General features: G+C 33.5%; 28 protein-coding genes and 2 long non-coding RNA genes across 48 annotated transcripts; 11 read left to right on the top strand and 19 right to left on the bottom strand.

Annotated features, from left to right (window-relative positions):
* Positions 1-6582: 6582 nt before the first annotated feature.
* Positions 6583-20143, top strand: LOC111413388 (xanthine dehydrogenase rosy). Its single transcript, XM_023044346.2, has 7 exons — positions 6583-6711; positions 11459-11516; positions 11589-11685; positions 11761-14215; positions 14273-15415; positions 19708-19878; positions 19935-20143. Exons 1-7 carry the CDS (start codon positions 6664-6666, stop codon positions 19983-19985), a joined length of 4023 nt encoding a protein of 1340 aa, XP_022900114.2. The 5' UTR covers positions 6583-6663; the 3' UTR covers positions 19986-20143.
* Positions 20127-31168, bottom strand: LOC111413387 (titin homolog). Its single transcript, XM_023044345.2, has 4 exons — positions 21118-31168; positions 20839-21060; positions 20548-20785; positions 20127-20494 (listed from the first exon to the last, which is right to left on the bottom strand). The coding sequence occupies exons 1-4, from the start codon at positions 30952-30954 to the stop codon at positions 20220-20222; spliced, it is 10572 nt and encodes a 3523-aa protein (XP_022900113.2). The 5' UTR covers positions 30955-31168; the 3' UTR covers positions 20127-20219.
* A 6565-nt stretch (positions 31169-37733) lies between these two features.
* On the bottom strand, positions 37734-47488 carry LOC111413375 (transport and golgi organization 1). Of its 2 annotated transcripts, XR_011639766.1 has the most exons (8): positions 47311-47488; positions 45209-47236; positions 38986-40162; positions 38836-38937; positions 38567-38778; positions 38284-38510; positions 38022-38227; positions 37734-37951 (listed from the first exon to the last, which is right to left on the bottom strand). XR_011639766.1 is itself a non-coding variant. In XM_023044324.2 (7 exons), exons 1-7 carry the CDS (start codon positions 47414-47416, stop codon positions 37875-37877), a joined length of 4191 nt encoding a protein of 1396 aa, XP_022900092.2. In that variant the 5' UTR covers positions 47417-47488; the 3' UTR covers positions 37734-37874. The 2 variants fall into 2 exon arrangements, 1 of the variants encoding a protein (XP_022900092.2); XM_023044324.2 differs by having other exon boundaries at positions 38022-38510.
* Positions 47489-55248: 7760 nt separating this feature from the next.
* On the bottom strand, positions 55249-56619 carry LOC111413384 (uncharacterized). 2 transcript variants are annotated; one of them, XM_023044340.2, is made up of 3 exons: positions 56285-56615; positions 55605-56224; positions 55249-55555 (listed from the first exon to the last, which is right to left on the bottom strand). In XM_023044340.2, the coding sequence occupies exons 1-3, from the start codon at positions 56477-56479 to the stop codon at positions 55468-55470; spliced, it is 903 nt and encodes a 300-aa protein (XP_022900108.2). In that variant the 5' UTR covers positions 56480-56615; the 3' UTR covers positions 55249-55467. The 2 variants fall into 2 exon arrangements, with proteins under 2 accessions (XP_022900108.2, XP_022900109.2); XM_023044341.2 differs by having other exon boundaries at positions 55478-55555; positions 55601-56224; positions 56285-56619.
* A 416-nt stretch (positions 56620-57035) lies between these two features.
* LOC111413386 (uncharacterized) lies at positions 57036-57912 on the top strand. The gene has a single exon (XM_023044344.2). The coding sequence runs from the start codon at positions 57143-57145 to the stop codon at positions 57779-57781; it is 639 nt and encodes a 212-aa protein (XP_022900112.1). The 5' UTR covers positions 57036-57142; the 3' UTR covers positions 57782-57912.
* Positions 57913-63349: 5437 nt separating this feature from the next.
* Positions 63350-132007, bottom strand: LOC111413376 (rab11 family-interacting protein nuf). 5 transcript variants are annotated; one of them, XM_023044325.2, is made up of 12 exons: positions 131778-132007; positions 131346-131469; positions 98526-98769; positions 97946-98020; positions 87017-87061; positions 83579-83617; positions 82241-82358; positions 70357-70521; positions 69900-70156; positions 69546-69846; positions 69313-69348; positions 63350-64147 (listed from the first exon to the last, which is right to left on the bottom strand). In XM_023044325.2, the coding sequence occupies exons 1-12, from the start codon at positions 131910-131912 to the stop codon at positions 64019-64021; spliced, it is 1668 nt and encodes a 555-aa protein (XP_022900093.1). In that variant the 5' UTR covers positions 131913-132007; the 3' UTR covers positions 63350-64018. The 5 variants fall into 5 exon arrangements, with proteins under 5 accessions (XP_022900093.1, XP_022900094.1, XP_022900096.1 ...); XM_023044326.2 differs by lacking the exon at positions 69313-69348; XM_023044328.2 differs by lacking the exons at positions 131346-131469; positions 131778-132007 and adding an exon at positions 117618-117816.
* Positions 132008-132566: 559 nt separating this feature from the next.
* Positions 132567-134354, top strand: LOC111413392 (uncharacterized). The gene is made up of 4 exons (XM_023044350.2): positions 132567-132639; positions 132696-133613; positions 133663-133881; positions 133933-134354. Exons 1-4 carry the CDS (start codon positions 132586-132588, stop codon positions 134296-134298), a joined length of 1557 nt encoding a protein of 518 aa, XP_022900118.2. The 5' UTR covers positions 132567-132585; the 3' UTR covers positions 134299-134354.
* Positions 134355-139891: 5537 nt separating this feature from the next.
* On the bottom strand, positions 139892-151184 carry LOC111413393 (Trimethylguanosine synthase 1). The gene is made up of 6 exons (XM_023044351.2): positions 150964-151184; positions 148625-148787; positions 141421-142607; positions 140832-141358; positions 140338-140768; positions 139892-140284 (listed from the first exon to the last, which is right to left on the bottom strand). The coding sequence occupies exons 1-6, from the start codon at positions 151059-151061 to the stop codon at positions 140174-140176; spliced, it is 2517 nt and encodes an 838-aa protein (XP_022900119.2). The 5' UTR covers positions 151062-151184; the 3' UTR covers positions 139892-140173.
* Positions 149109-150928, bottom strand: LOC111413394 (serine/threonine-protein kinase greatwall). Its single transcript, XM_023044352.2, has one exon. The coding sequence runs from the start codon at positions 150803-150805 to the stop codon at positions 149189-149191; it is 1617 nt and encodes a 538-aa protein (XP_022900120.2). The 5' UTR covers positions 150806-150928; the 3' UTR covers positions 149109-149188.
* Positions 151185-156489: 5305 nt separating the features above from the next.
* Positions 156490-157854, bottom strand: LOC111422315 (uncharacterized protein DDB_G0283697-like). The gene is made up of 3 exons (XM_023055522.2): positions 157379-157854; positions 156743-157260; positions 156490-156693 (listed from the first exon to the last, which is right to left on the bottom strand). Exons 1-3 carry the CDS (start codon positions 157751-157753, stop codon positions 156669-156671), a joined length of 918 nt encoding a protein of 305 aa, XP_022911290.2. The 5' UTR covers positions 157754-157854; the 3' UTR covers positions 156490-156668.
* A 185-nt stretch (positions 157855-158039) lies between these two features.
* Positions 158040-159800, bottom strand: LOC139429062 (uncharacterized). The gene is made up of 2 exons (XR_011639765.1): positions 159704-159800; positions 158040-158279 (listed from the first exon to the last, which is right to left on the bottom strand). It is a non-coding gene; the product is annotated as an uncharacterized lncRNA (long non-coding RNA).
* Positions 159801-163781: 3981 nt separating this feature from the next.
* On the bottom strand, positions 163782-184992 carry LOC111413420 (putative leucine-rich repeat-containing protein DDB_G0290503). Of its 2 annotated transcripts, XM_023044381.2 has the most exons (22): positions 184845-184992; positions 182175-182438; positions 181966-182117; positions 181762-181898; positions 180871-181104; positions 180658-180819; positions 180419-180606; positions 177880-177983; positions 177395-177824; positions 173471-173657; positions 173251-173393; positions 172910-173179; positions 166549-166884; positions 166392-166493; positions 166175-166334; positions 166008-166120; positions 165859-165947; positions 165628-165798; positions 165149-165563; positions 164252-164338; positions 164084-164196; positions 163782-164036 (listed from the first exon to the last, which is right to left on the bottom strand). In XM_023044381.2, the coding sequence occupies exons 1-22, from the start codon at positions 184893-184895 to the stop codon at positions 163853-163855; spliced, it is 4092 nt and encodes a 1363-aa protein (XP_022900149.2). In that variant the 5' UTR covers positions 184896-184992; the 3' UTR covers positions 163782-163852. The 2 variants fall into 2 exon arrangements, with proteins under 2 accessions (XP_022900149.2, XP_071050609.1); XM_071194508.1 differs by lacking the exon at positions 182175-182438.
* LOC111413421 (dynein regulatory complex protein 9-like) lies at positions 178064-179395 on the top strand. The gene is made up of 2 exons (XM_023044383.2): positions 178064-178941; positions 179002-179395. Exons 1-2 carry the CDS (start codon positions 178153-178155, stop codon positions 179344-179346), a joined length of 1134 nt encoding a protein of 377 aa, XP_022900151.1. The 5' UTR covers positions 178064-178152; the 3' UTR covers positions 179347-179395.
* A 6008-nt stretch (positions 184993-191000) lies between the features above and the next one.
* LOC111413372 (neuromusculin) lies at positions 191001-599692 on the bottom strand. Of its 9 annotated transcripts, none has more exons than XM_023044314.2 (24): positions 599046-599692; positions 356069-356249; positions 299023-299177; positions 252053-252214; positions 221597-221758; positions 221364-221536; positions 215561-215711; positions 215395-215506; positions 215162-215340; positions 214996-215111; positions 214703-214934; positions 214376-214642; positions 214083-214306; positions 213892-214021; positions 213581-213838; positions 213190-213444; positions 207767-207907; positions 207656-207689; positions 205773-206050; positions 205518-205619; positions 204916-205058; positions 203472-204839; positions 202526-203255; positions 192323-192411 (listed from the first exon to the last, which is right to left on the bottom strand). In XM_023044314.2, exons 1-23 carry the CDS (start codon positions 599122-599124, stop codon positions 202590-202592), a joined length of 5568 nt encoding a protein of 1855 aa, XP_022900082.2. In that variant the 5' UTR covers positions 599125-599692; the 3' UTR covers positions 192323-192411; positions 202526-202589. The 9 variants fall into 9 exon arrangements, with proteins under 9 accessions (XP_022900090.2, XP_022900082.2, XP_022900084.2 ...); XM_023044316.2 differs by having other exon boundaries at positions 356069-356246; XM_023044317.2 differs by lacking the exon at positions 599046-599692 and adding an exon at positions 357299-357495.
* On the bottom strand, positions 364257-366121 carry LOC111413374 (uncharacterized). Its single transcript, XM_023044323.2, has 2 exons — positions 366050-366121; positions 364257-365997 (listed from the first exon to the last, which is right to left on the bottom strand). Exon 2 carries the CDS (start codon positions 365958-365960, stop codon positions 364470-364472), a length of 1491 nt encoding a protein of 496 aa, XP_022900091.1. The 5' UTR covers positions 365961-365997; positions 366050-366121; the 3' UTR covers positions 364257-364469.
* A 447-nt stretch (positions 599693-600139) lies between the features above and the next one.
* Positions 600140-616650, bottom strand: LOC111413396 (Secretory 24CD). The gene is made up of 9 exons (XM_023044354.2): positions 616495-616650; positions 615974-616303; positions 614727-615925; positions 614475-614639; positions 608005-609030; positions 607760-607928; positions 607292-607699; positions 606835-607229; positions 600140-600743 (listed from the first exon to the last, which is right to left on the bottom strand). The coding sequence occupies exons 2-9, from the start codon at positions 616290-616292 to the stop codon at positions 600603-600605; spliced, it is 3822 nt and encodes a 1273-aa protein (XP_022900122.2). The 5' UTR covers positions 616293-616303; positions 616495-616650; the 3' UTR covers positions 600140-600602.
* Positions 616651-617049: 399 nt separating this feature from the next.
* Positions 617050-618349, top strand: LOC111413377 (beta1,4-N-acetylgalactosaminyltransferase B). Of its 2 annotated transcripts, none has more exons than XM_023044331.2 (5): positions 617050-617349; positions 617403-617739; positions 617789-617914; positions 617971-618060; positions 618120-618349. In XM_023044331.2, the coding sequence occupies exons 1-5, from the start codon at positions 617085-617087 to the stop codon at positions 618247-618249; spliced, it is 948 nt and encodes a 315-aa protein (XP_022900099.2). In that variant the 5' UTR covers positions 617050-617084; the 3' UTR covers positions 618250-618349. The 2 variants fall into 2 exon arrangements, with proteins under 2 accessions (XP_022900099.2, XP_022900100.2); XM_023044332.2 differs by having other exon boundaries at positions 617254-617339.
* On the bottom strand, positions 618340-672645 carry LOC111413378 (chaoptin-like). Of its 2 annotated transcripts, none has more exons than XM_071194505.1 (7): positions 672403-672645; positions 642693-642758; positions 630655-630834; positions 630437-630581; positions 625969-626079; positions 622943-625914; positions 618340-618735 (listed from the first exon to the last, which is right to left on the bottom strand). In XM_071194505.1, exons 1-7 carry the CDS (start codon positions 672425-672427, stop codon positions 618398-618400), a joined length of 3837 nt encoding a protein of 1278 aa, XP_071050606.1. In that variant the 5' UTR covers positions 672428-672645; the 3' UTR covers positions 618340-618397. The 2 variants fall into 2 exon arrangements, with proteins under 2 accessions (XP_071050606.1, XP_071050607.1); XM_071194506.1 differs by lacking the exon at positions 672403-672645 and adding an exon at positions 643160-643282.
* Positions 659099-660125, top strand: LOC111413379 (chymotrypsin-2-like). The gene is made up of 3 exons (XM_071194504.1): positions 659099-659161; positions 659257-659437; positions 659494-660125. The coding sequence occupies exons 1-3, from the start codon at positions 659116-659118 to the stop codon at positions 660026-660028; spliced, it is 762 nt and encodes a 253-aa protein (XP_071050605.1). The 5' UTR covers positions 659099-659115; the 3' UTR covers positions 660029-660125.
* LOC111413412 (chymotrypsin-2-like) lies at positions 667401-668423 on the top strand. Its single transcript, XM_023044375.2, has 3 exons — positions 667401-667518; positions 667581-667761; positions 667818-668423. Exons 1-3 carry the CDS (start codon positions 667473-667475, stop codon positions 668350-668352), a joined length of 762 nt encoding a protein of 253 aa, XP_022900143.1. The 5' UTR covers positions 667401-667472; the 3' UTR covers positions 668353-668423.
* A 4569-nt stretch (positions 672646-677214) lies between the features above and the next one.
* On the bottom strand, positions 677215-678171 carry LOC111413413 (chymotrypsin-2-like). The gene is made up of 3 exons (XM_023044376.2): positions 678074-678171; positions 677834-678014; positions 677215-677776 (listed from the first exon to the last, which is right to left on the bottom strand). Exons 1-3 carry the CDS (start codon positions 678117-678119, stop codon positions 677248-677250), a joined length of 756 nt encoding a protein of 251 aa, XP_022900144.2. The 5' UTR covers positions 678120-678171; the 3' UTR covers positions 677215-677247.
* A 5086-nt stretch (positions 678172-683257) lies between these two features.
* On the bottom strand, positions 683258-702366 carry LOC111413404 (Hermansky-Pudlak syndrome 4 protein). Its single transcript, XM_023044360.2, has 8 exons — positions 702249-702366; positions 701958-702192; positions 701670-701903; positions 701524-701618; positions 701250-701460; positions 689802-690887; positions 689506-689741; positions 683258-683946 (listed from the first exon to the last, which is right to left on the bottom strand). Exons 1-8 carry the CDS (start codon positions 702254-702256, stop codon positions 683778-683780), a joined length of 2274 nt encoding a protein of 757 aa, XP_022900128.2. The 5' UTR covers positions 702257-702366; the 3' UTR covers positions 683258-683777.
* A 257-nt stretch (positions 702367-702623) lies between these two features.
* Positions 702624-703705, top strand: LOC111413380 (putative ankyrin repeat protein RBE_0347). The gene is made up of 6 exons (XM_023044335.2): positions 702624-702691; positions 702749-702939; positions 703002-703094; positions 703156-703207; positions 703268-703537; positions 703598-703705. The coding sequence occupies exons 1-6, from the start codon at positions 702655-702657 to the stop codon at positions 703681-703683; spliced, it is 729 nt and encodes a 242-aa protein (XP_022900103.2). The 5' UTR covers positions 702624-702654; the 3' UTR covers positions 703684-703705.
* Positions 703706-712484: 8779 nt separating this feature from the next.
* On the bottom strand, positions 712485-718862 carry LOC111413398 (Multi drug resistance 50). The gene is made up of 13 exons (XM_023044356.2): positions 718677-718862; positions 718517-718598; positions 718076-718452; positions 717845-718016; positions 717458-717784; positions 717169-717393; positions 716985-717110; positions 716004-716651; positions 714477-714743; positions 713808-714415; positions 713592-713751; positions 713131-713529; positions 712485-713079 (listed from the first exon to the last, which is right to left on the bottom strand). Exons 1-13 carry the CDS (start codon positions 718739-718741, stop codon positions 712732-712734), a joined length of 3804 nt encoding a protein of 1267 aa, XP_022900124.1. The 5' UTR covers positions 718742-718862; the 3' UTR covers positions 712485-712731.
* A 31308-nt stretch (positions 718863-750170) lies between these two features.
* LOC139429061 (uncharacterized) lies at positions 750171-753548 on the top strand. The gene is made up of 2 exons (XM_071194503.1): positions 750171-752164; positions 752241-753548. The coding sequence occupies exons 1-2, from the start codon at positions 751000-751002 to the stop codon at positions 752327-752329; spliced, it is 1254 nt and encodes a 417-aa protein (XP_071050604.1). The 5' UTR covers positions 750171-750999; the 3' UTR covers positions 752330-753548.
* Positions 753549-785206: 31658 nt separating this feature from the next.
* Positions 785207-800260, bottom strand: LOC111413411 (uncharacterized). The gene is made up of 6 exons (XM_023044374.2): positions 799968-800260; positions 798943-799157; positions 786516-786651; positions 786121-786254; positions 785729-785954; positions 785207-785576 (listed from the first exon to the last, which is right to left on the bottom strand). The coding sequence occupies exons 1-6, from the start codon at positions 800038-800040 to the stop codon at positions 785497-785499; spliced, it is 864 nt and encodes a 287-aa protein (XP_022900142.1). The 5' UTR covers positions 800041-800260; the 3' UTR covers positions 785207-785496.
* Positions 800261-855966: 55706 nt separating this feature from the next.
* LOC111413402 (ubiquitin specific protease 5) lies at positions 855967-863287 on the bottom strand. Its single transcript, XM_023044359.2, has 8 exons — positions 863095-863287; positions 862903-863028; positions 862666-862848; positions 861912-862612; positions 857137-857473; positions 856909-857084; positions 856279-856856; positions 855967-856221 (listed from the first exon to the last, which is right to left on the bottom strand). Exons 1-8 carry the CDS (start codon positions 863188-863190, stop codon positions 856049-856051), a joined length of 2370 nt encoding a protein of 789 aa, XP_022900127.2. The 5' UTR covers positions 863191-863287; the 3' UTR covers positions 855967-856048.
* LOC139429060 (uncharacterized) lies at positions 859733-861905 on the bottom strand. Its single transcript, XR_011639764.1, has 2 exons — positions 860532-861905; positions 859733-860453 (listed from the first exon to the last, which is right to left on the bottom strand). It is a non-coding gene; the product is annotated as an uncharacterized lncRNA (long non-coding RNA).
* A 328-nt stretch (positions 863288-863615) lies between the features above and the next one.
* On the top strand, positions 863616-865187 carry LOC111413408 (F-box protein pallbearer). The gene is made up of 2 exons (XM_023044370.2): positions 863616-864281; positions 864335-865187. Exons 1-2 carry the CDS (start codon positions 863771-863773, stop codon positions 865102-865104), a joined length of 1281 nt encoding a protein of 426 aa, XP_022900138.2. The 5' UTR covers positions 863616-863770; the 3' UTR covers positions 865105-865187.
* An 11208-nt stretch (positions 865188-876395) lies between these two features.
* LOC111413415 (uncharacterized) lies at positions 876396-885716 on the top strand. Of its 2 annotated transcripts, XM_023044378.2 has the most exons (4): positions 876396-876500; positions 876801-876960; positions 878520-878708; positions 885297-885716. In XM_023044378.2, the coding sequence occupies exons 2-4, from the start codon at positions 876892-876894 to the stop codon at positions 885411-885413; spliced, it is 375 nt and encodes a 124-aa protein (XP_022900146.1). In that variant the 5' UTR covers positions 876396-876500; positions 876801-876891; the 3' UTR covers positions 885414-885716. The 2 variants fall into 2 exon arrangements, with proteins under 2 accessions (XP_022900146.1, XP_022900147.1); XM_023044379.2 differs by lacking the exons at positions 876396-876500; positions 876801-876960 and adding an exon at positions 877165-877323.
* The last annotated feature ends 82034 nt before the right edge of the window (positions 885717-967750 follow it).

Raw genomic sequence — 967750 nt, 5'->3', positions numbered from 1 at the left:
GGTAGGTCGGCAATTTCTTGTTCTCTCAAACTTTTCATTCACTTTTACTATGTGTGGATTAGTGCGGTCCACTAACAGATTAATGACAATCTCAGTACAAAATAAAGTCCATGTCTGAAATACACTTTTTGGATCTTCTCTTATTACACCAGGGTTTTATCTCAACGTGTTTTCGAAGTATTGGATGCTTTCTTTATCTATTGTGTGCTGTCTTTCCCTATTTATATAGGTTTATCGTTTAGATACAGGGGTGACCATTATAAAAATTCAGAACTTACCCAAAAAGAATTATCGGGTTCATCCTAATACAGTATATTTCAGCATTGAACAGACCCGATGTAGCTGTTTAAACCCCAACCACGTCAAAGGTTTAAATACGTTTTTCTTAAAACTATATTTTAAAACGGTGACCACGATATCTCGAAATCTATCGAACGCTTTCTTTTGAATTTGAACGACTTATTCAGCACTCGTGTAGGCACTTTGCAAACTAGGATAATTCAAATTCGGCAGGCGTTTTCTTTTTCGTGGCGAGGAAGTTGTAAAAATACATCAGAATTCAAGAAAAAATGTTCAACGCAATGCCAAAACTTTACCTTCCAGTATTTTTTTAATGATCCTAGTTCAAAAGCTAGTTCATACTTTACAAATTACAATGCCGGTTGATTTTTTTATTTTTGAAATTAATTGCATTTTTATGAAAATAATCTTGAAAACGCATTTATTTTTGTTCATTTAAATGTATCTCCCCCCTAAAAAGGTAGTTCCGTGTGAAAGCTTTTCTTGCGCTATTTTTGCATTTTTTTGCAGGTCCACAATAAATAAACAAGACAGGTTTGAAATTAAAATGTGATACTTCTGTACTTTTAACTGGTCGTTTATTAAGTTTTATTTATCTGACTAGTTTCGGTTTAAAAAACCATCTTACTAAATAGATATCCAACTCAAGTATACATGAAAATGACCACAATGGTTTCCAGTAACAAATAATGAAATCATGGCGTATTTTCCGTTATGCACCATAATGCCTCAGATAGAAAAATTTAAAATAAATCTATATTGGACAAAACGCAAAATATTAGAAATGCAATATTATTCGCAAATAATGCTTCGTAGACTTTTTTATAACGCGATTTTTTCACTTTGTGAAAAATGAAATTAGTTCTGAAGAAGATAAAATACGAAAGATTCGGCCTGTACTCGATTGCTTAAAACCAATGGAATGTGCAAGCCAGCAGTTCTACATCCGTGGAGTGTGAGGTGTCGATAGGTAAGACTACTACTTTCCAATGTATCATCTAAAACAGGACTTTGTCTCGCTGATATGTTAATACTAACAGCGGCAAGAAGAAAGAACATGATGTACCAAATACACCTTACAATTATCAAACTTTAAGCCTTTGTGTTGCCGTTATAAAACGGAATAATAAATACTTTGCACTATCTAAATATGGGTTGTACTATCTAAATATCTATCGATGTTGGCCAAAAAACACTAGTTAGTAGGCAGGTTGATGTTTAGTAATACAATCGTCATAACAGTAACAATCATATTTTACATATTCTGCTTTTGTATCGGGGCATAACAAAAATTGATTACGTTTTTAAAATCATTTCTTTCTGCAGAAGTAAATGGTGCGTTTTTGCAGCGTATTAAAACACTTTTGAGGTAATAAAATTGTATATGATGCGGACAAAATTTTGAGACCATATAAAATTGTTAGGAAACTTTGTACTCTCTACAACAATATATAAATAATAAAAGATAATGCTTTGTTGGCGTCGTACGGGTACTACATTTGAAATAGAAAATAAAATAAAATCACAAATACAAGACTTAAAAGTTCATAAAGTTAAAGCTACATAATTAGATAACATCATAAAAAACTAAATAATAATAAATTTCATAACGTACTGTTTCGATCTGCAACAGGTTCAGAATTTACCAAAATTGGTTATCTAAGAAACCTTTTATTCACTTCACGTTGCATTTTACTGTTATGTGTGCACGGAAGATAGATTGATTCACCTTTTTTGTCATGGACATAGGCGGGTAAATTAAAAATGGTCATATTCTACGTCTCTTGATATTTGGTTGAGTAAAAAGGCGCCGGACTATATATGTGATATTATCATTCATACCCTGTGTGGGGAAATTCGTATTTACCTGCATTATCCTTCCAAATGGCAATATTAAAATTTACTAGCAATTTGCAGCTGTGCATAAATTAGGGAATGATTGGAGCGTATTCGACCGGAAACGTTTGCTTCTTGTTATTAAAAAATACGCCGTCACTATTAAAAAAGACAACAGAAAGAAGGAAATAATAGTGAATCAGGTCTAACCAAAACAAGTCAAACCTTGCGACCAAACAGGTCGCAAACTTTGTTTCAACGAGAAACAACTTTAAAAAATATAGTCCTTAACGAGATTGTCGAATAACCCAAATTAACGATTGATAAAAGCAAGGTACTTAATAAATTTTTTATAACTGCATTCGGATAGGAAAAAGCTATAGATACAAACTTAAAATAGTATTAGATGGAGATCAGCTTATTGGCTATGGTGGGAGTCGACAATTACAATATCGTAACTCAAGAACCAATTGAAATGTAATGACGAAACTAACCGCATTTTTATCAAAATTAAAGCTAGATTCCAACTGGCATAATTATTTTCTATAAGCATAGTTGTTATTTTTAACCCCTTAACGTACATTGCCTTTGTCAAAAGTTGGTAGCTAAATATATCATTTTCCTTTATTGCTGATAATTAATCCTTAATAAATCTTGAAACCATACACACATTTTTTGAGCAAGAGTTATACAAATATACAGTAAATAAAACTGTATACTACTATCCGTGTAAAAAGTCAAGGCCCCTCACTTTAGAGATCGATATCTGCGTAACCGCTCTATGGAAAAAATTACAGTAAAGTTTATTGTAATCAGTGAACATTTCTGGGTATCATATGTTAATTTGGAAATTTTTGGGTCTGCGGTTTTTCTTTTATCGCGAGTTAAGTGAAAAAAGTACCTGATTTTTGAGAGTGCCAGTAACTTTGTCTAATTTGCGATTTTTTTTTTCCAAAACTATATGACGAAAAAATTTCAAATTTGAACTGGTGGTAAACCGATGTGTTCTTAATGTGATACATATTTTATTTTTTTGATATTCCATATAGTTTCGTGGAAAATCGCGGTTTGGTAGGATGCGGTTATTTCGAAAACGACCTGGCGGACTTCAACGCGGTTTTTAGCAAAATATGTCAAATAATGTCGGTTGTCGGATTCCGTTATGAATTTTCCAAAATTAGGGCTCTCTAATTTTTTAAGAGCGATTTAATGGAATTACAAATTAAAGAGAAACAGAAATAAGCCAAGCGGGTGAGGAGGGTTCCGTCCAATCGGAACAGATGGTGTGTCCCAGACAGTACGTCGCGCCTTTATCTTACCTACATAAAGAAATAAGGCGCGACGTCCTGTCTGGGACGCGCCATCTGTTCCGATTGGACGGAACCCCCGTCACCCCGCAGAGCTTATTTCTGTTTTTCTTCTACTTCAAAATTAAAATTTTTTCGTACGATAGTTAAAAAAATAAATCGCAAAATTGACAAAGTTGCCGGTACCGTAAAAAATCGGGTACTTCTTTCATTTAACTCGCGATAAAAAGAATACCGTGGATTCGAAAATTTTCAAATTGACATATGTTACGTAGAAATGTGCAGTGATTACAACAAACTTTGTCGCAATTTTTTTTATAGAACGGTTGCGAAGATATCGATCTCTAAAGGCCTTGACTTGTTGCACAGATAGTAGTCCGAATAACTGTATCCGGCCTATCCGGTCATTTTTTCAAAGCCGGCCGGATATCGGATAGTTAAAGCCGAATATTAAAAACCTATTACTTAGTACTCTACCATTCACAGGAATTAGTATCTCTTTTAGGTTTTGGACACTGCAGATAATAATCAAGTTCAACCCCAATAGGACTTTTTTCATTGAATAGGTACAACTTTATTTATATCAGGTGTGTCATTAGCAACCTCATTCATTACTAACAAAACTGTCGCTCTTATCACTTTCGATTATTAATTAAAGTATCCTCTTTTTAATACAAGCCGTTTTGAAAAATCACTTTCAGTTCTTGATAAATAAATTTTTGAAATGATCAAAAAATTTTTCGGATCCATTTCTTGGAATATGAATATGAAAATATCCCAAAGTGTCCTCTTTCCAATGAACCAACACGTTTTGAAAAATAGCTTTTAGTTTTTGAGAAAACAATATTTGAAGTTTTGATAAAATTTTCGATGTTGCAATTTTCATCGATAATTTTCAAAATTCGCTATAAAATTAATTTCTTGAAAGATCCTTGTGGAAATATCATCAATTATTAATTAAAGTATCTTCTTTTGATGCAACAAGCCGTTTTGAAAAATCGCTTTTAGTTTTTGAGAAATAAATTTTTGAAGTGATCGACAATTTTTACGAATTTTGAAATTTTCGCCGATTAAGTTTTAAAGATTCATATAAAATCGATTTCTTGGAATATGAGTATGAACATTTCCCAAAGTGTTAATAAAAGTGTCCTCTTTCCAATGAACTCTTCCCGTTTTGAAAAATAACTTGTAGTTTTTGAGAAAACAATGTTTGAAGTTTTGATAAAATTTGCGATGTTGGAAGTTTCATCGATAACTTTCAAAAATCGCTATAAAATTTATTTCTTGAAGGATCGTTGTGGAAATATCGCCAATTATTAATTAAAGTATCCTCTTTTTAGAGTTGCTTCGTTAGTTAAATCAGCATCAAAAATGTTCATTTCGTATGGTATCCGGCTTTCCGCAAAATCACTATCCGTTCCATTACTACTGTATACTGTATACTGCCCGAGTGAGACTCGGGCTTGCGCAAATTCGCCATTTTTGGTTGTCCGAGTCATCGGGCTTGCGCGTTAAGGGGTTAAAATTCAACTTGGAATATTTAATTTTTTTTGATTTTAAGAATAGTATTTAAAACATTGTACCTCAAGAATGAATTGAGACATAGCGATGAAATAAAACATTTTAAAGCAAATTTAATGAAGATTAAATTAAGATTTAGTAGTACAATTGATTTCTTATCTTTCATGAACTACATTGTTACAATTTTTTGGATCCAACTTAAAACATATGATTGTTTCAGATTTTAGGAATTCAAAGAATCTTATCTCAAGAACGAATTGAGATTTAAGGATGAAATAGAAGACGTTTTAAAGCAAATTTAATAAATTCTTCAGATTCAACGTGGCATTTTTTAAACCCAACTCGGTAGATTTCATTATTCCAAACTTTAAGAACTAACTTAATACTAAAGAAATTTTATCTCAAAAACTAATTGAGATATCAATATGAAATAAAAAGCAATTTAAAGCAAATTTATTTAGTATTTATTATTTTAAAGATGGTTTCTTGAAATATTCAAATTTCGGAGTTAGGATTTTTTAAATGCAACTCTGCATAACTGTATTCATAATTGTTGGGATTATAGTAATTAATCATTACGTATCTCAAAACCTAATTGACAGATTTATGAATTTTTGAATATACCGTTATAGAATAAAAAGCAGTTACAAGCAAATTTTATGAAAATTTAATGCACTATATATAATTTCTTATTTTACATATACATCGTTGTTATAATTTTTTAAATCCAAGTCTCCATGTTTGATACTAAATCTTACCAGTTCACCTGTTTCACTTCAAAAATTTACTGTCGCACTCTTTCCGCACTAACTGACCGGCCAAGATAGATATACTAAACTGTACTTTACTTAAGTATATTATTTGTTATTTAATTCTTATCTATTAACGCATGTATTGTTCCTTTTTCCATAATAATACCGTTTTTTAACTAAAATACGCATTCAATTTTATCTCTGAAGTAACTGATTTACGGACCTTGTTTTTTTTTCTTTGCTCTGACGATTGTTAGGTGGGTAAAATATCCGACTACTGATAAACAGACTAATTACAATTACAAATTAAATTTCCCATCGATAGATTATTGCATGATATTTTGCATATATTACCAGTCTAATTGCATCTTATAAAAATATGACAAAATTAAGACTAAACCACGCCAATTAATAGCTTCTTTCTTTACTTTAAAGTATATAAATACAAAATATTTTATTTGTATATAACTCAATCTGGAGATTTGGTGAATACGTTTTATCCATTTTTAGCATTAATACATCTTGGCGTAAACATGATAACCAAAACGTAATTAGATAAATTATAAAATTAAATTATATGTTAATATAAAAAACTATTACTTATAATAGTTTTAGTCGTGTCTTGTAATCGCAATTGTTAAAAAATACTTCTTTAGATTTAAATTTTTATCGATAGATGCATATTTTATTGATATTGTTAGTTTATTAGGGCCAAATAATAATAAAATTTGAGTGTAATACACTCCCGATTTTAAATAGTATTATTTATTTGAACTGTTTCTATGTGAAATGTTTTTATAAAAATTCCGTAACTGCACATGACTTGAAAAAGTATTGGTGGGGTTAATATTAAGGCGAGTCGATGACAATGTTTGCGTCTAGTTTATCAGCAGCGTGTCAGTAGCTTAACCGCATGCGATTAGTGAGAGTGTTTGTGAAACTTTAAGATGACTTCGAAAACATCGACATTAGTGTTTTTTGTTAATGGAAAAAAAGTAAGTAATGATAATAAACCATTATCTTATCAACAACTCATATTAATGTATTGTTTAATATTTTAATTATGTAATTATGCGTGAATATTTAAAACTGTCTTTTTTGGTAAACGTATTTTTCCTTTATTATTTATAAAAATGTATGTAAAATAAAGAAACATGCGATTTGCGTCAATTGAGATAAATAGGTTTTCTTATGAAACTAATCGTCTCTTTCGTAACCGACTATTGCACCAATTAGTATTTAGAGCAAATCGTTTAAGATTAAACTTTTTAAATGAAAATATTAAAAAATGAACTTGATTAAATGTAGGTATATGAAAAAACAATTGTTTATTTTGCAATATCAAAAAAAATGATACTTCAATATTTTAGATATAAAATAAATTATTTTCTCGATTCAATTGACCTTCACACGTTATTATTTGTTTGCCGATTTATCTCAATATCTATATATATGTATATCTCACCAATCATTTCAAAATGTGCATGCTACAAGAATGAAGGTGGCACATGTATTAAAAACCAAGAATTCTTAAAAACATCTTTTTTTTTATTATTTTTTGCGCTAAAAAGACATTATATATATTTTGAGGAAACAATGTTTTACGTGTTTCTCACCGATTTTAATGAAATTTGGCATAGTGTGGGCCAAATTAAAGTTGTTAAAACAAATTAAATTAACAAATTAAAAAAAACCGTGCGACGATAGCAAACCTCTCAGCAACAAACTTTTACCCGTAATTTCCTATCTACTTTCTTAGCTGATATCTTCCTTGTTATTAGAGATACCGAAAAGCTAAATGCACCACTTGAAAGCTTCAATCTGTCTTTATCTAAAACCGTTTTGAACCGATAAATTGATATTAAGATCAATAAAAAATGAAGAACACCGCTCTGTACTTAAAATAGCTAAAAATTACCAAACTTCAAGGTCTTGTGCAATTGTTATAAAACCGAATTTCAAAAACTGTTATAACAGTCAGAAATAGCGCTCCTTCAACTATCTTAATCCGGATTTTCGTCGGTCAATATCTATCGGCGTCATGCTTAAATCACTCTTAATATCCATCAATACACGCAGAAACGCTTAAATACTCTTCCTCTAAACAACTTTCTTATATGACCAGGAGAAAACTCTAGAACTATATCTATCTTATCGAAAATTTTCTGCTCTTTCTAGTGGTGTATAACACATGTTTTGCGCCAAAAACTACTAACGTTGTGGATTTTTCTGTTTTTAGTTAAGTGCCATTTGTGACAGGGATTATGGAAAAATCACCAAAACACAATCTTTGGTGTAGATTTCAAATTTTGTCCGCCATTTTTAACCCTTTAACGGTTAGTGGCTTTTATAGAGACCACTTGTCAATAAGGTCAAATAGCTACATTACCACGACTAAATCGTTTCTTAAAACGAAAAAATAATTTACCCGTTAAAGGGTTAAGAAATAATTTGCCCGTTAAATGGTTTAACGAGTTTTCGATATTTTTTTCCAATGGCAATTCCCCATTTTTAGTGCGGAATATGAAAGAAATTTTTTTTCTGAATCTAGTACATTCAATATTAATATTGGTTACATAAGAAAATTTTCGAGAAATATTACTTTAAAGTTTAATTACTGCAAATTTATATAAATGATAAAAATTGCAGTAGCCATGAGTAACTATGGTAACCAATTATTTGACCAATTATTATTTTACCAATTGGCGCACCATCTTGGAATAACTGCCGTTAGAACTGAGTTGGGTCAACATTAGCGGGATGGAAGGAATGACATAGTTTTTAAAGAATTTAAACATCTTTTTCCATTTAAGGTTTCCTCAAATCTTTTGCGGATATTGGGTGTGCAACTTTAACGTTTGAGTGGGTAAACCTTTAACGTAATTTTTTTCGAACATTTTCTTATGTAACGAATATTAATATTGACTACTGTACTACAAAAAATCCTCTTTCATATTCCTTAATAAAAAAAACATTTAAAGTCTACTAGTATATCTACTAGTAACTCTACTAGTATGGGATGTAATCACAGTCTCCTGATTTTTCAGCATATAATACGCTGGTGAGGGAAAAAAGTGGGGTTGCCATTTAAAAAAATTTACTTTTCGAGATACGGAAATTTGACGCACATTTCTGACCATTCTGTATAACTTAAAACAAAATTTTCAAAGATTACACAAGTATACACGGTTTTGGACCTGAGCAACCAAAAGCTGTTTATAAGGTAAATTGGGGTTTGCTGAATCCAAATCAGCAACCCGTTTATTAAAATTGGTTCTAGTTTTCCAAATATTCAATAAATTCATTATTGCTATTTTTGAGCATTAACGGCCATTTATTGAATTAAATAGTAAAATCAGAAATGAACAGAGGTTGCACTGAGTCTTTTATACTGTTTGGGATTTGTTTCACGCATTAGGGTCCAACAGTAGTCGCTCATCATGCCTTCGTCTCAAAATCCTTGGTATCGCCTTTTGATTTTCGCTATATCTTGGTGTAGCCGCTCTCCTTGCTCGTCGCTCGTGTCGCCCAAGTTTTGTGGGAAAAAATCAAGATGTCCACAATCAATGTTGTGGTAATTTTGCAAAAAATTGTCGATTACTTGCTTGTAATCAGGTGATTTGTGGTTATCGAGAAAGTTACGAACAACACTTTGAAACGATGCCCATGCTGCTGCTTCATCAGGCGTTAAACATTTTGTAAACTTAGATTCTTTGATTTTTGCGTATGACTGCTTTGGAAACAACTTGATTAAGTACTGGAAAGCCGCTCCTTTCTCACATAATGATGATCAACTGCACGGTTGTCCCACAGACACAAAAAACAGCAAAATTTTGTGAATCCAGATTGCATCCCAACCAATAGACCAATAACCTTTAATGAATATGTAAATCGATTAATATATATTTCGAAATTAAGTACAATTAATTTATTTCTCAACCTTTAGATCGCTACAAATTTTCCATTGATGCTTATTGTATTTGATTTTGGCCAAAATTGTACGCATTGTGTCGTAGCATTCTCGAGTTTGTACTGCGTGAGCAATCAGAATGGATGGTTTTTTATTTCCAATGTGGAGTAGAGCCGCCTCCAAACTGTACTTAGAACCATCTAAGTACTTTCTGACTGTGATAAGTTTTTTAAAATTCGGTTTTATAACAATTACACAAGGCCTTAAAGTTTGGTAATTTTGAGCTGTCCGTCCAGAAATAAGTGTCCGATATCGATTTTTTTTTTGTCCAAAAATAAGTGTCCGATTTACTTAAAAATTAATTTATTGAAACTTAACTACAAATATCGTTTCTAAGAAACTTTTGACGGTCATATAAGTATTTAAACTAGAACTTTTTTCATTGTATACAACTTTATTTATGTCAGGTTTGTCATTAGCACCCTCATTGTAACAATACCAATACGATATATAAAATCTCGTTGCAGTTTCGTCTAGTTTTCTTCTCTTCCCTTGTAATTCATCATCACATTCATTACTAACAGAACTGTCGCTGTTATCACTTTTGATTATTAATTAAAGTATCCTCTTTCTAATGCAAAAAGCCGTTTTGAATCATCACTTTCAGTTCTTGAGAAATAAATTTTTGAAATGATCGACAATGATCAACAATTCGTATAAAATCCATTTCTTGGAACATGAGTTTGAAAATTTCCCAAAGTGTTAATAAGAGTCTCTTTCCAATGAACCGGAATAATAATGGCCGCATAGATATGCCGGATAACTTGATATCCGGCCGAAGAGGATGCCGAATATCCGGTATCCGGCTTTTCGTAAAATCGTTGCTGCAAAAGGAAAACCTTATCCAAAGTATCTGAACTCAAATCGGAAAAGGCTTTTTCAACTGCAAGAATTAATTCGTTTATAGTTTAGCAAGCCGATTTTTACTGTAATAACTGAATTGCATTAAAAAAGCCTAAATCTAAGACGTTTGTATCGGGACTTGGGTTGCTGACATTTGAACCCAGTTCTATTTGAATCTTCATTAAACTCATTGTCACCAGGAAGAATGTGTGGTTTAGCGTTGTCTTGCTGGATCCAAATTGTTTGGCGATGACCGGATCTTGGCCATTTTGCTTGAATTTCAGGCAACAATTTTCCAATAATCATGTTAGATTGGAAACTACTTTCGTTTCAATGGTCCGATTTTTACTGCTCCGTTTAGCAGGTTCCAAAAACACAAAAGGCCAAATACCAAGATTTCCATCGAAGTTCTTGTTTTCAGAATGATTTCAACGTGGACTACCTACACTGGCTAAGAACATTACTTTTGTGTGAAAACGTTTACTTTTACAGGTCCTGTGCGGTTCTTCTTCGCCTTCAACTAGGTAATACGACTCAGCTGTTTTTGTGAGGTAAAACCATTTCGTCTACATGAATTCAATCATACATATCGATGAATTTGGGAGCTTTAAAAATAACATTTTCTATACAACTGCATTTTATTTCTTTTTGAGTCACCTGTTGTAGAGCGACTAATCTATGGAATAGTTAAATGTGCAAAACTCACGTTCTCCAGTTGTTAATTTCATAAGTAACATTCTCCAGGGAGAATGTGACTTCTGCAGCTAGACCTTTAATTTAAAGCTTTACAATAACACTTCGTTTTTGAGATATAAGCGATATAACTTTCAAATAATACATGTGCCACATTTCTTCCTAATCGACTTGTCGTTTAGACACCTTTGATACTACTCTTGTAAGTAAATGAACTAAAATTTTTACATTCTTAGGTTACAGATAACGCAGTTGATCCAGAATGGACATTATTAAACTATCTTAGAAATAAATGTATCCTTTACGCATTTCTTTAGGCTTCTTTTTCTAATAAGAGAAAAATAAATATCCTTAATAATTATTTAGTAAAATTATGTGGAACAAAACTTGGTTGTGCAGAAGGAGGATGTGGAGCTTGCACAGTTATGGTATCCAAATACGATAGAGATGCAGATAAAATAACGTATCCTTTTTTAAAAGCATTCTTTAAGTCATCAATTTGATGAAATAGTTTTAATTTCCTTATAAAACAATTTAGTCATATACCTGTTAATGCATGTTTGGCTCCAATATGCAGCGTTCACGGTCAAGCTGTGACAACAGTCGAGGGAATAGGATCGACAAGGTCTCGTCTACATCCCGTTCAAGAAAGAATAGCAAAAGCACACGGTTCTCAATGCGGATTTTGTACACCCGGAATTGTTATGTCAATGTACACTTTATTGAGGAATTCGCCAAAACCTAATTTTAAAGAATTAGAAGTTGCCTTTCAAGGAAATCTTTGTAGATGCACCGGATATCGGCCAATTTTAGAAGGTTATAAGACTTTCTTAGAAGATTGGGAGGTCTTACAGAACGGAAATAAGATTCCAAACGGAAATGGACTAAAAAATGGTGACGCCTGTGGAATGGGAAAAGATTGTTGTAAATTAAAATCACCGGGAGATGAAGAAATTTTGTTTGATAAAAGCGAATTTGTGCCGTATGATTCATCTCAAGAGCCGATTTTTCCACCCGAATTAAAAGTAAACGATGTATACGATAAACAAGAACTGTTTTTTAAAGGAAAAAATGTTGAGTGGCATCGGCCTAAATCTTTGAATTCTTTATTAGAGTTAAAAGAAAAATACCCCGACGCTAAAATAATTGTGGGAAACACCGAAGTAGGAGTTGAGGTTAAATTTAAACATTGCGAATACCCCGTTTTAATACAACCAACCAAAATTGAAGAGTTAACCAATGTTAAAATCGAACAATCTGGTGTAAAAATAGGAGCGGCGGTTACGTTACAAGAAATGGAAACCGTTTTTAAACAACAAATCGAATTAAATCAAAACAAAACGAAAATTTTAAAATCCATAGTTGAAATGTTAAATTGGTTTGCTGGAAAACAAATAAGAAGTGTTGCCGCTGTCGGTGGTAACATTATGACAGGATCGCCGATTTCCGATTTGAATCCAATATTTCTCGCTGCAAATGCAGTTTTAGAAGTTGCTAGTAAAAAAAATGGGGTTAGAAAAATAATTATGAACGAGAAGTTCTTTACGGGGTACCGAAGAAATGTTATCAAACCCGATGAGATTTTAGTTTCAATCTCGATACCATTTAACCTCCCCAACCAGCATTTTTACGCTTATAAACAAGCTAGGAGACGAGACGACGATATTGCAATAGTAAACGCGGCTTTTAACGTTTTCTTCGAAGAAAATACCAAGAAAATCAAAGATATTTATATGGCTTTTGGTGGTATGGCACCAACTACAGTTTTAGCTACGAAAACGCGAGAAAATTTAATCGGAAAAGAATGGAATAATGATTTTGTTGAAACGGGATTTAATAACCTCATCGAAGATCTACCTCTATCTCATGGAGCACCTGGTGGGATGATTCAATTTAGAAGATCATTAACATTGAGTTTCTTTTTTAGAATGTACCTTCAAATTTCACACGATTTACAACTCCCAGTTGATCCGAAGGATATGAGCGCCTTAAAAACTTTCCATACAAAACAAATAAAATCATCTCAATACTTCCAAATTATTCCAAGCACCCAAGAAAAAATCGACAGCGTTGGAAGACCAATCGTTCATGCCTCAGCTTTTAAACAAGCGTGTGGCGAAGCTACTTATTGCGATGATATTCCACACTTTGAAAATGAACTTTACTTAGCCTATGTTTACAGCACTAAAGCATATGCAGAGATAGTTTCAATTGATCCAACGGAAGCGTTAAGTATGGATGGAGTCCACCATTTCTTCTCTTCAAATGATATGGTGGGGCTTCATAATAAAATGGGTCCCGTGATACATGATGAGGAAGTTTTTGTTAGTAAAACGGTGACCGCCCACGGACAAATTATTGCAGCAGTTCTTGCTGATGATCAAATGATTGCTCAAGCGGCAGCACGAAAAGTTAAAGTTGAATACAAAGAATTACAACCAGTACTTATAAGCATTGAGGATGCGATTAAACATAAATCGTATTATAATGAAACTCCTATTATGATAACATCTGGTGATATCGAAAAAGGTTTTAAAGAGGCTAAACATATTGTTGAAGGTGATTGTAGAACTGGAGGGCAAGAACATTTTTATTTTGAAACTCAAGCCGTTATCGCTTTACCAAAGAAAGAAGACAACGAAATGGAAATTTATTGTTCCACTCAACATCCAACAGAACTATGTGCAACATTATCTGAGGTACTAAATATTCCACAAAACAAATTGACGTGTAAAGTAAAACGTATCGGGGGTGGTTTCGGTGGAAAAGAATCCAAAGCATGTAACATAGCGATACCAGTTTGCGTTGCAGCTTATAAAACTCAAAAACCGGTTCGTTTAATGCTGGATAGAGATGAAGATATGGTCAGTACAGCTGGACGACATCCATTCTACATGAAATATAAAGTTGGATTTGACGATAACGGAAAATTAATCGCAGCGGAATTCGAGTGTTATAGTAACGCGGGATGTTCTGCTGATTTATCAAGAGCGGTAAGATAATAATTAATTTTGAAAATACAATTAATAAATTTCATTATCTTTATATAGGTAATGGAACGAGCTGTTTTACACATCGAAAATTCATACAAAATACCAAACCTTAAAGTATCCGGATACTGCTGCAAAACCAATATTCACTCAAACACCGCATTTCGTGGATTCGGTGGACCACAAGGCATGTTCTGCACAGAAACGATGATTAGGGCCGTTGCTGAATATTTAAATAAAGATGTCATTGAAGTAGCGGAATTAAATCTTTTCAATGATGGCGATTTGACTCATTTCAACTACAAGTTAGATAATTGTACTGTGCGTAGATGTTGGAAGGAATGTTTAGAAAATTCGAATTATAATCAAAGAGCAATCGATGTTAAAACGTTTAACAAAGAGAATCGTTACAAAAAACGTGGAATAAGCGTTGTTCCAACGATGTTCGGGATAGCTTTCACTATTCCGTTTTTAAATCAAGGTGGGGCTCTTGTTAATATTTACACTGATGGTTCGGTCCTGATCACTCATGGAGGGATTGAAATGGGGCAAGGTCTTCATACGAAAATGTTACAAGTTGCATCTAGAGTTTTGGGTATTCCTGTTTCTAAGATACACATCACCGAAACTAGTACGGATAAAGTACCAAATACATCACCAACCGCTGCTAGTACAGGATCTGACATCAATGGAATGGCAGTTATGAGAGCTTGTGAAACTCTAATGGAACGGTTAAAACCAATCATCGCTGCTAACCCAAAAGATACTTGGGAAGAGTGGATCAAAAAGGCTTATTTATCTAGAATCAGTTTATCGAGTACAGGATTTTATGGGACTGATGGGATTGGTTATGATTGGAATACGAATTCTGGAAATATATTTAATTATGTCACTACGGGAGTTTGTTGTACCGAGGTCGAAGTTGATTGCTTAACCGGAGACCATCAAGTGTTACGTTCTGATATTGTTATGGATTTGGGTGAAAGTTTAAATCCTGCTATAGATATTGGACAAATTGAAGGAGCGTTTATGCAAGGTTATGGATTATTTGTTTTGGAGGAAGTTGTTTATTTATCAAATGGGGCACCGTTCACCAGAGGACCTGGAGCTTATAAGATACCAGGATTTGGTGATATTCCGGCAGAGTTTAATGTAGCACTACTTAAGGGAGCTTCAAATCCGAGAGCTGTATATTCATCAAAGGTAATTATATCTATTTAATCAATATCTTCAATATATGATTCCAGATTAACTCTAGTTATACTTAACCCTTTATTAATAATTCTTATTAAAATTGCTCAAATCTATAGAATTTGAACAACTAACAAGATGTTCTCAAAAAATATTTATTTATTATCCAAGTCCAAAAAAAAAGTAGACAGTTGAAAATAATAACAATTATATTTGAAATTGTTGTACTTAGAAACTGAAATGCTAAAATTTAACTTGTTCATGATTCTAACATTTACGTTTGGGGCAGTCGCACACTTTCCCAGAATAATAATCATTTTTGCCCCGGAAATTAACGATACCTACATAAATTAAAATCTTACATCCTTCTGTTTTGACACCGCGATAAGTTCATTGCGCTAGGTAATGCGAATTAGGCAAAAAAACACCTCGCCATCATCTATGGTTTAATTTTAAAGTTTTCATACACATCATTTATTTTTTTAAACACTATTTGGATTTTTGCTATAGTATATCACATAGTACTTTTTCTTCTATTGCTTCCAGTATATCAAAATTCGTTTAGTAGTGTAGAGTATTTGTTGCTGTACGCAGAGATTTTGTTTTCTCAAAATACACCGCTGTCACTCACTAGATAAGTCCAAACGGCTTTGTCTATTTTAATCTTCTTTGGAGATTTCCATGTTCAAGAAGATGAGACATACCCTGGTTAATGTTGATTCATATTTTTGTGCAAAGCACATTATTTATGTTGCTAACATACCATGGCATTCGTATAACCATACGGATTTAAGAATATGCTTGAATGATATCGGTTGATTTGATTGTCTACCAATTAGCTATATTGCCTGTATCTTATTTGCAGATCTTCCACTTTTATCTTTATATGTACCGTATTATTGATTGTTATTTGTGGTCTATCAACTAATATTTTCTTTGTAATATAATATAAAGGGGCTTGCCTTCATTAATTTACAGTTTGTGGTCTAATGAATATTATCATCCACAGCCATATATCTCTGGTAAGTCTTCTTCTTCTTCTTTCTTTTGGACCTGTTGATCTGTTAATTTTAAAATTATTTTTGGAGGCCCCCTGGAAGATAGATTGCCACCTGTCCTGCCATTGTTTGGTAGTCTTCCCGTCGTAAACATAAGCCATAGATAACAGATAATATTAAGTTGCTGTTTAAACTGAGGAAGAAGGCATATTCTAAATATAGATCCCAGTCAAATGATAGCAATTTTAATTACTAAAACAATTGCGTAATTATGCAAATGGTGCCATTAGGAGGGAGAAAAGGGCATCCGTTGATCACTTCTTTCAGGACAGGCGTGCGCGAGAGTTGTGGAGTACTTTTGTTACTGTCAACCCAAACATTTCATCATGGCAATCCAGATATGATTTCCAATCTTTACTCTAACGTCATAGCACAAGTAAGCGAATGTTTTCAGATTTCTTTTACAAATGAGAAAGAAATATGGAAGATCTTGAACGATATTCAAAGCAATGCTATTGGTGCCCATGGGATCAGTCTTAAAATGTTACGTTTGTGCTGTCCTGTGATCTTGCCCTTTCTGTGTCATATCATTAATTGGTGTATTGAATTTTCGGTATTTCCTGAGCAGTGGAAGCTAGCTGTGGTTGCGCCGGTTGCGAAATCCAACAACCCCAAGGAGCTGAATGATTTAAGACCCATAAACATTTTTCCAAATTTATTAAAGATTTTTGAAAAGATTGTTGCTGTTGGTGTGGGGTCATTTTTGCAGTAATTCAATATCTTGCCTCAACGGCAGTCAGGTTTTACTTGCACTACAGCATTATTGGATGTTGTGGATGACATTATACGGGCACGTGATGATAGGTATGCTGCTGCTCTCGTATTGTTGGACTTTTCTAAAGCCTTCGATACATTACAACATGCGACCTTACTTGCTTTGTTGCACCATATTGGCTTCTCCGATGCTGCTGTGGGTCTGTTTAGATCTTACCTGCTAGGTCGCGCACAAGTAGTCAGGTTTAACAATTTCGAATTTGAAAAACTTCAGATTCTCTCCGGGTTCAGTTTTGGGTCCGATTCTTTAATTTACACTTACTGTCTTTGCATAGTTTTCAAATTAATTCTATTAATTCTGCACAACAACAGTTTACCAACCCAAAAAAATCAGTTGTTCTATTGTTTGGTAATGATAACGTTATTGAATCAGTTGGAGATGATTTTAGTGTCGTCATTGATGGAAATAAGCTTAATGTTGTTAAGGAGGGACGTAACTTGGGCATTATCTTGGATAACAGTTTGAGGTTTAGAAGGCATGTCAGTTTGTTATTGCAACGAGCTTATTCTACTCTTAGATTGTTATATAGTAACAGGCATCTGTTCAGTAGACAGATCAGAATTCATCTTTGTGAGACCATTGTGTTGTCCCTATTTAATTTCGGTGATGTGTTCTATCATCCTTGTCTGGATGGTGTGGATGTTTCTAGAATTCAAAGGGCGCAAAATGCGTGTGTGCGGTTCATTATTTATGGTTTGCGCAGGCTCAGTATCAATATTATATTGTATTGCTAATTTGGTTAATAAATATGTAGACGTGATGATTGATACTGGTGGAATGAGCGCTTTTACTTTTAAGAAGAGTTTAAAACATTTGCTACTTCTACAACAGAGGGAGTTCAGCTGAGGCGATCCAATTGAAACTTATATAAATTTAAATTGTTAGGTATACAATTTTATTGTCTCAAATGTTGTACTACATTTGTTTTTTTATATATCATGTTATTATATCAAGTACCTGCGTCCTGTTTCTCTTATGTATTATTATTATTTTTCTTGCATTTTTTCTTGTTTATTTTTTTCTTGGTTTTCAAAATTTTCAAGGGTCGATGAAAAGCTTTTCAAGTTACGTTTATTTTTTATTTTATTGTATTTCCTTTATTTTGTGAGTTGTAATCTCTGTACGAGTTGTCAATAATAGTTATTTATATTACAAGTGGGCTAGAAACATAATTACAGTACGAGTGTGGAGAATTGCACGACGAGGTCGTAGACCAAGTCGTGTAATCACACGAGTACTGTAATTATGCTCTAGCCCACGTGTGATATACAGCATTTTATCTACGACTGCTAAAAATTACTAAAAAATCAATTTCTTTAGAAAAGTCTATTTGACATTTATAAAAATATTTTGAAATGATTGACAATTTTGAATTGTCAGTTTCAACAACATGTTTACTCATCTGGAATAAGTGTTTTGAAATGTAAAAACATAACAATTAATGTTTATAATAAATAGTATTGTTTCTCTGTAAGTAGATAGCACTTTTTCTTTTGTATTGTTGCTCGTTTCAATAAATTAAGTCTGTTCTGATTAGGCTAAAAATGCGTTACGTAATGAAACCAGTGCGGTAATGAACTTCATTACGTAACTCAAATCACCTCAAATGAGTGCGGTAATGATGACTTATCCAAGCAGTCGTAGATAATAGTATATTATTATATGAGCATATAATAGCTCATTATATGCGAGTAGAATACTATACTTTGTCCACGACTATTGAAATTGATTCCATAAATTTATTTTTTAAATAAAGGTTAAACGTCAATGTGACACAAATTCAATGTTAGTAACTGTAACCAACTTCACAACAATTTGTCAAAATTAAATGTCAGTTTTATAAAACGTCGTTTTCTTTAGGAAAATTAATTAATTTATGCTTAAATCATACGAAAAAAGGAATTTGTTTAGGTTTTTTTAATGTCAAACATTTAGAAACTCCTAAAAAATTGAATTAAATTCACGTTTTTTGAACTTTTAACGTTTCAAATAATTATTATTAGTCTGGTCAAGATGGCTACCCGTGGATAATGATTATTATTCACCGCTATTATTCACTCCGTGAAAAATGACTACCATTTTGTTTTAGAAAACTCATTCATAAGGTATATATTATAAGGTAGTCGTGGACAAATATTATTATTATTTTCTAACTGACTCTGTGGAACTCTGTAATATCTTATCAACAACACCATGAATCGATTATATTACACAAAGTAATCCGGTTTAGTAACTTTTTTTATGTACTTTCTCACCTGTATGTACCATATGAGAAATGTGACAAATTCTAAGTAAGTTTCACAACATTCTTTAAACCAGTTAGGCATTTATAGTAAATTCTTACGATAAATTCTTACTTGATAGAAATTAAATATAGGACTTGTACACGACCAGCTGTTTGCAAATAAATTCTAATAACACATATAAAAATATTGTAACAATAGTAACTATAACATGTTAATATACTTTAGGCTGTTGGAGAACCACCACTGTTCTTAGCAAGTTCAGCTTTATTTGCCGCACGAGAAGCCATTAAAGATGCAAGAAGAGATGCCGGTTGTTCAACAATACCTTTTAAATTAGACGCACCAGCTACAGCGGCAAAACTTCGTATGGCATGTCAAGACACAATAACAGCTAAGGTATATTTTATAAATAAATCAATCATAAATTTTTAATTTATTTTATACGTAATTAGTTCCAAGAACCCGTTGAAGGAACCTACACGCCATGGAATATTATTCCGTAATCAATAAATACTAAATTTTGGGTAAGTTTGTTTATTAGTTTTAATAAACGAATTAAAACTAAAAAAAATCAAACACTTTTTATAAGACGTTTCTACAAAATATATTTTTATAATGTACGTACGTTAACAATAAACGCATAATTAGCCGTAAACAAGAATTTAATTTATTTTAAACAAACCTAATCATGCTTAAACACCACCATATCTTCCTTTCCTCTTCAAATAGACTTGATATTAACCTATTATTTGAGCCTTTTTACCTTTATCACCTCTACGAAGAGGGATATAATCTTCTTCGATTTCATCCATTCCAGTATCTTCTGGCGGACCCGATTGTTGCACCTGATTCTGGTTATCATCTGTATGTTTGCTTTCAAAGAAATCTTCCATAATCGCTTCAGATTGTTTTGTTTGTTTCTTCTTTTTCTCGCATTTAATATCACAATAAGCTTCAAATTCTTTCAGTTTTACTTCAGCCGTATCCAAACGAGATAAGAAAATCATTGCAGCTGAAATTAATTTATTTTAATTAATTAAGGTTCGAATAAATAATTTTTATTACCTTCTAATTGAGTTTCTGTGTTTAAAAGATCTTGTCCAATATATCGAGCAATTAATTCCAAGTGGGGGTGTAACCCGGCTCTGTATTTCGCTGCTAAAATTCGCAACAAAACGATCGCTTGTTGACTAAGTTCGTTACCTTTTTGTAGCGCTTCTTTTTCGGCAATTTTATAAACGGTTACGAAGAGTTGTCTTAATTGTTTCTTAACGATCTTTTCTTCGTTTTCTTCATCTTCAAACTAAATTTTAAATCAATTAAATTTGAATAAAATTATTAAATTTTTAATAACACCTTATCAGCTCCCAAAATATTTATCATTTGGATTTCACCTTCTTCAACTTTTTCTAAAACCCTTAAAAAGCCATCTAATTTAATTGCGTTATTAATTCTTTTATTTATGATAGCTTCCACTAATTGTAAGAAATATCTCATAGTTTTTGGGCGTGATTTATATGCGACAAGGTATAGAAGAGTTCCTTGAGTTGTTGTTATCTTATTGATCCACACCCTAGCCTAAAAAATTAATAATGTTGCAAATATTGAATTGAGAAATTAAAAGAATAAGCTCACCTCTGTTATAGCAGCTAATAATCTACTCCTAATATCATCATCCTTTAAAGCATTACTTGCTTCATCAACCATAAATCCTAACGCTAATAAATAATCTAAAGGGGTTTCTCTTTCTGAGAAATCAATAATTGATTCTTCGTTGGTAAGCATCCCTTTGGTAAATTTAATTTTGTCCTGTTTATTCAAATTAAAACAAGCATCTCCGGATAAAGCGATATTATCCGGTCGAAATCCTCTCGCAAAACACGTTCCAATATCATCGGTTTTCACCGGATTATCTTCTTTGGCTCTCATCGCTTTCATTTTTTCCTCCCAAAAATGCGTTGAGCGATGTTTATCGGTTAAATCATCTGCGTATATGTTATCATGTTCGTCGACCTTTTCCACCACTTGATCCTGCAATGATTCGTCGCTATCTCTCCTGAGTATTTGGATCTGTTCTTGAAAAAACGTTTCGTCCTTCGAAAGACGAACGGCGATTTCATCTTCTTTTTCGAACGACGTTAACAACTTATTAAAAACTTCTTTATCGGTTAATCCTTTATGAAGGTCTTCAGATACTTGTTTCTCCGCAGTGCTATCCTCTAAATCTTGAACATGATGACTTTGCGTTTCTTCAAAATTGTTTTGTTGTTCACCGATCGCTAACAACTCAGCATCGTTAAGAGTGATGTCATCTTCTATTGTTTCAACGTATTTTATTCTTGTTAAATATTTGTCATGAGCATTGTTAACAATTTCATTCATTATTGTGTCAATGAACGAAGCACACGAATGGACGGATAAGGTCTCTACAGGAAAGATATCCGAACGAACGTGAACCACTGGTATTGTCGAAATATTAACAGATCTCGGCCTCATTTCATGTGATAGCGAAATAGCGCTTTCTTCCTTTGCAACACCATACGATTTATGAAGAACAGTTAATGAATCAACAACATGAGTAACCGGCTTGGTTTCTTCTTGATTCTTTAGTTCCTCAGGAAAAGGTGCTAATTTTATACTTGACGTATCATGCTGTATCAACTCTTCTTGGATTTGAGTATTTTCATAATTACTCGATTTTAGAATCGATGTTATCGGTTTTTCTTCAATTTTTTCGGATTCAACTGCCGTTAATGTTTCAAGTTTTGAATCGCTTATTGCAATATTTCTCGGCGGTAATAGTTCTATGATATCACTCTCTTTGTTGGGTTCGTGAGGTTTCGCTTCATACGCTGCTTTATACATCGACTCTAAAACTGGATCTTGCTTGATTTGTGTGTGTACTGTTCGCGATGGTTTGGATTTGACGTTATGTTGTAGTATCTCTGAAGAATCTCGATGCACCACTTTTTCAGGATGATTATTAACTTTTTTTATTGATAAATCTTTTTCCGATTCAACACTTTTAATTGATTGGTAATCATCTCGTTCGCGTGGGTATACTTTTTTAAACGTAGATGGAGTTTGAGTTTTTCTGTTATCCATTGAACTTCCTTCTTTAGATGTTGATGGGGCTGTTGAGGAAGAGATTGCTGGAGTGAAGGTTTTAGTTACCGGTAAGTTTTTATTCGTGGATAAATTTTTACTTCCTTTCTTGGTTGGTAAAGAATATAAATGAGAACTTGTTCCCATTGAATCCTCCCCACGAATTTTAAGAGGTGTTTTATGGGGTGTCACAATTCTTCGTCTTCCTAAAGACGAAGCCCGTTTCGTTTTGGGCTGTATCGGTAATGATACTGTATCTTCAACAGGAATACTATCATTACTTGATTGATCAATGTTTGGTTTTGATGCTTGAACTTTGCCATCATGGGAAGTTTGGGATCGCTTTTCAAAATGTTTAATTTTTGGATGTTGTGGTAATGATGTATCTTCAAAAGATGGGGATGTACTACCACTACTCGATCGCCCATCGACGTTTCGTTTAGATGGTGATTCTGATTTAACTCGACTCTCACGGATGACATGGGATTGCTTTTTAAAGGGATGTCTTTTTCGACTATGTCTTCCTAAAGACATTGAACGTTTAGTTTTGGGGTGTAATGATGAATGTTGATCTTTCAATATATTTTCTTTTGATTCTGAATGTTGATCATCACTTATAGAGTCATACTTCTTTTTATCACGTCTTCCTAAAGACATTAAACGTTTAGTTTTTGGGTGTAATGATGAATCTTCAATAGGTTGTTGATCCGTTAATATGTTTTCTGCATCTTGATCATCACATATACATTCATACTTTCTTTTATCACGTCTTCCTAAAGAGAATGATCGTTTAGCTTTAGCAGGGTGCATTGAATCATTTACATCCACAATTTGTGTTTCTCCCCGTCGTTTTTTAATTCTTTCCTTTGACATAGGCCCAGTTCCTTTTGTTTTATGGAAAGGTTTGACGTCCATGTACGTCTCTTTGGTGCGTTTCCTAGCTTCGATTTCTTTTTGAATTTCTTCGACGGGTTCCGTTCCTCTATTTCGATAAGATCCATGTTCTATTTGCGTTTCCGCTACTTTTTTCTTTTTAAAACAAGGTATTTTCAAAAATGGTTCTATCCCTCTACAATTTACATCCATCCTAGCATTTTTATTATTCTTCTTCGTCATCTTCTGATTTGGCACAGATTCCTCATCGCTAAATTGATTTTCAGTGATATCATCTTCAGTTTGAAACCCATCCTCAGGACTTGATTTGTACGATTCTATGCCATGGGTAGTAATGGTACTGGAATTAGGCAAATCATAATCATCATCATCGCAGTGACATCCTAACACAGGCGAATGTTTCCTTCTAAACGAATTTTCTTTAATCGAAATCAGTTTTTTGCAAGCGACCTTTTTATCGCCACTTCTTTTTCGACTATCCCTCCCTTCATCATCATCATCATCATCATGATAATTTTGAGATTTCTTCATTCTGAATTTACATACATCATGGCAAGATCCCCTTTGATTTAATCGTTTTGCTTGGACAGATTTTGTTGGAGACTTTTCATTTTTCATTCTTGTTTTTGAAGATTGAAAAACGATCTTATCGTCAACAAAGGTGACAAATGGTTGCATATCTTGTAAAATATGATCTGATTCGTAATAAGGGTACCTTGGTGTTTCAGGATTACTACTAGATTTTTGGGAAGTAATCGAATTCATCTGGATGATTGTTGGTGATCCCTTTCTGTTGTAAGAAAAAGGAACTTTCCTCCCAATAAGGAGCTCAAGGGGGATCTCCTCAAAATCTTTATAATCTTTTTGATAACCATCCTTTTTCATTTGAGATTCCTGCACAACTTTTTCGGCGTATTCGTGACACGCACACATTTGTTTCTCGTAGAGTCTCGCGGAACATTTTTTATTGACCGTAGTTGTTGTGCTTTTATCGGTGGTGTTTTCTTGTGAGGATTGAATTGGCCCCAAAAATGTTGTTTTGATTTTCGGGGATTGCTTATTTTTTGCAAAGGTGGACCAAAATATTTTTGTATTTGAAGTTGTTGTGGTGTCGTCATCTTGCGAAGATGAAGCTAATGAGACATCTTGATTTTCATGGTTTTTTGAATACAAAGTTGAGAAACTTATTAGGTTTGTATTGCTACATTTTTCTTTGATCGTTCCTGGGTTGGGGGAAGAATTTTTTAATTTTGTTGTGTTGCGAAAAATATCTAACAAACTACCACCTTTCTTAAAAAAATTCTTAATTGAAGCAGCCGGTTTGGCTCTATTACTGGTTTCATAGCCACTTTCGGAGATTAAAGTATTTGAGCCATCATCGTTAGAACTACTTTGCGGTTTACTACTAGAAATCGTTTCTATTTTTAAATGAATTTGATCTGGTTTTTCAGATTTACGATTTGGACTCTTTCTTTTAGGAGAACTTGATTTGCTGTAAGTACTTTTATGGCTATTTCTGCTGCTTGATCTTCTTGGTAACATTTTATTTTGGGATTTAAGTGGATTCGAATCATAGTTCACTCTGCTCGTATAAACAAAAAAGTTTTGTTTGGGCGCAAGTAAATTACTGTGGAGCAGTTCCATCGTATAATTCAAAGCTTCGTCTGCAGGAGAACAAGCTGATTCTAAACTATCCGCACTAAAATTTCCCAAATCTTCCTCCACTTCCTTTTTATTTCTTTGTTGCTCAATTGAGTCCAAAAAATCGAATTCGGAACTACTCGATTGACGATTATGTATATAAAATGGACGATTAACTATGTTATTACCTCTCGCTACATTTATATTTCCTCCCGGAAATAGCAAATCGTAACAATTAGTTTCGTTAATTTTCATTTTTGGGTTATTTTGTTCTCCAATATAATTTTGTTGTAAATTTTGTTCGACTCTTGTGTAAAGTTTTGAAGATGGATTGGATGACATAACTGAATCTAGCGAAAGAACGAAAACTTGTTGCGTTCCGAGTCGAAAACTTTTTCCTTTTCCACCTTTTATTAAATCGTTTTTTAACTTTTGAATAATCGCCCTCCGATTCATAGTTTTATTGGAAGATAACTCCACCAAAGATTTCGACGTGGATAATTGAGTGGTTAAAACTTGAGTCGTAGTTAAACTCTTCGATTTCGTTTTAAACATAAACTCGTTTTTTGAAGCAGATAAGGACGGAGTGCTTATTGAGTAAAGCGGGCTTCCAATGCTCCAGTTATCTCGAATATCATCAGAACGTAAATTGTGAAAATTAAAATTACTTCTTCGATGCCTCCTCCCTTTTAAGTTCCATTTTGGAGGTAGTGGTTTTCGATCCTTTTTATGTTGTAATTCCATAAATTTTTCAACTTTAGAAGAGCTAGAACTAGTATCTGTATAAGGATAAGGAGTTGAAGGCTCAAAAAACTCAACATTTCTCGAACTACTCCTCCCAGACGAAGCAAATAAACTATATCTACTCCTATTTCTTCGTTCACCTTCTCTTTTAGGAAACTTGAAGTGGTTCTCATAAAGATATTTATTCATTGGAAACTTCATGTTTCGATATCTTTGGGATGATCGCGTCACAACATTATTATTGTCTGTTTCCATTACGTTATATTCAGTTATTGTGTCAACTGTTGTTGCTAAAGTGTCTTGAGATGCATAATATGTTTTATTACGACACTTTTCCTGCGACATCTTGGGCCGGGGATTACGTTGGTCCATATGAGCCCTTATAGCTTTACAAACTGTGGGGTATAAGCCGAGAACTTGCTCTAAATGCCGCTCAAGTCTTAATAGGTTAACATAATCAACTTCTACAGATTTATTATTACGTTTTGAAAAATCTTTGTTATTCCGAAAATATTTCGTGCTCATTTTAGAACCCGACAAAGAATCACAACTTCTTCTCCGATGATGATGTCGCGGGCAACTATGGCTGAAAAAAGTATGCGAAGAAACCTTTGGGGTAACATTATTGCAAAAAGTGTTTTTATTTTCAACATTTTTAGGAATTCCCGCGCTGGTTTGTAACGATTTATTTTCAACCACCTTTTTATTCAAACATTCGTTTTCTTTATCATTCTTATTTAACTCTTCTGTTTCACTTTTGCAGTTACCATCATCCGTTAATGTGCACTGAATCGATTTTTCCTCAATCATTTTTTTTGGGATATCATCGTCTCCATACAAAGCTGCTTCTTCCCTTAATTTCACCTTCTCAGTTTCGCAAAGAGAGACAATTAAACTTGAAAAATCTGATATTGAAGTACTCGATTTGATTTCTGGTTTATGATCCGTTGAGATGCCTTTATCGATCTTTTCCGGGGCTGCGTTATGTATACTTTTTGAGGCTCTTAAGTTGCACAAAAAATCTCTTGTTGGTGAATTAGATTGATAAATTTGATATGGCCGAATATGTTCAGCCGAAAATGTTCTTTTTTGTTGTGATACTTGTTTAGATTTTAAAACACCAGATCCATTAGAAATCAAAGCACAAGTATCGCAAGAAGTTGATGGTGAGTACTCAGCAATTTTTGTCGATGAAGAATTTACATCGTGTTTAGATGATAACTTTTTTAAAGTGTTAAATTTAGGTTTAACATTTTTAACCATGTTCTTGAATTGTTCGCAACAACTCGAAGTTTCCGTACTTGATACATTATCATTTTTAATTTCTAAGTTAGTGACGATATCGCGAGGGTCTTGAAGGCAATCAACAACATTCTTGCGAGCTTCTTTGCGTTTATCAAACGCTTCATAAAAGAAATTAATAACTTCCTTCATTCTTTCTAAATCGCTGATGACTAATTCGGTTTGAGTTTGTTTGATGTCGGTTAAAGAAACTTTTTCTTTCTTCTCCGTTTTTTGTACCGAGCTATCGGTTGATTGACTTTCTTCTTTAATAATTTGCAAAGACGATTCCATCATTTTTACCGCGCTGTTAATTCGGCTCAAACTTCTGATATCTTGAAGTCTTGAAGTCGCAACCGTTTTTGTTTTTGGTTGAGTTTTTTTAACAGGTTCAATAATGGCTTTAACTATATTCTTGTGGGGTGGTTTATCCGCAGAAGAACTAGCATCTAAGAATAGGTTACTTAAAGATTTTCCGATTTGGTTGAAACTTTCGGATTTCTTGAATAATTTAGCATCGCATATTTTCCTAACTGTTTTGCTTTTCTTTTTTATTGATTCAAAAGGGATCAATTTTTTCTTAGTTTTAACCTGAATTGGATTTTTCGATGCGTTCCCATTCTTCTTTGATTTTTCTAATGAATCAGCTGTTATGGTACTTTCAGATTGCTCCGGAGACTTTGGTAATTCTTTTGTAACTTCTTCCGGGTGACCAAAGACTCCTTTGGGATGTATTTCTAAGTTGATAATTTGGGTGGGTGGGAAAAATATTGCGCGCAATTTATTCGTGATTGTGTTCTTCACCGTTTTTGTTTTAACGTATTTTAACTTTTTTGGCGGTTCTACTCCCGAAACAATGTAACCTTCAATAACATTTCCATAATTATCGATAACTTTATTACATATTTCGGTAATTTTTTCACCAAGGATCATATGAACACATTGAAGTTTCTTGTTCTCAGTTTCAGTTTGCTCCGACATCATATCCGAGTAAATAGTAGATCTTGAAATATTTCTTGCTTCGCTTCTTGAGGTTACGTTATATACCTCAATTTTAGGTGATTTATAAAATTCCCTTGAAGGCATAACATTTAATTGCGATAAACTAACTTCTCTTCTTGGAGAAATTTTCTTGATAAATCTCGTTCCCTCCTCTGGATGACATGGAGCATCTTCAGGAAATACCGAAGCACGAGAACGTAATCTCTTAAAAGCTGGATTTAATTTTATCCCCCCGGAAATATCACTGCTGGTTATAGTAGTTGACGAAACAGTATCATTTTGAAAAATAGGCAACTTCAAAATGGCTTCTTGCTCCTCTTTCGATGGTAATCGAGGTTTTAATCGATTATTGCCAGTTACTCCTTTAATTGGTTCATTTTTTAAATTCCGTTTTCGAAAATCGTTTTGTTGGATCATGTGAAGTTTAATTAATTCTTGCTGAAGGTGTTCTCTTGACTCAATCGTCGCTAAGGTAGTTTTGTCAATTTCGCTTGGAGGTTCTTCTTTAGTTACCACCGATTTAGATCTTTTTTTATTTGGGCTAGGTATGTTAAGTTGGGTTTCAGATGTTATTCTGCTACTTAAAAAGGGTGATTTTTCTGTTGGTCCCATAAAATCTTCTTCAATTCCAGTTACATACTTTGATGGCACGCAAGATTTGGAGCGTTTCTTTAATGGTTTTAAACGTTCTGGTATCACAGAATGCGGGGTGGTATTTTTTCTGGAAAATCTTTCGGCAACTTGCGGAGGAAGAAAATATCCCATATAAGGACTACTAACTCCAACATATTGAGTCGTGGTTGATATTAATGGTTGAAGAGATGTTTGCACTGAAACCGTATTCTCCTGAAATTGTGTTGCATTTGAATATTTTGGCGCTTCAATTTCAGCATATCTTTTAACTTGATCAATTGATGATTTAGTTCTTTTCTTGTTAACATCCTTCTTAGGTGTTTTGGTAGTAACAGAATCATTTGATTCAATCACAATCAAATTAGGATTATTATAAAGCAAATTAGGAAAATGGTTGATTTCACCTTCTTCGATATACGCCTCTGACAAAAATATATCATTGTTATCTTGTAATGTTTCTGCCGATTCTTTTGCAAATTTTTTCGAAGAAGATAACTCACTAAATTGTACTTTTTGTTCTACATTCGATTTTTTGTTGCGTTCACGACTTTGATGCGAATATGAAAAGTTTTTTGAATCCTTCGTGATTTCTTTGCGAGTAGCTTTACTTTTTTTGTCCTTTTCAAGTAATTCTTTTTTATGATTAGAAAGCGACCCCGTTCTACTCGTACTTTTTTCAATGTTACCATTACTTTGATCGTAATTTTTGGAGTAAAGTGGTGATGATTTTCGGCTTTTGTGATAGGGGTCTTTCTTCTTTAAGTTTTTTGAATTCGTTTCAGGTTTTTCGTTCAATTTGATTTGATCGGAAGTAGTGCATTCTGTTTTGGCACATTTCGATTTTTTTTCGTCTTTTTTATCTCTCTCCTTCTTACTTTTGTCTTTTACCACAGCTTTTTCGATTTTTTCCGGTGATTTACTTCTATGTTTGTTCGACTTTTTATCACTGTCTTTCTTCTTCTCAGACTTTTTCTTGTACAACACTTCCACCTTCTCAGTATCTTTTAATTTTTCTTCTTTGCACGGCACAAAATCGCAATTCAAATTGATTGCTTCTTGTCGCATTTGAGTCGCAGCTACATTTTCAACAAAATCAGATTTATGCTTCTTCTTATGTTTTCCTTTTGTTTTAGACTCTTTTTCAATTTTCGATATTATCGATGGTTCCTCAGGTTGTGGAGAATTATCATGTCTTTTCTCTTTTCTTTTGATGGTACCCAAGGAACCAAAAGATCCTTCTGGTTTCAACTTTATAGGAATAGAACTCTCAGTGTCTTCTAAACTAGACATAGTTGGGTATTCCCCTTCGATTTTATTAACAAAAATATGTCCCAGTCTTGCATCTTGCTTCTCAAAAACAATCGTGGCATTTTCTTTCGGTCTTTTATTTTTTTTCTTCTTTTTTGCTGCCTCAGAATTTTTTGGTAAATCAACAAAATACATTGTTCTTGCTTGGACGATATCCACAAATTTCAAAGGCACCTGCTCTAAGGTAGTGTTGATTGGATTAGTTACTGATGATTCTGGAATTGACGATTCAGGTTGATTACGTCCAATTTCTTCGGATGATGACGATTTTTGTTTTCGCTCGATAGATTTTGTTGTGGGAGATCGACCTTTAGACCGTCTTTTACGAGAAACGCTTCGACTCTTTTTAACATTAACCGTTTGATTGTTCATTTCTTGTTGTCTCAATTTAAAAAAATCATCCAATTGTTTCTGCCTTGGATCTTTAGAATCCCCAATAAAAACAGGTGATTTAGGTCTATCTTCTCTAGTTCTCGTTATGATCGGTTTGCAATAATCTTCATCGACTCCTTTTACAAGAGTTGCCAAATACAACACACCACTTTTATTGTGTTCGTTTCCGCTTAATGTTTTACGAAAAACACCAGTTTTCGGTGACGAATCTCTCGTTTCCGCCAAGGTGGAAATCGTTGACTTTTCTTTTTCCCTTCTAGAAACAATATCTAACTCGCAAAAGTTTTGTGATGTTTTCGACGATTCTTCGCCTCCGGTTGGCGATTGTTGCCCGATAACCGCACTAGTAATTTGAACTGACGATTCGCTCGATTTAAAAACGTTACTATTATGCGCGTGATAAAGTGTTGTTACTGTGCTGGGCAGCTTCCCGATGAGGGAGGTAGAATCCCTCTCGAAATTACCTTCCATAGATTAGTGCACATCTGACGGCTGCTACGGACCGTTTCAATCTCGAAACTTTTCTATTTATCGACGAGTTTTATGCCCCAATTACATTAATTTACTTTCTCTTTACAGAAATTTCACATAAAAATTATGCTAAGTGGAACTTTTCATACTGCCATTTCACGTTAGTATTGTTTGTTAAATTTGAAGTATGTCAAAGTCAAGGATATTTAGATTGATAGCTCCGTCATAAACAAAATTTAATGATATAGTAATGTATACAGTTTGCTTTGGATATTAGTGTTGTTGATTCCTAACTTATCCATGCCTATGATGGTACACGGAATGCCAAAAATTATGAAATTGCGGAAGCATTTAATTAGTACATGCTGCTAAAATTGTACTTCAAACCCGATGAACACTGTTCGAGTTTATAAGATATTTTTTCTTTGTAAAGTTTGGAACATTCTTCTATTGTGGGACATTTTCTTTCTTGATTAAAATAAAGTTTTCAGAAACAACTATTTTACAATGACAACCATTAAAGATCTTTCCATTACTCGAGCTTTAGAAAACATCTGGAAGCTTGCAATTCCTAAACGCACCAGCGGCAACTTGAAAATATATTTGTAGAAATTAGCTGCTATTTGGCGCAATTTCTGAAAACTCATTCTCAGCGAACTACTTACCGCGTTCAAAACACTAACACAGTACTTTTAATGAACAGTCTATTTACGGTAGTATTTTGGTGTTCTTGACTTTATTGTCACCTTCTGCGAATATGTCTTCCTACATTCGACGGATTGTACGCGAATTAAGTTCGTTTCGTTATTATGATTTACAACAATCCCGATCTCTTCGATGTCAAGAAGTTTTGCTATCTAAAAATGAGTATAGTGAGGCTTAGCTGGTAAGAGCTTTTGATCATATGATAAACATATAATAAAATATATAACATATAATAATAGCCGATTTTTCCACTGACTTCAATCGTTTAGTAGCGAAAGAAACAGGGAACTCTGGAGTCGTTGGGTGGTTCATGGAACTATGAATGACATTCTTGCGACTTTTTGGTGACTCTATTTGGACTCTTGAGAATAAACATTATAACAAGCTTAATAACTAGTATTAATCCGAAATTACGAAACTTTATCTGTAAAACTCGAAACACATCTCTACCAACTACTTTCATTCAGGTACTTTCTTCTCACGTAAAATTATTATTATTGCGTGCGTTAACAGATCAGGATTCGGAGGTATCACTTATCAGTGAGGATTTGTTTTGCTTAAACTGTTTTTCTGTTTCTAACACCATCTTCCGACGCAACAGCAAGTATTATAGCTAAACAGCCTGCTTTATCAGATTACACATGTTTGTATAAAATTGTGTATAGTGTATAGATAACCTTGTTTGCACAATAATCTGTTGTGCAACATCAATTTGCCAATTTGTTTGCAGGTGTATGGGGCCTATAACTCTCAACAACGCCAAAAATTGTACAAGCTTTTCGATTTCCTTCCTTTTACGCCAACTTAATAACAACACATTTAAATTTCGCTGTATAGAAGAATATCTTCGATTTTCGCTGCCTTTTTTCCATAATTACGCTGTTATATATATGTATAATTAACCACACATCACGTTTGAACTACTACAACCTGAATTTCTGTTAGGCATTAATTATACCGTCTACTCTACAGCCTCTATAGGTCGTACACTGGTATCGTTAAGTCCATCGGCGCCAGTTGGTAAGAAAAAATATATTTGTGGTTAACATCGGGCATCGCGTTGTTTAGGTGCCGTCGGATTGTATAAAAAAAGATGCGGATTACATTCGTAAACTAACATTTTTACCACCATGCATTCTTAAAATTAGGGCGTAGATTAGTTTCGAGAAAATACGGTATGTATAATACAAGCACATGACAAACATAATGAACTCAACAAGTGAGCATGGCACTTAGGATAAGGCAGTATAAAAAAGAATTTACAAGGCCTTTTAGATTCTACTATCCTTAGTTTCGCCATAAAACCACCCATTTATCTATAAAAAAAAGTCAAAGGATTTTTCCAGATGGTTCCAGTTAGTGATGGAACGGATAGTGATTTTGCGAAAAGCCGGATACCGGATATTCGGCATCCCCTTCGGCCGGATATCCGGCATATCTATCCGGCCAATATTGTTATAATTTCTGGTGCATTTCTGAAGTGATACCCTATATTACCACATTATTGCGATATTTGAATAAAAATGAAATTAATAATAAAGTTGATAAAATATGTCAATTTATTTGGATCCAAGATACAAAATGAACTTTTTTGATACTAATTGAACTAACGAAGCAACTCTAAAAAAGAATACTTTAATTAATAATTGGCGATATTTCCACAACTATCCTTCAAGAAATGAATTTTATAGCGAATTTTGAAAGTTATCGATGAAAATTGCAACAGCAAAAATGTTATCAAAACTTCAAATATTGAACTGGATTTTATACGAGTTTTTAAAACTTAATCGGCGAAAATTGCAAAATTCGAAATAATTGTCGATTATTTCAAAAATTTATTTATCAAGAACTAAAAGCAATTTTTCAAAACGGTTTGTAGCATTACAAAGAGGATACTTTAATTAATAATTAGTAATATTTCCACAAGGATCCTTCAAGAAATGGATTTTATAGCGAATTTTGAAAGTTATCGATGAAAATTGCAACATCGAAAATTTTATCAAAACTTCAAATATTGTTTTTTAATAATAATAAACTTTATTGTGCACCATAAGACTCTACATATTTAAGAAAAAAAAAATACATGTATTAAAAACAAAAGGGCACAAAAGGCGGGTTCCAGACTTTAGTCTGTTCTAACCAACCTATAATCAAAAAAAAGAAAAAAAAACAAAACAAACAAAAAAAATAATATACTGAAAAAAGTAAAAAATAAAGTAGTATATACGCAAAGAAAAAAAAAAAGAAATGAAAACAATATAAAAGTAATAATAATACAAGCAAAATACAAATAATAATATAAAAAAAAACATAACCAACGGCGACAACAGGATGCACACCAAATGCAAGATCATAAACAAAAAAAAATATTAAAAAAAAAAAAAGACAGCACTGTAAAGGGGACAAATTTAAGTAGCCTGCAAACCTACCAGTCTTTCACCTATCCGCCTTTTGAAACCTGTCGCACTTAACTGTCGAACCGACAATGGCAGGCTTCCGTAAGATTTGTAGACATGATAGGTGAAAGAGCGCTGGAACAATGATGTTCTGTACTTTGGTGGCACGATTGCAAGAGCTAACCTGGTTGGATATCTCCCATCTTCTGACTTAAAAGTTATTTTATCATAGAGGTACCGCGGCGTCCGAGTTTTAACGATCTTGTGAAAAAGCATCAAGCTAAGCAGTTCGCGCCTAGAGCTCATTTTCAACCAGTTTGCATCTTTGAGTCTGTGCGATACTCGGTCGTACTTCCTAATGCCGTAAATATATCGGAGACAACAATTCTGTATTTTTTGTATATGGTAAGACGTATCCATGTCGATTGCAGCGTGATAGATAGGTGTCATATAATTAAAGTGTGATAAGACATATGTATCACATAATTGCTTTTTAACATTATGTGATAAATAAGACTGATGAGGATATAGCTTCCTTAGACATAAATATGCCTTTTTGATATATTCATTGATCTGTCCACGATACCTAAAACTAGGGTCGAGCGTTAAGCCTAAGCACTTCACACTATCCACGTGCTGCAAACGTGTATCCCCCAATTTGATATCAATATCAACCTGCCCAATCCCCAGAGTAGTTCCAAAACAAATCCACATTGATGTCTCAGGGTTAATTTTTAATTGATGATAATTAGCAAACTTCTGAATATCCCGTAAGTCCTTATTTAAGCTTAGCTCTACATCATGACTCCTGCAACAAGGAAACGACTGATACACCTGAATGTCATCGGCGTACATATTAATTTTGGAAGAAGTCAACAAGGAGGCAAATCTTGACGTGTAAAGAGCAAACAGATGTGGCCCCAAGACCGAGCCCTGCGGAACACCCGAACGTACACCAACCTCCCGCGACACTTGATCTCCAACTTTAACTTTTTGTGTCCTACCCGTCAAACAGTTTTCTATTAATGACACGGCACTTCGTCCCAGTCCCAAAAATCCTAAAATACGACAAAGTAATGTATGACTAATGGTATCGAAGGCCTTAGAAAAGTCCAAGAGTACCACCGCAGTCAGCATGCCCTTATCGGACGCACTCAAAACATCATCCGTGAGCCCCAACATGGCTGTAGTACAACTATGATTTGCACGAAAGCCAGATTGCTGGACAGGTAACAAGCTGTTCTGTTCAACATAAGAAACTAACTGTTTTTTCATGATTTTCTCTAAAATCTTAGACATAGTTGGTAGGATACTGATCGGACGTAGATCTCTATAATCAACTGGGTTCTGTTTCTTTGATAAAGGAAGTATGACAGCTCGCTTCCACTGGTCAGGAAAGATATTTTCAACCAAGCAAGAGTTCAATATGTGCGCCAAATACGGTAGTATTGTGGGGCAACACATCCGCAACATATGAATACCAACCGAGTCCGCTCCTATCGATGGAGAATCTATCTCCGAAATAACTTGCAATAGCTCAGACTCGGCAACCGTTTGAAATGTAAACACATTAGAAGTGATAGCAGGAAACTCTCCATAAAAATCATCAAAACTTCAAATATTGTTTTCTCAAAAACTAAAAGCTATTTTTCAAAACGGGTTGGTTCATTGGAAAGAGGACATTTTTATTAACACTTTGGGAAATTTTCATACTCATATTCCAAGAACTGGATTTAATACGAATTTTTAAAACTTAATCGGTGAAAATTGCAAAATTCGAAAAAATTGTCGATCATTTCAAAAATTTATTTCTCAAGAACTAAAAGCGATTTTTCAAAACGGTTTTTTGCATTAAAAAGAGGATACTTTAATCAATAATTGAAAGTGATAACAGCGACAGTTCTGTTAATAATGAATGTGATGATGAATTATAAGCGAAGAGAAGAAAGCTAGACGAAACTGCAACAAGAGATTTTATATATCGTATTGGGATTGTTACAAAGAGATAATACAATCTGACGTTTTCAAAATTATTAAAATACGAAAGTTTAATTTTTGTTCTAAGAAAAGGTTAGATTGTATAATGAAAGAAATAAACTGGCGTAAAACTTTCTTTCTTTACTATAAAAGTAAATAATAATAATAAACTAGTTATTTTTGATACAAGATAGCGAAATGACATTTTTGGATTCGAGAACGAAAGTTAATATTATCTTGCTGTTCCATAAAATTTAAGAGTTTCAGCACCTGCTAGTGCTTCCTTGCAGCTGACTTTGGATCTAAGATGTCATCGTCACTACATTCTTGGAGTGAACTCGATTTAGAGATTGGTTTGGTAACACCATCTACTAGATCATCGTCGTTCATATGTTCACAGTCCAAAATATTCCAGTCAATATTTAACCATTCCAGAATGCTTTCATCATCCAATTCTTCACAGCCCTGAACATTTTTTAACGACTGAAACACATCTAAAGGTTCATCACTATCAATTTCATGTCCTTCAGCTGATTCATGGCATAAAATATTGTTAAAACATTTTTCAATTGTGGTAGCTTTCACATTTTCCCAGGCATACGATATGTTGTATACAGCATGTATGTGTTGTTTGTTTTTTTGTCATTTTTTCAGTTACGCCCCGATCTATGGGTTGAATTAGGACGATCACATTTGGTGGAAGATACAAAACTGTGATATTCTCGTTCTCAGCTGACAACGCTTCAACTAACGGATGAGATGGCGCATTATCAAGAAGCAATACTGCTTTTTGATGGAGGCCTTTGCCGTCTATACATTTTTTTACGTGTAAAACAAATTTATTTTTAAACCACATATCAAAAATGTCTAGTTCGAAAAGAAATTAGGCGTCGGGAAGTACGTATAAAATTTCCGCCCAAAGCCGGATATTTGGTACCTATCCGGTATCCGGCCGGAATGTAAAAAGTGGCCGAATAGTTGCCGGATATCCGCTCCACCACTAGTATGTATGCGCATGACATACAATACAACGACAGCTGACTGAGCATGGCACTTAGTATGAGGCAGTATAACAAAGAATTTACAAGCCGTTTTAAATTCTATCTTTAGTTTCGCCATAAAATCACCCATTTATCTATAGATAAGTCACAGGATTTTTCCAGATGGTTCCAGTTAACTTATTCTTCAAAATAGCAAGCAAAGTTCACAATTGGACAAAATTAGTACCATATTTAAGACACATTCTCTCCCAAACATGTATTTTTTGGAACAATAACATCAACCCATAAATTAGAAACTGATTTTTTCAAAATATAAAAACTTGGTTTGGAGATGTCAAAAATATAAACATCGTTAAAAAGTATATTAGGAAGAGAAACAGGATTTGAATATTGATGGTAATTAAAATGAATGATTTGTAATTCGTAAATATTATATAATTACAAACTTTTATACATGTTTAGGTGTATAAACATAAATAACACTAACCAAATGAAAAAAGAAATGACCTAATTGTAATTAGAATCATTTAAAAATCTATAAGGGAATATGTTGGAGTAAAGAATTAGCTTGGCAAAGATTAGAGCGCTGAAAAACCAGAAGAATTATATACATATTTATATGCAAGGATTTATACAGATTCTTTTTGAAGGAAAAAAATGCGGCCATTTTTATTACGATTATATACAAAAAAACGGGAGATAAAAAAATAATATTTGGATTAATATTAGGCACCTACTAAATAATTAAATAATACATACATATTATGAAGAATAAACAACTAATAGTTTCTATGACGACAAACGTATTTTCAAATCAGTAGTAGAAGCAACAGGATAAGTGCTAGATCTTAGTGTGATGCCTGTTTGTTCTATCTATTGTTTCACTATTTGAATTCTCTGATCCCGAACTAGCATCCCCTGAAGTAAAAAATATAAAATAAAATAAAAAATTAATTACAAATATTTCGTCTTTAAAAAAAAACAATACCTTTATTTCTACCATTAATTCTTCCACCACCCACACTTGGTCTTTTATACTCCCTCCTATCGTTTCTATATGGGCTGTATGGTCTACCGTGTCTGGGGGGTGGTGAAACTGGTCCATAACGATCGTCTTCGTCGTACGGGGGTGGACTCGGACTGTTGTTCCTGTCGTCGTACCGATCGCTGTATCTCGAAGAGTCTGGTGAGTACCTAGAATTAAGCGGAGGGGATGACATGCGACCCAACGGAGGTGGTCTATGGTCTACTGGGAACATGGATGGTGGCGGCGGCATAAAACCAGGTACACCGGGGATTGGAGGTGGCATAAATGGTGGTACGCCGGGTGGTGGTGGAGGCAGGAACGGCGGTAAACCGGGAGGCAGTGGACCAGGAGATGTCGTAAGATGGTGGTCATGGGGGGTCGTATAAAGCAGAGGGGGGGAAGCTGGAGACTCAATAATTTCGCCGTTTTGTTCTAAAGGAGATTGGACACCTAAAATCACAAAATAAAATAATAGAACAATAAATTATGACATGGAGTTTTCTTACGATGTTGTCCTTTATCTTCGGTAAAACTGCGTTCTTTTAATGTAAGTCTATTTCGTAGCTGCGCCGCTTCTTGTTTAGCATCTTCAAGTCTTCGTTCAGCCTGTCGAGCTGAAAGCCAGCTTTCATGAGCTTTCTTTTCCAAAACGGAAATTTGACTCTTCAACTCGACCTCCTGAGAAACGATTTCTTGTTTCAGCAATTCGTTTTGACTCCTATAACAAAATAAACAATACATTAAATAGAATCAATTTTTGTTTAAAAAAACTTACTTATAATTTTGTAATTCTTCTTTGATATATCGTATTCGTTCAGTCGAAGATGTGGCCTCACCCTGTTTCTCTTGCCAAAGAGCTTCTTGTTTTGCTAATTCCCTATAAATAAAAGATTAATTTCGTTCTAAATTAAAATGAAATATTTACTTTTGCAATTCTGCTTCTCTTTCTTTAAAATAATTTCCTAAAACTTCCAATTTAGTTTGGGCTTCCAATTTTTCTTTGTCCACTTCGTCGTATTTTTCTTTACAAACATTCATTTCCTTTAATATATCTTGGGCGCGTTCCTCCAATGAAACTTTAATTTGCCTTTCCTGAACCAATAATTGGTTTAGATTGTTATTTTCTTTTTGTAACTCGGCAAGTTCAGCTTTAGAGGTAACTGATTGTAATAAATCTTTCATTACTTCTTGGTTATTTTTAATGGATTTGATTTGATTGAAATTTTCTTTTAAAATATTATATTCACTCGATTTTAAATCGAAAGATTTTTGTAATTCTCCTAAACGTTTTTTATAACTATTTATTTCTTCGGTTAATTTGTTTTTATTTCCACCAAAAGATATTTTTGTATTATTTAATTCTTCTTTCATTTTTTGGAGTTCAATTTCAAGCTTCGACTGCATTTGATCTTTTTCTTCTTCAACTTTCAATAAACTCAAAGCCATTTTATCTAATTCAGCTTGCAAATCGATTACTTTTTTATTTTTTATTTCCAATTCTAATTGTAACTCATGATTTTCGGTATCCTTTAGGTTTAAAGTCGCGTTAATTGAATTAATCGTTCCTTGTTGCTCGACCAATTGTCTCTGTAAATTTTCGATATTCGCAACTAACATATCACTCCCGCTTTGCGATTTTAATATCTCCGATAACATTCTATTTAATTCAAATCCAACTTCCGTTGAATTTTCCAATTCTTTTTCCAAACTTTGCACCTGATCTTCAAGTATTGTCTTAGCAGCCATCAATTGTCGATTACAATCTTCTAATTCCGTATAAATTTTCGATGTAACCACATCTTGTTCTTTAGATTCACTTTCAGATTCCGCTACCTGTTCCTTTAAAATCTGATTTTCTTTTGTAGAAATGAGAAGCGCTTTTTCTAGTTTGTTAATTTTAGCCACCAACGGTGTTTCCCGGCGGCTTTTATCAATAGCAATGTAACCAAGTAAAAATATCACGATACTTATTCCAGTTATTCCTAATACTGTAATCAAGTTTAAGATATCGGAGAAATTTATACTGCTAAAATCCATATCTAATTGATTTTGAATGGTACCCAAAAAGTTTGAACAATCATCCGCGTTAGTAGAACAAGAATCTGTAAAGTGAAAACGGAAAATAAACAACACCTGCTGGTTTATAAGGTGAGTTAAACTGCACTGTAACTGTGTGAAATGATAAAGAGGGAGAGAAATATAATTAAAACGGTGTTTAACACTTAATGGGTATGCAACCAAAAAAATGAGTTAGTGTGTTTTTGTATGCATATTAGAAGAGAGTGTTGGGAAATTAATGAAAAAATGTGCCAGTTGGATGCGTTCAATACTGAAAATGTATATTAATAGATAGAAAGTAATTGTTGGATAAACAAAGCAATTGTACTTTTGCCAAAATATAATTATTGATTTTTTGTTGTTTCATTCGAATGCTTTTCATAAACATTTATTTTATATATTTATGTAAGTATTGTCTTTTATTGAATATCATTTAATTATATTTATCTTTATTCAATATTTTAGTAATATATTCTTATAAGTGTTATATAGATATTTTATATGTAATACGACAGCATTAACATTAAATCGATTTGATATTCCGATAGTTCTCGAAAAATTCTGCTAAAGTTTGTGGATGAGATTCGAAGATAATAAATATAGTTTATTCAGAGTTTATGGATGACTTCCGGTACCCGATATATTCTTAACCTGCATGAAATGCATGAAATCTGAGTGTAAGTTATCAAAGTTCTTTCAATAGTACGACTACCTGGACAGTCAAATGGCATAGTGAATGTTAACATATGGATCGTTTATTTTGAAAGTGGTGTAAGTCCATTTTTGAAAAAAAATTAGATATTACGTAATGTAAATTTTTTGTGTATAACTAGTCCTTGTTTAATTTCTTAAAAAATTCTCCTGTTTTGTACAATTTAAAATTGGTCGGTAAATGAAGTATCATAATCATCGATTATGAAAGTGGTGTAAGTCCAATTGACAGAGGTAAGTGGCTTAGTTGATGATTGTCGATCAGTAGCCCGTTATTTTTTTGCATTTGTTTTATATTATGTGTCATATTACGTGTCAAGAGCGTCAAGAGTTAGTAGTTTAGGTTACTTATTGTATTTTTTTTCCTAAAATGGATAACTTCAGAGATTAACATCAGATAGTGATATAGGTAAGAACAAATGGTAAATCAATATTATTTTGACAATTGAAAATATTTATTTTATTTAATTTTAAATAAATTCACACAGAAATAAAGCCCAAGAATATAAATAGAAGAATAATCTTAGATTCAGAGGATGAAGATAATTCCGCTATGAACATCAAATTAACGAATCTTAAAAAGAGAAGAAGAATAATAGAGGTAGAATCTTCATCAGATGAGGATGTTGTTATATACTGAGAATTTAGATTCTGAAGAACAAAATAAAGGAAAATATATGCGAAGAAATACTGGACATAAGTACTATACAAAAAGAGGAAAACTCATTCCAGCAAAAAAATTCGAATCCAAAAATTGTAATTGTTCGAAGAAATGTATAGAACGTATTAATGAAACAACGTATACATATTTTTGATAAGTTCTGGAATGTAGGGGATTTTAATAAGCAAAATGTATTTTTCTATTGTAATGTTCAATGTGAAACTGTCAATAGAAGAAGGCCTAAAAATAATTCGGGCACTATGAGGGCATATGGTTTTAAATTTTACCTGAAACATTTTAGTATGTGAGAAATTTTTCATTGATACTTTCCAAATATCTACTGGACGAATTGATCGTATCCTAAAAGCGCATGAGAATATTCCGAAAGACATGCGTGGAAAAATGGATGGCTCTAGCAGAAGAACTAGTGAGCTAGTGACGAATACGGTGACAGAACACATAAAAAGCTTTCCGGCATTTGAAAGTCACTATACTTGATCCCAAAATCCAGAACGGATGCTTTTAAATTCTGAATTAAACATAAGAAAAATGAAAGGAAAATAACTTGTGTTCACTTAATGAATGGACATACAGGAAAATCTTTAAACGAGATTTCAAGTTACAGCTGATGACAAAGAAAAAACAATTCTTGTACAAAGACATGATGTTCACTTGCAAGATGCTGAATTAGCAAGAAAAGCATTACAAGAAGATAAAATTCTGGCATCAAAATATCCTGATAAATACTTTGCATTCTCTTTTAACTTACAAAAAGCCTTACTTTACCACAAATTATCTATCTCAATCGCATATTATAAGCGAAATATGTATGTTTTAAACGAGGCTTTTCACAATTTTCACGATAATAAAGTTAATATGTATGTGTGGGACGAAACTATTGCTTCCAGGGAATTGCAAAAACTAGCTTCTTGCTGTTTGAGGCATTTAGAAAATGTAATGACCCAATGCCATGTTATTACATTGACATGTGTACTGGGCAAAATCTAAATTTACAAATGGCATTGATGTGGTTCAAGGTTGTCCAGTCGTTGGAAAATAACATTGACATAATTGATCACGAAATGGCATTGCGAAAAAAGAATTTTATTTACACACCACAGGATTATTACGATGTAATAACTAATAACACAATGTAGAAAACATGATAAATTCATTTTACATGAAATGAAACTCTTATTGGTCGTAGCTCCACAGCCAAAAAACTTATGATTTGATTTATCGAACGAGAAGTGTATCTGGCGCTTTCTACGAGCAATAACAAAATAAGTTTCAAATTCGTATTTCTCATGCTTGAAAACATAAAACTACAAAATTTTATGCTAATAGAACAAAAAGCTTCAAAATTATCAAGAAATTTCGAAATAAGAACTTAACTTTCAACAACCTGTGCCTTGAAAACCACTGACATTTGTATAAGAGATGTTAGGTTAAATCATCATATTTTGGTGTCTAGTATCTCCGGTATTCGGATTTCCCATTCTTTCTGACTCACCCTGTATAATATGTAATATTAAATGGATCGTTTATTTTGAAAGTGGTGTAAGTCAACATATTTTTTAAGTAGATATACTTAAAAGATGTCATAAAAACTATAGCTATAATCTTGAAAGTATTTTAGATTGAAAGTTTCAGATCATCAACCAATACTACCAAAATTTCAAAACTGCACGAATAGTAGAACCTAATAAATAATAAAGTTCTAACGAACCACTTACGTGGTACACCTGTACGGTTTGTTGGGTACCTTTCTTATGGTTATTGCATAATTAACGAAAATTGCTTGTAATACTTTTTAAACCGATTGTATTTATATTGTAACAATGCTATAGTGATACTTATACTATGATTTAAATTTTTAAGTAGCTACATTTTTTGGTAGTAAAATTAGAGGGCTGTTAAATGTGTTACTTAAGCATTTTTGAGGGATTATCTGTATAAATACGTTTTATTTTTATTGAATCTAGACGAAAATTGTAGAATTGTTTGTCATGGTAGAATATAATTTTGGCCAACAGATAAAATAGGCAATAGTAATCTTTAATATTTTGAACCTCAAAACTAAAATATACAGGATGTTTCAGGTTTTTGTAGCAGGACTTTAACAGTCGATAGATCTTTTAAAATTAACACAAAAACTTCATATAAACATAGGTCGACAAACGCTTTGTTTTGGAGATACAGGTGTTCAAATTAAATTTATAAATTTAATTTTTTTTTTTGATTTTTATTTAATATTACACGTGTATTTCAACCGATTCTTTTCAAATTTGGTATACGGGGGTTTTTTCAGTTTTTTGGCATGAGAAAGACGATTATGTGTTACTATAGCCGGTAGAGGGCGCTCTGTAACGTATTCTTTACGGATTAAAATAACAATAACTTTTATGACAGTATACTTTTTGGCTTTTTGAATAAAAATTCTTATTCTCTGTACTTTTTAAGCAAAAAGGGTACTCTTATCAAAATGCGCTAACGTTTATCGTTTTCAAGATAAAACGCTTTTTACTATTCGATACAGACCAATGTTTTTAGAGGATAACTAAAGATAGTTAAAACAATGTGTGCCATGGAAACAAAGTAGGTAAATTAACTAATGTTTTAGTTTATTAGTAAAAGTATCAAAATATTTTGTTTAGAATTTTAAGAGGATTTCATACAGGATGTTCCATTAATTAAAACATAACTTTGTTTCGTCATAACTTTTTGACTGACTTTATACTTAATTTGTCTTTATTGTAATAAATTTTAAAAAACACTAAAACTTTCGTATCTGCAAGGACAGTAGAATCTAACAGGACTACTACATCCATTGTTGTGACAACGTGCCCGAAAAACTACGTCACACCATTTTCCACGTCCAGCTGTTGTTGTGGTCTATGCGTTTGCTGTGTATTTTTAGACGTATTCATATTATTTTTGAAGTTTTATTTGTTTAGTTTAGACGTATTAATGTCTATCATACAACCTCTAAATCTCTAAAAACACACCAAACGCATAGTACTGAATGACAGTTAACAGGGCGTGGCAAATAGTGTGACGTAGAGTACGGGCAACCAACGTGGGCTAAAAAATACAATGGATGTAGCAGTCCTGTTAGATTCTACTGTCCTTGTTGTATCTTAACATTTTTCGCTGGCATCTTACTTTAGGAGATAACCGACCGTTTCCATACATATCAGCGACCCTCTGTCTACTCGTTATTTCAAAAATTTGTTATTTCAATCAATATGATTGTTTAAAATTGATCGTTTTTCAATTTCCATTTATTACTTTTGTTTTATTTACTTTCTTAAGTGACTTTTATATCACCTTAATTTTAGATGCCAATTTTACAAGTATTCAATAGTAAAATCCACAGGGTATTTCTGCTATAATACATAGCTAAATATTCTATCAATACAAGACATTGTAATAGTTACCAAATATACTCATATAAAAATGTTCCACTGATCTTAGTTCCTTAGGCATAAGTACGATTACAACGTATTCTCCAAAACACTATTCTCACTAAATCACAAGAATTTTGATTCGGTATATAAACACTTTTGAAGCAAATGTTAAAATAGTTTTGACAAGAAGTCAGTTCATTTATAAAAGTAATTGTCAACTACTATGTAAAAAACAAAAAAATTGTTGAATGAAGTAGAAATAATAATAACAGAAGGCTTACAAATTTATAATTTTAATTTTTACTTACCTATTTCTTCAACAGATGGCGGTTCACTATTTAATTCTTCTTTTGAAGAATGAAACGGATTCGTCCAAATGTTATGTTCATGTTCAGTTTGTTCACTACTAACAACATTTTCCTCAACATTTTCTTGCAAATTAGGTTCTTCTACGACATTTTCATTACCATGGGCATCTTCAGTAGTACCAAAAAAACTATTATACCATCCACCAGAATCCGATTCTTTTTCAGAATCAAGTTCTAAATTTTCAGACGGATTTTCAGGAGTGGTATTAATTGAGTGATGGTCTTCAGCAATATTAGGAACAAATTCTTGATTGTTTTGAATTAAATCAAGATTTTCATTCAATGATGGAATTTCATTTTGAATTAAATCTTGATTAATATTATTATTAATATTATCGATTATTGGTGTTTCAGGAATAATTGTATTTTCCGGTATTGGTATTTCTACATTTATATCTTCAACAATATTAGGAGTTTGAGTGTCTTGAATAATCTTTTGGGGATCAAAATCAGTATTAATTGGCGTGATTGGTTCAAATTGAGATGGATTTTCTGATAATACATTTAAATTAATTTCATTGTTCTTTTCAGAATCATCAGAATTTTCAATTTTTACTGTATCAAGATTTTCTTTAACTTCTTTAATTTGTGTATTTTCCTCCTTTAAAACATCTTTAACAATAATATTGTTATTTTCATCAATCTTATCAAGATTTTCTATTTCAACCATACCAACATTTACATCAGCTTCTTCTACTGAATCCAATTCTAATGGTGTATCCTCTTTTTTAGGTTCTTCAACAGTAATATTCATATTTTCATCGTTCCCTTCAACATTTTCACTTTTTACAATATCATTATTGTCAATTTGGACTGATTCTAATAAACTATTTTCTTTCTTTGTATCATCTTCAACCTCAATTTTATGATTTTCATTAACTTGTTCAATATTTTCAGTACTTTCAGCTTTTACATCAACATTTTCATTGTTATTTTCAATTTGAATTGATACAGAAGGAATATTTTCCTCTTTTGGAACTTCTTCATGAGAATTTTGAACATTGTTTTCTTCTGAAGCATTTTTTTCCAACTCATTCCCTTCATCCTCAAATATGGCATTAATTTCTTTCTGTATATTTCCTAATCCAAAACCCCAGAAGCTATCATCACTACTATTTTTAACATCTTCATCATTTTCTTTCAATAGTCCAGGATTTTCAGTAACTGTCTCAATTTTTGCTGAATCATCATTAAATGGAACATCCAAAACGTTTTCTGTTGTTACAACCACACTTTCTTTTATTACTTCTTCAGATTTAGGATTATCAACTATATCATCCTCAGAGTTCACAGTTTCTTTTTTAAAAACATCATCTGTTGAAACAATTTCTTCATCATGCTGTAATAAACTCCTTGAAGTTATCGAACCTTTGGTTATAATATCTTCTTGACTTTTTATATCCATTCCATATTCTTTTTCTCCTTTAGACTCATCTGAACCATTTATTTCACCTTTATGTACTGTAATAATTGGATCATCAATTATTTGTACTTCCTCCTCTTGATCCTCATCATCTTCACCATCCTCATCATCATCATCTCCTTCATCATCATCTTCATTTTCTGATTCTTCATTGAGAGTGTTTAAAACACTCTCTGTTGGTTTAACATTTTCTTGTGTGGCACTTGGGTTAATATCATTAGGACTTAAGGTAATGGTGGTACCATCGATTACTTCAGTCTGTTGATTAGGTAAAATGTCCTCAGAATGATCTGAGGAAGGCACCTTTTCGAGCTTAGCAAATTCTGTATCAACGAGAAACGGAAGCTCCTTTTTAAATATGCGGGTTTCCCTTAAAAATTTCTTGTTCAAATATCCCCTTTTTCCATTGTATTCTACCCCCCACAAATCCATGTTTGAACCAGCTGATTTACTAAAAACGATTACCTCTTTGTTTTGCGGCACCGATAATAACCCCTTTTCGGGACTATTATAGCGTAAAACGGTTCTTGCGAGAGATATTCGTTCTAAAAACACATTTATTTAAGATTGTGACATATGATTTTGTAGGTTAAGTGTTAAAAAAGTCTGTTATTTTTACCTGTGCATTCCTGGTTGGCACACAATCTTTTGTCCGATATATTTGATATAACATTTTGAGGAATTACCGCAAGTATCACAAGAAATAAAAGCTTTAAAGTGAACATTTTTGCATTATTTGATAAGCATCCCGATGAGCCACATCACTGATTACTTTGACAGGTGACAGCTGTGATACTAAGAAGAACTATTGTTTTGAAAGCATTTTAAATAATGGCGCGAAATCTATTTTGTTGTAAAGTCTATTATTTCAAAAATAATTATAATAAATCTCAATTAATAACAACATTATATAAAATATTTTGTTTTATTAATATTGATTACACCGCAGTTATAAGCTCAACAGAATGAAGTTGAAAAGCCCAGAGAAAGGGGTTTTAAATTTTATTTAATTTGAATGTTACGATATTTTATTAACATTTATTAAATATATTTTTGGAATGAAAAATTAACAAATTTTTACATTATATTATAAATTATAACTATTTATAACTTTGTTTATAAATATAAATAGTAGATCAAATAATTTTAATTCCGATTATGACCACCAGATGGCAGCAGCCCCAGGGATCTTTGATAGGAGAACTTGGGACTGATTGTATGTCGAAATCCCCCCGTAAGATGGCATTAGGTCTATACTGAAATAATTTAATTAAACTAACAATTTTATTATTAATAGTGGGAATGATGAGAGACAGCAATAACAATTATTGCCAGTATCATTCTTTTAATTTAAAAAGTATAGATTCCAATTCGTTTTATATTTTTAAATTTGCCGCTAACTTCAACTTTTAAAAGTTGAAGTTTGTTCAGAACAGTTCAGAATGACAGATGAAAACGTCATTTTAAAGTGATTTTTCGGTAAGAGTATAATAAAGTAATAATAGTAGGATTAAATAATTAGATTATAATTGACATTATAGCATTGTTTCAGCTAACGTTATAACTGGTTGGAAGCTCGTCAGATGCAATCTGATATGTCGTATGATGCAGTGATATTCAAATGTGGCGGAATTATTTGACAGGTGTAATTACCATAGGTAATTGCATCTGAGGAATTCCCAACCAGTCGGAACGTTAATTGGAGTCCCATAGTGGCTCCAAACACTTTCCAAACAGTTATTCTGTGGTTGGAGCTTTTATATATAAACCCAATCCAACCTGTATTCTAGTGGTTCGGTTCTTAGCTGAATAATTCCGAAATATTCCCAACAGATGGCGTCACATACATTCAATTTTTAGTACGACGTTTTTGTTTAGAGAGTTGCATTTCTACGAAGCTATTTTCTATGGATGGCAGAGGACTCTGATGACCCCGACCCCTATTATTTTTTAATTTTAGTTGTTTTCCGGTGTATCATATTCCGTTTTCACTATGCTAATTTTATCAGATTATCAGTACGATCATTGACTATTTTATACCAGACTGCTAACCGCTACGTAAAAATTAGTAACCCGTAAAGTGTTATTTTTGGATTTGTCCGCTATGGGGGCGCTGGTTGATTTTCTAATAATAATAGGTAGATATGATTAAGAGATGGCAGGACTATTTTTGATTTATATTCGCCCTCTTATATATCCTTGTACTAATAATAAAAATTGTTTAGTACTTCCTCTGTCCGATAATAGTTGCTACATTTCAGTTTAATGTAAAAATTATTGTAAATATGAAATGTACAAGCGATTTATCTAGATACATAAGGTAGACAATATAACAATCAAAGTGTGCCATGACCAAAACCGAGTAAATAAAAAGAATCACTAGTTTTGTTAAACCATTGTTAACCGAAGAGCGACGAATTGAATTTTGTTTAAAGTTTTTATTACTGTCAGGGTATTTCGAAGATTTGCTGAATTATATACATATTGACGAAAAATGGTTCTATATAACCAAAACTAAAAGAAGCTTTTATATAACTCCCGAAAGAGAACAGCCTTATAGACCTTGTAAGAGTAAAAGACTTATTACAAAGGTAATGTTTATGGCGGCAGTTGCTCGTCCACGTTGGGATTTTCATAGATAAGCGTATTTTGACGGATAGTTAGGAATTTGGCTATTTGCATCTTCTTCTCCAGCTAAGAGAAACAGCAAGAATCAACCAAAGGGAACTTTCGTAACCAAAGCTGTGGAAGTTGTTAACAAAGAAGAAATACGGAAAATGATTCTTCATAATTTCATTCCTGCAATACGGGATAAGTGGCCTGTTGGTTCTAAGAAAAATAAGATAATGCAAAGCCACATTTGTACAGTCACGATTCTTCCCTAACGCAAGACTGAAGACGGTTGGGATATTCAATTAAAACCGCAACCACCCAACAGTCCCGTTTTAAATGTGTTGGATTTAGGTTTTTTCAATTCCATTCCATCACTTCAACATCAACTACCACAAAGAAATATCGATGAATTAATTGAAAACCTTGCAAATATCAAAATTTTAAAGAATTTTAGGCACTAAAAATGGTTTTATATCTATTGTATATTTTGAACAGAAATTTTCAATAGAAAAGAATTGATGCAAATATCATTTAAATAGCAAGAATTATGAAATATTTTGATATGTATAGCCTAACAACCTTATAGTGTTATCGTATAAACAGTATATCAAAAACAAATCTCAACTTTATACAGTCATACCTAATTTATTTATAATGATAAAAGATTGATTCTCATATCAAATTAAAGCTTAAAGTTTCCTTTGTGAAATGATATATAGCTCTCATCAACTGTATGGAGAGAAGATTTCAAAAAGCAGTTTTTATGAAAATGTACAATTTTGATTTTAACCTAATATGTAAAAAAAAATCTCAACTTTATATAGTCATACCTAATTTATTTGTAATGATAAAAGATTGATTCTCATATCAAATTAAAGCATAAAGTTTCCCTTTTAAAATGATATATAGCGCTCATCAACTTTATGGGGGAACACTTTAAAACGTTTCTATAAAAACGAGCAATTTTGATTTTAACTTAATATGTCAAAAACAAATTTCAACTTTATACAGTCATACCTAATTTATTTATAATAACAAAAGATTAATTCTCATATCAAATTAAAGGATAAAGTTTCCTTTTTAAAATGATATATAACTCTCATTAACTTTATGGAGAGAAGATTTCAAAAAGCAGTTTTTATAAAAATGAGCAATTTTGATTTTAACCTAATATGTCAAAAATACATCTCAACTTTATACAGTCACACCTAATTTATTTATAATGATAAAAGATTGATTTTCATATCAAATTAAAGCTTAAAGTTTCCTTTTTGAAATGATATATAGCTCTCATCAACTTTATGGAGAGAAGATTTCAAAAAGCAGTTTTTATGAAAATGTACAATTTTGATTTTAACCTAATATGTAAAAAAAAATCTCAACTTTATACAGTCATACCTAATTTATTTATAATGATAAAAGATTGATTCTCATATCAAATTAAAGCATAAAGTTTCCTTTTTAAAATGATATATAGCGCTTATCAACTTTATGGGGGAACACTTTAAAAAGTTTCTATAAAAACGAGCAATTTTGATTTTAACCTAATATGTCAAAAACAAATTTCAACTTTATACAGTCATACCTAATTTATTTATAATGATAAAGGATTGATTCTCATATCAAATTGAAGGATAAAGTTTCCTTTTTAAAATGATATACAACTCTCATTAACTTTATGGAGAGAAGATTTCAAAAAGCAGTTTTTATAAAAATGAGCAAATTTTGATTTTAACCTAATATGTCAAAAATAAATTTCAACTTTATACAGTCATACCTCATTTATTTATAATGATAAAAGATTGATTCTCATATCAAATTAAAGTATAAAGTTTCCTTTTTAAAATGATATATAGCGCTCATCAACTTTATGGGGGAACACTTTAAAACGTTTCTATAAAAACGAGCAATTTGATTTTAACCTAATATGTCAAAAACAAATTTCAACTTTATACAGTCATACCTAATTTATTTATAATGATAAAAGATTGATTCTCATATCAAATTGAAGGATAAAGTTTCCTTTTTAAAATGATATATAACTCTCATTAACTTTATGGAGAGAAGATTTCAAAAAGCAGTTTTTATAAAAATGAGCAATTTTGATTTTAACCTAATATGTTAAAAATAAATCTCAACTTTATACAGTCATACCTAATTTATTTATAATGATAAAAGATTGATTTTCATATCAAATTAAAGCTTAAAGTTTCCTTTTTGAAATGATATATAGCTCTCATCAACTTTATGGAGGGAAGATTTCAAAAAGCAGTTTTTATGAAAATGTACAATTTTGATTTTAACCTAATATGTAAACAAAAATCTCAACTTTATACAGTCATACCTAATTTATCTATAATGATAAAAGATTGATTCTCATACCAAATTAAAGCATAAAGTTTCCTTTTTAAAATGATATATAGCGCTTATTAAGTTTATGGGGGAACACTTTAAAAAGTTTCTATAAAAACGAGCAATTTTGGTTTTAACCTAATATGTCAAAAACAAATTTCAACTTTATACAGTCATACCTAATTTATTTATAATGATAAAGGATTGATTCTCATATCAAATTGAAAGATAAAGTTCCCTTTCTAAAATGATATATAGCTCTCATCAACTTTATTGTGGGAAAATTTCAAAAAACAGATTTTATGCAAATGTGCAATTTTTATTTTAACCTAATATGTCAAAAACAAATCTCAACTTTATACAGTCATACCTGATTTATTTATAATGATGGCTGTAATAGTTATTTATATTACAAGTGGGCTAGAAATATAATTACAGTACGAGTGTGGAGAATTGCACGACGAGGTCGTAGACCGAGTCGTGTAATCACACGAGTACTGTAATTATGCTCTAGCCCACGTGTGGTATACAGCATTTTATCTACGACTGCTAAAAATTACTAAAAAATCAATTTCTTTAGAAAAGTCTATTTGACATTTATAAAAATACTTTCAAATGATTGTTGACAATTTTGAATTGTCAGTTTCAACAACATGTTTACTCATCTGGAATAAGTGTTTTGAAATGTAAAAACATAACAATTAATGTTTATAATAAATAGTATTGTTTCTCTGTAAGTAGATAGCACTTTTTCTTTTGTATTGTTGCTCGTTTCAATAAATTAAGGCTGTTCTGATTATGCTAAAAATGCGTTACGTAATGAAACCAGTGCGGTAATGAACTTCATTACGTAACTCAAATCACCTCAAATGAGTGCGGTAATGATGACTTATCCAAGCAGTCGTAGATAAAATAATTTTAAAAACGTTGGTGTGCTTTCACACCAGTGGAACTAAATGGGTTAATTACATACAGGGTGTTCATTTCAAAACTTTCCACATCAATTTCTGTAAATCCGGAAGTTTAAAAAGAAAATCGCTGAAATAGGTAAAGAATAAAACCAAGGGGGACAACTTTTTATGCAAAAATTTACTCACTCACTTCAACCCCCCGCCGCCAGAAACCAACCCCTTAAAAATCTTAAATGGAAAGGGGTGTCAAGTGATACCTCATTTTAAAGGTCTTTTAAGGTACTACATGTTAGTATTTATTTTTTTTAAGTTGATCGATTCGTTTTCGAAATTTTTGCGAAAATCTTTGTTTTGTATTTCCCGCTTTAATTAATATTAAAAACTTTAATCACCTTCTTAAAAGCAAGAATAACTAATCTTTTATTATTAATTTATAAAATTAAATTACCATGTTCGTTTTTACAACGACCATTAAACCTTTATTATTTCGGAGCAATCGGAAATATTTAAGAAAACTAAACACATTTTACATTAAACCTGTATGAAAATTACTCTTGACTCAAATGGCCAAAAAAAGGAAAAAAAGAGACGAAATTTTTCTCTTTCTATAAACGAGTTATAGGCAGGCTCACAGTGCGAGAAAAAAATAAAATAAAAGTGCAATTCTAAACATAAGTTTATTTGGTTATTACTTAAACAACTTTGTGTTATCCACTTAACAAAGTTATTTAAATAAAACAGCAATAATGGTTTACAGTTTGCAGGAAAGGATTGAAATTGTATTAATGTATGGATCCCAAAATGAATGTGCTCGACGAACTGCCGCAGTTTTTAATGAAAGGCATCCAGATAAGAACGTATCTCATACATACGTCCTGAATCTCATGAAGAAATTCACTCAGACTGGGTCCGTTGCCAACATAAAACATAATGAGTCGAGAGTTTTGAATGAAACCGCTCAACTGGAAGTGTTGGGTCATTTCGGTATCAACCCCAATACTTCATTGCGTCAGGTATCTCGTGCAACTGGTATATCCTTGGGTTCTGTTCATAAAGTTGTAAAACTTCACAAATTCCATCCTTATAAATTGAAAATACATCCAGAGCTAACTGAAGACGATTTTGACAGGAGAATACAGTTTTGTGAAGAAGTGACCACTATTATTAATAATAACAACGTTTTTGTGAAAAATATCTGCTTTAGTGATGAATGCACTTTTTCTTTAAATGGATTTGTAAATAAACATAACTGCAGATATTGGAGTAATGAAAACCCTCATCTGACTGTAGAAGGGCATACACAATATCCTGAAAAAGTTAATGTATGGGCCAGCATTTTGGGAGACCAAGTGATTGGTCCAGTGTTTATCGATGGAAATTTAAACGGCGAAGTGTACTTGGATATGTTAGAAAATACTATCAATCCACTAATTACGGAAGCTCTCGAGAATCAGTTGGATAGAGAAGAAAATGCCTTACTTGATGAGAATGAATTACATTTTCAACAAGACGGAGCTCCTCCTCACTATGTTCTCCCAGTACGACAGTGGTTAGATAATACGTTTCCAAACAGATGGATAGGACGAAGAGGTCCTATAATGGCCAGCCAGATCACCAGATTTGACGCCATTAGACTTTTTTTTATGGGGTCATTTAAAATCTGTTGTATTTACTCCTCAACCTCAAAATTTAGAAGAACTTCGTCAGAGAATTACTGCAGCTTGCCGTGGAATTCAAAGGGAAGTTTTTGAAAATGTGCGCCGTAGTTTTGAACAACGATTGTACCATTGTTTAGCTAATAACGGACAACACTTTGAACAATTATTAAGTTGATTTTCTCTGCAAAAAGTTTTTGTACATAATTAAATAACTGAAAATAAAATAGAACGTTTCAAGCAGTTAAAAGTTGTTTAAGTAATAACCAAATAAACCTAAAAGAAAAGAAAAATGAAACAGAAATCGTTTTTTCTAAATATCTCTGACAGACGCCAGGCAAGCTAGCCAACGTAGGTATATCATTGTCAAAATAACCTAAATATCAAAGATTTCGGATTGCTCCGAAATAATAAAGTCGTTGTGTTAATGGTCGTTGTAAAAACGAACATGGTAATTTAATTTTATAAATTAATAATAAAAGATTACTTATTCTTGCTTTTAAGAAGGTGATTAAAGTTTTTAATATTAATAAAGCGATTTTCGCAAAAATTTCGAAAACGAATCGATCAATTTAAAAAAAATAAATACTAACATGTAGTACCTTAAAAGACCTTTAAAATGAGGTATCACTTGACACCCCTTTCCATTTAAGATTTTTAAGGGGTTGGTTTCTGGCGGCGGGGGGTTGAAGTGAGTGAGTCAATTTTTGTATAAAAAGTTGTCCCCCTTGGTTTTATTCTTTACCTATTTCAGCGATTTTCTTTTTAAACTTCCGGATTTACAGAAATTGAGGTGGAAAGTTTTGAAATGAACATCCTGTATATTATTATAGCAGCGCCAAATTGGATGTGGGATATTTGTGATAGCAAAATTAGTATTATTTGTTTGTAAGTTCAAGATTCGATTTAATCTATTGCTACTGCTATACATTTCGTCGGATTATATTATGAAGATTCCGACTGCGCCATATTATGTTATTATAATTATTAGCATATTATTATGTTTATTAAGTAATAACACCATAGTTAAATATTTTAAAGTTTATTATGTTAAAATTTAGATGGGACGGTATTGTTAGCAGAAAACTCCCAGCGATTTTGTTACACTGAGGTATTCAACCCAATATACAGCTTTTCACAATGTTAATCACATAACATTAATAATAAATAATGACATTTAAGACAAAAAAAAACCTATATCTACATAAATATACTAAATAATTGAGCACATCATAATTGAATTCCTTAATTGTTTGTTTTACGTCCTGGTGTAACCGTATCCTGCCTTCTAAACTTCGATACCAAACCCGACGTGAAACGAGAAATATCAAACCTATAACAAGCAAAATTAATACATTTACAATTCTGTCAATGACACTTACAATGGTGGTCTTTTCAATTTCCTACAAATCCCATTTTTATCCCTAATAAGACCATTCGGACATTTCTTATAATGAATCTCTCCAAGCGATTCAACACGCTCCGTTATCTCTTCGTTACCATCGTCAGGAACGATAGTAACTTGAGAAGTTATTAACGCAGCACTTTTAGAAACTGCATCATTATTTTGATTTTGTTGTAATACAATAACTGGAATTCTATCTCCTGCTACTCCAGTTTGATAAGAATATGTTAATGTTTTATTTGATGGTTTCAACGTTGTTGAAACGGAAGATGTTGCAATTCCGGTGCTTGGCTTTGATGTTGTCGAAGATGGTTTATTTGTTGGTGTAATTTTAATGGAAGTTGACGATTTTGTTGACGAAATTGGTTTTGTAGTTGACGAATTCAAAATAAGACTTGATAATTTTGTTTTTGTTGTTGTTTTTGGTGAATTAGTCGTTGTTAATGGTTTAGATTGGATGGTAACTGTTGATGCATTAAGAGCTGTATTAATAGATATATTTGATGAACTTAAATTCGTCGAAATTGAGGTGGAAGTGGTTGTTGCTATAGGAAAATCGGTGTAATCTGATGGAATTTCGTAATCGTATTCATAATTCTAAAACAAATACATGTTGAGTGTAATAATAAACAAACAATTTAAAGTTGAAGTACTCACATCATCGTTATAATCCCCTCCAAGTATATCAATTATTGTAATGTCTTTTAAATTGATTCGTATGTTGTATTTTCCCGTTTGTTTCTGGTCGTATAACTCTACACCTCTTTTCTTTATGTCTATAGGCACCGAAGCAATCACACCGATTAAGCCGGCAATTAACAGAAACTTGGATGATGAAAACGGTTGTACCATTTTCAATAAATTTACCAAACGATGATGACCAACGCGCCCAACGGTAGCTCAACGTTTGGCCGTACACAACGCTTAAACAAGCAGGGAAAACGGTTTACTATGTATGTCGATGACTTCTTGAGGGATATTTTAAAACCATCTCAAGAAGTTTAAGGTCAAGAGGATAGCGGACAGCCCAGGTGGGAGCCGTGATACGATTTTTCGTTCGTGGACAGTTAAGGTCTACGAACTGCAACCAGATCCATATCATCATTTTTAGTAAATAAAATTTAAATATTCGTTTAATGTAGAACTAATGTTTAATGTTTTTGAGTTCGTGAAATCAAATATTTTCCATAATTAATTTTTAATTCACGATTATCACAAATAATTTGCAAGTAATAATAAAAACAAATTAAATGTTAAAAGCTGAAATTTCCCTGAAACGTTAATTTTAAAAATTTTAATTTCAAATTTCTTGTAAATTTAAATTTCAATCATCTTAATATTTGTTCAAAAAGAACCACCATAAGAACACCGTTAAGATACCTGAGGTTCTGCGTTGAACCGTTATAGTAATTCGGAGAACGGCATCCGCTATCTTGAAACGGCTCACACGATGAGGACCCGTTTAGTAGTTGTTGTTTTGCGGCCAGAACTCGACGTGCACTCGCCTAAAACATAATGACTCGCTGTCAAATTTTACATCTACAATATCTTCTCATCATCGTTGTAACTGTTACAACTATTTTGGCCCTCCCGACATCCAAACCGATCGTAAAATTTGATCAACGTCAAGATGGTAATTTAAACGTGAGGACAGATTTACAAAATATCGTTGTAATTATCGCTCCTCCTCCCAATGGGAGCTTGATAGATTTACTCATATCTGGATTTTTCAAAGGATTATCTAGAAAACATCAACATCGTCCGCACGTTGCCGTTGTGAAAAACGATGATGAACAAGAGACTCAAAATTTCATTGAATCAAAAACTGCGCCCTATCACGTTGATTTGACGAAAAGAGATGGTAATGGTAAAAATAAAATTCGACCGGATGTTGAAAAAACTCAAGAAGTATTAGTTGGCAGGGGGAAATTTGACGACACTCATGACTCTCATAAAGAACTTCAAAGATTTGCTAGGGCGTATATAGTTAGTATACCGAACGAACTTGATGATGAAGAGAACGAAGAAATTGGAATTGGGAAAACGTCGAAAATCAAAGAGAAATTGGTGCTTTTGGGGGCTACTTTAGAGCAATGTGGACCGGATAGAAGACGAGATGAAAATGGAATATGTAGGTTTATAAACAAACAGTAAAACTTATCGATGAAACGGTTACTGTAACATTTTATTTTAAGTTATTTTTAGTTATACGAATCTGTGCCGTAATGACGTATTGATGTATCTCTTTTATATTTATTTATGTTGAATAAAAATTGTTAATCTTATCAAGTTTCCTATAATTAGAATGTTTTTTGTTGCATTCTACTTAGAATGTGAAAACAACGAATTTTGTTAATTCTAAAAAGATCTTTCCATAGAAATTTATAAAGTCCTTATTTAATAACAATATAATCATTTAAAACTTGTTAAATTAGTGAATTAGTTAACAATTAATCACTTTTTTTAACACACCGGGTCAACTCAGGTTTTTAGGCCAAGACAAGTTTTTTTTTCTAAACCATGGGAGGTTTAATCACGTTCATCGTCATCACTAAAAAGAATGAGATAGAGAACCTAATTAGGAACATTGTGGGATACCATCGCAATCGTTGTATATTGCTATACATTCGCTATTTGAGCGACATTCAAATTGAAATCGTTTACATTTACCACCTAAAAAAGCAGAATAAATGCAATATTTGTATTTTTGTCTCATTATGTGTTTAATGACATTTATAATTGGTGACCTGCACTCAACTTTGACCCTACACGATCTTGCAGATACTACCAATATGATCGATCAGGATGATTTGAAAGAATTAAACATGCATAACATTTCCGCCCCTATACTGATTGTGTAAAGTAAGCCATAAATCAGTTCGTCAGTCTTTTGTAATTTTGTTGCAGTTCACACGTCGTCTTGTTCGCTCCCAGCCAGTCCTAATATTTAATACTACTGTATAGGTTTTTGTTTTAAAAAATGAATGACGAATAGCTTGATGCTGAGTTGCTTGAAAATGAGGAGGAAAAAAAGTTAGTTTAACAGTTCATAGAACTGTACGAAATGTGAAACGCAGATGCAGAAGAAACCTGCAAACAAATAAAGGACGTGGTGAAGCCGGTGGGACTGAGAACTAATATAAAGAAAACGAAAATAAATTTTACTAAATTTGTGTTTAAAAGATTCTAAAACACTGTAGGTACAAACTGAGAGAAAAACTTCATTGAAGAATCTATGTCTACAATTTCTAAAGGATTGCGAACTCACAGCAACAACTCATGGTCATGCTAATCAATCAGGTACATGATGTTATAGAGAGTTGCATCGAAATGATGATCAAGTATTATTTTATGAACCAAAAGTATCAGAAAAAAGGGGCAAAGAAGAACAGACCCCCCCAAAAATACTGGTTCACTGCTGAAGCTAGTAACCTGCCAGTGGTAAAAGCCCAAATTACTCAAAGAACAGACGAATCAGCTTTGGTTACAGGACTGTCTGTGTATGATAACGACTAGTGATGGAAAGGATAGTAATTTTGCGAAAAGCCGGATATCCGGCCGAAGGGGATGCCGAATGGCATATCTCTCCGGCCATTATGGTTATAATTTCTGGCGCATTTCTGAAGTGATACCCTATGTTGCCACATTATTGGGATATTTGAATAAAAATGAAATTAATAAGAACGCTGATAAGATATGTCAACTTATTTGGATCCAAGATACAAAATGAATTTTTTTGATGCTGATTTAACTAACGAAGCAACTCTAAAAAGAGGATACTTTAATTAATAATTGGCAATATGAAAATTGCAACATCGAAAATTTTATCAAAACATCAAATATTGTTTTTTCAAAAACTAAAAGTTATTTTTCAAAACGGGTTAGTTCATTGGAAAGAGGACACTTTTATTAACACTTTGGGAAATTTTCATACTCATATTCCAAGAACTGGATTTTATATGAATTTCTAAAGCTTAATCGGCGAAAATTGCAAAATTCGAAAAAAATTTCGATTATTTCAAAAATTTATTTGTCAAGAACTGAAAGTTTTTTTTCAAAACGGCTTATTGCATTAAAAAGAGGATACTTTAATTAATAATTGGTGATATTTCCACAAGGATCATTCAAGAAATTAATTTTATAGCGAATTTTGAAAATTATCGATGAAAATTGCAACATCGAAAATTTTCTCAAAACTTCAAACAATGTTTTCTCAAAAACTAAAAGTTATTTTTCAAAACGGGTTGGTTCATTGGAAAGAGGACACTTCTATTAACACTTTCGGAAATTTTCATACTCCTATTCTAAAAACTGGATTTTATACGAATTTTTAAAACTTAATAGGCGGATTTTTTAAATTTGAAAAAATTATCGATTATTTCAAAAATTTATTTCTCAAGAACTAAAAGTGATTTATCAAAACGGCTTGTTGCATTAAAAAGAGGATACTGTAATTAATAATTGGTGATATTTCCACAAGGATCCTTCAAGAAATAAATTTTATAGCGAATTTTGAAAGGTATCGATGAAAATTGCAACATCGAACTTTTGATCAAAACTTCAGATACTGTTTTCTCAAAAACTAAAAGCTATTTTGCAAAACGAGTTGGAAAGAAGACACTTTTATTAACACTTTAGAAAATTTTTATACTCTTATTCCAAGAACTGGATTTTATACGAATTTTTAAAACTTAATCGGCGAAAATTTCAAAATTCGAAAAAATTGTCGATCTTTTCAAAAATTTATTTCTCAAAAACTAAAAGTGATTTTTCAAAACGGAAAAACATTAAAAAGAGGATACTTTAATTAATAATCGAAAGTGATAACACTGACAGTTCTGTTAGTAATGAATGTGATAATGAATTACAAGCGAAGAGAAGAAAACTAGACGAAACTGCAACAAGAGATTTTATATATCGTATTGGGATTGTTACAATGAGGTTGCTAATGACAAACGTGATATAAATAAATATTGTAATTATCCATGTTGCAAGGTGTATGTAATTAATGAAAAATCAAAAATAACCTCTTACTTGCTTTTTATTAATATGCTTCGATACTAGTTTCGAGGTATTACCTCATCTTCAGCCGAAAACTACAACATTATTTAATTAGAAAAACAAAATATGTTAAAACAAAAAACTTACAGTCAAAATTAATGATGTTCACAAGTGAGAAAAACAATACCAAAAAATATCTTAAATTTAAATATGTTGAAAACGGAAAAAATTTTTAATACGCAGTAAAAATATTTGAAGGTCAAAAAAGGTAAACGTGGTTGAAGACCAAAAATTATATAAAAGGTTAAATCTAAAATAAAGGTGGTTAACAATAAAAAATAAATATATAAAAACTTACAAAAAAGCGAAGATGACGGAATTAGCATAGGCTGCGAGACTTTAACGTAAAAAGGCCGATAATTTTAAAAAATTTTAAAAAACGTTAAGTTTTATTAACCTTTTTCGGCCTTTTTACGTTGAAAGTCTCGCAGCCCGTTTTCAAAAATAACTTCTAGTTTTTTAGAAAACAATATTTGAGGTTTTGATAAAATTTTCGATGTTGCAATTTTCATCGATAACTTTCAAAATTCGCCATAAAATTAATTTCTTAATAGATCCTTGTAGAAATATCACCAATTATTAATTAAAGTATCCTCTTGTTAGAGTTGGTTCGTTAATTAAATCAGCATCAAAAAAGTTCATTTTGTATCTTGGATCCAAATAATAATACATAATAATAATAATAATAATAAACTTTATTCAGAAAGTAAAGAGACAAAAATAACAAAAATGCACATCTCATTACTACTCACCTAGCGTTAAAAAAGAAAACGAAATTCAATGGCTATTATAAAATTCGTCGAGTGAATAAGGTGCTAAATTACAAAGTAAATATCGCATATATGTCTTAAATAAGTTTAACCTAGTTATTAATTTGACTTCTACAGGGATGTTATTCCAGATTTTCACACCTGAATACAAGGGACCTTTTTCATATACATTTAACCTATGTTTAGGCAGCATGATGCTATGATTGTGTCTAGTAACATATTGGTTTGTCTTAACAAATTGACATATCTTATCAGCTTTCTTATTAATTTCATTTTTATTCAAATATCGTAATAATGTGGCAATATAGGGTATCACTTCAAAAATGCACCAGAAATTATAACCATAATGGTCGAGTAGATATGCTGGATAATAGGATATCCGGGCGAAGGGGATGCTGAATATCCGGTTTCTGGCTTTTCGCAAAATCGCTATCCGTTCCATCACTAAAGCATATGCAGTGTACAAAGACCATTACGTAAACAAAAAAGAAGAAAATAAAAAGGTTACCAGAAGTCATTATTTGTCTTGAAGACTGGCAGGGAAATAATGACCAAGTGGAAAGAGTGTTTCCAGGTCATTCCTTCCAACCATTGGAAGTAACAGAAATAGAAGAAACCCAAGGCTCAAAATGTAACAAGAGTAAAAATAAATAAAACGATATACGAACATGTCATAGAGCGTAGACTAAGTTCAAAGATACAACATTTTTGGAAGCACAAAATGGATTCAGAGGATATATATAATATGGGATCCCTCTATTTACACTAAAAGAAATAATCACGAAGACCACACAAAAGAAGCAGAATTATATGATGAATGATACTTCGCCTTTCTGGATTTAGAGAAGGCTTTTGATAAGATGCCTAGAGGGTGAGGATGATCTGGATAACTTTCTAGTTCACGCTGTTTCTATAAGCAGAAAGAAAAGCTTCAGATATCATCTAATGGTTGTTTTTTTAGAAGTAAAATAATATGAAACATCTGGTCTGCCCTATCTATACCCGACATAAATTGGTTGTAGTCGACGACCATTTTCTATTCTCATTACCATTTCTATTTGCCACAGGAGTAAATTCAAATTTTGGGCAGGTAGAAATGATAAATAAATTTCTTTTATCTCTCCATTTTCCGACAATCTCTTCTTTTTAATTTTGTTCTTGATGTATGTCTTGTAATCCTTGCTGAACTGTTCCTTTCCCAGAATAAATGATAATATTTAAAACATATTAAATAAAAAATGAAATATTAACCTTCCACGCCATAACAGCAGTGCTTCAGCAATTTATAAGTTATGTTCAGGACAATACATTTTCCTGATATTTTCAAGATTGTCTTCCTTAATATTAGTAATTTTACGCATACAGTTTGATACGTCATCATATTCATTGTGGAAATACAAAGAATATTGAAGTCGTTTTTATCAATGTGGATAGTAAATTTTTTGTTTTGACCAATAACATTTTATGCTAGCCATGTATAGTACTCATTGCCAAGAAATTTTCAGTATTATCCACTTTTTCCAACGACGCATATTCGATTTTTTATTCAAATTTTACTTTAGAATTTATCCAGTATACAATTTTTGCCTGTAACAAAAAAAAACCATGTGGGTCAAATATGAGCCGCTTGGTAGCGAACGTATTAAGGCAGAGTCACTTAGTATTTAATCTTTTAAAGATGGCCCTTTCAAATCTTCAAATTTCAACCTAATGAATTTTTTGAATTCAACCTTGCATACCCATTAATGTTAGGATAATGTTGTTAGTGTGTTGACTTCAATGATTTACTGCCGCACTCCATGATAAATTTACCAAGTTGTATTGTATTATCAATTATCAGAAACTATATAAATTTAAATTTGTAAAGGTTTATTTGATAAAAAAATATTGATTTATTAAAATAATTTTATTGCTATACAGATAAATTTCTTTTCATTTAAAAGTATATAAACATTCTCTAAGTACACAATTTCAACATTCACATAGGCCGCTCTACTACTCATTTGTTGATAAGGAAAAAATAAAACTGGCAATTTATGAAAGAATAAAGTAAATAAGAGATAAACTAAACTGTATATACACTTCCTTAAATACTAATAAGATTAATTAATTTGATTAATTTACAATAATTCTTTTGTAAATACAAAAATAGAATTCGAGATATAGACTACATTCAAACTTCATAAATTAGTTTTCAGTATTTTGGATAGTAAAAAATTAACAGTTTATTAATTTAAAAAAAGGAAGAAATATTAATCATTCTTAAACATTTTCAAAATATACAATTACAATTCTTTAAATTTAGCTTGGCGATAACTGTTGTTATTTAACAAAGAAACGTTGCACAAACAAGATTAACTTTACACGTTTATTACGACACAGTAAAAAATGGTTTTGTCATCATCAAATAATCACAGTCTTCGAAATAATCACACAACAACTTGGACGGACCGCTGCTGAGCCGAAAACGTTTCCAAAAATTTCTTCTTCGCCATTATATTGAAAGTTTCATTAAAAAAAAACACTCAAAGTGCAGAACAACGTGAATACAACGTTTCGGCTATAACGCAGATTTATGTTTCACTTCCAATAATTGAGGATAATTTTCTACAATATTTAATAAAATTCCATCGATGTACGACCTTAATTGAGCATTGACATCTTGTTGTTCTTTTAAAGCTTGTTGAATCTAAAAGGATATTTAAAAAAATATATTAAGATATATAATTTTATTTTAGATAAAACTAAAATCAAGTTATATTTTAGTTTTAACTAATTGTAAGTAACTTTTTTTTGTTTGCAATGAAATAAATGTGATTATATATTAAAGAATTGAATATGAATGAAAATGATTAAATGAGTTTGTGAGAAAATTTATTGTATTTGTTTTAGTTAATAGAAATACATGCACCAATATTCTACAGTATTTAACCCTTTAATGAAAATATAATAATTTAGTTGATATTTAATGTCACTTTTTTAAAAATATTATTATTAAGGAAGGTAATATATTAAGTCATATTGCAATTTTGATGTTTAAAAAACTATTTTTAACCCTAGGATACATACATTATGTTAACCTATATTTTGAAGCTTACAAACTTAATGAAAGTACACAATATACATTTAAAAATAATTTGTTTTGCAGGATTTGGATTTTTTAGCATTTATGATAGGCATTGTCTCAAACTGAACCAGCATAAGTTATTACTATATGTGTGTAGTGACTCATCATGCTAAAAGATACTCCAGCTTAAATAAGTGTAGTAGTGGAATAACACTCAGAAGTAAATTTGGCGATTCCATTGGCCAATTGGAAAAACGATGACAGTGTATTTTGTGATAAAAGTAAACTAGTGCCATTTATTGGTTTATTTCATTATGATTGAGGAACACAACCTCACACTTATTAGTGTATTTATTGTCTCCTACAAGAAGCATAACATTTTCCACGTTTGGAGCCAATTAGCTACAATGGTTTCCAATTTGATCAGACCTTTTAAAGATATGGACATTGCCAAGTTCCACTATAACTTCTTCCAGGAAAATTTTTCTTCAACATTTCATTGGTAAATTTGACTTCTGCTTAGGATTTTTAAAAAAGCCAGATCATCAAAGCAAGGTTGCAGCAAGTAATGCCAATAAAATTGTAGAACAATGCTATTGAGCAGCTCCTTGTGCTTCTCTTACATGAGTATTAATTATTGTCTCAGTACTTTATCTAAAACGTCAATAACACTTTGTTTTGTTGTATGTTAAAAATGTTTCTGGCTTGAACTTATTTTCATACTGATAGTGTAAAGATGAGTGGAGAACGACAAATGTTTCTAGGTTTTGTAATGTAAAATTCCAAAAGTAATTTCTTTAGTAAATAAAAAAATCAAACAAGTGCAATGCTCGTTTTTCACACATTTATTTATCAATCATAAATAATAGAGTTCACAAGAGAAATTTGCGAAAACAATAATTATGATCAAATGCTTGGTAGCTTTATCATACTTTGATGAGCCTTTTCTTTGTATAATAACAATAATTTTGGAAGGAAAAACAATAATATATTACAATTTTCTAAAAGATCTGGAAATGCAAAAATTGTGGGCAATAAAAATTGCACGAACTGGTCAATAAACCTTTAAGAAATGCTAATTTATTCCGATCATTTTAGTGATGCAGATTATAAGAAGAATGAAAACTGAGTGATCAGTTACTTAACATCAAATAACCAGAGGTTGGTAAAAGTGTTTCGCATTCAAACCGTAGTTGTTTCGGTGTATATATAGGCTGAAGGAATTCTAGATAACAATGGATAGCTATTTCAGTGAAAGTGGCCACAACAAGCAGAACAGCGTTTCTGGACAGTCTACAAAGTTTACACGATCGAATAAATGATGTTATGAAGAAATTAAGACCATCAAAATCGCATCATTTCCGTACTCCAAATGACTCACCATCCTTGTATAGATATAGCATACCTAACGCGTACAGATTTTCAAATGACTCATTTGATGTTAATGAAATATTTATATTATATCATAAAACGAAAGATCTATCATTTAATTTAACGTTAGTTATCACTTTGGCTAACATCTTTCAATCAAATGTGCTTTTTTGTAATGGCAATTTTAAACTGTGTATGAAAAAATGTATGGTTTTTCCTATCCTTCCACAGGAAAGAATTAGAATGGTTTAATCATATGAGAGCTTCTAACATATCTCTTTCAGGACCAATATTGCGGGAGAGAGCTAAGAAAATTGCCGCGAGATATGGAATTGAACATTTTAAATGTTCTTCAGGATGGCTATGGCGTTCATTTCCAACGAAATATGAATTATTAGAATGGTTTAATCATATGAGAGCTTCTAACATAGCTCTTTCAGGACCAATATTGCGGGAGAGAGCTAAGAAAATAGCCGCGAGATATAGAATTGAACATGTTAAATGTTCTTCAGGATGGCTATAGCGTTTCCAACAACGTCACAATGTAGACGAAAACTCCGTAAATTTGTGGTCTTCAAATTTTATAACTGTTAAAAATTTATACGCCCCACGAGATGTATTTAATATGGATGAAAGCGGAATTTTTTACAACTTAATGCCCAATCGTACCTTACGTTTTAAAGGAGAACGTTGTCACGGAAGTGCAAAAAGTAAATAACAAGTTAGCTACTCAAACTAAATCAGAAGATGATTGCCCAACATCGTTATATTCTTTTAGCCCTTTGTGTTTTGTGTCCCGACGGTACTTTAAAGTACCGGTAGTTTTAAACACTCATTTTAAATCTTGTTAAAAAGAAAGCTTGAGCTTTAATTTACAATAAGTCTCATTCCTTAATATCAATAAACACGGCTTCCAGGAATTTTTAAATCAGCATCTTTTTTGACACTTTTAGGTTATACGAAAATGTAAGTTTTATTTCAACATTTGTTTTCTCAATATTTTTCCAATCCAACCCGACGATTATTATACATCATTTTAAAGAGAAAGTTTTGAGCTTTAATTTAAAATAAGTTTAATTGCTCAATTTCAATAAATACGGCATGCAGGAATTTTTAAATTAGCATCTTTTTTGACACTTTTAGGTTATACAAAAATGTAAGTTTTATTTCAACATTTTTTTTCTCAATATTTTCCAATCCAACCCGACGATTATTATACATCATTTTAAAGAGAAAGGTTGGAGCTTTAATTTAAAATAAGTTTCATTCCTCAATTGCAGGAATTTTTAAATTAACGTCTTTGTTGACACTTTTAGGTTATATGAAAATGTAAGTTTTATTTCAACATTTTTTTTCTCAATATTTCTCCAATGCAACCCAACAATTATTATACAATATTTTAAAAAGAAAGCTTTGAGCTTTACTTTACAATAAGTCTCATTCCTTAATTTCAATTAATACGGCTTCCGGGAATTTTTAAATTAGCATCTTTTTTGACACTTTTCAGTTATACGAAAATGTAAGTTTTATTTCAACATTTTTTTTCTCGATATTTTACCGATCCAACCCAACAATTATTATACATCATTTTAAAAAGAAAGCTTTGGGCTTGAATTTAAAATAAGTCTCATTCCTTAATATCAATAAACACGGCTTCCAGGAATTTTTAAATTAGCATCTTTTTTGACACTTTTTTAGGTTATACAAAAATGTAAGTTTTATTTCAAAATTTTTTTTCTCAATATTTTTCTAATCCAACCCGACGATTATTATATATCATTTTAAAGAGAAAGGTTTGAGCTTTAATTTAAAATAACTCTCATTCCTTAATTTCAATAAATACGGCTTTCAGGAATTTTTAAATTAGCATTTTTTTTTGACTCTTTTAGGTTATATGAAAATGTAAGTTTTATTTCAACATTTTTTTTCTCAATATTTTTCCAATGCAACCCTACAATTAATTATTATACATCATTTTAAAGAGAAAGCATTGAGCTTTAATTTAGAATGAGACTCATTCCTTAATTTCAATAAATACGGCTTCCAGGAATTTTTAAATTAGCATCTTTTTTGACACTTGTGTTACTTATTTTCTAACATAATAAAAAATGTATTATTTTTATATTACCAATAAAAGTTTTTGTATACTGCAACATCACTAAAATATATTTTAATGCTCAAGTACCATTTGATTATCCCCCTGTAATGGGAGGATTGCATATTTTGCTAAAATTGATTCCAAAGCTTTTACTAAGTTTCAAAATTTTTAACTTCTTGGGACACAAAGGGTTGGGTTGGGTTGGGTTTAGACAACTGTGCTGCACATAAAACTGAAAACCTAAACTTATCTAACATCACGGTGTATTTCTTTCCGCCCAACTCTACAACTGACCAGAAACTTGACCAAGCCATAATAGCTAAGTCATTTTACAAGGCAAAACTACTGAAATTTGCTATTCGTGCTATTGACAATAATGGAAATGTTAAATGGGATTTGCTACAAGCTATTAAAGCAATAGGTTCGTCTTGAAATGCAATTAGTTAACAAACAATTAAACGTTGTTTTAATAAAGCATGGCCGAATACTGATCTAACAGATGAAGAAAATTTAGATTTGTTACCACCAGCACCTAAAGAATGAACTGTTTTACAAGAGATACAGCCACTTGAAATTTCATTTGAAGATTTTGTTAATGTCGATAACGATTTGGCCATTTGTCCAGAGACAGTCCTGAGCACTTTTGAAGTTAGCGATCGCAACATTCCTGTTCCTACAACTACATCCTTGTCATCTGTAGATAGTGATGAAGGTAATGATCATCCCCAGCCCACCAGAGAAGAAGTTAATGCCGCTTTACGAGTTTTAGCTAGATTTTCAGCAATTATGAATGTAAGTGCCCGCTCAGTGTGCCATTAAAATGGCTTCAAAATTAAAGCAAAAAAAACATTAGTGACTTTTTTAAAGTCAATAATCAATAGTTTAGTTTTATGCCATAATCAATAACTTTTTACGTTTACCTAGTTATGTTTTTATATAATAAATAACTGTATATGAGATATTTAATACATTAACAGATCTTGAGTCAAGTATTAGTTTTAAAAAATTAAAAATCTTTTAGTAACTAATTCTTTAAAATCATGAGAGGTTCAGTTTATAAATTCTAGGGTTAAAATAGAAAGTATAATTTCTCATTTACAGCGTTACTTCCTTTCTTAAAATGTCATTCTACCGTTTAGCATAATAATTTTTAAGTTGGAATAAATATTAACGAAGAAAAGAGGTTATTAATAATCCTTTAAAAAAGAAAAATACGTGACTTAAATGCAAAATTTATAAATAATGTGACTTTTTTCAACGGTTTTTTATTTATTAAAGGGTTAAGTGCTCTCAAAAAATTTGAAATATTTGTGCATACCTTACTGAAGGAATCAGCGTCGTGCATGTCAGCAGTCTAAAAAGTAAAAAACAAAGAGTACGCTTTAAGCATACCAGCAACCCAACAACAAAAACAATAAGCAAATTGTATTTAAAAAAACAAACTTAAGACTTCATTGTTTTATCTTAAGTTTATAAATTATTCTACTTCATAAAAAGCATTATGAAATTAGTTCTTTTTATGGGAAAGAAAATCACAAGCTAATTTCTTACCTCATCATGAGTCATGGCTTCTAATTCAGCAGCTAAACTATTTTCTGCTGCTGTGTTAGTTAATAATCGTCCCTGTTCTACGCTCGCGTGCAAAAGACTAGCTTGAAGTTCTTCGTTCGCCTCTTCCAATTGAGAGTTTTTCGTTCGCAACGCGGACATTTCTTCGTGCAATTCTTCCAGTCTTAAAGTTTCAGGTGATGTTGTCGGTAATGCAGGAGTTCTCGTTTCCGATCTCAGTCTTTCCACCTCTCTCGATAATTCTTCGATTAATTGAGATTGCGCTTCTTGATCTTTCAAATGCCTAAAAATATTTAATTAATTATTAACAACCCAACTCAATAAGATCTTTATTACCTTCTTTCTTGCTCCTTAAAAGTATGTTCTTTTTCCTTAGTAACAATTACATCATTTCTCATATCTTGAAGTTTATTCGACAATTCCCTACGTTCATCCTCCAATTTTTCAATTCTAACCCTTTGACGAGTCACTTCTTCCCTGAGATTATTCGATTCGATTTCAGACGATTGCAATCGAATCTTATAGTTTTCCAATTGGAGTTCTTTTTCGCGATCAAGTCTTAATAACGCGTCTTTAGCACGGCGTTGTTCATCCTAAAAAAATATTTATTTAATTTTTTTTTAATGAAGATGTTTAAAGAGACTTCGTTAGTTCTAAATTTCTTATAAATATTGATTCCTATTAAACCTCTTTTTTGTGTTTTTTGTTTGATGGGGGAGCACGACATAATTAATTGTCAATGACAATCAAAAAGTTAAAAATGACATTTATTTAATTATAAATAAATACATACCTGAAGTCTTTCTTCACATCTTATTTCGGTATCTCTGAGTTGTTCTTCCAGCATGTTCACCCTAGCTTGTAAAGCTGCATTTTCCGCTTTAACTCTTGTGTATCTTTCATCATTTTGTAGTGAAGAATCCTGAAGGACACCGACTTGCTGTTGCAGCAGTTGCATCTAAGAATAAAAATCACGCATTAATTTTTTTATTTCTCGTGGAATTGAAACAATTTCAAAATCAGTTTTTTTACTTTATCATTAACATCATCACACCATACATGAGCTGAAGTTTTTTTAATTCCGTTGGTTTGATGAGGCATGAAAGGTGGTGGTTTTAGTAAACCGTGAGGTTGGACGTTTTGATGATTGAGGGGGCCCAAAAATTCAAATTGCCCCTCCCACATGTCATAGTCTAAATCTTGAACTTCATACTCCGAGTCACTCATTTTAGTTGAGAATAAAATTAAATTGCTGTCACTGTTTTTGGCACATCACTAATTTTTTTTTTAATAATAATTATATTAATTCCCAGGAATTTTGATGTTCGCAGTTCGAGATACGGATAAACACTGATAACCCTCAATATTTCTTATCATCGATGCAATGCTTTTAAACCGTGCCCGATTTCAAACACTCCTCCTCAACATGATGAAAGTACGACGACGACGGCGACGAGAAAGTCTGTTTGAAAAAACTGTTAGAAAATCGCGAATTATTTATTTTCCGACCGGTTTTGGTTTTGTTCTTTCTTTTTTACTTCGATTCAGTTCACGAAAACTTAACTAGATTGATTTAAATATAGAAATGTTCGGCTGAAGCTTTTTTTAGATGGTGATGTTTTGGCAAAAATACAGTTTACGTTTAGAAATATAAAAAATAAGTTATGATTCAACTTACTTTTTTCCATAAGGAAGTTGTGGTGAAATATCTTATCTACCTTATGTTTTGATAAAGAAAATTTTTTAATATTTGGGATTTTGATTAATCATAATTCATAGTAACTTTTAATTCGTCTCAATTTATTTCGTTTTATGTGTTGTGCATTGATAACACAGTGAAATATTTATGTCCTTATCATCAGAAGGATATTGCGATAGTAGTCTCTTTTACATCCTGATTAAAGTCCAAAAATAAACACATTCCGGTTGATAGAAGAAAGTTAGTGATGCATATTGCATGCGTTACAAGAACGGCGCACATTTGTTTTATGATAATCAATAAAACATAAATAAGGTTCGAAAACTACTAACTAGAAAGAAGTACTTTCACTGACCACCATCTCTTCGCTCAATAATTAATTGATTAATTAGAGTTGGAATTTATAGAGATGATATCAGTATCTATGATTGCTCTAAATTGGATGAGATAAATGGTGTTTGTTTATTAAGAATAGGTCGCAAGGTCGTCTGCATCATACACATCTCATCTAAGAATACATTCCTTTATAAAATTCCACAAAGGAAAATTTACAATTCAAGGTAATGACCAAAAATGTTAATAAAATTTAATCAAAATGTAAGTGAAAGTAAAAATGGGTGATAAGTAATAATCTGATTAAAGTATGAATCGTTTATTTTTAAATTGGATAAGAAATAATACTCCTTACTCAAATCGTTCTAGTTAATGATAAAAAAAAATGTATCGCGAAAAAAACGAGACACCTTAAAAACAAGAACCTCACTGCACGTGAAGAAAAAAACCAAAAGAAACGCGTCGATCGTTGGCTGTTTTCTGCGAGTCGCGTTTGTTCGTTCGACCGGCTGACTCTCGACTACATACTGCTGTGCTATGCTACTTTGTGGCGTGAGTGTGTGCGTCGGACTGGCTTCCACATGTCCCGCATCGTAATAAACACGAACCGAACGATACATACTATACATATACAAACACACGAGGGGAGTGTCTATATAATAGAGTCAAAGATAAAACGTTAAATTGTTTTGAATATACAATTAGTCTGGGGACGAAATAAGCTTCAACCGGAAGTTCTTCCTCGAATATTAAAATTTTGGTGGTCACAGCTATGTCATGTTTAACACATTTACAGTAAATTCGTTTTCTAATTAGTTCATACTGATTAATTATATCGAGTTATTTTACCTTGATTTAATATTTTTAACACTGTCCTTACTTTCGTTATTCTTAGATTTAGTTTCATTCAGATGTTAGATCCAAATCTTAGATTTTGAAGTGTACTGGCCACCAAACATTATGAGATAAAATAATAATCGACTTAAGTTTTATAAATCTTTAATCACCTTAATTAGGTGCCAGAACTTTCAAAAGAAGTCAAAAATTAAAACCAAACAAAGTGGGCAAACTGCCAGTAGTTAGTACGTTCAATGAACTCTGTAAGATTAATTATTCAATGGGGGAGTTGATGATGTATTGGCTTTTGGGATAGATGCAGTTTCCAAACACAAATAAGTTTGTTTCTGTTGCTGATGCCAAAACATTCTTCAGCTCGCAATACGAAATCAATGCTCTTAATTTGACAACAACCATTATTTTTTTATTATAATGTTTAGAATAACATGAATAGCTAAACAGACCTACATACATACAGAAAAGTTAAGGATTATGGCACAAACTATTTATGATTTAGAAGAAAACGTAGAAGGTTGTGCCAATATTTTGGAAGAAAAAGCTACAAAAAGCGATCATAGCTCAGGTTCAGAAGATCTTAGATAGTACTATTCTATAGATTGGCAAAAAAGATTATACTGTTGGAAATGTGTTATTAAAAATATAGATGGAATTTTCTCTGGGCAAAGGCAAATTTCCCCTAAGATCTCTGTAAGAATAATTAATCAGTGGGGGAGTTGATGATATATTGGCTTTCGGGATAGGTGCAGTTTCCAAATGTATACAACAAGTGTGAAATAAGTTTTTTCAGTTGCTGATGCCAAAACATTCTTCAGCTCGCAATACGAAATCAATGCTCTAGAGATCGAATATAATTTGACAACAACCAACCTATAGTGCCATTATTGTTTTATTATAATGTTTAGAATAAGATGAATAGCTAAACAGACCTAGATACATCAATCTGGGCTCCAAAACACCTTACATAAGAAAAGTTAGAGATTATGGCACAAAATATTTATAATTTAGATGAAAACGTAGAAGGTTATGCCAATATTTTGGATGGAAAAGTTACAAAAAGCGATCATAGCTCAGGTTCAGAAGATCTCAGATAGTACTATTCTACAGATTGGCGGAAAAGATTATACTATTGGAAATGTGTTATTAAAAATATAGATGGAGTTTTCTCTGGGCAAAGGCAAAAACGCATTTGAAAAAATTTGTATTATCCATGTTTTTGAATAAATTCTCTATGTAGAAAATAGAAAATCGAGATTGAAAAAATGCGACCACTAAACTTTAGTAGAGCTGCAGAAGTAAAAAATATTTCAATAAAGATAGTTTAGCTAAAAGAGCAAATCAATGGCAATTCAATACCACGAAAAAACGTGGTACCTCTTCAAATCGTGGTAAAGTAACGCATTTTGGAACATTTTGGCAGACTTAAAAGTGACTTAAACTTGCTAGAAAAATTTAACGATATTGAAGCTAAAATTTAAGGTGTAAATTCACGAGGAAGCTTCAGGGGCTAATTTGTACATTGAAGGCGCATGTGGAGCTGCTTCCAAGAATAGAAGACGTCAACTTAATCTTAAGTGTAGATTAAGTTAACCGCAAAATTAACGCACCACTCTGACGTTTGGCTTTATTTCGAGAAATATTATATATTTCCGATTCATTAATATCAGTTATAATAATTTGTTCATTATTACGCCTTTTGTATAGGATTTGTCCGTCTTCTTTATTTAATTTTGAAATCATAGCACTTCTAAAATAAAAGTAGGTATTGTTTTTTAATTGTTTTAACAATTGATAAGATAACTGTCATTCGTGCAATACATAATGGAGCGTGCTAGACGAAATTTAAATCGTGATGAATGTGTTTAAATTGTAACTTTGTCCAATGAAGGACTAACAAATCACGAACTTGGTAGAAGGTTTGGCATGGCTCATACAAGGGTCGGTAGGGTTCTACAGAGATTTGTAGAGACCAACGATTATACTAGACGACGTGGCCAAGGCAGGCCACGAGCTACAAATGCGGTGGAGGATTGATTTTTGATGCTTCGAGCACTTAGGGAACGGTTCACTATTGCACGAAGTCTCCAAATACAACTAAGCGAGGTTCATGGCACTGCTGTTAGTCAAGATACCATAAGAACTAGACTTCGTACTCAAAATTTACAACCTCGGGCAGCAGATACCGGTCTCAGATTATCTGCAAACCACCAAAGAAACAGATTGGCTTTTGCAAGAAGGCACGTGGATTGGGAAATCCATCATTGGGAGCAGGTTTTATTTATGGATGAGTCATGGTTTTGCCTTGTAAGTTCTGATCGTCGTCCAAGAGTGTACAGAAGGCCAAATGAAAGATATTCCACATGTAACATTCGAGAAACTTTTTATCGTTGATGGTGGACGTCTGAATTCTGAACGATACATAATAGACATTTTAGAACCTTTTGGCAATCGAACATTTTTGGGACATAATGGGACGGAAGCTGCGACAAAGTCTTATTCGCGTATGGGAAGATTCCTCAAGAAATCATCAGATCTCTAATTGAAAGTATGCCACGACGGTGTCAGGCTACAATAACAGCCAGAGGTAACACTAGTTACTGATAACTTAAATACGGTTCAAAAAAAGTTCTTTGTGTTGGTAACAATAATGATCATTTTACACGATTTTGTTCATTTTCAGTTTTCGTTTATTTCCTACAATTCATTTAAGTCTAACTTATTGTTATTATCGAAATAATTCTGTTTATGTATTCTATTCTTAATATATTATTCAAAATGTATGATAATTTTGACTTTAATTGTAATAAATCGAAATATATAAGTGGTCCGTTAATTTTGCGGTTAAGTGTAGTTAACATCGGGTTATCAATCTAGTTAAAAATCTGGATTATGTTGTTGGTGGTTCTTTAGTATTTTAAAAGAGTGTGTTAGGGGATTAAGGTGTAAACTGCTAAGGAAGTTGACATGATATTGACTCACCATCTTCGAACGATGACATCTCTAAGCTACGATAATAGTCTAGAATTAAGAGTGGTTTTATCACAAAAGATTATCTTACGTTGCAACTTCTATGTGATGATAACACTTTCGCACTGACTTAAGAACTTTGGGTTAATAAATTCGAATTCTATTTTCAACTGCTTTCATTACGATAATTAAAATAACTATTAACTGCAAGGAAACAGAGGTTATGATAGCATCCGTTAGCCCATTTAAGACAAGGTTCCTTCCCATAAAATAGTGCGAGTGATCCAAGGTTCCCAGAGTAAGTAATGGGAATCTTGACATTTGGGATAATGCAAAGAATAACATTAGAAACAACCAGCTGACAGTTTTGGAATAGAAAACAAATAAATCCTTATACTTATTGGTATTCTTATATGGAAAGGGAAAGAACCTTAATAACATGAAGCATGTTAATTCTCCTCTTTGTTGGGAAAGACGACTAGAACTTTGGAAAATCCTTGGGTAAATAAGGGATCTAATGAAGACTACATACAATGTGCGATAACACATACATTCCCAAATGCTGCATACAGACACCAATTTTCTTGAAATGAGGTCTAAGCATGGAACTGGATATGACATATTTAAGGGTTGCAATATGCAATCTTGCAGCGAAGTAGAAAAGAAAAGCAGCTAAGTAGTCAGACCAGAGACTACCAGAAAAACTCCAAATTTACCAAACCAAAGAACGCAACTCATTGCTTATTGGAACGATGGGAGGTAAAAATAAAAATGCCATTAGATAAATCAGCTATCCATTATCAAAAAAGCCTCATGGTGGAAAGATAATGGGTGGGTTGAATAAGACAGTAAATGGTAATGCGGCAATACTGAAGTAAATTCTCCAAGTAAATTCTATGATTGTGAAGCAGGTTCTACTAATTGCAGTACATAAAAATCCCTATGGTGCTTTATACAATAAGATTGAAAACTGATCGAGTTTCTCGATATATACTAATTGTAAGTGAACCTCATATTATTCCTAATTTATATTTGGAGCACAATGCTGCCCAGATTGCTGAGACGTGTACTTTTTTATTCAAAAATATTCTTTTCTGAAATGAAGTTACTTTAAAATCAGCAATGGATATTAGAAGTGAAAGCTCAGCGACCAAAAAAAAAGGTAATGTATGGTCTAGTTCGCCATTTGTTAAGAGAATAAATTGAATCTGCGGTGATCGTAGTGCGTTCAATCAGTAATATTTTGAAGCACAAAGATAGGGGTCTTATTCATTTTGTGAATGTGGGAATCACTTTTTAGTTTTTATATAAATGAATATTTAAAATTCAAAATTAAAAAATTGGAATTTTTATTAACATGATTAGCAAATCTAATCAAAAATTAAAAACACCTTATCATTTCCACAAATTTTGGTAAAAACACCTGCATAAAAAACAACTTATTAAATAAATTTAGCTAATCACATGTTTGATAAGATATAAAAATCCTCCCACATGATAACAGTAAATTTAATTAATCTGGCGCGTAAAAATATTATTAATGGTGTAGTTAATTTTCGGGTTGAGTAAAAACCATTTATAGCCAGGAAACCAATCCCTAAAGGGCGTGAACGCTTTAATTCGTTCAACGGACCCCCGTTATGGCTGGCAATTGTGTCAACACAATGCATATCTTGTCGCAATCGAATCTCAGAATTAACAAACCAATTTGCCCACGAACTCGTCGAGAATGCAGTAACGTGGTAATTAAGTACAAACGGTGTGAAGAAATTTGAATCGATTAGGAATCGCAAATTAAATTTGTAACTTGATTATACATTATTTAAATTACCTACATTTTTTTTATGGAAAAATTATATAAATTAAATTGGTTTATATCATTCGAAAAATCATTTATTACCGCGTAAATCGTTTAATTTAGATGTCAGAAATACATTTTAGATATAATTTAACAATACAAATTGCGATTACTTTCAAATCATTGAAACATTAAAACGTTATTAAAAGTTAATAGCTTGAATGTGAATTTTAATGAAGAAATTAAAGAGCGAAAGTGTGGATAATTACTATTGTTGAAGAAGCTAATATGTGGAAGTATATAATTTCCGTGTTCAGTAGGAAAATCGATTTAAAATTATAATATATAAAACATTAATTGTTTTGATTTAATTGTAACGCCACCGTTTTTCGAGCTATAGTATATAAAAAGAAAATTTTTTAATCATTTAATCTGTTGCATGATATTTTATAATAAAATACTTTTTTATTTAGAGATTTCTATATGATTACAGAGTTTAAAAACAATAATTTTAGATTTTTATCGGCTTATCGATTTCGTTGTAATATATTTATGCCAAAAACATACTTACTAATTATTGCATTTTAATTTATTTTACTTAACTGGTGAAACCTAGGTGTTTAAGGAGATAATTTATGGTGTATATATTTTTGCCGCAATTTTTATTTTTATGAGAGGATAAACTAAGATTCATTTTACTTTAGACACGGTAAAACAATTTGTCAAAAAGTAATACTCTTCTAATGCGAGACTTAATCCAGATAAAAAGACGACTTCAACATTGAACAGTGTCGATTGATAACAGGAACCTAAAGCAGCTGCTCGGTGCAACAATACTTCCAATTAAAAAACAGCGCTTGCTTTCTTGTGTCAGGTTTCAAAAAAAGCTCTGCATCTGGATGAAGATAAGAAATTTGTGTTGTTAAGAGGTGATTATTTGGAGAGCTATGCCACATTTGCACAATTACATTATCAGAAGCGCAAAAAACAAGCAGACTGGTGATGCAACTCACTGACATTAAGCCTCACCGGTCATTCACGTATAATCATGCCGATATACATAATTTGGGTTTAGGAACGCTGCAGCAACATGACAAAGTCTGTACAACAGCATGTTTTAGCGATCATTTATGTGGGAATAAAGAGGATCATCTAGGACTATAAATTTTCAATCGAATAGAATGTATTCCGTTTCACCATTATCAACTTATTATAAACCAATACCAGAAGATATTACAATGCTTTAACTTCATATCAAATCAATGATACACAAAATGATTCAATTATCTTACAAAATAATTGCGATTATTCATTTCGCAAAGAATACTGGTCACGATGACTCCATAATGAAATAAAATCGACCTTCAAATCGAATTCCTTGACAGAGAATCGTAAGAGAAAGAAATGGCAAACTAATGTATTCATTCTTCCTTTTGGATTTTTTGTAAAAATTGAAACTGCAAAACGAGATCATACTTGTTTAAAAAAAGGTAACACAATCATACCCAGATGTTTTATCTCATGCACGATAACGCGTCCAATCCAGAACGGCTGTTATGATATTTTCGCGAAAGTTTCAGTAGTAAACAATTCTAATTTCTACCGAGCCATTACGCCTCAGTAAGACATCTTTAACTATAAATTTATTTATAGATCTTTATACATTTCAGTATGTCTGGTACCATTCCACCATTTTAAAACAAGTTTGATTTTAAGTACTCGCTAATAATAAGTCATAGAGAACAAGAATATAAAATACATTTAAGTCATTTCTAGCAGTACGAAGAAACATAAAAACTGATAATGAATTTTATGCATGAATTTGGAAGTTTAAGCTAAAAATTGCGTTTGAAGTGCAAAGTTTGAGAGTTTTGTTATTTTAATAATGAATTAAGAATGTAAAAACAATCATGAGGTATTTTAATGAAGTTAAAATACTTTAGTTATTATCAAGTGCCCAGGAACCAAGAAATAAGTAGTAAATACTAGTGATGGAACGGATAGTGATTTTGCTAAAGCCAGATACCTGATATTCGGCCATTATGGTTATAATTTCTGGTACATTTCTGAAGTATAGGGTATCATTGCCACATTATTGCAATATTTGAATAAAAATGAAATTAATAGGAAAGCTGATAAGATATGTCTACTTATTTGGATCCAAGATACAAAATGAACTTTTTTGGTGCTGATTTAACTAACGAAGCAACTTTAAAAAGAGGATACTTTAATTAATAATTGGCGATATTTCCACAAAGGATCCTTCAAGAAATGAATTTTATAGCGAATTTTGAAAGTGATAGATGAAAATTGCAACATCGAAAATTTTATCATTGTTTTCTCAAAAACCAAAAGTTAGTTTTCAAAACTGGGTTGGTTTATTGGAAAGAGGACACTTTTATTAACACTTTGGGAAATTTTCATATTCATATTCCAAGAAGTGGATTTTATACGAATTTTTAAAACTTTATCGGCGAAAATTGCAAAATTTGAAAAAATTGTCGATTACTTCAAAAATTTATTTCTCAAGAACTAAAAGTGATTTTTCAAAACGGCTTATTGCATTAAAAAGAGAATACTTTAATTAATAATTGGTGGTATTTCTACAATAATCCTTCAAGAAATTAATTTTATAGCGAATTTTGCAAGTTATCGGTGAAAATTTCAACATCGAAAATTTGATCAAAACTTTAAATATTGTTTTCTCAAAAACTAAAAGCTATTTTTCAAAACAGGTTGGTTCATTGGAAAGAAGTCCCTTTTGTTAACACTTTGGAAAATCTCTATACTCATATTCCAAGAACTGGATTTTATACGAATTTTTAAATCTTAATCGGCAAAAATAGCAAAATTCGAAAAAATTGTCGATCATTTCAAAAATTTATTTCTCAAGAGCTAAAAGTGATTTTTCAAAACGGCTTGTTGCATTAAAAAGAGAATACTTTAATTAATAATTGGTGATATTTCCACAAGGATCCTTCAAGAAATTAATTTTATAGCGAATTTTACAAGTTATCGGTGAACAATTTCAACATCGAAAATTTTATCAAAACTTTTCAAAACGTGTTGGTTCATTGGAAAGAGGACACTCTTATTAACACTTTGGGAAATTTTCATACTCATATTCCAAAAAATGGATTTTATACGAATTAAATTAATAAATACTTATTATTATACTACTGCCTACTTATGTATTAACTTTTTTTTTATTATATTCTGATCAATTAGGTTCCAATTTCAAATATCCATTGTGCTTTGACATTTATGTTCTAGTCAGATAAAGTATTAGCAAGCAATGGATCGATACATACCTGAAGATGTTTCCATGCAAATTTCAAACTATACATCAATTGCTGCCCGCTGAGAAAACAGAGGAATATTTTATCATTTGTAACAAAATGGCCAATTCACATTGATACGAACCTATTATTAATAATGTGTGAAGACTAACAAAAAGACTTTCAGCAAACAAAACACCTGACATGATGATTTTACATAGAAAATTTGTCCACAATGGAAATATTTGGACATATTTTTGGTACAAATTATAACTTTCCTTGTTTAACCAGGAAAAGACCATTGCCAAATTTGTAATCATTATTATAAAGTATCATAGGAGTCCCATAATAAGCAAAATAAGACAAAAAAATAAAAGAAAATTAACAAGGTTAGATTTCAGAATGACCCATCATTCGTTTCTGCAATATTCCACTTACAGTCAAGTTTGCAAATACTGAAATTTATCCCAGGTCCAGTACACATCTTATATTTAACTATTGAATCGATGTCGTTGATATGATCACCACGAGTAGGTTTATAGCGAACAATTCTTTGGTCAATTTCGCATTCGATATTACCCCTGAGCTTTTCTAACGGTGTTGGCTTGATGACAAACTAACAAATTAACTTATCCTCATAAAAAGAAATCTAACGATGTTAAATCATTAAATCAAACATTTTTCGAGATTGCGCGATTACCGAACTTCTTCTATAAATCAATGTTTGAACAGCTGTGTGGTACTTGGCACCATTTTGAAGTCCACCCAATTCTGGCCAAAGATAGTCTTTGAACACAGAATGGTAGCGAACATTATTCAAATAATTGTCTAATGTTTATCTTTTAAGTTACTAAAAATTGGAATAAGCGCTCTTAATGTTGTGACCACCGACTCAAGAATTGCGATAGGAATTTTTAATAGTTTCCAAACATTACTCATTCATGAACATCACCATGACAAAAATGTTAATCTTCACTGACGGTTTCATATTGATAGATAGTGAAATGTAAAAGTTTTTGGAAAGGGGCCACTTGTAAATGGAGGTTGATTTCTGGTTATGTTGTGAACGCCAGAAATAGAAGTTATGGTGTGTATATTAACCAAGAATTTTAATGAACTCATAAACTTGCAAGGTTAAAAAGAAATAAGTTATTGGTTGTGATAACGAAAGAGTTAGTCGGCAAACTAAAGATAAAAATTTTAAATTTTAGTTTTAAGTTTACGTCAAAAGACTACTCAAAAAATCGACTTTCAACCGAAAAAGTTGTATTGGAGTGCTTTTCCCATACATGTTAACAATAAAGCAGATCTTAAACACTTTGAAAAAGAAGTTATTCCAAGTGAATACCATGTATGTATAGGCCACTACCAATGTCGTCAACGGCTATAAATAGTTGTTATTCCTAAAACTGAAGATTACCAGCAATTAGGTAGTTTTTCATCTTCTATGGAAAACGAGAATTCAATAAATTTAATGCAGAGATTCTAATAGTTTTCTTATAGAAATAAATTATAGAAATTCATTGCTGAAAATGCGTTTTTTACACCTTATGTTCTAAAATCATTTCAAATTATTTGTGATAGCGAAATAAATTCTCCAATAACATAAATCATCACAAATAGAATCATAAAAATTGTCTTAAAACTTAGGCAACCAAATAATCACTACTCCACAACAAATTGTATATGGATGAAAAATTCGTGTAAACATTTATTACTTATTTTTCAAAGTCTAAAAAAAACATACCTTATGATTTAATTCGAGGACATCTTCTTCGAGCGAAGCATCAGAATGCATATCATCCGCGGTATCGCAATTGCTGCTTCTTCCCGACGAGTTGAAGCTGGAGCTTCGATACAGTTGGCTGAAAATACCATAGAAAACGTAAGCAAAACGTATACACAGTCTGCGTCGCTTCGCGTTTTTGTATTTATTGGCACGTGTCACACGCTGATGCACAGGTGCGTGTCATCATTGCCGGTTATCGTCACACAATTTCTCGATTATAATAGCGGACATACTTAATGAGCCGATTTGGAGTTTCTCGATAAAAAGAGTTACAATATCTTTTTTATTTTTAATTTATGTAAGTCTTTTACTAAGGTATTTTAGGTATTTTTTGTGCTACATTGGATTTAGTAATTTTTTTGTACGGCTGATATGGCTTATCATTTTTTTAAAGATAATTTTAGATTTCTAACTTAAACCCACGTGACTCAAGAAAATATAAATAGGAGTGCTCTATGTTAATTTTAACGGAAACATACATAAAATTTTGAGATTGAAAGATTGATTAAACTAAAACTAGAACTAACACTATCATTATCACTAGACCTACAACTAGAAACTTTCTAATTAAGCTGTGCGTCTTTTGAAAAAGTGTTTGCAACATGGAAAAAGTTAAACACTTTTTCAAACACGTCTTAACTCGAAAGATTTTAGTTTTAGTTCTAGTGATAGTGTTAGTTTTAGTTTAATTAACACCGATTGTGAAAGCTTTCGTACTTATGAAAGGAAATATTATTTACAATTAGATAAAACCGATGTTAATTTTAATGACGTCGTGTAAAGAATTTAAAAAGAAAGGTTATTAATGACTTCCACTTCCTTTTCCTGTCTTAGAAATGATTCCCCACGAATTACATAAAAATTATTTAATAGCAACGCTTAAAATTATTAATAAGAAAAGGAAAATAATCTTTTACGCAAAAAAAAATCGTTATTATCTTATATCTAGTAAAGAGAAAGCTTTTACTACTCTTGTTAAGATTTTAGAAAGTTGTCATCGTTGCGATCACAGCTGAAAAGTAATTGGATTGAAACATTACATTATGCTAAGTTTATTTTATGAGTAATTGAAACTAGAAAATAATGTGGTTAAAGACATCGACCCAGTGACTTCGATTTCAGACTTACGCATTTCACTGATAAAAAAAATCATATAAAAAAGTGTTATTTATCATAATGTATTTTTAGATCGGCTTATTCATAACACCTTTTTTCAACATTTTATTTTAGGCTATATTAATCTTCTTAAAACGGTGTAAATCTTAAAATATAATCCAAAGATAAAGTGGTTCTTACCTCGCTAAAGCATTTGATCCGAGTTGTCTCTTTCCAGTACTGAAAAATAATAAAACACAACTTATTACAAACGACTTCCACAAATTTTATTCCAGTTTTAAATGAACAAGCGTAGAACAGAACGAAAGAAAGAGTGAGAAACTACCTGGTGTGACCTCCCACTCGTTAAAAAGCAAGTTGGAGGCCCCCCGATGATGACGTAATGATTACTACTACTCATATTTTTTCCGTTATAAGTAGTTGTACTTACTCGTCGGTGGAACTTTTCTTTTTCAGTTTAGAAAATTTCTTTCCCATCTGTATCATATGGGAATTGGCAGCGAAGTATAATAGTAAACACGAAATTTCAAGAAGGGTTTGGTTAAAAATATAATTTTTGGAGAGTGGCCAACCCCATCCACGTGTTTGGGTTCTTTAAAAAAATCATAGTTTTGTTGATTTGGAAAGTACCCTTTTGAAATAGTTAAAAATGTTATTATTGGAAGTGTTAGTTTCTGTATCTGTTAAGTTTGAGGGATCTTCGAAGCGTGACATCAAGGTCTTACACGTCTTTTGATGTATTATTACTGATAATTATTCAATTTAAAACGATTCCAGGTAACAATGGAGTTTCTCAGAGCCATAAAAGCGATTTATTGTGTTTAAAAATACACTATCTTTTCGAAGTTACATAAGAAACGAATTTGTTAAAGATGCAGAAATACCTGCTAATACTTTACTTCTAATATTTAACCTATACGAAGTTATCCCCAAATTTTTCAATTTTGATCACAACAAGAGTATCTCTCAGCCGATTTTCGCGCACAATATCTCATTCGAGCTTAATCCTTGGCCAATTCGAAACAAACTTTATTCGCAACAATATTGCTCTTTTATACTTTTGCTCTCAAATGCATAACTATTGAGTACGGATTTCTTAAAATCCGGCCAGATTTTACCGGATAGTTACCAAATATTCAGCTTTACCTGGATATTAAAAATCTATTACTTAGTACTCCACCATTCACAGGAATTAGTATTTCTTTTAGATGTTAGAGACTACAGACAATAATCAAGTTCAACCCCGATTTCTTCTCTTCGCTCGTAATTCATCATCACATTCATTACTAACAGAACTGTCGCTGTTATCACTTTCGATTATTACTTAAAGTATCCTGTTTTGAATGCAAAAAGCCGTTTTGAAAAATCACTTTCAGTTCTTGAGAAAACAATATTTGAAGTTTTGATAAAATTTTCGATGTTGGAATTTTCATCGATAATTTTCAAAATTCGCTATAAAATTAATTTCTTGAAGGATTCTTGTGGAAATATCATCAATTATTAATTAAAGTATCCTCTTTTTAATGCAACAAGCCGTTTTGAAAAATCACTTTCAGTTCTTGAGAAATAAATGTTTGAAATGATCGATAATTTTTTCGAATTTTGCAATTTTCGCCGATTAAGTTTTAAAAATTCGTATAAAATCCAGTTCTTGAAATATGAGTTTGAAAATTTCCCAAAGTGTTAATAAAAGTGTCCTCTTTCCAATGAACCAACCCGGTTTGAAAAATAACTTTTAGTTTTTGAGAAAATAATATTTGAAGTTTTGATCAAATTTTCGATGTTGCAATTTTCATCGATAACTTGCAAAATTCGCTATAAAATTCATTTCCTGAAGGATTCTTGTGGAAATATCATCAATTATTAATTAAAGTATCCTCTTTTTAATGTAAACAGCCGTTTTGAAAAATCACTTTCAGTTCTTGAGAAATAAATGTTTGAAATGATAAACAATTTTTTCGAATTTTGCAATTTTCGAAGATTAAGTTTTAAAAATTCGTATAAAATCCAGTTCTTGAAATGTGAGTTTGAAAATTTCCCAAAGTGTTAATAAGAGTGTCCTCTTTCCAATGGACTAACACGATTTGAAAAATAACTTTTAGTTTTTGAGAAAACAATATTTGAAGTTTTGATAAAATTTTCGATGTTATAATTTTCATCGATAACTTGCAAAATTCGCTATAAAATTCGTTTCTTGAAGGATTCTTGTGGAAATATTATCAATTATTAATTATAATATCCTCTTTTTAATGCAAAAAGCCGTTTTGAAAAATCACTTTTAGTTCTTGTGAAATAAATTTTTAAAATGATCAACAATTTTTTCGAAATTTGCAATTTTCGCCGATTAAGTTTTAAAAATTCGTATAAAATCCAGTTCTTGGAATATAAGTATGAAAATTTCCCAAAGTGTTAATAAGAGTGTCCTCTTGCCAATGAACCAACACGATTTGAAAAATAACTTTTAGTTTTTGAGAAAACAATATTTGAAGTTTTGATAAAATTTTCGATGTTGCAATTTTCATCGATAACTTGCAAAATTCGCTATAAAATTCGTTTCTTGAAGGATTCTTGTGGAAATATCACCAATTATTAATTATAGTATCCTCTTTTTAATACAAAAAGCCGTTTTGAAAAATCACTTTCAGTTCTTGAGAAATAAATTTTTGAAATAAACGAAAATTTTTTCGACTTTTGCAATTTTCGCCGATTAAGTTTTAAAAATTCGTATAAAATCTAGTTCTTGGAATATGAGTATGAAAATGTGTTAATAAGAGTGTCCTATTTCCAATGAACCAACCCGTTTTGAAAAATAGCTTTTAGTTTTTGAGAAAACAATTTTTGAAGTATTGATAAAATTTTCGATGTTGCAATTTTTATCGATAATTCATTTCTTGAAGGATCCTTGTGGAATTATCGCCAATTATTAATTAAAGTATCCTCTTTTTAGAGTTGCTTCGTTAGTTAAATCAGCATCAAAAAAGTTCATTTTGTATCTTGGATCCAAATAAGTTGACATATCTTATCAGCTTTCTTATTAATTTCATTTTTATTCAAATATCGCAATAATGTGGCAATGCACCAGAAATTATAACCATAATGGCCGGATAGATATGCCGGATAATCGGCTTTTTGCAAAATCACTAATACTGAGAAAAGTTCGAAAAGGTGAAAATTAGATAGATTCGGGACGTTTTAGAAAAAAGTTTCACTATAAAAGTTGTAGTAAATTTTATTCTTAACAATATTGCTCTTTTAAACTTTTGCTCTCATTGTCAGATGCATAAATATCCAGAGAAATTCGAATAGAATTATTCATATTGTAATCAAACAATTAAGTGGTTATTTATGTAACAAACTGAACTCCTGTTACAGAATATATTAATTCTCCTACACATTGAATTTTAGTCCCAGTTAAATAAGATTAGCATTTTTATGCCCATATTATTAGAACGAGATTATAATCTAGTCACGTTATTTCGTGGAATTGGAGAATGTTAAGAAAGGTGAACGAACACTTTGTGTGTATTTTATACGAAAATGAGTTTGATTTTATAAGTATAATTTAAGGGGGTAGACGATGAAAGATTATTGCAAAAAAAATAGAAATAAAGAACTTACTGTCTGAACGAACCCCATCTTCTATTTGGAAGGTTTTCTTGGTAACTATAACAAAAAAAGAAACGTAAAAATATGATAATACTACGACGTGTTATTAATATAAATGTTATTGTTGATATGAAACTATGAAAATAAACCATGAAGAATGCAGAAAATGACCTTACACGTAAGAATGATTACGGAGTTGTTTTAAAAATGTATTACATAGTGATTTTGAAATGTTTATGTATTTTTCAACAAATTAATAGTTATTTAATTATAATAATATGGCTTAATTCAAACTTTTCATTGTGAAAAATTAACCTTTCGTTACGTCTCGAGCTTTAATCGAAGCTTCAGCCGACCATTAGTGTAATATTTCACTTTCGGACTTGTTTATATAATAATAACTATTACCCACAACAAAACAACTTGTTTATAAATTAGTTTCCGAGTAAGAAAGTTAAAGTTGACGTGGACGTTGAAGTCCTGAACGTGACGAATTAACTTCCTATCACTACGGATATTATTATCTAGCGGCGCTTATCAGATATCATAAATTCTTGATATCTTATTAATGTTTATTAAATTTGGTGCTACATTTTTATTATGATGACAAAATTAACAATTTTGTAATAATTGTTAAACTAGGAACTTAATAGTTGTTATGTTGATCCTACCTCAACAACAAATTACGTTTCAAAAAAGCAGAATGACAATATCTAATCCACATAAATAAGCATAAAAATTAATGTACAAGTACAACAAGGCATCAAGGAACTATATCAACTACATAAATACATATAGGGAACAAAGCAAACAACAGAATACGGGAGCTAAAGAGAGAACCCGAAAAACTAATCTGGAAAATGCTCAGAACAACAAAAAGGAAAGTAAATGGAAAGTAGAAAGAAGAAACAATGGCCCAAAATAACATAGCAGCGGACAACTGAACCATACACTTTGAAGGTCTGTATACAGAAACAAAAGATGATTTCCACCGAAGGACATAGATTAAAGTAAATAGATGCTGAAGAAATTGAAAAAGTAGATCAACGAAAAACGGCAAGTCACTAGACTGGCAACTCAAGGGGCTGTATAATGAAATACTGCAGGACATACTTTCTAAAACAGGAACATCTTGAGGCAAAGAATTACCGAGGAATTTTCCTCCTAGACATATGCATGAAGCTGTTTTCCCGTCTTCATCAAAATTACATCCTGAAGAATTTGACGGGTGTTATTCGTCGTGAGAAAAGAGCTTTTATTGAACGGAGTTGAATGATGGAAGCTCCTAGTTTGATGTGGTAGACTTTGAGAAAATTTAATCTTGTTAGGTCTAATACCACTGATTTACCTCCCCACCTGGCTGACCCTGATAGTGTCAACTGCTTTTTTTCTAAATCTGTTGCTGCTGTTGTTATTAAGCCTGACTCGGAGTTATTAACTTTCTATCATACCAATAAATTAAATCCTGACTGTACAGGGTGTCCAAATTTCGATGGGTTTGCAGGGTATCTCAGTTATTATGAAAGATAGAAAGTTGCGGCTTTCGCGAACCTGAGCTACTTTTTTGTGAAACTTACAATGGCGCAAACCAAATTTTCATAGCGCTTTTCGTTTTTGATATACAGGGAGTGTTTGAAATTTATGATTTTCAGACACCTCCTGTATCTCGGCTTTCCGGAAACTTAGTAAAGAAGTAAAAACGGGTTCTAATAGATTTTTTCACGTGGAATCCAATGGTGCACGTAGAATTTTTCTAGTCATCACGGTTTTTGAGTTATAAACACAACTCAAATACTAAATACTCAACTTCTAAAATACTTAACTCTTTATAACTCAAAAACCGTGATGACTAGAAAAATTCTACGTGCACCATTGGATTCTACGTGAAAAAATCTATTAGAACCCGTTTTTACGTTTCCGGATAGCCGGGATACAGGAGGTGTCTGAAAATCGTAAATTTTGAAGCACTCCCTGTATATCAAAAACGAAGAGGGCTATGAAAATTTGGTTAGCGCCATTGTAAGTTTCACAAAATAGTAGCTCAGGTTCGAGAAAGCCGCAACTTTCTATCTTTCATAATAACTGAGGTACCCTGCAAACCCATCGAAATTTGGACACCTGTACACAAACGCAAATGGGAGAAGACGAACTAAAAATCATACGCTAAGTGGACGACACAACATTAATTGAAGACATCAAGAGTCGGAAAAAGTCAAACTAAACAAAAAAAAACTAAAACAAAAACATGATAAAGGAAGTAACAGACTATACTTATTTGGGAATAGAAGCAATACTAAGAACTATTTTCTATGGTGGCTCGGAAACTGAAAGGTGGCGCGTACCAACGATATGGCGATTTTCAGATCAATCACTAGAAATACACTATGAGATCAGAGAAGAAGCAAGGAAATTTAGAAGTAATGCGGGGTGGACGATGTGGAGTGATATCAATAGATATAAATTCATAAAAGTCCATGCAATACTCTAAATTAATAGACTAGAATGATTTTCTTGCATTCAATCACAAAGCAGAAATGAATATTGGTTAAAATAATGAATAAAACTGACTACTTCCAATTACGTAATATATGTTATCGTGATTATAAAGGTTTATTCACATTTTCATGTATATATCTTATTTGAAATGCTAGTTTATATAAAAAATGATGGAGGGTAGTCACGTAAAGTACCACTTCCGGATACGCGATTCGAGTGAAATTTACGATCTGAATATTTCTCATAAATTTAATCGTTTATGCAGTATTTCATTCGTTTATCTCACTTTAAACGGCCAGTTTATATAAAAGAAGTGCAATACCATAAGCATCAAAACTTGATACGAACCAGAAATGAAATTTTGTTAAAACAGTTATATTCGAAATTTCATTGTCGTAGTTTGCTGGGATTTGAAGCGTGAGTACACTCCTTCTAAATTCGTGAAATTGGTCTCTGTGGAACTTAATTCAGAAGTGTACTACGAAATTGGACGGAATTTCAGCAAAATTCGAAATCTATCATAAAGCGACAGATAGATTAAAATAAATGATGAAACTGTTAGAAATTAGATTGAATATGAATATTAGATGTTAAAGGCTTTATGTTGATCAAATAAATAATATATCCGTTTCTTAATTGTTTCCTTAAATTTAACGAAATCAAGCTATATTCAAGAGATTATGGACCTATGAGCAACTCAATCGTAACCAAGTAAGAGAAACTAGTGTAAAGGAAGAAAGATTTCGATTTCGAAGAAGATTTAAACGGTCGTTACATTAGAAAAAATTGAACGGAAGAAAGTTGTTGTCGAGCTTGCTGGTTTCTCAACTAACAAACACAAATTATTTAAATTGTAAATTCAATTGGATTGGAGAATGTCCCAAATAATCCCCATATACAAGAAAGGAAATAGGAAGGAGTGCCGGAATTACAGAGGATTAAGTATAATACTCTGAAGAGTTCTGAAAAGTAGGATAGAAAAGGAAATTAAGGAGGAAGAGGAACAAAGTGGTTTCTGACCTGGAAGATCTTGCGTAGATAATTTATTCACGCTTAGACACATAGTTGAGAAGAAAGAGTCAAAAGGAAGGGAAATATATATTGCATATACAGATCTGAGAAAAGTGATCGATATGGTCCCGCTTCAGAAATTATGGTTTGCCCTGACAGATGTAAGCATCAACAGTACTTACATCCATGCTATGAAAGCGTTGTACAGAACGCGAAAAGGACATAAAATTGGAGACCGGCATAACAAAACATGTAGACCAGTACGAATATCCTGGGGTAGTTATAAACAATAACTGACAATAAATGAAATAACGGACAATAAAGACACAAACAAAGAAAAATATTTTTAGGGCCATTATAGAACCATTAATGACGTGTGAGTCAGAAGTGTGGGTGAGAGACAAAGACACAACTCGAAGACTGAACAAAATTCTATAATAGACACTATAAATGAAAAGCAACTAAAATGGTATGGACATCTACGCCGAATGAGTAAAGAGAGAATCCCACTTAAGGTTTGGAACTGGGTGCCAGCAGAAAGAAACAAAAGAGGTAGGCCTAGGAAAAAATGGATACTGGGTATCGATGTGGAGATGAAGAAGAAAGGACTGGGTGAAGATGATTGGAATGATAAAGACCGCTGGTGGGTAGGATGTGAGAAGCAGCAATAAAAAAAGCTGTAAATACTCGCCAAATAGAATAGAATACAAATTCAACGTAAAAACTTTATGATATTTGACTCAAACTGACTCAAAACTTAATGCGCTTAATGAATAGAAGACAACAATGCTAAACATTTAAAAAATAACATCAAATCAAGATTATATTATAGTTCTGTATAGTTTACTAGGTAGGTGTATGTTAATTTTATAATGGCCGAAAAAAAGAGTAAGATACGAAAGCCTAGATCATGAAGGAGATTTGATAGAGTGGTACAATTTAGAGGACCAGGAAGGATCTGGTATCGAGGATAGTGATGATGAGTGATAAACCAACATTCGGTGTCAGAAGAATCAGATTCAAAGTAGGCCAGTTTAGAGCAAGATATAGATTCAGATTTTGTGTAGAATGAAGTTGATAGTGGCACTTCTAGATACTATGGGCAAAGATCATACAACAAACTGAAGCATTAAGTGTCCAGCCAAGAATGTCTCGTACCCGTTTATGCAACATTGTTTTTGCATCTACCACTGGCAAACGGAGAAGCACGGATTATAAAATCAGAACTTGATTGCCTTACATGCTTTATGAATAATAACTTATGCTGATGTCGTCAAATCTAGATGACAAAATATCCTACAAATGTAGAACAGTAGTAGATTTATGGATACCTACAATATCAATAAATAGTTTCCGTTTTTTGATGAGTCTAATATAATAAAAAAATATAAAGCAGTGCCAAATGCTAATCTTAAAAACAAATTTTCATGATTAAGTCAAGCCATGACCAACATTTTGTTATACCATGTTATCGATGAAGGTTTTGCATATGTTGTTTATCTATAAGAGTCATACAAAAATTGTTAGAAAGTTGAATATAGACCATTCCAGTTATTTTTAAACGATGACATTAATAGAAGATGACGCTAAGTTTATAACAAATGCTTAAAAGATAATTTTGTCAATATAAGTGCATTACCACAATAAAGATAATAGCAAAATATACAACAGGTCATAATTAACGTCGTTAGTGAAATTAGAAACATTAATAATGACAATGTATATATGTCTCTAGATTCTCAGATATTCCGTATTTTTTTTTTATTTCAGGCGGAACTTAGGAATAAATTTCGAAAATTCACTACGCCGCTGATTTAGAAGCGAAATAAATCATTTTGGAAAGGTGTTGATTTTGGTTACATAATAAATTTTATGATGAATTGAATTAGAATGTATTTATTCATAGATTAAAGTCACGATAAAATGTACACCCAGAGAATAAAAATAAAATTTGGGAATTCTATTTTTAATTTAATTACAACAAAATCATGCTTCATACTCCTCGAGAAAGAAATCTTTATACAAAATATCTAATTTATTTTATGACAAATTTTTATTTGTTGAAATAAAACAAGAGTACAACGTTGATCTGATAATGTTTTATCTCAACAAAGTTACAACTGTTTGTTGAAATTGTTGTTTAAACATCATAAATACTAAAACGACAAAATATTTTCTAGTTATGTAACTTTAGGATTATATTTTTAAGTGTTCACTTTAAAAATACCCTATAAAAAAAAGATCGTATTAAGTTGATAAACTGGAGTGGTTCCTTAAAGCAGCCAAACTCAATTACATTTGTGACAGATTTTATTATAACTCGAAAATTAAAAATTCGAGGAGAAAATGTAGTGGAAGAAATTGTTTGTAATGAGCCAAAAAACGCAATCTGCAAGCGATTTTTACCAATTCTCCAATTCTTTACCATTCTCAATTTGAAGCAATCAACAACAAAGTAATTTTGAAATCATAAAAACTTAATCCATGAACAATTTCTTTCCAACTTTTGCAACTGTTATTGTTGTAACCATAAAAGCTCCAAATTTACAAATTCTTGTTTTTTGAATAACAAATGTTATTGTAACTCGAGAACTAATTAACTGGACTGGCTTACTATTCATTTTCTCACCGTTTTTATGAGAAACACAGTGGCGTGAGAAGATACTGATAAACTAACAACATTTTCAAATCGTCCCTCGAAAGATGATATAATAGTAGTTTTTTCTTTAATATAATAAAATTTAATTGAAATCTTATGTCGGAATAAAATCCAGACGTCGAATTTTTGCATGATTATAATATCCTCTCTTTATATACTTCTAATATCCAAGAAAATAAAAAGGATATCTTATAATGACCGGATTTACCTATTAATATAGCTGGAAACAGGAAACTTTTTATCATTTAAATAAAAAATTGTGGTGTTCAAGAAAAGACCGAGCATCTAACGGAGAATAGATTTTCTTCTGAACATTAGCAGCAAAAAATTATCAGAACATTAATTAACAACAAAATGAATTGCTCCATTTTTGTAGATTATTGTTTTTGTCAAAAGTATTTGGCAAAATTGTGGTATTGTGGTGTAACGTATTTCTCCAAGGTACAACTTATGGAAATAAAAACTTCGTAATGTATGGCTGGAATTTTGATTGTCGAGTAAGTGTTAAATCACCTGAAAATATTGAGATATGTTTTAAAATAGCTCAAGAATATTGACCAGTCGAGCTTGACAATAGGTACCAATTAACCGGAAACTGCGACAAATCGTTGTTGTTCGTCATTGTCATGAACAAACGAGAAACTAATTATTAAGCAGAATTACTTAATTTGTGAATGTCCATTTCAAGAAGTGTCTCAACCTCAAACTACTAACTATTTGAAGTAGTGTCAACTCGCGGAATCATCGGCGCGATACTAGTTGACTGATTATAAAATTATCTCATCCTTATTATCCAAAGTGATGTAACTCATCAAAAATTGATATGGTTTATGCAGGACGGATTACAACCGCATCGAACTAATAGAGTGTTTGAAATCCTATCAGAGAATTCAGAAAACGTTCTTCACGGTGCGAAAATCAACAAATAGGGTCTAGTACTAATGGAAGTTATGTAGGCTGCTATGAAATAATAAGCGGTTTCGACCCTTTCATATCACAACTTTTAAAAAAAATTAGTAATCTTGGGAAAGGTGACGTTTGGTAAATATAAAAGCAAATATTTGCAATGAATTTATAAACCTACTAGGAAAAAAATTACTGCTTGTAATAGTACATAAAAAGAGGTAGCAAAATATTACCTCGTAATTCGCTCTAAGTAAAGGCAGTAAACCCGGAGCCCCAAATATTATATAGACCCCAGAGGTACCCAGAGGCTATTACTACAATAGAAATATCTTGGTCAACACATTCCTCTGATCTCAACCTTTGTGACTCATTTTTGCAATATCAAAGACAAAGTTTATGTAATTAACGTCGAAATCAACGCTAAACTCATCAACAGCCATTGAAAGTATCAATCTCTCGACACTTCAATGAGTTTTGCAGAATTTTGCCCTTCGTCAGCGCTACATCATAGTCATTGATGGCAACCATATCAAACATACCATAAACTAATTAATTTTGTAATTTGTTTTAAATTATTGATGATTGATTAATGAATATTGATAAGTGCCGAAACCGACAAAGTCATGAAAGAGAAAACATTGGGAGGAATTTAGCAATGAAATGAAAAATGATCTACAAGAAACCCAAAAACGAATCTAAATAACATTGCAGCAGACAAGTAGATCAAGCACATTCAAGGACTAACAGAACAATTTACTGAGCTGTACAATAAAATACTGCAAGACGCACAACCGTCAGAAAGCTGGAGATACAATAGCACTATTCAAGAATGCATGTAGAACAGAATACTAAAACGAAAAAATATTAAAAATAGTGTTTGCCAAAACTTTTTGTCAGCTTCATGCACGATTTTAAAGAATTACATCAGGAGAATTTGTATTCAAAACACTATTAGACTTGCATTTGTTATGGGATTGGAAGATGTTGCTGAGCAAGACGGAACCTTTAGAACCCTATGAAGAACCAGTCACGAATACTTCAAAAACAAATCCGAGGGGTATGGTATTTAATCAGTATAGAGCGTTTCTTAGGAAAAGTGCGTTATGTGAGCGAGAATTTAAAAAAAGGGTGATTTGACGACTGTAGCACGGATATTCGTTTACAATCACTTACATCACTTAATAATGCGCCCGGCATTACTCTCATTCAGAAGTGAGCCAAAAACTTTAAAAAAATCTTTGCAATACTGGAAAAACAAAAATTCGGATGTTTCAATGAGTCTATTCCTGACGATCCAAACCTTTCAATACGGAAGCATGCAACAGCTTTAAATGTGCATAGAGCATCATTACTGCGCATTTTGCACAAGGACCGAAAACTATTCGTGTACAAAATCCAATTGGTACAAGAATTACAGCCTCAGAATACCTGTCAACGGCTTAATATTAACCAGTCAATTGGGCGCCCCTCAACGTTTATCAAGATCTTGTTAACGGATAAAGCTCATTTTCATTTTAACGGATACCTAAATAAGCAAAACTGGGTATTGGAATACAACGATTCCGAAAAGGCTACGATATCGGCGATATACAGTGAATTCAGAACATTATGTGGAAATATTAGACGACTGCTTGGTATCTGAACTTCAGAACTTTCTTGGCTATAACTGAAGCAGATGGTTTCAGCAAGAAGGAACAACGCCACATAATGGCGTAATGATCACCATTTGATGTGTGTAAATTGGCTCCCACGTACTCCGGATTTTACCCCTACTGATTTTATTGTAGAGTAAAATCATATTTAAAGTTTAGGCTAATAAATCAACATCCCCTCCAATTGAAAGAAAATATGCGTCATGAAATGACAGCCAACAATTGCAATAAATATAAATTTCATTTTGAGAAATCCTGCATTAATGAGTTCAACTGGCCCGAAATATAGTTGTTGATATCTTTTATAGGGCGTTTAGTGATGCGGTACTCTCCAAATTTATAGTCAGGTTATATACTACCAGCTGGCTTTTTTTATGATAATTATATAGTTATTATATTTAATCCAATTTTTGCAAGCAACCTCGGTTCTTACTTCTTCAGCCGATTATATTGCAGTAATTTCGGTGTATTGAGAACATTTTTTTTTGCTACTAGATTTGCTGTAGAAATCGGCTGCATTATAGCTATAATCAAGATAGCTGGATTTATAATAGTACATTTGCATACAAAACTGGCTGACATTTTCGCCGATAGAGAAAAGCATTTCATATCCACATAAAGAGCAGTCCAGTTTGTCTTATTATTGTCAAATACTTTCCATCGCCTCAATAGTACAGTTGCCTCTTTAATTAAATGATGGGTTTGTGTTGAAAAGTTTTACTTCCAGGTTGGGTTATTAAAGTACTTGAACCACTGCTTCGGCAGCCTTGTTCTCTCGGCAACAAAATGACATAATTAACTATCAAAGAGGTTTAATATCTCCTTCTGAATTATGGTGTGCCTTAGCTTCCACGTCAAGAACCTCCACTGCAGCTCCTAATTAAAGCATTAGTATTGGAAAAGTTTGTTTTTTTTTGTGTTAAACTGTAAAAAATATATCACACTGTTCTGATACTAAGGCAGTGATTAAAGTACTCTCCACTGCATCGGCTGATAACTTACATTTTCGTACACTGAACAGTCACGTTTCTTTTATTTACAATCAAGTACTTTTCAGCGACTAGGCAACATGACTGTCTCAACGTCTAATTAATGTATTTGTATTGATAACACTTTTACATCTCTTCTTTTTTATACTTTGATACCTTTGATACCTTGACTTTTCAATTACACTTTTCACTACATTTCACTGCTTTTACAGCACAGTTTTCTCAACAGTACTAAATTATTTAGAGTCCTTTTCTACATTCATGTACTCGATTGCCTCTTCTGCTAGTATCCTGTAATGACACGCAAGAATGCAACGTAATGCCAAAGTTTCTTTTGAAACACCCTGTACAAAGTACATAAAGAGAAAGGGACCTATTGTAATTATTATCACAATATCATCATATCTGATCATTTAAACCAGGCTAATTTACAGCTTCAATTACAATTTCTATTTCAACATACTATAAGATAACTTATAAGATTAAAATTGTATTTGTTAGGCCCACTTTTACCACCTCTTGATAAATTTATCCGATAGATAATTACCATGGTTACAGTGGTTTTAAGCGCTCTCATTGGTGCCAATTTATCTATCGGTTAAATTTATCAAGAGGTGGTAAAAGTGGCCAGTCATATTATTTTAACCTACAGCTCTCATATTATAAAAAATATGATTTTGATTGCTACAAATATGTTGTGTAGCCGAGAAATTACTGGAAAATTTACTAATAGTTATACTAATTGATTTTCTTAGGTGCTAATGATATGAAAAGAAAAAATATTAAACCTAGGTATCGAAGTGAAAGTGCGTATTGTTCTTAATTATTATTAATAAGTGACTTAGAATAAATATAAAAACAGTTTTAAAATTTTGTCGCATGAGTGAATGACCCAAACTGTTATAATGTAATTTTATGATTGTTATAACAAACTGTAACCTTAAAAAGCATAAACCGTTAACAATATTGAGGATGTGACGTGCTTAGTTTCTGGTTTAGATCGAGTTTAGTAATGCTAATCCCTATTACATAATGCAAAACAAACTATTAATTAATTCAAATAAAAAAAACATAAGGAAATGGTACTTTTTGAAGTAAAAATTGAACATTATTCACTAAAAAGTTAAAAATTTTATTATAAATTAAAAAAAAAAAATTGTGAAAACCTTGTATTAAAATAATTCAGTTTCGTTTTCAAATTGTAATTGCTTTGTTAATAAATTCTTACCTTGGCGGTGACCTCCTTAAACTGGTTCGTAACCATGTATTCCTATTGATGCTACTTAAAGGGGTTCTACTGTCACTGAAAAATGAAAATAAAACATAGTAACTAAATTAAATAACTTCAAAAAAAAAAAAATCTTATTAAATTGTTTTTTTTTATGTGACCTTGATGAAGTAACTCAAGACGTTACAACAAAGTAAAAGTCAATTTAAACAACAAAGAATTGATTCGATGAAGCAAAAATATATCGATTATAACATGTTCTTTTCGTTTATTGTGACCTTATTTCTCTTTGGCAACGTCACAATTTTGTTCACGTCACGTAAAGAACAAAATTAGATACGATACGAATCGATACAAAGAACACCCTCTTTGTGAGACACCATCTATCAATTGAAAGAAATGAAAATATACAAAATGAATCGTTTCATCATTTTTGCCAGTACAAACAAACATCATGACCTGTTGAGTTCCAAAAACCGTTCAATTTCTTGTGATTCTATTATTTCTAGGAAAAGTTACTTAGTCATCAAGTTTAATAAGATTCACGTAATATTTAATAAGACACAATTTTTATACTTACGATATTCTGTCGGAAGAAATACCCGAGTCGACGTCTGTATCGCCACCCTCCACATAACACTCATAACTTTCCCCATCCGAAAGGGATGAACATTGACTTTTGGCAGGATCGTTGTTGTTGTTAGTGTGACTTGGACTTTCAGGAGGACTACTGTGGGAATGGGGAAAACGCGGGGGATTTGGACTTGCGCATTTTCCCATTTCTGATTCTGTTGTTGTTACGGTGATAGGCGACATCATACTATCTAGAAAAAAAAGTTAATTTTAGAAACAAATTTATTTACATCAATACTCAATCATAAAATAGAAAAAATTAAATAATATATTGTTTAAAAATTTTCTCCTCGACATTTAACTGATGGTAAAATACTTTTAAATGTAACTTTCTTATGCGTGTATGTATATAATTTATTCTATATTTGATATTTTGCTTGTAGTTGCGCCTGAAGAAAGTCAATGTGTTAACCGAAAGTTGATGACTTCATAGCTTGAAAATAAATGACTATCGGGAAGTGTATATGGGCTTAAAATGTGTGTTTTGAAAAACCAAAATAGACTTGTTTCACCCATTTTATTTTGTTTATAAGCGTTTTATTGAATTTATTCCATAATTTTGCACCACATTGTATACGCGAGTTGTTCAATCATCGTACTATGCAACAATGTTCAAGAACGAATACAACATTCACAATGAACATATTACAATCTTGTTCAACCGCTGTAGAGCTTCTTTATATTCATTATTGAATCTCTACAAAAGAGGAAATCAAAAGTGTGTTCTCCTTGTAAGCACCCATTTACTCTACTTTAAATGTCTATATGATTGTATCCAGATAACTTCGTATAAAGTCCACATCATTTCTGCATCAAGTCTTCACCATGGTTTTGTTAAGTCAAGTTTGATCTTCAATCTGATTGATCTCTGATTAATCAGTCAAATCTCCAATGAGACTCTACTGTGTCTGCATCAATATTGCAACGTTGTATAAAATTCATTAAGCCTTCTGACTTGATAAATACATTATGCCCAATTAAGTATGCATCGAGACAACATCATATAAAATCTACACAATTTCTATATCAAGTCAAGTTAATTAATTAATAAAAGGAATATTTCTTTTCTAAGATCTTGAGCATAAGCTACGTCTGTTTTCTCTCCCCACTATCTTAGTCTACTGCTAGCACCGGTCTAGTTAGTAACCTTGTCCATAAGTGTAAACGCCTCTTTCATGCTTGACCAATCGTGTCAGAGATTTTACTTATTTTTTCTAATAGAACTAATAAAACTTGCTGAGTTGGGAGAGTGTTAAGTGAGAAGGTAAGTGATTGCTGCCTTCTCATTCTTCTAATACAGCCTAGTAGTCTAAGCTACCTTTTCATAGGATTAAAATTAGCGAAAAAACTTCTCACCTATCACCCAGGAGTAAAATCTCCTGCTAAAAATGCAAAAACAATTTTAGAGGCGTACACTTGCACAAATTTCTACTTGGAAGGACTTCGTGAAAGAAATACTCGACCTAGAGATTGTGTTTTGACATATTTTCCAGAAATTTCTGCCGTACTCAGTTTGCTTTACATGGTAGGATTGAAGAAGGTGTTTTTGAATGAATTATAGATTAGAAAATTGACGCTTCTATCAAGTTTGTATCGAGACAACTCTGTATAAAGTCTATACAGTCTCTATATCGAGTTCTTACCATGTTTCGACCAAGCCCAGTCTGTATTAAGACTACATTTGTGAGTACGTCAAGATTTCTGCAAAGTTGCATTAAATTTCTAAATCTGTCATATTTCATCATATTAAACTTCACAGATGCACTACTGCTCTATCAAGTCTATTCCAACTCTCTATCGTGCTATCAAGTTTGTCAACTCTGTATCAAATCTGCATAATCTCTGCATCATCTTTCCACCATGTTTCAATCACGTATAGTTTGACAAAGTTAAGTCTCGCTTAAGGCCTATAGTATGAGTCTGTATCTTGAAGTGAATCAAGACTGTTTCAAGATGTATAAAAACTTTCTCACTATTCTCAGTAAATGTGCATATGGAAGATGTTAATAAAAGTTAGATGGATTAATAACACTGTTCATTTTGACATTTTCTCGATGTATTTCGTAATTACCATTTATAACATTCAAACGAAGAATCAATAGTTACTAGAGCTCCTATACTTTTGGATGTGAAACAAACGTCTGTTATTACAAAGCAGTTTTTATAATAATAATAATATTTATTGCCTTAAAAACAAATATATACATTCATAACAAATATAGACATCAAAGCAAATGGATCAATTTATCGCAATAAGCGATATCTTCCAAGAGACCCAACTGGTAACAGTGTATATGTAATTTTAAATAAATAATTATGGCTACCAAAAAAGTAATACTAAATGATGTGCTAATAAAACTGAGCGAATGAGCATATTTGAGTTTTGTAACGGATCGACAGTCAGTTACTAAAAGTAAGGAAATATACACAAAAGAAAAAGTACAGTAAAAGATAGATGAAAGGCAGTCTAGAGAAGAAAACAAACACGTATAGGTCAAGAAGAAGATAGTCGAAGAGATAGCAGATGGCATCTCAAGGCATTTTTAAAACTTATTAAACTAGCTGCATTGCGAACAACGGCAGGCAAATCGTTCCAGAACGCAATCGACTGCACTGTAAAAGATCTGTGGTAGATTTCAGTACTATGGACTGGAAACATGAGTGTAGAGTCCAACATTGATCAAGTGGGCAAGACATGTGATGCTAAAAAGTGAAAGGCATCAGACAAATAGGCGAAGTTTTTTCAAAGTATGGAAACAGAAGTAAACCCTCTTACAGTCTCTCTGAACTTGTAGTCGCCAAGACACTTCGCCGAATCCATTACCACACCAAGATTTTTGACCGTATTAGAAAACGGAATAACGGTGTTGCCAAGCCTCAGTTGAAGGGTTTGAAGCAGTTTTATGTCATACGTAATGAAACATTAATGTCTTTGCAAATTATTTCTCCTCTGTTTACATTCAATATTTCATTTGTAGGTGGAAGGTTTCACTACAGAACAAGTTGAAGGAGTTGGAAAATATCAGATCTAGCCCCACCATTGTTTCGATCTTTTATCTTAGCGTTGTGAATTTCTGCTTTTCCGTCATTATGGCATTAAGCCTAATTAGGCCAACATTTTTGTCTGATCTTGAAAAATACATTCTTACCGAGATCAAAAATTTCAAATTATTGCACGGTTTACTGTACTAAGTTTGGGAAACTTTTGAATGTGTTCTATTGAGGTATATCTTATCGTATGTCTTATTCCACATTAATCATCGTTCAAGCACCTCTTTCTAATTTGTTATAAATTTCATAGAAGCAACAGGCTCTGAATCACAATATATTTGAACTTTCAAGATATATTTATTGATTCATAGATTAATCATGTGATTAATTCCAAGACGTACAGCCAAGCATATTATACTAGAGCATTAATGCCTCAAATAAGGCATTGATCTAATATATCAATAAAACTTATTTTTTTACATCTTTTATTAGATTAAATCTTCACAGCAACTCGCCTTTTTGAAAATTACCAAAGAAAAAATGCATAATTTAATGGTTTACGGAAGGTTTAATAACACAGTACATCATTTCGATTTCCATAAAAAGACATTATTATGTTTAATATGGCCAGGATAACCACGGAGTAGAAGACGCCGGAAGAATTGTTTCAACAATGATTTATATAGTCATGCTTGCAAACTTTCGTGTAAGCACAACTACCGTCAAGGATCTATGGCTGTAATTATCGTATAGATTTAATTGACGATGTTCTCAAAGATGTTGTGGAGGATGTACGACAAAAACTCAACTCCGACGATTTTCTGAAATACATCCTAAGATTTATAAAGTAATGCTTGCTATCGACATTTTCTAATGCAACTTTCCATGCAACTAAACAAGAACATTGTAGTGAGACATAACATGCCACAAGACTACAGCTCTTGCCAAGAAAGTATAATCAGAGAAACATAAAAAAAATCACCACAATAATAACATTAACAAAAAAGATGGAGTTCAGCCAAACCTAGAAGATAATAATTAATTGGTTGGGTTAATTGGATAATTAAATAATTAATTATTATTACCAATATTAATGTATTGCTATCTTTCTATCGGTTTCATTTAAATATTTTCCGTATTGTTTTATGATACCAGAAAAACTGTGTTTGGGAACACAGTTTTGTATTCTTCTTGCATTTTACAATGAATTGATTTCGTGAGATGATTTTATTTTAACAATTGTTGCAAAGTTTTACACAAATTAAGCATAGAATAGTTTTTATTATAAATATGCTAATTTCTAATAAAATATAGAATCACTTTTCAATTCTTTAACAATAATTCTAATTATTTTCATAATGATAAAAGTAACGGAGTGTTTGAATCAACCGTATATCAGCTATCTATTAAATGAAATCCCCACAATTAAATTTTTTAATTAAAATCAATCCAAGAAAACAATATTAAAGCTGAAAGAATTTCTACCGGAAAAATAACAGTAAAACAATAAGTAACTTTCCACTTTCTCCTTTATCCCAATGTCACGCGTTAATGTTTCAATGAAATTCAAGGGTGTAAAACTTAACATGTTTGAATAGGTGTATATTGTAATAGCATATAACAGTAAAGTATAAAACAATCTCAACTTCTTTGTTATTATCAAGTTACGGGAAGTCAAAGAAGGTTAATTTTTTCAGATTTCATGCTGTGGTTTCACTTTTTGAAACTATTGTTATGATTTCATATGGATAACTTTAACTTTAGACAGTTTGACAATTTTCAAGTACATGCACATTAAGTATTGATCTAGCAAACCGTATTTAGAAGTAGTCTCGGTGTATAATTTTTAAAATTTTTGTACCATATCCCTGTATATGGTACAAAAATTTTAAAAATTTAAAGATTTAAAGATCACATTTTTGTCTTTACACTTGAAAAAATAGTGTAAAAATTTTTAATTTGTTTTGATTTGGAATGAAATTTGTTAAATGATTCGATCAATTAAGTTTTATAACAAAGTGTTTGTGTCTTAATCTCACCACTATGAGTCATTTTTTTCATTATATCTGTCGAAGCAAATATTTCATGGACACCATCATCTTTCTCACAAATTATTTACATGCATAGTATATTTATTAGGTTGGCAACTAAGTTCCCGTCGTTTTTTTTTTTAATTTCTATCATTCCGCATGTCATTAAATGTTTTGGCATGTTTTAAATCATTTGAAAGACGATGTTTTGTTCTTCCGGAAGCTTTTCTTTTTCTCATTAATTTATATTATATTATTTATATCAGTACATTAAAATGGAATGTTAAGTTGAAAAAAATGGTAAGTCCAGTTCCAAAATGGAAATTTTAATCTGAAAGTTCGATAAAGAGCGATTTGAGTTGGCAGAGAAAATGGAATGCTCCCACTGCTATGGAGAGTCATCTTCACTCGATGGGAAAGGTTTAGAAGTGTGATGCATGGGTACATTAAGTGACAACAAAAATTACCGAACCTTAATTCGTGGATACAAGCAACGTATTCTTTACCGAAGTTATAGGGTGAGTACTATTTATTCCCAAGACATAGATATACAAGACACGTGTTTATTCTCCACAATGTGCTAAAACTTCTTTTAATGAACAGGTCATTGGTGGAAAGATCATAAAATTGATTGCCTTAACTACTGCTAGTCACAGAGCCAAAGGTAATGAGAGAACAAACAGGTTTTCGCTGCAACAAGTAGTGTGTTGATCACAAATTTGTTGACTCTAAAAGAACCTTTGACTCACTGAACAATGTTGTGGTATGGATAATTTTGGGAAGGTTAGGAATCCTTACAAGAAACATTATCATTGTAAAGTCACTGTATCACGACGCAAAAAGCAAGGAGCTGCATACGGGCAAGTTTAGTAATCACCCCTTTATTCAATATTGTACTTGATAATGCAGTCAAGATACAATGAATAATGCAGATTTTGCAAAAAAATGGCATAAGGGGTTTCTTAATAATACTTAATAAATGATTTAGAGTATGCTGACAAAATGTGCCTTCTATAGCATACGCATGCAAACATATAGGAAAACCAAATAAAATAACAGAATGTTGCAGGCAAGAGATAAATACAAAGAAAACATCAACGATGCGCATCAACACAGACAACGCAAAACCACTACAATATACAGCGAAAACATACAGGAGGTTGAAGTGTTCTACTTGGGCAATATAGTAACAAAAGATGGAGGAATAGAGGCGGACGTAGCGCAAAAAAATTAAGCCAAACAAATGTTTATATGTCCATATGGAACTCCTCGCAACTATCCAAGAAAACCAACTTATTGTCGAAACATGGAATATGACCTAAAATATAGAAGACTTATACTTCATAAGTATTCATGAAGAAATGTTTTGGAAAGATGTTACAAATAAAATGGTCAGACTTTGTACCAAAATGAAGATCTCCTACGACAGGCGAAGCAAGATGAGATGTAATTAGATGAGGTGAGATAAGGTGTAACTAAAGATAAGGAAACGCAAATGGAAGTAGGTTGGATGAACACTAAGAACCGAGCGACTATGTCTCAAAACAGGCACTAGACTGGAATCCACAGAGCAGCCGACGAAGAGGAAGATCCAGAACAACATGGAGGTCGACTGTGATGAAGGAGTTGCACGGATAGAGAAAAGCATGGGGAGGAATAAAGCTGATGGCACGAAACAGAGGCCGATGGAGAATGTTTCTCGAGGCCCTATGTTCCAGATAGGAACTTAAAGGATTTAATATATAGCTACTGCTGGAAAACATTCAGTTTCCTTCAAGACGTCATCTGTTGCAGCTTACTTCCCTTGCCAATACTGTAAGCAAGTATCAACTTCATCATAAAAGTTTACAATAGAATACAATTGTTCGGTAGATTATAATTTAGTCATCAATTTGTTGTAAGTTTCAAAGCGTATGTTGGTGTGCTATTATTTCGAAACGGATTCTTATTGAAAATATAATAGAATGCAAATACGCTACGTAAAAAGTATTATTCTTCCGGATTATCACCACAACTTCATTTCACTAATTTCTTGATACATACTTACAAAATAAATTTTGACCTAACTCCTGTGTGTATTTTTTTAAGAACATTAATAGTTCCTATGTACTTCTTAACGACAAGAATATTTATGCTACCATCTTGAACAGCATTGACGATAGGCAACTGTATTTTAGTATTGTGACAATGATAAGTATTAAACCCAAGATCCACAACTTTGTCCATGTTCAATCGGAAATTAGATAGTGCTTCTAGAATCACGGCACTTAGTTGTCAAACATTTCTAATAATTGCAATCCTAAAAATTCTGCGTTGATTGTATGTTTTTCTCAATAGAAGTTACATACTTCACATAGTTCAAGGTAATCTTTAACACATGATCACCTGCTTCTACTTAAATTTTGCTAAGTCAACACAATTTTTGTGACTGAAATTCGTTTCCGCGCAGATTGAGATCATGAATACTGCAAAACATCATAAATAAATTCTTGGAAGGAGTGTCTTTCAAATCTCCTGCACATATCTCGCAATATAAAAGTCGACCATCGTAGCACACTTTTCATCGTGCCACTCATGTATATTTTTAATTCTTTTGAAGGATGTAACAACGAAATTGCCCATCTGAGTTCTTATTTTTATCACGGTCACTACTTTTGATGATGTAACGTAGAAATGTTATTAAAAGTGTACTGTGAATTTACCGACGAAACTATTTAAGTTTTTCGGAGTTTTTTGATTAGGTTAAAATACTAATTCACTTTATTATTTTCCTTTCTTATAAGCAGTAACGATAATTACTTACAATTAGTCACTAATGCTTGAAGTTCTTAATGAACGTTTATCCAACATGATTGATGATCTCACAATCTGACAACAAAAACATGTACATAGTTGCAGACACTTGTTTGAGCTGTCGTCGGATTAAAAACCGTCCGACCGTCGTCTTCTTTGCCTTATTTACACAGACATAAAGTCGCTAAAGTGGAAAAATTCACTCTTATTGAGGCAAGAATGAAAAAATTATTCTACTTAGGTATATATGTTAAAATTTTCCCAAATACAGCGGTTTATGCAATAAAAATGCGCACTCTCGGGCTGGTGGCTGAATCCTGGTTTTAAGTTTTCCAGTTATCTAGGTTCTATTGTATAACAGAGCTAGAACAGGTAGCTATAGCATTATAAATCTTGTTCTAAGAGATGCAGCATCTTTTTATGTTCAAGCAAAATCATTTATTGACTTGCCACAAAAGCTACAGCTTTGTTTACCATCTCCAGTCACAGGTGGGCTATTTTAAAAATACGTGTAAAATCGACCTAAAATTAAAACTAACACTAGACTTACTAGTGAACCTAACATTAGTTTCTGAAGAAGGTTGCAACATGGCATCCGAAACGTCAAACCTTTTCTTAAAAGACGCACGGCAAAATCTGAAAGTTTCTAGTGTTAGTTTTAATTTTAGTTCAATTCATACCGGCCGTGAAAGCCTTCGTATTTATACGTTTAAAATCGTTAACGCGAAAACCACTTTCTGAAACAAGATGAGAATGCAAGGTAAAATCGTTGAAGATCATCAAATACCAAGTAAAGGATACATGTGATGTTTTGAAGGGTTTGTACATCACATATCACCTTTATATCATCGTCGATATCAGCGCGGAAACTGCAAACCTAGACTAGTGACTTGTAAATGTCTACTGTATGAAGAAATATGTGACAAATACATAATAGGAAGATAAAAATTCTTGAGCAGTCTTGAGAATTATTGTCACCGTACTTGTAAGAGTTGCGTCTGCAGAAAAGGGTTTTACGAGGTTAAATATTATTCATAATTATTCGATGACACAAGATCGGATCTCAGCATTCTTTCAATTAAAGAAGTTTTGGCTCATTTGTTAGGTTATTGTACCTACTTTGTTTACAGATTTTAGTCTTAGGAAAAGCATACTAGAAGAAACAACAAATCATGGACAAGTAGCTGGGCATAACACTAAAGCATAACACTAGGCACTATTGCAGCATCGAAAATACGAGGTAGTTTCATCAACTAGTATACGAACGAGTTTGGTGTGTTCGGGATGATGTGGAAAAATACCAACATATTTTAGATGACAACTTATCAAGATTCTTCAAAGACCGACTTACATAGCTACAAAATGGTAGGTTCTCTTGCACATTTTTCTCAAATTGCGCGTGAAGTTTTAAATTGGAATCGATGGATTGGAAGAGATAGCCCGATTTCCTGGCCTATCAAGTTATTAGATTTCATTCCTTTCGATTTTTTTGTCAGATATTAATAAGTATAAAGTTTATCAAATACAACTACGGCAATAAATATGAAAGAAATAAAGTACTTTTAAGTACAGAAGAACTTTCATTTAAATCATTTTGCCCATCCTGTATAACGTTGACCTCTTAAAACATTCCACGTTTATCACCCACTAATCTACATAAGAGCATTTTTCCACGTGTATCACCCATTTGACTTTCTAATAAATCGAACGTCGCGTTGCAATGAATGGAGACAAAGTCGGTTGTATAATTGACAACCGTTTTAGAAAACGCAATTTCCTTTTAAAGTAATTACTATGATATGTCCCGGTTTGTAACCACCATAATGCATAAAACTTTTAAGATACAAGAGAAATGTTTATTAAAGTTAAACAAGAATGGGAAAGAAAAAATTAAAGGATTATTTAAGTGTTTTCAAGAGGCACTTTAAAAGACTTTGTAAGTATAATAAATATCTGCTACGGTACCGTTCCCGGAAGAAGCCCTTTAAAAGCGTTACTGTCTTCTACAAAGAACAAAAGGAGAGGTCTTTTTTTTAGCTAGAAGATTAAATTTCTTTACCCGCAAGATATAATACTTCTTAACGGAAGTTTAAAAATGTTATATGGAATATTTAACATAAATTTTTATAACACGACTTAGAAAAATACACACAATAAGTAATTTGTACTTTTATGATTAAACCATAAAAAAAGTCACGGATAAACAAATTTATTTGTGTCGTTCTTTAATGGTTGTTCGTAGATATTGTACACCTGCTCTCTATCAATATTGCAATAGTTTGACCGCATATTCCACATTCCCTCTATAATCATGGCAAACGGAGCGTAAAACAGATAAAAACAAAAATAGCACATATTTTTCAATCAAATAAAAACAGTTTGTAACCTTACTAAAAGTAGATTTTTAAAAAATAATCTAAAATTAAAACTTTCTTTTGATTTGATTTCCCAACACAACCTAAAACTCGTTTCGAAACGATTCTGGGATCCGGGAATTACTGTTATTTTTAAAATGGACATTCCAGAAGTCTATGGCAGCGTTCTAATTATGACCCCATCCAAGAATCATCATGCGCTGCTTCTTCTACTACGGCGATGCTATAAAAACGGTTGTATAAAAAGGTTCGTTATTGAGTTGCGCTTAAATGTTAAGACCGCATTTCTCACGATTACAAACCGACTAATATCGTGAAAGAGAGGTGCGACTCTCGTTGCTCCGTACCCGTTCGTGACATGCACAGATTATAGCGTAACACAAAACCACTACGGAGATTGTATAGAGCAGTTACATAAAACACCAGTGGATGTTAATTGACTTTATATATTATATAAATAATGCTAACAAAATCAAATTATATTTATAAATAGTGAAAATGCTTGTATTAAATGTAATGATTCAAAAACTGTTATATGGACTCAAAAATTATTGATATGAACACAAATTATTCAAAAAAGAATTTTCAATGAGTCTGAAAAATTCTACACGAACAGTTTCATCATTACAAAATACAGCCATCGGATACGATTGTGCTGCATATTACGGAGGTGAAGAACTTAGACAAAATTCTAAGCACGAAGCCAACAATGTACAAGTATTGTTAGTTGTGTAAATGTTTGAATATCATTAAACATTTATGTCCTAAAAATTTCAAATTATATTGTTTCTAAGATATGAATAAAGTTGATATTTACAAGTTCTTGACAAAGTATCTTTATTACAGAATCTTGATTTGGATCTACCCAGAATTACAAAGTCCTGCATACTCAGAATATATAGTCTGTTTCGGCTTAAGCTTTCTTTCTATGATAGAGTGGATAGTGACACTCCATCTACGTCCCGAACACAATTAGGGTTTTGGTATACAGAGCCATTGCTATAAATTATTACTTAACTTCCTTGGTTCGCATTCAAATTAACTATAAACGAAATATTAAATTATATTCTTACTATGCGCCAAAATGATTATCAAATTCTTAAAATTTGATAATACTGGTCTACAGTGGTTTTGTTGCCCTACATATAAGGTTGATTTTGGACAACAATACTAACAACTACAATAACAAAAAATGTATTAGAAGGAATATAGAACAACCCAGAAATTACCCTAAATATTATGATATAAAATATAAAAGTAAAAAACATAATTACCGTCAAAGCGTAATTTAGATATTAAATGACATCACTTGACTCAAAGTTGTTCTAAAAATCAATAAAAAAGGAATACAAAATGGTCAATTGTACATTATAACAAATTGAAAAAGAGTACTCTTCACAGAAAAGGACGAGATAGACTGGTTTCGATAAAGAATTATTGAAGAGAGAAAAAAGGCGATATCTCATTCTTGAAAGCGGAAACATGTTATATCTATTCTATAACTTAAATTCTATTTCTCATCTATATCTAAAAATTTGATGAAAACATGTATTTGATGAAAAGTCTATAATTATTAACATCCGCTAGGTCGTTCATAAAACAATTATTGTTGTTATTCTTATATACATATAAAGTATTCCTCACATAGATCAAGTTTTTTCGATTTCTTTATGTTTTTCAACAGACTCACATTATTAATGTCTGTAGTATGGTTAGTAAGTTTTAAATACTTAAAAACAGCTGAGCTATCTCTATTCAGATGTTCTTTAAATCTAGTGTGGATGCTTCTTCCAGTCTGTCCTATATAGCACATCTTGCAATTTGACCATTCGATTTTATATACACCGTTCAATGACGTATTATCAAATTTGAGTTTATTATTTAACAAATGTTTAGATATTTTTGAATTCGATGAGAAAACTGGGATTATGTTAACTTTACCAAGATTTTTTCTGATTTTTGACTGAATGGAAGGGACGAATGGTAAGGTTATATATATTTAACGCTTCTCTTATAGTGCGGAAATAATAGTTTAATGATGTTACATTTATGTACCATGTTATGAATGTCCTGTAAGTCTTTGATGTTGTATCCATTATTCAAACCGATTTTTACAATTTTATGGAGTTCTGTGAGATAATTGGAATCATTTAACGGTACTTTTTGTGATCTATTGAAAAGAAAACGAAATGATGCCTGTTTATGTTTGGGAATTATTACGTCTGTGGCTGTGTGTTTGCGAAATATAGCAAAGCTCAAGCTATTATCAGGATCTCTTGAAAGTACCAAGTCTAAAAAGTTCAGTCTACAGTCTGTTCCAATTTCAGATGTGAACTGCAGGTTATTAATATTATTAAAAATATTATTTAATGCTGAAAGTTTTGCTGCATTACCTTCAAAAATGATAAAGATATCATCTACCTATCTCCCGTAAAATGAGATATCTTTGGTTATAAACTTATATTTATCTGAGAAAAGCTTGTTTTAGAAATGATTGACATAAATATCAGCTATTTTACCTGAGACCATCTTTCATCTGGTAATAATTATTATGAAACATGAAAAAGTTTTGGTTGCATACCATTTTAAGTAACCTAGAGAAACATGTTATATTATCTTCTTCTAGATCTAATGAATTTTGGTTCTTAAGAAGAAATTTCTCAATAATAGAAATAGATTTATCTATTGGGATATTAGTATAGTATATAAATTTTTAATATCATATGATATAAGTATACTATTTTTGGATAATGAGATATTATTTATTTTATTGATAAGGTCTATAGAGTTTTAGACATAACATTTAAAAATTGAGCTTTTGCAAACATTATAGCTGCTTATCCAAAACCCAGATAAATGCAATTGATTGATGTCAAAACGATAAAAATGAAATCTTACTAGGCTAGGATAATAAAAACACCGATCTACACCAAGGTTATGCTCGCGAACATTGTTTGCAAGCCGTTGAGTTTCGAGAACGTTCGTGCAAACATTTCCGAGCTAATAACAGCGTTCGCTAACAAAAATCGATATTCCATCGGAAGGTGGTAAAAATTAAATAAAGGGAAATTGTGCGTATATAAAAAAATAAGTTATATAAAGAATTGCGTAATTTCAAAAGAACGAATTTTTGAGAAAAATTGCTAAGAAGAGAAAAGTATTGTGCTTTTGGTTAAGCTGTAGCTTATAAAATTTAAAAGCTGTCTAAGGAGGTTAAAAGCAACATCGTTCAATTGAAAATAAATGAGTTATGCTACAACCCATCAATGGGACATTCAGTAAATGATCCCATATGTTACTATCTCCTATTATACGTCTGGAACAAATTTAGAAATGTAGCTTTAATATTCTAAACAGATATATTATACTTTGATATGAATTTGTTGTGGCCAAAAATCTCACCATGATAGCTACTTTGAAAATTGGTGTCCTGACAAATATCTTTGACTGTTGTGACAACATCCAACTTATATGCTCAAATCTTTCAAGAATAAAAGTTCTGATCGCTTTTTAAATAAAGTTTTGGTCCATTACCAGAGTTTTCTCTTGGCTACTTCCGTGTTGAAAATACTGACTGTAGTACTATACAAAATAAGATCATCGTCACTGCGCAACATCGTTATCTAACATGTGATGCCAGTGTGAACAGAACATGTTAGCTAAAACCACGCAACAATTAATATGTCAGTCTTAGACTAATTCCAAACTTCTTCATGTGATACAGATTTTAGTCAGGGTAATGTAATTTCATATTTTTTCTTAGAGTTTAGAACGATATGTAATCACCTACATCGTTGTAGTCTAGACAGTGTCATTTCTGATTTGTTATTAAAGATTGGAGTTTGTCCAATATAATTCCAGAAATGTTCTTATAAATTACAGTTTACCCAATATAAATTCAGACAATTTCTTGCTGTTTTGTCAACGTTACGAGTTTTCCTTCGTAAACAGGGCTTTAAAAGTGTGACTAAAATCTTTTTCTAGAGATTCGGAATATGTCCCTAAACACCTTTGTATGCATTCTGACTCAATTCAAATCTACCATGCCACAGAATAAATTTAGATTTCAAAGGTTTCAGATTATTTTCGTATATTTCAAACACGCGCACTATAGAGTAATTACTCTTCTCGTGGGATGCTATTAAAAGCGGACTAGCTTGTTTAAACACGAGCCCATCCAACAGATCCCATGGCACTCTATCGTTAACAAGACATTATTAAATATCACGGAGTGCTCGACTGTCTCAATTCCACTACATCCACAGTTTTCCAACCGTTTCACCGCTCAACTCCTTCAACATAGCCGAAATCGATTAATCCCGTTGAATAGAAATCCCATGTAAGTGCCCTCATGATCTTATACGTTTTCTTGTCTCAATCAAGCCAATTTTTTATCACATCCGCTATGTAATAACCATAACCCTCTTTTTTCTGCCTTTCTTCGCCCAGCATTCCCTATTTCCCTCTTTTCCTGATCAGAATCTCTAATATATACTTCCCATATTAAATTTCTTGTCATCAATATTATGTTAAATTTCCCCGCTACTACTTGCTTTTACTCTCAACCTAGCATCTTTATTCTCCCATCTCACACTTCCCCTGTGGCAGGACATCCGTATCCCTAACTACTTTCACCAATTTCACATCCCCATCCTCAATTCTGAATACCATGTCAAAGGAAGAAAGCTTAGCCCAATGTGGAGCAATGAGAACAATACCTAATCATCTTTTTTAACACCGTTCCTTAAATAGACTCCATCAGAATTTCCTTGTTAAACAGCACCAACCTCTATAATCCTATAAACTGATTGAACGTGCCCGCTATATCGACAATACAGCAAGCATGTATTGCATTCGCTTCATTTACCACTTTATGGGTCGTTGCCAGCGTATCTATTGTGCGTTTTTAAACCTTAAAATCAACCAAGACTTACCCATCCCCTTTCCTCATACACTTCCTCTTTCCTTCACCACAAAAACTTCTCGAAAAATTTTTCCGTTACAGAAAGCAGAGGAAAGAGACGATACGTCTTCAGTCTACCACACCCAAGAAAATTTGCTCTCTCAAGCAACTGAAGAGGTAAACAAAAGTCAACAAAAGCGTAGAGATCTTGGCTTTCGCGGATGATGTCGGCATAATTGCTAGGACGAGAAAGTATATAATAGAAGCCTTTAACCTCATATAAAGAGCAGCGACGAAAAGTGGCTAAAGGTAAACCAAGCAAAAACAAAATACATATATGTACCGTAATACGTCGAAATTAGGAATACGATAGTTGCAAAACTTAATGGTAGGCGAATTCAGCTTTGAACAAGTTCAACAGTTCGTGTATTTGGGCTCATTAGTGACATCCGATAATAATACAAGTATAGAAGTTACAAGAATGATATACCTAGTAAATGGGATGTTGTATTATGGTCTGATTAGGAATTTAAGATCAGCCTGCCTATTAAGAGCTATAAAATGCCCACTGTATAGGACTCTAATACAATCGGTTTTGGTATATGGTGGACGTGGGTGCTGTCACAGAGTGACGAGAGGCTCCTTTGAGAGGCAAATACTGCGCCTTATATATAGGGGACTGTTGGAAGAGTGGACAGGACATGGAGAGTGGCGCTGAAGATATAACTTCGAGCACTACTCAGCATACAGAACGCATGATGTTGCTATTATAAATAATAATAATAATACTTTATTACTCCATTTTACCAAAAAAGCGTAGAGTGCGTCTAATATGACAAATTGAATTGAAACATTAAATTGGAACAACATGTCAATGGTATACATCGGATTTTCCGTGGCAATAGCTCTCAGTCTTCTCCGGAATCTTGGAACTGGCAGGTTCCTTGTACTCTCCGAAATGTGATTGTTGATCTTGATACTCTGATACAGAGCCGTCTTCTGAATATCAGTACGGTGCGTTTTTGGTGGCACCAGATAGCAGTTCACCTGCCTACGTGCGTCTCGAGGATGTGATATTTCATATTTTTTGAAAAATTCCAAGTAATTCTTCCTAACCAATACGGCACATTCCAAAATATAAATTCCATACAATGTGGGTGTTTTATAGTCTTTAAAGTAACTTCTACAGCTATCAATATTTTTTAAACCAAAGATTGCTCTTACACACCTCTTCTGTAGTATGAAGATTCTATCTATACCAACACCACGGCCCCAAAAGACAACTCCATATCTTAGCAAGGAATGAACATATGCATAATAGGCATTTAATGCTGCTTCAATGCCAGCTGATCTGGAAATAATCCGAATGGCATATGAGAAATGACTGATCTTGCCAGCAAGGAAATCAGTATGATTGGTCCAAGACAGACCAGGGATCCATTTTCCAACCCGGAAACGAAATCTCATCACTGGCAATCTCAGTATCCCGATACCTCGCCTTGATCTGGTCAGAACATAAGTGATAGTTAACAATTTTCATTTTTTTGTACTTAATTTTATGTTGTGCGCTTCAAACCAATCACGTTTATTCAGATCCACAGTAAGTGATTTCTGAATTTCATAATCAGTGCTACACCTCGCCACGGTCGTTGTGTCTTCCGCGAAAAATTATCGTAATGTTGTTCGTTACACGTGGTAAATCATTAACATACAGGAGGAACAATAGAGGACTCAATATGGAACCCTGAGGTACTCCCAGCTTGACTTCCCTCTTATTTCTGTTCCCTGTAGGCAACTACACATTGTAACCTCCCTGATCGATAGGATTTCATCCATAACAAGCTCTAAAACCAAGTCTCTCCAACTTGGTCAAAAGGATTGAATGATGTACACTATCAAAGGCTTTTGTAAAATCCATGAACAATGCTGTTATGGCCTAGTTCGGTGGATCTTCCCTTCCGAAAACCATTTTGATTCTCGTGCAATATATTATATTTATTTAAATAATTTATAATTCTGTTGTGTACAAGCGTCTAATAAATTTTTGCAAGATTTGATATGAGTGCTATTGGACGATAATGATAACTGTCGTCAGCAGGAGTTGTTTCCTTTTTTATAGATTGGGATTATTACTGTCTTTTTCAACTCATCCGGAAAACGGATCAGTGAAGGATGTGTTTATTAAAGGCGTTAGCGGTTTATCCAAGTACCTTGCAGAATGCTTTAGCACGCTCGTAGGTATTTCATCTTCATCTTCAGTTGTAAAAGTGTATATTTAGGTGGTGACCAACATTGTTATCAACATTTTGATAAAAGATGTGGGACACGTCCAGAGAATGAAAGACGATGACGCCCCCAAGAGAATATCGCCGGAACAAGACATAGGAGGCGATAAAAAACAAGATACTTGGACCAGGTGAACGACGGCAACAAAACCCTTGAAATGGCATCAAATACTGAGGATGTAGTTTGATGCTCTTGAGTTAAAATCTTTGCAAACCGTAAATGTTGTAAGTACACTGAGTCAAAAATCTGTAGCAACTCTATAAGCCTTCTGTGAAAAATGTAAATACTATGGTAAATTTGTATCAAACTTGCCAATTCTTGTAATGGCTGATTTAATGATTTTGACGCCTTCTTTTAATCTTGTTTTATGGGACGATTACTTATACCGTCCAGGATCAGCGTCGTGCAAACTATTTGAATTCTCAAACTCAACCTCTTTACTATGATTTTCACTCGCCTTGTCCATTCCACATTCTTTCCTTATCATCGCCCGCCATCAATTTCTTCAGGATACATGCCGTTTCCTTTCAATTCCTCGTGCCTCATCTCTTCAACGCAAAAATTCCTTTAAGGAAATCCTTTATCTTTGCTATTGTTGAACATAGTTGGAATTAGGAGTATTCCTCTTAGGGCTATTTAGCCTAATCTTTGGTAACTTTTTCGGTTGGTTTATACAGGTGAAGTTTTCTTCCCACCTGCCCTCCCAGGCTGTATACTATATACATAGGGGCAAAATTAAAATATAATGTAATGATGAAATTAGCCAAATTGTTTCAAGAAACGACTTATAAAATCATATTTGAAACAGCAATCAGGAACTTCCTAACAGTGTCCGCTACTACTGGCACAGACAACAAAATATACCAGTAATAGAATGCAGGTTTCTGCAGTTTTTTTTTATGATAAACCGTTATTTTATTATCATAGATTATTTAATATTAAAACGGTTTCAAAATAATAAAAATATTCCAATTTATAAATAGAATCATTTCAAGAGCTGATAAGGTAATGCATTTCTAGGAAAAAGAAAAAAATAAAAAAGAAACAATTATTCGAATTAATAGAGCAATTTGTAATTGAAATAATTATTAACAAGATGAAAATAAATTAAATAGCTCAGAAATTAACAGTATTTTTAAATTAACTCATCCAAGTTATTAATACTTAATTGATAATTATACAAACAAAGTTAGAACCCAGCTTTCACGTTTAATTCAAACAATAAATATTGATACAATAACAAGAAGAAATGGATTGTTAGATTTTAGGATTGCATTTGATGATTTGTTATCTTTATTTTTGTTTTTTACGAGATTATTTGTTCGTGAACATTATCTATCTTTTTATGACTATCGTTTGTGTTGTAAACAACTTTTGTTGTTCAAGTTGTTTTTAAAGTTCAAAAACGAGCGCGAAAGATCGAGTGAAACTCCTTTCTTTTAAGAGGCACGACCAATCCAAACCAAACCAAATCCAAAGGAATGCAACGCTTGAGTTCCACAATAATGAATCACCGTATAACGTAATTTTTTGAAAGGTATACTCAAATTTGTCATTCATATGAAACACCAAAAAAAAAAAACTTTAAAGATAAGAGTATAAATTCTTGCACCACCTCTTCAATCTATTTTTTATGTTATCTTTACTAACAACGTACTTACCTGGTTTTGTTCTGTTCTTAATGCAAAAAGGTTGATTTTTTCCAGGTAAACGAATGGGGGAAACACACGAATCACTTTGATTTATTTTAATTTGGTGTTTTAATTCGTATCATTTAAATGTCGGAAATAAGATTTAAAACCGACTCTTTTTAACGATGAGACCGCGAAGTTTACCTGAACAAGACATAGAACGAACTGAACGCAGAGAGCCAACCTGGAACGAGCGAAGTGGTACCAGTTGGAGACGAGGATTCCGCTATACTCGCGCATGAGTCAACCGTTTCACCTGTGAAATCAGCGGTACTCAATCGTGTTAAAACAACATTTAAATAGAGCTTTAAATTGTTTTATATTGTATTGAAAAAAAAAATTAATTTGAGTTAGAAAATGTAAAACAGATTTTGAAATATAAATTATTTAAGGCAATTATGTATTGTTTTATAAAAAAATATAAACATTTTTTTCTAATCCTCGATAACAAGAGAAATTATTTATGCAAGATTATAATAATGATTAGATATAGAAACAATTTCCTGTTTAATTAAACTGTTTAACAATCCGAAAAATTTTCGTATAAACTTTCACTAAACAGTGAATAAATAATTCCCTTTCATTAATACAGCAAAACCTCGATATAACGAATTAATACATGGAGTGTCCTTTGCGTTCTGTATTCAGTTTTACAATTAGTTCAATAAAAATATACAATAATTTAGGGATAAATAAAAACTAAAACTAGAGCTAACACTAGATTTAGAACTAAAAACATTCGGGTTTAGCCGTCTTAAAAGACGTACGACTAAACCCGAATGTTTCTAGTTCTAGGTCTTCTAGGACTTCTAGGTGTTAAGGCCCCTACAGACGGACAAAAAAAAGTACATACAAAAACGTTAATGAGTATGCAGAAGAACATCACACTCAAACAGTGCACACTCAAAAAAAACGACGCACAAAATTTCTGTCATTTGCTCTCAAGTCCCAACGTGTGGATGTAAATTGTGTGACGTTCATCAGTAGCGTCCAGTGTCCAGGTAAGTTCCATGTTTGTGAAATTTGATTCGCAAGCAGACGAAAGTAATGAACCAGAAGAGGAAGGTGATAGTGTTGCTGAGACTGAGAGAGAGATAAGAAAAAAATGTAAAAGTAGTCGTTGTTTACTTTATTAATAAACCCTTAATTGTTGAAAATAATTATTTAATGACGTACAGAAACTGTTGCTGTCACTATACCATTCGCTCTTGCCATGATACAGCTCCTTCTTCATTAAAATACTGCAAAAATAATTGTCGCACTTGCTCTGCTTCACTGCCAAAGTTTCTACCATGGCTACGTTGCAGGTGAGCAAGGTGACTTGGATTACCTCTCAGACCTGATTGCAAACTTTCTTTTTCGAAATCAGAATCAGGTGGTGTGTATATGTTAGGGCAGCTTCATTTTAACCCTAGAAAGCTAAACTATCGTAAAAATTACGAGTTCAATAAAGACATACAGCAATCAAATATACATACATACGTCATAGAAGCACTAAAAATTGCCTTCCGTTATTCAATGTTGAGTTGGCCCCTAGTTCAAACAATAAAGATATATCAAATAACTCGTCTTTTAACCCTAGTTTTAGTTCAATAACAACATACAATCTAGCACTATCTATTGCTTACTAGCGCTACTTAACAGTGTCACTAGAATAAACATTCTATCTAGAACTAAAATCATTCGGCTTTAGCCGTTCACAGACTAAACGGTGACCTTTGTGCGTATTGTATGGTATTCTTTTGTGAATGCATATGTCATTTACGTCACTAATGTTGTGAAAAGTCAAAACCGGTTTCAAGAAAAAAATGCCATGCAAATACAGCCTTATCGAGCCATGGTTTCAACAGCGGTTACAGTACCCAACTTCGACTCGCAAATTCTAGCAATCCATTGCGGATACCTTGAAAGTTTCGGTACCAGACAGGGCCCATGACCTTCTTCAAAACCTATCACAAAGAATTTGTGACAACATCGCGGAAAGTGCTGTGTCAATTGCGTTGAGGAGTTGTAATTTCCAAAATTTGTATCTAGAAGTATTTTTTATTAAATTATTTTTCCAGTCGTAAATTTTACGATAGTTTAGTTTTAACGTCACTTTTGAACAGTTTAGCTTTCTAGGGTTAATAAATTATGAAGTACACAGCAAGCCAGTACCACTTTGTCTATTGATTCTAAGCGTAACCGGATAGGAGTGTAAAAGATTTGAAATCGTGCTGCTAATATGCCAAATGTATTTTCAATTTTACTTCGTGCCCGTGCCAATCGGTAATTAATATTTTTTTTGTCATGATTAAGATCTTTCTGGCCATAGAGCTTTAGGAAATCGGAACGTAATGCAAACGCTTCATCGCCAATGAAAATGAATGTTAGTTGTTTTTGACTGTTCTGTAGATTTAGTGAGTCTGGTAAGTGCAAAGTTCCGTTTTTCAGTTTCTTATAAAACTTAGTATGTGCAATAACTCCTCCATCGGATATGAATTCGATGAATTCGTAATTTGCATTACATATGGCCATAAGAACTAAACTGTTGTAGCCCTTGTAATAATATGGTCCGCTATCTGGTGGTGGTATTATTTGAACGTGTTTATCATCTACCGCCCCCACGCATTTAGGAAAATTCCAACGTTTCTCAAAGCCTTCAGCAATAGTTGTCCATTTCTCTTCCGTTGTAGGGAACTGAAAATGATACATGTTTTTTATAATTTGTTTTGTTGTTACAGCCAAACGATGAAAGTCATTTGAATGTGGATTTGCTTTCACGTCCATCTACAAGTACTAGCGACAGCACCCGACCTTCATCAGCATTATCAGTACCACCAGATAAAGTAATGCATCATTCATCGACCAAAAGGAGATTTAAGAAAAGAAATTCTACCTCAGTTGTAGACAAAGCTGATCAAATTTTGAATGTTGTTAGTGCAAGATTGAATAATAATAAGATTGAATACGACGAGTTTTCAATTATAGAAAAATGTTGCTACGAAACTTCGGAAATTGCCAGTAGAGACCAAGATTTATACGGAAAAACTAATAAATGACCTATTATTCCAAGCGGAACTTGGAAAAGTTCTGCTTGGATCACGATTTGAACCATTTAGCAACAAATAACTTATCAGTTTCCTTTTGAATCTTCGGCTGAGCAAAATACGACTGCAATGTATTTTTCTGGGTATAGTCCCACATGATTTGTATGAACAATTAATATTTTTTTTTAATACCCAATCATGCTTCTGTTACTTTCTAAAATAAATATTTTTCTTACTTTCATGTATTCTTTATGCAGCACTTCATATATAGCTTCACATGTTTCCGGAATTATTGTACATAAGGATTGTGCAGACATTGCAGTGGTAAATTTGAAATATTGGTAGTTTCATAATTGTATTTTGATGTTGTATCAATGGAGTTACCATCTTCAACAGTAGCGAATAAGTATCTTCGTCCAACCTAAAATAATTACGCCAATCATCCGGTTCTATTGTCAGTTCTGCCAATAGATTAATGTGAGAAAACCTTTGCCGTTGCAGAAGCCACTTTTTACACCACACGCGACGGGTTTTATTTTTTTTATTCTTCATTTTGAGCACATTTGACGTTTTTGGATTTGCAAACATCAACGCGGGCATAAACGTCCGTCTATAAGAGTGTTTAGTTCCACTTTTAGCTCAATAAATATATACAACAATAGAACTGAATAACAACTAAAAAAGCATTAGAACTAACACTAGACCTAGAACTAGAAACTAGAAACGTTCGGGTTTAGCCGTACGTGGTTCCACTTTTAGTTCAATAAAAATATACAACAATCTAAGAATCAATAAAAACTTAAACTAGAGCTAACACTAGCATTAGAGCTAACTCTATCATTAGAACTAACACTAGACCTAGAACTAGAAACATTCGAGTTTGTTTCTAGTTCTAGGTCCAGTGTTAGTTCCACTTTTAGTTCAATAAAAATATACAACAATCTAGCATTGAATATCAATTAAAAAAGCATTAGAACTAACACTAGACCTAGAACTAGAAACGTTCGAATTGATGTATTAAATAGATAATATTAATAGAAGTTAATTAATATTAACGAGATCCGTTATATCGAGGTTTTACTGTATAAATATTAAGCTCGCCTAATTCTTAACATTTTCTTCACAACTAATTCTAATTCTATTGTCGTTCAAATTTCTCCCTCCTTCTTACCTATGTCCTTGTAAAAGTTCGTTACATGCACCTTGTTATACCAACACTTATTCTCAGAGGAAGCGAATTGTTACCACCCTAAAAAAGGGCTTGAGAAAACATGAGTCATCGGCACTATTCCATGACAATGGTGCCTTCAGGCACCTGCAGGTAGATAGTTATAGAAGTCTTTGGAATGTTACGGCAAGTGGCTTCGGTGCACGTTCACTATTCATTGAGATTCTTTTTACTTATTGTTAGATTTCAACAGAAAACGAATAAAAAATCGAAAAACAATAACAATAAAGTTTGTTATTGTTTCAGTTTTCTCGAGAAAGTAGAATTAACAATAAATTGAGTGAAATATAAATTTTTTTTATAAATTCTAATTGGACATGGTTTATCGTTTTGCATAGAAACACGATCACGATTTTGAAACCATCCGCCCCGTTTTATGTACTCTCGCATGAGATTTGTTTTGCAACCGGATACGGTTTTTGATTATTTTAATGTAGGTATAAATTTCAATTATGTAAAACAGAAAGTTATTTAATACATTATATTTTCTTTTCTAAATATTATGTATAATAAATTTATAATTAATCATTTTATGTGTGAAGTTACCTCAAAAGGAGGAACACATTTGATATTTTAATAAGCACCATTTATAAATTTGACTAATTAACATAACAACTAAAGAAGTCTGTTTTATAGTTAAGCACGTTATTTTGATACCCTATCAAGATTGTCTCAAATATCGAACCAGATAGAATGCGAGCTATGTTATGGTATATTTAAAAACTGGTGAATTACGAAGAATTTATGAGGTGGTATCTTAAAATAAAAAATGTCTATACAGGGTGATTTATTACCTCACCATCAAACTTTGACATATGAGAGCTAACCCAATTACCAAAAAAAATATATGAATATATGTCCTATTTCAATTATTTACGAAATTATAACACTTTAATGTTTTCTATAGTGCAACTAATAGTACATTGTATTGACCAAGAAAAATTTTCTCGTAACATCCCTGACAGTTGCAACTATTAATGCAACTAAATCCGAGCGAATAACACATTTGCAAGAGCCACCCAACGAATAGAAAAAAAAAACACTTATGTAAACCGCAGGAAATTGCAGATCATGAACCTTTCAGTGTAAATTAGTTCTAAGAATTTTATAGTAAACCCACATTCTTTCACGATGTATTTTCATCTCGTTCGAAATTATTCTTGTAAATTCCACATTTTCATTCTTGGTGTCTGTAGCGAGTACTTAAAATTAAAGTTCTTTTGATTTAACAAAGTTTTTTCACCATCAATTACGAAGAACCACCAGTATTCGCGGTAAGGTCAAGGTTATAAATTATTACAATTATTCAAACAAAATTCCGATTTTGCTTTTAATGTTTAATAAACTTTGTACTTATTTTGATAACATCATCTTACAAAATAAATTCTCTAAATTCATATTTAACTCACATTATTCAAAGTCGTTTGAAGAACGAATGCTCTAAATTTAATCGCCTGGCAAAAGGTCGAAGCTTGTCTTCAACTGGAACGATCTGCAAAACGCTTACTGGACATAATTTAATGAAAAATCGGGTCAAGAAAGCATTAGATGTGTTACTGACGACTTTTAAATTGACCGCAAGTTCAAATAAGCTAGTAACTAAAACCAATATCATATTTCATATTTCAGATATTTAATTTGCTATCACGAATATGGTGAATATATTCAATTAGAATGACCAGAGAATTTGGAAACAGCTCAAGGTATATTATTATAGAGAGACAAAACTGAATCTTTTTGGATAAGCAGCCAACTCTTTAAATAAGAATCTCTCATCTCTTCTTCTTCTTCTTGCTATAGGACCTAGTGTGGACCTGTCTGTTCTATCACATTCGTTCTTGTGATAAGGATGTTCAGCTTTTCTGTCAGCGTTTGAGCGGTCTTCCATCAAATAACAACCTTCGTTTTAACTTCCGGAAAGCGGACTTTCGTGGATTGTATGACGATATTGGTCCTGTTGTTTGGTCTGATATATAGATGTGCTCGGGTATTAATATTGCTTGATTCAGAATTTCGTTTGAATGAACAAACTTTTACCTAATAATCTTATACATTTTTTCAATTTTAATGTTATCAATAAATCTAATAAATATGAAGGCATTGTAGGATCAGATGTTCTTGAACTTTTAGAAGCGAAACTTAATCATAAAACTTTCTCGTTTCTTAGAAACAAGAAACGTAAACAAACCATTCTTCCATAAGCCACCTGTTTGCATTACATTAGAAGCTAGGATTCGTCAAATTTGAGAAATCCCGGTTTACCAACGACGAGGAGTAGTATTCTCCTCGTTGTTGGCCACAAAAACCACAATAAAATAATGGAAAACGTCACGCAATTGTGTATGAAAATAATTATGAAACTCGTACGAAAACAACTAAATTCAATAATAGATATAGTATATTAAGTAAAGGTATTGAACCTATGGAAGAAGAACAACACCTGTGTGATCTACTAGTAATCTACTAAAACTGGTCATTTCCTCGACATAATCCATCACGATTCAATTCCGTGATAGTTTCGATCTACTACTAAATTATTGAATACGATAAATTTAACAGACAACATCCGAGTATATCAGAAGCCATACCGTATACTCAGAAGTAAGAATCAAAGAAGCAAATTAAAAAATTACTAACACAAAACATTATTCATGAAAGTGAAGCCCCTTTGGACTTCACCTATATCGCATGTTAAGAAGAAGCTGGAACCTAATATTACTAATATCTAGAATAACTTCGCCCATGCTACATACAGTGTGTTAATTAATTATCGTACCCGACGTCATCATTGCAAGTATGCAACCAATAACACAGTATATCACAGTATTGTAAATCGCGTAATCTATAAAATATTTTGTGTTTATGGTAACACCTAGAAGCAGTATGTTTATTGTGATGGCAAAATGTACAGGATTTTGTGTAAGGTATATTTAGAAAAATTTGAGAGCGGTGGAATGAATGTGATTTGTGTCAAATAACAAAGTATGAGAGACAACTTCTAAATTCTTTCAATAAGTCCACTCGCGAAGAAAGCGATCGAATTATTTCTGATCATTCTCGATAGATTTGATAAATTTTCGTAATTATATAAAATGATTGATTGAAGACTTTGATATATTTGAATATGAAAATAAAACACAATTTATGAACTTTACACTTGCAGAGATTATTTAATCTATATCGGAACCGGTTTCGAAGTTTATAACTTCATCTTCAGCCGAAAATGTCAGAAAGTGAAGCCAACAGGTATAAACATATGAAAATTTGAAATGTTGACATTTTTTTAAATCATTTTATTACAGCCAGAATATAAAATATGCGTCGTTAAATTTTAAAAATCAAAATGGAGGAATATTAAAAAAAAGGCGTGGTGCGTTATAACAATATTACAATGAAATGAGTCATAAGTGATGGTTGAATATAAAATTTCTTGAAAAAATATACCAAACGAGGTATTAAAGATCAGATGTGACCATCTTGGCGGAGCAAGAAGAAGACACTTTGATATATTTGGCAATTCATCCGAAATTGTGTAATTGCCATTATTGAAGCTGTATAAAATCAATGCTAAATTTAAACAGTCGGACACCACCGGTAGAACAACCACATTCGACACTTAAGAGCACTTACGAATGTTGTAACTAATGGAGCCAAAAATATAGCCCATTGCTTAGAACCGCGAAATTCTCGAGTACAACTCGCGTATAGACTACGTTACAAAATAACTTTATACGTTAAGTAATGATTAAATAATTTAAATGAAAGAATGAATTGGAAAAAGAATTTTATAACAAACTATCCGCTTTAAACATTAAACGCGGGTTTATAAACGTACTCGGTAACATGATGCAGTTTGTAACCGGTAATCTCAACAACACCGACATCAAACAATAGGATAAGCTCGTAAAATATATGAACCATACCAAAAAATAATCAACGACAATAATATTAATGTGGTTAGTCTTTTTAACGGAACAATTATCAAAATTAACTGTAATCTCGTAAACAATTAAAGTCATGTTAATAAATAAATTTTGTGTACTCCAACTAACCTAATTCAATCAAATTAATCGTCACTTACAATTAGAAATTGTTTAAATAATAAATCTCACAAAACGTAATACACACTTATTCTTAACACCTCCTGAACACAAGTTAACACAAGAAATATATACAATTCATTTAGATCCAAATTACAGATTCCCATTCGAAGTCATTATAGTTGATACAAATTTAATCCATATTAAAACATACCACAAACAAAAAACTCTTTAAAATTATGTTATACATAATTATATTAAATATAAGAAATTACCAATATTTATTAACGACGATTTTGTTCAAATTCAACTACATTCATCATACAGGGTGTTTGAATGATTTGAATGAAGAAAAGACCACAAAAAAAAGTGCTCATGTCGATCATCAACAAAAAAAATTTACCATAAATATATTTCGACCTTTCGCATTTGAAAGCTAAGTTTAAGTACTCAAAATATTTTAAATATTCGGAAATATAAATTGATCCAGATTCTCCCACGAGCCAGTTAATATTTAGAAAGTATTTTAATACACTTACATTAATATTAGTCTCGATCTTCCAGTTAAAGCGTTCGTACGTACTTTGAGCAAGAAGTCGGCGTCGTATAACAAGTTCTTTTATTCGTATTACTTGATTTTTAGTTATAGCGATAAACCCAATAAATTTGCATGGTATTTAAATCTTTAAGCGAGATTGTAGCCGCTTTAGGTGTACTTCAGCATATGTAAATATGAATGAAAAACGAAAAGTAGCTTATTTATTAGTATTTATTACCAACAACCGATGGTATTCACAAGCGGCATTCATAGAACCCTATTAATTAAGCAAAACTGGTACTATATTCTGAACAATAATAGTCTCATTACATTAATAACTTAGAATCTATAGCCGTCTTGAGAGATGTGCGACTAAATTCGAATGTTTCTAGTTTCTCGGTAGTTCTAGTGGCAGTGGTAGCTAGCGCTAGTTAGCATGAGATATTACTATGTTGTATATTTTTATTGAACTAAAACTAGAACTAACACTAGCACTAGCACAAGAACTAACAGAAACAGAAATAACAATCGTGTGTTTAATAACTATACAACAATTTAATAAAAATGATCTTTCTTCTAATAGGCTTCTCAACTGAAGAGATATATGTAAGTCTAAAATGTATATCTACTAAGACAGCTCCTGCTTATAATATATTACCAAATGTAGCATTGAAACCCTGTCAGTTAAAACAATCAGCCATACTAGTTCTGAAGCATGTGGTATTTTGTGGGTCGCATTTTATTTTCAAATTAATTGGTGAAGAAAGTTCGATTACCCTGGCAATAGACAATAGATACGTTCCGCATCGTCGTCTAACTCGTTCGATGGAAAATATTGCTGCTCTAGTTGAAAGTGACCACCGAAGACATTCAATAAGACCATTTTCGCTTCACTGAATAAGTCAATTATTGCTTGGAAGAAGATGAACATCTTTACCAAAAAATCATCTTTTCCGACGAAGATCATTTTCACTTCGGGGATTATGTGAACAACCAAAATGGCGGTATTTGAGTATCAAAAAATCCACGTGATCATTGAGAGATCAAAACGAGTTATTGTATGGTGTAGAATATAAAAGTCAGTGCAAAGTCATCATAGGGCCATTTTCCTTTGATAATGTAAATTCATTAAAATATGTGAACTTATACCCAAAATTTTCTAAAATCTTCTAAATTTTGAGGTCGAAAGGTAAACACAGTAGACTTTTATTCACCTGATATAAAAAACTCTGGTAGACTCAAATCAGGAAATTTGGAAGTTCTATAAACTCTAGTCGTCCATTTACTCATACTCTCATCACGTAGAACATTTCTTTTTGTATCCAATTAATCTTAGAGAGCTTTAGTAATTAGTGAATTGATAGTATTTACCTTCATATCCAAATATGCTTTGCCGTTTAGATTTCCATTGATAAATAATGGACCAATCGCTTAGTCCTCAAGATGCCCAGCAATACATTAATTTTTTTAAGGTTCTGGATGCGCCCTTATACAGTCCTCTTCTGACTGTTTTCGTTACTTCAATATTTTCGTTAAGTTACTAAAGCAGATCTTTTTTTACAAATGCATTGTTATTGTTAATCACATCTTCACAAAATCTCTTCTGTCAAAACCATTTTCATTGATGTATTTTCAATTTATAAGGATGGATTTATGAAGTTTTATAAATTTATGAATAAAATCCAAGGAAATCCAGTTGCACTAGAAATTTGACATAATGAAGTATTAAAATTTATGCAGAAATTGCACGACACATTAGAATATATCTATGAGATGTGTTCTTCTCCAGATGCCTTCTCACATGCTGAGGCATCATTATTTATATTTTAATTAAATAACTTTGAGTTGAGCACGAAACATTGTGGTGAGTCCAAGGGATAGTAATACGCAAAACATGACGCTGTATTCTGACAGCGTTACTTAGCCTCTTCTACTCAATCTCGACTCTCACCTCAAAGATGGTCACCTGAGTAATCCTACGGGAGACTGTGGTAACTAATCTCTCATACCCAAAAAACGATATTAAGATCATACTAAGATACTTTGACACGTAAAGAAAAACCAACACCCAGGCATAATAGGTAAACAGCCTACACAAGAAATGCAATGATAATAGCTTAATCAACTTGGAAATTCCTCTCATTATGATTTGATACATGATTTGAGCGCAAAGACATCCCCAAGGGACGTGGGTATCCACAGATGGCCATACAGTCAACATGATCGATCACTTCGAACGTCGACTCTTGCCACTATTTGTTAGTGAATTGCGAATGTCAAAAAACAACTGGACCACGAGAAATTCAACCTACAGAAAATGTAGATGATAGAATGTATCAAGCTTATAGAAATCTACAATAACGTAGATCCAGACAAACACACGCGGAATACAGAGACTGGGGGAAGAAAGAAAAGAAGACTTATAGATGGAAATAGAGAAATGCCATTAACCAAGAACACAGTGGGAGACGAGGAAATTCTACCGGAATCTTAATAGGAATAGGAAACGACTTAAATCTAGAACAACAATGAGTTTGGACAAAGAGGAACGAATTCTGACAAAACAAGGCGAAATACTGGAAAGATGGATGGTTTACTATGAAGAAAAACTGAAAATTGAACAAGAAGAATGTAGCGAAGAGGTTTTGCCGTATTCATCAGACAACACTGGGCTGGAAAATGGTATAATAATTCAAAATGAAATAAGAACAATATTCAGAATAAATAAAGGGTTGATGCACCATCTCATGCATACTCTTCAACATGGTACTCGAGAAGCTCATACGGGATGCCGGTATCAATACGAGAAGCACAATTGTCAGCAAATGCGTACTAATACTGACGTTTAAAAATTCACCCATTAAAAAGTCATCTCCAAACCTTCTCCATAGGAGAGCATCAAAACTGTAGAGCAACTTTTATACCTGAGCTCATAGGCACAAAATGTCTTGGTTATGCAGATTAAATATAAGGGGATCAGCAACCTTTTTATATTGAATTATCTTCTTTCTTGTTGTAATCGCCATGTTATTTGACGGATTGATAGAACTGAAATGTTATATATACATATACAGGTTGTGTCAAATGTCTGGAATTTTTTTTAGAGAAAAATGTTTCCAATATATGTTTCTTTATTAATCATGACGCATTTTTTGGCGATTGGTTGCTATGGCAACCAACATTGTTATTTTAAAATTACAGTTTCAACAATTATGAATAATTAATAATATATGATCATTGGTAGCTGTCTTTGGCCATCAACTTTTTGGAGGGTTTTTAACACTTCTAGTGTTAAAGAATTTTTTTAAATATTTTCGATACTGTGGATTGTGTAATTTGTGTATCCGGGTAAATATTATTGAACAGTGTACAAACTTCACTTTGAGTGCGTTTTCTATCACCGCACCCATACATTATTAATATTTCAATTCTTTGTCGTTCGCTTAATTGCGCCATATTTGTTTAAACTGTCAATTTCTTGACATTTAAAGCTGCCAACGGCGTTATTTCGACACCTACTTTGATTGTAATTTGCTGATTTAATATTTTCATATGATTTGATATGATCAGCGCGTAGAGAGATTTATCCTCTATTAAAATGTGCAAAAAAAACATATGCATCCCATTTAAAAAACAATGTTGGTTGCCATAGCAACGAAACAAAGAACAATGTAAATAAGCAATTATCGTTAAAAAATGCGCCACAATTAATAAAGAATTTTTTATTTGAAACATTTTTCTTTAAAACCACAAATGGCGAAGTTATTGACTATATTCCAGACATTTGACACACCCTGTATATAGCCTCCATGCGATCGATTCTAGTATGTGGATCCGAAACTTGGGTGATCTCCAAAAACAATGAATGTTTCCAACACATATTTGAAGACGTGATGGAGCTTTGAATTATACAGGTAATTCAAATTCGACCCCTACCATTGGGATCTCAGAAACCATAAGAGATACAGAAATGGTTAAATGGCGGCAAAGTTGCGTATCTTAGAGCTCATCATTTTTCAACTATGGTTTTGGATCTAGCCATTTTAGTTTTTAAAATATGGCTGAAAAACAAAAAAATACTTTTTCGTTTTTTGCCTATAACTTCTTTATTTTTAGTTTTTTCGTGAATCTGAAAAAACATTCTTAAGGCAACTTTTTATGAAAAATGTCATGGCACAACTAGAAATTTTCTCCGACGTTTCGTTTTCGTGAAACTATCATCAGGAATACGTATGAGAATCCAGACATCGTCAAATTCGTAAAAATCGGCCGCTTGCATTGGATGGGTCGTATGGAAAGAATAAAGGACCAAGATACCTTCATGAGAATTACTAAGTAGGCATGTTGCTATACAAAAATTATTATTATCAATCAACGTGTTCAGTTATTTCATTAAATATATTATTATTATTAAATAAATTATATTATTATTTTTATTATATTGTGGACTAACCCCACAGTAGGTAAAAGGCTTAGAGGACAGCCCAAGATGGCTTAGATATATAAATCAGATGGAAGATGACATTAAATCCCTCAATATCATCAACTATAGAAGAGAGATACCGAACAGAACGGAATGACGGAGTCTCTTAGGATAGGCTAACACCCACAGAGTGTTGTCATGGTACAGATGATGACGAAGAGGCAGTTTCATAATTCTCCTAAAACATCCATTTACATCTAGTCAACATTTAATCACCTCATTTGAACCCAATGTTCCAATTTTGACTTTCTAATCGTGAAATTCCTCTTAAATAAGAAACTTTAAAGACGTTGACTTATTTTAAGTTTTAAATTGTTCTAAGACTTAAAAATTATTATTCGTATTATTACCATGTTCAATAACTTTTATTTCTCACTTACTTGTTACATATTCATTGGGAGAATCATACTTTTCTGCGACATTTTGTACTCTATAAAAAAATTCCTTGAACGAAATATAACCGGATTTTTTTGGGTCCAGTTGATTTAAAATCCATCGTATGTCCTGAAATTTATAATAAAAATAATAATAATTTATTTAAATTCAACTTTGTATGCAAACAAACAAAATGAATTTCTTTTGTTATAAAATCGTGTATAAATAGCATGAACACTATTCAATTAAAGTGTGACACATCGTTCGTTAGTAAACCGGAAGTTGAATAGTATAGGAATCTACTGCGTAACATTGCAGTTTACCACTTTCGTTTCTTTTTGAAAATATTTTTATTATTATTTATATTTCTAGAACGTTTAGATAACATTTTTGAAAGCTTACAAAGGAAATAACATATATTTTTTTGGTATTATTACCTCACTTCCTTTTCCAAGTTGATTCCTAACCAATTTCCGCAAATGTCCAGCCCTAATCTTCCCAGTTCCATTCGGATCACACAATTTAAACACTCTAATGACTTCCCAAGCAGGAATTTTGACATTCTCACTCATTTCCTTTCCTTAATCCAACTTCAAAAATGATTTATTTCTTTTTTATATTGTTTCGCGAATGCATTAGGTGTGTTTTCGCGACAAACTTCCATCGGTAACTAAACGAACCGTGTGTTGGTTTCACCAAGTCTCGAAATTTGTAACGCACAATTGCTTTAAAAGTAAAAACGACCACTTTTCAATTTGTTTCTTTTTTCTTGCCGAAGGCGTTGTTGGATATCTTCAATGCATTGCGGGGGGGCAATTAGTTGAAAAGGAGGATTTTTAATTGATTTGCTGTTATGGTTTCGAAGCAAACCGATTATTATCCACACAAACGATGTGTGAAGTCGAGATTTTCTCAAGGAACGAAACAACGAATAAAGTTTACTAAAAGTCTCACGAAATTACGTCGGTTATAAACAGTATTTTTTTAATTATTATGGAAGTTAAACGAGTTCATTATAATCTTATTGCAAGATTCATGTGAATTTAGCACTATATTTTTTAAATCTACATATTTAATTGATTTCTTAACCACGCTTTTATCATTCAATTCACCTTACAAAAATAACTTTAAGATAATTTTAAAAGGTGTAAATGCAAATACTAACATAGAATTACACTCTATATAAAAGAAACAACCTTTTCGATTTTAACAAATATCGATAGTTCATTTTAGTTGCAATTCAATATGACTTTGTATAAGTGCAAACTATTCTTTTTGAGTTTATATCGAGTTTTTGAGGTATTTATAAGCTATAATAATTGAATCTTATAAAAGAAAAAAATATATAATTTCAGGATTTAATGGGATATGATTCAAAAAAATCGAAAAATTTCTTGCAAAACATCCTCATTATTTCAACAATAACTTTAGCAGTCACATTTTATGTAATATTAGCATCTTTCTTTTTCATTTTTCGTTTCATCACTTTAATATGTTTGAAACTTAAATACAGAAGTGCTTTTATTGCACCATTATCGTCGTTAGACGTGATAAATGAACGAAGAAATAGCAAAGTAATAATCCAAATCGTTCTCATGGAGCGAGTTAAGAATTCTTTCCAAGATGTTGTAAAATGTGTTAACGAAAAAATGAGACGAGCCGAAGAGAGTTGTCAAAAATTAACTTGTACTGTTAAAAATTGTTTTGGTTATTATTATTATTTACAAACAAACACCCAGGGGGACGTTCAAATTGTAAATTTTAATCTTAATGGAGGGTATCTTACAAAGAATGACATTAAAATGTATTTGAATGAAAATTTTGTTGATGTTAATAATACGTTAAATGATAAAATGTGGAAAGTAACTATTTTAAATCAATTCGTTAATTGGAATTTTAAGGAAGATCTTCAATATGCGATTATTATTAGCGTTCGGCATTGTGTTGGCGATGGAGCTGCCATTATAGGAATGTTAAAGAATAAAATTTTTACAAAAAGCGATTTTATATTTATCAAAAGCAATTTAGATTCAGCTAACATTGAAAAAAGAACACTTTTATCTGAAGAACTTTACAAAAATCCACTAAAAGAAAGCGGAAAAGATTGTTTTGAAGATCTCCCTTACAACCCTAAAGAATATTTATCGTTTTTTACCGAAGAACAACCTAAATATGTTATCATGATAAAGAAAATTAAAAATAAATTAAATATTCAATTTAGCGATGTTCTAATCGCAGGAGTTGTAACTGCCATTGTAAAATATTGCAATAAGGTTTGTTATATTTAATAACACTTTTATATTAAAAAACAAAAACTTTTAGAATAAAATTGTATTATCTTCTTTAAATGGAGCCACAACTGTTACCCATTTGACAGAGTCGCATAAAAGTTTATTTTCTGGGGAATTTAATTTTAATAAAATTTCAAATCATTCCGAATTATTACGTTTGGATCTCCCGATTGATTCCAAAAATGTTATTGAGATGGTTTTAAAAATTAATGAAATCAAGAAAAAAGCAATGACAGGAATAGAAATTCCCGTAAAAAATATTCCCAATAACATATGCAAAAATTACTTTTTCTTTTTTTAGCTACACAAAATTCTTTTTAAGATAATGCCAGTTTTTCCAGCAATAGTAATACAGCATTTAACGGATTCTTTTACAAAAAACATCGCTTTTAATATAACTAATATTTCTGGAATAAAAGATGGGATTGTGGATGATAAAGTGTTTAACAATATCTTATTCTTTGCATCGCAATTTTATAATTTTGGATTCTGTTTCTATATTTTTACGCTTGGTGATAACTTTCAAGTTGCCGTTAAAAGTAGAAAGGGTGTTGTAAAGAATGTTGAAGATCTTGATTTTATTCTTGATGATATTAAGGAATATATTGACGATTTATATAATGAGCTTGAATTCAATGATAAAAATAATGTCTCAAACATAATATAGAAATAAGTAGCAAGCGAACTTGTATTAGAGTTTTTAGTCTAATCATATTTTAAATATATATTATTTACTTATAAAAACATTTTTATTTGTTTGTATTTGAAAGTGGAGTGCACTTTGCAAAAATTTATGAAATGTACAATATCAGAGATTAAAAATTAGAAAAACGACATTTATATTTGCAACCAAGCTACATTTAGATTAGATGATGGATCTAAACGGGGAAAACAACAAGGATTGAAAAGGATACAAAAATGTGTTGACATCAAATTTGAAAATTTGTCGAGAGTAATAAAAACTTCAAGGAGAAGTGTTTCTAATAATGAACAAGACAACTGTCATGACAGTGCCCCTTAGCATGAAGAAGAATTCACGGTGATGGAGACAACAATGTCTTGGTACGAAATGTAGCCGCAATGTACTGATCCAACATCCAATAAAGTCATAAAAGACTTTTAGACAGAAAAAGAGTTTTAACTAATGGTGGAACGGATATCCGGCTTTGGCCGGATATTAAAAACCTATTACTTAGTACTCCACCACTCACAAGAATTGGTATCTCTTTTAGGCGTTGAACACTGCAGATAATAATCAAGTTCAACCCCACTAGGACTTTTTTCATTGAATACAACTTTATTTATATCAGGTTTGTCTTTAGCAACCTCATTGTAAGAATCCCAATACGATACATAAAATCTCTTGTTGCAGTTTCGTCCAGTTTCCTTCTCTTCGCTTGTAATTCATCATCACATTCATTACTAACAGAACTGTCGCTGTTATCACATTCGATTATTAATTAAAGTATCCTCTTCTTAATGCAAAAAGCCGTTTTGAAAAATCACTTTTAGTTCTTGATAAAATCCGCAATTTTTTCGTTGTTTGCAATTCACTGACGATTAAAAGCACACCTCAACTTGTTGGGTCTAGCCGACGATGCTGAATGCCGACTATGTGGGGAGGACGAGAAGACAGTTGAGCATGTTTTATGCCATTGCTATCTTTATCTCCCCAAAGGATCTGAATTACTTTTGAGCATTGAATTGCACGGTGAAATTTGATAACCAAATCGAAGATATCGAAGATATCTTTATATCGAAGATAACGGGTCACCAAGAAGAAGAAGCAACAGATTTATCCTTTTTGGTGATATGAATATTGATCTTTATTCGTGTTCTCACCCGGCAACGGAAAAGCTTTTATCGTTTTTTGAAGCTTATGATTACAAACAGGTGGTGAGGTCGCCTACTAGAGTCACAGCTAATAGCTTTTCTCTTATTGATCTAATTATCATTCCCAATGTTGTATCTCTTATCGGCGAGACCACTACTGTTGACTTAAACGATTTTACTGATCATTTACTTGTTCGGTGCACTTTGTCACTGTCGATGCCGGGAAATTGTTATCCAGTTTTTAAGATAATTAGAGATTATTCAGCTTTTAATGAGGAACAATTTGATAATACATTGCTTTTCCTAGATTGGTGTCAAATTTTAGAATATCCAGATATAAATGATAAATTATGTTTCTTTAATACCAATCTATTGTATGTGTTTGATAAACATATACCTGAAAAAAAAGTTAAAATATTGAGGCCCTTTGCTCCTTGGATAACACCGACTATTAAATCAATGATGAAATTAAGAGATAATACGTTTTAAACAAACAAAGCGTCAAGAGCAGTGGGACTATTACAAATCATTACGAAATTATGTCACTTTTGCTATTCGTAAAGATCAAAAAGTATCCAAAATCAAATCATCAAATCAAAAGTAAACTGTGGAAACCGTATATAAGGATTTGGGAATAGGAGGGGTAAATAAAAAAATTGAGATTTCTAATCATTTGGATCCAGACCGTTTCAACGATAGTTTTTAAGTGCTTCCACGGATTATATTGAAGTTAATCTATTAGACTATTGTTTAAATAATAAATACAGGGGTGTTCATTTCAAAACTTTCCACCTCAATTTCTGTAAATCCGGAAGTTTAAAAAGAAAATCGCTGAAATAGGTAAAGAATAAAACCAAGGGGGACAACTTTTTATGCAAAAATTGACTCACTCACTTCAACCCCCCGCCGCCAGAAACCAACCCCTTAAAAATCTTAAATGGAAAGGGGTGTCAAGTGATACCTCATTTTAAAGGTCGTTTAAGGTACTACATGTTAGTATTTATTTTTTTTAAATTGATCATCGATTCGTTTTCGAAATTTTTGCGAAAATATTTGTTTTGTATTTCCCGCTTTAATTAATATTAAAAACTTTAATTACCTTCTTAAAAGCAAGAATAAGTAATATTTTATTATTAATTTATAAAATTAAATTACCATGTTCGTTTTTACAACGACCATTAAACCTTTATTATTTCGGAGCAATCCGAAATCTTTGATATTTAGGTTATTTTGACAATGATATACCTACGTTGGCTAGCTTGCCTGGCGTCTGTCAGAGATATTTAGAAAAAACGATTTCTGTTTCATTTTTCTTTTCTTTTAGGTTTATTTGGTTATTACTTAAACAACTTTTAACTGCTTGAAACGTTCTATTTTATTTTCAGTTATTTAATTATGTACAAAAACTTTTTGCAGAGAAAATCACCTTAATAATTGTTCAAAGTGTTGTCCGTTATTAGCTAAACAATGGTACAACCGTTGTTCAAAACTACGGCGCACATTTTCAAAAACTTCCCTTTGAATTCCACGGCAAGGTGCAGTAACTCTCTAACGAAGTTCTTCTAAATTTTGAGGTTGAGGGGTAAATACAACAGACTTTAAATGACCCCATAAAAAAAAGTCTAATGGCGTCAAATCTGGTGATCTGGCTGGGCATTCTATAGGACCTCTTCGTCCTATCCATCTGTTTGGAAACGTATTATCTAACCACTGTCGTACTGAGAGAACATAGTGAGGAGGAGCTCCGTCTTGTTGAAAATGTAATTCATTCTCATCAAGTAAGGCATTTTCTTCTCTATCCAACTGATTCTCGAGAGCTTTCGTAATTAGTGGATTGATAGTATTTTCTAACATATCCAAGTACACTTCGCCGTTTAAATTTCCATCGATAAACACTGGACCAATCACTTGGTCTCCCAAAATGCCGGCCCATACATTAACTTTTTCAGGATATTGTGTATGCCCTTCTACAGTCAGATGAGGGTTTTCATTACTCCAATATCTGCAGTTATGTTTATTTACAAATCCATTTAAAGAAAAAGTGCATTCATCACTAAAGTAGATATTTTTCACATAAACGTTGTCATTATTAATAATAGTGGTCACTTCTTCACAAAACTGTATTCTCCTGTCAAAATCGTCTTCAGTTAGCTCTTGATGTATTTTCAATTTATAAGGATGGAATTTGTGAAGTTTTACAACTTTACGAACAGAACCCAAGGATATACCAGTTGCACGAGATACCTGACGCAATGAAGTATTGGGGTTGATACCGAAATGACGCATGAGTGAGTCAATTTTTGCATAAAAAGTTGTCCCCCTTGGTTTTATTCTTTACCTATTTCAGCGATTTTCTTTTTAAACTTCCGGATTTAGAGAAATTGAGGTGGAAAGTTTTGAAATGAACACCCTGTATAATTAATACGTGTCTCTTAGAAAATGTGTTTCCTAATTGTTGGAAAGAATCCTTGGTTCTTCCATTGCCAAAGAACAATGATCCTAAAACATATAATGACCTATAAGCATACTGCCATCACTCTCTAAAGTTCTTGAAAAGATCGTCTGTAAACAGTTGCGTGAACACTTATTGAACTATTAGTATTTTACCAGAAACACAATCTGGATTTAGACTGAATCACAGCTGTAACACTGTACTTCTGCATGCGTGCGCTCGTGCTTTTAGACTTTTCCAAAGCGTTCGATAATATAAACATTATAAACCACAAATTATTATTAAGTAGGTTTTTTTAAACAATAAATTTCTTGTAGAACTCAACGAATTAAAATTAATAACAGCCTTTCCGAAGCTTTAGCTGTGAAATATGGTGTTCCAAAGGGCAGTATATGTGGTCCTCTTTTATTTATTATTTACACAAGGATATTTAGTGAACGAATAACATTTTGTAAATTCCACGCATATGCTGACGACACTCAGTTGTCTTATTCCTTTCATCATACTAGAACTGACATGGCTGTTGAACAAATGAATAGAGATGTGCAAACCCTAGTCGACATCTCTGCTGCACATGGTTTAAGAATTAGTTCTACTAAATCAAACATTATCATAATTGGTAATAAAAATCATTTGGAGTCAGTGGAGTCTCCTTTAAGTATTACTGTCAATGGTCAACAATTACAGCATGTCAGTACTGTTAAAAACTTAGGTTTATGGATTGATAACGATTTAAAATTTCATACCCACGTAAATAAAATTATTCAGAAATCATACGGTATTCTAAGATCATTATATTCTTATCGGCATATCTTAAATGAAACTAGCAAACGTACTGTTACGGACTCATTGATTCTTTCTTTATTTAATTACTGTGATTCGGTTTATGTGCTTGTATTATCAAAGAATCGAATAGGAGAATTCAGTATGTTCAAAATTGCTATCTTTGATTTATTTATGGTATTCGTAAGTATCACAGAATTTCACATAAACTGAAGGAGTGTAGATGGTTGAGTATGTCAAATAGAATCAACTACATGAGGATGTAGTGTTTTTTGGAGTATTGGCTGATAAAGTGCCTGTATATTTACATACAAAAATTAGTTGTCGTACTGATGTGCATAATATTAATATTCGCCGTAGAGACCTGCTTACGATTCCTCGTCACGAGTTATCCGCCTATCGACATTCTTTTAGTTTCAGAATCGTCAGTTTTTGAAAATCTCTCTCTAGTACGGTAAAAGCTTTAGACACCCGGCATTTCAAGTTGAAATTCAGAGGTACTTTGTGTGAGCTTCAGAATGAGTAAAGATGAGCAATTTGTTTTTACGTTTATCATATTCAATTGTGTTATATCATTTAGGTGTTATATCAATTTAGGAGTTATTTTGTTTTTGCGCATATATATTTTTTTCTTTTTGTATATTAACTAAAGCGGCTTGCGGTAGAACAGGCTATGTTTCGATGTTGCCTGAGCTAGCTCCGATTAGCTTTAAGTTTATATTGTATTTTTTTTTGTTTTTTACCTGTAACTAATTATGTACGTGAAAGAGCTAATAAATGTATTATTATTATTATTAGATACAGTATGCATGTATCTAATAATAAACCAGGTTACTGAAGGAAACAATTTATGAAATGAATAGTTGAAAGGAAAATCCAAACTTCTCCCATTAAAATGGTCAAGGATATGCACAAACAAGGTATGGACAAACCGAATGGAACTTCGAATATCGTATTACAGATTGAAAAAAAGGTTCATCTTGTCGAAAAATGCTTGGCAGGAACAACCATTATTGCCAGAGGATAACTAGAGAGGCTATAAAAATTTATCAAGATAAGAACACACAACATGGCAATTAGCGAATCAAATAATATAGGCTTCTAAGAACAGATACATTATAGATAGATTTAAAGATATTAAAAACTACATCTTTTATAGGTTAATGTACAAAAATTGAATAAAAACTTTCCGTAATTTTGCATGAATTTATTGATTTTATGATTACAAAAACGTTCAAAAAACATTAACATAAGAAAATACAAAAATTATAAAATATTTTGATGATTTTAAGAAATAATGTATTCTTTATATTTAATAGTAACGTTAGGAACACAAACTTAGAAGTGAAAATTAATAACAATTAAGTCAAACCACTCGTTTCACAAAAATAATATAAAAAGAAACATGTCTTAAATAGTTAAGATTAAGTTAAGAGGTCTATATTATCCTAATTAGTATTAAATGGTGTTGTGCTTAAATATGTTTAATAAGATCCTTATAATACGCAGTAATTGCTACAAATTTTTTATTGATGAAATTCTGTTCTACTTCAACGAATCCTGATGGACCTGCCGCCATCGTCAACTAAAAATATTTAATTTTAAACATTTAAAAAAATAATTAAATATTGAACTTACCGCATAAGTGTTTGAATTTCTTGGCAAAAACAACGCAATATTCTCAGTAACAATCCTAGAAGTTTCAATTAACTTTGAAAGAGGCACCGGTTGCAAAAATTCCTCCAATTCATACGTAGGTTGCTTTAAATAGGAAGGTCCACCCCAAGGGGGACTTAAAAAAACCACATCTCCCTTTAAACCTGCAGCCAAATCCAAGAAATTTCCAACAATAAACTCAATTTTATTTGAAACTCCATAAATTTCTGCGTTATTTCGAGCTAATTCTATTTTATTAGAATCGATATCAATAGCAATAACTTTATTACAAGTTAATGCGAATTGTATTGCGTTTCCACCGGCACCACAAAAAGCGTCAATTATTATATCACACTTTAATCTTTGCGCTGTATGTCTTGCAATTTGTTCAGGGGTTACTGAATACCAGCTTTCTAAAAAAAAATATCGGATATTTTAGATGAATTTAATTATTAATTTAAATATTAAACAAAAACCTTCATCTAGTTTAATCCCTTCGTCAAATTTATGAAACAACGAAAATCTCCTTGACCAATATTTCTTCAAATTCGGATTTTCCCGTATTTCCGGTGGAAGATTAATCTTTCTCTTCCTTTTTTTCTTTCTAATAGTAACCGTTTCCGGTTTTTCCAAATCTTCCAATGGAAAAGTTTGCATTTTATTTTGATCTTCGTCGTTATCCGAACTAGTACTTTGTTGGTCATCCGAACTATCCGAAACGCCAAGTTCATCTTTATCATTATCTTCGGGAATTATATTTCCGTCATCGTCAAATCTAATGTGGTTAGGTTTCTTCACGCGATGATTATGATGATTTTGGCGATGTAACTTTAAATGACGATTTTGAAGGCGAATATGTTTCATTTTATACTCCACATGCCCTTTAAGTTTTGATCTTTTATTTAAATCTTCTTTAAATTCTAAGCCCATTAAATTAAAAGCGGATTTTATGTGATCGGAATTGCTTGGTTCTTCCTCTTCTGTTTCTACTTTTTGATTGTCCCTAAATATACATAAAATTATTATTACAAATATTATTTTGATAATATTAAAAAAAAATCGTACTGTTCTTTTAATGCGATCCTTTTTCGTCCTCTTCTTCCAAATGATGTGGGTAAACCAATTGATTTCATAAGATCTTGTTCTTCAACATGATCATCAATTGATTCAATTACAATGTCACTATCACTCATTTTAATACTTAAAGTATGAAATAAACCATCAACACTCGAACATGAATCCTTATTTTTATCTTTATTTTCAACTTTTACCGTTTTTTCAAAATAGGACTTTTTGTTCCCAAATTTATTGTCTTTATCAGGATGATCGCTAATAATCGAAATGAATCGTTTAAATTCTTGCATGTACTCCTCTTCATAATGTCTTTTCCACAAAGCGTCCCATTGTTGTTTATAATCATTTGGATCACCAGGATCTGCTTCTTCAGAACTAGTTGAGCTAAAGGAACTTTGAACGGAACTTACCGATGAGAAACTATCAGAAGTTTTCGAGCTATTATCACTTAATTCAAACGAAGAAACGGTCATACGAGTAACATTTGTCATTGAATCGACCGTTCTTGCGGAGCTGCTTGCGTAAGAACCACATCTTGAACTCAATAATCTTTCAGCTTCAGCATCACATTCAATACTAATTGGAGATAAAGGATTCCAACCTTCAGATACTGAGACTTCTGTTTGTAATTTATCATAAGAATCACTTCCGGATAACGTTCTTACCAACATACAACTAACATGAGTTGAATTATCTTGTGATTTGTAGTCTTTAACTTCAACATTTTCGTCAATACGATCTAAGTGACTCACATATTCTGTGATCGTTTCAATACCGTATTTTTCTAAATCTTTTTTATCAAAGGAAAACTTTGTTTTGGAATGATCTTTACTATTACTAGAGTCGATTAATACTTTATCGTAAACTTTTATATCTTCTCTTGTTGGTAAAAATTCGGGATTTATGTAATCACTATATTTGGCTATCCAAGAATCCCAAATGATCCGCTCACCGTTTAAAGTCCAATATCGATGCCAAGCGGAATCGTAATCGATTGTTTTAATGTTATATTCAGTTAGATCCGCACCGCTATCGCTTGATTGAAGGCCCCTGATTATGTGCGATTTATTATTGGTGGTGGTACTCGAATGAGATTCTCTAAGACTATCGTGTTCATCTGTTGATATGTTGTCTGTATGAGAGGCACTACAATAACAGCTAACTATTTCTGCGTCAATCTAAAATATATCACAATATATGTATATAGTTGAGATGAAATTAGTAAACATAATTTGTTTTGTTCCTCGGTTCTTTTTAATCATGACATAAAATGGCTAATAATAAATCTACTTAGGTTATTATAGAAGATTTGTTTATGCTTATTATATGTATATAGAAAGAAAACCAATTTTTAACACAAGTAATAATTAAAGTCAATTATAGACTTTTTTTATACTTAATATGGTGTTTTTATAAGTTTGTTGTGTAACTAGTTTCGGCTACTGCCATCATCAGAGACAATAAATAATTCACATATATAATTAAATATAATAATTAACAAATATTTCAATACAATTATAAAGAGTTAAATTAAAATATACCTACATTAAGCTCTGCTGTCATTGCCGATCTTAAGCGCAAATAAAGCAGTAGGAGTTTATTAGCCGCATGCCTGAAGTAAAAAAATTAAGTTTTCAACGACTACATCTTAATAAAGGAACAAAATACTGCCAGAACACCGTGCTAGAACATAACATCACGGAATGAGACAAAGAACACGACATAGATACGTAGGCGATAGAATAGTGAGGTTATCCAAAACAATTTCTTAAAGTACACCTCATGTAATTAGTACACATGCGTCAAATATATCCAAAACCATTGAGGAATTAGAGAACTTACATCTAGAGTTATAAGATTCTATCGATACGTTAAATAATGACCACAAAATTATAATTTGTCGAGGCTTCAAATGTCTCGTAGAGAACGACATAATACCAAATATAACACAAGCTGCTTGCGAAGCTATAGAAAAACGTAAAATTAACAAAATTACTACAAATCATACACTAACGATGGCTCTATGAAAAAATAAGAAATGTTGTAAATATAAAAATAAAGAACTATAAAACTTACAAAAGCTTACCAACAGAAGACTAATGCACTACATATGTGGAGACTATGAATGTTAACAATCAAGGCCATTAAAAGATATCATTGGAGCAAATTTACCAATGATATGGACTACAATATGAACAATGCACAAAAGCAAATATGGAAAATGTTCAAAATGAGAAAAATGGCAAAAAACATGGGAAAATTATTTCCAACAATTATATAGTACTGAAGAAACAACTAAAATAGAAGAATATGAAACAACAGACAAAATAACAATCAGTGAAGAAAAACTGGAAAAAACTTGATTTTATTCAACCATATCTTCAACTCATCATAAACATCAGAAAATTGGCACAGAAGCATTACAAAACTAATATATAATAGGTATTTTCAAATAGAGACAAAACAGCTGCCCAGAAAACTACAAAGAAATAGTACTTTTAAAAGTAATACTGAAATTATTTACAAGCATTCTCAAAGAGAAATTAGAAGCGCATACTAAAAATAGAGAAGATCAACAGTCTTTATTTATTATCAAACAGCTAAAAGAAAAGTCAATAGCATTTAACAAACCCTTTCATAAACTTACTTCGTTGATATGACGACCGTCTTCGAAACGTATTCTCCTCGACGAAGTGTTTATGTTTATTTTATGGCAATTTCCGTCAAAAAAACGGAAGGTGCCGGATCAGGCAAGTAAGGTCAGCAAGTGAAACCGGTTGAATATCATATCAGTCTCAATCCAATGGCATGTATCAGTTCTTAGAAAGTAATGTAAACAACATGTAGCAAGTACACCTTTATCCAGGTGCTCAGGTATAATTTGTAGGCTCTGGTAAATACGAAATCCTTTTGCTAAAAATTCAAAAGTATTTTCTGAAAGTCGTGAATATTACATTACATAGATTACATCCTAAGGATCTTAAGGATCTATTGTACCCTGATAGATAACATTATCAAATTTCACCGTGCAGTTCAATGCTCTTAACGAACATCAATACCTTGCTGCTTAACTGCGACCCACCAAATATAGTCGGCATTCAACATCGTCGGCTAGACCTAACAAGTTGAGGTGTGAACTTTAATGCTGCTACGAGCAAGTCCTAAAATATTCCCGGGTTTGACAGTGGCGATGTTAATAAACACCTTAGCATATCTTATTCCAGGAGAACTGGTCCACAGTAGGCGAAGTCTCTGCTGAACCAACTGCTGGTTCTGGCCTCACAAACGCTTTAGCGCTGCCCTCTCGTGCTATCTCATCTGCCACTTCATTTGCCAGCAACCCCAGAATGACCTGGGACCTAGATCAGAGAAACTTATCACAACTCAGCGTGTTTAATGTTCTCTTACAGTCATTAACCAGAGCCGGCAACGTTATCACGGCTTGCAACGCCTAGAGAGCGGCTTGACTGTCTGAGAAAAGTTGTACTGTCATGTTCTTCACCCCTCTTTCAAGAAGGCTTTTAGCACAATACTTCCGCCTGGAATACAGTACAGTACGTACACAGTCTGTAAGCTGGCTTATTCCGAGGTGTCTGGCAGTATACTCTTGCTCCGACCCCTTCCGGCGATTTTGATCCATCTCTGAACATGCAAATATCTGCCTGAACCAGAGAATTTTCGTTTTCGATCCAGGGCTGCCGTTCAGGCAGTACAATTTGGTATCGAACATTAATTACTGATAGTGATCCCGCCAAATCTGACGGCATTGATAACACAGTATCAGTGCGCGTAATGTCTTCCGCAGCCCATTGTTAGGACATGTCGAAACAGCTGTGAGCATATTGTTTAAATCTGTAAATGATAGTTCTAGCCACTTTCTCTATATGCAAATAAGATAGACCAAGCAAAACATCGATTACTAGAGTTGACGTTGTATTTATCGCACCAGAGATTGCCAATTAAGCTACTCGTTGAATTCGTGAAAGTTTAGTGATAACTGAAGTCTGTCGGACTTTCCTATACCAGGCTGCTGCTCTGTATGTCATCATAGGTCTAACCACAGTCACATAGTCAGTACAGTTTTTCAGGGGTAAAACCCCAATTCTTTCCACAAAGACTGCGACACGTCCACAAGGATAGTCTAGCTTTGTGCAAAACTCCCTACAAATGTCCAATCCATGAGAGGGTTTTGTCTAGGATTACTCTTAGATATTTGACTTCCTCTGAGAAAGGAATTTCTTCATTTTGGATAGTTGGGTGGATTAGTCCATCTAACTTTCGTTTCCAGATGAAGGGCACAACGATTGTCTTTTGCGGGTTTATCGAGAGATTCTGTTCCTTAGACCAAGCGCAAATGGTAGGGTCACTAGATATTATCGATAAAATAGAAATGGGGCGATAGTTCGAAACAATATATCTACTACCCGACTTAAATATTGGCAGAACAAACGCTCTCTTCCACTCAGAGGGAAAAATTAATTGAAAACGGGAGAAAATAATGAAAAGTGGTTTAGAAAGCTCTGGCGCACATGTTGTTATGAAAATAACCGGCAATCTATCGGAACCAGGTCCTAATTTGCTACCAACAGAAGACCATCTAAAACATCATCAACAGAGAACCAGGGGCAAAAGTTATTAAATATCGTTTGACGTGCTTGTTGTTGATTTTTACTATCAATAAAAACTGAACTAAAACGTTTAGAGAATAATTCCACAATTTGGTGACCCTACAACTGCAGAATCACTATTATATACCATTCTACTCCCTGCATATGACCAAAGATGAGCCAGATGATTAATCAAGTCAGAGGGTACATTAGTTAAATAGGTGTTATAATTTCTCGAGATCAACGTTCTAGAAACTAGAAACACTCGGGTTTAGCTATCTTAAGAAACGTACAGTTAAACCAGAATGTTTCTAGTTCCAGGTCTAGTGATTAGCTCTACTTTTCGTTCAATAAAAATATAGAACAATATAACCCTGAATAAAAACTAAAAGTAGAGCTAACACTAGCACTAGAACTAACAGTAGACCTACAACTAGAAACATTCGGGTTTAGCCCTGCGTCTCTTAAGACGGCTAAACACGAATGATTCTAGGTCTATTATTATTATTGCTGCCTGGCTGAGGTGAGCGGCCCCTCTCGTTACTGCGAGCTATAAAATCTATTGTAACTTTAACCCTCCAAAAGTTTAGGGCAAATGTAGGTGATTGATGAACCTTAGTATTGCCCCAAGGTCTTGTACCTTTATGTCGGTAGGTGTCAAAAGAGCTTTACGGAAAATTTTGTGTCTTAGACGGCCTCTGGCGACGCAATTGCACAGTATATGTTCAGCTGCTTCTGACTCGTCGTTGCAAAGTCGACAAGTTTGATCCTCAGCTTGTCCAATGTGGAAGAGGTAGTATTTTAGGGGCGCATGGCCGGTCTGGTAACCTGATACCGTCCTTAGATCCCCTTTGCTGAGGCATAAAACCTCTTTGGTTTTGCTTTGCGACGGAGTTATCATACTCTTCGCTTGTCTGTGACCTGGAACTGTCCACAATCAGATTGGCCTCTCTGGCCAGCTTGTTCGCCTTCTCATTGCTCTCAATGTTGCTGTGACCTGGAACCCACCATAGGGTAACATCACTGGCCTTAGCGAGTTCTCTCAGGTTGCTGGTATACTCTCTAATCAGTGCGGAGTCACACATATAGGCCTGAATTGCGTTTAAGGCGGCCCGACTGTCTGTGAAAATATTTATGGATGCACCTTTCTGTCCCTTCTGTAGGTTCAAAGAGTAAAGAAACTGTTTTTAGTGATAAGGCACTTGAAGCTGCCTCCTTTTATATATATAAATTGAGTGGTGTGAGACCGAGTAGGGCTTCCAAAGAATCCGTCGGACCAGATCTCATTGTACCCGTTATATTAAGACATGCTAACTGCTGGATTTGTGCCAGCTGTTGTTGTGTTGTCTTATGTTTTGTTTTTGGCCACCAAATCAATGAGGCGTAGACGACCATGGGTGTGATTATTGCTACGTAGGTCCAATGAGCCATTCGTGGTTTGAGACCCCAGTTCCTTCCTAGGAGCTTGCGGAGGATCTAGTTTGCCATGATGGCCTTTTTCCTCACCTTGTCTAAGTGTAAGTTTCAGTTTAGTTGTCTGTCTAGTATTACCCCTACGTATTTAACTTCTGTTTTGAGGTTAATAGTTCTGCTTTCAATGGAGGGTGCTTTTATTTGTAGCTTCCTTCTCCGAGTGAAAGGGGCTATTTCGATTTTATTTGGATTGATGCTGAGCCCATTGCTTCTACACCAAGTACTGGTGAATAGTAGGGCTTTCTGCATTAGTTGAGTTATGATTGTATCATATTTACCTCGGATTGTGATTACCAGGTTACCAGGTCATTGATGAACCTTAGTATTGCCCCAAGGTCTTGTGCCTTTATGTCGGTAGGTGTCAAAAAAGCTTTATCGAAATTTTTGTGTCTTAGACGGCCTCTGGCGACGCAATTGCACAGTATATGTTCAGCTGTTTCTGACTCGTCGTTGCAAAGTTGACAAGTTTGATCCTCAGCTTGTCCAATGTGGAAGAGGTGATATTTTATGGACGCATGGCCGGTCAGGTAACCTGAGAGCGTCCTTAGATCTCCTTTGCTGAGGCATAAAACCTCTTTGGTTTTGCTTTGCGACGGAGTTATCATACTCTTCGCTTGTCTGTGACTTGGAAGTTCTTTCCAGCGTAAGGCTACCTTTGAGACCTCCCAACTATTGATTATTTGTTTTAGGCTGTTTTGTAGTCCATAATTCTAGGTAGGTTCTAGGTCTAGTGTTAGTTCAATGAAAAATATACAATAATTTAACCCTAAATAACAACTAAAACTAGAACTAACATTATACCTAGAACTAGAAATATTCGGGTTTAGCCGTGCGTCTCTTAAGACGGCTAAACCCGAATGTTTCTAGTTCTAGTGTTAGTTCCAATTTTAGTTAATTTAACTTATATGGTTACATTTAGTGTTTATTTAGCCTTTAGTTTACGCACAAAAAGCCAAAGAGTGAAAGTACCGCAAAATAGCAATTTATGGATTATAAAACCACAAATAAGGATTTTAAACTTATTGGTTTTCCTTCATTCGAACTTCAAAGAAATCACACATAAAAAGAATCGAGGAAAAAAAAAGATATAAATAGTACAATAGAAAAAACATTACTTCGTGTTTTGGATCTGTACTGCTTTCTTGGCTTTGGCACTGTTCTGGTTCAATTTCAGTCATGCACCCATCTTTTATGTCATCTTCTGTTAGCACTTCCGTTTCGGAAACGCTGAATTCATCCGTTAAATTGGCGTTTAATTTAATTTTATCGTCACGACTTCTATAATTAAACACAAACATTTGTGATATTGATGGAATTAAAAGAAAAAAAATTAAGAAATCAATGAAAATTATTTATTATTTGCTATAATATAAAATTTTATAATATTTTACACAACAAAACCATTTTTTAGTTGTTTTTACACAATGACTTCTTTCTATCAATATTTATTTTGGTAACTTTCATTTCAGTAATTTTATTGCCATAGAAATTAATGAATGTTAGTGTCTCAAAAATGAATTACAATTTTTTAATTACAAATTATATATGATATACATCGCGGCGTTAACGCTTTTTTGTATAACTCATTAATTATTTAAATCTAAAACTAACATATTCATTTTAAAAGAACCGATTCCTTTACCGCCCCTTGATACATACATATCTATTTATAAATTAATTCAAATGTCAAAACAAGAAATATTAAAGTTTAAAAGTTCGTTTCTTGCTTGGAAATATCCTGTATCTGTAAGATCATAAGGATCAGGTAGAAAAGGTGGAGTTATTGACAACAAATTCTGCCAATCAAATCCAGCAAAAGCATCCATTTTCATAACATCCTCAGCCTTTGGTCTATCATCAGGTTCTGAGGTTAATAAACTTTCAATTGCAGTTACTGTAGGTTCTGAAAGGGCTTCATCATCCGTTGGCCACTCAATATTTCTTTCTAAAATATTTTTAAATACATGTTGGGGATTGATATCATTAAATGGAGGAATTCCTGTTACAAATTCATAAAAACAAACACCCAAAGCCCACCAATCCACAGCTACATTGTGGCCATTTCTTAAAAGTAATTCAGGGGCTAAGTAATCAGGTGTTCCTAAAATTCTTTGGTCAGAACTCCATTGACCCCGCCTCACTGATTTTGGAGTACGATAAGGTGTTCTTGGCGTTTTAGGAGTTACTGGACAACTCGAATTTTGAGTTGGTGGTGGACTAATAATTGAGGAATTCAAATTTTCTTGTTGATTTGATTTGGGGAGTTCGAAACGCGTCGATTTCATTTTTAATTTGTTTAATTTTTGTGTGCTTAGAGGTGTACTGAATGTAACTCCTTTTGGAGAACACACTGTATCTAATCGTAACATTTCTATTTCCCCTGTTAACCCAGTTCTAGCATAAACTTTTTGTGTACTACTGGGGGAAGATGGAGATCGTTGTTTTCGTTTTCGATCAATTCTCGATGTTATAGGAGATGTATCATTACCTGTAATGTTCTTACTAGAATTATCTTGAGTACTATTTATACAAGAAAAATAAGTGGTTTCAGTTTGATTTTCCATTGAGCAATGTAACAATTCAACTCCAGAAATGTTTTTACTATCTTTTTGTTCTAAAAAACAACCTGGAGTGTGAAAAGAGGATGATGTATTTTGTTGTAATTCTTGTAAAACGGATGATTTTGGTTTTGAACCAGATCCAAAGCTCAAATGTGAAGTTAAACTTAATAATTGTCCTGGAGTTCGAGCGCATAAATTTGGAGTGGAGTTTTCAAAATCAGAGATTTCTAAATCACGATTAATTTGTATTTTTGACAAACCAAAATCGGTTAATTTAACATGTCCTTCTTTTGAGAGTAACATATTATCTGGTTTAATGTCGCGATGAATTATATTATGTTTATGCAAGTATTGCAATGCTAAACACACTTCAGCAACATAAAATGCAGCCATAGTTTCATCAAAAAACCCATACACACTCAATAAAGATTTCAAATCGCCTCCAACCATATATTCCATGACCAAATAAACGGAAGTATCTGTTTGTAATGAATAATAAAGTTGCACACAAAACGGGCTTTTCGTTAAAGCCAAAGCGTTTCTTTCATTTAAAACTTGAGAAACCATGTTTTTATTAATCATTTCAGTTTTTTTCATCACTTTAATCGCATACATAACGTCCGAATTCGTTTTCTTAAAGCCTAAAAACACTTTTCCAAAAGCTCCTCTACTAATTGGTTTTATAATAAAAAAATCGTCGATATCTGGAGGTTTCGTTCCATTATTTTCACTCATCTTCACTTAGGACACAATTTTAAAACGATGTACAAAATATTTAGAAAAAAATACGTTAAAAACTGCATGAAAACGTGATGTTTTTAAAAATTTTAAACAGGTTATGTTTAAACATAACCTAAAACTGTCAAGTTGACAGATAAGACAAAATGACTTACCGTATAAAAACCCTGCTACATAAGCAGTAGATATCGGTGTCCGCGTCTTTATTGCTTAGATAAACTTCTGCGAGGGCATCCCACTGGTAATCGCTCATAATAACCACTCAAAACGGCTTCCTACCACTCATAATTCGAGGAATATCTAGGAAAAAAGGGCGGACACTCGCGGGGATACTATAAAAACATTTGTGCTTGGAATGTTGGTAGCAGACGAATTCATCGATTCTGTTCAAGTTGGTTATTTTTTCTTGAAAAGTATTTAAAATATTTGATTCAGTATCTTTTTAAAAACTTTAATGTTTATATCATAATTATATAAAACTTTCTTATTCATTATATTAAACTTAACTTTAAAGTTGACAAACATTAGGAAATAAATTACAAGCATACAAAAAGTTATTGAAAATTGTGAAATATATGTATTTATTAAATTTATGATAGTTGTGCTATCACGAATATCACACGTATATAAGATAGGGTATAGATATAAGGTGTTATTGTACAAAACTAATGTTCAAAAACTAAGTTTTCCCTAAGGATTTAAACATCTACAAGTATGATAGTAAAAAAAATAGTCTACAAGTATGATAGTAGTCTGACAATCATTCTTTAATTTTTTTTCCAGGCACAAAATAAATAAAATTAGATATATTTTGCATTCTTTATTTGCAAATTACACTTGTTCTTTCTGATTTCCTTCTTCTTCTTCTACTTTAGACTAGGGATGTATCCCTATTTCTTAAGCTTTATGTTTAGACTTTACTCAGCAGAGGAGGAGAACCAGCTCTGTGCCCATCTCTCAATTTTTCCTTTAAGTTTATAAAATGCAACAATCAATGTATAGTAATTTTAATATACGTTGTGTTTTATTATTAAACATAGCCCATCAAAATAAAGATGTGTGCTATAAACATGTATGTAGTCAAAAAAGTAGGTAGTAAGAATGATACAGGCAACTTATAAAGTAATCCAGTTCAAACTAAACTCCTTTCAAATTTTTCTGTAAGAGTGAAGCTTTTGCGTGTGATTGATTTTCACATAGGTATTTACAGTTTCATTTACCAGTGCGAAAAATGAATCACCAAAGAAATTTATCGGTAGAAGAGGCAGTACAAGCATCAACTCTGCTGGATGAGGGGTACTCGATGCGTTATGTTGCCAATGTGTGAGGAAGGAATCATACCAGCATAAGTTGTATGATTAGACAGCTTATCGAAACTGGATCTCACATTCGAAGATCAGGGCAAGGACGAAAACGATGTACCAACCAAAGGGATGACCGTTTTCTGCGAGTATTCGCTCTTAGAAATCGGACAATCATTAGTAATGTGTTAAAAAACCAGCTTAAAAACCAGAGGTTCGTAATGTTGCAATATCGTCTCGAACAATCAGAAGACGTTTAAATGAAGCCGAATTAAAGAACAGGAGAGCACACAGTTCAAAGATTGCGTTTTGCCCGAAATCACCAACATTGGTCTGTTAATGATTGGAAAAAGATTTTATTCTCTGACGAAACGAGGGTTAGCTTAAAATCTCCTGATGGACGTGAGCGTGTATGGCGAAGACATGGAGAGATTTGCAAGTTGTAACATTGCTCCAAGGGTGCCGTTCGGTGGTGGCTGTGTAATGTTTTGGGGAGCCATTTGCTTCGACGCTCGCACAGCGTTAGTCCCTATACGTGCGAGGTCTATGAATGCGGATTATTACCTGGAAAACATCGTACTTTAACACGTAATGCTATTTGCTTCTTTTTTGGGTCCTAATTTTGTATTCATGCAAGGTAATGCACGTCCTCACGTAGATAGGTTATTGACTTCTTGCATGCTGTTGATATTTAGTTCATGGATTGGCCACCTAACAGTCCCGATCTCAATCCCATAGAACACTTATGGCACTATCTTAAAAAAAGGTCCGTGGTTGTAGACTCCCACCTGCCAACCATATTATATACAACATATATAAAAAAAAAGAAAGTAGAATGACAAAATTACATTGGCAGTAAAACAACTTAATCAAAGAACTCAATATTTAGATTTCATTTATTGATTAGGTGGGACTTGGTTTATTGTATTTGGGTATAGGTATAAGTCAATAAAAAACTTCCTTTATAAAATTACATTACAATTTTATTATTTTATATGAGTTGGTCATACTAGACCACAATTTAGTTTGGGTGAGAATACTAATGAAATTATTGATTGGGTGGAAATTGGGTAGAGCACTGTTTGGATTTGGAAATTATTAAGGTTAAGGATTGGATTAACAACCTAATAGGTTGTTGTTTCTAATTTTAACCCCTTAAAATCACCTGGAGGGGATGAAGTTTTGCCTACCTTTTTGCAAAAAAGCATGTAAGACCTACTCCCAGTAATAATATCCCTATATCAGCTCCTCAGAGGTAAGGTATATGTTAAGTCACAAACTCGAAATTGTTAAGGAGAGAGATTTGAAAGCGGACTTAATGTTTAAACAAATACACATGGTGGAGATAACTCATTTGCAAAAAATGTGACTTAACACACCTTACCTCTGATTGTTAAGGAGGAAAATTTGAAAGTAGATCAAACTCAACTTCTCACCCAGGTCAGCAGCTATCAATATCTGGGCACAACAATCCACCAGATGGGTAAGCTTACTGAAGAGGTCAGGAACAGAGTGGACAAGGTTACTATGGTTTATTATGCCAGAGCATATTTTTTTGGATATGTACTCTGCGTTTGATGATGTACCAAAGCAATAGGCCTGAATAGCACAAGAGAAGAAAGAGACTCCCCCACAACTTATGCAGACCATCAGGTCTATGTTCCAGCGAGTGGAAGTAGTAGCTTTTATGGATGAAGTGGTGAAACATGCAAGAGAAGAACAAAAACTTTGATAGTCAGTATGATCAATCCAAGACCGATCATGTGCAGAAGGGAAGGGGCATGATGTTGCAGAAGGTGAAGAGTCAAGTGATGGTAGTGACGAGGAACAGATTAATAACATCAACATCGAATGTAATGGTCAACTTCTCACCCAGGTCAGCAGCTATCAATATCTGGGCACAACAATCCACCAGATGGGTAAGCTTACTGAACAGGTCAGGAACAGAGTGGACAAGGCTACTATGGTATACTATGCCCTGAATCAGTGTGTGTTTGGAAACAATGAAGTAAGCCCGAAATGAAATGGTTTTCGAGGGTTGTAGGAAAGACACGATGGGATGATAGAGTATCGAACAACCATATTTGAAAAGGGCTCAATATGCAACCGGTGGATAGGATGTGTGATGATAGACAGTTGTCCTTGTTTGGCCACTTAGCCACATGGAAGCCAGAGCGCACGGCAGACAGAGATAAATATGCATACCTGGCTTTCTTGGATACGCACTCTGCGTTTGATGAGTGTTCTTGCAAGTGGAGGGAGCGGTGAGGCTTAACGGGAAGATCTTTAGCATGATCGTCATGGAAAAAGGTGTTAAACAGGAGGACAGTTTATCCCCATTGCTATTTGTAGCTTTTATGGATGAAGTGGTAAAACATGCAAGAGAAGAACAAAAACTTCGATAGTCAGTATGGTCAATCCAAGACCGATCGTGTGCAGAAGGAAAGGGGCGTGATGTTGAAGAAGGTGAACAGTCAAGTAATGGTAGTGATGAGGAACAGATTGATAACATCAACATCGAATGTAATGGTCAACTTCTCACCCAGGTCAGCAGCTATCAATATCTGGGCACAACAATCCACCAGATGGGTAAGCTTACTGAAGAGGTCAGGTACAGAGTGGACAAGGCTACTATGGTTTATTATGCCCCGAGTCGGTGTGTGTTTGGAAACAATGAAGTAAGCCCGAAATGAAATGCCTTTCGAGGGTTGCAGGAAAGACACGACGGCATGATAGAGTATGGAACAGCCATATTTGAGAAGAGTTCAATATGCAACCGGTGGAGACGATGATTGATGACAGACAGCTGTCCTGGATTGGCCACTTAGCCACATAGAAGCCAGAGCGCAAGGCAGACAGAGACAAATATGCATACCTGGCTTTCTTGGATATGCACTCTGCGTTTGATGAGTGTTCCTGCGAGTGGAGGGAGCGGTGAGGCTTAACGGGAAGATCTCTAGCATGATCGTCATGGAAAAAGGTGTTAAACAGGAAGACAGTTTATCCCCATTGCTATTTGTAGCTTTTATGGATGAAGTGATGAAACATGCAAGAGAAGAACAAAAACTTCGATGGTCGGTATGGTCAATCTAAGACCAATCATGTGCAGAAGGAAAGGGGCGTGATGTTGAAGAAGGTGAAGAGTCAAGTTATGGTAGTGACGAGGAACAGATTAATAACATCAACATCGAATGTAATGGTCAACTTTTCACCCAGGTCAGTAGCTATCAATATCTGGGCACAACAATCCACCAGATAGGTAAGCTTACTGAAGAGGTCAGGAACAGAATGGACAAGGCTACTATGGTTCATTATGCCCTGAGTCGGTGAAGTAAGCCCGAAACGAAATGCCTTTCGAGGGTTGCAGCAAAGATACGACGGGATGATTGAGTATGGAACAGCCATATTTGAGAAGAGCTCAATATGCAATCGGTGGAGAGAACGATTGATGAGAGACAGCTGTCCTGGTTCGGCCTCGTGGCTACATGGAAGCCAGAGCGCAACGCAGACCGACGACCAATGGGAAGAGACAGTGACGCAGATTGAGGCCAGCCAAGGGAAGACTATGCAGCAGCTCAAGATTTTGCTGAGCAGAGGAAAAAGCAGAAGAGAAAGAACAAGTTATGTTTTAAAAAAAACATATGTAATGTACAGAGAAATAAAATAACAACCAAGAAAATTATTTCATTTCAATTATATTAAATACCCTTTATTATTTATATAAATTATTATACAGATTTCTTCTTAATTGCACATAGATTACTGTGCTAAAAATACCTAAAGAAATAAGTTTGTTGTAATAATTATAAATGGATATAGTAGTATCGAGATCTTTTCAGGCGTCTAATAACTGTTACCACTTCCAAAAACGACTTTGCTACATCTAAATTTGTACTTTTTTCCCCTTTTGTATGATCTAACAAGTAAAAGTTAAAAGTTGGATGCATTCTAGTAATGTTTATGTAACAAGAAAAGATCTTGAAACTACCCAATAATATAATTGTTTGAAAATCAACACAATGATATAAACTTAAAAATTAAGTTTGTTTTCTAGAAAAAAATTTATAAACAAAATTGCTTTAGCATAAAAAAAAATTGGTTTTAAAAGAAACTTTTTTTCTAGGAGTGTTATATAATCAGGACTATTTCTTAAGAAAAAGAATTTGAAAAGAATCATGTTAAGTTTAAAATTGATACTCCTTGTGCTTTGAACATAGCCAAAAGATTTTTTTTGCAGGAAATTTAAAGCAATAACGTTATAATGAAGATATAGAAACAAAATCTTATTAACTATAACCAATATTATAATAGATTATTATTGTACAAATTGTACAGATCAATTTCTATTTTCTCTTTAATAACTCTATTAAAACTATGAAATTAAACTTGCAAATTCCTAAATATTTATAGAAAAAAATTTTCAATTTCACAAATCAAGCATAGTAACAATGAGATTACTATGAAAATATTAAGCTTAATTTATGAAACTTATTTAAAGAAAAACTTTCACATCACTCAACTTTTTTGCTGATTAAAACATTTTTTGAAGTTTCCGTACATTATTCTGTATTATGATATTGTACCCTATAAATAAAAAAATTAAACCATTATCTTATCTAATTACAAACTATACCTTTGTTTTCCTTTATTTCTTCGGCTAAGCCTCCTTCCATGTTCCCTCGTAGTTAAGGTGAATCGGTCTGTTTGGGCTCGATTTTCTCTTAATTGTTTCGGAGTAACATTCTTAACTTGTTCAACTTTTGCCATAAATTTCGCAATTAAATCCTTACAATCCATATCTTCCTCATCAACCCAGCTATCCTGAGATGGTGGATAACCTTTCCAAGACACCAAAAATTCCTTTTTACCATTTCTTTTATGGTGAACCTCAACAATTTTATCAACTTCATATTCGGCGTTTTCTTCATTTTCATTATCGTCGTTATTCTTGGCGTTTGTTGTGCTCTTTTTCTTGCGACTTTTCTTTTTAGGAGATTTTTTTTTGGTATTTTCGTTGAACTCCTTTATTAATTCCGGACAGTTTAATGAATCTTTAGATTCCCAGGTATCGGAAGAAGCGTCATAACCTTTCCATCTAATTAAATAATGTTTTACACCATTAATTGTTTTCGAATCAACTACAGCTTCAACCTAAATTGAAAATAAAAAGTTTTAAATTATTGTCATGGTAAAAATATATAGTAAGGTTATGTTACGTTGCCAGATGTTAGATTATAATGAATTATTTTTTTATTTTGTAAGCAAGTACCTCATATTGCTCCTCTTCTTCAGTTTCCACTTCTTCTTCCACATTTTTTTTGTTAGTTTTCGCGCCCTTTTTAGGCGTTTTACTGGTTTTTCTGCGTTTGGTTTCTCTCTCCCCACTTTCAGATTCACCTTCATCTTGATCGCTTTTTGCCCCGTTTTTTTGATTTTCATCTTCCGTTGTATCTTTGAGTGTTCTCTTTTCACCTTTTGTGGCTTTTTTGGGAGATTTTTCACCTTTCTTGGGCGATTTCGACTTTTTCACCTCCGATTCTACGTCCTCTTCAGTTTCAGCATTTTCCGAACCGTTTTCTGGGTTTTCCTCCGGCTCATTACTGTTGCCATTTTCCGGGTCTGTTTTTCGACTCTTGCGACGCATAATTGTAATAAACTTTTTCAAGGTGGGAAAATTGTAACGCGCTGACTTGGTGGCGAAGATAAGCTTGATGATGCTTTAGTTAGGGACGCCAAAGTGCTTACAACTTTAGAAACATAAATATCCCAAGAAATAAAATAACGGAAATTTTATTTAAAAATAGCACTTCTTTTTATAATAATGAATATTTTATGCTTATGTATCAATAAATATATAAAACAAAGATATTTTATAAATATCAACTAAATTTGTTGTGTTGGTAGACGTCAAATTAGCAAGTAAATTCATATTTGAAATACCACAACATAAATTTATTAAAGCACAAAAATAAAATTTACAATTTTACAAAGAGGAAGAATGCACAATAAATAATAAAATGTCGCTTGTAGATTTCGATATTTTTGATTCATTTTGTAATTGTAACATTTTTGTTACAATTTTGCTGTTTGATTCTTGCGTTTCTTCTCGAAGGCTACGTTCAACATTTAACCGTTTTTCAAGGTCATGAGTATATATTTCATATTCAGATCTAAAATCAAAAAATAATTGTTTTTCATAAAATTGTTGATTTACTTTTGGAATTGTAATGAAATTATGGTTAATTTTAGCGTAGTTATTGTATCTTGATGAGCTGCAAGATCTTCATGGCTGCTATCTAAACTGCTCTTAAGATCATACATTTTTTCCTGAAAAATATCAAATTTATTATAAACATAGTTTAGGAATTGATGCAAAACTTACTTCTAAACTTTTGTATTTAGAACACGTTGATAAATAATTACTTAATTTTAATTCTTTACTTTAATTTTTACATTTCATGTCAGTTGCAGCAAACTAAAAAAATAATAAATACAGGGTGATTCACAGGAGAATCGACACAGAGCAGGGGCATGTAGAGGGCAATAAATTAAGATGATTTAACGCAACTTATCTCTATACTAAGTTGCACACCTGAGGAGTTATAGCCCTTCAAAGTTGGGTCTTAAACTTTTAAAACATTGAATATCTTCATAACACATTATGCTAGAAAAACTAAATTTGGTATACGTTATGAGTGTACCGAAGGTATTATTTGGTAGCAAATTGGACTCAATTGAGGCATTTCAAAGGATTGATTAAGGGTGATGGTCCCCTCAATGTTGACAGATTTTTTTAACCTTTTGACGGATTTAATACATTATTACCACATTTCATGTAGAATTTAATTCTAAAACTTTTTTTACTCTTATTATTTTTTAAAAAACATTGTTGTTTTCATAAAAAACTCAAAAAACTAAAGACACGTATTTCGTTAATGCTACTTAAAATCGTTGAAAATTCAGTAGTCGGCTGTGAAATTGTACGTCAAACTTGACAAATAGGTTATAAAACCTTCTCGTGAAATAACTTTATAACCTATTTGTCAAGTTTGACGTACAATTTCATAGCCGACTACTGAATTTTCGCTTATTTTAAGTAACATTACGAAATACGTGTCTTTAGTTATTTAAGTTTTTTATGAAAACGACAAAGTTTTTTAAAAAATAATAAAAGTAAGAAAAGTTTTAGAAATAAATTCTACATGAAAGGAAGTAGTAATGTATTAAATCCGCCAAAAGGTTAAAAAATCTGCAAAATTTAGGGTACCATCAACCTTTTGAAATGCCTGAGTTGAGTTCAATTCGCTACCAATTAATACCCTTGGTACACTCATAATGTATACCAAATTTGGTTTTTCTAGCTTAACGTATTACGAAGGTATTGAACTTTTTGAAAATTTAAGAGCCAACTTTGAAGGGCTATAACTCCTCAGGTGTACAACTTAGTATAGAGGTAAGTTACGTTAAATCATCTTAATTTATTGTCCTCTACATGTCCCTGCTCTGTGTCGGTTCTTATGTGAATCACCCTGTATATTTCATATTCAGATCTAAAATCAAAAAATAATTGTTTTTCATAAAATTGTTGATTTACTTTTGGAATTCTAATGAAGTTATGGTTAATTTGAGCGTAGTTATTGTATCTTGATGAGCTGCAAGATCTTCATGGCTGCTATCTAAACTGCTCTTAAGATCATACATTTTTCCTGAAAAATATCAAATTTATTATAAACATAGTTTAGGGATTGATGCAAAACTTACTTCTAAATTTTTGCATTTAGAACACGTTGATAAATAATTACTTAATTTTAATTCGTAATCTTTACATTTCATTTCAGTTGCAGCAAACTAAAAAAATAATAAATATACATACTTATGTTTATCATGGTAGAGTCATTAGAATAGAGTTAGAACTCAAAACAAATTGAAATATATCTTTATTCGTTCCCAGTATACAAATTTGCGTTTCAGAAACATTTCTGATACATATTATTGAAACATGAAATGTTTCTTCGACATATGTTTGAAACACATTGAAACGTGTCTGAAACTGCTAATGTCCGGCCCTTTTTATGTTTCATTGAAACGTTTCTCCAACATACAGTTGACAATTACGGTATATTACTAAAATGTTTCATTAATGGTTTTGAATTATTTCTGAAATGTAAATACGTTTACCAATCTACGAAGATGTCTCCTAGAGATATTCAGCTTTAATTTTTTTCTTTTCATTTCTTCACACATCACACGAACGTAAAACTATATAATTTTATATGATTGCAGGAGAAAAACAGCCAAATTTAGCGGGAATCGCGATCATACCTTATAGGTTACGATTTGACCTACGGAAAACTTTCTTTAAATAGTGTTCACAGCATTATTTTCATTAACTAAATCTAGTGGTGATAGATAAAAAAACTTATACAAAACTTGCGCCATTCTAAACCAATATTCGAACGATTCGAACTGAGACCAGAACAAAACACACAATAGAACAAGACGTGACAAGATATTCCAGACATGTTTCAGACACATTTGTAGAGAAATGTTTCAAATGAAATGTTTCTGCTACATATTTTAATGATATTTCATAAATATTCCTACTGAAATGTATTTGATAGATACATATACGTTTCGTAAACATCGTATCTGTCACGTAGTTCTAAGATGTTTCATTTAATTCACTGTACGATAAAATTGAAATGTTTCACAGATGTTTCTTGTTTACTGGGTTGAGACTAATCATGCATTGTATAGTAGTACGAAAAAAGCTGCGTTTCTCGACCTTTTGTTACTCCCGTCCATTATGTATAACTATGTAATAACATCTAAATATAGCTGTGGGAACTATGGCATAAGAATACAGTACAACGATCCAACAACGTTCGTTTCGCTTTGCGCAAGCAAGTATAACCACAGAAAAACGCACGCCAGTAACAACAAGGTGCTCCTTCTAAAAACATGGTGTCGCCGTACAGACAGACTTTTGGCGGGATATGTCTAGTGTCCTTTCTGAACGACCTTTTGCTTTGGTTCCCTCAACGACCTTTTAACGTCGCTCGCTTCGTTTGTACCTACAGAATCAGGCCTAAAAACGCAACGAGGCCAAGAAAAGCAATTAAAAAACAATTAAGATAAGAAACTATGACGAACTTTTGATAAATTATGCCTTAATGTAGCCCTGGCTTTAAATTTTGCCGAATCAAACCTGCTTTCTATTCCCATATTCCCACCTTTAAGGACAGGTTTAGTGAACTTAAAAAGATCTGAGGTGCTGATAGAAAGTTTGTATTTTGATTGTAATATTCAGTAGAATGGCCTAAACTTGGATCGCTAGTCAATAATTATAAGTCCATGTGGATATTGCTGCTAAACTGTGAAAGAATCAAACCATGCAGACAGTCTTATCGAAACCAACCTAAGTGACGAAATAAAGATGCGAGACTACTTGCGAATAATATTTAATTAAGCATTAAGCAGAAATAGCTTAAAAACTTAATGCTGTGTTTTAAAATATTGAAAATACAAACTGAGTTTATAGAACTTAAGTTTTCTTAAAATCTAAATTCTATTTACATTTCATTGTTTTACATTAAATCACCCTCAATTTAGTCTTCATAAATTCATATATACTTCTTCATGTCACTGACATATTGAGCAGCTTTCTTAATGCTGCATGGGCTGTAAAACCAGCACCTAAACATACGAACGGATTGAACACTTACTCAAATCATATATTACAGCAAACGCGAAAAAAAAAGAAAGTTAAGAAGAAAATGGCAAAATACCTGCTCGCCGCACAACAAAACTCAACTCACTTGCGCTGCTTGTCAATTAAGGAATTCCCTATCTGCGTTTAAAAACACATCCATACGACGTTACCTGAAAAGCCTAACAAATTCAGCTCAAACAAACTACTCTTTAACCAATAATAAAACCAACGATGGGCAATGGGCAAGAGGCGATGAAGACGAGGTGTTTCATCTACTGAAGAACAACACATAGTGGACACTTTAGATCCTTCACGAAATGTGTTTAAAAGGACAGACGTTCTCCATGTGAATACAAGTTTGTAACCTACAAAAGCCCCTGGCCATGAGCCATGGCAAATATTGAAGCAAGTACCTGATAAGGTAATCAAGCTCATTACATACATTTTTAATGCCATGCTTCGACTCAAATATTTCCCGGTGCAATAGAAAATTGCTGAGGTTAAAATGATAGCCAAACCCGATAAACACCAACGCTAAGCGGTATCTTACCTCCCTACCAGTTTGCTTTCGGTGCTTGGTAATATATTCCAAAAAAATGCTGCTAATCAAATTCCATCCTTCTTTAAAAAATGTCATGCCAAATTATTAATTTGTTTTCAAAGAAGACCACGGAACTACTGAACATATGCATAGTCAGAACAGTGAAACAAGCATTCGAAAAAAAAAACTATTGAAGGAATTCTTGGATATTTTGTAGGCTTTCGATAAAATCTGGCATTATAACACATTCATTAAACTTAAAAAGCAACTACCTCACCAATACTATTCTCTACTGCGATCTTATTTGGAGGGAAGGCTCTTCTTTGTTCCACAGGAAGATTAACCTGATTTTCTATCCATACTAGCTGCAGCCCTACAGGGCAGCGATTTGGGCAGACATACCAGCCAGCATTTATACCAGCCACTTACGCTGATGATACTGTTATGTTGGCCTCACATTGGGATCCTCAAGCACTTACTCAAACTGAGTGAATGGTGAGCCAAAGTAAATCTGGAAGTAAGACTAGACAATGTTCCTCTCCCAATTCAAACTGAAATTATATACTTGGGAATCTATTTAGACAACGATTTAACCTGGGGAAAATACATTTGGACCAAGACATTTCAATTGAGACTCATATATGTATAGATACATGTATTGGTATATGAGAAGATAATCATACGTTAGTGTAGAAAATAAATTGTTTCTGTATCACTCCATCGTAAAGCAGATATGGACGTATGGTGTGCAGGTTTGAGAGACTGCCAATAAGAGCCATACACAAAGATACATCGTTTTCTGTCTAAAGTGTTACGATAAATAGTTGACGCACAATGGTACGTAATAAATAAAGGGTTACGGACGTCATCTCACACCATGCCTTACGCTATGACGAGCGCCTAAGAAGTCATCCAAATGTACTGGAACGAAATCTGACAGAACGGGGCTATTCTGTCAGATTTTGATGTTTCTTAAGACGTATAAAGATTCTTCGTCCTCCTAAGTTTCAATATTTTCCGAACCGTTTTCTGGGATTTCCTCCGGCTCATTACTGTTGCCGTTTTCTGGGTCTGCTTTTCGACTCTTGCGACGCATAATTGTAATAAACTTTTTCAAGGTGGGAAAATTGTAACGCGCTGACTTGGTGGCGAAGATAAGCTTGATGATGCTTTAGTTTGAGACGCCAAAGTGCTTACAACTTCGGAAATATAAATACCCCAAGAAATAAAATAACCAAGAAATAAAATAACCAAGAAATAAAATAACCAGGAAATTTAATTTAAAATTATCACTTGTTATTAATAATAATGAATATTTTATGCTCATGTATCAATAAATATGTAAAACAAAAATATTTTGTAAATATTAAATAAATTTTCTGTGTGTTGGGGGGCGTCAAATTAGAAAGTAAATTCATATTTGAAATACCACAACATAAATTTATTAAAGCACAAAAATAAAATTTACAATTTTACAAAACCGTCGACAACTAAGAGGAAGAATGCACAATAGATAATAAAATGTCGCATGTAGATTTCGATATTTTTGATTCATTTTGTAATTGTAACATTTTCGTTACAATTTTACTGTTTGATTCTTGCGTTTCTTCTCGAAGGCTACGTTCAACATTTAACCGTTTTTCAAGGTCATGAGTTTTTATTTCATATTCAGATCTAAAATTAAAAAATAAATTTTGTTTTTCATAAAATTGTTGATTTACTTTTGGAATTCTAATGAAGTTATGGTTAATTTAAGCGTAGTTATTGTGTCTTGAAGAGTTGCAAGATCTTCATGGCTGCTATCTAAACTGCTCTTAAGATCATACATTTTTTCCTGAAAAACATCAAATTTATTATAAACATAGTTTAGGAATTGATGCAAAACTTACTTCTAAACTTTTGCATTTAGAACACGTTGATAAATAATTACTTAATTTTAATTCGTAATCTTTACATTTTATTTCAGTTGCAGCAAACTAAAAAATAATATACATATTTATGTTTATTATGATAGACTCATTTGAATAGAGTTAGAACTCAAAACAAATTCAAATATATCTTTGTCCGTTGGGACTAATCATACATTGTATAGTAGTACGAAAAAAGCTGCGTTTCTCGACCTTTTGTTACTCCCGTCCATTATGCATAACTATGTAATAACATCTAGATATAGCTGTGGGAACTATGGCATAAGAATACAGTCGAACGATCCAACAACGTTGCCAGACCAACGATCTGATTTGTGTGAACATATTCAAAATCGGATATACGAAAAACTACGACTTTAGTGTTGGGCAACATCAAATTTTCACCATATGTGAGGTTTATATCATTTTTGGTGATACGATAACTCCCACACTAGTACTCATTAGTACAACTTAACTACGAAACTGCTGCACAAATTTTTATTTTGAAGCAAACAGTTACAGAAATCAAATGTTTGTCTTTGAAATCTAAGTGCATCACTTCGTGGCTTTCGTAGCTTTCTACAAGGCTGTGAATCAATGATGATAGATGAATTGAAAAACTAAACACCAAAATGTAATGTTTCAAAAGTAATAGGTATCGTTTTATCATGCCATTGCTAATATCCGATGATGAAATTCAGATTGAGATGATGGATTTCAGATGATACCTTTCGTAAATGTTCTAAAATGTGTACAGAGCTTTTACTGAGGCATCTTTTGGATTCCTATGAATAACTTTTAACCTTACTGTGGAAATTTAATAACATATCGATTCGCTTCGTTCGATTAACTTGATCAAAGAAAAATTTAAATTCTTACATCTCGAATTACTTCGTCGTATCGATTCAATATTTCTCGATAATTAGTTACACTTTCAGTTAATTGTTCCTCTAATTCCGTTTTACTAATTTCCATATCGGAACACTTTTTTTCTTGATTCTTAATGGTGTCATTTTGAGATTTAGTTTTTTGAATAAGATCATTTTTCTCCATCTCAATTTTTGTAATTGTATTGTTTAATTGATCGCAAGTTGTTTCAGCGGTTCGCCTTAACATTTTTTCATTCATTAAACCATGCACGGTTTTTAACAGTTTTTCCGCTAATTTTCTATGAGTATCCTCCAAAGTTCTATACATACTTTGAGTAATTTCTAATTTACTTTTAAGTTTAATGTTATTTTCGTCTGCCAGTTGAAGAGTATTCATTAAATCTTTAATGTGAATTTGAGCATCTCTTAAAAAAATATATATTAAGAAATTAATAAAAGGAAACATTTTTAACTGTAAACATTATTTACGAGAGAGTGTTTTCCAAATAGTGTTCATTTTTTGATTTTTCCTCTAACAATTTGAGTTTATCGGCTAATTCGTTTTTGAGTCTTTCGAATTCGTTGAGGGAAATGTGTAATTTATTGTTTAAAAGTTCTTTTTCTGAGATAATTTCGATCAAATTTTTGTTTACGTTTTTCCTGCACAAACAAATATGTTATAAGAAATATAATTAATTTTACTATAATTCAATTCATTACTCTTGTATGGTTAATTCTTCAATTATCTCTTCTAATTTTTGATTATTTTTTTGTAGATTTTCTATTGTAGTTATTTGAGAAGAAATTTTCTATTCAAAAATTAAACATTATGAATATTTCGTATAAACAATATATTTTTTAATACTTACTTCTTTAAAACAACCGATTTCATCATGATATTCTTGTAGTAATCTTTTAGTACTTTTATAATCTTCTAATAATCCTGGTTGATCAGAGATTTCTCTCACAATTTCTTCATGATCTAAAAAATCATTAATTTAAGTATTAAATAGTATAAATTTAAAAAATATGTTACTTGAGTATAGGATATTGTAATCCTTCTGAAGTTGTCCCAATCGTTCACGTAACGTTCCTAATTCTTCTGTGCATGCCAAGTGCTTATTGGTACACTCCTTTAATTCTTCCGATAAGTTTTTACACTTTTCGGATTCAATTTCAAGCAACTTCTTATATTCCTATTACAAACAAAAAGTTAATAAATAATGATGATGAAAAAGAAAGTAATGAAGTACAGTTTCGTGTTTACGAGAATTATCAAGACATGTTTGCAAATTATGGACGTTGCTTTTTAAATAATCAATTGATGATTTATATTTGTTTATATCTGCAAGTAACTATAAAAAAAAATAATAATATCAATTTCTTTTATACAATAACATTTTTTTTTACTTTAGAGTTTTCTTCAACTAATTGTTCCATATCGCAAAGTTGCTTTTTGTAAGTGTTTTCAACAGTATTCGTTAACGACTTGGATTTTTCGTCGGAAGATCGAAGTTGTGTATCCAACCAAATGATGGCTTGTTCTTTTTCGATCAAATCTTTCCCTTTTTTGTCAAATTCCTTCTGATAATCACTAACTTGTTGTTGAAGGAGTTCTAATTGATTTTGAGCGTCCATCTTAAATTTTAATAAACAATCTCGTTGTGTTACTAAAGTATTAAAATCTTCTAATAATTCTTTAACAGCAGAACGTTCAATTTTTTGCATTTCTTTTAAAACCTTTAACTAAAAATATCAATTTATTAAAATAAGTAAAATACAGTAAATGTTTTTAGAGGTTTATTTTTCCGAAGTGCCGATTATCCGTGGACAATTTAATCTGCGTGCTTGTAAAAAAAACCTACCATGGGTCCTAAGCGAAAATAACTCTCATGAGTTGGATAAACTTGAATAAGTTTTAAATCCACACAAATCAAAATCACTTGATTGAAATTAAAAGGAACCTTATATCGGGAGATTATAGTTAGAGAGTCATAGTTAGAAGCAGGGATGATTGGACGAAGGGTGGGCCTCAACTAAAAAGAGGAGCATTTGCCTGGTACACTCAGCTCGGACATAACCATTTTTCAAGCAGAAGTTCTTGCTATAAACTTCTGCACCGCTTTGAACCTACAAAAGGGACAGAAAGGTGCATCCATAAACAATTTCACAGACAGTCGGGCCTCCCTAAAGGTAATTCAGGCCTACACGTGTGACTCCGCACGGATCAGAGAGTGTACCAGCAACATGAGAGAACTTGCTAGGGAACTACAAAAAAGCCACCTAAAACAAGTAATCAACTGTTGGGAGGCCTCAAAGGTAGCCTGACGCTGGAAAAAACTTCCAGGTCACAGACAGGCGAAGAGTATGATAACTTCGTCGCAAAACAAAACCAAAGATGCCTTAGCAAAGGGACGCATCTAAGGACGCACTCAGGTTTCCTGACCGGCCATGCAAAATGATTGGCTTAACCCGAAAGTTAGTCTAGTTTTAGTTCCATTAACACCGATCATGAAAGCCTTTGTACTTATAACTGAAAATAATGTATTAAATAACCATGAGCGAACAAGAAATTGATTGGAAACATCAGTAACATTGCTAAAGAAGCTAGCTAGAATATACAGAGTTTATTCAAGAATATCTGAAGGAAAATTTGACGAATTGTTGTCAAAAGTTCAGGATTGCATAAGAAAGAAAGATACAATGATGCAACAATCCGAATCAAAATTAAAGCTGCAAATACATTTAAGTGATTTAGCTACGGGAGATTCATTTTCAACGCTTGCTTCCCTATATCGAGTTCCTAATCACACCATTTCAAATCTTTTCTAAGAGACATTTTAGAGCTACAGTAACTTAAAGTTAGTGCATTAGATGAATCTATCACTTGATTGATTTGAAACCAACCAATATTCTCCAATATTCTCTATTCATGTTGTTTGAAATCGATGACGATGAATGAAATTGAAAAGGTGAATAGGCTGGTGATATCCTTCTGAATTTGTCAAGGTGGAAACTCTGTTGATGGAATTGTATGATACTGCCTCAAGACCTGCAATCGCTTTTTTCTTGTTATAGTTTCAATTTTTTCCTGACAGATGCTTGCATCATAAAATGGCATCTGTTTTAGCTGAACAACGATATATTTGCCAAATATGTCGAATTCATTATTACTTTTATTTCTTTGCACCATTTCATTAAGTTTATCAAATTCAGCTCATATAGTTGAAATATTTTCGTTTCGAAAAATATTTGTTGTTTTTTAATTGGTAGTTTCTGTCTTTTCTGAGTGTATCACGTCTTTCTGTGTATCATCAACTTCAACAATAACAGATGCAGATATTGATGCAGGAAAAACATTCTCATCTTGGGTTTCTTCTGCATTGTTGATTATATCGTTTTCAGGTTTATTATGTTGTTAGTTTTAAAAGAGAAATGGAATTTAAAAAATGTACTTCATATTTAAAAGTAAAAATATATCTATCGTTCTGCATTTCATCAATATGGTTTTTCCAGTATCTTTGTCTTGATCTTGTGAATCTAATAATATCCTACATATCTAGCTCTAGAGTTAGAGTTAGAGTTATTATTATACACGCAAAATAAGTGTAATTCATATTTTGTGTGATTGGTTATCATATACATATAGCTTACATCTAATTGAATCATCTTAAATCGTTCATATACCTACAAGTATTTGTATGTCAGGCTGGGTGCTTTGGTTTTATCTTTTCGACTGTATAACAGTATGCAGTTATATTTGTATTTCCCTTGCCTTTGTTTTTTAATTCCGATAGTGTGCATAACTAAATTTTGTGCTTATTTAATTCAATAGTGATTGCTGCTCTCTGTTGGTCTACGAAGTTATATTCCAATAATCCATTCGTAGTATTTTAAATTTCCAAACTTGTACCTTCCTTTTCCTCGCTGCCTTGTATATCCATATGATCCGTCTTTGTTGCGAGACATGGTTAACAGTTCTTTGAATAGCTGTAGGATTTACATTAGACGAATTACTGGGTAACAAATGCTTCTTCTTTATACGGGCTTGGATGAACTCAATCCACGGAACTTTTTGTTAATTTTTTTTTATTTACTGAGTATATATCTCTAATCTTCCAGTTTTTCGCGTTTTCTTTGTTGCTTTTCTTGTAGAAGCTTTTACTTCTTCTGTTGAATATTAATAGCTAGTAGATGGCATGGATGCAAATTCTAAGTGACTTTTATCCTTAAGATTTTTAGGTGGTAGTGGTGATGTCAACCAAGGTATTGGTAGTAGACTAGTAGTTTCTTTACTGTTTACAGGAATAAAAGAAGTATGATCTTCTGAACAAACAGGTTATACTGGTGAACGTGTTTTTGCTGAATTATTAGAACTGAAAGGTTGTGGATGTATGCTATAGGACTTTACTGTTGATGGTAAATTAAGAAGGCATAGATCACTGGTAACTTCTGCTACTTCTGGATTTGACCTGTCTGTTACAAATGTAGATGCAAAGTCAAGTTCTGTAAAAAATTGCGTTTGGACGGATTTATTTCTATTTTACGAAATCCAGCTTGAATATTACTTTGCGTAGGGGCTAACGGAATTTTTCCTGAGTGGTTTCGTATTCTTTCATGAGTTGTTGTATTTACTTCTTAAGTCGAGTCTGAGGCTTTTTGCACACGGAGAAACTCGTCATATATACAGGGTGATTCATAAGTAATGGGCCAAATTGTAAATGTACGTTCAGGAGGCCAAAATAATAATATTTTCATTAACAATAATGGGTCTTAGTCTGCTCCTTACTGAGATACAGGATGTTAAAGCGAAAAAAATAAAATAGATTTTTGTTAATAGATCAGCTACTTTTCTACATAATGACTCATAGTTGACTTATAGTTTTTGTAAGGGTAAACAATAATGTGTGAGAGGATTTGAGTTAACTCGTAGATGTCGCCACATGCGCCATATGAATTAGATGAAATCAGCTACAAATTTTTTATCGCTCATTATTTTACAACATACTTGTTTAATTTGGATAGCCCCATCATTTCTGTAGAAAAAAGCTATACTTCTTTGATCTTGAAAATATTAACGATTTTCGAGATATTTGAATTTTACTAATTCACTACACTACATTTCACGGTGGTCGACGTAGCATTAATCTGTTAAGACACAAGGATGGCATGGAATGTTGACATTTACCTAACCGTAATTGATAATTGATAACAATATTAAACTGAAACCATAAAAAAATTACGTAATAAAACAATTTATTGTACGCCAGTTAATAAAACGAAATACAACATTAGAACAGACTTGAACTAAGACCACTTACGACAACTGTTATCAAAACCTACATGTTAATGTTGTGCGAAGTTAAATTAAATTTAAGCTTAATTATGAGCTACTGCAAAAGGTTTTCAACATGACCACCACCAGCATTTATACACGCATTTAACCGTTTGGTTAAGGATTGTCTGACTTTAAAAAATGTAGCAGGATTATTTCGTATTGAATTGGCTGCATCTTGAATTCTATTCCATAACTCGTCTCGTGTATTTATAGTAGGTTCAGCATAGACCATTGATTTCATGTAACCCCACACATAAAAATCAAGTGGATCACTACCACGTCCAATCCAACGGTGAGGGAATGTTTCATTCAGATGTTCGCGCACAGCACGTGAAAAATGTGGAGGAGCACCGTCTTGCATGAACCACATATTTCTTCTTAGTTGTAATGGAAGATCTCCCAAGAGGTCGACTAAGTCATTATTTAAAAAAATTAAATATGACTCTCCATTTAAATTAGGAGGTAATTCAACTGGGCCCAGTAATGTATTGCCTATTACACCGCACCACACATTTATTTTAAACTCGTGCTGGAAATGTCTATCTTTTTTTAAACGAGGGTTTTCGGTTTCCCAGGCATGACTATTTCGCCAATTAAAAACTCCGCGTCTGGTAAAGGTTGCTTCATCCGTGAAAAGAATGTTATTTAGGAATGTTGGATTATTATTCAATTTTCCTTTTAGCCACTGACAAAATTGAACTCTGATTCGATAATCTGTTGGAAGTAAATTTTGCACAGGTATAAAATGATAGGGATATAAATTTTCCTTGTGTAAAATTCTAGTCACGGATGGTTGGCTTATTCCAGTTGCTGCAGACAATCGACGAGTGCTTATTACAGAATTTTGCGCAATTCTTACCAAAATTTCATCTTCTTGCTGCGGAGTGATAATCTTAGGACGTCCTGTATGATATTTTGGACGAAATGAACCTGTTTCACCCAATCGATTATAAATATTTTGAAATATCTTCCGGTTTGGCTGCCTTCTGTAAGGGTACATTTCACGATATTTTCTGGATGCTGCTTGCCCAGAAAAACGTTCTTGTGCGTAAACGCATAACATGTCTCTCATTTCTTCGTTTGAAAAGTGATTATGTCTCGGCATTTTGATTTATGTTAGGACAAGAATGAATCAGTTTACTTAACAATAAAATGTTTTAAACTATTCATTAAACGTAAAAGCTCATTGACGTTTCATAATTCATATGGCGCATGTGGCGACATCTACGAGTTAACTCAAATCCTCTCACACATTATTGTTTACCCTTACAAAAACTATAAGTCAACTATGAGTCATTATGTAGAAAAGTAGCTGATCTATTAACAAAAATCTATTTTATTTTTTTCGCTTTAACATCCTGTATCTCAGTAAGGAGCAGACTAAGACCCATTATTGTTAATGAAAATATTATTATTTTGGCCTCCTGAACGTACATTTACAATTTGGCCCATTACTTATGAATCACCCTGTATAACCAACATACAGTGACACTTCTTATACGCCTAAAGATCCGGAATCGAATCGATTTTAACATGTATTTTATTCAGTAGTTACCAATATGTCAAGTGTTGCCTTTTTTTTAAGCCTCTATCATGGAACAACCAAGCCAATATCCATGTATGGTATACCGCTCGTTGTTTACCTGGTTACCTGTCCTGCGAAAAATCTAAGAGGCAAAGCATCTTTTAAAACTTACGTAAGCCGCATATTTCCCGTATGTTTATTAATTAATCATAAAAATTAATTAACCAATGTTTGATTGTATTCATATTTTTTAACATTATTAGAACATGTTATAATATATAGAGTGTTCCATTAAAAAAAGCAAAGTTGACCCGTTTTCCGGTAAAACTAAAAGTGATAAACAATTTTTTATGCTAAATTGTTTGGGTTAGACTGTGGGGGGTTTCTTATCACGCGTACTGTATATGCATAAATATATATATATATATATATATATATATATATATATATATATATAATGCTGATGAGGTGGCCTTTATTGGAGTGTAATACCCACTCGTACATTACCATATGCTAATGAAAAAACTACTCCTGGCTATAAAATAAGAAACGATCGGATTACTGTCTTAGATTGCTCAAATGCTAGTGGAGAAGATAAACTAAAAATAGCTGCAGTAGGAAATTAAAAGTCTCCTAGAGCTTTAAAAGATATTAAACTAACTAATTGAATACTATAACCATCGTTTTGATTTGATGGCGAAAGGGATTTTTGAAGTCAAAACAGTTTAACGGTGATTATGGTCACATAAGAACAATGGTCTTTTATAGTTTTGAAAATCAATTACGCTTCGCGATGCGGTTTTAACATATCGTATAGCTGGAAAAAAATTTAGTTATTACCACGGTTAATCAACACTACTTGCATTTAAAAGTTTTTGTTTAAGAAAGAAATTAAAATTAGCTTTTACCTCTTCATTAACACTACATTCGTTTTCTTTGGCCGATTCTGTTATAAAAAAACTTTTTTTCACTTCCATTTCTAATTTATTAGCAAGATTATCTTTAATCGAGCACATTTCAGTAAGTTCTTCGCACAAAGCAACTTTTTCTTTAACGTTATCTTCTTGAAAATTGTTCAATCGCTTTATTGTCGCTTTTAATTCGGAAATTAATTCATCTTTTTCTGCAATTTCTGTTTGATATCTCTCACCAAGTTGTTTATTAAATTCAGCTATAATCTAAAAGAGATTTCTTTTCAAAATTTCAAAACATGAAATTAAAAATCTTTTAAAATGAATATGTAATTTACAGCTAATCTATCGGCTTCTTTAGTGACTTCACATAGAGAACCTTTCAAACATTCCGTGTTTGAAGCATTCTGTTCGATTTTATCATAAATACTTCTTAAAAAGTTTTTTTCTGCTAAATGTCTTCTTCTGTCGTTTTGAAGAGCTATAATTAAAAATAGGTTATAAAGATTATTAATGTTTTGAAAAAAGTGTAAAAAATTGATTTTCTAAAACAATAACCCGTTAAAGTAGCTTGTTGAGTTAAAAATTCTTCGTTTAATTTCAGTTTAGATTCGTTTAATTCTTCAATTGATTTCGCTTGAGTGTTAATTTTTTCAGTTAGCTCACTATTTATGGTTTTTAACGATTCAATTTCGTTTGAATACATCTTTAATTTTTCTTCTAGTTGATCTTTATAGGAAACAACCTGTAATTTTAAAGAAACAATAAAATTATATACTGTTAAAATAAAATATTCTTACATAACTTTACTGTTAAAAATTTAATGTTCTTGGAAATCTTTATGATAACTATAATTAAATAATAAAAGCTTGAATACGATTTATGAAAACGTTCGCAGGAGTAACACATTACCTGAGTTATGTTACAGGACATATCTAAAAACTGGGGAATTACCAAGAATTTAAGACGTATAACGCATAGTGATTGAGGGAGTCGAAATCTAGATCCTTTTAGCATAAAGGGGTAAAATGGTTGTAAATATAGTAAGCCTTTATGTTAAAAGAATTTTATTGATATAATTTATTGCAATATACTTTTTACATATCCAAATTCAATGAATTAATTTATAGATTATCTTTGTGTTAAATAGAAAGTCTTTATTTTGATCATGTTAAGTGTCACGTTAGAACGCCAAAGGCTTATTACATTTGTACACCATACTTTTACTATACTGTTGTAATTTTATTTATAATTTTTTATTATTGCCATAGTAATAGTACAATTTTCCGGCTAGTATTGATAATAATTATATTATGTAATGAATGTTCCCAACCCAACTCATCTCTTATGGCAGTACCTAACTGTTTGTAAACTTTAAATAGGAAGCAGATTACCATTCAGGTTCTCCAGAATATCAGTTGGTTATTCTTTAATTACATATTTGTTGTTGGCACTTGTTGATGTACGCTACAATCTTATTAGCATCCTTGTTCGTGCATATGGAAAGAGAGAGATTTGAGACTTTATTGGTATCACAAAATGCTGTTTGTGATAAAAACAAAATAAAATTCTGGGAATCCTTTGTCTGAACCAAAAGGATTCGCTGCCCAGATGGTTGGAGAGAGTTTTTTCGTTTAATGGAAACTTATAAAACTTTATTGCTCCAGGTGAAACATGTAAGCGTGTTGTTTGCGATGTTTTAGGAAACAAGTCTCGGAACTGCCCGGCGAAAGCTTTCTGTTGTCCAGATGTCCGCCATAATTGATGTATTAATCAATATGTAGTATGATTTCATAATATTGTGTCCGTTAAAAATATCGACGTTTCATTGTAAAATAAAGAAGCCAAAACACCAGCAAAGAGAAAAATAAACGAGCCGTCTGGTTTAATAATAGAAGACTGCTTCACAGAAGAGGTAACGACATTGATTAAATACAAGACAGAGACCTACCTAGAACATTAACATGTAGGCACGAATGGTGCGATTCGGGATCTGAAAGAAACGTACTGGGAGAGGTTCTCAGTGGAGATGGAACACGATCTCAAGAACAACAATATGATCTGAATTTAATGAATATAGAATTGTCGGATCTGGTGTCTGCCGCCAACCATCACAGTTTAGTAATCAATCCGAATAAATCAAAAGTTATGATATTTGGCCGAAAAATGGATATTTTGCGTTATGGTGGAGATGTCAGGGTAACGGTCAACGGATCAACGCTCCCCATTGTATCTGAAGCACGTAATTTAGGGTTGGTGATGGATTCGGATTTGAGATTCCGGAGTCACGTGTCAAGTATGCTTCAGGGTGCGTTTGGTAAACTAAAAGCTCTGTACCCCTCTCGCCATCTTCTCACTGTCAACACTAAGACTCTACTTTGTAATGCGCTGATTTTATCAAAATTTAATTTTGGAGATGTGGTGTCTTTACTTAGGGTCGATGAGCAGCGCATACAGAGGGTTCAGAACGCCTGTCTGCGATTTATTTTCGGGATTAGGAAGTATGACAGAATTTCACATAAGTTGACAGAGGTAAAATGGCTTAATATGGTCCGTAGGAGGCAGCTGCATTGTTGTGTGTTTTATTACAACATAATTCAGAGAGAAAAGCCTCAATATTTATGCCAAAAAATTCAATATCGCACTGACATTCATAACTTGAATTTGAGATTCAGGGGGGCTCTATCACCTCCTAACCACAATACGGAGTTATTTAAACGGAGCTTCAGTTATCAGATGGTAAAGATGTACAATGATTTACCCACTGAAACGAAACTGCTTGCAAGCGTCTCCTCATTTAAAAAGCGAGTGTTTGGTTGCTTACTTGATCAACAGACGGCCATCCTAACTATTTAAATGTAAGGCGAAGGTGGCATTCATTAAGTATTAGTTTTCTTTTTTTTTTACATTTTTTTTTCCATTTCTGTCTGTACTGGCAGAGGTATTTCTTTAATTATTTTCTTTATATATCTAGTTTGTTCGCTTGTTGCTGAACGTTTTGGAATTTTTTGAATATTATTATAATGGAATTTAAAGTTAAGTTGAGCAGTGTCTCGGCACTGAACTTCGCCATTTCGTACTATTATAATTTACTAGTGAATTTAGTATTTTATTTTATTTTATTTTTTTTGTTTTGTATAGAATATTTAATTTGTTAATTTGATGTTGGTACGAATAAAGACATTATTATTATTATTATTATCTGTACGGAGGGCAGGAGAGGATATGGAATGTATAAAGATATCAACGAAGAGGAAAAAACAATCAACTCCGTAATCCCTGAGGAATGGTTAGCATTTATACGAATCCTACATGGTAGCTAACGGGATAACAAGGAGAACTTACAATGTACATAAAATGGTGAACAAGTTGAAAAACTGAAAAGCACCAGAACTCAATGTCATAAGTAACGAAATGCTAAAGTATGGAGGCTTGGATCTGGAAAAGGCCTTGACCGCATGACGGAAAAGGTCGAATGGAGATATAGCGTTACAATATCAGTATTCAAGAACGGAAACAGAAAGGACCCTGACAACTATAGAACAATAACTTTATTAAGCAGGGTAAGGACTATGGTAGAACGCAATATTGATTTGAGGGAACATATTATGCTGATTCTGCAAGGTCACGGGACTAATTACAACTAAATTAAGGTGATTGAACATTTAGATACGACCAACAAATCACACATAAAGACGAAAGGGGGCTAATTGAGGAGGGACCTATAACACTGTAACAGCAGGGACCCAACAGGGCGACAGTATGACTCCATTCCGATTCTATCTGGTTATGGAACAAAAATCCTTCAAAATAACAGCGAAAGGACTAAACATGGAAATATCCGAGGAGAAGATTGAAGCAATGGTGGCACTGTAGGGCGTTAACATCTCTAGCTGCAGAAATTTGTAACAAGAAGTTAGGGCAGAAGTCAACAAAGGTTCCAGAATATCTGGATGTCTAAGAGACATCATATGGAGGAACTAATACATGTCTGAGGAGAGCAAAGTCTCCATCTATTAAACGGTAGAAAGGTCGGTACTGACTTATGCATCGGAAACTAGGGGGAATACGTCAAAAACCAAGAGCATCTTAGGAGTCACCGAAATTAGAACGTTAATGTCAATTAAGGAGTAACCCAGAGAGATCAGATGACAAGATCAGCAATACGGGAGGAACTTGCTCAGGATTGCTTGATGTGTGATTTGTGCTGGAGAGGTGCAGATGTTGGAAGGACCACGTGGACAGGATAGATGACGAGTTTTGGCAAATGCGTCAACACGGACGACCGTCGAAAATGTGGCACGAATGGTGGACTTCAGCATCCCAAGCGGTCTGATGCAGCAGAAAAAACAAGTTATAGTCTTAAATAAAGAAGAAGAAGCATTTCGGTCAATAGTGTTACTTTCTACGATGCACGAAGGTGGTTACATAGATACAAAAATCCTTTTTTAACTTAAATAATTATTTTATATTACTACTAACCTGGCAATAATGCGATTGCAAAACTTGAATTTTTTCTTGTGAAGTTGCAAGTTCTCGAGCAACTTCCCCCGACCCCGATTGCATTAATATTTGACTTAAACTTTTATTTTGAAACGCCAACGTTTCATTTTCCGCTTTAATAATTTTCAATTCGTTTTCTTTTGCGCTCATGAGATCTTTAATTTGATGCATTCCTTCGATCATAAATATCTTTTCCTGCTTTATTTCTTCGAGTTGCAAACATTTCCCGTTCAATTCACCTTCCAATACCATCCGCTCCTTTTCGAGTTGGTTAACCTTCGTTAAATATTTTTCCTTTTCGTGGATCGCTTCATTTAAAAGATCCGTTTGTTTCATAAGATTTACTATTTCATGTGACGTCGCTTCTAAAGTTTTTTGATATTTCGATGATTCGCTTTTAAAATAATCTCTGTTGATGTACGAAATAGTTTTAGTTTAGAAATATTAATTTAAATAACGCTTACCTTTCGCAAGATATTGTCTCTAATTCTTTTTGTAATTGGAGAATTTTATTAAAAATGTTTTCCAAACATAATTTCGATGTGGCTATTATTCTCAATAAAGGATTCTAAAATAAAATTGAATAGAAGTGTTATTATATTTCGTAACCTAAGCTACATCATAATAATTTTAATAAATAAATCTAATTTCTTAACAATTCCTTTTGTGTCATCCAATCTAATAAATCAATTTCCCTTTCAATTTAATTTATTAAATTGTTATAAAAGAAAACCATAATGGATGCGAATAAGGAACGACTTTTTATGGACCAAACGGTAATTCGTTCCGTAAGTAAGTTATTAGGAAAGATGAAAGGCGAAGTATTTAATGAGGCAGATCAAAAAGATAAATTAGAAATGCCTCTATTTTGTATCAAAATCGCAATGAGATCGATCGCAATCGTCTTATGTGAATGTTTGGATAAAGTTTCGATTCTTCGAATCATTACTCAAGAACAAATCGAACAAGAATGGTTGGAACCGATCGTTTATAAATCGCTAGAAGAAAAATATGGATCGCAAGAGGAAAATTTTGCCGTTCGTGAATTTACTAATAAAAAAAAACTTGCCAGAGACTTAACTTTTATAGCGAAATTATTAAACGATAGCATCGATGATGTTCTTCGCGGGGGCGATGTGACGAAATTAATAACAAGTTTAGATGTTACTTTAAAGGAAATTAAAGAAGCCAACGATCTGCTAGAGGAATATGGACAAAATAAAAAGTTATTAAAAAAATTAGCGTATGACATGAGGAAAAGTGCGTCGAGAAATCGAGAAATTTTAAACAAAAAATGTGACGATGCTTATAAAGTTCATGAATTGTATGAACATACAGTTAGATTAGGAATTGTTCAGTATAAATACGTTGATAAATATGAAAGTAATCGAACTTATTTAGGTGTTTATATAAATGATCGCGCTATAAACCAACACACAGATGTCATAAATGGTAATCAAACGAAACTAGAACTTGAGAATCGAATTAATCATGAAGTCGCTAATTATATCGAAGTTACTATGACCGTAAAATAATTTTTTACATACACCTAGATATCTTTAACTAAGGTTATCTGAAAATTTCAGGATATGCAACAACAAATGGAATATTGGAGTACAAGATTTGATGAAGATGTTGATCGATTGGAAAAGGCCAAGTTTGAATTATCTGTTGCAAAGGAAAAGTTGGAAGTTGATTTTGCTAGTACAACAAATACCTACGCAGAAAGACAAAAGGATATTGCGGAATGGGTGGAATTCAGGGATAAGTTACGAGCAGAAGAAGAATTGGAGAAAAAAATGAATTGGGCTGCTGTTAAAATTCAAGCGTGGTGGAGAGGAGTTATGGTAAGGAAACATTTAGGACCTTTCAAAAAAGGAAAGAAAGGGAAAGATAAAGGCAAAAAGGGTAAAGGTGGCAAAAAGAAATAATCGTTTGTATAAACAAAATTTAAACGAAAAATAAATCGAATTAAATGATTGGTTTTGTAGAATTTTAATTTTTTAATTTAAACATAATTTGTACACTTTCTAATTCCAATGATATAGCCTGATTTACTTACAATTTAATGAGCGAGGAGAAGAAAGTTAACATTCTAAAATACCTTGTTACAAGTGAAATCGGGTCTTCCATTGAGATAATATTCCGTTTGTTGATATAGCTTAAGGAGACATTTAGAACATTGTTAAGTGTAAGAATAATAATATATTTTGAACAGTATCCCTCTTCCACTGGTATGTTGATGAGTCTGACGTAAGCAATATGGCACTATTTGAGCAACAGGTAATGTTATTAGCAGTGTTTTCGTGTTATTTTGTTGATACGTATTTTAATTTACAAGTGTGTAGTAATACCTAACAAAAATATTTTCAAATATCATGTGTGGACATAAATGAACTACATATGCGGGCTTATTGATAGAAAGGACGTTGCCAGACATCGCACACTTTCGCCAATTCCAAGTAGATAACATCAAAAGTCAAACCACTACACTACTATTAATAAAACAGCAAAAAGAATAGCAGACGAGCCAAACAAGATTATAGCAAAATAGCAGAAGTACACAGAAATATGACGTACTGGCTATTTTATTTGATTGGCCTTTTATGTCAGTGCAGGAAATTTTTTATCTCAAAAAATTGTGGTATGTTTTTAATATTCATGATATAAGCCATAGAAACTCCATCTTCTATACATATATAGAAGGAGTCTTAAAGAATATTAGAGCAATGAATTTCTTATGAGATTTTTATAGAACTTATTTATCTCACTACATGCCTTTATCATTTAACAGTTTATCAATTAAGCTCAATTTTCGAGTTAAATTAATAGGAAGATATTATTGCTGAGAAATTATTCATAATTAGGTCTCATTGAAATCAGATGAAAAGATGAGCCCAGAAATATCATTGCATATATGAGAGCATGTGACAAAAACTTGATTCAAAACATGATTCAAATTTTGCTATTTTAGACTTACTTTACTGGAAAATTCGTACTTGCCTTTTGATGTTTAGAATTTACATAAAATTCTTTTAACGAAGGAATTTCTTGTTTAATGTGTTCCATGTCGTTTAAAAGCTCATCTCCGAATTTAATAGCATCATTTACTATTTCATCTTTAGAATCCAATTCTTGTTTTATGTTAGCTATTTCTAATTGATGATCTAACTTTATTGCTTGTATGTTAGCTAAAAACTATTCTTTACATGTTTCTCATTAAAATGTTATAAAAAATATACCTTTTTCTGTTTGTAATTCGCTAAAATAAACCGAAAATTGTTCTTCTAATGTTCCACATCGACTTCTTTCGTTCAATAAATTATTTTCCAATTCGTGTAATTGTTCAGTTACGTTACTCAATTTGTTTCTTAGCCGTTCATTAGTTTGATGTAATTGATCATCTTTAAATATTTGGGACAACAAAATTAATCAATATTATTAAAAATACTTACTTTCAAAAGGATTTATATTTTTATCGCACCGATTAAAATCCATTCTCCTCATTAACAACTCATTTTCTTCTTGTAATTTACGATTCTGCCAAACCATTTCTTTTAAATTTTCCGTTAAGACTTTTTCCTGACTTTTATAAAGGTCGCTTTGCTGTTTCCACATCATCGAAGCCAAAGCTTGATTACGTCTTTCAATTTGTATTTGCAATCTTGCATGATTTGATACAATATCAACTAAAATTTTTTTATTAATTAATTAATCATAATGTGATAAAGAACTTAATGAATGTGTGCAAGCCAGAGAGTTCATAGATGATTCATAGATGTTGGACATCTTCAAATTGAGCATACGAATTGCTTACAAAGGCAAAGTCGAGATAAAAACCCTAAGAAGTATACAATGCAGAACTCTATACCACAGAATACATACAGAACATAGGAAGGAATTCGAGCATAAACAAAAAAAAAATGGAAGACATTGATTGGCAATGAACAGGCAAAATAGCCTACCAATATGGATACCCATATTAGAAAGAAGAAGAAGAGGAGAGTCAATAAGAGGCTAAGACCTACAAGTGTACATCCTTTGCTTCTAATACCACTTCCAAGACTATTTACTTTAACTTTACTCTTAACGATCCTTTTTGTAACCACACTCATTTTCTTTTTTTATTCCAGCTTACTCTATTACTGACAGTTACAGTATCTGACAAGAGATAGATCGTGCAGAAGCAGAGTATGATCGAAAAGAATTGAAAAAAGTTTAGAACAAGCGTTTAATGCATTAAATAGGAGTTGAGCAAATCAGCGAAATAACTTGCTTATAGAAAAAAGTTTTTGATTAAATATGTTTATATGTAGGTGTACGAAAAATAAGTAAAATTATATTACCTAATTGTTTCTGTAAATTATTATCCTTAAGATATTTTCCAAAAATTTGAATTAAACGATTTTCACTTTCTTGTAATCGATTGTTAAATTGCAGGACTTCTTTTAATACCATAATAAGTGGAATTTCTTGAGATAAGCTTTAAAAGAATTTTATGTTATTAGATTTCGACACGTTAAAAACCTCTTAACATAGCCATAATTTACCATATTGAAGGACATTCGTTAATTCCACAACATTTTTCATAATTAATAAGATTTTCTTTTGATTTCTGGCAAAATTCATGAATATTTTCAGTTTGGTTTGTTAAAGATTTTCTAATTTTATCAAACATATTCTCTTTTCTGGATTTTTGTTTCTTGTTTAAAATAAAAATGATTAGTGTGTTAAAAACGTTAGTTCTTAAAAATCTTACAATATCTTTTTCCGATTTATCACCACAACATTTGTGTTCGATATTTGACGCGATTTCGTTTTTGATTGAAGAAATATTGGTCGATGAAGCGTCCGATGCGTTATTATTGGAAAATAAACAAGTTAAAGAGGGCGGTTGAACTTCAGTTACACAACTGTCATTGCTTTTTCTTTTACCTCGACCGAATAAATTTGAGATAATGTTTCGTTTGTTGAGTTTATTTTTTAAACTATTTGAAGCTTGAGTTTCTACTATGTCTACTAACTAAAAAATAATTAGAAATTCTTTTTTAACACAGTAAAAATTGTTCTGACAAGGCCATCATATGGGCGGTTATTAGAAAATCAAATAACTCCACAAATGACAAGAGTCGCAGAAGAAAATCTAGGGGAATTACAAATAGATGTTGTCTCGCAGAAGGATGGAACGCTATTACATTATGCTGCTATTGTAAGTATGTATCTTAATACCAACGTTAATTAGTGATGGATAGACCAGCTCAATTTCCAGATCCAACACCCAGGTATTCTTTTGTGGGGATATTTAAAAAGTTCTTAAAGTCTGCCAAAACAAGAATCCTAACATACTACATCGTATGAACAAAGAGAGGATGAGGAGAGGGAAATTCAAAGAGTTCTTCCAGCAACAACTGGAGGCCATACTAAGAAACCATAATCGGAAACGATTGAAGAAGAACGGGACGTGATAGAGGGACCTATCACGAAAGTAGCAAACGAATGCATCGCTACAAGAACGAATTGCAGAAATGTGGAATGGTACGATGAAAAGTTAAAGAGTGCAGTAAGAGAGAAGAATGAAGCGTGGACGAGGTTGATACAGAGAAACACAAGGGTGAGCGGAGAAGAGTATAGTGTTAAACGGAGAGTGGCAACAAGAATAAGCAAATTTAAGAAATCTATATTATAATAGAATTAGAGATAGAATTATGATAGATGAAATTATGATAGAAAGCGCTGGAAAGGTGATGTATGGCAGGACCTGAAGAAGATAAGGGATGTGAAGCGTGAGGGGGAGGATGAAGACAGATTGAAGAGGATAAAGGACAAAAACAGGAAGATCGCATAATGGAGAAAACTTTGCATAGGCGGTATTGCTAGTCCGTTTGTGTTTGTGCTTGCTTAAAGGGTTAGCCTGTTGTGAGTACTAATTGCGAATGGTTCTAATACACTGGAACATCTGTACTTGCATTAGGATTAATACTGATGGATTTTTGACAGAAAATGAGCTGGAAAAATCTTAAGAATGGGATGATAATATATCTGATTTAAGTGCACCTTATACTGAAAAAGACGACTGCTGGGAGAGTAACTCAGATACGGAAGAAGATAATGTTCAACTAGTATGATGACGAAGAAAATGTTCTCTAAACATCTAATCCATTACTGCTTCTACAAGTTCCACAATTATTCAATCCTCTGTCCCCAGTATGAATGCTTTGGCATGTAATTTCCGGTTTGTGTGTTCAAATGAATTTTCAACCAGAAACCTGAAATAAAATTCAGGTCAACCAGGAACTGAATTTTATAGAATTACAAGGTGGAAAGAAGTTGTACTAGATGAATTTGGCATTTTTTAGGATTGCTTTTACTATGGGCCGGCAGCAACTTTTGATTATTTTACGTTACCTGCAGTTCCAGAACATTCAAAATCTACTGACCACAAGCTCAGGAAAGACTATTCAAAATAAAACCTCTATTCAATTATTTTAATAAAAAATGGAGAATTTGTTTCTCGATGACTTAATGTTGCTCTGGAGATGGCTCGAGAAATACATAAACAATAAAAAGTATAAATATGGCATAAAATTGTATATGCTCATGTAATCTGAAGATAGTGCCATAAAATTGGTGATGTATACCGACGTGTTGGACGATTTCGAAGAAACGAGACATGCAGCAAATGTAGTGTTATATTTGATGGAGGAGAAACTGGATGTTGGATATAGTTTGTTCATAGATAACTATTATAAAAGTTATAAATTGACACTACAGCTTCTAAATAGGGATATGCCATATACGAAAACAATAAGATTTGATCGAAAGAATCTACCATTATATTCTGATACCGTTATGGTATTACAGTGGTGTCATAACAAACAGATCTCCTATATTTCTATACAGTTCGGCAATGACATCTTCCAGGATTACATTAGAAGAGGGCAGTTGCACAAAAATCCAGAAGCTATAGTAATGTAGGTACAACAAATACATGGATGGAGTTGATCGCGAAGACCAGTTGATGGCCTATTAACCGATTTACAGAAAACATATTAAATGGTATTAAAAACTAGGAATACATATAGTGCAACTGGTATTACTGAACTAATTTTTGTACTTTAAAGAATAGTGTTTCCATCCACGAATATTTTGATAATTTCTTCTTTGATTTTGTTTTAATTGAAAATGTTTAGTTCTGTTGTTTCATAATAGAAGTTTATTTGCAACATGCTTTGTGAATCGAACAAGTCCGTCAGCAGTAGTGAAGAAAAGTTACTGCACCTATATGTGCATGACGGACATATTCATCAATAGCCTTTTGGAGTTATAAAAAAGGTTTTTGACGTTAATGAATAGTAGCAATATGCACGGTTTAAGTATGTCTTATACTATGGGTAATGTATTCTAGGGTAAAATTAATTTCTATTATTACCTGTACTTTTGAGTTGGTTTTTTTTGATGATTTGCTGCTTGATAAGGGCATTTTGAAAAATTATCACATTCAATTTTCATTTAAAAAAAATTGTGCGTTTTCTCGAAAATTAACAATACACAAAATTGTAAAAGTCTAGATTTTTTGATTTATATTTGGCATTGACATAGTTATTAATCATTAAAATTTCCTTAATAAGATTTAAAAAAAAATCTTAAAATATATTTACGTTATTTAATTTATTAATAATTATTTGGATACATAGGTTTCCTTTTTCTATAATGATGATATAATAAACAATGCTTATCTCACCTTTAATAAGTCATTAATCATCCAACAATACACGCCGAAGCATTAGTATAAGACAGTTTTCTTATTTCCATTGAATATGGATCTTTAAAAAACATTTATTTATATTTTGTCTGCAATTGACTAATCGAAATTATCACAAGATTTTAAGAAAAATAAAACTATAATCAATTCATTACATAAAATCAATAGAGTAGTTAACTAATTTGAAAACAAATACCAAAGTAAGCAAAATTTATTGTCTACAAATCTTAACATGCACATACATTAATTTATTGCGAATGTCGAGGAAATGTACACTAGTAACGATAATCAAATCAATGGAACAAGCAATAATATTCTGAATGAAATCACCATTTTTTCTTCTCCATACAATGAGAGATGATTTCATCGAAAAATGTTTAGAATACAACAAGTTTCTAGTTCTCGTCTTTGTAAACCATGAGAAACCTCAAAAAGACGTAGAAAGAATTGTGCGGCAGGGTGATGTCATCTCCCCCAAACTATTCACCAATCTATTAGAGAATATGTTCAAAAGAGCGAATATTGAGAACGTCGGTATGAAAATTAAATAAAAAGTTAATCCCCCGGACAACTTAATAAACCGTTCGTTTTATAAATAAAGAATATATTTATTTTGTTTTATATTTTAACTATTACCACAAGGTACAAAAATAAATAAATTTAGAGCGATCGATGAACTCGCATTTCTTTTACAAGTTTCTCAAAGTTTGGTTGTATATTTTTCGACAGTTTAACTCGTAATTCGGCATCCAAATTAATTAATCTGTTTCTTGATTTACTTTTTACTTAATGTAACAACAAAAAATATTGTTCACAAAAATATGTGGTTGGAAAAAGGTATTAAAATTTGCAAAGCTTTGTTTTCTAAATTCGGCGATTCATTGAAAACGTAAGCCCAGAAATCAGATAGGTTTCTCAATGCTTCTCAATTGTACCACTCTGCAGATGAAGATACTTGCTTTATTTTCGCCTTCAAACCTGTTATTCTTCCGGACATAGCTTTGGCACCGTCTGTGCTTGTACCAACACATTTCGCCCAATCAATTTTATTTTTATTGAAACCCGTTAATTTTCCAAAAATTTCTTCTGGTCTTCGAGAAAGGCATCTTCATGCTTGTATCTCACACAGCACAGTAAAACTGCCTGACTTGTTACGTCCGATGTTTCATCCAATTACAAACCCAGGTGATACACGAACTCTTTGTGTTATTGATCTTTTATGTTTTCTGCCATACTTTCAATTCTTCTTTGCACTGTATTGTTTGACAACGGAATTTGTGTAATTTCTTTGTCAGCTTTATCGCCAATTATTGCAGACACCATAATTTTTGCTGCTGGTAATATGAGATCTTCAGCAATAGTATGAGGTTTACCTTTTTGAGTCACTGTACGTAAGCCACCTAACTAGAAAGTGTGAGCGTAGGTGGACAAGGAAAATAACCGAATGGAAACCTCATAGGCGACATCACGCCTTTCTGACAGAGTTAGAGCACCTACTTGTTGGTCGAATGATCTGAAGTGCATATGTACATACTGGATAAATACAGCGCAGGATAGAGGAAAGTGGAAATATTTTTGGGAGAGTTATGTCTAGCAGTGGACAAACATATGGCTATAGACTTTTGTTAAGCAGTAAAAGGTAGTAAAAGTTAATGTAGAAATAGAAAGTTTTGAACTAAGTTATGCGTCTGAAGGCGCACGTCTAAACCATTTTTCTAGTTCTAGGTCTAGCGTTAGTTCTAATTTTCATTGTTATTCAGCGTCTCTCAAGATGGCTAAAAATGCCGCCTTGAGAGACGCATTACTACACCCGAATGTTTTTAGTTCTAGGTCTAGTGTTGGTTCTACTGAATGTGTAAAGTTAATACTAGTGTTAGTTGTTATTCAGCGCCCAGTTGTATTTTTTTAACACTTCGAAGTTGACTCTGAGCACTACAACCTTCTTGTAGTGCTAGTGTTAGTTCTAGTTTTAGTTCAATATGTGTAAATAATATCTATTTCGCTCCCTATTGAAAGCATTTGGAAAGCCAGAAAAAATCCCACATATCTGAGTTTATGGTGCATATTTGTTAAGTTATATTGCTTTAAGGTCGCGGTTCAATCACGTGATGTTCGCAAAAGTGCAAAAAAAATGTGTATAGTTCCGCTGTTGGTTAAAAGAGGTCGTCGAGAGTTCAATTCAGTTATTCATAGCGACGCTTTTTTTATATCAGCTTACAATTAATCATCCTACCGTTGAAATATTTTATTCATTGAGGAATATATTATGGTTTAGCCTTACGCGATGCCTATTCTCGATATTATTTGGTGTTCTTTTTTTTTGCGAAATGTTAATATTGTTATAGTTGGTGTTATTTTCATAACTGAACATTTTTACTTTTAAACAATTAATTTTTATTTTCAATTATTTATTCAAATATTTCTATTACCTAAATTTTGGTTAACACAAATTTTTTTTACCAGTTTTAGATCCTAACTCAACATTAACAATGTATTACAACAATATTAAACATTTTCGACCCAATTCCACAGGAATCAGATTTTTGGCCATATACAGGGTGGATCAGTTTTTAATCGGGAAGCTTTACTAGGATGTAGTACTTGCCAAAATAACACAAGTTTTTTATATAAACATAGGGTCCCAACTCTTTTGTTTTCGAGCTATGAGCTGTCAAAGTTGAGCCAAAAATTTACATTTTATCTTTTATTTCGAGTATAAGTAAACCATAGAATTTGAATTTTTGTATGTATGTACTACTGGCTGATACCTTATTTTCAACCATACCTTAAACTTCCCTAGCACCCTCTAAGGGGATGCAATTCACCATCCCCTTGATTTATTTTATAAGAACTTTTTAACGCTATGTAATATTAACATAAAAAAATATGGGTTATAAGCACATACTTTAGTGGTACTTTTTTGTCTCTTTAGTATTTTCTTTAAAGTGGCGATTCGAACCTCTTGGGTTCATAAAATTGATAAAAAAATCGGTTTGATTTCGTCAGTCAATGATTAATATTTCAACAATATTCATGCATTTAATTTTACAACATTACTGAATTCGTCACTTGATTATATTCTATACAGGGTGTTTCGGTGACTCGGGGAATAAATTTAACCACATATACTAGAGTGAAAATGATGACGATTCATGTAAAAAAAAATAGTAAAAGTCTTCAAATTTCAAAGATACAGGCCATCAAAGTTAGGAAATTTTAACACATTTTTCCAAATATCTTAAACACTATTTACAGTAAAGCGCTGAAATTTACAGTATAAATCAATGTCGTGTAAAATTGTTAGGCAATTTATGAGTTGGATCGGTCCGCGGGAACAATGCTTACCGGCTGTTCCTAAAGTTTGTTTGCTCAGAACTTTTTTATTCTTTCATAACCCTACATTTATTTTTGCAGTTTCTAATAGTAAATTTAGTTTAGAAACTTTTATTACTCTTAGATAATATTCATAAAAATCACCGTTTTCGTGTTAAATCCAAAAATGTTGAGTTCCGATTTCAATAGTGTTACTACTAAAAAAAAGAAATCTAAGTTTTTGAACATCCTTTAGTATTTTTTATTACTTGTCTTGTTATTTTATGTACTTTTTTTATTATTCCTGTTAGTGTTGATTTTTAATTTATTGTTTTTGAGTTCTTTTATTAAACCAACTAAAACAAATTAAAAATGTGATTTAGCTAAATCTACACTTGGACATGTTGCATACATAATAGTTATGACAGCTCAGTTCGATTTTCACTTGTCATTGCTAATTCAAATTATTTATTTATTTTTTTTAGTGTTATTGAATTCGGAGCCTAACATTTTTGCATTTAATACGGAAACGGTGGTTTTTATCAATATTCTCTAAGAGTGATAAAAGTTTCTAAACTAAATTTACTATTAGAAAATGCAAAAATAAATGTAGGGTAATGATAAGATAAAAAAGTTCTGAGCAAACAAACTTTATGAACAGCCTGTATAGCATTGTTCCCGCGTACCGATCCAACTCAAAAATTGCCTAATGATTTTACGTGATGTTAGTTTACGCTGTACCAAATTTCAACGCTTTACCATAAATAGTGTTTAAGATATTTAGAAAAATGTGTTAAAATTTCATAACTTTGATGGCCTGTATCTTTGCAATTTGAGGACTTTTACTAATTTTTTTTACATGAATCGTCATCATTTTCACTCTAGTATATATGGTTACATTTGTTTCCCGAGTCACCGAAACACCCTGTATATGATGGTTTTTTATTGTGAAATAGTTTTGTAAAAATTGTTATTCTAAGATGGTTTTTTTATTGTAAAATAAAATTAAAGTTGTTATTGATTTTTATTATTTTTTATGATGTAGAACCGTTTTTTTTTGTGAATAAATAGTATTATTGTTATCTATGTCTATTACAAATTATTATTACTTTACTTTAGATTATTTATGTTCTTATATCTTGATAACAATTTGTTGTGTTATTTCTTACTTTCTCAGTGTTAATATAATCACTAAAAATTAGGGCGGAAGGACTGTGATCAGCAACTCATTCATAATTGCCTACAAATCTTCTATCTGTTATATATATTTATTTACTCAGTAGTTAAAAGAGAAATTGGCCATGAACAAATGTTATTACCAACTCAAGATTAGTAACCAATTTATAATACGTTTTATAACATTTTATTGGCAATTAATTATTTTTTATATTTATTTTTTTTTTAAATTTTTAATTAGTACCTAAAGCCATCTACAAAGTAATTGCCAAAGGTTTACTTAGTACTGTTTTGTCGGTTTTAGGCAACCCATTTTACACCTTTTCGTAATGACTAAAAATTGTGACAAAATCGCATATCTTCAGAAAAAACACATTCATGAAATAATCACACAGCTATTGCACTTTTACGAATACGGAATCTGTTCCTAAGATACATAAGCATTAGATGACATATTTGCCACCTCGTTTAAGTCCCTAATCTCTTCTACAGAACGATTTGTATTAAACCCTTATTATGACTAACTTTCGTAATTTATTTCTGTCAGCGTCATGATTATTTTAGAATACTAAATATGTCATTCCGTAGAGTAATATATGTACTTCAAGCCTACGTATTTACTTTTTTATAAATATGTAGCATTAAGTCGTGAATGTACATCTACGTAACCTCTCCCGGCGTATATAAAAATGGACGCTTTGAACCGCCCCCTTAATACAAAAAAATTAATAATAAAATTCGGATAATACATTTTAAATTTAGTAACTTCTAACTAACTCCATCTGTTGCCCGGCGATCGTTTCTATTAGCAATTGCGGATTTACAGTTCTCTGCGTGTGACTGTGTAAATGCCTGTACTGGAAGGATAATAAATAAGTTAGCATTTGAAAGGGAAGATGTAAATTGTGTTGCCTAAAGCTAAATTAAAACAACGATGACGTGGCAATATGAGGATGGATGATAGTTTGGTCTATAATACTGATACATAAATAAAATCGCTTTCATTTTCACTATCTTTGAAATTAATTTCGAAAATTCAACGAGATGACGTGAATGGAGACTTAATTGATGCATTTTTCTTTATCTTTCCATTATTATAATATAACATATATAGTACTTGTGTTTCATTATTATTATAAAAACATATTAATTCAATTTAAAATAGTTAGGTATGTACGTGCATATTTTGCATACTTACCCTGAGGTAAAAATTAAAAGTTTGAAATTTTATTTCATGAACTTACAACGACTAATACGTCAAATTAAAGATTAAGGATCATATTTAAAGAGGACCCATAATTACTTATAGAGTAATGTTAAAAAGAAAAGATTAGAAACATTTTATCAAGTACTAGTCATTTATTTTACAATATCTACATGATGATACAGGTATATCCAAGTATAAACTAAACGAACTAGTCCTTAATATTCTATATTATAGGTTTTATCTTGATTTTTTTTAATTGGTGAAAAGTCCAGACTGGTTTGTTAGTAAACTTAGTAGTTGCAGCACCCCACCAAATAATTGTTTTTTTTTTTATTTTAATTTTATATAATCACCTTTTATTGGACGTTACGAGTCATATTTCATTAATTTCAAAATTTACATGAAATCAAAATCCCCTCATCACTTCTTCTTTAAAAACACTCTTTACACCCCGATTTTCGCGGATAATAATAGAAATGAGCTTGAGCAAGTTTGTACAGAGTATTATGTATTAATAAAGCGTTAGCAAAGTGCGTAATTGCAGAAATAGTATTTGTTACGGACATGTTTAGTATTCGTTAAACATATTTATTTACAAAAAATTAATAAAATTCTATTGTTGCAATTCGACTTTTGGTTAATTCTCACTGGAAAGTTATTAAAGAAAGAATAGGTGAGTTAAATGCTTGAGGGAGTTATTTTTCCATTTATAAAAAAAAAATTGGATGATTGAATTGATAATTATTTAAAATATTATTCTTAAATGACACTCATACTTTTATAAGTGAATAAACTGTTGTAAATAACTTTCCACTGATGAAATAATGCAGTTAGTAGGCAATGAAATAAGTACATTTATACAATAATTGTGATATAACGATTTTTCTGTTGCATTTTTGTAATAAGTTTTATAATTTCTACGTTTTTATACGTCAATAATCTAAAAAGTAAACAACCTTACCGTTTACGTACGAAAAACTTTTGTTAATATACTATACAAATTTTTTATTAAAGATATAAACTCCTTTATTTTAATTATTAATCGTATCGCCTTCCGGTTAAAAACTATTATACAAAACGACGTGTTATATTATTATTTATAATAATAAATTACTGAGAAGGTTTTCCAATCGTTTTTTATATTCTTACTAAAATTAGTAACGTTGACGGGACTTAAATAGTTCTTAGATATGTATAAAAATATCTTTGGTATGCACGGTATTTATTTTTATTATTTAGTTATTATTTTTTGGCATTATTTTTTTAAAGATTTTTTTTATCGTTTTTGGTAAGAAGCTATGTTGGCCGTTTGCTGTTGTTGTTGCTGTTACTCTATTAAACGTCGAAGAAACGCCGAGAAAACTTTTCATTTTATAAAAGATCATCGTAGTCTTGCTGTTGTTGTTGTTCCTGTAATTTGGCTTCGTTTTGTTTTCGTTTCATTGCCGCGTAAATTGATGCTGCTTTGTAGTTGATGGGTCCGTAAGAACGATAGTCGACATCGGCGTAATCCAGGTCGCTGAATTCGTGTCTATACGGCTACAAAAAAAATATCAAATATGAATATAACACCAATAGGAGTTAAACAAGTAATATTTTACGCTGTGTTATATTGCGCAGGTAGAGCAAAACATATTAATTCATATCGATACAGCATAAATTTATTGTTGAATTTGAAAGAGTGAAGCCGTGTATAATAACCGTAATTATTGTGTGAATATAAATAATGTTATTTCTAGATTTTGCGTTCTGAATAATATTTCATCAGTGTGTACTGTAAAATACTTAGGATGCATATTGAGTATTAAAGCTCATTATACTAAAATACTGTAAATATTACGAAATGTGAGCTAATTGTAGGTATTCTGTGTACACAAATGTTCAGTAGACATCGAAACTTTTCAAACCCTCATCAGCAAATTTTATAGCATATAATGAGGAAGCACTGTGATTAATATCAAAAGTTAGTCAAAGTTTATTAATTAAACTTGTGTAATTTATTAATTACACAATAAAATTACTGTAATGAGTTTTGGGAATAGTACAATGGATGGCGGATCAAACAGCAGACATTTTGAGCTGTTGTCTGCTTCTAACATAGCAATTAATACAGCATCTACAATGTGGTGCTTGTACTTCAAAGAAGAAAGAAGCCAATCCAGAATCATGGAAAAATACTGAAAAACACTGTTGTTTGAATCAATCTTGTCATACAAGCTTCTAATTAGAAGGTGGCAAACAAGACCTGGAGAAGATAAAAGGACTATAGCCGAGACAAAAGAACTAATTCAAAAGAAATCAGAAGGAGATAAGTTTTTAGTAGATTGGCAGCTACTTTTGGAAGAACTAATGACGGCTAGAAGATTTGACCCAGTCTCTAACCTGATAAGCTAGCTAAGAATTACTGGAGTTGACCAAAGTTTAATTTACAGATTGAAATTTATATTGGAAGCAATATCCAATAGACATAAAACTTCAATGCATGGTTCTGAAATTATTTCACTAAAATTATTCAGAAGGAGAGTGCAGTATACAGCCGGTACTCTGAGTTCTTAGGTTGATTTTTGTAGGAAAAAGAAAATGGAGAAGCAGACATAAATTGACACTGATAATTAGAAACGAAAATAATAAAAGGGAAAACAGCGTATAGGAAGAGCCAAAGAAAAGCAATAACATGGTCACTAAGGCGTTCCAGAGCATGGTCGATGTCATTGGTGATATCCGAGGAAAGTGTGTAAGGGGTGGATAAGGGAAGGCTAGAGAGAGAGAAGTTGACTTTGCTGTGACCAGAAAGGAGAAGGTTGGAAGAATTCTTAAGAAATGAGTGAAATGGCTTACAGGAATCATCTCAGGCAATATTGGATTCATTCGTAGGAATAATAATCATTCGTTAGAAAGGATATGGACGAAAAGATGGCAGTGAAGAATAGTGGAGTTAAGAGAACATGCGAGGATTAAACAGTATGTAGAGAGATATTAACAGAGATAGAAAGGAAGAAGGACGAAATGTGTAGGAGAATAGATGATTTGGAAAGACTAATAACAAATCAGACGAAGAAACACAGAAAAAAGAAAATTAAGGAGAAGATTATTGGGAAAATCATAAGGGTCCCAACGGTTATTTAGGGAGTATCGTGAGATTTGGAAGGTAATAAAATTAAGACGCAAAGAGTAGAGGAGAATTGATATGCTATACGATATAAGATAGGAAGAAAAGATAAATATAATGTAATGTGATCGAAAAGAAGGGGGAGTTCAAGCAGAATATAGGAATTGAGTTGGAAGCCTTTTCATAGGGTTGGGATCATATGAGGAGGAATAAAGAGAGGGATATTAATAGTAAAGTCAACTTTAATAGAAGATCTAAAGAACGATGAAGTGTCAGATAGTGTCACGTTTAATACCGAGAAGCCAGGAACAAATATAAGAACATATATCTGTACCTTAGAGGTAAAGGATTGTTTAGGATCTCCATTATTTTAGGTTTTTTAGAAAACAAGGTTTAAAGTTTTATAATACTATTATAATAAGTTTTATAATAATTAACTCGATATTGACAAAAACTGGAGTTACGATCCTTTACCGCTAAGGTACAGATAAACAGAGCAGTGGGGAGGTAAGGAAAGGAAAGGGAGGAGACAAAAATGTATACGGTAAATATTACTGATGCTGAATGAATGCTATGTTGGAGGATCAATACAGGAAAGCCAATAAGAAATATAACGATATATAGAGCAAAGAGGGAGTAGTGGGAGGAGAAAAGTTGCAAGATATTTATGAGATATTAAAAAAAAAATTATGGATACAATGTGACCGGTTGGTAATAAATGGGCGAGGTTACAAATAAATTCCTAGAAGTTTTGAAGTAGATTTTGAAGTGGGAATGATTCCATGTACAGTATCGGGTCAAAATTCTATGCCCTATTCACAAAAAAATATGAAAACACTCTTCGCAAAGTTATAATGGAATAAATATGCTGTGTGTAGTATATATAATATATACTGAAATTGTGGAAAAAGGTGGAGATTGGAAATAGATTTGTCGGTAGTACAATCACATTTTCGAAGAGGAAAACAGAAAGAAACTATGGATACAGTTAAGGTGAAGGAATATGCGAACATTTAATAAATATGATGAAAGAAATATATTCAGAGATAATTTCAAGCTGAGGTAACAAAGTATTTTGAAGTGAGGCAGAAATGTACATACAACCCGAGACACTTTGGGAAGTATTATTGAAAATCTAGAAGAAAGAATGAGGAGTGAGGAGCATTGGGAAGAAGTGGTGAGAATGGAAAAGTTGATGGAAAATTCTGATGATGGAAATTATGAAACTTTTCAAGTACTGAAGATAGAAAAGTGAAAGGGTTAAAGGATTCCCGTACTGAGTTTTATTTTCTGAACTGATAATGGGTTCAAGTTAGTGAAGAATATTTAATAATCAAGTTGTAGACGGATTTCAGGACTGATCTGGGAGACTTCACGATACATCGTAGGAGAAGAATTGGACAAAATGGGAGTGTAAGCGGAAACAAAGGAGTTACTATCAGATTTTAGGGGAGTATCGAGTGGAGATTAGAATTCGGGTAGAAAGGTATAGTCAGTGGAAGAGAAACGAAGATTATGAGGTGAGGAAGGTAGGGAAAGATAAGGTGTGGACGAAGTTGGAGAGGAGTAAATACAAAGTTATAACGACGGAGAAAATATGCGGGCTTCTAATAAAGCAAGGAGTAGGGGAGAAAAAATAATGATAAAGCATTTTAGTTACTTGAATAAAGAGAGGACAAGAAAATATTGGGCAAAGGACGAAGAAAGAATATGTAGATTGTTCTAATCAATCCCAAGTGTGCGGAACTATTAGCTCTGTGAAATGTAACGAGCTAACAGAAATTGGGATGGAACGAGAGATGAATAGATATTTATTCCTTCTAAAATATCTTGACTTAAATTATAACTTGACAATAATCGCATACAGTTCAAAGATAAGTGCTCTTTCTGCAAAGTATTGGTTCAAATTACTTACTTTTTGCATTACTAATCTGGTATACTTTGAGTATGGAGATGTATCCAAGAAAATAATTTGAACGTCTCTTATGTTCAATCTCAATTTTGTTTTTCACTTCTCAAAGACGTAGAACACAAACCAACTAAACCTTTTGCTTAGTCTGGTGGAAATATCTGCTTGGATAACAAGTTTATTAGCATACCTAATTGTAAGGAGTTTTTGTAAAGCAACCTAATCCAATTTGGTACCTTACGCAAACAACAACCTTAACTGACAACTTGACTCAAGAATTGGACGTGCTACTTATTTCGATTTGGAAAAAAATGTTTCTCCTATAATTTAACAAAAGAGCTGTTAATATGGTCGATGAGTTGTGGGCAACTTACTTTGTTGAAGAAGAATAAAGTATTGGCCACTGTCGTATGATGTGTAAGGTGTTAATAAATTAAAGTTCCAATAAACTATAATCATTTACTAATAAAACGGTGCTTTTAGATACAATTCACGTTAACTAGCTGCGGACGGTACAACGACTAGATGAAAAGTAAAAAGTGACATGGCCGCCGATACAAGTATTTTTATGAACCCCTAACGCCATCTATTGTTCCATACTACATTCCTCCCTTACAATGTAAACAAAAATAAGAACACAACTCATTTTCTAAACATTAATTGTCTCGGAAACGAACAGGTATTTGTCGATTTCTTGGTGGGTTTCGTCTTGATATCGGTGTAGACTCTTGTGACTTGGTAGGGGTTGGTGCTTGTGTATTAACAGGGGTTGAACATAATTCTGTCGTTACCTCATTTGGTGATACTTCGATTCTTGGTTCATAGTTGATCTCCGTCGGAACTTTGTCAATGGTATTGTCACGTGCAACTATCTCATTTGACGAACTCCTTTCCGGTTCTGTCGTGTATCGATGTCGCATCTGATCTGCATGTTTTCTCTTCGGGATACCATTTACATCAACCAAGTAGGAATACGGACCTGATTGTTTTAATATATTACCGGGCGTTGATCCCTTGGTTAATGGGTTGTTTATCCATACGGGGTCGTTTAACTCAAAAAACTTTTCTCTGACGTGTTGTTTGTCATAATACATCTTTTGTTTTAATGATTCATTATCAAGTTTTCTACCTACATCTGGTTTCAGTTGGTCAAAAATAATTCTCGCTGGTCGACCGAACATTAATTCACTGGGAGTCCTTCCTGTTCCTCGTTGTGGAGTATTTCGGTAAGACATCAAGAATTTACATAGTCTATCATGTAGATTTAAATTTTTGTCACTACTGTTTAAACGGTCTTTAAAGGTTTTGACCACTCTTTCGGCTTGTCCATTTGATTTTGGATGGTAAGGAGTTATTCTCACATGTTTAATACCTTGCGATATACAGAAGTCTTCAAAGTCACTTGACACTAACTGAGGCCCATTGTCTGTAACTAACGTCTTTGGCAATCCAAATCGCGCAAAAACACTTTTCATCACTTTGATGGTCGACGCTGTTGTAATATTGTTCATTTCTTCAATTTCAATCCATTTTGAATACGCATCCACAATGATCATCCACATTTTCCCTTCGAATGGTCCTGCAAAATCTAGATGAATTCTAGACCAGGGTTCCGGTGGTGCATTCCAGGGGTAGAGAGGTAAGTATTGAGTATCTTGTTTACTACTTTGACATGTTTGACACCCTTGGACATATTTTTCGATATCTGCATCTATGTTTTGCCAATATACATGTAAACGCGCTATTGATTGCATTGCGGTTATTCCTGGATGTCCATCGTGAAGCATTTTGAGCGTTGGATATTGAAGGCTTTTGGGAATACATATTCTTCCCTTCCACAAAATCAGGTCTTCCTCGTATGATAATTCTTCTCTCTTTTCATAAAAGGATCTTAATTCAGGTTTCACTCTATGTTTGTCTGGCCAATGATTCTTAATATATGGAATCAGTTGACGTAAAATTTCATCTCTTTGGATGTGAATCCGAATTTCTTTCTGTGTCATAGGCATATTTTTCACTCTTAAATGAAGTAGATGTCCATATTTAGGCAAACCAATTTTTTCATTCTTCGTAGTTTCCGTTTTCTCCTTCAGTGGTAACCTAGATAAAACATCGGCTGTCTGATTTTCTTTTCCTGGTTTGTAGGTAATATCATAGTTATAGCTATTTAAAATCATAGCCCATCGCAATAGACGATTGCTAGCGATCTTCGGTGTTTCTCGATTCGAACTAAAAATCCGTTCCAACGGTTTATGGTCTGTTTGTAATATAAACTGTCTACCATATAAATATTGATGGAATTTAGTAACAGCATAGACTACTGCCAATGCTTCTTTATCTATAGTGGAATAGCGGTTTTCCACTTCAGTAAATGTTCTGGACGCATATGCTATGGGTCGAAATGAGTTGTCAGGCATCTTATGCCATAATACTGCTCCAGCTCCCTTATCCGATGCATCACTACTTACGTATAATGGAAGTTCTGAGTTATAATGAACCAAAGTAGCTTCATCGGTTAAGCTGTCTTTCAAGTCATTAAAGACTTTATCGTCATTTGGAGTCCACTTCCAAACGCTGTGTTTCTTTAAAAGCCGGTGTAATGGCACACACTTAATTTGTAAGTTTTCTATGAACTTTCCGTAATATGTTATCAATCCCAGAACCGATCTTAATTCGGACATATTTCGTGGTGTTGGCATGTCCTTTATTGCCTTAACATGTTCTGCGGTTGGGTGTAATCCAATTTTATCTATTTTATGTCCTAAAAACTTAACTTCCTCCTGTAACCATGTACATTTTGTTTCCTGTGTTTTAATTCCTGCTTCTCGTAATCTAGCTAATACTTGTTTAATGCGTTCAATATGTGTTTGTTTGTCTGGTGCTGTTATCAGAATATCATCCAGATAACATACAACACCTGGTAATCCACAAAGTATTTGATCCATAGTTCTTTGAAATAAAGACGGTGCAAATGAAATTCCAAATGGAAGGCGTTTATAAGCATAGTAGCCTTTATGTGTTGCGATAACCAAGTATTTTCGACTTTCAGGATGTACAGGTAATTGTAAATAAGCATCCTTTAGATCTATTTTTGAAAAATGTACTCCTCCGCATAATTTTGAAGCTATGTCTTCAAAACGGGGAAGTGGATAGTTGTCTACTTGTACATGTTGGTTTATGGTTACCCGGAAATCACCACATATCCGTATATTGCCATTTGATTTAACTGCTACTACGATCGGGGTAGCCCACACTATGGGAGTGTTTGTCGCGTTAACTGGTTCTAATACTTGTTCTTTTACTAACCTGTTTAGTTCTGCAGTCACTTGTTCTTGTAAGGCCAATGGTACTGGTCGTGGTCTGAAATGTTTGGGTGTAATGTTATCGGGAATGTAAATTCGTGCCATATGTCCTCGGATAGTACCAACTGTTCCATCAAATAATCCACTGTGTTCCTGTAAAACTTTGTTCAAAACACCATCCAGTTGTTTTGGAATTATTTCTTTGCTAATTTTAGGCTGATCGTCCTTTGTTTTGTTGTTTGTTTGTTTTAGGGTACAGATTCGTGCACCTTCTGGCATTGGTAATTTAAACGCTAAGCACCAATCCAATCCAAAAAGTGGTATGTCATCTTTCTTGGTCACAACTAGTGGCAACTCTTTTCTTTTGTTAAACGCCTCTACGATAACTTTAGCAGTTCCTAGAGTTTCTATTTCCATATCTGTGTATGCAACTAAATTGTCTGTTGTCTTTAATATCGGTTTTCCTATCTCCCTCCAGAATCTGTTTCCTATTATTGAGTACTGTGCTCCCGGATCATATAACATTTCCTTCTTTACGTTGTTAATTTTCACATCTAACATTACCTTTTTGGGGTTTTTGATATTGCAAATGTCTGACGTATTTGAGCTTGAATCCGTTCCACATTCGTGTTCTGGTTCCCTTTGTACCTGCCTGGTGTTTGTTTTTATTTTTGGAGCGCTAATGTTTCCACTGGAGATGCAAACTCTCGCAAAATGTCCCCTTTTTCCGCATGCTGAGCATGTTTTTCCCCTTGCTGGACATTCGTCCAACGAAAGATGTTTTTCTTTTCCGCAAAATAAACATTGTTTGTTGGTTGATTTATGTGAAGGTTTAGTTGTTGTATAGTTACCCTGCGATTGTGGATTTGCTTTATGTTTGTGTGTTTTCCGGTTTACTCTACATGTTTGTGACGAATCTTGTTGTTTTAAATACGACGTTAATTTTTCTGCATGTAAGCTGGCTTGTTCCAACTTTAAAGCGGTTGCTTCTACTTCCGAAAACGTCGAATCGTTGTTGGGGTGTTCCCGTATTAACTCTTGTTGCCATGCTGAATTATTTATTCCGATCACTACTTGATCCCTTAAGCGTTCGTTTAAACCAGCGGCAAAATCGCAATTCCCAGCTAATCCACGCAAGTGTGTAATAAATTGTGTTACTGATTCGTTTTCTTTACGATATCTCGTTGCAAATGTAACGCGTTCAGACAAGACGAACGTTTTCTTACCGTAATACTTATTTAGAACTTCTACCATTTGCTCATATGATTTTGTAATTACACTTTCAGGTTTATAATAATCTACAAGTACCTTGAAAGCGTTTGCTCCTACTTTGGATAACAACAAGTTCCGTGCTGTGTCATCGGTTGTCTTTACGCCATGTATCGCCAATTCCACCTCAAAACGTTGAAAATAATAACTCCATTCTTCCTTTTCTTCATTAAAATTCTCAAATTGAAAATTTTTATGTTGTTTTCGTTCTTGTTCTGTGTTCATTTTGTACTAAATCACGTTTGTTTGTTTGTTTTCCACGTTTGAACTGTTTTTTTTTTTCGACCACGTGTCCGTTTACCGCGCACCTGGTTGTTTGTTTTCTGTTTTTCCAGTTTTCCTCGTCGCCAATTTGTCGTATGATGTGTAAGGTGTTAATAAATTAAAGTTCCAATAAACTATAATCATTTACTAATAAAACGGTGCTTTTAGATACAATTCACGTTAACTAGCTGCGGACGGTACAACGACTAGATGAAAAGTAAAAAGTGACATGGCCGCCGATACAAGTATTTTTATGAACCCCTAACGCCATCTATTGTTCCATACTACAGCCACTGACCATACTCTTAGAATATTTAGCATTGATACTTATAGATCTTTATTGAAAGCAATAGAACATCACCATTATGATATAATAGTAAATCATAGGTAATCTCTATGAAAATTGAGCTAAAACCTTGTAAAATCTGAAGGAAAAGCAACCGAGTATGCCAAGCTTTCAGAGACAGAATGTCAATCTGCTTTAAGACAGATTCCAGAGGATTACAAGTATAGTATAGGAATTCTCTGTATAGTACAGAAGCATAAACATTGTCGAAAAATCCCGAGTGGCGCACCACGTTTTCTCAAAATGAGTACGAAAAGACCTAAATGGTACGATAGCGCTTGCCTAAGCCACAGTGACAGCACCGTCAGTTATCCACAGTGCTCCAAAAGTACTGCGATTTTTCGCCACAAAAACTGAGGAGTGCGCCATGCTGCTTGGGAATCAAACGGTTAATATAGTTTGGAAGTATATCACTATAGTTCGGATCTCGATGTGATGCATCTATGTAGTAATCTTTACTTGTCAGCAAACTTCTCGTGCCTTTCGTGTCTATTTTGGGTATAGCCTAACATGTCGGAATATGTGTAATAGAAATGTAAATAACTCAAGACTGTATTGAGAAGAGGTATTAATAATACATTACATTATTTTCCCACCCTAAATTATTTCTGTATGTCCATTTATATGAACCTTTATTCATTCATCATTACTAATAAAAATAAAATTAATGAGATTTTTCCAAACATCCACAAGCCTTTTTAACTTGGTAATTATTTGAAATTTGAGCACAAATTTTATATGATGTGCCTTTTAGAGTTAGGTAGAGTGTGGACAGTTTTAGATCCAAGGGTCGGATGGGAACCTTTTTTGTCGCTGCCCAGCTTCGTGAACCGAACTTTAGTTACCAGGGTCGACGGCTTAACGTCCCTTCCGACGGATAGGTGTACGGTTCAACATGAAAAATTCACCGGGGTTCAAACCCAGTACTTCTGCATGTTAACTTAAGAGTTAATACGCTTTGCCATTTCGCCCTCAAAATTTGACACATAAATCGTTTCTAAATTCCTGAAATTAAATTGTCAACGACTTGTTTTAAGTTAAATTCATGGTTTTCAACAACAAATCCAAGGTATTTTATTAAATTTTTTTTCGTAAAATAATCCGTTAATAAAAAGTGATCCTTGGGATCAGTAAGGATTAGGATAAAATAGAGTTACGGTGTTCGTAACTTGCATTAGGGGAGCGGTATAAAAAGCGTGTTGCGCAATAAGCATTAACGATATTTGTTAGCAGTGCAAATGTGGCTCTAACTTACAATTACATCCTTAATTAATTACCTTTATTTACCTTATTATACTTAATAAATATATGTATCGCTAGTGGCCGTTGTTGACCTGCCGTTAGTCTAGAACAAACATTGAAAACAAATACGACTGTAATCATTAATAATAATTGTAAATTAGAGTGTTTTGCACCACATTTCTTCGTTTTAATTATTAAAAAAAGTTACTAACCTTATAGAAATCGAGTAGATAAAGGAAAATACATTTTTTATGGGTATTAGTAGTAAAGCAAACGTTAAACGTCAATTTCTTGGCCGATATCGTTGAATTTCAACGTTGCGTATTCAGTCTTTGATGATTTGGTATTTTTTTGATGTTTTCCGAGCGATGATAACTCTGGATTATATTGTTTATTAACATTGCCCGTTTTTGGCATATCCAAATCCGCGTAAACAACTCCATTCGTGTTGGTTCTTCCCAAAACTGGTTGAGGATATTGAAGTTGCACAGAATTTTGCATATTCTCTTGGAATTGAACGTTTTCTTGGTAGTCGTTTGGTGGCCTCCTAACCACCAACGGGCCTTTACTAGACTTGTGTTTATCTTTTTTGTGATTTCTTTCACTATGATACGAAGGTGTCATGGCATCTCCCGCACCATAGCCATTTCTCATCAAATTTTCTTCGTGAATATTTTTTATGGGCTGAAAATAACTTTCGGCCGTTTGAAATTTGAAACTATGGCACTTTTGTAAGGGTATTTGAAAGTGCTTCTTCGGCTTGCTCTTCGACGAAAACGATTTACTCTTGCTAATATTCTGCTGCTGGTGATCTTGGAATAGAGATCGCGGCAACAACTTCATGTGGTGTTTTTGAGGATTTGGTATCGTCGAGTATTGTTGAAAATTTGGGGATTTACTAACGTGCTTATAATGAGGGGTGGTTAATGTGTAAAAGGCGTTCTGTAAAATCATTATTAGTGGTTATTAAGATTTAGTATTTTTAGATACTTAGTGTTAGGGTTTAGTATGAAACAAAATCTCGAAACATCAAATATTTTTTAAATAGCAAATTTCGAGATTATAATTTCAATTTGATACTAAGCCTAATTCACTAAATTCATGATTTAAGTATCTAATTCAAAAATAAAAAAAATACATTTATGAAAAGCAACAAACCTTTGTGTTTATTGGATTAGTCTTCATGCTTAGCGTTGATGTGTTCAGCAAGGGCATTTTAGGAACAGACACTGAAGGATTAACGATTAAAGGGCTATGACTTTTTATTATGCAAGTGTTACTTTTTACGGCCTTTGGTGAATTTAAATTTTCCTTAGAAAAAGATACATCTAGACTAGTCTCACTTTTGATTGACTTGTTTAAAAGATTTTGGCCATTTTGACTTGGAGAGTTTTTTAATTTTGCTTGTAATTGTAGGTATAAAGCTCCTTTTGGACTTTCAGTCTTTGGTTTAATAAAGTTTGGGCTAACTTTCACCGTTGGGGTAACTTTAATACTCGCAATTGATGAATTGGCATTCACCATTTGTAACACTGGGCTATCAACGATTTTGCAAATCTTCGTTTCTTGTTTGGCATCTTCAATTTCTTTTCGAGAACTTCTTGGAGTTTCGTGTACAATTGCTTTAGTGGTGGTAGATTCGTTTTGAACCACACTTTTTTCGGAGTCTTTTTTTTCTGATTCCGAATTAGAAGAATCGTTAAGATGATTTTTGGCGACGTTTGCATAAATGATTTCCATTTTACCGCCATGCTTTTTACATCTTGGTGCTGGAAGAGGTGTTGTGTTTCTATCATTTGGGGAATGCTCGAGTATTTGTATACTATCTGTTAAGTTTTGAAATCCATCATCAGACTCGCTTTTGGTCGATTTTAAACTAGAAATTGAAGTTTTGCTGGTTGTTTTTTGTCGTTTCACTAAGGCATAAATAACCGGCCTTTTCTTTCCATGCTTTTTACAACGCATCGAATAAAATGTTGGTGAATAACAACGGTGATGTTTACGTAATTCTAACGAACCAAATTTTTGCTGCTTCGACTTTTTTGTTTCTTTAGTTTGTTTGGTTTCTTTGGGTTCTGTAGTGGTTTCTTTGTTTTCTTTAGTTTCATTTTTGGGATAAGTATTTATACCAGAAGCGGTTCTCCTAATATCTAATTTGTGTTCATTTCTACCGGAAACTCTGCCAGATGCGGAATTATTGAGATGCTGTTGCGATAAAAAATTTCTTGAGTTTGTTATATTCGGATTTGTTCGTATTGAAGTAAACTTTATGTTACTCAAATCTTGCTGGGAATATTTTTGGATGGCAGCAGCAAGGGAAATGGAAGCATTTGCCAAATCATTTTCTGTGCTATTGTTGGCATTCTTAAATCCATGAAAAGATTGATTCCTTGTAACAATCGGTCGATTTTGTATGTTCAAATTTAAGGTATTTTGGTTATTTGCGAAGGATGGAGAAGTTGGGAAACGAGTGGGACGTTGTTTGGTAGCGTTTATATGAATGGTGGGTGTTATTATTGATATTGGCTGCAAAATACATGCAAAAAATGAAACAAAACCAAAATAAATAACACTTTGTACATAAAAAATAAGAAATACGTACTTTATTTGGTGGATTCTGCATACCATGGAAGGGTAAGTTTTCATAAAAGAGTTTGTCGGGGTCATTTAGGGGGTCGGCAATACCTCCACCCTGTGGAGTACCCCCTAAGCCTCCCTTATCTCCCATAGAGGACTGGTTCGGTACTAAAAAAACACAATCTTTTTAGTTAAGACATATTTAAATTTAATTTTTCTAGATAGCTTTACTATTCAACAACTAAACGTTATCTTTGTTACTTAGGATTAAGTACCAACCCTTAAATGTACTCGTCGTTGAATCAGTAAAGATACCGACCCCGAGCCGCCGTAAAACCGAGCATACATTACCTCTTTGCGCCTCTGCAGTAAACACACGCAGGCACTTAAACAGTATAAATAGTGGACGTAAAGAGGTAATAGCGACCTAACTTGGCAATGGTACTTCGCGTGGCTCAAAAAGGCGGTGGCGAGAGAGCGAGAAAGAGTCAGATGGCGAAAACGAGCGAAAAAGAAAGAAAGGGACAACAAAACTAACGGCCCCACATAAATCCAATTCGAGCCGCCGCGCCGTAAACGTAGAATGAAAAACAAATAAATCGGAGAGGAGCGTGTCTTGGTACTTACGGGATCCCGGTTTCTTCCTTTTTCTGGACGTCGGTGGCGGATTCGCCGGTGGTTCCGGTTTTACCGCATTAACCGGGGAAGCGTTAAACTTTCTAAATGTAACTACATGCAGGAAAGTAACATAAAAAATATAAAAAAAAACAATTCAAGATCGAGATATTTCTTATCACATTACACGACCATTTCATTTTTTCCTTCTAAGCATCTAAAATGTAGTCGTGTTCAGTGACCGCGGAATATCGTCGATGTTGTTACCTATATTCGAATCCCTTCTGATTCCCAAAGGAAGCGAGTCCTGGTCTTTGAGACACAGCAAATCCCTCAGCCGTTCTAATCTACAGTATATCTTGCTCTTGCCTTTTTTGTACCTGAAGCCACGATCCCGAACGGACGTACACTTGAACTGGTTCAAACCGGAAGAAAACGTCGCAATATTCACCCCGCTTCCGCTCAATTTCGGTCCTTGATGGATCAGCATCCCCGGCTTCAGCGGCCATTTCGTCTGTCCCGAAGCGTTACTCTGTCCGTCCGGCCTGTTTCAGTTTTGTATAATGTGCTATTGATTTTTTTTACATTTTCCTGACGATTTCAATTTTCGGAATTTTGGATTTTTTTTAAAAAAGGTTGAAAGAGATCGTGTGCAACATGCCTTAATAACTTAATAATTATAATAATGATAGACATTAAAGAATACAACGATAAACAAGAAGACATAAAAAGAGAGATGGCATGCAACGATTTTATTTTAAAAGTACCTGAATTCCCTAAGTACGTCATTCTACCACAAGGAACCAGAGGGAGCCCCAGTACGTCAGGGCTTTGCGTGCATAAAAACCTAAGAATCGTGTTGATCTGTTAGTAAACAAGGTTCTACATAAATTATTATTTGACATCACATATATCTTAGATATAAGTTTAAATTTGATCTGGTTAACATTATTCTTTTATTAAATCTCTTTAAAAAATGGTAACAAAAATACAAAATTTAACAAATAAGTTTTCGTTTAAGGTTCTAATCTTACAATGACGATAGCTGCTCTTCTTTGGATTCTACTCGTCTGAGATACAATGTCACACATACTCTGTCTATAACATAAGATACCAGAAGAGATTACACTCTTGCTCTAAATTCCTCCATAAAAAGTGTTTGTCAGATCAGTATTAAACTTATTTTTTGTTTACATGGCACTTTAAATCTGGGAAAAATCCCCTTTGTTGGGCGGTCAGCTGTATGCGCCTCGTATTTTCTTTTAATAATAAAGGTGCCTACATAAAATGGTGGTTGAATGTGGGTACAACAACCGAGTAGAATGAAATCCTTTCCATTCAAGAAACGACATAAATTTTTAAAACTTTTCTACGTAAACAATATATTAAAATTTTTAAATTTACATTATACAAAGTTGATCACTCAAACCGCTATGTGCGTTTTATTTATTTATTTTCTTAAACAATTGCAATAAAAATCTAATAAAGGGATAATGTGCAATAGTGTTCTGTGATATGTAAGAAGAGAAAAAAAAATTGCAAAATAACCCAAAATAATAATAATTAAGGGGATAAGTGCAAAAAGTAACTAAAAGTAACTAAAACGAAACGATGCTGGGCGCAACACGTACTTACTGGCAATGAGAAGTTACATAGTTTAGATCCGCAACCAAAAAGAACCTTACCTTGTGTGCTATAAAGTGTAAAGCAAGAAGGGGTGAGAGAACGCGTCAAACTCATAACGCGAAAAATGCAAATAAAACACAATACGTATCGAAAAAGAGAAAGAAATATGTCAGGAAAAGAAAGAGAGTTAGCTGTAATATCACAGTTTTATTGCACAAGTTAGTGTAGCTACACGGTGATTTTAATCAACGTCACCCTACAAAAGAAAAATTAAAAGAAAGGGTCGCGTGATGCAAAACTGAAAAAACGTAGGCGTTCAAAGGAAAGGGCAGATGATACGTGTAAATGTAGGGCGTACGATTTGGTGATGGTGTGATGACCTTTTCAGCTTGTGTTAGAAATTACTTTTCATTCATCATCGTTAAAATTGACACTAGTAATAACACAAACTGTAAAGAGTAATAAAGAAATTGGAGTCTCTTTTTGTTTTCTATTTTTTTATCAAAACACATAAAAAAACTTACTTTTCACGTTCCTCCACTTCAACTGGATTATTGTCTGTTGGCGTTAGAGGAAAACAAACCAAACGTTAAGTTTGGAAAAGCAAAGCAAAACTTAATCTTAAAACTACTTACATTTATTGCTGGCACGTTTTCTTCTGCATACGAGAATTATGATGATGCAAATTATGATAAGACAAATGATAATTCCGACCGCTACAGCTATTAGAATGATTAAGTTTTCGTTCGCGAATTGTTTCCACCAGGATGCAGTGCCTAGAAAACACAAGAATATCAATATCAAATTAACACTCGCACTGTTGTTTTAAATATAAAAAAGGTTATGTTGATGAAGACGAAACAAAAAATAAATAACCAATAGAAAAGCTTGAGTAGCTGAAACATCGCCATTAAAGGTATGCTTTAAAAAATGCTGATAAAATAGTGATAACATTAAAACGTTGGACGTCCCTCTCGTTACCTTGATTCTCCATTTGACTACTTTGTACTTGGTAAGCTACGCAAAAATATTCCTAAAAGCTTTTCTATTCACTTTTTATAATCAATCAATTCACATTTTTATCTCTGCCCAAAAGTAAAATAAGTAACTTTGCACCAACTAAGGAAGACGGATTATACAGGATGATTCAAAAAACCGTTGACAGACTTTTAGGGCAGGCAAGATGAAAAGTCTTAATATACATGGGGCTTGCAAATGCCACCTTAACCAGATGCGAAAAACTTCAAAATTTCTTTAAAATTAAACATTATCTGCAATATTTCCATTTTTTTAAATATTTTCAACGCCACTGCGACAGCCAAAGCAACAGTTTTTGGATTGGATTAACAAATTTTCTACAAACGTGTTTTTCTTAAAAACTATTGCGTTGATCAAAGTTTTGTAAGAGACCAATTGATAGATAATTGATCACTTGACACGAAAATACTGCTCGTTTTACAAAATTAGCAATGGCGTAGACAATATTTTTAACAAAGGGCTTTTTATTGCAGATAATGTTTAATTTTAATGAAATTTTGACTATTTTTATGTATACTAAAATTATTCATCTTAATTTTTCATGTTTTATCTACTCTAGAAGTCTGTCAGGGGTTTTTTTGAATCACTAATTTTGAATTAAAAAATACTTAAAAAATAGTATCCAGTGTTAAGCATTGAATTGAAAATATTGTGAATATTTGTGAAAAATATCAAACAAAAACGAAAATATAAGGGTTCCTTCTACTAGGGTAGGTCAAAAGAAACTCAAACGATATCTATTGATTTATTTGATTAACTTAAGTGTGTACAATATTGCTTACAAAATACTTAACGCTTATAAAATTTGTATTAGTAGTATAGTTTTGGTACAATCTATGAAAATCGTATGCTTATATGTCGAAGGTCACATGTCTGTGTAATTTTATTGAAATTGTATAGGCATTATATCAAGGTACTATGACAGTGATAAAACTGTCGTCTTAGTAATCGACATTGCAAAAGAAATTATTTTGCCATTACCAAATAATTAAGAAAAAACGACAATTTTCACTTTGAAAGATAAGGAGTCGACAATGAAAGTTAGAAATGGATTAGACATAATTAGATTCTTGGCCATCCAACAGTGTATGTCAAAAACGGCAAGATGTGTGGCAAGATAAGTTTGTGAAAATTGAACCCAACAATTGTGCTGACAAATTTGAATGATATAATGATTTTGGAAAGTATGACGTATGTTTGACATAATAAATATGAACATCCATGTACACTTAGCTATCCAACAGTGCACAGTACGTTTAAATTAACAGGAGAGATTTGAGAATATTCCAATCTTAGAAATGAGCTTAGTGTTCAAAGATGCCTAATTTTGAAATTGATGCCTAACTTGAAAATTGATCTATATCAACGACGACTTAAGCAACATATGGAAAATAATTCAAAATTCACAACGGAACCGCTGACACTGCGCCGTGGAGAAAAAATTAAAAACTAATACAATTAACACGGTGAAAGAAGCACTCGGGAAAAAGCTCTTGAAAAATCAAACTATCGAAAGAATGAGAAGTGGTGGTTTAAACTTGAAGTAAAATAATTGGCGCAAAAAAAAAGAAAAAAGCACATCTACGGTATAAATCAAGTAAAACACCTTGAGACTATGTAAACTATGTCGAAACCAGGAATGAAGTGAATAATAGAATAATATAAATAAAGATGGAACATTGGGAGAAATTTAGCAAAGATATGGAGAATAAGAGAATATTGTATGGATCACAGAAGAGAATATGGAAGATGATGAGAGCATAAAAAAGAGAAGTTAAGGAAATTAGACAATGAGATAGAATTTCGTTGAAAAAGTGGATGTACCAAAACCGGGCATAAAGATAAAGCAGAGCAAAACAATAAATAGGGAATGCAAGTACTGACGACCAGTAGTGTACTGGAAGAAATGAGAAATGTAATACTCCTCACTGTAATACTTATTATTCAGAGGTTCAGAATGACTATACCACAGCACAAGAGATGCGCAACCAATACAATGAATTATCGTGAAGTTACTCTTCAAAATAGCTAGTTCAAGATCATCGTCTGACTCGTCAGTCAACATATCACTAATAAAATACAAATAAATGAAAAGCAACAAAATTTTTAGGAAAACTGCTCTACCGTTGATTCCATTTTCATTGCCAGACAGTAACAAATCTGCCTTCCTCTTTTTGTTGGTCTATCCAAAGTACGGATGGCAAATGTGATAAAACAATCTCAATACATCAACTCAATATCATTGTGACAATAGTACACTTGTAATGCAACAATAATTATTACTAATATACAAACATCGGAAAAAGTGAATGTGCAGACAGGCATTCAATAAGGTGTCAGACTTGCCATAATGATGCTTAATCTACGCATGGTTAGAATAATAGACAAAGTATGTAAAGTAAAGTATGGTAACACTATGAGTAAACAAAAAATCAAGATTGTATGCTATGCAGATGATGTCGTTTTACCGCTTGATACTGGAGATGGCCTACAAAGGTATTTAACTTTACAGCTGCAAAATTAAATACGAACATTTTTTTAAGTAAGACCATTAAGACAGCAAAAGAACCTCGTAGATACAAAATAGTAATTAACAACAAGATCATCGAACAAGTATCGGAAATTAATTTTCTAAGAACTACTATTTCAACAATTATTTTCGAGGTGACAGATGAATTATTATAGGGTACTGAGCTTTAACATTCAACAAAAAATACAATCAACTCCTAAAAATGAAACGGCGTGTGGCGCTCTATTGTCGTTCTCGAGCAATTACTGCTTAATATTGAGAATATAACGACTCGGCGATATACATACCAATATGTTCCGAGTGCATTACGTGCACAGAGAAATCGATAATAAAAGGTAAAGTCGGTTTTGATATGGAAACGTCGAATGTTATTTGACGCCATTCAGAAAAAGAAAAACGCAAAATTTCAAAACTAACAACGAAAGTTACTTACGCCGAGAAGTGAAACGGTAACACATTGACTACTGGGAGGTGTCGTGGACTAACGGATTATGTATTGGCGCAATTATCCACGAAAGGACCAAAACTAGGATATTCTTCCAGTTTAAAGCAAATAGATGGAAAAGGATAACATATAGCGAGAGAAAGTTTATTAGTATTGCGATATTCTGCCCAATCGTATTTTAAAGTATAATTGAGATGCAGTAAAAGATTACAAAGATAACCGCTACTCATGAACTATACCGTATCATGCAAATATTCCACACTAATAAAGGAGTGCTTTCGTTGCATTATTCCATTGTAATTAGTAATGGTTATTCTACGATGCCAATGTTTACCGCTGCAACACAATGCGGACTGAGTAAGTTGAGCAAGGAGGTGGTCTTTTACGATATGTGCCCAAATATATTATTTTTCAAACCTAATATCGGATATACAAGATTTCACTAATCTGAAAAGTAAGCAACATTAGTTCATAGATTTACGTCATCCAGCTGAATGGCAGATGCAAAAATTGTTCATCAACTTCAGTCGGTATGCAGACATATTTCTTTCTAGTCATGACTCAGCCGTATAAAAGGTTGCTACCTTTTGCAATCCCAGAAGGGAAAATGTTAAAAAGAAAAAGAATTAAAAAGAAAAGTGACTGTTTTAAGAGTTGTGTGTTATGTACCGCCATATTTTTGAACAAAAGTTTTTTAAGAAGAACTATGGGTGTAAAAATTTACTTATCATTGATTAATATTGCTCTCATTGTCACGGCATGTTCAGATTTTAATGAAATATGGGTAATTTGAAACATGTAATTGTAATGACATGCAATATGTCATGAGGCAATGTGAAATAGATGCTAAAGACACAATAGCATATAAAACAACACAAATCAATGGAATACGCCGATGATATTGTAATTATATTACGATTCCTAATAGGAATGAAACAAAACCAAGATAATAGTTGGATTACGTAGACACCAAATGCAACCAACGCATATAGATATAGAAGAGGACTCCATACAATTGGTTGGCGAGTACATATATTTAGGGTTCAGGTTTGGGAGAGAGGAAGAGGACAATACTTAAATCTAAAGAGTTACGAAAACAAGATTGTATAAAACTATAATAAGGACCGTACTTTGCTACGGATGTGCAAGCTGGACTCTCAATAGAGGAGAGGCATTATTAGTCAATGTATTTCAAAGATGGCTTTTGAGGCGGATCTGGGGACTGGTTTGCGAGGGGGGATGTGAAGAATGAGATACAACAATGAGCTTTATAGTTTGTATGATGACCTAGATATCTCTATAATTATTAAGCTTAAAAGATTGTATTGGGCGGGTCATTCACAGCACATGGGAACTGAACGTATCTCTAAGAAGATATTTAATAGCGATTATGGTGGTAAGAGGAGAATCGGAAATCCAAGAAGTGGGGCTCTGGATCTGAAGTATTGGAAGCGTTTTTTGCCCATCCTGTTTTGAATCCGACAAAGTCACAAACACGACGAAGATTAATTACCCCCTTAGTCTCTACCATGGCCAGATGATACTGATAATAAACACATTTCACCAGTCGACTCAGCATTTATAACAGCTAGATACATGCTAATAGATTCATATATGTATCATTGTATGTAAACAAAAGGGTGATTCTCCTCTCAAAACGTCAAACCAACTCATGTCAATACGAAGCTTCCTTACGCGAACCTTGACACCAAACCAAAGCTTTAACACTAAATAAATAACGTTGCTGCTGCGGTCATAAAAGATTTACTCCCTAAAACAGTAGAGAAAATCAGATATTCTTCCGCCTTCGTACCAGTGAGACTAGCTAGTTTGAAAATACTTTGAGATCAATCATTTATTAATTGAATCCCTGAAGGAGGTTAAATCAATAAATAATCTTCGTTATGATCAACATGCAGTCCTTAAAACTAAAAAGTATTGCATCTTCCATAATTCTTTTAAAGTTACCTATCAAGATGTATTTCATCTTATGATATTATTTTGGACAGAGAATAAAATTTAAATTGATTTACTATTATTATTACCTGCAACATCACGTTCGCAAGGAATGCCGCTCCCAATAGAATTAGTTACGATGCATTGGTAAGTCCTGAAGGTGTCGATACCGGATTCCAAAAGAAGATATCCTTTTAGTCCGTTAACAGTGCTGGGTTCGATCGTCTCGTTTTCTCCCTTAATCTTAAACGAAAATGTCACTATGTCCGGGCTGGCGTGTGCGGTACAGAGCAAACTTGGCCGTCCATCTTGGTCTATAGGTTCTAAAGTGCATTCGGGAACATCTGTGTGTGTAAAAACGAGAAATCATAACGACATGAAGGTTATAAATCATCGCATTACGTCAAGCGAACTATTATAACGAGACTTTATTCGATTTGAAATTATCTTTTTAGTTCTTTTTTATATAAATATACTTACATGTAACTACGATAATAGCTGCTGTGGTCATATTTCCATGTTTATTGGAAGCTTTGCATATGTATTTTCCCGAATCATTTCTGGTCACGGGTTTCAAAGATAATTTGTTGGTGTTGGATAGTTCTACTTCTGAATTTGCGCTACGCCAACTAAAAGTGAGTTGAGGGTGTCCTTTACCGCTACAAATAATTTCTTGCGGTTTTTCGTGTTCGTGTACTCTCAAGAAATTTGGTTGAGCGGTTAAATTATCTGGGGGATCTGTAATGAATATTAAGATGAAAGTGATCTATGTATGTAAAAGAAAAACTTACAATCAACTGCGATTTCCATAGTTGAATTAACCCCAAAACCTGCTTCATTTCGCGTACTTTGGCATGTATAATTTGAGTTTGGTGCAGTTTTGTTTAATTGTTTACCAGGCCAGTTTTGCAAGTTCCATATCTATATTAGGTAATATTATATTAAAAGTGAGGTCTTTTTACATCATTTTAAAAATTGTTACCAATGTGCTTTCAACTGATTCGAAATCGTTTTTATTTGTGTCGGGCGGATGAAATATCTCCTTTATTCGATACTTGTTATCGTCAGCGCCAATCTTCACCCTATCCTTGTACCAGTGTATCTTGCACAAAGGAAAGCATTCGACGCGGCACGTCAAAGAAATATTCTCGGACGACACCGGTATGCCTTGGTATGGTATCAGGTTCTGTATAAAGGCCGGTGGAGCTGTAATCGATAAAAGAGAAGGTTTTTCAAAAAAGAAGTTGGAGCAAGTATGCGGGCGACGTGTTATACCGAGCACGTCCAGAGACAGGGATGCTGGCGAACTACTGCCCCCGGCGTTCTTCGCTATGCACGTGAAATTGCTCTTTGTCTCTAATGTGACCGGGGCTATCGTCCAGTTTGCCGTGTTCACGTCCGGTACTAGATACGAACCCCTGTACCATTCGTATGTGACGTCCTCTGGGATTCCAAGCCTTTCCACTGTGCAGTGTAGGGTGACGGCCGCCTTCTTCACGATCTTTGTAGGCGTAGAGCGTAGTTTTGTTCCTTTCGGAGGATCTTAAACGACAACCGGAAAAACGATCGCTGTTGTACGAAATTGAATGTAGTTAATCTTACAATAAACAATTAGTTCTTGATCGGTTGACTTTGGTCCCCATCCGACGACATTTTTTCCTTGGCAAGAGTAATTACCGGCGAAGGTCTCGGTAACGTTAAGTAAAAGTAGAACACTAGAATCGATCCCACAGTATGGACCACCGTATCCTTCTCCGTTTCCATCCTCGTCGTAGGACGTGTAGTTGCATTCGGGGAGTTCCAGTATAAGCTCGCCGTTCATGAACCACTTCACCTGCGGAAGTGAGGCGTAAATGGGGAGGTGATGGCGGAAGGTTCGGGGAGGTCACTTTTACCTTCGATAGGGCGACTGGATTTCCTGCAGACACCTCGCAGAATAACGTCACGTTACCCTTGTCCTCGGCACGTACCGGGCTTGCTGGATCGCGTCTCACTTCTACAGTAGGAGTGTCTGTGAAATAGATATTTGAGTCTCGTTTTTTTTATATCGTTTCAACTTACATTGAACGTTAAGGTAGATACTAGCTTCGGATTCTGATATTCCAACTTTATTCCTACATATACATTTATATTCGCCCATATCGTCCCTGCTGACATTTCGAATAACCAGAGCTAAATCCTCCATCGTACCACCTTCGTATTTATCGTCAGAAATTGTCAAATTTTGTCCATCTTTTTTCCTGATTCGTAAAATATAATATAAAATAGTTAATAAAAATTGTTATAATACTAACCATACAACTCCGAGTAATGCCATCGGATTTGAAATATAGGAGCATAACAGAAGGGTCCTATCCGATTCATTAACGGTAATGTTAACTGGTTCGACGACAACCACAGGAGGATCTGCATCATTAAATCATGAATGATTTATTGTTAGAATAATTTAAACAAACTTACATTCAACATCTATAATGAGAACACCCTGTAGGTCGGATTCCTTTTGGTCCCGGATAACGGAGTTGTCCGCGTAACAGTGGAAGGAATTCCCGTTTTCCCACCGAGTTGCTTGAAACGCCAAAACGCTCCGGGTTGTGTAGGTGCCGTCGCTCTGCAACCGGAAACGGAAAGGTTCGGGGTTAGAGGTTACGGGAATTGGACAAGTTTTATTGGAGACGGATGTCGTTGTCCTCTCGACGACGAACGCAAGCTGTATTGATCTAATCAAACAGCCAAGTTCGCACGTATTATGTATAAACAAAGAATTTAACTCCCATTAAATCCTATTGCAAAGAAATCTGGAAAACTTTTATCTTTTTGAAATTCCGCTTCCGTTCATGATTAACGTTTCCACTTCGAATTGTGCGCGCAATAAACGTCTACTTGTTCGCGCACGTATTCCGGAAGAAGGGCAGCAGATAAGATCCTTCTTAAATTAAAAGATACGGCCACCCAACCGCCGCCTTACCAGGAAACTATTCTTAATTTTTAACATCAGATAGCACCGTAAGTCATCGTGGGCTCTGAAACGCGCTCCCGCCTTACAACTCTAATCTTTGTCATGCATCAGACTGAGCGGAAATGCCCTCCAGATCGTAAGATACCGCAAACTTGCTATAACCGTCTGGAAATGTGGAAATGTCTTTTACAATTTCCAGAAATCTTCCACAACTTGATATATCTTTAGTTTATAAAAAATTTGATGTAAATATAATAGTTATTTATATTACAAGTGGGCTAGAAACATAATTACAGTACGAGTGTGGAGAATTGCACGACGAGGTCGTAGACCGAGTCGTGTAATCACACGAGTACTGTAATTATGCTCTAGCCCACGTGTGATATACAGCATTTTATCTACGACTGCTAAAAATTACTAAAAAATCAATTTCTTTAGAAAAGTCTATTTGACATTTATAAAAATATTTTGAAATGATTGTTGACAATTTTGAATTGTCAGTTTCAACAACATGTTTACTCATCTGGAATAAGTGTTTTGAAATGTAAAAACATAACAATTAATGTTTATAATAAATAGTATTGTTTCTCTGTAAGTAGATAGCACTTTTTCTTTTGTATTGTTGCTCGTTTCAATAAATTAAGTCTGTTCTGATTAGGCTAAAAATGCGTTACGTAATGAAACCAGTGCGGTAATGAACGTCATTACGTAACTCAAATCATCTCAAATGAGTGCGGTAATGATGACTTATCCAAGCAGTCGTAGATAAAAATTAATAACTCATACTATTATTTGCATCATAATTGTAGCTTTGAATACAAAAATGTTTGTTAATAATACGTATTTTCTTTTATTGTTGAGAACTTGAATAGGTTTTGAAATCATTGTGTTATTACTATAAGCTATCGTCGAATATGCCGAAACATCGCGATGCATCATCTTCTAATCAATGAAATGTACAACCAGGTGTTCCCACGAATAGAATTTTTATGGATCTGAAATTGGGTTGATTTGCACTAATTTCAATCCAATTTCTAATAAGTAATTATGAGTCCATTTCCGACTCATAATTACTGCCACTATCATCTGAATTGCGTTCTATCTAATTAGTGCAACCAAAATTTTCGTTGTCAGACTTCGACATTGAAGAACAAATATTTTTCTTGTACTTACTTTACAACTATCCACAACAACAATTTATTTATATCTGGGATTAGTGAATTAGGAACCAAGCTGGTAATTTTTAGCCATAACAGGTTTTTGTCGGCGTGAGTCCACTATCAAAACGTGACTTTACAAAAGACTAACCTGTATTACAGGTGGTATATATCAATGGAAATAATAATGAAAAGATTTGTCCCGTGGGAGATTCGGGATTGCACAATTTTGCCATATTTGAGTGCTCGAATTAGGCCACTAAGGCTTATGTCAGCGTTTCTCTACCTGCGGCTAAATGACTTTATATTGTTACAACAACAACTTTCACATACTGTTCTTCTTCCTTGTATGTTTTAATACACGCATTCACATTTGGAAACATTTCTAGTTTTTTTTGTTTCACATTTCTGCTCCACAGCTCCAAGTTTCTACAAAAAGCACTAACTTTATGACTGCTATCCAACATATGTATGTATGCTCCTTGGAGTTGTAGATTAACTCAATTTCATCACAAATAAAGCATCCCGAAACTTTTCGGCTTCCGATCGGTTTTCCTTTTCTAGAAAAGTGGTAATTTCTTCTTTTAACTCATAAACATGTTGCAGAAATTTCCCACGCGATAACCATCAGGCCTCGCAATAAAATAGCAACGTCGAATGTTCTGCACCCATATCGTGCAAAGTGCATTAAAGATTCTTGATTTTAGAGGTCTCATTTTTATATAATTTACTATAGTTACAACCATCGTTAGCACAATGTTTGGTCCAGACACAATGCGGAGATTTTTGTTTCATAAGTGCTTGTACACTTTGGTATCTTCCAGACACTGTACGAGCACCATCAGTGCATATTCCATTGCAATTCTTCCACTCTGTTTGCCTCATTAATAAAACCATTTAAAATATTAAACAACGCGAGTGCTGTTGTTTTGAGTTGTATAGGTACACCATTACAAAATCGGACATAGGCAATTAAATGAGCGTCTTTATTGCTATCCGGGAGGGAGTTGTGGGAATATTTGAAGGGATTTGAGGTGATTTGTATGGTGGAGACCTGGGTTGATGAAAGAGGGTGGGCAAAGATTGACGGAAAGTTGCCAGACGGGTATAGATGGGATTGCGTGTTTGCAGAGAGGAGAAGTAAGAGAGGAAGAGCGTAAATTACAGAGGAGAGTAAGACAGAGGGGAGATGGAGGCAGAAGGGAATGGTAAAAAGGCAAATCAAGCTAGAGTGAGAGAAGGTGCAGATAGTCACAGTACATAGCAAGGCAATGAAGAAGACAATGAAGCAATGGGAAGATATGACAGAGGAGGGGAGGGAGGGTTACCTGATTATTGGAGGGGACTTTAATGCAAGAATAGGGGAAGAAGGGGGAAGAGGGGAGATGGGGGACGAGGGGCAGGGGCGACGGTCCAAGGATAAGATTCTGAATGGAGATGCTGAGGTGGGTAGAGGAGAGGGGATGGCAGATACTGAATGGGAATATAGAGGAAGGAGATGAAGGGGAATATACCTATATGGGTGCAAGGGGAGCGTCCGTGATAGACTATGTGGTTGTGGACCAAGGAATGTGGGAGAGGATAGATACATTTAGGGTTAAACGTTTAAGGTTTGCTGGAGGATATACAAACACGATATTGGAGATGGGTATTAGGGTTTGCAAGGGAGACTCCAGGGTATGTAGTGAGGGAAGAGGTTAAGGTGGATGCAGTAATGGTGGAGGTGGGGAGAAGAGCGTTGAAGTATGAGGAAATGATAGAACCAAGACCGCATTGTAGGATTCTGGGAGAGTGCTGGAGGGAAATTAAGGAGAGGAGGCTGATCTACGGGCAAAGAGACAGGGAAGAATATTATAGAAGAGTGGAATACTCACTAATTGGGATCGAAAATAGAAGAGCGGAAAGAGGTGAAAGGTGGAGAGAACTGAGAGATAGGAACATGGATATACAGAGGAAGGAAAGAAGGTCACAGATACGAGGAGAGAGATACAATGAAAGGTATGGGAAGATAGTGACAGAGGAACTGCCAAAGTATTTATTGATGGAGGGGGATGATGAAGGGAAGAGATTGGTAGCCAGATTCCGGCCAGATGATGTGGAGAGGTGGTGTAGGCTGTGTGGAGAGGATTGGGAGACGCTGGAACACATGCTGAGAGGGTGTAGTGAGCTAAGGGAGGAGGCAATGGACAAGAAGCAGATTTTGGGAGAGGGGAGCGAGGGCAAAAGATGGATGAGGGAGGTGATGGGGGCGAGGAGGCGAAGGTGTGGAAAGGGAGGAGGAGGGTAGAGGATCTAGAGGCTTATATATATATCTTGGTACCTCCGTACATTTTGGCTATATCACCATTTCGGCGGGCAACAGTATCATTTGAAAGAGATATGGATTGCAATTGTTTGGCAAAATTATCTCCAAACACAGCTTCTACAATCTCCATCGCAGATGGCAGAATAAGGTCTTTACCAATGGTGTGAGCCTTTTTACATCTGGCTATTTTATATGATACTTTGTAAGAGCCAAATAAAGCTTTTTCGTTCACAGACAAAGTTTTTCTGAAGAATGATGTTTGCTCTTCATATGATGTCTGCTGCCAAAATTGTATTAGGGTCAAAATAGATATATAGTAGTATAATAAAATAAAGCACAATATTTCCAATAGAACAATATTAATAAAATTTTGAATAACACATGAAAATTATTCTACGATTTCAATTTTGTTATTGTCTGGGGATGTATTGTGTTGAGAGTGTGGATGTAAATCTGGTGCAGACTGGCGTGATTCAGAGACAGTCAGGACCACCAAAAATGGGGTCACCGAGAGTAACCGAAACGCGAAATCGAGCGACCGGTTGCTGGGTTGCCAACTTCCCAACGCCAGAGCCCCGTCCCCGTGTGCAAATTAAATTGGTCGCGCAAAAAGCGCAAAAATCTATTAGCGCCGCCGACCCACATTTGGCGGTAGCCCGCTTTTGGCTCACTACTACTGCCCGTTTTGCGTCTGTTAATTACGCGATTGCATTAAATCCCCCACAACTTTGGAACCGAGATTTACGGCGCGCATATGTGCGCTTTGGTGAGAAGTAATTGCAATGGAGAAATGCTGCAGGCAAGGAGAAAACACTTTTCAATGAGAAAACAAATAATTTATGTAATTCATACTATAACACTACACTATAGCTTGTTTATAATTATGGTGATTTTGTTACATTCATTTGGAGTTACTAGAATTTAAAAGATTTAGATTAAAGAGAAAAAAGGGTCTGAAAGTTTAATTAGAAATGCACAGTGTCTGCATTGGGTACGGTAAAGGGTAGAAGGGTGGTGGAAGTTGGATATAGGGCGATGGTGGTAGTATCGGGCGGAAACAGCCAGCACCACAGCGGGACTCTAAAATATTACTCGTGCACGCAGCTTTACATACGAAAGGCGGCTGTTCTGCTAATTTATTGCTCGGTGCCGAATACTTAACTCGCGAACCGTGTGTTCGAGAACCCCTTTTCGATTCTTTTATTAAGTCGTCCGGAGTTGCACAATCGCCCGATTAGTGGTGCTTTTACTGCGTTGTACGGCTATTACAATACAGCTCGGAGTTTTCGAAATAGTCGGAAGTCTGTTTTTCTTTTTGTACTTTAAAGCGAACGCAGCAACAACATATTGGAAGGATTATAATTAGTTACTTTAGAAACGTTGAATATGGAAATAATGTTTAAACGAAGTTTTTGAAAGAAATGGGTCAACCAGATTTTCAGTTTCCCGCTCGGCTAAATACTACTCGAGTTCTCCGCGCTCAAGTTTCTTTCCATTCCTTTTTTATAATCACAAACACTGCAATATTTCACCAGGAGGACCCCATTAAGCTCGAAACGAATTACGGAATACAATAATTCTTTCGGGAAACGACGTGGCTCGAAACCGCACTGGCAGCACGTCTTTCCTGCCACCAGGGGGCGACGGAAAAACCACCAAGAGAAATTTCGAGAAATTATAATGACGCGACGCGCTCGGATGAGCGAGATTAATTAGCTTGTTAGATTATAATTGCCTTGCCCCTTGCGTTTGGAGACGTTTAAATTGCAACGTCTGCAACTTATAACATTTTGAAAAAATTTAAATCTAAAATTTATCTAAATTAATAATAACAAAACATACCGTGACTTGAGGCTCGGTACTAATCAATTTGTCGTTCGTGATGGGGGCGGATTTGTTGAACCATCTTATTTCCGCTGCAGGTTTTCCTCCAAAAACATCGCATCTTAGTTTAACATTAGTTCCCTGGACGACAGAATCATTTGCTCCATACAATCGTAAGCTGGTAGGGCGTACTACATACCGAAGTAACAAACGATAAATCATAAGTGGAAACGATTTCAATTGTACTTTACCGTTAACGTCAGCACTAAAAGACTTATGAACCGGTTTTTGTAGTGCATCACTTTCAACCCTACATTCGAAGCTAGCTTGTAGATCTCCACGTGATAACAATAGCTCCAACTTCGCCAGTCCATTTCCAGTTCCGTCCCCATTATCAATCGTCGTATACTTGGCTGAAACAAAATTAACAATTATTTTTCATAAAGTCTATTTTATTATAAGAATTAATTAAAATGTTTATTGGCTGACAATAGATACGAAGGACTATCTCGTTGGCAGGAAATTGCTACGAAATCGTCGTCTGACTTCCCACAGTTTGCCCTTTGTATGTCGTAGATCCAATAAGGATCCCTGGGGGAGCCTGTTAATTCAACGGTCTGTAAAGGCCCGGAGCTGCCGCCGCTGCGAAACGTTATGAGGATGTGTGGGTGATGTATCCGGCAGTGCCGAAGACGACAACCTCGTCCTCAGAAGGGTAGTGGACTAGACCTCAGATTTATATTAGCGTTCTGTCGGAACTTGCATCACACGTCGTGTAGCCGTGCGTATATCGGTACAACAACCCCCTAATGAGAACTTCGGTGGCTCAGTAGGAACCATCCAACCGAAAATAAACATTATCCTCAAGGGTGCCAAGATCCTCATGCTGTGATAGAGTCTTATGTGTGTATAACTATACGATGCTAATTACATTAGGTGTAATTGTTTTTAAAAGAGCTATACCCAATAGGTTTGGTGACAATTTTTACACGAATAAAATATAAAATAGGAGAATTTACTATGGCTAAATAAAATGATAGATAAAATTCTATTTCAATAAATTGAAAGAAATACATAAGCACATAAAAAGTTGTCTATCAATATTATTGACTCTGTCCACATTTACAATATCGTGGCGTATATTTTCTGTCTTTTCCATTACTGGTTCATGAACACTTGTTAAAATCAATACTTCACGCTTGTCTTTCCATTTTATAACAAATATTTTATCGGTGCAAGTAATGTCTTGGTCACCCTTCTCCATTTCGTTATTTTCTCGCATATACTACGTATATAAAAAGAATAGAAAATAAATTTCAATAGGGATAAATTAAAGGTATAATTTGTACGATAAAATATAGATATGTACACCTCCAAAAGTTATAGAAAACAAAATGTTCATCAATATAATTAATAATCTGTGCCTCCATAATAGCCTCCATTTTTAATAACTGCTTCTAATTGCGTTGTCATTGAAAGCAGAATTTATTTTGCTTCATTCATATTTCGTTTTCGTTTTTAACACTTTTAAATTTGTTTGTAACACTCCATGTTATCGAATTTTGCGCTTAATCTCATCTCATAAATGTTTAATTGATGGGGATTTATATAGCAGCCAGAAGTGCATAACTTCTTAGTGACTTAGGCGAATGGACAAGAGAAAAGAAACGGAAAGCTGACATATTTGCAGAATATTTAGCAGACGTCTTTATTCTGAATCTACTCTATGATGATAAAGATAAAGATAAAGATAATTTAAATCCAACGAAAATAATTCCAGTTAGCCCATAAAAAGTAGCTGGAGTGATAAAATCTAATCTAACTCTTCAAAAGCATCGGACTTCGACATATTCACAGGAAAATTACTTAAGCAGCTTTCATAAAGGTATAGTAACCTGCTCAACGCAGTTGTTACTTACTTTCAAGTTGGAAGTTGCAGAAATCATTATGCTACTTAAGACAGATTAATCGTCGTATGACGTCAAATATAGACCTCCAACACCCATCAAAATAGTCTCCAAACTATTTAAGAAACTGTTTCTAAAATGAACTAAACAAATCTCTCAACAAACTAATTTAATACCAGACCATCACTTAGGCTTCGGGCAGAAGCTTTTAACAATCGACGAAGTTCATTGTATTATAGACGTAATAGAGCACTAGAATAAAAAACAAGTTTTGTTCTGCAGTGTTTGTAGACGTAGCATTCTAGTCTGATTTAAGGTCTGAAGAGATCATTTATGATAATCTCATAGTTTCTTTAGTTTTTTACCTGCATACATTGCTATTGCTAACGGTTTGGTTCTGCGTAATAACTGCATGTTTTCCAACAGTACTGTTCTGGCATTAGGTATATCTTTTAGTTTGGTACCTATCGATTGGTACCAGACTTTATCAAATGCTTTTTCTGTATCAAGAAAAACTGAAAAACGCATGCTTGTTTTTAAAATCCAATTAGTGAGATGTTATAGCTCTTTCTATTTACATTATTGTGGTTAAGCGTTTCAGAAATAGCTTTTCAAAAAGTTTTTTGTATCATAATTACTTCTGCAATTCTCTAGCATGTTTGGACATGTTTTAATCAGAACACCTCATAGATCAATTTCGTTAATTTTATTATTTCCTTTTCATTGACAATTGTTTTAGATTTCTTCTGTTATTAGATCGTAGCTTGGGATTTTTCTGCTGTTGATCCTTTTTACTTCCCCTTTCTATATCTTCTTGTTGAGCTTTGTTGAGATTCGTTCTCCTTTTAGTGTCATCTGGTGGATTAATTGGTTGAAACGTCTTCTCCATACAGTTAGCACATTCTCTCTTTTTTAAATCTACCTTCTTTAAATTATGTCTTGGCTGGCAGTATATAGGGTTGACGTATAATGCTTATTTCTATTTTGACCGAGGTTAGCTGTATTTGCTCCCTTTCATAGAGGTTGATACCTTCCTACAAGTTTAGCGGTGGTACTCGACAACACTGTATTTTTAGATATGATTGTGTCGTGAAATGCGTTTCTGATATTTAACATGAGGAGTTCCTGCTGGTGTTGAAGTAAATTATTAGCATTACACGTTATAATTGTTATATCATTGTAAATTGTTATACTTTTAAAATGGCTAATTTAAAGCCACGCCTTCAAAGTTTGGACATTCAAGTTAATCCAGTCTTTGCATAATCTTTCGTAACAAACTTATAGTACTATCTTCTCCGCCGTTTATTACATGATCAGCTTGTGATTTTTGGTTTTTCTGTCTGTTGGTCTTTAGTTAGTTTTTTTTTAAATTTGGTCTTGGAGGGCTTGTTCTTAAGATTTTGTATTTTTCACGCTATGATGCAGTCTCTATAATTTGTCAGGATGTGTTTCTACGCAATTATAGAATTTAAGTTTGGCTTGTTGTGGTTTCACGCAATCTGCAGTTTGATGTTTTCCTGCGCACTTAACACACCTCGATTCTTTTCTGCAGAACCGTGTGTGTACTCAAACACTTGACACCTTTTGCACAGGAGCACTAATTTCGATTTTCTTGCCGCATCGATGTCAACTGTCATTTCCAAGATGGTTTTAATTTCGTAAAATCTTTGACTAGACTTCTCTACTAATGGAGTAGGGGCCTGTTTTGTTCCGACTTTACTTCAAATAACTCAAACTAGGAAGCGTATCTTCCTAAATTTTGTCGAAAAAGTTATAAAATCGAGTACGACTTTATTGATGCGGCGTACGTTGTTGTATATGTCATTACAATTAAAAAAAGCAATCCGATATAAAATTTCAATCAAATTGTAACCCGATTTGGTACTTTAACCTGAAATTCAGCCAAATTTTCAAATTACTGCGCTATTTTTTAATTTAATAGTGCATTTTATATCGATGCACGATATGCAAATGTTAGTCTATCAGTGTCATGTACAGTTTGTAATACCGCTACACCTATAAATTTCTCAATAAACTTCAAACTTTTTACCGAAAATTAAATTTTTTTTACCGGCAATTCGGTAATGAAACACCGCAACAAAATTGTCGTTATATTCGATAATAATTAAAACATAACACTTCTTGTAATCGCTAAATACAATTAACTGCAAATACTACATCTTAAAATCGATTTTCGAAACGGATATGCCCCGATATTCGTAAGTTACGCTAAAGAGCCAGTTATAAGTACCGCACGAATCGCCGAAACCGGATGAAATGTGCTTAAGGTTTCTGTTTTACTTATTTGCTTATTATTAGAGCAAACTTTTAGAAAAGGAAACTTCAAAACTAAAACAACAACCCGAAGGAAATATTTTGTCGCACGTAATCGTGGGTTTTCTTTTCCACTTCGCACATATTTCATAAGACCCTATTCCGGTGATGTATAAGGAAATTTTTCAGTTTCAGTTAAATCACGTAAGAAATAAGGTTAAAAATAGAAAATTTTGTCATTGCAGGCTATATTGAATGTTGAAGGTTTGTTGATATTTATATCGTTTTCCTGTTCCGAGAACTTGTAATCTTTGTTTGCAGAGTTAATGGCGTTAGTTATAACCGTCAAGATGATACGAGATATTCTGCAAAGTGTGAAGTGTTTGGGGAATCTGAATAAGTCATACTTTTACTTTTAATTATGATTTCAATAAGTGGTCTGAGTGGTTTAATTTGGAAAGGTACGAGTTCTGTAAAATCTTTTCACTCTTTTAATTCGTAGTTCTTTTGTGACGTCTACACCAATGATGCAGAATGATTCGTAATCAGCTTTATCTCTTAGAGGATTCTTATGTCGGATAGAAGAGCTACGAATGATCCATAATCTTTCTGTTGCAGAGTTGATTGATTCCATCAAAAATCGCGCGCGGGAGTTAATACTTAAAACGCAAGAGCACCTCTGAATATATTGAAAAAGTCAATATAGAACTATTAGAAGGCGAAAGTACGAAAATATTATACGCAACAAGATTAAAGCCAAAAAACAATATGTCAGAAGCCGCAGAAGTAAACAGCATTGGTACTCTACAAGATGATTCTCTAAGTCCATTACATATTAGTCCTATTATAAACAAGATCATCGCTAGTGTGAAAAACAAGAATCATTATAAAATAATATAAGAGGATCTTATGTCATGCAGACGATACAGTGCTAATCGCAGATATACAGTGGATAACCTGCAAATATTTCTATATCGATTTCCTAAAGTGGCGAAAAGGACTAACATGCTAATATCTACAGAAAAGACAAAAAACGTTAGTGGTTTCAAAAGAATCTTCTTTTTGTATTTGGGGGTTAAAATATCGAATAAATGGAACAACTATAGGGAAGTCAAGTAACAATTTATGAAAGCAGTAAGTGTACCTGCATACTTGAGAGATGGCAACTGGAAAAATAAATAACTTAAAACAGATAGCAAAGTAAAAATTATTTGAAAGACCAATAATGACATATGCAACTGAATGAACCTGTGGCATGAATTAAAACAGAATTAAAGAACTAAGATGAGCACTTTAAGAACGATAGTGGGAAAGACAAGAAGAGATAAGGTCAGGAATAAGACTATAAGGGAAGAATGTGTAATTGGAGATACCGTGAGATTCGCTAGGGGAAGAAGAAGAAGAAAATGGAATGAATAAATCCAAAAAGCGAAAGAGATCACCAAGAAGGTTTATTGGACTTTGGTCATTATGTCCTGGTTCCGGAATCTTGACCTTTAATACAGCACATATTGGCTTCTACTACATTTTATATCAGTCACTTCTTTCTATTACCAGTCTTTTTGCAACTTTCAAGTTCTCTGTCAAGTATCTTCCTTTCCGTTATAATCCCTTTCCTGTCTCCCTACTCTCATCTCAGACATTTTCTTCTCTTTCTAGCTTCTTTTCAATGCTATTATAATAGCATAAAGATATTGAACTGATAATTACCAGTCTTCTTTTGGCCTTCCATTTCTCTGCCAAATGACTGATGAAGATAGCAAGGCACCAAAGGCCGGCTGGAAGAAGAGATTCTGGAAGACCATTGAAAATATGAAAGAAAAATTATGAAAAGCAAAACCAAAAATAATTTTGAAGAAACTTCTTCTTTGTTATCAGAGCCATCTAAAATTTTTATTATTTTGCCGTCGTATTGGAAAGAACTTAATAACAACGTTTGATTATGGAATCATTCACCTCCATTGAAGTTTAACCTGTTACTCTGGTGGAAACTGATATAATTTTTGCTCTTGATCGGTGGTTTAACTGTCCAGAGGTTGTGATTAGTTTAGATGTTCGATAGTTCAAAGATGTATGGATCGTCAGTGATGTATTTCAGTTGTAATAAGGTTTACCATGAAAAAGATTATTGTGCAAAACACTTTTAGAAAACATGTTAGAGTTATCAGAGGTCTTGCTTTACTGTTAAAATTGTTTAATTGGATACATGTATCACTATTACGTACGATTTTAGAAGATCCTGTGGAAATCGTGAATCCGGAAAGAGCAGAACTCTTTCCGCTATGTAAATAGGTAAGAGTACATATCCGAAAATTCGATTAATAGGCAAATGCTAAATATCTGTCAAAGTTTGATATTAAGTCCGCTTATGGACGAGAGATGAATGACGATTTGCTAAAGTTTACTGCCTAAACAGTGCTGTATTATGGTTTCTTATTATTTATTGAAATGATAAACGGCCTCAGCAACGCATATCGTCTTCACATTTTTGGTATTTTGAACTTTTCAATATCTTCATAACTCTGGATGTCTGGTGATAGAAATGATATTTAAAAGTCCAAAGCGCCAAAACAGTGGAGTTAGCAAGTTAACACTCTTAACCGACGATATGGTATCTTGAAGCAACCCCATGATCGTGTTATTGGAGTAGAATGTAAAATCTAGATGTGACGGAAAATGTCGATGAATGAGGACTTTAGGTTGGTTTAGAAAAGATGACGGTGATTTTAGAGCTGCCTGTTCTCAAAAATATCAAGGAGGTTTATCTGACTTTGGTCATAATGTCCTGGATCAGGAATCTTGACCTTTAATACAGCACGTATTGGCTTCCATTACAGTTTCCTTTCTTGCCTCCCTACTCTCAACTCTGACATTTTCTTCTCTTTCTAGTTTCTTTTCAATAACTTTCTTCTATTACCAATCCTTTTCAACATTTTTCTTTTCTTCTTCATCACTTCCTTTATTACCTTTAGAGTCCCTTTCTAGTTTCCTTCCTTCCTCTTATTTCAGCATCTTTCCTCTTTCTAGTTTTCGTTCAATTCTATTGTTCTGTGACCAGTCTTGTTTTAGTCTTTCTGGACTTTCAATCTCTTTATGCTATTATCAGCTAATATCCCTTTCGGCCATCCACTTCTCTGCCAAGTTTCTTTCTTGACTTTGCAGTCTCTTTATAATTTGTCTCTTTCTTCTCATTTTGCCATTTCTTTAGTTTCTGTTAAAGCCAGTGTTTTTGTCTTTATAGTCTCTGTTCAATCTGTTTCTTCTTATGTTAGCGTTACCAGTTTTTTTAAGCAGGTACTGCTCTTCTTGATAAAGTTCCCTTCTTATCTTTCCAGTCTTTGTTCACTTGCTCTCTTCTGTTACCATTTTGATTCTGATCATTCTCTTCAATTCTCTTTGATTCAAAAATTGTCTTACTTTTTCTTCCTCTTAGTCCAGCAGTTTTTTCTCTTTCTAGTTTGAGTACTGCTTCTTTCATCTGTGCTTCTCTCCACTTCCGTTTCAGCTTTTGCTAGTTATATTTCCAAGTATTGATCTCCATCCAGTCACTGTCGTCTCTGCTTAATATCTTCCTTGCCTTTGCAATTTCATCATAAACAGTCTCTTTACAATTTACCTTCTCTCTGTCAAGTCTTATTCTTCTACTATCATTCTTGTCTTGGCGATTGATCATAGCTGTTATATGCTACAAAGAAAAACCTTGAATAGAACATTAATGAATTGTACCACGCAGCCACTATTAATTGACGCAACAACCTGATGACGGAATTTTTTTCCGAAACCGGTAGTTGAGAACCAATAAATGTCATTCTTCGGATTTTTAATTAATTTTTTATATTTAACATTACTGACCGAAGTCAACAATGGAGTCCTTTATCAAACAAATTAATGAATAAGACAGTGAGTAAGCATCACGTTTCAAAAGGGAAAGTCCAAGATCGAGACTTGTTACTGGTCATGAGACTAGTTATTATCAATAATGTGTTACCTCAGAATGTAGACTTCTTGAAAATTGTTCTAATACAACGCAAAATGATAAAATTATTGTTAAATAGGAAGTAATTAATTTTGACGTATTGATTGATAATAATAGCGTTAATATTTCACATAGTCATATTTAATCTAGAAAAAATACGTGTCGATTTCCACACAAAAAATGTGGACATAAAAAATAGTGTGAAGTATTGAATACGATGGTTTCATAAAAAAAGTTTAAAAATATAATCTAGTGATTAAATCCTTTATTATTTTAACTCGAAATCCAATCGACTGTTTACAGTTTTGATTCTGTTACTATCGAATTGGCGCAGAGTTTATAAACAAAAATTTAATGCAAAATATATCTGTGTGTTTCACTCATACTTAAAAATATTTTATAAAAAGACATCATTTTTTAATTTTAGAATAATGCAAGTAGATTTAAATCTTTCTTTAGTAGTTTCAGGTCTCTTCTTGTATCTTCGTCCATAAAACGTATCGAGGACCAAAATAAATTCAATTTAAACGTAATGTTATAGCCCGTATAGACTTATCGGGGGTCTTCCGGTTTAACGCGACGTAAATCTAAACTGAGCGAATTGGCGAGAATCGAGTAGTACCGCAAGTTTTACCTGCAGAGCCATTTGTCTTTGACAAAACATAAAGGTGGGCGAGATTTTCTTAAAGCTAGTTAATTTACGACTCAATCCTTGTTAATTCTACGTTTAGTGAGGATCGCAATAATGAGGTTTTCGAAAAGACGGCAAGAGAACGAACCCGCATTTGAAATAAAACTCCTTTAGCAGGAAAACTATATCTCGCAGGTGAACTTTACGAGTACTATCAAATTCCGTGCGTCGGAACCCTCTGGCAACGACTTTACAATCGCAAACAAGGCACTAGAGCTCGCCTGGGTAAACTTTACGTTCGTACTTTTATGCGCCGAGAATAATTAACTCGCGTAATAAAAGACGTGAGTGGTCACAAATTATATCGCGAACTGTTCTCGCGAACCGCGTTCCTGAAACCTCTTTGAAGTTTTCAGGGAGACCGGCTGTAGAGCGCTGTAAATTTTATTAGCCCTTTTAATACCGCGCCGTCGACTGAAACTTTTTCGCTAATGCGAGTGTGAGAAATACTGGAAACCCAGAAGTTCCCTTCGCTTCCATAATGAGCACACGCGATGCTTTTTATGGTTATCCACGCGTTCCAGTTACGAAACTTTCTCTTACCTTTAGTAATGACCATACTCAACTTCATTATTTTAAAAAAATATATCATATCCTTGATTACTAGCCAATCTCAAACAGTTAGGTGTAAATTCATTAAAATTAAAAAATAAAAATGGTGATATAACAATTTCCTTTTGTGATATTTTAAATGAAAAATCTCCACTTGAGATTGTAGTTTGTGTAGTATAATTGAAAAAACTTAACGGGCAGTGTTGTCCCGTTGGGTTTCCGTATTCCCATAGGGAAGAGAGAAGCTCGTCGGTGTCGTGAAACTTTCGCAAATTTATGACACTTTTAGCTCGGGTTTCCCGAGACTGCTTCATTCATCTTTCACGACGTAATTAACTGCGTAGGTAATAAAATAATTAAAGAGCCCTCTCCACGGGCTTAGAGTTGGTCCAAATGGATTCTTCGTCGTTCGCGTATAGTTATTATTTGAAAGCGTTTCCCTGCGGAGTGCTGTAACTCAATAATGAAAGTCCAAATTAATACGACTCTTAAACGGATTTGCTTCAAGAATTTTCTTGGATACTAAAATGTGTTAAACGTGTGTGAGACGAAGTAAACACGTCATTAAATTACAAAGCGAATTTCAAACGGACCGCCACCTCACCCATTCAATTTAGAATGTACAGAGAGAAGTTTGCGCGCTCTGCCAGGGAGTTGGACGCACAGTCAAAGCCCTTTGTGCTTACATCCTTTTTCACTCCGCTACGTACGTTTCAGACTGCAAACAGGGTTAGTGTTACGGTTACTATAATCTATTGTAGTGCTTCAACAAAATAAACTGAATAAAGGTGAATTACGAAAGTTTTGCGGGCGTTGGACGTGTTGCGGCAAACTGGGTCATTCCGTGTTTTCTATCACGTCCATGTAGTAATACTAGTAATGGAAATGGATGGTTAAACGTGTACTGAAATAAAAATACTAAAACAAAAAGAACAGTTAACATCCGCCTGAACGGATTTTCGAAATGTCACAACAATATTACTGAGATATAAAACATGAATACGTTTTATAAAATGATGAAGGAAAATGACAATATGGATCCTTTAGGGTTATCCCTCGACGGTTTTTTCCCCTTGGGCACGTATTTTAACTCTCCGACAAAACTTTTAACTGCCTCGTGGCGTTTCCGAGTAAGGCGAGTAACTAATTACTACCGTGACGCCGTAAAATTTTTACTGCGCGTCATTTACAATAACTGGGTAATAAAAGTGTAATGCGGACTCGCCCTTATCTAAAACAATAACTCCCGGCTTTATTATGTTCAAGCGACGGTAATGGACGAAATAGTGAATTAACAGACAACGCATATGTGCTTTAACATAAACTTGTTATTGAGCTATAAAAAATTTTAGAAAAAAATTATGATGTACTATTTTTGCTAAGACATTTAAAATAGGTTTGTAATGACGAAGAAACTAATATTATTGATGGTTTTTGAAACAAGAAAAAGAAAGCGTAAAATAAATGGAAATAAATTGTGAGTGTATAAACGAAGAGCAGCAAAGAGTGAATATAACATAGAAACAGAGGAAGTAGTTAAATCAAAAAGTTTAAAGCCGTCACGCTATGAGGAAAAAAAAGTGTTGCGAAAAGTTTGACGTGGAGGAAAAATTGAGTTTCTTTCAAGATTTTTCAACTTAGAGAATAATGAGGGAGCTTTTATCATCATCAATCGAAAAAACTGCAACATTATAAAAAACTAGATGAAATTTATTTGTTTAATATTTTACGAAATTGTTTGAAAATCTTTTTATAATACTTTTTAATCTAAAAAAAATTTGGCACCTAATTTGTTTTCAGACAATGTTCAGCATTTAATATTTCATTGTATTCACCAAGCAAACAATACTTTCTTAAACTTTGAGAAATTGAAAGTTTTAATTAAGAACTCTATAATGTAGTGAAGATGTTGAGAAGTTAAAATATATAAGCGAAAAGTTAAAACATAGTTCCATCTTGAATTAATAGGATTACACTGAATTATCTCGCATTTTTACAGAACGCTGACATAGAAATTAAATTAGGACAACATTAGAATTAACAGAACATTAATTAAAATAGCTATATCAAAATATCACTAAACGCAATAGTTTTTATATATTAATGAAACGGTATTATATACATACAAGATATGTTAAATGAATAAGTAATGAATTAATAACTATGGGTGATAACAAAAATTGTTTATAATATAGTCCAAAGATATGATATCTTCCCAAATATTTAGCATTTTTATTAATAAACCATACAACCACTTGTAACCTGCTGTCATTCATTATCTGCACATGATCATACCATCATCTTCTTCTTTGTTTCCCCCGTCTTACACACATCCAGTATACCAAACCTCTTCTAAGTCTCTTTTAGTCTTGCAGTTTTTATAATAACTCCTGTCATACTGTTAGTTTTGCTGCTATCTTTGCGTGTCTCTATTCCGTACGTCATAACGGGCCTTATGGAAATTACGTTGCAAAATTCTTATCTTGCTTTGTGTTTGCATGTATTGATTTGACCAAACGATTCCTTGATAGACTTGACTTCCTGGTAGAGATATCACTAGGGTCGTGTCTGCTGGAGATATCAAGTCTAAGATATTACTGACTGACTCGTTCGATGGGCAGGCCTTCTACTACAATTTTGTATCAATTGCTTGTTTTGCGATCTTCAGTTGTTGGCTTACTTGACAGAACTTAAAGCGCTATTTTTACAAATCATCTTCCGTTTCTTCGATGATTGCATCGTCTGCATAGCATATCATAGTGGCTTTATTCTTATTCATTATATAGCCCAAATTCAAAGACGACACCTCATGTATAATTTTGTTCTTTATCAGGTTAAACATGAATTAAGTGATTAAGCTTTCCCCTTGCTGAACTCCGCCTGATGTCGGAATATTAGCGGTTATGTGCTTGTATGATCAGGATGCTTGTAAACAGTTTCATTGTTGTGTTTAAAAGCGTTATTCCTCTATAGCTTTTTAGGCAGGTTTTTTATCTCTTTCTAAACATAGGTATCGTAACGTTTCTGTACAATATTCTTGAAGATATGGTTGAACAAAATCAACAATAAGTATTTTTCCTTCGGTATATTGACAGCTGCATTTCTAATTTTTAATTTTCTCAGTTCACCTCTTCTTCATTGAATGTTCTTTTATCTGTTGTTTCATATTCCTCAATTTTTGTTGTTTCTTCAGCACTAGGTATACAGTGTGTCCCAGGATAGATGTTACAAGAGGTATAATGACTTCAAAATTTTTGAATTTTATTTCAAGGCTGAAGAATTAAGCCCTGCTTGGTGTTTAGAGAATTTTAAGTATATTTTCATATTTTGAAAATCAACTCGGCTTTGATAGTGAAGCGAAAACTATTTTGAGTTCAGGTAAAGTAAGCTTTTTGTTCATGATACTGCAAAATATCATCAAGAAAAGTTATTCAGAATGAGAAATTGTGGCACTATGCAAAATTTCAGAAAGATCTACCTAGATTAATTAAACCACCATACTTTAGATTAGATCAGAGTGAAGAAAGAAAAAACAATGAAAAATGCCATGAAAAAAAAATGACTTAAGTAGTCGCAAATATTGACAAATAAATTGTATTATCCCTCAATTTTAGTTCACATTTCAATTACTATACAATATTTATGTTATTTAAACTAAAATGTGATGGTTCAACCAAAGTAGATAGATCCACCTGAAATTTTGTATAGGACCATAATTTCTCATTTCGAACAACTTTTCTTAATAAAATTTTTCAGTATCATGAATAAAAAGATTACTTTACCTAAACTAAAAATAGTTTTCGACTCATTGTCAAGACCGCCTTTGTTTACAAAATATGAAAATATTCTTAAAATTCTCTTCACACCAAGCAGGGCTTAATTCCTTAGCCTTAAAATAAATTTCAAAAATTTTTAAGTCATTATACCTCTTGTAACATCTATCCTGGGACACACTGTATAATTATTGGAAATACCTATCTCATGTTTCTGATGGGAAAACTTTTTTGTTTGCATATATTTATTTATTAGCTTTTTCCTTAAACATTTTCCATATTTTCTTAGTTCTCCGTATAGATTGTGGTAGATGTAGCAGTGAATGGTGCAACAAATTGGCGTTGTTTATGGCAAGTAAAATGCAAATTCTAAAAGTCTCAGTAAAAATTAATTGTCAAGAAGTCACTTATGCATGGTTGGTGCGTGATTCTTGTTATCGATGCGAATTGCTCTTTGAAATACCAGTAACCATACGGTAACAATGCCTTATCGTGATAACGCTCTTTTAGGATCAATTCTGGCGAATTATGAATGAATCTATGCCTGCTATCAGAGCAAAAACATTTTATGGGAAGGCGAAATACAAGTTCCGCCTCCGATAAAGGTTGCTGATGGTTTTGACACCTCAAATGAAGTATTGGAAGTCATAAGAGACAACACAGCGCTCGTGGGAGAACATTATTAGGTACTTTTCATTGTAACCTAAGTAACTGTTTGTGAAGACTTGATTAACAGGTAAATCAATGATGACAGATTTCTTACCTATACTGTTAATGTTGGGCATTAAGTACCTTCTTTCGTGCAAATATTACTGGGAACATGGCACACGTGTGTTACAAATTACAAACATAATGCCCATAAAAAAGTTCAAGGTATTGCGACTTTGCATTCAATACAATAACAATGATATAAACATAATATAACAAATATAACATACCATAAAATTTGTCTTGTTATTGAAATGGTCAAAGAAACCTTCGGCTTTTTTCTACAAGGTCACAAGCTTTTGTACAGACATGATAGTATAACACTAAAAGTAAAAGAGAAATCTCGAAATTCCTCTATAAGGCTAGGCAATATAATATGGGGTGATTTTTATGCTTATTAGCCCGTACATATGACAAAAGGGATGTGCAGGTATTGCGTGAAAGGAATTACGAAGCTAATCTATGAAAAGTGTGGAACAAGACTGACAGTGAGACCACATGGATACAATTCATAGTTTTTTTAATATATTTACAATTAAATATCGTTACTGGGATATACTCGTTCGGTAGTGAAATCTGACGGTTTTTGAACATGGGTTGTATTGGGTAGTAGATGAAAGGTCTCAGTGGGTGGAGGTTAATCTCGCTGATGTAAAAGTTTAGTTACAATGGAGCGTTAGACCAATGAACACCATGTCTTTGTCGTTAAGACGTCGTACAGAAATAACGCTTCCTTGTCCCTAACACAACAATCAATTTTGTTTACATTTTAATCTAATTCTTAGGCTGATTCCATTTCGAAACACTATTCTATTGTGGGTACGGAACATTCCATAGCATGGCAAAGTCACCTGTAAACATGCAGTCTTTGAAACACAGTCCTTAGCGATCAGCTATTCGACGAGCTCAGGTTCTAGGAATGTTGAATATGACATTATCATGATGACTTCAATTTTCACCCGTACAAAATTGCTAAAGTTCAAGAATTACAGTATTAACATTTCGCAATAAGATTAGCTTTTGCAGAAACATTGTTGGGGATGATGAATAAAAATCCTGGCATGATTGTGTTTTCACTTCCACCTTAACAGTTACGTTAACAAATAAAACTTCCATTATTGGGCCCCACATAACAAACAATAATTCCGTCTCGGTTGTTATTTAGGAAAAGGCGTTATTGTGACGATTAATTCCGAATACTACCTCCCTGAGTTATGTAGCCACCAAATTCTTCTTAGGAAGAATTGGTTTTAGTATGACGAAATTCTGCACACACAAGTTAAGAAGCTAATGGCCAAGTTAAGAAGATAATATCCTGGTAGGTTAATCTCTCCTAGGTGACGTTCCATGGTCAACACGTTGCCAGATTTACCTCTGTGCGGTTTTTACCTGTGGGATTACCTCAAGGAAAGATTATATGTTTAAAAATTTACTAGAACTGCGGGAGAATATTCAGCGGAAAATGTATGCGATCCCACGCCAAACTTTAGAAAGAGTAATAACTTTGCTAATAGACTTTAGCAGGGCAGAGAACATGAAGGTCAACAGTTGAGTGATGTTATTTCACTTATTTATCTCAAATAGTTTCGTAGAAAAAAACCTTTTAAGGCAATTGTTAGAGTCACAAATTTGTTTGTAATTAGTGTTTCAGGAGAAATAGAAAAATGGTAAGGGATTGAGTTTGTTCACAACAGGTAACAAGATACAATACCACAAATTTTAACATATTTTTAGCTTTCCCTTGCATGTGTAACTCCTGTAGGGCTTCCGCGGCATATTTTATGAGAATAGTGCCGTTTAAAATGCGAACGATCAATTCCTCATGGGTATTAAACTTTCTAATTTTAGACTTAACCATTCATCCATACCCATAAACAAAAATTGGTCATACATAACAAGTCTTATTGAGTTATCCCAATCCTGGAAATTTAGTTTTCCATGCACACCAATCCAGATAGGGGAATATATCGTCTTTATCCTAGAAGAATTAGAACTCTAAACGATTGTAATCATAGAAGATCGTTTTCCTTAATATTGAATGCGGAAATTAACGGTTAAGTTTTTTGTTACGATAGGTTTTCAGTTCTTTACTACGAGTACATCATAAATTCGAATTCTCCTTATAACCGGCAACGTCTCTTATTTCGAAATACGGAAACGACGAATAAATATCACACCCGAAGCGGTTGGTTCCACTTGGTTCCTTTTTGTCTCTCGAAGGGTATCGGGACGACGACAACGCCGGATGTATAAATATCGCCCGTTTGGCAAGAGGGCAGTCATACAAGTGCTAGGTTTGAGAAAGGAAGTGCGCTTTTGAACCAACGACGACGATGTCGGAAACGGTGGAGATGCACACAAAAACCGAAACTAAAACGCCGCGGGGGTTTTAAACTTAACAAAACCAGGCGAGGATGCCAAACGAAATTTGAATAACACTGTTTCCATTTAAACTTACTTATCTCGTTTTTTTGACTAAACGTGAAGACAAGAGTGATAAAAAATGGTGTTATCTTATTAAACCGAAATTGTTTTATTTTGAAAAGAAAAACTAGAAAATGTGCTAACGTCTTCACAATCAGATAGAGCTGGGACAATGGCGTCGTCGTCCGGAGAGCCATTGTTGCAGACGAATGGCCTAATGCTGACCACCGTTTCGACCGAATGGCCATTTTCACGTCGCCATTCTTTAATTTGGACTCCAATTACGGGGACCAGATCCCGTTCTAACTATTTTTGCGCACGCGACAGCCAACTCCAGTAAAAATATACGAAAGCTTAAGGTTATTTCCGCTTCAAATTGGACTTGATAGAACTTGATTACACAAGGTTTTAGCATAGATTAATACTAATTAGTTTGCAAATTCTATAAAATATTTTTTTTATCCGAAAACATAGGCTTTTACACTTTCCGTTGTTTCCCCTTTTAAAGTAGCAAAACCCCACGGGGCGATATTCGTGTACCGACATTTATCTTATTTAAACGTCTTTTTCAGTTCGCTCGGGACTTTTATCGGAGCCACGGTGGTTCGAAAACGTGCGCGTCATCTATCCGGTCCGTCACTTAACATGACTACCCCCATCATATATTACCTTATCCGGTATCTTTCGCGGCGGCATTCGTATTGATTCATCCCCTCGGAAAAGTAACACGAATGAAAAATTACTTTGGAGGCCCCCTAGAGCTGTCAAGGAGACGCCAAGAAAAAAAAACTATCCTTTTTATAAATCATCCTAAATCCTTCCGTTTCCCTCATCGTACCTTCGAGGGAGAAGAGAGGGTAGATTGTCAAGGGTACACATCATAAACGGCTTATCTCGCGGGCTAAAAGGGATTTTAAGTGGGTGGAGATTTTGTTCGGACCTTCAAAGCGTTGAAGATGGTAGCGTCAAGAGGGTTCCCATTTAACTCTGACGAATAGAATTAGTCATCCCTCCTTTTTCTTTTGAAATACAGTCTATTAGGGAAATTTGGTTTCAGAGGGAGTGTTAAATTTTTAAATAAATTTAGGAGTCGGAATTTAGGCCAATATGTCGTGCTTACTCTCGTTCTCTGTTTGCCACCCTTCCTGGATGATCTACCGCTAGGGATAAAACGGGGTGGAGTGTAGCCTCGAGGTTATAAATAACAGTCACCTTAGGTATCGATTTTGGACGAAGTGGGATGCGGTAACCGCGCGTGAAAGGCCATGGCCAAAACATTATCTGTCACTGTAAATATGATAGGTAGGAGGCCCTAAAAACTTGATCATTAATCCCTGAGGGAATGCCCATAGGAGAGATCGAAATCTTTCTCCCCCTTTTGGGATACCTTCATCATAATAAACTTAGAAAGGTGATCACTCTTGTGTGTTAAGAAATCATTTGTATCGTATTGAAGAAGAAAAACGGCTGCCATATTTTATGGTTAAGAGAAAGGAGTAAAAAAGGGGATGGCGGTAGTCGAGTTGTCCGATTATAAAGCAGTTAATCCAGTTTTTCCTGGACTGCCCCTTCCATTTGAACCGTTTCCACTGTTAACTGGTCGGGGAAATCGTTCGTTCTTTGTGTGTTTATAAATCACGTCCTTTCAGCTCTTATATAATATCGGCCGGAGTTGATAAATTGCCCGACAGAGAAAATTCGGTTTTGGTCCTTTCGACGGCAGAGGTTTGCCAGGAAACGACGGGAACGTGGGCGTGGTGCACTCCATAAATCCTCTAAATACGTGCAAGATTAAACCACAAATCGCTGTTGCCTCGCCGGCTAATTCATTTATATCGAAATGGAATAACTTCAATTGCAGCTCAAGGAGTCAAAACGTAATAAGGTTAAAAGGAGTTGAAATAGGTTAAAATATCACCTGTGACTACGAATTAAGCGCCCATCTGCGATGTAACTAAACGCAGGGTGGCATTATTTATATGTAAACACTTTGTAGCTTGGTGCACGTAGAGAACTGTGGAAGCAAGTTTCTGCAGCGAACTTAGACCGCTAACCAACGTAGATGGCGTTGGCTGGAGATAAGCCTGCTTAATTTATCAGTGAATTGTAATGGTCATGTATGACGGTAATCTCTTGAACAAACAACAGCATTAATTTGTAGAATAATTCCGCGAGTTGTCTTATTAAACCTTTTCATTCTAAGTTGTAAAAAATATTAACCATAATCCGAGTTGTTTCAATTTTTGGGATCACATCAACGATCGTATCAGCTCAAATTTCATTCATCGATATTATTGTTTAATGCAATACTAGTTAACGTTAAGGATATTAATTTTGTATCCAATAATATCCGATAATCCACTAAACGTTATCTCTATTTACTAAAACCCCTCATATCAATAGCACTCCGCGGATTTCCATTTCACCACAACGAAAATTAGATTTACCAAAATATATATTCATTATTGAAAAAGTGGATGTAATTTTGTTAAAATTGAAATAAACGAATAAATTCCATTTGAAGTAGTATTAGCACTGGTCTATAGGGGTTTTGTTGCCCTAGATATAAGATTGATTTTGATACATAGAAGTAAATAGAGGAAAATGTCGAAAACATTTGTTATATTTCCATAAAACGCCTTTTATGAGCTTTTCTTTTATAATTTTTCAGGGGACAATCTTTTTTTAAATCTAATCTGCCATCATGTGACAATCCCATCGACCCTGATACCTTTCCTCCATCACTTTTAGATTTTTTTAGATTCCTTATTATAATTTCCTAAATTATCCGGAAATTTATCCAGATGATTGCGGAGATAATATAACTTGATACTAATATTTGCTCCTAGAGTCTGAAACTTTGTCAAGCATATTTTGTACAATTTCTTCATTATTTGGTGCTTTATGGCTACCCAGGAAATTTTCGACTACTTTTCCAAGCATTACTTTCCGGAACAGTCATAACTTTAATAAAATTTGTGTCATTCATCAATTGCCGTACCTTTCAACTTTTCCATACTAAGCTTCGGAAATTTTTTACAAGTCTAATTAAAACAATCTACTTCCTTGTCCAACGCATTTACAAATTGCTTTATCATCCCTAACTTAATATGTAATGGTGGAAGTATGATTTTGTCTCTGCTCACCAACGGCTCCCTTATTACATTGGCTTTACCGACAGTTAAAGAGTTTCTTACAGGATAAACATCTTGTTACCAAAAAAGTTGCTTTGCTCTACTGTCCCACATACAAATGAAGCAAGGGTATTTCGTGTATCCACTTTGTTGACCAAGTGAAAAATTAACCATTTTCAAATCCACACAGATCGGCCATTGATGTTCCGAGCAATTAATTTTTTCTAAAACTAATTTTACATTTTCATATTCTTCTTTGTGTTTTGTTGAATATTCTATTGGAATTGATGCAAATTTATTTCCATTGTGCAGTAAGACACATTTTAAACTTCTTTTACAACTGTCAATAAACTGCCATGTCTAGAAGCAGCTTCGCGATATCATTATTACACTACACCAGTCCTTCATTTTCACTAAAAAATTGTAATAACTCACTTTATCGCGTTCTGTATGTTGTAATTGTTACTGTTGGAGCCAATAAACTTTTTTCTTTCTATCTTGAGGCTAACAGTTCTGGTCTTTGTTTTGTATAAATTGAGATCACGTATTAAATAATAATAATAATAATAATAGTTTTATTGAATAAGTAAGATTATACTTTATTCTCGTCAATAATATACAGTTCGTAAGAGTCAAAATATTACATATCCTTAATTACAACCCATTCACAACCCAGTATTTATATATTAGGAAAGTTCTTGTCTGCAAGGTATTCCGCAATTGAATACTCTTTTTCCAATAATATTCGTTTAATTGTTTGTTTGAACCTTTTGTTATTCAATTGTTTTATTTTTGATGGCAATGCATTGTACAATTTGACCGATATATAGTTGAAAGTATTCTGGGATTTTTAGATTCTGTGATATGGTATTAACAGACTACTTCCATGGCGCGTGTTGTAGATATGTAGATCTTCGTTCTCTGACAATGTGTCTTTCTTCGTATGAACATTAAGTAGGTAGGTAAGTATGAAACAACATGGGATAGTTAGTATTTTTAAGGTTTTAAAAAATGTTCGGCAGCTTCCAATATAGTCAAGCCCAGACAAGACCCGCCGAATCACTTTCTTTTGCATTTTAAATATGTCGTACATATCATTTGACCCTCCCCAGATAGATATGCCATACGTTGTCATGCTGTGAAAGTAAGCGAAGTAGACGCTTTTTGTTTCATTTCTTGGTAAATTTTTAGATATAACCTTTATATAGTATATTGAATTTGATAATTTTATTTTTAAGTTTGTTACATGGCCCGAACACGTTAAAGTTTCAGACAGCATAATGCCTAAAAAATTTATCTTTTGAATTTCAGTGTCTTTATCTCTTTTTGTAGAAAAAGTTAGTGTTTTGGTTTTATCTGCATTTAATTTCATTTTGATTTCACGTTTGTGTTTTATTTTTAAGTTGCTGAATATCATTTCCTTGGTTGATAACAGACGTGTCATCTGCATAGAGACAAATGGAAAGTGCTTTCACATTTTCTGGCAGATCGTTTATATATATCAGAAAAAGTATAGGCCCAAGCACAGAACGCTGAGGTACACCCGTCCCCACAGATTTCCATTCTGAGTGTATTCCTTTCCAATACACTTGTTGTTCTGTTTGATCCAGGTAAGAGGCTAATAAATTATATGCAGTAGCTTTGAAACCATATTTATGTAATTTTTCTCTTAAAATTCTGTGGTGTACTACATCGAAAGCCTTGCTGAGATCACAAAAGGCTATTTGCGTGTATTTCTGTTGGTCAAAACCTTCTGCTATTTTTTGGATAACATTTAGTAACGCTGTTGTGGTTGATCTGCCTTGTATGTACCCATGCTGATATTTGGTTATGAGATCTTCTTCTTCTAAATATTCCATTATCCTTCTCTTTATGACCATTTCAAATACTTTCGACATCGCCGGTAATATTGATATAGGTCTATAATTGCCACAATCGTTTGAGTCCCCTGGTTTCTTAATTGGTATTACTTTCGCTCGTTTGAGTTTCAGTGGGAAAATACCTTCTGTCAAACATTTGTTTAGTACTACTTTCTGTTGTTTACTCATTTATTCTTCTATTTCTTTTAGCAGTTTTACTAATAAGCCATAAATATCTGTTGTGTTAATGTTCTTGTTTTTAATGATTTGTGTGACGTCACAGCTTTTTGTAGCTTCTATTGCATTTAAGAACTTGTTTGATTTTAATGTTATTATAACAAAATAAATCACTACTATATTTACCCTTTCTTCGTGATGAACTCATGTTTTAAAAGACAAGACAAATATATTAGAATGGACATTCAGTAATTAAAAAAAAATATTAACACATGACAACTTATCCAGATTCACGTGTAAGTACTTCAATATTGTCAAATAACTGAGATCTCAGCTTCTGAAAGTGGGGATGACGTGATGTTTGTATGCGCGAAAAAGTTGCGCAGAAGCCTAATCATGACTGGGAAAATAAATTCTATTACTAACAAGCCGATAATTGTTCAAAATATAAGATATGTAAAAATCATAAAAAACAGGAGCACATTCACTACTTTCATGAATATATTCGTAATCTGGGAACTTGAAAATATAAAAATTTGTAAAGATGTTGTAGAGCTGTGTAGATATTAGTAAACGTAATTGCAATTTTAGTTTGTTTAAAATGAGTGTTTTACTAAAGAAAATGTAAAAAGGAGCTGAAACTATTCGTCTGTCTAATGGTTTTTGCGGGGAAACCGTCGAGAAACTTTTGCACGGCGGCGCCGACAAAAAGTAATTAGAAAATTAATATAAGTGGCCGTCGTCGGAAAAATTCGGTTCTCGCAGGCGAAAAGTGTCCGAAACTGGCGCGCGCCCCAGATAACGAACGTAAATTTGACGTCCCTTGTTTTTAATCAAGGGTGAAAAATGGTCCCGTTTATCCCAGATTAGGGGGCGAACTGAGAGGATGGTTGAAGAGAGATTCGTTATACATCACCTTTTTGGACGTGATTAAAAAATATTCGTTTTATTATCGAAGTGCTTGGTCTATAAATCGAGAACTAATTAAAAGTAAAATTCTCCCACAAATTATCTTCATGTTTTTTTAATATATTGATGAACTTTATGAACTCATCCAAAGTTAAAACATTTAAACATTTAGATTCCGAAATGATTTATGAGCTAATAGGAGTATCATTATTAAGTGAAAGTGTATTTTAAAACATTTAAAACAATGCATGCTACCAAACACATATACGAATTAATTAATTTTTAGCCAATTAAATTATGCACAACATCATTATAAATAATAGAATTTGATAGTTCTGTCATTAACAGTAATGTTTTCAAAAGGTTTTCTACAACACCATGAAACAAATAAAGTAATAAGGTTTTTGAAAAAATGGTTGAATACCTTAGCATCTGTGTTACTCACCATCATTTCATCTCTATGTAGATTTTATGACAGCTTTAAGTACTTCAGACTTTACTGTGTAGACTTGACTTGATAGAAACATGGAGAGAATTTGATGTAGAGGTTATCAGATTTTATGTATACAATGTTGTCTCGATACAAAGTTTATGAAATCTTGTTGTCTGATACATCATCAAGTTAACTATTAGAGATTTGATGCATACTTGAAAGGCGTGGTGCAAGTTTAATAAGGGGTGTATGGAGATTTTATGCATTCTTGGACGAGTTTTGAGACACTTCTAGATGCAGTATTGATGGAGACTGAACGAAAATGGAAGAAATGGATGGTATCATAACCAAGGTGCCAAAGATGCTTCCCAAAAATTGCAAGATTGGTAATCACGAAAATACTTAAGGAGATAATGAAATTGAACTTATTTTCAGATTCGTAGAAAACAACGATGGTGATAACAAAAAATGCATCAAAGTTTATATTGTGTTTAAATTATTAACACTTGATAACCAAGTTTTGGAAAGAATAAACCGATTTCACAAATGAAAAATTAAAAAAAACCAAGGATGGTTTTCTTTGAGACTGTTTAATCGTACACATAAATATATTAAAGTTGATAAAGTCGGCATAAACGGATACAAATTCATGTAATTTCCGTTATTTAATAGAGGATCTAAAAACTAATTTAATCTGCAGTAACATTTTATTATTCTTTTATTATTATACCTTTCAAACAAAGAAAATTGGAATTAAGTACTGAAAATAGGTTAGATCATAAGATATCTATGAGGGTTACAACAGAAGTGTAAAAATAGTATAAAACGGTTTAATAATGCTTCAACTATTTCCAACTATTTTGCATTTTCATTTAAAAACTATAAAACCCCAAACCTCTAAATAACATTTTTGGATAAAAGGTCTCAATTGGCGAACTAAAAATAATAGGTGAAAATATTATGAATGAAAACTGTTTGAAATGAACAAACAAAACGTTATCCTCAAGCGTAAAACACAACAATGGCTATTACTAACCGAGTAGATTTCAAATCCGACCCTTTCTAAATTTGAGGCACTCAACAGTAAAATGATTTTAGCTAAAACATTAAAAACATTGGATGAGAATGATATTAATACAAAGTGTTTATAATAAATAACGAAAACATAATTCTCAATCGATTTTGTTTCAACTATTTCGCATTTTTAGTTACAAATCATAAAATAGCCAAACGAGTATATTGACGTTTTTGGATAAAACTTCTTATTATAACCATCGAACTAAAAATGTTGAAAGAAAATGTTTTGGATGAACATTTCAAATTTGAGGCATTCAACAATAAAATACCAATATAATATTTAATGCAGCGCCTCGGCCGAATGTGGCCTTGACATAATCAGGCGAAACCAGTAATAACTTCAGATTGGTGATAAATAGTACCATTTAATTAAATAGGACCATGGCGTAACCAGAAGAAACCAGCCATTACTTCGTAATCGCTTGCGTCGGAAGGGTTGCAATTAAAGTTATGTGAAACTAATATGATATTTAATACATATAATACATAATATCACAACATATCAATCATAACAATCAGAAAACAAACTTCCGATCTTTTTAAGTTAACAATAAGTGTTTAATAAGTGACAAAAAAGGTAAACACCAAGTGGAACTTATCTTTTCAATATTTATATTTAAATGGCTCTAAAGGATTGGAAAAGGCAGTGTGGAGGCGTGAGAATCTCTATTAATAACGAAACTCTGTCTCTGAACTTCACTGATGACCAGGTAGTTATCGCCAAGTACGCGTACGACTTGGAGTTTATGATTACAAGACTGTATTCAACTTATGAACAGAGGAGACATGCAAGTTCACCTTAATAAACCAGAATATTTAGTAGTTACTTCGGATGCAAAATTTGAAGTAGTAATTAAAAACGGCACGGCAATTAAACCAGTTGAATATTTCAAATACCTTGGAGCAATCATGGATCGAAATGGACTGTGGCTAGCAGAGATTAGAAATAGAATCCGATAAAGTAAGAAAGTTTTTCTTTCTTCCTACTGTAAGTTATTTCAGATGGTTAGTCCATGATAAATTTGCTTTCTGTTCTTGTAAAGTTTGGACATACAACACTGAAAGTTAGAAGTTAGTCCCTTCTAGTTCCAGATCAATTTGCGCTATACGATCATTTGTGTGTTCTTTGAGTCTTTCGATCATTCCTTTTTGTGCCCTTTCTACTAGGTCTACTGCTTCAACATCTCTTCTCAAGTCGCTATTTTTTATGTACCACGGTGTTCCCAGCACTCTTCTGATTATTATATTCTGTGTTCTAATGATATTTTCCTTCGCTTTCTATGATTCTGTTGTCCATACCTCTTCTCCGGACGAAATCATCGGAGTAAAGATGGTCCTCAATAACTTTACTCTATTTGGCACGCTGAGTTTACTTTCTGGTTTTGTTAATCTGTAAATTTTCCTCAATTTTCTTATGGCCATAACTTTCCTTCTTTTTACATGATTCTCGAACTTTAAAGCAAAGTAAGAAAGTTATAGGATTCCTAAATTTAATATGGTGGAATAAAAGTATATCGAACCGAAACCAGAATTCTGCGTAGAATCAGTACTATGCTATGGAAGTGAGGTATTGACACAGGTGCTATGGAAGTGGATTACCTTAGAAGAAGTGTATGAGTATCAAAATTGGATCGAGTTAGAAGTGATGAGATAAGAAACAGAATGGATGCGAAAATAAGTGTGCTTGACAGAATAGAAACGAAGAGTTAATTTGGTTTGGTCACATCATGAGAATGTCAGAGGATAGAAAGTAGAAAAGAATATTCAAATGCACTCTACGTTGGAGAAGAAAGATAAAAGAAGAAAAGCATAAGAAGAGGAATGGAGAGACGAAATTTTAGAGAGGAGCAGACAATGGAGCTGCAATATAGTGTATCTTACAATATGTGCATTGTATACCCCAAATAAGTAATAATAATTATTTGTCAAGCCGAGACGTCGCAGTGTTGATCGAATAGGGGTTGCAACTATTATATGATCTCACTACATTATTCCGTTTCGAATTTGATTAATTCCTTGGTCAATGCTGGGTCTATAGTTTATGTATTAGTTTATTATTATTATGTTTATTTCAACTATTGTTTAAAACTGTAGCAATTGCCTTGCCGGAAACCTCTAATCTTATCTTAAACACAATCCCTTTTAAAGAAAGCATTTCACAGAGTTCGTTTAAATTTAAATACTTGTTTTTCCACCACTATTTAATGTTCTAATGCAACTTTCTTTATTAATATTTATTTCTTAATCTTTAATATTAATTAAAGTTCAACTGATGTTGTAAATCATTTCTTTATTTAATGGATGAGTAAGCCATACGATTTACATATTCGATCTAAAATTAATCGAACGGCAACGTGTGGTTCTAATAACACATATGCAGTTTCCATATTGCATCGAACATGATCCATCTGCAGTTATCAATGAAACACACACTCTCCATTTACCTGATTTTGAGTTATGTTCTCTTATAAATAAAAATCGCAAACTTCCCCAGAGCAATAAAGTATCAATCTAGAATCATTTATTGCATACTCTCTCCATGATTTATATTATTAATGTGTTAAACAAATGTCTCTGTATACAGATCTAATATTAACTTTCTTTTTTAATAGAAAATCTTTATTCTCGAAATTTTCCTTTTCTACATTTCTATTTTTTTGAAGTTACATAATTATTTAAGTTATAGATTTACATCGAGCTGATGGTTTTATACACACGTGAACCTATTTTTGGAAACAGACTTTCCTCTCTCGTTAATTCGACATTAAGCAGATAATCCGCACAGCAAGATAATAAATTCTTGCCTAATCCTTGCGCCCCTCGTATATCTTTCCGCCTCCGTAATAGACTTTTTACTGGCGAACTTCCAGTTCTACGTTTATTTTTAAATTAGCCCTGCGTCTTCGGCACCACTGAAACTCTACTCTAATGCAACGAGTTACAACGGAAACTTTGCACCATCATCCGTTTAGCCCTCTAAATCATAATTACTATTTAAACCAAGTATAAGTATCAAGTGGAATAGATAACATCTGTTCAATTACATTTTCGTTATTTACAAAAGATATACAAAAAATAGTGTGATGATGTAAAAGGTTATTATAAAATTATATATAAGTAATTAATTTAACTATCGAATGTTACTTTGTTATTTTTGTGTTTAATTAAAAATGGTTACAGGAGTGTATGTGAAATGAGTGTAAATACATGTAAACGGTCGGTGTTGGTACGAACGACATCGCTTTGTAGTGGGAAAAGTACACAATTTCGGACAATTTACCATTTTGAAAACTATTTTATTTCCTCTTTGTTTTCGAGGACCAATGCTAAATTTTATGACTTTTGGAGCGCAAAATTTTCAAACACAAATAAACTCATTTGTAGTCGTATTCTCCGTCAATTTACTGCAAATACACGATAACGAATTCACTCGGGTTTTATTAATTATAGATATTTCATTATTATTTGTACGAATGTTCACGGTTTGTAGCGTATGGTTAAATAAAGAGGTTGCATTTAAAAATTTACTACAGTTAAAACGTACTAAAAAGTAAATGAGAGCACCTCTGGGAAATGAAGTCTGTAAAATCCGTTGGCTTTTATAATTATTCAACTGAAATAATTTGATAACGGTTACATCTTCTTTGAATAAACAGTCCAATTTAAATTTCGAATGGAAATTATATAGAAACCTGACAAAAGGTTGAGGGATGGGTCAAAAACGCCGAGAGAAGCATTTAATCCGCGTCTTTTCCTGCCACATCATTGAAAGTCTGGCCCTCGGCTTTGTTTCTTTGGGTCACATTCAGATTCGTTTCACGGTTTTTGCGAGCTAATGACATACTGCTGCTACCTATCCAGTTTTATAACGTTAACGACATGATCCGGACTCCAAACGGAGATCGCGCAAGCAGATTCCGAGAAGAATTCCCAACGAGAGACACAGATGAAATTTGATTTCCAATATCGGGACGATTTAAAATTTATGCGGCCATTCAAATTTATCGAGAAGGGTGTATTTTTCGGGGGAAGTTCTAATTTAGTCGATAACGAAACGGTTCGTAGTAGTTATGGGAGAATTCTTTTAAAAGAATTTTTAGATAACTATACAGGGTGATTTATTAGCTCACTATCAAACTTTGACATATGATAGCTAATCCAATTACCAAAAAAAAAATGTTAATGAAAATTAAAACTTTAATGTGTTATAATTTCGTAAATAACTGAAATTGGACATATCGATGGTCTCAAATCAATATCTCGTAAGTTCGAAAATTGCTAAAATTCTCAAATTTAAACGTTTTCCAATTCATTAGAATTAGAGGCGTCATCTATTAAACGGTAGCAAGCTTTGAAAAATCCGAAAATGGCGCGAAAACAATACCACGTAAAATAAAATCGTTAAAAATCAATTCAATAGCTCGCAATAGCTCGTAAGTTAGCAGTTTAACACGGCGAATGTCCGTTCAAGTGATTAGCCGATTTTTTAAAGGAAGACAATAAACTAATCAGAAAAAAAATTAAATTGTTGTATTTTTTTATTTTGAAAACATTGTATTATGTTTAGATTTACATGCTTGTTTTGAACTGAAATTGTTTTGAATATGACTTACGTGGTATTGAAAGTTTATATAGCCTATGATTTACGTGGTATTGGTTTTTATTCTAGTTCTACTATAATGACTTCAAGATCGAAAAGAATACTTCTGATGTGCCAAATTGATGAAAATAGACCAAATAAAATTGCCAAAGAAAATACCATTGGTCCTGATAATGACTCACATGAAAAAGAGAATCAAATTGCTGATTTCAATATAATGGATTTGCCGATGGATATTATCGATGACGTCAATGATAGCTTTTTAAAGGCAATGGATTCTGCTAATTGTGCAGATAATGAAGTGGAGCACGCTGTATATAATTCGCAAGAGACTGTGGTTACCGAGATCAATGTTCTTGAAGCAGTAAGTGAAAACGACGATGTAGGTCAGGACAGAGATTTTCATATCAGTGAAGAGGAGAACCTAGAATCAGAATCAGCCACATCACTCACATCAGAATCTTTCAATCTACAAGATCAAGGTCCCCCTAAAAGAAAACGCGAACTCGGTAGAACTACTAAAAAAATAAATCAAGATCTGAGGATGAAGGGAAAACCGTACCTAGGATACAGAATGCCACCTAATCAGTCAAAAACATTTCAGGACGAAAGAGAAAACAGAAAACTTGGAATACCTTGTATTTCAAACTTTTGCCGAAAATCCAAGAAGAGAAGATACAATGAAATTGATGATTTAAAACGTGAAGAAGTTTTCAAAAAGTTTTGGCAAGATTTATCGTGGGGTCAGAGACAAACATATGTGTGTAATTTAGTAAATAAAGTACCACCTCATCAAAGAAGATCAGAAGGAGAAAATGTTCGAAAAACAGCAACTCTTAAATATTCCCTCAAAATAGACGATGGCATTTATCCTGTATGCAAAAAAATGTTCCTTTCCACACTGAAGTTAAGAGAATGGCAAGTTTGTAATTGGGTCAAGCAAAGTAAACATGGAATCAATGACGAAAAGAATGAAAGACCAAGAGTTAGAGGCATTTTATCAGAACAAGCACCAAAAAATAATTTCATGAAGTTACTAGAAAACTAGTGAATCACAAGTTTTTCAGGAACTTCAAAAAAAATCTCGTTTATTCTTCAATAAGACCCGGAAGGAAACCAGGAGACCCAACCGTTACAAATCTACGAGCTTTGAAATACTAGCAAAAAATTTTTTTTAAACTAAATTTTGATAGTGAGTATGAAGAGCTACCACAAAGAACAAGAAAAACTATTTCTTCCACTAACAATGAATATGAAAAACTTCATAATCAAAGAATAAAAATAAAAAAAACCAAATATGAGCACCTTCAACAGTTGAAATCGGTTATACCTGAGGATTGTTGGTCATTTTATGACAATTTAACTTTTGAATGAGTTTTTTGTGTTTTATGAATTAATTTTGTATACAATTTATTACCGGTGTTACATTTTTTTAATACACACTTACTTCAAGTTTTTGAATGTTCTACGGAAATAAAATGCTGTTCAATAACCCGTAAGTCTATTTTTTGTATTTCAATAACACGTAAGTCTGATTTTACAAGAGAAAAGGATTTTTAATTAAACGTTTTGTATCTAATACGACTTTTTATGATGTTCTCTTCTTAATTTGTAAAATAAACATCGATCGTGTAACGTAAATCACAAAAGAAATGTTTTTTGTGATTTCCCAAAACTTATCATTTTGGACTTACGTGTTATTGATTTGAGACTATCGATATGTTCATTAACATTTCTTTTTGGTAATATATCACCTTGTATATTTTCCGAGAGAAAACAAATGGGAAGCCTGAAACTAATATTTTTTGAAAAAAATAAAAATTTATTCGTAATATTAAAACTATGTCACTTGTAGTAATATAAGCCCGTAAAACGTGTTAAACCGAACCACCTTATTAAGCCAAACTGCCTTGAGACTCAAAAAGCCATTCGACGCACACCAAAACGGGCGGTTAGATAATTATCATTAAGTTTTATAGGAGCTCGATCCTATTTCCTATCTCGATCCCTTAGACCCCATCTTATTTACAGCAGGGACGTCTTAGTGGTGCGGCGAATTCTGAGAAAGGTCGCTGATTCTTAACTAGACCGGACCATGTCTCGTCCAAATCCACTCTTATCGTCAACGATCGTTGCGGATTGAAACAGCTTTCTCGCCCTCTGAGAATCGGGGAGAAACCGGAGACTTAATTTACTATACCTATTCGACTTACATTTAATTTCCCTCGAACCGTTGTACCATTTGACGTCAGGAATCGGTCTTCCACCGATTGCTTCGCACGTTACCACAACTTCCGTTCCTTCGTTGTACGGTCCTAACACCGGATCCACCAGTTCTTTATCGTCGTGTAACATGTGTACTTTAGTCGGAATTACTGAAACAAAAATAAATATGATTAAAATTTCCTGAACAAGTTTTGAATGAATAATTTTAAATTTTCAACTCCTATATTGATTATTTCGCACTTCATTAACCTATATGAATGTGAAGCATGGTTGAATGCTTTAATTTTTGTTGAAATAATGAAGTGTCCGTTTGCGCGGACGAGGACGCCGCGTCGGTCGCCAAAATAAATATTTATAGCGGTTATTGTGATCAGTCGATGTTTGTTTATTGTAATTAAATTGCACTTCGGTCAAATATTCATTCGTTCGGTCCATTGGCGTGCAACACTTAACAGGAGCTGGCGTCGGTTAAATGTTGGGTGACAATTTCGAATGTTACGCGTCCGCCTCGCATTAGGATCCGATAATTGGGATTAATTCAATATTTATTCGATGTGTCATATTTCCGTAAATATGGCCGAGGAATTAATCAAATCGAACAATCGTGACAATTGTTGTCGTTGGTGTGCCAATATAGAAAAGCGTGGAGTTCTCCCACGTGAACTAAACGTCCATTTATTCATTCGAGCTGAAATGGTGGAGGCGCCTCTGGTTCACTTATTATACATATTACATCACTTTGGTTAATTTGGAATAATGAATTTGAAATGCATTTAAATATAGTCATAGAATAATAAATAGTCATAAAATCATAGATCCGTATAGCTTTCTTGGGGATTTCTTAATACACTGTTATTAAAAAAATATGTTTTATATTCATGCAAACATCACTGTCTCAGCAGCACGGCTACCTCGGCTTCTAATTAGATTTTGGTCTTGTTTTGGCGAAGATTTTCTACTACCTCGTCAGCACGGCTGCGTTGGCTACTAATTAACATTTAAATTTTATAAAAAGTACCTTAAAATGGGGCTACTTGGCCACCCAGGGGCTAATTCATTTTACAACTGCTCTCGCTGCGAAGACTCGGAACACGAAGAAATCTTTGATTATAGCAATCAAGACAAAGATTTCCTTCGTTCAGGATTAAAGAAATTTATGAAGGAAAAATGATTATTATTAATTTAAGTTTGAATTGTGCAGTAAAACAGTAGTTTTTTGGTTTTAATACGTTTATTATTGGTATATACCTTAATTTTTGTTTCTTTTATTTCGATTTATATTAATTTAAGGTTAACTTTAGAAGATTTTTTTGAAACACTTGTTACAGTCTTGATACAGTTTTGTTAAAATTTATTTAATATTTTTTATTGTTTAATTCAATAAAAAATGTGTCTTACATAAAAATACATTCCTTAATATTTCAGTTACACTTTCAGACTCAAACTCAAGACGAACGGTCTTTAAACCTAGAATCCATACATAAATAAAACATACGTTATAACATACGAGGACATATTCTGCAGCATGTTTGTTTTGCTAATTTGGGGTTCACTTTCTCTTTCCACCAAGCCTAATACATCGCTAATGTGTCGCTTTAGAGTTTGTGTCAAACTTAGTTAATACCTTAGCTCGAGACCGAACAACATTCTCTGGAGTAAAAAAATATCCAAAAGAAAGAAAAAACGAATGTATAAAACTCTGGTCGAAGAACATAACTCAATATAAATGCAATGCAAATGGAGTAGTGGGAAAATGCTGTACAAAGACAAGGAGACACAAAGTGAGGAATATTGATATCATGTCAACAAACAGATGGCCTAAAAGAAGCATGGAATGCGTGAGCCGTGGGTTGTTAGTAATTGGCTGATATGGGTCTTCACTGTCACTCTCCTACATACGCCACGTTTGATATGAAAGGACATCCTTCTCCAAAGGAAGAAGAACAGAAACAGAAATAAAAAGAACAGAAATAATTCAATTTCTTGTGACATTCGCAAAAATTCTCAAATAGCCGATTTCTGCATAATGCTTGTCTATCCTGTACAAACACTCATATAACTATTTACTGTTATGAACACATACTCATGTTTTCAAGTACAGCATATTTTTCTCTTAGATTGTTTGGTGGCATCCAAATTAGAGCGACAGGATTTCTCTTGAGACAGCATTCAACAGCTTGTTTTTTAAGTGTGTCTTATAAAGCTTATTCATAACAATGGGAGTAGTAATTGGACAGAGATGAAGTTTTTTGGAAGTGTATATAATAATAGACGTTTTCCAGTTTTGGAAATAAAAGTTATATTATAGTATTAACCCAATGTAACTTTTGAACTGGACCAGTTGATAGTCTGTGCGCCCATGTATCATCGGACCGATGCTCTGGTCTCATGTTGACGTCAATGATAAGTTACAGGCATTTTCTAATATTTGGCAAGTTAACTGGAGTAGTGGACGAAGTACGCAAAGCGTCTAAATATTTAAGTGAAAATCATATTAAAATAACTACCTTGAAGTTTTGTTGCTTAATTTATTTTTCCATATTTGTGTAGATATTTAATGCAAGAAATAATAAAACAAAATAAAAGTTTATTGCTTTTGATGTCCATAAGATTTTTAGAAATATTTTATTATTTTTTCAAGAACATTGATAACACAAAAGAATAAAATACGTATCTTCTTTTTTAATTTAGATTGGTGTCTAAAGTACGTAAAGCGACTATTGATGTATTTTTGCACATAGTGCTTAAAAAGCTTGTGATTGTTTACTAAAAATTGAGAAGCAATCTCTTGCATATCCTCAGAGTATTAGTAGATGTGAGAAAAGCTAATTCGTCGAAAAAATCCAACTGGAACCAGTTATCTGCATCTTGAGTTAGCAAGAAAACGTTATCAATGTAGTCAGCCCGAATATTTGAAATATTATTCCTGAAGAATATATAGAATTATTAGTAGATTTAATAAGTTTATCAGTTTTGGTGATTTGTGGAGTTTTAAAAGTTTACGGCATCTACACACAAACTTATTTTCATCATTTTACTACATTTTTTGATCTACTTTAGTTACATCAAATTAAGTAACAAAATATTATGGCTAGATTGGATTGATTATGGATTATCATTATTTGGTTCATTATAAACAATTTATATGCGCAATATTTTCCTCGAATAGCATTAGATTTTAGGTTGTGATATAGCATTTCAGCCTTATTCATGAAAAATAGTTATAGTTAGATTGTAACTGTTTATGAATTATGTTTGGTTTATTATAAATCATTTATTTTCATTTTCTAATGTAAACCATTCGTTTTGAGATTTTTGAAGATTTTCACTTTATTACTGCAGAAGAAAGACCTAAGCTCAGGTTAGTTATGGATTATACTATTTTGGTTCAATATAAATAATTTTTATAGACAACATTTCACTTGATTCGGTAATTACGAATGTTTTCTACAATTACAAATTAATTACCGTACCCGACGTCATCATTGCAAGTATGCAACCAATATCACAGTATTTTTATTGCAATACGTGATTTGCGTATAAGCGTATTGCACTGTGATATTGGTTGCATACTTGAATTAATTAAACACACTATATAAAAACTTATGATATCGTTTTTATTTTTTGAGCTATAACTTAGCATTTTCTCCCATTTTTATTTTTAATTTTATCGTTGTTTTATCTCCATGTAAATCAAACATATGAACATAATTAATGTAGTTAGTTTAATAACATTTTTAATCCGTTATGAAGGATAGTGTCGTGGTGGCATGTAACACGAAAATGATAATCAGGTGACTTCGCATGTTTACCTACTATTCACCCTCAATTTCCATTTAATCATGGAGTTAATATAGTAATCAGAGAAAACTATTTAGGGCTAAAAAAGGACGATATCGAAGTGTTGGATTTATTAAGCTTGATGAAACGTATTTAAAACTAGATAGCTGGAATTTAGTCTCGAAACTGATGATAAATGGCCACTCTATTACGTTTCATTTCGCCGTCATAACGGGCCGTTATTGCGGTTATCAATCATAATGGGAAATTTAGATGGTGGCTATTGAAAAGCGTATAATAAGAGGAATGGAACGAGAAGGATATAAGTTCGCTGCCGGGCGGTTTTAGATTAATAGTTTGCTTAACTGTACCAAAACAAATAACAACTTTATACCAGTTGGAATTAACTGTGGAAATGTTTTCACCGGACTCCGGTGGTGACCGAATAAGTCTTGGCTCGTTATCAAAGACGTCCTCCTTTAGCGCACTTTCAAGTTTGCGACGCGGACAGATTAATTTCGAGTTTAAACTTTTCGGCGGCATTCAAGTGAAATACCCAAGGCGTTTTGCAAATCGCAAGAAAATAAGATACAATGTAAAATTACTATGTTAGTGGGAATTTTAACAGATGTCCTTGAAAGGAAAGCAGAAGCAGAATATCGTCCATTACCCTATAGATAAAATATATATTACTATAAATAAAATATAACCCAAAAGCCCTATCTCGTCACCATATAATTTTTATGGGGATATCGTATTTCAACTCCCTGCGATACGCAGCCGTCGCGACGCCTTCAACGGACGACGGTGGCATAAAGAGATCGCACTCGTAAAACTTTAACGGCCCATCTAACGCGAAACTAACCAGTGGCGGCGAATTTCGTTCTCATCGTAATTTGAACTACCCTCCCTTTCCGTCGCCGTCCAACGTCGACCGCGTCCCGACGCCACTCGTCCTCGTGTCCGCACTTCAATTACTCGGAGTATGTGCGGTACTTAACGGCCCTTGAGTGAATATTTTAATTAGTGGTTTCTCATCGTCGCCAAGTGAGCGGACGAAGAGTTTCTGGGATCTATTCCGGAATTTCAAAATTATTTACCCCAAAACCATAAAGTTTTATTCTTATTTTACTAAACATGATCAAATCAAATTAAATGGATATCACTTTAAGCACAATTTGTCATCATTGTTCTTAATTAATTTTATTTCATTATTGTTAATTACAGTTTGTTCTAGTTCAAAATCAATTTTCTGCATGTCACACAACGACTATGTTGTGTGAGTACATACATACGCATGGAGGTAGTCAAGATTCTTGTGTCACTCGTGCCTTTAATCTGTCGATTGCTCATTTACTAGTAGATATGCAGTGGTGGTCCCCTCTCGTCCTGTCAATCCACATAACCGTATTTGCACGAACGTACTACGTGGTGGTGTTCTGCACCAATATAGGTGAGGATGCTCGTGATGCAAACAACCAATTAATTTGAGAGAGGCACGTGTACGTACTCGTCCTTCCAGGATAAGCATACTCAACGGCGTACGTGCCGCCGTCCAAAGTGATTATTACTGTTTTGGTCCCATGAAACAGGTTCCTCCATGTCATCAATTTACGGATTGGGCAACCAAGCGTATTAGTATGGTTTACAAGGTTCGCAAGTGCTTCAAATTTTGATCTGAATTTTGTTCTTTGTTAGTGCAGTGTTTTCGGTATGACTAACTTAATTAACTGGTATAAATGAACTACTATATTTTAAAAGGTGAAAACACAATTCGATGGAGCTGATTTCGTTGGATTCAATATTAACAATTTAAATAATATCAGAGATCAAAATTTAACATTACAGTAAAACCTCGATAACGGATTAATATGGAGAAGGGAGTTATATCCAAAAGTCTGTTATATGAAAAAGAATTTTAATTTGCACTTTAAACTGTTTGAATGAATAATTTTAAAGAACACAAATTCGAACAGCTATCGACACCGCTCCGTTCTATATTAGTTAGTTCTACTTTTAGTTCAATAAAAATATACAACAATCTAGCGCTAAATAACAACTAAAACTAAAGCTAACACTAGCACTACAACTAACGCTACACCTAGAAACTTTCGGGTTAAGCCGTGAGTTTTTTGAAAAAATCTTTGACGTTTTGGATGCCATGTTCATCAGAAACAAGTTCGAAGTCAACTTCGTACAACAACTTTGATGTTCAGAGTAAAGTTCAGACGTAGTTATAAGAAGTTTTATGAGTTACTTTTAATAAATGATTTATAAAGTAAAGTGCTAGTAGTTACTTAGTGTTGTATCCATAAACTTATAATGGGGAAACGTTACATGGCGAACTAAAGAACAACAATAGAAAATAAATTGCTAACGTGCTCACAAAGAAAAGAAAAAGAATTTTCTATTCCAAAGAATAAAAAATGGATCAACTAAAACCACCAGAAGTTTTAAGTTTGCTAGAAGATATTGCTGATAACTTCATAAGATGGAAAAACAAGTTTATTGTGTGCATGTCGGCGTCTGGAATCGATGAAAGTACTACTATAACGGGGCAAAGAAAAGCTATATTCCTATACACGATTGGAGAAGACGTTCAAGATTTTTCTGATACATTAGAAATCAATGAAGAAAAGAGAAAAGATTGGAAAAAAGGAGGAAAAATTGAGTTGGAGATATACTTCACACAAAAGACTAATGAAACGGTAAATAGACACATATTCAATTTTAGAGTACAAAGAGAAACTGAAAACTTTGATAGCTTCATCACCGATTTAAAGAAATTAAGCAAAGACTGTAATTTCGAAAACTTGAAAGATGGATTAATTAGAGATAGAATAGTATGTGCACTCAAGGATAATAATGTTAGAGACAGGCTTCTAAGAAAAGATAAATTAACCTTGGAGGATCGTACTAGAATTTGCAAAGCATCAAAACTAGTAGAAGTGCAATTCAAGAAAGTAGACGAGGAAAATGTGGTGTGAAAATATGTATAAAGGGAAGAAATGCAACAAAACGCTTACGTGGTGAATATAACAGATAAGAAAACTGCTATGACAGTTAGGACTCAAGTCAAGTTGAAATTATATGGAGGCCTAATCAAGGTAGTTTGTGAAACAGAGTTGGATGTAAAAGGTAGTAATAAAACTGCCAATATAAAGTTCAAAGTAGTTGATATAAAAAATGCACCCTGTATCATAGGTCTACCAGCAATACAAAAGCTGAATTTACTACAAAGAATAGATGATATTCAAAAGAAGGAAAATCTAGGAAACAAAATTGAAGAACTGGTTAAAGAAAACAAAGAAGTATTTGAAGGAATTGGTGAACTGGAAAAAACGTATGACATTAAACTAAAAGAAGATAGTGTACGATTAGTGGAACCACCAAGAAAAATTCCAATAAGCGTAGGAAAGGAACTTGAAGCTGAATTGACAAGAATGAAAGAACAAGGAATTATAGAAAAGGTAACAAAACCTACATCATGGTCAAAGTAAAAAAAAAGAACTTGGGAAATATTTATAAATTAATTCTTAAGTAATATAACTGCGATGAAACGGCTTGAAACACCTTGTACATAATGTTATAATGCATTTGTTGCAAAACGTTAGGGTCTCCCTTTACAATTGCGGTACAGGCATCGACGCTGCTGTTTACTTTTTTCAAGAAAATGGCCTTTTTGGACGAAACTTACGTCGTAGCAAACTGAGACGACGTAAGGAGTCGAGGTTAGACTGGGAGGTCTTCCTTTCATAACATGCTATGTCGAAGTTTTAAGTAATGTACAGCTATGTCTCTTCGGAACTTTTTAATGGAAGTGGACTTCTTACCATGGATTTCACGGTAAACGAGATATCCATTTACAATTGCCATGTCAATAATACGAGTTACTAGACACCAATACCACTCCTTCCCTCTAACTGCAATAGAATGCTTTTCCAAAAGCCAGTCATGCTGATCCACTCCTCCCATGTACTTGATGTAATTAGAAATTAGTCTTGGCTGAGGCACTGATACTTTTTCTTTTTTTTTCCTTGCTTCATCTATTAACACTTGACACAGGTTCCATCGAGTCAAAATTGGTAGCAATGACAACACATTTATTGTCATTCCATTCACCCGAATCGTTCCTGTTGCTCTAAATCCAAGCTGTCGCAACTTTAGTAGTAATTCGTAGCTATTACAAAAATTATCAAAATAAACGGAATAGCTGTTGGTATTTTCTATAACTGATAACATTTGCGTAACTACTCGTGTTCTAAGAGGTTCTGTTGGCGAAATATCAGCTCCTTCTTTTCCACAGTATAGAGAGAAGTTAAAACAATACCAGTCAATACCACACATCGCCGATAAATATTCTTCAAATATTCCCCACTTTCGAAAATTATGATTCAGTTTTTCGATTAAAGGGCTAATTTTGAAACTTTTATCTTGAATCTCTTTTATCTTGTCTTGAAAATGCAAAAATTATTTTATTTCGTAGTATGCATTTCTCGTCATAGCATTTTTGACTATTGGCACACCTAAGTCTTCATCATCAGATGATTTCATTGGTAAACAGCTCTTCAAGAATTTGAACAGACGTATGATGTTCAAGGGAGTTTATCATGTTTTCCATATTTTCTTTACAAACATTGTCGGCAGGTCATAGGTAGGTAGTATTTTCATCCATTTGGCAGGACCTACATTTTCTTTATCTTTTCTACTTCTTTTTGTGCGAGGTTCGTCAACGTGAGACAAATCTAAGGGACGACTTGGAACAAGATACGATAGTGGGAGAGAATCTTCTTCATCAAATTCATCATCAACAGTGAACTCAATGGATCCAGGAATGTCATTTACGATGGACAAAGTTAGGTCTTTATTGATGATTTTGCCTCACCCGTAAGATCACTTACTTCTGGAGGTACCACAAGTACATTAGTATCTCTTATCTCTGACCACAAATGATCTGCGTTTTGAAGTGATTTGAATGCGCTTCTGTTGGCCATTTTATGTTATTTTTATAGTAAGTAGCAATACGACGTGCTATTTATAGATCGCCATGATTTACGGGCATCCACACTTTAACCAAAATAAATTGTGAATATGTAACAGTATGTATAAGTCGCAGGCAAATGGATGTTTCAGGTAAATAGCTTTTTCCTAGTCAGGTACTATCTGCCTAGGCATATAGTTTTATTCCATTTATTTCAGTCTAATTTCTACTTTCCTTAGCAAATAGCATATGGCTAAAATATTTTCAGGCAAATAGCTCTTTAAACCAACCCAACCCAACTCAACCCCAGGAATGCTTTATTTCTTTAAGAGAGGCCTGCACTTCACAGTCACTGTTTTCTGGGCAAGGGATGTCAAAACGCCAGTGCCAGTCTTCGAAATTTCAGTGCAGTACAAAAAAGTGTACTTGTTTCAAAAATAAGATGATGTGCAATAGTAGCTGCCATTCTAGCAACAATTGTCAAAACAAGTAAATTTTTGTATTTACTATTTAACTTTTATTAAAGTTTAAAATTTAGTATTTCTATTAAACTTAATAAAAGTATATGAAACTGTTATGCATTTTTTGAATATGATACGCAAATAATTTGACTCGTTTGACACTCATTAGTGACTTTAACTTAAGAAAAGTAGGTTGATAACGTTAGGAACTACTATTAGTTATAATATATACTTTATTTATATACTTTTTTTGTGAAAAGGTACCTACTCTCTATTGCATTGTTGTATCGAAAAAATGGTATTTGCCTAAAACAAGCTTAGACAGATAGTATTTGTCTTGTCCAATAGTATTTGCCTAGACATTTAATGATAAAACCGTAACGAACTACTGTTTGCTTAGGCAGACAGTATCTGACTAGGAAAAAGCTATCTACCTGAAATAATCATTTGCCTGCGACATATACAATTTCTATCTGCCTACCAATGTGTTGTTTCCACTTCTCTGAAAGGCTGCAAAAACGTGCTAAACCAGTGATCTATAAATAGCTCGATGGGAGGTAACGGGTTACAGCTAAAATGAATGTTTCTAGTTCTAGGATAGTGTTAGTTCTAGTTTTAATGCAATGAAAAATATACAGTGTGTTAATTAATTAATAAGCAAATCGCGTATTGCAATACCAATACTGTGATATTGGTTGCATACTTGCAATGATGACGTCGGGTACGATAATTAATTAACACACTGTACAACAATCTAGTTCTGAATAACAATTAAAACTAGAATTAACACTATCATTTGAACTAACACTATCATTAGAACTAACTATCAATAAACTTTGTAAAGTAAACAATAATGTTGCGAATTATCAGCCGTTAAATATTTTGTTATTTTATATTAGAATATCATTTTTTTATTTATACCAAATGATATTCTAAAATATGTATACCGTTTGTTATTAAAGTGTTAATTATCATACATCTACAAAATGCCGCTCTTTACGCTAAACGAGCACCGTACAAACAGTTAATATCATGCATATTAATTCGTGGACGGATATACATCGTAAATTGACAAGCGCTATGCATTATACATATATGAATATTGCATCGAAACCCTATCTAATCCTCTCTTACTCGCCGGTTTTCAAACCAAACACAATACCTACAAAAGACCTATTTTCGTTTTGTTTGGAATAACAACGATATGATTCATTTCAATCTAAACGGTACTTATAAAACCCAAAACTAAAAATAAACCATTGCCGCATTCAAATTTATCGCTTTGCTTAATATTAATATCCATTTTGGGGGTGGATTTTGTTTAAAGCTCCGCGTTTCGGTGGATTCAGCTAGTTAATTAAAAGTGTCACCGGGCGCGAATGCAATTTATCATCTGAATAAATGGGAGTACGATGAGAATTATCGCCAAGCCTATTTATCTTTCTTCTTAATTTCGTAATAAATCCCACTCATCTCAAAACTTTAACGTCACTATCGGTTTTCGGTCAGTCAAAAAGATGACGCCATATGTCATTCGTAGATATCGCCTCCATTTCGTTTTTAACCCCGGCTAAAATGCAGTTGTCGGGAGGTTAGTGAAACATTAAAATCCAATATCGCGAGTGAAATGGAAATGAAATCGGACCCTAATCGATTTCCGCCCCAGTCCGGGACCGGTGTTTGATTACAACATTTTTTTATACTTTTTCGTTGCCGTCATAAAAGCTGAAGCAATCAGTCGTTACTATTTGTAAGCCCATTTGGATCGCGGGCCAACCATTTATAATTCGAACAAAACGTATTGTAGGTACGTATTTGCGTATTCAAAGGAATGAAAAAATGAAAAGAACTCTATTAACAAATACCCGCCAGTATTGGTCAATCAGTGTTGGTTGAAACATATTTTCAAAGCTATCCGATATGTTCATGTTGTATTTTAGTTGCTACACACATATCAATATCTCATAAAAATGTCCGCTGCAAATCATGAAATATAGAAGCCGCGTGCGAAAAGTAATTAGCATAATTACGGGGGGTTAGTTCTTTACCAGAAAAGACAAAGCAGGGTGTAGCGCGTGCGCTTTTGGGAGAATAATGTTTTACGTCATTACGCGAAGAGGTCCGCGCTCTACGACGGATTAAGAAAACGAAGGAAACTTGTAATTTAAATTTAATTGTGGTCTGAAGTCAAGTCGCCATTAAAACGTCGTTACTTGAGCGAACTCCCCCGGCCTGAAATTGTGCGACATCGTTGTACTAACTTTGACCCTCCGCCTTTCTCTCTCTTCACCTTTTCCCCAAAACATTGTTTCCTTTCCCCAAGATATAAACGGGGATTGTGTATAAAATTTCAAACGTAAAGATACGGTTCCTTTGCTAGTCCTTGTTTGAATAACCTCCGAGTTTCCTAAACTTGTTAGTTCTGAGGAATTTTTTATTGTATACAAATCCCAATGGAATTATTTTCATTTCATCCTTATAAAATTTACATTTCAACGTAACCATTAAGGGGTGAATAGGAAACATGCGTGCTCAATAAAAGCAGGTTTAAGCAGCATTTCAGGTAACGTTTCGTATACGAGCTTTCAACGTGACGCATGAAGCGTGCCGCGATTAAGCTTATCAAAGCGCTTTGAAGCGGTAGGTTTTCCACATCCACCCCACCTGGTGGTCGGAAATGCCGAAGATACTCCAGAACTCAATTTGTATTTGCTAAGTTCCTTTATGGAGGTCCCATGTTTGAAATGTGGCCGCCGCAGATGTTGCTCCTGGCGACACGCGGAACACCAATAACGAAAATTGTTCGTTTTCCAATAGGTGTTATTGTTGCAGATACCGGAATATTGAAGGTTTATATCTATTTGAAACAAGGAAGGTTGTGGTGAAAAAATACTTTAACCATTTGTTTGAAAAAAATTACTTAATAAAAATGTTTATTTAGAGTTACACTGAGTTAAATGTTCAAATTCTTAAACAATATTTTTGGATATCTGGTTATATGGACCATGTAATACATAAACAGTTTGTATTCCCTCTTGTCTGGTTGTGATTGAAACCTAATGGAGCAAAACATGGAGTAAATAACACCTAAATTTTTCTAAATTCGTTTTGATAAATGCTTTGACAATTGTTAAGTAATATAACCGCCATATTTCAGAAGGACGTAACTTCTACTCTACGTTCAAACTTATTTTTGAGTCATGATGTAGGAACAACCAGTTCTGTATTAATTTATTGATACAGCCAAGCTAAATAGAGCAAATCAATCAACACTCTGGTTTCTACAGGTCAACAGATCTACACCCAGTTTTTTGTAACAGATTTTTTTCTATACAAAAATTTTCTATACTATTAAGTCTCCTGGACTTAATAGTATAGAAAATTTTCTATTCTCTGTTCTGAGCTTAGGATGACAAAACCTATCACAACTCATACTTACAACGATTAACTCAATCAAATTTAGGAGCAATCTACGAAGCAAGTTGAATCGCAGTTTCAGTACACAATTACTTCGGAACGTTGACACTGGCAATTACAGCTCTGACAAGGAGAACAAATATTTCTATTATGTTGATATGTGGTGTTCGTAATAAAAATCGATAGAGACGTTATGTCGCGCTGCTCTGATGAAACAAAGAGCGGAAAACTGGGCTGTAATGAACTTGTTTAAGAAGCTCTATATCTGAAATAAATAAAGACGACACAAATTTTAAAGAATTAAATGTGACTACTTTTACCATTAACTATATCACGAAGTTTGAGTACTGAATTCTACAACTCCACTCATATGAGTCCTAAGTAAAGAGAATTTGTTTCAAAAGAAACAGAGGAAATGATAAAGGATGATTTATCAGTGGAATCAGTGATTATCAACCGTTCCAGTGCTTAACTGACACAAAAGGAAACGGTGGTTCCAAGAGAGTAAATTTCGCAAGATGCTAGCGGGAATAGCAGAAGACTTTTGAACTTATTTCTAGAAAAGGTGTCAATATGTCATCTGATACATCAAACAGAGTGTGTGAGTTGTGCAGCACACTGTAGCAGTTTCATCGGTTTGCGTACTCTGACTTGGACTATCTACCATACGTTGAAGTTTTGGTCAAGAGCATACAAAACATCAATGTGATACAATAAAATATAAATAAATAAAATCAGGGATAAATTAAATAAAAACAGGCCATAACCAATAAGAGCATAAAACAGCTGTAATAGTGATAATCTTCTGGATATCTTAGCAGGAAATGGTAAATGTGAGCTTAAGAGAAGGAAATTGTGCACAAAACCAAAAATGTGGCTAAGAATACAAAAGTATTGACCGAATTTGTACACGAATCAGGAATATCAGAAAACACATGAATATTAAAGCAAAAAAAGGAAAGCAGCTACATCAATTTGATAGAAGAGAAAATTTTTTTATGCAATAGTTTAACACATTGTATTGTTTATGATGATTGAAATACATTCCAATTTAATGATGAATGACATGACAATTCATATTGAATTCGTTTGTAACGAAATACGAAAGCAATCATGAGACGTTTTCACTTCATTTAATGACGTATGTAATACAATTGATCCTCACAATTACATGATTCTCAAGCTGAAGTAAAGCAGCAAACTTTTTGAAGTGGATATATTGTTCTTTTATTTAGATCCGGATCTATGGATCTGCGTTATGTATGAAATTATTAAATTAATGCAGGATTAACGCCGTTAATCATTCATTTTCTGGTTGGCTAACGTATCTTGATAGCGTTCGAATACATTAAATGTAACGCTACTTTTAGTTTTATAAAACTAAATTCATTTATGGATATGTTTTTATAGCCCGATTTAAACTCAATTAATCAAACCGTTAAGTGAGGTTATTTGCTTTTTGATACTATTTAGCACCACTTTAACGCTTGGTTTAATTAGCGTGACGTTAAAGGAGGTTTATATAAATAGGTATATAAACACATTTTTGTGGTCCGATATTAGAAACATTAATCAAAATCAACGCTAATCGACGCATTCTTATTTTCTGATGGGTGAACATAGCTTGTTTCACGTCGAATTAAACTTTTTTCAAGTTAATTGAGCTTTAATATAATGTTAACCGAGGATTTACTTGTGATTGGCTAAAGTATTATATATGATTGGCTAATCCATATTTATGTGTAAAGATGTTTCTCTGACTGTCAATGCGATGTATAAACGTTTATTAAATTAAACGAAGTTAACATTTCATTAATCAGATATCCGATAAGGAGCGAAACTACTGGAAGTTCATTTGGGATTCACCTCAAAGTGTTCCGCATCAAAATATGTGAGTAATCGGATTATACTCGCATGCACGAAGCTGGAAAATATAAAAATTAACAGCGCTGTCAAGCGAACACTGAACTGATATGGTAACTAAATTAGCAACTCACAAAAGCTGCGAACATTTTTCAGGTTTACTCGGGTCGGGTATATTAGAAACTCGTCAAAAAATAATAAATTGTTATCTATATAATAAAATAATACGACAAATGATAAATAAAGGTAGTCTTCATTACCATTTACCAAAAGAATAAAAAGGAAATAAAAAGTATAAAAATAAAGACTAATTCAACACCGTGAGATTAGTCCGTTGATTAATTGAAGCCTTTTATGGCTCTATAAGAAACATAAGGGAAGTTGGTAATGGTATATTGGGTTGGCATCCGAAATGTCAAAAATGTTTTAAAAGACGTTTGGCTTAACCCAAAAATTTCCAGTTTTATCTAGGTCTACTGTTAGTGCTAGTGTTAGTTCTAGTTTCAGTTCAATTAACTCCGGCCGTAAAAGCCTTCTTACTTATGAGGAGTTTACATTTACCACAAACTATCATTATTGACACTATGAGAATCATCATATTGATTTGTAAATATTTGGATTGGAATTTGTGGACGACAAATTGTTGGTACGTATTTTCCGCCAAGAATAATGAATTGTGAAACTTACAAAACTTTTTGCTAGAACAAGGCGTGCAACTTCAAGTGATTACCAGATTTGTGGATCTGCTAATCTTCTATTCGTTTTCATATCGAGATAAATGAAATTTTAACTCTTATCTACTACACCGAATAAAATTATAATAGAATTTAATATCATGCAATCAGTTTCACAGCAGTTTGGGGAGCAACATACTTTGCAGTAATCACTGAATTTCGTCATTCATTTTCGTTTATGGAACCTTAAATGAAAACAGCAGACGTAGATAATAGAACATAAGAACAAGAGTAGTGGATAGTCTTAGAAAGTAGACAATGAATAACCTCTCGCCAATATATCGCGTGTGCCGTAGTGTTGCCGAAAAGATATAATGATAGGCCAGAACACTGCACTATAAAATCAATTTGCATCCATATTTGACTTATTCTATAGCAGTAGTCTGTCCAATATTTGTACATTTACAAAGTTTTGTAATTACAATCTGTTATGGGAGTTCATTACTACAAGCTTAAACACCTACAGCTATTTAACGATATGACCAGATACACCGTGAATGAAACAATATCCTGAATGAATGAAACCTAAGCTCCGCTTATCACATTTTTTTTATTTTACAGTAACAGAGTAATCATTTTTAGAAGTTCCCAACACTAACATTCTTGATATCTATGACCAACTAAAAATGATTTTTGCTGTTATTTTCCATCATACTACTCATTACCTTTTATGATATTTATATTTATTATAGCTCGATTGCTTTAATGGCACTTATAAATGCAAACTATAAGTTTATTGTCGTGCACGTGATAGCTTAATAGTGGCTTGGCAGTATTTTGGAGAATTATTAGAAAATATAAACTTAAACGCCTCAATTGCTGAAAGAGACTAGATATTGGTGACAGAAGACGAAATATTACTAATGAAAGACTGGATGTTGCAAATGAAGCATATTCTTCTTACAGAAGACTTCACACTACTACCAGAAGACGAAATACTGTTGGTAGAAGACTAGATATTGCTGCAAAAGACTAGATATTGCTGGCAGAAGACTAAGTATTGCTAGTGAAAGACTAGCTATTGCAAATGAAGCACATCCTTCTTACAGAAGATTACACACTACTACTAAAAACACAAATACTGTTAGCAGAAGACTTAATTTTACTGTCAGAAGACCAAATTATGTTGTCAGAAGACTAGATATTACCAATGGTACAAATTCCGTTTAAATTTCTGTCCAATACTTGTCAAAATTGCATCCCTCGCTTCCCGATTTCTATGTTCTTTAGATTTGGTATTCCAAAGAACTGAATTTTCTTCATACACTTCAATTAATTCAAATACTTCTTCACCATTTTCTTTTAGGTGTTATCTTTAAACATGTTATATTGAGAAAACTTGCAGCTACTCGCAGCAAAATTCGAACCGTGTTCGCTTTTTGACAGTTATTCTCACGATAGATAAATTGTGTGTGTCCACTTTAGTACAAATCTCAACCTGTTCACTCTCCGAAGGTTGGTGGGGACTCTCTGATAGTTACTCTCAGATGCGTGTCCACCAGAAAATATTCTCTCGATAGCTTCTCTTGAGAGTATTTCTCGCAAGTGTTTATACTCTAGTTGATGCTCTTTTCATCAGAATAGCACTACTAAAGAAAAAGGTTTTAAACACCGAATTAATTCGTTTTTAATTCTAAACACTATTTGTTCAATTTTAAAATATTTCTGAAATAACCCTGATTTGTTTTCCTTTGTTTGAGACCGTGATGTAATATCTTGATATTTGTAGGTGTATAAGGTATAATTTGACTTGGTACTTGATTCGAAGTGTCGATTGCGATGCGGTTGGTGTGTCTTGACCTTTAACGTAATGATTTTTTGAGTGTTATATTACGTTGAAGTTTATCTGAGGTACGTGCAAGTGTTCGTATAAATAATGAATATTATAAACGGTAATCTAGTAATTTATTTATATTGATTGGTGTATTGTTTGCCAAGTTAACGTCCATAAACATGATATATTTCGCCGGCTAAAGCTGCTTTAGCTATGGTTATGGCTAATATGCAACTCTCGAGCAACGAGCACACATAAACCACGAGAGCCCACTTGAAACGAAGGTAATAGCTGGCGTATATCAAAAGCGTTTTGCTATTAGTCACAGCTACTAAAGGCTTTATTCACCATCGTATGACGTTCTTGACCTAAAGCGGTAACGAATGGCCGGCACGTTTCTGTGTTCTATAATAATACTGACTTTAGTTCCCGTCCAAACCCGTTCAAAACAATTTACTTTGATCGTATGTCGTCAATGCGGCGAGCGAATTTTCGGTTAAACTCAATGATAGTGCGCAAATTGCAAAAGCAAACGCGGCGCGCAGGACATTGAATTTGTAGAACGACGATGTCGTGCGTGTCGTTTCGTGGAACCCAAGCGTAATTGCACAGTAAAATGCGCGATTTCCCATAGAGATTGATTGTGGTGCGGTCCGATGTAATTGACCGTTGCATACACAACGTGCTGCTACCAGGAGTTAGTCGCTAATTAGGTACTACCCTACGAGTAAGGTACAATTCATTGTATGTATGTAACTTGTAATAACCCTATGGATAACAAAATACAAATATTAAACAATATGTTTACAAAATTTTAGTTAAAAGTGACTTGATTATTTTAAAAAATTTCGAATAAAACATTCAGAGTTCAAAAGCAATAATAATAATAATATACAAGTAGGTATTTCGATATTTGATTTTTAACTCAAAATTGTGGGATTTCTCCCCTAAATGTTTACGTTGTATTGAATGTCATGGGGTGGAACGTTATGAAAACGACGACGATGACCGTATACAAGGGTATACACGAGATATTTTATTAGCGTGTTCGGATATCGTAGGAGTGTTTGCCCAGACCTCGATGCTTTAGAAAGACCCTCTGCCTAAGTCATGTACCGTCAATATTTGAGTCGGACTTCGAAAAGAGAGCTTGCGCCAATATAATGTCACGATAATTTCCACGTGTCCTCCGTTACTGTTCAAATATTACGTCAATCAAAGTCTGGAAAATATTTTCCATCTACGATAAATAATTTTTTTGTTCCCCAACAGCTTTTTGACAAGAGAATAGCTAATGTCAGAATCTCGAGACATTCATCGTTTACGAATTTGGGTATTATCCCAAGTAATTAAACTCGCTCTACGAAATCCGCGTCCTTCCTCACCTTCTTCTCGCCCCCAAATCTCTCATTAATTACACCTGCTTTAAACGGTGAAATACTGCATTTAATTTTAAACAGCCTTAATTTGTCACTATGTCGCCACGGGGCGCGTTTAAAGGACCTCGTCCTCGTAGGCCCTTCTAAACGTAGTTGACAATAAAATTGTCCTCAAAGCCCCATGGTAACAACCGTTTCATTTCGGTAGCAATACGAGAGAAAGGTGTAAGAAAGAGAGACGAAATAAGGGGCTAAAAGGAGGGCGGCAGGAAAGGAAAATGGAATGCGGGAGATTCGTAGAGGGAAAGAGGTGGTAGGGTTTCTTCGTGGCAGTGGAATTTAATTTCACACCAGTGATACTGCGGCATTCCTGCGCGCATTAGAAACGGATTGCATCGGTTTCTTACGGCCATATAATCGCGCGCGGTAAGGCGCCGTGAAAAATTCAAATCGTCCATTTGGAATTTATTAAACGCAAGCGCGCGCACGCCTCCCAACGGTATACGTCTACTTAAATTAGTATTTTTCATTCCGTTCCATTTACGTAATCGCCTTATATAAATATTTCCCTCTCGCAATTGGGTTCATGCACTTTAGCTGCTGCGGTGCAGATTTTACATGGCGAATATTTTGTCAAAGGGAAGAGAAAATTTGCATCACGTGAAAAGATATTTTATTCGATTTAATGTAATTTATTTAAAACTTGTTATTGCTTAACGTTATCTAAATAATAATGTTGTCCCGAGTGCTTTAAAAATTATTTAAAAATTCAATAAGATTACAAATATATGAGAATGTATGAGAAGATTCGATGAGATTAAGTGATTAACAAACCGCTGATTTTCAGGGACGAGGGTTTCTCTCAATGCAATGCATATGTTACTTTCCCAGATATCCTCCAAAGAGGACCATTCGTGTTGGGTTAAGTGCACAAATTCACGTTGAAAATAAGTTCACGAGGTAAGCAGATTTTGCAACTTCGATATTGCGTTTCTACATTTCTGCAGCCTCCAGGGCACTACATTCTCCTCATGCCTGTTATTAGCTTTCGTAAACGAAATTTCTTACAAAGCGAGACTGGTCGAGTACTCTAAACGAGTGTCGGAAAATTTCAGCATTCACAGCAGGAATCGATATTCTAACGAGAAAGGCGAAACAATCGATACTTTGCTAAAACGAAGAAAAAAAGTATTTTCTTGAACGACATTCATAGATAGCATTATATGCACCCCTTCTCGTGATTGCAGCCTTTTCCAGGGCACCTCCGTTATGGGGCGTAAAAGAACTCAACTGAGGCGGAAAACCGGCGGCGATTCCTCAAACGCGTAGGAGATAAACGCCGTATCTCAAATTACCTGTGTTTGTTTGTTGTAGAAACGGAGTACCGTCTCGAGAGTAAGCGAAGCGAACCCGTTTCCAGCTCTTTAAACCCTTTTCAGAAAACGAGAGCCGTCAACGCTTGATGCGCTAGAAGCTCGAATTTCCATTTCGACAATAATTAAAAGGACTTTCATTTTAAAAGTCAGCCAAAGAAAAGAAATTGTTAATAAACTAAAGTCGTCATTTAAAAATTCTGTTCGAATGTGTCATTTATATCAAAATATATCAAAATTTAATAAAGTCACATTAGTGTGAAAAACAAAAATTACAAAAAATTCAAGAAATTAACAATTGACCGAATTATAAAGAAAATAAAAATAAAAACTAAATAAGTGAATTTACATGTTTAAGTGAATTTGCATGCAGGTGATCACTGATTGTCTGGAATCCTGTTGCCCACTTTACAGAGAGTGTATGTTGGCGCCCGTCTCATAATGTTTGTCCTAGCATAAGGAATGACGAATACGCAGCTATATCTTGAGTTACTCCTCGGAACAACAAACCCTAGTCGCTCAAGAATGAAAGGGCAATCGATGTTATATTCGATAAGCCTTTGTAGAAACCTTTCATAAAACGCGTTTCTTCTGTCTATCAAGGAAATCATATTGTGTCGTGCAAGCAAATCATTTTGTGGTATACCTCGCTCAGGGTAAATTCCATCAGATTTGTAAGAAAGAAATTTTAAGAATCTACGATGGACTCGATCAAGGCTTAAGAACTCACATGCATATAAGGGACTCCAAATCAGACAAGCGTATTCTAACTTACTCAGAACGTACGCACAATACAAGGTCTTTAATAAGCTGACACTTGTGAAATATTTAGACATACGCATCACAAAACCTAGGGACCTAAAGGCCTCCGAACACACATTATTGATATGTTTAAAAAAAAAAAGACTTGCATCAAACAGGACCCCCAAATCCCTGTACTCCTCAACACGACTTAAAATGCTGCCAGCAATATTGTAAGGATATATGCATGGTGACGAGCATCGGCTATAAGTAAGTACACAACATTTATCTATATTAAGGTTAAGTTTGTAGGTCTTACACCATTGCACTATTGTGTTTAAGTTGTGCTGCAGCTTATCTGCATCTGCCATCAATGAGACTTCGGCATAGATCTTGATATCATCAGCATATCCCAACATCCGACAATCAATTTTTAGAAGTAAGTCATTTATGAAAAGAATAAATAATAGAGGGCCCAAATTTGATCCCTGTGGAACCCCTGAGGTAAGAGTGAACTCATTAGAAAAATATCCATTGTAAGCAACATAACATTTTCTATGTTGCAAATAAGAGGCCAGAAGTTGAATTGCTGAAGGAACAAATCCGAAAGAGCTCAATTTATACCAGAGAATTCTATGGTCAATCAGATCAAAGGCTTTGGATAGATCTGTGTATACAACATCCACCTGCCCACGTCTATCCAAGGTGCTACAGATAAACTCGGAAATCGTAGCCAAGTTGGTAACTGTAGAGCGACCGGAAACAAAACCATGCTGGGAAGCTGACACAAAGGGGCACGTTTTCGCACTAAATTAGCGAAAACTTTAAACATTGTCAAGGAAACCACGTGTAAAATTTGAGTTAAGTGGCATGACTTACCACGTGGGTTAACTCTGAGTGAGTGCAATTTACAAACTCACCCTGAGTAAGCGTCGAAAATAGATGCGAAATATTGGTGAATCAATTAATTGCGATTTTATTGCCCACAATCCTTCCTGAGAATAATAATTATCCTTCGTAGTCAGCAAAACCACCGAAATCCAACTTGACACGGTTGGCGAAAAGAAGGCACTCCAGAAATCGTCGTGTTACCAGCAGACAAGGGGAATGCCACCGTGATTAATGGACAAGAAAGAATATGACGACAAAATGATGAACCTATTGGAACCAGCCACTAACAGGAAGATCAAGAAGGACTCCACAGACAAAGGAAAATGAAGGACCTGATAAAATCCACAGGAATTCCAGCAGAACAGCAGAGAGGTTTGTTTGTGCAGGCGCCCGTACCACCAAGAATTTATGGACTACCGAAGATTCATAAACCAAACATCCCCGTCCCCCCTATCGTCAATGCCATCAGCTCCCCAACATACCAGTTGGCCAAATATCTTGCAAAGATTCTGTCTCCTTGCACAGGGAATACGGAATCGTATGTCAGGGATTCTACACACTTTGTCGAATCGGTAAAAGGTATAATGCTAGATGCTGAGGATATTTTGGTGAGTTTCGATGTGGAATCCCTTTTTACTATGATACCAGTTAAGGATGCTGTAGATGGTCTCCGACAAAAACTCATTCCGGAGGGATTACCTGAATACGTGCCAGAGCTGGAAGGGAGATCATGGGATTTACATTATCACCAGTCATAGCAAATTTCTATATGGAATTATTCGAAGAAGATGCTTTGAAGAAGAGCCAGTGACACGTTTGTGATATAGCAACATGGTCAAAAACGGCTCCAAGAGTTCTTGGATCACTTGAACTCTTAACACCGTATGATTAAGTTTACCATGGAAATAGAAACTGCCGAAAAACTACCTTTCCTAGATGTGTGGGTCACCAGGACGATAAATGATATGAAACTTGGTGTATATCGGAAGAAGACCCATTCCAACAGGTACTTGCAGGCATCATCACATCATCATCCCCAACAGAAGAGGTCCGTGATCCGTACTTTATTTCAGCGAGCAGCCAGAATATGTGAAGGAGACAACTTGAAGAAGGAGCAACACTTTCTACGAGGCGTACTGCAGAAGAACGGATACACTTCGAGGAACGTCAACCGGGCCATCAAGCAGCGAAAGCAGAGGGAGGACGTAGTAAGTACAAAACCTCTTGGATTTCTCCTTTCTTATGGCTTAACATATGGTCTGTAGTCGATCTATTTGGCTTAAAACCTGCCAGATATTTACTCATAATTCTCTCTGTATATGGTTTCATTGTTTCTTTTAAAATAGCAGTCAATAATTTATAAGCTGTGGGTAACAAGGATATCCCTCTATAACTACTACATGATTACAATGATTGTCCTTTTCCAATCCTCTGGGAAGTTTCACTTGTCCACACCTTCTTTACAACTTCATACAAAGCGTTTATTCTTTCCCTACCCCCTGCTTTCAATAACTCAGCCGGTATAAAATCAACACCTGGGGTTTTGTTTAGTAAATGCCTATTCAATATTTCCTCAACTCACATGTGATGGGCTCCAGATCTTCGAGATCTTCCTCCTTCGTTGCTGCCAATTCGTCAATAGCTGCTCGAAATATGTTTTCCATAACCTCTCCATAATCTCTTCTCATATACTTGACTTCCTTAAAAGCTTGCTTTGTGTTACTTACTTTAAAGACATCCTCCATTTGTAGCATCCGTTGGTTTAGGAAGGATCTTTTCCCTTACCTGCACAATTTGTCAGGTCTTCTTCTTGCTTCTTTGTATATCTTTTCTTACTTTTTATTTCTAAAATGAAACGCCTTCTGGCAGTCCTCATCAATCCATTCTCTACCAAACTGCTCCTTTTGAAATCCCAATACAGCTTTAGCTGTTGTCCTTAAAATTTGGACTTAAGTTCACCATAAGATATATTCTTTGGTAAAAGTGATTCATGGATAAATCAATTTACCACACCAGAAGATATAGTTTTGTATCAGTACACATTTCTCCTTTCTACATTATGTCTTTAATATATCAATCTAAATGGCAATGGGATTAAGGCGCACAAAACATATACTAATTATATTACACCACAGTTGCTGAAGACATGCCGTTTGAGCTGATTGAATAAATATTTTATTTCGTTTTTTCCTATGTTAAACCTGCACTGAGGATAGTACTAGTACTAATACTAATGCCAGTATGCAAATTAACGCTTTAATTAAGTCTGAGGATCATCGATCAAAGAAATAGTTATAAGTTTTTGTTCTACATCGATGATTTGAAAAATTGTAAAGAACGAATTAACTTTGAAGTCTCCTAAGCTTACCTAACCTATTTGATCATGGATTCGGTTGCTTCTTTTACCTTTGTTACAAAATTGGATAAAATTATATTACAAAATAAAATAATACAATCAAAAATGTAAAACATGATAAAATTAGTTCCAATTATAGGTTAAAATCTATAAATACAATCTTTCAAGATCTTTTTAACATCTTTTGTAACACTATTAACAGTACCTTTAAAGATCCTGATAAATTTTAATTAATTTTTTATCTACCCTTCGGTTCATGTCCAACCCGGAACAACTTGGAGGGTCGATAATACTTTGACAATGTCTGGTCTAACGAATGAAAACTCGTATAGTGCTGTTTCTTTCTCATGTAGGTCACAATATAAAACTTTCTCTCTCATATATACTGATACTTTGATGAATGATGTAATCATGCTTAATCAACATACAAACTTAATTTAATAGTAGCCCATTGAACTTTTGAATAAAAACGTTTTTAAATTGAAAATTTGCGTTTTAGATATGTTTCAGATATGAAATTTAAGGTTTAATCTTAAATGTACACACCATTTCGATTTTACACAAAAATCATGGAAAGGGGACAGCCGATTTTTTTTATTCAGACATTTTTTGTGTTCAAACATGTCAATTGGCTTTTCGAACAATTTCGAGTAGTCACCGTGGGGTGTCCTCGAAATCAGGGCATGAATATTAAATGGTACACGGTGCGCGTTGGGTCTACGGTATAAAAAAGTAAAAATAACGGGGTAAACGCGACCGTGTACTTTTAAACTACGTCCACCCCGTTCAAATAATGAACGAATAAAAATTCCATCTACGTCGCGGTTCCACTGCCGCGAGAAGATCAACGACCAACGCCGCGCGCATTCAACAATAAAAAAGCAATTTGCAAATTGTCGTCGTCGACATACACACACACCTACAACCACTTACGCTAAATTCGAAACCACATTGTTAGGAAAGTCACGGACCAACGACGACGACGTCGACGTCGACGTCTATTAGTTGGAAAGGTGAGCGAGATATGCCTACATCCACGTTGACAACTGTAATAAGGTATAGTCAACCCGTTTTGGTGTGATTTATATCGCTTCATTTGTATTATGTACGTATTATTATTATTAACAAGATTAACGTCGGAATCCCAAGCGGAGAAATGCCTTTGTACTAATGTAAATTACTTAAATGAAACAACTAACACAAATATAGAAGCTATTTTACGTTTGAGATAAAACTATGAAACGATTTAAAGTAAAAGCTTTCATTGTAACAACAACGTTACAGGACACCTGTAAAGTTGAAACACTCAAACGGCCTTTAAACTCACTTCAACAATGTATTTCATGATCTTTATTGTACCTCATAAAATGTTTCGGCGAGGGTAAACTGTTTCAATTAAATTCAATTTCAGGTTGGATTACATTGTTTTACAATACGAGAACATTACAGGTGAAAATACGCGTGAAACTAAAGATAAAAAGGTGAAATTAGAGTTACTAACGATTAAATTTGGTTCGTTATCGAACTTTCGTAGTGCCGTTGTGCGATTCGATTGTATTTAGTGGGAAGTTGTCAGCGCTAAACAGACACGATTAAATTATAGATAAAGCGGTGCTCGACTATACATTATTAAAATTGAATATCGAGAGGAGTTAATTGAGGCCGCGTTTTCCGATATTAATAGTAGAACCGCGCAATTGGAAATTGTTTGCATGTATATGATGGAAAAATAATTAGTGGAATGGAAATTCTATTTTTAGTACGAATGTTTGTGTTTCTGATGGTAAGTTTATGAAAAAGCGATTAAATATGCTTCTAGATAATTCAAGTCACATAAAATATAAGATATTGAAAATAATCTAGAAAATAAAAATTTCCTAATTCACTCTTTTCAGGAACGTTTATATCATTACTAGCAATTATATGTGGATTACATAAGCGGTCCTATATTTTCCACTTAAAATTTGAAATCCTTCCAGTAATCGTTCTCAGTCCGCAGACAAACGTAAGTTCCTCTTGAACTTCGTAGTTACAGTTCCAGTTGCAAATCCTGCAACTCCCGGGAAATTTAAACCTGGAATTACGCGCAAGGGCCAGATTTGCGCGAAGCTGAAGACCTGGCAAAGTACGAAATCCCCCTCCGAGGAGGGCCACGACCGGCTGACATAGACTCTATTACGATGGACACGGTTACGGTTTCTTGTCGGTAGGGACTCGGAAGGGCTACAAACCTGTCCACCCCGGTGCCAATAAAACTGACATTGATGAATCGAACTTCGGTTCAAGTCATCATTTAGCGTTTCCAAATTTAACGATTCGCCTAAGTGTTTTCAGTTGGGTCATTGACCAATTTTAACAGTTATCACAGTTTTAACTCCCTGATCCATTAGTTCATTAATAACCTTAAATCATTAGTTAACTCGCAACTCAAAGTTAACACCAAAACTATAATTAACCAATTGACCCACTTACTCCATCTTATCCTTAGTGGTGCAACGAAGAACCCACTTGGGCGTTTATCGATACTATAATAGATGCTTTATAGCTAATACACTACTCCCTAAGACAAGTAAAATCAATTAGTAATATGAGATAACGGTCGTTAATTACCGATTCGTTTAGCGAACATAATAAAGTAACAAAAAAGATCGTAAAGCGTATAAAAACGGGCCGTTTTTATTAACAAAACTATCCCAATACGGGGTGTAAAACGTGAAGCGGATTGAAATGAAAATTAAAACGTCGAGCGCATAGGCAGTCGTCGCTGTTCGACACAAAAATAATACATTTATATGCAAATGAAATCCGTTCGCAGTCGCGCGTACTCTAAAATTACGCGCCGCGGAAAAGTCAGTTTTTAAAAATGCGATTCGAAATTAACTTCGGTATTTTGATAGCCGCCGCCGTTGTCCCCTGGCGGAAAAACTTCTAATTTATTGGTCCATTTCAAATCACAGATAATATTTACTTTTATCTACACGGTAATTTAAAAGTAGACTGCAAAACTAGAATTATACCCAGGATTTGATTTAAGAACTAGAGCAGCGATTCCCAATAAGGGGCGCCTGGCACAATACTGGGGGTCTACGGCACATTTGTGAAAAATAATGTAGGCAGATAAATTACAAAAAGTAAAAATTTAAACTACAACATACGAAATTAACTAATTGCATACATAGATTATATTAAAGATTAATATTACTCTTAGAAGAATGTTTTCTAGGACATTTTGGGTATGGAGGTTGGTAATATTCTCATTTGGGGGATTTTTTAAGTTTTCTATTTTGTTTCTTAGTGACTACTTTGTTCTTATGGGTTAACTCTTCTTTCTATTTCTGCTTTTAAATCGATAAGTGTTCGTGTTCTTAGTGAAGGTTCGCAAAAATCGTTTAGAGAAGAAATTAAGTAACCAAATTCAATATTGACATTTTTCTCAAGCAATATTTGGTGAGTAGATGTTACAAAGACGAATACGACATCATGAAAGCTATAATTCTTTTCTCAAGTTCAGACAACTTTGATTATCTTAATTATTGAAGAAGTGGTTTAGGAGTCCAACCACGTATCTACTGCGAACGAATGATCAAAACTATCTATTAGGAGAAAAAATTCATCGGGTCGTAAATACGGTATTGCAGTTAAAAATTCCAAAACTGGATGGAATCGCACCAGGACTATTTCAATATAGACTGAAACCCCTAATTCCGCACCTGAAGTTCGCGTGATGTCGGTCAACTTGGTATGTTAGTAAACAAGATAACTACGTCCCAACGTGTTTTACACCAATTAATCCTTTATCTTTTTTGTTAAAATTGCTGAAAAAACATTTATGGTCGCTATATAAAGAATCTAGTAATAAACATGATTACGCATATGCGAATTCTACGCTGTCGGCTACCCAATGGTTAGTTTCGTTGATGATAGTATTGGTTATACAGATAATTTGACAATTCTTATAAGGAGCAAATACGTTAATGTACTCGTTGACAAGATAGATTGAGATAACACTCAATGTAATTGATTTTTAATTTTAAGCTCACTAAAATTCCACTTAAAGTGTCTATAGAGGTTAAATATTTGAGGGCATTATGACAAAGAGTAAGTAAAAATGGACCTAGACAATAGAGTGAAAAAGAATTGCGCCACTTTCGATCAGTTGGGATAAAGGCTGTCGGGAGAAAGAAAGGCGTCTAAATTTATGCGGTACATCCTAGCTAAATATCTCTTAACAAAAAATTACCTAATTTACAGGAATCCTACAATAGTATATAAACATAAGAACCATAGGATCTACACTGAAGGGTTGGGAAGATAGAACGTAAAACAAGCAGAAGTGATCCCCATCAAACTTGTATTATCGATGATTGACCCACAATTTTACCATTAAGCAGAAAGATATCCTCTGGGTTAGTAATGAGTATATTCCATCGGCTAAGAGGCTGCCTAAGATTCTGGAGGCTCAGGGTCATGAGTTTCATGAAGAGGCCCTTGATCAAGAGTCTTGAAAAGAAACGCAAGATTAAATGTTTGGTTGCTTGGTTATTCGTTGGTAACCCCGTTTTAAGCTCATATTGAAAGTATTAAGCGTATCTGAGTCCAAAATATGGCTGTTTATACAGATTTCGCCCTAGGTCTCGCTCTTAGATTCTCCTGTTCAGCAGTTGTTTCAGTATCCTGCCCACCTCTGTAGATTTTTATGTACACAGAAAGCGTTGGCTCCTATTGGGTCCACAATCCATCTCAGGAACTTTTTCTTGAAAACGTCTGCTCTTTTCCAGATTCTGAGTCAGCATTTCTGTCATCAATTACTTGGATAATTTTTAACTAACTAAAAAGAAAATATGTAAGGAAACAAATTTTTGAATATTAAACTTTCAGGTCTATAGAATTTAAACCGTAAAACTTTAAATAACTGTTTTGGAGAATTTTTTCCATCTCAAATAGCTCAAACTAAAATTAAATCAATAGTAGCATACATTACTTAAAAGTTATAACTCCTCGAGTCACATACGTAACATTTCTCTGATAATCCTGTACTTTCGAATCACTCTAAAGTTAGTAAAGCTACACTAAAGCTTTTAATGTTACCTGTAACACATTGGAGTAGTAAACAAAGTTCATGACATAGTTAGTATTAAAATTTTTAGAATTAATGTTAGTAAAACGTCAGAAATATGTTCGCAATTTTAAAACCTAGATTCTTAACAAGACTGAAAATAGAATTTTAATGAACTTTAGAAACTCGGTTCAGTAGCAGTAAATATTTTTATTTTAATCGGATGGTTGGTGGGTGCAGTGGAAACCGTGGAGAACGTTGCGGAATAATTTCGAGCGAGTACACAAACGGTCGGTAATTTCAAACTGCCTGCCTCCCAGCTAGTAAAGTTGCGGTCCCTGTGACGTAATAAATGTATTTCAGATTGGTCCGGTCAGGGTAAATACGATGCCACTCATGCAATTACCGACTTGATTTAGTACAAATACAAAGGCGCAAACAATGTATATGGGAGGGGAAATTAGAGAAATGTGCGGAACGTGACCCGGCGTAGATAAATTACAAACATGTCTATTCCATTTCCGGGCTGAATCCTAACGCCGATATTGCAGAAGTCATGTTTACCGCAACACTGACTACTATTCATCTACATAATATTCTCTCACCAAAACCTACTTTATACCTGACTCTCCACGTCAACTGCGTATACAATATAGCATCCCTATCCATTATAGTGCTCAATCAAAAGAGAAATTGACTGATGTTGGAATGATTTTGTCGTATGTGAAATGGCAAATCAACTTTAAATATTGTTTAAATAAAAGAATAGAAACTATACGAGTTTTATGTTCCCGACAAGTGTCCCATTAATTCCAAAATTCGTCCACGAAATTCTCGAAGCACTAAAAGTACTATAAATAAAGCGAATTCAGGTTTCCGACGCGTTTTGGTCATCAAAAACACAAGAAAAAAATTACAAAAAACGTGAAAACAGTGCGAAAACAATGGAGAATGGTCGGAAGTGGACCTGGGGCGGGCGTGCGACACCTCTGCCTTCTCCATTAGGCGCGTTTCATTTTGATAAATGACGACAGAGGACGAAATTATGTTTGAATAATAACAATGCTCATTCGGGTAGTCTCTTGTCCTCCATCGTGGCTGGTGAATTTTTACGGAAAAAAGCTCTTTGACAAATGCGCGTAGTGTGTACGTCGCGACGCCGCCGCCGACCGACGGCAACGCCGTAGCTGGTGCCGCCAACCAGCAGTTGACCGGCTCGAAAACTTCCCCGACTAATTAGTGGGCATTAATTAGCGCCGGACGTTCCGCCGGCTAAGAGTTATGGCGTGGTGCTTTCGGAACGAACCTCGAGCGTCGCTCGTTAATTATTTAACGGGAGATTATGAATTTATGGCAAAAAATGTTTGATAACTTTTAGGAATATATATCTAACCCGTGGACATACGAATTAGTAAAATGAAAATTGAAGAAAAAAATGCTTTGCAGAGATTTATCCAATATTATGATAATGACGAAGCTCAGAGAATAGGCTCTGGATAAATTTAGGAGAACACAACTAGCCCCTCATTTCGATTACCACAAATCTTTGAGAAATTTAGTTCCATCGGCAATACGTCGTGAAAAAAAAGCTGAAAAAAATATGGACGTGCAGAATAGTTGGAGGCTTTTAAATAATAATAATAATGTTTATTTGTCGCAAAGTAATGTGCGCACAATGTGTCCTCTCTCTATTGAGTAGAAGGAGTATTGTAGTAACAATCGTTTCACTTTCCCTCTGAAGATGGGCAACGGCAACTCAAAATAGGCTGGTGGCAATTTATTATATAATTTTATGCACATATAATTAGTGCTTTGTTGTGGTCTTTTGATGCGGTGTTGTGGAATGACGATCCTGTTCTTCTGCCTAGTGTCATGTTGGTGGATATCACTATGAGATGAATATCACATTTTGTTCTTATGCAGAAGGGTAACTGCCGCCAGTATGTAGACTGACGCTAGGGACAGTTAATATTTGCATTGCTTTAAATATGCTTCTGCAGCTATCTCGCGGTCCTGCGCACGCCAAAGCTGAGAGAGTGAGAAAACGAAGAAGTTAAAACATTTTTTGCTGCGTTGGGTGATAATGCAAGAATAAAATACAATAGATTAAATCTTTCGGAAGATGAGTTAGATAATGTAGAAAGTGTAATAGCTGCAATAAAAAAGAAATTGGCAGTAAAGAAAAATGTAATCTACGATAGAGCTATGTTCAACAGCTGTAAACAAGGAGATAATGAATCGTTTGATGATTATTTAATGAAATTGCAGTTGTTAATAGTGAAATGCGATTTTGCAAATTTTGCCAATGATTTATTGAGGGACAGAATCGCACTCGGAATTAAGAATAAGATTTAAGAATAATTGAATGTCTAAATCAAATCAGAGCCTTAGAAACATGCATTGACATGTGTAAAATTGAAGAAATAACAACAAAAAGACTAGAAGAAATTCAAGTAGAAGAAGGAAATGTAAAAAAAGGCAATAAATTATAGAAACAAATGTTGATTTTGTGGAGAAAACCATGAATTCCAGAGTGGACTTTGTAAACTTTATGGTAAACAATGCAACATATGTAAAGGAAGAAATCATTTTGCTATAGTGTGCAAGAAAGACCAGAAGTATATCAAGAGAAATGATGGAAAGAAGAAAGAAGATAAGAAAGGTAGGAAGAAAGTAAAAGAATTGAAAGAAAATGAGGAAGACTCGGATGATAATGAAGAACTTCGAATAGATAAAAATTATCGATAATTCTTCAAGTGGCGGTATGTTATTGCAGAGCTAGATTTTCTTTTTAATGATAAATGGCTGAAAGTACAATGTGACATTGACACTGGTGCAAACGTTTGCATTAAAAACTAATTCGATTAATCTGAGTGAATCGTCTCACCGCTTGTATTGTATTTCCGATAAAAAATTACTAGTCATCGGTGAACTTTATCTTAAATGTAAACGTTATAATAAAATATACAACATTAAGTTTATAGTAGTTAATATAGATCACGGTTTGTTATTGTCAGCTAAAGCTAGTAAAGAGTTAGGTTTAGTGAAATATTGTAATGAAGTAAAAGTTGAATGTAACAGTTTGTTCAAATTAAAGCAACAGGCTCAAAATATAGTAGAACATTATGAAGATATCTTGAAAGGATATGGATCTCTACCAGGGGATGTGGAAATAGAGCTGGAGGAAGAGGCAAGACCAGTGAGGCAACCACCAAGAAGAGTTCCAACAGCATTGAGAAGAGATTTGAAAGAAGAATTGATACAAAGAATTATGCCCAAATCGAGAAAGAACTGTTAGCAATATAGGAATATAGGCAATATAGGAAATGTTAGTTGGAAATAGAGTAACAGTAAAAACCGACCACAAATCTTTATTACGGATACTTGAGAAACCATTATTAAATGCACCAAAACGATTACAACAAATATTAATGACACTTCAAAGATATAAAATTGAATTAGAATATGTCACAGGAAAGAATAATGTAGTAGCCGACACATTGTCTCGTGCTCCATTAAATGATAGTTATTATAATGAAATATTGAAGCACAAAAGAATCAATATTTTCAAAGTATTTGAAAAAGTGAAAAGTGCGACATATTTACAGGTTACCGAACAGAAGCTTAAAATTATTAAAGAGGAGACATTGAAAGACAAAAAATTGTAACATTTATTATAGATGGTTGATCATCTGCAATGAAAAACATTCCTGAAGACATAAAAATATACAATCAGTACAAACACGAAATATCAGTGCAAGATGGAATTTTATTCAAAAATGATAGAATAAGAATACTATACAATTTGAGAAAAACTATGATTGAAAAAGTACATTTAAATCAGTCAAGTATTGAGTCAACGGTAAAACTAGTCAAACGAAATTTATTCTGGCCAGTTATGACAACAGAAATAACTAATAATGTAAAAGAATGTGACATATGTGCTAAATTTCATAACAATCAACAACAATCAGAAATGAATTCACATGAAATTCCAGTCTACCCATTTCAATTTATATCAATGGACGTTTTTACACAAGAACTGAATAACAAGGTACGAAAATTTTTAGTTACATTTGACCATTATTCGGATTATTTCGAATTTGATATGTTAAAAGATTGACTCCAAGAACACTCATTGAATGTTGTAGGATGAATTTCAGCAGACATGGAATACCTGAAAAAATATGTTTGGATAACGGTACGAATTTTACGAGTGTGGAATTTAGAAGATTTTGTAACAGCTGGGAAATACAACATACAACATCGTTTCCACAGCATCCAAAAGAAAAGGGAAAAACAGAATCAGCGGTTAAAATAGCGAAGAGATTAATAAAAAAAGCTACTGAGGACAGGCGAGATATTTGGTATAGTATTTTACATTGGAGAAATACTCCAAATAAAACAAATTATAGTCCAGTTGAAAGACTCTACTCGAGAAGTACACGAACCTAAAATTATAAATAATGTTCCTAAAATTTTAGAAGACAACAGAAGGAAAAGCAAATTTTATTACGACCAGAAAAGTCGAAAATATCTATAATATAATCTATAATAATACAAATGAAACCTGAACAGTCTACGGTATAGACAAAAGAGAAAATTGATGAAAAGCTGAATGATAATACATGTATAGTTAATGTGGAAGGAACACTGTATAGAAGAAATATAATACATATTAAACCATATAATAGCGAGATTAACAAAACTGAGACATTAATGCCTGAAATACCTAATCAACCAAATGAAGTAGTGCAGTCACACAGTGAGAATAATGAAAAGAGAATGGAAATAGAGAAAACGGAAGTGAAAACTGAACGAATTCAAAAACAAGAAGAGTGGTTAGAAGAGAAAACGAAGGAAACAAACAACAATGATACAAACAATTAGAAAGAAGAAACGAATGAGAATAATATTAACAATTCGAGGGACAAAATAAGACAGCAAGAACGAATAAAAACGAAGGAAGAACCAAGGAAGCGAGAAGGGAGACAAAGAAAGATACCTAAAAAGTTTGATGATTATAAAGTTTATTAAAAGAGAAGGGGAAGTTATATATATATAGTTGAGTTAGTTATTTTTAGTTTTAAGAGTTTAGGTTGGCTAAGGAGTATGATGCCTGTCCTTCTGATCTCACGTATAAAAACCCGATATTTCAAAAATAAAGTTGCGCGACGCCTTATTAACACTACAAAGATCACAACAAAACGTTTATGCTGCCTCGGTGTTCTGACGTTGAAGCGAACGAATGTTATTGTTTTTATTTATTTATCTTTATTTCTTTATAATTACATGGGTAAGAGACGAAAACGACATACGCTAAGAGTTCTAGGTATTTGTTTTCTTATCTTGACTTCTTCGTTTGACTGCATACAATTTCAAAATGTAATTATGTTACATTATCGTACTCCGTATTTATTTTTGTCTGATTTTGTTTTGTTTGTACTTAATAAAGTGGTTATTATTATTATTTTATTATTCAAAATATATCTGCGTTTAAAATTATTACGAATGTAACTATAACAACAAAGGTAATAGCGACACAAACATAATAAAACAAGATATTATCACCAGGTATTCAGAAAGTTTAATTGACAATAGTAAATCGCAACGTATAATTTCAGAGAGAACCGTAACAGTCCACAATGGACAGTGGTAATAAACTTTACGGTCAGCGAAATAATAAAACCCCAGCACATTAACCCTGTAGATCTAAGGGTAGGGGCACATAAATGCGTGTATTGCGTGCTGAAACTTGGTAACGTTTGCTGATATAATTAGGGACTTTAACAAACCACAAGGGCTTTGACGTAATTGGCAGTTACAACAATGTCTTCGACCAAGAAATAAGGAAAAATTAATCACCAACCAATGAATAATATATCACGTTTCAACAGGAAAGCAAGCAAGTAGAGTAGACGTCCAGTCATAATTTATAGACCTTTACTTACTTTTTTAGAACGTAACAAAAGAGCCTTTGTGAATGGAAGGGAAGAGAAAAAAGTGTACATTCACGAATGACGGAAAAACAAAAGGGACTGCGGAAAAGGTACACAACAAGAAGGTCGAAAATCGACCAAAAAAAAACAAGCGAAATAATCGCGACCGTATTACTGGTAGGGGAGAACGTAGGGCCAAGATACGAGAGGTATCTATATCCGCAGTTTACCGAATAAATCACGGGGCAAAAACCGTAACAGATCAGGCTGGAAAGTGTTCAACACTGCGACGGCCAAGTGGAAAATCCCTCGCGCGATTTATTACGCCGACGCCACCGGAGTCGACATAAATCATTTCCCAGATATCGCGACCGCGATAGACCGACGCCGGAGCGCTTTTTAATTTCGCAAGGCTCGATTTCAGAAACGCCGTCGGCATATAACCAACTTTACACCACTCATACCGAAATACTTTAGGAGTACTTTTACCGGAATCCTCGCTCCAAGTTCATTTACAACGCAATTTATGATAAACACCGAATATTGTGAAGAAGTAGATCAGTTATTAAAGTGAATTTTCGAAAATATTCTTCATATACATATTTAGTATTAGAGATAAATAAATTTTGGATAATGCATATTTGATTTACTGCAATTAATTAACAATTCATTCACGTAATACGATCAAACAACAATTACGAGATCCTAATATGCTGAATATGATTCACAAAATAAATAGGCAGATAATTTTGCCCAACCTGTATGGACCATCCCTTTATTATCAATACAATTTTTTATAGAAATTATTATAAAACATTTGGAGACAGATATCGAAATTTATCACCAATTGGATAACGTGTTTTTATCCGGAAAATGTTTTTCATCAATTTCCGGTCGTTTTTTCAATTAGAATTTGAACGTTTTGAAACTAGACCTCGCATTTGTAACTTCACCTGACATTAAATCAAGTGATATCTAGTAGCATGATGAATGTGTTCAATTATGTCAAAAACGTCATTAGAAACGTATTGTGTTATCTACAAAATTCAAGTTGATGCGAAATAGGTGATATATATTCAAATTGTATTGTATTGATTAGATTAATATTCATTAGAATTCCAATTAGGGCAAATTCAAAATCAAACCAATTAACAGAAAGTCAATAAAAATTGAAATATGATGCAATAAACAGGTTGTGGCTGATATATCTCAAATTTAACACTTGGATTAAATACAGTACACTTGAAAAAAAAAAAGGGTGTGAAACCGTAAGAATTACCCTGAAATCTCACGAAAATTAAAAGCATCCCTAAAGTCACACGGAATTGAAAGAATGGAGTTGTATGTATGTAGCTTCACGTGGGGGTGAATTCCTGCACGGCACTTAGGCCCCAGCGGGCCCTTTGTACACATCACCACATTTTACAGTTCATTCATGGGTCAGAAAACCAGCCCAAGGTTTTAATGAATGTTAATATAGAACAGAAGGGTATGTTCTTTATATCCGAAATTTGGGGCCATGATACGCCAAAAGTGGATTCCCTTAAGTACGCGAGGTTGGGACAATCACAAACAATATGACTTAGCGTCTTGTCTTCCATTTCACACCCTCTACAGAAGGATGTATTTGCCGGCTTCATGTAGAACATGTGCTTACGTAACCTGTAGTATCCGGCCAGAAAGTGGGTGAGGAGCCTCAAGTCACTTTTTGTTTTTCCCAGAACCTGAGTTTTTCAAAGATACCTACTGCAGTCTCATCCGATCTATCGCAAAAAGCTCGATGGGAGATGGAGTTGATCAGCTTTGATGGTGTATTAAAAGATAGAGGTACAAACGGTTCAGGGGAGACCGGTGACTTCTTAGTCGCCCGTTTCGCCAACTTATCTACATGATTGTGTTGAAAGAATGGAGTTACAGGAATGTAGAATTGATGCCACATCAGAACGTAAGAAATGTAATTGGAACAATCAAGTTTCCCATACGTCATAAATGAAAATTACACAAAATAGTTAGTGAATAATCAAGAATTTGTTCATGTTAATTACCATGATTGATAACCACAAATATAATTCCATGCAGCACTTGCAATATCGTGCTTCTCCAAATGTAATTAACGATTAGGTCGAATGAAATAACAAGATGAAATATAAATGTTGCTAAATATGTAAATCATATTTTCGCACAAAAAAATATTTCAAATCTATTTGGAATTAAACAATAACTAAAGTATATTCATCAGAAAAACTAAGTAATTCGTATATTCACGTGATTAAGGTAACATTATTTCTTCGAGTATTTCTGTACATATCATGATAGGATGTGAACCTGGAGAAAGAAGTACTTTTGTTATGTATCTCAGAACTAATACAAATATTAGCATAAATAAATATGAAATCGCTTGCCTTTTCAATGCAATCCCAAATCAACTTAATTATAAACTATATATTTGTTTATTGATTGATATTTCTTTTTTTTTCTGTTTTTGTATCTTGGCTCAATAAAGTATTATTATTATTATTTAATGTTTATAGTTACTTCCACTTCTTCAACAATAGAACTTCAAACGAGTCGGCAGAATTTCTTTTTTGCACAACACAGGAGTACGAATTAATTAAGAATATAAGATGCATGACCACCAGAACGTATGCTTTGTATTTTGCCAACCAGTCCCAAGGAGAAAATGGGCAAAGACTACAGTTCGAGTCGTTCTTGGCGGATATATACTAACTGGATCTTTACTTTCGATCATTACTTTTAATTTTGAGGTTCGCTGGTGCTATTTTATTTTGTGGTGGAACCTTTTACCGGGAAAGTTCTTAAAGTGAATCTCTTACAATTTATTAACCTCATCTAGTGCATTCTTCGCATAGTTTTATCGTGAACTAGATGTATAATATACCGTTCCACTACCACTATATAAATGTGTAGTAAAGAGACGAAATCATGTATGGATTTTCGTATGGTGTTTCATGTAAATAGGTAACCAAATAGATGAAAACGCAGGGCTTTTCTATTTCCTATCGTCTTAGTTATTATATGAAGTCGGTTTAATCCTTCCACTTTCCCAGTTCGGCTATTGTTTCAGAGGTCATCGCTTCCTAAAGTTTTAAATTCAAGCAGTATTGAAAGAATACATTTCTTGTGGCGTGGCATTTAATGAAGTATTTTAAATAGAACCTTTCCAGAAGACCACTGGTTGTTAAGTAGTTGTCTGGAAATGTTAATAACAAGTAAAGTTAGTTGAAACTCTGTGATTGAAATTTCTTGCCCTGAACGGAAGTGTTTCGTAATGATCGAATAGATAATAAATCCAATTCTGTTTACAATTGCGGATATGTCCATATGACGAGCCACATATGTATATGTGCATGTATTATCTTTACATCTTTCTCAAACAACTTATACTTTGAAACTAACTTTATTTAGAACACAAACTGGTTTATAAGTACTTTTATAAAAATAAAACTTGATATTTTTTCATATTACATCTTAATGCGCTAGTTGACAATAATACAACCAAAAATACCCAACCCACGTTTTGCGAAGAGGTTAATCTGGTAGAACTAAAAAAGAAAAGCTTATCTTACAAAACCACACCCACAACCGAAACCTTACCTGAATATATTCGTGAATATTGGAGTAAATTCTCCAGTGATGTAGAGAGGTTTGGAGAATGCTCCAAAATTGGAAGAAGTCACTCAACGCGTATGTACAGACAAATGTGGTGTCAAAGGAAGATTGAAAAAATATGTTAAACAACTATTCTCTACTGAAGAATTAGTGGATCTGACAGTAGGAGAACTATTATCCAGAAAGAAGAAGTCAAAGAAAAACTTGGAAAACTGTAAAACAGAATGAATTTGTTTATAAGTGTTATAAAAGGCTTTCGAAAAGGTTGCTAAATATCAGACGCTGCATTCGTTATGAAACAACTAAAAGAAAAACCCATTGAATTCAACACACCTGCATACATATTTGACAGAGTATGATTTGAAAGACGTACTGAACCTGCTGACACGAAAAGGTGCACCAGCTGACATCATAAATGTAGTACACAAATGAAACAGTAACAATACGAGTAAAGTAAGGACCAGAAAAAACTAACCTAAGACATTCCCACATCAGGTGGCACCCGAAAAAGCAATTGTCTCAGCCCATTATTGACCAATTTATTAATGATCAAATAATTGAGAAAGTGATAACTTTAAACCAAAATAAAATCTGCACAATATGCTACGCTGACGATGCTGTCTGACGGTCCTTTCAGTTGATGATGCTATAATCGCTAACTCAAAGGATGACCTACAAAGACAACTCTCTCAAGTGAGCGAAGGCTTGAAGACACATAGTTGTTTCTACTTCAAAAACTAAAAGCATAGGGGTAGCAAGCAAACTCATCGAATAAGTCATAGAAATTTTCTGCTTGAGATAAGGGCTTGAGATACTATTTTGTACCGAATAATGATTTACGGCATTGAAATACGCAGAGACACAAACAAAACAAAGAGGATGTTAAGAGTAGGAGAAATGAAGACCATTAGAACAGTCTGAAGAAAGACCAGAATGACAGAACTGAGAACTTTATCATCAGAGACCAATGAATGAACCCCAGGACATTGTGAGATGGGGAAGCAGCTCAAGAGATTTTGGCACAACCATTAAAATTGTGCTTACAAATAACCAACTTGTTACTAAACCACCAGGCAGACCACTAAAGAGATGGAGGGACAGATGGCAGTTAATATCACAGGTGATATTTCAGCTAGCGGTAGGTATTGCGGTTGAGATCACTTGCGTTATATGAATATCTATAACGACAAATCACGATACAGGTCGACATTGGGCGAAACGAAAGTAACAGTAGTAAGGTTCCAAGAAAAAAAATAGGTTTGCAAAATTATACATGCAAAAGGATTCTTATTTCTGGAGTACTGTTGTATTTTCCCATAAAACCAAGTTCTACATTTTTGGCTATAATGCACAGCAAAAGTATGGAGAAGAAAAAATTAAGAAATTAAGAAGAAAAACTTGAAAGCCACAGTAAAACAGAATTGTATGTCTTTAAGAGTATCAGTCACTAAATGAAGGCAAATAAAAATAAAAATTCATTAAAAGCTGCAATGGAATGACAGTATATTTCACCAGACTAGCAGATTAGCAGTAGTTCTTGTTGCCAAGGCTTCTTGTTTGCTTTTTGTTAATGGTACTGTATATATTAGAACAACCTACAGAATGTAGTTCTTTCTAAGTTTTTAATATTTGAGAATAACTTATACCTACGGTTTTTATAAAAAATATTATAAGTTATAACTTAATATATTATATCTTTTTATATCTTTCGTTAAAAAATTTCATTGAATTACATTTCAAGTACATTTTACTGCACCACTGTATATTTATTTTGAATCGACATTTTGAAATTCCTTTTTATATCTGTATTTGACCTGCTTTTACATTTCGCCTAGAATTCCTTGTAACTTATCGGAGTCGAATAGAAAAGTCGAAGAGCTTTCCCGCTTCGATAAGTGGCTTCACCCTCACACCTCGGGCAATAAACGTCAAATTCAATCACGCAGATAAGTAACGCGCCGCGATGTATACGTCAATCGGACAGTTACCTCTCTATCAGCTAAAGGGGCAAACCAACGGCAGTTCAACATTTATAACCCGGCATCAGATTTCGATACCGATACTGACGGAATACGAAGGCCCTCGATATCGACACGACAAACGCCCTACATCTCTTTGGTTACGGCAGCAGACTGGTCATGTTTCTGTTCTACTTGTTAATGCTGCCCGTTTATTTTACGCGCGCGATGAAGTGACAGGCAAAGGACGGACAACTAGACAGAATTGGACAGAGGAGGGCACCAGGAGAGCCTCCTCCTGTTACACACACACATCCTGTTTGCAGTAGCAGCGTATCGAGGTTTCGTCGGCCTGCATCCTGCTGCTCGAAGCGGATGCGGCGACCGGAACGCATCAATACTGTTTGATGTATTTACTGTCCGATATCCACAACTGCGAAATTCACACGCCCCGCTGCGGGATCATTGCGCCATACTGTGGCATACACATGAACCGTACAACCCTCAGAGAACACTATGACCCTTATCTATTGACCGTAAATTATTACATTCATGTCAATTCATTTAAAGAAAAAAAATTACAAAAATAAACAATTATTCTTTTGATTCATAAATATCTCAACACACAAAATTAATCCGAGTAAACGTAAAATTGGATTAAACTTATATCCAAAATAGATCTCGCTAATAGCGTCCTAAATCACCCTTTTTCGGCCAGCGAAACTGAAACCTGAAAATTCTTCGTTCTAGCAAAATTATCTGAACGAACTGTTGGCATTAATAAATCTTGAATTGAATTATCAAATATCGAATGCCTTTTGCGTCTATGACGACGATGCGGCGACAACCTCATTATAAATGATGCATAGAAACTGAGGGAATGGGTCAGCGTCATGTATTAATTATGATAATGGGGGCATTGTGACGACAACGTCGGGTCAATGGGAATTAACGTCCTATTTAGTGGGTTAACAAATTAACCCCATGCACTGGAACATCATCAAAGGGTCTCGTTGTCACAATGGTGATAAGATGATTAAAATTCAAGTTATTTTAAAATAATCGATAATAACAAATCGATAATAATTTCAATTAATTTTAAGTCTATTTTGGTTATACAGGGTGATTTATTAGCACACCATTAAACTTTGACATATGATAGCTAATCCAATTATCAACAAAAATGTTAATGAAGAATGTTAAAAGTTATTTGCGCAATTTATTAATAGTCAGTAAAATCAAACATTCAACAAAAACAAAGTTAATAAATAAAAATAAAATTTGGGTATTTAAATAAAATAACTTCTTTCTCGCAATAAAATTTAATGTAATCAGTACCGGTTTCGGCTAGTAGGCCATCATCAGCTAAATCTACAATGATATTAAAATAAATAACAAGAAATTATCTTAAAACAAGTGATAAAACTTACTGTCAAAAATGAACAAAAAACTTAGACATAAGTTAAGAACTTAAAAAATTTTAAAGTAAAACGAAAATGAAAATCTTTAAATATAAAATAAAATATACAAAATTATAGACTTACATGATAAAATAACAAGAAACACACTACAACGATAAATGAAATGACAAACTAAAAATAAATTTATGTAACAAGACGGGAATAAAAGAGAAGGAGTGAAATTAACGAAGATACCGTAAAATGGGGTGAAATTGTGCCTCCTATGGTAAGAATTTGTCACATGGTTTTTTTACATATCTTTGAATTTGGCGCCTCGGACATGATAATGTCAGATGTATCGGCTGCAGATGTATGTTTCGATTTACTACGAAGGTCATGTTAGTACGGAACATTAAAAAACCGTGTGGCTCATTCTCACCATAGGAGGCACAATTTTACCCCATTTTGCGGTAGCTGAAAATTGGTTTGCGCTGGAATTCGATCTGATTATTTATAATGTCTATTCTTGGGGTTTTAATGTTTTTAAAAATTTCATAATATTCAAGTAGATCCATTTTATGGCCCTTATTGCATCGATGTTAAAGTTTAACTCCTTTAAAATTGATTTTATGACAGGTTTCAACTTGATGTTGGAATATATTAGAATTTGGTTTTTGTTGGTATTCCCTGAGTCTGGTTTGTAGTTTTCGACCAGTCTGTCCTATATACCTCGCATTACAATTAAAACAACCAACAGAATATATATCACTTTGATTTAAGAATTCAATCTTAGGATTGTGATTGGATAGAATATTTAAAACAGAATTTTTATTATGGAAGGAAAGATTTAATTCAAATTTGGATAGGATATGTTTGAAAGGTTCAAGGGAGGGGTGATAGGGAAAGGATATGAAGCGGTTTGTATTTCTAGTTTGGACATATAAGGGATCTGACCTTTTTTGTGAATTTTGTATGATTTTAGATATTAATTTTATGGGAAACCCATTGTTATGTGCCAGATCATAAATATATTTTAGTTCTAAGTTATAACTAGATTGTTTAAGAGGGTAATTATGAATTCTGTTGATTAAAAGTCTAAAATTGGCATTAAAAAAAAATTATTGTTTTGCTCCATTTCTATAGTAAATTTCAATGTATTGTGAAGTTCTTAATGTAGTCGTGGAACAAATTAAGGATATCAATATCACCATTCCAAACGCAGAAGACATCATCAACATAACGTGTCCACATAACAATATTCTTATAATAAGGGTTCACATCATTACATATACAGGGTGTCAGATAAAAAATGCCGCATACTGTAACTCTGTCATTTATATTCTGATTTTCATGAACGATGTATCAAATGAAATGGTTTGATGAATACTATGATTCATGCATTTGTTTTTCAAATTGCTGCGTATATTCTTCTTCGCGTCATTGGATAGAGTTTGTTTTTCTGAATCCATTGATGTAGAATACATTCATTTTGAATGTAATATTAGCAGAGAAAAGACACATGTATATACAGGTTGTCACACACGAATGCCGCAAGCTTCAAATAAAAAGGTTTGATGAATACTATGATTCATGCTACCAACAAACTTTTTCCAACGCCATCTTCAATTTCAAGCGATTATCAACTTTTGATTTTCAAATTGCTCGGTATATTTTTCTTTACACTATTGGATAGAGATTTTTTTTTTCTGAATCTATTAATGTACAATACATCAACATTAATTTTAATTGTAGTAGAGAAAAACAATTAAAACATTTTCCGAACATTGTCTTAGTCACTTCTGTAATACAGTAGTGTGCCATGGAAAAAAAATCAAAATGGTCGGTAATATCGTTATCATGGAAAAAGTCCTTAAATATCTTAGATGTTAATTGCAGTGTCAGATCTATGGGGATGTTGGCGTACAAATTAGTAATGTCAAAAGAAATCATGATTTTATTATTGAGGTCAATGTCTTTGATGGAGTCAATGAAGGATTTTGAGTTATTTATCGAATATTTGGAAATAAATTTAACTTGTTTAAAGAATTTAAGCATTAACTTTGAAAGTTCTATTATAGGTGAATTAATACGTGAAGTTATGGGGCGAATAGAAATTCCAGGCTTATGAAGATTAGGTAATGAATAAATGTGAGGGATAGTGGGTTCATGAGAATAAGGAATTGTGACAGGTAATTGATATTTGAACAATATGGGACATGATGCTTTAGGAAATATTTATTTGCTTTTACAATATCCTTTGTATCTTTAACGATACGTTTTATAGAATTCTTTTAAAGTTTTATATAATTGTTATCAGATATGAAATCGTAGGTCTTAGCTAAATATTCATCTCTATTAATAATAACTAGACCGGCGTTCTAATATTATGAAATTTTTAAAAACAATAAAAACTTTTCAGCTATCTTCGTTAATTTCACTCCTTCTCTTTTATTCCCGTCTGTTATATAAATTTATTTTCAGTTTGTCATTTCATTTGTCGTTGTAGTGTGTTTCTTGTTATTTTATCATGTAAGTCTATAATTTTGTATATTTTATTTTATATTTAAAGATTTTCATTTTAGTTTTACTTTAAAATTTTTGAAGTTCTTAAGTTATGTCAAAGTTTTTTGTTCATTTTTGACACTAAGTTTTATCACTTGTTTTAAGATAATTTCTTGTTATTTATTTTAATATCATTGTAGATTCAGCTGATGATGGACTACTAGCCGAAACCGGTACTGATTACATTAAATTTTATAGCGAGAAAGAAGTTATTTTATTTAAATAACATAGATACCTTACGAAAAACAAAGTTGTCATTGTATATGTCAGTTTGCTGTAAGGTTTAATTATTATATTACATACAAAAAGAAACTCAAAATCTACGCTTATAGCACTAAAGAGTATGCTGATATAATTTTCGTGTATGGTTTTTGCAATGGAAATGCTCGACAATCAGTACGAGAATATCAAGAAAGATTTCCACAGCGTCATTTGCCATATTATTCAGTTTTTAACGATTCTTTCAGAAGACTTCGAGAAACAGGTAAACCTGTTCCAGTAAAAGCTATTCGACCGCATGTAGTTAATATAGAGGACGAAGAAGCTATAATTAATGCTGTCATTGATAATCCTTCCATCAGCACTCGTAAGTCAAAATTGTCCATGGCGCGTATTGAACCGCGAAGTCCTTCATCCGTATAGTAAACAAAATGTTCAAGCTCTACAGCCAGGAGATAATCAGCAACGGTTAGCATTTTGTGAATGGTTATTGCAGTAACATGCCTAAAATAATGACTTCATTTCAAATGTTTTCTGGACAGATGACTCATGTTTTACACGAGGTGGTATAAATAACCATAATGAACATATCTGGGCATTATAAAATCCGCATGCGATTAAACCAAGGAAATTTCAACAACGTTTCAGCATCAACGTTTGGGGTTGAATATTTAACAACAATTTACTAGATTTGCATGTAGTTGATGGACGGTTGAACGCTGTAAATTTCAGATTTTTTTGAACAATACACTTTTTGATTTACTTGAAGATATACCTCTTAATGTAATTCAAAATATGTGGTACCAGCACATTGCTGCCCCACCTCATCGCGGAACAGTAGTTGTCGAGTGGTTAAACCAATATTTTCCAAACAAGTGGATTGGTAATAATGGTCCATTTGCTTGGCCACCTAGATCCCCCGACTTTAATCCATTGGATTTCTACTTATGGGGTCAAATGAAACAAATTGTGTATCAAGTGGAAATTAACACACGAGAACAGTTATTAAACAGAATACAAATGGCTGCTACTGAAATAAGAAATCAATCGGACATTTTAATTCGGCTGTAGAACTGTTTAATTCGTCGTTGTGAAGCATGTATTCTAGCAGAAGGAGGCTATTTTGAACAATATTTGTAATATTTATGTGTTTAAAAAAAATGTAGCTAGAAATAGGAAATATGTTCATTAACATTTTTTTTTGGTCATCATATGTCAATGTTTGATGGTGAGCTAATAAATCACTCGTTTATATGACTCGTTTAAATTTAACAACACAATATTATATAACCAGTTATAATATTGATTTGTTGATTTCAGTGCTGAAATTAATTATCATAATTAGAAAGGGGTGATAGCAAGTAATGTATAAACTACGTTTTGTTAATGTTTTTTGAATGCATTATTACATTAATTAACGTACACAGGTACGCATTTAGTTATAATCCCGAAACATGATTTGGTCGTTCGCGCTCGCGTTCTAATAATGAATCAACATTGTCAAACCATCCGAATTTTGGGGAGCGCGGGGAGAATTTAGTAGTCAATTAGAGCGAACCGGTCCCTTTTTAACGGGTTCATCTATTAGCACATAATCGGCCTTTACTGTCAACATTATTATTGTAGCTCGAACTCGCCCAACCGTAATTAAACAATCGATTTATTATAAAAATGCTATAGTACGACCGCTATTGCATTTCATGTTACAAATTGGTTCGTTTTCAAAGGTCGCGGCGATGCTCATTATCCATTCGAAATTGTAATGCATAATTAGGTGTTTGTGCAAATATATTTTATTTTTAGTGGGGATTAAAACTAATAAAATAGTTCTGGGGATAAATACATTGTTACTTTTGAACAAAAAGAAAAACAAAAAGTTATAGTTAACCTTTTGTTTTGACCGCGAAACAGAGTAATTTTATTTAACTATATTGTTTTATTTTTGGAGATTTTGTGGAAAATAATCCTGGGTGTCGAGTAAACCTATGCAAGGACTATTAAAACGTTAGCTTGATCGAAACTGGTACAAGAGTGGATAAGAGGCAGTGGCGGCGTAGGTAGACCCAGAGACTCTGGGTATCATTACACTGTTATTGTGCGCGTTATTGCACAGTCGTTTTGCTTATGGCACTCGCTCGGGCCGTTGGCAGCCCTGTTATTGCCAGTCAGTATTGCGCCATATCGCGTCCTGGGTGTTACCTTAATGGACTAATTAAGCGGGATAGCCGTCAGCAATTTTGCATTATTAAACTATTACGAAGGTTCGATACATAATTCCATTTTAGTCGTCACCGCTGGGTATTAAAATCCACGCCAAATTTAATATCAGCGAATTAAACGGTCATAAAGCCACGGTGGTAATTATAAAGTTTGTTTTGAGGGCACGCCACAAAGGGAAGGATGTACACTCAAGTTATTATTAAGGTTGCGGTTTTTCACTCACCGAGCGTCTTCAGCTTGATGAGTTGCACGACGGCGCAGTTCTCTAGAACCTCCAGGTACGTGATTTCGCATTTATATGTCGCCTCATCCTCGATTGCCACAGGACTGATTTCCAGCAGAGCCTCCATCCTATCTTGCCTGTACTCGACCTTCATTCTAAAATAAAAAGAAATAACTATGTCAATTTGAAAATAGTCAATAGTAAATTTATCGTTCCTCGTAACTTTATATTTTCTAGATATTCCTTTGTTACGTAACTCAATAGACAACGAACGAACGAAGAGAAAATATAAAAGCGCGCCTTAACTAACTTCATTAGTTCGTTCAACTTGCAATTGATTAGTGAGGGGGCTAAAAGGGGAGGAGACGAACGAGTTCCGTTATTAGGCTCGGTGGTGCTACCGCACCGTCAATCAACCGGAGTCTCTGGTGGCCGAAGTCCTCGGAAACAAAGCTCAGCAACCCGAGAAACGAACGCCCCGAGTGCTTTCCAAACAGAACCGTCGAGACTGACAATAAAGCACAGGGGCTAAGGCAAAAATCGGGATCGATTCCCCAGGAAGAACTTCCGAACTCAAACTCGTACAAAATATGACGGTTTTCTAGATCGAACGCGAGAGCGAAAGTATTTTGCATCGGGCGCGAAACCCATTGACCGTAGTAAAGGGCGATATTTCGCCGCCCCTTTACCGTATTTCAGGTCGAAATTTACGTTTATTGGAAACCCTCTAGCTCGATGGTTACAAATCGCCAGCGATGTTGTGCTAGCGAGTGCATCGTAAATGTTCGAAAATCGTGCTATATGACACACGTATCTCTACGAGGCCGTAAGTACTACGCGAACGGGAAACCTTACTCGTACCTCGTGTGTGTCACTCGAAAGCCGAGCCTAAGTACTTTATGGCGAAGGATTTTAAACCAACTCCCCGTACGCTCGTGACATAAATTTTTGAACGAACATCTTCCCAGTGATCTTAGGGACGATATTCCCCTTGAATAAAACAACAAAGGACAATCTCTACTTATCACGTGACTTTTATTTTTGTTAGATCATATTTTAAGTATTAATTATAAAACATTAATAGACAGGTACATACGACATTCAAATTTTTTTATAAAACTCATAACATTCCAAAAGTTATAATATAAAAAATTAAATGCATTATTTTTTGGTGCCTTAGGGCCGTATTCACAATAATTGTCCTAAAGTAACTTTAGGAAACGTAACTTTAATTTTATATTATTATATTTATGGTGGAACTTTTTACTTGGCACCTTTTAACGAAAAATTACAAGTACAGAAAGTAGTTGCATGCCATTCTATGAACGTACTGCAACTCTCCAACATGTGTATGAAGACAGTGTTAATTAGGGGTTAGCGTTGACCCGGGTACTATACAGGAAATCAGACAAGTTGATTATAGCAACAATCCACACACGGTGAGTAAGACGAAAGATTCTTGTAGAATTATACGAAGTAGTTTCACAAAGAAGAGTCTTTTATAAACATAATAGAAAAGTACAAAGTAGTTATGGAAAATAACATCCAATACAATAAGTAATTATGAGATTTATAAATAACTGATACATATGTTATCGCCACAGACAATAAAGTAAATTATATAAAGTAGTAACAAATTATAAAATTACTATTTTTTAGTTTTATGTAAAAAAGAGTAACTTCAGCATTAAAAATAGACATACAGTATATTACATTATACAAATATGATATGGGGCGCGAAGCCAACTATATAGTTCCGGAAAAAGAACACTAGTTACGAAAGTTTTAAGAAAGTTAAAGGCGGATCGATCAGAAGGCGACAACTTCGCGCGAAACAGGGACATGATCTATTGATTCCGACCTGGAATGTAAGGACTCTATATTCTGGGTGAATTACGAAACCTAATAAGAGAAACTGACAAATATTCACTCGACGTTATTCGCCTATAAGAGACACAGGCTTCCTTATAAACAATAAGTTAACAAGCCTCATAGGAGATTTCAAGGCATACAGCTCCAGATTATGTACGCTAAGGCATGCAGCGACGAAAGAAAAAAAGGAAGACGAAAAGTAAATTTTTAATGAAGAATCTGCCTATCATTCACGCCTAAGCGCTAAGAAGGGGGAACCACTGCCTAAGCATAATAGGTACACAAAGAATCCATTAACAAGTACACTAAACTAATAAACTTGGCGACCTCCTTCAATGTCAATGGGACTATTATGCTATACGCTTGTGACAAGTTATTTATGTGCCTGTACCAGCTTCTTTTATTAGTTTCGCGTCAATTTTATCCATTTCTGGCGCTTTATTGTTGAACAGTTTGTTCATTCCTGCCATCATTTCACTATACATAAAAAAACTAAAGCCAACATCAATTTCATACACAACTAATATTCAACTTAAACTCACACCCAAATCATTTAAGATAAAAGTTCCGAAACATAGAATAGAACATTGGTTCGAGTTGGAGAAGAGGTTAATGAAGAAAGAACTCAGAAAACTTTACAATAAACAAACTCAAACAGACACCATCTTAAATACATTCAAAAAAGACCCTACAACTAATTTTAATAATCAATGCAAAAAGCTTCTTAAACAATGTAAAGACAGAATCTATTCAATATTAATACATTCAACAAGATACAGATGAACCCACTTCCACCCACTGAAAAAATAGTGAGAGTAATACAAAAATTCCTATATACTGAATTTGAACCTTTCCTGAAACACCGTAAATACTCTACAGAAATTATTAACAAGATTAAAGATGTCAAGATTATAAACCTATATACATACTAACGTTCCGATAGATAAATCCATAAAATAATTAAAAAACATATTAGAAACATATGAGAATTATATTAATGATAAGTATATAACAGTTCTTTGTTCAATAATTGAATTCATTTGCAAACCGAGTTTTTCATTGTTAACAATAAATTTGTCGCTATGGCTGATGGTTTACCGATGGGCTCCCCAATATGGGGTATTATTTCAGATATTTATGTAAACAACTTAGAAAACAAATTATTCACAGAAAAATACTCAACAATTACTCAAGACATCCAATTTTACAGGAGATATGTAGACGATATAATAATCATTTATTCAGGAAACCTAGCCAAGCTTAAAGCATTATTTAATATCTTCAATTCAATAAATAACTTAGAATTTACAATAGAAAAAGAAATTAAAAATCGTCTCAACTTCTTAGATCTTACACTTATAAAAGACAGCATAAGGGGAACTACCAATTTTGACATCTTTAGAAAGCCAACAACTACAGACTGCATCACTCTCCATAGCTCATATAACTGCGACTCACACAAAAAAGCAACTTTTAATTTTCTTTTTAATAGACTATACAACACTCCGCTAGATCAAATAAATTTCAATAAAGAAACAATAACATTAAAAAACTGATTTATCCTAATTACTAAGCTCATAAACAATATCTTACTTTAACATACATATAACCACAATTTACATAAACTCAATACAAATTTGAACAAATTTAACATTATTCCAGCGTTTTTATCAGGTAATACAATAGGTCGAATCATTTCTAATAATAAACACAAATTCAATAACTTAGAAAAAAGTGGCGTTTATCTAATACAATGTGGAGAAACGGTTGGATCTGTTTGAGGAATTTTTCATATTTAAATATAAAAACGAGCATCCAGACACGTTACTCAACGATTTTTCCGATATTAACAACAATAGGTTTTTCTTAAAAATAATGTAAAATAATCCCGCAAGCATATTTTCACTTTAATCATTTCACTATGTCAGCGGTTCTTGTTCTGTTGTCTGATGAGTTCGGCAAAATCTCTTCGATTTGTTCTTCTTCTATTTCCAGTTTATCCTCATAGTAAAGCATCAATCTTTTCAGTATTTCGCCTTGCTCTATCAGAATTCGTTCTTCTTTGTCTCTACACCAATATGTAACAACAATTTGTTCTAGGTTTAAATCCTTTCTTATTCCTATTTAAATTCTGGTGGAATTTCCTCGTGTCCGACTATGTTTTGAGTTTCTCTAATTTCCTAAGTTCACTGTTCATGACCTCTCTCTTTTTCTGTCAAAGAGTACACTTTTCTTCCCTCCTTCGTGCTTTGTACTTCTCTTCGGTGGTCTAGTTCTAAGTTGCTATAGTTTTCTACAGGCTTGATTCCCTTTTTGATCACCAGATGATAGTGGTCAAATTCAACGTTAACACCTCGCGTATTTCTGACCTTTACTATGTTAGATTTGTGTCTTGTATCGACAATGAAGTGATCCAGCATGATGACTGTATGGTAATCTGAGGATATTCACGTTTCCTTGTCAGTCTTTGTACTCAAACCATGTGCCATCATGTATCATTTGTTTATCGATTTTTGAAGTGTCCTTGTTGTGTTTTTGTGATACCTACACACCTAATTTTGCTGGTAGAACAAACACTGAGGTTGGAAAGTACTATAATATAAAATAAAATAACACCAAGATTTAGAATAAATAATGGGTTACACCAGGGGATGCACTATCGTGTAAATTCTTCAAGATTGTACTCGAGAAGGTCATACGGGAATCAACACGAGAGGCACAATTATCAATACAAATATGTAAATACTGGCTTTTGCTGACGATGTTGACATTATTGCAACGTCAAGAAGAGACACGATGGAAGTCATTGGCCTACTAGGGAAATCATCGCCCAACATTAGGCTAAAATTAAAGCAAAATGAAACAAAATATATGCACGCAATCTCATCAACAAGACATTTGAAAAACTTGGCCATAGGAGAGTATAATATCGAAAATGTAGAGAAACTTGTATACCTGAGCTCACTGGTCAGTTACGAAAACGACACCCGAAGAAATCAAAAGAATAATTCTTCTAGCAAATAAAACTTACTACGATCTGATGACTCTATTAAAATATGCCACGTTGACAACAAAAAACAAATGTCAAATACATATATATGTAAAACTAATACGACTGGTCCGGGGGTATGGATTCGAAACTTGAGTAAAGTTCAGGAACCACGAAACGTTGCTAGCAAGATTGGATGTTAGACTTTGAATTATATACAGCGTATGAGGATCCAGACATAAAAACCAAATTCAAAGTCAAATTCATAAAAATTGGCTACTTGCGATGAGTCATGTGGAGAGAATGAGACGCGAAGAAATGGGAAATTGGAAATGGGCTAGGAGGACGATCTAGATATATGGACTAGATGGATGCGGAACTATAGAAGCAAGATGCGGAACAGAACTGAATACCGCTGGATCTTAGAGCAGACTAAGCCTCAGAGAGGGGTGGTCATACCACTGATGATGATATTCGGACATCAGTTTGACTATTTTCTTTGTTAAATGTCCACCTGATTATTTCATAAAAAACATATACAATTTAAAAAACAAATAATCACAATCAGTTGTAATCGAAGGTTTCCCTGAAAGGTTTATTTACTTTTAGATGTAAACAATGAAGTTGTGACTTACGGCGTTTTTTGTAACATATACTACCAAAATGCAAAATTTGAAATAAAAAGAGTAACTAGAAAAAAGAACATCAACAAATTACATTAATGTTAATAAAGTACTAAAACATAAGATGAAAAACAACAACATTAATACATTTTAATTTTTAATAGAATTACATTTAAATTTGTGCATTTTTCTACTTATTTATTTATATAGTTTATCTTGATTAGTAAAATGCGTTGTAACAATTCTACTCGCTTTAATTCGTTTCTCTTATTTACATTTACAGTCCTAGCGTCCATGCATAATATGTATTAATTCGCCTTTTTTACATTTTGTAATATTAATAATATAGTTTTGGTACAGCTTATCAAGAATTGATATGATTTAATTTGGTATTTTGGCGTTCTAGCGAAACTTGAAATCTCTTTTGGATCGTATTGGCCCAACGATTAAACTTTCGAATGAGATATTTATTCATCGAAATCGGTTAAGAGATCCTGTTGTTATGATCAAAATAATGTACAGATAAATACTTGTTTAATAAATACATGCAAAACCCTATCTAATTGAGGGATAAGTTCGCCTTGTTCAGCGTTTATTTATTTTAAAACCGTAAACATATTGATATAAATTGTTTTTGTCAAATAACAATGAATATATCAAAAGACGTTCGATTAATAATTAAAATGTTTATAACAAATGTAATTGACAACAATGGATTTAATTGTATTAAACCACAATACGGTATCATATCGTATTACGAAGTAAGATTGAAAAGCTTATATAAGATACAAGATATCGAATTTCAGAAATATAGTGTCATAATGAAATGTTCTCAAATATCAACTTTCGTGTATATAACCGTGTAATACCAATGTTTGTTCAATGAAAAATAAATAAATACATCACGATTTTTGGAATAAAAATAGCTACATATATCTATATAATTATAAATTAAAGTATGAAATGTTAATCTTTTGCCTGGATAATACTTAATAGCCCATTTTATCAATGCATAATTAATTATTTATCAGTTTGACGTATTTATGCTAAAATTAAATACGGCATATATGATGAAAAGACCTACATTCAATATTTTCCGTTAATAATATCGGCGTGACCAACGTTTTGTAAAATTCATTATTACCGATATAAATTTCCGGGGAGCGCTGTGTCGCAAATCATGGACCAATTTGTAGATTTATGAAAGCTGGCGCTTTGCTAAAAGCTTTTTACAATATTGGGTGGAGTGAGGGTGTAATTATTTTAATTGGAAATTTGAAAGAGAATTACTTTTATCGCTCGCTTTAAATTTAATCGCATGATTATTAATTTTTCAGTAGCGATACCATAACTTGAAAAGTGAATTATTTTAGTTATTAATTTTAATGTTGGTCTGCGTAGCGGAACAACTTACAAAAGAGGATACACGTGAACCGTGTTAAATGGAAATTGGGAATGATTTGTAATTAGAGTGTACGTGGTGGAAATTGCTGCAAGTTCACTGGCAGGAATTGCTAGAGCGTGCCTAGAGGCATTAGCCATTATGACCCTCTATCTGTTCGTCAAATAATCGCTCGTTATTAAGCAGACCGCACTGAAACGGCTTCTATATCTGTTGTACGTTTTGATGGGCGTGAAACGTCGATGACTTACAGGATTGAGTGTGAGATTTGCCAAGTCATATTAATTCAATGATCAATGATATAATCTCCTCTCCGGTAGATAATGTTTTCATCATTAAATATAACACCCCTTCGTAACCTAAGTAAACCAACTTTAATCCTGAATTATGGGAGTGTAGGTGTTAATATTTACAGGAAGAAAATTACACTGCGGAGTGTTTGTTTTTAATTTTTCTACAATTTTTCTCTTAAACGACCCTCATAATTCAACCCGGTATTTACAAGAGAGCGTCTGCAAAAAGCGTCGAAACAAATGGCAGTAGTTAATAGTTTAACATCGGCCCCTTTTTGCAAGTTAAATCGGCTGTAAGTCCCGTGAATACGCGACATTAATTCGTTGTATAGTCCGCCCCGTTGAAGGCCACCGAAAAGAAGCAGTCATTTTTCTAGGCAAGGTTTTAAAACCACCCCCAAAAACTGCAACCGACTTCTTTAGAACATTCTCTTTTCAGCACATATTTTGGTTACATCAATTTAGACGACTACAGAAATATAATCTCACTCTCAGCATCATTACGCATAGAGATTCAAATGGTTTAGATTAGTGGTGGAACGGATATCCGGCAACTATCCGGCCTATCCGACCATTTTTTAAAATCCGGCCGGATACCGGATTTTGGCGATAATTGATTCGGATTCGCCGTTGTCTCTCAAAACAAAATTCACAAACCTTTTTAATAATAAATATCAATTTAACAAAGAGGAGCTGAGCTGTATTTACGAAATCAAATGTCCAGAATGTGATAAAATTTATATTGGTCAGACTGGACGCGACATTAAAAAACGTTTCAAAGAACACCTAAGCAAACCCTATTCAGCAATGTATAAACATGTCGATGATCATAAACATAAAATAGAATTTAATAATGTTAAACTACTGTTGAATGTAAAGAAATGGAGAGAAATGGATCATAATAGCAAACTTTTGAATGGCGCAATAGAACTCAATAATACCCGCCAATTTTTAAAATTCATTTAAAACTTAACCTCTCCCCTCTACTTCTATTTTACTTTTTCCGGCGCATGACCTTTCTCCAAATCTTATGTCCTTCAGTCCACCTCAATTTTCATCACGTCGTTGATTAAATTTATTGTTTGGAGTCCAAACAATAAATTTAATTTTTCAATAATTTTTTTATAGAAAAAAATTATATTTTCTGTAAGTTAATACAACTCTTAATACTTCTTTTTCGAATTTAACTAATTAATTCATTCCCCGTTTCAGAGTTTTAAGCTGTTCTCGTTAATTTTTAATATTTATAAAACCAGTTGTTAACGATGAAGAGTAAGTGGCCATTTTTCTCGAATCCTTCAACATAACGTCTGACAAATATCTTTGCTTTGTTTTAGAATACTTTCAACTAACAATAAGTTAACATGCCCTTAAGGCCATCAAATTTTCGAAATACTTGTTACTGTTTCTAAATGACCACAATCCACTACAATTATAGCGTCGCTGGTGAGAGGTTGCAACGTGTTTCATTTATTAGAGATTTGGGTGTTACATTTGATTATAAATTATTATTTGATAAACATATTGATACTGTTGTCTCCAAAGCCTGGCGTATGTTAGGATTTATTATGAGATCCACGGTAGCTTTTTCTAACATTGATGCAATTAGAAATCTCTATTTTGCCTATGTCTACAAAGAAATTCCTCAAATAAATTTATTTTAAATTTTCCGTTCAATACATTGATTACGAATCAACTTACACTTCTTTTCGTATGTTAACCCTCAACCAGCGTCGCTTTTGTGGGGATGTGTTTACAAACTTTTGAACTATACTACTTGGTTCTATATGTGTTCATGTTCCTCCGAGATTGCTTCGCTTTGAATTTATGACACCTACTCCTAGAACCAATGCCTGTCAAAACTCTCCTTTATTGAGAATGGCAAGATCAGCAAATCGTGTTAACATAGATCTGTTTCAGCATTCTTTCTATGCATTTAAAACACTGCTCTTTACTGCAGTTGGTGTGTTGCCTCGAGCGTTCATTTGATATTTGATTTATGATATATTTATATCACTTAGACTTAGTTTTTTCCTTTTGATTCATTTTTGTACCATTAATATTAATTCATTATTATTATTGTGAACTGTAATTTTATTTGTATACAATTGATTGTTTGTGGTACAGTGTTATTGGGTTCGACCTGTTTCTGTACCCACATGAGATAAATAAATAAATAAATACTTCAAAATTTCACCTTGTTTTTCCGATGGTCGATTTTGTGCTCCGTAAAGAATTGACGGTAACTAAATATTAAATTTATAATAATTTTCTTGCTTTAACTTTGTGTCTCTAGTCGTGCCTGATGAAGAAATTATAAATTTCGAAACATGTTGCACTGATCTTATAATAAAAATAAAGTTTTTCAGCGTTCTTAAGGAGTTTTTATTAGTCAACGGATAGTTACCAAATATCCGGCTTTGGCTTTTGGATATTAAAAACCTATTACTTAGCACTCCACCATTCACAGGATCTCTTTTAGCTGTTGGACACTGCAGATAATAATCAAGTTCAACCCCAATAGGACTTTTCTCATTGAATACAACTTTATTTATATCAGGTTTTTCATTAGCAATCTCATTGTAACAATCCTTAATGCAAAAAGCCGTCTTGAAAATCACTTTTAGTTCTTGAAAAATAAATTTTTGAAGTAATCGACAATTTTTTCGAATTTTACAATTTTCGCCGATTAAGTTTTAAAAATTCGTATAAAATCCATTTCTTGGAATATGGGTATGAAAATTTCCCAAAGTGTTAATAAAAGTGTCTTCTTTCCCATGAACCAACCGGTTTTGAAAAATAGCTTTTAGTTTTTAAGACAACAATATTTGAACTTTTGATAAAATTTTCGATGTTGCAATTTTCATCGATAATATTCAAAATTCGCTATAAAATTGATTTCCTGTAGGATCCTTGTGGAAATATTACCAATTATTAATTAAAGTGTCCTCTTTTTAATGCAACAAGCCGTTTTGATAAATCGCTTTTAGTTTTCTGAGAAATAAATTTTTGAAATGATCGAACATTTTTTCGAATTTCGCAATTTTCGCCGATTTAGTTTTAAAAATTCGTATAAAATCCATTTCTTGGAATATGAGTATAAAAATTGATCAAAGTGTTAATAAGAGTATCCTCTTTCCAATGAACCAACACGTTTTGAAAAATAACTTTTAGTTTTTGAGAAAACAATATTTGAAGTTTTGATAAAATTTTCGATGTTGCAATTTTCATCTATAACTTTCAAAATTCGCTATAAAATTCATTTCTTGAACGATCCTTGTGGAAATATCAGCAATTATTAATTAAAGTATCCCCTTTTTAGAGTTGCTTCGCGAGTTAAATCACCATCAAAAAGTTCATTTTGTATCTTGGATCCAAATAAGTTGACATATCTTATCAGCTTTCTTATTTTTCATTTTTATTCAAATATCGCAATAATGTGGTAATGTAGGGTCACTTCAGAAATGCACCAGAAGTTATATCGGATATCCAGCCGAAGGGGATGCCGATATCCAGTATCCGGCTTTACGCAAAATCACTCTCCGTTCCATCTCTAGTTTAGATGTTAAAAAATGTAGGATTTTGATGTGAGTAGTGTGTGAAATCATTTACATTTGGAAGAATGCAAAACGTGTAAATAGGGATTTCGTTGGACTTACGGTGCGTTTACGGTAGTACCGTGTGCGAGATAGATTTTACACGCAATTTGGGTTGTATTTTATGCGATCCTCGCATAAATGCATACGGACCCCATTTATATCCCCGGTTCGCCTATATTGCTGTCGTCGCATATGCACGTTATTCTCCCAACGGGGAATGACTTTGCGAACGAATGGAGGCGAATTACAGCTCTAAAAGCTGTGAACTAAGGGCGGGCGTCGGGTTTCGACGTCGCATTGTAAATTCCTTATGGAACACGTTAAAGTTCCAATAACCGCTGGTAATTGCCGTAAGGCAGTGTATGCGAACTGGTCTTAATTAAAGCCCAAGTTTTCAGACTGATATTTTTGTATAAACCGAGTTCTTTTCAAAGGGAGTGGTAATTAATGAAAATTGTTGGTTTATTTTCTCCGTCGTTCTTAGTAGGTTTTTAAGTTTGTATAAAACTCATAAAGAGGATCAAAGCGGTCTCTAGCAGTAAATTACTGGTTACGGTTAAAAATAACTTCGGTACTTGGACCGGAAAAATTATTATGAAGGGTAAGTATTTTAAATCTTATTAAGTTACTATCTAAAAAATTTTCTTAGTGTGTGTTCTTGCAAAACATTTTGTTAATTTCCTCATTCTCTTTATCGTACTCCTGCTACGAATTTCATTTCATTTCATTACATCCGCCCGTTTAGAGAAGTCGAAGATGAATGGCCTAATTACCCCGTCTCCTAATCTAAGATTCAAATAAGTTATCTATCACGGTGAATGTAGTGGAGCTCTTCTCATTAGCTTCTTGATAAAATGGGATCCCGAGTGCGCTTTGCATCCTTTAAGCCACGTCTGCGGCTGAGAGGTTTTCATTCTTTCCTTTAGCTTTTAGACAAGTCCGGCTAGTACGTCCGCTCTATTTATTTCCGTTTACGGATCTTCCGGACCTGAACGAGAATGAATAGCGTGTACAAGGAAGCATCTAAATCTTTAGTTTAAAAAATTGCTCTCTTATTTTCTTAATTTCTTTTCAGTCACGATCAATTTGGACTATTTGTTCGTTAATAGAATTTATATAGAATCATTTTCGGTTGACATGTTTTAATTGAATCGATAAAGTTGAGAGTTGGCCCGTTTTTGTACCTCTTACCTTTCTAAACGGTTTTAGTAAAGTTTCGCAACAAAGTTAGTGAGTTTGTTTAAGAAAACGCAGTTTGCAGCCAAGTTCGGGTGTAGATAATTAAAGAGGGGGGTTGAAGTCTTCGCGGAGCCGACCCCGATTGATCATTTTGATCACGGCCTGAAGTTTCAATTAAACACGACTGAAGAAGGTTTGCCACAAATTGGAGGCTTATTTTCGACTTTTAACGGCCTCCCATAAACCCGAAGCCAAGCTCCCCGCTTCAGCTTATTCTTTAACACGTTCCCGTCGAGATATCTCGTCATCGGTAAGTTGCCAAAGCCGTCGTCCAATTTATGGCCGGATCCCAATCTGTTCGTGACAAGGATCGAGCAATAATACGTTCCGGGTGATTCCGGACTACTACTAGGGTAATTGCAACCCCTCCAATTTCGGATTGGGGATGGCCCGGACAAGCTTTTTACGCAACACTTCGCGGGTATCCCCCTCTAATTGGTATCCAATTTTCATTGCGGCTTAATCAGTGCCTCGTGTCCTACGCTTATTTGGGCTTAATTGCATACAAATTGCCTGATTATTCTATAGTAATTAGTGCATTCAAACAATGTCAGTGACCGCGCACAATAAACCATTGTGCACGAGTGTGATGTGTGTGAGACCATGTTAAACGTCTAATCTCCTAATCATATTAGACCTAATTATAGATAGACATCAACATTGTAGTATTTTTCTGTTCAAATATTGATTTACCACGTTCAATTAAAAAAAACCGTCGATTTTAAGTTTTTAATCAAAATGTAAAACGATTAAAATTAGTAAAGGTAAAAAAGTTAAATTAAAATCACTATTCAAACAGAAGATCCAACAGATTGACGGATTAATGGAAAAAAACTGTTTGAAAGCAAAAATAATTTTTTAGTAACGAATGTTTGCCTGACGTTTTTTCCAGTTGACTAAACGTTAATTAACTTTGATTTTATTGAGTGCTCCACGAACCGTATAAGCGATATATGAACGTCGTTTCAACAGTGAGTTCTAGCCATGCAGCGTGTAATAGGTCGTATTTCTAGCAATACCGTTCACTCAAATGCGCTTTACCAATCGCTCCTCCTCCATTAGCTATTACAGTTTTCGTTCTTCGGACCATAAAACTGCCACAGCCATCGCTTTAATCAAGTAGCCTTTTTACGGCAAATCCGGGGACCCCTTTCAACCATTCCGAGGGTCTTTTCTCGTTCGGCGACAGTTATGGAATCAATAATTCGCCAACTCACCGCCGTAAAATCGACCATTGATTAAATCCGTTAAGCGATATTTAGAAAGTATTAAGTCCGTCGTCGCGACGCCCCCAAAGCCTTTATCGGACCGTTACTTCCAGCTCGCAAGATCTCGCCTTTAACTATCTCGGTGGTATCGAAGAGTAAAACGCCCCACGTAAAGACGGGCTGTAAAATTTTAACGATCCGCATTAATAACGGATTCGAAGTGCTATACCGTTTGGTCAGCAGCAGTGCGTTTCGAAATAAAATCGTTCTTTATTGCTCGTGTTTACGTCTTTTGCGGTCAAAACGTTCTCCTTTATCCATTATTCAACAAAGAAATATATGTGAAACATTTTCAGGATTTTAACCTATATAACACCACGGAGTTACAGCGACATAAATAAGTTCTACTTTTCTGCTAACATACATAACATTTTTAAGAAATGATTGTAGCAGATGTTAGACAAATTGTCACCGACTAGAACTTTCTTTGAGTTATGGCATTTATTATGTCTGTCGGTGCAGTATACATCCCTAAGAATCGACGCTATTCTGGTAGTACTTCGCTTGTGTCGGAGGAAGTTCCAGAAGTCACTAGGGTCATGTTTTAAGTTATCAGAGGCACGTTGCAAAAAAGCTTCGCAAGCAGTATCGATTTGATCTTTTACTAGTGAACGCATTATAATGAAATAATCACGGTAGAATGTTTGTTTACGTAGCTTTGTATTTGCGTCTATAGTATTCTTTGCTCTTAAAGTTATTAATTATCTCTGTAGAATACCATTGAGGATAATCGTTTCGTCTTTGCTGAACACAAGACACTGATTTCTGTATTAAACCATAAAGAGCAGAATAAAATAAATACAACATTTCATCAACCTCCAAAAATAACCAATCCATAAGAGCAATATCATCATACAACATTGGAAAATTGGCTCTTCGAAAGTTATACCGAGGGAAGCAGCTTTTGGAAACATCAATGAGGATCTTGTAGTATCAATTGGCAGAGCATCGGACAATGCCGGGTGGTGGCTATCTTCAGGAACGAAGGAGTACAATTCCCTCTGGATAATGATTTGACAGTTTAAGTTAGTAAAGACTAAGTTAAGAATTCGATTATTGGTGTTTCTAATTGTGTTGATTTGATTCATATTTAGTAAGTCAACAAAGATTTGATCACTTAAAGCTCTCGGACAGCTAAAGTCATTAGCAAATTCATAGACATTGAAATCTCTCATCACAAGTATAATAATAATAATAATGGTTTATTGATTATCAGGTGTATACAAAAAAAATGCAAGTATAAGAACAAAATACTTGAAATAAATATCTACGATGATCAAAGTTATGATGAGGTTCAATATGTACTGATCTTCCACCCCACCATACAACAAAAGAGAAAAACAGAAGTTAATTACTGAGAAACTGAAAGGGTTCTCCACAATTAGAAAAAAAAATTAAACAAAGCATAAATGGGGTCAAGAACACAGCTGCCCAAATAAAAAAACTGCATAACGCCTTCTGAAAATGACTATTCACGCACACTCAGTCAATGCACAATAAGGAGGAATTTGCATATCTGGTATGAAAAACATCTTTTAAAACTTACGGTATAAAAAAATATTAGTGGAGATAATCTACCCGAAAACGAACTTTTTTTGACAGATACGGCGGTTTTTGTAAACTCATTATTTTATAGTATAAACAAAAGGTGTGTAACGATCTTCTCCTCTGCATGTCTAACCATTTCAAACTGGCCAACTTACAGTATGCTATGATTATTAATCAGTGTAGCCAATGCATCAAAATATCTATCAAGCTCCTCGTGTGACGTGGCCGGTATACGTGGAATATAGCATTTGGCAAGTGATGTCTTAAAACATGAGCCCTGATAAACGCTAATCATCCCATACCTCCTCGAGACAGCAAGCAAAGTATTCCCACCCCAAAGAGGCCTGTGCAATTTCTCTGTCACATCGAAAAACCTGGTAAATGTTATCAGTTATCAAATAATTCTTCATCAGCAACGGAAGAGTTTAATCACGTTTCGGTGAAAAATAGTACACCGAAAGAACTTTCAGACATAGCAGTATAGAAATTGTGGGTTTTAGTACGCAGTCCTCTAGTATTTTGATAGTATACGTGTAGAAACAATTTAGTACAGGCGTTATCGAGAAAATTCAGTTTAAAGCAGACGAATTAGAAACGCAATTTTCATTGACAATAGTTGGTATTCCTTTCACATATTTTATAAATAAAGCAGATTCACCATTAGCCATTCTGTTATTCAAATCAGATTTTACTGTCTTATAAAACGCACTCTGCATCGGTGTTCTGTCAGGAGAGATAAAATCATGCTTGTAATTATCAAGTGACTTGAGTTTTTTACTTTTCTTAGTTCTCACCTTTTACCTTACAATGGACTTGCATTTTTTTCCCTTGACTCTTCATATATTTTTGTTAATGTATCCATTACGTCACTCTTTCTGGGCAGCTGTAAATTAAATATTTACGTATAAAGTTACTATTGACTCCATTGGTCATCATAACTCACAAAAAATCTGGTATTATAAGGGTCAAGCAATTGACAATGTGCTGTAGCAAAACATAAGTTGAAGTGGTTTGTACTCACAACGTGTTTGATTTTCAAAACAGGTTCGGAGTCATGAATTTTTCAGATATACATAATAGTAATGAAGTACTATTCAACTTTATCGCATTATTAGGTATAGCGCGTTGAAATTAAGCTCTATATTAGCAAAACTCCACCATCTATCGATAAAATATTAAATAAAAAAAGAAGTCGTCATAATGAAATAGATAATTGTCTTTATGTATCCTAAAAATATCATAATATTCGAAGAAGTGGATTTTTAATGAAATTTTCACTTTGATAAATGATATCACAACCTTTACAAACTATCGATAGACTAACATTTGCATAACGTCCATCGATAGAAGAGTTAAAATAACTAGAGTAGCGTACTTCCTTGCAACTTTCTTGCATTTTTACATGGTATTGGTACCATATCTATCACTTCATGACCACCAAACTAGCAAAACGTCCATTGATAGATCAAATATTCAATAAGAAAAGTGCAGTAATTACAACATACATTTTAAACTTTCTGTTATGGCAATCATAATCAGTTTAAAATGTATAAAAACAGTTAGTAAATCGATATTTCGAAAAATGTTGAACTGATGTAACTGGTCTCAATTCAAAAAATGAAACCGATAAAAAAGGGTGTGAACGAAAATTCAAACTAGCCATGACCATTTTTTCTGAATTAAAGGGAAATCTCCCAAAAATGTTGAAATGTATAGTATACAGTAAAAAATCTGTCATAACTGAAAAATTGAAACCGATCGAGTGAAATGCGGTGCACGAAAATTGATCACATTGGACTAAAATAGTATAATCCATAACCAGTTCGAACCATTTTTCAAGAATAAAGAAATAAATTTAAAAACTCATCTGGTCGGATGATGCCATTTCTACTCGAATTTAAAACCTTACGATATTTTATTTATACACCAAGTGTAGGGAATAGCGTATACTTAGGGAAGAACACATTTATAAACTATTCAGTGGTGCCGAAAACATTATCACGAGACCGGACATCGTACATATGCAACACAGGTCCACATTCAGAGAAAGAATAAAAAAGTTAAAATCACCAAATTAAAAATTTACAAGGGTTGATAGGATGCAGAAATAAGTAGGGGATGTATTACTCAACGAGATACATGAGTTGTTTAACAAAATAACATAAACAAAAAGTATACCAATCGAATGGAAGAAATCATAACAATACCAGTATTCAAGAAGTGATACAAGAAAGATCGTGAGAACTACCATGAAATAAGCCTTCTAAGTTCGACATTTATGAGGAGCAGCAAAGCTTCAAGAAACACAACAAAGAAACGCATTTGATCGAGTAAGGTTTCCCGATGTTGTGAAACTTATTGAAAAAAGATAGGTGCATCCCCACTTTTGTGGAACCTCACCCTGAATAGCCTCTTGAAACGACTCATTCAAGCCAACTTTACTACAGTTGGTTACGCAGATGATTTAACCATCCTCGTCAAAGGCAAGTACATAAACGTGCTTTTTGATAGGATGCAAGTAGCTCTCAAATTGATAGAGACTTGGTGTGACGAACAAAGACCCTCTGTGAATCTTAAGAAGACAGAGTTGATTCTTTTCACACGGATGAGGAAGTTTGGAAAGCCCAGAATGCCATTCCTTGCTAATACTCCATTGGTGTTGTCAAAAGAAGTCAAACATCTGGGCATCATACTTGACAATAAAATGACATTCTAATGGATGAGAGAGATAGTAAAAATGCCATTCTCTGGAATGAAATGGTGGACTACTCACCAATTCTAGAATGTAAAACGGACTTCACACCCCTACAACACATTTTTATGAAGAAATCCCAAGTTCCACAGAAGTAGAAGTAAAAAACTGCCTTAAAATCTACACTGATGGTTCAAGTAGACGCGAAGGAGCTGGAGCCGGAGTCTTCTCGTACGATCTCCGACTCCACGTATCTGAACCTCTAGGTAAAAGTACCACCGTCATATAGGCGAAGTTAATCGACATACAACTTGCCGCTGACGTCATTGTCAGATCCAACTTGGTAGGTAAGACTTTCACAATTTACACTGACGTAGATAAGCTATTATAGCACTGAGTAGAATAACAATTACCTCATGACTTGTTATGGGTTATCATCTGACATTGGAGAAGGCCGCAGTGCATAACTGTGTTATACTTCAATGGACAAAAGGACACTGGACTTGCTCAGGTAACAAGCACGCTGATAGGCTTGCCAAAAGCGCTTCCTTAATTTAGCAAAACAAGTATATGTCTCTAGACAGCAAGTTCATTAACAGAATACACCCTGTGGGACCATAAAAGAAGTGGATATCAGAGAGATATAGGATATCCAGAACATTGTGAAATAGGCCTGTAAGAGACTGGAATGAACAATGTTGTATGGAAATCTGAAAACAAACAAGGATGGTAAAAAAATGATCTCCCAGAGCAAAGAAACCCCCTCAAAAAAACCTCCTGTACGATGGGATGAAGTCTGGAGTTCAACTTTTCAGCATAGACTATGAATTATTAAGAAACAAAACAATTGTTTTGAAGAAAGAAGAAGACACATATCGTATCTTGCATATCTTTGCCATTACCGACTTGTCATCTAAATTGATTACTGTATTACCTCATCTATCCTTCAAATTAATTCCATAAATACGAATACTCTTTATATGCCTCCAAAAACTGTATTATTTGTTCTAATGTCCATGTTTTATACTATTTCTTACAGGGTTTTTACATTTTTAGCAGACAAATACATTTACGTTTTGTTTACACAGACATACATTTCGAAGTGCTACCTACCGCCAGTTGACTAACGTTAATAATTCATGTATGTGAAAACATAACTTAACGTTTCTACTAATAACATTTTCTTTTGGTCATGGTGCAGCAATGTTGCAAAGCATTAGCGTGGAGTGGTGCAAAAATTGTGCTCTGCTGTTAAATGCAGATGCTTGTTTGATAAAGATTTGAAAGAAAGTTTTTGTTAAATAATCGGCTTGAATAAGTTTATTACTTCAATTAAGTAACTCTGGGTTTAAAATTATACAAAAAGTTTATTCACTTGAACCGTTTAAAACAAAATTAAATTAAACGAAAAACAAAATAAAAAAATCCAATTCTTACAATAAATCCAACGTTTAAGAGATGTACACTGCACAATAAAATTATTAATAATAACTTTAAACGAAAAGATAATGAGCACGTGATAACGTCGCAAACCACCCGAACTCTTCTCTCTATTTTTTGAGTCTGACTCGAAAAATGGTTTGCGTTTGCGCACCATCAAAAAGAAAAATTCAAACTTTTAACAATGCTGATGTTTCATAAAATATGCACCATTCAAATGTAACTAATACTAATGCTATAAATGCTATAATAATGACAGCATTTATAATTTGCACCCCGCTAGTATTTATTTGCACCAAAAGACTGTATGCCGAACGATGCATCATTGTTAAACTGTGTCCAGAAGAAAACGGTATAAATGAATTTAAAGAATTATTACAGTAGAGACGACTACATTTAATTTTCTTCTGGTATTATAGGGTTTTATATTAATGAAAAGGCGGAAAATGGTTTGTAACTTAAAAATAAATATTGGTGAATGGGAATCATATTAATAAAAGTTATTCATAAAATATCGCAAACTTATAATCCATAACCTATGTCGTTCCAATTAATGCGTGCTTTTAGTTATAAATCATAAAAGTCCCAAATCGTCCAATTTACAATGTGAAATAAATACAGTAAAACCTCGATATAATGGACCTCGTTAGAAAGGACTTCGAATATAACGAACAAAATATTTTTAAGTCATACTGTTAATATTATCTATTTATTACTTTGTTATGGTGATACATCAGTACATTTAAATATAAATGTTAATGCTCATAGATAGAATACTGTAATTGTATTACAACTCAAAAACTAAAAATGCTATTTAAAAATATTATCTATGAAAGTTGTTTGCACAAATCACTGCAACATTTATCTGCATATATTTATATACAAAGTTGTTTCAATATCAAAAATTTAAAACGCTGTGTGAGAATGGTATTAATAATAATTGTTCATAATAAATCACAAAGATATAATCTATACATAATTCTTTTCGAATTATTACGTATTTTTTATAAACCGTAGTTATAAACATTATAATCCGTAAATTGCCAAACTGCGAAATATATCAAATTTACACATTTAACAACAAAATGGTTTTTATCTCAAAAATTAAAAACTGTGTATGCAAATGATATTCATAAAATTGTTAATAATAAGTTACGAAAACATTAGTGATTCAGGAAAAATGACACTTCCGGTGAACGGATTTCTCCCAAAAGCTTATACAGATCTACGATTTTAATAAAAATTCACACAAAGTTTTTAAAAAGTTATGTTGAATAAATTGAATAAATTTGAATAAAAAATACGAAATTGTTACCAAAATCAAGATGAACAAAATTTGGGATATCTAGTATCTAAAATTATTAAAAAAAAAAGGTTTTTGGGTTTTAAAAATTCATAACAAATAGTACTACATAGTTATAAATCTCCAAATTCGCACAACCTCTATTTTATACTTCAAAAAGAATTTATAAATCTGGCTTTGTAATCAAAGAGCTTTGGGATATATGCCACATATCCGTTTATGTTATTATTTCCAATTAAGCCAGTTATAATGAACAAGGCAATAATTCCTTCAGTACTCAAGACAAAAACATAGGATCCAATCTCATTAAGAGACGGGTACTTACCAAAGAGTTACCATTGGGCTTGGTGTAGTACCGGAGTTTACATGAAATAACGATTCTAATTTAACGGATCTTTCGGAATTCGCGTGCTTCGCTAACGAGGTACGACAATTACACACTCTAACGGAACACCGAATATAACCATCTCGTCACGATGACGTTCACATTCGCGGCTTGAAATATAGAGGTATCTCCCTTCTATGCTTGTGTAAATGAAAAATTAATTAAAATTTTATGTAGAGTAAATTAGGCGTATAAATTTATGTCAAATTGATGGTAATCGTGGAAGTTGAAGGTGAATGGCACCGTCGCGGTTTATTACACGTGATTGATGCAATCCAATTTATCGTTACCTTCGGTTTAACGACTAATCCATCAATTTCACGGGCTGCTCCGGCAGCTTTGTCCGTAAACCGGATTCAGATTACCGTGAGGATACGCGAAAAACCGCAGATTTGCCATGGTGATAACAGACGAGGACGTCGTTTACAACATCCAGAACGTTGTCGTCGCCACCACTTCCAATTGAAAATCAACCCAATTCCATGATAGAAGTCGTCGCATCGTTTCACGTCCAAAAGAATTCTCACAGGATTTTGTCACTTGGTATGTCCTTTAATGTTCTCAAGAAACGACGTAAATTTATATAAAGAGATGGTTCGGTTACATAAAACGTCTCTCCGATACAATTTCAAGTATCCTCTATACGATGTGCGTCAATAGAGTATTTATAAAGTATCTTATAGCACCTTATGTGTGTATTCATTTATTTCGTGTTTACGTTTAGAATGTAACATTTTACCAGTGCGCAAACAAGAGTGGTCGCAGAAGAGACGGCGATAACCGTGAACAAGCGTAGGTGCCGTTATCATTTACTTAGCAGCTTCCTCTATAGACGATACATCCGGTCCTAAGTAAACATAAATAAAGCAAGTTTAAATCGCATTACGCTTTGTTTAAGCGCGTCGCGGGACTGCGCGTATCGATTTCGCCTCCGGTTAAAGCTTCCAGAAACGACGCCTCTTCCATTTCAAGCTACTTTCCGATACGGAAATAAAAGGAAGGAGCCCTTCCCTCCCGCGGCGAAGAATAAATTCGCTCTAAATCCTCTGAAAAGGGATCGAACCGAAAACAGTATATGGGGAACCTAACGAATATTACGCGTGGGGTCCTTTATTTGCGTTTATTTTCCGGCCAGTAAATTGTAGTTTAGTTTAAAAAGGGGGTTACCGTCAGGGTAGAATAAGAAGATTACGTGATACTATGATGTCCTTTGCGTCGCGTTAGACCGAAATCGAACCCTTTGACTGGACGCACATCTCGGATGTTGAGTCCTTTGGCTTCAGCCCGTCCCTTTACGCTAGAGCGCGTCCGATGGAAACGCGATCAGCTTTCAGGTCATGAACAGTATGGGCATTGGCCGGACGACATCCAAATTAAGCTTTTAATAATTGAATTGCGGGCTAAGTGACCCATAAATATGTGCCCGGACGGTGACCTCCCATTTTCCTCATATCCACCAAGATTCCCAAGGAAGTACCCTCTAAATTAAAGCGACCCTATTACCTACTCGACGCAAAGATATTCACCAAGTTTCATTTTATACGTTTTAAATTCGCTAATATACATAACAGGTTTAAACGTAAATTGACGTCGACTGCAATCAAAGTTTGGAGTTACATGAATCCATATTTCTTGTGCGAGGCGTGACGTGCCATTTGGAAAGTTCCAAATTACGGGGGGATTTCAATTTGTTCGGCGGTGCGCTTTTTGCCGATCTAAGCAAGTTTTCGGGTCGTCGCGCAGAGCTTTCGATTACGTGAGAACTGATACCGAACGGAAATTCACTCACGGACATCGCGATTTGCCCCCGAGAAATTGCCCGGCTCCATCCGAATGTCCAGCATATTAATGGCCAAGACTTCACACGTTATTTGTTACCCAAGAAAAATGATACACTATCTCATTTCCAAAGCGTAAGACCAACTTAGCCCAGTTTCAAAATTTAAAACTGTAATATTTTATGTTTTGTCTGTTCAAGGATATCAGTTGTTGTCATTCTGTTGTGTGAACAAATTTTTTTAATGAAACGAAGAAATATCTGCCTTCTGACAAGAAAAATATGCCGGTTCATTTAATGTTTTCACCAGAAACCAGTACGAAATAAACCTCAGAAAGGTAAAGAAGCTTGACACTTATAAATTAGACTTACTATGGGATCAAACATGTGTAGGAATCGATTTTATTATATGTATTAACATAGGTTAAGTTTGTATTGTTTAAAGGTTGGTTTAAGCAAAAAAATAGTCGTAGTAAAAAATATTAGTGAAACTGATACGCACTATGTTTCATAAAACGGGAGGAAGCATAATCTGGCCAATATAAAAGCAGTTTTATATGTTTCAGATTAAGAATCTTAAAAGTATAAAAGTAAATATGGATTCCGGGTGAGGTACTAGAAGTGGCAGAGGAAAATTTGGAAATGTGCTATAACAGAAAGAGTGCTAAAGACGATAATCAAATTTTCTAATGCAGTTTGAGCGAGATTGAAAAATGTTATTCTATATTTACTGCTAGAAATGCCATTGGATTAAAAATCCCTCTAATACTATGGCAGAGGATGTTTGAATTTTTTAGGCAGGCAATAAATGGTTGCCAGTTACGACTTTCATGTTTTAGAGCAATTCCAGGAAGCTATAATCCATGACGAATGAAAAATAAAATTTATATTTAATGAACGTATGCTCTATCCTGTTATAATTTCTTACACATCCCAATCAATTTATAATTGTTTTGGGAAATTCTGATCTTCAGAATGCAGCAATATACTGCCTCCGGCTATTAATCAGAGTTTGATGCGAAGACAATTTACGTAACGTGTCTCTTGAATGTTACCAACAATATTTCACAGGGAATGTATAAAAAACTTGTAACAGCCTTCGTGAATGAAATTTTTCTAAGGCCTTTGGCATGATGCATTATGGCACACTGCTGGCAATTTACACTTGCATTAGTATTTCTGGGCTAGCTATACTACTTTTTGTTCTACACCTTGATGAAAAATCACAGCTTAAGAAGTAGTACTTAATAACGGTACTTAAAAATTCGCGATCAGATATATCGCATATTTAGCTTTTTTTACTCATCTTCTGCTGCAATCAAGTTGGTCCAAGGCACTTGTTTACTCTGTGCAAAAACGTTTCTTGTCACTGTCTTAACATAAATACTTCTAAATCTTCTTTTGCAGTCATAGGAAGTGAGCAAACATGTGCATTGATCAAATACATATTTAATCTTCATTGTATCGTACGAGTCCAGTAATGTAGCGATCATAACTGATTCAGATCTGCGAGTCAAAAAACACATTCATGATTTAACGTCTTACGAGTGCAACAAAAGGTATTGCAAGTTTCCCAACGGTTTCCAGGGTTCTAAACCCCTTAGGGTCTACATCCTCCGGGTGTAACACTTGTTGGAGGTTGAGAAATAAAATACTCAAAATGCTAAAATACGACAAATTGAGATATGTGGCCAAGACTCTCTAGTAGATAAAAAATAAAATTTTATATTTGCCACTAGAAGTTATATATGTAGGTATAAAAAATATTCCTCCACCTCTACAGAATTAATAGAAGGATGTGCTAGAATGATAGAAAGGGTGCCAGAGGGAAGATTCAAATTTTCTAGAGTACTCCCTATACTCCCTGGAGTCTAAGAAATAAAATTTTATGGTTATTTTTAGAAACGGTAAATGGTTAAGGTTGAGAAATAAAGCTGTGAAAGTTCTAAAAAAATTTAGCCATGGCAGAAAGCATACTACATGGCAGAAAAGCTATCAGAGAGAATATTCCCTTTTCTAGAGTAGTACTAAGTAGATTGCTTTAATCTCTGGAAGTTGAGAAAAAAAGATAAGTTTCAAGAAATTTATTTCTACAGCAAATCTCGAGCTGTGGTATTGTGGAACTTGGGTGTTGAAAAGTAACATTTTACGTTTACTACCAATCTAGAAAGTCCATCCCTATGGCAAAGTTAAAAATGTGGTACTTTGGAAATGATATAAAAGAAAGTACTCGACTTTTCTGCTGAAGTCCCGCGGTTTTTCCGATTCTTCTTTTTTTATTATTCTCCTTCACGTAATAAGTGGTTTTTGAATTATGTAAACTTTCTTAATCCATATAATTGTGTGATTATTTTAAGTTTCATCGACTTTATTCGACAACAATACACATATCGGACAAAACATGTTGGACAAAAACGAGGATAATCTTAATAAATTACACGATTATAACGTTTGTCGATAGTGATTCTTTATTGTGTGTACGGGAGAGGTTAGTTCGAAATGGTCCATGCGTTCCCTATACAGATGTCCAATAGTGTTGCCCCTCTACAAATATCTGGGGAAGTATAAATACAATAAATTTAAAGTTTTATGGTTCAATATAGGTCGAAATGAGCAACAGTTTTGAAATATTTGCAGACCCGCATTGCTTCCGCTTACATCGGAAATTGCCGGGTACTTGGTTTATTTTGGTAATGAAATACCTTCTTTTATTTTTGGTTATAGCTCTGGTCAATTTAACGTACATTTTACGTAAAATATTTCTTTATACAACTAAACAGAAGAAAATTTCATTTTTAACATTTTTAATTAGAAAATGTAATTTTTAAACTTTTATAGGTAAATCAACAGATTTTATACTGGCTCTATAAATATTGGCTGTAGTAACAGTAAGTTAACTTTTTCAAGCTCGGTATCATGACTACTGTAATGGGTTAAGTTAATATAGTTATATGAGCTAATAAGGTTAGCAAATGCGTATAGTAAACAATGAAAGGTTATGTTACGTAGCGAACTTAAAAATTAAAGTAAAAATTTAATGATATTAAACGAAGAAACCGAATTGTAATTGAAATTTGTTATAACCATAGACTTAAATAAATGAAATTAAAAAGAATGTTTACAAGCCGTATAAATATACTCAACGGCATGTATGTACACATATCAGCTCATCGGAACAAAACGGCCGAAAGTCGTGACACGTTCACATAAGCTGTGTGAGTCGTGCTCGTCGATAAAATAAGTGTATGCTCCTAAAACTTTATTGTAAATACATAGTAACCTCCACAAACTATATTTCAGACTCATAAGTTTCTTTCACTAGCATTAATGCAATTGTATACTTTACTGCTACGTGGAAATAAAAATATTCTTATTTACGATTTGTTTTGTCGATAGTCGTGTGAGCAGTTATAAATAGAAAAGAACGATTCAGGTTTAGTTTTATGCACAAAATTTTTGAGATTCATTTACCCGAAATTAAATAGTAACAATATTTTTTGAACTGCCATATTTTCGAAGAATTTTACGCAGAATTCATAAATGCAACAAAAAATGAGGGTTCCTATTTAAAAATGTCAACTTAGGCATGGTATCTCAATTTTGGGACAACCTCTACATTTCATTTTTATCCCAAAAAATGCGCGTTAAAAAATATAACATAGATGTCCAAGCCTTATTTCTGGAAGAATATTCCCACGAATTTTTATCGAATTGATTTCATACTTTATGTACACAGACTACACAGTGTATAAATAAAAACTGCAAAGTAAATATACAAAGTTCAACAAATGAAGTGTTCTCCCTAATTTAATAAGTTATATGACTTATAAGTTATTTAATATCCTGATGGCGTCTTTGCAATCTCAAAACTTTCTCAAAACCGGCTGCGGTGCGCGTACTTTTATTGATTAGGACAGAGCAAAGTAGGGTGTTTCTAAAACGTATTATTAAATTTTTATCGGTGAGAACTTTCTAATTTATTTATTTTATTATTCAATCAACAAACATTTGAATATGACAGTATTAAACTATTATCTTTAGTTACAATATTTCTATTCCATTTTACATAATGAGAAAATTCTAATCATCACAAATAATGGAAGATTGCGATCTTTTTGATTATGGTGTATTAAATTTGCTACAAAGTTAAAAGCTTTTCTTTTATCTCTTGTATTCATGTATTCACACATTATCAAACCAAGGTTTGGCTTACGTACAGTAAAATTGTCACAGTGATTTAGACATATTGTTAGAAAACGACTGGAGTTACGAAAGGTATCTACATATTTTTCTAACATTGTGTGTAATGTAGCTTCTCATACCCATTTACTCCGATATAAGTAGTGGTTCGAGCTATAATCTTCATCGGAAGTACCACCGACGGTGTTGCAGTAAACGCAGCCATCTGTAAAGGTCTGCGAAGAGCTGTTTTTATGATGGTTGAGAAAACAATTCTCTTTTCGTTGAAGCGGTTGATTGTTTGATTCAATAAACATATTTCACATATTCTTGAATTGATCATTACGTGTGATCTTTGGGCTTTTATGGGTTCATCATCATAGTTAAGGCACTTTAAAACCACCATGAAGTAAGTGCAATAAATGGTGTATATTATTGTTTATTGTTGTTTTTCTTGCAAATTTTCTTGAAAATTCAAAGATCACGGATTCAAAAACTATACGAATACTCAATTTTAACTAATAAATAAATATTTCGCAACTTACGCAATTACGAGATTATCGAAATTGATACAGTTCTTTTCATTCAAGATACTCATCACCAGATAAAACCTTTTTGTTAAGTAATCTCCTTGGCCAATACCCTGGGACCGCTCAAAGACAAGAAATTGAAGAAGAATTGTTCGCTTAATGATGGTTAGCGAGAGCTTTAATGAAGTAAATTTTTAAAATTAACAATCTCTGCTATTTTATTGTTTCAAGCACAATTAAGGATTGATAATACTACTTGTTTATGAAGAGTATTGAAAGCTTTATTGAACTATAACAACTCAGTGTAACTTTATCATATTAACAACCAATTCCATCGATCGACTCAACCAAAATAGATTAAATATAAGTTTAAAGTTGATTGGTCGATAACGTTTTTCTTTCTTCTATAACAAATCAAATAAAAATTAAAGCTGTCAGATGTATGATATAATTAAAGAGCAGCAAAGAAAAGGCGTTCTGGCATTTACACTATGTAAGTAAAGCCACCCAAAAATTCACCTAATTGTTATATTTTTGAAACTATATCAAAGCTGACTATTCCTTTAAAATTCAACATATGTTCAGCTTTCAACTCTCTGTAACAGCTTAAAAGGTAAAATTCTATAACTTAATTTAGCAAATGCTTGATCCACTAATAATTAGTATTCTTGCTCCAAAATGTAATATTTATCATATTTTTGTAAGCCCTGTGTACTTATTAATTGGTGCCGGCAGAACATATGTGCTTACCGATGTAATGCGCCTGTAGGTCGCTCATAAATAGTATGTACAAAAGCATTTGTATAATGTAGTATATATGTAATACTTTATTACTATTTACAAATATGGTAAGTAACACCTCTAATATGGTTGGTCATTTTAAGATAATGGACAGAAAAATTACCGTTTTCTCACTTTCATCTCTTCTTTCTCTTCTCATCTCCGTCCTATACTAATCGTTAGAGCGTCTATATAAGCTGTAATCGTTCTCAATGGAAAAAGTGTATAATCAGTACCACGACAAATCCAAGTTTCCATAACACAGAAAATATCATATAATCGTTTCAGATAAATGCCTTCTCGACAAGATAGTGTGGAAGTTCCTGAATCTTTACGTTATCTCGAAATATCAATTGCTACCTTGTACGTTGATTTTTGTATATTGTAAAAATGTTTGAACAGTCCAGGTTAATGTCTTCTCTAGAAGCAAGTATTGTTAAGTAGAAATAGTAAACTTAAACATGAATCAGTAAAAGATGTAGCCGATCACTAATTCCAATTTGTCTTTGAAAACAACAATCATTTCAAGCAATAAAAGGAATGCAACTTGAATTTCAAATAGCACAATTTACAGATGCTTTTAATTTCTCTCTATCAAACGCTAAACGCCTCTATCATTAATCAAGCCTTGTTGATCGTAACAAATACCACCGTTTGGAATAGTGCTTGGAAATGCTTGGTTGAAACAGTATAGCTGTTGATGCAAATATGTTTAGGATTATGAAATATGACATTAATGTTAACGGGAATTTATTTTGTTTGAATTTAAAAACGACAGTGAATAAGTATTATCTCAAGTTTGGATGTTAAAAACTTCGATTGATTCTACGTGGTAGTTTTTGGTTGATGTCTTTAATATGGTGTTCCTAAATATGGAAAGTAAAAAGCAGCATTTTCAGCATATTTTACTTTTTTATTATCGAAAAGGTAAAAATTCTGTTTAGGCAAGAAAAAAATTATCCAAAAAGCAGGGAGAAGATGCATTGATAGAACGCCAGTGCCAAAACTGGTTTGCAAAACTTCGATCAGAAAATTTTAATATTGAAGATCAAGTCCATCAAGTTCTGGAAGACCAGTTAAAGCTGATGAAGGCTCAATAAAGGCTTTAATGTGGCCGTTAGCAATCTTTCTATTTTTACATCGATTTTTTGAAAGACGGTCGTTCTATTCGATTGAGGGTAACGGCTCCATTGATGAAAATCTGTGAATTCCATCTTGTGAGGTCGCTGAGAGATTAAATTGATAGAATTCGACCGTTCATGATCATTTAAAGCGTCTAGGTTTAAACTCAAATCTCGACATATAGGCTCCTCATGTTCTTACAGAAAGAAATTTATGCTGACGCGTTGACGTCTGGGATTTTCCAAACGATCAGAAACTGGTAATAAGAATGGGGTAGTCTAGAACAATGTTAAACGGAAGAGATCATAGAATTAAAAAGATGAATCAGCTCAGAGCTGTTTCTATTGAATCGATTTTTTGGGCTACTACCGGACAACACAACGATCAAGTCTGAAGTGAACTGTTATCAGCTGGACAAATTTAATAGAAAAGGTGTAGTGTTAAACCAACTTGTCAACTTTGGAAACTTGTCAAAAGCTTTTATAGTTCGGTTGGAATATACAGTCATACCCACAATATTCTTCAAATGTGGCACATTCTGATTATTATTTGTTTTGGTCTCTACAAAATTTTTTAGACGGTCAAACCTGCAAAACCTGCCACAATCATGCTACTGCCAGAAAGATGGCAAAAGGTAACCAAAATGGGAAATATATAATTCAATAATTAAATTAATAAAAAACTAAGATGATATACCTGATTGAATGATAATGCAATACTTCAATGATAAACGCAATGTGCTAACCCCCTAACATTCCCTACACCAATGTGATAAATCTTGGGGTTTTAATGCCATTAATAGGCTGTGGTGCAAACCTTCTGCTTCGTATAAACTCGTATACACATCAGCAGTCCATGATAAAAATCATAAGTTGTGCCATTTATGTGAAAAACAAACTTTTAGGACAGTTGCAACTTTTTCAAAGTGTGGAATAGAGCTCATTGAAGTGGCTCAAGCAGTGATTATGAATTAGAAATATTATTATGCACGAAGTTTGACTAATTGTAAGATGATAAAGTATTTTGATCCATAGATTTATAAAATTTGTTTTTATTTTAAAACTTTGGAACTTTGGTAATTTTCACCAAATTGGACATTGATTATGACATTATGGGTTTTATCGAGAAAATGTTAATTTAGTTGACAAAAAGCGGCAGCGTGTCATGATTATTTTATTTAATATTGATCGTTGCGTATTTTCACATAATTTGTCAGATTCTTTTGAATCTTTAATCGCACCTTGTACCTCAGTAAATATCAGTTGATAAACACTCAATTATTGGCATAACGATTCAAAACATGTTTACCTTGAAATCAAAACTAAATAATCTACAAACTATATACATTTTTAAATTTAATCTATTGTGAATATGACACTTATTATATACCTAGAAATAAATTTATATTCTACAAGAAAATCGAATTAGAGTAACCCCTGTAATCTGCAATGTCGTTCGTTAGCATGCGGCGTAAGCACGCAAGGTTCGACAATTTATCATCCCCGTATATACGCAAGAGTACCAACCCGTACATAAATGAATTAAGCTCGTTAGATAAGGTACCGTCAAGATTAAAGCGTTATCATGCTGTATAGGATAAATTTCCCAATGCCCTTATAATTTCCTTATATCCACAAGAACCCTTCTTTACCCCTTAGCCTTCCATCCCATCATAATTCTCCACAAGTTTATTAACGAAAATTTTATTGTCCTTATTTACATTTTAGGTCAAATAGGGATATGGAGCGTTTACCACAATTTATTGGAAAATCGCTTTTATTTCAGTGATTGTATTCAACATCCGGCGGGTTAACATCGTAGTTATTCCCGCCATGCGTCACATCGACCGAACTTTATTGGGGCTCTATAGTTTACCGAGAGATGCTATCTGTAGATCTCTCTCAGTTGATTTCCTTCTCTGTATTTGTCACATCCATTAATACATGTCATTGCGTTTGGAATGCTCCGGATTCGCCGGACAAAAGCTTTCGATGTTGCTACGAAGCCTCTTCATCTAATTTCCATACGAAACTAACTTATCACGGTTCTCCAAATCGCTAGTTTCAAGCATTTTGCGCTTAAATTGTTCTAAAATAGAAACATCTAATCAAATTGTTCAATTACCGCAATTGCAATATCAATGTGTTGTAGGAAAGGATTCGTACGAGAATTCAGATTTTATTGCTTTGCATGGCAAGCCAGAACATGTTACGAAGCCAATCCCGTTTCAAGTGACAAAGGCAGAGGGTGAAATGTGTGGCTCTGGAATCGCGTTGGCACCACGAAGTGAGTCGACTACATTATTCTTCTTGGTTTTCATTAAATCAACTCGCAATCGCCCGAAGGAAGCGGTGTAACGACGCTTTTGTTTCCCTCTCGAAACTTAAACGCGGTCTCGGGGGAATTGCGAGCGATTACAATACTTCCTAAATTGCGTTATGATATGAGGTCGGATTTCAATTTAAACCTCAACCGCAATCTCATAATCTTCAGGGAGTAATTAGTGAGATATATTTTTAAATGTATGTTATATCTACATAGAGGTCCCAAAACTATTATTAATTGCTCTAATATTGAAAAACTGTGGTTTTAAAATCTATTCGTATAAGCAATAAAAACTAGATAGCGATAATTTATAGGAAACTCATTGAACTTTTAGTTGGCTAATTCTAACAAAATGACCTCACTCCCAATCAACTTGTGCAAATATTTTCTCTGTAGAGGCCGAAGCCAGAGACACGGAGAGAGGAGTTTCGTTCAAACATTAAACACATCTGGGGCTCAATGTTCCACAGCCCCGTCTCCGATATCGAGGTGTGTAAATTCGGAAAGTTTTCTCTCCGTCCTCGTTGCATTCCAATAAAATTAAGCGTGGACATCTCGAGTTACAAGTTCTGGGAACGAGCTCGGCGCGGCGCTCTCGGAAAGAATAGGTCGTTCGGCGAACCGTTACATCCGGTTCTCGGAGATCACGAGATCTCGGGATAGACATTAGCGAGTGACGACTCCTTCTGGAATAACAATTATATGAATCGCCGCCGTCTGCTTCAAGAGTTTTTAGAAAGTTTCTTGGAAAATCGAACGTCAAACTTGATGAGGAGGCCGTGCATAAATAATGGAATCAAAGTACTATTGTCAGGTTGGCGAATAGTTCTATAAAATATGTGTTTTGTTGGAAGTCGCAAAAGTTTTGCCTCGTTCCGCGCACTGTAAACGAACGAATAGAGCTTATTCGTTACTGTCCATTGTTATGAAAATAGTTTTCCGATGCTCTACTTCTTCGGTTAGCGTTTACTTGTTTCGAAAGGACAAATTCTCAGCGTATCAAATTATTCAAATACTTCAAAGTGGCTTCGGAGATAGAATTTCGCGATAGAGATATTCGCCTTTCGCGAATCTGTATCAAATTTCCAAACTTGCCGTGCAGGTGGTTTAAAAGAATGGCCCCGTTCGAGCGTCGTTGGCGTGAACCTAAAGGGGCCGTTACGAGTTGCCACAGCACACGCTGCCGCAATATCTCGACTGGAGCAGCCATATTTCTGCAGATTAAGAGGACAGGTCGTAGTATTTCATAAGAGATCCGGGGCTTGTCGTATTTTGTGAGTCTTACCAGAATTCCGTTTCGGTTTAAGCCTACTACGAGAACTTACTCGACGTCTGTTGTTTCTCGTTATTAATACAGCCCTTGAAAGTAGAAGAGCGTGTCTCATTCGTAATTTTCCTCTCCGCCAGCACCAGAAAATCAATTCGTAGTAATAACTCGACGATGTTTGTTCTTGAGGAATACGCTGACAACACTCGGCAAACGAATCGTTTCAAATCGAAGGTCTGCGTCGTCAAACCACGAAGGCCGTTCATGCCTAATGAGGGGTCGAAGGGCAAACGTGCCCTTTCGCCTGTTTGCAACCAGTTTCTGACGGCAGCTGCCTCGATGGAACCCGAATATAATTTGCGTTATCTCGACCGACCAAGGAAGCTTTGTCAATTTACGTAGGAGATCGTTTGCACGATATTGATTGCTTATTAAGTTAATTTACGGTTCACTTGGGAAAACCACAATTTATCTATGTGTATCAAATCAGTTGCTATTAAACTAAATTGTTACAAATCCAAATAGCTGCTAGGTAATTCCAATTATATTTCGAATAGTATTTACAACATTATAATATTGAAAAGTTTGAGATGTCTTCACCAAAGTATCTAAGTTATTTCTTAGAATAATAATCACAAATCCTTGTCGTAAACGTGGCGAGTTCGACTTGATTTTGGGGTTTGAGGTATAACGCTTGAGGACGTATTCCGCGCTTGACCTAGCACCCACCGACAAACTTACAAGGGTCAAAGTTTGCCCGTCGAGTGTCAGCGTGAATTTGGGAAGTCCTCGGCATAATTAAGGATAATCGACGGGGGGCTTATGTAAATTACGTGATGAAAACTGCTATTCTCCGTCGGTTATGTCCGGAGGGTGGTGCGGTGGGTCGTCGTATGTCGGCATCATCGGAGGGACGTTTCTGGATCGTTCGGGGGGTTGCCTGAGGACTACAACCGTGCAAATATTTGCCGCACACCGAACAATCGCTTGCTGGTTCTCGTGGGAATTACCCGTTCAATAAAATATAGTTTACGCAAAGGATGTTGTTCGTAACGAGTGAACAACACCGAGTGGGGCGCTGATGAGTAGTTTGTGGTAGAGCCTCGGGGTTTCACGAAATTACATCAACCGGGTAGCGATGAGTCGTAGAGGTTCGCTAATTATTTTCTTCATAATAATTTTGAACAACCGGTCGTTTACCGTTGAGAAGTTTCTATGTTAATAATACTTTATCATTATAATCTATTACCACCATTACATATTTAGAATTACAACAATATAAAATGTATATATAACATTGCTTGAAATAATTGAATTTGCCAAGAAGAAGCTAGAAGTTACGGAAGAAAATTCTTCCAAGCCATCACTTCTGACCAACCTCAAATTAAAATCTTTATTACAATAAATCTTCAACCTGCTTTAATCATTGGATAATAAATAATAACATTCCAAAAACCTATTCTAAATTGGAATGCTAATGAACCAAGAATCATGGAAGCGGAATGGTATACCATGTTGCATGCATCACGAAAACAGATCTCATAACAACCGAACAGTTCAAGATACATAGTCATATGGAAGGATCTCAAACTACTCTCGCAGATAACGCATCCGGGGGGTGGTAATACTACTAAAAAAAGAACGAACAACTAGCATCATCTCAATACATCGGCAAGCATACAAACCACTAATCATGAATGATTTACAACGTATATTTAATGATATGCAATGTTACAGCAACCTTAATAACTGGGAATGCCGTGTTACTAGTCCAGCAGCTTCATATCCACAAAATTAGACTTTCAGATACCCGCTCTAGAAGACTGAAGACCAATTATTATTACCCTGATATACTGGATATTGTGTTATTAAAAAACGTACCAAAACCGATTAATCAAACTACACTGACATGGGTTAACATAAGTAACACAAAACATCAAACATTGTACAATACTTGTAACTAGACAACCACAATACAGGCCCCACAATAAACAGGATGTACTTCCAATAGAGGTTATCAACCTAATCAAAGACAAATAGACAAGAGAAGAGAATGGCATTGAAATAGATATCCAAATACAAAGGGAAGTTAAATTACTTAACACACAGTATAAAATGGGAACTAGATAATTATTGACTAAATAGCTAACATAGCTAGCTTTTCTTGTTCGGGTGACTATTCGTTACGAATATTGGCAATCATCCTGGAAATTATAACTTTATTCACGTCTGCTCTGAATAATTCGGTGTTGGAGATCTATGTGCTTAAGTTATTAAGTTGTAATATCTTTGTTCTTCTTGTCCCTGTTCTAACATACACGTTTTCTTGGAGGACGGATCTCAGAAGGCGTTATTTGTATATATAACTTATCATTTCTTATCTTTTCAAAATTATATATCATTTGTTCCATCACTGTCCTATTAGTTATTCCATCCACCCAGGAGAGCCTCAATATTCTACTATACTGTATTATATATATAAGCTTCGATTCGAGTCTTCTTTGTGTTGCCTCGGTTAGTATCCACGATTAGATCGTAGACCTAACCATTAGATCGTACCATCCAACTGTCAATCCATGAGGTCCAATGTGCATATCTACTCTTACCTAACTTTATATACATATAAATAAATCAAGATAAGAAGTTCCTGTTTAGGAAGTTTCTTTAACAGATTTTCAATCTGAGAATAAAATTCTTCTATTACCGCTTCAATGTGGTCACTGGTAGGCGCATACACCTGGATTATTTTGGGATTTATTCGTAACGTATTCAATTGCAGGAACATAATTCTCTCATTTACAGGGACAAAATCAGTGACGTGTACTACTACAGCATCATAATCCTACTCATGCTTTTCATGGATTTATCCGAAATACTACAGCGGACTATAGCCTTCTATTTCACAGTAGTTAGCATTAAGCCATCTCATCTTACTCACCCCCATGACCTCTATTCCCATTCTCTCTATTTCTAGCATTTTGAATTTTCCCAGTTTGCGCTACTGTTTTGGCATTCACACATACATTCTCTTAGTTTGTATTTCTTTTACCTTCTGACCTATTCACAAATATACTATATCTTACAGATGATGAAAAATGCCAACCATTTACAAATTGTTTCGAAAGTATCTTCATCGTAGAGACGATAACCTGACCATAATTTGGAACAAGATGTAATTGAAAGTATACGAAACATTAAAATTCTCCCGGCAGATCAGATACACTACACTAAAATAAATAACAAATCATTAACCTTCATCTAAGAAATCGCGTGGTAACGGAACTTCTTCTTCTTTATCATTTCCCCGAAATGCCATCACAGCGTTGGGGTGTTGTTGGGATCCTCTATCTATCTTCTAAAACTACGCCTGTTCCTTGCGATATTCTTCCTGCACACTTCCTCCTCTCTTGTGCACTATTTCCTCCATTCCATTCTCCCATTTTGTGTTTGGCCTGCCTCTCGTTCGTTTTCCATTTCTGTTACTCTTCGGGGAATTCTGACTAGGTCCATACCAGCTCAGCTGTTTGTTTTCTATTTTAGTTACGGGTATTAGTTCTAAATCATCTCTTATAGTTTTGTTTCTTAAAAATATCATTTCATCAGCTGTTATTTTTGATTTTTTTGTGTGGTCACGGAACGTTGCAGTAAAAAATCTTCCTTCCAAAACATCGATACAATTTTTCATAAATCAGTAAACTAAAGAAATAACTTGTAAGCTACAGACCTATCAGCCTATTACGAACCTTTTGAAAGCTACTAATTTTGAATGTACAACTTGGTTTTACAGAAGAATTTCTCCACGATGCACCCACTACTAAGAATAACCGAATATTCAGAGGTCAAACAGTAAACAGTCGAGAAACAACACTTTTCTAGACTTACCATAGACAAGGTTTGGCATCAACTAAATGCATTAGAGCTGGTGTTCTTCAGAACAAAGTCCTGGACCCTGTGCTATATAACATCTGCGCGTATGATAAACTGGAAATTAATACATCCATAGAATCATAACTTGGAAATCGAAATAAATCAACTGCAATCATCTACAAATATAAGTTCCAACTGGTTTAAGAAATGGAAGTTAGACCTAAATGTTAATCAATGTGAAGCTAAAATATTCAAATTAGGCAAATCCGTACAAACCTCGGTTAACTACCTGGGAGTATCTGGTAATGTAAGAACAAGGGCCACAATATGCTATCAAAGAATGATTAAACTGTATCCACTTCTTTATAGAACCTTTTCATTAAAAACAATATGAATCCTGGTACTACACAAATCGATACTGTATCCTATCATAACTTATGCGTGTGGTGTACGGGGTAACACCAAAAAAAGGAACACTAAAGGAATGCAAAACAAAGTTCTTCAAAACAAGGTTATAAAAGCAGCCGTTAACGCATCATGGTTTGCAAGAAACAACAAATTTCATCAAACTATCAATAATAACATAACAAACATAACAACTAAATCAGCAACTTTCTGCAGAGCTTGAACAAGTTTGAAACAATACTAGAACTCATATTGGGACAAAAAAACATACACACAAGACTACGACGCAAGACCTCAATATGTGTTCCTCGACTGACAACAATATGATATTTAGTAATGTATTCTGATATGTATTGTTATAAGTAGATAGATTGGTAGCCGCATCTGAAGTGATATTTCTTTATTTTATTTCTTTTTATTAGTAACAACTGTGTATAACATTTTGTTTTTTGAATTGGTTAAAAAAATAAAAGATTAAATGAAAGAAAATAGAGAAAATTATGATCACATGACAATAATTAACCTAATCTTTCACAACATTTATCTGATTTTTTACTTTATTATACGATATAATATTCGGTTATCAATTTACATAAACATTTTAACGCGTTTCCCTACGAAATCATTTGCTGTAGGACGTATAAACAATATTAAATTACAAGAAATATGCATACCCGTAGTCTGGCGAACATAATACTTCCCCACCTCGTAGAATACTAGACAGCATAATAGCCATTTGCATATCATATTTTGTGAAAGTTAGTGCTCGTTGTTTATGAATGGTGCCCATCTAAACAATATAATACAGAGAAATCTTGATATATACCACAAAACCATTTAAATCGATGTAAAACATGTTAATACGTCCATCGTTATCGATTTTGCCATCAATTATTCTACCACATTTTCTTAATAGAGCCCTTCTTGTTGCCTATTACCATAGGAAGCGGAACATAGTTGGACGACGTTAGTTCGGTAATCGCCCCGAGGCGAGATAGATGGTGCAGTTATTGGTATGTTCACCTACGGCGGATATATTACGGACCAAATAAACCCGGACGGTGGAACCTGTTCTATCTACCACGAGTGGGTTGCACACCACCGAAACTGCCCCTATTCACAACTATGCCCTGGCTCCGAATTTCGACTAAGAAGGTGGGATATCGTTCCGGGGGAACTTGATCAGATCGATTTAATCAGAACTTAATTCCTCCCACGCCATCAACACGTGCGGAATTTAATTATGGGTGGCTAACAGAGAGACGGTCGAATTACCAGTGCAAACTTGTTATCAGAACGAATAAATTATAAACACCACGGGATAATTTCCGATCCCAAACGATCGATACAATTGAGCTATTCTTAGTCTCGTCGAAACGATTACTTCGCGTGTACTTGGTGGCTCATGCAACGGACTCATTACATACAACCACCCCTTCTCCTTAAAGGCTACTAAGTCGTCAAATAATCAAGAGGCCATTTTCGTAAGATTCGCGTGCAACAAATTGTACTTCAGAGACGGCGGTGTATCTTATCAAGGCTGCTAAAGTAATTTATTTGTACGATTGTAAGAACCACAACATAACAACAAGTTGGAACAATTAACCAGTAGTCTACACCTCGATTCACAATTTAACGGGATGCTGGTAATTAACGGAACCGATTCGCTTCTTCTTTTCGCTCGAACAGTCTTTAAATCGGTTTAATGCGTTAAATTACAAATGCCCCCGTAGCCGCAACGCTGCACTGAGCACGCTACGAAAACCGCATATTGCAATCGGGAGTCCAATGTGGGTCGGATGCGAATCGCGCAGATGGAACTGTTGTTTCCATGAAAATTCGAGTTAATCAATTTAGGGTCATTGTTAAATCAATACTTTATGCTCGTCTATGTATCAATTTCCATATTCGCGGTAAACGAGAATGAATATTATTGCAGTTTGATCAATTTCAAATCTCTCTTTTTGGCAAAACTTAACGAAAAGCTTCAAAGAAATCAAACTAAACTACCTGCCGGAAATTGGATCTAATTCCATGTACGAAATTTTGATAATTAAGTTTAAATAACAGGAAATGGGACGAGTTTCAAGCAGTAAAATATGAGTCGCGGAATCTAAAGTGGTCCGGGAGCGGTGCTTCAAGTTGTAATTGTAGTCCCGACCGCCGTCGCAACGGTGCGGATGCTGTATTATCTGATTAGTGAACACCCTTTGGAAGGGAGCGGCCCTTTGTCCGCATCTTCGCGAAACGACTCGAACTTTAAGATACTGCCGCAATTAAGGCCCAACCGTCCGATATGCCGATTTGGAACCGTTCCAAGACAATCGGAGCCACTTCCTAATGTCCTTTGAGGCGCTAGGATTTAGTTCCCCCCCACCATACCACCAAATGCCATCAAGTGACATCAGCGTTAATTTCAAGATACCAAAAAAGCACACGGTTCACGTTTTTTTTAGTATTCGTGTATCGAAGAACTTTTCGTTTTCATACGTAACACGTATCGTTTTATGCCCTACCTCCGAAGATATTAATCATAATGAGATTCGGGAGCTCCACATGGGCAATTTCGCAACGGGCAACTGGTTTTTGTTTAAGCAAAGTGGTAAGAACGGTTAAAAATTTACAAGCAAGCTATTTCATAACGACGTCGTGCCGTGGCGCTATACCTGTACCTCTAAACCTACCCTTTTCGCGAAAGTTTACGATGCCAGAAACGCCCCCTCCTGAAAGATAAAAACCACAGGGATAAATAAAAATTGTGGAACGTTTCGGGGAATTTTTCGTGCAAAACCGACCTCGAACAATGTGCAGATCGGCATTAGCCTCCTTGCACGTCTTCCTTACTCCAAGAAAATAACGATGCGTTGTGATTTATTGTCATGAAATAACGGCTCTGCTAGCTCTCGGGGAATAAAGTGTAATAAATGAACGCCCGCCGTGGAATAACAAAATATCACGAGATGCAGTTCTGCCGCGTTACCGTTAAATCTTCCTCGAGAACTTTTGTGGTAAAGTTGTTCCGGAGATTGACTTTTCGTTTCTAACATTGTGTTATATTCAAAAATTATCAAATTAAAATGGTGATTAATAACAAAAGAAATTAAGATTAATCTTACAATTGGAGGTTTTTAATTTAACTAAGGAAATAAAGAAATATTCCCATTTGGTGAGATTTTTTGAATCCCATACAATTTTCTATTATTCTTGTCAAAGAAAAATAATCGACGTTCGAACGACCGAATTCTAGTTATCGGCCAATTTCACATTTTCCGCATGTGATTCGTGTTTCAGAGAGAGAAGAAACGGCTGAAATGACTGGTGCATGTTCCGGTTCTGGAGTAGGTCGTTCAGCAAAGTAAATCACTGTGGCAAAACAGTTGACTTTCCCGGCCGAATCGGTACAAATGAGGTCCATTCATCTTGCCCCGGGTTTATCCCGTGACTGAACAATTTAATGCATTTTCTGAAGATTTCTATTAAGTAATTCGTAAACGAGGCACAGTTTTATCTAATCAATTTAAAGAGGAAACAACGGAAAATCAATAGCGCCGTAAAACTATAAAAGGTAGTGCTATACGAGGTAAGAAAACGAAATACAATTCGTTTTACTTTTGTTGTGGGTCTTGAGTGGTTTTCTAAAGCTATTGTGTGCATCGCGATTTAGACCGAATTATCGTAAAACTTAAAATTTCCAAATTGTGCTTTGTACCGGTCTCTCGTAAACCACGACGCCGCAACACAGCAGGACAAAAGAGATCGCATTAAAAAGTTTCTCAAACTTTACCAAACCAGCGTTCCTCTAAGTCGGGTATAGGTAAATAACAGGCGAAGTGGCGAGGCAGTAATGCAATTTGTGTGGGGGGCCGCACAAAAGCATCGGGGCAAACTCGGTAATGTATTTAAGTAAGCGAAGGCAACCTAAGAATCCACCGATTTCATCTTCTCCTGATTCGGCGGCTTTACACGCAGCCACGTGATTTACTACAAACACATACAACAAGGAGCCAAGCAACCAGAGTAAATACAAAAAGGCACTAAACTCTAGTAGTGACTTGACGAATTGCTCTTATCACGTAACTCGTGCTTCTATACTTTCGTTCATTGTAAAATCGCTCTTGCGTGTGTACATGTCCCGAAGTTGGAAACTTAAATTGATTTATTGTAATTGAATTTAATTTATGAAACACTGTATAAAAATATTCTGAAATAATATAAGATCTTTTTTGTGTTGAAGCAAACAACGGACAATATGTTGTCCTTTGTGTTTAACATACGTGTTTATGTCATTTTATGTAACAATAATTTTTTATTTCTTTTTATTTAAAGTTTCTTTGCTTGTGTGCCTTATATGGCAAGCTACTCTTTAAGGTTATCATAAATATTGTAAAACATCATTTTTGCTCTGTTTCAGATTGCTGATATTTTGGAAACTGAAGAGTTTTGGAAAGGATTTGAAAATCAGTATGTTAATCGAGTGTATATGAAGCTTCTCGAATACAAAACTCGCATAAATACTCGAGATATGAATCCGCTGGTGTAATAAATAGAGTGGTAAGCAACTGAAAGCTTCTGTAGAGGTTGTATTCCTCAGAAGGCAGCGTATCGGAAGTGAAGATTCTAATCGTTCCTCACAAAACTGCATTAAGACATTCGTACAAAGAAAAGCAGTGATAGACTTTTGGAAAAACTGTTCTGATCTGGCTAATACTAATCGTCTCAAATCATATCATAAGGTCTGATAGAGTAATTTGGACGACACGGGTGTCAATAGTATATTAGAGGAAAACCAATACATTTCGCATATAATGGTGTGTCAATTCAAAATGCGACTACCTTACAACTTTTGAGGTTTACCAAGGCTGCATACAAAGCTGTTGTTAATGTTTTTATGAATTTCAAAAATTAAGGAGTATACATTACTTAAGGAGTTGACGTCTGTTCTGAAATTAACTGTATTAGTATTGACAATATGAAACATTTCTAAAAACAAACATTTATGATAATTATCCTCTCTATCCAAAATCTTAGTTTCTTCAAAATTAAACAAATGACCTGTGTCTAAGCTATGTTGTGCTAACGCACAACCACCTTTTCAATTTCTAACATCACTTTTGTGTTGATTTAAACGTTTTTTCAACCATTGGCCAGTATATGACTGGTTACATGAACCACACGGAACACAGTAGATAACATTAGATTGATATTCAAAGGGAACTTTATCTTTCAACTTTTAAAAAATTTTGTTAAGTTTGAACGGATAACATTCTACTATTTTTAAATTACTATTGAGTGAATAAGTTTTAAACATTTTTATAAGTTTGTCAGTCTATTCCGGAATGTAAGTCAACTTCTTATATGTTACAAGTTCGTTAGATGGTGGCTGCAGGCCTTCATTGATATTATTGGTGTTAGCGTTGAAAAGTAATTTATTAAGTAATTTGTGGGGGTATGAGTTGAACAAAAAAATGCTTTTTAATTTTGTCAAATTAGTTTGCACTAAATGAAGTTCAGAGATGTTGACAAATCTATGCTTCATAGCTAGAACAGTATTGATTTTATGTTTGAGTTTATGAAAAGAATTAAATTGAATGTATTTTCCTGAAAATGTTGGTTTATTACACCAATCAAACATTATACGATTATCAACATCCCTGATTACCTTTGTATCAAGAAAAGGAACGAAGTTATTATTTTCCATTTCACTGGTGAACTGAATGTGACTATTAAAGCCATTAAATGTCTGAAGGACCTCCTTCTCAGAGCCAATGGGAATCACCAAAATAATGTCATCCACATACTTCCTGATGAAAGGCAAGTTAAAATTTAATTTAGGTATAATTTTATTGAAACTGTGACCCATTACTATTTGAGCCAAAATGGGTGATATAGGTGAACCCAACCCAACCCATGGGAGTACCAAAAATTTGCTGGTATGAAGTACCATTAAAATTGAAAAACGTGTTATCACAAATAAAGGAAAGGGCTCTGAGAAACAGGTCCCTATCGACATCAAACTGGTCTGAAAAATGATGCCAATTCTCAATAATTATGTTAATGACCAAAGAAATCGGAATGTTGGTGAACAAACTAACTACGTCCAACGAAACAACCATAAAGTTCTCTAGCAACACTGTGGCCATCAACTCTCTGACGAACTCAAACGTGTTCTTTACATTATAAGTGGTAAGTGGGTCGAAAACAACTGTCAACATTCTGGCGAACACCGATGCAACACCATAACTAGCTGAACCAACTGAAGAAATGATTGGTCTAAGTCAGGTCTTTGTGGACCTTGGGTAGAAAGTAAGCTTTGAATAAAACTGAATTATATTTGGTAAGTTGTTTGAATTGTATGTCGTCAATTATCTTGTTGTGTCCCAAGAAGTCAAACATTTTGAAACTTTGTGACAGAATCAGACAGAATTAAAACGCTATCAAAATATACTCAGTAAAGGCCTTTGGAATAAAATTTTAGCAACATATGCAATCCCCTAAAAAGATGCTAATTCAAAAATTCCTGGAAACCGTGTTTATTGAAATTAAGAAATAAAACTTATTTTAAATTGAAGCTTGAAGCTTTCTGTTTAAATCGATGTATAACAATCGATGGGTTGAATTAAAAAAATATTGAGAAAAAGAGTATTGAGTTAAAACTAACATTTTCGTATAACCTAAAAGTGTCAAAAAAGATGCTAATTTAAAAATTCCTGGAAGCCGTATTTATTGAAATTAAAGAATAAGACTTATTCTAAATTAAAGCTCAAAGCTTTCTTTTTAAAATGATGTATAAAAATTGTTGGGTTGGATTGGAAAAATATTGACAAAAAACATGTTGAAACAAAACTTACATTTTCGTATAACCTAAGAGTGCCAAAAAAGATGCTAATTTAAAAACTCCTGGAAGCCGTATTTATTGAAATTAAGGAATGAAACTTATTTTAAATTAACGCTCAAAGCTTTCCCTTTAAAATGATGTATAATAATTGTTGGGTTGGATTGGAAAAATATAGAGAAAAAAAAAGTTGAAATAAAACTTACATTTTCGAATAACCTAAAAATGTTAAAAATATGCTAATGTAAAAATTCCTGTAAGCCGTATTTATTGAAATTAAGGAATGAAACTTATTTTAAATTAACGCTCAAAGCTTTCTCTTTAAAATGATGTATAATAATTGTTGGGTTGGATTGGAAAAATATAGAGAAAAAAAAAGTTGAAATAAAACTTACATTTTCGAATAACCTAAAAATGTTAAAAATATGCTAATTTAAAAATTCCTGTAAGCCGTATTTATTGAAATTAAGGAATGAAACTTATTTTAAATTAAAGCTCAAAGCTTTCTCTTTAAAATGATGTATAATAATTGTTGGGTTTGAAAAATATTAAGAAAAAAAATGTTGAAACAACTTCTTGTATAGTAGAAAGTACCGACAGCTCTAAATGCGCCGAATAGATAACTACAGTTTAAAATGAGTGTTTAAAATTACCGGTACTTTAAAGTAACGTCGGGACACAAAGGGTTAACAAATCTTTTACCAATTTGTTTATCTTTGTTTGGATGATGTTCGTCACATCTTTGTTGCCTTGGACCTTTTTGTAGGTATTATGATCCTCCAACATCTGCCTCCTCACATAGTCAATTTTATCCAATATCACCGTGATGAAACCCTTATCAGCTGTTGTTACCAATAAATTGGGATTTTCTTTAAGAAATTTAGATGTTTATTTCTTGGTGTTGATTATAAATGCTTCCAACCATGATGGGACTACGTCAGATGTAAGGTGATTCGTCAGAATGTTAGCTGCTCTCGCCCTTACAACATCTTTCTTATTATTAAGCATGGTGTTAACAATACTTTCTATTTTCATAAAAACATTTTTAGTACAAAAACATTTATCATTATTGGGGGTGACAAATTTAGGACCTAAAGCCAAAAAACTAATCTTAAATGTTAATCGCTGTTTTCAACCGAAAAAACGAGATTTGGAATTCCAAAACCAGAATGTATTGGCAATACAACGATTTTATGGGCGGTACTGACCAGATGGATGTTCTATCTATGTCTAACGAATTGCAATTAAGTGTAAAGGTGGTAGTGGCCCATCTATACCCATGATGATGTCCACAAAATGCTATTTTTTATTCAGAAAGGTTAACCCTAATGTCACACAGTTAGCTTTTCGTCGGGAGATAGCTCAAATTTACCTAAAAAAAATTCAAAATCTGCCTATATCTGCTGGTGGGCTTTCTACACTTTCTTTAAATAATAGAGTTGGCACAGATATTAGATATGATCGACTTGATCATATTATCGAAAACGTTCCCAACAACAAAGAAAACGTTGTGCCGGAAACCACACACTAGCAAGTGTAGTTCGAACGCATTGTTAAAAGTGTAATGTGGGACTATGCTTTTTAAATTATCATTCTTCTATTTTTTTTTGTTATTTTAGTTTTAGTTTTTTCTAATTTATCAAATCACATATTAAATTGGAAAACACTTTGCTGTATTTTTTTGTTTTAGGCTTTAACATCGATCACTCAAACAAACCATAACTACATGCACAAAAAAAAACAGTTCAATAATTATTCAAAATGTTGTCTGTTGTTCACTAAACAATGGTATAGCCGTTGTTTAAAACTACGGCGTACATTTTCAAAAACCTCTCTTTGAATTCAGGTTGCAGTAATCCTGTGTAGATAAAAAGTATATTCATCGGAGAAGGAAATATTTTTTACGAATGCATTGTTATCGTTATTCATAGTGGTTAACATCGTCTTCAGTTAGCTTCAGTTAATTAAAACATATCGGTTCTTTCAACTTATAAAGATTGAATTTATGAAGTTATATAATTGAAATTGTATGAACAAAATCTTAAGAAAATTTTAATTGTATCAGAAATCTCAACATTTCCCCTTGAGGTTTCATTTAAAACTCTTAAAAAGTCAGAGTAATTTTATGAAAAAAATATAAACTGTAAACCATTATTGTTTTTTTTATAACTTTGGGTTGATAATAGTAAATAACAATTTATACTACGGGACATGTAATTGTAAACAGCCCATGTATTTCAAAACCAGGAGTACCGGAACAATACTTGATATAATCCACTTTTTAAGCTATAGCCTGTTTTTCGTTAATACCATTATGTTTTGTTCGGTTACACAAATTGAATTAAAGAACGCAAAACCGGTATAAAAACGTAACTAAAACATGCTTTTTAACACTAAATAACTCTAACTCCAAAGTGGACAACAGAAACCTTTGGAATTAATAATATTGCAATTAATATTTCTCAAAAGCTTTATCGTCAATAGAATAATATAAAAAAGGCAGTAAATCTTTAGATACGACAATCACACGTTTATTTTATACCGAAATGGGTAATCGAATTCACTACAAAAAATTATTAAAAATTTATCAGCCCTAGACAACATGAAATCAACTGTTTGAGAAGAAGATGCAAGCAACGTCGGCTTAATTAAATATTATGGTATTCTGCAATATATGTTGTCCAATATTGCATCGATTAGGTATCAATTGTAGCGCCTCGGCCGCAAGCGATTTCTGTTTAATAAGGCGATGTAATATATTCTTCATTGTTAGTTATGCCAAGGCACTACCATATGTACCGTACAACAATATACTGATATGGTATCAAATATAATGTATTATAATACATTCTTTAATGTAAGTTAAGCCGAAATCGCTTGTAACCTAGACGTTACAATATATGTTGTCCAATATTGCATGGATAAGGTATCAACTGTAGCGTATCAGCCAAAAGCGACATTGGCTTAATTAGGGGGTGTAATACACTTGTGATTGTTAGTTAAGCAGAGGCGCTACCATATATGTTCTTCAATATTACACCATATATGGTATCAAATGTAACACCTCGATCCCAAGCAATCTCGACTTAACTAGATATTGTAGTACATACTTCAATCAAGGTCGAGTGAATCAGATATCACCTCTAACGTTCGCAATTTTGACGATGAAAAAGCCTTATTGAAGTAATGTCGCCACATAAAAATTAATAAGTTTTGTATAACGACACTTAACGAGAAAATAGTAGCTGAGGAACAGATACACTACAAGCGGAAAGACAAGAAACATTGCGGATAACAGGATAAAGATAATTCTAAAAGGAAATCGCATGTAACGTAAAGAATTTATGATAAATGTCATTATGATGAATTGGAGTTCATGTGTAACAAATCCGATTACGGGACGTGTGGTTATGAATAATCCCATATACATAAACTCGATAGTACCCGACAGGATCTACGGTTTTCATGTTTTAGCAATTTTAAATTATTACGGTAGTGTGTGATGTGGTAATACCGAACCAGATCAAATATGAACCAAATACAATTATTTTATATTGAAACATACGAACAACGAAACATACGAGCAATTTATTTAACACGTGTTTTGTACCAAACATAATACACTGAATTTTAGTGCCATTTAGAATTAATTCTAAAAGCACTAATGTACTAATATAAATTTGGCAATAAATTAATTAATATTAATTTTTGTATATGAAATTCAAAACCGCCCGCAGATAATTTAGTAACACTAAATAATATACATATCATGCAATTAAAACCTCATTTTGGAAACGATATATCGAAGAAGAAACACATCAATGAAAAATTAAGGATTGCAGCAATAGTTTCATCAAGTGATCGTGAAAAAAAGATCCTGAGACAAAGGCCTGAATAATAAATACATGAATATGTATGGGCCTACATGCAAGGTCAAATCTACAAGATCGAATCTACTAATAAACAAATCAGTACAGGTGGTGGTTATGAAATTAACATCTTAGGCCGAACAAGAAGAGATGCAGAAGAAACCTACAGATAAATGAATAATGTGGTGACGAGGAATTGGCAGCCAGGCTGAGGAAATACGAACAAGAATACTGCTGCCAACCCAACAAAGCTTACAATGCAATAGCGCATATAATCAAATCAAAGGATATATACAACTTTAAGGCCGATAATTATGTATTGCTGTGAGATCTGGAAGTTAACTCAGAAATGGTAAACAGTAATAAACACAATAGATGACAATAATATTTGGAGAACAAAATATAACCAAGAACCATACAGCTACTACATGGAGCCAATGCTTTGAAAGTACATCGAGATCTACAGATAGCAATGGGAGCAATGATCCTAACAGGAGAATACAAGGACCGAGATCTAGGGTTTATTATTTAGAGTTATTTATTAAGGGTTAGACTGAGACTAAGATGGGAGGACGAGATAGAAATTGAAAGAGGCAAGTAATAGACAGAAAGGCTTATAGGTGGTAATTGAGGGAAGCCAGGGGCCTATAATGGACTGTAGAGCAATTGAAGAGAGAGAATATGTATGCGTAAAGCAAAGTAAGAAGAGAGGGGAGTTAATTAGAGTTTTTAATCCACCCAAGTAAAAATAAGGTTATAAACAGGCTTTAAATAATTTATTTGGGTTATAAACAAACTGTGCTATTTATACATTTAAAGATAACAAGTGTGGTAAAAAAGTTGATGAAGCATTTAAAATTATTCGCCAAAACATAACAAATAAGTGAGAATAAATTTTATTTATTGGAGTAGCAAGATTGTAATCTATGATGAAGGTAATTGCAAAGAATTATTATTCAATACAAACGGTATTTAATAATCTTCAATGTATAGTTTATAACTTTAATATTCATTTAATTTACGGTTTGAGATTTAGAGTTGAATCCTAGGCTCCTGTTGAGAAAATTTGCTGTGTCCTTACTGCATCTGTCAGTAACTATCATATTTAGGAAGCTTATCAATCAGCTTATAAAAGTGCAATCGAGGAAACTGTAGAATGAAACCCCAAGAGTCTAACCCATGTGTAAACTTTACTTGAAGCTGCCATACTCATTTATTTTACATGGGTCGTTATTATACTACTTTTGGAAGTCAAAAAGTAAAGAGAATGTGACAAGATAGGCATTTTAATGATAATAAGGTGAAAAATAAGAAGGAAATAACTATAAAAAAGAATGGAAAATTAGCAAAGGGCGATTATTTTAAATCAGATAACATGCTTAGAAAGGGTACGTGATTCTTATGATTGTATGGTGATGGAAAAATGGATGGTGTAAAGTGGTTTTATAAGAAACCATTCTTTATCGTATAGACCAAACCGACACCTGTAGACATTGGAGTAAAAACCAGAAAAAGCACATTGGCGTTACAACTTTTTACAACTCTCACACGGGAGAGATATACTTGCTAAATAAAATTCTCGCTAAATTTTCGATAAACAGTCGTACAGAAAAGAGGGCTGTGAGGACAATTTTTTACTTTGTAGATTCCGGAGTTGCTGCATCTTGGATAGAGCATCGCCAGGACACTAAAGCCAAGATGAAACACCATGTCAGAGCACTTTGATTTCAAAAAGGAGTTGGCAAAAACTTTGATTTATGCCTCCCAAAATAAGAATCTTCAATATCCATGTGTTGAACAGCTAAGGCCAAGGCTTCGTGCTTCAGTTTCATGCATCAGGTCACTGGAATTTCATCTTCCTGGAGATATGACAAATTACCTTGTTGTAAATCTTTAACTTTATGTTGTCAGGTGTGTAACGTATATTTAGGTATGTTTCACTTTCACTAAAAACTGTTATAAAATGTTTCATAAGCATTGAATGCGAAATTAATAATATAATGCATAATATCATGACATATCATTCATATTAAAAAGTTATATATCGCAAAAAATATGTTAATTGTGTTAATATTGCAAGATAAATCATTTAATTGTCTGAAACAATCTAAATGATTGTTTATAACATTTTCGAAAATACTCATAAAGTGCTTCAAAATATTTCGTTAATAATTTGCTGTATGATCCATGGACTAATCCTATATGTTAAATGAATTGATTGCATGGTTTCATCTAATCCTTTTTGTCGCATGCACTGTATATGGACTGCTGATTTGCAATTGTTCATTAATTTCAACCGGCATAATTAGCTTATCTTTTTTATTACAATATCACATTGTAGACAGCTAATGGTATATATTAGATAATTAATTTCCAGCCATTACCGGTAATTGTAACAACGTTCAGAACTATCAATTGAAATGGCAAATTGACCATTTCCCCCTATAATTTACTAGAAAGAGCTAATTAGAGCAAAGTGTAATCGTCTCTGTTGAATCCTAAATATTTCAATGGGCTCCCCCTGAAAAGGGTCACGATTATGTACACGCAAATCGTCCTCGAAAGAGGTTATTTTTCCCTCTTCATTCCTACGCTATATTTCGAGGCTATATACGACCATTCTATGTCCTGCCTTTTGATATTGGGGTCACGTTTCTGTTATTACGGCCATGGCGGCGCCGAAAAAACGATAGTTTCGCGATGAGGAGCGGCCACGTTCAGAATGAGAAAACCGTTTTCGTCCTTGTTTCGCCCTTTTCAGGTGGCTCCTTCTACTTCGCCAACACCACCCCTGATGCTTTCAATATTGAATAGGGCAACGCGGTAGGCCAATCTGCGCGAGGCGCCCTCGTAAAACGTCGGCGCCTTGATAAACTAAGCCAATTTTTACATCTCTATCGTTTTTATAAACTTTTTAGAGTCAATTTAGGAAAATTTTTAGAATTAAAATTACGTCTCGAGAATTTTTATTACGACATTATCCGTAAGGTTATGTCTATGAAATATTGAAGGGGAGAACTTTTAGAGTAAGGGATTATTTACTAAAATGAAATATGTCTGAAGTTTATACGATGATGTGAGAGATTTTTGCTTCTTAGGTTGATTGGGGAGATTGCTAGGAAAAGATGGTCCCAAATTGACTATTACCACGCCGTTAACATTGACGATAGCGTTCGTTAAATTTGTATGGGCTATTAACTGCATGTAGACGGTGGACTGCCACGTAAGCGTCTTATGTCCGTTATGTTGCGATTTAAAAAATTAGAGATTTTAGACAATGTAAAGATAGAGAAAAGCTTAAAATTTAGTAACAAATCACAATACTCAAGCTTGATTTGATTTACGTTACTAGGAAGTGAAACCAATAAATTTTATTTTTCTCTCTACAGAAAATGGTATTTTTTTAAATGCTATTCACCCAGTTTGTACATAACAATGAGTGTTATAATTCTCTTTAATAAAGGAAACATGCCGTTTTATTCAGATCAATAGCAAAACGAACGATTTATTGCCGCCGGTAACGGACCGCATTACCGAATACATCGTTACCAGCCGTGTATCGTTTGGAATGAACACAAAATCCCATTTTCATTTCGATATACCTATACTTGTCTGGTTTTAATCCATTAATACAGCACCGTTTGTAAAGTGCTTGCAGCAAAAAAAAATAATGTAAATGTGGTGATTTTATTTTCTTTAATAAATGGTATTCTCAACCAGTTCTAATAGTTTAGTTTTAGATAGACATTTGAAACGTCTCAGTCGTATAAAGGGGTAACATCGGAAGCTTAGTGGACACTTTACAATTCCGCCGGGAAATCCGTCTAGTTCAATGACGTTCTGCGATCCTGTTCGTGCTGGCGCCGGTTGACTTTTGGCAAACCGGATCGTTCACGTTCGTATCGGACGCCAGCGGCAACTCGGTGCTGACTCGAACTAACGGTTTCGCAGTGTAAATTCACCGGGAAAAATGAATTTCCCTCACGTGTCGTGTGACGTCATAGACGCCGGTGCCCACGGCTCTTTTACAATTACAGGTTGTATCTGTCGCAGCGAGTACTATTCGAGGACTTCTAACGAAGTCGTCGACGAAATTTACTTACGGATACGTTCAAGATTCTATACAGTAGAGAACGATTCAATCCCAAATGAGAAGGATCCATTGAAATTCTGCTAACTGATTGTCTGCAGCGTGTTTATTTTTATTTGTACTTTTTTTGTTACTTTCTTATATTAAATCATTCATTTATTTATCTATTCAATTTATTAAAACTCTTATAATACTAGATTTCTTTTGTGATTTATACCAATAGGGTTCATAGTAACCACATATTATTGTATTATGGACTTGATAATATTCATTCGAAATTTGCAGCTTTACTACGAATTTACTTTACGGCTGTGGAAATAAAAAAAAACAAATCGTATGGATTTGATGACTAGTGAGATATTAACGCTTATAGAAGAAAGAAGAAACCTGAAGAATAAAGACAGGCAGAAGTATAAAGAAGTACAGAAGGACATCAAATATAAATGCCGCCAAGCAAAGAAAGGATGGATAAAGGAGAAATGTCCCGAGATAGAAAATCTACAGAGATTCCCACAGTGTGCATAAAAAGATAAAAGAACTTACTGGAACTGCTCGGAGACAAACATACATTCTTACAGATGAAGAGGGAAACATTGTCTTGAATATTGGGAATCAAGTGATTCCCAATGTATCTATGGGAAAACTATATTAAGATCCTTTTCAATGACCAGAGAGTCTCTAGATGTTGTAACGTCCCTATTTAATAACTTCTATGAAACAGGAACAATACCAGAAGAATGGCCTCGAGCAACGTTTATAACAATTCTTAAGAAGCAAAACGCTAAAAAATGTGAAGACCACCGTACGACAAGTAATGAGCCACACACTATCTTTCTCAAAGTCATCCACCGTATGATCTACAAGAAGCTGGAAGAGAACTCTGATGTTCAAATTTTACATTTTCCCTGTCCTTTTGTATGGTGTAGAGAGTTGAACCCTCAATATGTATTGCGAGCGGAACCTGGAAGCCTTTGAGATGTGGGCCTACCATAGGATGCTGAGAATATTATGAACAGAACATATAACCAAAATGGAGGTTTTGAGAAAAATGAAGAAGAACACGCAAATCGTGCAAGAAGTAAAAAAAGGAAACTGCAATATCTCTGCCACATCATGAGAGGTTCGAAGTAAAAGGTTCTGCACCTCATAATCCAGGGAAAAATTGTGGGAAGAAGATTGGAAGGAGAAGAATATCCTGGCTTAGGAACCTGCAAAAATGGTTCAATGTTACGTCGGCGTCGTCTGACTTATTCAAGGCTGCAGCGTCCAAAGTTAAAATAGCAATGATGATATTCCACCTCCGAAATGGAGACGGTACATGAAGAAGAAGAAGTTAACAATTAATCATTGTTTTTATATCAATTAATTAGTTGATGATTATTGCAAACAAATGGATTATAGTTTTTGCATATCATTGAGTACTTTCCGTCAGAATTCCATCTTGTGGTATAAAAGCTGTTTTATAGCGCTTTTCAATACTAATATATTTTCACCGTTCGCTAAATGTATAAACGGCTTATATTAACTGGAAATGAGCGGAATCAGAAAAAAAAAGAGGCCATATGCTAGGTGACTTTAGACTGAGAATATGCATAAATGTACGAAGATAAAGTGACACTTGAATACAATACGGATGAAGAGGAGTTAACGTATGAGACAGGGTACAAAAAACTGACAGAACACACCACCACAACAACGAACGTATAATTTATACATTTATACAAAAGCATAACAAATACAAGTACTTTCGCCTATCATAGTGAAGAACATTAGTAATTTTAATGAACTATATGCTGATGTGAGCAAAAGTTCCTAGCACACAGATTACAGTCATTCAAGATAGAATCTTTAAAGTAAGTATGCAAGATGAGACAAGCTATAAAACGCTTGCTGGGATGAAAACATGAGAATAACCAGAATAGTCCAATTAAAGTTATGGACATACAAAAAAAAATGTGCTAAGAAACCACACTATGTCAAATGTCCTAGTAAACGACTAACAATGGAGTGTTAAGACTGACAAACCAAACCATCCAGCCAATTACAGAGAATGCACAGTTATAAAAGAAATGCAAAAATTAATGGATAAACGTACTAAGAAACCAGTGCATCCTAAACAACCACAGAGAAATAATAAGTAAGTACCAATAATCACCGTAAGCGCAGAAAAACACAAGCATACAGTCAGCTGGTAAGTTTGAAAACATTATTAATAAAAATAGCCCAAAAGTAAGAAGGAGACGTCTCCTTCCAAAACTCTCTTCAACAAATAATGGAGAAATTAACGAATATGGATGAACATGTTAGTACACTTTAATATTGTGCTAAAGGAGCTATTGTGAAGTTTAGAACGCTAAAAAATGTGAAGAACACAGTACGATAAGTTATCCATCGTATGATCTACAAGAAGCTGGAAGAGAACTCGGATGCTCAAATGTTATGATTTCCCGGTCCTTTTGTATGGTGTAGAGAGTTGGTGTGAGCGGAAATTGGAAGCCTTCGAGATGTGGGCCTACTGTAGGATGAAAGAAATTTCAGGTATCTTTCGAATTATTGATGAAATCATATGAAAAGAGTTGTAAGCTATCCTAGACATAGACTATATTGATGTATGCCTTATTAATACACGCTTTGCTACTGAACCATCTATAAAATTCAAAGGAACATGATCCAAAAGAAGAACTATAGTTAGACTTTCTTAATAAACGTGGATATAGATTCATCATAAGTGCTGATTTCAATGCTAAACACGTCCAATAAAAAATTTCTTCGAGCAGTCAATCAACTAAGCTGTAAACCATACACATTATCATCGCATAAGTCAACAAATTGGCCTATAGATCCCAATAAAATGCCAGATCTAACTGATTTCTTCGTAAACCGAAACGTGTCAATTAACTACATGCAGGTAGAAGAACATTGGGATATGAATTCTAACCATTCTCCATCTTACCGATGCTCATCGACAGCATAGACGGTAAAAACTAATACTCGAAAGCCAACAGATACGCTGAATCAGGGTGAGGTTATTCTTGGCTCGTAGAATCTTACGCAAGAGGAAAGTGAAATCAAATTCGTTAGTCCAAAAGAAATAGTAACAAATATTCAAGACAACATTAATCCGGAAAAAGCTCCAAAATATTCCAGTCAGAATAAGCAGTATCCATGTATCTACCATATGTCCATACAACAGAATGTTAAGGTATAACACTAGACAGTAAATTGCGCTGGGAAGCGCATATTAAGTAGAAAAGGAAGTCATCAAATTTAACAAAACTATATTGGTTGTACAAAACTTCATCCAATCAATATAATACAAAGTATACTTGTACAAACACATTAACATGCCTCTATGGACGTCGTATTACAAGCGTCATCGAGAGATCATTAAAAGAAAAATAACTATGTTCTGAACTGTTCCTATGTGTAGCTAAGCTTTTGATTTCCAAGTTGAACAAAATCTTGCCAAAACAATATATAGAAATCTAAACATTGTACATAACCTTCAGATTTAAAACAAGCTGGAGTAGCTCAGGGAGGTGGCCTTGGATTGCTACTGTATGTCCTTTAGACCAGCGATAGACCATAACTACTCCAGATAACAGATAACACTGCTATATTCGCAGATGATATAGCCAAAACATGACAGACAGCCAAAAGATGATCATCGAAATATAAAATTGAATCAATCAAAATCGATCCATATAAATTTTACAAACAAAAAGCTACTTAACGCTCCACCTTTGACTAGCAACAGAATAATAGTTCTGTACAAAAACAGTGCAAAATACTTAGGCATGACACTTGACACCACGCTGAGGTGGAAGGTTCATGTTAAAAAAGAAAAAGAAGAAATGAAAATATTCAAACCTATAACAATCAATAAAAATTGTTGATTTTCAAAAATCATTGCCTTTCGAAATGGTTTTTTAGCATATTTCACACGTGTTATACGTTTTTTTATGCGAAAGCTTTTGTTCTGGTCTTGTTTACGACCATGGTACCCACGTTTGTGGATTTCGAATGGAATCACTTATTGCTCGTGGGATACACAACTTAGTTCATTAGCTGTTTTTGAGATTCAGAATTTTCGGGCACTTTATTTCGCTCACTCACTTATACAAATACGGTATTCGAAAGACATCGAATCACATCACACACGCCTTTAGCAACTAAGTTTTCTCTTGGAAACACTCGGACACTAAATACTAAATTTCAGAATTTAAAACTTTAAGACAGTTGACATCAAAATCATCTTTTTGATACTATAGTTTGATTGGCGTTGTTCCATCGCAAGATAGACGAACGCGACCGTATTACATGCTTCTGCACATACATGTTTGACTTCATTCGTCGATAGCCCTTTTGATTTAGCGTCATTAATGCGAAATCGACAAGTCGTGTTTCATCTTGTTCAATTTCACATACTGCATTATGTCGTTGAGCAGATTGTGAAGATGACTAATGAGATTTGTCTTATCTATATGAATACTCAAAGAACTGTTGTTCCAGCTCAGGTGTTTCCACATCTCATTAGGGCTTTCGCTTCCTATGATATGATGCCTGTAGGTTTGACTTCATACCTGCGTTTTGTACAACTGTGCAAAGAATGCAAAGTAGTTTATGTAAAGTCAGCTACATACAGCTCTATTCAGGTTGATTACTCCTGGGTTCAGATGATTTGCAGCGCAATTCCAACTTCTCTGCTCCACCTATTTCGTCAACACATGACAAAAGATCCGTTTTTTACGTCATATTTAAAAGAATTTACTAGGCACACAATATCACTTGTTTGCTGTTTGCTATGCTACAATGTGATATTGATCACTGTTGCTAGACTCTGAGTCTAATTTTTTTTTAAATACGTTCGGGTCACAAGTATTACAACCCCATGGTATTACAAGAGTTAAATCACATTTTTTTTTAACAGATTATAAATAAAATTGTAAATAGAATTTGAGAAACGAGCGGCAATCTAACATGATAATGGCAAACGAAAGACTTACTACGAGAGAAAAACAAGTTCACTAAGTGACAATGCACGATAGAAATCTCGACGTATACCGCTTCCGAACAAAACCCCGCCCGACGGAAATTTAATAAAGATTTCCTCATGAAGCGATTTGGGAGAGGGAGGATTTCTGTAGCGAACCACCCTTTAATATCTCCCCGTAAATCGGGTGAAATTCTGTTCGATATCCACCGAGAATGCATCGTGGTCGTTATCTCCTGTCTATAGTCATTCCTTTTATATTTTGTATACAAAGAAAGTTTCTAGGAAAAACTCGTCCATTACATCAAAAGTAACTTTCAATTGATCGTGTCTTTTTAAGTCGAAATTTTCACTTACCTTTGCGTGGCATCTCCTTCCGCCCTTGCAACTCCTCCCACTTGACTGTACACGTATATCCTCGAGGTTTCCCTATAGAATTTGACGCTGTGCAGGTTTCCACATACCGACGTATCCAAACGACACGGTAGCGCCACAGTCGATCCCACGAAGGCCTTTATTTCACTCTCCTCGGTCGCTGCTAGAACAATAGAGACTCCGCTTAGTAAGCACCGGAATACGTTTAACCGTGAGAAAATTCGCTTCAAATCGAAAGGACGCTTAACTGCTTCTACACTATACCGAAGAGAGGAAATTCTAAGCTAAAGGAATTTTAGGGTTATTCGAAAGTGTATTAAGGCGAATCGACAATCAATACTTATTTTAAACGACAATTTCGTAGCGGGACAATGAAAAATGCATCGATGCCGCGTATAATGCTCAATGACCTGCAAACATCCTTTGCAGTGAGTCCGGAAGGATTCAACCACAAGAACACACGGTTCATTACCGATGCGTTTTACCTCAAACGGCTAAATAACGTATTAGTACTGAAAGGGCACGATGAAACGACGACCTCTGAGACTAGGATGTCGACGTCGACATCGCCTTAAGCTAACAACACAAACAATATGGAATGTTAGAGTGGTGACTTGGACACAGACCGGATTAATTTTACGATGACAACGTTTATTACGGGATAACTAATTTAAGGAACTCCTTTATGTAGGGCATGACTTAATTTCACAACGCGAACATTGTGGATATTTGAGTGGTATAATTGACCGAGCAAAAACAATTTTTTTGTGGAATAGAAATTATTGGAATTGTTATGTTTTGATGAACCCAAAAGAATAGAATTGGTTTTAAAAATTCCATACACGATTTAGAGATGCAATGCAATTTTAAAATAACTAATTTCCGCTCGTGATATACAAAGCCGAATCGGGATAACGATGAATTAATAATTTTCGCATGCAATTTTAAATGGAATATATCATTCTTATAGAACAATGATTGGATTTGTTAGTTATGCATCCACTACAGCAAATTTTAGAGCTGATTTACGGATCTATTGTTTAAATTCATAGAGCATAATCACCAAAATGTTTATACGAAAAGAGTTACATTATATTTGCATATTTTGTTAACGTTTCAAATAAAATTATAATTTAAAACGATACAATACCAAATTAATTGAGGTTATTGTTAAAATTATTTTAGTAAATCTTTATAGTTTAATATTATTACCTTCGCATAATATCATCCCCATCAATAATAATAAAATTATTTCCCTAAACGTATCCATATCGAAACACACTAAACTGTGCAGCACTTAATCACACAAATACCTATGCGTCGAAGAACATCAACAATATTAATTATTATCAACACTGACACTGAAATGTCATTTTAACCGTCATATTGACAGGTGTCTTCGTTTGAAGTGTCACCGTACGCGCGTAAATTCAAACTGATAAAACGAATTTCTTATAATACAGGTGTAGAATGAAAATCCACCTGCCATACATATGGTGCCCCTCGAAGGAAGTAAGTGGTGGGGCTGGGAACTCCTTCGAGTCGACTACGAGGGGGATTGTATCTAATTAATAATGAGAAGAAAAAGAACAGAGAACACTAAATTATAATACTAAGTTCACTCTTGCAAAAACTTTTATATATTATCGTTATTCTATTTAATTTTTTTCGATACTTTTCACTTTATGATTAATGACCAAACTTTATAATTATTTTGATTATCCAAAAGCAGACTTATTTCAACTTTTAAAACGATATAATTGGAATATATAACATAATATTGTATATTAAGATCAAGCTATTGGTAACACAAATGGCGATAACCAAATATCAGGTGCAATAAACATCTTACATCTTAACTATGGCATTCGATATAGTAGTTCATATGACCACTATGCAGTTCGATAGTTCGCGAACTTTACCATAATAAAAATGTTAACTTTCACCACTGTTTTGACGTTGACAGACAATAAAAAATACTCAACTATAATCCATAGGCAGGTAGGACATGGACATAGTGGATAGGATAACCATGTTGAAGACAGAACGACAGCACCAGAAATTCCGTTGCTAATGAAATCAATGGCTATTAAATAAAGCCACCATGGTGATGAACTACGATGAGATTATGAACCCTACTGTATGCAGACACCCACAGAGATTAAATACTAATCCCTGTGATAAAATACTTAGGAAGATGAAAGAGCTAATTAACTCGACGGCTATGCGCACCACAGAATGCGCAAAGCCTGTTTGTACAAGTACTTAGGATCTGTGATTGACCAAAAATCCACTGCGCCCGAGCTTAAGTAATTCACCTATATACCACTATGCTACATTTCTAGGCCTTGTATTGTCGCCTTTTACAAGAAACTCAAACTCACAGGTTTTACTCTAACTCATATGATTTAACACACTGTGTGGAATTAATTGGCAATGTTAATAACCATAGGAAATATTAGGCAGCGAAATCAATTTTTACAACAGTGCTGGATGGTCTACAACGAAAACGCTTTCTCGAGAGATTGCCGAGACGCGTTCCAGAACTATAATTAGATATGGATCCATTCGAAGATCCGACTGTCAAAATAAATAAATTTACAAACTTATAGTGTTGCAGTGTTGACTAATTCTTAACGTATCAGTAACCAGGATCAACAAAGGATAACATCATGCAGGAAGTGTGTCGAAAGAATACGAACAAGCCCCTACTACCTTCATTACTCTACCAGTCTCTACCAGAATAACTACTCTAAGATAGTGAGAATGGAATGGAACTCAACTAAGCATAGAAGATATTACTAAACTTGATAAAGGAGTCTCACAGATTACACCGAACGTAGCGTATTATAGATAATAATTAGTACATTAATACTTAATAGAGTATGTAGGTCCTGTAATGAACTTGTTTCCGAGGTTGCTACGTGGCGTCCGAAACGTCAAAAAATGTTTCATTAGACTCATGATATAAGTCTTAACTTTCTGGTTTTCGTTTTATTGCTTATAACATCAGTCGTAAAAGCCTATGAACTTGTATGAAACATATTTTAGTTAGTTCTAAAGTTAACTGAATTAGAAAGTCGTATAGGGAAATACGAAAGTCTAATTAAATTGAAGAAACCTGACCAGACAACAGTCGTAACGTATTGCCATACAGAATACTGTCACCATACAGACTTCGACAAGCAAAAATATTTGCGAAAAACAGCCACTATTATCAGTTGATGACCAAGAAAGCTATAAAAATATAACATCAATAGCTCACCCGAACCTGGAAGATATTTCTTTAATCTCCACCGAACTGGTCATCAGCGTAATAGTAACTAGTAAATAGCTGGTTATTAGATTATCTGTTAAACTTTTAATCTTTTAACTTTTAATTAATCTACGGCAGATACAAACATTGAAAATAATAAATAAATATTATAATATACATCAAATTTTCTCTGGAAGTTTTGTGAAAATTCCATAACAAAATCTTACATATTATGATGACCCACAGATGACCTACGAGTGTTATTTATTAAAAAATAGAATAATACTCCATGTAAGGATAGAATAATCATTCACACGACCAGAAATTCTTTATTTACTGACACATTGTACATAAAATATTACAGAGAAAACTTTAGATACAAGTTTGGAAAACCACTAATGGATGTGTGCTCTAAGTCCACTATGCTCAATGAAACAGCAAAAAGGGAGCAGTGGCATAACTACTTGTACACAAGAGATGGAATAAAAAATTTTCTGACAAAGTTGGAGAAATAACAGCAATTTCTAAACACAGAGATGATGTGAAGGATTGTATTTGTTGATGTATTTGATTATATGCAAAACTTGTCCCTGCCTTTTCTCCAGTGCAAAAAATGTTATATTTCAGAAAATTGTGTTATTTTGTTTTCAATGTTCGTGGTATATATTCCTCTATACATACAAGGAAAGAGGAAAACAAAGGTCCAAAAAAATTTTGTATTGCCACTGTCGATTTTATAGAGACCATGATAATTCCTCAAGCTACAAATCTCCTTTTTTTTCAATAATACACTGGATAATGCTTACATTGGACAAAATAGAAATCACACTCTCTAAAGAGTTCTCTTGACATTGTTATGACGGTCCGATTTCATGTTATACAAAAACAATAGGTTCAAGACCATTAGTAAATACCTTCATCTGATATATAAAATTGAACTTAGGATGCATGTAAGCGACAGAGTTCATAGAACAGTTATAATACGAGAACAAAGAAAAGATAAATTAAATAATCAGCGGATTCTTTGTTATCGTGAGAGATAAAATTACATGCTCGAGAAGTTTAGTTTTTAGTCTGGTATTAATCGTAGTTAATATTAGATTCTGTACACACTCTTGTAATGAAGTTTAAATAAAATAAACATGTTTTTAAGTATTTAAAACCATGTTTACGTCGTAAAAAAGACAGATAAATTACGGTTTGGCATTTTTAAATTGAGTAAGATGGCGAAGCAAAGTTTTACTTCATTGCATTCATCAGAGGATCTAGCTAGTACTTAATGCAGGTAACTAGCCTCGATATCGTCAATGACATTATCTATTACGTTGAGCCAGGATCCCAAATATAGGAAGCTTCGTTCAAATGACTAATTTCCCATGTTGAGGAGATGTAGGTTTTTTCTTCGTAGTATTGTGACTTATTATATGAGTACATTTTTCCCTTGAGTTTCACTTGAAAGATACAAAAAGATTAGGAACCAAATAAATGAATTAGTAAAGAAAACAAATACGAACACTGGGAAGCTTTCTCCAGAAGACTCGAATCAGATTTTTACGGCCTATAGAAGCCAATGTGGAGACTGGTCAAATAACAGAGAAAAGAGTATTTTACTAGAGTATCTAATAGAAGTGTTTAAAGCTGACAACATACAGGCAGATAAACCTAATAACATCACAATAAACGACGACATTACAATATTACTAGAAAATGTTAGAGAAACGCTAAGAAAACTTAAAAACCGAAAATCACCAGGTCAAGACAAGAACCCAAATGAGCTACTAAAATATGGAGGAGACAGTTTAATAACGGAAATAACATCGCTGATAAGGAAAATCTTAACTGAGCAAGAAATACCAAACGCATGGAAAACAAGCACAATGATTCTAATGTTCAAAAAAGGAGATAAGAAAAAACCAAACAACTACAGAGGCATAAACCTATTTAGCACCATGCTCAAACTAGTAATCAAAATTATCATAACCAAAATCAATTTCGTTACAAGACTGGCCGAAGAACAATAAGGCTTTACGACAGGAAGGTCCTGTACAGGTGCTGTATTCATGATGAGACAAGTTGTAGAAAAGTCAACAGAATATAATAAACCCGCATTCTTATGTTTCATTGATTTACAAAAGGCCTTTGATAAGAACAGATTAAAGGATGTCATAAATCTGCTATATAACCACGGACTACCGACAAATATAGTTAAAACTATCGAAAACATCTATTCGGAAAACAGCATACAAGCACGGACAAATGGAAAACTCACTAAGGAAATACCTGTAAATACTGACATTCGACAAGGGGATTCATTAAGTCCACTACCACGCAATCTTGTGATGAAATCATTAAAAAAAGTCAACACGGGCAGGCGCTACAAAATGGGTGATCAAAAATTATCTACAGAGAAGTGAACCAGCACATAATGGAGCAGGTCATGACATTCAGGTACTTGGGAGTTGAACTATTAAGTTACGGTAATATTGAAGAGGAAGTATTCCAACAAGTCAGGAAAGCCAGTAAAATCGCAGGCTGCTCAAACGATATATTATGGAGGAGAAACATCTGATATATTATGGAGGATAAATTGCCTCTAGGTAAACGAAGTCTAGGACGACCAAGAAAAAGATGGAGCGACAATTTGCGCACAGAATAGAGGCATTATCTACATGTTAACACAAAATCGAGAATATATAAGAGCACCATAACACCGATCATGACCTACACGTCTGAGACTAGAACTGGCATGTCTAAAACAAAACGGATATTGGAAACAGCAAAAATGAAGGTACTTCGTAGAATCACCGATAAAACTCCATACGATAGAGAAAGAAATGAAGACTAAGAATATTATGTGGAGTAGAAAATATCAACTATTGGACACGTAAACGGAAGAAAGGACAAGACAGACTAGGGAACAGGGCCAGGGATAAATTGCCTCTAGGTAAACGAAGTCTAGGACGACCAAGAAAAAGATGGAGCGACAATTTGCGCACAGAATAGAGGCATCATTGACGAAGAAGAGGCTTCGAGAAGAAGTGGAAAAATAAGAAGAGTACATTCTAAAACTAGTTTATATATTACGGGAGATAATGCTCTCCTTGTATTCTAACAGTTGCCTTCGATCCAGTTAGTATGGTAAATGAAGCTCATCTAATAGGGCCGTTAACTATTTTTTTTTTATTGGCTCATTCGAAAGTTTTTTAAAATTGATTGACCCCATATTTTTTAATTTTTGATTCTGAGGCTTAGTTTTTCCAAAAAAAAATAATAAAGTTTGAAATTACAGGCCGCGAATTCAGTAGCGCGTCACTCAGATTTGAGCGTATGATTGGAGCGTATAAAAATCAATAAAATTCCTAGAGAGAGACAATGCTACGAATCTTATGCGCTAGAAGAAAACGGGAGAGAAATCACGTCTGTGATTTCTTTCTTCTTACTTAAAACGTCACAATGAATCAGGGGTGGGGAATTTTAAACTTTTACATTAATTATTGCAAAAATTAAACAATTTTCGAACGTGAAAACGTTACTAATCCGTCTAATTTAATTTACATTATCGATTTTTTGAAAGACGGTCTTTCTAATCGATTGACGTTAACGGCCCTATTATAATTTGAAAACACAAAAGTTATTGAAATTTATAATTTCCTAATTAACTAATTTAAATTACAAATATTTTTCGAAAATAGTAATTCATGTTCACAACAAAATTAATTAATTTTCTTCTTTATTTAATCGTTCAGTTTTTGATACGCAGAGGTACGGAAATGTGTGTTTGTTTGAAATCCTACCCATAGGCAATTCATTAAATCTAAACCTTGTTTGCGTAATAAACATTCGTGTGTCGTTTCAACTTCAAAGCGAACCATTAACATAATCTACATAGCACTGCAAAATGGATTAATATAACTAAAAGGTTTTCCAATACTTGTGTAGTTATCAACATTAGGTAATTGGTTTATCAAGTTAAAATAATTCGTTATATAATAATACCTTTTCCACTTGATGTACTTTCAGTAATATACTTATCTTGGAAATCAAAAGAGATCATTTTCAGATCTTTCTTGATGTCGATTTCTTTTATCCTGTGGATGTTGGTGTTGTATTATTTAACTGGGGAAATGAAAAGCGGAAATTAGAACCCTGCTGGATGGTCGATATTTCCTGTCCGAACGAGGAAAGGAGTTTTCTTGAAAAGAAGATTCCGCCTTCGTTCGGAGAGGATTTCGCTTTTTTTTTCACAAATCTAATCATCTAGAAAAGAACGCGATAACTGCTAATAAAGTTAAAGAACAATCTCATCTTATTCTCTTTAATTATCCCGTTTAAAACAATTCGAGAAAATAACAATTGTCTCCGTATCTATCGGGAAATGGAGATAAATTGATTTTTTTCCTTCATTAAAACGCCTCAATTCGCAGTTAACGTAGAAGTTGTTTTCAAATAACTAGTACAGAGCAACGCTGCTACAATGCAATTAAATAAATTTTATTTCAGGTTTAATTACGGTTACGTGTCTCCCGTTTCTTTTTTTTTCTTTTTGTTACGCTGCTGGGACAATGCCAAAGCGTACCGTGCACTTGCGTTTTGAAGAAGACAAATCCCCTGCACAATGTGTCCTGGGAATGGGTTCACCGGAAGTGGGAATGAGTTAAGAATTCTACGTCGTGCCAACTCAAGTGTTGAAGAGTTGAAGGTACCAGGTTGAAGGTCTCACGCTATTTCTTTCTCGTTCCGAACACTGAACCACTTCTTTTTTAAGTTTTAATAGAATTAAGAGTTGTCTGTGACATTATTTATTAAGATATTCCTCAAAGTTTATTATTTTAATAATTAATTTTTATTTGGATGAATTGAAAGGGTTATAAAGTTGCTTAAAAATATTTAATAAAAAAAAAATAAATAAACGCATTAAAATATAAAGTATGTATTATTAACCAACTGATACCAAAAATTATACAATAACAGATAAATCATTCTTGTCATTGTATAAATCACATCTTATCTCTATCACATATTTTCTAATACCGATATCTACACTCAAAATAAAGTGTTTAAAAATAACTACTTAGGTGTACTTTATTTCTAAGTGGAATGAAACAATACTACATTCAAGAACAACCATTAAATTCGTTCGACTATTTCAAAAATGAAATACAAACTTTCTGGGTAATCGTGTTTTGTCATATCTTCATTAGGAATTTTTAAATTAAATGAAAAGCAATTTTCGGTAGCGCAACACTTTTGTAATTTATATGTTTTAATAATTTCCGGTTGTGAATCATCTTCCTCGTTTTTATCTGCTAGATGAATACGATACTCGTATTTATCGTAAAATGTTGGTAAGCCATAATACCAAAGGGAAAAGTTCTTTTCGTTTTCGTCAGTTGAAAATACGGAACACCCAAAAATATCGCCAAATACTAAAAGATAAAAATCGTACACTCTAGTTGTTCTTGCAATTGATACTTTTTTTGTTAACAGAAGTGGATGGGTTTCGTGTTCTTTTTCGAAATGTTCGGTTATTTGCTCGTAGGAACCATGCCAATTGTAACAACGGGGACATTTATATCGACGCTGATGGCAAGTTTTTTCGTGTTTTCGAATATTGGTGAAATCTCCAACAAATTTACACGATGTCCATCTACACGGTAATTGAGAACTTGCTGATGTGACCTCGAGAGATTGATGTCGAGTGAAATAAGTATTCTCTTTGTTGCAACTTTTACATTTTTTATTATACCCAACACAATCTTCGCAGGAATTGTGACTCTCTTGGCAAATGTATATTGGTGGTGTCATATATTTTAAACAATGAGGACATTTAATTGCTTGCAACTTAGATTCGATATCTTGAATGAGTTGAGGAGGTATTTTTAGTTCTATTGAGCAGTAAATATTTTCCGGGTTTTCTAATATAGTTAAAAGCGAATTAATGTCAACAACTTGGAAATTTTTAACATCAAAAACTGTATAACGCGGCGCGTAGGAAGTTTTTCTCTCTTTCATAACCATTTTTAATCCATTTTCTTCTGAAGTATGTAACGTTATTTTGTAAGTAACCGGAGTCGTCTCTTCAATATGCCCAAGATGTTCAATAATGATCCAAAATTTTCCATCTTCTTTAGAAACTTTGAATTTAATAAGAAAACTTACGTTATCTTGCGTGTAAAGTTTAGATTCTTCAATATCTTCGGTTAAATCTATTTCAAAAGTTGTTGTTGTAGCGAACAGTTCCAAATGTTTTTCTCGGTAATGTTCCAATAATTGAACACTTGTTCCTTTCCAATAACAACCCAATCGATCTCCGGGGCAATAATAGATTCGAAACGCACAGGAATCTTCGTGTTTTGTGTTGTCATCGTATAAAATGTATTCAGGACATCCAAACTTGTAATATTTACATGGAAAACTAATTAGTTGAATAATTTCCTCGAATGCTTTGTGGTGAATTAACGGCGCCGAATGTTTTGGATTTACAGAACATTTTCCGCATACACTCTCACCATCTAATCGGACTTTAATTGGACCGGAACGTAAATACCCTTTGCATTCAGAACACACTAATTTTTCTAACGTTTCTAAAGGTAGAAATAACCGAGCTGGTTCACACATTTTGCCAGACTGACTTGTTGGGGACAGAGCTGGATGACTAAAAATAGATGGAATAGTTAAAATTATCATTTATCGTTACCTAGCCCCACCTTAATTCTCTCCAGCCGAGAGATAAACAGTTATCATTTTCGATCTAATCTATTTGTGACTTTTTTTATTTTTCAAGTGGAGTACAAGTTTGCGGTTTGCAATGACGTTAAAAAGTGATTCTTACGTGATTTCTACGTCAATGTAATGAGTGGTTAATTGCCAAGAGAGAATGAATAATAAGAAAATGTGACGCAATCTGATATATTCCACTATATAAAATGACGTGTTTTAAAAAGAATTAAGTATCTAGTTAAATCTGGATTTGGTTTGTTTGAGTTGGGTTAATTTAGATAGATTGAGTAATCAACAAATAATAATTATCCGGAACCAGCTGAAATCGCTCGGTAAAAACTCAATTAATTAAATTCACCTATCTTTTTTTGTTATATTTTTATAACGTTCTTTTTTTATAAAACTAAATAAAAATTCGCTTTATGAATTTCTACCTTTTCCCTCTTCCATTCCCGTTGCCTCTGTTCCTCACGCTTCGTTAAGCAATCATCGTTAACATCAAACACTAGTACCTTTGGGTCGCGACCGTCTCTAGACTAGAATCTCCGACGGCACTCCAAGCCAAGCCGTTTAATTAAATTCTTACTCATAAACGCGTACTTAAGATAATGAAAATTAAAGCAGCAAAAGAAAATACCGGGCATCATCGGCACGATGCCCCTTTTTTATTCTTCTACGTGACCGTTGGACCGGAAATGTTTGCGATGGCATGGTGCGTGTTCCGGTCGAAGCGTTATTGCTTTTTTTAACTTGACATAAGGTCCAGCTGTTCCTCGACCCTTTAATATCCTACTTCCGGACCTAAAACGCGGTTCGTCCTATCGTCCGCCACTTTCTTATTAGGCCCTTAGGAGGCACCCGGTTTCCTTTTTTTTTTTGATGTGACGATACATTTTTAAAGTGGATATCTGGGATATAAAATCGATATTATTGTGTGTATTTGTCAAACATTGGAAGGTGTTTTGTTATTTCAAATATTATTCCTTCTTATTGGCAATTTATATATATCTTTTTTTATAACTGAAGACATCCAGTGACAAAAATCTTCATAGAGTTGTTGTTAGCAGTAATAATTACAGTAATAATTAATCCACAGCGCTTCCCTAACAATTTCAGCATAAATGGACAACTATCTATCACAACAAAACGATTAAGAAGCCTTGAAGATGGTGAACGGTAGAAAGTTCAATCAAAGCTCAGTGAATAATGGCTGCAAAAACCATTAGAAACGAACATCCGATTCGAAAGAAATAAATCAAATAACACACCTCCGATTTGTAGTAGGAGGACTCCATCAGGGAACGAAAAGTGATGAAATAAAATCAGCTTTGTTAGTAGACCTTGCTGACGAAACAGTAAACATGTATAATATAAAACACAAAATCACAAAGATACAATATCGAAAACCTTGGAGACAACATCATTAAATGCGAACCACTACATATCAAAGTAATTATACCGTAACGCAAACGCCAAACATAGACGCCAAACATAGGACTACACCAAATCTTACTACCATAAAATATTTAAATACGTAAAGTTGTAGGAAAATATGGTCCAAAATATTGCACTCGCGATTCAATAGACAACCAACTTAAATGTGTTAATTACGGAAGAAATGTGAAACCTAATTACAATCGTTGTCACTAAACGAGCTTAATAACAATACAACCCAAATATAAGATAGCGATCTGGAACGCCAATCTGGCCTCCAACAACACTCTAGAAAACTCAAAGCATTTCTTAATGCTTTTTTGCTTAATGAAATGTTTACAGAATCTTCTTCAGAATTTCAAAATACGAACTCAGTCATACAAAGCATTTCAGTAATAAAGCATGTGGTGAAACAGCGATAATCATTCGAGACAGTATTAAATATCATGAAGAAGAGGAATTCACCAAAAAATATCTGTACGCCACAAATGTTATTATTGAAGATAAACAGGGGCTAATAACAATGTCAGCTGTATACTGTGCACTGAAACATAACAACGACAAGAAACACTATATATTATTTTTCAACATATTGGTTACGAAGTAATTTGCTGGAGGCAATTATAACGCTAAACACCAAATATGCGGTTTGGAAAATATTTTGGCAAATAATATATAGGTAATAGCAAATATTTACTGACGAACCAACATACTGTCCGTATGATTGAAGAAGAATTCCAAGAAGTATGATTCAAAGAATGCTGTTATTGAATTTTACATTATTAAAATAATCAATATAGAAAAATGTAAACCAGAAGACTAAAAATAACGCAGAGACACATCTACCTATTGAAGATGAAGATAACTTCTGGGTCAGAAATGACAAAGGCAGTTCCATAGGAAGTAGCACGTCTAAGGAGGTAGTTAAGGCATCTTCATAACTAGCTCCATAGATATGTTACTTCCTATCTGCAAGTTTACAACTAATGAAATAAAACAGGTTATAATGAAACAAATAACACCTGATGTGGTTAAGGCTGTGGACAAGCTAAGAAATATGCATTTATTGATCTTTTATTATATTATTATTATAATGTTGAATGTTGGCAACGAAAAAATAAATAAAATTCTCACTATTGTTGCGAAACTTCTCGCACTTATTTTGAATCTGTCGATTATTGAGGGTCCCGTCATATTTTACAGTTGCCAAAGTGATATTAATTTTCAAAATGGGTAATACGGCCTACATTGAAAAGTACATACCTATAGCTATTTGTAGTTTTTTTCTGACAAATTTCAGAGTAGTGTGCAGCAGCAAAACACATTGCGTCAACAACTACTTGGAATTTGTAAAATACATGCCAATAATGTGGATTGGTTTTTGTACTATCATCTTATTTGTGAAGTCGATTTCGATTTGTTGAGTTTAAAGCGTCACTTCTTTAGCCAAATGACAACTTTATTGAGAGCAGAGTGCAGTTTTCTGGTTGAGCTTTCCACGGCAGTGGTACTCCAGCCCTAATCTGGAAGATGATTGATGCCGTAATCAGCTTCCATACCGAGTAAGATTCTTCATGTTGTTGTTCTCCGAGCTGTTCTTCACGCGAAAGTGGCTGTTAGGCAGGTAAGATTTTAGCAGTTGATAAATATGAACAGAAAGAAATAATATAAGTTTATGGAGTAGAGTTTTATGGCATATTCTATCAAGTGCGTGTGCGACTTTAAAAAATATCTTTGTTTTCGAGTGTTTTTCTATGACATCAGTAATTTGATATACTAGGGGGATCGTCGAGTGATTATTTCTAAACCCAAATTTATAAAATGGTATCAGGTTTCTTTGATAGAGAATATGTTTGAGGCGCTCCAAGATCAATTTGTCAAACAACTTTGACATAATTAGTAATAGTAAAATGTTGGTCAATATGAGTTCCATTTGTTTGGGGTTTTCCTGTGTTTTGGAATCGAATTGAAGATTTCCATAAATTTTCGAACCATAGACTAACTGTATATAAATATTAATCAATATAGTTAGTTAGATTCTACCCTTGAAATCTTTTCGGAATTTTTTACTAGGATAAATCCAGGTGATTTTTTCCACATTAAGTTCGGCAAAAGTGTTTAGTTCTTCTTCCAATTGCTCCGTTTTGGTAAAGGTTACTAAGATGATCTCATTTTCAATAGACAATTGAAATAATCTCTATCTGTATGTTTGTTAATCAGCACCAGTCATAAATGAAATTCATTCAGAAACAAAAACTCTAAAATAGTAAAACTTAATCAAAAATTATAGAAGTCGTAAGAATAGTTCTGATTATCAAGTGTGATTTTGTATTCGGGAATTACAAATTAATATGGTAACTAAGAACTCTTGATTAGGAATTGAAATCAGCTTGCAACCTTTCAGAATTGAACTTTGAGTTCTTTTGCACATTCAGGATCGTTTAAGACTTATTGTTAAATTATGAGCTGTTCCGACCGAAATTCTTGAAAGAACTCAAGTTCATTTAAGAACCCAAGTCTATAATTGTATGATTACTGAAATTTGAATTGCAATAATCTTAGTCAAGTAAACTATAATGACATGGGTAAGATGCTTGATGTCGTTTTAATATGATCAGACAGCGTTCTTGATGTACGTCTAATAGTGGACCCTCTTGTCATGGAAGGGTATAAAAGTAGAAAAGTAAAATCAAACATGTTGTGGTAAACATCCCCATTAATGGTTTTCCTTCGCCAATTAATAAGGAAGAGGTTTGTTACTTCGATTATTACCATTTTAATATACACCAAATGAATTTTCTCTTTCTTTGGTTTCTTTGAAATACTATGATAAGTGTGTTAGGCACCCCACTTAAGCTGCTAATGACGCTAATTGATTTGTTAATGTTAGCTACTTTATTTTCCAGAGTTTCAAATTAGCCCTCTTCATTCTTCCCCTAAATCCATCTTTGATCATTTTACAACAATTTACTTAATAATTAAATTTGTTTATAGGTTTCGGTCAGTCTTGAATTGCTTCAAATTTTTCTTCATCCTTCAACCTGAGCCTAATAATTTGCATAGCATTAATTTAATCCATCGCAAATTGGCAATCTGTTTGTTTATGTGCTTTGTTGGTATTATTGTTAGCTCTAATTCCAAATCCAGTTTTAGCCAACAATTAGCTTTCAGTTAATCACATCTGACACCATGTTGTGTAAATAAGCTTATTTGCGATGTTGTAAAATAAAACATTAAATCATTTAGAACTTTATTGCTTTTATTATTATCATTAAATTGTTGCTTATTGTTAATATAAATTTTGTTATTGAGTATATGGAAAATATAAATCGTAATCTTTAGAGAATTTACGGAAGAACCGATTAACCTGTGTTAAGTATAATAAATACGGGTCTGATTACGGTTTATAATTTGCAGTTGTTGGTCGGTAACTCAAAGCATCTGGTTCTCTCTATGGGCTATTAAGTACGGAGCGATAATGAACAGCCTCCGCACACACCTTCTGTACTTTCCGCGTAACGTTGACTTAGTGCGGTCGGTTTATAGTCTAAAACGATGATTTACCACCGTGTATTCCGCGCTCTTAGGGATTAAGGTCTAAAACATAGCAGGGGAAATTTAAACCCATATTCCTGGGGCCGTTCGACGTTTTTCGGTGTAATATCTTCTAGTTTTCCGGTAAACCTGGAAGCCTACCTTCTTTGTCCATATTAGTGTTTCTAGAGAGAGGGCTATTAGTAAAATTGCAAAGACCTATTTCCTATTCGCAGTAGATGGTTGTTCCTCGGAGATGCATTATGCGGAGATGACGTCTCTTGGAACTTCTGTTCCACCTGCTATTGGAAAATAAGCACAGCGCATCGCGACACGTCATATTTCAATGGAAGGAAGACAAGGAGCCAGCCGACTTACTTTCCGTGACGCGACGGAACATCCGGTTCACATAGTGCCAATAATTCTGCTACGTGTCACAGTGGCCGTAATGCCTTGTGTTTCAACCAATTTATTTGTATTCGTTCGATATACGGCTCGTTTATTTGAGTTATTGAGGAACCCTCTTTTATTATACTCTTGTTGTATCATTCCCTAGAGGCGAATCCGGATCACTAAGCAAATATTTGATCTCCCCCTTTTTTTGCTGCAATAGAACGAAACGTTTGGGATTTTGCGAGGAAGATTGCGATACTTACTGACTAACTAGGTCGATTTGGAATATTAGAAATGCAAGATTTCTCTATCGAAAAAAAAAAAAAAATGGCAACCCCGTAAGGTTTAAAATAAATTACCATCAGGATGCGAATAGCCTTTTTTCGGGCTTCCCACGGAATTGGATCGGAGTGAAATATCGAATTCAAGGAGTTGAGCATTTATCAAGTTCAGTTCACACGGTTAGGGCGTCAGGTTCTCTATTAACTAAACGCGAAAATTTCCTCAAATTATTCTCAAGGACTGAAAACTTATTTCAACGACTACGATTTTTTCACCTGCATTTGTGAAACTGAATAAGAACTAATTACGTGCCTTCCGTTCGCCATCGCCACCAAGTTACCCCCAAAACTTCTACAGAGAGCAATTATAAAGTTGCTGGTACACGTTGCTGTTATTTTTCCGAGAGCACGTCCTAGTTTTCGACGTCGTAGCTTTAAAGCTAGTGGCGGTGTGACTTGGTAAGGCAGGTCGTTAAATATTAATTTATGTAAATTAGCTAAGATGTAGAGCTGATTACAAAGTGGAATTTGGTAGTTTTCTTTGATGGGAAAACAAACACTTGACGTCTTAATAATATTATAAAATTAACAACATTTTCACAGTTGTAGGTATTCCATTTACTTTTCTAAATTCATTAGATGAAATTTATCTTTAAATAATTTTTTCTAAACTATTTTCTATTCTAGTTTCTATTCTAAACTAATAAATTAAAAAATCCTTCTATAAACAGAGCTTTCTAGATCGCTTGACTTTACTTACTGCAAAGTCGTATCTTATACTAGCAGAACGTAATAGAACTTTTTCTGAGTACACGTGCAGAAAGTCAAACAGACCGAGGGTAAAGTTTCAGGACGCAAGCTGAAAGACTGAGAATTAATTAGGTTAATTGCCCCGAAGTCACGATCGAGGGCCGTGGGAGGCAAGTTATTTCGTGGTAATTATTTCTTTTATATCGAATAAAAAAAGTCGGGGTTTCCCCTTTTAGTTTACTGTTAATAGCTTAGGGGGATACCCAATTTGCTTTCGCAAAGAAATGAATTAATTAATCTTGCTTTTTCGCGATGGTATTAGTAAATCCTCGGTTGTAATCATACAATACCGAGATAGGAACGTTCCGACAACGATTTCCTATTTAATTTTGAGATTACAGTTCGTAGCCTGTCGCGTCACGTGTTTCTGTTGGTGCCTTGTGATGTAATTGTCGTGGAATAGTGTAACATGTGCAGATAACTGAAGCGACAGCTTTCGCTGTTGGAATCCGATAAGGCTTTCCTAAACGTGTAACCGGTTGGTTTCTCAGCCAAGATAGTATAATGGATCGTTGAAAGTCTAATTCGTTAAAGCCTAAATAATAATAGTAACGTATGAATATGTGGCATATTATGTCATCGCTTTGCGGTCAACTTTATATGTCAGTCAGTCGGGAGTGTTACCGAAATACTTCCGTGATATAACAAAATTTAATACAACGGTGGTCGCTTATTGCGACACCGCACTCCCATCTGGAGTTGACGAAATTTTAATTGAGTTTGCCTCTACTGTTGCATATTTTAATTGACCACTTAGCCACGTAAATTTTGAAACGGTTGAAAACGGTTGCAAAATTAGATTTCAGTATTATTATAAATTTAAAGGGTTTGAAGTGTTGATAATTCCAAGTTTAACCAGTTCTAAAATTTTACTAAATACTTTATTTAAAAGCAGAGATTTCAAGTTTTAATTTAAAAATCGTTAATACATCCTTTATATTAGACAACAAAAATTGCACGTTTGCGAGTGACATGTATAAAACTTTTATATTTTTAATAGAAACTTGACACGGTATATTTCAGTGCAAAAATCTGTTTTTATGTCTCCTGTTTTTATAACAATGAAATTTGATTCAGTCAGTGCGTTATAAATGAATCGTATTTCATAAAATTATTTTATCTACGACTGCTTGGATAAGTCATCATATAACTTGGATAACTATATAAATAAATATACAGGGTGATTCATAAGTAATGGGCCAAATTGTAAATGTACGTTCAGGAGGCCAAAATAATAATATTTTCATTAACAATAATGGGTCTTAGTCTGCTCCTTACTGAGATACAGGATGTTAAAGCGAAAAAAATAAAATAGATTTTTGTTAATAGATCAGCTACTTTTCTACATAATGACTCATAGTTGACTTATAGTTTTTGTAAGGGTAAACAATAATGTGTGAGAGGATTTGAGTTAACTCGTAGATGTCGCCACATGCGCCATATGAATTAGATGAAATCAGCTACAAATTTTTTATCGCTCATTATTTTACAACATACTTGTTTAATTTGGATAGCCCCATCATTTCTGTAGAAAAAAGCTATACTTCTTTGATCTTGAAAATATTAACGATTTTCGAGATATTTGAATTTTACTAATTCACTACACTACATTTCACGGTGGTCGACGTAGCATTAATCTGTTAAGACACAAGCATGGCATGGAATGTTGACATTTACCTAACCGTAATTGATAATTGATAACAATATTAAACTGAAACCATAAAAAAATTACGTAATAAAACAATTTATTGTACGCCAGTTAATAAAACGAAATACAACATTAGAACAGACTTGAACTAAGACCACTTACGACAACTGTTATCAAAACCTACATGTTAATGTTGTGCGAAGTTAAATTAAATTTAAGCTTAATTATGAGCTACTGCAAAAGGTTTTCAACATGACCACCACCAGCATTTATACACGCATTTAACCGTTTGGTTAAGGATTGTCTGACTTTAAAAAATGTAGCAGGATTATTTCGTATTGAATTGGCTGCATCTTGAATTCTATTCCATAACTCGTCTCGTGTATTTATAGTAGGTTCAGCATAGACCATTGATTTCATGTAACCCCACACATGGTGGCCACTGAAATTCACTACCACGTCCAATCCAACGGTGAGGGAATGTTTCATTCAGATGTTCGCGCACAGCACGTGAAAAATGTGGAGGAGCACCGTCTTGCATGAACCACATATTTCTTCTTAGTTGTAATGGAAGATCTCCCAAGAGGTCAACTAAGTCATTATTTAAAAAAATTAAATATGACTCTCCATTTAAATTAGGAGGTAATTCAACTGGGCCCAGTAATGTATTGCCTATTACACCGCACCACACATTTATTTTAAACTCGTGCTGGAAATGTCTATCTTTTTTTAAACGAGGGTTTTCGGTTTCCCAGGCATGACTATTTCGCCAATTAAAAACTCCGCGTCTGGTAAAGGTTGCTTCATCCGTGAAAAGAATGTTATTTAGGAATGTTGGATTATTATTCAATTTTCCTTTTAGCCACTGACAAAATTGAACTCTGATTCGATAATCTGTTGGAAGTAAATTTTGCACAGGTATAAAATGATAGGGATATAAATTTTCCTTGTGTAAAATTCTAGTCACGGATGGTTGGCTTATTCCAGTTGCTGCAGACAATCGACGAGTGCTTATTTCAGAATTTTGCGCAATTCTTACCAAAATTTCTTCTTCTTGCTGCGGAGTGATAATCTTAGGACGTCCTGTATGATATTTTGGACGAAATGAACCTGTTTCACCCAATCGATTATAAATATTTTGAAATATCTTCCGGTTTGGCTGCCTTCTGTAAGGGTACATTTCACGATATTTTCTGGATGCTGCTTGCCCAGAAAAACGTTCTTGTGCGTAAACGCATAACATGTCTCTCATTTCTTCGTTTGAAAAGAGATTATGTCTCGGCATTTTGATTTATGTTAGGACAAGAATGAATCAGTTTACTTAACAATAAAATGTCTTAAACTATTCATTAAACGTAAAAGCTCATTGACGTTTCATAATTCATATGGCGCATGTGGCGACATCTACGAGCTAACTCAAATCCTCTCACACATTATTGTTTACCCTTACAAAAACTATAAGTCAACTATGAGTCATTATGTAGAAAAGTAGCTGATCTATTAACAAAAATCTATTTTATTTTTTTCGCTTTAACATCCTGTATCTCAGTAAGGAGCAGACTAAGACCCATTATTGTTAATGAAAATATTATTATTTTGGCCTCCTGAACGTACATTTACAATTTGGCCCATTACTTATGAATCACCCTGTATATAATAAATATCTTGGATAACCGCACTCATTTGAGGTGATTTGAGTTACGTAATGAAGTTCATTACCGCACTGGTTTCATTACGTAACGCATTTTTAGCCTAATCAGAACAGACTTAATTTATTGAAACGAGCAACAATACAAAAGAAAAAGTGCTATCTACTTACAGAGAAACAATACTATTTATTATAAACATTAATTGTTATGTTTTTACATTTCGAAACACTTATTCCAGATGAGTAAACATGTTGATGAAACTGACAATTCAAAATTGTCAACAATCATTTCAAAATATTTTTATAAATGTCAAATTGACTTTTTTAATGAAATTGATTTTTAGTAATTTTTAGCAGTCGTAGATAAAATGCTGTATATCACACGTGGGCTAGAGCATAATTACAGTACTCGTGTGATTACACGGCTCGGTCTACGACCTCGTCGTGCAATTCTCCACACTCGTACAGTAATTATGTTTCTAGCCCACTTGTAATATAAATAACTATTATCTACAACTGCTTGGATAAGTCATCATTACCACACTCATTTGAGGTGATTTGAGTTACGTAATGAAGTTCATTACCGCACTGGTTTCATTACGTAACGCATTTTTAGCCCAATCAGACCAGACTTAATTTATTGAAACGAGAAGTGGTAGCTATTTACAGAGAAACAATACTATTTATTATAAATATTCATTGTTATGTTTTTACATTTCTAAACACTTATTCCAGCTGAGTAAACATGTTATTGAAACTGACATTCATTCAAAATTATTATCAATTATTTCCAAATATTTTTATATACAGTGTGACCCGTTTGAAAGCGGAACACCCTCGTAAAATTTGTATTTATTATCCGATTTCGATAATTTTTTTTTTTAATTGTAGAGCGTAAAAAACTGTATCTTGGGACAAAGAGTGATATTTTTCTTAAAAAAAACAAGGCCTACTATTTCACTTTTAAGGTGCTAAAAATGAAGAAATCATATTAGGAAATTTTTTACAAAAAATCTGAGTACACCACTGCATTAAGCGCCTTTTGAAATGGGCATATACCAAATCTCATCAAAAATGGTTACAAATCAACACCGTTACAGATAATTGAAAAATACAATATTTTATGAATTTATTTGATCAGATGGAGTAAACCATGACAAAAAAGGAAATAAAATACAGAGAATAATACAAAACTATTTAACAATATTTAACAGAAATTCAAAAAATGGAAGAAAAAAACAACATTCAAGGTATTAATAGAAAATAAAAACTAGTTAAATGTCTGTTTCTTCCACCAATCCACCGTTAAGTTCGATACATTTATTGTACCTTCTTCGTGCATTCATTGTTACATTCCTCAGTTGCTCTGGGGTAATGTCTGCACATGCCTGAACTATTCTAGCACGCAGTTCATCTAGCGACTGTGTCCTTGACCTGTAAACTTTCTGTTTAAGGATTCCCCAAAGAAAAAAGTCGAGTGGTGTCAAATCAGGAGATCTTGGCGGCCATTCAATAAGATGACTATTTCTTCCTATCCATCGATTTTCAAAATTTTCATTTAACCAACGCTTTACCACTACTGCGTTATGCACGAGGGACCCATCTAATTGAAATTTTATATTCGCACATACCAGAGGTGGTAAATTGTTTAGCGCATTCGAAAACTCATTTCTTAATACAAAAATTTTGTTGAATTTAAATTGCCCTCAAAGAAAAATGGACCAATAATTCTGTTGTCAAGTATTCCGCACCACACATTTATTTTATGCGAATACTGTCGCCTTGCGTTGATGATCCACTCTGGATTTTCTGTGCACCAATACCTTGAATTTTGCGATGACACCACGCTATTTGTTGTAAACGTGGCCTCATCGCTAAACAAAATTTCCCTTAAAAAGTTTCTGTTTCCAAGTATTCACCTTGAGCCCATAAACAGAATTCTAGTCTTCTCTCTTCGTCTCTTGGTTCAAGAGTGTGTAGAAATTTTGGTTTATAGGGTTTAATTTTTTTTTTGTAAAGCACCTTCTAATACATTCTCTTGGAATATTTAAATCTATGGCAGCTGTTCTCAAACTGGAATGAGGGTTATTATGAAAATATTCCACTATTTGATTATTATTTCTAATTTCCCGGCGTGGATTTTGAACTTTTAGAATTTGTTTTGATACACTGGCTGTATCGTTGAATACCTTATTTACCCGGTGAACGGTGCTAGCACTAACCGGAGGCATATCTGGATGCCTGTTATTAAATTCTATAGCTGCTTTTCTTTTCGAAAGAATATTATCGCCAACAAGGCGTACAATTTCAACTTTGTGTCTAACACTTAGTCGTTCCATAATTACACCACTAAATTGCACACTTTTTATAAAATTTGTATAAGCACAAAACTGACAGAAGTAATGCTTTAAATCACTTTCATAGAATTCAATTCTTTTTTTTTTATTTCCATGGTTTACTAGATAACTATTTTTTTATTTCCATGGTTACAAATGTAAATAGTTTTTGTATTACTGGCTGTATTTTATTTCCTTTTTTGTCATGGTTTACTCCATCTGATCAAATAAATTCATAAAATATTGTATTTTTCAATTATCTGTAACGGTGTTAATTTGTAACCATTTTTGATGAAATTTGGTATATGCCCATTTCAAAAGGTGCTTAATGCAGTGGTGTACTCAGATTTTTTGTAAAAAATTTCCTAATATGATTTCTTCATTTTTAGCACCTAAAAAGTGAAATAGTAGGCCTTGGTTTTTTTAAGAAAAATATCACCCTTTGTCCTAAGGTACAGTTTTTTACGCTCTACAATTAAAAAAAAAATTATCGACATCGGATAATAAATATAAATTTTACGAGGGTGTTCCGCTTTCAAACGGGTCACACTGTATGTCGAAATAGACCTTTTTAAAGAAATTGATTATTAAGTAGTTTTCAGCAGTCGTAGATAAAATGTTGTATATCACACGTGTTCTAGAGCATAATTACAGTACTCGTGTGATTACAATGCAATTCTCCACACTCGTACAGTAATTATGTTTCTAACCCACTTGTAATATAAATAACTATTATATCACAGTGTTACATTCACAATCTATTAAGAAAAGCCTCTGAAAATATTTAATTTTTATATTGTGGATTTGCACAAAGTCCAATGTGTTGTAAACAGGCGTAGAAGAATGAAGTAAGTATCCAGAGTACAAGTTAAACCATCACCCATTTTTACAGCAATCAAGCAATACTGCAATCAATGATTCGACAGGAAAGGATCTTGAACTACTATAAACAATACAGGGTGTTTTAAAACAACGTTTAAATATTTAGAGGGGTAGTACTACAGTCGAAAACAAGTCGAAAAGTGTTAATCAACATGGGTCCGAAAATAAACCGTTTTCGAAATACAGGATGTTCAAATTTCTTGGGACTCTACGTTCTTTCTTTTAAACTATAATTACTACAGATTTGATACTTGGCAAATCGATACAGTATGAAACTGTCTTTTTTTGAGAATAGTATGATGTTCCCATTGCTTTCCTTGCGGCAATGAATAGAACAGGGTTGCCAGATAATTCGTGTAAACTACGGGTTATTTGAAAGAGTTCGGGCTTCCTTTGAACGTAGAATGAGAAACTGTATTGATGTTGCAGGTCGACATTTTGAACATTTTCAGTAAAAAGCTTCGGTTTGATTAGTATTAGTATTACATTGTGTTAATTCAATTTTTCTAATAATTTATTTTTAAAAATGTTAAAAATTCTCGGAAGCCTTAAGGAGTACAAACTTTTTTTTCGAATTAATGTTGTTTAGAATTAAGCTATCTAACCAATTGTTAAATAAAATTTTTGAATTTTCTGATAAATAGTGATATTTATTTTCACTTCCGGTCCAACCGGAAGCAATGGAAACATCATACTATTCTCAAAAAGAGACCGTTTCATACTGTATCGATTTGGCAAGTATCAAACGTGTAGTAGTTATAATTTAAAAGAAAAAACGTAGAGTCTCAAAAAATTTGAACATCCTGTATCTCGAAAACGGTTGATTTTCAGACCCATGTTGATTAACACTTTTCGACTTGTTTTCGACTGTAGCACTACCCCTATAAATATTTAAACGTTGTTTTAAAACACCCTGTATAAAAAGATTGTAGAATGTTGTTTTAATATCTTGCATAAGAACCAATCTATTAGAAACATATTCTTCAAAGTATTGAAAGTTAGTGATATGATAAGCAAACAATAATCTATGTCCATAACAAAACCGACATTTTTGGCAGCATAGAGAAAGTAATTTGTACGTCATCAATCCTTATTACTATACTTGAATTACCCTTTTATACAAAAAGCAATACTGCAGGAAAGAAGCTTATAAGTTGCCAGATAACAGAAAATACTCGGATAACATGAACTAATACATGTTGCTCTGAAACCAGCCATAATGTTTTTAGCCATGATATCAAGTAGCAAAGTTTTTGCAATAACACATTTCTAGACCCAGCTTCGTTGATATTCCAGATAGAAATTAATGTTGATTTGTTGATACTTGCGCATAGATATAGATATTTTTTTCTGTCGCAATATGAAGCCACTATCCACCGGCCATTTCATTGTCATCTATGGTTCATTCAGCAGCAAAGCTCTTGCTCGTTTTTTGTCGAGGAAGTGGGTTGCAATTTGCGCTTTTTGACGCTATTTGAAATAGATGGTAAAAATTATCATTTCTCAATGTGTAAGGAATGTTTACTTCAAAAGCATGTTAAAACTAAATACTATTCTTTTAATTTGCATGACAGTCAAACTTTTAATATTGACTACTAGAAGTCAAAATACATCAGTGGTGACAACCTGTGACTAACACTTGCAACTTGCAAGCTTTTCACCTACTTTTCAACTCTCCTCTACTTTACCGGATTGTTTACCGGACAAATTTCCCGCCAAAACCAAATTTCCGGTTCTACTTTGTATGCGTGTTGGAGTACTTCTGGTAATATGGCTGATCATTTTTGGTCTAGAACTTATTTTTACATTACTTCTTATTACGATTGTTACTTGTAGTTGACAAATATAACGGGCTTTTCTAGAAAACAAAAAGTTATGATAATCTATTGCTGTCAAAGTTACAAATTTAAGATAAAATTGATAATTGTTTTTTAGTGTCCAAGTCAGTTCGAAACTAATAGCGGCAGGCAGCAGATGAAATTAAGTTACTTACGAACCAAAAATGAATGTTACCAATCTGTTCTCAGTCGATGTAATTGTGATATACTACAAACATGCTTTACACTGTTTTTAAAGTATTCTATAGCATACTCGTGATAGAACTTACAGAATATGATGTTTGAAATGTTACCATTCGTTTATCTTAATTTGTTTGCAAAAATAAGTAAACAGTCAACTTTCGCCCTACACATATGATGGTCAACCCTACACATATGAGGCCTGGTCATACGATAACGGCCAACCTTGTAATAGATTATCTCTAAACTCCCAATTAAGAAAATATTGTGTAATCACGGTTTCTAATCTTCCATTAACAGTATCTAGTCTTGCAGTATTTGTTTTCTACCAGTATTATCAAAGTTCTGTCATTAACATCTTGTTTTCTCCCACTAGTATCTAGCTTTCTGGAAATATTTCCAACAATACGTAGTCTTCTACAAGTAGTAAGTAGTTGTCTGTAAGTGATGTCTAGTTTAGCAGTAACAATATCTTTGCCAGCAATATCTACTTTTCTACAAGCACAGTACTATACTATAATGTGTTGGTACAATATAAGAGAAATAATCACGTGATTTGTAACACTTGTCAGCGATAATATTTCTAAATAAATACCTTAACAGAGATTTAGATTTGACTAAAGAAAAATTTAAAATATTAGGATTGACATTGAAACAAACTTTTTATTGAATTGATGGTACAATTTTCTGTGGCGAACCTGATGGTGTAATGACGACATTATTCACCATCAATCTCCAAAAAGGGGAGACTCCTATTAAACCCAATTGGAGTAACTCTAAAGTAGAAATATACCTCTCGTGTTCCTGTGTATGACATTTTAGGTTATGTCTGTTACTATATTTTGTAGGTTTGTCCTGGTCCTTTTAATGGAGAAAGTCCGTACTATACTATCGACAACTCATTGCATAGTTTAGTAACTCATTTCTAAAGTAACTTCTTCAAACAACTTCGGATAATTGACACCTTGATAAAAGGTTTCAGATAAAATTTGTTAATTAATTTCACAAGATTGTTGAATCTTTAGTGTATGAATTTCTGTTAAGGGCGACAATATCTTGGCGAAGTGTTCCGCAAACTAATCAAGGATAAAAACCTAAGTGCTATTGGTGTTTGTACAATTTTTTGTGTTGCTGCGGTAGAATATTCGTCGACTTAATTAGCTTTTTTAACCATCTTAATGGTAGGATTCCTTTTAATTTATTTATAGGCATCTGGATTCAGTAAAATGCTCACCTTGTCTTGATATCTTTCTGTCGTACAATGTTTAATATGTATGTGGGGTGGAGTTTGATTGGGGGGTTATAATTTGGAAGTAAAAAGGAAATAAATGATCCCTAACGCCATTCGCAAATTTATGATTTTTCCTGAGATTGCTGTGAATTTATTTAGCGGGTTACGCCGTGACATAAAGGCTGATGTGCAATAATGCGTCAGTTGTTGAATATTGTGCTGTGTGGATTTGGAGAAATATAACGATGTTCTGGAAGAAAGTTTCTATTTGCTACCAGCAGAGAGAGTGGCAATAAAATCAAGAGTTTTTCAGATTTTGAAAAGATTTAAAAGATGAAATAAAGTTAGCTATAAAATTTTCTGGACTTCGTGGAAATGCCAGAACTGTTTAATTTATGAAAAATAAATGGCTAATAGTTCAGCATCAAATCGAAAGATCGCAGAACTACAAATTTAGGTTGGAGAGTTTTCAAAGTCAAACTACTTTTTGAGTGAAAAAAATATTTGTCGTGCACTGCACATAGACATTATTGGAACATGATGTCACTAATTAGTATCACCAATTGAATTATAGTAATCTATCATTAGTTTGTAGAGTGCAAAAATTTGTTATGGTTACAATATTAGTTATAACAGGCGCAGACAGTTAAAACGTAGTTGTTTAAAGCAGAATTTTCTAAAAAAATCATTTATATAGTCATAAAGCTAATTTGAACAATATTAGAAAATTAAAAGGATTAAGCATTGCCATAATAAGAAATAGTCTAAATCTTACTATGCTAACTAAATGCGTTATAAAATTATATAGAGATTTTTATTCAATTATTACAACATTAGCACTAGAATATATGGTTGCGGTGTGGTAATCGAGTTACGAGACAACCTCAATAATGAATTGCATGTATAGTTAATTCGCGTTGTAGCCGAGGCCGTTTATGACCGGGGCGATGTAATCCAACCGTCAAAGATAAAACAGGACCGAAAACACGGTTTACGACGCAAAATACGAAAATTTTCATATACTCGCTATTTATAGTCCCATTGTCCCAACTGTTATTTGCATATCTATAAGGGTTGTGAATGTTTATCATTGAAGATGCACGAAGAGCATTTTAATAATAAGGGGAGTGTATTAAATATTACAGACTTTCTAATTCATATATAGTTTGATTTTTAGATTTGTCGTCAGTGAGTTGACAACATTCTGTTAGCAAATTATTCTAAATAAAAAACTTATATATAGTCTATTGAGCCAACTAGCTATTTTAAATTTGAACAGTTCCGATCTATGTATTAATAAGTATTATACAGACTGTTTTAAAATGATGATATTATTTTTTTCTAATAAAAATATATATGAAGTTCGTGGTACTGTAAGGTTATCCTTGTCGTTGTTGTATTTCTCGATTGGTTTTAGTATCAGTTTGCTCCCCTCGAATTAATTTTCAGTGCTAAGTTTTTTGCGGCTGAAATTTATTTGTGGTTATTTGGTGTTTTAAATGCGATCTACAGAGAATTTATTGACGTAATTTATCTGTTTTATTTATTTATTTGCAAATGCTCATGTAAATGTATCGTGGTGATATTTATTACGTAAAATCTTGAACACTTTAAATAATTTACAATAATATAATTTAATTTACATTATAATGTAATTTTCTTATTAAATTTGAAAATTCATTTATAAAGATAGCTTTAAATCGAAACTAGTTAGACAAGATAATTTTTCATGGATCACCTGTACTTCAACTGCAATTTGAAATCTTTTTCATTCAGATTACCAGGGATTAATAATCCAATCTAGCATTCTGTTTGCTTTTTTATAGCATCGATTACCCCGTCATTTTTAGTGTGTCTCAGGTTAAAGATGGCGTGGCTTTTAAAACCCTGCAATTTAAGGAATAGTCAAAGTTTATGACGTTAATGTAATCAGCAAAAGTAATTTTATGACATTAATCTAAGTTTAAGAATAAAACGTTCATTCGCATATCTACTCAGTGCATTTAGAAGATTTATGCAATTGCTGTAATTATGACTTTCATTACAAATCTTCACGTCAAAAAGAATTTTGCAAAAATATTAAAAAGTATGTAACAAATTAAGTAATATAAAAGATTAATAATATTAAATTCAGATATGAATAAAACTCACGACGTCATTATACAAAAACAAAAAATGTGTTTGTTGAATCTCACAGATAGAGTCTATATTTTAAAGTAAAATCTATGTTTTATCTATTTTCCGTTAAAGCGATTTACGCTCCAGTTACTTCGTTTAGCAAATATTCACGATTTTCAATCTCCTGTATCAAAGGGTCATATTTAAATTACAACGTTACAGAAAATGAAATCCAAAGCTCTGTTACTCACGTTCATAATGTTATGAAATTGAATTAATGCAGAATAGTCGCACAATTTATTAATTAGATTATTAGTAAATGTTATAACATCAGTTTGATTACCACTGATTCGGTATTAACAATTTTTTATCTATAGCACCAATTCCATTGCTCACATTAATCAAAACTTCAGCTACAACCTTTTTTCCTGACATCCAGGAGAAAAAGTAAGCCGTAATGAATGTTATAGTTTAACCAAGTTTTCGTAATGTAGTAAATATTAGTCCCTATTCAATTTTTAATTTACATTGACTTTAGAGCACAGACCATAAACATTCTGGTAACAACAAACAATAGTTCGGCGTGATTTGTGTTCGGATTAATTCCATAATTTATAGATACCTACATGAAGTCAACATATACATTCCAAGGAAGAATATTTCTACAATGTCCAATCTTCTCGCGCATTTATACCTCTGTACAAGTGTCAACCGATTTTTTTGTGGTCTTACCTAGAATTCTTATCATTACATTCTTGCTTAAATTAGGATTGTTCGGCTTATTTATTCATCAAATTGCTGTTAACAGGTGTTTCATCCCACGCTTAACTGTACTTAACTTCAAACCAAAATACACGATTAATAATCGCAACCAAATTCCGGAGATTATCAAGGGGATAAAATTACCAAATGAATTCAAAATGTTATCTTTTGATGTTAGTAACCTTTACATAAACATCCCTATCACTGAAACCTTGGAAATCCTTAAAAACTTAATAAAAACAGAGATAGAAGATGACAACAAAACTAACACCATTCACGATCTATTTAAGATCTGTATAGAACAAAACTTTTGTATATTTCATAAAAAATATTTCCAATTCGATGATGATCTCCCGATGGGATCCCCTCTAAGTGGAATTTTGGCCGATTTATTCATGAATGAATTAGAAGAAAATTATATAATCAACAATAACAACCCACATAAAAGAGAGATAACACAGGGGAACAAAACAATATTTTTTTTCTGCGGCCTAATTTTATGGAGCCAATTTAAATGCACATCATTATGAAGTTCTTATGCTATAAATTAGATTGTTTGAATTGACTCTAGTTTTCGTGATAAACCGATCTATATAAAATGAAAAGACAGCTTTACATAATTTACCATAAATCGACAATTAGTTGTCTGATTGGGAAAAATATAATATCAAGCTCACCCTAAGATGGCCATTGACGTATAGGACTACAGCCTTCACATTCACTTTCACTATTTTTTTCGTTTTTAATACTATCTAACATTTCATATAATTACAAGTAAACACCTATATTGGTAAATCTTTACTAAGCAACATTGGTGGTATAGCAGAGTGTTACACATCTGGGATCGCATACGTGTTTTTTATTTATTGCTCTTTTCCTCGTCAACTTGTTTTCATTGTATAAATTGTGGAACTGGTATTTTTATTAAAATAACAAAACCCTCGAAATATCAAATAGCCTTAAAATTTTAACATTGTTTTTTTTTATCACTATTCGGTGTAGTTTACTCATTCTTGTGTCATTTTTATTGTCATCTTGACGTAGTTGTTGAAAATAAAAAAGTATGAGTGGATCATCACGCAAGTCCTGTGTTAATAATCCCGATCATTTCTGCTATATATGTGGTAAATACTGTCAGGAAAAGCAACGAAGGAATATAAACGATTTCGTGAAACAAGCCTATCAGGCATATTTTGAAAAACACCTTGGACAGCAAGATAAATGTTGGGTTCTGCATAAAGTTTGTAAAACTTGTGTGGAGTCACTCAGATACTGGACACAAGGAGGTCGAAAAGGGCTGCCATTTGGAATACCGGTGACTTGGAGAGAGCCAAGAAACCACTTTGATGACTGCTATTTTTGCGCTGTAAATGTAGAGGGTATGAATCGGTATAAAAAGCGTTCATGGATTTACCCAGATGTACAACAATCAGCTAAGCCACCAACGTTGCATAGTAAAGATTTACCAACACCGGAATTTACTTCTTTACCCGGCGATTGTTATGATGATGTTGAAATGTTAGACGTTAGCAGTAGCAGTGAACACAGCAGTGAAAGTGAATTCGAAGAAAGTAGTCCACGAAAAGGGTTTTCTCAGAGTGAGCTAAACGACTTGATTCGAGATTTAAATTTATCGAAGAAATCAGCTGAGCTTCTTGCGTCAAGACTGAAAGAAAAACATTGCCTTCATCCTGGCGTGTCAATAACAAGTTATCGAACTAGAGAGCGCGATATTCTTCCTTATTTCACAAATTTGAATGATATCGTATATTGTAATGACATTACTGGGCTTTTAAATTTAATGGGCCCTCCAGAATATCAACCACAAGACTGGCGACTATTCATAGATAGTTCTAAAAGAAGTTTGAAATGTGTGTTACTGCATAACAGAAACGTGTTAGCATCAATCCCAATAGGTCATTCCACTATACTTAAGGAAGAATATAAAAACATCAAGCTTGTTTTAGAAAAAATTTCATACGATCAACATCAATGGCAAGTGTGTGTAGATTTAAAAATGGTAAACTTTTTATTGGGGCAGCAGAGTGGATACACAAAATATCCTTGCTTTCTATGTCTGTGGGATAGTCGAGCGAAAAATGAACACTGGACCAGGAAAGTCTGGCCATCGAGACTTAACATGGATGTAGGAAAAGCAAACATCATCGAAGAACCATTAATAAGTCGCGAAAAAGTTATGCTGCCTCCCCTCCATATAAAACTTGGACTTATGAAACAATTCGTGAAAGCTTTAGATAAGAACGGCGACTGCTTCAAATATATTTGTGAATTATTTCCTGGTCTCAGTATCGAGAAGTTAAAAGCAGGTATTTTTGACGGTCCCAAAATTCGCTCCCTTATTAAAAACCAAGATTTTAAAAACCATATGAATCAAGATGAATCGGAAGCATGGTCAAGCTTCGTATTGGTTGTCGAAAATTTTTTAGGAAACCACAAAGCTGAAACACATTATGAATTGGTAGACAACATGCTTAAAAAATTCCAAAAACTGGGCGTTAACATGAGCGTGAAACTGCATTACTTGCACAGCCATTTAGACAAATTTCCAGATAATTTGGGTGACTACAGCGAAGAACAAGGGGAGCGGTTTCACCAAGATATCAAGATTATGGAAGAGAGATATAAAGGGCGGTGGGACCACCATATGATGGCGGATTATTGCTGGAATTTACAGAGAGATTGCCTTAATCAAAAACACAATAGAAAATCACACAGAAAACGATTTTCTTAAAAGTTATCGATATGTTTTTGTTTATTATAGTTAATTTTGTTTTATTTTTTGTTTTAAGTCGAATGGATAAATAATTTTAAAATATAGATTTCAACAATATTCTCTTTTCTCAAAATTTAATTTTCTGTATAAATTAATACTTTATCTCAAAAACTAGAGTCAATTCAACAAATAAATTACTATTTTTATATTCAGTGGACCAAAATGAACCAAAATTGACTAAGATATCTCATGCCGCAGAATCAGAGATATGTAGATGATATCCTTGTACTTATAAAAGATGATCAACAAATTATCAATTTACACGAGTACATGAGATGGAGAATGATAGCAAAATAAACTTCCTCGACTTTACTCTTCAACGAAAAAACAACAAAATAAAATATGCAATATACAGGAACCAACGCAAACAAACACCATTATTCCTTTCGACTCATACCATGATGATACCCACAAATTCGCAGCTCTAAGAACATACCTACACAGGGCCTTTACATCTGAACTGGAACAACACGAATTAGAAAGAGAGATTCAAATAATAGAACAAATTGCATATGACAATAAATTTCCACAACACCAAATGAAAAGACTTATTTCAAGGTTCCAAAATAGATTTGGCTTGGAAAATATAACTACCTTAACGAATGAAACGAAAATTAGGGAAAACACATACAGATCTATCACTTTTTCGGGAAATATCTCAAATGATATTAAGAAGATATTTAATAGAAATAAAATAACAATCTCTTTCAAAAACCAAAACACTTTAAAGGACATATTACTTAACAATAAATACAAAACATCTATCCTATCAAAAAGTGGTGTAGACATGTTACAATGCGATTCCTGCTCCGCCACCTATATTGCTGAAACCGGAAGAAGCCTAGGAACGAGGTTATTAAAGGAACATAAGAGCAACTCAAGGTCGAACTTTGGAAGACACTTGATTTTCAATGATCATTGAAATCATGACAACATCGATGAAAATAAAAACATAAAACTCACGTATCTGTGGGCCCAATATCCAAGATTTGTTTGTAATTTCATATGTAACGGCGACAAAATTATATTTTGTGTCTGGCAATGGTGTTTTACATTAACTTGTTCTGCAATTAATTGATTCCGAAGAGGCCACACTTTGATACATCATGATGTTTTCTAGCACAATATCCTCCTTGTAAACCTAACAACAGTCCAACCAGATCAAATCTCCACGTATTTTCCAGTTATGCTGTTGATATTTTCGCAATGTAATTAGAACAGATATGGTACTATAAGTTTCATGCGTAATTGAGAAAGATAGTTTTCTATTACCATTCTGAGGTAATACTGCTTTTAAGCTATACTGGCCGGATTGATGATTAACTGCCACTTGTTTGGGTCATACACTTGTGCCATAGCTTTGAAAAATCAAATAAAATAGTGAAGTAAATCTTACTCCTTTTCCTGTAATATGTCAATTGTGTTCTCGATGCAAGTAGGTACTAATTCAATCGACAGTCGAGAACCTGTGATTTGGATTTAGACAAAAGACTTTCTTACATCATTTAAATCACTTTGGCTAATTATATATGGTTTGATACCTTCTTCCATGGAGAAATTTTCATCACAGTCTATGTCAACAAACTCTTCCTTCTCGATATTTTCATTACTTGACATACTTGCACAAATAGTAGTAGGATTTCAAATGAAGAATTGGTTGTGTGACAGATGCAATATTACAGTAACCAATTTTATATTTCTTTTTGGAAATAAAATCGGATTTCAGTGCCACAATACTGAAATCCCAAATTGAAGATATACTTTTTCTGTCAACAGCCATCGCAATGAAGTCATCCTGCAACTTCGACAAAAAACGCGTGGAACCCACCTCTTCTGCAAAACCAAAATAGTACAGATATGCTAGTTTCAGTGCTTCTGATATAGAACTTCCTTTATTGCGTATGTCCACAAATGCAACAAAACTGATCACAATCTAATTTACACGATCTATTCAACATTTTCTAATATTTAGTAAATTTTTTCATATCGTTTGCTTTAAATCACTGAAGATTAAACCTAAAGTACTTTTGTAAGTAAGAAACGTTCTTTTTTTGTGGTAAAAACTTTGAATTGATAAAAACTTCTCAGCTGTCATTTTTGTCATTACTAATTTTTCCCCATCCTTGACTAACAAACATTGTAAGATCTAAAAAATAGTTGCAGGAAACGGTAAAATAAGCAACTTTTATTCTATTATATAAATACAGAATAATGTGTGTAGTACTAAATAAAATAAAATTTATCATAAACAACTTTACTTGGTGGTGTAAAATATTTAAAACTAGTCGTAAAGCAACTTCTTGATGTGAATTGATTTTGGCAACTTTATATAACTTTGAAAATTAATCAATTATGAAAGTCCGAGAGGTTAAGAAAGGTTATGAAACCTTTTTTAGAGCATAACTTACACCATTAAAACCATCCAAAAGAAAACTAATATATCAAGACCATAGGTCTTTTTATTATTGAAAACTTTGGCTATTTCACGAATATACTGTTCGTCGTGTTAAAGGTTATAGCCGCATATGGCGACGACGACCCCATTTTAGTAGTGACAGAACTGCTTGCTGCATACTTTGTCGAACGAAGGGCGTTTATATAACGGGCTTTCAAATCTCCGCTATGTATCAGTGTTGTAACTTTGAAGTTTTAGTGGAAATGCGATAAAATCTTACTAAGTTGAGAGTTTTAGTATCAAGTTGAGCGACGACGTGATGCTTCTTAGTTTTGGTATCTTGTCGCAATACATTATTCATCGTGTAATTTACTATTTATATAACGGTAATATCAATTAGGTAGTTGCGTAAAATTGGTGTATTGTAATAATTTCTTTGGGAACTAGAATAAAGTAGAAAACGAAGAATGAAATCGATGTGAACGTAAAGTTTCACTGCTTTCCACGTTCTAAGTAAAGTGCCTGAATTAATATTTTAGACTAAAGTGATTTTTGTTTCGTCCACGATCAGTTTTAAAAGTAAAGTTTTACAAATCCTTTAAACGTTTTAAATTCCAACGAGATTAATTAACGAACACAGGTTGTCCTAATGTTGCTACTTTTCCTCTCGAATTCTCTCCCCATCGCCGATCGATATTTTCTCATAAAGTTAATTATTCAATCAACATTACCGAGTATTCCGTTTTACTCCAATCTCTTCATTAAATTTATTCTTCGAATCTTACTCAAACAAATTTACTAATCTTATTCAAATTTGTATAAATAATGGGTAATACGAATAATGCGAATTGTGGTAAAATGGTACATATTTGTAAAGAACACGTAAATGTGTAAAGTTTTAAAAGATCTATTATAATCACGCTAAGCGTACATTAAAATAAAAATGACCAGGCCTTCGTTCCCCGAATCTATTACACAAATTATGTTGCGTTTCGTGTGCAAGTTCCATCAAGGGTTCTATTAAATCATGGGCTTATACGTATGAAATGGGTGGTAAATCATTAAACTGTAATAAAATAGTTTATTTTTGAATCATAAAAAATAATGTAAAAATAATATTAGCATTGAACTCTCAAAATGTCCAAATTCTCTCAATTTAATAGATGAAATCGGATGCATTATCATCCAATTCGAAAACGCAGAGACTTTTTGCAGTACTTTTTTAGGAATCCTCTATTTTCCGTTGCACGCCTTTCCTAAAAAACATCTATTGGACAACAGTGCTGAAACCGACGTATTTCAACACCCGGTTGAAGCAACGATGAAAATATTGATTCTTCTGCCGATACACACTTTTCCAATTTGCATTAGCACGCGTAGGCCGCCGGCTTTATCAGTCGATTTTAGGGCTGCGCTCGTTTTCCCCGGCGAAAAAATGTTTTTTTTTCGTTCATTTTAAATCTACCAACGTATATTCAAAAAATAAAAGAATTTTTCATGGTCACTAATTGTATTTCACTCGCATTAAATCATTATTCTTGGTAACTTCGCATATTTATAATCCTTCCAAAATAGAATAAAGTAATTAAGCTAACCGCAAATGGGAAAAAGCTGCTCAAATATGTGGTGCATTTGTGTGAAAAAAAAAATGAGATGAAATCTCGTCCGGGAGAATTCTGACCTGAATAGTTTTTATATATATTTTTTGTTTCTATAGCCGGGTGGTATTGTTATCAAAGGAAAAAACTTTGTTAGTGAAATAACCGTTGCGCTGTGAATAACAGTTGATTGTATGGTTTTTATTAAATCAAAAATATAATGAGGAATAATTTCTTTTATTAAGTTTGTGAATTACTCATGTTGAAACCTGATTTCTAAATCTGTAAGAGTATGAGGAAATTATATATACGTGTGAACCTAACAACTGCTTCTTCGAAACTATTGGAAAATAAGTTCGACACAGCGCGAAACGTGACATCATATTTCAATAGAAATATACGAAGGACAAGTTCTATAATTGTGTGAAACGAAAAGCAAGATTCCCTTGTTGTCTTCATCGTTTTAACTCGTCGGGTGATAGACATTTACAAGGTGGAAGTGTAAAAATAAAATCAAAATCGTTTTTTATACAACATAGAGTTTATCTAAAAAGTATATTGATGTTTAACAGCTTATTAAATCGCAGTATTTAGAGAAGTAGCTAGATATTTCGATCACAGTGCTTTAGATTCGTTTTCAAAAGTTTTTTCTAGGATACTTTAACGTCTTTGAAGCCTTTGAATATTAGGAACAGGCTGTATCAATGCTCATGAAGTCAACATTATTAATGTATCATCGATTTAGTATATGCTATAAGGAATTTAATCAATGCATTTTAAGATATTTGGAGAATCACACCGGATTTCATTGGACAGATAAAAAATTTCCAATTAGAAATATTCTAATTCTTTAATTTGATTACTTTCCATTAATACGTTATTATTAAATAATAGCTGTTTACAAAAGATTTGAAAATTAAAATTCAAAACATAAATCAGTATTTTGATGTACAGAGATTTATAGCATTTCTAGGATTTAGTAAAGTGATTTATGGAGTGTATATTTTTCTAGCACTTTATCCCGCCAATCTGTATCTTTCACATACTTTACCTTAGACATCGTACAATAAATTGTTATTGACCAATAATGGAAATCTCGGTCCAAATAACAAACAGCAGAGGAGTAAGCAGAGAACGTTCGTGACGCTGAAATTTGCCATCCAGCTCTGCTTAAAAGAAAACTCAACTACTTTGAAGACGGTGAAGCTGTTATTGAGTGACGATAATCTGGATGATCCGGAACGAGAACGAATAAGGATACAAGTCCGAGATGGACGGACAGTTCCAAGTGCGGAGACACTAACTGGTTTATATGAATCTGTGTGCAATTAATTCCAAACGCGGCGACATTAATTTCATAGAGATTCATACAACCAGTAATAATAACAAGTAATAACCACTAATACCTTTGTTAGTAGTATAAAGGCCACAAGATGACATGGTAATAAGATAAGATCTCCCAATCAAGAAAAGGTAAAAAGGTACTTAATGATAAAATTCTACCTGAGAAAGATATAAAGAATGGCCACCAATCAAGTAACTAACAAATTAACAATACGGTCATAAATATATCGAGAGCAGACTGAATGTATACAAAGCTCTCATTGATATCGGATCAACACACAACATTATACGGATAGAGGTAATGAATAAATACAATCCAAAATCCGAGTGGGTAATTAAAGCAAATTGAACTCTGACTCTGTATCCACGTTGTTCAATTTCATAAAGCATGAAAGGATGGCCGTAGTGTGAAAGCATCAAAGGATAGTTGACCAATCAACATCAATGTGAACAAAGGTGGGGTTTTCCTAATTAGCATTATGGTGTTTTCATAAACATTGTTCAACAACTCTAAAATTTATTTGCAAACGTATTGAAATCCTCAAAAAGACCTTCAATTTCACACTCAGGACCCTGAAAAGCATTAGATTATGCAGTTGATTTGTAACAGACCCCAGCGAAAAGTAATTGAAATGGTTTCCGTATATGTCAATTTAGACCAAGCCCCGGGAGGCTGTTTTGCTATTTTCGAGCCGAAACGACACGACATCCAAGACTAATCTCATGTGTTTCTGATCGAGTTAACCAGGGTGCCCAAAATTTTAATCGTATTTGGGTTGATATTAAATATAAGGTAAATGAAGGTGATTTCATCGCTTTGATCTAAATTGCGAATGTATATTTTGTAGGATATGTGTTATATTTAATCCTTTTACTCGAGAATACGACGAAGTATTTACAAGCATTTAAGATGAGGATGACATGAATTTATTGTCATTGAGAAATTTTCAAGCAAATGTTACACTTGCAGTGGAATACTACTAAGTTACTAACTTATGACTACTAACTTAAATACTAAGAAAAAAGTTGCTCCATATACGTTAAAAGGGGAAGTAAATGCCAAAGAAGTAAAAATTTTTAATAATTCTACTATGAGTTTATGATGTACATAACAACATTGTCAAAACAGAACATTATTCCGGAAAGTATGTACATCTCGGAAGAGAACTGCATGAAGAAAATGTGACTGGAAGAACAGGAAAATAAAGTAATAGAAAAAGAAAATCAAAACAAAGCAGTACGTATTTCAGAAGAGATGTGGATAATTCCTGAAGCTAAAACTGATTATGATGCCATAACAATGTTGAATCCTAGTAAATTGAGGTTGTACAGGGAAAGCATCCCTCGTTGAAAGAATACTATATAAAAGCAAAAAATAAAGCAGATAAAAATGGTATTAATGTTGAAATTCTCAATTCAATATTGCATCGAAAACAAGATATGAACAAGTGGTGGTAGCAACAAGTTTACGAGAAAAGATAATGAAAAAACAATTTTATTGGTGGAATCAACTAAATAAAGATATCAACAATAACACAGAATGTTGTGACGTATGTTTGCATAAAGGAAAAACCCCAGATGAGGTGAAAGCGCTATGTACCGAGTTCCAATTATAACAGTAGTGCAACTAAATTTCTGGATGCTATACCATTAAAAGTAGCTGACTGAGAATCAGTAGTAAACAGATTATTAAGCATATTTTTTATTTCTTAGTCAAACGCAATAAAAAGATTTTATGGCGCGCTTAAAAGATTCCACCGAGCTTCAAGTTATGAACATGGAAAAGAGGGGGACTAGAACATTGTTCAAGCATTATCTGCCATAAGAAGTGCGCCACATGCAGCTTATAGTTTTAGTTTTGAGGAATTATATTATGGAAGGCAAATTACATCTCCACGGAAGGGATACTAATGAACCAATAGAAACAGTGTACTGAATGTATTTGAACAATTAAAAAGCATTCAAGAAGTTGCGGAAATTGGCATGAAAGGAGCACATAATACATCAAAGAAATTTTATTATAAATGAGTACAAAAATATAGTCACAACGAAGGCGATAAAGTGGTGATATATCAATGAACGTATAAATTACAAATGTAATAGGAAGGACCAAAGAAATTAGTAAGGAAAAAGTCAGATATCAACTCATACTAAAAGAATCAACCGGATACTTGCGCATGTAAATTTATTGAAACCTTATTATGAAAATCCTGAAATAGTTGAGATGTATGTGACATCTCTTGGGGAAAACGAGGTAGATAAGAATACATATAAATTGGAAAAGGAAAAGAAAGAAATTTTACTCGCTACAGAAGTTTTAGAACACTCAAAGGAAGTTGGACAACTTATAGAAAAACAGAGGAAGGATTTAAGGATTTAATTGTAGAATTTCCTGGGTTATTTTGAAATCGACCTGGAAGTTGCTGGATATTGCTTTGAAAGAAATATTCACAATCTCCAATAGTACGAGAAATTATAGAAATGGAAATAGGTAAAAATGTTTGGCTTAGGTGTAATTAGGCCAAGTGACAGACCGTATTCTTCGGCAATAATAGAAGTAAAAGATAAAAAACCAAGGAGAATAATAGATTATCGATCTTTAAACGCCATTATGATACTTCAACCACACTCAGCACCTAACTTTGAAGCTTGTATGGAACGATGTAGTAATGCAAAATATTTAAGTCTGATAGCTTTTATAACGCATCGAAGAGTATTTGAATCAGAAACTTTGGTATTCGCACTTCAATCAAATTTTGGAAGATTATAATGAATTTGTAGCTTATTTAGATATTATAGCGGTTCCATTCAATGGCATGGAAAGATCATTTAATGCACTTGTGACTTGCATCTACACCTTTGCATAATGATGGTATAACAATAAAAGCAAAGAAATATGAGTGGGGAAAAGCAAAAAGTAATAAATTGGATTTATAATACAAACTAATTGTTCGAAAATGGGGATGAGACATGCTTAACCTCAACACGACGACAATAGTAAACACAATTCAGTACTGTACCTAAGCAAGGAGCTAACTTAAAGAGAACAGTCTGACAGTCTAAATGAATTTGAATGTGCCGCATTAGTTGGGGCAGTAAATAACTTAAAACCATACCAATATTCAATACATTTAATTATTGTTGTAACTTATCATTGTTCTTTGATTTAGTTGAAACAGATGAGTAATAAAAGCGAAAGACTTTATAAGATGGCAATCGAATGTTAAATTTTACTGTAGAAAAATGACGATTCCTATCTCGCTATTATAACATTTAGATAACTCTTATATCTAATTGTTTTGCAACTTAAATATAAGAGGAGATTGTTATGTTATTATTTGAACGAACATGTGATGCAAGTGTTTACTTGTTGTGGGAATCTATCTTTTGTATGAAGTAACGATTTCTATCATCGAAAGACTATTTCAACTGGAGTTATTGTAAACTAAAACGCCAACTATTGCTAGACCTAAAAATTAGAGTGGTGAAAATTTTGCTAAGAAAAGGATTGCAGGGAAAAAGTGACGGAAGAGTTAGAGACAGGTTAGTAAGAAGTTAGTTGACAATGACAAAAGAGTCTTGATAATATCCGTCATTGAACGTGGCTTTAGAGCTTGAGTCACCATCAGTAGTTTCAACATACGATCTTTCGCTACCTTAAAACTATCAACAGTTTTCTGCGATTCGGTTACGTATATTCTTAACGGCATTCGTTTCCGGAAAAGGCTACTTGTTTCATCAGCATTCCACACTTGGTCAATAGTATATCCATTACCTCTCTTCCTTCAATCTTTCTATAAAGGCGTAGTGTTGTTTGCTATATGGTATTTCCATCTACTGATTTCCATTTCTATGAAAAGTCTTCCATCCTTACTAGCAGAGAAGTTTGCACGTTTTCATTGATGTTATGCCTTTCATAAGATGATGGGAACAAGGGACTGTCCATTTGCAAGGCGATCTAATACTTGAAATTTAAGTTTATAAAAATCCCTTTCCCTATTCTTTTGGTAATTGACGAGTTATGTGACACTTTGCAAAGGCATCTGAGTAACATTTCAGTTGCATCTCAATACATACTTTTAATCTTTAGCCTTCAGCCTTAATAAAGTAATATGAAAAACAGCTTACATTTACCTACTTTGAACGTAATTAATTAATAAACTTATAATGCACGTAAATTTCACTAGGTATGTACTCTTAATCCATTTCGCTAATGGTAGTGCGTGTGTATATCGAGTTTTGAGGATCCTGTTGTATATGGACGTATCTACAACTGATACACAACATCAACAATCGTGTAGAATCAGAATTAGGTATAATGAAATTGTTTCATTTTGTATATTGAGTGGATGTGAAACTATTCACCAAATCAAATGAAATCTGAACTAGTTTATGCTAGTTTCGAGATCGTATACAAACATCGAATATTTTGAATATATCGATTCAATAATGTAGGTTCTTGTAGTTAGTTAACAAATACTCAAGCGCAGTCAACCCCGTATAGTACCCTCTAAATTCTATTTCAAACATTTAAGTCGTGAATCCATTGTGGGTTAGCCAACAACCCCATTGTCTAAATTCTAAATGTTTATTCCATCTGCGGAACACAATACGCGAACGTGAAATATTGCTTAGTTTGCCCGGGCATCATCATCCCTTTGTGTTCGTTTTCCATTGAAACACGTAAACTTTCTCGGTTAATTTAATAATTCAAACAGGGTTACTTTTGTTGTCGTCTCCGCAAACCCATAGTTTTAATCAAATATGTTCCTTTAATTATTCGTAAACAGAGTTGCCTATGTTGTTTTGAAATTAATACATATTCTTGGGTTCATCTCAATTCATCTAAATTTTTTATTAATTCTTGATCATCATGTATAATTCGCAACCTCATTTCAAATTCTAAATACGTAATGTTGTCGTACTTTCAGCGGTATGTAATTTTCATTGCCGTTTAAAATTCAACGTTCGCGTATTGCGAAATCACACGCGGCCAAAAGCTAGTATTACTGCACGGGAATAAGGGCGCGCAGAATGTGTAAGTCAACAAAACCGGAATTCAATTTCCTGACGGCGCTGAAAATTTGAAATTCATATACTGTTCACCTGTAGTAGTTATTTTAACGGAACGACGACAGCAGGCTTTTTGAATTTTTAACCCTCAATGTTCCGACCACAGCTTAACATCGGTCGAAAATTACCGTTACAACCCAACGGCTTAAAATCTATAGATGTCACGTTAATTTATACGGATCACCGTAATTACAATAACTAAATGAAAATAACAAGTTAAAAAGATCAAAATAATACGAAAAAGTTAAAATGTCACAGACAATTGATACATTCTTATCAATTGTTTATGACATACTATCTATGTCTAAGAGATTCACTACACCATATGTAATAGTTATTGGAAATATTTCATACTTTCAACGATGTTGTTGAATTGGTAAACAAAAGACGCAAGTTCAATATCGTGTTTAAAAGAAGTCAATAACTGTCGATATCAGATACGTGACTCTTGTACAGTATTGTAAATTTTCGTGAAATAAATTTTTGAACCGTTCAGATTGTTCGTTGGGCGAAATAAGGTCGGTGATATATAGCGGCACCTACCTTCGGAAGCCATAAACACTGTATTTATGGCTCACTATTGACTCCGACTGCGCTAAAACTTTACAACTTCAGTTGTACGTCCGTCGCTACCTATTAAACAAGTCTGTAAACTTAATGCTTACTATTTAACTTCTTTTATTGAAGATCGTGGTAGTTTTCCTTTTAATATCAGGGTTTATAAGATTTATAGTTTGTTGATAGAGAAGATTTAAAACTAAAGTTATGTATTAGTCAAATGCAAATAAGATATATAGGTATAAAGAAATAAACTTGGTATAAAGCAGGTATAAAAGAAAGAACAAAAGGTTAATTGTTAAAGTAACCTTATAATAATAATGTTAAATATAATGTTAAACATTATTTTTGGAACTATTTGAGTGATAACAGTAAAATTTGGAGTATTAATTCAAATTTTCAACAAAGATACACTGGTATCAGAAAAACTTGCCCAGCATGAATGGGAATAGTATTTATAAGGGAATAGTATTTATAAGGTGTATTAAATATATTTAACTTCAAACTTTAATGGGATAGAGCGCCTTCATAAATGAACCACGTAATCCCTTCTTCATCCCAATCCCTTCTTAGGAAGTTCATGTACTTTTGTCCCCTCAGTTTGCTGATGTAAATGTATCTAACCAATCTCCAAAAGTTCCCGCACAAACATTGCCGGAAGGTTTTCTTGATGTTGTTTATCACAGCATGTGAATTTTCATCCGCCCACACATGTGTGATGTGCATGTTAATGCTCCACTTCGCCTAAATCCCGCTTTAAAAAATAATTTACTACAAAACTAAAAAGCCAATGGCAGAACTAACCTCATTGGATTAAAACCTTATTGATAAATAACGATATAGATATTCACTTAAAAATGTAATTTTTATAAAGCAATATTTTTAAGGAAATGCGAAAAATGTTTAATTTGTAACAAATCTTAAGACCCAAACATCGAAGTAGACCATTTGCAAAACAATGATGTTTGTTTTATGTATGCACTTTTAATTCCTTGTCTTACTTTTGTGTAATTACGTTTTGTTGAGGTTATTTGATTCCGTTGTATTGTGTGCTGGAATGCTTTCAAAAATACAGAGTGCAGTCAAACCACACTATTTAAAACTATTAAAAAAGTATTATAAAACATAAATTTATTTTTAATTGCAAGAAATGTTAAGAGAAAAGTTGAAATTTACCTCATACACTTTAAACTTGAGATATCCTCATAAGAAATAGTCATATGAATGCAGGTCTAGCGATCGTGGAAAAGTTCATTGTAACCCTAGTTGTTTGATAAGTTGCTCAACCTTATTGGAAATTAGTATTCTCATTCATAGGCACTTGTGGGATGAAAAAAGTGTCCAGCATTTGAAAATATTGCGCTGACATTACTATAACTGCATGGCCATCATCATTTTCAATGAAGTATGGGTTAATTATGCTATTCGAAGACATCGCACACCAAACTGCATCTTTGGCCGAATGGAGACGTTGTTCGTGAAGTTGATGAGGATTTTCAGCAGCCCAATAGCGCAAGTTATGTTTATTAACATATCCGCTGAAGGTGAAATGAGCTTCATCACTAATCCATAAATTATCGATGAACTGTGGGTTCTCTTCAAACATCTGTAGCATGCGCTTACAAAAACCAAGGGGAACATATTAATCTTGCAGATCTTTGAAGACTTCTTACAACTGCTACTCGTACAGTCTCTATATTCTCCGAATAATGGTTCTTGGACTACCACCTCTTTTTCTTATTATTTGGGACACTGTTTTTAAGTTAAGAGTCCAATCAGAAATGGCTATCCGAGTAGGAAAGAAGTATGAGGCGGTAAATTAGATTGAATTCGCCTTGTGGTTGCACATAACTTTAACCATTTTCTAAATAAGCTATAACAGCAAAACCACGTTGTTCATCAGTCCAAGTAAGCATGTTGTCTTAACTGTCAAGTGTATTGAATATCATAATTACTGCCAACTAACTCGTCATAAAAGCCTCGTACAATCGTACGGTTAGACTGACTGAATATTCAAAAAGTAAAATTTTTGTCATTATATTTATGTTTTATAATACTGTTTTAATAGTTTCAACTATTGCGGTTTGACTGCTCCACGCTGTATTAGCTACCAATTTTTGTAATTACGCAAGGATTACAAATTCCATAATATTCATTATCTGAAGTATAAAATTAGACCTTTTAAATAATGTAAGATATTTGGATATGTTGTTATTCTCTCCATCTAGCTAACGCATTAGATAACACAGAAGATTCTATTTTTAGTTTTATTTCTGTGACATTTAGAAATGGGAGCAACAATTCATTTCAGCTTCAGAAAACAAAAATTTTCATCGTTTCTACAACAATTCAGTAATGGGAGTTGAATGAGCAGATATTGAAAGGTGAAACTTTTATACCAGGGCCACATAGCATTAATCCATCAAACAGCAACTAGGGTTACTCTATGGCTTTTGTTCGTACAAACCATAATATTTGAGGTCGAGAGAGGGAAAGGATACGTTAATTGGGAAGGGCTGTTGGTAACCAGGTTACCCGGACATTGCATATTTCAAACCGTCATCAAAGTTTGTTTATCTCGTGTATCCGTTTTTTTATGGTTGTTATAAAGATAAGCATAAAAGGATTTGAGTTGGATGTATCTTTTCAACACTGGCACAGTTGAGCCAATTTCTATTTAAAAGAATTTTACTTAGATAATAATTTTAGACGATCTACTTTACTCTAACTTTCATCTTTCTCCTTTCAGTTTTGCAGTTGTTATGATTTGTAGTGGTATTTTTTAAGTTCCGATTAAATTCATCCAATTTTTTGTAAACTTCTCGTTTAAATCGTTATAGGCATTTATTTAATTAAAGTAATTGACAGCTTAAGTTAACAAAAAAATAATTAAACAAATTTATTTATAAAGTCATTTACACTTAAGTCTTTACAAAGTCGTTGTAAAAAGTGATTATTCCTATGAACTCGAATATCTTCTGTATTTCTAGAATTTATTAAATGTCATGGTCGTTACTTTAAATGTCTTGCTTTATAAAAAGTTATTACACGATCCATCAAATTGGAAAGAAGTAATCCTCAGATGAATATTAATAAGGGTTGATAATTTCGATATTGTAGCCAATCAAGCTTAATCTGCTTGTTCACCGTAAGTGTTCCAGTGTTCAGTTAATCACAAACTCGGAATTGCTACAACGGTTTTGGAAGTTAGAAATAATATATATTGGACATTTGTCTTTCATCGATGTGTCCACCAATTTGTGAACAAGCATGAAAAACCAACAGTTTGGGACAAATTACAAGAAAACAAATTTAAAGATAATAAAATAAAATTGAAAAATATCCGATATGAATAATAAACGAAAAAAGTTACTAATGAGGTTGGTTTAAATCATGAAAAGCGGCCCACAAGGTATTTTACAAACCATCGATTATTCAGGAAAATATGGGTCTTCTGATATTTCAAAAAGCATGATTGACACGCAAAACATCTGTTATATTCTTGTATATATTATAATAATAACAATGTGTTGACCTGACATCGAATCTAAGTATAGTGAAGTTAAGTTTGTTTCATATATTTTGCAAATAATAATTTAAAAATCTGATAGTAATTTCGTGTTATATGCCAACCAAAATTAGCGAGTAAATTGCTGTAATCAATACCTCCAAGGGGATGGACACCTATTACACGACAAAAGCTTTAAATACAATTTTTGTACACACTCTAAAGAAATAACATGACTTGTATAAAAGGGTTGCAAAATCAATACTACGTATTCAATACACGAGCGAATTAAACACTACACAAACGCCGACGATAACATTACGTAACGAAAGGATAGATACGGAATTCACGAATGCTAGCTTTAAATCATCAATTACAGTTAAAGTGGTCACATTATTTCCACTAATCAAAAATTCATTGTGGATATAATAATATAGAAAAAGTATTAAGGATTTTCTGGAATTTGATAAAAAGCGTACTCAGTGTCAAACCATTATTTACACATCACTTAACAACACTATTCAGATCCTATTCAAGAACGGCACAACATAAGTTCTTAGTTTTTTATGGCCAGGGTTGCTAGAAATTTCCGCATTATGTCTTGTGTCTATCGTCAGAAACAATTTAAAGAGTTTTAACAACACATTTTGTTGATGTTTGAATTGCAGTAAAAATCTTCAGGTCGATTAAGGACAGATCTTCGATCTATATGGCACATCCGATGTGACATAAATCGAATAGAAGTATACTAAACAATTTAACAAATTGAAATTAAAGGAGCACTAATTCCACTAACACATAACGGTCCAGGTGGTCAAAGGTTTATTGGAAGTTCAGGTACATAACATCAACAATGGCATCTATTGTCCAGAATATCAGAGAAATTGTATCAAACGAACTAACTTGAACTGGGTCAACCAGTGGTTGGCGTAAATATATTTATAGGAAATCGATTCAAATTTTTTAGAGAAGCTACATAACAGTGAAATAGATCGATGGTAATCTTTTCTCCATTGTCTAATCATCTATAACTTCTTGGAAATTAAGTTGAAAATGTTGTATAGAGGAGAATTAAACACATCAGAAATCAGAAATACCATAGCTTCCCCTAATAAACTTATCCTTGCATGTGTCAGTGTTCAGTTAACCTCATCCAAATTATAACTATTAACTTGGACATCTCTTTCAGATCAATCAGATCATAAATTTCTTCACATCCAACCTCAAGTTTAATTGCATTCTTTATTGTGGGACCTGGTAAATAGTAAAGCAACGGCCAATTTGCTTTGTTGAAGTTATAACTTGTGCTATTGGTAGCTTGGATGTTGAGAGTAATAGAATCCAAACAACAAAATATAACTACAAGTACAAGATTGAGGCGATCTTAATGCTTGCTGACTACACGAAGGAAATTGTAAAAATAAAACCAGATCCAGTAGACGGTTATTGTAATTAGGAACGTTATTTACTTGAGCAAAACTATAGAACGATTTATAGAACCGAATGTTTGGATAGAAAGTTCTCAAAACACAAGTCGTCAATCGTAAATCGTAATGTAGGGTGTTATGTAAACGACGAAGATAAATCACCAACACAATACCAAAAATATTTGCAAGTTATTTTAATAACTACACTTTAATAATTTCATATCTCGATGAGAACAAAAAATTTTATAATTAGCATGACTTACTTCGCAATTTGTTACATCTACACTTATCTAGATTTTAATTCAACGATGTCATAGACAGTCACAGAAAGTTATATTAAAAACATTAATCCCTTTTGTCCGAAAACTATTTGCACGTGTTAGTAAATGGAAGAAAATTTGTAGTTGAGTGGAGAGATCAGATTAAAGTTGGAAGTCGTGGAGTGTGTTTGAAACAACGAATGTTGAGTATTTGCTTCTTTGTAACCTTCTTATTGAATACCTCCGAGTATCCGCGAGTAATGGAATGAGGTCGAAGTATTACTTTTAGTCGTAGAGAATGATCCGAGAAACAAACAGCTCCAGCATTCAATATAGCTGTTTGAACAAATCTTTATCATGAAACAAGCCACTCCGTGTGACATTGTTGTGGATGCTGGCGTTTAAATATCAAACCAACGTTATTGTTACAGCTATGTTATAACTAATTGAAATCATCACCACTAGCTTAATCAAAAGAATGTCACTAAATTAATTTCCCGGAGGAAATTCATTTGCTGAATTCCAAGATAGAAATTGTACAATCAAACCCACACATCGTTTATCACAGTTCATCGACGGTGATGATTTGTTTTGGCGGCCGGGCAAATATCGTTTCGCCAATTTGGATTAGAATGAAAAACATTTAATAATATATTTTGTACCATCACGACATTCCTAGTTGATAGTGAAAAGGTTGCTTTTTAAGTTACAGTAGAATAAACTCTTCGGTACTATATCGATTGAACTTTCTGTAATTATTTCTACGAACTACTTTAAATACCTGTGCGAGTTGAGGTCAAATTTTTTATCAAAGTAATATAGGCTACTTTAATTTATTTTTTTATAAATTAACCAATTTCTAGTAGTGCACTTAAATATGTTCTATAATATTTTATAATTGTAATTTTTTTTTTCCTTTATTTTCTACCTCATAGAAATAACTTCCTCTAATGCATATTTTCCATTAATGCAGTTTCCGCTTAATTCAATTACTATTCGTGCGCGCTTTGCTTTATTTACTTTTACTTCTGACCTAGAACTTTCCGTATTTAATATAAAACATAACTTGGGTTACTTAAAAGCTTCAAAATTCTCGATTACTTCATAAATATTTAAATCAATGTTAATAGTTAGTTTTTATATCGTGTTTCTTAGCTATTGACCTTGTTTGTTTAACTTAACTTTATTATTCGCGTTATATTTATGTTTCTATATGATAATTATTTTCTTCAAGGCCTAATCTTATATGTGCAAATTTCGAATTGGAGCTTTTAATAGAAAATCAACAAACTAAATGGAGATGATCTGATTTAACAACAAATTTGATTCATTTGCAATTTTTGATTTATTTGTTTTTGCTAGATAGAAAGTTCTTGATGAGTTGTACAGAAATCCGCTAATATGCAGGAAATGATACCTAAGTAATATTTGTTCAGTAATATATAATACGTAGTGTTTTCTACAAGTAGCAAACACAGACCTCAAGTTTTTCAAATCCATTATCGTTCATGTACATGAATATCTCATCATTCGCTGAAAATTGTTAGATCTAATCGATAAAGCAAATACCAACCTACTAAAACAAAAAGTCCTAGTATCGACCATAAAACTAGTAATATCACGGAGAAGTGAATCCTGACATTAAATCTCATTAAATCATTTTCAACCATTTTGTTCTAAAAAGTTTAGAAAAGTTTGTATTCCTTGATATTTTCATTTTTGATCGATCAAATGTTATTGTTATTTAAATTTACACTACTTAGTTTAATATTTTGAATAGTGACGTTAGTTTTATTTGCATTGCAAACTTCCAGACTAAGAACAAAAACATTTGCATGATTTTTAATTGATATTAACCGAGTGACTTCTAGTCATAGGGGAAATAAAAACAATTTTCGTCTGAACAAATTGCTACAAACTGGACAAAATCTTTAAACTAATTTAATTATTAAAATCCATCTCGCAATCTACTGTGCATTTAAAACAAGATAAAAAGTCTCTTCTAAGAATTACTTGTATAAAGAATCAACAATTTCTCCAAACAAATGTGTTATTCTTTTCTAGGAACATTTCTGTTGATTAAACTAAAACTAGAACTAACACTAGCACTATCACTAGAACTAACACTAGATCTAGAACTAGAAACTTTCGGGTTAAACGTCTTTTGAAATAATGTTTGACGTTTCAGATGTCATGTACAACCTTCTTCAGAAACAAGTTCGAAGTGTCTTCGAAGATTGGCATCACTTCGAAAAAGTTCAGTAATATGTAGGCCTATATTCCATTGGTATTTATTTAATTGTAGCGCCGCAGCCGTAAGCAACCTTGGCTTAATAGGGTAAAATTATATATTCTCCGTTTTCAATAGAGACGATATAGTTTGCGACCGAGGTGCTATAATTGACATCATATCGCTACATCATTTGACAACATACTGTTGCGCCACGACTTAACTTATGACGAAACATTAATGATAAACTTATTAAGCCGAGACCGTTTGTCGCCGAGACGTTACAGTTAATTCGCATTAAAAACAAATGTGTCTCTTCTATCGCAGTCAAAGAGTTTCCACTGTCTCGACAGCACAGCTGCCTCAGATTCTTAATAACACATCAATAATGAAAGAAAAGTTTTTTTATAGACTTTTAAGTTCGGCAGCATCATTGCCTCGGTTGTAAATAGACAACCGAACGAAAACTGTGACGAAAAACTTGAAAAACGTGAAGAAACATGTAAAGACAACTAGGCAAATCATCTCAAACCCCAGGAATATAGCTAAATTAAATAGGGCTTCACAACAACTAATAGAAGCATTACATATACACATGAACAAGACTTCTTAAAATACCAATCCCACATTGATGATAAAAATTACTCTATTCGGACAAACAGGAACACATTGAAACAGCAACAATCCATAAATATGACTATAAGAAAGAAACATGGCACATGGACCAGTAACTAGAAAAAGTAAATGTCTTTGCTCAACATAAAAATGTATTCATTTCAAAAATATATAAAATATACATGGTGATCAAAAAAATCGCTCAGATACGCTTACATTACGCTCCCTTGCATTAATCCATTGCATCTTCAATGTTGTGGTAATAGTGGGCTATCTAGTTGTTATGGCTAATTATGGCTAATTATGGCTATCCATTCTCAACCTAAATTGGCTAACCAACATCTTCTATCTAGATGATCTTCTAGATAGAAGATCTTCTATCTTGCTTCAGGAGTGGTTTACGACATGGGGAATAAATGTCAAAAGTGCGAAATGCACATTATATTCACGCTTCCGAAGAGGTAAATGTTCATTAACAAATCGCACTAACATTCCACTATCAATATCATGCAATGGAGCAAGTATATATCGATGAAAAGATTGCAACTGAGAAAGCTGTAAAGGAAAATGTATTGGTATATGAATAACAATTTTTGCCTAAATCGTAAAAATAAACTTAAAATCTACAAGGCCATACTGAGACCAATCAGAAAATATGGTGAGAAACTGCTATCGAAATAAACATCTTGCAATTGAAACCATATTAATCCAAATACCTAACTCTGTCATATCTATTTGGAACAATAGGATGTGTCTAATCGTATGTATAATAGAGCTAATTGCCCACCTGAGTTCTAAATATAGCAAGATTACAAAACCATTCAAATTTTCTCGCCAATAATTTTAGTTACCGACCCACCACACTAAATGGTTAAAAAGGTTGAAGTTCATTATAAAAATGTTGAAATTTAACCGCATTACAAAACTGAACCAGTTTTGTAATGCGGTTAAATCTCTGTTTGTGGAATGTTGCCCAAAAATGTCATCCAATTATTAATTAATTTTCAAAAGAACTAAATTTCATTTCTGATGAACTTCATGATGAAAATGTAAAATCAATTTGCTATTAACAACACACAATCAAAATGCATATTTGGAGTTACATAAATAAGGTAATATCGTTTCTGTAAACAATCAATTTTAACGTTTCATTGAAAAGATAAATTAATAAATCACGGATTTATTCCAAATTGTTCATACGAACTAATTCCATTTTACACTCTTTCAAGTTCGTTTTAAAAACTTTTTTTTTTGAAAATAATAAAATATCAATTGCTATGAATCTTTAACAACATAGAACAACAGATATATATTTTAAAAACATATTGATAGGAACTTTTTTAAAATAAATTTATAATTAATGAATAACCTCGATAGCAATTCTACCTTTGAAAGAATGTTATTAATAATGCACTTCGTTAGTAACATTCATTCGAAAATCGTACGCTTCATAAAATCCATTTTATTCTACCTAAAATCATATTTAGTTCAGGTGATTCTAGAGTGGCTTTTGAAACACCGCGTAGTCAAAATCAGAGATTTGCTTTAATTTATTTTTTGGTTTATTAAAAAAAATCGTTGAAGAAAAAGATTAACAAACTTGGGCGTTTTAATTAAAATTTGCATTCCGCGGGGTTCTTCCCTAAGTTTGAAATCGCGTTAACGAACTTTTAAATTAAATTAAGTATACACAACGGGACCGGATCCGAATAGTGGCCCCCGTACTCGAGGGAATATCTGAATAGAGTTTTAGTCGCCATACAGTATTACTTTTAACTTTAAATGAAACCGCAAAGTTTTCTAATATAAAACTTTTTCCGCGTCATCTGAGAAATCATATCCGGTCGTAAACTGCAACACCCCCTGCCGATATTGTTCGCGGAATCCCGAATCAATTGACTTACAGAGGACGTTTTCAAACTTTTATCACGTCAATTTTCATTACGGCTAAATCTTTATCGACATTTTTGTCATGATTTTGCTACATTCCAAAACATAAACGTTAAAATAAGTTTTCAGAGTCGTTATTCAATTAAATTCAAGCTTAATTTCGTTGTTTTAGGTGCTATGAAGGTGAAAACTTTTAATGCAAATGGGGCGAAAACAAGGGAGCCTCACAAAACGACCGTGAAATTATAATAATATAACGCTTTATAAAACTTTGAAAGTGTGATTCTTTTAATGGCAGGACCTTTTATCTTAAATCTAACTTTCGCATATGCGCAAAATTTAATCTGCTGTTATATTTTCCTTCGGTCGCATTTCAAAAATGGTTAAAACTTTTAAACTCACATAAAAGTGATAGGGTGGTATATATCGATATAAACGAAGTTTGTAACCATTCCGTTTTTATGTTAGATGTGAATACGTAAGAAAAATGAATTTTTCTTCTACCACTTGAAACAATCTTGATAAATATTGCCCTAGTTTTAACAGGAACAAAAATAAGAAAATGTCAACCAATTTCTGCAATCGTCCATCTTCAGGTAACTGAAGGCGGCATTTCTAACGTTGATAGGTTTGATGTATAGAACCCGAACGGTTGATTTGTATCTCTTTCGAGAGGATTGTGTGTATTGCCCCGAAACTTTTGGCACCACGAAGACAGCGACCGTTTTACCGTAATTGACCTTTCTCGGACGGCGAGCTGTGAAAGCTCGCGCCCCAACTTTTCGATATTGTTGTTTGTACTGTTCGCGAAACCGCCGCCAATAAAAAGCGATAACTTCTTAAATCAACAACTCTCGCGTTTCCCAACTTTCTGCTCGGTTATAACAGTTGGTATTTGTTTCTCGGTGCACGTAATATGGCGAAGCTTTAAAACGATTCCTATTTTTTTTTGGTTTCGCTTTGTTTTAAATAAAAACTTTCATAACCAGTTTGTTAGAATATAAGCAGTTTCATTTTACATTAGATGAAACTATAAACGATGGAGCTTTTTATGTATAGTTGATTTTTTTGCGAAAAAGTTTTTTGTTCAGAATAGAATAGAAGGTGTAACTTATTGGAACTTTAAGCTTGGACGACGGAAAATTGGAGGGGCAAAAAGTTGGAAGAAATTGAATTGGTTTTCGACGCTGGGCTTTCGTCCCTTACTTCTGCTGACACTGTATTCAATATTCAAGGGAAAAGAACTTAAATAGTTCTCAATCAGATGGTGACTGCGTCGACGAATCTTGATGAACGCTTACCAGGCCTTTTTCTTGTCTTCTCATTTTCATTCCCCTTAATCTCTATTCTCAATCTCATTTATGTTCCTATTTAGAAAGGTGTATTTATTCAACAGTAAAATACATCTTCACTACCGGCATCATAAAAATAAATCAAAGTCACAGTACAAATTAGCTTGCGGAGAAGAAGAAATAAGAATAGCTCTTCTCCGACTCTTACATGTTCATTATTCACATGAGAATATCACGTTTTTACACGACGACCTCCTCCTCTCCCATCGTGTAATACTAAGAAGAAAAGGAAATGGAAACAATGCCCTCGTGTCCGTATTCTCACGATGTATTACGGTAGTAATTTAGCGCATCCGGTAAATAATTCACTGGTAAACACACTGGGCTTCGAGCAAGAATACATAGTGGTTAAGCTACATAATACCGAAGGATTAAAAAAATCTTTTAAAACCTAAAGATATATATATTTTTTTGCTTTTGTATAGTATACAAAAAAAGTATTGTAAAATATATTCGATACCTTTGGTGTTAACATAAAATTATATTGAAGAAACTTGAGGAAAATTTTGATATATACTTATTCCTGTGCTTTTCTGATGCGACATTTGTGTTAATATAGCGAATATAACCTGAACAATGTGTAAACATGACTGTATTTACAACGTTTCAATATCACTTTTCATTTTTAGATATAATTTTCACCTCAGCTTTCTACCCTTATACCTCGCCCCAGGGCTTTTTTGCGATCGTACAAAAAATATGTCAACTTTAATTTGGTTCATATTAGAGCTATATTAAATTTCATTGAAATCGGTGAACTCGCCTCGGGCATTGCTTTTGTGAGATATAACCAGTTTGAACATCACAGCAAACAAACATTTTTATTCCGAAACGATGCTCCTTGAATAAAATATAAATTCGAAACAGTGGGTTTTCACAAATACAGATGTTAACTTTCTGCTACAACTTTCTGGTTATCACCGATTTTATGTAAATTTACTACAGTGTCTTTACTTCTTGTAATTTAGCAATGTAATTGTTTAAATTAGTTATAGTTATAAGGTTAATTTTACATAATTGTAGTTACTCATTTTCAAGAAAAATAGAAAATGCACTACTAATTACTAAGCTCGTTTCAGAGACATTATTAATTATATTTGCTAAAAATCACTCTGGGCACGTCCCAGAAAAAATTCACCACATGTAGATTTTGTGTCAACGACCCTATTTTATAACTTCCAATTACATAGAAGTTAAAGAAGTTTGGCATAGAATTCGATCACTCAGTCGTCATACTAACGTTAAGTGAAAGAATAACAAAAAGAGCAGTCAAAGCTACTCTTTTTAACAAAACTATTGATTGGAAAAAGCTTTCAGATTGATCTCCAAAACAAAATCAACCTAAACATTAGTCTTAGAAGGACTGAATAACTAGAGAAAGAAGCTGAACTTAAGATCATATAAGAGATGGCAACAGTCGAGGGATCCCTCAGATAAAACTGCACTTAACAACAAGACCCAGAAACTCAGAGAAATTCAAAAGCTTAAAGAAGAATCCATGAGCTCTTATTTAGACAAACTGTCAGCGTATGAAAAGATGGATTCTTCACTATGGAAAGCAATCAAGAAAATATAGAGGCTTGTAGTCTATGTTTCAACAATGGGCCATGGGCCAAAAACACTAAGCAAAAAGTAACGCTATTTCTGAACATCTGGCTGACATCATTACTCCTAACCTAGGGCAAAATCGTCATTAAATGACCAATATTGAAACCAAATAACAGAAAATATCGCACGAGTTACTCCTGAAAAAGTCCTAACAAGTCCTCGAAAGATGTCTCAAGATTCGACCTCAACCAACAAAACAAAAAGGAGAAATTCTAATGCACCTGTCTAGAGAAGTATAGTCACACTGACCTACTTTTTCAATGCAACCCTTAGAAACATACACCCCTGCTGGAAAGTTGCAGATCTTATCATGTAGCCAAAGCCAGGAAGACAACTTAACAATGTTAAATTTTACATACCGATTTTATTATTATCAATAATCTCAAAACTCTTCGAGAAAGTACTGCTCAAAAGACTGAGGTCAATAATAAGAATTAATAACCCAATCCCAGAATATCAATGGGGATTTAGTCAACAAGATTCAAGAATAAACCCAGTGCATAGAATAACCGTCACTATTGAACGGGCATTGGAAGAAAAGAGAGTCGTCCCAGATATTGCACAAGTCTTTAATAAAGTTTTCAAAGTTATCTTGATACACTAACTAAATAAAATGACATCAAAATAATACATAAAGATATTAACATCGTACACCTTGGACAGACTCTTTAGAGTTAAACAGGAAAATTAATACTTGGATTTAAAAATGATTAACCTTTAGCGGGCCGGGATTTTAGGTAACATATTCTCTGAAGAAAATCCATAAAAAATGTCCTTCATATGATATATTTATCATATACAAAGTACAGGGTGTCCAAATTTCGATGGGTTTGCAGGGTATCTTAGTTATTATGAAAGATAGAAAGTTGCGGCTTTCGCGAACCTGAGCTACTTTTTTATGAAACTTACAATGGCGCAAACCAAATTTTTATAGCCCTTTTCGTTTTTGATATGCAGGGAGTGTTTCAAAATTTACGATTTTTAGACACCTCCTGTATCTCGGCTATCCGGAAACGTAAAAACGGGTTCTAATAGACTTTTTCACGTAGAATCCAATGGTGCACGTAAAATTTTTCTAGTCATCACGATTTTTGAGTTATAAAGAGTTAAGTATTTTAGAAGTTGAGTATTCAGTATTTGAGTTGTGTTTATAACTCAAAAACCGTGATGACTAGAAAAATTCTACGTGCACCATTGGATTCCACGTGAAAAAATCTATTAGAACCCGTTTTTACTTTTTTACTAAGTTTCCGGATAGCCGAGATACAGGAGGTGTCTGAAAATAGTAAATTTCAAACACTCCCTATATATCAAAAACGAAGAGGGCTATGAAAATTTGGTTTGCGCCATTGTAAGTTTCACAAAAAAGTAGCTCAATTTCGCGAGAGTCGCAACTTTCTATCTTTCATAATAACTGAGATACCCTGCAAACCCATCGAAATTTGGACTCCCTGTACTGATAACATAGACCTGGTGGTCTTAAGTGGATGGGCCGTCTATATCTCTATATACTAGTGAGATATATAGTACAGTATAATAGTTAGAGGAAACTCCGAATATGTTTGCAAAGGACACAGCATTACTTGCAGTGACGAAAGATCAGGAGTTATCTACTAGGAAACTGCAAACGATATACAGTGTGTTTGACTTTAGTTGCCATAGCAGATATTTCAACTATTGTTAGAGATATGACAAAATGTTATAGAAGGAATGTTGCTCCACATTTAATTTCTAAGGCAGCGGAGATTCGTTTCCAGTTTGCTCTATATTAATTTCCTGAAGGGCGCAATAATAAAGAAGGGCGGAATGTCAAGAATCTACATGAAATCTACATTTATTGAATGACTTCTGTCTTGTTATAATGTCTATTTAATGGGATATATAATCCCATTACATTAATTATTGTTTTGCAAAATTCCGATTTTCAGAAGATTGGTAGCATTATCAAAGGTTTTTGAGTAGATTGTGGCTTCTAAATTTTAAATGAATTGTTATTAAGTAAATTTTATAACCTATCCCAATGCCTTCAATGTGCTGCTTTTGGCTATCAATCAGCGTTTCATCCGAGCAGGTGGACAATGTCTTTCTTGAATGTCACCGACAATATACTCTATTTACATGAAGTTTAGAAGAAACTTATAACAGCCGTGGTTGTTGATGACCTTTCTAAAGCGTTTAGTATGATATATTATATACACTGTTGGCAATTTAAAATTATATTGATTTTCTGGCCCGCTTATGCAACTTTCTATTCCTCACTTCGATGGTACATCGTAACTGGTCTCACTTAAAAATTCAATTTTGGATCAATACCTCATTTATTATAGTCTTAATTTCTGTGCTTGCCTAAGATACCGTTATGAACATATGTTTGTTAACGATATTCAACTTTATCACAACTTCTTTTCTTTAGATATTGGATTAACCCAACGTAACCTCATCAGTCTTCTATGATGCATTTAATCAGTTCTCAAGCTTCTTCACAAATAGAAATCCTACGAATCCTACGCTCCAAAAGTTCAGAAACATGTTCAATTGGATGAAAATCTCAGCCCTGAAGAGATATTATTGAGTTGTCTGGGTGCGTAATATAAGCAACTAATGTTAGACAATGCTTGTTGTATACTTGGGGTCGTTGCTTGTTAGAAGATCCATCTCAAGCTTTCCACTGATAGCTTCAAATTTTGTTCTAAAATACTTTTGCATTAACATCGTTCCACATTGAACACCAGTACAACTCTCTAAACTATGACACCGCCGTGCATTATGCTTGTTAACAAATTTTTCAGTTCCATCGCCATGTTTTGATTCTCCAAAAATTTTACCCAACCATCACTATCAAAGATGTTGCACATTAATTCGTAAACAAAATCCTAGATTCCCTAGTCAACATGAGATTGAGCAAACTCTAATCAAAGACGGCGATTCTTTTCCGAAATTAGCGACTATTTTCGAGGTGCCCTGCTGAAAAGTCCATTATCGCGTAGAACTGTCAAAATGGTCCTTGCATGTACAGACTTTATAGATACAATCAAGAGCATCTTATTTCTTTCTATATGGATACTTCTAGGCCTATACGCACTTTTCTATCGAAACAATCAGTCTCATTGTAAGTTTTGATAATAATCTGGACTGTTGTCACGCTTAGATTTCCAATTTTGGCAATTTCTCCATAATATTTCTTTTCTTTTTGATGTTCTAGTAAAGAAAAAAGATATCCTGTATATACATATAGATTATTAATCTTATTAATGTTTATACATCATCGATTTTAAGTACATACACATTATCGCAATTGGGTTACCGACAACATTAAACCGCTTATAAGATTGAGGGATAAGCCCTACAGGAACTTTAAATCATCTAATGTACCATCCATTTTCATTTATTACTAAGAATACGTAACTTCACGTAATGCACTTCTACGTAAAAAAGAAAACATTGTGTTTGTACTTATTCATAGGTAATAATTTAGGAAAGCTCTGGGGTATCTTCGGGTCGTTAGGAATTTCAAAAATAAAACTAGTAATATTCCTAATAGCATTGGTGACACTAATCAACCCTTTCAAAATACAAGAGGTGGCGATTCCATATTTGTTATCTGCGTTTCATTATGTTAACATCATTCCGATAATAGTTGATTTTTTTAATTGTACTTTTTACATCGCTCATTATCAAAATAGTAACTTGAAATACTTGTATACTAATTAAAGCTAATCGCACGAGAAGTAATAAAACCAAATAACCACAAAGTTGATAAAGGTGGTGGAAAATCAAGTAGTTGCTTCATTTAATTTGCTTAATATTTGATACTAAATACGTTTACTCAGTTCACATCTAAGACAGTCTAAAAGAATAAAATTTAATTCGTTTTGTAACCAAATACATTTTTTAAAATAACCACTTCATTTAAAGGTTCACTTTAAAGCTTCCAAGTTTTTAGTTGTTTCTTTCTTATTATAATGAGTTTCATTTTATTTTCCAGGATAAACGTGCAATAAGAAGAAACCGGACAATTACCATTCGGCGATAAGCGTATCTGGCAAAAACCACCCTCTAAACGGGGACATCCCTTCTCCTGATTATCGTCGAGCCCGTCCTGGTTGCCCTAAAAACGTTCACGAGGTGCGAAAAACGAGGGATACAATAACGGGGGCCGGAACAAAAACTCGGCATGTTACGCGAGTTCTTGTTTCTTTTTTTTCTTGTTCCTTTTGCCACTGAACCGCTGATATAAACATATTCCAGGATGTGTGATATAGGACGAGTATTTCTGGATCTTTTTGCCCTTATCCCCATCGCAGCGTTAATAAGGGCTTGAAATCACGAATGTGTCTCTGGCAAGGAACAACGGGCGTGTGTAATCCGAGAGAGAACGTTTCTCTTTGCTCTGCGGCTCCGCGACGGTAATCTACAGAGATCTTTGAGGTGATGTACGGCCCAGATTACGGGGAACAAGTACCCGGGACATCTGGAAACGGGGAACGAGGAGCGACACATAATGCCCGTAGGAGAAGACGTCGTCGCCAAGGAAACCCGGGAAACTGAGTACCTGCTTCAGGGCCAAACTTCTACCTCTCTGGGGCCCTGTTAAATCAACGGTCCAAATAATGCGATAAACAGCTGACGAATTATGCGAGTATTTCCCCTCTAGGTTCTGGCGTTGTTCAAATTATGTCTGCATAAACGTAAACATGTTTTCGAGTTGCTTATAAATTATTTCTAAAATTTAAGTCAAGAACATCGTTGAGTATGTATTTATGACAATTAATTATAATTATTAATATTACAGAAATTGTAAAGAAAAAGAAACAGCAATATGTACTAGATGATGTTAAAAATTATAAATTTCATCCAGGTTCAAATCCAGTAGGTAATTAAAAAGTAATACTATTCAAAATGCGCAGGATACATAAAAAAATGCTTTGAACCGCCATTTCTAATTATAAGCATTCCAACTTTTTTAATGAACGACAGAACAGGGGCCTAGGGTCAGATTTTCGTTGGCGGGCAGAAGATTTTTTAATTATTTTTAATCCACGCTGTACCGGAAGTTTAATCGAATAAATACGAACCTGGTTATCGCATGCAGGGTGCCAGCAGCCAACCCGAGCAATACGATTTACCCCTTAAGTGGATTTTTCGTCATAAAACTCTTCGTTAAAACAAGTTAAACACTTTTGTCTTTAATAAAATACAGATATTTTTAAAATTGCGTTAATGAATCACACAATCAATGTTATTGGAACAAATCAGAACTAATTTTGTGGAGAACCTCACAATTATACAGTATCTAACGAGAAAGCTGTTTTAGGACATAAATTAGATTCAACGACGATTGATTTAAATGATGTTTAGTTTCGAGATACGAGCATATTGGAGAGAAACTAATAATAATGATTATAATTTCGCCAAGTAATGTAATACCAGAACTAAATTAACAGTAGTACGATAATTGTTTTTATTCTGTCTAATGCAACCGAGCGTGATACGTGCATTCCTATACAATGCCCTCGCTTGCATAATGTAGTTATCTCATAGAACAATCCATGCGTCATTTTCCCAGCCCTCCACCCCATAACCTCAACTTGTACTACATTGTACGGTTAATAAATTGTCACTCACGCTGCTTTCGCCTACCTAACGTTGCCAGGTGCAACACCGGTACACTATTTTGCGGTATACCGGCCGCACAATCGTCGTATATTCCTGAAATTCCGTTTGGGTAATTGCGTTTGTAACAGCTTCAGGATGTATCGGTTTGCCTGGTTAACAGTTTAACACGTTCGCACACGCGACCGAACTCGCCAAAATCCCCAAAAGGGATAAGCGTTAAATTACATTAAATAAAGTTCCTCTAGTTTAAATCTATTCAAAACTACCTTATTATATATAAGGTGTACAAAACCGTAAAACGTATAATACATACGTTTCGATAACGATAGATTTACATTGAAAATCTTGAAAATCAAATTGAATGGGTCTCCTGCGAAGAAATTTGCAAAAAGTAAGAAACGAGTTTCGACAGTTGTTATTTGCGTAATGGGCACCGAGCTCATTACCCCGGGGAGAAAGCGTTCATTATCTGCGTTCTTGGCAGGCTCCGTTTGAGAAGGGCGAAGCGAAGAGGACGGATACCGAGTAATCGTCTCAATTACCCAGGAAAAATATACGCGACAAGATAACAGTTGACGCAGACGACGACGGGACATCGTTAACAAAATTCAAAAACATCTAAATATTTACAAATCACATTAATTGAGGAATAATAACATTCATTATCACAGAATCGCAAGATTACGTTTTGTTTAAAAACAAGACAATGCACAAAGGGGTGTTTCTGGATTTTACTAGAACAAAAGTCGATTTGTGGAAATAATTGTAGCCAAGTTAACATAAAAACGATATTGATTATTTGATATAAAGTTATCAAACCAAAATTAGCAGTTTCATATTAATTTTTAGGCATATTAGAGTGACCAGATTTTTTAAAGGATTAATTTTAAGTACCTTTGTTGACTTATTTGCACATATTAAAAGGTTTTATTTCATTTGCAAAAAATATGTTATCAAATAATGGAAAATATTCTGTAGAAAAAAGGGCCCCATGAGAATTATAAATCTTTGCAGCAACAATAAAATTACATGACTGTGTTAGAAAGAATGCTGCGGATACTTCACATAACACTCGTATTAATGAATTGACCATGCACGTTACAAAATGCAAAAACGTTTATTTGAAAAATTATCGAAAAGTGTTTAAACTAATGACACTTTTGGTAGTATTGTCAAAAAAAGTGTGTTAACTGAAAGAAGAGTCTTACAATGTTACGACCAATTACTTACAAAGTTACGTGACTGTGTTAGAAAGAATGCTACGGATACTTCACATAATATTAATGAATTGACCATGCATGTTCCCTACTAAATGCCAAAACGTTTATTTGAAAAATCATCGAAAAGTGTTGAAACATACGATACTTATGAAAGTAGTGTCTAAAAATGTGTGTTAACTGAAAGAAGAGTCTTACAATGTTATGACCAATTACTTACAATGTTACGTGACTGTGTTAGAAAGAATGCTACGGATTCTTCACATAACTTTAATGAATTGGCAATGCATGTTACCTACTAAACGCCAAAACGTTTATGTGAAAAATCATCGAAAAGTGTTTAACAAATGAAAGTATTGTCTAAAAATAGCGAATTAACTGAAAGAAGAGTCTTACAATGTTACGACCAAGTCCGTAGAAATTACCTTACAGGATTAATTAGATCATACATTTAACAGACTCATTCCTAAGAGATGTCATTGAATCATAAGGTGATAATGGCTTCCATGCAATTAGTAATTAAAATGAGTTGTGGTGGGTCTCAACAAATTCAGTATAAACAAAAATTAGCCATTAATTCAATATAATGAAAGAATTATATTCCAATCGACAATGGGAGCACTAATTATACCGATATGGGACTAATTTATAATGAAATAGAAAGAGAAGTTGAATTATAAAAAAAATTACTGTTTAATTAATGTTCTTCACCCTATCCAGACCGATACATACTTAGCATGCACAGTCCACTTAGTCGGTGGTCAGTCTTTGCAGACTTAATTTTTGTCAATGTGCTAAAACTTCTTTTAATGAAACTAGTCGTAGGCGGAAAATTCTTAAAATGATTAGCTACTGTTTGAAAGAAGAAAACAGCTTCATTCAAATCATCAAACCTACACAAACAGTTTTCAAATTTTTAGAATCCTACTTCTTAGATAGATATTTCAGAATAAGATAGCAAGAAGCTATTTTTGAATTAAAACCCATTAAAGCTGGCGCCATGCTGGAAATATAACACGCCATGGAGTACTTTATAGACAGCCGAAAAAATACAGGTGAATGACACAATAGATTGAAATAGATTCTATCTAATCCAGCACGAGCTTTTTGTGCCACCTAAACTAATACGGCTCATAAAAATTACAATGGACAATACTGAAGTACAAATAAACAATGAACTAACAGATCCTTTCACAACAACACGTGGATTGAAGCAGGGAAACCGGTTGACTTCAATTCTATCCAATCCAATAGTTGATTTCATCATAAGACAAATGGACATCGATAATAAAATAAATTATAATACATTAATATAACAAAATTTATTGAGCAACAAAACGGTATAACTAGCTGCATATGCAGAACATTATGAGTCATACGAAAGCAGAATACATATGTATAGAGATACACATAGGAAAAAGATAGTTCACACAAACAAGGTCACTCAGTCTCAGACAAACAGAACATCATCATGGAAGATGGCATTGGTAAGGCTAAACAGTTTTTATGTTTGGGAGTCGTGTTATGCAGGAAATGCACGGAAGATATAGAATTAAATAAAAGAATAACAGACTTAAATGGAGCTACTTCGTACTAGCCCATGTATTCAGATCATAAGACTTACACCAACAAAGATAAAAATATATTAAACAATTATTAGACATATAACATCGAAACCTGATATTTTTGAAAAACAGGTATACTATAGACCAGTTCGGAATACTACGACCAGATCCTGTACAAGATGTGGTATAACAGCGATATATGTCAGCTTTTCAAAGATGTCACCCTCTTGGAATTCATCAGACTAGAAAGAGTGAAGTGAGCCGAACATGTGGTGAGAATGGAAGAAAGGGAGCTTCCAACTTCATGCATAAATGCAGGGAAAGAGACGTGTGGAAAAACTATGGATATGCAAGGAAGAGTTCGTGGTAGGAAGAGAACAGTGTCGCATAGGAAGGAGTGGAGGTAAATATTAAGGAAAACCAAGCTCCTACATGGACAATAGAACGATAGAAGAAGAAGAATACTATGTACTTCAGGGAAATGTACTGGGATCGGTGCTGTATCTTTTATACTTTTGCGATATAAATAAACAGCAATTCTATTGACATTTTTGCTGATGACACAGCTATATTAGCAATGAAAGGAAACAATGAAGAAGCGACTGTTAAACTAGATACAGCAGTCAACGGAATAAATAGCTTGAAAATGGGACAAAGTAAAAACAAATCTATTCATGTTTACTTCATCAATAAGGCTTGTCATTAGATATCAGTAAATATCAATACTATAGTTCCATGCATAAACACTACGAAAGCACACATTAAAAGCAAACGATAGAAACTCGAAATATGATATAGTATGTATTGGCTGATAGAAAAATATTATACTATATCTATATATTGACTATGTTTTTATAATAAGCTGTTGCTATATAAGCAGATATTAAAACTTGTATGTAGGATTTCTTCTAGCAAATCGAGATTGTGAGTTCCATAAAATATTACTTTTGAAATGACAGGACGGAGTTTCTTTTTATTTTTCTCCACCTGTTTCGTAGTGAAAATATCGATGTATTAAATCACATCCCTCTGCGTTTCTTTCATTACATATTTATAAGTTGGAGGTAAATTTTATGATGAGACAAACAGTGAATGCTTCCTGTGTTAGACACGACTATTTATATCTGCGACTTCCATAAAATTATATTTTTGTTTGATATGAAACTATCCGCCAATAATTTCAATTAAATGTCATCTTTAACTTCAGTATTATTAGCACCGTACTTATTTGTTAATTATTATAGACTGCTATTATTATTGATTACTATTACTATCTTGCTATTTTAGTTCCTATATTTGTAACTACACTATTATAAAATCTTAATTTCCAGAAATGTTGGCTTATTATGACTTTATTATATTTATTGGATAAATTCCCAAAGATATAAACAATTTTGTACAGCTAGGGTTGACAAGCTTCCCACTGTGAAATGTAATCTAGTTCTCCAAAGTAGATTGGTACGACCAACAGATAGACATAAAACTATCAAATAGTACGTTTTATTATTATACGCAACCCGAAACCGAGACAAACTTAATCTGCCCGAAGCCACCATCTTCGGGTAATTAATGTGGCATAACAAGGTAAATGTACAAACTTACAGTATCCATAACATCCATTATGGCTATCGCCTACCCTTTCCTTCCACTTATCCCTACTATATGCCGGTCAAAGTTACTGCCTTTACCGCTCAACTACTTATCCGTATTATGGATCATAGCTTTCAAGAGTTTTATAGTTGTTTCTACACACTTTAATTAAGTAAGTATATAGTAGTATAGTTTAATTAGTTAAACATTATATTTCATTATTAATACTCGACAACACTGAGATGATAATCAAAAGAATTGACAGAAAATATACATTTTTAAAATTTAATATTTAAACCGAAACTGTTAAGTTGAGGTTTTACAATAACAAAGTTCGTAAGGTGCTCTTAATGTATCATGATAAATTTAATATTGTTATATCACCACTCCTTTTTTTTCGATTCTCTTTATCTGCTTTTCTCATGCTTCGCAGTTGACTTGAAAATTTATATCTGTCAGAGCGTTACATTTTTATACTCGTTAGTAGCTTTTTAAATACCCTATCTCTTTCTCCATGTCGTATTGTTAGGTAGATATCGTAAATGTCGAGGACGATAGTTAAAGAAATTAAACAGACTAAATCAAGACGAAATATATATGAAAGTTTGACATTTTAATTGATAAATTTTTAATGTTTAACGGTTATAAATTACATCAAGAAAGAAATGTAATTGTCGACTTAATTTTCTGGGAGTGTGTAACTACCTAAATGTGGTACATCAAGTCAACATGGAAAGAAGTGTACGCTCTAAGTTTACTACGTTTTCTTCTTGTTGAAAAAACCTAGCCAGTACAGCCAATGTACAATGATAAGATCTCCCAAAGTCAACTCAGTATATCTAATAAGAACTTGGGCAGGCAGATAAGAAAAGAAATAATACAAAGGGAAATCACAAAGCAATACATACACCAACCTGACAGAATAATTCAAATGGACTTACAAAACATCTTATTAATCCTATGTGAAACTTAAATCGTAGTATGTTTTCAGGTCGCCTTGTTCAAGGAGGTGTAGTTCCTGGTCTGTCTCACTAATAAAACGGAACTGTATTCATTTCGGGACAGATAAGAACATCATCGCAGTCTAGAAGTACCTAAGGACTGTTACTTAAGCAGCCATTTTCTTAGTTAAGATTTATTTGCAATTAACATAACAATGACTACAGTAAGGTTGCTCGAAAATTTCACAATTTATTTGCAAATATAACCCATTAATCTTCTAGACAAAGACCTTGAGTCACACCGTTTAAATTTCGAAATAGTTCGGCGATCACCTGGGAGGCTCGTCATTTTACGACAAATGCGCTTTCTTTGGGACTAACGGTCACGAAATTGTGATGATTATCTTTCTGTATCTCTAATATAATAAGTTTTTTTTTTAGCGAAATAGGCTGATTAAATCTAAGTTAGTCAACGAGAAAACGAGCATGAACAAAATCGTTTAGATCATCAACATATTGGTAAAATATGTTATGTAATATGCTACTGCTCCTCGCTACATTCTCACATTTAGTAGCTGTTTTGCATTATCGGACACGTCACTTTCCCAGCGTTTTCGGGGTCTAGTCACCAGTCTTTTCCTAACAGCTTTGATCGTCTCTCTTGTTCAATTCTATTAATATGTCCTGTCTATTGCAGATTTTGAAATCTGATGAACTGTACGAGTGGGTCTTTATGGAAAAGTTAATATAATTCACTGTTATATCTGAACCTCCATGTAATGTTTTCTTTGATTGGTCCCAGTGTCCTCTCAAATACGGTTCGTTTATATTTTTGTGCTCTATGCCATTCTCCATGCTTTGCATCCATAACATATTATAGATGTTATAATTGGCTTATAGTTTATTCTTATGATGGAAGTTTTTTGATCTTAGTATTTAGAACAGTAAGCTGCAATGTAAGCTCTGTTAGCAATGGTAATTCCTCTAATAATAAGAATTAAGCACTAGAAACGTTTTAGCGCTGCCCTTTCGAGCTAGCTCATCTGCCGCTTCATTGCCAGCAACCCCAAAATGATCTGGGACCCAGATCAAAGAAACTCTGTTATCACAACTCAGTGCGTTTAAAGTTCTTTTACAGTCATTAACCAGAGCCGACACCTTTTCATGGCCTGCGGCGCTTGGGGAGCGGCTTAACTGTCAGAAAAATCGTACTGTCATATTCTTCACCCCTCTCTCAAGAAGGATTTTAGCACTCATGTCAATAGGAAATACTTCCGCCAGGAATACAGTACAGTACGTACCCAGCTTGCTTAATCCGAAGTGTCTGGCAGTATACTCCTGTGCCGACAACTTCAGGCGTTTTTGATCCATCTATGAATATGTAAATATCTGCCTGAACCAGAGAATTTTCGTTTTCGATCCAGAATTGCCGTTCAGGCAGTTCAATCTGGTATCGAGCATTAATCACTTGTAGGTCTAACACAGTCACATAAAGCCAATATAATCTTTCAGGGTTAGGACCCCAATTTTTTCCACAAATGCTACTCTCTTGCAGCTATGGGATGAAGACGTTTGTTGATGACATATGGCAATAGTTTGTAGGCAGTTCAGAGAAGAGATATCTCTCAATAACTTGCGCAATTAAATATGTCCCCTTTTTTGTTTGCCTGGCATCTGCTTCGTTTCCAGTCTTTTTCCGTTTTTATTATCATATTATATTAATTTCTATAATAAAAAGTAATTAACCAATATTTGATTGTGGGGTATCATTGGATTCTTCTGTTTTAGTTACACTAGGAAATGATACAATATGAAAGATTTTCATTACAAAAAATAGAGTTGACCCATTTTTAAAACAAAGTAAAAGTAAACAATTTTTTATATTACAATATTTGGGCTATACAGACATGTATGTATGTAAATATATTTCATAAATGCTGCGGTAACAAATTTTGGTGGATGAATATTTTACTAAAATTGTAGATCTATATCAACTTTTGGTCTAAATCCGTCAATCAAAAATATAAACTTGCATGTATATGAAAAGATAAACGATTGTTATGTATATACCGATATAAAATTTTGAGTAACCTAAAGTGGTACAGAATAAGTTAAATTGAGATAATAAAATGAGTGTTCTATACCAAAGGTTATTTGACATAGATATAAATTTATGCCTTGACTACAAGATGTTAAATTGAGCGCAATATTTGTCACATGCAATTTGCAATTTTACAACGTACTGAAGCATTCTGAGACGAATGTCAGAAGTATTTCGTCCGTTCTTTTTGTTAGAAGTGAATTTTCTAAGTAGTGTTTGAACAGGGCGAACGCGTCACACACCGACAGAGTACTTATTTTTGCCCATATTTCACAGTCACGACGACGACATTCGGAAACCGCACGTTTTCTGAAAGTAACTTGCTGCAACCGGTCGACTACTTTCGAGCGACGCCTTTACCAAAGCGTAATGTTAGTCCGATCACGTGCAATAGTTCACGGTTTCTGTCGCAAAAAGAAAAAGCGAGAAAACGAGTCATCTTATATGATCACTTTCGTGAAATGAACCCCGGATATACGAGGAGATAACTAACCCCATCGTTCCCATAACAAAATTCGAATATGTCCGGTTCCCTTAATTCTGTGAGCGATAGCTTGGTAAATCCAATAATTCCACTTTGCGGATAACCTCGACCGGCGCGGCACCAACTTTTCACTCAACGACTGCCCGCCCGGGCTGGATGTCAGAAAGTTGAGATCTCGTAAAATGTACCGTCCCGTTCCGTTTGGAAACAAAATAAAGTGTTTTCACTTGTAAATGGATGACGGAATGGTAGCGGTTTCCCTTATTTTCACTTATATCAACCTCATTCAGAAAAGTTTTTAAATCGCATTCAAATACTCAAACAAAGCAAGCGGATTAGTTTAAATTTAAAGTTTATTTTAATTGATTTTAAAAATGAAATGAAATAATTCCTCAAAAATGATTCTTTAAAAAAATTACATATGGTTACACTGCAATTAACAATTAGTTAAATAAGGGTCTCTAAAATCAACAGAGAAAGAGCTTTTCCATATTGACTTAACTGGCGTTTGTTCACAGTTGGCAAACAGACAGCCCTTTATAAAGAGAGTCAGCCCTTATCCATATGAAATTTATTTTCCCTTTTTCTGCCCCTTTTATTAACAATCTTCGATTTACGGGGCCGAAACCCGAAGCACCATCTCAAATCGTTCGTTAAAAATCCCTTTCCTTTTTCACCAAGTTGCCAGAAAGGAGAAAGGATTAAGCGTTGTTCTGACAATGTTATTTCCTGAAGCTTTCATTTAACATTTTGAAATGAAAAACACCAAAAAAAAAATGAAAAAATATGATCGAAAACGTGAACTCGTAGTCGACGTAATAAGATGGAGTGCTGTCGACGAAACCCAAATTAATGACGTCCCACGAAAAATGTCGCGAGTCCGACGAAAATCCGGCTTTAACGTCACCGTAAAACGAAATTTATCGCAACCGTATAATTTTTAATTACGTCGAGAGCCGTACATTATTTCCACTGGCAAAAACGTTATCGCGACTACTTACATTTGGACTACTAGCTATATAAAATCTAGGTCGTTATTCCCCGAACGCATTATCTAATTCATTTGTAATCAAATAAAAGATTGAAAGAGAAACGAATAAGAGAGAAAGAAAAAAAAAAGGAAAAAGACGAGTCTTCTTGATGGAGAACTGAGACCGTACTCTATTTTTCTGGAGTTTGGAGAGGTCGTCCCAGTGACCCGAAACGCAACAAATTTTTTTTCTCTCAAACTCATTTTTCCCATAGGGCGTGGCACGGTTGCAAGCTAAGCGGTGATTTACTTGTTATTCCTCGTTGTTTATTCGAAAAAGTTTTCGGTTTAATAGTTCGCCGTGGGAGGCGTTTACGTATGATAATGGATTTCTAGGGATCGATGTATCATAGGTTTTCTTTTTTTCTTTTTATTTTTTTAGGGGGGTGAGGAGGGTATGAGATCGGCCGTATTTCACGTTTGAGAGATTTTTCATTACTGGCCATATTTTCGCAACGATTTATTGCATCGCATATATCACAGAGACGCGACGCGTCCTGTATGCGCCGATGTTTATATAATGTGCCAAAAAATTTCTTCGTTTCAACCTCTAATGTAAGATGCACCGTAAATAATAGGAAAATAAATATTTTAAAGTAATTTTGTGAAGAACCACACATTACTTGCGCATTTTAGGAAATATATCATATTAGATAGGGTTTTGCATGTATAGTATTTTGCTCATAACAACTTCTTAACTGAACTTCTTCATTAAACAATATCTCATACGTAAGCTTCTTCGATTCGAAATCTCTTTCGAATGTGGCTAAAACTATAATTACTCATATACTCTAAGTTTGTTGTCCAGTCTCAATTCTTTCCCGTTAACTTTGTACACCCCTCACAATGACACCATGCTCGGTTCATTGTTTATACACATATAGACATCCGAAAGTCTAGCCAACAATAAAAACGAATTCAGTTAGATTAAATTTGCTATAACTAGAGAAGGGTTTGACGAATCTATGTTTTATGCAATCCATACACATGCAAGTAAGTGTTAGTACTTGCCTGCACAGATCGTAAATCGTAAATAAGTGGGTAAGTGAAAAGCTTCAAGTGTAGGACCAAATCTGAAAGCGAAGGAAATTGACCCAAACGCAAAAAAAAATTAAAATGTGATAAAAAAATTAATTCGTTACTTGAAAAATTACACAGGGTAAGGCAAGGAAACCAAGTGGTTTTGGAATTTTATTATTATTCACGTTCGGAAACTTAAATCTGGCATAAGATCACCATTTTCGTTGATATATTGTTGAAGACGTTGAAGAAAATTGGTCTCCAATCTTTCTTGATTGATTCCCGTGCCTCACCCTGTATAAGCCCAATCTTTGGTATTACGACAAACCTCTCAGCACCAAACTTTTACTTTTACGTTGTTTTCCACCTATTATACTTCCCAATATCTTCGTAATCTTTGAAGAAAGTGTAATATTAAATACACCACTAGAAAGCCCGATGTTTCCTTAATCTAAAACTGGGTTTTGTCTAGGTGATATGTTGTTGTCATTAGTGGCAAAAATAAAGAATCTCGACAGGTAGCGAATACATCTCAAAATTATCAAACTTTAAGCCTGTGTGCAGCCGTAATAAAAACAAATTAAAAACAAACTTTATCAATTTGAAAATAACACACTTTGGACTATCTAAATCCGGGTTTTGTTCGGTCAGTATCGATCAGCGTCAATCAAAAACACGCCTAATAACACAGATTTGCAAAAAAGGAGTGTTGATGTCCGAAGTAATTTTCTACGTGGAATCAGAATCCGAGCTCCGAATTGGGCCATCACGTCAGGATTTTGAGATATTTGAGGTTATGTACAAGAAAATTGGTTTTTTGGCAACTTTTCATGTTTTATGTGAGATACACAATATTATTTTACTGTATTCTATTCCATCATATAGTACTATACTTACCTTTCAAAATGCGATCTCAAATAGTGCTGCCCGATTTTTCCATTATAAGTTATGACCATTTTAAAATGACGTAATGAGTTGGAACCCAGCATATGAATCAGTACTGTTAGATGCGCGGGATGAACTGTCAGAACTTTTATGCAATCTCTTTTGCTTGTTTTATGGCTCATTACGTTGAAGTGACCAGCAATAATCAACTAGCATAGATCTGCTCTCATTGTCCTTCACTAATATCACCTAAATTGTCAGAAAACCAATGTATATGAGAATTTTTTAAAGTTTTTTAACATCACAGCATCTGATGTTTTGTCCAGCCAAAAACTGTCAGGATCATTCAAACACTTTCGGTAGTTCATAGTGAAGAAGAGATACCATGAGAACGACTGATGAAAACAAAACCTTATAGTTTCTTGTAATTAATCCGACGCATAGAATCTATAGGTTTATTTTTCTTAACACAATACTCTTATTTGGTAGAGAAAAAAGCATTGTAGAATTGATCATATTAGAAATTTTCTGCACTTTACACCAGTGCATAACAAAAATTGATTAAGTGATTTTACGAACTATACCTTTCTGTAAAAACATAATGATAAAAAACAATCTAGTGATGAAAAATATCTACCTATCAACTGTATGGTAAGATTATGTATTAGGCGTGTTGTTTGACCTAGATATTAACATTACAAAACTCAGATTTAGATAGCCCAAAGTGTGTTCTTTACAAATTGATAAAGTTTTTTTCTAATTTGTTCCTATGTGCATGCACACGGGCTTGAAGTTGGATAATTTTGATGTGTATTCAGTACACGGCGACGTTCTTTATTTCTTGTCACTATTGACATCAACATATAACCAAGACAAAACCCAGTTATAGATTAAGGATCATGAGGCTTTCTAGTGGTATATTGAATATTCCGTTATCTCTAAAGATAGCGAAGACATCGGGAAATAAAACAGGTGGAAAAACAAGAGTAAAAGTTTGTCGATGTCGTCGCACGGGTGAAAATTTCAACGCTGACAACCAAGAAAACAATTATCTACAATCTCCTAAGACAAAATGACAATACAGAATCGATATTTACTGCAGTAACTGAAATGCCTAACCGAAGAAGACAAATATGAAATTATTTGCTGAAAAACTAATGAATGATTGTTTAATTGAGGCTAAATTAGGTACTTTAAACGGTAATGCATACATAGCAATCCCACAACCATAATTATATTTTTGTGCAATTGGAAATTTTACATTAATAGTAACTCATTAGTTCCTAACTTGTTCGGACCAAGGCGAAGCATGTCTATTTTGTGCTCATTTTCAATTTGTAAATTTACATTCTTTTTCATAAATTAAAGCAACTTTAATAACATCTTAATTAGATCACAAATAATGCTTTGCTTCTTTGTCTAAGAAAACTATGATTTCTCTCTAATAAACTCTGAATCATCTACTTAAAATGTCCAACGCATATTCAATAAAATTTTTTGCACGTGAAAGACGGTAATTGATTTGTTTTTGGGTTTTGATAGATCTTTAACCTGGTCATCAATATAAACAAAAGGTAAAACACGTATTTGAAATATGTAAACTCTTAAATTATTATTTAAAAAAAAAAATTGTTTTCTATTACACCGCCATCTGACACACGTCCATCATTCATGTCAAAATTTAACAGGATAAATTGATAGTTACTATTAACAATAGCCAATAATACTGTAAAAGCCTTTATAATTAAAAAAAATATGATCCACTATTCGAAGGATTAATGATTCTGACATGTTTCCCATCAGCCGCTTCCAAACAGTTTAGAAAAATCCAACTCCGTTTAAAACCTAGAATAAAATCTGACTTATTCTCTATTCACTTTTAGTCTGAAGAAACTACAAACGAATTGAAAAATAAATAGTAGGCAGAAATCAGCCATACGAAGAAACTTTTTGGATTGTGGATCAAGCATAGAACTATTAACCTTAATAACAACCAATAGTCTCAATCTAGATAAGCTTACTTATCTCCAGCAAGAAGAGGTTGAATATAAAGTTGTTTTTAATGAATAGCCCAATTTCAGCCGTGTGGCTATGATAGATATACCGATACGAGTTCGCTCATAAAAACACAATAGTACTAGCAACCAAATTTTGTGTGGATTATTAAAATGTATTGAAAAATTGTTGGGTTTTCTTTATTATTTCTTCTCCAACTATTTTCTCTATCTTTCATAGCAATACTGCTTTAGTGTGGTCCCATGACTTCTCTCCAAAACGAGTACTCCGTGGCTTCTGTTAGCATGATATTTTCTAAGATTTCTTGATTGCTTTGATTTTTTTTCTATATTCCATATTTTTTCATATTTAACTAAAGGATCTCTATATATTATTTGAAAGCAAAGTTTTAAACTTTAATTTAAATTCTTTAAATCTTCAATTTTTAGTAGATACTTTTCAATAATTAACATATCAATGTTTGTACATAATTTTAAAATACATATTTCAAGCTTTCATTTAAGTTATGAATCATTCCTTTATCTCCATAAAGTCAGAACAATGTTTTTAAATGTCTTCTATTTCTAATAATTCTCAAATAAACACTGTTTGATTTTATCCCGTTTCAGATACTGTTTCATGACCAACATTTTCAAGATTTCAAGCATTAATTTCAGTTATGAATGAACCATGTCTTTATTCTCATAAATAAAGCCACTACGGTTTTTTGAATTTCATCAATTTTTAATAATTTTCAAATAAACACTAATTTTAGCCTGATTGATTTTAGACCGTTTCAGACACTTTCATAATTAACATATCAATCCTTTTAAAATACAGATTTCAGGATTTAATTTAAGTTATTAATCATTAATTATAATCAATAAATAAAGTCAGAGCAATTTTTGAATTTTGAAGCATTCCCAAATAAACAATAATTTCAGACTGTTGGATTTTAGACAGTTTCAGATACTTTTTTAGATACTTTTTCTTGATCTTCCTCTAGCTGTCTGTATATCTTTTCCTCATGTCCCAGCTATATTATTCTATTTGCTTTTATATATAGTATTATGTCTGCATTATGTCTTTACATTCCATGTTCCAAATTGTAATGCCATCATCTTAGTCATTTTTCTAAACGTGTGGCAGCAGTCTATGTAGATATATTAACTATATATTTATGTTCTCGCCCAATTTTATAAAATTATGGTATATATTAAGACAATAATTAACACACAGAAGAACAAAATATTTCTGATATTTTTATTTAAAATGTCTGTACGCAACAAAACTAAAATTTTCTGTTGTAATAATCTCCAAAAATGTGCCATTTTGTTACACGTTGCATCTCACATATAACACGCCTCTACGCGCGCAGAAAATATTCCTTTGTCTGTGAACGAACGCTGCTATATCTAGAGACATATGGTAGGTGAATGCAGGCCATTTCTTTTCCATCGACTGGGAATATTTAATGGCACACGTCTATTCGTTCCGGGATATGTCTCTCGAATTGAATATTATGCTTTCGATCGTATCAAAGATGTACTACGACTTGCCTTTAAACGAAATTCAAAAACTGATGTGAAAAATTGAAATTTATTCAAATCAAGAGCGAAAATTATTGCATATAAATAAAATAAGAGAAATACAAACATGGAAAACCGACGTGATTCAATTTGACTGTGTCTATGCACACGATATTAAAAAAGGGCTTGAAAATTACAATTCGCGTGTATAGTCCAGTAGATATGGCATGTAAATTGTCTGTTCAGCTTGAAATGTACCTAAAATGAAAATTAAATTTCGCGAATTGAACACATGAAAGCTGGAAACTGACAATTTCTACTTCAATCACGCAGCTTTCGCTCATTATTAATTATTAGAAATGGAAATTGAGAAAGCATGTATGTCATTCACGACTATTAATAGAGTTAATGTTCATGGTAAGTTTTGGAGGGTAAATCACACGATATTTAAGGGTTCAGCAAATACAATGTGCATGTCGACCCCGGTTATAGCGTGCGCAACGTTGCAACGCCGAATTTAAAATTCAATACACTCTGACCGTGTTATTATTGCGCGAATAGATGGAACTTTTTTTCAGTTGAGCGTCGCGACGTCGCGCGCTCTTCGCGTTTTCGTTTTGTTTACTCGCTTCAACCCTCAATATTGAATATCCCATTTCGACAAATCAAAATCGAATTCCGCTCGTCCCACGACCGAATCGAATTGAATCGAACGAGGGCATTGTGCAGGTCGACTTGATTCAAACCCGGATCGCGAACCCTCTTTCTCTCGCTCCGGAAATCTAAACGCGCTTCACGGCAAACGGTTCTAAGCAAATTGTCCTTATTGCGTTTCCCCGAAGGTGACCAAATTGAGCGTTCACATTGTTAGAACATTTTGTCTCAACGTTTCTTTTACCTTTCGGATTTTAGACTTTCAAATAAAATTCTGTTTACATTTTCAATAAAGCTGATCAAGAGTAGGAAGTCGATCCTCTGAACTCACGTGCATTTGCTGCAGAAAGTCGATCTTAAACCGTCGCAAACATCTCCTCGAGCCACCTACACAAGCACCGTAGTAACGACTCGATCGTGAAATGGACCGTTTCGAGAAAGGTCCAGGGTAAATCAAATAATCCCATCAACGGAATGAGCTCAAGTAAACCTGATACTACACAACCGGAATAATAAGGGACGCAGCAATTCCTTGTCCGAGATATTTCCAATTTCCCTTACGATAGCCGTCGGCATCTTGTATCGTTTCTCATGTTTCCGTTTCTGTATTCGACAATTTTCAAAGAGGTCGCCCCAGTAAACCTTCCAAAACAAAACAGATGTTATCATAAGAAAAAATAAACCACAATTTCTTTTAAATGAGTATCAAAAAAATCGATTGCCTTTTTTACATAAAAAAATTACTTCTTTTAGTTACACAAGGAGACCACTTTTTCCACCAACCTAAACTGTGACGTTTGAATAGATCTGCATAATGAGTCCGAGCTTTGAAGAAGAAAGAAGGCAATTTGGGCCGTTTTGGTAGACCGGGATATGACAAATGATAGTTTGACGTTTAATGTATTCAGTATTCATTTATCACGGACGAGTGTTTTTGAGGGCCGTTCCCTCCGCAATATTCGAAAATTGATGCAAACCGCGAACGGTGTTCATTTCACGCCACGACTCGCCTCATCAATAATGGCCGCTCGACGTTTATTAATAATAAATTGGGAATCAGCGTTCGCCGAATGTATTTATTGCCCGTTATTGGGCGCGTGAATATAAGTTAATTATTCAAAGAAGTGACGTCACTAGTACCAACACAATAAATGATGTGTATTATATACCATACTAATGTTTTAACCAGTGTTTTACAACGAAAATAAAAAATGCTTAATAATGGATATATGCACCTAACGAATAGGTACTAAAACTTATACTAACTTTATACGTATTGTGTTAGTTGAACAAAACAATTATTTATTTTTGAAACTGTCCTGACGATTCTTGTATCACAAACATTAATTATCCACGTTATCAATGTTTACATATTCATAGAAAATGGTTTAATATAGACAGTGTAAATTAACTCTTAACTAGTGGGGTGGGGTTAAATACACTTTAGTGTATACTACAAGGAAATCTGGCATGGAGATCAAGTTAGCTATAGACGTGATATATATGTATGCAGTTATTTTCTAACAATATACAACACAATTTTTACCGTGGTAATTGGTGTTAGTATAAAATCCAATTTTAGTGGCAGTAATTTTTGTAATTACGAAAATTTTGGTATATTTTTATACAACATGAGATACAAAAAGGTATATAGCAAGAGAAAATACGTTAAATCCAAACTTCACCTACTACTTTATTAGGTTTCGATTAAATTGATTGCCCGTAATTGCCCCACAATTTTTTTTTATTTTCAGCGTACAACACGCGAAATCGATCGAAGACACTTCTTAACGTATGGAAAAATATGAAAATGCCAATAGCAGTGAATTTACTGCAAACTATACAGGGTGTTAGGTAAACATGCGGCAAAAATTGGGGTTATTCCTTGGCCTATTCTAAGAATATTGTGTCCTACGATAATTTTTAAAAAACCCCTCTGTTTCGAAGATACAGGGCGAACAAAATTTGCGACAATAACAACATTTTATTATCAAAAAGTACATGTAAAGTTGCTCAATCTACAATAAATGTTCGAAATGCCTGAATACAAGCATTCAATGTTCTCGTCATTGACTGCTGAACTCTTTCAAACACATCAGGGTCGGTTCTAATTGAGTTGCACCCAGCAATTATCCGATTTCGCAAATTGTCAAATTCTCCACTGGAGTAGCGTGAACTAATGACTTCAGAGATCCCCAGACAAAATAATCCAGGGGGTTTAAGTCTGGGGATCGAGCAGGCCATGTGTGTGGCCCACCTCGACCAATCCAGCGATTTTCGTATGTTGCTGTTAAAAAATTACGAGCAACCAAACTGAAATGTAACTGAAATGTTTGGTTGCAATTCTTGTCGCATATGGTGCATTCTCCAGAATCTGAGGCATCGTTTCTGCCAAAAAGTTGTTATGCACCACGCCAGTAAGTCTTCCTGGTAGAAATACCGGTCCAATTAGATAATCATCCACATTCCAACTCAAACATTCAAGGAAAATTGATGTTGAAAATGATATTCACATGTCTCATGCGGATTTTCATCTGCCCACGCATGATTATTGTGAAAATTCCTTATTGTGTTTCTTGAGAAACGTGCTTCATCGGTAAAAAGAATCTGTGTCAGGAATAGAGGGATGCGAACTAATGTTTGCAATATCCAATTTGTCCTTAAGAATTTTCTAAACTGGCCAATGACTTACGTTCAAAGTATTTGCAATTTTTCGTGTAGAACTAACAGGATCTTTCTGGGTCATGTCAAGCACATTCTGTTCCAATTGTACCGTTCTTGCAGTCATTGATCTTCCTGGCCCTCCACTTCGTTTTAATAAGCCTGTTTCACGAAGACGTCGATGAATGTTTTCGAAGATTTTTCGGTCAGGGACATTATAATCGTTGAATGTACAATCGTCTAGCTTCTGATGAGTTGCCATCAGCAAGTCCATGCATGAAATGCATGTCAGTCATCTCGGCGTTCGTATAAATCATAATTGAGTACTACACTAACTGTTAAAAGCACGTCAAACAGCCAAACGTCACTCAATCTAAACAAATGCGATCAATAAGACGTATTAAGGTACTTGATAAACTTATTGACGTACGTCATACTTTTATTTATATTAATAATTTCGACAAATATCGAATATAGTTGTCGCAAATTTTCTTGGCCCTGTACCTTCGAAACAAAGGGGAGTTTCAAAAATCATCATAGGACATAATATTTTTAGAATAATCCAAGGAATAACCCGTTGAATTTTTGCCGCATGTTTACCTAACACCCTGTATTATAGAAAAATTTGAATTTTCAAATTCTTATAAGAACATAAGTATTCTGACATCTTTAGACCGTCTAATAACGACACCTCATTCAAAGCTCGAATACCCCAAAAATCATTTGATGAATGCACCTATGAAGTAAAAAGGGAAGATTCAAGAATAGATTAATAGAATTCAAGAATAGACTTTGTGTTGAAGTAAGTTTTAGATTAGTTGGGAAAGAGCTGCTACAAATATTGTAAATGTATTTTCGCTCTAATACTTAACATACCTACCAATATAGTATCTTATATGTATAGGTGGAGAAAAAAAATTGTTATCTAGTGCAACAAACATGAAACGGTACCCTTAAGCGGCAGTTACATTTGATAAGAATTCGTACGAAAATTTAATTCATGCGAATTCATTGGAAAAGAACAAATGCATTGTCCATAGATGTGTTATTTATGTTATCTGCGCCATTTTCTTCGTAGTAGTACAAGTTCGTCGAACCAAAAGCAAACCTAACTATTAACGAAAAAAGAGCAGTGCGGACGATAAGAGAAAAACAAACATCATTGTCCTACCAGCAGACAAAAGAAATGCAACCGTGGTCATAGACACAAAGAAATACGATAAGATTAATCTTTTTGGATCCAGCCACCTATAAGAAAATCAAGAAGAACCCAACCGAGAAGATAATAAGATTAATAATAAAATTAAGAATCGGTGAAATCTACAGAAATTTCAGCCAAACAAGAAATAAGTTTGGCAATTTGGTACTGCAATACTATGAGCCAAAATAAGGTTTACGTATCTTTTTATACGTACTAATAAAGCCTCTGGGGCGAGTTATAAGGGTTGGAAATCGGGGCGAACGGTATATGTTCGCTTAAAGCTTCAAGACGAAAGCAGCTTTTGAAATATGGTAAACGTAAACTGATATTCATTTTTAATGAGCTTTTCATTGATTTGTAATTTGTTGTTCATTAAATATACAAATAAATAATAAATTTTTTTTGTATAATAAATAATTTAATAATTGAAATAATTGAATAATTTAAAAACTACCCTGTCGATATTGGACGGTATTAACTACCCTTATAGTAATAATAAAAACATTAATTATGTGTTTTATCCCATTTGCCTCTAGCCAGCCCTTGCGAAGGTTACGGGGTAAAATAGATAAAAGAGATAATGCGATAATACTGTTGCACTTTTGAACAATATTTTGAAAAAAAAAACCGTAAATTAGTTGCAAATTAAGATCTATGCAGTAAACTAGACCCTATACGACATTTAGGGGTTACTGTGGTTAACTACCCTAACTATCCCCTGAAAATTAATTAATTTTTAAACGTATTATAAGGATACGTAATGACGCCAAAATCGACATGGTAGTTTCTAAATTATTTCAAAATACTAGGGGTAGTTTACCCCTTGAAGCCCTCAGATATATGTGTGATATATCAATGAAAAACTCCTTAAAAATGAATTGCCATTTCGATGTTGTTATTCCGAAAGCACATACAAGGCATCTTGCTCGAGAAAGGTATTCATTGAAAATGTCTTGTTCTTTGGACAAGTTTTCTTCTGAAAACGGTATCATATTCTGGAAATTAACACACCATTTTTTCAATGTTATGGAACAAAAATCAGGAAAGATGATTGCAAAAATCCCACTATCACTTTGTTTACAATAACTTCCAACTTCAATATTGATAAATTTGTAATAGACACGTACTAAACCTTGCAAGACTATGGAGAAGTAGGGCTTATAATTATAATAGATCTGAAGATGCAATTGATGACGAAATTCCGTGCAAATGGCTATCTTTTCTCAACTGGTCTTCATTAAAGTCCAGTTTATCCGAAAAAAAAACAAGCTACACCAAAAAATAAACGAGGAAGTGAAAGGTGAAGCTACATTGGCAATAAGTAACCTCTTCGAAGATACAACTTTTATCAAGACCACCAACAGCCTGCTTGATAACTGTATGCTGCAAGGAAGTGTTGCACTGGGACATTACAAGAAAAATTTCACAACTCTGACTTTTTCCGTAATGCTTTGTTTATCGATGAAGCGTATTTTAATTAACAAGGAGTTTAATCACCATAACTATCATTATTAACACCCCATATTGTATGTCGGCGGAATCACTAAAGACGTTGGTCGTGACTATTTGGATTGGAATTATTAGAAAACAGATCGTAAGTCCATATTTTCTGCCATGAAACGGAATAGTGAAACTTATAGTAACTTTTATAAGAAAAGATTCCTATACAACAGAATGCTACAATGTTAGTTCAAAGATGATTTCCGCTATGTTGATAGATCCAAAAGAAAACGGAGTGGACGAATTTATTGCCCAAATTTAAGAGACAAAACACGACGATCACAGACCAGCAGATATTAAACAAAATTTCTTCTGAACATACATTATGGAATACTACCTGCATGTCATCCAAGACTCGGTGAACTCTGATTGAGAGGGCTCCACATCAAATTAATTATGTTCAGTTCTAAGTAGTGTTTGGCTCAATATATAGGAAATGTGTGTAAATTACAGAATTACTCCTTGATTTTTTTTAGAACACCTGGAATTGAAAACATTTCACCTGGCTTATTAAATGAACTGCCAAGAGCAATCTCAAAATGCATTTGAGGAACAAAAATATTGTCCTGCAGTTTTCGTAGACTTTGACACCATTTTGGGTTCTTTCTATCGCAACGTGCATGTTGTATACTCGATATAGTTTTGAGATATTTTTCCTCTATACTCTTAATGTTGGTTTTCTGTATTAGATAAAGTAGCAAAGCAGTTATATTTTGGTTTCAATTATGACCACTACCTATCAGAAAATAGAGGCAGTTCCATAAGTGTATTAGAACAGATTGTTAATGTAGACTAGACAATTAATATTTATTAACTGTAGATTAGTTTAGCGGTACAACAGACGCGTTACAATATCTTTAGGATTTAATTTAAAATATCATTATACATATACATAACACCAGTATGATCGAATTTTATAATTCAAACAATAATTCAATCGTAAAAGTGGCGACTGATGGATACTAAATTATAAAAATTCTTTGGTCATTTCAATTGAATACAAACTATTGTGTGGTAAATGAACACATGCCTGTCCGTTATTGTGGTTTATCGTTCGAACAAATCGCGCCAAAAACGGGAGCACATATTGCTCGATGGTCGTTGTAGTTGCGTTATCTTTCGTATGGGGAGGGTTTATTTGTGGTTTTCACGTGTTTATTATCTGGAAGGCCGTCGCCCACTCAGTTCGTTTGAACGTTATGATTGAGTTTTTAGAGTGAGTTGATATAATTTTTTTTAATGTAAAAGATGATTTGTTTGCTTAATATTTTTAACTGATAGTAATTTTGTTGTTGTTTAACGAAATAGGATTCTTTCAATTGTACTATTACGAGAAGTTTTCTCTTTAGGGTGATGTTGGCTCTTTTCTTCAGTTGGATTCAGTCACATTTACTTTATAGGCAAACAAAAATCTACCGAAAGTAATTGAATTTCCTAGAAATAGTTTTTGGTTAAGTTGAAAGTCGAGGAACGGAGAGGAGGCGCGGAAAGTTCAGTTCAGGCCAAGAATTTTCTCACTTCCTGTCCCCACAGCTAGGGCAGACGTTTCCGATCGTTCAGAACCTGGACCGGAAAGGTGCATTTTTCTTTGTCTCCTTGCGCCCTTCTTCAGTTCTCTTTCCTTTCAATAATCCCCGTTCGTCGTCAGCTACTGTATATTTTCCTCCTGGTGAGTTTAAAACTGCCGGAAGGACTTGCCCATTCCTGACAAAACTTTATAGGGGAATCAATCACGGACTGAACCGAACTTGCTCCAACATTTTCCATCCAGCTATTTCCATCCATAAACAACCCCGGGGAACCCCATTCCCGTCTATCGATATCCGAAACTTTTTAAGAATTGATATATTTTTCTAACTAGCGAGTACGTGAATTTGAACTCCAGTTGAAACATATTCCATATAGAAATAACTAGACTAAAACTAACAAAAGCAAACCCTTCAAACACAATATATTCCACCCACATTTTTCCTATCTGCTTGTATCCAATTTAGTTGGATAATTTTAAACAAAAACTAACGAAAAGGAATGTAAAAGCCGGATAACATGTTTGATCAAAAAGGATTCTCCTTTATATTGGAACCTATTAATTACTTTTCACTGTATTTTTTTAGGAAACTCTATTCGGACGCTTTTGCAGTATGCTTTTTTATCTATTCACGCGCGGTTTTCAATCAAATAGTTGCAAAAGTGCTTTGTCCTCTCTGTACGAATATACGTTAGCCAAATTAAATCAGCAGGTAAAAGAGTATCGTGCATCCAAAATTACAAAAAGATTAAATCGGACTCGGTACATGGAACAACAAGGCAAAACTAACGATGCCAACTTTGTAATGGTACTTCGAAATCATTCTCCCAACGACGATAAATATGATTTGAAGCTCTACTGCGAGCAGGATTTTCGAACGATTTGCTAATTCAAACTTTATTTACGCCAGCATTGGGAATGTGATTCGATACCATACGTGCTATGATGTACAATTTATCACGGGATATAAAAAGCTACCTAAAAAGACTTTAAAGAATCTTTTAAATGATTTCCGATAAGACACTTTCTTATTGCCAGCGGGAGCGATAATTAGTTGTGATTGGATAGTTAACATTCATTAAGAATTTGAACGTTTTCTAGTTCAAATGCGCTGCTGCAAGAATCTATTCGAACTAGATTTAACTGATAAAAGGTATTAATCTGAAAAGTTTGGAAACTAATTAAGCGCTTACTCTGTGAGTCGCATTCCCGCTATTTGGAATTCTAAAAAATCACAATAAAATCGTGTTCAGAGGCCGACAATAAAGAGATCCCGGAGACTTGGCCGGGTTGTAATTAAGCGATCGTTAAGTAAGTTCTAAAGCCGACGAGGACTTTAGACGAACTTTACAGTTCCTTCAGTTCGTTCGCATGATTGAAGTCTGGTGGATATCTCCAAAAAGGATTTTTAACGGATTACGTTTTAAATCGCACAGTTTAAAGTTCTCATAATGGGATAGATTATCGCGGTACTTTGATTTAGTTTTTAAAGGAATTAACGAATATAATTGTAACAAAATATCTAAAACTACATTTTCCAGACAAAACCCTCCTCCCTTCTCCATCTAATCCAAATTGTTCAGAGACTTCCCCAATCCCCGTTGCAACTATGTATATCCTAAGGCGCAACGGAATTCTCAACTTCACAATTCCTCCAATTATTAAGGATACAATGTGGAATTTCCGAACTATATTGAATTCCACACGACCAATTTGACAAATTAGACCCTTTTAGAATCTTAGGTTGACACCCTATACGAGGGCTTTCCTGGCACTAAAATGGACTTACACTAACGTAAAACTTAATTTTCCCAGTAGAATACAGGAGAAAAGCTTGTCTCATGCTGTAACGCCTCTACGTTCCTCTACGAAAATGTTTGAAACTAGACTGTTAAGATTTACGCGAGACAGCACTTTTAATTAATGGATCAACGTCTTGGCAATTAATTTCGTTGGGGAAATGTTTTAGGGTTTTGAGAAAATCGTATGTATGTTTAAAGTGAAGTTATAATATGGAAAATACTGAAAATAATTTATTGTGTATCTAGGTAACTAGAATTTTAATATATTGGATTGAATTGTATTCTTTAATTTATATTTTATTAACTAATCAAAGTATAAATAAAGTACGATGAGTATTTCTAACCACCAAGCCAAATGCATGCAATAACTTGCTCATATACTCAATTTTCATGATGTTTCAGATCTTTCAGAGTAGAACAATCGCTCAGAGATACGACAGAGATTATCAACAAGCGTTAAGTTGTGAAGGTGCTTGTTTACATTGCAGTGTCAAGTTAGGAACCTGTGATTATAAAATCAATACATAATTTATGGTGATTCGAGCCGGCTTAGTAAAGCCATCAAGTGGAAGCAGCTTCGAGTACGAATTGTAATTAACAATCGTTAATTTTACATTCTACATTAATAAATTAAGTGTTTGAAGAATATGTAATGAATATGTAAGAAATTTTAGTTTATTTATGTTAACTTAAACATGAGAAAAAGCAATGAAAGAGAAAAATTTATATAATAGTTCAGAATGAAAAGGGAAATTTTTATCCAACAATAACATAATGATAGCAGTAATTCTATAACCAAAGTTTTATGGAAGAAACAATCAACAGTTTGACTAAAAAAATATATTTAATACACAAAAACAACACCAACATCAGTTTGAATCAAAAGTTTTATTATTGATGATCTTCGGATTTCCAATTTCCAATTTTCTATTCGATAATTATAAACTGATCTGGAATTTGATCTGCTAATGGTTTACAAATAATTAATGAGGTGATTTTGATATCACCGCATAAAATGTCATGATTTCAAAAAAATCCACTCTTCATATTAGTGATGTAAAAAATCACATTTATTGTGCATATAAATAAATGTTCCTTTTTATGAAAATTTGATACAAATTTTTCAATTTCAACATACTGTGACATCAATCTTTCATTTTGTGTTGTACGAGTTGATTAAATTGGCGCATTCGTCTTAAAACTTATAGAGAATGGAGATCAAGAACTATGGCGAGAGCATGAGATATTGAATATAAAACTCGGTAAATTGGAGATGTAACACGACGAAATAGAGAGAATATAATTGTTGATATAAAATGATATCGCTTTTTAATAATAACTTAGGTATTTCCATATCTATTACTGATATCATCGAGTACGTCATCGCAAAATCAATGTTATCGTGTGGGTGGGTATTCTCCAATAATAAAATACCTAATTTCTAGAGTAATTATTGTTACGTTCATCAGCTACCACATTCGAACCTCTCTCTATAAGGTCAACTGTGAAGCACAGGTTATTGGTACAAACATTAAAGAGGATTGAATAATAATAAAATAAAGATGTAGTCTACTTCCAGTAGACAGCGGTCGGATATGGCAACCATTTCAAAAATATTTTAAATCGAAATGGTAAGTTATATCTAGAAACCCATAAAAGTTTTAATGAAGTACTTGCGTGGAGATAAGAGCAAAAGTAATGTTATGATGTGAATGTGTCATAATTTTTGCAAGTTGAATAAGTAATAGAGCGATACAAACCTGAAGAACACGAAAACCGTTGGAAGAATGTTGGATTAAGGATCAACGAAGACTTCGAAGTAGTGGACAAGTTCAGCTACCTGGGCAGCAATGTAAACACCTAACACAATGAGACTCGCGAAATACATATCATGAGATCTCTAAACATCCACACAAACATCAAACTCTGCATATATAAAACTCTTATCCCTACAGAGGTGTGCTACAGAAACGAAATGTGCACCATCACAAAAAAAATCTTCTGAACCAATTTGAGAGGAAGATACTTCGAAAAATGTATGGGCACAGAAATGATTACGGAGAGTGGGAAAGAGTCACAACACACATAAAATTAATGCATCTCCGCTGGGCGAGACATAAAAGGCACATGCCGCAAAGGAACTATTTCTTAGATAACTTTGAGGAGAATGCATGGCTGGTAAACCAACAGCAATATGGGGAGACAACGTGACCAGGGACGCTCATGAGATTTTCGAGATGAGAAGCTGGAAGAGAGTAACCGAGGATTGAGACGATTGGAAGCGAGTTAATAAAATACAGTCACTGTTGATAACTAATATATAAAGGGAAAAGCAACTACCATACGATTGGAGGCAAAGGTGTGTGGCATTTATAAAAACGGTCACAAACTTGCTGGTAAGAACTACCAGATACCATTATTGGTGAATACCAAAACGGTTCTAGATGCGGCAAATCCATAATCGTCCAAACTCAGAAAAAAAATTCACGGTAAAACAGACTCTTAGCAAAGTCTGGGAACATAACATAGACGTATCTACATAACATTTTATAGGTTTTAAACAGACGTATGACGTAATAGATAGATATAGACTCTATCAAATCCTACACAATCTATCCATGCCTCTTAATCTAATACGAGACATAAATGTTACAATGGTGAATATTGAAGCAACGATGCGAATAAATAATGAATTGACAGATCCTTTCGCAATTACATGTGGACTGAAACAGCGGTCGGGCTGACTCCAATTCTATTCAACCTAACGCTTAAATTCATAATAAGGCAATTGGACATCGGAAGAGAAATTTTGCTGACCAATAAAACAATTGCAGCTAGTTGTAGCTGCATATGCAGGCGATGTGAACATTATGAGTCATACGAAAGCTGCAACATACTCTTAACTGAAAAGATACGGCAAGGGGGCGAGATTGGAAGTAATACAGGAAAAACAAAGATATTAACACAAACTAACACAGGACGTCATCGTACTGTCGAGGTTGACAGTGTACAGGCGAAATAATTCTCATATGTAAAGGACTTACGTCGACACACAAGTATGAGAATATATAACGCAAAAATTAGCCCAATTGTGGCATATAGTAGAGAAATATGAATCCTGTTGAAAGAAATCATACCAGAAACTGCTGTTTCCTAACTCTTTTTCATTTTAAAATTTAGAAATCTTTGTTTAGACGCATGGTTTTCGAGTTATTCGCAAAAACAACCTCGTCCAAGAAATACTATCATGAAATATCTCTGTATAGAAAACAAGGGCAATGTTGTTTTAATTTGGTCGGTTTTCCTAAGAATTTTCTGCAGTTCTATACGTTCTAATGGCCGTTATTTGTTTCTACGCATTTTCTAAAATACTTGAGAAACAATTTTGAATTTCCCAAATTGAGCATAAATCATTAAGTATTAAATTCAGTCTGTGCTATGCACAGTGGAAAAAGATGATTCATTTTAAATTTTTGTTGCACACTCGATTCATTTCCAGCTTTTGCAGTAAGCTGCATGGTTAAACTCATAAGATTTCTAACTGGATCGTATAGTTTTTGTCAATATAGCGAATGTTCACGTATGTCTCATGTACAACTGACCTTTTTCTGATATGTCAGATGTTTCCATTTTTTGAACATGGAACATCCAACTCTTTTGAACATGAACTTTATAAAATGATACAAAAGTGGTACACATACTGGAACAAAGTGGACGGTACTGACACTGGTATAATCTATTCTAAACATGTAGGTATATTTGTTTACAATTTATTTATGAAGCATTTTTACACTAATTGTAAGTTATTATTAAAAGTTCAAGTAAATATTTTATTAAACAAAAACGAAAAAATTGAAAACGAGATCCTATTTTAATATTGGCTTATCTTTAAGGATGTAAGTCCGCTGTGAATAAATACAGCTGACAAAAGCATCCAATATACTGCTTTAGGAAAAGATGCTTACGTAGAATTTACAAAAGAATCATATCATAGTCGAGAACACTAAAAAGCAAGTGATTTTTTTATTAAATATACAACGCAAAAGTTACGTCAAATAGTTGCTAATGTAAAAAAACACAGAGGGAATCATTATAAAACATAGGGAAACTAATAGTTCATCACTAAACCTCGACCAAAAATTAGTGCAAGAACAATAGCTACAACTGTTAAATAGACATCGGGAAAGTTAATAAAGCAGTAACACCTAGCATGCGCAAAAATGCCTTGGCAAATGGTTTTACTGACGAGAGTAAATTCGTACATCTTCGGATCTGATCTCATAGTTCAGTATACAGAAATCTAATAAATTCTTGCAAAGATGTATTTAAATAAAATGAAGTAGAATAATTAAAGGCCAGAATCACTTTGAGTGTGAATTCCCCTAAAATGCAACATAACATCAAAATCAATACAAAATGAGTGCACTATTTTACTACACAAAAACTCTACTCTCAATATGAATCGGTAGTGTATCTTTATTTCACGTCAATACTATATGATTATTTGAAATGTCTAATGACAAATACACAGTTATTACGTTTCAGATCCCCTAGCGCAAAGTAGTCATTATTTTTGCCGGACCAATACAATTATAAAATCCATATCTATCAAGTAGCTAATGATTCGATAAGTAGTACTACTGTATTGTCATCAGAAATTGCATACCGCCAACTTAAAAAGGATTCATTTGCTACTGCAACTGAAAATTTAATTAAAGGCACGGTATTAAATTCTAATTATTATAACCAGGTACTCTTCCTAACCAACTTCTGAGCGAATGTCTGGATAATCTCGACTTCTAAGGGAAATTCTCTTTCTTAAAAATCTCATTTACTTCAAACCTAATTACAGACCACATCTATTAAACGACTAAACCAAAACCCTTCAAACTCAAGTTTGATCTTTTAGATTTTTATAGCACATGGAGCAGGACTTAAAAGTATTTTGATAAAAAACAAATTAATTCCAGACTAACGGCAGAGTTCACAATGTAATTGCTACGCAAACAAATCAACAAAGTTAGCAAGGGAACTGAAGTCAAACAACAACAAAGGTCATTCATGATTGCCTTTTAATGACTTTGTAATCTTTAAAAATAATAATTAGGAGTCATAACGAGTATAAGAACAAATGATTGAACTAATATTTACAAACATTAAAGAATGTTAAATCAAATTTATTCTGTTTAATTATTCTTGTATTTGTTTAACAAAGCAGTAATAAATTAATGATATTTAAGAGTATTATAAAAGATAAATATAAAGTAAGGAGAGTTTGCTGTGTCTTCACCAATGAATCAAACGATGCTAGAAAGTGACAAATTCAAGCCTTTTGTCAATATCACCGCTCTGAGAACACAGGACAACGCTCCAAGAGGCAATAAACGTTTAAGAAGAACACTGAAACAAACAGTGAGCTCTAATAGAAAGAGAAATGGCAAATGTCAGTTCGTGTTTTATCATTGCGTTGAAAAGACTCTATATGTCTTGAAAGTTTAAACCCCGTTGGGAATGAATTAAATAGAAAAAATTGCCTCTGGTTATACGATAACTTAATGTGATTCTTTGAATTATTGACAGTTTTTACCACAATGTATTTTTAACACCAACATATTACTTTTTACTACTTATTGCAATGGTAAGTTGAGGTTGACAAGTATTTCATATGTCACAGAATATATATGTATCCCTAAGTATCGTTTACGTCTTCGATTGCAAACGAAGGAGAATATCTGAGATGCACAGTTAAGACGAGTTTACATTCGAATATAAAGGGGGGTGGTGGTCCGCGAAAGCTAGTGGTTTGAATGCACAGAACCGTTTTGCTGTCAAACCGCTATGCAAATGAGCGCACAGAATGAAGGGCCCCCCAAGTTTACGGCTTCCCATTAAGGAAACGACGAGCGCGTATTTTCGGAGGAAATGGTTAATCCTAAGGCTTCGAAACGGCTAAAGATCTTCTACGCGCGGTGAAATTAAACGGGATATAAAAGCTGCATGGTATAAGATCCGTCAGCACTTTAAGGAAATCATTTGATTTAAAGATAGATTTCAAATAGATATGCCAACTAAAAACCTCATGCGATTGCACTTGCGCCATAAATTATGTCAAGATCGCGTGTTGGTCTACGTAAATGCTAACCGATATCTATTTTACAAACGTCCCTACAATAAGTCGCATTTATTACATGAACATAAATAACATTTCTCGACTCCGCACGCGACCTGAAATAAATCCGTTTTCTATTCCGCGCAGTTAACCACCTGTACTTCCGGTCCTTTTCGAATAACAATCAAGGTTCCGAGCCGAAAACGTGCGCCGCACTCGGTCTAATTAGTTTGCAAATGTATTAATGGAATTCAACGCGAAGAAGTTGATGGGGGGGCAAAGGGCTGGGGCTAATAAAGAAGTAAAAACGAGTTCGCCGCCGCCCACACGATTTCATTTGCAAGTGGCGATGTGGGCCATGGAGACCATAAAATACTCTTGGTTGGAAAGTTCTCATTTAGGGAGGGGTGATGTGAAATAATACACTTAATTCGAGGGTATATTACGCCTCCATTAACCTCTACGTGATTAAATCCCATGAAGTTTCCTGGCACGGGTTTACCACGAACAAGAAAAAAGTTTTTAAGGGAAAGTGGAGTGAGTCAATTGAAAGTTAGTTTAGTTTGTTTACAAATAAATGAAGATTACGGAAGTAATTAAGAGTTAACGTCCATTAAATGTGAACAATGTTTGGCTAGGTGAATTTCAACTGAACATAGTCCTCGTGTCCTGTAGGCATCTTTGTTCATCGTTATCCCTTAGGTCTCACGTGGGTTACAGTCAATGACTAGTTACCAACTTGGCCGGTATATATTATCCCTTGTTTACCGACTGAGCAGATGTTTACTGGACTAGCAAACGATCCCAACCCGGAGCATATTGCCTACGACCATCTAACCGCGTCATTAGCCCCCCTCGACTCCTTCGCGAAGGCGGATTAAATCGTGCCTACTACTTTTTTAATTATCTCATAGCTTTAAGTTTTGAAAATAAATGAGAGTTAGTTAAATAAGTTAGGGGAAGCTACATCTATTTATAAATTAGGGTCGCATAAAGTGATAACCAAAGTGTAGGACCTGGAAAGGCCGCAGTGCGTTGTGGCACCAGATGTCGCGTCGGTGACAGGGCGGTGGTTTTGCAATTTTCCTCATCCTCCTCCGTATTATGTATATAGGCAGGGTTTGACCGTGGAAGCCACGATAACGACTACTGATAATTTAGACATTAGCGTCCAAATGGAGCGGTAAATTTTGGCGCATCGATGCACCATATTGGTACCATATCTTCTAGAAAATCCAACAATATATATGAGGAATACAATATGTAAATAACGTTAAACATGTAGTATTTCTTGAATATAAAATAATAAACAATAATAATAATCATAAACTGTTATACATAAATTGTTTTAAAGTGTTCTGAGTAAAAGTAATTTACTAAAGCATAAATATTTCAACAACGGAGTAATTTACCATTTCTAATGTATGATTTCTAACGAGTACAACAATGAAAAATTAATAAATAAAAGTGAATAACAATGATTAATTAATTTCTTATTGATTTTTCAATTATCGAGGAAGCTCCAGTTAACTTCATAATCTCTCTATATCTATGAACGTATTAGTAATGATACGTTAACGTTTAGTTTAAAAATAGACAAAATAAAAAAATTGTTTGGAGAGTTACCGGATACACGCCGTACAGTGCATTATTTTCACGTTTGTTGTTGTATTGTGTCAGTGTAGATTTTTTGCATTTTACGAAACAAACAATGGTACCCGGGAAATGTTCTCGAAAACAAGTTGAAAACACAAATAATTTTAATGTATTTGCCGTTTTCACAGCGTAAATACTGATTCGCACACTATCACATTCAAATATACATTCAACGAAATGGATATACGATGTTATTTAAGAATATGCATCAACAAAAATATTTCTCCATTTATAAGAAGCATTACATTATGCTGTAAACGATCTAATTCCAATTAAAAAGAAATCTTTATTGCTACAAAAAAAGAAACCCATCTTTGCACCTTACCCCGCACATGTTAATGGCACATAACAGATTTTATACCGAGTTTTACACGTGCGGTACGATACCGTACACGCCGTTGAATGAGCAATACAAAACCGGGGCTTTATGGCATCGTTCTAAGTAAGGGACACATAAGGGTGAGAGAGAAAACCAGACGATAGTAAAACCGGGCGCCGCACCAAGAAGCCGCTTCTTGTAGTAGTTGCGGAAGGGGACACGTTCAGTATGAGCGACGTGCGACCCATCGTAAAACGGGCAAATGTCATCTAACCGTGCCCGCAATCTGCAATATCTTAAAGAAATTTCAAAAAATTTCATAGATCCACCCTGCTATATGGGGTAGTACAACGTCAAACGAACCGTATACTGATTTAGTTGAGGGTGAAAGGGATATTGTGTAAGCGGTCGCTTTAACGGTTGACGCGACGGAAGTGAATTGACATTGAAAGGTCGTTGAAGAGATCGTAAATAATTATTTACAAAGTAATAGAGTTTTTTTGTTACGACATGTAAATGTTATCTCTAGATATTATATCATTTAGATGATTATGCAATATGTTTCACCTGATTAAAACCATAATCAAATATGATAAGCAACAGAAATTATCTTCTCTTGCAAAAACCCAAGATAGAAAGAGTTATATCAGTACAAAAATTAATTATTGCAGGTGAGAAGTTCATTTGAAGACGCAAAAAAGGCATTGGAAATAATACACGCTGATATATGTGGAATAAAAAATATTTTATGACATTCTTGGACGATTATACACACCATACTTAAGGGCATCCGATAAACACCAAGAGTGAAGTATAAAAAATAATAAAAGAATACATTGAAAAATGCGAAACAGCATTAAAAACAAAATTAAGGCAGGTTAGGTATGACAACTGAACAAAGAGGCCAGTATGGGTAACCAGATCTGCCGCAGCTCCTCGGCAGGAAATGGGGTCTCAAACCACGAATGGCTCATTGGGCCTACGCAGCAATAAGAAGACCCATGGTCAAATCCAGCGGTTAGCATGTCTTAATGACACTGAAAACAGGTTCTTCACTCAAGTTGATGCAGGATAACCTCAAAGAACACCTCGAAATCCTCTAGAATCCATACCTAAATCACTTGATTGAAATCAAAACGAAACTTATACCGACAGAATGCAATTTCGACCAGCCGTATAAGGTCATATTTAGAAGCAGGGATGATTGGACGAAGGTTTGGCCTCAACTAAAAGCCCTAGCCTAGTACACCGATGCTTCAAAGACAGTTAGATCTGGAGTAGGCATGGGCATCAGTGGATCAAATACCCACATTAAATTGCCCCTCAGCTCGGACATAACCATTTTTCAACCAGAAGTTCTTGCTATAAACTTCTGCACCCCTTTGAACCTACAAAATCGACAGAAAGGTGCATCCATAAACATTTTCACAGACAGTCGGGCCGCTCTAAAGGCAATTCAGGCCTACACGCCTGAGCACTGAGCAACCTGAGCAATCTGAGAGAACTCGCTAGGGGCAATGATGTTACTCTATGGTGGGTTCCAGGTCACAGCAACATTGAGGGCAATGAGAAGGCGGACAAGCTGGCCACAGCGGCAGCGAAAACGCCCTTCATTGGACCCCAACCCGGTTGTGAACTATAAAAAAGCTACCTAACACAACTAATCAACAGTTGGGTGGCCTCAAATGTAGCCTTACGCTGGAAAGAACTTCCAGGTCACAGACAAGCGAAGAGTATGATAACTCCGTCGCAAAACAAAACCAAAGAGATTTTATGGCTCAGCAAATGGGATCTAAGGATACTCTCAGGTTACCTGACCGGCTATGCGCCCCTAAAACACTATCTCTTCCACATTGGACAAGCTGAGGATCAAACTTGTCGACTTTGCAATGACGAGTCAGAAACGGCTCGATAAAGCTCTTTTGATACCTAACAACATAAAGGAGCAAAACCTTGGGGCAATACTAAGCTTCCTTAATGACCTACATTTGCCCTAAACTTTTACAGGGCTAAAGTTACAATAGATCTTATAGGTTGCGGTAACGAGAGGGGCCGCTCCCCTCAGCCCGGCAGCAATAATAATAATAATACCATCCCATACACATCACAATTAAATGGAAAAACTGAACATTAAAAGCACTAAAAGCATTAAAAAGTATTTTGTTGAAAAGCTATTTAAACTAGCATATACTTAATAAATACCAACAACTACCACAGGACGAAATATGGAATGGAAAAAAGGCAAACATGAAAAACTTGCTATTTGGTACTTACACTTATGTAAAAAAGCTTGATTACCTTAAAAAGTTGACGAAACAAGTGAAAGAGATATTGATTAAGATAATATTGGTAGGATATGTAAATAATGAACATAGAGTCTTTGATGAAAAAAGCGAAATATAGAAATACTGATTGATGAAACGAACCAAGAAAACACTGAAGAAAGACATGAAAATGGGGATAATAAGGAGAGAATAAAAACCGATAAAATAATGAAAATTGATGAAAAACCACATAGAATAAAAGATATACCGCAAAGGTTGAAAGGTTACGTGTATTTAACTTTCTTAGTACGTTGTACTAAAAGATAATCATAAAGAGAAATGGAAAAAGGTGATAGAAGAAGGAAATATCATTGAAAAAAAATGATGTATGGAAATTAGAAGATAGAAATGAAGTCAAAGAAAATCATAAGAAATTGATAAACAAATGGATCTTTAAAATCAAAGAAGATAGAATTTTTAAAGCTAGATTAGTGGTTAGAGGTTATGAACAAGAGTTCATCGACATAATTGACTACAACTTTATTTGCGATAGCGAAGTACAATCTAACGATATAAGGTAAAACCTAGATAAATGCCATAGTAGTATAAGCTCCTCGTTTGCAAAAACGTAACATTCCATCGCATCAAAGAATTAAAAGCCAATAACACAAATTCCTTTGACCCTAACTAAGAGGGCGAAGTAATCAGTAAATTACTTCGCCCTCTTAGAAAATATAAAAAAGAAGGATATTTCATTGCTGAAATATCCCAAAGGACGAAGAAAACAAAAAAAAATAGATTATTTTAGTGAAGAAGACGATGACGACGGGACTGATTTTTGTGATAAAGAAAATTAATAATATATAATAAATAATCATTTAATAATAAATAAGGGTTGGACATCAGGGATCCGACTTGATTGTTTGTTTATTGCTACAGAAACTATTGCTCAAGATGTGAAAAACTGAGGTCTTTATATTAAGTGTGTACATTTTTTGAAAATTTTAAATAATTATTATTTATCTTACATATAGACATCTATTCTTTTTAGTATTTTCATAGTTGGGCATTAATCCTTATAGGTAAGTAATAATATATCTTCAGAAACTAAATTTCTTTAAAATTAGTCATTGTTATGTTAACAAAAACAAGTCGTAATGTAATATGAAATATTAAGCTACCTATATTCATAGGAATTATTGATGGCAATCAAATCACACCATTTCATTGTTGTATCAAGTTGATTTATTTATTCCATTTAGTGGTAATGATTTCAATACATATTTTGAACAATTAATGATGCGCTTCCCGAGGATGATGTTAGAATACCGAAACTGGTAGAAATAGAACTAAATATAACAATTTATTGTAACCCGAATAACTTTAACTATTATTCTGGAAAAAGGGATTCGATGTTAAGGAATTTATCTTTGTGGTATTTTAAAATAAGAATTAATTAATTAAGGCCAGCCACACACGTTCAGTTTAAACTGTCAGTTGAAACTGTACGCAGTAGAAGCACATACACGTACAGTTCAATCTTTCAGTTTTTACAACGAATTCGATAGAGCAGGATGATTTCGCCGCTCTCGGTTTACTTTTTGTAATTCTACAAAAAAGTAAAAAATCAAATTGAACTGAGAACTGTACAATTGAACACCCACACACGCAACTACCAGTTGATCCTTTCAGTTTAAAAAATTGAACTTTCATTCGTCTCAGTTTAACTGTACAGTTGCGTTGAACTGAGACTGAAATACCCACACACGTAAAGGTTAAACTGAACGTGTATTTAACTTACTAAGAAGTACTAAAAGATAAACACAAAGAGAAATGGAAAAAGATAGAAGAAAGAAATATCATTGAAAAAAAAATGATGTATGGAAATTAGAAGATAGAAATGAAGTAAAAAAAAATCATAAGAAATTAATTAACAAGTGGACCTTTAAAATCAAAGAAGATAGAATTTTTAAAGCTAGATTGGTGGTTAGAGGTTTTGAACAAGAGTTCATCGACATAACTGACTACAACTTTATTTGCGACAGCAGAAGTACAATCTAACGATATAGGATACAACCTAGATAAATGCCATAGTAGTATAGCCTCCTCGTTTGCAAAAACGTAACTTCCCATCGCATCAAAGAATTAATAGTCAATACCACAAATTCCTTTGACCATAACTAAGAGGGCGAAGTAATCAGCAAATTACTTCGCCCTCTTAGAAAATATAAAAAAGTCCTTTGGGATATTTCAGCAATGAATGACGAAGAAAACAAAAAACAAATACATTATTTTAGCGAAGAAGACAATGACGACGGGAACATCACGGATCCGACTGGATTACTTGTTTATTGTGCCAGAAGTGGTTGCAGGAAGTCTGTACACTCACAGAAACAATTGCTCAAGATGTCGAAAACTGAGGTCTTTATATTAAGTGTGTAAATTTTTTGAAAATTTTAAATGGTTACTATTTATCTTACATGCATCTATTCTTTTTAGTATTTTTATTGTTGGACATTAATCCATATAAGTAGAAATCAAAAAGTAAATTTCTCCAAAATCAGTCATTGTTAGATTAACAAAAAGAAGTCGTAATGTAATATAAAAGATTAAACTATATATATAGGAATATTATTAGGATATTCATAGGAATTATTGATGGCAATCAAATCACACCATATGAATAGGTTTCATTGTTGTATCAAGTTGATTTAGTGGTAATGATTTCAATACATATTTAGAACAATTAGAACACCGAAACTGGTAGAAATAGAACCAAATATAGTAATTTTTTGTAACCCAAATAACTTTAAAATTATTCTGGGAGAAGGTATTCGAAGCTAAGGAATTTATCTTTTTGGTATTATAAGATAAGAATTAATTAGTTAAGGATGACAATTTTCTGCCTATACAGGGTGATACATTAGCTCTATGACAAACTTTGGCAGATGAAAGGTGATGCGATTCTAAGGAAAAAATGTTATATGAATATGGGTCCGATTCATTTTGGTTAAAGAGTTACAAGCCTTTGAAAATTTTACACAGTTTAATAGGCAAATGAAAATGTAACATAAAAAATAAGTTTAAAAATTACAAAAATTGTTCGAAAGATCTGCCTTCAGCTTGAATGCACGCTTCACATCGACGAAGTAAAGATTTGCAACAATCGCAACAATAATATGAAACACAAATACAGAGTTGGCTGTGATAACAAAACTGAGTTCTTTATGTCAAACATTTCAATTTACTCTATTCTGTGTGTTTCAAAGTTTATAATTGTCAGAGTTTTGATCGAAAACGAAAATGCATGTATTTACGACTGAAGAATATGCAGATATGATTTTTGTATACGGGCTTTGTAACGGAAACGCTCGGCAAGCAGCAAGAGAATACCTACATAGGTTTCCAAATAGACATCAACCTGCCCATACAGTGTTTAGTGCATCATTTCGCAGACTGAGAGAAACAGGTAACCCCGCTCCACTACATTCCGTTCGTCCCCATGATGTGAATGTACAAAATGAAGAACGTGTTATTGATTTAGTACTTGACGACCCTTCAATTAGTACTCGGCGTATAGCGAGCATGTTACAAATATTCCAAAGTTTTGTGTGGCGTGTATGGAATCGAGAAATGTTACATCCGTTTCATCGCCAAAATGTTCAAGCATTACATCCTGGAGATACTGAGCAACGCTTAGCATTTTGCCACTGGATTATTCAGCAACATGCTCAAAATAATAACTTCATTTCCCAAGCTCTGTGGTCTGATGAAGCGTGTTTCACTAGGGACGGCATAAATAATTATCATAACGAACATGTGTGGTCCTTGCAAAATCCATATGCAATTAGACCAGGAAGATTTCAGCAACGGTTTAGTGTAAACGTTTGGGGTGGCATTTTTAACAATTCTTTGCTACCTGTATGGGTGATAAATGAACGCTTAAATGCAAATATGTACAGAAATTTCTTGGGACATAACCTTTTCGATTTTATCGACGACGTACCACTTAACATCGTTCAAAATATGTGGTATCAGCACGATGGTGCACCACCACATCGAGGAAGAGAAGTCATCGCTTGGTTACATGAACATTTTCCAAACAAATGGATTGGCAATGGAGGTCCAGTAGTCTGGCCACCACGATCCCCAGATCTAAATCCGCTGGATTATTATTTCTGGGGACACATGAAGCAGCTTGTGTACCATGTAGAAATTACTACCCGTCAGCAACTACTGGACAGAATTCAAGATGCAGCTAATAGCATACGGAATGATCCAAATATCATACGTCGTGTGATAGAATCTTTACTTCGTCGATGTGAGGCGTGCATTCAACCTGAAGGCGGACATTTCGAACAATTTTTGTAATTTTTAAACTTATTTTTTATGTTACATTTTCATTTGCCTATTAAACTGTGTAAAATTTTCAAAGGCTTGTAACTCTTTAACCAAAATGAATCGGACCCATATTCATATAACATTTTTTCCTTAGAATCGCATCACCTTTCATCTGCCAAAGTTTGTCATAGAGCTAATAAATCACCCTGTATATTAAAAACCGTGACATATCTTCATTCATACTGAACTTACAATAGGCGATCACATCCTTTTAGTCCTTTCATTACCTTGAAATGACACGTTGGATTTTTTTTGATCCTCCATATGTCTCACAATGAAAATGTTCATGTATTTACATCAATCTGTGTTCCTTCCATTACATATTTAAATACATATTGCTGACGTTATACACGATTCTGTGTGCCACACATTCATTTGTATTGTCGTTCGTTAAGATGCTTACTTTAGGGCTTGTTTCTGGAAAAGGTAATAATAAAGAACCATCATCGTGATGAACAAGATATACCGATATTGACTTGAACAGTTACTGAATGCCCTAATATTCAATACGAAAACAACACCTCTTGCCAACATGGAGGTTCATCCAGAAAAAACAGAAGAATTTCTTTATACACAAATTTAATACTAACACGAAATCATAAAAAATATGATCTAATATGTATAGCATGCTATTTTCTCTGAAAAGGATTAGACATTTAAAAATATATTGAAAGTCAAGGACTTACTACAAATTTTTGTTTCATTTTGCAATATTATCACGTTCTGAAAATATTTTCTTGGACGAGTTATAAAGCCTTCATTCATTTTACAAAGACACTGTAACCTAGTTTCTTTGAGAATTTTGACAAATGTAAAAGAAATCTAGAGATCTACATAGACATTTAAGTTTTACTGATGTACACAATTATGAGTAAAAACTAAAGTGGTGTCTACACAAAAGCCGAAATGAAATGAATTATTTATTGTTATTGATTGCAACGAAGAAGATTCAACAGTATTTGTGGTTTTTTTAAAAGGAAATTTTGCTGTCTTATAGAGGCCACCGATACACGGACGACCTGGATAATTTCGCAGAAAATTTTGAAACTCCTCAAAATAGGCGAACACGCTCTTGAACGAGTTTATTCCTATCCATGAGAGTTATAGAATTATAGATTAAGTGGTAGCTAATCTCCGAGTAAAATCGATTAACCAAATCCTACCTTTAAATCCCTTTGATCGTGTTGAAGTAAGAATCGAATTTTAGAAGTTATCTTCACATAAAGACAAGAAAAGTGGTATAAGAGCGTAAACTTCTTTATTATTTTTTCATATAATTAACTTCTGAGCAAGTTACTAATTGTAAGATAGTATAAGTGCACCTCTATCTATACGAACTTTCCTTTGTTCACTTTGGTTAAAGACAAACCCTATAAAGTGGTGCATGTCCGGCTTGTATGTAAATTACTATAGAGACGCTTCCGGCGCTACAGCTTAGCGATTTCTAGAACACACTTGGATGTTGCAAAAATTGAATACATGGTAATAGGTCGAATTTGCGGAATATCCCCAGATCTAAGCGCCCTCATTTATCTATCGTCTGGTAGTAATTATTTAACCTGTGCGTTTAACACTTATTTTCAGTAGAAGTGTTTTTTTCATTATTTATCTTAATTATTACATACGGAGTTAATCTCAAGTAATGTATTGTATTACCTTAATTAATTAACCGGTAATTAAACTCTTATCTTAATTAATCGACCACTAAATTCAACCTGTATGAATTTCTTATCAATATTTATTTCGAATTGAAAACAAGAAAATAGGAAGCGGTTAGGGAACGGGTCCTCGTGGCTTTGTTCCAGCCAAGTCAATAATTTGTAATGAACATGTTTCCGAGGTTAAACGTTTATACTATCAGACTTTATTACTGCTTATTACTGTCACGTTGTAATATTAGTGAATACTAACATGTTATGAGAGGAACTGAATGAAAAAAATTATTTTTCACAAAACTTTCAAGACTACGTTTCTATGAGCATTAAAACGAAATCTCGATTTCGTCAATATATGCCAGTAAATCCACATAAACTTAGGATGAAGCTGTTTGCGCTGTGTAATATGTTTGTATTTTGTTATTAATTCGAAGTGTATGTTAGAACACGTGATAACGTAATACTACCAATTACGCCTGGTTTAGAAACTTCTCCGAGTATTATGGTTTAATTATCGCAGGCAAATTTACTTAGACCATTTCTACACATCCTTGCCTTTAATAGTGTATCTAAGATGTTGAGGAATGTATTCATTAGGAACTCTTAGAATCGTAGATGTGTTGATCGGCATATACAAAATCAAATTCAAAATACAATATGTTCATATCATTATTTAAAAAATGCTGTGCAAAAGAAAGGAGGTAGCTGGAACACTGAGGTTTTTTGCACTTAATTCAATTTGAATATATACTTAACATCGACACATAATTGTTTCTTCAAGTTGTTCCACATATTGTCAGCTCTACTAATATTGCTGAGCCTCTTCCAACAACTCTCAAATCTTCCAACAAGAACTGTACGATTTGGTTTGATTAGCCGAGATCGCTTGCAGCCGGGGTTTACCTTTATTACCAAATCAAGCCAAAACTTATCAACACATATTGAAGCAAAGCCTCAGGTGAAATCATATATTTTTAGATCTAACCTTAGCCGAGGTCGTTTACCCTGTTTTAAGTTGATGTGGTATAATTGTTGATGTTCTATATGGTTGTAATAGCCTTCTGTAAACAATTGGATTCTTTCCCATATCTTCCATCATTCAATAAATATATTACAATATTTTCGACTCATTAGTGACATTTGAATTTGGACTCAAATTTATTGTCATAACAGAAGTATTTACCATCTTACTGAAACTGCGATTCAACTTGCTTTATAGGCAGCTCGTAGATTTGACGTTGGGCTGAGTTGGTCGTCGTAAATGTGAGTTGTTGTAGATCATTGTATAATACTTCTCAAATCTCTCCAAAGTCAAATTCTGTAGTCGAATTTGTGGGTCATTTAGCTCGACAATAACATTTTCGCTTTCAATCACTCCGTCGGGACTAAACCGGTAACTGTACAATAAAAGTCTTTTATTGCAATTATGCCATGTTAATGGCTGTATTTGGTGTTTTTATTTGCAATGAATGTTGAATATAACAGTGTACTTTATTTATACAATACACTATCCTTACCTTAAATTAAAATTTATTAAAATTTGAGCTCTTTTTACAACAAAGATTACTACTTTATATCTTAATAATTGGTTAAATTCCATTGAAATCATTGAATATTAACAAAATAAATTAACCTTTTTGCAAAATCATAAACCTTCTAGAATAATTAAAATAGCTATATCTTATGTATATATTTTTTGTATGTAGAAAACATTTAATTACAGGAAAAACAATTTAAAACAAATTCTGTTAAACACGCAGGTACAAATATCATCGGAGACATGCAATTCATTACTGACAAAATGGACCATTGGCTATACATTCAAATATTGGAGCACAAGTTTGAATGGTAGCGCCAATGAACTTGAACTTTTGGGTCGTTACATCTTTCAACAAGACAACGACCCAAAACATACTGTCCACAACATGAAACTTTAGATATTGTACAACACCAAAGGTACTTTAGAAAAGTCGCCTCAGTCCCCGGACCTTAATCCGATCAAGCACTTATGGGCAGATTTGGAGCATGCTGTCCGAAAACGTGAAATAACATCAAAAGACCGACTTAAAACAGTACCAGTAGAAGAATGGGAAAAAATATCAGCTGAAAAATCACGAAAATTTGTGTTTTCGATGTAGAATAGATTAAGAGAAATTATTGTAAAGTTTTATTGAATGTAGTATTATTTAATTGAAGTTCAAATAATAGTTTATTTACATTTTTGCTAAGAAAAAGTTTAGTTTTTACGTCTCAATAAAAGTTTAGACCACAATGAAGTAATTAATGAAGTTTTTGTATGGTAGGTAACTGAATACTTATAAAAATTGCTGCTATTCTCCGGTTCCAAAAATTTATTTCCGAATACTTACGTGAGGCTACAGTAAATCATCAAAATTTCGAAACGTCAAAAATCCAATCGCGTTTAGGAACTTTAAAAATTTTTGAGCAAAGCAAATTCGTTTTATCCCAACACTAGGGGTGCGTTCAGAATCTGAACGAATCCTAGGCATAAACCCCATCTTATGTCATCGTTGTTCGAATCGTGTTAGTTTATTCGCGCAGTGTCTTCTGTGTGTAGTTTAGTTTCTTAACATTAAAAAGGAAACATGCATTTCTTCCATTTGCTACATTCAGATGATGGATCTAATCGAAGGAAAACAAGAAAGACCGCTAAAGATGAGAAGGTTTCGTGCATTTGGGGTTTACCCAGAGGCAAAGATACATACATGTACGTGAAAAGCCTTTTATTTTAATAAACATTTAGATGGTGATTTTAAACAGTCGAAACAGTAGTAAGTTGGAAGGATTTGTTAAGCTTACTTCACGTTGAGTGTTCGTATTAAATGTAGAAAACAAAATTTTGTTAATTAACTTAATCGGATAACCATTGTTAATAAAATTATTTTTAAGAAACTGTAAATTGTTATGTAAAAATTGGTGGTTGCAAATACTGGTAACTCTGTGTTTCATACAACGAATGGTAGAGATTTTGTGTTTTATGTGATGATTCGAAAAATAGTTTAAATACCGTCCTGAGTATGTTGGCTTTACATACCAGTTAAACTGAATGTTATTATCAGAATCGCGAATAACTTTAGTGTCAAGGAAAGGTAAGTTGTTGTTAACTTCCCTTTCGATTGTAAATTGAATACTCTGATGAAAATTATTAAAACACGTCAACATGACATCCACATCCTCCCCATGAACTCCCAAAATTGTGATTTGTGGTGATTTTAAAGGCAGCAGCAGATGGTGGGAGAGAAAAGGCTGCGCTAGGTTTTAAAGAAAGAAGATTGTGATGACCCAGCTTTTATTGTCTTAGAAAGCGCGAGTTTCTGGATGAATGTGACATTTTGACAGATTGGTAAAAAAATGTCTTGGTATCAAATGTGCAAAACTTTTCGAAAGGAAAAAAACTACAAGGATAAGTGTTACTAATCATGGTGGTAACGTGAATCATTAGAAAATTAGTTCCTGGTTTACATGATTCGGTACGAATCTATGGAATGGTAGCATAGGGACAAAAATGATCTGAGCTATGAAATCCTCGATAACAACAATATTGTTACCTCAGTTTATGTAACTGAAGATTAAGACGTCAATGGGAGTGAAGAGGATTTTGTAGACTGCAATTGAAGCGTTACGAACCACAACTAGTATGTAATGAAGTCCAACTTTTGTAGTTAAAGCGAATCAGACAAAAGATTTGATCACTCAGATAAAAAAATTTTGTTTTCTGGTAACTTCTTAAACAAAACGAAAAATATTACAAGAATTAAGTAAAGGAAATAGTCATTAATATTTATAGAGCTTGATGGGCTTTATTAAAGCAGGTAAGACATTACCACAGATTTCCAACACTCTCCTCGCAAAATGTGGACAACTTGTTTACTTAACGACTGGTAATTGTTTCCTTTAGAGTTGTATACCAACCTGTACATCTTTTTCTTTTCTTATTTTCTGGTCCTGACTGAATTAGTGCATTCGTTTCGGAGTACGGGATCTCGCAACATTTACATCTTGTTCTGCGAAAGCTTTGACATCAATGCGAAAATCTAATATTGCCTTTTTTTCTCGGGAAATACCGTCTAGTAAATCATCCGAAAATATGTTAAAGAGACTATACTACTTACACCCTTAGTAGAAAAGTCTTTCTTGGCATTGTTATAATCAAAGCTGCATTGCAGTTTCTTTTTTGGAATATAATGTCTGTCAATTTTTTTAGTTTTTACTTTTAATTTACTTTTGATTTTTTTGTGTTGCGTTGTGGCGTAGACTAGACGTTAAGATGAAAACAGGGCGCTTGTCCAACCATTTTACAACTTTCGCATTTATAACCTTTTTTGGGTAACACTTTAAATTTTTTCTATATGTTCTACAAATATAAATGTTTTCTTTTTTAAGATTTTCTTTAACTTTTACTGATATATTAAAATTATCACAATGAAGTGTTCTACCAACACCACAATAAAGTTTTTGCAATACACTGTGTTAATTAATTATTGTATCCGACGTCATCATCTCAAGTATGCAACCAATCTGTGATATTGGTTGCATACTTGAGATGATGACGTCGGGTACGATAATTAATTAACACACTGTACATTAGCAACGGCTTCACCGTGTCCTTATCCATTGGCTATGTCTCATTTTTCCACAGCTAACGTGTTAAATAATTATACAACAGTATTTTCAATATACATATGTATATTTAACCGATTAGAATGTAAAGAGTTTGGATTTGATACCTATGGTTCCAATTACTTCGAATTTTGACGTCCTACTGTACTTTTAGTTGAAATAATAATTTAAAAAAAATTACTTCCTAACATTTTACGATCTCACAATTGTGGACCGAAACTAGCGTTAGTTTTAACGCGAAATCGTACAGCACTGCATCGTTTCCTGTTTAATAGCTACACTAACCACACATACACAACACAGAACCCACGCGTTCTAAATACGATGTTAGTTGTTTTATAGCGGTATATACGAGTACACTTTAGTAATAAAATCACTTTAATCTTCTAGTTACTGGTAGGTAGGTGCGTACTTAAACTATATAACGTTTTAGAATTAATTCTATATATAATCTGAAATTATTTTTCATTCCTTTTTGGAACTAACATGTTATTCCAAATTTGAATCAACGATCACATTTTAAACCAAACGTATGGTTTTGAAAGTATGGTTATTACATGATGGTAATTAATTGTCCACAATTACAATGATATTAATAATTTTAGTATATTTATGTATCCAATTAGTTTGTTCTGGTGCGCGTATTTCTATTTTATATTCGATTTTATACCGAGACAGGAGAGTATCTGCATATTTGTCGATTGAATGGGAAACTAATAAATAAATTAAATAATTAATTAGTCTACAGGCGAATAATATCGAATCGGGACCGTTGTATTGCGTAAATTATGCAAATTAGAGCGGGCACTTTTTGATTTGAACGTCGAAAACGTTATTTTTAAATTAAATTCAACACTCAACAAATTACTGTTGGGATTTCACCCAATTTGGAAACAATTCGAAATTAAATATACAGTTAAATGTTAATCCATAACAAAAAAAAGTTTATTTATTTTTTCATCGAAGAACACCGAAAATCTTTAAACGAACATTATCCTAATCTGAGAGTCGAAAGCACGAGGTGTAACCGAAAAAAAGTTAATTAACTTTCAGAGAATTTCACGATCGTGCTGCAATTAATCACTGGTTATCCGGGTTTAAGGGTTTTAGTGAAACCGCGGCAAGCTACGTGTTTTGTTCGTTTCGCCCCCGTTTCCGGAAACGGCAATGCACTACTGCTTCATTCTTCGGATGCGCGATCGATATCGGAAACCGGAAAATGTCCGAATTACCTTCGACAATGTGTAAATTAAGGGAAAAAACCGGATGCTTCCTGGTTATTCAGAGCTGATTTGGTTCCGGCTGAAACGGAATTGATTGGAAATATAGGAAATGAAATTTATTTACCGATTATAGATTGGGATGTGTAAATAACATATCTTTTTATTTCGTTTAGTTTAATTTTTAGTACGCGATTAATACTTTTTTAACATTTTTTTTTATAACAATGATTGTAATTCTAGTCAAGCATCATCAATGAGCAATTTAAATCTTACTTAATTTACAAAAGGTGATAACAACTAAGGTTTGATTATAGTGCTAAACGAGCTATTCCCAAAAATCGGATTTTCAGGTAAACTTCGATTTATGGAATGGAATGCAAATGGGGTTACAAAAAATTGCAGGCTGTCCTAAATATAGGAAGCATTGAGCATATGCCTTATTTTTATGACATATCTTACTAGGTACTAAAAAATTTGATCCTTGAAAATGCAGCCCAAGGTAGTGCCATCAAATTAAGAAATCAAACGGCAATTAATCAGAAATGGGATATAAAACAAAATAGTAAACAACAACTAACGAATTAAATATAATAAGAATGAATTTATAAAATCTCCGCCTTCGGAAGGAACTGGGTAGATCGAGTAGCCCAACGAACTCCGACCCCAAGCCCGGGTAAAGGAGGAAGGTTGGTAGGTTAGGTTAACCGTCTGCCTATCATGAAATGAACTACTGGCTCAAAAAAATAAAAAGAGCCTCGGAATTGGACTGACTTAACGAAAGCGACCAATGCTAGAAAACGAACTTAGATTACATGATTAGCAACTTGGAACCACGAAATAGACATCTTAAAATCTGTTCAGTAAGTGAAACACGTAAAAAAGGAATAGGGTAAGCATCCTTCAAAAAATGTACATTATTCTACACTGGAGTGGACAAATCAGAAGAAGTAAATGCAGAAGTAACAAAGAAACTGCTATGCAGAAGCAAAAAAAAGTGTGAATGAATACATTGAAGTAATTAACTACTTTAGAAGGCAATACAACTAACAGCAAATCCCAAACATCATAACGCAAGAAATCACAAATAAAGATAAAATGGATAATCGAAAAACGTAAGTACAGGAAAAGCTTGGACCTGGGCGGTATTACAAATTAAATGATAAAAACGGAGGTAGCAGTCTATGCCAACAAATACATGAATTCTATAACGAAATAATAGATGTAGAAGTGCTCGCACAATGGAAAAGCAGCATCATCATTTCTATACACAAGAATGGTGATCGCAAATATATTGACAATTGTCGAGGAATAACTGTTCTCAACACCACCATGAAGTTGTTTACGTCAAGTACGCGCGATTGACTGCGAAACAGCATAGAAATAACAGAAAAGGAACTGGGTTTTAGAAATAACAAGGGAACTGTATATAAGTGATGTTTTTAAATTAGACCACGATACGATAGCCAGCTTTGCCGAATATACTGCTATAATAATAGATAATAGGTGTGGGCAAAGAACATGAAGAAATAATCCAATAAACATCAATTAACAAAATTAGCAACTGGACCAAGCTATGGTGAATGAAGTGAAATAAGACTAAATTTTCTCATACTAACTTTACAATCAAAAGAAATCAACATACTCCCATTAGCGTAAACTCTAAATACCATATGCAGATACAGATAAACCGTTAGAGAGAGACCGTAAGAGTCATGACTTCTTTATCGTATTAATGTGATGATCCACAATCCAGACGTCCCATTACGATCTATCGTAGTTACAATTTACTTACATACCAGCTTCCGAAACACCTGACCAAAGTATTGTCATCCAATACAGGAAACACGGACTCACACGTTCATGATTTAAAACATTTTGTGAAATTAATTGGCAACATTTTCCTGGATTTGACAAAACATATTAGTTAGCTTCGTCAAGGAATCACTTTTTACTAAACTGCCGGTAAAAGATACAGCGGAAGGTCAACGACGAAAAGTGATACCAAAGGGATTACCGTGTTAAGTTCCAAAATTTGTAGAGATTTGCCGGTAATCGATTTACATAAGCATAAATGATACTTTTATTAGCAATGACTACTTACTTGAATAAGCGGCCGTAAAGACCACTCCTTGTAAACTAAAGTTATGACTACGATACGTGGATGATAATTTTGTCATCTGGAAACACGATAAACGAAGGCTTAAGGATTTCTTAACCCAACAGCCTAATGATAAGTTTACCATCGACGAAGAAAAGGATATCTCGCTACCATTTCTCGATGTGTTAATATCCAGGATTAACGATGGGCAGCTTTAACACGGAATATACCGCAAGGAAATACACGAACAAGCATCATCATACCACCACCCATAACAGAAGATGTTCATGATTCACATCCTTTTTCAAAGAGCCAGGAGGCTATGTAACAGCGAAAATTTTGAATGGAAATGATAGCCAGGCGACTTAAAAAGAACGATATCGTAGTGAGACATGTTCCCCATGTCTCACTACGATGGTCTCCAAACTACAGAACGCCGATAACAAAAAACAAACTTCTTCCATTAAAGGGATCAGGAGTGTAGAGACTGTCGTGCAAGCATGGGAAACACTGTACATGGCAAATTGGACGCAATTTCGAACGTCGCATAAAGGAACATGAAAGGAACACCAAATTAGGGAACGATACCATAAAAAGGATTTCGATAAGATAAAAATACTTGCCAGGAGCAGCACAACATCCAGATGTTGACCAAAGACGCCATAAAAAATGCAAAAAAAGCAATAAGTTCATTAATTAGTTAATAATTGGTTACTAGAGTATACTAGGTTGAAACATAGCATCCGAAACGTGAAACAATATTTTAATAGATGCATGAAAGAATACGTTGCTATTTTGAGCAAGCAGTTGTCTGTTTTAAATGTCCAAAGACATTTGTTAAGTAATTAATTGGCATCGACTTGGTGGGCTCATAATTCCCAAGTCACTATTATCAAGAGTATCAAGCAGCTGGACAATTTTCAGCAATTTTCCTGGGAGTTTGGTCTACGGTTTCCATTTCCAAGAAATAGAGGTCGCTGTTTATAATGTACCAAGGTGCATTAACTATGTATCTTAACACTTCATTCTGAATCTTTGAATTATAGCTTTGTCGTTTTGTGTAGTATAGACCCATAGCTAGTTACTATATGTTCATATGAGTTTTATTATCTGTTTATTCAGCAACATCAACCAATACAAGTTTTTGTATATGTTATTCCAAAATCCTGTCTTCTTTTTAAATCTTTTTAAAGTTTATTTACGAAACAAAATAAAATTCCGGTTCATTTGTCGAACCCCACAGATATTAATAATTACTTTGCACAATTTATTACACAAGTGAATGATAATGTGAAGAATTTGATTGATAGATATGATCAACATGATTTGTACAATCCAGATGTACAGTTAATTTTGAATTAACTACTGTAGATGAAGTGCATCAATTGTTGTTTTCTCTTAAATCTAATGAAAATGAAATCAATTGAATGGAAGCGGGCTATTGGATTGCCACTGCCCAAAAAGGCGAATCCAGAAACTTTCACCGATTTGCGTATAATTAGTATCCTTCCTATTGTTTTGAAAATATTTGAAAAAGTATTATATAATTAACTTAATGCATATGTAGATCGTAATAATCTCTTATCAGATAATCAGGCTGGTTTTAGAAAGGGGTTTAGTACAGCGTTGGCACGGGTGACAACGGATGTTTTTTCTGCTCGTGATGCTAACATGTGTGGGGTTCTTGTGCTCTTGGACTATTCCAAGGCATTTGATAGAGTTAATCATGAGCTACTCGTGGCAAAACTAAAATATTATTGGTTTGGAGGTTGTTCGTTGCGCTTGATGCCGTCGTATCTATCAAATAGAACCCAATCTGTTAAATACTCTCAAGTATACAAGCATATGCCGATGACACTCAGATTTATTCTAAATTTAGATTGTCTGAATTTGATGAAGCTATGACTAAGGTTAATCGTGATTTGGAGTTGGTGGCTCTGATTTCTTACCAACATTGTTTGCAAATCAATCCGGACAAGTCATCCATACTATATTTTGGTAACAAAAAAGCTCTTGAGTTTCTTTCCGAAAACTCATATATTTTTATTGCAGGTGGTTTGATCCCTGTTGTAAATGCAGCGAGGAGCCTTGGTATAGTAATTGATTCCAAATTGAGATTTAGGGCAAAAGGCGTTTGCTTCGTTGAGATTGTTGTACTCATTTCGTCATATTTTAAATTATAATTTGAAGACAACATTATGTGAATCGCTTGTACTCTCAGTGTTTAATTATTGCGATTTCATTGATGGCCCTTGTTTGACGTCGGTAGGCAAGTTGAGATTGCAAAAAATTCAAAACTGCTGCTCAAGATTGATATTGGGTCTACGTAAATATGACCATATCTCTCATGCATGCAAAGGTTTGAACTGGATAAAAATGGACAATCGCTGGTGGCATCATATGGTCTGTTTTGTTCATGGCTTGTTGACTTCTCCTACGGCTCCTGTACGTTTGCGTGAGTTGTTCATTGGTAGAAATAGAGTGAGCGGGCTTTCTACGCGTTGTTGTAACATGTTTGAAATTCCTCGTCATACCACGGCAATGTTTCAAAGATCTTCCAGTTGATTTAAAGCAAATGAATTCAACACGTTTTTCCAGGTCCAGTAAGCAATTATTTTTGTCATTATCATAGATGTGAATATGAGTAATAGTAGCGATTTTTATGAATTAAAGTAATTTTACTTCAGATGATTAAGCTGCGCTGTTATGTAATTTATTATGTATTGTGTTTTATTTCTTTAGAGTGTTAAACTTTTATTTGATAGAAGAGGCTTGACATGTTATTATTCCTTTTGTTTGGGAGAGTAACTGGTTAAGTACAGAATAGTCTTAGGCTAAACTTCGCCAGTTGATCTCCTGCCTACATTACGTAAATAAAGGCTTGTTATTATTATTATTATTATTTTCTAGCGGAGTGCTGCATAATGCACTATACCTAGGTATTTCGATAGGTATCTGTTGACATGCCTATTATTACTACTGATATATTAGCAACAGTAGCAGTAGCATTGTTTCCTATTTGAGGTATATCGTACGTATACAGCTGTGGTGTCCACTAATTTTTGATGAAGATCGACTTTTTTATATTTGAAAAGTCACCTTTTCTTTTTTGCTCTGAGGCCCAGCAGATATATATTGAGGACTGAGGACACAGATAGATATTTCAGATTCCAGATTTTGTTGACGATCGACTCAAAACGGCGCGATCGACGTTATGGACACCACTGGTATATAGGATATCTATCAGACATAGTTTTCTTGAGAAGAAGAATTTAATACTCCCGGTTATTAAATCAACACCAGGAGCGTTTTTAGAGTTAAAATTTTCTCTTATCTCGGTGGCACTTCTTTAGGTGATATCATTGCAATTATTTCTTCTTCTTGAAATCGTTCATGCCATTTTAGTTCTTCTTCCGGAGCAAAAACTTGCAAAATATAACTTTTTCTGAAGTTATATTTTAAGTGTCTTAGTAGCTTTCTAAAGAAAGTAATCAATACAACTATCATTAATTACATTTTTCAGGTAGGGCTCCATAGAATTATCTTTGATCTGATCTCTCTTTTTAAATAGTCATTCTTATGAAGAGAAAGAAAACTCGAAAATTATTAGATCATGTCTTGTTTTATTCAAGAAGTAGCAATAAAAATTCTCATTAAGACTGGTTAATATTTCAGTCGACGTAAACTGTAGGGTTCGCGGGCAGATTACGAGATTTCTACCGGGAAACTTTCCTCCTCGAGGCTTTCTCAACCGTTTTATACGGTTTATACGACGCTCATGGTGGCCGACCAAGTTGCGTTCGAGGTGTCGGGCATTAATAATACCGTCGTCGTCGTCTCCTTCTCCGGCTGATTTAATATTGTATTGTCGGAGGTTGCGAAGCGAGGAGAGCGTGCCGGGGAAATTACGTTCGCTCGACTTGCTACGAAATGTACTGCTGCGTGCCGTGCGAACGACGAGATATGTGAAACCTTCACTCCCCCTAGAGGATAACGAGAACCGAGATTTGTTATATTAATTTTCCGCGTATTTCTACTTGCACAATTTCACCCCCAAACAAATTGTTCCATAATCTGTTAGCAAGAACAATAAATTTACACAATTCAGATATATTAAAGTAAATCTCGTAAAAATTATCTATCATCTGTAAAAAAATTCTTCATCAGCAAGACTGCAGACGATGTATTATAGTCACAGTTCGATGATTCGAATACCACCATCAAATCAAAATTTTGCCAACAAGCAGTTCTGTCTAGGGAACGTAATTGGAAAGTTTCGATTTTATGGCACCTTTACCGCGTACCGTTATACGGTCTGAATAAAAATATGCCGTAAATTGTATTGATACCCTTGGTTTTATTACCAGGAAGGAAAGTTAAAAAACGAGAAAATAGAAAGCACAATAAAAGATTTACGCTTTAAAATATCTATCTGAGGAGATCGGTTTTACAATCATCCAAGTATAGATTCGGAATTTGCGCAGAAGAACTCGACCCTTCAGGTATTGATTCCATTATAAATATTAAATTCGTAATGGTCCAATAAGAAAACCGATTTTCTTGTTTAAAAGTTAAATTCGTCTTCTTTTTTCGATTACTTAATTTAATTGTTTTTTATGTCGGCTTAAAAGTTTTTATTGTCTCTTGATAAATAAAAGAAAACGTTAAAACTTTTCTGAAGCATTTTTCACTCTTCGAACAATCACCGAGGTTCCAATATGTCAATAAAGGGCCTAAGGGGTATATAATGTATAAAGGTCAGTTTTGCAAGTTAAAAGAGTTCTCGTCCGATAATATTTCAAATTTATTGCGCCAAGAGAGAGGTCCGTCGGTCCCACTCTCAACAAACTTTTCAGAAGTGCAATAGGAGCCGTGTCCCTTGGATGAAAAATCTTTTTTCCTTCCCTCGTTCCTGGACGAGGATTTATCTCGGAGTTGAATGTTTGCAGTCCCCTACGAGTTTTTTTATGGATACGTCGAAATGCGAACCTTGAGATTTTATCATAACTTATACGAGAGTGGCGAATAGGAAACGTTCTATCGGTTTCTATATTGAATTTTTTTATAACTTTCTCATAAACTTAAATAAATGGAAAATTTAATGTAATTTCATTTTTATAGTTTAATTTCCGTTGCATTATACTTCAATGCATAGAGACGTATATGTATGTGTTTAGAAATCATTTAGGAATTGAAATTGATGGAACTTGTTATAGTGATGCAAAATTACGGAACCAGTAATCATACATATCGATTGGTACGCCCAATAATCGGCAGAGGTCTCCAGCAATTTAAAGTAATAACTCCTCGTAATTGCTTTAAAATTCAAGCTTACCTCAAAGGGCCCAATCAAACATGCCATAAATCGATTTCGGGCATCATCAGTACTCTGAGGTTGAACTTTGCATCGAAATTTCGCGCACAATTTAGAGGTAGGCAAGTTCACTATTGGATTTAATTAAAACTAGGTAATATACAGGATGTCAGTAAATAACTATACTTCCATAAAATACTTGTAGTAATAAAAACTTTATTAGAGCAAAATCATTTATGATTATTAATAAATTCATCATCATATTCAGAATTTTTATGAAATCAACCTAATTAAATTGTTACCTATTTCTTAGTTCAACCTTAATTTTTCTCTCTAAAACCTAGGGTTCACTGTTTGTAGTGTTTATTTATCGGTCTTTAGATCCTATTGTTGTGGTGCAAAGTATAACGTTGCTAAAAGATTATTGAGAAAAACACTATTTAAACTGTTGGTAAGAGTAATATGGTGTACAAAATATGAACCAACGCTATTTGCTAATTTACAATCAGATGAATCAGAGAAATGGAGGAATGGATCCAAACAATATGCCTGATTGGGAGATGAATATCATCATACCACTACACAAGAAAGGAAGAACGAACGATTGTGTTAACTATAGGGCCGTCTGCCTGTTATCATGCACACAGAAGATGTACTCGAGGATAATTGAGACAAGTAGCAGACGTTACATAGATAAGAAGCTGCAAAAGGAGCAAGCAGCATTTCGGAAAATATACAAATGTAAGATCACATACGTACAATTAGAGCGGCAGCAGAGAAGAGATTAGAAGTAGGAATATAGATTATCAGGTATATAGGTTATTTGGCATTCTTAGACCTGAGTGCAACGTTCGCTGGTATGCCAAAGAAGACCATTTGGAAAGTCATGGAAGCGACACGAATACCTGATAAGTTGATCGTCCAAAAGTCCAAAAGTTTCAATATGGAAAAAGGTATCAAACCGGGAGACTCCCTTACCCCCTTCTATTTATAGTAGTTATGGAACGAAACTTACAAAAAAGCAAAGAGATTGAACCTAAAATACGGACACTTGAGCATGGAAGAAGTAAGCTTCTAAAATCTGTATGCGAATGATATAGTATTATTGGCGGACATAGTGAGGAAGTTGCAGGCCGCAGTCAACAAATGGAATATGAATGTACAAAGTGCAGGAATGGAAATAAACGCAAAGAAGAGTAAAATAATAAAGATTAGCGAACAAAATCAGCAACGAGGAAGAAGACATAAACATCTGATACGGACAGAATAGATAGAGATAGTAAACCTAGGAATACCTGGGGGCAGTGATGATCAAAGGTTGGACAATAGATCAGGAAATAAGAAACAGAACATCCAAGCAACAACAGTGTATTACACAACATTGATGAATAAAAAAGAGGTGGGTAAAAAAACAAAGATGCAAAGAAGAAGAAGAAACAAAGGCCGTACCTGATATATGGGGCGGAAACTTGGTCAATGCAGGATGAGCAAAATCAATGTAACAGCTGCAGAAATGATGTACTGAAGGCGAATAATAATAGGCAGGATAAGAGACAGAAATACAACATAGAAGCTAGGGATAGATCCTTTTGTGAAAACTATATAGAAGAGACAGTAGTGATACAAGTACGAGGTCCGTATGGTTGATAAGAGGCTCCTAAAGACGATAATGGAGGTAACAGGAGAAGGGGAAGACTTAGACAGCAACAAGAATGCGATTCAACACAGAATTTTGAGGAAGTGACGAGAATGGCAATGAATAGAAAAGACTACCAAAAATGGATCAAGGAACGAACACCATAAGGTATAAGGGAAAAAGCAAAAAAGGAGAAGATAATGCTAGACCACACGCTGTCAGAGTTTTGAGATTTTGATAAAGTAATAATTAGACGGATCTGATCTAAGTGAGCACTCAGTGAGAGGTAGCTTTTTAGAAAAGTGCGATATACTTTTTGAAAGCAAGAATATTGATAAAGTTTGCCACAATACGGTGAAATAACAAATTTTTTACAGCTAAATTAACCAAAATGTAATCCTAATAGAGCAAAATTTAAAGAAAAGTGTTTGAATACAATTTTTAATCGGTCATGTCGGTAATGTTTGGCATATTGCTTTGTTCAATTTAGAATTACAGTAAAAGTGTGGAACAATTAAGCATATCACGTATAAGAAACAGTTTATTGAAAAAGACTCGCACATACATATGTATAACACTTCCCTTAAAGATCTTCTTCCATTCATCATATACCTCAAAGATTTTGATTTTGGGCATAGTCCTTTATCATCTGGTCTTCTCCCATTTCTCGATTTAGTTTTTAATAATAACAGGGACCGAAGACATTGCAGATAGTCTATACATTCTGTTGAAGATTGCAAAACTCTTGTGTATGAGATGCCATAATCCGGGTGTTTCCAGAAATTGACCATGTAAAATCTGTTTAACATCAAGCGTCTTTAATATCGCCTAACATTCGATTCCATAGAAAAGTTACAATTATATGGAGACAAGATCAACCACCGTTGCAAAATCGATACCAAGAACCAGCTTCCCATGTGCCATTTTCTCGTCTACGTAACGGAACAATCAGCGAAGACCCATGTTCATTTAAATTGAAAATGAAATTAGCAGGAATAGGATATACTACTACCGTATATATTAAATCTGACAGCCGATAACCTAATCGACTAAAATCGATAAATTATGTTTGTAATTTTCAAAAGAATATGAGAAACCATGTCAACTGCAAAGGAAATTCTCGGCATAAAAGGACTGTTCGGTGAAAAATTCGAGAAAACCGCTTCAAACCATAGCAGGAAATGTTAGAAAAGCCGAAATAAGAAAAGAAATATCACAAAGATATTACATAATCCGAATAATCACATGTTCGAACGGAGATATAACAGACATCTTCATAACAAAGAACTTGAAGAAACAAGTCGACATAAAAAGAGACACCGATCTAATCTGAAATGACACGACTGCCCGAAAGATGTTCCCGAGAACTGAAAAGAAAGCTAGAATTAACGAAGAAATTCACAGTCTGGATGAAATACACAGAAATATTAAAAAAATGCAAAAAGGAAATTTAACAAGCCATGCAAGAGCCGTAATAAAGACACAGAAACCATATCAAATATAGAAAATTGACACTTAACGACAAAGCATAATGCTTCGGTTGGAAAGTACAAAGCGAAACAGGTTTATCTAAAACATAGAAAACAAAGCGGATGTCTCTCTTGTGCCACATTGTTATATATTGTTCCGGTACTAATACATAATCATTCATTAATCAAGGCCTCCATTGTGTTGGTCTCTTTCTCATCTCCATCGTTTCATTCAAAATTATTTCGCTGTCATCCATGCATATTGGTATGTTTGGTTGATAGCTTATGGTGAGTTCATTAGTAGCCTTTAACCTTTGTACTACCAAAACTGCATCAGTAATGACCCGAAAACAATAATTTTTACGTAACATACGACATCAAAGGTTGATATTGTCCTTTCATATATCTTTAGTATTATTATTCTCATGCGATATGCAATTAGTTTATACTTTTATATATCGTATTGTAAATAACGTGATTGTGGTCCGTTACGTAGTAACAACAGAGAAGTTTCTTACTGATTGTAGTTTGTTGAAGAACTTTTCGCAAAAGTTTAATATTACTTATTTATCCTGTTTCTTATTTACAAAGGAGATAACTCTAGTTTCGTATGTAACTGAACCAAAGAAATTTGTGATACTTGTATCATCTATGCACCATATATATGGAATAAGTAACTGCGAAATAAATTACAAACTAAATATTGTCTTGGAATATAACAAACAAAGAGTGGGTTTCACTACTAGAAATTACTAGAAGATGGCCACCTACATTGTTTATATGTTATTTGGATATTGTGGCATACAATGCGTTTGTAATTTGAAATAAAAAAATTTCAAATCCTAATTGGGCTGGAAATGTTTCTGCCAAAAGTCGAAGGAAAATGGTCTTTCAGGAACTAGGTATGTCACTTATATTGAAAAAGGTGGAAAGGAAATACCAAGTAGTGTAAAATTAAATTGCAATTGAAAGTACAGGAAGAAAAATGACAGGAACTGACTTAAAGCATTCAATAAAATATGATACCTATACTAAATTTGTGTGTACTGTACACAGTACAGAATACAATATAATTTGTACAGTGTGTAAACAAGATGAAGATGGAGAATAACAAGAAGCATTTTTATATTGACTTAATATTAAGAATATTTGAGTTCCTTTTTATATTTAATTTCAATATAGTTACAGTTTAATAAAATATATCTAATCCAATATCTAGTTTTAATGCCTTAAAAACCTTAGATGGTTCTCATTGGTCTACACTATCTCATTATGGTCGTTAAATTATTTTGGTCGTACAAGGGTGACGATTTTCTACTTTATTGTTTGCTGTTATTTTTTCTTTTAGTGTCAGAAGAAAAATATACGTACCGTTACATGGAATGTTAAGAAATAAATTAGACATAGACATAAATTACCCTCTATATAAGATCGAACCATTTACCTGAAACAAAAAATTAGAAATAGTTATCATGATTAGAAACGTTTAAGGTTATGTTAGGTAAATAATGATTTTGATGAATGTTAAACTTTGCTATATATTATTACTGTTATGTACAAAATTATTCACAATATTAGGTTTTATGATATTTTTGGAGTATTTTCACGATTATAAACATAATTATGCCATCCCCTGGAAGATTACGTTACAATGGAACTTTTTCACATAGAAACAGGGAAAAATTTCTAAACAATTTAAGATAGCTCTAGCAAAATGTATTGATGTACCTAATACATGATACATGAGATACCTGGTAAAAATATAGCGAAAGTTGTGTTTTAGTTGTACGAGAGAAGCTTCTATCTCATAAAAACAAGAAAATATGTACACGGTAGAAAATAATCCCGGTTTAAAATCTTAGAGTACAGATTTAAAATATAGAGTGTTTTTTTTAGAGTAAATTTTATTCTATTATTTACTCTACTTATGGATAAACTCTATTAGAGATAATTTTTTCAATATACTCTAATGGATTAATGTTTCCTGTTGTAGATTTACGTTGAACATGCTAGAGTTAACATTTAACTCTTAACAGTGTTGAAACTTACTCTAAATCCAGACAAGCCCTAACAAGTTCACAACCTTTCTTGCTTGAACACGTGGTGATGTGAAAACAAGGCGTGTTGTTCACTTTGTTTTCAATGGTCCCGTCGTTACTACCTATCTTGGTTATAAACGAATCGGTTATTATAGTGTTAAGGATAAAGGATAGTGAAACAGTTCAGCTTTTAACAGAATTTAAAAAAGAAACAAAAATGCAATATATTATTTGTATCATTAACAATTGTTACGTATGAAAATTTTATCTATAAGAAAACTCTGAAAGACTGTATCGATGAATTTCCATCAGATTTCCAATTAGAAATTTCCAAGTAGTAGAAATATTCGTATTATTATAAGAAGAGGATGATTCTATGTACTGATCTGACTAAAGAGAAATTTCACAGTTTGAACAAATGTTAGAAACAGATGGAAATAGATTTTTTGTAACAAAAATGTTTAAAACAATTATTTATGTGGATATATTAAATGCATTCAAAGTGCAATTTCCTATTAAAAGAGACTTAAATATTGTAGATTTAAATCTCCTGATATATGTATAAGGAGCCGTTCAATTTAGCGCAAACGCAATTAGAGGCTGATTTTTATTTGATATTAAAATATGAATTTATTTTTTAGTTTAAGTTTTCGTGTTAGTAGTTTAAGTGTTTTGCATTAAAAATGACACTTGCATATGATTTTGTTTTATATTTTCAGTATGCTTACTTAAATATAGCGATTTGGTATACCTTAAGATTGCATAAATGCAATTATTTATTCGATTGTTGAGTTTTTACATAATAAACCTATTTTGTGAACACTGTCTATTTTCTTTTTAGAATAGGTATATTAGAATATACCTAAATCTAATTTTGAGTATATTGCTACATCTACGTATAGATTGTAGCATTCTATTAAGAATATATTATCAAACACTAATTTCGAGTGCATTGTAAAATCAGTATAGATTATAATTTCAACTCTACCGAGATTTAATATGTAATCTGTGTTCACTCATCGTAGAGTTAATAATTCACTTTGCCGTAGATTCATTTAATCTCTAAAATTTGCTCTAACAACCGATTGAAATATTTACTCGAAAAGTGAATGGACCTCCTGGAAACATGTTAGATTTAAAATAGAGTTAGTTATTTTTTACCGTGTAACAGCACGTCACTATCGCATCATTTGCTTTGTGTCGTATGGGATGGGTTGTGTAAAGTATCGACGCTATGGTTATTAACGAGCAGCGAGGCTAATTTATGGTAATTTTGGTATAAGATTATATTTTCCGGTCACTAACATACTTTTTAACGAAAAGTCCTAATTAAATAATTAATTGGTACTTGATAAAAACTTTTGTTCTAGTTATAGTTTTGATAGATTGAATATGATCGAATATGTTTTGATAGATTGACTGCTAATAATCTATTTGTTTACCTAGATTATTATAGTGTATAGATTGTAATCATGACTACGAAGATTAAGTTAGATTACTAATGGAATGGGAGACTTGGAACGTTAAAGGTTTCCTGGAAATCGATTCCTTTTAGGTGTTGAAATCCAGTACAAACATGTTCTTGAAGGCGCCGAATATCAAGATAGCGCCGTCGTCTCAACAAGTTTTGCCATTCAACTGGGTCAATTTGGGGTGTTATTGAAATAGGAGTCTGCTGCTTTCTGTATAGGCTTTGAACTCGTGTATAATAGGCCATTGTTATAAACGTATTATTTCCTACTTTACATTCCAAGTTCGACGTCGCAGTTATCTAAACTATTTAACTCAATTATTACGGAAACGGAAACTGTGCGAGTTACATCATGACTTCTGGGCAAGTTTCTAAAATTGTTATGCGTTCGAATATGACGATCGGAAATATTTAAGTTAAATTTCTTTTAGGTTACGTTCGCAATAACGATATGTATAAGTAAACGTATATTGGCTGAACGTTTTGTACTACGACAGACAAGAAAGACGAAGAAAAAGCAAAACAAATCGGAAATCCTTCCGCTCGAAAAGCTTAACTGCTTAACTTCAGCGGGCAAAAGCGCTAAAACTCGAACGGAATTAGGGTATATAACCCTCGGAAGTGAAATCTCGCAGACATCATCGTTGTCGGAACGGTTATGGACGTCAGAAGGCATTGGAAGCTTCCTCGAAAAGCTTCGTTCTGGTGGTGCACAAGGACGCCGACCATGTGAATCCTTCCAATAACTATGAATCTTTCGTTGGAAGAAAACTCCGCCCACCTTTCTCGTTCTTTCTTTTAAAATGGACTTGCACCGGCACCGATTAACATAGTGCATTTGAATAAGTCAACAAGTGAGAGGAATAAACGTTTTGTGTGTTACTCATTCTTCTTGAATTATTCATTTGACTTAATATATTTGATGTAATTGTTTCTAAATGCAACTAAAACTACAACTTGTTTATTCAAAGTTATATTAGCGAGAATATTGCAAGATTATTTTTAAGGAGGGAAATACATCGTTTAGTCTTTTTGTATTAATTTTTAAACATCATAAGACACTTATTTATTGGATGTAGCACCTATTTTCACTCATTTTCAAAAAACCATAATACATTGTAATTTCAATAAATCAGTATGAAGTTTTTTTCATATTCTATACTGAGGGAAAATATTCTTGACTCTCAAGTAAATTTTATTCTTGAATGTATTTCTTAAAAACAAGTATAAGATACTCTTAAAATAAAAAGATTTTTTTGTTTTAAGAATAGAAATATTATCGAATGAAGTCGATATGTCATATTCTTAGCATCGAAGAATATCAATTTTTTGTATTAAAAAATTCATTCTTGTGTCAATAATTTATAATACTGAAATGAAGAATTATACAAGATTGTTGTTACATGAATAAGTTTTTCTAAAAAGAAAGATACGTTATTCTTGACTTAAAAAATCTATTCTCGATACGAAAATGGGAGTGTTGACGCAACACTAATATGCTTTTTTTCAAGATTATTGATTTACTTTTACTAAGAATTCGTTTTCTTGAGAATCAAGAATATTTGTATACTTGCTTTGAAAATATGTGGTTTTTCTTCACTGAACAAAATGATCTTCTTGTGGATATACAAGAATGTGAGAAGCTTGAGCCAAGAGCTAACTTGAGCCATACTCTGTATAGGGATAACAATTATTTCCACTACATTTTCAAAAAATTGCAATAAATCGGGGTTTCAATGAATCTTAATAAAATTATTAGCGTATCTAATTTAAATTATAAACTTCCGAACGGAACAAACGGATTTTTCATATCTGAGTTTTTGAGATATTAATGTTTAAACATAGTAAGGCATTTTATAATATTTCTAGATCAACAACTCGGTCCTTGAGATGAAATGATAGTAAACAATGATAGTAACAGTTTTTTAAAATATCGTTTAGTTTTTATGATATTAATTTTTAAACATCATAAGACATTTATATATTTATCGGGTGAAGAATCTATTTTCACTTATTTTCAAAAAATCATAACATATCGGGATATCAATAAATCGTTATGAAATTGCCAGCATTTTTATACAAATTATAAGCTTTCCAATAAAAGATATGGCTTTTCAAAATATTTTTTTTAATTTTTGAGATATTAATTTTAAACACAACGGGTTTTTTTCATATTCTAGGGAAAACAATTTTATTATCTCCACTAAATTTTCAAAAAATCACAATAAATTTGGATTTCAATGAATCTTTATGAAATTATCAGTAGGTATATCTAATTCAAACTATAGGCTTTCTAATGAAAGAAGCAATTTTTCAAAATACGTTTTACTTTTTGAGACATTTTACTTTAATTGATAGGTACAACTTTTAAGTTGGCTTCAAAATTTCTTGGAGAATGTTACTAAGCCGGCAAACATAGTTGGAAACGACAGACCATCTTCGAAAATGTTTAAAAGTCCTACGAAATGATTGTAAAGTTATTGGAATTAACGAACATCTCTATCCATAGAAGCAACTCTTACTTTTACAACTCTTGAACACGATATCTGAGAAACTACTCGACTAATCATCTTGAATTTATTTCCACATATAAAGTTATATCGTTATCTATTTAAACCTAAAAGATTAAATGGATTATTAAAAAAACATTGTTTTAATGCGTAATTCATCAATATTTTGTTTACGACTTTGAACGAAAAATAACCTTGATTCAAAAAACATAAAACATAAATGAACAATTTTATGTGTCACAATAACATGACAAAAAAAGGAAACAGAGGTAAGTAACGCATTGTCTAAATTGTATCTAAAAAACTCATAACTACAAGTGCGATTCAAAAACTGCTTTCCTGATTTCCGATCTTGTTATCTTATTTGTAATTTGCGTTTTTAAAACATGCTTCATTTGGATTTTTTCTATTAATTCATACTTAGTCTTGACTTGAGTAGCATACACTTTCTTTTATGTGGACCCACCAATAAAAATCAAGGGTTGTCAAATTAGGACTCCTTGCAGACCATAGAATTCGTTTCGATGAGCAGCTTGTACAGTAATTAATGGTTTATAACCATTAATAATTAAATTTTATTTATTGTATTTATGTATTAACGTTTTTTATAAGTACGAAGGTATTCACAGCCGGTATTAATTAAAGTAAAACTAGAACTAACATTAGCACTATCAATTGAACTTGAAGTCTTCTTCGAACTTGTTTCTGAAGAAGGATGCAAAATGGCATCCGAAACGTCAAACACTTTTTCAAAAGACGCAAAGTCCCTATAACCTACAACAAATAATAGGCATAATCGATTTTGCATTCTTTTAATTTTGGGTAAGATGTCAAAATTATACACGCGCCAATCCTTATCTTATTATTAGCTAACTGGAAAGACATTTAGCGCTGCTTAACCTCATTTGAAAAATTATAAAACAGAAAAGTTTTTAACATAATTTTTACGCCAAATGTATTGTGCGCTCTACAAAAGCAGGGCACTCTGAAAGGTGCGGGTTCAAAAGAAATGATATATTTCAAATAATTTAATGAAGATACGAAAAGAAATTCAAGTTAAATAAAAGAATGATTTAAAATCTTACTCGTTTATTGCGTTAATTACTCCCACCCACCATAAGCGATATAGACCGCGTTATCAGCACTGAATCTAAACGATAAGAGAGATAAGAGTAATCTCTCAGCGACCTTTTACTCGCGTTAACAAAGGCGCACACGCGCAGTAATAATAAATATAATTCAAATTTTATGCAAATAGGGTTGCGGATCGAACATATATTATTGAAATTTTGAAATAGATGCTCAAGAAAAATCAGTTTTTCAAAATTAACATGTCACGAACAATTTTTCCCTGTACTATTAAATAATCGAAATATTTAAAATATGTTTCAACTTAAAAGGTGCATTAGATTGTAGTCTAAGAAGAAGTCGATATAAGGCCAAAGAAACTCTAAAAATGTATAAAAACCAAAAAGTTGAAATAATTCCTAAAGTATTCAACTTTGTATAACGCATATATGATTTAATTAATTGCAAATGAGCTCTATTATAATGCATTTCAATAGTCCCGTTTATGTGCCAGTCACCCGTATGAAGCCAGGTAAGCTAAACACAACGGCGTGGATAGCTGTCCGAATTTGTGTGCATTAAAATTATTCATTCAAACAGTTTAAAGTGCCAATGAAAAATTTGTATATGACGGACACATCCTTCTCTCTTTGTTGGATTATTTAAAAGTTTAAGTTAATATGAAAGAAAATAAAAGTTTTTGACGTAAGGTGATGGGTTGTGAATCTAAACATTAACTTTATGCTGCAACATCTTTATTTTAAGGGTAAGTATGTAAAGCGAGGGGGCAGGTGATAAATGATAGGAAAGACGGGCAAAGTTTAATGAAGAGCTTCGTCGGTGCATTTTTGCGCATAGCCTCATACTTATTTATATTCCCGCGAAGTCTATTCGGGCCGAAAGTTGGCCCCCGACTCGGCCGCCGGTGAGATCCCAAACATACTCCTGAATAAATGAATATTTTAAAGGAGAGAACTTTTCGGCGCGCGGACTTTATTAAACTGAATAATGAAAATTCGTCCTCTGCAGATTTTATATTCAATTTTATAACCAAATCAAAATACGCGTCCCGCGTTCGATCCGGTATCATCAATCATAAACATCGCGCCCCGGATAGAACGGTAGCGTAAAAGATTTTTACGGTCGAAATTTACGGTATTTATTTTACGGGGGAATATTTAATTGTGTCATCAATCAATGCAATCCCTATATTAGACTGTTAAAATAAACCTATTGGTTTATAACCTAGGGCAAATAAAAAAGCTCCAAATTGCAGTTGATAGTAAAAATAACTCTACTCGCAGGAATTTATATTTATTAATGGGCAATTTTTTAAAATTGCTCCATTATCGTATAGGTTTTCGATTCCAATATTTGCTTATACAACGAAAAAAACATCGAAAAAATTCAAAAATATACAAAATTTACAAATACTTCCTACTATTTATTTAAAACTAGATTTCCATTTAATATTCATCGATCCATACTAATATTTACTTTTAAATTTTTGATGTTATTCAATATCGGTTTAGCCATCGAAACAAATATTTCACCAATATTTTTAATAAAAATTATAATTAAAGATTTTAACACGTTTAGATTTAATGTAAATGTTGAGGTGAAATAGAAATAGAAATAATTTTGCACGATCGTCTAAAACTTTTATTTTATTAAACCCAAGTACTATAGTTTGTTTATATTCTAGACGTATTCTCAGAATAATGACTTTCCATAAATCCATAAAATTTGTCGAAATTTCATAGCAGCAATAAACGTCGCTAAAATAAAATTGATTTATGAGGCACATAGCGAAAATAATAATTTTCCACCCGTATTTGGTCATAATGCGCATATAAAATGCCCGTTTTATGGAGGCGACAGATACTTCTCGGTGGTTGGTTCTAGTAGTTCACCCTTTTGGTCGGTATGATCCGTTTGAAAGCTGTGCTCCTGCAGCTGGCGAAAAGACAGGTTGCGCATAGAAAAGCCGACGACCGAATCATGAAACGCAGCCTGCGCTGCCGTCGGTCGATCAAAACATAAAATCCGCATTTTACGGTGCAATACTAAGCGCATAACCTCTCTTGCGACCGACATAAAATTCATAAACCGCTTTGTATGAGCGCGTTGTATATTCGATATCGGACGACGTTATTTTGCATATGAAACAACGAGGATTCGTTGCTGTTCTGAACTCTAAAGAACATTTTTCAACTAACCAGATGATAGCTGTATATAGGATTCACAATTCTTTGAATATTACCTCACATAGCTACAATTCTAATTTAATAATTTTTATATCCTCTTCTAATTCTTTAACTTTCTTTTCTTTCATTGCATTTTGTTACTAAAGTATCGCTTTTGGTTATATTAATAATTTTATTAATTAATCAGGATTTTCTATTAAAGATGACTCGGCTTTTAGAAGTAAACTACCTTCATTAACTGATTAAAACGTAATTTAGTAATTTAAACGAAATTCCCTAATTTTCATTCGCTGAAGTATTAAATTGAACCTGATAAATAATGTAGATCATTTAACTATGATGTTCTCTCCTCTTCGTATAGCATAATTAACTAAGTTTCAATTATTCTGCAACAGTGCAGTAAGGAAAACCAAATACGTGAAATATTCAGGAAGGAATATTCTATATCACGACATTATTCCTAAAATCCAATGAACATTTTCAATAACTTCAAAGTTATCCACATGTTTTGTGATGAATGAATGCAGTGAATTTATAGCAGTCTTATGCTACTATAAATACATTCTAAGTACTTAAGTATACTAATATTGGGGATCAATTCTAAGACTAATGTTTTCTCTAATATACATGAAACTTTTACCTTACGGTAAATCAAAGGCTACAATTTGACAAATGGGGTACCCATGATTGAGTTCACGCGATGAGATGCTGAGAATTGATTTGCAATAAGTTAAAGCTTAATAAAAATAGAAATATCGAATCTATATTTTCTTTCACCATTGTGTGAAGCAAAACGGTGACCACTTTCTTTCAGGAATAATTACAATTGATAAATTTTTTACCTACCCGGTTTGATGCCCGTGATGATTGCGGTCCCACAGAGTAAAGTTAGATCGCAGATGGTCATATCGCTTACGACATCAGTTGCGTAATTTTGTGTTACTTCGTTCTACATAGGATAATACATAGCGGGAACTATGTAAAGCACCTACCATACTCTCATGACTTCCTCCATGCAACCCGTCTTACACGTTAAGTACTCGTATATGTTATAAGTACAGTGTGTTAACTAATTATCGTATCCGACGTCATCATTGGAAGTATGCAACCAATATCGCAAATCGCGTATTGCAATACCAATACTGTAATATTGGTTGCGTACTTGCAATGATGATGTCAGGTACGATAATTAATTAACACACTGTACTACATTACAATTATCCAGTTCATCTTATACAATTTGTCTCAATATGATTGTAAGTATAAGTTAAAAGATTGAATTAGTTTATAGAGCTAGGAATTGCGAATATAATAATAAAACTTTATTACTATTGTTGATATTAATATTTTTAGTTCTCGTATTGTTAAGATTAGAAGATTGCATAAATTTATGATTAATTAAAAGCGTACATGAACTCACTGGCAGTATTGACAATAATAATTATGAGTAATATTCAGGGTAAACACAATATTGATTCATAGAACTAACACTAGCACTATCACTAAAACTAACCCTATACCTAAAACTAGAAACATTCTGGTTAAATCGAGCGTCTTTTAAAAAAGTAAGTGATAATGGATTACCAATACTCTAATTTTAAAAAACTGTTTGACGTTTCGGATACCATGTTGTAACCTTCTTCAGAAAAACGAAACGACTGCAAACTTATTTGTATTTTGATTCCCTTTTATCATCGTGTGTGATAATCAATGTGTAAATGACAGTCGTACTTTAACGATGAAAAAGTTTATTTATGTTTTTCAGTTTCCACCGGTTTCGGCGTGTTAATGCCATTCTCAGGAAACCACGTAATACGATTTTATGTTTTCTCTATTCTATTGTTTCAATGTTCAACTTAACTTGTATTTGTTTTTGTTTAATAGTGTATATCATTTTATCTATTTTACAAAACCACGACGTTCTTTTATTTGTAGGACTTATTTTAGGCGCGAATATCTTTTATTGTAGGTTATGTTGTCCTCAAAATCAGTCCTAGAAGTGAGTTTATCTGTTAATCATATCCGTGAAAACGAGTTAGGATCTGTTATTATCAAAAATACCTGTACGACCAACAAGAACAGTCCAAAAGATTACTACTGATTTCTCTCATATTTTTCAGTCACTTGGAAATTATTCTGGTTCGTGCAGGGTTTTCGTTTGCAACGTCTTCATACACTTTTCAACAGTCATCAAATCTGAAAGCTTCTCTCACCGTACTTGCTCATTAAATCGCAAAAACATGATTCGTTTTCTGCTCATAGGTTTTACAACGAAGTAGCTACACTTGTACTACAACTTCCTGAAGAAATTTTAAAATGGCAAGGAAGGGTTAGGCTAGCCAAGGATTTTTACTCTTATTCGCAGCTTTTAAGTCACAATTTCTTAAAAAATAGTTTTAATACACAATATATTACCCGATTGATATCATGTTCGATATGGTGGCGAACTTTTAATCCATATTTTTTAGTGCATGTCACATAGGCATACTCACAAGGGAAGTGTCACAACTGTGTCTCACCGATTTCGATGCAATTTGGTACAGTCATAGAATGGGCCAAAATAAGGTTCGCACATTTTTTTATACGTGCGGTAAAAGCCCCTGGGGCGAGTTATAGGGGTTGAAAGTTTGGAGAAAAAGTACGTTTTCACTTATATTTTGAAAACGAAAAGTGCTATCAAAATTTGGTAAATTGTAACTGATATTCATTTTAAAAGAGCTTTCTTTTGATGTGTCACACATATAGCAGAGGGTTAAAAAGGGCGAACTACCCCTATTTTTTTGGAATTATTTAAAAACCACCCTATCGATTTTGGCGGCATTAAGTATACTTCTAGTGCGTTCAAAAATATTAGTTAAGGGTTTTTTCCCATTCGCCCTAGATCAACCCCAGCGAAGTTACGGGGGTTAACATGTAAGCACTTTTCGTAAGAATGATGTGATAAAATTGTCAGGTATTTTGAAAATACTTTAAACAAAACCGTAAATTAGTCGCACAATAAAATGTTTAGTGTAAAATAAGGCATAATACACCATATAGGGGTTGTTGGGGTTATCCACCCCCTTAAAAATTAATTCTATCCCGGGCGTTATTTGTCGATTACGGCGAAATTTGGTACTGTGTTTGTTTTATATTTGAAGTAAAAATTTTTGAAAATGGTTATAAGGGTTACAAATTAGGGGTAGTTTTTTGTTTATACCTCGAAGATGAAAACTGCCATCGTAACTGTGGTATTGTTTTTTAAAAATCTATCTATCGATGTTCCACGAGGTAAACTACCCTCATTTTCTTTAAATAATAAATATAAAACTACTAGATAAATAAGATATTTTATTTATTTATGAGTTAAAAAGCAACTGACAAAAAAAATAGTTCAATATACCAAAGAAGTTTATTCTACATTACTAATTGACGTTTTTTATGTATTATATTAATTTTCAATATTAAATTTATTTTTATTCTACGTAGTGTTGGCAAAAATGAAAGTCGTGGAAAAAATGTTTTAAACATAAGGATTTTTTACACCATGCACATGTTATGACCGCTATATCCCCACAGATATCACACGTTGGCTTCTCACTCGAAAAGCAAACTTCCACGGGATTTTCAAAATGGTCTGGTCTCTCCTCTATATAGCCACTTGCAAACCATGCGTATTTAAAAACATTTATAAACCGAGGGGAAGCCAACTGGTTATGCGTCAACGATTGCAATTTTAATATGTTATCCCTCTGATGTAAATTGACATCATACTGGTAAAGAATAATCTGATCAGAGAATCTTCTAATAAAATTTTTCCATATTCTGAAACCAAATACATCTAGGGGCTGTATTTGACCTGTTGTCCCTGCAGGTATAGATAAATGTTTAAAATTAGTACCTGATGGAGTTATTTCACTAATAACTTCAGGACAATGGCCACTCCAAGAATCTAATAATAATAATGATTTAGAACCAGTATTTGGAAAATATACATTTTGGAGCCAATTTTTCATGTGTTCTGAAGTTAACTTTCCAGATTTTGATGCCAAAACGTATATATTGTCTGCTTTAAACATTGTATTTGCTACCCTCGGTCCAAAGCTGCCAGAGGGTTCTTTTAAAACAATAAAAAGTGGAGAAAGAAGTTTCCCATCAGCAGATATTACGGGTTGAATTGTGTAACTGTGCGTTGTAGATGACACCGACTGGACCACACTTTCTACGGTTTTAACTCCTAAATCGCTTAATGTTCTTCCCGAATGGAATTCCAAGTTAAAACCGCTCTGATCCGAATTGTAGGTGTTTTCAGGTCCATATATTTGGATTTGTAGCTTTGCCTCTTTAACGAAATCTTTTGCTAAAGTTTTTACTCGATCAACATTTCCAATTTGTTTTTGGGATAGAAATTTTGTTATTTTTCGGCTTACTAACCGATTTGCTTTCTTAAAACGTTGCACCCAGCTATGAGATGCTTTGAACAGTTGAGGAGATAAATTCTTTTCATTTCTAGCTTGTATAGCCCATCTGCGTATATCAATATCATGTAGTGGCAATTTATTATCTACGGCGGCTCTCGCTTGATTAATTACAAATTCGGTAATTTCTGCTAATTTTTCTTTGTATGTCCCTCTTTCTTCAATATATTTAGACCATCTGTGCAATTGGGTCTTTGACGTTACTTTTCGGTATTTGTTTTTTACGGTTTCTAGTTTCAAATAACCTTTCTTCCCACTTGTCCAGTAATTTACCGCCTCTAATTTGTACTCGTAGTCGATGTCATCCTTCAATGGACAATGAGCATCAGTATCTTCTACAAACCTGTCAGTTGTATCCTGGTCTTCAATAATTTGCTGACCGTCATTGATGCCATTGGATGAATCGAAAATTAATACAGTTTCGTCTTCAATTTGCATATTGTAGTCTTCCATACTTTCCATTAAAATACGCTGTATATTTTCTTTTAAACTAACTTCTGCTTCATTTACAGGAGTCTGGGGAATATTCATAACAGTAAAAACTGTCATTAGCAAATTTAAAACGTTTATTGGGTTTATTGTAACCATTGCTTCTGTCAGTTGCTCTGAAACTAAAATCTACCCACTGGGCACACGTTCTTTTATACTAGAAAAAACTATTTTGAGAAATGACCTTTAGCAAGCGGCACTAAAAAAACAAATATTGTGCCAAAATTTTTTTGGTAGGTGTATTTTTGGCAACATTATGTAGAATAAAAATAAACTAATAAACTATATAAAACAAACACAGTACCAAATTTCGCCGTAATCAACAAGTAATGCCCGGGATAGAATTAATTTTTAAGGGGGTGGTTAACCCCAACCACCCCTAAATGGTGTATTATGCCTTATTTTACATTAAACATTTTATTGTGCGACTAATTTACGGTTTTGTTAAAGTATTTTCAAAATACCTGACAATTTTATCACATCATTCTTACGAAAAGTGGTTACATGTTAACCCCCGTAACTTCGCTGGGGATGATCTAGAGCGAATGGGAAAAAACCCTTAACTAATATTTTTGAACGTGCTGGAAGTATACTTAATGCCGCCAAAATCGATAGGGTGGTTTTTAAATAATTCCAAAAAAATAGGGGTAGTTCGCCCTTCTTAACCCTCTGGTATATGTGTGATACATCAAAAGAAAGCTCTTTTAAAATGAATATCAGTTACAATTTACCAAATTTTGATAGCACTTTTCATTTTTAAAATATAAGTGAAAACGTACTTTTTCTCCAAACTTTCAACCCCTATAACTCGCCCCAGGGGCTTTTACCGCACGTATAAAAAAATGTACGAACCTTATTTTGGCCCATTCTATGACTGTACCAAATTGCATCGAAATCGGTGAGACACAGTTGTGACACTTCCCTTGTCAGTAACTATACACAGTAAGCCATCAATAACGAACGATAATGTAATAAAATGGTCGTTATTGCGAACTAAGATTATATCATAAAAGCTTCTATACATTTTGTATGGATTTTTTATTGTTACGAAATTTCATTGTAACGAACCAAGGATAATTATTACATCACATAAGTGTGACTATAATGCTAACTATTGTCATAATTATAAACACGACATTTTTGTAGTGTAGTTAAAGATTTGAGACATTAACTCGGGAAATAATTTGTGTGTCGTTTTTTGCTTATAAAAGCGTGGTCTAATTAGACTCGTTTCCAACATAATTAATGATAATTTTTGCTAAAAATCACTCTGGGGAGAGTTCGTCCCAAAAAAAAAACTAGGCGCACATATAGAATCCGTGTCAGCGAACCCTATTTTACGTATTTCAGTTCAATACCGGTTCGGTAACGTTCAATTTTTGCGTTTTGTCTGTAACCATTACAGTGCTTTTTGTTTCTCTAATTGTTGTTGTGATAATTATTGTTGTGTCAATTGTTGAATCTTTTTTCATTGATGATACATAACATCGATAACAATAACACTACGCAGTCCAATCCATGTGCGAAGATGTAAAATTAAAAGAATTTTTTTCTTTTTAACTACTAGTTCTTATCCCACAATTTTTTTCCACCTTGAAGGCATTAATTTATTTTTATTACACCCTGTATAGACAATATATCGAATAATTTATTGGTTTTCAACGCAACCTATCAGCACAAAATATTAGAAGTATGGAGGGTTATGTAGAAAATAAAAGAATCAATTTAGACAGTTTTTTAGCCGGCTAACACAACGAGTTCAATCTAATCTTTTGTTCAACACACAATTGAGGCCATGAAGAGCCTTACCAGGGTAGCCAACTAATTCATGAAATCCCAAAGTATGACCATTGCCAGCTTTATGAATTCCAACATCCTCAGATATATTGGTAAAAGATTGATCTCTTGTAATATGATTTCAATTGGCTCTAAGCTCTAGCATAGTACTTAGTAGTTATTTTACTCTCTTACCTCTATGCTTCAGTATGTTACTTAAATCAATTTAACCAATCATATTGAAAATACTAAAACATATTGGGCAGCTCTTAATCCACAACTACATGCAAGCGGCCTCATCCACCAGGATCCAATCTAGACACCCTGCAATAAGGGCGGAAAGGACTCTACACAATAACTTTAACATAGAGCGGAACTGGGGTCTGACATGGAATTAGGCCGTCACCCTCGAAGTGAGCCAACACCGCAACAAATTTAGCAAGATGATTTCGACTTGCCCACCTTGCCGCACCTCTAAAACCACCAACAGGATTCGAACAAGGCACGGCTTATGCAGAGATTCACTTCTCATGCACTGCAGGAGGTAGAACAAGGCTATAGAACATATTTTTCAGTACTGCGAAATATCGGCATACCCTGGCAGATTGGATGAGTTTTTTAAACTGCCGCAATCTTCGGATCTTCGGCGATCGATAGATTGACAACTTGACAATCATCATACAACCCAACCCAACCTGTCCACTTTACGGTAATTATACTCTTATAGTTTGATTTTTTTTTGTTATTTTTCTGTACATAACATATATTGTATATTCTATATGTGTTACATTTATGTCTTAGGCTTTGTGCTAATACTGTCATTACCATACGAGAATTAATACATTACCATATGTGCAGCGGTACGATAAATAAATAGATAACCATTTGTAATGGATCCAGTATTTTGTATAGCAAGGTTATTTATATCAATATTTCCTATATCTCTATGTGTAAGCACAACAATGCTCAGTTCGTACGTTTCCCCAGTTGTTTATTTCCAGTTTAACACCATTGTTATTGGCATAGCTGTGATGTCTGTAGTAATATGTTTAATTGAATCACCCAAGAACCTACACATTGTCATTCATAATAATGGATTAGTTCGCTTTCACCCCTTGTGTTCGCTATGTTACTGTTCTTGCGCGTAGTTATTATGGGTTTATTGATTACTAACTTACTCGATAAATCCCATTCTGGCTCAAAAGATTGAAATTGTTCGGAGAACTCCAAAAATTCCTTTACCTATCGGACAGACACAAAGTTGTTAAGTTTTTTTGTATTTTATATATTTTAGGTGGATTTCCATGTTTGATTTTATTGAATCGATTTTTTAACTTTTTAAAGTGTTGCAAAAATAGTATTTTGGCCTTTTAATATTTCCAACTTACACATGAACATCTTTAACGTATATATTCTTCGTCATTAACCTCGCTCATGACGTGCCATGATGATGTGAAAAGTATTTCACGAAATTAGTAGCACTGAAATAAAAATATATTATTTTTTTCATCGTTTTTGAAGTCTTTTATTTACATTACTTGTGCATTAGTTTGTTATCAAGAAATAGACATCATATCAAATCCTCTTGTAATAAATGTCTTCAAAGATACACCTTGTATCCATGCCACCTGATTTAATAAGAATATATTTTTGAATATTGGCGTTACTTGATAACCACAGTCCTAGTTATTTTCATAATATTTTGTTAACCAATAAAGCATATTTTAGCAAATAAAGTGTTTCGTTCAATTACCACAACCCTTATTATTACCGCTATCAGAATCCTCGTTTTGCACGTCGGCATAATCACGAAGCCATGGTGAAAGTTAAAGTAATTATTGCGGGAAAACTGTGAAACGTTTTTTAGAAGACATTCTTTTACATTTTTGGTGGTGTCAATTCTTAAAAGAAAACTATAAACAAGATAGTGTTCATGCCGAAATGTATAACGTTATTGCTTAGATTTACGAAGCAATAGGACAAATAAACAATGATAATTTCAAATCTATTGCCGGAACTTTAATCGTAGCTTGATTATATTTACTCAATCTGTATATCTTTGACAAACATACTTTGTAACATAGGCAGAAATCATTCTGTACCTCACAAATTTGATTCCTAGCATATTCTTGTTGCAAGTGCTAGGAATAGAATATTAGAGATTCTTTAAGTCCATAAGAGATTCTTTAGGTCTGGTGTGCCGCAGGGCTCTACATTGGTTCTCCTTTTGTTCACTATCTATACGTCTCAAATGTTGATCTTTGACCGCTTTTGCTCAAAATTTCATATCTATGCGGATGACACACAACTTTACCACAGCTTTAGCTCAAATAATGTGCTAGAGTCTGTTGCATGTAAACAATGATCTAGATAAATTTTTAAATATTACTAAGAAACATGGTCTTTTGTTAAATGGGAATAAATCGGTCTATATGGTATTCGGGGGTAGGGAATCCAAAGCGCTTGTCAGCAATATGGCCCATATCTTTATAGATGGAATTGAATTGGAGAGGAAGGTCTGTGTCAAGGATCTTGGTCTTTACATTGACGACAGCTTAAGGTTTACACGTAACACAAGTGAACTGATCAGGCGTGCTTACGCAAAGTTGAAAATGCTGTTTGCTCATAGGCAAGTCTTGAACGCCGATATTAAAAAGAATCTTTGAGTCTGCAATTTTATCCAACTTTACATCCTGTGACACAATTTACAGCCACTGCCTGTTGACTGATGATGCGCGGCGTATTCAGGTAGTTCAGAATTCTTGTATTCGTTTTATATTTGGTATACGCCGACGTCAGAGAATATCGTATAAGCTGGGGGAGTTGAAGTGGCTGAGTATGTCGAGTCGTCGTCGGTTACATTTTGGTTGTTTTCTTTATAAAGTTGTGTCAAGTAAGCTACCACCTTACCTCACCAACAAAATTACTTACAGAACGGACATTCATAATATTAATGTACGGCGTAAGGACCTCATTGACGTTCCTCGTCACCGTACCCAATTGTTCAAGAGGTCTTTTAGTTATAACGCGGCATGTATTTTGAATAAGTACAGTCTGCTTTTTGCTCAACCATCGTTTCGCACTTTTAAAGAGACTTTGCGTCTTAAATTGCTTAATGACTAGCGCGTCGTTCTACCTTCAACTCGAATTAGTGTATATATATATATTTTTTTTTCTTTTTAGTTTGTTGGGGACATTTATTAATTTTTATTTGTTTAGGCTCTTCATTTTTTATATTTTTTTCGTTTTTTACTTATCGGCCACGATAATTGTTTCAGGTTGAATTTAATTTTGATTTGTTATTACTTTATTTTGTTTTTTTATATATTTCTTTTTTTTGGTGTATGGGATTTCCAGGAAGACCAGGACGCCATAATTTGGCTTACTGATGGAAATACCCTTTGGCAAACTCTATACTTAGTTATTTTAATGTATTACCTATATTGTATTGTTATGCCAATAAACTATTATTATTATTATAATGAACTCGATTTAAATTTAATACATTATTTCTATAAGTTTGGTGTTTTTATAAATACTTCAGATATAAGTTCTTTATTTAGGAATGCAGATAACACACCCATCTCCTTTAATTTCTATTTCTTTTTGTACTGCATGTTATCTAAATTCTTATTGTTGCCATTCTTGCCACAAGAACATATTCTATTCATAACAATTCATTCCTTAGTTAGATTGTTTTGATACAACTGTCGCATTGCGTCTTTAATCCTCTTGACTTAATTGCCTATTTATCATATGCTAATGAAGTTTCTTTTCATGTATATAGTTTTTCCAGTGTATTTAACTTTTTATTGCAGATCGGACCTATTCCTTTGATAAAACTGAATCCATTACTTGGAGTTCAAGGGTACACTGAGAGAAATAGATTGTACGAATCGTATTATAGAAAAAATATTATACAGGCAGCAATTATTATATTATATTCATTATATTTATTTTACTGAATACAATCTCGTCTCGCTGTCACTATTCGTAGTAAACGTATTATACCTTATAGTATATTTTTAGTGTATAGTACAATCCATTTCTCTCAATGTAATAAGAACAACACTCAACAAGAATTATTCAGGGTTGAGTTTAAAATATAAATTCATAAACTCTCGTGAAAATGTAAAGTTTCGTTAATGTTTTGATTCTGGGCAGTGCTTCTAAGTAATAATAGAAGACTTTTAAGTGTTGTGGTAGCTTCCTTTGTCTTTTATATTTTGTTATCACTTCTTTCTTTTTCTTTTCAAAGATGCCTTCTTTCAGTTCATCCACTGTTTCTTCTTCGCTCGTTTCGTCTGTTTTGTTGTCTTCTCTCAATTTATTAGGAATCTTAAGAAATCTTACACCACCAAGAACTCTTATTTTTTTAAGATCTTGTTTTTTTTTAAACAACAACTTTTTAATGCTTGTTTTTATGTGCTGTTGTTGAACTTCTGTTTATAAGATATACAGCTACTAGAACTGCTTCTGTCTATAAATATTGTTGGAAAATTTTGTGCTTAATAACATCCATCTTGTTTTCTCTATAAATATTTGGTTCATTCGACCAGCTTCGCCGTTTTATTGTTGTGTATACCTTAATACGAATTCAAATAAAATTGTATTTCGCTTTTTCAAAAAATGCGGAATTTTTCATCCGTTATCTTTCAATAACTATTTCTTTATAAAGATTAACGAAAGTTAAATTAGCCCCTTGACCCTTTTTTTGGGTTTCCATGATCGTGAGAGTATCATATTAAGTAAACGTTTCAGTGTTTTGTTTTATCTTCTTTTTATCTTTTTTTTACTATCAGAAATAAACGCATTTTTATCATTACGAGTTGATTCAGGTTGAATCTCAGGAAAACTCTATCGTCATCTATCGTTCGTTTTTACGCTCCCATAAATATAAAATTTAAACGAATTAGATTTTTGTCATAAATTCCTAATTCAAGTACTATTTTGATCCCCTTTTTCTCATTCTTCGGGATAACGTGCGATTTAATTTAATTGTTGTTAAAGTGCAGGATTGAAACCAAAATACCCCATGGAAGATGATTAAATTATATTTTCGATGTTCACGTTCGTGTACTTACCGTCGTCCGAAAAATCTCCTCGTTTAGTAATTTAATTGAAGACTCCTTAAGTTTGATATTAGCCGACGAACCGGCCAATCATTACAGATAAAACTCGATCTTTTCATAATCCCCCGCACAAATCGGGACGAGGTAGTAGACCGACTTCTCTTCCTCCACAATTAATTACGTTCCACAAGCGCAAGCTGATTGAATTGTAAGTTAGCCGAGAGAGATTCAGGCAGAGTCGAGGAGTCTAGCTCACCTCCAATTTTCCGGACTCAGGAGCGCGTCCTGGTCTTATAGTGGAGGTTTGCGAAAGCCTTCGATCGTTACACTCTAACAACGTCAAATCTAGGTGATTAATACCGTTCGTTCGGCGAAGAATTTGCGAGGCCAATATCACCCAAAAGCGCAACTTCCTCCTTCAGCCTTGGCTCAACAATGGAAGGTTAATTGCGCGTAATGAACTTTTATATCCGGACTAAATGGCAATCGATAGGGCGGTAGCGTCTTCGCGACCACCGTTCTACCACCCTGTTTCAACTCCCAAAAAACATTACTCTTTATTACGGAGAGCGAATTCTTCTCGGGGAGATAAATTTGAGAAGGAAATTTGATTAATCGACCACATTCTTTAGAAATAAATTCTATTCAGAATTATTTATACAGAGTTTCTTAAGGATAATTTTACATTCATAATTAAATTTATAAGCACGAGAATGATTAAAAATGGAGATGGATTCAAAAGTATCTATATAAATTATATACATTTATGTTTGAAATTTATCTCTGTCACAGAAAATGAAGTAGCACAGAAATGAAGGTTAGCTGTCAGAAAGCCAATAGCTGTGTTTTTATATGTGTCAAAGGCGGTTAAATATTTATAAAATTTTATTTTTCAGGAAAGACTCGATCTTCAAATCGTAGCATTGTGTACGTGAATAAATGTGCGACAGCTGTTTCATGATTTATTCTAAAAATACAAGGTAGCGATCGATTTATTTTGTGTAGTATCTAGTGGAGGAAAAAAATCGAAGTGATTTTAACAATGAGTTTTAGCGAGGAGTTGCCAACGATGCTGCGAGACACAGTAATGAGACTCACGTAATATTTTACCTGAACTAAAGAAATAAGTATTAGATTATTAATTAATTTTTGTAAGACGACTCTAAGATAGGAAAAGTAAAAAAAATAATCAAGCGATTAATTTAATATTTTATTTTTTGTGGTTTCTGTATATTTTTAAATGGCTTTCGTGAACTTCGCTGCCCACAACCTACATTGCAGAGAGCAATTAAAGAGTTTCGTAAAAGTTGTTACTTCTGCTACAACTTTTGGGATTCTTCAGTCGGCTGAGAAAAGATTTCATGAACACCAACGTTATGATTTTCAATTTCGAAGAGTTTCTTATTATAAAGTTTTAATACCACTGATTAGTGCTCATTTTGTGTGAATTCTGCTTTATTTATTAAGCATTCTCGCTTACTTTATTATCGCATATTTTATGACCTATATACTACAAAATCCGTGTATTATCACTTCTCAACTAGTTTGCAACCAATAGAACAACCTATCTTTCTTCGTCAACCCATGAACAGTTCAGCTTTCAAACTGTCACCCGATAAGAAACGATGAAAATAAAGACGTCAATGCCAAACATTTTCTCAATTAATTAACATTTTCCAGGATTGCTCTCGCTTCTTTATAGCTGTCCTTCTCCCAACTTAGAAGTTACTCCAACTTCAACTAAAGTGATACCTAAATACTAGCTTATTGATCCAGTACGATCTTATTTTTAGAGAAATCTTGAGCGGAGACTACATAACTTTAGAAATGAAATATAATAGATCGAGTTGGTGGCGATGCAACTTACTTGGTTAAAGAGGCTCTGCAATCTACTTCATTAACGAAATTTTAACCACTACAAAGCTATAAAGATAGTAGCCGAGGTTCCTTGCAATCGAAGCTCCAAAATGCTCTACATGTCTAAAGAGATATTAGCTGACATACCATTATCTATAGAAATCACTTTATTGTTCTCTGTAAAAAAATTTAAATATGGTAGAAGATAGACAGTAGAATAAAAATAATAACACTCGAAAACTGGGACGACTACTTTAAACAGTTACTAATAGAATATAGACTGATCTTCCTAAAGAAACAAAAGAAAAAAGAGCAAGACGTAACGAGATAATGTATGTTATTAAAAAATGGGAAAGCAACAAAAACATTCCAGCAGAGTTTATAAAATGTGGAGAAATGGTAACTGTCTAACGGTAAACCATTTCCAGAAGAATAAAGATAGCCTTTACATCCACCATACATAGAATGAGCGATAGACGAATCTCCGACAATTATAGTATATGAAAAGATCTCCACCAACAAAATAATAAAAATTTCCAAAAAATATATGAAAGCAGGGCTGCTGGCTCTCAACAACAAATACCCAGTTATATCTCCCAGTTGATGAAAAAACAGCTTATAATCAAGAAACAAGCAAAGTGTTTATAAACCTTGTACGATGATGTACAATATCATATACAATATTTTTATTGAATTTTAAAAATTATTTTATTCTATTACATTTTAGGTTGTTAGTGTAAATTTATTTCTTTAATCTGTTTTTTGTTTTTTGTAAATTATATAACAAATCATTTTTTATTAAAAACAACTTTTCATGGCACACTTTGTGTGGTGCATGGCACACTACAGACCTAAAAAAGCGTATAACAGCAATCGAAAGAACAAACATCAGTTGCAGTGATAAAGGTAGTAAAAAATTTATGCTAACTAGGATCCGCTCAGTCAAGGTCAAGTCAAGGTTGTCAAGTGGCTTGCACTTCAGCAAAGGATTCAACCATGGGTTCTCCCTATTCAGGACCTTGTTGAAAATATATCTAGAGCTACCACTAAAATAATGGAAAAGAATATGCAACCGATACAGTAACCGACGACCAATAGTAATAGGACCAGCAATATATGGAATACATGACCGAAAAGATCATAGAAGAATACATTGATTATGACCTGGAAGTTAATATACAAAAAGCCAGCGACGTGACACCAGAATGCACTATAATGGACGACAAGAGTAAATCATCTGAGATGGTACGGACATATACGAAGAATGTCAGATGGGAGGCCACCAAAACAAATGTGGCAATGGACACCCAAAGGAAGAAGGAGTGGAAAATCGAGCATAAGTTAAATACTGGAAATCGGAAAATGTTCTATATTTTATATATTTATAATTTCTTCCTTAAGCGATTTGTAAACTCCTGCCAATATGAACAAGTCAACAAATCCTAGAAACTCGTTAGCATCCAGCTTTTGCCCTGAGATACTGTTACCACTCTGGGTTAATCCCAAGAGAGATTAATACATCACGTTTCGCTGTTGCATAAAAATCGCGTAAATCAAGATTTTGACTTCTTATACCACTTTTCAAGCTTATTTTTGGTGCTGTTACGTTAACGTTTAAAAATGAAAAGTAAAAGTTAGAATTGATCATTATTTATTATTATCAGTAGTATCACGACATTGAGATTCTTTGTCAGACGAATTTTCGAGATTGTACTCGTCAGAAAAGTCTTCTTCGTCGATGTCGTCTGTGTTGGCAGTGACATCCATTCATCATCAATTTACTTTCTTCTTCAAACCACTGTCATAAAATATCTAGTGCACCCTTTATCAGTTAACCGAACCAGCATTCAAGTATAGGTGAATCGTCAAAATATCTTTCGTTTGCTTTTGGTTATGTATATCACATAACACCATGTTTTGTTACCGAACACGAATAACAAAAAATGTCACAAAAATTAAATTACAACATAAACACCTACCAGTGACTAACGCTACTATGCTTAGTAAATAACTTAATAATAATTTACTATCCACAACAAGATCTAAATTTTACGTCCTATTAGACCTTGATTACATTCGAATCCAAAAAGGAAAGCCATATATTTAAGCCGTAAATAATTACGCATAAATAATGGTTGCTTGACTAAAATGACTTAAGAATGACACAGCATCCATTAAGACACCTGTAATGATTTCAGCATCTGCCGAAGTGTTAGATGAGAAAAAGGAATAATAAATTTATGTATCTGCGCAAATATGGTATTATTACTTAATTAATGTAATCGACTTTTAATTGAAGTATACATGGTGTAAGGTAAAAAAGTGAAAATGCCCCTGAAAATCAACTTGTTGCAAGAATATTAACTGGCAACAAAATTGTAATGGTTACGTTCGAGAACGTATTTCATCAGAATGACTTGTAATTGTTTGTATTGTAATATTATTATTCATATTTTACACCCGAATAGATATATTAACAGGAATAACATTAAATATTAACAGGAGTGCAAACACAAACACGATTATTGCGTCGTGTCAATTAAATTATAATAGCATCAATCAAAGTCGTATAAATTCAAATGGCAATTTTTGTAATCGATGCTTATTCGAATATGATTGCTCTTATATTTAAAGTTTAATCTAATCTAATCCAAACCAGCTACATATAATTGACTCAATCTACGCATACATGTTAAAGTCAGAATCTGGAATCGTCAGAAATGGCTTGTCTGCTTTAATATACTTTATATAATTTAAGGAAACAGTACTAGGAAATTATCTTTAGAAGTAGGTGCTTCGCATAGTATAGTATGGAGAGTTGTGCATGAACAGCTACTTTACCCATACTACATACAGTAAATGCGAGGTCTTAGTGAATCTGATTTTTGACTATGAATGCTATTTTGTAACAGGTTTTTATAGCAGTGAATAACTTTAACTTCCAATCCATTGTGCTTCTTATGCATGAAGCAAAATTTACTAGGGATGCAATTATGAATTTTCATAATGACCATCAATGGCTGCAGAAAATCCTCATAAGAATAGAGAAACATTTTCATTGTGGGCGATGATTTAATAGGACCAATGTTTTTAGCTTCTTCTTTGTTATTTCCGTTGTTTTTACCAAACAGATTAGGGAGTACTTAAATAATACTTTTCCGAATCGTTGGATTGGCAAAGGTGGGCCAGTTGCGTGGTCACCACGTTCTCCCGATTGCACTCTGATACATTTTTTTTTATGGGGCCACCTAAACAAACTTGTGCACTCTACACCGATTCATACCTTAGAAGAACTGCGCAACCGAATCTCCATTTTAAGTTCTAACGTCTAAGCAAAATCCTAAATAAACGATGTAAAATTTGTTCTTGTGTTTTAATAAAAATTATTACTCATTAATCACAATTTTGAAATTCGTGCGTAACTTTTTAAGGAAGCATTTCTAGATACGTGTTTATCAGAACTTTTTTAACAGTTTTGTTCCATACATCACGTTGGTAAACTTTGGCAAAGCAATAATTCAGATACACTGTGTATAAATGCACTCCTTCAAGGCGATGAAAGAGGGAGGCATAAGAAGAAAAAAAGTAATAACGCAGATAATCAAGATTCTAGAAATCAAGTAGATACGCTTCAAGGTAAATAAATTTGATATAGAGTTGGATCGAGTTTTCATTCCAAAGTAATTTCATGCTAGTATTTGATCGCCAACAAAAACATTTTTGCCATGATTAAGTAAGTTGTATTTCCATCTGGAGGTTTCTGCACACGTTGAATAAGATAGGAATGTAAATTCTGTAATTTTAGTATTCGCAAACCCGATGATTTGAACAAATCCTATTGGCTGACTAATTGACGTAAACAGCTTACTCCAAAATCTGTTTGTTTCCCCAGTGTTGATATTTTCTTTAATCCAAACGTAGTCGAACATGATATTCACAATACGAATTTATGTAAACGATTATGTACAACATTTTTGTAAAAACAAAAAGTATTACTTTTATTCAGGTGACCTTTAACTTTTACCTAATTCAATTGAATATCTTTTAATATTTCGATTTGCAATTAAGACTATTTGTTTAACTGAAAGTAACAAAATGAATATAGATAAAATACCATTATAAGCTATGAGTATATGACATGGTATATCAATTCTGTTCAATATACATGTTGTTTTAGATTTTTTTTGTTGGAAATTTCTTAAGTACCTACCTAAGAATTTTCAAGTTTTAAAATTACATATTCATTGCCGTTTTACTGCACGTGACGGTAAATTTTTCATTAGAACGCACGCCCACACGCGTCCTGCAAAAACATCGTCGTCTAGTCGTATGTTATAAAGCCGTTCAAGTGCCATTAATCCAAATTACACGTTCTTTATTGACTGGTGGGTTTGTTTCCGTTTTATTTTTCGATATGTATGCAAATAGGCACGGTATCAGTACCTGAAACGGGAGGGACCCGTTAACGTTGCATAAAACCCGATTTTTATTAGCGAAGTAAACTGGAGATATACTAACTTCGGGGAGACCGAATGTTTAACTGTTTAAGGAACGGTGGTAGTCGTGCTACGAGCCTCTGACTTGGCTCTGGTATGCTTCTGGTGTACCTCTGGTGTGCCTCTGGCGTACAGTAATTTGCAGTAAGCTTTTTACGAGCCACGCTAGGACCTTCCACCAGATGGGCTTAGCGGCATTACAAACTCTCTGCATATACACCTCCCCTTTGGGGTGTCGTTGGATTTTCGTATTTTCGGCCGACTTTACGATGTGAAAGACGCAAGTAGTTTGCAGTAGAAACCATTAGATAATAACCCCATGACGTTTTTATTTAAATATTTTTTAAGACAAATTTATCGGGTGTCGACCCGGGGGTAAATTATGTGGCAAAGGGAAGAAAATCTGCGGAGGAATATCCCCGAGGGATAATACGGGATTTTTCTGTTATCGAATATGAAGGATCGATAAGGAGGAGCAGCGTGGAAAAACGTTTGATGGCGCGCACGAAGGAAATGAACGACGACAGGGATTCAATCGAGAGATATTGGCACAATAACTGAGAGAATTACAAAAGAGGGTTTATAAGAAAAAGAAATTTCATTTATTTCTATTATATGATCTTTTTAATATCAACTATATTTTAACAAAACAAAATAATAAAAAAAACTTGTATATACATTCTGTCCTTAAAATTAATATCACCATAGGGTCAATGCGCCTGTTTTCGACCAATTAGAGAGAAAATTAACTATAAGGCCAAATATAACACAGAAAGAATGTTTAAATACTATTCACTTTTTTTTAATGACAATATTTAGGGTTTAATAAATAATTTAAAATACCTGTTTGTGTTATATAACATTAATTTAAATAATACTTATTAATAATTGTTCAAAAAGTGCAATTTTAACCGATTTTCGACTACCTTTGTACCTTTGCGCTTTTTCCGTTTTACTTCTATTTGAATTACAGCTTTTTTGTATAGGATCTGGGTACACCAAATGATTAAACGCTTCCTCAAGTGATGAAGTGAGTCTATTTGTGCTAGTTGTACATTCAAGGATTTTTATATCAGCAGACTTATCATTAAGTGTATTTTCTTGATAATCTTTTTCTTGAAACATGGGACCATCGTATTTGCCGTTTTCTTTCTGTAATTTATTGGAAGTGTTAATTTCTTCAAATTCCAATTCCTCTTTTCAATTTCATGTAGTTCTTTTTCTTGAACAATATTCGTATTAATGTCAGATGTAGTATTAATAACATATAATTGTCTTACTTCGCTTTCTTGAATATTATCACCGTCAATATCAGATATTACACCGAAATGTTCATTATCTATGCAATTTAAAAAGGAAGTTGCAAAAGAAGTAGAGAAGCTAACATTGGGCATGTTAGCTAAAATATCTTGATTGTGACTAACTAGGCGAACGACTAATGAACTCCTAATTCAACGTTTTGTACAGATTCACCTTTATATGCAGTTTCAATATTATCTGTTGACAATAGCCCATCCATATGTCTCTTGCTGTTATATCTTCACTACTTGATCTTCGATTTTGTTTTTTTTTATTTTCTCTATTGTATTCGTCACACATTTAGTATAATCTACTGCGTTTGGGTTTAATGGAAAAATGCCACTTTTTATGAAATCATTTTTGGCATTTGTTTGGAATTCAGTAAGTATTGTATTGAAGACTTTACAAAAATTAATTTCTGTAACACACAAATTAATGTTTTCAGGTCTATTCTGCCATCTTCGAACAGCGTTCTTCCAATCGGCCTTTAATGGTTTAAATATACTTACATCGGCCGGCTGGAGAATATGAGTGGGGTTTAGTGGCAGACTGTACAACACTATTTTATTTTCATGACACCATTGGCTTATAGCCATAGTGGGACTTGTGACCATCCACAAATAACAGAATAGGTCTTCGTATATTTTGCTCTGAAATCCACCTGTTGAAATCATTTACAATATATACAAAAAAAAACATCTGATGTCATCCATCCTTTTTCGGATCTTCCTAGCGTCCAACCACTAGGCATATTTTCCACTAATGCCCTCGGAGGTCTCATGTATGGGAAAAGTGCTAGAAGAGGAGCAAGTAGCATTAAAAACTATTAAAACAGTGATGTTGTCTTTTTCATTGCCCTGTTGAATAGTGTATAAGTTTTTGAAACATTTTAGACCTAATACTTTGCTAGTTTTTGGACATAAGGAAAAGCCAGATTCATCTCCATTAAATATACGACGTGGATCTTCAAAGAGATCCATTAGGTTATTATCTGCCAAAAATTGTTGCAATTCCGCAAACCATTTTTTTATGGATTGCTCAGTGACAATGGCTCTAGCTTTATTGATGCCCTCCGCTTGTCTCAGCGATATTTCTGGGTTCCTCTTAATGAAATTTAAATACCATTTTTGTTTTGGTGTACCGTCCTTAAAGATATTTAGTTTCGAATCGACTGTAATTTTTCTTACTGTATCCAGCAACATTTCTTTCTTTATTGGTAATCCACATTTAGCAAAATTAATGACCTAATTCTTTATTCGTTCCTCTCCTTCTATTGTCAGCAGTGGTGGTGGTCCTGGTTTTCTCAAATGTTCTGGGACTCGTCCGGTAAGTCTATCGAGTACTGTGGTTTTCGGGACATTAAAATGTCTACATGCTTCTCTAATTTTCAATCTTTTTTCTCTAATTTCTTGTAATGCGTTTTTCAAATCTTGTTCTGTGTATTGGAACATTTTTCTGGTTTTATTTTTGTTTATGGGCCTAATTATTTGTGTAGTTTGTTCTTCTTTTTCTATCTTTTTGCCACTAAAAATAAGACACTCTTTACTACTTTAATTTTTACGGATTAAGTAGCGTTTTATAAAGCAATGTGAAAGAAAGTTCGCTTTGTTCAACACTCATTATTTTGATGGTCTGAAACCGGAAGTAAGCAACATCAGAACTCCATCACCAATAATTTCAGTGGTCGAGAATCTGAAAAACTTCATACCAGTTTTTGACCTCAATAGTCGAGATCAGGAAATTGTAAATCTGGTTTTCGACCGCCTACAATTTAGGTTTTAAAATGTAAATGATTTAGAGGTTATTTAGTGGTCGTATTCTAGCATTAATAAAATAAATATTAAGAGTTCATCATTAAAAAAAATTAATCTAAAAAAACGTATAAAAATAAAAACGATTAGCAAAAATAAATAAGAAGAACGTGTCTATTCTCGACCACATTGGTCAAGAACTGGAAATTTACTTTTGAATATATCGCGATTCATGACCACTAATAATATTCCTAAAAATCTCTATTTTTGGTCTATTTTCTGTCACAAATACCATGAACAATACCTATTTTTTAAGTTCGAACTTACATAATGCATCTAAAGATATAAAAACAAAGAGTACTTACTATTTTCCGAACCACTACCACTTAGCACTTTTGGTCAACTAACAGGTTATGAAGCCCACTCTCTTGAAAGGGCAAACAGTGATTTGTCCTATCTTTTTATTGATTCTAGTAATTATTCGCAACTAAACCTTGCGTTTTCACACCAATTTACTATGTATTTTAGGGTAAGAAAACTACTTAGGAACTATTTTAACATTATTTTAGGAAATGTTCCGTTTTAAGTAGCTATTTTATGGTCTTAAATAAAACAGTGGTCGAGAACTGGCTATGGACGCCTAACAGGCACACTCACCCTATGATGTGGTAAGGTGAAAGTTATAATATGCATATTTTTGCATTATTTTTCCAAAAATTTAAGAACATTACTAATTCTATTCAAAGATATTTAACGGTAAGACACACCCCAAATAAATTAATCGGTTCGTTTCACTTCTCTCACCTCGACCATGTATCAACCTGAATTCACAGCTAATCAATTAATCTAGTCTCGACCCCACAACGCACTCCAGTTTGTATGTTGGGGACTGAAAAGGGACAGGGCAGGGCAAACTGTCGGAAATGCCACCCTATTAATAGGGAGCTCCTTAATGGGGATGCTTGGTATATATCTCGGTTTGGTCTCGGGTGTCGCTAAATATCGGTTAGACGGCAACGCGGTGACCCCTCCTCGTGCACACATTACCATTATGAGTTCCTGCTATCCTGCGGGTCAGTCGAGATATGGGGAACATCTGTTCGCGGACACATCAATAATTTACGTGACCGTTCGCTCTTGCGTCCGCTGTTTCCCTTCCGCCCTACATATCTCCCATCCTTTTCCCAAGTGTGTGCGTGTGTGGATGTGAAGGCTAAAAGCGACCGGAACTGTCAAATAATATTACCAAAGCAATCCAACATTTTCGACAGCAACTTTTCCGCTCCAGTTTAGAAATGGTTACACTTTTTTTTTGATTGATTGGAATTGGGTGATGGCGTGTTTTTTATGAGGTTAAATATCAAGTCTGAGTTTTATTTAGATGTAAATGGAACTTTAAAGTGGACACTTATTAGAAAATCGATGTATTTATATATAGATACTTAAAGGTGAGTCATTCAAGGAATGCATATTCTAAAGTACTTGACTCTCGACGAAAATACGTTTCTATTCGCATTCTGGGCATATAAAGCCCGGTTTATGCAGCGTTTAGAAAAGCGAAGTCCGTATTGGAGTATAAATGTCGGGCACGTTCTGGCAGTATAAGGAAAAGAGCGTTGTGCAGTTCAAATATTATTTTTGTATTTATTCATGTCAATATCGGCGACGAATAGAGCACCCTCTTTCGACGGCTCCACTTCCCTTTACTTACCTCGCAACGAAATTTTATTGTTTTACTCTCAAATACATCGGTGACGAAATATTTATGAAGACGAGTATTTTCCCCTTTAGAATTTGACTACCCAGAAAAATAGAATTGGAATAGTAGATCTATACATCAATTTTCACGTCTATTACCGCTTTTAAATCACGTACTTCCCAAGTTGTTTGATTCACCACCGTTCACGGAAACTATTTAGCTTATACCTAAGGAAGAGCGGAGATTAATCTTTAACTAAATTTAAGAAAACACATCTTGTCATTTTGAACACACATTTTGAAATTCAACAAATGACTCCTCGAATGAAGTCGAAACACTAAAATCCATGTATGTATTCACCTACCCATGTATAGAGACGGAAAGAAGCATACACCAAATACATAACTAATGGAAATGGACCAGCTAAAATTCACCACAGTTGGTGGATTCAGTTCTATACGGTTGATGAATTGACCAAATGCAATCTTCATTTACAATCTTCTCCTTTGTTGTCGAATACGGATTGAACGTTCTATACACCATGATTTTAGTTTGAATTTCTGCAGTAAATTATGCAACTCCAATAGTTTCTGCAAAATGAATTTTGGTTATCTGATGCTACTTAAACCGGCTATCAAATCAATCTATGTAATTTGGTTGTGTTATTTTAATTATTTCACTTTCGTTTTCCACTGATTTCGATTTGAATTTTTTCAACTAAATCTTTTCGTGTACTACTTAGCGTTCCTAATCCATTCATTATTTGCAAATAATCCTCCATATGGTCTGACACATTGTTTTATATCAAAATCACTGAATTTTGTTTGTCGCAACATTTTAGACCTCAGCGGTATAAATAGTAAATCAGTTTGTGTACATTAAGTTGTAACATCTCGTACACGAAGTACGGTCATTCCTGCCAAGCCAATCGATTATATTGTTGTAATTATTAATGCCTCATAGATTGACGTGGGTCTTGTCATTAAACATTTGTGCATATTGCTTAAGGTATCTTGTTCTTGATTTTACCCGTCTGGCTTAAACAGGTCGGAGTGGTTATCTGTCGAGATTACAAAGATTTCCATTTAACCAAGTTCTATTTACTCGTAGTTACACATATCTATTTTTTGTACGGTTAATATCCAATTGATGTACCAATTGTGGCACAATAGTCAAAAATGGATTATGTAGCTTTCTATATTATCTCTGATACGTTTGCCAAACAACTTTTAACATAATATCTGATTGAAAAGTTTACGAGAAATGCTTTGTAAGAACCTACTACAGTTGATTGAATCTTGGCCAAAGGGAATTGCAGAAAGGAGATAATGTGATAAGTTATTAATAGCATCTCGACATTTATTAGCCAAGAATCAGATTGTAACGTACTTTTTTTTGAGTACTTTGAGGATTTGGTATTGCATATATTGAGAATTTTCCAGGTTTCTCTGACGCTTTGCTATGTACCTAATTATTGACGTGATGTCAAAATAATTTCAACATGTCGTCCTTGCCAAAATTAATTGCAATAATTATCACAAAACAGTTCTAAAACCAAAAGGGCATCCTTCGCATAATAACCACGTTTTTATCAACTCATATTATCCTTTTATGTTTACCTTATCAGAACCATTACCAGCGGGAAGTTTCAAGACTGTGGGAGAGAATAAAACGAAGTCATTTGTACGAACAGAAGGGTGTTAAAATGAAGTATTACATTATCCTTCTGTTGAGACAGCTGAACTCTTTCTAAGACTTGGCAAAAGTGCAATAAACAAAAATCTATTAGATTAAAGCCTATGGATAACCGTTTCTGTGATTGTCTCACTCTGCAAGCCGTCAATATCAGAGCCTTGTACTCAAAATGACCATGCAGCATTGATTCCTGACATCTACAGACATTTGAGTATATCCTCGCCTTTGTCACCTGATTGAAGAGCTATAGTGTTATATCTGTTGCTTGTACTGGAAGGATTCATAAGAGGCTGCATACAACTAAGATATAGGTACTCAATGTTTAGTTTTTTTTTGTTTGTGGTACAATATTACCATAAGAAATTATTTAAAATCACATTTAATATTTCCACCCAGGGGTCAATGGCATCAAGCATGCAAGGTGTTGTGTAAATTTTTTTCTTTTCCAACTGATTTTGAAATTTTCAAATTATCGTTGAAATTTTTGATTATACAAACATACACACTTATTCTTTGAATATTTACATTAATCAGAATCACAGAAAATGGGGGATAAATTGTCCAGCGTAAGAGGGTGAAAGAAGGAATACCGCAAGGATCGCCACTTTTCTCTCTGCTATAGTATAATATATTGGTACGCGACATCTCGATATGTGGCTACGATGGCGAAATCAAGGCAGAATTCTTTCAATTAGCGGATGATACCGGTATAATGTGGTTGTGAAAACCAGACGTAAAGCAACACTTCATATGCTGAACTGTTACTGCAAACAATGGAGGATAAGATTAAATACGCAGAAATCGAAAATACTAGACTTCAATAAGAAAACCTCCTTAAATATCTCGAAGAGGATAGAGATGAAGAAATAAAGCATATATACCTAGATAACGTTTAACGGGAAACTAAACGCCGGAAAGAAAGCAGCCCAGAGGTTAAGCAATTTTTAAAAGAACAGCAAATAAGCTATATTTTGCTGATAAGAGGACAGTCCTCGCTGCCAGCAACAACAAAGGTAAGGATAGATAAAAGTTATAATAATGCCGCAGTTGACATATGGAGTACAGTTCTTCAAAAGTCAAAAATTTAAAGAAATTGGAATCTTTTTGAAATAGAATTTGGCATTCAGTAACAAATATTCCATATTACGTCAGAAACATAGACATATTAGAAGATCTAGAGAAGAATGTACTGTGTGATATGGTAGAAGGAGGAAAAAGAATATATTCTTTTGTATTTTCTCTTTATTTTAATTTATTTACAATAAACTTTTATGTTACTAATTTTATTTATAATAATATAAATAAATATAAAACAGGTTTTTGTCGATTTAGTGAAACTAACAGGGATATGCTTTTACACATGTTATTTACATTATGAATATCTCTAAACATTAATTAATTATCATTTCAATTATCACATTAACAAAAATTGCAAATACAAAACACAATTTAATAATAAAAAGAAATAAATACAAATATAGCCAATATTTGTGGGAAAATTATTATAATTGCAATATGTTATGCGAACTCTTCCCTTTAACTGTTGAATATTTTATAATAGTGTTATATACACCAAGAATTTTAAATAATCCTATAACAAAAAGTTTTAGAGGTTTAAGTTTATTGAACGAGGTGTCCATAAAAGCATCTTGGATGGAAAATCCAAGTTGCTGAAAAACTTGAAAGAAAATGAAGATCCGGACATGGCAAGAGTAGGATGAAATATAGAAGAAGTGTGGTCCTCAAAAGAGGCCGGAGATAGAGGTGACATATGATATATTACAAAAACGATGATCGATGGCGGAAATGGTTTAGTCGGTCGGAATTTAGCTTCAACCAGATACTACCTTGCCTATGATGGCACGATATCTGTTACCAGAGTCCTAATAAGTTCCTAGCTAAGTCCGTGTGTCCGTCGAGGTATACGGCAGATGAGGAGCCAACGTTATAGTCGGGAGGCTGATAACCGTTGTGAATAAAGGCTACAAAAAGAAGCCTTATAGCCTAGCGACACTGGTTATGCTATAATCATATATAGATAGGATATATATATCCATATATCTGGCTGAATATGGTTGATATTTTGGTAGCTGATTTTGTATGCATTTTTTATAAAAAAGATACTACGATACAATGTCCGAGTATAATTTGATGGAAACGTTGTTCAAAATAACGTTGTTCAAATAAAACTCAAAGTAGGCTGTCATTTTATTATTGTTAAGTTAATATTAAAATTGTGTCGGTGACTAAACCGACCTATTGCATTTTGAAAGCCTATGTATTCCTTACATTGCACAATTTTCGAATCAGAGAATTCCTTGCGAGTATACATTTATTTTTTTTAAATCTTTCTAGAAAAAAGATAGAATTGTGAAAGAGAGAGATTAGCTACAATCATAGGATATATGTAGGAGGATATAGAATAAAATCTTGGTTTCGGCATAAGAAAGTTGTTACAAGAAGAGGATTCTTTCTATCTCTATCATTTGCAAAAGTTATAATCGATAAAGATTGTGATGCTTAGGGAAAATTGTAATAAGATATCCATCATTTTCCTGAAAGGATTTTATTCTCTGATGAAGAGGACTTCATAAGAGAAGGCTTTATTAATATGTGCAAGGCCCATATACGAGTGATTGAAAGTCCCAATGCTACGTTAAACACCAAACATTAAGAAAAGTTCTTTATTAAAGTTGTGTAAAATCTTGGAGATTGTGTAATAAGTCCTTACGTCTTCAGCGATAAACTGACTGGACAAAAATAATATTGACCCGTGTATTTTGCAGAACAATACTAAATATGGGGATTATCTACGGTGACACTCACCCCAACTTGTGTTCATAAAGTGTTCAAGTATGGCAACATCTCCACGAAATATTTCCGGAAAGATGGATTTCCATGGTGGACCAGCTTTTATGGACACCTCCGTTCAATAAACTTAAACCTCTAAAACTTTTTGTTACAGGATTATTTAAAATCCTTTGTGTATATAACACTATTATAAAATATTCAACAGTTAAAGAGAAGAGTTCGCATAACATATTGAAATTATAGTAATTCTCCAACAAATATTGGCTATATCTGTATTTATTTCTCTTTATTATTAAATTGTGTTTCGTATTTATAATTTTTGTTAATGTGATAATTGAAATGATAATTAATTAATGTTTACAGATACTCATAATGAAATAACATGTGTAAATAATAATAAAGTGTAATATTGTTATATAAATAACATTAGTAAAATAAAAAATTATTGTAAATTAATTAAAATAAAGAGAAAATGTAAAGTATTACATTCTTTTATGTTTAAAATGATTTAACTATTTTTATCTTTATAATCCATTATTGTAAGAACAAGTAAAAATGTTTATATCAAAACGTTGGTGTATAAAGTAATTTCAGTGTAACATTTCAAGTTTACTTAATGTATTTATACGGAATATTGAGTTATATTCATTTCAGGGAACGTAGATTGCAGATTACATCCCGATGAGAGATAGCGCGGTAACCGGAAATTATCGTGTTTGCCTAGGGGTGTCGTGCTTCCGTGCGCCACCCAGTAATTACAAAAAGCTGAACAAATGTAATTAGTACGATTAATCCGTCGCGCGCGCCGTTAACACGCATCAACCTTTGTCGAAACCGACAAATCGTAAACAACTCCGTGAATTAATCCGGAGAATAAAAAAAATTAAAAATCCTGTACATAAAAAAAAGTTATAACTTCAAAAACCGTTGGAAAATGAACAAACCCTGTGTGCAAAACCGAAAACCGATTGTGGTTTTTACTACCGACCGCCGCGCCGCCGGTACATTTAAAGGCCGCGTAGAGAAAATCTAGGCTATAAATTCAACAAAAAAAATCGGAAAAAAGAGCAAAAAAAGTTCGCGGCTCGGTCATAAAAGCGATAATAAAATGGCGCGATAAAAGTTTGTCCCCCCGTAAAATTGGCTGCCTGTAAAATAATTGCATTGCAGATGAAATATATTTAAGGGTGCACCGGGGCACGATTGACGCCCTGATCTCCATTCACCATTTTACGCTCCCGTTATTGTTCACGAGGGATTGTAAACCGACGAATATTCACACATAAAACCATCTCGTCGTAACGTTTTAATGCGTTCAAACCATAATATTATCCTAGTAATACTCCATATACTGCAAGTTTAATTAAAATACTATTGTTTTTCATTAAAACTGTATTTTTTACCAGTCTCTTATAAACCAGTAAAAAAAGTAGCTGTTTTCTTTTTAATTAACACGTCTGTTTATGTTACTACTTTAATCACCATTATTATTTGGTCTACTTACTACATCTTGAATTTCATCAATAAAATATTATTAATTGATGATGATTGTAATTTCCGTTTTAAACTATCTAAAAGTAATATTAAGTAATTAATATATGATTTAATACATTATATGAATATCTGTGTATGCTGAGAGAGTTGGATATATTAGAAGTACTCTTACTACACTCCAACATCCAATTGTATCTGTGGCCATTTCAAGTGGTGTTTCAATTGTTAGTTGTGGTCTCCCAAATACCGATGCTCCGGGGATCTAAATTAGACAGACGTTGTTACATCAATCAGAATTTACATAGTATCCATAGTTTTAGATGATCTAATCTCCTTAGAAAAAAATTGAAATAGAGGTATTTTTATAGATTTCGAAAAATATTGCGTAAAAGATTATTGTTCCAGAGACTTTATTATTAAAACACGAGTTGCTTTGGAGCAGTTTCAAATACGTATCAGCTCAACTTTTGCAAACTTTTAAAAATTACAGTTTATTTATGCTATTTAAAAATTTCGCTGTGGTGATAATAACCGTGACATAATGAACCATGATGTGAAGTAACTGAAGTTACACCACAAAGAAGTATGCGAGGCCTAAAGCAAAAAATACATCAAAGTGCGCACCTTTATTTGCTAGATGCGAGTCTAGATGATAATCTTTATTATGGATCAGTAAAAAATCGCTATTGTGTGTAGACGAATTTGGCTCAATCTTTATGAAAAGGAGCAGCAAATGTAAATTCATGGAAGCTTGACACTGAAAGCGAAATATCATAAATATATAAAACAATAGAGGACATACCAATTTATCACGACGGAAATATTTACATATTCGAATTTCAAAAAGCACAATTTGAGAAAGTACTTCCACATTGACGAACATTTTTTTCGGTCAATTTTTTCAACTGACAATGAGATCAAGTAGAGTGTCAAGTGAGGTATCAAGTGGGTGTGATTTGAATAACGGTATGGTTGTAACGTAACAGTGAATGACGTAATTAGAAAAATTATGTGCCTAACAAGTCTAAACACAATTCATAGCGTTATGTAGATCTAGACTTAGATCTAAATTATGACATATATAGGAAATCAACAAACTTAAACACAATTATACCTTATGACTCTTACCATCCTAACAATCATAAATTTTCTGTTTCCAATCGTACATCTACAGAATGCTAAGATATTCTATTAATGCAACTTCTATACAAAACGAATTTAATTTCATAAATAAACTTGCCATATAAAATAACTATCCCCCAAATATAATTAATAAAATACTATATAATGTCATAATAAAATTAGACCCATTATTTACTGAGGATACTAATGAACACACCACATTTCGTTCTTTACCTTATAATGACATAAATTATAAAATTAAAAGTATTCTAAAACAAAATAATATCAATATTGGTTTTAAAAATAACTACAAACTTATAGATATATTGTCTATATTGTCTTCAAAAGCAAAGAACATATGTTAAATAAAAATGGTGTTTATTCTATTAAATGTAACGATTGTGAGGCATTATACATTGGCCAAACAGGTAGAAAACTCGCAAAGAGAATTAAGGAACATAAAAATACTTCTTCTTCAAATGTCTACCAACATAAAATGGAATTTAATCATGACATCGATTATAACAATGTGTCTCTCCTACACAACTGTAAGAAGGGTAAAAAATTAGACCTTTTAAAAGAACTCAAGATAGATAAACACAAGCATAAAAATCTGAAATTAATGAATGATCAGCTTTGATCAGATTTGACTGTTCACTTATTTTATTTATTTATTTTATTTATTTCTATATGCCTTTATTATAATTTCGCTTGTAGATTTAGCTGATGATGATAAGTATTTATCGAAACCGGTACTAAGTATATTTATTAGAAAACTGAGAAAGAGCTCTTTTAATTTTTACCTCATTTTAAATCATACACCTCAGTGATTATGGATTTACTAGAATTATGTAATTTACCAAGTTGTGCAGTTGAACTGTATTCATTGATATAAACATTGCTAACCATGCTAACCAGGACAAATGCATAATGCCCGAGTGTTTCGTTTAAGTCGACTGTATCAGAAATTTACTGACGAATAGGGTTTATTTGGTCTATTCCACTAAAGGAATTTAATGATATTGTATCACGATAATGGTCATTTAAAGATTATTTGATTTATTAAAAGTAAAGTTAAAACGGTTGAAATATTTAGATGTCAGTAGACCCATATTTGCAATGAAAATTGTAGCTGCTGCTTGTTTTTACATAATTGTATATTAACCCAAGGCAATGCAGAAGACGATTACAATATTAATGATAAAAATATTGAAATTAGTGAGAATAATGAGAATGAAAAAAACATACAGGAAGAGCTTTTTTATTAAATCGTCTACATATTTGTAATAGACTACAAAATTAAGCTAAAACTAGAACTCACACTAGCACTATCACTAGAACTAACACTATACCTAGAACTAGAAACTTTCAGGTTTAGCCGTGCGTCTTTTGAAAAAGTGTTTAACGTTACGGATGCTATGTCACATCGAACGAACTTTGTTTTACATATGTTGAATTTCATTATGGTATTTTAGCTCTTCTGTTAATCGTTCTATTGCAGCTGTTCTCTCTTCAACTTCAAGCAATTTTTGACAAAAACTATGAAGCATTTACTTCTGATCTTTTATGCCTTTTACTTTCCATTTTTTTTTTACTGGCAGTAGCAGCTGTTACATAATTGTGTTCTGTAAATATTGGCGAAAATTCGACGTTAAGGAAATAGATATAGGGCAAATTAGAGAGATATTTATATTAATCGACAACGGTTGAAAAATTGTAGTGAGACTGGGGGCCAAATTCAAAACAAGTGGATGTATAAAAGGTGGAAAGAGTTGGCGGTATTGAAAAACTGCAAGAAGGCATTGATTCAAAAAAGGATTTTGGATCAAGCTTGGATTTTAAGCGTGATGGTGATTGAAATGGTGATGTTATTTTTGTTGTGTTTAATTCGAAATTCGGTTAACAGAGTAAACCGACATGACGACATTCGATTATAAACATTAAACAAAGTTTTTACTACAAATCAAGAACGTGAAGTGGGTAAACATTTAATCCGTTGTGTAGGAATATATTTTGGTTTTTTTCCTAAAGATGTCAGGAAATTTACATACAAATTGACAGTTAACTATAACTTACCACGACCTCCAACATGGCATGTTGATTATTATTCTTGTTAAGAATGAGCTTGGTCTTTTATGAAAAGAAACTCCGATCTAACAATTCATGAAGAGCATTTTTATGACAATTTAACAACCATTATGAATCGTTATACATAAGTTGAAATCATAAAACATCTACAATTCTTATAAAACTTACGTAACCACATTTCAGAAACCAGACAATGTGGAAACAAGACATACGATACGACATGTTGGAGCACTCACTTCAGTAGAAAGGAGTACCATTAATCTTGAATTGGTATTTACACAAGTGCAGTATCACGATCATTTTATACGAGATGAACAAGTGGTGGCAACAGGTACTGCCAACCCTTTAGGATGAATGTAAGACGAAACATTCTTTCATTTGATTTCCTTCAAAACTTCACCAAACTCACCTATTCATCACCGTAGCACAGAGAGCTATTAATATTAGACTTATCCCAAATTAATTTGAAAATCTTGAGTTATTACACTGCTTTCATAACCTCCAACCACTCAATCGGTCTGTGTTTAGACCTTTAAAGGAAGCTATTAGCATAACTGGTGATGCATGGATACGAAACCATTGCACATATTAGCTGCTTACATTGTTGAACAAAAACATCAAAGATACCTCTAATTGGTGCCAACTTGTTCTATTTTTATATTATCAAAGCGCAAAGATTGTAGCATAACATATCTTTGGTATGACTTTGTTATATGAAATATGTCTATACCACTACCATTGGTATTCCAAAGATCACAAGTGTCTCTTTCAAAGTCTGAGTGACCAAATTTTGATGATTTGCATCATACCCAGAGGTTTTAGTTGGTAATTTGACATTTGTATGACAAACAATGTCATCTTCAACAATCTGCCGTGAAGAATAGCAGCCAACAATAAAGAACAGTATTCTTGTGTCCTTCTTTTCACACCAGGCAAATGAAATATTATATTCAAATAATAGTTAAAATAGATATTATTCTAAATAATCTGAAGTATCCACTGTACCCAATCTACCCTGGTTTAACTATCGCAGTTGGAGTGCATGATATAACTTTTAAATTGTCCCATTTATGCAGAAAACAAACTACTTCGACTTTTTAAATGAAGACCAATTTGATACTTAAATATGAATCAAATCGGACGTTTATTGTTAGTAGTATTTGATTATCATTGTATAGAGTATTATTTGAACATACATAAAATATAAAATCGATATAACCCATCAAGTGCACTATAACAGATAAATTTTAATTTATAATATCTTGTGTAAACTCCTGTGTAAAGTATTGAGTTTCGTTGTTTGAAATGGATCCGTCGTTTTCAGTTGTAAAGTAAACCGGCAGCTTCCGCATTGGGGGTATCAAGTCCTTCGTGGCAGAGTCCCGCAGGTGATGTTATAAGTGGAAGAGACATTTTCCCTCCGATCCGGAATCGTTGTGACCGGCGAGGACATAGAGGACCCGCATGAATCTAACATGAGTCCGAGGGACGAAACTCGCAATTCAAAAACATCGAGAAAAGAACGAAAGATATCCCGTTTCATCACATTAATAAATTAAAGGATAAAAACGTCAAGTTATGTACATTTGGTTAACGTCGCGTTGCTGTATATCTCTCGTTCGCTCTTTATAAACCAACAATGAATTCAGAACAAAAAATAAACTACAAAATATTAGATTTTTATACTTCTTTTAACGATGTTGTCGTTTTGAAGAATGATTTCAACACAGAAATGATAATTTTATTAGAAATATACCTAAATTTTCAAATAAATGGAAATATAAAACGATTTTATAGATTTTAGCCTATGGTGAATCGTCCAATAAGATACCTTTATAACCCTCGAGGCTAAAAAGGTTGTCACCACCCCTTTTAACGAAATATTCTCGACAACCCTAAATTCCTGCAAATTCTCACAGGATTTAGAAAGGTTGCAGTTCCCCTGTCAACGAAATCGATTGGTTCTGATGGCAGTTGGCAATTGGTGCCACGTAAAATTTAATTATCACACCACCTGAACGGGGAGAAATGTACTTTTTGGGAGGCTTGAACTAAAAGTACACGCTCCGCTCGTTGTTTATATCGACGTTTCGTTTTAGGTATTTTTGGTTTGACAAAACCGAATGGTTTGTCAGTCTATTTCCTGCTGTGGTGTGGTCGGTTTGGAATCTGATTAACGATCGAACTGGTAATGACTGGGTTTGTGGCTTTCCAGTTTGTCCACAAATGCGGTGATGGATTGAGATTCAATTATCATTTATTTAATATCAAAATAAAAGTAAGGCTGTTGTGAAACAAAAAAGAATATGCACTAATAAACTCTACTAGTACTAACAATAATAAATATAGAAAAAATATTTGAAATATTTTTACGGATAAATAAATATGAACTTTGAATGTTTTGCGTGACTTCCGAACTTTTATTTTTTCGATTTCAATATTCCATAATTTTTTAGTGGCGAAATACTAACACGAAACGAGTGGTGATGCATTTAGCAATAAATCAACCATTGAAATTAAAAAATATGCCGGTAGAAAATTTATTACGAACGGTAAAAAATACATCGTACAGTTACTGGATTGTTTTTTTGCGCTACCTTTCACCGAAAAAGTGCAGTAATTTTCATTCGTGAAATATCAATATTTAAATTAGAGTATGCTCTGATATAAATAAATAATTAAATTATTTTATTTTAAATCGGAAGCGCGAACAATTCTCTTTTAATTTATTTTGATACGAGGCGAGGTGGAAGTAGTGACGCACAATGTTCGTGAATATATAGTTTTTTAAAAACAAAATGAGGACGCGCACCGGCTTCGATAAAGTTTATACAAACAACACAATTTGTCCCCGAATTTGTTGTTTTGATCAGAATCGATTACGTTATATAAAAAGTACAACATGCGTATCAACATTACGGGAGCTCGATATAAATTAATTTTGTTCAACCATTAAATTTAATTAAAACAAACCTGAAAACATTTGTGCTATATTCGTATCGTTAAATTTTAATGAAGAATCAACTGTTATTTTCATTTACTTATTTTTTTTAGCCATCAAAGCTCTTCTTCAAAGTGCACCAGCTAACTACATTTTCCCCTTACCACCAACTATTAAAACCGTAATTACAATAACGAAAGTTTCGTGGGGCTTTCATATCCCGCGGAGTCGCACCCACGCACACAGAAAGGACAAGTTGTGGCGTTATAATTAGTTTATTTAAACGAGAGAGACGACAGGAGCGCAGATGCTAATTTGGAAACTAACGAAGGAGCGTATTTACGTGTACGTACACAAGTTTGTTCTTACAGCGAGTAAAACAGTTTTTCTTTAATGTTTGTGTTTATCGTTCTGAAAAATATTTTTATAACACATCACAAGAATGGATATTTTGACACCTTTTAAAAACTTTCGGTAATAAGGAAAATAAATGTTCTACAATGCATAACATAGTAATTAGAATATAAACTTTTCCAAGTCCCAATTAGATTTGAGTTTATATTAATACGGATATCTGATATATTCACGGGCAGAAATCGTGCTACAAACGTAAATTATAATCAAACAATCTAAAAGATCTTTAGCATATTTATAATCCGCTTACATGTTTACATGGAATGGAGTTACATGGAAAACTGGAGACCATATTTTATAGGGTTTTATTGACTTATCGGATTGCAGAGGAAAACAAGAGAGCTTTATAACAAAAGTAGACAATACCTCCAGTTTCGGGTTAGAAACAAAAAAATATTTCGATTTGTCTTTAATGACCTACACCACGATAACGATATCGATGCGATTAAAATAAGTCTTTGCAAAACCAAGACTACTAAATAGTGAATCGTGATTAAAAAAATTCTCAATACTCCTACGATGCCATCCTTAAGAATGCACTAAAATCTTCTGTCATAAAACATTAAATAGAAGAAAGATGACATTTTGAAAATAACAAGGACTACAAAAGACACTTCGCTAGAAAATTCTTGTCAGGATTTTTGAAATGTGAAATTTTAATGAAAAATAAGGCAGTCCTGCTAGCTTTAAAGCCATCACCGGATGGTGAACAAATTTCAAGTACGAAAACTCTGCCTTAAATATGCTCAAAAGCTTGATAATGAGAAAAAGCTGCACCAAGTTTTAAAGTAAGTAAGTACGAATTACAGTGATGGTTTATACTAAGGTTAATGGTGATTATGTACTACCCCTATTAGTCATTGGAAAAAGTAAGAAACCAAGGTGTTTCAAAAACGTAACACAGTTTCCAGTAACTTATAGAGCACGGAGAGGTGTGCCTGAATAAATAGTAACATTATCCCACTAACTATTTTCATACAAGTTTTAAAGGTCATCCATTTTAGTGTTATTTTGTACATCGTTTGTGTAAGAACTTATGTGGTTTTGTCTTTTTACAGTTTATTTATTTATATATTATATTTTAAAGTGTAATTTCACATTTTTTAAAATGTTATTTATATGTCTGCTCTTTGTAATGTTGATTTTATTTTTTATTGACCGTAAGTTCTATAAGAATTTTAACTTTTAATTATTAAATTGTAATTAAAACATAATTGTAGATTCGGCTGAAGATGACTAAGTAAAACTAGTCGAAACCGGTTCCGTTAAAATAAATTGAATTTTGCAAGATAAGAAGTTATATTTATTTGTTTATTATTTTAATATTATCCCACTAGGTTATTCTAGCGTGGAACAAAAAAATGTTCATACTAAATCTATGATAATGCGCCAACGCACCCAGGTGTTGAAGTGCTAACTCCGATTGAGGAAGAATTTAAGGTTTTGTTCCTTCCGAATAGTGTCGAGCTAATGGATCAAGATGTCATTGAAAAGTTAAAGGGAATGTACTGAAAACAAATGCTATGGCTTCTTTTAGCTCAAGATAATGAAGAGAGTGTCGTTGAATTTTCTTTAAAATCTTGAAAGATTTGTGGGGCCTACCCACTACAGAAAACCTATAAATAGGATGGAGGCTTTGATCTGATAATGAAGAAGATAATGAAAATGAAAGAAAAATAAAAGAAGTGGCTAAGCTGTCCCTGGTTTTCATGATTTGTGAGGAATCTGATGCTAGGTAATGGTTAGATAATAGATAAAATTAATTAATGACAACGATACTGTTCCATCAATCGAAGTGTTTGGAAATCAAAACGACAATGAAAGTGTAGAGGATATTAGATACGACAACTATCATGGCAGTTCCCCAAGTAATCGCACACTGAATTCACGCTAATGGAAATAGCAACGGCTTGGTATTATTATTATTATTACTGCCGGACTGAGGGGAGCGGCTCCTCTCCTTACCGCGACATATAAGATCTATTGTAACTTTAGCCCTACAAAGGTTTAAGATAAATGTAGGTCCTTGATGAACCTTAGTGTTGCCCTGAGGTTTTCAACCTTTATGTCGGTAGGTGTCAAGAGAGTATATGTTCAGCTGTTTCTGACTCGTCGTTGCAAAGTCGACAAGTTTGATCCTCAGCTTGTCCAATGTGGAAGAGGTGGTATTTTAGGGGCGCATAGCCGGTCAGTAACCTGAGAGCGATCCCCTTTGCTGAGGCATAAAACCTATTTGGTTTAGTTTTACGACGCGTTTTGCTCTTCGCTTGTCTGTGACCTGGAAGTTCTTTGTAGCGTAAGGCTACCTTTAAGACCTCCCAATTGTTAATTACTTGTTTTAGGTGGCTTTTTTGTATTCCACAGCAAGGTTAGGGTCCAATGAAGGGCTTTTTCGCTGCCTCTCTGGCCAGCTTGTCCGCCTCCTCATTGCCCTTAATGTTGCTGTGACCTGGAACCCACCATAGGGTAACATCATTGCATCAGTTTATAGCAAGAACTTCTGCTTGAAAAATTATTATGTCCGAGCTAAGTGGCAATTTAATGTAGCAATTTGGTCCACTGATGCCCATGCCTACTCCGGATCTAACTGTCTTTGAACTATCGATGTACCAGGCTAGGGCTCATCTTTTTTAGTTGAGGCCCTCCCTTCGCCCAACCATCCCTGCTTCTAAATATGACCTTATACGGCTGGTTGGAATTGTATTCTGTCGGTATAAGGTCCATTTTAATTTCAATCAGGTGATTTAGACATGGGTCCTTGAGGATTTCGAGGTGTCCTCTGGGGTTGCCCTGCATCAATTTGAGTGAAGAAACTGTTTTCAGTGATTAGGTACTAACGTCTTGGTACAAAACGCGGCCATGATGTAATTAATTCAAACCTTTGCTATTAAAGTGAATGAAGGTCTTAGCAGGCAGAAAAATTATTTAGATGAGGAGAGTTTGAAAAGTTTTTTTTGGAGAAAATGAGATTCGGGTATTTCTTTTCTCTCTAAAAGGATTGTAGGATCGAATGCGCAATATGGGTGATAATAGTTAAATTTTGTACTTAAATATACATATTTTCATAAATCTGTATGTCTCTCTTCATCTATAATAAATTAGATTTTGTATGACACCTGTAAACGTTTATTCAACTTGTCTTATTCCTTCTGCTCAGAGTTCAACCATTTACAAAAAACGTTAGGGTCAGTAATTGTGGTAGATAATGGCAGAAATAGACACCTAATTATTAACAAAAATCTTAGGTATCGGTCTCAACAATCAATGTATAATTTTTAATACTTTACCCAAAGTTATAAGGACTATTTTTTATAATATTAAACAGTTTCTTAAGATGAATAAATAAATGTTCGTTTATTTTGTCCTTTAATATAACAAAAAATTGTTATTGTTAGTAATCTGTAAAACAGAACATTGGACATAAAAACACACTGGGCGAAAAGAAGAAAGAGTGAAAAGAGATTGAAGCAAGAGACGATTTAGATAAAGAAGTGAAAACCTGAAAATTGATTGAAAAGAATGAAAAAAAGGAGAAAGAGTTAGACAGAACGAAGGAAGCTATATAAAGAGATTACTTTAAAGTAAAGACACTGACTAAATGCGCTGAAGAGTGAAGCAGAAGCTTGAGCAGAGAAGGGAGGGATTGGAAGGAAACTGCAAAAACAAAAAAGATGGTGATAATACCTGAGAAGAGGTTAGAAATAGAAGAAAGAGACTGGAACGAGAAAAGAAATATCCTGGATAGACAGGAACAAAATTGAAATAAAACAATAATACAAGAAAACAATTGAGAGAGACTGGACATCAAAATTAAAAAAAGCCTGAAAAGAAATTGTGAAAACAAAAAAGAAAGAGCAAGAGAGAGAAGAACGCAGAATCTGTAAACAGACATTAGGTATTAAACAAAGATACGGGAGGGTGAAAAGTGACTGCGTACAAAAAGTAGACAAGAAAGGGATTGGAAAAAAAATTTAAAAGCAAAAACATCCGACCGTAGCGAATTAGTTTGCATTTGATAAATTACTTTCCTTGTAAAATAATATCAAAATATAGCAGCAGAGAGTCATCGATAAACTTTAAAAGCGCTGAATAAGTGCAAGCTGAACAGAGCTTGTCAAATAAAGGTCTTACTTTAGCAAATTTATCATCCTTATTGATGTGGTTATTACCACCGCTATGTATGTTGGTAAAATAAACTTAAATCGGTGTCTTTGATAGAACGTTTAAACAGATAGTTTCCCAAACATGCGCTTTCTGGTCAACATACGATTTCCGTCTCGCCTCGAAGTTGGCTTCTCGGTAATTTGTACAACGTCGTAATCTCCTCCTATCCCGAATCCTCGTCAGGTGGCTTTTAACATGCATTTTTTTGAGGCATCATAGCTATACCTACTTGACCCAGCTTTAGGTTTATGCAGAGCCTTGCAATCTAAATTGAAACACCGAATATATGAACGAAGAACTCTTACGTCGAGTGCATTAATATTTGTAAATACTTAAAAAAGATGAATTTCTTTTTGATCAAGCTGATACCACGCAAATTCCCAGTTTTGTTTTAATTTCATGGAAAGAATATTAACACCAACGTCGCTACCAGTGAAGAACATGGTTTTAAGACAACAGATATAATGTAAAAAAGACAGCAAACTTTATCAATATACTTCTTCTTATTCAAGTTCTCTTCTCAAACTACTTCAAAGATTCAAATTGATACACAAAACGATTAAAAAAAGTTTCATTTCATCCTTGGAAACAAATAATACTCAACAAATAAATTTACAATGCACAATGTTGTTGGATAAAGATAGCTGGAGAAGCAACAACTCATGATTTTCAGTTAATTTTACTGAAAATACAGTAGGAAACAAGTAATCACAAACAAACCCAACAGAAAATACTGGAAATTTCTGGATATTTTTTCAGTTTTTGCGGCTAAATCAACCTCGCCGGAGTTGACTTTGTCCTGTAGACTTCGCTTGATGTGATATTATAGAAGTCACTCTTGGAGACCTTTTTCAACCTAATATAAAATTTAACATGAAAAAAAAAACAAATACTCGGAACCATTCCGTTAAACTTAGTACAATATTATACGTGAAACTGAAAAACAACTTATTGAAAATTTAATCAACTATGCTATACACTTTTTTAACGTTTTCAACAAACATTTTTTACTGGTTGTTTCGTGCAGATAGGCGGTCGTGACTTCCTTTTTTCTACCACCCGGAACACTCATTTATCCAATAAACGCTACAAGATTGCACGTTGAGCCATCTTGTCGCTTAGAGAAGGGAGGAAAGCAGCCCCGCATTTTATTATTGAATTTTAAACCAATATCCTGCGACAAACATTGGTCTACAGTCATAATTGAGTTTTGGTTTTAAATTTTCTGGGGAAACGTTGGTTATTACATCTCCAACCCTACCAGTACCTCGCCGTATAAAATAATATTACTTTCTAATATTTATTTCCATTCAATAAAAATTTCCAATTTCGGTTGTCCAATATAAAAATATTCCGAAAAGTTACTTTTACTATAATTTGTATGCATGTCATTTTTTAATTAATATCATCATTTAATTTTGAATCGGTACTTAAATGAAATTATCCCACATTGTTAGGATATCCAGTTTTCACACCATCGGGACGAGTTCGGTGAATAAATACGTGATCAAACGTGAAATATTCGCAACGATTGTAAAATTCACGAAATCGAACCGTATTGAAATGTATGTACTAAAACGGAAATTAACAAAACAGTTTATTTTATGTAATGTATACCGCTCGAATAATATATTTGTTATACAATACCTTTACTCCCAATAAATATCTGCATTTATTTAGAATATACTTTATATAAAACCATAAATAAAACGAACTATGTGATGCAAATATAATACAAGAGATACGTAATTATTTATTATTTTGATATGATCAATTTCTAAATTTAGTTTCGAATGGGATATTTTTGTTGGATAGTAAGGTGACTTATTTATAAATTACACACTGCGACTGTGAGATCAGCGCCTCAACCGATTGCCATCTATTTTTAATGTTAGATTTTAAAACTAAAAATGAATGTGTAAAAAATCAAATCATCAGAGTTTTATATCGAATCAAAGGATTTCTAATTGTAAAAGATTTGATGCCATTCAAAGACGTTTTAGGGAAACTAGAAGAATGAATATACCACGGCGTATCTTAGATGTCTATTTTAATTAGATTACTTTCAAATGTTTTGTTGTGCATTTCAATATTTTGTTGAGCAATAAAGGAATGTTTTGTCACTTAATCATATTAAAAAAACACATATTGAATATTCTTTCTCTTAAACATCGCCCCAAATATTTTAATTACGAATTATATTTCTAAATAAAATTACACAACGAGCAAGAGTAAATGTTATGTCCAATTTTATGGTTTTTGATTATGCAGGTAAATTCGCCTGGGATAGAGGGTTGATTAATTGAGTAGCCCATCAGTTGTCACTGCCGATCCTAAGTTCGGATAAAGCAGAAGGGTGTTTAGAAGAGGTTAGCCGCCTACCTGAAGGAAATGATTTTTTACGATCACAGAACTGAAGATGAAGACAGATGCTACCACGACAAAGTGTAGAATAATGAGGGTGTCAATAACAATTAATAGGTTTTTATCTTATTTGGAGACCTTAATGCTTGTATAGGGAACGACATAACTCCTAATAAAAACAAGAATGTAATGAGTCAATTATTAATGGCGAACATTTAATCGTCTTTTACACCAGAAATGTGATGAGAATAAATGCCACCTTATACCCAAATAAAAAACCCTATAAATACACATTCTGTTACGTAAGGAACAACGTTCCATGATCAATTTTATGATAACAACCACAGCAATTTTCCTCTCACAACTACTAGTCTATATGGGTTATAGAATAAGTAAGGATAAAGTCGCTATAAAATGCTTCGCATACGATTCAGCAATTATGACAGAAATGGAGGATGATTTGCAAAGCTAGCTCTTCAAATTCTACCAAGTAATCGACAACTAACCATCACTCTATACATCGACAAAACAAAAGTGAACAGATGTCAAAGAACCAATTAAATTAGATGTAAATATGTGATAGAATACAAACCCATTCAATAAGTCTGTCAGTACAAATATCGTGGACTGGCTATGTCTAGCAGTCACAATCCTGCAAAAGACTTGAGAAACGGGATCAATAAAGCAACATCTCTATCAAAACGAGAGAAATCATTTGATCAAATCAATATATAGGAATGAACAACAAGATAGGAGTTTATAAAACTTACTTATGGTCCGTCATGGTCTGCAAGACAGAGACACGCGACTAATAAGAGTGTGCTAAGAGAGTTTCCGAAATGAAAATGTTCTAACGAAAATTATCTAGGATATGACTAAAAGAGAGAGGATAAGAAATGTAGACCCTGATCTGTACACGAACGATGAATGGTCTGATATACTAGATGTGGTAAGATTGGGGATACCAACAAGTGGAGGATGGTACGATCAGCAGCAGGCGACCACCAGAAAGATCACATAAAAAATAGAAGGACAGCTAAAAGTTCACATCACAATACAACCTTTTGGTTTCGAATTCTGAATTCAACAGAGCAACTGGTTTAAGGTAAGTGGAAGAGGAAGAAGACTATGCTCTTAATCCCGAGATATATCTCTAGAACGTTTTAAATCGGACTATGAAATCAAGTAAGTCATGTAAGTCATCATAAGTCATCATCAAGTAAGTCTATGAAGTCAAGTAAGCAATCCGTAAGTTTAAAGTTATTGTTATTTTAGAGAACTATAAAATTAAAAGTGTTTGTTTACTAATTGAGAATTTTTGTTCAAGCTTCCTTATTAAATAACAATATTTAATAAGCTTCAAAGAGATTTGATTAAGATCTTCAAACATGCAATGTTTTATATTATAGTTAAGAGAGCGCAAGTGAGTTGATTCAAGCTGTAATAAGTTACTTTTAATGACGGTGTGATAATGATCGTTATAGAGTATAATGACTTCGATAAGATCTTAGTACAATGACTGCAATTATGGATTTTTATGGTTTGTTATGAATAAAATGAAAACACACCTACTACTATTAAAAATTTTAAATAAATGTAATTTCGATAGTGGTAGTTAGTGGCAACTGAAATATTTATGTTTTCATATTTCTATCTACTTAGTATGAAGAAATAGTACTGGATTAAATTCTAGGGACACCTTTTTCCTTAATAATAACAATCAGTATTATAATATACCAGTTGTAATATCCATGATTGACAAAAATAAACTCTGTAGATTAGCGCGAATTTAACCTAAACAACAATTTACATTCAATAGTTTGAATTTAAATAAAAGTAATGCTGCCGAAGCTATTTTCGCGCTTGGTGCAGTCGGACCTGGTTAACTATTAATAAAGCCGTTGATAGTCTGGATGTGCTTGACCTTAAATTAAGTAGGACGTTGCGCATTGATAAGCGTGTGGGCAGCTGACTACTAGGATATTTATTTGGAGTGTTGTTAGTGAAAATTAGTGTAATATTTTTTAATAGTGTGGAGCTTTAGTTTGGGTTGTTGCAGGATTTCCAATTGTTGCATAGTATACAAATGTTTACGATTTAGAAATATTGGGTACTCAGATTGCTATTTCTGGTTAAAAATAAAAAAAGAAACCTGCGAGTCTGCTTTCGAAATATGGCTCTATAGAGGATCTCATCGTTGGATAGAGTAACTATCAGGACAGCGAATGACGAAAGATTTTAAGACAAATACCATCAAGAGAAGTAAAGTGGAATATCTTGGACATGTTATGAGAAACAGATGCAAATACCGCCTTTTGAAATCTGTCCTTCAAGGGAAAGTGTGTCGTAGAAGGGAACCAGGAAGAAGAAGGATAGCTTGTCTCGTTTTCGGGCAGGGATCAGTCTATCCAAGTAGCTCTGTAGATTACCACTCCAGACCACCAAGGCTGCACCTAATCATAAAGGTCTAAGAATCCAGAAGAACTTAAAAACTCCACTATCACAGCATCACTAAATAGAATAAGAGGATTGTGAGACTTCTTTGTGACATATACATATATTATAACTGAGCTTCATACATTTACCACTTCTGGGTAGAGTGCTATATTAAGACTAGGATTAATAAGTTTTACTAAAATTGACGTCGTCTGTACAATGTTTCGTACTTTATGAATAGAAGAAGATAGAACTACCCGTAGATAAAAATCTAAGCAAGTTAGATCTGGCGAACGCGACGCCCAGGGAAATAGACTTCGTCTTCTAATAAAGCGATTCGGATATTGCTCATCTAAATGCTGACGTACATTTCGGTCTTAATGCGCCAGTAAACCATCAAGTTTTGCGCTGGATCCACATGTTTCTTCTTGTTTCCAAGGAGACGTTTTCTAACAGGAGTGGAAGGAAAACGTTTAAAAATTCCAAAAATCGTTCTCCGTTACGAGCCCTTCCACGATTTGACACCATACGTTCAAACTACAGCGATTTTGATGCTCTACCTGCTGCCTCCAACGCTCGAACCAATAATATATATTATCCAAATTTACACCACCTGCACTATTGAAAGATATTCATGGACCAATAGTATTTGTTATAAAAAAAATGGATTTGCCCGCATCATATTTAACAGCCAATAACAATAGTCCAGTCTGCTATCATAATCGGTATCTGTTAAGGCCTGATGTAAAACAATGTGGTAGAGATGCATATTATTCTCTTGGAGAATCTTGTGAACAATTATTATTGGTATGCCCAGATGGTTGAACATTTTTCAGAAACAACCATGTGGGGAGAAGGGAGTTGCACAGATGTCCAATCCGGCTGATGTGTGTTCCAGACAGAATGTCTCGTCTTTATTTTACCTACATAAAGATATAAAGGCGCGACGTTTAGTCTGGAACACACGCCTGCACCATCTATTCCGTCCAATTGGACGGAACACCCTCTCCCCGCATGGCTTATTTCTGTTTCTTTCTGATGATAACGGGATCCGATAAACGTAATTATTTGACATATTTTGGTTAAAACCGCGTTTAAATCTACCAAGCCGTTTAACTCGCGATGAAAAGAAAACTACCTAGCCCCTAGCGATGGGATTACGAACTTCCCACTTACCCACTTTGCCGATAAAGATATTTTCCAAAGCTTTAGACCTACCACTGTCGAGATACAGCTACTCTGTACCCTTATCAGGATATCCGGTATAATAATGTTTCAATAATTGCTTAGTTTACTTCTGTTAATTTGATGATGTTAGAACTGTTGAGGTGTGTTTAAGTTTGTCTGTATTGTTTAAAATTGCAACAATTACATTCATTTTGCAATGCACAAAATAAAAGTTACGACCTTACAACTAGAAGAATTATTATTATATTACCAAACAAAAATTGATCAATAAGAAAAGTAGAGGAGCATATACATAGCATATATATACAGGCTGATTCAAAAAACCGCTGACAGATTTCTAGAGTAGATAATACAAGAAAAATTAAGATGAATAGTCTTAATATACATCGGGTCGTAAATGCCTCCTTAACGAGATATAATGGGTCAAAGTTTTTTAAAATTAAACATTATCTGCAATAAAAGACATTTTTTTTAAAATATTGTCTACGCCATTGCTAATTTTGTCAAGCGGGCAGTATTTTCGTGTAAAGTGATCAATTATCTATCAGTTGGTCTCTTACAAAACTTTGATCAAAGTAATAGTTTTTACGAAAAACACGTTTGTAGAAAATTTGTTAATCCAATCAAAAACTGTTGCGTTAATTTAAATTTAATCCTAGATACACTAAACAAATGGCAACATAAAAAATGTATGTTTATTTTTAAAAAGCATGGTACTTTATATAGAAGACTGGCAATTTCTGGTAGAAACAATTTCAACAAGATAACGATCTAAAACTCTCGCCTCAATCTATGAAAGAAATGTTAATTGTTAACTGACAGTTTTGGATTGGATTCTAATAGTGCAAATTTAAATCCAATCGAAAATCTGTGGCAGGAAGTAAAACTACGTGTGGCAGATAAAAAGTGTAGTAATTTAAAAGAACTTTAATCAGAAGTGATTGATTCCTGGGATGCTACTCAAGTTGAAATGCGCCAAAAACTTATGGGATCAATGCCACCAAGATATAGGGCGGTAATAGATAATAAAAAGGTTCCATGCAATGTGTTTACTAAAAAAACACTGCAAGGAACAAACTAAAAAATGGTATGTTCTTTATTTAGAAATTCTTTTCTAAAATTTGTTGTTCCTGTCAAATAATAAACATATACGTTATTTGGCAAGATGTTATTTTTTGCATTAAGTATGTAATGATTCCTAAAAACTACTTATATAACTAGGTAAGCGAAATTCTCCATAATAGAAATTTTTAGTAATTTCGTGTCATATCCTTAATTTTATTGTCTTTGTTTTACTTACTCGAATACTAACGGTCAAGAGAAACACAATATAAATTTTCAAAATATTTTTGCTTCGGTTTTACAAAATTTTTCAATTAGTTATCAGAATTAGCTGTGTATACATAGATACTATATTTTTTCGTTCAGCATACTAGCATAATAGTTGGATCAGTCAAATAATAAAGTCATAGCTAGCGCTCTAAAAATCCTTCAAAAATGTAAAAGTTATTAAACATAATACTAATAGTATAAAAATACGATTTTAGATACATATCTACATATCATTTCCTAACTCAACAAAATTAGTTTCGTGATTTCCCATTCCTATGACCCTGCAGAGTATGTTATCTCACCCCATATAGTATCAACGAATGTTTCTATTTGATCATCCATCGTTGTTGTTATTAAGTTGCTTGAATCAACTGGATTCGTAAAGTAATAACTGCCATTAAGTTTGTTGAAATTGTCGCCAAGTCAGAATACGAACTAGATAAGAATTACGATTTTTATCGTTAGTTATACAATCTATTAAATTGAACAGAGTAACAATAATCTCTTGGTGATGTATAACACGTAATCGTATTATGGTGCAACAGATTAAGTAACATTCAGGTAGTAGTCACGTTGATGGGAAGGATACCGTACAGCATTAGGAGCACGATCAATTCTGTAAAAATACTGGGTAGATATAGTCTCAGGCTGGTTATTACTATCATCTTACGGTTTCTATTTTAAATCGATACTTCGAGGAAGGAAGCCTGCATATTTCATGTATTTGAAGAGTTCAATGCAAAAAGTACCCAAGTCCAATTTCTATAACAACATTTACATTGTACAGCTCGATATCTTCTATCAAACAGTTTAAGAATCATCATTTTAGCAAACATAATAATTATGATATTCATGTTTTATTATCATTGTTACTTAATGTTCTGTAATAGCTAGATATCTAATTCAACACAAAACGATTGTGGACATAAGGAAATTTTTATTTTAAATAAATCGTTTATTAAATTGGATAAATTGTAATGTAAAATAAATAGTCCTAGCGCTGTTTTAAAACGCAATTATAAATTGTATTGAACTACAGATATCTTTTATCACAACATGAAAACAAGTACATGTACATTAAAAACCGTTAAATTAAAATTTGGATTTATTGATTTAATAACGAATCGGCGAAAATGCAGTTTTTTAGTAAAAAAATGCTTCAATTATTGGAATGAACTAAAAGCTCTTTATTGTACCAATGTGAACTATTGCGATAAAGCGATTAAAATCCATGCTATTTCGTTTGCATTTTTGATTGCATTGAAGAGTAACTGAACGAAATATTTCAAATTATTATTAATAAAGATGTATGTTAATCTACTTTTTATTTTTTGAAGTAATAAACTGTCTTCTAGTTAATTTAAAATAAAGAATTGCAATTGAAATACGAATAATGGAAACAAATAATAATTACACCAAAATTCTACTTAATTCACTTATAAGATTTAAGGATTTAAGATTTAATATGATTGAAATAATATAAACGGATTGGCGTTTAATTTTCTACAGCTTTTATGGGGTTTGATGACGATGTTTAAACTCTTCTGTCTTGATAAAAAGAAAAAAAAACACGTGATTTCAAATCAGGTGAATAACTGAAATCAAATTACAGAGATGAATGAAACCAGAAAGTAACAAATTCTCTATAATGTTACAATCAAGGTCTACAGGAACACGAACACTACTTAAAAAATGAATGATACGTACTATCTTCTGTACGTAAGCATCACAAACGGTGATTTTTAAAAGTATTAAGACATCGTTAGTGAATTTTGATTTACTTCTTCAGAAAGGTAGAAATGTGCTTATACGAAAACTTTCATGGGACCACAGCGACCTATTTCGAAGTCTACGTCTCACATAGAGTAAAGGAGAGGAACTTGGTAGTATCTTGGTACTCGGTACTATTCTATGTATTAATAGAATATGTATTAATCTGCGCATAGCCACATGACATTCTTAGGTGTGGGTTGAAAGAGGCTCCAACTTTCTTTCAACAAAGTCGAATGTAAGCATAGCCGCTGCTCTGTGGAAAAAATACTGTATAATCTGGCTGTTGCTGAACCAGGAATCTAAAAAGTTAGTATAATTTAAGCTAAACCACTTTTGTCTAACCTCAGACTATCTCATTTCTTAATTCCAAACATTTTTGTAGAAAACCATTTTTTCTTTATTGCATTTTTAAAACATGTATGTCGAATATGAATCAGCGATTTAAATATTTTTGTACAAAAAACTGTTGAACCGGTAGTCTATGGTATAATCTAAGCTCAAATATTTTTGTATAATTGAATATGTGGATCCATTTTTTAACCAGTGTCGATGAATAAATAAAATTCGAAATAAATGTATTACAACTCGTTTCTTTTAAGTTTAATTTCAACCTGACATGTTTCGGTCTTTTAAATGACCATCATTGGAGGTATCGCAAAAAAGTGACACACGAGGAATAACATATAATAATATTGCTGCTAGCAGAAATGTATGGAAGATATCTTTGTAGAAAAGACCAGGAAATGCGTTAAACACGTTATAGTAGAAGGTTAGGTTGTCATGTAACAACCCAAAAAGTTTCATTTCTTAATTCCTAACTGTGTTATGGTTATATATGGTTTGCCCATCTTAAAATGAAGCTTATTTTTTCCTCCAATGGTATTCCAAATTAATTTACCACTATAAGATCATCTTAAATTAAGTTATATTCAGGAATGTTCTATCATCATTAACTAAAGTATAGTGTAGATGACACTTTGTTATATCAACTCAATAGGTTTAAATCTTTTGAGTCTTTTCAAAAGTGTAAAAGTACTAGCAATCAACCAATACATTTTTCTGTAATTTAGGTTCAGAACTTTTTTTTCTTTTCTACATACGGCTTCCATCACAGGTTTGCGTCCAAAGTCAAGCCCAGATAAAAAAAAGTATTCGTTGACCATTGATATGAGCTGATATATGCATCAACATGCCTTTGTCCATCTTTGTATTTGTTGAATAGCATCTTGTAATTTTCCGGTTGATTCTTCATTATTGTTTCTGATTGCCAATATGGTCGCGTCGTCTACAAATGTGGCTATTACATTTTTTTCTAATTGACATTGTACATTAAGTGTGGAACTGGTCCCAACGCACTTCTCTGTGTACGTCCCATATAGTACTCCATCTTGATTTCTTTTAACTAAGAACAGACTTCTTGCTGTTTTATTCGAAAGAATCTATCTGTAATGTAGGATTGCAGTATTTCTACGAACTGTGTTGGTGGATAAGACTTGAATTTGTGTATAAGTCCTTTATGCCAAAGTTTGTCAAATACCTGGATCACGTCAAGAAATACGGTAAAGCAAACTTGGTGGTGCACTTGAAGTACTTGGTTGATAGCAGAATACTTATTTTTAAATCCAAATTGAGGTGTCTCAATAACAAATTTAAGTTTCTTGGGTACTAGTTTTTCGGATAACTTTGATAAAACTGATAATAAAGACATAAATCTATATGATATAACATTTCGAGGTGGGTTTCCAGATTTTGAATCATAACTACTTCCGCTATTTTCCAGATATGCGGGACCTAACGTAGTCTGAATGAGGCGTTAATTAGATTTGTCTGTTTTACTATAACTCTCCTAGGCAGATTTTGTGGTATTTCTCCCATTATCAGATCAAATCCTATTGTTTTTTTTTTGATTAGTAATCTCTTTAATCCCTTCGGCTACCTCCCTTGGAGAAATATATTATTTCTTCGTCTTCCTCGTCTTATTTAAGTTTTTCCAAGGTGTTTTACAAATAGGTCAGCTATTTATTCACTGCTTCTTACTCATTGTCCATTTTCAGTTCTCGCCGGAGGGATCTGCATAATAGGTCGTTTTAATCTCTTTGTTACCTTTTAAATGGAGTCTGTATTATTATCGCTGGAAAGTACATGTAGGTATGTGCTGATAGAATTGCCTCATTTCTCCTTTTAGTTTGTTTTGTCTAGGGGAGCTCTTATTTAGTGCAAGTGTAGGAGTATTTTCCCAAGCTGTTTGTTGTATGTTTTTGACAAAAAGCTGCACTTCTTAATCAATCTGTTGATTACTGTTTAATCTTAGTGTAAGATCAATGTTTTGTTTCAAAGCTCGAAGCGAAACTTACCCAGTCCGTCTGTTTATTGACTAAACTGGGTTTAGCTGGTTTCTATATGATATTTTGGCTGAGAAATTAATTAGACAGTGATCTGTGACAATATCCTACCCATTTTCAACCTCTAGGTAGTTTGCAAAGATGTTTTTAACAGTGTCGAAGTTTATGAAGCCTGGTGTTTTATTGTGGTCTATCAACCACACTTCTTTCCTTTATGTTGTGGAAGAAGTTTAATACCTGACTGTATGTTATGTTTTTGATTTTCTTTGAGACTGTAGTATTTTCTTTTATTTCACTTCTGACTGGTTGTTTTCTGTTTTCCACTTTCATTGTTCTATTTTGCTTAATTCTTCAATCACCTTAATTCCTCCACTATAATTGGCTGGATAAGTTTCACCTGAATGAACACATTTTGGTTTCTCGTTTGTTGTTTTCTTACAATTTTTTGGATCATGTTTCCAATTCCAAATGCATTTTGACACACCGCGGTTCTTTGGCACAGTTTTGAGCACTTTGGCATTTTTTACATTGTGAGATTAGTTTTGATTCCTAATTGGTTCCAATCTCGTTAATTTCGTAGATTTTATTAACATCTTCATCGTATTTAAACGCCAGTATATAAATATCGCATATGGTGGTAAATTGTACACACAAATAATTTGGTCTTAAAGATAAAAATGTTAACACCTTAAAAGTTTATAAATCTCAAAGAAGTTTGTCTTTAATTAAAAGTACTTATTGGTTATATGTCGTTGAATTCTGCCAGAATCTTAAGTTTATTGATTGTGTAATAGCCTACTTCAAGAAAACGGAAACGACGATTTGAGTAAATGAGTAAATGAGTAAACGAAATTTTACATCAGAAGAAAGAAATAGTAATTACTTTGATCAGTATAAATTATGGGGTAAAAAAGATACAAATTTTTATATTGTGACATCTTTTTAAATTCGTTACATTATACATTTGTCTATTATACATTTCAGTAGCCAAGAAACGCATTGAAGTCTTAAAATGAAAACGTTGGCCAATGTTCAAACGTCAATATAAAATTTTAATGAAAAGGCATCCCGCCAAGAGCATCAGTATTTAATTCTCTGCACGGTTGAACGTTTCTAGAAATTCCTCTGTAAATTCTTGTTTCCAAATAAATTCAAAGCCAATCAACCTTATTATTCGTGAATTAAAGTGTTGAATTAAATTGCTAAAAGGGAGAAAAATTTAATTACTTGATATTTGTTTAGGTCAGTGTCAAAACGACAGCAGTGTTTTAGGAAAACTACGACGACACAAGATACTGGTTATTTGCTTTAATTTTCAAGTACACTTTCACGTCTCTCTCTCCAGAGCTATCCGATTTCCTCTTTTCCCTTTCTCGACGACGACGACGACGATGCTTTCAACGTTTTAACGTAATTTGAATTAAGGCCGAGTTGTAAAAGAAGGAAAGCGCTTTCCGGCCGAGAGCTTGGTTTTCTTCTCCAGGACCAATCTAGTAGTATAATTTTTGGGAGACGGCAAAACCCAATTACGTGGTTTTAATGAACGTTCCAGAATGGCTATTTTAACGCTCGACGCTTCCCACCAAAAACTTTTTTACTTGATGAAAAGTGTCAATTTTAAAAATCCTTTAGCTAGTTTTAAAATACTTCTTTAAATACAAAAATAAGTAGTAAAGTGTTTCATTTATTTATTTAAACTTCGTAGTCAACTATAATTTATGTGTCAAATAAACTTTATTTAGCAAGTTAACGTCGAAACGGTGATGACTATTCTGAGTGAATTTCGTAGTGCTGTTGAACTGTTTTGGAATTTCTCCCCATAGTGGTGGATAATTTTCCTCGCGTATTGTTCGTCGCTAATTTCCTAGTTGGCGGGGCGGTATCGATTCTGCGTTTCGAATCATTATCATATTGAAAATTAATGGCGACTGGAATTGCCGCCAATCGCATCGTGCGGGTTCGCTTGCTTACATCTTCCAATCGAGCCAAATGCCCTGCCCTAGTTGCATCCGTTTACCGTTTCTCTTTACCTCTCCCTTAACTTCTGAACTAAAATTGAGCAACGTCCCATCGTGACATTCAATTAAATATTAACTACTTAAATCGAATCACTAATGGTTTTCACTATTAATTGTTTAACGCGGGATTGTTAAAAACAAAACATCATCCATTAAACCATATGTCTAGTTAAAAGCGCCTAGTAAAACGGTTTTGAATGACCACTTTAAATTAAATTTTGTAAAACCGTTTGCAACACTTAAAACAAGCTCGGAACGCGAGATTTATTTTCGTTCTGTAAAGTGCACCGATGGTTCAACAAGATCTAATTTTAAGTCAATGTCGACAGTGCACTAACTCTTTCTCTCTCTCTTTATGCATTGTACTTTTGTAATTTAAATACGTCGCCAGAAATCGATATCTGGTCTCGAAGTCTCCAATAAAACCCGTTTCCGATTACATATTTCAAGCTTAACCCCCCAATAGATGCAATCCCGCAAGACCCCATCTATATGAGAATATGCACCTTGTATTGACGTTCTCATAGTAATACAAATAAGAATCATTTCGTTCAGTATTACGAGCAAAAAGATTCTATGTATTAATTTAACTCGAAAAATTTATTGGTAATTCAGAGTATTCTTTTTTTATTACATTAAAAAGAAAGTACTACGTAATCAAAATCTGTTACTTACGCCTTTTCATTAGAAAAATGAGTTTCTACGTCAGCACCAGTAGTCTTTTAAATTTTTCACGAAGTAAAGAGTTTTAAGGTGGCTATGGTATTCGTCCAATACTATACGGGTGCTGCTCCGCTGAAGCTTTTGATCCAACTTCCTTTGATGTGTGAATCGTCTAACCTTAGAATTGAGCACAGGCGGGGAAACTTAATCATGTGTACGATCTCCACCGACAAGGATTTTACTTCGCTCGAGGGTTTGATTTTATCAAGTGTTGTTCTGTTAATGCTCTCCGTTCGCAATAGCTCTTGTGATGTAAGCTTCCATCTTTCTTGAGAACATTTAACCATTTTGTGTAGTACACTTTACGAGTAAAGACTACATTTATTATTTGACATGAATAATGCACAAGTCCATCTAGAGTGGATCTCGAGATAATCGAAATAAGAGATTCAGGATTATTTAAACCAAAAACTAAAAAAAAAATGTTAGTTCAAATAATATCCTACTATTCATATTTAATTAAAATTCAATACCAATACTGTTCTATTGGTTGCATACTTGCAATGATGACGTCGAGTACGATAATTAATTAACACACTGTATGTGTATGATTAAGTTTGTTACAGTTATAAAAAATGAAAAATTGTATATGGTGAAGATAATGAAAAAGCTTAAAAGATAAAGATTCATTGTGATATTACCAGTTACAGTTGACGAATTGGTCACAGCTTTGGTAAATAATTGGGGTTTTATGCCTCAAAATCCCACAAACTTACGATTGTAATAAACGGCTGGACTTGGTTAAGTAATCAAAAGATCTGCCTATGCAACAATGTGTCACAGATGCTTCACCTCTGTGTCAGAATTGTCCTTTGGACTACACATAAAACAATGTCTTAAAAATCTTAAATATCCTTACAGAACTGCGCACGTACCACGACGGTTACGAGTCTTTAGAGTGCGAAGAGGACTACTTCGAATATTATGGTGAGTAAATCTGGCATGTAATTTACTAAAATTGGCAGACACATCTTGGAATTTAAGTTAGTTCAAGGAAATACCGAATTGCCCGTTGATAAAACAATCTGTATAATAAACGTGCTTGTAAAGAGATTGCTCAGAATTCGTTTGCAAGGGATAATAAACAGCCTCATCCTATTTATCAATCATTTAACGATACAATTGTGACAAATATTCACATAGCTACTGAACTTGTTTGCCAGAATGGTATTTTAAATGCTGCAAAAGATGAAAAAGTCTTTACATTCGAAAAAGACCAAAAAAAACCAGAATGATGGGAAATGGCGAAAGTGTGGGTTTTCATCCTTGTCAAACTTAATTACTTTAATAGGATGCAACACCGCTAAAATTGTGGATTATGTACAAAAATTGAAATATTGGAAGAGCTTGCCAAAGCACACACAGAATGTACAGATTGGGCAAAAACTCATGTGAGCAAATCACAAAGGATCTGCCGGAAAATGAAAATACGCAAAAATTGTGATTTGATTGAAGACATGAGGAATGAAGTATGAGCTATGCTATACCACAAATTGATAGTAAGCCGCAACATAATAGATGCCCGGCTGGTGAAGATTCGTGGTATTTATGGCAGAAATCGAAAGCTATACAATACTATATAACTTATATAATACCCTGCAACATTTTCTCAAAATCTAGATTTCAATTTTCAAACATTCGAAGGCATCAAATTAGTATATTATAACCTGAGTAGTGGCGATCATGTCACTCACGGTGTGAAGATGCATACACTCAAAACAATAATGAAGATAATGACGCGAAGTGTTTTAGCAAGGCGTAGAGATACTTGTCCAACGTCGCAAAAGTGCCAAGAGTAGGATTTTGCTTTCATATTGCATACCTCAATTGTTATTAACAATTTTTAAACGATCTTCTTGCAGTGCTTGTTTAAAAGTCATTGATATCATAGTACAGTGTTATAATGCAGGAAGCACAGATGTTAACTTATTTCGATTCACTCTCTCTGAAAATTACCATCCTGAAGATACAGCAACATGATTCAGAGCTTTTAACCTAAAGGGTTATAGTGATACTATTAACGACGGTACGACTCCAGCGTATAAATAAGCCTACCCTTGTATTCTAGACATACGACCATTTGGTGATGTCTAAAGTAAGCAACATGTCAGAACAGCTTTTAATAAAGTTAATTATATGACCGCTGATTCCGAATAAAACCTCTACAAAAACCTTACAAAACAAATTCCAGAGAGAAAAGAGCCAATAGATGAAAGAGTTACAATGACAAGATCATACTTAACATTTTTATTACCTTACTTTTTAAACTTTTTGCAACATCAAAACAGTTCGCGGTATACTGACAAAAATCATTAAAGTTGTGTGACAGTTTGTCGAGTGTTTTCCTTGGGATTCCTCCAGAATTTAATGTAGCTTGAATCAGGGCTTCCAAAGAATTGATTTCCACTAAAAATTTTATTTCAAGATCGAATAAACCTACGCAGGCACTTCCACGCACGAATTACCACGGAAATAAAATCCGTACCGATGAGGTGCATGACTACATCCTTGGCGTTATATTTATACTCTGTGATCTTTCCTCCTTATTAAAAACGTTCAACAAATTTTATCATCGCTACATAACATTATATAATCGTTCGGCTCTACTCATTGGCATCATTGTTAGTTCCAAGCTAACACAGGCGCTGAAAGAGGCAGACACCAAACCAACACCGGTAGTGGGCAATTTAGCCAGTGGGGAATTCTTATTAAATAACAGTATGATAGAGTCCTTTCCATTTTAATTTCATCCAAGAGGTGTGTTATCATGTTTACACCTATATCTACACATGTGTGAAACGAATTGATTATAACATTCATCTTCACCAAAACCTACCTTGTCCGTCTAACTACTACAGATGAGGATACTGACAACAGTGCATAATAAGACAATAGCAAAGATCCACATTGATAGATCCAGCAAATGGAACAATGCCGGTTCGATTTAGAATGGAAGAATTGTATTAACATATGCATTGAATGCTATATTATGGATCAGTGAATAGGAGTGGATTTAAGACATCCTGATATTGTTTTCATAGTCGAATTCAATTGTGTGTCGATTTTCTGAGTATATGGACTTCTTCATACAGTCGAGCAGTAGTCTATACTAGAATAAACTAGTGATAAGGCATAACAACGCAGCGTGGTTGTTGTTTGTTCTATTCAAGGTGTTTGGGGAAATGGTGTTTGCGCCTAAATATTTGGGAAAATCTTAGTGCTACACTGTGATGTTATTAAAGCTGACCTGAAGTCCCCTGGGTGCCATATCATTATTCAAGTGGAAGGCCGTCTTTTTAAGGTCAGGTATTAGTCTTCATTTATAAAAGTCATTAAAGAATACGTCTTCAAACTAGCTCACGTCTGTGGCAGAAACTTGCAAGTGCACTCTTGGTAACGCTAAATGAGCTATAAAAGGTAGCAGTGAGACTAATTTAAGGGTCTCTTGACTCATGGAGAATACATTTTGGTAAATGCTATCTCTAATTCTAGATTTTTTCTTCATGTCTAAAACTTCTGTAATGTAATTGAAACATCTCTTTGAACACTGTAATCTGAAATTTGTGATGTGAGCAGCGAAATTTCAGACATTTTCTTGATAATTCAAAGATTTAATTTTCTCGTGTGTACTTCTTTAGGTACGAAATCAAGAAGTGTAATTTCAAAATTCTTCTTGTCTTCTTCTTACTTGCTCTTAAAGTCTAAAAGCTATGCAGAAGAACATCTCCTTGAAGACTAGAATACGTAATCTGTGATTTGAACAGATTAATTTCTGTATCTTATTTTTTGTTTTACAATTTGCTCTTACTAACAACTCCTAACATGGTTGTCGATGGTTTCCACATACTATAAGATAGCACTTCGGTTATTGTTAGTACCTGTATGGGGTTCTTTCAGAATACTTATATATAAGTTTAGGATGCTTTTCTCAATATACCTCATATCAGTGATATCAATGAATATATATTTTAAATATTGTCAATATTTTCTAGTTGACAAGTTTTAAAAATACATGCCCTTGTTTTGATCCTTAATACAAAAAGTTGATGTGTAAAATCTATATTTAGTGATCATGTATCCTGCGTAATCTGTAAATGTAGTATATGTAGTACAATATTCCAAAGTCGATCTAAATTTAATCATTGAATCACATACATTCAACGACAAGAGTCCTTGAAACCATGCCAAAGTTGTCGACGCGGATAGCATCGGAGTCAACGCGCACACAAAAACGAAACGGCAGGAACTCGGCGCTGCTCAAAATACGGTACCGAAAATACTGAGAGTTAAGATTCGCCTTCGATTGAATTCTGCGTTACGACGACGACCGGAACCTTTCCAATGACATTTCTAAGCTTGCTCGTCGGCTCAGAATTAATTCGGTTTATCCTGCACTCTTTAGGGAATATTGATCATTCCGAAATTTTGAAAGCTGAGGGCTCGCAAGCTTTGCCGGAAATCCGCTCTCGGCCGATATTCTGGTTGACTGATTTCGGTGGACAAAAAGCTCCACCTGAGGAGACAACCTGACAACTTAATCTATCGACCACGTTCTAACACACTTCATCGCTTTTTTGGTAAAGTTGATTAATACTATTATAGAAATATATATTTCATAAGCTTTTATATCATTTTTGATGTAAGTACTTAAATAATTCAAATGAAGTAAATCAAATTGATGTGGTGATACTTTATTAACTAATCTGACTAAATTAGATTAGTTATTACAATAACATTGTATTATGTAGGTGCGAAGCGAAAAAAAAAACTAATTTGCAATTTATATTCGCGTTTAAGCCGCGAAAAAATAGGGGAAATAAAAAAAAACAAGCAATTTGCATATTCATGCATACGCGCTAGATTTTTTAAATCCCGCGTAGCATAAACGCATTTCCATTTTTCCCGTTCACGCGTTCTGGCGTCTCATGCATAACGTAGAAAAAGAAAATGTGGTAAATGGGGTCCAAAAGTAATACATTTTACTATAAAGAATGGAATTCGAGTTGTCGTATAACTTTTTTGGTTGTTTTTATTCTCTACGTAAATACATTATGAAACCTTGTAACATTTTCAGTCCTTAAAATGAAATTGAGTTGAGATTTAATTATCTAGATTCTTTAATATTTTTTCATTACATTTTACAATTTGTAGAGAATGTATCAATTCTATTGCCAACAGCACTCGGAAATATAAAATGTTAAAAATGAACCGTCCCACGCTCGTTATACAACTCCTCAGAGTAACCGCCTCGCCTTCTCTGAAAAATTCTTTTTATTCCCAGTTCTCGTAGTCAGTGTAAACATTTCAGAGCTGGTTGCCTTAACGATGCGCCGCGGATCTGCGGTGTTATAGGTTCATAAAATGGGAGCTGCGCTTGCCAAAAGCTATTTATATGAACCGCATTCAGGGGAACAGCAGAGTATTACTCAATCGATCTTTTTCGGTGGCGATTTAACACTAGAACCATTGTGACTGAACACCTAACAGATCTAACAGAGAGGAATGCTCTCGTTCACGATTCTTTTTTATTTATTTATTTTTAATCTTTTTCAGGATCTTTTTCAGGAAAGTTGATATCCGAGATGTCAGGTACAGAATATCGATAATGTCAATCATGTGATTGAAAAATAAAGTGTTTTTTTTAAAGGATTTTAGCGAAATCTACTAACAATTTTCAAAGTTAAATTTTCCACATCAATTCATCATCATCAAAAAACTAATCTGGATTTATGATACCTATCAGTTTCACTTAATATTTAACATTCTCTTCGTTATACTGAAATTTAGTTTTAATATGAAGTTTCATTATTCATGCAAATAATTAGCCAGTTCAATATTTATTAACAAATAATGCACTAAAAAACGTAACACAATGAAACATGATATCTTATCTCTATGTTTTTGGGCATAAAACTGAGACTCATTCATTACTCATTACTCTTGGTAAGGAATATGCCTTAATCATTCTGGTCTTGAAATCATACCAATTTTATTATAGGCATGAAATCGTTCTTTAATACTATTTAATCTGCAACTGTGATCTCCACAAGGACCTTGAAATAAAGACAGTTAATTATATAATCCTCAAAATCGTAGGACGTAATAAACAACGACCTCTCCAACACGTGAATGCTGAGGCACTCCAGCTCCTCAACAACACCAATTTGACAAGAAGTTTGAAGAGGACTAAACCCTTCGAGCTAGTGTAGTGAAGCGAGTGAAAAGCATAGTACTTGTGGGGTGGTTACCTATCAAAAAGTTATATTAATAAGTTATAATATATTAAAGTTCAATTAACAGAACCTGAGGTGGCCAATTGATCAAAACCTTAGTTGAGTTTGAATCCGTAGTAATTTAGGATATAATCAAATTATTCATATATCAATTGTGATCAGATTATAATAAAAAAAATACGACTACACATTGCAGATTTATGGAGCATAACTTGAATACGATTACAATAATTATTGTTTTGTTATTGTTTAAAAATTAATTGAAAACAAGCTCCTGTTAGAGAAATATTTGAAATTTTTGTTAAAAATTGCAAAAATTGATTATAATTGATTGTCACAGTCGATAGAAATAGTAAATTTCAAGTAAGTCAAGTAAACATGAAATTAAGATATCTGCTACTGATATAGAGATTGTTTTTATACTCTAACAGAAATTTTTAATGAATTACTTTATGACTAAAATTTTGAAATATGACTATGGATAATTGGTTGATTGCCCTATGTGAAAAATGTCATAAAAAACACGCGAATTAACTATGGAATTTTCAATCACTAAAGGACAACTAATTACACCATATACGAATTCCAAAAAAATACTACAAATTTGTATATTACATATATTTCGACGTCTAACCACAACCAAGGTTTGAAAATTCTACTAGCAAGGTACTTATTGCAGCACATACAATAAAAAGTTATTATTAATCGATACTTAAACAACTAAGTCATTCATAAAAACATATTCAAATGAAAGCGCTAATATTTAAATCGCGGCTGATTGGGTTCAATCCATAAAAGATGATGACAATTGTTGACTGTTTATATACAATTGCTGACAATTTTAATTTGTACAAATTATTTGTGGTAGTGAAGAATAAAACTTCAACCATTCGATAAATAAAAAGGTAGATTTATAATGGATTTTTAAAGTCTTGAGATAACTAAAATATTTTCAGAGAATTTTCTTGGGCTGGGATTCTAAGGATTTACTGTGATCCTAAGAAATATATTATTGTATGTGTAAAGCTACTCAAGAATGTTATAGGATATCTTGAGGTATCTAATATTTTCAGCCGTTTCTTTGAGACGTATGTCCAGACATTTTGCAATATTTCTAAGGATTTTTAGAATATTTGGAAAATAATAAGATTTATTTTATCTAATGAGAAAATTAATCTAATATCAAGAAGGACTTCTGGAATTGCTTTGATACGTATCAAGATTAATTTTGTCCAAAGACAAACTTTCTAAGTATATCTAGAAATTTCTAAGAATTTTTCGAGGATTTTTGAACTTATATAATGTGAAGATATATCAGCATTTATTGTATTTTCGTATTTATTATATTTAAGAGGATTTCTAACATTTCCAAGAATTTGGTGAGACGTCTAAAGAGTTTCGAAGAATTTCTCAGGGTCTTCAAAAATTTCTTATTATATCCTGAGATATCAGATGTAACCTTCCTTAAGTTACTCATTAAGAGTACGTGAGGAAACCCTAATACATGAGTGTCTATAAACATTTGCCTCGGAAACCCGGCAATGGCTTTCGATCGAGTCAAAAGTGCCGAGCGCACATCGCCAAATACTATAGATTATAAAATAGATACTATAGATCAATTATTGGGCAGGCATCATGATTCTTACTTTTAGTTTTCACAAGAAAAAACCATAGTTACTTAGATAGGTATGTATTTTAAAAATGTGTTTATTTATTATCATATCTACTACCCGCAAATTGGAATGGGTCTCAATTAAAACTAAATCTTGATGCAATAAACCTGTATACCGAGCTGGAGATAATAACAAAACGGGAACTTAAAATTGGTGCTGTTTCATATTATTATATTAACAGTTTCCAACAGTTACTTATATGAATGCATATTTATTTGCAATAGGTATGGGAATCGAGTATTGCTGCATCGATCGTTACTGACCTTTAAGGGTATTTCGTATTTACACATCACTTATAATACTTCTTTTCTATAATGTTTATATATTTTTTACGACATATTAAAGAGTAAGCTACAGAGAAATTAGGATATGTCGATTGTTGTTGTTTTCATATATCATGTTATATATATTATTCATTTGTTCATATATTGTAGTGTATATGACTCACTACTTTTTATTATCCATATAAAGTCGAGGTTATTTTCAGTTTTCCATCTTTAATATTTATGCTTATCCAAAGAAGTTAATTTAAAGATGTAGAGAATTTATGATTTATATACCTACCTATAATGTAAAATAGATGGAAAGAAATCGTTTCGGAATTAAATTTTTGTGATTTATTATCACCAATTTTTATTGATAACCTTCTCGTCCACAGCGTTTAATTTTCAAGATACACACAATTTTTGTTATAATAATTTTCATTCAAACTGTTTTCTCCTGCAGTTTTAAATTTTGGGATTATAAGAAAAATCTGGAATTTTGAAAGAAATCGATTCTAAATTATGGTTTTATGCTTCATTATGAATAATTTTTATTTATATCATTCTCATGCAGTTTCCTATTTGGGAGTTAAAAATAATTTTGTTATTAAATGCGCCAGATTTGAAATGTTTGGGCTTTTTAAATCCGATAGGTTGATAATAATCATAACATATAATTGCTAACAGATAACGTTTTGTGGGTTTACTAAAAACAATTCTCATCCACAATACATTCACCTATTAGTTTTGGAGGTATAATATAAATGTTATCCATACGCGTCAATTTAGAGATTTAGGTGTTTTATGGTTTATGAGTAAAAATGCAAAATAGCACGAAAGAAATCGTATATGGATTATGTTTTCATGATTTGTTATTATCAATTTTTATTAATACAAAAATCACCCTAACAACAAAATTTTATACAAGTTTGATGAGTATTTTTGCCGTTATGTATATCCATGTTTCTCGGCTGGTGCGTATAAACACTAACGTTTTTGTCTGCACGTATTCACCTGCCAAATTTCTTATTGTAGGTGTTTGTAAATGTGGAAATAGCATAGAACAGCATGTTATTGTAAGACTTGTGTCATATTTGGCACAATAGATTGTAGGATTAATTTTTCAGATAGATACAAAAACCTTTTATGGTAAAAATAAAGTAATAACGAGTTTAATACCAGAGGGATACGAAAGTGAAGACAATAGTCTTGCAGACGATGATCCAAATAGTATAAATCCAACAGTATTAGTGAAAATGAAGATGTTATTCTGAAAACAGATTTTGAGTGGGACACTAAAGATGCTCTTCATATTGCTGCACGCAAGAGGTTAACAGAATAACAAAGATGGCGTATCAAATCCAGCATCTACTCCACATGGAAGACCAAATAAAAGAAAAAGCAGAAGCTAGTTGCTATTGGATCAAAACTTTTTCAACCTTCCAGAAGATATGACAAAGTTCAAAGTTTCTGAGACATATTACAATTTAAATGGATCATCGTTACCAATTATTTACATATTTTTCTACCGATTAAATAGTCTCATATTACCAAAGAAACAAATATGTATGCAACACAACATAGTCTTGAAAGTCCAGCCTGCATTGCAGGAGAGGAACTAAATGCATATGTTGGTATATGTATTTTTATGTCAATGGTTCACTTCTTATGACTACACAAACAATGACACGCAATCCCTTTGAAGACATAAAACGCTTTCTTTACTTCAACGGTAATTATGATCAGTTACGAAGTGGCCAACCTGGTTTTTACAAACTTTTTAAAATATAAATCGTCCTTTACTAAGTAAAGGACGAAGAAGAATTATGATTGTATTAAACCTCCACACTAGAAATAATGGTAAAAGGAACAAATAATAATCAGAAGGTGCCAGATATGGAGAATATGGTGGATGTAGTAGTATATAGTATATACTATTCAAGCTTTAAAAGCTTTTGGTGAGTTACCAAGCTTGTATGAGCTCTCGTATTATCTTGGCGGAACACTACACCTTTCCTATTGATCAATTTGTCCCGTTTAAGTGAATGATTGAATTTGTCCAATTGATAATAGTACGTTTCAGAATTGATCGTTGTGTTGTCCGGTAGAAACACAATAAAACGACTTTCAAAGTGTTTTGAGTCGATTCAAATTTTTTACTCCATAAACTCTTGCGTTTAATATTGTTGTAGAAAACCCATTTCTCGTTCCCAGTGATGCGCTTCAAAAATGAATCATTTTCTCGACTTTGAGACAAATTTTTTTTACGTAAGAACATGAAGAACCCATATATCGAGCTTTAAGATCATGCTTATTAATGCCTTTATTTTGTCTTCATCAGCTTCAATTAGCCTTCCAGAACGTCAGTCTTCAAATCTACCGGATGGAAATTTTGCAAACCAATTCGAATCGATCGAATATACAGATTTGATAATTTTTTTATCGCTTGAGCGAGCAGCATTTTTACCTTTTCGATAGAAAAAAAGTTAAATATGTCAAAAATGCTGATTTTCACTTTTCATATTTGAAAGGGAACCAAACACTATTATCCAACGCAAATTTGAAATGTTTAAAATTTTTAGTTCGCTAATAATGCTATTTGACTTTGTTTCAGTTATAATCGGTAGCAGATAACTTTTTTCACACATTTTAACATTTTTCGTTTGTTGGTAACAATTTTCATGGTAACAGATTCATCAGCTATTTTTAGATTTCTAGTTATAATAAAAATGTTATTCAAAAAAGTCAGTTTAAAGATTTAAGAATTTTATGATTTATGAATCAAAAGTATGAAATCGCTATTAAGAACAATTTTTATTAATACCTTCATAACGACAACGATTTTCCTGACATTATTAGTTTTCGAATTATAATACTACTAAGATTTATTATTCAAAAAGTCAATTTAACAAATGGAGAATGGAAAAAAAGAGTTTAGACCACTCCAGTTAATTACGTAACAACTGAACTCACCTAAAATCAAATTAGGATCAACAAAAAGCTCCGTTAAAAATTTATTTTGGAAAAAGCGTGGGTAATGAAAATGGTTTATTTTTTATGATTCCAAGCTCCCGAAATAGGGCAACTCATCTTTATTACCCTTTCCGAGTGGCTGATTCGACTGTTTATTGTATTGTTAAAAATGTTTACAAACTAATAGTTGCTTGTGCATAGCATTTATCATTCTTGTCATCCAGTTGACGGCTTGAGAACTTCATGTGCTTAAAATAATGCTGGCGCTCTACTATAAGTTATGATATCACCTGTTAGAACAACGCTAAACATCAGAAATCTGTAACAAATAGATACCATAACACTTTATATGGAACGTTCTGCTTTCAAAACATCATCAATAATAAACCAACCTTTATATTTATTCTACTAATTTTAACTCAATCACGCTTTGTAACTATAACTAGCTACATTAGTTATGCAATCTTCGTTTTATTAAGAAGGATAGGGTGTCCATCGATCACATAGTAAACACAAAGGGATGCAAATTTGCTTTGATCCATCAACTAGTTTTTATACATCGTCATGTTTAATAGTATGTCCTACAAACACACACATACATATGTAGATCACACACAACCTCTAGAAATTTGCTACCAGCAGCACCTATTTTCACACACACTCATTCAACACAATACGATCTCTCGTAATTTCCGCGTTTTAATGAGTCTGAACGACTTCGTTAGCACGAAACATTGTGAATCGCGAACGATTCAATTATAATCGAACTCTCGTCGGGATGATTGTGTCAGAAACGCGAATCAGATTGAAAAGTGGATTCATCTGGATTCTCTATAAGTGAGGAAGATTTCTGGAGTTGTTTTATTATCTGAGTCGTAACCTCGTTAAATTGGAAGTATTTTCGTGAATATTGTGAATATTCAAAAGATAGTTATAAGGAGTTTTATGAAACGATTGATGTGATTTCAACTAATGAATTCTATTTTCAGTAACTGTTATTTTAAATTTCCTATATGACTTTAATACGAAAGTTCGAATTGCTGGAAAGAGAAAAATATAAAAAAAAATTTGCTTTTTTAGTAGTAGTCAAACAATAAAGATATACATTTTAAGTTAGTATCGCAGAGGCTTGCTGTTTAGCTTTACAGACACTTTCTGAAAATAGATCATTAAGCTCACGGGCGCGTTAACTTTTCTTTTTCAAATGCAAATTTATGCAAATACTTATCGCTTTTTTTGCGTCGACCGTCTACTTTTGTGGAAATGCATTCATCACCGAGGCCGGCATGAATAAATTTTAAGCCAAGGCATTCAATTCATCATGTCCCTTTTATTAGGATGAAAAATAATTTGACGATAACCACGCTACACCACTATAATGACCGATTAAGGCTTCCCTTTTTTTAAGTTATGTCTTCCGCATTGTGTATTCAATATAAAGCCCGTAGTAAAATACTAATTGTAATAGCAAAAGCTGCATAGCAAGAAAGCCCTATCGCTACGGACGTTTACACGGAACCTCTGTAGCAAAGTATATTAATATACGGCGTCGTAAAAGTGGCAGCAAATTTATGTGTCGGCAACAAGAAAAAAAGCAACAGCAGACGGTCCGAGAGGCAATGGCGAAAATAATGTCGACAAATTACACGTAGTAAACTCGAGCCTCACTAACAGAATTAGTGCATCAACGGCGCGCGGAATGGAGAAATATAAAACAGAAAACACGCACGCCATTGTTGGACCCCCCCAAATGTAATAAACTATGGTAATACACCAGAGCTCGGTGTCAGTTAATAACCAACGTGCTCCCAAATACTAAATTTAATCTTTATTAAGGTAATTAGTCTAAAAGAACAATAGCCAAAAATATCGTTTAACGAAACCTATAAAATCAGTTGTAAATTCATTGAGGATAAGATACAGTTAATTCTATCTATATTTCAAGTATTCGTATTAAAACCCATAGCCAGTTCATACTTTAGTATGTAGAAAGTATGGTTAAAAATAAAAATTAATTAAAGAATGAAGAACCTTTGCTTAAGTTAATAAATGTGAAAATATTATAGAATATGTGGTGATGTTGCTTCCAACATGAAAGGTTTTGATTTATCAAGGTTGGTTACCAAATCCATTGGCACTCAATTAAAAACAAACACAAAAATTAAAAACAAATATAAGAAATTTGTGTTTTGGCATACCTCGAATGCCCTTAGCACACATACTCGAAATATATCGAGCGAAGAAACCGGCGAAAATATGCACGCTCTAGATAATTCAAGCATTTTAAGTTATTATATTTGTCGCACTCGAGTTTATATTCAAATTCACAAATAAATGTGACCAAAAATACCACATAATATATTTGAAATAAAGAAAATATGCATAATATGCTACGATACTATTGTCTCTACTTCAAAAACTAAATGTCTGATGGTAGCATGAAGAGCAACAAGATGTAAGCTGGCTGGAACCTAATGAGCCAGATCAACAGGCGTCATCCCTAAAATTATGATCCCAATGAGATACTGTTTGGTCGAACAGAACTAAGAACTCCTGTATCAGAGACGAATTCTGGCTTTAAATTGGATTAAACCGGATAAATGAAATTTTGCAAAATCCACTATAGACATCCATAGTATGGGATGGGCTCTATTATAATAGGGTAGTGATACGGTTATAAAAGGTCCTTTCCTACCCAATTCGAACTGTCACCTCCAAGTTGATGGACCCTTAAAACCTGAACAACTCTATGGAATATTATACAGCTAAAGAGAGTAAGAGATTGACACTGAACCTACAATCCGACGAACCTAAAAACGAATAGTTAGGAAAACTGCAGTAGAAACCACCGGATAGGCTCCAAAGAATCGACCGAAGCAGTGAACAAGGAATAGTGTTTTAAGGATCCGTGACTTAATGCTCTGCTCCTGTAACGTAAGGATTCTGCATCGGAGGAAAGCTCTTTACAGTTTAGGAGATATCCTACCAAATACAAGGCTAGAATAATCGCTATACAAAATGTTAGATGAACCGGACGGGGTCATTTAGAGAAGAGAGATTTCAATGCTCCCTATAGCTTCAATGACAGTTATAATTGGTTTCATCACAGGTCAAATCTTATAAACGTAAAGAGCTACAGAGGAACAAACATTGCCTCGGAATATTTCCTGCTGAGATCAAGGATAAGGACTAGAATATCACGAAATGAAAGACTAAATAAAAGCTAATTTCCGACTTTGTTTTTTTGATACTATTCAAAAATGGAATGAATTACTTTTAAAGATGAGATTAGGTTATGCAGAATACTTTGATCGTGTTGTGGTTCATCCTTGGATTGCTTATGAGATTAGATTGAGTCCTTCTTAAAATGATTCAGTTCAATATGACGTTTTTTGCAAAAAATTGTGTTCGATGTAAAGCGTTCTTGAATTGTTTATGAGGTTGGATTGTGATAGCCTTGAACAAAGGGGGAGATTGGGGGCAAGATATTATTCCCTTCGAAATGAGAAACTCGGTGAGAAAGCTCAGTTGCAAAATTATTTGATTGATGACGATAAAGGATCAGAATGTTGTATCCTCTTGGTTGATTCAGTTCTAGATTAGATTATATTATACACCATAATCAGATCAGGGTGAAGAGTTTTTGAATTGCTTATGAGGTTGGGTTATGACAATCTTGAATATAATTTTATTCGTAATAACATGAATTTGAAATGTATGAATTGGATTGGGTTTGGTTTAGAAGATTGAATTTGGTTGAAATTTATCCTTTAGAAAGATTTAATTTGAGAACAGGTTTCATGGAGCAGAATGTAATCAGAATGAGGTTTGATTGAATTGAATATGAGATTGGAATGTAACATTCTTGCATTTAGTATGAAGTTTAGTTGGATCAGCAAGATGTGATTGGAATGACTTTGTCAGAAATGATAATTTTACAGCACATTAGACTGAGATACGATATTTTTTGGATGAGGATGAAGTTGGTTTTAGACTGTCTTGGATCGATGATGAGATTGGTTAGAGACATTGTTATACTTTGGAACTATTCATATCAGAACACAACACGATTAAGACGAAAAACACACAGATGGAGAAGCTGGAAATCCTTGGAAAAACAGCGGAATGAAACGGGAATGTTCTATAAAAGACTAAATACACAGAGACAAACCTCAAACCTGTCAGTTACACAAAACAATTTAAATAGAGAAGAAATGAGAGAAAGAATGAACAAATTTGTGTTTTATACCTTTAACATTAAACTATATTGAAATGGTTTTGATCTAAAAGATGTTAGTATATGTTGTAAATCCATTACACACAATAATAATAACATATACTAATAAGGAAAATAAATAAGTTCAACAAATACCAAACAAAAATAATATATTAAGAATACAACATAAGATTTACAACATATTGCGATTGTTCTAGTCTCGTGTTTCTTTATTGCGGGATTACTGCAATGTGTTCGTGCAAAATAACATCATATAAGGAAAATTACATGTTTAAATAAAGTAGTGACCTTAACTTAATGAAAGTAATGTTTGAACAATTTGAAATGTTATTAAATTTTGAAACTTTACCCTTTAGTATATCTAATTCGGGGCAAAAATTCTTAAAATTAAAACCAAAGCAAATATTCGTAGTTAAACAGGCTCTCTAAGTCTATGTCGTGTATAATCACTTTGAATTTCTCCCAATTTTTCCCTTTGGTAATAACTTTTGAAATGTTTTCCCCAACGATTGAAATGCAATGTCATCGTTTTAATTTATTTTTTTTTTAATCTAATTTTTGGTCTTTTCATTTTACTCTCACGGCATTCGCTTTATATTTCATATTCCTGCTCTGATGTACATGATCCATCTCTTCCTCTAAATACTCCTGAAGATCTTTTGGGGAAATCTATCAATATCCACAAATTGTATTAAATGTTTCAAACAACTGATCTTTTTTCTATTGATGATAAGGTTAATTATTTTAACCAAGTCAGATTTCCTTGATATTAGGACTTTTAAGAGGAACTCTGTGCCGTGAATGACTACCAATATAAAGGAGATGATTGATTCTTCGAGAATCTGCTTTAAGAAGTTATAGGAGAACGAGAAATCGTGTACATTTTCAATATTACAAGCAGTTAAATAATTTTGTTACGAGTGCTATTCGTCGTGAGAGAAGGACTTTTATTGAACTGAGCTGTATGATGAAAGGATTTAATTTCATGTGGAGGATCTTGAGAAAATTTAATTTTGTCAAATTTAATTGACTGATGTACCCCACCTTAAGCCTGACTTTGATTTATAGAATTTCTATCATACGAATCGATTAATTCCTTTTACCTTCAAAGAAGTGTCCGTGAATTCTATTGAACGGTTTCTACTCTTGTTTAATTAGCGTTGGTTCGGATGATGTTTCTCTAGATATGGTTAGGTTGTATTGTTCTCTATGAATCGTCATTTGTCACATTTTTTAACTATTGATTGAGATTGTCGGTTTATCTTCAGGTATGGAACTAAAGTCTGGTGATTTCTTTCCTAAAGCTAAACCGGGTGAAAGAGTTTTGAAGATTTTGGCTCTATTACCATTCTTCCGGTTTTGTCTAACATTTTAGAGAATATTATGTCAGAACAGTTAAGATCCTTTTTAGATACTTATAATGTACTGGTAACATATTGGTTTTAGATGTCACTATAGTTGTGTTACAGCGCTTCTTGGCTTAACTAATGATGTATATAGAACACTTGATGCTAAGCTTGTATTACTTGATTTTAGCAAGGCATTTGATATCTTGAATCAGGACTATTTTATTTACTATTCTTAAATTTGTTGGTGACTCTGATTGTGGTGTTTCTTTGTTTAAAAGTTATCTATCTGAAAGAACGCAGGTGGTTAAAGTGAAGTTATTGTATTCTGATTCTACTAAATTGGTTGCTAGTGTTCCACAGCGATTTATCCTTGGCCCTGTCTTATTTACAATCTATACCAGCAATTTATTCTCAAAAATTAAAGTATTGCTCTTATCATCTTTATGCTGATGATTCCCATCATTACTTGTCTGGTGAACGATCGGAAGCTTCTGATAAATTTGTCACTTATGTGTGGAGATTAAGAGACAAGCTCCTTTGGTCAACCTTGGCAAGACTCAATGTATTTTAGTTACTAAAAAGGGTAGTTTATTTATTAATATAGTACAGGTTCTGAAACGGCACCTTTGTGATTCTCTTGTGTTGTCTCACTTGAAGTATTTAGGTGTCGTATTTGGTTCATGTTTGTCCCGTGAGAGTTTAAGGAGGGTTCAGGTTGCGTAGAATTCGTGTCAGATATAATGTTGGAACAGGTGATCATGTATCGCAAGCTTTGTTATTTAGTGATTAGCTAAATATGCGACAGGGATTTGTGGTTCATTACTTGTCTTGTATCTACGTTTTTATTACTTCCTGCAAGTCGCCTTGTATCAAATTACGTTCTGAACGGATTTTGCACAGATTTTGTCCAGATTCTAATGTTCATTTTGGTTCTTACACTATTTTAAATTTTTCTTTCCATTTGGCCTTTCCATGTAAGACATCAGTGGCTTTCTTTTGCGGTATAGGTAGGTTCTATTAACAACAATGTATTAAAATGAATGTCTCAGGTAGCTTAAAAGCTTATGACAGCATATTCTCTGAACTGTCATTATCAGGCTAATCATCCACCTATCACTCTACTTTTGTCTTTCGTAACGGGATTATATCCTAGGACCAAGCGAAATTAGACACGCGCAATGCGTCCTTGAATAGCTGCAGTTTCGACTGGTTTAATGCAGTGGGACTGAACGAACGTGGAAGTAACCACACTTAATATTCCTAAAGTTTTCTTTTTTTCTATAATTTATCGACCATTTCACATTATCACTTTAGCCCAAATGACCTTTAACTTAACAGGTCGTAACCTCATTATTAGTGGACGCCTCAATTGTGACATTTATCAAAGTACGCAATCAATATTACAATGTTTGTTAAACGTGATGTATCAATAAAAACCTCGAGAATGAATTTTTTTCGATGTAAAGATAATTTTCGAAGTAGCTTACATTCTCATAGCAGCATTATCTGCTGAATTTTTAGAGTGTATCTATTCGGATACAATGAATACATTTCCAATTCTGTTGCTGTATTATCCAAACTTTGTTATCCAATCGTGGTGCGAAGAATTACTTTTCTATGTGATTGTAACGAACCCCAATATAAATATGCAAATACAAAAATATATATAATAATGCACAAAAAAATAATGGAATGTAATAAATAATTGTAAAATAAATATGTAAATGGGTGGTTCTACCTTTAATAAAAAAGATGAAGGGATTAAAAATAAAAGTTGGAAAATCAAGTTTTCCGTAAACAATAACCCAGACGCCCCAGAGTTATTTCTTTTGTACAAACATTCGTATTGTTCCAGAGAAAAAGTAACCAATAAAAACTTCCTATAAAAGAGGATGTTAATTATCACGTTGTAGAGTCAACTCATTTGTTATCGTTACACCGTTAATTTGCCGTGGTACAACTTCGAGCACCTCAATTGTGCTTGAAATCGTCGCCCCTTTTCCAATTTAATACAAATTCTCGCGTGCTCTCACGCTAAATCCAATTCTCAATCACTATTATTTCGAGTTATTCACCCCTGGGTAGTAGTTTTTGTGCAACTTCGTCGTCATTTTATACGACCGAGACTACCGTATACGTAATCCGACGTTTTCCACTGAAACGTGAAAAAAAACCACCCTCGCGGCTACGTTTCGAACGTAATATTTCAACTGACGTTTAAACGACATCAATTCACAAAACGATTTAGTAAACCGCTTGGCCAGAATTTCATTTTCAACTTTATTCATTACAAAGCAACCTAAATTTACATATTAAAAATAAATAATAATAAAGTTAACTACTATAAGTATACAGATTAATGATTCGTTAGGAAAAAAGTTTTCCTATAAATATTTTTTAGGTCCATAATAAAGAAGAGTTATGATCTCTTTTAATTATTTTTATGAACGTTATAGCTAAAATGGCTGTCCTTAATTTTTTTATTGCTAAATGTTTGTGAAAGGAAGCTCCCAATTAATTCTGACTTATCCTTAAATATATTGGAGAAAATTTGCATCTAAAAAACGGTATGTAAAATGTTTATTTTTTAAAATGTTAGTTATAAAACATTAGTTAAGAAAATATGAGTTAAATGAAAACGCTATAAACTACATAAAAGTGTATGGTAAATGAAAGACTCGTTCAACGCTGAAGTGATAAAAGTTACATACAAGCTAACTGTTAGATTACCTCTTGGGGTTCTCTCTCACGGTGTGGTGTACGAGGGAAGGTCCCACGCGGTAATCTAAGGGTTAAAGTTACAAAAAAATGCAGAATGTCCCTGAATTACAACTAAAGTTTCAAGCAGCTTTGTTTTACCTTTCTTTAAATAAAAAAATATTCTCTAGAGGTAACTCAATGGTCCCTTTAAACTGACATTTAAAATTGGATAAAATCATGGTTTTGGTATAAAATAGGAATCAAAAAATGTCACTCTTTCATTATATTTAAAACATAATTATTATAGAAACTTCCACCTTTCTGAATTACAAAACCAGAGAATTTCGATTGATTTTGCTGTATGAAGGATTTATTCACATTGCCCAAATTTAGTACAAATATTTATGATATTACCTGAATGAAATCTTGTTCACTTCTCATAGGGAGTTAATTTGCTAATCATAAGATGCTGTTTCTATACGATTACGATGAAGAATACTTTTCTCGTTTTAACCAAAATTGCAGCTTATTTGCACTTGTTTTATAATTATTGACGAATTATGTTATAACATATTCTTATATCATTGTAAAAGATATAATAAAAATAAATAATAAAATTCATATTTTCTTTATGATGCTGGCATTCAGTTTAATAGAAATATATGAGTTATGAGCAACGTTATGAACAACTGAGTGATCAATGGTATTTAGAAACATTCAAGCACTCCAAGAAAAGCATCAATGTGGTAGAGATACTAAACCCACAGATGAACCCTAGGATGGAAAACTCAAGGTGACGAACCAAACAGAACAAATATCTAAAGGTAAATATAGTAATCTGGACCGAGACAGAAAACAAGAATATTGGATTCGAGAACTGAGGAACATACGGTTATTTCTGCTGTGATTCATAAATATACATGGAGGCAGAAAACTTAAAATCTATTATTGATTACATAATTGCAAAACAAGAAAATAACCTGAAAGTCCTTGATGTAAGAATTAAGAGAAGTAAAGATAGGAAAATGAAGAGAGAAAAAGTTAATAAATTAAGAGAGGAAAAAAAACAAGAAAATGACAAAAGAGTAACAAGATAGAATCTAAATAGTGCAGAAAATGAAAGCACTAAAGAGAAACCAGCCTAACCATTAAACTGCAATGAACATCATTCCATAGCATAATGCAAGAGTATGAATACATAAAATCATGCATAAAAACAGTAGCGATAGAGGCGCTAGGTGGACGTAGAGAAGAAGAAACCTGCCAACAGCCATATTGATGGAATGACGAGATCAAGTCCAAAATAGAGAAAAATAACAGAAATTATACAACACTTTATACAACACCGTAGATATGCGACGGTAAGAGAAGAGAGAGGCACCGATATGTTATGGTCAATTACAAGAAAACAGCGGGGTTAATCTGTACGTTCTGATAAATCGCCGAAGTAAATTGGATCCTCTTCAGAATATTCGACTCTACAAAGCAGTTATCAGACCTACAATGACTAATACTTCTCTCTGAGATTACTCCACGCATTCGCACGTGCAAAAACTCCAAGTTGTTCAGAATAAGGTCCTAAGGATGCATTTGATGCACCTTGGTTTGTCAGTACCGAGTTTACGCTGCTCGAAATCCATTCCAATCCCCTCCTTGCGGGATTAATGAATAACGACGTTGAACATCTTCGCCATAAACTGCCAATGTTGTTTCTAAATTCCATTTCCGATATCACTAAATTTGTGAATATAATCTAATATATTTTCCGTTTGTTTTAGGTCCGATGAAGAGGGTTAAAGAAGAATTTTTAGGAACCTCAAGAAATTCCTCAAGTCCACCGCTCACCAAAACAGCGGTGGAGTGGCTGAGAAGAAGTAGGAGTAGGAGCGGGTATATGAATGAGTTACTAAAATTGTTTGAAAGTATGAGAAAGAGTGGCAAGATAGTGGAATTGGTTTGGAAGAACAGAGGAGAAGAAGAAATGAAGAGGGCGGACGAGGTGGCTAGGTCAGTTGTCTTTGAAATGGAGGAAAGGAGGGTATGTCTACAAAAGTGCGTGCATAGGAGGGAAGTTGTGAGAGATGTGAGGGAAGTGTAGTAAAGGAGATGGATAGAATAGGACAAGAAAAAGGGTGTGTATGTATTTATAATTGATTGATAATTGTATTTTTAATTGATGGATGGATTCTGTTAGGGTATGGTCCTTTTAATGTATATCTTAGGAGATTTAGGTTAACAAGTACGAATGGGGTGTGTGTGTATGTGGAGTGGGCAAGGACACCTTGCAGCATATTCTGCAAGAGTGTATGAATAGTGGGAGAGTAGAAAGACGGGAGGAGGTAAGCAGGAAGAGGGGGAGAGGACGGAAGGTCAGCTCGTTAGGATCGTGGATGATTGGAACTGGTTAGCTACCTATTTGGTATTCGACTATTCCGAAGTGTAAGTTCCGACAAGGTGTATGGGCGAGCTGACTAAGCGGTTGAGGATGGCCCTCCACAACTATATTTAGAAAAACATTGAGCTTGACGAATCCGAACGATGTATATTTTTGCAAACGCAAAAAGAATAGATCATTACATTTCGCATCCACTTTTTTAAGAGCTAATATTTAAAATATAACAATTTAACCAAATTATTTAAAACAATAAAAAACAAAAATATTTTCACTAAATCGGGCGTAGTGGCTTGCGACCTTTTTTGTCACAAACTGATATCTGATAGCTGTTGATCGTATCGGTTTAATTACAAACTTCCTAAAGTGTATCAAATTCAACAACACTTCCAATGATTGTCAATTAGAATTAATTAAAGCTTTTATTTGTGCCGCTACTATGCGCCGTTCAATGCTACAAATAATTAACTAAAAATAAATTACAAATTGAAATCAGCACCATTACGAATACATTAATAAAAATACAAAGGTACAAAGTGTAGTATAATTACAAAAGCTTTCACTACTAACACTAGACCTAGAACTAGAAACTTTCGGGTTAAGTGGGGTATTTTTTGAAAAAGAAGTTTGCAATATGGCATCCGAAATATCCAACACTTTCTCAAACGACACACGGCTTAATCCGAAAGATTCAAGTTCTAGGTTACTGTTAGTTCTAGTGATAGTGCTAATATTAGTTTTAGCGTTCGCAATTTCAGGTTGCCTACGAGATATTGTTGGGTCAAACAAATGCATGCGTATGGATAGTAAAGAGCTACCATCTGCCCAATAATGACTTAAGGCAGGTAGACTCGCGAAGACCCAAACAAAATTAAGATCATGTTAAGAGTAGCTGAAATGAAAACCATCTTAGGAAAGACCGGATGGGAGAGAATTAAGACCTCCGATACGGGGAAAGAACAGCATAAGAGATTTTGGCACAAACACGTCCGTAGAATGCCAGATAACAGACTGCCGACAATTGTGTTTACAAAATAACCAGCACGGAACCAATCCGCCAGACAGACCACCAAAAAGTAGTAGATAGCTGGCAGTCAACTTCTCGGGAGACATTTCAGAAACTACGCATTTTTCCAAACGCTTGGATTATTGCCAATATACAAAAGTCGAAAACCGATTATTTTAAAACATTGCGTTTTCACATAAAAACCGATTATAACCTAGAATGTATGACCAACGGAAAGATTTCCTATAAGCAAACTACTTTCTGAACTGTCTTATGGAACATGATCCAAAAGATTTTTAATCTGTCTGCTTATTACTATCTTAACAAAGTTAGAATCTGGAAACTTTCTAATTTGACTTTGAATAACGTTGTACATAAATTTTTAGATACGATTTAAACGATTGATATTTTTACTATAAAACCGTGCTATAAATTATCGAGTCAACAATTACGTATCAAATTAAAATTTTATTAACGTTAATAAAACAAATAAATTATCAACTTTATAAAGCGATTAAAATGCTGGTTAAGTTCAAGAATTATTATCTCTAAAACATATCATAAACATAAACAGACTTTTTCGTTTAATTAACTCGAGAGAGGGTTGGGTTGGGTTGGATTGGGTTGGCCATGTTGCTCAATTGGGTGGTGGTTCATTCAACATTCTACATCAAAAGGAGACAAAGTATTATTCCATTAATTTCCATCAGCACCGTGGGGGAAGATAATGGAGGCGATGGAGGAGGGAGGATTCTCAAAGGAATAAAAAGAATTGTCATATCATATCTCTCAGAAAGGAAGATAATACTTCCAGGACCAAGAGAAGAGAATATGATATGTGGTGTACCTCAAGGTTCAATCATAGGAGCGACTTCTATGATAGTGTTCTGAGACTGAAAATGGAAGAAGGCGCATCTATGATTGCATATGCAGATGATTTAGCAGTGATAGTGAAGGCGAAGACACCGGAAGCGATAAGAGACAAGGCGGAGTATTGCATACAAATAATTGCAGAAAAGATGAGAGAATTGGGACTAGAAATGGCTTAAAAGAAGTCAGAGGTTGTTATATTGGAGGGTAGAAGGAAAATGAAATTCATTGAGATAAAAGTTCGGAAGGAAATGATAAAGAGCTCGCAGGCAGTAAAATATGTGGGGGTGTACCTGGATAAGGATTTATGTATGACCGAACATGTGAAGAAAGTAGCAGAGAAGGCGAGCCTGGCGTACACGAACGTGTCACGTCTAATGCCGAAGAAGGGAGGTCCGAGACAGGCAAGGAGAAGACTGTTGGGAACCGTGGTGAGATCCATAACTCTGTATGCAGCTCCAGTGTGGGAGATAACTATGAAACGCAAGAAATATGTTGGAATGATAAGAACAATAGAAAGAAAGACTTCCATTAGCATAACATCAGCGTATAGAACGGTCTCTACTGATTCGGCAGGAGTGTTGGCTTGGGAACGAAGTAGGAATTGGGAAGAACAAGACGCAGAATAGACGGATGTTGGGTGAGAAATGGCAGGAAAGATGGAGCGAATATACAGGTTGGGCAAGAATCTTTATAAGAGACGTTAGAGAATGGCAACAAAAAGGGCTACAAGTAGATTACTACACAACACAAGCCATAACGGGCCACGGAATTTTTGCAACATACTTAAAAAGTATAAAGAAGGTAAAGTCTGATGTTTACTGGTTTGGATGTGAAAAGCAGGACACTCCAAACCACACGATTTTTGAATGCCACAAGTTTGGAGGAAACCGTAAAGCTACGGAGGCAAAGATTGGAAAAAAACTACGAATTGACACCGTAGCGGAACTATTGACCGGAGACGAGGAAGAAAAAGAAGAGGTGATGAGTTTCTTGCGAGGGGTAATGACGGAGAAGGAGATAGAGGAGAAGAAAAAGAGAGGGAGCAAGAAAGTACCTAGATGAGGAAGTAACCCCCATGACAGAAGAATGCTAGAAGTCCTCCGGAGAGAAATAAGAAAGAATTTAGTGGGAGAGAAGAGGAAAGAGGGAGGCTATATGGATATTTAAAAAATTGAAAGGGAATTTTGTTTCATGTGAAATGGGGAACGAGACGAACACGAAGAACAGAGTGGGAATTAACACCCATGGACAGGAGTCTCCGAAGATATGCGTAAGCGGTTCCGGAGAGAGATAGAAGAAGAGGAAAGGGGTATTTTAGTGGGTCGGGGCTAGACCTCATTTAGACCCGGTCGACCAACACCTTAGGCCGGGTGTTTGTTGGCAGATTTTCCCAAACCTCGTTAAAAAAGGAAGGGTTGGGTTGGGATGGATTGGGTTGGCCACTTTGCTCAATTGGGTTGGGCTCAATTTACCCATGGTTGCGCCAGTCATTTTTGATCAAATTTCCATTATGATTAGTAATTTGACAAAAGTACAAAATTGTACTTCTGCTGTACCGTTTGACAAAGTATACGTTACTGATACGATTTTTAACTCGAAAGGAAATAGTTGAATCGTTGATATGTACAGTTGTGTTATTTATACTGACAATGATAAGGAGCAAGTCACAAAACTTCAACTTTAATAATAATAATAGATAGATAATAATAGATATTTATTAACCCCATTATATGCAAAATGAATTACAAAAAAGAACCTACAAAATAAAAAACAACAATAAAAAAGTAACGTAATCGAACAAAATATCAATTAAACTAAATTTGGAGCTAAAAAGGACCAAGTCAGTTAAGCAAGAATGCTAAACTGTTTTTCATTGGCCCTTGAATATAAAAAAAAAAATATATAATACATCATAATGATGAATCGAAACCCAACCCAGCACCAAGTCAATTGCCACAGTGTCAACTCAGAAAATTGTAATTTAACGAATTAAAATGAAAAACAAAAGGTGAAATCATAAATCATAAAAAAAGTATTAATGATATTAACGATGACTCATTTCCTCCTGCTGCATCCACAGCTCCACTTTAAGTTTTCTCTTGAATCCGCGCTCATTCTCCAGCCTCATCGGAATAGGAATGTTGTTATAAATGTTAGGCACACAGTAAGAAAAAGCTCGCTCAAACAATTTAAGCCGGTGCTTTGGTATTGTTAACGTATACCTGTGTCTAACATTTATATTATGAACATCAGTACGATAACTAATTTTGTTATATAAATAAGGAGGAGTCTTATAAATAAGTATTTTATGATATAAACAAGCACAGTGTAAAATTCTCCGTCGTGACATATCTAGCCAACCGACCCAAGCAAGCGAGTGAGATATTCTCTCCCGTCTTCTGATCCCAAATATAAAACGAAGGCAAGAGTTCTGTACCCGTTGAATTCGAATTCTGTCCGCAGCATCAATACAAGAATGGTAAAGCGGATCCCCGTAGTTAAAGATGGATAACACAAGTGCTTCGCACAAATGTATTCTTAATTTTTGATGTAAAAGGTTTTTGTTGGAATACAATAACTTGAGGGTGGAATAAGCCCGCTGAAGAAGACCTCTGACATGATTTCTAAATCGCAAATCAGAGTCCAGCGTAACACCTAAATTACGTACTACATCTGAAAGTTGAAGTCGTTGGTTATTAACAAATATATTTAAGGACTGCCTAACGTTATTCGCCGGCAACCCTCCTCCAAAGACGATAACAGAGGATTTTGATGCATTTATAGATAGACAATGACGCCTGGTGTTCTGAAGCAATAATTCAAGATCAGAATTAATTCGAAATTCGGACATACCCAAGTCCCTCCCATCAAAACCGAGGTATATTTGAGTATCATCAGCATACATGTGGGTTTTGCAATGCTTTAGATTGGAACAGAGATTAATGGTGTAAATTAGGTATAATATTGGTCCCAAGATTGATCCTTGAGGTACACCTGAAGTAATATAACCTCTCTTCGACAAAGCACTTTATTTTGTAAAAGATCATCATTAATACAATATAACAAAATTACTTGTTAATCTTAGTAATTATTACCAACTTTACAACAATTTGTCAGGTATTATAAACAAAAAAATAAAATTGTACTTGAACTTCAAATAACTTTTTTATGGAAGATATTACTAATGACGACAACAACGTTATCAATGTTTTTAGATAATCGAGTTTGATCAAAGCAATAAAAGTTATTTAATTATCAGCGATGACATCCCAACTCGATAAGTTATTGCCCCAAGTGGGAGGTTAAGGAGACATGTGTTAAAGATCTTCGTATAGCCCACCATCGTTTTGGAAGTTAGTCAGCAACTTAAGACACTTTGCTACTGCGGCTTTGGGACATAACTACGCACAGCCTTTGGCTGTTGCAGCTTGTTCCAGATTAACTTCGCGTCCACCAAGATTCTCACGGAAAACTGCGTATTGAAGTCCACAAATGAGGACTACTACAGTTTAATGTAATACAATCCATGTTGCAAGATTTATATATAATTAAGAAATAAAAGAAAATTAACTTCCAGGCTAATCACCTTCCATTATTTTCACTAAAAATTTTTATACATGATTTATTTCATTATGATGATGGTGTTCTCAATTGTTTCATAATTAAATTTGTTTGACCGTAAGTGTATTAATTATAGAAATAAGTTTTTTATGTAAAATATTTTTTTAACATATATGTAGATTCGGCTGAGGATGACTGTTTAGTCGAAACCGGTACCGAAGAAATTTAATAGAAAAGCAAGAAAGAAGTTATTTTTCTTTTATTTCTTAATTATTACAGTTTAGGTCACAAATAATAATGAATAAATGAAATCACTTTTATGATTGGTCTAAAGTAGTTGGTTTATAAATAATTAATGGAGATTTACCGGAGTTAACTAGAGTTTAATGTTAGTAACATTGAACTAAAATTTGATTAAGTTTTAGTTTAAGGAAGGTAAGTTAAAGTATATAAATGAAAATAGATTTCTAATTCTTTTAAATAATTCAATATCTAGAATGGGTTATATCGCTATAATTATCCTCGTACAACTACCGAGTTGTCATTTATTCAAAGGGGAGACCTGGTTCCGTGTACAGCCATCGAATATGCCTCCAGCACAAATGTGTGCGGTAATGTTTTAATTATAATTCACCATAGGGCTCGACTATAATTCAAACCGTTTCCTCCCCTTCCTTACCCGTTAAGCACTCGGTCCATGAAAATTTAATGATTGCGTTTCAGAAACGACGGGTTCGAGGACTACGAGGAAACGTACACCACGTATCTGGAAGATGTCTTTTACCATTCATTCAAAGGAAATTTAATTCAAAAAATGTAACCAACATCAAACGCGTCACGTTATGGCTTTTTAAAGTGTCGCCTTTTTCTCTTTTCATGGGACTGAACGGGGATTAAGCATTTAAAAGTTGATGCTTTGGATGGTCAAGGGATGATTACCCCACAAATTATAGTAGGGTAATCCAACTGGTTCAAACCGCTGTCTCTACTGCATTAATCCCGAACACGTAGCGTCGTCGCAAATTACTAATTAAGCCCTAATTAACGCAATCGTACTTCCAAGTAAATAGCTAGTTTGGGGCTTCCATTAAACCCTCAATCTAACGCTTAGAGAACGCATACGGACACCCACTCGAGATTGCAGTAATAACTCTAATCCCTCACATGTGTATCGCTATAACTAACCTTCTAGAGATAGCGTAGAGGTTAACATTAACTTTTAATGGATGTGTAAATAACTAAAAGTTAAATAGAAGTCAAAATTAAAAATTTTACGTTACCTACCAGAAGAAAGAATTTAAGATCTAACGGAGTTGTTGACTCACCTAGAACAAAAAAAAAGTCATTGTTAGAAAGTTGAGATTACAATTTAAATGTTCGTTATGCGATAAGGGGTTTGAAGTTTTGCTTGAATGGGATCGTTTATTTTGGCGTAACAGAAAGCCGCACGTAATTCACATTATTTTAAGCTGATGCAAGCCGGGTTTGGACGAAACCCGAATGGCGTTCAATAAATTTACGTTCACGCACAATTGCCGCGGGATAAATTGCTAACCCTTCGTGGCTCAAAAGGTGAATTATTAGAGGCGATCAATCGCTACGCCCGCATTTATTTACCAAGTCTTCGATTGGTTCAATTATTTACTACGTCGTTTATGTAATAGACTGACGAGCGTTTTATTTAATCTTCGCACCATTATCCAAATTTACTTTGGTACATTGTTCGAACAAAAACAAGGTTCGGGGTTAAAAAAACGAACACCCAATTACTCTTCCACCCAAGCGGTATGTATATAATACCTGCGCTAAAAGGAAATTAGCTTGCTAAATTGTGAGTACGCCGATTGTATCTAATCCCCCAAGTCCCAGTACAACTTCCCAGTATTTCACGTATGTTATTACATCATACGACATTACCGTACATCACAACGGTACGTGAAAGGTATTGTTTGTTTTATGAGTGTGTAGATTGTACCCTGGTTAATTTGCCCTATAAATACTGACGAACAGTGACCGTTCGTTCGTTCGTTTCTGACCGGTCACGTTCAAATATTCGGCATAAATAGTAGTGGACAACCTCTCCTGTCGACGAAACTGATGGAAATGGAATCTGCGAATCCCGGACATGACACTGACCGAATGAGGGATTACATTTGAAATGTTTACGATCAAAATACAACCTTGTGCATACTTATCTAAGTGAAATACTATAATTGAAATGTATTTTCACAATATATATGCGAAATTTAAATTGCTTTCACTAACAAAATTCAGTGATCAACAAAATTCAACATTAAAATATTCAAGTCACTAAAAATGTGATATTTGTTCTAAACATTCCCGACGATATTTTGAAATGAAACATTTCGAAGAAATTCCAGGATTTCAGTGTATGTACGAAAAATGAGAAAGTTTCTTATGTTTAACACTAAACCTTCTGTATACCTATTCCTACCACAGCTATGTATCACTATGTATAGCGAAAAAATATATCATTTAGCACAATTCGGTACATGAATACAACAATTTATTTCAAATAACGCTTCAAAATTGTTTATTTATTAAATTTAAAACACATAACAGAATACTTTATTCATGTTCACCGCATATTTTGCAAATTATTGGATTCTCGAAGGCACATTTTCAACACACATGTTTGTTACATTTGAATTAGATTTTTGTTGTTCATGTTGAAAATCTTCGGCAAGTTCTTCAGATAATTGAAATAAAAATTGTTGTTTAGAAATCCATGAAAAAACCCATGAGTTTATTCCAGTCAGGTCAAGAATATTGAAAAAAATCTGCGCAGGCCATCTTTGCGATTGCGATTTCACGAAGTATTTTCTTGGCATCTGATCCGTCATGTCTACACCGTATTTAGTACTATTCTAGAATTTGATCGTTTCAAGTATACGCTTACCGCTTTTTTCGATGCATATAGATTTATGCTTTGAGCTTAGTAGAAGCACTCTTTTGTTTGGCTTACTTTTGTAAATGGTAAGTGAACAATGTCTCGATTTATATAATTTTGTTGAGAAGCGTGGCATACGATAGTTCCAACAAAAGTGGTTCTTTTTTCTAGTAATTTTGCAGCTAGTAATGCACTCGTAAAGAAATTATCTGTAGTGACGTTTCTTCCGCAGCCTGTGACGATTCCAGTAGTTTGAGAATACGAATTCCCCAAGCGGATATGAAGCTCTTCTGTTTTTATCTTTCCCCAAATATGGATATCCATTTATAGCATATTTGGTGCCGACGTCAGATGCTAGCCAGAATTTTATACCAAACATATCCGGTTTATTCGGAATATATTGCGTAAACCTACACCTCGCTTTGGTTGACAAAGCTGTTCATCGATAGTTACATGTTCCCCAGGTTGGTAACAATTTTAGCTATTCTATTTCTATTTCGATTAATTTGTACCATACTTAAGAGATTAGAGCAAAGTTATCTGTTTGTAAACGCTGGCTTCGTTGACTCTTTTTATCAAACCTGATAAACCGCATAATTTCACAAAGAGCATTCCTGCTCATGGTTTTTTAAAAAAAGCATATAAGATATGAGATGTTCAAATTGTTTGCCTGATATACGCCACGTGTATATAGAAGAGCAAGAAATGCATGTACTTTTGCAGGAGTAAGATTTCATTTAGTTCAGAGAAGAAAAACGTATTTTGAAAAATCGCTTTTTTCGTTACAAACCTATAATTTATATAACCTATAAGCAGATATGCTGATAATTTCATAATAATTTATTGAGATCCCGATTTATTATGATTTTTTGAAAATGAGTGAAAATAGTTTAAAAACTAGATGTTTAAAAACTAATATCGCAAAATCTAAAAGATATTTTGAAAATTCGTTTCTTTCATTGGAAAGCTCATAATTTATATTACTAATGCTGATAATTTCAGAATGACTTATTGAAATCCCGATTTATTATGATTTTTTGAAAATAATTATTTATACTGAAAAATGAAAAAATGCCTTACTGGTTTACAAATTAATATCTCAAAAACTAAAATATATTTTGAAAATCCGTTTTTTTCACTAGAATGATTCTAGTTTGTATTGCAAATGCTGACAATTTCATATTAATTTATTGGAAACCCAATTTGTAATGATTTTCTGAACATGATTGAAAATAAATATTTGTTCTGAAAAATGAGAAAACGCCTCACAGTGTTTAAAAACTAATATTTCAAAATCTAAAAGATATTTTGAAAATTCGTTTCTTTCATTAGAAAGCTAATAATTTATATTACAAATGCTGATAATTTCATAATGATTTATTGAAACCCCGATTTATTATAATTTTTTGAAAATAATTATTTCTCCCGAAAAAATGCCTTCTGGTTTAAAAATTAATATCTCAAAAACTAAACAATATTTTGAAAATTCGTTTCTTTCATTGGATAGCTCATAATTTATGTTACTAATGCTGATAATTTCAGAATGATTTATTGAAATCCCGATTTATTATGATTTTTTGAAAATAATAATTATTTATACTGAAAAATGAAAAAATGCCTTACTGGTTTACAAATTAATATCTCAAAAACTAAAATATATTTTGAAAATCCGTTTTTTTCACTAGAATGATCCTAATTTGTATTGCAAATGCTGACAATTTCATATTAATTTATTGGAAACCCAATTTGTAATGATTTTCTGAACATGATTGAAAATAATTATTTGTTCTGAAAAATGAGAAAACGCCTCACGGTGTTTAAAATCTAATATCGCAAAATCTAAAAGATATTTTGAAAATTCGTTTCTTTCATTAGAAAGCTAATAATGTATATTACAAATGCTGATAACATCATAATGATTTATTGAAACCCCGATTTATTATGATTTTTTTGAAAATAATTATTTATCTAGAAAAATGAAAAAATGTATTACTGTTACAAATTAATATCTCAAAAACTGAAAGATATTTTGAAAATCCGTTTTCTTCACTAGAATTATTCTAATTTCTATTGCAAATGCTGACAATTTCATAATGATTTATTGGAAACTCAATTTGTAATGATTTTCTGAACACGATTGAAAATAATGGTTTGTTCTGACAAGTGTTTAAAAACTAATATCGCAAAATCTATATATATATATATATATTACAAATGCTGATAATTTCATAATGATTTATTCAAACCAAGATTTATTATAATTTTTTGAAAATAAGTATTTATCCCGAAAAAATGCCTTCTGGTTTAAAAATTAATATCTCAAAAACTAAACAATATTTTGAAAATCCGTTTCTTTCATTGGAAACCTTAGAACTTCTACTGCAAATGGTGACAATTTCATAATGATTTATTTATTGAAATCTCGAATTGTTGTTTTGAAAAATGAGAAAATACCTCAAGTTAATATCTGAAAAATTAAAAAATTGTTTCTTTCACTAGAAAGCTAATAATTTGTAAATGCTAAACAATGATTTATTACGATTTTTTGAAAATGATTGAAAATAATTTCAATGTCTTCTCGATACGTTTGCTCGAGTCACACAATCAGCTTACCTGCGGTATATTGAATAAGAGGTAGAGGCCTCTGAATCTGGCAACACTGGTGAGTTTCAACTTTCCAATAAAAAGCGCGGTCGGCCGAAAAAAAAGTCACACAGATCGTCCAACAAAAAAACAACCACGACCGATAACGATTATACATTTAAAATGTCTAATTCGCCTAATCTTTCGAGAAAACCCCGCACTTCTTCAACCCCTAAACACATGGCACACGTCTCAGGGGCTAACCGGTTCCTCGAACACCCTCGTAAACCTCAACAACAAATAAAAACTCACAATTTTACATTCTTCGCAAAATCAAGTTCTTGATGAGGAGAATGAAATTAAAATCAAGTCCAATAACGCGTTCAATACTCGAAACGTAATTATTAAAACGGAACACGGTTTTATAATTAAATCGAAAAACACTATTACTCAACAACTTCCGAATCTATCTAATTTAAAAGACATCATCACTGAGTTTTCGGAAACAAAAAATTTCACCCCTCCAGAAAAATCCCACCACTTCCATATCCTGCTGTTACCACATCGGTAGACTTGGAAATTGGTGGGCAAGATTTATAAGCGAATTGATCACTTATATCAACTGAATTGAAATAAAATTATGACTAGATAAAATATTCTCAAACAATTTTTTTTAATAAATTCATTTTCCTTTTAATTACATTGCGTAATGTACACATCGCGACTCACATAGATTATTATTTGTTATGTTTGCATGTAAGAATTGTGTATAAATCCAAAATTTTGTATTAATAAATTAGAATTATTGATATCTTCATAATGCCCACTTTCTAGCTGGATTAAATGTCTGACCTGGCAGGAATTTAATCGAAGCTTTTAGGAACTCGCGCGTTTTCTTGTAGAACTTTTTTTGCAAAAGAGATTGTCATCGTAAAAAAACAATCATTTTCTGGGAAAAAGGGTTTTTTAATAACTCCACTTCTTTATGTATTACAACCTTGTTCTGCTAAACAGTGTTCTTGAATATTTTTTTGTATAAAAGGAGAATATATAGTCATAATATTTAGTTCTTCTTGAGACACATCAGTGAGTTTAAGAAAATAACTAAGTGTTGTAAAAGTTTTGTTGATATGTAGTTATATTTATCGAAACAGAGGCGAAACATTTGTACACATTTTCACGAAAGAGTTTGATGACTTAATGATGAATTGAAAATAGATCATAGACCAAGTGAATGACATCTTTTATTTGATAGCTCTAAAAACAGTCTTAAAGCAGCTTTACTTCATAATGGAAACACACTACTAAGTATTCCACGTGTTCATTCCGTCAATGTTAAAGAAACATTTGTGAGCATATTAGAGGTTTCTTCTAATTCAGTACAACGCATTTCAATAGAAAGTTTGTGCAGATTTAAAGGTAATTGCCGCAGTAAAGAAATTTACTAACTTCTACTTTTTAAGTATAGACTTATATTTCTATGATTTCCAGGTAGTTACTGTGGTTACTGGCTTATGAGGCTTTTTTACAAAATATTGCTGTTTTCTTGTTTTATTGCTGTTATGTGTGCAAAGACTGGCCTTCTAGAGAATTACGATACTGATGCTTTTAATGTCTTAAACAAGCCTTTAGTGAGACCAGAATCTGCAATATTGCCTCCACTACACATCAAACTGGGTTTGATGAAAAACTTTGTGAAAACGTTGAATCCAGAAGGCCCAGCATTTAAATATCTTACCGAGCTCTTTCCACAACTATCGTACGCTAAACTAAAAGAAGGCATATTTGGCCCTCAAACAAGAAAATTAATAACGAATTTATTTCGAGATTAACAACAAAAGAAGCAACGGCCTGGATTAGCTTCAAACAAACCGTCCATGGATTTTTAGGAAACCATAAGGATGAGAATTGTCGCGAAATAATTTCCAACTTATTCCACAATTACTTTGCCATAAATGCAAATATGTGGCTCAAAATACATAAAATTTTCTCCATTCGCTCTTAGATTTTTTTCCAAACAATCTTGGAGCCGAAACTGACGAACAAGGCGAGCGATTCCATCAAGATTTAATGACATTGGAAAGACGTTATCAAGGTTACTGGGACGCAAGGATGGGAGATTATCTCTGGAGTGTCATTAGAGAAATCGACCCAAAAACATACAAAAAATTGTCGAAAACTAATCATATCCCGCACTATACTAACAATAAGTAAAGTACTATACATTAAACATAAAAATTAATTCCATAGAAGTTCCAAAAAACTCATATAAACCTGTTATATAATCTATGATATAAACCTAGACGGTATAAACAAAAAGACAAAGAAAAGTTTGGTATCCCTTGTAAAATCAGTAAAAACCTGAGGCTGCATAGTGAAACTCTGTCAAAACCAATCCTTCTGACCAATTAATACATTCCAGTGAAAAAGTAAGAAAAGTTTTAAGAGTAAAGGTGACAGTGGAGAAATTTCCTCTAGCACCGACTGCCAACAAATTTTAATTATTTGATATACTTTATGTTCAACATTTAGAACAGGTAAAATAATATTTATTTGATTGAATTTAAATGTTTATATTTAGTGACTGGAAGAATTAAAACACATCGTAATAATTGAAACATTATTTAATTGCAGTTAAAATGGCAAAAAATGAAATTTTGCACGATTTTCGCAAATTAACGATATCTCCGGTAAAATACGTTCGACCATGGCGTCCAATGCTTCCATATTTAGAGAATTAAATGTTGTACAGGATAGAATAGCTAACTTTTTTATTCATATATGTATATTTTTTTTGTTACGGTGATGAAGTGTAAAAATGGGAAATGCCAAAAAATCTGATTTTGTTGAATTGTTTTAGGCTGTATCAAAATAACGGAGGATCCAATTAAAACCATCAATAGGTCAAAATATTCGTCCGGATCTCTATTTTCATGTCCATATAGCTACAGCAGCATACTATGCAAAATAAAAAATATACTGAACATGAACCGTTACTATGCTTTTTAATTTAGGATTTTCAGCATTTTTGTGGATATCTCGAAAACTGGACGTGATGGAGAAAAACTGAAGACAATTTCAGAATCAGCTTAATATTCTATGCTATAAAAAAAATATCACAGTCTTCGAGATTTTTCTTGTATACTAATGTAATTGGTTATCCTGAAAAATAGGAAAGTGCCTTATTTTGTTTAAAAATTAATATCTCAAAAACTAAAAAATATTTTATAAATCCGTTTCTTTAATTGGAAAGTTGATAATTGTAATGCAAATTAGAGATTATAAAATTTTAAAAAGTTCTTGGGATGTGCTCAAGAGCTATACATCGTTTAAACTTCCCAATAGTAAAAACTTAATCATTTCAATTTTTAATGACTTCAACTTTCAACTAATCTACAATTCCAGGACCATGTAATGAAGCTTGTTTTTTCATAAAATCGCTAACATTTCTTTCCGTGCTTTTCAGCTTTTCTGGGCAGAAACTCGTTGCATTCTTTCTGTAAACTAATTCGATGTTCTTCCATTTGCTATACATATATTTTGGGTATCTTGCCAATAACAACGTTTACTGAAATCATTATTTCTAAAATGGCACTATGTTTTTCTTTAGCCTCGTTACAATTTCGAGTCTTTTCAAGCCATAATATAGGTGCTTTGGAGTCAATCATTAAACCGTCAAGTTGAAACTATCATTAGCATTCTGGATCATCTGATTAGTATACTTTTATGCATCTAGATGGTTAAAATATTTAACAAGATTTTTATGACAAGAACTTTCTCGAGTTTTTTGATTGTTCCAAATATATTTTCTCCCTTAATTTTAAATCATTCGTCTAACTTCTTAGTTGGAAAGAATAAAAACGCTTAAAAAGCTAACTTTGAAAGTAGTAATAACGCAATGTGATGTAATGTAAAATCGTTGGTGTAGTGCGCAATAGTTATAAGCAACGAGGTAACACAATGTAAGACACTGTACTACTTTTACTGGCGACCATAAAAACGAAGCTAAACTGCACTGCGGCGTTTTATAGAATACATAAAAATATTTATTGCGTTTGCTCTAGGTAACATTGTACGGTGATATTATGTTGTTGTTTCGATGCTATTTCCTCTCATGTAGACATTAAACATTCTGTCCAGAGAATGATTATTTATTCGACCTAATGGTATCGATCTCAAAATGGAACCTAAACTAATTTGAACTGGGAGTTGAATACTGCATTAGTCAGTCTAGCTACATGATAATGCAGTTTGCTACTTTTTTTCACAATTTTTTTAATACCTTTCTCAGTCGTAACAAGCAAATATTTATTTATTATTGATATTATTTTAAAATATTCCAACTTATTATGTAAATATTACAAAATTTATAAGCAGTTTTGTGTGAACAAGTTCACCAAACGAAATAGATAATAAAATTTCACGCGATTCATATCGAGGTAATTTATGTGCGACCCGAAGTACAGCCACACGTTTTCAGGCGGCTCAAAACTTCAGGCGGCATATAAATTTCCACGGGATTTACTATTCGTAAATCAAAATAGGCGCGGTATAATGGAAATTCGGCGAAGCTGATGTGCAACAAAAAAATCTCTCGGGGAAAATTGTATTACCGAGTATTGTAGCGCTAATGCTCAAAACTACAACCAGCTCTTTTTCGCAATCATGAAAACTGACCGACGAGAAACATTTGTTCACCTTTAAATAAATAATTATTGAGAGGGTTTTTATTTGCTGGGCCCCAGGGGACAGTTCTTTCAAAAAGTGTTCTTTTCAACCGATATAGAATTTGGAACGGGCAGCATTCATTCGAAGTGGAAACCCCAAAACATTCGTATATTCGGTTCTTTTTCGGTGTGTTAAGTAACAAAGAAAAGAAAAACCTTAGCAGGAAAATTCGCAAAACTCTAAATGATTCACCCATGTTAGATATAGATTGAAAATGTTAAATTAAAAAATGTTTCTTTTAAATTTCATTGAACAAATTTTAATATAAGATTTGTATCAAATATAATTTTAATTAACTTTAAATCTTAGTGGTATTAAAAGAAGAATATTAAAAACTTTTTCAAGATGAGAGAGTGAAAAATATTAAGTTGGTAAGATAGGTCACGTAAAAGTGGCGACTACTTCACGTCCCGCGGTAAAACCTTGTTCTTATTTTCTCAGTGCCGTAGCAAAACGTTACCAGAACGGGGCCATTATGCATCTCGAAGGGGGAAGGTGGAAGGCGGAAGCTATTACACAACTGGAGTGGAACACCACTAGTAGACTGCTAGAGCAATACTAGACTGCTACTAGTAGACGAAGCACAACCCGACGTAATTGTTTTGCATATTTTAGTGGGTGCAAATCTTTTGCGGCTCTCTCCGCTACAGATGCGATAGCAATTCTTTTAAAAAAAGTTTTGTCTCCAAGGATACGAAAATAGTCATTTATGTATCAAGGCATTAAAGGTAATCTGTTTTTAATAAGAAATATGCTATTTAGTTACCATGGTAGCTGCACTGTCGGAACAGTGAGACTTAATAGAAATAGTTTCAAAAAATATAATGAAAAAGCTATTTTAAGCGTGCACTTTGTTTAGCGAACGTAATTAAGTTTCGAATTGTATAAAACAAAATAATTAACAAGGTCTAAAAAAATCCGAGTCCGAACAATGAGGTAGGTTTTTTTATTTTTAATTACAGGCGCCTCCACCAGTTACCTTAATTCATAAATTATCGAAATCGTGTATAGGGTAGTTATTAATCTATTGGCCAAATACACTTCTGAGGTGTTTACTAATGAGAAAGTAGATTTAATGGCCAACCGTGCCCAGACTGTTTATCACTAATTGTCGATTTAACGCCCTAAAGCAAATCACGAATGCAATTAGTTTAATTATCCATGTATGGCTGCCAATCCTAACGTGGAAGTAGAATTAATTTCTGTATTCATATAGATTGCTTAAAAATGTTGAAACATTGTGCGCTACGTAATAATTAGTACCTCAATAATCTTATTTATCTTGATTTGCCATTATTATACAGGGTGTGTCTGAGTTGCTTGGCCAAACTTAATGTATCTTAAAAACTTACGCACGAACTCAAAATTGTGATTAATCACTAACAATTTTTATTAAAACAATAAGAACAAATTTCACATCACTTATTTAGGATTTTGTTATGATTTTATATTACACAGATCGGCAAAAAAAGGGTGTTGATTGTTGTTGGGGGTTGACGATTATTTCCGAAGCAATTTTCTGCATGAAATCAGAAGGATAGTACTGAATGATCTAATAGATACAATAATAGCCAGAAAAGCCATTTTTCTTGTACATAACATCAGATGTCTCATATCCCAGATCTGTTATTGTGCTGAAGTCATAGAGTGTCATCAAGTAATATAGGTAAACCATTTTCCAAAAAATTTCTGTAATTTTGCCAATTTAATCTATCTGGTAAAAACATTAGTCCTATTAAATAATTGATAAAAATTCCAGACCAGATGTTACATGAAAATGTTTGTTGATGTGGTGATCGTCTAATCGCGTGAGGATTTTCTGCAACTCATTGATGGTCATTATTAAAACACTGCTGTAGAAATCATTTACAAAATAGCATTGGTAGTCGATAATCAGCTTCACTAAGAGGCGCTCTACGTGGTATGTATACTGTAGCTATTCATGCACAATTCTCCATACTGTACTATGCGAAGCACCTACTTCTAAAGATAATTCCTGGTACTGCTTTTAGAATTCTCCGCAATTCTATCGAGTACATCTTCTTCAAACGCTGTTGTTCCAATTCGACAACAATGAACTTGATTAAGTGAGACAAATGGTTGAAATAACAAAGCCAATTATCAGCTTCTATTAATTTTGAAATTCGCGGGTACCTTTTTAAGGAAATATTTTTAGATAGATTTTTAGAACTTTTTTTACAGTTTTGTTCCATACATCACGTTGGTGAATTTTGGACTAGTAATTACGTTGTATAATAATATTATCTTGTAAGTTTTACTGTATATACAAAATTTATAAAGAACAAGTATAATAATGGTGTAAACATTCGCCATCGTAATTTTGATAGGTCTCTACGGTTTAACTAACACTCAGGTATAAAGTTTCAATCAAATTGCATTTTCGGTGGTAATTTTAATAGAAATTTCTGTTGAAGAGCATATTAAAACGTAGTGGTATGCCACAAAATTTGAAATTGAGTAAAAACATATTAGTTTGAAATTAAATACTTCAACTTTTGCTATTTGGTTGCTGAGTAATCATAAAGGAGTAGCAATTAGTATTTTAAATAAATATATAAACTTGTGCAATAAAATATGTTTATTTAAAAAAAAAGGAGTTAAGCTACATTTATTCATATTTTTACTAATTCTAGATCATCGATGCAGTAACAGAATGAACTTATATAGATCAATAAAGGCCCCATTTATCATTATAGACGTAGTCGTACTGCTCTCCTTTTTCTTCTTAATGCTTACTAGACTTATTTGTCGCTTTTCTATAAATTACTAAGATATTTCATCTTACCACTTGTAGTTTGTTCTATTCTCTGCAAGTAAGACTCACATTTAAAGATGTGTTAAAGACATTTGTTTGTATGTCGTAGGGACATGATGAAAATAATCTTTTTGTTTTACATTTAATTTGGATATCTCACAAGAACACTTCTTAAATACTTGACCTCCAAATACGAATAATTTTCCTGCAATGTCACACAGACTTAGGTTAATCTGTGGAAATGTTTCGATAAATGTTGTAGTAGTCTTGGTAGTAGCTATTTGGGCAGCATTTCTATAAAGCATATACTACAAAGCAACAACTGCCGATGCCGTGAGTCAGCTAACATGAAAAAATTAACAAGCCTATGACCAACGTGCAAAATTGTAAACGATAGGCCTAGACATCCAGCTAGTCAAGCATCTGTTGGACGATCAAATCAAGATGTTGAAGCTACCTTACGTGATTAGCTAATTGACATTTGGAATAATACCACAAACAAGACTCCTCATATTTCGAAAGAGTTGCTTCAAAAACTTGTTACTGAAGAGAATCTACTTCTTCATCGGCAAGACTATTTTACACCACACAAGATTATTAGAACACAATAAGACTCACCAGTAGCTTCCTTAGAGAACAACAATACTTTAACTTCAAATGATGTATTAATAGTTAAATCAACCAACAATTATACTTCAATGTCACACGATCTACCTGCAAACTTTACATCATTTTGTCATTAAAACAGTTATGATCAAATAACATACTTTTTTCATTGAATCATATACTTTGTCATTTCCTTGCGACATATAAATTACATAGTATGTATTCAGCTCTCCTTCGATATGTCTCTTTTGTTAATAAATACGCTGTTTATATCATAATAAAATCGTATCGTCCTCTCTATTCATCTATTTATTTCTTGTGACCACATTACACTATCTCTCTCGGGTGCTTTCCCGTCTTAAAGCTCTTTTGTTCAGGATTTACATTAACTTTTACCACAGTAAAAGTTAATGTAAATCCTGAAACCTATAGATATTTATTTAATTGTTTAACTACTCATTGGCAAAGGAAAAACTTTCCACACATATGAAAATAAGCAAGCAAGACCAGTACGGATTATGGCAAAAGAATTACATAGGTTCTATAACATAGCAAACATCAAAAATTTGCTGATAAACAAAAGGTTTAAAATCATATTATATCATTAAACATGTTTGAGAGAACATCAAGAAAATATATAAAATAACTCAAATTCTAGGTAGAAAAGTAAAAATTGTACCAATAAAATGTCCCCAGTATAATTCCCCATTGTAAAAAATGTTAGGCATTTGTATGGAAAAAATATTTCATCATAATGCAGAGAATCTGCTGGCCTACTGTCTGATAGAATTGTTCAATAAAGCAGAATAATTCCACTCGGCTCTCTAGCTGAAGTCATAAAGGAAATTAGGACAAATATTAACCCCAAAAAAGGGTCCTGGTTTCAACCTTATAATCGGCCGGATCTTGAAAGTACTTCCGATAAAAGCAATAGTTAAAATAATTTACCTGGTTAATGCTTCATTCTGACTACAATGTATGCCGCAGCTGTAGAAGGTGACTTATGAAAAATGGCTTCATTCTAGTAAGTTAAGGTTATAATTACTGGTTGGAAAGTTATTACTAATCAAAAAAAAATATCATCTCGGATCATCAATTTGGGTTCAGATCATCAAATCCACACATTACTCATATCATCTAAAAGTTACCAGAAAAAAAAAGAAGGGTTGCTCAGCAAGTTAAACCACAAGCTTGAAATGCATCTTCCTCTCCAATATTCAAAAATCTTTTGGCACAATTTAAGTAAACAAGTTAGGTTTTAGATTTTCTATGTATTGAATCTTGCCATCAGTCAGCATATCCAGGATAACATAATCCAAAACGTTAGATGATTTAGGGGCAAAAACATCTGGACCATGGTTTACTGACTGAATGGCAGAGAAAGGTTCAGATACCTTATTGCTTTATTATGCTTTGAGTCATAATCGGTACAAAAGTCGTTAATGAGATTACTAATGACTATCTTGAGATATGTGGGATACTATAATTAAAAATATCGATTATTTTGTTGACTAATTATAGAAATACAAATCTCAAGTGTCCAGAGATATCACAAGTATCCCCTTTGAAGGTACTTGTAAACTTTTATATTGTATGTAGGACACGTAACGTTCACAAATAACCAATAAGATTTGTTGATACAATTAGTTTACCATTGGGTCCCCCAAACAACGTACATAAAAATATCGAAACGAATAAATTGTTGGTTTCCTGCATAAACGTTCGTATGAAACTCAGATATGTATATGGTGTTTGACTTCAACAAATGGAAAGCAAAATGTAAATCAAAATCTAAATATAAAATATTTTTGCTGAGGTGGTGATATGTATATTAAAACTTAATATTGTCATTTCGATCTTCATCTAGCTAATTTGTGCTCCCCCATTTAAGATAAATTAGATCACCACGAAATGCTCTCGCAACATCTAATAGAATATCGTGCCAATTTATCTTAAATCGCTCTTTCACGGCCCACCTGTCTCGAATCGTGAAGGGATTTTCGAACGAGACACGAACGACACGCTAAATAATAAAGTTAAGAGAGAGACTCGCGTAATACGCTATGCATAGTTAATGTCCGGAAAATGTTTTACTCGTAATAAAATTACGAATCTTATTTTTAACTAATGATGCGTTGTCAAAATTTTTCAAGTCTACGTTTTAAGTTTAATACGTCATTCAAGTTATACTTAAATTTTTAATGTTGTAGTTGGTGGAAGTGCTACGTAAATAAAGAATGAAAGTATTGATCTAAAATAAATGATCTAAAAATAGGTTTTTTTCGATATATTTATATTTTGTGTATATATCATTTCTTTGTTCCTAAACAATGAACATTCGACGATTTATTTAACCTAATAATTTTATTCTGAAATTTTGTAAAATAAACCTGGTGCATACATAATACAATTTTCATTTAATATTATATTGTTTATAATAAACAAAAACTGTTTAACTAATATATAAAATTAAAATATATTTAATAAATCTTTGTTTACAATTTTTTGATTTGAACTATTACTGTTGATGTAGGTGCTTTTGTTGTGCGATGCATTGTTTCCGATTTGTTTTTGTTTAGCTGCCGATTTGTTTTTAGGAAACAAGAAGAATAGAAAACGTTGTGCATTTTTAAATGTATTAAAACGCAAAAAACAATAATCTCGCAGTATAATTGAATTTTTGCTTTTATACGAATATCAACCAATTTTTTATTTTACACGGTCACAATATAATTCTAATTTGATCTACAATAACATTTAATCAATAGAATTTTTCAGTTTTAAATTGACTTTGAACCCTTTTAATACAATGGGGATATTAAAGACCACACGTGTAATTTAAAACTTTTATTTATAAACATTGTTTCAGTATAAAATTCTGATGTGATATCTTTTTGGGGAAAATATTTATCCAAACTTAATCGACTTAAGTATTATTTCCCATAAATATTAATGGTGTTGCAACAAGATTTATTTGAAACATATTGAAACATGCATTTTTAGCTATAAAATGACGTATAATAAATTATTGTAACTATGATTAATTATGAGGTATTTTAACGTACATAAAAATATCGAAACGAATAAATTGTTAGTTTCCTGCACGTACGTTCGTATGAAACTCAGAAATGTATAAGGTATTTGACTTCAACAAATGGAAAACAAAATGGAATTTCAACCCTTTTAACATAATGGGGATATTAAAGACCACACGTGTAATTTAAATTTTTTTATTTATAAACATTGTTTCGGTATAAAATTCTGATGTGATATCGAAAATTTTAGATCATATCTTTTTGGGGAAAATATTTATCCAAACTTAATCGACTTAAGTATTATTTCCCGTAAATATTAATGATGTTACAACAAGATTTATTTGAAACAAATTGAAACATGCATTTTTAGCTACAAAATGACGTATAATAAATTATTGTAACTATGATTAATGATGAGGTATTGCAAATTTTAGACCATGACGTTTTGCACGAATTTTTAAGATATACTCAATCTCCATCAGAATTATTTCCCAAAAAAAATAAAGAATTGAGAGCAATATTTATTAGAAATTAATTAAAATGTTGACTCTTAGCTTTCCAATGATGCATTACGCATGATTATAACGTTGCTTGCTCATGAGATATCGAAAATTTTAGATCATATCTTTTTGGGGAAAATATTTACCCATACTTAATCTATTTGAATATTATTTCACGTAAATATTAATGAAGTTGGAACAAGATTTATTTGAAACAAATTGAAACGTGCACTTTTAGTTAGAAAATGACGTATAATACATTATTGTAACTATTATTAATCATGAGGTAGTAAAAATATTAGACCATGATGTTAATATTGGTATATACAGAATAGGTAATATATTGTTAATATTATATCATAATTACCGCCAAACTGCGTCATTGGCATCATTTTCATTAGTTTCATGCAACAGCAAAGTTTATAATTGCGTTGAATATGTCGAATTTTGTAACAATGACAACATTAATTTTCTGTTACTATTGGAAAGAAATCAAAGTACTTTGAATGATTTAAAAAATTCAAAGCAAATTGTTGAATGAGGATGACGCTCAAAAGCAACTCTCGGATCGATTAAATATGTCAAAGAAACGATTAAAGTGTTTAATTGGAAAATACTTCGTGTGCAGCTTACACATCAAACTTGGCTTCTTCCGATCACTACTTATTTGCATCGATTGACGTTTACTGGGCAGTGTTTCATTTCTTACTAAAATGGCTCACGGAAATCAATCATTGAGCCTCAAGAGCCTCAAGAGAGGAATAGTTATTTTTTATCATTTTCATACAATAATAAAGATCTATTTTTGATACAAAAATCTCGCTTTTTCTAAATATTTTTTCTAAAATACGAATATCCGGGAACCATGATTAGTAAAGATTGCAAAATAGATCAAGAGATACGCAATTGAATACTAAAAGCAAGTGAAGTCTATTACTAGACAAATAATACCGTAAGTAAGAAAGGACTAATGGAAATTTCTATACAAAACTATCTATACACCCAAAATCACCTACGAATTGGAAACTTTGTCAAATAAAGACAAAGTAAAAATAGCAGCAGCAGAGTATCTGGAAAGATAGTAGGAAAAATCAAAACAAATAGAGTACGAAACAAGAGTATTTGAAAAAAAGCTAAGATTGAAAGCTGTAATAGAGGAGAAAAAGAGAAACAGCTGAAATTTTGTGACTACCTGGTTCGTATGGATGAGAAAGGAATACCAAACAAAATGTTCCCTTGAGATCGCGTTGAAAATGGGGAAAAGTACCTACAGAAACTGGATCCGAGACTCCACACCGTGAGATTGAATGGCAAGAGACAAAAGAAGAAGATGTCCACTCTAGCTTCAATAAAGCTATGGCTAGAAATAAGTACACTACAATTTCCCAATGTTTACATGATGATATTGCTGAAACACAAAAATTTAGACAAATTGTCACCGATTAAAACATACCTTTACTGGTTGCTACATACACCAAAAATTCCTACATACTCCCTGAAATCATTCTGCAAAAATTATCCCTTCAACCAGTATATTCCTTCTTCTCTTCTTATTCTTAATTTAGGACTTTGTGTTGTATGTACTAATTATGTGCCTAACATTGATGTCCAACTTCGGTGGTCTTCCCAGGCGTTTTAACGCGGTTGGTTTCCCTTCTTTCGCAATTTTCGCCAATCTGTCGTCGGCTATTTTATCAACTATCTTCAACCACTTCTTATCTTTCTAGTCCATCTAACGTTGTGCTTAATACGCGATGTATTTCTGATGTCTTCACTGCGTTGTCTGTTTCTTAGAGTGTAGGCAGTTCTTAGATGCCTGTTAGGATTCCTAGAGAAGTTCTACTTTGCCGACTAAAACGTCAACTAGAAGAAGAAGAGGGAAAACCTCAAACAAGAAGAAGTTCTAGGCACAAGATATATTTTAATACAAATATTCTTTAATACATTAAAGTAGGCAGTAAATAAAAGGAAATGGGGGTTTATTCATTCATCCCATCAATGCCCCTAGAGTTCTCATATCAGTAGCCCTTAAAAGTGTGGTGGTATTTTCCGCTCTTGTTTCTACGGTATACATATACATATCATGATAGGATAGGACGACCTTACTTTTGATACTCATATGTTACGTAGGTAATCCGATATAGTTGCTGCTTTAATTGTTTGAGCGTCTACAAGTTTCTATTGCTGGTTATACAGACTCCCAGGTATTTGAAACTTATTATCTATTCCACACTTTAATTGTATACCGCTAGTCTGCACCTTCTTAATTCTGCAAGGGGTTGTGGTTTTTGACGTGAAATGAATGTTTTTGCAGTTGCATCTATATAATTATTTCTGTGAATTGTGTTCATCTTCGGGTATTAAGATGACGTCGTCTGTATAACAGATTATATTGATTTGTTTGTTTCCCATTTTGTATCCGTCACCAACGATTTTGACATTCTTGATAATTTCGTCCATGATCACGTCGAAAAATATGGGGCTAAGCTGTCATCTAAGCTGGCTTAAGGTTTTTGAAAATCGCAGGGTAGAAATTATCAGCCAACCCATATGCAATAGACCCTTTTAAACAGGATCTAAAACGTATGATTCAAGAGCATGACCTAAAGCGGCATCAGAATTATAATACTGATGAGACAGAATTGCATAAGCTGAAACCCTTTGTGATAGGGAAATCAAAAAATCCAAGGTGTTTTAGGTATTTTAACAACCCATTGCTTTACAACAGCACCAAGAAGGCGTGGATGATCGGGGAACTCTTTAAGAAATGTTTTTTTCAACATTTTGTACCTAAAGTAAGAGTAAAAATTATCTGCCATTTGTTTCATAAGGCTGATTATATTTCAAAAGTATATTACACAATTCGTAGCTGAGATGTTTTCTGCGTGCTGAGGAGTTACCTCAGAAAGCCATTCTCCTTGTGGATAACGCGCCGTCCCATCCACCAGTAACAGACCTGAGGAGTAAAGATGGGATGATCTTTGTAAAATTCTTACCTTCTAATGTTACGTCTTTAATACAAGCCATAGACCAAAATATTTTAAGGCTCACCAAACTGTACTATAGGAACAATTTGCACAGTTCTGTTGTATCAATGGCAGAAGGAATAGTTATAGCACTCAGCAAGATTTCACTAAAAGATGGAATCATTTGTCTGCAGCGTGGGAGAAACTTAGATCAACAATAATCAATAAGACTTGGAGAAACACATTTTAATCAACATAATGAGGATGCAGACGAAGATAACATTCCGCTAAGTATATTAAGGAAGAAAATAAGATGTGAAAAAACTTTCGTCCTTGATGCTATCAGGGGCCATATACAATAAATTTACTACAGGAAGTTGCACCAGTAAGTTAATGCATAAGTGGTTTTAGAAATCGATAGCAAAATCATAAACTGCACATTTTAGGGTGACTACACTGCTGCAGATGTGCAACATTTGGACAAAGATGAGGTTGCAGATGTTTTGGAAATGTCATTTGATGACGAAGATGAAAATGTGTGCACTGAAAAAAAATTCCAGGTACCAGAAACTTTAACAGCTACATTCGCAGATGGCACATCGATTTTGGCTGTTGCAGAAAATGAAGTAGTTGCAGCAAATAAGTTACAATTGGCCTTAAATTCAATAGAAAACTGGATCAAACGATGGCTAATAAAACTAAATACAAATAGATCTACATACATAAAGTTTACTTATAAGAAAGTAAACTATGTCCCAATACACATAAATGGAAATGCTGTCCCTTACGCCGACACCGAAAATATCTTGGTATGACGCTGGATGCCAAACGCAAATGGAAAGCTCACGTCAAAAAACAACGTGAGGAACTTGATATCAAATTTAGACACCTATATTAGCTTATTGGCAGAAAATCAACGCTATCACTAAGTAACAAGTTGCTAATATACAAGCAAGTATTAAAACCAAAATGGACGTACGCAATCCAACTGTGGGGTTGTACCTGCAAGACAAATGCAAGTCTGATTTAAAGATTCCAGAACAAAGTACTAAGTTGCATAGTGAATGCATCCTGGTACTTTGTGATGAACTACAATTGTGCTATGCATAATATAGAAAAAAAAATTGTAGAATGGTCAAATCAAAATTCCATAAATATAAGTGAAATCATTACCTTGAAACTAATTCAAGGAAAAGCAGTTATGGCTAAAATTGCTCAAAAAAATATTCAGAAAAAATAACAGATTTTTTTTAAGTCTTAGGAATGTTCATGAATAACTGATTTAGGTTTAAGTAATAAACTTAATTCATTTAATTACACCCTCGTTTCTATGAACATCCTCGTTAGTATGACCACTGTATTTTTCGCTGTTCATTTCTTTGATAGCTAGAATGTGTCATGATGTCAAAAAACATTTATTAGTATGAGGGTTAATAAGATAAGGTTTCATATAAATTTAAAACCCTAAGTTATAGTTCGGTATCCTAATGATAATTAAAAAAAAAATACTAAGTAAGAACATTTTTTGTCAAAAAAGTAGTTGTTTTGAAAATAATACAATCGCCGGAATTACAACTATTTTTATTAATTTAGGAATAAACAAACAATGCTGTTAGAATGAATGACTTTTTTCTAATAAACCGGAAATAATTTCGTATACAACAGTATTTTCCAGTTTATGAAAATTTAGGTTATTTCTGGATTTTCGGCTTTCAGCTCGCGGAAAAATCCACATTCACCGACCCGAAAATTGCGCAGCGACGCATAATGTGTGCAAACAGTTTATAAAACGTCCGGTGACGTGATAGCTCTGAATAACGCATTAAAATTAACTCGTCGAGCGGGTAAACGGTTCGCAACCCCGGAACGGACTCTTTACCACCCCTTTCGCTCTTTGCTGCACCCCCGTTTTCATTAAACCCAAGCGATAATGGTTGGCAATCGTTGGCGACAGCGTTGTTGCTCTTTGACCTTTTTCCACTGTTCTCTCGAATTCATTCATTGCCCGTCGTCGATTTTTTTTTCGTTTGGTGTAAATTACACTAATCCGACGTAAAACCGACCGTGCGATCCGATTCGACGGAATCACGACGATAGCGGATAGAAATCAGTCGCCCAAAAATAAATTAAACTTGTAATTAAATCCGTGAATTTAACTTTGTTTTTGTCATTTGATCGAAATTCCGTTAACGAATGGTTTAACTAAATCTCTTTCGGGACAATATTTTTAATTTTTAATCTAACAAGCTTTAAAATATTCCAAAATTATTATACGGAAATAATTATAAAGAAAATTCACATTGTTATAAAACCCCTGAAACTAATGCGCTGAAACAAGATAAACAAGCTCAAACAAACATCACTCTAAAATAATAAACGGATCTCCTAATTTAAGTTACGCCATAGTTAAATAATAGTTATTTATATTACAAGTGGGCTAGAAACATAATTGTAATAGTTATAGTAATTATGCTCTACCCCACGTGTGATATACAGCATTTTATCTACGACTGCTAAAAATGACTAAAAATCAATTTCTTTAAAAAAGTCTATTTAACATTTATAAAAATATTTTGAAATGATTGTTGACAATTTTGAATTGTCAGTTTCAACAGCATGTTTACTCATCTGGAATAAGTGTTTTGAAATGTAAAAACATAACAATTAATGTTTATAATAAATAGTATTGTTTCTCTGTAAGTAAATAGCACTTTTTCTTTTGTATTGTTGCTCGTTTCAATAAATTAAGTCTGTTCTGATTAGGTTAAAAATGCGTTACGTAATGAAACTAGTGCGGTAATGAACTTCATTACGTAACTCAAATCACCTCAAATGAGTGCGGTAATGATGACTTATCCAAGCAGTCGTCGATAAAAGTTATTATTAAATAAAATTTGTTAAATTATGAACGATTTGATTTCATAGAAACGTCAAGATAAGCCAAAAAAATTAAAGAACGCGAGGGGTTGTTTATGAGTTCCATTTTCACTGGTGCAATAGCACTCAAAAATTCAATTCTCGTGGCGGCGTTTATCCGAGCACCGAGACTCCGCCTGATGCCGCCGCGAGGGGGCGTTACGCAAACAGCGGTCGACGACGCCGTTTGTACGAGATTAAGGAATGCATAACAATAATGTAATGTCGAGTAGTTGGTCGGATGGATCCTATACTAACCCCACACAGTTCTCATCCCTCCACCCTATTTCTGAGGGAATACTATCCACCGGCCTTGTTTGCACTATGCAATTGTAAACGTTTTGCCACTGGTGGTGTGGCATATTCACCATAAACTTTATTACATCCGGTTATAATCCAAACAATTGAATTTCATGATGTTTGTAAGTTAAAAATGTCAAAAATGAACATCGTGTGTTCATTAAAATAAAATGTATACGTTTTTATTTTCGGAAAGTCCCATCTATTACAAGAACAATTTTTTAATACACAATGTGTTTGGACAACACAAAATATCACTCCTATTTGTTGATTTCTTCTTATCATTACCATGCCCAAAAAGTTAATTAAAATTATTTCAAAAATTCAATCAACAACATCCTTGGTTTAATTGAAACTCACAATTTGAAATCTAAGAAATTATTCGTGGACAATCTGACACGATCTATTACTATGTAATAGCCATTGAAATTAAAGTATTTAAGGCTGAATTTCTATTTCGACATAATATAGTACTTAAATTTTAAATTTAGACACACCTTTTCCGATCGTTTCGAAGCACGATCCATAAAAGCTTGTCGCTGTCTAACCTTTAAGTACCATTTCCTGTTGACTTTCATGGTGACAGAACCCCTTAATTTAATTAAAGGATTACTGGGTACTGGATAATAAGCACTTAATTGCTTATAAAGCGTTTAAAAACATTTCACCAAACTTTACTTCAATATGGAAGGTAAGACTTTTGTATTTTTTTACCGACAGTAAACAATCCCTTTTAGTGCTACACACAGAATTACATCAGTTAATTATGGATTTTCACATAATATTTGAGAAGGCAGCTAAATCGCATAGTATTCCCATGGATACAAGGACATGTAAGTTACGTTAGCAATAAGCAAGCAAACAAACTGGCTAAAAGATTCACTGGAGTCGCTAATTATTAAAAGTTCCCTCGATGGAAGCTGCTTGAGCATTTGTTGAACAAGGTATAAATTCCCTTCGTTTACTACTAGGACTCTTAACAGAGCAGTGTAAGACCAACATCATCTTTACAAGACTATGGCTTGCCATATTCATATCCATTTTGCGAGGGTGGATGGAATCAGGTACGCAATTCTGATTTGCATGGTGAACTTCGAAAAATCCTTAGGCTGATCAATAGAATCTTGGTACTCTATACACTTAAGGTTGCTTTTTAAGGAATTGCAACAATTTAGTAGAAAGAATTACAAAGTATATATAAAGCGATTAAGTATTACATATTAATTGAAATGATTTATAGAAATCATTTATTTTTATATTGGCTGATATTAAAACTAAGTTTAAAGTTGAACAAAGTAGAGTTGACTTTGCATCATCCAACTAACATCACATTTATCACATCAAATCAAATATCAATTAAAAAATACATTTTTTTTAAAAACACAAACTAATCGCCCTTTACGTTGACATAGTCATGTCATTTACAGCTTCCCTACGCTTCAAACAAAACACCAATTGATCAATTACGGTTTCTGCAAAGAAGAATTTGTGCAGGAACTCATCGTCCCGCTGGCAATAGCAATTTGATGTTCATGCCATCATACTTTCTTAAACTTATCAGCTCCTTCCTTTAAGTATTAAACTTGTTTCCTATATTCTCGGTTCTAAGCAAGTGATGAAATGTTTTGTCGAAAGATATGTTTTCCTTTATGTCAGAATTTATTTCTGGAAATGGTAATGGTGATAATTCGCAATACAAAAATAGCAGCATGACGATTTAATGGTTTATGCCAGATCATTTGCCCATAAATGCAAAGGCTGAACACAGCTTTTATACACATAATTTAGGATTCTAATACATACTACCTTTATTATGATTAATTATGCGAGTTCCAAGTTTCTATATTCTAAGTTCTAAACGAGGGATGAAAATTTTTGTGAATCTGTTGCTAGTGGTTTTGTTTTGGTTGGTTGTTGATGGGTATATTTTTGTTTGTGTCCACTACATTTACTGTTTACTGTGCTGATGTAGAGCCATTGTTGTGGATGGATTTGTCTTCTTAACCCTGTAGGAAACTGATTTTGAACGTTTAGTACTAACACTCCATTTAGTCAAGATCCTGCGGCTTTAGAAGATTCTGACCTATGAAAAATGCTTTTCCTTTCTCTAATATTATAATATTGTAATTTACCGCATCATGGCGTTTTGGGTCCCTGAATCTTATCAACTAAATTTAGATCTGTTTCAACGTATCTGCAAAAATAACTCTTTGAATGAGTTGATGCTAAGCTCAATAGGACTTTGTGGAAAAATTGTTCCGATTTCGTCGCAAAATCAACTTTATTTGTGATATATAAATATATCTCCAGAATTCAATTCGTTCGGCAGAAATTGATAATCTCGAGTTTTGTGGAGGTTTGATAGAAATGAAGTTATTCGAGATTATCTTCTTAACACCATTACTAATGACTAGAGGACGCATACTTACACTTTAGGCAACGCAACTCTCACCACAAAAAGGAGGTAATGCGACAGATTCAGCCTATTGTTAACAGAAAATGTGTTTTGCTTTTATTGGGAGTAAATCTTTCACATGTCATTATAGACCTTAAAATTTTTATGCAGATCTCAAACTTTATGTTCCTATGTATATTTTTAGATTTGAATAAGCCAAGAAAGCACAGTAAGCTTTGTTGACAGGCAGTATTCTGCTTCGTAATTCTCAAGCTTACTGCTACTTTCGCATACTCTATTCCAAGATTTACAAATTGCAAGACCACCTCTATGGCATCCTCTGTGTCACCACACACGACTCTGCCAGTCCTAGTCTGTATCGTCATATTCGTTTTGTTTTTGTTTATATCTGTACTCAGCCCCCCGGCTTCACTATAAATCTATACGCATTTCTTGTATTGTTATACCTGAAATCTTTTTCTATATTCAAACGTTATTACGATTCTCAATGCTTGCTGTCTCTCTTGTGTGTCGTCAGTCTATACGCTTCGACTTCTATCGAATACTCTTCTCACACTGCCTGCCCTCCGCGACTCCTTATATGATATGGTAAGAATTTATGATCTATTGAGTACCTATGCCGACGTATTGTAAGCTGAAGACAAAATCGTTGATATCAAGATTGTGAGCTGATCATACCGATTGTGATGAGATAAGGATATAATATGAGAAGGGGAATGTTTTAAGTTTGAACCTTCTGGTAGAACTTATAGGTGGTTTTGGCCTGATTAGAGGCACCTTAGTATAGTTGGTACATATTCAGAACATGCTACCTAAAGCCCATTAAAAGCATATGTTGTCTCTAGATGATCTTACCCTTAGCAAATTCATAGTTATAATTTATGAATAATAGTTAATGGTTATCAGATTCAACCGCAGATTGATCTTCACAGCTTGAATCAATTATAAGGTGCAATTATAAGATACTCTGCTATTTTTGCTTGATATTGAGGTTCTATAAAAAGTTAAACTAATAACAAACTGTATCATCTAACTAATACTTGCAGAAAATTTAATCTCTATTTTTAGTTGATTGAGACATGAAGTTATTTTCAATCTGTCTATACAGACGTAGCTATTTTTGCTTGATGCCTTGTCTATGACACATCAAAAGTGCAGATATTACGTCTTTTATTTTAAATATCTTTGCCAGATGAAAGGTAAGAAACAATCATAAATGGGAAAGAAAGCTATCCTTTAAAGCATCGTTTTAGAGTTTCAACATATTTATGCTAAATAGAAGACAGAAAGACACCCGAAAGGAGTCTATTTTCCTATGGATCTCAGTTTTATATCTACAGAGCCTTCTTTCAGGAATCTTGTTAAAGTTACCTATAAAATTTCGCTGAAACTACGATTATCATATTTAAATATTAAATCTGGGTTTTTCTTGGCTTACTTAACGTTATCTATAAATAAAATAGGTCTTGAAAGAAGTACAAAGACACTGAAATAGTTCCAAATCATTAAAAATTTACAGAAAAATCCAGAGGTAGATCAATAACCAACAAATATTTTCGAATTAATACAAAATGTAATAAAAACATCAGAATTCAATTAGAATTAATACTTTTTGCTTAATATTGGGAGTAGTGAAATCAGACACATTATTTTATTAATAAATTTTATTAACATAAATAAATTACATCATAAATTTTCATCCTCAATTTCATTACAAAAACTTTTCAAATTTAATTTATAATCTCAATCAACGTAGTCCTGCTAGTTTCTAATAAACCGTCTCAATAGATTTGATAGGTTCCTCTACTAAAGCAATAATCCTCTTCATATAGCTAGCAACTACTGTGGAGGTAAGGTAAAATCTTTAAATTACGCCTCCAAGTTAGGGTCCTGGAGTGTTAATTAAACCCATCCTGGTGTATATATGGCGGGAACCGTTTGTTGTCGACAACTTTGCCTAACAACTTGAAATTCAGCAGTGGTAGTGATCGGGCAAATCATTAAGGTCTCATCTCGACCCCATCCACGACTTACAGGCCGCGCGGAATGGATAGAAATTACTTCGCCGCCCTCCAACGGAACCCAGCTTTTTTCTTATTTTTTCCATTTTCACGTCCAACTCAAATTTCTACTTCGTCGGTGACTTTTTTTCGGTAATTACCAGATCGGTCAATGTCTATATTGGGAAAAGGGTAGTTTTTGCTGTAATCTATCAGTACATTTAGTTAAGAGAAAAAATCTCAAGGATTCTTAAAATACTTCAAAATTGTCCTTTAAATTTATTTAAAATAACTTCTACGTATTTTATTATTTTTATAATGTATTTAGTATAACAACTATGATGTTTATAATTAAGCTCGTTTATACCATAAATTTGTTTAGATCCCTATGAAAACTTTTAGGAATTTCGTACGCTTGAATGGTGGGGTCTTGTTCCAAAAGGGAGAACATTTCCATTTAACTTTGAAACAAGCAGTGACATTCTTGGTAAATTCTTCTATTATGCATCCTTACAATACCGAATTGATGTCATTACTATTATTAATTTTGAAAGTTAGTTGTCTTATTTAAGTTTTAATCATAAATTTTTAGGAGTCGGGAAGCGACTTCTATACTAAAATAGACTAAAATATGTTTATTTTCACTTTACTTTAAATTAGCCAACTTAAATAATTCTTATATCATGCACAATGAGGTTTGAAAGTTTTTGAATAGGACGCTTGAATGGGAATGGAGCATTGAAAGCGAAGAGGACGAGAATTACAGCCCGCAAAATACACACATAAATCATTTATTTTCGAAGTTACTCTCAGGACGTCCGTCGTTTTTGCGCTCCCAGCTAGATCAATAGGCACTTAGAGGAAAGGCGCGTTTCGGAATTCGTAAGGAAAACGAATAAACTTCCACTTTGTCCGGAAGAGATGTTTTCGTTCACTTGTTGTCTCATTTAACGTCTCTTTGCAAGAGTTATAAATTATGTATTATTATTAAACGACAAATACACAGAGAATTTTGTACTTTTTGAGTACAAAACACTACAGATTAATAACTGGTGTAACAGTTTAATTAACTTAAACATCATAATTATAAAAATATTGAAGATCATCAGAATTATTGTTATTGCATTATAACCATAGTGCTCTTAGAAGAGCTGAGCAAAGTTCCATGTCATTCACTAGGACGGAAAATTGAAAAAAAGAGGCCATTGAGACTGAACTCCTTGCTGGAGTCGCCTCTTTGGTTCAATTGAAGACGGGAGAAGTTTTCATAACCGCTCAATGAAATAAAAAATGTGTAAACTCCAATATGGATCAAAAAGATCACTTACTGAAAATCAACTTGAGTACTACGCTAATCTAAGTGACTCAGAACCTGACAAGATTTTCAACGAGAATTGTAACGACAGTGATAATGATGATAATGTACTCCTACAATTCTCCAACCTAAAGACAATCACGATGCTTCTAAAGAAACCACCCCAACACGATTAATAATTTGTGGACAGAAAATTGTCAAAATTTTGAACTATTTATTTTTCAAGAGAATAATGGTTTGAAATTAGATTCGATAAACCTTACACTCCAAACGCTAGTGAATAGGTTACCTTGTATACTGTATGACAGTTAACTTTGGACCAGTTTGGACCATGACTCAAAATATGTAGAATAGGGTTTTACTTCATGAACTGGGACATTACTTCATAGGCTTTCGATGAAACGTTTTGAACTGATTTTAAAACAGCTCTCTCGTCAGTTCTAAAGATGGCAGAAGAGAACATAGCCAAATAAACAAGATCACTGATGAACTGCGTCAAAAGATTCATAATCCCACAAAGACTTTTTCCACCAAACGTCTTATTACAGCAGAGCGGACAACATGAACCGACCATATTTACCTACAGATTTAAGTAAAAACACTGCTTCTTCATTTTTACCAATGTTATTTCCATGGAAACTTTAATATCACATTTGGTCATCCAAGTTCTAACACTTGCCTGATGTGTGACAAGTTCACTCGGGACACTAAAATGAGACAGAGAATTATTGCTGACATAGAGGATTTCATGGGATCAAAGGGAGATCTCAAACGAATCAACTGAAGTACTTCTGCAAGTGCCCTCAGTAGATACTCTTAGTATATAACTTTGGAATGTCATTAGAGAAGTTGTAAACACACCACTTTCACGTATATTCTAAAACAATAACAAAAACCCAATGAGTAATAATGAATTCAAAAGTAAAAAAATCTATTTGTCTTTGTAAACAACTATAAGTTTCAAAATAAAAATCAAGTCTTTATGCAATACTTGGATGTTTTGGCAAAAACTGGACTAGTTTTCCAATATCGTGCATCGTTTCCCAAAAGCTGGAAATAGTTTTACGACTTGCAAATCTTGCAATCTTACGTTCGGGCTTATTAAAAGAAATGCGAGGAAGAAAGACCAGTGAAATTCCCACTCTGAAATACGTAAACATTGTGAAAAATGAGCGAAAAATTTCTTTTTTGAAAACTCTTAACATCATTATTGAGAAATGTAAAAGAAAAGAGATATACTTAATTATGAAGCACAAGGTATTCATGCATTGAAAAATTATAAGATTATTAAATCAAAAATTAAAATAAGTCATAATATAGTTTGTATAATTTAAGCAAAAGGAACGTACAAAGCAAGATTATACGGTTTTACTTAAACAAGGAAGTTTTATATCTACACAACTGATTAAAATATGATTAAAAAATGTTTTAGTTCAAAAAAAAGTTGCTACTTCAAAAACACAGAAAACACAAATAATCACATTTGCAATTTATCGTGTTTGCGATTCAAATTAGCACACAAATAAATATCGTTTGCAATGTGAAGAAATGTTGTAAAATATTTCGTGAATTTGATAAATAGGCAATAATTATCATTACATTTCAATAATTATATTTATTTCTAGTGGCATAGAGATAGACATTGAGGACATATGTGATAACTTATGTATATTAACTGATTTATCTTCTAAATATTATAAATATTAAGGGTCCTCGCTTTTATTGAAGACCTTGGTATAATCACTATAATCGAGGTCTCGTTACTTGACATCTAAAGTTGGATGGTCTCAATTGTAACGCCTCGGTAGCAAATGACTTCGACTTTAAGCCTTGCAATGGAAGCCATTACTTGATGTAGTATGGTTACGTTATATGTCTGGTAGGTTCAATTAAAGCTAGCAGAAGCTATAAGCTAGCGAGACTTATAAAGCTACTTATAAGTGTTGAAAGTCTCAATTATAGCTAATCAGCGGCAACGATCTCGGCTTAAATGCTGTGATCGAAGCCGTTACTTAATATCTTCTGAATATTATAATTCTTGATGGTCTTAATTATAGCGCTTCGGTCCCGAGTGACCTCGGCTGTATTCTGCACGTTGTAAATCTTAAAAGTGTAAAAACTAAACATCACATTATAAGCGAGGCCGTTATTTCATATTTCCTTACATTACTGAGCATAGTAATGGTATGGTAGTATAGTGGAGAATAGATAAATTATGGTGGTTTTGGCCTGATTATAGGCACCTTAGTATAGTTGGTACATATTCGGAACATGCTACCTAAAGCCCATTAAAAGCATGTGTTGTCTCTAGATAATTTTACCTTTAGCAAATTCATAGTTATGAGTTATGAACAATAGTTAATGGTTTGATCCTTTTTGGTGATCAGATTCAACCGCAGGTTGATCTTCACCGCTTGAATCAATTAAACTAATAAGAAACTGTATCATCTAACCAATATTTGCAGAAACTTTAATCTCTATTTTTAGTTGATTGAGACATGAAGTTATTTTCAATCTGTCTATAAAGACGTGGTTATTTTTGCTTGATGCCTTGTCTATTACACACCAAAAGTGCAGAGATTACGTTTTTTATTTTAAATATCTTTGCCGGATGAAAGGTAAGGAACAACCAGAAATAGGAGCATAGCATAGCATGGAATTATTGAATGTAGTGTAACATTGTTAACGCCATTACATGTTAACATAATGGGAGTAGACAACCAGTAGATAACAATTCACTGCCGATGAATATTGCAAAATATAATGATATTATAATTTTGAGACAAAGGTATATGGGCAAAAACGAAGTGTCATTTTGTGTAGCAAGTCCGCAATAGTAGAGCTAGCAATAGTAGAGTAAAGTAAAGTATATTATTCATTCTAAGAAGGTAACTACAGAATTAATTAATTTCTTAAATACGTCAAAGGAAAAAGTAGCATAGTAATAACAGGTAGATACATTTAAATTTTTGTATTCATCCAGAATTGACGACTCCAAATATTCTGGGATACTATAGAAGGTGTACTTCTTAAGAAGATTTTTGTTTTTTTTTTAAATAGTAGTACTAGTATTAGTGTGTTACAGTAAAATCTACTTTTTGGAATACGCAGTAACTGGTAGTGTCTGGCGTTATACATATATACATCTTCAATGTTATTTAGTAAGGCCTCTTTCTTTTTAATTCCCATGAATTGCCAGAAATTGTCGCACCCTTCTAATCGCATATAATTAACGACTGTATCTGTTACCAAGTAATTCTACGTGCTCGTACCAAGTAAGAAGACTGTCTTGAACAACACCCAAATATTACACCTTTCCTCCTTGGAACTCGTAATGAATTCGACTAGTTGTAAAACCATAATATTCCATCTTGCTCAGAAAATCTCATGGTCCATACAATCAAATGCTTTTGAAAGATCATGCAAGTGTGTTAGATAGTTTTCCTCACTTTCGAAACGATCATAAATCCATTCAATCTGTCTCTGAAGGGCATTTACCGTTGATTTAGCTTTCCTAAACCCATATTGTTCCTCAGTGAAATATTTATTCTTATCAAAAAAGTTTATTATTCGGAGTGCCATGATTTTTTCGAAAAAGCCTGGTAGAATAGCAATAGGTCTGTAGTTATTAATATTCTCGGGACCACCCTTTTTCAATATTCGTATAATTTTGGAAAGTTTTAATCCATTGGGAAACACACCCTCTCTAATTGAGCAATTTATAATATCAGAAATTGGATCTTTTATGATGTTTACGGTTTCTTTCAAAAGATGTTTGTCTTGGAATGATTTTATTATGGTTGCTACTTCATCTAGATTTGTAGGAAAAAAGAAGAATGAGATGTTTTTTCGGAATTTTACATAGATAATATACAGGTTGAGTTTGAGTAAATGTCAGAGTGCTTATAAAATCTTTAGGAATATTTGTGAAGAACTCGTTAAAGGAGTTAGGAGTTAAACTAGTTGGGGTTAACATCAAATGTCTTTTCCGCCCAGTGTCCGAGTTTATTATATTCCATGTTGTTTTAGTTTTATTATATTTACAGCTTTTCTTTTTTGGGATTGTTTCAAATAAAAATTTTTGTAACTATTGTATACAGTTTTGAACTCTTCATTATTGGTTCAATGATAGATTTCTTGAATCAAGGTAAGGGTATTTTTTATTTGTGTTAAAACCAGATCGTTCGAAACCGTGTTTCGCTTGAGTTTATAAACCTTGTAAGAGAAACAAGCTTCAAACTGATGCATGAAGATGTTAAGGAACATGTTAAATTTATAGTTAGGATCATTTTCGTGGTAAATCTAAGACCAATCTTCTCGGGCTAACTATAGTTGGAATAGGTTCAATAAAAGTTAATAAAAGGACAACAAAAATTTTCAATGATAAATGTAACTGGGGGAGAAACTATATTGGGTCACACCATTTTTCCACACCTTTTGATTCATTTCTAAACTCTTTCATGAAACATATTATTTCCCCTACTACTTTTATAAAATAGGGTCGAAAATGGTAGCTGATAATCGATTTCAGAAGAAATGAATTTAATTATTAATTGTTGTGTCCAATGTGTTATTAGTGTTATTACATACACAAATATTTCAGTTATTAATTTACATTTTTGTTAATATGTATTTTACAAATTAATTTAACAATATAATTTCGTTACAATGTTTACTTCTGCTTTTGTATTCTTTGTTATCCAACAACAAACATTTTGACACATTTAACTTACGATAATTAAATTAATTTTCAAAATTATCTTTTTCAGTATTAAACGATTTTAATCGAACTAATTTCACTCATTTTAAATTCAAATCAATAAATAATTTTAATAAAATTATGTACAACACGCTTTTATTCTTAATAAATTTATTTTCACACTTTAATAAGCGAACCACTTGTTTATTTAACGAATTTGACGGTATTTGATGTTGTATACTGAATTTGAATGGTCCTCGATTTACAAACGATTTGAAGAGGTCGTGTTTAAAAAAAATGTATATACGACCCCTCTTGTCGTTGGATGACCACTTTTGCAAATTGAATCCACACACAATTTGATATTAATTTAATTATGCGAACACGTTGCCGGTCAAACACACTCGGCATCCCCGGTTCTGGTTAACTCAATTTATCGTTAAAATGTAGTCGATAACAAATTGTTTCGCAAATGGGCCGTGCAGCCAAAACCCGTTCAATTTAAATGTTTATCGAATCACATGTACAACGACACACGAGTAATTGTATAAATAGGTTACGTTAATTTTGGAGTTTACCAATATAGGAGGATATGTTTCTGCGAGTTTTATTTTATGATGGTTAGAATTGATTTATAGAACAAATTTAATAGTCAAATCTTCAAAGAAGTCGATTTGAAAAATCGTATTCAATTTACTCCAAGTACAACTTTATTAATATGTATGTATTCGATAATAAATATTTCAAATTCTTATCAATATTTGATGTAACATTTTTTTTACATTGGTACATTCAATAAGACATCTTTTTCTGTATGCAACGAAACGTTTTCCGAGTCTCGCGGGTTTCCTATTGCGAAGCACAATAAATATTTAACTTCCTCATAACCCGAGGAGGAAATGGGAAAGGGAGTGAACGAGTAAAAAAAGTTGTCGCGACAAGCGACATGGGAAAAGTCGTCTGCCCTGCTTCAGAAAGAAAATAAAACAGTTCAAAAAAAGTAAGTAGGGAATCATATGACCTACCTGTATTTCGCATGGCACCAAAAACTACCGGTAAGAGGAGGTGAAACATCATCAATATTTCCATTATTCGAGGAACCATCGCTGGTAATGAAAATCGGAAAGTTTCTTTTTCAATAACAACACTTAATAAACAACCAAAACAACACCACCAAAAAGAAACTTTCACATTATTATCACAGTATCATCACTAATTATGAGATTGTGGAACTATTTTTGTTGTTGAGTTGAGAATGAGATGTTAAAAAAAGGGAAAAAACTGATGCAAAATCGTTTGAAATATTTCAAAAAGTCAACACCAGTTGAGTCTATTTAAAACTATTCAGTAAATTTGTGATGTCCCCGTTTATAGTAGCTGGTGGTGGCACACAGAAAATAGTTCCAATCTATCTATACTTTGCGATGATGTAATATAATTTTCTTAAAAACAACAAAATTGGAAAATTAAAAATTTTTAGAAACCAAATTTTTATCAACTTTATTTAATTACATAAATTAACCGCCCGTTAGTGTCAAATTTTATCAAGGAATACTTTGAATTGAAGACAAAATTTTATTCTTGTACGTGTTAGTCCTCGGAAAATTTTAAATTCGCGGAAATTCGACGGCGTCTGCGAATACCGACGACGCCTGACGTCGTACTGTCAGTATTTGGCGCGTTTTGGCGTCCGTACCTGTGATCTACCCGGAGTTCCGAACATGCGCCTGAAACGTTCCAATAACAGGTGCCCCGACGTTGCATCTGAGCGTCGCGACGCCTAGAACTGCTGCGTCTACTGTGACCCCATACGTAAAAATCGACATTGATCCATAATTTAACAAATTTTATTTTGTATACAAAAAGTACATATAAAATAATTTAGATTGCCGTTTTTGATGCAAACATTTCTATTGATTTTTAATTTTCCTTCATAAAATTTGTTCACTTCATAAAGTATTAAGTTAATTAGTTGTTAGGTACTTACCAGAATACTCTACTGAACTGAGACGAGGTATTAGGTTGCCACCAAAATACAAAGATACCTCATCTTTAAACGATATTAACATCATAATGGAAAATGAGTTAGAGGAACGGATCTTGTAATAAAAACAATTCATCCAATTATCGTGTATGTTTATTAAAAACAAAAAAAATATATATTATAAACCTAATTTAATGTTACTTTTTATACATAACCATTCAGTGAGGGCACCAATAAAAATCGATACAAAGTTATTTAATTATAATATGATTATAAAGGAGTAACTTTTAGTTTTTAACATAATCATACCAATTTATAAACAAAAAACCTTTCTTTTCTTCATATTTTTCTTCTTCTAGGGGGGTCGTATAACAATAACCTTAGAGACTACTACGACCTAAATTGTTTAACGTTTCAACAGAAGATGGCGGTCGATTTTATTCTTGCTTTCCAACTGAGACGACAAATGGAGGGGGCAAAATTAATAATATACGTGGCGGATAGAAAATAAAATAAAAAAAATACATTGAGAAATACACAGAATGTAAACGTTGCCTTTTTTAATAATTATTATTTAAAATATACGCCCATTAAGATGCTAGCTGAGGAGGGTTCGTATTTCTTTGTGCATGTGACACAAGAAATCAACGTAACTCGCCGAACCGTCAGCGCCACGATCTTCAACCAAGAAGTGTTTGAAAACAGGTTCCAGCTTTTCTCTTTGACGTAACAAAGTTAACTAGAAAAAAAAAACTTCATTAAAAAATCTGAAATACTTAATAAATGTGTTATATAGTACAAGTTTTTCTATAATGAAGTACGCGGATTTATAACAAAAATATTTAATTCTTGACATATTTATCCTAATAATGTAAAGAGATTATTAAGGGTTACATTGAGGGATACTCTACTCTTTATCAATTCTTCTTGGGTAAAAACGACATCTCCCGTTATTCGATTTGTTTGTTTGCATGAAGAACCGAAGTTTCAAGGGTGAGCCAAGTTATTTATTTATTTAGCATATAGCTTCAAGGCTATGCAATAAGGAACGCAATCCGCAAGGAGGTCACGCCGATAAAGAACATTGCGTCAACTAGCGGAGAGGATCTAACGAACTCGTGGGTTATAATATCTCATGCTGTAGCCAACATAACAAAAAATAAACTGGGTTACAGAATAACAAATAAAAAACAAAGTTGGATAACATTTAAGATACTAGAGCTAATGAACGAACGAAAATCTTATAAAAACAAAGACGACACCCGATACAGGAACACACAAAGAACAATCAGATCGAAAATCCGTGCAGCAAAGAATAAATGGTTGAGACAAGAATGCGCAAAGATGAAACATCTAAAGAACCAACATGACACCTTAAAACTAAACAAAAAGTTAAAAAAAAACATCTAGTGTTTACAGAGACTTCCAAACATTGAAAAATTATTCAATATACAGGGTTATTATAAATGATGGACCCATTTGTAAAGACGAATATTTATTAAAGTACAGATCCAAAATGAACAATCTTTATACCAATGGAAAGAGGAAGTTTCAAAGTTTTTTTGTAATAAAAACGGGTTAAAAATGGGTCCATCATTTATAATAACCCTGTATATTGTTCAATATTGTTTATCGGTTCGAGTTGAGATATCGAGTTGAGCGCACGTGTTCTTTTCGTGAAATTAGTCGTTCGATTTTGATGTAAATTTGACTGTTAATCAGTGATTGGTGTTGGTACTACCTAATAGTCAACTTTTATTGCCATAATAAGAAACAAAAAATACAAATTAAAGAAAATGTATACATTTAACTTAATACATAAATACGAGCAAAAGGGTCGATTTATCGCGTAAGCGATATTTTCCAAACAACCCAATCAATCAGCAGTATACTAAGTTATATAGAAAAACAATAAATGAACGGCAAGCTGCTATGCTAAACTTATGGTCACCAAGAACGGTGCATAATGATAGTTGCTGGAATAAAAGAAGAAGAGAAGAGAAGAAAAGGGAGAAGAAAAAGTTTTCAGGAAGATACTTGGAGAGCCAATAAATGACGTTTTAGGTGGTTTTTAAATGTTACAAGGTGAGGAATATTACGGATCTCAGTAGGCAGACTATTCCAAAGGGTTACTGCCTGCACAGCAAACGATTTATGGTAAATCTCGGTACTATGGGTCGGGAACATAAGCACAGAATCTAACTGAGATCTAGTAGGTAAACCATGCGACGACAAGCGTTGAAATATACAATACAAATACCTTGGGGTTTGATTGTGAAGAACAGTATATAACATAGTTAATATACGAAACGATCTCGGTTCTGACAGCTTAATATCTGCAAATAATTACGGTATGGGGTTATGTGTTGAGATCTCTCGAGATAAAAGATATACCGTATGCAGTTGTTTTGAAGTCTTTGCAGTTCGTTTCGTAGTGTTACCGAAAGATCAGGATATGCCGTGTCAGCATAATCAATATGTGGGAAAATCAGGGAAAAACAAAGATTACGACGGATCATGGGAGGAAGGAAGCAACGGAGACTTTTCAGTGAGTGGAAACAATGATAGACCTTTCTGCAGACGGATTGAATTTGAGGTTTCCAGGACATTGTAGAATCCATAACCACCCCAAGGTTTCTAACCGTGTCTGACAGCTGAATAATGTCTCCGTCAAGCATTAAGTGAATGGATGAAAAATTATTCAGCTTTGTCAGTAAAGGTCGACTGCCAAACGCAATTGCTTGAGTTTTAGCAGTATTTAATTTAAGGCCATAACGTTTGGACCAATCCAAAATATTGGAAAGGTCATGATTAAGACGTGCAATTGCTTCTGGAAAATCATCAATAGTTGTCGTAGTGTAAATTTGGAGGTCATCAGCATACACATGATAATTACAAGAAATACAGTGGGTGACGGCATTAATAAAAATCGAAAAGAGCAACGGACCCAACACACTACCCTGGGGTACACCACATTTAATATCACAAGCAGACGAGAGCGCAGAATCAGTACGCACACACAAGGAGCGACAGGAAAAGTAAGATTAAAACCAAGATAAACATGAAGAGGTAAATCCAAGGGCAGCTAGTGACGCCAACAAAAGATCGTGATCAACCGAATCGAACGCCTTGCTGAAATCAACTAATACAAGGATGGTAACACAACGCTTGTCGCAAGCATACCTAATATCATCTGTAATCTTAATAAGCCTACAAAGACGAAGTTAAATCAGAAGCTGTTGTAACTATTGAGTCCATTAAAAGGGATTTCACTGCTTTTCAAACGGAGATATATGCCAATTTGAAGAGAATTTCACGAGTTTTGGTGGATCATGATAAACGGGTTGATAATTTGGAAATAGAAGCTAATGTGCTGTAAACTTTTTCGAAATTGAGGATTCCTGATTTGATTCCAACGATGTCCATCATCGATAGATGTCATAGGCTGGGTCGTTTTGATAAGGGATCGATAAGGAGCCGACCTATCATCATTAAGTTTGTTTCCGACTGTAGTACTCCACCATTCACAGGAATTAGTATCTCCTTTAAGTGTTAGACACTGCAGATAATAATCAAGTTCAACCCCAATAGGACTTTTTTCATGGAATACAACTTTATTTATATCAGGTTTATCTTTAGCAACCTCATTGAAACAATCCCAATGCGATATATAAACTTTCTTGTTGCAGTTTCGTCTAGTTCCTTCTCTTCGCTTGTAATTCATCATCACATTCATTACTAACAGAACTGTTACTGTTATCACTTTCGATTATTAATTAAAGTATCCTGTTTTTAATGCAATAAGCCGTTTTGAAAATCACTCAGTTTTTGAGAAATAAATTTTTGAAATATTTGACAATTTTTTAAAATTTTGCAATTTTCGACGATTAAGTTAACTGATTTATATGATATACTGTTTTTGGTAAATTATGGTCTTAATTTGGTTTCTAATAGGTTGGGTTAAAATTTAGTCACTCTCTTTCCATTGTTTAACCTTGTATAACAAGTATCATTCAAATGTTTCTAATTTGAAAAGTATTTAACAAAAGTTATTTTTGTACAATTTCAATTTTTCTTGTTATTATTATTATTATTGCTGCTGGGCTGAGGAGAGCGGCCCCTCTCATTACCGCAACCTATAAGATCTATTGTAACTTTAGGTCTCCAAAGGTTTAGGGCAAATGTAGGTCCTTAATGAACCTTAGTATTGTCTTGAGGTCTTGAACCTTTATGTCGGTAGGTAACAGGGGAGTTTTACCGAAGACGTTGTGCCTTAGACGGCCTCTGGTGACGCAATTGCACAGTATATGTTCAGCAGTTTCTGACTCGTCGTTGCATAGTCGACAAGTTTGATGGAAGAGGTGGTATTTTAGGGGCACATGGCCGGTCAGGTAGCCTGAGAGCGTTCTTAGATCCCCTTCGCTGAGGCATAAGGTTTTATCTCTTTGGTTTTTAACAAAACCAAAGAGGTTTCTTTGGTTTTGTTTTGCGACGGAGTTATCATACTCTTCGCTTGTCTGTGACCTGGAAGTTCTTTCCAGCGTAAGGCTATCTTTGAAGCCTCCCAGTTGTTGATTATTTGTTTTAGGTGGCTTTTTTGTAGTCCACATCCAGGTTGGGGTCCAATGAAGGGCGTGTTTGCTGCCTCTTTGGCCAGCTTGTCGGGCTTCTCATTGCCCTCAATGTTGCTGTGACCTGGAACCCACCATATGGTAACATCATTGCCCCTAGCGAGTTCTCTCAGGTTGTTGGTACACTCACTGATCAGTGCGGAGCCACACGTGTAGGCCTGAATTGCCTTTAAGGCGGCCCGACTGTCTGTGAAAATGTTTGTGGATGCACCTTTTTGTCTCTTCTGTAGGTTCAAAGCGGTGCAGAAGTTTATAGCAAGAACTTCTGCTTGGAAAACTGTTAAATCTGAGCTGAGGGGCAATTTGATATGGCTATTTGGTCCACTGATGCCCATGCCTACTCCTGATCTTACTGTCTTTGAAGCATCGGTGTACCAGGCTACGGCTCGTCTTTTTAGTTGAGGTCCTCCCTTCGCCCAATCATCCCTGCTACTAAATATGACCTTATACGGTTGGTTGAAATTGTATTCCGTCGGTATGAGGTCCGTTTTAATTTCAATCATGTGATTTAGACATGGGTCCTTGAGGATCTCGAGGTGTCCTCTGAGGTTACCCTGCATAAACTTGAGTGAAGAAACTGTTTTCAGTGATAAGGCACTTAAGGCTGCCTCCTTTTGTATATATAAGTGGAGCGGTGTGAGACCGAGTAGGGCTTCCAAAGCAGCCGTCGGACAGGATCCCATTGCACCCGTTATGTTAAGACATGCTAACCGCTGGATTTGTGCCAGCTGTTGTTGAGCTGTCTTATGTTTTGTTTTTGGCCACCAAACCAATGAGGCGTAGGCGACCATGGGTCTGATTATTGCTACGTAGGCCCAATGAGCCATTCGTGGTTTGAGACCCCAGTTCCTTCCTAGGAGCCTGCGGCAGATCTGGTTTGCCATGATGGCCTTTTTCCTCACCTTATCTAAGTGTGAGTTCCAGTTTAGTTTACTGTCAAGTATTACCCCTAGGTATTTAGTTTCTGTTTTGAGGTTAATAGTTCAGCTTTCAATGGAGGGTGCTTTTATTTGTAGCTTCCTTCTCCGAGTGAAAGAGACTATTTCGATTTTATTGAGATTGATGCTGAGCCCATTGCTTCTGCACCAAGTACTGGTGAGTAGTAGGGCTTTCTGCATTAGCTGAGTTATGATTGAATCATATTCACCTCGGATTGTGACTACCAGGTCATCAGCATACCCTTGTATCTTAAATCCGTTTTTAGTTAGGGTGTTCATCAAGTCATCAACTACCAGGCACCATAATAGAGGTGATAGCACTCCCCCTTGGGGACATCCTCTTAGCGCCTTTATAGTCAGCGACTCGCCTCCCAGACTGGCTGTGATCTGCCGACTTTTCAACATGGCTATACACCACTTGATTGTCGACGGATGTATGTCTTTTACGTTTAGAGCCTTCTCTATGGATTCATATGAGGTGTTATCAAACGCACCCTCTATATCTATGAAAGCACAAAGAGCTATCTCTTTGGTTGCAATTGCCTCCTCTAAGGTGCTAGTCAAAGCATGGAGAGTTGTAATTGTTGATTTTGCTTTCTGGTAAGCATGTTGGCTAGGGTGGAGTGGATTTGTGACAAGCACTCCATTCCTTAGGTATTGTAATTGGTCTGTACGCCGTGAGGTCCGCGTTTGAACGCCTACCACCTTTAGGTATGAAGACCACCTTTACTTTCCTCCATAGAGTGGGTATATAGCTAAAGCTGTAGCTAGCTCTATATAGGGATATTGTTATTGGGAGAAGGTCTTCTAAGCCTTTTTGCAGAAAGATAGGCAGAATCCTGTCTCCTCCAGGCGATTTTAGGGGCTTGAAATTCGAGATAGCCCACCTTACTCTGTTGGGTGTGAAAATATTCCCAGCTGTGCTGCGAACCCTACCTGATGGACGGGTTATGTCCATTACTTCAGGGTCGGCATCTGCATGGGGGCAGACTTTTGAGGAAGGAAAGTGTGTACTCAGTAGGAGCTCCAACGATTCCTTAGCATCCTCTGTATATTTACCATCTTGATTGCATAGGTGGCCTAGTTATTTTTTTTGTTAATCAATGTGACTTTTATAAATATTTATTTTTAGAAGTAATTCAAAGGTCAATTAATAAAATGGATAAAGATTTTTTTGAGATTTCAAATTAATAATATCGAAATGTTTAGATTTGTTTATAGATTCGAGTGTGTTAGTTATCATATTTTGCTGGTTACTTACTCTCATACATCTGTGTCTTTGCACCCTAATTTGATCGATGATTGACCTAACACTAATTGATAATGGATTATCCAGTACGGGTAATTCGCATGTTTCCACATCTACTTGAACGGCAGTTGGAACACCAAAGACTTGTTGTAAAAATTCTGGATTCGCTGCTAATCCGATATACATAAACATATGAATACCATTCTCTAAAATATAAACTCCTTGATCAGATACTTTTTCTAGAGTTGTTCGGATTGGTGGTGGGATATCCACGATTCCATCGACGTTTGGTTTTACATCGATAAGCGGAATAAGTCTTGGATAAAAGTAGGCCACCGAAGTGGGAATATCCATTATCATTACGATATGCATTACAAATGATCTATCATCCAATGTTATATCTGAACCTAATATAAAAAGGAAAAAACTTTACATAAGAATACATTTTGGTTAAGAAATAATAACTTACCTCCAGACATTGCATCACTTTTAAGTAAACAATTGACATATAAGGGTAATAATTTCATGCATTCAGGTAGTATAAGCTGCCCAGCTCCGCTTGGACTGGCACAATTCTTTCGATAATTAGCTAACATTTGCGCAGCTCTTGCAACGATATTATCTTTGACGGCTTTCGGATTGTGCTCCAACAATTTGAAAACAGACTGTTTCCCAAAGAAATTAATAATCGTGTCCAATTCGCAATATCGATACAAATCAGCCATTTGGGAACATGTTTTCAATGATAAATTAATAACTCTGAGCCTTCGTTGTCCCGAACATGAAGTATACAATAAAGCAACTTGAATATAAACGCCATCTTCTTCTGTCAGTTTGTCATCGTGTTTTACTTCAACTGCTACTGCTTTATCGCAATCTATATTTATAAATAATAAAAAAAGTTAAAAATAAAAATGAAGTTTTTTTATTCATTTACCTATCGTTGCTAATTCTATATCTGTTGTATTTGACATGAAGAAATGACCATAAAAGTCTGTTGCTCTGATACCTGTTGATGTGCGCACTCTCATAATTGCATCAAATGCTATGGGTCTGCTTATATCTGTTATGATATCTTCTATTAATCGTGGACCATCAATATCAGCCTGTAAATAAAATAAGAATAGTACGATTTTTATTCCAACAATTAAAAATTCAATAATAAAGAATTAAATTACTAACTTGGAAATAAGTATACTTGAATATTTCACCACCAGTTAATCTTGAAACTTGTCCAATAGTCGCGAGGTCAATGTAAGCATTATTAAACAGGAACAAATCTACTGAACATCCAGCCCCAACACAATCTTGTCCTAGTTGATTATAAGCTTGATTTTGCGGTGCCAAAACGGTCCTTTCTTTATCTGTGCCTAATAATTTCCTATCATCCCGATTTTTTAATTTACCTGGAGCCTCAGCAATGGGAAGAGTCGAATGGAAAACCAACAATTTCCCAGCGCATTCAGAAGCTTTCAAAGCTTCTAATCCCGCCAAAATGGCCGGTAATAAAATTGTTTCCGTTTCTCGGGTATCGCCAAACATTTGTGGAATTTGCTCCATTAATGCATCAATAACGATTTCGGACTCTTCCGGGGTGCATAAAAATCCATCTAATAACGGCATAAACATATCTTGAACATCGCCGACAACTAACATTTGTGGGGCAGCTAAAGATCCTTTGATATTATAAAAATGTACGCTGCTATTATAGGTTATAAATCCAACTCGAACATTGCTTTTTTCTTGACCTTGATCGACTGGTAAATTTTTAAGAATTTGTTTCATTTGAGCGCATAACATATGAACCAATCCCGATTTTATATTATTATAAGAAACATCGATAACAAAAATAATCGCTGGCGGTTTTGGTAATTTATTATTTCTACAATAATCAGCTGTTGCGATTAATTCATATGTTCCAAGAACGAGCTCGGCTCTTTCAAATCGATCGGTTCTTTGTCCGGTGTGATCGAGATGTTGAAAATATTCAGTTGGAACATCTGTGGTTGCTTTGCAGAACGAACATTGAAACCGTCTTCCAGCATCGATAAATACCATGTAAGGACACATGTATGCTTTACATCTTGTACAACGTACCGGACCTAATTCGCCGAAATTTACTATTGGGGGTGGAAATTCTTGACCAACCGTTCTTGCCATTGGACTTATTACCAAACCAAAAGGTACTGAAGTTTGTTTCATTAAATCCTTACAGAAAAAAATTGGAGTTTATTAAAAAATCAAATATGTTTAAGAAAGAAATCAATTTTGTATTAAGATTATATTTAATATGAAAAATGAAAATATTTTTATTATGAATTCTTATTTCTAACTCAATACATTTTTTAATTGAACTGATAAGATTTAACTTTGTGAATTTAGCAATAATAAACCCTTTGCTAAATTTTATTAAATTTATTTTAATAAAAATATCAGAATCAGTTTTTATCTACGCGACCACCAGCTAATCAAAAATAAACATATTTTTCACATATAATCACAAATGTCCCATCATTAAAGCTATATCGACAACTCAAAAATATTTTCACCATATTCAACTAGATGCTTCATTGCCATTCAACCAACATTGATTCAAACATGGAGGAATATAACCCACAAATGGAAAATTTTGAAAACAAGGGATATGGGCCCAAGCGGGCAAATCCCACCCTTCTACAAAGAACTACCTTATCGGATTTGATGGAGGCAGAAATTCACTACTTAGACAACAACACAACTTATGTATAGCTTCCTATAAAACCAGAACTGTATTCTATAAGAAAAAACTAGAAATTGAAGAAGAGCTCCTAAAATTAATTAACGTTAAAATCAGGGCACCTATTCCAATTCAAAGGATACGACGATGCATCAGAAGGAGGAGTAGGATTAATAATTCGCAAGAAACATATATCAGATATAATAGATATTAAAACAATAAGCCCCAGAGTCATCTACTTGACTTTGAGACTAAATTCCAGATACAACTATGATATTGATATGGTTAATTCCAAACTGGGAAAAAACCAAGACTAATCAGATAAAATCAATAGTTGACAAGCCACGAACCAAACTTTTATACTATTTACAACTGAACAACCTATTTGCGATGAACTGTTTATTTAATAAAAATCCCAACGTAAATGGACATGGACCAGTCCAGATGGTCATACCAAAAACGAATGACAAAACGAATACCAAAAGACAAGAAACTTAGCACAAATACCAAACTTATGCGGTAATTCCTACAGCATAAATATGAAAAAAACCTGGTCATAGAAAATAAAGGCAGCTTGAAGTTATTGAGACAGAAACTCTCCCAGGGTCATAAACAAATATCAGCCCTAAGACACAAACACAGAAAAATAATAACTAATAAAGAAGAAATTCTAGAAATATCAGAATATTTTTATGTAGAACTATAAATATAAAGAACAAAACAAGAACACAGAAGAAGAAACAACTACATAGAAAATAGAAAAAGCACTCTGAAATGAAAAATCACAATTCCCCTGGGCAAGATAAGGTTATTGGCGCTATAAAAATAAAAGGAACTACTACATGCACTAAACCTGCTATTCAACGCGTGCTTGTCAAGGGGGATAACATCACCACATTGGAACAGTACAACTTTTATTTTTATGTATAAGAAAGGCGATATGACCAACCTAGGAAATTACAGGCCGATTAGCTTGTTATACATATAAACTAAAATCTAAAAAATAGTTACCAATAGGCTATCTGCCAAATTCGATCAATACCAATCGCCAGAGCAAGCCGGGTTCCCATCAAGGTATGACACAAACGATCACCTTCAAACTCTAAAAGTCTAATCGAGAAATCGATGGAATACAATAAACCGTTAAACAAACACATATGTGATTACGTCAGCTTGTGTTAGGCTTCATGAAGATACTAATAACTTCAACATAGAAAAAGGCAACAACATTTGCTCCAGTACATGTGCAAACAGATGGAATGGGACGACTTGGAAACATAAATGGGGAAAATTTGTGCTACCTGCAATTTGCAGACGACATTGTCCTCATGTCCGACTGCATAAAGAAGGCTCAGGCAATGTTACAAAGAGTGAACACGGCCTCTGAACAAATGGGATTGAAAATCAACATCCCAAAAACCCAAGTGATGACAAATCTAGTAATTGGCTGTCGAATATACGCTGTGTACATAAAGTATGGAATCAATTCGATAAAAATTCGGGGGATATTCTTCCTAACAAGGCTAGGTCGGATATTATAATTTTTAACGGGCATTTTTTGAGATAAAATTAAAATACAAAATGTCCCAAAATTGATACCATGCCTAAAATGACATTTTTAAATAGGAACTCCCATGTTTTGTCGAATTTATGGTTTCTACGTAATGTTCTGAGTATTTTTCATGTAGCACACGCTATGTTGATATTCAACTGCCTTCGAAAAAATGGCAGTTTAAAAAGTAGTGTTACTATTTTATTTCGGGTAAATGAATCTCAAAAATGTTGTGTATAAAACTATAAAGGGTTTCAGTTTCAACATTAATTAAATAGAAAATTATTATTCCTTATTAATTGCAATGTTAAGATAAAGCCATGTTATCTTTTACCCAAAATAGTAACATTTTTTTTTAACTGCCATTTTTTCGAAGACATCTGAATATCGACTATGGTGTACACATGGAAAACACTTAGAATTTTACGTAGAACCCATAAATGCATCAACAAAAAATGAGGTTCCAATTTATGCTTATGACAATGTTGATTTTAGAACGTTGTGATCACATTTAGACTAACAGATCTCACACGTGATTATTAACAATTATCTGTCTACTTTAACACAAATTAATAGAGTATTCAAGATACTATGCTGTTGCACACCGCTTACATTCAAGATCTACTATTATTTTCGCTTTACACCTTCCAACTTCCACATCAGCAGAAGCATGCAAAATGTCATATGTATACAGATGATTTACAACTACATATATCTTTTGAGAAGCGGAATTATGAAGATGTGTTCAGCAAGATGTAAATGAATTTGAAATTTTGACTGAACTTGTAAAATTGGAAATTGGAGGAGTCCCGATATCATTAGTTTCTGAGGCTAAGAGTGGTCCTGGCGTTGGTGGGTGGCGTTTATTAGGTGAAATATTAATGAGAACTAATAATAAATTATTATAATTGATTGAATAGAAATTTAAATTTTAATTACATTAAATTTGCTTTAAAATAATAAATATTTTTAATTTTATCGTGATATCTCAATTAGATCTTAATGAAGAATTTATAATGGAATTTTTAATCGCAACATTCATTCCATTGCAATCAAAAAAACTTAAGATTCGTCATCGTCTATAATTTTCGACGTAGTTTTAGTTGTAATAGTAGGTGTGACCTACCTGGAAAACTAAGTTATTTTATCGATTGTTCCTTAAATTAATTAACATATAAACTACTTTTTTGGGATCAATTACCGCTGCAGAACTGTTTGAATTATAGTTTCAATAATATGGTGCTACTGTCCATAATATATGAATAAATTTTAAATAGAATCAAAATTTTTAATAAACTACGAAAAATTGTTTGGCGCATATTAATCTATTCATATAATCATAATTAAAACTTATCAAAAAATACCATGATGATGATTTAATTTTAAATGCCATTTTGGTGATATCACCCAAATTGTGAAATTCTTTTTATTTTTTACAACACAAGCAATTTTAGAAGAATATTCATGAAGTGTTTTAACATTTTCTCTATTAAATTTATAACTGAACTTAATGTATTGTAAATTAATATTTAAAGGTAAAATAAAAAAGCTTTTTTGTTCTTTTCATTAAATACATTATATAAATTTTGGAATCAATAATGGCCAAATGACTTTGTCACAATATATTGGAGTATTGTCATAAAATGTAGTAATTTTTTATGTAACAAATTTGGTATGCACATGTTGCACCAAGTTTCAATTTTATTGCAATTATTTAACAAACTCATTTTTATACATGGTTTGTTAAAGAGTTTTATTAAGGAAAAATCCAAACACGTATTTTTGTACATTTAACACCATCATCTCGGCTTTTAAATGTATTTAAAGCGCTGTAAGTAAAACCGTATTATCCGATTTACTTGAGTTGTTGGAGTTCTAGTTTAATTTTTATTTATTAGCATACTTTCATGTTATACAGGTGTCTCAGCGAGACAGTACATTGGCAATAGACTGCCTAAGTCTGACGTCACAGATGTGGGCGGAGCTTATACTGACTCTAACCACTGTTGCTAAGATAAATCGCCAAAAAATGTCATTTGAAATGTCATCACTTATTTTATTTTAACGCTAATGGAATTGCATATATTATGGTGATATACCGTTAGCAACGAAAATGATTGGAGTCAGTATAAACTCCGCCCATTTCTGTGACGTCAAGGCTTAAGTTGTCTATAGACAAGTGAGACTTTGACAAGAACTCATTGAGAAGGCTTGTTTTCCATGGCACACTAGATTAAATATCGATATAAAAGGCGCGCATTTTCCAAAAAAGCCTAATTATCTCCCAAACTATTAATGTTACGTATAAAACAAATATTTATAAATTAGAGGATATTAAAGAGGTAAAATGAGACACCGAAGACGACTAAGTAATAAAATATAGGGGGTACCATTTAAAAAAATTAAGTTATGGTACTTCCAAATTTCAAAAAGTTAACATGCCATAGCAAAGTGACCAAACGTTCTAGACAGCCGTTCTGGGCACCAAAACATATTCCATCATGTTGCTTAAGCATGTTCTGAATTCTAAATTAATATCCCAAAAATCAGGTGTTCTCAGATTTTTTGAAAAAGTGTCTCCTGGAGCAGATTTTTCTAGAAAAATTCGAATAACTCGGGAGCGGCCGAATCAGATAGCGAAAAGTAAAGTTATTCATAAACCTTGAAAACAGACAAATCCAAATATGTAAAAATATACAGGGTGTTCCATTTAAACAAATAAAGTAGGTGGTGACTTCCGGTATTACCGGATGTGCTAGAAATCTGAAATTTTTATTTTGGCCAGAACCCCAGAAACGTCTAATGAACTGTCCTAGCTTTATCATTTAAGTATTTTCTTTTATTTTAATTCCTCGTGTTGTGATTTTCTCCTATACTACTTGTAGATTCAGCTAATGAAGGTTTTATAAATCGAAACTGATTCTAATAATGATATAATCATTTATGAGCAATGCTGGTAATCACCAGAGCCCGGACAGTTTAGGAAAAGTGCGCCCCTCTACACGAAACGAATTCCATGACAACGACGTAAGTACGTTGTTGTCGCTTTTGACATCTTTTAAATTACTCTTCAAAATTGAATTTCGAAGAGCGATGAGCGTACCTTAGCGAAGCACTTGCAGTGCAACATTAATTAATAAATTAATAAAAATAATATAAAAATACGCACTGAATTATTACGCATTCATTTTTGGATTTATTAAATTTATAATTAATAAATTAATTTATAATTTATTTCGTGACATAAGGTATGACGTATCTGACAGCTTCGCACGCTTCGATTGAATATTGAGACTGGAGTGGGAGGCGTTTTAGGATAATTTTCCTAAACTGTCCGGGCTCTGGTAATCACACCATGTCAGATTTCAATTTTTGAATACATACCTGTGTTACTGGAATATTATACATAGTAGATCTGATGTATCTTGGACTTGCGTTTCCTTGATCTTGAACCTCAAAATTTGTGGTGATTAATGGCGGTACTAATCCTTTTTGATTGGTATAAAATATTCCTGATCGCATTTTCTGATCATCCTGCATTACTTGAATCTAAAAATGTTTTAATATGATTATGTGTTTTTAATATGATTATGTAATGTTTAGATATTTTTAACAGGTTATATTTTATGAACTTACTGGACTTGGCATTTGATCAGGATCCAACCTTTTTTGTGGTTGAGCTTGTCCATAAGCTGACTGGGGATAAGGTCCACTTGGTGATTGCATACCAGGCATTGGGGGTTGCCCTGACATAGGTGGCTGTCCAGGCAAGGGTGGTTGTCCCATCATAGGAGGTTGACCCATCATAGGAGGTTGTCCCATCATAGGAGGTTGTGTCATCATAGGAGGTTGTCCCATCATAGGAGGTTGTCCCATCATTGGTGACTGTGGCCCCATCATTGATGATTGTTGTCCATGAATTGGTGGTTGTCCATGCATTGGCGGTTGTCCATGCATCGGTGGTTGTCCAGGCATTGGTGGTTGTCCAGGTATTGGTGGTTGTCCAGACATTGGTGGTTGTCCAGGCATTGGTGGTTGTCCAGGGATTGGTGGTTGTCCATGCATTGGTGGTTGTCCATGCATTGGAGTTTGTCCATGCATTGGAGGTTGTCCAGGCATTGGAGGTTGTCCAGGCATTGGAGGTTGCCTCTGAACTCCTATCCCACTGGGATAATTTATAGGTTGTTGTCTTTGTTGATTCATCATAGGTGGATATCCGCTTGGCATTGGAGGTTGTTTTCCTTGGGAGCCGTTCATAAAATTTTGGTTAACTCCAGATGGTGGTATATGTGGAGGACCATTATCAAATTGTGGCCCACTAATGTTCATATTTTGCATCTGATTTGATAAATTGTTTTGATTTGGGAATTGATTACCACCAGGTGGCCTCGGGGATTGCTGATTAAGTTGTTGATCAAGTATAGGAGGTCTACTACTCATAGCAGGAGGACCGCTAGGAGGTGCATTAAACTGACTTTGCATTTCAGTTGGGGTTGGTTTTGTCGGTAATGGACCAAATTGTTGTGGTGGAAACGGATTTGGATTTACTGTAGATGACGGATTTGGTTTTGGAGATTGATTAAATTGGTTTGGTTGAGGAGGATTAATCATTGAGGGATTACTTATAGGAGGAAATATACTTGGTGCCGGACCATTTTGAGTCTGTGAATTAGTTGGGGGTGGCAACTGATTTTGATGGCTAGACATCTGATTTTGATGAGTGGATTGTTCCTGATTTAATATTTTTTGGGGAGGAAGTTGTGATCCTCCTGATGATGGTGGTGCACCTGGTAAAGGTGGAAGTCCAGGTGAAGATGTCCCCAATGAAGGTGGCCCTAAAATTAACATTTAATAACATTATACAAAAAAATGTATTTTTTTACCTGAAGAAAATTGAGGACCTGGTTGTGGTAGAACAGTCGCTTTAGGAATTCCAGGTGGTAATTGACCAGGTGGAATTTGTCCCATACTTGGATTAGGTGGCATATTCGGTCTTGTAGATATAGGTACGTTTTGATTAGAAGGAGGAAATGTGGAATGACCACCTTGTAAAGGGGGCCCATTAGGTGAAGGCCCCATTACAGGTGGTTTTGGTGATCCTAATGGGACGTTTTGAAATCCTTGAGGACTAACTGCAGATTGTGACCTATTTTGAAAGTTTTGGGGCCCACCATACTGCTGTGGCATATATTGCGGATTCATTTTGTTGAAAACTATCCAAAATAGATAAATAAAACAATACTTATCAGTCAATTAAATAAAATACGAATCACTTTCTACTTTATGCTGTTTTAAAAACAACGACCTATTTCGAGTGGACTTTCACTGCCCAATTTTCTTTATAAACCAAAAAGTAATAATGCAATTTGATGTACGAATGTTTTCTTTATCTTTTTCTACTTACCGAAAAGACGAAATACTTGAAAATTATATTAAGAAATTCATCACAAACACAAGACACGAACAGTTAAAGAGCTGTATGCCACGTAAGGTTGCAATGCGCAAGATTTAGTACATTTAGTAACTTCCACGTCAGTTTTGCTGCAACTTCATATCGTTCTAACTGTCACTGTCACTTTTTAAGTAATTAGCGAAGACCGTTTGAAATAAACGCAAATATTTTGAGCACTATTTTGGGTTTTTTCTTTTACATTATTTCCACTTAAACGATCTAAACAAAAACGTTCTTCCAGAATTGTTCATTCCGAATCAAAACAATAAATATAACCTCACTTTTTCCGTATTGACAGTTTAAATGTAACCAACATCTAGTAAAATTTTATGTTCCCAAAACTTCACAATTTTCCAATATGATTAGATATATACAAGAAACTTGCTTAAAATGTTTCTATTTAATCCTTAATGCTTATATAATTGATATTTTTTTATTAATTAAACGATTTAAAAATTTTCCACGTCAGTTTTAATTTGTTTTGCGTCAACTTCACTCTGTTGGAGTTGTCATTTTTACATTGTGTTTATTATGTCACTGTCATGATACGTATTTCTAGTTTAAATTTAAACATTTGGAAAATTGTTTTGTGTTTTTCCGCTTTGTGGTTTTATAGCCCCGGGCGGCACCCTAGGCACTACAATTACGTTCAAAACAAGGACGTTCTCTCGGAATTAGTCCTTCCAAATCACGAAAACAATGGACATAACCTCAATCTTTCCGTTTTTGACAGATTAATTATTAACAATAAAGTTGTATCATCTAAGGAAATTTTTGAATTAAAGAATTTTCAAAATGTAGATATAGGTGTGAAAAGTTAAAACCGAATTTTTTTATGTATTAAGTTATTTTTGTTGTAGGTGGTGAATTTAGACCAAAAAAATGTTCTTCGCTTTCAAAGACAGCCTTAATTGTACCATACAGAAATCGTCCACAACAATTAAAAATATTTTTAAATTATATGCATTATTTTATGCAAGAACAGTGTATTACATATAGAATATTTATAGTCGATCAATTAGATTCTAAACCATTTAATCGAGCTAAGTTATTAAATATTGGAGCAGTGGAGGCTATGAAATTGAATTTTTCCTGTTTAATACTTCATGATGTTGATTTATTACCGATAAGTACAGGAAATCTTTATACTTGTACTCGTAAACCAAGACATATGAGTAGTTCTCTTGATGTATTTAGGTAATTTTTAATTTAATTTAGAGAACTTTGCTTATAACGATTTTTGTAGATATCATTTAACATATCCAGATTTATTTGGTGGAGTTGTAGGTATACTAACAGATCAATTTAAAAAAATTAATGGAATGTCTAATTTATTTGATGGTTGGGGTGGAGAAGATGATGATTTTCATGCGTAATATATTAGAAATCTGTTAATTTCCTTATTATAACAATTTTTTCTATTTTTAGGAGATTAATTAAGTTTGATCTTGTTCCTTATAGATTTTCCCCAATTCTTAGCAGATATATTATGCTTAAACATCCCAAAGCTGAACCTAGGTATGTAAAACTAAAAAATTTAAAATTTAAATCTAACTCTAAATGAACTCATTTTTTAGTAAAGAAAGGTTTAACATGTTAAAAGATTCTGTGGACCGACAACCCATTGATGGCCTCAATTCTTTAATTTCTAATTATGTAATTGAACAAAAACAACTGTATACTCACATTCAGGTTAATGATGATTAATTTTTGATTATTTTATAATTATTTAGTCCTTGTAAAACATATCACTGTGATATTTTCGAAATATTATTATTTGATGGAATAAAAAAACAATTAATTCTAACATATTTATTACATCCTTTACAAAATTTAATCAAAACCTAAAAAATAATTACAAAATAGTGATACAAAAGTTGTTAATTACAATGAGAATTGTTAAATATAAAATTATAGAGATCACAGATACTTTTTTAAAATTTTTTGTAGCAACACTCAAAGCACTTGCATGACAACTGCTGTCCTCTGGTAATATTTGGACGATTGGAATTTCTTTTCCACTATTCTCATCCATACAAGTAGTTTCCATTAAAGCTTCGTTCATTATTAGGGCATTTTCCATTGGTGCATTATGAGATAATAAACTTTCTCTCATCCATCTTCGTAACCAATAACTTAACCAAGCCAAATGACAACCACATTTAAATGGGTTATATGATATTTGTAATCCACCTAACAACAAGAAAAACCATAACTTGACAAATAATATTGTATATGATTTAAAGATATTTTGAATTTTCAAAATAAGTAATGAAAAAACTATAATATTAATATTGTTATTATTAACATAATGAATATTTTGTTGTACAAGAACCAAAAACATTAAACCAATAAGCTATTTGTTGGTAGGTAGTCCATTATTGTCTAACACATCTTTTAATCTATAAGGCACGTCATTAACTATACTTTTTCAAGTTCAAATTCGAAATGGCATTAAAATCCACAACGTTGCTTTCAGTCAGTTTTAACGTTGGCTCTAAATTTGTACCAAGAACGTTAGAATTTAAGAAGACTGCTATATGCCAGGTTATACAGCTCGAAGGCCCGTTCGTGACGTCACGCATAGGTAACTACTATTTCACACTTTGAATTAGCAAATGCTTGATTTATTCTATTCGTATTCTGTAATGGTGTTAGTTCGAGACTGAAATTTCATAATATAAAATAAAGATCTTGATCGAGCTTAGCTGTGCGAAAACCGAATGTTTCTAGGACTACTTAGTGTTAATTCTACTTTTAGTTCAATGAAGATATACAAGAATCTAACGCTGAATAACAATTAAAACTAGATTGACGTCTGAAGACGCACGGCTAAACCCGAAACTTTCTAGGTCTAGTGTTAGTCCTAGTTTTAGTTTAATGAAAAATATCCAGCAATCTAACGCTGAATAACAAGTAAACTTAGAACTAACGCTAGACCTAGAACTAGAAACGTTCTGCAAGACGAATCATAATTTACACGATGTTTTTGATTTAGCAATGCCTAAAACTGTGAGAGATTCTACGAATCGTCGTTGGCCTGCTTGGTTCACGAAGGAGGCAAAGGATTGTATTCGCATGAAGGAGAATATGCGCGCAAAGCATAAGCGTACTGGTTCACTGTATTGCCTGAATGAACTTAAACGCTACAGATCTCTATCGAAACACCTCATTACAGATGCATATAATGGGTACATGAACGATGTACAGCGATCTTTGATTTCTGATCCCAGTACCTTCTGGGCCTATGTTCGGTCACGGAAGGGCGCTACTCGTATTCCAGGCCTTACAACGAATGGAAATCTGGAGTGCAGTTCAGGTCGAAGTAATGTGGACGCTTTTGCTAATTATTTTGAGTCCGTTTATATTCAATCTAATTCTGATTTTGTGGGGTCTGATTTCCCCGATGATAGTCTTTGTCTGTCAGTAGAGAACTTCAGCTTGGAGGAGATTGAGAATGCGTTGAAGCGTGCAAAAAATACTCTTACTGCGGGACTTGATGGGATACCGAGCTTTTTACTGAAGGACTGTGCTTCTACCTTTCCGTCGTTATGGAAAGAGTCATACGTCTGTCCAATTTTGAAGAAGGGCAACCCTGCTGAGATTGTAAATTACTGCTGTGTGGTTTCTCGAAGACTTTTGAAAGCGTTCTTTTCAAGCCATCTCATATCATTTAAATAAGTAGATAAGCCCAGTCCAACACGGATTTGTTGATCACCTGGATCATTTTATCTTATTAAAAAACTGAGTAACTTTGGATTAAGTGCCCCTCTGTAGTCGTTAATGAAAGCTTATTTGCTAGGTCGGCAGCAGTTTGTTAATTATGGCGGCTTCACTTCCAGAGGATTATCTCCAACTTCAGGGTTTCCCCAGGGATCCAACCTCGGTCCATTGCTGTTCTTGGCTTTTATTAATGATGTAACCGCGATCTTGGATTGTGAGAAGCTGCTTTTTGCTGATGATTTGAAGTTATTCTCGGCTGTTGGGGAACTCAGCGATTGTGAACGTTTGCAAGAAAACCTGTTTCGTGTTGAGGATTGGTACCTTAGCAATCGTTTATCACTTAATAATTTCTAAATGTTTTACCATGACATTTTCAAAAAAATTAAATACAGTCGACTGTGCATATTACTTGGCCAGTTAATTGAGTAACACGAGTAAGAGATTGAGTAAGATCGTCTTTTTCGCATACGACCTCTTTTGACTCTGCTTAATACCAGGTACCAAAATATTTTAACACCAGGAAAAGAAGTTGTCATTGATGAAAGCATGATTCCATGGAGGGGACGTTTAGGGATGCGCCAGTATATTAAAAATAAACGTCATAAGTACGGCATCAAGCTGTATAAGTTGTGCACCTTGGAAGGTTATACCATTAAGGTCAAGATGTATTGTAGCAAGGAGGATAATCCAGATAATACCAGCGACTCACATACAGTAAAGGTAGTTATGAACCTCATGGATAATTTGCTTCATTCAGGTCGCATCTTATACGGTGACAATTTTTACTCAGGGGTCCCACTTGTGAAAAAACTTCAGGAAAGGAAAACATTTTACTGTGGAACACTCAGATCAAACAGGAGAGGTCTTCCAAAAGAATTTATTAATCGTGGTATTAAAAAGAATGAAGTGGTAGGAGTACATAATGTAAAGGGTGTTAAAATAATAAAGTGGAAAGATAAGAGGCCCATTCTTATGATATCTAATAAAAGAGATCATGATATCAACCTGCATGATACTGGTAAAACAAACAGAAACTCGGAGCCTGTTCTTAAACCCAAATGTATTATTGACTACAACAAAGGTAAAAAGGCGTTGATCTGAGTGATCAAATGTCCTCCTACTACACAGCTTTACGCAAAGGGCTTAAATGGTATAGGAAAGTGGCGTTTGAATTACTATTAGGAACTACAATTGTCAATTCGTATGTAGTTTTTAATGCAGCTAATAAAAGCAACAGGACCCTTACCATGCTACAGTTCAGAGAGAACCTAGCAATGTCACTAGTGGATCAGGATTCTGAACATACTGTAAAGTCGACTTGCACTCCGAAAAGGGTACATACATTTGCTTATGAGCAGGGTCCAGGGAGAAAACGACGTCGGAACTGTGTAGGATGTTATAAGAAGCTGTTTGATACACGACAGCGAAATTCTTTTGCATTCTCGAAAGTTTTTTTTGCGAGCTTTAGCGAGCAAATGTGCGCAAAAGAAAAATCGCAAAAGTGTCATTTCGCTATCTTGTATCAAAAATAACTATTTTCACATTTGCGGGAACTCTAACTCGAAAAGTAATGAACCAATCATTATAAAAATTGATAGTATGATTCTTTATGAAATTACAAAATATATGAACCAACTTTTGAGATGATATCATGATTTTAAGAGAGTTTTTTTTGCATAATTAGTAAAAAAAAAGTGAAATTTTAAGTAAATGTTTCCAATACCTGCAAAATTTTTAATTTTCGTTACATTTACCTGCATTGAGGTTCATATTCTTAGAAAATAAGTTATTAACCTAAAATGAAAAGCTTTTCGATATCAGATGAAAATTGAAATGGCTATACGTCCCGCAATTGGAAAACTTTGATATTTTTCTATAAAATTATTCAAAAAAATTCACAAAAGTTGTTCGAAATATAAACAAAATAGTGTCAAAATTGGATTAAATTCTAATCAATTCTTCCCACCCAAAAAAATCCTAAAAGATCAATGAAAATGAGCCTCCTAATGTGGTTTCCCCCCTTAACTTAGTTGCTAATTATTATAAAATTACGGGTTTATTGTTCGGAACTGTAAGGGTCTGTCCATCGGATGTTTATGTACGTGATTTTTTGCGTTGATTAGATCGCGGTAATTGTTTGGTATCCGTTCTATCAGTTTTACGCGAATGAATCTAAAAAAAGACATTTTTAAAGTATCTATGCTTTCGACTGGATCGTGTTTACCCACCTAGGGGTGTAGATTACGCGTTTCTCCTTTCGCGGTTTAGTTTTTTTTTCACTACAACAGCGCAGAGTTGTTTACATAGTTAAATTTATTCATAAACTGTTGTATTATAATATTGATTGCGGTTGGTTGTTGGAAAGGTTAATCTTTCTTGTATTATGTCTCAACGCATGCTGTCCCCTCACGTTTTATAATTGCCGTAGTAATAGTAACACTTTACGTAAATCTCCTGTCTCGTTAATGTACGATTACGACAATTAGGTTTCGCCGCATTTCAATATGTTTTTGATTATTTGAACACGGTGGTTAGGGTAACTCATTTTTTATAATTATTATGTTACTAATTCTTCCTCTCTTTAATTGATTTGACTTGATTTATATTATATTAACCAATTTTTGAAAATTTTTCCAACTTACCAAATTTGGTAATAAATTACTTTCTATTTTCTTACCTGATACTAAAGTTGTTCCAACATTTTTCCACGTTGTCGAATTTCCATAAAATATATCCGTATTTAAAAACGTCAACATATTCCCTCGAAGATCTATACTAAGATACGGAATCTTATACATATTCGAAAACAACCCAGGGGGAAGATCTTCAACACTTGTATTAGAAATTTTTAAAACCAATTCGTTATTTCGGGTGAATTTTTCAAAAGCACGTTGATGAATCATTTTTAAATTTTCCCCCGATATTTCTAATTCACGTATTTTCGTGTTAGAAATACAACGTAACTGATCATTTAAAACATTTTCTCGAATTTTTAATTTCAAAATACGCAAAGACCTTAATTTGCTTAATATTTTACAAAGTTGCTTTTTGAAGTTGTCGATTTTTAACGAAGTTTCAATCGATAAAGTGTGTAATATTTCTAATTTTTCAATTGATTTTCCATCAAATTTCTCCAATTTATTTAACCCTTGTATGTCAAGTGATTGGAGATTTTTTAATTGATGAAATGAATCCGAATTGATTTGTTTAATGGGGTTATTTGATAAATTTAATTTTTTTAATTGTGGTAAGTGGGACCAAATTTTTAATTGAATATGAGTTATTAAGTTATTGCTTAAATCTAAATTTAATAATTTAAATAAATCCCGAAAAGTGTTTGTTCCCAAATGATTAATTAAGTTAAAAGATAAATTTAGATAAATTAGATTTGGTAAAGGTAAGGTTGGGGTGATTATTACGTTTGATTTGGATAAAATTAATTCTTTTAAATTTTGGGCGTAATGAAATAACTCTTTGAAGTTAGCACGAATTGAGGTTAATTCTAAGACTAATTTTTGTAATAAACCTAATCCTGTAAAAACGTTATCGGGGAGAATATTAAATTTATTATCGCTTAAATCTAAAGAATTTAAATGAATAAGATCTGAAAATGTTGTGCTTGAAATGTGTTCGATTTCGTTTGAATTTATTGAAAAATCTCTTAAGGTTGGGGCTATTTCAATCAAATTAGGGATGACGGAAAAGAAATTTTGGCTCAAATCTAATTTTTCTAACAAAGTTTTAATAAAAACATCCCTTGGGAGGTAACTAAGATTATTCGAGCTTAAATTTAAAACCCTTAATTTCGGGGTAAATAAAAATTGGTTTAAATGAATTGTTGATATAAAATTTTTAGACAAATCAAGAATTTGCAAATTATTTAAACCAAAAAAACTATAACGATGAAGATGTTTTATCACGTTTTCTTTTAAAGACAAAATTTCTAATAAAGTTAATGAAAGAAAATCGTTTTGGTTTAAAATTGAGATTAAATTAGAATTTAACAATAATTTTTTTAAATAAATATTTTTTAATAAACATTTCGGGATTTCTTTTAAATTATTTTGGTTTAAATCTAAAGTTTCGATTAATCTAGAATTTGAGTTACAAATTGAAATTTTATTTAAACTCAAATTTAAATTAATTAACTGGGATTGATTTGACGATACAAAATTAAAACTAAAATCGTTTAAATGATTAAAAAATAAATTTAATAACTCCAAATTGGGGAGGTTATTAAACGATTTTAAATCAATTTTATAAATTAAATTATTCATTAAAATGACACTTTTTAAATTAGTTAAATCGGAAAACGCCTCGTTTTGAATTTCCTTGATTTTGTTAAAACTCAAAATGATTTTTTCTAAATTTGGGAGATCCTCGAAAGTTTTGTTAAATACAATTTCAATTTCATTGTTAGAGAAGCGTATTTCTTTTAATTTGGTATGAAGACCCTTTTTAAATAAATTGGGGTGAATTAGTTTCAATCGATTAAATTCGCAATTAATATACCTTAAATTTGGCAAAAAATCGAATAAATTTTCATCTAAATTTTCTAAATTATTATTATCAATCGATAAAAATTTTAAATTAAAAATTGGTTTAAACATACCCCCAAAAATCTTTATCGACTCCAAAGAAAACGAAAGTTCTAAATTTTCCAAATTTTTTAACCCATTAAATGCGTTCTCATCGATATACTTTATTGGGTTAAAACTAAGACTAAGTTCTTTAAGATCTTTTAATCCAATAAAAACATCTTTTTTTAAAACGTGAATTTGATTATTTGTTAAAATTAAATTTTTAATATTTTCGCCCCAATTAATAAAATCGTTTTGTTTTAACACTTCAATTCTATTATAAGCCATATTAAAATGTGTTATTTTAACACAATCTTTAAGGGCGTTACTTGGAATTATTTCGAATTGATTTCCACTAAAACTTAACGCCTTTACATTACTACAAAACCCTTTTAGCGCATCTTTTTTAATTTCTTTTAAAAAATTGGAAGAAACGTATAAATACTTCAACGCGTTTAATCGTTTTAAAGCTTCTTCAGGAAAATCAATTAAATTATTGTGATCAAAATCTAAAAACTCTAACGTGTTTTCAACCCCTTTAAAAGCATACTTTTCAATTTTTTCAATTTCATTGTAAGATATAATAATACGTCCACAATTTAATCCATAGAAACTTTCGTTTATTAACGTTTTAATTGTATTAAACGATAAATTTAAATCTCGCACGAAAATGGTGTTGTTAAAAGGCTTTTTTGGTATTTTTGTTAATAAATTTTCCCGTAAATCGATTTTCTCCAACCATAGCTTTTTAATTGATGACGTTTCTGGAATTGTTTTTATATGATTTCCACGTAAATATAACCATTGCAGTTGAATTAAAGATGAAATTGTATCTTGCGGAAATTCTTCGATTAAATTATTCGATAAACTCAACGTTTGTAAAGTATGCGGTAAAGAATGAATTTTAATCTTTGAAATTCGATTTCCATCTAAATTTAGCCATATTAATGATTTGAATTGATGTAGTTTTTCGCTTGGAATTTCTTTAATATCGTTTTCACCCAAAAATAAATTAATAGTTGTGTTTTTTAAATGAGACCAATCTCCGTTTATTTCTTGTATTTGATTTCTAAAAATAAGCGTTTATTTATTACGGTTATTTAAAAGAAAAAAGAAATTTTACCCGTGTAAGTTTATCCACTGCAAGTTTTTAAGTTCTCTAAAAGCTTGAAACGGAACGACGTCTAACTCGTTATAGCTGAGATCCAAAGACTTGAGACTTTTCGACGTGGAACTAAAACCAACAAAGAGGTAAGTTTAGCTTATTAAAATGATTTTATAAGTAAGTTTAAGATTAGTTTCACGGTCAAAGAGTTTTAATGGAGTGCGTTAGAGGTGTATTTATTGATATTTCACTAAAGTATTTCGGTAACTATTACCATATGGAAAACAGGAACCTTTGAAACCTTTTATCGGTCACAAACTTTCGAACTTATTAAAAAATATTCAAAAGCATTTTGCTATAAACGAGAAAATATACGTAGAGCTTGGCATTTATCTTGGCCGGTCAGTTTTGCAGAAGAGAGCGTGCGACAGTTAATCGTTGAGGAGAGAGGCGAACTAATAACAATACTAATAACTTGAACTAACGCTCAAAGCCGCAGAAGCAAGACTTTACAGTCTAAGACTTATTCAGTCTGAATGCTTCGTTCTAGCCGTTAAGGTTAGGATTAGGTATGGTCTTACTGACTTTTCAATCATGCCAGTAAGTCGCTAAAGGTAGTCATGTTTCAGTCTCAACCTTGTGTTTCGTCGGTTGGTGTTTCCGATTCATCAGGGCCGACACATTAAGCTGGACTTCGCTGACAAGCGTCTGAATAAGACGTGTGATTGTCATCATAGCGAAAACCCTCCATACGCTCAAGGCCGCAGAAGCAAGACTTTGCAGTTTAAGACTTATTCAGTCTGAATGCTTCATTCTAGCCGTTAAGGTTAAGATTAAGTATGGTCTTACTGACTTTTCAGTCATGTCAGTATGTCGCTAAAGGTAGCTGTGTTTCAGGCTCACCCTTGTGTTTCATCGGTTTGTGTTTCCGACTCATCAGGGCCGACACATTAAGCGGGACTTCGCTGACAAGAGTTTGAATAAGACGTGTGATTGTCATCATAGCGAAAACCCTCCATTAATGTTTATGGTAATGGTTGAAATCAAAAATTCATTTGAAGACTTGAAGAAACCATCTTCAAAATATTAAAAACCAAGTAACTTTGCCTTAAATTACTTTTTATTTCGTACCGATATCTCCATTCGTTTTTGAGATACGGCATTTATAAATTTATGTTTCATATCTATAATAATCAAAAATGCAAAGTTGGATTTAAAAAATTATAACAACGATGTTTATGGAAAATAAAACATTATTAATGGCACATTAAATCTTCCTTAAATTTGCTTAAAATTGCTTTTTATTTCATAACGGTACCTCAGTTAGTTTTTGAGATACATATACATTAATTACTCCACCATTTATACTTAAGGTTATGCAAGGTTGCGTTCAAAACTTGATAAATCTTAAATTTGAAGAAATGATGGTCAAAACGTTAAATACTAGATAAATTTGCTTTAAACTGCTTTTTAGATCATGATGATATCTCAATCAGTTATTGAGATATAATAACCGTAACAATAATTGATGGTTTTGCAAGGTTGAATTTAAAAATTCAAAGGTCTGAAATTTGAAGTCTTGAAAAAACCATCTTCAAAACATTAAATACTAAGGGCAGATTGTACAATATACCGATAAACTTCCCGACAGCGTTATCTGGCCGATAAGTTAGTTTGTACTGTATTACAATGTACAGATATTTTTGTCGGTGAGATTAACGGCAGGATACAGGATGGTCCATTTAACGTGAGTCAAGCGATTATCTCGAAAACGGTTCATTTTACATAAAAATGAACCAAATGAAAGTTGTTCTGTGTGAAGGGGGAAACCATACGACGATAACATTTTTTTGACCTTGACCTTGACCTTATTTTCCAGGTCATATGAATGTCACGGCCAATTTTTTAAATGACAACCTATGTTTTTAATTGCAAAATCTCAATCTATGGATTAAAGTAAAATAATTTAAAAAAACTCTACTAAAACTTTCTTTAGATCTTAAAAGGTTTTCTTGGCTACTATTTCTGCATGCATTTCTTATCCGCTCTTTCATGTTTGCTGACGTAGTCAGTACTTCGCGATAAACATTACTCTGAAGGACGCCTTACAAGAAAAAATCAAGAGGTATTAAATCAGGTGATCTTACAGGCCAGGAAATTGAACCTCCCCTTCCAATCCATCGCCCAACATAATCCCGATCTAAAGCTTCACGTGCAATATGTGAAAAATGTGATAAAAGTGTGAAAAACCCATCATTTTGTCTTTCTTCCCTGCTCAAATCTATAAGTAACGTTGGTAAGACGTCATCTAAAAAATTTCGGTACTTCTCCCCATTCAGCATACCATCAATAAAGTATGGACCGATCAATTTATCACCAATTATGCCACACCAATTTTAACCGACCAAGGTCGTTGATGTTCTACTTCACGCAACCATCTCGGATTTTCAACGCTCCAATAGTGCATGTTATGTCTATTGACTTGTCCTTTGTTTGTAAAAGTAGATTCATCCGAGAATAACATGTTACCAAAGAAATTGACGTCCAACCGCATTCGTTTTTGTGCCCATTGACAAAATATTTAAATTTTCAAAACCACCTCCATAAAATTTGATGAATTAATTATTATTTAATTTTTTAGCTATAATTTATGATATAGTATCTTAGTAGGTAGGTCTTACCCAGTACAGTGAACCCCTGAGGTTGTAGCTATCACATACAACGCCAAATCTAGCAATGAATGTTCTGCTTGGCCTATCTCGTTTCCATTTGCGTATAGAGAAAGTGGCTAGAACTACCATTTATAGGTTTGGGCTGCAGAAGACACTGTAGGCACTGATATTGTGCTATTAATGCCATCAGATTTGATGAAATCACTATTAGTGATTAATGCTCGATACCAGATTGTACTGCCTGGACGGCAGTCTTGGATCGAAAACGAAAGTTCTTTGGTTCAGGCAGATATTTGCATGTTCACAGAAGAATCAAAAACGCTGGAAGGAGTCGGGGCAGGAGTATACTGCCAGACACTTCAGATTAAGTAAGCTTACAGCCTGGGTGCTAAAATCCTTCTTGAGAGAGGGTTGAACAACATGACAGTACGATTTTTCTCAGACAGTCAAGACTGCAAAAGAACTTTAAACACACTGAGTTGTGATAACAGAGTTTCTCTGATCTGGGTCATTTGCGATGGCCAAACATAGATTGGACTGTAGGCTGAAGAGAGATTTCGCCTACTATGGACCAGTTCTCCTGGAATGAGACACGCTAAGTTGTTTATTAACATCGCCACTGTCAAACCTGGGAATAATTTAATAGGAAAATCATTTTCAACCTGCTCAAAATAAGGTTGTGGTGTTTTTTTATACTTTCACTTTTTCTAACACAACGCGAAATAATATGATTTCCCTTAAAGACTTTTTCCTAAAAATATATTATTACCTAGTCCTCTATTTCTACACGAAATATAAAAGTAGAACTTTATAGCTATAATTTAAGAGATAAATCATTTCGAAACTTCCCGAAATAAGGTCGGAGTGGGTTGTTTAAATTTTCACTTTTTCTGACAAAACCCCAAATTAACAAGTTTTGCTATAAGATATTTTTATCTAAAAATATTTATATCTTACTATGTACATTATTTCTACACATAAGCTAAAAATAGAACTTTTTAGCTGTAATTTAAGATACAAATCATATCTAAACTTCATGAAATAAGGTCGGGGTGATTTTTTTAAATTTTCACATTTTCTGACATAACCCGAATTTAACAAGTTTTTCTTTATGATTACTTTTCTACAAATATAATATATGTCACACCATTATTTCTACTCATAATATAAAAGTAAACATTTTTAGCTATAATTTATGATATAAATCATTTTCAAATTCCCCGAAATGACTTTAATTTCTTTAATACAGTGATCAAACCGTGACATTTCTAAACAACATTATCGATTTGTCTTCTTAGAACCTGGTTACAGATATTAATTAGTTCATTTTAAAAGTTCTCAAAATACACTAAAAACCAAAAACCGTATAATTTCATAGATATTAGAAATACAAATACGGTTTGCAACATTTGTGAGTAACAAGAATTGCCGATGTTGAGGACGCACTATATACGACATTTGATTTACAATTTACTGTTGCAATTTGACTTCAACCGGTTTACAATCTCCGAGTTCGTAATCTTGCACCACGTCTTCACTATTGTTCCTTCCTGCTGCAGCATTCAATATTACTACTACAACTTCGAGACATTGTCTGAGACTCTTGCTAGAAACTTTAACGAAACAATTTAACTCGCGCCTAAAGACTAAAACTGGTTCCTTAAATATTCCCCGAAACTGAATCGTAAAAGATAATTTAACAAGTCTCATTAAATTTATATCTGTTTAAAATTTAAAATTAAAACGTTTAACTGACTATAAGAATTTCTAGAATTTACGGAATTGAGTTAGGGAAACTTGAAACTTGTACAAACCTGAAGGTTCGATCGGCTACGTGTTGCAAGTGGTTATTCGGTAAGGAAAGACTTTGTACTTGGCATCCGGCCAAACTTTCAGATTCTAGAGCTGGTATTCGAGAACCCATTATCTCCAATTGTTTGATGTTCCCTTCAGGTAAATCTGTAACCAAAATTCTCAATCGAATAAAATTCACATTTTTATAATTTAATTATTGTATTGTAATGTATCTTACTAGGAAATTTATAAAGCGGGATGGATATACAGCTAACATCTGTGATGAATCGTCCGTTGAGATCATGTTGATCCGAAGAACAAAGACACATGGAGTTGAAACTGCAGCCGGACGTTGACATTGTGTTACAAAGATTGATCTGGTAGATTATGTGTAATACCCATAACCACGTTATTTTACCTGGAATTAAATTTGAGAACAATGATTTTGAGATATATTAAAATAATTATAATTCTATAAAAGTAGTTAGTTAATTAATTGATTTTTTAACTACAAACTTCATAACCTAGTTAAAAGAAGATGATTAATCCAGTTCGATTTAGTCATTTGAAATTCCATTTTACCTCAACTCTCCCGTAACTTCATTAATTACCTTACCACTACTGCTAACCTAGGTAGGGTTTAGTGTTTGACACTCGAATCACGCACCTTGTCATCGAGTTGTTCCTCCTTCGAGACGTTTGAATTTAATTAGTATTGATTGGTAGGGTTTTGGTAAAAACAAATATTAAGTTTGCAAATTTAAAATGCAAAATATAAAAAATAGGTTCGAATTTTTCACGTTTTTTTTAAATAAACCTTTAGCTTTACTAACATTAAAAAGTTGTAAGTAGTGGGTGTCAAAGTTTTAGTTAGCACCGGGAAAAATCCTGCAGCTTTTACGTCACAACTTAAAAACATTTCTAAAAGTTTACAAGTTGATCGGATTAGATGCGGCGAAAAATATTTTTAACTAAAATTCATCAAGACACATAATCGATAATTTATAAAAGATTGTACTCTTAAAAATATCATTATAAAACAAAGTTTTAAAAAGTTATTTTAATATCAATGAAAACAAGTATAACTACCGTTTTCAACGATACATAAATTACCCATGCGCGGTTATAATGTAACTTGAACAATTCGAAATTTGGACCTGTAATTCAATATATGGCTTGCACCAAATCGATTTGACGCAATAACATGCATGCCAGCTTAGTATCAAACGTTAACTATTACAGCTTAAAATAGATTTAGGTAATTAGTTGAACTGTTACTATGTTTTTGATAGTTTTAATTAAAGTTAAACTGTATTTTCGGAAATCTCATATCAATACATTATCCTAAAAGTGAAATTAAGTTACTAAAGGATTTTTAACTTTAAAATTTTTTTAAAAGGGAGTGTTTATTTTTGCCGATTCGTATTCGAACGGGTTAACAGGAAGCTCAAAATTGTAAAATGCTTTGTAATTACTAGCAATTGGGCCGCAATGCGTATACAGGATTTCGATTTTACCTCGCGAAGGACAATTAGTTCCCAGAGTGGAAAAAAAATAACATAGGGTTCTATAATACGTATATACCAGAATTATATTGTCTAACCACTCTTGTTTGAAGGCGGCTTTTATGAAAACTAATTGAATCTTTCTATCTTACTCTAATCTTACTCATTACGATAGCCGCTAAAATAATAGAGGAAAGGCGAAATAATAGAAATGGGTGCCACGACAAAGAATGTAGCTGCCCAAGCGAAACGAAATGCCAGACAACATTGTATTCAAAGAATCACAAGAACAAACCAAGATGAATACAATAGGAAAAGAATAGAAATCAGTAGAGTGTGTCTCAGGAAGAAGAGGAAACTGGCCAAAGATACGGTAGAAGAAATGATATAACATAATAACAAACATGAATGCAGAAAGTTTTATACGAAAGATAAAGAACAAACACGAGAGTTTAGTCAAGTTTTCTTGACTTCAATGCATGTAAGGACAGCAAATACTGACAGAACAGGAAAATTCTGAAAATTGAAGACTGACAGAAAAATACTAACAAGCAATACAGGTCATCAAGAACAGACGGCTACATACCCTGCAGAACCCGAAGACAAAGTACCCACATATAATGAAATGATACAGATAATTAAGTGCATGGCGAACCATTAAACACCAGGATCAGAAGGAATAACTTCTGAGCTATTGAAACATGAAGGCAAACATCTTTGGGAAAAGATTCACAGTTTAACCAAGAATATCTGGTTACCTGGCCTGATAAATACTGCTAAGAAAATCGTCATCAATTATTTATTACGAACAAGAAAAGATACAAATTGTAATAGCGACCATTATCTAGTGGAAGTCAAGTTCTGCCAAAGCATAGCTAATATAGGAGCAAATAGAAGTAAGAGAAGAATTAAATGGACTAACTACAGAACTGCTGGACTAAAAGATACAGAAATACAAGAAGAATACAAACAAGATGTCTATAGCAAAATTGAAGCCATAAATATAAATAATAGCAGTGACATAGACGAAAGTAGAGAAAAATAAGCGTTACAGAAACCGTAGACATAGTAATAGGCACGAGTGTTATTAAAAGAAACGAATTGAACCAGTCAATGAGGGATGTGCAACAATACCGAAAGAAAAGAACGAACTTCGAATCAGATTGCTAGAAGAAAATACAAGACCGAATAGAGAACTCAAAGGTTGATAAGAAAAAAAGATGAGAATGTCGATTCTGAACGACTATTGATTCTTCTTTATTTGCATCAGATTATATTTATTATAAATACATTAAAAACTTATCACATTTGCTTAACTCTGTATATATTACTGTTTGCACCAAATAATTAAATTAAGTTTATATAAAATTAAGCCTTGAAGGCTTCAATTAGTATGGGTGCATCAAAACCTTATAAAAAACGCTTGAGGGCTGCATCTAGTTTACCTCAATACTCCTACAATCCGTTTGTATTACAATTCTTCTATGTAATATATATAATAGTATAAAGATATGATATCAAGTCTTCTTCAAATTTATATCTATATCAACTTTTAGACCATCATAATTCTCTATTATGCCAAAATCATGTCGCATAATGAGATGTCTGCGTCAATCTCTATAAAATTTACGTAGTATTTAGGTTCCAACAAGTCCACAGCGAGGGAATGTGTATAAACGCAACACCATACGACAAGATAACCAAAACTTATTGAATCTGCCTCAAAGCTGCATTAGGAAGAGTTAAATGCAAAATTTCTATCCATTTTGGTTAACTTTATCCATGATTGGTTGAAAGCGAAATAGTTTTACACAGTAAGTCTTCTTTATTTTTGACAACGCTTTGAACATCTAGGTGAGGTTACTGACATTTGAACCATGCATATGTCTTCTGTGTTCTAAACCTTTTTGTATGTAATAAATACGTTAATCCACGCACAGTTTACGTTATCGTATAATTAAATATTACAACTTAATTGAGTCAAAAATTATTCTTAGAGAATTAATAATAATTCTTCTTTTTCTTCTTTGTATTTCTAGAGTTCTTCTTAGAATTGGATATGGGTCCTGAAGCTAGTAATAAATTAAAGAAATTTAGTTTCACCTTTTACTTTAGCAGAAACGTAAAATATTTTAAATTTTTACAACCAGTAGATTATTTATGACGAAAGTCCAATAAAAAGACCGGTGTTCTTGATAAAATTATCGAAGCTGCTAGTAACAATTTTTTTTTAAATGTATCAAGCTACTTAACATCTAAATACTTGGAGGGGTTGCTAAATCAACAATTTACCATGTGACTAAAGAATATACAGATACTGGAAAGGTGAAGAACTTGATGAAAAGGGGGCAGAAAAACTTACTATTAATTAATATTAATGCTGATAGCAATACCAGTACAGCTGATATAGGACTACAGAATCAATTACTGATTTGTGACGACTAACATGAACAAATATTAAAAAAATTGCAATAGTCACGTACTATACAGTTATCTTGCTTAACTGGGATCATTTGCTGTTTAATACCGCCAAATATATTTATTGATATTTTCAGGTGATTTTTCCTAATATAAATCTAGATTTTGTATTCATTTCTCCTAATTTAAAAAACTGCACAATAAACTGTAAATGTTTTAGCCAGATTCATCGTAGGAAAATTAAAAATAAAAGAGAATAACAACAAATAAAGATTTTACTGTGTTAAAATTTAAATTTTAATAATTTAAACGTTATTTTTGACAACGACAAGATATTTAAATTAAAGAGCCGAGCCCGGAAACCGTATGTCAACACTCGGAACTGACAACCATACCTATAGATCTGCATCAGATCTTCGCTATGTCTGCTAATTTGATGAAAAGTCAAGTTTAAACAAGACTTAGTCTCCATCTAGTATGCAGAGGTCCTTCAACTCTACATTAGGTCTTTACCGTGTTTTCATTAATTACAAAATAAGCAACCGAGCACTTTGCAAGATTGAATCCCATTTGGAACGGGTGTAGAAAACCCTAAAATAGAAATTATTATAAGGAAAAACAAGAACTACAATATAACTTATTCACGTGAAAAATCTCTAATAGATATCCTATTAAGGTAAACTGAGTCCTAAAATACTATTGTTCAGAAGACATAATTGTCAACAAAAAAATGGCAACAAAAAGGACTCAAAGAATGCCAAAACCTAAATAAATATCAGTAGGCAACCCAGTAATACAGTAAGTACAATATTTCATCATCGACGGTTTATTTAGTATAATTTTGTTGCCTGTTTAATTGTTGAATTTGGAGATTGATCCAAAATCCACATAAATCCTCGAAAATCGCAATTATTTCCACCATTCCATAGATTATCTGAAAATTCTCCGAATATCAGGATAGCTAATACTTTAGTACATCCAACGAATTCTTGTAAATATCTTGGGATAAACTTTGATAGCAAATTAAAATTTGATATCCATACAAAAAAGGTTAAAATGAAAGTCAAAGCACGTGCCTCACTCATTTAGATGTCTCACTTACAAGAACAATGGGATAAATTTTAAATATGCGATTCATATTTACAACACAATTACCACACCCATTCTTGATTATACAGCTCCCATCTTCCTTAATATCAGCAAAAAGGCCATATCGCATCTAGATGTAGCAGAAAGACCAGCAATTAGAATAATACCAAACTTCGAAACCTCAGAAATCCCATGTGGCTGAAGTTAGATTCATATTCGAATCTGTACCAGATTCAGATTCATAAAATTACAGTTGACCAGACAAGTATTGAACATATCAATTGAAAAATCGTTTTCTGAAACTACAGAAGTTGTAGCAATCTGCGACTACCCTGGATAATTCGAATAGACCCTCTAGTATGTTCCCTGTCTACCCTCACCCTCAGATTTACCGTAGGGGCCGAGGGGTTCCTCGTTTTCAATAGCATACTTAGATATTATTTTCTCAATAACTAGAGACTGCAGCACCCTGGGACTAGTTTAGATTATTGCATTAGGTCCTCTGGTATCCTTCTAGCCCATCAGCACCCCCAGATTTGCCGTAGGGGCCGAAGGGTGAATTTTTCAATATTCCTCGTTTTCAATATTAAATGTAAAAATTATTTTCTCAATAACTAGAAACTGCAGCACCCTGGGACTAGTCTAGATTATTGCATTAGGTCCTCTGGTATCTTTCTAGCATGCCAGCACCCCCAGATTTGCCGTAGGGGCCGAGGGGTGAATTTTTTAATATTACTCGTTTTCAATATCAAATTTAAACTTTATTTTCTCAATAACTAGACACTGCAGCACCCTGGGACTAGTTTAGATTATTGCATTAGGTCCTCTGGTACCCTTCTAGCCCATCAGCACCCCCAGATTTGCCGTAGGGGCCGAGGGGTGAATTTTTTAATATTACTCGTTTTCAATATCAAATTTAAACTTTATTTTCTCAATAACTAGAGACTGCAGCACCCTGGGACTAGTTTAGATTATTGCATTAGGTCCTCTGGTATCCTTCTAGCCCATCAGCACCCCCAGATTTGCCCTAGGGGCCGAGGGGTGAATTTTTTAATATTACTCGTTTTCAATATCAAATTTAAACTTTATTTTCTCAATAACTAGAGACTGCAGCACCCTGGGACTAGTTTAGATTATTGCATTAGGTCCTCTGGTATCCTTCTAGCCCATCAGCACTTCCAGATTTGCCGTAGGGGCCGAAGGGTGAATTTTTCAATATTCCTCGTTTTCAATATCAAATGTAAAAATTATTTTCTCAATAACTAGAAACTGCAGCACCCTGGGACTAGTCTAGATTATTGCATTAGGTCCTCTGGTATCCTTGTAGCCCATCAGCACCCCCAAATTTGCCGTAGGGGCCGAAGGGTGAATTTTTTAATATTACTCGTTTTCAATATCAAATCTAAACATTATTTTCTTAATAACTAGAGACTGCAGCACCCTGGGACTAGTCTAGATTATTGCATTAGGTCCTCTGGTATCTTTCTAGCCCACCAGCACCCCCAGATTTGCCGTAGGGGCCGAGGGGTGAATTTTTTAATATTACTCGTTTTCAATATCAAATGTAAACATTATTTTCTCAATAATTAGAGACTGCAGCACCCTGATACTAGTCTAGATTATTGCATTAGGCCCTCTGGTATCTTTCTAGCATACCAGCACCCCCAGATTTGCCGTAGGGGCCGAGGGGTGAATTTTTTAATATTACTCGTTTTCAATATCAAATTTAAACTTTATTTTCTCAATAACTAGACACTGCAGCACCCTGGGACTAGTTTAGATTATTGCATTAGGTCCTCTGGTACCCTTCTAGCCCATCAGCACCCCCAGATTTGCCGTAGGGGCCGAGGGGTGAATTTTATAATATTACTCGTTTTCAATATCAAATTTAAACTTTATTTTCTCAATAACTAGAGACTGCAGCACCCTGGGACTAGTTTAGATTATTGCATTAGGTCCTCTGGTATCCTTCTCGCCCATCAGCACTTCCAGATTTGCCGTAGGGGCCGAAGGGTGAATTTTTCAATATTCCTCGTTTTCAATATCAAATGTAAAAATTATTTTCTCAATAACTAGAAACTGCAGCACCCTGGGACTAGTCTAGATTATTGCATTAGGTCCTCTGGTATCCTTGTAGCCCATCAGCACCCCCAGATTTGCCGTAGGGGCCGAGGGGTGAATTTTTTAATATTACTCGTTTTCAATATCAAATCTAAACATTATTTTCTTAATAACTAGAGACTGCAGCACCCTGGGACTAGTCTATATTATTGCATTATGTCCTCTGGTATCCTTCTAGTCCACTCGCACCCCCAGATTTGCCGTAGGAGCCGAAGGGTGAATTTTTTAAAATTCCTCGTTTTCAATAGCAAAATTAAAAATTATTTTCTAGACTAGACTAGAAGAACTAAAGACTACAGCGCCCTGGGACTGGTCTAGATTATTATATTCAAAATTTATTCAATATTTAGTTTGATTTGAAAGTATAATTTTCATATGGCTTTTACTTCTTTATTAATGAAACTTGAACGACACTTTTCAAAATTTTTAGACACATTAAAGCATTTAAATTAATTTTTTATATTGTTTTTTGTATTTGTTTTTTATATTATATGTTTTTTATATTGACACGGCTCTACCTGTAACGTCGGTAGCTGTGCCTTACTTATAAAGGTTTCATTATCAGTAGAGGGTTCTGATAAATGTTCTTCATCTAATCTATCATGAATATTACTAAATAATGAAACGTTAGAAACAAGTAGCTGCGATATAGTTGGCGACGAACGTTTTAGAATGGGGCTGTTACTATTTAGTATTATAGTTTCATTTGCATTAGTAGATCTTTCTTTTATTTCAATGTTATTATATAGAAGTAAAAGCAATACGAAATTATAATATCAAACTAAAAATTACATCAATTTTAAATATAATAATCTAGACTAGTTCTAGGGTGCTGCAGTCTCTAGTTATTGAGAAAATAAAGTTTAAATTTGATATTGAAAACGAGTAATATTAAAAAATTCACCCCTCGGCCCCTACGGCAAATCTGGGGGTGCTGGTGGGCTTGAAGGATACCAGAGGACCTAATGCAATAATCTAGACTAGTATCAGGGTGCTGCAGTCTCTAATTATTGAGAAAATAATGTTTACATTCGATATTGAAAACGAGTAATATTAAAAAATTCACCCCTCGGCCCCTACGGCAAATCTGGGGATGCTGGTGGGCTAGAAAGGTACCAGAGGACCTAATGCAATAATCTAGACTAGTCCCAGGGTGCTGCAGTCTCTAGTTATTGAGAAAATAAAGTTTAAATTTGATATTGAAAACGAGTAATATTAAAAAATTCACCCCTCGGCCCCTACGGCAAATCTGGGGGTGCTGGTGGGCTAGAAGGATACCAGAGGACCTAATGCAATAATCTAGACTAGTATCAGGGTGCTGCAGTCTCTAATTATTGAGAAAATAATGTTTACATTCGATATTGAAAACGAGTAATATTAGAAAATTCACCCCTCGGCCCCTACGGCAAATCTGGGGGTGCTGGTGGGCTAGAAAGATACCAGATTACCTAATGCAATAATCTGAACTAGTCCCAGGGTGCTGCAGTCTCTAGTTATTGAGAAAATAATATCTAAGTATGCTATTGAAAACGGTGAACCGCTCGGCCCCTACGGCAAATCTGAGGGTGAGGATAGACAGGGAACATACTAGAGGGTCTATTCGAATTATCCAGGGTAGTCGCAGATTGCTACAACTTCTGTAATTTCAGAAAACTATTTTTCAATTGATATGTTCAATACTTGTCTGGTCAACTGTAATTTTATGAATCTGAATCTGGTACAGATTCGAATATGAATCTAACTTCAGCCACATAGAAATCCCCTCTAACAATGTCCTGTATGAAAAATTCTTAATTATTCCCATTACTCAACCAATATCTCTCCTCGTACAAAAAGCTTACAAAAATCTGTCCTCAAACCCTTCTCCTCTTATTCAATCCCCAAATTTTGACACTATTTACAAGAAAATCGTGGATTCCTAAGAGATGACTAACAGTGTAATATAGGCAGAAGGACCACGATTGGTAGCCCGTTCCAGTTTCAAAGTTTAACTTTAAGTTTACATTGTATAATAATATTATTTAATTTTTAATTGTATTGTGATCAGCTGGAACAAATATCTTTCTCTCTTTCGTACAAAATAAATTTTATGGCAATGTTATATATATGTAGATATTCAACAAATTGTAAAATTTATAAAATTGTAGTAAGCGATAAAGCGATGGCTTCCTGGCCGAGGTGCTTCAATTAATACCATAAATAACAACACCAATAAAAATTGATTAATACATGCTGCATGTATGATACTTGGTCGCAAGCCACCTTAGAGAAACTTAAGATAGAAAATCCATGACATCATATACTTAAGGTCGCCTGCGGCTAAGGCTTCATAATTGAACATTGAAGCTCCTCGGCTACAAATGAGCTTGATTAAATTAGAGATGGAACGTTTAAGACATCAGATTTCACTCGAAATCGTGCATTTAGAATCCTAGAACACGAGATAGCCTTAACGAACTGTAATGATATATGTTATACAGGGTCTGATTTAAGACAAATGTCTATGTGTGCTAAATGTGTAGCTAGTCATATACAATTTAGGATATGGTATCGTTATCCGGAGATCGGTAGCATCGAGGATCGTCCCAGAAGATAAAAACTACCGTGGCTACTATCATGGTCAAGCGTATCGGGGACAAGGTGTGCCAGAATTTTAAGAGGAGTATCAGAAGAATGGCTACGGAGCTGAATGTCAGCCGTGAATCCATGCACAGGATCGTCTAACATCGTTTGGGGTTTCGTAGCATCAAGATGCAAAAGACTCACATTTTGATGGAACAGCTGAAGGCTACCAGAGTGACCTTGACTGGGAAGATATCGCTGATTTTTGTGGATCAGGTGAACCCCTAGATCTACCTTGATGAAGAAAGTGCTTCCCTGGAGCCAATCTCACTTCATACGCTCGGGCACTACGCGAAGGCGATTAAGCTATGGCGACAGAATATCTACTAGTTAAATCGGATACGATATTTGAAGTACTAATTAAGGATGAATTATAATTAAACAAATTCAAAAGTTCAAATACCTTGGTGTAATCATCCATCAAGATGAACTGGGGCCACCGGAGATTAGAAGTAAAATCCGACAAAGTATATCGAACCAAAACAAGAAAATAATAGGGCAAGCTTTTGTAGAATCAGATTTATGTTATGGAAGTGAGGTCTGAACGGTAAATGAAAACGTCAGGAAAATACTGAATTCTGTAGAAATGAATTACCTCATAAGAATTGCGTAAGTACCAAAATTGGATCAAGTAAAAAATGATGAGATAAAAAATAGAATTTAATTTAGTTTGGTCACATAATGAGGATGCGAGAAGATAGACGGTCGAAAAGAATATTCAAATGGAGCGGACAATCTGACCGATATCTGTGCCAGATCGTTTATTTGATCTGTATATCTCACCGGTGACCTGCCTTTTGATCTTCCCCTCTATGATGAGTTTAACGATTTAACGATGCACGATGCTTATTATTGGTAGTAATCACTCATTATCGCGTATTTTTAGTTCTTCTAAAATAGATGCATTAGTGCGATACGCAGTTCAAGGTATTCTCAACATCTTGGGTAGCATATCATTTCAAAAGATTCAATCCTCTTTCGGCATGCAACAGTTGTGGTACAGAATCCTGAGCTATATGTTTCAAAAGGAAACACTAAATATTTCAGAAGTCTTGTTTTAGTTTGTTTGCAGGTAAGCTGGTCATTCCAGATTTTAACCAGCGCCAAAGCCATCTTTTACCATTTTGATTCATGTCTTTATTTCTTGTTCTGAGATGCCCCTATTTGTTATTTTCGTGCCCACATAGATGATCTCATCCGTAACACCTATGTCATGGATCTATTTAGTCGCAGTCCGTACTCCAGGCTTACTTGCTCGATTCATTAGAAGAGTTCGAAGATTTCTTGTTCATCTTTAACGTTAGCTTTATTTTTTTTTAATCCCATAGACATTCTCCCCTTCCAATTTACTTGCGCTTTTCCTCATTATAGATTCTCCATAGATATTGAATGGTATTGGGGAGAGAATGTATTGCCTTATGCCTTTCCTCTAAAGTACCCTAAGTATTCGTTTCCTATTTTTATTTGAGCTAGGTTGTTGTCATATAGCTGATAAGATAGATCAGATGGTCCAATTTCTTTTAAAATGTGTCTAAGTTTATTCCAGTGTACCATGTCGTAAGCCCTGATTAATATTCATAAATCTTCTCAATTATCTGGCTTAGATTTAAAATTTGACATCCAGTAATATTTTACTTGCGTGATTTATTGGAGCAATTTTTCTATAGTAACTGCATTCATTTTTTGGCCTTTTCTTGTACTGCTCAATCACTAGATGTATACGGTGTGTTCTGTTCAATTTCGATTATTATTTCGAAGTCCACTTCATTTGTTAGTATTCATTATAGTGATCTTTGTCAGTAGTCATAAAATTTAAAGACAAAGATGTTATTTTTTCTAATGACCATACTCCGTGATTTATCTTTAGCCACTTTCAGTTTTTAGCCACATTTTTCGATAAATATATGGAGAGGCAGACATAAATTGCGTGTAATAAATGTCAGATATAAATCTACCGTTAGAGCTATTTTTGTAACAAAAGTTGATTTCGTAGAAATTTTAAAACAGTTTATTTCAATAAATTTAAGTCAACATAGACAATAAAATAGTAAGGGGCGATGCAAGTTTTCGATTCGATACAACGCAGGCTGACGTTAATCTTCGCTCAGCCTTCACTTTGGAATAGAAAGTTTAGATCACAAGAGACCGAACGTGAGAGTTTTAACATGAAACCACGAGGGAAGAGCTTTTGCGGAGCAACTATACAAAGTGTCGTTTTAATATCAACGGCTTTTCAGGATGCCCTCTCTAATAACTTGTCCTGTCTACCGCCTCGTCTCCATAGCCACCCCTGCTTTTTAATGGAAATACGTCTACGTGTGTTGTTGACAATATTTCATTTTTATAGGACTTATTCAGAGTGTATCACAATAAAAATGAATTTATTGATTTTAACAAAAATTGAAGCGCTGAAAATATAAATTTCACGGATCTTACTGACATTTTGACTAGAAACGCGTTTTCGATGTGATATTTTAAAATTTTGATTATTATTATGCCAATTTCAGTAAAAATAACTCACCGAACTGCATTCTTCCAATAAAACACTTCATGGTTAAGATTTCAACATCTTTCTTTGTGGATAAATCTGTAAACAACAAAAATATTAAGACTAGTTCTTGAGAGAAGGAATGTTTTAAATTAAAAAAAAAGAAAGTAAAATGTTGCATTTGTCATTTATGTTGTTTGCCTTATTTCAAATGAAATGAAGTCTAGAAACGACACGGCAAATATACATAGCGTGTAGTAATAAATATTTAGAGTTAGTTTGGACGCTTTACATTTTGAGTTATTGTCGGTTTTCTCGAGGAGGAGATAAGAATTCGCTATGTATTATTCATAATATTGTACGTGGTGGTTAATCTCAAAAGGACACAAAATAAAAAATGTACAATTTATTGAACAATTTCTGCGTTTAAAAAATAAAATTTGTTTAAAAAAATAACATTAAAAAATTGGATTTATTACAGCAAAAAGGAGCCATATTACCTTTAATAATTTTTCTGATTCAAATAATAAGATTTTATTTGAATATAAAAGGGACACAATGTAAGTTCAAAGTACTTTTTACGGCCACTAAACACTCGCGAGCTTTTTATAAAGGAATCTCGAAGTTGACTGGTATACTTTCACGGGAGAAATGGTTATCGCGAAGCTTGGACCTAAAACTGAAGCTTAAAGAAACATGCGCAGATGTGCAATGAACATATTGTAAATTATATTTTAGTATTTTCAACAATTCCTATTTAAATTTTTTGTTTCATGATTTCCCAATAAAAAAATAAAAATCTAAAAAACGCGATAAATGGTTAAATATAGTAACTAATTTTATTTTCTTTGCCGTTTATATCCTGAAGGAAACATGGTAGAAAATTAGGAAATTAAAGATAATTTACTTAAACTTCCACTTCGTATTTCGGTCCTCCTCCATAAAGTTATGAAAAGGGGGAGATTACGCCCAGATACATGATACTTTATTCCCGTTCTACTCCCGTTAATATTTTAGGGGAACGATAATTATCCTAATTTCCCTGCTATACTTCTATAATAATTAAATCTTATTATCCAAGACACATTCGCAATGAAATTAATTTAACATAATGTATTTTCAACTTTTTTGATTTATTAATTAATTTATTTCAACGGTCGTGATAATAATTGTTGAATTAAACTCAAACGTGTATGTTGTGGAAAAAGTTTTGCGACCGCATAGAATTAACGTTCCAGTAACCGGTAATTTGAATGCACTCATTTTCTGAAAACGTTTACGGAAAAGTGCGGAGACCAGGAAAATAATACAAGTTTAACAAGTAGAAGGGGAAGGTTGTAGATAGTTACGATTGGTTTTTTCCGCAATGCACCAAGGTTTTACATTAGTTTTGTTTCATTGAAATTTCTATATAATGACTACACCAACTCTTAAACGAAGTAATCAGGTTTACACTATATTAAACTTTATTTACATTTTTTTAAAATAACTATAACATTAAACATTAGTCCACAGTTGTCCTATTATTGATTCTTCATTAAACTGCTTAATAGCCAAGTACAGCATTGGCAGTATATTATCTAGTTATATGATAATGAAAAAAATTATTGAAGATCTCATCATTTGATCAAGATAGGAAATGAAGCGGAAATTCAGTGGCTTAAATGGCTTTACAAAAGGATATTGTGCTAATGAGTTAAGATGCGTTCAGTGTGCAAGAAAGTATTTTGTAAAAGAGTGTAAGAAATCATAAAGTGTCCATCTAAAATATGTTAATTGCGGTGGACAAAAAGAAATGACCAAAAAACCTTATTAAATACACTTGAACATAGCAATTCAAAAGCTCCAAAGAATTCGAAAGCAAAGAAAGTAAAGAAAAGGCAAATCTAAAAAGCAAAGAAAAGGCAGTCCTAAACATCAATTACATTGACGTGGGTTAAATAACAGAAACTTACTTTATCAATCAATTATCAAATTTGACAGGTATATCATACCATATACACCAATAATTCTAAAGAAGGAAGCGTTGGCATCATTAAAGAAAATATTTTGCATTACCAAGAACAAGAACTAAAGAGATTCTAGCTACATCCTGAATACAAAATCCAAAACATTCAATCAAGAAACATTAGTATTTATAATTTCTGGACAAGCAAGGTAATAGAGTTACTGTGGGTAGAAATTTTAATATGAAATGCACCAACCGGGGATTAAGATTAATTACAACCAAAGAACCACCAAAGAAGATGAGTTACTAGAAAGAAAAAAAAAAATGCAAATACTTATCAGCCAGCATACCAACGTACTCACAAGCAAATCAAAATAAGTTATCAAACTTTTATATTATCAAAAACGTATTCATCAGATATTTGAAAATTGAAGAAGGTTGGAATCTCTGATCATTCACTGACATTGATAACATTAATTGGTAATATAATAAAGAAAGCAAATTGTGTTTGCCAGCGTATAAACAAATTGACTGATTCGGAAAGTTTAAGGTTAGCCTCGAGAAAAATATTAATCTAGCAGTTCCACCAATAAGGGAACTAACACAACTGTGTCACACCGACTTTGATGAAATTTGTTACAGTCAGAGTGGACCAAAATAAGGTTTACGTATTTTTTTATACGCGCAACAAAAGCTACTAAACCGACTTTTAGGGGTTGAAAATTTGGGGAATGTTCAAAGTTTTTATAATTTAAGTTAATTAGTCGGCCGTTCCGTATTTTATTAATTATTGTTATTCACTTGTTTCTCGAGTTGTTGTTGACATCAAAAAGTGTAATAAAATCGTTCCGTGCAATTTTCGTTAAATGTAGTTTCAATTGTGTTAATAGATACACACGTTCGATAAAAGGCATTTCAGCTTTTATTTTCTATTCGAAGAGATACTTCTACTTTTTCTACAAGAACAGTAAGACTTTTCCTTTCTTTGACGGTTTTTAAGTGACTTTATACAAGCGTCTCTATTTCTTAATAGGGAAAAAGTATATTTTCGCTTATATTTCGAAAACGAAAAGTGCTATTAAAATTTGGAAATTGAAACTGATATGTTGTCGGTAATAATCTGTCTGATCACCTCAGCGCATTGGAATTCCAGTCCCTAAAACGTTACCCAGTATTACGGGTATGACTCTAAAGTGATTAGGCCAATAATAATAATAGTTGCTTGGTGGTTTGACTTTCTTTAACATTATGTCTGGGAAATGTTGGGATGATTTGAAGGATACACAACTAAATGCTAATGATAAATTCAACTTATTCCATAATGAATTCTTAGCTGCTTTTAATTCTGCCTTTCCTGAAAAACAAGTAAGGAGCAGAGGTCAGGACACTGATGTTGTTTGGTTTAGTGAAAGTTTAAGGCAATTGAGGTTGCGGTATGATTTTATATGCGCACTTTACAATCAATTTAAAACGAACCATTTGCTGAATCTGCGTAATACAATTAGATATGAGTATAGAAATGCGATAACAACCGCTAAAATTACAGCTACTAGTGATTATATTTGCAACTTAAATAATAAAACTCAGGCAATGTGGAAGGTTGTAAATTCTAAGCGCGGAAAAACCAAAAGAAAACGATAATGAGAAATTAAATGCTGATGCTCTAAATGCTTATTATGTAGATATTGCTAAGGATATTGTCAAAAAGTTGTCGCATACGTCAGATATTGCAGTCAATTTATACAATATCAATTTTTACAATTTTGATGGACAAAGTGTTGAACTAATTAGCACAGCAGATCAGGGGTGCGGAAGCTGTGTCTGGTAAGCGCAATATAAAAATGGGAATTCCTCAAGGCTTCATATTGGGGCCATTGTTATTTCTTTTATTTTTCAATGACTTCCCTACCTATCTGGGTAAGGACGTGCATTGCTTATTGTATGCCGATGATGCAACCCTTGTTTTAAAAGGGGATAATTATGGCGAGGTTTGGATAGGCCTGAACATGCGTTAGCTAGAGCAGAGTATTGGTGTGCTGTTAATAAACTTTGTTTAAATAACAGCAAAAAAGTTAAAACTCTTTTCACATTAAAAAAGAGCAACTATCCCAATCCACCTTCAACAAAGTTTCTGGGTATTTATTTGGGGCCGCCTAATTTAAATTTTGCTGAGCATGTGCGGGAATTATCAAGTAAGATCAGTAGAAACATCTTTATACTAAGGAAGCTAAAAACGGAAGTAACTCATGAGGCGGTATATATTATGCACTGATTTATTCCTTGTTGCCATATTCAATACTTACGTGGGGTAGCAGTCCAAGTAGTGCTTATATCTTTGCACTGCAACGGAGAGCGGTGAGAGTAGTGAGGGGTCTTGGGTACACAGAAGACTGCCGAGATGTTTTTAATAAATTAAAGATTTTAACTCTACCCTCACTTTTTATTCTCTAATGCGTCTCTATGCTTTTGATAACAGGCGACATTTTGCGATACATGCCGATATTCATGAGCATGATACTAGGAATAAGGATAACATTTATAACAATTACTGTTGTTTATCCAAAACACAGCTTGGGCCAGAGTACTTATCTGGAGTGGTACTTAACAAGCTGCCGAGTGAATTAATGCCAGAGTCTAATAGAAGGATTTTTAAAGGTAGCTTAAAAAAGATTTTATGTATTAAATAAGAAAATGTATTGAAAATGTATTATTTGAGTACATTCAGACTTAGTAACACAATAAAGTATTATTATTATTATTATTACAGGGTGAAAAGGGGTAAACTACCCTTATTTTTTCGGGTTTATTTAAAAACCACCCTATCGATTTTGATGGCGCTAGATATACTTGTAGCACGTTCAAAACTATTAGTTAAGTGTTTTTTTCTCATTCGTTCTATATCAACCTCAGCGAAGTTACGGGGGTAACATGTAACCACTTTTCGTAAGAATGATGTGATAAAACTGTCAAGTATTTTGAAAATATTTTATACAAAGCCGTAAAATAATCGCACAGTTAAATGTTTAGTATAAAATAAGGCATATACGACATTTGGGGGTAGTGGGTATTTGTTTCAAATGTATTGTAAAAATGTCTGCAAATGGTCATAAAGGCTAGAAGTTAGGGGAAGACTTATGTTTATATCTCGAAGATGAAAACTGCTATCGTAATATGTTAAGTAATTTGTAGATATGCTGAAGTTAATTGTCAATTGCAGGATGACATCGACTACACCTACAAATTAAAGGCAGTAAATTACTGGACAAGTGGAAAGAAAGGTTATTTAAAATTAGAAACCGTAAAAAGCAAATACCAAGAAGTAACACAAGACCACAATTGCAGAGACGAGCTAAATATATAGAGGACTATAACGAAAAATTAACTTCTACATATGAGAAATTAGCTACAAAATGTATCTTTGTATACAAAATGTATGTGAACTACATCAGACAGTAATTTTAAACACTTATCCATACTCTAGATGTATTTGGTTTCAGGATATGGAAAAATTTTATTAGAAAATTCTTTGACCTAATTATGCTTTACCAGTATGATGTTAATTTACATCAGAGGGATAATATATTAAAATTGCAGCCCCAAACGCATAACCGGTTGTCTTCCCCTCGGTGTTTAAATACGCATGGTTTGCAACTGGATTTTGCAACTCATTTTGAAAATCCCGTAGAGGTTTGCTTTTGGAGTGAGAAACCAACGTGTGATATCTGTGAGGATGTAACATGGGTCAAAAATCCTTATGTTTAACCTTTTTTTTTTCACGACTATCATTTTTGTCAACAGTATGTAGAATAAAAATAAATTTAACACTTTTAAACATTTAACATAAGAAACCTAGTTTCTTTATTCAAAAATTTCTTTTGTTAGTTGCTTTTCAGTTCATAAAAAAATAATTTATTTTTCTAGAAGTTTCATATTTACCTCTTCCCCCAACTTCCAGCCCTTATAACCATTTTCAAACATTTTTACTTTACATATAAAACAAATACCGCGACATATTTCGCCAAACTCGACAAGTAACGCCGGGAATAGAATTAATTTTTAAGGGAGTTGTTAACCCACTACCCCCAAACGTCGTATATGCCTTACTTTACACTAAACATTTTACTGTGCGACTAATTTACGGTTTCGTTTAAAATATTTTTAAAATACCTAACAGTTTTATCACATCATTCTTACGAAAAGTGGTTACATGATAACACCCGTAATTTCGCTGGGGTTGATATAGGAGGAATGAGAAAAAAACACTTAACTAATGTTTTTGAACGTACTACAAGTATATTTAACGCCATCAAAATCGATAGGGTGGTTTTGAAATAAACCCGAAAAAGTAAGGGTAGTTTACCACTTTTCCCACTATGGTATATGCGTAATACATCAAAAGAAAGCTAATTAAAAATGAATATCAGTTTTAAGAAAATTTAATAGCGCTTTTGGTTCTCGAAATATAAGCAAAGAAATATAAAATGTATTTTTCCTCCAAATTTTCAACCCCTAAAACTCAGCTCAGGGGCTTTTACCGCTCGTATAAAAAAATACGTAAACCTTATTTTGGTCCATTCTATGACTACACCAAATTTCATCGTCGTGGCACAGTTGTGTTACTTCCCTTGTAAGTAATGAAATGTAATTAGAGCAAGAAGCAGAGATATTAGTTAAGGATTTTCAAAGCGCGCCATGGGAAAACTAAACGAAACCTTAAAGTAGCAGGAAATAACAAGAAATTAGGTAATTAATCGTTGAAAAAAGAAAACTTAGACTGAAATGGCAACAGTTTGGAATATCTGAAGATAAGACTGTATTATAGGTATTCTTCTTCTTCTTCCAGCACTATGGCCTTTTGTGGACTTCGGCTTGCTTCACAATACGTTGTCATTCCTTTCTGTCAGACTAATGCTTCTAGTTTTGTACCCCAATCATCGTAACATCCTCCATCGCATGATTCATCCATTGTTGCTTTGGTCTTCCTCTAGTTCTCTGTCTCCGTGGTGTCCATTCTACAATCACTCCTCTGATCCGTTACATTTTTTCAGATGTCCCAGCCATGTTGTTCGCTGTGCATCTATGTGTCGTACTATGCACCATCCATGTGCTGGTTCAATTCATGGTTCATTCTTATCCTCCACATTCACTGAATGGCATTTCAGTACCATCTTGTCTAAGCCTTTCAAAGACACGAGTTTCGATTGCCTGCCTAGTATTTTACTTAAGATTAGGTGTTTCAGGCATAGTAGCACTTATTGCCGCTAAGTATTCAAATGAGTAGTTTCCAATGTTGAGGAGGTCTGGGTCTCTTCTTCAACAAATATGCGCTAGTAAGGTTACTATCATCTAAAATAATACAACCACGAGTCATAAATGGGGTTTTAAGTTATTGATGGTTTGTGGAACTGGTGAGTTATCTTATGATTTTAAAATCTGTCAAGGTTCCAATAATTGTTTTACCCAAACTTAATAACGATGAACTTGATTCAACAGCAAGTGTCAATACACACATACTGTAACAATTTATATTAACGATCTTTATATTGGGAGCAATAAGAAGAAATAGAATTTAAAAAGTAATATTGTCTAAAATATAGGTAGAATTAATTATCCAAATGTTATCATGGAATACAATCATCATATAGACTATAGACGAAGTGAATTTGTGTTCCATTGTGTTCCAATAAATGCTGTTTTCGTAAATTCTTTATCTTTCGACATCCCCCGTTCACTCATGGCTTACCACATACTTTCATCCAGGATCTACGTGGTCACTTTTTATTCCTTCTCGATGTTTTCCATTCACACAATCCATTTGAACTCTCTTTTTTCTCTTCTTTATAGAGACTGGGGCATTTTTTCCATCTCCACAGCTATTATTTTTCTATTGTACTCTTCTTTCAGGAACCGCAGTTCACTCCATTATCCAAAACCGACTCCGGCTATTTAAGGACGCCACAATCTCATATCTCACCATTTCTCATCAGATCCATAACACATATCGATTGTACACCATGTATCCAAGGGTCACGCGACATAGTCTTCTAGAACGTGAGGATAGGATTTGTTGGCCGCATTGATTTTATTCCGAGAATTGATTTACGTCAGTATCAGAAAGCGTTACACAGAGTTTTGTTGCTGCCATGGTATTGCCAGCCTACGTAGCCCCTTAGACGTATTATCAACTTTTGACCTTCTTTTTCACTTATTGTTAGATAATATTGAAATTATTAATGCTTTGCTGTGTACACCGAGTCAGAAAGTGATTCAATAAAAAGAGCTTATTGAATTTATGGCAATTTTGATGTGCTTCATTGGGGCTAATACAGAGAAGGGGAAAGACGACACCATCAATCGGAAAATAAATAAGCAACAAAACGTTGGAGATATTCGGCCACTTATCTATCTCTACGAAGAATGTACGGATGTCCATGTTGGAGAAAAGCTATAAAACACAGAAGCTCAATGTAAAAATAAAAAACAATTGTCTTAAACACATATTATTGTATAAGTACATAGAACCTGTGATTTATGTTTGATCCCAAATACATTATGTTTACCAGAAAACTTCTTCGGTTTTGCCGTAGCAATAATACTATATAAATCAGAGGTGTCCAAACTACGGCCCGCGGGCCAAACCCGGCCCGGTAGGCGATTTTATCCGGCCCGCCAAGAATTTTGAAAAATTTCGTAAAATATGCGTAAAATGCGCAGATGAAGAGCGCATTCGGTTAGAATGAGCACGGTATCACGCTCGAAAAAGTACAGTCTGGTATTCAAGTTTGGTATTCACAAAACATGCTTCAGCTTACTCACAATTTAAGGACAAGCAGCGTACTGAAAAATTTGAAACATTGAGTCGTAGTTTGTCTTCTCAGCAAAATTTATTTAGGAAGGCAAACTCGGAAAATGAATCATTGACTTTAGTTAGCATGAAAGTTACTTATTTGTTGGCGAAAAAAGGGAAACCCTTTATGGATGGAAACATCGTTAAAGAGTGTATGATGGAAGCTGTTGGGGTATTATGTCCGGAAAAGGTGAAACTTTTCAAAACGATAAGTCTTTCCCGCAATACTGTTGCTCGTCGAATTGACGATATTGGCAATAATATACTCCACCAGATTTCTGGGAAATTACAGCGTTTCACTCACTATTCTATCGCGATGGATGAATCGACCGACGTTAGTGACACCTCACAACTTTTAGTATTTGTTCGTGGAGTTGACGACGATCTTAATGTCACCCAAGAATTAACATCGGTTAACAGCATGCATGGCACTACAACTGGAGCAGATATTTTTAAGGAACTACAACAGACGTTGACCAAATATAACTTGGACTGGAATCGACTCCAAGGCGTGACAATTGACGGAGGAAGAAACATGTCTGGTGCGAATATTGGGGTGGTTGGGCTAATAAGAAAAGCTTGTGAAAGCGCAGGAGCAACAGTACCAATTTTTCTGCACTGTATCATCCACCAACAAGCCCTATGTGTAAAACATGTCGACATGAGCTGCGTTTTGAAACCAGTTGTTTCTGTCGTAAACTTTATTCGATCACGTGCACTCAATCATCGACAATTTCGATCTTTCCTCGAAGAAATTGAATCTGAGCCTGTTGACTTGTCGTATTATACAGCAGTTCGATGGCTTAGCTGTGGAAAAGTGTTATTGCAGTTCTTCAAGCTCAGAAAGGAAATTAAAATTTTTCTTGCGGAAAAGAATCACCCTGAAACGCTTTTATCGGATACAGAGTGGCTCTGGAAGTTGGCAATTTTTGCAGATGTCGTGACACACGTAAATAACTTGAATTTAAAGCTCCAAGGTAAAAACAACTTAATTTGTGATTTATTTGAGCAAATCAACGTATTCAGAGCTAAGCTGATATTGCTCGAAAGTCATATGAATGAATGTAATTTTTCCCATTTCACGTGCTGTGAAAAATTTAGTACAGAAACTGACGAAAGATTTCTCACCATATTTGCAGTAAAAGTAATCGCGGATTTAAAACTAGAATTTCAAAAGCGTTTTTCTGATCTTGACATAAATTCAAGGGAAATTCGGCTGTTTCAAAATCCATATGACTGCAACGTTGGCGACGTTTCAAGTCAGTTTCAAATGGAAATAATTGATCTTCAAGCTAGCGATCAAATCAAGAACAAATACAAGGAAGGAACTTGATCGATTTTTACAAATTTTTGGACGCAAAAAAGTTTCCAAATTTAAAGCAATTGGCTGGTAAATTTATTTCTATGTATGGCACTACCTATATGTGCGAACAAACTTTTTCCAGGATGAAGTATCTGAAATCTAAATATAGGGCAAATTTATCGGATGATCATTTGCAATCATTGCTTATAATTGGTGTTTCCGATTTGAATCCCAACTTTGAAGAAACTCTCCAGGAAACAACCCAGTTCCACCATTCCCATTAAAAATTGCATGAAATAATTTTATAATAATATAATTTAGACATGTTTGTTTAGTATTGTTATATCTGTAATTTACTATAAAAAATAAAATTCAATGCTGCTTTACTCGTAATCAGGTTTTTTAATTCACATATTTACAATGCTTGGCCCACGCTAATGAATTTAAATACCAAACTGGCCCTCGTAGCAAAAAGTTTGGACGCCTCTGATATAAATGAATCAGAAATTTGAGATGTTATCTCTTGTTCTTTTTTGTATAAGTGTAATTAAACATAAACACATTTGATTTAAATAAGCTCGTTAATTACATTTTCCATCGTTGATAATACTTTCAGTTAGGAGTTTTGCGGCGTACAGTAAGCTTAATCTTGTTGAGGCCCCATTTTATGCAAATTTCAGGTATCCTATACGAGATTAACTCGACCGTCGCATCAATATACGGATTGAGACACATCGTACATTTCAAGTAGATTAGTATTCCATTTCGTTCCCTGTCCGTAGAAATTTTCATCGTTCAATTTCCCAATTTTATTAGAACATTGATTTAAAAAATTGTATGATCTATTTTACGTCGAAAAATTCCTTTTGGGAAATCAAACTAAAAATGGATCCCATTTTATGACGAATACTCTAATAGATAAAAACATAACTCTTGCAAGTAATATATCTTATATTTTACTCGAATTCATAACTTACAAAGATTGATTTTTTTAAAGATAGAAGTAGATAAAAATTGTTTAGATTATTTCTTTATTTTTCTTGGTCGATCTTTTTTTGTTTTAGGATTATTATAGAAAATATACTCATAAATCATAGTTTTAGAAAGAAATCCTCGAAAGCAACGAGTTTCCATTTGGTCTAAATTAAAAGTAACGGGGTTGCTTTCGTGGGGGGTTAAGAAATTACTCCCAATAGATTTTCGTGATAAATAATAATAAATAAAATTGTTGTGGGTAATTTTTCAACTAATTATGTTTAGTAAATCATTTTTAATTCTGTTCAAGTATCATACACAACATTTGTGTTTTTGATATTACGAAAACATACAAGTCGTTTTGGCTTATGTAGTGTTACAATGTGAATGGATTACAGGGCCATACGTGGCAGTTTCAGAACTGGTGTTGTAGTTTGCGATTCTAAGCTTTAATTAAAGCTCTCGTGTAACAATCATTGTCTACACCCTCGGGATCCAATATACCAAATACGTTTAAGTATCTTTTCTGTAAAGTTTAATTTCTCATTTCGATATTTTTCTGTTAATTCGTAAAGAACCATTCAGAGGGATCTCGAAATAGAAGAACTGTATTGAAACATTTTCAAGACTGCAAGGACTTAATTACATCTTTTCGTTCGTAGTAGAGAACGGGTACAGCCAGGTTTTACCCTTTTAATTAAACTATCTTACAAGTTTGTAATTTGTGTCCACTAAAATGTTGAAAAGAAAAATATTTAAACTCAAGTTAATAAAAAGTCGTTATTTATTAATACAGTTATTGAAATAGAAATAAAAAGGTTTTCATTTAAAATTAAACAAAAGTAGTGTAAATAAGAAGGGAAACGCGACGTCGCCGGTTTTCGTTTCGAGTTTCTACTTAATTTCGGTCTTGTAAATATTTTAGAGATAACTTGTCACCGTTTTCGGATAGCAGCTGAATTGAAACATAAATGTTTCATATTTGGATATGTGAAACGTAACAAAGATGTGCATTTTTCCGAAAATGTTACGATATGATATTTCACCCAGTGAAATTTTAAATAAGAAATTTTACTACTATTTTTTTTGTAATAAACCAAAAGCACGAAATTGTAGAGGTGATGTAGTATCACGACCACCAACTGTAATTAATTTGAGTAAATGACACGCTCGCACACGGCTTGTAACTCGTAAATTTTGGGGGAAAACACAGCGCAAAGATAACGAATACGTAGGTAATGATTTTTTTGTCTTCTAACAAACCAGGTTTGTCGACCTTAAAAAAGATGATAAAATAAAAATTCTATAACAATAGATTGGAAAATATTATTTTAGCTATTGTTGGAACTTAGTTAGAAGTACTTGTAATTAAATAAGTAAGAGAAAAGTTGGAAGAGATAACAGAGAGAGTAATGGGAAAACTTAAGATATATATGGCAATTCTAACAGGACCCGTAATAGTAAATAACTAGATTCGTTTATATAGTGGAGTGCCTAAGTGCTCTACTAAGGAGCATCAAAGGGCTGAAAGAAGAGTCTCAATACAAATGGATAAAAAACCAAAAAACAAAAAATCAATATAATCAAATTAAAAATTTTCCCCATGGGGAGGAAAATAACGACTTAATGAAGAAATAGTCAAAATTAAATAGTAAACATCAATGATGAACGATCAATAGGCTTATGCAAGACTAATAAATACAACAAACGGATTCTACAAACACAGAATGATGCACAAATTCACCTGAGAACAACAGACACGAGACATAAAGTCCATAATTGACTACATCATCGTCAAACAAGACTCACAACTGCATATAGATGATATCAGGGTACAAAGAGGAATCATGTGGAATAATCAGAAGAACCATGTAGCAATAAATAAAGACTTACAAGATGATAGTACTCGGCATTTGCTACAGATACTGCTAAAAATAATACAAAGAAAGGAATAAAGTAATACAGAGACTAGGCGAAAAACTAAACAGCTCAACAGTATTATCTTTTAAAGAAAATTATCAAAATATGATAAATAAATTATGGGAAGTACCCAAGTATAAGCCATACTCTAATAAGGGCATTACAAAACTTATACTTCCAATCAACATCCAAAATAAAAATTGGTAATAAATTATGGGAATCGCTCCCAGCCCCCAAAGAATTGCGCCAGGGCTGCTGTATTTCGCCTATTCTGTTCAAAATTTACTTAAGAAAGCTTGCATGTATGGAAGGGAAATACCAAGGAATGGCAAACAATACAAATCTAAATTCAAGAGTGTAGTCTTCAAAAGTTCTAATTAAGATTCACTTACGATATAGATCTGAGACATGAAGATTGACAGCCCGAAATAAGAATCGCATCGTGGCAACTGAAATGGATGCTCTGAGAAGATTTGCCAGAGTATCGCGTATGGGAAGAGGAAAAAATAAAGTGATACGAGAACAAATTAGGTTACGAGAGACAATACACTTACAAGTGAACAAGATTTGGAGTAACATATAAGCATGAATTACGTGCTGCAAGAAGAAATTAAGAACTTAAGAAACAGTGTTATTTTACTGAATCGATGATTGAGGTTGGAGTTATTTATTGCAAATGGTAAATTGGCCATTTGTATTATATTATATTTGCTCCACCAGAAGTAAGTACTAGATGGATCGGGTGACAATAGAAAAGAATTTGAAACCTGGAAAACATACTACGAATAGCTACCAGGAATATAAATCACTCAACAACCGAGACCCCGAGACCAGGAAAGAATAGAGGATCTTAAAGACAGAAAATAAAAATAAAGGGAAAGGACAGAAAATAAAAATAAAGGGAAAGGACAGAAAGAATATGAAGATTATGTAGTAGTATATAGCGCGGTTGATAAGGAAAAGAGGGTACCTGCTGGAGTGGGTTTATTCTTATCGAAAGCAAATACAGAGATTCCTGAAAATAAAACTGACACTGGAACAACAAAAAATTAATATCGCCTTATACAACCCATACTGTTTTAGACCCGATAATACCACACGAAATAGTAATAATAATGGGCGATTTGAATGCAGGAATAGGGAATAGTACCAGAAATCAAACAGAGACCAATTCAATGATAAACGGTAATTAATGTTGAACCTACACTCACTCATCAACTTTAGGATTAATAACACGTTCTAGAAACACAAACATACATACAAGACACAATCAAAAATAGTAGAGATCAGTAATCCATGAATACATTTTGACCAACCGAAATGTATTGCCATCCTAAATACTAGATGCCAGAACACAAAACTTGGCTCACGTAGGAGGTTTAGGAAGATTTACAAGTAACAAGAAATTCATCAAAGGACAACTTACCGGAAGAAGAAAAGATCAACATTGTGGAATTAATCCACAATACATCTGTGACAATAAAGGCTAGCCGAGAAAATTAGTATAAATTCGGTAGCTTGGGAAAACGATATACAAAACTGCTGAGATAAACTGAAAAACAAAATAAAAGAAGATATTCAAAACAACATATTCAACATCATGCCCAAACTAGTAACTAAGGTTACCACAACCAAAATTAATTCCATTAAAACACTGACCGAAAAACAACAAGGCTGTAGCACAGGAAGGTAATTTTTATGTTTTATTGATTTATATAAGACCTTTGATAAGATCAGATTATAGGATGTCATAAATTTGCGGAATACCGACAAATGTTGTTAGAATCATCAAAAACTTTTATTTGAAAAACAGCATATAAGCATGAACAGATGAGAAATTCACTAAAGAAATACCTGTAAATACTGAAATTCTACAAGGAAACTCATTTAGGCCACTACTATTCAATATTGTAATGGAGTAGTCATAAAAAATGTTGAGATGGGCAGAAGCTGTAGAATGGGAAAAGGAATTTATAATCCTCTGTAATACTGATGATGCAGTATAGGAAGAGTAAGGAAAAGGGGCAGTAAGGAAAACGAAAACAATCTACAAAGAAACCTACAACATAACAAAAAAATTCAACATGTCCATAGCCATTCAAAAAACTAAATGCATTACAACAGTGAAACAGCTGCGCTGTAAGCTGGAAGTGAATCAGAATGTAGTAGAACAGGTCATGTCATTCAAGTACTTGGGAGTTGAGCAATCAAGTTTCCAACATGTCAGGAAAGCCAATAAAATTGCAGGCTACTTAAACGACACATAAACAAACCGAATATTGTAAACAGCAGAAATGAAGATATATCGCAAAATTATTTGTGAAACTCTCTACCATAGAGAAACAAGCGAAGATGTAAGAAGATTATATGAAGTAGAAAATATGAACAATTTCACAGATAACAGGAAAAAGGAATGGAATACAAAAGTGAATCAATAAAAATGCACTCAGAAACAAGATCTAACATGCTGATATGAAATAAATGAAATTCAACGAAACAAGTGCTTTGCCTGGAAAATACAAGTTTTTGGTAATCCAACGCTATTCATATAGAAAATAACAGATTATTTACGTACAACACTAGATAGAATAAAAATTCACATTTATATTTATCATTTAGTATTTTCAGCCAAATCAATATTATTCTTAACAAAGAGATTTCGGGTTTTGCAAACTATTGCAAAAGGAAGAGAAATCCCCTAAAATTGAAGGAAGATTTCGAATCTTAGTAAGTGCTACAGAATCGTCACTGAGGGAAAAAGAAGGCGTGTTTTACCGATTCTCGCGTCTTTTCCTTATTTTGATTTTCATCTTGCCGTAACGGTTACGTCTTTTCCGGTTTCCGGAATAAATTACGTTTCGGTCTGCTCGCGCCCGGGTGTAGCTCGGGGCTTAAAAGCTTCCTTCTTTGAAATATCTCTCGTCCTCACGTTTTCTTTCAATTGTCGCGAACAATTTCCGAACATCGCACTAAATGGAAATTATCCGATATTTCTGTTAAAGTTGGAGATAAAAAAATCTTCCGAAACATTTAAATTATTATTAGTAATGTTTTACATCTAATTTCAACCAAAAATCGTAATCTTTAAAACTGTTTTTAATCTTTCATTTGTAACCAAAAAAGTACCGTTGTCGTTACTTAAATCAATCAATAATATTGATATAAGTTGACGACACTCATTGAAACGTATTAGTTCTAACTTAAGATAACACTTATCAATCGAAAAGATCAAATTAAGATATTTCAGGGATTTCAAATAGCGAAATCGTTGGTTTGCGATTTTTTTGGTAATTAAGAAATTTAGAACAAGATGAAATTGTTGAGATTTTTAGATAAGTTAAGAAATAACTATTGTTTTTAATGTTTTATAAATTATCTCAGAATATCTGTCAACGAAAAAATTGGTATAAAAGCGTTGGTTGAATGTGTTGTCAGTATCACTTTGTTACCCACCAGCAGCAAGATGAAACTATTCGTTGTTCTCGCAGCGTTCGTGGCATGCATTGCCGGTAAGAAAATATACAATTTTTAATGTATTTATGTAACATTTATTATTATAATAACATTATTTTTAATGTTATTACTTGCAATATTTGTGTTTCAGCTACTCCCATGGTCAGAATTGACCCAGAAGATGACTGGAGAGTAGTAGGTGGTTCAACCGCCAGCGGTGGTCAATTCCCTTTTATCGTTTCCCAAAGGAGTGGTTCCACCACCAGTCACATGTGCGGTGGTTCCATTCTTAACAGCAGATGGATTCTTTCTGCTGCTCACTGTCTTACTGGGTATAACAATTTTGATAAATTTTCTTTAGAAATGTTTTTGAAATAACTCATTGCAGATCTGGAACCGTTACTTTCGTAGCTGGATCTAACCAACTCCTTTCTGGAGGAACCAGATTTTCCGTCAGCAGACGTATCTTGCACGCTAACTACAACCCAAGCACCATCGCCAACGATGTCGCTGTTGTCCAATTAGGCAGCAACATTGCATTCACCACTGTTATTCAACCAGTCTCTTTGACAACTTCCGTTGTTGGTGGAAACGTTGCCGTCACTCTCGCCGGTTGGGGTCGTTTGTCCCAAGGTGGTTCTATCCCAAATAACTTGCAATTCTTGCACAAATCGACCATCACCAACGCCGTTTGCCAATCCCGTGTCAGCCCCAACCCAATCTTCGCCACCAGTCTTTGCACCACCACCCCATCCGGACAAGGAGCTTGCCATGGTGACTCTGGTGGCCCATTGGTTCTCCGTGGAACTTTTACCCAAGCTGGTATTGTCTCCTGGGGTATCCCATGCGGTCGTGGATTCCCTGATGTCTATGCTAGAGTATCATCCTTCATTGCCTGGATCAACAACGCCATCAGTTCTTAATTTTTTTTTCTCAAATATTTTTGTATAATTTGATCATTGTAAAAACCATAATTTTAATGTAACAATTATTTTGTTATTCCGATAAATAAAGTAGGTGTGATTTTTTAATTTTCAAAAATGTTTGATTAATGATAAATCGAATTACACAGCATTAAGTATTTCACAACTTCAAGATCTCTCTAAGTTTATTGTCAACTCCAGTGTGTTTAGTTGACGATTTGAACACATTCTTTTTGTAATGAAGCTGTAAAAGAAAAAATGTTTGTGGAACTACAATAGAAAAGTTATTGGAAGGTGATCATTTCGTTCTCAAATATAAAGCTTGGATGACCTAATTCTTATGATATTGAGATTTGATATGATGGTGGTAAATGATTGTGTATTCCCTAATAATTTTGATTTGAGCATACCTTTTACTCGTGAGACATGGAAGATTGGTCTTTATGTCTTTTTCAAATATTTTTTCAAATGCTAAGTTTTCCAATATGCTCTGTTTGCGAGATGATTGGAGAAATGCGAACAGAAATGCAGAGAATGACTTCACGATATGATGAATTGGTTGAGTCGGTACAATTTTGTAGTCAGCGGGTAACAGATTTTGAGGCGACTGTGAAGCGCTTTCAGGATCAATTGAAGATTATAGATAAGCTGAATGCCGAAAATATGTCGCTGCGCAAACAAGTAGATGATTTGTCTGGTCGTGTTGGTGACCTGGAACAGTACTCCCGAAGAAATAACTTAGAACTACAGGGCGTTCCGGAAAAAGATAAAGAAGATCTTTTGATGGTGTTGAAAACCATGGGTGATTTTATTGGGGTTCCTGTGTCTTCAACGGATGTGGACGCAGCTCATCGTGTCCCGCACGGTCCTGGAAATCAAAATCAAAATCGTGGAACGAATCCTAAGGGTATTGTGGTCAGGTTTTGTAGTCGTCTCACCAGAGATAACTTTCTGGCTGCTGCAAAGCTAAAGAAGCGTTCTGGTCCTCCGGGTTCGCCACCTGGCCTGTCTATTGATGGTGTCTCTGAACGCTGTTTCATCAACGAACATCTGACGCCTGCGAATAAGTTTTTGTTAAGTAATGTAAGGAAGGTTGCCAGAGAGAAGGGCTACAAGTTTGTCTGGACGCGTGATTGTAGAGTTTACGTCCGTAAGAATGAAACTGCGCGCCCTATAGTAATTAGGAAAGTCACCGATGTTGATAAACTTTAATTTTTCTGCTTTTTTACTGTATATTTTTTCTCGATGATATTATTTGTACAATGGCTTTATCTTTTTATTATCAGAACGTTCGGGGTCTTCGCACCAAACTGCAATCTTTGCATAATAACCTCTTGAATGCGGATTTTGATGTCGTGTGCCTCACTGAAACGTGGTTACATCCCGGTATTTATTCCTCTGAAGGGTTTCCTTCCTCCTTTAATGTTTTTAGATGCGATCGCCCGAACGTCGCCGACAACAGTTTGCGCGGTGGGGGTGTTCTTATTGGAGTTGCAGCGTATCTTCAGTCCGCCTGGTTCACTGGTGTTGACGCTGTCGGTGTAACGTTGCGCTCGGGATGCACGACGATTCATATTTGTTGCGTTTATATTCCCCCTCACGATATTACTTCCCTAAATAATTTTTTAAATCAATTAACCTTAATTATCGAAAGTAAACCTAATGATCGTTTTATAATTTGTGGAGACTTTAATTTGCCTGAATTAAACTGGTCACTTGACTTGGATTCCGGTTTCGCCACTGCTTCCGGATCCGTCAGCGCCCGCTCCAGTGAATTTCTGGATGTTCTTTCCCTTTGCGGACTTAACCAACTAAATTATCATAAAAATTCTTATGTAAACACACTTGATCTTGTTATTACGAATTCTGCTGATGTACATCAATTATCTCTTTGTAGTGATCCATTGCTTCCTGAGGACAGTGCGCACTCCACTCTAAAGTTTTCCTGCTCAATTTCATTTACTCGTTCATTATCTATACATCATGGTGATGCTTTTTGTTTTAGAAAAGCCCGGTTTCCTGAATTGAATGAGTACTTTAATGGAATTGACTGGGAATCAGAGCTCGCTGGTCGTGATATCAATGACGCTGTTCAAATTTTTTATAACTATGTTAATACTGCTATTCGCGAATTTGTCCCTTTAAAACGCAAAGCTATCAAGGGTTTTCCCAGTTGGTTTTCATATAGTACCATTAAAGTAATTCGAGAGAAAAGGAGGGCGCACTGTAGATGGAAGCGTTTTAAAAACCGACTTGACTACCTCACTTTTTCAATTCTAAGGAGTCGTGCAAAGTATCTAATCCATCACAATTACATGGAGTATGTTAAAAGAGCTGAAAGTAATATGCAATCTGATCCAAAGGTGTTTTGGGCTTTTACTAGGTCTAAGAAGCGCGCGGATGTCATTCCTTCTACGATGTCATGGAATGGAACTGTTGTCGGCGATGGTGTCGGAGTATGCTCATTGTTTGCTGATTTCTTTTCTTCGGTTTTTGTGGATCCTGCTCCAATCCAGCAGAATGTCGATTGTATAGAAATGGATACCCTTCCTTTGAGTCAGATGCAGTTTGACAGAATTGAGGTTGAGGAGGCCCTGATGGGCGTCAGGGTTACAGACAGTATAGGTACTGATGGTATTCCATCAATTTTAATCAAGGAATGTTCACACTCTCTGTCCCTTCCTTTAACTATTTTATTTAATGCTTCATTGAAAGTGGGTGTCTTTCCTTTATTGTGGAAGCGGGCTTTTGTTCTTCCCATTTTTAAATCTGGGGACCGTGGTGCTATATCCGATTACCGCCCCATATCTATTTTGCCAGCATTTGGGAAAGTGTTTGAGAAAGTAGTTCATGCACGTCTATTCTTTGCCCTTAAGTCTAAAATCAATTCTAGACAACATGGTTTTTTTGCTGGTCGCTCGGTGGAGAGTAACTTGCTTGAATATACCCAGTATATCTTATCTAATCTGGATGATTCTTGTCAGGTTGATTCAGTTTATACGGATTTTAGTAAAGCTTTCGACCGGGTGGATCACAACTTACTTCTGTTCAAACTAAAGAAGTTTGGTGTTCAGGGAAATCTTTTGCAATGGCTTGCTTCCTATCTGAAGGAGAGATGCCAGATTGTTTCGGTTAATGGTTTTTTCTCTAATCCTGTGTCGGTTCCTTCTGGTGTTCCACAGGGTAGCCATCTGGGCCCTTTACTGTTTAATATTTATGTTAACGACATATTTGACGTCGTTAATTATGCCCAATGTTTAATGTATGCTGACGATTTAAAACTCTTTCTCCGTATCTCCTCACCTCTTGATTGTTCTAACTGCAATCTGACTTAAACAATCTACATGCTTTTTGCTTAAATAATCGCCTTTCATTAAACTTATCAAAGTGTAATGTTATTTCCTTCTCTAGGAGGGTGAACACAATCCACTACAATTATAGCGTCGCTGGTGAGAGGTTGCAACGTGTCTCATTTATTAGAGATTTGGGTGTTACATTTGATTATAAATTATTATTTGATAAACATATCGATACTGTTGTCTCCAAAGCCTGGCGTATGTTAGGATTTATTATGAGATCAACGGTAGCTTTTTCAAACATTGCTGCAATTAGAAATCTCTATTTTGCCTATGTTTACAGCACACTTAACTTCTGCAGCGTTGTTTGGAATCCTCAGTATCTCTCGTATAAATCTAGAATTGAGCGTATTCAATCTAAATTCCTCAAATACCTTTGTTTTAAATTTTCCATTCAATACATTGATTACGAATCAACTTGCACTTGTTTTCGTATGTTAACCCTCAACCAGCGTCGCTTTTGTGGGGATATATTATATTTTTACAAACTTCTGAACAACAAGTGTGATTCTCCAATGCTTGTTGGTTCTATATGTGTTCACGTTCCTCCGAGATTACTTCGCTTTGATTTTCTATTTATGACACCTACTCCTAGAACCAATGCCTGTCAAAACTCTCCTTTATTGAGAATGGCAAGATCGGCAAATCGTGTTAACATAGATCTGTTTCAGCATTCTTTCTATGCATTTAAAAAACTGCTCTTTGCTGCAGTTGGTGTGTTGCCTCGAGCATTCATTTGATATATGATATATTTATATCACCTAAACTTAGTTTTAGTTTTTTTTTCCTTTTGAATCCCTTTTGTACTATTAATGTTAATTCATTATTATTATTATTGTGAACTGTAATTCTATTTTATTTGTATACAATTGGTTGTTTGTGGTACAGTATTATTGGGTTCGACCTGTTTCTGTACCCACATGAAATAAATAAATAAATAAATAAATATTCAGTAAAATGTTTTTTAATTGATATCAGAAACCTATCTCTATGGCCTCTGAACAAGTACATACATAAACTGGAAGGAACGAAATTGACGTAGTTAAGAAATAGATATTCTATGTCTTCGCTTGTAGCAGACTTTGTTGTGCAAGTAACGAACTGCACTCTTTAATAATCAGCTTGCCTAATTAACGTATACCATCGATTTTGAACGTTTAATTGAGTAGGTATTATGTATTTTACCAATAAGATTCCAGAAATGAAGTAATACAGGGTGTTGAATAATATAACGTATGTTATAGCGCTGGTTAACACTTCTTCGTAACGAATAACGATTTGCTGTCTTTTGTTGTAACGAATTATTTATTAATTATAACGAAGGTACGACACGACTCAAAACGACGCTCTTACAAAAATCTTATTATTAGTGACGCGCTTGTTGTCAACAACAACGAAAACAAAACAAAAACTTCTTATTGCTATGATTCTTGACAAATCGAAAAACTAATTTAAATACAAATAAAAAAAGCAAAAATGTGTATAAAAAAGATACAAATTACAACACAGTGTGTAGCATCTAAAAATCCAAAGGGACTCAGAAAAACGGTAAGTCTGGCAATGCGAATGTCAAATCTCGAAAAAAATAATACCCCAATATAAACATATCCCAAATTTTGTATTAGTTGTATTAGTATTAGTATCTGGTTTTCTTTTGCGATCTTGGCTAAACTCAAAACAGAGAATGTAGAAGCTTACATGATTAAGCCGAGGTAGGTTGCGACTGATTCACTGCAACTAATACCATATCCAGTCAAAGCTTAGAAACACTTTGCAGCGGCTCCGTTTCAACCGAATTCGTCTGATCAAACTCTTGGTCGCTTTTGAATGAAGCAGTTTTTCAGCTGGAACTTTTTTACTTACAATCTGTTTTAAATAACCACATTATCAAAATAAGACTGGTCAACTTCGAGGAAATTATCATGAATTACTTAAAAAAGTCACAAAATACTAGTTCAGTATTTAGTATTGACACAAACGTTGGTGAAGTTCTTGTTCTTTTTTTAGATTCCTCATTAGTCTATAACATATCCATTATCCATATCATTAAGTGTTCAATATCAGAGCAACAAAGTAAGCAGCTATCTATTTCATGGCATCTATTGGCGATATCACCTGCCCAACTAAAAAGTACGACTTTCACCTGAGTTATACAATGAACGCCAAACTATAAAACTATCTTAGGTAATGGCGTAGTTTGCTGTAAATGCACTATTGTATATCAGGTATAACACATTACTCATATGTCTAAGTAATTATCACGTTATCATAATTGTCACGTTGGATCCTCAAAGGATCTGAGTGACCTTTCACCAAGTAAGGTATTAATGTTCGTTAAGAGCATTGGACTGCACGGTGAAATTTGATAACGATATCTATCGGGGTACAATAGATCCTTAGGGTCGCGGTGCAAGGTTGGTTGGTCCGCCTACCCGATATGTAGTCTATTTAATGTACCTTTTACTGCTTACTATTTTTTCCTTTGAAGTTTCTTCTCTTATCCATGAAAGCAAGATTTCGTTAATGCCCATCTAGGGTTCCAATAAGGTTGATTTGATGTCGCAACATTTTTCATTCACACTTTTGCAGTGTTGGTATTCTTCCTTATTTTCCAAAGTTTTCAAGTTTTTTTTTACGTCAACCTGCAGTGATTTGCAACTGATTTGATACAATTCTTATATCTCGTGTTTACTAAGACCTTGTCTATTTTGCTTGTCAGTTTCTTGTTATCACTTTTATCCACCAAGTATTTTTCCATCAAGTCGTTCAGTTTAGTCGTTGCATTAATTGTATTAACCCACACACGTACTTGTCACATCTATTATAGTGATATCTCTTGTCTTTAATGATTTAAGCATATGTTTGATTACTTTGTAGAATAGCTCAATTTTTTCGTCGGATTTGTCTGCAGGAGGGGCATATATTTGTAAAATATTTATTGAGTTAGTCTGTATTTGTAGGAGCATTATTCGATTTGAGATAGGGACAAAATTGATGACGGACGCCATAGTCTCTTTTGAGACTCTAATTGGGACACCACGTCTGCGATAATTATCTTTATCTCCAGAGAAGTAGAATTTGGCTTTATTGGAACTTGGTCATGATTTTTCCATCTTGATTCACTGATTCCCAAGATGCTACGTTTCCGTTTTTGCACTTTATGTATAATATTACAGATTTTTTCACGTTCATACATGGATCTTGCGCTGCCTGCAGTTGTTTCCTCTTGCTGGCTTGATCCTTACGGCGTTGATTGTTTGATTGTTCGCCCTTTCTCTACACATTCTAAAGAAACTTTTTCTTTCAAGATTGGATGTAAATTTTCACCTATTCTACTTATAGTTCTTCATTACCAATAATCTCATCATACGTATCTTTGCTTCTAGATAGTAGTCTTTGATATTATCTGTTAGAGAGAAAATTAATTCAAAATAGGTCATTATAAATATTGGAATATGTGGAGAGAATCTAGCGTTATCTACATAAGTACATGGGCAGAAGTTTATTAAGGAAATATTTTACCAGACGTGTTATTTATTATAATTAATCTTGACTACTTTTTTAGATTTAGTTGAAGACAAGATCTCGATGTATTTTTAGTTCAAGTGGTATCGAAGCGGAACAAGCAACAAAAATAAAGCTATAATGATTTTCGTCTTCACAGCGTTATCTTTAAAAATTATTTGTAAATTATAAATAGGTAGGCAAAAAAAGTCCCGTCTTCTTTACTTAGATTAATCAATGTTATTAGCATGTTGTAGATAATCATTTTTTACGTGTCATGATTGTCATTTAAGATAACCCTTATCATCCGAAAAAATTATATTTTAAAATTATTTAACGTTATAAAATACGTACGGTGTCGATTTTTGGCAATGAAGAGATTAGAAATGAGATGAAATTGTCTTGTGCTTATCTTACGCAAAATAAAATTGATTCGCTTGAGACTTGTTCAGATTTTTAGATAAGTTAAAAAATTATATTTAATTCTGTTATGATTGATCTCAGGATATCCTTCAAAGAAAAGTTTGGGTATAAAAACCGTGGTTAAACTGCGGTTTGCATCACTTTCTTCTAATAATCGCAAGATGAAGGTATTCGTTGTACTCGCAGCTTTCGTGGCGTGCATTGCCGGTAAGATAATAAATAATTTTTAAAGTTTTTTTTATGTGGAAATTGTAATGTTTATGTTTCAGCTACTCCCATGGTCAGAATTGACCCAGAAGATGACTGGAGAGTAGTTGGTGGTTCAACCGCCAGCGGTGGTCAATTCCCTTTCATCGTTTCCCAAAGGAGTGGTTCCACCACCAGTCACATGTGCGGTGGTTCCATTCTTAACAACAGATGGATTCTTTCTGCTGCTCATTGTCTTACTGGGTATACCAATTTTGATAAATTCTTTTTAGGAATGTTTTTAAAATAATCCATTGCAGATCTGGAACCATCACTTTCGTAGCGGGATCTAACCAACTCCTTTCTGGAGGCACCAGATTTTCCGTCAGCAGACGTATCTTGCACGCTAACTACAACCCAAGCACCATCGCCAACGATGTCGCTGTTGTCCAAGTAGGCAGCAACATTGGATTCACCACTGCTATTCAACCAGTCTCTTTGACAACTTCCGCCGTTGGTGGAAACGTTGCCGTCACCCTCGCCGGTTGGGGTCGTTTGTCCCAAGGTGGTTCCATCCCAAATAACTTGCAATTCTTGCACAAATCGACCATCACCAACGCCGTTTGCCAATCTCGTGTCAGCCCCAACCCAATCTTCGCTAGCAGTCTTTGCACCACCACCCCATCCGGACAAGGAGCTTGCCATGGTGACTCCGGTGGCCCATTGGTTCTCCGTAACACTCGCACCCAAGCCGGTATTGTTTCCTGGGGTATCCCATGCGCACGTGGATTCCCTGATGTCTACGCTAGAGTATCATCCTTCATTGCCTGGATCAACAATGCCATCAGTTCTTAAATTTTTGAATGTAGTGGTACTGTTTGTTTTGATTTTTGTAAAAATGAAAAATAAAGTAATTCAATAAATAATTAGTATTTTAATAATATTGATACTTTATTAAAGAAAACATTGAGAACAATTAAAAGTTAAAGAAAACGAAATGAACAGTTTCTCCTTTGATTAAAACAAAGATTTATTAATAAATAATATGCGTCATGTTAACTTAATTAACACGATGCGTGTAAATGTAAATCAAAAAGCGATAGTGATCTAATTAAAGTTATTTTAACCTTAATCAACATGATAAACACTTAACAGTTAAACGTTATAATATTGTTATGATCATACATTTGGTTCATAAAAATGAACCAAATGAAAGTTATTATGTGCGAAGAGGGAACTATAGAACCATAACATTTTTTGACCTTGACCTTATTTTCAAGGTTATATGAAGGTCACGACTCATTTTTTAAATGGCACCGTATGTTTTTGATTGCAAAATCTGAATCTATGGATAAACGTAAAATAATTAAAAAAAAAAAGAAAAATTACCGTGTGGTTTTGCCAGTACGACGGCGAAACATCTTTTGTAGACAAAATCTAAATAATTTTTGTATTCAAATAGTAAATAGTAATAGTTGATACTATTAATCAACAACAAAGTATAAAATTTATAATTTATAATAATTTATAATTTATAATTAATGACTTAGTTTAAACACTTTGCCTGAATGTAAAACGATGGCAGAATTTGTTGCCAAGCAGTTTTTATGCAAATTTAGTTTTACCTGTTACATTTTAAAACAATTCAACCAATTAAGTCTCTGAAAGCGCTATTCTGAAAATATCAACATAAGCAATTTCACGAACTCTTGTTTTTTATGCGTTATTCTGTTATCAAATTGACAAAGGCGGAGAAATGTCGGAACCCTTTAGATCTCTTTCCAAAGGTATTTTCGGCGAGCCAGGTCATCCGACGTACCTCTTCTGGATTTTTTTGTTGTGCATTCTTAAATAGTATTCTAAGAATTAAGAACTAGACAATGTATCGAAGAGGGTAGGAAAACGTTTAAAAATTCATAAATCTTATTTGTTCTTGCTAGATTATAAACGTTAGTTAATTGTTTCTGAAGAAGTTTCAATTTTTTTCAAAAGATATTTGCTGTTGTACTGGCAAAACCACACAGTAAAATTTTTTTTTAATTACTTTAGTTTTATCCACAGATTCAGATTTTACAATAAAATACAGGGTGTCCCGTTAAGCGTACGGAGCGGCTGTATCTCTAGAACGGTAAGGCCAAGAGGTTTGGGAAAAAAATCCTTATAAGCAAAGTGACCAAGAGAAATAGCTGGAAATTATTTTGAAGTTCGTAATTCGACCGCTAGAGGGCGTAACTGCCATTGAGAAACATAAAGTTGCCGCTATCTCAGAAACTTAGACGATGAGCTATAAGTTTGACAACATCATTTAATAGCTTGGATAATACCGCATCGCTTTTGTTTTGCGATATTTCTCCTATCTGTCATAATAAGGGAGGGGGAGGCCAATGCGTTTTCATATGTTTACATTTTAATATCTCCTAGACCATTCAACCGATTTGAATGTTTTCGATGCTGTTTGAAAGAGTATTTTATGCTCTTTTTAAAGATATTTTCAGTAAGACCGTCTGCTTTAAAACAAATGAGCTAGAGGACGTTATCTGCAGCAATTACATATTTTTATGATTTTTGAAGAAAAGGTAAATGGAACGATACTATTTACTTCACAGACCCTTAGTCACCTTAAAATTTGCTAAATTTTAGTGAAAACCGCATCTCGATATCGCCACCCGTTCTCGAGTTATAGAAGAAAATGTTAAAAACTCGAGTGCCATCAATCGGTTTCAGTTATATCATCGAGAAAAGCAAATCACATTACCATGGTAACTGTAAACATGTCATTTACTAACGCAGAAGCGTATGATAGAGCGTATGATGATTTATTTTCAATGTTTCGAATACGATGCAACTGCATGGCAAAAATGTGCAATGCAATTACGACAAAGAAAGACATTTTTCTCTACCGATTATACCGATTATGATAACAGACTGAACTATTACCATTGACTTTTAAATATGATTTGGGCAAATCCAAACCTTTTATCACAAATGCTATGAATGCATGAAGCATCTGTCCACAAGCTGATGTAAACTTGCATAATATGCATTCTTGGTTCGAGAAAAACCCACATTGCTTTCACCCCTTTGTCTATTGGGTAGACTAAACGACCTGACTTTTCAAAAAAAACCAATAACCAGGGAAAATATGACAAAACACTAAATACCAGTAGAAACGTATCTAGGGCCGAGACTTAAGCAGCGCTTTTTTTTTCGTCGAAACTAGATTAAATAAATGCATCGAGGTTTATGAAAGGCATTTAGCACATTAGTGAGTTATTTTTGCCAAAAATTTAAGTTATTCTAAGTGTTTTAGTTTATTTTGTTTTATTATCATTGTTGATGTTTCACTGATCCGTTGGCTTTTCAACACGCCTCAAAAGTAGTTTTGAAGCAGTTCTAAGCTTGGATAAAGTGTTCTAGAAGGTTCTAGATAATAAAATTATTGTTCTCTCTTATTTGTTTTCTAAGGTAACTTGATCCGATTAGGATATACGAATTTTTAACATTTTCTTTTATAATTCGAGAATGGATGGAGATATCGAGATGCGGTTTTCACTAGTATTTAGCAAATTTTATGGTGATTAATGGTCTGTGAAGTAAATAATACCGTTCCAATCAACTTTTTTCCAAAAATCATAAAAATATGTAACCGCTGCAGATAACGCCCTCTAGCTTATTTGTTTTAAACCAAGCGGTCTTTCTGAAAATATCTTTTAAAAGAGCATGAAATGCTCTTTCAAACAAGACCAAAAATATTCAAATCGGTTGAATGGTCCAGGAGATATTAAAATGTAAACATTTGAAAAGGCATTGGCCCTCCCCCTCCCTTATTATGACAGATATGAAAAATATTGCAAAACAAAAGCGATGCGGTATTATCCAAGCTACTAAATGATGTTGTCCAAGTTATAGCTCATCGTCTAACTTTCTGAGATAGCGGGAATTTTATGTTTCTCTATGGCAGTTACGCCCCCTAGCGGTCGAATTACGAACTTCAAAATAATTTCCAGCTATTTCTCTTGCCCACTTTGCTTATAAGGATTTTTTTCCCAAACCTCTAGTCCTTACCGTCATTGAGATACAGCCGCTCCGTACGCTTAACGGGACAGCCTGTATATAGGGTGCCATTTAAAGAATCGCTCGTGATCTTCAGTGACCTTCATATAACCTTGAAAATAAGGTCAAAGTCAAAAAATGTTATCGTCATATGGTTTCTCCCTTTGCACAGAACAACTTCCATTTTTATGTAAAATGAACCGTTCTCGAGATAATCGCTTGTCTCACGTTAAATGGACCAGCCTGTATATACAATACAAAGAATAAACGGAAATAACAAGGAACATATTTACGAAGAACTGCAGAAACCAGTGCAGAGCTTACATATAGCAATAGTGGAACTTCACTTTTAATAGTTTCCCATAATTAAATAAGCATATTATTATATTCTTTTGAATTATCTTCATGTTTATTTCTAATTGTATTCAAAATCCAAATTAAATGTAAAGTTATATACCTCAAAATGTATATGGTTTTGCTATGGGCGCATTCGTCCGGCTAAAACTATCTTACAAAAGTATATTTATTTCATCAATTACTCTCTGCATCTTAAACACGTTCCATTTGTAGTCACACAGTTGTGTTTGTTACATTAGCATATTGTAATATTATACTTGTGGTGCATGTGATTTTTATATTATTGTTTGCTGCTGTTAATACTTTAAAAATGTATACCAATTGAAAAGTGTGAATACAGAAAATGTACCAATATATTCAAACGTAATCTGATTCGGAAAATAGCAAAAATTGCATTAATACAACCAAGGCAGACCGGTTAGTGGCTTTGCCCAATACGGACGTGTTTTACTAAAAAGTTTAAAGTTTTAGAAGTTAAATATTTAAATTACTTACGTAATGAGTGACACGGAGGGGTCATTTTCTTCCGTGACTAGAGGACGGAAACGTGGACGACCCAAACGCGGAACTACATCGTCACAAACTAAGAGACCAGATCTTAAAAAAACACCACCGAAGAATCTGCCACATGGCGATCCAGGGACGTCAACACAAAGGCAAAGCGGGTTATTCAAAAAACCACAAAAACTGGATTTTACAAAACAAGGTAATAATTCAACAAATAACACAAAAAAATAAACCAAAATACAAATAAACATATTACGTACGCGTTTAATGACAAAATGAAACAGCTAAACAAAGAACTCACTACGATTTTTGAAATTACACCCAAATCAAAAACATTAACAAGAAGTCAACTGTCTCTCCACTGGAGCGAAATTCAATTTGCAAACAATGTAGTTCATAATGACATAATCAGCGACACTAAACAAGGTTTTCTAATTAAATCTAAAGAAAACAAAAACACAATATATAAATTACTAAACATATTAAAAGAAAAACAAATTATCGGAGATTTCATAGAAAGTAAACCTAGACCAACAATGAAAAATACATTAAATAACAAATCCAACTCATTTTCCGTAATCATATGCGATGTGGAACTAGATATTGTAGATGAAGATATTAGCAACTTCCTCAATGATAAGCTTATCTTTCATCGATACTGTAAACGAATAATATCACGCGCTACCAACAATCCAACACGAAAAATAAGAATTATTACAGGTGAAGTCAACGCTTTTCAAAAACTTGTACAAGAAGGATTATACTATAGACATAAACATTACAAAACAATCGAAAGCAATGCACCACCACCTGCTCCCATCCCTTGCGGGAAATGTACAAGTTTTGCACACACGACAGATGCTTGCAATGAGACACAGCGATGTGGTAAATGCAAAGAAAACCACAAAACCCACAACTGCACTACAGACCTTCCCATATCTTGTCTAGCTTGCGGGGAAATAGGACACCAGGCATGGTCTTTTAAATGCAAAAAGCGCCCCCTTAAACCCATTGAAGGACTGCCCACAATTCAAGTAAAATCCGCTAACAAAAAAACCGAGGAAATCAATGAACAAGTAGTCAAAACTTCAAGAATTCATAAACCGATGTCGATGCACGACTACATAATTGACACATACATATACGAATTAAATAAACCAGAAAATCAGAACAGAAATGAATTAATACAAAAACTAAGAGCTCGTTTCGCAGACCAATTCCAAATAGATACCTTTGTCAATATATCTGGCAACCGTGCTTATATAGTAATGCTGGATCGCCTAGATAATGACGCACCACCAGCAACAATTCCCTCTCACGGACAACAGAGCAACATCAGCTTAACATCTCCAGAGTTGGAAGACAGTAATTCACATGTCGTCCTCACAACCGAATCAATCTGCGATATTCAAAATACGATGGAGATAGCAGATACAGAACCAAGAGAACCCGGCTACATATAGCAACTACCAGAACCTGAGACTAACAGAGAGGAAATTAACAACGACTCAGTTCCCAAAGAATGTATAAACGTCATTTATGCAAACATTAACAGCTTTAACAATAAGAAATCCCTAATTTACAACTATATACAAAAAAATGACATAGACATGATGCTATTTGTAGAAACTAAAACAAAGACAGATCAACATATTAAATACAGAGACTGGCAAGTAATTCAAAAGCAAGGTTACATAACCAATAAGACAAGAGGCGGGTCCCTCATATTGCTAAAACCAACAATACCTCTAGGTAAAGCAAACCCACCATCTATTAACAGACCTCTCAATGAATGCCTCCACTTCACCATCCCTTTCGATAAAGAACAAATCCACATCTTTCTTGTGTACATCCACCCACATCAGCCTCTCGAAAAAAACATTTTCTCTAAAGCAGCACAATATAAATATGTCATAATAATAGGTGATTTCAACCTTAACCCATCTAAACGCAAACAATTGCAATCGTTCCTAGACAACTCTTATTTCAAAAAAAGACATACAGACCCTACATTCCTGATGCCGGCAAACAACGACACAACCCCGGATATATTAATCCACACTGAAAATATTACAGAAATTGTAAAAGACATTAGTCTTACTGGTGATCTATGCTCCGACCACTTGGCGATAACATTCAAAATCTTCACAAATCAAACCCCACCAACCCAGGCTGAAATGTTAAAATATAACCTAACTAGAACCAACGCACAAAAAGTAAACGAAGACATGACAATCTTTATCAACGAATCCAGAACAACAGCATTGAACGAGAACTTCATACAAGACTTTCACAACTCCCTTACACAAGCGATAATACGTCACTCACCGAAAACGAGGTACACTCCATATATATATACACTCCCCAACTACATTCTCGAAATAATTCATAACAAAAGACGAGTATACAGAGAATACAAAAGAACAAACAACAGAATATTGAAAAATGAATTAAACATAGAAAACAAAAGAATACAAAAATTAATCCAAAAATACCAACTGGATCGTTGGTTAGTAACATGCAGAGAAATAGAAACAGATCGCGGCAGAACATATTGGCAGAAAATCAAAAAAGTTACAAAATACAAGAAGAGCGGCGACATTCCGACAATAACGTACAACAATATAGAATATAGAACCGATCAACAAAAATGCGATATTCTTGCCCAACACTTTCAAAGTGCATTCACCCCCAAACCAAACCACGATTATGACAATCATCACCAAGAATATATTAACGAATGGTACACAAGATTTGTAAATACTCCAACTCACGCGCATGATGAAACACCAGAAATAACTCAAGAAGAATATGACGAACATCTATTAAAAGGCAAAAGTTCATGCCCCGGCTTGGATTTAATAACAAAAAAATTACTGAGACAACTAAATCTAGAAGTACATAACTCAATCCGAAAAATTTTCAATTTCTGCATGCAAAACCTCATATTCCCATCAACATGGAAAAAAGCTACAATTATTACAATCCCCAAACCTGGCGCAAACCACTCTCTTCCACAAAGCTACCGCCCTATCACCCTACTATCAGTAATTGGAAAAATTTACGAAAGTATCCTTAATTCCAGAATTCTTCACTTTATTAACGACAAAATCCCTATATACCAATTCGGCTTCAAACGTAAACAATCAACAATTCACCCACTCATTATTCTCACAAATAACATACAAGTAATGAACGTCCATCATCGAAAAACCGCGATCTTATTTCTGGACATAAACAAAGCCTTTGACACAGTCTGGCACCAGGGACTTCTATACAAGATGGATAAATTAGGAATACCTACACCCTACATGAAAATTATAGATGCATATCTTCGCGACAGGATACTGAGCATCAAACTGAATAATGCTTCATCCTTCCCTTTCTCCCTTTCCCAAGGAGTACCTCAAGGATCCCCAATCTCACCTACCTTATACAACATCTTCTGCTATGATATATACCCTCCAACCCAGCCAAACGCCAACAATATTGATCCGGATAGCTACATACTTCAATATGCAGACGATACCACCCTAATAACACATGGAAAAAACCTTCAAATAGCAACAGAATCACTACAGACGCTATACAATAACATATCAACATGGTTCCACAAATGGAGAGTCACCCCCAATCCGGACAAATTCCAACTATTGATTCCACACTCCAGAATCACCAATCAATCCCCTCACATCACGACAGGCACATCAACTACAAAACCTACAAAGTTGGTAAAATATTTGGGCATAACCTTGGACAACAAATTAAAATTCAAAGCTCACTACAAAAAAATACAAACTGAGGTAACAAGACGAGCAAAACATTTTAGGTCATTGACTTACAAAGACAGGGGTATCTCGGTAAAATCAGCGACACAGATTTACAAAAGTATTTGCAGACCACTCCTCGACTACGGACATCTCACGACTATATGTTCTCCGAAGTCAACAAAAGAAATAATCAGTAAAGCAGAAAGAAAGTGCTTAAGAATTCTGACAAAAATTAGACACCCGAGCAACCCACTGCACAACATAAATAATGAAGATTTATACGCTAAAACAAAAGTAAAACCAATTTCAGAAAGGCATAAACTTCTGAAAGAAAAATTTTCAAAAAATGCCAAGTTAGACACCCTGGATATGATGTGCAAGACCCGAACAAACGAAGGAAGACCAAAATCATTGTACGAACACCTCAACATAAATGCACAAATATAAAAAAAATAAAAAAAAAAAAAAAAAAAAAATAAAAATATAAATGTATTGTAATTCTATGAATATTGTAAGCGGAAAGACCCGAAAAGGGTCGATAGCTTAATAAAGATATTTTCTCTCTCTTCTCTACAACCAAGGTATAACAACAACCCGATAGGACGGTTGGACATGGAGACATGAAATTGTTCATAAATTTTGATCAAATATGAACAAATAATAACGTAAAATCAAAGTTTGTTTCTTAACAGCCGAGACTGTTAAGATTCTTGTGGGGCCTGAGTCTTGTTGAAATGTCCACGGGCGTTCGTTGAAGTAAGAAATTCATCAGAATCTTATCAAGGTACTATACTATTAACTTGTGCCGATGGTTTATAAATCTGTATGTTCTTTTCATCTGAGAATATTGCTGTTACCTATCTGAAGCTAGCACAATGTTCAGAAATAATTAACTAAACAACTAATTAAATAAATAAATAACTGAAAGACTAACGTAATGATGACCAAAGTAAATGATTAAAGTAAATTTTTCTTATAAGCGAAAGATAAAACTTATTAAAACAATACTCAATTTTTTTTAATTATTTATTAAGAATCATGAAATGTCACAGAATTAAAGAATTTAAGAGGTAATAGCGTTATTAATCCAAGGTAAGAAGGAGGAAACTCTAGCGAATACATCTGGCCATCCACGAGCACATGGAATAACCCATGATGCAATACCAAGTTGAATATTAGTTCCACGACGAAGAAGTGGGCCACCAGAATCACCTTGGCAAATACCTTGACCGTTGGGAGCGAGCGAGCAAATGTTGTTAGCGAATACGGGGTGACTATGTCTATTTTGACAATCAGCGACAGTGATGGAGTTCAAATTCAACCATTGGAGATTATTAGGAATAGCTCCTCCAGTTTGGATTCTTCCCCAACCGACTACGGTAGCGGCAACAGCTCCAACATTGCCACTTTCCAAAGCAATTGGTTGGATAAGGTTACCAAAAGATATGGCGCTGGCTAATTGAACTACACCAACATCGTTGGAGATTAAAGTTGGGTTGTAATTGGCGTGAATAAGACGTCTGGAAACCGCAAAACGAACACCTCCAGTTAAAATCAAATGAGAACCAGCTACGAAAGTAATAGCTCCGGAACTATAAAATAAAAAAGAAATTAAAACCTATTTAATTTTTTACTATTTAATAATTTACCCGGTAAGACAATGTGCAGCAGACAAGATCCACCTATTGTTAATAATAGTACCACCACACATATGACTGGTGGTCGAACCACTTCTTTGGGAGACCATGAAAGGAAATTGACCAGATGCAGCGTTAGAACCTCCAACGATGCGCCAATCAAGGTTTGGGTCCACGCGGACCATAGGTCCAGCTAAAATTAAAAATAAATTAGTAATAATTGATACTTTGAAATAATTAAAAAATGTTTACCGAGGGCGCAAGCCAACAATGTCGCAAAAACAACGAAAAGCTTCATCTTTCCAGTGAAGTATTCGAAAATTCTGATTTAGCGGCCTTATAAAGCAAATCTGTATCAGCAAAATATAAATAGATCAAGATTTAAAGAGATTTCTTTTAAAATACCCAAGATAATCACTCAAATGAAGTGATAATCTTCGAAATTTATATATATTTCTATTCAATACAACAAGGTTCTTTACCAACCTTGTCTTTGATGATTATTTAAAAAGATTACGCGTTTACGCGTATGTACTTAAGATCAGTTAACATGGAATTTTATCATCGATTTTAATAATTAATTACATTAATTTGTCATTATTTTAAGTACGTTTAATAATAAGTTTTAAAGAAAACAAATCAAAAAATTAAATACTTAATAATTTTGTTATCGTTCATTTCATATTTTCTTTATTGGGATTAGATGTAGCGAGGACAAGGTTGCCAAAACATATCAAAAAAATAAAATAAAATTTAATTTAAATGAATCATCTGAGTCTATATATTTTTATTTATCTGTACAAAATTTTTCTCAAAGTTATAATTGACTTGTTCAAAATATTTCATTGTGCAACACTGAGTATATTGTCGATTTTGTTTATATGATGATATTTCTGAATATCGTCATATAATTCTGATAAACTTTTCAGATCGACATGTGTAAGATGAAAGTAAATCGTTAGAAATAAAAATGTAAGAATTTCTTTGAAAGAGAAGAAAAAAAATCATTTGTTTATGTATTACATTTTTATTTATGGAAAGACGAAATAGAACAAATAGAAGTCAAAAAAATATGGTTAATACAAATAATTCTGTGTATGGTAGAACACAGAAAAACATCAAGAAAAACAACTACAAAGAGAGCAAATAGAAGAAAGAAATGAACCTATGAATGCAACATGGGCCACTACGATGCTTTATACAGGGTGTCCCGCAACGATTGTACAAAACTGCATCAGCGTATTCTATGATCAAAAATAAACAAAAAAGCCTAATAAACATAGGTCCGAAAATGGACCATTTTCGAGATATTCAAAGATTTAGTTTCATAAGTTGATATTGTTAACATCATGAATTTAAATTTGTTTTTATAATAATTAAGTCGTTACTATGATTACGATAAGTTGTCTAATCAAAAAAAAATAATAATACTTCACGAAATTATTATTTTACTATTTAATTTAATAAAACTATTAAGTATGGCTCCTAGTAATTACTCCAAGGAAGAGATGGCGGATATGGTGTATTGTTACGGACTAGCTGATGGAAATGCGTCGTTAGCAGCTCGTCATTACGCGCAAAGGTTCCCGAACAGACGATTGCCTAATAGTCACACCTTTAGCAGACTATTTCTCAGATTAAAAGAAACGGGAAGCGTAACCCACAGCCATTCCACGGAGAGACATTACACAAGGCCGGTGGAATTAGAAGAAGCAGTTTTGAGAAGAGTCGATGAAAATACCTCAACCAGCATTAGAAGAATTTCTGCACAAGAAAACATTAACGAAACAACCGTTCACCGCATTTTAAGGGAGCAGTTGCTTTATCCTTATCATTACAACACCGTTCAAGCTCTAACAGAAAATGATGGCGAAAAAAGAGATTTTTTGTAGGTGGGCCATACAGGAAGAGGTAGTAAACGTCGACTTTCCCATAAACATTGTATTTACGGATGAAGCAACATTTACTCAAAGTGGAATTTTTAATATTCATAATGCGCATGTTTGGAGCGATGAAAAACCCCATGCAATACTAGAAACTCATCATCAGTGGCGATTCAGTGTTAATGTATGGGCTGGAGTTATAGGTGATCAGTTATTAGGTCCATTTTTTCTTCCAAAGAGATTGACAGCCGATGGCTACATACATTTTTTACAAAATGACCTTACAGAGGCATTTGATGAATTACCTCAACAAATTCTAGAAGATTGCTACTTTATGCACGATGGAGCACCAGCACATTATGCACGCGCTACTCGAGCATCCTTAAATAACAGATTTGGTAATAAGTGGATTGGCCGAGGAGGTCCTGTCCCGTGGCCACATCGTTCACCAGATTTAAATCCGTTAGATTTTTGGTGACATTTAAAACAAATTGTTTATTCTGAAGACGTTCAAAATGTGCAGGATTTGAAGAATAAAATTAGTAACGCATTTGACACAGTTAAACAAATTCCTGGTATCTTTGAACGCATTAGAAGTTCATTTAGAAAACGTATCCGTTTGTGTTTAGAAGTAAATGGTGCGCATATTGAATGTTAATTATGACTTGAATCTTTACCAATTTGTTAAATATTCGTTGTTTTTATGCTGGTTGAACGATTTTCTTCGACAATCTTTGTTACTTGTTTTGTTAAATTATTAATGAACTGTATTAATTAACTTAATATTATCTTATTATTTATTAAACTTTATCTTAACCATCGTAACCATGGTAATCATATAATTACTGCATCTAAATCGTTAGAATTAATGATGTTTACAATAGGTCAGCTTATGAAACTAAAACTTTGAATATCTCGAAATTGGTCCATTTTCGGACCTATGTTTATTAGACTTTTCTTGTCTGTTTTCGATCAGAGAATACGCTGATGCAGTATTGTACAATCGTTGCGGGCCAGCCTGTAGACAGGGTGCAAGAAATAATATGGAAAGGGATGGATACAATAGCAAAAAGAAGCCAGTATTCTATAGTTTCCAGGGAGAGCGGCAAGCTCTGAACAAAGAGAAAGTTCTTCAATTACAGTATAATCAATTTTTTTTTCAATCAAGTTTTTTTGCTCATTTTCCTGCTTTTAGGGATCAGATTATTGATGGAGACTTCGATATATTTGCTATCACTGAAACTTGGATTTACACGGATGTAGACGTTTCGAGATATTCTGTCAACGGCAATCGATGCCTTTTTGCTAGTCGATTTCGCTTTCATAATCACTCCAACGCGGGTGGCGGTGGTGGAGTCGGTTTCTACATCAGGTCGACTCTGAAATTTGATGTTCGGAGGTTTAAACTTGTCAATGTTATTGGCGTTGTTTACCGGCCTCACAATGGCTTTGGCTTTCTCGCTCATTTCTGTCTTCCCTTGCTCCAACATCTGAAGAACTTGTCTGCATGGGTGATTTTAACATTAATGGCTTAGATATTAATGGCTGTTATGGCAGTCGGTACATTCCTACTATTAAACAGGTTAGCCTTCAACAAATTATCCTGAAACGGATGTTGTTGGGTATGAGAAAATTTGATTATCTGTACACATTAAATCAAAAACGTACGCGATCGGCTGTGTTTATAGGACTGATTTTGAAGGCCAATTGTTGGAAATGCGGTTCAGGTTTGATTATGTTTTCAGTTTGGGGGATATTAATATTGATGTTCTTGATACTAGCAACAATTATGTTGCAAGATTGTTGAATATGTTTCAAACACTTGATATAACTCAATTAATAGGTGAGCCTACCCGAATTACTGATAGTTCGATGAAGACTATTGATGTTATTGTGGTGTCTGATTCTTCTACAGTATTGGACTCTGGGGTTCTTCATCCTGAGATCTCTGATCATGAACTGGTTTTTTGTCGATTTTGCTGTGCAATGCTTAAACCATTTTCGTTTTGTTACACATACAGAGACCTATTCCTATTGTGTGCCTAGCATTTATAACAATATCCCACTTACTATAAAGCTGGAGAATGTGCGGTAGAATTCCTACTGCGGAGACAGTAGCAGGAAGCGGGCAATCATTAGGCATATCACGAATTTTATAAAACCTTCAAATCTTTGAATTGGCGTTGCAGGTGGGGTTGGTGCTGGGATGGGTTTTGGATGTAATTTCATTTAAGACTTTCAAGGGCTAATGAAAAACAGTTTGCGTTTTCGCTAATTAACTTGGCCCTCTTTAACTCCATTTATTATTTATTAGTATTATTATTAGTCTATATACTTTCCTTTGATCAATTGATTTTTTTTGTATTACCCTTCTTTTTGCAGTGTATAATATGGGGTTAATAAATATTATTATTATTATTAATTGTCACGCCCCAACCGCGAAAAAAAAGAAACTGGAAAAGGACACGTATTATGAGAATGCCAAAGGCATAAAATCAAAGTATATCTTCATATTCCCTTTGCAAATCTTGTAACAAGAGTGTAATGACAATGGCATAAGGTTCATAAGTTACAAAAAACCAAATACATACATAATGGTGGCAGACCGGTGACAGATTTTGTGAGAGGGCGGTGGTTGCAGCGAGAAGCCGAAGGTGTGAAGTGGGTGGAAGAGGGTTTGACTATATGTATTGTATATTTTTATGAATATTGGTATAAAATGCTAAACATTATTTTCTAAACATCTTCAATTAACCGTTAAGCCCGGTTAAGCTCAAAAACAATGGTAAATCCACTTAAAAAATTAGCAATTTGTAATGACCAAGGTAATGTACGATCTATAAAGAATCCAAATATTATCAAAGATTCCTTAAAATCTGTTAATCTCGACAGTTGCAAACATGAAATGATGATGCGACTTCCCAGATAAATTGTTAAGTGGCTGAAGATGAGTGTAGATCAACAACTGATTGGCATATAGATGGTAATTACAGTGAAGTTTAGAACTAATGTCATCAATAAAAATATTAAAGAACCCGCAACGTGAGATGACAATCAATTTCCGGATGGAAATGAAAATCTGAGAAAAAACCTTTAATACTGCAAAATTTGTTAATAAAATCAGTATGGGTCTCTTTAATTAATATAAATAATTTTTGAACACTTTAAAGTTCTTATCTTTTTATTTTTCATCAACAATTGGATGTAATTACTGAACCAAATACGCAATCATGTAATTATTAAAAGATTAATATCAATATTAATAATTGTTTTGTTAACAAAAAAAAAATAACAAACAAAACATTACATCACTTTTCAAGGATTTGCATTGAAATGGATAAAAAATAAAATTTTTGTTTGTACAAATCACAAAATATAATCGATCAGTTGTAACAAATGATACGATAAGTTATCATTGACGTATTTAATTTATATTTGTTAAATAAATTTCATCTAAAAGGTGTTGAGATAAATTCGATATCAAAATACGTGCAGAAAAATGTTTGTAATCATAGAAACGGAATTTATATTTATTATACAATAAAACGAAATATTGTAATGAGTTTGTAAACATTTATTTTAAATGAATGGAATGTTATATATCACACAGAGAGAACATTTTTTTCTATCGTGACGTTTACGTTAACATAAATATCACATACAAATTTTCGACGGACTAGATTCTAACAATTCCAAAATAAAAAACGGAAACAGAAAACTTTCTAATAAAACTCATAAACTATTTTTTCAACATCAACTCTAAACACAGTAAATAATAATATCTATTGAGTACGTTTTGAAATGTAACTACAATACCATACAGTTTTAAAGTACTTCTTCGACTAAAATATCAATCAATTTAAACAAAAATACAATAAATAACTAACGCACTATTTAACTTCTAAGTACTCGAATAGCAATATATTATTTTAACCCTTTAAACACATCTTCAATGTTTATGAAATTCTCGAAAAACTCCCGAGACGTCCAAATTATAATCTACCAAATAAATTTAATTCTTTAAAATTGTGAGTTAAAGGGCTAATATAAAAACAAAAACTTTTTTTGATGATTTAATGTAGTACAATGGCGTGATCCCTTTCTAATCTTCTTTTGGCTTTTAATGAAACAATACTCATTTGATCTGCCGGTGTTGGTAGACCTGCATTAGCCGATGTTGCTTGGTTATAATAAATTTCGGTGGATCCAGAATTATTTCCATAAACTATGTAAATATCCCCTCTAAAATCAAAATTTTTTAATATAACACCTTATTTTTATTTGAATGAATCCCATAATACCATATCTTTTATACGTATAAAAATAAGTATCATCAATATCACTTTCAATACGTCGCGATTTCGTGCGGTCTTGTAAATAACACGCTAAGATTGCTAGAAAAAGTACAACGGCAAAAACCAATTCTATTCCATGCACTAAATAGTACTTGTTATCTTTGGCGAGAGCTTGATTTAAAACTACATTCCTACCATGAGACTCGTAGTATTTCGTATAAACGAGTAACCAAGTAATATTATTAATAATTGCAAATATCAAACCCATTAATCCGGGAATAAGAAGAATATAAATGCTTAAGATTAAGCCAAATACCAACGGCATGCAAGATATTAAAATGGCCCCGTGAACTCCTACATTAATCACACTACCACGGGTATAACAATCTTGTAATATTATAATGTAAATTATGAGATTTATTAAAACAGTCACAATGAAAATGATTGCGAATATAATTGATAGTTTTAAAACATAATTTGTTAAACACATTTTTTTGGTCTTTAGTTGGAAAATAAAATTTTATAATAACGTGACATGTGACAAAATTATTACATTAAAAAATAACCTATGTATATTGATTTTGAGGTTTTAATTTTGGTTGAATTATTATACAGTCGATTCCGCTTAATTGGGACACATCGGGATCGACACATTTTATTCCAATTAAACGATTGTTCCAATAAAGGTACGCATAAATTAAAACAAAAACCAATTTTCTAAAATGTTTTAATAAAATGGGCAAAAAGTGTATTCTTGCATAAAATAACCTTGTAACTATACATTTTTTTGCTTACTTATTCGGGAATATGTTGAAAATCATCAACATCATCATTGCTTTCGTCGTCAACTGTTAAATACTTCAACAATAGCATCTACTGAAAACTTCATCTATTCTTGAAAAATTTGAATTGGAGCAGAATGTTCTCTTATCAATTCAAAGTTGTATGACGAAATTAAGTGGGTTTACGCATGCGAAACTCAGGAATTTAATATAAGAACACCTCACGGAGTTGAAAAAACAAGAAGCGCGGTTTACGCACCGCTTCCTAACATCTTTAAATCACCGGAATATCATTTATTTGTATGCTTTGATTTTTCACGTACATTGGATGGTTTTTTTGGTTTCGATCTATTAATAAAATTAGGAACTTCGCTTGATACAAAGAAACAAGTCATTGTTACAGATAATACAACAATTCCATTACCTATTAAACAATAATCCCATTACCTTATTCTCAACATCCCCCAACCGTACCTAGCTAAAATAAAGATGAGTACTTTACAACCGTTACCAAATGTAAAGAATTCCAACGCGTAGAATATCTATGTCAAGCTACAAGTACTATGAAATACTGCGACACCTTTCCATATCAATGTGTACTCATAAGAAAACATCTCGACTACAGGAAGAAAGTATACATCCCACCGAATCGGAATGCATACTGTTTCAAGGCAACTCAACAGGAGAAATTCCATTTAGCCGCTGTAAATTTGTCCACCATACCAGAAGAAAAATCACCTTGGCAACTGGAAAACATCCACATGAAGAATCTCTAATTGACAACAATGAATGATGCAAGAATCTTTGTAAGTTTAACATAAATGTAAACAAAATAAATAATATGAATCCGCAATCGCCACTAATGTACAGTCTAATCAAACTACATAAACCGGACAGATCAATTAGACCCATAATTAGTATATTAACACACCAACACAAAACATCGGAAAAGCTATTCACAACATAATTCAAAATAGTTTTAAATTCAAATCAAAATATTCAATAAAGAACTCCCAACAATTAATAAATGACATTAAAGATATCGAAATTAATAATAAAACCCAATTAATATTGTTTGACATAAAAAATCTATACTCGAATGTACCAATTACAGAAACACTCAGTATAACTAAGCATCTCCTCCTAAATAAATATTCAGAGCTAGAATTTCTTACAGAACATGACATCAAAAACATACAATTAATGTTGGAACAGATAATAACACAAAACTTTTTTACTTTTAACAATAAAACTTATAAAATGAACAATGGTCTGCCCATGGGATCTTCATTATCAGGGTTATTGGTCGACATATATGTAGATTCAATAGAAAAACAATTATTCAGAAAAGTATAATATGTTCACTAAAAACATCAAATACTATGGACGATACGTTGATGACATCTTAATAATACATGAAGGCCCAAAGTCAAACATTATAGCTATTTACAACATTTTAAACAACATTAGTGAATTAAAGTTTACAATTGAGAAAGAATCTAATAATGCTATTCATTTTCTAGACTTAGTTTTACTAAAAAACATCAACCTTAAGAAAATAGATTTTAATATATACCACAAACCAACCACAACCGATGTCATCATTCCGAAAAATTCTTACAACAACAAGAATCATAAAGAGGCAGTTTTCAGATATTTGATAGATGGAGCCATCATACACCTATGAATGACCAAAATTTCAACAATGAAATGAATTACATAATAAGCTGGGCCTCAATAATAGTTATAACGTTGCTTTTATACAAGAGGTTTACAACAAGGTTCAAAAACGTAATATAATGAAATACATATATCCCGCATATAAGAATGACGCATACTATCTAACAACAAATTATCACAATTCGTTCAACAAAATTGGAAAGATACTACAAAGATATGATATAAAATTAGTATACAGAAGCAACTTAAAACTATACAATATAATTATCAACTCCAAACAAAAGATCGAAGAAAAACAAAAGAGCGGTCTATACATAGTAAATTGTAGCGGTTGTGATAAAGTATACATACGCCAGACGGGACGTAACTTCAACATTAGAATCAAAGAACACATATCTAAAGAAACATCTTCTGTATTTAACACACGTCTGAGACAGGTCATAAGTTCAACACAGATTCAATAAGACTTATAAAACAGCTTCCAAAATCTAAAAAATTAGATCTATATGAAGAAATGGAAATATCTAAATATAATAATAATAACAAAGAATTATTAATGAACGAAGGTACGGATATAAATTCTTACCGTTTGTTTATGTCTTTTATAAGTGTAAATTCACCACCTAAACCTGTTGCCGAAAATCTTCCATCTTAGAATAATCCAAAAGTTGCACATACCAGTTCCTTTTCGACAGTTGTAGAAATGAGATATTTTGGGATCTTGTTCGATTTTTTAATTTTTAACGTGTAAGTTTATCGTAACAATTTTCTTGTAAATTTTAACAATGCTGAGAGAAATTCAAAAGTGGGAAATCTTAACATCCGAAATTATTATAACACGCAGCCACTATTAATTGACGGTAAATAATGTTCTCATGTTTTTGTAAATTTAAAAAAATTTTACTCATGTTTTGTAGTAACAACCTGATGACGGAAATTTTTTCCGAAACCGGTAGTTGAGAACCAATAAATTTCATTCTTCGGAATTTTAATTAATTTTTTATATATAACATTACTGACCGAAGTCAACAATGGCTAGCACCGAACTAATTGGCTAGCTAATTGACTACCTTTTCAGTCTAGGGAAAAAGGGCAAAAAGTCCAGGATAGCGAAAACTCAGTAACCCAAGTCCCGGAGAGAAGCTCTCGCAATCCTTGGCTCACTTTAAGACGGAAGGAGTTACCAAATGTAGCCTCCCCTTAACAACTGTAATGACCGAATATGAAGCGTCAGCAATTAATTGAATTGGTGTTCGAGTTACGCTTCCGTATTCATAAAGTCTTATGTAATAAATTGTAATTTTAAATAAAAGTTAAATAATTAAAACGTTAAAGCGTCAATTGCAAGTCGTCGAGTGCTAACTTGAGGATTTACCTCAACGCTAGCTTACGTTTGCTCGCCGAGTTCTTTTTCATAATTTCACATTTCTAGTGTTAGTGAAATCATTCACAACTCTGTAAAAGCTATTTCTCGAAGGCGTATTTCGATCAGCAACTTTTCTGCCACTTTCTCCATAAATAAAAATCATTTCGACTTTTTCTGCCGCACTTAGTTCAAACACTTTGCCTTAATGTAAAACGGTTCATAATTTGTTACCAAGCAGTTTTCATGCAAATTTAGTTTTACCTGTTACATTTTAAAACAATTCAACCAATTAAGTCTCTGAAAGCGATATTCTGAAAGTGCCGACATAAGCAGTTCCACGAACTCTTGTTTTTTATGCGTTATTCTATTATCAAACTGACAAAGGCGGAGAAATGTCGGAACCTTTTAGACTTCTTTCCAAAGGTATTTGTGACGAGCCAGGTCGCCCGATGTACCTCTTCTGGATTTTTTTGTTGAGCATTCTTAAATAGTATTCTAAGAATTACGAACTAAAGACAATGTATCGAAGCGGGTAGGAAAATGTTTAAAAATTCATAAATCTTATTTGTTCTTGCTAGATTATAAACGTTAGTTAATTGTTTCTGAAGAAGTTTCAATTTTTTTCAAAAGATGTTTTGCCGTTGTACTGGCAAAACCACACAGCAAATTTTTTTATCTTTGAATTACTTTAGTTTTATCCACAGATTCAGATTTTACAATAAAATATATAGGGTGCCATTTAAAAAATTGGTCATGACCTTCATATAATCTTGAAAATAAGGTCAAGGTCAAAAAATGTTATCGTTTATTTTTATGTAAAATGAACCGTTTTCGAGATAATCGCTTGTCTCACGTTAAATGGACCACATTAATTAGAATTTGTCCCTAATAAGCGGCTCTCCCGATTAACCGATGTCCCAATTAAACGGAATAGTCGGTATTACTAGTGCTAGTAGACGCAAACAATGCATTTTTAGATTTTTGACTATCTTGTTGATTATTTCTAAAATAGGGCAGTGGATCGTTTGCAACATCTTCTTTTTCTATTGGTAGCGACATTGATATTGATAATCGTCAAGTAAAGTTTATATCTACATCATATCTACACGTCAACACTGAGTCTAATCATTTCAATATCTTTACAACTTCTTGGAGAATCTCAATATCATGGTCAGTGAAATTCACCAACATGGATTCAAACACTGATCAAGTGGAAGTACCTAAAACGGACTTAAAAATAAAACAGGGGACAACAATAGATGGATAGGAGTGAAAGTACTGACAACCAGCAAGATAGCGTATACTAGAAGAAATGACAAAGATAAAAATGGATTAACCCCAAGTCCAGGAAATATAATTAACAAGCATGGTGACGAAAGTTTGAAAGGGCAACTAACGAAACTTTTTAATACTATTTGGAAAGTACTATTGTAGAGGAATGTGTTGTACCATCGACCATTTTAATTCTACAGCTAATATTTCAAAATTTATTATTTATTAATCAAATATCTTGGTTTAGCATACTCATGAGCTAGATAACTTATTCAATATACTTGAAAGTTACAATAAAATCTCCGAAAATTCGGCATTTCTTTGCATACAAAAGAACGCTCTTGTTAAATGTTAACATAATTTTAAAAACGTTTAATTAAAATAAACAATAAGTTTATGTACTTACCTTATAGTTACTTCAGTCAGATTTCTTTTCCCAAGAAAATCTCTATGTATATTAGAAACAGTGCTTAATTCATAAGAATCCCAAGCTCCAATTTTTTGTACGGTATCCCAACCCCGTTTTAAACACAAGTAACTATAAGGATCATTTGCGTCAATTTGAGATCCACCGGGGTGGGCCTCCAAACATTGCCGAATTTGTTTATCAAGTTTTCCCAAAGAATCCGTACAAGTTTCATACTAAAAACATAAGATTACTTATTATTAAAGTTTGTATTAATTTTTTAAAGTTAAAAATACCATTTGATTTATTAAATTTAAAGAAATCGGCGAATCTTGGTCCAAAAATAAGCAAACAACCATATCTTGTTGTCCACAAATAAACAACGTAACCGGTTTTAAATCATCATCGTTTTCAATAATGTCTGTCGTATTATTATTAAAAAATGAAAAGCTTCTTTTTAAGGTTGATTTCTGATTAGCTTTTTGAATATTTTCGGATTTTTCTTTTTCTTCCATTTCTAAAATACTTAATTTCGACATTAAAGGTGTTAATATACTATTAGGTCTTAATGTATTCGCAATTTGCGTCTCCGGCTTTAACGGTAAAGTTAAAGACTTTCTTAATTCAATGTTATCGTTACGATTAACTATTTTAATTGGTTGTTTACTTTCTTCAAAACATGATGAGTCAAAGTCTTGAAACGATTTCCAAACATCGTCGGAATTATTGAGATCAGAATTTTTACTTTCTATATTATTATTATTGTATAAATTTCCATTACAAATTAAATCGTTATGTAAATATTCCGAAATTGGTAAACCTTTAAATGAAAATACTGGGAATGTTGGATCCGTTATCGTTTTTCTTAAACGTTTTAAATTTTTATTTTCATCATCGTCACAAGTTGTTGTTAAATCATTACAACTAGAAAATTTTTTAAAACCGATGAAATCTTCTTTTTCTTCTTCTTGAATTAATTCGTTATCGGATATTGCTGATAATAAAGAATTGAGAGAATCATCTATTTTTTCTTCGGGTTTTGAATTCTTTTCTAATTTATTAGTGTTAACGCATATTGACATTAAATTTTGATGAAGAACTTTGTTTAATTCGCTTAAAGGTGTTGAACAAATACTTGTATTTCCTTGAAACGGTGTTGTTACTAACGATTTGATTTCCGGTTGTTTTATATCGGTTGTTTTCATTTTTAAATTTAAAAATTTTGGTCGATTTTGTACAGATTTAGATGTAGATTTTTGTGGAATTGTTTTGTTAAATACTTCTTCTGATCCTTCCTCGGGAACTGTTGTAAAAATTAATGATTGATCCCGTTTCATTTTTGTTAAAACTGGTTCTTTTATTGGATTTGCTTTAAAATTATTCTATAATCAAAGAAATAAGATTTATAATGTATTAATAAGTCCATCAAGAATTTATAAATTCATTATCATGACCTTTGCACTTAAAACCCAAGTATTTTCAACGTTCTGTTTAGTTTTAATTGAAACCAAACCATAACAGATAAGAATCATGAATGAAAAGTTGTTCAAAACATTGAGTAGACGAGTTTATTCCGTATCAAGTACAACATTTAAAATTATTTACACTTAATTTATACGAAAAAATGTTGTGGCAGTTCTTGTTTTTAACTATTATAAATTTAAATTTATTGATTAAGCCGAGTTATAGTGAGGTGGTCATTTTAAACGCGAATAACTTTACGCGACACATTAATAATGTATCAACTTTTGTACATTACACGGAACCATGGTGTAAACATTCGCAGAAATTGACTTCTGTATGGGAAAAATTAGCAGATGAATTTTCCTCGGAAAATGTAAGTTTGGCTGTGATAGACTGCAACGAAGAGGAACGATTATGCAAAGAAATAACTCACACCCCAACTTTAATATTTTACAAGAAGAATATTTATTACGATGGGATTAAATACAAAGGATCCAAGAAAATTGAGAAATTGAAAAAATTTATTGAAACACAGATAGAAAATTAAAAGAAGAACGAAATCTTTATGATGAAATTGTAAACAGAAAGATTAAAATAAGTTAATTATATTCTTTTCTTTTATTAACCTTTCAAAGCATGCACACAGACTATCAGTCAACGCAATTTATAATTTTGCACTAGCGCCAGCTTTTGTTGGCTTGTTGTTTCAAAAGATAATATTTAAATGACACAAACATTTAATATTGCTGACAGGCAATAATAATAATACTAATAAATATTAGTATTTGTGAAATGTTGTATATACAAAACAGGTAAATTAAATCTCGTGCGTCCAAAGACGAACGGCTAAACCCGAAACAGTCTAGTTCTAGGTCAAGTGTTATTTCCAGTTTCAGTTGTTATTCAGCGTCAGATTGTTGTATATTTTTATTGAACTAAAACTACACCTAGTGCTAGAAGTAGAAACATTCCAGTTCCGTGCATCTCTTAAGACAGCGTTAGTTCTAGTGTTAGTGTTAGTTCTAGTTCTCTAGGCATCAAGAACAGTAAGGAAGTATGTTGAGTAACGCAAAGGATATAAGGGATTTGCAAGTTAACACAGGTTGAGGGAGGGTGGCCACCTTTAATGCACTACTAGTCGCAAGAGAAAGAGGACCCATATTTGAGAGAGGATATTTAGGGGAAGGATGGTATTAGAGTAGGAAGCGGTAAGTGTGTGACTGTTTTGTTGAATGTGTGTGCCGAAAAGGGTATACAACGCTTATACGTATACCCTTTTCGGCGTGAGTGAGCATGACTGCGGGATTGGATTGTGTTGGACTAGAATGCGTGTATGCGAGTCCGTCAGAAGATCTCCAAAGAACGCTGCATAGGGTTTCCAAAGGTTTTAGACAAGCGTCGTGGACGATCATGTCAGGAGATTTTAACGCACGACGTCCAGCGTAAGGAGATTAGATGACGAATAGCAGGGGGAAATTATGAAGTGGGTGGTACTTAACCAAGACGGAAATGAGTCCACATTTTATTCAGAGAATGGATCAAGCTGGATTGACATCACGGCGGTAAAAACTTTTATTTCAATGTGCTGGATGACCCGACGTTAAGTATGGTAGGGAGGAGAGCATGGAAACGGGAATGGGTATGTATGATTATACAAGAGTAGATTGAAAATTTTTTAATGGGGTATTACAGGTATATATGAGGAGATTAGGTTTCCAGGCAGATGTTAGAGGAGAGGAGAAAATACAAAGCTGGAGTGAAGGGATAAGCTGTGTATGCGAGGAAGTGTTAAAGAAATGGCGCAGGAGCTATAGGAGAAAAAAAGGCAGTTAAAGCGTGTGAGGAGACAATATTAAAATAGGAGGGCTATGGAACAGAGTGTGGTTAGGATGAAACAGCACTATGTAGAGGCGAGGCTACAGTATAAACGGAAAATTATTAAGGCGAAAAGACAGTGAATAGAGCGGTTGGGTGAGAGATAAAGAATGGCAACAAGTGTGGAGAGTGAGTGGAATGAGGAGAAAGAAAGTGATTCTGGCAAGTGGAGATGGGGCTTTAAGAACACATTAGGGAGGAGACATTAAAAGATTCATTTCAGAAGCATTTTCCAAAGGATAAGAGTGAGGATGATACAGAGGTACAAGGGCGGATTAGCGGCAATGTCAAATGATAGATAGAGAGATATAGGAATGATAGAGGTAGGATGGTGGAAAAAGTTAGGAAAAAGCAGTTGGATGAGATTATTAAGGAGTTGGATTATTATTATTATTATCGGGGATGGCTGAAAGGAAGACACCTGGATGCAATGGAATAAAGGCGATTGAGGTGAAGATTACGAGGGAAGTATAGAAAGAGGAGTAAGAAAGAAAGGAGGAAGGTGATTGATGGATGTTTGAGAAAAGGGTGGTTTTCGGATGAAATAGTTTTGAATGGTATGGTTGCCGAAATCGAATGGTGGGGTCAGACCGATATGCCTGGCTTCCGCTGCCGAGTAAGTTTTGGACTGAGTGGTAACTGAAAGATTTCTAACATATATGGAAAGAAAGAGTAGGTTGGATGAGGGTCAGTTCGGGTTTAAGAAAGGGAGGGGTACGGTTCAGGCTTTGGAAAACGCATTCAGCGCGGTAAAGAAAATGATAAAATGGAGTGTCCCGGGCTTAGGGCCGGTATTGTGAATGAGTGCAATGAATGAGTGATTTGCGAGAGTGAGGGATGCGCTGGATCTGCTATAATAATAACAATAATTTTATTGAATAAGCATCAAAATGTACAATATTCTCGTCAAATAAGAGTTGTAATAATGACAATAAAGAAAACAGGTATTCATTAGTTTGTTCATTGCTGCAATACATTCATCTATGGAGTAGAATTCCTTTTCTAAGAGCAGACTCTTGACCTGTCTCTTAAAACTATTCATATTCAATGTTTTGAAATGGGGTGATAATTCATTGTATAACTTTATAGATATATAGTAAAAAATTTTTTGTGATTTTGTTATTCTGTGATATGGAAGTTTGATGTTATCCCCTTGTCTGGTGCAGTAGGGGTAACAGTATGTAAGACTCTGCAATTATGGTTAGTAAATACCTATTTTTGTGTATATAGTCTAGACACGTAAGTATATATAAAGATGGTAATGTCGGTGTTTTTAGAGTTGTAAAATGACCTCTACAATTACTGTGATGTTGTTTTAGACTACTAGCGTTCTTATCGCTTGCTTTTGTTATTTGAAAACTTTTTTTAGGTTGCTAATATCTTTTTAAGCTCCGACAAACTCAAAGTTTCCGTAAACACCACGCCAAGAAACATAGTCGTTTGATTTGAAACGTGATTATTGGTTTTCGTATAAAATGTGAGTAACTTGGTTTTCTGCCTTTAACACTGTTGTACTAGTTTTTTCCTCAATTCTTTCAATATCATTTTCCACGTTTATGAAGGAAGTATCGTCCGCATAAAGACAGAGTGAATCCGATGCTACAAAATTCGGCAGATCGTTTAAGTAGATCAAAAAAGAGAATCGGTCCAAGAACTGAAACTTGCGGAACTCCTGTTTCGACTCTCTTCCAGTCCGATATTTCACGTTTCCAGTGACTTTGTTGTTGTCGCTTATCCAGATATGAAACTAACAGGTTAAAGGCCTTATCTCTTAATCTGTATTTGCTCAATTTCTTAGTAAGAATGTCATGAGTTACAAGGTTAGAAGCCTTATGATCTTATGATAACTTGTAATACATTAAGTAGTGCCGTGTTTGTGGATTTACCTGGTTGATAACCGTGTTGGTAAGTCGTTAATAAGCTTTCATAAGTCAAATATTTAAGTAAGCTCTTCTTTATAACAATTTCCAAAATTTTTGACATTATTAGGACAAAGATTGGACGGTGGTTATTCAGGTCGTTGGGCTCTCCAGATTGGTATTATTCACCCGTATTTTAGATCTTCTGGAAAATTTTCTTCTTTTATATATTTATTGAAAACGTCTGTTAAAAGTTTACAAACAAAAGTTATTACTTCTATTAAGAGTTTTGTTGATAATCCATATAGAATCCATTGTAGTCGGTTTTTTCAGGTCTTTTAGTATTTGTAGCAGTTCTTCTTCCTTTAAGTACGTAATCTGATCAAGGGTTGTATTTATTTGTTTCTGTTTCGATAGTAGAAATGAATTTGTGGTAGGCGAATTGTTGCTAGAGTCTAATTGTCTGCTGTTTACGAATGAGTCATTCAAAACGTGTATATATATATATATATATATATATATATATATATATAATATGAAGTTATGATACTTCAAAATTTCGAAAAGTTAACGTGCCATAGTGAAGTGACCAAACGATCTAGACAGCCGTTCTCGGCACCAAAACATACTCCATCATTTTGCTTAAGCATGTTCTGAATCCTAAATTGATATCTCAAAAATGATGGAGTGTTCTCTGATTTTTTGAACAAATGTCTGCTGGAGCAGATTTTTCTAGAAAATTTGGAATAACTCGAGAAGGGCTGAATCAAATTGCAAAAAGTAAAGTTATCCATAAGCGTTGAAAACAGATAATACTTGTAACTCGCTCCAAGGGCTTTATTAGCACGTATAAAAAAATACGTAAACCTTATTTTTGGCCATACTATCGCTGTACCAAATTGCAACAAAAGCGATTAGGGACAGTCCCCACACTTCCCTTGCAAGTTAAAGGGCTTTTGCGATTTATTTTCACCTTTACCGCATTCTTTTTTTACAAGCTTCCAAGCGGCTGCGACCTTAATTGAAAATTTTGAATAAATCTACTATTTGCTTCCTTTTTAGCCACATCTACTTCTATGCTATACTTATTTTTCAAATTATTGTACGTATCGTTTAGTCGGAGGTCTTGAGTTACTGATATTATTGTGTTCAAAGCGTCTAAATGGTTTTTCATTTTTTTAATCTTTCTGTTTCACATTTTTTGCAATGTGTTAAGAATATCGACAAAAATGAAAGAAAGCATGGAAGATACGTAAGGAGTAGGGCTCGGATTTTATGCAAAATGCATCTTCTTTATTTTCTGGAATATTTTTTTCAAAATTGGTTTCTGGGCGAATTTCATAAAAATAAGGCAGACGGTACAATAAAAAATTGCATATTTTGCATATTTTTACAATTTTTTTGATTGTTGCATAAATTGGCCTTTTACTGCATATTTTCGCATATTTTGTCATTTTACTAGATTTGTTTCTTGTTGCTTAATAAAATAAATATAATGAGTGCGTGATTTTTAAATATGCGAACATACCTTTTTGTTTGCAACGATTTACAGAAACATGCGGGGAATCCCTAGCGCTGTTGAGTTTAAGTTTAAGGAAATCCCCAACCATAGTTACTGTGGCTGTGTTCAGTGTGAGTGAACATTAATCTACCAATCTATAACAACAATGCCTAAAGTGATATCGTGTCTTGTGTCCCAGTGAATAAAAAGTTATCCCGAACTAAATTTAAATAATGAGGAATTATTTTGTAAAACTTGTGCCAAAGTTGTAAGTATTTTTTTTAATTATGTCGTAGCGTTTTAGCCAAAGATTTAAGTTAAAAATTAGAGTTTTCAGAGGAGTTGCCAATGGTTTGTTCCGAAATTGTATTTCTCATAGACTTTTACACTAGGAGTTAAAAAAAAATGGAAAACTGTTAAATTAAAACTAAATAAAACTGTATTCAATTTGATGTCCCATCTTCTTGGAATATGCTTTTACATATGTATCTAGACAATCGACAATGAAAAATACGAATCTGTTTTATAGTCGCAGAATTAAATTTTCATCTGTTAGAGTATCTATGGCTAACATTTTAATTATTCTTTTTTAAGATAACGTGTGAGAGGAAGAAAATAAATAGAACAACATGTAAAAAGTGCAAAACATATACAAAAATGTGATAGAAATACATTGATAACAACTATAAGAAATGTATATATTTGCATATTTCCACATATTTTTGCATATTTTTTGCATATTTTGAATAAAAAGCTTGCATATTTATGCGCATATTTCCTATAATTTGACTGCATAAAAATCCGAGCTCTAGTAAGGAGTGGGCCGAGGAATGTGTGAATAGTGCGGTATGCGAAAGGGGTGTTTTTTGGAGCTAAGAAAGTGAGGGCAGCGGTGTTTAGGACCGGCGCCGGTAATATCAAAACGATGCGTGCATTGAAGTATTTGGGAATAGTGTTAGATTCGGCGTTACTTTTCATGGAGCATGTAAGGTACGCGAGATGGAAGATAGCAGGAATAATGAGAAGGATTGCTGTGATCGCAGGTAGTGAGTGAGGTGTGAGTAGAAGGATGAAGAGTGGTGTTACTTCTTGTTGAGGGAGGTGATGCCGACTATAATGTATGGATTATGGAGCGGAAGCGTGGGGTGTAAGTTCAGTGGCTAGATAATAATTAAAGGGATGAATACTGTGCCCTTCCTGTTGTGGGCGACGGGGACCTACCGGATAACGCCTACTGACGCAGTGTCCGTCTTGAGAGACGCATGGCTAAACCCCAATGTTTCTATACCTTTTCAAGCTCAAATTGGCACTAATCAGAATCAAAATGACAATAATCAAAATTAAAATGGCATTAGTCAATATCAAATTGACAATAATCAGAATCAAAATGGCATTAGTCAATATCATATTGGCATTAATCAACAAATTTAGCACTAATCAAAAGCAAATTGGCATTAAACAAAATCAAAATGACATTAGTCCATATCATATTGGCACCAAACAGTATCAAGATGGCATGAAAAATAAATGTATAAATCGGTGTCAAACAATTGTTAACTTATCGGTTATTGTCAAGTTTATGGTAATTTATTGCGAGATTTCAACTATTATATTCACACGAGATGCCTTATTTAAAGAAAAATGCTGCTGCAAATCTGAGGACACAGATTTGCGCTTTGTATAATGCCAATGGTGACTGGCGTAATCTTGCAAACGTACTACAGGTGCCAAAAAGAATCGCGTATCGATGGATTAACAACCAAGAACAACCGGAAAAGCAGCGAGGAGGTAAACGTAGAGCTAAAATAACTGATGAGCACCGTCAATTCATGGAACGTTCAGTCGAAGAAAATCCTAAAATTACTCTTAAAGGACTGAGTGAAAAAATCCGTGAAGATTTTGCACTCAATGTCTCCAACGAATGCGTTCGACAGCATCTCAATGGATTGATGTTTACTTTGAAGACTGCTCGTAGAGAACCAGAGAACGCGAATAGTATTCAAACGAAAACAAGCAGGAGTATTTATGTAGAAAATTTATTGGATCTTCAAGCACAAAATATACCTGGACATATACATGGACGAGACAAACTTTAATTTGTTCATATCGCGGACTCAGGGTCGTTCAAAAAAAGGGACTCGCTGCACAACAGTGTCTGCAGGTTGCAGAGGGTCGAATATTCACCTAATAGGATGCATTGGAAACATGGGGCTAATTCATTCCGAACTACGTCGGGGCTCTTTCAAGAAGCCGGAAGCAAATGAATTTGTGAGGCAATGCCTAAGAAGAGCGCAAGGCCTTTACCAAACTGGAGTTGCATTAGTTATTGATAATGCTCCATGCCACTCTACTATTGAAGAGGTTTTTGCAGAAAACGAATTTGAACACCATACACTTTTACGACTAAGTCCGTACAGCCCTATGTTTAATCCTATTGAACAAGCGTGGTCTGCATTAAAAGCAGATATGGCTGTACAGCTAAATAACATCTTGACTGGTGCTGACCGGGATCATCTGACTCAAACAGAATATCGAATGCAGAAATTAGAGAACACCGTTCATAATAATATGGACAAGATTACTGTTGCCAATTGCGCAATGTTTATTGCCCACATCCAACGATTTATCCCTTCTGCATTGAATATGCAAGATATAAATTTTTAAGAGTGTTATTTAAAACATAACGTTACCTACTTTCTTAAGTAATATAATTGTTATCTACTGTGTTTGTAAGTCAATAAAATGTTTTTGTCCATTTCATTTTATTTAATGCTGATATATAATTTTATTTCCATGTCAATTTAAAATTCATAAGTGCCAATATGATATGGACTAATGTCATTTTGATTTTGTTTAATGCCCATTTGCTTTTGATTAGTGCTAAATTTGTTGATTAATGCCAATATGATATTGTTTATTGCCAATTTGATATTGACTAATGCCATTTTAATTTTGATTATTGTCAATTTGATTTTGACTAATGCCAATTTGAAATTGACATTGCCAATATGATTTTGACCAATGTCATTTCTATAGTTCTAGGTATAGTATTAATTTTAGTGTTAAGTTAATTCTAGTTTTAGATGTTATTCAGCGCCAAATTGTTGTATATTTTGAACACTACAAATTCGTTTCTGAAGCAGGTTATAGTGCTAGTGTTAGTTCAGTACAATACATTAATTATAATAAAAATAGTAATAACTGTGTAGATTATTATTACTATACAGGGTGTCCCGCAACGATTGTACAAAACTGCATCAGCGTATTCTATGATCGAAAATAAACAAAAAAAGCCTAATAAACATAGGTCCGAAAATGGACCATTTTCGAGATATTCAAAGATTTAGTTTCATAAGTTGATATTGTTAACATCATGAATTTAAATTTGTATTTATAATAATTAAGTCGTTACTATGATTACGATAAGTTGTCTAATCAAAAAAAAATAATAATACTTCACGAAATTATTATTTTACTATTTAATTTAATACAACTATTAAGTATGGCTCCTATTAATTACTCCAAGGAAGAGATGGCGGATATGGTGTATTGTTACGGACTAGCTGATGGAAATGCGTCGTTAGCAGCTCGTCATTAGGCGCAAAGGTTCCCGAACAGACGATTGCCTAATAGTCACACCTTTAGCAGACTATTTCTCAGATTAAAAGAAACGGGAAGCGTAACCCACAGCCATTCCACGAAGAGACATTACACAAGGCCGGTGGAATTAGAAGAAGCAGTTTTGAGAAAAGTCGATGAAAATGCGTCAACCAGCATTAGAAGAATTTCTGCACAAGAAAACATTAACAAAACAACCGTTCACCGCATTTTAAGGGAGCAGTTGCTTTATCCTTATCATTACAACACCGTTCAAGCTCTAACAGAAAATGATGGCGAAAAAAGAGAGACTTTTTGTAGGTGGGCCATACAGGAAGAGATAGTAAACGTCGACTTTCCCATAAACATTGTATTTACGGATGAAGCAACATTTACTCAAAGCGGAATTTTTAATATTCATAATGCGCACGTTTGGAGCGATGAAAATCCCCATGCAATACTAGAAACTCATCATCAGTGGCGATTCAGTGTTAATGTATGGGCTGAAGTTATAGGTGATCAGTTATTAGGTCCATTTTTTCTTCCAAAGAGATTGACAGCCGATGCCTACATACATTTTTTACAAAATGACCTTACAGAGGCATTTGATGAATTACCTCAACAAATTCTAGAAGATTGCTACTTTATGCACGATGGAGCACCAGCACATTATGCACGCGCTACTGGAGCATACTTAAATAACAGATTTGGCAATAAGTGGATTGGCCGAGGAGGTCCTGTCCCGTGGCCACCTCGTTCACCAGATTTAAATCCGTTAGATATTTGGTTTTGGGGACAAATTGTTTATTCTGAAGACGTTCAAAATATGCAGGATTTGAAGAATAAAATTAGTAACGCATTTGACACAGTAAAACAAATTCCTGGTATCTTTGAACGCATTAGAAGTTCATTTAGAAAACGTATCCGTTTGTGTTTAGAAGTAAATGGTGCGCATATTGAACATTTATTATGACATGAATCTTTTCCAATTTGTTAAATATTCGTTGTTTTTATGCTGGTTGAACGATTTTCTTCGACAATCTTTGTTACTTGTTTTGTTAAATTATTAATGAACTGTATTAATTAACTTAATATTATCTTATTATTTATTAAACTTTATCTTAACCATCGTAACCATGGTAATCATATAATTACTGCATCTAAATCGTTAGAATTAATGATGTTTACAATAGGTCAGCTTATGAAACTAAAACTTTGAATATCTCGAAATTGGTCCATTTTCGGACCTATGTTTATTAGACTTTTCTTGTCTGTTTTCGATCAGAGAATACGCTGATGCAGTATTGTACAATCGTTGCGGGACACCCTGTATAAGCGCGTTTAGTAGAAAATTAATAACTTCAGGAATTAATTTTAAATCAATTTAAACATGAATTATTTTGATGTTAAATTTCTTTATGCCCAAAATTAATCTAATAAATACTTACATTAACAAAATATTGTTTTGCTGCTCGTAATGTCCCACCTTCCTTCTTTAACCGTTCATATTCTTCGTTTTTGATATAAACCTGTAATAACTTAGTACCAATAGGTAAATCAAAATTAGTTTTTATAACTTCTGCAGTCGATTTGAGATGATATGGGTTGGTAAGTACCAACCATTTCGCACTTGCTGTACTTAGTTGTGTAGCTACAATCCTGAAAATTTCTCGTTTTTACAATAAACCATATATTTAAACAATAAAAATCATATTCTTTTACTTGTTGTGATATAAAAGTACTCCACCTAAAACGGTTTCAATTCTTTGACATGATCGTAATACTTGAACGGATTCTAAATACACACAACTAGCGCTCTAAAAAGATTATTAAAAAGGAAATTTTTAAATGAATCTTTTTTTGCTTACCTTTGGCAATTGAAGGGAAATAATATTATGGAAAATATTCCCACCATGACCATAAATTAATAAATTTATGTAGGCTTCCAATACGCAATACAACTTTGTCATAAATCCTTCGGTATTTTGGCACATATTAAACATTAAATCGAAATCTTTATGATAAAATTTTAAAAGGGAACTTAATAAATTTGCACGATATTCCAAGATCCAATCGTTAATATTTCTATCTGTTCCCACAACCTTTTAACAATAAAATTAAGACACCTCTTCATTAAAATCAAAATTTTTAATTACCATAAGATATCTTGAAAAATCTGATATAAAAAACTTTCCAGTTTGTAATGATATAATCCTCGGACTAGAAAATATTGACTTTAAGCAATGTGCAGTTCCGATGACTTGTCCGCACAGTGCCGTTCTTTGTTGTTCAGGTACCCAATTCGGATGGAAATACACGATACCATCAAAACCGTCGTTTTCGGCATCTTCAACAGCTTTGGTATCGTACACAAATACAATCATCATTTCCCTTTAAAACAATATTGCAAAATTAGATTTTCTTCTACCTTAGTTCATATTGTATACTTTGCCATTTTTATTATAGTTTTGTTCTTAATTTAATTAAAAATTTTATTCATAAAGATACAAATCAATGTTTTTCTTAGTTTTCACTTTTGACAGATTTGGCATTTAATATAACCTCAAAACTGTTGAAGGGCTTTAATAGTGTTAAAAATAATAAATTAGAGCGACATCTATCGCTAAATAGATTTACTAATATTCATGTTAAGAAGTCTGTTTTATTTACTTAATAAAAATACTAAAATTATCAATTTCATTTAATTTATAAAATTTTAATCAATTATTTTCAAATAATTTTGTGCTTTTTATATTTAATTAATTTAATTGTCGATATATCGATAATGTAGAACTCGCTTTTTAGTTATCTTATCTGTCATTTTGACGTTTTTAAAAATTTTAACTTTAAAAGATGTGTGCAAACGAATTAGAAATGGCAAATACGAACTGTAACCGCTATTTAACACAAGAAAAAAGTTTATATTTATACTTTATATGTTTTTTAGCTAAACCATCTCCGTTTTTCTTCAATTTTATCCCGTTCTTAACTTTAGAAGATGAAAGTAACAAACCTTTATCAATTTGTTATGTGATTTTTATAATCGGTTCTTTGGCATATCTTATATTTTTAATTCTCAAAAAAACAGTTTTAGTGACTACTCAAGATATATGCAATGAGTTATTTGCTGCTATAGATGTAAGTAATTGATTTAAATATGTTTTTGTTATAACCTAAAAGTGATTGTCTTTCAATTTTAGAAAAAGGATACCATTAAATGTGTTAATATTATCAAGAAATATCCACAGTTAATTAATATGTTTTGTGGAAATAGTCGATATACACCGTTTTTGGTAAATATAATTTCAAATATTGTATTATATTTTCCAAAAAAATAATTAATAAATCTTTTAGAGAGCTTGTTTAAACGCTCACACTCAATTAGTAAAATATATGATAAGGGAAGGTAAGATTTTTTAATAATTAATTTAAATTAAAAATAATGTAATGAAAATATTTTATTTAGGAGCTAATGTTAATTTAAAATCGTTAAACGGTGAAAATGGCATATATTTAACCGCTTATTATCATGTAAAATACCAAGACGTTATGGATGCCACTTGTTTACATGCTTTGTTTTATGCTGGGGTGAATATTAATCAGCCAAATGCGAAAGGGTGGACCGCTTTACATTTAGCGTCGTTTTTTGGACATCATCGTCTGGTTAGGTGGCTTTTAAACAAAGGAGCCGATCCAAATGTTTTGCCAAGTCCTTACCTTTTAGCTAGAGAACAAGGTTTTTTATTAAAAAAATTTGTAATGTAATTTTTTTAATAATCACAAAACTTCATTTCAGGTCATCTTTTAACAACGTCTGTTTTTCGTGCCGTATTGCCAGTAACTAATAGTAATAATAATAATAATCATCATCAACATAATTAATAAATATAGTTAATAATATTATGCAAAGATAAATTATTGCAGTAACATGTAATTATTTCAATTAAGATATAAATTAATGTAGTAATTCCTTTTAAAATTTATATTTTTTGGGGTGGTATATAACACTAAAATGCACTTATATCTGTAGTTATAAATGCAAGAGATACCCTGGATTTTGATTTGTTATTGGTGCACTTCTTCTTTCGTTTTAAAGTTCTTGTATTTGCAATTGGTGAGTGTAAATATTTGCGCGAGTATTTATTTAATACCATTCGTGTTAATCACCTTATGGGAGGATTTAGAGTATAACGATTATGAATTGGAGAACTTTTGTAATGTTCCAAAACAAATGTGTATATCAATATACATATAATAATATTTATATAGTTATTAATAATTACATGGTTACAATTTAAAGTTAAGGTTGGCTGTGGTGCCGCCACATTAATTCAAATTGAAACAAAAGGCATAATCAATCAATTATCACTATTGAACTAGCATTTACTTATTGTTTTATTTTGGGATGTACAGGGTGTCACAAAATCACAGGACTTTTCGAAGTCTCAAGGCAATTACCCGATGTTGCTCACTCGCCAGCGCTTAACACGGGGAATCCCACATTTCGGCCATCCTGTGCTTCATCCGCCTCGAATAGATTACTTGAACACCAGGGTTCCATATGGTCAGCACTGCTGGATGTTATTTATAACCGATTCAACTGTTTAATTGTTGTTGTTATAATAAATCGTACTATTTGCACACACATATCGACGTCGAAACAACTTGTATTTTTTTTAAGGTTTTTTTGCCCATATTCATCAGCTTTATAATTAAAACAAATAACTTTCTCTTTTTGTACTTCTAATGTTTTAATTTTATTTATGCTCTACCGGTTTTGGTCGCAGCCAAAATTTCAGGAGCGTCTACAATCAACCCATATACAATTATTAACAAAATAAAATACAAAATGAAAGTGTGATATTAAAAGAACATGGGTTAACCTAATCTAAAAATAACTTACCTCAATTTCTTTGAGATTTCGAATAAAAACATTACATGAAATAGGTATACAATAAATAAATACTTCGATTTTTCTATTTTTTAACAAATGGTCACCAAAAAAATGACAAAATGACAAACAACTTGATTAATTTTTCCCTCCGTTCTGTTCTTAGGGTTCTTTATTCGAGAAAAACGTGTTTTTAGAAATTTCGTTAAACATGGGTTAAGGTGTTGCCCCCCTTTCTGTTGCGAACCTGAATTAACCCAATATTTAGGCTCCTCGTTCGAGAGGGATAATTTATATTTTAGTTAGGGTTTTGTATAGCGGCTTTAGTTCTTTATGCAACTGATCGTTCAAGCAATTAAGATTTGGATATTTAAAGTTATGTTTGTCAATTTCGTACTGTCTAAAAGTTCCAATTGAAACCCTTTTCTATGAGAGTGTAACAGTTTTATGCAATCGTCTTCTTTAAACTCGTGATTATTTTCTTTTAGGTATCGTCCTTATTGTCTTTAGTGAGATGTTCTTTGACTCTTTTTTCTAAGGCTCTTACTGTTTCGCCTGTGTAATATGCATTGCAGGTGGAACATTGAAAACTTCTCTAAAATCTCTCGTCCGCAGGTTGCTGGATTTGTACCAATCATAGAACAACATCGTCCATGCAACGTCCATGAGTTGCAAATCATGGGTTATATTCTTTGGAAAGCAATATAATGTGATATTTATCAGCAGCACTTGCGATGTTTGCATCCCGATGAGAACACTTTATTAAATATTAGCACCATATCTTCGGCTACCTTATATCTTATATTATACTCTTTTTGCATATCTCCTTACTAGTTCTCATTAATATTATAGATTTTTTCAGGTTTTGCCGTGTGTTATCAGATTCCTAGTAATTCAAACTACTGTAGTGGAGTACCGATATCTGAAGTTTTTACATCCTATGCACAGATTCACGGCTGATATTTTACATTTTTGAGACTTCACTTGGAATTCTCCCGTACGCGCTTTACCATGGAAGTCACGGCAATCTTTGACACTGGTCCCCCGATAACAACAGATTCTACATTGTATGCCTCCACGGGAATCTCCGGTGATTTTCCGCTCTCTTTCTGAGTCACCTAGCTCAGCCTCAAAATCATGACATGGTCTATATCGGTCACCATTAACCGAAAACGCACAAAACAATCCTTTTGATTTTAGGAGGAGTCTTTAGTAACAATGCAAGCAAAATTTCACATCCACAAGAAAAACGAATGAGTTTGGAAAGTTATGCTCCCAGACTTTTGTGACACCCTGTATTCATTCTTGTATAACTTATAAATTCGATAATACGTCGAAAACTACATCAGATTAATTATATCGCGTTAATCAAATGATTGAATGGTATTTCAGTATTTGAACAATTCTATATCATTTCAATTTTTAATAGATGAAAAGTGCAGCGTATCAGAATATCTAATAAAAACCACGTTTGTTATAACCTATTGTTTTTATCGCTGTGTATTAATACGAGGCTTTGTACATAAGTATTGTTATCAAAACATAAATCTTAATAATCGGGAACGTAATTCTAAAGAGGCTTTAATAGAACTGTACTACAAGCTCATTAATACGGCATTCACTAATCCGACACGTCCATTAATCCGGCGTTTGACAACTCTTATAATCAAGTATATAATCCGACACTCAACAAAAGTGTGCGTTTTATAATTATGTTTAATCAGGTTGACCAACACCTGTTTTCACCCATAACGTGGTGGCTAGAGTGCTAGTAGTTATCGTGTAGGGTGGTGCTCTCGTCATTACTCCTCTTTTGTGATTTTGTAACACTTCAGATCTCACCGGCGAGACGATAGCAACAAACTTTTTCCTTTATATTTCCACCTACTTCTAGGGCCCAAATCTTTGTTATTTAGAAAGATAGCGGAAAACTAAGCACACGGTTGGAAAGCTTGGTCTTTTCTCTATCCTAAACCGAGTTTTCGTCCACCGATATGTTGATAATAAGAGCAAGAAAAAATAAGAAACGTCGCGCTGCATTCAATTTACCTCAAAATTACCAAACTTCACGGCCTTGTGCAGCCGTTAACAGATGGAAACTCACTAAATGGCTTATATATTTGGAAAGAGCTGACCTTGGACTATCTTATTCCGAGTTTTCGTCCGCCAATATCTATCAGCGTCTGTAAGAAAAACCCACCTGAAAAAGCCCCTACCGATAAAAACACGCAAATATTTCTTGCACTAATAACTTTCCTATTTGACAGGGAGAAAACTTTACAACAATATTCAGCTTATGGGAAATTTCCTGCTCTTTCCAACGATGTGTGACACACCGTGATCACACGTTTGCACAATCCTTTTTTCTGACTATGAACTACCTAAACCACGAATTTTTGCCGCGGCTAAACCACGCTTAGGTCAATAACTAACTCTCTTGTATGACGGGGAGAAAACTCTAGAACTATATTCATCTTATGGGAAATTTTCTGCTCTTTCCAACGGTGTCCGACGCACTTCGCTTACGCGTTTGCATACGCGTTTTTTAAATTGATGAACTGAGTTAAAATGCAAGGTTGGTAACGTTACCAGATTCAAAACCATCAAAACACAATTCAACAATTCGTGTCTAAAATCACTCAAATTCTTCCAGATTCTGATAAAATAGGTGTAAGATGAAATAATCTTTCCTTTTTGAACAGTTTAACATGTTTCTAAACGTAAAACTAAAACTAGAACTAACACTAGCACTATCACTAGAACTAACACTAGACCTAGAACTAGAAACTTTCGGGTTCGCTTCCAACTTGTTTTCTGAAGAAGGTTGCAACATGGCACCCGAAACGTCAAAAATTTTTTCAAAAAACGCACGGCTCAACCCGAAAGTTTCTAGTTCTAGGTCTAGTGTTAGTTGTAGTGATAGTGCTAGTGTTAGTTTTAGTTTTATTAACACCGGCCGTGAAACCCTTCGTACTTATATGTTTTTAAACGGTTTTAAATAAATTAAGAGTGAATGAAAAGTTATCTGTCAACATGAAATGAAGTTAGGATTCTTTCTCAGGTAAAACTTTGTTCCAATTTTTCCGTCATCATATAAGAAAGTTAGGTTAAGAAGTGATTCCGTTCTGCTACCTGTAGGTTGTCTTTCAGGTGCGTTTCTTTTACAGACGCTGGCAGATATTGACGGCGTCTGTAAATGAAAATTCGAAATAAGACAGGCCAAGGTTAGCTCTTTTCGAATATGTAAACCATTTGTTGAATTTCCTTCTAATAAGGGCTGCAAATTTGTCGCTATTTTTCTAGATAACGAAAATATTGGACCGAAAAGTAGACGGAAATACAAGGGGAAAGTTTGTTGCTGGGCTGAAAAACGATTGTGCAAACGTGTGATTGAGATGTGTTATATACCGTTGAAAAGAGCAGAAAATTTCCCATAAGATGAATATAGTTCTAGAGTTTTCTCCACGTCATATAAGAGAGTTATTCACCCAAGCGTGGTTTAGCCGCGGCAAAAATTCGTGGCAGCGCGACGTTTCTTATTTTTTTTTGCTCTCATTATCAACATATCGGCGGAGGAAAATAGCGGTTTAAGATAGAGAAATGACCAAGCTTTCCAAGCGTGTGCTTAGTTTTTCGCTAGCGTTATAAATAACAAAGATATCCGTCCGAAAAGTACATAGATGGAAATACAAAAGTAAAGTTTGTTGCCAACAGTAGACTTTTTTTCAGGAGCGTTTTTTTTACAGACGCTGACAGATATTGACGGACGAAAACTCGGAATAAGATAGTCCAAGGTCAGCTCTTTCCGAATATGTAAACCATTTATTAAATTTTCGTCTGGTAACGGCTGCACAAGGCCGTGAAGTTTGGTAATTTTAAGGTAAATTGAATGCAGCGCGACGTTTCTTATTTTTTCTTGCTCTTATTATCAACATATCGGCGGACGAAAACTCGGTTTAAGATAGAGAAAAGACCAAGCTTTCCAACCGTGTGCTTAGTTTTTCGCTATCTTGCTAAATAACAAAGATATGGGCCCTAGAAGTAGGTGGAAATATAAAGGAAAAAGTTTGTTGCTGGGCGGTTTGTTGCTCTCGTCTCGCCGGTTCAGATCTCTTGTTCGATCCCTGTCAGTCTTTATCGTGTTTTCGCTAATTGAGCAGTAGAAGTCTACACATTCACCGGTTTTATGCTAAATTTTAGGACCAATTACTTTTTTTTGTTCAAATTACTACCGATTTTTCTATTGCAACAAGTAATTTCGGGAAGAAATACTAAAGAAGGAAGCTGCTTTTTGCCAATTCATTTTTTGTTTCGTGTACGAATAATTCTAATTCTTGTCCTTGTTTCTTTAGCAAAAATATCTTTTTTTAGTTTACAACTTCTTTTAATTCAACTTACAATATGTTCGTAAGGTCTCAATAAATGTGTGTTGTGTTATAAAAACCTATTTTCAGTGTCAAAAGTCAAGGCCCTTCAGTTTAGAGATCGATATCTTCGAAACTGCTCTATGAAAAAAATAGCGGTAAACTTTTTTTTGACGGTGCCGGCAACTTGCGATATATTTTTTCAAAAACTATCAGACGAAACGGCTAGGTAGAAATTCAAAGCGGTTTTAACTAAAATATGTTGAATAATTGCGTTTAGCGGATCCTGTTATTCGTTTTTCAAAGTTATGTCTCAGATAACAACGAAATAGAAATAAGTTATGCGGCGAGAGAGGAGTTCCGTCCTATCGGAAAAGATAGTGGTGTGTATTCCAGACAGGACGTCGCGCCTTTATTTTACCAACATAAAGAAATAAACAACATTGAACAAGATTTTAATTTCTTCATTATATATCGTAAGCAAAGTGCTCTCTCACTAGCAGATTATATCCGCAAAAGTTCATCTATGACATTACGTTGGGTAAAACAAACCACCTGGATTTTGGACATTGATCGCGAGGCTAACTAAGAAAGGCACTCTTTTTAATCCTCTAAGTAAAGCATTGTTATCGAGGAGCTGGAGAGTCTCGATGTTGGTGTGCTGGTGCTGATACAGCCCCTGTTCGTGTGTCTTGGTATATTCTTTGTTAATGTTGTCGATAGTCTCCACTTTTAAGTCATTAACAATTTCTCTCAGTACTTTATTCTGTAACATTTACACAAGTTCACATTAATTTGAAGACTTGTTAATAAAGCATGAGCTTGTTGTATACTGGCAGAGTCTGCCCAATAGTCAATAAATTTTCTTGTAGTTAAGTTGCAGAGGCGAGTAGTATTTTCTTCTTTTTTATCCAATGATGTCTGATAGTGGACCAGCATCGTTCTTTAGATTAAGTTGAAATTCCTTTTCTAGATAGGCTGCTAATCTTGAAGCCTTCTGTTCGTTATCTCTGGCCAAGCTACCGTCTTCATTTTTGATAGGAGTATGTCTTTTTAGATTTTTGGTAAATCTCCATAGTAAATATTGTGTGCTGGAATCATTCGTAAGTCCTTCGCTGCTAGTCATCGAAAATCGTGTTTTTGTGTTTAAAATGAATACAGAAAGGTTGCATTTGATCTATAGGTTTATGTTTCATAAAACTAATATACTTACATCTCAGTTTATTTTGATACAACTCCAAAAGATTTATTCCAAAGCTAATCCAAGTACACAAAGATTATATTCCAAAATTGATTAAGTCCACGCTTATGAGCATCTACGAGTGGGTTGACAATGCTTACTACTGAGAAAAACGTGAAATCTCACGATGCATTAACTACTTTACCCTAATCTATATTATGGAGCAAAAACTCCAAAGGTTGGGTGCTCTCATCGTAGCACGAAATTATGTAACGCTAATGCTGTAAGATATGCTTTTATGTAAAGCTCTGCCAGCTCAAACAACAGGTGAAGAAGTATTGAATTTACTTAATGCTTACTTTGAAAAATATTCAATTTCTTGGAATATATGCCATCATATTTGTAGTGATGGAGCCTAAGCTATGGTGAGCTATGACATCAAGGCTAGCCATTGTTCTATACATCGCCATGCTCTCGCTGTTAAACAGATACCAACTGCTATGCACAAAGTTCTCAATGACGCCGTTAAAATGGTTAAATTCATCAAATCCAGACCCCTAAATGCCAGGGTATTTACCCTATTGTGTGATGACCTGGGAAGCTTACATAAAAATCTCCTTCTTCATACTGATGTAAGATGGTTATCGAGAAGAAAGGTTCTAACCCGCTTGTGAGAATTGCTTGATGAAATTCGTATCTTTTTATCTGCCCGTGAATTTGCTAGAAAACGTAATGACACTAGTTGGCTTTAAAATTTACCTACCTTGCAGACATATTTTCGTACCTGAACACCGTTAATCTTTCACTTCAAGTACCAAATACTACAATTTTTAAGGTCGATGGCAAAGTAAACTCGATAAAATTTAAACTTAAGTTTTGGGAGGAATGAATCACCAAAAATAGTACAGAATAGAATGTTTTGCTAACTTAAACGATTTCTTAGTAACCAATAATATCGTATTCGATTAGTATTTAAAGAAATAATATATGTTCCAAAATATTATTAACTGGCTTGCAAAAGACATTTTTGGAATATTTTGCCCCTACTTGTAGTAATTTAAGTTGGGTTGAAAATCCTTTTAATGACTACAGTGGTGTGGATACCTTCCCAATTAAGGAAAGAGAGCATCTTATAGATATACGTACCTATACCACATTAAAATCTACATTTGCACATGATTGGTCCATTTTGGATAAAATTAATGGATAAATATGCGGAAATTTCCAAGCGCGCAGTTAAAGAATTGATGCCTTTTGTAACAACATATTTCTGCGAGAAATCCTACTATCTAATACGTCGCTACAAAAACGAAGTACAGAAATCGACTTGATGCTGAAAACGATATTCGTCTCCAATTAACATCGATCCATTCAGATATTGACAAATTGTGCAGCAATAAACAAGCACAACAAAGTCTTTGTATTTATCTATTAGTATGTTTATGACATATTTATATTTTATAAGGAATATCTATCTTTTTGTTTAAGTAAATACATAAATACAATAAAGGCAGAGACGCACGTTGTTCATAACATGTAATATGTAATTATAATACCACATATCTATCCCTAAAATCAAATCTGGGTATGTTACTGAACGAAGAGTTCCATAAAAAAATTATCTCAAAAAATGGTTCCGCGCGATGACAAAGGTTGAAGAAAACTGCTTTAGGGTGATGATTGCCTTTTACATTTCTCCTCATTTTTAAGGTGTTTTACCATGCTGAGTATTGGATAAATTTAATCAGCTTCCTCAAAATTAAATTGTTGTTCGGTTTTCAGTGAGTCCACCAGAGTAATTCGTTCATTAAACTTTTTTTGAAGCTTTCCCAATCAGTTTTTGTTGATCAGACTCGTCAGCTCGATTTTGAGAAAATTGCTACTATCGGTGAGTGATCCGAGTTTCGCTCAAGGTTGTCTTCAATTTACATATATATTATTGGGTGACACGTTTTTGATGATGTAGAAATTTATCAAATCTGGGATATTATCTGAGCCAATACGTAAGTTTGCCTATTGAGATACACTCACATCCTTGCGCTTGAACATCATTTACCAATTCTCTACCTTTGGTTGCTTTAACTTGAAGCTGTTGTTGATGATTAAGCAGTTAAGTGATTACGGTTGATATACTGATGATATAGTAAAGTGTTGGTTAAAATTATGAAACATAAAACAATAAAGAACACCACAAAAAAACAGCACTTCTAATTGTGCAATATCAAATGAATTAACTTATTTAAAATAATAAAATTTTTATTAATAATACGTAAATTGTAGGTACATAAATCCTCTATAGTATATATTTTTTTGATTTCTTACAAATTATTATAAATACTGTACATTTATATATTTCATAGTAATATAATAAATTAATTTATTGTATTTTTTTAATTTGTTTTTTTAGTATCTTTAAAAAAATAAATTAACTAAAATAACTTTCTAATGTCTTTACAAATTTAATTATTGTTTTATATTGTTTCTTTAATTAATTTCTATTTGTTTCCACTTTGTAGCGTGTACAATCGATGATATAATCCCTTTTTGGCTAAAAGCTCGCTGTGACTTCCCATTTCGTAAACTTTACCTCCATTCAAAACATAAATAACATCAGCATCTTGGATTGTGCTTAATCTGTGAGCTATTGTTATACACGTTCTTCCTTCTCTCGCGTTATCTAAAGCTGCTTGAACAATTTTTTCACTTTCTGCGTCTAAAGCTGAGGTCGCTTCATCTAAAAGAAGTATTTCCGGATTTCTTACTAATGCCCTAGCAATTGCTACACGTTGTTTTTGGCCACCAGAAAGTTGAGTTCCACGTTCACCCAAAGGAGTTTCATAACCCTACAATAAAATAATTAAAAAAAATACTCGATAAAATTAAGATTGTATTACCAAAGGTAATGATGTAATAAAAGTATGAATATTAGCGTTTTTAGCTGCTTCGATGATTTCTTCTCTGGGAACATTCCTTGAATTATCTCCGTAAGCTATATTTTCCGCAATTGTTCTGTCGAAAAGATTGGGTTCTTGTGATACAATACCCAAATGAGATCTTAACGTAGTCATTTTAATGGATTTTATATCTTTGCGATCGGCGTATACAGTTCCACTTTTCGGATCGTAGTATCGCTCCAATAATTGGATTAAAGTGGATTTTCCGCAACCGCTCGGTCCAACTAATGCGACTGTTTGACCCTTAAGGATGTTCAAATTCAATCCTTGTAGAACCAGAGTTCCGTCTCTGGTTGGATACGAAAATACGATATCTTCGTAATTAATATCACCATTTTTCTTTATAAAAGAAAATTAATTTAATATTTATTGATAATTATAAATGAAATTATAATACTTACAAATCTTTCAGTGGATGCGTTTTGTGAATCTTGAATTTTTGGTTTACGATTAAGTAACCTAAAAACTTTTGTAGCTGCTGATAAACCTTTTTGGAAATTTGGAGCAAAAGCTAAAGCATTTGCAATCGAAACTGTGCCCATAATCAAAGATTGAGAAACTCTAAAAATTATCAACATTTTTATAAATCCTTTATTTTATTATTCAATAAAACCTACTTAAAAACGTTTTCGTAATCTAAACCTTCTTCTGTAATTAAAACGCCACCGTAATACATGCAAGCGGCGAATGCAAAGAACATCAAGCTTCTCGCTAATCCGTAAACGCCGCCGCGAAAATGGGTGTTTCTCATGGCTCGTTTATGATTAGGAAGCAATTCGGTGATATATAATCGATGAAATTTCGGTTCGGTTCCCAAAGAAGCCACTGTTCGAATATTACTGACAGCTTCAACTGCAAACTTAGTAGATTTTTCCATCGAACCGTGAAAACTATCATTTTGTGCGAACATTAATCGACCTTGTAAGAATGTTGCCAATAAAATAAATGGAGTGAAAGCCAAGGCTACCAAACCAAGCCTCCATTCGTAAAACATAGACAAACCGATTGCTAATATTATCGTTGCAAATGATTGAAGAACTGTTCCAATGCGCTGACCAGTTGCTCCTTGAACACTAGACGCTTCAGAAGATAATTTTCCACAAAGAGCACCCACTCCGTTTTCTTTTCTATCAAACCAACCGATTTCTTGTCGTAATATAGCTTCGAACATTCGACTACGAAGCCGCATTGTTAATCGTTCTCCAGCAATTCCAAAGGTCCAAAGCTAAAATACCATCAAATTAAATACTAAAATCTAAAAGTTTTATTGTGTTTCTTTAGATTACCTGTAAGAATGTTGCAAAACCAGTAACTATACCAGCTACTAAAAACAGGACACAATATTTATTAGTTTCCGTTCGAACGTACTCCGGAACATCATTCGATAACACTCCGAGAATTTCACCAAAAAGAATTGCAAAAACAGGCATCGCACAACCCATGATAACGGAAGTGATACAACCGATTAAAATTTGTGGCCATTCTGTTGAATTCATCTTCATAATTGATGTTAACGATGCGTTACTCACGTCTGAATCGTCATCAGTATCCTTCTGAACATCCATGAAAAATAAAATATTGTAAATAAAATGCAGCAATTTAGAGGTTTATGACGAAGAAATAAAGATAAATAAATGGAAGGTGTAAGTTTTTTAAGTTGTTAACGTGAAATGAAAGAGGACGATGAAATCTCTCGATCTCCGCTAAACTAAATCTTGATGACTAAAATTGATCAATTAATATAATAAAGGAGATAATTGATGTTTTTGATTAGATTGATGTTTGTGTTTTGATTTTGAGGAGTTGTTGTATTGCATGGAGATATTGATAATAAGGAAAAAAAAGAGAGTGTTAAACGGGGTGATCTGGATTCAAAAATGTTCAGAGAGAATGAGCTAATCTTTTCTTTGATAATGAAATCATCTTAGAGAGCTATGTTGGAGAGAATTAAAAGTAAACGTGATTCGGTCTTTGGTAACAAAGTCGAGTAAAGATTCGTCGAAGAAAAGATTTGGGTAAGGGGTGCGTTGCGCCAGGTGAGCTGACGGCTAAATATCAAGTAAGAAGACAGAGATAAAAGAAGTAGAAGAGATTTCTGACTTTGCGAGATGAGGAAGCCTCTGCAAATAATATTAGATAACTGACTGTCGAAACTTGTGCTTTGAAATAATCCGCCAAAAAGATTCACAGGCAGCTGGAAGACAACTTTCAGGATATACTTGAAAGGCAGACCATATCAGTAAAAACAGATCCAACGGTTTAGAGAGAAAGAAAGAAGAAGAAAAGATGTCTTCTACTTCTCTAATACCGGTGCGCAAGGTAGTTTCTGTGGAATCTCCTTATTAAGTATTGGGGATTGCAACCCACTAGTTATGCGCCATAATTTCTTTGAAAATAAAATTTATTACACTTTTTTATAAGTTTTTAGACAGAATTGAAAGAAACTGTACTTGCAATTTATTCACAATAGCACACAGTGGTTCAATCATCAGGCTTTTTAATGGATAGACTACATCATAGAAATGACGAATGGAATAGCATTCCAAAGATCTATCATTTACGTCTATATTTAAACGATAAAGCAGTTGAAAACAAATTTGAAAAAAACATTGAACAAACATTTTGAAATATGTCGTATAAAAACTTTATGACTATCAACTTGCTTGGCATTTTAAATCCTATATGCGAGAAAGTATTCAAAAATGAATGATGATAAAATGTACTGAAAGATGGTAGCTACTGATAAATGGAATGTAGAATATTTTGAAATATGATGAAGATGGAAAATATTGGTTGATTAAATCAACACTTACCTTTGCTGCCTCATTAGCTACAACAATATTCTTATCCTCATCTTCAGTTTCACTAAAGCCTCTGGCCAACGTTTTTGATCCGCCATCAGTTTTAACGATATCCGTTGTAACTTGGGTGGTAACTAACCCATGATACTCTCCTTCCAAAGCCATAAGTTCTTCATGTGTACCTTCTTCAACAACCACACCTTGCGACAAGACTACAATACGACTTGCACCTCTAATAGTAGACAAACGATGAGCAACGATGATAGTCGTACAATTCTTACTGGCGTTATCCAAAGCGGCTTGAACTTTAGCTTCACTATTATTATCCAAAGCTGAGGTGGCTTCATCCAAAAGTAGAATTGAAGGTTCTCGAACTAAAGCTCTTGCGATGGCTATCCTTTGTTTCTGACCACCAGATAACTGGGCACCTCTTTCTCCTACCAAAGTATCGTAACCTTGAGGTAGCGACGAAATGAAAACGTGAGCGTTTGCTTTTTTTGCTGCTTCCTCAATTTGCTCTTGGGTAACATCCTCTTTTCCATACCGAATATTTTCAGCGATTGTCGTTGCGAAAAGAACCGGCTCTTGACTTACTACACCAATGTTATTTCTCATCCATGTTAAATCGAGGTCTTTTAAGTTATGACCATCTAACGTTACCTAAACAGAAAATGAATGAATAAATAATAAGATAAGATCAAAAAATGACTTGCAATATCGATTAAATCCTATAGTATTATTTTTTTAACTGAATTCCGAAGGTTATTCATATAGATATATTAATTTATGATCCTCAATTCAATCGATCATGTTAATAATGTTTTATCTTTTTCACTTTTTTAATCATTTTATCGGTTTTAGGAACGTTGATTACTGATAATTTTCCGTCTCGGCATTATACGCAAATGGAGTGATTAATTGGTAAAGTATGTTTTACACAATGATACAGATATAGGTATAATAAAATTAAAAAAATAGGATGATTATACTTACGTCTCCTGCAAGTGGATCGTAAAACCTTTGAATTAATTGAATACATGTAGACTTTCCACATCCTGAACTTCCAACCAAAGCAACCGTTTCGCCAGAATTTATTTTTAAGTTTAATCCTTGCAAAATCTAAATGAACAAAATAATTAGTAATAATTAATATGGCTATTAAATTTTTTATACTCACATTAACATCTGGTCTCGATGGATAATTAAATTTAACATTTTTAAAGACAATATCTCCTTTGACTTCTTTCAATTGAGTCCCGTTATCTTTTGCTTTATTAATGATCGGTTCATTATCGATTACGGAAAACACTTTTGCCGCCGCACCTCTTGCAATTCCAAAAGCTTCAATGTATGGCGATGCCATACCAAAATTCATACTTCCTTGCATTACAGAAAAGAAAACCTACGTGAATTAAAAATAACATTATTAAAAATATTAATTTTTTTAATAGATGACAATAACTTACTGTAACCATGTTTCCTGGTGTATAAACACGCTCATCCTCTGGAATGCCTGCTTCTTTTTCGTCCAAAATGAGTTTAACACCGTACCAAAATGCTAAAGCGTAACTAGCATAAATAAAAAACCAAAGTAAACCGAATCCTATGCCCGAAAACATAGTTCTTTTGATGTTGTTATCTCTGGCGAATACTAATTGTTTTTCATATCGCGCAAGTTCTTTTTTCTCGCCACCGAAAGCCATAACAGTTCTGATAATGGCTATTACTTCTTCTGCAATAGCTCCAGCTGCTCCGTAAGCGTCCATTTCTTTTTTAGCAAGTTTTGATGTTAACTAAAAAAAATTGGACAAACAAATTATTTTTTGATTCATTTAAATTTTATTGCTACATACTATTGTAACGATTATAAGAGCGATCATCGTTGCTGGAAGTGATATTAAACAAATAAGGGCTAATTCCCATCCTTTTACCAAAGCCAATACGAGACATGATATAAATGCGCATTGCATTGTAATGAACATAGACACTTTTTCACCGAGTCCATCTTCTAATTTATTTAAATCTCTGATTAACAAGAAAAAGATTAATTAAGAAATCAAAATTTATTATATTTTTTTCCTTACTCTGTTATTCTACTAGCAAAATCGCCAGTTTGATTTTTATCATACCAACTGATGTCTTGGTAAAGAGCTTTTTCGAAAAATAAATCTCTTATCGTCAGAATCTGTTTTAATCCGGATAAATTATAAAGAACGATGGATAAGTATCCAAAAAGTAACATTCCTATTCCAATAAGTAAATTATATATTGCAAACCAAGTAATGCTATCCATTAAATTATCTTTTGTTTCTTGACTTTCTTGGTTGTACGCATAGGAAATAATGTCACCTGCTAATGTTCCAAAAACCAGCATATTTAGCGATTGTAATACGCCACAAATTGCTGCAGCTATTGAACCAAAAAACATAAATATTTTATCCATTTTTGTAGAATATCTGAACTATATTAAACAAGAAAAATTATTTAAAAATTATTTTAGAGTTGTTATTAAAATTATAAATTACCATTTGGAAAAATGATACCATAGGAACAACTTCCGGGGTTTCTTCTTTTTTCTCATCATTTTCATTTGGGGTTACAAATGTGCTGTAAACGTTTATACACAAAATTAAAACATTTTAACATAAATTTATGTTTTTCTTAGTCTTAATTCTTTTAACTTACACATCTAAAGATTTTCCTTTCTTTCCCTCCGGTGGAGGCATTGTTATGTTAATTTTATTTTTCATTTGTTATTTCTTTTAAACCACTAATTTCAAATCACTAATTTTAAATCATTAATTTTATAGCCATAAACTGAACCGGCTGTGAAAAGTGCACTATATAAACTGAAATACTTTCGGAACCGTAAGTACTTATATGAATTATCTACTTTTTAGACTGATGTCAGGTAGGTATTGTATTACTACGATAAGATAACTGGATGATAGGTTAAAATCGTTATCCATATATATTATCGGAAATCTGGTTTGCTAAATTGAGGAATTTGCGAATTCATAAAAATTTACTGATTTAATGTATTGTTGTAGGTTTATGTTTAGAGATTATTATTTTATATTGGTAATTAAAAATAAATCATCATATTTCTAATTTTAATAGTATTAAAAAAGTAGCCGTAACTTATTTTTCTTTATTTGTAATAAATATTAATGCATTTATTTATAACAGATGGAGTGGAACAGTTAATAAGTAATACAACTCAATAAGTGATACAGAAAACATGATACATCATGTTTTTAAACGCTGTAATATATGTTAGTCAATATTGTATCGATCAAGCAAAAGCATGCACTACCCGTTCAAAAGTATGCTGAGGTCGCTTGCAGATGATCAAGGCTCTGCTAGTCATACTACTCATGCTGACCCTTGACACGACAAACTCGTGTCGAGATGTAAGTACAATGTAACTAAATAGGACTGCTCGAAAAATACTTACTTCGTTTAGACCAACTGTGTTTTGGATTTGAATGAATTTATGGTTTTACTGAAAAAATTATGTTTACCTTCGCAGGGGCGTAGAGAAGGGTCTCTTTAGTCCTCCTCTAGCATATGAAAAATAGTAAACCGAATAAATACCTAAATACAAGCGACCTCGCCTTATATTAATAATTGTCGTGATTATCGGCGAAGTTGTTTCAGAACAAAGCGCTGTTTTAAATACCCTTGTAAATAAGGGAGAAGAAAGGGCAAAGAAGGGAGAGCCCTCAGCTGTAACACCATGGTGAACAACAATAGAAGCTGTGGTCGTTTGCGCTCTATTGGATCATCATCATCATGCTTGGTCAGCCTTGACCTGTCTTAACAGTTCTTTGCAAACTTGTCTATTTTGTGCCTGTCGTCTCCAACTCGTGATATTCAGCCTTCTTAGGTCCTGTTCTATATAGTCCACAATTCGTCTCCTCAGCCTCTCAACCAATCTTCTATCCACAGGTCCTTGGCGATCACAGATATTTCTTGTAATACTTTTTATATCCATTCGAATTATATGACAAATCCATTTCAACCTTTTCACTTTGCTAAATTTAACTATCACCAGACACGGTTGTATTCACTAAAAGCGCCAAATATTCTTCTACAAATTTTCACTATCACAAATCTCCCGTTTTGTGTTTGACCAAGATTCAACAAAATGATTACTAATCTTATATCGACGTAGTATTAAGTTCGTGTAGAATTTGATAGAGTTGATATCTATCTATTGCATGTGTATGTCTATGTTATGTTCCTAAGTATTGATAAGGATCTATTATAACAATTGTGGATCTGATGTAGGTTGCAGTCGCTCATTGATGATGTTAAGGAGTACCATGTATGCTGAAGGGAGATTAATCTGTCGACCGCAAAGGGTTAATTAAGTAGTTACTACCTGACTTATATACTTCGGAGGAAATGACATCTGCTCCGGGTGTTTTTTAGGCTAGTATGGATTTGGGCTTCTAATGATAATAATAATAATATTTTTGTTTCCGAGTCATTTCCCTCACATCCATACTCCGGTGACAGTCCCAATAAATTGTGAAAACATTGTTTCCAAACATCTTTTATGCCTTGTTTTTCAATATTTTTTTTTGCCCCCCTTATTCTTGCAGAGACTGGTTTGAGGTTTATACCCAGTTCTTAATTTCTTTAAAATGTCTATTTATTCTTCTTAAAAGCTTCTTCCATCTTTTCAATCTGCCCGTTTACAAGTTCCCTTTTCTTTCTCCTACACAATTTATCCGATTTCACCTCACTCCAGACCTTGTTCTCCGTGACACATACGTCCTACATGCACTTTTTCTCCTTCCTATGGCTTAATTACGCTTTCACCAATCCACGATTCTATATTCACTTTGTTAATCTGTTGTATCTGTTCATTCATCTTGTTGTTAATGCTGCTCTAGAATTTCGTCTGCACCAGGAAATGATATGAGCCACAGAGTATGCTGATTTCTTATGTTTACGTCCAATATATTGCTTACTGCAATTATCTCTATCAAAACGTGATCTATTTGATTGACTTCCATGTAGGTTTATGTTTATCCTTATTTGGGAATTGTGTGAAACTTACGATAATTTTTTTACTGTTTGCAAAGTTTATCAGAAACTTCCCGTCATCATTGGTCTTCTTGTGTAGAGAGTGTTCTTCTATAGTATCCATTAAGTGGATATTTAGTATTCTTGCCAAGAGGTCTCTTTAAATATTATAATTTTGTGTGGATTCTTAGAGTGTATATTCTTTCATTAATTGCTTCGAAGGTTAGAATGTTTGATTTTACTTTGTTGTTTACGATAAATACTGTGCCAAGTTCCTTACTTTTTCTTTTGAATATTTTGTGAATTGAACGTTTAAAAAGTAACTCTTATGACATATCTTAAACCTTCTAGAATAGGTGTTTCAACATATGCCTTCAACGAATGACTTCCTAATATCAACGAATGCTATACTGGGCTATCTTCCGTTTTGGTAGAATGCACCTTGGAAACTTGAGATCGACACCGTGGAATACATTGGAGAGGTGCATTCAACAGCTTGATTTGCAGTTGATTTAATGCTGCATTCCTCATTAAGAGCAGTAATGGAATTAAGCTGAGATAGAATTGGATAAAGAAAAACTTTTTTTTGGAAATGAGTTCATGAAGTTTCGCATCACGTGTCATGTAATAATTTCCAATGGGTAATAATGAGATTTTTTATCTCAATCATAATATACAATACACCTGTATTTATAAAGTGAATCATATTTGATAATTTTATTGTTTATCACATTTAATCAGACTAATGTTATTTGTAATACATTTTAATCATTGGGCTAGAAATAATATATCCGTACTTTACAAGAAACAGAGAAACTTTATTTTACAGAAACTTTAACAGTTTCATTCCAAACCATTTTAATTTTAAATACTCAATATTTACCATGTCTTATTAGCTGTTTTATCTGAATATAAAAAGTTGTCTGATTAAAAATATGTAGAAAAGCATTATAAAAATAATAATCAACTAATATGAAGAGGTTAAAATTAGTCTATGATTGTTTTAATAACTCGGTTAATTATTATTCCAATAGAATACAATTCGAGAATACATGGCTTACGCACAATACAACACCAAAATACCTAGGCTTTATATACGATAGAACGCTCTGATATAAAGGATATAAGTATACGAAAATAGCTGAGAACTAAAAACAATATTATACAAAAGCATTGTAGAACAGGGTGGGGAGTGTCCAGTACCTAGCCATATTACAGCCCCCAAACTTGGGCCGCATAAATACCCGCATGAGAGAGTACAAGAAGATCTTGAGTAACCAAAACTTACCAATACAACCTATGCGAACAAGAAAACCACTCAACCGACTTGGATAATCAATGTTTCATTCCAAAGCTTAATCCTCGATCAATACGAATGTGGAAATACCCGATTCGAAATCTCTTTCGAATTCCGCTAAAATGCCAAAATATTGCGAAGGTATCCGAAAATAACACAAAAATGACTTTCTTTAAGTGGTCATAAATAGTAAACGATGTACTCGATTATCAAGATCTATACGTCATTCGATTCGTCATAGTTTCTTCTATCGAAATCACAGAAAGCCAGATCTCAATTCTCTCTCGTTAACCTTGTACAGCCCTTGGAATAACACCGTGTTCGGCTCGTTGTTTATGCAAGTATGGACGACCGAAAGTCTAGCTCCCAATAAAAAAAAGTTAATTTGCATTGAATTGATTATAACTAGAGAACGGTTTGACGGATTTTAATGTTCTATATCTCAAACGAAAGCATGCGTCTGGCTGAATGCGTACGTCGAAATGCTCGATTCGAAGTATGTAAGCATTTTGATTAAAATACAAAAAATTACTTAATCAAATAAGTCAATTATTTCCTTTATTAATTGAACAATTTTAGTCGTCAACATCTCCATGGAAAGTATGATCCACGGTGAATGCGAAAATGGAAATGCCCGATCTCTAAATTTGCTGATTAAGTACGTACGATTGTTTAAACGACTCCGGTGACTTTACTGCCTGGAAGTCTACTCCCCAATTACATAAAAAATATTTTTTTGTAAACGGATTACTACTAGAGAACAAACTAATGTGAAAATGTTTGAAATATTCTACTAATCATAATAAAGTATGCACACAAACGAACAAAGTAATAGACTGATTTAAAAAGTATTTGTACTAAAATAGAAAATCTTTTTTATTTTTGGTTTTAGTATTTCTCCTTTAATATAATTTATTTCTGTTTTTACTACTTTTCTAGTCTTTTTTTTGCAAATTTTATATTTTTAGCTGTGTTTATAGAACACACCGAAACACACCGTTAACAACGATTTTTATAAAAAATAAGAAATTATATATAGCGCATTAAATCTTCATTAAATTTGCTTTAAAATGTTTTTTATTTCATGATGATATCTCAATTCCTTTTTGAGATACGATTTTTTTTAAAATTTATATTTCATGACCCAAAAATAAGTGATGATGAAGGGATGATATTTGTTGGGTACTTGATTCTTTTGCAGGAAGTGTTAAACAATGAAATTCGATTGGTGCGTTTTATTTTTAGTAAAATGACGTAAGTTTTATGTGAAATGTTTCGAGAAAACAAGTAATTTTTTTATTGAAAAGTTGAGTTTTAAAACCAAAAAACGATTTAAAACCGCTTCGCCCCGTCGTCTTTACATTTTTTGTTTATTCACCTCCACAATAATTCTTCACACAATAATTTAAGGAGGGGATGTTTGGAAGTTGATTCGCTAATAACGCATTTTAGTTGGTGTGAGGACATTTAAGGGTGATAATGTAGCTTTGAAAAATAAAACTTATTACTTGAATTAAGTGATAAATACGTGCTATATTTATGCTAAGTGTTAGGTGATATTAATGATGTGATATAGTTGAGATCATCGGATTGCTATTTTATGGATGTTAAAGGGTATGATATTAATTCATTTTTTTTTGTCACAATAAATTAATTTATCTTTTCTTTTCAGCTGAGGTTCGAAGTGAAATCCAAGGGAAACAACGTCCATTCGGTGAGTCGTTTTCAGTTGTTGCCTTTTGTGGTTAAAAAATTATAAAGCTTTAATTATTAACATTGTTAAAACATGAAATAATGTGAAATTGAGTGTTAACCACTCTAAATAATACCAGTATAATCTTATTCAAGCTTTCTAAGGGGGGAGTTTCTTTTCGGCGCCTAATCAAATAAAGTTAAAATCGGTTTTGTTTATTGCAAAAAAAATGTATATATCGTATCAGTTTCTCTGTAGGTCATACGATAGAAAGATGTTATTTGAAAGTGTAGTTCAAATTTCAAATTAATCGAATGAGTAGTTTTTTAGGAAACGTGTTCACCAGATGAAAAAAGGCAATGTTATTACAATGTTATGCGTGTATACGCCTTGTTAATTTAACGTTTATAACTTCTACATTCAACCAGACGCAAGCTTTCATATGAGATATATAACATTAAAATCGGTCAAACCGTTCTTTAGTTATAATTAATATTTTCTTATTGGGGGCTAGACTTCCAGTCGATAGATACGTGGAGGCATTTAAATAACCGTACGTAGGTAATTAGTAAATTTTGAGATCAGACATTTCCGCCTTCGCATTCATTGTGGATCATACTTCGATCGGTACGTTGATTACTAAAATTGATGAATTAATTAAGGAGATAATTGATGTGTTTGATTAGTTAGTTATTTGTGTTTTAATCAAAATCCATAAATATGTCGAATCGGGCATTTCAACAACTGCATTTAGCCAAGCGCAAGCTTTCGATTGAGATATAAAACATTAAAACCCGTCAAACCAATCTCTAGTTATAATCAATTTAATACAAATTAATTTTTTCTTATTGGGGGCTAGATTTTCGGTCGTCCATACTTGCATAAACAACGAGCCGAACACGGTGTTATTCCGAGGGCTGTTAACAAGGTTAACGGGAAAGAACTGACATCTGGGATCTTTTTGTGATTTCAATAGAAGAAACTATGACGAATCGAATGACGTATTGATCTTGATAATCGAGTACATCGTTTACGACTTATGATTACTTAAAGAAGGTCATTTTTGTGTTGTTTTCGTATACCTTCGCAATATTTTGGCGTTTTAGCGAAATTCGAAAGAGATTTCGCAACGGGCTTTCGAATGAGACATTGATTATCGAAATCGGTTGAGTGGTTCTCTATACATGTAAAATTTTATCTAATTTGCGGCTAGAAAAATGGGGGCTAACTTCGCATAGGTACCAATACACGAGGAGATTGAGAACGCCAACCACACTCTCCTCCGATCCAGAAAGCCACCTAACAAAACAGCAGCCACTGGTATAGATGAAAAATTGAGCCCGACCAACGCTTGGCATTAAGAATGAATAACAAAGAAGAATTAGATCGCATGTATTACTCAAAAGTCTCCTACACTCAGCGGCATAAAAAACGCATCGCCTAAAATGATGACCAGTGTCAACTGCAATAACTTTTGAATGTATTACTCGATTTGAATAAGGTTTTTTTATTTGAAAGGTCTACTCTTTGCCAATATTTGTGTAGGTGCCTTCTCCATTTTGGCGATCTTGAATTTCAGCAATAGAGAATAATGGTAATGCGTGTTTTCTTGCACGACAAAAGAAATTAATTTTAAACATAAGTAGCTTGTAGTCTCGTCTGTTCTGATCATTTCTGTTTTTTTGTTCAAGTTTCTATTGTTGTTAACACCAAAGTTACAAGTTCTAAAAGATAGCGCAGCTTGTTCGGCAGCGTCATCAGAAATTAAAGCAAGTCATACATAGCGATGAAATTTAATTAAACTGTGACAAGCAAATCAAACAAAATGTTAATATCAGGTATATCCTCCCCTCCCTTGAATGGTATTCCTCTTCCTTCGAGGAATACTTCAAATCAGGTTTTGAATTTCATTTTGGAGAATCCGGTTCCACTCTTCTTCTAGCGCTATTTGGAGATCATCTAGCGTTTGTATAGCGGCACTACGGACTCTAATTCGTCTCCCTAGCATATACCACATGTGTTCTATGGGGTTTAAATCAGGGCTACATGCAGGCCATTCCATTCTACTGATATCCAAATCATCCAGGTATTGGGACACTGCGGAAGTTGCCACCAATTAATGGGCAGAAAGCAACCACGTGTTCAGCCAATATTTCTTCAATATATTTGTAAACCATTACAGATTCTCCCTGGTATTGTACTCTCTCAGAGAAGCTGCACTGAGCATAACGCTCTTCTCTCAACTCTCTCTCTCTACCATCTGGAGAGACACTGAACATGATCTCGTGCAAATTGTAATCGAGCAACACGATGTTCTCGAAGCAACAGTGGTACAGTGGCTGGTCTCTGTGATCTCAACCCCGCTTCTTCAAATCTCCTTCTTATTGTGCGTTCACTCACGTTCACCTGACGCACTTGCTTCAGACGATTTCTTATCTCAACTGCTATGGTATGTCGGTTTTGTAACACGGTCGTTGCAATACATCGATCATCACGAAGTTGTGTGGTGCGTCTTCTTCTTGACGCAGGTCGTCTGATGAAACTGTACTCTGTATCGCGCCAAGAACCCGAACATAAAGAGTGCTGCGTCCATCTTCCACCAAAGCCACTGCCTGAGCAACTTCTGGAAACTTCTTCTTCCAAACTGTAGGAAGAAAATACGCATTAGCGTTATTCGCCATTGCTGAAATTGAAGAGCGCCAAAATGGGGAAGGCACCTACAGAAATATTGGCAAACCTTTCAAATAAAAAAAAAGCAATGCATTTAAAAGTTATTGCAGTTTGCAATTTTAGGTGATGCGTTTTTTATGATTGGTCAACTCTAAACATAATTATTTTTGTATTATTTTATTTCATTCTGTTTTATAATTATTTTATCTTATATTTTATATTCCAAATTAGCCAACTTGTACTTTTGAAGCATTGGAGTGGTTACTATTCATGGATGAATTGCATATAATGTAATTTTTTTAGTTCATTCCTTATCGTGTAATTTCACCAAATTAGGCGTATATTCTCAATTAGGTATGATTTGTGGTTTGGAAAGTTTTTGCGGTAATAAATTGTACCTTGGTTGGAGAAAAATTTATTCTTTCTCACAAAATTTTGTATTTTATGTCAGAATATATTATTAGAATTGCCTTATCTCAATCTTTATATATATGTGTATAGAGTGAATCATATTTGATAATTTTTCATCAGATTTCATCAGATTAATTATAATGTTATTTAAAATATTTTTATTCATTGAGTCAGTAATAATACTTATCTAGATTTAATTATATTGATTAAGTTGTCATAAAAGGAAATATTATGACCTTAACGTATCAATCAATATGTAAAAGTATTGATTTTCATGAAACCGACTCTAAATTTATAACGAAAGTTATATTTTATTTTAATTGTTGCGCAACAATGAAACAAAAACCCTTTAATAAAATAAGCCTAATTATATGTTTAGTTTATCTTTATATATACGTTTTGTTTTATTGATAAAACTTTTTTGATTAATTTAAAGATATAGTATGTATTGTATAACCAATTTTGGAATGTTATCTAACACAATTTTTAGCATCACTTTTTTATGAGATAAAAGATTTTTTTCTCCAAAAAATGCGCTATATTATGAAATATTGTTTCATTAAAATTTTTATTAATTAAATACATACCTCTTTAGTTTTTGTTCATTTTTTTCATTATTTTCGTCTAAATTTATCGACATTTTCAATATTGCTCGACAACTTTACCAACCAAAACTAAAGTGTAATCATAACTAAGGTTAGATAAAACAAAACTTTCAATATACACTCTTCAGGTTCATATTAAACATAATTTGTTTGTGTTGTCGGAATTTCTAGTAATTGAATTGATCCTTATCTGAATAATCTAAATATAAAGAACCCAGGTGTTTTACAAAAAATAAGCTTATCATTATTCTAATTTATTTAACTCACTGTTAACTTAAAAATGTATATACAAGGTTATCTAAACAAATTTTATTCCGCACCTTTTTTGGAATTTTTATATATTTTGGAGATCGATTACCAATTATATAGGCAACTTTATTTATGTTTTAATCGATCAACGTAATTTAGCTAGTGCATAGAAGATGGCGAAAAGTTCTGAAAAAATAAGAATATTTTGTATAACTTAATAAAGTATTAAACACAAATTAGAAATTAAGTTTTATTTAGCTTATTTATTATGCAACTCATAAACTAATAAAGATATTTTCAACTTTAATTTGTTATTAAAAGAATTTAAAAGAAACAATATGAAACAAAATACTAAAAAAAATAAGTTAAGACGTCTTTGTAAGTTGTCATAAAGCACTAATTATAACAATTAATTTGGTGTAAATAATATTTTTAAACATATATATATTTGGGATCCATATTGCAAGTTTTCATTTCAAAGAATACATTCAAAAATTGTAAAAAACTTCTTATTTACTTTAAATATTTTATTTATTCAGAACCGATTTCGAGTTATAGACCACTCATCATCAGCCGAATCTGCGTTAAAAAACATATCAAATGACAAATAATCGAAAATAAAATTAAATAGAAAGATAACAATTTTCAACTTACTCTTAAAAGTTAACACAAATCACATGATTCAAAAACATTTGGTGATGAATTCTTATAATAAACAAATTACGTAAAATACAAAAAGCGTACAATGTAGCAAATTATTAATGTTGGGGAACATAATATTGATTAAAACATTTATTAAAAATTACTTTTGAAAAATACAATAAAAACACTTTAAAATGAAACACGAAAAACGAAACAAACTAATTCAACGCTTTTTTTTATTTTTTAGTGTCTATAACTATAATATAATTCACGTAGCTTCAGAAACGGAGAGAGAATTAATTGTTTATTGGCTATCGATTGAAAGGTAGTTGGTCCATAGACAAATAAATGATTGAGCTTATTATTTAAGTTTGTTAAAAACGTTTTATTAAATTTTTAATTGCAAAACTAGATTATAAACAATGAATTCAACATGAATAAAACACCGACGATTTGAGTACAGTATGACATCACGCGGATCAGAAATAAAACGAACGTAATTAACTCAATGGAATTAAAATTGTACTGATTCGCATCGCATCAATTCCTGATATTTATAATCTGCATGTGGTAACTCTTCCCTTCTACCCCACTCTGGACAATATTTCAAAGTGAGCACGTGTCGGAGTTTTTCCACGCGATTTCATTTGCTTTTAGTTATACCTAAAATTTAGTGATGAACAAGATTAACTTTTATTAGTAGCTAGTACTGTAAATATTGTTATTGATTTTTTGAACAAAGCAATAGTGTAATATTACGGAAGAGAATTAATAAATGAATTAATATTAGACGACTTGATCATGTCTTTTTCTTCCATCTGTATTTAGGCATAGTTGAACGTTTTCTTCACAATAGCAAAGGGGATGGCAAAGATCCCCTTTGCTGCATCTTTTCCTAGGTTTTCTTTCCTTTTGTTTTGAATATTTCGGGTCAGATTTCTGCTGCATAAATTAGTATAAGTTTAATAGCAATATTATAGATCGGGGCTTTGGCTTCAATTCTCGTATGTTTCTTTCGCCATTTTCTGTTATTTAGGTACGCAGCAAAGGCAGTAGCATTTGCAGCTTGATTACTTCCATCTCAACATCGTCGTTTTCAAATTTCATTTCCTGGTATATGATTGTATCATCAAGCATAAGCTTGCATTTGATCAGTGTCCTGAAGGTAGATATAGATTTTGTTTTTGCCGCTTGGCATAATGTTGTTTTATTAAATTCGTACAGTAATAACTGGAAATTATCCTTGGTCTCAGCTACCAGCACCGCATCACCTGCATAGCATAGGATTTTGGCCTCCTTATTTCCCATTTAGTATTAGTTTGTGACCTTGTATTATAATTTCATCTATTACGATGTGTAAAATGTGTGCTATATCCTTTAATAAAATTGTATTCTGATAAAAAGAGATACTGTATATCGATAAAATACATGAAGGTTAGTAGATTATATTTGATTGACTTTTCTGCTATTTGTCTTATGACAAAAACAGCATTCGTGCAGGATCTGAAGACTTGTTGTTTATCTGTTAATGAAATACATTCACTTGTTATGATTCTTGTGGTTAACTTCTTGCATAATAAATTTAATCCGCTGCAGTTATCTGACATTTTTATCGCCCTTCTTAAATAATAGTATCGTAATGCTGGTACGCCATTCCTCTGGGATGCTATGTAGGAGACATATTAAATCATAACGAATTATTGACCAACTTATACCCATTATGTGATCTAAGAATTATAACACCATTTTCGACGTTCAATCTCAATACAAATATGCATTCAAAAACTCTCGAGGGTAACAAACAACAATTGACTACATCGTAACCAACAGATGGACCTAAATTTCACGCATGTAGGAAGTGAAAACAAAACCAAGAACACTACCAATGCGCGCATAATCCCCTAGAACTATTAGGATAGAATTATTATTGTGGCAGCGATTATGTAATACTTTGAAGTTGGTCATAGAAGTTTATGGTCTTTTAGTTCTATCATAACTTTTTGTTCTTTGTTCTTGAATGTTTTCATGTTCCATGTAGCAAATCGCAGAACATCTCTCTTTTTATCCAATTCGTTAACCTTTTTCCTGCATGGATAGTCATCTTTGAATCAGTTTTGTACCGGAACAAATTTGTGGGTCTGTGACCTGTAATTAGTTTTCTGGTATAGGCTGTTAACCCGTTTATTAACCCTCCTCCTTTTCCCGGCCTTCGGACCGACAACATGATCGTTTAGCTACCTAAACCACCAAACTGTCATCCAAGCGATGTTACTGATATTATAATTTTGGACACTAGATGTGATGTTGAAAATAGAAATTTTTGAATGACGAATTCAAATTTTAAAGATTTACCAAATACTGTTACCACTGTTATGTATACTTTATTCATAAGCAAAATATTTTTTAAATATGACTAACTATGAGGTTCTTGAACGCCGTATTTGAAAGGAAAAGGTGTTCAGTAGGAGTAGTAGATGTGGTTGTTGAAGTACATGTAGAATTGCATGCTTGTTGTACCTATGTCGAATAACTTGCATGGATACATTGGTGTGGACAGTTCACATTGTTTAGACTGAAAAACAGGATCATCATATTTACCGATTTCTTCATATCAGCACGTGGGTGTGTTAATATTCAAAGCTTAGTAATCCATAGCAATCTTTTTCCCAAATATTCCAAACTCATCTTTTACCTACTATTAATGGCTTCATTAATGGTCTCTTACATTGCCTCAGAATGATTATCGCTTAGTTCAATATAGGCGTAGTACACTGAGATGTTTTCTTTTAAAACATCTTCCACTTTTCTTTTTTAAACTTTTTTGAACTACATCTTCATGTTCTTCTATCGCTGTAATATCTTATCTGCATCCTTGTTCTCTTCTTGTTATTGAGAAGTCTTTTCTGTTTAAAAAAAGATTTCAGATGCCTGTAAAAAATGAGAATTGGAGATTATAATCAAGATTTCTTGGATAATTGGAATTTTCAACATTGTATTGATGCAATTGTTGGGAAGCATATAACCTTAAAGCTACACTTGATGGGAAGGTCATTCTTCGGTGTTGTACTATTTGCAGTGGTTGATGCAAATTGCAACTTTATATTGGTTTTCAGGGTAGGATATCAGATAATGCTGTATTTAACGCAACACACTTAAATAATGTTTTACAAAGTACACATCTAAATCTGTCTTCAGCCCGTGTTTTACTGGGACGAAACATACCCTATAAAGTAAAAATTAAGGAGGGCACGTTGGCTATCTGAAAATGCCTTTAGAATAAAGTCTATATTAAACTTACCTATATTATTATCGGAAACAGCATTGACTATACTGCACTTTAAGGAAATTAATTAATTACTTAAGGAAAAGAAGATCAAAAAATCTGTACAGACCCAGAGAATGTTTTGATTAGAATCTGCAAATACTGGAGATGTTACACTAGGACTATGAAGACAAGATGTTACAAATTCTTATGAGAACTGTTAGAAACGATTTAAAAGAATATTTTTATTTTCTAAAAGAATTCTTCTAAAAATGTTTTATACCTTATGTGTTTACCAAGTATAAAATGAACTTACCGCTGCATCTGTAGCTTATGTTTATTGCTATCCCTAAGAAATTGCATGCTTTCATACGCCCATCATTTGTTTTTATAGCAAGAATCTAGCACCAGACTTAGTAGTTTCAGTTTTTTTACATTTTTGTTAAAATGGCTCATGTTAGTAACTTTATTTTTCTTGCAGTTCCTATCGTTTAATTATCCACTTATTTCTAACAACGCATTTCTATTTCTCATTATTGACTTTATAATCTCTTGACTTGCAATCCCGCATATTTGGATGGTGTCGGACATATCAATTAAATGTATTATATCAGAATTGACCCACTTCATGGTAAATTACTACTTACTTCATTGGAGGGAGCGTGTCTTGGATACGACAAAGGGATTGGAAGAATCGGAGAAATGTGAGAACTAACAACTGTTCTTGAAGCCTTGACCTTAAGGAGTTTTCACAGAAAGTATTCAATGATATGTAAAAATTGTAATCGATTTATTTATTTGTTTACTGTAAAACTGGTATAGTAAAACTGTAAATATTTAATAAATATTATATACAAGAATATTCGGTAACTATATGATACCCTATTGGTATCATGTCACTAGAAAAATCTGATATTAAAGTCACTTTGTTGGCATAAACTCTCTGACGGAAAAATTTCGACATAATTCGAGGTATATTTTATTTTTTTGATATTCCGTACAGTTTCGCGGAAAATCGTGCTTTAGTACGATGCCGTCATGTCGAAAACGGTTGGACGGGTTTTAACGCGGTTTTAATTAAAATTTGTCAAATAATTGTGAATTTCGAATAGCATTATCAACATTTCAAAATTATGTCTTTCTAATTTGTTTATTAATTCAATAGCTAATTAAACTAATTAAAGTATTCGGATACTTGGAGACTGAGTTATATTTCAATGATAAGATGATGATTTAGTGATAACATATGTTCAACATAAGGTTATATAACAAAAAAATGATGTAAAGAGCTTATAAGTATGGACTGAAGTTTAATAAAGGAAGAACGCAATTAAGAAAGACAAAGTTTATTATTCACTAGAACAATCAAGAATAAGATTGATATTCTATGGGAACAATATCAATTGTATATACATTATGCATTAGGGTACAATTACGTCTCTCCCACATAACATTAAGCCGCGTATGTCGATACGTCTCTTATTGACCTCTGCAGTGTTAGTATTCCGAAATTAGATGGCCCAGATAATCAAAATCTGTTTTGCATCTGGAGAAACACAGTCAATGTGATTTCGAATAGTAATCTCGTACTATTTAATGCCTTTACGTATTGGCGAAGAGTATGATTTTATCTGGCTCAATAAGTAGATAAAAGCCTTGGAATTATGACAATCAATACACAATTGGTATATTTTGTGGTCAATGTCAGCACATCACGTTTATCTTTCTATTTAAGAATGACCACAATCGAATTTGATTCTTGAAACTGCTTTTGAATTATACGTCAAGGTACGTCTTTTCGCAGTTTGTATGCAAGTCAATACTTGTATAGTAGTAATTAGTGAAATGTGGGATGGAACACATCGATCAGACGGGCTGTCGTTTCCACAGTTAACGCTTAAGGCGCACATGTATCCTTTCTCGTAGCACAATTTCAATAATTGTATACCAAATTTGTGTCAGATTTAAAACAGTCAATTCATTGCCATTTAAATTTAGCACATGCAAAATTACTTTATTGAAGCTATTGTATTTGTATAGATTGTATTCCTACACCAACAGTTTTAATTTTTGATATCTAGATAATCGCATCCATATGAAAATTAAAAAAAAGAAACACTGCAATTTATTCGGATTTGTGTCAGACCAGGCTTTCAACTTACAACTGTTTTCTATAACTGCTGTTTTTGTATAGTATTTATATCTATTTGTTTCAATGGCGATAAGCTTGAGTTAGTCAGCATAGAAGAATAGAGATAAAAATTAGTCCCCATTAATCGTGTTAAATTTGTTTTCCTTCCTGAGTTAAAGAGCACACTTTAAGTTTTAATTTTGAGTAAAAATCCTGTTAAATAAATTAATCACTAAGGGAGCGGAAGAAAACTTCGACTTATGGAGAATTCGAGTCAGAGAAAAATTAGTAGAATTTCAGCTCTAAAGAAAAAAGTTAGAAATGTACTTTTCTAATACGTATATTTAAAACAGAAACCTTAATACTATTGTAAGTAGAAAATTAATCCAGTTTTTTAAAGTAATCCGTAATTTTCTTTTGGCTTAAAGTGGACAACCGCTTTTTGTCGAAAAAATCTTCTATTAAATGTAAAGAATTATGAATATTATCTGGAACATTCTCTCTTGATATTACAAAAGTTTCAAGCTTTCTAAGAAAGGAATAAGCTTCATCAAATATAGGCACAGCGATAAGTATTTCATTTTCAAGATTATAATTACCCTCATCTGATTCTGAAACAATGAGAACATTCGGTTTGTTGTAGTTCAAGAGTCTGTAGTTTCTGAGCCTGAGTCTATGTGGTTTGATTTTGTAGTTAAAATTACTTACAGGACGGATTCAAAAAAAAACCACCCTGTCGATTTTGATGGCGTTAAATATATGTGATATTTATATGTGAAATAAAAATGTTTGACAATGGTTATAAGGGTTGAAAGTTAGGAGAAGAGGTAATATAAAACTTATAGATAAAAAAGTTATTTTATTTATTTATGAATTGTAAACCAGCTAATAAAAGAAACGATTTATAAAACCGCGTAAAACCTTTAGCGAAAGATTTCGTTAAAGAGCCAATGCAACAATTCCAAATATATGGATCTGAAAACAGCTACAATTCGGATCAGAGCGGTTTTAACTTGGAGATCCACTCGGGAAGAACATTAAGCGATTTAGGCGTTAAAACCGCTAAATGTCTACAAAATGTATATTTTCCAAATACTAGTTCCATATCATTATTATTGGATTCTTGGGTTGGCCATTGTCCTGAAGTTATTAGTGAAGTAACTCTATTAGACAGTAATTTTAAACAGTTATCCATACCTGCAGGGACAACCGGTCAAATACAGCTTATAGATATATTTGGTTTCAGGATATGGAAAAATTGTATTAGAAGATTCTCTGACCAAGTTATTTTTTACCAGTATGATGTCAATTTACATCAGAGTCTCATCATCAATTGTCTTCACCTAGTTTTACAATTGTTTTTAAATAAGTGTACTTTTCCCCAAACTTTCGACCCCTAAAACTCGGATTTTACCGCACGTATAAAAAAATACGTAAACCTTATTTTGGTCCATTCTCTGGCTGTGCCACATTTCATCAAAATCGGTGTGCCACAGTTGTGTTACTTCCCTTGTTAGAGAGATAAAAACACATTTGAAACGTAATCAAATGCTTGAGCTTACGAAAATTATTCGACTTGGAGGATAATTCGAAATATAAAAGTTCTAGTTAGGGGAATTTCACTGTACTAAAATACAAGCAGTTTCAATAATATAATGTAAATTAGAATAAAAACAATCCTTTTTCTTATCCTTCTAACCGGTTTCGGAAAAAGAAAGAAACATAAAGAAACCAGAAAAAGAATTGTTTTTATTCTAATTTACATTATATAAAATAACTGGTCGACATGGATCAAACCTCCTCATCTAATGGTTTTAATAATGTCTAAAAATGTATCCTTTTAACTTTTCAATACAATAGTATCAAAAAATGCACCTGCTCTCTCTCCTTTTTAGTTGCTTGAAAAGGTTACAAAGCTTTCAAAATGAAGGTTTACATAAAATCTAAAATTCCTGATATATTTCTTGTAAATTCTGAATATATTGTTAAAATCTTTTCTTTGGAAACTTTTAAAATAGGAAATATGGTGGCGAAAAAGAAAGAAAAGTACGTGAAATAATGGCAAGGTGATCGGTCAACATCCGTACGTCGTATATTTTATAATTTTATCATAAGGTGGGAAAAATTGCCGGCGTTGAATTAAAAATCCGCGGGCATTACAATGATTTAAAGCTTCTCATAGTGTGACCTGGTGGTACTACGGCAGACGTCCCAACTGAATTTTACGGCTTGTGAAAAATATTCCGCTCACGTGTGCCATAATTTCCGACCTCTCATAGAAATATGTATGTTTATGACCCTCGGAGGCTATATTTGATACATACATTTGATTCATCTACCACTCTACTCCCTGCTTTATCATTTCTCTCGTATTTTTCCTCCACTCAAATAATATTTGAAAATAACTTTTTTTAGAATACAGGTACAAAATGTTGAAAAAGTATTAACGATTCTGTTTGAAATTTATACGAGAAAATCGCAATCGTAATTCATTGCAATACGTTCATATATTTTTTATTTTAAATAAAACAAAATTAATGATCATAAATTCTAAAGTGTTGAGAAATCCTTCCAGTCCTGTGTAATACTAAAATGCTTTCAAATTGGAAACCATTAGCCGTGAATCCCAAGCCATACACAAAGATGATATATGCTCTGTCGCAGAAAGATGGAAAACCCGTCGAGTCTCGGCCGACGAATAAAATTAGTTTGAGAAGTCATCTTTCAGCTTGTTCTGCGCCCTTTGATTTGGGAAAGTATTTTCTACTATCTCGTCCTCGGGAACGCATTCAAAATTCCCCTGCGTCATTTCTTCTTTAAGTTCTAAACGTTATATACAGAAGAAGTCCGCGGAAACGGCGACCGGAAATACAAAGAGACGTAAGCCGTGTGAGCACTAGGGAATTGCTATCTCGGAAAATAACTGGAAAATCATCGCTTTTTAAAGGGACCCCAAAAGACTAGTTGGGTACAATAAAAAAGGAAAATAACAATTAGTTGAAAAGAGGTTAGATAATGTTAATAAAATCTAATTTAATATACATTAATAATAATAATATTGTTTATTCAATAAAAAATATACAAACTAATACAATAAAAATAAAGAAAGTATACATTTTATGTAAGGATTACAAAGTACAGAAAAAAATAATAATAATTATTCCTGAATAAACATAGAAGTTTTCTACTGAAGCAGTATACATACTTAAATTGTTACCGCTTGTATGTGGTTTTTCAGTCAATTCATTGGTGCAATCTAGGCCGGTGTAATTTGTCCTATTCTTTGGGCTCATTGAGTTAGATGCTGATCATTTCAGAAAAAAACCGTCGTCCCGCATGGAATATCCAGTTTTTTTATTTGTTTCTTCACTATGGCGTCACTCAAGTTGGAATACAATAATCTTTTTATTTCTGGGGGATCTCATTATATATATACGCTGCCCTATCCTTTTATTACATTTAGGAAGGACTATATATTTGCCTTGTGTCTAATACGTGGCTTGTGGTATATAACTCATTTGAAGGCGATGTTATATTTTTGTTGTACATTATTTTTTCCAAATGAGTATCGTTGACTCCTCCTCAACCTGATTGTACAAGAGAGTAGTAAACGACTTTCAGGTGTCTTTTATCTAGAAACTGTGACAGGTATCTAAATCTGCTTGTTAGTCCTCTGATTTTCTTTACAATGCTATCAGTCTGTAAATTCCAACGTAGATGTTGATCAATAATTATGCCTAAATATTTTACCGATGATGCTTTTGGAATAAAAGTTTCCAGATCAATAACAAGATTTCCCAATTCTGGTAGATAATTCCTATATGAAGAGAAGGACAGATATTTAGTTTTTTCTATATTTAACGTTAATTTGTTTAATTGAAACCATTTTTTGACCATTGTGCAATTCCTTTCAGCTTCCATCTTTAGTTGTTCCCAGGATTGGGATTTATAGAATATAGCGGTATCGTCAGCAAAACTGATCACCGATCCCCTCAGTTTAAGATTCATCAATCTATTTCTGTATATGCTGAATAAGAGAGGCCCCAATACTGTGCCTTGTGGGACACCATACGTAGTTGTTTTTGTTTCGCTAATCACACCATTTATGTTAAGCAGTTGTTCGCGATCTGTTAGATAGTTTTTAAGTATGTGGTATACGTGACCTCTAATCCCGTATGCGTACAGCTTTTTTAGCAATATTTTGTGAGAAACTGTGTCAAACGCTTTTGAGAGATCGACAAAAATCATTCGGGACTTTTGCGGGAATTTTTTCATCTAAAATAAAACACCTATTTATAATTATGTGGTTAGATAGTGGAGACGCTATGATATCTGTGACTTTGATTAAAGTTTCTGCCCTTATTTCATCGAAACAGGGGCTTTCTTTGGTTTTAGACTTTTAATGATTTCAGCAACCTCCAACTCGTCTGTTTTAGAGAGGTATATTAAACTTTGTACATATGTAACGTTATCCTGAAAATTTATCGGCTTATCAATTTTGCTAGCGTACAACGTTTCTTCCCAATAAACTGAAATAGTTATTGAATTCATCGACCATCTTCTCATCTCCATTCACTATCTCAACCTGTACATTGATCTCTGTTATTTTGGTTTCAGTTTTCTTTTTGTTACAAATATCATTAACACAAATCCACACTGCCTTTGTTGAGTTCTTGCTTTTATTTATTGTGTTATTTACATATTCTCTTTTGTGTTTCTGAATATCTCATCTTACCTTGTTTTTAAGTTGATTGTACTATTCTTTAAGTAATTCATTATTTCGCAAGTGTAGGTATATATCATTTTTCTGTTCAATCAGTTTGAGCAAACATTTGTCAATCCACGGTTTTTTAATTTTCTTTAAATCCTTTTCCTTTACAGTTTTTGTGGCGGTTTTTATGCTATTTTTCAATACGTCTATAAATTTCTGGATAATAGTGTCCAAGTCACTTATTTCGCTTATGAAATTCCAATTTTCCAATCTTAATTTCTCTCACATCTCTGTGTACTTAATGAATGATTTACACAGAGTCTTTTGCATAATATTTTCCAAATTGTTAGAGTCAGTCAGTTGAATGTGAAGAATGATAGGATCATGATCAGTCTCGTCACTTATATAGATATACGACTTGTATATCGTCTGCCAACCTATTTTCACAAAATAGTGGTCTAAACAAGAATTACTTACTCTTCTTGTAGTCTCATTAATATATGATACAAAGTCGAAAGTATTCATTATAGTCTTATCATTATCATATTGATTCCTCTACATCAGGATATTCCAACATGTCGCTGTTAAATTTCTTTACAGATCCGCTAGGAGACCTACATATTGCAGTTAACATTATTTCTTTAGTAAGATTAGTAATGTGAATCTCCATTGCGCTTGACTCGCCCAACCATACGAGGGAACAGCTATAGGTAAAAGCATTGCTTATTTAGACAACCACTCCGTCATGAGCGTTCAAGTTTCCGTAGTTATAGACGATTTTGTATCCTTCAATTGAATACAGACTTGGATCAGTAATCCTGAATGTTTCGGATAGTACAATGACATCAAATTTAGTGTTTAAGCTAGTTAATGACCGCAACAAACCATCGAAATGTTTATGGAGACTTCGAATATTCATATGAAATATTTTAAGACTCAAGTGATTTGAAATTTCAGTGAGGTTATCGAATTCCAAGGTTTGTTCGAGAATTTCAGCCCTAACAGTATCAACATCATAATGCCATTCATTTTCACTGGTTTAAAGTTTGTTATTATATTAGTATTTATTTCTGATATGTGTAAACTTTCTTTGTTTATTAAATTATTTTTTTATTTATTAATTTTTTTTATATTTAACCTATTTTGGATGTATTATTCCCTTCTTTCGGAGATTAGGACCGATTGTCAAAATAGTTTGAGCCTGGTTTGGATTTCCCGGATGAAATTCTTGTTGTCTACTACTTCCTGTATGGTGTATTTAATATCGTTGACATACAACTTTAATCCCTGCACCCTTGCTTGAATTTTATAGTTTAGATCTTCAGGTATAAGATCGGAATCGATGCTAATTTTTTGTTCATTTTCGGTTGTTAAGTTGTTAATTCCTTGTTCATACTCTGTCAACTTAGCAATTGATTCCTTTATGTTAGTTATATCAGGGACAATAGCCTTTAAAATCTCGAAAATATCTAAAATAGTAGGATTTTTTTAACCAAAATTAGCTCTACTTTTCTCATAATAAACCAATATTCGTAAAAAGGATTATTACAGGGACACAATTTTGCACACCATCAGTGCCCTTTGGGGTGTCTAACAAAAACAAACAAAAAATGGGCAACGGAAAGGTAACAATTTGTAAACACAGGATCAACAACTCGATTCTATTTTTATATCACGCTCGTATTTGCCAATTGAAAGAAGAACCTGTATTTAATCATTATTAGTTTTAACATACAATATTTTTATTATAGATTTTTTATGCTTCGTAAAGGGGATATATTTGACTATTTCATTCATATCGTTAACAGCCAATAAGAATTCGCGGTTTTCCGTCAATTGCGAGTATTTCAGCGGTTATTTGCTCGTAACCATGGAGAACGATAATACGAACCTTTGTATTATCGCTTGTTTGACATTTAATTAATTTCGAGACATCCATGCATGTTTCCATAACAATCAATGTAATTTATTAAAAAAATATAAAAATTCTAAAAATATGTATATTTTTTATTCATGAAATAGTCTAGCCATATACAACACGACAATCGAAAATACTCGAATTTCGACGTATTGCCTTAAAAAACACCACTCGACCTTCGGTCTCGTGGTGTTTCAGGCAATACGTCTCGTATTATCGAGTATTTTCGATCGTCTTATTGTATAATATATGAAAATATTCTCACTAAGAAAATTATTCAATCACAATAAACCTATAGCTAACATTTAGATCCGCCAACAACACAATGCTACGTTTCTTTGCAATTAAAGTATAATAATATGTTCCTGAATGAGAAAATTTTCTTATTTCCACGTAGTTTCCACCTAAATCTTTAGCAAATTTTTTCCCATTTCTCGATTGTTTGTGGTAACTGAAACAAAATTCTAATTCTAATCAGGAATCTAAACTACTAAAGATACATCAATCGCCATCCGCATATCTCACGTCTTCAAGTAAAGGCAGGAAGTTACAAAAAAGAGTGTAGATGAGCCATTAGAATTGGCAGCCAAACGTTTTAGATCAAAACAGCGTTATTATGAAAGCTGGGATTTGTATTGTGCTGCAGATTTGAAAGAAATTGATCACATGCTATAAATCTCCACGCCATCTCTACAGCACGATTTTTTAATAAATAGCCAGTAGTTGTCTTTAGTACCAATATCGAAAACTCAAAATCTACCATCAGTATTCAGAATAAAATACAGGGTGCCCATTATGTATGGAATATAGTATATATCTTGGTAAGTATCAACTTTACAAAAAAACATTTTATACAAAAGTTGTTTAATATTTGATTTGCCATAATAAGACACCATTCAATTGTTTTTATTTCAGAAAACAAATGGGCAACGAATAACATTTAATTTTTTTTAAATGGCAATGTACCCTTTCGTTAGGCTCATTTAATAGAGATTTTTTTTCTCTTTACGATGACGTAAAATTTTAGTACCCTTATACTAGAAAATTTTTGAAAAAAATGTAAAAACAGTTTATTAAGTTAATTTTGCCAATAACATGAATCTAGATATCCGAAATCTTATTTGTCCTAACAATTGAATGTAAGCTATTGAATGTGACAGAATCTTGTTTATTTAAATAAGTTGGTAGATCAAAAAAGAAAAATGGTTCATTTAACAGAAACTGGACGCATAGAAATTTTAATTATGGTCGGTTATGGGGATCGCAAACGAACACAATTAGAAGTATGTGAAATTTTCAATGAGCGTTATCCACATCGAGAACCAATCACTCAATCAGTAGTTAGCAAAACTTCGAAACGTTTTAGGGAAACTGGTAACGTTAAAGATCTGCCAAAGACTGGTCCGCAGAGATCTGCAACAGATGAAGATAAAAAGATCGATATTCTCATAGAAATCGAAGAAAATCCAAACATTTCAACTTGTCAATTATGTTTAAACCATGCTCTAAGTAAAGGTTCAATACACAAAATATTACATGCAGAAAATTTACATCCGTACAAACCGACTTTATTGCAAGAATTATCCGAAGATGACTACGGTCGACGTATTGAATTTTGTGAATTTATGATGGAGCGAATCAACAGCAATCCAAATTTTCTCAATAATATGGTTTTCTCTGACGAGGCTACGTTTTGTTTAAATGGTAATATAAATAAGCAAAATTCTCGATATTGGGCTGCTAAAAATCCCCATTGGATGATTCAAAATCATACTCAAACACCACAGAAATTAAACGTATGGGTGGGAATTTGTGCAGATCACATAATTGGACCTTTCTTTATTCGAGGTACTCTAACTGGTCACCGTTATTTACAATTATTGCAACAGCAAATTATCCCAGCTTGCCAAGAAAATCTTGATGATCTTTGGTTTCAACAAGATGGGGCACCGCCCCACTATCATTTAGATGTACGCCGATATTTAGATACGGTATTTCCGACCCGTTGGATAGGCAGAAGAGGGTCTGTAGAGTGGCAACCCCGATCTCCGGATCTTACACCTTGCGATTTCTTCTTCTGGGGATATTTAAAATCTAAAGTTTATGTAAACCGACCTCAAAATCTGACAGAATTAGAGCAACGAATAAAAGATGAAGCTGCAGCTATTTCTCCCAGATCGCTAAGAAATTCTTTTCAAGCCTTTTATGATAGATTGGGCCACTGCCTTGCAGTTAATGGTGAACATTTTGAACATTTATTGTCGTGAAAACCATTTTAGTGCTAATTTCGTTTTGTCTTCAAAGTTTAATAATTTTCATTTACATTAATTTTTAGTTTATTTGTTTTATTTTGTATGTAGATTTAATTTACGGTAATAATTCGAGGTAGTTGACGATCTCGGATATCTAGATTAATGTTATTGGTTAAATTTTCTTAATAAACAATTTTTACATTTTATGCAAAAATTTTCTGATGTAAGGGTACAAAAATTTTACATCATCATAAAGAGAAAAGAAATCTCTATCAAATAAGCCTAATAAAAGGGTACATTGCCATTTAAAAAAAATTAAATGTTATTCGTTGCTCATTTGTTTTCTGTAATAAAAACAATTGAATGGTGTCTTATTATGGCAAATAAAATACTAACCAACTTTTGTATAAAATGTTTTTTTATAAAGTTGATACTTGCCAAGATATATACAATATTCCATACATAATGGGCACCCTGTATAAATAATTCCCAAGGGCAAAATGTTGAATAATTAGCTGAATATTTAAGTTAATTTGGAAATTAACTTGAATAAATAAACGCTTTAATTAAATAGTATCTTTCTCTTACCTTCATTAAATGCCCTAAAGATTGTATTATCGTATCGCAAGTTTCCACAATTATCAAGGAAAGACATAGTGGTGAAATAGCACTATAAAATTTAAAATTCTGGTGAGTCTTTCCAGTCGCAAGATATCATAATGTAATTGATAGGAGTTCGCCAAGTCGATTAATTCTTGCAATTTTCTCAAATTCAATCTTACAAAATTCAAGTAATTTATCTCAATTAATGTCATCTCTCTTAAAAGATAGTGTACTAATTTGGTACTTACGATATATAAATATATGGTATGTACTCTATTGTAGGCCTTGGATTTTGTGTTTTTGTTAGAGCAATCCTCCATTTCCATGTCTGTGTTATTGTATGTTTTTTCTATATACATACTCTGCTTTCATCTCTAAGGTTCCAGAATTAGTTGTTAATTTTTGCTAGATACCCGACGGATTTTAAATTCCCCCTCTTCTTAATGTTCTTTTTATCGTAAATCAAATAGTGATATTTTAATAATTTTTGATTAATTTTCAAGTTTTCAGCACATCAAAAATGCATAATATATATTATAATTTTAGAGAAATCGATAAAACATGTTTTGATTTGTAGAAATAGATTTTTATTTGCATACGATTACTTTTTTACTCAGATGTAAATAATATTCTTAATACTGCGGTTCTGTTTACATTAACCGAAACCCGTTTGGACGAAATCCATACGATTTCAATTTGTACCAAGCGAAGGGAATGATATATCGACTAGCAAAGGATGTTTAGAATGATATCGAAAGATATAAAATAATCGTATAACAAAAATGGAAAATGGATCTTTCTCCGTGGAATAATCTAAAAAGTTTTCTATCCCGCTTTATCTCATAGGATTTTAACTTTAAATTGATTCTGGTAGTCATCTGTGATGTACTGTGATTCCAGTTCGTGAAAAAACGAGAAGGAAGCAACTGAAAAGTTTTATACATGGTATATTGAACTCGATTAAATCATCCAGCTTAATGTTTCACTTCACAGTCGCTCTATTGCAAATTTTGCTCGAGTTAACAAAATAAACTAAAAAATACACATTGCAAAAGTTGTAAAACAAATAGAATATGTACAGCGAATAAAGTTCTTGGTAATCGAGCTGGAAAATTACAAAGCATCAATCTGTGAAATTTAATTATTATTTTAACTTTAATTATAATAATATTCGAAAAATTAGGATCCATACAAAGTCGAATGTGTACCTAAAAAAACAATCCCTTATGTACCTACTTAATTATATCGTAATTATTGGCATTTTCCATAATGGACTGACCTTTAAAGTTTGCCCCGAATATACTCTTTAAACTTTCTGGACTTTACTGTGATTAATGCCTCTTCAAGTTACCCCCTAAGTTGAACGTACCCTTAAGCGGTGGTGCGGAGTTGTAACAGAGAATGCCTTAATTTAAAAACAAATCCAAACCACCTGTTTATTACTTAGACAATTTAAAACCGCCGACAACATAAAACAACAAGACCTGATAACGGACGGACAATACATCTTTTTATCGGACAGAGCAAACAGCGCGTTGTTGTACAAAGTTTCTCGGTCGGACGTCTTCTAATTTACAGGGTGAATCAAGATAGCGAGATGAGTTGCGTGTTTCGGCAACACTTATTTAAACGGTTCACATTCATTTGGCCCTCCTCCGTGCTGTCGTAATTTATTCTTTCTATTGTTCCACCAGCGATGTTATACGGTCATTAGTTACCGCCCTTGACACCTCTTTCGCTTATTCGAACGTGCCTTTAGAAATTAATTCGTTTGATTGTCGAGCATTATCGTTCTATAGATCTTATAATAGGAGTGTTTAATTATTTTCTAATCGATTTCGATGTAAGTTTAAGGAAAATGGAAATACAAACGACAAATTACTGTTTAAGATTTTATTACGTATTTTCATCGGGTAGTGAGTAACAATAAACCCTATCTTCCATCTTTTTATTTTCGTAATTAACACTAATGATAACTATATATCATTTATCCTCCGATTTAAACAGTTGAGAGGTTCCGCATAAATCCGTATAAATAGAAATCTCGGATTTTGGTATATATAATATAATGTGCATCACCTTCAACACCTGCGAAAGACATTGATGATGAAAGACATTGTGAAGATAAGAGCAGTAACGAATAGCATGTTCGTATTATAATGTAAACGCTAACGGCGTGGCATAAATGAGATTTAGCAGGAGAATGCCAGTCTGCATGAAATGCGCCGGACACTACATAACCACAAACTGCACTAAATTTAAAGACTAGAACTGCAAAAAACAGCACCTGGTTAATTACAGAGGATTCACAACAGCAATGAAGAAAAGAAGAGATAATGTTAAGATTAAGAAAGTTACTGCCCAAGCGCAAAAAATTTTCACAAAAAAGAGGATGCAATAGAACCAGTAAAGTCAGCACCTACCCCATCAATATTTGAACCATCTGCGAGGCAGATAATGTAGAACATGATGGAGATATTAGATCAAATCAATCTAATGCTTGACAAATTAGAAACCAGGGATACTAATACGTACTCTTCAATATCTAGTACCTACATAGATGTCTGCCTCATTTCTGAGACATTCATGTCAAGTCAATCCTACGTTAAAATAAGAAGTTATAAAACATACCTCTCACATACCCGGACAAACAAGTCAAAATGGCCAGTGTAATCGTTTTAAAAGAATTGATACACTGTTTTTAAGAATGCCATCTGGAAAGAGAGTACATTCACTTAACAGAAATCGGAATTAAGTCATCAAAATAAAAGTTGCGTGTCAGTGGTGCTTACTGCCCGTGAAGGTATAACATAAAGAAAGAATAACAAATTAGAGGATTAAGGAGATACATTTATTGCTGGTGGGGGGGACTACAACGACAAATATGTAGATTTTCGCACCAGGCTTACCACAGCTATAGAAGAGAATTAAGTAAATCAATATAAGAGAAGAACTGCAACACCAGAAAATACTTAACAGGAAAGCCAGCCTTTCTTTATCACCAGAAAGTAGCTTAAAAATTCATAAAAGTTAAAAAGAACTTTGACATAAGAAAACTACTGACTGGAAAAGATTTCAGATTGGCCTCCAGAACAAAATCATCCTAAATCTAAGTCTTAACCTAACTCTTAGACAGAGTAAATAATTAGAAAAGCAGTTAAATATCTCACCTGTCTTAGCCAATCAGCGGTATTCAACAATACTAAAAAGATAACACACGAAACCAAAGGTATGAATTATCACTTCAGATTAGAGAATTTGTAAAAGAAAAAGGAAAAGCTAGAAAAAGATGGCAGCAATCGAGGGATCCCTCAGACAGTTCTATGTTTATAACAAAACCAAAAGCATAAAGAGAAATTGAAAATCTTAAAGATCCATGAACACCTAAATCTAAAAGAACAGACAGATAAGATGAGAACTAACCTGAATCCAAAGAAAGCTCCAAGATTCGATCTCATCTCAGGAGAAATCCTAAATGATGATGCAACAGAAAAGGTATAGTCATGTTATATATTTCCGCATGCTGGAAAGATGTAAAGGTTATCATGTAGCCAAAGTCAGAAAAGCAACTTAGCGATCTTTAATCTAATAAACCGATTAGACTAATACCAGTAATCTAAACTCTTACAGGAACTACTTCTCATAAGACTGAGGCCAATAGTAAAAACTAATATCCATGTCCAGATTATCATTTTGGAGTCAGGCAGAAACACTCAACAATAAATCATCAAGTGCATAAAACAGCTGATCCATTGATCGGATCTTGGAAGAAAAGAAAGTCTGCTTGGCGATCTTCTTATTTGTGGCACAAGCCTTTGATAAAATTTTGCAAGAATTTTTGATACAAAAAGAAAAAAATTAAAATTCAATAAATGTTGGTTGGTGCTATGCCATCTATTTAACTAAATGATTTACTTTAACGCAAGTACAACTGGTGTTTGAGATTAGAGTTAAATATACAAAAAGCCGTATGTTTATGTGAATTTTCCAAGCCTGGTGTATTATTTTTGTGGTAAATTTAGTTCTAGCTGCAAAAGAAGCCAATATTTTAAGACTGAAGTTAAAGATCAAGATAAATAGGCTATCGTGGCTCATGTGTTGTTTGAAATTTTAGATATATTCGATATTATATTTAGTTTCGGAAAATATGCCATCAGCTACCTCATTCCTTTGATATTTCGGTATCGAGCCGATCTTTGAGTTTGTCAAGTTCATTACGTTTTAAAAAAGCTGACATGTTCTTCAACCCAACCCGATTGTTCTAGTGAAGAGAAATTTCAAGAACCAGTCATAGATCTTACTACAGATTTAGATTTAGAAACAGTGCAATCTTTTATAGGCTGTCACTAATTGTAATTCACGATCATGAAGACTATTTATTGGGTGATCAAAACATAATAAAATAATACATATGAGAAAAATCGAATAGGCGGCGTTTAAATAGCAAATATGTGCAGATTTTAAAGTAGTAGCTTCAATTTTAGGATTGCAATCCGGCTATTCCAAGTATTGACGTTTAGAATATTATGTTAAACAAAGCTGACCTTTTCGGTCTGGATTTATTGTGAGTGAGAAAAATATCAAAAATTGAAACCACTGATAACACCTGACAAAATAAAATATGATTTAATCAAGAATTGTGTTACACCATTTCATATAGATGGAAGATTCAACTCCTTCTTTGTAATTGTATTGATAGCAATTGTAATCCTCCCTTCTAGTTGCGTCTTTTTGTTGTGTTTATACCTGTAGAAGAGATCCTGTTACTATACTTTACCTATTGACTTATTGTTCTTAGTGTAGCTTCATTTATGGCTTAGAATTTACCAACATCTACTACTCTTTCTCCGTTACGAAACCGATTTAAAAATTTCATTTTACTTAGAAATAACTTTTGTTTTTCTGTTTTTTATATCTTTTTGCATGCTAAAAACTAACAATTTAATTAAATGAATGCGATGTTTTAAGAAAATTTACAGTGATGATTTTACACTTTACCGCACTTAATTACAGAACAGAAGGTTTGACATGTAATATAGGAGATTTCCTTAATTGCCCTAATTTGAATTGAAATATGTATTTTCTTGTATCATTTTCTTTTGGAGCTACAATTGCCAAAAGAAATAGAATAGGTGTTAAATTCCCAAATAGGTGTTATTTTAGTTAGTTAATTATTATTTTTAAATCATTGGTAACATTTTCGATAATAAGTAGAGGTTAATGAATAAAACTAAATAAATATCTCCGAAATGTATGCTATATGTATGTTTACCACGTTGTGATGAATATACACGATGACCAACCGAACCCATGTGAATCCGATTAAAACCAATTGTCGCTGTTACATCCGATTCTCCTGGATAAAGCATGGTACGAGTATGCGATTGTACTGTTAGTACGGTACTGATTTTATTATATTATAAAACAATAAATCTTTAAACTACTTTGAAAAATAAATCTAATCACAATAAATATTATATAAGAACTCATATAATTAAATTTTCGTAAGAATTCTTAACCAAATATAACCTCTAACTGGTTACAACATGAGATACCGCTTCGGTGGAAGAAGAAATGGCCCCATGATCTGATCGAGAGGGAAAATAAAGACCTATGCGAAGTTAGCCCCCAATTTTTCTAGCCCCCAATTAGATAGGATTTTACATGTATAGTATTTTGATTATAACAAGAGAACCAGTCAACCGATTTCTATAAACAATGTCTCATTCGAAAGCTCAATCCTTGGTCAATATGAAAGTGGAAATGCCTGATTCGAAATCTCTTAAGAATTCCGCTAAAACGCCAAAATAATGCGAAGGCACACGAAAATAACACAAAAATGACCTTTTTTAAGTGGTGATAACTCGTAAACGATGTACCCGATGATCAAGATCTATACGTTATTCGATTCGTCATAGTTTCTTCTATCGAAATCACAAAATGCCCGATTTCAATTCTCTCCCGTTAACCTTGTACAGCCCACAGAATGACATCGTGTTCGGCTCGTTGTTTACGCACTTATGAACGCCCGAAAGTCTAGCCCCCAATATAAAAAAATTAATTTAAACTAAATCGAACGGTTTGACGGATTTTAATGTTTTATATGTCAATCGATAGCTTTCGCCTGGCTGAATGCAGTTGTCGAAATGCCCGATTCGAAGTATTTAAGAATTTTGACTAATTAATCAAACACATCAATTATCTCTTTAACTAAATGGCCAATTTTAGTCATCAACATCTCGATCGAAAGTATGATCTACAATGAATGCGAAGGTGGAAATGCCCGATTTCAATTCTCTTCCGTTAACCTTTTACAGCCCACGGAACGACACCGTGTTCGGCTCGTTGTTTACGCACTTATGAACGCCCGAAAGTCTAGCCCCCAATATAAAAAAATTAATTTAAACTAAATCGACTATAATAAGAGAACGGTTTGACGGATTTTAATGTTTTATATGTTAATCGATAGCTTTCACCTGGCTGAATGCAGATGTCGAAATGCCCGATTCGAAGTATTTAAGAATTTTGATTAAAACACAAAAAACGAATTAATCAAACACATCAATTATCTCCTTAACTAATTGACCAATTTTAGTCAATATCATCTCGATCGAAAGTACGATGCACGGTGAATGCAATGATGTAAATGCCCGATCTCAAAATTCGCTGATTAAATGCGTACGGTTATTTAAACAACTTACAAGGGAAGTGTCACAACTGTGTCTCACCGATTTCGATGCAATTTGGTACAGTCATAGAATGGGCCAAAATAAGGTTCGTACATTTTTTTATACGTGCGGTAAAAGCCCCTGGGGCGAGTTATAGGGGTTGAAAGTTTGGAGAAAAAGTACGTTTTCACTTATATTTTAAAAATGAAAAGTGCTATCAAAATTTGGTAAATTGTAACTGATATTCATTTTAAAAGAGCTTTCTTTTGATGTATCACACATATACCAGAGGGTTAAGAAGGGCGAACTACCCCTATTTTTTTGGAATTATTTAAAAACCACCCTATCGATTTTGGCGGCATTAAGTATACTTCCAGCACGTTCAAAAATATTAGTTAAGGGTTTTTTCCCATTCGCTCTAGATCATCCCCAGCGAAGTTACGGGGGTTAACATGTAACCACTTTTCGTAAGAATGATGTGATAAAATTGTCAGGTATTTTGAAAATACTTTAACAAAACCGTAAATTAGTCGCACAATAAAATGTTTAATGTAAAATAAGGCATAATACACCATTTAGGGGTGGTTGGGGTTAACCACCCCCTTAAAAATTAATTCTATCCCGGGCATTACTTGTTGATTACGGCGAAATTTGGTACTGTGTTTGTTTTATATAGTTTATTAGTTTATTTTTATTCTACATAATGTTGCCAAAAATACACCTACCAAAAAAATGTTGGCACAATATTTGTTTTTTTAGTGCCGCTTGCTAAAGGTCATTTCTCAAAATAGTTTTTTCTAGTATAAAAGAACGTGTGCCCAGTGGGTAGATTTTAGTTTCAGAGCAACTGACAGAAGCAATGGTTACAATAAACCCAATAAACGTTTTAAATTTGCTAATGACAGTGTTTACTGTTATGAATATTCCCCAGACTCCTGTAAATGAAGCAGAAGTTAGTTTAAAAGAAAATATACAGCGTATTTTAATGGAAAGTATGGAAGACTACAATATGCAAATTGAAGACGAAACTGTATTAATTTTCGATTCATCCAATGGCATCAATGACGGTCAGCAAATTATTGAAGACCAGGATACAACTGACAGGTTTGTAGAAGATACTGATGCTCATTGTCCATTGAAGGATGACATCGACTACGAGTACAAATTAGAGGCGGTAAATTACTGGACAAGTGGGAAGAAAGGTTATTTGAAACTAGAAACCGTAAAAAACAAATACCGAAAAGTAACGTCAAAGACCCAATTGCACAGATGGTCTAAATATATTGAAGAAAGAGGGACATACAAAGAAAAATTAGCAGAAATTACCGAATTTGTAATTAATCAAGCGAGAGCCGCCGTAGATAATAAATTGCCACTACATGATATTGATATACGCAGATGGGCTATACAAGCTAGAAATGAAAAGAATTTATCTCCTCAACTGTTCAAAGCATCTCATAGCTGGGTGCAACGTTTTAAGAAAGCAAATCGGTTAGTAAGCCGAAAAATAACAAAATTTCTATCCCAAAAACAAATTGGAAATGTTGATCGAGTAAAAACTTTAGCAAAAGATTTCGTTAAAGAGGCAAAGCTACAAATCCAAATATATGGACCTGAAAACACCTACAATTCGGATCAGAGCGGTTTTAACTTGGAATTCCATTCGGGAAGAACATTAAGCGATTTAGGAGTTAAAACCGTAGAAAGTGTGGTCCAGTCGGTGTCATCTACAACGCACAGTTACACAATTCAACCCGTAATATCTGCTGATGGGAAACTTCTTTCTCCACTTTTTATTGTTTTAAAAGAACCCTCTGGCAGCTTTGGACCGAGGGTAGCAAATACAATGTTTAAAGCAGACAATATATACGTTTTGGCATCAAAATCTGGAAAGTTAACTTCAGAACACATGAAAAATTGGCTCCAAAATGTATATTTTCCAAATACTGGTTCTAAATCATTATTATTATTAGATTCTTGGAGTGGCCATTGTCCTGAAGTTATTAGTGAAATAACTCCATCAGGTACTAATTTTAAACATTTATCTATACCTGCAGGGACAACAGGTCAAATACAGCCCCTAGATGTATTTGGTTTCAGAATATGGAAAAATTTTATTAGAAGATTCTCTGATCAGATTATTCTTTACCAGTATGATGTCAATTTACATCAGAGGGATAACATATTAAAATTGCAATCGTTGACGCATAACCAGTTGGCTTCCCCTCGGTTTATAAATGTTTTTAAATACGCATGGTTTGCAAGTGGCTATATAGAGGAGAGACCAGACCATTTTGAAAATCCCGTGGAAGTTTGCTTTTCGAGTGAGAAGCCAACGTGTGATATCTGTGGGGATATAGCGGTCATAACATGTGCATGGTGTAAAAAATCCTTATGTTTAAAACATTTTTTCCACGACTTTCATTTTTGCCAACACTACGTAGAATAAAAATAAATTTAATATTGAAAATTAATATAATACATAAAAAACGTCAATTAGTAATGTAGAATAAACTTCTTTGGTATATTGAACTATTTTTTTTGTCAGTTGCTTTTTAACTCATAAATAAATAAAATATCTTATTTATCTAGTAGTTTTATATTTATTATTTAAAGAAAATGAGGGTAGTTTACCTCGTGGAACATCGATAGATAGATTTTTAAAAAACAATACCACAGTTACGATGGCAGTTTTCATCTTCGAGGTATAAACAAAAAACTACCCCTAATTTGTAACCCTTATAACCATTTTCAAAAATTTTTACTTCAAATATAAAACAAACACAGTACCAAATTTCGCCGTAATCGACAAATAACGCCCGGGATAGAATTAATTTTTAAGGGGGTGGATAACCCCAACAACCCCTATATGGTGTATTATGCCTTATTTTACACTAAACATTTTATTGTGCGACTAATTTACGGTTTTGTTTAAAGTATTTTCAAAATACCTGACAATTTTATCACATCATTCTTACGAAAAGTGCTTACATGTTAACCCCCGTAACTTCGCTGGGGTTGATCTAGGGCGAATGGGAAAAAACCCTTAACTAATATTTTTGAACGCACTAGAAGTATACTTAATGCCGCCAAAATCGATAGGGTGGTTTTTAAATAATTCCAAAAAAATAGGGGTAGTTCGCCCTTTTTAACCCTCTGCTATATGTGTGACACATCAAAAGAAAGCTCTTTTAAAATGAATATCAGTTACAATTTACCAAATTTTGATAGCACTTTTCGTTTTCAAAATATAAGTGAAAACGTACTTTTTCTCCAAACTTTCAACCCCTATAACTCGCCCCAGGGGCTTTTACCGCACGTATAAAAAAATGTGCGAACCTTATTTTGGCCCATTCTATGACTGTACCAAATTGCATCGAAATCGGTGAGACACAGTTGTGACACTTCCCTTGTTAGTGAGTGGTCTGATTTTGTCTATCACATTCTTCAACATTTTTATTTTTATTGTCGCTTATGCATTATTCTTTATGGAATATTCGGAAAACATATTAACTTTTGTAATGAAGAGAAAAATATATTATACAATTTGAAGGAAAAGTTGAAGAAAAATTGGATATAATAGAAAATTTTAAAAGAATTGTAAAAATTGAAACAAATGTAAATCAGCACCTTGCCCCTGAAAACTTTATTTATATTTCAATATAAACAACAAAGTTATGGGTTGGGGCGCTTTTTGTGTGAAACTATATGCACCTAAAAATATAAAATTTGAAAAAGAAGAGTAGAAAACTAGTAAGATCAACAATAAGTTATACTAAAGGTAGAAATACTAAAACCAAAAATAGTTAAAATATAGTACAAATACATTTTAAATCAGTCTATTACTTTGATCGTTTGTTTACATACTTTATTATGATTAGTAGAATATTTCAAACATTTTCACGTTAAGTTGTTCTCTAGTAATAATCCGTTTACAAAAAATTATTTTTTATGTAAGTAAGACTTCCAGGCAGTAAAGTCACTGGAGTCGTTTAAACAACCGTACGTACTTAATTAGCAAATTTAGAGATCGGGCATTTCCATTTTCGCATTCACCATGGATCATACTTTCGATGGAGATGTTGACAACTAAAATTGATCAAATAATAAAGGAGTATTGACTTATTTGATTAATTAATTTTTTGTGTTTTATTCAAAATTCTTAAATATTTCGAATCGGGCATTTTGACATATGCATTCAGCCAGACATAAGCTTTCATTTGAGATATAAAACATTAAAATCCGTCAAACCGTTCTTTACTTATAGCGAATGTAATCAAAATTAATTTTTTCTTATAGGGGGCTAAGACTTCCAGTCGGCAGATTCGCGGGGTCATTTCAATGGCTGTACGCAGGTAATTAGTAAATTTTGAAATCGGGCATTTCCACCATCGCATTCATTGTATATCATACTTTCGATCGAGATGTTGATGACTAAAATTGGTCAATTAGTTAAGGAGATAATTGATGTTTGATTAATTCGTTTTTTGTGTTTTAATCAAAACCCTTAAATATTTCGAATCGGGCATTTCGACGTACGCATTCAGCCAGGCGAAAGCTATGGATTGACATATAAAACATTAAAATCCGTCAAACCGTTCTCTTATTATAGTCGATTTAGTTTAAATTAATTCTTTTATATTGGGGGCTAGACTTTCGGGCGTTCATAAGTGCGTAAACAACGAGCCGAACACGGTGTCATTCCGTGGGCTGTACAAGGTTAACGGGAGAGAATTGAAATCGGGCATTTTGTGATTTCGATAGAAGAAACTATGACGAATCGAATGACGTATATATCTTGATCATCGGGTGCATCGTTTACGAGTTATCACCACTTAAAAAAGGTAATTTTTGTGTTATTTTCGTGTACCTTCTCATTATTTTGGCGTTTTAGCGGAATTCGAGAGAGATTTCGAATCGGGCATTTCCACTTTCGTATTGGCCAAGGATTGAGCTTTCGAATGAGACATTGTTTATCGAAATCGGTTGACTGGTTCTCTTGTTATAATCAAAATACTATACATGTAAAATCCTATCTAATTGGGGGCTAGAAAAATTGGGGGCTAACTTCGCATAGGTAAAATAAAGTTGATTCACTACCAGTCCCAATGACTGTTGAATCTAAAAGGACTGCTATATCCTTTGTGCTAAATCCGAGTGTTTCTAGTTCTAGAGATAGTTCTAGTGCTAGCGTTGACTCTTGTTTTAGTTGTTATTCAGCATTAGACTGTTATGTATTTTTATTGAACTAAAATTAGAACTAACACTAGACCTAGAACGAGAAACATGCGGGTTTAGCCGTCATGAGAAACGCATTACTAAACCCGAATGTTGCAGTTCTAGGTCCTAGTGTTAGTTCTAGTTTTAGTTGTTATTCAGCACCAGATTATTATATTTTATTGTTATATAAGTTATGACTTACAGCCAGGAGGTTGTATTTTTAAAAAATAATTTTATTTATTTGTTTGTAATCGCGTACACCAAAAAAAAGTATTACGAAGTGACCTTAATGAATACTGAATTAACAATAATTAATATTAAGTTCGGACTTCTTATCTTGAAGGACAACTGAAGATTTATCTTCTATTTTTAGGGTTCTTGATAATTTTCTTTTTAAATAATACTTTCGTAATTTGATCACTGACAATATTAATACAATAACAAAGTATAATATAACATAATGAGCTGTATTTTTATGTTCTAAATTTAAATGTTTTTCTTGTAATTCTATATTTATTTCGTTTAATTTAACAATGCCATGCTTTTTGAATTAGCAATATTTATTATTCCAATATAAAATTGATATTCTTTTAAAATTGTTTCATAATTTTGAATAATAATTTCATTAATTTGATATATATTTTGAAAATTGTTTCATAATTTTGAATAATAATTTCATTAATTTGATATTTACAATCATTTGATTTTTTGATAATATAGGTACCTAACAGTACATGATATTTGATATTTTTATTACATTGTTCTTTCAATTTTTGTTCCTTATTAGAAATTATAATATACATTTGTGGAGTTTCAATAACCATTAATGATTGAGATTCTATTCTTTTAAAAGCACAATTTTGTATTTTTGATTGAGTAACTAATTCGAATTCACCTTGATCTTGATTTGTTTTGTTTGTTCTGTACATAGCGGTAGTAATAATGTTAAGTCTATAATCTTTAATCTTCAAGTTGATGTGTAAATTGTTTCTTAACCCCTAAAAATAACGAAATCAACGATTTTAAAGATACAAATTCCTATTTACGACACTTTGTACACAACAAATAGGAATAAAATAGGAAAACGGGGGAATTAAAATGCAAACTAAACCAGGTCCGGATTGACACATAAACGAACAAATACCAGACTGACACAGTCTGTTTGCAAGTCATTACTGATCCGTGTAGACTTCCGAGAAGAATTTACAAAGAAGTAGGTCCCTTTAAAAATAAATGCAACGCAAATAAGAGACTCGGAACCGGTTAGCGAGAGGAATGGAAATCTAAACATCGCAATTGATACCGTTTTAACGGATTATTTGCGGAACACTTCGTCGCCTTCGGAAAGCGACGATCCGTGTCCGCGCCACTTCGACTAAACGCGTTCAAATTACAAGATTATCGCCTACCCTTCCATTCGTCCGTTCAAACCCATTACCCCAACTTCATCGAAACTGAAAAAAAAGACAAAAAATACTTCAAATTGCACTTCATTTCGCCTCATTAAACAACTCTCTTCAGATTCTTTCATGAAATCACTTGAACAATTGAATCAAATTGAATCTAATCGATTAACTTAAAGATTAAATTTAAATATTTTTAACATTTTAAAAAATTCAAATTAACTTGTTTTTGTAAATGAAAATATTGGTTTTGTTTATTTCCTTTTGTAATTTTGTTCTAAAAAAAACGTTTTTGTAAAAATTAAATAAAGTAGGATTCATCGATGCGAAACGTTATTCTTTACAGTTAATGAAAAATAATACTTGTTTGAACAAGTAAAGTCCTCAGGCTTTCTCTGTTATTCTGGGAACTAATTACACTAAAATGAAACACAGCAGTGGCTTGTTACAGCCAGCATGAGTTTTGTTTATTCAGGCCTCTTATAAAACGTTAAGAAAACAGGAGTTACATTTAACTTTTGCGTGCAAAGCTCCATAGAAAAGTTAATCCTCAAGGCTTTGTGACGACTTCCTTGCGCAGTTGGAAAACTGAGGTAAATATTTTTCCTGCAAGGATTATTTTAAATGTATATCCTGTTTATATTATATTGTATTTGTTTTGAACGAAATATTTTATGTAAGCGTTGTGTTTCTACAAGTAAAAATTTAAAGTAGCATTTGTAGGTTTATTTTTAAAAATTTATTCTTAAAAGCGAAAAAATCTATTTCAAGTTTAAGTTAATATATAAGGAATTCGTGTAATAAAGTCATAAAACTTTCAGTGAATAATAAAACATGTAGATCAATTTTTTTAAAGGTACCTAGAATGAGGAAATGTTATAACGTGACTTCATTATGTTCCCGTTCGTCCAGATATTATTCTCGCGTCGTTATGTAAATTTTTATAGACAGTTCGAGTTTACGATCTATAATCTCCAATTACGTGTTTTGTTCTATAACGCCCAAGTTTCCCCCAACATTAATGGATCCACTTCGAAGCGTTATAGCTAGGTCCAGTATTGAGAGAGTAATTTGGGCCTTTTTTTTTACTGCGAAAAATTTAACTTGCAAAGCCGGCACCAGTACTCGTAATAGCTTATTTATTACCCGAAAAGACGTTAAAATTTAAATTGAAATTTTTATTATGCCTATTACCGGAGTCGAATGAGATTTCTAAAAGTTGACCGTTATGGAATTGAGTAGAATTATTTTAAAGAAAATTTTCGTAAGAAACATCGAAAAAGGAATAGATACAAAAGAATTTTCAACAAACTTTAAGTTAGTAATAATACCAATTCTCCTATTCTTGCAATACCTAGTATATACGAGAATTTTTCCAATAACGAACAATGCTATTGAATTTTCTTTTACTTTTATTTTTACCACAAAATCTTTTTCAATGACCTCTTCTATTATACTTCGACATCAAATTTATCTCGAATAGCACGATTTACGTATTTCAATCTTTTAACAATCAAAAAATTCGTTTCAAACGAGACTGTTGAAAATCGATGACAATTTAACCATTGCGGCTTGCAACTCTCCGTATAATTTTATTGTGTTTACCTTAGCCGTTAATGAATCTTTACCCCGCGTCCCTTTCGTGGTCGGTAAACGAGTGATTACTCGACGAAACGAGTCGAGTTCGTATCACGAAACCGTATTCGTAAGAGAAGATCCAACTTATCCAATTTTAGTGTCTTTTCACTTGCAGTCCAACTTTAATTACGAAGCACTTAGTAATTAAACCGGGTAATAATTACTCTTACGGTCTTAATAATGGGTAATATACTGGTGTACTACAAACTGGTGTATTAAATTAATAATAAATTACTTAGTCTAGTTTAAAATTTAATACAAAAGTTTTGGTTCAAAAAAAATTGAAAGATTGTTAATTTTCAGAGCAAACTTTGGTTTCATGCTCTAAACACACGAACTTATTACACTTTTTACGTGAAATGACCTACATTGGCAGTTTAGGTATTTCAGTATTGGTTTCTGGCTCCAAGATTAATATTCTCTCATAATGACTGCTAGTTCTGGGGATGAAGTAGGTATTTGTAAGCGGTGTTATATCTATAACCAATTTTTTTCAAACACGTTCTTTTGTTGGATGTGTTTTCGTTTACTTTAGCACATACAAAGAATATTTGAATTAATTCCAATTGAATCAAGAAAGTTGAAAATTATTAAGCGCCAGCGCTTTGTTCTCCTTGCAACGGTATAACGATTAGTCTGCCCATAGGACCAGTGCTCACGACGACTTCTTTACGCGCATTAACTCCCAAAGAGGTAGTTTTATTGAAGGCGGGCACTATATCTATCAAAACTCCTAACCCGACAGGTTAAAAATCTTTCGTCTTTCTGATAAAGTTGTCAGGTCTAGCCACGATCTCTTTTGTAACGACCACAGTGTCTCCATGGTTTCCATAAAAGTAACAACAAATCGATTAATTTAATGATCTTCTGGACTAAATAATTTAGCTTGCATAGCTTATACATAACATATTGATGAAAACTCCCAAGGCAGACTCTTTAAAGTCCAATGTCATTTTAATAAAGCTGATCACCGTGTTCTGAGAGTCTGCATTATACTTGAAATTTTGGCCTATGTGAAAGATCCCTTATGTAAAATCTCTTGTCTTTCGATGGATTCACATGAAAATGATTGGAACTAATTTTGCTCACCAGGTTTAAGTATGAAATTATTCCATCATCATCCATTAGTAATCCGATTTCTTATTGTGGATCTGATACCAGAACGTTTTTAGGTCAGTGGCCGTATTACTAGAGGTGAGTTCTTCACAGAATCTCCACTCAGCCTTTCTTATTTTCTAAGGAATTATTTTGTTCTTAGTCACACATTTGTTTTTGTAGCAGTTCCAGTAGCGGTGTCTAATCTAGAACTTTTAGATCTGTTAAAAGCTGCTAATTACCTTTTGAAGTTTTCTGAGTTCACGCTACCACGAACGGGTAATCATAAATCAGCGTCCAGGCTAAGTGGACATACCTTTTTATAAGAAATTAGCTAAGGATTTGGTCTAAGTCATCAAACATTCCTCGGTCCCAAAGCACATCTGGGGCCGAGTTAACCTTATATCGGTAAAACACTCAGATGACACTAATATAAACTCAACCACGTCAGTTTTCCTTCACACCAACTACATCAGGGTTGGGAAAAACATGGAATGTGTAATCGACTTGTTTTATCAATTCATTGGAAGGAAGGCGGTACTTTTACGGGAAATGAACTTAAAATAACGTGATATTCATATCCTTAGTTTAACGATACAACGAGTTCTAATAGTAGTTGTACCATCTGTATGTTATATTCAAAAGTATATCAAAACGTGTTCCAAGTGCTTTTCAAATTTTTTTTCCGGACTGTCAAGTCAGCCGTTCTGAGGTTCAGATACATCGCATCCAGTTTTCTCAAAATGATATATTTAATTCAAGACACCATATATTTGAAACAAATATATTTAATTGAATTAAGAATATTTTAGAAGTATTTAAAATAAGAAAGTAATATTCTCAAACATTATACTAAATTCAAGTATAATATATTTGAATTGAATAAATAAATTAAACTTATATCTTCAATTTAAATATAATTCTAAAATTAAGAATATCGTACTTTTTACACAAGTGAATTTCGTACATATTTACGTACGGATTGGCTCTATCTGATTTAAGTGGGGGTAAACCGCGTCATTTCTAACACGTTTGTGCTTGTAAGTTGTAAGCACTTGTAACGGTTACTTGTGCGTTACGTGCATAGTACGTAAAAATGGCCGGTAACAGTAATGAGGTACACACTGTGGAAGTGTGCAGTTCTACTGAAAACTTGTTGCTTTCATGGGGATGTAATAAGGAAACAGTGAAAATTTATCAAAGTGAAAGTTATCAGTGGTCAGCTTTTAAAATGTTGTCAGAAGCAATTATCTCTACAGCCTCATATGATAATTGTTGAGCCAACAATTGCCACAACAGTCGACCACTATATTATTTTGGGCAATAATATACATTGCATTTTAAAAGCGGTAACAGAGGTGTTCGATATTTTGTTTAAAATATTTCACGCTTTAAATATATCTTATCCAGTACAATCAGAACATTTATATGTATTGTTGCAAAAAGGAGTATATGAAATTCACTTAAACGAAGATAAGGTACCTCCATACATACACGACGTTTTGTCAAAATTGTATAAATAATTTTATCTACGACTGCTTGGATAAGTCATCATTACCGCACTCATTTGAGGTGATTTGAGTTACGTAATGAAGTTCATTACCGCACTGGTTTCATTACGTAACGCATTTTTAGCCTAATCAGAACAGACTTAATTTATAGAAACAAGCAACAATACAAAAGAAAAAGTGCTATCTACTTACAGAGAAACAATACTATTTATTATAAACATTAATTGTTATGTTTTTACATTTCGAAACACTTATTCCAGATGAGTAAACATGTTGTTGAAACTGACAATTCAAAATTGTCAACAATCATTTCAAAATATTTTTATAAATGTCAAATAGACTTTTTTAAAGGAATTGATTTTTTAGTAATTTTTAGCAGTCGTAAATAAAATGCTGTATATCACACGTGGGCTAGAGCATAATTACAGTACTCGTGTGATTACACGACTCGGTCTACGACCTCGTCGTGCAATTCTTCACACTCGTACAGTAATTATGTTTCTAGCCCACTTGTAATATAAATAACTATTATATATTGTATAATATAGTTCCCATATAATGAAGTGTCTTCAGAGATTTTTGTTAGTAGATAAGTATATAACTCATTTAGAGATTATGCACAAGAATGCAGATTATTTTCAATGTCCTTATAATGATTATTGTAGAGTTTATCATACAAAATACTCTTTCATACGCCATTACTTACAAAAACCTTCGAGTAAATCAAACAATTCTTCTAATCTACTTGTACTTCAGTTCTTAGTTCAAAAATTACAGCAAACTTATTAAATGGCAGAGATAATATAAATAATGTGAAAGATGATGCAAAAAATGATTTTCAAACAAAAGAAACGCTCAACGGAGACCACAATACTGATTCCTGTTTAAACATTTCAGCAAAGCCCATCAAAATGCTTTACAACTGTTTATATCCAAATTGTATGATGATTTGTCTTTACCAAGAAGTCGTATTCAACGTATTATAGGTATGATTCATACATTATTGATGTTTTTAAAAAATCATAAGTTGTTTGTGAAAATGTTTTAACAACGATATTTGTTTCTTATACAGGGTCATCCACGATGACCGTCCATTAGAACTTTACAGGGTTCTGGCCCGAACAAAAATTTGAAAATTCAGATTTAAGTATTATTAATTACGTTCTCTTCGACTAAAATATTTTCAGATTTCTAGCATTTCCGGTTATACCGGAAGTCGCCACCTACTTTATTTTTTTAAATGGAATACCCTATAAATTTTTACATATTTGCCTGCGTTCAAGGTTTATGAATAACTTTACTTTTTACAATTTGATTCGGCTATTCTCAAGTTATTCGAACTTTTCTAGAAAAATCTGCTTCAGTAGACATTTGTTCAAAAAATCAGAGAACACTCCATCATTTTTGAGATATCAATTTAGGATTCAGAACATGCTTAAGCAAAATGATGGAGTATGTTTTGGTGCCGAGAACGGCTGTCTAGATCGTTTGACCACTTTACTATGGCACGTTAACTTTTCGAAACTTGGGAGTACCATAACTTAATTTTTTTAAATGACACCCCCCATATTTTATTACTTAGTCCTCTTCGGTGTCTCATTTTACATCTTTTATATCCCATATGTCCTATACCTAACATTTATAGTTTGGGAGATAATTAAGGTTTTTTGAAAAATGCACACATACATATATCGATATTTAACCTAGTGTGCCATGAATTAAGTGTCTAGTGTGACCTAGTGAATAACCAAATGAAGTGGGGGTTTGAAAATTTACAAACTTGTGATATTTGATGTTTGAGGTTCCGAGTACTTGTGGTTACACCGGAAGAGATGACAATTTTCATATTTCAAATGGAACAACCTGTATTTTATTAAATTTGTGTTCAATTTTAGGCCACTTGTATGTTACACATACTATACCTAAGTTGAGTCAAGTTTGAGATTTTAATCACTACAACGTTACTTTCTATAATTTATAAAGCATCTACACTGACCGCCGGAAAAGAAATTCTGTGTTGGGAATGTTGTGGTGTTTATGTATTATCGGATCAATAAGGAAACAATAAACAGTTTGACATTTGCTAAAGCTATGGTTTATTTCGGTTGGTGTGATGACTAGCTTACTTTTTGTAGTGATCTGTTCGCAAACAATGCCACGTTTTGGATTTAGTAATGAAGATTATTTGTGTCGTCTGTTCGCGGAAAGATTTCCATGAATTTCCAACTCATCCCGTACCAACTAAGCGTATTGTACACAGGCTATTAAAACATTGTCGGGAATTTGGAACATTTTCTTTGGAATCAAGAACATTAAAACTGGAATTTTATCGCTCTTTGTTACGATGAAAACTTAAATTGAGAGAGATACCAAGGAATTTTACGCAATGTGTTGGTGGCAGCATTGCGACTTCTCGAGAACAGATCACTACAAAAAGTAATCTAGTCATCACACCAACAGAAATAAATCATAGCTTTAGCAAATGTCAAACTGTTAATTTTTTCCTTGCTGATCATCCGATAATACATAGACACCACAACATTCCCAACACAACATTTTTTTTCCGGCGGTCAGAATAGATGAGTTATAAATTATAAAAAGTAACGTTGTAGTTGATATTTTTGATTACAAAAAATTAAAATCTCAAAAATTACTCAACTTAAGTATACCTAGTGTATGTAACATACATGTGGCCTAAAATTGAACAAAAATATCAAAAATTTAATAAAATACAGGTATTCCATTTGAAATATGAAAATTGTCACCTCTTCCGATGTAACCACAAGTACCCGGAACCTGAAAATATTTTAGTTAAAAAGCTGGCACAAAAGCTGCATTCATGGCACACTAGGTTAAATATCGTTGATATGTGTACATTTTTCAAAGAACCCTAATTATCTCCCAAACTATAAATGTTAGGTATAGGACATATGAGATATAAAAGATGTAAAATGAGACACCGAAGACGACTAAGTAATAAAATATGGGGGGTGCCATTTAAAAAAATGAAGTTATGGTACTTCCAAGTTTCGGAAAGTTAACGTGCCATAGTAAAGTGACCCACAGCCGTACTCGGCACCAAAACATACTCCATCATGTTGCTTAAGCATGTTCTGAATCCTAAATTGATATCCCAAAAATCGAGTGTTCTCTGACTTTTTGAACAAATGTTTGCTGGAGCAGATTTTTCTAGAAAAATTCGAATAACTCGAGAACGGCTGAATTAAATTGCAAAAAGTAAAGTTATTCATAAACCTTGAAAACAGACAAACCCAAATATGTAAAAATATACAGGATGTTCCATTTAAAAAAATAAAGTAGGTGGCAATGAAAGAAATCTGAAAATATTTTAGTCGAAGAGAACGCAATTGATAATACTTAAACCTAAATTTTCAAATTTTTATTTTGGCCAGAACCCCGTATAGTTCTAATGGACGGTCGTCGTGGATGACCCTGTATAAGATGATTATTAATGTACGTAATTTAACATTTTTTTAATTAATGTAATCCTTATTAAACATGCTACTATATAAGTCATAAATCAAACAACAAACGTCTGAAGTTTTGCGAAATATTTTTTAGCAATTGATTTTCATTTCGTACGAGCTTTTTAGCTCTTATTCAAATTGATGGGTTAATTTAGGCACTATCTGAATGCTTCTGCATCTATTGACCTTCCTGATAACACAATTTAATACACTGGTCAAAAATCTTTCTTCTTTAAATTTTCGTTGTAAAACATTTTATTGATATCAAAATATACACTTTTGCTATTTACACTTATTTTAATAATTTATGGGTGTATAATTATTAATCCAATTTATTTGTGTATGTGTTAATTTTAATAGCTTTTTCATGTACATGCAATTTGTACATAACAATTAAAAATAATAAAAAGCAGCAATCAGCTATTGGTGAAATTAGGAAAATCGGTTAAAAGGTTATTAAGCTAAACTTGGAGTTGCAATAGTTAATTATTACGCGACGATTGATGTAATTACGAAGTTTCCAAGCCGGTTGGCTCGAGCACAACACACATCGGTACTTAGCACTTAATTCTCGACTACGAGGAAAGCCATTAATGGTCCTCTACGACGCTTTTACAATGGCAATTTGTATGTTGACCATAATTTCCACTCGAGATGGTGGTAGTAGGTAGGCCGTTAAAACGGCGGGTATTCGATATCAACGGCCAAGATAACTAGTAATAATCAATGCAATACTGAATACCAGCTCCCAACTCTCTCGCCCTCTCCAAAGTACATTGTTACTATTAAATAAATCAAATTGTTGCAGCGCTAGTAACATTATCGTGTTTAGTAATGTTTACTAGGTTAAGTAATGTTTACTGAACTAATAATAATGGCCTTTTTTAAAGAGTAATAAATCGTGATGGTAATGATTAAATATTAGTTAACTGTGTATATCTATATTTACATATTTGAAAAATAACAAATTTAGATGTATATATTATCGAAAGAACCACTGGATTAAATTATTATCGATTGGGTCTGAAATGATGCGATCGCGTGTCGGTGGTCGTATTAAAGCCTCACGCCTATTATTCAAATTGTCCGATTAAATCTTTAAGTCGAAACTATGCATTTCGTACGCACGATCGTCAAAAGCGATTTTTTATATAATTTTCGTTTTGTGTCGCGAGCGATGGTGACTTGCCGAAATTACCCACCGTTAGATGACCTTTCGAAACTACAATGTAGTTCACGCCATAATGTTGCGTGACAAACTTTTCAAACGCACTTAATTATTTTTTATGTGATTTTAAATCTTTCTAAAATGAGAAAATAATTTTATTTTGGATCGTATATATTTGTTGTTAGGATACCATTCCCTGGGATGACGGTAGTAAGGCTTGAAAATGTTTGTTGTTCATTAAAGATATATATTTGCACCATTTTATTCGCGCATATAGTATAGACAAAAGATTTTTTTAATACAAAAGTAGTAGAAAAAGTAAAAACAATGATTAAAATTAATTTGAAAAGAACGTTTTTCCACGTACTGCTATTGTTATTATACAAGCAAACGTTTTTATATGTAATATAATTTTATTGTGAGTTGCTGTTTTTTTGGAGTGCACCTGCTGATCTCCTCTCTGGTACCTGCCCCATCAAAGTTCGTAACCAGGGGTGTTATTCTTCAGCCTGGGTGAAGCGATGACAGGTATTTCCATATTTAGTAACGCTTTCAGTTAAAAAACAGTTAAATTTTTATATTTTTGGGAAAAACGAAACAAATTGTTTGCGATTATTGATTATGTAGGACATTGTGTATTAGTAATTCCACGGTTAACTACTAATACTTGCTGTCAAGGCATAATTTATTGCTTTTGCAATATCTATAAAGAAAAAAATAGCTGTAGTTATTACTTGTTTACTGGTTAATTTTTTGTGTTCACGCATGAATATGCTAAACTATATTCGAGAACTATCTTATTAAAACAAGAAATATACTTCGATCATTGACAAAGATGTTGGGTATTCGATTAACCATCATTACTTGTTCACGACAGAGCGAAACAGTTGTGATGACGACTTGCCAAACAACGCTCTAAGATTTTTTAGTCAGGATGTAGTCCTTCTGCCAACACTTCTTCTTCCCATTATTTTTAAAAAATGTACACTATGATCATTTTCATGATCCAGAATAGTCTGTTCTATCCAACCGTAAAAGAAAACAAAGAAATAAACAAACGTAGATTAAATGAAGTAAAAAAGAAAGAAGCAGAGGAAAAAAACAATAATAATGAAAATTAAAAAAGAGGACTCAGTGTAATAACTGATGGCGTAACTATTAACATCGTATCAATGAGTTTATATCAATAAGAATAAGGTCAAAAGAAGGTCACAAGAAAATCACAGAGAAACAAAGAAAAACAAACATCAGACAAGACCCTTTGACTGCTGAAAAATATACATATTCCTCAATTTTATTCGAAATTGGTCATATTTCAGTTGACCGTAGTCCATGTGGCAAGCTTCCATACGGTTTTTAAACATGATATGTAAATGAGCTTTGAAAAAGTGATGTTCTATGTTTTGGAGGATAGAAACTAATACGTGACCTTGTCTGACTTCCTTCGCACTGTGGTTTATATTTAATTTTATTATGCAGGTATTCCGGGACTCCAGAGGTAACGATTCTATGATAGTATCCGTATCCAGTATCCTTAAGTTTATGAGAAATTCTATCAAATTTCCCATAAATGAATCTGAGGCAACTATTCTGAACCTTTTGCATACTTCGTGACGTGACTGCATCTATAGCCTTATGATATACAGCGGACATATAGTTAAAATCATACCAAGACACTTGGCTTCAGAGACCTTTTTAATTAAGGTATTATTCATCTTAATGGCTAAGTGCGAAGTAGGGTTGCACTATTGGCCATTAAAACTCATCCACATAGATTTGTCAAGTTTTATTTTTAGCTGGTGGTATGTTGCAAATTCAAAAATCAGTCACCGCTAATACCAGCCTCAGCAATACCACTGCCCGCTGTCGCGTATGAAGCGTAAAGTTGGGTATCATCCGCATATGTACTCATTTTACAGAATTTAATAAATTTATTAAATTGTGAAGTATAGATAGAAAACAAAATAGGCCCCAGATCCTTGAGGAACACCATTACACAGTGCGAGTTCACCAGACATGGCATCATCAACTTTCACGCTCTGTGTGCGATGAGTAAGATAGCTACTCACTATTGTTGCTTTGCCTTCACTAAAACCCATATAACAAAATAGTTTGCTCAAAATGGTGTGGTTAACAGTGTCAAATGCTTTTGAGCAGTCTAAAAAAATCACAGCAGTACTCTCTCCCACGTCAACAGTGAACAACATATCATCAGTTAGATTTAACATTGATGTTGTGCAACTATACCCACATCGAAAACCCGATTGTTCTGAAGGAAGCAAACTATTGATCTCCATATACTCCAATTGAGCCTTCATAACCTTCTCTAAAACTTTAGAAAGAACAGGGAGAATACTTATTGGCCGCAAGTCACTATACTCTCGTGGGTTATCCTTTTTGAGCAGAGGAATAACCTCTGCGCGTTTCCATTCCAAGGGAAAGACATGGTCAACTAAACAACAATTTAGTATGTGGGTTAAGTATGGCAAAATGGTGGGGCAACACAGTTTTTATCATCTCAATGGAAATTCTAGCAGTACCAACAGCAGAAGATGTAATAGATGCAATCACTCCAGAGTCTTAAATGAAAACTCACTACTATAAGTAGGAGAACTATACAGATCAAGGTCAGAAGCCTGCAAATCTTTAATAATATCATTTACACTGCTTACAAAATAATCATTAATCTGATAGTATGTTTTAAATTTAAAGGTAGACAAGATTTTTTAATTGGTGTTAAGTTAAAAATTTTCAAGTTATTCCACATCTGTTTGGTATTGCCCGTAGCAGCAATACCACCAAAATAAGCTCGCTTTACATTTCTTATAGCTGCAGTAGTAAGATTACGTAGGGTCTTATAATATTAACAAAGAGCCGGCCTGCCAGTACGTCTAAACTTGGTTTTAGCCTCATTTCCCAACTTAATCATTAATCTAATATTATCAGTCACGCAGGGTGCGGGAGGCTTGGTAAATCGACATTGCTTTATTGGAGCGTGAATATCAAATAAATCAATTAAGGCGTTTGTAAAGAATGAGACCTTGTCGTTAATATCAGTTAGATAAAATATAAAATTCAATGGAACTGATTGTAAATCATATAGAAAAGATACACTATCAATACGGCTTAATAGTCGTAGAGACTTAAACACTGGAGATTGTCTACCTATATTCACATCAACATCGCAAAATAATACCATATCATGATCAGAGAAATTGCACGGGAGCACTCCACTGCGTAGAACCAGAATCTTTTCAAACGTTATCAACAAGTCTATCAGTGAAGGCTTACCAGTTTTAAGTCGCCAATATTCAGGATCTTTCTATACGTACATCGCAGAGGCTTCTATTTTTTTTAATAAAGTATCCGTCATTGTCCAGGAGTCATTCCCGTAAAGGTTCACAGAAAAATTATAGCATCTTTGTGTTTAAAAGACCTGCCTCATTTTTGTTAACGTTTTTCGTGCATTGGCTATTCCACTATTAATTTCTTAACATACGTACCATTTCTTAGTAATAATGCTTCCCAGATATGATATACTATTTACCCGCTATAGTAGGATCCAGTTACCGTAAATCCTTCCAAAGCTTCATTGAAGATTTGCTCAGCGTAAAGCTCGAAGATCAATAGTGAAAGTATGCAGCACCTGTCAGACACCTATTTGTAGATTCATGCATAATAATCAAATCTCCCGCATAATCATTTTTAAAGTGTAACTCATTAAACTTATCATACGGTAATCGCAGGATTTATTGGAATTGTTCTTTTTAGGAATGGTTATAAACGTTGGTTGAAGTCATTCCGATAGTACTTTCCCAGTGTCGTAAATTATACGATTTGTGAGCATTTTGATGCTATCTTCACCTATTATTTTTAGTGTTTCCATGCATGTCTCATCTGATCCTGTCATTTTGTTGTTTTTAGCAAAGGAAGTAGCTTTTTTGACTTCGAGTGTTGTTGGGCAACCACTTTCAACATCCGTTATTTCCTGCGGTCTCCTTATACTGTGAAACAATTCGGCCACATATTCTTGGCACCTCTCCAGCTCTTTTTTAATCTCTAGAATCCTGTTGCCATTTCTATCTTCAAAGCTGTTGAGAGGGCTTTTTCTTACTCCCGCTATCTCTTTTAGTGTTTTGTGTAAGTTAAACATGTATATTTTTTCGTAATATTCCACTTCCTTGCATTTTTGTTATTCATTCTCCTTTTCTAATCTTGTATCTCACGCTTTTATATATCTATTTTCTTCCATCAATGCTAAAACATCATTCGTAATTCAGGTTTGTTTAGTTACCTTATCTTTCGACATTAGTAGTAGAACATGCATAGTAGAATTTCATGTAGTCTTCTTTCAGGCAGATTAAAGAATATATTATGTCTTTTATTATGATAAGATTTTTCATATTACAAAACCTGTCAAAAATTCACCCATAATCGTCCATGACGATCGTCAATTCGTTTTTCTTTGACAATCACAATACCTCTTCTATTTGATGGTAAAAATTCTCCACTTCTACGTCAATATTTATATCTGCTTTGCTGGTCCCTAAACGCGATATAGCTTATCATATTAAAAAGATTTTCTATTAATATGATATCTGCATATCTTTGAAGACTACTAATACTCATCAGAAATATGTTTTGACACTAAAGATAAACGTGGAAAGGAATCTCGGTCGTTACAATATAGGAAATGTAGATGCAAGGGAATTAATACAAAAGTTGTCCTTTTTCTTTTAACCAAGCTTTCGGAATAAAATGTATTCTTTCGTCAGGGTAAAACAAATGAATCAAAACAAACAAAGCCAAGAATTTACATTACATTTACATAAATTACGTATTGGGTAGGCGAACCAATTAACCTTGCTTCGGACACTACTTAGAGATCTATTGTACCCAGATAGATAACGTTATCAAATTTCAACGTGCAGTCCAATGCTCTTCACGAACATTAATACCTTGGTCGGTGAAAAGTACTAAAATCGAGAATCTGATACGATTAACAGCAGGGCAGTGGCATAAACATACTCAATCGTCTCTCCGTCACCCACAGTCCAATCCTATGTTTGGCCAACGCAAATACACCAGCTACTGGCTCTGGCCCCACAAACACTTTAGCGCACCCTGCTAGCTCATCTGCCGCTTCATTGCCAGCAAACCCAGAGTGACCTAGGACCCAGATATTGTTAAAAAAACTTTGTTATCACAACTCAGTGTGTTTAGCTTTAGTTCAAAAATTACAATAATTAATTATATATTATAATATTAATATTTCAATGCTACAAAATATTCTTAAAAATTAATGTACAGCAGTAAAGAGTATAAGATGCGAAATGATTCTAAATTATCAAACGATTATAAGAACACTAACATCAATTACAATTCGAGATTCAAAATTTATATTAAACCTTGTATAGTAGCATTAACTTTTTGTTCTTAGAACGTCTTGTACAAGTTTATATTATGGAGAAACAATTTAGAATTGTAGCTACTATAGAGGTAATTTAAAATTTAAACCGGGATTGTACGTCATTAGTCCCCGCTATCTTACTAGTACTAGTAAAAGGGAAGACAGTGGAATTTAACGTAATGTATGAGCCATTAGCGACCGTCTCCGGCTCTGTATTTTTACGTCCTAACGACCACCGGCTCGAATATTCCGGCAAGAAAGAAGAATTCGTCTCCGAATTTCTCTCGGCTTCTCCACCCACTAAAGAACAAAAAAAAATTGCGAATATAAAATTGCACCGATAATGAAACGTAAACGTACAAAATGTTCTCTAACCCCCGCAAACCATGAACGGAACCGAGGGTTGCAATTAGCGCTCACGTTCAACCAGAGGCATTAACAATGTTTGCCAATTAATTACATTACCATGTAACGATGGGCATATAATTTGGATAGACATTGTTTATATCGTAATTGAAACAGGTATTAATTAGTTTGTTACTAGTAATGATGATGTTGCTCTTAATGAGGTAAAAGAAATAAAATGAGTAACATTTAAACATATTTACCACAATGACAAATATATAATTTAAATCAAAATATTAAAAACATGGCATTTTTAAATTTTTTAAAACGATTATCAATATGAGCAATTTTGTATAACATCAAAGAAAAAGGGATTTAGAGTTTCTTGTAGAAAGCATAAAATAAAATGTAATAACGCGGGATAGAATCAGAAAAGCTGCTGCATACTCAAAAGTCTCAAAACCATTAGATTAGTTACGATTGTTGGTGGCGGATGGTACGAAAGTTTCTTTCCCGGAAAGGAGAATAGAAGGCAAAGACGGCGTCCATCTCGCGTTGCACGTCCTCTGAGAGCGTGGGCAATATATTACCATCCAGTACACAATGCAGACTTAGGAGGATGTTTGCCGATCTCTCCCCCATTCTACCAACTTAAAACTTTGCCCGTAAATCTCGAATGAAATATCACGCACAAAGGAGTTGTTTTTTATCCATGCGAAAAATGTTTTTGAAGCTCCACCTGTAGCGCGATACCATCGTACGACTAAAAAGAATAAAGAGAGCTCTCTTTTTTCTTTTTCAACCCCTCTGGTACTTTTTTTTTGTTCGATGAACCTTTTCAAAATATTGTAGTATTAGTTATTGAAAAGCATTATTCACAAGAGAAATTTTATGTATTTTTAGTATTGCTTTTACGACTAGTGAAATTAAAAACACTTTTTTTTTGATAGCAATTATACAAAGTGAAGCAAAAGTCTGTTTACGGCTAATTTTCTTGTAAACGAATGATTAGTATAATACAAAATTTGGGTTATTATTATTAGTCTATATACCCTTTAAATATGAGTGGTGCTACACATGATACTACTTAAGATTTATCCATGCCTATTTAATTAAGTGTTCAAAATATGTTCCGTTGTTAATTTAATGGTATAATGCGTTTCTTACATTTCTTCATGATCCCACGGGAATTAATTTGTTTGTCGTTTCAAGTTTGCAAGATTTCAGTTTTTAAACGTAGTTTTATAAAGACTTTTCTAGTATTCCCATTAAAAATTTTCTTTAGGATTAAGATCAGGTGAGCGCGGATGTCACTTTACTAATCCATTGTGCAGAAAATATTTCATCTAGATAACGTTGAACATTTACACCAAAATGAATTGGAGTTCCGTCTTGTTGAAACGACATCTACATAACTGCATAACATTTCATTTGTTTTGGACTCACACCTTTTTGTTACTGATTCAAAGAAAATTTTTACTTTTGCAGACGATACCAATATCTTCAGGAGTTATCTAGACTTGTTCCAGAAATGGCTGACGATATTGTGGGTAAATGTCAATAGGGCGAAATCCGCGAATATTCATTCTTAGGAGGGGTAAATGTGCATCAATAAATCTCAAAAAGTTTCCACTACCGATGGAAAATCATGTCAGGCAATTATGAACATATTTGGACATTCGTGTCACTTAGAACAAGCATATATACATGAAAAGATTACAGCTGAAAGTGGTATAGATAAAAACGAATTGGTATATGAAAAATATTCTTGCCTAAGTCTAAGGAATCTGGAAGAATGGTATAGAACATCATATAGGGGACTGTCAGCGAAACAAGTATCTTGTAACTGCAACGATTTCAATCAAAAATACTCCGTCATATCGGTCAGACACCATGATCTCCATATGCCGACAGTGAACGAAGTTATGCCCATCGAAGTTCTAAATACATAACAAGGTTTAATAAGTTTTATTTATTAACTATTTCCATTTATTTTATTGTGCATAACAAATGATGGAATACTGATTATTGTTATTTTGTTAACAAATGACAATAAAAAAAGGAGTCAAAGGGGAACTCAAGCTGGTGTGGAGAATAGTTATTGTTAGAATAGTGTCATTCCGAAGAGGTAGTCAAGTTTGAAAACTAAGTCTTACACCATGCGTGTACCACATTTACATTACACGTATATTACGTTCACTCTTAGAAGTGATAAATGTCTATTCATAAATCATAACATTCTACTACCATATTAGGACAGTCTTCTTACTTAGAGCAAGTATATATGCATGCAAATATTGCAGCTGGGAAAGCTATACAGGAAAAGTGTGTTAATATACGAACAAAAATTTTGCGTAGATCGTGAAAATAAAGTTAGAACCTACAAGGCCATAGTGAGAGCAATCTGGGAATATGAATATAGTACAATTATGATGAACTGTCAGCGAAACAAATATCGACCACAAAACTAACTGTGATTCCAGACGTTTTTTCCAGATTGTTTATATTTTCTCTATAAGACATTTAAAACAATTGAAAAATTGATACTTTCTGCATACTACTTTAATGTTTCTAGTCTATATGAATTTGTAGGTGGTATATTTTCTGGATTGCACTGCTTTGTCTTCCAAGTTTTTGGGCTGTACCTACAAATCATATGATCTACACAATTTTAAGATCCACGTTAACTTTAATTGAACCATACATATATAAACAACATTGATTTATATAGGGAACACCACTTAGAAATCCATAAATACGTAAATGGTCTTTAGTCCATTTACATAAATACACTATTATTTTTATAATCAGCATGAGCAAGGTCATAATCTTAACTTTATTTACTAGGTTTATTTACTAGGATCAATAACCTTTACTAATGTTAGGTAAGGTCACGTTTGTTGCGCATTACATTGGTCGTTATCGAGATCATCAGAAAGGATTATTGTGTAAGACTTGGTACATCTAAAATATAAAATTTGTTGACAAACAAAAAAATGAAAGTAGAATTTCTTTATAAATTTCAGGTAAAAATACAACATTACGCATTATTTATGAGTTAATAACAAAATTATTTATTGATGTAACTATGTTACGTCGTTGAAAATGTTTACTAAAGCAGGCATATCAATTGGTATAAATTCATCTACCCAAAAGAAGTATTTATGGAGATCCGCATGCATTATTCTTTACAAGTTCAAAATCTATCTAGTCAGATCTCCTTTGAACTGCTGCATTTACATAACGTTTACAACAACGTATTACATCACAAATCGAAAACATTTTTGTGCCACATCAATTTTCTTTGATCACATTTATGAAGTATATAAAGAAAAATTATTGTTGTTATGCAAACATTGGACCTTGAAATTTTAATGGATCTATACATTTTGAGGATCATTAATTTCGACTATTTTTAGCGTTCTGTGTGCGTATGTAACAATAAATAGGGTGAATCTCAAAATTTATGACTCTACAGACTACAACCGTGACTGGAGATCAAATCGTGTCCTCTGCACCGAAGAAAATATTGTATGATATTGTCCAATTTATATGTGCTGTTGTCTATCTGTTGGTTCATTAATCCTAGAATACTAACGATATGTTGTTTGTCCGTTAATACTAATGACACGTCAAATTTACGTACTATCGTCTATCATGCTGGTATGATTACGTTTTCATAAATTAGTTGTTGTGGAAGAAAATAGTAAGAAAAATAGAAAGAAACTGCTGGTTAATGTTTTTATTAATTTGATTTTTTCTAACTTGTATCACAGTTACAAAAGAAAACGAAATTAAGCTTGAGCATTTCGCAAACTTTCGTTCGAATTTTCTTTAGACTGAACCTCAAATAAAAGGCAAATCTGCATAGCACAAATAGACTTTTTTTATTAGACATCTAAGAATAAACAAATAAATAATAAACATAAACAAATTAAGATAAATCATTTCTGTTGTTGGCTGCAGTTTATACATATTTTTATCTGATGTTCACCACACAATGCGCGATGGCATGCATAACAAATTGTGGTCGTCATTCTATTCTTCACTATAGGACATAAACTGCAGTAACTTCTTTACCCTTTCCCTTGAGGGTATTCCTGGTTCTCTCCAATAGGCTGATCTTGACACAAAACTTGATACAGAGAGTCTTTCAATTTTCTTGACAAGGAGGAGCAATTTTGTAACCTTTCTTGTTGTCATGGTCTGATGAGTTGTTCTTGAAGTTTAAGAACAAATTCTTGCCTTGATAATGGTGTCTGTCCTCTTTTTATTGCATTATGGTGATATATGACATAGGAATTAACTGCTGCAATGTTCAGCATATTGTAGAAAAAACAAAGAGGCCATCTCCTGGTCTTTCTATTGACGCACATACTCTGAACCATTTAGTCAAAAGAATCAACAGCTCCTTTTGTCACATTATAGGTGTGGATCATACCCGGTTTCTTTGTTTCTTGATTTATAGAGTCTCTGGAACGCATTGTCGAAAGTAAAAGAACTATTTTATTTTGTTTAGGTTTATAAGACGCAAGAGTCATTTTACCATCAAATGCAAACAAAGAAGTTTCACATTTCCGGGATTTATGGTCATGTAAGTCTATAGGTATTTCTGACTTATTTTTACGAAGAGTGTAAATATGTAGGATTATTTGAGCTGACATATACGTGTTTTAATCTTTGATTTTCAGATAGAGCCTCTCGGGATGTTAATGGCTGTGAGAGCTTACATTTTTTGTTATGAGACTCTTTGCCTGAGTCGAGAACGTAGTCTTTATCGTTAATACTGTCGTCACTATCGAATGGATCTTGCTCTACTTTATCTTCTTCATTGTCACTTACATCACTAAAATCACTGGCTTCTACAATAACCTGTAATTCTCTGTCTGTGAGAGGCCTAATGCGATGTAATGTTTTGTTTTTCGACATATTTCTGTCTGCTTATTACTAACGCCATGTTAAATATACGTCTTATTTACAAACGTAATTACTAAGTACACGTAAATTTTACGTACAGCACTCCAATCTCGCACCTACCAAAGCTAAATGCGAAATGAAAGCAAGTTTTCGGTACATTTCCGTCATAAAGGAAGAATGTGGGAAAGCACTTCTGGCGCCATGGAGCGCTAGGTGTAAACAATCGCTAGAAACAGTCGTTTGAGGAATATTAATTCGTAAATTTTACGTGGTTTTAATTATTATAGGGTTAACTTACCAATGTGTTAAGAGAGTTAGAAAATGATGGTTGTGTAGTGAGAATACCATAGTTAACAACGTATGGAACATAATTACATTGCTTAGAAGCACTGAATATTAGAGACTGTTTCCTCAGGTTAATGTTAAATCCAGATAAATTCCAAAATATAGTTCAATTCTGGAGGTCATTAAAATAAGGTTGAAAGATAAAGATTAAATATGTATAAAAAGTTTATTGAAAAACAAAATTATAGTGTGAGGAAATACAGTTTTTCTTTGTAAATAAATCTTTACGTAATCTTTCTCTATCGGCAACCTAGGTTTTTGCTGGAAGGATGACGTATTAATTTTTGAAGCAAAGCCATTTCTTTATTTTAAGAGTTGCTAGGTTAATAGTTGTGGACAATTCAAAAAGACTGATTTGCTCTTTATTTATTAGTCTTTTTAATAATTGGTAAATATATTATTTACTTATACACTTACTGGTATAATAATCGATAATCGATGCAGATTTGCACTCCGAAGATTTTAACATTTTATAAAAATACGTTTCAATTGCCAATTCATTTGTCAATCAATTTGAATAGCTAATTTTTACAATGTTTGTTAGAAAATGCACAGAAAAACGCTAGTAATCAGCAAAACAGTTGCTAATATGAATAAATTGAATACTGAAACAACGTAACGTAATGGACTTACAATTTATTGCATAAATTGGAAAATTAATGACTAAATTGGTCATCAAGATAATGCGAGTGTAAAAGTTGGACAATGTATTTAAAATTAGGTTAAGCTGGACCCGGAAAAAAGTGCGCGTTCCCGCTGTAATTGAAAAATTGAGTTAGCTATAGGCGAAAAATTTTAAATTTTACTCGTCGTCATCGTTGTGACGGCAACAGTGAAGGATTGCTATATATTTTAACGGCCCCTACCGCTTTTATCCTCTCGAAGACCCAACCCAAATTTTATACAGATATCTAAGATATCCCCAGGAACAGATGTGTGGTGAGAAATTGCATTTCCGAGCATTCGTACATTTTTGTTGCGGATCAAATTTGCTATTATGGGATTAAATCATTTGACAACTAATAGAAAAATTTTGCAGTAAAATGATTACGATAAAACGCGTGGAAAAATATAATCACGGAGACGTTATTGCTATGTGGGAGGCAATGGTATTTGGAGAGATGTTGGCTTTTTGTCTTTGGGAAAGTGCTTCGCTACCCAATTTCTAGAGGTCTAGACTCTAGAGGTTTCGGTTTTCTACCCTATCCAACCATTACTGCCGCCTTGCAGCGTCAAGACTGTGGAGAAGCTCATCCGCCACCTCTTGATCGTCCGTCATAAGGAACCATTGATAAAGGTTATAGCTGTTTTCACTCTATCCTGGGATATATTCTCTCGGGTATCCTCTGGAGATGCACTTCTTGGCAGTATTTGTTACCGTTTTAAGGAATTTACCATAGTTTTTGCTGTATCGTGGTATGCAGCCCAGGCACTTATCAAGGTCAAGAGAGAAATTTCCCACTCAGCCTATTTAAAATTCTATCTAGGTCGAATAATAGAGGTAACGAGTGGAATGTGGTTACCTATCTCTATAATAACAGGATGGTGCTGGCTGTGGGAGAAGTCGCGGAAGACTTTTCGAGTGACCGGCAGAGCTCGTGCCAGTGATCAGTTGAGGTGAAACATAGGTTAAGATTATATTCCTTCCTCCACCCAGTGGCTCTGAAAGTACAGCGGTCTTCCATAGTAGTCTTTAGGAGGAATGTTTGGTTTGCAGCTTGTGCGTTTGTTTGTGTCTTTCGTGGTCAGGAAAACCTTTCTCGTTTGTCCGACCGTCAGTATACGCTAGTTCATTTAGCGTTACCCAGGGTGTACTACGAGGAGACGAACTAGCATTACACATCAATAATATTGGTAACAAGCTTTTATTGAAAACGTCATTTTTAGGACGCTATATTTTTGGTGTTTTTTTCTTTATAAAAATTTTAAATTTATATCATCAGTAAACAATATGTTGTTCAAAAAATATGGAGCTCTTTTGGTACTTTTTTCCGAATTCCATACGGTTTTGTTGATTTGTCTTTAATATGTAAACAATCCTCTTCTGGCACTGCAACTTATCGATTTGCCTGGTTGCACTGCACTTCCATTTTGAGTGTCTGTAAGCCACTTCGCTTGTTCAACGAGTAACATCAATACCTTGACTATATATCGCTGATTTTATTTAATGTGCAGTGACGTGATGTTTAAAGTCGCCATTTCTGTTATATAAGTTTTTATTGTAAGTTTATAGCAGCTTATCGTTAGTAATAAGAGATTTATAGATAGATCATATTGAGAGATTTATAGTTAACGTTCAATGAATTACTGTCTCTTCGCAAAACTGAATGTAAGTTTCGTAAATTACTTAAAAAAAATCATAAAAAAGTTTAAAATGTGTTCATTTTTAGTTATTTAGGGTCTGCTACCAGTAAATATACTGATCAAATACAACACAATCGCAGTTGTTCAGTGACCGATGTAAGAATTGGATGCATCTAAACTGTAATATAAAAGAATGATTTAAAGGGAGCTTCGTTTGTTAAAAACTTCTTAACTTAGTCATTCATAGGTTTAGACCAAAAATTTTTACACGAATCGTCATCATGATTAGTCTAGTATTTGTGATTAAAATTATGCCGCTACTTACAGAAACACCCTGCACATTGAAGGTCATTGCTTAAAATCTTCAAATTTCGGAGTTATTATTTTTTGATTGCGACTTTGATTCATCTTAAACATAAATAGTATGCTAATTAATATTCCCATATCTCGAGAACGAGAATATTCTCGAAAATATTCTCCACTAGAAAATTTTCCGAGGTAATGTTCTCATCGTGCATGGTGGCTCCTTCTGTCAGTCCTGACAAAACTCGGCCGGTTCGGGAATCCTACAGACGTAAAAACAATGTTGTGACAAACCCGAAGAGTAATGTGTGGAACTATTTTAATATGAAGAAAGCTTATGGAAAAATAATGTACAGTTGTAAGTTTTTCCCTTCTGAATATACAAAAATGCCACAAGATTGACGAAACATTTATTAAGATCTTAAATGCACAATAGGCGTGAAACAAATGTTTGACAAAGAACAAAAGGAAAATGTTTTTTCTACTCTCTTTCCAACTACTGCTTTTACTTCTTCAACGATTGGCAAGATTAGAAAATATTTGCGACAGATGATAGAAAACTAGCTGGCAGCTATGAATATTGAAAATATTTTCTTAAATTTTATTTTTAGATGACGAAGAAATGGTTGTGGATGATACAACAACATCAGAATCAGAAGTTAAGAGACCCTCATAGAGTACCACATTCAATGGTTTTATTGATGTTTCATCAAAAGTTGAACAAGAGAAGCTAGATCAACTATTAGCTAGGGCTGTTTATGCTACAGGTACTCCATTTGCCATTGTTGAAAATAATCACTGGCAATCATTTTTAAAACATTTGATATATATATATATTATTATCAAATAAATTACAGGATTACGAGCATGAAAAAGTTGATATAGACATTAAAATAAAAATTGGAAAAGAGAATACCCGTAGCTTATAGTGTGTTGGTTGGAGAAACCAAAGCAACGAATCCATACTTAACTTCATTATTACTACACCAAACCTTGTGTTTTATAAAACTTTTCCAACAAATATTTGTTGACATTCCGCAGAATATATTGCTGAAAAAATCGATGAAATTTTGAGAGAAGTTGGTACTGAGAAATTCAATGTAAAAAGTATACTTCATGAAAAGTACAAACATATTTCTGTTTATGGATGCGTTGCTCATACGCTAAATTTGTTAATTGGTGACATTTAAAAAATGAAAACCATGCGTACTGTTATGGAGGATGTTAAGGCTGTTATCAAAGAAATTAACAATTCTCACATTTTATTGGCTACTTTCAAAAAAATGCAAACTGAAAGAAAGTACACCAAATCAGCCATTTTCTTAAAATTGCTTGTGAAAACACGATGGGGATCAAATAATCATAGTTTAAAAAGTCTTCTTGGTACAAAATATGACTTTTAATATAACTTTTATCACCTAATAAACCCTGTTGTTTAATACATAGCCCAACTGGAAGGAGATAAACCAAGGTTAAGCCAAGTAGCTGAATGCTTTCGTGAGTTGGAAAGTCATTTTGACTTTCCTCAAGTCCTTTACTTAACCCAGGGGAAAGGGAAGTAAAAATCTTTTTAGTTAAGAGCATGCAAATGGCAATAAATCCAATTCATCTTGCTGCAAATATTCTAGATCCAAATTTTAATGGAATTCATCTTAATAGAGAAGAACAATTACAAGGAACAGAGTTTATAGACAATATGGCTACTGTAACAAGCCCAGATGAGTCCGCAGAGGTAATTGCAGAATTGACCCTTTATCGATCTAAAGAAAAGTTATTTGAAAACCATACGTTTTAAAATCCGTGGAAAAACTACAAGATACTTAGTATACCTGCGTCGAGTGCTGCAACAGAAAGAAGCTTCAGTACCTACAGCTTTACTCACACTGCGAAACGAAATCGGCTTACATCTGAACGAGCTGGTAAAATAACTTTCATTACTCTTAATTTAAAATTATTAGATTCTGCCAGCAATGTGGAGGTTAATGAAGGCAATGAATTGATTGCAGTGATTTGAAAACTTTGCCACAGCTGTCTGAAAATTCATTAAATTTGAACTAATAATTGTTTAATTTTTTTTAGAATAATACTTGTTTTTTTTTTGTTATTTATTTCAAAGCATAAATTATTTTTCTACGCCAAATATATTCTAAACATCACAAATAAGTCCTCCATAGTAATTAATACCATAAATGTGAACCATGCCACGTTACAGCCGTCAGACTGAATTTGCCGAGCTGTATTTGTATTTAAAAGCTTGTTCTCAGAAAATTCTCAAAATCGAGAATAATCTCCTATTTTTTTTTCTCGAGAATTTTCCATCTCTAGCTCTAGATCGTACATAGTTATCGTTATCTGTGGAAAATGAAGCTCTCAAAAACACCATGGTTAAGTGGTCCTCAACGTGGAAATCTCTAACGCTATATATAATATATAAAAATATATATAAAAAGTAAAACAGATAAGAAGCGCTAATAAATAGAACTTAATCTCTCTGTGTACTCTTCATCTACAATTAAATCAAATCTTTTATTGTAAAACAATTTTACTTTTCTGTTTGTATTTAAAATAAAACTTTTTTAAAAACCGAATCAGTAAATGAATACGTGTCAATACGTATTTAATATTGTTAAATTATCTCTAATAAATGAATTATAATTAAAATTAACCCCTATATTAACGCTGTATGCAGGGTGTTTCATTAATAATGGGAAATATTTACCTGGAGATACTACGTGTCAAATAATGATCATTGACCAAAAATAGCCTTATTCAAAATCGCACCGTTTTCGAGGTAAAGGTCTTCAAAGTTCCAGAAAAAAAAAACATTTTTTCAATCTTTAAGCTAATCTGCTTCTTATGGTGGAATTTTCCAAAATCAGTAAAATTACAGCAAGGAGAAAAAAATATCCTTGTGTTAACACCAATAGAACTTTTTTGTTTTTCGATTTAAATTTATAACTTTTATTTAAAAATTTTAAATAAGCAAAGTTAAGTAAAAAAAGATCCCTTTTTATACTCGCGCCATCTAGTGTTAATCACCCACGTTAAATTATATTTGACAGTTCAAACCACCGATTCACTTATTCCTAATATTACTGAGTTTTATTAAAAAAATAAGTTTAAATGAAGCGAAAAAGCCATCAAAATACTGAATACTTTTTCAAATTTGTTGACATGATAGAAAAGAGCAATAGCCATGAGTAACTATGCTAACCAATTATTACAATTTCCTAAGTGTCAAAAACTGATTTAGTAAGTAGTTGACCAGCACTGTTGCTATGTAAAACTAACATTATAACTAGCACTAGAAACATTCGGGTTTAGCCGAACGTCTCTTAAGACGGCTAAACCCGAATGATTTTAGTTCCAGGTATAGTGTTAGTTCTAGTGACAGTGCAAGTGTAAAACTAGAACTAACACTTGACCTAAAACTAGAAAGTTTCTAAACTAGAAATAGCACGAAATTAGCATCACCTAATAGGCCAGTTAAAATGTTAAAAATAAGGTCCTCTTGTAGAAACTTCGTGTTATACTTGGTTTTCGAGAATAACGAGAAAGTCCGGAAGGATTTGTGACTAAAAATACGTTAAACAGCAAAAATCCGGGTAGGCCAACACTTCTGTTTATGCACAAGAAAATTATTCCTGCCTTGCTGCTGCTCGAAGATATCAAGAGCCAAACAGATTTCAACCTAATCGCAAAATTTTCAATAACATTTTTAGTCCATTAGGGGACTACGTAAAAATTTGACTGTTGATCAGGAGGACGACATTTTAGTGCGAATCGCTGATAATCCTGAACTAAGCACTCGGCGTTTATCAGCAATGACTGGAGTAAGCTACCCAACAATTTTTCCATTACTGAAACAAGAAAATCTACGGCCTTTCCACATTACATCCGTACAAAACTTATTGCCTAGAGATTATCCTTCATGATTAAATTTTGCTCAGTGGATATTAAATAGAAAAAATGAAAATGGCAATTTTATTAAACACATTCTTTTTACCGACAAGCCCACTTTTACATGTGGAGGAGTCTTGTCTAGAGGAACTGGAAAAATAGCCACAGTTGAGATATTAAAAATCCCCATATATTCGGAGAATCATATTTTCAACAAGAAATTAAGATAAATGTTCTGTTGGGTCCTTATGAATATGAATGGTAACTCGTATTGGGAGTTTCTGCAAACTTCACTTTTCGACGACCTAGAAGAACTTCCACTTAACCAAAGGAGAGATATGTGGTTCATGCAAGATGGACCACCCCCTTATTATCCTCTGATGGTACGAAACTATCTAGATCAGCAATTTCCCCATCGTTGGATTGGCAGGGGTAGTGAATTTCTGTGGCCGCCTAGAACTCCTGATTGTAATCCGTTATATTTCCATTTCTGGGGTCATATGAAATCAGTGGTATACTCACAAGAAATAAATAATAGTCAGGAACTGTGGCAGCAAATAGTCAATTCTGCTCATTTTGTTGCCAACCAGCCAAACATATTTTTTAAAGTTAGAAGATCCTTTAGCGAAAGAATTACTAAACTTATTGAGGTTAATGAGAGTTAATGGGAACATTTGTTCAGTGTTTCTTAAATTTTGTACATTATTAAATAAATAAATAATAATAAGAGTTTCATTTAACTTTAAATATCTCGAAAAATAATAACTTAATCGTTACGAAGGGTGAATACATAGTATGTTGTTTATATAGGAAGTATTGAAGAATCGAAAAATTGTGCTAAAATGACAATTCTAAATTTTTAAAATGTTTTAAAGATGAAAAAAACGATTTTTTTCTGGAACTTTGAAGACCTTCATCTCGAAAACGGTGCTATTTTGAATAAGGCTATTTTGGTCATTATTTGACACGTAGTATCTCCAGTTAAAATATTTCCCATTATTAATGAAACATCCTACATATATAGTTGTTGCTCGAAAAGGTTGCGTCACATTCTGTCTTATTTTATCTACTTCAACCCCATTTTCCACTAAAGCCATAACAGTTCCATCTGCTTTTTTTTCAATCTCTGTTTTATTTTTTATCTATGTATTAGGAACAAAAATTTTTACTTTAAAGCACATGTAAAATCATGTAACAGTAGTATAGATTCGCCGATTCTAGAACCTCCTCCTCGAATCTGCGTTCTAGGAGGAGGTTCTTGAATCGGCAAATTTTTTGGAGGTCAGAGGAGCTTCGATGAGGAGAGGAGGTTCTTGAATCGGCGATTCTTTTAGGGGTCGGAGGAGATTCGATGAGGAGAGGAGGAGGTCAATTAACTTGAGAAGGTCATGTTATTTTGACGAAATTATTAAAAATTTATCTTTATTTATTTATTTAGGTCATGTTATTTTGAGAAAGTTATTAAAAATTTATCTTTATATGTAACTTGTTTATCTAAATGAAAACAATGACTATGCTTATCCTTCGACGTTTCTCAATGAACTGTTAGAACATGTCTTCGTTATATGTTTTAACTTATATTTAACTTTAATATTTACAACTTTTCTAACCTTGTATATCATATTTTAATTCATAAAAAGAAACTCTCATCTATTTCTAAACTGATTTCTCTTGTACCCTGTGGGAAATGCGAATTGTATTAAAGGGTTTTGTAACAATAGGCAATGGATGGTGAAATTCACCGAGATTTGACACCCGTAATTAATCATCACTATTATAACGAAAATTCAATTTTCCATTTCATTGTGCCATCGCATTGAAACCCACCACCACATAGCTATGGTACGTAACCGAAATGTATTACGTCGATATAGAGTCGAATGGAAAAATGATGAGACGCCTTTTGTGATAAATTACTTCAGCAGCTATAATCGAAGTAACAAAACGACGTTGTCCTCTTTTTCTTTGCTTTCCTTATAAAAAGGACGGAGGAAGTGTATGAATAAAAACTCTTTGGGGTTGTAACAAAATATTTATATTGAAAATCGATACAACATAAGCATTTACAATTACTCGCCTTTTTAAAGAAAATTTCGTCGTAGAATATAACAAGCGTAAAAGCATAAAATTTTTGTACACGCCAATAACACACTGACTTCCGCACTATACCGTGTGTAATAATAAACTTTACACAACATGTTACAAAATATAATATTTTTTATCGCCGCTAATAACTATATAATTTATATACAATGTACGTTGATGTTGAGTCTTCACATTTTCTTTTCCATTTATTTTTATTCTTTCATTCACGATAAAAATTTTAGGACAGAATATGTTGTTAAAATAAATAACATTGATTGTCTTTGAATTTGAGCACTACCTTTTACTGAAACAAGATACAAACAATTACTGTTATGTTATACAATAAATAAAAATTCTAAAAAGTTAATTTTTGGTCACAAAACATTTAGAGGCTCTTTAGAATTTTTTATTGACTACTTTATAATATTATATAAAATAGAATTCACTTTGATGTACCTAATACAAGAGCTTCTCTGATTCCTTTCAGTGGTAAACTATGGACGACACTTTCCATATCACCTTTCCATAAAACTGGTGACACGGAAGCCACGCACTTGACTCTCATGGCACCGGCAACGAAGTGTGATCCGTGCAAAACAAACCTGAGACCCACGATGGTCGAGACGAGTCCATGAGCGTGAACAAACGGCGGATACTGGATCAGGTTATCCGGAGATGCGACCTGTAATTGTAATAGACCTTTGTGTTCGCGTGCACGTGCATTATCGATCTTTGACCTTTCACCCCCTTTTGCCAGCTCACCACCCGCGTTGACGGGGACAACGCTCTATTAAATTGCCAAACCGTACTACTTGTACAAACTAACTTGTAACTGTTCGCTCACTCACCTCTATGTCATTGACGTACCAATGAATCTCTGATGCTGGATGACTCTTACCGGAAGTGCAATTTAAATCGATCTCTTCCCCCAATGGATAATTTAGTTCCATTCCAGTTATTATCGGATCTTCTTCAGGAAGAGCTACGGAAATTAAACATTTTTAAAAATTTATTAACTCTTGTAACAAATTCGTTTTGATGAAAACATATAAGAGACGAAATTAGTTTCATTACTGATTTGAGTTACAACGGACATAAGGGGTATCGGTGTTTGATCGTGGAAAACACGTAATCATGGGTCTGACCGCACATTTTCTCCGTCAATTAGCGTTCGGTTTGGTTGGCAAACTTTTAACCAGGGATCGCCACCGAACATTTACTCCGTCTAAATGGATCAACTTACAAACGACTTCCATCAGCGCTTCGCTTTGGGCCGATGAAAAGGACGGCGCCTCCGCCGAAACTTCGCAACGGAACATGCCGCTCGTCTTTAAATTTACCGACCTTAATACCACCCTATTTCTTGTTGATAAACTAATCTAAAAAAAAACATTTAAAAATCAATTAAATTTATTCAAAAAAGTTGGTTGCATTAATATAATGAAATTTATCGTTATTTATGGTCGAGATTATAAAAACTCAATCATTGCATTGGTACAGATGAAAACACGAATGAGATTCATACAAAATAGGTTTTTCTCCAAGTACATTTTATAGATTCTTCGAGATTGTGACAGTAAAATAATATATTTTTCGACTAATTCCATAACATGAAAGGAATATTTTAAGTATATTAATACTTGTGAGTTTGAAGAAAATAAAATTTATTTTAATGAATCAACAGTAAAGTTTCTCAATAATAATATTTTGGTGAGTAATAAGTACGATTCGCAATTTAATATAATTTTAAGGTAAATGAAGATAAATCATGGATTAGCTATATATGTACAACATTGAATAAAGCACTCAAAGGAGTGCTTAATGAAATCGTCAGGTGTACGAGAAAGATCACATACAACCGTTCAGTTTAGCAAGAAGCAAGGGAAGGTGTGAAAAAACGATACCAGAAACTTGTGCAGAATGTGGAAGGCTGTTGACTGACAATTATACGGAAAACCAGAAGCAGTTCTTGATGTAGTCAAAAAGAAAAAAAATCGAGAGTATCAAATAACTCAAAAACATACCAGAAGTATGGAAGGACTACAACACAGTAAGATTTAAAGAACGGTAAAAGAAAGAAGAAGATAATGAAGAACGGATAGAGACTCGAGAGAAAGTACGGTGGCTGAAAACAATATACCAGCAGGCGTGGAATAGCAGGCTTGGAATACTGAAACAATACCCCTAGGTTGGGAGAAGAACATAATTTTCCCAATAAAAAGGAAAAACAACTAGCTGCGAAAATCAACTAGAGTAAAATCAACAGAGCAGTATGTTTGACGCCGTTGGGAATAGAAAAATACATATATCTAGGAGCAGTGATTAGTAATGCTGATAAAATGTACACAACAGAAGTAGGAAGTGATAAATACTTGTCGACACAAAAGTGTCATAGAGGAATTAAGCTTGAGAGTTCTAGTAGAAGAGAAACAACTGAAACGGAGTGGTCACTAAGTTCGAATAGCCGAGGAAAGAATACCATAGACAATATTCAATATGTCACAAGAAGAAAGAAGAAGACGAGATAAACCAAGAATCCAGTGGAAAACGGTAGTAAGAGAGTGGCGTTGAAAAGGGGAAATAATATTGCCAAAGTACAAAGACTGGATCCGAGGCCCAATAGCGTGAGGTATAATGAAGATAAGAGGAAGAAGAAGAAGGCCGTTCAGTTTATTTTAGTTATTACAGAAATGGTCTACAACCACAATTAAAGGCATTGTAAACAAGTGGACTTTGTTATCATTATTTCACTTGTCATAACTTAGGACCTCTAATTTTCGGTAAATTCCTATCGATAAAACATCTAAATAAGCCAAAAACTATGGAAATCTTGTCGGTTTATTGGATTTAGCTGAAATACTGTCCTTTTGTCAAATGGCAAACTGTGTTTGAGCACTATATTCGTTGGTATCTTGATCTATGTTGCTGTTACCCATAAAAAAACATAGTTGTGATCGTTGCTACAGGTTTTTCAATACAACATGTCAACAACTGTAATTCATCCTTCCATCTAGAACGGGCACAAATGACTATGGTGGATATTATCAATACAGCTTGCTTACCATCAGGCGTCTTGTAGGAAACACACAGTTGATGCATCACAATATTAAGATAACCACAGATTTTACCACAGGAAAATAATAATGATGATCTAGTTTCCACAGAGTTCCTCAGTTTCAATATGTATGAAAACCACCATAATTGGTAAATTCTTTAATTCAAAATCTTATTCCCCTTCTGAATATTAATTGTTCTCGGATTGTCTTTAGATAAGGTATAGTAAAACAAATGGTTTTGAATTCAAAATTGGTCTTTTATAATTCAAGTCCGGAAACGAAATGTAACAATGTTTTACGTTAAATGTTTTCAAATAATTGACGTTAATGCAAAAAATTTGCAAATCATTACAATTAAGCCATCTTTCTAACCAATGTTGTACAATTCAAGCTCAAATCTATATATTTTCAACACATGCGCCGTTTTACAGTAAACGACCCCGGGTTTACGATTAATACTATAGAAACCCATTAATACATTGCAACGTCTTGACGCAAGTGACCTGGACTGAACTCACAATCAGTACAGAGAATGTAAACTTTTTTCTGATTCAGTTGATATATAATGTAAGTTAAAATAAAAAACAATACTTTTTCTCGTCACGCTATTTAATGTCTAACCGGTTTCGGCTTACGCCATCATCAGATTGCGTCAAGTGATCAGAAAAAGTATTGTTTTTTATTTTAACTTACATTATATAAAATAATTGGTCGACATGCATCAAACCCCCTCATCTAATTAATAAGTCCATATAGTTTACAACCAAACCGCTGCGATTGATATCACACCGATACAAAATTGGACCTTAATAAAGAACAAAGAAACTAAATCAAGAACAAAGATTGTAGGATATTGCTTGATTCATAGTTGGATGTTTTTTAGAATACTTGCACAATGCAAAAATGTAACTGTAATTTTTTGCATTCCTTAATAATTTAAATTGCACAATAAATACTTGTTATATCATAACTTAAAAGACATTTTTAATTTATTATGTGAGGCATATTAATTTATTATTACGTCAATATTATTATTTCCAAAATATGAAGAAAGCGATATACGTATAATCTATAATAAACTTCAGATACGATTAGTGAAGCGTAGAGTGTATTGAAAAGAAGAGGAGAACAGAGAATAAGAGTGTTATAAATTTCCTGTAGTGAAAGTTTCAATATTGATGCCGATGCGCAGTATGTATAGTGGATGACACTGATCGATCCGCCGTCCCATTAGCATTTTTCAGTTTATACTACTTATGTATGAGCGTGGTAAAACTTTTATCGGAAAAAGGAAATATTTCATGACTCTGCTGACTTTGGGACGTCTAACCAAAACGTATTACGGCTTCAATGATCGACTTTGGATAAACGAAAAAAGTACAATCTGCCACGAACAATTAATATTTAGAAAAAGTGCCTGATGAAAATTTCTGTTCCACCGTTCTTTCAGTTCTATAGCTAGAACACGCAGTCTACATAGATGATATATAGATATAATAATCACCTGCAATGATGATGTTTCAGTGAATTATTTATGTACATATATATATGTATACAGATACTTGTACATGGTTATGGAGGTAAATTTTTTTGTAAATGGTTATGGAGGATTGTAAAACGAACTCTTTGATTCACCAGATTTTATTATGGGATTTGAACGAGTCTATGTTGGACATGTATCCGCGTAAGTAGCTTCTACTATGGTTATCACCTTCCCAAAAGAATGGATGCATACGCATCACTGCAGACCTGCATAATTCTCTGTCCTCAGATTGAGATGATGATAAACGCTATAGACTTATAGCTACTTTATTTTCAGTTGTTGCAGATAAACTCTTTCTGTTCCGCTTAGATGCTTAGGAATATACGGACTAACCAATAACCATAACATACAGAAGTCATGCTGATACGACATCACGTTGATTTCAGTTTACATTCCAGGAAAGTGTTCTGGCATCACATCTGAAATAACTAAACCGTTTAGTAAAAAGGAATGATGATTGCTACACCATCAACCTTCTCGAAAGCTTAACATTTGAATGATTATGTATTGTTTAGGTTCGGAAGATTCTGTAGATTAAGCTCTGACAATGAGGTGTAAAAGTTTGGCAAACTTCATACCTAATCTTGGTAAGCATAATGGTACTTCCTTTCGACGTCCTTCATATAAATCTGTCTTCCTTCATATTCATTGAAAGTCTTAAAAAAGTGATGTGATTTTAATAATTGATATCTGTCACTTTCTGCTTTATCAGAAAGGCGTGGAAATTTAAGAGTAATCGTTCCTCGTTTCCGGCATTTATCGTGATCTTGCGAAGTGTCAGATTTATTCAGTTCCGAAAAGAATCTGTTGCCAAAATTTAATTCATTCACCACGCGTTCACTTTACAATAACTCTCGGATTATCCACCAGGTGGTAAAGTTACGTCTGGAAGAATAACAAATCTGTGGACGAAACTAAATCTTCATATGCAGAGTACTATCATTGTGTCTTTCATCGAGAAGCATTGGTTACCAAAAGAATTTATGTGGAATTAACAGAGATCTTGGTTTAACGAAAATAATAAACTTTATGAAAAGTAGGGCGTTATACACGATTTTTTGCACAACTATGCAAAGAAATAGAAGGTGATCCTAATGCATACAAATGTAAGGTGGCTCTCGAAGCGAAAGCACTGCGTCGATTTTAGAAATTGCTTAACGAAATAAAACTGTTCCAAATGGTAGAAAATGTTTTTGAAAAAGTGTAAGTAATTTAAGATTTTTAATCAAAGTGGCCATATTTTAATCATCTAAGGCCCACTTTTACCACCTATTGATAAATTTATCCGATAGATAAATCCAGCTCTTAGCCAATGAGAGTGCTTAAAACCGCCGTAACCATGGCAACTATCCTCTAGATAGTTTATCAGGAGGATGGTAAAAGTGGGCCTAAATGATGTGAATATAAAATTATAAGTCGTAAACGAAAATTGTTTCCAGGTTGTAAATAAAATTGAAGCAATTATTTTGAAACTAGAGGTATGGGAGAATCGACGCAAAAGTGGAAATATGGAATCATTTAAAAATTTTTTGAAATGTCTGACGATACACTTCCAAAGGAGGAAGCTCGAATTCATGATGAGTTACATGAATTCATGGATTTGGAACACAAAGAAGAATGGTACATTTCAAATCGCATTCAATAAGAGAACCCTGTTCGACTTGTAGGATACAATTTGCAGAACATTCTATTTCCAACCATATACCTGTGTGATAAATATTTTTGATCGCTGCTTAAGAAAAAAAAATAAGTACGAAACAGACTTTTTAAATTTGATTGATGCTGAGTTATGTGTAAAATTGTCGAAAAATATAACTCGCACTCGCACTAAATTCGTTTTTTATCCTACGTTAAAAGATTAGAACAAAATATAAACTTGTTTATGTCCAAAACCGATGTTTTTTAGTCGGTCCGTGCTCAACGGTTCATGACAAACACTAACGTAGGGGTCCACGGATAAAATTAATTGATAATCGCTGACCTTTACAATCTGTACAGAGATTACTAACTGCTATACACGCTACGTACAGGAATTTGACACACAATTGGATCGCGTTACTGGAGCTTTTAAATATTTTCGAGAACAAAAATTAATACTAGTAGGTACATTTGTATCAAAAAATAAGGCTCCGATTTCTATGGCTAGTATACATCACACGATACAAATATGTACGTAAAAACCAAAAACTGTTTTATAATAATATAAAAGACAGTGTCAATATGCTCGATCAAAACGCAATAATGGCCGATGGCGATTTTATTCTATTTATAGATAATTGGACAACAAATGTTTATGAAACAACTAGCTAAAGAGGTGCTGATGCCTCATATGGAGTGCTGTGCAAAAAATCTACAGAATTCTATTTGTTCATCAGGCTAGAATCATCATGATAGTTTTTGAGAAAAACATCTGAAAATGAACAAAAAAGAATTTAAGAAAATGCAATTAGAAATGTGACCAGGGCTGAAACTTAAGCGACGACTTTTTCTACAAAAACTGGGAAAGATGGAGTCTGAAATTATAAAGGGAATATCTTCGTTCCTAATGGTTCTACGAAAAGAAGTTAAATAATAAACTGAAGAGACATAACTTTAGATATAAACATTTTTACACCGTACGTCATGAATCATGATGTAGTACGTCTCTTAGGACGGCTAAACTCGAATTTTTTGACGTCTCAGTCTACTAATAAGAGTGTTCTAAATGTTAATCAACAGCCTGAACCATCTAACGCTACCCAAATCAATCAAACATCGCCTTCAGCAAATAATTTAGAATAAATAGTTCATAAAATGACAGAAAAATTGGACAAAAGGCCAAATCTATTAACCTGTGTAGTCTCCTAAATGCACATCCAATAATATCACAATTGAAGTCTGGAACTCCAAGGAACTGATGAAATTCAGCTTATCTATGAAGTCCATATGACAAACAAGAGCTTCTTTAAAATGCCAAATTACTCGGATTATGTCATAGAACATTCCTTGGGCAAAGCTCGGGGAATTGCTCTTATTAAAAAGTAATAACATCTTGAAAGTGAAAAAATTCTCAGTGAAGTCAGAGAAAACAGCACAGTGGCAATACGCTGTTTGCGGATGAAATACAATAGGCTGGCAATAAGGCAAAAGAAGCCAGTAATGAAAATAATAAATGCAGATCAATAAAATTAAAAGTGACCTGCTATCAATGCGGACAACGTCACTTGTCTCGTTTATGTAGTCACCCTGGTGTGTAGCAACACCAGGATCAACAAGAGCAACCTCTTCGATGCCTCGACAGGGATACTACACGGATTAGGAAGAACTTTTGAGGGAGACGGAGTGAATTAGTGCAAAAAATAGAAATTTCCACCTATATCAAAAAAATAGTTCTTATAGCCGAAATAACAAGAAAAATTTTCTGATAAACAAGGGGTTAATGTCATATCAGTTAACAATATGATGGCATGGAAGGACAAAACACCCTTAAACATGTATATGATAATAATCGCTACATCGCACATCGAAAATCAGAAAATATATAAAATAACTCAAATTTAGAAATTAATTCCCCAGTGTAGAATATGTCAAGCTTTTGGGCACACGCAAAGAATCTGTCAAAACTAAAATGTATGAATCGTAGAGAAGACAAAAACTCAACAAGAGAAGTAATGAATAAAAAATAAATAGGAAAAGTGCATACGTAATATAAAAAATAGTACAGGGAAAATAACTGCTATAAGAGCAAGTAATAAAATACGTAAATACACAGGGTGAGATTATCAATTGAACATTACAACGAATACTCAATAAAATCACCCAAATGGAAAAGTACTTCCAGAATATGAACCAGAAAATTAAAAACTTGAAGGGAATACAAAAATGTAAGAAATTAAAATGTTTAATTCACTTAATCTTATGGTTGGGAATGTAAAGGATTGCTTAAGCAAATAAGATGTGTGCTTGATATCGGAAACGCATTTTACCAAACAATCATTTATCAAACTTAAAGGATATAAGGTTTACTTCACACTCACCCAGAAAACGTAGCAAAAGGGAGTGGTCCAGTAATAATTAAAAAAAATATTCATCATTTTGAAGATGCTAACACTGAAGCAAAAGGTATTCAAGTCACAGCTATAACTATCCAAAATGTAACTATCAAAATCAAAAACGGTAATATAGCTGTGGTCAGTTTATAAAGAGTCCTATAAAACATAATGTCAATTGCTCAGTGCGGCAAAACACGCCGGAGAATTGAGGAGAAATCTAAATATCAACAACTATCCTAAAGATATCCAAGAACTGACATCAAAAAAAGGCGAGGAAAAATTGGTGGTTCAACCTCACATTACCATACAGAAGTGAACAATCTTTACTGAACATTAAATTAAACAGTATTGAGCAATATTAGCTGCAAACGAAAATAGACCAGTCGGTTATCCAGCTGAAATCCAGCTCCATGTTTCGACTTTATAACCGGCCGCGAGTTTTCGAGAAAAGCAATAAATAAAACAACTAACCAAGTGCTTCATTCTAACTACAATATGTTTCACAACTGTGGTTAGTGATTACCGGGGAAATCACTTAACTATTCAACTAGAGGTGTTAACCGATACTTGTACCTGTTACTTTGGAACAATTATTTGTATGATGTTCCTTGCAATAGTTACTAAACTTAAAAAATAATAAGTACAAAATTAACTAGTTTTATAAACTTTATCGATTCCTTCTCAACGTTACTTGTTATTCAGTATGAGTAGGAACAACAAAGTTTTAATATACCGGGTGTGTAGGGAGGAACGGAGTGTATTTTACGCTTGAAAATAATATAAAAAAATCATATGTTGTTATTCGATTTTTCTTTGTTTTTAATTGATTGTAATTAAACATTTAAAGTTAATTTCACATTTTCATTTGCATTCCAAGTACGTATTCAAATTTAGAATATACAGATAAGTTATTTATATATGGTTTTTGTAACGGTTTCCAAATCGCAGACATCCTAATAAAAACGTTTTTATTAGGGTTTTCAATAAACTGCACGAGACCGGTACTCTTCCTAGCGTTAAAATAACATCTGAACGAGCTACTCGTCAATGCTTAAATGAAGTAGAAAATATTTTGGATCTAGTAGAAGAAGATGCAACGACTAGCTCACGAGGAATTGCTGTTCAATTACACATTCCACAAAAGAGAGTAATAAACACACTCCACGAGTAATGCTTATATCCATACTATTTAGGAAAGGTACAACATCTGCTGCCAGAAAATTATGTTAAACGAGCCGAATTTTGTCGGTGGATAAATAATGATCATCGTGTTGTATCGCTTATTCTTTTCACGGATGAAGCAACATTTACCCGTGACAGCCTATATAATACTCGTAATAGTCACGTATGGTCGGATGAAAATCCCCATGCAACAATCGAAAACAACTTTCACACAAATTTTCGGTAAATCTGTGGTATGGTATATACTGGGTGTTTTTGTAAGCCCCTTTCGTAAGTTCTCTCTGGCTTAAAAAACATCCTGTATATATTTTTTGTAACAACTATTACCAATTAAACTGGTACTGGTACTTAAAAACAAATTATCATTATGAAGTTTTTTGTACCGAAGTCGTTTTAATTAATTATTCTCCTATGTTGTTTTTATTTCTGTAGAAATTCGTATGATACGCTTACAAAATTTAAAATTTATTGCTCGGAACTGAACTGAAAATCGAAAAAAAAAACATTATTTTTGTTGGAATATTTTTTATCGAAATTGAATCGAAAAAAACAATATTTTGAAGGTGGGTTTAACCTGGTTTGATCTGGTATAACGGTAACAGTCTACTGTACTCAAACTAGTATTACATAGAGGTACAGATTAAGTATCGAATACCTTGTACACTGTTGTATAACGGTTGGAGCAGAGGAACAGTTGTAACAGATATTTGCACCTATTACTTTTTAAGAGCAGAAATATATTGTACCTGTTCCCTAAACATACTAGTAACATCTCTATATGCAACATCCTATCGGCCAATATCACTACTGGAGATAATGTCCAAACAAGCGACAAAGATCATACCATCGAAAAGGGACTAAAAGAAAAAAAGGTTTGCTTAGCGATATTTCTGTATAAAGCGCAAGCCTCCGACAATGTATGGCATGAGCGATTGAATCATAAGATTGAAGTTTCTGTCCAATATTCAAATATCTTAGAATTTTATTTATCTGGACGCAAGCTGGTGTGCAACAGGGTAGTGTATTAGGGCTGGTCCTTTATCTCTTATAAAGAGCAACCTTTCCTACATTTGATGAAAATGTAGTAACCACATTTACAGGCAACCCCGCAATTCGAACCAGTGGAAACAACAACAGTAATACAATCGAAAACTCATAAGAAGTGGCGTATTAAATTAAATAATAACAAGGCAGTATATAGTCTGTAGTCTCTGAAGTTGAGACATGATGAGGTTGTGAAAGCTTTTAAAAAATTTAAGCCAAAAACTGCGACAGGTCTAGATGGTATCGCGGCATATAAAAAAAGAACGCGTGTAAAGTTGGCCATAGATTTCAAACTTTCGCAAAATTCGGCCAGTTCGGGGTTTTTAATCGATCTAATTTCAACGGCATCGTATTCCTGGTGGCCTCTTGCTTCAGATTCGAAAAGAAAATTTTCCTAACTATTTAAGAAAATCGATTTTTCCGGAATATAAGAAATGGTTAGGAAAATTTTCATTTCGAATCTAAAGCAAGAGGCCACCAGGGATACGATGCCGTTGAAATTAGATCAATTAAAAACTCCGAACGGGCCGAATTTTGCGAAAGTTTGAAGAAAATCGATTTTCCCGGACTATAGGAAATGGTTAGGAAGATTTTCTTTTGGAATTTGAAACAAAAGGTGACCATGAATACGATGCCGTTGAAATTAGATCGATTAAATACCCCGATCACGCATTTTTTTTCAGTTTAAAATCTATGGCCAACTTCACACGCGTAAAAAAAGACTGTGCTCCTGCATTATTACAGCCTTCGCAGCATATTTTCAATTTAATAATCAAGAATGCCGAGTACCCAAAGATCTAAAAGTTGAGCAGAGTTTGCCCTGTTTTTAAGAAAGGTGATAAATGCTATCGGCTTACGGATTTTGCAGAGGCAAATCCACAGCAATCATCACGCATGGAATGCACTAGATTGTCGAAGGCAGGTGGATCTGACACATACTTTCCAAAAGCCTACAGGCTTTTGATTGCTTGGACCATGGTTTGTTGATTGAAAAGATGGAGAGGTTGGGATGTGATCACTTTCTCATACGAGTTCTGGTATCTTATGTATGCGATCATTGAGTTAAGTGGTATGAAGTCAATGCAAATATATGTTACTAATGGCATACACCAGGGATCCATACTAGGCCCTTTGCTGTTCAACATCTCTATAAATAATTTACCGACGATTTACAATACGAATTCACTCATATACACAGACGACCTGAAACTGTTAGGGACTATTGGTTATAAGCAGCATTGTGAATTATTCCAGTTAGATTTAGACAGACTTCATTTGTAGTGTTGCGAGAACAAATTACCCTTATATACTGCCAAATGCCAGGTAATTACATACAGCCAGAAACGTAACATCACACTTTTGATTATGTGTTTTTACTCAATAGTGAAAGATCTTGCAGTGCAGTTTGATGGTTGTTTGTCCTTTAATGATAATATTGACAGAACATCGGCTGGTGCCCTTAGAACGCTAGGGTTTATCGCAAGAAATAGTTTGGAGTTTACTGATTTAAAAACAATGATAGATCTGCTAGTGCGTAGCAAACTTGAATTTTGCTGCATTGTGTGGACCCCGTCTTATTTGACGCCTTTTGCCACCATCGAGAAAGTTCAGACAAAATTCGTTAGATTTATCCACTACTTCGATTTTAGTTATTATCCACCTAGAGGAGAATTGAATTACGTACATCTACTACGACGTTATGGCCTCCACAGTCTTGAGGATCAAAGAAGATTGCTGTTTGCTGGGTTTGTGCGGGATGTGTTGTCGGATGTGCTGGTTGCATCGGAAGTCTTGGCTCAATTGAATGTGAGAGTGCCGCGGATCAGTGCGCGTGTTTGTAGTGCCTTTATGCTGAATCATGAATTTAGTCGAGTGAAACTCTTTTTTAATTTTTATTTCCATTTTATTTGTTTGTTTTTTTATTAGAATTATCTGTTTATTGTAACATTATTTCTTTATTGGATTGTAATGCGTTGGGATAAAGATTATTATTATTATATATTTATGAACAAGTAGTCTCCTACGAAAATACAGCTAAATATCATGGCATGACCCTTAACACTAAGCCCAGGTGGAAATCATATATCAAGAAAAAACATTAAAAATTCAGACTTAAGCACAAGAAAATTTACTGGCTATTGGGCAGACGATTAGCATCCTGAAACAGTCTGGGCTTATGGTATTCAACTCTGAGGTTGTATTAGTCAAATCAATCGAAATATCGTGGAAAGGATTCAGAATATAGTACTTAGACGAATTGTTAGCGTCCCACAGTAAATTCAAAATGACAATCTACACAAGGACCTAATAGTGGAAACTGTCGACAACGTTATCAAAGACTCGGACACGCGAACAGAGGCTACATCAGCAGATAAACGTTGAGCTTCTCCAGGTCCTAGATAACAATGGCTTAGTTAGAAGATTGAAAAGAGTGAAACCATTTGAACTGGTATAGTGAAAGTGAGAAAAACCTAGTACACATGAAAGCAATGTTAGATTAATTTACTAGACTGCTGCAATGTCATTTTATAATTCTTTTTGTTAGTTCTAATCGCGATTAAGTTTAGATTAAATAGCACTTTACTACAATTTGATATGTCTTTAAGTTTTTAATGTACAATTATTTCTATAATTCTTTTTCTGTCGCACTAGGCACAATCTAACGTTAAAGATAAATCGTGGTTAAAACGTAAACAAATTTCTTTTTCACGATTATTGTGTAAATGAAATTTAACATTATTTTAACAATTAAGCCGTAAAATTCTACTTTTATAGGTGCTCCAAAAAAAATATGATATCATTGTTACTACTTACATCCACGTAAACTCCTTCAACTGGATAACTGGTGAACTCAGGTTTTGCCCTTGGGACGTACCTGTAAAATTCCTCGTGATCTTTATACCATTTTACAGCGTACAAACTGTCATTTCCCAGGTCGTAATCGCACTCCAACTGGGCCATCTCGCCGGGCACCCGATATTGCGGTACATGTATCCTGACCCATTTTATACTCCCGCTGGATGTGGCCACTGTAACGGGTAAGATACCAGCTACTACGATATAGTACAGTTTGATCTCGTGAACGCCTTTTTCCATCGGCACACATCGGTGCATTTAAATCGACCGATTTTCTTGTGCCGACTCGAAAGAAACCCCACTCTAGCAAAATAAGTGCATATTGAAACGTGAGTTAGAAAGATCTTTACGAAAGTGTTACTTAGTTGGGGTAGTAACAATATCATCGTCGAAATTATATGATATTCGTTTTTATTGAGCTTTTAAGAACTAAACTACATTCAAAAGATTCTTGAAAACATGATAATTAACTATTGTGTTATTTTTTTAATTAATAATATGTGTTGTTATTAATATAATAATGTTATTATAGTTTTAAATGTTGATATTTGCGTGATGTTTTTAAAACATGTATTAAGGTTAAATACCGGATTATGTTTCACATGAAAAGTTAATTTGGAAACAAAAAAAAAAAGATAATTATTATTCTTGACGTTGAAATATGCATTTTTCCGGTTAAGGGACGAAGAAGTTAAAGTTCACTTCGTTAACCAAGATAAATCTTTTCAGATTTCAACTTTTAAACGATATTTTATAATTATTGTTCTTGAACGAACTTAAAGTTAGTTCATTTTGATTCAATTAATTTTAGCTATTAACTAACTAATAGAGTAACATCATATTTAGCGCATCCCGGTTAAATATTCCCCAATTTTAACATGCAACCCACACGGTCTCGATGGCCAACAGGTGTTTCACGGAAATTTCTAATTTAATTCTCTCTAACTCTGCAATTAACAATAAATTTATAACTTTTAACTCACCGTTAACAAATCCCAAAAGAATCATCATTGGTTGTGTTAAAAATAAGAAAAGAATAATTGTTAATTCCCGCATTTTTGTTAAAACTCTTAAATTTTGATGAATTCATTACATTCTTAAAATAAAATTTCTAATAAAATTTGCTGGTTTAAAATAATATTATTTTTTTACCACTAAGAAACAAAAATCATCACAATATTAATACAAAACTCTCGCACTACGAGTCGTTTTTGGCGAAGGTGCTGCCGACCTCCGGAACGTTCCGACAACGGCAATAAACTGCAAAACTGAACGTTGGTCGCTACTCTCAAGTTTAGATTCTGTAGTTATACCAAAATCGGTGTGCACATGCGCCGAACAAATACTGAAAATCAAGAGATATCAGATATATCTACACATACCCAAAGTTTTTTTTTTGTATTAGAACTAAAAAATTAAAATTAATTATTCTTTAAGTCTAACGATTGTTTTCTAAAAGAATTCATGAAAATGTAATCAAAAACAACTAGGCTTCATTAAATTATTAATTTATTTCCGTGCTAAAAGGCAAATCCAAGATTGTTGTTCTTCAATTACTCAGAATAAATTACACGTTAATTGAATAAATAACGAGACAGTCTCAACTTGTTTCTAAGCGACCTTTTCTCTTTTGTCTGTAGTAAATGAGGGATTGTAAATCGATGTCCGATTGATTTAGAGTCGCGCTTTAAGTGGAAATACTTGCTGACCGCGTTTATGGTGTTGAAAACCAGGTTCCAGGTCGAATCGTGAAGTGGTATCCTGTTCAAGAGAAGGTACTTTAACTAGATCGTGACGTAGAAATCGGATAGACTATTAAGGGCAAGGCGAAACTCAAGTGTAATGTTGTGGTCGTGCATAACCACCCAATAATGATTAGTCCACGTTGATACTTAAGGTCTCTATATTAAATTTTGAGACTACCCTATATACGAGTAGGGAATAAATTAAAATTAGAACTTCATGAGTAAACCGAACAAATATAATTACTTTCTATGTTATCCTTTATCAAATAAACACACTCTCGGAAGTTTAAAAAAACTTTAACTGTATTTGTATTGATTTAAAGGGCGAAAACAAAGAAGCTTTTATAATAAACTCTTATCTCTAAGAAAGCCACTGGTGGTGTGACATTCTTCCATTATTTCGAGGAATTAGAATGGATGCTGTTTAAATTCATGAACAAGTATAGTCATCACATGCAGAAGTTCCTTCCCTCTATTTATATCAATGTTAGTACTTCTTCATTATTTCATTATAAATATCACTCCGCAAAGTATTAAATTGTATTTAAATCGTTGATGTTTGAGTCTTATTTAATTTAATTTCTTATAAGTATTACAAACTTAAATAATAAATTCAATCATTTCATTCGAAAGCTCGACTTAAATTTTTGTTTCGTTTTGTCCTCGTTCGGTATGCGGAATACTTGTGGCGACTTTTCAAGACCTTTATTACTGAACACAAAATAACAAAGAACCTCCCCAAAAGTTCAATTGCCAATCTGATTCTAGAGTAACAGAAACCCAAGCTTGCAGTGATCTTTATTCTGCAAGGATTGTACGTAAACGACGGAAACCGAATAACTCTGAAGAGATGAATCAACGCCTGCGAATTTATAATTGAAGGGAATTTATACGACTTGGCTTTTGTCTCTGATATTGCAATAACCGAAACTAGCTGTACAACAAACTTATAATAAAAATTAGTTTTTGTACAAAAAAGTCTTTAAAATTGATTTTAATTAATATTTCGACACAATTCGATATTAAAAGTGTAATTGATAAAAATGTTGGAGTGGCTGTACAACATGATGCTGAATCCAATCCTTGAAAGAAATCCTGAAACATTCAGAATTGGGGTGCAACTACTAGGAATGAACAGTACTCCAAACAAAGATCTGAAGATGGTTTTCAAGAATTCAAGATTTCAAATCAGAAGCTATACATCAATTAATATGACTTTTGGAATTAATGGAAAGAATTTTACTAGATTGCCTGACAAGAAGTCGAAGACCCTACTCCCAAAGAACCAGTTTTGGTTCACAATTTGGTATAAATCACTTCCCAAAAACAAAAAACAGCAGATTATTACGTTAGTTTTAAGGAAATTTAAGTACGAATAGTTAGACCTGATAAATAGTTAGTGGTTTCAGCAAGAAAATGGAGCCACCAACAAGTAAGTGCAAAAGTTAGTGTATGCAACAATGAGTGTATAAAGATCTAAAGATTTTTCTACAAGCATTTTCGTAAACAAAACGAGTCGAAACAATTTTTTTCAAGTTATCCATCATCATCCTATGGTGCTACATCCATTGGTGATCTTTGGTGATTTTTTTTTACTCCACTCTATTAAGTGCTGTCACTCTCCAATTTTGAACGCTCACCTTCTTTATATCATTAGTCACACTGTCTATCCATCTCATTCTAGGTCTTCCCCTATTTCCTGGTATATCTGGTTTGCACACAAATACTTTGTTTGCTTTCCTGGTTTCACTCATTCTTCAGATATGTTCCATCCATATTATTCTTTGAGTTTTGGCAAACCTAACATTGTATTCTCCTTCAATAATGTCGTTTAATTCTTCGTAATATTTTTCTTTCAAATAATTAGGCTATTCTCGTCTTTTCTTGTAAATGACCGAACTTCGCATCCATATGTGACAACCGGTCTTATTGTCATTTTATACAATAATAGCTTCAGCTTTTTAGACAGCAGTTATGATTGGAATAACTTTTTGCGAGCGCAGTAACATGCATTTCCAGTTCTTATTCTGTTTAGTATGCAGTGTTGTATGCTATGATCATTTCTTAGTAAAATGCCCAGGTACACCTAATGCTTTCCACACCTTCGAAGTTGTACTCAGCAACAGTTTGCGGAGTTTTTCTATTTTTATCTCTGAACCTTTCTACCATGTCGTGTAGAGAGCAGCCCATCTGCATATCTAATCACTTGATATGCCTTATTGAATATGCTGCCTCCGTTTTCTAGATCACCAATTGCGGGGCTAGATTGAACAATAACGTTGATAGTGTCTTGTCTAAAACCATTATTAATGATAAATATTTCCGACTTTCTATCTTGTACTATTACTTTCGCTTTAATTATTATTTTAATTTTCACTTTACATTGTCATCATTACCAAACAGGCGAGTTTCTTTAAAATACCTTGCTTTCTATTGATTTTTTCAAAACAATAAAGCTTAGTTTTATGTAAATACAACTAACTACTTATTACTTTTAAGAAACAGCACCAACCCAGAGCTGACTATTGAAGGCAAAAACAAAGAAAAGGACGAATAGGTAGCAGAACCAGCCCCCAAGAGGAAAAGAAAAATGGAACATTGACCGTTATGATTCAACCTTATCTATAAGATTGTAAAAATCTATAAATATTAACCATGAACCACCATGAGTTAAAATGGTGTTCAAAATCCTAAATCAAAATAAATGGAGCGAAGTTTAAAATTAATTTTAAAAGTACTTACGCTAAGATTTTCATTCTTATAGTTTGTGGTTGCGCGTTTCGGTTTCTTGTCGATTTCCTTTTGCTGTGACCCTGGTCAAGTGGCTACACTAGCTTCGATGTTGTGTATAGCAAAGGAAGCAAAATAGGTTGTTCATTGAGGTTGAGTTGAATCAATTAGAGATGCAAACCCTTGTGTTAGAGTCCATCGTCCACTTATGTAAATTCGGAACTCGGTAAAAAATGTAGAAACTCACCAGTATTGATCACTTTTGTTTAAGAGTCTCTATAATCACTGTTACAAGATGCTACTAACTGCGCCGTTAGATACTTTTGATTACAACAGACTTTACTTGTTATGATTTATATGAACGATTGTGATAATACGGCGGTTGGAGCTATCTTAAGTAACAAAAGATGCAAAAAAGCTTCTTTATCAAAGAAGGTGGTATAACTTTCTTTGTTTCTAGTAATTCAACACACCGGATTTTCCATAACTATCGTTTTAAAGGAATGCAATGAACTTTATGCAGAAGTGTTTTTACATTTGTTTATTGTAATGTTGCTGATTCTTGATTATTCTACTATAAATATCGGAAATTGATCGCACACTAGTTCAGCTTCTTCGCATATCGTCAATGTTTTAGCGGTGTTAAATGTAATTCCCTATATCCCTATTATTTTATTTTCTAAGTGTTATACATCTGAGACGTCAAATCAGACGTGTCATTTTTCTAGGATATGTTTCGAGTCAAATGTGCCTAAAATTTTGAGTACACTTTACACTAAAATAATAACTGTACTTATTATATACGTAGATGAAATCGTCAGTTCCAGAGCCATGTGATGGATCTCCCTTAAATTTTGACGCTTCCATTATATCTTTTGTTTTCCTGTATCACGTACGTTTAGTGCCACTTGCATTGTTGTCTTCCGCAAACCCGCATACACACATAAATTATACTTATACATACACAAATTATTACTAAGGTCGATATGTGGGCTTAATTGCAGTCAAATCACCTTGGGAAGGTTGTATAATTGTGTGAGTGGGCATTCAATTTATTATCTGCATTTACTTTTTGCCATGAGCACCAAGAATCATTTAAGGGTTAGTGAGAAACCGTGTTCTAATTACTATTCATAATCTAATATAATATCAACATTATGAAATATTTTACACAAATATTAAATAAATTGTGGTTACTTGAAAACTAAAATGAAACTTTTATATCATTCATGTTCACAATTATTACATTTAATAGTAAATTTCTTACCAACTAAGCTAAAAAAAAAATATACATAAATTTTAAGACTTTTGGCCAGCTAAAATCGTAATCGATGTCAGTGTACGCCACCAACGACACCCAACAAAATTATAATGTCTAAACACCCGTTAATGATTTTTATGGGAAGATTGCGTGCCAACGCACACAAGGCAACGGGTTCAAATAAAATACTTATAGCGAATATACATATACAAATTTTAATTCATTCATTTAGTGACAAGAGATTTGAAGAAATTCTTATACATATATGATTTAACCACCAAAAAAGAAGCTAATGTGATACCTATAAAAAATCTGATACAAGAACAATATAATGAAATAGCCTCAAATAGCATATTTGTATTAGATTTAGGAGATGCAAACATTGACCTGGAAGTCAAATTACGACAACCAATTAATATCGAAACGGCAGAACGTTACGCACTTGAAATTAGAAATTACAATACACATACAACACTTAATTTACGAAATAAGACAGCCGCAACAAACATGCGAATTATCATCAAATCAATTCCAATGATTGACAATCGCTTTAATCCCTCGCAAAGGATTCCAATGCAACCACCACAACAGTATGGACATAAGCCAATCAGATTTATTCTAACTGCGATAATGCCACTTCCCCGATTATTTAGCCAACACAATTCCGACGGCACAATTACATTAGCGACCATAAAGGAACCACAAAAGAGAAATGTCAAATAATATAGAGTTATCATTCGAGGATACTTAAATTACTGCCTGTGAGTGTTATTGTTGTGTACTTAGATGGTGAACAAATAGATGATAATAATTATGGTATAGAAGATTTAAATTCTTCAATTCAAAGTTACAGTTTTTTCAATAATGATACTTAATACTAATTCACGTTATCGGGTGATGACGATTTCGAGCCAAGACTTAAAAAGCTTCGTCTCTGAGCCTTGGATCGACGTGTGGTTACCAAATTCTTCTGGTCCAATACTTAATGCTAATTACCAAAAATGTAACTATTACAAATAAATTTATCGGAGCCAAATAGTACTTTCGAATAGTTTCATTTCAACTTTTACGTAAACTTTTCTACGATTTTCACATACAAGTTCTCTAGTAATGTTGGCTTGAAACAAGATTCATTCGGAATCGGTGGGATAAACGCTACCATTATTTAATTAAGCCCATTTCGTATGAGTACACGTATCGATTGGCAGACATGTGAACAATTCGTAGGCACAGTTGGATCGTGTGCTTGCATCAAGAATCAAAACTTCACAATGATATTCTCCTCGTTGAAATTATTTTTCAGGTGAACGTCATAGTAAAGTACTTATCTGTACTTTTTACCAGGATAGAGCGATATTTAACATCACGTAATCTGAATTGTATAGGATAGGGCGGTATTATTTATTACAATTAATTATTTAATTAATAATATTGGTAGATTTTTCATGGAATGAAATTTCTACCAAGAAAGTAAGAATTTGATCTTTTAAGTAGACTTTAAGCGTTATCGTTTTGTCAATTTTATATAAATTTTTATCTGTGGGATTTAAAAGAATTCCTCGATTGGTAATAGAGTTTTGAATGGATTCCACTTTTTTTGCAAAATCTTTCGGGGGAATAATTGCTGGATGGTACGTAGCGAAGATTTTCCTTAATGCTAATCGATCTACTATTGTTATACCCTAAGTTTATTATCATTTGCACCCAGGATTGTGCTCTAAGTAAGAGATTATAGTGTGCTTGATTGTTTCCATTACTTTCTATATGGTTGATGACGGTTTTTAAGCGTTGGACTTTTTCCAATTGGTTGTTATGAATAATTTTTAGATTATCTCCGAATAATTGAAGTGTTACTTGTGTATTGGTTAACTTCAAGATCCTTCTTTAAATTGTCATATTAAACAGCGTTTTCTGCGTCTGAGTTTCCTGACACTGCTTTAACTATTGATCCAATAAAATTTAGTGCGCCACTTTGTTTCCTAATGTTTACGATTAGTTGTTGTTTTCTAAAGTTTAACTGACACAATTGATCTTTCAATGATCTGATGACCGTTTGAAATGAAGAATTTTGATCTACATCTTTTATTCCTTTTGCCGTTTTTACCAGTGCCACATAATCGATATTTAATTTATTAAATGTTAATGTACTGTTAAAAAGCAGATACATAGGCTACACCTTCACTATTGATTTTTGCATTTTCATTGATGCAAGCTATAAAAGGGTTGATAATATTAGCAAAATCCTTAATAAGTTTACGATAATATCCGAGTAATTTTTAGAAGCTTTTTATTGCAATTTTTGTATTGGTTATCGAAAACTGTGCCTCAGCTCTAGTTTTTTCGGGGTTTTTTTTCGCATATTTATTAAAAACTCACATTTTCCCAATTTAATTTTAAAATTTACAGGTTATAGAAGTTTAAAAAAATTTGCTGTTTTGGATATGCTTTGGAAGTAATGACGACTAGATTATATAGATAAACGACATACGTATCTTGGAGTAATACTCTTAGAACTTCATCCATAACTTGTTGAAATGTAGCAGATGCGTTTTTTAAACCGTGTTCGTTTAATCTATTACCATTACTTCGTTTATTAACATAAAATCTATTATCATAAAATTTTCAATATCACAAAACTTTACCGGTTCGTATTTGTACATCTTATGGTATTGGACTTAATAAGCATATTCTGGAAAATTTGAAAGAGCTTCACTGTCTTTTCAGAGATGGCTTATTTATACAGGATGCCGCTCTTTAGTTATTATTATCGATGTCCATAGATGTTACCCTATAGAATTTCTGCTGTAAGTGCAGTGAAGCTTTGGCAGATGGTTGATTTGACTGTTGTGGGTAAAAATTTGATAGTGACTGACAACTAAACGTTGGTCTTACAATTAATGTTGTTCGGGCAGGTAGAATAAATCTATTCGGTAAATGCGAAGTCTCATATGACATCATTGGTGTTCTTTGTATTACTATAGAAATAGTGCAAAAATTATTTATTGTTTATGACGGAAGAAACGTGTATAATGTAGGTTTTATATCTGCAAAACCGTTTGTCGTCCAACGTGGTTGTTCTTTAATTCGCTTTGGGTTCATTATTATTTATTTGGTCGTTTAGAGAATTTGTTTCAAGGACTTTTTGATAAATTTATTTTATTTAAAAGTTTTTTAATCAGTCTATTTTATGTAATAGCCCTCGGCAAGTTTATCAGACGATAAAAAACGCATTTATTTAACGTTTTGTATTCAGGTCTGGTTAGAACATGTGAAGAAGTGGGGTTTTAACTGGTACAGTACTATCCAGATAATGGAAAAGGGGCCGGACTCACCGAGCAATCTTCTTTGAAACATATCTTTACATCGCTGTATTCATGCGAAATGGTGCTAAGATTGCCTATTATACAACTCTTTCAGGTTTTCAATGTTTTTTTAAGTGTAGAAAAGATGGAGATAAGGAAATGATATGACCCGGAGAAATTAAGTTTGTAAATTTTATTCGTTAAGGAAACATATTAATAGAAAGTGTTAACTTCGAACCTTAAGATAAGTAGTTGATTAAACGTTCAAATACTGTAATAGATAAAATTAAAGATGAAATTAAGTACAAAGATACATAAAAAATGTTAAAACAACACGTCTGTTTTTAAAAATAAATATAAATTTAATTGGACATCCCCAGTAGCAAGCATTAAAAACAAAGTGTGTGTGTTAATTATAAAAACACATATCACATTTCAAAAGTGTATAAATAAAGATACAAGTGCAAGTTATAATTTCGAACTACAAATTTAGGAAAAATAAAGCTCAATAACTGCCCACAAAGCTACCTAAGTTTACTTTAAGGTCGAAATAGATAAATTATTTACGTTTAAAAATTGCAATCTCATAACGCGTTGAGAGCATTTCAGATTTACTATGTGTATTCAATATTTACCCCGACCTACATCATCAGAACAGAAAGTTTAAATATTTAAATTGAGTAATTTTTTATTTGTTATTATTTTATTTCAAATTATTAAAATTTTTGTAATCCTAAAAATTTTAACACAAAAAGTGCTTTATGTATAAAAGTGCTTTTTAGTTCGTTTTTAAACACGGACATGATTTATTTACAAAAGCTATGGAATAATTACATTTCACAAAACTTTGTTTTTGATCCCGGTATTATCAATAAAGCAATAGTTAGATAAAATTTATTTTTTTGAACACAATATTTTGGGTGGTAGTAACAAAAAATAATTTTTTTTAACTTTTTCCGTTGTAAATACCAATATATTGGTAATTACATATAGTCGAAATAGTAGTTATTTACGTAACCAGTTATGAAAAGACTAATTTTGTTTGACGAATGTAATAGTTGTTAAAACGAGCGAGCGAAGCGAGCGAGTTTTGCAAATTGCGTGAGTTAAACAAAATTAGCCGTTTCATGACGTGTTAAGTACAAAATTTTATCTAATTCCATTGAAAAAGCAATTTTTGTTCAAAACTTGACTTATTCGATTAGTGACAGATGTCAATTTGTATGATTTTCTCGCTTGTAAGAACATTATTTCGTATATTATGTTAGGAGCGAATATCTCGAAAATAAAGGTGGATGAGAAAAAAATGTATTCTTTTAATTCGCTTTAAAATGACTTTTCCACAAGAGGTTTTCGTTTGGAACACTACTTTTGAATTAGCTTGTAGATACATCTGATACATACATTTTGTTGTGTTTTAATATGTGAGCCACAGTGGGTGGATTTCTAACAATGTCTAATAGTTTAACAACATGATATGAATGTTGTAAGTGAACAATGTACGCCTTATAATGATTGCTGTAACTATCAGTACCTAATTTTGGAAATAAAAGTAAAATGGATCGAGTTTACTTACTAGAATTTTATCAACTTTGTAAAATTCTGGCAAATCAATTTTGTTTTCATACAAAATAATAGTATTATAATCTTAATATAAACCATTTATTTTGTACCAGGAGTTGCAAAGATAATTAAGTTCAATATCAAAGTTGATTAAAAAATTAATAGTAGTAAAATCTATATCATATACTTTTCCATGTTCTACAACATCATTTAATCCCTGTTGACATATAAATCTGTAGCAACATTTATTTTATATTTATTTTAGGTACATTTTTCTTACAACGTAACTTTCTGGAATTAAATCACGGACAATAAATTTAAAATTTCGTACAAAACATAACATTTCAGCCGCTGAAAATATTTAATAACCTTTATTTATATCCTATATTTAATATTCTTGTATGTGGAGAAATATTTTTTTAATAGATTAAGTGAATAATATTTATATTCAAAAAATTTAGTTTGTATTAGTGCCATATCATACCTAAATACCCCTTCAAATAAATCATGCATTATATTACTATATACAAATTATTATAAACATGAAAATTGTTCAATTGATGCCAAATGCATTTTTCTTTTATGCCTAATTTTTGTGGTAAATGCACGTTATAATCTTGTTCCAGCCTTAAACGATCTACATTCTCATGTGTTTGGTTTTCGGTTACATGTTTAGTTACAGTACAAAATCTGCAGTAACTTGTTGCAGAGAAACTTTCACATAAACCCAGTATAGAATGTAAACCTAAGTTGTCACCTAGAAGCGACACAAGTATGAAATACACTGTTTTTGTTTCTTCTTTAATTGTAACAAACCAACCTGTATATTAAATTGCGTTTTATACAGTGTGTCCCCGGATTGTGTCCCCGTAAGGTATAATTGACGATAAATTTTTGAATTCAAATTCCATCTTTTGCAATTAAAGTCTGGATGTCATAAAACGAAATATTGCTAAGTTTTACGTCAAATGTCCTCAAAGTACCAAAGTTAACGCAAGAAGTTTGTTAACCGTTGCAGGTAAAGTGGTCTTTCTGAGCAATGTACAGCAAAAATTGATTAAGATAAAATGTTTGTTATGTTAAATTATAGCTATATGCAGAATTTTATTAATTTAGGATATAAAAGCAAAATGCAGATTTTTAAATCATAAGATTAACAAAACATTTTCGATCTAAACTAAATTAATATAAAGCTTATTCAATGATACCACCACCAACACTAACACATAATTCAGCCCTTTTCTGACATTGTTTATAACTTTTTCTAATACGGTCCAACGGAATTTCTCTAATAACTGTTTCAATTTTTGTTTTAAACGGTCTAAATTGTTATTAAAATTTTCAGTGTACACTTTTTGTTTTACATAACCCCAAAAATAAAAATCCATAATAGATAAATCCGGACTTCTTGGCGGCCATGGTTGCGGACCATATTATCTAACAATCCATTTTTTTCTACCAAATAACGTATTTAAATAATTTCTAATTAAAATGGTGGAATGTGGGCCGCAACCATCTTGTTGGAAATATAATTTATTGCGTTTTTCTAAATCCACGCCGTGAAGATAATTAAACAAACAATTTTCAAGTATTTCCAAATATCACAAAACAGCACACCACACATTCACTTTCTGGGAATACTGGTGTTTACAAGCTATGCGATAATGTGGATTAGTCTTTGACCAGAATCGACAATTTTGTGATGTAACCACACCATTAGTGGCGAACGATGCTTCGTCCGAAAATATTATGTTTTTTAAAAAAGTTCTGTCTTTCAAAATTTTGTACCCAAGCCACAAACAATAATCTAAACGTTTTGCTTCATCACCTAATTCAATAGTATGGTTAAATTTTGGTTTATACTGCAATATTTTATTTTCTCGATAAATTCTTTGTAAATGGGATTTACTTATACCGACTTGAACAGCCCTTTTTCTTAACGACACCTTACCGTAATCCATTGCGTTCGTTACTGCAACAATCGACCCCGCATCATGTTCATCTAAAAGTTTTTTTCCTTCCTTTTATTTTCCACATTGTCCGTTTCCGAAAATTTTTTAACAACTCTCTTAATTGTTTTTTTATCTACTAAAAATCCAAATTTTTCCTCAAATTGCCTTAAAACTGCATTGAAACTAATGTTCCCCAATCCATAGCACTGCACTATAAATATTTTATGTTGTAATGTAAACATGATCAATTAATATTTAACAATAGGCTAAAGCTAAGCTATCAAATGATAATTGTTAGTTCACTGAGATCATTTGTTTTTATTGTAAAACGGAATATTAGAAAAAATTTTTCAAGAAAAACTCATTTTTTCTTTTATATGCTAAATTAATAAAATTCGGCATATCGCTATAATTTAACATAACAAACATTTTATCTTAATCAACTTTTGTTGTACATTGTCAATTATACCTTACGGGGACACAATCCGGGACACACTGTATAATTATTTGGCTTAAGTCAGCGCTATCGCCTGAGGTGTTGGTGCGCGACCGAGTTTGACTCGGGGATGCTCGGGGAGTCGAGTACCAACTACCAAGGAGTATAGAAGCCAGAGATTTCTCTTGAGTTCACTCGATATTGTTATGGTGCCTTGAAGCCAGATTTCCGAAGCGTCCAATCTTTAATACGTCGTCGAGACATGGAAATAAGACTAATATAGACAAATTGTAATAATTATTTTCTTTTCCTATTATTTATGGTCATGACTGGTTAAATCATAACATCGAATTTTAAGTTAAAAAACTTTTATCTCAATTTGCAAACCCCACAGTAAGGTGTATTGTTTCTATTTGATTCTTTGCTAAAGGTCTGAACTAAGTATCTTTTTTATTAATAATTAATTAATTCAATTAAAATTGCTCATTCAGTTTCCATTTTAATATATTTATTTAATTTGCTTGTCTCTTACATTTTTTCTTATATTTTTATTTATACAATTTTATTTTCATTTATATATTTTTTTTATTATAATTCTCTTAATTTAATATATCAATATTATTTTTTTATTCTTGTTTCGTATTATTTCTATTTCAACACAAGGGCTACGTAACAACCCTCCATATAAATCTAATTAATTAATTTCTAAAACTGTTCGGCCAAGTACGTAACTTGCCTGGTGGCAGCAATCAAAATCTTCTGTAATATAATTTTTCATCTCTTTTATTTTATTGTCTATCTGTAAGTACACGCTACCGTACTTCCCTTCATCCCCATACATTGGTAGCGGTGGTGTTTTTCTCCGTCCACATTACATTGGTGGCTGCGATCCCTTTACTCCGCCCACGTTACATAATATTAATAAGACCATCACTTTCTAACACCTTTATTTCATGCAGTAGAGATGCGAATATGCGCTCATTTCCACATAAAACTCTATCATCGCTATAGAAAATTGAAGACAAAAATAAATTATCAAGTCTATTAATAAATGATGGTGGTATAGTTGCAATAGTATAGTACACAGTATTTTATAAATGCTGGCTTTACTTCCTAAAGGGCTTCCCGGTTTGAAGTCATCAAAATACAAGATTATTGGTAAAATAAGATTATGTGGGTACTTTTTTATAATATTTTGATATATGGAACCATGCACTACATTTTGTAAAGGGCTTTTGTTTTCATCAAAATTTCTAAGTAAGTCATTTTGATAAGTAACTATCGTATCATATACATTAGGTATTTCTAAAAAATATTTTAAATGGGTTTTTTAATGAAATCTGCTGAATGCAACGATTTTTTAATACCATGCAATTCTCTCCATTGCGTCGCTTAGTATCAGGAAACTATCTAAAATGTATTCTGTAGGTCGAATAAAATATTGACTATCTTCAAAAAATTTTAATTTTCTTTTCTTTTATATTCTGTATCGAGATTTAAAAACGGATTTTTAAATAGTGTAATCATCTTATCTAAGAAACAAATTGAAACAGTATTTTGTATGATAAACTCTACAACAATCATTATAAGGACATTGAAAATAATCTGCATTCTTGTGCATAAACTCTAAATGAGTTATATACTTATCTACTAACAAAAATCTCTGAAGACACTTCATTATATGGGAACTATATTATACAATATATAAAATTATTTATACAATTGTGACAAAACGTCGTGTATGTATGGAGGTACCTTATCTTCGTTTAGGTGAATTCCATATACTCCTCTTTGCAACAATACATATAAATGTTCTGATTCTACTAAGATATAGGTATTTAAAGCGTGAAATATTTTAAACAAAATATAGAACGCCTCCTTACCGCTTTTAAAATGCCAATGAATGTTATTGTCCAAAATAATATAGTGGTCGGTTGTTGTGGCAATTGTTGGCCCAACAATTATCATGTAAGGTTGTAGAGATAATTGCTTCTGACAACATTGTAAAAGCTGACCACTAATAACTTTCACTTTGATAAATTTTCACTGTTTTCTTATTACATCCCCATGAAAGCAACAAGTTTTCAGTAGAACTTTACACTTCCACAGTTTGTCCCTCATTACTGTTACCGGCCATTTTTATGCATTATGCACGTAACGCACATGTAACCGTTACAAGTGCTTACAACTTGCAAGCACAAACGTGTTAGGAACGATGCGATTTACCCCCACTTAGAGCCAATCCGTACGTAAATATGTACGAAATTCACTTGTGCAAAATATACGATATTCTTAATTTTAGAATTATATTTAAATTGAAGATATAAACTTATATCTTTTATTTATTTGAGGTTTTGAAATTCATTCGAAGAAGTATTCTTATTTTCTTAACGTAAGGAAACGTGTATTCAATTCAAGTATATTATATTTGAATTTAGTATAATGTTTGAGAATATTACTTTCTTATTTAAAATACATTCATATTCTTAATTCTATTAAATATATTTGTTTCAAATATATGGTGTCTTGAATTAAATATATCATGTGTGTACGTTACCAAAAATCAATCATCCACGATCCATATCTAAAATGTGTATATATTGTCCATCGGAGAGAAAGAAAAATTTATACATTCTTGTTCTTTAATTAGCACTTGGCTTTGGGAATATCATGGTTTTCCATATACAATTCTGAAACAATTCTATGTATCGGTTTAATTTAGGGTTTTAACCGCTAAATAGAATTACCTACAGGTGAACATGAATAATTTACTTTACAGGTTTCCATGTAATCAAATTTAATTGTGTAACGAAAAATATTTCTTTCTCTTTCATAATAATTTTTGAGAAAAACTAAACTGGCCATTTTCAACGCTTGTGTTAAATCAGTTTTGCTTTATGGATGCGAAACCTGGCTCATTACTGAAGACATAAAAAGCAAGCTGCAAGTATTCATCAACAAATGGAATCTAGTGTAAACGAAGAACGGGTGGATTGAACACGCGTTGAGGAGAGACGGAAATGAGCCTGATCATAGAATCCCAGAATGGAACCCTCTTGGGGGCAGGATACGTGGAAAACCTCAATATGACGTGGAGAAGAGCAATTGAAAAAGAAACCAACAAAATATCAATTACACAAATGAGAAGTAATAACGAGTAGTCGTGGCCGATGGAGAGATTTCTATTTCCAACAGCCTATGATTTGCCAGCATCGCCATCATACCATTGATTCAAAAATCTTTACGTAACAACAATTACACAGAGACACAGACTTCTCTCAAATCATCTCGTATATCCTTCTATGTCGTCTCTGGCACATCTCAACGTTGTTTTGAAGCCTGAACATAATTCAGAATAACCTTTAAAATGGTTTCTAACATCTTCAGTGTTATCCCAACGTGCGACTGTTCTTACTAAATAAGTATCAGAATCGGGTAGTATGTTAAATTACATTAAAAGTAAAGTTCTTCAAGTGACTCTAAAGACCTTTGTCTACGGAAACTATAATACAGTCGAAGATGAATAAGTGGGAACTTTGGGGGTCACCTTTAAAATCCCTCTTGTACAAATATGTGATTGAAAGATTTTAAAATCGGTCTGCAGTATTCTGTCACATGTCAGTGACAGAATACTGCAGACAACGTTCAAGCTTTGAGAATCCTTAACAAATCGTATCATAAGTATGTCCACCACAGACATGTTTTTTTATCACAAATTACAAAATACTAAACGAAAATATGATAATAGGTGATCGCAATAGGAAGATTCATTGAAAAGGTCTTTAACGAAAGTGGTTAACAACTTATACAAACATGCGCTCAGAATGAATTGCGGATAAATATAGAAAAAGTCATGAATCGGTTGTGAATAAACATCAAATGCCCACAATGCATTTGAGTAAATATGAATTGTTTACAGGCTGTTATAGCCAAAATAATTGCCTATAAAGCGTTAATTTAAATAAGCTTACCCATAATTCGGTGTGACCAAAAATTCGTGCAACATCCAAATTGAGATATGGCTCGACAATATTAAAATATTACGAGAGTATCAGAGGTATGTATTATAGTTGCGGATATACGGTAGCTATTTATTTAACGATATATTTTCAAGTTTCTACTTTTTTTCCTAATAGTTAATGCTCTATCAGTCTCTCATTACAAAGAAAACGTTGATCTGTTTATTTCATGTTAAGTAGTTGTTGATTTTGTCAATTTTGTGTATTGTAATGCAATGTATTTCGTTTTTCAAGTCCATTCAAGAAATGCCATGAATTTTCTAATACCGGTGAGAATGGTCGAGTGTAATAGTTATTTCTATTACAAGTGGGCTAGAAAGATAATTACAGTACGAGTGTGGAGAATTGTACGTCGAGGTCGTAGACCGAGTCGTGTAATCACACGAGTACTGTAATTATGCTCTAGCCCACGTGTGGTATACAGCATTTTATCTACGACTGCTAAAAATTACTAAAAAATCAATTTCTTTAGAAAAGTCTATTTGACATTTATAAAAATATTTTGAAATGATTATTCACAATTTTGAATTGTCAGTTTCAACAACATGTTTACTCATCTGGAATAAGTGTTTTGAAATGTAAAAACATAACAATTAATGTTTATAATAAATAGTATTGTTTCTCTGTAAGTAGATAGCACTTTTTCTTTTGTATTGTTGCTCGTTTCAATAAATTAAGTCTGTTCTGATTAGGCTAAAAATGCGTTACGTAATGAAACCAGTGCGGTAATGAACTTCATTACGTAACTCAAATTATCCCAAATGAGTGCGGTAATGATGACTTATCCAAGCAGTCGTAGATAAAATAATGTATTAACGTATTTTGAATGTACAGGGTCCGGCAGTGAAAAGGAAAGATTTGAGGTAGGGTTTACAGCACGCCGCGAAGTGATGGGGAAGAACGTAGTCGACTTGCCAAGACCTGTATGATTTGCCATTTAGTTTACAATGGAGCGTTGGACGGGTGAGCATCGCGGTTACGCAGTTAAAGCCTATTTTCAAAATGGTGAGATTTCGTCAAATGGAATCATCGGTCCATATTTTTTTGAGAATGATGCTGAAAATGCCGTTAGCGTTAATTCTGTACGACACGTTGCAATGATTCAGAATTTTCTCACACCACAACTTGAAGGCTTTCCAGTGAATGAACAAACAGTTTTTCAACAAGACGGGGCAACAAGTCACACTGCAAGAATTTCAATAAATGCTTTGAAACGGGGATATCAGTTGGCCCCCTTGGTCTCCCAACCTAACAGCCTGCGACTTCTTTCTTGCAGAGTTATGCAAAACTTTCAGGCACGACTCCAAGAATGCATAAATTGTAACGGAAGACATTTAGCGGATGTAGCATTCAAAAAATAATTTTTTTGACATTGTAAACCAAATGGCTACTCTCTTATTTTCCATTAATGTATTAAAAATTATTAAAAAAAAAATTCTTTAACAATAAAATTATTTACGAAATCTTTCCGTTTCACTACCGGACCCTGTATTACAAATGAGTGACAATGAACTGTCAGTTCCCGTGGCTACAAGAACCAACATTAAATTGTTACTGTCTCAATGTTATAGTTAAGACCATCAAAACATTAATCGTAATCTACCACAATATAAGCTAAGCCCTAGACTTAGTCCTTTGACTTGCGTACGGGTGACCCGGGTTCGATTTCCGGTTTAAGCACATTTTCTCAGAGAGTCCTTCGGAGGAGACGTTAAGTCGTCAGTCGTGGTACCAGTCGTACATCTCTGGTGTCGTAAATAGAAGTAATACCCTTTTCTTCTAGAAGGAGGTTGACCTTGTGGTTAACCTCCACAGATCTGTAGAGGAGGCCAAGGCTAAAGTTGAGCTGGAGCACCATTGGAGGAAAAAAGACTTAGTCCATCTACTAGGTCCCTGAAAAAACTGAAAAGTAAAACAATTCTCGTGTTATTGTGTTGCTGAAATCCACAAAGACGAGGTAAAATGAGTTTAGAAAACCTATAAAATTTCAAAGGTTTGATGATGATATGTTTAGACCAAACATGACTACTAAACTACTCGAAGACTGTCTTGCATCAGACAAAATGTATTTCTATTCTTGGAACCAAAATGTTTGCTCTTATAGACTCAAAATTCCATTATTATTAAAATTTAGAAGTTTATGTAGCGAAATATATAGTCAGAGGAGCCAATAAATCATGAAGACTTTATAAATGATTAAAAGAAAGGTGCAAGGTATCGGAAAATCTGGTCAAAATGTTACAGTGAATCAATGATGTATGGACTTGTATGAAACTCAAAGAGCAAGAAATGACTTTATCACTTGCTGTAATAAAAATCAAAATAGGTGTAGATATGCTGGATAAAATATGTTCACACGATGTATCTAAAAATGACAGGAATCAACATAAAAGCCAAGTATGTAAGACACGGTGTAGAATTTCTTCCTTGTTGTCATTTTTTCCAACACTCAGGGAGGGAAATACTCGAAACACAACTGCAGAAAAGAAAGATTTTTTATCAATGGAAGAATATGAAGAATTGGAGAGGACATATGCTTGGAAAGGTTATAAATATGGCAACGTGGAATGTACGCCGACGCGCTACAGAACAAAGAAAGTCCAGAGAGCTGTGTTAACGGAAACCAAGAAGACGGTATAAGTGTTGAATTTATAGAACAATACATTCACATATACAACGGAGTACCTGAGACCAATAGACCCAATAAGGGAGTGTCCATAAGGATAAAAAACTAAATAATTGTATAACAGGATAGGACATAATGAACGAAACGTTAATTACGGTAAACATTTACATCTCGGGACACAAAATCACCACTGAATGCAAAAAAAAGGGCAAACACGATGCAACCATAGTCTGAACTCAACACAATACATAATACGAGGCAGCTAATGAAGCTTTAGGTGAAAAACAAAGAGCACAAAGAAACAACAAAATTATATTAAATGAGGACTTATAAGAATAAAAGCATATAAAAGAAAAGTCATATCAGTAATGGCTAAATCAAGATACACTAAGGAAAACGGCAAACTTGTAAAGACAAACATGGATGAATAAGTGTAAAGGTGCACATGGAACACATGGAACAATAAGTGTAAAGAACTAGATACTTACTTAGGAGCATTGTAAGCCATAATGATACAGTTCCTAACACAATCACCAACAATATATAGAGTAGAAAGGCCCCCGGTAGAGATAAATGTAGATGTAGAAAAAAAAGCACTAAGCAATGAATAATAGCAAGGCAATCTACTCGGAAAGGATCCTAATTGAGTTAATAAAGAATCCGCTTGACTAAGGTCTGCAAAGGCTGGCAGCCGTCTTTCAAGAATTTGTGAATAGCGAAGGAAATCCGGAGGCTTCCAGACCGATCCATAAAAAAAGCGATACCAAAAACATTCATAACTACCAATGTCTAACAGTCACAGATTCACTAACAAGAAGAGTGGGCGCCAATTGAAATGGAGGAACAAGCAAGGTTCAGAGGCGTATGACCCCATCCCTAAAAAAATGGTAGCAAGTTCTACCACAAATAGCAATAAATGACACATTAATTAATGCAGCACAAGAACTATACAGATGGACAAAAGCTTCAGTATAGTTAAACAACCAAATATCAGAAAGCTTTAACATCACAAAAGTCATCCGGAAAGGCTGCAAATCGTCAACTTATACTGATTAATAAATACGTGCAGATCATGCTTAATGAATGGGGGAAGAAATATAGAGGGATGCGTATAGAACTCTACGAACAGACTACGCTGTGTAGCCTACATTTCGCATTTATATGACAAAGACATTAATGTCTCAAGGTCGAATAGATGCCCACGACCGGTGGGTCTTGGTCACGAACAGAGTAAATCCATTGTGTCCTTCGGAACAAAAATGAATCATAGTGGGAGATCTAAAGCAGAAGTGGTTTCCATAAAATGTCCATTACAAAAGGGTAAAACCATACGAAAAACAGCAATTTCTCTTCTTTGGCCAAAAATCATCTTCAGCCCTGTGATGTAGTGTGGATGCAAAACCTAGCAACTAACTAAACACTACTTTTGGAGAAGAGCAGCCTGCAAGAACAAAATGGACAGAATGCGGAATACCGGCATACTCAAGATGACGGGGGCGCAGACAACTATAGTCGACGATGTGCAAAGAAAATAATGATAGTGGTATGGCCACGTACAATGAATGGGTAATAAAAAAATCCTAAAAAAAAAACGATGCAATGGATTCCAACTGACATCGGGGATTCGAAAGGCGGTGTTTGAAAGAAGCCACCAGGGGATTGGGAAGACCGCAAAGGCTGAAGGTTAGTAATCGAGAGGTTGGTAATTAAAACTTATGATAAACTCCCACAACTTTTCTCAAATTGCTTGGTAATTTAAAAGATTTCTCTTCTTCGCATTTATTTAACTTCTTGTTCTGAATACATTAAAAATGTGTCTCAGACGCATTATTATTTTTAATATTCTGAAAAACTACATTTATTTATTTAATTTCTGAATGTTAATAATTGTAATAGTAAAATTAATTTGAAATTATCGAACTTTTTTAAAGTAATATTCAATCGATTTTATTTTAAAAATTTGATCAATTTTTAATTTTTTATTTATAATTTGCTATTTGTGAAATATTTACACAGTTAAAGATGATACATTTATAAATAATTCTATTACCACATTTAACTTTGATGAGGTGTTCAACAATTAATATACTCTAGGTAATACCTCCCTCAGTAAAAAAATAACTTCTAAGAAATTTGGATAATTTCCTGGGATCGTTATGCATATACGCACCAGACGCGAACGAGGAATGGGTGCTGTATAATAGTCACGGCAAGAAATGCATTTTCCAGTACATTTAACCCCGCGCAACGCCAGATAGTTTATATTTTGCTTAAATTTAAAAATGGGTAGGTACTTAGTTATTTTAAAATGCAGAGACTGCTTACAAGAGATTATCATAATAACTTTAAATAATGTTTAGGTAGAATTTGTTTAAGGTTAAATTCGATATTTTGAGTCTACTTAAAAATTCTATACATAGTTAATTTTTAGAAATATTTAAAGAAGGCTAATTTGCATAGTTATAATAAACGGAATAAAATTCGATATAAATCCAAAACAGCCCTATTTTAATATAAATATTCAACAGTTAGATGATAAAACTTGTTTCAAAATGGTGTAAATGTGTAAAACCGTGCGAGAGTTCTGCATTCACTCAGTGTGTAGTCCTCAAAAGAAGCCTTTTTCTATAGTCGAGCCTCTTTATACCATTTCTACGAACGTACATCAAAGTCGAAATTATTCACCTGAAGTTAACTGTCACCATTTTCTCCTTTTATATCTTTAAGGGAAGGAACAAGATCTTTTACTCAACTATCTTTACTACTTCCACTATCTTTACTACGGCGAAAAGGGTAAAAACTGAATAATCGATATCCTTTTATTCTTCTTATAATGACACAGTCATTAGAACGGACAAAAGGATCTAGTTGAGATAAGGATTCAAGTTGAAAACGTGCCAGATATTGTGATGCGTACCTATATGAGTATATTTTTTAAAAAGAGGGTGCGAGAAATGCATGCGTTTGAATGTAGTAAATTACCACGGCATTCACGTAACGTGAATGGAAAAGATTTTATGATAAGAGTGATTCATATTCAACTTACGAGTTGTGCTTAAAATACTCTTATAAATTTTTTTTAAATTTACCTCATGGATTAATTTTTAGTAAATGAAAATTAGATCTTAAATTATTACTATTAAGTACATTGGATACTTGGTGTGTGTTACAAGATGAAGGTTTTGTGTAAAAAATATTAATTTTTTGTATTATTAAAAACAACCTGTCACTATTTTACAATCATAGTTTCGTTAGGATAATTAACTTTGTCAAGTTTGTTTCAAGAACTGAAACCTTTCAAAGGCTGATATCGTACCAACTCTAGACCCACTGCCTCCAAATATCTACTTCAATCAAAAACCCAAGCTTTACATATTTAAGTATGTGACTGCGAACGTGTTTATAACTGAAAAGTCAACATCTCCATCGAAAGTATGATCCACGGTGAATGCGAAAATGGAAATGCCCGACATCTAAATTTGCTAATTAAGTACGTACGATTGTTTAAACGACTCCCGTGACTTTACTGCCTGGAAGTCTACTCCCCAATTACATAAAAAATATCTGTTTGTAAACGGATTACTACTAGAGAACAAACTAATGTGAAAATGTTTGAAATATTCTACTAATCATAACAAAGTATGTAAACAAACAACCAAAATAATTGAGTGATTTAAAAAGAATTTGTACTAAAACAGAAAATCTGTTTTTATTTTTTGGTTTTAGTATTTCCCCTTAAATATAAGTCATTGTTGTTTTTACTACTTTTCTAGTTTTTTTTTTAAATTTTATATTTTTAGTTGTGTTTATAGAACACACCGAAACACAACGATGTTTATAGAAAATAAGAGATTATACATAGCGCATTAAATCTTTATTAAATTTGCTTTAAAATGTTCTTTATTTCATGATGATATCTCAATTCCTTCTTAAAATACGTTTTTTTTAATTTATATTTTATGACAGAAAAAATAAGGGATGATGCATAATCCAACGTCTTGGCTGCTTCGTTTTAATTATTTGTTAGGCACCTGATTCTTTTGCAGGAAGTGTTAAACAATGAAACTCGATTGGTGCGTTTTATTTTTAGTAAAATTACGTAAGTTTTCTTTGAAATGTTTCGAGAAAACGAGTAATTTTTTTATTGAAAGGTTGAGTTTTAAAACCAAAAAACGATTTAAAACCGCTTCGCCCCGTCGTCTTTACATTTTTTGTTTATTCACCTCCAGTATTCCTTCTTCACACAATAAACTAAGGAGGGGATGTTTGGAAGTTGATTCGCTAATAACGCATTTTAGTTGATGTGCGGGCATTTAAGGGTGATAAAGTAGTTTTGAAAAATAAAACTTATTAGTTGAATTAAGTGATTAATACGTGCTGTATTTATGCTAAGTGTTAGGTGATATTAGTGATGTGATATAGTTGAGATCTTCGGATTGCTATTTTATGGATGTTAAGAGGTATCATATTAATTTATTCTTTTTGTCACAATAAATTAATTTATCTTTTCTTTCCAGCTGAGGTTCGAAGTGAAATCCAAGGGAAACAACATCCATTCGGTGAGTCGTTTTCAATTTTATTAATTTACCAAAACATATCGGGATAATTAGCGATTTGAACGGTGTAATGTTGCCAGATAAAAACCGTTTAACGCTACTCATTGGATTTGTGCTTGAAGAACGGTACCATTCAATAAATGTTTGCGTTTTGTGATTGAAAAATTATAAAGCTTTAATTATTAACATTGTCAAAACATGAAATAATTTAAAATTATGTGTAAACCACTCCAAATAATACTCCTATAATCTAATTCAAGCTTTTTAAGGGGGAGTCTCTTTTTTTGTATCAAATAAAATGATTTCTTTGGGAATTTTTGGCTACTAAATTATGTGGTATTTCAATTTAATCTTTTGCATATGTTTTCATGATATATTTACTTATTTAAAAAGAATTGTTTATAGAAAATAATCTTTACATTGTCCCAACCAAGTTGGTGCGTGGATTGTCTAAGTTGCTGGTTGACACAATATCTATCCTTGAAATGATCTGAAACTCAAAAATCAAATTATGTTCTTTTCTATATATTTCTGATTATCGTTTGAACTAGAACTAAGCAAAAAAACATTATTGGCAAAATGGCGCCTAGTCAAATTAAGATAATCGATTTTGTTCGTGAAATCGATAAGTTTATTGCAAAAAAAAAACATATGTGTATATATCTTGTAGGCAACAGACCGACGCCGTAGATGGAGTAACACGCTTTCGAAATCTGTTATAAAATTTTTTCGATTATCAACGTTCTTGGAGTGCGGGAAGTTAGCCCCCATTTTTTGATTTTTAATGTTTTTATTGTTGTTCTAGATTGTTCTAGAGTTGTTCTACATTGTTCCAAAGCGGCAAATCGAAAAAATAAAAACTCCGCGAGAAATCCGAAAAAACAGGTTTTTTGACTAGCCCCCAATTTTTGGAAAAATCAAATTTTCTTTGTTGTTCTGGGTTGTTCTAGTTGTTCTAGTTATTGTTCTAGAAAATCAAAATTATGGGATACAGCATTACGAAGTTATAACTAAAAATAGGTTTGGCCGCCGAAATGTCTAGTTGATTGCTGTGACCATAGTTTTTCTATTATCAATTCCATATTACAAATATATACTTATTATAGCTAACGCAATCTGGAACAGCTATTATTTTCACTAGAACAACTTTCTAAAGGGCACTTTACTCTTTGAAAATTAAAGTTTTTGGAAGTTTCAGTCAGTAATTATTGTGTCAGCGGTTTTATATTACACAATAAGAATTAAAAAACATAGAACAATCTAAAATAACTCAATCTTTGCCGATTCAAATTATTCTAGATGTGTTTTACGTTTAACATGGACATTAATTTTGCAAAATCACATATTTTTTGTTGCTCTAAATTGTTCTTGTTGTTCTAGGTACTTAAAATGTTTATTTAATCACTGCGGCTTTAGTTCTTTTAAAGTTTCATATTAAAAATTAGTACTTACAACAATTAAAACAATTCAGAACAGCTGTTATTTTCACTGGAAAAACCTTAAATTTGAGTTGTTGTGATATCGGACAGGTTTTGTTGAATCAGTGAACCCAACCTTTAATATAATAATAGTTTTAAAACACTAAAAAAATATGGAATAATCTGACCATCCTAATTTTCTAAAAATCACAAGTTTCACCTTTCTCTTTCAACTTATAATAGTAAAACATAAGTTGCGATTTAAAGTGTATTTTATTTTGTATAAACTAAGTAACAATAAACTAAACTAACAAATAAAACAATAACTATTCGATCAGTATTACTATATTAGTACAATAACTTATTCTAAGGTAAACTATAACTATAAATAAACTAATATCATGGAATATACGGTTACATCACTTTCCTCGTTTATAAACATATATGCACATTTGTGCATTTATTTCAGTAGCTTCTTCAACTTGTACGGATTTTTTTCGTAAGTCATTAAATAATATCCAATTGGCATTGTTGGGCACAAATGCTGGGTACTGTCCTACATCATTCAAAGATTGAGTACCTTCGTAACTGATGATACCTGCAGGGATATAGAATTTGTTGTGGAGTAACAAATTGCGTGCGTAATCACTCAATTTTGTTTTATTGTTCTCTCCATTCGTTGTTTCTATAAACAGACCACATTTTTTTGCAATTGTTACTTAGAGTTTGCATGTAGTTTTCTATTACTTGCTTTAGCTGTGCATAGCAAAATATTGTTACGATGTCAATATCGATTGGTAAAATTATGTTTTTATGGAAAGTAACGTTTAAACTATTATTGCAGTTTTTAGTCCTACAATAACTAAATTGTTCTTTAAACAGTTGTGTGCAAAGAAACGCAATATTTGAAATAGCATTCATTATTATTACGCCGGCAATTTTCTGGCTTCCAAAATAATTTATTCCTGTTAATAGTTCAGTTCTTTTTTTATATGTTGCTTTACTAGAACCGATTTTTAAAAATAATTTTAGGAAACTAAAGCAATCTGTGCAAACATTCTCAACATGATTTCTAAATGAATTGTGTGTACGGGCAAATGCTAAACTATGAAATATGCTGTCGAATCCGCAAGTATTTTGAACAATATATTTTTTATTTTTTATTGAAATAGATATTAATGAAACTTACTTATGAACTTATGAAAGAATTACTAACTGAAACTTCCAAAAATTTTAATTTTCAAAGAGTAAAGTGTTCTTTATAGAGTTGTTCTAGCGAAAATATTAGCTGTTCCAGATTGCTTAGGTATAATAAGTATATATTTGTGATATGGAACTGAAAATAGAAAAACTATGGTCACAGCAATCAACTAGACATTTTGGCAGCCCAACCTACTTTTGTTAGTTTAGTTTATTTATTACTTTATTACTTAGTTTTGCAAAATAAAATACACTTTACATCGCAACTTATGTTTTATTATTATAACTTTAAAGAGAAAGGTGATTTTTAGGATATTAGATGGTCAGATTATTCCATATTTGTTAATTTTTTAAAACTATTATTATATTAAAGGTTGGGTACACTGATTCAACAAAACCTGTCCGATATCACAACAACTCAAATTTAAGGTTTTTCTAGTGAAAATAACAGCTGTTCTGAATTGTTTTAATTGTTGTAAGTACTAATTTTTAATATGAAACTTTAAAAGAACTAAAGCCGCAGTGATTAAATAAAATTTTACGTACCTAGAACAACAAGAACAATTTAGAGCAACAAAAAATGTGTGATTTTGCAAAATTAATGTCCATGTTAAACGTAAAACACATCTAGAACAATTTGAATCGGCAAAGATTGAGTTATTTTAGATTGTTCTATGTTTTTTAAATCTTATTGTGTAATATAAAACCGCTGACACAATAATTACTGACTGAAACTTCCAAAAACTTTAATTTTCAAAGAGTAAAGTACCCTTTAGAAAGTTGTTCTAGTGAAAATAATAGCTGTTCCAGATTGCGTTAGCTATAATAAGTATATATTTGTAATATGGAATTGATAATAGAAAAACTATGGTCACAGCAATCAACTAGACATTTCGGCGGCCAAACCTATTTTTAGTTATAACTTCGTAATGCTGTATCCCATAATTTTGATTTTTTTGAACAACAACTAGAACAACTAGAACAACCCAGAACAACAAAGAAAATTTGATTTTTCCAAAAATGGGGGGCTAGTCAAAAAACCTGTTTTTTCGGTTTTCTCGCGGAGTTTTTATTTTTTCGATTTGCCGCTTTGGAACAATGTAGAACAACTCTAGAACAATCTAGAACAACAATAAAAAATTTAAAAATCAAAAAATGGGGGGCTAACTTCCCGCACTCACGTTCTTGGGTTATTAATACTAATAATTGATGTGTTTGATTAGTTAGTTTTTTGTGTGTTAATCAAAATCCTTTAATATGTCGAATCGGGCATTTGAACAACTGCATTTATCCAAGCGTAAGCTTTCGATTGAGATATAAAACATTAAAACCCGTCAAACCGTTCTCTAGTTATAATCAATTTAATACAAATTAATTTTTTGTTTTTTGGGGCTAAACTTTCGGGCGTCCATACCTACATAAATTACGATCCGAACACGGTGTCATTCCGAGGACTGTACAAGCTTAACGGGAAAGAATCCAGATCTTTTTGTGATTTCGATAGAAGAAACTATGACGAATCGAATGACGTATAGATCTTGATAATCGAGTATATCGTTTACGAGTTATGGCTACTTAAAGAAGGTCGTTTTTGTGTTATTTTCGTGTACCTTCGCAATATTTTAATAATAATAATCCGCTAAAATTTCCGTATTGGCTAAGGATTCAGCTTTCGAATGAGACATTGTTTATTAAATTGGTTCAGTGGTTCTCTTGTGATAACTATACATATAAAATCCTATCTAATTGGGGGCAAAACTCCGTATAGGTTTCGGTGTGATGAACGCCGCAAAATATTGGATTTCTTCACCATAAGGATCTGCTACAAAACCTGACTTAAATGAGAGGAGCCCACAATCCCTACTTTGAGCATTCTTTTAACCTACCGGGTGATTATCTCTTTGTTGTGCCGGTGTTGTTCTGAAAGCCAGTTGTTAATAGTGATATCTGATGGAAATTTTGGTGGCAATCTGCGGCTCCCCCCAGAAAGAAGTTTAAACATTTTGTTGTAGCATCCTTGCTAAAAATCCAGTAACTTCTTGATGGATTGTTGAAAACAACCTAAACTATCCTTCCTCACGAAAAATTTTATCGATTGAGATATGCCTTGTAGACTACAATTGGAAATTTTGTAGTAGAAGTAAAGGGGAGGATGTAGATGCAAATCAAATTTATATGTGTAGCGGTAAAGAGTTCAACTTCTTTCAAGAATAATCTTAAAAACTACACTGTACGATAATAAATTTCGTAATTTATTAATTCAAAATTCTGTAACATCCACGAATAAGGGGGTCTTATCCACAACTTCCTTATTTTAATATGTTTCTATTTATTCTTTCTTCGCAATTTTCGAATGTTAAATAATACACGCAACCATTTTCATTTTAGTTTAGATGGAAAGTGACGTGAAGGCGTGTTTTGCTGTATACTAACTTGCGTGCCGAAGAATTGTGTCCTGCGAACGACGCTTATTGCTGTCGCGTACTTGTTGGCCTATGTTTAGAAATCTACAGTATCTAGTTTTAATAAAAATTAATATACACATGAAAACGATAAACTGGTATATCTAAAATTTCAATTCCGTATATTTTTCATACAAATTAGCACTGTAAATTAAAACAAATTAATAAATGTGTATTAGAAAAAAATTACTTCTTCTTCTTCATATGGTGCTACAGCCCAAACTGGGCCTTGGTGTCCTTTAGTTTCTGCCTCCACACCTGTCTACCTCGTATTGCTTTCCTCCACACTTGAATACCCAAAAGATCGTACATTCGGTTGTCGAAGATCGTCTTTGGCAGCCTCTTTCCGTCCATTGTCGCCACATGTCCCACTCGCTTTAACCGCCGCAGTCTTCTTTACAAAGATTGTCAAAGATCATGATTAAATTTGGGTCTCTAGACATTATTGTCCTTAAGTAGTCCCATCATCTTGATCAAAAACCCTTCATTCCATCCTATTGAGCATGATCTTCCTCTTTTCCATCATAGTCCATACTTCAATTTTATGGCCTGCAATATGCATTACTATTGTTTTGTAAACTCGCACTTGTTATTACAGTATACGTTTTTTGGATTTTAGTACGCGAGACATTACGAAAAAGGCTATGATTGCTGTGTTTTTTCTTCTGCAAATCTAGTTCCACTCACAGGAATAGGAAGTGATCCACCAGTTGTAGGATCTTATTGATTAGCAGGTTTTCCTTTCCGATATCTATGTATCTGTCTTAGTATGTATTCCAGAGTCTCCAAGTTTTAATGCAGATCGAGATATAAAACATATCTCTTAGTTGTTTTTGGATTTGACCCGCTGCTACTGCATCTTCCACTGTTGCTTTTACCCTTTTTGATTAATTTATGTGGTATCTCCAGTTCAATCAGCATCTGGTAGTTTATTTTTATCCACTAAACTATAAGCCTACGTTCAAGACATCGTCACGAACCGGAACACGTCGATTTTCATTTCTTGTTAACTCAAATAATTTACGAATTAAAATTACGAATCCAACGATACTCCACAATCAAATATTGGTTAACTAGTTTTTATGATGGTCCGCCTCTTAGACTTTTCGCAGGACAGACATCCAGGTAAAAATCAATCGCCGCAAGATGTGTCCTGTGAAAAATCTAAGAAGCTTATTATGAGGTTTAAGAGTTGCGTATTAAATCATCAGTATATGTAGCAGATGTATTTTTCGTTGTTTGCAGATTTGACGTACACAATAGATACATTACTTGGCCGAGCACGCTAACTTGAGGCAATCCTGATAGTACAGGGTGTAAATTGGATTAATTGTTTCACAAGAAAATACCTGTCTATCAGATATGATTTCAGTAGTCGATAGTGCAGATAAGTAAAAAACCTCGTTAATTTGACTAATAAGAATCTGTGCGACACCTTATCAAAGGCTTGAGATATGTCGAGCAATGCTACATAACAATATCTTATAGTATTTAGATCTTTATTATTTTGGTTGATTAATCGGTGATCTTACTCTATTGTTCTATATGAGATGATGGCTTTCTTTCTGGTTTATGAATCATAATGATTTGAGCAACTTTCCAGATAATAGAGAAATATTTCGTTTTCCAGTAATAAGTTCAAATCTAGGAGACTTTATAGGTATTTATTTATTTCATGAACTATTTTATTTCTTTAATTGTGAACTTGCAGTGAGGCTGTTCATTCATCAATTTGGTTTCATTGTTTTTACTAATTCTCTTTCTTTTGGTGTTGAATCTCCTGTAAGAAAAATGTCTTCCCCAAGCTGTGGCACAACACTACATAGTGGTAATTTTATTTGTTATATTTCGATGGCTCTAATTTATCTTCAATGATTACATTTGCGGCTTGCAGATAGTTTTTAGTCAATTTCTTTACTTCATGATGTTAAATACTGCAATATGCAACAATACCAGAAAAAATACATGAGACCTTTCTTCCAAAAGACACATCACAGTGACAAACGAGTAGTAGTATTTCATCCATTTTATACTAAAACAACTCGAAAAACCGAACGAAAAGTAGTTGTGTGTGATTGAATATGTATATGTAAACACATAGAACAAGAAACCAAGCGTTCGTGATGCAACAAGTCAATGACGTACCGAGTCGGCCATAAAGCAGAAAGGTGGTGAGCGCCGCAGTAACTTTACTAATATAAAACATGAGATATATACAATCTGTCATCGCCTTAAAACGAATTCCAAACAATGGTTCCGTTGTTTCAGGCAATATCGTTGTTCAACGCTTCACTATAATAGCAAACTATCGCAATCTGATACCAAAGCAAGACAACCAACTGATCTCTAAAACAAGACAAGGCAATCCATTATAATTTTAACGTGACACAAACTCAAGCCTACTCCTAACCAACCTAGACTAACCACAAACCAAACCAACCCAAGACATGTACTTTCTTCACTTCCACAAAATTCATCACACACCACTTTCTCATTCAAGGTTCTATTAGCATGAGTTCACAATTTAAGTATTTTTGAGGGTCCAATATGATTTTTTAATATCTGCTATGACTTCAGTGATGTTTTTGTGGTTTATTTTATTTTAGTTAAATTGACCATCGACGATTTAATTATATTTCCACTGTACAGCCATGAAGCCACTATATCTGGTGGTTAACATTCGTTTAAAATTTTTATCTCTTTATCTTTTATATTAATAATAATATCCGTGAGAAAAGACAATCATTTTTATGAATCTCTGTTCTGGATCCGAATAACCACCTGTTAGTCCAAAGTTCATCTACAAAACAGAAATCCAAATATAGATTTGCAGCATCGCCCGACTCTCACAACAAAAAAGATTACACCTTGACTTGTCCTAATATATGATTTCTTTGTCAATGCTGATAAAACATTCGTAGAAAACAACGTTCCGCATGAGTCAAGCACGTCAAACAAAATTTGCATTATGATGTCTCTTTTAAATATTAAGGAAGGGAAAATTTATTCTAGCACGGCGTGATGAAGCCGTGGTTTCGAACTACATATTGGCAATTTTAAGGGAAGCAGGTTTAGAGTTCGCCGAATAGTGTTCGATACTTTCCCTAGCTTGAGATTGACAGCAACACTTAATGTATATTACAAACTTTGTATGCATCCTCATTTCATCTCTAACATGGAGGTTCTTTCTTATTGGCTTGGTCAGCTACTCTTACAGTATTTATAATAATCAAAAGTTTTATAAAAATATCCTATGCAACAAAATTGATAACCGACAATTTAGAGTGGCTTTTTAAGAAATGTTTACAAAATAACATTTATCGCGACGATTTTTAATCAATCAGAAACGCGCATTCTAACAAATTTTATTCATGTACCTAAAAGTAATTAATTGGCGTTTAAATATATCATTTCAAGAGTGTGTTTGGAATGGTTAGCGGGACTGTAACGGATTTTCGTTGATCGTTTTAATACTTCCGTTGGAATGAAAGGTTTGTTTCATGAAACGTAGAATTTGCCATAGTGGAATACCCGAGCCCTGTTATTCGTTTATTTGGTTTGCGGTGCAGCGCGGAAAGGTTCATTTTGCGTTAATTAAAATGGAGATTGCGCCGTGACGTTTGTTCCAACAACCCAGAGCTCGGTTTTTGGGGTTTCAACCGCAAACTAATATGTTAATAACGAAATGTTCGTCTTCATATTTACAATTCATTTGATTTCATTTATTATAAATTACGTTTTGATAAATTTAATAGGATTATTAATTTACAAATGTTTGGTGAAGAGTTGACTGTAATTTTAACCTGGATAGGTAGAATATCTAGTATCTATTTTGTTACAGTTTAGTTGTATACTCGTATTAACAACTATATAAATACGTACCGGACATAATTGAAACTCATCCAGGCATCAGGTTTCACCATGGATGGGTCCAATTTCACAACTTCGTACTAATTTTATACTAAAGAAAACACCGTTGCGCCATTGTTATACCCCAACTTTAAATCACCAAACCATGAATTAATTAAAAATTGTTAGACAATGCGAAGAATTAATTTCTCCGGCGTTGGTAAATGTGTTCATTTCATATTGTTCCGTCCTATTTTTAATTTTATGCCCCCGGTATATAAAAAGATTGTTTTAATAAGTTTTCTTTTCGTATATTCATTTCAACTCAACTAAAACAAAGTTTTTAAAAAATCTTACGAATTTTAGTTCATCAAAAATACTACAATGAAATATCTTACACCCGTTGTAACTTCCTGAAGTTGATGAATACTTCGCACCAACAGCTCCGGTCGGCAGGCAGCAATCTAAAATTCAAATGTATATCCGAAATACCGAGTCGATTAAGATAGCGGGGTTAGGATGTATTATTTCGTTACTTGGCCGAAGAACCTGCTGGATGGTCGAGAATAAGGCGTCAAAACGATAGACCATTACATTATCTCGCGTGCTTTAACGTCACATTACAGATGTAAATTATAACCCGCAGAACAATTAAACTTCGGCTTGGTTTTAACAAGTGTTTGGAAATCACGCAATATCACAACGTTTTTGGTGCCGCCGCTGCTGTTGATGGTTTCGTGTGTGTCAGAGAATATAAAACGAATGAGTTTAGGACTTATAAATCTTAACGTAAATGTATCCAGAAACGTTTCATGTAGTGTAGGTATAATGTAACGGACACATTGTACAGATTAAGATTAATAACTAGTGGGGAAGATGATACAAAATGTTTTGCTACAAATGTGCACACTTAAGACATCCTTTAATCACGAAAAATGCTGTATAAGAAATATATATGTATAAAAAACGTTGTCAATTCAATTATTTAAGATTAGGCATATTTTTGTTATCCTCACCATTTAGCAAACAAAAAAAAAATACAAAGTAAAAAATCTAAATCACCTAATTTAAGTCACGCACAACTCCAAGGACAATTATCCAAAACATCAACATCACTCTTCATAACTCGCTAGCGGAAGAGATTCGTAAAACGATACGGGATATTTATGTTATGTTAAAGCTAACGCTATAACAAAAAATTAACCGACAAAGGAGGGCGTTCTTATTATCGATATAGTAAATAAAATAATGAAAATGATAAAAGATGTTGAAGATAATATACATTACATTACAGATAGATATCGTTATCAAATTTCACCGTGCAGTCCAATGCTCTTAACGACATTAATACCCTGCTCGGTGAAAGGTCATTCAGATCCTTTGGGGAGATAAACTGCGACCCAAAAATAGAGAATCTGATATGATTAACGGCAGGGCAGTGGCATAAAATATGCTCAACCGTCTCTGCTTCCTCCGCACATAGCTCGGCAGTGCCCAGTAAAGACACTCATTAGAACTTTTATGCTGCTACGGGCAAGTCCTAAAATATTGTCGGGTTTGACGGTAGCGATGTTAATAAACACCTTAGCATGTCTCATTCCAGGAGAAGTGGTCCACAGTAGGCGAAGTCTCTCTTCTACTGGTTCCTGCCCCACAAACGCTTTAGCGCTGCCCTCTCGTGCTAGCTCATCTGCCACTTCATTGCCCCCAACCCCAGAGTGACCCGGGACAACTGGATGTGCAAATGAAAACTTTTTTAGCCACACTCCAATCCGTATTTGAGGGACGCTTTGTCTTGTTGGCATTATCAACCCTCATCATCAAGCTTCCTGGGAAGTGAATCTGCACGAGAAGCTCTAATGAGGCTCTGCTAGAGTCCCTAAAACTACCGTCAGGTCGCTTAAGTGAGCCCAGGGGTAGTGCCGGATCTCTAGCGAGAATCTTGTGAATTCTTGGACTGCTGGGTGTCTTTCACTCCCTCACAGAACCTCCTCCAAAACTCTCTTTTTGCCTTACATATGTTTTTGTTGTAATTCGTTAGTGTTTATATTTCTCCCATTCACCTAATGTCTTGGCCCGGTTAAAAAGCCTCCGGACCTCTTGTCTTTTGGAGCTAAAAGATTTTTTCCACCAGGGTGTGCCCCGATTATTATTCTTCACCTTCAGTGGACTGCTACTGTGATAGGCAGAACGAATTGCCACAGAGATCTGCTCGGTGGCTATTTCAATCTGATTACAGTTCCTCAGGTAGTACAAGATAATAAGATTGCTGTACCGATGTTTGTGTGACACAACCAAATGTCCCGTTACGTCCTATTGTCAGTGCCATAAATTCTACAACATACCAGTTGGCGAACTAGCTTATCAAGATTCTGTTCCCTTTTATAGATAAAACAGAATCAAATGAAAGAGACTACACACATTTTGTGGAATCAGTTAAAAGTATAAAGTCAGATCCCCCAGGATATCATGGTAAGTTTCGATGTGGAATTTCTATTTACTAGAGTGTAAGTCAAAGATAGTCTTTGCCTGAAACTCATTGCGAAAGGGTTACCGAAGTAGTTCAAGGGCTAGAGATGTACCGTTTATCATCAATATATTTCAGCCCAAATTGCGAATTCTACGAGCAGCCTTCGTCACCGCTAATCGCCAATTTCTACATGGAGATGCTTGAAGAAGAAGCATTAAGGAAGAGTCCCTGTAAGCTATAACTTTGTTACGTGGATGGCAAAAAATGTTTCCGGGAGTGGCTAGGCCACCTAAACTCTCAACACACCATGATTAAATTTACTACAAAAGGAAGACAATATGAATTGGGAAAACGGATGGAAACTTAGCCGCACATAGAAAACGGTAGTTAACTCAACGAAGTTTTCTCCCCCCGGACTTGACAGAATTTAACCATTTCCTTAATGCTTGAAGAATAATTTTAAATTTCCCAAGCTAAGCATAAGTCATCAATAACTAAATTCAGTCTTTGTGATGTACAATAGAAGAAATTTTCCCAAAAATAAGAGTGCTTCATTTTAATTTTCCGTGTAACACGCGATTCTTTTCTTGTATCAAACCGATGACTCACCAAATTGTCTATGTTTAATCGAAAAATAGATGTGGCTTTAGAATTGCGATGCTTATATTGCTTTGAAACCATAAGAATTCTTTCAACGTATGGTTTTTGTTGACGTAGCAAAAGTTGTTGTAGAACTGCTCATTCCCAGATACTCCAAATACTGTGTTGCTGCAACCTGATCGTAGTTATCGATAAGTTAATTTTAGGCATGAACTGAAGTATACATACATTGAGCACACGATTCTGCTTGTACTATAAGTAAGTCCACAAAATTTCCAGAATGTAATTCCTTCCTATAAAGAGCGATATCGTAAGTTGCACGAAATATAACACTGAGAAATGTGTTATTCATTGTCTTAAATCTGTGACATATATTCAACTAACTTTTGGTATGTAGAACCAGAAATAATCAATCATGTCAACTTTTTAATTATTCATATTAAAATAAAATGTTCGCTAATAATCTATTGACATAGTCATCCATTATAATATATGTAAGTACATCACATCTGCAGTTTGAAGCTCTCAATTGGTACATTGAGAAATAAATCTATGCTCTTAGAAATCGTATATATCCAATAAAGTTTTTAACAATATTATTGAATGCCAACTAAGAATTCTTTTGAATTTCTGACATTGTTCGTATGAAATGATCACCTTTAGCAAGCTGCCGTAGCTGTGGACCATCAAGAACAACAGCCAAGTCAAGTGACAGGTTAGGAAATCTTGAAATGAGATACTTGAAACAGTCTCCTTCGATTAGCAAAGCTTTAACGAATTGTTTCTTGTGTCCCAATTTTATATGCAGAGGTGGAAATATAATCTTCTTACTGTCGAGTGGAACAACTCGACCGCATTCAATGCCTCTTCTGAGCTCCGCTATCTCACATACACAAAAAGTATTTTCATAAACGATTCATTGGTGCATATAATATTGCAACAAATCAATGATCTATTAGGTCTTCATATTTTTCACTCGAAATAAACAGTCGTCAATCAGTTGCATTTTTGGCTAATATTCCCAATCCTCTTCTATTAAACCACGTTCGTTATAATACACGTTATAGTTATAATACACAAAATCCATGACCACTTCTGAAATATTGCAGGAACGCACTTTATTGCTAAAAATAGGATACCATAATTCTATTTTCAAGCAAGTTGATGCTAATACCGCTGAAGCTTTTATAGACAGTCCCAAATCTTTACCAGACACGTATTCTTCCATTTTTCCAAAGTGTGTCATTGAAAATTGGCACTGGGATTTCAGCTAAATGAGGCAATGGGCTCTACAGGCACATACTCTATTTTACATTTATTTTTCTTGTTATATCCTGATGTTTACACAATGCAAATTACAAACTTCAAAATAATTTCCAGCTATTTGTCTTGCCCACTTTGCCTATAAGGATTCTTTCTCAAACCTCTAGACCTTACCGTTGTTGAGATACAGCTGCTCGGTACCCTTAAAGTGACACCCGGTACTTATACATCAATTATGTTAGTTTTGATTATTCATTTAGTTTCGAGGCAAAATAAAAATGGTTACGTTAGTTAGTTTCAACGTTTTTTAACGTTTACTAGTTTCTATTATTCTGACAGGTAAAGAAATTCCATAAAATTATTTTAATAGAATCGTAAACGAGTCCGAAGGAGACAAATACTGTCGACATCAATCAATCGGTAGTAAACGTGACGATGTAATCCGTTAGTGTGGGACCAAACAAGAATATACGAACATGTCAGTGGCAAATTAACTGATTAGAATCAGGTCCGCATTAGCTAATGGAGATCATTCATCTTGGCCTAAGTGAATATCAATTCCGGTCAAATATAAATTTACTTATTCGGCTTCTATATAATGTTTATTTTTATGCAATAAATCAATAACTGGAAACAAAAAAAAATAATTTCCAAATTAATATTCCATTTGGACAGTACATTTCACAATAAATTGAAATACGATATTAATATAATTCATGAAGTTAGAGTAATTTGAGTTTAATGGTTTGCTACTAGTAATTATAATAACGCATTGGTGGTCGCACGAACGCGTCATCGGTCGTTTAATTCTATGATTGATGACGTTAATTGGTCAATAAATGGTGGTCAATGTTGAATTACCCCCGAAATGCAGTAGTGTGCAACATATATCATAATTCGATTCAGTTTTTAATCTTTAATTACATTTTAAAATCGGTGTTATGATATGCTTCTTTTGTAGTTACACTTTTTGTTATAATTTATTGTTCAAATGAAACAGTAACCATAAATACTCTAAACTTCCCTAAATCAATCAATTTCAAGTATTAAATTCATCCCAGTTGACCGCTGCCAATCAAAATCATAAGTCACGTTAAAAAAATACATTGTCTAAAAATCAAATCGTTATTCATCTGACTCGAAAAATTTAATTTAAAAAATTTATTGGGATTCCTGTAAAATTTGTAAATAAAGTAATAGAGCAGATATTTATACTTGTCATACTGCTGATTTATAAAATATAACTTATCTAAAAACGTAAAAATGTAAAATGTGTTACACTTAATGGTAAGCGAAAAGATTTATGGGTTATCTGCGAGTTTAATACCTGCTCAATTTTTTTTGTTTGTTAAATAATCTATATCTGTCCAATAAAATCGTTCTGTATAAAAATTATTAATACTGTTTCCTTTATGAAAAATTTAAGCTGTCACGAAAGACCAAGCAAGAAAATCGCTGATAATAATTTTTATATTACCAAAGAAAAAGTAAGCGGTAAGCAAAAAACAGGACTTAATCTACCAAGACTAAACAGATTTGATATTCTTACCGTTGGTTTTGACGACATTATTAAGCTCATCTTGCAATTGGTCATTGCGTCAGAACTAGAATGCTGAAAGAGAATTAGAAATCAAAAATCTATATCTTTTACTAAACAAAGTGAAGAAATAGTTTATCAACTACTTGACATATTCATACCATGTGGAGCAGCTAGCGTACTACATTATAATACTGAGAGGAAATTTGGAAATTCTGTTATAGTTGTTCTATGTGGACTGCTATCAAAATTATTCATTTCGCCTGTTACGAAGATCATTGCAGCGTGCTAAGCAAGATATTCAAACATTTTCTATATTTATACAAACTGGATAGTAAATTAATGCAATATTTTCATTAACAACATTGCAACAACTGTCAAGGTTGGAGCCACAAAAGTCCAAAGCGCGCCAAATGAGCTAGAGATCATATTATTGAGAAATGTCCAAAGGACAACAACGTCCACCCAAAATACTACAATTGTAGCAAAAAGCAGTTTGTCAGTTATAGAGGCTACAAAGTAGCAGTCTAACTATCTAACAACCCAACCCAGAACGACAAAATATAAGAAATTAGAAAATCAAAATAATACCTGCACTAAAGGTCACCAGTTATCGATCCTTTGCGTACGTAGCAAAGACAAAGCCAACTTCAAAACCATGCAAAGCAACGGCTAGTCTAATTGCTATTGATCTTAGAAAAACTCAACAAACAAAAAGCCCACTAATAAAAAAGAAAACAAACGGTCAATAGTCTTCGTGTCATGACATAGAATGTGCTGCCCTAATAATCTATAAAATTGATATATGTCTCGTTTCAGAAACGTACTTCACAAAACAAAGCTATTCGAAACTACGTGTTACTGTATGTAACGCGATACATACCAAAAATAGTGCAAGGAGAGGAAGTACCCCTAAAGGTTTTATCAATCAAAGTTCAAACTAAAAACGGCACAATCGCAAAAGATTAATACTCTCATGAGTATTGTAGTACAATTTGTACTAGAATAGTGGAAACTATTCCCTATCTAAACATACTAGCAAATGACACGAGCACTGACTATTCATTATGGAAAAGCACTCAAAATCTGAAGTGACCAAGAATGCATACTCTTCCCATAAGAAAAGAAGATAAATCTTGAGCAAAAAACACCTCACAAAAAACATAACTCTTGCTGATCATCTAAGAAGACTTTTCGACCTACAAAATGAGATCATGCGAAAGCAGCAGAGGTTGTGATGATATCTAAATCAGGCAATCACAAAACAATAAGATAAAATTGAATAATATTTGAAAAAATGGTACCCAAAACATTCTAACATCAACTCAGGAGGAAAGAAACATCATTCAGTCACATCAGTATGATTTTTGAAGCGGTCACACACCTATCCAACAAGCACATAGAGTCTCTAATATTGTTGAAAGTACTCTAGATATAAAGAAAGTGTCAATCATATTCAAAAGGATGGTTTTTCAGTGTTAGATATTACTTGTTTTGCACTCATATTTTGGCACCGCTGCATCGGTGGTGGGCGAACGTGTTAGAAAAGCGATTCAAAAACTACAGAGTGCTATAAACCAAATTGACGAATGGGCTAAAATAAGGCGAGTAAAGATGAACGAAGGAAAATCTAGCAACGTAAACTTTACGAACAAACTTATCGATTACATTCCTGTCACTATCAATAGAATTATTGATATCGAAGAATTATTGGATCGTATTCTAATACAGGTAAATACAAACAACAAAAGCAGTAAAAAGTTTAGATTTAGTTTATCTTGCTGTGGATTTTAATTTGAATTTCTGATTTTGTCTCTTTTTGGGCGCCGTTCTCATTTCTTTCTTCAACATTCTGATTTTTAGTGATTGTGAGGTTTACTGGTTGTAAATTAAATTACATCTACCAGTATAACCACATTTAAGCACAAAATTAAAAATACGTATATACGTATAAATATATTTTTTATATACATATTTGTGCTTTTTATTTTTATGTATTGGCTGTACATTAACTTCTATTCCACAGCACCCATTTTTTCCATTTTTGATTGAATTATTTTAGTACAGGTTTTATATTGAATAAGCTATCCTGAGGTTGTGAGTCGATAGATTTTGTATTTGCCTGAAAGTATATGCAAAGCAAAATAATCAAAAATCGGTTACTACGCATTTTTAACGGAAAAATAAGATAATAAAATTTCCTTCCAATAATGTTAGGCCATATGTAAAAGCAATCCTAAAAAAGTATGAAACTCATGTACTGTAACTTCTTTCCAAGTTATAACATAAGTATATATCTACAAAATTCAGTCACTTGTTTGAACGTTTTATTTTTGGAAAATTGGATATTCCATGGGTTAATACTCGGAACGAAGGACCAATCAATTGTGGAACTTGTAGAAGCAGTAGCCTCGAATCCACCTAGCAATCGGGGTCGATTTAGTAGTTGAGACATGCTCATCTGTTTCATTCTTTGTAACGTACTGATAAAAATGGTCGAAATGAATTCAAGGTCGGTAGAAACATTAAAACTATAAGATCGAATTTTTGTACATCTAATTTAAGATAAAATTAAATAAAAACCCAAAATTACCCATTTATTTTAATATTACTTACTGCACATTTAAAAAAATCTAAACATTTTCTTTAATCGAACAAAAGTGTTCAAGAAAGTACTCGATTTCTCGTTTTCAGATTTTTAAACCTATTTACATTACTCGATCGAAGCGTAGCGGTGGTCAATAAAGGAAATGGATTGCCGACGTCGGCACAAACCACCACCGAGTTCTCTATCTAATTTATTATACATCTCTATGTTCGACGAAATCCCGTTATCGTTTCTTAAAAGCCCGATCGGTCCTGAAACTTCTTGAAAAGATCGTCTCAATTGTCTGGCCTGCACACACACACAATCTTGCTGCCCTCATGTTCTGCTAACAAATTTCACAGTGAATTCAACCGAAACCATTGAGTTTTGTAATAAAAAAAACTCGATTTGAAACAGATCCATTTCAACAACAATTTCAAAGAGTCATTTAAATTGGTCGAGATCAATCAATGTAATAATTAAAACCGTATAACGCAAAATTACAAAAAGATATACTCAAATAAACGTATGCATTGAGCTTTACTTTAATAATTTATAATCTACTTTTAAAATTACATTATATTTGAATTATAATCATAATTAACCACATCATAAATTAACAAACGACTCTTTCACAATCATAAATATACGTGCTAATTATTTGTAATAATTATATCTTAATATAAGAGAATTTTTTTGTTGTAAACTTCCTTTGACGTCGAAGTATCAAAGAAAATGAGTTGCTATAGCGAACCTTATCGTACCTTATAAAGTACAAAAGTAATTTTGCTGTAAAGACCGAAGCTTTTTACTTTCTCGTATATACGAAGTATATAAAGACGTATCCACCTTTAAAAGTGAAGGCTTCTACAACTAATTTATATTTCTTGTAAAAACTTCACAACAAACATTTTTACAAAACTAACTTTCAAAATAACGTTACTTCAACCGAGTATTTTTAAACTTTTAAAACTAAAATCTTTATTTGTTATTACAGTTGATGTAATAGTACGTTATTTCTGTTCGAAAACTAGGCGCAGTTGACGTAATATACGTTTCTGTTTCGATTATCATTTTCTGTTGTAAATTTTTAACAAAAAAAAATTCAACAGAGAAGTTATAAGATGTGAAGGTGTTGATTCAAACTTCTCAAGTAACAGAAAAAGAAAACTTTACTAATTATAAGTGAATCTGAAAGCAGCGATCTTGAAGATTTCGTGCGTTGGAAAACGCACGAAACGTGTTCAACAACATATTGGTCCCAAAATGATATCGATTTTAAAGTAAATACGTTTTTGGAAAATTCTGGTGTTTTCAAGAATTGCAGAAAATATTTCAGAAGTGATAGATTTGTTCTTTGGTTATTATTCTTTTTTAATTATCAATCAGACACAAATACATAATGTAGTCTAATTACTAATCAATTTCTTAACGACTCACATCTATTCCATTAACTTAATGTAAAAGTGATCTTGTACTTAAAAATAAACTCTTTTTAAAAATAAGTGATTACGGTCGGTTATTGTATTTGTCGACGAGGATGGGATACTTGCAGTCTGGAACTTTCGCGAATAAAAAAAACGTCAAATAATCGTGGCACTGAAATTGCTATCACTGATATGGACGCCGAGCTGCAAGGATGCAGACGGAAAAATACCCTCTCTGTAAAACGCCTCTCGTTCAAAGTCTTTATGATGATTATGGACTACGGATACATTTGGTACACGACAAAATGCGAACAAATTCTATGTTCGATGTGAATTGGTTTATTTTATGGATGAGACAAATAAATATTTATTTATAAACAGTAAATATTTAACGCAACTGATTTGCTCAATCATATATTCAAAATGCACCAGGCCGACATACCGTCTCGTATGCTATAACTAGTTTGGTGGTTTGGTCGTTCTTATGCGGAAGAACTTTCTAAATTAACTTTACGATGTAAGCATGCGACGTCTGCATTTTCAGCCGACCGCGGAAGCTAGGTACCATCGTAAGAAGACTCCAACCGATTCAGCAAGAGATGGAGACGTGGTACCCAACCTGGAAAATACAGTTGCTTTTCTCTAGCACAGGACGAAGAAAAAAACTGTACGTTAACCCTGCACGGTTTACCATCTTCGATCGAGTCATCCCTTGGAACCACAAAATCTAGTGTTTGAGAGTCATTTTGGACGCCCGGTTATCTTGAGGTCCTCATATACACGCCGGCAGAATTCGCGCGCAACAGTGCTGATTGTTCTAGCTATGCTTGCTGTACTACAGATGCTTAACAGATGAAGTAAGCTTGATCCTACTCGCAACATTAAACTCGGCAAGACTTATGATGACCTGTAGTCTGGGCGAAAGTTAAGGACAGTCATATGCAGAGACATCAAATTGTTCAAAATCGGGTGCTCAGTATGGCTCTCGACACACCTTGGTATGTGAGGATCGACACTATTCACCGCAATGTCAACATTGAATCCATCACCGAATTTATCTTGTGAGCAACTAAGAAGCCGAATGTCCACTCATTTGAAAGTGTCAATCCACTCGTCGGGGAAGCGGTGGATTACGATTCGACAATTCCCAAAATTTACAAAAGACCAAGTGAGAGCCATCTTACATAATGTACCACCGAAGCATTATCTCTACCAACTGAGGATGAACCGAGTAACCCTCAAGTTCATAAAATTATCTTGAAATCGACGTTGTCGAAGCGGATTGCGTTATCATTCGTGATGGGATTCTATTTTTATGGATGACACCAATTTACCCGGAGGACTAGCGAATCGAGTAACCGGAAGCCCGAGTAAACCCACTTAGTCGTGAGATATAGCTAATCTAGCTTGTGAATTCCGATAAAACGAAGGTATCAATGGTCAATGCTCAATCATATTTTCACAAGTTGGGTTGAGCTACTCCCAAACAAACACCATTAAAAAAATCACAACTAAATACTTCACATACTACCGCAAAATAAGAGTTACGCGATTTCAACTCGATTCCCCCACTCCGCCCACCACAACACATGGTGATCGGCTTTACGACAGGTTCGGACGTGTTTGTTGCGCGCGGAAACGTTTACCAACACTGGGCTGGCTGTGAATGGACTGTAACTATGTCATCCAAACGAAGTAGAACTGATACTGGTTCATTTGCATCAAAAAAGAAGAGAAAATTATTATCTTTAGAATGTAAACTTAATATTATCAAAGAATTCGATGTAAAAATTTAAATTTGTGAATTGGCAAAGAAGTTTAATCTATCGGAATCAACAGTCAGAACAATTATAAAAGGAAAAGTTCTCGAAGCTGTAAAAATGCTCACTCTTTGAATTCAAGCATCATTCGTAAACATCATGGTATTATCGCTCAGATGGAAACAATGTTAAAAATATGGTGTTGATCAGAACACGGTGCGCTCTCAAGCTAAGATAATTTTTGAGAGATTAAAAAAAGAAACTGGGAAGGCGGCCAAAGATGAAATGTTTAAAGCTAGTAACGGTTGGTTTAGCCGTTTCAAAAGTCGTTGTAATTGGTATAGCATCGCAGAAAGTGGATCTCTTTATTCAGCGATACTCAAGGTAATGATAGAAGAAGGTGGCTATATCAGCCAAACTATATTCAACGTAGATGAAACTGGTCTATTCTGAGAAAAAATGCCTAAAAGAACTTTTATTGCGCGTGAAGAGAAAAGTTTTCCATTTTTTAAAGCCACCAAAGATTGATTGACAGGGATGGTTGGCGCGAATGCAGCTGGTGACTATAAATTAAAACCTCTTTTAGTTTATCGCTCACAAAATCCAAGAGCTTTAAAAAATAAATCTAAAACTGGGTTGCCCGTGATTTGGAAGTGGAATGCTAAAGCTTGGGTGACAGCCTCTCCTCGAACGTTATTACCAATTAAAACAAATCCTAATTAAAGTGATGTTATTAATTTTAATTAATTTCGACCCACGTGTGAAAGTTGACCAGGGAGTCATGAAAACATTTATAACTTGCTACACAGGACATGAGGGCTATGAGACAAAACAATGAGCTTTTTGTTAAAGACTTTTGGAAGCAATTCAATGTTTCAGATGGCGTGAGAATTATTGGACAATCTTGGAATGAAATTTCACAAAAAACTTTAAATAGCGTCTGGAAAAAATTGTGTCCTGTTTTTTTTCACAACTGAAACCCAGGAAGAATCATTGCCAGATCCTGATCAAATTGATAATGTAAATTAACGAGTGGTCGATCTTGCCAGACAATTAAATTTAGAGGTGGATGGTGATGACGTTCAAGAACTGCTGGATTCACTCAATCAGGAGCTGACAATTGATGAGCTTGTAGAAATGCGTGAGCAAGAAGAAGAGGAAGACATTAAACAATCTAATTTTTTAGACCCGGTTCAATTCAATTTTTTAGATTTTATGAAGTCTTATACGTCCTAATAACTTCCGTTTACTTTTTTGCAATATGTACATAATAATATACTACTACTACGCGAATTCAACATACACGGTTATTGCTCGGTCCCACCTATCGCATAAGTCCGGGGTATTACTGTACTGAAAAACTGTCATATTGAAACAAAATTTAGATCCCTAAACAATGTTCACCGAAAAAATTTCGTTAGATAAAATCTAGTCTCTTCAAGTCTCTCCACATCAAGTTGGGAGCATTTACCGATTAACCAGTACATTTGTCTACTTCTCAATCTCTGCTCAACATTTTGATTAACATGATGCTTCCAGTTCAGTCAGTCATCAAAGTAAAAGCCGATATATTTTATTGATTCGCTTGAGGAATGGGGCATTCTGGATGTGATATAGCAAGGTTGCTGTTTATTTGGTGCAATGCAAAAGTAACGTGAACCGATTTCAAACTGTTTATGAATTTTTTTTACTGCTACTTAAAGTTTTTCTATATTTGTTCATTTCCAAGTCTATTGTAATTAGCATATCTGCGGTATACAGATAAAGGAGTGAAGAATTTAACCCAGGTTAGCCAAAATGAAAATGAAATTACGAAGAGGTACAAAATATTTTTGCAAGATATTTTTGCACTCCGGCTTATAGTATTTTACAAACGCCTAAAATTTAGACAATAAAGTTATATAAACAATTCTCAGGCGGAGAGTGCAGAAAAGGGTGCTTGTACTTCATCAAAACGTTATTTTTTCTTATGAACAATTTCTTTGATATTGGTCGAACTCTTTACACCGATAATTACTGTACCACTGTTTTTGGTGACTCAGCAATGAAAGGGAAAAAATTATTATGTATTTTGTTTTTTTTTTTCAATTCACAGAGTAAATAAGAGTTCTAGATTTTGTTTACCAATACAAATATGTTTAAATATGAATGTTGACTATTATGTATTTTTAGTTAAAAATACTTTAAAACTGCTATAAAGAATTATCGGACAACAACACGAATATTGGCCACTTTATTCAAACGACAGAAAACCGTGGCATCGGACGATGTATTCATGTTTAACCCTTTATAGGGTGTTGGGACACTGTTGTCCCACCCTACTCTAGCAAACGTCCTTGGAGTGATTTATGTCACACAACCATTAACAGATCAGTAAATGAATGTCTTACAGACTCCTTGATCTTGTTTGCTTTAGTTTGGCTGCTGCTTAATGGAGGACTGTGGAGGTATATATGGTCCACAAGGACAATAAAAACTGCACAAGTGGAGTCTATGCAGTATATTTATCCTCAGGATTTATAGGAAGACAGACTTTAAATTTATTACAAGTTCATACGTGTATATGTTACGCCCAAAAACCGAAATTGCTCTGTGAGCGAATAAAACGCCCACAACACGTTGTGGACAACGTTCAACGTAAGTTATTGGAGAGAAAACTGTAATATGTCTTCATAAAGAAAAAAATTATCCTGTCAATTTTCAAGTAGTTTATGTTAAAGTGTGTAAAACTGGGTCTTGTAAAATTTTGTAATACAATTACGGTAAATAATTTGGATTCTATTGAAAGATTAGAAAATGAAGCACACACGATTATAGAAAAATACAAAGATGTATTCCAAGGTTAGGGTTAGGGTGTGTTTACGTTGGAGGTGCGATAAACGATAATAGCGACGATACTACCAAAACAACGAAATTATTGTCATAGTTTTATATGCAGGTGTTTATATTGGAACGAGAGCTGCGATAAACGATAAGAGCAACAAGGAAAGCAGCGATAAGACCTGCGCAAAATGAATTGAAAATGATTTGTCAGAACAAATCTGTTGTGGTGACTTTATCTTTTTGGTCCCACAAGGGGGATCTAACAAAAATTTCACTAATTAAACAGTCGATATCCATGCCGACCACACCTGATAATAGCAAAGAAAATAGGGAATAAAAATAGCGTGGCTCTTATCGTTAAACGGCTGAAGCGTGTGACAACGCGTCGCTCCAATATAAACACCTGCATATAAAACTATGACAACAATTTCGTTATTTTGCTAGTATCGTTTATCGCAGCTCCAACGTAAGCACACCCTTATTTAGAAAATTGAATCAATTTAGAAGTTGATGAAAACATTGCACCCAGTATTCAAAAAGCGTATACCGATACATCTGCGAGATAAATTAAAAGAGGAATTAAATAATCTTATAAGAAACAAGATACTAGTAATATTTTGAATGTACAGAGAACCTTTAAACAAAGCTCTCAAACGATCGAATACACAATTTACTACTATCGATGAGATACTTCCCGAACTAGGAAAAGCAAAAAATTTTAGTATCGTTGACGCTAAAAAAGGATTTAGGCAGATAAAATTATCCGAAAGTAGTAGTAACCTTACAACATTTTGGACTCCTTATGCAAGGTATAAATAGTTACGAATGCCATTTGGTATCTCACCAGCACCCGAAATATTCAAAAATAAAATGTGTCAAATATTGAATGGTTTGGAGGGAATTGAATTGTTGGCTGATGATATTTTAATAATTGGACATGGAAACCACAAAAAAGAAGCATTGATAAACCATAATAAAAATTTGTAACATTTTTGGGCCTGACTATTGGAATAAATTGTAGTGAAAAGTGAATACCGAAATACAGAATGGCATATTAAATTGTCCCAATATTAAAGGACAATTTGAATAGCGCCAATAAATTTAGACATTTGGGTAGTTACATTTAGGCCTAATACGTGCATTTTGTTCAAGTATTTAGGAACCAGCCTAAGTCCCCAAATTTTAATCCGATCGACCACTTGTGAACAGACTTGAAGCATGCTATTAGAAAAGAAGGAATAACATCAAAAAACAAACTTAAAAAAAAACTTTTATTTTAAATAACACATTTGTGAAGATGATTACAATATTGAGACAGGAAGGAAGTTCCAACAGATTTAACACATCATAACGCTTTAAAAGAAGAAAATGATTGTTTTCCAATAGTGGCGTTGAAAGAAGTTCTAACACATTGAATAGAGAAGACGTGATTCAGGTCTATATTGACTGTCTAGCGACTGCATGCTAAATGTCCATGGACTAAAGGTGAAGGAGAATGAATAATTGTGCAATGATGTGTGATATTATCGGAGTCTTCAACGAAATTAGTTTTTGCTTTTTTTGATAAATGAAAATATTAAAAATGTTTTAAAAATAAACAATTTTCTACTAGTTTCTATACTTCATTATTGCCCAGGATCGCTGTTATACTTTGCCATCCTAGAGGTTATTAAAAACGTGATAAAGCATTGATGCCACCCGGGGCTTAGCGTGTTAATACTGCGCGTATCAAGAAAGTATCAAGCTTAATATTATTCTTTAGCACAGAATTGAAAGGCATAATAATATGACAGATTGAAATCAATTTTGTTCAACTAAAGAATTACGCATAAAACTATCGAGACTATTGAGAATTGAAAGTTGAGTATAAGTCACTCCATTAATAAAAAGTAATAAGCGTTTCCAATCTAAATTTAGTAAATTAAGAATAAACCATAATACCTAGTGCAACATTAATAAGGTATTGGTAGATAAATCAGAAACGAATCAACCCTTATTAATTGTACAAAAGGCTCTATATAACACGTGGATGGTGAAATATTTGATTGCTGGTTCGCATGTCCGTTCTCTTTTACACCATCTACCAACCGCAATTCACAATTCCGCCACCGCGTTTAACTATTACTCTTCCGAGACGAGTTCCAATAATTACACGAGAAGGTAATGGCTTTTGATCGTCTATGCAAAGTACACGATTCACACACAAGGGAATCGTTCCTTGCATTGATATTAATGTGTTTTTAACTACACCCTTTGCGCAACCTGTATTTGTCGTTTCAAAAGAAAAGACCCAAAAAAATAGGTTTTAATGGAAATTAGACGGTACTGTTTGTTATTATTAATCAAGTTAATAATGATTATTTATCAACGATAACTTTTAGTTAAGTAGATTTAAAATTTAAGTGATTTTTCATTCATAAGTGATTGAGTTAGTTAATAGTAAAAAACGTTTCGTATAAGAAATTCTTATAAAAGCGATGTTCTATCGATATTAAGGTATGGGTCAGAGTTGACGGTCATCGTGTTTATAGAAGACATCGTGTCAAGAGGTAGACAAGGAACTTTGGAACAGCTAAATCCACAGTGATAAATAGTTTTGGTCGAGACGACGACGATTTATACGCGTCACTATTGTAGCCCAGCTATATTCCTCCAAAAAGGAAGGACTAAAATGCCTGTTCAAAACCGCATTACGAGAATACCACCTCATTTCATTTAACAAACCATTGAAAAAAGGTTCTTTTTTCATTATCGCGGGAAAGTGGAAGAAATTGAATTATATTATTATCAGTTTCCGTTAATCTTGATTTACGGCTTTACTCCTCCGTCTTATTATAGGGCGCTTTTGCGGAAGAGGGCGAGAATTGATATTCCGATTCCATTTTAGTAACTCGTTCTCCAACCCCGGAGAAGCTCCCTAATCATATTAGAGGAATCTATTACGGCATTACCTTTGTGCCGTAAATTTGGGATTTTTCCATTAAAAAAGTAACATATAACTTTTTTTTATTTTTTATCATAAACTCCTCTTCTATTTGAAATGCCCTCCATTTATTAGGTATTCGTTCTGCGTTATTAGTACTTTACGAGAAAATTATCTTTACGCCCCCGTTTCACATTCAGATATCAAATTTTATGCTATCCCATTAATTACGAGTGCCGCCGAACTGCTTGCTACAGCTGCAGCAAACTCTAGAGAATTGAATTAAAACGTACCACAGGCTCTAGATATTCAAAACGGTAATTATTGCGTTTGCGAGAGAACGATATTTTATCGTAACAGTTTTAAGCCTTGAAATCGTTTCGTTTCTCGTATATTTGGGTAGAGGCAGAGATTTAATAAAAACATTAACTTGGCAATAAAAAGATTAATTAAAGTTGTAATTACAACTTTGTAATTATTTTTATAATCTATTTCAATTTCTTGTGACACAAAAACTGTACACTTTCCTTATTAATATTGATTTCAGACAAAAATTGTGTCTACGAAAATACATGGACAAAAAAATAGACAGCTCAAGGAATAACGACGTTTATTAAGTTAAACGACCAGAATTGGATCGTGTGAAAAAAGTTAATAGCAAAAGGGTTGTTTGAGATTACAAATGGAAGAGAACAGAAATGCAAGAATGACGAAGAAACAGCAAAATGGAACTTAAAGAATACTAGGGCTCAGGAGGTAGTTCTCATATAAAAGTTCTCATACAAAGTGGTAAAAATTAGAAGAAATTTACGCCCGAAAATCGGGTAGTAAGTCTACATTTATTAAGCGAACAATTTCATAATATAAAGTTTGAGGGAGGTAAAGTCAATGATTTTGCAACAAAAGTAACAAACTTGCGTGCAAAGGTGAAACAACACAGAAAAGAAGTGCTTGAAAAATGGCAATAACAAAGATTTTAATGGCGTTGCCAGAACCATTCAGACATTTTATATACGTATGGAAGAGTGTACCTAATAATGAGCAAAGGTTAAATAAGCTAATAGCTAGACCACTCACGGAAGAGGAAAGAGTAGGACAAGACGAAATTCTGTAACATTGATATAAATAATTCTATTTTATGCATAGCACAATTGTATAACACCTAGTAAATACATACTAATTAGTTACTTATTTTTAACACCAAATTAAACCAGATGTTTTGTAGCTTTTCCCAGTGGTCCAGTCTGTTTTACCCATAATATAGATAAATATTGTCATATTTTTACCGTTTTAAGACCAAAACACAAAAACGCGCACACTGCGATACGCGGAGCACACGTTTAGGTTATTATTGTTTTTGTTATAATTCCGCACTATTGCTCGCGTTTGAATCGACTAGGGCACTAGGTCACTAAATCGAACGGCTTCATCCTCTGAAGGCGACGCAAGACATCCTCGTTGTCCTCGATGTTGGGATGATCGTGCATTCTCTTCTCATGTTTAGATGCGAATGATGCAATTTCTGATGACACCGATGCTACTTTCAAGTCGCGATGGAGGTCGGTGTTTCTTATACACCAGGGTGCATTCACTATGTAGTACTTTGTTCTGGAATCTTTGAATCAGACTTGCATTTGTCTTGCAGGTACAACCCTACAGTTGGATTCCGTTGTCCATTTTGGTGTGAAAAACAAGTACACTTAAAAGCGCAATGTAGGAAAAATGTGAAATATTGTTACTGTAAAAATAAAGGACACTTAAATTGAAAAATTGATAGAGAAATGGATCGAAAGGGAGGAAAACTTTATGCTTTATTTATAGATTTAAAGGCGGTGTTTGACAGAGTAAATAGAGTAAAATTATGGGAGGAGATGGAGAGAAGAGAGATATCGGGAAAAATGATAGAGATATACGCGGCAACGGTAGCCAGAATAAAGGTGCGAGAAGAACTAAGCGAGTAGTTTTGGACGACAAGGGCATTGAGGCAGAGATGTCCGCTTTGTCTCGCCATTTTTGCTCTGTACACTGCAGATATATTGGAGACAGATTGGGCTGGGAACAGTTGGGGGGGTGGTGATCGGAAGGTGAATATACCGTCTTATGCCGACGACTTGGTAATGATCGCAAGGGAAGCGAGTGAGATGCGGTCTCTGGAAAGGCATTTTAGGCGGAAGGATTTGGAGGTAAACGTAGAGAAAACGAAGATGATGAAGTTCTGTAAAGGGGTCGAAGAAAGACTGACGACTGGAGATGGGAGGGAAAGGTGATCGAGCAAGTGAGGGAGTACATATACTTGGGGTACAGATTTAAAGAGAACAACAAGGAAGGCGGGAATATTAAAATGTTCGCAGCGAAAGCGAATAAGGTTATGGAGCAGGTTTGAGGATAGGGTGAGAGGATATTTGGGAAAGATGTGGGAAAAAGGAAAATAATGTTTGAGAGTTTGATAAAAAGCGTTCTGATGTATGGGGTGAAGATATTAGATGGAAGGAGCGAAGGCTCTTAGAGGATGTGCAGACCAGGTACCGGAGGTGGGTGTTGGGGTTGGCTAGAGAAACTCCGGGATATACAGTGTGTCCCCGGATTGTGTCCCCGTAAGGTATAATTGACGATAAATTTTTGAATTCAAATTCCATCTTTTGCAATTAAAGTCTGGATGTCATAAAACGAAATATAACCAAGTTTTACGTCGAATATCCTCAAAGTACCAAAGTTAACGCAAGAAGTTTGTTAATCGTTGCAGGTAAAGTGGTCTTTCTGAGCAATGTACAACAAAAATTGATTAAAATAAAATGTTTGTTATGTTAAATTATAGCGATATGCCGAATTTTATTAATTTAGCATATAAAAGAAAAAATGAGTTTTTTCTTGAAAATTTTTTTCTAATATTCTGTTTTACAATAAAAACAAATGACCTGAGTGAACTAACAATTATCATTTGATAGCTTAGCTTTAGCCTATTGTCAAATATTAATTGATCATGTTTAGATTACAATATAAAATATTTATAGTGCAGTGCTATGGATGGGGAACATTAGTTACAATGCAGTTTTAAGGCAATTTGAGGAAAAATTTGGATTTTTAGTAGATAAAAGAACAATTAAGAGAGTTGTTAAAAAATTTTCGGAAACGGGCAATGTGGAAAATAAAAGGAAGGAAAAAAAGCTATTAGATGAACATGATGCGGGGTCGATTGTTGCAGTAACAAACACAATGGATTATGGTAAGGTGTCGTGTTATAAACCAAAATTTAACCACACTATCGAATTAGGTGATGAAGCAAAACCTTTAGATTATTGTTTGTGGCTTGGGTACAAAATTTTAAAAGACAGAACTTTTTTAAAAAACATAAAAACATTGCGGCCCACATTCGACCATTTTAATTAGAAATTATTTAAATACGTTATTTCGAAAAAAATGGATTGGTAGATATGATCCACAACCATAGTCGCCAAGAAGACCGGATTTATTTATTATGGATTTTTATTATTAAGGTTATGTAAAACAAAAAGTGTACACTGAAAATTTTAATAACAATTTAGACTGTTTAAAACAAAAAAATTGAAACTATTATTAGAGAAATTCCGTTGGACCATATTAGAAAAAGTTATAAACAATGTCGGAAAAGGGCTGAATTATGTGTTAGTGTTGGTGGTGGTATCATTGAATAAGTTTTATGTTAATTTAGTTTAGATCGAAAATGTTTTGTTAATCTTATGATTTAAAAATCTGCATTTTGCTTTTATATCCTACATTAATAAAATTCGGCATATCGTTAAAAATTTAACATAACAAACATTTTATCTTAATCAACTTTTGTTGTACATTGCTCAGAAAGACCACTTTACCTGCAACAGTTAACAAACTTCTTGCGTTAAACTTTGGTACTTTGAGGACATTTGACGTAAAACTTGGTTATATTTCGTTTTATATCATCCAGACTTTAATTGCAAAAGATGGAATTTGAATTCAAAAATTTATCGTCAATTATACCTTACGGGGACACAATCCGGGGACACACTGTATAATCAGAGAAGAAATGAGGTTACATAAGGTGAGAGCGCCGGGAAGGAGACAGATGGGGCAGGTGGTGGCAGCGAGAAGACGTAGGGTGACAGGGAAAGGCTAGTTAAAGGGATAAGAATTATATAAGTTATAAGTATTGTACTTAGTATAAATTGTAACATTCTGGGAAACAATAAATTATTATTAATTAATAGAAAAGTTGCTTCCATAAAAAAAAAGAAAAATTTTGGAGGCGCAACACAACAAAACCAGAGTGATAAAGAAGAAGATAGTTCTCAAGGCAGACGTAGAAAAACCGAAATTGATCTCAAAAAATGGAAAGGTTGGTGCAGCAGCAAAACGAAATGGTAATCTCTTTAACCTTTGGAGGACCGGAACCACCACTTAAGTGGTGGTCTATGTTATCAGTACTTTGTACTTTGTTGATTTTCTTCAGGCAATATAATAATAATAGTAATCGCCTTATTCACCAATGAAATAATACAAATAATCCATATTTTGTTATAATACAACCTATCAAATAACTAAATACTTAATTATTGGAGAACCTCAAGGTGGAGTTCAGATGAGTGCTAATGACACTCCCTGTTCTTACGCTGAACCTTGCAAATTAATAAGATTAAAAAAAAAATTAAGAAAATTAAAGTAACAGTAGAAATAATGGCCTAAAACTATTACTAAAAACCTACTTAAGCCTAATTAATTCCGCAAGAAAAGAAAAAATTCCGTATCAATTCCATAACATCATAACAATTCAATTCAAAAAGGACTAATTGCAAAGGAAGTCCACGCCATAAAGTAGCTTAATTATTGCTCATTGAAGAGCAAGAAGAAAACATCACGTCTGAACGCCACTACATCCTTAGTTTTAATTTCTACCGGCAGGTTATTATATTCAAAGTAAATTCACACTGAAAATGGAGGCATAAGGGTAAAGCAACTTCAGATTACAAAAAGCAGCTCCAAAAGTACTTGAAAATATTTATGCACCTGTTATAAAATTAAATACAATTAGAGCAATTGCAGAATGTTTTTCGATCTAGAATAAGTGTACCGGAATATCGCAGTCTGTATACTGGCACCGGTTCCGAAGAATTTCGGCGCCATTCACTATAAATTAAAACCATAGTAATAAATGTAAAAGTACTCCATAAAGTAATAAATAAATCAAAAAATAATAAACAATGTACAGGGTATCAATATAAAATATGTCATAACTCATAACCATCTCAATTCTATCAGCACATCATTCAAAATAGAGAGAACTTTTCAGTATTAATACTAATGTTAAAAGAAGCACAAGTGCATTTCCTGGCGTTATACCAGGAAGATACGCGGGAATTATAAATGCCAGCTGCATTTTAATGAGAGCAGTTTTCTATGCACTTCAAGGAAACTCACATCGATATCCCAGTGCAATTCCTGGTACTTCGCGACGGTTAATAAAATATACAGACGTACGAAATCTCCTCTGGGTAAATTCAATATCCCTGCCGGACGTTACGAATATATTTATATTGTTGGTCCTCTATCACCTTCTTGTGGTTACATTTATATTTTAACAGTTATTGACCGCTTTACACGCTAGCCTGAAGCCTATCCACTTAAACAAACTTCGGCTTCTACAATTTTTAACATTCTCTTTACTAATTATTTTGCAAGATTTGATCCCCAATTTTACAATTTCTATACATCATCTTATCATCCACAAAGTAATGGGATTTTAGAAAGATTTCATAGAACTCTAAAAGCCGGCATCATTTCTGAAGGTATCAATAGTAGTTGGAAGAATCATCTTACATTAATACTATTAGGTTTCAGATCTTCTCTGAAGGAGGATTTAGGATGCTCATCTGCTGAGCTTGTTTACGAGCAGCCCCTAAGTCTACCAGGCGAATTCTTCATCACCTCTCATGATATGGTTAACGTAGATTCATTACTTATTTCGCCAAGAAAATCTTTTTCAAAATTAAAACTTACTCCAACATCCTCACATACCTCTACCAAAATTTTCGTTCATAAAAATCTGTTTGAAACAGATTACGTGTTTATTCGCCTAGAAGATATCAAGTCAACTTTAGCCCTTAGGTATGAAGGACCTTTTAAAGTGGTACAAAAGTTTCCCAAAACATTCACTATTGTAAAAAATAACTGAAGTGTCACTTTTATTTTTGTACGATGAAAAATAATATTTAAGAACTGAAATCATGTACAGCGTGTTAATTAATTATCGTATCCGACGTCATCATTGCAAGTATGCAACCAATATCACAGTATTGGTATTGCAACACGCGATTTGCGATATTGGTTGCATACTTGCAATGATGACGTCATGTACTCCAACAACTTCTTACAAAACTAAAACATTTCAACCCATTCCAGAAATATTTTGTTACTGAAACAAAAAGAAATGGGGGCGTCAAAGAATTCAATTATTTAGCTATAAGTAGATATTTTATTTATCCTTTATTAAACAGTATAAAAACAACACAAACACAGCAAAAATACAGAACTTAGTAGCAAATGATTTCAAGCTCTTTGATATAAGTACAAATAACCAAGTTCTTTCGGCGGATTCTCCGATAAAGCAACTTTCTCATCATTGAAAATCACCCATCTTCCTTCTTTCAAGATATGCACAACGTAATGCCCAACCATCGAAGAAGTTCCCATATGCGAAACAAATGCAACTAATTTATACTCTACAAAAATAAAAAAAAAATTCTTTTGTGAATGATTAATCTATTTCTAATTATTACTTGAATCTCCATCGCGATACTCCGGTTCAGAAGTTGATTCATCAACCAATTCATCTTGATGTGAAAAAATCCAATCAATCGCTCTCTCAACATTATTATCGGTAGCTCTCAAAGCTTTAATTGCTTGATCTTGAGTAAATCCCATCCCCATAATCATTGGAAGGGCTTCTGGATTCGGTTCAAAACACCCACCTGCAGCGTTTGTTTCAGTGCCTGGTGGCGTGAAAGGATCCGCAAAGTCCGAATCAGTGATATGATCCATGATCCACGCTGTGGCACTTTCTAACCCAGAATTTTGTGTATAGAAAACGGCACGTTTACATGCTTCAGGTGGAAAACCCATATCGGCCAATTGTGCTAAAACTGTTTCATCTAAAACTAAAGGAGGGGGAGATCCTACAAGTTCAGGCAAAGGTTCTTCATCTGGTTGAGGTCCAGTTGCACGTAATGATGATAAATCTAAATAATCTGGCATGTCAACGGCAACATCCAGTTTTATTGGTACCCAGTCTTCGCGAAGTGTGAATTTCTTTAAATGGATTAATAAATAATCGGGGAAAGTTGCCATACGAGTTGTTCTTAAAATTTTTCTTTTTTATTAAAGACAATATAATTGTATAAAACACTTACTTTCTTGCTGTTGTTTTTGAATTTAACGCAGTACTAAAAAACTGTTCAACAACTTCCGACTGTGTAAACAATTCCAAACAAGAAAACAATTTTATTTTAGGTCTAACCAAAGATTCCGGTTCAAATCTATTCCCCAATTTCTCAGCTTCTAATTTTTTAGCTTCATACGCCGTTACCTAAATTACAAAAAAAATCAACAATATTTTTCAGCAAAACATCTCAACTCACTTCTTCTTTATTAATAACCGCCTCTAACGGTATATTTAAAGGTAGTAAATTATCTGCTCGGTGAGAATATTTAACTTTTTTAGACGCACTACACTGAACTCTTTCTTCGATTTTATATTTAAACGCTTTACTCGGGTTGTAAGAACGCGAATTACGCTCCAACAAATTGACAATATGCAAAAAGAATTCCTGAGCGTCTTGTTGGCGTTTTGTTGAAAAATCTGAATGTCCTTTCCCTATCAACGTTTTAAACATTAAAGGAGAAATACCCAATTGTTTACCATCGGAATTTTCTTGGGAATATTTTCCAGAATGTAATCCCAAACCTAGTTTTGCCCTGAAATTAAAAGATTAATATAGAAAATTCTTATTGTTAGTCTTATTTTTAAAATAAGATTCGATGCCGATTATTAACATCGAATTAAAATCTTTATCAATTTTAACCTTTTTTTTATGATTAATCAATAATAAATATAAATAAGTTCTATCGAGCTTTTTATGATTTTGAATTGAAATTTAGACCGTTGAGCATTGTTGTTACAATGTTTATTACGTATAATGAATAAATTTTGTTGATGTTTTTTATTATAATTATGCTGAATATAAGCAATATCTTTGATTTACATGTTTTCGTTATTTGTATCATTCCATTTACTTAATACAATCAACGTGAATATTTATTTGTACGTAATATAAATCAAAAATTTTTGTATTACAAGACCATCGAAAAAGTAAGTAAAGTGAGTAAAAAGTATGCTGAGAAAAACGTATAAATTTCTTATTATGTCGCTGATGCAAACAGACATCGTACTGGTGAAGGATAATTTGATCAGAAAATCTTCTAATAAATTTCTTCCATATTCTAAAGCCAAATATATCCAGGAGTTGAATTTGACCTGTTGTCCCTGCAGGTATAGACAAATGTTTAAACTTAACATCTGATAGAGTTACATAACTCCATAATTTGAGGCAATGGCCAATCCAAGAATCCAGTAATGATTTGGGTCCGGTTATTTGGGAAACACACATTTTGTAGCCAATTTTCCATATGTGTAAAAGTTAGTTTACTAGATTTTGATGCCAGAACGAATATGTTATCTGCTGTGAACATAACACTGACTGGACCACACTTTCCATGGTTTTAACCCCTAAATCGGCCAAATCCTTCCCGAATGAAATTTCAAACACTATGATCTGAGTTATAGGTATACTCAGATCCATATATTTGGATTTGTTGTTTTGCTTCTTTAACGAAATCTTTTGCTCGATTTTTCGGTATATCAATATAATGTAGTGGCAATTTGTTATCTTTAGCGATCTTCACTGGATTAATTACAAACTCTATAATTTCTGCTAATTTTCCCCTCTTTCCTCTATATACAGGTTTAACGTGAGACAAGCGATTATCTCGAAAACGGTTCATATTACATAAAAATGAACTAAACGAAAGTTGTTCTGTGTGAAGGGGGAAACCATATGACTATAACACTGTTTTCCTTGACCTTATTTTCAAGGTTATATGAAGGTCACGACCAATTTTTTAAATGGCACTATATATTTTATTGTAGAATCTGAATCTGTGGATAAAAGTAAAGTAATTCAAAATAAAAAAAATTTACTGTGTGGTTTTGCAGGCAAAACATCTTTTGAAAAAAATTGAAACTTCTTCAGAAACAATTAACTAACATTTATAATCTAGCAAGAACAAATAAGATTTATGAATTTTTAAACATTTTCCTACCCGCTTCGATACATTGCCTTTAGTTCTTAATTCTTAGAATACTATTTAAGAATGCTTAACAAAAAAAATCATATACCTTTGGAAAGAGGTCCAAAAGGTTCTCACATTTCTCTGCCTTTGTCAATTTGATAATAGAATAACGCATAAAAAACAAGAGTTTGTGGAACTGCTTATGTCGGCATTTTCAGAATATCGCTTTCAAAGACTTAATTGGTTGAATTGTTTTAAAATGTAACAGATAAAAGTAAATTTGCATAAAAACTGCTTGGCAACAAATTCTGAATTCATTCCATCGTTTTACATTATTTTCGTGTTCGAAAATGTTTAACAAATTTCAGGAAGATTGGTCGAATAGTTCCATTTTTATCCAATATGCCAATAACAATATTCAATGAATTTATTATTTCTAAAATCGTCCTTCATTAAACAGACCAGCCACTATAAAAGCATAAATTTCGACTATTTTAAAACCGAAATGTAGGTGCTATGAGGTCACAATCACCAAACCGTCAAGTTGAAGCATTCTGAGTGTAACCTTCCAAACACGTGACCAGCAAATTATCTCGAAATAGATATTTTTAAATTGTATATCATGTTTTTGTATATCTAGATGAAGTGGTAGAGGATGCTTTACTAAATCAATTCAGATTCACATCAATTCTCAGCTCATAGCGGTCAGTACCGATGATTTCGTTATTCGTCTGTATAGTATATCATGTGATAATAAGTGGCCATTGAAAGCTTTTTTCAAATTCTTTGTACTGTTGCTATAAGTCAAGGTTTGTATATAAGAGGTTGTCTAGGTTTATACGCAAGCATACTGCGCATTACGTCATTGGCGGAAAATAATTCAAATTTTTAAAATAAAGTAATTGAATTACTTTAATATATTTAGTATGGTATATAATAAACTGCGGTAGTAAAACAAATTCATTTATCATAAAATAATTCAGGGAAACTAAAGTAGTAATTGATTTATGTTATACTAGAGAAGACAACTTTCACTATACATGACCTTGAGGTTGCGCGCGCAATTCGCCGCCACTTACGTCACGAAACACTTCCGCTCTTGTCTTTCTCCCACAAACTAAAATCAAAGTATTGCATGAACCTAGACAACCTCTTATATACAAACCTTGGTTATAAGAACTTATAAGTAACATTATGCCATATAAAGATTAAAAACCGCGTTTTTTTCCAAAACCTTCACCAGACAATTAGATTTATTCTTGGCCTTTCTTGCCTTTCATTGTCTTGTTTTTGTTCTTCAATTACCTTTTTGCTGTACAATTCAAATCTGATTTGGCCGTAAGGTGTTCAATAATATTATTGCATGCATTTTCACTCAATCCATAAAACTGCAAAATAAATTTAATCCCTGTCTCCCATGGCCCAGTAGACACATAATGAAAACAATTCTATGATTTACTTCAGAGCTAGTGTTGATTAGCGGTCCTCAATTTACATCTCGTCAACCACAGCGACAAAGCAAAAAGGAGTTTAAACCCAAGACCTCCTGATACATCTTTTTCAAATTGCACAGCGTCTTTACATTCTCGACAAATAACGATGTTAGCTAACGTATTGAACACAGTAAAAAATTCTATCAAACAATATGCGTGCTCGTATTACATACGATATGGTTACTACTTACTGTGAATAATTTTTTGCACTTGCAAAATATTCTGCAATTCCTTCTTCTTCTTTGATAAATTGATTACCTTGAAAACAGCGTCTAGACGCTTTAGTACTTTTTGAATACAGAGACATTTTGAATAATGAGTGTTATAGCTAAACTCCATCTTGGTGTTTTGAAGTGTTGGAATATACACAAATTGGCAAAATACCTGATTTTTTTGGAGGGATTGAACATAATAACAAAACATATTTACAATGTCAAGCAAAAAACTTTCATAACCATATTGCCTAAAATACTCTAGGAATATTTTGAGGGAAACCCTTTTTTAAACAATTCAGTATCACATTCTGAAGATGTTTGAGAACCGTTTTATGAAAAAAAGGTTTTGATTTTTTTGAAGGTTATAAATGTATTTCCCCCATTAATGCTACTCATAGGGTGATTTTTAAATAATTCCAAAGGTATTCACCCTATGACAAGTGTGAATAAAACATTTCATCAAGTCGTATTAAAATAGGCATGTGCCAAAAATAAATATTAGTTTGATTTTCCCCAATTTTGATAAAACCTTTTATTTTCAAAATATAAGCGAAAACGTACTTTTTCGCTAACTTCAACCTCTAAAACTTACCCCTGACTTTTACCGCACGTATAAAAAAACCTAAAATTTATTTTGGTTCATTCTGACTGTAACAAATTTCATCGAAATCTGTGAGATACGTTGCGAGACATCTCTTGTATATAAAGCTCAGATCACTTGCAAAAACTAACCAGGTTTTAGAAACATCAGGGTGTTTAATTTTTGATCTTAAAGTAGCGCAAGCAACCTTAGCTTACTTAAGCCTAATTACACAATAATGCATAAACATTAATCATTAATTTTTTTTTTCTGATATTGTAATGCATTAATCATTACATAATAATTAATGCATCACAATATCAGGCCTTATTTAACTGCTAAAGGGTTAAGGCCAGGTCGTTTATGACCCAGGCACTACATCAATACAAAAACTAAGGAGTTTTCAAGGATATCAAGTTTTTTAGTTTTTGTATTGATGATGTGGCCATTTTCTCCTATTTTTGATACTTTAGATTTTAGGTGATGTTTGGACCACATGAATTAAATATTAGTGTATTCAGTGTATAGTGATCATCAAAGCTAATAGGCACACAACAAGCGCAATAGAGCACAAATTTTTCTATAAATAAAATTCTTTAACATTTTGCTACATCTTCAGATGTATCTCCAGCTCTTCACTTTATAAACAAGTAAGCCCTATGCAATTTATGCAAAATTAAGGCTAACATTATGTACATATCATAATGCACATAATAATAAATACCCAGATACATTCATTAAAAACATATACCCCCACCTGTTTTAGAATAACTTACATTTGAACATTAAAATCATTTGGTGGATCATCAGAATTTTCAAAAATAATTGGAGCATTATTAACAAATCTTTGAATAAAATCAGGAATTGTAAATAACATTTGCATCACACTGTTTAAGTAACATGAATTCCCTAAATTGATCATCCCAGTATAACCAGATCCAAAAACTGGTCGTAAAGTCCCTCCACTTTCTTCCAAAGCTAACCACTCAGCCTTTTGATTTAGCTCTAATTCAAGCTCAGCCATAGATTTCTCAGTTTTCTCCATATTAGCAATATTAATCCCCCAATGTGCTAAATGGTCCCCTAATTTTGGGTCTTCAACCAAATCATCTTCCGTGTAACTGAAAATATCTGCTTTATTTTCCTTTGTAATTGTTCCTAATTTAACAGCCAATGGATATTTGGTTTCCTGATAATGTTCAACAGCGTGATTATTCCCACCAGAGCCATCGAAAAATTTTCTACCGCAAAGTATTGTACCATCAGTAAGATTTAACCATAAATTTTCTGTTTTGTCACATTTTTCACATTTCCAACCTGAGGGAGGAATCTTTTTTCCATTCTCTAATTGAACTAAGCTATTAGCATGTTTTGTAACTATACGAGCTTCACCATCCCATGTTCCTGTGGTTGCTTCTAATTCATCTAAAGTTGCTGCAGATTGTAACTCTAAGATTGTAGTTACAGAAACGATAACCTAAATTAATAAATAATATTTCAATAAAAAATAATGGTGGATTAAGAGATTACCTCTTTTGGCAGATTATTATTTGGCCACGGAATTGTAACAAATCCTGGTAAAACAACGATGTTATAGAAATTCTCGATTTCATATTTTTTCTTGCTCGTTTCCGGGTTGAATCCACCTTCAACGCCAATCGCTAATCGAGTTATTTTCTTTTCTGGACCATCACCCTGTGGAGATGATGGAATCTATAAAATATCAATAATAATCACCGTCTACGTCTTAAGTCTCACTTAAATTACCTCTCGTTTTTCCGAACGCATATGTAAAAAAACTGCATTTCCTGTTTTCTTGAAATAACCTTCAACGTAATCTTTTCCAAACCCTAAAAAGCTGGTAAGGCTCACGTATAACCCCGTTGGAGATTCCTACCATTATAAATCAACAAATTAAAAAAAAATGTAGAATCATCACATAACCTCAACAAAACTTACCGGTGTATCAAAACTAAACACACACTCGTCTTTGTAGACTTTATTATTCTTGTTCGGTATTCGAATCCTTGCTAAATGCGGAATTAATGCTTCCATTGCAAAATGAATAGCAATAAAATATTTATAGGATATTTATAAACTGCTCTAATATTTAACCGTAAAAGAACTGTCATTTAGTTGCATTTGTTGAGTTGAGTTGGTGAAAACAGAGTTGCCAACTTTATTACTTTATGTTTTTATTTATTACAAAATTGTTTAATTTTCCATTTGCTTAATTATTTATAATATACCTAGATTTCGATCATAACATTTCGTGTTTTAATTTAAATTATATTAATTTAGACTTAATTTATTTGATTTTTATTTGCATATAATTGTGTACATAACAATAAAAAGATTGTTTTAAATTATTTAATACTAATATATACTTTTGTGAGTTAGCAGTTTTAGTTTGAATCAATTTAAATAATATTTAAAACTAAAGTTTGTTTAAATTTTAATAATAATGTAAAGCTATCTTCAGATGAATCAATAATTATTTTGACAGCTATTTGATGGCTGTGTTTTAATTATTTAAATAAGTTGACGTTCTTTGTATACCAAATCGAGTTTTAAAGAGTATTGTAAAAAAACTACTGTTTTAACGTTTATTACACGGCCCAAATTCGCCAAGAAAATGAGTATTGGTACATACATCTTATATCTTCCAGATGTAGCCCTGGAGAAAATTTTTTCATTTTTAACTTACAATGAAATTGCTAAAACCAGGGAAGTTTGTAAACAATTCAATCATGTTTGTGGAAACTTGCTATCACGCGGTTTTATACAAGTGGAGAAACGCCACTCGACTATCTATAAACGTATGAAAACTATGTTGCCACGAAGAGAGTCAGAACGTCGATCTCATCCTTTAGCACGACATTGCGATATATTATCAGCGGTTGAAACGCGTATTAGCATGTTAAACATGACTTTTTCGAGATATATAGAAGCTGGGTTGTGTTGTTTTTACCCAGGGAAAGTTATTGATGAAATTGTAAACGTTTTAAACACCATCGAATTACTACTTCCACCTCCACGTACTCACGAATTATTGCAAGAGTTAAGAGACATTAGTAGTATGGCTATGGAACATTTTGAAGAGTTCATTTTACCAAATTTAAAAGCCCACATGGAACATACTTCCGGTAATGTTCATAATTCGTTTCTTATAACATTTTTAATAAAAATTACCTTACAGTTTCATTATTACCAACTCAACAGATAAAAAATAATAAATACGTATTTGTAAAATTCTCTTTAGCCAATGATGTAAGAAAAATTAAAAAGCAAAATAAAATTTATCGAGAACAAATAACTCAAATGACTAATCAAATCGATAAATTAACCAAACGGGAGAAAAGTATTTTCTCAAAGTTGAAGGAGCATTCTACAAAGCTTCGTGACCACGAACGTAAATATAATGGGCAATCTCAAAAGATTTCGGAACAAGAAGCTATAATTGTTGATCTACGCAAACATATTGATGAATGGGAACAAAAATTTAACGATTTTGCTGCTGAAATGAGAGCACGTGATGAATTTAATGATAAACCCAAAGAAATATCGCCAATAATTGGCAATACCAATATTAGTTTGGGTCAAAACATTAAACCAAGAATCGCTCAAGTCCTTGGGAAATCTTTTTCCAGTGAACTTGAAAGGAAACGGAAATATTCGTTAAATTCTGATCTTGCGCCAATAAAATTTGCTAGAAGTGATAATAATAAAGAAGAAAATTGTACTAAAAATGTTAAATTATTTGGTGAAACTTTAAAAAAAGAATCAGCAAATATAAATTTAACAAATGAAAACCAACAGTTGAATCAAATTCAAGAAAATATGAGTTTAATAAAACGTAATGAAACTTTCTTTAGTAGTTTATTAGAATCGATTATTAAAAATCCAATAACTTCTATTAAAAGTAGAAAACGGAAGATGTCTGAAGATATTAATATAAACGATGTATAATTTGTTGTATTTTGTTCAATTCTCAAAACACTTAAGATAGTTTTAAGATTAATGATAATACATGTTGTTTAATCTTTAAGAATCCTACTATAATCTTACAAAATTAATCTGATAGATATATCCAACTGTTAACCAATAGGAGTATTTACAACAGATATAACCATAACAATTCCTTTGGTTAGCTTAACCCACAGATGGTAGTAATGGTCAAATATAGTTTTTTTTTTTTCAAAATAACCACAAATTGTAATAAACTGTAATGTAACATGTTTAAGATGGTATGAATTATTGTCTAAACTAATGATTTAGAAATAAATAATAATTGTGTATTTAAAATTAAAATCATTTCTTTAATATTTTTGGTAATCCATGTTGCGAGTCATAAATGTAAATAAAATAACTTCTTTCACGCTAAAAAAAATAATATATTCAGTACCGGTTTCGGCTAATATGCCATCATCAGCTGAATCTACAATGATATTAAATTAAATGACAAGAAAATATCTTAAAATAAATGATAATAGGTAGTGGGGCGTATCGAACAAGCACTTGATTCGAAAGAGTCCATTCTGGGAACTTTCCTTGACATAGAGGGAGCGTTTGACAAAACCACCTTTAGTAGCATTAACCTGGCACTGGAATCTCGAAGAGTGCCATCGGTCATCGCGGGCTGGATTAAAACAATGCTAGCAAGCAGAGTTGTTCAGGCTAAAGCGAAAGGACACACAGTACAGAGAGCTGTGACAATTTTCTTTGTTACAGAATGCAGCAGGCGCTTAAACTCGTTGAACGATGGTATGAAGAACATACCCTCTCTGTCAATCCTGACAGATCCAAGACAGAGACCGTTCTATTCACTAAAGAGAAGAAACTGGGCCACTTAAGGCCATCACACATTAGTTGCAAAACCAAAAAAGCAACGATTGTACTGACCCAGTGCCGAAGGGCTATTGGGAATACTTGGGGATTAAATCCGAAAGTTACAATGTGGATCTACACTTCTGTGATAAGACCCATGGTAGCTCACGGAGCCATAGTTTGGTGTTCAGCACTAAAACATGTATATGTAGCTTTATATATATTGCTGCATCAATTGCAACGACTCGCCTGCCTGCTAATCACAGGCGCTATGAGATCTACATCTACGATTGCAATGGAGACTATGCTAAACGTGCTGCCCCTAGATATTTTTATCAGGGAGGTGGCCGTGATGGCATTGCTTCGGTTGCGATCACTAAATGAAAAACAGGTTGTTAAAATGGCAATAGTCCGGAGCAAGATCTGGAGTGAGGCTGTTAGTAAACAACCCCTCCTTAAAGCTCGCACAGACTACATTACACCTACTTTCTTAAGCAAGCCACACTTTGGCATTGAAACGATACCCCAGAGCAACTCAAGCTCGGGCAAAACGCCGACCATCTACACTGATGGATCAAAGAAGGCTGGAGGTTCCGGAGCGGGAATTTTCTCGCACGATCTCCAGCTGCACCTTTCCACTTCGTTAGGATCGTATTGCTCAAGCCGAATTAATTGCTATAAACATAGCAGCCGATGCGATTATCGACTCCAAAAAAGTCGGCAGAAATCTGTACTGATAGCAGACAGGCTATGCTGGCGGTTGGCAGGCATCACACTGCATCATCGTTGGTGAAGTCCTGTCGGCAATCACTCGAAGAGGCAAACGTATACAACAACGTCACGATAAAATGGCGAAAAGGACACATCGGAATTAAAGGACATGATCATGCGGACAGGTTGGCGAAACGGGCGGCTAACAAGTCACCGATCTTCCTTGAACCGTTTGTACCACTAGCTGTTAATACAGCATCAAAACTGATAAACTCCATCTCCCACCGAGCTTTTTGCGACAGATGGGATGGGACAACAGTAGGTGCCTTTGCTAAGAAAACTCTGCTCTACCCTGACTGGAAGACATCTACTCAGTTTCTGGGAAAATCGAAAAGTGACTTGAGGCTTTACACCCACTTCCTGACCGGACACTACAGGTTACGTAAGCACATGTTTTACATGAAGCTGGCGAATACACCCCTCTGTAGAGAGTGTGAAATGGAAGACGAGACGGTAAGTCATATTGTTTGCGACTGTCCAAACCTCGCGTACTTAAGGGAATCTATTTTCGGAGTACCATGGCTCCAAATTTCGGATATAAGGAACATACCTTTCTGTTCTATATTAACGTTCATGAAAAGATTGGGCTGGTTTTCTGACCCTTGAATGAACAGTAAATTGTGGGGACGTACAAAGGGTCCGCTGGGGCCTAAGTGCTGTGAGTAACTCACCCCCACGTGAAACTACATACATACAAATGATAATACAACTTACTGCCAAAGATAAAATAGGTTGCAAACATGGCTACCGAAACGTCAAACCTTTTCTTAAAATACGCATGGCAAAACCCGAAAATTGCTAGTGTTAGTTCAATTCGCTCCGGCCGTGTAAGCCTTCGTACTTATATTATTAACCTTTATGGGGAGGATATCAACAAACAAATCAAGGATTTGGATAACTCACGAATTAGACAACGCAAGCTGTTGAGCAGTTTGGCCTTTCTACGAAGATGCAGAGCGAAGTAACGCCAACCTTCTTGAAGGTGAAGCACCACATCGACTCCGCTCCAGCACGTACGATCTTGATTAGGACAGAACAAGCACTACTACGAAAAAGAATCCAAAAAGACATTCAATGATCTACAAGAAATAAGTGAGAGGTTACGACTCCACCTCTCATTTTCAAATTGTATGTCGGGAGAAGACTGGGATAAAGTGGACAAACTAACAATGGAGAAAGCTGATCGTGAATTTCATCAAGAAGTTTGAATCCCTGGAACGCCGGATAGAAAAGAAGAAAAGTAATAGTTTACCAGTAGAAACAATCGTCATCAACAGATCGAGTGTCCCACTAACAAAACACGAAACCACTGTGCTCGCAAAAAGATTGAAAAAAAAGAAAAGTCTGGTCCCAAAAGAGGAAATCATCAGTGAAGTGGAAGCGGCTGTTCGAGGGATGCCCGCACGAGAGTACTTCAGTCAGCAAAACCACCGAAATCCAACATGATTGGTGAAAAGAAGGCACTCCGATCTATTAAAGAAAAGTCAGAAATTGTCGTCTTACCAGCAGATAAGGGGAACGTCACCGTTGTTATGGACAAGAAAGAATATGTTGTATATTCTGTTGATGGATGAAATGATGAACCTACTTGGCCCAGCCACCTACAGGAAGGTAAAGAAGGACGCACAGACAAAATCGTAAGGAAAATGAAGGACCTGATAAAATCCACAGGAATTCCAGCAGAAAGGTTTGTTTGTGCAGGTTCCGCACAGTGGGACAGCTGGTGATTCTAGCGCGACAAAATTGAAAAAATGCAATACCCATAAACTATAAAATTAATACTATCAATTATCGAAAGCTTAGTGGATAAGAATAGTTTTAATTTGTATAGTAATTACATTATACAGAGTGATTCACATAAGAACCGACACAGAGCAGGGACATGTAGAGGACAATAAATTAAGATAATTTAATATCTTATCTCTATACTAAGTTGTACCCCTGAGGAGTAATAGGCCTTCAAAGTTGGGTCTTAAATTCTTAAACATTCAATATCTTCGTAATACATTAAGCTGGAAAAACCAAATTTGGTATACGTTATGAGTGTATCGAGGGTATTAATTGGTGGCAAGTTGAGACCAATTGAGGCATTTCAAAGGGTTGATTAAGCGTGATGGTCTTCTAAATTTTGACAGATTTTTATAACCTTTTGGTGAATTTAATACATTATTACCTCATTTCATGTGGAATTTAATTCTAAAACTTTTTTTACTCTTATTATTTTTAAAATACATTGTCGTTTTCATAAAAAACTCAAATAACTAAAGACACGTATTTCGTTTATGCTACTTAAAATCATCGAAAATTCAGTAGTCGGTTGTGAAATTGTATTAAGATTGTCAACCAAAGTTAATTGTAAAAATAAATTAAACGAAAAACTGTCAAAATATCATGGCCTAATAAATGGCAAACTCCCTTTTCTGGTGAGCTAATAAAATATGGGGCGTACCATTTAAAATTTTCGACTTTCTTGCCATTGAATGACGTTACTCTTTGTATACTTTTATATCATTTTCAGTAAACAGAGGCTGCGGTAATTTGCGGTCAATTACAATATCTTCAAAAGTTTTAACTTCCAACGCCGACGTTCTAAATATAGTAGGTACGTGCGTAAATTTGATAATGTGCGATAATTTTATAATGTAATTAGTTACGTTAATGAAATTTGGTATATAGATATGGGATTATAATAGCAGATCCGTTTCAACATTTATTCCAAACCCATCAACCGGAAGTGGTACTTTATCTGAAACTAAAAGATTATCAACCAAAGTTAATTGTAAAAATAAATTAAACGAAAAACTGTCGAAATATCATGGCCCAATAAATGGCAAACTCCCTTTCTGGTGAGCTAATAAAATGGGGCGTACCATTTAAAATTTACGACTTTCTTGCCATTGAATACGGAAAAAAGGTAATTCACTTTTTGACCATCTCCTGTATAAGATATTGTGATACAGTAAATGACAATCTAATTAACAGCATTTGAAGAATAATCGTGCCAATTTAGAGCTTTTTTGAATGAACGTTTGCTGAGATATGGAGTTTTAAAGGGCATGGTGAAAATTGCCAAGAAAAACTTAAAATCAAAATAACTCGAAAACGAATAACGCTAGGTACCAATTTACATTTATCAAAGTCAACTTATTTTTTCGCATATAATTAAAAGGTGCAATAAAAACTATAGCATTCCATTTAAAATAACGAAGTTGTGGTCTACTTCCGGGGGACCGGAAGTGGCCACCATCTTGAAAATACTTTAGATCGAAAGATCGATATGAACCTCCTATATAAACTAAATTTCAGAAACGTGGATACAATGGAGCAGAAATGAAACGGGTGTTGCTGACTTTCGGAATAGACCCGTGAGGGGTCTATTGTGGGTCTCATATTGTATTTAATATACACATTTAATCTTACTAGTCAATTAAAATTTTGCAAAAGTCATATATATGCAGATGATATGCACGTTTATTATACCTTTGATAGGGGCAATGTTCGGAACGCAGAAGTATGTATCAATGCTGATCTTGATAGACTGCTTGGTTATGTTAAGAGGCATTGTCTTACTATTAATTCTACCAAGTCGTATGTTGTTGTTTTTGGTCCGGATGTGGTGAAGGATTTCATTTTAGATTCAAGTCTTAGATTCAGGAGACATGTTAGTGGACTTCTACAGCGTGCATATTCTGCTATCAAGACCTTATATAGTAGTAGAGATATCTTGATCCCGAAATTAATAATTCATTTTTGTGAGGCGCTTGTACTCTCCTTATTTAATTTTGGAGACGCTCTTTACTACTCCTGTATTGATAGTACGTATAGGGATAGGATTCAGAGAGTGCAAAATGCTTGCCTGCTTATTTACGGCTTTAAAAAGTGTGACAGGATTTCTCATACCTTGTCTTGGGCAGGTTGGCTTAATATGTACATTTGTGTAGGTCCATGTTTCGGAAGTGGAATATAAAAATTAATACCATATAATTAAGAAAAAACTCTTTGCTTCCGGTCATATTTATTTAATTTAAATGACAGGACTAGTTTCGAACTATGTTCATCATCAGGTGTCTTCTATAAAAGCGATACAAAACATATTAAAATACATAAGTAATAATAAAACTAAAGTACAAGGATTAGAGTATAAAAACTTACATCGTAATAAACAAAATAAGTGCAGGACACGTTAAAACGCTCAGAGCGAAATTGATATAATAAAATAAAAATCAAAAAATATATATATTAGATATATACAGTGTGACCCGTTTGAAAGCGGAACACCCTCGTAAAATTTGTATTTATTATCCGATTTCGATAATTTTTTTTTTTAATTGTAGAGCGTAAAAAACTGTACCTTAGGACAAAGAGTGATATTTTTCTTAAAAAAACCAAGGCCTACTATTTCACTTTTTAGGTGCTAAAAATGAAGAAATCATATTAGGAATTTTTTTACAAAAAATCTGAGTACACCACTGCATTAAGCACCTTTTAAAATGAGCATATACCAAATTTCATCAAAAATACAATCAAAATACAAATTAACACCGTTACAGATAATTGAAAAATGCAATATTTTATGAATTTATTTGATCAGATGGAGTAAACCATGACAAAAAAGGAAATAAAATACAGCCAATAATACAAAAACTATTTACATTTGTAACCATGAAAATAAAAAAATAGTTATCTAGTAAACCATGGAAATAAAAAAAAAAGAATTGAATTCTATGAAAGTGATTTAAAGCATTACTTCTGTCAGTTTTGTGCTTATAAAAATTTTATAAAAAGTGTGCAATTTAGTGGTGTAATTATGGAACGACTAAGTGTTAGATTTTCATAACAACCCTCATTCGAGTTTGAGAACGGCTGCCATAGATTTAAATATTCCAAGAGAATGTATTAGAAGGTGCCTTACAAAAAAAATTAAACCCTATAAACCAAAATTTCTACACACTCTTGAACCAAGAGACGAAGAGAGAAGACTAGAATTCTGTTTATGGACTCAAGGTGAATACTTGGAAAACAGAAACTTTTTAAGGAAAATTTTGTTTAGCGATGAGGCCACGTTTACAACAAATGGCGTGGTGTCATCGCAAAATTCAAGGTATTGATGCACAGAAAATCCAGAGTGGATCATCAACGCAAGGCGACAGTATTCGCATAAAATAAATGTGTGGTGCGGAATACTTGACAACAGAATTATTGGTCCATTTTTCTTTGAGGGCAATTTAAATTCAACAAAATTTTTGTATTTCTTAAGAAATGAGGTTTCGAATGCGCTAAACAATTTACCACCTCTTTTATGTGCGAATATAAAATTTCAATTAGATGGGTCTCCCGTGCATAACGCAGTAGTGGTAAAGCGTTGGTTAAATGAAAATTTTGAAAATCAATGGATAGGAAGAAATAGTCATCTTATTGAATGGCCGCCAAGATCTCCTGATTTGACACCACTCGACTTTTTTCTTTGGGGAATCCTTAAACAGAAAGTTTACAGTTCAAGGACACAGTCGCTAGATGAACTGCGTGCTACAATAGTTCAGGCATGTGCAGACATTACCCCAGAGCAACTGAGGAATGTAACAATGAATGCACGAAAAAGGTACAATAAATGTATCGAACTTAACGGTGGATTGGTGGAAGCAACAGACATTTAACTAGTTTTTATTTTCTATTAATACCTTAAATGTTGTTTTTTCTTCAATTTTTTGAATTTCTGTTAAATATTGTTAAATAGTTTTGTATTATTCTCTGTATTTTATTTCCTTTTTTGTCATGGTTTACTCCATCTGATCAAATAAATTCATAAAATATTGTATTTTTCAATTATCTGTAACGGTGTTGATTTGTAATCATTTTTGATGAGATTTGGTATATGCCCATTTCAAAAGGCGCTTAATGCAGTGGTGTACTCAGATTTTTTGTAAAAAATTTCCTAATATGATTTCTTCATTTTTAGCACCTAAAAAGTGAAATAGTAGGCCTTGTTTTTTTTAAGAAAATATCACTCTTTGTCCCAAGATACAGTTTTTTACGCTCTACAATTAAAAAAAAAAAAATTATCGAAATCGGATAATAAATACAAATTTTACGAGGGTGTTCCGCTTTCAAACGGGTCACACTGTACAGGGTGTCCCAATTTCGATGTCCGCATAGACCATCTCCGAAACTAAAAGAGATAGAAAAAAAGTAGCTTACATGTCATGATCTCGTTTTTCGAGAAAATGCTAATGCCGAAAACTCCGAACAGCTATCGTCTTTTGTTTTCGCCCTATCGGCAAAAACTGAAAATTTTGCAAAAACGACAATCGCGAATATCTCACTTATTATCAAAGATGGAGTATTATAAATAAAACATTATATGGGCAATTTTTTACGAAGAATTCAGTGGCGTAGGTAGAATTTTTTTCCCATCTTTTATTTTCAAGATTTTAGACGTAACTTTATTTTTTTAAATGGAAACCATAGTTGGCTATGACTTAAAATAATTTGTTATTTTCTTCTGATAACAAATATATATAGTTTGTGGGGTATATTTCTTATAGTTATTGAATAATTAACAAAAATTCATTTTGTTCCATCTAAATCTAATGTATGTATTTAAAAGTTAATGTTGCTATGGTGATAACTAAGGCACGGAACTTTTGTGACAAAAGAATACGATTTCCCCCCTCCACTTGTTCTCAGTGGCTTCCTAGAAAACTAGCCAATGAGAACAAGTGGAGGGGGGAAATCGTATCGTTTTTTTACAAAAGTTTCGTGCCCTAGTGATAACCATACATACTATGATGGAATATAATGTATCAATTTTTTTTGTTCTTTCTAAAACTATTGTATGTATTTAAAACTTAATGTTGTTATGGTGATAACCATACCATGAGGGAAAGTATTGTTTCCAATTATTGTCAAAGTTAGTAGCAAGGAGTTTGTAGTAGTATTTAAAAATTCACTAACAACTCTGGCATTATGTGCTGGTGCTCCGTCATATTGAAAATATATCATTTGAGACATATTTAGTGCCAAATTGTCGACCAAAGGCTCAAGTGCTGCCTTAATATATTGAGGTATTTCTCTGAGTTTAAGTTTTTATGGTAAATACTATATGGCAAAATTCTATGATCTAAAAGGGCACACCATACATTGAACCCCAAGCTTCTTTGAACACTCAGAGACTTCTTCGGTCCAGATAACATTTTGAACAAACAGCAGACTATTTAATTTTTCTAAATATCATCTACAAAATTCTAATCTTCGATTGACATCTCCGGCACGTAAATAAGGACTTAGCCCCGCTTTGTATGGTTTATACTTATTTTTCTTTCATATTCGGGAGCAACGGCTTTTGGGTCAGACGTCTTGTTGCAATTTCTCTTGCAGGTCATTTTGGTATGTTTTTGTATGTGGTTTGGGGAAGGACCAAATATCTATTAAATTTTCTGCTAACCGGCTGAAGGTTCTTACGTGCGGTTGTCTTCTTTCTGGATATCTTATGAAATAAAATTCCGCGGCTAACGTCGCATTCTTATCTGATAATATATAGCATTCCATCATGTTACATTTTTCATAATTTTCGAAATTCATTGTAAAGTTTTATTCAGTTTTGTTATATTTTGACACTTAACATGCTGGTGCATCGAACCAGCACATAATGCCAGAGTTGTTATCGAATTTTTAAATACAAACTTTGGCAATTATTTGATACATTATGTTGCATCATAGTATGTATGGTTATCACCATAGCAACATTAACTTTTAAATACATACATTAGTTTTAGATAGAACAAAATGAATTTTTGTTAATTATTCAATAACTATAAGAAATATACCCCACAAATTATATATATTTGTTATCAGAAGAAAATAACAAATTATTTTAAGCCACAGCCAACTATGATTTCCATTTAAAAAAATAAAGTTACGTCTAAAATCTCGAAAATAAAAGATGGGAAAAAAATTCTACCTACGCCACTGAATTCTTCGTAAAAAGTTGCCTATATAATGTTTTATTTATAATACTCCATCTTTGATAATAAGTGAGATATTCGTGAATGTCGTTTTCGCAAAATTTTCAGTTTTTGCCGATAGGGCGAAAACAAAAGACGATAGCTGTTCGGAGTTTTCGGAATTAGCATTTTCTCAAAAAACGAGATCATGACATGTAAGCTACTTTTTTTCTATCTCTTTTAGTTTCGGAGATAGCCTATGCGGACATCGAAATTGGGACACCCTGTATATATATATACAGTGTATATATATCTAACTGTAAGAGCTTAAAAATGAGAAGAGTGGGTTCTCAATATTATTGATTTGGTCGTTCATGAAAATGTGATTAGGGTCTTTAGAGTATTTAGAAATTTCAAGTTGTTCCAATAAGTCCATTCTATAGCTCTTATTACATTTGTGTAAAAGTCTGTAATTCTTACAGTCGATGTTATGGCCTGTTTCAATAACATGTTTATAAACGTTTGAATTATTTTTAGTTTTGTGTTCATTGATACGTTTATTCAGTTTTCTACCGGTTTGTCCTATGTAAATGCTGTTGCAATTTTGATATTGTATGTTGTATATCCCGCTAGAGTTATCTTGTTCTTCTTTTATTTTGTAGTTGGCTAACTTGTTGAAAATGTTATTATTAATTTTATAACTGATGTTGATATTTTGTGTTTTTAGGAATTTACCAATTGTGCAATTCAAATTGTTGTATGGAAGGGATCTATATGTTTGTTTTTCTTTACGGGTCTTATAGTATAGAGGATCATGTTGTATGTATGTTTGTTACTAGATTATTAATTAGATTACCTGGAAAATCATTAGTTTTTGCAAGGTTTCTAATATAGTTAATTTCAGTGTTATGTTATTTTTTCCAGAGGGTATGTGAAAACTCTGTTGATATATAGAATCTGAAAAAAGCCAGTTTATGCGTAGTGGTGTGATATGAGTCCCATGGTATAATGATGTTTTTTTGTTGTAGATTTTCTATATATGTTGAAATTTAAATTGGGTGTTTTTCTTTCTTTCTTATGTTATGTCTAGGAAATTCAATTTTGTGTTGTTTTCTATTTCAATTGTAAAATCTAAGTTCTTATGTATAAGATTTAAGTATTGTAGAAAGTTTGTTAGTTCTTTTTTGCCATTCCATACGCATAAAATATCGTCCACATATCTGAACCATTTGATGATTTTGTCTTTAAATGAAATAGACCTGTCATGTATTTTGTTTTTCTCGATGTGGTTCATAAATATGTCTGCTAAGAAGCTGGAAATAGGGATACCCATTGGTAGTCCTGTGTTGGATTTGTAATATTTATTATTAAATTGTAAAGAGTTTTGGTCAATAAGGTGTTTTAAGATCAGCGACAGTGGAACCATGTTCCAAGTTATTCCATATTATAGTTAGTTGTCTGTATAAATAGGCAAGTTGTGTGTAATGTAGATTTAGTTTGCAGTGGTGTTTTCATTTCTCCTTTCTCATAATGTTATTTTCGATTCGAAGTTTTTGCTTTGGGTGAATGTTTCTTGAGGTAACTTTAGCAAAGTTGGGTATAATGTTTTTCTTCAGACAGATGTTAATAAAGTTTACGTTATTTTGTATCTTGTAAAGCTGTTTATAGATGCGTTTATATTTATGGACGGTGGACGAGTTTATATCCATCTTGAATTTGTGTAGGTCAGCAAGTGGATATTTTGGTTGCCAATTCGCTATTTTTACGTGGTTGTTTCTTCTCAACACTGGGATAACGAATGCATTCTATTTGTGAAGAAGTTGCATGGTAAGTAAGCGTTACAGGTTATTCCACAAAAATTATCTTGCTCATAATAGTTTAAATTATGTTTAAATTTTTTCCGATGTTGTTGTTTTCTTGAGTTTTGTGGGCTGCATAAAGGCGGTCCTTTTTAAGTACTCTTTTATGATGAAAATTCGTTTACAAAGTCATGAATTGACGAATAAACAATGTAAAAGAGTAAAAATAATAAATTTCCAATTATAAGTTCTTGATATAAAGAAAAGTACTCAAAAACAAGTCATGAAGTTGTTTCTCCACCCACTCACTTGTGTTTTTTTTTTCTAGAATGTAGACAAACAACAGTTTACGACTTCACACATCATTACTCATCAAGGTTCAGTTGGCACTGCGCCTTCTGCTAGTATTAAAGCTTTAAATGAAGTTTTGTGACACAAAAAGCGGATGTCAGTGCAAAATCAATTCAAGACATAACAACTTGGAAAAGGTTCATATTTTTTATATTAGTTTTTTTCACATTTGCATTATACCTTTATATAGGTGTTAAGCCATTTTAAGTAGTATAGTAAATAAATCATTAAAGTAAATTTTAGTAAAAATTTGGTTAGATATGAAAAAAATTGTTTGTATTTGGTTTCTACCTTGAGATATATTCTCTCCCATAAACTCCTGAAACATCTCGACTATATTTACACGGTACAGTTCAGATGCTCCGATAATTTGCGCGAATCTCTCGCTCTTCTACCGTCAATTGTGCGCGATAACAGACGTTTTATCCTTCCTTAAGATGGTGTTCCAGTTTTCTTTCAGTTTAAAACCGAGGTTTATCTTGGAAAACGTTTCATTGAGGGTTTGTATATTTCGTTACTCGATTTCGTTTTGTCTAAACTAATTTTATAAAACATTTTAAAACTTTAAAATTAAATTGATAATTAAAAAATCAAATAATTAAATTATTGTTAAGATTAAAAATTATCTAACGCCCCTATAACGTAAATTAGATTAAATATTTAATTTAGTTTTTGAAAACCAAAGAATGATTTATAATTTTAACAAATTTTATTTTTATATTTTAATTTAAAAGTATAAAAGTGTAAACATTTTTTTGTGTGGAGTCATTTTATTTCGAAGATTTTTTTTCGTGTTGTTTTATTAGAACTCCTAAAAGTTTATCTTGTGAGCGATTAAACTTTTATAACCAATCTAATACCTACACGTATGTTTCAAGTCGACCATCAAAATGTGTGCTATTTAGTTAGATAAATTCAGCACATCACTCGTAATCGATGCTCGAATGCAAATCACAGACATTCGGTTTATTTTCTTAAAGGAAACGATTCATAAAATTTGACATTACCACAATTTGTCGAATAATCTCCGTTGTGTTTTCGAAAAATTAAAACACGTTTTGAAACAAAGATTTGATTATAGCAAAGATTACCAAACAAATTTGAATTAAAATTAAAAGCACAATAATTATATTAAACGATGACAATATCAAACAGAAAGAATTGCTTTCCTTGTTATTTTTGAACACTTTTTGACGATCTTTTTTATTAAATTGTAATTAAATTTTATTAAATCGTTAAAATAAATTATTATCTGTATACAAATACTAAAATCCAAGGAAAAAAATAGAGTTTATATTTGAAAATCCCGGATCTCGCCAGAAAATTATATGAGTTACGGCTTTTGTAATCCAAACAAACTCCCGAGAGCCCAGGTCTACCATAAAATCAGAAAAGCAAAATGAGCTTAAATATATGCGGGTTATTAGCCAAAAGTCCTCCGATGTAGGAAAAATATACTAGTTTTGAATAAAGATTTAGAGTTTGACGTCACATCTTCGACGACTTTCGCATGTCGATAGAAAGTTATAAGTCTTTCAGATACTCATTTTTTTCAAGTTTATACTAAATATGAATTACGGATCCTCATAACATGAATATTTAACGAATTTTTCTTAAATAAAAATATACAATATTAATATTAACTCACATCGGAAAATCTTCAAAATAAAAAATACTAAAAAAATTTTGTTTGCAGGAAGAACGTAAAAGGACTGGAAGATATATTGCTGCCGGTACCGCTATACTTCTCACACTTTTAGCAGTTTATCAAGCTTTAGTTGGCGGCACACCACAGTATGCAGCCCTTTTTGTACCAGCTTTAATCATGTTCGTGTATCTTTTATGTATTTTACATGCTTCTAAACATCAACAACGTCTCGCAAAGGTAATAATAAAATAATAATATTTTGGTGTAATATGGATGTTTACTTCCAAATATTTTAAAATAGGATGTTTTTGTAATAAAATGTATTTCAGATCTGTAATAATAATCATTATTCGCAGAGGATAATAACGTTTTAAAAGATGTAAATGTTTTAAATTAGTTTGTTGAGTATTTATACATTTTCCCTGTCATTACTTCATTTCTTAACTCCTTTCTACAATTTCAATTGATTTTATATAAACCACTAATATTTTTTGTTTTCATCGAAACTACACGAGTTAAAATAATAATTAATTTCTTTATGTTGTTGTTTAAATGTTAATTGGTGTTGAATTTCTTTTTGTGGGCTTCCAAGCAGTACCATCAATTGGTTTATTAAGAATTCCATGCGTTTTGCAAAAACCTCAAACTCATCCATCATTTTCTCTGAATATTCTAGTGAATATTTTACCCGGGAACATCGCCCATATTTTTATAGATGATTTATTTTCGTTCGGGTGTTCTTCCTGGTATTGGATAGAGTCATGAGAAAGGTTACCGAAGGAAGGAAAAATGGTGTTCAGTATGGGCTACAAGATAGACTTAAGGAGCAAAGTGGTTTGTGCAGTTGTTAGTGCAAAGTATACTTGCAAAGTGGTTTGTTTGTCTATGTTAGTTGACGAAACGTCTGACATATGAGGAAAACAGCCGCAACCCATTGGCATTTGGCATGTTTACCACAATAATACGATTAAAGAAACTTCTAAGTATGTCTAAGTTCTGTAGGGTCTTTTAATGAACTTGGACGAAGTCGTCGGTCTTGAGTTTGATAGAAGTTTAACAATGGCTGAAAAATAATCAGGTGTGCAACAAAGAAGAAGCACCACGAGGCAATGTTCTTCCATTGTGCATCACACATACTAAATTTAGTTACTGATGACTTATGCTCAGTTCACAAAATTTAAAAATTATTCTTCAAATATTAAATAAATCGTTTAATTTTATCGACAAAGAGATTTTAACATTTTACGTAATAGAGTAGTAGCAAATGTACAAAATCTTATTGGAAACAAAATAGTAGACAAAATATACATCTATTCGAGCGTTTTCACGAAAACTTCGTTCAAAGAAATTTTAGCATATTAAGGAAAGTGAAGATATCATCTCAGGTCTATATCAATTCTCCAGTGACTGAGTGCTTGCTAAGTGTCCATTGTGAGCTGGACAACTTTGTTGAGTGCTGCCGAACAATTTTGAGATCAATCTTTGTGAAGAAGCTGACATATTGTTACGGTATTAGCAAGGGAAACAATTTCTAACAAATTTAAAACTTCCGCATTGAAAGAAACTGATTTTTTTCATCACTTTCCGCCAATGACTTGACTCGTTAAAAGAACTTTGAGGGCAAGACGTTTCAGTATATTAGTTCTACACTTTTCTTAGTCTACATACACGATAGATGTGGTCATAAATCAATTGTCTTTATGAAAAGTGAGTTGTGGAAATGTGTGATTGAAAAGAACTCATCCGTCTTACAGATGACAAAGGCATAGTTAAATAGAAATAAAATATCGTGCAACATTAAAAATCCCATTTCATTATATTCTCTTCGTATTCCTGAGGAATACCAAACATAAAAACATAACTTGACGCAAATTGGAGAGTAGAAGAAACAACATGGTTCAATCTTTGTTGAATTACCTTTATTGACTATTATTATTATTATTATTATTGCTGCCGGGCTGAGGAGAGCGGCCCCTCTCGTTACCGCGACCTATAAGATCTATTGTAACTTTAGCCCTCCAAAGGTTTAGGGCAAATGTAGGTCTTTAATGAACCTTAGTATTGTCCTGAGGTCTTGAACCTTTATGTCGGTAGGTAACAGGGGAGTTTTATCGAAGACGTTGTGCCTTAGACGGCCTCTGGCGACGCAATTGCACAGTATATGTTCAGCAGTTTCTGACTCGTCGTTGCATAGTCGACAAGTTTGATCCTCAGCTTGTCCAATGTGGAAGAGGTGGTATTTTAGAGGCACATGGCCGGTTAGGTAGCCTGAGAGCGTTCTTAGATCCCCTTTGCTGAGGCATAAAACCTCTTTGGTTTTGTTTTGCGACGGAGTTATCATACTCTTCGCTTGTCTGTGACCTGGAAGTTCTTTCCAGCGTAAGGCTATCTTTGAAGCCTCCCAGTTGTTGATTATTTGTTTTAGGTGGCTTTTTTGTAGTCCACATCCAGGTTGGGGTCCAATGAAGGGCGTGTTTGCTGCCTCTTTAGCCAGCTTGTCAGCCTTCTCATTGCCCTCAATGTTGCTGTGACCTGGAACCCACCATAGGATAACATCATTGCCCCTAGCGAGTTCTCTCAGGTTGTTGGTACACTCTCTGATCAGGGCGGAGCCACACGTGTAGGCCTGAATTGCCTTTAAGGCGGCCCGACCAGTGATGGGCGCTGGGTAAATACCCGGCGGGTAGGTATTTCTAAAATGGGTATTTATCCGGGTATTTACCCCGACCCAGGGTAAATACCCAAACAGTGGGTATAAAAGTGATACCAGTAAAAATATATCGATTCCAATAAAATTGAAGAGGAAGACGATGAGGACGTTGAAGACGAGGAATTGTCAACAATCAAAGACGTATTATCATTAGTCGAATCTGTCGTAATTTAGATTAGATCAAGTTATTATGATTATTATCACCAAGCAGCCCTCTGCGTCCATTGTTGGACATAGACCTTCCCTATTCTGTGCTGTTTGAATACAATTGTTGGTCATTCTTTTGACGTCTACTTCGTCTGTTCGCTCGCGGTCTTCACTCAAGCAACCATTTTGTCCACTGCTCATTCTTCATTCGCACGACATGGCCCGTCCAGTTCCACTTAAGCTTTGCCACAATGTTGACCACATCATTTACGCCAGTTCTTCTTCGTAGGTCTTCATTTCGTATGTAGTCCCTCAGAGTTAGACCCAGGATCGACCTCTCCATCTATCTTTGCGCAACTTGGACCCTCCTGGCAGTGGTTACCGTTAATGTTAAAGTTTCGGAGCCTTATGTCATAACCGGAAACACGCATTGATTGAAAGCCTTTCTTGGCTTTTTCTCTTGAAGATGTCTCTAAGATCCTTCTGTTTAGTTCACTTGTTTGATTATCTCTCGATACACGAACCTCATAGCCAAGATTACATTGCTGCAAACCCTCTCAATCTCATTATCCCCAATGTTGATGTTCTTCTTGTTGATATTTAGCACGACTCTTGCACACACCTCCTTTAAGTCGTTCATCATTAGTTTAATCTCTCCAAGGCTATCCGATATAAGAACTATATCGTCCGCGTAGCGCAAATTATTTAAGGATTTGGAATCAATGTTTATGCCTTTTTAGGTCCAATCCAGTTGTTTAAATGCACTCTGAGGACTGTGATGAACAATTTGAGTTCCAACAGTGTCCCGCCTTGTTTTACTCACAATCAGTACTTTACTACTTTTACTCTCTTCAATACTTTCATGCAATTTTACCGTCATTGTAGCATTCTTGTAGATGTTATAAATAAGTTTGGTGTGTCGATAAGCGACTCTGCATTCTTGAAGTGCTTGCAAATCTGCCATCAACTCAATTTAAATTAAATTTATAAATACCTCAAAATACCCATCTTGGGTAAATACCCCCGGGTATATATCCAGGATATTTACCCTTGAAAATAAATACCCGGGTATTTAACAACACTGGGCCCGACTGTCTGTGAAAATGTTTATGGATGCACCTTTTTGTCCCTTCTGTAGGTTCAAAGCGGTGCAGAAGTTTATAGCAAGAACTTCTGCTTGGAAAATTGTTAAGTCCGAGCTGAGGGGCAATTTGATGTGGCTATTTGGTCCACTGATGCCCATGCCTACTCCAGATCTTACTGTCTTTGAAGCATCGGTGTACCAGGCTAGGGCTCCTCTTTTTAGTTGAGGCCCAATCATCCCTGCTTTTAAATATGACCTTATACGGTTGGTTGAAATTGTATTCCGTCGGTATGAGGTCCGTTTTAATTTCAATCAGGTGATTTAGACATGGGTCCTTGAGGATCTCGAGGTGTCCTCTGAGGTTACCCTGCATCAACTTGAGTGAAGAAACTGTTTTCAGTGATAAGGCACTTAAGGCTGCCTCCTTTTGTATATATATGTGGAGCGGTGTGAGACCGAGTAGGGCTTCCAAAGCAGCCGTCGGACAGGATCTCATTGCACCCGTTATGTTAAGACATGCTAACCGCTGGATTTGTGCCAGCTGTTGTTGAGCTGTCTTATGTTTTGTTTTTGGCCACCAAACCAATGAGGCGTAGGCGACCATGGGTCTGATTATTGCTACGTAGGCCCAATGAGCCATTCGTGATTTGAGACCCCAGTTCCTTCCTAGGAGCCTGCGGCATATCTGGTTTGCCATGATGGCCTTTTTCCTCACCTTATCTAATTGACTATGTATTGACTATCCAAAGTGCGGGTACTTCATCAAAAATATTTATAAAAGTATAATAAGAACTATGAAGCATCACAACATGCATACTAAAAGACTTTTTATTTATCACGCGCACGAATTCCAAACAACTTGAACTATCCAATATTTCATCACTAAGCTACAATCTGCCAAACAACTTTAAGAATAACCTTTGTGAAGAAGCTGGCACATTGTTACTGTATTTGCAAGTGAAAGCAATTTCCAACAGATTTCTGACACTTTTATTTGCCAGTTGCTAAAGTTCACTTTTATGACTTAATGAGATGATAGTTAAAGTGTGGATATATTACACTATGTGGTCTTTATGATAAACAAATACCGTACATCATTAATCCTAAGATAACAACTTCCTAATCAATTGTAGGGTCAATTTGGTCCACATCAAATAAATAGTTTTAAGAGAGGGATAATGAAAAATTTCTTATGCATGATAGATTCTTATACATCGTCTGTCGACAAAATCGTTGTAGGAACTGCTTCCAATACAAATATGACAACGAAATCATTTTGAAATTGGTGGTGGAGTATGCTTTTTTCTTTTTGCTCGTGCTACAGGTTTGTATAATACGACGTCTTCGTATTCGAACAGATGTGTTAGTCAATATTTTCTCCAAATAATTCTTTTGCCAAAATTTCAAGAAATAGTTTTCGTTTATTTTTCATAGAAGTTTTGGATTTCCATTCAGGATTTTTGATCATCTAAATTAAATGTATATTATAAGCTGCAATATCTATAAAATGTATTCTCTAAGTAATTTATCAAGAATATAATTAACTTTTAGTCGAATTATAATAGTTTATCGTCTGTCGACAAAATCGTTGTAGGAACTGCTTCCAATACATATATGACAACGAAATCATTTTGAAATTGGTGGTGGAGTATGCTTTTTTCTTTTTGCTTGTGCTATAGGTTTGTATAATACTACGTCTTCGTATTCGAACAGTTGTGTTGGTCAATATTTTCTGCAAATAATTCTTTTGCCAAAATTGCAAGAAATAGTTTTCGTTATTTTTAAATTAAATGTATATTATAAGCTGCAATATCTATAAAATGTATTCTCTAAGTAATTTATCAAGAATCTAATTAACTTTTAGTCGAATTATAGTAGTTTATAATTTCTGGTTTGAAATTGATTTCAGAATTTGACAAACTGGCTTCGGTGCTTTATGATGCACAGAAAGTTGAATAATACGATACTGTTCTCTATAAAAATCATAGATTACATATTTTGGAAGAATTTTTCTAATTTCATGAATTGTTTCCACTAGAAAACAACCATTATCTAAAATAAATATTCAGCTAATTTTCTTCCAAAAATCAGTTTGTTGTTTTATAACCCGTTGGCATTTTTTTGATCTTTTTCAGGAATTTGCCTTATTCTTCCAAAATAAGTATTGAAATCGTTTATCTTGGATTATCGAGTTGTAATATGCTATGTCATTGCAAAGTGATCATATTTTTATTCCATATTTGCCTGGCTTTGACGGTATATAAATTTTCAAGAGACAATGTGCACAATATGTCGCTAGTTGTTCATCCTATTGGAGGCCTCGTAAAGTTTCCTACATTTATATTTTTGAAATTGCGTTACCTTAATATTTAGAAATTTTCTGGATGTATGTTCTGTTCTCTATCATGCGGCTTCTATCTTTCAATACACTTTCATTTGATTTTGTAGCATAAATAGTTGTATGAACTTAGAACGACGTTGCTATAATAATCTTTGATAATATTGTAATACACTTCCGTGTTGTGTTTATTTAAAACTGTTTAAATCTTTCAAGAGTTTATCTAAATACCTTTACCTACAATTTTAGATTTTACAAATATTATTAAGGTTGTTTGTTATATAGGATATTGCAAAACATCACAGAAAATACTTTATCTGTATCCTACTTTTGATTATATAATAATTTATAAAAGGTTTAAGCTAAATTTTTTTGATAAATAAAATTTAAAGTACAAATATAATTTAATTAAAATGTTTTGTCTGTAGCAACTTTGTTTTTTAATTAATGAGGAATAATTAATGTAGAAATTTTAATATGCATATATAATTTCTAAACAATAATTTTTCCTTTATTTAATAATAATTATTTTTATTTTATTTTTAGGCAATGGAACAAGAAGCTCTAAAAGAAATAATCGTGGAAAAAGTTCCGGATATTTTTAACAATACTAAACCATTACCAAAATCGACTTCTTTGGTCCGATCTTATTCGATAGCTTGAAATTTTCAAGAACACCAGAAACAATAAAGAAAATTAAAAAACGGTATTGCACCAACACAATAATTGTAACAATGTTTTTCATTGTAAACGTTGCGAATACTCAGCACGGAAATGCAAAATAAAAAAATAAACTACGTTATCGCTTCGTGAACATATATTAAATATTACAACAAAAATGCGACTGCAATTGACCATAAAATATTTTGACCACTTTTTTACGTAAAGGAAAAGAATCTAAAAAAGTGATGTAACAAAATGTGATATTTTAACGAAATAAAAAAATAAATTAAATTCATTTTTTTATATTTTTAAAATGTGTTTTTGTTACATTTTTTATAATTTTTCCTCTACCTTGATTCATCTAACAAATAATTTTAGATTGGTTTACACCGTTTCTGTTTTGTATGAGTTATTAATAAATGTTAACGAAAAGCAGGTGTTGAAAACATAAACCAGACATGTTTTTAAGAAACATTTTAAGTATGTATACTTGATTTTATATACAGAGTGGTTAATTAAGAATTCTTAATGTTATAAATCTTTACTTTCAGAAAATGTAAGTGTTCTTTTTTTAAATTTTGGTGGTGAGGCTTAAGTTAGGTGGTTGTGGTAAAATTAAAGTTTTTGGGAATCTTTAACGAATTACAAAAACGCCGTTTTGTAGAAACATGCACAAACATGGTAAATGATTGTGTACCATCGAACAATCCTCGTATACATGAGATACGAAGGGAGTAAAGTCAGTATTCACGATCTATCCAAAATATCATTTAGGTGTTAAATGTCAGGCTTTTAATGCTTTGTGATAATTTAATTCTTTTTGGATTAAAATTTATTTTGTAGATTTTGCGCTAACATTTATAATATTTTTACATACTATCACAGTCACGTGTAATACAACTGAGATCATTAATGGCTCAATTATATGATTGTAATATTGTAGTTGCATTATTCCAATTATAGTCCGTAACTTACTACTTTTTTTTTCTAACGTTATAAATGGACCACAATGGATCAAAAAATATGGTTATTATTACACCCAATTTGTAGTGTAATAATTTATGTTATTATTGAATTTTTGGGAAGATTGGGCAGTAACGATTACCTTTACGATCACGTTCACCTTAAATCGCAGGCATTTAAAAATTGATTTGGGATCGCATTAGTTTCAGAGTTAGACAATAACAATGAATCGAAATGTGATGAATCACCCTTAGATTTGGAAGATGTATCTAAACAAGAAAATAATGAGGTCGAAGAAGAGACAAGTATCGACTTGTTAAGCACCAACAGTTACAATGAGTTTCTATTATAATATATAAAAATGTCTTACTCAAATAAAATATCTAATGAATATACATATAATTGCATTAAGCTGTTTTTTTGTTAGAGGAAAAATCGCAGACATTATCTTGGCGGATAATATCGATCGAGGTTTTTACAAAGAAAGGTTAAAGTTCGATTCCGTTGCACGAAGGAGTAAAACCAATCGTTTCCATATATCTGTACCTTAGGGGTAAAGGATCGTAACTCCAATTTTTGTCAATATCGAGTTAATTATTATAAAACTTATTATAATAGAGTTATAAAAATTTAAACCTTGTTTTCTAAAAAAACCTAAAAGATTTCAGAGATTCAATCCTTTACCTCTAAGGTACAGATATATGTTTTTGTTTGTTGAACTTGTGTTTGAGCTTATTATTTCCTTCTGCACACTTGTAAGTAAGTTCCCGGATTAATTTAGCGTTAATCCATAAAATACTTCAGAAAGATTAATAATATGACTTGCTATTTTGAATTGCTCCGATTCTTGCTCTACACTAAGGATGGGGTTTTCTTTCTAGCTTATACTTTTTTTTACAGAAAAGCAACCTCTTAAGCGATCTTGCAGTAAGATACATCAAACATTTGCGTAGATTTTTGTATTGACAAAGCTTTGTTTTTAACAGATTTTATGATAGCCTGCATGTTCTCTTCCGACCATGCAGAACATGTACTTTTTCGAATATATTTTAAATTTGGCATCTGAAGAAAGGCAATACAATTAATTTAATATCGACTACAATAGAGAAATATCGACAACTCTGATCGATATTAACCTCCCACCAATTCAAACACATTTTGTTCATTAACAGAGAATTAAGTTAGGAAATAATTATTATTCCATTGTAAAATTAAAGCTACTATCACGTAAGTAAGCTGTACTAAAAAAACATTTTATAATGATCAGATGCTAGATCGAATTATGGAAAATACAAATAAGTACAGATATAGATTTAGCTGCAAAAAATTAACCCAACGATAAGCAGAAGCTCTACTGAGACTGTTTATCCCGACGTTTTGAAGAGTAAACAACTCAATACTAAGCATTTGTGAACATCTAATAGTTCTGGAGACGAAATATTTCGCCTGATAGTATCAAATAGTTGCTTTCGTTATCTTTTGGTACGTTGAGGATTCCATTTAAGTATGTTTGCTTTCACGAAAAATTGTACATTGGGATCATATGGACGAAAATGAATGATATTGACTACAGTCCCTATGGACTTTGATTAACTTCACAATACGTAGCCATTCTGATCTGTCGCTTCCAGTGTCGTGTACTAAGTGTTCTAAGGTCCTCTATCACATCATTGTTATATTGTTTCGTTGGTCTTCCTCTAGCTATCTATGCTTGTGGTGTCCATTCTACAATTCTCAACATTTTTCTGTCTTCCTCCATCCATTCAGATGTCCTAGCCATGTCGTTCTCCTGCATTTATGTGTCGCGCTATGTCTGCACCATCCATGAGCTGATTCAATTCATGGATCACTCGTATTCTCCACATTCTAACATACTAACATATATAACGCATATATACACAGTACGAAGGGTGGAGTTGAACTGATAGACTAACTTGTTCAACACTCAACTGTGTTGGAAATACTCAAAGATAGCTAATGTTGGTTCTGTTCAAGTTTAAATGTTGCGGAAAGTAATTCCATCGAAGTATATACATAAATCTAATGAATCTATTAATTTACGCAATTGAATATTATAAGGGAATTTTTGAAACAACCTTCTATAGAAATACTACGTCCTCATTTACTTCAACGTTCAAGAACCTAATTTACTCTCATTTCACCATACTGAGACCGAAACGGCTACCTGGTTGTACACGTAGAGCGTTTTTAATGGACATGTGGAAAAACCTAACACCCAAGAGTCAAGAGTACGCATATATAATTTGTGAATTTTATTTTTAATATATTTAAATTATTTAAAAACATCGTCTAAATTAACATTAAAATTGTAATTAATTATCATGCTGTTATTACATTGTTATCATTTAAAAACATTTTTCAGTTATCAAAGTACTCGAAAACTTTAGAGCTTAGATAAATGGTGACTTACGATTTCAACTAACAATAATTTTGTTCTTTCAATTTTTAAGAGTCGTCTGTTATTCAAAAGAGTAAGCTTAAGTAAGTTCAGAATCAAACTTACAATAGCCTACAATTCTGGTTTAAAACTTGAATAAATTTTGGTTTTACAGTGTTATCTTTTCACCAATATATCGCGTGAAGATGTTTATATACAACTTACCAATCAAGACAGCAAGTTGAGATATTTTTTGCTAGATGGCGCGAAAGAAAAAGCTGAAATTTAAATGGTGAAAATTTTAAGTTATTAGTTATTACTATTAATTCTAAATTAATAGTTTACGATATAGGTCAGTGCAGTATATTATAAATAATCTCTAATAGATTTGAGATATTTTGTTCTTGTGATTCCATTTATATATTTCTCAACACATCTACAATAGCGAGATTATTTATGGAGTGTATCAAATTTTATAAACAGAAGAAACCTTGTAAAATGCCAATAACATTAGTTTGGGCAAATGATTTATAACATATTGTAAACAATAATAATTTTATAACTGCAATTTTTCCACTTCTATATTATTAGATAATTCTTTATTATTGAACCGATAACTCAACTTTGTTGTTTATGAGATTTTATAAAAAATCTGTCTATAACGTTGAAATTCAACGTCAGATTTTAATTTAATTTAATTATTGTGTATTTGACTTACACCATTTATTAAGTTTAACAGATTTTTAAATTCAAGAAGGGTGCTATAGTAAGAAAATACGTTGATATGATAATATTTTAACTCTTGTGATGTCGAACATTTGTACAGAGAACGATGTCCGTTATCATTATCATCCAGATCACGTAGTACGTTATTATACGGATTCACGAAACGTTAGCAAAAATAAATGATGATAATTTCAATTAACGAAAATAAAACACTTTTAGGACTTTCTTAAGGAATTAGATGTTTTGTTTTCGTCTCGCTTAGCGCGCCTCAGTTCTCATTTCAGTTCACTCAAGTTCTTATTTTTTGTAATTGGTTTTGTTGGGAGTAAACGAAAAATTAAAAATAAATGTAAATTTGTTTTTTCAATTCTACCTGAAAACAACTTTGCTTTTGTGTTTTCAATATTATTCATTTCTGTTTTTTTATGTTTAATGTAAAACACATATTCGACGATTGGGGAGTGAATGAGACAACCCTGCATAAAATTATAACAAGCTTTGTCTTTACAAAAAATTTTTAATTTTCATTTACATAACTAATAATATATAGATAAATTCATACTTAATCTTCAAACTATTTGGATCAAGCAGTCAGAATAGTAAATGTTATAAAATCCGGGATTCACAAATATTTGTCGCTCTTTTTGAAGAAATGGAGTGTTTATCTCGGAAAAATTCTAAATATAGGAAATGAGATGATTCTTATTGACTCCTCGTTTGAATTTGACTTATGTTGCTAATCGACCCTTAACAAATTTAATATATTATTCAACTTTAGAAAATATACTTACACTGTTTTGTGAATCCTGCATAAACAGAGAAATAGCTAAATAAGTGCTTTATTATACTTGGTGATTTGGTATCCGGATCAAAGACTTCGTCGGAAATAACTTTTGATATAAAAAGATGGCTTCGCAATCCTAACTACTACTGCTAACTGCTACTTTGTTAGAGCTTTGGACACAAGTAGATGTGAATACGTAAATATTTTCAATAGATTCACCGTTGTGAAGTAGGATTTTCTAAATATAGCTTTACAAAGACTGAAAAAAGATGTAACTCACTTATTTTAACATACTTATCTAAATAAATTAGATGAAATTAACTAGATCATTAAAAATAACTATTGATGTGTATCTGATTTGTTTTACGAACTCAGGATGTTGATGAAACGGTAGATATTTCACAGCTTAGTGCTATGAAAAGTTGAGGCACTGATTAAACTATCATCGACCTGGTAAACTTTCAAACTCTTCTGTAATTAAGAAGAAACTTTAAAGTTTCGTTTTTACTAACTTTAACTACTTTCTAAAAAAAAACAGTCTTATTGTTAGACTCAAAGAACGATTAAAAGTGTCAATTTCACCTTCTAATTTTTATTACATTTTTATGACGGTGGTTCAGGTAGACATTCAAGTCGAATGGGCTATTCAAATTTAAATGAAAAAGAATGTATTCGATTTATCTGTTCGCAACCATTCTTAATGACAAGCACTTACAATATCTACCTTTCGAAGTAATTACCAATATTTATGTCATTATCTTTTGTCCTTTGGATAAGAATATGAATAAGACTATACAAATATTCTAATTTCTCGTCTATCATTGAATGTGGAAAAACTTCTTGATGAATTATTATTGTCGGGAACACTATTCGATTTTTACAAAGTCTTTGTTTTACTGAGTACCAGTAATGAAGTGCAGTTGGTTAATTCTTCGATCGTCTTCTTAAATTGTGGATATGTAGCTTACCACACTTAATTTATGCGGCGTTGGTGACTACAAAGACAACAAAATGAAAATAATTAACAGTATCTATTACTGAACCATCAGTATCTAGTCATCTGGATGCAGTATTTACTCTTTTGCCAGCAATACATCGTACATTCCAAGTAGTATCTAGTCTTCTATGAGGAGCACCTAGTTTTTCTGTGGCAGCATGTTATCTTCTGTTAGCAGTATCTAGTCATCGCCAAGTAGTTTCCACTCTTCTCCAAACAGTTTTCAATTAGCAGCATCTAGTACTGAGTTATACTGCCACTCAAACGTTTTTCAGTGCTCTACGAGCAATATGTAGCCTTTTGCGAGCAGTATTTAGCCTTCTACAAGGAAAATAAATCTTTTCCAGGAAACTATTACACGTTATGTTAGTAGTCATCTCCAAGAATTATATGCTGAAAAATGCATTTAGTGTAAATAAGTAACACTGCTTGTCCGCCAATTACATTTAGTATCTAGGACTTAGATAACAGCAGCTTCGAAAAGTTTCAATATATGTCTAAATCGTTGAAGATGTATCAATGCATTTGCAGCAAATCACAATATCGTTCGGATAATAGTTGATATTAGTTTTGCGAAATGCATGATATTCCGAAAAATAGTTCTACAGTGCGTTGAAACAAATAAGGTGAAAAAATATTCATGATTCTATATAAACCCTTTACCAAATTAAAACAGGGCTTAACCAATCGATTAAAACTCTATTATATGAGAGTCTCATGGAAAAATACACACATATTTTCGGAGTTTTAGTTGCGGGTAGTTTTACCTCCCATTTTGTTTCTATTTAGCTGGAGTAAAATGTACATAATAAAAAGGCCTCTTCGTAAAAATAATCCGTTTTGCAAATTCAGCGGTTCAACAGGGATTTCGTTAAATCCGTTTATTGTTTAAAACATTGATACGTCCGGTGTTAATTGCAGCACACTATTTGAAATTTATTTCACCGCAAATAATATTTAAAAAAAAGCAAACAAAAAAAGCTGTTTTAATTTCTCACATGTAAAGAGAAAGCATAATGATTCTGCAAAAATCCCATCACGAGATTTTAATGGATTTATACGTTTTGAGGCACTCTAAATATATTTTAATCATTTTTTACATTAATCACTTCGAAACGTAATTATCTTCGTAGATGAACTTTTGATTGTAAATGTAAAGTAAAGGGAAATTAATTATACGAATCAAAAACAACAAGTTTACACGTAGTATATAATACGTAGCAATATAATGTCGAAAAGTGATAAAGGGTTAATCGTTGAAATAATGAAAATCCAACACATTGTAGCTTCCAGGCAGATTGCATGCTCTATTATTTTGTACTGGATAATCGTCCCTTTTAATTAATAGCTAATTAATTGAAATTATTAGCAAAATAAATACCCATCAAATTCAATACGGTATCATACATATTTTAACAAGCGAAATGTTTTACCGGGTTTACGCAATAACGTATTCATTGAAACTAATTCGATTCTATGTGTTTACTTAATATATAGGTAAATAAACCTTTTACCTCATCTATTGTTCAATAATTTATTAATTCAGTAATAACACTATAACAATTGCAATTAATAAAGTATATTTTTCATCTATTTAATAAGAGTTTTTGCTGTATATATTATTAATGCTATTGATCGACTCTTTTGGAATTAGGTAAATGTTGAATTTCATTCTTTAGGTGTGAAGAATATAATAGGTTACAGATTTATTATCATTTATATCAATTTAAAGATCTCATTAGAATGTGTCGAAATATCTTTGAGGTAAACCACTATATTTACTATGTAATTTTTAGTTATTAATCATTGAAGAACTCATTATTCAGATGATTTGTAAAACTTACAGTTTTCTAGTTGGCAGAGATCGATTTCATCTTAATTCAAGTTCTAGTTATCATATTCTTGAGTAAATTATGTCTATGTTAACGGGTTTATTGTAAACTGTGTTTCAAACCCCTTCTTGTAGTTCCGGGAAAGTCCGATGAACTCCACAACCAACGCGTGTTTATTTGCTGCATGTTGGCTATATTTTTATTTAATTTAGTTAAATGTTGGCTGCTTTGCAACATAGAAATAGACAATGCATTATCGTTATCTATACAGTTTTACTGTTAATAAATAACTTTTTAGTTATGTTAAGGCAGGCCGTAGACATCCAGAAGTACAAATACCAGTTTCTGCTCATCAACATGGCCCTCCTTGTGACTGCGGATGTTTTGAGAAAGATAGGTGTAGAGAATATTCGTAATATTTTTGATGAATTTTAGAAGACAGTAATCTAGGATTTCAAGAAAGTGAATTAATCGAAACCTATCTTAAAATCTGCCTAAGAAGAACGATAACATATTTTTGCCATCTGTAACAACCAAATATACAAGATTTTTGATAGAGCTTCATACAGGAATTACATAGAGGAAAAAGGACTAACGACGAAAATAAGCTCTGATAGTCAATTAAAAGTGGAAGTCTGGAGGCTCCGGAGCGGGAATCTTCTCGCACGATCTCCAGATGCATCTTTCCATTTCGCTAGGGTCGTACTGCACGACTGCTTAGGCCGAAATAACTGCTATAAATATAGCAGCTAATGTGATCATCGATTCCAAAAAAGTTGTAATCTGCACTGATAGCAGACAGGCTATGCTACCGCTTAGTAGACAGCGAACTACTTGAAGAGGCTAACGTTTATAATAACGTTACGATAAACGGAGGAAAGGACATACCGAAAATAACGGACACCATTATGCGGACAGGCTGGCGAAACGAGTGGCTAAAAAGTAATTTTTAATACAGCATCAAAGCTGATCAACTCCATCTCCCATCGAGCTTTTTCTGATAGATGGGATGAGACTGCAGTAGGTGTCTTTGCAAAGAAAATTCTGCTCTACCCTGACCGGAAGAGATCAACTCAGTTCCTGGGAAAATCAAAAAGTGACTGGAGGCTCCTCACCCACTTCCGACCGGACACTGCATATGAAGCTGGCGAACATACTCCTTTGTAGAGGGTGTGAAATGTGAAATGAAGACGAGACGGTAAATCATATTGTTTGTGACTGTCCCAACCACACGTACTTAAGGGAATCATGGCCCCAAATTTCGGACATAAAAAAACATACCCTTCTGTTGCTGCTTTGGAAGCCCTACTCTACTTTGGCGATGTTTACCTCCAGGTTCATCATTTTTCGTAAAAGAATATAAAAACCACAATATTTGCATAAAACGATGATTAATTTATTATAAAGAAATTTCGGTGCTACAGATCTGTTTCGGTTACATATGTAACCGTCTTCAGGCACGACGTCGTATTTAGCACTTCATTACAAAGGGATTAACAATCATCGTATATATTACATCATGGTGGAGAAGCATCTTAGTGAAATTTGTGGAGTGACAACCGTGAAAAACTATTAAAATTTTTTCTTAAACATAAGCAAAATGGGGGGAAACAGTAACAAATGGTGTATGTTTTATGCAAAAAAATCCTTTTATTTTCGCGAATAAACTTATATGAGAAATGAATCGCTATTAACATAAAATTAATTCTAAAGTGAAAAACAAATGTAATGAGCTGCGTACTCCAAGTCTGCACCAAGTTTTCTTGGAGTACGCAGCTCATTACATTTGTTTTTCACTTTACAATTAATTTTATGTTTAAGAAAGAATTTTAATAGTTTTTCACGGTTTTCACTCCACAAATTTCACTAAGATGCTTCTCCACCATGATGTAATATATACGATGATTGTTAATCCCTTTGTAATGAAGTGCTAAATACGACGTCGTGCCTGAAGACGGTTACATATGTAACCGAAACAGATCTGTAGCACCGAAATTTCTTTATAATAAATTAGTCATCGTTTTATGCAAATATTGTGGTTTTTATATCCCCTACTCTACTGACGTGAAGGTTCAAGACCTCAGGGCAATACTAAGGTTCATCAAGGACCTACATTTGCCCTAAACTTTTGGAGGGCTAAAGATACAATTGATCTTATAGGTCGCGGTAACGAGAGGGTCCGCTCCCCTCAGCCCGGCAGCAATAATACCGTATTTTCTCGAATGTAATCCGCACCTTTTTTACAAATTTTATGTGCTCTAAAATCAAATGCGGATCACAATCGGGTGCGGATTAGATTCGCAGTCGTATAGTTGCAATTTGGAAAATAGTAAAATAAAATCACATTATAACAATAACACTTTATTAAGGGTTTTAGAACGATATTTACATTTTTATGTATCATGTTCTTCCCATATTACGTCATCTTCGGATCAATACAGATCAATTCGTATTATACAAAACTTCTTAAATTATGTTATAATATTGTTTTCAGGGATCGTTTTCCATGTCGCCTACACTCACTGAACAAGTTCCGAAGCTCCTTTAATTGCTCCCGGTTTTGTTAATTCTCGAGTTTGTTAATATACATATACATACACAGGTTGTAGTATGGATGTTATTCCACCAGGTATTATTATTATGACAAGAAGTCTAAACCAAGGGCAATCAGTCTATGATTAATTCATATCCTTATTTAATAATCCTCCTGGTCTAATACTCCATACTTGTCTTAATCATTCCATCATCAGCTTTTCCATTATCCATCCTTTTTGTTGTGCCCTAACTAGGACGTCATTCAGGAAATCTTTCAGATTTCAGAATGGTTTTTTCTCAATATTAATAATGACAGCAATTTTTCCCTATCACTTACAGCGCATTAATGTTATGCGCAATTTTTCGCAACCACTCGTTTATAAAGAAATTTCCCACACACCTCTTCTTTCCAGTGTGTAATTGGGTGGCAATCCAGATATACTACCATTTCGTTGATATTTACAGTTTGAGACAAATTGAAATTTTCTCGAAAATCATTAGGAGCTTTTGGGAAATTGTAGTTCTGCGCCTCAACGATAACACTATTCAGCGCATAAATCCCACAATCCAACCTTTGCTAGTATTAAAAATTTTGTAGTCCCTCCTTTCGTTTTTCTTGAGAGAACTAGAAAACTGCCTCGTCAATTTCATGAAATCGTCTCTTCTTTGGCCCGGTAAATTTTTTGCACGATGCCTCACAGTCTGCAATAGCTACCTTGTCTTTCCGCAACAGCCGCAACGTTACTTTCATTAACAGCAAAAATTGTACCAGCTTTTCGATTTCCTTAACGCTAACTTAATAACATCTCTTTAAACTTTGCTGTATAGAAGAACCTCTTAGATTTTTGCTACTGAAGTCTAGTCTAATAAAAACTCGTCGTAAGCAAGGTTTCTTTAGGTGCATCAGCGTCAGTCAACAGAAAAAATATATATTTATTGTTAACAACAAGCATCGCATCGTTTTGGTGTTGTCGAATTGCTCAAAGAAAGATGCGGATTACAATCGCAAACTAAATGTTTTTACCACTATGCATTTTTAAAATCGGGGTGCGGATTAGATTCGAGTGCGGATAAGAATCGAGAAAATACGGTAATAACGTTCATTAAAACCTTGGGCTAGTTTTCTGTCCCGTGAATGAACTGTAAATTGTGGCGATGTACAAAGGGCCCACTGGGACTTTAGTACTGTGAAGGAATGCATACCCACATGAAACTACATACATACATCCAAGAGGCAAGAAGTAACTCGTTCCTATGCGCGATATTTTCCAATATACTAACCTGGAAATCTCGTTAGTCTATCTCAAAAATGTCATTATTAGGAGTTTTTATGGTAAAAGTTTGTAGCTACTAAATATTATTATACCAACGTATTTTATATCAAAATTGTAAAACTAACCACTTTCAGACATGCTAAAGAAGTGAATTCTTATTACCAAATTAGAAACGTGTATTCAACACATTTAGGTAACTAAAAATATTAAAATATCCAAAAGATTAATCTCCTACTTTTTGAAACCTACTGAATACTCTTTACATACGATATACATTACGAGTCCCCTTTTCACATTCCCTCACGTTTTTTTTTGGCCCATTTCAGAACTTCCATCCGCGGCGGGTAGTATCTTTTTGCTTGGGCACTCGAGAGGTAAAAACCGTCGAGTCCTCATTTGTTTCCTCGTTCTTTATTCGGGGTCGAGAGGCGGCAAATGGCGACATTCGAGCCGTTTCCTCCGTTTAAGCCGCCCCTACGTCTCGTTATTTATCGGCTGGGTAGAATCCCGGGTGACAAACTGATAAATATCTTTTAGTTTCGGTTAGTTGCGTCTCGCGCGCGCGAAAGGATTACCTTATTCGAACGCGCGCGCGCCATCTATTCGCGACGTCGCAATTCGTTCGGCGGGGGGCGCGGGCGTCCCGACGTTGCGCTCTCTTTACGGGTGGCGGCGTCGCGTCCGCCCGGATGGCGCATAAATTTACCGTACAATGCGTGGAAGGGGAACGTGTATGATATTTATGGTGAAAGTTCCTAGTGGTTACGTGACCTTTTTTTACAGGGGAATGGTTTTATCACTTTTTTTTTCTTCGTGTTGTTTGTTTCTGTTTTTAGAATGTTGTTTTATTTTAACCTAAATTTTCACATTGGGTAAAGTTTTTGATGAGAATACTTTGTATTGAATTGAGAACACTTTTTCTTGTTTCTATGTAGGTACTTGTTATTTTGATTTACTAAAAATACATAAAGTTGAACATTTATTTTAGAACGAAGTGAATATTGAAGTTTGTGCACGTCATAACTTTTGGTGGAAGTTTGCCGAAAGCAATTCAACCCCTCACATAAAGGCACATAATGTATACTCTACTCTTTGCCGCGGGATGAAGTACCACGAACATTTCCTGTACTATACGGGATTGACCTACAAAGCGTTCGTCCTTATAAATTTTAACCGTACTTGGGCCGGCCCGGTGGCAAATTTACACTCCATCGCGTTGGTGGAGTCGAAGTCTTCGAAGGAGTCCACGCGTACTTTCTCAACTGTGGCGCGGTGCTTCTCTTTGGCGCAGAGGATTTCTAATCAAACGCTACAAACAGTATATCATTTGGCAGGAGGTCTGGTATAAGTGCAGCCCTAAGTGCAATCCGGTGTAGCCCAACACGAGCCCCCGCAATAATCCTCGGAATTTTATCGCCTCCCCAGAGTTTTACTCCTCTTCTCTACCGTGTTTGCTCGCGCGTCAATCCTCGGCTTGGAACTTTTATCCCTTAGCTTCTTTTACTACCCTTTATCGATTAAGTGTGGATAACTCGAACCAATTAAATCGAATTTCGAAACATTTCTAGATTTAGAGATAACGAGAAATTAATTACTTCGTATTACCTCTTTATGTTAAACTTGAAATATTCAAACATGTTGTATAATCGATATGCCATCTACATACGTATTATCGCGCTCAACTTGCGTTCGAATCGCATAAAGTGCCCGTAGAACCAATTAACAATCGGTGCAAACCGTCGAAACCAATTCAATCGTAAAGTTCCACAAACTCCGACTGCCGTTTTGGTTAAACAACTATCATCGGTATTGTGGTCCGTGTCGGATTTACGTTTATCGGTCGCTAAAAGTTGTATACGCATCACCGCAACAGCTAATAGAAACCGAGTTTTATGGAAATCGCGTGGCTTTCGACGTCCGCGAGAGAGTTACTTTGCGCACCCCTTCGCCGACAAGCATCAATTTACATTGTCTACGCCCTCGAGGACATTGTAGTCTTTTAGGGGGTTGTAAAAAGTGCGAGCGCACCGTGATACGGTTTTATTGCGACGTTCAATTTTCGCGAGTCGTATACTTTGCGCCTCGTTGCCCAAAAAAGGATGCTGCCGGAAGAAGAACGGACGAGAAGGATGCCTACAAAAATAAATAGAAGAACCCGGAGTTTACCCAATTTAAATTTAATGATTTTCGTTAACAAAGTGAAAGAAGGACAATAAATAATAATCATCTAAACTTCTTCCATTTATTATGGAATTTGATCTATGGCTCTTTTCTCCGTTTTTCCTTTCGCGAGTCGGTCGGGGTGCTTTTTTCCTCTTCCACCGATACCGAGATTTATGTTTCCACCGTTTCAGAAACATTCATTAGTGGACCAGGAGGAGGGCGTCCCGGAGGTACTCCGAAATTTATGGCTTAATTTATATATTTAATTTATCTCGTGCCATGAAATATGTTTGAGAACGTTTATTAAATATATTTGTTGTTTATTATTTTCTGTTAAAAATAAGCCAAATTTAATTGTTATTATTTTATTTATTATTGAGTTTTATGTACAGTAAAAGCTCGATATAACGGATTAATATACAGGGAAGAGAGTGTTCAAATAACATTAGTAGGTAAACTTAGTCACAAATCCAATGACTGTCCAAAGAAAGAAATGCTTCAAATGTAACAATTATGGACATAAACGAAAGAATGTGATAAGGAAAAGAGATTAATTGTAAAAAATGTTAATTTTTGAAGTCGGAAATAGAGTATTTGGGTTATGAAATAATTAATGGAAGCATTCGACCAACTCCGAGAAAAATAAAGCTGTAACCAAATTTCCTGATTTTAGAAGCAGCTCCAATCATTTTTGGGCCTTGCTGGTTATTTTCGTAAATTCGTCAAAAACTATTCGCTGATAACTAAACCGTTAAGCGATTTAATGAAAGAGGATCAGTTATTCTGTTTTGGAAGAAGTCAGAGATGTTTTGAAAGATTAAAGACTATCTTGTCAAACCGTCTTGTCCTTAAAATTTACCAAAATTATGCTAAAACTGAATTACATTGTGATACTTTGTCACGGTTTACTTTTGCGGGAGCTTAATTGTTTTCTATATTTTGTTTTTCCTTTTGAAATTTATTTTCGTGTTTTAAAATTTTGGTAATGGTCGGGGGTGTAGGGAAAAACCCGTTTGATATTTGTCGCTCGTGTATAGAGAGTTGGTCGTGAACGTTCGAGGCAAGAGGGACGTGTTTTTGAGAATTTTTCGGCGAGGAAATTGTTAATCCTAATTTTGGGGGATCTCTCGCGAAAAATTCATAAATTGGGCGTATTTTGGAAAACGCAAGTCGTTTAATTGGTTTACGCGTATATTTACACCGGATTCCGGGATTTACTACACATTTTGTTTTGCATCGACATTTACGGTTCTTTTTTTTTTGGTTGGGATATAAAAACCCTGTAACAGGTATGTCTCTCTCGTTTTAAAGATTATTTTTATTTTCTTTTCGTTTTCCGTTTTAAGGGTTTTTAGTTTTGGGAATAAAATATTGGACATTTTATTGGCCACTTTATATAACCATTATATAAATTTAATTATTTTGGATTCGAAGAACTGACGACAAATTCTGCAGTATAACTCTGTCATTTTTGTATTACGGTGATGTATATGTCAAACATCTGGACCACGAAAGAAATAAAAAAAAAAAAGAGAAACTGTGAGTTGCTTTAAAATCTAAGTATCAGTCGTTTTATCGCAAAATATTCACAATCCATACAGTTGGCGCAGCCAATAATTTAAGTAATTATATATACAGCGTGTCCCGTATCTTCCGCATCAGAGCATTATACGGTTGTAGGATACATTATTCTGAAGCGATCTTTCTAATAAATTTTTTTCGAAATGTTTATAATAACCGCACGGGAACTGTTTAAAGGAACTGTTTTTCGTCCAATCAGCAGATCGCAAATCAGACTCAGGTAATCGGTGCCACCTTCGGCCGGTCCGCTACGCCGATGATAACTCGTTTCCCACGTGTACTCACCAATAAATTCGTCATGGAACGAGAAATAAACTTTTTCGATGAATCAAAGTTGTCCGTTATTGGTCGTCGTTAAACAGTTCCGGTGCGGTAATTATAAACATTTCGAAAAAATTTTATTAGAAAGATCGCTTCAGAATAATGTATTCTACAACCGTATAATGCTCTGATACGGAAGATACGGGACACGCTGTATATATAAAAAGCAAAGTGATTAAAGCGTATCCGAACGCTTTAAAGTATTCAACTTTTTTTTTTGTTCAATCCATTTTTTTGTAAAGGATCTAAATCCTGTATATTTTTTTGTTTTGTTTTATTATTAAATTTAATTTTTATTTTGAACTTTAGTAATTTTGTTGTTTTGTTACCCTGTCCAACAGCGTTAAATACGCGGGTTTTTGTTGTTGTTTTCATTTTTTTTTTGTGTTTGGAACCGGGACTTGCCCTAAAATCGGCAAAGCTTTCTTATTTGAGCTTGAGTCAAATAAGTGGCGCCCAACCCACTTCCTGGGAATTGTTTATTTTATTTGTGACGTTTTTATCAGTCCTGATTCCACATACAAAATTTTGGTTTTCAATTTTTTTTAACGTCGCAACTTCTAAATTTGGATTTGGTGCAATACTGATGCAAGAAAGTGAAGATGATCAAAAATTACATTCTGTGGATTATATGAGTCGGAAGACAACCGACAACCGACGAAACAAGAGTTGGAAGTACTAGCTATCATTGAAGGCGTCAAAAGGTTTAGGGTTGCAAGATGGGCACCTTTACTAGAGAAATTTCATCATTCGTTATTGACCAGGACAACGTATTAAGCATGTTGATGCTCTCAGTCGTTACCCAGTGATGTTAACTTCCATCAAAGGAGATACAAGAGATCGAATTGAAAATGCTCAAAGTTCCGACGATACGCTGAAACTAATTTTTGGTTTACTTGAAAATGGTCCATACTAGAGCTATACTGTTCAAGATAGAGTGTTGTACAAGTATGAAAATGATCAACGATTACTGGTGGTACCAAAAACCCTACAGTATGAAAAAACTACAGTACTTAGAAAAAAAAAGAGAATTTTCTTACAAATTATATAACGTGTATTATGGTGAAGAGAACGACAGGTAATCCTGAAGGTTTTCTAAATTTAAACGAAAAAGGATCTACGCCGCTAGATACTTATCATATTGATCACCTTGGTCCTTTACCTTCTACCAAGAAGAACTTTGTATAAGTAGATTTTTGCTGTAATAGAAGCTTTTAGTAAATTTACTTGGTTATATCCAACTAAAACAGTGAACAGTAAAGGAGTGATAGGAAAACTAGATAGTCAACAGAAAATTTTTGGCAATTCCAGAAGAATAATATCCAATAGAGGAGGAGTATTCGTATCTGATGAATTCAAGAATTATTGTTCAAAAGAAAGTATTGATCATATTCTGATTACCACCGGAGTACCACGAAAAAACGGACGAATCAACAGGTTAAACAGAACCATAATATCATGAATATTAATAAAACTCTGGGTTAACGATGAAAATGGTTTATTTTATTTTAAATTCGGTACGACATGTTTTGGAATTATCTTATTCCTTCATCGGGCACGACTGGAAGTATCGATAGGTTGTTAGTTACAGATTTTTTAGATAAAGAAAGTTATAATTACCGTCAATGTTGAGGAGTTAAAATTATAAGTTGCTTCGTTAAATGAATCAGGGACATATCAACAGAATAGGTTGTATAAAGTTTCAAGAAAACTCTTCTTTAAAGAATATCTCTCTCTAAAAAAGTACCGTTCTACAAGTTTATGAAATTTTTCCCTTCTTCTTTTACACACGTGTTTTATCGTTAAGAAAACACTTTTCTATCAAAAATTAACATACCACATTATTCCATTTTTAAAAACTGCTAAAAGAGAGAATGGGTTAAAAAAGGGGTGTGTGAGAAGCTTTCGAAACTTACAAAATTATGAAAATTAAACTCAGTCAGAGTCCATGTGTTGAGCACAAGTGGAAAAATTGAACTGAAGGGAACATGAAATTTGGTTGGGTAAGCGACAGCGCATGCGTTACAATTATTTAAGAGATGTGGAAAATTAGAAGTCATCTTATAAATTTAATGAAATGTCTGAAATTATTAAGATCTTCAACATCGTTCATAAGTTGATTATTGTGATTATTAATATGAATGTAGTATTCCTCTAAAAGATCTAATTCTTTAGATTTATGGAAGTTCTTGATAAGTTTCAGATTACTTTCATAATATCATGTCTAAGTGCTTTATCAGTAAAAGAACCGGAAAAATGGTTTAAGCATGTGGAAAGATTACAACAGATTCTTAACAGAACTAACCATACAAGTACAGCCGTTTCTTGATGAAGGACGATCTCAAGTACGAAATGATGCTGCAAAACAAATAGCACGAATTTAAGAAGAAAATAAAAGAAAATACAATAAAAGATGAAAGAAAACAAGAGGTTATGAAGTTGGTGATTGGGTTGCAGTTAAACGAATACAGTTTGGAAGTGGACTTAAGTTGAGAATAAAGTTTTTAGGACCTAATAAAGTAATTAAAAGTATGCTTAGTGATCGTTATCAATTAGAGAAAGAAATGAAGGAGAAGGTCCGAGTTGTACTACAGCATCCGCAGATCATTTGAAGTCATATCCACAAAATAATGATGTTTGGTCATCATCCAAGACGAATGAAGATCAGAATGGCCGAAATGTGGGATTAACAGAGAGGACCATTCAGACGGAGAACAGTAGAGAGAGACTGGGGCATAATGAAGAAGAACGGGTACGAGTAAAAACGAGATGTATTAAGTTTGTAAAAAAGGGAGTGTTAAATAAGTTAAAAGACTAAACGTTAAATATTTTAGTTTGTTACTTTTAAAACATCGGCAACGCACACCGCAAAGTATCCAATATTTTTTTGTCTTTTCTGTGTGGTGCAACTGTGTCCACCCTCCGTAATTTCCTTGATTATTGGATTTTAGAAGTCGACTGTGTTCCATGAGAGACGAAGAACGAAATAGAGAGAAACGAAAGACACGATAAAAGGAACCCGCCGAAACTTAATTCCGCATCACGTCCAGAACCGTTGCGCGATATCTTCATCAACGCTGCTTCCGCGCGCGTGTGTGTGGTCGGGATGATGTGATTTCCGAAGACATGGACTCGATCCCTCGGGATGAAGCCGAAATAAAGTTATTCTTGCGGCCGACCTTCTAGTTTAACGGAGTTACGGCCCGTCGGCAACCAAGTTATCGAGGGGATTTTTATTGTCATTACTGTTACGGTGCTAATCCCGGGCTTAGCCGATGGCGGCGGCGCCGACCTTCGCGTGGGGTTAAACTCGCGATACGCCAAGGACACCCTCAGGCACGTAAACAATCGTCCTTCATCAACAAACTCATTAGTTACGGGTTGTAGAACTTGAATGTTTATCGGAAACGAATTTGATTCGAAATGAATTAATTTTTAAATTCATTTTATTTGAATCTACGTAGTAAATGGGGTACAATTTAAAGGAATGGAAAAGTATTTTTCCTCATTCCTGAAATTCGGTGTTTAATTGAGGGACGTTTTATTCCGAGCGACTTGACCTCGATTAGTGGATATATGGGCGGGATCATGATGGGAAGAAGAGAGTCTCACTAATGGACGTTGGGAGGAAGTGGAGCCGGGGGAATAGGACAAACTCGCACGTGCCATACCAGTTTACTCTCACGCATTTGTTCTCGTTGGCGCGTCAACCCATATGCGGAAGTGTCAACACTCGTCGACGTGTTTTTCCTGCTGGAGGTACTTTCGTAACGCGACGTGTCGCTGCGAGCTTTAAAGTGGCACGTGCCGATCTACTTCTTTTTTGTCTCTTTACAAAAAAAACTTTATTTTATGGAAACGGTTGATTTTTATTGTTAAAATCCGCGTTAAATTTACTTGAGAACATTGATAACAAGTGCAAGTACATATGAATATACAAAGTAAAGGAACATAAATACATAGAGTAGAAGACAAAGAAAAAAATAATCAATAGCGACGACGGCAAGGATTTTTGTAGAACTGAATAATACGATAAGTACCTACATTGTTGACGACGTAGAAAAGACGAAAAGTAAAACGAGGAAAACGAAGAAGATTGAGAAGGAAAACTGAACACAACTACCAATACGGCGCTGAGGACGAAAAGAAAGAAGACTGCATTCCAGATGACGACAACAATCAACAACAAGAATGAAGTTAAGAAAATTTGCGAAAAGAGTGATGAATCAAGTAGTGAAAGTTATGAAGAAAAAACTTAAGATGATAGAGATGATGGAAAAACTGACGATAAGAAACATCTTTGTACAATATATCTTTGTACATAGTGGAGTCTTAGTTATTAATAAATACAAAGAACAAATAGAAAGTGAACAATACGTCAGGGATAGAATATTACAAACCACAATAATAAACCACGTCGATAAAATCCATTTCATAAATGTGTACACACCTGACATAAATAAAGAATGGGAAAGCAGAGAGAAGTTTTATGACGAAGTGTGATCGTGAGGGATGAATCAGTAAGAGATCTAACCCAAACATTTAACGAAGAAGGGTTAACGATAATGGAAATTTGCCAAAAATATTCTGCACAGCAAACAAAACGAGAATCCATAACACCTTTTTTGGACACGATATCGAGTATAAATATATGTAGCAAAATACAAACAATCATACCAGAGATGACACTCGATGAGAGAACAATGCATTCAACATAGGAAGTGATCACAAATTGATCCGAAACTAGAACCAAGAAAACTGGACACGATACAAAAAAGAACGAAACAAATGGAGAGGGATATGGAAACCAGAGGAAATGTGGGGTATGCTGGGAAAAAATAAAATGGAAATTAAGGCCACCATGCAGATAAACAAAATCAATGCAGAGGGGTGGAAGATATATTTCAGAAACCTCTACAAAAATAATAAGGAAAACGAATAGTTGTTTATTGAAAAAGATGAAGGACAAAACGTAAATATAGGACAAAAGCTCAGGACCTGATGAGATAGCAAATGAAATGTAGATTCGCAATCTTCATAGTCTTCGTCATTAAAACATTTTACCAAAAATGGGAATTATAAAGAAATATTATTACAGAAAAGACCGATAATTGCCTTGATTAAAATTGGAAGTGTGCGCATGAATTCGCCACGATTTGAAGAAAAATTCGCTGGAATTAAACGGAATAACATTTAAACTTTAGACATATTTATGGGTAATAATATTATGATAAACAACGATGTGTATCATTTTATAATAGACATTGTACATGAAAATGTTATGAGTTGCAAATCCCTTTTGGGCGAAATAAAACACATGAAGACATAAGAACAGACATATTCAAAAATACAAAAAAAAAATAAATAAATTGACAGATTGACAGCTTACCAAAGGAATTATCGAACACAGTTGTTCTGAATTTTCAAGGCCGTAGAATAGATACATTTTCTGTATAGACAGAATTAGCTAAGAAGACAGTTTGGGTTCGGCAGAAAAATAGAAAGTCGTCTGCAAACCTTCCTTATAAATGTCTATTCAAGTTTTACTAATTCGAAGGAACACCGCAAGGTTAAAGATGGAAAAATGCCAGCCCTGCCGCCAGTAATAATAAGTCGAGAATTATAAAATAATGCACTCCCTATTATAATAAAACTCAAGTCTAATATAGAGCGATTGATGAATTCCGGGGATATCAAAGACATTAACAACAAAAGCAGTTGGTTCTCTTTTGAGGATAAACAAATAAGACAGAAGTCAGAAGCCAGAAGTATTCTTTGTCCAAGCTGCTTAGAATCTCCAACCAACCCAACAACTACAAGCTGAATTTGTAAAAGACAATGAAGAAGATAATGCCATAAGTTTGTTACAAAAGATTATTGAAGGGCTGGATAGTCGCCGGTGTTTCCCAAGGCAACGTCTTAGATACAATCCTATACCTGTTGTTTGTGAGAGATATACTCCAAATTATCTGAAATGGTGATTCTTGTGAACTTCACAACTAAAAAGCAGAACATCTGTTGGTGATAATTAACAACAATGTCATTACATATGCGAATACTGCCAAGTATTTAGACATAACCTTGGATGCTAAATTATGATGAAAAGAGCACGTGAATGAAAAAGACAGAACTAGAACTAAAATATAGGACAGTGCATTGGCGCTTGGGTAAACAATCTGTGCTGACAATGCATGATAAATTGCTCATTTATGAGCGAGTCATTAAACTAGCTTGAGCTTAAAACTGTGAGATTGGTTTAAAGAAAGTAATATTAATATTATACAAAATACTTGAGGTCTTGGGGTAACTGCGGTGAAAGAAGAAATTCAGAAGTACGCTCAATAGAACGAATATTCATCATATCGATCAGGAAGTCATCCAATTTTTAGACAACAACCAGCTAGTACGCAGACTTCAAAGAACCAAACAGTGTGAGTTCACAATATGAATTCCTTACCTGAATTCCACCATTTGGGCATTGCAATTTACCAGCAACATTAATAGAGATGAAATCATTTTTTAACATACGTGGATGATCTTCGCTGAGAATGAGATGAAGACGATAGAAAGATTAAAAAAAAGTTTAAGAGGTTGCTGAAGATCACGAATTGGAGATTAATTGCAGAATTAATAATAATATTACCGTTAAGTAATTTGTTGAAAAAAGATCAGCATTTCTTACCTTTGGAAGATTAAAGACCATTTTGTCAGAACATCCTGTCCTCAAGGACCAAAATGATGCTAAAACAGCATTGTGACTCTTCTATGTTTAGAGTTGGTGCTGTATTTATACAGAAAAGAGATGATTTGCTCAACATCATTGAAAGTGTCAAAAGATTTTTAGTTTACTTACTAGGCATTAACTTGATTGATGAACGTGATTGTTACAGATTTTTCAACGTTTACTAAAACACTAGAAACAAAAGAGTTATAGACTAGAGTGACACGATTGACACTGTTACTAGGTACAAAGGATTGAATTGAAAATGCACAGAAAACCGATGATATGCTGAAAACAATTTGTACTATGGTAAAGAGAAAGAGTGGAAGTCCTGATAATTTCCCAAATTCGATCGAGAAATGATCTATTCCACTAAATACTTAATACATTGATCACCTTGGTCGTCTATCATCTACCAATAAGATGTAATAAGTGTAAATATATTTTGTCGCAATAGATGTGTTTAGTAAATTTACTTGGTTATATCCAACCAAAACGGTAAACAGTAAAGAAGCAATACGAACACTAGATATTCAACAGAAAATTTTAGACAATCCTAGGAGATTAATATGTGATGAGTTCCAAAACTGTTGTACAAAAGAAAATATTATGTACCGGAGTACCACGAGGAAACGAACTAGTTAAAAGATGAAACATACCCATAATATCATGTCTAAATTCATTATCTGTAAAAGAATCATAAAAACGGTTTAAATATATCCGAAGATTACACCAGATTCTAAATAAAACAACCATAAAAGTACAGCTGCCTCCCCGTTTAAAGGCTAAACCGAAATCGATCCCTGTATACTGATCGTTATCAATTGCAGGAAATAGAAGAAGAAAGTCCAGATTGTACCACAGCATCAGCAAATCATTGAAAGAGTACCAAAAAAGGTGAGGCTGTTTGGTTTTTATCCGAAACGAATGAAGATAAGAATGGTCGAAATGTAGGAATGAGAGAGGCGTTCCATAGAGACGAAAGTCAATCGTCAAAATGTAACAAACGCAAAAAAATTAAAAGATGTAAATGAGTTATAACAGTTTTAAGACGAGATGGAAAGGTAGTGGTGACATCTAAATGAAATAAAACTGTGTTTTAACGCATGAATAAGCATATAAGTTGCAAATAAGTATAAATAAGTATTAACACCTTCTGAAATAGTTTCTGCAGTTTAGATTAACATGAGTTTCATTCTGCCAAAGATTTGATATTAAATTATTTCAGTCTCGTGTCCACTTACACCACCCGGAAGGTTTTTAAGCGTTCCCCTAACGCAATTTAAAACTATAATAAAGTTTGTCTGCCGTGCACGGAGTACAATCCTCGATAATCTAATTACGCAAACGAGAAACGCGGGTAGAACAATTGTTTAAAACCGGAGGCAGCCATCTCCTCGAAATATAACAAAATTACGGTGGCAATCGAGAGTTTTTGGCTTTGAAAGGATTCTCGCGCGCTCGGGATACCCCAGAAATGTTTGCTAGTTATTAATGGGGATGTAAATTTCGTTAAAGCAATTGAAGCGGTCGTTCACGGGCCGCTGTCTCGCTCTCTCCCGAACGATCAAAATACATAGCCCGGACCTACGATCCAGGATTCTAGATTTGGGAAAGGACGTCGACGGTTCCACATTCGGGCTGCCGAACGCCACTGAACGGAACGGCCGAAAGCCCAACTAATCGAGTGCCGAATACGAACACCGAACCGTAATTGACACAATTAAAGGGTCCTGCTTGAGCCAACGTATCGATTTTTCGACATTCGACAAGAAATAAATTGGTTGCAATTAAAAAAAGATAGGTTCCAATCAGTTTCACGTTTAATGAATCTTAGGGATTGTCATTTTTGTTGTGATAAAAAAATCCTTTAAAAATGTTAAGAGTGATCGATTGAAACTTTGCAATGCAACGTTAACATGCAAACAATGGGCATCGTGCATAAATTGAAGGTCCGTGTTCCATGTCGATGATGTGGATGATGACGCTAACTGAATTATTGGCCGAATAGATACCTGAAGTGTGGGTTCGATCGCCGCCAGTTCAATATACCCAATAAATGGACCGACGCGTGGCAATAATGACCGAATCGATTTAATGCATTCGCTGAAAAAAAAAACTGGTGGTAGTAAAATGCGTATTATTGGAAATGTAATAGTTGACCTCAGATCTAGAGAGCCTTGTTTACCGGTCAACTTTACAGTTTTATTTCCTTCCGGTACATCGGACCGGTAAAGGGGTTATGGGATATCGAATTGTATCTATATGCGCTGAGTTTGAGTAAATACGCAAACGAGCGTTGTATGTAGAAGAGAGTTTTGCACCGTGATTGCTCGCGGGCTTCACGTGAATCATGTATGGTAACATTGCTGGCACGCCTTTATGCAATATTAATGCATCTGTTTATGTACCATTAATACATCTGTTTATACCAATCGCAACGTTTCTGCTTAATATTACTGCAAAGTGGTTTCACTAACGATTCTCCAACCCTTTTTCGTTACCTGAACAAATCTAATTACTAAATAAAAACCTCGATATAACGGATTAATCCGGAGAAAGAGGTCCACTACATCCCGGGAATAGGTGTACAACTCGAAGGCCCGTTCGTGACGTCACGGAGGGGTAGGCAACTACTATTTCACACTTTGAATTAGCAAATGCTTAATTTATTTTATTCGTGTTATATAAAAGAAAAATCTTGGTCGAGTATAGTTATGCATCTCTTAAGACTGCTAAACCCGAATGTTTCTAGTTCTACAACAATCTAACGGTAAATAACAACTAAAAGTAGAGTTAACACTAGCACTAGAACCAACACTATTCCTGGAATTAGAAATATTCGTACATAATTAAATACTCTTGGAGAACGTTGAAAAGTTTATTTTTATAATATCAGTGCTACATGTTTCGGGAAAACATTTTCCTTCTTCAGGCACAACGAGGAAACACAAAATAAGCAATATATAATAACAAAAGTGAGCTTGTTATTATATATTGCTTATATAACAAAAGTAATATATATAATAACAAAAGTAAGCTTAGGTATACAAAGAATACATGATCTTTGATCGTCAAAAGTTATAGGATATTATGCTCATCGAAAGAATATAATTTCTTCTCAAAAAATTTGCAGTTCAAACATCAAAACCAAATTAGATAAAAATTGAAATTTAAAAATTATAAACAGTTGTTCGAAAAAAGAATTAAAAGCCTTACAAAACAGAAAATTAAAATTTATATCTAGAAACCAACCATTTGGTAATAAAAGTTATGGTGGACTGACGTGACTGACGTAGAGAATGCAGATGTTAAAAGTAACATGTGCGTGGGTAGAAAATAGGGGGGGGGGTTTGAAATTTAAATTTGAAATTTGAATTTTTTGGAAAATTATTTTTAAAACAGGGAGATTTTATATGAAGGACGAAAGATTTAAATTCAAACATTGGAATTATTAAATAAATTTGGTGAATTATCTAAAATTGTTAAGTTCCACTAAGTTGTTCATGAGTTTATCGTTATTATTATTGATGTTAATATACAGGCTGTCCGGTATCTTCCGCATCAGAGCATTATACGGTTGACATTATTCTGAAGCAATCTTTCTAATAAAATTTTTTCGAAATGTTTATAATAACCGCACGGGAACTGTTTAATGTTATTCGCTTTTGTCCAATAGCCGACGAGTTTGATTCACCGAAAAAGTTTATTTCTCTTCCCATGACGAATCTATTGGTGAGTACACGTGGGAAACAAGTTATCATCGGCGTAGCGGACCGGCCGAGAGTGGATTACCTGAGTTTGATTTGCAATCTACTGATTGGACGAAAAACAGTTCGTTTAAACAGTTCCCGTGCGGTTATTATAAACATTTCGAAAAAATTTTATTAGAAAGGATACCGGACAGCCTGTATAGTTTCTCGTAGAGGTCCATTTCCCTCGACTTCAGGATGTTTTCAATTAATCTAACATTCTTGAATTCTATGTTATCATTAGAATCATAAATATGTTTATGAACTGCAGAAGAGGACTTTGTTAGATGTTCTTTAAATCTTTTGCTAATATTTCTACCAGTTTGTCCGATATAAATCTTACTATACAGGGTGTCCCGTATCTTCCGCATCAGAGCATTATACGGTTGTAGGATACATTATTCTGAAGCGATCTTTCTAATAAAATTTTTTCGAAATGTTTATAATAACCGCACGGGAACTGTTTAAACGAACTGTTTTTCGTCCAATCAGCAGATCGCAATCAGACTCAGGTAATCGGTGCCACCCTCGGCCGGTCCGCTACGCCGACGATAACTCGTTTCCTACGTGTACTCACCAATGGATTCGTCACGCGAAGAGAAATAAACTTTTTCGGTGAATCAAACTCGTCCGACGTTTACCTGTATTTTGGAACCGGTTGAGGTACAAACGAAATCAAAAGTGGTACAACTGGGTACAAACGATTCTCTACCGAATGGTATTAATAAAATTAGGGATTCCGGCAATTTTTCAAATTTTTTTATCTCTTTAGGTCCTGAGGTACAAACGAAATTAAAGGTGGTACAAACGAGTACAAACGATTCTCTATCGAATAGTACTAATAAAACCAAAATATCTTAAACTCGGGTTCCAGGTTCACAGAACTAATGAAACTATTTATTTCAAGGATGTTCAAATTAAAGATATCTTGAGAATCAATCAAGTGTTTTTTAATAATGGAAAGCTGTTTTATCTCACAATAATAAAGATTTGATGCTGAAAAAAGGCAGACAATCACGGACACAACACCCGATACAAAGAAAATATTGCGACTCCTTATCACCGAGTGGTCAAATCACAAAACACATACGATTATATAGCCGTCATATTATATAACGCACTACATTGTGAAATAAGAAGCATTGAACTAACAGTTTCGAATCATTGTCAAGAATTTTCTCTTGGAGAATGAATACTATACTGTGCAAGAATATTTTGAATGGATGACCGAGAAGTGAATCATCTGAAATTGTTATATTTTATTATTTGTAATTTGCATTTCCTTTATGTGAACATTATTAATTGTTTTCTTTTCTTTTGACGTCAATACTGTACCATGCTGTACTTTGTTTAAATAAAGTTATTATTATTATAATTTAACAATTTTGTACAATAGATCCTTAAGAGAGTGCGTATTACCGCAAATATGGAAGCGTGCCACAGTTGTACCTATATTCAAATCTGGCAGTAGAAGTTCTGTCAAAAATTACAGGCCCATATCTTTACTGCCTATATTCGGTAAAGTTTTCGAGAGCTTAATTTATAAACCAATTTTTTACATTGTTAAGAATGTTTTAGACCAACGACAACATGGTTTTTTTGCTGGTCGCTCAGTAGAGACTAATCTTCTTGAATATACTAATTATATTCTACATTCTTTTGACGATAACTGCCAAGTTGACTCCGTATACACTGATTTTAGCAAAGCATTTGATAAGGTTGATCATCTGCTATTATTAAATAAAATAGAACAAGTTGGTTTGCCCAGCAATATACAACAGTGGCTCGCTTCCTATGTGGTTGATAGAACGCAGTGTGTCAGGATTAGAGGTTTCTCCTCACAGGCAGTGGCCGTCTCGTCCGGTGTCCCTCAGGGAAGTATCCTTGGCCCCTTGCTCTTCAATATTATTTATATTAATGATATTTTTCATTGTTTTAAACATTCAAACTGTTTAATGTACGCAGACGATTTAAAAATTTTCTGCCGTGTATCTGGCCCTAAGGATTGTTCTGCTCTTCAGCGCGATCTCTTCGACCTTGCTCAATATTGTTTGACAAATTTTATTAGCCTAAATTTTAGTAAATGTGTTACCATCACATTTACAAAGAAAGCTAACCCCATACGTTTTGATTATTTTATTGGTGGGGAATTGTTGCAGAGAGTCACGTCTATAAAAGATCTGGGGGTGACTTTTGATAGCAAACTTTTATTTAATGAGCACGTCGACTCGGTGGTCAACAAGGCTTCTCGCATGCTTGGATTTGTCATGAGATCAGCGACTGATTTCACTGATATCAGTCCCATAAAAACTCTCTATTTTGCGTATGTATTCAGCGTTTTAAATTATTGTTCTGTCATCTGGAATCCTAAATATGACATGTACGTGAAAAGATTAGAACTAGTCCAAAAGAGATTCCTTCGATTTTTATACCGGAAGTCTCATATCACCTATCTTGACTACGACTCGGCGTGCCAATCCTTTCGGTTTCTGAGACTGACTCAGCGACGTTTTGCCAGCGACGTATTGCTATTCTATAAATTAATTCATAATATCTATAATTCGACTTCGCTTACGTCTCTAGTGAATTTGCATGTTCCACCCAGAACGTTGAGATATGATTTTCTCTTTTTCACTCCTACAACCCGCACTAATGCTTATCAACATTCCCCATTGTTGCGTGCCGCTCGTTCAGCCGATCGTCTGTCCATCGATATATTTGCTTATGAATCGACCTTAGCTGCTGTTGGGAGCATGCCGTATGATTGTTAACATTACAATCAGCAATTCCTTATTGTTGTTATTTTTTACTTGTTTATAGAATGTTTCCTTAATTTCAATCAGAATTTTTGATCGCTTATTTTACTTATCTTATTTTATTTTTTTTTTACTACTGTTCACTACTGATGTTATTTTGTGTCTTTATTATTTTGTTTTGTTCTTATTCTTTTCAGTGACACAGCTTTTATTGGGTTTGTCTTGTGCTGTGTCCTATGTACATAAATAAATAAATAATAATGGAAAGGATTTCGGTACGGCTAAACGCGAATGTTTCTAGATGTAGGTCCAGTGTTAGTTATAAATTTAGTTCGATAAAAAGTATACAACAATCTAACGCTGAATAACAACCAAAACTAGAAATAAGACTAGGCATAGAGCTAACACTAGACCTAGAAGTAGAAACATTCGGGTTTAGCCGTACATCTCTTAAAACAGCTCCTGAATGTTTGTAGTTCTAAGTCTAACGTTAGTTCTAGTTTTAGTTCAATAAAAGTATACAACAATCTAACGCTGAATAACAATTAAAACTACAACTAAGACTAGATTACAACTAGAATAGGTTTAATGTTAGTTCTATTTTTAGTTCAAAGCTGCTGTAGTGAGCTTTCTACTCACTTAATACAATTTTGTTGTTGTTAGTAGTTTGTACAACATAAAATGATATTATAAAGTACTTTGTATACCGATGAGTTTAGAAGTGTTGTCTGGTATCGTTTTAATCGATAGTAAATTAGTGGGGAACGTGGCTTTACCGAGAGTCGGTGAAAAGTGGCGGAAAATTGTTTTGAGCGCGTCGTCCCCCCTATTTTACTTTTAATGCATCCCCCGCGGCGCGATGCGTCCCTGTCGTGTGCAACGACCTCTTGGTTAGAAGACCGCGTCGTTTCCATGGAGACCGTATGGATCCCTAGGGAACGCCGGGACGCCGCGGGCTGCGTGCCGCCGCCGCCGGACCGACGTCGCCTCCACCGTTGCTGCCGCCGTATTAATCTATTAGCGGGGGGCCCTTTCTTATCTCACCTTTGGCCGTTAACGCACGCCGCGTCCTCCATTAAAAAGGGCCCAACGAAATATGCCTCCAAGGGACAAAAATCCATAAAATGCCTGCTCGTAAAACGGGGATCCATTCTTCCTAAAAATGGAAGCTATTACAGGGGATGTTTACCAGGCTTAAATAACTGGAGCAACGTGAAAAAAAAAAGAATACCTTTTTTTGTATAAAATCAACATTTCATCTTTTAACAAGAACGTAATAATAATTTGTTAGCTCAGTTAATCAATTTACGCAAAAGGAAATAATAACTCTTGCTTAGATTAGAATTTAATGTGAATTGGAAAACATCATAAACAGGTACAAAAGGAACAAGCGATAATCGAGCGGAACCGTACTATACGTAAAAGGAATTCCCAGAGGATATTTTACTCCCGCTGGGCCACATTAACTCCAGTGTACGGTCACCTCACATAAAACTAAGTAATCATAATGAAAATACCATAAAGACTGTTGCGCTGTATAACGTGATGACGTCTCTAGATAAGTCAATGCCGTAAAAGTTATTAGTTACCCGATGTGTATATGCGCAATTTAATGGTTTATTTCTAATTTCACCAAGGTTGTAAATGTTAAAGTATCTAAAGAACTAATTCGCGAGATCGTTTAAGCGGCAGGTTCGAAACACAATTGATTGTTCAAGTACGGATTGAACATCTTTCCGTCCCTGCCTTCCGAGAACTCGACCCACCACTTCTTTGTTTGGGGGATTCTTTTCCGTTTTCTTTTTCTATTACCGAGTAACGAATGTACCCCCGGGGGCAGCGGGGATTACATCTAATTGCTTTATCCGAAGAATGGATTGGTTGGCCGTGAGCAGGGGAAGTTTATTAAATCTACAGGACGAAACGGGCGGACAAGATGTGGTTCGTCCGACATTGGAGGGGACCGCACCACCTCATGTTTCTTCTGTTCTCCCTCGATCGGCATTGTTTGTCTCACATGAGTTACAACCGGCCAATGAAAATTCGGTTACCCCCAAAACGAATTAAATATATCCCTGCGGTATGCCTTTTCATCAAATGCACATTTCACGGGAAAAACAATGTTACTCGCAATCCATGGGGAGGCCGCGGTCGGTCGCGATTATGATCTTTATTTTCCATCAGTCCGCACGAGCGTGGTACAATGGAAATCAATAATGGAAGGGCCGTTGTTGCCGGAGGAACCGGACTTTTCGCCCAAGGGGCGACTATTAAACTCCCATGTGGAGCAATTCTCCAGAAGGAATATTTTTTTTTTTTTGAAAGGCGGGGATTTGATCAACTCACGACCCTATTATTATTACATTTCTTTCATTAAATACGAACAATTTTTACTCCCTCGCATATATTAAAATATACGTACAAAAAAATATTGTAAAAAAGAATTGATTTCCAAATTTTAATATAATAATTTAAACTCTTTTAGCGGAAACAAAGAGTGGCCGCAAAAACAATGCTAAATCTGCCCCTTTTTGAGGATTACGACGTTGATAGTAAATGCTTGTGCCTAGTTGTGGAAAGGATATCCGACATTGGCCGGATATAAATAACCTATTACTTAGTACTCCACCGAATGGCTCCAGGAATTAGTATAGGTTTTGGACACTGCAGATAATAATTATGTTCAACCCCAGTAGGACTTTTTTCATTGAATACAATTTTATTTATATCAGGTTTGTCATTAGCAACCTCATTGTAACAATCCCAATACGATATATAAAATCTCTTATTGCAGTTTCATCCAGTTTTCTTCTCTTCGCTTGTAATTCATCATCACATTCATTACTAACAGAACTGTCGCTGTTATCACTTTCGATTATTAATTAAAGTATCCTCTTTTTAATGCAAAAAGCCTTTTTGAAAAGTCACTTTCAGTTGTTAAGAAATAAATTTTTAAATGATCGACAATTTTTTCGAATTTTGCAATTTTTGCCGTTTAAGTTTTAAAAATTCGTATAAAATCCAGTTCTTGGAATATGAGTATGAAAATTTGTAAAGTGTTAATGAAAGTGTCCTCTTTCCAATGAACCAACACGTTTGGAAAAATTACTTGTAGTTTTTGAGAAAACAATATTTGAAGTTATGATAAAATTTCCGATGTTGCAATTTTCATCAATAATTTTCAAATTTCGCTATAAAATTCATTTCTTGAAGGATTCTTGTGGAAATATCACCAATTATTAACTAAAGTATCTTCTTTTTAATGCAACAAACCGTTTTGAAAAATTGCTTTTAGTTCATGAAAAAATCGACAATTTTTTTGAATTTTGCAATTTTCGCCCATTAAGTTTAAAAATTCGTATAAGATCCATTTCTTAGAATATGAGTATGAAAATTTCCCTAAGTGTTAATTAAAGTGTCCTCTTTCCAATGACATATCTTATCAGCTGTCTTATTAATTTCATTTTTATTCAAATATTGCAATAATGTGGCAATGTAGGGTATCACATCAGAAATTATAACCATAATGGCCGTATAGATATGCCGGATAGCCGGATATCCGGCCGAAGGGGATGCCGAATATCCGGTATCCGGCTTTTCGCAAAATCACTATCCGTTCCATCATTACTTGTGCCCTAAAAATTTCAAGTTAAGCATATTCCTACTCCTGAGGTATAAAGGGGTTGGGGTTAGCATTTTTACGTTCTACATTAAGCCACGTTTGAAATTTAAAAAACAGCTATTTTTGATACAACATAGCGAAATGACACTTTTGCATTCAAGAATTCTTTTTGCGAGCGATAACGATCAAACAAATCGTTCGAGAATGAAGAATTTTGCTGTTGTGTATCAAACAATATTTTTTCAAAAACTGTGTGTTCTAAAGTTTATAAATTAATAAAACTACCTACCCTACAATAATTTAACTATTCAATCTAAAGCCATTTTTGCAAAACATAACATTGTCTTTCTCCAACAGCCACACAATAAGCAAGAATCTTTCAAACTACCATAATAAACAAGATACCGTACAGAACAACTGAGTTTCCTTTGTTGAATGTCACAATTGTAATGCTATATAATATATATTGGGCAAACGGACAGGAAACTTCAAACAAGAATCAAAGAACACAAAACTGATAATAAATCTAATATTTATAAACACAACATCGAAACAGCACATAAAAGCAATTATGACAAATAAACAACCCAAAGGCTATAAATTGGATGTTCTTGAAATGTTAGAAATAAAAAGATATCATAACTTGCCCGAATATGAAATTCTACATTATCAAACTAAACAAAATTATCAAACTAAAACCAAAAAAAATGTTGAAACCTGATTCTCTTAAAAATAGTTTCCCTCCCTTTCTCATTCGTTCTCTGTCCGGTATCATTATTTTATGGTTAAGACTCGTGGTGTATTGTTGTTCACTTGACATTAAAAGTTTTAATAATAGATATTATTTTCTTGTGTTCATTTTAATGTGTAATAGTAATGTTCGTGTTTTCTGGTGATTAGAGAAGACTGGATGAGTAAGTTTATTTTAAGTGTTTTTTTTTGGTGGTATTCATACTTAATTTAGGTTCAGCTGATGATGAATATGATTATTCGAATTCGGTTCTGATAAAAATAAAAATTTTAATAAATTAAGTTAGTAAGAAGTTCTTAGAACATTAACTTGCAACATAGATCACATAGTTAAATATGACATTTCTTGTAAAATCGGTACCACGTAGTTCTCTAGTTTTTGAGTTTAGAAAAGTAATCGTACTCGAAATTTGATTATTCGACTTCTGGTTTAGGAGAAATCTTGCACACCAATTGACCCTGCAATATTTGCAAGCCTAACAATTTTAATATTACCGCTTAATAATACTGCTTATTAAAACCCTACAAACCGTTTTTAGAAAACTGTTTTTCCTGCATTACAAAAAAATCTTAAAGTTATCTTTATTTTCATAATATTTATCATCATAATATTGATCATACACTATTGATGTCTAGTTTCATAATCATCATATTGAAGACAAATGAATTTCGATTCTCGACTCCTTTTCTCTCCATCTATCCTGATGAAAATATACAGAAGCTTTTCTTTCTGATAACGTGCCTTCATATATGCTTCAAGATGTTTAACTATATTTTCGTAGAAAAATACTTTTTGATAACTATATACTGACTAGCGTTCAATCCGTTAATCGATCCCAGGTAATTTTTATTTGAAACATTTTTCATTTCAATCGCATATAACGTATTTACTAACTATATTTCTCTGCTAACTTCTCAAAAACCTGTCGTTATGGTCTACTTTTCTTTATGGTATGCATTGAAGCTTTTCTCAGTTCAACGCTTATAAACGTTTTTAGCTGATTAATTCATCTAATATAAATTTTATACGACACTATCTCTATATAAATAAAATTTTTCATGGCACAGGTAAATGTATAGTTTGCAAAGATGAGGTTATTCTTCATTCTTCTGCTAGGATGATACGGTGGGAACCATAAAAAAGTACAAGGAATTTCTCCAGTTGAACACAACGCTATAGTCGAGTTTTACCCATGATTAGCAAAGTATTTTGTGAGTCTGCTAGAGCTTTATAGAATGAGTCATCGGATTTTTATGTAGTTGAGAGTTCTCAATATATTCATGACAGCTAGTATACTTCACAAGGCCTTCCAGATAATGTTGTAGTAACATGAAGGTGGTGATCTCATTTTTCTATTTAGCTTGAGAGATCGTACACAAAATTTCTTCTGAGTATGATATTTTTATTCTACCGAAGCCATTTTGCATTAACGCATCATGTTTTTTATTTGCCAATGATACTTTTAGTTCTGCACATAATGTTCATGTCTGCAAATTATCATATTATTTATGTTACTGATAGTTGGCTTCTTCATCAGACGATCAGTTTCTGCCCATCATATTTTACTTTTGCATATATTATGTTAATCTGCCCCTGTCCATGATATTGTTTCCTCCCATAATACTTTATTTGAGCATTTTAATTTGTTTCTGCACAAGACATGTTACATCAACGTTGCAGAATAAGTGTTGATCAATAAGCAGAAAAGGTATTATCAGTTATATGTTGAAATTTTGTATGAACACCTTTTTTATTTAGTTGTAGACAAGGTTCAGAACCTCACATAATAACCATTTCAATTCATCGCCAGAGAGTTACCTCATCAGCCTTGCTGTGTCACTCAACGACGGTAGTTTTTGGTTTTCATCGACGAATGATGTTTTATTTAAACTCACTGAGAGCTGCGCAAGCGCCAGCATCGTAAGCGTTTTCCACTTTTTTCCTCTTTTTAATCGATTATTAATTGGGTGTGTTATTGTACCGAGTTGTACAGAGCTTCTTGAGGTTATTTCTCTTCTCTATCGGTGCTGTTCAATGCTAATGTAGTCTTTATCAAAGTAGTTACTAAGCTTTCAACAAAATGTCTAAAACATATGTACACCAGAATACACCTTAAGTAATTACTAAGCTGAATTCTAGAAAATCACCCCTTAGTTAAATATACGGTTAAAGCAAGTAAAATCATAAAAGTTATAAAATAAATTGTTATTAATACCGTTAAAGTATTTTAATATTTATTAGTACACTACAATTTAGCTGTTATTTTTCGACAATTGAGGTTCAGACTTTCCAGAGTATGGAAGATCAGTACCAATTTCTTCTTCGGGTTTTTCTGCTGTTCCAACACCAACGCTTTGTACAATAACGTTATAAAATTTGGTATCAAACGATGATAAATCCCTTAAGACTCTCATACTTGGTTGAATAATCGGAAAATCATCTTGTTTTGTATCACTTTCTTTACTTTCACTAGTAGAAAATTGTGCATTCACAGTGGGATTACTAGTACTGGTTGTTTGACTTGCGCTATAAGTATAAGCAGCAGTTGATACAATCGAGCTAAAACTACTGCTCGAATCGCTTGGTAATTTTTTCATGTATCGTTGATTTAATACTCGATTACTCGATAAATCTTTCGCCACCCTTTTTAAATCTTTTTTAACGGTGCGTAACAAAGATTTTTCATTCATTAAAGGAATCATACTTGCTTGCCGTGGTATATTTATTTCATCATCATTTTGGATTGGATAATCGAACACAGAGTGTTTCATCGATTGTGTTGAGTGTTGTTGCTGTTCCGCTTTGTGAATTGACGTTAATGACACGGTGGTGGAAATTGAAGATTGTTCGAAAATCTCCTCATTTGAAATTTCATCTTGGCCGGGTTCTTTACATTCATCTGGATTTTTCGAAGAAAACGACGACGAGGACCAATTAATTTTTTCCTCATCACTAGCCAATAAAGCATCTTCTTCGGCTTTATGTTTCAGTTTACATATCATTCCTTCATAATCAGGCATTGTTTCCAATTCTTGATCTCCAATTAAATTTTTGCAGGTCGCTCCGGCTAGGCCCATTAATTGTTTTACCAAATCAAGATCGCTAATTTCGTGGTACATTAACGGTTTAACCCCAGATTCATCAAGCAACGTTTGTATTTCGAACAATGAGAATCTCTCAAAGTAGGTGGGTTTGAGCATTTGTGAGGTGACCGTTTGTAAACTTGGAGATGTAACGTAATCTTTCCCGATGTAAGATTCACTTTTAGAGCCTAAACTTAAGTTATCTTTGCTAGATACTGCCGACGGTGAAGTAATTACTTCTTGTTTAGAGGGTAGCGATTCGGGTTGTATGGAAATTTCGTCTTCCATTTGTTCCTCTTTTACTTTTGGTGTACGAATTATGTTGAAAAGGCGTTCTAATTTTAAGAAAGTTGTGTTGGGCTCGATTGATTTAGTTTCTTCAGTGCTTTTTGATTTCGATTCGGATGATTTCGAATTATTTTCCGAAGATGATAATGTTCCTTCCCAGTTTCCTTGAAGTACAAGATTTTTGAATGATTTTTGTAACTCTTTCATACAACCATCTTGTGTCATAGTAATATCGTCGCTTTCTAAAATTGCTGCATCTGATTGATTCTTGCTTTGTATACTTTCTTTACTGATGTATTTATCTGAGTTAACGGTGGGATTATCTGGGATTGTAATTTCTAAAGCGTTTTCGTCGAATCTCAATTTGCTATCTAAACGTTTAGTTGTTTTAATTTCTGTGTCTGGGGTACCCGCTAAAATTTCTGTTTCATTTTTAACGTTGACGTCTGAATCTGTTTTGATTGATACTATTAATTCGTCGAGGGTTGTTATTGAAAATACGTGATTTGGTGGGAAATCCTCCTCCCTTGGAACAGCTACGGTGTACGAAGGTTGCTCTTCATAAATTCTCGGTGCACCATCGTCGTAATTGACGTAATCGAGAAGATTGTATGGTATGTCTGTCATACTAGTAAATTTCTCTTTCGGTTCAATTGCGGAACCAAATATAGTTTTAATGGAATCGCCAGCTCTTTCGGAGAGTATGTCAGCTTCAACTAAATTCCCTTCCGCGTCTTTTATAAGAACCGTTTTACCCGGTTTTTGTGATTCTGCCAGATTAGTAAAATACGGCGTTATTGTCGTGCGATTTTCAACATTCCGAACTTTTTGCACTATCATTGTTAAGCGTTGTTTGTAATCTTTTATTTTACCTTCGAAAAGTGCATGAATTGCTTGAACATCCTTTTTAACTTTAGTATCAACATGTAGATCCTCTTTTTTTGCGCTTTGAGGAGGCTCACACAATTTCGAAAATACGTCAAAATTAAAAGTGCTTTTTTCATTATCTCCTTGTTTTCGCGCAATTTCCAGTAAGAATTTCAAACCTGAAATGTTAACGCTATGTAGTAATAATTGTTTCATATACGCCGCATTATTTGGATCAAATTTTGGTTTTGGGTCTTTATTGATGACCATTGGTGGAAGATAAGTCATTTTAAATTGGCCGTTGTAAGGGAAAGGTTCGTACACGCGCATTTCTGTGGTGCAAACTTGATTGATTCTATCGTTGACGTAAAGAATGAGGTGGGTGTTTTCTGAGGTCATCGTATCTGATATTCTGTTTGAATACATCGTTTCGGACCATAAATGTTTTGCGCGAAGATCGTTAAACATTAACATGATGCTTTGTGGTGGGTATCTTTTATGGGAAGTTGAATCGCATGGAGTTTTTTTTTTAATATAATCCGAATTTCTCTTTATATTCCCATCAAAATAAGTCTTAATTAATTTATCGTAAGTGTCTCTAGCTTCAAAGAATAGTTCACTATGTGATGGCTTTTCATTATAAAATAACGGTTTCGTATTTATTTTACAAATGCAATATTTTTGGCAAGATTCGCAAGGTGCTGATTCAATTATCACTTTCTTAGGTTCAACATTAAATAAGGTTGTTTTATTTGAAACTAACGAATAATTGTTTTCGGATGATCGAATTTGGATATCGCCGGGGATGTTAAAAATCATCTCATTTGTAATTGTGTCGTAGGTAACAGCGGCGTATTTTGAATGTTCGTATCGAAAAAATATGTTTACTTTAACAAAAGGGGCCATTTTCTCGACGATTCCATGTTTTTTATACAAATCCAGTGTTACTAATTCGGGTTCAACATCACACCAAGATGTGATTCTCGTCCCGTTTTGAAATGTCGTTTCTAAAACACCAAATTTATTAAAAATCGAAACCGTCCCATCGGATCTTTTAAAAACGGTTTGATAAACATCTATTTGCTCCTCTTTTTGGCGATCATAACTATCAATTATTTTAATATTCCCGTTGTGGTATCTTGAGACTATTCCGTCGCAGGATATTCTTTGAAATTTGATTTGTTTTAACACGAAGGCTTTGTGGCATTTAAATTGTTTTCTTTTGAACTTATTCGAGGTTCTACTGACGTGATGAATGCATTCGTATTCTCCTAAATTGTCTTGGTTCATCCGTTTAACTCTGCGATTAATGGTTTTTAATAGATATTCTGCAGTTCTTTTGGCATTATCTTTTCGTTTGAATAACATAAAAGGTAACCAATTCTTTTTGTTTAACGGGATTTGATAATGAACTATTTCCCCGTTACAAAAATATGTTAAAAAGTCCCCGTTGATTTTTCGAACAGCTATAGTACCATCTTTTAAAAATAATCTATACTCTTCGTCTGATATCTCAGATTCATCCGGTCCTTTCGATAAATATTTTTGAATTATGTAGGTATTGTTTGAATGAAAAATGTTTTGTATGTGTAATCCATTTGGAAGGGTGATTCGTAGAGAAATTTCGGGTTCTTCAACGCCTGGTTTTGAATCGTTTAGTTCATAAGCATGTTTTACTTTTAAATATTGTTTCTTGCTTTTGTACATGCTTAAGACATATCTTATTAAATCACTTAATATGATATCCAAGTCCCCTTTTTTCCTTTTTATATAAGAATATCGATGTAACGGAGATGATAAAATTTTGAATGTAGCAGAAGGGAGATGTGATTTAAATTCGATGATGTCGTCCACGAATCCTTGAAGATCAAAAGTGGGGTTTGGTTCTTCTTCTTCTCCTACTACATCAAGTAATAATTCGGATAATTCTTGAGGGGGATTGGCTTCGAAATCTTGTTTAACCGGAATTAACCCGGTAAGCGATTCGATTAATTGGCCCGGATTTTTATTCTTAGCCCAAGAATATTGTTTAGATGTTAAACTTTTAACGCTAACTCCTTTCATTATCGTACCTTGTGAACTAATACTTTTTGGTAATGCCTCTTTAATATATAATTCGGGAACTTTAACCGTGTTATGAAAACATGATGCAGCCATTATAGCTTCGCGACGTTTCGGAACGGCTCCACCTAAACAGTGTAAATGTTTGTTTTGTAATCCTTCAACGAAATAAAATCTCATTTTTTGTGGATCAGTTTTTGGCGTCTTTCCAAATGACACTATACCCCCGTTTTTTAAATTAATGTGGAAAGCAAAATCATCCTCCGATTTATTATGAACGTGTAGAGAATTTTCATTTAATGCAATGCTTGCGGAAACAGTTAATGGTGCATCCACTATTTTATATTTATCAATTTTAATCGTTAAACAATCTAAACTATGAAAAGTCGTCGTGCACCCTGAAGCTTTAAACCCGTCATCGTCATATTCAAACGCAGGCAAAGTTGATTTATCAATATATCTTCTAATTAAATTATTTTTTGTTATATCTTTTATATTCAAAACAGGTTCATATGTTTCCTTTTCAACGACTTCTTTTGCATTCATTTCTTTTGGTTTACCTTTAGCAGGTTTTTTATCGACTTTCTTGCCTTTTCCTTTATCCTCTTTTCCCTTTTTGTCCTTTTTACCTTTATCATCATCCGGTTCAACGGGAGGGTTACTTAAAAGCACTTTTAACGACTCTTTAAATAAGAAATCACTTTCTTCAGGTTTAAATCTTGTCGCCACTTTCTCAGACTTCATGATTTCTTCATAAAAACTTTTTAAAACGTCGCGTTTATGTTCGTGTTCTAATAAAAAGTTGGTGTCTTTAAAAACAACGCTGTGCATGAAAATTCGGAAATTAACCGGGGTTCTTAGCCTAACATACCATCGTTTTTGATTTAATCCGAACTCATCGCAATCGTTATGAAAACGAAATAATACCCCATTAAACATTTCTACACGTTTCCAATCGATGCAACAATAATCATCTTGAAGCTGTACGAATCTTTGTAAAGCAACGGCGGGCGATAAATCTTCGAGCCATTTAAATTCAGCTGGTGTTAATGTTTCGTAATGATTCTCTTGGGATTCTTGATCAGTTAATTTCACATTAATTGTAGTATCAATTATTGTTTCAAGTAGGCTTGAACAAAAATGTTCTGATGCAAAAGAAGTTGAAGGTGAAATACTTATTTTTGTGCTACAACAAATTTGTGCGTAAAATACTAACAAAATTGTATTGATTAACTCATCCATATTTATATCTAAGATATTACACCAATTTTTAAGTTGATTTCTTGTGAATGTTTCATCTTCGCTTGATGCCAAACGGAGATTTTTGCACATTTCAATATAAGGATTTTGTTGAAGGGAGTTCACCCAAATATCTTTAACGCAATGAGGTAAATATTTGCAAAAATTTAAAGCTAACTCAATAGAGTTACTTTCATGAATAATATAAGGGTTTTTATCCACAACAGGTAAAAATTGAAATTCATCCCCTTTAATGTCGTTTCGATATTCGATAATCCTTTTGCGATAAAAGTTAAGAAGGCGTTTAATTTGATCGTTGAAGCTAACGTGGCATGGGACAGCTGATTGTTTCGATTTTTGTGTTGACTGACTTTGGTTGCAAACGTCTGCATAATAATGTGCTGTCGAGGGATATAAATCGCTGGATCTTTTACAACTTCGAACGGAAGTTGTGCTAGATATTGATGATGAATACAAAGATTCCCATCTTGTTGAACTTGATTGAGCTTTTCGTTGTTTTTGTTTCATGTAAGCCTCTTCGTCAAATGTTGGATATCGCGACAATTGTCTTTCCCTTTGAATTATTTCATCCAACACTCCTTCTATGATAAATGGAGAATGAGATATTGAAAGTGGAATTGAATTCATTGTATTTGCATAGATAGGCATATCGGTTGTCGTTAAAAAAGATCCGACACCAAGTTTCTGAATTCTTAAATGATCGAGATATATTTGGTGCAAATCGCGAAAGTTTTCATATTTTTCCAAGTACGATAAGAAATGATAATAAACGGTTTCGCATAGTTTTAAGTATTCTTCCGCGGTGTATTCATCTGGAGTACTTGGTGGAATGTAATCCATTATGAAAGAATTGTCAATGTAATACTGATTATAACCGCCGTAATTTTTAGCAGTTTGGTGCCAAAATTTGTGTAAAACGGATGTTTTTTTTGAGAATAAATCTGTTTTTAACATTAATTCATTCAATGATTGTTGAGTGAAAACGCTGGAACTTGATCGCATTATATTTTCTAAGGCGTCGTCATCTGGATTTTCATGAAATCTAACAAGAATGCTTAAACGGAATCCGTTTATTGTTAAATGTTCTATTAAGGTGGTGCTATAAAATCCTATTAAAATGATAAAAAGATGAGTTTGTGGGATAAGCTCTATTATTTTTTCCGGGGGAATTGTAGATTGTTTGCTAGATTTGTCCAAAACCTGACTACATTGTACTTCTTGAGTTTTGTCTTTACCTTTATCCTTGCCTTTTCCCTTCCCCTTTGCAGCACTCTTATCACCTTTTCCACCTTTTGGTTTAGGCGGTGGAGGAGCGTAAAAAGCATCTCTATTTCCCGTTTTGATTAAAATCTCTTGTTTCTTGAAAATTACATCCCAGATTAATAATAAAACTTTAATTTTTATTAATTTAGCCACCAAATCGATAGGAACCGCTTGATTATTCTTTAAATATATCGATGTCTCACTAAATGCCAACATAATTATTTTTTTTAACGAATCCGGTATAGGCGTTTCCTCCAAATTAGAACCATCAATTATATCGCATATATCCACTGCGTTTATCGATAAAATTGTTGGGTCATCTTCAAAATTTGTGTAAAAGTTTATCATATTAATTTTTTTATAAGCGGATGGTTTATTTTCCACCACCATAACCAAATCGTATGTTATACTCGGATGCACGTCGTAAGGGTCGATGTTATCCAGTTGTCTTATCCAATCGTTTATGTTTAAGCATAAGTCGAAATCGTCGAGATGTTTTACAAATTCCAAAACAGAATCGGTTGTTTGATCCATAAACATTTTGTTTACTTCTTGAGTTCCATATATATTAAAAAAATAGTTTTTAACTGGTTAAAACTTAAAAATACATAAAAAGTGGTTATATCTTTTTGATAACGAATGATGTCAATTTTGATTGACAATTTCAAAACAAACTAATTTTTTAAATGCATCAATAATTCTTTCATTCAAGTTGTCTAATAAATCATCGTTGAAAAAAGTCTTGTGCTTAAATAAGATCCATATCCTTAGTCTCAAAGGATCTGCGGAAAGAAAGTTTTTACCTGAAAGCTAAAGTCTCGGTCGTCATTTCGGCAACAGCCGACTTCGATAATGCCAGATTTATCGCGGTTCGTACATGATTTACGTTAGCAGCTCCTGACTGCCTCATAAATTTAACGCTGGACATTTTTATTGTATTATATAACAATTTTTCGTAACAGTTTTCAATATAGGCGCACCGTATTGATCTGACGTTCACTTCTTAAAGCAATTTTTAAAACTAAACTAAAATTTTCTTCTATTTTTGTGACACGAGATAAAAGAAACACTTACATTCAGATATCAAAACAAATCAACGAAAATCCATTTCTTCAATATTGCTGAACATATCATCAATGTACTTTATTGTTACTTTATAGATCAAAAATCAACAAAAGATTACCGGTGGAAATTAGTATTTATCTTGAGTAACTTTATAGAAAAAATATATTTAAAAACTTCCAACCTCAATTTCTGGAAAACTGGTTATTTATGAAAAGATTTGCTGAAACACGTAAGAAGTATTCTTTAGGGGAACAACTTTTTATGCAAAAATTGACTTGCCTACTTTATCCTCCTGCCCCTGGAGATATTTCCTTAAAAACCTTAAATGGAAAGGGTATCTCACTTTAAAGGTCGTTTGAAACATTTTGTATAGCCATCTTTAAAAATTCGACGGAAATGTTCAAAAACATCTCTTTGAAATCGACGACAAATTCATCGTCGTCCTATACATTTATTTGGACAACATAGTAAGTAGGAGTTTATCTTACTTAAAATGTAATCCTTATCAAATATGATTTTTCTTTCTCGATCCATTTGATTTTTAACAGCTCTATTAATTAGATTGATTCAATTCTGCTCGTTGCTTGTGCTTTCAATTTAAGGGTCACGATTGTAACGTTTTGACCGAGAAAATACTTGACTAAATAATGAACCAATCCCTTGATCCCCCAAGATGTCGAGTATTTATTTATAGATAACGGTAAAAGTAAGAGCAAGAGAGTAGCTATAAAGACTGGCCTTCGTCAAGTAGGAGTAAGTAACTGTGAAGATTGCGAAGAACATGCACCAATATACAAAGGGCCCACAAAAGAAGGCAGATGAACCATCCACAAAACGTGATATCTCGAACAAACCTTCCAACGTGCACTTTCAAATAGCGACATCGTAATTGTATTTATTACGATTTATTTATTGTAATTGTAATTGTATTTGATGGCAAGTTCTTTTGCCAGTTGATATAAAAAATCTTGCCTCGAAATTTTTTCTCCGTTTATTTTTCATATAAAACTCATGCATTTATCCCGGCTAAGTCTAGGATGTTGTCAAGCAGGGTGATTGGACACGTTTTAGAAAAGTTTATGTTTCGGTGCTAGTAACATCCGGATTTTTCAATATTTTCAATTCAAATTTTTACCACATATTCTTCATACATTATATTATTAAGTAGCATGAGCATTTTTATTATTTTCTGATTATGTCAATTTGAGTTATGTTTTACTAAACTAAATGTAAAGTGTCATATTTCCCCTAAACGTAGGGGTGATTGTGACATTAACTAAAAAGTCTACCTGTGTGAAGTATTTTATTATTCAGCGTGTTTGTGACAATTTTGTACATAATAGTATATTATTATATGAGCATATAATGAGGGCTATTATTCACGAAGGTTAAGGTTATGTCACGAGCGTAGCGAGTGCATAATTAACCTGAGTGAATAATAGCTCATTATATGCGAGTAGAATACTATACTTTGTCCACGACTATTGAAATTGATTCCATAAATTTATTTTTTAAATAAATTTTTGAATAAAGGTTAAACGTCAATGTGACACAAATTCAATGTTACTAACTGTAACCAACTTCACAACAATTTGTCAAAATTAAATGTCAGTTTTATAAAACGTCGTTTTCTTTAGGAAAATTAATTAATTTATGCTTAAATCATACGAAAAAAGGAATTTGTTTAGGTTTTTTTAATGTCAAACATTTAGAAACTCTTAAAAAATTGAATTAAATTGACGTTTTTTGAACTTTTAACGTTTCAAATAATTATTATTAGTCTGGTCAAGATGGCTATCCGTGGATAATGATTATTATTCACCGCTATTATTCACTCTTTGAAAAATGACTACCATTTTGTTTTAGAAAACTCATTCATAAGGTATATATTATAAGGTAGTCGTGGACAAAAGAACAATTTAGCATTAGTAGGCACTTGATTCATTGAACAATAGAAACTATAATGGGTATAAAACACCCAGTATTTGGTCTAACGTTATACAGGGTGTATCTGAATGACTGCAACAAACTTCAAGGGGTGATTCTTTAATGAATTTTAAGGGTACTTTCATATATGAACCATGGGCGACTTCGGCTCCCCTAAGGAGGTACACCCCTCCAAAAATGGCGGAAAATTTTGGTTTAATTTTTTTTTCTCGAAAACCATAAACGCTAGGAAAATGAAATTTAGGGAATATGTTTAACTCATAATAGGGCACGTTTTGATGCTATTTGTGCTTTCAACCTATCCTTCTAAACCACTAAACGTAACCACACCCGTTCAATTTATGCCTAGATTTTTTTTATGAAGATGATAAATACATTGGAAAAATTTCAGTTAGATAGGTAAAACTATTCTAAAACTTTTTTATCTCTCTGAAGTTCTTCGAAAATTTAATAATTTCTGAGAAAAAAAATAATTAAGCAAACACTAACTGTGAAGCTGTAGGGTTGTTAATCGAAAGTTGGAATGAATTTTTAATGACAAAACCTTAGTAGGCTTTGCAATCTTTGTCATTGACATTGACATTTAAACGTCAAAAATATTTCTGATAAAGATTGGAAAGCCCACTAAGATTTGTTCATTAAAAATTCATTCCAACTTTTGATCGACAACCCCGTTGTTTAACGGGCAGTGTTTGCTTTATTATTTTTTTTCTCAAAAATTAGTCGTTTGTGGAAAAATTTTAGAGAGACAAAAAAGTTTTAGGATACTTTCATCTACCTACGTAAAATTTTTCTAATGTATTTATCATCTCCATACAAAAAATTTTAGCAAAAATGTAAAGGGGGTGGTTACGTTTAGTAGTTTAGAAGGGTAGGATGAAAGTACAAATAGGGTCAAAACGTGCCCTATTATAAGTTAAACATATTCTCCAAATTTCATTTTCCTAGCGTTTATGGTTTTAAAAAAAAAAAATTAAACTAAAATTTTCCGCCATTTTTGGAAGGGCGTAGCTCCACAGGGGGGCCGAAGTGGTCCATGGTTCATATATGAAAGTACCCTTAAAATTCATTAAAGAATCACCCCTTGAAGTTTGTTGCAGTCATTCAGATACACCTGTATATAAAACGTGCTTTTCATTAACAATGAAATTACGTTTATTTGAATCAGTACCTACTTTGCAACCCCATTATATTTACTTCCTCATTGATATCTATGTCAAATTGCACGCAACAAACATATCTATAATTTATTGACTTTCTTTTGCCACCTTTGAATTTTACCAGCAAATATGTCCCTGTTTGGATGCTTTCATCATTCTGTTTCTCCATTTCAATAAAGTCTTCCTTTAGTTCTTCAATTTCGCTATCTCCAGACTCTATCATTATTCTTTCCAATTTTTTTTTGTTTCTCAGGTTTAGCAAGTGCATCAAATTTTTTTTTCTTTTTCTTATCTTAAATTATTAATGTATTCCTCTTTAGTAATAATTTCCGATGTATTTATTCGTCGTTTGACTCGATTAGTAATAGCAGTTTCAGAAGGACGTGCTACTTTAAAAAGAATACTTTCAAAACTTTTTCCGGGTGATTGTTCATCATGATTACAATTTATTGAGGAATTTGCTAAATTCGGGGATATGGAAGTTTGTATAGGTTCTTTCTGGTTTGATTCATTTAGAGAGGATTCCAAGTATTTTTTGTACCTTTCCAATTTTTCGGGATGATAGGTTGATTCATCAATAGCTTGGCTATTAACTCCAGGAATTGCAGGATCGTAAATTCCAGATTTTTTGAAACCCTTCACAATTGTATCCCTATTAATAGTTCTCCAGGCTTTCCCTATAAGATCAAAAAATGTGCTCTTCGAAAGTTTTTGACCGATATGATGTCTGGCCCATTCTGTCGGAATGGATTTCAGCCCCCTAAAAACCGTTACGTCAAGTGGCTGTAAGATATGACTCGTATGGGGAGGAAACTTAAGTATGACCACATTATTAGCCATAGCTAATTCGATTAAATTCAACCTAACATGAGAAACGTGCCCATCATATATCAACAGACATGGATACTCCTTAACATTTTTTAAAAAACAGTTGTGAAACCACGAAAAAATTTTCTGCATGAGAGTCTCGGGGTGCACGAGAGCCTGCCTAAGAGCATAACCACTGATTTATTTGAATTTACCCGTAACGAGTGTTTAGTGGATACATCTATCAGATTATTTATGTCCTCACTCAATTTAACTTGAGCAGTCGCCATGTCCCTAGGCAATGGATTTGGAAATCGTCCGCATAAAAATGTGACTCTAAATATTTCAAAACTGTCGAAAGATTAGAAGTGTAGATACAAAACAGTAGAGGCCCGAAGATAGAACCCTGTGGCACTCCTGACTTCAAGCCTCGCAGTTCAGATCTCCGATCACTCAATTTAACCGCTTGTTGTCTGTCTGACACATAACAATCAATCATGCTCATAGCAGAATCATTGAACCCAATAAAGGATCAGATAGCTGATAACATCCTATGATTGACAGTATCAAAGGCCCTACTGTAGTCTAGCAGAACTAATCCAGTAAGCCTATTTTGATCCGCCGCTAACAATATGTCATCAACTATAGGCCTTAATGCTGTATCGCAACTGTAGTTAGCACGAAATCCAGACGGCGTCCTAGGCAAAATATTAAGTTTATAGACAAATTCCCGAATTTGATCATTCATAATTTTTTCCAATACTTTACACAAAACTGATAAAATACTAATTGGTCGCAGGTCCGAAAATGTCATAGAATTTTTAATCTTTGGCAAAGGTGTTACCAAAGATTTCTTCCAATATTTTGGAAAGATTGACATCGATAAGCATGTATTAATAATATGTGTGACGTAAGGAATGATGAAAGGACAACAGTAATGTAGCATCACAACCGAGAGTTCATGATATCCCACACTACTAGATTAAATATTTAACAAATGGCCCGCTCCAATATGCTCCGAGACAGGCACAAAAGCAAACAATTCATTAAAGGTAGACTTTTTCGTAGTAGTATAAGTCTGAATTAAGTCTGGATCAGCGATCATTGAGTTTTCAGCAGATTTCAGTTTTCGCCTTCTGCTCGGTTTTTATTGCGCGAGCAATATGTTTTCTAAAAGATTTATATTCATTAAGTGCTAGTTCAGTTTTACACTTTTTGTATTTGCTGTAAAGACCATCTCTAAGCCTAATCATGTCTCTAAGCAGGGGAGTAAGCCAAGGGGTAGATTTTTTACTAAGCCTTACCGTCTTATAACGTGTTCCCTGATATAACGTATGCACTTTTTGATCCCGTTATAATCTGAGTCTACTGTATTCTTCATTCCGGAAATTAATGGTACTCCAGAGTCAAAGATATCAAGTTCCGAAAATATTCTCTTGCACAAAAGCAAATGGAAGATTTTTATGTACGTGACGTAATCTTTTTCAGGTACATTTGATGATGTATATTTTGAAGAAGAATATTGAAATGTTGGTGATGGCAGTTCTTCCCAAACAATGTGAAAGAGAATATGTAACCATTTCAATATTTACATAAACATCTATTTAACATGACGTTTTTATTAAATCCCATTGACAGAAATATTGTTTATTACGAGTTAGTAGTCCAATCGTACGGTTTTCCATTATTAATTTTCAATTCACAAACGTGATAACTAACTGAAATACAAACTTTTGCAATGTAGACAATTACACAGTGGAACAAAAAAAAAGCAGATAGCGAAATTAAATAGGATGTAACGTGAAAAAAAAACCTTCGAGTAGCGACATATTTTCCTTTGAATAAAGCAAAAAGTTATACAAACGTGCAAGCGTATCTAAATTCCATTAGTAGAATTCGAGGTGCCGCCAGGTCCGGTTAATTGCTTGTGACAACCCGCGGTTCGCCTAGAGATAGGAAGGGAAAGAGAGAAACGCGTAGAGAACAGCAAAACAACGATGAAAACGAAGTGCATTTGACGCGCACAGCTGAATCCGCAGCGCTCTTTTGACGATGCGACATCAAAGTGCCCAGCCGTGATTTTTCCGGAAATAATGCGTTCCAACTGTCTGGGAAGCGCCCGTTCGTTTTAGAACAAAGCCGCGAAACTGCGCGTGGAAATGTTTCCGACTCGTCGAGTGATGCTCTCCTTTCGACCTATTGCGATTTTGATCCTCCGCTGAATACCATACAGAATACTACAATGAAAATTTTGATAAATAAAATACCGCGTCTACTCTTCAGATGCAAGTTGAATGATTTCTATTTCGAATAGCTTCGCTTCTGTTCTATAGATACACGGAGTATTTCATATTGAAAAGTTAATTGTTGGCTATTTGAAACTTATATTAAGAGAAAATTAAAAACTAAACGCGGACGAAGCTTTTGTGATAGTAGTAATTTACGAGTCCGGATGTAACAGAAACCACAACTATTCGCAATTAAATTCGCCTAGGTAAAAAGGTAAGTAAAAAGCGGGCATTCAATTTACATAGCTTGCTTCCGGGAGAGGTTGCCACCGTCGTTGCGGAATTTTCCTTATTAAAAACACTCCCGGAATCCCGTAAAAATAAACGACGACCCCGGCCGACGCCCTTTGCTAATTTTCACATAATACATAACAACGATGCGGGGCGCGGATGCCTTCTCGAGCAAAGCGGAGGTAGCGACTTAAAAGAGATTTCAATCTCTGCCAGCGTAGATACTTGGAATTATTAAACTCCCTCTGCTTCCGAGAAAACGTGGCCTTAAGCTGGCAAAAAGTTCCCCAAAGAAACGTACCGTCGAATGCGGCTCTCGAGTGACCTCTGCCGACTTCGCCAAGAAGCTGCGGAATTAAGGTTTTCAAGTTTTTTCTCGGCAGATACGCCACGCAGATTACAAGGGAAAATATCTTGACCGTTTAAAAAGTAACAGAGGTAAACTATGAAAAGAAAAGTTTTCGTCTTAAAAATTTCACAGTAAATTACAATTTGCGGCTTCTGGCATTTTGATAACGGTGTCGCAACTTGTGGTGAATGCATAATGTAAATTTCATAATCTTAGTGCGTCGAACTTCCTGACGGGTTTATTAATTACATCTTTCGACCTTTTAAAACTTTGCGGCTCCGTTAAAAACCAAATAAGAACTTTCAAAACATATTTTCCTCGTGACGATTTTATGACAAAAACAATTACCGGTGCAAAGAAAAAGGAAACTGGATGTTGTCGTTAATAGCAAAAAAAAACTAGAACTTGTTATCGACGTTGCTGCCACACCTACAACCCCTTGCAATTTGTAGCCGTCAAGTGAAGTGTGCCTCGAAATCTGGAGCGTCGTCAGTAACACGGTCGGAAAACTAATCCGGTTACCAACTTTCGTGCGGCAACTAAATAACGCGCATTAACAAATTAGCAGACGAGCGGAACGTTGACAAGAACGAATCTGCATAGAGGAGACAACGTCCTCGTGCAATCGCCCATTGTTTTGACGACTACTCGACGCGGATTACGAAAATTCCGAATTTGGAACCGTCGCTGTCGTCGCGATGCTTCAAAGCGGAACTAAAAACAATCCGAAAGCTGCCTGAGAGCGGTTTCTGTCCAACTGTACAAGACAAATTAAAACGTATAAAACATACCGAAGCCATTAACATTTATCACCATCATTTTTTTTCCTTCTATTTTCCTGTCGAAATACTTTTTCGAAACTCTCCCTAGGGATAGGATAAATTTAAATGTCTCAAGCGACCTCCCTCCGAGAAAGAAAAGTATACGTAATGAGATTATGCTTCGGCCTACTAACGTTAATTAAACAGCGTCGTTCGCGCACAGGGGGTGACAAGTCCATTTTGGCTTATTAAAAAGTGCCATCTAACGTCTGTCACGGAGTAAACGAACTTTACTTCTGAATATTAAGAGACAATTTCATTTTACTTTGATTATTAATCTAATATTATACGTTTCACATCTTAACATTATTTCGATAATTATTGTTTAACTCTTTAATGACCTTGAATTGACCTTGAACCCTGAATTGCTTGAATATGCCAAAGGTATTCGTGAGGAACTTATTTACATTAGGAAAATCGGTTTTGTTACGTTGGTAGTTTGAAATAACATTAGCTAAAATGTTTGTAGTAGTCATGCACCAATTACTCGTATTAATAAAGTGGGGGAACATGCGTTTAATTCTGGATACTGTCACTTATGACGTTGCTTTCGTTTACAGAACCCATTTTATCTGTTACAGGAACCGCTGTTTCGGGAAAACCAAGTTAGAGTTGGAAGGGTTGTAAGTTTGATTTGTTTGACAAGATTTGACATAGTAATATTCAAATATTATTGATTGCGTTGTATTGTGCTAGCAATTTGAAGAAAGAGCGATTTGTTGTTGTTGCTTTATAATAAGTGTAGTGGAGTTATTGTTCTTATTCCACACGCATATATTTAAAAGTGATAAATATTTCAAAATATAAATGATACTTTTAGATAACGTGCATGTGTACAAAATTTGGAAAGGAATGAATTTATTATTTCGATTGAAGTTATGATCAGTTCTTTTGGATACTTTTATCACCTTGTTGAGGTAAGCTGTAACAAATGTACCTACTTTCTTAATAGAACTAGTCATTTAAATGTTATTTCTTTCCGTACTCTAATGTAGTAGTTAGTTACTTAATAACTTTTATTTTTATACAACACTAGCAAGGAAGCTATTATGCACCGTTTACCCAAAGACGAAGAGGTGCGTAATAATTAATACATAATTATTAATACAAATAGTAGATAGAAAACTATGTACAAAAGGATTATACAGGGAATTCAAATTCGACACCCACCATTGGGATCTCAGAAACCATAAAAGATACAGAAATGGTTAAATGGGGGCAAAGTTGCGTATCTTAGAGCTCATAATTTTTCAACAAAATTTTTCGATCTAGCCGTTTTAGTTTTTAAAATGTGGCCGAAATTGAAACAATACGATGTCATTTTTATACTCAACTTTGTTATTTCTAACAATTTCCATATTCGACTTAAAGTTTTTTTATTTTTCATTTTTTGACTTGGCTAGAACAAGTAAGTTTATCCTAGATTTAATTTAACTTTATTTTTAATTTAAATATAAATTTGTTGTAGTTGTTTAAAGAAATTTTGCTCTGAAGAAGGTTGGATTCACAACCGAAATATAAGCATTTTATAGAAAAATTGTTCCTGAATTATTTCTGACCGTTCACCCTGATCAACGTATTTGATTTTTGCTGATTGCAATGACGGCATATGGTTATTTTTAAAATTATCTACCAAAACTTTTTTTTTTAATTTTTCAGTAGCTCTGCTCTTCCTTAGCAGAGTTAACAATTTAAAAGTGCCACTCCAGCGTAAAGGAATACTCGTCAATACTTCGACCTTCAATTTTATAAAACTGTAATTAGAATGCAGAAGAAAAAAAGCAGAGATTAATTATATAGCCATAAAATTATTGAAAGAGGAAACTAAAAGAACTCGATTGCAAAGCTGGACGAGAACAAATTACTGTGATTCTGCATCGATAACACTGAAGTTATTCCACCCTTTGACACACCGCATTTATTAAAAGGATTGAGAAACAATTTTTTAAACAACGACAAATTATGTTCTCATAGAAAAATGGGTTACAAACAGCAACCTGGAACGATGTAGTCTCTCTTTATGGATTGGATGTTGGTGACTACGATACGAAAATGTTAAACAAGTTGACAGATGCGTATATATATGAAAATAAAATGAAACAAATGAAAGTGAAATATGCAGCCCAAATTTTTTCTCATAGAGTTTCGTTTACGATGAGAGGATGTGCAAAATTCGGTATATTATTAATTTTTTTAAAACAATAAAATTAAGTAAAGTCTGTTTTTCTTATATTTGTTATCAGGAAATGGTTGTTTGGCAAAAAGTACAGAAAACACTGCCGATTTATTATTGTTTATTGACAAACTTTTTGATAGTGTGAATGGAAGTATTTTGAAACCTGATCTTGCAAAAATTCTGAGGTGCGCAGTCAACTCATCCTCTCCTCATCAACAATTTTGATATGAGGATATAAAAGTTTTAAAAACTATACGTTTTCTTAAAGAAAATGGAAAAGAATTTGTGCCTCCAACTGTGGGAAATTGGATAATCACACTCCAAGGTTTTATTTATATTTGGAAAATTGTTTATACCGAGAAATTACAGTATTTATGTACTAGGAATTTAACCCAAGATCCTATAGAAATTTTTTTTGGGTGCATACGAAGACATTGTGTCCGAAACGTTAATCCAACAACCAATGCATTTACCAACTCGTTTAAAGCGTTGATAATCAACACTTTTGTTTCTTCTCATTCCCCAAATGCAAATTGCGAAGAGGATGAGAGTGAAGACGCTCTGAACACGTTAAATACATTCTTGAATGATAACATGAAAATTAACATTGGTGTTGAAAGGGTTGATGAAGACTTCCCAATTGAATTCAAAGAAACTAGTTATATTCAATTAAACATCTACTCTTATATCGCGGGATGTTTAGCTAGAGGGTTGCTGAAGAAATTAAAAAATTGTCGTATTTTAAACTTGTTGTAAAACATTTCTTTTAACAAAACAAAATGAGACTCAGCATGAGTTAATAAACCAAATTCGCAATATACAATGTTATTTGGAAAGTGTACACAATTAGCACATTATTTGTTGCCCAAAATGTGTGAAAAAAATCATCTTTTAAAAAGAATATCGTCTCAAATTTATAAGTATATAAATATTCAATCATGTTCTATTCTCAGTCATGTTCTATTCATAATTTGCAGGCTATTTTTATAGAAATGTTTTTAAACTTTTATGTATTTACATGGATGACAAATTTTTTTTTGTAAAACATTGTAAAGGACCAAGGACTACAATCTAACAGGACTGCTACATCCATTGTTGTGACAACCTGCCCGCAAACTACGTCACACCATTTTCCACGCCCAGCTGTTGTTATGGTCTATGCGTTTGCTGTGTATTTCTAGAGGTTATATCCTAGACGTATTCATATTATTTTTGAAGTTTTATGTTTTTAGACGTAATAATGTCTATCATATAACCTTTAAAAACACAGACAGTTACCAGGCGTGGCTATTAGTGTGACGTAGAGTGCGGGCAACCAACCCGTAGTGGATTACAAAAATACAATAGATGTAGCAGTCCTGTTAGATTCTACTGTCCTTGGTAAAGGACAAAATTTAATGTGTTAAAAATTTTGTACAGTTTGTAAAGTTTTGTCGCCAAGCAATGTTTTCGTAAAAAACATCGATACAACTTTCAAATAACAAATTTAATTTACATTTCTGGAAATAAACTTTTTCATGGCTATCATACATTACCTTGTTGGAAGGATTATTGGCCCTGTAGTGCTGACTTGGGGGTTGCATTTGTTTCCAGTATTATGAGTAGGAAAAGATTTGTGGACATACTGATGAATCTTCACGTGAATGACAAAAATCTGATTCCCAACAATAACACCGATAAACTATACAAGTTGAGACCTCTTATTGCGGAATTGAATCGATAATTTTATACTCTCTACCATGGAACACGAGGACTATCAATAGACTAATCGATGGTCTTATTCAAAGGTCCATAAAACAATACAATTCCAAAAAAACAATCAAACGAGGCTATAAAATTTGATGTTTAGCTGATAAAAACGGGTATACCCTAAAATTTCAAGTATATCAAGGGAAAAATGATATGCTGGTGGGATCAGCATTACAAAACTTACAGTTTAGGAGAACGTGTTGTTTTAGATTTAGCAAAAGCTGAATTCAGAAAAAACAGAATTTTTTTTGATAACTATTTTACTTCATTTCGTCTTCTTGAAAAATTAAAAACAGAAAAAGTCTTAGCATGTGGAAAGATAAGAGAACATCGATACGATAATGATAATGATTATAAGTCGAACGATATAAGTTGCTACAAGTGGATGGATAAGAAACCCATTTTCTTAACTTCTAATTATTACGAAAACGAGACAATAACTGTGTAGAGGAAATCTAAAGATGGAACAAGCCAAGAAGTTCGATTCCCTACTACAATGTGTGTAGGAGGTCTCGCAAGTGTTATCCGAGTTTATCGATGTGATTTATCTATCTATAAGATAGTGAGATAATATTAATAATATTTGCCTTAAAAATATTTTGTCCGTTATATCGAGTTTTTATTGTACAAGGTGTTAATTTTAAACGTAAAATATAAACCTACTTTTAAAAGTGAATCCCTAAGTAACTAAGCTTTACTGTCACGTCGCTGGCTTTGATAAATTGTCGACGAAACTGGGGCTCGCATTGTTGTTCGATTATTGTTTTGCGCGGACGAGGGCCTAAGAGATTTTCTAGGCGACAAGAAATTGAAAGGCAAGTCGAGCGAAAGCGGCTGTCCCTAACTCATTGTTACCGAAGAGGAAAATCAAGCGAGGAAAGACGGAACTTGGTCCGGGAAGGGCCGTTTCTATTTGAAAGGAAACCTTTGTAAGATAAATTACAATAACTCTAAGCATTCATTAAAACAAAACCCCGAACCCCACAACCTAATCCTTCACGGATTGAAAACGCACTCTACGCTACTTATACAATATATTTTGGTGGAGTTGCTAGTGTCACGACCCTTGAAATAAGTCACAACATACATATTCAGCGAACCATCCCAGGGACACCTGCTGCTCAAAACAATCTGTAAATTACCCGTTTGGACTTTGCAGTTTATGTTTTGAGAGCAGGGGATAAGCACACATGCGACCACAGTTGAAATATCGCGGGGTTTCATATTCCGGTCAGTATAATCAGATATTTAGTTAAATATGCGCTAGTCTCTGGATAATTTAATATTCGAAACGACCCTTAATTCAGTTAGTAAGACCGGAATTTATATCGTCAACCGTTACGTGCATATACAAGAGCCCCACACGGTGTGTATTACAAGGACTCTTCATATAATGCGTTTAAAAGCGTATTACACTCCATTAAACTATAAACCTCGTCTATGTTCAAGCCCCTATTATTTACCAAAAATAATAGCATTAAAGGTACTATTTTACTACTTAGTAACGCTTTTAATCATCTGTATCACTACATTCAAGCGTCCATTGATAAATGATAGAACATTTCAAATCGGTGTTGAATATTGTAATAGTAAAGTATATATAAAATATATAAATTTACATTTATCTACGACTGCTTGGATAAGTCATCATTACCGCACTCATTTGAGGTGATTTGAGTTACGTAATGAAGTTCATTACCGCACTGGTTTCATTACGTAACGCATTTTTAACCTAATCAGAACAGACTTAATTTATTGAAACGAGCAACAATACAAAAGAAAAAGTGCTATCTACTTACAGAGAAACAATACTATTTATTATAAACATTAATTGTTATGTTTTTACATTTCAAAACACTTATTCCAGATGAGTAAACATGTTGTTGAAACTGACAATTCAAAATTGTCAACAATCATTTCAAAATATTTTTATAAATGTCAAATAGACTTTTTTAAAGAAATTGATTTTTAGTAATTTTTAGCAGTCGTAGATAAAATGCTGTATATCACACGTGGGCTAGAGCATAATTATGTTTCTAGCCCACTTGTAATATAAATAACTATTAATATACATTTATTTATAATCAGTCTTCTTTAGCTTAGCAAACACGGACACAGTTCCATATCACGCCTTTCTGTAATTTCAATGAACAACAAAAAGTGGCTAACATTCTTTTCGTTGTCCCATGATTTTTTACCGTAGTTTCAGCAGTCGTATTCAAATATAGTAGAACACAAAAATCCGAACTATTTGGGAACGATTATCAAATTCCTTTAATCACACGACCTTTGATTACATTGTCATGACCTCTCGAACGAGTTCAGAAGAGAAATGAGAGTTGTGTTCAAGACTGGAAGAAGAAGGGACGGAAAAGAGTCCAATCGACTGTTGAAGATGATTGGAAATGTATGGAGGGAGGTCTTGAAATTTGGGAGATTATATATTAAATTGAGTTGCTGTACAGTTGAGGAGTGTGTTGAGTGTCCGGGTTATTTATTGAGCGTGATAAAGATAGCGCATAATATGTGGCTAACAGAAGTTACCCCCAAAACTCTAGCCTGGATTCAATTCTCTGAATCTGTACTATGAATAAATGGTTTGAGAAAGTGTTGCACAAGGAGATAAATAAACTTAGAGGGAAAAGGTGTGAAGGAAGAATGAGGAATGAAAATTTGAGTATGCGAGAAAGAATCTTAAGAAACTCTTTAATAGTGTGAAAAAGGTCGATAAGGATGGTGTCTGCAATGAAATATGTAGGTGGTGGTTATTGACCCGATTGTTTTTGGAACATGTCAGGTATATTAGGGGCAAGATAGCTGGCTTCTTAGGCAGACTAGCGGTAATTGCAGAAAAAGTATGGGGAGTAGGAGGTACTCCCCATACTCATAATGGTGATGGTAATGTATGCACTTTTATACGAAGTGCAAGTTTGAGGTGTTTGAACGACAGACAGAAAGGCAGATGAAGAGTTTGAAGACTGCACACGAACGCTATGAAAATAGTATCTGGAGTGACCACGGCGTAACGCAGAAGAAATGCTTAATGTTGAGTGGGGAAGAGTGGAAAGGAGATGTATGGAGAGCGCATGATGTTGTTGTGAGATAAAGAAGGATGCAGGGAGGATCACGGGTCATGATGTTATGAATGTTTGGTGTTTGTTTCGGTGGGGCGAAAGGTGGGGTTGTATGCTACTATAGTTTCTTTGCATCAAGGAAGGGTGGTTGGTGAACGTAACTCTGAAACTATTACGTAGACCGAGCTAATGGCTATCAGGTTATTTGTAGAATGGATGAGTCTAGAGAAAGTGGAAGCTATAGAGTAATAAGTGACAACAAAATAGCTGTGGATTGGTTGGAGCGGCGAAAAAAGAGAAACCTGGAAGTGAATGATGTCGTAAGGTTCAATGGTGATTCAAGGTTCAATGATTATTGGTGTTGTTTAAAGGGTATAAAAAAATGTAGTATTTGTGCTATGTGGTTTACAAAAGAGAATCTTTGAAAACATATTTTGTGTTACTTGTAGCTTGTCAAGATTTTTTTTACGAGCGTGATCCCAAAAACCGCAAAGATAATTTAAGTAAGATTAAACTCCTGAATGGGCATCATTCGTTCAATGTTTATTTGGAAAGATTTAGTTTATCGGAATCGGATTGATTGTACATTTGTGTAATGAAAGAGGATACATTCTGCCAGTATATATGGGTAGCAGGCGAGTTGAAAGGAGAGAAAAGGTGAGAAGTAAGGACGAGTGTGAGGAAAATGGAAAGTTGAATGCGATTGAGGATGATATGGATGACTGGAATTGTCTCGAAACAGGTTAGTATTTGGGTATAAGGAAGTTTAATGGGAGGTAATACAGGTCTATCCGATGCGTGGTGTCAAGCCTAGTATTGTAGTTAGTTTTCACCAGGTTAGTTTTCAAAATATTTTTTCAATATTTTGATAACAACTTGCATTACCGAGTACCGTTTACCTATGTACGGATTTTGGCCCGCGCAATATATACCTGGAACCAATATGGCCCGCGTACAAAAAAAGGTTGGACACCACTGGTTTTCACCATTTGTACCCGGTTATAAAACTCTTTTATTATTATTGTCTCTAGTTCATTTGTTGGGGCATACACATTTATTATTAGGATATTGTGACATTTATTTTGGAAACTAGTCCATATGTCTGAGGCTGCTTCCTAGTATCTCTTTCTGGTATCTATAATAGAGATTTCCTAGTATGACGTGTTTGGCTCTATTTCCAATAGTCCTTCCTTATGTGACTCTATGTAAATGTCCTTCCTCTTTAACTTATTTTTGTTTTTAAGGATTGGTACATTTTTCTCAGCTTCATCATTAGAAATTTTTTAGTCTTCTATTTATTTATTTCACGCTTTTAATTTCTGCTTCTGTACCTTTTTTTTGTGAAGTGTTCTACCCCTCTAATACCAATACATTCTTCTCTTGTAGTAGTAAAAATTTAGTCTTATCTTCTTATTCAAAAAATGTTTGTTACTGTGGATCTATTGGATATTGCCGATACTCTCTGAGTACATTTATTTGGGTGTCATTAGTATCTCCACTAATAAATATTCATATTACAACTAACGAAATGGCTGCATTTCTGGTGAGAAGCAAAACCAACTCCGTTGTCATGGAGTTAATGCTAAGACTATATTTACGAGAAATGTCAACAATGGTCTGTAAGTTATGATTAATATCACGTCAAGACAAAATGCATTCAATAGACCAGAAGCTATTGTACAACTGACAAACATTATCTCTATAAAAATGTACTTTACAAAGTTGTAAAACAGAACAAATCCAGAATACAACCCCGTAACATGTAGTACCCCGTATCCTAAATAGAAGACAACATGGTTGCTTTCGATGCTTCATATAGCTATATAGCGAATAAACGAAATAATCGCAACATTTCTTAAGCTCAGTATATTTATCTAGTAAATGAAGTATAAGATAAGTAGTAATGGGTTATATTTACTGGTAATTAATTACTGTTTATTCTTCCAGTTACTTACTTTTGAGACCCCAATGTTTTTAAATCGATTAGTACAACACACCCTCTCGAGAGAGAAACAAACATGCATAGTCAACGTGAACGTACGGCAATGACTGACAACATTTAAACTTAAATTGAATATAAAAAAAAATGAGCTTATATTTTTATACCCTGTCATTTCCGTTCTGTCTGCGTCATTGTTCTCAGTTCTGTTTTCTAGTTATATATCATTTTTTGCGTGGTTTAAATATGAATATTTCGGTAGGTGTTATGCTGTATGCTTAATAAACACCTATTTCAGCAAGTTGTTTTTTAATTGTTTGTTTTGTAAAATGTCGTCTAAAAAAGGAAAGATAAAGAGAATATGTAAAAGAAACTGCCCGGCGAATACAATGCTACAAATTTAACCAATCGAACAATCAAGACCCTCAAAATTAAGTATTAAGAGATAAAAAGGACAGCTTTGGAAGTAGAACTCCCAAGTGAAGGGGACAACATACCGATCATCATAGCGAAGATATTTTAACTTCTATGAAAAAGGGAAAAATTGAAAACAAATTGCAGATATATTGTTGAACGTAACTTAAATCTTATTGTGATATCCATATCTTGGTAAGTAAAAGATTACTTTAGAGTACTTAGTAAAGCAATTTCTAAAGTATCGCTTATTGATTCGTTTATATAGATCTCTAAAAAGTATTTTTAGTGATGATTACTTACTTACGATCGAAACTTTTCTTATTCTAAAAGTTCTATATCGTATTAAAAATTTTCTTCGTCGAAATTACGAAACTTTTGTGGTCTGTCCGCGGGCGTTCGTCGTCTCTTTCCAAAGGCGGAAGTTCCATCATTTATAATGGTTCTTTTTTGTAGGGGGGCTGCTGCTCAGCGTCGATTATAGTCCGCGGTCTGGTGGTCAATAACCCGTGACTATCCCAAGATTAAGGTACGGTTTGAGCGGATCCGGTGCGTAAAAGGCGACAATGCCACAAGAAACCTCCGTGGGGGAGACGAAGAGGCGGTTGATGAGGGGACAGAACGAGGGCTTCCGCAACCCTAATGCTAGATTAATTAGTTACCCGGCTTGTGCCTGAGCCTTTGTACTGCCCCTGATTACAGTTGACAGGCGGGAAAACTAGTACAGGGAAAGTGCATAATGAGGAAGCGGGCCATAAACTGGCTTGGCGGAGGAACTTTACCCACTTACCTATATTCGCCAAGTTCTCCCGAAACTTCCTTGTTCCTACAATCGATAGAATCTTATTTAGGGATAGACGAAAACTGTTAGGGGGTATTATGGCTGGCATCCTTCCGTGCGAATTTCCGAGAGCTCAAAATTGGAACTCGATAAAACTTCGGGTTTATAACCGGAGCCATTTTATTTTCCGATCTTTTCCCTATATGCGGTTACAAGATTGAGTTAGACCATAATGGCCTATCTACTTTCTATTTATAGAACTTATTTTCTAAATAATACATATTCTCCGTGTTTATGTTTTTCGTCTAAATAAAAAAGAAATCCACAAGATTTATGGAGTTAGTGAAACTGAGTAGATTCGAAAATGGAGCGGTAAATGGGGTCGGCGAGCGAAACTAAAACTAATTTTTATTTCCGACCGTATAACGGTGGACAGTACCGCAAACACGCTCATGGGCACTGTGTACATTACGTTTAACAACGTGAGGTAGAGCTCGTATACCGTTAATGTCCGCAGTTATGTCGCAGCAAAAGTAAAAGAAACGCCGTCGACCTCCCACGGGAGCGAAGTTTGCGCGTGTTTCTCTGTTCTCCATGATGTGCCGTAAAATCTTTAGACGACATGCTAAAACGACCTCGAATAGAAGGGCTCTACGAGACGAGGCATGTTCAAGTTACGTTTACAGACGACCTCTTTCTCGTGTTTGTTATGGCTTTGTGTAATTTTTGTTTTATTACCCGGTAATTTTTACATTTCATAAAGACTTTATAGAAACGATTTTAATTCACTTATAACGAGAATACTACTATGTTGTATCATTTTATTTTTAAGTTCTGCATCGATATAAATTAAGCGTAATAAATTTTCCCAAGGAAACGCTTCTTCAAATTAATGCCTCAGAGTCTGCAGCGAACGTAAATTTTCCAGCTCGACCGAAGCGGCCAAGAATAAAATCGGGACGCGGCGAACTGTTAAATTGAAATTTTTAATAACGGTAGATCGGCCGTTGCGTCCCTAGCGACTGGGCGCCGCGATGCTCTGCCGACGACGTCTCAGGACGCGTCTCTCGAAATTAAATTGCACTTTTGTTTGTGCCTCCCGCGGCGTCGCCATCCCTGAAATTAATTAGCGAGCCGATCAATTAGCTGAGGCAATAAGAAAAGCGATGGGTTTAATGAAACGGACCTCGGGAGCCGAGGAACGGCATCTTGGATCTTAATAAGCGTCGTCGCGACGAAAGCTATTTGCCGCACTTTTCCGTGACACCCTTTGATACCACCGAATCCAATTTGCAGATAGCGCGCTACAAAAGGCTCTAAATGAAACTGATACCATCTGAGAGCCTAAAAGCGTACCAAATGAGCTTTGTATATCGTCGTCGTGAGCGATTTTGGTTGCAATAAAAATCGGTAGCAAATATGATAAAAGAGATGAAAGGGTACGTAAAGTAAAACGGATATAAAACAATTTAAAGTGAAATTGACAATAACTATACATTACGTACTAATAATGTATTATATCGTTTAAATCTCGTTAGTACATTTTCGGCGGATGCGCCGGGATATCAATTCTATTCTGCGTTTGGAGCGCAGCTGATCTACGAACAGCGTACCCGGGAGATTGCGGGACAGGTAAAAGGCGCCCCGGGTGCAGTTAGAGCCGGACCGTAAATTACGGATTTTTCCGAACAATAAAGTTTCCACCGGAAAGGGTTCGCCGCCGCTCCTGAACCAGGTCCGGACCCGCAGCTGCACCCATTCTCTACTACGTTCTTGTCCGTCTGGAAAGTTTCCTATCGAATTAAAGCGAACCGCGCTCGACTGCCGCGAAAGAAAAGAAAGAACGGACCGGGAAACGGAATAATGGCAGGCGAAACCGGACGAAACGCTGCGGTCGAATCGCGAACGCTTTTTGTTCAGCAGTCGCGAAACGAAAGGAGATAAACTTCAAACTAATCGACACCTATATTTTACTTGAATAGTCATTGAAATTAACTGTTATGGCTGTATCACATTAATGCCAAACTGATAGATTTTGTAAGCTCCGTTTGTACTTCTGACTTTAGTCTGAGACGTGGTTGAAAGATACTGTTCCTGATTATGAAGTGTTGCCTAATCCTTACACAATGGATAGAGTAGATCGCAACGAACGTCGTGGAGATGGTGTATTGCTGGCGGTTGACTCGAGGATCGCTGATGTGTTATGTCTTAACTTATCTTCTCCAGTTGATACCATTGATCTTGTTTCTGCCAAGATTCGCTTTAAGACTCCGGGTTACTGTTTGAAATTGGTTCTTTGCTACATACCACTCCCTACTCCGCTAGAGTTATATAAGCTTCTCCTGTCTTATCTGGAACCTGCTCTCGATTTGTCGTCTGCAACTATTCTTCTTGGTGATTTTAATATCCCAAAATATCCCGATCCATGCTATGATTTTAGTTATTTACTCGATAACTTCGCTAGTTACAACAATCTAGATCAATTTAATCATGTCACAAACAATATGAACCCCAAACTTGATTTGGTGTTTGTTTCTTCAGATGTACTTACATCACTACTTGTATTTAAGTCCTCATTTGAACTTGTCAGCAGCAACAGTTACCATCCTGCACTTACGATGGACATGACTATGCCTTCGGAGGATGTGGGTTAATTGGAGTGAATTATTAACACTGCATTCAGTCGATCTATGCTGTGAGCATTTTTACAAAGTTCTTTATGAATTACTGGATGAGTACATCCCTAAGAAACGTGGTAGAACGCTTGAATTTAAACATCCAACATGGTTTAGTCTAGGTCTGAGGCGCTTGTTCAGCAAGAAAAAACATTACCATAAAATGTATAGAAAAACTAAATCACAGTTTCACCGTCAAATGTACTCCCGTTATAGACGTGAATGTAAATTGCGTCTCCGTCTGGACCATCAAACGTATGTCGCTACTGTGGAGAGAGATGTAAATGCCGATCCAGAGAAGTTTTGGTCATTTGTAAATTCATCACGCAAAAATCATTACCTTCCCATTACATTATCGGATGGCGATACTATACTGACCGCTACCAAAGACATTGTAGATCTATTTGCTTCTCATTTTGCTAGTTCCTACAATTTACCGGAGAATGTTATGATACCTTTGGAATATCTGAGATCAGTAAAGAGCCACTCAGGAGTTTTAAATCGAAATCCACAACAGGCCCGGACGGTATTCCGGCTTTTTTTGTCAGAGACTGTGCGATCCCTCTTCAAACACCTCTGCGCCATATTTTCAACTTGATTATCAAGGAATCATACTTTCCGCCGGTCTGAAAACAGAGCAGAATTAGTCCAATTTTTAAAAAAGGTGGTAGACATTGTGCCGCAAATTACCAATCCATTGCTAAATTCATCAATATCAACAGCACAGTACGGATTCTGCAAAGGCCGTTCCACTACCACCAATTTAACAGTTTTCACTCAAAACGTCTGCGAAGCCTTTTACAAACGGACGTTATTTACACTGATTTTTCACGCGCATTCGATCAACTCGACCATGATATTCTGTTTCGAAAAATTAAGGAGTTTGGTTACGATTTAAGTCTTTCGTTGCTTCTGAAATCATACCTATCAAATCGAACGCAATATATCGAGATGTCCGGAATCAGGTTGAAGCAAATAATGGTCACGAGTGGTGTGCTACAGGGTTCATGTTTAGGACCTTTACTGTTTACGATGTTTGTCAAATTGCCAAATTTGTTCAAAAGTTCAACATTATTGTATGCCGACGATCTGAAGCTTTTCAGAACAATTGAATCGGACATTGATTATACCAGCTTGCAGAAAAACTTGTCCAAGTTGTGTTCATGGTGCCAATCAAATGGGTTGTTATTGAACATTGTAAAATGTCGAATCATGACTTATATAAATAAAAAAGAAGTTGTTCATTATGATTATCGGCTTGAAGATATAAGTCTTGAACGTGTGTCTGAAGTTAAGGAGCTGGGGGTTTGGTTCGACAGTAAACTGGTGTTCAGCGGCCACATAAGTAAGCTGTCTTCCGGTGCCCTGAAAGTCCTCGGGTTTATCACTCGAAACAGGGGCGAGTTTGCCAGGTTGAGCTCAGTGTCCACTTTCTACAAAGCGTTCGTGAGAAGTAAATTGGAGTATTGTGCAATTGTATGGTCACCAACAACTCAGAATAACATCTCCGCAATAGAAAGGGTGCAGAGGAAATATGTTAAATATATACATTTCCTAGAATTCGAGCATTATCCTCCTAGAGGAAGTGATTACTATCATGTGTTACTTCAACAATATGATCCGGGTTCACTCGAATCAAGACGACAGCAACTGTGTCTTGCAGCAACCGCTTCGTTTGTAAACAACTTATGTCGATTAAATTTCCGAGTACCAAGAATGGAGTCCAGAAGCACTAAGATATTCGTACCGCATAGGGGTAACACCGTAACACAAATTGGGGCCTACATTCGCCTATCAATAGAATCACGCGCGCTGCCGATTTGCCGATTTTGTAGATAATAGATAGTGTTAATTTTGTTTATATAACACTTATTAAATTAGTTCATGTATTGTCACCGTCTTCAAATAATTCTTGTAATTATTATAATATTACCTTTGTTATGGGACTGTTGTATGTCTGTTGGGGTAATAAAGATTATTATTATTATTATCACTTTCAATAGCAGTTTATATAGGAATAAGGAATAAAATTTCAAACTCATAAATGTATATTAAGGTCAACATTTTTTCTGCACAATTACATAAAAAACATGACTCTGTGATACATCTTTTTTTTTTCATTGAACATTTATATTAAATTTATTTAGTTTAACTTTAACCGTTAAGGTAGAAAATTACTTCGCTTTGGTAGCAATCCGGCGCATATGTGCAAACTAATTTCAAACTTTAAATACAAACAAAAACAGTTACCATTCATGAACCGAATACGTTTGTTAGATTAGTTATTAAGTTTACATAACTTTTATCCCCGAAATTAAATGATATTTTTAAAATCAGGTTTCACCATGATGGTATTTCATCATAATCTTAGTATGTACGTGTAAAACTAGAACTCACTCTAGACCTAAACATTCGGGTTTAGCCGCACATCTCTCAAGACAGCTAAACCCGAATAATTCTAGTTCTAGGTCTTGTGTTAGTTCTAGTGATAGTGTTAGTGTAAAACTAGAACTAACACTCCCTCACGTCCTCAGAATGCATAATAATCCCGAATGTTGCAATAAAAAAATGCAACATAGTGATATCTTATGCTAACTAGCGCTACCTACTACTGTCACTAGAACTAACACTAGACATAGAACCAGAAACATTCAGGTTTAGCCGTCTTAAGAGACGCACGGCTAAACCTGAATGTTTCTGGTTCTATGTCTAGTGTTAGTTCTACTTTTCTTTAAATAAAAATATATCACAATCTAACGCTAAATAACATTTCAAACTAGAACTAACACTAGACGTAGAACTAGAAACATTCGGGTTTAGCCGCACGTTTCTCAAGATGGCTAAACCCGAATGATTCTAGTTCTAGGCCTTGTGTTAGTTCTAGTAATTTTAATCGGCACTCTACTACTACTACTAAACAAATATTTGAAGAAAAGAATTTTTTCACGACGTAATGCCAATAAATTGTGAACTTTGACTTACCACAAAATAAGGTTTAATTAAAAAGACATGTAACTCAAAGATTTCTTACTTTCAAACAGTTTTTTCGCTTCGTAACAGCAAAGTTTACTCATTCTTACCAAATATGTGACAACAAATGATATTAAATTTTTTGCAGTGGTGTTTTATAAAGAGAAATTGTGTTTTTCATTTCGCGTGTTTTTTTATTTACCATGTTTTTATCCTGCATTATGGATATTATAAAATTTTATAGGTATGATTTTTTATTACTCTCTCAATATGTAAGTAAATATGTAATGATTTTATCGATTTTTATGTAAAGATGTTCCATTACATCGCTTTGTTTTTTTTAATGATTTTTGTAAACAAATGCTAATAATTTCAAAATTGCTGAACGGAATTTAATAAGCTTGGTAATCTTAAAGAGCTTTTCTTGGACTACAAATCCTACCTTATTTGTGGTGATTGTAATTTGGTATGTTGCCACTAGAGGGCATTTATCGATATTACAATAGAAATTGTGAACTTTCTTAGAAAACTGAAACCTATTGGTATTACTTTTTTTTTCATGAAAAAATGGCAAAATGAAGCCCAAACAAGCTTTTTTCCTAACCTAAAATATTAGTGAAAGAAGATTTAATGAGAAAATCAATTACTGATTACCGGCACGGTAAAATTTGTCTTATAACTGGACGGTTGTCATAAGAGATGATTTAAAACACATACCTTTAGTGAGTGAAATAGAAAACAAGCAGCTGAGCTGGTATAGACACCTAATGCCAGAAGATAGAATCCCCACAAAAACGATGAACATAGTAATAATAGCTACAAAATAGAAGAAGAACACGCCAAACATAAAATGAGATGATAATGTAGAAGAGATAGTGCGCAACAAATGAGAAGATTTAAGGAAGTAAGCAACATGGCATTTAAATGTTCTCTTAACATACTTCGGATATTAATTGGCAAAGACTGATCGATGAACGGCGTATCATTAAATACAGTTTAATTAATCCTTCGGCCAATTTTTAGATCTTCAAAAACTTCGGTGTTACTTTCAAATATAATATTAGACTTTATTGCTCCAATGTCCAAAATTGTATAGAAAATTCTAAGAGGCCACTGACAACAAAATCTGGAAACTAAGTGAGTTGCTTTCTGTTTATCAACTACACCTATATCTCCTTTAGTTACTTAAAGATACCTTGAAGATGCCTTGCCATGTTGCCACCAGACTCAAGATCGATAGTCTCCAGAGTGAAATATAAATAACATCACTACGTTATTCTAAATTTAGGTTTGCAGGAAATAAATCACTACCGTTTGAGAAACCAAACATGCTACGGCTTCTTTGAGATATATGAATATAGGCAGAATTTCCCTTGTATTTTACGAGGGTACCAACAAGTGCAGTTCTTTTACCACGTAATTCGTTAGCTAATAGATTTGACGTAGAATATTTTCTCAAACGTAACATGTTTACCTATATTCAGCATGGAAAGACTTCGTTTCTATCATTGATATCGGTCTTCCTAAAAATTGAAATTAGCTGAAACATTTTACTATTAACATATTGAGACTACTATACTCCAGCCAATGAAAGCGTTACAGAAATATACTGTAATATTTGCCTCTAAGCAAGCTCTTCTCTTATATAATGTTCCCTTAATGTGACTAGATAAATATTTATATAATTTTTACGATATATTTGATCACTTCGTCGGTTATAAACAATCCCCAACATGATTCTAGTGTTTACATTTTTTGAAATCTTTTCAATTCTAACGATATTCTTTGAAGGATTGTAGATTAGGACGTGTGGGATGACCCATCCAATAAATGTTTTGATTTTTACCAGTAAAGTGTTGTCTTAAAGCGTAAACGATTCTTATCAATTTCACGTTCAAACTCTTCAATTAGATCATCGGCTTGACACTCGAAGCCTTTCTTTCGATGTCAAATCAATCACCATCTTCTATAGCTTACCAATTTTGTGATTCATCTCCCTGACTCTCTTCTTATTGACGTCGCAATTACTCTGCAAGTATATGTCACATATATCAAACTGTACCAAAGATTACGCTTACATAAGCATGTTGAAGAAGAAACTTGAAAAGTGAGGTTCGGTTTATTACCCTTCTTTATTCCAATAAATCTTCGTATCACGCTTCTTGAAACCATCTTAACATTTATATTTGCGTAATTTTGGTAATTTTAAAGGTAATTGTATCGTCATGTCTACAAAATCGAGAGTTGCTGTACATTTTACTAATCAGTGCCCTATGTAAAAGTGATAATGTTGAGTGTAGTTCATTTTAATTTACGTTTATACAGTATACTTTTTTACATTTTTGATCAAGATGTTTGTCAAAGAAAACTTTAGAATTAGAGTAATCACGTAACGAAAATCAAAGAAAGTTAGCAATAGTATCGTAATCTCCCTTTCTGCACAATACTAGACGAAGTACTAGTTGCTTGTGGTTGAGATGTAAAAACCATTCTGATGCAACAATTTGTATAAATGATTATTGGAATCATTTTGAATAGCTTGATGTGCAGTTACGCGCAAAATATAAATAATACGTCTATAAAATATTCATTTCTAAATTAAGTACTTATGATAGGAGAAAACCTTAAGCCGACTTCGAAATCGATGTTCGGTATTTATTTATTATTAAGTACAGTACGGGGTAACAATGAAGCGCAGAGTAAGACGACGACGACGGTGGCTTTGTTTGCAATCGAATCTCGAGCCTCGACAGAGTCCCAACAGAACAAACACGAACGAACAGAACGACGGCTGCCGTACACGAATGCGGGGCACTTATTGTCCTCGAGGGAATGGAAATTCGCCCTGTTTAAAACTCGAATAAATGTAGGTACCTGCGTTCAGTATTCCTCGACGTCGGAATGCCCTGAGCCGTTTTCAGAGCATTGTTTGAGACGCTTGTCAGTTATTTTGTATAAAGTTGTTGATTCGGTCGCAATTCTTTTAATGAAGATTACCATTATTCTTTTTTGGCCTGTTATAATAAAACGTCTGGAGTTTGCGCTTAGCTCATCGCGATAATTGGGGCCGTTTAATTTAAAATTAAGCCGAGATTTATCGTTCAAAATGTGCAAACCCCATTCCCAATGCGAGGGGGTTTTTGGGCCCTTTTACGGTTTGTTATACGCGCGTGAAAACCTGTCCTATACTTTACTAAGGGCATTAGAGACTTCATCCCCTGTGTAAACCCCGAATTTCCATTAAAACCATCATCCGAGGATAACGTTCCACGGACGCAAATCCACGGTGATACTTCATATTCGCCGTATGCACACGTACAAAATGGACCTACCCACATTCGGTACGTACCCCACTATATCCATATTCATCAATTCGCCGGCACAATGGACGAAACGGTTACGGCGTACTTGAAACACGTCCGCAAGATGACGTCGCGACGCCTGGTTATTATTAGCGTCGCCGGATGTTGGCTGTACGGCGTTCGCGGCACGACCAACGCATGAATCATACCGGAGGTTTCTCATGCAAAATGCAAGTCCGCGCCCGGTAATTTGATAATCCCCAGGCCACCCTCCGCGTGTGCAGTTTCATTTGGCGTTGTGGTGCGAACGTCGCGTGACGCCGCGAACTCAGTGATTTAACGCCGACGCCCGCCGTTGGTACGGTTCGTTCCTTTTGCGACCCCGCCACTGAGATAACATTGAATAATTAACGATGTGCAAATACGGTGGCTACACGATTTCGGAGAGGCCTTTTTGCAAACAAACGGGAAAATGGGCTTCGCGACGTAGGCGTTTCAACTGGATTTGTAGTAATACTCTCTACGTTCAGTTTCAGTGTTTATTTTGACCACTTTGACGTTTAATAACATATGTTAACACATGTAATTCTAACTGTACTGAAGAATTGTTGTAGGAATCCATGTTGCAAGTTTATATATATGTAAAGGAAAATGTTTAATTTAATTTAATAAATAACTTCTTACTTGCTTGTGAATTATTTATTATTAATGGTACCGGTTTCGACTACACCTAGTCATCATCAGCCAAATCCTGTATAAATGGAAAATATATAATAGAAGACTCACATTACAATTTTTTTCTTTATCTAAAAAACTTACGTCAGAAAAAGAGTTGTTAAAATTTAGAAAATGTAGATATAACGCATGTGTTTAAACATATTAAAATGTTAAAAATTAAAAATTTAAACTGTCACGAAATAAAATGAAAACAGAAACAAGAACAAAACGTCGGGACGAGTACTTCTTATAAAATGGAAGACTTTACCAAAGAAATACATTATCTGAACGAACCGGTTACTTATTGTATAAAGACGTGTGTGTTGTATGTATATACAAAAATTACATAAGAACTTATTTAATAATTTGTATTTAAAATAAATGCAATATGAAATAATTATTCTTATTAGTCTTTGTACAATAAGTAACCGGTTCGTTCAGATAATGTATTTCTTTGTTAAAGTCTTCCATTTTATAAGAAGTACTCGTCCCGACGCACAGTGGTCTAAATTCGAAAAAACCCGAACAAAAATATTTTAACGCAGTTTGGGTTGAGATAATTTTTTGAAACTTGGTATGTGGCTATAGGACTATATGCTAAAGACTTTGTGAACTTTTGGATCAAATATGTCAACCGGAAGTACTAATTTACTTGAGGCCATATTCTATTTTTTTCATATAATTTAGGTCCTTAGAATTGGATAAATACTAAATTTTATACAACGCTATTAAATCGTGGAGGATAGCTAAATACAAAATTGTTTAAACTAAATTGGTTATATAGTTTACTTCGATGTAAGGTTTCTATAAATAAATCTTTAACTACAGAGTGTCTCACGTATCTGGTTCGTTAGAACTTTTTCAGGTTCCACTATTCGTACAATTTTGAAATTTTGGTAACATGGGTTGTTCATTCGGAACTTTCAATCTAAAATATTTTCAAGATGGCTGCTACTTCCGGTCTACCGAAGTACACCATAACTTCGTTATTTGAAATGGAATGCTATAGTTTTTATTACACCGTTTGATTGTACGTAAAAAAATAGGTTAACTTTGATAAAAGTTATTGGTACCTAGCGTTTTTCGTTTTCGAGTTATTTTGGTTCTAAACTTTTTTTGATAAATTTCACCATGCTCTTTAAGACCCCATATCTCAGCCAACGTTCATTCTAAAAAGGTCTAAATTGGTACGATTATTCTTCAGATACTGTCAAATAGATTGTCATTTGTTGTATCGGAGTATCTTATACAGGGGGTGGTCAAAAATTGAATTATTGTTTCTCTTTCTAGAAAATTTTAAATGGAACGCACCAGGCTTTTTTAGCCTATCAGAAAGGGAATTTAATTCTCTATAAATTATCTACGTTGCTTAACAATGTGTGTTTCTTCTTGTTCTGTTTCAGACCATTCTTCGTCATCTTCATCTTCGTTGCATCCTGCCTCATATAGCTCTTGTTCTGATTCTTGTTCTTCGTCATATTCATCTTCTTTTTCGCCATCTTTTTCTTCTTCCTGGTCTTCTACATTGTCTATTATAAGTAATCTTTTAGTCTCGATACTCATCTTTTTATGTTTTCTAGAAATGTGCTGTTGAAAATTACTTATAAATGGATGTGAGCTGGGGGGTGAAATGGGGCTGAGTAGCAGTCTTTTAAATAGATCTTCATTAGTATCCAGTCTACTACATTTCCTTGTGTGGCTCTCTCTAAATTTTCGGATTTTTTTGTTATTAGCTTCTTGCGCTTCTTCCGACAACTCTCCAATAGGCAGTAGAGCTTCTTTAATGACTGCAGATCCATGTATCAAAATTTTATGAACGCTGGTTGGCATATAGTACCAACTATAAAATGGACGTACTTTTCGGCAGTTTTGAAACAATATTTATCAAATTCATTGTAATTAATATTGTACCCACTGTTTATTGCAGCCAAAACAACGCCAAATCGCTGTATTAGTTCCTCGTCAATTCCTTAAATGAAGTATAAAGTTATTAGTACATGCGCGCTTACTATACAATTGTCATAACAGTAATCTCTGATGATAATTTATTAAAACTACGTATCAACTAGTCACCTTCCAAGTTCTAATTTCTAATCTATATGAAATGTGAAGCAGACACACAAAAAGCCGAATGTATGCATGGAGAACAGACAAACCAAACTTAAAACCTTCTAGCTCTACCGTTCATCTGTGAAATTTTTGCTCTGCATAAATAACATTCCATTCCAGATGATTCCTTCAAATTCCCATCAAAGAATTACAGACCTACAACATGTATGAATAATTCAAATAAAGTTTTAAAAAAACGAAGACTTTATACCTTGCCATCCACCATCGTGAAATAAAGAGAAAAGTTAACACTTACACATTTTGAGGTATATGGCTGAAGGGAGCTTATTTGGTTTGAAATATATATTTTTCTTCGGTTCTTATAAGAGCGGCATTTTCATGCACCCATTGTAATCTAATCGGTCTACAAAACCGTATAGATTATGGTGTGGGGTTCTTCCACAATACAATATTATTATCATTGTCTTCCAATCGTAATGGGACTAGGAAGACACAAATAGCGAATCATCTTTTCCCTCTGCATTTGTGATGAACTTTTGTTTATAAGTTGAATGACATCCGCTACCATCAAACCCCCACTTACAACGTAATATAGAATTTCCATTTACATTTGGATAATTATCGAAACATTTAAAAAAAAATTTTTAAATATTATTTAATAAAACTGGTTCGAAGTGTTTCTGAAGAAGGTTGCAACATGGCATCCGAAACGGCAAACCTTTTCTTAAAAGACGCACGGCAAAACCCGAAAGTTTCTAGTGTTAGTTCTAGTTTTAGTTTTAATTTTAGTTCAATTTACTCCGGCCGTGAAAGCCTTCGTACTTACAAAAAAAGTAGATATTTCAAGTGTTCCAGTTTTTTGCCGCACTGTATCTAACAACCACTTCCGGTTGTTAGATATGCCTGAAACTTTAAGTCTGGTATTCTATTATTGTTATGCAAGTTTACACCAAATATACGAGATTTATCTTTTAAGAAAAAGAATATAAGCATTTTATATGAAAACGGTCAAATAACACACTCAGTCACTGATCATCTTTGATCGTTAATATCTTGGAAAGGAGCAAGTTAAAGCAAGATGTGGTTATGATGTTATATAGAGCACATCTCAAAGAATAAGAATATTCTAGCGACAAAAGTTCTTCTTGCGTCTTCTGCGAGATATATATCTTAAAACATTTGGTTGTAACTTCAAGTAGGTGTTAATTAGCTTTAAAAGAAGTGCTTATTACGTATTTCTGCAAAAATATTTTAAAAATTAGAAAAGTGCCAAATGAAGACCTTTCTATACTGTTGAAGATAGCAACAACGCATTGTCTTGAAAAAGTGGAACACAATATATTTTCTTCATCTAAAGTTGTAGCATTTTATGATATTTAATACACAAGAATTGTAGTACTGTTTTATTGCGTACAGTTAGCACTAGAAAGTACATAACACTTTATCCTCTTTCACCTCTCAGTCTATTAGGACCTAAAGTACATATAACATGTAAAAAAAAAACGAAAAAAAAAATTTCGAAAATTTGATTTTCGTTCACATTTTACCGCTTGTGGACCACTGTGCGACGTTTTGTTCTTGTTTCTGTTTTCATTTTATTTCGTGACAGTTTAAATTTTTAATTTTTAACATTTTAATAATATTTTAATATGTTTAACACATGTGTTATATCTACATTTTCTAAATTTTAACAACTCTTTCTGACGTAAGTTTTTTAGATAAAGAAAAAAATTTTAATGTGATTCTTCTATTAAATATTTTCCATTTATACAGGATTTGGCTGATGATGACTAGGTGTAGTCGAAACCGGTACCATTAATAATAAATAATTCACAAGCAAGTAAGAAGTTTTTTATTAAATTAAATTAAACATTTTCCTTTACATTTACTGAAGAAGATCGAATTAAGATTTGTAAAACTTACTGGGGGTTTGAACATTATACCAGGCAAAAAGATTACATCCAAAACGTTGAAAGGTACTTGAAACAAGTCAAAAGGCTCGCAGTGTATCTACCTCTTATTTTTTGGTAAATAACAGTGGTAAACACAGGGTATGTGCTAATTTTTTCCAAAAAACGTTGTGTATCTCAAATGGTCCTGTTAACACGGCCAACTAAGCCGCTAAGTTTTCTTGGCTGTTTTTCAGGAAAAGATAAACGCGGACACAAACCACCTGGAAACAAAACCAGTGAAGTAGGCCTAACCATGGTAAACCAGCATATTCGAAGCCTTCTAAAAAACTATATTTAGATAGTAACATGTCAATTGCGAAAATGTATGACTTACTATACAAAAATGATTTTTGTAGAGCAAATAATATTGAACCAACGACTGAAAAAACGATCCAAATACCAAATAATATTGAGAAACGAGACTTGAAAACTGATTATACCTTCCACTTAATGAGAAAAATCAATGCAACGAAACCAAACCAATGATAAACTAAGATGCAAGGATGACTCATCATTTATGACTGGTACATTTGATTTACAAAGTGTACTGTAATTACCATATTCACAAGTATCTCTGTTTTGTCAGTAGATCACAGCCAATCTGGGAGTCGTTGACTATAAATATTACAGCAAGAAGTATCATTAACCACAACGTGACCAGCAATTAAAAAATGAATTAATCGGATTTTCGGTCAGCTAATATTTCGATTGTTGGTTACAATCTTCTTCAGAACATTATATTGCTCTGAAAAGATTTTACAAAGAAAAACGTAAGTGAAGCAACCATATTTAAAAAGCAAAAAAAATATAACTTGTAACTCGAAGTGGCGTAAAATCTCAAAATTCGTCAACATTAAATTGATCAAAAACATGTTAAAAATTTTAAAAATTAATTAAAATTGAGTAATGGACACAATTAAAAACTCGAAAAACTTAAAAATAAAACGTGGAACAAGCAGACGCAAGACGCACGACCGTCAAATATAAAAAGGGAAAACTTGTTTTTTGGAGTGAGAACACAAATCCAGAAATTCAAGATGTATATGAACATGAAACAAATAATAAGTTTGATTTAAATTGAACTTCTAAACTTCAACTTTATTTAATTTAACTCTTATTAATCAATATACATTTACAACAACAGATACATTTTGAACCAGAACCTTAGAACGCATCTGTGTGATGTCTTGGTGTTGTCCATCTTCAATTACGGTGACGTAATATATCACTCCTGCCTTGACAGCGTTCACACTGCTAAAATTCAAAAGTTACAAAACTCTTGTCTGCGATTTATATATGGTATCCGTAGAAGGGAGCGCATATCACATACGCTGGCATGGGCTGGTTGGTTGAGCATGACACGGCGAAAATCCGCCTTACCTTTATGATAAAATTAGATTTCGCACAGATATCCATAATATTAATATTAGGCATAAACATACGCTAACGATACCTCACCACCGCTTAGAAATTTTCAAACGCAGCTTTACGTATTGTATGCCTAACTTATACAATTGGCTACCTGATTCCTTCAAGAGTCTTTCTCTGATTTCCTTTAAGGCAAGGGTTAGGGCTTATTTAAGTGAACGGCAAGTTGACTGAGCACTCTTCTTCTTTGTTTATTTTGAAATGGTTTCATAGCCGGGGGGAGGATTGAGGGCTGACAGAGATTGAGATTTATATATGTATGCTTGTTATATGTAAGTATGCTTCTTATTGTGTATTTTAAGTTTGTTAATTTTTTTTTGCGCTTATAATCGGCTTGATTTCATTTAAATTTTATTTTTCAATTTTTGTCTTATTATTTTGCTGAGGGTCATTGAAAAGCAGTGCGACAAAGGGGCCTTGGTTACTTGGTCGACCTGACATGACCCTCTTTAATCGGAACTGCCTTTTTATAATTTTTTCTATTTGTACATATATTATATCTTATCCGATTAATAAACATTATTATTATTATTATTATTAATATAAATCTAATTAACAAACTAAAAAACATATCATTTGAGAAAGTTGAGGTGTTATTAGGACTAGAGCTTTGTAAGTTGGGTGAATTATTGTGGTTAAACCTATCTACGGCAAACAAATAAGCATAAATGTTGCTAAGGTTTTGAGTATCTGTTTTAAAATTTACAGCATTCTGTGTATAATTGATATGTACCATCTCCAAGAATAGCCTGTTATAATAATTATTTTCTGAATCCAAGATTTTTACATCCCGAAAATCAAATTCATGTCCGCACTCCCAAACGTGTTGGGATATAGCATTACCGAACCTTTTTAGTTTGCAATCACTTGCATGTTTTGAGATTCTACACTTCCTTTGCTCTGAAGAAGATTGTAACCAACAATCGAAATATTAGCTATTTTAGAAAGTTGTTTTACTTTTAATCCTGCTGACCGAAAATCCGATTAATTCATTTTTTAAATGTTGACTATAAAGGCGCTGAGAGAATGTCCCCAAGGGGGAGAGCTATCACCTCTATTATGGTGTCTGGTAGTTGATGACTTGATGAACACCCTAACAAAAAATGGATTCAAGATTCAGGGGTATGCTGATGACAATCATAACTCAATTAATACAGGAAGCCCTACTACCCACCAGTACTTGGTGTAAAAGCAGTGGGCTCAGCGTCAATCCAAATAAAATCGAAATAGTCCTTTTCACTCGGAGAAGGAAGCTACAAATAAAAGCACCTTCCATTGAAAGAAAAACTGTTAACCTCAAAACAGAAGTTAAATACCTAGGGGTAATACTAGACAGACAACTAAACTGGAACTCACACTAAGACAAGGTGAGGAAAAAGGCCATCATGACAAACCAGATCTGCCGCAGGCTCCTAGGAAGGAACTGGGGTCTCAAACCACGAATGGCACATTGCTGTGTGCCATTCGCCTACGCCTCATTGTTTTTTTGGCCAAAAACAAAACATAAGACAGCACAACAACAGCTGGCACAAATTCAGCGGTTAGCATATCTTAATATAACGGGTGCAATAATACAATTTGAACCAGCCGTATAAGGTCATATTTAGAAGCAGGGATGATTGAGCGAAGGGAGGGCCTCAACTAAAAAGAGGAGCACTAACCTGGTACACCGATGCTTCAAAGACAGTTAGATCCGGAGTAGGTATGGGCATCAGTGGACCAAATAGCCACATTAAACTGCCCCTCAGCTCAGATATAACAATTTTCCAAGCAGAAGTTCTTGCTATAAACTTCTGCACCGCTTTGAACCTACAGAAGGGACAGAAAGGTGCATCCATAAACATTTTCACAGACAGTCGGGCCGCCTTAAAGGCAATTCAGGCCTACACGTGTGACACTGATCAGAGAATGTACCAGCAACCTGAGAGAACTCGCTAGGGGCAATGATGTTACCCGTTGGTGGGTTCCAGGTCACAGCAACGTTGAGGGCAATGAGAAGGCGGACAAGCTGGCCAGAAAGGCAGCGAACACGCCCTTCATTGGACCCCAACCTGGTTGTGGACTACAAAAAAGCCACCTAAAACAAATAATCAACAGTTGGGAAGTCTCAAAGGTAGCCTTACGCTGGAAATAGACTATATATAGAATATATTCGCAGAATAGACGACCTATATCGCAACAGAAAAAAAGACCTATTTAAGCTAGTAAATGCTAGACAAATAACAGAAGAAGTGGCTATATGGTACACAAATTTACCAACTACTACGGCACTTATTAACGATCGCTTACCAGAACTAACCTGTGAAGAGGAAAGCGGAGATGATGAGTAAGATTGTTTCTTGTGTGTGCATCATATATGCTTTGTTAAGAATACTTAATCATTTTGAATTTGAAAACGTAAGTTTCATTATTTTCCTATGTACGTATTCTTTAATGGCAGGCAAAACACACTAACTGTATTTTTGTTCATAACTACAAAGTTTTATTAAAATACCACAAAAAAACCGTATCCTCATGTGATTTATATTATTGTTTATAATTATATTCGATTTTGCAATAAATTTAACTCCAATGGGATTTATGTACCAAAAAAGTAACAAATCTTTGGTTTTCTCTATTGCATAAATATAGTACTTAGTGAGTTGTTCCTGTCACTCCACAATATCCACTAAAACATCTTGTTTAATTATATACCAATTCAGATTAACTGCGATAAATTTTATTTTAAAATTAAAAAAAATTGATTAACGCTTAAAAGCAAAATCGTGTGCTTAAATTTATACAGTTATTAACTATATTTTAAACACTTCTCATAACTAAATTAATTATTGAATTGAATAAAAAGAATAATAAATGGTATTTTGTGAATTATGTAGTTGGTTAAAATTACATCAATGAGATTTTACGCAATCGAACTTTATTAAAATTTAATTTAATGGTATTCGATTCGTATTATATTCAGTTTGAAATTTTCGGATCGTCAGTTTCTCATTTCGGGTTACTATTACCTTTGACCCATTTACGTCTTGAAGCGAATATTTGAAATAGCCACTCGATGCGGCTTCCTCGACCTTACCAATTGAATTTTGACCATCGCAGTTCCTGATTTCTAGTATTAAATGATTAAAGATCTTTACTTGCCTACTAATCCTTAGAATACCCGGGTTTCACTTAATTCCAACAACAATTTCTCATTGTTTGATTGAAAATTGAAACTTTTCCATAAAGAACAAAATGTATGATTTCGATAAACTTTCGGTTTGTTCGCAATTAATTTATGAGGGATTAGTTCAGTTATACGTTCGTACATGTTATTAGGGGATACCTTTGGCTTTTTTAAACTCTTTGTACGGTCCGCTAGAATTTTAATCAAAGCGTTGACTGGGTGCGCTTGTTTTTTAATTATCCGTCCGTTTGCGGAGGAATTAATTACGTCCATGAAGGGTATATTTTTATTTTCAACGGTAGCGAAATTTTTTGAATGCCAATTGATTACGATTCAAAATAGATTGTGGCTTTCGGTTTTCAACTCATTGTCTCGTTACCATCACCTCACATATGGATATTTCATTTAAGTTACATTACACCATTATACTGCTTTATATCACATTAATACTGCTTTTACCCGACTCAATTTGATTTTATAATTTGATATTATGCGTGCAGCTAAACACACATGCGATACGAGTTGTTATTAAATGCATGGGTGGTGCCTGTGTGTAAAACATTTAGTGACATCTATGAAAAAATTTGTAGTTGTGAGCTATGCTAAAATTAAGAAATCCAATTATTAGGTTTAGATCATGGTGTACAGCGTCTTATAGAAACAATTAATGATTGTATAAACCAAGCATCATCTCCCAAAGGTAAACCGCAGTTTGATAAATGATAAATTTGAGATACTTTGGGTAAAACATATTCACTCAAACTGTAACCGTATCCGATGACATTCGAACTTCTTGAAAAAGAAATAACGTTACATTTGATAGGATTAAGTGTCATAAAATTGTCATTGCAATAGAGTTGTAGTGCATTAATGTCACGCTGCATTCTCGAGCAGTCGAGTAGAGAGGAAATTCGTACAAACAATTTCATATCATCTGCATACATTAAGCACTGGAAGTGTTTTATAACTGTGAAAATGTTATTGATGTAAATATTAAAAAGAAGGGGGGCAAGAGGGCTTCCTTGAGGTACGCCTGAAGGGACGGACATTATATCAGAATAATATTCATTAATAGATACTACCTGAGTTCTACCACGCATATAAGAAGCAATCAATCGCAACAAATAGTTATCATTTCCCATTATCTGTAGCTTTGACAACAGGAGGTTGTGATCAACGCGACCGAAAGTCTTACTGAAGTCAGTGTATATGGCATCCACTTGAATTCCTTGATCAAGAGAAGAAAAAATAATCACTGTACTCGAACAAGTTACTCTCAACCGAGTGATCCGCAAAAAAGCCGTGTTGTCTAGCATCAATTTTATTTTTCGTAAAAAAAAATAGTCGTTTATAAATTAGTTTTTCAAAAATTTTACTCAAAACAGATAATAAAGATATTGACAGGTCGCCTTTTGAAGCATCAATTCCTCCCAGTGCCTCCTCAACCTCCATCTGATCAAAGCACCGTTCGCTTTCTGCACTATTGAAGTCGGTCGTGACACCAGACACCGCACCAGCTCGAGGGACTGTAACACAGAGTGAAATAAATCAGCAAACAACGAACAGATAGATCGAGGATCGGAAGCGGTGTTGTTATCCAAATAAACCACCGACGGTATATTATTATTGCCCTTTCTTCGTTTTATAAATGACCAAAAATGCTTGGGATTGTACGTTATATTTGTTTCTGCGCATCTAATATAATTTTTATAATAACGGTCAATAAGGAATTTTGCTCGCCCTCTCAACAGAGAAAAGGTAAGATAATCAACATAATTTCCATAGCGCTTCCATTTCCTGTGCGCCTTCATCTTTTCATTAATCACCCGCACAGCACTGAACGTAAACCACACAGGAAAACCACTCACTCGCTCTTGCATTTTGGGAACATGGTTGTCAATGCCTTCACGCAAGTGAGCGTAAAATGTTTCTACAGAACCATCAACATCGTCGCCCTTCAACTCTCTTTCCCAGTTAAAATGTGAATTAAGTAAGTCAAATTTTGCTTTTCTGTAGTTATAACAAGCGGGTAAGTTATATTTAAGATTTGGAGGTGCGATTACTGTGCAGGAAAACTCTAAAGTACTGTGAGATATGTCCTTCACAACACTCCATGATTAAATTTATCACGGAAACGGAAACGGAAACAGATGGGGGCATGGAACTGGCAGTGGATCAAAAGAAGATAGATCCGAATAGGTACCTGCAGGCTTCATCCCATCACCACCCACAACAGAAGAAGATTAATGCCTTATTCCAGCGAACAGACAGGCTATGTGACAAACAAAACGTAAAGAAAGAAGAGAAATTCCTACAAGATGTACGACAGAAGAACGGCTATACGATGAGGGATATACAACGAGCCACCAAATCACGCAAACAGCAGGATCACTCGGTAAGTACCACACCAGCCCGATTTATCTGCCTTCCTTATGTTTCACGTGTGACTAAGCGAATTGCGAGATGCCTGAAATGAATGATATCGTGGTACGATACGTTACGGTCAGCAAAATACTGAACGCTCTTCCGATAACTAAAGACAAACTGACCCTCTCGACCACTTCCGGCGTTTTTGATCCATCTGTGAACGTGCAAATATCTGCCTAAACCAGAGAATTTTCGTTTACGATCCAGGACTGCCGTTTAAGCAGTACAATCTGGTATTGAGCATTAATCACTGATAGTGATCCCGCCAAATCTGACGGCATTGACAGCACAATATCAGTGTTTATAATGACTTCCGCAGCCCATTGGTAGAACATGTCGGAACAGTTTTGAGCATATTGCTTAAATCTGTAAATGGTTGTTTTAGCCACTTTCTCTATATGCAAATCCAAAGAAGATAGGCCAAGCAGAACATCCATTGCTAGAGTTGGCTAGAGCTTGTTTATATCGCTCCCACCTAATGCCTAAGCCAGGTTAAAAAGCCTCCGTACCTGTTGTCTTTCGGAGCTAAGAGATTCGTTTCGACTGCTACTGTGGTAAGCTGAACGAACTGCCACAGAGATCTGCTCCGTGACTAATTCAAACTGATCACAGTTCCTAAAGGTAGCAATGACACTAGTTAGGTTATCTGCAACTCTTGAACAGATCCCAATTAGTGCTATTACGGTACATACCGTCCGATTTCATCCCTAGGTCAATTTTAAATTGAGTATGTCTATGATATGAACAAAACGGTTCAGAGGATACTCTCCATGAGGTTATCTTTGAGTTTAATATGATTGAGCTGAACGTAATGTCAAGTACCTCTGCTCT

Source organism: Onthophagus taurus, chromosome 2 (genome assembly GCF_036711975.1).
Source record: "Onthophagus taurus isolate NC chromosome 2, IU_Otau_3.0, whole genome shotgun sequence".
Lineage (NCBI taxonomy): Eukaryota > Metazoa > Arthropoda > Insecta > Coleoptera > Scarabaeidae > Onthophagus > Onthophagus taurus.
This window is presented reverse-complemented; position numbering and strand designations above follow the sequence as displayed.

What these genes read in the sequence shown, in the direction of transcription:
- LOC111413404 (XM_023044360.2), bottom strand. An exon ending in ATTTTTCAAGATATCTTATG is followed by an intron (nt 701,904 to 701,957) that starts GTAATTAAAAAT and finishes TATTGTTAAAAG; the next exon opens with GTTGTGGGAACAGATAGAAA. An exon ending in GTACTTTTATATCACAACAA is followed by an intron (nt 701,461 to 701,523) that starts GTAAAAGAATAT and finishes AGAAATTTTCAG; the next exon opens with GATTGTAGCTACACAACTAA.
- LOC111413387 (XM_023044345.2), bottom strand. Translation starts at nt 30,954, where the DNA reads ATGGAAGGTAATTTCGAGAGGGATTCTACCTCCCTCATCGGGAAGCTG. An exon ending in TATTAGCTGCTATAACAGAG is followed by an intron (nt 21,061 to 21,117) that starts GTGAGCTTATTC and finishes TTAATTTTTTAG; the next exon opens with GCTAGGGTGTGGATCAATAA. An exon ending in CACAGAAACTCAATTAGAAG is followed by an intron (nt 20,495 to 20,547) that starts GTAATAAAAATT and finishes AATTAATTTCAG; the next exon opens with CTGCAATGATTTTCTTATCT.
- LOC111413376 (XM_023044325.2), bottom strand. Translation starts at nt 131,912, where the DNA reads ATGAGTGAGAATGTCAAAATTCCTGCTTGGGAAGTCATTAGAGTGTTT. An exon ending in TCCTCGAATTAAATCATAAG is followed by an intron (nt 70,522 to 82,240) that starts GTATGTTTTTTT and finishes TTTTATTCTTAG; the next exon opens with ATGCAACTGCTGCAACAGCA. An exon ending in GATGTGAAGAAAGACTTCAG is followed by an intron (nt 70,157 to 70,356) that starts GTATGTATTTAT and finishes ATATTTTTTTAG; the next exon opens with GATGAACAACGCCGTGCTAA.
- LOC111413375 (XM_023044324.2), bottom strand. Translation starts at nt 47,416, where the DNA reads ATGTTCACTTTAAAGCTTTTATTTCTTGTGATACTTGCGGTAATTCCT. An exon ending in GCCATCTGTTGAAGAAATAG is followed by an intron (nt 40,163 to 45,208) that starts GTAAGTAAAAAT and finishes TTCACTTTACAG; the next exon opens with ATTCTTGTTCTACTAACGCG. An exon ending in AATTAATGGTAGAAATAAAG is followed by an intron (nt 37,952 to 38,021) that starts GTATTGTTTTTT and finishes TTTTTACTTCAG; the next exon opens with GGGATGCTAGTTCGGGATCA.
- LOC111413384 (XM_023044340.2), bottom strand. Translation starts at nt 56,479, where the DNA reads ATGGTACAACCGTTTTCATCATCCAAGTTTCTGTTAATTGCCGGCTTA. An exon ending in GAGGGGATTATAACGATGAT is followed by an intron (nt 56,225 to 56,284) that starts GTGAGTACTTCA and finishes TATTTGTTTTAG; the next exon opens with AATTATGAATACGATTACGA. An exon ending in AAATTGAAAAGACCACCATT is followed by an intron (nt 55,556 to 55,604) that starts GTAAGTGTCATT and finishes TGCTTGTTATAG; the next exon opens with GTTTGATATTTCTCGTTTCA.
- LOC111413398 (XM_023044356.2), bottom strand. Translation starts at nt 718,741, where the DNA reads ATGAAAAATAAAATTAACATAACAATGCCTCCACCGGAGGGAAAGAAA. An exon ending in CATCGAGACCAGATGTTAAT is followed by an intron (nt 717,111 to 717,168) that starts GTGAGTATAAAA and finishes TTGTTCATTTAG; the next exon opens with ATTTTGCAAGGATTAAACTT. An exon ending in GTTTTGCAACATTCTTACAG is followed by an intron (nt 714,416 to 714,476) that starts GTAATCTAAAGA and finishes ATGGTATTTTAG; the next exon opens with CTTTGGACCTTTGGAATTGC.
- LOC139429061 (XM_071194503.1), top strand. Translation starts at nt 751,000, where the DNA reads ATGGTTACAATAAACCCAATAAACGTTTTAAATTTGCTAATGACAGTG. An exon ending in TAGTGAAATAACTCCATCAG is followed by an intron (nt 752,165 to 752,240) that starts GTACTAATTTTA and finishes ATTTGGTTTCAG; the next exon opens with AATATGGAAAAATTTTATTA.
- LOC111413394 (XM_023044352.2), bottom strand. Translation starts at nt 150,805, where the DNA reads ATGAGTGAAAATAATGGAACGAAACCTCCAGATATCGACGATTTTTTT.
- LOC111413408 (XM_023044370.2), top strand. Translation starts at nt 863,771, where the DNA reads ATGAGTATTGGTACATACATCTTATATCTTCCAGATGTAGCCCTGGAG. An exon ending in CCACATGGAACATACTTCCG is followed by an intron (nt 864,282 to 864,334) that starts GTAATGTTCATA and finishes ATTACCTTACAG; the next exon opens with TTTCATTATTACCAACTCAA.
- LOC111413413 (XM_023044376.2), bottom strand. Translation starts at nt 678,119, where the DNA reads ATGAAGCTTTTCGTTGTTTTTGCGACATTGTTGGCTTGCGCCCTCG. An exon ending in ATTGTTGGCTTGCGCCCTCG is followed by an intron (nt 678,015 to 678,073) that starts GTAAACATTTTT and finishes TTTTAATTTTAG; the next exon opens with CTGGACCTATGGTCCGCGTG. An exon ending in GCTGCACATTGTCTTACCGG is followed by an intron (nt 677,777 to 677,833) that starts GTAAATTATTAA and finishes TTTATTTTATAG; the next exon opens with TTCCGGAGCTATTACTTTCG.
- LOC111413380 (XM_023044335.2), top strand. Translation starts at nt 702,655, where the DNA reads ATGTGTGCAAACGAATTAGAAATGGCAAATACGAACT. An exon ending in AGAAATGGCAAATACGAACT is followed by an intron (nt 702,692 to 702,748) that starts GTAACCGCTATT and finishes TATGTTTTTTAG; the next exon opens with CTAAACCATCTCCGTTTTTC. An exon ending in AGTTATTTGCTGCTATAGAT is followed by an intron (nt 702,940 to 703,001) that starts GTAAGTAATTGA and finishes TTTCAATTTTAG; the next exon opens with AAAAAGGATACCATTAAATG.
- LOC111413378 (XM_071194505.1), bottom strand. Translation starts at nt 672,427, where the DNA reads ATGACCCCTCCGTGTCACTCATTAC. An exon ending in TATTGGAAGAATGCAGTTCG is followed by an intron (nt 630,835 to 642,692) that starts GTGAGTTATTTT and finishes ATTTAATTCCAG; the next exon opens with GTAAAATAACGTGGTTATGG. An exon ending in CCCGCTTTATAAATTTCCTA is followed by an intron (nt 630,582 to 630,654) that starts GTAAGATACATT and finishes TTTTGGTTACAG; the next exon opens with ATTTACCTGAAGGGAACATC.
- LOC111413377 (XM_023044331.2), top strand. Translation starts at nt 617,085, where the DNA reads ATGATACGTATTTCTAGTTTAAATTTAAACATTTGGAAAATTGTTTTG. An exon ending in AGTTCTCTTGATGTATTTAG is followed by an intron (nt 617,740 to 617,788) that starts GTAATTTTTAAT and finishes CGATTTTTGTAG; the next exon opens with ATATCATTTAACATATCCAG. An exon ending in GAAGATGATGATTTTCATGC is followed by an intron (nt 617,915 to 617,970) that starts GTAATATATTAG and finishes TTCTATTTTTAG; the next exon opens with GAGATTAATTAAGTTTGATC.
- LOC111413386 (XM_023044344.2), top strand. Translation starts at nt 57,143, where the DNA reads ATGACTCGCTGTCAAATTTTACATCTACAATATCTTCTCATCATCGTT.
- LOC111413388 (XM_023044346.2), top strand. Translation starts at nt 6,664, where the DNA reads ATGACTTCGAAAACATCGACATTAGTGTTTTTTGTTAATGGAAAAAAA. An exon ending in CTGCTGATTTATCAAGAGCG is followed by an intron (nt 14,216 to 14,272) that starts GTAAGATAATAA and finishes ATCTTTATATAG; the next exon opens with GTAATGGAACGAGCTGTTTT. An exon ending in GAGCTGTATATTCATCAAAG is followed by an intron (nt 15,416 to 19,707) that starts GTAATTATATCT and finishes AATATACTTTAG; the next exon opens with GCTGTTGGAGAACCACCACT.
- LOC111413374 (XM_023044323.2), bottom strand. Translation starts at nt 365,960, where the DNA reads ATGTGTGAACCAGCTCGGTTATTTCTACCTTTAGAAACGTTAGAAAAA.
- LOC111413396 (XM_023044354.2), bottom strand. Translation starts at nt 616,292, where the DNA reads ATGAATCCGCAATATATGCCACAGCAGTATGGTGGGCCCCAAAACTTT. An exon ending in TATAGAATTAGCAACGATAG is followed by an intron (nt 607,700 to 607,759) that starts GTAAATGAATAA and finishes TTATAAATATAG; the next exon opens with ATTGCGATAAAGCAGTAGCA. An exon ending in AAGTGATGCAATGTCTGGAG is followed by an intron (nt 607,230 to 607,291) that starts GTAAGTTATTAT and finishes TTTTTATATTAG; the next exon opens with GTTCAGATATAACATTGGAT.
- LOC111422315 (XM_023055522.2), bottom strand. Translation starts at nt 157,753, where the DNA reads ATGCGTCGCAAGAGTCGAAAAACAGACCCGGAAAATGGCAACAGTAAT. An exon ending in AAGAAGAGGAGCAATATGAG is followed by an intron (nt 157,261 to 157,378) that starts GTACTTGCTTAC and finishes TTTTCAATTTAG; the next exon opens with GTTGAAGCTGTAGTTGATTC. An exon ending in AGAAATAAAGGAAAACAAAG is followed by an intron (nt 156,694 to 156,742) that starts GTATAGTTTGTA and finishes TTTTATTTATAG; the next exon opens with GGTACAATATCATAATACAG.
- LOC111413392 (XM_023044350.2), top strand. Translation starts at nt 132,586, where the DNA reads ATGACTTTGTATAAGTGCAAACTATTCTTTTTGAGTTTATATCGAGTT. An exon ending in TTGTAAAATATTGCAATAAG is followed by an intron (nt 133,614 to 133,662) that starts GTTTGTTATATT and finishes AAAAACTTTTAG; the next exon opens with AATAAAATTGTATTATCTTC. An exon ending in TGACAGGAATAGAAATTCCC is followed by an intron (nt 133,882 to 133,932) that starts GTAAAAAATATT and finishes TTCTTTTTTTAG; the next exon opens with CTACACAAAATTCTTTTTAA.
- LOC111413411 (XM_023044374.2), bottom strand. Translation starts at nt 800,040, where the DNA reads ATGCGGGAATTAACAATTATTCTTTTCTTATTTTTAACACAACCAATG. An exon ending in GGTACGTCAATGACATAGAG is followed by an intron (nt 785,955 to 786,120) that starts GTGAGTGAGCGA and finishes TTACAATTACAG; the next exon opens with GTCGCATCTCCGGATAACCT. An exon ending in CAGAGAAGCTCTTGTATTAG is followed by an intron (nt 785,577 to 785,728) that starts GTACATCAAAGT and finishes ATCTTGTTTCAG; the next exon opens with TAAAAGGTAGTGCTCAAATT.
- LOC111413421 (XM_023044383.2), top strand. Translation starts at nt 178,153, where the DNA reads ATGGATGCGAATAAGGAACGACTTTTTATGGACCAAACGGTAATTCGT. An exon ending in ATATCGAAGTTACTATGACC is followed by an intron (nt 178,942 to 179,001) that starts GTAAAATAATTT and finishes TGAAAATTTCAG; the next exon opens with GATATGCAACAACAAATGGA.
- LOC111413372 (XM_023044314.2), bottom strand. Translation starts at nt 599,124, where the DNA reads ATGGTTCCTCGAATAATGGAAATATTGATGATGTTTCACCTCCTCTTA. An exon ending in GAAGGAGATGCCACGCAAAG is followed by an intron (nt 299,178 to 356,068) that starts GTAAGTGAAAAT and finishes TTTTTATTTTAG; the next exon opens with AATGAAGGTCGAGTACAGGC. An exon ending in AAAACGTGCCAGCAATAAAT is followed by an intron (nt 207,690 to 207,766) that starts GTAAGTAGTTTT and finishes TAACGCCAACAG; the next exon opens with ACAATAATCCAGTTGAAGTG.
- LOC111413415 (XM_023044378.2), top strand. Translation starts at nt 876,892, where the DNA reads ATGAAGTTTTGTGACACAAAAAGCGGATGTCAGTGCAAAATCAATTCA. An exon ending in GACATAACAACTTGGAAAAG is followed by an intron (nt 876,961 to 878,519) that starts GTTCATATTTTT and finishes TTTTGTTTGCAG; the next exon opens with GAAGAACGTAAAAGGACTGG. An exon ending in ATCAACAACGTCTCGCAAAG is followed by an intron (nt 878,709 to 885,296) that starts GTAATAATAAAA and finishes TTTTATTTTTAG; the next exon opens with GCAATGGAACAAGAAGCTCT.
- LOC111413420 (XM_023044381.2), bottom strand. Translation starts at nt 184,895, where the DNA reads ATGCCCTTATCAAGCAGCAAATCATCAAAAAAAACCAACTCAAAAGTA. An exon ending in AACGAATGTCCTTCAATATG is followed by an intron (nt 181,899 to 181,965) that starts GTAAATTATGGC and finishes ATTCTTTTAAAG; the next exon opens with CTTATCTCAAGAAATTCCAC. An exon ending in TAATTTACAGAAACAATTAG is followed by an intron (nt 181,105 to 181,761) that starts GTAATATAATTT and finishes AAAAAATTTTAG; the next exon opens with TTGATATTGTATCAAATCAT.
- LOC111413393 (XM_023044351.2), bottom strand. Translation starts at nt 151,061, where the DNA reads ATGAGCGATTACCAGTGGGATGCCCTCGCAGAAGTTTATCTAAGCAAT. An exon ending in AGGGATTAAACTAGATGAAG is followed by an intron (nt 140,769 to 140,831) that starts GTTTTTGTTTAA and finishes ATTTTTTTTTAG; the next exon opens with AAAGCTGGTATTCAGTAACC. An exon ending in GAAATTCAAACACTTATGCG is followed by an intron (nt 140,285 to 140,337) that starts GTAAGTTCAATA and finishes AAATATTTTTAG; the next exon opens with TTGACGATGGCGGCAGGTCC.
- LOC111413412 (XM_023044375.2), top strand. Translation starts at nt 667,473, where the DNA reads ATGAAGGTATTCGTTGTACTCGCAGCTTTCGTGGCGTGCATTGCCG. An exon ending in TTTCGTGGCGTGCATTGCCG is followed by an intron (nt 667,519 to 667,580) that starts GTAAGATAATAA and finishes TTTATGTTTCAG; the next exon opens with CTACTCCCATGGTCAGAATT. An exon ending in GCTGCTCATTGTCTTACTGG is followed by an intron (nt 667,762 to 667,817) that starts GTATACCAATTT and finishes AATCCATTGCAG; the next exon opens with ATCTGGAACCATCACTTTCG.
- LOC111413379 (XM_071194504.1), top strand. Translation starts at nt 659,116, where the DNA reads ATGAAACTATTCGTTGTTCTCGCAGCGTTCGTGGCATGCATTGCCG. An exon ending in GTTCGTGGCATGCATTGCCG is followed by an intron (nt 659,162 to 659,256) that starts GTAAGAAAATAT and finishes TTTGTGTTTCAG; the next exon opens with CTACTCCCATGGTCAGAATT. An exon ending in GCTGCTCACTGTCTTACTGG is followed by an intron (nt 659,438 to 659,493) that starts GTATAACAATTT and finishes AACTCATTGCAG; the next exon opens with ATCTGGAACCGTTACTTTCG.
- LOC111413402 (XM_023044359.2), bottom strand. Translation starts at nt 863,190, where the DNA reads ATGGAAGCATTAATTCCGCATTTAGCAAGGATTCGAATACCGAACAAG. An exon ending in AATGATTTTAATGTTCAAAT is followed by an intron (nt 857,474 to 861,911) that starts GTAAGTTATTCT and finishes TTTTAATTTCAG; the next exon opens with GGCAAAACTAGGTTTGGGAT. An exon ending in TCAAAAACAACAGCAAGAAA is followed by an intron (nt 856,857 to 856,908) that starts GTAAGTGTTTTA and finishes AAAAATTTTAAG; the next exon opens with AACAACTCGTATGGCAACTT.